At 39.5% G+C, this 1,104,331-nt stretch overlaps 2 protein-coding genes and 1 non-coding gene across 3 annotated transcripts; 2 read left to right on the top strand and 1 right to left on the bottom strand.

Annotated features, from left to right (window-relative positions):
• Positions 1-260,034: 260,034 nt before the first annotated feature.
• LOC150084478 (uncharacterized) lies at positions 260,035-1,064,947 on the bottom strand. Its single transcript, XM_090376257.1, has 18 exons — positions 1,064,869-1,064,947; positions 981,810-982,049; positions 941,664-942,113; positions 872,022-872,199; positions 775,130-775,254; positions 715,102-715,158; positions 683,173-683,352; positions 645,296-645,474; positions 617,075-617,192; positions 587,213-587,869; positions 517,632-517,798; positions 455,077-455,205; positions 420,934-421,100; positions 404,682-404,801; positions 383,282-383,438; positions 377,788-377,935; positions 326,509-326,717; positions 260,035-260,313 (listed from the first exon to the last, which is right to left on the bottom strand). The coding sequence occupies exons 2-18, from the start codon at positions 982,012-982,014 to the stop codon at positions 260,113-260,115; spliced, it is 3,447 nt and encodes a 1,148-aa protein (XP_090232383.1). The 5' UTR covers positions 982,015-982,049; positions 1,064,869-1,064,947; the 3' UTR covers positions 260,035-260,112.
• Positions 367,043-367,105, top strand: LOC150084480 (small nucleolar RNA SNORD42). Its single transcript, XR_016547141.1, has one exon. It is a non-coding gene; the product is annotated as a small nucleolar RNA SNORD42 (small nucleolar RNA).
• LOC150084479 (deoxynucleoside triphosphate triphosphohydrolase SAMHD1-like) lies at positions 715,666-730,300 on the top strand. The gene is made up of 3 exons (XM_090375271.1): positions 715,666-715,680; positions 715,905-716,810; positions 730,241-730,300. Exons 1-3 carry the CDS (start codon positions 715,666-715,668, stop codon positions 730,298-730,300), a joined length of 981 nt encoding a protein of 326 aa, XP_090231397.1.
• Positions 1,064,948-1,104,331: the final 39,384 nt, after the last annotated feature.

Genomic DNA, 1,104,331 nt, shown 5'->3' with positions numbered 1-1,104,331 from the left:
GTATCTGTAGAAGGGGCATTCATCAGAAACAGTACGTCTATGAGACAGCGAGTGGAGAGATTCTGTTAGAGAAGAATCATTAATTAACCTAAATGCCCTCTTCTGAATCGAATCAAGAAGCCTGAGAGAGGTTTTGGGGGCACCACGCCAGATGTGCGAACAATATTCCATGGCAGGGCGGATTTGCGATTTATACAGAATGAGCACCTGTTTGGAAGAAAAGTAACGCCGAGAACGAAAGAGAAAACCAAGTTTTTTTAGATGCAGAGGAAGCAATATTTGTAATGTGCTTGTGCGAGAGAGGTTTTGGGGGCACCACGCCAGATGTGCGAACAATATTCCATGGCAGGGCGGATTTGCGATTTATACAGAATGAGCACCTGTTTGGAAGAAAAGTAACGCCGAGAACGAAAGAGAAAACCAAGTTTTTTTAGATGCAGAGGAAGCAATATTTGTAATGTGCTTGTGCCAAGAGAGATTAGAAGTTAGGGTAATCCCCAAAAGAGATATATCATTTTGCCTAGAAATCGGAGTGTCACCAAAGATAAGCATAGGAGCAGAAGAATCCTTTTTGCAAGATATAAGACAAGACTGAGTTTTAGAAGAGTTGAAATCAACTAAGTTATCTTTGCCCCACTGGAGAATTACATGGAGATCAGCATTTAAGGAATTGGTAGCAGATTTTCGAGAAGTTGAAGCTGATTGAGCAGGGCAAAGTTTCTCAAACTGGAAAGTGTAAGGCAATGTGCTATCATAGGCAAAACTTTGGATAGGATTTCCAGTCAATGGAAGAAGGTCAATAGATTTCCAGTCAATGGAAAAGAGTGGGGGATCAATGGATTTCCAGACAATGGAAGAACTGAACCTTTGGAGACACCGGCATTAGTGGAGAAGTTAGAAGACAGAGAGCCATCTACCATCACCCTCAGAGAGCGATCAGAGAGAAAACTAGATAACCAATTACTAAAAACAGATGGCATACAATAAGATGGAAGCTTGTTTAGAAGACCTTTATGCCAAACACGACCGAAAGCCTTTGAGATGTCAAGAGCAACTACTCGTGTTTCACCGAACCTTTCCATTGAATTTGTCCATAAATGGGTAACATAAGCCAGAATATCACCAGTGGATCGCACTCACGGAATCCATACTGGCGATCGTTGATCAGACGGCAGGTTTCTAGGTAGTTTAAGAGTTGATTTCTCCATTACTTTAGAGAGAGTAGAAGTAATTGCAATGGGACGATAATTGGATGGGAGGGATTTGTTTCCCTTTTTAGGAACTGGCTGGATATGAGCAAATTTCCAAGCAGAAGGAAAAACATTTTTGGAATAAGGAAGTGAAAAAAATCGGCAAAGAATAGGAGTAAATTCAGGAGCACAGGTTTTCAGAACAAGTGGAGAAATACCATTGGGACCTTCAGTTTTCTTAGCACCAAGATTCGTCAAAATCCTTCTGACATCCTTTTGACGGAAGACCACAGCAGGCATTGAATGGAGCGTGTTGGGAATAGTGGGAGGTCTTTTACCAAGATCATTAATACATGAGTTAGAAGAAAAATGGGATGCTAGCAGGTTAGCTTTATCCTTGGCTGAAGGGACAACAGAACTATCTGGTGTGGACAGAGGTGGGTGCAAATATGGGCAAAAGTTGCTGATTCTTCATGCATTAAGAATCTGCAGATAAATTAACCACTAGGTGGCAGTGATCGCAGTGTGCTGAGGTGGGATTTACTCAAAGAAGTAACTACCATTAGGGGTAAAGGGAAGGGTTATTGCTTTCGTAAGGGCGACTACGATGGACTGAGACAGTATTTAAATTCTATACAGTGGGACCAACTGATGATGTTACCAACAGCAAATGCATAATGGGAAGCATTGAAAGAATTTATCTTGGAAGCTACTAGGCTTTACATACCAACTAAGAAATATTGTTCAAGGTTTAGGCCTAAATGGATGTCAGATGAACTAATGAGGCATATGGCAGAGAAGAAACATGCATGGAATACATACAAATTAACACATGACACAGAAGCCTATGATAGATACAAGTTGATCTGTAACCAAGTTACAAAGCAGGTTAGGCAGGCGAAGGCAGATTACGAGAAATCACTGGCAAGGGATGCAAAGAAAAACAGCAAAGAGTTCTATACTTATGTAAACTCTAGAAGGAAGGGGATGAATCAGATTGGTCCACTTGATATCGATGGGTCAACTGTTGATGATCCTACTCAGGTAGCTAACAAACTAAATGAATATTTTGCATCGACATTCACACATGAGGAGTTATTTAGCGAGGGGAATGCCAGAGGTGTATTCAACTTTAGCAGTAAGCTAGAGAATCTTGTAATAACTGAGAGTAAAGTGGAGGAGAAATTGTTGAAGATAAACACAAGAAAGGCACCCGGGGTGGATGGGATCTATCCAGTTATATTAAAGGAGGCAGCAGAGGAAGTAAGCAAACCCTTAGCCATAATTATGAGAGCTTCATTGGACTCAGGGGAGGTACCCACAGACTGGAGATGTGCAAATGTGACCCCAATTCACAAAGGAGGATCAAAGGCTGACACAAGTAATTATAGACCTGTGAGTTAACTTGTTTTCCAGGAAAATTAATGGAGGCATTAGTTAAAGAAGCACTGCAGGATCATTTAGACAAGACTTCAGTTATAGCTCGGACACAGCATGGTTTTGTTAAGGCGAAGTCTTGCCTGACCAATTTGATTGGATACTATGATGCAGTCACAAAGGAACTGGATGCAGGGAATAACTTTGATATTATATACTTGGATCTTAGAAAGGCTTTTGATACTGTTGCACATGGAAGACTGCTGCACGAATTGGAGCAGTGTGACATTGGAGGCAAATTGCTGCTGTGGATAAAGGGGTGGCTGAGGGGGAGAAGACAGAGAGTGATAATCAATGGACACTGCTCGTCTTGGACTAATGTTATTAGTGGAGTCCCTCAGGGCTCAGTGTTGGGGCCATTATTGTTTTCTGTATTTATAAATGATATTGATGATGGTATATCAAGCTTAATGTCCAAGTTTGCAGACGATACAAAGGTAGGCAGGGTTGTCAAGGACACTACTGACACTATGCTGCTGCAACAGGATCTGGAAAGGTTGAGCAGATGGGCTGAGAGGTGGCAAATGAAGTTTAACATTGACAAATGTAAATTACTACACATGGGAAACAGCAACCCCAGAGCAACGTATCAACTCTGTGGTACTACACTGACAGTGGTAGAGAATGAATGGGACTTGGGGGTGGTTGTGCAGGCAGATATGAAGTTCTCTGAGCAGTGCAGACGGGCTGCAAGAGTAGCTCATGGTGTATTGTCAATGATATATAGGAATTTTTCTAGCAGGGATAAGGAGGTGATTATTCCATTGTATAAGGCAATGGTCAGGCCACACCTAGAGTACTGTATACAGGTCTGGAGGCCTCATTTCAAGAAGGATGTAGAGCTGCTGGAACGAGTACAGAGAAGGGCAACAAGATTAGTGAATGGAACAAAGGGGTGCTCTTACGAAGAAATGCTTAAGTTTTGCAAATTACAGTGTCTGGAGACTAGGCACCAGCGAGGTGATCTGATAGAGGTGTATAAAGCCTTGAATGGTTTGAGCATGCTCAATGCTGATGGGATTCTTCCTCTCGCTCAGAATAATCACCTGAGAGGGCATAAATTCAAATTGAGGAAAGACAGATGTAGGATAGACGTGCAGAAATTTGCCTTTAGCCAGCCAGCGGGTGGTTGGTTGGTCGAACAGACTTCCATCCCTTGTCGTGGAAGTTGATAGCCTAAATAAGTTTAAGGCTCAGCTGGACAGGTATTTCGAACGAACAGAGCGGTGAAGTGGAAGTGGGTTTTTTTTTTTTTTTTTTTTTTTTGGCTGATGCTGCATAAGCTTGCTTTCTTGCATCAAATGCCTCTACTAATGCTAACGCTAATGCTAATGTCACTTAACTTAATATGTAAATTTTGCAATGATTTAATTAATCGTGATTTGTCCATTTTTTTTAAATTCAGAAATATTATAAAACATTTTAAATATTTCTACATGTTTTTTCAAATTTCGGAACCTTTCAGAGAAAATTGTTGTGTCCATAATTTGAAAGAAAAAAAATTATTTGAAATTTTGTTGCGGATCCTGAATAGCATTAGCATTAGTAGAGGCTCTTGGTTTTTTAAGGAGTCCTTATGTGCTGTAATGTAATAACTAGATCGTATATATAGCTTAGCTTAATTTTCAGCACTCACCTCATAGTAATCCGCTTAGCTGGTGGAGAGTTTTACCACATACATAGTGGTTATGGGATTCTAATAACTTACAGGGATTATGGGTTTAAAACTAAGTTACGGGCTATAAAAATATTTTTAAGAAAAGAAAGTGCACTTTCCATTCTATGGTTGCCCAATTAAATTAAATTAAATTAAATTACATGAAGAAAAAAATAGAAGCTAATAGTCACGCACGAGCGACTTTCGAGATTCCTAGTCTTCAGTTAGCTGTAGTGGGGGGGGGGGGGGGAAGAGAGCGCACTTGTGTTATATACGGGTTGAGTTCCCGAAATGCGTTTCAGTGCACGTGGAAACTTAATACGTGCTAAATTCCAAATGGGGGAGAAATTGGCGGGAATCTTTTTGTTTAACACGTTGAGTGATGTATGGCGCTTAAACCATTCGATGGGCTTCGTTTTAAAGGATTTTGTAGCTAGAATTTTATTTAACTACTGTGATGGCTGAATCGATGAGTGGGCTGTGATTTTGAGATTGGACGTGTTGTGTTAGTTCTGTACTTGCTGAATTAGTTTTGAAGCTATTAAAGTGGTAGTATGCACGCGTGTTGGAAATTTTTGATGTCCCGAATAACACAACACATGAAAGACTCAAATTTACCCTCGAAGTAGAAACCGATAATAAAATTAATTTTCTAAATCTCACTGTATACAAAATAAACACATCTTTAGACATCAAAATATACAGAAAAAATACACATACAGGTAAATTCTTACATTACCACTCACATCACCCTCTATACATCAAAAAAGCAGTTCTATACAACCAGATCCTGGTTGTATAGAACTGCTTTTTTGTTCTATACAACGCTGTAAAATATAGCCACACACGAACAGACCTATCTGTAGAATTCCAATACCTCACCAAAAATTCATCGACCGAAAATATCCACCACAACTAATAAAAGAAACCATCATCAAAGTTCATAATAACACTAATAACCCAAACAAAATTATTAACCACGTGAACAAGAATAAGATACATAAACCCCTTATCGCGCTCCCATATCATCAACAATACGCTAGAAGACTTCAACAGATTTTTAAAAATAGAGATATCAAATTAATATTCACATCTTATAACAAATTAAGTTCCAAATTCAATTCATACAAGACAACACACGAGTACGAAACACAAAATTACAACAACATTATATATTTGATCAGATGCAAATCAGATTGCCAAGCATGTTACATAGGCAGTACAACAGCAAAATTCGGGACATCAAAAATTTCCAATTTCCAACACGCTTCCATACTACCACTTTAATAGCTTCAAAACTAATTCAGCAAGTACAGAACTAACACAACACGTCCAATCTCAAAATCACAACCCACTCATCGATTCAGCCATCACAGTAGTTAAATTAAATTCTAGCTACAAAATCCTTGAAAACGAAGCCTTCGTCATCGAATGGTTTCAGCGCCATACATCACTCAACGTGTTAAACAAAAATATTCCCGCCAATTTCTCCCCATTTGGAATTTAGCTTAAGTTTCCACGTGCACTGAAATGCATTTCGGGAACCCAACCCGTATATAACACAAGCGCGCTCTTTCCCCCCCCCCACTATAGCTAACTGAAGACGAGGAATCTCGAAAGTCGCTCGTGCGCGACTATTAGCTTCTATTTTTTTCTTCATGTAATTTAATTTAATTTAATTTAATTAGGAAACCATAGAATGGAAAGTGCACTTTCCTTTCTTAAATAATTTTTATAGCCCAAAACTTAGTTTTAAACCCATAATCCCTGTAAGTTATTAGAATCCTATAACCACTATGTATGTGGTAAACCTCTCCACCAGCTAAGCGGATTACTATGAGGTGAGTGCTGAAAATTAAACTAAGCTATACGTACGATTTAGTCATTAGTAGAGGCATATGATGCAAGAAAGCAAGCTTATATAGCATCAAGCAAAAAAAAAACACCCTTACAGATGAAAGTTTTTTCCAACTATCAACCACCCGTTGGCTAAAGGCGAATTTCCTCACTTCTATTCTACAATTGTATTTCCTCAATTTGAATTTATGCCCATTAGAATTTAGGTGAGCAATCTGAGGAAGAGGAAGAATTCCATTAGCATTGTGCTTGCTCAATCCATTCAAGGCTTCAATCAGGTCACTTCGCAGGTTGTTGTTGTTGTTTTTGTATTTGGGTTTTTTGGCAGAAGGGCCTTTCGGGCCATATTGTGCCTGTTCATGATTTGTTTGTCACTATGATCACAGTCTATTATACAGATTTATGTGTTTCAAATAATTAAACAGTTCCTCGAAATTTGCTTCATTGCCAAGAATATGAAATAAGGTTAAGGGTTCCTGTAAGTTGGACAGGGAGTAAAAGCTTGATTTTCTGACTGTTGAAAGTTGGGGACATTCTATGAGGATGTGTTTTATTGTTAGCTGCGACTGACAAAAGAAACACTGAGGAGGATTTTCTCCCATAAGAAAATATAGGTGAGTTGGATGGAAATGGCTGATGGAGCCTTGCTAGAATGACTTCTTGTCGCCTGCTTCTCCTGGAACTAGATGTCCACAGTTGTGGCTCTTTTTTTATCTGCAGCAGTTTATTATTGGTTCGAGTTTTCCAAAGGAGAGACCATTGTTTCCTGCATGTTGTTTTAATGACAGATTTGTGATCGGTGTAGGGAACTTTTAGTTCTCTGGAAGATCCAGAGACCGGATGTTTTGCAGCAGCATCCGTATGTTCATTACCTGAGATGCCAACATGACCAGGGATCCAACAAAAGGTAACCTTCTGATTGACTGTTTGATAGTGAAATAACTTAGATCGGATCTCTTTAAGAATGGGGTGAGAGGGAGAAAAGTAGATTGAATGGCAGCGATTGCGCTTAAGGAGTCTGTATATATCAGAGATTCCTTGATATGGTACTTGTTTATATTATCTGGAGCCAGTTTTATTGCGAATACTTCTGCAGTATAGCTGCTGCATTCAATGGAAAGAGACACAGCTACTGAGAAGGTGGAAGAAACTGTTGCAGCACCTACAGCTGTATCTGTTTTGGAGCCATCAGTATAGATATGTACTTTTCCTGAGTTTTCCAAGGAATGGGATTTATGGAGCTGTTGAAAATTTGTACTAGCCACGGATGTCTTCCCCCATCTTAAAAAGAAATTGTCACAGATAGGCACGAATTCAGTCCAAGGAGGATCAGGAGTACCAAGGTCTTGGAAGACATTCTGAAAATTAATGTTCCAACTGATCATGAGCTCTTGGAGTCGAAGCCCTGTGGGGCGATTCTCATTAGGTTTATATTAATATAGCATGGTGTATTTAGGGTCGAACAATTGCTGCCAGCTAGGATGTGATGGAATACTCTTAATCTTTGGTGCATAGTTATATAATAAGGATTTTCTCCTTAGGTGCAGTGGAGGTTCATTTGCCTCAATATACAGGCTGTGGATCGGAGATGTTCTGAAGGCTCCCTCAGCTATATTAACGTAACAGCGTAACAGCGAACTGTTCCTAGCGGAGTCATAGACAGGTGATCCATAATCTAAGCGTGATCTTATTAAAGCTCTATAGAGATGAAGAAGAGAGCTTCTGTCAGCACCCCAGGACATAGCGGAAACGGCTCTTAGGATGGGACATAGCGGAAACGGCTCTTAGGATGGGACATAGCGGAAACGGCTCTTAGGATGGGACATAGCGGAAACGGCTCTTAGGATTTTTTAAGACACGTAGTTCGAAGGTAAGATATATGGAAAGCAAAATTAAGTTTATTATCTAAATGTAACCCCAACAGACGAGAATTGTTAGTGAGAGGTATCAGGCTGTTTTTTAAAAATATTTCTCTATCCGGGTGAAGTTTGCGTTTTTTACAAAAGTGAATTGCAGTGGATTTTTTTTCTGCTAAAGAAAAAAAATAATGAGGTCATCGGCAAACATGTACGATTCTACTGTATTTGGTACTTCCCGTGTCATATTCGTAATTCTTACTGCAAATAATGTTGGACTTGGACTGGAATCCTGCGGTACACCCTCCTCTTGTTCAAATGATTTGGATAAATTGTTCATATACCTTACCTGAAACGTTGTTGCATAGAAAGATTTGTATAAATTGAGGTAACTGACTTCTCAAGCCGAAAGAATTGAGATCTTTTAGTACACCATATCGCCTGGTGGTATCGAAGACTTTCTCAATATCGATATTAATCATGACTAGATGTTCTCTCTCTCTCTCCTTATGAAGGTATTGCGGATGTTTGCCTCTGCTTTTATCATCACATCTAGCGTGGACCGGTTCTTTCGAAATCCATACTGGCTGCTGTTTAGTAAGTTGTTTGTTTCCAGGAACCACGTTAGCCGCCTGTGAACCATTTTTTCCAGGACTTTTCCTAGACAACTACTCAGTGAAATTGGCCTGTAGTTATGCGGAAAGGTATGATCCTTTCCTGGCTTCGGGAAAGCTAGAACAATTGAGTGACGCCAGGAGAGTGGGTACGTATTTTCTAAGAAAATACGGTTGTAATATTTTAACAATGTCCTTTTTACTCTGTTGTCAAGTTGTTTTAACATTATATAATAGACCTCATCTGGCCCAGTAGCACTACTGGGTGTTTTACTGAGTTCCACTAGAAATTCTGTTAATGTGAATGGCTGGTTGTATGGATGTGAAACTGCCGTAGAAAAATTAATCTTATGCTTTTCTGCAGATTCTTTAATTCGTTGAAAGGTTGGGTTAAAGGTGGATATTGCTGATATGCTGGCAAATGATTCCGCTAAAGCATTTGCTATTTCTCCCGGTGATGACAACTCTTTCCCTTCCCAATTTAGTATTGTAGTTGGGGACTGAACATATTTGCCATTGAGCGTTTGAATTTTCCTCCAAATGATTCTACTATTTTTTTTTTTTTTTATGAAACCCCCAAACACCAAAGGTATCAAAACCTATTGTACTTAGTACCGTGCATGGGTTGAAGGAGAGGTATGTGGGGGGGGGGATGCCGGAAACTTTGCTCTAGAGACTAAACACGGGTTTCACCACTTCAAGCCTCCAATAAGCAAAGTGGTGGTATTTCACCGGTTGATGAAAGTCATCTACCACCTTGTGTCCTTATTTATACTTGAGGAAAAGCTAATGCAGGCTTCTTTCTTTACATTTCTTCTTATTTTACGGAACTTGGCTTTCAGTCTTTTGAAGTTAATTAGGTTACTAGTTGTGAGGAATTTACGAAATAAAGGATCTGTTTTTTTCGTGTTTCGCATGCGTACAATCTTTGTTCCACCAGTTGTTATGTGTTTCCGTTTCCCCGGTAAAGATTTTCGTATTGCAATGGTAGCAGCTAATAATATTCGACTAGTAATGTGTTCCGTGACATTTTCTATGGTCTGAGATTGTATTATTTTATCATCTAACTGAACATGAGAGGCATATTCACTCCAGTGTGCCCTACGGAATTTCCAAATGGAGCGACGTCGTGAAGGGGACTTTACTCTTGTTTGGAGTTTGCAGAGAATTGGCAGGTGATCACTGCTCATTGGATTTTCAAGAAACAGACCACTCCATAATAGTATATATGGAGGGAGAACAGATCGAGAGATCTATTTAACTCATAAATCCAGTCGAAAAATGAATCTAGGTTGGCTAGTCAGTATTTAAAATGGTGAGCTGATAAGCATCAAGAAAGAATTCTATTAGCTTACCTATCTTGTCAATTGTAGGAGATCCCCACAGCGAATGATGTGTATTGAAGTCCCCGAGTAAGCAGAACGGAGATAGTAGCTGGTCTATTAGATTTTCTAGGTCTTCAGAAGAGAATGAGAAATTAGGAGGGATATATATTGACGCTATTGTAAGAGTGATGCCAATTACAATACGCACTGCCACTGCTTCAAAAGGGGTCTGAAGAGCAATATGTTTCGATGGAACGTTGTTTTTAACAAGAATTGCCACTCTTCTACGGGCTGGCGAGTCTATTCTCCTATCTCGTCTGAAGATGGTGTAATTTTTAATGGTGGGACACACTCCTGCATTTAAGTAGGTTTCCTGTAGGGATATGCCTGCTAGATCATACCCGTCGATGAGTTCATAAAAATCGCCTTTCGTATTGCGAAAGCCTCTACAATTCCATTGGAGGAATCTTTCCATTAAGTGGTTTTGTTGTTTATTTTTGTTTCTGACTGCTTTTTAGTTGAAACTTGCTTGCATCGATCCAATTTCCCTTTCTCTTCCTTTGGAAAGTAGGGACGTGTGACGTCCATCTCATCAGTCGCATGAAGTTCTAATATACCATCGTCGGATTCACTGCGTTGGTCAACATCCATGCCCGTTGAAACTGGTGGGTTCGGTACTTTAGTTTCTGCCACTTTTGGTTTTGCTGTTTGAGGCACATCGGTTGGAATGGTAATTGGGGTGTTCCTGGCTTGTTCAGCTTTTTGTTGCGAAAGACACTGTTTGGGAGCAGAGAGCAAGGAACGTGCCCAATCAGCGATGGATATATTTGGAGGAACTGTAACATCTGTTTGAATACCTGCTGACTGAAATTGTTTAGCAGAAGTGGTATATGTACGCTTTGATTCTGTTTTGAATATTTGTCTTCTCGCCTCTGGGTATGTGATTTTATTGTCGACTTTATATTTTCGGATTATTTTCCCTTGTTTCCACAATTCGCATATTTTGGAAAAAGCCCGGTAATTGCCTTTACAGTTTGGGCAATCAGAAGTAGCAGTGCATTCAGATTGATTATGATCCTTTGATCCACAATTTGGATATATTGCCTCACCTCTACATGCAGTTTGGGAGTGTCCATATTTTTGGCACTTATAGCACCTGATTGGATTCGGGATGTAAGGACGGACACGGCAATGAAGATAGCCTGCTTTAACAGATGTTGGTAGGACAGGAGAGCTAAAAGTGAGGATTATACTCCTTGTGGGAACAAGAATACCATCTTTCCGAGTCAGGATCCTTCTTGCTTGGATTACTTTTTGTTCTCGAAGCTCTTGGACTATTTCCTCTTCTGGTATATTTAATAAGTCCCATTCTGCAATTACCCCCTTCGAGGAGTTTAGGGTGGCAAGGGAGTTGACTTTTATTGGTTGTCCACCAAAGGTATTCAGCTTTAATAACTTTGCAGAATGTTGAGATTTAATGGTCTCTTCAAGAATATCCCCGGACTGAAGTCGCCTTACCGTTTTCCGTGAACCTGCAGCAGACTCAATACATTTTTGTATAAGGAATGGTGATAACTTACTCAGAGGCTGCTCTGAGAGAGTGTAGAATGAGGAATGATGGTATCTTCTCTTGAGGGGTTGTTCTCAGCCTCTTGGGTTGAGAGAAGTAATTTTCATTGTCATTTATTTTGTCTCGTCATGAGCTCAATGGCTCTAGAGGTGGATACGTATTTTTATCCATCTTTGCTCCTTTCAGCTCTGGGAGAGTGGATTTCATCTTCCAGGTTACCGGCCCCGTCACGGGGAGGCAGGAGCAGTGCCGCTAGAGTGACCAAGCGGTATAAAAGTTAGTACGTTAATTTAAGGAAAAAAGAAGAAAGGTGTTTTTCCTTTCTTAAACTTTCTTACGATTTGTAAGACTAAGTTGCCTGATAATAGAAAAGTAAGAAAACTTTTATAACTGAAACAGAACTATATCTTTGAGGAAACGCTGTAGAAATCACTCAGGAAATTGCTTGATCACTATAACGCTTGGAACCCGGGGCCCACCTCGCAGGTGCCTAGTCTCCAGAAGCATTTACAGAACTTAAGCCTTTTTGGTAACAGCAAACCCTTTGTTGCACTCACCAATCTCGTTGTCCTACTCTGTACTCGTTCCAGCAGCTCTACATCTTTCCTAAAATGAGGCCTCCAGACCTGTATACAGTACTCAAGGTGTGGCCTAACCATTGCCTTATTCAAGGGAACAATCACTCCCTTATCACTGCTAGAAAAATTCCTCAATATCATTGATAAGACACCATGATATGGAAATCTTTGCCAAAGATTTCCATATTACCGCTACCCATAGGTAGTACTATACATTTTGCCTTCACTTCTACTTCGATTATGAAATCGAAATGACCCTTTTTTAATCTTTTCCTTACAGTTCTAACTTCTGGAAACGAAGCTTCAGTGCCAATGATAGCAGCCATATTATTAGACGATTCAAGAATTTTTTGGATTGCTTCCTCTGTTCTATTTTCTTTAAAATAATCTATGATACTTTGTAGACCTTCATATATCAGAATCCCTTTTTTTTTGGAGCATTTTATTTATTGGATTAATTTTATTTAAAATGTCATGCCAAATTATAATTTTCCATATCCATATTTTTATTTTTATCTTCAGTGATTATTGCAAAATCATAGCAAAATAATAGAAATGACTAGCTTCTCTACTCATTTCTAATAATATTATTTGTAATATTTTGTGAAATTATTTCAATAATTTAATTTTGTATTTTATCATCCGAATAAAGCACTATATTTTTCGATTCAGATTTCTGAAAACGGCCAATATGTTCCGCCTTAACTGAATCAAATTTAGCAATTGTTTTAGAAAGTTTTAAAAAGTTACCATGTCATTTTCATATAAATATTTTGAAGATCCCCTGAACGCTATACATTGACTTGCTAAAAATAGTATCATAGATATATTATTCGGGCTGAACTCCAGGACATGGATATCTCCGTTGTAGGAGTGGCCGAAGAACGGAGAAATTGTCCGGTCGAGTTCTGTGATTCGCCGATTATTGGGAATGCGTTTCTTATCGTTTGATTGGATGCAAATTCGCTTCTGGTTTTAGCGGAAAATGCGAAATTATCGTTCTGTTGTTTAGTTGTTGTCGTGCTTCTGTCCTCGGTTATTCTGTGTTATTGTTATTTCGTGTTATTCCGTTTGCGAAAGGATATATGTATTTAGTCTGTAAATTTCTTGTGGTCTTTGGTCTATTTGCCTGTTTTGCTGGACAAAAAAACCCCAGTTTCCCGGGGTTGAAAACATTGCTATCTACGACTGAGACCGACTAAGTCAGACACGGAGTGAAAAAAGCCCATTAAAGTTATTCGCGTCATCGACGGGATTCGAACCCGAGCTAATGACACCTACTGGCATGCGAGGACTGATGAGATTAGGGTGTTTTTTTTTTTTTTTTTTGTTTTCAAGTTGTTTATTGACGATTTGATGTTTTTCGCATTAATTGAATGTATGTGTTGTTAGTGTCAGGTTCTCTTTTCATTAGCGGGGGGTGAGAACATTATCCCCCAAAACAAGCAAAAAAATAAATAAATAAACATTTCTGTTGACGTGCATGAGCAATCTCATTATTCATGCACGTGAAATCGTCTGGTAATGCACGGAGGAGAAGAATGAGTGGTAGTGGTTATATGTGGTGCTAATTTTTGTCAGTTTAAAAAAATTGACGTTTTGTCGTTTCTTTTTCTTCATTTCAGATCCGACACATTGTGATATCACTTGACATCCCGCAGTAACATGCTGGCAAGGAGGAGAGGTGAATAGCAGTGAGTGGGAGTTGCTTTCACGTTCTATCACTGCTTTCTTTCCCTCTTTCTCGCCGAAGTACGAGGTTGTATGTAGGCACGTTCTGGAGTGTAAACCTGCGAAATATAAATATGAAACACAGACAGCACCGAACAAAGGTAATTTAGCGCCCTGGGCAGAAAGATTTTTTGGCGCGTGTACTAAGGATGTATATTTTTTTGCCTCATCGTTCTTCTGTTTTTGGAGCCCCGTGCAAGAGCCCTGCTAGTCCGTACGTTAATGAACACAGATTCAGATAATAAGAAAGTTAATGGAAGTCTACAATTTCATGTACTCTTATTTATTTCAAATGAATTATTTGCCTGCCTTGTTGAATTACTGGTAAACGGTGACCAATCAGATGACCAGCTCAATTTCTAGGTATGTGGGACAGGCGGTTGGATGTTGAATAGGCTTTACGAATACTACTAAGTTTTTCTTTTTTTTTTTTATGAAAACCCCAAACACGAGAGCAGTTAGAACCTATAGTACTTAGTACCCTGCTTGGGTTCGAGGTTGAGCAGACGAAAGAAGATAATTGTCGACATTAGACGTGAACCTCTGTAGACTGCAATTTTGCCGAAATACGTACATATGACTGCAATTTTGCCGAAATACGTACATATGACTGCAATTTTCACGAAAACGTGAAAACGGCAGTTGACACAAACCTCTGACCCGCACAAGGATTTTTATCCTTGTGCGGGACAGAGAGGGAAAGAGTAGCAGGAGAGTGGTTATTGCTACTCTGGATCCAGGAATTAGTCCCAGACCCAGAGCAGAACACGGAGAAAAAATTTTAAAAAAAGAAAAGAAAAGAAAACTTTATAATAAACGTCCTATCATAAAGAAAAATTTATGATAGGACATTTATCATTTTGCAGTGAACTCAAGTCATTAGTTGGTGGTCATTAGTTCTAGTCAGGTGTATGCGTCTGGTGAAAACTTCCTTAGCAAATGTTTGGAAGGCCCTCAGTCGTCGTAATAACTTGGTGATTATGGCTACGGTCAAGGTTTGTCAAAATAGTTTTCAGTTCTGCTCGCTGCTCTTCATATTGAGTGCAGTCGAAGATTGCATGAAACCAGTTCTCTTTTTTCTCCATATTCGCATAGATCCATATTTGGTAGTCCCAGCTGAAAGAGCTTCTCATTAAGGGAGCCGTTCCCCGTTACAAGGAAAGATGTTTCAGGGCTCAGTGAAAACCATTTTCCCACTGCTTTAGTCATTGTAAATGTTACGTTTGGGAGGAATCTTTAAGTCTAGTCTCGAGGTTCCCCATCTGGTTTCATTTCATTTCATTTGCATTTCCATTCTGGATATGCAAATCTTCCTCAAGGGAGATTTGCATATCCAGAGCCCTCATCACCCAGAGCCCGCATCAAAAACAGAGCCCTCTGTAGATAATGAAAAGATCTAGGGGACGTGTCCCTTCAATTATCTGGATGGCAGCCGTGGATACAGTGCAACAGATCCTGTGGGTGGCAACAATGTTTCTCTGAATGGTATGAAGTTTATTTCTCATTTTTATCAAGACCACTCGGTGAAACCATGCTCCTGCAGCGTGTGATACAATGAGTAGAAAGACCGCTTTATAGTATACCACGAGTGTTCTTTTAGAGAGGCCCCTGGTCACTTCTTAATACTCCAACAACGGCTACGCTAAACCTCTTAACCTTAGTGGCCATTTGCTGCAGGTGCGGCAGGAATGACAAAAAAAAACAAACAATTATGATATTAGGGTCCCCCATAAATGATTACATCTACCCTTATATTTATTTTGTCTGTAAAGTTTGTCGATTTGCCTGTTTGCTGAACGAAAAAACCCAAGTTTCTGGGAAAAAAGACGTTGCTATCTACGCATGAGACCGACTAACTCAGCCACGGAGTGAAAAAAGCCAACTGAAGTTCCTCGGGTCATTGACGGGATTCGAACTCGGTCTTTCACCGCCCGGTGTGGGGAGAACGATGACGATACCACTGTGCTACCGCGCAGACTGGCAGGAACGACAGCTTGTGGTCAATTACTACTCCCAAGACTTTGGTTTGTAGTACCAGGGGAAGTTGGACGCCGTTGATCTTGACCTGAGGAGGCCGCCTGATATCTAGTTTAGTTTTGAATATGATCATGTTTGATGTTGCAGGGTTGATTTGTAGTTTGTTGGTTCTGGCCCAGGTCATTGAGATGATTAATTACCCGTTGGGCATTTGTTTCTATTGCAGATCGAGACCTTCCCGAGACTATGATGGTTAAATCATCAGCAAAGGCTATGATTTTTGTGTTGTCAAAGGTATTATATAGCCAGTCGTGTAAGACCATATTCCACATCAGGGGCCCCAGAACGGAACCTTGGGGCATCCCCGGTAGATGGATCGCTGCACTTGGTGATGTCTTGACTTTACTATTATTGGTCTGTTGGAGAAATAGGATGTGAGCAGTTTGTACAAGTTGAGGGAACATTGAGCTGTCTGGAGGCGATCCAGGGCGCTCTCCAACCATAGATTATCAAAAGCCTCCCCTCGAAGTCGTTGAAGATCGCTAATTCGTATTTAGACTGAGATATGTCTAGTTGGAAGACAAGATCGGTAAGTACTTCCTCACAAGACCTTGCTGGGGTTAAATCATACTGTGAAGGAGAGATGAGCTCTTTGTCAGTGAAGAAATTGGCGATCCTTGAGGCCATTAGGCGTTCTAGTATTTTGCCCAGATTAGCTAAGAGCGCAATAGACCTGAACGACTTCGGGTCGATTGAGAATGGAGTTGATTCTTGCAAGGTTTTCTTGGCTGGTGTTTTTTTTTTTTTTTTTTTTTTTTCTTTGGTAGTTGTTGGCGCATCGGCTTCTGTGGCCATAGTGCACCTCCCAAGGCAAGCCCGAGGTGGGATTCGAACCCGCGACCTTTGGGTTGCTAGGCAGGCACCTTACCCACCTGGCTAGCCCGGTCGGCAAAAATAAATTTTCTGTTTATACTCCGGCACGACAACCAAGTCAGTAGAGTTTACAATAAATCGTCAATACAAATATTTATCGTATTTAGTAGTCACGGGCTTGAACCCCGGTCCACTCATGGAACGCGTGCTATGCACTCTCGCTCCTGACCACTGAGCTACGTCAGGCCTATAAAAGGATGATTGAGTAGCAAAGGACAGATGGTTTGGGTTTTTTTTAGGAGCATTAGCAACTAAGGCCATATTGCTCAGGGAATATGCGGTGGTCATTCCCTTGATCTTTCCGCATCCTCCGTATTTGGTGGTGATGGGCTCGAACCCCGGTCTAATCAAGAAGCGTGTGCTACGCACTGCTGCTCCTTCCCACCTGGCTACGGAGGCGCCGCAAAAATAAATTTTCTGTTTATACTCCGGGACGACCAAACAGTCAGAGGAGTTAACAAGATAGACAGGATACAAGAAACAGCACCGTATTCAGCAGCCACGGGCTGGCTGGTGGTACCCCATGAGATGATTCCATAGGTGAGGAATTAAAGAAAGGAATACTAGTCTGAGAAGGGAAAGAGACACCCAGGCAGAGGCCCTGGCGAGTATTCTCGCAGTGACGAGGTTTTCTTTCGTAAGTTTATCATCTGTTTTGCCCAACTTAGCTTATCATCTAGCCAGATTCCGAGAAACTTGATTTCATTCACCCTTTCAAGTCGTTTTTCTTTGTATATTACGTCTAAATCAATATTTAGTGGTTTGTTTTTCGTTCTAAACACCATGTATTTCTATTTTTCTGGATTCAGTATAAGCTGATTCTTTAGAAACCAAATATGCATCACAGAGAGCAAGGCAGAGATTTTGAGTTGAGGCTAATTAAGGTCTTTATCTGTGATCAGGATGGAAATATCATCGGCATACGTTACTAGGTGAGAAGACGGAAGAAGAGAGAGAAATTCATCAATGTAAAGAACAAATAGGATAAGTCCAAGAAGTGAGCCTTGAGGTACTCCCCTGGAGAAATAACAGATGTCGGCGTATGACTGATTTGTTCTTACGACAAACGGACGATGACTAAGGTAGTCTTCAAGGAAAAGGTTAATTTTCCCTCTCAAGCCAAGATTATTGAGTTTGTTAAGTAGAATATGGTTTATGCAATTGAAGCTTTAGATAAGTCAAGAAACAGAGCTATAGCATAGTGACCCTTTTCAAGACTATCAATGAGCCCTGAGCAGAAGTCAACAATTGCAAGATCGGTGGATCTTTTAGAGCGATAAGCATACTGTTGTTGATGGATGAGAGCTGATTTTCTTCAAGAAAACCGACGAGTCTGCTATGAAGAATTTTTTCAAATAATTTTGCAAAAACTTAGTAGTGCTGAGTAGAGCTATTGGGCGAAAGTTGTTTTTGGAGTTACAACGGTTTCCCTTTGGCACAGGGATGATTATTGCTTTTTTGAATTGAGAAGGGAATTTACCAGATTGAAAGCAGAGATTGAATAAATACTTCAGTGGCGTAAGAATTGAGCTAAGGACCTTTTTCAGCAGAGAAGGAGATATTTTATCAAAGCCAGGGACTCCCTTTTCTTTCAACTGATTCCCTGCCTTTAAAATCTCTTGATCGGAGAGGGGAGCGAGAAAAAAAAGAGTTTCTGATTGAGAACTTGGCAGATTCTCTCATTTCATTGTCTCTGAAATCAAGCTTGTCTTGAAGGAGGTTATTTACACTTGATATGGTTACAGAAGGCAGTAGCTTTTAGCTCATCATCTGAAATGAGTACCTCATTTTCAATTACATCTCCAACGTAGCTCCGTGATTTCAGTTTCCTTCCCGGCAATAGTTTGTTCAAAACTGTCCATTTTTTCTTGCTTGTTATAATACCTGTAAGTTGAGAACTAAAGATTTTCGTTTCTCTGACCGAATGCAGTCAGTGATTTTGTTTCAGTACGTTGTGTATTTAATTTTATCTGCCTCAATTCCTGTTGCTCTAGCAATTCCTGCAAAGTTGTCTCTTTTCTTTAACATATTACAAATCTTGTTTGAGATGAACGGGCATATTTTCGCTCTTGGCGTGGTGGCCTTTGTATTCATTCGTCTCCTGATATATGACACGTATTTTTCATAGGTATTTAGGATATGCTTAAAAAAGCAGTTCGTTGCAATTTCAGGATCACTTGTAGCAAGCACTCCATCCCACGTTGACTGCTGCAGGTCGTAACAAAGCTAACTGAGAGAGTCTGGAGTGACAGATTTGAAAGTGTGCATGATCTCTGCTTTATTTATTTTATTTCTAATTACCATTAAGATGGGACGATGATCCGAAATAGTTGTATCAAGTATTGCACACGTGAGAGAGCATTCCCCATTTGCGAAGTCAAGAAGGGAATTGTGGGACTCTCCCATTCTAGTTGGGATATCTCCATCAGAGCATTTGACATCTAGAAGGTCTTGCAACTGTAATGACATCTAGAAGGTCTTGCAACTGTAATGACATCTAGAAGGTCTTGCAACTGTAATGACATCTAGAAGGTCTTGCAACTGTAATGACATCTAGAAGGTCTTGCAACTGTAATGACATCTAGAAGGTCTTGCAACTGAGAGGAAGAGCTATGAAGAATGTTAATATTAACCAATCAGTAGAAGGCTTAGGGATTTGCTTGTGAAATGAGATAGAATATTGTCAAGAGTTACAAGGAAGCTGTTAACTGAAGCTGAAGGAGGTCGGTGTAGACACCCGATCACCAGAGAGGCAATGCGGATAAAAGTGAGTTCACAACCTTGATCAGGCAGATTTGAGATAGGAAAGGCAGAGCATCGGAGATGACTATGAACATAAATAGCAACTCCACCACCTTTTGAATCACCTCTGCAACTTTGAAAAAGAGAGTAGTCTGGAATTTGGATTGAAATCTCAGGAGAGAACCAGGTCTCAGTAAAAACCATCAGGTGTGGATGCAGATTCCAGATTGTCAGTTGAGCGAGGATTTCATCATTATGTTTGACAAGACTGCGTGCGTTCATATAGAATACAGTAATTGCATTTTTTGATGCTGCAGTAAGGCATAAGTTGTTTGGCTTAATTGTTGGCAAGTGACAGGGTAGAAAGACGTTTTCATAAGAGTTAATGTCATTCAAATTCTGATAGGATGAATAGAAAGATGAATCATTTGTAGACATTATTTCCTGTAGAGATTCCTGAATTTTTGAAAAAGCACGGATTGTCATTCATGCTCACTTGTTTCGATAGCTAAGCCACTGGCTGGTAACCTAGGACCAGGAAGAGGGGAGTCGTCCATAGAAAGGTCGATTGAAGGTTCCCGCAGGACAACAGTGGTCCTTCGGTAATTCCTCAAAGTCTGTCTGCTAACATTGAATGTACAAAGAGCTGTACGACTCGTGTTTAGCAATAATTTTTATTACCTTTGCTTCTATCTGCAGTTGAGTTCTTATGTGCTACTCTACTTCTGTATCGCAAAGTTGGGATTCGAGTTTCGAGACAAAAATACCCCTGGTCGAACTTTTGGTTCTGGGAATTGCTCGGATTGTAGAATTGGTGGCTATTCCCACAACAGGAGGAGGATGCCGACGTCTGCCTGTATGATTAGAGTCAGATAGATTCCGTTGTCTTCCGATGTGATTTGTCCGTCGCCTAGAGGAAATGACATCTTCTAGGAGTGGATTTGCAGTTCGATTGAAATACTTGGATGTTTTATAAGACTGACTAGCGACAGGAGCATATACTGGAGGGTATGCTTTATAATTGATGCGTAAGTGGCTTCTGCAGCAGTAGCAGGGATTGGTTGGAAAGTAGAATTTTCCATGGGTTTCGTCCAATTGTATGTAGGGCTTAAAGATCAGGAGTAGGAGTTTCTAATAAGATCTGTCAGACCCGAAATTTTCTGCAGTAAAATATAATTAAATCCACGCAATTTCGCGTTTTCCAATCTTATGTTTTTTAGTTTCATCAAGAAGAGAGACCATCATGGATTTGTGAGTGTCCAAGATTTGAAAAATGAATTTTGTGGTCGGTTCATTTGGATTTTCATCTTGTGAAACTTCTTGGTTAAGGAGTTGAGAGAAGGAGCGATTTGTCTGCTCTGATGCCACGTCATGAGGTATGGCCTCGGATAGCCCAGTCTGCAGAGTATTCATTGGTGATAATGGACAGTTGAAACACTGAGGTTCACCGTCTGGAGGGCTTGAGAGATCAACTGGGCTGGATCCTAAGTTATTTTCATGTTTCGTCTGCTTTTTCTTTTATTGCTTGTGATTTATGCAACAAGGGCCCTTCCACGAGTCGATCGCTGCCTGTGATATCTTTTTCCAGTTCGCTGTTGACATTGTAAGATACAAAATCTTACAGAATAAAAGTAATTAGAAGTTGGTTTTATTAATTAAGGAATAGGAATTCTTGTTGCTAGTTGAATAAGATAGTAATATCGTCTGATTTCAATAATAAGAATTATTCCGTATGAAATATAAAAAAAATAATGGGTGGTAAGAAATAAAGGCAAGAGCCATTAGCGATTAACTTCCCGTATACGCGGGGGATAAACAGAGAAAACTACACTAAAGCAGCAATGGTCCAAGCACAGACGAATTAAGATTTATGTGGGGTCGAACTTAGAAGTGAAAGTTACTTCAAACAGGATACCGTCAGGCTCAAACAGGAAGTGGTTTCTTGACCAGCATTTAAGTTTCCTTAAATAGATGCGTGGTCACTAGATGTGTTTCATGTTTTTAAAACGTTACAGAGTCAAAGGCGTTAGATGAGAGGGGAGAGTTTTTATTTGGGATAATCGGCAAACATCAAAGGGTACGCTGTATGGGAGCAGATACAGTAGAACAGTAAAAGGGGGAGTATTGAAACATATGTTTCTGGGCAGCCTGAGTCAGGGTCTTCTAAGGAATGAATGGAGAAGAAATCCGAAGATGAGTATAAGATTGGAGGGAGCTGCAGAGAACAGGCGTGACGAACTCGGGAGTTAGTGTGGGAGGAGTAGGAACAAAAAGAGAGTGAAGGAGTTGGAGAGGGACACACGGAGTTGAGTGTTTTCGTCAGTGCTAGTAAGAATGAGTTAGTCAGACACATAGTTGAGATTTATGTCGGTGTATGTGAAAATGAGTTAGTAGAGACAAAGTTGAGTTTTTGTCGGAGTTAGTACAGACAGAGTTGAGTTTTGGTAAGAGTTAGTTAAAATGAGTTATTGTTAGGAGTTAGCAGAAAGTAAGGGCGCCGAAATGGAGAAGCTAGAGGAACGAAGTAAAGTAAGATAAGGAGCCTGGGTGAGCCCGAAAGAAGAAGCCTGGGTGAGCCCGAAAGAAGAAGCCTGGGTGAGCCCGAAAGAAGCAGCCTTGTAGAGCTGAAGTAAGGAGCCTTGGTGAGCCCGAAAGAAGCAGCCTTGTAGACCTGAAGTAAGGAGCCTTGGTGAGCCCGAAAGAAGCATACTTGTAGAGCTGAAGTAAGGAGCCTTGGTGAGCCCGAAAGAAGCAGCCTTCTAGAGCGGGAGTAGAAGCCTTGGAAGAAGCAGTTACTCTGACCTGATGAAAATAATTCATTCTTAAGAAATAAAGGTACCCGAGACCCAAGGAGGAATCCAGTAACGTATGTCGAACTCCCCCAGTGATTGTGAGATGCGACCCAGACGGAAAAGATCCACTACTCGCTTAGAGAAGGATGAAGGATGTACCTACCGCGAAGTCTGCCAAGTTATCTAAGTAAGTGATTAGTTTATTTAAGTACCCGCCCATCACACAAAAGACTGTAGATACCCCGATAGCCGAATTGGTAGAACTTTTAACAGAACACTGTGAGATAAGTATAAGAATTACTCAGTTGTAAAGGTAGATTATTGTAGGATATGTGCTGAAGGACAATAACCAAAGCATATTAATAAGTATATAGAAGTATTTTGTTTATTCGAAGTAATTGATGCTTTGTTTTTAATTGTTTGATAGGCAACTATTAATTATATTTTGGATGGGATTAGAAGTGATCGATACCTGTTAATAATCCATTTAATAAGTAAATGAATAAGTATTAAATTTTGGAAAGGAATTAGAGGGATTAAGGAAAACGACGGTAGCCATCAAATGTTCAAGTAATTATTTGTAGAAATTGGTAGTGGCATGATTACCTGTATTGAAGGAGGTTGTAAATTATAATCTGTTAGAAAAGGTGGTAACAATTTATTCAGAAATTAAGAGTATAGAAGTTTAATCTAATTTCGGAGTAAGAAATTGATTTTGTAATGGAAAGAGAATGTTAACAGATTTTTGAAAGTTATTTGAACTCACGTGTAAAGAGGAAGAAACATTATCAGTTCTTGAAATTTTCTGAGTAGATACTAGTCAGGTGCGCAAGTGGGGAGTTTATTTTAAAGGGGAACTAACCAAAAAGGATAGATAAAATTATAATTAAAATATTGTCAAGTTAAATAGGAGACAGATAATATGTATAGAAAATAAATAAAGAAAGAAAACAAAAACCCCACATATCTATGCATTTAAACAACATTTAAGCAACAGTACTGGATTTCACACCACTGCAGATTAACTAGCAGAGGATCTTTTGAAGGCACAGTGTCTTCGTAAGAACAACGGCAGGTGACCTTGAGTGCTATTATCGAACAAAAAGAGTAAAGTGACTGACCTAGGTTATACTGCGAGGGAATAATCCCTTCGTTGATACTTCCTAGCTTCTGGGGTACCTACAGAAACGATCTGAGATGCTTTGTAGAAAGGAAGCTTACATTTCATTCGTTATAGCACGAAAACTATCTTTCTAAAACTTCTTCTTTCTTCATAGATGTGACGAACAAAACTCGCTGATTCAGACAGTATAAAACGTTGGAACAGATTCACCAGAAACAATTCATTCAGCTCACTTTTGCAGGAGCACAAACACAGCACAACCACAACTATTCACACAAGCGCACACCGATATGATTCACCGTAGTGATTCAATCATCTAAATAATAATATGACTCACTAGGGCTATTTAAGAATAGTTCACGGCACCATTGAAGTTTTAAAATAAGCAATAATATCAAGGTTCTCCCCAACAGGAAATTACAATGTTAACAACAGCCAAACCTATATGGCATCTCAGCGCTGTGTTCCATTGAAATGAACGACGCACAGCCCAAAATTAAAATTGCTCATATTTTCGAAATTCCTTGGAAGTTGGGCAAAAATAAACCATCAACAGAGTCATCAACACCTAGAGAACTTGATGCGCACAATTTTAATTCAAAAGAAGACTTTGAATCACTTTGAAGATATAAAATATCAGAGCACCAAATTCATATAACTGACCAGTACTTGGTCAGCACCACCTCTCAAAAAGTAAGGAAGTACAAAGTATGTTGAGGGTCAAACGGCACCAGGGATTTCTCCCATCTCCGCCAGTGTTCGCTGTATCGAGGGACAGTACTCTGTCAAGACCAGAGATTTAAAAGTGTGTGGATCATGTGTTGTGCCCATTGTATGTTGTGCCCATTGTTCTTCTGGCCTATTGGCCGTCGAGCCCCTGATGAGACCCGACGTTGTCCGTACTATGCCAACGAGGAGGCTGGCCAGGTGTACCTTGAAATTTATTATACTCTGGCAGATCCCGCCGCCTAATTTCCTGGGATTTCAGCGGCTGGGTCCTATAGAAAAAAAAAAAGAAAAAAAAGATAGATAATCGCGGTGGTATAATTGCAAAATCGCTATTAAGTTAGTATATGGGGTTTGTTCCCCGAAATTACCATGGGATTGTACGCTAAAATGACAAGTTCTAGAGGCCTAATGGGGCGGGCAATAATTTTGGTGCTAATTTAAATTTGGATGCGTGGGGCTTTCGCGGTGTATAGTGAAAGAGAAGGGTAGGGAGATTGAAGGCTGGGGGAAGAAAGAGAAGTAAGGGGCCGATAGGGTAGATGACCCCTGCAGTCAGTGGGGCATGCAGATGCCCCACCAGAGTGAAAGGGGGATGGCAGGAGGAGGAGAAGACAGCTAGCCATCTCCCCCCCCCCGCCAAGGAATAGGAGTGAAAGCAGGCTGGTCAAGGTTGCCAGCCCAGATCGCCATATGGCTAGGTGGCAGCAATGTGCTGCAATCATTTCTCTGAGCCCTTGCATGGTAGTATCTGGGAAGGTTTCCGTAGTTGTGTAGACATTCTGCTGGCCTGCACGGCATGGTTGTTTACTGCAGTGGTTGAGGCTGTGGGAGCGTCCTTCTCCTTGTGAAGAGGTCCTGGGCGAGCTGCGCGAATGCCTTGTATGTGTCAACTTCAGTTATGGCGAGGTCTTCTTGATTACGGAGGTTAAGCTGTGTTCTAGTAATGAACCTGCAATAGAGGTCCTCATATAGTGGGCAACTGTTTTTTTTAGGAGCATTAGCAACTAAGGCCATATTGCTCCGAGATATGCGGTGGTCATTCCCTGACCTTTCCACATCCTCCGTATTTGGTGGTGACGGGCTCGAACCCCGGTCTAATCAAGAAGCGTGTGCTACGCACGGCTGCTCCTTCCCACCTGGCTACGGAGGCGCCTGTGGGCAACTGTACATTAGGTGCTCCCTCGTTTCACGTTCACCACAGAGGCAGAACGGTGTATCACTCAGTCCAAATCCTTGTAATTTGTCTCTAATGGCCCCGTGTCCCGTCAGCAGGTAGGTGGTGTAGAGTCCTGGTGAGAGCCACGGTGGATAATTCGGGTATACCAGCCGTATGTTGGGTAGAAATTTTCTAGTTATTGTACCTTTGCTGGAGGTCTCCCAGCGGGCCTGCCAAGTTTGTTGGAGGTAAGCGGAGAGACGGCTCCTTTCTACTTTGGGATCATTTGACAGATCTATGGTGTAGTCGAGGCATGTTGCCGTTCTGCCTTAGGTCAGTTTATAGAGTAGCCCATGCTTAACAATCTCCAGGTCCAGAGGGAGAGATCCCGTTAGAGCCTGGAGTGCGTGGGTACTTACAGTGTTACATGCTCTCGAGATGGTTAGGAGTATGTGTCGCTGTGTAGTCTCCAATTTTTTCCGGTTCACTGCAGTGGTAGCCTTGCGATACCATATTCCAGAAGCATATGTAATCGCTGGCAGGAAAATAGCTTTATAGTAGAGGCTGAATGTTTTCCGCCTCAAACCCCATTCCTTGCGTGTGATTCGCGCAAAAAAGTGCGGAATATCCTCTAATTTTCTTCCGTAAGTGCACTATATGTGGTGTAAAGCTCAGGTTTTTGTCTAGTACGACTCCAAGGTGCTTTAATTCGGTGGTAAGCTTGATTGTGTTACCTTGTATCTTGATTTGAGGGGGTCGTCTGGTGTCTAGGGCTCCTTTTAATAATATAGATCTTGTCTTAGAGGATGAGATCTTCAAGTTATTGTTGTTAGCCTAGTCCTCTAGAGTTTCTATTGCTCTGTTGGCGGTGTTCTCCAGTTGCGCCCTAGATCCCCCAGGCAGCATCAGAACCACATCACATGGGCTAGGGGAACGACGTCGCCGAGTTCCAGGTTCAAAAAGCCATCTAGAACCAAGTTCCATAGGAGTGGGCCCAGGATTGAGCCCTGTGGGCATCCTCTGAATACTTCTCTTGTTACTGAACAATATGCTGCTCTGACTGTCACGAACCTATTCGACAGGTAGGATTCGATGACTTGATACAGATTTGATGGTAGGTTGGCTTTCCGGAGTCGGGCCAGGACGCTTGGCCACCATAAAGTGTCAAGCGCCCCAGCAAAGTCTATTGCTATGACCAGAAAGTATTTCTGATCTGAGGTAGTTGCAGCATTTGTAATATTTTCCAGGATATCCAAGGTTAAGCATCCCTTCCTAAATCCATATTGTCGGGGTGACTGCAAGCCGGCTGCAGTGTAGTGGATCCCTATTCTGTTTCTTAATAAGTGCTCAAAGAGCTTGCTCAGGACTGATAACAGTGCTATGGGTCTGTATGACCCCGGAAGGTCCAGTTGTTTGTTGGGACTTTTGGGAATGAGGCAGAAGTTTGCAGTTTTCCAGGCCTGGGGCAACAGGCCTTCTTTGAGGCAGTGGTTGTATAGATTAAGAAGCACCTCTGGAATGGTTTCGACGGCTTTCTTGACAATCTCTGGCTCGAAAGCATCTCTGGAATGGTTTCGACGGCTTTCTTGACAATCTCTGGCTCCAAAAGATCAGAACCAGAAGACTTCTTGTTTCTAATCCTCATGGCAGCTGTTTCCAGTTCAAGTTTGGTGAAAGGTTCTTCTGTTGCAGTCGTGTAGTAGGTTTCATTGTCTGCACAGAGGGTTATCTGCTCTGGGGTAGAGGGGGCAAGATGGTCTTGAAACATGGTATCCATGATGTTAATAATTGTTTCCTGCCAGGTCCGCGTGTAAGTACCCTGCCGTGTCCTCGTCGCTGGTATGTTCTCACCCCTGGGGAGTTTGTTTGTGGTTACTCTGTATACCACACCCCAGGGGTTATCATTCCCAGTGGTAGAAACAAGGTGTTCCCAACTGCGCATCTTACGCTGGCGTATGGTTGCTGTGTATAGGTTCCTTGCATCTCGGAAGTTCTGTCTCAGTGCCTCCATTTCCGCTGCCGGCTGGGAGCGCCTTGCCCGCTGGAAGAGTTTCCTTCTCCTGTGCACCTCCTGCCTAAGCCTCTGTGGCTCTGGAGACCACCAGGGTACAGCCCCCGGGGTTGTGTTTTTCTTTTTGATAGAGGTGTTGGCAGCTTCAGTGATGAGACCAGCGACCGTCATCTGGTGCTGATCCTGGCTGAGTCCAATGATGTTCAACGATTGGGCTGCTGTGGTCAGTGTGACTTGGAAGAGTGGCCAATCCGCCTTCTCTATGGCATATCTTGGCTGTGCCTGCCTCACTGCTTGGTGTCGACTAAGGGAGCGCTGGAGCTCAAACGTGATGGCCCTGTGGTCCGACGTGGTCCAGCTTTCTTGGACGGTCCACGATGTTAGGTGGCCTGCGAGACATCGATTGTGGCCTCCCCCATCGAACTAGAGAACATTGCCAGATTGTTTGGCCGGTTGAGGACTGTGTACGGACTATTTGCTAAGTAGTCTTCAAGTTGTTGCCCGTTCTGTACTCCACGTCTATCCGTGGTCTCGCTGAACCACGCTGGTGACCTGCAATTCACATCCGCTCCCACGACAATTTTACTGTTTGGGAAGTCTTGTCTGGAGGCTCCTCAGATATCTGGTTACTGGTAATATATCCTCACCTGGGTGACAGTACAGCGATACCGCATAAAATTCACCCAGGGGCGTGATAATATGGGCACATGCAGCCCAGGATGTGCAGTAGTTGGTTAGTTTTGTTGCTGTTATATTTGGATTTCGAATCAATATGCAGGCCCAGGGTGTTTCTCTCTTATCCTGCAATAAGGAAGCACATTTATTTTTAATAATGGTGAAAAGGAATGAGATGAAACGCAGTGGACAGATAGACCCGTTAATAACGTTCAAAAAGACCGCCAGTGCAGTGTTGCAGTACTCTCGCCTAACAGCAGATTACAGTTGCAAACTGGCGGCTACCGTGCGAGGGTGATCCAAAACAGGTGTTCGAGAAGTTATTCGCGTTTTGCCAGCAAGAGTCTTCACCAAATGACATTCACCGTGAACTGGTTGCTCTGTATGGCGAAAAGGTGATGACAGAGAAGCAGGTCTGTTTTTGGTGCAATGAATTTAAAGCGGGTCATGTTGACATTGAAGATCGACATCGGGCGGGCCTTCATCGAGAAAGACAGAAGACAACATTTCGCGCATTAACGGCAATTAAGTTTCTTGAAAACAGGATAGTGAAACTGCCTGGAATTGCACAAATAGTGAAGTGAGTAAGTCGACTGTTCAGGAAATTGTTCACGATGTCCTTGGCTTTCGAAAGGTGTGCTTCCGCTGGGTGCCTCGACAATTGTCAGAGGAGGATAAAGCAAAACTCATGGGGATGTGTCTGTGTCTGTTGCGATACAGCCACGAAGGAGAGGATTTTCTCGCTCGCATAGTCACAGCAGACGAAACATGGGTTCATCACTTTACCCCGGAGAGCAAACAAGACTCTATGACCTGGAAACATCCACAATCTCCTTTGCACAAAAAATTTAAAACTGTTTCCAGTGTCCAAAAAGTCATGGGCACAGTGTTCTGGAATCGCCAAAGCGTTCTGTTGGTGGATTTCTTGCCAAAGGGAGGAAACATCAATGCACAGTTTCACTGTGCAACGTTGGAAAAACTGAAAGCCAACTTTCGACGCCAACTACCAGGACTCCTGACAAGCAGCGTGATTTTGTTACATGACAACGCAACTACTCACCACTCGTGAGTGGTTGTCCCGTAATCGTTTGGAAGCTCTGTCACATCCCCCCTACAGAAACTACTTATGAAGATCTCCGATGCCGACTAATTACAGAATTACATTATGTACCAGAGAATCAAGAGGAACGCTTACTGGAGGAGGAGCACAGCTACAAAGCACTGGCAAACTTTGCACAAAATCTTTTTGACAGAAGGCATACTCTTCCGCCCCCACAGCCACAATAGCGATTCTCAGGCCCACAATATATGACTTTGCAAACAACCATATAAGGTGCACGGACAGTCACCATCAAGACAATCCACAAAGGGATTGCATCCCAGGAAGAAACAGCATAAACTGAAGTACTGGACCAAACACCCGCAACCACAGACCTGACTAATGGACCTGTCCTAGTGCTAAGTGACAACTACGGACAGGATCCTACACCCGGACTCGACAAACTCGGATCCAACAAATGGACCCAGTATCCAATAACTAATGACCATGACTCCAGACAGAGACATAAGTAACCACAGACTAGACTAAATACCCACAACAATGGACCTGAGTAAGGCACCTGTCCTGCTGCCAAGTGACAACCACAGACAGGAACCAACACATGGATTGGACAACTAGGACCCAACCAAGGACCTGACTCAAGCAGACATGCAGCCGCCAGGCCATACGGCGACCTGTGCCGGCTGCCTTGCCGGGCACACTTACCTCCCTCCCCTGGCAGAGGGGGAGGGACAGCCTTCTTGTTGCCTCCCCCTGCCATCCCACATCTTTCGCTCTGGTGGGACATGGGCATGCCCCACTGGCACATGCTGGGGTCGTCTACTCTATTTACCCCAGTCTTCCCTAGATGTCCCCCCCCTAGCCTTCAGGCTCCTCCCCTCTCTATCTCTATGCCAGCGCAAGACCCACACCAAAATTCTAGTTTCTTTAAATTATTTTGCCCTCTCCTCGGCCATTAAATTTTCAAACGCAACCCCTTCAAACCGGGAAACATGTATGTGATCAACATACAACGTGCAAATTTTTTTTTTTTTTTAGGTCCTTGCCATTGAAATTTCCGGAAAATAGGTGGCAGAACCTGCCAGAGTAAATGCAATTTACTAGGTAATTGGTCTACCTCCACGGGACGAAAGTGGGGCAACGTCGGGCCTCAGCAATGGCCTGGCGGCTAAATCGCCAGAAGAACAACGGTACATGACACCACACAATTCAAAATCCACGGCCAGAAGAACAACGGTACATGACACCACACAAATACAAAGTCCATACACTTTTAAATCTCTGGCCTTTACAGTGAACTGGTTCACCCACAATGTAAACCACGCGGAGATCGGGGAAAACCCTGGTGCCGTTTGACCCTAAACACACTTTACACTTTACCATATCCGGCTGGGAAAGTAGTCCCGTTCTTCTAGGGGCATTTCTATATCTGGCGTTTCCCACCCCCTCTCAGAGTGCTGTGGGGAAACCCCCAAAACTTCCACAGTCCACTTTGTGCCTCCAAATACACCCACGGACTTGTGGTTGGCATCAATCGCCATCATTTTAACCAAACTATCTGACCCCAACACTGTAAACCCGATTAACCGAACATTTCCGGTAATCCGGAATCCACAGATATAGAGAAGAAAATAGACAAGCACAAAGATCCCCTGATTGTGACACAAAATGATGACCCCGTCATTATTGATCAATTGGAGGATTTAGAGGACACCCGACCTGGGACCCCCCCTCAACCAAACGGAAAACCTGCAAGCAGGTAGTTCTCGAATCGGAACGGGAAACACGATTTCGGGCTGAAATAAAGGAACAGCCAGAAGCCACTGCATCGCAAAAAGAAAAAAAAATTATGAAAAACAACAAGAACTATCTCTGGAATATACCATACCAGAGGGCACCGTATATGAAAAAACTCTCATTCTGAAAACGGCCCTCGAAACCATTTTTAAGGAGAATCCCAGTAGGATATCGTCTGGCCTGAGATGGCAGATTGTCACCATCTTTCACAAAATGGAGACAATTCTGCATAACACACATGTAGAAAATGAGAGAGCCATCACACGGCTACACGCCTACATGGAATGCGGAGCAAGACAAATGCCACAGCGCACACCGACATATTCTGAAGTGCTGAGGACCAAACCTGCCACTACAAAGTTGTACTACTGTCACCACGACCAATCCGGCACCCAGGAAGACACTGCTCCCTACTCCACACTTCATGGTTCTCAAACCTACAACCACTGATACTCTTAAAACTAGTGAAGAGGTAAAAGAAAAGGTCATTGACCTCCTATCTCAAGAGTTTATAACGGCTAAAATCAGAGTCATTAGGAAGACACGAAACAAAGGGGTCATAATTGAGACCGAAAACAAAAGTGATGCAGATTTCATCATCAATAACTCCAAGATTCCGACGCTTGGACTCTCTGCTGAGGTGCCTAGAGAAAAAGGCTCCTCCATTGTCATATTTTATATCGACAAAGACCTGACTCCTACTGCCATATGTGAGGAGAGATATATACGCAACCTCCAGCAAGACTTACCCGATAGAGACCTTACTACCCTACCAATGCCCAAGCACCAAACCAAGAGTAGGAATGACGACTTGACAAACTGGGTGGTCGGATTGGCCCCGATGCATGGAAACTCATCACAAAACAAGAGAGAATATACATAAATTGGAGCTCACATCGCTTTAGGGAGCACATTGCCATGCCAAAATGCTATCGGTGTTTCCGATTCACCCACACCACCCACACGTGCGCCCAACAGGAACCAACCTGAAGACACTGTGCCGAGAGGGGCACAACTATGCTAACTGCCCGAACAAAGAAAAAGGACCAGCCTGCGCAAACTGCATGTGGCAGAAGCTTCCCCACACGCACTCTATTCGAGACAACAAATGCCCGGTATACGTAAAAGCAAGAAGTGCACAACAAATAAGAATAAATTATGGGAAATCTCCCTAAAAGGTACAATAACAACTGTATCAAATTTCTTCAACTGAATGCGCAGCGGGCTATTGCCGTAGCTGGTCAAATTAGACAAAACGCTGAAGAAAACCTGGACCTGCTACAGGTGTCCTACACCTGTGTGTGTGCGGTCCGGGGTTACCCACTCAGCTACAAAATTGTTCAAGTAGAGGGAGCCACCCCCTGGGCTCTGGTGGCTGTCAGGAATCCCGACATTACTGTGACAAGAATAACACACCTGTGCTCGGAATGGGCGGCCTGCGCTCACATTGTTACTCCATTGGGAGAGCTATATATCGTTCTCACTGTACTGCCGCCCAGGAGCAGACATCCAACCACTCATCCAATACCTAAATCAAGTACAAACAGAACTTGTGGGTTCAGGATCCTCGTATTTTCGGCCCTAAACTGTCGTTTGCCACTATGGCATAGTGAGACTCCTGAACGTCGAGGAACCAGGAATGGCCAATATGTGGAGGAATTCCTGGCTAACAGCAGCTTTGTTGTTCTAAATCGACCAAACAATCTTCCCATATTTAGCTACACTCTCTGGGAGGTCACTCTAGATGCAACAATGGCTACAAGATCCCTTGCTGGGCACCAAAATGATTGGACGGTTCAGGAAGACTGGACCTCCTCAGACCACAGGCCTATCACCTTCACGATGCACAGATCGTTTCACCGAGCTCCAAAAAACAGCTACAAACTCAACAGATATACCGTTGACAAGGCCAACTGGAACAACTTTAAAGAAGCCATAATTAGGAACACAGAGAACCTGTCTTCCAATAACCTCCACAAAGAAACCCCCGATCAACACCAGCGTGCTATCACTAACGCCATCCAACAAGCAGCGCACCAGTAGATCCGGAGAAGGGCCCCCCGACCAGGCGCTGTGCCGTGGTGGTCGTAGGAACTTGACCTACTTAGGAGATATATGAACAGGAAAAGACGTACCTTCCAAAGAGCCAGACGGTCTTGGCCTCGTCCTGAGGTTGAACCCTTCAGACAACAATACAGGGAGACCAGGAATAACTACAATACAATGATCAGGCAGCGGAAGAAACTGTCCTGGGAGCATCTGGTTTCCACAGTCGGCAATACAGACCCATGGAGCATCATATATAGAATAACCACAAACAAGTTACCAAGGGGAGAGGTCACGCCCTCCACCATCACCCCACAAGGCACCATGACCAACAACTGGCACGACACCGTCAACAACATTCTCAATGCCACCTTCAAACCCATCGAAGAGGACAACTCACCGGAACAGCAACAGCTGTGCCACGCCAACAAAACCTAACCATTCACTCCGAAAGATTTACAAACTGCAGTACAAAAAAATAAAAAACAAAAGAACCCCGGAACTCGACATTCTGGAACGAGAACTGGGAAAAAAGGTGGCCGAGTATGCCCCGAACTTGCTGTTAGACTTATATAACCATTGTCTTCGTCAGGGCTGGTTCCCCTCGAATTGGAAGGTAGCCAGCATAAAATTAATCATAAAAAACCCGTCAAAGCAGCCACATATACCGGAGTCTTACTGACCTATAGCCCTCCTGTCTGTACTCAGCAAAGTGCTGGAACAACTTCTTAGACAGAGGCTTGAAGTACATTACACCGCAGCAAATTTAACAACAGACAAACAATTCGGATTCAATACGGGGAAATCCACTCTGGATGCACTAGAATATATCATGAATGCCGCGTCAAACTGCCAACGAAAGTACCTTCTTCTCATCTCTGTGGACTTTGCAGGGGGCGTTCGACGCCCTCTGCTGGCAGAGCATCCTCGCAAGACTAAGAGCTGCCAACCTGCCAACAAACCTACATGGATGCATTCAGAGCTACCTGAACAATAGGCGGGTTCTACTGCAGGCTACCTACTGCAAGGTTGAACTCCAAGTACACAGGGGCTGCCCTCAGAGCTCTGTACTGGGTCCACTTCTATGGAACTATGTGCTGGATGAGTTCCTCTCCCTGGAACTGGGGGGGGGGGCGTGCAAGCGCTCGCATACGCAGATGACCTCTCCCTAATCCTCTCTGCTGATTCAAGAGCACAACTGGAAACGCTTGGCAACTGAGCACTTTCTACACGAAGAGAGTGGACTGAAACTCATCACCTTAATATCTCTGCCACCAAAACCCAATCTATCCTACTAAAGGGATATCTAACTCCTACCAGACCACCGCAGATAAAAATCTACAACAGAACGATCAAGTTGGCCACAAAACTCAAGTACCTAGGAGTTATTCTGGACCGAAATTATCGTTTATACCCCACTTAAAATACATCCAGAAGAAAATGAAAAACTACGCTGCCATGCTTGTCAGGATTGTTCGCCGCGACTGGGGGCTGAAAAGAAGAACCCTAGCAATACCTTACAAAGCAGCCGTCATCCCTGCGATTGCATATGCTTCTGGTGTCTGGCACCATAAGGCCTTTTCGGCGGTAAATCTTCGGCTACTCAACATCATTCACCGACCGATTTTATTAACCCTCACCAGAGCGTGCAGCACAGTATGTACTCATGCGTTGCAAGGACCCACTGGAACCCTGCCCTTGATCTTTAAGTGATTCGCCTAGGCATGTTACAGCAGCTTAGACGCGGAAATCCAACTACCTTCAAGGATCACACCACAGACCCAACTGCAAATCGGACAGTGGAGAAGAAAATATTCCAGATCTATTTGGGATCAATATAGCAGTAGCGCAGGACGACCTCCACAAAAGGGGAAGTCACGAGGAGGTTCCTCCCCGATCTACAACACATATACCCACAGTATCCGGCATGGCTTTGCCCTGGATTGTACAGCACGTATCGTCTAACAGGACATGGAGCGATCCGCCACAAATTACACCTTCTCGGACTCGAAAACAACCCAATGTATGCATGTGGCTCTGTGGAGACCTGGGGACACCAGATGTATGACTGCGAACTTTATGAAGATCTTCGTGTTGAATTAATCATCCAAGTGCGCCTTAATCCCAAAAACCGGGAACAATACTTACTGGAAGATGAAGCCTCATATATAGCATTCACCAAGTTTGCCCAGAACCTGTACGCCAGACGATTGACCATTCCTCTGCCTGCAAACTTCGAATAGACGTGTCAAACAAAGCTTCTCAGAGACCCCTAACCAGACGTCAGGTTTGACTGCTTGATCCTTCATGCAGGACAAAACTGGAACTCTTCTGAGAAGTGACAAAACTCCACTTCCCAGAATATTGACTACCGGACGGGACAACAGTCCCATGAATAACTCCCAACTATGACATTTTGTGCAACCTATTCAGCTAAACCAACATTGGGTCGCCTCTGCTGAGCCTCAATTTTTCTGGATGGTGCGGACCTGACCCTGTTGTCTGGTTTGCTCCGCCCATGCACACAGGCCACATTGGCAACCTGAGCCGGCTCCCTTGTGCGGCTCAGGTTATCTCACCTCTTCCTGGCAGGGTGGGGAGGAGACAGTTTGTTGTCCCCTCCCCACCCTGCCACCCTATTTCTTCCCTCTCGTGGGGCATGGATATGCCCCACTCTAAACTGAAGTTGTCTTCCCTTTCGGCTCTATATTTCTGTCTATCTCCTCTCAGTCTTCAGCCTTTTATCCCACATTATTTGACAGCAACGTGAACACGCCCTACACAATCTAAAATCACCAAGCGAAATTAATTTTGCCCAACATTTTGGACTTCTCCTAGCCCTTCCCGCGACGCGTACGCGATTTATTTTTTTTTATAGGTCCTAGCCACTGAAATCTCAGGAAATTAGGTAGCAGGACCTGCCAGAGTGAACTATATACTAGTGAGTACCTGGTCTTCCTCCACGGGGCGAAAGTGGGACAACGTCGGGCCTCAGTAGGGGTTTGGCGGCTAAATGACCAGATGAACAACGGTACAAGGCATCACACATATACAAAATCCATACACTTTTAAATCGCTGGCTTTTCCAGTCAAACGGTTCACCCACAATGTAAGCTACGCGGAGATGGGGGAAACCCCTGGTGCCGCTTGACCCTAAACACATTTTACACTTTTCAGCCCAGACTCACTAGCTAATTAGCAGCCAGTAAGCGTTGATAATTGTCACAAATGGGGACCTGGCAGTGTCTCAGATATTTAAATACATTACAGATTCACCTACCAGGATGCTATGCAACTTAAAATGAAGCAACTAAGGCTGACTGTATTATAGTGAAATATATACCAGCATTCATCTCTGAATTGGACATAAGACCAAGCTTAACACGAAGTTCTGGATATCAAGAGGAATGGAACGTTCCTCGTGACCATACCTAACATAGTAATGCACTTTAAAATCTGAAGTTTTTATTCATAAGTCTCATTTATATAATGTTGATCAATTTTTCTGTGAAAAGAACCAAGGAATAGTTAGGAAAATAACCCGACGCCTACATCGGGATTTCATAAAGTATACCAAGTAATAAAAATACATGATACATATATGAAGACTAGTATAAATCAGAGCTGTAATACTCAATATGTTCTACGTTGATAATAATATTAGTAAAATAATAAGAGGAGTATCCCTCAATATAGTACGTAGAACACTTCCGTATGATACCCTCCAGAAATTAAAACAGAAAAACCGAAAAAATCGACAACTTACCGGTACATTATATTTTATTCTAATGTACCGGTAAGTTGTCGATTTTTTCGGTTTTTCCGTTTTAATTTCTGGAGGGTATCATACGGAAGTGTTCTACGTACTATATTGAGGAATACTCCTCTTATTATTTTACTAATATGTGAAGACTGAAACTGATACAGACAGATAACTATACAAATAATGGTTGCATTGCAATTGCAATTAAATTTGAATTGTTACATAATAAGTAAAACGTTTCAATTCAAACATATTGTAACTATAATGGTCATAATTGTAATTAAACATAAACTTACATTTCATTAGATTGGTGTCCTTAGAAATTTGTTTACACAATACAAGACGAATATTGAAGCAGAAAGCATATATGCTGAAGTTTTGAGTACTTATCCGTTTAATTCAAAAAAACAAAAAAAAAAAAAAAAAACATTTTGCAGAAATAAAAAAAAATTTGGATTTGCCAGACCAGGTGCCAACGTCTCTGTAACAAGTGGTAGTACCACGAATGCCAGGTCGAATTAGTGACCAAACATGTTATGCCTTTCAAATAACACATTTATATTAAATTATGAAATTCAATTTTTTTTTGCTTCTTTTAATCAAGGATATATATGTGACACACTTATCACTAGATAAGTACATAGCTATATTAGTAGAATTCAATCTTTGTCTGTGCTCGGTTGGGTAATAGGGTGTAAGTAAGAAGTACCAACATGCAAACACACATAGATGGATTTTTTTGTTATTTAGTTTGTTTTCTGCAAAAGGTGAACACTATCTTCCAGAGAAATGAAAGGCCACAGAAGTTTTCCATGTTTTTAATATGGCAATGCCCATAAAAATTATTTGTATATACTAACTAACTAAGGTGCCTTATTTCATGGGAAAAGGCAGGTATAAATTTAATTCGAAATAATTATTGTTAATCAAAATTTTTCATTATTATACTTACTCTGTATAAAGATACTCCATATGTTCTTTTTCTTTTATAATCAGATTAATATCATAAGAGCTGTTTTCACAGTTCTTCAAAAATTTTAACAGGCAATTTCTCTGAAAGAAAACACTTTATAAGTGCAGCAGTAGGGCGTAGTCAGAAAAATGTACTATTACCAGTTAATTGAAAATCGACAGCCTGCCTTATACATGGTATCATTAAGTGACGAATATAGTGTAATGGAGTTGTGAGGAACGCTGCTATTAAAAGAGCGACAGTTTCAGACAATTTAAACTAATTTAGATATCAGACTGTTTCGATATTAATATTATGTGACAGTATTAATACGTGACAAGATACATGGGGAATTTCATAGTTACTATTAGTAAAATAACAGAGATTACATGTCATGGTACAAAAAGTGTCATTTCGTTACTACAGATGACACTATAATAATGTAATAAATTTAAACTACACAAATACATATATAGTTATAGTTATTACCCAGTTTATTAACAAAAACAAATTATAATAAAATATAATAAGATAAAAACCAGTAGCTTTTGGGACGCGTGTCCCTTTGTCAACTGACAAGTTAATACAAATTTTGAATACAATACAACGAGCAAAGTGGCACGTTAATCATGCGTCATTGTTGTTACACGGACGTGTGCTGCTTCTACGCCACTGATCATCCAGCAATAAAACGGTAGTTTCCAGGATGGGATGTAGACGCATGCCTTTCTGGCGATTTAATGCCTTAGGATTGCTTATTATGTTGAGTGACTCTAGCCATAGGCGGTGGCGAAAGTGTCGTGAGTGGTCCACTATCTCAAAGTCACGTTTGGGGTCAAGATCGTGGTTGGTGGCCCAAAAATGTTCTGCTACCGCGGACAGGTCAGTTTCGGCAAGCCGGATTGCTCTGTCGTGTTCCGTGAGGCGATCTTGGAGACATCTTGATGTCTCCCCTATGTAGCAACTGTTACAGTCTCTGCAGGTGATACGATACACCACATTGCTGCGTAAGACAGGTGTGACAGGGGTCTTCACGTTGGAGACAAGTGACCGTAGGTTCCTGCAGGGTAATTGCACACATTTGATGTTGTAGCTTCTAAGGACCTTCGAGATGCGTCCTGACACTCCTGGATAATACGGAATGTAGGCGGACGATATACCGACCTGCTTCGGAGGTCTTGGATTGGATGTGAGTTCTTCTGCCTGTAACAGGCATCTGCTTAGTACATGGGGTGGATAACCGCATTTGGTTAGGTCCGTCTTCACACGGGAGATCTCGTTACGTCTAATTGTGTCGTTGCTGGAATGGCTCCAAGCCCTGGAGAATAGGGTGCGGGCAGTGCTATTGAGATGGCTTGGTGCGTGGCCGGACCCGTAGTTGGTGAATTGACCGCACCACATGGGTTTGCGGTATACTGAAGTCTCTAAATGTGGGCCTGCGCGATGTACCAGGACGTCTAGAAACGGAAGCGAACCGTTCACCTCTGATTCTATGGTAAACTTGATGACATTAGACAGGGAGTTGAGATATTCCAGCAGTGCAGTTTCAGAACCCCGTGGTATTATGGTAAAGATATCGTCAACGTATCTACACCATGTTGTAATAGGTGTAGGTGGGTTCTGGTGTATCTGCTCCTCTAGGTCTTCCATGACGATGTTAGCTACTGCGGAACTGACAGGGGCACCCACAGCAGTGCCATGTACTTGTTTGTAGAGTGAGTCTTGAAAGGAGAAGATGCTGCTTGATAAGCATAGTTTGAGGGCGGTACAGATGTTATCAGTGGATAGTGATGTCCTGGATTGGAGGCTTAAGTCGTTCTCGAGGAGCCTTCTGGCGCAGCGCACGGCCTGTTGGACGGGAATTGAAGCGAATAAAGAGACCACGTCAAATGATGCCATGACAGAGTTGTCAGGGATTGAAAGGTCCTTAATGAGGTGGATGAACTCACTGCTATTTTTAACGGTGTGCGATGTATTACCTATAAGAGGTGAGAGGAGGCGCGCGATATGTTTGGACAGTTCATACGTTGGGGTACTGCAGCAAGACACTATAGGTCTGAGGGGAATATCCGGTTTGTGGATCTTTGGTAATCCGTAGAATTGCGGTAGTTGGCAGCCAGTAGCACGTAGAAGATGCTGAGTTGTGGTCGAGATCTTCTTATCTTTAAGCCATGCGTGGACAAGTTTATTGACATGTGTCTCTAGATGTTTCAAGACTTTAAAGGGTGGATCAGGTAGAGGTTCATATACGTTTCGGTCTAGTATTAGGGTCAAGGCTTTCTCTCGGTAGGTTGATCGGTCTAACACAACGGTCCGGCCCCCTTTATCCGCAGGAAGTACGACGATGGAGTTGTCTTTTCTTATAGATGATAGGGCGGCACGCTGACGATGGTTGAGGTTTGAGTAAGTTTTCCAAGTGCTGCGGAGGATTGCGGCAGTCTTGAAGCGGATCTCGTTGGCAGTTTCTTCGGGAAGGTTGGTAATACTGGCTTCTATACCCATAGCGAGCTGCGTGATAGGAGGTTTTGATGGTATAACGCCGAATTTCATACCGTTGGATAAAACATTTAGTTGCTCGCTGGACAGTTGTTTGCTGCTTAGATTCAAGACGAAGGAAGTCGTGTCATTTGAACGGGTGTTCGCCTTTAAGGAGTTGGCTTCTATGCTTAAGTTTATGAATTTGCGCTGTTGGTGTAAACGGTAGGTATCAGAGATCTGATTGGCCCGATGGCGGATGGTATGTATAAGGTTTGCAAATACGATAGGTGAGACCTTACCTTATAGTTGTTGTAACAGTCTGGACTGTTCCGTATTATCCAGGAGTGTCAGGACGCATCTCGAAGGTCCTTAGAAGCTACAACATCAAATGTGTGCAATTACCCTGCAGGAACCTACGGTCACTTGTCTCCAACGTGAAGACCCCTGTCACACCTGTCTTACGCAGCAATGTGGTGTATCGTATCACCTGCAGAGACTGTAACAGTTGCTACATAGGGGAGACATCAAGACGTCTCCAAGATCGCCTCAAGGAACACGACAGAGCAATCCGGCTTGCCGAAACTGACCTGTCCGCGGTAGCAGAACATTTTTGGGCCACCAACCACGATCTTGACCCCAAACGCGACTTTGAGATAGTGGACCACTCACGACACGTTCGCCACCGCCTATGGCTAGAGTCACGCAACATAATAAGCAATCCTAAGGCATTAAATCGCCAGAAAGGCATGCGTCTACATCCCATCCTGGAAACTACCGTTTTATTGCTGGATGATCAGTGGCGTAGAAGCAGCACACGTCCGTGCAACAACAATGACGCATGATTAACGTGCCACTTTGCTCGTTGTATTGTATTCAAAATTTGTATTAACTTGTCAGTTGACAAAGGGACACGCGTCCCGAAAGCTACTGGTTTTTATCTTATTATATTTTATTATAATTTGTTTTTGTTAATAAACTGGGTAATAACTATAACTATATATGTATTTGTGAACTATGGACCCCAGTACTCCAGGCCCGTTTGTTACCAAATTTAAACTAATTATAAAAGAAATGTGCAAATAATTTTGCTATAACAAAACATAAGAAGTTAGTAATTAAATAGGAACAAGTTCTAAATACCTCAGTTTCTGTAACATTCCAAAACACAACTGAACCTTCCCTACCAAAAAGACAAAGCAGACCAGCAGAAAGTCTACACAACCATGGAAACCTACCCAGATGATGAACTGACACCAGGGTGAAACAACCAAGGAATAAAACCTCACAACTGAGTCTACCTGAAGTGATAATCTCTATGACAACCCACAGATGTATCCACCTGAAGTGATAATCTCTATGACAACCCACAGATGTATCCACCTGATGTGACAATCTCATTCAACACATGAACATGACATGAATAAGGTAACTGAATCTGACCTGGAAGTGAACAACTAAAATAAAAGAAATCACACTGTGACAACCCGATTAGACAACCTCATCCAGCACAGGCATTTGACAGCCTGATCAAGACAACAAGACCGTCTGGTTGTCTTGATCAGGTGCAAGGACTTGATGCAAGGACTCAGAGAAATGACTGCAGCACATTGCTGCCACATAGGCACATGGCAATATGGGCTGGCAACCTTGACCAGCCTGCTTTCACTCCTATTCCTTTTTTTTTTTTTTTTTTATATATACTATGTAAACCTCAAACACGAGAGGTATTACAACCTATAGTACCTAGTACCGTGCTTGGGTTGGAGGTTGAGAAGACGAAAGAAGATATTTGTTGACATTGGACTTGAACTTCTGTAGACTGTAATTTTCAGGAAATACGTATGAAGGAAGATTGTTCCAGAAAACGCAGTTGAATGAATAAACGAGGAAGATGAAAAGTTGGTTCTGTGAGTTTGAAGTTGGAAAGTAAATGGATGTTGGCTGGTGGTGTGGCTGCACGTGTTCGGACTGTTTTGAAAGAGAGAGCGGGAATGACAGAAGCCAATTCAGAAGAACAGTGCCCATGGAAGTATCTGTAGAAGAGGCATGCAGCAGAAACAGTACGTCTATGAGACAGCGAGTGGAAAGACTCTGTTAGAGATGAATCATTAATTAACCTAACTGCCCTCTTCTGAATGGAATCAAGAAGCCTGAGAGAGGTTTTGAAGGCATGATAGGGCGGATTTGCGATTTATACAGAGTGAGCAGCTGTTTGGAAGAAAAGTAACGCCGAGAGCGAAAGAGAAAACCAAGTTTTTTAGATGCGGACGAAGCAATATTTGAAATGTGCGTGTGACAAGAGAGATTAGAAGTCAGGTTAATCCCCGAAAGAGATATATCATTTGCCTAGAATTCGGAGTGTCAACAAAGACAGAGAGCCATCCCCCCCCCCCTTGGCAGGGAGAAGATCGCTCGCTGTCTTCTCCTCCTCTTGCCATCCCCTCTTTCCCTCTGGTGGGGCATGGGCATGTCCCACTGACTGCAGGGGCCATTGCCCTATCGGCCCCTTACTTCTATTTCTTCCCCCAGCCTTCAGTCTCTCTACCCTTCTCATGACTATACACCGCGAAAGCCTCACACATCCAAATTTGAATAAACACCAAAATTATTGCCCGCCCCATTAGGCCTCTATAACTTGTCATTTCAGCGTACAACCCCATGGTCATTTCAGCGAAGAAATCCCACATACTATCTCTTAATAGCGATCTTGCAATAATACCACCGCGATTATCTTTTTTGTTTTCAGGACCCAGCCACTGAAATCCCAGGAAATTAGGCGGCGGGACATGGCAGAGTATAATAAATTTCAAGGTACACCTGGCCAGCCTCCTCGTTGGCACAGTATGGACAACCTCGGGTTCCATCAGGGGCTCGACGGCCAATAGGCCAGAAGAACAATGGGCACAACATACTACACAATGCATGATCCACACACGTTTAAATCTCTAGTCTTGACAGGGTACTGTCCCTCGATACAGCGAACACTCTTGGAGATGGGAGAATTTCCCGGTGCCGTTTGACCCTCAAAACACTTTGTACAGCCCAGACTGGAAGATCGCGATATGTCCGCCGTTACAGTCGGACTCGTGAAACATCGCTCCATAAATATTGCCAAATGAGATGTGTTTAGATTATAGTCTAAGTTTCAAAAAGTGCTCCCATAAGAATATATCAACTGCAAAAGTCCAGTGGTGAGTAACCTTTAGTTAATCAATGGGATTTACACCAGAAACTAGCGTTATTTTCTGTTCTCCTTTGTTTTTGAGACTGCATGGTCACCATGTGGCTCGCGGGGGGAAAATAGAGAAGCGCTCCGAGATAACGCGGCTCCCCTGCTAGGATCTGGCCCTTGACTGGGGAGGGTGCCCCCATCTGTGCAAACCAAATAGACTACTGCTCCAAGCTAACTGTGATCGAAATTGTGATTCTAATGCTGTGAAATATGAAGTTAGTGATTCTCCTCCATCATAAACTTTCAATAGTGTCATCCAAACTTCTTTCTGGTGCATTTTACAATACTTTTAATGTCATCATCATCATCTCTGCATCCCCCAGAAAGTGCATAAGGAACTAGCTCTACCACTCTAAGGGCATTTCAGCACCTGGCCGTCCCCCCCCCCAAAGTGATAGGGGGAATACACCCACGAACTTGTGACGGGCATTATTTGCTATTATTTTACAAACCCCAGCCAACCCTATCAATAGTTGCTCGCTCATTCGAACAGTCTCGCTAATCCAATCTGTAACTGAATGGAGAATTCCCTGGACTGTGACGACCATTTCAGTGGATGCAGCATCGCTTCCCCTACCTCCAGGTAAAATTTTATCATTTTATTTGATGTGGGAAGGCCATTTTACAAGCAAGTGAATATATCGTTGTATCTTCCCTAGCGATAGTGTCACTGAGGTAGTGAAACCTGTAAACTGTGAAACTGACTGGGAGCGGAGTTCTCCCAGGAAACTTTTAAACTGGTCACCTCCCATACAACGTCTTTATTTTAGATCCTAGCAGTTTATTTTACCTTTTACCATGTTTATCGCCAGTCTCCTTTGTTCGCCACCATATTGTGTCACTTAGCGAACCTACGTTTTTCGAGTGGGATTAAGAAGCTTCCTGCTAATTGGCTATAAATTCTAGCTGTCTTGAACAACTTCAAAAAAAAATAATAATAATAATAAATAATAAATAAAATAAAATAAAATAAAAAATAATATTAATAAATGAATAAATAATAATAAATAAAATAATAATAATAAACAACAATAAAATTAAATAAAATATGTCAAAAATTGAATCTCAAACGGGAAACAGTACTCCCGTAGTTGTGCTATTGCGCCCTTCATGCAGAAGAATGGCACACCTCGAGCAACGAGGAATTACTTGAAAACACCTGCACAGACTCAGCTCTGATTAAACGGCTCAACAACAAACCAGCTAAGTTAGGCACTGATGTTTCCTCGCAACGGGATCCAAATAATAGTAATATTATTGTTGATGAGGAGGTCGCGAGTGTGGACACTAATATGAACAACTCCACCCCTCCAGCTGAGCGAAAACGGCTAAAACTTAAAAATAAATAAAGAAATCCACTAAAACCTGTTCTCCTTCAGCTGTTCTCTGGGAGAACCTAGAAGAAGAACTGAACTCCATGCAGTCCTCACTCGATAAGGATTGCTCTCACTTGGAGAAAATTATGATCCCCAGGTCCATGATGGAATGCTGCCTTCGCTTTGAAGGAAGTAGAGTAATCAAGCCAGCTGCCCAAAAAGTTACAGGCTGCTGGGATACCCTCGAGAAAATGTTACATAACTTAATACTACAGAATGAACAACTAAGAGCAATCAATGAACAACTGAGGGAAACAAATTATGCTCTGACAAAGGCCCTCAGCAGTCCAGCTTGAACCAGCCATAGCACTCAGAACTCTTTCCTCCTAGATCTGAAAGCACAATCAAACCGTCAGAGTCGGCCAGCACTTCTCCCTACACCTATCTCAGAATCAACTTATGCTGCTATGGTACAGCGGCGAAAAATTAATGCCCATCCTCCCAATCACACTGCCTTACCACCAGCCAGTATTGGCTGCCACCTTATGGACAGTGCACCGAATATCACGGTTAATGATTATCACCAGACCAAGAACCGGGAACCAAGTGAAATGCCACAGCGCCCCCAGTCCTATTCAGATGCGCTGAGGATCCAACCAATGGCAGATAAGCTATTTGCCCCTCCCAATACCAGACAGAATAGAGAACAAAACCTAGTCATCCTTCGCGCGACCCAGGAAGGTTTCTTCACTTCAAGCGAGGCTGTCAAGGAGGTTGTTACTACCAACTTGAAACCTCAAATGAAAACCATAAAAATTAAATGCCTCAGAAAAATCCGTAATTCTGGGATCATCATTGAGACTGCTTCCAAAAAAGATGCAGAAAACATTATCCAAATCCCACAGATAAATGAACTTGGTCTTAGCGCTGAGATACACAAACCAAAAGGCCCACCTATTGTAATCTTCGATGTCGAAAAAGGAATTTCCAAAAATGACCTACTCGAGGAAATATATGACAGGAACCTTGCTGATCATATCACTAGACATGAAATTCAAAGTGAACTTAAAGTCAAGTACTCGACCAAATCCAGAACGGGTACTTGTTGCAATTGGGTAGTCGAACTCTCCCCGAAGATATGGAAAATATTATCCCAACAACAACGAATATTTATTGGCTGGAGCTCTTGCCGGTTCAAGGAGCACATACCTACCATCAAGTGCTTTAAATGCCTCCTATTCGGACACACATCCCATGTCTGTGCCCGACAAGACTTCACCTGTGGCCACTGTGCCTACAACAATTGTCCAAACAAAAATCGAGCCCCTAACTGCGCCAACTGCAAACAGCAAAAATGGATCCCAATCACTCCATCCGGGATGTCAAATGTCCAATCTATTTAAGGGTATTGAGAACCATCCAGAACAAAGCCAACTATGGCTGTACACCATAATCGCCATTCCACAACGTCCTCAAGTTTCTCCAACTGAATGCCCAAAGAGCCAGAAATGTGGTCGAACAAATTAGAATGAAAAAGAATGAAGAAGAAATTGATATCCTCTGTACTCAGGAGCCCTACACCCACAACGGACGGGTACAGGACTACCCTCGAGCATATAGGATCATTGAGACAACCACAGGTACTCCATGGGCAGTTTCATTATTAGGAATACTACAATTACAGTCACAAAGATCGACTCCTTATGCACCCCCTTTTGTGTTTGTGCACACATTATCTGCCAACAAGGCTCTCTGCACGTAGTCTCGTTGTACTGCCGACCACGAACTGATATCGCACCATATATTGAATATCTCCAGTCAGCCATAACTCTCTTACCTTCCAGCAAAGTCCTAGTAACGATGGATGCCAATTGTAGATCTCGCCTGTGTCATAGCCGGGTGGATGGCCACGTAGTTTCCCAGAATGGACAGCTATTAGAAAATTTCCTTTCATCTTCTCCATTTGAGGTTCTTAACCGACCACATCACCTTTCTACCTTCAGCAATACCCTGTGGGAAAGCAACATTGACGTTACCCTCGCCAAACGGTCCATAGCACAAAAGTTCTCATCATGGATGGTTCATGAGGCCTGGACCACCTCAGACACCACAGGGCCATCTCCTTCCATCTATCTAGACAACTTGATAGTACTCCTCCCATATACCACGATATCATCAGATACTCCACCAAACCAGCTGATTGGAATGCCTTCAAGGACAATATAAAATCAAAGCTGCAAATGGATATATCCCAACTAAACCATCTTGATCCACAGGAGCACCTCTCCCTCTTAACAAATACAATCCAACAAGCATGTGAGAGAACTATGAAAAACGTCAGAAGCATCTAAAAGCAGTCCCTTGGTGGTGCAAGGAACTAGAAAACCTGAGGCGCCAAGTCCACACTGCCCGAAAAGCCTTCCAGAGAGCAAGGCAGTCCTGGCCTCCTGCTGAGGTCCAGGCTCTACGGGAAGTATATAGAAGATATCGTAACGAATACACAAGCCTCATTCGGCAGAAAAAGAAAGTGTCTTGGCAGAACCCTGTGACAACTACTGGTAACGCAGGTCCTTTGGGGATCGTTTATTGCATTGTTCTGAACAAGCTGCCCAGGGGAGAGATGTTAAATGCAACCCTGACTCCCAATGGCAATCCAACACACACATGGGCTGAATCCATGAATAATATTCTGAATGCCCTGCTTCAGACTGATGAGAGTCCCGTCAATGATGAACAAAAGCAAATTAAACAAGACAACCAGGCCTGCTCCAACAATAAAATAGAACCTCCTTTCACCTCTGAGGAAATGAACAAAGCACTTGACAGAACAAAAATAAATAAATGCCCTAGTCATGATAATATTGAGGCTGAGGTCATCAAGAAAGCAGCAACACATCTCCCGAACCACCTATTAGCACAGTTCAACAAATGCCTTGCGAAAGGAATTTTCCCTGATTCTTAGAAACAGGTGGTGCTTCGACTCATCCTAAAAGGTCCAGATAAATGTCCTACTCTACCCAAATCTTACCGCCCCATTGCTCTTCTCCCAGTCTTGGAAAAGGTAATGGAGCAGCTCCTTCAATCCAGATTACCCATCTACTACCAGACAGCCAACTTAAACTCTCCAAAGCAGTATGGCTTTAAGCCAGGATGCCCCACTGAAGATGCTATGAACAATCTCCTCAGCACAGCAAACTCAACCACAGAAAAATATCTACTGGCTATCTCCATTGACTTTGCTGGTGCCTTCGATTCCATCTGGTGGCCCAGCATTGTCAGGAGATTACGCCAACTCAATATTCCACTCAACCTCTACTGCTGTCTCCAGAACTACGTCTTCAACCGTTCAGTAACTGTTCAAACAAATTTTCAGAAAACCTCCCGACCAGTTGTAAGAGGGTGTCCACAGGGTTCTTGGACACTACTTCTGGAATTTAATTTTAGATGAATTTCTTCGTATGGATCTAGGTCCTGTGGACTGCAGGGCCTATGCAGATGACCTCATTCTCCTTATCAAAGCTGATTCTAGAACTCAGCTTGAGCAAATTGCCTCCCCTGCCTTAACGATCCTCCAAAATTGGGCAAACAACCACAAGTTAGTCATCTCTGGGGAAAAAACGAAGACTATGCTCCTCAAAGGATCCTTGGACATAAGAAGACCGCCCCAAATTAAAATCTCTGAGCAGACATTGCAACTCAAAACAGAACTAAAATATGTAGGAGTAACCTTCGACTCGCGATTAACATTCTTACCTCATCTTAATTACCTCTCCAACAAAATACGTCGTTATACTGCCATGATCGTAAGAATTAGCAGAGCAGACTGGGGTTTATAGAGGAGGACTCTCATGCTACTTTACAAAACCATCTTCTTACCAGCTGTGTGCTATGGTGCAGCCATATGGTTGCCTTGTGCCATCATTGCACGTAATAAAGCAAAACTACATACAATTCAATGCAATATCCTACTCACCGTGACTAGAGCTTGCCGCAAAGTCAGTAATCCTGCCCTGCAGGCGTTAGTAGGTACTCTTCCTCTGGACTTGGAGGTTATTCGTCGCAGCCTTGCATACCGCATAAAGAGAGGAATTCCCACCACCATTCTGGATATAACACTCGATCTAGCTAATGATCCAAAAAACGAAATGAAACAGATTTACTCTAAGCTCTTCCAGTATTGGCAAAGATCTTGGGAGCAAACAGCCAAAGGTGAAACAACTAAAAGGTTTCTTCCACAAGTTATGATAACTGCACCAAAACCTCCTCCGTGGTACTCACCAGGCCTTCACGTCTCGTTCTTCTTCACTGGTCATGGATCGTTTCGTTGCCAAGCTGCATGCCCTGGGTTTCACCGATTCTCCTCTCTGCACATGCGGTGACAATGAAGACTGGATTCACCTCATGTATAATTGCCCTCTTTATGATTTACCTAGAAGTTTCCTAATTACCAGAACTGGAAATATACCCAGTGGGCAGGAACAATTCTACATAATTGACGAAACCAACTACAAAGCCTTCTCTACTTTTGCCCAGACTGTATTTGAAATGCGTCAAATTGACCTACAGCAAAGTGTTCAGCACACCCCCATCTTATAATGAACCCAAAACTCAATTCACAGGACATATCCTGAATGGAATCAAAGAAAACACCAACAGGATATTGATCTTTATCCTGACCTAACAGGAATCTCTCGACGTTCACAAAGGAAGCTATCTGACAAACCCACCAACCCAAAAACGGACTTTTCTACAATAGACACAAGAACTCCAAGTAATCCTTGAGCTTCATGAATCCATGTGCCTCCTCTCATCCCCTAAGAGAAGATTTTCACGACGATATTAATATAAAAGATACATATAGTTCTGTTGACTGATTGATTATTGCATTCTCAGCTAGCATAAGGAATACTGTAGCAGTTTCACAGCAGTTGTTGTTGTTTGTTGGATTTATTGGTGCAAGGGCTACTAAGGCCATAATGCACCTATTTCAGTCTTATTTGGTACATGATTGTTATATTAAATAAAAGGATTCAGATCAGGTGATATTTGTTTATCATTTTGAGGAAGGTAAAAACATCATTAATATCTTGTCGATCTCCGAGAATCTGTTGTAAGGTAAGTTTATTAGAAGAATATAGATGTGAAGAGAAAGCTGTTTTTCGTTTTCTCTCAGATATAATGGGCATTCAGTGATCAAGTGGTTTACTGTGAGTTGAGTTTGACAGTTGCTGCATAGTGGAGGGTCATCCTGAGTGAGTAAATAACTATGAGTTAGGTGAGTATGTCCTATTCGAATTCTAGCAAGTACTTCTTCCTCCTTTCATTGCCTCTTAGGCTTGATAGCCACTTCTTGTGATCGTTTTTAATCTGAAAAAGCTTATTGCTTTTTTCTCCCTGCCAAATGGACAGCCATTTTTTTCTAACATTGCTATGTATGATGCGTTTTAAATTTGTGTAAGGTATCTGCATGTCTGATTTTATGTGACTGGCGTTCTTGGCTACAAGATCTGCTTGTTCGTTTCCTCTGATTCCAGAGTGCCCAGGTATCCAACAGAAAATTAATTTTTGCCTGTTTGCAAGAAGATGCACTAACTTGGTTTGAATTTGTTGTAGAAACGGATGACTGGAAGGAAATTTACACTGAAGAGCAGATACAGCGCTTAAGGAATCGGTGTAGATAATAGTTTGAGGATATAATGACTGTTTTACATTTTCTAGAGCCATCAGGATAGCGTACAGTTCTGCGGTGTAAATACTGTACTCCAAAGGGAGCTGCTGGGATATTGTAATATTTGGTAGAACTGCAGCTGCTCCAACTTTACTATCTGTCTTGGAACCATCAGTATAAATTTGGGTAAAACTAGAGAACTGAAAAGAGTGAGTTGCATGGATCTGCTGAATACTGAAATTTGGAAGTGCATTCTTTCCCCATTGTTGGAAATGTTGGTCAACATTGGCCAAGGGTATTTGACATGGTGGCATAGCTGTGCTAATATCTAGAATTATGTCATTCATATTTAGTTCCCAGCACGTAGTTATGCTTTGTAATCTAATGCCACATGGTTTATTCTGCAAAGGTTTATTTTGGTACAAATTATGCCACTTAGGAGTGAATAAATACTGCTTTATAGGATGATGTGGGAAACTTCTGATTTTTGCTGCATAACTTAATAACAGAGCTTGCCGACGAAGAAATAGGGGTGGTTCGTGTGCTTCCGTATAGAGACCCTGACCTGGCGATGTACGAAAATCTCCCAGTGCAATTCGTAGAGCATTGTGATGTACTGGGTCGAGCCATTTTAATACACTTTCTCTAGCTGAGGCATATACAGGTGACCCATAGTCTAGGTTGGATCTTATGAGCGACCGGTATAAGTGCAGCAGCATGTACCGATCTGCACCCCATGACATAGCGGAAATTGCCCTGAGGAGATTCAGCTTCTTTAGACAGGTTGTATGAATATGCTTAATATGCTCTAAGAAACTAAGTTTTTTATCCAGAATTAGTCCAAGAAAGCTAATACTGTGTTGAAAAGAAATTGGATAAGAGTTTTTTGTTTTGAAAGTCTGTATCTATTATTTTTGGCCCACTGAACAAGCTTGTTAATAGTACCTTGAAGCTGCCTGTCAATGAAACGCATGTTTTGTGAGTGGCTTGAGATTGCCAGATCGTCGGCATACAGATAAGTTTCAACTGTGTCGGGAATACATTTGGTAATGGAATTAATCCTGAGAGAGAAGAGCGTGACACTAAGCACAGAACCCTGAGGGACCCCCTCTTCTTGCACAAATGTTTGCGAGAGAGCAGAGTGAAATCGTACCTGAAAGGTCCTATTGCTCAAAAAGTTCTGGATAAATTTTAGAAGATGACCACGAAGACCGGATTCATAGAGATCGTGAGGAATTCCATACCGCCAAGTTGTATCAAAAGCTTTTTCGATGTCAAGACATATCATCACTAGGTGTTCGTTGCTGAGAAATGCATTTCGGATGTTTCCTTCAGCTTTGACCATAAGGTCAAGTGTTGATCTAGTTCTTCGAAATCTATATTGATTTTGACTTAGAATGCATTCAGTCTCTAGGAACGATGTCAATCTGGCATTAATTATTTTTTCTAATGCTTCTCCTATTCAACTGGTTAACACTATTGGTCGGTAATTTGCTGTATCTGAATGGTCTGGTTGGTGGAACAGACTTCCATCCTTTGTGGTGGAAGTCCTAAATAAGTTTAAGGCTCAGCTGGACAGGTATTTTGAACGAACAGAGGGGTGAAGTGGGAGTGTTTTTTTTTTTTTTTTTCTTTTGGCTGATGCTGCATAAGCTTGCTTTCTTGCATCAAATGCCTCTACTAATGCTAATGCTAATGCTAATGGTCCTTTCCTGGTTTTGGGAAAGCTAACACAATAGAATGACACCAACTGGTAGGGCAGTAGTCTTCGCCAAAGATTCTATTATACAGTTTTAGCAGAGCAGAAAGGGATTCTTCACTCAAATGATATATCATGGCATAGTACACTCCATCAGGGCCAGCAGCACTATTTTTGGATCTTTCAAGTGCGCTACGTAACTCTGCCATGGTAAGGGGTACATTATATGGATGCTGTCGTGAAGTACTGAAATTGAGATTATATTTTTCTGCTTGTACTTTATGTGCCTGGAAACTTGGCTCAAATGCGGTTACAGCGGAGATTTTTTCGAAGGTTTCACCTAATGTATTAGAAATATCGAGAGGATTGCAGATTTCTTTGAATTTTTAGAAATATTATCGGAGTGGTTATAGGTGGATATTTTCCATTAATTCTTCGAACTTTAGTCCAAACGGTTCTGATATTTGTGGTTCTGTTTATAGAGGAGGCATATTTGGACCATGTCTCTTTTTTGCTTATTCGTTGTATGTGACAAGATTTAGCTCTAGCTTTCTTGAACTGTATGAGATTAACTGTGGTTGGGTATTTACGAAACAAGTTCCAGTATCTATTCTTCTCTTTTTTTTAGCATTGCTACAGGCTTCATTCCAGCATATTTTTGGGTGGGAGCGAGTTTTCATGGATGATCTGGGTATACTGGTTTCTGCAACTGCTATCATTTGCTGAGTTATGTAAGTTACGGCAGAGTCAATGGTGAGGGTCTCGATAGTCTGAATATCTAGATGTGCCAGCTCTTGATATTTCTTCCAGTTAGCTTTGTCGAATTTCCAAACAGTTTTCATCTCAGTGTGAGAGGAGAGTTAGCCGATAGTGTGCATATTACTGGAAGGTGGTCACTATTTCGCAGGTTATCAGTGACCGTCCAATCAATAAGAGGAAGGAGGTTTGGCGAGCATATAAGGCGAAAGATGCACGTACGTGTGAGTCCCATTGTTTAATAATGTTAAGTTGTGCCTTTCAAGAAATTTTTCAATTAACTGACCTCTCTTATCAAGGTGCGAGGAACCCTATAGGGGTGATGCCCATTCCAGTCACCCAAGATATAGAAAGATGGTGGCAGCTGGGTAACTAAATCATTCAAATCTGCTAGAGAGTATGAATAGTTTGGCGAAAGGTATATGGAAACAACTGTTACCGCTATCTTAACCATAACTCTAGCAGCGATTGCTTCTAAAGTTGTTTGCAATGGGACTGGTCTGAAAGGAGTTCTGGAGTTTACTAGCAATGCTACACCTCCATGTGCTGAATTAGAGTCGTTCCTATCCTTTCTAAGCATTATATGATGTTTTATGCTCATAGTTATTTTAGGAGTCAGGTTTGTTTCCTGTAGACAAAGAACAGCAGGCTTATATTCGGTAATTAAATCATAAACATCATCTAAGTTAGCTCGGAGTCCGCGACAGTTCCATTGAATGATTCTATGCATTATTGAGGATTATCGGGTGTGTCTGCTTCCTTACAGGATGTGGTCTGTTTGCGCCTGTCTAGTATTTTTTCCCTTTTTGGGAAATTTGGTCTAGTGACGTCCATGTCCTCCTCTTCTGCATGCAGTTCAAGAAGTGGATCATCTCGGTATGAATTTCTATCTATGTCCATGGTATCAGTACTGGTGTTTTGATTATTTCTTTCAGGGCTTGTTTGATTAACTGGCTGTTGTACAGAATTTTTATCTGGAGGTATTGTCAATGGTGTGTTTACCGAATGAGTTGATTGCTGTTGGGTAGGCTGTTCTTTTAGTGTAGAGAGGACTGACCTTGTCCAATCAGAAATTGAGATGCTTGGCGGAACTGAACAATCTGTTTGTACTGTTATGGATCGTTGCTTTTTTACAACTGAAGAATAAGATGGCAATTTATTTGAAATTAAACAATGTCTTTTTGCTTCTTGGTATGGCACCTTGTGTTCCACTTTGTACTTTTATATATTCTTTTCAGTCTGCCACTGGATGCACTCCTTTGAAAATGCTGAATAATTTCCCTTACAGTTTGGGCAGCTTTGTATTTCAGTGGGGCAGTCTGCGTGAACATGCTCTTTTGAATCACAGGAGGCACAGGTGGTTACATCCCTGCAAACTGCTTGTGAGTGTCCAAATTTTTGGCATTTGAAACACTGAAGTGGGTTTGGAATATAAGGTCGAATTTTGCACTTTAATATCCAGCTTTAACAGTTGTTGGTAAAATTGATGTTTTAAATGTAAGAATGACTGTTCGGGTAGGAGTAAGAACCCCATCTTTCTTAGTGACTATCCTTTTGGCATTTATTACATTTTGATCGCCTAATTCCTGAACGATTTCCTCCTCAGATACATTAACGAGATCCCACTCGGCTATTACCCCTTTAGAGGAGTTTAAGGTGGCATGCGGGGTAACCTTTGTGGGAATTCCACCAAAAGTCGATATTTTTTGTAGTTTTTCTGAATGCTTATTCTCGTTCATCTCCACTAGAAGGTCTCCGGATTTTAATCTTTGAACCATTTTTGGTGCGCCCGCCACATTTTCAAGACATTTCCATATTAAGAATGGAGAGAGCTTACTCAAAGGATTGTCAGTTAAAGAATGCAGTATCAAAAAAAGGGGAGGAGGGGTTTCTGTTCCTTCTTTTTTCTACCGTTTTGCATTACCTGCATTTAAGTCTTCTCTGTTTAAGAAATCTGGATCATGAGATCCGTAAGTGGCATGTCTCTTTATGTCCATCTTTGCTCCTTTTTGCCCCGGGAGAGTGTTTTTCTTCTCCCAGGTTACCAGCCCCGCCACGTGGAGGCAGGAGCGGTGCCACCAGTGACCAAGCGGTTTAGAGATTTAGTTTGGTTAGTACGGATTATATATATATACACAAGGAAAGCAAGGTGTATTTCCTTTCTGGATTCTACTTCAAAGCTTTTAAGTAAAGAATCACTTATGAAAAACAAGAAGAATAGAGACACTGGAAAATAAATATAACTAATCCGCTGAGAAAGAACGCTATGTATCGCACAAAATATCGCTTGGCACTCGTGGCCAGTTTCACAGCTGCCTAGTTATAAACTCTAACCGGACATATAAACATTGGAAGATTAATATGACTTTTCGCAGCGCCCCCTGGCGAGCGTAGTGAGAAACGCAAATTCTCGACATCCAAAACAAACTCATACTGTTGCCGCCAATTGGCTTTTCATCCCGCACTTTCATCCCGGATTTTTCATCCCAGATTTTGTAACTGCCCTGTCTCATCATGAGCACAGTACAAAGTTCATCTACCACCAGTATGGACGAACCAGAGGCACATCATAGAACTATACAACATAAGAACCCCCCAAAAGTCTGTCCCTCAACCACAAAAAAAGGAAAAGAAAAAGAAGTGCACCGATTAACACTCTCAGGAAGAAGTTGAAGAGTGCTCGTGCCCCTCTGACTCTGGTCCTGATGAGACCCAATGTAGTACTGCATGTACGAGAGCTTCCACAGCCACGGCACCAACGTGGTCCCCAAACTCTCAACTCTTACGCTTCCTCCTTCAGCCCTTGACCAGACGATTGTAATGGGTCTAAAACCTTCTGAACGATTGGCCATCTCGTCCTCGCTGCTGCCCACTGACTGGGAAACCTCTGCTGAACCTACCACGCTTCATCGAACCATCTGCAAGTTCCACCTCATACTTGTCTCCTACCTGAATAACGACACCAACCGGATTACCAAAACAGCTAGCACTTATGTACAGGAACTGTGGACTAAATTGGAATTGATAGCGACAGAATTAATAATAGACAGCGAGAAACTCCGAGCAGTAAATGATGAGTTGAAGACAAGAACATCTATTTTCGAGAAGGTGGTGGATATCCTTTCAAAGCTCTCGCCTTCTCCTGACCAGGCTTCCCCTCTTGGAATGAATGACCTGACTATGGCTACACCTGATTTCACTCCATTCTCTTATGCGGGAACAGTGAAAGCTGGGAAAGTGACCCATGCTGAGGCTGCAAAGCAGCAACTACAACCCCCATCAACTTCTGATAGGAAGATGCAGCATGTGCTACTACTTCGTGCTAGCGAAGACTAGAACCTCAAGACCAGTACTGAGGTGCAGGAGATGGTTGCTAACACACTAAAGTGTGATTATCGAAATATCAAAGTCAAATCGCTGAGACCCATCAGGAACAGGGGAGTCATCCTCGAAACTACCACTGAAGAGGACCTAAAAAGCATCTCCTCCAGCGGTTCCCTCTCATCTGTTGGTGTCCAGGCAGCACCACCAAAGAAAGCTAATCCGTCATTACTCATTTACGATACTCCTAAGGATTGGTCTAATGAAGAAATTTTTTTAACAAAATGGAGACAATTCTCGCGGATACCTATTCAGAGAGTGAAAGAGCCACTACACGGCTCCACGTATACGTGGAATGTGTGGCAAACCAAATCCCACACCAATTCCCAAATGCCCAAGCGCTGAAAATGCAAACTGTACCAAATGAAAGACACTACTGCGAACTCCGCACTTTGTCATCCTCCGACCAACCTCCACAGAAGGACACGTCATCAGTGAAGCGATAAAAAAACAGTCATAATGAAACTAGCAGAGGACCTCAAACCGAATAAAATTAAATCTGTCCGGAAAACATGCAACACAGGTGTAATAACTAAAACCCTAACTCAGGAAGATGCCCAAAAAATAATTGCCAACACAAGAATGCAAACCCTTGGTCTGGAAGCTGCACCCTCCCAAAAAAGAGGACCCAGCATAATTATATATAACACTGAAAATGACCTGACACCAACCACGCTAGGAGATGAGTTATATACAATAAACCTCCAGCAGGAACACCCGGATACAGACCCAACAACACTAATAATCCCAAGATACCAAACCAAATCCCGAACAGGCAGTACCACCAACTGGGTTGTAGAGGTGTCGCCAGCCGCCTGGAGGACCATCAATCAACACAATAGGGTTTTTATAAACTGGGGCAGCCATCGCTACAACGAGCACGTGACTGTCCCCAAGTGTTTCCGGTGTGGCCGTTTTGGACACACCACTCACAAGTGTGTCCAAACTCAGCCAACATGCGGACACTATGTTGAGATAGGCCATGAATTCAAGGCATGCCCCAAGAAATAAGATCCATCAAAATGCGCAAATTGTAAAGAGCAAAAAATGCAAGTTGATCACTATATACCAGGCACAACAAGTGCCCGGTATACATTAAAGCAAAGGGAACATACCAGCTACTGCTTGATTATGGAAGTACACACTAAACAGTTTAACAAAAATAAGGTAAAATTCGCCCAACTAAAAGCACAAAGATCTAAGGCAGTTGCTGCACAACTAGTGAAGGAAGCCAAAGAAGAAAACGTTGATATCATGCTTATACAGGAGCCATATACTCACAGCAAGGATGCCAGGGGATACCCCCTGAAGTACAAGATAGTTCAGATTGATGGCAAAATCCCACGGGCAGCCATCCTGATAAGAAATCCTGATTACACAGTAACAGAGCTTCCAAAACTACTGCCTCCCTTGGGCTGCAGGTGCCCACATCCGCTAGGTGGCAGTGAACAGTGAATTACTGAATTCAGTGCTCAGTTAAAATATTTAAATATCAAAGTAAACCTGAAAGGATTATACACTAATTACATATTGACAGAGAGCTCTTCGAGCGCCTATTACATGCTCGTCTCCAACATCACTACAATACTGCAGAACTAACAACCCCCAACCAGTTCGGCTTTCGACAGGGTCATTCTGCCATAGATGCCCACCAGCACCTCCTGGGGAAAGTGGAAAACTGCAACAGAAAATACTTCTTGGTGATCTCTGTGGATTTCGCTGGGGCGTTCAACACACTTTGGTGGCCGAGCGTCCTGGCCAGACTCAGAGCTGCAAACCTTCGCAGGAACCTCTATCAGACCTTACAGAGCTACCTATCCAACAGATTCATAGTAGTGAATGCGCCCTATCAAACCCTCTCTAGAAGCATCCACCGGGGCTGCCCGCAGGGTTCTGTCCTGGGACTATTCTTATGGAACGTCGTCTTGGACAGCTTCCTCGTCTCGGACCTCGGAGAAGTGGATGCTCAAGCATTTGCCGATGACCTCATTCTCTCCGTCTCGACGAACTCAAGGGAAAAACTGGAAGAATCTGCAAACCTGGCCTTGCAGCTACTGCAAAACTGGGCAAAACAGAATCACCTGAGAATATCACCAGAAAAAACCAACCCAGCCTTGCTCAAAGGGAACTTGGACCTACGACGGCCTCCTCAAATTAAGATAAACCAAACGACAATAAAATTCTCCAAACAACTCAAGTATCTAGGGTTCATCCTTGACCACAACCAATCTTTCAAAGACCACCTACAAAACATCCGAACCAAGGTTAGGAAATATGCTGCCCTCGTTGCTAGGGTGGCTCGAAGGGACTGGGGCCTTGGCCGACGTACGCTACATATCTTCTACAAAGCCATATTCATACCTATCATAACATATGCCTCTCGCGTATGGTATCACAAGGCTACTACCGCAGTCAACCGACGTATCATCAACTCAACCCAAAGATCGATTCTACTCTTTACTTTTCGTGCCTGCAGCACTCTGAGCACCCACTCTTTACAGGTCCTGACTGGAGTTCTCCCCCTTGACCTGGAGATTGTGGGCAAAGGTTTACTTTACCATCTGGCAAAGGGCACCTCAAGGACCTGTCTTGGACATACAACTGAGCCAGCAAATAACCGCACTGCTGAAAAGAAGAGGCTCTACGCTCACCTGCTGCAGGTGTGGCAAGAGAGATGGACAAACTCCCATACAGGGGAGATAACCAGAAAGTTTATACCTGACGTCGGCAGGATCTACCCTAAGTTCCCAACGTGGTTCTCATCTGGACTCCATGCAGCATACCTTCTCACCGGACATGGTGCCATCAATGCCAAACTTTTCCTTTTGGGAATTGAAGAGGACCCTACCTGTGTTTGTGGTGGTCTGGAGAGCTGGCAACATCTAATGTATGATTGCCAGCTTTATGATAACCTCCGCAACATCTTAATAACAAAGATCCTATATTGTCCTAGAGAACGGGAACACAACATACTGGATACAAAACAAGAGTACCTGGCTTTCTCCTGCTACGCCCAAGAGCTCTTCGCAAGAAGACTTGTGCTCGCTGCAATGGAGCACAACTGAATCCTATACATGACAACCAGGAATAACAACTGAACCTACTTAATAAAGGACAAGAACTGACTTGACTAAACTGGATGGGACCTGGTCCCATGAGTGATATCCCAAATGGGAACACCATTTGCTGCTCGCCATCTTGGCTCTCAAACCATGCTCCCTTGCATGGTGCTATCTTTTCTTCTCTCCCCCGGCAGGGAGAGGGGACGGTATCTTCCATCCCCTCACCTCCTTGCCACTCCCCTCTCTGCCTGGTGGGGCATGGGCCTGCCCCACTGATTATCTGGGGTCGCCTTCTCTATCGTCCCCATATTTCTGTCTTTTCCCCCCAGCCTTCTGTCTCCCCCCACTCTACCTAATAGGCAAGTGTATACCCCACATAACTTAAAATTTAATAATGACTAAATTTAATTGCGTTCACAGTAAACTCATTTGGCCTTTCTACACAATTTTCTTAACCCGCACTGAGCAAAAAATTTAATTTCATTTTACTATATATATATATTTTTTTTTTTTTTTAAGGTCCTAGCTACTGAAATCTCAGGAAATTAGGTGGCTGGACCTGCCAGAGTAAATATTACAATACTAGTGTACCTGGTCTGCCTTCACGAGGCATAGTGTGGACAACGTTGGGCCCCAGCAGGGGTCTAGCGGCTAAATGGCCAGAAGAACAACGATACACAACACTACACTCATACAATATCCATACACTTTTAAATCTCTAACCTTTAGAGTGAACTGTTACACCGACAATGAAAGCAACGCGGAGATGGGGGAAACCCCTGGTGCCGTTAGACACGAACACACTATACACTATTGACAGAGAGCTTATGATGACCGGAATCTGGATATAGAGTCCGCTAAAGCAATCCTGGACAGGTAATATGTTAATATTTAATTTGTAGGCATGTATGCTTCGGTTTTTTGTTATAATGACCAGTCAGTCTATAGTTGACTCGGCAGCGGAATGCAGCAATAGTCGCTTAAGACAATCCGGTGCTTATAAGGTCAAGGACAACGTCACGTGGCGACAACGTTAGGGATTAAACCCTCCCCACCCCAACTGAACTTTTCTTCTATTATTCTCACAGGTAGGAAGTTGCTTTGCTGTGAAATATTTTAGGAATCTGTGGCCTTTTGCGTGCCTTAAGGGGCAAACTTCATAGCTGGAAGACATCTGAAGAGGATATAACTAAACTGCATTTAGTCGTGTGATTTCTTTAACCCGCTTAAACCTACACATGGATGACAAACAACTTCCTAATACTGAGAAGTTTCTTCCATCAGAATCTACGGCTGAAAGTTCTGGGTAATTAAATCCACAAGTTGCCCTTGAGGGATCGGATGATTCTGAGTCTTCGCAAGATGAAACGTTTCGTCAGAAATCTCTTTCCACTGAACAGATGGAATGGGATGGCTCATTGCAGGACTCTGCAACGCAAAAAACATTGGCTAACGAATGACAAGTTGGATACAGGCTCCGAAGGTGAATTGAACTTACAAACAAAGCTAAATGAAATGGACGCACCTGTCATTCTAGGAACCATATCTAAACTGCATAATGATTTTTCTGTGTTTCTCTCCCAAGAGGGAAACAAGATTACTAAAACAGCTGGTAACATCCTAAGAGAAAAGTGGCACAATTTGGAAACCGTGACAATGTCACTTCTCATTGAAAACGAAAAACTAAAGGCACTTAATCAGGAGGTAAAAAACAGAACAGATCTACTTGATAGGATTATAAATACCTGCCCGGCCTTTGTGATGAATTCAGATGCGGCCAGACCAGAGAAATCAAAGGATCTGATGGAATCCGAGATTATCGATTCTCAGCTGATAAGGGAGCCAGACCTGTCATGTTCAGAACCTGATCATTCTGGGTTACTACCTGATTCTCCTTGTCCTAGATGATATGCAGACACTGTTCGAATTTCGGTACAAAAGACTGGACAACCGAAAGTTAAAACTGATAATGTCATTAATCTTCGAGCTTCAGACACCAGTAGGTGCAAAATAAGTGGCGAATTTAAAAATCTCATTACTAAGACCCTCAAGTCTGATCTTAAGACTTAAAATTAAGTCCCTATGCATGATACGAAATAAAGGAGTTATTATAGAAACTGCTACCAAGACAGACTTCGAAAATTTAACTGCTTCTGAATTACTTTGGCTGCTTCTCTTACTTTGGCTGGCGTCTCTCCCGGTCGCCCTCGCATGGGAAACCCGTCTTTGCTTCTTTACGACATTCCAAAGGATTTAACTAAGACGAAATAATCGAAAAGTTTCATGTAAAAACTTGGCTGATAATGGATTTTCCTTAGAGGAATGTAAACAGGAAATTGCTCTCAGATTTACTACCCGTGCAAGATCGTCATCACTTGCGAATTGGGTAATAAGCTTCCCGCCAAGAATGTACAAACGCCTTCTGTCACAAGAAAGGATTTTCTCATCTTGGAGTTCTCACAAATTCCGTCGGTTTACAATTGTAACAAAATGTTACCTCTGCTTAGGATATGGGCACACTACACAGTTTTGTTCCCACGAATCCCCTTCGTGCGGTCACTATGCCCGCAGTGGTCATGTTTTCTCTGAGTGCCCTCATAAGGAAGAGGCGGCTTGCTGCGCAAATTGCAAGCGACGTAAACGGGAGTACAGCCATTCTGTAAAGGACAGTGAATATCCTGAATATAAAAAAGCATTAGACACCGCAAGAATTATGAGTAATTTGACTCATCACTCTGTACATAATGTAAACAACACTACTTCTCTAAACGGTTCTACGCCAGTTTCATCTGTAAGGGAGACAGGCCCTCTGAAGATTATGCAGATAAACCGGCAGCGATCTCGGGCAGTAGCTGACGAGATTAGGCTTTCTGCCGAGACAAATTGTATTGACATTGTCGCTATACAAGAGCCTTATTTTGCACGCGTCCAGTCTGGACCACAGTCTAAAATCCTGGGTTACTCGTTGAAAATGAGAATATTACAACCTATTGACCCGAATCCCAAATCTTGTGTATTAATTCTTAATGACTCTCTAGACAATCCGGTTCTTCATCGATTTTGCAGTCGGTTCTCTACCTGCGTTCTTGTCACACACTCCGTAATGAATTTTTACTTAATTTTTCTCTACTGCCCTCCATCGGAGGACTTTAATCACTCTCTAGCTTATCTTGAGACTGTGATAAATACTTTGGGACTGAATAGCAATATATTGATCTCATCGGACGTCAACGCAAAATCAAACTTTTGGCACAGCTCTTCAACAGATGCACGTGGCCTTCTCTTGGAGGAGTTCATAATTAATCATTGTGTTTCAATTCACAAGCCTATCACCCTCATACTTTCTCAAGTTATGCAGGTGAATCTAATATAGATATAACGATGACAAACTCTCACTTCGATTTGCGGCTTACTGACTGGACTGTGTATACGGACTGGTGCACCAGTGACCATAGAGTCATCTATTATATGCTTTCCCCTGATTCTGCCGTTTCATCTTCGCACACTTTCTCACAGCCAGAATTAATAAGATTTTCCATCAGAAATATTGACTGGAATGCTTTTGACTCTTCCATCCTTCTGGACCTTGACTAACAGAAACTTGCTTCTTTTGAAATTTCATCTATTTCTCATCAAGTGAACTATATTCAAAATGCTATAATAAAAGCGTCATATAAGTCTTCCAGGTAAAAGAGGGTTAATCAGAAGACGTGTTCATGGTGGATGCAGGAGTTATCCCAGTTAAGAAGGAAAGTTCATCGAGCCCGTAGGTATTACCAATGGAATAGAGACTGGCTCCAAGCCGACGTTAATCGTTTTTACTAGCAATATTATTCATTGAGGAAAAGATATGTGAAGACCATTGCCTCTCGAAAGCGTGAAACGTGGATGAATTTTGTTCACACCTCTGGAAATGCTAACCCTTGGGGTCTTCTATACAAGATTGTAAGAAGAAAAACCTCTGGTTCTAACATATTTGGCTCAATTGTGGCGGACTCCGTAGAAACACTGAACTGGCATGATTCTACAAATGCAATCTTAGATACTCTTTTTCCGTTGGATGATCCTACTGTTCATTAGCTGTTCATTCTAAAATCCGATCAGACAATGAATTTTATGTGTCGTCAACAACCACCTAACCTTTTAAGTTGGATGAACTGCAGGCTGTATCGCATAAAGTTAATGTTCAGAAGTGCCCAGGACTAGATCTTGTAGAAAACATTTTTATTATCAGTCTTGAAATTAAAACGTTGTGTTCTTCTAAACATATTCAACAGATGCCTTCAGGAAGAAACTTTTCTGGAAATTTGGAAGGTCGCTCTAGTTAAGTTGATCAGAAAGCCGGATAAGCCTTCTGGAGCGGCTAGATCGTACAGGCCGATCGCTCTGCTGGATAATTTGGGTAAATTGATAGAGCGACTAATGGCCATTAGATTGAATACCCAACTGGTAGAACAGGATCTGCTTTAAAAGGAGTGGACATGGGTTCTGTCCCAGACGTTCCTGCAAGGATGCTCTTGTGGACTTTGTCTCTTCAGTTCAAAACTCGGTACATAAATATACCCTGGCCGTTTTCATCGACTTGGAGAGCGCCTTCCTCCCTTTGGTGGGAGAGCGTCTGCGATCGGTTAGGTGCTCCAACCACCTTTACCTTTTAATCCGTAATTACTTTGCCAATAGAACCATAATAGTCAAGGCTAAACATAGCCAAGTATCAATATCAGTATCTAGAGCGTGCCCACAGGGCTCTATATTGGGTCCTTTTACATGGAACATGGTGCTGCAGCAGTGGCTCTCCCGATCTTTCGATAACGTCAAAATAATAACGTATGCAGACGATCTCACCATCTTGGTAAATGGGCCAATCTTGAAACTACCGCAAATTTTGTTCTCCGGGATCTCTACGATTGGACTGTGGCCAATAAGCTTAAAATCAGCTTGTCAAACACAAAGATGATGATTCATGGATCAAAGTTGGATAACTCTCATCCTCCGTTGGTCAAGATCAACAACATTCGTCTCCCCATAGTTAAAGAGTACAAGGTTCTAGGAGTGGTAATTGATTCCAGTCTCAATTTTATTCCTCACTTGACAAACTTATCTTCTAAAATACGTAGATTTAGGGTGTCCCGTGTTGAATGGGAGCTCTCCAGAAAAACTTTAAGGATCTATTACAATGCAGTTTTCCGCCCTCTAATCACGTATGCTGCCAGTGTATGGTTTCACAGGGCACGGCTCAAACACTTCAAAGCAAAACTCGCCTCATTGCAGAGAACCATCTTGCGGTGTTTAGTTAAGGCATGCAGGACAGTCTTGACACAAGCTCTGCAAGTACTAGCCGGAACATTACCTTTAGACTTGCAAGTTACTTATAGAGGATTTTTATACAAACTGAAAAACCACAGTGAGACCGAATTTCTTGGAATAACCATCAACCTCCAAGATGATGGTAAAAGAGAAAGAAGGAACTGTGGAACGAGTTAGTTAACATCTGGCAGTCTCGATGGGATACAGCTCCCGTTGGTGCAACAACGAGAAAATTTATACCACAAGTTTTATTTCTCCTTGGTAAACGTGTTCGATTGTGGTTCTGCATGGATATATTCACGTCCTACCTGTCGACAGGACATGGATCGATGAATCAGAGTCTTTTTAGGTTCAATTTATCACAAACAGACCTCGGTTCATATGGATCACCAAGGAGTTGGGATCACATCTTGTTTCATTGCTCAATGTATGACGATCTCAGACCTCCTCTTCATGTACTTACTAATTTTCAACCAGGACAGGAGTCGTTTCTGCTTCAAAGCTCAGAGTCATATCAGATTCTTCAGGCTTTCGCTCAAGGCATATTTCTTCGAAGGCTTTCAGTGTCGACAGATCTCAACAGAATGCAGCACGATGGTGCTGCTGATGCTTAGCTGGTTAGATCTCCTTTAATGATATATAAACTCAATTCCTCAAGAAGTGAAATTATTCCTCGCCCTGCGGACAAAATTAAGTGCTTTATTTCTCTCTCTCTCTCTTTTTTTTTTTTTTGTAGCATCACTTTCTTTCCCTTATGTATCTACTTATTATTATAATTTATTTTTTTTAGGAGCACCATTATTTTTTTTTATTTATTTATTTATTAAATTATTATTTTTTTCTTTTGATTTAATTTATTAAAAAGAGAACCGCTTATTTTTTCTTTACTAATTTATTTGGCTTTTTTTTCATTTTTAGCAGCACTACTACCTTCTTCCATTTTACTGATTTTATTTATTTATTATTATTATTTTTATTTTTTTTTTTATTTATTTTTTATTTTTTATTATTTTTATTGATTTATTTTATTTTATTTTTTTTATAAATGTTTGATTTTTTATTTTATTTATTTTTTTATAAATGTTTTATTTTTTTATTTATTTTTTTATAAATGTTTGATTTTTTATTTTATTTATTTTTTTTTATAAATGTTTTATTTTTTTATTTATTTTTTTTATAAATGATTTATTTTATTTTCTTCTGCTTCATTTTTATTCATTTCGGTTCCATATCAGCACCATGGGTGATCGTTTTTTTTTTTTCTTTTCCTCTGGAATGGACCCCCAGAGGATCCTGGCCTACCTCCTGACAACATCAGGTGGGTCAGAGTCTCTCTTGAGACAGTATTTGCTTTACATTAGCATTAGCATTAGTAGAGGCATTTGATGCAAGAAAGCAAGCTTATGCAGCATCAGCCAAAAAAAAAAAAAAAAAAAAAAAAAAAAACAACCTCCTCTACACCCCTCTGTTCGTTCAAAATACCTGTCCAGCTGAGCCTTAAACTTATTTAGGCTATCAACCTCCACCACAAGGGATGGAAGTCTGTTCCACCAACCAACCACCCTCTGGCTAAAGGCAAATTTCCGCACGTCTATCCTACATCTGTCTTTCCTCAATTTGAATTTATGCCCTCTCAGGTGATTTTTCTGAGCTAGAGGAAGAATCCCATCAGCATTGAGCATGCTTAAACCATTCAAGGCTTTATACACCTCTATCAGATCACCTCGCTGGTGCCTAGTCTCCAGACACTGTAATTTGCAAAACTTAAGCCTTTCTTCGTAAGAGCACCCCTTTGTTCCATTCACTAATCTTGTTGCCCTTCTCTGTACTCGTTCCAGCAGCTCTACATCCTTCTTGAAATGAGGCCTCCAGACCTGTATACAGTACTCTAGGTGTGGCCTGACCATCGCCTTGTACAATGGAATAATCACCTCCTTATCCCTGCTGGAAAAATTCCTGTATATCATTGACAATACTCCATGAGCTACTCTTGCAGCCCGTCTGCACTGCTCAGAGAACTTCATATCTGCCTGCACAACCACCCCCAAGTCCCTTTCATTCTCTACCACTGTCAGTGTTGTACCACAGAGTTGATACGTTGCTCTGGGGTTGCTGTTTCCCATGTGTAGTACTTTACATTTGTCAATGTTAAACTTCATTTGCCACCTCTCAGCCCATCTGCTCAAACTTTCCAGATCCTGTTGCAGCAGCATAGTGTCAGTAGTGTCCTTGACAACCCTGCCAACCTTTGTATCGTCTGCAAACTTGGACATTAAGCCCGATATACCATCATCAATATCATTTATAAATACAGAAAACAATAATGGACCAAACACTGAGCCCTGAGGGACTCCACTAATAACATCAGTCAACGATGAGCAGTGTCCATTGATTACCACTCTCTGTCTTCTCCCCCTCAACCACCCCTTTATCCATAGCAGCAATTTGCCTCCAATGTCACACTGCTCCAATTTGTGTAGCAGTCTTCCATGTGCAACAGTATCAAAAGCCTTTCTAAGATCCAAGTATATAATATCAAAATTATTCCCTGCATCCAGTTCTTTTGTGACTGCATCATAGTATCCAATCAGATTGGTCAGGCAAGACTTCCCCTTAACAAAACCATGCTGTGTCTGAGCTATAACTGAAGTCTTGTCTAAATGATCCTGCAGTGCTTCTTTAACCAGTGCCTCCATTAATTTTCCTGGAACAGAAGTTAAGCTCACAGGTCTATAATTACTTGTGTCAGCCTTTAATCCTCCTTTGTGAATTGGGGTCACATTTGCACATTTCCAGTCTATGGGTACATCCCCTGAGTCCAAGGAAGCTCTCATAATTATGGCTAAGGGTTTGCTTACTTCCTTTGTTGCCTCCTTTAATATAACTGATAGATCCCATCCACCACTGGTGCCTTTCTTGTGTTTATCTTCAACAGTTTCTCCTCCACTTTACTCCCAGTTATTTCAAGATTCTGTAGCTTACTGCTAGAGTTGAATACACCTCTGGCATTCCCCTCGCTGAATAACTCCTCATGTGTGAATGTCGATGCAAAATATTCATTTAGTTTGTTAGCTACCTGAGCAGGATCATCAACACTTGACCCATCAATATCAAGTGGACCAATCTGATTCATCCCCATCCTTCTAGAGTTTACATAAGTAAAGAACTCTTTGCTGTTTTTCTTTGCATCCCTTGCCAAGGATTTCTCGTAATCTGCCTTCGCCTACCTAACCTCCTTTGTAACTTGGTTGCATATCAACTTGTATCTATCATAGGCTTCTGTGTCATGTGTTAATTTGTATGTATCCCATGCATTTTTGTTCTCTGCCATATGCCTCATTAGTTCATCTGACATCCATTTTGGCCTAAACCTTGAACAATATTTCTTAGTTGGTATGTAAAGCCTAGTAGCTTCCAAGATAAGTTCTTTGAATGCTTCCCATTTTGAATTTGCTGTTGGTAACATCATCAGTTGGTCCCACTGTATAGAATTTAAATACTGTCTCAGTCCATCGTAGTCGCCTTTACGGAAGCAATAACCCTTCCCTTTACCCCTAATGGTAGTTACCTCTTTGGGTAAATCCCACTTCAGCACACTGTGATCACTGCCACCTAGTGGTTCATTTATCTGCAGATTCTTAATGCATGAAGAATCACTGCTGATAATCAAATCAAGAGTATTACTCCCTCTAGTTGCCTCCCGAACATGCTGATGTAGAAAACAATCATCCAATAAATCCACAAAAGCCCTGCTAGTGTGTGAGTAACCAGCCCCCAAAATCCAGTCAATATCTGGGAAATTAAAATCTCCCATTATAAGACACTCTGATTTACTGGCCCACTCTATTTCCCTGTACAGTTCCTTATTATACTCATCAGAGTCATTAGGCCGATAGCACACTCCTACTCTCAATTTTGATCTCCCAATGTTTATGTCACACCAAACTGACTCCACACTGCACTGTCCAGCGATGTCGACTGGCTTCACTTCCTTGGTTTTTATGTGTTTCTTAACTAATAGCATAACACCTCCCCCTTCCTATCCTGTCTATCCTTTCTGTAGACGTTGTACTCCCCAAATTGCAGTTCCGCATCCCTTATATCTGTGTGACACCACGTCTCTGATATCCCAACAATATCTGCCTTCGATGTTTTGAGCAATACCTCAAATTCATCAAATTTATTTACTAAACTCCTAGCATTGGTGTACACGCAAGTATACCTGCTCCTGTTTCTATTCTTAGCTACCCTAACACAACCCATGTGTTTACTTGTACCGCAATGGCTCCCAGCAGTCTCTGAAATACCATGCATCTTGTTTTTCAGGCTTCTGCTCATTCTAATAGAAGCAGTGCAAGAATCTCTTTCACCTCTGCCAGTGGCTACTGTCAATCTATTGGTCTTTGTCTCCCCCCAAGCTAGCAGTTTTCCGACCCACCTAACACTGCCTCGATAGCATCAGCAAATATTCTTGCACCCTTTCTATTTAAGTGTATCCCATCCCTGTAGAAGCAATCTCTCCTGTTAACAAGTACAGTCCAGGCTGAAAAAAATTCTACCCCTTGAGCCTTTCCAGGGCCGAATTGATCGACAAGGCTCTCATCATATAGAGCCTTGTCGATCAATTCGGCCCTGGAAAGATTGTACATGGACTGGCCCACCTTCCCATGGTGTGGACGAGTACCCAGAATCATCTGTCCAGGTGACTGATGCTTCTGGGTAGCCAAGCGGCCAGAACAGAACATCAGAACCCACGCATATTACACACAAACCGACGTTACACACATATCTGGCCTATTTGTAGTGATACTGTTCTTCACAGAGATACGAGGCGGAGTTTAGCCAACGTTCTAGGAGCCGGCCTTTACATATACACATGTCCACACGTGTATATGTAAAGCCTACCTACCTGCCATAACCTACCTGCAGACCATCCGTACAGAATTTCCAAATGCAAGAATCATCATTGGCGCTGATGTTCACTGCCGCTCACCGGCATGGTATAGTGAAACCACGGAATGACACGGTGCGGCGAACGGACAGCAGCTTGAGGAGTATCTTGCAAATAGCTCCTACTCAATTAATTTTTCATTTATTTACACACTCAAATATTATGTACAATCTCAAGAAACATATACAATAATTTATATACAATTTTATGTACATTTTCATTCTCATATATAATTATCCTAGCATATATATTTTTGTTCGGAATACTGTTGAGGAAACACTGTAAAAAACACATGTGTGTGTTCTAGTATCAAGGGTGGCCCCTAGGCATAGCCCATCTCCACCTACTGGATCTGTATTAAATGTAGGACCTCTGCAAAGGAGCAGCCAATACCTGGGCAGCTGCTGCCTGGTGCCTTTTCACAAGCACGAGTAGCCGGGCCTGGATTTTTCCTTCTTTTCCCCTTTTTTCCTTTTTTTTTTTTTTTTTTTTGAACAGCTATCCCACTCCCACGCTGTTCAGGCCTTAAAGCCCGCCAAAAAAAAACAAAAAAAAAAAAAAAACAACCAAGGCTGGATCTCCAAAACACCATTGAAGTCACACAGCCAAGACAAACATTTTTAAAGAACTGCAGTTTTCAATAGCATTATATATCAGTTACCCTATTAAGTTTAGAATTAACAAGGAAATAAACTGCTAACATTGATTACCCTATTTACATTCCAGTGAGGTTTACCACTCTCTCTGATCAGTTCTAGCAACAAAATTTGAAAATTATTTACAGTCGTTTTACAGCAACATTAGTTGTTACTTACCAATAATTACATGCATTTCTGTTTTATACAATTGTAAAGACTATCCAGTAGTCTTACTGTTCAGGAAATATATAGTGTGATTTAATTTCTTTCCTAATAGAATCTGAGCTTGTAGAGTAGGGCTATAGAAGTTCCTCAAGGCGATTTCCATGTAGACAGTTCACTTAGTATTTCTGAGCTTTAGGCAGGTTTACCTCTCAAAGAAAGTCTCTGAGAACAGTTCTTCTTGCAAAAACAGCAGCTTCTACTATTCTAGTAGAAGAAGGAAAACCCATAATAATCTTATGGGCTGCCCTTCCCACTTGTGAGGAATAATATGGCTCCTGGATAAAAAACAATGTCTAAATAATGCTGCAAGTCATTTCATCAACAACTGCCCGACAGCGCTGATCATTTATTTGCAAAATTTTGAAACCACTATGTCCTTGCAAAGCTGCAGAGGTTAAATCAGAGAAGGAGTTATTATCCAAGATTGATGCGCATGTTTGCTAATTCCGCTGCTCTCATGTACTCAGGACACTTAATGTCCCTTACGGAGTGATTACAATTTCTGTTTCTTCTCTTACAATTAATACATTGTGGTGGGTTCTCCTTGTGAGGGCACTCAGTGAAAACATTACCCCCCTTAGCACAGTGACCACAAGAAACAGTCTTCTGTGAACATGACTGTGCACCATGTCCAAACCCTAGACATCTAAAACACTTGTTCACCACCGTTAATTTCCGAAACCTATGGGAACCGAATCCAGGGAAAATTCTTTCATTATGAAACATGCATTTATATATAATCGAGGGCTGAAACCAATGACCCAATTAGGTGCATTAGTTCCAGATCCAGAATTAAATCTGAATGTTACTTCATCTTTTACCTCATCCTGGGTAAATTCATAACCTGTAAAATTTTTATAGTATAAATCCTCCAGCATTTCGTCCTTCGTAAACTCTTTGGGCACCCCGTAAACATTCACTGTTGGATCTGACATTTTAGGCTTCTCGATCGATAGACCAACCTCTTTTAAAGCTGAAACATTCCCTATCCTAGTTGCATCTTCTGAGTTTGCGCTTTCTAATAAAACCCCTTTATTCCTCAGGAGAAGAATATTTTTAATCTTCATATTCTTATAATCCTTCTTAATTGCATCTGCCACCGCATTCCTGGCGTTTTGACTCGAAGCCAAAGCAGAATTCTCTGTAGGTCTAAGTGTAACAATGTTTTTAGGGTCCGAAATACCACGAGGACTAAGCGAGGACACAGGCACAACCTTATCTGCAGCTGCAACATCCATTGCGCGCCTCACAGTAGCCTCCCTAACAATAATATCACCATTAGAATTCTCACAGACCAAATTCTGCCTAACTGCATCAGCAAATAATCTGTGAGGAGCTGCCCGTTTCTCCATTAGCTGATCAAAATGATTTGCTCGAATTTCTAGTTCCGCTGATTTAGCTTTTAATCGCTCATTGTCAATCAATAAGCTGTTGTGACTGCCTCCAAATCTGCCCAGAAACTATGGATGTGATTTGAGGTCAACTTTATTACTTTGTTTGAATCAGCTGACATAAACTCTCCCAAAGCCTTTCGGATTTTGGCTCCCGTTGCATACACAGCAGAAGCCTCAAGGGACCCTCCAAGGTACAAGCCTCGGTAAATGACGAATCCTGATGAACCACATCATTTTCACTAGAACTATTTTGATTATCCGAATTAATAGTAGAAGTAATAAGATTGACATCCGTTTCTATCGATGGGATAGACTCTTCTACCCACACATGAGGATTTCTGTCCTTATCCTTGTCTTTATCTTTGTCCAACCGAGAAACAAGCATTCTGGGCGTTTTAGAGGTTTTCGGGGGTTTTTTACCTCTAGAGAGTTTTACATTGTCTGGAGATTTCTTTCTCCTCACCGAACCGACTAACTCTGATCCGGAAGACGAATTCTCTGCGTGAGAATGTCTAGTTAAAGTTTTTCCCAAGTCCGTATCCATGTTTAAGAGTGTATGTTTTAGTGAAGAAAAAAAAAGCCATAAATAAATAATCTTATAGCTGGATAGATTTCTCTTCTTCAAAATATCCCGAAAGATAATCACCTTACTTTAAAATATGTATATTTTTAATTATATTATATTTAATATTATATTCAATACTATGAATTACTGAGATGGCACTTGTTAGTGTTTTTCATCTCAATGGATATATTTAAACAAAGATTCTCCGGTAGCCATTTTCTGCCATGAAAAGTCTATGGGCTAATGCTAAGTCTATGGGAAATTTCACGACTGTATATATTCTAGTGTTAACTATATGTATTCCTATGTATAGTATTGAAATAATGAAAGAGAACACTTCATTCAATGATATCAGCACAACCCCACGATCTCGACACCCAAAATTGAACCCAAACAACTCACCAAAACTTCATCTTTAAGAAGCACATAATTTTATAGCAGGGGGTGGCTTAAAATATTTCAAATAATCTTGAGAACATGAGCACATAATTTTATAGCAGGGGGTGGCTTAAAATACTTTAAATAATCTTAAGAACAGGAGCACATTTCCATGATTAATCCAACCAAAAATCCCACTAGCAGATTCCAATGGTATTGCACCCACTGTTATTGCACTACCTCCAGTGGGTGCTGGATTTTGAGTATTGAGCTCCTACTCAATAGGTATTGGTATAGGTATAGGTATGTTGAGGGTCTGACGGCTCCGGGGATTTCTCCCATCTCCGCGTATGTTCTATGTATCGAGTGACAGTACCCCGTGTATGCCAGAGGTTTAAAAATAATGTATGGGTCATGTGGTATGTAGTTTGTTGTGCCCATTGTTCATCCGGCCTGTTGGCCGCCAGGCCCCCAGTGGCACCCGGCGTTACCACACCTAGCGATTGGGACGCCGGCCGGGTGTACCAAGAGACTAATTATACTCCGGCAGGTCCTGCCACTTACTTTCCTGGGATTTCGGCGACTAGGACCTAAAAGGCACAAAAGGTGATATAGTTGTACACGTTGGCACTAATGGTATTAAGAGTAGGAGACCGGCGGAATTACTTAGCAAGTACAGGTCACTGTTGAAAAAAAGCCGTGAATTAGGGTTGAATTTGAAAGTGTCTGCAATTCTGCCCAGACACGATAGGAGGGAGTATATGATGAGAGCCTTGTCGATCAATTCGGCCCTGGAGGGATTGTGCAAGGCTCAAGGGGTAGAATTTTTTTCAGCCTGGACTGTACTTGTTAACAGGAGAGATTGCTTTTACAGGGATGGGATACACTTAAATAGAAAGGGTGCAAGAATTTTTGCTGATGCTGTCGAGGCAGTGTTAGGTGGGTCGGAAAACTGCTAGTTGGGGGGATACAAGGACTAAAAGATTAACAGTAGCCACTGGCAGAGGTGGAAGTGATTCTTGCACTGCTTCTATTGAAATGAGCAGAAGCCTGAAAAACAAGATTCAGGAAATTTCAGAGACTGCTGGGAGTCATTGCGGTACAAGTAAACACATGGGTTGTGTTAGGGTAGCTAAGAATAGAAAGAGGTGCATGTATACCTGCGTGTACACCAATGCTAGGAGTTTGGTAAATAAATTTGATGAATTTGAGGTATTGCTCAAAACATCAAAGGCAGATGTTGTTGGGATATCAGAGACATGGTGTCACACAGATATAAGGGATGCGGAACTGCAATTTGGGGAGTACAACGTCTACAGAAAGGATAGACAGGATAGGAAGGGGGGAGGTGTTATGCTATTAGTTAAGAAACACATAACGCCCAAGGAAGTGGAGCCAGTCGACATCGATGGACAGGGCAGTGTCAAGTCAGTTTGGTGTGACATAAGCATAGGGAAATCAAAATTGAGAGTAGAAGTTTGCTATAGGCCTAATGACTCTGATGAGTATAATAAGATATTGTACAGGGAAATAGAGTGGGCCAGTAAATCAGAGAGTCTTATAATGGGGGATTTTAATTTCCCAGTTATTGTCTGGAATTTGTGGGTTGGTCACTCGCACACTAGCAAGGCTTTTGTGGATTTATTGGATGATTGTTTTCTACATCAGCATGTTCGTGAGGCAACAAGAGGGAGCAATACTCTTGATCTGATTATCAGAAGTGATTCTTCATGCATTAAGAATCTGCAGATAAATGAACCACTAGGTGGCAGTGATCACAGTGTGTTGAACTGGGATTTACTCAAGGAGGTAACTACCATCAGAGGTAAAGGGAAGGGTTTTTGTTTTCGTAAAGGCGACTATGATGGTCTGAGACAGTATTTAAATTCTATACAGTGGGACCAACTGATGATGTTACCAACAGCAAACTCAAAATGGGAAGCATTCAAGGAACTAATCTTGGAGGCTACCAGGCTTTACATACCAACTAAGCAATATTGTTCAAGGTTTAGGCCTAAATGGTTGTCAGATGAACTAATGAGACAGGTGGCAGAGAAGAAAAATGCATGAGGTACATACAAATTAATGGGTGACATGGAAGCCTATGATAGATATAAGTTGGTCTGTAACCAAGTCACAAAGGAGATTAGGCAGGCAAAGGCAGACTACGAAAAATCCTTGGCAAAGGATGCAAAGAAAAACAGAAAAGAGTTCTTTACTTATTTAAACTCAAGGAGGAAAGGGATGAATCAGATTGGTCCACTGGATATTGATGGTTCAACAGTTGAGGATCCTGCTCAGGTGGCTAACAATCTAAACGAGTATTTTGCCTCTACATTCATGCATGAGGAGGTATTCAGGAAGGAGAATGATGTAGGTAAAGTAAACATTGGCAGTGAGCTGGATGATTTTGTAATAACTGAGAAGAAAGTGGAGGAGAGATTGTTGAGGATAAACATAAAAAAGGCACCTGGGGTGGATGGGGTCTATCCAGTTATATTAAAGGAGGCAGCAAAGGAAGTAAGCAAATCCCTAGCCATAATTATGAGAGCTTCTTTGGACTCAGGGGAGGTACCCATAGACTGGAGATGTGGAAATGTAACCCCAATTCACAAAGGAGGATCAAAGGCTGACACAAGTAATTATAGACCTGTTAGTTTAACTTCTGTTCCAGGTAAATTAATGGAGGCACTGGTTAAAGAAGCACTGCAGGATCATCTAGACAAGAATTCAATTATAGCTCAGACGCAGCATGGTTTTGTTAAGGGCAGGACTTGCCTGACCAATTTGATTGGATACTATGATGTAGTCACAAAAGAACTGGATGCAGGGAATAACTTTGATATTATATATTTGGATCTTAGAAAGGCTTTTGATACTGTTGCACATGTAAGACTGCTGCACAAATTGGAGCAGTGTGGCATTGGAGGCAAATTGCTGCTATGGATAAGGGGATGGTTGAGTGGCAGAAGACAGAGAGTGGTAATCAATGGACACTGCTCAACGTGGACTAATGTTATTAGTGGAGTTCCTCAGGGTTCAGTGTTTGGTGCGTTGTTGTTTTCGGTGTTTATGAATGATATTGATGATGGGATATCAAGTTTAATGTCCAAGTTTGCAGATGATACAAAGGTTGGCAGGGTTGTTAAGGACACTACTGACGCTATGCTGCTGCAACAGGATCTGGAAAGGTTGAACAGATGGGCTGAGAGGTGGCAAATGAAGTTTAATATTGACAAATGTAAAGTACTACATATGGGAAACAGTAACCCCAGAGCAACATATCAACTCTGCGGTACTACACTGACAGTGGTGGAGAATGAAAAGGACCTGGGGGTAATTGTGCAGGCAGATATGGAGTTCTCTGAGCAGTGCAGACGAGCTGCAAGAGTAGCATATGGTGTCTTGTCAATGATATACAGGAATTTTTCTAGCAGGGATAAAGAGGTGATTATTCCCTTGTATAAGGCAATGGTTAGGCCACATCTTGAGTACTGTATACAGGTCTGGAGGCCTCATTTCAAGAAGGATGTAGAGCTGCTGGAACGGGTACAGAGAAGGGCAACAAGATTAGTGAATGGAACAAAGGGTTGCTCTTACGAAGAAAGGCTTAAGTTTTGCAAATTACAGAGTCTGGAGACTAGGCACCCGCGAGGTGATCTGATAGAGGTGTATACGGCTTTGAATGGTTTGAGCATGCTCAATGCCAATGGGATTCTTCATCTTGCTCAGAATAATCACCTCAGAGGGCATAAATTCAAATTGAGGAAGGACGGATGTCGGATAGATGTGCGGAAATTTGCCTTTGGCCAGCGGGTGGTTGGGTGGTGGAACCGACTTCCATCACTTGTTGTTGAAGCTGATAGCCTAAACAAATTTAAAGCTCAACTGGACAGGTATTTCGAACGAACGGAGGGGTGAAATGGGAGTGGTGTGTTTTTTTTTTTTTTTTTTTGGCTGATGCTGAATAAGCTTGCTTTCTTGCATCATATGCTCTACTAATGCTAAATAAAGGTTGGAGTTATCGCTGTTGATTTAAGTAAAATTGCATTTAGAAAGCGCTGCTTGGGGTTTTACGCTGAAAGAACTATTTCTAGAGAGTCTAAAAGGACGGGCAAAATTTGATGTGATTTAAATTTGGACATGTGGGGCAAACGCTGTACAAGAGAAAGTAATGGGAGGGAGAGTGTAGACGGGGGGATGAAATAGGAAGAAGCGGGGGTCGGATAGGAAGGTGTCCCCCATTTTCAGTGGGCATGCCCATGCCCCACGACATGGGGAGGCGAGGAGAGGAAAAAAAAATAATAAAAAATAATGATAAAATAAAAAATAATAATAAAAAATAATAATAAAATAAAAAATAATAATAAAAAAATAATAATAAAATAAAAAAATAAATAAATAAAATAAAAAATAATAATAAAAAAATAATAATAAAATAAAAAAATAAATAAATAAAATAAAAAATAATAATAAATAAATAAAAAAATAATAATAAATAAAAATATAAAAAAGAAAAATATGGGGAGGAGAGGAGCAAATACCCCCTCCCCGAAAAAAAAAAAACCGCACAAGGGAGTGCAGTTTTGGGTCGACAATAGGCCATCCAAATCATCCTAAAGTCTTGTCTTTCTGTGGTGTGCTGAGTTTTTTTTTTTTTTTTTTTTTTTTTACTTGTTTGACCTGCATTCTTTCTAGTCGGGTTGCCTTTGGTATATTTATAGCATTGTTTTTCTTCTAGAAAATAAGATCCTGGGCATATTGACTGAGTGCCTTGTAATCCTCTTCAATGTCTAACAGTCTGGGTTCTTGGTTGTCTGGGATATATTGGATTGCCGTTATTAGGCGTAGTCGTAGGTCAACATACAAATCGCACTCAAACATTAAGTGTCTCCAGGACTCCGGGTTGCCACAGGGACAGTCCGCGTTATTTATGATGCCAAGTTGGTGAAGTTTAGCTTTAAATGGGCCGTGCCCTGTAAGGAGGAAGGTGGTATTTCGACTAGGGTGAAACCACGCTGGCGCCTCAGGGTACAGCTTGGTGACAGTGGGGAGGAATCTTCTGGTCACTGCGCCTTTTTCTGTGTTGCTCCATCTCTTCTGCCACATCTGGAGAGGTGGTCGGTAATTCTTCTCTTCTCATAGTTGCGGTCATTAGTGATGTCAGTGGTGAGGTCATACATTGTAGCCGATGTGTTTCTGGCAAGATGGTAGAGCAGACCACAGCTATCAGCTTCGAGATCCAGGGGCAGAACTCCTACCAGGACTTCGAGGGTAGCCGTGCTAGTCGTTCTAGTTGCTCTCGACATAGTAAGGAGGATGGTCCTCTGAATGTTTTCGAGGATCCGTTTATTCACTTCTAGTGCCGCCCACGCGTACCAGAGAGGGGAGCCATATGTGATGGCAGGGATGAAGAGAGCTTTGTAGTACAGAGACAGGGTAGTACATCTGAGTCCCCAGTCCCTGCGAGTGACTCTAGCGACGAGGGCCGCGTATCTCCTTATCTTTTGTTTAATATATTCTAGGTGTGGCTTGAAATTTAATTTCTGTCCAGGATTATTCCTAGGTATTTAATCTGTTCGCACAGCGTAACTGTTTTGTTCTCAATCTTAATTTGTGGTGGTCTCCTTAAGTCTAGCGTTCCTTTTAGTAGCACCGATTTTGTCTTGTCGGGTGCTAGTTTGAGTAAGTGTAGCTTTGTCCAATCTAGCAGCTTTTGCAGGGCATCATTTGCTTGCATTTCTAAGGAGGATCTGCTGTCAGCCTCGATGGTCAAGAGCAAGTCATCTGCATAGGCCTGGGCCTCCACACCAGCCAGATCCATGGCGAGGAATTTGTCTAAGACAAAGTTCCACAGGAGCGGCCCCAGGACAGAACCCTGGGGGCAGCGCCTGCGGACTGGCGACTGAGGTATTTATATGGTGTAAGGTGTAAGGTGTAAGGTATATTGATGTCATGCGGCACCAGGGGTTTCCCCCATCTCCGCGTTGCTTTCATTGTGGGTGTACCAGCTTGCTGGGAATGCCAGAGATTTAAAAGTGTGTGGGTATTGTACATGTGTAATGTCGTGTACCGTTGTTCATCTGGTCATTTAGCCGCTGGGCCCCTGTTGGAGCCCAACGTTGCCCCACCTTCGCCCCGTGGAGGCAGACCAGGAACCCAGTAGACTTAGTTACTCTGGCAGGTCCTGCCGCTTAGTTTCCTGAGATTTCGGCAGCTAGGACCTTAAAAAAAAAAAAAAAAAAAAGCATAATATGTATGTACGTATATGCACATGTATATACTCATTTCACTTGTCTGCATACACCATATGTTGTATGCCTATACACACCGCTGGGTTGTTTGATATTACATAGATGGATAGGCCGAGACTGGGCGAAGATTATTTTGAGTGTTGCTAAATTTAGTGTGTGGGGCGTTCGCATTGTATATAGATAGAGTAGGAGGGGAGACAGAAGACTGGGGGTAAAGATAGAAATATGGGAGCGATAGAGAAGATGCCCCCAGTTGGTCAGTGAGGCATGCCCATGCCTCACCAGAGAGGAAAGAGGGGGGGGGGGTTCGGCGAGGTGACACAAGGAGTCTCCGCCCCGCCGTGGTAGGTTTGGAAAGGAATCGAGTCAGGTGCTCGATTCTGGTCCACAACGAGTCTTGATGGCAGTGAAGCTGCATGGTTCAGGTCCATGTGGGCTTTTGCAGATTCAGGGTTCAGTCAGTCGCAGAGTTGTAGGCCATGTCCTTTTATTCTCATTGGAGGTATTGAATTTGTTGTGGGAATGGCTTGTTCCATTTAGTTTCCAGTTGTGTTGTTATTTGCTTGTTGGGCTAGTGTGGCTCGGCGTCTGTTCAAAGGAAGTATTTCCTTTGACAATGGGTGGCTCTAGAGAGGAGGTTCTGTATTGCTTCGATAGTGGATTTTCCAGGAGTAAATCCGTATTGCTTTGTCATGTTAGGATTTACTTCATTATAATGCCTTGTGATTCTGGTATGTAGCAGCCTTTCGAATATTTTACTGAGGGTTGGTAGAAGGGCTATGGGTCTGTAGGAACTAGGTGTCTCTGGTGGCTTTGTTGGGTTTTTTAGGAGCAGTTTTAAATTTGCCTTTTTCCACTATAGTGGAAATGTAACTACTTCCAGGCAGCAATTGAATAGTTTTAGCAGTAATTCCGGTATATGTTCCGTTGCTTCTTTTGCCATCTCCGGTTCAATTAGGTCCAGTCCAGGGCATTTCTTATTTTTTGTGCGGCTTGCTGCATCCTGAATTTCTTCTAAGGTGAAGGGGGTTCTATTTGGTCATTATTATAGCAATTGTTTGCTTGGCAGATAGCCTGCTGCTCATCTGTTAGTGTTGTTGGCAGCTCCTGAAGGATGTTGTCCAGGATGTTCCCAATCGACTCCTCCCAGGTTATGGTTAAATTTCCTGGTGCTGTTTTGGTTGCTGTCACGACTTCCCCCTGGGGAGTTTGTGAGTGGTAATTTTGTATACCACCCCCCAGGGGTTGCTGTTTCTCGACCCTTGTACCAACCTCTCCCATGATTATCTTTTCTTTTTCTTTATCTGTTCAGTATAACAATTTCTAGCGATTCTATATTGGTTCCTGAGTTCAGTGACTTCTTGTTGCGGCCAATTCCTCCTAGCCCTCTGAAATTGTTTTCTTCTGTGTTGTACTAATTTCCTCATTCGTGTGAGCTCTGGAGTCCACCAGGGCGTGGCCCCTGCAATGGGGATTCTTCTCTTCATGGCTTTCTCTGCTGCTTCTGTTATTATTTTTGTTAAAATCTTTCTGGAGTCGTTCCGGGTTTTCGCTCCCGCATTCCTGCTCCCTCAGTGTGTGTAGGTATTGCTCGCCTGCTGTGCGTAGATTCTCTCGGAAGGTGTCCCAGTTTGCCTTGCTGAGGGCGAATCTATTTAGCATGTGCCTGTCGGCAGCTGTTCTTGTCAGGTTCCTTTCTAATGTGAAGGTTATTGTACGATGGTCCGAGGTCGTCCAGGCGTTATACTAAACCAGACAAACAATCTCCTGACATTCTCTAGTACGATGGGGGAGACCACGATAGACATTTCTCTGGACAGCAGATCTATCGCAGACCACATCACCTCTTGGACTGTCACTTAAAACTGGACTACATCCGACCACAGAACAATTACTTTCCAGATGAATCGATCAATAGTCAGAAACACAATATCTAGACAAATGGAGCACAGGTATGCTATTGAAAAGGCCGATTGGCTCCTATTCCAGTAAAACGTACAGATGACTGCAAATACACTCAAAATGGAAGAATCAAGCCCAGACCAACACCAAGCTGAACTGGTGAAGCTCATCACAGAGGCTGCAGCCAAATCCATGAAAATTAAGAAACCGTCCCCAGGAGCAGTACCCTGGTGGAGTCCCAAACTGCAACTATTAAGACAGACAGCAAACGCCTGCCGGAAAACTTTCCGACGCACCAGTCGTAGCTGGCCAGCTGCAGAAGTCGAAGCGCTACGACAGCAATATCGTACAGCAAGGAATCGATATACAGCCTAAATTCGACAAAGGAAAAAACGCACGTGGGAGCATCTAGTCTCCACGGCACGAAATGAAGACCCCTGGGCAGTGGTCTATCGGGTGATTCCTAACAAACTCCCAAGAGGAGAATCATCCCCGCAACCAGGAAACCGCAAGGAAAATATACAAAAACATGGCAAGAATCAATTAACAACATCATAGATGGCATGTTTCCAGAACATCTGGAACAACACAGAAAGAGGAACTCTTCACCAGGATTGAGCTGGAGATTGCGGCTACCAAGCTGAGGAACAAGAAGTCCTCAGGGGAAGATTTCTTAGAACCAGAGATTATTAAGAAGACAGTCGAGACCATTCCGGAGGAAACATTAAAACTATACAACAAATGCCTAAAACAAGGATACTTCCCCCGCGCTTGAAGGATGGCAAATCTTAGTGGCAATGAGAAATTGTGGGAGCGAAGTTAAAAAATATGTAATTAATGATATTGAAATTTCGCAAGATTATTTAATGAAAAGCTTTCGAGCCTACAGGCCAGTAAGGCTCCTGGAGTTGATGGAATATACCCTATAATCTTAAGGGAGGCGGAAAGCGAGTGCATTGATTTTTTTTTTTTTTGATTTGGTAGTTGTTGGCGCATCGGCTTCTGTGGCCATATTGCACCTCCCAAGGTTTTTTCAGTACTTTGATCCAAGCCCGAGGCGGGAATCGAACCCGCGACCTTTGGGTTGCCGGGCAGGTACTTTGCCCACCCGGCTAGCCCGGTCGGCTGAGTGCATTGAACCATTGAGGCTAATTATGCGAGCATCACTAGACTTTGGGGAGATTCCCCTTGGACTGGAAAAGTGCAAATGTATCTCCCATACATAAGGGGGCTCTAAAAGTGAAGTTGGAAATTATCGACCTGTCAGTCTGACTACAGTTGTAGGGAAAATCATGGAGGCAATGATCAAGGGTGGAATTCAGGATCATTTGGATCGAATTGAAATTCTCAAGGATACTCAGCATGGTTTTGTAAAGGGAAAATTATGTTTCACAAATCTGGTTCGCTATTTCGAAAGGGTTACTCACGAGCTGGATTTAGGGAATAATTTCGACATTGTTTATTTATATTTCAGCAAAGCTTTTGACTCAGTCCCACATGAGCGGTTGCTTTATAAGCTGGAACAGGTTGGAATCACTGGGAAAATCCTTAGATGGATAGAAGGATGGCTTCAGGACAGGAGGCAGAGGGTTGTGATAAATGGCTATTCCTCAGATAGGCTTGATGTAAGAAGTGGGGTTCCCCAAGGATCAGTATTAAGGACTACTGTTGTTTTTAATTTTCATAAACGACATTGATGAAGGGATAGAGGGCGTGATGTCTAAATTTGCAGATGATGTTAAAATTGGTAGAGTAGTTAATGATCATTGTCAAGCTGAGCTTCTTCAGAGCGACCTAGATAGACTTCAGGAATGGTTAGAAAAATGGCAGCTATGCTTTAATCCAACAAAGTGTAAGGTATTACACCTGGGAAACAGTAATCCCAAAATAACTTATTCACTTGGTGGAGTTCAACTGAACCCAGTACTGGAGGAAAGGGACTTGGGTGTTACGATACGGTCAGACATTAAATTCTCTGAGCATTGTAAACAGGTTGCAAGGAAGGCCCATGGTGTCCTATCGATGATCTATCGAACTTTTGCAAGTAGAGATAGGGACGTGATAATCCCATCATATAAGGCTTATGTTAGACCACACTTGGAATACTGTGTTCAAGTATGTAGACCGCACCTAAAGAAAGACATCGAGCTTCTTGAAAGGGTGCAAAGACGGGTAACTCGCCTGGTGAGATAGGTAAAAGGGCTTCCTTATGAAGAAAAACTTCGAATATGTGGGTTGCAGAGTTTGGAAACTAGACGCCTTAGAGGAGATTTTATTGAGGTGTTTAAGGCTCTGAGAGGCATCAGTAAAATGAATGAGGACGAAATTTTCAAGATTATAAATGATGCTAGAACTAGGGGACATAAATTTAAGTTATGGGGGAAATGTTTAGATTGGACTGCAGGAAGGTTTATTTTAGGCAGCGAGTTATAAATTACTGGAATAAGTTGCCTTCATGGGTGGTAGAGGCCGACAGTTTGGTAAAATTCAAAGGTCATCTGGATAGTACTTTCGGGTAAAGGAAGCGCATAGGATGATAGGTTTAATTTCCTTTTTTTTTATTAATTATTATTATTTATTATTTTTGTTTTATTTATTTTTTTTTTCGTTTTTATCATTGTTTTGTTCGGATTTTTTTTTTTTTTTTTGGCTGGTGCAGCATAAGCCATAGGCTTTCTTGCACCATGTGGCCATTAATACTACTACTACTACTACTAATAATAGAAAAAAATATATAATGAAATAAAAATAAATAAATAACAAAAATTAAAATAAAAATATATTAATTAATAAAAAAAATAATAATAATAATAAATAAAATAAAGAACAATAATCAAAATAAAAAATAATAATAATAAAAAAATAAAAAAATAAATAAATAAATAAAAAATAAAATAAACAATAATAAAAAATAATACATAAAAATAAAATATAAATAAATAAAATAAAATAAAATAAAATAAATAAAAATAAATAAATAAATAAAAATGAAAATAATAAAAATAAATAAATAAATAAAAATGAAAATAATAAAAATAAATAAATAAATAAAAATGAAAATAATAAAAATAAATAAAAAATAAGGTATAGTGCGGCAGTGCAGGGTGTACGGAAGAAGATGGGTGATGAAAGTAAGAGTAAGGGGATCTAGGTGAGGGTATCCCCTAAATTGACAGTGGAGCGTATGCCCAACCAGGAGAAAAGGGGGGGGGGAGGGGATAACTCCAGAAGGGTAGAAAAGCCACTCAGCGAGAGTGATGAGTGTGACTTATATTTTTGCGGTGGAGTGGTCAAGACCGTTGGAGCCTACCCAACCATGTGGAAAGTTAACAGGTAATCCTACCCTGGATGTCCAGGGTTGGCAACTCGATGCTGGTAAAACGGTCAAGTACAAATTTTTTATTTCAAGTTTGAGCAAGTCCCGTACAGGTTTGTATCCCTAGCTTGAGTTGGTTGTAGAGTCCTGCACCTAGAAAAGAGGTTCGTGCGCACTCCGTTAATAATTTTTAGTGTTGTTCATCAGAAATTAACAGGTGCTCCTGTCCTTGAGGTATGTGTTGGAGTCTGGTGTACAGTGTTCCTCGAAGATCGTCATAAATTGGGCAGTTATAAAGAAGATGGTCCCAATCTTCAATTTCTCCACATGTACAGTAGGGGTTATTGATGATTCCCAAGGTAGTCAACTTATGATTTATAGAGCCGTGTCCAGTTATAATATATGTACAGTAGAGGCCAGGAGAGAACCAAGGCAGCTACTTTGAATAAACTAGTTTGACAACTGGGAAGAATTTCTTAGTTATTAGGCCCTTGTCCGTCTCGTCCCATCTTGTCTGCTAGATTTGCGGTAAGGAAAAAAGTATAAAGTGTAAAGTGTCTAGCGGCACCGGAGATGAAATGAAAACTACAATGAAAACAACTCCGCGTTGCTTTCATTGTAGGTGTATCAGTTCGCTTAAAGGCCAGAGATTTAAAAGCGTATGGATTTTGTAAGTGTAGTGTTGTGTATCGTTGTTCTTCTGGCCATTTAGCCGCTAGACCCCTGCTGGAGCCCAACATTATCCACACTTAGCCTCGTGGAGGCAGACCAGGTACCCAGTAGTTGATATTTTATTCTGGCAGGCCCTGCCACCTAGTTTCCTGAGACTTCAGTGGCTAGGGCCTAAAAAAATATATATTACAAAAAAAAAAATTAAATAAAAAAATAATAAAATAAAATAATCGCTGAAAAATGTTTAAGCCGGAAGAGTTTTGCGTGCGCTGTTTGAATTCGGACATATTTTAATTTTTAACATTGTGTGGGACATGTGCTGGTATATAGACAGAGTAGGGCAGGGAAACTAAAGACTGAGGGAAAAGCTAGAAGTATGGGGATAATAGAGTAGGTGTTCCCAAAAGCAGTGGGGCAAGCCCATGCCCCACCAGGAGTAGAGAAGTGGGGAGTGGCAAGGGAGAACAGCAAACCGTCTACCCCTGCTTGGGGATTGGGTATTAAAGGTGAATAGGACTAGGGAGTCCTCTTCACACCGCCATATGGCGTACTGCAAGTAGTTCCTGCATTTATGTCCAGTCCGGGTTTTTTGTCACGTGGTTTGTTTGCATGTACCCATCTTCGTCGGTTAGTTCCTGTGGCTGTTTGACCAGGTTCCTTGTCACTTTGCTATTTTCTTGATCTTTGTAGGGTCCTGTTGGGTCCTTTGATCCGATTGTGGCCTCACTTTGGTCGGGGTTGTCTTCTTCCATGCTCATTTTGATTTCCTCTTGCTCTTTGCAGTCTTGTAGGGTGGTCGATTTTCTTCGAGTATGTAATTTACTTTCATTCATTGTGGATGGCAATTTCCGTTCTTCTTCGATCGAAGACTTCTCGTGCAAATTGACTGAAAACCGCGTAGTCGTCGTCTGTGTCCAAGAGATGGTGTTCTTTATTTTTTGCTATGTACTGTATTTTAGTTATTAGCACGCTTCTGTGTTCCTCATAGCACTCACAGTCATGCATTATATGATGCCATGTTTCAGGCTCACCACAGGTGCAGGTTAGCTCCTCCGTTATACCCAGCATGTTCAATTTTGCCTTGAATGGGCCATGGCCCGTTTGTAAGTAGGTTGCATTTAACCCCGGGTTAAACCACGAGGGTGCTTTTGGATACGTCTTGGCAACCAGTGGTATGAATCTCTTCGTCACTTCATCTTTGTTTGATGATGTCCATCTGTCCAGCCATGGCTGTAACAGGTGAGCCACGATTCTATGCTTTTCTGCTTTGCGGTTGTTGTTTGGTTCTAGGGTGAGTCCATAGATTGTAGTGGGTGTTCCCTTAGACAGGTGGAACATCAGCCCGCAGCGAGTCACCTCCAGGTCCTGTGGGAGGACTCCTGTCAAGACCTGGAGGGCGTGTGTGCTCATTGTTCTGCATGCACGAGAGATGATAAGCATAATGCTATGCTGGATTGTGTCCAGGTGTCTTTTATTTACTACTGTTCCTGCTTTTTTGTACCATATCGGGGATCCGTAGGTAATGGCTGGGATGAAAATTGCTTTGTAATACAGGGACAGGGTTTTTCTGTTTAATCCCCAGTCCCTGCGTGAGACTCTTGCTATTAATGCTGCGTAATTCCTTAGTTTTTCTTTCAGGTGGATGATGTGAGGGGAGAAGGATAAATTACTGTCGATTGTAATTCCTAAGTATCGTATTTGTTTTGCAAGTTTGATGGTTATGCCTGCTATCTTTATTTGCGGTGGTCTGTGAATGTCGAGCACTCCTTTCAGTAGAACAGAGTTCGTCTGTTCACCTGTATTGCCTGGTTTGTAACACCTGTATTGCCTGGTTTGCATGAGTCTCCGGGCCCGATCTGGAGTCCGCCTCCACCATCAGGACCAAATCGTCAGCAAAGGCCTGGCAGCTCACTTTGCACAAGTCCTGAACCAGGAAGTCGTCAAAGACAATGTTCCACATGAGCGGCCCCAGCACCGAGCCCTGGGGGAAACACCCTGCGGACCCATCGAGCCACTTTTCGAAAAGGTGTTACCACCTCAATTCTTCGGTCAGTTAGGTAAACCTTTATACACTTGTAGAGGTTTGTTGGGAGCGCTGCCTCCCGGAGCCGGCCGAGGACGCGGCCACCACAGGGTGTCGAACCCCTTGGCGAAGTCCACTGCGATGACTAGGAAGTACTTCCTGTCGCATTGGGTTGCTATGAATATAAGGTTTTGGACTGCTTCTGTGGTTGATAATCCCGGTTTGAATCCATATTGTTTTGGTGATTCTAGGTTTGCAGCTTTGTAGTGGCTCATAATTCTTTTATACAACAGCTTTTCGTATAGTTTACTGAGGGTAGTCAGTAAAGCTATCGGTCGGTAGGAATCCGGTTGTTCCGGTGGCTTGTTAGGGTTCTTCAGGATGAGTTTCAGATTTGCGGTTTTCCAGGAGGTCGGAAATTTTCCCGCTTCCAGGCAGCAGTTTAGGAGTTTGAGCAGGAAGCCAGGTATGTGTTCCACAGCCTTTTTGATCAGCTCCGGCTCCAGGAGGTCCGGTCCCGGGCATTTCCTATTTCGCATCTGTGCCGCAGCATTTTGTAGCTCCTCCATGGTGAAGAGCGGCTCCATTTGTTGCGATGTGTATGCCTCGTTCGCTTGGGGGATTTCTTCTTGCTTGTCACTGAGGTTGTCTGGGGGTTCTAGAATGATTGTATTTAGAATGTTATTAATTGAATCATTCAATGTTTTAGTGAGGGATCCTTGAGGCGTTTTTATTGCCGTCGTTATTTCCCCCCTGGGGAGCTTGTTTGTGGTTATTTTGTGTACAACCCCCCAGGGGTCCTCCGTAAGGACAAAAAAAGAACTATTATATTTAGGCCACCCGAATAATTAAATTCATCCTGCCATGCTGTGTCTTATGTCTGTTAATTGCGTGTGTTCTATGGTCGATTTGTCTGTTTGCTAGACGAAAAACCCCATTTTTGGGGAAAAAAACCTTGCTATCTACGCCTGAGACCGAAAAACTCAGCCACGGAGTGAAAAAAGCCCTTTAAAGTTCCTCTTGTCATCGACGGGATTCGAACCCGGGACTTTTCCACACGGTGTGGGGAGGACGGTGGCGCTACCACTGTGCTACCCATGCAGACCCTCGGTAAGGACACTCCACCACCGACCCCTGCAAAACAGCGTCAATGCTGCCACAACAACAGATCAGAAATACTTCCTCATCATTGCAATCGACTTCGCCGGGTCGTTTGACACCTTCTGGTGGCCAAGCGTCCTCGGCAGGCTCCGGGAGGCCAACCTTCTAATCAACCTATTTACGTGCATAAGTACATATCTATCCAACAGAGAGAGAGAGAGAGAGAGAGAGAGAGAGAGAGAGAGAGAGAGAGAGAGAGAGAGAGAGAGAATCTTTATTACCCTTCACGGCCATAAAGCCAGGGGCTTACAGTTTCGCAAACTTCCGGGAAAATTGAACAATTATTTACAAAAAGGTAATTTTACAAAGAAAACATTACAATACAAAGGAGAGAACTCCTTACGAGAGTTAAATCTGATTGAGCTGGCTTAACATCGAGATAAGAGCACCAGCTCAATCAGACAGGAACAGATGCAAGGTACACATCAGTCATTGCTGATTAGCCTGGGTTTGCCTGAGCATCTGCTGAGGGAGGAACCTGTCCGAGAGATGGAGTCGTGCTGAATGCGAGTAGAGCTCGGGATTGGCCCTAAGGGCAGCAGGGGGGATCCTCCAGCCACAGGTATCCCAGAATGAAGGTGTTGCCATTATGCCTGTTATCATCTTGACTGTTGCTTGGAGGCGTTGGTCGTCGACTAAGGTGGGAAGCCGTGGAATTCCGAGAGAGTTGGCAAGCTGCGTGGTACGAATCTGAGCTGGAAGGTTGTGCTTCCTGTTGACCCACTTTAGGAGCCAGAATTCTGTGGCAAAGAGTGGTTTCTTTATTGACGGTGCCGCTGACGCCCAAATTTCAGCAGCATAGAGTAAAGGTGGAAAGATAACTGTTCTTATGTACCTCACAGTTATCTTTTTATCTGTGATATGAAGGAGATGTTGTTTTGCTATCCACCGGAGTCTTGAAGCACGTGTGAGGAGCATGTCCATGTGGGCGTTGAATCGAAGTTTTGGGTCGAATACAACGCCCAGATCACGATGGCTGGACACAATTGGGAGGAGGGTGTTGCCGACCGAAGGCTGGAGAGAAGAAGGAGTTTGCTTCAATGAATACACCATGAATTCGGACTTAGCAGGATTGATCTTGAGCCCAAACTGGCAGAGGTAATATGTGACTGTGGTGAGAGTGTTGTTAATTTCCACTTTTACCAGATCTAGGTCTTGACCTGGGATGATGGGAGTGAGTATCTTGATATCGTCCGCATAGCTCAGTAGACATCGAGAATGTGCAACCAGTGGGAAGATAATGGATGAAAATAGAAGGCCCGAAATGACCCCTCCTTGTGGGACTCCTGCGGTGACGGATCTAGTAAGGGTGCGATCTCCTGTATGAAGCTTTATAACTCTGTTATTCAGAAGAGAGGAGAGAAAGCATAATATGTTCCCTGTGATCTGGAAGTGGCATTCCAGGAGAGTGAGAAGTTGGTTTACTTGGACGGCATCAAATGCAGCCTCAATGTCTAAGTAAGTCACAGCTAGTTCCTGCCTATTCTCCAATGCTGGCAAGATAGTATTCGTGGTGGCTAGCAGATTGGTGATCGTTGATCTGTTTGGAAGGGAGTAGTGAATTTGGGCTGGATTACTGGGCAAGATCTGCTTAGTGAGGATGGGGAGTAAGGCCTTCTCCAGGAGCTTCAGCAGGCTGGAGGAGTTGGAAATGGGTCGGAAGTGTTTAGGTTTCGATGGCGACTGAACTTTGGCTAAAGGTTTGATGAGATAGTTTTTCCACTGCTGTGGGAAATTTTTGTTCGAGAGTAACTGGTTGAAGATAATTAAAAGTGGCTGAATAATGTACGGACTTAGGCATTTGAGCATGAATTGGGGAACTCCATCATCACCGACGAGGCAGGTAGAGAATTGATGGCTACGATCAGCTGTTGTTTTGTAATCTGAATGTTGTTCAACACTTCTTGCTGGATGGGCTCTGTTAGTAGAGCTAGATCTGAGTTTGGCATAGGATTACGGTTAAATCTTGTGACGAAATCGAGCCACAATTCAGGATCAAGTTGTAAAGGAAAATGAGGGTTCACTTTCTTGTATGGGATTTTTCCTTTAGCCAGCTCACGGTTAACGTATAATTTGATTGCCTCAGATTTCAGGCGATTAAATTGAGCCCGTGCCCTTGAATAAACGATACGATCATTGACATATTGCGACTGTTTCCATGTGCGATGGAGCTGTTGCTTCAGCTGGAAACTCATTTTGAGTTCAGAATTCCACCAAAGTCTTGTATATGGACTGATTGTGATCTTTTTGGAGGCAGCATATTTGGCAACCATGTTGATCCAGTTTGTGAGAATGTTCACAGCTAGTTCTGGGTCACAAGTCTCTAAGGCCAGCCAGGGAATGAGAGAGGCGGCTCTGATGCACTTATCTACGTCAAGTAAGTTGGGGCTAGTGATGTCAACCTTTGTTGTTGTCCTTCTGGCTTCTAATTTGGGGGCTGGCAGATATGCGGTCACATGTATTGGGACATGATCAGAGTCAAATGACGTTTCTGTAATGTAATCAAGGGTACAAGGGAAAGAGGCTAGAACTAGATCTAAGAGGTTATTCCTCCTGGTTGGAGCTTCATTAATAAGTTGTAGGTCAGCACATCTCAAGTGTGCCAGAAGATCCTTTTTCAGATTAGATAGCTGAGGAGGTAAATTGAAATCACCACAAACTAAGTGAGAAGCTGTGGGATGCAGCTGATTGATTAACCAGTTGGAAATTTCAAGGATGACTTGCTGGGACGGCTTTGGGGGTATATACAGCACACAGACGTCAAACGTCACGAAGTTGTATCCTAACGTAACTAGGATTGCTTCATAGTTAGGAGAGTTACTGGATTTATTATCCAATAGCTTGAAAGCGGATTTCTTGTAGAATATTGTGACGCCTCCACCCTTGCGTGCAATCCGAGATGTGAATACGACCCCATAATCAGCTGGGGCAGCTGCCGCTAGGAATTCTTCATCATCATTTAGCCAGGTTTCGGTGATGGCGAGCAGGTCAAAATGTCCGGGGAGCAGAATTTGCTCCATAGTATCAAGCTTGTTCCTAAGACTACGCACATTCTGATAAAAGATGGTGCAAGCAGGTACTCTGGGTACTTTGATACGGATGGGTGGTCTCTGACATGGCACTACTCGATTCAGCGGGGTGTGTCTAGGATTGACGAGCACAGGGATCGGCATCTTGGTGTTCTGTGTCTGTGATTCTGGTTGCGGCAACAAGATCTGGGATTGCTATGAATCAGGGTACCATTGGTGGGAGTCCTCTCCATTACTTGTATATCGCTGCCCGAGATATGGCATAACTAGAGCTCCAGCAGGCCAGATTTCAGGATTGAAGAGTGCTTCAAAATCTGCATCAGCTACATCGATCTTAAAGGAGGCGTAGGTGGGATATTTCGTGGACAGCTTAGTGACTCTACCGTTCATTTTGAATGCAGCAAGAAGGTTTTCCACATCATCAGCTGTGGTAGCAGGGGAGAGCCTACTAATGAAGACATTACGCATCCGCTTGTCCATCATTCGAGTGTTCGCAATTTGCATCTTGATGAAGTGCAAATTGGTTCCAATAACTTTAAGATTGGGGATCAGTTCCTTAAGAGTTGGATTACGGGTCAGTGTTCTTTGTTCTTTTGTTCGTTGGCTTGCAATCATTGCATACGTTGTAGTGTCTCTATGGGTCTTTACATTAGATACAATCGTAGTCCCTGTATAATGTTTACCTCTCACGTTGTTTGAGGTGGAGCCACAATTGCGATGTACTTCCGCAGAAAAAGCATTATCCGGTCCGAGCGCGGGGACCCCATATGTGAGTTTTGTGATCGCGAAAAGGTGCAATTTGGCAGGTTTTGCTCCTGATGACTTCTCTGGATCTTCTGGGAGGCAATATTTCCAGAGTATCCGTTGGCATCTGCTGTGATTTCAGGGCACACAACTTATTATTATTATTATTATTATCTTTATTTTCTCCTAAGAGACACCCGCTTACAGCTATTAACCAGGGGGTGCACATTCATATATACAAATATAATTTATATACATAATTATCTATTTATAATTTATACAAATCAGTCTTTATAAATTATACAAATTATACAATGTCTAAATTATACATTTTCTAAATCATACATTGTCTGATTAATTATATTGTACACATCATTGCCTTATTTTACATGACAGGCAGATTGAAAGAGAGCACAAGCATAATTTACAATTTTACAAGGAATTATAGAATGTTCACATCTACAGCACTATTTACAGCGAGTTGACAGAAAGACAAGACGTCCAATATAAACATAACAGGAGCAAAAACAGTCCCGACCAGTTCATTTTCTTCATTTCCTGCATTCTCTTTTGTTTCCCTCTGTCGGCATCACTCAACATTTATAGGTGGAGTAATGCCTTTTGAAACACTTCGGTCCTGTATCTCTTCTCTGCGCAAAGCCTTTCTGGGTCTGCTTGAAGATCGTTGAACATTTTAATAGTGTTCAAAGGAAAAAATCGCCGAAGGCTTTCCAGCTATGTGAGCGCGCTACTGATTGGAAGGGATGTTGTTCTATTCGCCCACCTTTGCGTCATGTGGGGCCGAGTCAGCAGGTGGTCAGTTTTCGGCGAGTCAACTCTTGCGGTCAGTAGTTTTGCAAGCGTGAGGATGTTCTTGGTGACAATAATGTGAGACCAAGGCGTGACATCCAAGTTGGCATATAAAATGGTTCTTGAGATTGTAAATGGCTTCGTAGTGATCCTGTTTAACCATCTCAGCATCCAGTACTCTAAACCCAGGAAAGCCTTGATGGTAGTCTTCAGACTCACATCTTGTAAGAATGGGGGATGGAGAGGAGTCATGTGATAATAAAGATGGGGTGGTTTGGGTAGGAACTCTCGGTTTCGCATGAACGTGTCCGTCCGGAGGATGCTGCTCATGATGGTTAGTTTGAAGAGCAAGATCACAAACAGAGTGCTTCAGGTCATCAAAGTTTTTTCCCAACACCTCCAATGTTTTGTGCATGCATTCATTTTGTTCTCGTAGTCGCTTGTTTTCAAGCAGTAGGTCTGCGAGGATATTATTAATTGGGGATAGCTTCTTAGATAGAGTTGTCTCGATATTTGTGAGGAGCGAGACAAAGAGTGGACTGTGTTCGAGTGATGTTTGATTAACTATTGCAGAGATCTCTGTTGATAGGATGTTATCCTGTTGGGAACTACTTGATTTTTGCATGATGAGATTTTGTTCTGTCAGTAATGAGTCAGGGGTCAATTCCACATGTGAATCTGACGATCTCAGTTGTTCCGTGTCTACTTCAGGTGCGGGTTGGGTCCTGTGCTCAAGTGAATCCGAAATTTGGTTAACGTCATTGTTAGAAGTTTCACCAGTTGTTCCTAGTGACTGCATATAATTTTCTCCCTTACAGGGGGGACACTGCCATACTTTCCGTCGCTGCTTCCCTCTTTAGGTCCAACGCGAGACATTCGCTTCCGTATGTCTTGAGACAGGAAGTGCATTCTATAGCTACGTCCGGAACAATGCCACAAATTACGCAGCTTTCATTATTTGGGTGATCTTGCTTTAAAGGCATTTTCAGATTTTAGGCGCAGATAAAGGATTACGAGTGGGTTGAAAAAGAGTTTACAATTGTGTTTAGTAGTCAAAGTAAAAGTGGTCTGTTGAGAGCGTTGTCCAAGCAAAAGCTGACAATTTTCAAAACTTCGTTGCCAGGCAAATAGCAGACAAATAACCAAACGCTTGATTGCCAAGTTTCTTCCAGCTTGTTGCCGAAGGCAGTCTCATAAGTAGAGCGGGAGCGTAAATAGGTCGGAGTTGTAAACGTCCTGCAATACGGGGCGTCGACTGGCGAATAACTCCAAACACAATGCAACTGCTTGACCTTGTGATACAGTAGTGGGCAAGAGTTAGTGAGCAGTGAAGGCTAGTAACCAAGGAGTTAACATCCGGGCATTGAGACAAGCAAAGGCGGCAAATATGAATACAGTACAGGCAAGAAAAAAATCACGTAAAAAAACAATAATTACCTAAAGATTCATGGTATTCATCTTCACCAAGGATGCAGGATAACTTAGGAACTCACTATACGAACATATTACTCAGACTCGCTAAAAAAATACATTAAACACTGAAAACTTGAGGAGCTCAGATCTGTCAAAGTCACTGTTCCATACTGCACAGTAACAAGATCAATTTGCAGAGGATGCCCACAAGGCTCCGTTCTGGGCCCACTTCTTTGGAACGTGGTCCTGGATGGATTTCTAAATCTAATTCTCGGAAATGTCATATCCCAAGCCTACACAGACGACCTCATTCTGATGCTGGCCGAGGGCAGCAGAGCAAATTTGGAAAATACAACAAACCCGGTGCTTGCCACCCTATGGGCCGATAGAAACAACCTAGCAATATGTTCAGCAAAAACAAGCTCGATCCTATTCCGGGGACCCTGGACGTCAGGAGACTCCCCAAATCAAAGTAAATGGGACCACTATCAAGCTCACAACAGAAATGAAGCACCTTGGTGTCATTCTGGACAGAAATTTATCCCTCACCCCCCCCCATATAAACTACCTCCGGAATAAAAAAGCGACAACCGCAACAAACAGAAGAAAGCTTGAAACTGTACATCCTGCTCATGATCTCCCGAGCCTGCAACAAGGTCAGCACTCATGCACTCCAGGTTCTTATGAGAGCCCTTCCCCCGGAACTCGAGATACTTCGCTGTGGCCTCCACTACAACCTTTCCAAAGGCAAACCTGCTACCGGTCAAGATTTCGCACTAGACTTAACTAATTACCCCAAAATAGAGAAGAGGTGACTCACCTTACATCTTCAACAAATCTGGCAAACACGCTGGGAGAACTCATCAAAAGGGCAAATTATAAGGAAATTCGTGCCAATAATACAAGCCGTCTACCCGGAATATCCGCACGGGTTCTTCCCCAGGACTGCTGGTTACGTACCTGCTTACTGGTCACGGCGCCATCAGACAGAAACTATCAAACTTTGTACTCAGTGACACCCCCCCCCCCATGCTATTGTGAAATGATAGAAACATAGGAGCATCTTATGCATCACTGTCATTTATATGACGACCTGCGGTGCTACCTTATCACTGAAATCCAATATGTATTACAGTACCAAGAGGACCGTATACTGGACGAGGACGGTAGTTACAGGGGACTAACAAAATATGCACAAGACCTCTCTGACAGAAGACGAACCTTCTCTGTGCCACAATCCCAGCAAACACAACCAACGTAAACCCTAGCTAACTCCCTCAACGAAATCACCAAAGATCACCGGAATCTGTCAAACCAACCATGAATAAACTGGCCATGTAAACCACTACACAATTTCCATGGACGGTCACTCAGCCAACTGAACCAAACTACTTAGGACAGGACCACATCCCATGAAAAATAAACACCGATTGGGCTGGACCAGTCCCTGGATCGCTGTTCACGCGACCTCCCGCTCAACGTCCTCTACTCATGACAAAGGCATTTCGGACTCTGCAATGCTATGTGATTCCGATTCGTCTTTGTGCCCCCTACACCTCTTGCAAGTTTGTCGCACTGGCAGTGAATCACCCTGTATACAGGGTTATTCAAAGTGAAGTCCGGGGTTTCAGAATTTTTTTTTTTTGCGAAATCGCATGTATCATAATCATTTGTAGCCATCTCGAAAGAACGCATAATATCTCAAATTTCGTTCCCACGCTAGCGATGTTCGGTATGCTGCACGGCTAACCAGCAGATGGCGTTGGACGCATACCGCCGTGCAGTCGTTCGTTTGCCTGTGACGCTAGTTCATCTCTGTTGCGACATTGCTTCTGAATGTAATGAGAAAGCTTTTACTGTGTTCGAGTTTCATGTAAGTAAATCTGTTACCATTGTGCAACGCCACTTTGCTGACAGAGTGATTTTTTCTGATGAATCTACCTTCCATTTGTCGGGGGAAGTGAATAAGCAGAATGTGATTTTGGGCGATTTCAGTGCGATTTCACTAAAGGCTCTCGTATTGAACATTTATGAGGTATGAAAAAAAACTTCATTACTATACTTGCAATCAAGAAATATTTCTTCCTATGTCTGCTCATGTGTGCACAGGAATTGTTTGAAACCCCGGACTTCATTTTGAATAACCCTGTATATATTATATATATATATATATACGCGTTTGACGTTAATTCTTAATAAAATTCTTAATAAGATTGCTGTTAGCAAATCGCTGGTTGCGGTTGAACGGTAGAGAGATGTGTTAAAAGGCTTAATAGGTCGGGCAGAATTTTTTTTGTTATTAAATTTAGACGTGTGGGCTATACGTTAGATGAAAGATAATAGTGGGAGGGAGGGGAGGCTGAAGACTGGGGGGTAGAAGTAGAAGTAAGGGGTCGCCAGAGGAGATGACCCCTGCTAGGGAGTGTGGCATGTCCATGCTACACCAGAGGGAAGTTTGGATGGCATTCGCGGGTCGGCAGGGGAGCGAGAAAACAGAGCATGTCTCGTCTCCCTCCTGCCGGGGATAGGGAATTTAAGATGAATAGGGTTAGGGTACCCCATTCAGTTTGCCATATAGCATTTGGCAGCGGAGCTGCTGGTGGTCCTAGTCCGTTCGCAGGAGAGATCGGAACGAAGCGTGATCGTTCATGGCGTGGTTCCCGTCCATTCTGCAATCTTTACAGTCAAAAGGTCCGGGTTTGCTTGTCGGCTTTTGTGGGGTCTTTCTTGTTTCCTTTCCCATCCATGTGGTGTTTGCGTCAATGTTGTTTATAGAGTCATTTCTCATTGATTCGAATTTAGGTTCACTTCAGGGTTTAGTGCCTTGATTATCAGAAGCCATTGGGTTCCAGGCGTCTTCCGCAGGATGATTGCCTTCGAGGTTTGTTCAGTTCCTTATTGTGTCAGTGGTTGGTTGCGGTTTGCTGCGATAAGAGCTCTCCGTCTTGTGAACAGAGCCAGTGCATAGCTGGAGAAAGCCTGATATTCTTCCCTGGTATCCAAGATGTGGTGCTCGTGGCCATACGGCCACGAGCACCACATCTTAGATACCACAGTATTTTGGATTCCAATATTTTGGATACCAAAATATGTGGTATCCAAAATATTGGATACCACATATTTTGGTGATGAATGCACTGTGGTGGTTGTTATAGAGCTGGCAATCGTGCATAAGGTGCTGCCAGATCTCCAGCACCCCGCAGGTGCAGGTGGGATCTTCCTGTATTACGAGTAGGGATAGCTTTGCACTCAGAGTTCCATGTCCTGTCAGTAGGTATGTATCTTGTAGGCCCGAAGAAAACCAGGGTGATAAATTCGGAAAAACCCGGCCAATGTTGGGCAGAAACTTTCTGGTGATTTCGCCTTTTTGCGACGTGGCCCATCTAACTTGCCACACCTGCGGCAGGTGAGCATGCAGCTTTTTCTTTTCCATAGTCTTGCTATTGATGATGTCGGTGGTGAATCCCAAACATGTCTGTGGGATACCCTTCTCCAGGTGGTGCGTGAGGTGACGTCGAATGACCTCTAGGTCCAGTGGAAGGACACCAGCAAGGAATTGAAAGGCATGCATGCTCACTGTGCTGCGAGCTCGAGTAATGGTCAGAAGGATTGATCGGTGAATCGAGTCAATGATTCGTTTATTGACAACAGTTTTGGCTTTGTGATACCATGCGCCAGATGCATACGTGACTATTGGGGTGAAGATGGTATTATAGAAAACACATAGCACCCGTCTGTCTGGGCCCCAGTCTCTGCGAGTGACTCTGGCAACCAATGCAGTGTATCGTCTGACTTTTGTGCGCAAGTACTTCAGGTGGTCCTGAAATTATAAATTCGGATCTAAAATCATGCCTAGGTACTTTAACTGCTTTGAGAATTTAATTGTTTTCTGGTCAATCTTGATTTGTGGAGGCCTCCTGAGTTTGAGGCACCCATTGAGCAGACTGGAATTTGTGTTTGCAGGGGACATTCTAAGTTGATTTTGCTTTGCCCACTCCTGAAGGGTGGACAGAGCCCGGTTTGCTAATGTCTCCAGTTGTGCCCTTGAGTCTGCTGACACTGTTAGTAAGAGGTCATCAGCGAAGGCCTGTGATTTTACCTCGTCAAGGTCTATGGCTAGGAAGAAGTCCATTACTATGTTCCACAGTAGCGGTACAAGGACCGAACACTGTGGACAGCCGCAAAATGTATTCTTGGAGAGGGTCCCATAGGGACAATCCTGATGGATCCATTTGTGATGTAGCTCTTGATGAGGCTGTAGAGGTTACCTGCGATCCCAGCAATCCGAAGCCTTGCCAAAATGCTCAGGCACCAAAGTGAGCCGAACGCCCCAGCAAAGTCCACGGCAATCACGAGGAAATACTTCTTGGCGCATCTTCTTACTTGTTGTTATAGGTGTGTTAAGGCGTCCAAGGCTGAGCGAAACCGCCTGGAGCCAAATTGGTTGGGTGAGGCCAGGCTAGCCATGTCAAAATATTGCTGTATTCGTCCATAGATGAGGCGTTCGAGTAGTTTACTTGCAACTGTGAGAAGTGCGATCGGTCTGTACGACTCTGGGAGGTGTGGTGGTTTGGTCGGATTTTTCAGGATTAGTTTGACTTTTGCTTTCTTCCATGAAGTCGGGAAGGTGCCACAGTGAAGATAGAGGTTGAAGAGGTTGAGCAACAGGTTCGGGACACGGTCTAATATCTTTTTGATGATTTCGGGCTCCAAAAGGTCCGGTCCCAGGCATTTATTTCCCCTAATGAGGGTGGCAGCACTGTTGAGCTCTTCCACGGTGAAGTGAGGTTCTGCCGTTGCTGTTTGATAGCTTTCATTTTCTATGCAGAGTTGGATTTTCTCTGTCGTCTACGGTTGTATAGGCGGTGAAAGATCAGGATATTGGAAATGGTCTGCTCCCAGATTGTGGACATGCCTCCTTGGGTCAATATGATGGCGGCAATAGTTTCCCCTCGGGGGAGTTAATTCATGGTCAGTTTGTAGACGATTCCACAGGAGTTCTCGTTTCCCGTAGTGGAGACCAGGTACTCCCACGTTTGCTGTTTAAAGCTTCTGATTTGGGCTGTGTGTGTGTGTTATGATCTCTGTTATCTTGCTTTGGAGGTGATCTGGGTCTTCGAGGCGCTCAAGCTCCCTCTGTCTCTGTTGTATGCTGGTTTTTAAGGTACTTTGGAAGAGTTCCCAGTTTGCTTTGGAAATGGAGTATCTGTGAAAGGTTTGTCTAGCTGCAGGTACCCTAGTAGTGATCTGTTGAGTTGGAACGTAATGGCTTGATGATCGGACGTTGTCCAGGCCTCTTGGACGGACCAGTCGGTAGTATTATTATCGATGTTCCTGGAAACCAAGGAGACATCTATGGTGGCCGCCCACATTGTATTACTGAATGTGGGCAAATTGTTTGGTTGGTTTAACACTGTAAACGTTGAATTTGCAAGGAACTCTTCCAATATAGTTCCGTTTCTGGTGCCATGTATGTCTGGCGTGTGACTATGCCACATCGGTGACCGGCAGTTCACGTTGCACCAACTATAATTTTTGCGTTGGGAAGGGTGTCAGCAGCCAGTTGGAGGTATCTTGTGGCGAAGGTTATGTCTTCGCCTGGGCGACAGTACAGGGCAATAACATAAAATGCCTCCAGAGCTGTGGTGAGATGGGCACATGCAGCCCAGGCTGTGCAAAGCTGTGTGATTTTGGTCACAGTAATACCCGGATTTCTGACCGCGACTGCGACACAAGGGGTGTCGTCCTCCAATTGTACTCGAATCTTGTAGGTCAGAAGCCCCTGACTATCTTCATGTGTGAGTATGGCTCTTGTATTATCATGACGTCTACATTCTCCTCTTCAGCCTTGATACGGATTTGATCCGCTACTGCTCTGCCCCTCCTGCGTTGATCTGCAGAAATTTTACCTCTATAATATTGTATCCTCTAAGGCGCGTCCCCATAATCCAGCCCGGATTGGAACAAGCTCTTAACCTTCAGGTAGGTGGGGCACTTGTTATACCTCATTGAGTGGGTGCAGTCCAGCTTCAGACTCTTGCAGTTGGTGCAGACTGGATCAGTACTCTTGTTTGGGCAATCCCTATAAGTGTGGCCTTTTGCCGAGAAGTGCCGGCATGTGGGGTCAGTGTGCGTTGTATGCCCGTATTTACAGCACCTGAAGCATTTGGGTACAGCCACATGTTCACGGAAACAGTGGCTGCCCCAATTTACATATACTCTGTTCTGGGTGTTTAATACTCTCCATGCTCCAGGCACAAGTTCAATTATCCAGTTTCGTTGAGTGCCATCCTTGGACTTCGTTGAATATTTTGGTGTCAGCAGTTTGTCCCTTCTGTGTTCCGGGAGAGCGGACATCAGGTTTCTTTGATAGATTTCCTCTGTTAGTTGGTCCGGAGTCAGGTTTTTATCCAGGTCATATATAACTATTGAGGGCCTTTTCTTTTAGCGGTAGTCGCTGTGAACCTCAGCTCAGTGATTTTGGTATTAGTGATAATGTTTTGCGCTTCCTCCCTTGTTTCTGTCTCTATCAGTACTCCGACGTTTCTAATTTTCCTGACCGACTTTATTCTGGTTGTCTTGAATTACTCTTTTAGGCTGGTCATGATTTGCATCTTTAGTTGTTCACTTGTTTGATTTTCCTCAATGGTTGTTGGTCGCAGTACCATCAAGTGTGGTTGTTTTCACAAGGTCTTTTTCTTTGTAGCAGGTACACTGCTTTTTATTGTTGTTCACCTGCTGACGTCCTCAGCGCTTGTGCATAAGATGGGGCGCGCTGTTGCATTTCGTTTGCCCCACCGTCTAGGTATGCCTCCAGTTTCACAGCAGTTGTTTCATATTTTAGGTTTGCCGGGTATATACATGGTGACTCACTACCAGTGCGACAAACTTGCAGGAAGTGTATGGGGCACAAAGACGAATCCGAATCACATAGCATTGCAGTGTCCGAAATGCCTTCGTCATGCAGTAGAGGACGTTGAACGGGAGGTCGCGTGACAGCGATCCCGCTGGAAGTCAGCATTTGCGAGCCGTTTCTGTTGAAGAAACCAATTACCAAAATGTCCTCCGGAGTGGATAATCCGCAGGCTCCATTGATTGGACGCGTTGCATATGGTATGAACTCATTTGGTTTGTTGACAGCGTCCTCCATACAGTGGATTGGGAAATACCCAATCGTTGGCCTATCGCTCGAGTACTCGTACTCGGATTGCCTTCTGCAACACATAGGATATTCTCCTCATTGTCTAGCGCCTCGTCGTTCGCTCTCGATTCATGGTACCTCTCGTGAAACAACCAGTCTCACGTAACCTTCTGTGCACACGTGCGAAAATCGTATGATGAGGAGCACGCCTGTGCGGGAAACGTTCCTGGTACAAGCCCAGAGCGGCGCGCCCGTTACAGTCCGCACTCCATACGCAAGGTGCATGTCGGCCAGTTCAACGTTTGAATACTCGTCCATCCTACTGCCTCGGGAACCGGTTCGCAAATGCCTACTTCCAGCGGGATCGCTGTTTACGCGACTTCCCGTTCAACGTCCTCTATCGCATGACGAAGGCATTTCGGACCCTGCAATGCTATGTTATTCCGATTCGTCTTTGTGCCCCCTACACCTCCTGCAAATTTGTCGCACTGGTATTGAATCACCCTGTATACAAGGTGTTTCAGTTAAACGTTTCAGAACTTCTAAGAGGGGTAGGGTACATCCTGACAACTCGAAATCATATACCAATGGGCAGAATCGAAAATTCCGAGCTTTAGTGCAGGGAATCTTAATTTCGCACAAGAACGCCAAGGTAGTAGGATGGATGATTACACGAACGCAGAGTTAGCCGATATGCATTTGGCGTACGGGGCTGCAAATTGTAGTGGGCCAGCCGCACGGCGTTTGTACGCGGAACGATATCCGACGAGGCGTATTCCCAGTCATAATTTCTTTGCAAGACTGCACCAGAGGTTAGCTGAGAGAAGTTCATTTTAAAGAGCTGACAGGGACAGGGTAAGAACAGCACGGACTCCAGCCGTCGAACAGAATGTGCTGCAGCATGTACAGGGGAATCCAAGAACGAGTACACGAAGTCTAGCAAACGCAGTCGGGGTTTCCCATTGCAGCGTTTGGAGGATTCTCCGAGAACAAGACATGCATCCGTTTCACGTGCAGCGTGTCCAGACACAGCAACCGGAGGATTATGCACCTCGTATTGCTTTCGCACAGTGGTACCTTGGAAAATGTGCTACAAATCCCCTTTTTCCTGCTGAAGTGTTGTTTTCCGATGAGGCATCCTTCACAAGGGAAGGAATTTTCAACACGCATAACGACCATATCTGAGCGGTCGAGAACCCGCATGCAATACGACATCGTGCAGCACAGATTCGATTTTCGTTCAATGTATGGGCCGGTATTATGGGAGATCACCTCATCGGACCTTACCTGTTACCGTGTCGTCTAACCGGACCTATCTACTTGATCTTTCTGCAGCAGGTATTGCCACAACTTTTGAGAGATGAACAGATTTCTGCATCGACGCAACAAACAATGTGGTTCCAACACGATGGAGCCCCTGCCCATTATAGCGGAGACGTTCGTAACTACCTGGATGTCACATTTGGTCAACAGTGGATCGGACGTGGTGGTCCCGTGCGTTGGCCTGCTCGGTCACCCGACCTATCATGTCTTGATTTTTAATCGCTATTCATATGAAATCATATGAAATCACTAGTTTATGACACCCCTGTTGACAATGCTGAGGAGCTGGTTGCAAGAATCGCAGTAGCTGTCGAAGAAATTCGAATTTCGCCTGGAGTATTCCAGAATGTTCGGATGTCCATGCGTCGGAGATGTGAGGCGTGCATTGTAGCCCGTGGAAGAAACTTCGAACACTTACCTTAATCCATGTACCTTTTGCTCCTTTTCATGTATTATTAAAACGATTTCTCACTTACGGTCTCTTTTCTTTATGGTGTTTCTGTGTACAACACCGCTTCAGGAAAGCATTTCCGACCCCACATTGCTATATGATTGCGAGTTGTCAGGATGTACCCTACCCCTCTTAGAAGTTCTGAAACGTTTAACTGAAACACCCTGTATATATAATCTTTATTGTGTACAAAAGGATGTATACAATTTACCCTTCACGGCAGGAATGCCAGGGGGTTCACATTGGCTGGTGGACAAAGGCCTTGAGGACGGGGCCCACATCGAATTTCGGGTTCACCCCCCAGGGCGAACAACATAATAAGTTTCAGTTAAATTATTCATAATATTGATAAAAATATTATACAGTATTTCTGACATTATATACAATATTATACAGACATCCTTTTTAAATTTATTATACTGCGACATTACCTGGTTGAGTTTAGGTCATCAAGGATCTCTCTCCGGTGTGTGCGATCCTTGACAAATTTGTAGAGGTCGCCTTCGATTGCTTGGACTGTGATAAGCAACTGCTTGGGGAGAAATCGGTCGCTAAGGACTGGTCTATTAAGGTTGGCTATAAATGTTGGAGCTGACCTCAGTCCGGGCTGAGGGATTCTCCAGCTGCACAGTTCCCATATGTTTGGCTCCGAAATTATTCCAGTGGTCATTTTGACAGTTAGGGTGAGGCGTCTTTCCATTATAATATTTCTTGAGTCTTTCTTGAGATCCTCAAGGGCGGTACGCAGGATTTGAGTTTTTTCCAACACTGTACCCTCTGGCCAGGAGGGTCCAAGGGGGCAGAGGCCTCTGGTTGTTTTTTCTCCAAAATCAAATCAATTTATGGGATGGAATCCTCACGGGTGTCCTTTAGCTGAGCACTCTGGCTTCGCGTTTCTCTATAAGGTTTGGGCGTGTCCAGCTTCTTCCACTTCTTCTTCGAGGCTGGTACAGTCCTCTTCTCATCGATCGCTTCCTGCATGTCGGTGTTAAAGATACGAGTCAGGTCCGGTTGACTTTCAACACTTCCCTGGGTTTCTTGGTTCATATGAATGTAGTAGGAGAATGTCACAATTTTTCACAAGGGTGAGATATCTTGACACACTTTTAAAGTTCAAAGGCGATGTTCAGGTTATGTCCGATTGCTGATGCAATGAGTAGCAATGGCATATAACAATGACAAATAAAAGGGGTTGGAACGATTTATGGAATCCATTTTCTTTAGTCTAAATGTAACGCCTAAACTTTTGACTCAGCGAGCATTTCCAGGAAAGCTTTGAGGGTGGGGAGATTTTACCCACAACTTAGTGTCCTCGGGCAATGAATGGCGTTGTTGACAGAAGAACTAAAATGTTGACATTTTAGTTCTTCTGTGCATAATTATGACCAGAATAGTGAATCAAAAGTCATAGAACTGTTGTAACACGACCAGTGCCCTGTTTAGAAACACACAGGGATCATCCTCACCAGTCAAGAGTGCATTTCAACCTCAGTGACAGAGAAATATGTAGTTTGCTACCCTCTTCAGCGCTAGAACAATGCCGCCATGGTGAGCTGACACATAGTGACATAGTGACATTGTGTTTTTTTGACAAGCGGCACCGGTGCTTTCGCACAACTCCGCATTTGAATCTCTTGTGAAGTAAGACAGTACAGTACTGTCAAGGCCAGATAGCATATGTTAGTGTACAAATTTGTATGTTCATGTTTGCTTAATGTGGGTTATGTTGTTCATCTGGCCGCTTAGCCTAGGGTCCGTGGAACACCACAGACCGCTAGTTACCGTCACTGGCACTGGGAGCCGGACCAGGTATGTGGGAAGAGAACTCTGGCTGGCCGACCCTGGGGTTCGCCTGAGCTTCCCAGGGAGAGCCAAAAAATAAAATAAAATAAAATAAAATAAATAAAAAAAAATAATAATAATAATAAATAAAAAAATAAATATAAAAAAATAATAAATAAAATAAAATAAAAAAAATAAATAAAAAAAAATAAATAAATAAAATAAAATAATAAAAAAAATAAATAAAAAAAAAATTTAAAAAAATATTACTAGCGTTGAATCGAAAACGAGTTGAAATGTACTAAAACACCCAGTAAAAAGAAAAACAAATCTCATCGCTGTGATCCGCTGATGAATATTACTCCTTGGGTACACAGTTTGGATAACTGGCTTAATTTAAAACACATTCCGAACACATTTTTGCGGAGCGGCGTACAGCACGTCCGAACTGTAAGGCAGCCACAGTTTGAAGCCTCACCGAGCCTTATTGGCGATCAGTACCAGTTCCTTTGTCTGGTCCATTTTAGCCTCCCTGGTGGCGGGGAGGTTGACAAGTCTCCTGTCCCGTCCTCGCCACCCCCAGCCTTCAGGCTCCCTCCACTCTCTATCTTCACGCTAGCGTACGCCCCACACGTCAAAATCTAACTTTGTCCAAATTACTTTTCGCTCACATTTTGGCCTCTCAAAGTTCAAGCGCTCTCCCCACGCAATCGATTATTAAATAATCACTATGTATATATATAGATTTATTTATTTATTTATTATTATTATTATTTTTTTTTTAAGTCCTAGGCACTGAAATCTCAGGAAATAAGGTGGCAGGACCTGCCAGAGTAAATGCAAACTATTAGGTACCTGGTCTGCCTCCACGGGGCGAAGTGCGGGCAAAGTCAGGCCTCAGTAGAGGACTGGCGGCTGAATGGCCAGAAGAACAACAGTACATGACACCACACATTCCAAGATCCACACACTTTTAAATCTCTGGCCTTTACAGCGAACTGCATTATGAGTTTTTTTTTTTTTTTTTTTTTACAGCGAACTGTATTATCACACCACAATGTAAACTACACACAGATGGGGGAAACTCCTGGTACCGGGCAACGTGGGGTCCCATCAGGGATCCCGCGGCCAAATGCCAGGACACACAACAGAACCCAACACGTTCAACACACTACACTTTTTCTGGCATTTACAGTGTTCTGTATTTCTTCACAGTGTACATATGGCGCAGATGTGGGAATCCGTAGGTGGCGCCCGACCCTAACACTATGCACACTATATGCCGTCTGACCCTAAATACACTTTACACTTTACAACATAGAATTAGCGCCTTCAGACTTCCAATGGTTCGGCCCTCAGAAAAAAACACCTTTCAGGAAAGCCTTTCACCACGGATGAGGAAGGTCATCAGGCGGTGCGATGTTTCTTACTGCGCGTGGGTACGAACTTCTTCAGTACTGGTATTGATAAACTGTTCCATCGTTGGGATAAGTGCATCAATAAAACTGGAAACTTTGTGGAGAAGTAGTTCATGTTCACTTATTTCTTGGTATGTAATTTCAACTTCGTATTATTAAACATCATCGAGAGAAAACATGTGTTACCTTACTTTTCGGAAACGCCTCGTACAGTACTCTTGTAAAGAAATACAGTACACGATTAAAAAAAAAAAACAGAAAAAGTGCGTCTGTGTTGCATGTGTGGAATCAGGGCCGTGCAAAGGGACCGGGATGCAAGAGGGGTTAATGGGCCTCGTTTGTATTGAGAATATAAAGGGGTTTATATTTGAGACAAAAAGTATTAAATGGAACATATACTCATTAAGTATTTTTTTTTGTCCTCGCCTTTTTCTCATTTTATATATGAGATCAGCGTTTCTAGTGTTTTGGCATGAAATTTTTACGGCCGGATGCCCTTCCTGACGCCAATCCTCACCCTTTATCCGGGCTGGGGAAATGCGGTGGTCATTCCCTGACCTTCCACATCCGATGGTTACGGGCTCGAACCCCGGTCTAATCAAAAAGCACGTGTTACGCACTTCTGCTCCTGCCCACCTGGCTACGGAGGCACCTTTTAATAGATATTAATTATTACAATTGTTTTAATATTAATAAAACATAATTATTATAGTATTGTTATGTAATCACCTATAATAGATGTATTAAATATTATCATCAACTTGACCCACAGAGTGAATTTACACAAATATGTTTTATGTATTGTAATATTATTATACAGTATTTTGATAAATAGTCAAAACAATCACCTATGATATACATATTAAATGTTATCATCAACTTGCCACTAAAAGGGAATATACAAAATGTTTTATGTATTACAATATATTGTTTATTACAGTATTATTATATAGTCAAAACAAAACAGCCACCTATAACAGACATATTAAATGTTATTTTCAATTTGATACAAAGAGAGAATTCACATAAATATATTTTATGTATTTTTAGTTTTTTAGAATTCTTTTGCACCCGGTTATTAAATACATCTTCAAAAGAACATTCACTAGCTAGTTACCATTCAATTGATAATATTGCACAAGCATTGATGATCGTAAGTATGTTTTTATTAACTTTAATTTTACTGAAAGATCTCTCAGCTGAGGCTACTTTTACAAGGAGAGTCAAAAAATTCTCAAAGCAACAAATATATTAGTAAACATTTCTTCTAAATTATTTTCTATGATAAATAATAAAATGTCTTTTGGATTCCTAATATTATCTTTGTTTTGTATTATGTCCTTTAAATACAGTTGACCCTTGAACAACGCGGGGGTTAGGGGCTCCGAAACCCCGCGCAGTCGAAAATCCGCGTATAACTTTTGACTCACCAAAAACTTTACTACTAATAGCCTACTATTGACCGGAAGCCTTACCGATAACATAAACAGTCGATTAACACATACTTTGTATGTTATATGTATTATAGAGGGTGTCCACAAATGATTACCCTGATTATAATATGCTCTAATTTGGTAATGTTGAATCCTGTTTAAGTTTTCTTATAGCAAATAATCTTGTACAATTATAGAGTTTTAAGCCCAGTGAGATCTCTATAAGATCTCAGTGGGCTTTCAGTCTGTACAAGAGAAAGCTCAGTGTGTTGTTTGGTTAGATGAAACAAAATTTACTGTGACTGTGCAGATAATGTTTACAGCCAAGTACACTAGAAAGCGGCCTCCGTAGCCGAGTGGTCAGAACGGAAATGCAGTAACACACGCTCTTTGAGTAGACCGGCGTTCAAGTCCCTGACTGCTGAATACGGTCGATCTGCCAACCCGCACTGGACCAGCGTGGCAGATTATGGTCCATTTCCCTCAGCATGAATTGTTGAGGAGGCTTCCATCCTGCAGTGGGTTGATAATGGCTGCACTTTACCTTTTACAGTAGAAATCCTCCAGACGTAAAGCTTATTAAATCGTGGATGGAAAAGTTTTTAGCAACTGGGTCAGTTGAAAAGGGAAAAGCACTGGCAGATTACATGATTACATTATTGGACCTTTCTTCTTCCACGAAAACACAACAATGAGTGCAAACATGTTTTTAGACATGCTCATTAATTATGCTATACCCCACCTGGAACAGAGGCAGCCTACTATTGTCGTTCAGCTTGATGGAGCACTTGCTCATTGGACTCAAGTTGTTCATTTTAACTTTGGATAAGACATTGGGCATGGATGGACCGATTTTGTGGACCCCAAGGTCACCAGACATAACCCCACTGGATTCCTTTCTTTGGGGATATGTTAAAGACTTGGTGTATGCGACAGCTGTTCCAGATATTGAAACATTACGAGAGCAGATTACAAGTGCAGTCGAATGCATCGCCCCACAGTTAGAAAATGTATGGAGAGAGAGATTGAATATCGCCTTGATATTCTATGTGTCACAAGAGGTGCTCATGTTGAAGTTCTTTAAAGTCATTATGTATTGATAAAAACTTTTAACAAATTTAAAATTAAATTTTAAATTTGTTAGCGTACAATTTGGTTAAATTTTGTTAAACTCCCAGTAGTAATAAAATTTTTGTAACAAATTGTAATCAGGGTAATCATTTGTGGACACCCTGTATACTGTATTCCTACAATAACATATGCTAGAGAAAAGAAAATGTTATTAAGAAAATCATAAAGAAGAGAAAATACATTTACAGTACCGTACTGTATTTATCGATACCGTAAGTTTACGTCGTCCGTTTACAAGATGAATCATCTGCCTGTCAGTACCTACATCAATATTGTCTTATATGATACAAAACACTATAGATTATACGTATTACTAACACTAGAGATCAAAAATGAAAAGTTAATATGAAAAACAAATTCATATTTATTTACAGGTATAACGATTCATGCATTGATAACTAAGAAGCAGCAATATGATTGCTTTTTGGTAGCCTAGCGTATGACACAAAAACGTCTCATACATTCTTGCCGTACAGTTATTAGATTTTCACACGAAGACACTCACACACATACACAACAGATAAGTTTATTAACTGTACGGTATGATGATTATTTACTATTCATTAAGTGGAAGTGGATCGTTATAAAGTCTTCTTCCTCGTTGTCTTTACATTGTGGAAGGGGAGCGGTTGGTCTTGCTGTCTCAGGGGTGGCAGAAGCGGAAGAAGTGGATGGACAAGCAGGCACATTCGGTGTAACTTCACGGAAATACAACGTAATATCTGTCTGACTTTTTTGCTTTTTCATTTCTCTAAAAATGTTTCTATACGGTACTAATCTGTCTTCCACCGTTTGCTTTAGTTTCAGTGCCCGTATCATAGATGAGTCAATGTCATAAAAGAAGGCAAAAGCAGTCTTGAATAATCAGAACCCTTCTGCCAGATTGTCTAATGTAAATTTGTTTTCTGGCACTGCCTCTACTATGGCTTCTTCCTCAACGTCTGGCACTGGTTCGGAAGCACTCATCTCCATGAATTCGTCGTCTGTTAATTCCTCTGGTGTGGTGTCTATTAGCTCTTGAATTTCTCCAAGAAATTCAATCTTGAAACCCTTAATCCCCCCCCACCTTTTTTGCCATATCCACAAGCTCTTTCATAATTTCATTGATCGACTCTGTCGTAAATCCTGTGAAGTCATAAACAACATCTGGACACAGTTTTCTCCAGCAGGAATTTATTGTTTCGGGCTTGATGGCTTTCACGGCTTTTTCTATAAAAACGATGGCATCTTCAATGGTGTAATCTTTCCAGACTTTCATGACGTTCTCTCTATCGGGGTTCTCTTCCATAGCATTGACAATCCTTTCCATGGAGTACCGTATGTAATGAGCCTTGAAGGTCCTTATGATCCCCTGATCTAGAGGCTGAATTAGAGACGTTGTGTTCGGGGTCAAGTAGACTACTTCGACGCATTCAGTGTTGAACTCATGGGATTCTGGGTGGCCAGGGGCATTGTCCAATATCAAAAGAACTTTAAAAGGCAGTCCCTTACTGGCGTGGTACTTCCTGAGTTCTGGGACAAAACATCGATGGAACCAATCCAGAAAAAAAGTTCTCGTTATCCAGGCCTTCTTTTTGTTCAACCAAAAGACTGGAAGCTGGCGTTTATCTTTTCCCTTCAAGGCTCGTGGGTTAGCAGCTTTATAGATAATGGCAGTCCTGATCATAAACCCGACTGCATTTTCACAAAACAGTAGAGTTAGCCTATCCCTTCGTGCCTTAAACACTGGTGCTCGCTTCTCTTCCTTACTAATAAATGTCCTGTGTGGCATTTTTTTCCAGAATGGGGCACTTTAGTCTGCATTAAAAACCTATTCAGACAGATATCCTTTCTCCTCATTGATTTTCTTAATGGCGTCTGGGAACTCGTCTGCTGCCTCTTGGTCGGCAGAAGCTGCTTCTCCTGTTATCTTGACATTTTTTAAGCCAAACCTCTTTCTAAAATTATCAAACTATCCTTTGCTGGCATTAAATTCTCCAGCTTTAGATCCTTCACTTTCCTTTTGCTTTAAGTTGTCATATAATGACTTCGCATTTTCTCGAATCTATAGAGTCTATAGAGTCTATAGAACCTATAGAGTCTATAGGTATGCCTTTCTTATAGCAATCTTTTACACACATAAAAGCTGGATTTTTAATACGAGATAATAAGGTATTTCGCAAAGTGTGCAAGGTTTTCGCGCCTGCTGCCGCAGCTACAGCGCTGGCTTCACGAATTTCCTTTTTTACAATGGTTCTTACGCTGGATTCAATTATCTTGAAATGGCGGGCAACCGCAGCTGCAGACCTCAATCTACGGTACATATCAAGTAATTCAACTTTTTCTTGTAATGTTATGACTTTTCTGCGCTTCTTGGAAGCACTTCTAGCATCACTAGTAGCACTTCGTATGGGTCCCATGGTGTTATCCAAGGTTTCCGGTATTCCACTAAACACGATGAAAAATACGCGCGAACCGCGTATTTTTTCAGAGATCAATTTTTACTGTAAAACGCAATTTATTAGAGAGATGAACTGCTCACGCAGAGATGATTAACGTCACACGGAGTTTTAAGCGGGTACTCGCAACACTTGAGCTCACCGCAATAGCAACAGGCGGTGGCTACGAAATTATTACTGTAGTACAAAAAATTATGATATTAGGGTTGCCTGTAAAATTATTACATCAACCCATATATTTATTTGTCTGTAAATTGCGTGTGTTCTCTGGTCCATTTGCTTGTTTGCTGGACGAAAAAACCCCAGTTTCTGAGGGGAACCTTGCTGGGAACGCCTGAGACCGACTAACTCAGCCACGGAATGAAAAAAGCCCACTAAAGTTCTTCGCGTCATCGACGGGATTCGAACATGAGCCTTTTCCACCCAGTGTGGGGAGGACGGTGACGACGGTGTGCTACCGAGCAGATATTACAGTAGTACACCATCATCATATTTACACTCATTGGAGCCTTCCCTGAGCAAAGGCTCAACAACGCGATATTAGCTACTTTCGACCTATTTAGCCTTCCTAACGGCAAGAACTCGTCGTACCGCCAGGAAGTTTACCATCCCTAGTCCCGTGGAGGCAGGTCGCTACTATCCTTATTATACCCAACATTGAATCTCAATGTTTATAGAATTCTGATTGCTTTGATCTTACCCACAATCAAGAAAACTACTTCAATTTAGAAGTCTAAAGAGTGTATTTACATCAGTTCAGAAGTCAAACAATATTATATACATAATATACAAACAAAAATAGCAACTTCAAGCAGTCGCAAGCAAAACTAACATCCGCAAGCATGCGGGAAAACTGAACCCACTTGGTTCAAATAGTTGTAAATACTATTCGTATTGCCCTGAGCACTACGAATAGTATTTACAACTTTTAAGTATGACAAGAAAACTTTATATACAATTTCAGATTCAAAAAGCCGCTGCAACTCATGGGGAGAGGAAACCCCTAACTGCTAAGAAGCCTTTGCCTTGGGATGTCGTATAATCGACATTGAAAAACAACGTGTTGACTGTCTTCAATCTCCCCGCAGCTACACCGATCACTGTCGGCAAGGCCAAGTTGAAGCAGTCGTTGTTTAAGTCCGTGTCCTGTAACAACCATAGCTTGAAAGACTCCAAGCTTAGGCCACCTTTGGATCTGTTCCAACCTTGAAACATCGGGCAGCATTTCGAACGTCACTCTACTTTGGAGGGCGTCGTCCAGCGCTCTTGCCAGAGCTGAAGGACCTCTTGAGAAATTCTCTTGCCTTCCACTTTCAGGTCAAGTCTGCTATAGGTTCTACTCTCATCGGGGAAACAACAAACGCCCATCAGTTCCATGGGCAAATTATTTTTGGTTCGATGTCTAAGGAGTCGCTCAAGAATCACCAAATCGACTGGCACTGCACCAGCGATAATCTGGAGAACCTCTGTGGAGACAGTGCGGCAAGCTCTTGTCACGCAAAGCAGCGCAAAACGCTGTGCTGCAAACAAATGTCGTTTCACGAGGCATCTGTCAATAGCCTGACCCCAGGCTCCACAGGCATAGGTAACAATGGGAACAAAGAGACACTTGTACAGGACATCTAGGTTTCGTCCTTTGATTCCCCAGTCAGTACGGGTGATTCTTCTCAATTTCCCATAGAGCTTTTTAATTTTATCCCTCAGGTACTTCGCATGAGGGATAAAGCTCAGTTTTTGGTCAAGATTGACTCCTAGATATTTGACCACAGGAGCAAAACTCCAAGGGAGCCCACCAAGGCTTACTGTGGGATGTCTATTGGGACTAAACTGTCCTTTTAGCATCATGTACTGCGACTTTGTTGTAGATATCATTAGCTTGTGAACTGAAGCCCAAGTCTGTATCCTGTCTAAAACCCAACTGGACTTTTGTTCCAGTTCTATCCGGGCATTACCGCACACCAGTACGGCAACATCGTCTGCATAAGCTACAATCTCAACTCCATCCCAGTCTTGGTTTAATAACTCATCCAAGACGAAGTTCTACATGAAAGGACCAATAATGGACCCCTGCGGAACCCCTCTGGAGACTGTGTGACTAACTTTCTCAAAGCGGTTAAAAACCACCACACTTCGTTCATGAAAGTAGCTACGCAGGAGACGGTAGATATCACTCGGACAGTCCACAAGCTTTAATCGGCAGAAGATGCTTTCCCACCATAGGCGGTCAAAAGCTCCCTTGAAATCTAGGAAAATACCTAGGACATATTTGCTCTCAGAACCACGAACCAGTGTCAGGAGTTTCATCACCGCATCCTCAGCAGAACGACCTCTTCTGAAGCCAAACTGCCGCTCAGATGCCTGGTGATTATCACTATATACTTTGTTTAATCGATTCATGAGTAGTCGTTCAAAGGTTTTCCCAAGAACAGATAATAAGGCAATGGGCCTGTAAGAGGACGGGTCAGTTCTCTCACGGTCTTCTCCTTTCAGGAGAACGATGAGTCTAGCTTCTTTCCAGGCTATCGGAAAGGTGCCTTCTTCTAGGCATTGGTTGTAGAGTGACAACAATAATTCAGGACAATGCCTGTAGAATTCTTTTGAGACTTCAGCAGAAATGTTATCAGTGCCAGGAGCTCGACGGTTTCGCGCACTTTTGACCGCAAATTCTAATTCAGCAAGAGTGAACATTTCACCAGTATTCCCAGAGCAGCCGCCCCGGTTAGCTGAACGGATTGCTGCCTGCTCCACCCTTTCGTCTTCGACGTCATCAGCAGGGAAGAGCACATGGAGAACCGCAAGCATATTGTCACTCCAGGTCTGAGTCTCACTCTGGCCACCAGAAACCGAGCATTGAACTTGGTCAAGTCCGACCTTATCCATGACTAACCGAAACGGCAAACCCCAAGGGTTAGAATTGCCTCTATCTGACACAAAATCCTGCCAAGCCTTCCGCTTGCAGTAGCGAATCGCCTTGACATAGTTTCTCTTTGCCGTAGCAAATCGCTCTCGGTATTCGGCAAGGTTCTGGTAAGCTGACCTTCTGGCTCTCTGAAACTTTCTGCGAGTCTGGTTAACCAGGCATCTAAGTCTGTTTAACTCCCCGGACCACCAGGGAACAGACGTAGTTCTATTCCTTCCTCTCCTCATAGACGCTACACTAGCCTTCCGAAGAAGATTAGTGATTAAAGAAACTCTACGGGCTGCCAGGCCGCAACTCCAACGTTGTCTCCAGGCCAGATCAGCAGTTACATCGGTTAAGACTGTCTTAAACCTTCTCCAGTTAGCAGTACTCACCACAAACCTATCCACGTCACGGTTAACAACTCTGCGTTCAAACGGACGAATCCTACATCGTAGGACCCGGTGATCACTAGTCGACCAGTCAGTCAACACGGACCACTCCGTGACTTCATTAACTAGATTGCCAGTGCAAAGCATGATATCAATATTAGACTTGCCTTGTAGTGTAGAAAAGGTACAAGGTTGATTAGGGACATTTAGAATCTCGAGTCTGTTGCTCAGAATACAATCTTCAAAGAGTAGTCCTCTGTAGTCGGTATTAATACTACTCCAACTAACTGACTTAGCATTGGCATCTATTCCAATAAATAACCTTTTCCTGCTAATACAGCACATAACTCATCTATGTAACGCAGATAGGCATGTGGCTCTTCCCGAAACTGGGCGTAGATACTAACCAACTAGATACTGCCAAAGGAGCCAATAATTTCAGCACAAACATAGTGCGTGAAGCACAACTTCTGCAACTGGGTAACTACCAGCTCTTTGTTGCAGACGACTATCGCTGCCTGACAACCCTGACCAGTCTGAACAATCCTATAATCTAAAGGATAACCACGAACCTTATCATTCGCAGTGTATGGCTCGTGCAAGAGGATACAGTCACATTTCTCACTTCTAGAACGTTCGGCCAACTGTAGGGCCACTGAATACGATCTCTGACCATTAATCGGGATAATACTGAACCCATCAGTAATAGTTGTTATAGGCGTACTACCCATAAACAACCTTTTTCTTTAATTGTTCGAGGTAGCTCTTGAAGACCGGACAGTCTCTACTGCGAACAGAATGGTCAGAGTCACTACCACGTTTCTTACAGTTAATACAAGTCGGCTTACCCGCCGCCTTAGGGCAGTCCTTGAGAATATCACCTTCTCCAGCACAATGAGCACACACAGACTTTAACTTACAGTTCCTTGCTAAGTGCCCGAAGGCAAGACATTTGAAACATTTCACAGTGAAGTGAATGTCAAGGACCTTATACGACGACAAGTGCAGGAACACCCTTCTTTTATCGATTAAGATATTCCTCAGATCTGTGGGAACCTCTATAATCCAATTCTTGGTGTCCCTATTGGCAACCTTTGCCCTGGACCGAATGATAGTTCTCTGCTGGAAACGATCTCTGCTAATACCAAACGAACTGCTGTTTCTTTCATACAGCTCAGAAAGGAAATCTTCTTAATTAACTTCTGAATCTACATCGTAGATTATGAGACGATTACCTGGTTTCTTTGGAACCTCGGTCTTTAAGCCTTTCGCTTTTATCGCCTCAGTTCAGAACTTTTTGAGCGTCAGCTTTGCTGGCAATCTCCAGCACCACCCCGGTATCTTTGATAGTTCTCATGCATCGAACGTTTACAGACTTGAGAACAGGCTTCACCGACTGTAAAACTACTTGCTTTACAGCCTCACTGGTCTTGAGGGAGTCTGAATCTGACTTGATCAAAACGGCGTGCACTTCCACCTTCTTGGGGGCACCACTTGCCGGGGTGCACACGACATTCGCGTATGAAGTGGGTACGACGTTGGTTGAGGACTGACTCATCTTTAACATCGATTTCAGCGTTTGATTCTCGCGGTATACTTCTATCGCCTTGGTTTCTAACTGATCCCACATACCCAGCATGGCGTACATAGCCGCTCTGTTCACTTTGTTCGAATCGTTGACAGCCATCGAATCATTAGAGTCACTCTCCATGCACACTTCCACTAGGTCACTAGGCAAACGATCGAGCACAACTTGTGTCGAAATCTCTCCACAGCTTCCAGAACTACCGTCCATAGAATTTGAAGCAGGTTTGGCGACAATGTCCATTGTCTCACTGTCTAAGGCCTTGAGGCTCATCTTAGCTCTTGGCTGCACAGACATAATCAGTTCTTTGATATTGCAACAGTACTTTTACATATATAAAGTTATTTATGGTAAAATTTGTCCAAGAACACAATGTCTTTATTCCCAGAAAGTCCCGCACTACACAATCACTTTGGATCGACAACGTCCGTCGATCAAGGCCTACTTAGCCGACCAGGACTCGCCTGGCCGCCCACCCCGGACCGCATCGAAGTAAGGCCTACCAGTCAGCAGTAGTCAATGCACAGCAAAACAAGAAGTCTCTTGTAGAAAGCACTAAGATCACTATATTACAGTAGTACATCATCATCATCATCATAATTACACTCATTGAAGCGTTCCCCGAGCAAAAGCTCAACAACGCAATTTAACTGTTTACATCGACCTATTTAGCCTTCCATGCCGTAAGGACTCGCCTTACTGCCAGGAAGTTTACCATCCCTAGCCCCGTGGAGGCAGGTCGCTACTACCCTTATATGCACGTTTTAACAACACTCTAAGTGAGTAGAATTCTTGATTGCTTTGATCAAAACCACAATCAGAATCTATATAATTTAAAATCAAAAGTTTATATTTCAATTTTTGAGATCAAAAGTACCATGTACATAATATACAATTCAGCAACGACAAGCAGTTGCAATATAAAACTAACATCCGCAAGCATGCGGGAATAATTGAACCTAATAGTTCAAGTAGTGCCCTGAGCACTACGTATGATATTTACATTTTTAAGATACATTATGAAAACTTTATATATACTTTCATTCTGAAAGAGCTTCTGCATCTCATGAGGAGATGATACCCCTAACTGGCCAAGCAGCCTCTACCTTGGCACGTCATATAATTGACATTGAAAAATTACATGCTGGCTATCCTCAATCTGCCCGCAACGACAGCGATCACTGTCCGCAAGGCCCAGTTGATGAAGCCGCAACCGAAGTCCGTGTCCAGTGACAACCATAGCCTGAAAAACTCCAAGCTTAGGCCACCTGCGTATCTGTTCTAAGCGTGAGATGGCAGGCATCATCTCATACGTCACTCTGCCCTTAGAGGACGTCGTCCAACGCTCCTGCCAGAGGCGGCGGACGTCCAGGGAGATTCTTTTACTCTCAACCTTCAAGTCGGGTCTGCCGTATACTCTTCCCGCATCGGGGCAACATCGGACACCCATCAACTCCAAAGGTAAGTTGTTCTTGGTTCGATATCGTAGGAGTTTCTCCAGAATCAGTAAGTCAACTGGCTCTGCAATTGCAAGAATCTGTAGGGCTTCTGTGGAGACAGTGCGGCAAGCTCTGGTCACACTTAACAGTGCAAACCGCTGAGCAGCCATCAAGTGGCGCCTCACTAAGCATCTGTCTATAGCCTGTCCCCAGGCTCCACAGGCATAGGTAATTATAGGGATAAAGAGGCACTTGTAAAGCATGTCCAAGTTCCTTCCTTTGAAACCCCAGTCAGCTCAGGTGATTCTCCTAAGCTTCCCATACAGCTTCTTAATTTTATCCCTCATGAACTTCGCATGAGGAATAAAGCTCAGTCTCTGATCTAGATTGACTCCCAGATACTTTGTCACTGGCACAAAACCCAAGGAAAGCCCACCAAGGCCTACTGTGGGATGTCTATTAGGACTTAAAAGTCCTTTCAGCATCATGCACTGCGACTTCGTCGGCGATATCATTAACTTGTGAACCGAGGCCCAAGTCTGTATCCGATCTAACTCCCAACTGGCTTTTTACTCCAGTTCTAATCGGGCGTCATCGCACACAAGTACGGCAACATCGTCCGCGTAAGCTACAATCTCCACACCATTCCAGTCTTGAATCAATAACTCGTCCAAGACGAAGTTCCACATAAAAGGGCCTATAATGGAGCCCTGCGGAACTCCTCTGGAGACCGTGTGACAAACTTTGTCGAAGCGGTTATAGACCACCACTCTCCGATCTTGAAAGTAGCTAAGCATGAGACGATAGATATCACTCGGACAGTCCACAAGTCTCAATCGGCATAAGATGCTTTCCCACCAGAGGCTGTCAAAAGCTCCCTTAAAATCAAGGAAAATGCCCAGGACGTATTTGCTCTCAGAGCTACGAACCAGCGAGAGCAGTCTCACCACGGCATCCTCAGCAGAACGGCCCTGTCTGAAGCGAAACTGCCGATCGGACTCCTGGTGCTTCTCTCTATACGCTGCATTCAGTCGACTCATTATGAGTCTCTCAAAGGTTTTTTCCCAAGACAGATAGCAAGGCAACATATAAGAAGACGGATCCGTCCTCTCACGATCGTCTCCTTTCAGGAGTACGACAAGTCTGGCTTCTTTCCAACTCTGTGGAAAGGTGCACTCTTCGAGGCACTGGTTGTACAGCGACAATAATAAGTCAGGAAAGTGTCTGAAGAATTCCTTCAGAATCTCAGCAGAAAAGTTGTCAGTGCCAGGGGCCCTACGATTTCGCATACTTCTCACGGCCTGCTCGAGTTCAGCCATAGAAAACATCTCAGAGGATGCACCAGAACTACAGTAGTTCTGGTTAGCTAAACGTAGAGCTATCTGGTCTGCCGTCTCCCCATGAACATCGTCGACGGGAAAAAGTGTGCTGAGAACCGTAAGCATCGTGTCATTCCAGGTCTGAGTCTCACTTTTGGTAAGCAGAACTGGCGCTGTGGGATGAACCAAAAGCCAGGTTACGGCGCCCGCGGCGCCCGATGCTCAGCCCTCCCAGAACTGTGTGCTGGACCTGTTCAAGTCGAACCTTTTCCATCACTAACCGGTATGGCAAACCCCAAGTGTTCGAGTTGCCTCTCTCGGAGACAAAGTCCTGCCAAGCCTTGCGCTTGCAGTCTTGAATCTCCTTGACAAAGTTTCGTTTTGCCGTAGCATAACGCTCTCGGTAGCTGGCAAGGTTTAAGTAACCCGAACGTCTGGCTCTCTGAAACTTTCTGCGAGTCTGGTTGACAAGGCGTCTAAGTCTGCTCAACTCCCCGCACCACCAGGGAACAGACGTCGTCCTATTCCTACCTCTCCTCATAGATGCATTGCAAGCCCTTTGAAGCAATTTATTCACTAAAGAAACTCTTTGGGCCGCCAGGCTACGACTACACTGCTGTCTCCATGATTCATTGGCAGTTACGCTGTCTAAGACTGACTTAAACCTTCTCCAGTTATCAGTACTCGCCACAAACCTATCCACGTTACAATTTTCAGTTCTGCGTTCAAAAGGACGGATCTCGCATCGTAAGGCCCTGTGATCGCTAGTCGACCAATCGGTCTCCACGGACCACTTAGTGATTTCATTAACTAAGGTACCAGTGCAAAGAGTTATGTCGATGTTAGACTCACCTTGCTGTGTAGAGGAGGTGCAAGGTTGGTTAGGGACATTTAGGATTTCGAGCCTATTAGCCAAGATACAGTCTTCAAAAAGTACCCCTCTATAGTCCGAGGTTGTACTACCCCAACTCACCGACTTGGCATTGGCATCGATACCTATGAGTAATTTGTTACCCATTAACTCATTAAAAAGTTCATCGACATATCGGAGATAGGCCTGTGGTTCTTCCCGATACTGGGTAAATACTAACCAAGTACACTCTACCAAATGAACCAATAATCTCGGCACAAACATAGTGCGTGGAGCACAGCTTCTGCAACTGGGTAACCACCAATTCTCTGTTACAGACAATTATCGCAGCCTGACAACCCTGACCAGACTGAACAACCCTATAATCTAGGGGATAGCCTCGAACTTTATTGTTGGCTATGTACGGCTCTTGCAAGAGGATACAGTCACACTTTTCTCTCCTAGAGTGCTCTGCCAACTGTAGAGCGACCGGGTAGGATCTCTGACCGTTGATCTGTATGACTCGGAACACACCGTTGGAAGCCGTATTGGATGTACTACCCATACACGACTTTACTCTTGATTAGTTCTAAGTAGCTCTTGTAGATAGGGCAATCTCTACTTCTAACAGAGTGGTCAGAGGTCTTTCCTCGCCTAGCACAGTTAACACATTTTGGCTTCTCAGCCTTTTTAGGGCACTCTTTGTAAAGGTGGCCATCTCCCGCACAGTGACCACACACAGTCTTCGACTTACAGTTCTTTGCTATATGCCCGAAGGCAAGACATTTAAAACACTTTTCCGTGAAATATATGTCACGGACCTTATGGGACGACCAATGCATGAATACTCTTCCTTTCTCGACGAGGATGTTCCGCAGCTCGGCAGAGACCTCGATGATCCAGTTTTTGGTATCCTTATTAGCAACTTTCGCCACTGACCTGATCAAGGTATCCTTCTGGAACTGAGCTCTTGTTATACCGCTTGAACTGAAGTTACGCTCATATAATTCTGACAGAAAATCTTCCTTTCCGACTTCTGCATCTACATCGTAGATAATGAGACGTTTCCCAGGTTTCTTGGGGACCACCGTCCTTAGACCCTTGGCTCTTATCGTCTCGCAGTTAAGAATGCGTTGCGCGTCTTCCGTGCTGTCCACCTCCAGCACCACTCCATTATCCTTTATGGTTCGCATTCTTCGAACATTAATACTCTTTAACGCAGGCTTTACAGACTGTAATACCACTTGCTTTACAGCCTCACTGGTTTTAAGAGTCTCAGAGTCAGATTTTATGAGAACAGCATGTACTTCTGGTTTCTTAGGAGTTGAGCGCTTCTGGCTCTGTACGACAGTGGCACACGATGTAGGCGCAACGCTGACGGAGGGTTGACTCCTCTTCAGTGCTGCCTTTAAAGACTGGTTTTCGGCGTATATTTGGATAGCCGGAAGCTCCAGTTCGTCCCACATTCCTAGAATAGTACGCATGGCTGATCTATTGACTTTGTTCGAATCGTTGAACATAAAGTCATGAAGACTTTGACGCACCGCCTTCAAGTCCTTGAAGTTATCCATCGGGGTTTCATCATCATCGGAGGAATCCGGTCTGAGTCGTTTTACAGCAGTCCGCTGGTTCGATTCAACAGCCGCAGAATCGTTGGAGGAGTCATCCATGTATACGTCAAGGAGATCTCCAGGAAATTGTTCAAGCACTACTTGCGTCGTTACTGGATCTGCACCTCCAGCGCTGCCGTCCGCAGTGATAGAAGCACCAAGATCAACGATCGCAGTCGTCTCTGAGTCCGATGTCTTCGGGCCTAGCTTGGCTTTACATGGCACAGACATGGTCAATGATAATACAGACACTTTGCAACAGTACTTAATACAAGTATATATATTTATATGGTAATGTATGGTTTGGAACACAATGTTCGATTCCAAGAGTGTCCCGCACTACACTGAACACTTTTGACCGACAAAGTCCGCCGATCAAGGCCTACTTAGCCGACCAGGACTCGCCTGGCCGCCCACCCAGGACTGCGTGGAAGTATGGCCTACCAGTTAGCAGTAGTCACTGCACTGTAAAACAAGAAGTCTCTTGTGGAAAGCTCTACGATCACTATAATAACCGATAGATCAAAGCAATAAGAACACTGTGCACCCAGACCGCCAAAATGGTACCGGGGCATTACAGTAGTACAGTATGTACTACAGTTAATTTTATGCAGTTAAGATTTAATACTGCATCTTTAGTTTTGTTTACATTTCTCTCGACTGCGAATGGCGCCATATACAATCTGTAAGTGTTTGTGTGCGTACGTTTTGATAAATTTTAACTTTTTATAATAGACTAACAGTACCGGGATACAATTATTAGGCTGTTAATTCATCTCATACTATTTACTTAATGCGATTTTTTATACTTTTTTGCTTTTTTCTTGTCTCGAGTTTGTGCTTACATCGCCTCATGTGCAAACGTCAAAAATTAAGCTATTATGTTCAAAAATGCATATCTTTGTATATATATATATATAGGCTATGCGGTTCGTCTGCCAGTTTTTTTTCAAATTGTTGCAAATCTCCAAAATATTTTCCAATATATTTATTGAAAAAAATCCGCGTATAAGTGGACCCGCGCAGTTCAAACCCGTGTTGTTCAAGGGCCAACTGTATATAATTTCTGAACAAATATCGGGTGGTTATAAAAATAAGTTTCCTCATTCAGGAAACCCTAGTGTCAAAACGGTTAGAGATACAGAGTATTTTCGCGTCTAACGGTACCAGGGTTTTACCCCATCTCCGCGTATGTTCTTTGTATCGAGGATATTGCGCTGGTAATCGTTGCTGTTGTTATTTGGTTTTTAGGAGCATTAGCAACTAAGGCCATATTACTCCGGGGATATGCGGTGGTCATTCCCTGACCTTTCCGCATCCTCCTTATTTGGTGGTCACGGGCTCAGTCTAATCAAGAAGCGTGTGTTACACACTGCCGCTCCTGCCCACCTGACTACGGAGGCGCCCCTACGCTGTCAAGGCCCAAATTTTAAAAGTGTGTGGGTCATGTGTTGTGTAATATGTTGTGCCCCTTGTTCATCTGGCTTGTTAGTCGCCAGTCCCTTGATGGGACCTGACGTTTACGTACTCCGCCACGTGGAGACCAGCCAGGTGTTCCCTTAAAGTTTGCTCTGGCAGGTCCTGCCACCTACTTTCTTGAGATTTCAGTGGCTAGGACCTAAAAAAAAATTCTTCTTTTCTTTTGGACACATGGTATGTTATACGCTGTTTAGAGGGGCTATAACGGTTATGCGCTGGAAGTGATAAGATTTCCTAATAGGTCGGGCATGAATTTTGGTGTTTTAAATTTGGACGTGTGGGGTAGGCGCTATGTAAAGGGGAAAGAGATGGGAGGAGAGGCGAAGACAGCAGGCCGTCCCCCCTGCTACGGAAAGAGGAGTAAAAAGTAGGCTAGGCAGAGTGTCTAGTCATGGCGCCATATGGCTGTATGGCATCATAAGATGCAATCTTCACCTTTGTGTTAGTCCAGTGGAGGTCCGAGTCCGAGTTGCAATCTTCATCTTTGCGGTGGAGGTCCAATTTCAGTAGTCAGGTCAAGTTCGTCACGTTCATGAGTTGTACCTACTTCAGGTGGTCACTGAAATGACCACCTGAAGTAGATAGTCACTTCATCTACTTCAATATATCACTTCAGGTGGTCACTGAAATGACCACCTGAAGTGATATATTCCCAGTATATATGTCACTATATACTGGGAATATATCAGTATATAGTGATTATTAGTCAGATTTCACATTTACACATCGGAAAAGTCCCATAGGTTAACATGGGGCTAGTTTTGGGCTACTTTTAAAGAAACTCTAAAAAGTCGCTCTTAAAGTAACTTTTGAAAGAAACTCTTAAAGTGGCTATAACTCCCTTAATTTTGGAGTTGAGCATCTTACTTTGGAGGAAAATTATCTATTTGAAATTACTCATTTTGTAAATAATTTTGGGGCGCTCCCTGTCTGTTAGGGGCTGAAACCCGTAAACCAACCTTGATAAATTCTTCAACTCTTATGCAGATTTCATCCCGGGTGGGGTATACAGTGAAACTTCTCCTAACGGTCATCTCTCTACAACGGACATTTTCAAATTCCCCAACTCACCTCTATTGGTTTTAAAGTGTTTACAGCTTCTGTCTAGCAGACATTATCTGTAACGGACGCGGACAGGCAATCTGCACTGTTTCGTTTAGATTAGCACTTAATTTGATCTCCCCATAACGGACAGCGGGCGAGCTCACGGCCCTTTTTCTAGGAACGTTTCTTCCACGTATTGCCTCAATCGTGTGTTTATTTTCTATTTCCGATTCTTTGAATTTTATCAAGGTTTACGTCGCGGTTCTACACCCTTTTTCAAGAATTTTAAGGCACGTGTAAAACTTCTGATGAATTCGGTGTGTGCAGGGGGGGGGGAATATGGTCGGCCTTTCGTATTTTCAGTTTCAGTTTTCAGTTTTGTTCAGTGTCGTGTGCAGTGCACAATGTCTTCTCATAAACATTTAACTTTAAAAGATAAAGTCGAACTCATTAATGCGTATGATCGGCAAAAAAATAGTGTTCGCAATCTCGCTGCAAAATTCAAAATGGGGAAGACGCAGGTAAGCGACATCCTAAAGAAAAAAAATGAACTGCTCAAACAATTTTGGCAACACGGAAATGATCAGGTTCAAAAATCATTCCCGAAAACTGTTGGGCTTCAAATTGACAATGCTACGTACGAGTGGTTTTGTCGCGAACGTGCTAAAAAAAATTCCCATTAATGGGCCTATTATTAGGGAAAAGGCTTTAGAGGTTGCGAAATCTATGGGAGTAAATGAGTTCAAAGCTTCTGTGGGATGGCTAGACAAGTTCAAAACTCGGCATTAAATTTTTTGGAAAACCGTAAGTGGTGAAGGTGGATCTGTTGATACTGGGATTGTAACAGAGTGGACCATCAAATTGGAAGATTTATGTCGTGATTTTGAAGCTAAGGATATTTACAACTGTGACGATATCACAGGGTTGTTTTTTAAAGCTCGTCCTGAAAAAACAATGAGTCTAAAAAACGAAAAGTGCCAGTGAGGAAAAATTTCTAAGGAACGCTTGACAGTACTAGTGTGTACAAATATGGTGGGAGACTTTGAACAACCTCTTGTTATAGGAAAACCACAAAATACTCGTTGTTTCAAGGGCATAAAGTTGAATCTTTTGAATGTTGACTGGAAGTCTAATAAAAAGGCGTGGATGACACGAGATATCATGAGCGAATGGATAAGTCACTTTAACCAAAACATGATTCGTCAAAACAGAAAAATTATTCTTTTCATGGATAATGCTGCATCTCACCCGCACACTGAACTGTCCAACGTTCAAATCGTTTTTCTGCCACCAAACACATCTCCAGAGTGTCAGCCCTTGGATCAAGGGATAATAAAAAAATTTAAACTTCACTACAGAAAACGTGTTTTAAGATATCTCATTGCAAACATGAACGATGTAACATGTGCAAATAAACTTTGCACATGTTACATGACTTTGCAAATAAACTCAGGATCCTAGATGCGATTCAATGGATTTCCTCTTCAGTAAACGCAATTAGAAAACAAACTGTCGTGAACTGTTTTGTAAAGTCTGGCTTCAACGCAAAAATTGAAGTTGTGAACAGCAATGTGGAGCACCAAGAAGAACAAGAACTTCAACATCTATTGATAATGTACGATACTTCAGCTACAAAGTGACCCTGTCTACAAAGGTATAGACTCGAACTTCACTACAGAAGATGCTGCTATAGATATCAACGACATTATCATCGATATTTTTCAAGACGTTCCTCATGAGAATGAAGAAATGGAAGGAGGTCATTCTGTCGAAGAACTTATTAACGACGAACCACCGATGAAAATGGAAGAAGCGCTGATACAAACCAATCGTTTAAAAATGTTTTTCGCCGCTGAAGAAGATATTGAAGGACTTTCGATGGTTTCTTCACTCCAAACAAATGTTGAAAACAAAATTATCAGCGGGAAGAAGGTGCAGAAGAAAATAAGTGATTACTGTATGTATTTTTCTTAAGATAAAGTCATAATATGCATAGCACAATTGTATGTATATTATTTACAAAAATATTGTGCAAAATCTGTATATAATTTAATTTAATTTTACGTTAAATGTTTAACGATTTTTCTTTATCTATTGTGTATGTAATTGTATATTATTTACAAAAATATTGTTCAAAATCTGTATATATTTTAATTTAATTTTACATTAAACGTTTAACGATTTGTCTTTCTTTCTTTTTTTTTTTCTCCCTCAGACTTCTTGTTAGCGGACACTTCTCTCTAACGGACACATTTTCGTTCCCCATGGTTGTCCGTTAAAGGGAAGTTTCACTGTATATAGACATATATTGTTAAACTGTAGAAATTAATTGGTTGTTGTCTTCAAAATTACTTGCCTAATAACCATAATCTCAGAAAAAGACCGAGGTATTATTTGGTCCCAGTAATTTGAAGCATATTCATCTTCTTCTGAAGCATATTTTTCTTCTGTTGATTTTGCAACAAAACAGGTGTCTCCTAACAAAGAATCTTTTAAGACACCAGTAAAGCGCAAAGGTAAAAGAAAATCAAAGACCCCTAAAAGTGTTACAAAAGGGGAAAAAGACAAAACTGAACTTGATAAAACAAAATTGTATAAAAATAAAACTTTGAATGATGAAGAAGATAAGAACCGCCAGTCTCTCTTTTAAGAAGTTCGAGCTAGCACAGCTGAGAATAGTGAGGACTATGCAGTTCTTGATTCCTCAATTGGTACAGGGGATAAAACAGTTAATGTTTGTAGTAGGCAGGACCAAGAGATTTCTTTTATAGATGGTTTGAACCTCGGAGGATCATTACATGCCTCGGAGGTGTATGTGACATTGGCTAAGATAAGAAGGGCTTAAGGAGAATTAATGTATAAAGATTCAAGTAAAATAACAAAACCAGCGTTTAATAAAATGTATTGTCTCTGAGCTGACGTGGAGGCGGTAACCATAGCTTTGGTTGTGAATAATGAGCGCCTTAAGGTACGAACTAGGGATTTGGGGGAGAGTGCTTCTCAGATGAAAAAATGTCAGATTGCCAGATTGAACTTCATAAAAAGCCTTATGCAGAGGTAGTACAGCATGATCTCAAGTTGGTTGATCCTGTTGTCATCTAGAATAAATCAATATATAAACAGAGGCCTAACAGTGCAAGTCGAGATAGATCCTTATCAGTTCCTAGAGGTGTGCCTGAATCTCAGAATCTCATTATTTTTGGCCTACTGAGGACTCTTCCTTGAGTTCGAGTCAGGATATAAAGCAGAAGGTTACTCAAGTCATTAAGCGTAACCACAAGGAGTTCAAAATAAAAGGTATTCGTCTCCTTAGGAATAGGGGGATCCTTGTGGAGACCACAAATTCGGCGGATGCTTCTATTATGCTTTTGCTTTGAAAGAAATCAATCTTACAATGGAGAAACCTCGGTTATATGATCCAACAGTATTAATATACGGTGTCCCTCGTGAATATACTAATGAGAAATACTTGATGATCTTTTCGTTAAAAACTTAAAAGACTATGGTTTCTCGCTGGATGAAGTTAAGGGCGAGTTGACTTTCAGATTTAGTCTCGATCGGCTGGAAATGTGGTTAATTGGATAGTTGGATTTAGTCCTCGCATGATGCGGTATATTTTAGATAGCGATAGAATCTATCTAGGATTTACATCACACGGGTTCCGTAAGTTTAAAATTGTAAATAAGTGTTTCCGTTGTTTGGGGGTATGGCCACTCGGCACAGTTTTGTTCGCATAAGATAGTTTCTTGTGGACACTGCGCAGATGGTGGTCATGTCTACGGAGATTGTCCCCATAAAGAAGACTCTCCAAAATGTATCAACTGCAAGAGATGTGATAGAGATTACAATCATTCTGTAAGGGATGCCAAGTGTCCAGAATACTTAAAAGCAGTACAACTTACTGAAAGCAGAACCAAACATGAGTGATAATGGTTCAAATTCAGCAACACCGTTTGCCGATAAGAATCCACTTTTAGGTAATATTATTAGTATTAGTATTAGTATTAGTAACGGCCGTATGGTGCAAGAAAGCCTATGGCTTATGCTGCACCAGCCAAAAAAAAAAAAAATCCGAACAAAACAATGATATAAACAAAAATTAAATAAATAAATAAATAATAATAATTAACAAATAAATAAAAATAATAAAATGAAATAAAAAATAAATAAAAAGGAAATTAATCCTATCATCCTATGCGCTTCCCTTACCCGAAAGTACTATCCAGATGACCTTTGAATTTCCCCAAACTGTCGGCCTCTACCACCCATGAAGGCAACTTATTCCAATAATTTATAACTCGCTGGCTAAAATAAAACTTCCTGCAGTCCAATCTAAACATTTCCCCCCGTAACTTGAATTTATGTCCCCTAGTTCTAGCATCATTTATAATCTTGAAAATTTTGTCCTCATTCATTTTACTGATGCCTCTCAGAGCCTTAAACACCTCAATCAAATCTCCTCTAAGGTGTCTAGTTTCCAAACTCTGCAACCCACATATTCGAAGTCTTTCTTCATAAGGACGCCCTTTTGCCGATCTCACCAGGCGAGTTACCCTTCTTTGCACCCTTTCAAGAAGCTCGATGTCTTTCTTTAGGTGCGGTCTCCATACTTGAACACAGTATTCCAAGTGTGGTCTAACATAAGCCTTATATAATGGGATTATCACGTCCCTATCTCTACTTGCAAAAGTTCGATAGATCATCGATAGGACACCATGGGCCTTCCTTGCAACCTGTTTACAATGCTCAGAGAATTTCATGTCTGACCGTATCGTAACACCCAAGTCCCTTTCCTCCAGTACTGGGTTTAGTTGAACTCCACCAAGTGAATAAGTTATTTTGGGATTACTGTTTCCCAGGTGTAATACCTTACACTTTGTTGGATTAAAGCACAGCTGCCATTTTTCTGACCATTCTTGAAGTCTATCTAGGTCTCTCTGAAGAAGCTCAGCTTGACAGTGATCATTAACTACTCTACCAATTTTAACATCATCTGCAAATTTAGACATCACGCCCTCTATCCCTTCATCAATGTCGTTTATGAAAATTAAAAACAACAGTGGTCCTAATACTGATCCTTGGGGAACCCCACTTCTTACATCAACCCAATCTGAGGAATAGCCATTTATCACAACCCTCTGCCTCCTACCCTGAAGCCATCCTTCTATCCATCTAAGGATTTTCCCAGTGATTCCAACCTGTTCTAGCTTATAAAGCAACCGCTCATGTGGGACTGAGTCAAAAGCTTTGCTGAAATCTAAATAAACAATGTCGAAATTATTCCCTAAATCCAGCTCGTGAGTGACCCTTTCGAAATAGTGAACCAGATTTGTTAAACATGATTTTCCCTTTACAAAACCATGCTGAGTATCCTTGAGAATTTCAATTCGATCCAAATGATCCTGAATTCCACCCTTGATCATTGCCTCCATGATTTTCCCTACTACTGAAGTCAGACTGACAGGTCGATAATTTCCCACTTCACTTTTAGAGCCACCCTTATGTATGGGTGATACATTTGCACTTTTCCAATCCAAGGGAATCTCCCCAGAGTCTAGTGATGCTCGCATAACCAGCCTCAGTGGTTCAATGCACTCGCTTGCCGCCTCTCTCAAGATTGTAGGGTATATTCCATCAACTCCAGGAGCCTTACTGGTCTGTAGGCTTGAAAGTTTTTTCATTAAATAATCTTGCGAAATTTCAATATCATTAATTACATATTTTTTAACTTCGCTCCCACAATTTCCCATTGCCACAAAAGGCTTTTCATTTGTAAATATCGATGCAAAATAACTGTTGAGTTCATCTGCAACGGCAGCTGGTGTATTTATTACTGTCCCCTTTCCCTTACGTAAAGGTCCGATCTGGTTTGTCCTGCTCTTCTTGGCATTTATATATGTGAAGAATTCTTTATCCCCCCTCTTTGCTCTGTTTGCTAGTGATTTCTCATAAACTGCCTTTGCCTGTCGAACCTTTTCTGTGGCTCTATTACACATCACCTTGTAGCTGTTATAGGCTTCAGTACTTTTTATTGCTCTGTAACTTTTCCATGCCACCTTTTTCTGCTCAAGTAATGTGGCAACTTCACTATTCATCCAACTTGGAACCCTTCTCGTGGAGTATTTTTTTAATGGTATATACGCATTCAAGGCATCTGTGATTAATGTTTTAAAAGCGTACCACAGTTCAATTGTATTCATTCTCTGCGCGATATCTACCCAGTTAATAGAGGCCATGTAGTACCTTAAGGCATCATAATATTATATATATTATGATGCCTTAAGGTATCATAATATATATTATATATTGATGACCCCCTCATCATATTATATATATGAGGGGATAAAAGTTCTTCAGATAAATGATCAGCACTGCAGAGTGGCAATGAATGAGATTAGAATAACAACATTTTAAAATAATTTTGATATTATTTGCATACAGGAACCCTTTCATTCTTTGCAGGTTGGGCCCACAAAGATACGGGTTTTCCCACCTCAGCAAGAATTATTCATTCGCTTGACAAATCTCCAAAAAGTGTCATAGTTGTTATAAATATTGATCTGATTGTTACCAACATTACAGGTATGTGCACGGACACTGTGACCTGTTTAATGATTATGTTCATTAGTAGTCAGTTATGTTCAGAAGCACAATACGGCTTCAAGAAAGGACGGTCGACTGAAGACGCTATAAATCTTCTGACCAACTATGTGTCCAACTCACCTGCTAAATACGTAATTCCTGTGTTTGTGGACTTTCAGGGTACGTTTGACAATTTATGGTGGGAAAGTGCCCTCAGGAGCTTGAGATTGCAATGTGATGTGTGTACCTACAGTGTTCTGCGGTCGTACTTTAGCGACAGACATATTAAGGTGGTGGCAAAACATCTTACGTACTGGGCTCAGAATTCAAGAGGATGCCCCAGGGATCAATGTTTTTGACCTCTCCTCTTGGATGCTGTGCTGGATCAGTGGTTAACGAGGGAACACAATGATACCAGTAAGATAGCCTATGCAGATGACTTGGTGATCGTCGCTGATGGAAGCACAAGGAGAATAACTGAAGAGAAAATAGAGCCTATCGTGGATGACTTTATGTCATGGGCTACAGCCAACGAAAATGAAAATATCCCCCAGTAAAACCAGTTTTATGTCTTTTTAAGAACAATATTAGCCACAATAGACCGCCCAGAATCCGATTAAATAATACCCAAATCCCTTATGTATCCCAAACTAAGTATATTTGGTTGTCGTGCCGGTGTATAAACAGAAAATTTATTTTTATTTTTATTTTATTTTATTTATTTTTTAATATAAGATAAATATAATCTTATATTTTATTTTTATTTGGGTAATAATTTTAAAAATATAAATATAAAATATAAATTAAAAATAATTTTATAAAAATAAAATTATTTTTATTTATACCCAAATAAAATTATTTTTATTTGGGTATCACCTAAGGTGATACCCAAATAAAAATAAAATCCGTTTTTTCACAGCTTCAGTTATCAGAGTCTCCAGGAAAGAGTGAGATTATCAAAGAAAACCTTGAACATTTACTATAAAACCATATTTTTGCCTATTATATCATACGCGGCTAGTGTTTGGTATCAAAAAGTATCAAAGGTAAAAGTGAAACAGAAACTTATTTCCACACAAAGATCAGTTCTTCTGACGATCAATAATATTTCAAGCACTGTTTCAAACAACGCACTCCAAATACTTTGCGGTACGATTCCTGTAGACTTATATATTGCTTTTCGGGGTTTGATTTACTACCTAAAAAAAAGGACAGTCTAAGACAATGCTTGGAATTACGACTGACCCAGCAAGCGACTTTTAAAAGGGAGAAGAAAAGGCTTTGAAAAGAATTTACTATTGTCTGGAAAAAAAAGATGGGTTGAGCGCGAATTTAGGCTTGTAACAATAAAGTATATTGCACAAGTGGAATTCTCAACAACCCCTTGAGTTATTTCGTGGTTTAGGCCTTCTATGACAACTTCTTATCTGCTAACAGGGCATGGGACCCTCCGGGCTAAGTTATTTGAGCGTGGCCTGGAGCCTGATTTGTACTGCACATGTGGGAAATATGAAATGTGGATTCATGGGCTTCTGAACTGTCCATTGTACTCTCAACTTAGAGTGGATTTAATGAATGCGGTTCCAAACTTATTGGAGAATATTGTAAATATCTTAGTTGAAGACCATAATAACTTTACTGCTCTGCAAACCTTCTCAAGATCAGTTTTCATATTGAGGACTCAGCTAAGAACTTGAGCTTCTTCTGGGAATTGACTTCACAAATGACCAAAAGACAAAAGGTTCATATAAGATTATGTGCGGTAGTAGAGTCTCTCGTGGGACAGTGTCCCGTCCAGATTGAATGTCTTTCTCTTTGGTTCTCTGTCTTCGGTTAGTACATTTGTCAGTTTCACTTAGGTCTCATATTTGTTGCTATATAGGCAGGGTTTCTTGGATCCAGTGTTGGTTCGTATCATTGTAGGAAGTGCATCCGTCACTATTCCTAGGAAAGACAGCTAGTATCTTCCACATAATTATCATTAAAAAGACAAAAGGTTCATATAAGATTATGTGCGGTAGTAGAGTCTCTCGTGGGACAGTGTCCCGTCCAGATTGAATGTCTTTCTCTTTGGTTCTCTGTCTTCGGTTAGTACATTTGTCAGTTTCACTTAGGTCTCATATTTGTTGCTATATAGGCAGGGTTTCTTGGATCCAGTGTTGGTTCGTATCATTGTAGGAAGTGCATCCGTCACTATTCCTAGGAAAGAGAGCTAGTATCTTCCACATAATTATCATTCCGGGGTGTGTCCGAAAGAATGTTTTGATTTGTTATCTGGCTGGTCGTCTTTCACTCCTAGTGTATTACATTTAGCGTTCTCCTCCTTGAGAAGAGTTCTTGAGCGAAGTTGGGCAGGGCTCTGTATTCCTCCTCTGAATCCAGTAGGTGAAACTCTTGCCCTTTGGGGAGGTATCTTATACTTGTGATGAGGATGCACTTGAGATACCAAACTTTCCTCCTCTCTTCAGATCCTTTTTTATAACAATAGAAGAAGAAGGAATAACATATAATTTAAGAAATGAAGCGAACCTGAAGGTTCCGCTTTTTAGAAAAGCCATAGGTCAGAAAAATATAAAATACAGATGCGCAAAAACCTGGAATAATCTTCCTGAAAATATAAAAAATGCCATTTCACTAAACAGGTTCAAGAAGCTCCTAACTGAACACATCATCAGGGATGTCTGATCTAAAGTTCAGGAGTTGAGTGGAAGATACTCAACTCCTGAACTTTCCACAATGCATACCAATTGGAAATTATGTAAACAAGTTGAAGGAATAGCTGTCAAAAAGCTTGTAACACTCTTGCCAATTATTTCATAATTTTTTTCTTTCATCCTTCTAATTATTGTAAAAGTACTCACAATGTAATTGTAAGTACTGTTGTTAACCACGCGACATGTGTGGTTGGTTGACGAAGTCTCTGTAATGGAATGTAGAAACATGTCCGATTTATGATGTATCTGTTAAATAATACCTGTATAATTTCAGGTCTGGTTTTATTGTTATCTTTTTCAAAGTGAACACCCCCTAAAAAGCCTCTGGCCTATGTGTTCTCCCTCCCTTCTTGCTGTTATCTCCCAACAATTGTAACACAAAACAGGGATAAATAAATTATCAAATACCCGTATTGCGGACAGTCGTACATGAAGCGTTCCAAGGTTTCGATCTCTCCACATGTACAGCATGGGTTCTGCACAAGGGCGAAGTTCACCAGCTTTGCGTTGAAGGGGCCGTGTCCAGTTAGCAAGTACGTTGTTTGCAAACCCCGAAAGAACCAAGTAGGCGATTTTGGATAAATGTTTACAAGTTGCGGAAAGAACATGTGGGTGATGGCTCCTTTGGTTGTTTCTGCCCACCTGTCCTACCACACCTGCGGCAGGTGAGACTGAAGCCGGATCTTTTCTGCCTTGTGGTTGTTTGTTGAGTCTATTGTAAATTCCAAGAAAGTGGTGGTTATTCCCTTAGACAAGTACTAGAGGAGTCCTGTTCTTGCGATTTCGAGATCAAGTGGAAGTACTGCTGCTGTCACCTGCGATTTCGAGATCAAGTGGACGCACTGCTGCTGTCATCTGCAGCGCTGGGTTACTCACCGTTCTACAGGCGCGGGTGGCTGGTAGTGAGCAGGATGGTACGTTGAATTGCATCCAGGGTTCTCTTATTTACGATCAAGGCAGTTTTGTCGTACCAGATTGCTGAAGCATATGTAATTATTGGGAGGCAGGTTATCTTGTAGTATAAGGCTAAGGTACGCTTTTTGAGACCCCAATCTCGTCTTGTGACCCTAGCTACCATGGTAGAGTAGTTTCCGACCTTTTGTCTTAGGAATTTGAGATGTGGTTGGAAGGATAAGTTATTGTCCAGTATGACACCCAGGTGTTTTAGTTGACTAGCAAACTTGATAGTTGTCCCATCAATTTTAATCTGAGGTGGTCGTCTCAGTTGCAGGGTTCCTTTGAGCAGCGCCGACCATGTCTTTGTCGGTGAAATTGTTAAGAAATTCTTCTTGGCCCACTGTTGGAGTATCAGCAGGGCCTGATTAGCTAGGATTTCCAATTGGGCTCTGGAGTTTGCTTGCACTGTCAAAATCAGGTCATCTGCGAAGGTCTGCACACCCACTGCTCCTAGGTCCATTCTCAAGGGGACTCATCAAATACAAAGTTCCAGAGGAGTGGGCCCAATACAGACCCCCTGTGGCCATCCTCTGTGTACTGTTTTCGCGATCTTTTTGTGTAGAGTGTTTATCTCAATTTTTCTTTGTGAGAGATAGGTTTCTATGACTTTATAGAGGTTGATGGGTACTTTAGCTTCCCTGAGTCTGCCCTGGACGCTCGGCAACGAGAGTGAGTGAAAGTCCCGGCAAAGTCAATCGATATTACGAGGAAATACTTGTTGCCACATTCTTTGAACTTGCTAAGTAGGTTTCTGAGGGCTTCTGTTGTGGAGGATCCCGGTTTAAATCCAAACTGATTCCCACCTGGGAGGACGGCTGCTTCGTAGTGTTGGAGGATTTGTTTGTGCAGTAGCTTTTCAAACAATTTGCTAATTACTGAGAGAAGTGCCATAGGCCTGTAATATTTCAGGCACTCTGATTTCAAATTTTCTGTTTATACTCCGGCACGACAACCAAGTCAGTAGAGTTCACAATAAATCGTCAATACAAATATTTATCGTATTTAGTAGTCACGGGCTTGAACCTCGGTCCACTCAATGAACGCGTGCTATGCACTCTCGCTCCTGACCACTGGGCTTTCTTAGTAGGACTCTTGTTGATAAGTTTTATGTTGGCCGTTTTCCATTTTGTTGGGAATTTCCCTACCTCTAGGCATCTGTTGAACAGGGTCAATAGAAGTTTCGGTGAATATTCTATTACTTTTTTAAGTATTTCTGGTTCTGTCATGTCTAGACAGGGACATTTTCTGTTTCTTATCAGAGCGGCAGCAGCACTGAGCTCCTCCATGGTGACGAGGCTCCGTGGTTTGCGTGTTGTAGTTCCGGTTTTCTTCAGAGAGATGATTTTGTTCCTGTAGAGTAAGGACCGCCGGTTCCTTGAATATGGTACTCAAGATATTGTTCCCAAGTTGTTGTCATTTGACCTTGTGGGGTTCATGTGGTCGTCACTACCTCCCCCCCTAGGGAGTTTGTTGGTAATAACACTATAGACCCCCCTCGACGTGGGCACCTGTATGTGGTGAGGGGACCTCCCAGTGACGCTGCTGGACTTCCAGACTAGCATCACTGGGATCCAACGCCCACAGCCCAGGTTCCAGGCTTACATCAATGGAATCCGGCGTGTTTGCCGTGCGCTGCGACCCGTGGAAATTCGGAAAGGGGATCCTGGTGGTTGAGGGGCCCAGCTTGAATACACCACTTTCGCCCCCTGCTTCGACAAGACGGGTGGTCCTGGAAGGCCCGCCTAGGATCAATCGGCTAGTAGGCTCGCCTGCGAGGGTCAACCGTGTCAATGCCACGCCCCTACCCTCATGGTCCGAGGGACAGAATTCAGGCTGGCGGCGGTGCGGGTATAGTGTCTGGGTAGTCCTGGCGTCCCACTCCCGAGCGCATTTATTGCATGCCGGGTAGTGGGCGTCCCTTCGGGCTCCGTGGTCGGTGGGGAGCCCGGGCACTGAACCATATAAAAATCTCTATGAATCCTGATAAACTAAATTCTTCAGGGGCCCCAACCCGGTCCCTATCTGAAATCAATGAAAAGGAGACAGATAGCATTATTGCTATAAAAAGCCAGCGAACCGAATTACCATCAGGACCTGTCCCAAGGTTCTTAATTATGCATTACACCAATGAAACACCAATTGGTAAAATGTTGCCCTTTTTTATTCAAAAAGGGTTAGACGGGTTAGCAGGTTCACCCAAATCAGTTAAGAGGCTTCGTTCTGGAGACCTTTTAATTGAAACCAAAAATGACAGGCAATTCGAACATCTACTCAGAACAACATCAATCGGCGGAATCCCTATAACAGTGACACCACACAGAACACTCAATTCATCGAGAGGTGTCATTTCGGAGTGGGACCTTCTCGACGTAACTGAGGAGGAAATCTGCTCCGAATTAAAACCCCAGGGAGTTATTGCCGTCAAGAGAATTACTGCGCGAAGGGATGGAAAAATCGTTAAAACCAGGAGCGTTATCCTGACTTTTAACTCTCCTAAACCTCCCGACGAGATTAAAGCTGGATACATCAACTGTTCAGTGCGTCAATACGTTTCGAACCCTTTACGGTGTTTTAAATGCCAGAAGTATGGACATTCTCAAATGGCCTGCCGCGGAGTCCTTGCAAGCGCTCGATGCGGTGCAAAGGACCACGAAACAACAGCATGTTCAGCCGCAAAACCCACCTGTATTAACTGTGAAGGCGAACACCCAGCTTATTCACGAGCATGCCAGAGGTGGAAAGAAGAAAAAGAAATTCAACGGCTGAAGGCAAAGCTAAATATATCATACCAGGAGGCAAGGAAATCGGTCAAACCCCTGAATATTAACAAACCTACCTACGCCCAGAAGGTAGCAGGGAGATGTTCCGTCGGAACTCAGACGGACATGACCATTCCTCCAAAGGAGTCTTTCACTCCCATCGCGCGTTATCTCTTAAGTTCACAAAAACCTGCACAGAAGGACCAATCAGCTGCCACTCCTATATCGGTACCTCCTAATGCTGCACAAGCAACAAAGGTAACTATGAAAGATAAGAATAAAAAAGGGGAAGTCCCTCCTAGAACCCAAGAAAACATGGAGGTCGAGCCGAAGGAGGTACTCGAAGATTCAGTCTTGGAACTCTTTGCGGAGGAGGAAATGGACACGGGACAGCGTCCATTCTTCCCCAAAAAAGATAAATCCAAGACTGATAAAAGTAAGCCCTCAGCACCTCGGAAGCCGCCTGATGGACCCACCAAGCCAAAATAATGGCTAAATTCCTACAATGGAATTGTCGTGGATTCCGGCGAAATATTGATGACATCAGGGCCCTCCTGCAAAAGCACGAGCCAGTTTGCTTTTGCTTGCAGGAGACATATCTAAAGGCAAATGATGATCCCACCATGCACGACATCACATTTTTTCGAAAGGATAGAATTGCGGATGACACTGTACATGGGGGAGCGGCTATCCTTGTGGGTAACCAGACCCCAGTGCAGCCTTTGCTAATTACAACCAGCATAGAGGTTGTTGCAATTCGCCTTTCAGTGAGATTTTTAATAACTGTGTGCTCCATTTATTTGCCACCTGGGACTGACATCACCCAGGCAGACCTTGATGATCTTCTAACGCAGCTGCCTCCCCCTTTCTTACTTCTCGGGGATTTTAACGGACATAACCCCCTGTGGGGTAGTGCTAACATGAACGGAAGGGGACGAGTCATAGAGCGTATGCTCAATGACAATGACCTTTCCCTTCTAAATACTGGAACAAACACCTTCTTCCACATGCCTACCCGTATTTTTTCTGCCATTGATCTCTGTATCTGCTCCCCTTCTCTACTCCCTTCACTCACCTGGGAAGTGGAGGAGAATCCATACGGAAGTGATCACTTCCCTGTGATAACCTCGTTACACAGTGGGAGACCATGTCTTCCCTTCAGGTTACCACGGTGGAAGATTGATCAGGCTGACTGGACTGCCTTCCAACATCAGGCAATTTTTGATCTGAGCACGGTCAGTCAAGAGCCTATCAATGATGCAGTTAAGTACATCACAGAAAATATTGTCCAAGCAGCTGCGAATGCTGTTCCAAAAACATCTGCCCGGTTTCCACCATTTCCCAAACCTTGGTGGAATTCACAATGCACAGCAGCAAAAAAGGCTCAAAACAAAGCGTGGGGGATATTTCGCCGATATCCTACCACGAACAACCTTATAGCCTTCAAACGTGCACGAGCCAAAGCACGCTACATTCATCGTCAGAGTCAAAAGGAATCGTGGATCCGTTTTACATCATCTATTAACCAGTCTACCAACTCTAAGGTAGTCTGGGATAAAATCCGGAAAATGAAGGGAAAATATACATCCCACCCATCTTCAATCCTAGATTATAATGGATGCGCTATTGCAGATTCAACTGCAATAGCCAATTCTCTTGGGGAAACATTCTCTAACATCTCTGCAACATCTTCGTATTCCCCAGAGTTCCTGGTCCTGAAATATAAAATCGGAAAACGGACACTTAACTTTAAATCTAATTGCTTTTATCCCTACAACGGGGATTTCACTATTCAGGAACTGAAAAGAGCCCTCGCTCTTTCCAAAGCAAGTGCTGTTGGACCAGATGGCATCCATTATGAAATGATTAAACATCTCTCACCAAAATCTATGGATTGTCTGCTCCTTCTGTATAACAGAATCTTTATTGATGGGCAGTTTCCGGACTCCTGGCGAAAGGCAATCGTTCTTGCCTTTCCTAAGCCAGGAAAGGATCCAGAAGTCACCACCAATTATCGTCCTATTGCTCTGACCAGCTGTCTGTGCAAAATCCTGGAGAGAATGGTTAATTCCCGTTTAACATGGTACTTAGAATCAAATGACCTTCTCTCCAACATCCAGTGCGGCTTCCGAAGGAACCGGTCCACTTTGGACCATCTTATTAGATTGGAAGCATCCATCCGGGATTCTTTCCTAAAACGCGAACACTTGGTGTCGGTGTTCTTTGACATGCAGAAAGCGTATGACACAACTTGGAGATTTGGCATCGTAAAAGATCTGCATAGCCTTGGCCTTAGGGGGCAACTCCCCATTTTTATTAAAAACTTTTTAGCCAATCGATCTTTCCAAGTTCGTGTGGGATCCTCACTCTCTCGTCCCTTCAGCCAAGAGGAGGGAGTACCACAAGGATCAGTATTAAGTGTCACGCTTTTTGCCATCAAAATCAATTCCATCACAGAACAACTTCCTCCAACTGTAAACTGTGTCCTCTATGTTGATGACTTTAGCATATTTTGTCAGTCATGCAACATGAGGGTTATTGAAAGACAACTGCAGAGAGCCATTGATCGCCTTAATTCCTGGGCACTTGCTAATTGCTTCAGGTTCTCGCCGGAGAAGACCGTTTGCGTACACTTTTGTCGCAAGCGTAATCTTCATCCAGAACCTGAATTAATGCTCGGAAAAAATGCTATTCCAGTAGCGCCAAGCACAAAATTCTTGGGACTTGTGTTTGACAAAAAGTTGACATTTCTTGAACATATTCGTCAGCTTCGTACAAAGTGCACGAAGGGACTAAATATTCTTCGCTCTCTCTCCTCTACGCGTTGGGGAGCAGATAGGTGCACCCTACTACGTATTTATCGTGCACTTGTACGATCCAAATTGGACTACGGGGCCCAGGTATACTCCTCAGCTAGAGACAGTGTCCTTCGATGGCTGGATCCCGTCCACCATCAGGCTATCCGTATAGCTACTGGAGCATTTCGAACATCTCCTGTCCAGAGCTTATACGTCGAAGCAAACGAACCACCGTTATCCCTTCGACGTAAGCAGTTGTCTTTAAGCTATGCTTTAAAGTTGAAATCCCTGCCAGACCATCCTACGTGGACATCTGTCTTTGAGCCACGTTGGGAAAATTTGTACAATACCCGTCAGACTGCCAACCGACCTTTTGGTATTCGTGTCCAAGAGCTACTAAGAGAGTTTAACATCATGGTAGACAAGGTTGCACAAACACCAAAAGAGACTCTTCCACCCTGGCATGCTCATACTCCATTGTGCGACTTCTCCCTTAAGAAATGGGTAAAATCTGAGACCTCGTCATCTGTCTACCATCAGCTCTTTTCCGCACACCGAGCTGAGTATTCCGACTTCCTGCCCGTCTTCACAGACGGCTCGAAGTCTGAATCGTGCGTAGGATCTGCTGCTGTCTTTCGGGACACTATAATATCTCAACAGATTCTTCCTGAATCCAGCATATACACTGCAGAGCTGCATGCTATAGAGTTAGCCTTGGATCACATTCGAACTTCTCAATGCCAAAGGTCAATAATATATTCTGATTCTTTGAGTGTATTACAGGCTTTATTATCTTTGAGACGCAACTGTCATCCAGTTCTCTCTCGGGTTCAGCAGAAGATATATTCTCTTCATAAATATTAATTTGATATCCGCTTCTGCTGGATTCCTAGCCATATTGGGATAAAGGGAAATGATTTGGCTGACACTGCAGCCAAATCAGCAGCTCCCACTAACAATCGTTGCCTGTCAGTCCCCTGTACAGACTACAGGCAAATAATACACCAAAAGATATATTCCCAATGGCAAGAACTATGGCATAGAGAGAGAACAAATAAATTATACCAAATAAAGCCTCTAATACAAACATGGCAGTCCAGTCTGCGCAGGAATCGGAGCGAGGAAGTTGTTCTTGCCCGACTCCGCATAGGACACAGTCATCTGACACATTCGTTTCTGCTGAGGGCGGATGATCCTCCTATGTGCGAGCAATGCGACACCATTTTATCCGTTAAACATATTTTATGTGACTGTTCCAGTTTTAGTAATGCACGTTTTATCGCTTTTAACCATCTGACTGAGCCTTATACACTCAGTCAGATTTTAACCGACAATGACCACGTGTCTGCTATTTTTAGTTTCCTGAAATCAGTAAATCTTTTTAATCATATTTAAAAAAATCTTATTATTTGTACCTTGTTTACTGATATTCGTCTTTTACAATTTATACGTGGCTTTTATACCCTGACTTAGTGACCTAATTCGTTAGGTCACTGAAAGATTTTTACCATTTTCATGACAAGGTTTTGGCGCATTATAGCCTTAGTTGCTGATGCGCCAATAAAACTAAACCAACCAACTAACCCTGTAGACTGTTCCCCAAGGATCATCATTTCCAGTTGTTGTCACTAAGCATTCCCAAGTTCCTTCCTTACTTTTCCGTATGTCGCCCGTGTTTCGGTTTCTAGCTTCCCTATAATGAGGGCTTCCACTTCAGCGTCTGACCACGTCCTACGCGCTTGTTGAAACTCTTTTCTTCTTTTGGTTAGCACTTTGCGGAGAGCATTGATTTCTGGAGTTCACCAGGGGATGGCTCCAGGTTTCCGGTTCTTCCTTTTTGATAGCTTCGTTGGTTGTATCTGTGATTATTTTAGTTGTCTTATCTTGCAGTACGTCCGGGTCGGCTTGCGGGTCTAAACTTCCTGTATTGCGTTCCACCGCTTCATTTAGTAGATTTCTGAAGAGTTCCCAGTTGGCATTGCTGATGGCGTATCTGTATATCATCTGCTTGGCTGGTGGTGTTCTTGTTAGGACTCTTGTAATCTTGTAGATTATGACCCGGTGGTCTGAAGTGGTCCACGAATCTTCGATTCTCCAATCAGTGACGATCCCAGCGAGATTTCTTGATGCCACGGAGATGTCAATCGTGGCCTACCACAGGGTATTACAATAGGTTAGCAGATGATGTGGCTGGTTTAGCAGTAAGTGTAAAGTGTATTGATGTCTAACGGCACTGGGGGTTTCCCCATCTTCACCTTGCTTTCATTGTAGATGTACCAGTTCACTGGGAAGGCCAGAGATTTAAAAGTGTGTGGATTTTGTATATGTGTAGTGTTGTGTATCGTTGTTCATCTGGCCGTTTAGCCGCTGGACCTCTACTGAGGCCCAACGTTGCCCACACTTGGCCTCGTGGAGGCAGACCAGGCACACAGGATGAAATTTTACTCTGGCAGGCCCTGCCACCTAGTTTCCAGAGATTTCAGTGACTAGGGCCTATAAAAAAAATAAAATAAAATAACCTCGGTAGGGGTGAGCTCTGGAATTAGAAAAGCCAATTGAGGTTTATGCGGTTTAAATTGTACCAAGTTAAGTTTTTCAGTTTATGTGGGATTATACGCTGGCGTATTAGGCAGAGTAGAGAGGGAAAGACAGAAGTATGGCTACTAAAGGCTGGGGGGAAAAGAGAGAAGTATGAGGACGATAGAGAAGGCGACCCCAGGATTTTCAGTAAGGCAGGCCCGAGTCCCACCAGGAGAAGAATAATGGTTGGCAGGGATGGAGAGGAGACCAGACTGTCTCCTCCTCCCCAGCAGGGAAAAGGGAGTAAAGGTAACAGGAAAGGGAGCCCGGTACAGATCGCCATCAGGCATTGACAATTGAGAGCATGTGGGAGTCCAAGCGATCTGAACCGGATTTTCTTTGGTGATCTTTTTGAATGTAGGAGTCAAATCCCAGTCGCAAGGTCATACATGAGCAGTCTCGTCCTATGGTTGGCCATGTAACCTGTTCAGATCGCCTATTGTGCATGTTATGAGGATGCAGCCTTGGGTCCTGGTGATATCATTTTCTTAGTTCGTGCGTTGGTCATTTGGTTTAGTCATCCAACTAGTGGTCCAGTGCGAATAATTTGTATCCAGTTAATGTCAAGTCCTGTGTCAGTTTGTCTCTGGTTCAGACGTAGGTCTTCTTGGTTGTCAGTTTGTCTCTGGTTCTGCCGTAGGCCTTCCTGGTTATCAGTTCCCTCTTGAACAAGGCTAAATGATGGTCATGTTCGTTGCTGTTGGTTATTTGGTACAGTTTTCTTGTGTATTCCGGTTTTCTCTAGTCCTAGTTTTGAGATTCATCATCGGCATCCGGGTGCTGTGTATGGTGGTTTGCTATAAGTGCTCGCCTTCTAGTAAAGAGTTTCTGTGCAAAGATGGTAAGTGCTTTGTATTCATGTTCCGAGTCGAGACGATGCTGTTCCATGTTCTGCGGTAAGTAGGTGGTAGCAGTGGTGAGCATGCATCGCAGGTCCTCATAGTGGTCGCAGTCATACATGAGATGCTGCCATGTCTTCTCGCGGCCACAGAGGCAACGGGGACCCTCAGTGATTCAGAAGCTAGATAGTTTTGCATTAAATGGCCCATGCCCTGTGAGCAGAAAGGTGACGTGGAGCCCCGGTTGGAACCAACTCTGGGGTTTTGGAAAGACTCTGTTTACGCTAGGGAGGAACTTCTTGGTGATTTCCCCTTTAGTGGATTCTGTCCACTGATCCTGCCATTGCTGTCGGAAGTGGTCGAGCAGTCTGGTTTTTTCAAGCTTCCTGTTGTTGACGAGATCCAACGTGAAGTTCAGGATAGTACACGGTATTTCGTTTGCCATATTATATGTCAGGGCGCATCTAATGATTTCCAAGTCCAGCGAGAGGACTCCGGCCAGAACCTGGAGTGCGTGCGGGCTGACTGTGGAGACAGCTCATGTAATTGTTAGAATTATTGAGCGCTGGATACTGTCCAAGGTTCTTCTATTTACCACTGTCGTTACCTTTGTGTACCAAACTGGTGAAGCACATGTGATGATCGGGATGAAGGAAGATTTGTAGTACAGAGACAGGGTCCGCTTGTTTAGCCCCAGTCCCTCCTGGTCACTCTTGCCCAAAAATATTTCCGTATCTTTTTTTTAATGTACTTTACATGGACCTGGAAAGAGATTTTTGTCAATGATGATTCCGAGATATTTGATTTCTGTAGCAAGTTTTATTGTCGTTCCTTGGATTTTCACTTGCGGTGGTCTGCCAAGGTAGAGACTGCCCTTCAGGAGTACCGAGCAGGTCTTACTTGGCGAAATACGCAGGCAATGGTTGTAGCCCAGTTTTGCAAAATACCTATCGCGCGGTTGGCTTTTTCTTTGATTTGCACTCGTGTGTCAGCAGCAAGAGTTATTATCAAATCATCGGCGAAGGCCTGGGCACCGACTTCGCCAATATCAAGGGCCAGGAATTCATCTAAAATCATATTCCATAACAGGCGTCCTAGGACAGAGCCTTGCGGGCACCCCCTGTGGTTTAGCAGTGTAAGTGTAAGTGTGTTTAGGTTCAAGCGGCGCCAGGGGTTTCCCCCATCTCCGCGTAGTTTTCATTGTGGTGTGTTACAATACGCTGTAAATGCCGGAGATTAAAAAGTGTGTGGGTCTTGGATCGTTTAGTGTCGTGTACCGTTGTTAGTGGCTAAACGTACCTTCTGGTCGCGTAGCCACTAAACCCCAACTGGGGCCCAACGTTACCCGACTTACGCCCCGTGGAGGCAGACCAGGAACCCAGTAGCTTATATGTACTCTGGCAAGTCCTGCCACCTAATTTCCTGAGATTTCGGTGGCTAGGACCTTAAAAAAAACAAAAAAAAAAAAAAAAAACCGAGGCGCTTAAGTTTAGAAAAGCCAAGAGAGGTTAATATGGTTCAGTTTTCAGTTTAGAAATCGTTAATTTTGATTACTTGTGTGGGGTTTACGCTGGCGTATTAGTCAGAGGAGGGGGAAGAGACTGAAGACTGGGGGGAAAGACAGAAGTATGTGGTCAATAGGGAAGGCAACCCAAGGTGGTCAGTAAGGCATGCCCATGCCTCACCAGGCGAAGTATATGGGGTGGCAGGGGAGGGAGGAAACAGGAAGACCAGCTCCTCTTCCCCCCTGCCAGGGATAGGAAAAAAAGGTACCAGGCAAAAGAGCTGGTAGAGATCGCCATTTGGCTACATGGCAGTGAGGCTGCACCAGTCGTAGTGTGGTCATAAGATCATGTCCGATAGTAGAGACGCTCTGGGACAGTGTCTCGTCCAAGTTGAATGTCTTTTTTTTATTTTTGGTTCTCTATCTTCAGTTAGTATCTCTGTCAGTTTCACTTAGGTCTAATATTTGTTTGTACATAGGCAGGGTTTCTTGGTAGACAGCTAGTAGCTTCCACGTAATTTTCATTCCGGGGTGTGTCTGAAAGGATGTTTTGATTTGTTATCTGGTTGGTCGTCTTTCACTGCTGGTCTATTGCATTTATCGTTCCCCTTCTTGAGACGTTTAGCAGTGTAAGTGTATGTGTAAGTGTGTGTTGTTGTCTTACGGCACCAGGGGTTTCCACCATCTCCGCGTTGCTTTCATTGTGGTGAACCAGTTCACTGGGAAATGCCAGAGATTTAAAAGTGTGTGGGAATTGTTTATGTGTCGTGTTCTGTACCGTTGTTCATCTGGTCATTTAGCCATTGGACCCCTATTGAGGCCCAACATTGTCCCACTTATGCCCCGTGGAGCATAAGTGGGATGCGTAATGCCGCTTAATTTCCTGGGATTTCGGTGGCTAGGACCTTAAAAAAAATAAAAATAAATAAATAAATAAAAAAATAATACAATAAATAAAAACAAATAAATAAAATAAAATAATAATAAAATAAATAAAAATAATAATAAAAGAAATAAAAACAAATAAATAAAATAAAAAATAATAAAATAAATAAAAACAAATAAATAAAATAAAAAATAATAAAATAAATAAAAACAAATAAATAAAATAAAAAATAAAAAATATATAAAAATTAAATAAATATATAAAAATAAAATAAATAAATAAAGAAAGAAAAAATATGAATAAGTGCAAATCTAATCTGCGCTATCATAGGGGTAATATCGCTTTGGTTTGCTAGGCCGAGTTTTGGGCGTAACGTAATTTTATCATGTTGAGTTTTTGACGTGTGGGGCTTTTGCTACGATGAAGGTAGAGATGGGAGGAAGACTGGAGGTTGGGGAGAAAAGACAGAAATATGGGGCCAATAGAGTAGATGGCCCCAGGTTTCAGTGTGGCATGCCCATGCCCCACCAGAGTAGAAGTTTGGGGGTGTAGGAGAGGGAACAAAAAACGTCCCCTCCCCCCAAGGAAGTGGGAATAATATATGAAGAGGGCTAGGGTGTCCTCTTCAGATCCCCATCAGGCTGTTTGCAACTGTGCTGCGTTTAGTCTGTTCTCTACTGTCTGTGCTGCATTCTGTTCTGTTTTGTCACACATGGGGCGAGCCCAGTCCTTGCTTTTCTTTTCCGTGTGATCAGCACTCTTCTTGTCCAAGTACTGGTCCTCTGCGGGGTTTTAGTTTTCTGTCATATTTGGCGGCGATTTTTGTCAATCTCTGAGTACGTTGCTGTAGATAGCTATTAGTGTTTTTCTCCTGGTGAATAGATCTTGTGCATACTGGGAGAGTGCCCTATATTCATCCTCAGTGTCCATGAAGTGGTGCTCCAATCCTTTTGGGAAGTATCTCAACCTTGTTATTAGTAGCCCTCTGAGGTCTTCATAGTGTTGACAGTCATAGACTATGTGGCTCCAGCTTTCACTTTCCCCACATATGCAGTTGGGGTCCTCAACGAGTCCGAAGCCAAACAGCTTCTCTTTGTAGGGTCCGTGTCCGGTTGATAGTGTTGTCATATGGTACCCTGGGAAGTACCACGGTGGCTGCTTTGGGTATATTTTCTGGAGGTCTGGCAGAAATCTTTTTGTTACTTAGCCTTTTATAGTCTCTGTCCACCTTCTCTGCCGAAGATCTAGGAGGTGGGTCTGTAGCCTAATTTTTTCGTGTTTTAGGTCGCCCGCCGGGTCAGTTGTGTATATTCTTGGTGGGTAGCGGTCACTCCCCTGGCCAGCAAAAACAGTAGCTCTGCCCGAACTGCCTCCAGGTCCAGAGGGAGCGCTCCAGCAAGTACCTGCAATGCTGGGGTACTTACCGTGCTGCAAGCGCGCGTTGTTGATAGCAGTATGGTCCTTTGGGTCATTTCTAGTGTTGTTTTGTTGACTACCAGTGTCGTTTTTGGATACCACACCGCTGCTGCATAGGTGATTGATGGCAAGAAGGTTGTTTTATAGTAAAGCATCAGTGTTTTTTTCTTGAGTCCCCAATCTTTCCTTGTGATTCTGGTTACCAGTCCAGAGTATCCTCTGATTTTTCTTCTTATGTATTTCAGATGCGGCTGGAACGTCAGGTTTTCATCTAGGATAACTCCCAGATACTTCAGTTGGCTCACAAATTTGATTGTTACAGTGTTGATTTTAATTTGCAGGGGTCGTCTTAGTTGTAGAGTCCCCTTTCGGAGGATCGATGAGGCCTTGTCTGACAATATTTTCAGCTGGTTCTTTGATGCCCATTGCTGCAGCCACTGCAGTGCTTGATTTGCCCTGGAGTCCCCAATTGGGCCCTGGAGTCCGCCTCTACCGTCAATGCCAAGTCGTCCGCGAAGGCGTGTGCTGCCACAGAACCCAGGTCCGTCGTCAGGAATTCATCCAGGACCATTGTCCACAGGAGCGGCCGGAGCACCGACCCCTGTGGACATCCTCTGTGCACCTCTCTTGTTATTTTTTGATAGTGTACGTTGATTTCTACTCTTTTCTGCATTAAATAGCTTTCAATTACTTTGTAGAGGTTAAGAGGCACCTCAGCCTCCCTCAACCTTGCCAGGACGCTTGGCCACCAAAGTGAATCAAACGCCCCAGCAAAGTCAACAGAGATGAGCAGCAGATACTTTCGTGTACAATCCTGGAATATCCTTAGCAAGTTTCCCAGTGCGTCCACAGTTGATGATCCTGTTCTGAAGCCATACTGATTTCTGGCATGTAGGCCTGCCGCTTCATAGTGTTTTATAACTCTCACATGGCGTAATCTTTCAAACAATTTCCTTGCCACTGGGAGCAGTGCGATGGGTCTATATGAATCCGGAAATTCTGGATTTTTGGTAGGATTTTTCAGGATTAGTTTTAAATTTGCTGTTTTCCATGCAGTTAGGAAATGTCCTGTTTCCAAGCATCTATTGTTATAGTGTGAGGAGTAGGTGCGGCTTGTATTCCACTGTTTTCTTGAGTATTTTAGGCTCAATAAGATCGAGGCCCGGGCATTTTCTATTTCTGACCCTACTAGCTGCCACGCTGAGTTCATCCAGGGTGAAGGCGGGGGGGCTCAATCGCTTGGTTTCTGTAGTTATCGTTTCTGTCGCATGTCTGTTGCTCAGCTGGCATAGTTATCATATCTGGTTTTTGACATATTGTGTCGAGTATGTTATTCATCGACTGCTCCCAGGTTGTGGTGAGATCTCCCTGTCGAGTCCTAGTTGCAGCAGCTGTGCTCCACGCACTATGTTTGTGCCGAGATTATCGGTTCTTTTGGCAGAGTCTACTTGGTTAGTATTTACGCCCAGTATCGGGAAGAACCACACGCCTATCTACGATATGTTGATGAGCTAGGTACTCAGTTAATGGGTAAGATTATTACTCATAGGTATCGACGCCAATGCCAAGTCGGTGAGTTGGGGTAGTACGACCTCGGACTATAGAGGGGTACTTTTTGAAGACTGTATCTTGGCTAATAGGCTCGAAATCCTAAATGTCCCTAACCAACCTTGTACCTTTTCTACACAGCAAGGGGAGTCTGACATCGACATAACTCTTTGCACTGGTACCTTAGTGAATGAAGTCACTGTGTGGTCCGTGGAGACCGATTGGTCGACTAGTGATCACAGGGTCTTACGATGAGAGATCCGTCCTTTTGAACGCAGAACTGAAAATTGTAACGTGGATAGGTATGTGGCGAGTACCGCTAACTGGAGAAGGTTTAAGTCAGTCTTAGACAGCGTAACTGCTGAAGAATCCTGGAGACAGCAATGGAGTCGTAGCCTGGCGGCCCAAAGAGTTTCTTTAGTGAATAAGTTGCTTCAAAGGGCTTGCAAAGCATCCATGAGGAGGGGAAGGAATAGGACGACGTCTGTTCCCTGGTGGTGCGGGGAGTTGAGCAGACTTAGACGCCTTGTTAATCAGACTCGTAGGAAGTTTCAGAGAGCCAGACGTTCAGGTTACTTAAACCTTGCCAGCTACCGAGAGCGTTATGCTACGGTAAAACGGAATTTCGTCAAGGAGATTCGAGACTGCAAGCGAAAGGCTTGGCAGGATTTTGTCTCTGAGCGAGGCAACTCGAACCCTTAGGGTTTGCCTTACCGGTTAGTGATGGAGAAGGTTCGACTTGAACAGGTCCAGCACACAGTTCTGGGAGGACTGAGCGAGACTCAGACCTGGAATGACACGATGCTTACGGTTCTCAGCACGCTCTTTCCCGTCGACGATGTCGATGTGGAGACGGCAGATCAGATTGCTTTACGCTTGGCTAATCAGAACTACTGTAGTTCTGTTGCATCCACTGAGATGTTTTCTATGGCTGAACTCGAGCAGGCCGTGAAAAGCATGCGAAACCGTAGGGCCCCTGGCACTGACAACATTTCTGCTGAGATTCTCAAGAAATTTTTTAGACATTTTCCTGACTTATTACTGTCGCTTTACAACCAGTGCCTCGAAGAGTGCACCTTCCCGCAGAGTTGGAAAGAAGCCAGACTTGTCGTACTCCTGAAGGGAGACGATCGTGAGAAGACGGACCCGTCTTCTTACAGGCCGATTGCCTTGCTATCTGTCTTGGGAAAGACGTTTGAGAGACTCATAATGAGCCGATTGAACGCAGCATATAGAGCGAAGCACCAGGAGTCCGATCGGCAGTTTGGCTTCAGACAGGGCCGTTCTGCTGAGGATGCTATGGTGAGATTGCTCTCGCTGGTTCGTACCTCAGAGAGCAAGTACGTTCTGGGCATATTCCTTGATTTTAAGGGAGCTTTTGACCGCCTCTGGTGGGAAAGCATCTTATGCCGATTGAGACTTGTGGACTGTCCAAGTGATATCTATCGTCTCTTGCTTAGCTACCTTCAAGATCGGAGAGTGGTGGTGTCTAACCGCTTCGAGAAAGTATGTCACACGGTCTCCAGAGGAGTTCTGCAGGGCTCCATTATAGGCCCTTTTATGTGGAACTTCGTCTTGGACGAGTTATTGAACCAAGACTGGAATGGTGTGGAGATTGTAGCTTACGCGGATGATGTTGCCGTACTTGTGTGCGGTAACGCCCGATTAGAACTGGAGCAAAAAGCCAGTTGGGTGTTGGATCGGATACAGACTTGGGCCTCGGTTCACAAGTTAATGATATCGCCGAAGAAGTCGCAGTGCATGATGCTTAAAGGGCACTTCAGTCCTAATAGACATCCCTCAGTGGACCTTGGTGGGCTTTCCCTGGGTTTTGTGCCAGTGATTAAGTATCTGGGAGTCGTACTGGATCAGAGACTGAGCTTTATTCCTCATGCGAATTTCATGAGGGATAAGATCAAGAAACTGTATGGGAAGCTCAGGAGTATTACCCGAGCTGACTGGGGAGTCAAAGGTAGGAACCTGGATATGCTTTACAAGTGCCTCTTTGTCCCTATAATTACCTATGCCTGTGGAGCCTGGGGACAGGCTATAGACAGATGTTTAGTACGGCGCCACTTGATGGCTGCCCAGCGGTTTGCGCTGTTGAGTGTGACTAGAGCTTGCCGCACTGTCTCCACAGAAGCCCTGCAGATTCTTGCACAGGCAGATCCAGTTGACTTACTGATTCTGGAGAAGCTCCTACGATATGGAACTAAGAACAACTTGCCTTTGGAGCTGATGGGTGTCCGTTGTTGCCCCGATGTGGGAAGAGTGTACGGTAAACCCGACTTGAAGGACGAAAGCAGAAGGATTTCGCTAGAGGTTCGCTGCCTATGGCCGGAACGTTGGACTACGTCTACCAAAGGCAGAGTGACGTTTGAGATGATGCCTGACATCTCACGGTTAGAACAGATACGCAAGTGGCCTAAACTTGGAGTTTTCCAGGCTATGGTTGTTACTGGACACGGACTTCGGTTGTGGCTTCATCAGCTGGGTCTCGCGGACAGTGATCGCTGTCGTTGCGGCCAGATAGAGGATAGCCAGCCTGTAATATTTAAGTGTCAATTATATGACGTGCCAAGGCAGAGGCTACTTGGCCAGTTAGGTGTATCCACTCCTCATGGGATGCAGAAGCTCTTTGAAAATGAATGTATATATAAAATTTTCATACGGTACCTAACAAATGTAAATATCATACGTAGTGCTCAGGGCACTACTTGAACTGTTATGTTCATTTTATTCCCGCATGCTTGCGGAAGTTAGTTTTATATTGCAACTGCTTGTCGTTGCAGAATTGTATATTATGTACATGGTATTTTTGATTTCGAAATTGAAATGTAAACGTTTGGTTAAAATTGTATAAGATTTTCGATTGTGGGTTGATCAAAGCAATCAGAATTCTACTCACTTAGAGTGTTGTTAAAATGGTGCAAATAAGGGTAGTAGCGACCTGCCTCCACGGGGCTAGAAATGGTAAACTTCCCGGCAGTAAGTCGAGTCCTTGCGGCTTGGAAGGCCAAATAGGTCGATGTAAACAGTTAAATTGCGTTGTTGAGCCTTTGCTCAGGGAACGCTGCAATGAGTGTAAATATGATGATGATGTCGAGTGCTAGTATCTAGTCAAAAGACGTACGCTGAAGCTGTTTATTCTCAGAAGGAACAATCCAAGAATAAAACCATAATATTGAAGGCAAAAACAGATAAATATCAGACAAGTGACCAAGTTAAGACTGAGATAATAGGCCGAGTTGCCCCTGTTTTAACAGATGTCAGGATTGTGTCGGTTCGTCCGATACGAGACAAGCGAGTGATTATTGAGGCTGCATCAGAATCCGATGTCAACGAGATAAAAAATTGTCCAGAAGTTCAGGATATTGAATTGGACGTTGAGAAGACCCTTCGAAGACTGCCGAGATTCGTGATTTTTGATGTGGACTCAGAGATCAGTCAAGATATTCTAAAGCAGGAATTGTGGGGAAAGAACTTGGCTGATGATTGTCTCACCAAGGATCAAGTACTTTCAGAAATAAAGGTGTTGGCAAGGAATAAAGCAAGGAACTCTAAAGGATACAACTACGTGGTGGAGGTTTCCCCACGTATAAGAAGAAAGTTGATAAACTGTTCCAGAGTATTCTTGAAATGGAATTCGCACCGAGTCCGTGAACTGTGGACACCTACACAATGTTTTAAATGTATGGCGTATGGCCATGTGGCCCGGCACTGTTAAGCGGCGAGGTCTGCGGTCATTGTGCTGGGAGGGGCCATACTTTTAAATCTTGCACCAATCGGGAGGATGTCCCGCAGTGTGTCAACTGTCAAAGGAGGAAATTGCCCTCAGCACATGCTGCAAATGATCGGGCATGTCCTGACTATTTGCGTGCGATTGATATTTTGAAACGTCGAACAGAAATGTAAGACGTGGTGTGAGATGTTTTCCTGTTTGACGAATGTGTGGCTTCTCCTGGTGTTGACCAGGGGTCGTCAGTTATAGTTGACGCTGTTGGTGGGAGTTCATAGGGATCGGACTGAAGTGATTTTCCTGTGCAGTGGTGGAGTGTTATTATGTTATTATCTATTATGTTGAAAAAATGTAGATCAATTTTTGTGATTATTTGTTTGACAGATTGTCAAACGTGGTTTCCTGGATAGGGCAACCTACCTCCTCGTGGTGGAGACGGTAACTTGTGGTGGGGGCGAAGACGTCGTCTCCGCCACGAGGCTAAAGGTTGTGCTATCTAGTTTTATGTTGTTTAGTCAAATTAGACTATCATAATTGTGTTTAAATTGACCAATGAAGGTTATGTTAGAGAGAACAATCGTGATGTAAGTGGCAGATGAGCGGAAGCTCAGGTGGCCATTTAGGTGTAGTTTGATTAAATGAATGCCGAGTCCTAGTGGTAGCAATCACCTCCCCCCTAGGCAGTCTATTGGTTGTTACCTTGCAGACAATGCCACAGGGGTCATTGTTCCCTGCTGTGGAGACCACGGACTCCCAAGAGCCACTTTTACTTGTCTTTATGGCGTTTAGCAGTAAGTAAGTGTAAGTGTGTGTTTAGGGTCAAGCGGCACCAGGGATTTTCCCCATCTCCGCGTAGTTTACATTGTGATGTGTTACAGTACGCTGTAAATGCCAGAGATTTAAAAGTGAGTGTGTCTTGGATCGTTTAGTGTCATGTACCGTTGTTCTTCTGCTCGTTTAGCCGCTAAACCCCAATTGGGGCCCAACGTTGCCCCACTTACGCCCTGTGGAGGCAGACCAGGAACCCAGTAGCTTATTTGCACTCTGGCAGGTCCTGTCACCTAATTTCTTGAGATTTCGGTGGCTATGACTTTAAAAAAAAAAAAAAAAAAAAAAAAAATGGGGGCATTCAAGTTTATAAAAGCCAGGAGAGGATAATATGGTTCAGTTTTCAATTTAGAAATCGTTAATTTTGATTAGTTATGTGGGGTTTACGCTGGCGTATTAGTCAGAGTAGGGGGAAGTGACTGAAGACTGGGGGGAAAGACAGAAGTATGGGGTCGATAGGGAAGGCAACTCCAGATGGTCAGTAAGGCATGTCCATGCCTCACCAAGCGAAATATATGGGGTGGCAGGGGAGGGAGGAAACAGGAAGACCATCTCCTCCCCCCCACCAGGGATAGGAAAAAAAAGGTACCAGGCAAGGGAGCTGGTAGAGATCGCCATTTGGCTACATGGCAGTGAGGCTGCATCAGTCGTAGTGTAGTCATAAGTGCGGTAGTAGAGTCACTCGTGGGATAGTGTCCCATCCAAGTTAAATGTTTTTGTTTTTGGTTCTCTATCTTCATTCAGTATAATTGTCAGTTTCACTTAGGTCTCATATTTGTTGGTACATAGGCAGGGTTTCTTGGTAGACAGCTAGTAGCTTCCACATAATTTTCATTCTGGGGTGTGTCCTAAAGGATGTTTTCATTTGTTATCTGGCTGGTCGTCTTTCACTCCTGGTGTATTGCATATAGTGTTCTCCTTCTTGAGAAGAGGGAGACGGTACGTTGGCATTCGAGGTGAGCGGACGCGCTTAGACAGGGCTCCTCAGTTAAGTGGTTTACTTTTGGATAGTGCTTTTAAATATTTGATTTATTTAAATATTGTTGGATTATTTTGTTATAGGTTTTCCTGTAACTGTTTGATTTTAATAATATTATAGATATAATTTTTTAAAGTTACTTTCATTGATATTTATTTAATTTTATAATAGTTGTTACGAGATCTGCCTTAAACACGTCACAGGGTATCGTGAGTCACACGGAAATAGCAGATGGCGATTTACGGGTGAGTCATGATTTAATCCGTTGTGGAACCTGTGGAATGTTTTCCAAGGTCGACCTGGTGACTAATCCTACCTCACCTGGGGATTCTTTTCTTTGTGATCGATGTAAGGAGTGCACCGATCTTAAATCACAATTTGGTGCACTGATGGAACAATTTGAGTCCCTGAAAAAACGAGTGCTTGCCCTCGAAAATAATGCTTCTGGGAGCTCGTCAGGGACTCAAAACTCCAGCAATCTACCAAGTGATGCACACCCGATTCGAGCCTCAAAACAGAAAAACCAAGTGCAAACTACCCTGGTTAGAAAGGACATTGTTTTATTAGGAGACTCCATTGTCAGGGAAACGGGGAATATTTTTTGTAATAAAGATAGGTGGAGCAGAACCAGGGTATGTCTGCCGGGAGCAACTATTGATGATGTCACCAACAGACTGTCAGATTTTAAAGGGGGCAAAGAAAATATTATTATTCATGTGGGGACAAACGATATTAAACGTACACGATCTGACGATTTGTTGGAAAAATACAGGACCATGCTGAGGAAATGTCGCGAGCTAGGCCATAATGTCTATGTGTCTGCAATTCTGCCCAGACACGATAGGAGGGATTATATGTTAAGAGCCTTGTGGATTAACTCAAGACTTGAAGGAATCTGCAAGGCTTTAGGGGATAAATTTCTACCAGCATGGCCCACACTTGTAGGTAGAAGGAATTTGTTTTGTAGAGACGGGATACACTTAAACAAAGGTGGTGCAAAAGTTTTTGCCAGTATTATTGAGGATACCTTAAAGGCTCAGGGAAACTGCTAGTTAGGGGGGATGTGGGTAATACTGACACGCGTTTATCTGATAATATTGGTCAATGTAACTCTTGCACATACCTTAAGAGTTCTTATCTGTTACCCCAACTGGACGTATTATCTAGATGTTCTGGGGGCAAAGACGTTTCACGTGAGCAGGTAGCTAATATCAGGGAAGAGAGCCTAAAAAACTTCAAGGGTTGTTTTAGGGTTGTTAAATATACAAGAACAGTAAATCTTAATTGTTTATACAGTAACGTTAGAAGTGTCGTCAATAAAATGAGCGAATTCGAACTGCTGGTTAAAACAAGTAACGCGGACATAATAGGGCTTACGGAGACGTGGTGCCACCCGGAAATTGGGGATGATGAGTTTCAGTACGGCTTGTATAATGTATTTAGGAAGGATAGAGTAGATAGAAGGGGTGGTGGGGTAATGCTTCTTATCAGAAGCAGCCTGAGTGCGACGATAGCTTTCCCAGATTCAGACATTTCACATGCTAGTATAGAGTCTGTATGGTGTGAGATAGTTGGAAACAAAGGCACAATGCGAGTAGGCGTAATCTACAGACCAGGTGATTGTGAAGACTATGACAAAAGCCTCTACATGCAAATGGAATGGGCAAGTAAGCGTCAATGCCTTATTATGGGTGATTTCAATTTGCCTCTAATTGATTGGAGTAAATGGGAAGGAAACTCGACATGGGGAACAAAATTTTTAAATCAACTAGATGACTGTTATTTGTATCAACATGTCAGGGAAAGTACTAGAGAAAAGAATATCCTAGACCTCATCATCACACATGAATCAGATGACATAACAGGGCTGACAGTAGAGGAACCAGTAGCAGGAAGTGATCACGGAGTTCTACGGTGGATGATGACGAGAGAGGTAGCAGAAGTAAAAGGCAAAGGAATGGGTTTTAATTTCAGAAAAGGAAATTACGATGCCTTAAGGTACTACATGGCCTCTATTAACTGGGTAGATATCGCGCAGAGAACGAATACAATTGAACTGTGGTACGCTTTTAAGACATTAATCACAGATGCCTTGAATGCGTATATACCATTAAAAAAATACTCCACGAGAAGGGTTCCAAGTTGGATGAATAGTGAAGTTGCCACATTACTTGAGCAGAAAAAGGTGGCATGGAAAAGTTACAGAGCAATAAAAAGTACTGAAGCCTATAACAGCTACAAGGTGATGTGTAATAGAGCCACAGAAAAGGTTCGACAGGCAAAGGCAGTTTATGAGAAATCACTAGCAAACAGAGCAAAGAGGGGGGATAAAGAATTCTTCACATATATAAATGCCAAGAAGAGCAGGACAAACCAGATCGGACCTTTACGTAAGGGAAAGGGGATAGTAATAAATACACCAGCTGCCGTTGCAGATGAACTCAACAGTTAATTTGCATCGATATTTACAAATGAAAAGCCTTTTGTGGCAAAGGGAAATTGTGGGAGCGAAGTTAAAAAATATGTAATTAATGATATTGAAATTTCGCAAGATTATTTAATGAAAAAACTTTCAAGCCTACAGACCAGTAAGGCTCCTGGAGTTGATGGAATATACCCTATAATCTTGAGAGAGGCGGCAAGCGAGTGCATTGAACCACTGAGGCTGGTTATGCGAGCATCACTAGACTCTGGGGAGATTCCCTTGGATTGGAAAAGTGCAAATGTATCTCCCATACATAAGGGTGGCTCTAAAAGTGAAGTGGGAAATTATCGACCTGTCAGTCTGACTTCAGTAGTAGGGAAAATCATGGAGGCATTAATCAAGGGTGGAATTCAGGATCATTTGGATCGAATTGAAATTCTCAAGGATACTCAGCATGGTTTTGTAAAGGGAAAATCATGTTTAACAAATCTGGTTCGCTATTTCGAAAGGGTCACTCACGAGCTGGATTTAGGGAATAATTTCGACATTGTTTATTTAGATTTCAGCAAAGCTTTTGACTCAGTCCCACATGAGCGGTTGCTTTATAAGCTGGAACAGGTTGGAATCACTGGGAAAATCCTTAGATGGATAGAAGGATGGCTTCAGGGCAGGAGGCAGAGGGTTGTAATAAATGGCTATTCCTCAGATTGGGTTGATGTAAGAAGTGGGGTTCCCCAAGGATCAGTATTAGGACCACTGTTGTTTTTAATTTTCATAAACGACATTGATGAAGGGATAGAGGGCGTGATGTCTAAATTTGCAGATGATGTTAAAATTGGTAGAGTAGTTAATGATCACTGTCAAGCTGAGCTTCTTCAGAGAGACCTAGATAGACTTCAAGAATGGTCAGAAAAATGGCAGCTGTGCTTTAATCCAAAAAAGTGTAAGGTATTACACCTGGGAAACAGTAATCCCAAAATAACTTGGTGGAGTTCAACTAAACCCAGTACTGGAGGAAAGGGACTTGGGTGTTACGATACGGTCAGACATGAAATTCTCTGAGCATTGTAAACAGGTTGCAAGGAAGGCCCATGGTGTCCTATCGATGATCTATCGAACTTTTGCAAGTAGAGATAGGGACGTGATAATCCCATTATATAAGGCCTATGTTAGACCACACTTGGAATACTGTGTTCAAGTATGGAGACCGCACCTAAAGAAAGACATCGAGCTTCTTGAAAGGGTGCAAAGAAGGGTAACTCGCCTGGTGAGATCGGCAAAAGGGCGTCCTTATGAAGAAAGACTTCGAATATGTGGGTTGCAGAGTTTGGAAACTAGACACCTTAGAGGAGATTTGATTGAGGTGTTTAAGGCTCTGAGAGGCATCAGTAAAATGAATGAGGACAAAATTTTCAAGATTATAAATGATGCTAGAACTAGGGGACATAAATTCAAGTTACGCGGGGAAATGTTTAGATTGGACTGCAGGAAGTTTTATTTTAGCCAGCGAGTTATAAGTTGCTGGAATAAGTTGCCTTCATGGGTGGTAGAGGCCGACAGTTTGGAGAAATTCAAAGGCCATCTGGATAGTACTTTCGGGTAAGGGAAGCGCATAGGATGATAGGATTAATATCCTTTTTATTTAATTTTTAATTTCATTTTATTATTTTTCTTTATTTATTAATTATTATTATTTATTTATTTAATTTTTGTTTTTATCATTGTTTTGTTCGGATTTTTTTTTTTTTTTTTTTTTTGGCTGGTGCAGCATAAGCCATAGGCTTTCTTGCACCATACGGCCGTTACTAATACTAATACTATTACTAAGAGTTTTTGAGAAAAGTTGGGCAGGGCTCTGTATTCCTCCTCTGAATCCAGTAGGTGAAACTCTTGCCATCTGGGGAGTTATCTTATACTCGTGATTAGAATGCACCTGAGATCCTCGTATTGCGGACAGTCGTACATCAGGTGTTCCCAGGTTTCAATCTCTTCACATGTACAGCATGGATTCTCTACAAGGGCAAAGTCCATTAACTTGGCGTTAAAGGGCCCGTGTCCAGTTAGCAAATATGTTGTTTGCAACCTCGGAAAGAACCAAGTAGGCGATTTTTGATAGATTTTTTCAAGTTGCGGTAAGAACTTGTGGGTGATTGCTCCTTTGGTTGTTTTTGCCCACCTGTCCTGCCACACCTACAGCAGGTGAGACTGAAGCCAGATCTTTTCTGCCTTATGGTTATTTTTTAGGTCTATTGTAAATTCCAAGAAAGTGGTGGTTATTCCCTTAGATAAGTAGTAGAGGAGTCCTCTTCTTGCGGTTTCAAGATCAGGATCAAATACTGCTGCTATCACCTGAAGTGCTCGGTTACTCACCGTTCTGCAGGCGCGGGTGGTAGTGAGGAGGATGGTGCGTTGAATTGCATCCAGGCTTCTCTTATTTACGACCAAGGCAATTTTGTCATACCAGATTGCTGAAGCGTATGTAATTATTGGGAGGAAGGTTGTCTTGTAGTATAAGGCTAGGGTACGCTTTTTGAGACCCCAGTCTCGCCTTGTGACCCTAGCTCCCATGGCAGAATAGTTTCTGATCTTTCGTCGTAGGAATTTGAGATGTGGTTGGAAGGATACGTTATTTTCTAGTGTAAGATCTGAAAATCTTACAAAAATAAAATATTTTTTTTAAACTTTGGAAGTCAGTTTTCCTTTTGATTCTTGCCGTTAATAGCATAAAAGGGTAATAATATCTGCAGTTTCAGAAATAAGAATTACTCTGGAAGGAGGTATAAAAATTAAAAGGTGTAGGAACGAAAACAGAGCCATTAGCTTTACTTCCGTTAAAACAGGGAACTGACGGAGAATACTATGGCAAACCCAGCAGGGGGTTCGGCGCAACAAACAACTTAAGGTTTATGAGGGGTCACACACCGGAAACGTATTCTGAACAACACACACTAGTTTCTAAAAATAGACGCTATGGTATCCAGTGTCACGTTTTGTGGTTTTTTTTTGTGCAATAGAGACAAGCTGTTATGAGACAGGAAGAGTTGTTTTGGAGTATTCGGCCGACATCAAAGAACACAACGGATGTCAACAGGTTGTAAAGAAAGGCGTATAGAGAATCACGTGCTACGGGGGAGGCTGAACTAGGCCTTCCAACAAATGAAAAGAGAAAAATGAAAAAGAAAGAGTGATTGGAAGAAAACACTGTGGGGAGCGTGGAAAACTCCGGGAGAAAATTGGGGATGGATACGGACACAAGAGGAGGGAGAGTGAAAAAGGAAGAGAAGGAGAGGGGAGAACTTTTTGAGCGGTGCTAGTGAAAGGGTGAGTCGGGAAGAGTTGCTTGAAAGATGATGAAGAAATAGCCGACGAAAAAATCGAAGTGAGGTTATCAGTAATGAAAGTGAGTGAGAAATTAGGAGATGAACGTGAAGGAGGTAGTTAAAGGGAGTTCTGCAAACAGTGAGAATGAGAAAGGAAGATTCCCTTAGAAGACCCAGTCCACCGAGGAAGGCGATAACATCCTGAAATAGTCTTGAAAGGCAAAGTAACAACCCTGGAACAGAAGGTAGCCGTCCTTACAGGCAAAGTAGCAGATCCTGAAAGCGGAGTAGCAGTTGCGAACGCCATATGATGATGCCCTGGAAGCTGTATGATATTGCCCTGGATGGCGGAAGATAGTAGCTCTGGATAAGGATAGGATAGAAGGCCCTTATGAAGACACCTGACCATAGAAATTAAGTAAGTGAAAGTTAATTTGAGAATACTGTAAGTTAACTGCTAGAGAAAGGACTGTAGAGCGATATTTGGGGAATTCAATGATTGGAGAAAGTTATTTTGAAAATACTGTAAGTTAAATACTAGTGAAAGGACTATAATACGATTTTGGGGAATTTAATGATAAAGATAAGATTAGATGGGTGAACCAAATAGGAGTATATTCTTCTCTATGGCAATTATGGTTGGTTTAGGCAGTAATTTGGAATAAGGAGGATAGTAATGTAGATGAGAAAGTGAACGGAAGGAATTGTAGTAAAAATAGAAATATTAAATGTGTGGAGATAAAATTTATGTATATTGCCAACCCTTAAAGGTGTGTTTGAATGTGACATTGTATTTTGGTGATCAAGTTCTGTAACTGACAATGGTTAAAGAAATATATAAGAAAGAGGAATAGGGAATTAAAGAATAAATTGGTAGTTATGATGATACATAAAAGTAATATGATCAATGATATATTTAACTTTAATGATAAAAAAGAAAATGTTATTGACACCTATGAGGTATGATTTGATTGTGTTGTAATAGGAGCAGAAATAAGGTGAGCATATAAAGAGTGTAACTATTTAACCTGTGTATGCGTAATGAGAAAGGTGAAAAAAAAAAAAAGTCAAGTCTGTAAAGGAGCCTGTTAGATAGGAAGAGACTGGATATGTTGTAAGTACCTTGGTGTTGAAACAGTGAAATTCTATTCTTAATGAGATTTGTTATGATTTAACTGTAAATATGCATAATAAACTTGTTTTTTTGTATAACATTTGTGTAATTATTTGTTGTACTGGACACAAGCCCATCCGAAGGGAATAATATACATCTAGAAGTTTCCCCCCCAAAACCCGAAGTCTTCTGTGAAGTTGAATAGTCAGATGCGCAAGTGGGGAGATATTATAAAGGGGAGTTGTTTAAATAGGGGAATAAATTAAAATAATATAAATAATATATATATACAACATTTAAACACCCCCCCACACTAGTATGACACCCAGGTGTTTTAGTTGACTAGCAAACTTGATAGTTGTCCCATCAATTTTAATCTGAGGTGGTCGTCTCAGTTGCAGGGTTCCTTTGAGCAGCGCCGACCATGTCTTTGTCGGTGAAATTGTTAAGAAATTCTTCTTGGCCTACTGTTGGAGTATCTGCAGGGCTTGATTAGCTAGGATTTCCAATTGGGCTCTGGAGTTTGCTTGCACTGTCACAATCAGGTCATCTGTGAAGGCCTGCACCCCCACTGCGCCTAGGTCCATTCTCAAGAACTCATCAAATACCAAGTTCCAGAGGAGTGGACCCAATACAGACCCCTGTGGACATCCTCTGCGTACTCTTCTTGCGATCTTTTTGTATGTAGTGTTTATCTCAATTTTTCTTTGTGAGAGATAGGTTTCTATGGCTTTATAGAGGTTGATGGGTACTTTAGCTTTCCTGAGTCTGCCCAAGACGCTCGGTCACCAGAGTGAGTCGAACGCCCCGGCAAAATCAATCGCTATTACGAGGAAATATTTGTTGTCACATTCTTTGACCCTGTTAGTTAGGGTTCTGAGGGCTCCTGTTGTGGAGGATCCCGGTTTAAATCCAAACTGATTCCCAGCTAGGAGGCCAACTGCTTCGTAGTGTTGGAGGATTCGTTTGTGCAGTAGTCTTTCAAATAATTTGCTAACTACTGAAAGAAGTGCGATGAGCCTGTAGGATTTCGGGCACTCTGATTGCTTAGTCGGACTCTTGATGATAAGTTTGATGTTGGTCGTTTTCCATTTTGTTGGGAATTTCCCTACCTCTAGGCATCTGTTGAACAGGGTCAATAGAAGTTGTGGTGTATATTCTATTACTTTTTTAAGTATTTCCGGTTCTATGGATTGTACTCCGCCACCTTTTTTACAATTTCCGGTTCTAGAAAGTCTAGTCCCCGTGATTTTCTGTCTCTCAGTTTTGATGTTGCGATACTGAGTTCTTGGGCTGTGAATGGCGGTTCCTGCTGTTGCGTGGTGTAACTTTTGTTATCTTCACACAGTTGTATTTTTTGCGGAGTGGATGGAGCAGTTGGCTGTTTAAATATTACATCAAGTATATTACTTATCGATGCGTGCCAACTCGTGGTTATAGTTCCAAGAGGGGTCTTTGTGGATGGAATCACTTCACCTCTGGGGAGCTTGTTGGTAGTTACCTTGAAGACTACCCCTCAAGGATGCGAGTTGCCAAAATTAAAAACAAGGTCTTCCCACGATTTTCGTTTGCGCTTCCTAATTAATGCGGTGTAGCTATTCCGGACTTCCCTGTACTGTTGCCTGAGGGCCTCTACCTCAGCCTCTGGCCATGACCTCCAAGCGCGCTGGAAAGTTTTTCGTCTGTGATTTACTTCACGTCTTCGGGCTTCTAGTTCAGGGCCCCACCAAGGGACAACACCCGGTTTGGAGTTCTTGTTGCAGGCCAATGTGATCATGTCTGTGACAGCACGTTGGTGTTGGTCTGGATTTAGTTCTTGGAAATCACTTATTTGAAGCCTGTGAGAGGAGTCGGCCAACACCTGCTTGAAGAGGTTCCAATTTGCCTTGGCGAGGGCATATCTATGCATTATCTGCCTGATTATTGGTGAGCAAGCAATGGACTGTTTCAGCTGGAACGTAAGGGCTCGATGGTCGGATGTTGTCCATGAGTCATGAACCGTCCAGTTCGACAGATATCGTGCCAGTGATCTGGTTGCAAGGGTCACATCGATTGTGGCCTCCCAAAGAGTACTGGAAAAGGTTGCTGAGTTGTTTGGTTGATTTATTACGGTGAGAGTGGAATTTGCAAGGATTTCCTCCAGTCGTTGGCCATTCCCACGTCGGTATACAGTCTCACTGTCCAACAGCTGGGAGCGGCAATTAACATCAGCGCCGATTACGATTTTTGCGTTGGGAAGTTCTGCAAGGACTGTCTGCATATATCTGATTGCAGGTAGGATGTCTTCCCCTAGCCTACAATACAGCGAGAAGACATATAATTCTCCTAGAGGTGTGATAAGGTGCACACATGCAGCCCAGGCTGAGCAAAAAGTGTACGATTTTCGTGACCGTAATATTAGGATTACGGACCGCTACAGCGGCCCATGGGGCATCTCCATCCACTTGGGCGATCTTGTAAGTTAGGGGGTACCCCCTGACTTCCTTATTATGCGTGTAGGGCTCTTGTATTAGGATAACGTCGATGTTCTCTTCGTCAGCTTTTTTCCTTATTTGATCTACTACCGTTCGAGCACGCTGCGCGTTAATTTGTAAAAATTGAATCTCCTTGGTGTTATAGCATTTATGCGGCGTATCCATAATCGGTTCGGGCCTGGTGTATGCTCTTGTATTTTAGGCAGACAGGGCATGTCTGTGACAGCACGGGGCATTTATTATCCATGATTGAGTGATCATGTTGCATTTTCTGTGCCTTGCAGTTCGCACAGACGGGCTCAGCGGATTTATTAGGGCATGTGTTGTATTTGTGCCCTTTTTCGGCACAGTGCCCGCAGGTTGTCTCGGTCTGTGTGCATGTGTGTGCATGTGTGTGTGTGGTGTGGCCGAAGCGGCAGCACTTAAAACACTTGGGGACAGCCACATGCTCCTTAAAACGGTGGCTTCCCCATTGAATGTAAACTCTGTTTTGTTTACTTATTTTTTTGCCATACTGATGGGACAAGCTCGACCACCCAGTTGGTGGCATTTCCATTCCTAGATCTTGTTTTATATTTCGATGTTATTAGTTGATCCATTTCAGCGTCCGGAAAGTCCTCCTGTAGGTTTCTATAATATAACTCCTCTTTAAGTTCATCCTGGGTCAGGTCTTTGTTGACATCAAAAATTATTATTGCCGGGCCTTTTTTTCTTGGAGTTTCAGCCACTAGTCCCAGCGACTGAATTTTTGGGTTACTGAGGATTTTGGCTAACCCTTCCTGTGTCTCCGTTTCTATAACTACTCCGGTGTTTCTGGTCTTGCGGATTGATTTAATCTTTGTGGTTTTCAGATCATCGTTTAACTTGGTGATTACAGTTGTTTTAATTCTGCTACCTTACTGAATGTATGGTATCGGCTTCCTTACAGAACGTTGTCAACGGTGCCTGTTGTCTATTTAGTGATGATTTTAAACACAGTTAACTTGTTTTTCCGTAATTCTGATTTAGGTAGATAACCAGGTGAAACGTTTTTGTGATTTCTTTCATAGTGGCTATTCAAGTAACTTGCTTTGTAATGACTGAGTGGCACATTGCAGACAAGGCACAAAGGTTTGCGTCCTTAAATGCAAAATTTTCCACCCACTCTGGCTTAAAATTTCTGTTTTCATCTTCATACTTTCGCTTCTTACAATTTGATGATAACATCTTCCTTCACAAAATTTTCGTATACACTTCTAAAAAAATTAAAGTGAAAAGAAACAATAAGCTCCAACATGCGCAACGCAACCATATCATCATTCTTTTCTTTCTTGGTGATTCCCTTCTACTTCTCTCTCTCTCAGGGTAATTCAGATTTTTTTTCTTTTTGCCTGGTGCAGCATAAGCTTCCTTGCACATTATGGCTAATAATAATAAAATATACACTGCCCAGTATCACACCAACACCCTGCTAATTTCACTGCCAGCAAAACGCAGCCACACACGCCGCAATCATGAGATCGCATGCCACGCCCATTAAAACTAACATTATCCGCACTGGCTTCTTATTATTGTTATTTGGTTTTTTAGGTGCATTAGCAACTTAAGCCATATTGCTCCGGAGATATGCGGTGGTCATTCCCTGACCTTTCCGCATCCTCCGTATTTCGTGGTCACGGGCTCGAACCCGGTATAATAAAGAAGCGTGTGTTACGCACTGCTGCTCCTGCCCACCTGGCTACGGAGACGCCGCACTGGCATGTACGATTACTGATTCTCTAGCACAATTTCTCTGTAATCCTTGCTAATCCAAAATTTCTTTAATGCCTGACTAAAATCTAGCATTAAAATTAGGATTTAAATTCGTAAATATATGTAGAAAGAGAATCTTTTTGCGACTAAATTAATACAATGTACATACACTGTGCTGCCATTTTATTAGGTACACCAATCTAATAGCGTATTGAGTCTCTTTTAGCCTTCAAAAACGTATGAATTCATCTAGGCATCGATTGAACAAGATGATGGAAACGTTGTGCAGGAATGGAGTACCATCCAGACATGAGTGTGATGCAGTTCCTCGAGATTCGACGGAAGTGTAGGCCTGCAGCAAACAGCCCTTTTCAGCTCATCCCAAAGATATTCAATACGATTGCGATTCGTACACTGAGCGGCCCACTACAGCAAAGAAAAGTCATTGTCATGTTCCTGAAACCATTCCATAGTGATTCAGGCTTTGTGCACCGGCGCATTACCCTGCTGGATAATGCGCCATCTGACTGAGGATAAACTGTCAACATGAACGGATGCACTTGGTCAGCAACGATGTTTAGGTACGATGTGGCATTCAGACGTGAATCTATGGGTATCAACGGACCCAATGTATGGCAAGAAAACATTCCCCATACCATAACACTGCCCCCCATCACCTTGCACAGTAGTCGTCAGACATGACGGGTTCATGGATTCATGTCGTTTTAGCCAAATTCTGAGCCTTCCATCAACATGATACACCAGGAACTTGGACTCGTCAGATAGTCCAGTGTTGGTGTTGCTGTGCCCATGGGAGGCGTGCTCTTTGTTTGCATGCATTTTCATTCTTTACTGATAACAAAGGTACGCAATGTGGCCGTCGGCTGTTGTAGCCCATTCGCGACAAAGTGTGACTAGTGGTCCGTTACGATATTTTTTTCTGCGCGCCAAGGTTGTATTCTGACCTGATGTGCGACATTGTGGCCCTTCTCTTTGCTTGCACAATTCTAGCCATGCTCCCCTGACCTCTCATCAACAAGCGATTTTCTTCCACAGGAGTGCCGTTGAGAGGATGTTTTGTGTACATCTCGATACACCCTTGAAACTGTGGAACATGAAAAGTTCAGGAGAACTGCCGTTTCAGAGATGCTTTGTCCAGCACGTTTTGCACCTATTACCATGCCACGTTCGATGTCCGTTAGACCACTCCTTTTCCCCATTGTTGCTACGGTTTGTACACTTAACTGATACTAGAAAGGTTGTTCTTCTGCATTTACATCCACAACTGTGGTCATGTGACTTGCAGCGTTATGGGACAAACTATTTGTGTGCACAGCAGGGGGTATACCTAATAAAGTGGCAGCACAGTGTAGATGTAAGTAAAGTTGCAACCGTCCTGTCAACTGTCCTGAAGAAGAGGATATTGTACATATTGCACATAGTATCTTTCTGTGGAGCTTTTCAGAATTCGTGGAATTTGCTTTCACTGTGTTTTTTGTTAGAAGATCAATTATTTCTTCAACAACTGAAGACGTTCTGCCTACAAGGGGTTAGGCAAACTGTAAGTTAAGACGTTGTGCTGATCCTAGTTCCTAGGATGGGATTTTCCATGAGATAGGTCTCCATGGTTAGAGAAGTTAGTCCACTTCTCCACTTCTTCCTACTTTATTCTTGCTTTACTTCTTCTCACTTCTAACTATTGGAGAGTCCCTCTGTTGATTCTCCTCTATTCTATCCATTTACATCCCCCCAGATCCCAAACTTCTCCCTCTGTATTCCTCTTTTTCCACTTCATTCTTTTTTTCGGGCACTCTCAGGTGTTATGCCCTGGACTTGCCCAGCAGGAGATAATTGATTCTGGCCGCCTCCACGTGGCGGGGATGGGGGTGAGACGTAGTGACCAGGTGTTACTGCTTCTTACCTGCTAAGAGCCAGGTACCGGCCGATAACATAACAACAGAACACATCATAACACTTACACGTCCAACACACTACATACAATTGGCCGGTTTTGGCACAAGAAGTACATAGTGTGCATAGTGTGCATAGTATTAGGGTCAGGCGCCACCTGTGGTTTCCCACATCTGCGCCATATGTTCGCTGCGAAGGAATACAGTACGTACTGTAAATGCCAGAAAAGTGTTGTGTGTTGTATATGACATATTGCGTTAGGTTCTGTTGTGTGTTGTATATGACATATTGCGTTAGGTTCTGTTGTGTGTCCTGGAATTTGGCCGCAGGGCCCCTAGTGGACTCCACGTTGCCCGCACCCACACACGAAGTACACAAGAAGTACAATAGCGGCTTATGGGGGAAACCCTGGGATCCGCCACAACAACACATGAATATCCCTGAATATCCCTGTCCTGTCACAGTCAAAGGCCAGGGGCTCACATCAGAATAGATAATTAGTTATATGCACACTGTAAAATTAAAAATATAAACATGTTATTACACTCCCTCACATTACGCATTATTAGCTATAACACTTAGTTGTTGTTTAGCTACCCATCGGAGAGAGGCTGCTCTGAACGTGAGCTTGTTTACATGAGCGTGACACCGAAGGTTTGGGTCAAATACTATCCCCAAAATCCGCATGGGTAGAAGTGGCAGATATTACAAATCCATCGAGTGTTGGACAAGCTACATCATACAGATCTACATCATATTAAACTTCTCTGACCGTGTGGTCGTCCCGGAGTATAAACAGAAAATTTATTATTTATTATTATTTACAATAAAATATATATAATATACATAACTGGCACTACTCTGTCAAACGAATTTTGTCGTGCACAGGAGAGCTTGGCAGGTGGTGTGGAGGGCGCACGAACTTGTTCTTATTCGATTCTGGGATTGCAGCGAGCTGCTAACACTTCTTTCCTGTAGGTTTTATTGCTGCAAAACCTAGGCAAGTCAGCGTAAAGGTGCTGTACTTCCGGTAGCATTTGGTTTGAGAGGAAGCGGTTTGAGATATGAAGCCTCCGATTCCTCGAGCAGAGCATCGGGGTTGACGAAGTATCACTAGTTGTATTTCGATGATATCAGGCAGTGGCTGCATCCCCAGTGAAGTAGTTAAGGCTGTAGTTCTGTCCTGTGGTGGGAGACAAGCTTTTCGGTTAGCTCATTTAAGTAGCCAGAATTCTGCAGCGAGGATTGGTTTCTTCTTTGTAGTAGCGGCTGATGGCCACACTTCAGTAGCATAGAGGATTGGAGAATAGATTAATGAATTTCTTAATTATATGAGGCTCTTTAACATAAATTAGTTGTTGTTTAGCTACCCATCGGAGAGAGGCTGCTCTGGACGTGAGCTTGTTTACATGAGCGTGACACCGAAGGTTTGGGTCAAATACTATCCCCAAAATCCGCATGGGTAGAAGTGGCAGATATTACAAATCCATCGAGTGTTGGAGCTATTATTGTAGGGATTGGTCTGAGCGAGAACACCATTACTTTTGTTTTTTGTGGGTTGATTGAGAGTCCATACTGTTTGAGGTAAGAGGCAACGTTAATTAGACTATTATTGATACATGTTGTAGCCTCAAAGTGATTGTTGGAAGCAATAGGCGTTAGAATTTTTATATCGTCTGCATACGTGATGATTTTCTCATTGTTACGGACAACAGGCGCAATGATGGCTGTAAATAATAAGCCAGATAGGATTCCTCCTTGCGGAACACCAGCAGAGATCGCCTTCTTGTGAGATTGTCCATAGGCACCGACTTGTATTACCCTATCATAGAGGAGTGATGCTATGAAACAGAGGATATTGCCTTGGATTAGATAGTGGTGTTCCAGTAAGCGGAGCAGCGCCGGCACGTTGATGGCGTCAAAGGCAGCTTCAATATCCAGGTACGTGATTACGAGTTGCTCTTCCTGTTCAAAGGCGGGCAATATGTTGCACGTGGTTGCACGGAAGTTCGTCACTGTGGATCGGGTTCGGATGGCGTAGTGGATCTTTGGCGGCTATCTCCAATTATCTGATTCATTAAGGTGGGCAGCATATTTTTTTTCGGGATTTTCAGGAGCATTGAGGGGTTAGACATCGGCCGAAAGTGCTTAGGTAGTAGGGTTTTGGACTTTTGAATATGGTCTGACAAGGTGGCTATTCCAGGCTTCAGGAAAGATTCTTGTGGTTAGAATTCCGTTGAAGATGGTCCTGAGCGGTTGGAGGATGAACGGACTGAGGCATTTTATCATGAATTGTGGCACTTTGTCGGCAAGCGGTTGCTGTCACTGGAAGGGAGATTATCGCTGCTCTCAGCTGGTGATGGAATGCAAAATATCTTGTTGTAAGTCATTGTCGGGACATAATTTTTTTTATTTTATTTTTTATATATTTTTTTATTAATAACAGATATACAACAGGTAACCATTAACAGTGTATCTGAGATCAAAACAATAAACATAATAATGAAATCCAACAGGAAGATAAACATTGATATAGATTCAAACATTAAAATAATATGTACAAAAGAGGATTGTATTAAGTTAAGTTACTGGTAAAACAAGTAATAATTAATCAGTTAGAGAATAGAAAAATAATACACATAATACTAATAAACTACAATAATTAGATCAGAGCTAGTCACTTTGCAGTTTAAGAGAAGAGGCAAATTTGTGGATGGAGTTCATCAGTGATTGGAAGTTGTCAAAGATTAGAAGTTGTCAAAGTTGAGAGAGTCATTTGCTGATTCTGTTCAGTGAGAATCAAATGAGAGAGTCATTTGCTGATTCTGTTCAGTAGACTGAACTTCATAAAGTCCGTGGTGTCAGAGTCAAGGCGAAACGGTGTAAGGTTCCTGACTTGTCTACAAGGAGCATTGAAGTTGATTTTGCTAAGGATATCAGATGCTTCATAAATTCCAGTGATTAATTTGACTAGAAGGGTGATGTCAGCAGTAACTGTTCTGGTGCACAGAGGCCTCAGATGAAAGTAATCACACAGCGATTCATAGAGGATTACAGTACGTAAGGAAACGGACAAAATTTTTTTGGACTGCTTCAATTTTGTTAGTTAAAGTCTTTATGTAAGGATTCCAGATGGGTGAGCTGAATTCATGGATTGGCAGAACAATAGTTTTATAAAGGATAACCGCATATCTGTAGTTTTTGAACTTGTATGTGGTCCGTTTGATGAATCCTACTGTTTTGAATGCTTTGCTGGTGATTTTAAGGACATGAGCATCGAATTTATCACTGCTGGAGAAGAGAATCCCAAGTCGTTAACTTGGTCACACCTTTCGATGATCATAGATTTAATACTGTACTCCGTATTTATTAGTTGTGGAGATTTGCCGGATGAGAAAGGGATTACTTTGCACTTCGAGGGGTTAGCAGACAAGCCATTCAGAGATAGTAGTAGTAGTAGTAGTAGTGGCATGTGATGCAAGAAAGCAAGTGTATGAGCTTATGCAGCATCAGCCAAAAAAAAAAAAAAAAATCACACCATTCCCTCTAAATGCCTGTCCAGTTCCTCCTTAAATTTATTCAACCTATCAACTTCCACAACGACAGATGGAAGTTTGTTCCAGCAATTAACCACCCTCTGGCTAAAGGAAAATTTACGCACATCTATTCTACATCTGTCTTTTCTTAATTTGAATTTATGCCCCCTTAGGTTCGTAATCTGAACAAGTGGAAGGATCCCATTAGAATTCAGCGTGCTCAACCCATTCAAGGCCTTATACACTTCAATCAGATCACCGCGCAGGTGCCTAGTCTCCAGCCACTGCAATTTGCAGAACTTAATCCTCTCTTGGTAAGAGGATCCCCTCACCAATCTTGTTGCCCTTCTCTGTACACGTTCAAGTAAATCTACATCCTTCCTAAAACGAGGCCTCCAGACCTGTACGCAGTACTCAAGGCGTGGCCTGACCATTGCCTTATACAGAGGGACAATCACCTTCTTCTCCCTGCTAGCAAAACTCCTATATATCGTTGACAAAACCCCATGACCTGCCCTGGCAGCCTGTCTGCATTGCTCAGAAAATTTAATATCTGACTACACAATTACTCCCAAGTATTTTTCATTTTCTACCACCTTAAGTGTAGTACCACACAGTTGGTACGTTTCTCTGGGGTTATTTCTACCCATATGCCATAAAATAAATAAAAATAAATTTTCTGTTTATACTCCGGGACGACCAAACGATCAGAGGAGTTTACAAGATACACAGAATACAAGAAACAGCACCGTATTAAGCAGTCACAGGCTTGAACCCCCGGTCACTCAAGGCACGTGTACTTATGCACCCGCGCGCCTGACCACTAGGCTACGGCGGCCCTTACTTTGCATTTGTCAAGGTTCACTTCAGTTGCCACTTCTTAGCCCATCTGCCCAAATTATCTAGATCCTGTTGCAGTAGCACACTGCCATTACTGTCATTAACAACCCTGCCAACCTTTGTATCATCTGCAAACTTCGACATTAAGCCTGATATACCTTCATCAGTATCATTGATAAATATACAAAAACACAGTGGACCTAACACCGAACCCTGTGGGACACCACTAATAACATTAATCCACGAAGAGCAACACCCATTGATTACCACCCTCTGTCTTCTCCCACTTAACCATCCTTTTATCTTAACTAGCAACTTACCCTTAATACCATTCTGCTCCAATTTGTACAATGCGCAACAGTGTCAAAAGCTTTCCTGAAATCCAAATATATGATATCAAAATTATTTTTTGGATCCAGTTCCTTTGTAACCACATCATAATATCCTATCAAATTTGTCAGACAAGACTTTCCCTTAACAAACCCATGCTGTGTCTGCATTATTGCTGCAGTCTTGTCTAGATGATCCTGCAATGCATCTTTAACCAGTGACTCCATTATTATAACTGGAACAGAAGTTAAACTAATTGGTCTGTAATTACTCGTGTCACCCTTCGATCCCCCTCTGTGAATTGGGGATACATTTGCACATCTCCAGTCAGTGGGAACCTCCCCTGAGTCCAAGGTTGCTCTCATAATTATGGCTAATGGTTTGCTTAGTTGCTTTGCCGCCTCCTTTAATATAACTGGATAGATCCCATCCACCCCAGGTGCTTTTCTTATGTTTAACTTCGACAATTTCTCCTCCACTTTGCTTTCAGTTATTACAAAATCATTAAGTATCCTGCTACAATTTGATAACTTTCTGCAATTTTCAAACATTAATAATTCCTCATGTGTGAATGTAGAGGCAAAATACTCATTCAGTTTGTTTGCTATCTGAGCAGGATCATCAACAGTCGAACCATCGATGTCAAGTGGGCCAATCATTCATTCCCTTCCTTTTAGAGTTTATATAAGTAAAGAAATCCTTGCTGTTTTTCTTAGCATCTTTTGCCAAGGATTTCTCGTAATCTGCCTTCGCCTGCCTAACCTCCTTTGTGACCTGATTACAGACTAGCTTATATCTGCCATAGGTTTCTGAGTCGCTAGATAATTTATATGCATCCCATGCATTTTTCTTCTCTGTCACGAGTCTCATTAGTTCATTAGATAACCATTTAGGCCTAAACCTTGAACAATATTTCTTAATATGTATGAAACTTTTGTAGCATTCACGATTAATTCCTTGAATGCTTCCCACTTAGAATTTACTGTTGGTAACATCGTCAGTTTATCCCACTGTACAGAATTTAAAAACTGTCTGAGACCACTGTACTCACCTTTACGGAAGCAAAAACCCTTTCCTTTACCCCTGATGGCAATTAAATCTTTAAGTAAATCCCACATCAGTACACTGTGATCACTGCCACCTAGTGGTTCCTTTATCTGCAAATTCTTAATACACGAATGATCACTGCTGATAACCAGATCAAGAGTATTACTTTCTCTGGTTGCCTCTCGAACATGCTGCTGCAGAAAACAATCATCCAATAAATCCACAAAAGTCTGACTAGTGTGTGAGTGACCAACCCACAAGTTCCAGTCAATATCTGGGAAGTTAAAATCCCCCATTATAAAACATTCCGATTTACTAGCCCACTCTATTTCTCTGTACAATTGTTCATTGTACTCATTCGAGTCATTAGGCCTATAACACACTCCTACTCTTATTTTTGCTTTCGCAGTGCTTATGTCACACCAAACTGACTCAACAGTGCACTGTTCATTTATATCAACTGGATGCACTTATTTTGATTTTATATTTTTCCTAATTAACAACATAATACTTCCTCCCTTTCTATCCTTTCTGTACACATTGCACTCCCCAAATTCCAGTTCCTAATAGCCACTGAGAGAATTTATTGAGAGCACATTGAAACTGTTGAGAGTCGGTAATCTTCTTCACTGCTGAGTAGATCTTAAGATCATCTGCATTGAGAGCAACTTGAACATTGAATGTGTAGATGAAAGAAGGAAGATCATTTACGAAAACAATGAAGAGAAGAGGACCTAAGGGGGATCCTTGTGGTACTCCACTTAGTGGTATAAAACAGTCTGAGTTCACTTGATTGATGATAACGCTCAAGGAACGATGCGTAATATAGCTGCGTAGCCATGAGAGCAAAGGGTCACGGATACCATACAGCTTAAGTTTTTCCAGAAGTTGTTCGTGCGGGACTTTATTGAATGCCTTAGATACGGCTGTATAGACTGCATCAACTTGAAGGTGGTCATCAAGAGCTTCAGAGGTGTATTGCCAGAAAGGAAGTAAATTTATGACTACTGTTGCCACTGCAGAAACCATGTTGATTCTGATCAACAAAAGGCCTGAAGGATTCGAAGAGGTGATTGTGTACTGCTGTGTCGAAGAGTTTAGCCAGGCTGTTTTGCAAGGTTATGGGTCTGTAATCAGTTACATCATTTTTATCACCTTTTTTGAAAAGAGGAACTATATTGACCTTAAATTGCTTAGGATACTTCCCCAGCCTGAGAGACAAGTTGAAGATCCGCAGTATGAGGAGTTTTAAGGTAGTGACAGTCATTTTCCAAAATAAGCCTGGAATGTCATCTGCAACTCTAGTATAGTCATTTCTCATGCTTTTTAATGCCGAATTTAAATCTTCATCAGTGATAACGAGGTTAATGAGGATATCATCTTTAACAGGTGTGAAGTTAGGAAATGAGGCAGGTCTCAATCTATCATTTGCTTGAATTCTGGAAAAATGTTTCGTAAACAAAATATTTAGCAATACTGAATTCGTCCGATAAGAGAATTCCATCTGCATTATGGAGTTATAACTCTCTACTGGTTATATTCTTATGCTTCATGTAATTCCAGAATGGTTTGATATCTCTGTGAGTAAGCAGACTATCCTGTACTGACTCTGTATACATATTGTAAGAGTTTAATATGAGTGTTTTCACTTATTTGCGGAGTTGGCTGAATAATTCATAGTACTGACTGTCACCTGATTGCTTAGACTTGTTTCTATATAATTCTTTGGATTTAATTTTATGTATTAGTTCGCTGTTATACCAGTGCGGTAGGTAAAGCGTGCGGCCAGATGGGATTGAGGAACAATGTCAGATATAACTGTAATAAAAGAGAGTTTAGTTTACCTGCGAGCATAATGAATCTGATAATATGATCTAGCTATTGAGCTGGGTCCAGCTGACTAGGACAGCTTTGGGATCTGAAGTGGAATGAGATTTTCCCTTTTTGAATTTGGGCGCCCAGCTGTGCTGTTATTGCTCTTGACTTCTCCTTATTAAATTGCGCTCGTGCTCTTGAATAAGATATCCGGTCGGAAACCTGTTGAGTTCTTTTCCAGATCTGGAGTAGCTGCTGCTTTAATAGGAAGGCCATGTGTACATTTGGATTCCACCAGGCTTTGGAATGAGATGAGATCTTTATCTTCTTTTATGCGGAATATTGTGCAATGGTGTTTACCCAGTTTGTTAATAATGTTACAGCAAGCGAGATGTCACACGTTTCAAGGACATGTCATGGTATAAGAGTAGCAGCTTTCAGACATTTTTGGACGTTAAGGAGCTTGGGGCTGACGATGATGGCGGTTTGAACGTTTTTTCGGGCAGGTGGTCCCCCAGTAGGAATAATTAATTTTGCGTAGATAGGTTGGTGATCTGATTTGTAGTGCGTCTCAGGTGGTTCTTCAGTCATACATGCTAAGGAGGAAAATAGCAAGTCAAGGTGGTTTTCTCCTCTAATGGGGCAGTGATCGATTAGGTGTATATTTGCCGACTTCACGTAGTCAACAAGGATCTTCTGGGCTGTGAACTGTGGAGTGACGTTGAAATCACCGATCACGATATGATGAGCTGAGGGGATAAAGTGGGTTATTTTCAATAATGATATCAATTGTGGGTACCGGCGGGATATACATTACGCAGCTATCTACTGTGGATGCGTTTCTGAGCAGTGTGATGGCTTAGGCTTCGAAATTTTGTGAGTCACTGGACATGTGGACCTGTGTTTTTGTAAAGGGCGGCACCTAGAACGTCTGTTCAACTCCGCCTCATATCTCTGTGAAGAACAGTATCATTACAAATATTGTGTGACGTAGGTTTGTGAGTATTATGTGTGTGTTCCGTTGTGTCTGGCCGCTTGGCTTCCGATAAGCATCAGTCACCTGGATAGATGATTCTGGATAATCGTCCACACCACGGAAAGGTGGGCTAGTCGCAGTAAAACACGTACCGTCTCAAAAGAGACTCTGACTCACTTGATGTTGTCAAAAGATGGGCTAGGTTCCTCTGGGGGCTCAAACCAGAGGAAGAGAAAAAAAAAAATAAATAAATAAAATAAAAAAAAAAGGGAGATAGAGGAGAGGGGAGAAAATCCCGTGGTGTAATAAAATATATTAAAAATCCCGTAGTCTAATAAAAAAAGAAAAGAAAGAAAGAGAGAGAGAGAAGCTACACTAGTGGCGAGCGGGCGGAGAAAAAAAAAGAAAAAAAAAGTACACTAGTGTAGAGCGTGCAGGGAAAATGGGAAAAATTTTAAAAATAAATAAATAAATAAAATAAAAAATAAATAAAAAAAGAAATTAAAAAAATATATATAGATAATTAAAAATTTTTGATTAGTAAAATAAAATTTTTAAGCTACTTTAGCCTGTGTTATTCTGTAGGAGACTTTCATGCGTGTGAATACTTGCGTTGAGAAGTTCTGGAAGGCAGCCAGTTTCTCTGGTGTCTGTAGCAGAATGTCCAGTTGGTTTTCAGTGAGAGGGATGGTATTTGCTATGTCTTGCCATAGGTCCTCATAGAGACCGCACTCGAAGAGAAGGTGTAATTCTCCTTGGCCCCGCAAAAGCAAATGTCTACCTGTATTAGGCCTAGTTGGAAGAGCTTCTCGTTCAATGAGCCATATCCAGTGACTAGGAATGATATCTCAAGAGTTAGAGAGAGCCACATCTGCGCTGACTTAGAGGAGGGGAAAATCACATCCGGCAGGAATATCCTTGTAACTGCTCCCTTGGTGGAAGTGTCCCATCTTGTCTGCCAGATGTTTATCGTCTCATTATAACAGCGTGTTCTCTCTGCCTTAGGGTCAGTGTCCAGGTTTCGCTCAAGATCTTGGTCGGAATTTTCTTGTTGATTCTGAGAGTCAGGCCAACGAAGGTTACATGCAGGTCCACTGGAAGGGTCGCAGCTGAGAACTGAATAGTAACAGTGGATACTGTCCTGCATACCTTATAGGTAGCAAGAAGCATTGTCCGTTGTATAGAGAATAATTTGCCTATCATTTTTACCAATCTAGCTCGGTGGAACCAAGCACCTGCATATACGACACGATCGGAAGGAAGACGGCTTTTAGTACAGCTGAAGCGACCGCTTGGACAGGCCCCATTCGTTCCTGGTGATTCTGATGATTGAGCCTGAAAATGTTTTCACCTTGGAGCTGAGATTGATGAGGTGGGGGTGAAAGCTTAATTTATGATCAAGAACCACCCTAGCAGAGTGGTCTGGTGACAATGGGTCTGTATTCCAGTGATCTGTATTCCAAAGATTTTAACTTGCAGAGGCCGCCTGAGATCCAGCTTATTTTCAAAGAGCATCATTTTAGTCTTGCTTGGATTTATCCATATTTATTTAGTGTGGCCCAGGAAGAGAGGTCGTCAAGGACCCGATTAGCGTTGTCTTCTATGGCTTTGCGAGAGCGGCCGGACACCATGATCGTGAGATCGTCTGCAAAAGCAACAATCTTGGTATTGGAAAAGGAGCGGGAAACCAGTCTTTTGTAGGATCATGTTCCACACGAGAGGTCCGAGGACCGAGCCCTGAGGGCACCCCCGGGTGATTGGCCTGGAGATATGATGGTATTTTGACTTTAAAATTACTGTTTTATCTGAAAAGTAGCTTTGGAAAAGTTTATAGAGATGGCTGGAACAGGAGGGTGTCCGGAGGCGTGCTAGAGCACTGCTCCACCAAACTGTCAAACTCGCCCTCGAAGTTAATGAAGATGGCCAGTACACATTTGCTTCAGAGTCTTCTATGTGCAGAACTAGATCGAAGAGAGACTCCTCACAGGATCGTCCTGGAGTGAATCAATACCGGCAGGGGGCAGAGCAGATTCCGTGCTTGAAAGAGAAATGTGGTCCAGTATTTTGCCAAAGTTTGCAAGTAGCGCAATTGACCGCGAGAGCTCGGGTCAGTAGGGTTTTTATGCAGCTTCTTAATGAGTCTCAGTTGCGAGATCTTCCAATCCACACGAAAACATCTCTACTGAAGATATTTGTTGTACAGTAAGAGTATATACTCCGGCCGAAGTTTGTGGTGATGGAGGATGAAAGTATATTCGATTAGATCTAATCCTGGACATTTTTGAATGTTAATATTTTGGAGAACTGCTGATAATTCTTGCAAGGTGAAAGGTTTTGTGGTTTCATCTGATTCATAACTGTTGTTTGCTTCACGAATAGCAGTATATTCAGACAAGTCCTGAGCAGTGTCGTCTGGTGGAAATGGTTTATCAGGGATGTGATTGGCTGAGTCCTGCCAGTTGGAAGTCTCCCGGAAGTCTGCAATCACTGTGCTGAATATGTCTGGGGTGTAGGTTTTGTCCCGCTTGATCTTGTAGACTAGGCCCCACTGATTTGTCGTACCAGATTCTCTGACAAAGTCAGACCATGTTGCCTTTTTCCTCGCTGCAATAGCCTTTGTGTATTCATTTTTCTTAGCCATGTAGTCGTAGTATAGTCGTGCTACTTCTGGGGCTGGCCAGTCACGGTGTCGCGGATAAAATCGGCGAGCTCGGTGGACTGCAGGTCTAAGCAAGGTGAAACCCCGAGTCCACCAAGGGCATACAGTGGGATGGAAGGCTTTCTTCTTGACGGATTTATAAGAGGCCTTCAAGACTGCTTGCTGCAGGGTGGTAACTAATTCGTCAGCAGTGCAGACGCTGTGTTGAGTTGGATCCGTGAGAGGGAAATCTGAGACAATAGATCTTTCGAAAGCTTCCCAGTCAACATTTCTGATGGAAAATCTGACCAAGTCCAGAATCCTAGTTTCATTGGTGTTTATGGTTGTAGTTAATGTTATGAAGCACAGGATAACTCTGTGATCGCTAATTCTCCAGTTGGGAATGACTTCCCAATTGGAGACTAGAGGGCGAAGTTTTCTTATGGAAATGGTGAGATCAATGTTTGACTCTCCAATGGAGCTGTTGTAAGTTGCACACTGACTAGGCTGATTGTGGATCGTTAGGTTCCAGCTGATGATGAAATTCTCAACCAGCATTCCCCGAGTGTCGGTAGTCGAACTGAAACAGAATGGTGATTTTGCGTTGCCATCAGTGGCTATGAGGAGTGATTTGGGGCCGATGAAGTCCAGGGCATACAACTCCAAGAAGTTAAGGGAATCATTGATATCTGCTGATGGGGGGGGGGAGCAGTAGAGTGACATCAGGTAGAAAGTTGCGAAATGGTTGCAGTGTCCCTGAATGACCAAAACATACAGATCTCTGTTAAGCACCACATGCATGTTTTGGGGGATCTATCTGGGTGGGTTGAATAATGCTGGTGTGCATGGAATGCCCAGCGAATTTTTAAGAAAGAAGAGAATGGGTCCTAGTGACAAACGGCTCCTGCATCAAGATGATGTCGACTGAGTGGCTCTCTGCAGCAAGGTGGATTTCGTCTGCCACAGTACGTGACCTGTGCCCATTGATTTCCATAATCTTTAGATTCCGGGGTCCAGGTATAGAAGGAGAATTATCATGCTGCCGTCTAATTACAGAGACCCAATATATATTACTAAATCAGGAGGACCGTGTACTCGAAGAGGAATACAGCTACAAAGCTTTGATCAAATACATGCAAGACGTCTTCGGCAGAAGAAGGACCTTCCCTGTGCCACAACCAAGGCAACCGCGAACACCGTAACTCTCCGCTCCTCACCAGACCCAGAGAGAAGCTCGATCACACGGATACCCGCCTATTAAGAATCATCTATCTGGAAGAAATCCCACCCGAGGAATGGTTAAAAAATAGAAGAGACAAAACCTAAAGAGACTTTTTTTCCCGAACTTGAAATCCACGGACCGGACAACTGGCAAAGACACTGTCCATATGGACATTTAGATATGACAACTACCCAAGACGGAGCTGCTTTCTAGAAATTACTAAAACGCTGGCCTGAAACAGTGGCACCGAAGTGAAAATCTGCACCTGACAGACAATTAGCAAGCATTGAGCTCAGCTGGAAACCTAGCTAACCAAAATTACCCTCGATGAGACCCGATCCTGAGAATGACATATGCACTGAATGGACAGCCAGCCCTGGCGCTGGAACCTGCCTGGACATTTCTATCCATGATATAACAAATAGCAGAAATGCTACTGCAGAGCCATACTGGCGATCTGAGTCAGCTCCCTTTCCTGGCTCACTGTCTCTCCTCTCCCCGGCGGAAAGGGGAATGATGGTCCCCCTGTCTCCCCCCTGATCGCCACCCCTCTCCTTCACTGATATCTGATTGGAGTCGCCTTCACTATCGACCCCATACTTCTGTCTTTCTCCCCCCAGTCTTCAGTCTCCCCACCTTCTCTGTCTGCAAGCTAGCGTACGTCCACACGTCAAAAGCTAACTTTATCCAAATGACTCTCGCCCACTTTTTCGGCCTTTCATACTTCAAGCGCTCTCCCTTCGCAATCGAACGAATTAATTTTTTTTTTTTTTAGGTCCTCGCCACTGAAATCTCAGGAAATTAGGTGGCAGGACCTGCCAGAGTAAACTAACTACTGGGTACCTGGTCTGCCTCCACAGGGCGAAGTGTGGGCAACGTCGGGCCTCAGCAGAGGTCTGGCGGCTAAATGGCCAAAAGAACAACGGTACATGATATTACACATCCCAAGATCCACACACTTTTAAATCTCTGGCCTTTATAATGTACTGTATCACCTGATAATGTTAACTACACGAAGATGGGAGAAACTCCTGGGGCCCCTTGACCATAAACATACTTCACATGTATACTACTTTACACTATCAGTATAGTGGAGGAGGCTAGCAATGGAATTATCTCGAAGAGTAGAGCTGGTTGGACTAAACATTAGCGGTCCTTTGCCACTAGTTTTAATGCTCTTTGATATTCTGGGAAGGAGATGTCCCCGACAGAATGGTTATGTTCCCGTCTTCGCCTTCTGCAGTTTACGCAGCTAGGATCTCCATCTCGGTGGGGACACACAGCATGAACGTGTCCATTGCGAGCACAGTGTCCGCAAGAGGGGGAGTTAGGGAAAAATTCTGGGAAGTGTTCACAAAACCCAGAGAGAGGAAACATTTTGTCGCCACTGTGAATGGATGGAATCTGTCTGCATTGCAGCCAAGGAAGATTCTACATTTGACAGTATGTACATGTAGAGACATGGAGAGAGACTAACAACACGGTGCTCTGTTAAACTGGATATGGCCTAAATGGCGAATCTTACGGTGGTTTCAGCTTTCACTTCCTCCCAAGACAACCCAAAGTCAGCCAGATTCTTGTGAAAAGGGTCTTGAAGGAGTGCCTCATGAAGATGAAGTGTTCGTGAGTTGTTGGGTTAAATTTTGGGTGTCGGGATCGTGGGATTGTGCTGATTTCATTGAGTGAAGTGTTCTTTCATTATTTGAATACTATACATAGAAATACATATAGTTAACACTGGAATATATACCGTTGTGAAATTTCCCATAGACTTAGCATTAGCCCATAGACTTTTCATGGGAAAAAATGGCTACCTGTGAATTTTTGTTTAAATATATCCATGGAGAGGAAAAACACTAACTAGTGCCATCTCAGTAAAACATAGTACTGAATATAATATGATTCAAAATTTACATATTTTGAAGTAGGGTGATTATCTTTCGGGATATTTTGAAGTAGAGAAATCTATCCAGCTATAAGATTATTTATTTATGACTTTTGTTTTTCTTCACTAAAACATACACTCTTTAACATGGATACGGATTTAGGAAAAACTTTAACTAGACATTCTGACGCAGAGAATTCGTCTTCCGGATCAGAGTTAGTCGATTCGGTGAGGAGAAAGAAATCTCCAGACTATGTAAAACTGTCTAGAGGTAAAAAAACCCCGAAAACCCCTAAAACGCCCAGAGTGCTTGTTCTCGGTTGGACAAAGATAAAGACAAGGATAAGGACAGAAATCCTCATGTGTGGGTAGAAGAGTCTACCCCATCGATAGAAACGGATCTTAATTACTTCTACGATTAATACGGATAATCAAAATAGTTCTAGTCAAAATGCTGTGGTTCAGGATTCGTCATTTACCGAGGGTTTGGACCTTGGTCGGTCCCTTGAGGCTTCTGCTGTGTATGCAACGGTAACCGAAATCCGAAAGGCTTTGGGAGAGTTTATGTCAGCTGATTCAAGCAAAGTAACAAAGTTGGCCTCAAATGGCATCCATAGTTTGTGGGCAGATTTGGAGGCAGCCACAACAGCTTTATTGATTGACAATGAGCGATTAAAAGCTAAATCAGCGGAACTAGAAATTCTAACAAATCATTTTGATCAGCTAATGGAGAAACGGGCAGCTCCTCACAGATTATTTGCTGATGCAGTTAGGCAAAATTTGGTCTGTGAGAATTCTAATGGTGATACTATTGTCAGGGAGGCTACTGTAAGGCGCGCAATGGGTGTTGCAGCTGCAGATAAGGTTGTGCCTGTGTCCTCGGTTAATCTTCGTGGTATTTCGGACCCTAAAAACGTTGTTATACTTAGACCTACAGAGAATTCTGCTTTGGCTTCGAGCCAAGACGTCAGGAATGCAGTGGCAGATGCAATTAAGAACGATTTTAAGAATATGAAGATTAAAAATATTCGTCTCCTGAGGAATAAAGGGGTTTTATTAGAAAGCGCAAACTCAGAAGATGCAACTAGGATAGGGAATGTTTCAGCTTTAAAGGAGATTGGTCTATCGATCTAGAGGCCTAAAATGTCAGATCCAACAGTACTTGTATACCGGGTGCCCAAAGAGTTTACAAAGGACGAAATGCTGGAGTATTTATACTTAAAAATTTTAAAGATTATGAATTTACCCAGAATCAGGAAAAAGATGAAGTAACATTCAGATTTAATTTTGGTTCTGGAACTAATGCAACTAATTGGGTCATTGGTTTCAGCGCTCAATTATATAAATGCCTGTTTCATAATGAAAGAATTTTCCTTGGATTCGGTTCCCATAGGTTTCGGAAATTCACGCTGGTGAACAAGTGTTTTAGATGTCTGGGTTTTGGACATGGTGCACAGACATGTTCACCCAAGACTGTTTCTTGTGGTCACTGTATAAATGGGGGTCATGTTTTCGCTGAGTGCCGTCAGAAGGAGGACCCTCCACAATGTATTAATTCTAAGAGTAGAAACAGAGATTGTAATCACTCCATAAGGGACATTAAGTGTCCTGACTACATGAGAGCAGTGGAATTAGCAAACATGCGCATCTATCATGGATAACAACTCCTTCTCTGATTTTACCTCTGCAGCTTTGCAAGGACATAAAATTTTGCAAATAAATGGTCAGCGCTGTCGGGCAGTTGCTGATGAAATAAGGATGATTGCCTTGGACATTGTATAGACATTGTTTGTATCCAGGAGCCATTTTATTCCTCACAAGTGGGAGGGGCAGCCCTAAGATTATGGGTTTTCCTTCTTCTACAAGAATAGTTGAAGCTGCTGTTTTTCAAGAAGCACTGTTGTCAGAGCCTTTCTTGGAGAGGCAAACCTGCCTAAAGCTCAGGAATACTATGTGAACTCTCTACATGGAAATCGCATTGAGGAACTTCTGTTGCCCTATTCTACAAGCTCAGATTCTACTAGAGAAGAAATTAAATCCGACTATATATTTTCTGAACAGTTAGACAACTGGACAGTCTTCACAATTGTATAAAACAGAAATACATGTAACTTTTGGTAACAACTAATGTTGCTATAAAACGACTGTAAATAATTTTCAAATTCTGTTGCTAGAACTGATCAGAGAGTTCATTAAATAGTGTAATCAATGTTAACAGTTTATTTCCTTGTTAATGCTAAACTTAATAGGGTAACTGATATATAATGCCATAGAAAACTGTAGTTCTTTAAAAATGTTTGTCTTGGCTGTGTGACTTCAATGGGTTTTTGGAGCTCCAGCCTTAGTTTTTTTTTTTTTTTTTTTTTTTTTTTGCGTGCTCTAAGGCCTGGACAGCCTGGAAGCGGGATAGCTGGCACCCACTGGTATTGCACTACCTCCGGGGGGTGCGGGATTTTGTGCGCACTTTGGCATGTAAGAGGTTAAAAAAACAGGAAGAAAGGGGAACTCGGCTACTCGTGCTTGGGGACAGACACCTGGCAGCAGCTGCCCAGGTGTTGGCTGCTCCTTTGCAGAGGTCCTACATTCAATACAGATCCACTAGGTTGAGATTCGCTATGCCTAGGGGCCACCCTTTATACCAGAACACACACACGTGTTTTGTACAGTGTTTCCTCAACTGTATTCAGAAGAAAAATATATATGCTGGGATAATTATGAGAATGAAAATGTACATAAAATTGTATATAAATTATTGTTAAATTTAATAATTGAGAGCTATTAAATGCTCAATAATTCCTATATTCTATTATATTATAAATCAACAGGGATTCCCTTTATTTTAGGGAATCCCTGTCGGGCAGTTGCTGATTTATAGGAAGCTTCTTTTCCAACTCTCCTAGTCCAACTCACTAATAATTCTTGAGGATGGCGATATCTATTTTGTAAAGTAGGTGGGATATCTTCCCCACTGTCAGAACCGTAGTGTTCAGACTGTGCGGTCTCAACAATGAGCGCTCATGGCTGCTGTCTACAAACACCATACTTCTGGCAGCATGGAAATCATTACTTGGATTGGCATAAAATTAGATTTTGAGGTCTAAACTGTTTAATAAATATGGACTGATTATTTCTTTCGGTCCTATAGCTGGACTTTAGAGTTTGATTTAGGGTTCTAATAAAATTGGATATGGGGGGGGGAGGGATTATTCTCTACATTCCTTAAGTCGGACTAGAACTTTTCGGGCGTCGTGTTCACAGGAATGGAGCAACTCACAATTGAACTGTGAGTGAATTATATCTAAAATAAAGGTAATCCCTGTTGATTTATAATAAATTATTGTACATGTTTCTTGAGATTGTACATAATATTTGAGTGTGTAAATAAATGAAAAAAAAAGCCTCATTGGATAGGTCTTTAGAAGTTTCATAAATCAGTAGCGAAGGATTTGAATTCCTGGGTGGGGTAATGACAATAACTGCTGTGGCCAGGGAGTTGGAGGTGAAAATACTAGACAAATCCTCTTGTGTTGCTGTTTCCAGAAGGACACTCCGGTTTCTGATAGATCTCAGTGATCTGACTTTGATACTTCTGTAGTCAGTCTTGGGTTGTTGGTGACGAATTCTTTTATATCAGTGCTCGTTTTAAGCTGTGAAGTCTCGTTGGCCCTCAAGAGCAGCAAGTGATGTGGTTTCCTTACGGCAACTGGGTTCTGCAGTATTTTGCCTTCTTGAATAGCGATCGAACGACGCTTGGGTTGGAGGTGGCCTCGTTGAAGGGGCCGGAGAATCTGTGGTTCTCAGAGGAACTGGTTTCAGGACCAACAGCGACAGAGAGCTTGGAAAACGTGTCTACCACCTCCTCCAGCACAGATCTAGACCCTCTCGGTGGTTTCACATATACTGCTGATTTAATCTGTATATGTGAATCCTCTCATCACGATTCAAATTTTTGCATGTGTTCCAGCTTTCTATGAACGGCCACAGTTCTGCAAATCGCCACATGCTGTTTCGTTTGATTATGTGGTTGTAACCATTAGAAATAGTGTTGGTTCTTAAGTTTTGCTCACCAGTGTAATATATGAAGTTTCTATTCCCATAGAAAACCATGTTCTTGTTGACTTATTTATTAAATATGTTACTTGTGGTATAAAACTTCCTGTTATGACTCCCGTTGAGGAACTGTTCATCTGGTCTGCCATAGTTTAATCAGCTCGTTCCAACATTTTTTCTTCTCTATCTTTGGATTGGCCTCTAAATTGAGCTGTGTATTTTGATATATAGTTGGTATCTTCCTTTTAATTCTATAGCATAATCCTCGGAAAATAACGTACAAATCCAGTGGAAAATAACATATAAATCCAGTGTAAAATAATATATAAATGCAGATCACTGGGTAGTGGTGTACAGAGTGACAAAAAATAAGCTTCACATGGAAGAAGTAATTATTTCCACAAGAAAACCGCATGGTAACATGACCACAACATGGGAAGAATCGTTCCACAACATTTTGGACACCATCTACTCGGAGCCACCTATCCCTGCGATCAGCTGCAAATCTGTGAAGAAAATGAGGCCTACAGCCCACAGCGACAGGAACCACCCTTCACCCTGAACGAGCTCCGGCTGGCTGCAACCCAAATCAGAAACATAAAATGCACTGGCTCAGACCTTCTGGAGCCGGAAATAATTAAAAAAGTCGCAGAATATACACCCGGCCTATTTCTCACACTGTTCAATAACTGGCTCAAGTCAGGCACCTTCCCAGCGAAGTGGAAATCAGCTAACGTGAAATTCATTCTGAAGAACTTCTCAAAGCCCCCTGGCCTATCGGATTCATACAGGCCAATTGCCCTGTTGCCTGTCATCAGCAAAGTATTCGAGAAAATGCTCTGTAGAACAATCAGCGAACACTACGAAGCAGCAAACCTCAATATGACAACCCAATACGGATTCAAATCACACTCATCCACCATTGAAGCCCTGAGAAATCTAATAAACACGGCTAACAATTGCAGCAAAAAATATTTTCTTGTTACCTTGATCGACTTCGCCAGGGCGTTCGACACCATCTGGTGGCCGAGCGTCCTGGCACGACTGAGAAATGCCAATGTGCCAACAAAAATGTATCAAACAGTAAGTTCATATCTCACGCAAAGGGAAATAAATGTCGTCGCCCCATACGGAAGACTGAGCAGACCGGTTCACAGGGACTGCCACCATCGCGCCGTTCTGGGGCCACACCTATGGAACATGATCATTGATGATTTTCTGGCGGCCCACCTGGCGAGGTCGGTTCCCGGGCATTTGCCAATGATCTGATTTTTACAGTCGCTGCAGATTTTGACAGAAGCCACAACCGCAGCAGAGCTCAACTGGAGATACAGGCAAAGCAGGCACTGAGCACACTCCAGGACTGGGCGCAAACCCTCTTCCTGAAGATCTTCCTAACTAAAACCTCTTCTATTCTTCTAAAGGGAAAATTGGACCTGAGGAGACCACCACAGAATAAAGTGGAAAAATGTAACCATCAAATTGGTGGACCAGCTGAAACACTTTCGTGTTCTACTGGATCCAAAGCCTTCATTTACATACCACTTAAGCTACATAAGAGCAAAAATAAAGAGATACTCCGTCTTTGTGGCCAAAATCACAAGACAAGACCCGGGACTAAGAAAACGGACTGCTGCTCCTTCCCACCTCCGTCACCACCAAATACGAAGGATGCGGAAAGGTCAGGGAATGACAACCGCATATCCCGGAGTAATATGGCCATAGTTGCTAATGCTTCTATATTATAAAACTACCTTCACCCATATCACCCGTATGGTTTCATAAAACCAGAACCGCACTAAAATAGATGAAAACTGGATTCAACTCAGAGAACAATCCTATTAATGACCAACTAGGCCAATAGAAGTGGGTGGGAGTTCATCTCCAAGACAAACAAATAATCATGACTGTCACAATGACACGGTGACTAGATGGAACCAGCCACCAAAGAGAGAATACCAACCAATGATTCTGACCATGCGAAATTGAGACACCCACTGGATGGGGCTTGCCCCAAGAGAGAAGGAGACAACAAGGGAGTAACACTGGAAATGACAGTAACCCATCCTGAGGTAAAACTTGCCTCACACTGAAACGGATGCTGGACGGGGGCCTCCCCCCCATGAGAGACAGCCATACTTGCGACGAATCCTATGAGACTCAAACACCGGACTTAACAATTACCGACTGGACTTCAAACACTTGGCAACTAAACACTGGAGTGGACTCTGATCACGATTGTGACTGCGAGTACGCCGTCTGGCGATCTGAATTGGGTACCTGGCCTGGCCCACTTTTATCCCTACCCCTATGAGGGGAGAGGAGGAGACGGTATCCGTCTCCTCCCCTCCCATCCCTTCATTCTTCTCCTGGTGGGGCATGGGCATGCCCCACTGAGCAACCTTGGGGTCGCCTTCTTCAACCCCAGCCTTCAGTCTCCCTACCCCCAACTCTGTCTGTACACCAGTGCATGTCCCCACACAATGGAAATTAGTATCAAAATTCAAACTGCTCACGAACCATTAGTCTTGAAAAATTCTAGCGAACACCTCATGTTTTTTTTTTTTTTTCCATAGGCCCTAGTCACTGAAATCTCAGGAAATTAGGTCGCAGGGCCTGCCAGAGTAAAAAATTTCAAACTAATGTGTACCTGATCTGCCTCTACGAAGCTAAGTATGGGAACGTAGGGCCTCAGTAGAAGTCTAGCAGCTAAATGGCCAGAAGAACAACGATACATAACACTACACTTACAAAATCCATACACTTTTACATTTCTGGAATTTTACAGTGAACTGTTACACCCACAATGAAAGCTATGCTGAGATGTGGGAAACCCTTGGTGCCGTTTGACATCATTATGTTTTACACTTTACCTAAACATCATCAAGGGAAGACATCCTCTGAGGGTGTTTCGACACGTCTGCTATGGTTTGGCTCATTCTTAAAAGTCCTATCAAACCAGAAGACCAACCCGGCTGAAATAGACCTATTGCCCTGCTGCAGTGCTAAGCTGTTGTTGTTATTTGGTTTTTAGGAGCATTAGCAACTAAGGCCATCTTGCTCCGGGAATATGTGGTGGTCATTCCCTGACTTTTCCGCATCCTCCGTATTTGGTGGTGACGGGTTCGAACCCCGGTCTAATCAAGAAGCGTGTGCTACGCACTGCTGCTCCTTCCCACCTCCGTCACCACCAAATACGGAGGATGCGGAAAGGTCAGGGAATGACAACCGCATATCCCGGAGCAATATGGCCTTAGTTGCTAATGCTCCTAAAAACCAAATAACAAACAAACAAACAAACCTTCCCACCTGGCTACGGAGGCGCCGACAGCGGTAAGCAAGCTCTTCTAAAGGTTACTACACGACACCACAAAAAACAAAAAAAAAACAAATTATGATATTAGGGTATCCTGTAAATGACTACATCTACCCATATATTTATTTGTCTGTAAATTGCATGTGTTCTCTGGTCGATTTGCCTGTTTGCTGGACGAAAAAAATCCAATTTTTCGGGAAAAAACCTTGCTATCTACGCCTGAGACTGACTAACTGAGCCACGGAGTGAAAAAAGTCCAATAAAGCTCCTCATGTCATCGACGGGATTCGAACACGAGCCTTTTCCACCCAGTGGGGGGGGACGGTGACGATACCAATGTGCTTCTGTTTGTGCGGTAGCACAGTGGTATCATCACCGTCCTGCCCACACTGGGTGGAAAAGGCCTGAGGACGTTGACGATACCACCGCGCAAACAGAAGCACATTACCTTTTTTTTTTTTTTTTTTCATTTATTTTCACACTCAAATATTATGTGCAATCTCAAGAAACATATACAATAATTTATCTACAATTTTATGTGCATTTTCATTCTCATATATAATTATCCTAGCAGCATATATATTTTTGTTCAGAATGCAGTTGAGGAAACAGTACAAAACACATGTATGTGTGTCCTGGTATCAAGGGTGGCCCCTAGCCATAGCCCATCTCCACATAGTGGATCCGTATTGAATGTAGGACATCTGCAAAGGAGCAGCCAACACCTGGGCAGCTGCTGCCAGGTGCCTGCCCCCAGGCACGAGTAGCCGGGGCTGGGTTTTTTTATTCTCTTACATGCCAAAGTGCACAAAATTCCGCACCCACTGGAGGTACTGCAATACCAGTGGGTGCCAGCTATCCCACTCACAGGCTTCCCAGGCCTGGGAGCCCGCAAAAAAAAAAAAAAAAAAAAAGGAAAAGAAAAAACAAACAAGACTGGAGCCCCAAAAACCCATTGAAGTCACACAGCCAAGACAAACACTTTTAAAGAACCCTGCAGTTTTCTATAGCATTATATATCAGTTACCCATACACATTAGCATTAACAAGGAAATAAACTATTAACATTGATTATACATTCCAGTGAGGTTTACCAGTCTCTCTGATCAGTTCTAGCAACAGAATTTGTAGATTATTTACAGCAATATTAGTTGTTACTTAACAATAGTTACATGTATTTCTGTTTTATACAATTGTAAAGGTTGTTCAGTAGTCTAACTGTTCAGGAAATATAATATATAGTCTGATTTTAATTTCTTTCCAGGTAGAATCTCAGCTCGTAGAGTATAGGGCGATAGAAGTTCCTGAAGGCGATTTCCATGTAGAAAGTTCACATAGTATTCCTGAGCCAGAGAGGAAGTTCCCAGCATGCACTAAAGCACTCGCAGTAGCACTGAGCGTTCTTGCAGAAGGTTTTTCTATACGTTAGCAGCTATAAATTATCAGTCAGGAAGCAGAAATTGGAGTTTTTTGTGTTCAATAGGCTTGATGGCATTTCAGATTATTGCAGGATTCATGTTATGGGGAGAAGATCTTATTTTGTTTTATTTTTTATTTTTTTTAAAATAAGATTTCCTAGGAGAGAAGCGTGTTGGGGTGCACAGAAGTATGGGTATTCTTAACTGTACGGATAAGCAATAATTTACAATTCTTCAAGGTTAACTTCCTAATAATTTAGGCCCGTTTATACACAAAGCTTCTTGGTGAGCCGTCCAACATCACTTAGAGGAGAAGGGGGGGTCTACCTGTCATTTCCTGTTGCGTTGATTGCTATCTTCCGATATGTTCTTCCCAAAAGTAAGTTAATCTGGATCATTACGACTCCGTAGTAAAGTTTCTAGCCGCAAGTCTTTTCTTGAAAACTGCCGCGGAGCTGTTGAAATGTACTGAAGACATTAGAATTTTCAATGAGCAAATGTACATTATTTTCTGAGAGATTATTTATTTTACTCAGCAGTACCCGTCTTTCATTCAAATAATCATTACATTCAAATAGAACGTGCTGCCATGTCTCAGATGTACCGCAGTGACAGAAAGGGTCAGGCTCAAGGCCCCTTTCAAAAAGTTTAGCCCTGAGTGATCCGTGGCCAGTCATTAAATATGATGTAGTCATGCTAAGCACAAACCATTTTGAGACTGTGGGTAATGATGCGAATTCAATATTTGAAATGTATCTTCGTTTTTCTTCTTTTATTCTGTTCGTAGGGTCTGTTCAACGTTAAAAATATTTACAGAAATTCCTTTTTTGAGATTGTAGATCATACCCCTCTAGGAGACATAAAGATCCAGAGGCAGTGTTCCTGCTAGACCGTGTAGAGCATTATTCGACAACGTCCTAGGAGCTTGAATAAGAGTGAACAACGCTGTAACGAAAGAAGTTTAGTACTAATCTTAGTTTTTGAGACCCTCCAAAACCAAACACCTGCTGCGTATGCAGCAATCGGTAGGAAGATAGTGTTATAGTATAAAGACAATGTCTTTTTGCTAAAGTCCCATTCGTTTCTGGAAATCCTTGCAATTCCAGCCGTTAAGTTTTTAATTTTATGAGAAATTTTGGATACGTAAGTATGAAAGTTTAGTTTGTCATCGTTTGTAAGTCCCAAGTACTTAATGCTGGATACGTAGGGGATTTGCGAGCCATTTAGGATAACTCTGGGGGGGTCTTCCATAATTGAATTGCTTTCGAAAAACCATGAAATTAGTGTTTTTTAGGGGAAGTTTTGAGCTTATTTAGATTGGCCCAGTTGGATAAATCATCCAATATTGTTTGGATCTTTTGTTATAAGATTGTTCTCGACATTCCAGTATCGCCAACTGCCAAGTCGTCTGCATATACAATTTTTAGGCAATTTCCATTTTCCTTTGTCAGCCATTGGTCTAAGACTGCCTTCCAGAGGAGAGGCCCCAGGACTGAACCCTGCGGGCACCCTCTGGAAGCAGTCGTGCTTTAAGTCAGGTGTTTGCCACAAACTTTGATCTGTCTGTCTTGAAAGTAGGATCTCATAATTTGGTAGATATGATTATCACACATGGCTAAACGGCGACCCGAGGGAGCTCTCCCACCAGAGGGAGTCAGAGCGCCCTCGAAGTCCAGGAACACCACCAAGACATACTTGCTGTGAGAATCCTGGATGTATTTCAGAAGCACATTACCATTTTTTTTTCATTTATTTACACACTCAAATATTATGTACAATCTCAAGAAACATATACAATAATTTATATACAATTTTATGTACGTTTTCATTCTCATATATAATTATCCTAGTATATATATATTTTTTTTGTTCAGAATACAGTTGAGGAAACACAGTGCAAACACGTGTGTGTGTCCTGATATCAAGGGTGGCCCCTAGACATAGCCCATCTCCACCTAGTGGATCTGTATTCAATATAGTACTTCTGCAAAGGAGCAGCCAAAGGACTTCTGCAAAGGAGCAGCCAAAGGACTTCTGCAAAGGAGCAACCTGGGCAGATGCTGCCTGGTGCCTGTCCCCAGGCACGAGTAGCCGGGCCTGGGTTTTTTTATCCTCTTACGTGCCAAAGTGCACGAAATCCCGCACCCACTGGAGGTAGCGCAATACCAGTGGGTGCCAACTAAACCCGCTCCCAGGCTGGCCAGGCCTGGAAGCCCGCAAAAAAAAAAAAAAAAAAAAAAAAAAAAAACAAGGCTGGAGCTCCAAAAATCCATTGAAGTCACACAGCCAAGACAAACATTTTTAAAGACCCCTGCAGTTTTCAATTGCATTATATATTAGTAATCCTATTAACTTTAGCATTAACAAGGAAATAAACTGTTGACATTGATTGCTCTATTTACATTCCAGTGAGGTTTACCACTCTCTCTGATCAGTTCTAGCAACAGAATTTGTAAATTATTTACAGTCGTTTTTAAACATTTTTAAAGACCCCTGCAGTTTTCAATTGCATTATATATTCGTAATCCTATTAACTTTAGCATTAACAAGGAAATAAACTGTTGACATTGATTGCTCTATTTACATTCCAGTGAGGTTTACCACTCTCTCTGATCAGTTCTAGCAACAGAATTTGTAAATTATTTACAGTCCTTTTTACAGCAATATTAGTTGCAGCAATAGTTACATGTATTTCCGTTTTATACAATGGTAAAGACTGTCCGGTAGTCTAACTATTCAGGAAATATATAGTCTCATTTAATTTCTTCCCCGGTAGTATCTGAGCTTGTAGAGTATAGGGCGATAGAAGTTCCTCAAGGCGATTTCCATGTAGAAAGTTCACATAGTATTCCTGAGCTTTAGGCAGGAGAGGAAGTTTCCCGTATGCACTAAAGCACTCGTAGTAGCACTGAGCGTTCTTGCAGAAGGTTTTCTTATACGTGTAGCTATAAGTTATCAGTGAGAAAGCAGAAATTGGAGTTTTGTGTTCAATAGGCTTGATGGCATTTCAGATTATTGTAGGATTCATCTTATGGGGAGAAGATCTTATTTTATTTTATTTATTTATTATTTTTTTAAATAAGATTTCATAAGAGAGAAGTTTGGGGTGCACAGAAGTATGGATGTTCTTAACTGTATGGTTAAGCAATTATTTTCAATTCTTCAAGGTTAGCTTCCTAATAATTTAGGCCCGTTTATACACACAGCTTCTTGAGCCGTTCAGCATCACTTAGAGGAGATAGGGGTCTACCTGTCATTTCCTGTTGCGTTGATGGCTATCTTCTGATATGTTCTTCCCAAAACTAAGTTATTCTGGATCATTATGACTCCGCAGTAGAGTTTCTAGCCGCAAGTCTTTTCTTGAAAATTGCCGCAGATAACTGTTGAAGCAAGCAGGACTCACGTCACAGAACGAATTCGGCTTCAGAAAAGACCGATCCAACGAAGACGCACTAGAAAGAATTGCGGACGCCGCAAAACACTGTAACAGTAAATACTTTCTCCTTAACTCAGTGGATTTTGTTGGTGCCTTTGACTCTTTGTAGTCGCCCAGCATGCGGGAAACACTCCGACAGTCAAAAAACCCGAACAACCTGTATTGATGCTTACAATCTTACCTCCAAAATAGAAGAGTATCCGTCACCACTCCTTACTGCCATGTTACCAGACCGGTTCACAGGGGCTGCCCCCATGGTTCTATCCAGGTGCCGCTCCTCTGGAACATGGTCTTGGATGAATTCCTCAATCTGGATCTTCCCTTGTCGCCTGCCAGGCTTACCACAATGATTTGGTGCTGTTGATTGAGGCTGACAAGCAGGGCACAGCTGGAAATAAATGCAAATCGCACAATTAATATAACCCAGAAATGAACCAAACTGCACCATCCAACTATCTCAACAGCCAAGACAAGTTCAATCCTACTAAAAGGGACCCTTGATACTCGACGGCTTCCGCAAATCACAAATCAAAGTTAATGGAGCGACTATCAAATTGCAGACACAACTGAACAATTTGGGAACTGTACTAGATAAAAACCTATGCTAGAACCCACACCTGGAGCACCTTAGATCAAAAATTAGAAAACTATAGCACTTATAACCATAATAACCCCTCAGAGACTGGGGCCTAAAAAAGAGATCCCTCACCCTTTTATATAAGTCAGTCTTCAACCCAGCCGTGACATATGCTGCGTGAGTGTGGTACACCAAGACAAATACGGCAGTGAACAAAAGAAAGCTTGAATCTATTCAACGCTCCATATTACTTATGACTACCAGAGCTTGTTGCACTGTCAGCACCCACGCGCTCCAGGTCCTGGCTGGATCCCTTCACCTGGACCTGGAGGTTTTGCGCTGTGGGCTGCTCTACCAACACTCGAAAGGAAGAGCAGTAACCCACATAAATTTCACTGTTCACCCAGCAATCAGCAAAACCTTAAACCACAAAATGCTAACATAACACCTAAACGACACCTGGCAGAACCGACGGAATTTATCCACCAAAGGAATCATTACCAAGAAGTTCCTCCCAGATAATCAGCAGGGCGTATCCACCCTCCCCACCATGGCTGTCACCCGGACTATACATCACCTTTCTACTGAGTGGGCATGGCTTCTTTAGAAGAAAGCTACACGAATTTGGTCTCACCGAAAGCCCATTCTGTGCCTGTGGACAAAAAGACTCCTGGGAGCAACTCTTCCATGAGTGTTCCCTCTTCGAGGACTTGCGTGGACACGACTATTCACTATATACACGACTATCCACTCACTACTCAGGAAAGAAGAGCACGTCATTTTACAGAAGAAGGACAACTACAGGGCCTTCCCCACTTTGTCCAGCTGAAGTTTACAAGAAGAAGAACCCTTTTACCTCCCTAAAGAAAATGACACACCATAATAGGAGTAGGGTCCATCTTTAGAACCCAAATACTGGACATGACACACTATCAAGTTAATGTCTTGCGACGTATTGAAGGCCATTTGGCGCTGTCTACCCCGCACTAGCGAGGTACCTTTTAACCCCTTTACCCTGGCAGAAAGGAGAGGAACTTATTCCCCTTCCCCCGCTCCCATATTACTTCTGGTAGGGCACTGGCATGCTCTACTGCTTGCAGGGATCATCTAATCTATCGGCCCCTTATTTCCTTTTTCTCCCCCACAGCCTTCAGTCTCCTATCTTTTTTTCAATTCACATCGCGTCTGTCCCACAGGTCCAAATTTAATTAACACCAGTTCTTGTCCGACCTATTAGGCCTCAAAGCTTTATATTTCCAGAGCATAACCCCATCTAGAGAAATTTCTAAAATTATTGGCAGAATAGACCGGGTTCATCTTTTATTTCCAGGGTAGATTTGTCTTAATGGTACACCTGGTCGGCCTCCTCGTGCTGGGTTTGGTAACGTCAGGTTCCACCAGGGGCCCGGCGGCTAACAGATCGGATGAAGAGATGAACAATGGGCACAACACACTACAAATCGCATGATCCGTACACTTTTAAAATCTCTGGCATTGACAGGGTACTGTCACTCGATACAGAGAACATATGCGGAAATGGGAGAAATCCCAGGAGCCGTTAGACCCTCAACATACCTATGTTACATACCTAGTTAGTTAGCACATGATCAATAGATCATGTGCTAACTAACTAGGTATGTAACATAGGTATGTAACGTTAATTAGTTAGCACATGATCAATAGATCATGTGCTAACTAACTAACGATTATATTCAGGCCACCCGAATATTTAAATTTATCTGCCGTGCTGTGTCTTATGTCTGTTAATTGTGTGTGTTCTATGGTCGATTTGTTTGTTTGCTGGACGAAAAACACCAGTTTCTTGGGGGGAGGGGGACCTTGCTGTCTACGCCTGAGACCAACTAACTCAGCCAGGAATGAAAAAAGCCCATTAAAGTTCCTCGCGTCATCGACCGGATTTGAACCAGGGCCTTTTCCACCAGGTGTGGGGAAGACGGTGACGATACCACTGTGCTACCACGCAGACATATCTATACTTATACCTAAACATCATCAAAATTTACCCTTTCATGGCAACGGTCTTCCCCTCTGGCGGTGCCGTCTTTCAGCAGGATAATGCGCCATGCCACACCGCCCAGATTGTTCAAGACTGGTTCGCCGAACATGAGGAAGACTTCCAGGTATTGCTCTGGCCACCAAATTCCCCAGCCATCAGTCCCATCGATCATCTGTGGTTTGCGTTGGAACAGCAACTCCGATCTGCGGAGTCTCAACCACAGAGGAGTTAGAGGATCTGCGGCGTCTCAACCTGAGAGGAGTTAAAGAATCTGCTGGTTACGTGTTGGTACCAGATACCCTAATTTTAAGAAATTTTCCTATGTAAACCAGTACAGCAATATGCTGGCAGCATATGTTTAGAATAATCGTTTTGATTAGAGCGGACCAAACTTTGGAAGCCCTAAAAACCTACAAAATAATCTCTCTTTGCCCTATGTGCGTGTAGCAGGTATTGTTCACCAGCATATTACAGCCACAAACTGATAAAAAGATTGACAACTTCGATAATCCGCACATCCGATTATCCGGAACCTTTGCTGATATGGATAGCAAAAATCACAAACTGAAAGAAACTCAGCCAAAGGGGCAGGACGACGAGATAATCCCCCTAGAACAACAGGACACAGAAGACGCCTGTCCAGGGACCCCCCAAACACAAAGCAAGCGTAAAAACAAAAAGTTGTTAAGAGCGAAAATAGAGCGGGGAACACGCTCCCAAACTGAGAATAATGACACTCAGGAAAATGTCAATGCGAACAAAGAAACAAACAACGAAAAGCAGCAGGAAACTCCCCCCATGGATCCCTCCCTACCGGTGGACACTGTCAATGACAAGTCACTGGCACTCAAAACAGCATTGGAATCAATATTTAAAGAACCGAATAACAGGATAACCACCCTTGTGAGGTCGCAAATCGTCACAATCTTTAACAAAATGGAGACTATCCTTTTCAAGACATATGTTGAAAATGAAAAGGTCACCGCGAGGCTGCAGGCCTATAAAGACTGTGGGGCAAATAAAATGCAACAGCGTGCTCCCACATATGCTGAAACGCTGAGGAGTAACCAAAATCAGGGAAAACAAACTCAGCACGGGCCCCCAAAAAGGAAGCAACCTCTCTTGATGACACCCAACTTGGTTGTGCTTAGACCTGTGGCCACAGATGGCCCCCAGGAAAAGAGAACTAGTGAAGAAATAAAGACAACTGTGATGAAGGAACTAAAGGGTGACCTCAAAGCTACTAAGATAAAGTCCATCCGGAAAACGAGGAATGTAGGACTCGTTATTGAAACGGAGGGAAACGAAGACATACAGACGATAATGGATAACTCAAAAATTGCCACCTTGGGTTTGACTGCAGAATTGCCAAAAAACAGAGGACCTGCTATCATTCTCTTTGACATTGACAAAGACCTAACCCCGGAACAGTTAGCCACAGAGATCATAAACAGAAATCTGAGACCGACCCCCCCCCCCCCCAGCAACTACAGAACAGCGAACTCTGGTGCAGCCCAGGTACTCCACCAGATCTAGGGCAGGACCAAACAGAAACTGGGTTCTAGAGCTGGCCCCGACTGTCTGTCAGCAACTAAAGAATCAAGAGAGAATCTACATTGAATGGGGATCCCACCGATTCCGGGAGCATGTGGCAGTCCCGAAATGCTTCCAGTGTTGTAAATACGGCCACAGAACCCACACGTGTACACAAACAGAATCAATCTGCGGTCACTGCTCTGGCAGGTGACATGAATATAAAACATGTCCAAACAAGGTGCAAGATCCAATCTGTACAAACTGCAAGGCAGGGAAAATGGACTATTCGCATTCTATCAGAGACCCGAACTGTCCAGTTTATCTTAAAGTAAAAGGGTTATACCAGTCACGAATCGATTATGGAGAAACGCCCTAAAGAGTACAACAGATCCAAAATTGCAATAATACAGCATAACGCGCAGAGAGCTAGAGCAGTGGCCCAGCAACTTAGGGTCATAGCGGACGAGGAAGCAGCTGACGTCCTACTACTACAGGAACCATATACCCACTCAAAACGAGTGTGCGGATATCCGGCTGCATACAAATTAGTCCATGACGAGAGTGACACCCCTTGGGCTGCGGTTGTGGTCCGAATCCCAATTATACTGTGACTAAAGTAACACAGCTTTGTGCACCCTGGGCGGCGTGTGCCCGTATCTTAACGCCATTGGGACAAATCTATGCTGTTGCCCTTTACAGCAGGTCGGGCGAGGACATCACACCCATCACCAGGTACTTGCAGGCCTTGACCGACATGCTCCCTGATCAAAGGATCATAATTGGGGCAGATGTAAACTGCCGCTCACCAGCCTGGCACACGCTGACCCCAGACAGGAGAGGTACCAGAAATGGACAGATTTTAGAGGACTTTCTCTCGAACTCTCGGTTCACTGTCCTGAACAGACCACACAGGATGCCTACATTTTGTAATACCCTGTGGGAGGCGACTATTGATGTCACGTTGTCCACGGGAAATCTTGCAGGTTAAGTTGATGAGTGGATCGTCAGAGACTCGTGGACGACTTCCGACCACAGGGTGATTACCTGCCAAATCAGAAGATCATTAAACAGGCTACTGATACCTAAACAAACACTAAATCGCTTCGCCATCCGCTGGGCGAACTGGGAAAGGTTCAGAGAGGTCTTAATGCCTGCTGCGGCCCAACACATGGAAACAACAAACCAGAAAGGGGACCCAGACGAGAATCAAAAGAGAGTAACGGAAATAATACTTGCAGCGAGTGAAGCATCAATGAAGAGGAGAAATCACAAACCGGGAGCAGTCCAGTGGTGGACTCACGAGATCCAGCAACTCAGAAGGGAGACCATGAGAAGAAGAAAATTCTTTCAACGGGCAAGACGCACATGGCCTGCTGCTGAGGTCCAGATACTAAAGGAGCGCTATAGAGAAGAAAGAAACAGATATACGGATGCGATAAACAAGAGCAAACAAAGAGCCTGGGAAAACTTGGCAGGCATAACAGGAAATAATGAGCCATGGGGGGTAGTCTATAGGATAATCACAAACAAACTCCACAGGGGGGAAGTTATTTCTACCATATTGATACCACAGGGGAGCCAAACCACCACATGGCAACAGTCAATCACAAATATTCTGGGCACTATTTACCGGGAGACTGCCACGCCTACTTCACCTGAACAGCATAGAATATGCCAAGAAAATGACATATACACCACTGACTCCCGTGAACCACTGTTCACGCTAGATGACATCAAATCCGCGGCAAATCACGTAAGAGATAATAAGTGCCCAGGCCTCGATTATCTCGTACCGGAAATTATCAAAAAAGTAACGGATCTGACCCCCGAAGTCCTCCTAAATCTGTTTAATAACTGTTTGCATCAAGGCATCTTCCCAAGAAACTGGGAGACTGCGCGACTGAAGCTGATCCCAAAAACACCCACGAAGCCTTCACAACCGCCAACCACCTACAGACCGATAGCTTTGCTAACAGTCATCAGCAAACTATTTGAGAGAATGCTATATGCCCGAATTGACACAGATTACAAGAGTGCTGAACTGCACATGTCTACCCAGTTCGGCTTTAAGCCTGAGTCTTCGACAGTAGAGGCACTTAGACATCTGCTGTACGGTGTGACCAGTTCCAACAGTAAATACTACCTAATCATCTCCATAGATTTTGCCGGGGCTTTCGACACCATTTGGTGGCCAAGTGTCCTGGCAAGGCTAAGGCGGACCAACCTTCCCTGCAATTTGTATCCCACTATCAAGTCTTACCTTACCGACAGCAGTATTAGTGTCGTGGCACCCTATGGTAGGGTAAACCGCAGTGTCTGCAGGGGTTGCCCCCAGGGTTCTGTCCTGGGGCCGCTGTTGTGGTACATTGTCTTGGATGAGTTCCTGGCCATGGACCTTGGTGACGTCCAAACCCAAGCTTTTGCCGACGACTTAATCTTGAAAATTGCTGCCGACAGTAGAACCCAGTTGGAGGTAAAAGCAAACCATGCCATCAAGATACTATACGACTGGACCACCTTTCACTGCCTAAAAATCTCACCAACTAAGACATCCTCAGTCTTACTGAAAGGCACCCTTGATCTGCACAGGCCGCCTCAAATAAAGGTGAACAACACCACAGTGAAACTCCAAAGCCAGCTTAAGTACCTGGGGGTGATATTAGATTGTAATCTTTCCTTCAAGCAGCATCTCACACATCTAAGAACAAAGATAAGGAAGTACTCTGCACTGTTAGCACGTGTGGTCCGTCGTGACTGTGGACTTAAACGTCGTGTACTCTCCTTATATTATAAAACGACATTCCTGCCAGCTATAACATATGCCTCTGCGGTTTGGTATCACAAGGCATCAACCGCCGTAAATAGACGCATAATCGACACAATCCATAGAACTATCCTGTTAACCATTACCAGAGCCTGCAGCACCACTAGCACTGTTGCCCTACAGGTCTTGGCCAGAGCCCTTCCCCTTGACTTGGACATCTTACGTACTGGAATAGCCTATTATATAAACAAAGGAATGCCTTGCACCCACCTAGACTACACAGTGGATAACAGTGCAACCCACAAGGCTGAAAAGAACAGGCTGCAGAAATACTTAAAAGAAACCTGGCAATACCGCTGGACAAACACAACAAAAGGGAATATCACCAAAAAGTTCATCCCGGACGTAGACAGAGTTTACCCCATTCTTCCAACCTGGCTGCAACCCAGACTTTACACGACCTACCTCCTTACGGGTCACGGGGCTTTCAATGCAAAGCTTACAGCATTGGGAATAGTGGAGGACCCGCGTTGTACTTGCGGGGAACAAGAAAGCTGGGTGCACATTATGTTTGAGTGTGCCCAATACGAAGACCTTAGATGCAGACTAATAACTAGAGTTCACTATCTACCGAGGGATCTTGAGTCACATCTACTAGATACACAAGAGGAATATTTAGCCTTAACTGATTTTGCCCAGGGATTATTTACCAGGCGCCAAACACTAACCGCCATATACAGAAGACCTTAAAGGAATGATACAAAACAAACCTGCAAACAGCAGTGAGATGACACAGAGGAACCGACTATACAGACCTTAGACTGAGTACAAAATGAACTGGGAAAAGACAAGTGACAATATATTGTCTAACCACAAGAGTCATGATTACCGCCAATGAAAGCGAAAAAAAAAAAAAAAAAAAAAAAAAAACACCTTTAAATAGTTGTGACATCAGAACAAAGGGACACTGCCCCCAGACCTTGCAGCATAGACCCACTATATAATGACAAAAGGTAGTGTGAGGACTATCAAACATCACGGAAGGAATAAAACCACATAATGACAGCCAGTAGACTTGATTATGACCCCAAGATAATGACCAGAAAATAGGACCCAGACCACCTGCAGTCTGGAAGGATGACATCCCAAATTTAACCCCCTATTAGTGTCCAACCTAGATGAGACTCAAAGGCCAGTTTTTTAGGGCCTGCAAAGTGATGGAGACGACATACGGTGGCCGCAGGAACAGCCTATTGGAGACCCAAATCCGCACTCTCTTGAGCGGATCTTTCTTTCCAAACTCCTGGGGAGGAGAGGCTTGCCTCTCCTTGCCTCCCCAATTTTCTCACTCTGGTGGGGCACGGGCATGCCTCACTACCTGCAGGGGCTATCTACTCTGTCGGCCCCTTATTTCCAACTTCTTCCCCCCAGTCTTCATCCTTCCCCCAAACTTTTGTCTTGCACGGCGTTTAGCCCTACATTTCAAAATCAAAAGAGAACATCAAAATAATTCTTGCCCGAACCTATTTGGTTTTTAAAACTCACTTTCACGGCACAGCCCCACGTCGCGTACTATTAATACTAACTTGCTAAGTATCACTAATATCAACCTCGATTTATTCATTTATTACAATTATTATTATTTATTTTTTTTTATTTTATTTTAGTTTTTTTTGGTCCTAGCCTCTGAAATCCCAGGAAAGTAAGTGGCAAGACCAGCCAGAGTACAAATATTGGTAACACCCGGCCGGCCTCCCTGTGGCGGGTATTGGTAACGTCGGGTCTCACTAGGGGCCCGGCGGCTAACAAGCCGGATGAACAATGGGCACAACAAACTACACAGTACATATCCCACACACTTTTAAATCTGTGGCTTGTCCGATACAGAGAACATACGCCGAGATGGGAGAAATCCCAGGTGCCGTCAGACCCCGAACATACCTAATACCTACCTAATACCCCAAGGCACATTTAGAAATCTTGTAGCGTTCATGCCTCGCCGAGTACGAGCTGATTTGGCTGCACATGGAGGACCAACATCATATTTGGTAGGCGATCATAATGTTTTTGGTCATCGGTGTAAATACAACTTGCTGAAGGTAGAAAACAATCAAATGCAGCTGTATGATTTAGGCTGGTCTTGTAGTTTATTCAGATTTTAAGGACTAATTGAACTTTCTTGGCTGTCTTCCAAGCAGTGGGGAAGGTTCCTGTGTCAAGGCAATGATCGTATAGTTTGAGAACGCAGCTTGGGTTGATTTCAGTACTCTTTTAAGCACCTCCATTTCAATGAAATTCGGGCCGAGCATTTCCTGTGTTTCATCTTGAGTATAGCTTGTTGAAGCTTATCTAGGCAGAATGATTGCTGATTCTGCTGATTTTAATATTGGATAATTTGGAGACATATATTGCTGTTGCTGGGTGATATGTGCAGGTACTTGAGCAAAGAGAACATCCAGTATGTTTAGCACAGATTCTTCCTAAGAGGTTGTCACGATTCCTTTTGGAGTGACAGTTGAGTTTAGCGCTTTACCTCTAGAGAGTTTATTAGTGGTTATTCAATAGATTACCCATAGGGGTAATCATTTCCCATTGCGGAGACCAATCTTTCTCAAGTTTGTTTCTTGCATTGTGTACTGCATACCCGAATTATATTGATTCCTTACCCTACGGTAGTTGTTGCAAAGGTTTCCACCTCAGGAGAAGGCCAGGTGGAATGGGCAATTGGAAGGACTTTTGCGCTGTGTGGACAGTGGGGTGCAGGTGCTCCAATTCGGGGCCCCAATAGGGAATGGTAGTTGAGCAAGGATTCTTCTTGTTCATGGAAATGTCACCAGCATCACCTAGCGTCAGTGAGTTTATTTTGATGGTGATTACGATCCCAATCTGTGCAGTTGCAGTGTTGGTTTAGAGATGGCTGGAAGATGGTAGAAAGCAGGTCCCAATTGGTCTTTGCAATAAAATGTCCTTGCTGTTTTATCTGACACGGTGTTGTGATGACCCTGTGGTCAGAAGTAGACCGTGCGTCATGTACTTGCCAGTTGGAAATTTTCTCGGAGATGGAAGTGGTAGCTGGTGTTATGTCAACGTTGCCTTCCCACGTGGTACCGGAAAAGGTTGATAGCTGGTTTGGTTTTTTCAGCATGTGGAAAGGAGTAGCTTTCCAAACACTGGCCATATTTTGGGTAGCAGAATGTTCAAATTTCTTTGAGCTGAACCAGGCGGGCATCTACAATTGTCATCTTCTCCAAGGGCAATTTAAGCATTTGAAATGGAGTCCAGGATAAGATCCAGGTTTGAGATTAATGCAGCTCTGTCTCTGCCAGGCCCACAATAGATAGATATCAAGTGGAAGGGCCCTGTCGGGCCGATAATGTGGGCACAAACCACCCAGGAGGAGCAAAGTGTAAAGACCCTTGTGACTATGTTCGGGTTACATACTACAATGGCAGCCCAGAGGGTATCTATCTTCTTCAGTTCGTATAATTTTATAGGAGAGTGGGTACCCTTTCACCTGTTTGGAGTAGGAGAATGGTCCTTGCAATATGATGAAGTCGACGTTTTATTCATCCCCTTTGAGTCGGATTTGATCTACAATGGCTTTAGCATGCTATGCGTTGATCTGTAGAAGTTTCATTTCTCAGTTGTTGTAGAATTTGACTGAAATCGAGCTCAACAACTGAAATCAGTTTTCAGCTGTTGAGCTCGCTTTGCTTTTTAATAGGTCGGAAATCTAGTATCTCTGATAGAGTGGAATGAATAGCCTGGACGCCTTGCAGTTAACATAAACAGGGACGCTGGACTTGTTTGAGCAGTTTTTAAAGGCATGTCCATTCTGTGCACAGTGACCACAATTAGGCTCTGTGTTGGAGCCCATGTGAGTAGGGTGCCTATAGCGAGAGCACCAGAATCATTTTGGTATGGGAAAGTGTTCTTTAAAGCGGTGCCTTGTCCACCCTTTGAAGATTCTGTCTTGATTGTTTAGGGGCTGCCAGACACGAGGCATGAGCTCAGTGATCCGGTTAAAGAGGGCCTGTTTTTGGAGGTAAACGCTTTTGTATTTGGGTGTTACATCTTCCCTGGTGAATTGTGCCTCAGTATTATGCCAGTTCCTTTGTAGGATTTCATACGCTCTCATGTCTGGGGAGTAATCATTGTCGATGCCGAAATTAATATCGAGGGACCATTCTTCTTTATCACTCCTATGTTTCTGGTGTTCCTGAGTGATTTTATTCTAGTGATTTTGAGGTCAGTCGTCAGGTTTTGAAGGATGGTGGTCTTCACTGTGTCACTGGTGTCCATCGCGGAAGGGTCTGCTGGCTTTAATATTACCATGTGTTGTTCTTTTAGGAGGATCCGCTTTCTCTGATTGGTTGGATAAGTCCTGGTGTCAGACTTTTGTTCTACTAGGTTCCTTAGCACTTCAGTAAAGGTGCAGGAGCACTGTGGCATCTGATTTTATTTCACCTGCCATTCAGATATTCTCCCAACTTCGCCTGGGCAAAGTTGGGAGCATATTCTCTATACGGATATTGAGATGTTCGCTATGTGGATATTGAGCAGAAGGTATTACATTTTTCTCAAGATTTGAAAGATATCGACTCTGGTAAACGCTTTTGTATTTGGGTGTTACATCTTCCCTGGTGAATTGTGCCTCAGTATTATGCCAGTTCCTTTGTAGGATTTCATACGCTCTCATGTCTGGGGAGTAATCATTGTCGATGCCGAAATTAATATCGAGGGACCATTCTTCTTTATCACTCCTATGTTTCTGGTGTTCCTGAGTGATTTTATTCTAGTGATTTTGAGGTCAGTCGTCATTTATATTAAATATTGATTTCGAAATAACATACAAAGGAAAACAACTGGAAAGGGTGAATGATACCAAGTTTCTAGGAATCTGGCTAGATGACAAGCTGAGTTGGGATAAACAAATGATCACCTTACGAAAGAAGACTTCGTCACTAGCAGGAATACTCGCCCGAGCCTCTGCCTGGGTACCTCCTTCCCTTCTCAGACTAGTATTCCTTTCCTTAATACAGCCTCACTTCACATATGGAATCATCTCATGGGGTACGACCAGTCAACATAACCTTAGGAGAATCAATTCAATCGTCAATCGATGTGTTCGTTCAATTTTGGGCCTTCCCTGGAATGCATCGGTGACTTCGAGATATAAGGAAGCGAGACTCTTAAGCATCTACCAACTGATACAAAAAGCTGAGGCGGTTTTTGTCTACAATGCTTTGAAAACACCAAACTTTCCTCCTCTCTTTAGATCCTTTTTTATAACAATAGAAGAAGAAGGAATAAGATATAATTTAAGAAACGAAGCGAACCTGAAGGTTCCGCTTTTTAGAAAAGCCATAGGTCAAAAAAATATAAAATACAGAGGCGCAAAAACCTGGAATAATCTTCCTGAAAATATCAAAAATGCCATTTCACTAAACAGGTTCAAGAAGCTCCTAACTGAACACATCACCAGGAATGTCTGATATAAATCACCTTCCACTGAACTTTCCACAATGCATACCAGCTTGGAAACTATGTAAACAAGTTGAAAGAATAGCTATCAAAAAGCTTGTAACTCTATACGCAATTATTTCATAATTATTTCATAATTTTTTTTCTTTCATACTTGTTATTGTAAAAGTACTCACAATGTAATTATAAGTACTGTTGTTAACCACGCGACATGTGTGGTTGGTTTACGAAGTCTCTGTAATGGAATGTAGAAACATGTCCGATTCATGATGTATCTGTTTTTATTGTTATCTTTTTCAAAGGGAACACCCCCTAAAAAGCCTCTGGCTTATGTGTTCTCCCTCCCTTCTTGCTGTTAACTCCCAACAATTGTAACACAAAATAGGGATAAATAAATTATCAAATTATCAAATTATTCTATTGTTGGAATTTGTCATGAGCGTCTCAAACACTGAACGGAGACCACGACTTGATCCGTCACTGCGCCTTCAAGCATTTGTGAGGTATTTAATCTGGGAGTGTCCGTAGTCAGCGTGGTATCAGGCGTGTTGGAGTCACTTTGTGCTATGGCACTAGCGGGCTTATCATTGGGTGCCTGCATCAGTTCCTGCTGGGAAGAGGGCTCGCGTAGTGGAAATATCTCTATGCCAAGTCGAGTCGGAGGCTTCCTACTCTTCTTTTTGAAGGGTGCAGGCTCTTCGATCAGTCATGTCTTCATCTGAGCCATCCTGACTACGGTGGATGTCTCAGATGACGTAGGCTCAGTTGGGTGTCCCGCAGATCATCATCTAATTCGGATAAGATGAGCGGTGGAATTAAATTAAAAACCACAAAAAGAGCTTCCGAATATGACAATTTAATTTTTAGTTAAAACATCCGGGCAGTATACAATATGAAAAACCGGAAACACAAGTGGGTCAGTAACCGAAGAAAACTGCGCTGATATCTAAGATGAATGAAGGCAATAAATGAAAACAGTCTAAATTTAAGAACACCGTGAGAACAGTCTAAATTTAAACTTTTGCTTCAGGCAGGACTGACTGCAAACCGTGAGGAAAGTAGGAGTAAGTGGAGCATATGGCTTTGACCCTGGGAGGAGGTTTAACTGACCAGGTATGATCTTTGTCCTTCTGGAGGCAAACAGAATAACACAGCAAAGAGAATTAAAAAGGGTTATGATCAATCAACGTAAATTACCTTTTCGCTTTTTGATAAGCTGATTTACCATCATAGAGATAAGATCTTGACCTTCTTGATGACATGAAGTGTAACCACTGTTCTTTTATTATAAACACTAAAATTTCATTAGACCACGGAGCCAAGAATCACTTAACTTGCAATAAGCTGTACACAAGGAGACACAGGAGTAGGAGTGATAATGCATCACAAGGATGACCATTGAGTACTACAGAAGTAACGCATCAATAGGATATGCATCCAATTGCACAAGAAGGCACAGTGGCAGCGCCCGTGGATATAGGGAAATTCAAGCCATATTGCACTCAGTGTTTAATACAGGGGGGGGGGGGACTCACCACAGGTGAAATTAAACCCCCCTACGAAAAATAGAAATTTTTATTTTAATATTCATTCAAAGACCTGCAATGTTGAAATTTTCTTTTTACTGCTCTCTATAGGGGGAGAGAGAGAGAGAGAGAGAGACAGTCCGGAATACTCAAACAATAATTTACAAAATGAAACCAAAAAAAGGTAACAATACAAATGAAAACATATTACAATACAAAGGAGAGAACTCTCTACAAGACTTGGGTCTGATTGAGCTGTCTTAATATCGAGATAAGAGCAACAGCTCAGCAGACAGAAGCAGACGCAAGGTACAGATGAGTCATTACTAATTAACCCGGGAAAAAATTATGAATTGAATAGCAATTCATGATTTTTTTCCGTTATCTCCGGTCAACGGAAAATTTGTTTAGGACAGCATCAAGAGCCTTGAGCATCTGCTAAGGGATGATCTGGTGCTATAAGATGGAGTCGTGCTGAACGCGGTTGGCTCTTAGGTGAGCAGCAGGGGCAATCCTTCAGCCACAGGTATCCCAGAATGAAGGTGTCATAATTATGACTGTTATCATCTTGACTGTTGCTAGGAGGCATTGGTCATCCATCAAGGTGGTAAGCCATGGAATCCCAAAAGATTCGGCAAACTGCGTGGTGCGAAGCAGAGCTGAAAGGTTGTGCTTCCTTTCATCTGGCTTCTGGCTCATTTTAGGAGCCAGAATTCTGCTGCTTCAAAGAGTGGTTTCTTTATTGACGGTGTCACTGAGACCCAAATTTCAACAGCCTAGAGGAAAGGTGGAAAGGTAACTGTTCTTATGTACAGTGGCGGACAAAAAACTGAATCAACTTAAAAAAGTAACATTTGTAGTGAAACGTATAAGATATTGCGATGAAAGAATTAGAGGGTCGAGCATTTACGAATGTACCACTTTCCGGTTTAACTCTGGAACTAGGACACGTGTTACCAACTGGGTGATTGGGTTCAGCCCTCGTATTTTAAGATATTTAATGCAATCAGACAGAATATACCTTGGATTCACTTCTCAACGTTTTCGTAAATTTACCGTGGTAAATAAATGTTTCCGATGTCTCGCTTACGGTCACTCCGCGAACAATTGCACACACAAGACCGTGTCCTGTGGTGACTATGCTTACGGTGGTCACGTGTTTGCAGAGTGTGCGCACAAAGAAGATCCCCCACTGTGCATAAACTGTAAGCGTAGGAATAAAGATAGTAACCACTCAGTGCGGGACAGCAAATGCCCGGAATACCTTACAGCTGTGGAGTTGTCAAAAATAAAAACCATAAATGAACAATATCTCGTCTTGTCTTCCTTCAGGGATTAGGCGATCCGCCTGTTCTGATCTCAAAGAGGTCCACCCATCTTTTCTTCGGTACTCTTCTGTCTCTTTTTCCTTTTGCTCTGCATGTGTAAGCTAGTTTAGGGAATCTATTATCTTCCATTCTTTCTACATGTTCTTTCCATCTTTGTCTATATTCTATATTTTTTTCATTAATTGAGTAAATCATTAATTCTTTTCTACTATTACGTTTGGTATTTTATCTAATTTTGTACATCCTTTAACATATCTTAAAAATTTCATTTCTGCAGCTTGTATTCTATTAATGTCTCTTTGTTTCAGTATCCATGTTCCAGAACTGTAAAGAAGTGTTGGTATTAAGTGTAAAGCGTAAAGTGTGCTATTGTCATACGACACCAGGGGTTTCCCCCATCTCCGCGTTGCTTTCATTGTGGGTGAACCAGTTCGCTGGGAAATGCCAGAGATTTAAATGTGTGAGGGACTTGTTCACGTGTAGTGTCGTGTACCGTTGTTCATCTGGTCACTTAGCCGCTAGACCCCTGCTGAGGCCCAACGTTGCCCCACTTAAACCCCTTGGAGGCAGACCAGGAACCCAGTAGACTCAGTTTTACTCTGGCAGGTCCTGCCGTTAGTGACGATGCACACACATGTACAATTACATATACATATGAGTTGGCGTTGGAGTATGATCGCTAAGGTTGTTATGCCAAATTATGTGCTCAAAGGATTTTTGGTACGTTAATTTTTGTTGTGTGGGGCTTTCGTTGGCATAAAGATAGAGATGGGGGGAGACAGAAGACTTGGGGGACGAGAGACAGAAATATGGGACCAATAGACATTAGGTAGCCCCAGTTTTCAGTGAGGCATGCCCATGCCCGACCAGAGTAGAAAGATGTAAGATGTAGGGAACGAAAGCCGTCCCCTTCCCCCTCCCCAAGGATGTGGGAATAAAAGGTGAACGGGGCTAGGGTGCCCTGTTCGGGTCGCCGTCAGTCTGTTGGCAGTTATGCAACTTTTTGTCTCTTCTCTGTTTTCAATGTCACTCATGGGGTAGTCCCCGTCCTAATGTCTCTTCCAGTTGTCAGCGTTCCATTTGGTCGAGTCTGGTGTCCCGCGAATTTCGATTTTCTGTTTCATATGGTAGCGTTTCTTGTCTGTCTCTGTGTTGATTGCTGTAGATTGCAATTAGCATTTTCCTCATGGCGAATAGATCTTGCGCGAAGAGGGAGAGGGCCCTGTATTCTTCCTCTGAGTCCAGGAAGTGGGACTCGAATCCCTTCGGAAGGCATCTGATTCTTGTTATGAGAATCCCTCTGAGGTCCTCATATTGTGGACATTCATAAGCTATGTGGCTCCAGCTTTCGCTCTTCCTGCATGTACAGCTGGGATCATCGGTGAGATCCAGCCCGAAAAGCTTTTCATTGTAGGGGTCATGTCCTGTTAACAGAGTTGTCATGTGGTACCCTGGGAAGTACCACACCGGTTGTTTTGGATATATCTTGCGGATGTCCGGTAGGAATTTTTTTGTCACTTCTCCCTTGGTGGTCTCAGTCCACCTTCTCTGCTAAAGGTTTAGGAGGTGGGTCTGTAACCTGACTTTTTCATTCTTTAGGCTGTTCGCCGGATCAGTCGTGTAGCCCTGCAGGGTGGCAGCAACTGCCCTGTACAGCAGGAACAGCAACCCTACCTGGATAACATCCAGATCCATGGGGAGCACTCCGGCAAGCATCTGCAGTGCTGGGGTGCTTATTGTGCTGCAGGATTGCGTTGTTGTGAGTAATATGGTCCTTTGGATCGTTTCAAGTGTTCTGTTCACAATCAGTGCCGCTTTGGGAAACCACACCGCTGCTGCATAGGTGATTGCTGGTAGGAAAGTTGTTTTGTAGTATATTTACAGGGTTCTCTTTTTGAGACCCCAGTCCTTCTTCGTGATCCTGGCTACCACCCAGAGTAGCCCCTAATTTCTCTTCGGATCTATTTCAGATGCTGCTGGAAAGACAAGTTATTATCCAGGATTACGCCTAAGTACTTTAGCTCGATCGCAAATTTTATGGTGACATTTTCAATTTTTATTTGCGGAGGCCGCCGCAATTGTAGTTTCCCTTTGAGGAGGATTGATGAGGTCTTTTCTGGTGAAATTCTTAATTGGTTTTTGGAAGCCCATTATTGTCGACGCTGTGGTGCCCGGTTTGCCAAAGTCTCCAGTTGGGCCCTGCAGTCTGCCTCCACTGTGAAGGTCAGGTCATCTGCGAACGCATGCGCTCTCATGGGTCCCAGGTCCATTTCCAGGAACTCATCGACGACCACATTCCACAGGAGTGGCCCCAGAACCGACCCCTGTGGACATCCTCTGTGCACCTCTCTCGTAAGTTTCTGGTACTGCATGTTTATTTCCACTCTTCTTTGGGTTACATAACTTTCGATGACTTTTTCGATACAAGTTTATCGGCACTCGGGCCTTCCTCAGCCTCGCCAGGACGCTTGGCCACCAAAGTGAATCAAACGCCCGGGCAAAATCAACGGAGATGAACAGCAAGTACTTTTTTCTGCAGTCCTGCACTATATTGAGCAGATTCCCCAGTGCATCCACAGTTGAGGTCGTCAGTCTGAAGCCCTACTGGTTTGGGGATTGGAGACGTGCTGTTTCATAGTGATTTGTTATTCTTTTATGGAGCAATCTTTCAAGCAGCTTGCTGGACACTGGGAGCAGTGCGATCGGTCGATAGGCCTCGGGGTTTCTGGATTCTTTGTAGGATTTTTTAGTATTAATTTTAAGTTAGCTATTTTCCATGTAGTTGGGAATAGGCCAGTTTCTAAGCATCTATTGTATAATGTGAGGAGTAATTGTGGCTGAAGTTCCACTGTTTTCTTCAATATTTCGGGCTCGGCGAGATCAAGGCCTGGGCATTTCTTGTTTCTGATTCGATGTGCAGCCTCCCCGAGTTCATCCAGGGTAAAGGAGGGTTCTATCTCTTGATTGTTGTAGCTGTTGTTGTTTCAACATATGTATTGCTGTGCTGGTAAGATTGGCACTTCTAGTTTTAGGAATACTGCATCTAGCATGTTATTTATTGACTGCTCCCAAGTGGTGGTAAGATTTCCATGCTTGGTCCTGGTGGTAGCAGTCACCTCCCACCCTGGAACGCTTATTGGTAGTTACCTTATAGACTACTCCCCAGGGGTCAGTGTTTCCGGTTGTGGAGACTAGGAGCTCCCAAGCTTGTCTTTTGCTTTTCTTGATGGCTTCGGTATATTGGTTTCTGGCTTGGTTATATCTCTGTCTTAATGCTTCGACTTCATTTGCTGGCCATGTTCTTCAGGCTCTTTGAAAGTCTTTTCTTTTTTTCATCATTCTCCGCCGGAGCGTTGCAATCTCCCGAGTCCACCAAGGGACCGCTCCCATTTGGTGGTGTTTTTTCCTAATGGTTTAATTGCTTATGTCAATTATCAGTTCCGTGGTTGCCTTCTGTAGGTCATGTGGATCCAGAGACGACGGTTTGTTATGAATCGCTGTAGTTAAAAGCTCCTTGTATTTCGGCCAGTCTGCCTTGGCGACTGTGTATCTGTGGCGTATTTGCTTTACTATTTTTCCCTTGTCAGGGTTCTAGTTATTTTGCAGCTGATAACTCGGTGGTCCGAGGTAGTCCACGCTTCCTCCACCCTCCAGTCGGCCACGTGGTTTTCCAGGTTTCTAGTTGCCATTATGATATTTATAGTGGCCTCACAGAAGGTGTTGCAGTATGTTGGTAACTGGTGCAGCTGGTTCAATACAGTGAACTGCTAACCCAGTATGAAATCCTCTAACTGTTGCCCATTTGCAGTTCCCCATCGGTCAGCAGTGGCGCTATGTCATAGCGGGGAGCGACAGTTGACATCCGCTCCTATAATTATTTTTTTGTTTGGTAGGGTGTTCTGGAGGTGACGTAAGTAGCTAATTGTGGTCTCCATTTCCTGTCCCGGCCTGCTCTAGAGGGCCACAACATAAAGGGAGCCCAGTGTTGTGATAATCTGGGCACAAGCAGCCCAGGCCGTACAGAGTTGGGTTATTTTGGTTACGGTTATGTTTGCATTTCTGATTAGAACCGCTGCCCATGGGCTGTCCTCTTCAGTATGGATTATCTTATATCGGAGTGGGTACCTCGCTACCCGCCCTGCGTGGACGTATGGCTCTTGCAGAATAATTACGTCTATATTTTCCTCATCAGCCTTGACCCTGATTTGGTCTGCCACTGCTTTGGCTCGCTATGCATTTATTTGTATTATTTTGATCATTGTTTTATTATATTCTTTAGTTCTTGTCCCCATTTTGGTAGTTGCTCATGGCTTTGAGATAGGTCGGGCAATTGGGATCCCTGAATGAGTGGGCATGATCTAGCTTCATGGACTTGCTGTTTGCGCAAGCAGCTTATTAAAGTGTAAGGTACATATTGTTGTCATGCGGCACCAGGGGTTTCCCCCATCTCCGCATTGCTTTCTTTGTGGGTGTACCAGTTTCCTGGGAATGCCAGCGGTTTAAAAGTGTGGGTATCGTACCTGTGTAATGTCGTGTACCGTTTTCATCTGGTCATTTAGCTGCTGAACCGCTGCTGGAGCCCAGCGTTGCCCCACCTTCGTCCCGTGGAGGCAGACCAGGAAACACCATTAGACTAAGATTTACTCTTCAGGCCCTGCCGCTTAATTTCCTGAGATTTGGCGGCAAGGACCTAAAAAAAAAAAAAAAACTTACGTGCACATACACATATAGGCACATATACACAACAGTGATACATAATATATATGCATCCATGCAATCTAAATTACTTTGGATGTTTGCATACAGCACGTGTGCATGCATTCATATGGCAGGAGTAGGGCAGTGTGTAGGATAATTAGGCCGAGACTGGGCGAAGATTATTTTTGGGCTAGATTAAATTTAGTGTGTAGGGCACTCGCGTCGTGTATAGATAGAGTGGGGGGGGAAGGTTGAGGGAAAGGAATAAGTATGGGGGACACAGAAGAGATTCCCCCAGGTACTCAGTGAGGCATGCCCATGCCTCACCAGAAGAAAAGGTGGGGTAAAGTGTAAAGTGTGTTTAGGGTCGAACAGCACCAGGGGTTTCCCCCATCTCCGCGTAGTTTACATTGTGCTGTGATACAGTTCACTGTAAAGGCCAGAGATTTAAACGTATATGGATCTTGAAGTGTGTGATGTCGTGTACCTTTGTTCTTCTGGCCATTTAGCTGCCAGACTCCAGCTGAGGCCCGACGTTGCTCACACTTCGCCCCGTGGAGGCAGACCAGGTACCCAGTAGTTGTAGTTTACTCTGGCAGGTCCTGCCACCTAGTTTCCTGAGATTTCAGTGGCTAGGACCTAAAAAAAAAAAAAAAAAAGTTTGCGTGGGTTGATCGCTAGATTGAAAGACCGAAATGTGAGCGAACTTAATTTGGAACTATTCAATTTTGACCTGTGGGGTATACGCTGGCGCGCAGATAGAGAAGGAGAGGAGACTGAAGACTGGGGGGGAGAAAGACAGAAGAAATGTGGTCAATAGAGAAGACGACCCCATTAAAAGTCAGTGGGGCATGCCCATCCCCCACAAGGAGAAAATCATGGTTGGCGAGTAGGGGAGGTGGCAGGAGGGACAGCCTTATAGACTACTCCCCAGGGGTAGTAGTGCCTTCTCCCCTACCGCCGAGGGAGGGGGAAAGAAAGATGGGTCCAGCATTGAGTGCCGGCACCGATTGCCATTATGGCTGGCATATGCAGAAAGCTCTGCGGTCTCATTGGGCTGGTCGGAATTCAGCTGAGTAGAAAGTCAGTCGTGAGGCTGTGACCCGTCCGGAGGAGGTCCGTATCTGGTGTGCACTTTCGTGGGTCAGGTCCGGTTCGTGTGATCCTCTTATCATGGGTTTATTTTTATTATTATTTTTATTTATTTATTTTTTTGCTATCATAGGATTCACTTCATGGTTGTTGCTGTTGTGTTGGTGGATGCGGGAGAGTCTGCCTTCTTGTGAAGAGGTCTTGCGCATATTGAGTGAAGGCACTATAGGTATCCTTTTCAGCTAGTATCAGATATTCCTGGTCTCGTAACATTATTTGGGTGGTGGTTATAAATCGGCAGCGGAGATCCTCGTACAGTGGGAGGTCGTACATCAAGTGCCCCCATGTCTCGCGTAGAACGCAGTGGCATAAGGGGGGGGTGTCACTCAATCCGAATCCATGGTGTTTTCCCCCTTATGGCGCCATGGCCGGTCAACAGGTAGGTTGCGAGAAGTCCAGGAGAAAGCCAAGGTGGACAGTTTGGGTACACCAGTTGGATATCAGGAATAAATGTTTTAGTGATTTCACCTTTGGTTGATGTCTGCAAGCGGTTTTGCCAGCGCTGGTTGAGATGTGCGAGGAGACGTTTGCGTTCCACTTGGTGGTCAGTTTCAGAGTCCACAGTGAAGTTCAGGTGGTTAGCCTCCCGTCTCTTGGAGAGTTGATATGTTAGGCCGCGGAAGACTATTTCCAAGTCTAGGGGAAGAGTCCCTGTCAGGGCCTGGAGAGCGTGCGAGCTTACAGTATTGTAAGTAATATATACCGCTGTGTGGTTCCAGTTTTCTTCTGTTGACGGCCGTGATGGCCTTCTGGTACCACACGCCAGCGGCATACGCTATGGCAGGCAGGAATACGGTTTTATAGAATAGCTTGAGGGCTCTCCTCCGCAGCCCACAATCCTTGCGGGAGACCCTCATGAACAGAATAGAGTATCTTCTGATCTTTTTCTTGATGTAGGTCAGATGTGGGGTGAATGAGAGATTATTATCTAGGACAACCCCGAGGTGTTTTAGTTCCTTTGTGAGCTTGATTGTAGTGCCTTGGATGCAGATTTCGGGTGGTCGCCTGATGTCCAGGATACATTTTAACAGTATTAAGTTGGTCTTGGTTGAGGATATGCGGTGATTGTTTTCATCAGTCCACTTCTGTAAGGTGTCAATGGCACAAGTAGCAGAAGTTTCTAGCCTGGCTCTACTGTCCTCTCGCAGTACCAGGGTCAGGTCGTCCGCGTATGCCTGAGTTGCCACACGACCTAGGTCTAGGTTTAGGAAACCGCTGAGAACCATGTTCCAGAAGAGCGAACCCAAGACTGAGCCCTGTGGGCAGCCTCTGAAAATCTGTCTGGAAATAGAACGATATGGAGTTTCTACAACAACCATTCTGTTCCAAAATATGTTTTGACGCATTGACATAGGTTGGCTGGGATGTTGGCCTTCAGGAGTCTGCCGAGGACGCTTGGCCACCACAGGGTGTCAAATGGCCCAGCAAAATCTATTGCGATTACAAGTAGATATTTATAGTTTGTTGTTTCAGCAGCTCTGGTAATGTTTTCCAGGGCATCCAGAGTGGAGCAGCCGCTCCTAAAGCCGAATTGATTCTGTGATTGTAGGTCTGCAGCCATGTAGCAAGTTTCGATTCTATTTTTGAGGAGGTGTTCAAAGAGTTTACTTAGCACAGAGGGAAGGGCTATTGGTCGGTACGACTCCGGAAGGTCGTGTTGCTTGTGTGGACTTTTCAGGATTAAGCGCGATTTGGCTGCCCTCCAAGCTTGTGGAAAGCATCCCTCAATAAGGCAGTGATTAAAGAGGGTGAGTATTACCTCTGGAATTGTCTCGATGGCCTTCTTGACGATTTCAGGCTCCAGTAGGTCGATACCCAGCGATTTCTTGTTGCGCAGTTTTGCTGCAGCAGTGTGAAGTTCGGTGATGGTCAGCGGTTCTTCCTTATTGGTGGTAGTATAGGTATCATTGTCTTGACATAGTTGTTGCTGTTCTGGTGTAGTGGGAGTAATAGGTCCAGGAAACATGCTGTCCAAGATGTTGTTGATATTATCCTGCCAGGTCTTGGTATAAGTGCGTAGCGGCGTCTTTGTTGGGGGGATAACTTCTCCTCTGGGGAGTTTGTTTGTCGTTAATCTGGAGACAACCCCACAGGGGTGCTCGTTTCCGGTTGTAGAAACTAGTTGCTCCCATGAGCACTGTTTCCTGAGTCGGATTAGAGCCGTGTACTCATTTTTTGCGGCGCGATAGTGGTCGCGGAGTTGGTCTATTTCTGCTGCTGGCCAGGAAAATCGTTCTCTCTGGAATAGTCTTCTCCTTCTGTTCACCTCACATCTGAGCTGTTGTAGTTCCAGGGACCACCAGGGGACAGGCCCTAGAGTTGGGTTTTTCCTTTTAATTGAGCAGTTTGCAGCGGCAGTGATGAGATCCGCCACGGTGGTTTGGTGCTGATCCGGGCTCAGCCCCTCTATTTGGAGGGTTTGTGCTGCTTCTCTTAAGGTAGTCTGGAAGAGTGGCCAGTCTGCCTTCTGTACAGCATATCTATGTTGGATTTGTCGGGTTGGTTGTTGCCTGTCTATGCTGCGTTGAAGCGTGAAGGTTATGACCCTGTGATCCGATGTGGTCCAGCTTTCCCTGACCATCCATCCTGAGAAGTGACCAGCCAGAGACCTTGAGGTGAGTGAAACATCAATTGTGGCTTCCCACATTGTGCTAGAAAAGGTGGTGGGGTTATTTGGCTGATTGAGTATAGTGAAGGTACTGTTTGCTAGGAACTCTTCTAGGTGTTGTCCATTTGTGGCGCTGCGGTGCCCTGGGTTTTGGCTGAACCACGCCGGGGATCGGCAGTTCACATCTGCTCCCACGATGATCCTGGCATTCTGGAATTCTGTGAGTAAATTCTGCAGGTACCTGGTAGCTGGAGGATATCTCCCCCTGGGCGGCAGTACGATGAGACTGCATAGAATTCGCCGAGCGAGGTTATAATATGGGCACAGGCGGCCCAGGATGTACAGTAGCTGGAAATCTTGGTTACAGTGACAGCAGGGTTCCTAACCAGGATGCAAGCCCAGGGGTTGTCTCTGTTATCCTGGACTATTTTGTAGGATAGGGGATATCCTCTCACCCCCAGGCTGTGCACATATGGCTCTTGGATAAGTAGGATGTCGAGGTTCTGTTCATTCGCTTTCTTGGTGAGTTGTCCGGCCACAGCCTTAGATCGCTGTGCATTTATCTGCGCGAAATTTACCCTGTCTAGGTTAAAAGGTCTAATGCGTGGATCCATAATCAATTCTCATTTGGTATGCACCCTTAGCTTTGATGTAGATGGGATATTGATTGTCCCTGATTGAGTGGTCCGCTGGCATCTTCTGTGGTTTACAGTTTGCCCAGGTGGGCGGGTCATCTTTTTTAGGGCAGGTGCCAAACTCATGGCCTTTCTCTGCACAGTGGCCGCAAGTAGGCTCTGTCTGGGCAAAAAGGACATACGACGCACAGGTGTGCGTCGTATGTCCAAATCGACAGCAACGGAAACATTTGGGAACAGACACATGCTCTTTGAAGCGATGGCTGCCCCAACCCTAGTTGTTTGTGCCATCGTTTTCCATGCCTCTGGTGTGAGTTCCACCACCCAATTTGTGTGGCCTCCTGTCCTGGATTTTGTTTGGAATTTTGGGGTGATCAGTGTTGTTGGTTACACGTTTGGATACTCATGCTGAAGGTTCCTGGAATACAATTCCTCCTGCAGAGCTTCTGGTGTTAGATCCTTGTTGGTGTTAAAAATGACTATACTGGGGCCCTTTCTCTTGGGGGGGCCCTGCCTCCTGCCTCTAAACCAAGTGTCTGGATCCTCGGGTTGTTCAGGATTTCGTTTGCATCTTCCTTCGTCTGGATTTCAATGATGACACCGTATTCCTTATTTTTCGGACAGATTTGATTTTTGTTGTCTTTAGATCCTGTGAGAGGTTCTTCATAATGGTTTGTTTCACCTTTTCACTAGTCTGGTGTTGTTGTGCTGTTGAGGTCGGTTTTAATATTACCAGGTGTGGAGTCGGCAGGAGCGTTCTGCGTTTTGTAGTAGTTGCCACGCGTGGCAGTTGAGGAGAGGTATCTGGAGCCGTGGTCCTCAGCGCTTGTGCATATGTGGGTGCATGCTGTGGCATTTGTTTTACCCCACATTCAGCGTAGGCTTGCAGTTTAGCATTGGCCCTTTCGCTCTCGAGGTAGGCTTCGACAAGGAATGCATCGAGTTTGTTCCACAATGTTATTATTTGAGCCCTTAGTGCAGTGGTGACTCTGTTTGTCTGCTCTTTAAAGAGGGATTCTAGAGCAGTTTTCAGTAACAGGGATTTTTCATGTATTGTACCCTCGAGTAAGGTAGGATCCAGGGAGGTTTCCTGTGTCCTGCCATCACTAGTCTCCTTTGTGGCAATCGCTGTGAGGTTTTCCTGCGTTTCCCTTATCTCCGTCTGGGAACGGGTTTCTATTTCAAATTTGGTTGGGTAGCAGGGGGGCGAAGCGACTGATCGTCTCGTCCTCCTGCCAGGAAGGTGTATTAAAGGAGAGCCAAGCTAGTGGTTGGCTCAGGTGGCCATACCAGCTGCTAATCGTCCTTCATTCAGATTTTTTGTCTATCTTCATGGTTGCTTAGTAGGTCATCTTTGGTGTTATGCACATTTTGGCTTCTAGCCATTATGTGGCTAGTGTGCATTCAGGTCCCGTCTTCTTCTGTACAAGGCTTCAGCGAACTTTGAGAAGGCAATATATTTCTGCCTAACGTCCAGGAGGTGTTGTTCTCTGTCTCTGGGCAAAAAGGTGATCCGGGGTATGAGCTGGCAGCGGAGGTCATCATAAAGCTGGCATTCATGCATGAGGTGGTGCCAGTTCTCCAGCTCTCCACAGCAGCAAGTAGGGTCATCTGTAATGCCCAGCGTTGTAAGTTTAGCATTAAAGGCACCATGTCCTATTAGCAGGAAGGTCGCGTAGAGTCCCGGCGTGAACCATGCTGGAGCTATTGGATAGAGTTTTCCAACGTTGGGGAAAAATCATTTGGTGACTTCTCCCTTTGGGGAATTCTCCCATCTGGTTTGCCAGGTTTGCATGAGATGATTTGTAAGTCTCTTTTTCTCAGTCAAACGGTTTGTGGTAGGATCTGCGTCCAAGCCGGCGAAGGTGCAAGCTCTTCCCTTGGAGAGTTCATATAATACTCCATATTTAGCTACTTCGAGGTCTAAAGGTAAGGTTCCCACCAGCACCTGCAGCGCGTGGGTGCAAACTGTGCTGCAGGCCCGGGTTATAGCGAGCAGCATGCCTCTATGGATCGAGGATTCTGCGATTTACAGCCATGGTGACTTTGGTGTACCATGCTCCGGAAGCATAGGTAGCTATCGGCAGGAAGGCGGCTTTGTAAAACAGCTTGAGGGTCTTCTCTTTCAATCCCCAGTCCCTTTTTGCGACTCTGGTAACAAGGGCTGTATAGCCCCGTAACTTCTTCTTATGGATGTATTTCAAGTGTGCCTGGAAGGAGAGAGTGGGGTCCAGTATTACTCCCAGGTATCTAAGTTCCTTGGACAGTCATAGTGTGATACCATTAATCTGTTGGGGTCTCCTGTAATTTAGGGCGCCCTTGAGGAGAAATGAGTCCGTTTTGGTTGCAGAGATCCTGAGGAAGTGGATATTGGTCCACTCTTGTAGGCTTTTAAGGACATTATTTGCCTTACTTTCCAGCTGGATTCTGTTGTTTGCCTCTATCATCAGCATGAGGTCGTCTGCAAAGGCTTGTGAAGACGCCACTCCAATATCAGTATTTAGGAATTCATCCAAGACGATGTTCCATGACGTAGGTCCTAAAACGGAGCCTTGTGGACAGCCTCTGTTGATTTTTCTAGTGAGTATTTTATATGGAGCATTCACCATGATGAGTCTACTGGAGAGGTAGCTTTGGATTACTCGATAGAGGTTGCCTGGCATCCCACTCCCCCAGATCCAGGCCAGGACGCTCGGCCACCAAAGGGTGTCGAACGCCCCAGCAAAGTCGATAGAGATAGCCAGGAAGTATTTGTTTTCTGTGGCAGCTGAACGTGCAAGGACGTTCTTCAGGGCATCTACAGTCGACGTTCCCGGTCTAAAGCCATACTGGTTTCGGTACATTATGTTTGCCTGTAGGTAGTGAGCCTGTATTCTGGTTAACAGGAGTCGTTCCAAGAGTTTACTGTAGACTGTTAGTAGGGCTATTGGTCTGTAGGAAGTCGGTTGGTCTGGTGGTTTTGTCGGGTTTTTAATTATGAGTTTAATATTTGCTTTTTTCCAGTCCTTCGGATAGGTCCCAGTTTGGAGACATAGATTTAAGAGGTTCAGTAGCATATCGGGGGCTATCTCCACCACCTTCCTGATGATTTCTGGCTCCAAGAGTTCCGGACACGTACATTTCTTACTTTTAATAAGGTGCGCAGCCGCTTGTAATTCCTCTATTGTGAAATCCGGTTCTCTGTCTTCTGTTCGGTAGTCGTCATTCTCTGTGCACAGCTTAATTTGTTGGGGTGTTTGTGAGTCTACATTAGGGTGGAAGGTTGCGTCCAAAATATTGTTAACAGATGCCTCCCAAGAATTGGTAGCATCTCCCTGTGGTGTTATGGTGGTTGAAATTACTTCTTCCCTGGGGAGTTTATTAGTGGTTACTTTGTAGACCTCCCCCCAGGGGTCAGTGCTGCCAGTGGTTGCGACCAGATTTTCCCACGACAGTTGTTTACTTCTGCGTATAAGCGAGGTGTACTGGTTTCTGGTCTCCTTGTAGATTTCCTACAGTGCATCCACTTCAAGGGCAGGCCAGTAGCATCTGGCTCTCTGGAATGCTTTTCGTTTGTCCTGAACTTCTCTTCGGAGCCTCTGGAGCTCCGGATTCCACCATGGTACAGCACCTGAGGCAGGTGTTCTTCGTTTTATGGCAGCATTCGCTGCTTTAGTAATGATCGCTGTGAGTGTTTTCTGGAGTTGGTCAGGGTCTTGGTTTGTTTGAATTGCAGCTTGCTGTGTATCTTTTTCTGCTATTAGAGTGTCTCTGAATTGGTTCCAGTTTGCAGTGTTCAGCGTATATCTCTGCAGCATTTTTCTCTCGGGATATTGTCTCTAATGGTCTCTGTTGAGTTGGAAGGTCAGGACCCAGTGGTCGGACGTTGTCCAGGCATCCTGAACCGTCCAGTCTGTTATATTTCCACCAATGTTCCTAGTGGCTAGGGAGACATCGATGGTTGATTCCCATCGTAGGTTACAGTAAGTCGGTAGTTGATGATAGGGTTGGTTTAGCACTGTTATCGTTGATGTTACTAGGAATTCCTGCAGGCGCTGCCCATTACTTGTCCCCTGCCTGTCCGAGGTGTACCAAGCTGGTGACCTGCAGTTCACGTCCGCTCCTATTATTAGTTTTTGGTCAGGAAGGATATTTGTTACATGTTCTAGGTACCGTGTAGCCATCGTTATGCCCTCTCCAGGGCGGCAATAAAGGGCTACGACGTAGAAGGCTACCAGTGCTGAGATAAGATGTGCACGGACTGCCCAGGCCATGCAGAGATGAGTGATCCTGGTAATTGTGATATCTGGATTTCTGACCACAATAGCGGACCAGGGATTTCATTTTCAGGCTGTATGATCTTGTATTGTAGGGGGTATCCCCTTACTTGATTGGAGGCTGCGTATTGTTCTTGGAGTACGATGATGTCTATAAATGTCGTCGTCGGCTTTCATCCTGACCTGTTCGGCCACTACCTTGGTTCTATGAGCGTTTAGCTGGAAGAATTTGATTACTTTAGTGTTGAATTGTTTATGGTGTGGTGCCATAATCTGTTCTGGATTAGGTCAAGCTCTTGTATTTTTGGTATATGGGACACATGCTGTCTCTTAGGGTATGGAGGCATCCATTTTCTGACTTCTGCAGTTAGCGCAAACGGCGTCTGTGCTCTTATTTGGGCAGTCGATGAAGTTGTGGCCCTTGCCAGCGCAGTGGTCGCAGGTTCACACAGCCTGGGAGTATGTGTGCGATGTGTGTTCGAACTTGCAGCAGTTGTAGCATTTGATGATAGCCACATGTTCGCGGAATCGGTGGCTACGCCAATATATATAAACTCTAGTCTGATTTATAAGTATTTGCCAAGCTACCAGGCTCAGTTCTACAGACCAGTTGACTGTGCTCGAGGACTTGGTCTTGATGGGGTGCTTGGTGTACATGATCATTTAGATTTTGATCTGGAAAATGTTTGGACAGATTTCTATCAAACAAGTCTCTTGCGACCACCTCGGGGGTTTGATATCCTTATCTAGGTCGTATATAAGGATGGAGGGCCCCTTCCTTCTTTGGGAATCAGCTCTGAGCCCCAGGGTTGCGATCTTGGGGTTGGCTATTATTTCGTTTATTTCCTCTGTGGTTTCTGTTTCGATGACCAAGCCTGGATTCCTTGTCTTTCGTACCGATTTTATTTTCGTGGTCCTTATGTCATCGGAGAGTTTATCAATTATTGCCTGCTTAATGCCTTCACTAGAATGTTTGTCTACTTTATTAAAGGGTCTCAACACTACAAGGTTAGGTCGCCAAGTGGTAGATTTCTCCTTGGCTTGTACTGGTTGGGTGGCTGTGTGGTAACATGAGCCGGTGTCCTCAGCGCATCTGCATAGAAGGGAGTGCGCTGTGGCATATTTTTTGCTCCTCCTTCCTTATAAGCCTCCTGTTTAGCTGTGGCTATTTCAGATTCTAAGTATGTTTGGAATAAAACGGACTCCATTTTATTCCATAAAGTAACAATTTGGCCTCTGAGGCCTGCTGAGATTCTGTTACTCTGGTTCCTAAATAGGTCTTCTAGGGCTGTCTTGAGAGTGCGTGCTTGATCCAAGGGGGATCCCTCTGGCAGTGCAGGGTCCAAGGGAGGAATCCTTCGGCTTGGTTTCAACTTGTTTTCTTGGTTGTAGGGAGCCAGGATCATCATAAGCGTCCTTTGGTTGGATCTGGCTTCTAGTTGCTCTGTCCGAATTAGAGACTATTTGATCTTTATTTTTTTTATTTTAGCCAAAGGTGTCGGTTTAACTTCTTGAGTATGGAATTGGTGTTCAGGGTTAACTTGTTCACAGTTAGAGTCACAGTCTTTTTTGGGTGGTTCTCCCACCATGTTTGTATCCATTTCGGATTTTCTAAGTTATCCGGATTAGTGAGGTCTGGACGCGTTATTTTGTTTGAGGGCTCTAAGAGTTGTTGGACAATATAAACCACTAGTCCGTGGGTATATTTATTGGTGTGTGATCTGCAGGCGAAGATTTGGGCTCTCCCCCACTGGCAGTATGGGGGATACAGCCTAGTATATAAGTGGCCCTAGGAAAACGGGGGTTACTTTCTCTGGGGTTTTTTTTTTTTTGCACTACATGTATATTTGCTAAGATCCATTCTGTCCACGGTATGTCTATTGCAGAGGGGGAGAAGACACAAAATACATGTTTGACTAGCACTGTAACGGTAATTCAGCACAGATGATGGAACGCTCTTGCAGCTCGGGTTTGGCAAAAGATAGGGCACCTCCCCAGTTAAATGCAAGGTATTTACGTGGCCGCCGCTTTATATTGGCGCCTCTCTATATCCTTGCTGCCAGCCACATGGTGACCACTGCGGTCTCGCAGCTTATTACCATCACTTTGTAAAATTTAAATTGTGTTTCTTTCCTTGTTTTCTTGAGTTCTTTTTATTGTTCCACATATATTTTGAAATTTCGCCAATTTCTGGTTCATATCTTCTTCGACAACATATGTTATATCACATCCTGGATATTTAAAATGTTTTACTTGTTCTAATATTTTATTGTCTATAACTATTTTTGTTCTCACCGTATTTTTCCCCTTAAAAGCCATTGTTCTAGTTTTCATTGTTGATATTTTAGTTTTATATTCTTCTGTTATTTGATTTAATTTAAATACTGCTCTTCGCAAATGAATAATACAACCCAAAGTACAGCAACTATCTGTTTGAATATTTCTCCTGTGGAGATAAAGATTTTACAAATTAACGGGCAAAGATCTCGAGTTCCAGCAGATGAAATCCGGGCAGCTGCAATTGAATGTAGTTACGATCTAATATGTATACAGGAGCCCTTCTTTTCAACACAGGCCCACACGATCATGGGCTTTGCAACGTCCGTCAGGGTAATATCAACGAGTGAAGTCCCTCCAAAGACAGAAGTGGTAGTATTCAACAGTGAACTAGTCATTGCATCAATTACCGCACTGTGCTCTCCCAACATCACTTGTATTCAAGTTTCTTCTCGGGGTTTTTCTTTTTATCTTGCTTCTTTTTATGGCCCTCCGTCAGAAAATATAGAAAATGCTATACATGAGCTTGACAAAATCTGTTATAAATTCGCAGCAATTTTGTAAGCACGGCCGACCTGAATGCAAAATCCCTGTTCTGGCACAGTGGTCGTACAGATTCCAGAGGTGCTTTATTCGAGGACATTATTTTGGCATACAATTTATGGAAAACCTTTCACATTTTCTACGGCAAATGGGCAATCAAACATCGGCGTTACTTTGTCTTAATTTAAACTTGTAGAAAAAATACATGAGTGGGACGTAAAACCGGAATTAGTTCACAGCCATTACGTTTTTGTGTTAGGGCGGAGAATACCAATGAAGACTTGCCTGTGCATGACCTAAGGAGGTTCTGCATGAACAAAATGAGATCGAATAAATTTAAAGCCTATCTAGGAACGATCTTTGGTTCACAGGAATTAATGAAACTAAGCAACCTCATCGCTCTTGAGCATGTTAACTTTGTCCGGTACCATTTATTTGTACAATGTCGCACTCCACCAGGAAAAAGCAGATTAAAAAACTTTCAGAATGGTGGACACCAGAGTTGACCACTTTGTGAGTTCAAGTACAGAACGCGAGAATATTACTACCAACGAGGGAGACACCTGTCGGAACAAGATGTACAACAACTTAAAGATGATTAAGATTAAACAGAAGAAATTTTCACAAGAAGATAGCAGAGAGCAATACTAGATGTAGACAAGATTTAGTGAAATATGTTAGCAATACGGAGCATTGGAACCTGGTTTATAAATTAATGAGAAATAAATTACTTAGATGGGAGTGTTTACAATTACTGTTGTTGATAACAACCAGGAAACCACGGACTGGAAATCAACCATTGAATCGATTGTTGGAAATCCACTGTAGAATCGATTGTTGGAAATATTTTCCGTTGGATTCTTCGGATCTGGATTGACCTGAACAGGCTGCAATTCGTCTGAAGAATGAGAGATATACTGGATACATGGGCATTGAGCTTTTAAACATGATTTAGTTAGGGGCTGCAATTTCAAAATTAAATTCGAAACTGTCCAGGAGATGATTTAATAGAAAATCAAATTATAGTCAAATTTTTTGAATTCCTTCCAAATGTATTACTTAATCTGTACTTTCCCTAGAGCTTGGAAACAAGCATTATTGAAGATTCTGCATAAACCAGGTAAACCCAAAACAAATCCCAGGTCTTATAGACCGATTTACCTTTTGGCCAATAAGAAAAAACTATTTGAGCGGCTTTTGTCCCCTAGAATCACTAATATGCTCATGGAAAACCACCTCTGTTCGGATTGCCAGCATGGCTTTAAGAAGCAGTATTCGACGGAGGATGCAATTATCACAGTGCTAAATTATATTTCTGACTCACTAAGCAAGTATATATTGATGGTTTTCGTGGAATTTGAGGGCGCTTTCGACTCTCTTTGGTGGGAGAGTGTGTCCTCAGGTCCTTCAGGATGACCCACTGTAATAACTACATTTATCAAGTAATATTATCAAGATCATATTTCATGGACAGAGCAATAAAGGTTCAAGCCAAACATCTTTCATACAGTACTTCCGTGTCCAAAGGATACCCTCAGGGTTCTGTTCTGGGGCCTCTCCTCTGGACGCGGTTCTGGACCAGTGGCTGCAGAAGGAAAGTGAAAGTTACATGAAAGTGGCTTATGCCGATGACCTGGTGGTCGGGGTTTCACGTTGTCCAGAAGGGTCCTAGAGGAAAAAATTCAACTAGTGTTGGATGACTTACAAAACTGAGTAAAACTAAATAAGTTGAAAATATTTGTAAATAAAACCAACCTTATGGTTTTTTAAATCACATTTTGATTATTACCGACCGCCTAAAGTATTATTGGAAGGTACACAATTGCCCTATGTTTCCAAACACTAAGTATTTGGGTATCGTTCTGGCTGATAGGCTGGTTTCCAGGTCGACATAAATAAATTTAAGGTTTGTTTTGTTATTTGGAGCATTAGCAATAAGGCCATATTGCTCCGGGGGTAAGCGGTGGTCATTCCCTGATCTTTCCGCATCCTCCGTGTTTGGTGGCTCACGGGCTCGAATCCCGGTCTAATCAAGAAGCATGTGTTCTGCACTGCTGTTCCTGCCTACCTGGCTACGAAGGCTCCTAAATTTAAGGAAAAAAATTAAGATATTTTCTGCGGCAATTATTCAACTTTCCCGTAAAGAGTGGGGCTTAGGTAAAAAAAGTGTTATATTTATATTACAAGACAATTTTCCTTCCCATTATTGCTTATGCATGTGTAGTGTGGTTTCAGGCTGTGACTAAGGTTAAGATCAAATCAAAATTAATATCACTAAAGAGATCTATGTTATTGACCATCATAAATGCCCCCAGAACAATTTAAAATAACGCCCTACAAGTGTTGGCAGGAATTATACCTCTGGACCTATTACATACAATATTGAGGAAAGGCTTATAAATTAAAAAAGGGGATTTCAGTGAGTTGTCTGGATATTGTCTCTCATCCGGCTAACAACTTTAAATAGGAAAAAAAACAGGATTTTGCATTTATTTATGGAGAAATGGGACAAAAGTGTATTTGGGGAAGTTACTAAAAAATTCATTCCGCGGGTTGAATTTGCAACTAAAGGAACAATGTTTCATTGGTTTTACCCTACAATGTTTACTCATTCTTGTTATCAGGGCATAGTTTCCTTAGATCTAAGTTATATGAAAGAGCTGGAGCCAGATCCTTTGTGCACTTGCGGACAGGACGAAACATAGTTGCATGTGCTGTTATACTGCACACGAAACGATAATATTAGAGCTACCTTGCTGTATAACATACCCAATCTAGATGAAAACAATGTACACCTTTTGGTTGATGATTCCGAAAGTTGGGGTTCTCCAGAACTTCTCCATCTTGTTGTTTATCAGAAGGAGGGAACTTACAGCAGCTTAGTTAAGAAACGAGTAAGTTTTATGTATATAATCTATTTGATATGTTAGAAAATTGATGGACAATATTCATGTTTATATACCTCGGTTGTTGTAGCAAAATGGTGGTTATTGCTGCCTTAATCATAATTTTAGCACAACTCAGTATAGAAATTTGTAATTTGGTCAATTTAGGGCGTGAATTTGGTAATTGATTTTCCTTTACCTTAGGATCTATAGTCTGCGGCTCTTTGATGAATTTATATATATGAATAAATGTTCATTTTCTGAATCAACTAGTCTCCAGATGGTTGATTCTGAGGACCTGGAAGTCTGAAAATTAAATTTTTCAGAAGTTTACTTCTTTGTCTGGACTGTTGAAGTGAATCTGGATAGATATCTTTGCTACGGCAAGTACAGTGGAAATTACACCTCTTATAGCTTTTCATGATAAAAAATAGACATATATGTTTATGTAATTAGTATGAAATTTTAAGAATTGGGGCACTTTTGGGTCTGCAGTTAACAGTCAGTAACTCCACTTCCACAGATTCTGTGATCTCAAACTTTTGACCGGCTGTATATAAGGGATACATATAATTTTTTGAGTTTTTCTGCCTCCCTCTGGCAGTTAGTTCCACAGTTATGGATTTTCAAATATTAACATTTTTGAGAGTAATTGTCTTGGGAAAATTTGTTTTTCCAGAATAACTTGACCAGGTTATGATTGTTACTGACAAAAAAACTTTAATAGATTATGTACAATACAGTTCCTCTTTCTATTGTGGATGAATATTTCAAGTTCTATTTCAAGGCTTTGCATGGCAAGTGTGCTTTGGAATATCATGGATCAGGAAAATGGATATAACATTTAACTGCCACTGATGATGAAAATTTCAATCTTTAATTTTATATGCCATTTTGTGCTCCACAGGATCTTTGGACTTTGAAAATGCGGTTGGTGTAGGACAAATTGGATTTTGAGTGTGTTCTACACAAAGTGACATTGCCTATTGGAAAACTTCCATGGTCAAGTTCCAGTGGTTAACAACTCGAAGAAACCAGCGATCAGACAGAACGAGTACAGCTTGAGTGAACAATTATTTGACGATAATGAAGATTGTGAAGATTTCCCGAAAATGACTGTCGGACTATTTAGGCTGCAAAGGGAAGTGGTCTCATTGTGGCTGCTGCTCTCAGTGACAGGTTCTATTCGAAAGGCAAGCCGTTTTCAACGGTTAAACGGAAAAACTGTCAAGATAAGTTTAGTGCAAAGCACGTTTTCTTGTTGGTTCTTACGTACTTATTATTTTTTTGTCTCAAATATGCTGAGAATATTTTGGTTTTTAACTAAAATTAACTATAATTAACTTAATGGTCGTAACTTAACTACACTGTTTTCTCTGAAGTAATTAGCTTTTGTACAGTGATTTTGCCACTAGTTAGGTATTTATTTATTTTTTATCATTATTTTTTATTTTATTTTTTTTAGCATTATTAGCTGTTTATTTTATTTTATTTTTTTGTTATCATTATTATTTTTTAATTATATTATTTTATTTATTTTTGTTTGCTGGCTTCCAGGTATGGGCAATCTGGGAGTGGGATTGCTGGCATTCGCCGGTATTGCACAACATCCGACGGGTCCGGAAATTTAGTGCGCTGAGCACTGACAGTGAATAATGGACCCGGACATGGCTTCTTAGCTTGGGATGGGCATTAGGTGGCAGCTGCCCAGGTGTTGGTTGGTCGCTAATTTGAAGAGGCCTGACACTGTTTTAGGTCGTTTCACAGAGGTTTTGTACTGTCGTAGGTGTTTAACGTGGAGATGGGCATTTGCCTAGGTGCCACCCTGACTCAAGAGCATAAAAAAAAAATTACGAATGTACCAGATCCCATCACCTTTTATGTCGCTACGTGGATGATGTGTTTGTGGCTATCCCCAGAGATATTTGGCCGACCGGGTATTAGAGCACCTCAATTCTCTGTCGTCTTTCATGAAATTCAGCATCGAACTAGAATCGGACAATACCCAATCATACTTAGACACCCTTATCCGATGCGAGGGCATGCGCTTGAAGATAACTGTCTATCATAAACCAATATATGCTGGCCAATTTACCAAATTTCGGTCAGCAGACGCGCCCAGCCATCTTCTTGGCACTTCACAGACCTTGTTAACCCGTGCCTGGACCCACTCTAGTTCTGCAGATGTGAGGCGTACCGAGATTGCTAAATTCAAGGCGGATCTTGCGAGATTTGGCTGTCCCACTAGCACCCTTGACAGGTGTAACCTACACCTGTCAAAGTCTAGGTCTAGAGAGCATTTTAGGAGAATTGAGCTTGCCTTCTCTGGCAAGATGTTGAGGAAACTTTGGTTGGCCCATTCTTGTAGAGTGAAAATAGCTTGGTTTGCCGTGGTTTCCATATGGCCCCTGCTGTCAGATGAAAGCATCAGGACCAGGTCGTCTGCGTATGCCTGGGTTCTGATGCCCTGAAGGTCAAGGTTAAGAAAATCATCCAGGACTAGGTTCCAGAAATGGGGCCCTAGGATACCCCTGTAGACCGCCTTGGAAAGACGGCAGTATGGGGAACTAACAGTGATTTTTCTGTCCTTAAGATAGCATTTGATGCATTGATAAAGGTTACCAGGTATATGAGCTCTCCGGAGCCTTCCCATGACCCTGGGCCACCGTAGGGAGTCAAAGGCTCCAGCGAAGTCGATGGATATAACTAGGACGTACTAGCGGTCACAGTTTTTGCCTTTTTGGTGATATTTTCGAGTGCATCTACATTGGAGCGCCCTTTCTGGAATCCATATTGGTGCAGTGATGGGAGTCCACCTTCCTGATAGTGTGTTTCTATTTTGTGGTGAAGTCGCTCGAGTACTCAGTATTGACAGCAGGGCAATGGGCCGGTAGGACCCTGGGAGGGCATGAAGTTTGGTCAGATTTTTTTGGTGAGTCGGACATTGGCAGTTTTCCAATCATAGGGGAAGGTGCCCTCTGAGAGGCCATGATTGAAGAGATCAAGGATTTTGTGGTATGATTTCAACAGATTTTGGATGCTGCTGTGTTGAGGTCCTCCAGGGTAAATGAATCGTATATGGTTGAGGTTTGGTAAGTTTCATTCTCTTCACAGAGTTTTAGCTGTTCTGGAGTGTGGGGGTCAACCGGTAGAAGAAAACCCCTCCTGGTGTCCAGGATATTATTGATCGACTCCTTCTATGTTCTTGTATACGATCCTTGTGGCAGTTTAGTGGCCAAGACTACTTCTCCCCTGGGGAGTTTGTTAATGGTGACTTTGTACACCACTCCCCAAGGGTAAATGCTTCCTTCCATGGAGACGAGAGTTTCCCAGGAGCACCTTTTGTTGAGCTTAATTTTGGCTGCTTACTCATTCCTGACCTCGCAGTAGCGCTGTCTCAGGACATCAACTTCAGCCTGAGGCCAGGACCTTCCAGCACGCTGAAAACATTTGCGACTGGTATTAACTTGGTGCCTTAGTGATTGCAGTTCAGATGACGACCAGGGGACAGCTTTATAAGCAGGCTTTTTCTTTTCGATGGCTGCATTTGCAGCTTCAGTTATAATTTTTATTATTTGTTTCTGGTGTTGATCTGGGCTAAGGCCGTTGGAGTTGAAGTTTTCAGCTGATCTGGTCAGTACCTCTTTGAACAGATTAAAGTGAGCCTTTTGGATGGCATATCTATGGGGCGTGTCCTTGCGATTAGTTGAGTGACTACGTAGTGGTTAAGCTGGAAGGTTAGCACCCTGTGGTGTGAAATAGTCCAGTGGTCTTGAACTGTCCAAGTAGAGGTGTCCAGCGATGCAGCAGCTGGTAAGGCTGACATTAATGGTTGACTCTCACATGGTGCTGGAGAAGGTATGGAGATGGTTAGGTCTATTTAAAATCACAAGGGTGCTGCCGGAGACGTTGTCCTCGAGTCGCTGGCCGTTTGTGGTGTCTCCGCGATCTGGTGTGCCACTGTGCCAGGCTGGGGACCTGCATCTCGCAACAGCGCCGATTATGAGTCTGACATTGGGGAGATGAAGCCGGATGTTCTCCAGGTACCTGATGGCTGAGAGGATGTCCTCACCAGGCCTGCAGTACAGAGATTGCATAGAATTCCCCCAGCGGTGAGATTATGTGTGCACACACAGCTCACTTTGTGCAGAGGTCTGAAATCTTTGTCACTGTGTGGTCTGGGTTTCGGACAATGATGGCAGCCCATGGAGTGCATCCGTTCACTTGGACAATCTTATGTTGTAGGGGATATCCCCTGACTTCTCTGTTGTGGGTTTATGGTTCTTGTAAAAGGAGTAGATCAAGATTCTCTTCATTTGCTTTCTTGACTAGTTGTGCTGCAACAGCTTTGGCTTTTTGCAAAAACTTTACCATTGTGTTGAATCGTTTCCGGTTACACTCCATAGTCGTTTTTTTTTCGTTGTTGGCCGCTTTTGGGTTTGAGGTAGACACGGGCACTTGTTGTCCCGGATGCAGTGATCTGAGAGCAGCTTCAGAGCTTTGCAGTTTACACAGTTTGGAGGCTGGGCAGGAATTAAAACCGTGCCCTGTATTGGCACAATGGCCACAGGTTGGTTAGGTTTGTTTACAGGTGTGTTGTATGGCCAAAGCAACAACACCGGTGTCATTTGGTTTATGACCACATGTTCTTTTATAACGGTGGCTGCCCCAGTTTATGTAAATTCTGGATTGTTGGTTTATTATATTCCATGCGGTTGTAGACAGCTCAAAGACCTATTTAATGGCACTGCCGACTCTGGCTTTTGCTTTTTACTTCAGAGTTATGTGTCTGTCTGGTTCATTGTGAGTTCTCTCTGGAGATTTTTATGGTATATCTCATCCCGAAGCTCCTCAAAGGAGATGTCATTTCCAGTGCAATATACCAGGAACTAGGAGCAAACTAATAGGTTAACTACTAACAGGGTATCAGATTATTATATTATTATTTAGTGTAGCCTGTAATTGAACACATTAATCCGTATTTGTGCCTGTAAATTGCGTGTGTTCTATGGTCGATTTGCCTGTTTTGCTGAACGAAAAAAACCCGTTTCTGGGGGAAAAAAACCTTGCTATCGACGCCTCAGACCAACTCAGCCATGGAGTGAAAAAAGCCCATTAAAGTTCCTCGCGTCATCGACGGGATTCGAACTCTGGCCTTTTCCACCCGGTGTGAGGAGGAAGGTGACGATACCACCATGCTACTTGCGCACACTACCAGCAGGGTAAAGTGTAAAGTGTGTTTGTGTCAAACGGCACCAGGGGTTTCCCACATCTCCGCGTTGCTTGCATTGTGATGAGTGTGCCAGAGATCCAAAAGTGTATGGATATTGTACATGTGTAGTGTCGTGTACCATTGTTCATCTGGTCATTTAGCCGCTGTACCCCTACTGAGGACCAACGTTGCCCCACTTTCACCGTGGAGGCAGACCAGGAAACACCAGTAGACTGAGATTTACTCTGGCAGCTACTGCCACCTAATTTCCTAAGATTTCAGTGGCTAGGACCTTAAAAAAAAATAATAATATATATACATACCTTTTAGGCGCTCGCGTGGAAGGGAGGCGCTAGGAACGAGAGGCCGAAAGTAGTGGGCGAAGGTGATTTTAGATAGTTTAATTTAGATTGTGTGGGGCTTTCACTTGTATGCAATTAGAGTGGGGGGAGTAGATTGAAGACTGGGGGGAAAGGCAGAGATATGGAGCCGATAGAGGAACAGCTCCAGTTTACAGTGGGACATGCCCATGCCCCACCAGAGAGTAAGAATGGGGTTGGCGCGTGGGGGGTGGAGACGGCAGAACCGTCACACTCCCCCACTCGCCGGGGAGGGGTGGAAAAGGTGAGCCAGGAAAGGGTAGCTGGCTCAGGTCGCCAATACGGCGCTGGGTGCAGAGATTGCGATTTTTCCATGTGGCATTTGGTATAGACCAGTAGGATTGAGTCTCTTCTAGGATTTAACTCCTCTTCTCTGATTTCTGTGACGATGGGTCCCAGTTCCAATGAGCGACCTCCTTCGGAGGTCGCTCATTGGAACTAGGACCCATCCAGTTAAATCATATTTTAGTGTCCATAGGATAATGTATAGAGAGCTGCTCGCCGTTTTTGGTGCGTACTCCGTCTGTAGTTCAGGTTGTCGTTATGTTGTTGTTATTTGGTTTTTAGGAGCATTAGTAACTTAGGCCATATTGCTCCGTGAATATGCAGTGGTCATTCCTGACCTTTCCGCATCCTCCGTATTTGGTGGTGACGGGCTCGAACCCCGGTCTAATCAAGAAGCGTGCTGTAGTTCAGGACTGAGTATTCAAGAAGCAAGTTCAGGTCCATTTGATGCTGGAAATGTAGGACCAATAAGTTCAAGTCAATAAAGTGCAGTTAATGCAGCATTTGTTGAGTAGTCGCTGGTGGGAACCATGCCCCGTCCATGGATATTTGGAAGAGTAGGATTTATTATTATTAGCTACATGGTGCAAGAAAGCCTGAGGCTTATGCTGCACCAGCCAAAAAAAAAAAAAATTCCCTGGGTTACCCTGAGAAGGGAATCACCAAGAAGATTTATTCACCATTAGGATGGATTCCGTTTTTGGTTTGTGAATGGAGATTGGAGCTATCAAGCAGAATGCCAGTCCAGGTGGTATATTGTGCACAGAGGCTGTGCTTGCTCTTTTCTTTGGAGGTTGCCCTTGGGAGCCATGTCCCGTCCATGAGTCAATTTGCGGTGGAAAGTAATTGAGTATGGTTGAGGGGAGTTCAAGTTCTGCCATGATATTCAGCATTATCAATGGGGGTAGAACTGGGAGGTTCTCCCCTATACTCTTCCTGTGATACGTGTTCCGTTTGATTATATTTAATGGTCCTACCCCAGTAATGTGGTACTGATGGAATTATAAGTTTCCACCACCTGATCATGGAGCTTTCAGGTTTGGGGTGCATGGAGTACTAAATTTGTTCTTGTTGTTTGTGGTTTGCATGCAGTGAAAGTGGTTAGTCATCTAGCATAGGCTCTGAGCAAATTCAGTTAAGGCTCTGTAGGTTGTCTCATCCTCCAGCAGGTGGTGCTTCTGGTCTTTAAGGGGTAACTAGCATCCAAAATCCAGAGTAGGGATTTTGGATTATTTTGTCAATCTCCTCCTTTGTTTCAGTTTCAATGATAATGTCGATATCACATGTTTTCCTGATGGACTTAATTTTGGTATACCTGAAGTCTTCCGTTAGTGAGTTGATTACTGTCGTTTTGACTTCTTCACTACTCTTGTGACCGTCTGATGTAGAAGGCCTGAGTACCACTAGGTGTGGCTTTGGCAAGTGTTCTCCTCGGGAGAGATCTGATCTTGTTCGTGTCGGCAGTCACTTGTGCTTCCTGCCTGTGCGTCCTCAGCTTTTGGGTGTGAGGGCATGCCGTTGCATTTGATTTTCCCCACTCGCTAGGTAGGCTTCTAGTTTTGCCAGAGCCCTTTATTTCTCCCTGTTTGTTTCAATTAGTATCATCTCTAGTTTTGTCCACTAGGACACAATTTCCGCCCTGAGGCCAGTAATTACCCTGTTTGTTTGCTTTTTAAATAGGTTCTCGAGCACTGATTTTAGGATCAAAAATTACTGGATGACAGTACCATCAGGGAGCGTGGGGTACAGCAGGTCCTGTTGTTCCTCTTCCGTGTGATCGTTTTCAGATAGTTCTTGGTCCTGTGACACCTTTTCTGCCGACTTTGAGAGTGTCGCCCTTTCCGAGTTTGGAACCGCAAGTTTTTTGTTCTTTTTCTTTGTTTGGGGGGGGGGGGGAGAGGATACCATTAGGATTTCCTCTATATCTTCGTGGTGATCAAGTAATACCGAATCGTCATTTTGTTGTTGCGATGGTGTGGTGTTGTTTTCCAATTTTCCCTCCATATTGTCAAAATTAGATTCCCGACAATCCGATTTAGGATTATCGGGAATCCGCTGTAATTATTGTAGAGTGCAGTTTTAGGAAAGTTATTTGACACATGCTACAAGTTTAATAGAGGGGATCTCCCTCTTTGGATAGGCAAGTTTAATTTTTCCAATCTGCTATCTGAGTTGCGAATTAACGATGACCATAATTTGCTAATTTTTTCCGGGATATAGCGCGAGTTCCGGCCACGTGGTGCATGGCATCTTTGAAAAACGTATTTAAGTGCATAGAGTGACACATTATTGTTTTGTAGTGCTTAATGACAAGTAGGATAGGCAAGTATTAATTAATTTCACTGTTAGATTGATCATAGGAGCACAAATGACTAAGTATTTTCTGTTATGCTGAGGTCAAATCCAAAAAAGATACTTTGGCGATTGACATGGGTCTGCACATGTACCACAGTGGTAGCATCACCGCCCTTCCCACACTGGGTGGAAAATACTTTAGTTCGAATCCTGCCGATGACGGGAGGAATTTTAATGGGCTGTTTTTCACTCCGTGGCTGAGTAAGTTGGTGTCAGAAGTAGATAGCAAGGTTTGTCTCCCAGAAACTGATGTTTTTCGTCCAGCAAAACAGAAAAATCAACCATAGAACACACGCAATTTACAGACATAAGACACACAGCTCGGCAGATGAATTTAATTATTTGGGTGGTCTAATAATAATAGTTTTGTAGTTTAATCAGTTACATGAAGGCAAATGGGGAGCCTGATGAGAGTGGAAACAATTACTTGGAAATGAAATTGCCTAATGAAAGTTACAGAGGCAGCGGGGAAGAACGCAGCTCCTAGAAAGAATCAAGAACAATAAATGCCCGGGAATGGACCTCACTGAGGGAGAGGTAATAAAATGGGGTCTGAAATTGATACCAGAGCATTGGCTAAGCACATTTAATGCATGCCTTAGAGATGGAGTATTTACACCACCATGGGAGGAAAACTTTTGAAACTTCTGCTGAAATCGCCATTGAAACCGAAAAAAAGGACAGCCTCATATCGTCCAATTGCATTATTAAATAGACTCAGAAAAGTTTATGAAAGATTGCTAGCAGGTAGTATTACACAGTACGTTAAAGAAAACTGTAAGTGGTCTGGAAACCAATATGGGTTTACAACAGGGAAAGGGACTGATGATTCATTGGGAAAGTTGTCGGAATCTGTATACCAATGCAGATCAAAATATTGTATAGATTTAGCTGGGGTATTTGAGATTTCCTTGGGGCATTTGATAGCGTAGACTGGCATGGTGTTCTTATGGTATTAGGTCAAGCAAAATGCACACCACAGATGTACTCTGTTATAAGAGATTACTTCTGTGACAGAATAGTTACAGTAAAATCAGCATGTGGGAGTATTACCAGACAAGTTGTAAGGGGCTGCCCAAAAGGATCAGTCCTTCACTCATTAATGTGGAATTTAGTCGTAAACGATTGGTTAAAACTGGACTATAACATTGTTATGACCGCATATGCTGATGACTTAGTTTTGCTGGTGAATGGTGACTGGAGGCTCGAATGTAGCACATTAAAGTTTTTTCGTGACTCAAACTGAAACATGTAGAATGTTTCTGTCAGGGGTTTAATAAGGGTTTAATAACCAAAACGTTTCTTCCAAGTATCAAAACGTTTCGAAGGGTATGCCAAGTTAGTTTCAACCAAATCTGTATCCAACGTTCCTGCTTATGGGATATGGGTCCTTCTTTGGAAAATTAAATGATTTAGGTATTTCAGCACGTTCATCGTGTACTTGTGGAGAGAGAGAGAGAGAGAAGACTGGGTACATCTGTTTAGGTTCCCCGAATACCAGGAACTACGAGAGGAATTGATTGATGGAGCACCCAGTGGTCAAACACTGACTTCTGGATGTGAGGCCGTTCTACTGAAGACAAGGGCAGACTTTGGTGCTTTCCAAATTTTTGCTGTACAAGTTTTCAAGTGACGACGAGTTCTGCTGCAAATGGAGCAAGGACAATACTGATAAATGTAGCCGAGTCAATCCATGGCACATCAAATTTTCTTGAGCGAAACGAATGTAGCACATTAAAGTTTTTTCGTGACTCAAACTGAAACATGTAGAATGTTTCTGTCAGCTGCGGCAATCAAACAGGAAGAGGTGATTTGACCACAGGTGACACTCGTGTAAATCGCCTAGGTGACTATTTCTTCCTTAAAATGCGAACCATGAAACATCGTATTGAAAACAATTTCAACAATGCCGTGAAAGCTCCTATAACATTTTCTTGAATGATCCTTGCCTCCTGAGTTGATCCTCCAGCTAAATCATACTGAAATTGTATTTTCAAGGTGTCACCAGTTCCTACAACATGATGTCCTAAGGTGAGCTGTTTCATTTATCGATCATTAGATTACAGCAAGGCGGTTCCTTGTGCCGTGGATGACAGATGTGATGCGGTTCCTGATACTGCGGGCACGGGCTTTGGCAGCTGCTAGATAATCATTAATCATTCAAAAGTACTAGTACATATAGGTCAGACAAACATCCCTAGTTTGCCCACATTTCATCAGCGAGTGCTCTTTCAAGGCGGACTATTCGAGGACAGGTGCTTTCCTGAGTGGGGTTTCAAGTCTGAGTACTCGACGAGGATAGGTGATTCAGGTTATGCATTTCATCACTGATTGGTCTTTTAAGTCGGTGTACTGGAGGAGTCGATTGCAAACGTCAACCTCTAACTAAACATATTTCAACGCTTAAGAAGTTGATGCATTTGCAATAGATCTATGTTCCTCTTCTAACTACAATTTACTGATGAGAATAGTTGCATGGTGTGGAATTCAGCTTTCCGCATAATATTTCATTTATTAAAAACTTTTCTTTCTCAGATAGTATGCACTGACAGCAATTTCCACTAGCTACTTTCCGTAGCAGGGACTATAAATTCATTTTATATGAACTACAGCTCTTCAATGTCTTATAATTGTGAGGGAAAATGAATTGAAGAACTTCAATGGAACAGGAATTAGTGATGTAAGTCTGTAAATATCTGTACAGTTGTTGTTGTTGTTAAATTTGTTGGTGCATCAGCAACTTAGGCTATAATTTATGATGTGTCCCTGGTTCACAAGGGGGATTGGGGAGTGACATGGGTGATTGCGGGCCTGTTGGTTTGACTTCTGTCTGGGGAAGGATGACGGTGTCGCTGATTGGGGAAGCATTGTAGGATTATCTAGACAACACTTGCAGTTATGGTTCAGACACAGGATGAGTTTTAGTCTCGTCTGACCAATTTTGATTTTATTATTTAAAAAGTTGTTTTTTTATTAATAACAAGATAAATTTGATTGGATACTATGATGTGGTTGCAGAGGAGCTGAATGTAGGGGGTAGTTTTGGTGTTATCTCGGGTTTCGGGAGAGCTTTTGATGCTGTTGTGCATGGAGGAGTGCTGTGCAGATTGGAGCAGTGTGGCATTAGGGATGGTTGAGTGGGGCAGGGGGTGGTGGTGGTTGGTGGGCCTGCTTTTCATGGACTGATGTTGTTTGTGGGGTTCCACAGGGTTCAGTGTTGTTTTCTGTATTTGTCGGTTATATTGATGAAGGTGTAGTGTTCGGGTTTGTGGACAGTAAAAAGGTTGGCAGAGTTGTTAATGAAGCAATGACTATGCTACTGCAGCATGATCTAGAAAAGTTGGGCAACTGGGGTTTGGCACTGACGGGTGCAAGGTGCTGCAGGTGTATGGCAGTAGCCTCAGAGAGGCACACCGACTGTGTGGCTGCACTCAGGGTGGTGGAAAGCAAAGGATAAATGTGGGTAATTGTGCAGTCGGATGTGAAGTTTTCTGAGCAGTGCAGACGGCAGCTAGAGCGGCTCATTGGGTCTTGTCAGGGATTTTCAGTAATTGTGCTGGCGGGGATGGGCTGATTATCCCTTTATATGGGGCAGTGGTCGGGGTGCGCCTTGAGTGCTGCTTGCGAGCTGGAGGCATCATTTTGGAGGGGATGTGGAGCTTCTGGGGAGGGTGCAGGGGGCAGTGGGATTGGTGGGGGTGTGGAGCTTGCTCTTGCAGGGAAGGGCTTGAGTTCTGCAAGTTGCGGCATCTGGAGACTAGGTAGCTGCCTTGAATGGTTTGAGCAGGCTTGGTGCTGGTGGGGTTCTTCCTCTTGTCCAGATTGCGTACCGTAAGAAGTTGATAACTTTGAATTCAGGGAAGAACTGGGTGGATCTTTGGGGTAAATGGATGGGTGAAATGGGAAGGGTTTTTTTTTTTTTGCTGATGCTGTATATGCTTGCTTTCTTGCATCATATGCCTCTGTTAATGCTAATGCTAATAATGCACTGATTACTGTCTAATATCTTCTTCGTTTGTCTTATGCGTGATATGACTCATATATTGTGATATTTATTTATCATTTTTAGAAAGAGAAAAAGTCATCCATCTCCCCACGATCTCCTAGAACACATTGTAATGATAACTGGCTGGAGTTACGAAAATGAGAGAAGAAAGCAGCTTTCCGTTCTTTCAGATATAACGGGCATTCCGGGAAAATATATTTTACTGTTAATGAGCATAAGCAGTTACTGCATTGCATTAGAATTAGCATTAGCATTAGTAGAGGCATTTGATGCAAGAAAGCAAGCTTATGCAGCATCAGCCAAAAAAAAAATCCACTTCACCCTCTGTTCTTCAAAATACCTGTCCAGCTGAGCCTTAAACTTATTTAGGCTATCAACCTCCACCACAAGGGATGGAAGTCTGTTCCACCAACCAACCACCCGCTGGCTACAGGCAAATTTCCGCACGTTTATCCTACATCTGTCTTTCCTCAGTTTGAATTTATGCCCTCTCAGGTGATTTTTCTGAGCTAGAGGAAGAATCCCATCAGCATTGAGCATGCTTAAACCATTCAAGGCCTTTATACACCTCTATCAGATCACCTCGCTGGTGCCTAGTCTCCAGACACTGTAATTTGCAAAACTTAAGCCTTTCTTCGTAAGAGCACCCCTTTGTTCCATTCACTAATCTTGTTGCCCTTCTCTGTACTTGTTCCAGCAGCTCTACATCCTTCTTGAAATGAGGCCTCCAGACCTGTATACAGTACTCTAGGTGTGGCCTGACCATCGCCTTATACAATGGAATAATCACCTCCTTATCCCTGCTGGAAAAATTCCTGTATATCATTGACAATACTCCATGAGCTACTCTTGCAGCCCGTCTGCACTGCTCAGAGAACTTCATATCTGCCTGCACAACCACCCCCAAGTCCCTTTCATTGTCTACCACTGTCACAGAGTTGATACGTTGCTCTGGGGTTGCTGTTTCCCATGTGTAGTACTTTACATTTGTCAATGTTAAACTTCATTTGCCACCTCTCAGCCCATCTGCTCAACCTTTCCAGATCCTGTTGCAGCAGCATAGTGTCAGTAGTGTCCTTGACAACCCTGCCAACCTTTGTATCATCTGCAAACTTGGACATTAAGCTTGATATACCATCATCAATATCATTTATAAATACAGAAAACAATAATGGACCCAACACTGAGCCCTGAGGGACGCCACTAAAAACATTAGTCCACGATGAGCAGTGTCCATTGATTACCACTCTCTGTCTTCTCCCCCTCAACCACCCCTTTATCCATAGCAGCAATTTGCCTCCAATGTCACACTGCTCCAATTTGTGTAGCAGTCTTCCATGTGCAACAGTATCAAAAGCCTTTCTAAGATCCAAGTATATAATATCAAAGTTATTCCCTGCATCCAGTTCTTTTGTGGAAGATCATCGTTTGTTAGTAAGTAGCTATGAGTGAGGAATGTATGACGAATGCGTAATCTGGCTCGGATGGTTTCTTCCTTTGTTTGGTCTCAGAGTGGATTGCCATTGCTTGGGTTCTCTCTTGATTTCAAGAAGTTTATAATTTGTTTGATCTTGCCACATGCGTGCCCACTGTTATTTATACATCTGCTTGATAATTGATAATTATCAATATAAGGAGTCCTTAAATTAGATGGTATCACATTTGTAGCACATTAACAGCTAAATCTGCTTGCTCATCTCCTGGTATTTCAACGTGTCCAGGGATCCAACAAAATATTACTAGCTGTCCATGTCCGTGAAGTTCTAGTATCTATGCTCAAATTTTTTGTACCAGCAGATGACTAGGGAAGAATTTACACTAGAGCATTAACAGCACTTAACGAGTCCGTATATATGATGGATTTGGTATACGAGTCTTCTTTGATATTCTCTAGGGTTAGAACAATACCGTAGAATTCTGAGGTATAAGTACTGCATTCAGACGGAAGCTGTCTGGAGATGGTGACATTTGGTAATACTACACCGGTACCAACTTTACTACCAATTTTGGATCCATCTGTATATGTATGAATGGAAGTGCTAAACTCAGAGGAGTGGGTCATAGGAATTTGCCTAACGTTGCAATCTGGAAGGTTATTCTTTCCCCATTGCTGAAAGTGTCTATCAATATGTATCGAGGGCATTTGCCATGGCTGGGGTTTCCATGCTAGTATCCTGAAATATGTTATTAAAATTCAGGTCCCAGTTTGTGATAAGAGCTTGAAGCCTAATGCCAGATGGTTTATTGAGCCGTGGTTTACTTTCATAAAGTTTACTCCATTTGGGCATAAAGAGATATTGCCATATGGGATGATGTGAAAGACTGCTGATTTTGCCTGCGTAATTTAGTAACAGAACTTGTCGTCGAAGATGTAGCAGTAGCTCGTAGGCTTCGGTATATAGGCTTATGATTGGTGAAGTACGAAAAGTCCCCAGTGCAACTCGTTGGCACTATGAGTACGGGATCGAGCCATTTCAGTGCACTCCGTCTGGCCGAGTCATATGCAGGAGACCCATAGTCTAATCTGATCTAATCAGCGAGCGATATCGCTGTAGCAACACGTAGCGATCTGCGCTCCATGACATAGAAGAAATTACTCTGAGAAGATTTAGTTTTCTAAGACAACTTGTACGAATATGTTTATTATGTTCAAGGAAGTTTAATTTTTTAACAAATATTACACCAACGAATCTAATACTAGGCCGCAAAGTAATACAATGAGAATCTAACTGTAGGTCTGGATCGGGAGGTAAAGAACATTTGCGACAGAAGTGTACGGCAGTTGTTTTTGGTTTAGAAAGTCGATATCCGTTGTTTTTGGCCCAAGAGACTATTTTGTTAATGGTACCTTGTAGTTGTCTTTCAATTAGTCGCATATTTTGAGAGTGACATGAGATGGCAAGATCGTCAGTGTATAGGTATGCGTCAATTGATGCATATGGTTATGATGGTTAACATCATGGCATCATAACCAATAGGCTTGGTTATGATGCCATAACCAAGTGTATTACGTATACACTTGGTTATGGCATCAATCCTAATGGCAAAGAGTGTGGCGCTCAACACTGAACCTTGGGGAACTCCCTCTTCTTGTACATATGCTCGAGACAATGATGAATGGAATCGGATCTGAAACGATCTATTGCCTAGAAAGTTCTTAATGAATATCGGCAGATGACCCCGAAGTCCACATTTATGTAAGTCCTGAAGAATCCCACATCGCCAAGTTGTATCGAAGGCTTTCTCTATGTCAACGCATGTCATGACTAGGTGCTCATTTCTGAGGAAAGCGTTCCGGATTTCTGCTTTGATAATGAGTTCAAGTGTAGATCTTCTTCTCCAGAAGCCATGCTGGTTTGGACTTAGAATGTTTTCCGTTTCTAGAAACCATGTCAGTCTAGCGTTAACTATTTTTTCCAATGCTTTTCCCAGACAACTGGTTATAGAAATAGGGCGGTAATTTCTGGGATCTGTGTGGTCTTTTCCTGGTTTCGGGAAAGCTAGCACATAAGAATGGCACCAGCTAGCAGGGTAATACTCTAGAAAAATTCTAAATTCTGTTATACAGGCAGTTAACGAATCCTCACTTAAATGACAGTTTATGGTGTAAAAAATTCCATCGGGGCCTGGAGCACTGTTCTTCAATCGGGAGAGTCCACTGCACAATTCAATCATGGTCAGAGGTAGGTTATACGAATATGGGACGGCAGTATTAAATTTTAGTTTGTATTTTTCCAGATTATAGAAGTATCTGTGGATCTGTTTATGGTGGAAGCGTAACGTGCCCATGCTTCTTTTTTACTCTCGTCCTATGTGATGAGCTATAGCTCTGGCTGTCTTAAACTGTAGGAGGTTTGGTTGGATATTTTCGAAACAGATTCCAGTACTTATTCCTTTCTTTTTTAGCATTGTTGCATGCTTCATTCCACCATATTTTTGGATGAAGCCGGATTTTGGAATAGAAGCCTCCGATGCTTTCATTATTTTTCGTGTAGTATACCTGACTGCAGAATCAATCGTGAGGGATGTACTGACGGAAGTATCTATTCGAGCTATTTTCTAGTATTTAGTCCAGTTAGTCTTTTCAGATTTCCAGGTTGTCCTAATGTCTCTCTGGGGAGGAGAACTTGAGCTAAAAGTACAGATGATAGGAAAGTGATCGCTACCACAAGTATTATCGGTAACAGTCCAGTCTATGATAGGAAATATTGCTGGGGAGCATATTGAAAGATCAATAGCTGAACTTGAACCAGATGAAGAGTGTACGTATATGTGTTCAGGTGTTTAGAATAGTTAGATGTTTATCTAAAAATTTTTCTATTATCTGTCCTCTAGAGTCAAGATGTTGGGAACCCCATAGGGAGTGATGGTCATTCCAGTCACCCATAATACAAAACGAAACAGGTATTTGCTTTACTATATCATCTAAATCATCAAGGCTGTATGGCGATAGATACAACGAAAGTAATGTTACTGTTATACCAATGGTGACACGAACTGCAACCACCTCTACAGATGTTTTGAATGGGGATAGGTCTACAGGGAACTATAGAGTTCACTATGACTGCTACTCCTCCATGAGCTGAATTAGAGGAACTTCTATCTTTTCTATATATAGTATAATGCTTAATTGTCATAGATACTGTATTTGTGCGAATGGTTTCTTGAATGCATACTGTAACAGGCTTATATTTACTTAATAGATCGTAAAAGTCATCTACGTAAGCACGGAGTCCACGGCAATTCCACTGAATAACTGCACTCATTGTTTGGTTTTAACTGGCGTCTGCTAACATCCGTGAATCAGTATGCTTACGCCAATTTATTTTTCCCCTTTTCCTTCTTTGAGAAAACTGGTCTGCCTGTGTCGATGTCACCTTCTGGATGAATTTCAAGAATTGTATCGTCTTCGCCTGCTTTTTCATCGATGTACATGGTATCAGATCTGAGTTTGTATTTATCACTTCTTTGAGAGCTCTTGATTTGTTCTTTCTGTTGCTCTTTGGGATTCTTATCTGGAGGTACTGTTACCAGTGTATTTACTTCTTGAGTTACATATCTGGAGGTAGAGTGTTCCTTTGATGAAGAAAGTACTGATTTAAACCAACCAGATTGCAGATATTTGGGACTGAGCAGTCAGTTTGAGTTGTTACTGAGCGTAGTCGTTGAGTAATTGACGCATACGTAGATGATTTAACAGGAATTGTAAATTGTTTTTTTGCCTCTTGATATGAGACATGCTCTATTTTATATTTCTGAATATTCTTCTCTCGTTTCCATTGATCGCAGTCCTTAGAGAAGGCAGAATGATTTCCATGGCAATTAGGACAGTTTTGAGTTTCCTTGTTACAATCAGTATGTGTGTGTTCTTTAGAACCACAAGCAGCAAGTGACACCTCTGCATACAGTTTGCAAATGACCAAATTTTTGGCACTTGAAGCACCGTACCGGATTGGGAATGTATTGTCGAATATAACCCCAGGGGCTCATATCTGGTGAGTATGGGCTTGGCACACCCAGGGTCCTGGGCTGGATATCATCATTCTTCTGAATATCATCATATTCAGAAATTTTTTTTTTGGCTGGTGCAGCATAAGCCTCAGGCTGCCTTGCACCATATGGCTAATAATAATAATAATAATGATCTGAGGTATCCAGCCTTTATAGTTGTGGGGAGAATTGGTGTTTTAAAAGTTAGTATAACTGTCCGAGTAGGGACAAGCTCATCTCATGGACAAGTTCATCTTCAGATACATTTAGATCCCATTCTGATATTACCCCTTTAGAGGACTTCAAGGTGGCATGTGGGGTAACCTTTGTGGGAATTCCACAAAAGGTAGAAATTTTCAGGAGTCTCTCTGCATGTGTATGTTCATTCATCTCCACTAATAAATCTCCAGATCTTAATCGACGAACCATTTTTGGAGGGCCAGCCACATTTTCAAGACAACTTATTCAGTGGTTGGTCTGTGGAGGAATGCAATATTAAAAAGAGAGGAGCAGAATAATCTGTCTCTTCTTTTTTTTTGTCCCTTGGCATGGGATGGGTTTAAGTCATGATCTGGGTCATGCCTATCTAGATCTGGATCAGTAGATCTGCAGCTGGACTGTTTTGTGATCTGTACAATATTGTGATTAGTGGCAGGGATGCCAGGAAAGCTGGATGGGACCGTCTAGTACAATAAATAAAAGAAAAAAAAAATATCTAAAGACAGCTTTCGAAATGTGGTCTGCATGCCTATCAGCCCAACAAGAAGCTTTTTTTGACCCAACAAATGAGGAAGAGGCGACTTGCTTGGGCTAAAACGAATATTTCATGGACAAAAGAGCAATGGGACACATTCATCTTTTCTGCGAATCGAAATTCAACCTGCATGGCTCGAATGGGAAATAATACGTCAGAAGACGAAAAATTGGAATCATACCATCCTGACTGCATAACACGACTGTAAATTTCCCTGCTGGCAGGGGATGCATGACAAGCAAATGGGTGGGGTGAATTAAGTTTATTAACAAAATTGTGAATGCAGAAACCTACACTGCTATCTTGGAGGATTGCCTAAAACCCTTTATTAGGTATTATCACACAGACGTCCAAAACTGCATTTTTTAACAGAACTCAACACCTTGCTACACAGCAAAACTGGCAAGTTTTATGCTATTTAGATTTAATAATGAGTTTGGTACAGTCACAACTCAGAAATGCTGACATTATAGTGTTGGACTGGCCCAGCAACAATGCAGATCTGAAACCTATTGAAAATTACTGGTACATAATGTCTAAAATTGCTCAGCTGCAGGAGAGCATTGTAAGGGTGTGGTACCACGAAATTGAGCAACCGTTTATGTCCAGAAGTTGAGTAACTCTATGCAAGATCGTTGCAAGGCTGTAATTGCAGCTCGAGGATGAAGAACAAAATATTGAGGAATTATTTTTCTGATTTACAGTACATAATACTATTACATTAACTTATGATTTTAGTCTGTACACATAAATGCAATAAAATGTATGTTTGGTTTTTATGATTGCCATTTGCATGATTTCTCATATTTCCCATAAATGGATTATGGTTAAATCTTGTAACGAAATCGAGCTACAGTTCTGTCTTAAGTTGCAGAGAAAAGTTCAGGTTCACTTTATTTAGATCACGGTTATTTTATATTTTGATTGCCTGATATTTCATGAGTTTGAACTGAGCCCATACCATTGAATAGAAGATGCAGTCATTGACATTTTGCGTCTGTGTCCATGGAGCTGTTGCTTCAGATGAAAACTCATTTTGGGTTCTGAATTCCACCAAAGTCTGGTATGTGGACTAACTGTGGTTTTTTTAATGGCGGCATATTTAGTAAACATGTTGATACAGTTCGTGAGAATGTTCACAGTTGGTTCTGGGTCATAAGTCTCTAAAGCCTCCCAGGGGATGAGAGAGGTGGCTCTGATGCACTTGTCTACATCAAGTATGTTGAGGCTAGTGATGCCAACCTTTTTTTGTTATAATTCTGGCTTCTAACTTGGGGGTCGGTAGATATGCAGTCACATATATTGGCACACGATTGGAGTCAGATGATGTTTCTGCAATGTAATCGTGGGTGCAAGGGATAGAGACTAGAAAGAAATCTAAGAGATTATTCCCCCTGGTTAGTGCTTCTTTACCAAGTTGTATGTCACCACATCTCAAGTGTGCATGAAGATCCTTTTTCAGATTGGATAGCTGAGGAAGCAAATTAAAGTCACCATAAATTAAGTAGGAAGCTGTGGGATGCAGTTGATTGAATAACCAGTCAGACACTTTGAGGCGCCTCCGTAGCCAGGTGGGCAGGAGCAGCAGTGCATAGCACACGCTTCTTGATTATACCGGGGTTCGAGCCTGTGACAACCAAATATGGAGGATGTGGAAAGGTCAGGGAATAACCACCGCCATATCCCCAGAGCAATATGGCCTTAGTTGCTAATGCTCCTAAAAACCAAATAACAAAAAAAAAAAAAACATACTTTGAGAATGATCTGCTGGGAAGGCATTGGGAGTATGTACACCACAGTTGCCGAACTTCATGAAGTTCTGTCCTAAGATAACGAGGATTGCTTCATAATTAGCTGAGTTTCTAGATTTATTGTTCAATAACTTGAAAGGAAATTTCCTGTTTGTAAAATATTGCTATGTAACCACCCTTGCGTGCAATCCGAGGTATGAATACGGCCCCATAATTGACTGTGGCCGCTGCTGATAGGAATTTTTGATCATTATTGAGCCAACTTTTGGTGATGGCAAGCTGGTCAAAATATCCCTGGAGCAAAATTTGCTTCATGGTGTCAAGATTGTTCCTAAGACTAGACACATTCTGCTAAAAGATAGTGCAGACAGGTCCTCTAAGTACTTTGATGCAGTTGAGTAGTCTCTGACATGGCACTACTCAATTCTGCAGGGTGTCTAGGGTGGACAAGCAGAGGGATCACATATTGGTGTTCTGTCTGTGCATCTGGTTGTTGTAATGAGATCTGATTGCTATGAATCAGGGTGCCATTGGTGGAAGTGCTTTCCACTACTACTTGTATATTTGCTACCCTCTGTGCCAGAGATACCCTCTGGCATAACAAGAAATTTTGAATGCAGCAAGGTTTTTCACCTTATCAGCTGTGGTAGAAGGGGACAACCTACTAATGAAGACATTATGAGTCTGCTTGTCTATCATTCCAGGTTTCACAATTTGCATCCTGCTGAAGTGGATTGGTTCCAATAAGTTAAAATCAGGTCTCTTTCTTGAGAGTTAGATGTGAGGTCAGTGTTTGCATGTTGTAGTGTCACTATGTGTATTTACAGTCGATACGAACATGGTCCAGTAGAATGGTGACCTCTTGCATTGTTTGAGGTGGGGCTGCAATTGTGATATACACTGAGTGATCAATGAATTGACCACCTCTATTAAAACTGAATGCGACCCATTGACCACGTGAGGTACGAGAAAGCGGAGTTACTCGACCTACGTAGCACAGATAAGGTATCAGTGGTTTAGTAGGTAATAAATTCCGAACATCATGGGTAAAAGGAGGGATTTATCAGACTTTGATAAAGGACAGATTGTGGTTGGTCGATGAGCTGGTACCTCCATTTCCCAAACGGCTTAACTGGTGGAGTGTTCGAGAGTCTTCGTAGTTAAAGTGAACTAGGACTGGCATAAAAATGGTCAAACAATGATCTGAAGGCAAAATGCAAAGGTTGATGTTAGTGGTGAGTACCGGATCCGATGACTGATACAGGCGAACAAGCACAGCACTGTGGAAGAGTTGACTAACCAATACAACACGGGCCAACCAGCAACAATATTTGGCACGACCATGCTTTGCACACTCTCACGTATGGGCTATACCAGCAGATGGCCCCTATGGCATCCCCTCCTAATCAAGGTTCATTGGTGTAAAAGACTCGCCTGGTGCAAAAAGCATTCAAGTTGGATGATAGAAGACTGGAAGAAGGTGTGCTGATCGGATGAGTGATGTTATTTACTCCACACCATGGATGGTCGTGTATGGATTTGGCATCAACACGAGGCTCTTGATTCATCATGCATGGTATCAAAAGTGCATGCTGGTGGAGGCGGTGTATGGTGTGGGACATGTTTCACTGGCAGGAACTTGGATCCCTGGTGCATGTGGAACAACGTATCGGTGATCTTCGCTATTGTCAACTGCTTGCTGTCTGTGTACACCCTGCTATGTTACACTTTTTCCCAAATGGCGATGGTTTTTTCCAAGATGACAATGCGCCAAGCCATCGGGCACTTTTTGTGCAAAAATGGTTTGAGCAACACAGTTCTGGCTTCCAGAATATCAACTGGCTTCTGAGCTCTGCCGATATAAATCCCATAGAGCACTTGTGGGACCTGGACCCCTGGTGCATGTGGAACAACGTATCAGTGGTCTTCGTTATCGTCAACTGCTTGCTGTCCGTGTACACCCCGCTATGTTACACCTTTTCCCAAATGGCGATGGTGTCTTCCTCTTCCAAGATGACAATGTGCTGAGCCATTGGGCACTTGTTGTGCAGAAATGGTTTGAGCAGCACAGTTCTGACTTCCAGCATATCGATTGGCCTCCGAACTCCGCCAATATCAATCCCATAAAGCACTTGTGGGACATATCAGGCATTTGGATGCACCAATCACCTCCATACCTGTATTACTGACTGCATTACACACAGCCATGGCCATACCTCACGAACACTTCTGACATCTTGTTGAATCAATGACACGTTGCATAGCTGCTGTACTGAGGGCAAAAGGTGGACCTATCAAGTATTAGGTAAGCGGTCATAATTCAGTGATCACTCAGTGTACTTCAGCAGCCAAAGCATTATCCTGTTTCGAAAGCGAGGACCCAATTTCTCAGTTTTGTGGTCACAGGAAGGTGGCACTTTTAGCATTAGCATTAGCATTAGCAGAGGCATATGATGCAAGAAAGCAAGCTTATTCAGCATCAGCCAAAAAAAAAAAAAAAAACACACCACTCCCATTTCACCCCTCCGTTCGTTCGAAATACCTGTCCAGTTGAGCTTTAAATTTGTTTAGGCTATCAACTTCAACAACAAGTGATGGAAGTCGGTTCCACCAACCAACCACCCGCTGGCCAAAGGCAAATTTCCGCACATCTATCCGACATCCGTCCTTCCTCAATTTGAATTTATGCCCTCTGAGGTGATTATTCTGAGAAAGATGAAGAATCCCATTGGCATTGAGCATGCTCAAACCATTCAAAGCCTTATACACCTCTATCAGATCACCTCGCCGGTGCCTAGTCTCCAGACTCTGTAATTTGCAAAACTTAAGCCTTTCTTCGTAAGAGCAACCCTTTGTTCCATTTACTAATCTTGTTGCCCTTCTCTGTACCCGTTCCAGCAGCTCTACATCCTTCTTGAAATGAGGCCTCCAGACCTGTATACAGTACTCAAGATGTGGCCTTACCATTGCCTTATACAAGGGAATAATCACCTCCTTATCCCTGCTAGAAAAATTCCTGTATATCATTGACAAGACACCATGCGCTACTCTTGCAGCTCGTCTGCACTGCTCAGAGAACTTCATATCTGCCTGCACAATTACCCCCAGGTCCTTTTCATTCTCCGCCACTGTCAGTGTAGTACCGCAGAGTTGATACGTTGCTCTGGGGTTACTGTTTCCCATATGCAGCACTTTACATTTGTCGATGTTAAACCTCATTTGCCACCTCTCAGCCCATCTGTTCAACCTTTCCAGATCCTGTTGCAGCAGCATAGCGTCAGTATTGTCCTTAACGACCCTGCCAACCTTTGTATCATCTGCAAACTTGGACATTAAACTTGATATCCCATCATCAATATCATTCATAAACACCGAAAACAACAACGGACCCAACACTGAACCTTGAGGAACTCCACTAATAACATTAGTCCACGTTGAGCAGTGTCCATTGATTACCACTCTCTGTCTTCTGCCACTCAACCATCCCCTTATCCATAGCAGCAATTTGCCTCCAATGCCACACTGCTCCAATTTGTGCAGCAGTCTTCCATGTGCAACAGTATCAAAAGCCTTTCTAAGATCCAAATATATAATATCAAAGTTATTCCCTGCATCCAGTTCTTTTGTGACTACATCATAGTATCCAATCAAATTGGTCAGGCAAGACCTGCCCTTAACAAAACCATGCTGCGTCTGAGCTATAACTGAATTCTTGTCTAGATGATCCTGCAGTGCTTCTTTAACCAGTGCCTCCATTAATTTACCTGGAACAGAAGTTAAACTAACAGGTCTATAATTACTTGTGTCAGCCTTTGATCCTCCTTTGTGAATTGGGGTTACATTTGCACATCTCCAGTCTATGGGCACCTCCCCTGAGTCCAAAGAAGCTCTCATAATTATGGCTAGGGGTTTGCATACTTCCTTTGCTGCCTCCTTTAATATAACTGGATAGATCCCATCCACCCCAGGTGCCTTTTTTATGTTTATCCTCAACAATCTCTCCTCCACTTTCCTCTCAGTTATTACAAAATCATCCAGCTCACTGCCAATGTTTACTTTACCTACATCATTCTCCTTCCTGAATAACTCCTCATGCGTGAATGTAGATGCAAAATACTCGTTTAGATTGTTAGCCACCTGAGCAGGATCCTCAACTGTTGAACCATCAATATCCAGTGGACCAATCTGATTCATCCCTTTCCTTTTCGAGTTCAAGTATGTAAAAAACTCTTTTCTGTTTTTCTTTGCATCCTTTGCCAAGGATTTTTCATAGTCTGCCTTTGCCTGCCTAATCTCCTTTGTGACTTGGTTACAGACCAACTTATATCTATCATAGGCTTCCATGTCACCCATTAATTTGTAAGTATCCCATGCATTTTTCTTCTCTGCCACATGTCTCATTAGTTCATCTGACAACCATTTAGGCCTAAACCTCGAACAATATTTCTTAGTTGGTATGTAAAGCCTGGTAGCCTCCAAGATTAGTTCCTTGAATGCTTCCCATTTTGAGTTTGCTGTTGGTAACATCATCAGTTGGTCCCACTGTATAGAATTTAAATACTGTCTCAGACCATCGTAGTCGCCTTTACGAAAACAAAAACCCTTCCCTTTACCTCTGATGGTAGTTACCTCCTTGAGTAAATCCCACTTCAACACACTGTGATCACTGCCACCTAGTGGTTCATTTATCTGCAGGTTCTTAATGCATGAAGAATCACTACTGATAATCAGATCAAGAGTATTGCTCCCTCTTGTTGCCTCACGAACATGCTGATGTAGAAAACAATCATCCAATAAATCCACAAAAGCCTTGCTAGTGTGCGAGTGACCAACCCACAAATTCCAGTCAATATCTGGGAAATTAAAGTCCCCCATTATAAGACTCTCAGATTTACTGGCCCACTCTATTTCCCTGTACAATATCTTATTATACTCATCAGGGTCATTAGGCCTATAGCACACTCCTACTCTCAATTTTGATTTCCCTATGCTTATGTCGCACCAAACTGACTCGACACTGCCCTGTCCATCGATGTCGACTGGCTTCACTTCCTTGGACTTTATGTGTTTCTTAATTAATAGCATAACCCCTCCTCCCCTCCTGTCCTGTCTATCCTTTCTATACACATTGTATTCCCCAAATTCCAGTTCCGCATTACTTATATCTGTGTGACACCACGTCTCTGATATCCCAACAATATCTGCCTTTGATGTTTTGAGCAATACCTCAAATTCATCAAATTTATTTACCAAACTCCTAGCATTGGTGTACACGCAGGTATACATGCACCTGTTTCTATTCTTAGCTACCCTAACACAACCCATGTGTTTACTTGTACCGCAATGACTACCAGCAGTCTCCGAAATATCCTGCATCTTGTTTTTCAGACTTCTGCTCATTTCAATAGAAGCAGTGCAAGAATCACTTCCACCTCTGCCAGTGGCTACTGTTAATCTATTAGTCCTTGTATCCCCCCCAACTAGCAGTTTTCCGACCCACCTAACACTGCCTCGACAGCATCAGCAAAAATTCTTGCACCCTTTCTATTTAAGTGTATCCCATCCCTGTAGAAGCAATCTCTCCTGTTAACAAGTACAGTCCAGGCTGAAAAAAATTCTACCCCTTGAGCCTTGCACAATCCCTCCAGGGCCGAATTGATCGACAAGGCTCTCATCATATACTCCCTCCTATCGTGTCTGGGCAGAATTGCAGACACTTTCAAGTTCAACCCTAATTCACGGCTTTTTTTCAACAGTGACCTGTGCTTGCTAAGTAATTCCGCCGGTCTCCTACTCTTAATATCATTAGTGCCAACGTGTACAACTATATCACCTTTTGTGCCCTTAAAAGATGATATCCGCTCTACAACGTCATCAACCTTTGCCCCTGGCAGACATACCCTGGTCCTATTCCACCTATCCTTTTTACAAAGTATGTTCCCCGTTTCCCTGACAATAGAGTCACCAACAACTACTAGTTCCTGTGGGACCAGCGCATTCTGCCTAGGGGGCTGCTTCTGTGTTGCCTGATGACCAAGTGCAAGCTCTGGCTTTGATGTGGGCAGCTGAGAGCTTGATGGGCCCCTCAATTTATTTCCTTCGAGGGCATCCACCCTGTCCTTCAAGCTCTCATAAAGGCCCATAACAACGCTGAGTTGCCGCCTGATTTCCTTGCACTCCTTACATCGTGCACGCACAAAGACATCCCCCTTGGCAGTATCATGTCCCGTACCCGACTGCTCCGCAAACATCAAGCAAACAGTGCATTTTAATAGACTGTGATTCAGAGGGCAACTGCCCCCCTCAGTTCTCCCCTGAACCACAGCACTCCCATTAGCTTGAGCCTTTTGCTTTGCTGCTCTGGTCAGAGTCATGATTCCGATTTAATTCAATAAAATTCAAAACAAAAATTAAATCCTTAAGTTATATCCCAAAACAGTTATGTTATATATATATTTTTTTCGGTATCTAGTGTTTTCTACGAGTTCCCTTTATACAACTTCCGTATCACGTGTACCACTATAGTTATGTATTAATTATTTGTTACGATTAAGTCGTTATATATATATATATATATATATATAGAGTTAAAAGTACAATTTAATTGACAATAAAGTTTATCAAGATTAATAGATTTACTGATTAATTGACAATATTATATTATGCACTATACGACACTAAGCTTATGCTATCGTGTAAAAATGGCGGGAATTCACGAACGGTATTTCTACGGACTCGTAAGTATTGATTAGCTTCCAAATCTCGCTATCTCAACTTTGCAGGTTCTGCTCCTGATGACTTATTTGGATCATCTGGGAGGTGGTTTTTCTGAGTATTTGTTGCCATCTGCTGTAATTTCAGCACATACGGGTCTAGTGCTACACAACTTCAGCCTCATATTGTAAGAGTACAGTTGCTGGTAAGGCATTGGGGGTGTATAAGCCACACAGATGTCAAACTTCACAAAGTTGTGTCCTAACGTAATGAGGATTGCTTTGTGATTGGGCGAGTTGTTCGATTTTTTATCCAATAGCGTGAAAGCAGATTGATTTATTGTAAAATATTGCAACACCTCCACCCTTGTGTGGAATCCGAGATGCGAATAGGACCTCGACGGCAGCAGCTGCTGCTAGTAATTCTTGATTCTGTAACATTCACAGAGCATACCTTCTGCTAATTTTACTGGGCTATTTAACACTTTAACATAGGGGCTTTATCAGTTTACACAATGTTGTAATTATTTACAACATTGTGTAATTTATTAATAATAATATGTAATTATAAATTACAACATTGTGTTTTATAACATGAATTCAATAAATTTATTTGAAATAAACACACCACAAAAAAATCACACCAAGTGTGGCATTCGTTAAGTGGTACATAGAGAAAATAAATCACTAAAATTCAAAAGACAAGAAATTTTCAAAATAATTAAATGGTAGCACAAACTCCAACTAAAAGCCACTATTTCAAGTGTCGGCATTTTCGTTTTATGGTTTTCAGGTTCCCTTTATTTTTACACAAAACATCTCTTGATAGTGTTTCACACAAATGGTCTAGTTGCAAGTAATTCAGTAGTAATTTGAGTGGAGTTGGAACTGGCATAATGGCAGACCAGATGGCATCCTGATTTGGAAGGGGACCTGAAATGGCAGCCAGAAGTGATTCATGGGAAAAAATGTGTTGCCCTGTGCCATTTTATTTTTTGATTTTCTTTTTCCTCCGTAGATGGCATTAGTGGTATTTCAGAATATAATTTTCAATTTAATTTTTATTTTTACCTGGTCTCGGCTTGTTTGGCTGCTGGCGACATATCCTCTCGGCTGTTAGCAGTAAGCATACAAAATTATTTTCAAGTTTACTCACACTCTGTCCTTTTCTCTGAGCTGATGGGAAATTTGCAAATATACAATCGACAATCTATGCTTTCAACCCAAAAAACTCACGCAGCCATCACATTGAGATTATTCCTTACATGCCAAGATTTTTGTTTTTTTTCTGTTGGTTTATTGTTGAATGGAAATGAGTTTATTTACATGTTAACGACAGAAAGCAAATTCAAATTGTCACATGGAAAACACCAAAGGAATTCAACACTGATTTCACCCCTCTTGTCTTGCACTTTGTTAAAAAGCTGGTCATCACGTTGAAAGGAATAACACATCAAAATGTGCCCGGTCACAATCAGCTTTCACATAATTCAGTATGAGTCATTGGGTTTAGAAAGTCCTGTTATCATTTGACACTTCTGAAGCAACACCTCGCTGGTTGAAAGATGACAACTGGTCATCATGGCTAGAATCACATATGTTTATTTCCAAGACACAGCTGAAAACAATTTTGATTGGTCGGCTTGCCAAAGTATAAGGAAAATACATATTTTTTTATAGTTCTTTGAATATAATTTTATATTTTTCCCCATGAACTGTGGGGAGAATTTTATATTTGTTTAATTTTTTCTTATTGTCAATAGCAGGTTTTGGATATCTAAAAACTCACCAGGATCTCTGTATTTAAAGCTTGAGCGATCTGATGAAAAACCCAGCAATTTTACTTGTGTGAATTTCTCACAGTTGCACTTGTATTTTTTTTCTTTTTTTTTTTTTCAACCTTCACTCTCTCCAGTGCATGGTAAGTGTTTCCAATGTAAAATTTAATACTAGGAATTAGACTTGAACATCCAGTAACTGGTACTTTCAGTTTAAGCCAACAGTTTAAAAAAATAAGATGTTATTAGCATTAGTAGAGGCATATGATGCAAGAAAGCAAGCTTATTCAGCATCACCGAAAAAAAAAAACAAAAAAAACACACCACTCCCATTTCACCCTTCCGTTCGCTCGAAATACCTGTCCAGTTGAGCCTTAAATTTGTTTAGGCTATCAACTTTAACAACAAGTGATGGAAGTCGGTTCCACCAACCAACCACCCGCTGGCCAAAGGCAAATTTCCGCACATCTATCCGACATCCGTCTTTCCTCAATTTGAATTTATGCCCTCTGAGCTGATTATTCTGAGCAAGATGAAGAATCCCATTGGCATTGAGCATGCTCAAACCATTCAAAGCCTTACACACCTCTATCAGATCACCTCGCCGGTGCCTAGTCTCCAGACTCTGTAATTTGCAAAACTTAAGCCTTTCTTCGTAAGAGCAACCCTTTGTTCCATTCACTAATCTTGTTGCCCTTCTCTGTACCCGTTCCAGCAGCTCTACATCCTTCTTGAAATGAGGCCTCCAGACCTGTATACAGTACTCAAGATGTGGCCTAACCATTGCCTTATACAAGGGAATAATCACCTCCTTATCCCTGCTAGAAAAATTCCTGTATATCATTGACAAGACACCGTGAGCTACTCTTGCAGCTCGTCTGCACTGTTCAGAGAACTTCATATCTGCCTGCACAATTACCCCCAGGTCCATTTCATTCTCCACCACTGTCAGTGTAGTACCGCATAGTTGATACGTTGCTCTGGGGTTACTGCTTCCCATATGTAGTACTTTACATTTGTCAATGTTAAACTTCATTTGCCACCTCTCAGCCCATCTGTTCAACCTTTCCAGATCCTGTTGCAGCAGCATAGCGTCAGTGGTGTCCTTAACAACCCTCCCAACCTTTGTATCATCTGCAAACTTGGACATTAAACTTGATATACCATCATCAATATCATTCATAAACACCGAAAACAACAATGGACCCAACACTGAACCCTGAGGAACTCCACTAATAACATTAGTCCACGTCTTCTGCCACTCAACCATCCCCTTATCCATAGCAGCAATTTGCCTCCAATGCCACACTGCTCCAATTTGTGCAGCAGTCTTCCATGTGCAACAGTATCAAAAGCCTTTCTAAGATCCAAATATATAATATCAAAGTTATTCCCTGCATCTAGTTCTTTTGTGACTACATCATAGTATCCAATCAAATTGGTCAGGCAAGACCTGCCCTTAACAAAACCATGCTGCGTCTGAGCTATAACTGAATTCTTGTCTAGATGATCCTGCAGTGCTTCTTTAACCAGTGCCTCCATTAATTTACCTGGAACAGAAGTTTTTGTGGATTTATTGGATGATTGTTTTCTACATCAGCATGTTTGTGAGGCAACAAGAGTGAGCAATACTCTTGATCTGATTATCAGTAGTGATTCTTCATGCATTAAGAATCTGCAGATAAATGAACCACTAGGTGGCAGTGATCACAGTGTGTTGAAGTGGGATTTACTCAAGGAGGTAACTACCATCAGAGGTAAAGGGAAGGGTTTTTGTTTTCGTAAAGGCGACTATGATGGTCTGAGACAGGATTTAAATTCTATACAGTGGGACCAACTGATGATGTTACCAACAGCAAACTCAAAATGGGAAGCATTCAAGGAACTAATCTTGGAGGCTACCAGGCTTTACATACCAACTAAGAAATATTGTTCAAGGTTTAGGCCTAAATGGTTGTCAGATGAACTGATGAGACATGTGGCAGAGAAGAAAAATGCATGGGATACATACAAATTAATGGGTGACATGGAAGCCTATGATAGATATAAGTTGGTCTGTAACCAAGTCACAAAGGAGATTAGGCAGGCAAAAGCAGACTATGAAAAATCCTTGGCAAAGGATGCAAAGAAAAACAGAAAATAGTTCTTTACCTATTTAAACTCAAGAAGGAAAGGGATGAATCAGATTGGTCCACTGGATATTGATGGTTCAACAGTTGAGGATTCTGCTCAGGTGGCTAACAATCTAAACGAGTATTTTGCATCTACATTCACGCATGAGGAGTTATTCAGGAAGGAGAATGATGTAGGTAAAGTAAACATTGGCAGTGAGCTGGATGATTTTGTAATAACTGAGAGGAAAGTGGAGGAGAGATTGTTGCGGATAAACATAAAAAAGGCACCTGGGGTGGATGGGATCTATCCAGTTATATTAAAGGAGGCAGCAAAGGAAGTAAGCAAACCCCTAGCCATAATTATGAGAGCTTCTTTGGACTCAGGGGAGGTACCCATAGACTGGAGATGTGCAAATGTAACCCCAATTCACAAAGGAGGATCAAAGGCTGACACAAGTAATTATAGACCTGTTAGTTCAATAGCTAATAAAAGTAATATTATCAACACTCACTATTCCGAAATTATGATGTGTATTAAATATTTAAGAATTATTTTCGAAATGAAATTCTTCACTCTTACAGTATGTTAAGAATACTTGTTGTGGTGTTCCTCCAAACATGCATGAGATCTTTTTCCACTGCTTTTCTCAAGAAAAAATGGATGTAACTCCTCGCTGTTCTGGACTGTCACACTGTAGTCGGTGTGGGGTAACTGGTGGGAATACTATCCTTTGTGTATGTGTTTCCATTTTGACACTAATCATGTACTTTTACAGAAAGTAAACTTAAAAAACTTTCAAAAAATTTTTTGCACTTATTTTTCCTCCATCTTATCATGTTTAGCAAACTTTTGAAATTCTAAATTCACCTGAATCTGTTCTGTTGGTAGCATTTTGAGGTAGCTCTAGTTTTACTTTAATCAAGTATAGCGCAAACATAGAAATGTTTCTTAATCAAGAAACAATGACTGTGCCAATGCAGCAAACAAATAAATTAAAAAAAAAAATTAAATATATACTGGAATTATATAAGGGACATCGGTTGAATTTTGGTGTACTTTTAATATGGTCCTGGCATTTTATCATCAATGGTTATACCAAAAATAGAGAAAGTACAACTCTGAGAGAGAGGAGAAAAAAAAAAATAAATAAATAAAAAATAAATCAGATTTCCATATGCCAATGAACAAAATATATGCACCCATCTGGAAATAATCTGATAATTTCTTGGGTAACAAGAAATTATCAGATTATTCCTGATAACTTCTTGTTCATAATTTCTGCTACTAAATATATTTTTCAATTTTGTATCCAATATGAGGTCAAAATAAAGAATAGTATTAAAAAATTTTTAATGTACAATTTTTAATTATTTATTCATTCATTTATTATTATTCTTTTGATGGTGGGAAGGAGTAACATAATAAAGAGCAGTATTTGGAATCAGACTCATACAGATACTCATTATTATAAAACTTTGCACAGTGAAACTTAGAAAAAAAAAAAAATTAAAGAAAGTTAGCCATTTATCATATGCAATAATTTATAAAAACATGCACATTATAAATGTTAAATAAAATTCTAAATAAAATCATATAAATTTTTTTTAGTGCGTGTAAATAAAACTTTTTATGAAAAGCAAACAAATCACAAATTTACATTACACTGTACATTATTTACAAGTCTCTCAGCAAAGATTAGGACATATCGATAGCCAGAATGCTTTTGTGTGTTTGACCAGCCACTGTAATATCATTCAACAATGTTCTTTCTGGTGCAACGAGAGCAATATTTAATGTGCAGTCTACTGATTCTTGGATAATAAATGCTTTGGAAGCTGCTTGTTTATTCTGTGCTTTTGTATCCTGATGAAACATATCGGTGGAGATAAATTCTGCCTGAAATTAAAATGAAAAATAAATAATCAACAACAAAACTTCATTATACTTGCCACTTCATGAGCAGATTAATGTTCATTGGTCATGCTCTCAGTCACCTAATGTTCAGTGTGACAATTTCTCAACTTCTACAACCAAAGCTGGTTCAGTAGTCTGGTACAAAACAATGTTAAACTAATATTTAATATATAAAATTTCACTAATCTCAACAGCTAATCTGTTTTGTTGAACTATATGTTGGATTGCCATCTGTTTTTTTTTTTTTTTTTTGAAGAATTTTACAAAATGGACATTTTTACTAAACAAGAATTTAATGGTACAATTCCAAACTCTTTTCAGAATGATTCACAATCACTTAGTAAAAGAAGTAACATCATTCAGAAGTTAAACTCAAATGCAAATGAAAAATTAATATGTATTGTAGAAGGATAATCATATTTGTAATCTAAATAATATACTTGAATATCTTTGTGCTGAAATTTTATCAATGACTATAGCAATGTAAAGTGGCTTTCCTTTATTTCTCATAACAGCATTTTAAAGTGTACAACTGAGTATTACTCCCTGACATACACTCCACTATAAATCTATGTCAAAGTCAAACCAAAATCTATCAAATGCAATGCTGCTGAGTTGTTCTGAATGGAAAGAACTCAATAGTGCACTGTTTTCTTTGACGTGCTGGACAGTGGGGCAAGGTGCAAGAGGAGAAAAGACAGGTAAATATTAAAAATTATAACATAATAAGTGCTATTTTTATGTGGCTTACAAATTAGAATGAAGCAAAACAGAATATGGTAGTAAATGCATGGAAAAAGATACATCTTATTGCTTCAGAAGAAATCAAAGAATTAAAGTGTCAAAATGGGTTGCATAAAATAGTGAAAAGGACATTATTCTGGAGAATGAAAGAATGTGGTCAGAAGAAGGGACTGAATATCATATGGTAATGGAAGGAGAGACAACAACAGCATCTCAAAGATAAAAAAATCATCTTCCTTACCGTTCAACCTAAGGTTGGGTCAGGTGAGTCAAAGGCTTCCATCATTTTTTACCTTCCCAGACCTTGTGTTCTAACATTTTCTCCCAGTCAATTCCCTTTGTTTCCACATCTTCTCTAATTTGAACTCTCCATCTCTTCTTGGGTCTTCCTCTCGGCCTCTTCAAGTCCATTTTCATCTCAACCATTCTTCTTGGTAATTTGCCCTAGTTCATTCTCTTCATGTGTCCAAACCATTGCAAACGTGATGTAATCATCTTCTCCCTCAGACTTTTTATTCACAAATTTATTCTTATATTTCTCTTCAATCTTATATTCATTCTCAGAGAGAAAAATGAATTGGTGAAATGAAACATGAAGAAAAAGGAGAAACAAAGTAAAGAAAAATTTAAATTACACGAAGGCAGAATAAGCCATGATAATCTTTAAACGTTTGCTGCTTCTGAAGAGGAATTTGAAAATTACACTAAGAGAAACAAAGGACATTATGAAATCGCAGTATAACAAAATTCAACAGAAATCCAATTTCTTCAAAAAAGATAATAAAATTGGAGAGAGAATGTCATTGTTGTTGGATTTTCCAGTGCAATGGCTATTTAGGCCATATTGCACCTATCAGTTGTTGTTGTTATTTAGTTTTTTAGGAGCATTAGCAACTAAGGCCATATTGCTCCGGGGATATGCAGTGGTCATTCCCTGATCTTTCTGCATCCTCCGTATTTGGTGGTCATGGGCTCGAACGCCGGTCTAATCAAGAAGCATGTGCTACGCACTGCTGCTCCTGCCCACCTGGCTACGGATGTGCCTGCACTTATCAGTGTGGTTCATATTATTTGTGTTGGCTGCAATGGAAGTAGTCAGAAGAGGTCATATAATCCTATTCGTTTCAGGAAAAAATTCTATAAGATTTGATTCTTCACCTATGATATGGCAAGTTTGAGAGAGAGCTGAATTACAACAGCCTGGCATTATTATGCAAGACACATTACCAGGAGTATATGTTTTATTGAGTTCTATGTGGCAATCTGTACACTGTGGAGGGTCATTACTAATGATATTATTATTACTAGCCATATAGTGAAAGGAAGCCTGAGGCTTATGCTGCACCAGCTTAAAAAACATTTCCAAGTTACCGAGAGAGAGAGAGAGAGAGAGAGAGAGAGAGAGAGAGAGAGAAGTAGAAGGGAATCACCAAGAAGAGAAGTATGATGGTATCCAGCTCAGGACCCTGGGTGTGCCAAGCCCATACTCACCAGATCTCAGCCCCTGGGGTAAGAGTAGGAGACCGGCGGAATTACTTAACAAGTACAGGTCACTGTTGAAAAAAAGCCGTGAATTACAGTTGAATTTGAAAAGTGTCTCCAATTCTACCCAGACACGATAGAAGGGAGTATATGATGAGAGCCTTGTCGAACAATTAGGCCCTGGAAAGATTGTACAATACTCAAGGGGTAGAATTTTTTTCAGCCTGGTCTGTACTTGTTAACAGAAGGGATTGCTTCTACAGGGATGGGATACACTTAAATAGAAAGGGTGCAAGAATATTTGCTGATGCTATCGAGGCAGTGTCAGTTGGGTGGGAAAACTGCTAGCTTGTGGGGATACAAGGACTAATAGATTAACAGTAGCCACTGGCAGAGGTGAAAGTGATTCTTGCACTGCTTCTATTGGAAGAAGCAAGCAGCCTGGAAAACAAGATGCAGGGTATTTCAGAGACTGCCGACTGGGCTAGCTGGGTGGGTAAAGTACCTGCCTGGCAACCCAAAGGTCGCGGGTTCGAATCCCGCCTCGGGCTTGGATCAAAGTATTGCAAAAACCTTGGGAGGTGCATTATGGCCACAGAAGCCAATGCGCCAACAACTAGCAAAAAAAAAAAAAAAAAAATTCAGAGACTGCTGGGAGTCATTGCGGTACATGTAAACACATGGGTTGCGTTAGGGTAGCTAAGATTGGGGGTAGCTTTGGTAAATAAATTTGATGAATTTGAGGTATTGCTAATAACATCAAAGGCAGATATTGTTAGGATATCAGAGACGTGGCGTCACACAGATGTAAGGAATGCTGAACTGGAATTTGGGGAGTACAATGTGCACAGAAAGGACAGGAAGGGAGGGGGGTTATGCTATTAGTTAAGAAACACATGAAATCCAAGGAGGTGAAGCCAGTTGACATCGATGGACAGTGCAATGTCGAGTCAGTTTGGTGTGACATAAGCATTGGGAGATCAAAATTGAGAGCAGGAGTGTGCTATAGGCCTAATGACTCTGATGAGTATAATAAGAAACTGTACAGGGGAATAGAGTGGGCCAGTAACCCAGAGTCTTATAATGGGGGATTTTAATTTCCCAGATATTGACTGGAATTTGTGGATTAGTCACTCACACCCTAGCAAGGCTTTTGCAGATTTATTGGATGATTGTTTTCTACATCAGCATGTTCTGGAGGTAACTAGAGAGAGAGAGCACTACTCTGGATTTGATTATCAGTAGACATTCTTCATGGAATGGGACCACTAGGTGGCAGCGATCGCAGTGTGCTGAAGTGGGATTTACTCAGCAGTAACTACCATCTGGGGGTAAAGGGAAAGGTTACTGCTTTCGTAAAGGCGACTACGATGGACTGAGACAGTATTTAAATTGTATACAGTGGGACCAACTGATGATGTTACCAACAGCAAATGCAAAATGGGAAGCATTTAAAGAATTTATCTTGGATGTCAGGTGAACTAATGAGACATATGGCAGAGAAGAAAAATGCATGGGATACATATAAATTAATAGGTGACATGGAAGCCTATGATATATATATAAGCCAGTCTGTAACCAAGTCACAAAGGAGATTAGGCAGGCAAAGGCAGATTTTTTTTTTGAAGAGTTCTTTACCTATGTAAAGTCTAGAAGGAAATGGATGAATCAGATTGGTCCACTGGATATTGATGGTTCAACAGTTGAGGATCCTGCTCAGGTGGCTAACAAACTAAATGAATATTTTGCTTCTACATTCACACATGAGTTATTCAGGAAGAGGAATGCCAGAGGTGAAGTAAACTCTGGCAGTGAGCTAGATGATTTTGTAATAACTGAGAGGAAAGTGGAGGAGAAATTGTTGAGGATAAACATAAAAAAGGCACCCGGGGTGGATGGGATCTATCCAGTTACATTAAAGGAGGCAGCAAAGGAAGTAAGCAAACCCTTAGCCATAATTATGAGAGCTTCTTTGCACTCAGGGAGGTACCCATGGACTGGAAATGTGCAAATATGACCCCAATTCACAAAGGAGGATCAAAGACTGACACAAGTAATTATAGACTTGTGAGTTTAACTTCTGTTTCAGGAAAATCAATGTAGGCACTGATTAAAGAAGTACTGCAGGATCAGCTAGACAAGACTTCAGTTATAGCTTGGACACAGCATGGTTTTGTTAAGGGAAAGTACTGCCTGACCAATTTGATTGGATGGTATAATGCAGTCACAAAAGAACTGGATGCAGGGAATAACTTTGATATTATATATTTGGATCTTAGAAAGGCTTTTGATACTGTTTCACATGGAAGACTGCTGCACAAATTAGAGCAGTGTGGCATTGGAGGCAAATTGCTGCTACGGATAAAGGGATGGTTGAGGGGGAGAAGACAGAGAGTGGTAATCAATGGACACTGCTCATCGTGGATTAATGTTATTAGTGGAGTCCCTCAGGGTTCAGTGTTGGGTCCATTATTGTTTTCTGTATTTATAAATGATACTGATGATGGTATATCAAGCTTAATGTCCAAGTTTGCAGATGATACAAAGGTTGGCAGGGTTGTTAAGGACACTACTGACGCTATGCTGCTGGAACAGGATCTGGAAAGATTGAGCAGATGAGCTGGCAAATGAAGTTTAACATTGACAAATGTAAAGTACTACATATGGGAAACAGTAACCCCAGAGCAACGTATCAACTCTGTGATACTACACTGACAGTGGTAGAGAATGAAAAGGACCTGGGGATAATTGTGCCGGCAGATATGAAGTTTTCTGAGCAGTGCACACGGTCTGCAAGAGTAGCTCATGGTGTCTTGTGAATGATATACAGGAATTTTTCTAGCAGGGATAAGGAGGTGATTATTCCCTTGTATAAGGCAATGGTCAGGCCACACCGTGAGTACTGTTTGTATACAGGTCTGGAGGCCTCAATTTAAGAAGGATGTAGAGCTGCTGGAACGAGTATAGAGAAGGGCAACAAGATTAGTGAATGGAACAAAGGGTTGCTCTTACGAAGAAAGGCTTAAGTTTTGCAAATTACAGTGTCTGGGGACTAGGCACCGGAGGTGATCTGACAGAGGTGTATAAAAGCCTTGAATGGCTTGAGCATGCTCAATGCCGATGGGATTCTTCCTCTTTCTCAGAATAATCATCTGAGAGGGCATAAATTCAGATTGAGGAAAGACCTTTAGCCAGCAGGTAGTTGGTTGGTGGAACAGACTTCCATCCCTTGTTGTGGAAGTTGATAGCCTAAATAAATTTAAGGCTCAGCTGGACAGGTATTTCGAATGAACGGAGGTTGAAATGGGAGTGATTTTTTTTTCTTCTGGCTGATGCTGCATAAGCTTGCTTTCTTGCATCATATGCCTCTACTAATGCTAATGACCTGATAGTAGGAATAGATAGGTCAGATGAGTAGGGGCGATTTGGATTCTTGCTAGGATAACCTCTTTTTGTCTGATTGTATGAAAGCTGGAAGCTCATAACTGTGTTTAATTTTAAGTAGTTTATTATGTATTTTCTTTTGTCACCGAAGTGTCCATTGTTTTTTTTTTTTATATATTTCATATATGCACTTCATAATCAGTGAACAGTACTAGAAAATTCATTGAGGCAGTGCTGGTTGGATGTTTGGTAGCATCATCCATGATTTCATTTCTTGGTATTCCAGTATGGCCTGACAGTAGCATAAGAATATGTTGGCATTGGGGCAGGTGCCAGGGGCACCGGTATCAGAAGGATGCCACTGACAGGCCACATCAGTTCCGTGCCAAGCTATTTTGCTGGTGCCCCTAGATGATAGGATTAGAGCAAAGGACGGGGTGAAAATAATTTTTGCCAAATGCCATGTTTGCAGAGGGCAATTCAAGTCTGCATGCATCCTTAAATATTAGTACATACTGCACAGTAGCATAGATCTATTTGCTGTGCAGAACGTAACTTTGAAGGGACCAATCTGGCAACAACTTTATCAGTGTATGGTCGAATGCACAGCAGTTTGCGCATTGTGTATATTCTATGATACTGAATAAGATAGAAGTCAAAAATAATGTGTGTATAGCGTTTTTTTGCTTGCTATATAAACAGGTAATTGTGAATATTGTGATTTATAATTTAAATAAAACAACAGAAGCCCAAGTAATTTTAGATATGCCACCAAAGAAAAAAAAGCAGACATCAGTACTGCATAGAAAGACTGCATAAAGAGGAAATTAAAACGTACATTCTGCTAGTTTACAAAACTGGCTTCCAATGAGTCAATCAAACCTGAAAGTGCCAATGAAAAGAAACATAATTCGAATGAGGATGAAATAAATGATGATGCCACTGAAATGAAAGTCTAAGAAAAGTCCAAACAGTTGAAGTTATTTTAAAAGAATTAGAAAGTATGGAGAATAACAAACAACAGTTGGCAGAAGGAAAATGATGGCAGCAACCAATAGATAGCAAGAATTAATCGTTTGAGCTTGCTCAAAACATTAATTGATGATTAATATAGCCTGATCTCACACTGAATTCAACTCATTGCTGAGTGTCCTTCCAACAAGGGTCTCTCTGTACAGAAAGCAATGAATAAACATCACATTTGGTTTTCTTTCTTTAGAAATGAAATAAAACCTCTCATGGACCCATCACTGATGGAGCACCATTGGTGTAGACACCCAAGCATGATTTCCATGGAAGTCCTAATGTTTCTAAGTAGCCAGTCAAAGTAACAGAAATGTTGTTACCTCTGCTGCATTCTTTAAGTCTTTGCAGCATAAGAAATGAGTTAGCATTAGCATGAGCAAAGGCACATGATGCAAGAAAGCAAGCTTATATAGCATCAGCCAAAAAAAAAAAAAAAAAACACCCTTATTTCACCCATCCACTCTCTCCAAATGTTTACCTAGTTCTGCCTTGAATCTTTTTAAGCTATCAACTTCTACAATGACAGATGGAAGTTTGTTCCAGTAATCAACCACCTGCTGGCTAAAGACAAATTTCCGCACATCTATCCTACAACTGCCTTTTCTCAATTTGAATTTATGCCCTCTCAAGTGATTATTCTAAGCAAGAGGAAGAATCCCATCGGCATTGAGCATGCTCAATGCCGATGGGATTCTTCAAGGCTTTATACACCTCAATCAGATCACCTCATAAGAGGAACCCTTTGTTCCATTCACTAATCTTGTTGCCCTTCTCTGTACTCGTTCCAATAGCTCTACATATATCTCAAAATGAGGCCTCCACACCTGTATACTGGCTTCCAGACCTGTACTCAAGGTGTGGCATGTCCATTGCCTTATACAAGGGGTTAATCACCTCCTTATCCATGCTAGAAAAATTCCTGTATATTATTGACAAGACACCATGAGCTACCACTTTTCATTTTCTACCACTGTCAGTGTAGTATCACAGAGTTGATACATTACTCTGGGGTTACTGCTTCCCATGTGTAGTACTTTACATTTCTCAATGTTAAACTTCATTTGCCACCTCTCAGCCCATCTGCTCAACTTTTCTAGATCCTGTTGCAGCAGTGTACTGTCATTAGTGTCATTAACAACCATGCCAACCTTCGTATTGTCTGCAAACTTGGACATTAAGCCTGATATACCATCATCAATATCATTTATAAATACAGAAAACAACAATGGACCCAACACTGAACCCTGAGGGACTCCACTAATAACATTAGTCCAAGAAGAGAAGTGTCCATTGATTACCACTCTCCGTCTTCTCCCACTCAACCATCCCTTTTATCCACAGCAGCAATTTGCCTGCAATGCCATGCTGCTCCAATTTCTGCAGCAGTCTTCCATATGCAACAGTATCCAAGGCCTTTCTATGATCCAAATATATGATATCAAAATTATTCTTTACATCCAGTTCCTTTGTGACTACATCATAGTATCCAATCAAATTGGTCAAACAAGACTTCCCCTTAACAAAACCATGCTGTGTCCGAGCTATAACTGAAGTCACGTTTAGATGATCCTGCAATGCTTCTTTAACCAGTGCCTCCATTAATTTCCCTGGACAGAACATAAACTAACAGGTCTGTAATTACCTGTGTCTTCCTTTGAGCCTCCTTTGTGGATTGGGGTCGCATTTGCCCATCTTCAGTCCATCGATTCCTCTCCTGAGTCCAAGGAAGCTCTCATAATTATGGCTAAGGGTTTGCTTACTTCCTTTTCTGCCTCCTTTAATATAACTGGATAGATTCCATCCATACCACGTACCTTCTTATGTTTATTTTCAACAATTTCTCCTCCACTTTGCTCTGAGTTATTGCAAGATTATCAGTTTATTTCACCTCTGGTATTCCCCATCCTGAATAACTCCTCATGTGTGAATGTAGATGCAAAATACTCATTTAGTTTGTTAGCTACCTGAGTAGGATCATTAACAGTTGAACCATCAATTTCATCCCCTTCGTTCTAGAGTTTACATAAATAAAGACCTCCTTTTGCTGTTTTTCTTTGCATCGTTTGCCAAAGATTTCTCGTAATCTGCCTTTGCCTGCCTTATGTTCTTTGTGACTTGGTTACAAACCAGCTTATATCTATCATAGTCTTCTGTGTCACCTGTTATTTTATATGTATCCCTTGCATTTTTCTTCTCTGTCACATGTCTAATTAGTTCATCTGATATCCATTTAGGCCTAAATATTGAACAATATTTTTTAGTTGGTATGAAAAGCCTAGTAGCTTTCAAGATTAATTATTTGAATGCTTCCCATTTTGAATTTACTGTTGGTAACATCATCAGTTGGTCCCACCAAATAGAATTTAAACACTGTCTCAGACCACCATAGTCACCTTTACAAAAGCAAAAACCCTTCCCTTTACCCTTGATGGTAGTTGCCTCCAGTGGTGAGCTGTGAATATTTTAACAATGGGCTCGCAGTTTTTCCGACTTTCTACCGAGTATATTTGATCGGTCACGGAGTGACGTCATCCATGGCGTCCACTAGAGGCGCTTTTGCACTAGTACTGTGATCATAGTGCGTGATGCATTTTTCATGACCGGTATGATATCTCAAGCAGGGTCAAATTTAGGGGGGGAAGCGGCTTATTATCCCCTTAACCATGCGTATAAGTGAATGTATAAAATGTTCCTAGGTCTATCTAAAAAAAAAAAAAAACTTAAAAATCTGGTCGTCATGCTCCGCCTTAAGATGATAACAGGATACGACGGTGTCTAGAGTTCTAACCTTTTAGAGTTTTTGAATAATATGACGTCACAATCATGCTTCCTGAAGTTACTACTGCAGTAAGTATGATTTCAACATTACAAATATTTGTCAACAATTTATTTTTTTCGTCTCGCATTTTTGTTACATTCCATTGTTAGGTGCCCCTAACAGTTGCGTATGTCGCTTCGACTACAAGATCGGTACATCAATCGGTGCTATTTTACAGAGATATTTAGATACGTTGCACTCGCAAGTATACATCTCTTACTTTAGTTATCATAAATCCATTGTATCTTGTCTTCCAGAAATTATGAAAATCTGTGAGTGATCAATAAAATATTTTCAATAAAAAAGCTCTTTTATTTCGTAATCGATATATACAAATCAAAATGCCTAAAAGAAACGCGAAGGACATTTTGCATAAAACATCTACTGTGCATGCTCGGCACACGCGCAACCTTTTTTTAACAACTAAGGAAATATAATGGATATATTTTTTTCATGATAAAATTTAAATATTGCAAATAAAAAATAACATGAAATATATCCCAATATCACAAATAACATAAAAACTATCACAAAGCATTCCACAATATAAAAACAAATATTACATAAAAAACAAACTTTCTAGAAAAAGTACACAAAAAATCAAATATTACTTAAAAAAATATATATTCACAAATATTCAAGAAAAATTTATTCTAAAAATTGCCAATTTATTTCTTTTTTAATATTTGTTGTCGATCTTTTGCTTTGCTCAATAGCTGAGCGATGATTACAGAGGAATGATTTGACGTAACGATCCGGATCAAATTGAAGCAATGGTTTTCCATTTCAACATGTTTAATTGTCAACATTATTCATTCATTCATTCAATCAATAGTATTCATTACGCTGAAAGCTCGCTCAGCTTCAGCACTGCTAATGGCAATGGTTTCAAAGATATTTCTGGCTTTCTTAATTGAAAAGGTATTCCACTCGATTTTAAAGATAAACTGTCTTCGAAAAAATCTCTAAAATCATTAATTTTTATTTCATATTTTATCAGAAAACTTAAATTTCTTATTCAGTTTTCACTGTCTTGCCACCGAGACAAAAGTTCTTTCACATTCCACGATTTTGGGTAGCATATGTTTAAAATTTCTCTCAATGGTATCATTATTTTCTTTATTTAATTTAAAATCACCCTGTTCCATTAATAAGTTATCCTTTAAGGATAAAACAATGCCTTTAATAACTTGTCACAATGTAATTTTTTTACTTTCAATTTTGATTCCTTCAAATTCTTTCCACTTTAACATGCTCTCAATTTTAGCTTCATAATTTCCTTCAGAATTTTTCAAATTAGCAATAGCATTGATAGTTCGAAGAATTAATCTATCTGCTTTTCCCATAGTGATTCTGTAAAGCTTCTGAAAGGTAAGAGAGCTCTTGCTGGATGTTAACCATTAGTGCTAAATGGTTAAAAAAGTCCAAATTTAAAAGTCAATTTAATAATCCGGAATATTTAACTTCTGATTCAAAATGTTTGCACAAAGCGGGATAATTCCTCCAACACACAACTGCTGTCCGCAAGCTAAAAGCTGCCCATCATGACCTGAACCCATGACCAATCTTTACAGTTTCCACATCAAATTCTTTAGCAATCATCCTTAATTCACCCTAGTTTTTTGGAGATTGGTGATACAGTTTTTTAGCCAGTAACGTTTACTAGACAGTGAAAGCCTCGACGAAATTTCAAAATTTGCCAACATTTCATCTTCGTAAAGTTTATATAATATAAAGATATATCTTAGTTTCCTCAATCCCCCCCCCCCAACTACGTTGCTACTTTCACTAGTTCTTTGAATACTGTTCAAAATATCGGAATCACTTGGATATTCAGCTACTGTAACCATGTAAACATAGACAGGAGAAATTTACTGGAAGGCATGGATCACTTCTCCGAAAAACATATGCCCGTTTGTCGGAGTAAAGGGGAACCACAACACAGGTTGACCAGAGGCTATAATCCGTGTCAAGAATCTTCTTAATCCTTTGACTGGCTATGGAAAGTATATTGACTAGCGCAACTTCTCGGTATGTGACTGCATAGGTTTTACGGACACCACTAACATTGTGAAATGGTAATCCCTTTCACCCTTAATTCGCACTTTCTAATTACCTAAATTGCTTAAAGGTCAAAGGTGAGAACAATGCATACACAGTTGTCTCTCCTAATCCATTCGTTATATGAAAATTTTCTTTGTTCAATGGACACTAATTTTATGTAATTACCAAGGGAAAATCAAAAAAATTTGCTATAAAGAAGTTCGTTAAACAGAGGTCCAACTTAATTAAATCAAAAATGAAGCAATTTTAAAATACATAACCGATCGACTGCACCATTAAAATGCTGGGGATGGGGTTCTGCTCGCCCCACCGTAGTTTCGGTTCTGATACTCAATAATTGCATTCAGGATTTCATTTGTAAAATGAATCTCAACAATGGGCTCTCAAATTAAAAAAAAGAAAAAAAAAAAAGATCGTCTCAACAATGGGCTCGCAAATTAAAAAAAAAAAAAAATAACAATGGGCTCTCGTGAGCCCACTGGTTACCTCTTTCAGTAAATCCCACTTCAGCACACTGTGATTACTGCCACCTAGTGGTTCCTTTATTTGCAGATTCTTAATGCATGAAGAATCACTCCTGATAATCAGATCAAGAGCATTACTCCCTCTAATTGACTCCTGAACATGCTGCTGTAAAAAACAATCATCCAAAATATCTACAAAAGCCTTGCTAGTGTGTGAGTGACCAATCCACAAATTCCAGTCAATCTCTGGGAAATTAAAATCCCCCATTATAAGACACTATGATTTACTGGCCCACTCTATTTCTCTGCTCATTATACTCATCAGATTCATTAGGCCTATAACACACACCTCTCTCATTTTTCCTTTCCCAGTGCTTATGTCACACCAAACAGACTCAACATTACATTGTCCACCAACATCAAATGGATGCACGTCCTCAGATTTTATGTGTTTCTTAACTAACAGCATAACCCCTCCTCCCTTTCTGTCCTGTCTTTCTGTACACATTGTACTCTGCCAATTCCAATTCTGCAATGCTTATGTCTGTGTGACACCACGTCTCTGATATCCCAACAATATCTGCCTTTGATGTCTTGACTAGCACTTCAAGCTCATCAAATTTATTAACTATACTCCTAGCATTGGTGTATATGCAAGTATACATGCACCTGTTTCTACTCTTATAATTTCAGTTCCATGAATAAAAGAAACAAAGGCTAGTAACTGTGCTTTGCTGCTAATGTTAGTAGATTGTGATTTTTTTTAGCCTTGTAGATATTTGTTCTTCGATTTTAGAAGACATTTCCATTATTCTTCTTCAAATAGTGTCATTTGACGGGATATTTTAGGGATTTATTTTTCAGCTTCAGTATCAAACAATGTTCTGACAATTAAACATCAGCCATTAAATTGGAAAAAAATAATTGACTTGGCTATGGAGTGTGGTTTTTTTCCCAATGCAATGGTTTCTGATACCTGATAAGAATCAATCCGAATGTTTTCAGAAATTTGTACTGGTTTCTCAAAATAGTTTGCCTGTTTTTTTTTTTTTTTTTTTTTGTTGTGAAATTAATCTTTTGAAACAGCTCAAATCTTTATCCACAAGATTTGCATGGTTAGTGATTAAATGTCTCTTCAATTTGCTAGAAACCATGGCATCGTTGGAAAGTTTTCACAACAAACAGCACACAGAGGAGGACAGTTCCTCTCTTCACACGAAGAAAATCCAAAACTTAAAAACTGTCCATATACTTACGGATAACTCTGCACCTTTTCAGTTGCATGTTCCTGCTCAAATCAAGCTGGCTTTTATCACTTTAATCACTGGCTTTTATCATAAGGATTATATTGTGGGTCTCCCAATATAGTTCTTGTTGCAGCATTCTCCTTCATGTCTTCTGATGAAATTTTCCATTTTACTTTTAGGGTGGCTACTTAAGCATTAAAAAAGTAATGATTAAATTAAATGATAAAAATTAGACTGCTAAAACATTTTACATAATTATACAAAGGTACTCACAACAATTATTATATCTCTGTGAATCACCAAGCAAAACTGTCTAAGAATTTTTTATATCTCTTAAGCAAACTGACCAATGGGCATAACTGCTAGATAGTGCTTGTGCTCAGACAGCTGGCATCATATTGCAATGGGCATTACAATGTAATGCCCATTGCAATAATTATATAGAGGCAGCAGTGGGCTGTGTTGATTTAGTTTCGGTGTTCTCATCATGGGTGTCATTCTCTCCACGGAATTTCCACCGTAATTGCTATTTCCTTCTAGTGCTGGTCTCTTGAAGTTAGAAATGCTATGGCATTATGGAAAAGTAAGTTGAAAGCAAGGCGACAGCTTGAAGGATAAACAAATCATAACCCTACCACCAAAGGGGCATTCCAGTGGAAATTCCACAAACTCATATTGGGATCATGCACAGAAGATGAATTCCTTCTCCATATAATAAATTCTCCATTATACCTGGCTGGCACTAACTACCCACAAGCAGGTGATAGCACATAGGAGTTTAATTCTTGCATCATGTGCTTTTGCTAATGCTAATGCTGAATAATGTTGCACTGAGAATGGACCCCTGCAGTACACCTTCCTCTTGTTCAAATTGTTCATATATCGAATCTGAAATATTTTTGTCCCGTTGGAAGTTTTGTATAAATTGGGGTAACTGATCTCTAAGCCGAAAGAATGAAGAACACCATATTGCCAGGTGGTACCGAAGTTTGGTTTGGTTTTTAATGGCACATTGGCAGCTAAGGCCATAATGCGCCAAGTCAAGTTTAAAATGCTATTAAACATTTTGGTAGCCAAGGCTACCACGTCAAACAATTAATTATGTTAAAAAGGTATAAAAGTTAGATCTTTGTATAAAAATTAATAAATTGTAAAAAGTTAAAAACGTCAGACATATTGTGTCTGTCACCTATAATCTGACTGAGTGTAAATGGCTCAGTCAAATTATTAAAAGCGGTAAAATACAAGCGTCATGCTTCTATAAAAACAGGACATTCTATTAAAATATGACGGACGGTTAAAATAACATTGAACATCTCGCACATAGGTGGGTCATCGGCCCTCAGCAAGTAGGAATGGGTTAGATGACTATGACCTATGCGGAGCCGAGCAAGAACAACTTCCTCTCTTCGGACCCTGCGTAGACTGGACTGCCATTGCATAATTACAGGCTTGATGTGATGTAATTTATTTGTGGCCTGTCCATGCCAAGAATCTTGCCATTGGGAAAGTAGTTTAGAACGTATTATTTGCCTGTAGTCTGTATAGGGGACTGACAGGCAATAATTATCCAGGGAAATGGCTGATTTGGCAGCGGCATCAGCCGATTCATTTCCCCGGATCCCAATGTGGCTTGGGATCTAGCAAAAACGTATATCGAATTCTAATTTCTTGAGAGAAAAAAGAATCTGCCGGATCCTGGACAGGATCGAATGAGGGTTAAAACTCACCGATACCAGAGCCTGTAACACGCTCGATGAATCGCAATAAATCATATACCTCTGGTAGTCGCGATTTTTAATGTGATCTAGGGCTGTTTGTATTGCATGCAACTCTGCAGTATAAATGCTAGTTTCTTGTGGGATCTTATAGGATAATGTTTTGTGAGGGAACACAACAGCAGATCTGTATAGATTGGCAGAAAGTCAGAATACTGCTGTCTATGTGATGCAAAGAGTTGCTGGTAGACAGATGGCGGTGTAGTAGCCTTCTCCCAGGTCTTAAGGGAGAGGTAGCAAGTTGGAGAATAAGCATGCCAGGGTGGAAAGAATTGCCTTGGTGACTGGGCAACGTTGTCTACCGTCAAGTTCAGCTCATTCAGCAGCCCTTGAATGCAAATACCAAAAGGTTTGTTGGTAGTCCGAAGGGTGTTGTAGAGGTTTTCCCAGCGCGGCTCAAAAATGGATGGCCATGTGGGATGATCGGGCAGGGATTTTAATTTGAAGGCGTACTGTAAGGACAACTGCTTACGTCGAAGAGACAGAGATGGTTCATTTGCTTCAACGTAAAGGCTTTGGACAGGAGATGTGCGAAATGACAGAGATGGTTCATTTGCTTCAACGTAAAGGCTTTGGACAGGAGATGTGCGAAATGCTCCAGTGGCTGTCCGGATGGCTTGATGGTGGATTGGATCTAACCACCGAAGTGCACTATCTCTAGCAGAACCATAGACCTGAGACCCATAGTCGAGTTTGGAACGGACAAGTGCCCAGCAGAGACGAAGAACCCATGAGGTTGACGAAAGGGCACGAAGGATGTTAAGCCCTTTGACACATCTTGTCCTCAGCTGACGAATATGTTGTAAAAATGTCAGCTTTTTGTCGAAAATAAATCCAAGGAATTTGAATTCTGCTACAACTGGGATGTTATTTTGCCTAAACCTTAATTCTGGGTCAGGATGAAGATTACGTTTGCGACAGAAGTGTAGCAAACAGTCTTCTGTGATGAAAATCTGAACCCATTAGCCAAAGACCAAGCTGTAAGATGGTCAATGGTTTTCTGCAGTTGCCTTTCAATGACCCTCATATTGCATGAGTGACAAAATATAGCAAAGTCATCAACATAGAGGGCATTGTTTACAGTGGGTGGAAGTTGTTCTGCGATAGTTTATTTTGATTGCGAAAAGCGTGACACTTAGAACGGATCCTTGTGGGACTCCCTCTCCCTGAGAGAAAACTCGAGAGAGGGTGGATCCTAAACGGACTTGAAACTGCCGATTCGAAAGAAAGTTTTTAATAAAAGGAGGAAGGTTTCCTCTAAGACCAAAGTTATAGAGGTCTTTTAAAATCTCAAATCGCCAGGCTGTGTCGTACGCTTTTTCAATATCAAAGAAAACTGCTACCAAATGCTCGGATTTAATAAAAGCATCACGAATGGATGTTTCCAATCGGATTAAATGATCCAGAGTGGATCGATTTCTTCGAAAGCCACATTGTGTCCTGGAAAGCAAGCAGACCATTTGTTTCTAAACAGTCCGGGAACGAGGCTAGCCTGTGCGGACGAAGTTCTTTGACGCTCTTGGAACAGAGAAGTTTTTCCTGATTTATTTTCTGATTTATTAGCTTAAATTGGCATATTAACTTAGACAGAGATTTTTTAGCATTAGCATTAGCATTAGTAGAGGCATATGATGCAAGAAAGCAAGCTTATTCAGCATCAGCCAAAAAAAAAAAAAAAAAAAACACACCACTCCCATTTCACCCCTCCGTTCGTTCGAAATACCTGTCCAGTTGAGCTTTAAATTTGTTTAGGCTATCAGCTTCAACAACAAGTGATGGAAGTCGGTTCCACCAACCAACCACCCGCTGGCCAAAGGCAAATTTCCGCACATCTATCCGACATCCGTCCTTCCTCAATTTGAATTTATGCCCTCTGAGGTGATTATTCTGAGCAAGAGGAAGAATCCCAATTGGCATTGAGCATGCTCAAACCATTCAAAGCCTTATACACCTCTATCAGATCACCTCGCCGGTGCCTAGTCTCCAGACTCTGTAATTTGCAAAACTTAAGCCATTCTTCGTAAGAGCAACCCTTTGTTCCATTCACTAATCTTGTTGCCCTTCTCTGTACCCGTTCCAGCAGCTCTACATCCTTCTTGAAATGAGGCCTCCAGACCTGTATACAGTACTCAAGATGTGGCCTAACCATTGCCTTATACAAGGGAATAATCACCTCTTTATCCCTGCTAGAAAAATTCCTGTATATCATTGACAAGACACCATGAGCTACTCTTGCAGCTCGTCTGCACTGCTCAGAGAACTTCATATCTGCCTGCACAATTACCCCCAGGTCCTTTTCATTCTCCACCACTGTCAGTGTAGTACCGCAGAGTCGATACGTTGCTCTGGGGTTACTGTTTCCCATATGTAGTACTTTACATTTGTCAATGTTAAACTTCATTTGCCACCTCTCAGCCCATCTGTTCAACCTTTCCAGATCCTGTTGCAGCAGCATAGCGTCAGTAGTGTCCTCAACAACCCTGCCAACCTTTGTATCATCTGCAAACTTGGACATTAAACTTGATATCCCATCATCAATATCATTCATAAACACCGAAAACAACAACGGACCCAACACTGAACCCTGAGGAACTCCACTAATAACATTAGTCCACGTTGAGCAGTGTCCATTGATTACCACTCTCTGTCTTCTGCCACTCAACCATCCCCTTATCCATAGCAGCAATTTGCCTCCAATGCCACACTGATTTTGTAGGTATTACATAGTATTGGTAACTGTATCAAATCCACGTTTTACAAATTGCAGCTCCGTTGAAGGAGAGGTTTTTTTTTAACCAAATTTAGTCGATTTATTAACCAATTGTTATATAAAATTATCTTCTATAAGTAGATTATAGACCTAGTCAGGATCCTTAGTTTATTCTAAATTGAGATAGCGAGATTTCGAAGCTAATCAATACTTACGAGTCCGTAGAAGTACCGTTCGTGAATTCCCGCCATTTTTACACGATAGCATAAGCTTAGTGTAGTATAGTGCATAATAAAATATTGTCAATTAAATTGTACTTTTAACTCTCTCTCTCTCTATATATATATATATATAATGACTTAACCGTAACAAATAATTAATACATAACTATAGTGGTACACGTGATACGGAAGTTGTATAAAGGGAACTTGTAGAAAACACTCGACACCGAAAAAATAAATATAGCGTTATAACTGTTTGGGATATAACTTAAGGATTTAATTTTGTTCTGAAACTGAAATTTTATTGTATTAAATCGGAATCATGACTCAGACCAGAGCAGCAAAGCAAAAGGCTCAAGCTAATGGGAGTGCTGTGGCTCAGGGGGCAGTTGCCCACAAAACAATTTCCGGATTCCTGGCAAAGGGCTATCGTCCTTTCTTTCCCAAAACCAGGAAAAGACCCTAGCAATCCAAGTAACTATCGTCCTATTGCTCTGACAAGCTGTTTGTGCAAAGTCCTGGAAAGAATAGTTAATGCACGCCTCGCATGGTATTTAGCATTAGCATTTAGCATTAGTAGAGGCATATGATGCAAGAAAGCAAGCTTATTCAGCATCAGCCAAAAAAAAAAAAAAAAAACACACCACTCCTATTTCACCCCTCTGTTCGTTCGAAATACCTGTCCAGTTGAGCCTTAAATTTGTTTAGGCTATCAACTTCAACAACAAATGATGGAAGTCGGTTCCACCAACCAACCACCCGCTGGCCAAAGGCAAATTTCCGCACATCTATCCGACATCCGTCCTTCCTCAATTTGAATTTATGCCCTCTGAGGTGATTATTCTGAGCAAGAGGAAGAATCCCATTGGCATTGAGCATGCTCAAACCATTCAAAGCCTTATACACCTCTATCAGATCACCTTGCCGGTGCCTAGTCTCCAGACTGTAATTTGCAAAACTTAAGCCTTTCTTCGTAAGAGCAACCCTTTGTTCCATTCACTAATCTTGTTGCCCTTCTCTGTACCCATTCCAGCAGCTCTACATCCTTTTTGAAATGAGGCTTCCAGACCTGTATACGGTACTCAAGATGTGGCCTAACCATTCCCTTATACAAGGGAATAATCACCTCCTTATCCCTGCTAGAAAAATTCCTGTATATCATTGACAAGACACCATGAGCTACTCTTGCAGCTCGTCTGCACTGCTTAGAGAACTTCATATCTGCCTTCTGTGGGCTTCTGTGTCACGTGTTAATTTGTAAGTATCCCATGCATTTTTCTTCTCTGCCATATGCCTCATTAGTTCATCTGACATGCATTTTGGCCTAAACCTGTACTTGTTAAGTAATTCTGCCGGTCTCCTACTCTTAATATTATTAGTGCCAACATGTACAAATATATCACCTTTTGTGCCCTTATGGTTGCATATCAACTTGTATCTATCATAGGCTTCTGTGTCACGTGTTAATTTGTAAGTATCCCATGCATTTTTCTTCTCTGCCATATGCCTCATTAGTTCATCTGACATGCATTTTGGCCTAAACCTGTACTTGTTAAGTAATTCTGCCGGTCTCCTACTCTTAATATTATTAGTGCCAACATGTACAACTATATCACCTTTTGTGCCCTTAAAAGATGATATTCGCTCTACAACGTCATCAACCTTTGCCCCTGCCAGACATACCCTGGTCCTGTTTCACCTATCTTTTTTACAAAGCATGTTCCCCGTTTCCCTGACAATAGAGTCACCAACAACTACTAGTTCCTTCGGGACCAGTGCATTCTGCCTTGGGGGTTGCCTCTGTGTCACGCGATGCACAAGTGCAAGCTCTGGCGTTGATGTGGGCAGCTGAGAGCTTGATGGGCCCCTCAATTTAGTTTCTTGGACGGCATCCACCCTGTCCTTCAAGCTCTCATATAGGCCCTAACATAGGCTCTCATATAGGTAGCTAACAAACTAAATGAATATTTTGTTGTTGTTATTTGGTTTTTAGGAGCATTAGCAATTAAGGCCATATTGCTCCGGGATATGCGGTGGTCATTCCCTGACCTTTCCGCATCCTCCGTATTTGGTGGTGACGGGCTCGAACCCCGGTCTAATCAAGAAGCGTGTGCTACGCACTGCTGCTCCTTCCCACCTGGCTACGGAGGCGCCAAATGAATATTTTGCATCGACATTCACACATGAGGAGTTATTCAGCGAGGGGAATGCCAGAGGTGTATTCAACTCTAGCAGTAAGCTACAGAATCTTGAAAACTAGTTTGTTAGCTACCTGAGCAGGATCATCAACAGTTGACCCATCAATATCAAGTGGACCAATCTGATTCATCCCCTTCCTTCTAGAGTTTACATAAGTAAAGAACTCTTTGCTGTTTTTCTTTGCATCCCTTGCCAAGGATTTCTCGTAATCTGCCTTCGCCTGCCTAACCTCCTTTGTAACTTGGTTGCATATCAACTTGTATCTATCATAGGCTTCTGTGTCACGTGTTAATTTGTAAGTATCCCATGCATTTTTCTTCTCTGCCATATGCCTCATTAGTTCATCTGACATCCATTTTGGCCTAAACCTTGAACAATATTTCTTAGTTGGTATGTAAAGCCTAGTAGCTTCCAAGATAAGTTCTTTGAATGCTTCCCATTTTGAATTTGCTGTTGGTAACATCATCAGTTGGTCCCACTGTATAGAATTTAAATACTGTCTCAGTCCATCATAGTCGCCTTTACGGAAGCAATAACCCTTCCCTTTACCCCTAATGGTAGTTACCTCTTTGAGTAAATCCCACTTCAGCACACTGTGATCACTGCCACCTAGTGGTTCATTTATCTGCAGATTCTTAATGCATGAAGAATCACTGCTGATAATCAAATCAAGAGTATTACTCCCTCTAGTTGCCTCCCAAACATGCTGATGTAGAAAACAATCATCCAATAAATCCACAAAAACTGCTAGTGTGTGAGTAACCAGCCCCCAAATTCCAGTCAATATCTGGGAAATTAAAATCTCCCATTATAAGACTCTCTGATTTACTGGCCCACTCTATTTCCTTGTACAGTTCCTTAATATACTCATCAGAGTCATTAGGCCTATAGCACACTCCTACTCTCAATTTTGATCTCCCAATGTTTATGTCACACCAAACTGACTCAACACTGCACTGTCCAGCGATGTCGACTGGCTTCATTTCCTTGGTTTTTATGTGTTTCTTAATTAATAGCATAACCCCTCCCCCCTTCCTATCCTGTCTATCCTTTCTGTAGACGTTGTACTCCCCAAATTGCAGTTCTGCATCCCTTATATCTGTGTGACACCATGTCTCTGATATCCCAACAATATCTGCCTTCGATGTTTTGAGCAATACCTCAAATTCATCAAATTTATTTACTAAACTCCTAGCATTGGTGTACACGCAAGTATACCTGCACCTGTTTCTATTCTTAGCTACCCTAACACAACCCATGTGTTTACTTCTACCACAATGGCTTCCAGCAGTCTCTGAAATACCATGCATCTTGTTTTTCAGGCTTCTGCTCATTCTAATAGAAGCAGTGCAAGAATCTCTTTCACCTCTGCCAGTGGCTACTGTCAATCTATTGGTCTTTGTCTCCCCCCAAGCTAGCAGTTTTCCGACCCACCTAACACTGCCTCGGATAGCATCAGCAAATATTCTTGCACCCATTCTATTTAAGTGTATCCCATCCCTGTAGAAGCAATCTCTCCTGTTAACAAGTACAGTCCAGGCTGAAAAAAATTCTATCCCTTTAGCCTTGCACATTCTTTCCAGGGCCGAATTGATCGACAAGGCTCTCATCATATACTCCCTCCTATCGTGTCTGGGCAGAATTGCAGACACTTTCAAATTCAACCCTAATTCTCGGCTTTTCTTCAACAGTGACCTGTACTTGTTAAGTAATTCTGCCGGTCTCCTACTCTTAATAGAAAGATCAATGGCGGAGAATGTACGGGAAGGCATGTGGAAGAAGGTGTTTGTTCCCACATTTAAGAGGGAGAGGTCATTGTTAGTGAGCATACGCTCTATGACTCGCCCCATTCGATTGATGTTAGCACCACCCCACAGAGAATTATGTCCATTGAAATCCCCAAGAATTAAACAAGGGGAAGGAATTGCATGATAAGATCATCAAGGCCTTTCTGGGGGATGTCAATCCCAGGTGGCAAATAAACGGAGCAGACAGTTAATAAGAACCCCACTGAAAGGCGAATTGTTACAGCCTCAATGCTAGTTGTAAGCTGCAAAGGCTGAAATGTGATCTGGTTGCCGATGAGGATTGCGACTCCTCCGTGAGAAGGACCATCCACAATTCTATCCTTACGAATGATGGTAATGTTATGCATAGTGGGGTCGTCATTTGCCTTTAAATAAGTCTCCTGTATGCAAAAGCAAGCTGGTTTGTGCTTTTACAGGAGTGCCTTGATGTCATCAGTATTTTGCCGGAATCCACGACAGTTCCGCTGTAGGAATTTAGCCATTATTTTGGCTTGGTGGGTCCATCAGGCGGCTTCCGAGGTGCTGAGGGCTTACCTTTTTCAGTTCTGGCTTTCTCCTTCCTGGGGAAGTATGGACGCTGTCGAGTGTCCATTTCCTCCTCAGCAAAGAGCTCCAAAACTGAGTCTTCTTGTACCTCCTTCTGCTCGACATCCATGTTTTCTTGGGTACTAGGTGGTATTTCACCTTTCTTATTCTTTTCTTTTGCATTTGCTTTTGTTATTTGTGGAGCATTAGGAGGTACCGATATAGGAGTGGCAGCTGATTGGTCCTTCTGTGCAGGTTTTTGGGAGCTTAAAAGATAACGTGCGATGGGAGTAAATGATTCTTTTGGAGGGACGGACATGTCCGTCTGAGTCCCAATCGAACACCTCCCTGCTACATTCTGGGCGTAGGTAGATTTTTTGATGTTGAGAGGTTTCACTACTTTCCTTGCCTCCTGGTACGATATGTTTAGCTCTGCCTTCAGCCGTTGAATTTCTTTTTCTTCTTTCCACCTCTGACATGCTCTTGAGTAGGCTGGGTGTTCTCCCTCACAGTTAATGCAGGTGGGTTTCGTGGCTGAACATGCTGTTGTTTCGTGGTCCTTTGCACCACATCGAGCGCATGCAAGGACTCCACAGCAGGCCATTTGAGAATGTCCATATTTCTGGCATTTAAAACACCGTAAAGGGTTTGGAACATATGGACGCACTGGACAGTTGATGTAGCCAGCTTTAATCTCATCAGGAGGTTTGGGAGAGTTAAAAGTCAGGATAACACTCCTGGTTTTAACAATTTTTCCATCCCTTCGCGCAGTGATTCTCTTGACGGCAATAACTCCCTGTGTTTTTAATTCGGAGCAGATTTCCTCCTCGGTGACGTCGAGAAGGTCCCACTCCGAAATGACACCTCTCGATGAATTTAGCGTTCTGTGTGGTGTCACTGTTATGGGTATTCCTCCGATTGATGTTACTCAGAGTAGATGTTCAGACTGCCTGTCATTTTTTGTTTCAATCAAGAGGTCCCCAGAACGAAGCCTCTTAACTGACTTGGGTGTACCTGCTAACCCATCCAACCCTTTTTGTATAAAAAAGGATGACATTTTACCAATCGGTGTTTCGTTGGTGGAATGCATTATTAAGAACCTTGGGACAGGCCCTGATGGTAGTTCGTTTCGCTCCCTCTTTGTAGCAATAAAGCCTCTCCGTGCTATATGCCTCTCCGTCATTATTTTCAAATAGGGACCGGGTTGGGGCCCCTGAAGGAATATGTTTATCAGGATTCATGAAGTTTTGAAGTGGTTCAGTGCCCGGGCTCCCCACCCACCACGGAGCCCAAAGGGACGCCCACTACCCGGCATGCAATAAATGCGCTCGGGAGTGGAACGCCAGGGCTACCCAGACACTATACCCGCACCGCCGCCAGCCTGAATCCTGTCCCTCGGACCATGAGGGTAGGGGCGTGGCATTGACACGGTTGACACTCGCAGGCGAGCCTACTAGCCGATTGATCCTAGCCGGGCCTTCCAGGACCACCTGTCTTGTCGAAGCAGGGGCGAAAGTGGTGTATTGAAGCTGGGCCCCTCAACCACCAGGATCCCCCTTTCCGAATTTCCACGGGTCGCAGCGCACGGCAAACATGCCGGATTCCATTGATGTAAGCCTGGAACCTGGGCTGTGGGCGTTGGATCCCAGTGATGCTAGTCTGGAAGTCCAGCAGCGTCACTGGGAGGTCCCCTCACCACGTACAGGTGCCCACGTCGAGGGGGTGTTACTGAAGACTTTCTCGATATCAAGATTAATCATGACCAGATGTTGTTCCCTTAGGAAAGCATTAAGGATGTTTGTTTCTGATTTTATCATCACATCCAATGTGGACTAATTTTTTTGAAACCTGTACTGATTACTGTCTAGTTAGTTTTCAGGAACCACGTTGGCTGCCCATGAACCATTTTTTCCAGAACTTTGTCTAAACAGCTGGTCAGTGAAATCATGGCATGCTATCTAGGTGTGACCAAATTTCTGGCATTTGTGGCATCTTAGGGGGTTCGGAATAAAGAACCAAATGCCACAGTTTAAATAACCTGCTTTGACTTAAGCTGGTAGATTTGGTGTACAGAAGGTTAAAATTATCCTATGTGTTGGAACTAAGATGTGTTTTCATATTATGATTCTTTTTTGCCTGAGTTACATTTTGATCTTTTAGTTTCTGGAATTTTTGTTCCTGGAATAGGATCTATTAAACATTTAATGTGGGATGGCTTCAAATGGAATTCCACTTAAAGAAGTGAGTTGTAATAGTAGCGCAGGGTGTATTGAGTGAGAGGTCTCTGTTAGGACATCCCAGGAGTAGAGATGTTTCATCATTTTTGGTGAAGCTGCTGCATTTTCAAAGCATCTTTGTATGATGAAAGAGAAGTTATGATCGGTTTCATGATTGTAATGTTGAAAGCTCTTTTGCTCTAGACATGAGAAATCATTAATGTCCATTTTTACTCCTTTTTGCCCCGAGGGTGAATTTACCCTTTGATCACTAGCCCCACCATGTGGAGGAAGGACTGGTGCCAACCAGTTACCAAGCGATCAGAAGAGAAGAGCAGTGCTGCACTCAGTGGCGGATTTCCACACAGGCGCACGAGGCACGCGCCCGGGGCCTCAAATCTTAGGTCTCAAAAACTAAGTGAATCTGAAGTAGAATACATATTATCATTAATACTTAAATTAAACACTTTCAGTTTTTTCCTAGTGGAGGTAATTCCACAAGTGAAGAACCCTGTGACGATATTGCTCAAGAAACGATATTAAATTTGTTCGCAGAGGCAGTTCAAAACTATTTGCAACTAACTGGGAACAAATAAGCAAGTGCAGTAGTCTTTTAAAGCCTCTGAAATCACTACTGCGCTGGCTCACATGTAACGGAGCATTGTCTTTTTTAATAGCTTTTGGAACTAACGTTTCACTCACAAATCTGATACAAATTACTAGTTTGGTGTGGTTGGTGTTTTAGTGTAGGAGTATTTTTGTTTTGTTATCAAGTAAGTATCTGTAATACCTTATGTATTGTTTATGTATTTATCAAAACCAATTGTTTGATGAGGTGTGACGTTTATAGCAAGTGATAACTGTGAATTAATTTTTTTCTTGTGTTATTTGAAAACCATTTTATCAGCAGCATTTCAAAAATGAGTCAAATTTCCACTAGATCCTGTTCTTTGTTTAGAGATTGCATGATATTTTTATTTTTAATAATGTTTTTACTGTTGTCTACGACAGTGCTTCCCAAATTTTCGGCCGTCAAGTTGACGGCCACCTAATATATTTATATCTATAAGGAATAGAAATTTGATAATGTGCCATGCCAAATAATGTGTATGTAGAATGCTAACAATGGACTGGGAAATTTAAGGAAATTAATTTGTGTGGGTACACCAGATGACTACATTTATGTAGTTGATCTGCCAGTTCCCCAGTAGTAATAATTATAAAATCAATAAATTAGAGGGGGGGGCCTCAAAACTGAATTAAGCCTGGGGTCTCTCAAGTGCTAAATCTGCCACTTGGCTGCACTGTTAACAGAAGTAGCAGTGATGTTGCTAGTGCAGTTAGCAGTAAAAGCTCTACAAAATCACTTGATACTCAGGCTGAGAGGGAGGACTGTGTGTACCTGATTAAATTTATAGTTGTTAATGTTTAACATATTAATTGTTTGTTTGTTATTTGGTTTTTAGGAGCATTAGCAACTAAGGCCATATTGCTCCAGGGATATGCGGTGGTCATTCCCTGACCTTTCCGCATCCTCCATATTTGGTGGTCACGGGCTCGAACCCCGGTCTAATCAAGAAGGGTGTGCTATGCACTACTGCTCCTGCCCACCTGGCTACGGAGGTGCCAACATATTAATTACAAGTCTGTTTAAAAAATCATATCATTTGCTTTCCCTTTGATATGAATTCTTTGTATATAAAATTATATAAAAACATTTTCATAATTATTCTTTTGGCATATTTTTGCACAAACACCATGTATATATTGCTGGATTGTGAATATATCTGCTTGATTTTATGAACTATGGCTTGAAAATACTTATATGTAAAAAAAGGCTGAATTATATTCTACAATTTGGACTTTTCGCTATTCTTGGACTGTCCTGTCACTGCTATCATTCTGATTTACTAAAATTTTACTATACCTAAAAATTACCTTTTATGTCTTTTACCTCCAACATAGACGAATTAAAGAAAAACTTATAGGAAGCCTAGTGAAATATCAAATAAGAAAGAACCAGTCTAATGAATCCCCAGTCAATAGTACCATACACTGAAAGGTGTCTTTATCTAACTGCAATGTATTAAGTAGTTATGTCATCATCAGCCCCCAAAATCCAATTCAGAAGATTAGTAGTTTGCATCGAAGTACTGGCTACTCAGATGTTTATACAGGGTGTTTCTATTATAAGACACCAGCATTTATCTTGCTTATTTTTTTAAGGTTTATATTATTTATTGTTTGGACATTTTTTTTTTTGTATTTGAGCTGAAATTTGTGATCTGGACGTTAAAATCAAATTAAGTGGATGTTTAGAGTTTACAATTTCTAAATTTAAATTTTGCCAATCAACTGCTTCTTTCTGAATGGGAAAACTGTTCTCTGCCTTTGATTAAAACTGCATTTATTTGAATTAAAAAAACAAAACCACAACAATTGTGGAAGTGTACAGGTGAGGAAACCTGCCCTCATATTTACAGCAGTTCTACATGGTTAAATGCATACTGAAGAGTGAGAATCACATAGAGCCTTTGTGTTTATTTATTTATTATTTTAATGCAGTTGTTAGCAGTAGCAGAACAATATGATGCAAGAAAGCAAGCTTATATAACTTCAGCCAAAAAAAAAAAAACCAAACACCCTCCTATTCACCACCCTGCATTCATTCCAAATGTTTGTCTAGTTCTGCCTTGAACTTATTTAAGTTGTTGACCTCCACTACGACAGATGGAAGTCTGTTCCAACTATCATCTTGGTCCTTGAGGTTGTCACAGACATTCTCTCAGATATGCCAGACAAGCTGTACTTGCTACCTGGGGGTCTAAAACGCTGATGGAAATGATATTCTGGTGACACACAAGTCAAGTGGACCCAATTTTGGCAAAGTCCGGACGGTCTGTGACAGTCAAATCCTGTGCTTTCACCTTCACGATGGTGGGACTGTTAGTAATCCTGGGTATAACCTCCATGCACAAGCACATTGTGGGTGACCACCCAAGTGTGAACCAAGGTAAACAGGGGTCGAGGTGTGGTGCCAACACCACATGGAGGAATGCCGCCCCTCTGTGTTACCAGACAGTATTAGGTGGTAGATGACTCTCATCAACTGGTGCAATACCACCACTTTGCTTATTGGAGGCTTGAAGTGGTGGAACCCATGTTTAGTCTCTAGAGCTAAGTTCCGGTCAACCCTTCCCTATCTCTTCCATAATGCAGTATGATTGATGACTTTTGAGGTTATGATGCGTGGCGAGATCCAATCTTCCTTACATTTCAAGGGTAAAGCTCTAAAACGGTGTTTGCAGGCCGGGTGTTAATTAGTACACCAGACTGAACCTAATGGTATCTATCTAGGAGACTTCCGGATAAGATAGTGTATAATCTTGCTACCTCTACTCGCCTCTACTGGAGGGAGTTCGAGTAGTGTGTATGCAGGGGGCATTGTCGAGGCCACAATATGTCAAGGATCTGGGTATATTCTTACTATGTGTACGCCATATCCAAAAATTTCATTACTTCATACAGCATGCCCCACCCACTTTTTCTTACTATTGAATACACCATGAATTGTCAAACTAATAGAGTAAGCTTAATCGGCAAAAAAAATCTAAACCTCCTAAACACTTCCTAATTCATTTCACAAATACACGTGGTCTCAATTCTAATCTCGACGATGTCCCTTTCCACTTGCAGTCTGCCAAACCCCACATACTTTTTCTAACAGAATCTCAGTTATCCGTTGATTCAACTACTGCTCATCTCAGTTGCCCAAATTATTTGCTGTATGATTCCTTTCGCCTCAAAGGTGGCACTTGTTCATATGTCCATTCCAATATTCCCTGTCAGTGATTTGGTAATTTGGAATCTCCTCTTTTCGATCTTCTCTGACTTAAAATCTCTCTACCTCCTTGTGTCAAATTTATCTGTTGTCTCCACTGTTCTCCCAACTCCACTAATCACTTGGAGCTCTTTGACATCCTCTCTTAGCAGCTTGACTCTCTCCAGTCCAAATTTCCTAACGGTGAGGTAATTTTCCTTGGTGATTTTAATGTTTACAACTCCAGTTGGTTTCTGTTTTCTAGTCACACTGACTCAGCTGTTCGAGATTCTGAGGCTTTTGCAATTACTAATGACCTTGCACAGATTGTTCATTTAACTAAAAGAATACCGGACAATCCTAGCCATAAAGCCAACACACTCGATTTGTTTTTCTCACAAACAGCCTTTCTAAGTACATGGTAGAAGTGAAAGGTCCTTTAGGCACCTCAGATTACAACTTCGGTGAAATACAAGCAGTTGCCCTTGACATCTCAAAGACTATCGGTTGTGTTTGGCATAAAGTTCTTCTAAACAAGCTTCCATCTTATGGTTTGTCAACTGTTTTTTTTAATTAGTTATCCAGTTTTCTCTCTGATCACTCACTGAGGGTGATGGTAGATGGCTCTCTGTCTTCTAACTTCTCCACTAATGAAGAAGTTAGAAGACAGAGAAGTGTTTACCAAGGTTCAGTACTTTCCCCCACTTTTTTCCTCTTGTATATTAATGAGATTCTTCCATTGACTGGAAATCCTATCCATAGTTTTGCTGATGATAGCATATTGCATTCCACTTTCCATTTTGAGAAACCTTGTCCTGCTCAATCAGCTTCAATGTCTCGAATATCCGCTACCAATTCCTTAAATGCTGTTCTCCAGTGGGGAAAAGAAAACTTAGTTGATTTCAATCCTTCTAAAACTCAGTCTTGTTTTATATCTCGCAAAAAGGATTCTTCTGCTCCTATGCTTATATTTGTGACACTCCGATTTCTAGGCAAAATGATATATCTCTTTTGGTGATATATAATCTCTCTTGGTACAAGCACATTACAAATATTGCTTCCTCTGCATCTAAAAAACTTGGTTATCTCTTTCGCTCTCGGCGTTACTTTTCTTCCAAACAGCTGTTCACTCTTTACAAATCGCAAATCTGCCCTTCATGGAATACTGTTCCCACATCTGGGGTGGTGCACCCAAAACCTCTCTCACGCTTCTTGATTCCGTTCAGAAGAGGGCCATTAGGTTAATTAATGATTCTCTAACAAAGTCTCTCCACTCTCTGTCTCATAGACATATTGTTTCTGCTGCATGCCTCTTCTACAGATATTTCCATGGGCACTGTCCTTCTGAATTGGCTTCTATAATTCCCGCTCTCTCTTTCAAAACAGTCCGAACATGTGCCGCCACCAGTCAACATCCATTTACTGTCCAACTTCAAACTCACAGAACCAACTTTTCATCTTCCTCGTTTATTTATAATCAACTGCCATTTTCTGGAACAATCTTCATACGTATTTCCTGAAAATTACAGAAGTTCAAGTCCAATGTCAACAAATATCTTCTTTCGTCTTCTTAACCTCCAACCCAAGCATGGTTCTAAGTATTATAGGTTCTAATACCTCTTGTGTTTGGGGTTTACATACAAAAAAAAAACCACCTGCTGGCTAAAGGAGAATTTCCACACATTGCCTTTCCTCAATTTGAATTTATGTCTCGTCAGGTGAGTAATCTGAGCAAGAGGAAGAATCCCATTAACACTGAACTTGCTCAAAACATTCAAGACCATATACACCTCAATTAGATCATCTTTTAGGTGCCCAGTCTCCAGAAGCTGCAATTTGCGGGACTTAAGCCTTTCTTGGTAACATCGACACTTTGTTCCACTCACCAACTTGTTGCTCTTCTCTGTACTCATTCCATCAGCTCTGTATCTTTCCTAAAATGAAGCCTCCAGATCTGTATACAGTATTCAAGGTGTGTGGCCTGAACAGTGCCTTATACAAGGGGACAACGCCCCCTTATCCCTGCTAGCAAAATTCCTGCATAACACTGACACTATGAGCTACTCTCACAGCCTGTCTGCACTGCTCAGAAAACTTCAAATCTGACTGCACAATTACCCCCAGGTCCTTTTCATTCTCCACTACCTTGAGTGTAACACCACATAGTTGGTACATTTCTCTGGGATTACTGCTACCCATATGCGGTACTTTGCATTTGTCAATGTTAAACTTCAGTTGCCACTTCTCAGCCCATCTACCCAACTTTTCCAATTCCCTATAGTACTTAGTACCGTGCATTGGTTGAAGGAGAAGTATGGGGAGAGGGGGATGCCGGAAACTTTGCTCTAGGGACTAAACATGGGTTTCACCACTTCAAGCCTCCAATTTTGATACCTATATGCAGTACTTTACATTTGTCAATGTTAAACTTTAGCTTCCACCTCTCAGCCCATTTGCTTAACTTTTCCACATATCGCTGTAGCATACTATCATTAGTGTCATTAACAACTATGCCAACCTTTGTATTGTCTGCAAACTTAGACTTTAACCCTGATATGCCTTCATCAATATCATTGATAAATATCAAAAACAACAATGGGCCCAACACCGAACCATGGGGGACTCCACTATTAACATTAGTCCACGAAGATCAGTGTACAATGATAACCACTCTCTCTCTTCTCCCACTCAACCATCCTTTTATCCATTGTAGCAACTTGCACTTAATGTCATAGTGCTCCAATTTGTACAGTAGTCTTCCGTACCGCAGTATCAAAAGCTTTCCTAAAATCCAAGTATATGAATCAAAATTATTTCTTGCATCCAGTTCCTTTGTGACCACACCATAGTATCCAATCAAATTTGTCAGACAAGACTTCCCCTTAACAAACCCATGCTGTGTTTGAACTATAACTACAGTCTTGTCTAGATGATCCTGCATTGCTTCCTCAACCAGTTACTGCATTATTTTCCTGTAACAGAAGTAAGACTAACAATTCTGTAATTAGTCATGTCATCCTTTGTGATTTTGGGGACACATTTACACATCTCCAGTCCATGGGGACTCCCTGAGCCCTACGAAGCTTTCATAATTATTGCTAAGGGTTTGCTTACTTCCTTTGCTGCTTCCTTTAATAAAACTGGATAGATCCAATTCACTCCAGGTGCTTTTCTTATGTTCAAATTCAATAGTTTCTCCTGCACTTTAATCTCAGTTCCTACAAAATCATTTAGCTACCTGCCAGAGTTTGATAAGCTTTTGGCCTTCACTTCCCTATCGACCTCCTCATGTGTGAATGTAGATGGAAAATATTCCTTCAGTTTGTCAGCTACCACAGCAGGTTCATCAACAATTGAAACCTCGATGTCAAGTGAACCAATCTGATTCATCCCCTTCCTTCTACAGTTTACATAAATAAAGAAATCTTTCCTGTTTTCTTTGCATTATATGCCAAATATTTCTCATAATCTGCCTTTGCTTGCCTAACATCCTTTGTGACTCGATTACAGACTATCTTATATCTACCACAGGCATCTCTGTTTCTTAATAATTTATATGTGTCCCATGCATTTTTCTTCTCTGTCACAAGTCTCATTAAGTCATCTGACATCCGATAGGCCTAAATCTTCAACAGTATTTCTTAGTTGGTATGAAAAGCTTAGAAACTTCCAAGATTAATTCCTTGAATGCTTCCCATTTAGAATTTACTGTTGGTAACATCATCAGTTGATCCCACTGTATAAATTTTAAAAAAATCTGTAAGACCAGAGTAGTCACCTTTATGAAAACAAAAACCCTTCCCTTTACCTCTGATGGTAGTTACATCTTTTGGTCCTTGAGGTTGTCACAGACATTCTCTCAGATATGCCAGACAAGCTGTTCTTGCTACCTGGGAGTCTAAAACGCTGATGGAACTGATATTCGGGTGACACTCAAGTCAAAGTGGACCCAATTTTGGCGAAGTCCGGACGGTCTATGACAGCCAAATCCTCTGCTTGCACCTTCACGATGGTGGGACTGTTAGTAATCCTGGGTATAACCTTCATGCACAAGTACATGGTGGGTGACCACCCAGGTGTGAACCAATGTAAGCAGGGGTCGAGGTGTGGCGCCCACACCACATGGAGGAACGCCGCCCCTCTATGTTACCAGGCAGTACTAGGTGGTAGATGACTCTCATCAACCGGTGAAATGCCACCACATTGCTTATTGGAGGCTTGAAGTGGTGGAACCCATGTTTAGTCTCTAGAGCTAAGTTCGGGCCAACCCTTCCCTATCTCTTCCATCATGCAGTATGATTGATGATTTTTGAGGTTATGATGAATGCGTGGCGAGATCCAATATTCCTTACAATCCAATATTCAATATTCCTGTTCGCAGGCCGGCCGCTAGTTAGTACACCGGACTGAACCTATTGGTAAGTCTCTAGGAAGCTTCCGGATCAGCTAGTGTATAATCTTGCTACCTCTACTCTGCCAGATAGTGACTGGAGGGAGTCCGAGTAGTATGTATGCGGGGAGCATTGTCCAGACCACGTTATGTCAAGGATCTGGGTATATTCTTACCACATGTACGCCATATCCAAAAATTTCATTACTTCATACAGCATGTCCCACCCACTTTTTCTTACTATTGAATACAACATGAATTGTCAAAATAATAGAACAAGCTTATCTGCGAAAAGATCTAAACCTCCCAAGGACTTCCTAATTCATTTCACAAATATACGTGGTCTCAATTCTAATCTCAACGATGTCCATTTCCACTTGCAGTCTTCCAAACCCCATGTACTTTTTCTGACTGAGTCTCAGTTATCAGTTGATTCAACTACTGCTCATCTCAGATGTCCAAATTATTTGCTATATGACTCCTTTCGCCTCAAAGGTGGTACTTGTGCATATGTCCGTTCTGATATTCCCTGTCAGAGACTTGGCAATTTGGAATCTCCTCTTTTTGATCTTCTCTGGCTTAAAATCTCTCTACCTCATTGTGTAAAATTCATCTGTTGTCTCTACCGTTCTCCCAACTCCACTAATCACTTGGAGCTCTTTGACTTCCTCTCTTTGCAACTTGACTTTCTCCAGTCCAACTTTCCTAACAGTGAGGTAATTTTCCTTGGTGATTTTAATGTTCACAACTCCAGCTGGCGTCCGTTTTCTAGTCACACCGACCCAGCAGGTCGAGATGCTGAGGCTTTTGCAATTACTAATGACCTAGCACAGATTGTTCATTTACCTACAAGAATACCGGACAATCCTAATCATACAGCCAATACGCTTGATCTTTTTCTCACAAACAACCCTTCTAAGTACAAGGTTGAAGTGAGAGGTCCTTTAGGCACTTCAGATCACAACTTGGTGATTGCCTCTTCCCCAATGGAACCTTTATCTCATGGCTATTCCCAACCTCGTATTGTTTGGCATTACAAGAATGCAAAATGGGATGACCTGCGAGACTTCTTTTCTTCTTTTCCTTGGTCTGATTACTGTTTCAAAACTTCTGATGTCAACGTTTGCTCAGATCGTGTCAGTGAAATTATTCTTGCAGGAATGGAATCCTTTATCCCACACTCCACTTTAAAATCTCGTCCTTTATCTAAACTTTGTTTTCCAATAAATGTGCTAAGGCTGTCCAAGAGAAGAACGTTGCATATCGTAATTGGCTTGTTTCTAATTCTTCAGTTTCATTTTCTGCCTACACCAAAGCTCGCAACAATTGTAAAGCAGTTATTAATCAGTCCAAACTAGAGTTTGAACAGGCTAAGAGTAGAAAACTTGCTTCTTGCCCTAATGGTAGCCGAGCATTCTGGTCTCTTGCCAAAGCACCAGGTCTTCCGTCAAAAGGATATCAGAAGGCCGCAACTTTTGCCCATCTCTGCTCCCACCTCTGTCCAAACCAGATGGTTCTGTTGTCACTTCAGCCAAGGATAAAGCTGACCTGATAGCATCCCATTTTTCTTTGAGCTCATGTATTAATGATCTTGGTAAAACACCTCCCACCATTCCTAACACGCTCCATTCAATGCCTCCTGTGGTCTTCCGTCAAAAGGATATCAGAAGGATTTTGATGAATCTTGATGCTAAGAAAGCACCAGGTCCTGATGGTATTTCTCCGCTTGTTCTCAAAATCTGTGCTCCTGAACTTACTCCTATTCTTTGCCGCCTTTCTTCACTTTCGTATTCCAAAGGTGTTTTTCCTTCTGCTTGGAAATTTGCTCATATCCAGCCAGTTCCTAAAAACGGTGACAAATCCCTCCCATCCAATTATCGTCCCATTGCAATTACTTCTACTCTTTCTAAAGTAATGGAGAAATCAATTAACCGCCAACTCTTAAACTACCTAGAAACCTTCCGTCTGATCAACGATCGCCAGTATGGATTCTGTCAGTGTCGATCCACTGGTGATATTCTGGCTTATGTTACCCATTTATGGACTAATTCAATGGAAAGGTTCGGTGAAACACAAGTAGTTGCTCTTGACATCTCAAAGGCTTTTGATCGTGTTTGGCATAAAGGTCTTCTTAACAAGCTTCCATCTTATGGTTTGCCAACTGTTTTTAGTAATTGGTTATCCAGTTTTCTCTCTGATCGCTCACCAAGGGTGATGGTAGATGGCTCTCTGTCTTCTAACTTCTCCACTAATGCTGGGGTCCCCCAAGGTTCAGTTCTTTCCCCCACTCTTTTCCTCTTGTATATCAATGACCTTCTTCCATTGACTGGAAATCCTATCCATAGTTTTGCCGATGACAGCACATTGCATTCAACTTTCCATTTTGAGAAACCTTGTCCAGCTCAATCAGCTTCAAGTTCTCGAAAATTTGCTGCCAATTCCTTAAATGCCGATCTTCAGGTAATTCTCCAGTGGGGCAAAGACAACTTAGTTGATTTCAACCCTTCTAAAACTCAATCTTGTCTTATATCTCGCAAAAAGGATTCTTCTGCTCCTATGCTTATCTTTAGTGACACTCCGATTTCTAGGCAAAATGATATATCTCTTTTGGGGATTACCCTGACTTCTAATCTCTCTTGGCACAAGCACATTACAAATATTGCTTCCTCTGCATCTAAAAAACTTGGTTTTCTCTTTCGCTCTCGGCGTTACTTTTCTCCCAAACAGCTGCTCACTCTGTATAAATCGCAAATCCGCCCTGCCATGGAATATTGTTCCCACATCTGGGGTGGTGCCCCCAAAACCTCTCTCAGGCTTCTTGATTCCATTCAGAAGAGGGCAGTTAGGTTAATTAATGATTCATCTCTAACAGAGTCTCTCCACTCGCTTTCTCATAGACGCACTGTTTCTGCTGCATGCCTCTTCTACAGATACTTCCATGGGCACTGTTCTTCTGAATTGGCTTCTATAATTCCCGCTCTCTCTTTCAAAACAGTCCGAACACGTGCCGCCACCAGCCAACATCCATTTACTGTCCAACTTCAAACCCACAGAACCAACTTTTCATCTTCCTCATTTATTCATTCAACTGCCGTTTTCTGGAACAACCTTCCTTCATACGTATTTCCTGAAAATTACAATCTACAGAAATTCAAGTCCAATATCAACAAATATCTTCTTTCGTCTTCTCAACCTCCTACCCAAGCACGGTACTAAGTACTATAGGTTATAATACCTCTCGTGTTTGGGGTTCTCATAAAAAAAAAAAAAAAAAAGTAAATCCCACATCAGTACACTGTGATCACTACGACCTAGTGGTTCCCTTATCTGCAGATTCTTAATGCATGAAGAATCATTGCTGATAATCAGATCAAGAGTAATATTCCGGTGCCTCCGTAGCCAGGTGGGAAGGACCAGCAGTGCGTAGCACACGCTCCTTGATTAGACCGGGGTTCGAGCCCGTTAGCACCAAATACAGAGGATGTGGAAAGGTCAGGGAATGACCACCGCATATCCCGGAGCAATGTGGCCTTAGTTGCTAATGCTCCTAAAAACCAAATAACAAACAAACACGTATTATTCCTTCTGGTTGCCTCTTGAACATGCTGCTGTAGAAAACAATCATCAATAAATTTACATTCTTAACAAAATAGTTTACATTCTTTAAAGAAGCGTAGTGGTGATGTTTTTAGGACAAACAGAGGACAGGGAACAAATTTTCCATTAGGAAAAAGTTTCTTACACACACTTGAAATTTAGAACTTGTAAAATCTAAATGGTAACACAGCCCATTAAATTCAAAATTTTTAAATCCAATATAACAGAACAGACCAGAATCCAAAATTTAATCAAGACTGAATCCAGTCCCTTTTAAGTGAAACAACCTGTATAAGTATATATATACCATATAAGTAGATACTCATACATTGGTTAACGAAATAGTTGAACAGAGTGAACAAACCAAACAACAGGTCAAGGATGATGTACATAATCCAAGTGCTTTTTTTGGGATGGTATGCAATGGTACGGTCTACAGGCACCTTAATTAACAGTGACGTGACATTTGGATGCAGGGAACTTCAAAATTTGTAATATTCCATAAATTTTTTTCACATATTTACCTACTGTTCAAATAAGTTTATAATTATTTAACTAAATTTGCATTTTTCACTGTCTATTGTTAAGATATTTTCTATATAAAACTGAATAACCATTTTTACAATTCTAAATTACTCGGTCAGACCTCTGTTTAATGAAGTTGTTTTATAGTGAATTATTTTAAATTCCCATTCGAAGTTATATTTAAAATACTTTCCGTTGAGCGAAGAAAATTTTCATATAGCGAACGGATTAGGAGAGAATTAACTCGGTATGTACTGTTCACATTTCTGCCCTTCAGGCAATTTAGGCAATTCGTGCTGCTGCTGCGTGAATTAAGAGAGCTAAAGGGATTACCATTCTACAACTTAGTGGTACCTGGTAAAACCTATCCGACCACCTGTCCCACATTCGGAGAAGTTGTGCTGGTCAACAGAAAGCAGATCAAGGGGTATTCCCAATGGGCTCTGGTCCCTTCTACTGCAGTGGTGTCCAAACCTTTCCCGTACAGGGACCATATTAAAAAAAAATTCAAAGTTAGATTTCTTTAGTGTGTTATTTTTTCTATGTAAAAGTAAAATTGAAAATATTCAAAAATTTTATTAAGTACAATACACAATTAAATTTACTGAACAAAACATTTAACGAGAAAATTTAAAATGCTGTTTTAGTTCACTTTCCAGGCGGGCCGTAGGTTGGACACCGCTGTGAATCAACTGTAAGTGTCCCATTCGAGAATTAGGAGAGCGATTTTCTTTTACCCTGACAAATAATCATGTTGTTTGATGGAGGTGCGTTATCCACATTTTCCCGAAAATTTTCCCTATTTCTGTTTAACATGTTCACAGTACCTTCGTGGAATATCCGAATGACACTGATATTTTGGACAGTTTCAAAAAAAAAAAAAAAAAAAAAAGAAAAAATTCAAATTTAAGAACTAGTGAGAGTACCGACAAGAGAAGGAAAACGAATGAAGGAAACAATTCTCAAAACGAATTGTTGGTATTTGGTGAAAATGAAGTTAAGAAAATTGACATGTAGGTTACAGTTAAATCATAGGTTCCCAAACTTATTTGTCCTACAGCCCCCTTTTCAGAAAAAAAATTACCCCCCCCCCAGGAAATCTACCTTCTTTAAGCAAACAAACAGAAAGATATAGTAAAAAATTTGCGTTTTTTATGTATCTATATATCTACCTACGTCTTAAAACATAGTAAATAAAGATGTTGTAAATAAGACACCTTGAAGCTTGAAATTATAAAATTATTTATTAAAATCAACCATAGTAACATTCGCATTACACACAGAAAATTAAGATAACGAAGGATAATATGAAAATAAAAATTATGAATAACATTAAAAATGATCCTAATGAGAAGGATGAACCTGGTGCGCTGCTATAAATGTATTAATCCTCGGTTCTATGTTTGTCAGCAGTATTCTTAAATCACCGCAATTCGCTATTTGCAATCGGTTTCTTTTTTTTTTTTGTTAATAAATTTGTGACCGCACTAAACTCACGTTCTACTAAATATGATGAAGGAAATGCAATTAAAAACTTTTGTATTATAGCCTATAATCCAGGATAAACTGTAGGTATCTGCTTTTTCAGCCAGAATTGTTGGTAGCCGTCTTTGAATTTAAATTTCAATTCTTCATTTTTTGTTACATCTATCAGTTCTTCTTGTAATTTTGGAGATTCTTCTGTGTTTGTACTTGAAAAAGGATTCAGAACCCAATCGGGTATTTTTAACTAATTTTAACCATTCATTTTTACCCGATTGGGTAAAAATGAACCCAATCGGGTTCATTTTTAAAATATCTTCAAATCGTTGATTGAAGTCAGAATGGAGAGCATCCAAGTGCTGACAATAGGTAAGTATGTCTTCATCATATTTTTCTACTGTTGATAAATTTGAAAACTGGCTGAATTCCCCTCGACCTAAATTTTGTTTGTACAGAAGACGTTTTGCCACAAATGCAGAAATAACAGCTTTTGTTTTTATTAAATTCAGCTCATCGCCTTGAAGTTGTAGATTTGTTTAATTAAATTTGTTAAACAAGTCTTTCAAATAAGCTATGTCATTTTTGGAATCAATCAAGTTGGCTCGTAAAGCATCATCTTTGTTTTCTAGAAACTCTAGTACGGAGTTAAAGAGATTATAAAACCGATTCAAACAGGTACCTTTTGATAGCCAACGAACTTCTGTATGAAGCAGAAAGCAATTGAATTCTTCATCGTTTTCAATACAAAGTTGTCTTTTGTTTTTATTAAATTCAGCTCATCGCCTTGAAGTTGTAGATTTGTTTAATTAAATTTGTTAAACAAGTCTTTCAAATAAGCTATGTCATTTTTGGAATCAATCAAGTTGGCTCGTAAAGCATCATCTTTGTTTTCTAGAAACTCTAGTACGGAGTTAAAGAGATTATAAAACCGATTCAAACAGGTACCTTTTGATAGCCAACGAAGTTCTGTATGAAGCAGAAAGCAATTGAATTCTTCATCGTTTTCAATACAAAGTTGTCTAAACAATCTGTCATTCGATGAATTGATTCTGATTTTGTTGATTGCTTTAATGACATAATCTAATGACCTATGTAGGCGTTCACTCAGATTTTTGGCAACTAAATGTTGACACAGTGTACAGCGAATGCATTTGCTGTACACTGTTGACACAATGTACAGCAAATGCATTCGGCACCACCTTTTTTAAATATGCAAGAAACCCCCTATAGCGTCCTATCATCGCTGGAGCACCATCAGTAGCAACTGACAAGATATTACTCAGGGGTATTTATTTTTCTTTAAAAAACTCTTCCAATGCATGAAATATCGATTCTCCTTTAGTATCAGTTTTCAAATTTTTAGCAAATAATAATTCTTCGCAAATTTGTTCTTCTTTTATGAATCACACGTATGCTAAAAGTAAGGCTTCATTTCCTGGCAAAGTTGACTCATCAAGCTGTATAGAGAACTGGGATGTTTTAAATACTCACATGAGTCTTCAACATCTTGAGCCATTTCATCAATTCTTCTTTGCACTGTATTATTGCTCAAAGAAATTTTATTGATAATATCAGATGCTGGCATGTGCAGCATAGCGCGTATTACCTCACTTACAGCTGGTACAATTAGTTCTTCACCAATAGTATGCAGTTTTCCCATTTTAGCAATCAGTAACAAAATGTTGTAAGAAGCACACAACCCATCGTCATCTTGTTTGGATGCTGCTGAAAAGAGTTTTACCAATGTCGGTTGTTTCAAATGTTTTTCTTTAAGTGCTTGAAAATAAAATAAATCCTTATCTTTTTTATCAGCATGAACTTTTGTCAAATGTTCTCGTAGTCTTGAAGGTTTCATAGCTTCATTTGATAAAACTCTTTCGCAAATCAAACACATTGGTAATATATTGTTTGTAGGCGACTGAATAAAGCCATAGTTCAAATATTCAATACTATATTGTCTACATTTTTTCTTAGATTCGGCCATAATATTATCTGTAGAAAAAAATTATACAATTAATATTTCTCTAGTCGGAACCAAAATTCTTTGCAATAGTTGTGTTATACTTATTAGAATAGTGTCCATGACATCAGTGGTTTTTGCATAAGACGGCAAAAGAAAAACAAACTAAAATACTAATAAACCGGGTTTTGTTCTTTGCTCAGCATTAGATATATTTATTTGATCTTAAATTGTCAAATATCAAACTAAATTTATCAAGAAATAATTAATTAAAAAAAATTACATTAATATGCAATTAAGAATTGGTTAATAGTTTTTATTCAATTTTCCGTTATTTATATAATTGTTCTTTATTAACACACGCTTTATTTACCAATTTACCAATCTACACTTCCACAGTTACCACCCCCAACCATACAAAAAATCGGTCATGCTGAACCAATTTCAAAATGCCTATAAATATTCTTCCACCCAGATTTCTCTAACCACTGAAATAAATGAACTAATTAGAAGATTCTCAAATAGGGGTTACCCTCTAACCTATATAAACAAAGTGAAAACAATAGCCCATGATAAAATAAATAACAACAACCTTGCAACAAACATAGCAAAAAAATCCGACAAGACCAAAAAAATATATTTCATCACCATCCCATATATCGAGCACTGGTACAATAAACTTAACCAAATATGCAAGGGAACCGACATGAAAATCATAGCAAAACCCATGAACAAATTATACACATTCTTCAGAAATTGGCCTTCAAATACCACATTCCAATCACAGCATGACCTCGTATACAGTATACCATGTAAAAATTGTGACGCTGTCTACGTAGGATCCACCATGGGAGTGGCACAGCTTCGAGCAAAACAACACGAAGCTTCGGTGCGGGCGGGTCGTTCAAATGCATCGGAACTTTCGTTCCACGCAATAAATGAACGACATACACTCGGCTTTACTGAAACAAAAATTATACAACTACACAACTACTACAAACACAACTACAACACAACTACTACAAACTACTCATTGCAGAAACCTTAGAGATGAAACTACATGAAACTTCAATCAATATCCGTAGGCCATTCCTATTGTCCGACGATTGGTCACTTATACGCATGCGTGAAGAACCTAATACTACAACATAAGGAAAGAAAAACAATTTCGGATTAATTGTGACTAACTCTCTTCCTGTGAACATGATGTCCCGAAAAGTTCTAGTCCAACTTAAGGAATGTAGAGAATAACCCCCACCCCCGCCCCTTACCCAATTATTAGACCCCTAAATTTAACTCAAAATTCCAGCCACAGGACCAAAAAGAAAAATCGACCCATAATTATTAGCCCGTTTAGACCCCCAAAATCTAACTTTATGACAATGTTTTACAAAATTGATATCGCCTTCCCCATGAATTATTAGCGAGTTGGACAAGGAGAATTGGAAAAGAAGCTTCCTATATCAAAAAATAAAGGTAAGCCCTGTTGATTCATAATATAATAGAATATAGGAATTATCGAGCACGTAATAGCTCTCTAGTATCAAATCTATTAAATTACCAATTAACACAGATGATTCAATAGATAGAAATAAATATTAATGGTTAACAGTTTTTTTTATGATTTCACTCCTCTGATTTCATTAATAATGCAATAAAAATATTTTATTATTAGTAAACACTAGAAGTCATAGAAACGTACAGTAGATATGTCAGAAAATGTATAAAAATACTCACATGTAAATTGCTGTTTTATTGAAACAACAATAATACAATTTACTTTGTATGTGATCCGTAATCCGTAAATATCGAAGTTATCGAATATGAATTAAAATTTTTGAATTGAATACTATTACATTTGCACTATTGTTAACTGCTTGTCACACAATTCAAAAACAATCTAAACTAGATTTCATACTTGACGCCTATTTATAGTATCATATTCTCAACAAGTCATTACATGCACATGTTCTTGCTGATGTAAGCTGGACTCACCAACAATGCCCGACACGCTCACCTACCTGTACTTGCTTGTTAAGATCTGTCGGCGGACTTGACCGCAGATTAGTTATAACTTGCATTTTGTGTGTTTACCTGGAAAATAATGTTACACAACAGGTGAAACATGTAAATAGTTTTCCTAAATTTTCTTATCTTCTCTTCTTTCTTTATGCTTTCATCGCCCCCTTCTTTTTATTAAATACCCCCCAAATGCACCTGAGGCTACTATCACCCCCCCCGTGATTGTTCCACTGCTCCCTAGGGAGCAGTATTGCCCACTTTGGGAACCGGTGAGTTAAATGAAAGAGATAAAATTTGTGGATTTTGGGAATACTTAATTGAAAAGCTGGTTCTGGAAGAATTCAAGCATTTGATGGACACTCTGAGTACCAATTTCATTGAGTGCGTGTGAACCCTGAGAAATAATCATCTGTTTTTTCGCGGAAGTGCGTTATCCACATTTTTCCGAAAATTTTCCCTATTTTCATTGAGTGCATGTGAACGAGGATTTTCACAAATGAATCTGGTCAGCAGCCCAACCAGACCTTCGTTGATGACAAACACAGTTTCTTCACTATTGTTTCTTAAAATTGTAGGCACACCACTGACCCACTTCGACCCAGCAAAATATGTTGATTCATGGCTGCTTCGGAAAGATCTTTCAGCAAAGGACACACAAAGAGGAAGAAAGAAGTCAGTTTTTTTTTTTTTTTTTTTTTTTTGTAGTTATTGGCACATTGGCTTCTGTGGCCATAATGCACCTCCCAAGATTTTTGCAGTACTTTGATCCAAGCCCGAGGCGGGATTCGAACCCACGACCTTTGGGTTGCCAGGTAGGCAAAGAAGTCGGTATAGGGTGTCGGATGAGCCCTTAATAAAAATTTGGAATATTATTTTAATTTATTTTTTAGAGTTGCTTTACATTCCTAGTAACAATACTTTAGTTTAAATTGAATTTAGATAGAGATCTTGTAGGTTATTACTTAGTATCGGTACGGGTATCAAATCCATGGGCGGACAGGTTTTGCAGCTCGGCCAACAAAAAGTTTTTAATTAAACTTAGCCGCTTTATTGACTTCATTGTTAGATTAAATTATTTTCTACAGGTAGCTTGTAGACCTAGTCAAGCTCCGTGGTTTATTTTGAATTTAGATAGCTCAATTTGGAAAGTAAATAATACCTCGTGTCTGTAGATTAACCGTTCATAACTTGCCGCCATTGTTATAAAATACAACGTGTGCTGGCGTAAGGTATAACAGAAAACTAGATAGCATAAGGTTTAACGGAACACCAGATAACGAGTATAGCAGTATCGATTAATCAGCAAAATTTATTACCTTATTAAATTTCATTGTCAATTAAATTGTACTTATTAAATAAATATAGCGACCTAGTTATTACAAACATAACATAATAAATTAATACATAAAAGTTGACAGGGGATAAGAAAGTCACATAATGTAACTCGGAGATAATATTCGATACCAAAATACATATATATATATATATAGTGTTATAACTGCATTGGGACATAGGTTTAGGGTTATATTTTGTATTGGAATTTTATTGAACTTGAATAGAAATCATGATTCAGACTAGAGCAGAAAAGCAAAAGGCTCAAACTAGTGGAAGTGCTGTGGCTCAGGGGAGAACTGAGAGGGGCGGTTGTCCTCTGAATCACAGTCTATTGAAATACACTGCTTGTTTGATGTTTTTGGAGCAATCAGGAATGGGACATGATATTGCCAAGGGAATATCATGTCCTGAATGACTTTGTGTGTGCGTGATGTAAGGAGTGCAAGGAAATAAGGCGCCAACTCGGCATCATTATGGGCTTGTATGAGAGCTTGAAGGACAGGGTGGATGCCCTCGAAGGATTTAAATTGAGGGGTCCATCAAGCTCTCAGCTGCCCACATCAATGCCAGAGCTTGCACTTGAACATCACGCAACACAGCGGCAACCCCCAAGACAGAATGCACTGGTCCCAAAGGAACTAGTTGTTGTATATGACTCTATTGTGAGGGAAATGGAGAGTGTATTGTGCAAAAAGGATAGATGGAACAGGACCAGGGTATGCCTGCCAGGGGCAAAGGTTGATGACGTTGTAGGGCAGATATCCTTTAAGGGCACAAAGGGTGATATTGTTGTACATGTTGGCACTAATGATATTAAGAGTAGGAGACTGGCAGAATTACTTAACAAGTACAAGACAATGCTGAAAAAAAGCTGTGAGTTAGGGTTGAATTTGAAAGCGTCTGGAATTCTGCCCAGACATGATAGGAGGTAGTATATGATGAGAGCCTTACCAATCAATTCGGCACTGAAGAGATTGTGCAAGGCACAAGGGGTAGAATTTTTCTCAGCCTGGTCTGTGCTTGTTAACAGGAGAGACTACTTTGACAGGGATGGGATACACTTAAATAGAAAGGGTGCAAGAATACTTGCACCCTTTGCTGATGCTATCGAGGCAGAGTTAGGTGGGTAGGAAAACTGCTAGCTTGGGGGGATACACTGACTAATAGATTAACAGTAGCCGCTGGCAGAGGTAAAAGTGATTCTTGCACTACTTCTAATGAAATGCAACTGAGCAGCAGCCTGGAAATCAAGGCAATGGGAATTTCCAGGAATGCTGGGTGTCATTGTGGAACAAGTAAATACATGCGCTGTGTTAGGGTAACTAACAGTAGAAACAGGTGCATGTATACTTGCATGTACACCAATGCTAGGAGTATAGTTAATAAATTCGATGAGCTTGAAGTGCTAGTCAAGACATCAAAGGCAGATATTGTTGGGATATCAGAGATGTAGTGTCACACAGACATAAGCAGTGCAGAACTGGATTTGAGGAATACAATGTGTACAGAAAGGATAGGTAGGACAGGAAGGGAGGAAGGGTTATGCTGTTAGTTAAGAAACACAAAATCTAAGGAAGTGCATCCAATTGATGTGGGTGGACAATGCAATGTTGAGTCTGTTTGGTGTGACATAAGCACTGGGAAAGGAAAAATGAGAGTAGGTGTGTGTTTTAGGCCTAATGAAACTGATGAGTACAATGAGCAATTGTGCAGAGAAATAGAGTGGGCCAGTAAATTAGAGTGTCTTATAATGGGGAATTTTAATTTCCCGGATATTGAATGGAATTTGTGGGTTGGTCACTCACACACTAGCAAGACCTTTGTGGATTTATTGGATGATTGTTTTCTACAGGAGCATGTTTGAGAGGCAACTAGAGGGAGTAATATTCTTGATCTAATTATCAGTAGTAATTCTTCAAGCATCAAAAATCTGCTGAAGTGGGATTTACTCAAAGAGGTAACTACCATCAGGGGCTATGTATATAAAGTGCTTAGCATCATAATACACATAGTCTAAATACATATACATAGTCTAAATTTGTTCGCAGCTTGAGGCTCTAGCCCTAAATGCGCCTTAGTCTACCATCAGGGGTTAAAGGGAAGGATTTTTGTAAAGGTGACTACGGTAGTCTGAGACAGTATTTAAATTCTATACTGTGGAACCAACTGATGATATTATCAACAGCTAATTCAAAATGGGAAGTATTGAAAGAATTAATTTTGGAAGCTACTAGGCTTTTCATACCAACAAAGAAATATTGTCCAAGATTTAATGAATGAATGTCAGATGCCTAAATGATATGTCAGATTCCTAATTGGATGTCAGATGAACTAATTAGACATGTGACGATGAAGAAAAAAGCATGGGATTCATATAATTTGACATGTGACACAGAAGCCTATGACAGATATAAGCTGGTCTGTAACCAAATTACAAAGGAGGTTAGGTAGGCGAAGGCAGATTACGAGAAATCTTTAGGAAACGATGCAAAGAAAAACAGCAAAGAGTCCTTTACTTATGTAAACTCTAGAAGAAAGGGGATGAACATTGGTCCACTTGATATCGATGGTTCAACTGTTGATGATCCTGTTCAGCTGGCTAACAAACTAAATGAATATTTTGCATCGACATTCACACATGAGGTATTATTCAGGGAGGGGAATGCCAGAGGTGTATTCTACTCTGGCAGTAAGCTAGATAATCTTGTAATAACTGAAAGTAAAGTGGAGGGAAAATTGTTGAAGATAAACACAAGAAAGGCACCTGGAGTGGATGGAATCTATACAATTATATTAAAGGAGGCAGTAAAGGAAATAAGCAAACCCTTAGCCATAATTATGAGTGCTTCCCTGGACTCAGGGGAGGTATCGATGGACTGGAGATGCGCAAATGTGACCCCAATCTACAAAGGAGGATCAAAGGGAGACAAAGGTAATTACAGACCTGTTAGTTTAACTTCTTTTCCAGGAAAATTAATGGAAGCACTGGTTAAAGAAGCATTGAAGGATCATCTAGATAAGACTTCAGTTATAGCTCACACACAGCATGTGTTTGTTAAGGGGAAGTCTTCTCTGACTAATTTGATTGGATACTATGATGTAGCCACAAAGGAACTGCATGCAAAGAATAACTTTGATATCATATATTTGGAGCTTAGAAAAGCCTTTGATACTGTTGCACATGCACAAATTAGAGCAGTGTGGCATTGGAGGCAAATTGCTATTAAGAATAAATGGATGGTTGAGTGGAAGAAGACAGAGAGTGGTAATCAATGGATACTGCTCTTTGTGGACTAATGTTATTAATGGAGTTCCTCAGTGTTGGGTCCATTATTGTTTTCTGTATTTATAGGGTAGCTAAGAAAAAGAACAGGGGCATGTATACTTGCATTTAGATACCACTGCTAGGAGTTTAGTAAATAAATTTGATGAATTTGAGGTATTGCTCAAAACATCAAAGGCAGATATTGTGGGGATTTCAGAGATGTGGTGTCACACAGATATAAGGAATGCAGAACATTTGTCTACAGAAGGGATAGGCAGGATAGGAAGGGAGGAGGGGTTATGCTATTAGTTAAGAAATACTTAAAATACAAGGAAGTGAAGCCAGTCGACATTGCTGGACAGTGCAGTGGCGAGTCAGTTTGGTGTGACATAAGAATTGGAGATCAAAATTGAGAGTAGGAGTGTGCTGTAGGCCTAATGACTCTGAGGAGTATAATAAGAAATTGTAGAGGGAAATCTCCTTTTTTATTTTTATTTTGAAAGATTCCATTTCCAACTATTTTAAACGTTATTCAAATATATGTATAATTATATAACATGATAGTAGTGGGCGATATATATATATATTTTTATGTAAACCCCAAACATGAGAGGTATTAGAACCTATAGCACTTAGTACGGTGCTTGGGTTGAAGATTGAGAAGACAAAAGAAGACATTTGTTGACATTGGACTTTAACTTCTGCAGACTGTAATTTTCAGGAAATACGTATGAAGGAAGGTTTTTCCAAAAAATGGCAGCTGAATGAATAAACGAGGAAGATGAAAAGTTGGTTCTGTCAGTTTGAAGTTGGACAGTAAATGGATGTTGGCTGGTGGCGGCACGTGTTTGGACTGTTTTGAAAGGGAGAGTGGGAATTATAGAAGCCAATTCAGAAGAACAATGCCCATGGAAGTATCTGTAGAAGAGGCATGCAGCAGAAACAGTACGTCTATGAGACAGCGAGTAGAGAGACTCTGTAAGAGATGAATCATTAATTAACCTAACTGCCCTTTTCTGAATGGAATCTATAAGCCTGAGAGCCGTTTTGGAAGCACTGCCTCAGATGTGAGAACAATATTCCATGGCAGGGCAGATTTGCGATTTTTACAGAGTGAACAGCAGGAAGAAAGGTAACGTTGAGAGCGAAAGAGAAAACCAAGTTTTTTAGATGTAGAGGAAGCAATATTCGTAATGTGCTTGTGCCAAGAGAGATTAGAAATCAGGGTAATCTCCAAAAGAGATATATCATTTTGCCTAGATATCAGACTGTCGCCAAAGATAAGCATAGAAGCAGAAGAATCCTTTTTGCGGGATATAAGACAAGACTGAGTTTTAGAAGGGTTGAAATCAACTAAGTTGTCTTTGCTGCACTGGAGAATTACCTGAAGATCGGCATTTAAAGAATTGGTAGCCGATTTACGAGAAATTGAAGCTGATTGAGCAGGACAAGGTTTCTCAAAATGGAAAGTGGAATGCAATGCGCTATCATCGGCAAAACTATGGATAGGATTTCCAGTCAATGGAAGAAAGTCATTAATATACATAATAAAACAGGCCTACGTGTTCTGGATTCATAATGCGAAAATTTATTTTTATTTTGTTACACAGAGCATTAATTTATTTATTGTAGTTTTATTAATGCTCTGTGTAACAAAATAAAAATAAATTTTCGCATCATTAATATACAAGAGGAAAAGAGTGGGAGAAAGAACTGAACCTTAGGGGACACCGGCATTAGTGGAGAAGTTATAAGACAGAGAGCCATCTACCATCACCCTCAGTGAGCGATCAGAGAGAAAACTGGATAATCAATTACTAAAAACAGTTGGCAAACCATAAGATGGAAGCTTGTTTAGAAGACCTTTATGCCAAACACGATCGAAAGCCTTTGAGATGTCAAGATAAACTACTTGTGTTTCACAGAACTTTCCATTGAATTAGTCCATAAATGGGTAACATAAGCCAGAATATCACCAGTGGATCAACACTGACTGAATCCACACTGGTGATTATTGATCAGTCGGAAGGTTTCTAGGTGGTTTAAGAGTTGGCGGTTAATTGATTTCTCCATTACTTTAGAAAGAGTAGAAGTAATTGCAATGGGACGATAATTGGATGGGAGGGATTTGTCACCCTTTTTAGGAACTGGCTGGATATGAGCAAATTTCCAAGCAGAAGGAAAAACACCTTTGGAATAAGAAAGTGAAAAAAGGTGGCAAAGAATAGGAGTAAGTTCAGGAGTACAGGTTTTGAGGTCAAGTGGAGAAATACCATCGGGATCTGGAGCTTTCTTAGCATCAAGATTCATCAAAATCCTTCTGACATCCTTTTGATGGAAGACTACAGGAGGCTTTGAATGGAGAGTGTTGGGAGGTGTTTTACCAAGATCATTAATACATGAGTTGGAAGAAAAACGGGATGCTAGCAGGTCGTTGTTATTTTGGTTTTGAGGAGCATCAGCAACTAAGGCCATATTGCTCCGGGGAGATGGCGGTGGTCATTCCATGACCTTTTCCGCATCCTCCGTATTTGGTGGTCATGGGCTCGAACCCGGTGTAATCAAGAAGTGTGTGATACGCACTGCTGCTTCTGCCCACCTGGCTACGGAGGCGCCTGCTAGCAGGTCAGCTTTATCCTTGGGTGAAGTGACAACAGAACCATCTGGTTTGGACAGAGGTGGGAGCAGAGATGGGCAAAAGTTGCGGCCAATAGCTTTGGCAAGAGACCAGAATGCTCGGCCACCATTAGGGCAAGAAGCAAGTTTTCTACTCTTAGCCTGTTCAAACTCTAGTTTGGACTGGTTAATAACTGCTTTACAATTGTTGCGAGCTTTGGTGTAGGTAGAAAATGAAAGTGAAGAATTAGAAACAAGCCAATTACGATATGCAACATTCTTCTCTTGAACAGCCTTAGCACATTTATTGGAAAACCAAGGTTTAGATAAAGGACTAGATTTTAAAGTGGAGTGTGGGATAAAGGATTCCATTCCTGCAAGAATAATTTCACTGACACGATCTGAGCAAACGTTGACATCAGAAGTTTTGAAACAGTACTCCGACCAAATAAAAGAAGAAAAGGAATCTCACAGGTCATCCCATTTTGCATTCTTGTAATGCCAAACAACACGAGGTTGGGAATAACCATGAGATAAAGGCTCCATTGGAGAAGAGCCAATCACCAAGTTGTGATCTGAAGTGCCTAAAGGATCTCTCACTTCGACAGTGTACTTAGAAGAGTTGTTTGTGAGAAAAAGATCAAGCGTATTGGCTGTATGATTAGGATTTTCCGGTATTCTTGTAGGTAAATGAACAATCTGCACAAGGTCATTAGTAATTGCAAAAGCCTCAGCATCTCGACCAGCTGGGTTGGTGTGACCAGAAAAAGGAAGCCAGCTGGAGTTGTGAACATTAAAACTACCAAGGAAAATTACCTCACTGTTAGGAAATTTGGACTGGAGAAAGTCAAGTTGCAAAGAGAGGAAGTCAAAGAGCTCCAAGTGATTAGTGGAGTTGGGAGAACGGTAGAGACAACAGATGAATTTGCCACAATGAGGTAGAGATTTTAAGCCCGAGAAGATCAAAGAGAGGAGATTCCAAATTGCCAAGTCTCTGACAGGGAATATCAGAATGGACATATGCACAAGTATCACCTTTGAGGCGAAAGGAATCATACAGAGAATCATTTGGGCATCTGAGATGAGCAGTAGTTGAATCAACCGATAACTGAGATTCTGTCAGAAAAAGTACATGGGGTTTGGCAGACTGCAAGTGGAAATGGACATCGTTGAGATTAGAATTGAGAACACGTATATTTGTGAAATGAATTAGGAAGTGCTTGGGAGGTTTAGATCTTTTAGCAGATAAACTTGCTCTATTAGTTTGACAATTCATGGTGTATTCAATAGTAAGAAAAAGTGGGTGGGACACGCTGTATGAAGTAATGAAATTTTTGGATATGGCGTACAAACGGTAAGAATATACCCAGATCCTTGATATAACATGGCCTCGACAATGCTCCCATACACACTACTTGGACTCCCTCCAGTCAATATCTGGCAGAGTAGAGGTAGCAAGATTATACACTAGCTGATCTGGAAGCCTCCTAGAGAGTTATTAATCGGTTCGGTCCGGTGTACTAACTAGCCGCAGGCCTGTGAACACTGTTTTAGAGCTGTACCCTTGAATTTTTTTTTTTTTTTTTTTTGTTTTTTTTTGGCTGATGCTGAATAAGCTTGCTTTCTTGCATCATATGCCTCTGCTAATGCTAATGCTAATGCTAAATGTAAGAAATATTGGATCTCGCCCCGATGCTCATCATAACCTCAAAAGTCATCAATCATACTACATGATGGAAGAGATTAGTATTAGTAACGGCCGCATGGTGCAAGAAAGCCTATGGTTTATGCTGGACCAGCCAAAAAAAAAAAAAAAAATCCGAACAAAACAATGATAAAAACAAAAAAAATAAATAAATAAAAAAAAAACTAAATAATAATAATTAATAAAAAAAAAAAAGAAAAAAGGAAATTAAACCTATCATCCTGTGCACTTCCCTTACCCGAAAGTACTATCCAGATGACCTTTGAATTTCCCCAAACTGTCGGCCTCTACCACCCACGAAGGCAACTTATTCCAGTAATTTATAACTTGCTGGCTAAAATAAAACTTCCTGCAGTCCAATCTAAACATTTTCCCCCGTAACTTGAATTTATGTTCCCTAGTTCTAGCATTATTTATAATCTTGAAAATTTTGTCCTCATTCATTTTACTGATGCCTCTCAGAGCCTTAAACACCTCAATCAAATCTCCTCTAAGGTGTCTAGTTTCCAAACTCTGCAACCCATATATTCGAAGTCTTTCTTCATAAGGACACCCTTTTGCTGATCTCACCAGGTGAGTTACCCTTCTTTGCACCCTTTCAAGAAACTCGATGTCTTTCTTTAGGTGCGGTCTCCATACTTGAACACAGTTTTCCAAGTGTGGTCTAACATAAGCCTTATATAATGGGATTATCACGTCCCTATCTCTACTTGCAAAAGTTTGATAGATCATCGATAGGTCACCATGGGCCTTCCTTGCAACCTGTTTACAATGTTCAGAGAATTTCATGTCTGACCGTATCGTAACACCCAAGTCCCTTTCCTCCAGTACTGGGTTTAGTTGAACTCCACCAAGTGAATAAGTTTTTTTGGGATTACTGTTTCCCAGGTGTAATACCTTACACTTTGTTGGATTAAAGCACAGCTGCCATTTTTCTGACCATTCCTGAATTCTATCTAGGTCTCTCTGAAGAAGCTCAGCTTGACAGTGATCATTAACTACTCTACCAATTTTAATATCATCTGCAAATTTAGACATCACGCCCTCTATCCCTTCATCAATGTCGTTTATGAAAATTAAAAACAACAGTGGTCCTAATAGTGATCCTTGGGGAACCCCACTTCTTACATCAACCCAATCTGAGGAATAGCCATTTATCACAACCCTCTGCCTCCTGCCCTGAAGCCATCCTTCTATCCATCTAAGGATTTTCCCAGTGATTCCAACCTGTTCCAACTTATAAAGCAACTGCTCATGTGGGACTGAGTCAAAAGCTTTGCTGAAATCTAAATAAACAATATCGAAATTATTCCCTAAATCCAGCTCGTGAGTGACCCTCTCGAAATAGCGAACCAGATTTGTTAAACATGATTTTCCCTTTACAAAACCACGCTGAGTATCCTTGAGAATTTCAATTCGATCCAAATGATCCTGAATTCCACCCTTGATCATTGCCAGATAGGGAAGGGTTGACCGGAACTTAGCTCTAGAGACTAAACATGGGTTCTACCACTTCAAGCCTCCAATAAGCAAAGTGGTGGTATTGCACCAATTGATGAGAGTCATCTACAAACTAGTACTGCCTGGTATCATAGAGGGGTGGCATTCCTCCATGTGGTGTGGGTGCCACACCTCAACCCCTGCATATGTTGGTTCACACCTGGGTGGTCAACCAACATGTACTTGTGCATGGAGGTTATACCCAGGATTACTAACATTTCCACCATCGTGGAGGTGCAAGCAGAGGAATTGGCTGTCACAGACCGTCCGGACTTCGCCGAAATTGGATCCACTTGACTTGAGTGTCACCTGAATATCAGTTCATCAGCGTTTTAGACTCCCAGGTAGCAAGGACAGCTTGTCTGGCATATATGTGAGAGAATGTCTGTGACAACCTCAAGGCCTAGAATTGCTAACACTGCACCTGGGCTGCCATCCTTAGTTTATTATTTGTCTATATAATCTGGTTAAGATTACTTTTGTCAGTAGTGTGGCTTTGCACTGGAGTGCTCGTATCTGTTCTATTTTTAATTTTCGCTGCATCAGGACCACCGCTGTTCAAGTCTCCTGCATTGGCGGTTCGATCTGGGGATCGGGTGGCCGACTGATCTTTCGATCGACTCTCCTTTGCGGCGATTTGTCTAGGGTTCAAAATGCAGTGATTCCCTGACCATTATTGGCCTTGTGGTCCTCTGTCGAGATGGGGCGTAATGGTTAGTCTATTTTTGGTTTATTTTTGTTTTGTTTTATTGTAGTGGTTTACATGTCTGTTGGTGATATTTCACATAAATTTGGACCTGGTGCCCGTCAGAGGGGGCACCGTTAAATGTCTATTTAATTGGATTTTAAAATTCAATGAATTATTATTCTTACATTAAGATTTTCTAAATTATTTTAGAGAGCTTCTGCTGCAATATTTTTACTCTTATTAGCCCTCTCTTCCCTCCCTGTTTGGTTTGATTTAATTTAGGTTTAATTTTGATTAATTTCGCTCTTGTCTTGCCGTACTGCTGGCATTATTTTATTTTTATCTCATTCTAATTTATTTGTATGATTATATATATATATAGTAACGAATAATGGTACTAAGAAGCTTATTAATATGGGGTGGGGGGAAGTTCCTGTATGAAAAAGATAAGTAATATAGCTTATGGATCAGGGACCCTGCATTGGCAAAACGTACGCTACAGCCATAATATTGTATATATAATATTGTAAGTAGAACGCGTAAAGTAGATTTAATTGGTTTAAGTCTAATGAAAATACGGTATACACTGGGAGCGATATATGGAATGAAAAAGAGGAAGAAATGGACTGGAGATTAAAATAAAGATAAGAAGTGAAAAAGCGACCAAAATGAAATAACATTGCGGTGTCTTTCACAATTTCAGTGTCATCATCAGAGGTCATCCTCCGAAATTATGAAAAAGACAGCAATGTTCTTGCTTGTGTTTCCGACATAATCTGTATGCTATGGTGCATGTGTGTAGTTGCCACATGCTGCGAAGGCAAATTTTGATATGAATTTTGCATTAATAAGTTTATAAGATTTGTGCCAATAACAGTAGTGCATACAGATCATGGATGACCTTACAGAAGCAAGTGAAAAGAAGTGAAAAGAACTGAAAAAAACTGGATAAACTATAATAAGGAAAATCAGTATAGGCCGGAAGAAAGGGACTTACCATTACTTTGTAAGACTGACCAAAAGAACAATATGGCGGGGTGCCGGTATATTCATGTGGAGGAACGCTAGCAGCTCCTAGCGTTAGGTGTGGAAAACGTGGAAAAAAAAAAAAAAAAAATCATGGTGTTTGTATAGATAGGAATGATATGAAATAAGGTAAAATTAAATATGATTACAATATATACATGTTTAATACACTGTGTTATTGGTGGGTACAAGTTTTCTAAACTGTAAGACACCACAGAGGCTTAGTGTACTGTATATACACACTATATACATAATTGGTGTGTATGGGTTTAGTTATTAATTAAAGATTATGCTGTTTATTTTAATGTCCCATAGTTTTTTATGCTTTAAGATGTTAAGGGCTTTACTGAAGTGGTAACAAAGATATGCTTTAGGAAAATGGTTGTTAATTAGTTTATTGTATGGTATCTGGATGTTATCGATAGTTGTTTCCTTGTTGCTGCAAATGGTAGCTATTCTGATGCTTTGCGCTAGGATAATGTTGGCATGTACTCCTCTAGAAATATTGGAGTTCCACTGTGTGAGGTTGACTATATTAAAGTTGAATGAGTCACATTTATTGTATAGGTTGATGGTAGCTTTATTGTTTATTAATGTAATATCTAGATCTAGGAAATGGGCTGTAGTATCATTGTTGTTTGTTTTTTCTAGTATGAGTTCATTGGGGTATAAGTGTCTATAATCTGTAATGAAGTTAGGGCAGTTAATAACTATGAGGTCATCTATATATCTGTAGAAGTTAAGGTTCTGTGGAAATGAGTTTTCAGACCAGTATAGATATAGGTTAGCTATAATGCATGAAGCAGGACTTCCCATGGGTGTTCCGTTAGTTTGTTGATATACTGTTTTGCCGTCGTATACAAAGTTATTGGATATACACAGGTTGAGTAGGTTGTTCCAGTAATTGGTATTGCAGGTTATACTCTCTCTATATTTAACATAAATATCTTTGAGTACTGTTTTTAGTTTGGTTTGGTTAATGCTTGTAAATAAGCGGTGGAAGTCAAAGGTTTGTATATTGGTAACATTATTATTCTGTAAGAAATTTAATACTGGTAGGTTGTTGCCTATAATTCTACAATTGTATAATGTTTAATAGTGGTTGCAGTAGCTGTTCAAGTGTTTTGCCCGGTTTGTGTACATAACTATTTTTGCAGGATGTTATAAATCTGAATCCTATGGGTTTTTTGTGGAATTTTGGAATGAAATATATACAAATATGGTAAGTTGTAATTGTTAATGTTCAGTTTTAATTTTTTGTTGAAAGCTATGAGTTTCTTTGTAATAATATTGCAGGCACTGGATATTGGTTTGTATGTGTTGCTGGAGTTAAGTTCAGTTCTCAAGGTGTGTGCATAAAAAGTTTTGCAAATAAAGGCATAATTGTTTGATGCTTTATCCACAGGTGTAATGATAAAGTCTTTATGTATATCTAGTAGTTTTTGTTTTAGTTTAGCTAAGTTATAGTAGTTGGTTTTGTACTAGCTATATATATATATATTTGAACTTAGTGATGCATATTTATGTTTTAATAGGTTGAAGGTATAGCTAATCCACATGCAGTATGCCTCTATAGGTGTACTATGTTTATATGCTAGTCGAAAGCAGTAGTTTAATAGGTCCTGATATAGCTGTTTATTGAATGCAGTTAGATTTATTTTGGTACAGGGTCTGAATTTGAATCCTTATGCTAGTATATATCTGAGCGTTGGGTCTGCAACGATGTTTAAATTTCCTGTGATGTGCCCATGGTCAGGATCAATATACTGTTGCATGTTACTTTGTTTGAATATGCAGTCGTTAATGTCTGTATTATAGGATATTAAATTAGTTGCTATGGATTTGCAGTTGCAGGCTAATATTCCAAAGGGTTTCTTATATATATTCACATCTAACTTTTATGTTGCATTGGCTATTGTTAGGAAGCAGGTCTTTATGATGATTTATATATTTATTAATGTTATCCATTATTTTGTTATGGAAATTCAAGATTATGACAGATTCTTTTGTATCAGTTACATTGTGTAGGTTTTTTTGGTTGAATTTACAGATATTGTCTATTATATGAAAGAGATGTTTGGACTTGAAGTTGAATGTGTGTATGAACTTGTGCAGTGCTTTCAGTATACTGTGTTTAGTGCTGAAAAGTAAGTTATGTATATATTGCATATCTATGTTATCTTTGTCCCAGTCTTTAAGGGTTGTATCAAAATTGCCTAAAATTGGCTTATATTTACCGTTAGTATTCTTGGATTTTTTAGAATGTTCGGGTGGAATTTAATTATATTGAATTTGTCATATATACAACAGTCTGCTATGTTATTAGTAATAATTTTATGGTTGAATTTATTGTTCAGCCCATATGGGTATAAGGTTTTTAATTTTAACATAAATAGTTCTTCTTGTTTAGTTCTAATGTCGGCGTTATTGATGTGCTAGTATGGATATGTATATATTGGTGAAGCTGTGTGTTTGAAAGTGCATATATTCTATTTCTTGTTCTATATTATTACTATGTCTATATTTGTAGTTGTTGATGTCTGATCTGTGTAGATTTAGTCTCAGGTGTAGTTTATTACTTGTTTGTCCAGCCTATTTTATTAGGTATATGACATTACTGGATTTACAAAAGGTAGGTTTATTAGTGTCATTTGTTATGTGTTGCGGGTGCATGCAAGGACAGGTTAAACATAGTTTATTATTACATGTGTTGTATTTAAAGTTATAGATCCGATATTTATCCAAGTTAGAAGCATTAGATGCTGATGTGCTCTGTTCTGTGTGTGTAATATGTGTATGTATAGAATGATAGATGTGTTGCGGTGTACAGTACAGAGCACGTGTCCCCGGGGTCAAATTTATACTACTCTGCCCATGTAGCATGTATTCATTATTATTTTGTGGCTCCATATAAAAGATTACAAAAATATATAAAGTCTAAAATATATAAATTATAAAAAAAGAAATGAAGAGTGAATGAGGGGTGAAAGCGATGAAGTGTGTAGACCTGTAAGTTCAAAAGTAGGAATAGGAGTAGTGAAAATATTTATTGAGAAAAATGCATATAAGCAGTTCTAGGTGGCGTGAGCACAGCCTGGACAAAGCTTAGGATAATAGTAACGAATAATGGTACTAAGAAGCTAATTAATATAGGGGGGAGGAAGTGCCTGTACGAAAAAGATAATAATAATAATAGTAATATAGCGTGACAACTACACATGTGCACCATAGCATACAGATCATGTCGGAAACAGAAGCAAGAACATTGCTGTCTTTTTCATAATTTCGGTGGATGACCTCTGATGATGACACTGAAATTGTGAAAGACACCGCAATGTTATTTCATTTTGGTCGTTTTTTCACTTCTTATCTTTATTTTAATCTCCAGTCCATTTCTTCCTCTTTTTCATTCCATATATCGCTCCCAGTGTATACCGTATTTTCATTAGACTTAAACCAATTAAATCTACTTTATGCGTTCTACTTACAATATTATATTATATATATATATATATATATATATTTATATATATAACCCAACAGAAAAAAAATATATAAAATATAAGAAAAATGTATAAAAATAGAATGCAAGTAGAGTGAGAATGCAAATTATGAATGAAGTAAATGTGTTTCTCTCCCCCCCACTGCCAGTTAACATATCCTACCCCCCAGCAGGATGGGCAGTTTGACCATGCTACCAGAATTGACTCAACATGGAACTGAGGATCTGAACTGGATACCCTAACCTCTACTTTAAAACCCCATCCCCAGGGAGGGAGGGTAGGAGACGGGTTTCTGTCTTCTCCTCTCCCTGCTTCCCCCCAATACTACTTCACCTTATGGGACTTGTCTCCACTGACCTCTTTGGGGATATCTACTCTATCGCCCCCATCCTTCTACCTCTTTTTTTCCCTAGTCTTCAGTCTCCCCCCCCTCACTAAACCGACCGAGTACACCCCTAACAAGGCACCTCCATAGCCAGGTAGGCAGGAGCAGCAGTGCATAGCACATCATGCTTCTTGATTAGACCGGAGTTCGAGTCAGCCCCCCCCCCATTTTTTTATAGGCCTAGCCACTGAAACCCTTGGAAACTAGGTGGTAGAGCCTGCCAAAGTACTTAAATTATCTACTGGGTGCCTGACCTGCCTCCTGTGGCAAAGTGTGGGCAATGGTGGGTCCCAAATAGGGGCCCAATGGCTAAATGGTCAGAGAAACAACAGAACATAACACTATGCAACAAAACACTCCCCACACACTTTTTAAATCTCAGGCCTTTGATATCTGCCTTTATTTTTTTGTATTTTGCGAATGTGTCTTTGTACCCATTCTGACGTATGCTTCTGGAACTTCGTTTGAACCCATTATGAAGGTTATGCGTTAAAAAGCATCTATTTTCGGCTCAGAGGTTCGCACTTCTAGGAGTGGCAATGGCAAGGGCTTGCTGTACAGTGGCAACTGATACTTTACAGGTAATTTCATGTAAATTATCTGCCGACTTATTAAGATATGGGTTGAGATATTGTCTGAAAAGAGACATTTCCACTGAAATTTTGGGCATCCAGTCGTGCTCTGTGATGGGGGCTGCATTCAATTTCCATCAGATGGTTGCTGAGAGTTGGAGAAAGAATGAACTCATAAATATCTGGCAAGACAGATGGAACTGTTCTGAGAATGGCAGAGAGATGTTTGTACTTCTGCCCTCTGTCTTGACAGGAAATTTTAAATTGTGGCCCTGGCTTCAGTTTGGTTTGAATGTGTGCTTTCTCCTCACACGGCATGGCTTGAGGTGAACCAGTTTGGCTTGGTTCCCTCTGCTCTGTGTGAGTACAGGGTGGTGGAGACAGGTCTTCATGTTGCCCTCAACTCTTATAATTATTTGGATATTAGATCTGAGTTAGAAAAAGGTATTTTTGTATTAAATGATGGTTCTCTTCCAGAATTCTTTTTTAGATAAAAGTTTATTTAAATTGCTTGTAGAGTTTATAAATAAGGTTTTTAAAAGAAGAGCTGGAATTCTATCTACACACGGCATACCTCCACGAGGTCTGGGTGGAAACTGAATGCTTTGGACAGTGTTATGCACTGTTCACCTCCTCCAGGCTGAACTGCCGTAGCTCTTCTTTCACACTTCTTGGGTTTTATTCAAAATTTAGTAATTATTGTAAATATAATTCTTTCTACTGTGTGAAAGAAATGTAAATATTGTATATAGATATGTATATCATTACATATATATTTACCCCTTTTTATTGTATTGTTATATTTATATATATATATATATATATAATATTTGATTATAGTCTAAGTAGATAAGGTACGTGCTGTTTAATGGTATATTATGTTAGAATTTTTTATGTGGTGTCCGAAAATATAATACTGATACTATATAAATATAATGAAATATGTAAATAGTCTGGCTGCCCACTAAAAAATATATATATCCGTATATCAAAGCACCAAAATGCTATAATTGCCGATACCATCCCCCATTGGCCAAACCTAGTAAAGAAACATCATAAATAAAATAAGGTAATAATAATAACACAATATGTTAATTATGGGTAGTGGGATACATTGAAAGGGACGTGATCAAGGGCTAACCCTCTCAATATATCCCTCCCATAATCAACAGAGCTAACAGTTTCTGTTGTCATCTGCCTGTATAACATAGTCAAAAAGTAATATTAAAGTCTAATGGTTAAGCAGATAATTTAGTTGCTCACAGGCTAGATGACAATTAGCCCTAACCATTCATCTGCTTAACCATTAGACTTTAATATTACTTTTTGACTACGTTATACAGGCAGATGACAACAGAAACTGTTAGCTCTGTTGATTATGGGAGGGATATATTGAGAGGGTTAGCATTTGATAACGTCCCTTTCAATGTATTCAGAGACGTGGTGTCACACAGATATAAGGAATGCCGAACTGGAATACTTATATAAACTCTAAAAGGAAGGGGGTGAATCTGATTGGTCCACTTGACATCGATGGTTCGACTGTTGATGATCCTGCTCAGATAGCAAACAAACTGAATGAGTATTTTGCATCTACATTCACACGTGAGGAATTATTAAGGTTTGAAAATGACAGAAGGTTATCAAATTGTAGCAGGATACTTAATGATTTTGTAATAGCTGAAAGCAAAGTGGAGGAGAAATTGTTGAAGTTAAACATAACAAAAGCACCTGGGGTGGATGGGATCTATCCAGTTATATTAAAGGAGGCGGCAAAGCAACTAAGCAAACCCTTAGCCATAATTATGAGAGCGTCCTTGGACTCAGGGGAGGTTCCCACGGACTGTAGATGTGCAAATGTATCCCCAATTCACAAAGGGGGATCGAAGGGTGACACAATTAATTACAGACCAGTTAGTTTAACTTCTGTTCCTGGTAAAATAATGAAGTCACTGGTTAAAGATGCATTGCAGAATCATCTAGACAAGACTGCAGCAATAATTCAGACACAGCATGGGTTTGTTAAGGGAAAGTCTTGTCTGACAAATTTGATAGGATATTATGATGTGGTTACAAAGGAACTGGATGCAAAAAATAATTTTGATATCATATATTTGGATTTCAGGAAAGCTTTTGACACTGTTGCGCATGGAAGACTATTGTACAAATTGGAGCAGAATGGTATTAAGGGTAAGTTGCTACAATGGATAAAAGGATGGTTAAGTGGGAGAAGACAGAGGGCGGTAATCAATGGGTGCTGCTCTTCTTGGACTAATGTTATTAGTGGGGTCCCACAGGGTTCGGTGTTAGGTCCACTGTTGTTTTGTATATTTATCAATGATATTGATGAAGGTATATCAGGCTTAATGTCGAAGTTTGCAGATGATACAAAGGTTGGCAGGGTTGTTAATGACAGTAATGGCAGTGTGCTACTGCAACAGGATCTGGATAATTTGGGCAGATGGGCTAAGAAGTGGCAACTGAAGTTTAACCTTGACAAATGCAAAGTACTGCATATGGGTAGAAGTAACCCCAGAGAAACGTACCAACTGTGTGGTACTACACTTAAGGTGGTAGAAAACGAAAAAGACCTGGGAGTAATTGTGCAGTTAGATATGAAGTTTTATGAGCAATGCAGACAGGCTGCCAGGGCAGGACATGGGGTTTTGTCAATGATATATAGGAATTTTGCTAGCAGGGAAAAGGAGGTGATTATCCCTCTGTATAAGGCAATGGTCAGGCCACGCCTTGAGTACTGCGTACAGGTCTGGAGGCCTCATTTTAGGAAGGATGTAGATTTACTTCAGTGTGTACAGAGAAGAGCAACAAGATTGGTGAGGGGAATGAAGGGATCCTCTTATCAAGAGAGGCTTAAGTTCTGCAAATTGCAGTGGCTGGCGACTAGGCACCTGCGCGGTGATCTGATTGAGGTGTATAAGGCCTTGAATGGGTTCAGCCCGCTGAATTCTGATGGGATCCTTCCACTTGTTCAGATTACGAACCTAAGGGGGCATAAATTCAAATTAAGAAAGGACAGATGTAGAATAGATGTGCGGAAATTTGCCTTTAGCCAGCGGGTGGTTAATTGCTGGAACAAACTTCCATCTGTCATTGTGGAAGTTGATAGGTTGAATAAATTTAAGGAGGAACTGGACAGGCATTTCGAGGGAATGGTGTGATTTTTTTTTTTTTTTTTTTGGGCTGATGCTGCATAAGCTCATACACTTGCTTTCTTGCATCTCATGCCACTACTACTACCACTACTACTACTACTACTATTCCACTACCCATAATTAACATATTGTGTTAATATTATTTTACTTATGATGTTTCTTTAGTAGGTTTGGCCAATGGGGGCTGGTATCGGCAATTATAGCGTTTTGGTGCTTTGATATACGGGTATATATAGTTTTTAGTGGGCAGCCAGACTATTTACATATTTCATTATATTTATATAGTATCAGTATTATATTTTCGGACACCACATAAAAAATTCTAACATAATATACCATTAAACAGCACGTACCTTATCTACTTAGAGAATGATCAAATGTAATATTACGACGGATGTAATTTTCTATCTACAATAGATGGCATTAATCCGATCTGGACTATATTGCTTAAGATATTTATTAATTGCTCCTATTATATATATGTATATATATATATATATGCACATGCAGTTCTCGCTTTATAAGTTCTCGAGTTTACGAGTTTTTTCCCCCCAAGTATGAACAAAATTGACAATATGAAAATTAATTGAAAAAAAATGAATGTTAAACATTCATAAATAATGCATTTCAAACCACGTGCATAGCTATACAATACAGTGTACTCAGCTTTACAATATTAATCCGTTCCAGAGACACCATCGTATCGTTAAAATATCGTAATGTGAACCCAATAACATAGTTTTTTGGTAATTTGTTTCAAGATCTCGGAAGTTGAAATTTTCGCTGTATAACTAAGCTATTTATCTCTCTAAAATGTCATTTTTAAGGTCACGAGCGTGACCTTAAAATAAAAAGGTTCATAAAAAGGTCGTGAGCGTGGTTTGTAAATTGTATTAGTTACCAATTCAAACCATTAAAATGCACTACACTTTCATCGTTATCATATATTCCGTTATAAGAATCAATTTTAAATGCCTTCATGATATTTTTCCAAATCACATTTCTGTTTTTATTATTCATGACGACCATTAAATAATAAATTAATCATAAAAGCAATTATAAACAAGTAGTTTGTTTGTTTGTTATTTGGTTTTAAGGAGTATTAGAAACTAAGGCCATATTGCTCCGCGATATGCGGTGGTCATTCTCTGACCTTTTTGCATCCTCCGTATTTGATGGTGACAGGCTCGAACCCCAGCCTAATCAAAAAGTGTGTGCTACACACTGCTGCTCCTCCCAACTGGCTACAGAGGCACCTATATAAACAGGTAGTAAACATCACTTCTTGCATTTGCGAAAATACCGATAGCTAGAATTGTGTGGGTTTTTAAGTTATTATGGTGAAACGTGTTTGCCCTTTACTGAAATCTTCAATCGTATAAAAAACAAATAAATTTTCAGAATCTTCTCTTCATTCCTTTCTTTTAAGCTTCGTAAACTTTTTTTACTCCACATGAATCATGTTAGTTGCAATTTGTGTGTGCCGTTAAAAAATGCTTATGCATACAATCATGAAATTTATAATTAAAAGAGAAGATTATCTTGGAAACAAATGCCTCTTGAAACATTTCTGAAGAAGACAACTTCTTGTGCAACAAACTAACGAGTGCCGAGTCAATAATGAGTTATCAAAGAGTGTGCATTTATTCGATGATGGTGAAGAATAAACATCATTCTTTAACATTTGTAGCAGTAAGTCGTAAATAATTTATTATTATAATTTGCTTGATTTTACAGGCTATGTTTTCATTTCTTTGGATAAATCAATCATTCTTTAAATAAACTAATTAGCTAAATAATTTCATTGTTGAGAATGTAACACCTATTTTTAACCTTATGTCTATGTGAAATAAATTCCTGCTTTATGAGCGCATGCTAGGAACGAATTAACTCGTAAAGTTGAGAACTACCTGTATATTTAAATTTATAAATAAGCTTTGGGTAGTAATAAATTTTAGTGGATGAAATTAGCTCATATGGACTTCGGTCCTGGTGGTACCTTTTAGGGAAGAGCCTAACATGTCCACCCCTAAAACGAGCACAAACTAGCAGTTTTCCGACCCACCTAATACTGTCTCAATGGCATTAGCAAGCATTCTTACATCTCTTTTAATTCAGTTTATGTCACTGATGCAAAAAATAGTCTTGCCTTTTATCAATCACAGACAATACTGAAAAAAATTCTACTCCATGAGTAGAGTTTCTCCAAAGTTGAATTTATCGAAAAGGCTCTTATCGCACTCTCTCCTGTTACGTTTAGGCAAAATTCAGATATGTTGAAATATAATGCTGGCTTATGGCTTTTTCTCGATGTTGTCTCAGATCACTTATTCTTAATATCACTAATACAAAAGTGTACAATAACATCAGCTTGTCTGTTCTTAAAGGATAATAACTGTTCTACATCATGACTAACCTTTGTCCCTGATGTATTCTAGTCTTATTCCACCTATCCTTTTTTCACAATACGTTTCTCATTTCCTTGACAATAGCTACTTCCTGTGTGAATGGCACTTTCTGCCATTGGGGATTCCACTGTGCTGTGTCATACCTAAGTGTAGGCTCGTGTGTTAAGCTGGACAGATGAGTGCTTGTGGGTTCCTTGTTTTAATTCCTTCAAGAGCATCGACCCTGTTCTTCAAGTGCTGACCCAGCACACACTTATTTGACATTTGTTCATCACACTGTTCAATTTTTGCTGAGTCTTCTCTCACATTTAGCATTGAAAACAAACAATAGTATCTCCTTTCACTGTATTATGTCTCAGTCCAGAGGCTCCATAAACATTCAACAAGTAGCACACACACTATGAAACTCTGATTTGTTTGTTTGTTATTTGGTTTTTAGGAGCATTAGCAACTAAGGCCATATTGCTCCGGAGATATGCGGTGGTCATTCCCTGACCTTTCCGCATCCTCCGTGAAGCGCTCTCAGCAGTTCCCTTCTGGGTTGAAGCATTTCCACTAATTTGAGCCCTTTGCTTTGCTGCTGTAGTCTCAGACATGATTTTAGTTTACATTTAAATTAAAAATACCAGTATTCCACAGTGTGTGACAGTCAGTTTTCAGTTGCATTGCTAACTATTTGCAATTAGAGAAATATATAGTAAAAAATTCTTTATGGTTCCGTTATTGCATATTAAGTGTATCATGTGCTCATAATGTCTTGATTTTCTATTGATCTGGTTTCAGCTTCATTGTCATTTTCTCCATGACATTTTTGGATAACAAGATTGCTGTTATTAAAGACATTATGTGAACCAATATATGTTAGAATAAAAAATACCATTATAAATGCATCATTTTGTTCCAAAAAACTAAATGGTGTATAAGGTAAACTATATGCCTGCTCTTGGATATATTTTGACATGATGCTGAAAGGTTTAAACATAAAATAATGAAATGTTACTTGTACTGTACCATCAAAATTTATAATTTTCACACTAATTTGTTATAATTTATTGTTCTATGAATTATATTTAGTGTTGGAAACATGATGCAAGGCTTATACAGCACCAGCAAAAAAAAAAGCTGATTGCAAATTTTTGGACATCAATTCTGTAGCTATCCTTTTTTACCTACTTTGTGTAGTTCGCTACATATAAAAATGATGTGATTGCACTAACCTATGTCAGTAAACTCTTACAAAGCTTGAGGCCTTTGCCCTAGAATGCTTTTAGCCCACCTTATACACTACAATCAGGTCATCCCAGTGGTGCCTAGTTTACAGACTGCAATTTATATGTCCTTACTGATTTGAGGTTTCCGCATCTGGCGATTTTTTCACTGTCTTATACAATGGGATAATCATCTCTTTGTTTGTGCTGAAAAGGTTACTGTATAGTTACTGTCACTATATTGAAACTTTTATAGGAGGGACATTGTGATGCTAACAACAAATAAACAAACATTAAATTACATAATTTACCTCTAATGTATCCTGATTATCACCTTGGGATAATGCAATCTGAGTTACACCACTTTCAGGAACATTATCACTCCCATCTGTAAGATGACTGGAAGAATCAATACCACCGATAGCATTATGCACATTATCAATGTTAGACACAGAGTTCAGAGGCATAACAGAGTCATCTTCAAGAGTTACTGCAGTTATTCCAATTATTCCTTCATTTCCTACAGTTGGAAAGAAAACATTGGTTTGAATAATAGGTTTAAATTTAAAGCATTTAATAAAGGAGAAACTACACAGCATTAGAAATAACTGCAGTAAACTGAAAACTATCTGCTCCTTCAATATGTTATACATATACTGATGTACCATTAATATCTGGACATCGGCATACCTACAATTGTTAGATTTCCTGTATAGCTATAGCATTAGCATTAGTTGAGGCATATGATGCAAGAAAGCAAGCTTATATAGCATCAGCCAAAAAAAAAAAAAAAAAAAAAAAACCTTCTCATTTCACCCATCTGGCATTCCAAATGTTTCTCAAGTTCAGCTATCAACTTCCACAATAACAGTATCCCATCAGCACTGAGCCTACTCAAACTATTCAAGGCCTTATACATCTCAATCAGATCACCTACCAGGTGCTTAGTCTTCAGATGCTGTAACTTGCAGAACTTAAACCTCTCTTGGTAAGAGCACCCCTCTGTTCCTCTCACCAATCTTGTTGCCATTCTCTCTATTCGTTCTAGCAACTCTGCATTGTTTCTAAAATGAAGCTTCCAGACTTGTATGCAGTATTCAAGTTGTTGTCTGACCATTGCCGGATAATCACCTCCTTGTCTCTGCTAGCAAAATTCCTATATATCACTGACAAAACTACATGACCTGCTCTGGCAGCCCGTCTGCACTGTCAGACAACTTCATATCTGACTGCACAATTACCTCCAGGTATTTTTCATTCTCCACCTCCCTCAGTGTAGTACAACACAGTACATTTCTCTTGGGTTACTGTTACGCATATGCAGTACTTTGCATTTGTCAATGTTAAACTTCAGTTGCCACTTCTGAGCCCATCTGCCTAGCTTTTCTACATCCCATTGCAGTAGCATACTGTCATTAACAACCCTGCCAACCTTTGTATCATTGCAAACTTGGCCATTAAACCTGATATACCTTCATCTATATCATTGATAAATACACAAAACAACAATGGGCCCAGCACCAAACCCTGGGGGACTCCACCAAGAACATTTGTTCACATAGAGAAGTGTCCATTTATTACCACTCTCTGCTGTCTCCCACTCAACCATCCCTTTATCCATTGCAGAAACTTGCCCTTAATACCATACCACTCCATTCTGTACAGCAGTCTTCCATGTGCAATAGTATCAAAAGCTTTCTGAAATCCAAGTATATGATATCAAAATTATTTCTTGCATCCAGTTCCTTTGTGACCATATTGTAGCATCCAACCAAATTGGTCAGACAAGATTTTCCCTTAACAAATGCCTGTTTGGTCTAAACTATTACTGCAGTGTTGTCTAGGTGATACTACATCACTTCTTTAACCAGTGACTCCATTATTTTCCCTGGAACAAAAGTTAAACTAACAGGTTTATAGTTATTTGTGTCACCCTCTGAATGCGCTTTGTGAAATGGGGATACATTTGCACATCTCCAGTCCATGGGGACCTCTCCTGAATCTAAGGATGCTCTCATAATTATTGTTAAAGGTTTGCTTACTTCCCTCACTGCTCCCTTCAATATAACTGGATAAATTTCATCTGCTCCAGGTGCCTCTTTTATGTTTAACTTCCTAGAGGGCTCATTTTAGGAAGAATGTAGAGTTGCTAGAATGAGTACAAAGAAGGACAACAACATTGGTGTGGGGGAACAAAGGGGTGTTCTAACCAAGAAAGGCTTAAGCTTTGCAAATCGTAGTGCCTGGACAGTAGGTACTGCGAGGTGATCTGATTGAAGTGTATAAGGCTTTGAATGGATTGGGCAAGCTGAATGCTGATGGGATTCTTCTTCTTGCTCAGATTAAGAACCTGAGGGGGCATAGCTTCAAATTGAGGAAAGACAGTTGTAGAATGTAAGGGCAGAAGTTTGCCTTAAGCCAGCAGGTGGTTGACTGGTGGAACAGACTACCATCTTTTGTTGTCGAAGTTAATCGCCTAAATAAATTTAAGGCTGAGCTGGACAGGCATTTGGAATGAATGTAGGGGTGAAATGAGAGGGTTTTTTTTTTTTTTTTGGCTGATGCTGCATAAGCTTGCTTTCTTGTATTGTATGCCTCTACTAATGCTAATGCCTCCCACAGCTTGCTCTCTGTTATTACAAAATCATTTAGCTCCCTGATAGAGTTTAGTAAGCTTTTGTCCTTCCCTTTCTTACAGAATTCCACATGTGTGAAAGTAGATGCAAATTACTCATTCAGTTTGTCAGATATCTGAGCAGGATTATCAACAGTCCAACCACCAACATCAAATGGACCAATCTGATTTATCCCCTTCCTTCTAGAGTTTACATAGGTAAAGAAATCTTTGTTGTTTTTCTCTGCATCCTTTGCCAAGGATTTCTCGTAATCAGCCATTGCTTGCCTAACCTCCTTTGTGACTTGATTACAAAGTAGCTTATATCTGCCATAGGGTTCTGTGTTTGTTACCTGATAATTTATATGTATCCCACACATATTTTTTCTCTGTCAAGAACCTCATTAGTTTGTCTGACATCCATTTAGGTCTATAAGGTAAAAAGCCTAGGTATGAAAAGGTAAAATATAAGGTAAAAAGACTAGTAGCTTCCAAGATTAATTCCTTAAAGGCTTACCATTTAGAATTCCCTTCCCTGTTTTGATCATCATCAGTTGATCCTACTGTATAGAATTTAAAAATTGTTTGAGACCACTGTATTTATCTTTATGAAAACAAAAACCCTTCCCTTTATCTTTGATGGTAGTTACATCTTTAAATAAATCCCACATCAGTGTGATCATTGTCACCTAGTGGATATATGGGTTATTACCCATACATACAGGAAAACTAATAATATGTGCTTAAACCTAACATTTACAACACCCTCTAATCAAGGAACACTCTTCAGTTTTATTGTTCTCCAATATTTTCTACCATTCAGACTTCAAAGTGGTGATGAGTTCAGTTGTGTTTTTTTTTTTTTTTGGGAGGCTCTGTCCAACTTTTTGTTGGACAGGCCAGCCCAGATCCCTAACTTTAGTTGGGGGTGATTAGTCACAACACAAACACTACTTGGAGCATTTTCCTGCTGATAGGTCAGAGAATATAAATTATCATGACAGAACCCTATGGCAGATATAAGCTACAGAGTGGCTTATATCTGCCATAGTGTTCACTATCACCTGATAATTTATATGCATCCCACGAGCCTCATTATATCATCTAACATCCATTTAGGTTTATCTTGAACAGCATTTCTTAGTTGGAAAAGCTTAGTAGCTTCCAAGATTAATGAAGGCTTTCCATTTAAAATTCCCTGTTTTTAACATCATCAGCTGATCTTACTGTATAGAATTTAAAAACTGTCTGAGACCACTGTAGTCACCTTTATGAAAACAAAAACCCTTCTCTTTACTCTTGATGGTAGTTACATCTTTAAGTAAATCCCGCATCATTGTGATCATTGTCACCTAGTGGATATATGGGTTATTACCCATAAATATATACAGGAAAACTAATAATATGTGCTTAAACCTAACATTCATGACACCTGCTAATCATGGAACACTCTTCAGTTTTATTCTTTTCAAATATTTTCTACCATTAAGACTTGAAAGCGGTGATGAGTTCAGTTCTGTTTATTTTGGCCAGCTCTTCTCACATGTACCCAATGATCCAATTCACCTCAGATGTTCTTTACAAGATTAAAGTTAGGGATCTGGGCTGGCCTGTCCAACTTTCTGTTTGAAAGGCCAGCCCAAACATGCATCGGCCTTCCCGGCATACTGCCACATCAAAGGTAACACATTATTGTCCAGGATGTCTAGATAGACCACATCATTCGTAGTGTTGTCCAAAAAAACCAACGGTCCCAGGTCAAACAATGAAAGACAGCCCCCAGATCAACTCTGTCAAACTCCATTGTCAGAATCTTGCAGGTAGCCTTCCCTAGGCATCTACCACACCCAGGCATGACTATCAGACTGGTAGATTATGTACTGTGACTCAGCACTCCAAAATCACAGCATTCCATTAGTCTATAATCCAAGGACAATGGGTCTTACACCAAGCTAGAAAATGACTGGCATTAGTTGAGGTGATTAATAGCTTACTGATGGCTGCATAACCATGGTAACCTATATCATGCAGTATCTGGTGCACTGTACTGATACTGACGTGTCTCAATCATCTCACTGAGGGCCTGTGTGTGTGTTGTAACAATATTAACTATGTTTCTGAGCAGACAATTCTTTACGGGCCTCTTCAGCCGTATTCCATCAGTTTTCCAGATCATTTCATCATATTTTCAGCACCAGTCTGCTTCCATTTGCAGATCACATCATCAGTCATCAACAGAGGGATCTTGGTGCCGATGAAATGTCACATACAGAATGACTGCTTATGTGGCACTCTATTAACATTCTGTATTCGAAGTCTATTAACTTTATTGATCAAGGCTTTTGCTTCAAAAATCATACTCCTGTCTCCTTGAAAGGCTACAAGCATATTTATAGTTGTGTCTGACATCATGCTTGGGTAGGATGCGAACAACTATCAATGGTGGGATGTCTGGATATTAGCATTAGTAGAGGCATATGATGCAAGAAAGCAAGCTTATGCAGCATCAGCAAAAAAAAAAAAAAAAAAAAAACACTTCCATTTCACCCCTCCGTTCGTTCGAAATACCTGTCCAGCTGAGCCTTAAATTTGTTTAGGCTATCGACTTCCACAACAAGTGATGGAAGTCTGTTCCACCAACCAACTACTCAGTGGCTAAAGGCAAATTTCCACACATCTGTCTTTCCTCAATTTGAATTTATGCCCTCTCAGGTGATTATTCTGAGCAGGGGGAATAATCCCATCGGCAATGAGAAAGCTCAAACCACGGAAGGCCTTATGCACCTTTATCAGATCACCGCGCCGGTGCCTAGTCTCTTTAAAAGTTACAGCTATCAGTTACAGGCTCTGCAAAAACGATAAGTGTTTACCTGTTATTTACATGATTGTTATTTTATATTGTACTTAATACGTAGTCATATAGTTATAGTTACGCTGGTTATTTTTTATTTTTAATTTAGATAAAGAGTTTTTGTGGATTTTACTTACGATAGGTAAAACCGTTATTTCGTTCCATTTTTGTAGCCATTGTTTTTGGATATAGTGGTAGGGAATTCAAATTTTTTAATTGAGGTAGCTAGGTAGTTCTAACGCATAATTATATAGTAATACGCTTCACTGTTTCTATTTAATAGTTTCTATTCAAATACTACTGACATTTAATTTATTGATTTTTTTTAATTTAAACTACCATGCCCCAAACTAGAGCAGCAAAGCAACGGGCACAAAGTGGCAGGAGTGCTGTGACTCGGGGGAGAACTGAGGGGGGCAATTCTCCAACGCATCACAGCCTAAAGAAATGTGCAACTTGTGAAATGTTTGCCGAACTCTCTGGAACGGAACATGATATTGCCATGGGGGATGTCTTTGTGTGTGCGCGATGCAAGGAGTGTATCGAAATCAGGCAACAACTCAGCGTTCTTATGGGCCTATATGAGAGCTTGAAGGACAGGGTGGATGCCCTCGAAGGAAGTAAATTGAGGGGCCCATCAAGCTCTCAGCTGCCCACATCAACGCCAGAGCTTGCACTTGGTCATCGCGCAACACAGCGGCAACCCCTAAGGCAGAATGCGCTGGTCCCACAGGAACTAGTTGTTGTTGGTGACTCTATTGTCAGGGAAACGGGGAACATCCTTTGTAAAAAGGATAGGTGGAACAGGACCAGGGTATGTCTGCCAGGGGCAAAGGTTGATGACGTTGTAGAGCGGATATCATCTTTCAAGGGCACAAAAGGTGATATAGTTGTACACGTTGGCACTAATGATATTAAGAGTAGGAGACCGGCGGAATTACTCAACAAGTACAGGTCACTGTTGAAAAAAAGCCGTGAAATAGGGTTGAATTTGAAAGTGTCTGCAATTCTGCCCAGACACGATAGGAGGAAGTACATGATGAGAGCCTTGTCGATCAATTCGGCCCTGGAAGGATTGTGCAAGGCTCAAGGGGTAGAATTTTTTTCAGCCTGGACTGTACTTGTTAACAGGAGAGATTGCTTCTACAGGGATGGGATACACTTAAATAGAAAGGGTGCAAGAATATTTGCTGATGCTATCGAGCAGTGTTAGGTGGGTCGGAAAACTGCTAGTTTGGGGGGATACAAAGACTAATAGTTTAACAGTAACCGCAGGCAGAGGTGAAGGTGATTCTTGCACAACTTCTATTAGAATAAGAAGCGACCTGGAGCGAGGGGTGTTGGGGGTTTCAGGGACGGATGGCAGTCATCATGGAATAGTTGGGTATATGGGATGTGTTAGGGTAACAAGGAATAGGCATAGGAGCATGTATGCTTGCATGTATACCAATGCTAGAAGTATAGTAAATAAATTTGATGAATTTGAAGTGTTGGTCAAGACATCAAAGGCGGATATTGTTGGGATAGCAGAGACGTGGTGTCACAAAGATATAAGGAATGCAGAACTGGAATTTGGGGAGTACAATGTGTACAGAAAGGATAGACAGGACAGAAAGGGAGGGGGTGTTATGCTGTTAATTAAGAAAAACATAAAATCAAAGGAAGTGCACCCAGTTAATATAGATGAACAGTGCTCTGTTGAGTCAGTTTGGTGCGAGATAAGCACTGCGAAAGGAAAAATAAGGGTAGGAGTGTGTTATAGGCCTAATGACTTGAATGAGTACAATGAACAATTGTACAGAGAAATAGAGTGGGCTAGTAAATCTGAATGTCTTATAATGGGGGATTTTAACTTCCCAGATATTGACTGGAACTTGTGGGTTGGTCACTCACACACCAGTCAGACTTTTGTGGATTTATTGGATGATTGTTTTCTGCAGCAGCATGTTCGAGAGGCAACCAGAGAAAGTAACACTCTTGATCTGGTTATCAGCAGTGATCATTCGTGTATTAAGAATTTGCAGATAAAGGAACCACTAGGTGGCAGTGATCACAGTGTGCTGAAGTGGGATTTACTCAAAGAGGTAACTACCGTCAGGGGTAAAGGAAAGGGTTTTTGCTTCCGTAAAGGGGAGTACAGTGGTCTCAGACAGTTTTTAAATTCTGTACAGTGGGATCAACTGACGATGTTACCAACAGTAAATTCTAAGTGGGAAGCATTCAAGGAATTAATCGTGGAAGCTACTAGACTTTATATACCGATTAAGAAATATCGTTCAAGGTTTAGGCCTAAATGGTTATCAAATGAACTAATGAGACTCGTGACAGAGAAGAAAAATGCATGGGATGCATATAAATTATCAGGTGACGCAGAAGCCTGTGGCAGATATAAGCTAGTCTGTAATCAGGTCACAAAGGAGGTTCGGCAGGCGAAGGCGGATTACGAGAAATCTTTGGCAAAGGATGCTAAGAAAAACAGCAAGGATTTCTTTACTTATATAAACTCTAAAAGGAAGGGGATGAATATGATTGGTCCACTTGACATCGATGGTTCGACTGTTGATGATCCTGCTCAGATAGCAAACAAACTGAATGAGTATTTTGCATCTACATTCACACGTGAGGAATTATTACAGTTTGAAAATGGAAGAAGGTTATCAAATTGTAGCAGTGTGCTTAATGATTTTGTAATAACTGAGAGCAAAGTGGAGGAGAAATTGTTGAAGTTAAACATAAGAAAGGCACCTGGGGTGGATGGGATCTATCCAGTTATTTTAAAGGAGGCGGCAAAGCAACTAAGCAAACCCTTAGCCATAATTATGAGAGCATCCTTGGACTCAGGGGAGGTTCCCACGGACTGGAGATGTGAAAATGTGTCCCCAATTCACAAAGGTGGATCGAAGGGTGACACGAGTAATTACAGACCAGTTAGTTTAACTTCTGTTCCGGGTAAAATAATGGAGTCACTGGTTAAAGATGCATTGCAGGATCATCTAGACAAGACTGCAGCAATAATTCAAACACAGCATGGGTTTGTTAAGGGAAAGTCTTGTCTGACAAATTTGATTGGTTATTATGATGTGGTCACAAAGGAACTGGATGCGAAAAATAATTTTGATATCATATACTTGGATTTCAGGAAAGCTTTTGACACTGTTGCGCATGGAAGACTACTGTACAAATTGGAGCAGAATGGTATTCAGGGTAAGTTGCTACAATGGATAAAAGGATGGTTAAGTGGGAGAAGACAGAGGGTGGTAATCAATGGGTGCTGCTCTTCGTGGACTAATGTTATTAGTGGAGTCCCACAGGGTTCGGTGTTGGGTCCACTGTTGTTTTGTGTATTTATCAATGATATTGATGAAGGTATATCAGGCTTAATGTCGAAGTTTGCAGATGACACAAAGGTTGGCAGGGTTGTTAATGACAGTAATGGCAGTGTGCTACTGCAACAGGATCTAGATAATTTGGGCAGATGGGCTAAGAAGTGGCAACTGAAATTCAACCTTGACAAATGCAAAGTACTGCATATGGGTAGAAGTAACCCCAGAGAAACGTACCAACTGTGTGGTACTACACTTAAGGTGGTAGAAAATGAAAAAGACCTGGGAGTAATTGTGCAGTCAGATATGAAGTTTTCTGAGCAATGCAGACAGGCTGCTAGGGCAGGTCATGGGGTTTTGTCAATGATATATAGGAATTTTGCTAGCAGGGAAAAGGAGGTGATTGTCCCTCTGTATAAGGCAATGGTCAGGCCACGCCTTGAGTATTGCGTACAAGTCTGGAGGCCTCATTTTAGGAAGGATGTAGATTTGCTTGAGCGTGTACAGAGAAGAGCAACACGATTGGTGAGGGGAATGAAGGGATTCTCTTACCAAGAGAGGCTTAAGTTTTGCAAATTGCAGTGGCTGGAGACTAGGCACCTGCGCGGTGATCTGATTGAGGTCTATAAGGCCTTGAATGGGTTGAGCACGCTGAATTCTGATGGGATCCTTCCACTTGTTCAGATTACGAACCTACGGGGACATAAGTTCAAATTAAGAAAGGATAGATGTAGAATAGATGTGCGGAAATTTGCCTTTAGCCAGCGGGTGGTTAATTGCTGGAACAAACTTCCATCTGTCGTTGTGGAAGTTGATAGGTTAAATAAATTTAAGGAGGAACTGGACAGGCATTTGGAGGGAATGGTGTGATGATTTTTTTTTTTTTTTTTTTTTTTTGGCTGATGCTGCATAAGCTCCTACACTTGCTTTCTTGCATCATGTGCCACTACTATTACTACTACTACTACTACTAGTCTCCAGACACTGCAATTTTCAAAACTTAAGCCTTTCTTCGTAAGAACAACCCTTTGTTCCCTTCATTAACCTTGTTGCCCTTCTCTGAAATCATTCCAACAGCTCCACATCCTTCTTGCAATGAGGCCTCCAGACGTGTATACTTTTTACAAGATCCTTATACAAGGGAATAATCACCTCCCTATCCCTGCTAGAAATATTCTTGTATATCATTGACAAGACACCATGAGCTACTCTTGCAGCTCATCTTTCAGAGAACTTCATATCTGCCTGCACAATTACCCCCAGGTCCTTTTCATTCTCTACCACTGTCAGTGCAGTACCACACAGTTGATACGTTGCTCTGGGATTACTGCTTCCCATATATAGTACTTTACATTTGTCAGTGTTAAACTTCATTTGCCACCTCTCAGTCCATCTGCTCAACCTTTCCAGATCCTGTTGCAGCACATAGCGTCAGTAGTGTCCTTAATAACCCTTCCAACCTTTGTATTGTCTGCAAACTTGGACATGAAGCTTGATATACCATCATCAATATCATTTATAAATACAGAAAACAACAATGGACCCAACACCAAACCCTGAGGAACTCCACTAATAACATTAGTCTACGTGGAGCAGTGTCCACGATCACCACTCTCCGCCTCCCACCACTCAACCATCCCTCCATCCACAGCAGCAACTTGCCTACAATGCCACACTGCTCCAATTTGTTCAGCAGTCCTCCATGTGCAACAGTATCAAAAGCCTTTCTAAGACCCAAATATATAATATCAAAGTTATTCCCTTCATCCAGCTTCCCTGCGACTAGATCACAGTATCCAAGCAAATTGGTCAGGCAAGACCTTCCCTTAACAAAACCACACTGTGTCCCAGCTATAACTGAATTCTTGTCTAGATGATCCTGCAGTGCTTCTTTAACCAGTGCCTCCATTAATTTTCCTGGAACAGAAGACAAACTAACAGGCCCATAATTACCCGTGTCAGTCCCTGATCCTTCTCTGCGAATTGGGGCTACATTTCCACATCTCCAGTCCATGGGTACCTCCCCTGAGTCCAAATAAGCTCTCATAATTATGGCTATGGGTTTGCTTACTTCCTCTGCTGCCTCCTTTAATATAACTGGATAGATCCCATCCACCCCGGGTGCCTTTCTTGTGTTTATCTTCAACAATTTCTCCTCCACTTCACTCTCAGTTATTACAAGATTCTCTAGCTTACTGCTAGAGTTGAATACACCTCTGGCTTTCCCCTCACTAAATAACTTCTCATGTGTGAGTGTCGATGCAAAATATTCATTTAGTTTGTTAGCTACCTGAGCAAGATCATCAACAGTTGACCCATCGATGTCAAGTGGACCAATCTGATTCAACCCCTTTCCTTCTAGAGTTTACATAAGTAAAGAACGCTTTGCTGTTTTTCTTTGCATCCCTTGCCAAAGATTTCTCGTAATCTGCCTTCGCCTGCCTAACCTCCTTTGTAACCTGGTTACAGATCAACTTGTATCTATCATAGGCTTCTGTGTCATGTGTTAATTTGTATGTATCCCATGCATGTTTCTTCTCTGCCATATGCCTCATCAGTTCATCCTAGATGTCTAGAGATATTTTATATGTTGTTTTCTCGTGTTCCCGATCCCTTATTATCGTAACAATAGTGATGCCATCTTAGATCGGTAACGAGTGAATTGCTTCAAAGATGTTTAATATCGCATGCTAGCTGAAAATAATTGCCAACTAAGACTGATACTGAATGTATAAAGATGCTGGAATACTTGCATAACCCTCTTGTTCAGTATAATATGAAATATTTACAGAAATTGGAAAAGCCCTGGGGGTACATGGTCGTAACTGACATCTAGTGGTGTTCAAACCACAAAAACGAGAAATTTTCGTCAAATGTTTTAAGGGGAAAAATGTCATCGGATCTTGATTCAACAAATATCATTAAAAAAAGGATGGCTCCCTCTATTAAAGGAATTACTCAAAAAAGTTTTAAGACAAATACTGGAGGTTTTATCAGTGTCTAAACATGCGCCACAATTTAAAGCCTATCCAACCCTTAAAATCTAAATTTGAACTTTAAACACCAGTATGTGTAGCAGGTATTGGTCACCAGCGTATTACAGCCACAAACTGATAAAAGGATTGACAACCCCGATAATCCGCACATCTGATTATCCGGAACCTTTGCTGATATGGATAGCAGAATCACAAACTGAAAGAAACTCAACCAAAAGGGCAGGACGACGAGATAACCCCCTAGTACAACAGGAGGACACAGAAGATGCCTGTCCAGGGACCCCCCAAACGCAAAGCAAGGGTAAAAACAAAAAGCTGTTAAAAACAAAAATAGAGCGGGGAACACGCTCCCAAACTGAGAATAAGGACACTCAGCAAAATGTCAATGCAAACAAAGAAACAAACAACGAAAAGCAGCAGGAAACTTCCCCCATGGATCCCTCCCTACCGGTGGGCACTGTCTATGAAAAGTCACTGGCACTCAAAACAGCACTGGAATCAATATTTAAAGAACCGAATAACAGGATAACCACCTTTGTGAGGTCACAAATCGTCACAATCTTTAACAAGATGGAGACTATCCTTTTAAAGGCCTATGTTGAGAATGAAAAGGTCACCGCAAGGCTGCAGGCCTGTAAAGACTGTGGGGTAAATAAAATGCAACAGTGTGCTCCCACATATGCCGAAACGCTAAGGAGTAACCAAAATCAGGGAAAACAAACTCAGAACAGGCCCCAAAAAAGGAAGCAACCTCTCTTGATGACACCCAACTTGGCTGTGCTTAGACCTGTGGCCACAGATGTCCTCCAGGAAAAGAGAACTAGTGAAGAAATAAAGACAACTGTCATGAAGAAACTAAAGGATGACCTCAATGCTACTAAGATAAAGTCCATCCGGAAAACGAGGAATGTAGGACTCGTTATTGAAACGGAGGGAAACGAAGACATACAGACGATAATAGATAACCCAAAAATTGCCACCTTGGGATTGACTCCAGAATTGCCAAAAAAGAGAGGACCTGCTATCATAGTCTTTGACATAGACAAGGACCTAACCCCGGAACAGTTAGCCACAGATCATAAACAGAAATTTGAGACCGACCCCCCCCCAGCAACTACAGGAACAGCGAACCCTGGTGCAGCCCAGGTACTCCATCAGATCTAGGGCAGGACCAACAGAAACTGGGTTCTAGAGCTGGCCCCGACTGTCTGGCAGCAATTAAAGAATCAAGAGAGAATCTACGTCGAATGGGGATCCCACCGATTCCGGGAGCATGTAGCAATCCTGAAATGCTTCCAGTGTTGTAAGTATGGCCACACAACCCATACGTGTACACAAACAGAATCAACCTGCGGTCACTGCTCTGGCAGGGGACATGAATATAAAACATGTCCAAACAAGGAGGAAGATCCAATCTGTACAAACTGTAAGGCGGGGAAAATGGACTATTCACATTCTATCAGAGACCCAAACTGTCCAGTTTATCTAAAAGAAAAAGGGTTATACCAGTCACGAACCGACTATGGGGAGATGCCCTAAAGAGTACAACAGATCCAAAATTGCAATAATACAGCATAACGTGCAGAGAGCTAGAGCAGTGGCCTAGAAACTTAGGGTCATAGCGGACGAGGAAGCAGCTGACTTCCTACTACTACAGGAACCATATACCCACTCAAAATGAGTGTGCAGATATCCACAAGCATACAAAATAGTCGATGCCGAGAGTGACGCCTCTTGGGCTGCGGTTGTGGTTCGCAATCCCAATTATACTGTGACTAAAGTAACACAGCTTTGTGCACCCTGGGCGGCGTGTGCCCGTATCTTAACGCCATTGGGCCAAATCTATGCTGTGGCCCTTTACAGCAGGCCGGGTGAGGACTCACACCCATTGGGGTAGATGTAAATTGCTGTTCCCCAGCCTGGCACAGTCTGACCCCAGACAGGAGAGGTACCAGAAATGGACAGATTTTAGAGGACTTTCTCTCGAACTCCTAGTTCACTATCCTGAACAGACCACACCAGATGCCTACAATTTGTAATACCCTGTGGGAGGCGACTATTGACATCACAGTGTCCATGGGAAACCTTGCAGGGTACGTTGAGGATTGGATCGTCAGAGACTTGTGGACGACTTCCGACCACAGGGTGATTACCTGCCAAATCAGAAGATCATTAAACAGGCTACTGATACCTAAACAAACACTAAATCGCTTCGCCATCCGCCGGGGGCGAACTGGGAAAGATTCAGAGAGGTCTTAATGCCTGCTGTGGCCCAACACCTAGAAACAACAAACCAGAATGGAGACCCAGGCGAGAATCAAAAGAGGGTAACGGAAATAATACTTGTGGCGAGTGAAGTATTATTTCCGTTAATACTTCACTTCCGACTGCTCCCGGTTTGGAGGAAATCCTGAACCGGAAGCAGTCCCGTGGTGGACTCATGAGATCCAGCAACTCAGAAGGGAGACCATGAGAAGAGGAAAACTCTTTTTGAACGGGCAAGACACACATGGCCTGCTGCTGAGGTCCAGATACTGAAGGAGCGCTATAGAGAAGCAAGAAACAGATATACGGATGCGATAAACAAGAGCAAACAAAGAGCCTGGGAAAACTTGGCAGGCATAACAGGAAATAATGAGCCATGGGGGTTGTCTATAGGATAATCACAAACAAACTCCCCGGGGGGGGGGGAGTTATTTCTACCACACTGGCACCACAGGGGAGCCAAACCACCACATGGCAACAGTCAATCACAAATAATCTGGGCACTATTTTCCCGGAGACTGCCATGCCTACTTCACCTGAACAGCATAAAATATGCCAAGAAAATGACATGTACACCACTGACTCCCGTAAACCACAGTTCACGCTAGATGACATCAAATCTGCGGCAAATCACGTAAGAAATAATAAGTGCCCTGGCCTCGATTATCTCGAGCTGGAAATTATCAAAAACGTAATGGACCTGACCTCCGAACTCCTCCTAAATCTGTTCAATAACTGTTTGGATCAAGGCATCTTCCCAAGAAACTGGAAGACTGCAGGACTGATGCTGATCCCAAAAACACCCACAAAGCCTCCACAACAGCCAGCCACCTACAGACTGATAGCTTTGCTACCATTGATCAATAGCATTCTCTCAAATAGCAAACTATTTTAGAGAATGCTATATGCCCGAATTGACACAAATTACAAGAGTGCTGAACTGCACGTCTACCCAGTTCGGCTTTAAGACTGAGTCTGCGACAGTAGAGGCACTTAGACATCTGCTGCACGGTGTGGCCAGTTCCAACAGTAAATACTACCTAATCATCTCCATAGATTTTGCCGGGGCTTTCGACACCATTTGGTGGCCGAGTGTCCTGGCAAGACTAAGGCGGGCCAACCTTCCCTGCAACTTGTATCTCACTATCAAGTCTTAACTTACTGACAGGAGTATTAGTGTTGTGGCACCCTGGGGTAGGGTAAACCGCCATGTCTGCAGGGATTGCCCCCAGGGTTTCGTCCTGGGGCCACTTCTGTGGAACACTGTCTTGGATGAGTTCCTGGATATGAACCTTGGTGATGTCCAAACCCAAGCTTTTACTGACGACTTGATCTTAAAAATTGCTGCCAACAGCAGAGCACAGTTAGAAGTATTAGCATTAGCAGAGGCATTTGATGCAAGAAAGCAAGCTTATGCAGCATCAGCCAAAAAAAAATAAAAAATAACCACTTCCACTTCACCCCTCTGTTCGTTCGAAATACCTGTCCAGCTGAGTCTTAAACTTATTTAGGCTATCAACTTCCACAACAAGTGATGGAAGTCTGTTCCACCAACCAACCACCCGCTGGCTAAAGGCAAATTTCCATACGTCTATCCTACATCTGTCTTTCCTCAATTTGAATTTATGCCCTATCAGGTGATTATTCTGAGCTAGAGGAAGAATCGCATCAGCATTGAGCATGCTCACCCATTCAAGGCCTTATACACCTCTCTCAGATCACCTCGGAAACATTGTAATTTGCAAAATTTAAGCCTTTCTTCGTAAGAGCACCCCTTGTTCCATTCACTAACCTTGTTGCACTTTTCTGTAGTTGTTCTAGCAGCTCTACATCCTTCTTGAAATGAGGCTTCCAGGCCTGTATACAGTACTCTAGGTGTGGCCTGACCATTGCCTTAAACAAGAGACTAATCACCTCCTTATCCCTGCTAGAAAAATTCCTATATATCATTGACAATACACAATGAGCTACTCTTGCAGCCCGTCTGCACTGCTCAGAAAACTTCATATCTGCCTGCACAACCACCCCCAGGTCCCTTTCATTCTTCTACCACTGTCAGTGTAGTACCACAGAGTTGATATGTTGCTCTGGGGTTGCTGTTTCCCATATGTAGTACTTTACATTTGTCAATGTTAAACTTCATTTGCCACCTCTCAGCCCATCTGCTCAACCATTCCAGATCCTGTTGCAGCAGCATAGTGTCAGTAGTGTCCTTGTCAACCCTGCCAACCTTCGTATCGTCTGCAAACTTGGACATTAAGCTTGATATACCATCATCGATATCGTTTATAAATACAGAAAACAATAATGGACCCAATACTGAACCCTTAGGGACTCCACTAATAACATTAGTCCACGATGAGCAGTGTCCATTGATTACCACTCTCTGTCTTCTCCCCCTCAACCACCCCTTTATCCATAGCAGCAATTTGCCTCTAATGCCACACTGTTACAATTTGTGCAGCAGTCTTCCGTGTGCAACAGTATCAAAAGCCTTTCTAAGATCCAAGTATATAATATCAAAGTTATTTACTGCATCCAGTTCTTTTGTGACTGCATCATAGTATCCAATCAAATTGGTCAGGCAAGACTTCCTCTTAACAAAACCATGATGTGTCTGAGCTATAACTGAAGTCTTGTCTAAATGATCCTGCAGTGCTTCTTTAACCAGTGCCTCCATTAATTTTCCTGGAACAGAAGTTAAACTCACAGGTCTATAATTACTTGTGTCTGCCTTTGATCCTCCTTTGTGAATTGGGGTCACATTTGCACATCTCCAGTCTGTGGGTACCTCCCCTGAGTCCAAGGAAGCTCTCATAATTAGGGCTAAGGGTTTGCTTACTTCCTTTGCTGCCTCCTTTAATATAACTGGATAGATCCCATCCACTCAAGGTGCCTTTCTTGTGTTTATCTTCAACAATTTCTCCTCCACTGTACTCCCAGTTATTACAAGATTCTGTAGCTTACTGCTAGAGTTGAATACACCTCTGGCATTCCCCTCGCTGAATAACTCCTCATGTGTGAATGTCGTTGCAAAATATTCATTTAGTTTGTTAGCTACCTGAGCAGGATCATCAACAGTTGACCCATCGATATCAAGTGGACCAATCTGATTCATCCCCTTCCTTCTAGAGTTTACATAAGTAAAGAACTCTTTGCTGTTTTTCTTTGCATCCCTTGCCAAAGATTTCTCGTAATCTGCCTTCGCCTGACTAACCTCCTTTCTAAATTGGTCACAGATCAACTTGTATCTATCATAGGCTTCTGTGTCACATGTTAATTTGCATGTATCCCATGCATTTTTGTTCTCTGCCATATGTCTCATTAGTTCATCTGACACCCATTTAGGCTTAAACCTTGAACAACATTTCTTAGTTGTTATGTAAAGCCTAGTAGCTTCCAAGATAAGTTCTTTGAATGCTTCCCATTTTGAATTCACTGTTGTTAACATCACCAGTTGGTCCCACTGTATAGAATTTAAATACTGTCTCAGTCCATCGTAGTCGCCTTTACGAAAGCAATAACCCTTGCCTTTACCCCTAATGGTTGTTACCTCTTTGAGTAAATCCCACTTCAGCACACTGAGATCACTGCCAACTAGTGGTTCATTTACCTGCAGATTCTTAATGCATGAAGAATCACTACTGATAATCAAATCAAGAGTATTACTCCCTCTAGTTGCCTCCCAAACATGCTGATGTAGAAAACAATCATCCAATAAATCCACAAAAGCCTTGCTAGTGTGTGAGTGACCAGCCCCCAAATTCCAGTCAATATCTGGGAAATTAAAATCCCCCATTATAAGATTCTCTGATTTACTGGCCCACTCTATTTCCCCGTACAGTTTCTTATTATACTCATCAGAGTCATTATGCCTATAGCAGACTCCTACTCTCAATTTTGATCTCCCAGTGCTTATGTCACATCAAACTGACTCGACACGGCACTGTCCAGCAATGTCGACTGGCTTCACTTCCTTGGATTTCATGTATTTCTTAATTAATAGCATAACCCCTCCTCCCTTCCTATCCTTTCTGTAGACATTGTACTCCCCAAATTCCAGTTCTGCCTTCCTTATATCTGTGTGACACAAAGTCTCTGCAATCCCCACAATATCTGCCTTTGATGTTTTGAGCAATTCATCAAATTCATCAAATTTATTTACTAAACTCCTAGCATTGGTGTACACGCAAGTATACATGCACCTGTTCTTTTTCTTAGCTACCTTAACACAACCTATGTGTTTATTTGTACCCCAATGATTCCCAGCAGTCTCTGAAATATCCTGCATCTTACTTTCCAGGCTGCGGCTCATTCCAATAGAAGCAGTGCAAGAATCACTTTCACCTCTGCCAGTGGCTACTGTTAATCTATTAGTCCTTGTATCCCCCCAATCTAGCAGTTTTCCGACCCACCTAACACTGTCTCGATAGCAAAGTAAAAGCAAACCATGCGATCAAGATACTACAGGACTTGTCCATCTCACGCTGCCTAAAAATCTCACCAACTAAGACACCCTCTATCTTACTGAAAGGCTCCCTTGACCCATGCAGGCTGCCTGAAATAAAGGTGAACAACACCACAATTAAACTCCAAAGCCAGCTTAAGTACCTGAGGGTACATAAGGAAGTACTCTGCACTGTTAGCCCGTGTGGTCTATCGTGACTAGGGACTTAAACGTCGTGTACTCTCCTTATATTATAAAACGACATTCCTGCCAGCTATACCATATGCTTCTGTGGTTTGGTATCAGAAGGCATCAACCGCCGTAAATAGACGCATAATCGACTCAATCCATAGAACTATCCTGTTAACCATTACCAGAGACTGCAGCCCCACTAGCACTGTTGCCCTACAGGTCTTGGCCGGAGCCCTTCCCCTTGACCTGGACATCATACGCACTGGAATAGCCTATTACATAACCAAAGGAATGCCTTGCACCCAACTAGACTACACACATCATAGTATCCAATCAAATTGGTCAGGCAAGACTTCCCCTTAACAAACCATGCTGTGTCCGAGCTATAACTGAAGTCTTGTCTAAATGATCCTGCAGTGCTTTTCAAACCAGTGCCTCCATTAATTTTCCTGGAACAGAAGTTAAGCTCACAGGTCTATAATTACATGTGTCAGCCTTTGATCCTCCTTTGTGAATTGGGGTCACATTTGCACATTTCCAGTCTATGGTACCTCCCCTGAGTCCAAGGAAGCTCTCATAATTATGGCTAAGGGTTTGCTTACTTCCTTTGCTGTCTCCTTTAATATAACTGGATAGATCCCATCCACCCCGGGTGCCTTTCTTGTGTTTATCTTCAACAATTTCTCCTCCACTTTACTCCCAGTTATTTCAAGATTTTGTAGCTTATTGCTAGAGTTGAATACATCTCTGGCATTCCCCTTGCTGAATAACTCCTCATAGCGATTTCATATGACCCCAGAAATAAAAATCAAGACATGATAGGTCGGGTGACAACTTTTGAGAGATGAACAGATTTCTGCATCGACGCAACAGACATTGTGGTTCCAACACGATGGAGCCCCTGCCCATTATAGCGGAGATGTTCGTAACTACCTGGATGTCACATTTGGTCAACAGTGGATCGGACGTGGTGGTCCCGTGCGTTGGCCTGCTCGGTCACCCGACCTATCATGTCTTGATTTTTATTTCTGAGGTCATATGAAATCGCTAGTTTATGACACCCCTGTTGACAATGCTGAGGAGCTGGTTGCAAGAATCGCAGTAGCTGCCGAAGAAATTCGAAATTCGCCCGGAGTATTCCAGAATGTTCGGATGTCCATGCGTCGGAGTTGTGAGGCGTGCATTGTAGCCCGTGGAAGAAACTTCGAACACTTACTTTAATCCATGTACCTTTTGGTTCTTTTCATGTATTATTAAAACGATTTCTCACTTACGGTCTCTTTTCTTTATGGTGCTTCTGTGTACAACGCCGCTTCAGGAAAGCATTTCCGACCCCACATTGCTATATGATTTCGAGTTGTCAGGATGTACCCTACCCCTCTTAGAAGTTCTGAAACGTTTAACTGAAACACCATGTATAGCATTATAACTGTGTTGAGATATAAGTTTAGGGTTTTAATTTTGTACTGAAATTGAAATTTTATTGAAATTAAATCGAAATCATGACTCTGACCAGAGCAGCAAAGCAAAAGGCTCAAGCTAATGGGAGTGCTGTGGCTCAGGGGAGAACTGAGGGGGGCAGTTGCCCTCTGAATCACAGCCTATTAAAATGCACTACTTGCTTGATGTTTGTGGAGCAGTCAGGTACGGGACATGATACTGCTACGGGGAATGTCTTTGTGTGTGCGCGATGCAAGGAGTGTAAGGAAATCAGGCGACAACTCAGCATTGTTATAGGCCAATTGAGAGCTTGAAGGACAGGGTGGATGCCCTCGAAGGATTAAAAGTGAGGGGCCCATCAAGCTCTCAGCTGCCCACACCAATCCCAGAGCTTGCACTTGGTCATCGCGCAACACAGCGGCAGCCCCAAGGCAGAATGCGCTGGTCCCAAAGGAACTAGTAGTTGTTGGTGACTCTATTGTCAGGGAAATGGGAAACATACTTTGTAAAAAGGATAGGTGGAACAGGACCAGGGTATGTCTTCCAGGGGCAAAGGTTGATGACGTTGTAGAGCGGATATCATCTTTTAAGGGCACAAAAGGTGATATAGTTGTACACGTTGGCACTAATGATATTAAGAGTAGGAGACCGGCGGAATTACTTAACAAGTACAGGTCACTGTTGAAAAAAAGCCGTGAATTAGGGTTGAATTTGAAAGTGTCTGCAATTCTGCCCAGACACGATAGGAGGGAGTATATGATGAGAGCCCTGTCGATCAATTCGGCCCTGGAAGGATTGTGCAAGGCTCAAGGGGTAGAATTTTTTTCAGCCTGGTCTGTACTTGTTAACAGGAGAGACTGCTTCTACAGGGATGGGATACACTTAAATAGAAAGAGTGCAAGAATGTTTACTGATGCTATCAAGGCAGTGTTAGGTGGGTCGGAAAACTGCTAGATTGGGGGGGATACAAGGACTAATAGATTAACAGTAGCCACTGGCAGAGGTGAAAGTGATTCTTGCACTGCTTCTATTGGAATGAGCCGCAGCCTGGAAAACAAGATGCAGGATATTTCAGAGACTGCTGGGAATCATTGGGGTACAAATAAACACATAGGTTGTGTTAGGGTAGCTAAGAAAAAGAACAGGTGCATGTATACTTGCGTGTACACCAATGCTAGGAGTTTAGTAAATAAATTTGATGAATTTGAGGTATTGCTCAAAACATCAAAGGCAGATATTGTGGTGATTTCAGAGACATGGTGTCACACAGATATAAGGAATGCAGAACTGGAATCTGGGGAGTACAATGTCTACAGAAAGGATAGACAGGATAGGAAGGGAGGAGGGGTTATGCTATTAGTTAAGAAATACATAAAATCCAAGGAAGTGAAGCCAGTCCACATTGCTGGACAGTGCAGTGTCGAGTCAGTTTGGTGTGACATAAGCATTGGGAGATCAAAATTGAGAGTAGGAGTGTGCTATAGGCCTAATGGCTATGATGAGTAGAATAAGAAACTGTACGGAGAAATACAGTGGGCCAGTAAATCAGAGAGCCTTATAATGGGGGATTTTAATTTCCCAGATATTGACTGGAATTTGGGGGCTGGTCACTCACACACTAGCAAGGCTTTTGTGGATTTATTGGATGATTGTTTTCTACATCAGCATGTTCGGGAGGCAACTAGAGGGAGTAATACTCTTGATTTGATTATCAGTAGTGATTCTTCATGCATTAAGAATCTGCAGGTAAATGAACCACTAGGTGGCAGTGATCACAGTGTGCTGAAGTGGGGTTTACTCAAAGAGGTAACTACCATTAGAGGTAAAGGGAAGGGTTATTGCTTTCGTAAAGGCGACTACGATGGACTGAGACAGTATTTAAATTCTATACAGTGGGACCAACTGATGATGTTACCAACAGTGAATTCAAAATGGGAAGCATTCAAAGAACTTATCTTTGGAAGCTACTAGGCTTTACATACCAACTAAGAAATGTTGTTCAAGGTTTAGGCCTAAATGGATGTCAGATAAACTAATGAGACATATGGCAGAGAAGAAAAATGCATGGGATACATACAAATTAACACATGACACAGAAGCCTATGATAGATACAAGTTGATCTGTAACCAAGTTACAAAGGAGGTTAGGCAGGCGAAGGGAGATTACGAGAAATCTTTGGCAAGGGATGCAAAGAAAAACAGCAAAGAGTTCTTTACTTATGTAAACTCTAGAAGGAAGGGGACGAATCAGATTGGTCCACTTGATATCGATGGGTCAAATGTTGATGATCCTGCTCAGGTAGCTAACAAACTGAATGAATATTTTGCATCGACATTAACACATGAGAAGTTATTCAGCGAGGGGAATGCCAGAGGTGTATTCAACTCTGGCAGTAAGCTAGAGAATCTTGTAATAACTGAGAGTAAAGTGGAGGAGAAATTGTTTAAGATAAATACAAGAAAGGCACCTGGGGTGGATGGGATCTATCCAGTTATATTAAAGGAAGCAGCAAAGGAAGTAAGCAAACCCTTAGCCATAATTATGAGAGCTTCCTTGGACTCAGGGGAAGTACCCATGGACTGGAGATGTGCAAATGTGACCCCAATTCACAAAGGAGGATCAAAGGCTGACACAAGTAATTATAGACCTGTGAGCTTAACTTCTGTTCCAGGAAAATTAATGGAGGCACTGGTTAAAGAAGCACTGCAGGATCATCTAGACAAGACTTCAGTTATAGCTCAGACACAACATGGTTTTGTTAAGGGGAAGTCTTGCCTGACCAATTTGATTGGATACTATGATGCAGTCACAAAAGAACTGGATGCAGGGAATAACTTTGATATTATATCCTTGGATCTTAGAAAGGCTTTTGATACTGTTGCACAAATTAGAGCAGTGTGTCATTGGAGGCAAATTGCTGCTACGGATAAAGGGATGGTTGAGGGGGAGAAGACAGAGAGTGGTAATCAATGGACACTGCTCATCGTGGACTAATGTTATTAGTGGAGTCCCTCAGGGTTCAGTGTTGGGTCCATTATTGTTTTCTGTATTTATAAATGATATTGATGATGGTATATCGAGCTTAATGTCCAAGTTTGCAGATGATACGAAGGTTGGCAGGGTTGTCAAGGACACTACTGACACTATGCTACTGCAACAGGAACTGGAAAGGTTGAGCAGATGGGCTGAGAGGTGGCAAATGAAGTTTAACATTGACAAATGTAAAGTACTACATATGGGAAACAGCAACCCCAGAGCAACGTATCAACTCTGTGGTACTACACTGACAGTGGTAGAGAATGAAAGGGACCTGCGGGTGGTTGTGCAGGCAGATATGAAGTTTTCTGAGCAGTGCAGACGGGCTGCAAGAGTAGCTCATGGTGTATTGTCGATGATATATAGGAGTTTTTCTAGCAGGGATAAGGAGGTGATTATTCCCTTGTATAAGGCAATGGTCAGACCGCACCTAGAGTACTGTATACAGGTCTGGAGGCCTCATTTCAAGAAGGATGTAGAGCTGCTGGAACGAGTACAGAGAAGGACAACAAGATTAGTGAATGGAACAAAGGGGTGCTCTTACGAAGAAAGGCTTACGTTTTGGAAATTACAGTGTCTGGAGACTAGGCACCGGCGAGGTTGGTTGGTTTAATGGAAGTTTATTGGCACAAGGGCAACTAAGGCCAAATTGTGCCTGTCACAGTAATTCTGCAAATGATATATATATATATATATAAATTTTTTTTTTTTTTTTCCCAGTCATATGTCAGATAAGTTCATATAAATGAATTTGTTTTAAAAAAATAAATAAATAGGATAAATTTGCATCATCACTGAGAATATGGTTCATCTCTAATGAATTGTTTTGAGTTAAAACTGATTTAAAATTTGTTAGTCGAGCAGCATGACTGAAGGGATACTCGAGGAGAATGTGTTTCACTGTAAGTAGGGCAGAACAATGACGACAGTGAGGAGGTTCCTCCCCAGTCAATAAATGGAGGTGGGTGAGATGGGAATGACCAATGCGTGTCCTTGCAAGGACAACCTCTTCTCGTCTGTTTAATCGCAAACTAGATTTCCAGTATTGTGGCTTTTGCTTTATTTGGAAAAGTTGGTTATGGGTCTGTTGCTGCCATACTGATGTCCATTGGTCAATACATAACTGTTTTATGATGAGTTTACAGTCCATATAAGGAATCGAGGCAAGTGAAGACACTGGGTTGATTGGATATTTTGCTGCTTGATCTGCCTTTTCATTTCCCTGGATTCCAGCATGCCCGGGAATCCAGCAGAATCTTATGTCTGTGTTATGCTCTGTGAGATTAATTAACTCTGCTCTGATTTCTTTCAGGATAGGGTGAGAGTTCGGACCTTTATGTTGTAAAGAGGTTACTGCACTCAAGGAATCGGTATAGATTATTATCTCTTCATTAGACCTGTTTTTGATGTGTTCGATAGCCATTTTTATTGCATGGAGTTCAGCGGTGTAAATACTGCAACTTGGGAAAAGTTTTTGAGAGATTGCACAAGTGGGAAGAACTACTGCAGCGCCCACATCTGTATCAGATTTGGATCCATCAGTATATATTTGCAGACAGTGTTTGTTTGCTGATGCATGAGCTAAATGTAACTGCTGTATATTTTCGTTGTTCAGCGCCTGTTTTCCCCATTTTCGAAAAAAGTCATCACATAAAGTTTTAAAAGTGGACCATGGAGGCTCTATTTTCCATTTTTCCATTTCCATTTCCTTGTGCAGAGTTTACAGATTATAGGAAAATGATCACTATTTAATGGGTTCTCTGAGACTCTCCAATCGAAGTCTGGATATAATGTGGGTGAGCATATCGACAGGTCTATAGCAGAGGTTGAGCCTGTTGGAAAATGGACATAGGTGTGGGAGCCTGTGTTAAGCAGAGTGAGATTATTCTTTACAAGAAAAGCCTCTATCGTGCGTCCCCGATTGTCTGTCTGCAAAGATCCCCATAACTGGTGATGCACATTAAAATCGCCCAACAGGCAGAACGGAGAGGATAGTTGTAGGATAAGGTCATTTAGTTCAGTTATCGAGCAGTTCTGATTTGGTGAGATATATATTGATACAAGTGTAAGCATTTTACCAAGAGCAAGGCGTACTGCAACAACTTCTAAAGTGGTTTGTAGGGGTATACGTCTGGAAGGGATTTTACTATCAATCAGTATAGCTACACCACCATGTGGAGAGATCCTGTCATGCCTGAATATTGTATAGTTTTTAACTGAAAGTGTCACATGTGGAGAAAGATTCGTTTCTTGCAGACAGATGCCTACTGGATGATGCTGATTTATCAAATCGTGAATATCGTCTATGTTGCTACGGAGGACTCTACAATTCCACTGAATCAACTGATCCATTATTTAGTTTTTTTAAGTAGGAGTTTCTGACTGTTTTTAGATCCAATCTGTTTATGGCGTTCCAATTTTATTTTATCTTTTCTCGGGAAAGTGGGTCGTGCAGTATCCATGTCTTCTTCAGCATGTATTTCTAAAACTGTTTCATCGTTATGAATTTTGTCATCGATTTCCATATCTGCGGTTAGAATCTTTTGAGGTTTAATATTTCTCCTACTCTCAGTATCTGAGTGTGATGGAGTAATAGTTGGTGGTACGGTGACCGGGGTATTATTTGCATGGTCTTTTACATGTTCTTTAGGGGACTCCAGTGGACTCGCTAGGACAGCTCGTGCCCAGTCGGAAATGGATGTAGCTGGTGGTATGGACACTTCAGTTTGAGTTCCTACCGATTTGTGTTTTTGTGTTGCGGCTGCATATGTGAGTTTCGGTACTGAGAGTAAAACTTGTTTCCTTGCTTCTTGGTAAGTCACTTTGTTTTCTATTTTGTACTTTTGAATCTGCTTTCCAGTTTTCCAGGTTTCACAGATTTTCGAGTAAGCTGGATGGTTACCTTTACTACAGTTTGGACATACTGATGTTTGTGCTGGGCAGTCTGTTTGTGTGTGTTCCTTAGATCCACAGTTGGGGCACACTGAAACCCCTCTACACACTGTTTGAGCATGGCCAAATTTTTGGCACTTGAAGCACCTGAGAGGATTGGGGATATAAAGTCGAATATGGCAGTTCAGATATCCAGCCTTAACTGTAGCTGGAAGGATTGGTGTAGAAAAGGTCAGTATAACACTGCGAGTGGGAACTAATTCACCGTCTTTCTTGATTTTAATTCGCTTTGCCTGTACAACTTTTTGGTCTTGTAGCTCTCGGACTAATTCCTCTTCGGTAACATTTATTAAGTCCCATTCAGACAGCACTCCTTTAGATGAATTTAAGGTGGAATGTGGAGTTACTGTGACAGGAATATTCGCGAATTTTGAAATTCTTTGCAGGGCTTCAGAGTGCCTGCTATTCATTGTCTCTATAAGTAGATCTCCAGAGCGGAGTCTTTTCAACATTTTAGGTGGCCCAGCAGCATTCTCGAGACATTTCTGGATAAGAAATGGAGAAAGTGCACCTACTTGTTGACTTGTTTGAGAATGTATAATAAGAAACAGTGGTGTTTCCTTTTTGGATCCTTCTATTCTTTGTCTCTTGGGATGGGAACTGTCAAAGTCAGTTTGGTCTGTCCTTGAATAAGTTGAGGCATGAGGCTCAACAGATGGATTACGGACTTCGTGATACATGTTAGCTCCTTTTAGCCCTCGGCAGAGAACCTTTTCTGCCAAGGTTACCGGCCCCGCCACGGGGAGGCAGGAGCATTGCCGCTAGAGTGACCAAGCGGTGTAAGTTAGTTTGTTAGTTTTAAGGAAAAGAAAAGAAAGGTGGTTTTCCTTTCTTAAACTTACTTACAAATCGTAAGAATAAGTTAAATGGTAAATTACCTTAAACGTAAGAAAAACTTTCGAAAATTAACAAGATCTGTCGTACTGAGAAGACGCTCTGTAAATCGCTCGATCACAATAACGCTTGGCACCTGGGGCCACCGGCAAGGTGATCTGATAGAGGTGTAAAAAGACTTGAATGGTTTGAGCATGCTCAATGCTGAAGGGATTCTTCCTCTTGCTCAGAATAATCACCTGAGAGGGCATAAATTCAAATTGAGGAAAGACAGATGTAGGATAGACGTGAGGAAATTTGCCTTTAGCCAGCGGGTGGTTGGTTGCTGGAATAGACTTCCATCCCTTGTCGTGGAAGTTGATAGCCTAAATAAGTTTAAGGCTCAGCTGGACAGGTATTTCGAACGAACAGAGGGGTGAAGTGGAAGTGGTTATTTTTTATTTATTTATTTATTTATTTTTTGGCTGATGCTGCATAAGCTTGCTTTCTTGCATCAAATGCCTCTACTAATGCTAATGCTAATGCTAACATCAGCTTGTCTGTTCTTAAAGGGTAATAACTGTTCTACATCATCATTAGCTCTTAGCAGACGTGTTCCAGTCTTATTCCCCCTATTCCTTTTCCATAATATTTTTACCATTTTCCTGAAAATAGCTACTTCCTGTGTAATTAGCACTTTCTGCCATTGGAATTCCACTGTGCTGTCTCGTACCCAAGTGAGTTTCTAATGTTGAGCTGGGCAAATGAGTGCATTCAAGTCATTCCTTCAGAGGCATCAACCCATTTGTTGACATCCGCCCATCACACACTTAATGACATCTGCTCATTATAGTGCTGAATTGCGCTTAATATTCTCATACTTTTTTGCATTGAAAATAAACAATGGTATCTCCATTGATTGTATTGTCTCAGCATACATGGCTCCATAGACATTCAAAAAGTAGCACACACTTATAAAACTTTGATATATAGGTGAAGTAGTCTTAGCAGTTCCCTTCTGAGCTGAATCATTTTCACTAATTTGATCTCATTACTTTGCTGCTCTAGTCTGAGGCATGATTTCAGTTTAAATTAAAATTAAAAATACCAGCATTCCACAGTATGGGAATCATTTTCCATTTGCATTGCTAATTATTTGCAGTTGGCTCTATAAACATGCAGCAAGTAGCACAGTATAAAACTTCAGATGTGTAGGAAAACTGCTCTCAGCTCTTCTCAGCTGACACATTTCCGCCAATTTGAGTTCTTTGCTTTCCTGCTCTAGTCTTAGATATGATTTCATTTTAAAATTAAGTCTAAAATACCAGTATTCCACAGTATGCAATCATTTTAGATTTTCATTGCTAATTATTTGCAATTGGAGAAATATGGAGTCAAAAATTCTTTCTGGTTCTGTTATTGAATATCAAATGCATTACATACCTAATAATGGTGTAATTTTTTGTTGATCTGGTTTCAGCTTCATTATATAACATTTTTGTATAAAAAGACTGCTGTTAATAAAGACATTATTTGTTTACCAATACATGTTAGAATAAAAAAATAACATTACAAATGCATCATTTTGCTCCAAAAAAGATAAAGGTGTTGTTGTTGGCATGAAAGTTTCACGACACAAGGGCAACTGTGGTCAATTTTGCTCCAAAAAAGATAAAGGTGTTGTTGTTGGCATGAAAGTTTCACGACACAAGGGCAACTGTGGTCAATATGTGTCTGTCAGCGTCATTACGTTAATTTTAATGATTTAGGATGGATATATCAGAGTGTATTTATTATTCCTAGATGTTTAATATATATAAAGAGCTCACTTAGGTTTGCTTTGTCACCAAGTACATGAGAGAGGGTTAGAGGAGCTTGCAAGTTTGCTAATGATTGGAATGATGTGGTTCAAATGGCTGAATAGGATGGACAATCAATCAGGATGTGCCTTACTGTAACTTGTATCTGACAGACAGAGCAGAGCGGTGGATCTTCTCTTAAAAGTAAATGTTTCTGAGTGAGGAAGGTATGTCCAATGCGCAGTCTTGTTAATATAACTTCCTCCTGTCTATTTGTATGTGAGCTCGATCGCCACAAACATAGATCTTTTTTTATTCTGCGAAGTTTATTGCACGATTGGTCCCTCCAAAGTTGTTTCCAGATGGAAGTATATTTGGTACGAAATACATCCCTATAATCTGTAAATGGTACAAACTGAAAGTTATCTTGTATATTAAGATCTGGATTTTTTGCGGCTTGGTCTGCATGATTATTTCCTAGAATTCCAGCATGGCTGGGAATCCAACAGATAGACACTTGTTTTCTTGCTTTATGCAAAACTCAGAGTTGTTTTTTGATATGCTGAATTATGGAATTTGAGGAATGTTTGCTGTTCTGTAAAGCTGCTACTGCACTAAGGGAGTCAGTATAGATTAGAGCAGGTAGAAGTTGATGCTGGGTAATATCATCCAGTGCTAGTTTAATAGCATATAATTCTGCTGTGAAAATACTGAAAACACGAGGCAAGGAGACAGATATAATATATTCCGGTAAAATTACTGCGGCACCTACCGAGTTGTTCGATTTTGAACCATCCGTGTAAATCTGATGAGTGTTTCTATTTTCAAAACTGTGTAGTGCATGGAGCTTCTGTATAACGATTGGAGAGATCTCTTTTTGATTCCTGTTTGTAAGATGTGATATGGATGTGATATGTGATATGGCACAGTCGGAATCCAAGGAGGTTCTGAGTTTATATCTACTGCAGAAATGTGCTGGAAATGTATTTCCCAAACTTGAGCTAAGTGTCTGAGGCGCAGTCCTACTGGTTTATTTTCATTTGGCTTGCAATCATAATTACTCGTCCATGGTGAATTGTGAATAATGGACCAATTTGGATGTGATGGTTGACCGTATATTTTTGCTGCATACATGCACAGTAGATAATCTCATCGAAGATGCAGTGGGGGTTCTGAAGCATCTGCATACAGGATGTAGATTGGTGAAGTTCTAAATGCTCCTAGAGCTATGCGGAGAGCATTATGGTGAATGGTATCTAGGCGACGTAAGATGCTCCTTCTTGCTGAAGCATATACAGGAGATCCATAATCTAAACGAGATCTAATCAAAGTTTTATATAATAGTAATAATGTGGACCTGTCGGCTCCCCAGGCCATTGAAGATACTGTGCGCAAGATGTTAAGTTTTAAGAGGCAACTAGTTCGAAGTCTGAGTATATGTTCGTGAAAGTTTAGTTTTCTATCTATTGTTAAGCCCAAAAAGGAGAAATTTTGAACAACAGGTAGAGCAATTTTATTTAAGTATAAGGCCGGTTCAGGATGAAGACCACGCATTTTTCAAAAGTGTATAACAACTGATTTTTTCTCAGATATTCTATATCCATTATTTTGAGTCCATACTTCTATTTTGTTTATGGATAATTGCAGCTGTCGTTCAATTGTGTTCATGCTTTGTGATTGAAATGAAATGGAAAGATCATCTGCATACATATATATTTCCGATGGTGGGGGTATAACCTTTGTGATATTGTTCACCCGCAGTGCAAACAGGGTTGCACTTAATACTGAGCCCTGGGGAACCCCTTCCTGTTGTATATAGATTGTAGATAAACAGCCTTTATATCGTACCTGAAATGTTCTGTCGGCAAGAAATTTTCTATAAATTGTGGAAGTTGTCCTCTGTATCCTAATTGAAATAGATTTCGTAGAATTCTGAATCTCCATGTTGTGTCAAAGGCTTTTTCAAGATCTAGATTTACCATCACCATATGCTGCTTTCTTATAAATGAGTTTCTAATATGAAGTAAGCTATATGTATAATTTCATGTACACCAATGCTAGGAGTATAGTAAATAAATTTGATGAATCTGAGGTGCTGGTCAAGGCATCAAAGGCAGATATTGTTGGGATATCAGAGATGTAGTGTCACACCAATACAGTGCATTCCGGTTAACTGGGGCAGCTGCTTATTTGGGGCAAAATATGAAGAACAGAAACAAAACAAATATTTAGTCTGAATTTGTTCTGCTTATATGGGCCAACTTGCCGCTTAATTGGGGCAATGAAGGTCGTGATTGAACAATAAACTATATTTAGATGGTGTGCACAAACATCTAAATATAGTTTATTGAACAATAAACTAATTTAGATGGTTCGTGACAAAGAGATCATGCGGGCAGCAGCTGAGTCACTTATTGCAAAGTAGTGCTGTACAGTGGCTGTTTTACATTTGTTCTGTGTCATGGTAATTGAATTCTGAAGAAATTTTGTTTCCAGTTGTTTACGATCACACTAGGTACATATATATACATCTTGTGGGTTAGAATAGATTAAACACTGTACCAAACAGTGCACTGATTTTGGTTCCCCCCCCCCCTTTTTTCAGTACATTTAAGACCCCTGTCAAGATGCCACGTAAAGATTTGTCGCTTTCAGAAAAAAATCGCTATTCTTGACAAGATAAAAAGTCAACCTCCTAATATCAGTCATCATCAGCTGGGAGATATTAAAGGTGACAAAATCTACAATTTCACAACTGCTACAGCAACAAGAAAAACTTAGAGAGGAGTGGACGTTGCACGTGAATTTAAAGAAAACATCTCATAAGCAAAAGAGGGAAGGCAAAGATCCAGACATCGAAGATGCTTTGAATCAATGGTTTTCCACTGTATCTAAATGAGGAGTGTGTGTAAGCGGCCCAATGCTAAAAATGAAGTCAGAAGAGTTGGCCAAAAAGCTAGGTCACGTAAATTTCATAGCAGCGGATGGTTTGTTGTCTCGATGGAAGTGTAGACATGACATTAGTTACAAAAAACACATGGCGAGAAGGACAGTGCTGATGCTACGAGTGCTGAGCAATGGAAATCTGAAAAACTGCCAGTTACTTAATATATTTAGTGGGGATGACATTTACAATGCCGATATTATCGTGTTACGCCGGATGGTTCCCTCAGCTATCAACACATAACACTGCCCGGTTCAAAGAAAACAATGGATCGTGTAACAGTGTTGTGCTGCTCAAACCTGTCGGGAAATGATAAACTTAAACTTTTGGTTATTGGTAAAAAATGCTAAACCTCGTTGTTTCAAGGGGCTTACAATAGGCAGTTTGCCAGTTTTGTATTATGCCAATAAGATGGCGTGGATGACCACATATATTTTTACGCAATGGCTAACGAACTGGGAAGCAGTACTGCAATGGCAGTCCAGAAAAATTCTGTTGATATTGGACAACTGCACAGCACGCTCTAATGTAGCTGGTTTAAAAAACTATTGAACTGGAATTTTTACCCCCTAACACCACATCCCTGATACAGCCTATGGACATGGGAATTATAAAAAATTTGAGACCTATTATCGCGAATAGCTGGTTAATCATATCCATGAAGCAATTGAGGAAAATCTGCTGACATCATCTTCAAAATCAATAGAGGTTAGTGCAAAAGTTTCGATGTTAAAAGCTATACAATTTTTTGCTGATAGCTGGTGAGGAATAAGCAGCAAAACAATTCGGAATTGTTTTGCTAAATGTGGTTTCACAACTAATTGTGATTCAGATGCTATAACCTGTACAGAAAATGAAATGGCTTTGGAACTGCAACAGGTCCAAAACTGTGAAGAATTTTTAACGATTGACGATAACCTTCAATGCCACGATGAAAATGAAGATTATGAGGAAACGATTATTGAATAAATTGAGGAAAAACACTCAGGGACATCCAAAAGACCAAGAAAATGATGATGATGATATACCTAAGCGAGTGACTAACCAGAATGCCAGGAAATGTAGCGCTGAATTGAGATGTTATTTCATGCAGGAAGGCAATGAAGGCAGTCCTTTATCAGCATTAGATATCTGCGGCAACTTTGTTCAATTGCAGTCCATAAAGAGAACACGTCCAGGTATACTTCATAATTTTTTTCAAAGTAAGAACCCTTAAGTAATGTGTAACCAGTGCTCGACACGGACATTATTCTGTACTGTATCTTCATTTTACATATGTACATTTTGTTTGCTTTTAGCTTTAGTTATTTTTAAATAAATGTTTGTACCAATATAACTTAAATACAGTGTGCTTTCTTTAAATGCCACATTCCCTTTATTTTATTCATACCTTTTTTGCCTCCATTAGAATGTGCTTTTCAGCTCATTAAAATTTTGCTTAATTGGGGCAGCTGCTTAATCGGGACAAAGTGATTTGTCCCGATGTATCCCAATTAACCAGAATCGACTGTATATTGAATGCAGAATTCGAATTTGGGGAGTACAATATGTACTGAAAGGATAGAAAGGGAGGAGGGATTAGGTTGTTAGTTAAGAAACACATAAAATCTAAGGAAGTGGATCCAGTTGACATGGGTGGACAATGCAATTTTGAGTCAATTTGGTGTGAAATAACCACCGGGAAAGCAAAATTAAGAGAAGCGTGTTATGGGCCAAATGATTCAGATGAGTACAACGAACAACTGTACAGATAAACAGAGTGAGCGAGTACACCATAATGTCTTATAATGGGTATTTTAACTTCCCAGATATAGACTGGAACTAGTGGGTTGGTCACTCGCACAATAGCAACGCTTTTATGGATTTATTGGATGAATGTTTTCTACAGCAGCATGTTAGAGAGGCACAAGAGGGAATAACACACTTGATCTGATTATCAGTAGTGATTATTCATGCATTAAGAATTTCCAGATAACGGAACCACTAGGGGGCAGTGAGCACAGTGTACTGATGTGGGATTTACTTAAAGATGTAACTACCACCAGGGGTAAAGGGAAGGGTTTTTGCTTTCGTAAAGGCGACTACACTGGTCTCGGAGATTTTTTAGGTTCTATACAGTGGGACCAACTGATGCTGTTACCAACAGCAAATTCTAAATGGGAAACATTCAAGGAAGTAATTTTTGGAAGCTACTAGGCTTTTTGTTCCAATTAAGAAATACTGCTTTAAGTTTAGGCCCAAACGGATGTCAGATGAACTAATGAGGCTTGTGGCAGAGAAGAAAAAAAGCATGGGATTCACATAAATTGTCAGGCGACACAGAAGCCAATGGTAGATACAAGCTTGTCTGTAATCAAGTCACAAAGGAGGTTAGGCAGGCGAAGGCAGATTATGAAAAATCTTTGACAAAGGATGCAAAGAAAAAGAGTAGAGACTTCTGTTATTCAAGGATGAGAGGGCCAGATGTTTATCAAACTCTAACAAGGAGTTAAATGATATTGTAATAACTGAGAGAAAAGTGCAGGAGATATTGTTGAAGTTAACAAGAAAGGCGTCTGGGGTAGATCGGATCTATCCAGTTATATTAAAGGAGGTGGCAAAGGAAGTAAGCAAACCCTTAATCATAATTATGAGAGCATCCTTGGACTCGGGGGAAGTCCCCACGGAGTGGAGATGTGCAAATGTATCTCCAATTCAGAAAGGGGGATCAAAAGGTGACACGAGTAATTACAGACCTGTTAGTTTAACATCTGTTTCAGATAAAATAATGGAGTCACTAGTGAAAAAAGCATTGAAGGATCATCTAAACAAGACAGCAGTAATAATTCAACAGCATGGGTTTGTCAAGGGGAAGTCTTGTCTGACCAATTTGACTGGATACCATGATGTGGTCACATAGGAACTGAATGCAAAAAAATAATTTTATATTGTAAGAACTATTCTTACATATATATTAGGAATTTAAAATTTACCATATTTTTGGAAAATATCTAATGTTTAAAACAGATAAGCACTCAGCAGATTTGCTTGCGCTGTGTAGATTCAAAAGGGACCGGATTAGCGTAGCAGCAGGAGGGGCGCTGACCGAACTGTAATACAATGGGTAGGCCAGTTTTGATGCGGCTTTTGTTTACAGAATGTAGGGCTGTACCAAACTTACGGGAGGAGGGGACAAAAGAACACCCATACCCTAGAACGGTTTCGGACTCCATCAGAAAAGGAAGACTCAAGATCAGAGAGCACACCGTGTTCGAGCTGTAAACAAAGTACAAACAGGCAGACACGGAAGGCACTCAATAATTTCAAGGGCGGTAACTTGAAAGGAAGCGTGATGGAAGAGGTAAGTGGTAGCAGGCATCCCAGATAAAATTCTAGTGATGATGTAGCGCCCAGATGTTCTCGACACAAAGAAGGGAGCTCGACCTACCAGACGCAGGTCGAGACGACGTAGAAAAAAGAATTAAGAAATGAGCGAATGAAATTAAGGAGAGATGGAGGACTACCAAATGATTGGATGAAAAATACGGAAGAGAGTTTGAAACAAAAAGGTGATGCAGAGAGGAGACGAGAGCCCAAGAGTCGGAGTCCTGAAACCTGAAAGGAAAGGATCCGGAGGAGAATCCCGGGGAGAGGCGTGAGAGAGTGGCGGAAAGATATTTTGGGAGTGCGGGAAACGCGTACAGAAAGTCCGATTATGATAGTTTAGTGGGTAAAGGTAATAGCGAAAGGCAGTATGATCAACGTAAGGAAAGCCAGTTCGAACTTTTAACGGAAGAAAAAAACAAAACAGTAGCCCTGAGTGTGGGAAGATCGACGTGGAGGCAGAAAAGAGCCGTAAGCCTAGCGGATCAGCTGAAGCCCAAGCTGGAGAGGAAGCACCTGTGAAGGACCAGAAATCAACTACTCTTCCAGGTAGAGGGGAAAGAGATCAAGTAAGTCAGTTTAATGAATTTTATTAACGAGAATGGTATTGTAAAGAAATCCATGGGAGAAAATTGGACAGGACAGTTTGAGAAGTATTGTAACGTGATGACTACTATATTGTAAGGATAGGAATAAGATATAATAGAAATATAGAGAGAGAAAGAGAGTGAGTGAATGTTACTTATCTGTGATTAGAGGTATTGATAAGAAACTTAATTAATGTGTTAAAAGTAAAAGAGTTGTTATCATGAATTGTCTAATTGCTATTAATGGAGTGAATTGTATTCAGTAGAAATTTCCTCCATAGAGTATGTAAGAGAGAGTGAAAAATTATTGGAGTTATTCAGTATATGTTTGTAAGGTTATATATATATATGACCATATAAAAGTGTATAGGATAGAATATTTAAGATTTTGTATTGAGAACACAGTGGAAGTTTATGAATTGTTTAAGAAGAGTGATTAAGGGAGGACACCATTTCATGTATAATCATAATTACTTGTAAAATAATAAGAGGAGTTTACCTCAATATAGTATGTAGAACACTTCCGTATGATACCCTCCAGAAATTAAAATGGAAAAAACGAAAAAATCGACAACTATATTGAGGTAAACTCTTATTATTTTACAAATATTATTATCAACGTAGAACGTATTGAGTATCACAGCTCTGATTCATACTAACTAAATAATAATTACTGTGTTGAAAAAAGTTTTGATATCATGAATAATTTAGAATGTGTAAATAATTGTTGTACAAATGGTAAATAAATCCTTGTAATGTTAATATCCCTTGTTTCATCTTAATAGACTGACACCTCAGAGCTATAATTAGTAGTATGAACTATCCAAGCTAGGGAAGCTAGTATAAAGAGAAAAATAATAAAATAAAGTCCTCAGTACTTGGATCTTCTGATTAACAAACAAGATAAAATCAATGAAAATAATATATTATGCAGCAGGTAGCATGTGGGCCTTGGAAGGGAAGTGAGGACCCCCCCTGTTTAAAGGAATAAAGAAATAAAAACAACAGCCTTTGTGGTTCCAAGGTAAAGGGGGAAAGAAATAGCCAAGAGTATAGATTAGAATAAAAATATATAAATAAGGATAAATAGTTAAGGATAGATTATAGAAAAAAAAATATATGTAAAGGGACAAACAATATAAAAATATATAAAGTTAAAGATCCTTTATTCATAATCCCTCCCCCCCCACAATATCATATACTTAGATTTCAGGAAAACTTTTGATACTGTTGCACATGGAAGACTACTGCACAAATTGGAGCAGTATGGCATTAAGATGGCAAGTTGTTACAATGGATAAAAGGATGGTTGAGTGGGAGAAGATAGAGTGGTGGAGCAATATGGCTTTAGTTGCTAATGCTGCTCTAAACCAAATAACAACAACAACAATAGAGAGTGGTAATCGATGGGTACTGCTCAACATGGACTTATGTTATTAGCGGCATCCCTCAGAGTTCGGCGTTGGACCCATTGTTGTTTTGTATATTATCAATGATATTGATGAAGGTTTATCAAATTTAATGTCAAAGCATGCAGATGATACAAAGGATGGCAGGGTTGTTAATAACAGTAATCACAGCATGCTACTGCTGCAACAGGATTTGGAAAAGTTGGGTAGATGGGCTGAGAAATGACAACTGCAGTTTGACATTGACAAATGCAAAGTACTGCATATGAGTAGCAGTAACCCCAGAGAACTGTACCAACTATGTAGTATTACACTCAGGGCAGTGGAGAATGAAACAGACCTAGGGGTAATTGTGCAATCAGATATGAAGTTTTCTGAACAGTGCAGACAGGCTGCCAGAGTCTGCTAGGTTGTGGGGTCTTGTCAATGACATACAGGAATTTTGCAAGCATGGATAAGGAGGTAATTATCCCCTTGTACAAGGCAATGGTCAAGCCACACCTTGAGTACTGCATACAGATCTGGAAGTATTATTTTAGGAAGGATGTAGTGTTGCTAGAACGAGTACAGAGAAGGGCAACAAGACTGGTGAAGGGAACAATGGGGTGCTCTTGTGAAGACAGGCTTAAGTTCTGCAACTGGCAACTTCTGGAGACTAGTCACCTGTGAGACAATCCGAGTGAGGTATATAAGACCTTGAATGGATTCAGCAGGCTTAATGCTAATGGGATTCTTCCTCTTGGTAAGATTACAAACATGAGGGGGCATAAAATCAAACTGAGGAAAGACAGTTGTAGAATAGATGTGCAGAAGTTTGCCTTTAGCCAGTGGGTAGTTAATTGCTGGAACAAACTTCCATCTGTTGTTGTGGAAGTTGATAGCTTAAATAAATTCTAGACAAACATTTCAAATGAATGGATCAGTAAAATGGGAAGGGATTTTTTTTTGTTTGTTTGTTTGGTTGATGGTGTATGAGCTTGCTTTCTTGCATCATGTGCCTCTACTAATGCTAATAAGCTCTAAAAAGTAGAGGATGAATCACATTGGTACAACTGATATCGATGGTTCAACTGCTTATGATTCTGCTCAGGTTGCTAGCAAACTGAATGACTATTTTGCATCTACATTCACACATGATGAATTCTTTAGGAAAGTGGATTGAAGTAGCATTAGCATTAGTAGAGGCATTTGATGCAAGAAAGCAAGCTTATGCAGCATCAGCCAAAAAAAAAAAAAAAAAAAAAAAACCACTTCCACTTTACCCCTCTGTTCGTTCAAAATACCTGTCCAGCTGAGCCTTAAACTTATTTAGGCTATCAACCTCCACCACAAGGGATGGAAGTCTGTTCCACCAACCAACCACCCGCTGGCTAAAGGCAAATTTCCGCACGTCTATCCTACATCTGTCTTTCCTCAATTTGAATTTATGCCCTCTCAGGTGATTTTTCTGAGCTAGAGGAAGAATTCCATCAGCATTGAGCATGCTTAAACCATTCAAGGCTTTATACACCTCTATCAGATAAAGTAGTTTATTAAACTGCAATAGGAAGCTGAATGATTCTGTAATAACTAAGAAGAAAATGGAATAAAAACTGTTGAAGTCGAACTTAAAAAAAGTGTACCTGTGGTAGATGGGATCTATCAACTTATATTAAGGGTGGCAGATAACAAGGTAAGCAAACTATCAGCCATAAATATGAGAGCCTCTTTGGATTCAGAGGAAGTCCCCATGGACTGGAGATGTGTAAATGTATCCCCAATTCACAAAAGGGATCAAAGAGTGACAAGAGAAATTACAGACCAGTAGGGTTGTAGTAGGAACAGCAGCGACTCAGGTCAAATTACTCAGTGTATATTATCTATAAATTGTATTCTGAAGTTGATTTTCTGTTTATTGGACGAAAAATCTGAATTTCAGGAAGGAAAAAAATAATGCTACTCTTGCTGGACTTGATTCTGACTAACTTAGCAACATTGTGAAAAAGGCCCATAAAAAATTCCTCCTGTTATTGCACAATGGATAAAAGGATGGTTGAATGGGAGAAGACAAGAGAGTGGTAATCAATGGACACTGCTCTTTATGGACCAATTAGTATTAGTAATGGCCACATGGTGCAAGAAAGCCTATGGCTTATGCTGAAACAGCAAAAAAAAAAAAAAAAAAACCCGAATAAAACAATGAATAAAAAAAATAATATAAATAACAATAATAATAATTAATTAAAGAAAAGGAAATTAAACCTATCATCATATGCACTTCCCTGACCCGAAGGTACTATCCAGGTGACCTTTGAATTTCCCCAAACTGTCAGCCTCTACCACCCATATAGGCAACTTATTCCAGTAATTTATAACTCGCTGGCTAAAATAAAACTTCCTGCAGTCCAATCTAAACATTTCCCCCCGTAACTTGAATTTATGTGCCCTAGTTCTAACATCATCAAATTTCTTCTAAGGTGTCTAGTTTCCAAACTCTGCAACCTACATATTCAAAGTCGTTCTTCATAAGAATGCCCCCTTTGCCGATCTCACCAGGCGAGTTACCCGCCTTTGCACCCTTTCAAGAAGCTCGATGTCTTTCTCTAGGTGCAGTCTCCATACTTGAACACAGTATTCCAAGTGTGGTCTAACAAAAGCCTTATATAATGGGATTATCACATCCCTATCTCTACTTGCAAAAGTTCAATAGATCATTGAAAGGACACCATGGGCTTTCCTTGGAACCTGTTTACAATGCTCAAAGTATTTCATGTCTGACCGTATCATAACACCCAAGTCCCTTTCCTCCAGTACTGGGTTTAGTTGAAGTCCACCAAGTGAATAAGTTATTTTGGGATTACTGTTTCAGGTGTAATACCTTACACTTTGTTGGATTAAAGCATAGCTGCCATTTTTCAGACCATTCCTGAAGTCTATCTAGGTCTCTCTGAGGAAGCTCAGCTTGACAGTGATCATTAACTACTCTACCAATTTTAACATCATCAATCAGTCGTTTGGTCAATGTTATTAGTGGAGTTCCCCAGGAGTCCATGTTGGGCCCATTGTTGTTTTCTGTATTTATGAATGATATTGAAGAAGATATATCAGGCTTAATGTCCAAGCTGCAGATGATATGAAGGTTTGTAGAGTTGTTAATGACAGTAAGGATGATATGCTACTGCAACAGGATCTAAAAACGTTGAGCAGATGGCCTGAGTGGTAGCAACTGAAGTGAAGTTTAATATTGACAAATTCAAAATACTGCATATGGATAGCAGTAACCCCAGAGTAACATACCAACTGTGGGGTACTACACTCAATGTAGTGAAGAATGAAAAGACCTGGGGGTAATTGTGCAATCAAATATGAAGTTTTCTGAGCAGTGCAGATGGACTACAAGAGTATCTCATTTGGTCTTGTCAATGATAAATAGCAGTGGTTTTCTCAAACTGTGCATCGCGATGCCCTGGGGAGGTGCCATAATTTACTAGTGGTGTCCCGGACGATGTAATAGTTTATGAAAGATTTCCACAGTAAATATTAAAATGTATTTAGAATGATTTTTTTATATTAGATATCAACTACTATTTGATCTGTATTATTAATGTAAATAACCACACATTCAAAGTACAATCAATCATTTGGTCTAAGTGTATGTGGATTTAGAATCACATACGAATGTTAACATTTTACATATGGTGAGTTACTGGTAGTGTAGCTTATATTAGACTAGTGTTGTGCATATGTTAAAAGTAACTATATTAAAAAAAAAAAAAAAACAGTGTTACGTCGCGTACTTGTTTCTTGTTTTTCAATTTATTATTTTTTTTATTGTTGACCATGATGGAAAAAATTTTAATATGAATAAAAACTGTGATTTAAACAAAACAGAGTCAAAAGACAAAGGAAACAGAAATATAGAAAATATGATGACAGTTATTTAAACTTTGGATTCAAATGCACAATAGTGGACAATGAAGAACATCCTCAATGTGCTATCTGCTTCAATGTGTTGGCTGCAGAGAGCATGCTTCCCAACAAATTGAAATGACACTTAGAAAGTGTTCACATCAATTTGGTAGATAAACCTCGCAAAATTTTGCCCACAAATTGCAAGGAATGAATGCACAAAAAATACATTTTTGAAGCAAATTAGCATCCCCAAAAAACCTCCTATAGAATCATACAAGGTTGCATTTTGCTACTCTAAATGAGCTTATTTTACCAGCAGCAATTAATGTGGTTTCTATAATGATTGGAGAATCTGAAGCTAAACAACTCTTAAATGTGCATTGTCAGATGACACTATCAATCGCCAAATACAAGATATTGCTGAAGATATAAATTAATTAAAAAATTAAAAGGCAATGAATTTGGCATTCAGCTGGATGAAGCAACTGATAGCCACAATGAAGCCCATCTAATATGTTGTGTACGGTTTACAGACAGTGATAAATTTGTTAAAGACCTATTGTTCTGCAAAACTATTAATCACGGTATGAAAGCTGAAGATTTGTTCGTAGATACTTTCATGGCTGAAAACAAAATTGGCTGGACCAGATATGTTGGCATTTGTACAGCTGGTAGTCATTCCATGTCAGGTTATCAGACTGGACTACAAGTGCTTATATGTAAGAAAGCACCTAATGCAGTGTGGTCACACTTCATTATTCACAGAGAAGCACTTGAATCTCAATATCTGAGCCCCACTCTAAACAAAGTTCTACAAACAGTAATTGAAATAGTGAGATTTATCAAAACACGTCCACAGAAGACAGACTGTTTTAAATATATTGACATGGAGACTGAGTATACTTCTTTACTATACATTTGTAACTCTCGCTGGATTTCTCGTGGCAATGTCATATCACACATATATGAACTGAGAATGGAGTTCCATTCATATCTTCTCAAAGAATCCCACTGTAATGCTGAAGACTTTGTAAACAATGATTTTGTTTCTAAGTTGTTTATCTTTGTGATATTTTTGATAAAAATATTCAATTAATTCAAATTCACATAATTTATCTCTTCAAGGAAATGACACCAATATTCTACAACTGTCAGACAAAGTTTTAGCCTTTAAACTTTGGAAGAAAAAAAATAAAAGAAGGTAAAATGATTCCTTCCCACTTTTACATTCAATTTTTTACATCAAAATGAAGAATTAAAATCAGTAATTGTTGAGCATTTATCACAATCCATGCACATTTGAGAAATAGTTTACAGAAAATTTTGAAGAGTACATACAGATTAGAGGTCCCTTCAATACAAAGTCTCCATCAAATTTATCTACTGTTGAAGAAGAACAATTTGTTGGTCTCACATCAGACTTCACACTGAAAGCAAAGATTTCATTGTTATCTTTACATAATTGTTGGTGTTTAGCAAAACACGAATACCCAGAATGTAGGAATTAAACTTTGCGAATACTAGTGCCATTTGCAAGATCTTACCTTTGTGAAGTTGGGTTTTTGGCATTGGGGGTCATTAAATCGAAGTACAGATCACAATTAAATGTTGAAAAAGAAATATGTGTCGCCATTTCTTTTTCTAGGTTTGATGAATTATGCAATAAAAAGCAAGCTTATACATCACATTAATGTTTTCTAAGAATAAATTAATATCTTGATTATTATTTCATGTTAACAATTATTGTATTAACATATTAAAAATAAGAAATTGCACAATTATAGACGTTTTACTTCAATGGAAGCACAGGGAAAATTTTACAAGTCAAGGGAGGCATGGGCTCAGAAAGTTTGGGAACCACTGATATATAGGAATTTTGCTAGCAGGGATAATGAGGTGATTATCCCCTTGTATAACACAATGGTCAGGCCACACACTGAGTACTACATCAGAGAAGGGCAAAAAGATTGGAGAGGGAAACAAAGGGTTGCTGTTACCAAGATAGGCTTAAGTTCTGCAAATTGAAGCACTGGAGACTAGGCACCCATGGGGTGACCAGATGGAGGTATTAAAGCCTTGAGTGGTTTGAGCAGGCTCACTGCTGATGGGATTCTTCCTCTTGCTCAGATTCCACACCTGAGGGTCATAAATAAAAAATTGGGGAGATACAGTTGTAGAATAGATGTGTGGAAATTTGCCTTTAGCCAATAGGATGCTAATTGTCATTGTGCAAGTGACAGCTTAAATAAATTGAAGGCTAGACAAACTTTTGGAGTGAATGGATGGGTGAAATGGGAAGGTTTTTTTTTTTTTGGCTATATATGCTTGGTATCTTGCATCATATACATCTACTAATGCTAATGCTAAAAACCCAGGTCTTTTCCACCTAGTGTGGGGAGGACGGCCATCCTATCAGGTGTGCTACACACGATGGCACAGACCTGTTAGCTTCTGTTCCAGAGAAAATAATGAAGTAATTGGTTAAAGAAGTAATGCAGGATCATCTAGACAGAAGTGCAAAAAGTGCAAACACTTCCTAGTTCATTTCACAAATATACATGGTCTCACTGATGTCAATTTCCACTTACAGTCTGGCAAACCCCATGTACTTTTCTGACAGAATCTCAGTCATTGTGATATGCTGAATCAACAACTGCTCATCTCACTTACCGAAATTATTCGTTGTATGATTCCTTTCGCCTCAAATGTGGTACTTGTGCATATGTCCGTTCTGACATCCCATGTCAGAGATTTGGTAATTTGCAATCTCCTCTTTTTGATTTTCTCTGGCTTAAACTCTCTTCATTCTGTCAGATTCATCTGTTGTCTCTACCGTTCTCCCAAATCCACTAATCACTTGGAACTCATTGACTTCCTCTCATTGCAACTTGACTTTCTCCAGGCCAACTTTCCTAACAGTGAGGTAATTTTCCTTGGTGAATTTAATGTTCACAACTCCAGCTGGTTTCTGTTTTTTAGTCACACAGACACAAATGGTTGAGATGCTTTTGAGAAACTGGTTTAGGCTTTTGTTATTACTAATGACCTCTCACAGATTTTTTTTTTTTTTTTTTATGTAAACCCCAAACACGAGAGGTATTAGTTCCTATGGTACTTAGTACCGTGCTTGGGTTGGAGACTGAAAAGACGAAAGAAGATATTTGTTGATATTGGACTTGAACTTCTGTAGACTGTAATTTTCAGGAAATACGTATGAAGGAAGGTTGTTCCAGAAAACGGCAGTTGAATGAATAAACGAGGAAGATGAAAAGTTGGTTCTGTGAGTTTGAGGTTGGACAGTAAATGGATGTTGGCTGGTGGCAGCATGTGTTCGGACTGTTTTGAAAGAGAGAGCGGGAATTATAGAAGCCAATTCAGAAGAACAGTGCCCATGGAAGTATCTGTAGAAGAGGCATGTAGCAGAAACAGTACATCTATGACACAGCGAGTGGAGAGACTCTGTTAGAGATGAATCATTAATTAACTTAACTGCCCTCTTCTGAATGGAATCAAGAAGCCTGAGAGAGGTTTTGGGGGCACCACTCCAGATGTGGGAACAATACTCCATGGCAGGGCGAATTTGCAATTTATACAGAGTGAGCAGCTGTTTGGAAGAAAAGTAATGCCGAGAGCAAAAGAGAAAACCAAGTTTTTTAGATGCAGAGGAAGCAATATTTGTAATGTGTTTGTGCCAAGAGAGATTAGAAGTCAGGGTAATCGCCAAAAGAGATATATCATTTTGCCTAGAAATCGGAGTGTCACTAAAGATAAGCATAGGAGCAGAAGAATCCTTTTGGCGAGATATAAGACAAAACTGAGTTTTAGAAGGATTGAAATCGACTAAGTTGTCTTTGCCCCACTGGAGAATTACCCGAAGATCGGCATTTAAGGAATTGGTAGCAGATTTTCGAGAAGTTGAAGCTATCATCGGCAAAACTATGGATAGGATTTCCAGTCAATGGAAGAAGGTCATTAATATACAAGAGGAAAAGAGTCGGTGAAAGAACTGAACCTTGGGGGACACTGGCATTAATGGAGAAGTTAGAAGACAGAGAGCCATCTACCATCACCCTCAGTGAGCGATCAGAGAGAAAACTGGATAACCAATTACTAAAAACAGTTGGCAAACCATAAGATGGAAGCTTGTTTAGAAGACCTTTATGCCAAACACGATCGAAAGCCTTTGATATAAAGAGTAGAAGTAATTGCAATGGGACGATAACTGGATGGTAGGGATTTGTCACCCTTTTTAGGAACTGGCTGGATATGAGCAAATTTCCAAGCAGAAGGAAAAATACCTTTGGAATAAGAAAGTGAAAAAAGGCAGCAAAGAATAGGGGTAAGTTCAGGAGCACAGGTTTTGAGAACAAGTGGAGAAATACCATCGGGACCCGGAGCTTTCTTAGCATCAAGATTTGTCAAAATCCTTCTGACATCCTTTTGACGGAAGACCACAGGAGGCATTGAATGGAGCGTGTTGGGAATGGTGGGAGGTGTTTTACCAAGATGATTAATACATGAGTTGGAAGAAAAAGTTAATTACAGTAATGGAGGTATGCTATTGCAACAGGATCTAGAAAAATTAGGCAGATGGACTGAACAATGGCAATTGAAATTCATTCTGGCAAACCCCAGTAATAGATAACATCCACAACTACTGGTACAAGAAGCTCACTCACTCACACACACACACCTAACCGACCAGTTCGCCGAATGATAAGCCACACAGAGACAATCCCAGAGTTTCTTACTTACTCCAGGAATCACATAAGTGAAAGCTAAAGATCAAAATACAAGAAACCTGGCAAAAGACAGGCCAATCACCTGTCTCTCAATGATGTACCAGATCATAACCAGTTGAATAACCAAGAAGATATCAGACCACTTTGAGAGACAGAACATTTTGACCAAACAGCAGAATGATACAAGCAGATGAGCAAAGGCTGTAAGGAGCAATTAACCAATGATGATACAATCATAGAGCAAGCATACAAGAAGCACCCAACCTGTACATGGCCTAAATCGATTATCACAAGATCTTCAAACTCCATGCCTCGTAGCTGGCTAATATAGATGTTGAAGATCTACAAAGTCAATATGACAGTGACAAACTTCCTAGAAGCAACCATGGTGAAATGGAATACCACCATCAAGGTTAAGAATATCATAACCAAACTGATCCCAAGAGGAGAGGCAATTTTTAGGGAGATGTCCTTAGCTCACTGTGGTTCTGTTGAGCACTCAATCCATGATCCACCGTGCTCAACAACAGCAAGTATGGACATAAACTCAAAGAAGTAAAAACCTGTATACTCTCTCCCACCTGATGTACATGGATGACATCAAGCTCTATGTGGCAACTGAGAAGAAACTCCAGCAAGTAATCCGGACTACTGAAGAATTCAGTAATGGTATCAGAAGGGAATTTGGTCTAGACAAATGCAAGATCCATGGATTGCATCAGAGAAAATTGATCAGCCAAAACTACCAGCTAAAGACTGGAAAAAAAAGAGATTGAAGCCATGACAGGAAGAGACCTACAAATAGCTGGGGATGATGTAGGCTCAGAAGGTAGAGCAAAGTGAGAACAAGGACTGCCTAACCAAAAATTACCACCAGAGACTCAGAAGCCTGCTCAAAGTAAACCTGAATGGAGGGAATGCAGTTAAAGCCATAAACACCTATGCAGTCCCACCGCTAACATACTTCATCAGGATATAGCTGGGGCTAAACAAAAACTTCGAGGTTAGCATTAGTACAGGCATATGATGCAAGAAAGCAAGCTTAGGCAGCATCAGCCAAAAAAAAAAAAAAAAAAAAACAAAAAGAAAAAAAAAAGAAAAAAAAACACTCCAATTTCACCCCTCCATTCGTTCCAAATACCTGTCCAGCTCAACCTTAAATTTATTTAGGCTATCGACTTCCACAACAAAGGATGGATGTTGTTGTTATTTGGTTTTTAGGAGCATTATCAACTAAGGCCATATTGCTCTGGGGATATGCGGTGGTCATTCCCTTACCTATCCACATCCTCTGTATTTGGTGGTCATGGGCTCGAACACCGGTCAAATCAAGAAGCGTGTGCTACGCACTGCCGCTCCTGCCCACCTGGCTATGGAGATGCCGACAAGGAATGGAAGTCTGTTCCACCAACCAACTACCCGCTGGATAAAGGCAAACTTCCACACATCTATCCACATCTGTCTTTCCTCAATTTGAATTCATGCCCTCTCAGGTGATTATTCTGAGCAAGAGGAAGAATCTCATCAGCATTGAGCTTGCTGAAACCATTCAAGGCTTTATACACCTCAATCCAATCACCTTGCAGGTGTTTAGTCTCCAGACACTGCAATTTGCAAAACTGCAGCCTTTCTTCGTAAGAGCAATCCTTCATTCCATTCACTAATCATGTTGCTCTTCTCTGTACTCATTCCAAAAGCTCTACATCACCTCCTTATCCCTGCTACAAAAATTCCTGTATATCATTGACAAGACACCATGAGCTACTCTTGCAGCCCATCTGCAGTGCTCAGAAAACTTCATATCTGCCTGCACAATTATCCCCAGGTTCTTTTCGTTCTCTACCACTGTCAGTATAGTAGCGAAGAGTTGATACGTTACTCTGGGGTTACTATTTCCCATATGTAAGTACTTTACATTTGTCAATGTTAAACTTCATTTGCTAACTCTCAGTCCATCTGCTCAACTTTTCTAGATCCTCTTGCAGCAGCGTAATGTCAGTAGTGTCCTTAACAACCCTGCCAACCTTTGTATCGTCTGCAAACTTGGACATTAAGCATGATATACCATCATCAATATTATTTATAAATACAGAAAACAACAATGGACCCAACACTGAACCCTGAGGGACTCCATTAATAACATAAGTCCACATTGAAACAGTGTTCATTGATTACCACTCTCTGTCTTCTCCCCCTCAACCATTCCTTTATCCATAGCAGCAATTTGCCACCAATGCCACATTGCTCCAATTTGATCAGAAGTCTTCCATGTGCAACAGTATCAAAAGCCTTTCTAAGATATAATATCAAAGTTATTCCCTGCATCCAGTTCCTTTGTGACCACATCATAGTATCCAATGAAATTGGTCAAGCAAGACTTTCCCTTAACAAAACCATGCTGTGTCCCAGCTATTACTAAAGTCTTGTCTAGATGATGTTGCAGTGCTTCTTTAACCAGTGCCTCCATTAATTTTCCTGGAACAGAAGTTAAACTAACAGGTCTATAATTGCTTGTGTAGCCTTTTGATCCTCCTGTGTGAATTGGGGTCACATTTGCATATATTCAGTCCATGGGTACCTCCCCCTGAGTCCAAATAATTATGGCTAAGGGTTTGCTTACTTCCTTTGCTGCCTCTTATAATATAACTGGATAGATCCCATCCACCCCGGATGCCTTTTTTATGTTTATCTTCAACAATTTCTCCTCCACTGTCCTCTCAGTTATTAGAAAATCATCTAGCTCACTGCCAGAGTTTAACTCACCTCTGGCATTTCCCTCCCTGAATAACTCCTCATGGGTGAATGTAGATGCAAAATACTCATTTAGTTTGTTATTCACCTGAGCAGGATCATCAACAGTTGAACCATCAATATCCAGTTGACCAATCTGATTCATCCCTTTCCTTCTACAGTTTACATAGGTAAAGAACTCGTTTCTGTTTTTCTTTGCATCCTTTGCCAAGGATTTATTATAATCTGCCTTTGCCTGCCTAATCTCCTTTGTGACTTGGTTACAGACCAGCTTATATCTATCATAGGCTTCCGTTTCACACATTAATTTATATGTATCTCATGCGTTTTTTTTCTCTGCCATATGAACTAATGAGACATATGGCAGAGAAACAATATTTCTTAGTTGGTATGTAAAGCCTAGAAGCTTCCAAGATAAATTCTTTGAATGCTTCCCAATTTGAATTTCCTGTTGGTAACATCATCAGTTGGTCCCACCGTATAGAATTTAAATACTGTCTCAAACCACTGTAGTCGCCTTTGCGAAAGCATTCCCTTAATCCTTAATGGTAGTTACCTCTTTGAGTAAATCCCACTTTAGCACACCGTGACCACTGCCACCTAGTGGTTCCTTTATCTGCAGATTCTTAATGCATGAAGAATCACTACTGATAATCAGATCAAGAGTATTACTCCCATTATCTGATTTACTGTCTCACTCTATTTCCCTGTACAGTTTCTTATTATACTCATTAAAGTCATTAGGCCTATAGCACACTCCTACTCTCAGTTCTGATCTCCAATTCTTATGTCACACCAAACTGAATCGACACTGCACTGTCCAGCAATGTAAACTGGCTTCACTTCCTTGGATTTTGTGTGTTTCTTAACTAATTACATAACCCCTCCTCCCTTCCTATCCTTCCTGTACACATTGTACTCCCCAAATTTCAGTTCTGAATTCCTTATATCTGTGTGACAACGTCTCTGATACCCCAACAATATCTGCCTTTGATGTTTTGAGCAATACCTGAAATTCATCAAATTTATTTATCAAACTCCTAGCATTGGTGTACACGCAAGTATACATGCACCTGTTACTATTATTAGCTACCCTAACACAACCCATGTGTTTACTTTTACTGCAATGACTCCCAGCAGTCTCTGAAATACTCTACATCTTGTTTTCCAGGCTGCTGCTCATTCCAATAGAAGCAGTGCAACAATCACTTTCACCTCTGCCAGTGGCTACTGTTAATCTATTAGTCCTTGTATTCCCCCAAGCTATCAGTTTTACGACCCACCTAACACTGCCTCGATAGCATCAGCAAATATTCTTGCACCCTTTCTATTTAAGTGTATCCCATCCATGTAGAAGCAGTCTCTCCTGTTAACATGTATAGACCAGGCTGAAAAAAAATTTACCCCCTGGGCCTTGCAAAATTTTTCCAGGGCCGAATTGATCAACAAGGCTCTCATCATATACTCCCTCCGATCGTGTCTGGGCAGAATTGCGCACACTTTCAAATTCAACCCTAATTCATGGCTTTTTTTTCAACAGTGACCTGTATTTGTTAAGTAATTCCGCCGGTCTCCTACTCTTAATATCATTAGTGCCAACGTGTACAACAATATCACCTTTTGTGCCCTTAAAAGATGATATCCGCTCTACAATGACATCAACCTTTGTCCCTGGCAGACATACCCAGGTTATTATGAGAAATACAAGATGAGCAAGAGATGCCAACACTACCCAAAGTTAGCCGTGGAGACTGAAAATAGCTCAGAAAGAAGGAGGAAGGGGCCTGATAGGCCTCATTGAGCAACAGAAGACAACAATAGCTAACCTGAAGGATTACTTCGAGAAAAACATAGCAGCACTCTACCAGAACACAGACAAGCGGCATACGCCACTCATCCTTATCGAGGAGTCCGCACCTGCCCTGATGGAACAAAAGAAGGTAGCAAGATGGGTAAAGAAGACACTCCCATGGTAGACACTACAATGACCTTCATCAAGATGACATAGATAAAATGGCTTCCAGTGCATGGCTCCCAAGCAGGATGCTCTCCCCGAGACTGAAGGATTCATGCTTGCCATCCAAGACCAGGTAATGAACACCAGGAACTATAGAAAATACATCGAAAAGGAGCCTGGAATGTCAGATGACACATGCTGACACCCAGACAGAGTACACTCATAGACATTACCAGGTAGCTAGAATAATACATCAGAAGCTAGTGAGGAAATACGAGTTGATCAAAGAAAGTGTACCGTATTACAAGTACGAACCCGATGGCCATACTAGAGACCCCCAACCCACAATCTACACTGGGAATGTGCCATAATAACAGAAAAGACAATCCTGTACAATAGACCAGACATAATCCTTGTCGACAAGAAGGGAAAGGTTACCTATCTGATTGATACATGCACCTGTCAGTGTCCCACACTGGCATCCTCCCACACTGGCATCCTCCAGAAAACCCACAAGGAAAAGTTCAGAAAGTACTAGGACCTAAGACAGGAGATCAAAGAGATGTGGCATATGTAACTAGTAACAACCATCCTGATCATTGTGACAACCACCTGTGGTGCCAAAGACCCTACACAACAGCCTAGCAGCAATAGGTCTCCCAGAGAACACATACAAGGAATTCCAGAAAGTTGGAATCCTGAACACCTGTAGTACACATACAAAGTCAGAGAGTTCCTTGACCAAGAATGACACCATATATAACAACCAACCTTTGCACTTGATAGCAGTATCCGTCACGGAGTGGGGTTCCACTCCGTGACGGATATAATAATAATAATAATACTAAAAAAAAGTCAGATTATATTCCCAATGACTGGTTGAGATTATTGCTCATTCCATACCTGCAACTTTTGTTTTCAATTCTTTGAATTCCAATCTCATATGGTATGGTTTTTTTTATCCCAATCACAATGATTAGCTTTGAAATGTGTGTTTTTAATTTATAGTTACCTTACGAATAATACCATTAATAATAAGTTATCTCATTTCTCCAATGCAATGGGTGCTGTTTTTAATTTTCGTTATATCTAATACTATCTTGTGATTATTATATGTAACTGGATCTGATATGCTTTGTGGTCATACCGTTCAAAAAAAATTATATTTAGGCAATAGAAATTCATTATTGTAGTCCTTTGTATTATGAAATACTCACCATGTTGTGATTCTGTATTTCTAGTATGCTCATCACTCTTCCTTAATAAGTTGATATCTGTCTTGCCAGGGATGTGGATTACTGCCTCCCTATCTGTAACAGCTTGCTCAACTGTAAACTCTTCACACCGATTACTTTCTTGATGTTCCTAAACAAATAAAATCAATTAAGAAACACTCAACATGTGAAAATCACTGCACGTTTACTATTTTTATATTATCTATGAAAGTGTTTATTATTCAAGTCATGGCATACAAAAATTTTCAAGTCACTAATTCAAATGTATGAGTAAATTTTTGACTTTCAAAAAGTGGGAGATCAGGTAAGCAGGAAAAAAGCAACAGAATTTTGGGGTAAAACAGGCTGTTTTACCCCAAAAAGGCAAAAAAAGTTTATGATTTGGGGCACACCACTTAGGTGGCTCTGGGCTAACCACTGCTCCTCATGGCAAAAACCTTTTGGTAACCACAGAAATAGATACCTTGAGGGAAGTGATCTTGGATGTGCTCGGATCTGGTTTATGCCATCTCTGAGCACATCCAAGATCATTACATTACATGCACTTCATCCTTACCAATTGAAGCGCATGTAATGTGCTTCTAGATTACTGAAGCACCAGCTGGGCCAGTCAAGAATATTTGAACCAGTTCACGATTGGAAGATAACAGACTCCAAATACATGTATGAGTAGAATCTTTTGTTTGTCATTGACCATTCTTATTAATGTGGAGAAGTCCTCGTTGGTCATCAAGTTTTCACCTTTCTTTACAATTGATTTGAGTTGGTTGAGCGTGACGAGCTTCAGATCCTCATTCATCTTGCTGTTTGGGTGATTGTAAAAGTTTCCAAAGGGTTTTTCTTCTCGCAGTCGCTCTACTAGGCTATGTAGATCGTTACCGCAAGCTTCGTCAGGGTCACCTCATTGTCTTGACACATCATCTTACATATTTCAATCATTTTGTGAATGTCCAAGTCCGATTCATACAATTTACGATCTAGTATGAGCTCTTCACTGTCGTTGCAGATGTTGACATATTTCATCTCTGAGAGTATCTCTGTTTCCTTATTGAAAAATGGAATGTGCAGCATTACCATCTAGGGCTTGTACTCGTCGAGATCCTGAGCCAAGTCAGTTTTGACAGCATATTATTCGTGGATATTGTTGTTTCTTGCAGATCTTGTAGCACTGCATGTGAAATTTGCTACAAAGCATGACAGAATAATATGATCCAACATGATAGTATGATTTTAACAATACAAATACTTGCGCTGTTGCAATCATACTATTACTATTCAAAAATGGCTACAATCAAATGGGTAACTACGCTATTGGCCTAACCTCTTACAAACAGTGAATTGGCAGAGTAAGTGGCAGGCATATGTATCCTATTTATCACTAACATAGATTCGGTAGAGTAAGTAGCAGGTGTGAGCATACATTGCATCATTCATGATTTCGGTTCTAGCTGTTTGAAATTTAGTAGCTGTCGTCAGAGATGTTTTACAAGTAAAATACCTTTCGTGCATACACGAAAGGTACACGTGATTTTTTTTTAGATTAGTGTTTTTAATAATTTTTTTTCAGAATATTTATTATTGTAATAAAAGTTTTAAATAAACATGAATTCAAGTAATTACAGTACAGTCAGTCCTCATATAGCACGATAGTTGTGTTCCTAGAAACCCTCGTGCAATGCAAAAAAAACCATGCAATATAAATAACAGGCCCTATGGGAAAAATAGGGTTAGGTGCCAACCACCCAAGACTGAACGCACATTTGTAATCAAATCATTACCAAACAATAAATAATCATAATAAAATACGTAGGTATTTTATTACGACTATTATGTAATAAAATATTCCTAGTGCTTTTGCTTCTATCGTAAGCAAACTTGTTCTTTTGTTTGATTTTCTAAACAAACAGATGACAGTCGTTCCATCTCTTCCAATTCTTGTGTCTTGATCTAATGGATTTTATTAAACTTTGAGTTGTTCCTGCCATGAAAGTTTTTGTTTTCTCTGCATTCTTTCTAATTCTCGGCTTTGTGTCATTTAGTCCTGTAGCATATGCAATATCACATGTTCTTTCATTTCGCTCAAAGTGTTTCACAATTTCATATTTTTTCTCTAACGGAGGCGGACTGGTCATAAGCCTTACAGGGGAAACCCCAGTGGGCCAGATGACAGAAGTGTGATTTTGGTCATAAATTATTTTGGAAGTGTGATTTTGGTCATTACCAAACAATAAATAATCTTGTACGAGGCCTCTACAAATTTTCCCGGGTAAGAATTTTTGACCCAGTCTACCTCTGTCTATCGATACTGCTTTCCTTTTTTCTCTCTGAACCTGTAGTTTCTTCACCAGGACATTTCCTTTACACACCTTTTAAGTATTTTACTCATTTTTAGTGAATAAAGCACAATTACAAAATGAGGAGGCATGCTTGATACACATAAACAAAGCTGCACACATTGTAGGAAATGAATAAACAACACCATAAAGGCAGAGGCACACTATTAACACCTCACTAGCTCACATTTTACTAAAGCACATTTCTGGGGATTACTACCATAAAACAATTCCCAGTTGCGTTTCTGCTAGTGGAATCTGTCATAAACTGGTAGCAAACTCGATCTAATTGCATTTGCGATAACACTGATATCTACAATTGTGTGGGCTTTTACATTATTATGGTGATTATACCGGGGTTCGAGCCCGTGATCCACCAAATACGGAGGATGTGGAAAGGTCAGGGAATGACCACCGCATTATCCCCGGAGCAACATGGCCTTAGTTGCTAATGCTCCTAAAAACCAAATAACAATAACGTTATTATGGTGAAATGTGTATCCGCTTCACTGATATAAAAAATATTAAACCCCAGGGGCTCACATCTGGTGAGTATGGGCTTGGCACACCCAGGGTCCTGAGCTGGATATCATCATTCTTCTCTTTTTTGGTGATTCCCTTCTATTTCTGACTCTCTCTTCCCTTTCACTCACAGGGTAACTTGGGAAATTTTTTTTTTTTGGCTGGTGTACTATAAGCCTCAGGCTTCCTTGCACCATATGGCTAATAATAATAATAATAAATACATTTTCAGAATCTTCTCTTCATTCCTATCGTGTTGCGTTCAGTTGGGGTGATTCCGCGTTCGACTGCCATTTCGAGCCAGTGACCAGCAAATATGGAGGATGCGGAAAGGTCAGGGAATGACCACTGCATATCCCCGTAGCAATATGGCCTTAGTTGCTAATACTCCTAAAAACCAAATAACAAACAGACGACTGCCATTTCTTGTAAACACAAAGGCAAATCGTGCATAAGCAAATTCGGTTTGTGTTATATACGATATTGTTCCCCTATTTATAAATCGTGTATGATCGATTGAATTCGTGTAGTGTAAACACATGTTATACAAGGACTGACTGTACTTGTTTTTTTATACTTTATTGCACCTGTCATCAATATTTATGAAGAAAAATGTTTGTTTTTGGAATGCTGGTATTAATACCGGTATTCCGGTTTCATAAATTAAAAATATTGGTATAAGATTTTGACTGGTATTGTAAGCCCTACTTCCAGGGGTGCTGTTCGTCTGAATTGGCATCTCTGAATTCTTCCAAAACAGTCTGAACACTTTCCTCAACCATCAGCATTCATTCATTGCCCAACTCCATACTCACAGAACTAACTTTTCCTCATATATCCTCCATCACTTATTATCTCTGGAACAACCTTTGTTCAGATATATTTCCTGAAACTGAAGTATAATGTCAACAAGTATCTTCTGCCTTCTTAGTCCCCAACCGACGCACAGTGCTAAGTAATATACGCTTTTATACCTTTCATGGTTGGGGTTTTATATAACCCCCACCCTAAATGATAGCATTCCCCATTAAAATTGTTGTAATGAATTTATACACAGTCTTGTGTGTTAGGATATATCTTTTCCTGCATAAAAAATTCCCTCCCTTTTAGACATTTATACATTCATTTTAAACATTTATCAACGATTTCCCTTTCCTGGAATGCAGATGTCTTTAACGTTGCCTTTGTGTTTGATTAGTCCATGTCTTCTCCCCCCCCCCAATCTTGCAGTTTTGGTTTGGAATTCCATGCCAGGTTTTGTCAGTGTTGAAGAACATACCTTCCGTTTATTGGTCATTTTCAAATGACAATTCAGGTGCCTTTTATCCTGTTTATATGGGTCTAAATGGAAACATTATTAAAAAAACCCGGAAACAAGCCACTAAACAACTGCCCAGACTCAAGCCTCTCCTCTGTACCTGACTCCTCAAGTCCAGTTTAGAAGGGTCTCTAGTTTTTTATCTTCTTTTTCGAATGATGTTTCTCCATGGACAGTTCTTAAATTACCTCCTACTGTGGCATCTACAGCAAGGACATATAAACTTCTGAAATGACACCAGTAAATTTCATTTAAAGTGTGGAATGTAATCCCCATCAAACACCAGGTTTGGGGGATTGCATTCTGCAATTGAAGTACATACTGTATTGCTTCCTCAGATGGAGGAAGGGGTCACTCTTGGGATCATTTCAATTTTTTGTTTCATGTGCACATTTAGACAATCTAACTATTCCAGATATCTTTTGCAGAGCCATGCCGAGGGTGAGGTGAACGATGCTCTTGCCTCAGGTTAAAAGCTAATGGGGCACCAAAAGAAATTAAATAATTGCCAATGTTGCCATCATTAATAGTAGGGCGTAATTTTTAATTCCTGCCTCAGGTACTAAAATGGCTTGGCACAGCCCTGATCTTTTGTCTTTTTTTTCCTTTATCCTAGGGCAATATAATACACTTAGTGGTTCCATTAAGTGGAAATCCGTAATGCATGCCGAATCACTGCTGATTACTATATTAAGAGTATTCTTTTCCTTGTTGCAGCTTTAAGATGCTAATGCCGAAAACACTCATCCAGTAAATATCAAAAAGGTGTTCTAGTATGGTACAAATGACCAACCCCCAAGTTCTTGTTGAAAGTTGGAAAGTTATAATTCCAATTATAAGACATTCTAATATATTGGCCCATTGTATTTGTCTGTAATGTTACTCTTTATAGTCATTTTAGTGATTTGAACTAAAACATACTCCTACTGTCATTTGTCTTACTAGTTTTTGTCGCAACAAACCAATTCAACATTACAATGGCCACCCACGAGACCACACGATTACACCCCTAACTCCCATCCTGTTCTGTATGTTCTTTCTGTGCATGACTGCACTTTTGTTCTTTTTGCATATACAGAAATTAATTATCATGGAACCATACAGTAACATCATAGTATCATTTTGGTTGATATCAGAAAATTTGCACGCTTCAGGATTTGATAAGTTACATGGGGCAAATTTTTTTCATATATTTAAATTAGTGCATGTGATTTTTTTTGTTTTTTTCCAGTAATACAGGTGGTAAACTGTGTCTAGTGAAAGTTATCTTTTATCAAAGTATTTGGCAACTCTGATTGCTTACTTTTAGCAGTTCATCTGTTTTAAAAGCCTGCCCACATTGACCACATATAATACCTTTATGATCTGCATGTCTCCGTTCTATATGCTTTCTAATGTCTGTAAAAGTGTAGCCAAAAAAGTCACATATTCCACATCTATAATCCCTCTGGCCTTTATGCCTGCAGAAGAAAATAAATGCTTTAAACTTTTCTCGACAATACGTATATACTTCAAAATTAATCCATTTAAAAATAAAAAAAGAAAGTCTCTTCCTTAAGTTAAATTTCTGTTATCAATAATTACAAAGTACTTAACTGTAAAATTACATTAAATTAATATTAGAATTAAAATGACAGAGTAATTCAAGGAAAAGCATTATTATAAGAAAATTATGCATTATCTGCTATTAAAAGCAAAATAAATAAATAAATAAAATTTATGCCTAGTTTTATATTTTACCTACTTTAAGATAGTTAAATTTCAAAAATTGGTTACAATTTGACTAGAAGCAAATTTTCGTACATCCAGTCAAAATGGGATACACTTAAACAGAAAGGGTGCAAGAATGTTTCCTGATGCTATCGAGGCAGTGTTAGGTGGGTCGGAAAACTGCTAGATTGGGGGGATACAAGGACTAATAGATTAACAGTAGCCACTGGCAGAGGTGAAAGTGATTCTTGCACTGCTTCTACTGGAATGAGCAGCAGCCTGGAAAATAAGATGCAGGATATTTCAGAGACTGCTTGGGAGTCATTGGGGTACAAGTAAACACATGGGTTGTGTTAGGGTAGCTAAGAAAAAGAACAGGTGCATGTATACTTGGGTGTACACTAATGCTAGGAGTTTGGTAAATAAATTTGATGAATTTGAGGTATTGTTCAAAGCATCAAAGGCGGATATTGTTGGGATATCAGAGATGTGGTGTCACACAGATATAAGTAATGCAGAATTGGAATTTGGGGAGTACAACGTCTACAGAAAGGATAGACAGGATAGGAAGGGAGGAGGGGTTATGCTATTAGTTAAGAAACACATAAAATCCAAGGAAGCGAAGCCAGTCGACATCGCTGGACAGTGCAGTGTCAAGTCAGTTTGGTGTGACATAAGCATTAGGAGATCAAAATTGGGAGTAGGGGTGTGCTATAGGCCTAATTACTCTGATGAGTATAAAAAGAAACTGTACAGGGAAATAGAGTGGGCCAGTAAATCAGAGAGTCTTATAATGAGGGATTTTAATTTCCCAGATATTAGCATTAGTAGAGGCATTTGATGCAAGAAAGCAAGCTTATGCAGCATCAGCCAAAAAAAAAATAATAAAATAATAAAATAAAAATAAATAAATAAATAAAAAATAACCACTTCCACTTCACCCCTCTGTTCGTTCAAAATACCTGTCCAGCTGAGCCTTAAACTTATTCAGGCTATCAACCTCCACGACAAGGGATGGAAGTCTGTTCCACCAACCAACCACACGCTGGCTAAAGGCAAATTTCCTCACGTCTATCCTACATCTGTCTTTCCTCAATTTGAATTTATGCCCTCTCAGGTGATTTTTCTGAGCTAGAGGAAAAATCCCATCAGCATTGAGCATGCTTAAACCATTCAAGGCTTTATACACCTCTATCAGATCACCTCGCTGGTGCCTAGTCTCCAGACACTGTAATTTGCAAAACTTAAGCCTCTCTTCATAAGAGCACCCGTTTGTTCCATTCACCAATCTTTTTGCCCTTCTCTGTACTCGTTCCAGCATCTCCAAATCCTTCTTGTAATGAGGCCTCCAGACCTGTATACAGTACTCTAGGTGTGGCCTGACCATTTCCTTATACAAAGGAATAATCACTTCCTTATCCCTGCTAGAAAAATTCCTATATATCATCGACAATACACCATGAGCTACTCTTGCAGCCCGTCTGCACAGCTCAGAAAACTTCATATCTGCCTCCACAACAACCACCCCCAGGTCCCTTTCACTCTCTAACACTGTCAATGTAGTATAACAGATTTGATACGTTGCTCTGGGGTTGCTGTTTCCCATATGTAGAATTTTACATTTGTCAATGTTAAACTTCATTTGCCACCTCTCAGCCCATCTGCTCAAACTTTCCAGATCCTGTTGCAGTAGCATAGTGTCAGTAGTGTCCTTGACACAACCCTGCCAACCTTCGTGTCATCTGCAAACTTGGACATTAAGCTTGATATACCATCATCAATATCATTTATAAATACAGCAAACAACAATAGACCCAATACTGAACCCTTAGGGACTCCACTAATAACATTAGTCCACGATGAGCAGTGTCCATTGATTACCACTCTCTGTCTTCTCCCCCTCAACCACCCCTTTATCCATAGCAGCAATTTGCCTCCAATGCCACACTGCTCCAATTTGTGCAGCAATCTTCCATGTGCAACAGTATCAAAAGCCTTTCTAAGATCCAAGTATACAGGGTGTTTCAGTTAAACGTTTCAGAACTTCTAAGAGGGGTAGGGTACATCCTAACAACTCGAAATCATATAGCAATGTGGGATCGGAAATGCTTTCCTGAAGCGGTGTTGTACACAGAAGCACCATAAAAAGAAAAGAGACCGTAAGTGAGAAATCGTTTAAATAACACATGAAAAGAAGCAAAAGGTACATGGATTAAAGTAAGTGTTTGAAGTTTCTTCAACCTCGTATTGCTTTCGCACAGTGGTACCTTGGAAAATGTGCTACAAATCCCCTTTTTCCTGCTGAAGTGTTGTTTTCCGATGAGGCATCCTTCACAAGGGAAGGAATTTTCAACACGCATAACGACCATATCTGGGCGGTCGAGAACCTGCATGCAATACGACGTCGTGCAGCACAGATTCGATTTTCAGTCAATGTATGGGCCGGTATTATGGGAGATCACCTCATCGGACGTTACCTGTTACCGTGTCGTCTAACCGGACCTATCTACTTGATCTTTCTGCAGCAAGTATTGCCACAACTTTTGAGAGATGAACAGATTTCTGCATCGATGCAACAGACAATGTGGTTCCAACACGATGGAGCCCCTGCCCATTATAGCGGAGATGTTCGTAACTACCTGGATGTCACATTTGGTCAACAGTGGATCGGATGTGGTGGTCCCGTGCGTTGGCCTACTCTGTCAGCCGACCTATCATGTCTTGATTTTTATTTCTGGGGTCATATGAAATCGCTAGTTTATGACACCCCTGTTGACAATGCTGAGGAGCTGGTTGCAAGAATCGCAGTAGCTGCCGAAGAAATTCGAAATTCGCCCGGAGTATTCCAGAATGTTCGGATGTCCATGCGTCGGAGATGTGAGGCGTGCATTGTAGCCCGTGGAAGAAACTTCGAACACTTACTTTAATCCATGTACCTTTTGGTTCTTTTCATGTATTATTAAAACGATTTCTCACGGTCTCTTTTCTTTTTATGGTGCTTCTGTGTACAACACCGCTTCAGGAAAGCATTTCCGACCCCACATTGCTATATGATTTCGAGTTGTCAGGATGTACCCTACCCCTCTTAGAAGTTCTGAAACGTTTAACTGAAACACCCTGTATAATATCAAAGTTATTCCCTGCATCCAGCATCCAGTTCTTTTGTGACTGCATCATAGTATCCAATCAAATTGGTCAGGCAAGACTTCCCCTTAACAAAACCATGCTGTGTCTGAGCTATAACTGAAGTCTTGTCTAAATGATTCTGCAGTGCTTCTTTAACTAATGCCTCCATTAATTTTCCGGTAACAGAAGTTAAACTAACAGGTCTATAATTACTTGTGTCGCCCTTTGATCCTCCTTTGTGAATTGGGGTCACATTTGCACATCTCCAGTCCATGGGTACTTCCCCTGAGTCCAAGGAAGCTCTCATAATTATGGCTAAGGATTTGCTTACTTCCTTTGCTGCCTCCTTTAATTTAAATGGATAGATCCCATCCACCCCAGGTACCTTTCTTGTATTTACCTTCAACAATTTCTCCTCCACTTTATTCTCAGTTATTACAAGATTCTTTAGCTAACTGCCAGAGTTGAATACACCTCTGGCATTCCCCTCGCTGAATAAGTCCTCATGTGTGAATGTCGATGCAAAATATACATTTAGTTTGTTAGCTACCTGAGCAGGATCATCAACAGTTGACCCATCGATATCAAGTGGACCAATCTGATTCATCCCCTTCCTTCTAGAGTTTACATAAGTAAAGAACTCTTTGCTGTTTTTCTTTGCATCCCTTGCCAAATATTTCTCGTAATCTGCCTTAGCCTGTCTAACCTCCTTTATAACTTGGTTACAGATCAACTTGTATCTATCATAGGCTTTTGTGTCACGTGTTAATTTGTATGTATCCCATGCATTTTTCTTCTCTGCCATATGTCTCATTAGTGCATCTGACATCCACTTAGGCCTAAACCCTGAACAATATTTCTTAGTTGGTATGTAAAGCCTAGTAGCTTCCAAGATAAGTTCATTGAATGCTTCCCATTTTGAATTTGCTGTTGGTAACATCATCAGTTGGTCCCACTGTATAGAATTTAAATACTGTCTCAGTCCATCGTAGTCGCCTTTACGAAAGCAATAACCCTTCCCTTTACCCCTAATGGTAGTTACCTCTTTGAGTAAACCCCACTTCAGCACACTGTGATCAGTGCCACCTAGTGGTTCATTTACCTGCAGATTCTTAATGCATGAAGAATCACTACTGATAATCAAATTAAGAGTATTACTCCCTCTAGTTGCCTCCCGAACATGCTGATGTAGAAAACAATCATCCAATAAATCCACAAAAGCCTTGCTAGTGTGTGAGTGACCAACCCCCAAATTCCAGTCAATATCTGGGAAATTAAAATCCCCCATTATAAGACTCTCTGATTTACTGGCCCACTCTATTTCCCTGTACAATTTCTTATTATACTCATCAGAGTCATTAGGTATATAGCACACTTCTACTCTCCATTTTGATCTCCCAATGCTTATGCCACACCAAACTGACTCGACACTGCTCTGTCCAGCAATGTCGACTGGCTTCACTTCCTTGGATTTTATGTATTTCTTAACTAATAGCATAACCCCTCCTCCCTTCCTATCCTGTCTATCCCTTCTGTAGACATTGTACTCCCCAAATTCCAGTTCTGCATTCCTTATATCTGTGTGACACCAAGTCTCTGAAATCCCCACAATATCCGCCTTTGATGTTTTGAGCAATACCTCAAATTCATCAAATTTATTTACTAAACTCCTAGCATTGGTGTACATGCAAGTATACATGCACCTGTTCTTTTTCTTAGCTACCCTAACACAACCCATGTGTTTATTTGTACCCCAGTGATTCCCAGCAGTGTTTGAAATATCCTGCATCTTATTTTCCAGGCTGCGGCTCATTCCAATAGAAGCAGTGCAAGAATCACTTTCACCTCTGCCAGTGGCTACTGTTAATATATTAGTCCTTGTATTCGCCCAATCTAGCAGTTTTCCGACCCACCTAACACTGCCTCGATAGCATCAGTAAACATTCTTGCACCCTTTCTATTTAAGTGTATCCCATCCCTGTAGATATTCTCACCAGTGGCCTTTAGGCAATTTAGGTAATTATAAACTGCAAATTAAGGGTGAAAGGGATTACCATTTCACAATGTTAGTGGTGTCTGCAAAATATATGCAGTCATTTACCGAGAAGTCGTGCTGTGCTTTCCATAGCCAGTCAGAGGATTAGGAAGATTCTCGACACGAATTATAGCCTCGTAAACGCTATAATCGCCTTGTAAAGGTGGCTACGATGGTCTGAGACAGTATTTAAATTCTATACAGTGGGACCAACTGATGACCAACAGCAAACTCAAAATGGGAAGCATTCAAAGAACTTATCTTGGAAGCTACTAGGCTTTACATACCAACTAAGATATATTGTTCAAGGTTCAGGCCTAAATGGATGTCAGATGAACTAATGAGACATATGGCAGAGAACAAAAATGCATGGGATACATATAAATTAACATGTGACACAGAAGCCTATGATAGATATAAGTTTATCTGTAACCAAGTTACAAAGGAGGTTAGGCAGATTACGAGAAATCTTTGGCAAGGGATCCAAAGAAAAACAGCAAGGAGTTCTTTACTTATGTAAACTCTAGAAGGAAGGGGATGAATCAGATTGGTCCACTTGATATCGATGGTTCAACTGTTCATGATCCTGCTCAGTTAGCTAACAAACTAAATCAATATTTTGCATCTACATTCACACATGAGGAGTTATTCAGGAAGGGGAATGCCATAGATGAAGTAAACACTGGCAGTGAGCTAGATGATCTTGTAATAATTGAGAGTAAAGTGGAGGAGAAATTGTTGAAGATAAATACAAGAAAGGCACCTGGGGTGGATGGGATCTATCCAGTTATATTAAAGGAGGCAGCAAAGGAAGTAAGCAGTCTGTTAGCCATAATTATGAGAGCTTCCTTGGACTTCGGGGAGGTACCCACAGACTGGATTTGTTCAAATGTAACCCCAATTCTCAAAGGAGGATCAAAGGCTGACACAAATGTGTCAAATTCATCTGTTGTCTCTACCATTCTCCAAACTCCACCAATCACATGGAGCTCTTTGACTTCCTCTCTTTGCAACTTGACTTTCTCCAGTCCAACTTTCCTAACAGTGAGGTAATTTTCCTTGGTGATTTTAATGTTCACAACTGCAGCTGGCTTCTGTTTTCTAGTCACACCGAATCAGCAGGTTGAGACGCTGAGGCTTTTGCAATTACTAATGACCTAGCACAGATTGTTCATTTTCCTACAAGAATACCGGACAATTCTAATCATACAGCCAATACGCTTGATCTTTTTCTCACAAACAACCCTTCTAAGTACTCGGTCGAAGTGAGAGGTTCTTTAGGCTCTTCAGATCACAACTTGGTGATTGTGTCTTTTCCAATGAAACCTTTATCTTATAGCTATTCCCAACCTCGTGTTGTTTGGCATTACAAGAATGCAAAATGGGATGACCTGTGACATTTCTTTTCTTCTTTTCCTTGGTCGGATTACTGTTTCAAAAGTTCTGATGTCAACGTTTGTTCAGATCGTGTCAGTGAAATTATTCTTGCAGGAATGGAATCCTTTATCCCACACTCCACTTTAAAATCTCGTCCCTTATCTAAACCTTCGTTTTCCAATAAATGTGCTAAGGCTGTTCAAGAGAAGAATGTTGCATATCCCAATTGGCTTTTTTCTAATTCTTCAGTTTCATATTCTGCCTACACCAAAGCTCGCAACAATTGCAAAGCAGTTATTAATCAGTCCAAACTAGAGTTTGAACAGGCTAAGAGTAGAAAACTTGCTTCTTGCCCTAATGGTAGCCAAGCATTCTGGTCTCTTGCCAAAGCTATTGGCACAACTTTTGCCCATCTATGCTCCCACCTCTGTCCAAACCAGATGGTTCTGTTGTCACTTCAGCCAAGGATAAAGCTGACCTGCTAGCATCCCATTTTTCTTCCAGCTCAGGTATTAATGATCTTGGTAAAACACCTCCCACCATTCCCGACATGCTCCATTCAATGCCTCGTGTGGTCTTCCGTCAAAAGGATATCAGAAGGATTTTGATTAATCTTGATGCTAAGAAAGCTCCAGGTCCTGATGGTATTTCTCCACTTGTTCTCAAAACCTGTGCTCCTTAACTTACTCCTATTCTTTGCCGCCTTTTTTCACTTTCTTATTCCAAAGGTGTTTTTCCTTTTGCTTGGAAATTTGCTCATATCCAGCCAGTTACTAAAAACGGTGAGAAATCCCTCCCATCCAATTACTTCTACTCTTTCTAAAGTAATGGAGAAATCAATTAACCGCCAACTCTTAAACTACCTAGAAACCTTCCGTCTGGTCAACGATTGCCAGTATGGATTCCGTCAGTGTCGATCCACTGGTGATATTCAGGATTATGTTACCCATTTATGGACTAATTCAGTAGAAAGGTTCGGTGAAACACAAGTAGTTGCTCTTGACATCTCAAAGGCTTTTGATCGTGTTTGGCATAAAGGTCTTCTAAACAAGCTTCCATCTTATGGTTTGCCAACTGTTTTTAGTAATTGGTTATCCAGTTTTCTCTCTGATCGCTCACTGAGGGTGATGGTAGATGGCTCTCTGTCTTCTAACTTATCCACTAATGCCGGTGTCCCCCAAGGTTCAATTCTTTCCCCCACTCTATTCCTTTTGTATATCAATGACCTTCTTCCATTGACTGGAAATCCTATCCATAGTTATGCCGATGAAGCACATTGCATTCAACTTTATATTTTGAGAAACCTTGTCCTGCTCAATCAGCTTCAACTTCTCGAAAATCTGCTACCAATTCCTTAAATTCCAATCTTCAGGTAATTTTCCAGTTGTTTGTTGTTGTTGTTGTTGTTTGTTGTTTTGGTTTTTAGGAGCATTAGCAACTAAGACCATATTGCTCCGGGATATGCGGTGGTCATTCCCTGACCTTTCCGCATCCTCCATATTTGGTGGCGACGGGCTCGAACCCCAGTCTAATCAAGAAAGCGTGTGCTATGCACTGCTGCTCCTTCCCACCTGGCTACGGAGGCGCCTAATTCTCCAGTGGGGCAAAGACAACTTAGTTGATTTCAACCCTTCTATAACTCAGTCTTGTCTTATATCTCGCAAAAAGGATTCTTCTGCACCTATGCTTATCTTTATTGACACTCCGATTTCTAGGCAAAATGATATATCTCTTTTGGGGATTACCCTGACTTCTAATCTCTCTTGGCACAAGCACATTACAAATATTGCTTCCTCTGCATCTAAAAAACTTGGTTTTCTCTTTCGCTCTCGGCGTTACTTTTCTTCCAAACAACTGCTCACTCTGTATAAATCCAAATCCGCCCTGCTATGGAGTATTGTTCCCACATCTGGGGTGGTGCCCCGAAAACCTCTCGCAGGCTTCTTGATTCCATTCAGAAGAGGGCAGTTAGGTTAATTAATGATTCATCTCTAACAGAGTCTCTCCACTCGCTTTCTCATAGACGTACTGTTTCTGTTGCATGCCTCTTCTACAGATACTTCCATGGGCAGTGTTCTTCTGAACTGGCTTCTATAATTCCCGCTCTCTCTTTCAAAACAGTCCGAACACGTGCCGCCAACATCCATTTACTGTCCACTTCAAACCCACAGAACCAACTTTTCATCTTCCTCATTTATTCATTCAACTGCCGTTTTCTGGAACAACCTTCCTTCATACGTATTTCCTGAAAATTACAATCTACAGAAGTTCAAGCCCAATGTCAACAAATATCTTCTTTCGTCTTCTCAACCTCCAACCCAAGCACGGTACTAAGTACTATAGGTTCTAACACCTCTCGTGTTTGAGGTTCACATAAAAAAAAAAAAAAAAAAAAAAAAAAAAAAAAACAATTAATTATAGACCTGTTAGTTTAACTTCTGTTCCAGGAAAATTATTGGAAGCACTGGTTAAAGAAGCACTGCAGGATGATCTTGACAAGAATTCAGTTATAGCTCAGACACAGCATGGTTTTGTTAAGGGAAGGTCTTGACTGACTAATTTGACTGGATAGTATGATGTAGTCACAAAAGAATTGGATGCAGGGAATAACTTTGATATTACATATTTGGATCTTAGAAAGGCTTTTGATGGTGTTGCACATGGAAGACTGCTTCACAAATTGGAGCAGTGTGGCATTGGTGGCAAATTGTTGCTATGGATAAAGGGATGGTTGAGTGGCAGAAGACAGAGAGTGGTAATTAATGGACACTGCTCATCGTGGACTAATGTTATTAGTGGAGTCCCTCAGGGTTGAGTGTTGGGTCCATTGTTGTTTTCTGTATTTATAAATAATATTGATGATGATATATCAAGCTTAATGTCCATGTTTGCAGACGATACAAAGGTTGGCAGGGTTGTTAAGGACGCTACTGATGCTATGCTGCTGCAACAGGATCTGGAAAGGTTGAGGAGATGGGCTGAGAGGTGGCAAATGAAGTTTAACATTGACAAATGTGAAGTACTACACATGGGAAACAGCAACCCCAGAGCAACGTATCAACTCTGTGGTACTACACTGACAGTGGTAGAGAATGAAAGGGACTTGGGGGTGGTTGTGCAGGCAGATATGAAGTTCTCTGAGCAGTGCAGACGGGCTGCAAGAGTAGCTCATGGAGTATTGTCAATGATATACAGGAATTTTTCCAGCAGGGATAAGGAGGTGATTATTCCATTGTATAAGGCAATGGTCAGGCCACACCTAGAGTACTGTATACAGGTCTGGAGGCCTCATTTCAAGAAGGATGTAGAGCTGCTGGAACGAGTACAGAGAAGGGCAACAAGATTAGTGAATGGAACAAAGGGGTGCTCTTACGAAGAAAGGCTTAAGTTTTGCAAATTAGTGTCTGGAGACTAGGCACCAGCGAGGTGATCTGATAGAGGTGTACAAAGCGTTGAATGGTTTGAGCATGCTCAATGCTGATGGGATACTGCCTCTTGCTCAGAATAATTACCTGAGAGGGCATAAATTGAAATTGAGGAAAGACAGATGTAGAATAGATGTGTGGAAATTTGCCTTTAGCCAGCGGGTGGTTGGTTGGTGGAACAGACTTCCATCCCTTGTTGTGGAAATTGATAACCTAAATAAATTTAAGGCTCAGCTGGACAGGTATTTCGAACGAACGGAGGAAAAAAAAATTTTTTTTTTTTTTTTTTTGGCTGATGCTGTATAAGCTTGCTTTCTTGCATCATATGCCTCTACTAATGCTAATGCTAAAAATTTGAATCTACACATGCCCCCTTGTTCGCATTAGTCGAGAAAGAGAAAATTGTTCAAGGTTGACCAGAATTTTTAATTTTACGAAAATACTGTATACACATACTGGTATTGCCAAACTTATCAAGGCAAAGGTAAAGAAAGAGTACAAAAACTTTGGAAACTTTGTTGCTATGTGTTCAGTAATTGAAGAACATGTGCATTTAGTTTGCAGCCTTCCGATACTCACAACCGCTAATACAAACAAATATGCAAATTACAAAACACAGGACACACGCCTATTAGGCAAAGAAAGAGACAAAAAAAAAACAAAAAAAAAAAAAAAAAACAAATGGCAATTTTCCAGCAACGTTCTTAGTAAAGAAAGACAGTGTATGCTTGGTCAGCAGCATTCCAATAATCAACACAGTAAAATGGAAAAGAAGAACGCTCAATCATCAACAAACATAAAAAAAAAAAAACAATGAAGAGCAATTGATCACTTTCTTGTACTAGCAATTTACTTGCAATTAGTAAATTCTGCAAATTGCATTGTCTGAAGACTAGGTACCTGCAAGGTGATCTGATTAAGGTGTTTAAGGCTTTAAATGGATTGAGCAAGCTTAATGCTGATGGGATTGGCATTAGCATTAGGAGAGGCACACGGCGCAAGAAAGCAAGCTTATGCAGCATCAGCCAAAAAACAAAATCTGTCCAAATGTCTGTCCAGCTCAGCCTTAAATTTATTTAGGCTATCAACTTCCACAACAAGAGATTGAAGTCTGTTCCACCAATCAACTACCTGCTGGCTAAAGTCAAATTTCCACACATCTGTTCTACAGCTGTCTTTCCTCAATTTCAATCTATGCCCCCTCAGGTTCTTAATCTGAGCAAGAGGAAGGATCCCATCAGGCACTCAGCATGCTCAACCCATTCAAGGACTTATACACCTCAATCAGATCACCTCACAGGTGCCTAGTCTCCAGCAGAACTTAAGCCTTTCTTGGTAAGAGCACCCCTTTGTTCCCCCCACCAATCTTGATGTCCTTCTTTTTACTCGTTCTAGCAACTCTACATCCTTCCTAATATGAGGTCACCCGACCTGTATGCAGTACTCAAGGTGTGGCCTGACCATTGCCTTGTACAATGGGATGAGTGTAGTACCACACAGTTGGTACATTTCTCTTAGGTTATTGCTAGCCATATGCAGTACTTTGCATTTGTCAATGTTAAACTTCAGTTTCTACTTCTCAGCTAATTTGCCCAACTTATCTAGCCCTGAACCTTGGGGAATTCCACTAATAATATTAGTCCACGAAGAACAGTGTCCATAGATTATCACTCTCTGTTGTCTCCCACTCAACCATCCTTTTATCCATTATAACTACGTACCCTCAATGCCACACTGCTCCAATTTGTACAGCAGTCTTCCATGTGCAACAGTATCACTTTCCTGAAATCCAAGTATATGATATCAAAATTATTTTTTGCTATGTGACCTTTGTGACCACATTATTGTATCCAATAAAATTGGTCAGACAAGACATCCCTTTAACAAAACCATGATGTGTCTTAACTATTACTGCAGCCTTGTCGAGATGATCCTCCAATGCTTCTTTAACCAGTGGCTCCATTATTTTCCTGAAACACAAGTTAAACTAACAGGTCTATAGTTACTTTTGTCACCGTTTGAAACCCCTTTGTGAACTGGTGATACATCTGCAAACCACCAGCCCATGGGGACCTCCCCTGAGTCCAAGGAAGCTCTCATAATTAGGACTAAGGGTTTGATTACTTCCTTTGCTGCCTCCTGTAATATAACTAGATAGATCCTGTCCACCCCAGGTGCCTTCCTTCAACAATTTCTCCTCAACTTTGTGCTCAGTTATTACAAAATCACTTACCTCCCTGTTAGAGTTTGCTAAACTTCTGGAATTCCCCTCCTCGAATAACTCCTCATAAGTGAATGTAGATGTAAAGTGCTCATTCAATTAACAGGTACCTGAGCATGATCATCAATAGTCAACAAATCTATGTTAAGTGGTTCAATTTGATTCATCCCTTTCCTTCTAGAGTTCATATAAGAAAAGAACTCTTTTCTGTTTTTTTTTGTATCCTTGCCAACAATTTCTCATAATCTGCCTTCAACTTCCTAACCTCCTTTGTGACTTGAACCCTGAACAGTATTTCTTAGTTGGTATGAAAAGCCTAATAGCCTCCAAGATTAAGTCCCCGAAGGCTTCCCATTTAGAATTCACCATCAGTTGATCCCACTCTATAGAATTTAAAAACTGTCTGAGACCCCTGCAATTATCTTTACGAAAGCAAAAGCCCTTCCCTTTACCTTTGATGGTAGTTACATCTTGAAGTAAATCCCACATCAGTACACTGTGATCACTGGCACCCAGCGGTTCTTTTGTCTGCAAATTCTTAATGCACCAACCCACACATTCCAGTCAATATCTGGAAAGTTAAAATCCCCATTATAAGACATTCTGATTTACTGGTCCACTCTATTTCTTTGCACAACTGCTCATTATACTCATCAGATTCATTAATCTTATAACACACGCCTACTGTAATTTTCCCTTTCGCAGTGCTTAGGTCACACCAAACTGACTCAACATAGCATTGTCCACCAATGTCAATTTGATGCACTTCCTTAGATTTTATGTATTTCTTAACTAACTGCATAACTCCTCCTCCCTTCATGTCCTGTCTATCCTTTATGTACATTGTACTCCCCAAATTCCAATTCTTCACTGCTTATATCTGTGTTATACAGCATCAACAAATAAAAGAGAAAAAAAAAACATCCAAACAGTGTTTGTCTAGTTCTTCCTTGAATTTATTCAAGCTATCCAGTTGCACAACATCACACGGAAGTTTATTCCAGCCATCAACCCCCCATTGACTAAAGGTAAACTGCTGCACATGTATTCAGTAACCATCCTTTCTGTATAGGCCTGCTTTCTTGCATCGTTTGCCAAGGCTAATGATATTTTAGGGCACAAAAAGTGATACAGTTGTGCACGTTGTAACTAATGACATTAAGAGTAAGAGATCTGCAGATTTACTCAACAAGTACAGGTCAATGTTGTAAACAAGTCACAAGTTAGTTGAAGCCTTGTCAATCAATTCATCCCTGAAGAGATTGTGCAAGACTCATGGAGTACAATTTTTTTCAGCGTGGTCTGTGCTTGTTGACAGGAGAGGCTACTTCTACAGGAATGGGGTACACTTAAATAGAAAGGGTGCAAGAATATTTGCTGATGCTATCGAGGCAGTGTTAGGTGGGTCAGAAAACTGCTAGCTTGGGGGAGGAATACACAGGAATACTAAACGATTAACAGTGCCTGCAGACAGGCAAAAGTGATTCTTGCACTGCTCCTATACGAATGAGCAGCAGCCTGGAAAGCAATGTGCTGGAGATTTCCAGGACCGCTGGGAGTCATAGTGGAACAAGTAAATACATGGACTGTGTTAGGATAAGTAAGAGTAGAAACAGGCACATGTATACTTGCATGTACACCAATGCTAGGAGTATAGTTAATAAATTTGATGAGTTTGAAGTGCTGGTCAAGACATCAGAGGCAGACATTGTTGGGATATCAGAGACGTGGGCTTTCCTGTATCATTTTCCCCGACTAATGCTAATTCTTAGTACAAGCATTTTAAATTCAGAAATCACAAACCTACTCATTCTTAGAAAATCCAAATCCATTCTGTTAACTGCAAAATATTTTGAAAGTTCTTTAACCTATCTAAATGTAACGTTTTACATAGTTTTACAATGTTATATTTCCTCTCCCCTTCCCATAGCATTTATGGTCAGATAATGAGGTTTGGTAAACATTCTAAAACCCACTAACAATTTAGTGTAGAAATTGTGTTTGTATTCTTATGAGTTTAATGATAATAATAATAATAATAAAAAAAAAAAAAAAAACCTTGTTAATAATTTCACGTGGTATAACAGTTTCACTTATTATATAGAGTGTACGATTTGCAATATTTCATTTTGAAAATGATTTAAACATTATGTTTGAAATGATTTTTTCATTTAGGAATGGATGCTATTGCCAGTATAACCAGATGCTGAATAGGAATGTTTGCTTGGCCATTTGAAGGCACACTAAGTGAAGAAAATCTCTGACAGCAAATATGGTTTGTTTTTCATTAATTTATACATTAATGTATATTATACAATATAAACCCCAGAGCAACGTATCAACTCTGTGGTACTACACTGACAGTGGTAGAGAATGAAAGGGACTTGGGGGTGGTTGTGCAGGCAGATATGAAGTTCTCTGAGCAGTGCAGACGGGCTGCAAGAGTAGCTCATGGAGTATTGTCAATTATATACAGGAATTTTTCCAGCAGGGATAAGGAGGTGATTATTCCCTTGTATAAGGCAATGGTCAGGCCACACCTAGAGTACTGTATACAGGTCTGGAGGCCTCATTTCAAGAAGGATGTCGAGCTGCTGGAACGAGTACAGAGAAGGGCAACAAGATTAGTGAATGGAACAAAGGGATGCTCTTACGAAGAAAGGCTTAAGTTTTGCAAATTACAGTGTCTGGAGACTAGGCACCAGCGAGGTAATCTGATAGAGGTGTATAAAGCCTTGAATGGTTTGAGCATGCCCAATGCTGATGGGATTCTTCCTCTAGCTCAGAATAATCACCTGAGAGGGCATAAATTCAAATTGAGGAAAGACAGATGTAGGATAGACGTGCGGTAATTTGCCTTTAGCCAGCGGGTGGTTGGTTGGTGGAACAGACTTCCATCCCTTGTAGTGGAGGTTGATAGCCTAAATAAGTTTAAGGCTCAGCTGGACAGGTATTTTGAATGAACAGAGGGGTGAAGTGGAAGTGGGTTTTTTTTTTTTTTTTTGGCTGATGCTGCATAAGCTTGCTTTCTTGCATCAAATGCCTCTACTAATGCTAATGCTAACATGCGTAGAATTCATAATATATATGCAAAAATTCATAATAGTTAGGATACTTGTGTGTCCACACACTTCACGCAAGAATCATGGAGTGAATGGAACAATTAGTGAAAATCTGTGACTTGTATACTGTTAAAAAGCTAGTAAAAATTCACAAACAATGAGGGCCTTGTTGCTTGATGTGCTATCATGCAAGTGAAACTAACTGCTGTCTTCTCCATACTGAGGACACAGATGATGGATTCTCTGCAACAAATGTTTCAAAACACCCAAATAGTAGGCAGAAACGTTGGCAATTAGGCACAAACTCTTTGTGCACAATTGACTTGCTATCAGAGAACGTTATGAGCATGATTTTGATTTTTGTCCTTTCTTGACAACCTTTTTTGGCTTTGGGAGAGTTTACCAACTTCCACTACACACTTTGCAGCAGGGTCATAATAAAAATACCATGTCACTCCACCCATAACAATCAAATTCAGGAAGTTAGGTTTACCACAAAGCATCAAATATACCAGCAAAATCTATGGATATGGCTAGCATATATTTCTGTTCAGTATTATTTGCAAAAAAGTAGTCATGGTCGATTCAATCAAAAGCCTTTTCTAGGTCGATTGCTACTAACGCTAAATTGTAACTCTTTCGTTTCCGATATTCTAATACAGTCAGTCCTCGTATAACACATGTTTACACTACACAAATTCGATCATACACAATTTATAAATAGGGGAACGATATCGTATATAACATGAACCAAATTCACTTACGCATGATTCGCCTTTGTGTTTACAAGAAATGGCAGTCGGACCGGAATCACCCCAACTGAACGCAACGCGATAGGAATGAAGAGAAGATTCTGAAAATGTATTTATGTTTTTTTATATCAGTGAAGGGGAAACACATTTCACCATAATAATGTAAAATTCCAGCTATCGGTATTATCGCAAATGCAATTAGATCGAGTTTACTACCAGTTTATGACAGATTCCACTAGCAGGAACACAACTGGAAATTGTTTTATTGTTTTATGGTAGCAACCCCCAGGAATGTGCTTTAGTAAAATGTGAGCTAGTGAGGCTGTCTCTGCCTTTACGGTGTTGTTTATTCAGCTGCTACATGCACACAGCTTTGTTTATGTGTATCAAGCATGCCTCCTCATTTTGTAATTGTGCTTTATTCCCTAAAAATGAGTAAAATACTTAAAAGGTGTAAAAAGGAAGCATCCTGGTGAAGACACTACAGATTCAGGGAGAAAAAGAAAAGCAATATTGATAAACAGAGGCGGAATGGGTCAAAAATTCTTACCCGGGGAAAATTTGTAGTGGCCTCATACTAGTTTATGGCCAAAATCACACCGGCCTCCAACCCACCATGGTTTCCCTGGTAAGGCTTATGACCAGTCCGCCTCTGTCGATAGAGAAAAAATATGAAATTGTGAAATGCTTTAAGCGAAATGAAAGACCGTGTGATATTGCACGTGCTACAGGCTTAAATGAGGCAACGCCAAGAATTACAAAGAATGCAGAGAAAATAAAAACAACTTTTATAGCGGGAACAACTCAAAGTGTAATTAAAATCCATTAGATTTAAGACACAAAGAATTGGAAGAGATGGAACAGCTGTTATCTGTTTGGATAGAAAATCAAATAAAAAACAAGTTTGCTTACGACAGAAGCAAAAGCATTAGCAATATTTTATTACGTAATAGTCGTAATAAAATACACAAGTATTTTATTACGATAATTATTGTGTTTGGTAATGTTTTGATTAAAAATGTGTGTTCAATCTTGGGTGGCCTGTTTACATTGCACAATTTTGCATTGCACGATGGTTTCTAGGAACACAACTATCGTGCTATACGAGGACTGACTGTATATCTTTTAATAGCCAAAGGTTATATTCTATCTGCATCCCCGGCATACAGTAGCATTGTGTGCTTCTAACTACCTGGGTCACGTCGCATTTTAACTTAGCTGCAAAATCTTTACTGCAAATATTTTGTAGTCACAATTAGCCAACATTATAGGTCTCCAGTTACCAATTTTCGTTAAATCCCGTCCATGCTTCAGAATAAAAGTAGTACAAACATTTAAAAAAACCTTTGGGTACATCTCCTTCCTGAACAAAATTGTTAAAGATGGCCAGAAGAATAGGTGCCAAAAAGACCCAAATTTTCTTATAAAATTCAACCCCGAAACCATCCGGTCCAGGCACGCATCGTAATTTACATGATTTAGCTCCACAGTTAGATCCCCCAAAATTATTTCCCTGTCCAGTAATGCTTTTTGCTCAGGTGTGAATTGTCCAATCGTCCAAATGGAGTCGTCTCTTTCTTTTTTCTGCAAAGCAAGCTCTTTTTCATAGTAATTTACAAAACAATTCATGATAGTAAGCGTTGTTGAATGTGTGTTGTCATCGTCTTTAATTTCCTGAACCATTTTGGCTAAATTATTTAGCCTTAGTCTTCTTTGGTATAACGCAGCTGAAGGACTATCAGCCTCCCTAAATTTCAGATGTATTTTTTGCGCCTTTTCTTTCTCTTCTTCCAATATTATACCGTCAATAACCGCTTGTACTCCTGCTGTTGCCCTTTTATCCCCGCACCGTTGGTAAATTCTTTTTTCTTGTAAGAGATCTTTCACTCTATTTCTGCGTTGTTCATTTCTTTCCTTAATTTTTGAGTAATAAAATGATTTAGCACTTTCTTTAATTTCTGCCCACATTTCCCACTCATTTCCATCTTGCTCTACTATCTTTTTAATAACCGTTGTAAAGTTACAGTCCTCTCTCTCTCCAGAACTGCTGGGTTGAGCTTCCAATAGCCTTTTCCCAGACTAACTGGAACTAACTTTCCCAGACTTAAAGGAGGCAGCAAAGGAAGTAAGCAAACCCTTAGCCATAATTATGAGAGCATACTTGGACTTGTAGGAAGTCCCCACAGACTAGATATGTGCAAATATATCACAATTCACAAAGGGGATTCAAAAGGCGACACAAGTAACTATAGACCTGTTAGATCATTGCAGGATCATCTAGACAAGACTACAGTAATAGTTAAAACACAGCATGGGTTTGTTAAAGGGAGGTCTTTCTGACAAATTTGATTGGATACTATGATGTGGTCACAAAGGAACTGAACTTAAAAAATAATTTTGATATCATATACTTGGATTTCAGGAAAGATTTTGATACTGTTGCACATGGAAGACTGCTGTACAAATTGGAGCAGTATGGCATTAAGGGCAAGTTGCTACAATGGAAAAAGGATGGTTGAGTGGGAGAAGACAGAGAGTGGTAATCAATGGATACTGCTCTACGTGGACTAATGTTATTAGTGGTGTCCCTCAGAGCTTGCTGTTTGGCCCATTGTTGTTTTGTATATTTATTAATGATATTGATGAAGGTATATTAGGCTTAATATCCAAGTTTGCAGATGATACAAAGGTTGGCAGGGTAGTTAATGACAGTAATGCTAGTACGCTACTGCAACAGGATCTGGAAAAGTTGAGCAGATGGGCTGAGAAATGGCAACTGAAGTTTAACATTGACAAATGTAAAATACTGCCTATGGTAGCAGTAACCCCAGAGAAATGTACCAATTGGGTGGTGTTACACTCAGTGTTGTGGAGAATGAAAGAGACCTGGGGGTAATTGTGCAGTCAGATATGAAGTTTTCTGAGCAGTGCAGACGCTGCCGGATTAGGTCAATGATATATAAGAATTTTGCAAGCAGGGATAAGGAGGTGATAATCCCGTTGTATAAGGTAATGGTCAGGCCACACCTTGACTACTACATACAGGTCTGGAAGCCTCATCTTATGAAGGATGTAGATTTGCTAGATCGAGTACAGAGAAGGGTAACAAGACTGGTGAAGGGAACAAAGGGGTGCTCTTATGAAGAAAGGCTTAAGTTCTGCAAATTGTAGCTTCTGGAAATTAGGCACCTGCGAGGTGATCTGATTGAGGTTTAAGGCTTTGAAAGAAGGATTGAGAAGGCTCAATGCTGATGGGATTCTTCCCCTTGCTCAGATTACAAACTTGATGGGGCATAGATTCAAACTGAGGAAAGACAGTTGTAGAACAGATATGCAGAAATTTGCCTTTAGCCTGTGGGTAGTTGATGTTACAAACTTCCATCTGTTGTTGTGGAAGTTGATAGTTTAAATAAATTCAAGGCAAAACTAGACAAACATTTCAAATGAATGGGTCAGTAAAATGGGAAGGGTTTTTTTTTTTGGCTGATGCTGTATAAGCTTGCTTTCTTGCATCATGTGCCTCTACTAATGCTAATGATAACGTTTGTAAATAAAACTCCCTTCCACATTACTGTCATGTCATCTGAAACTTGTCGACCTCCCACAAATTTCACATTACGTATCATTATTATCTTATCCTTCAACTGACTCGTTGCATAAGTGCGACCTAGTTCCTATATTATTGGCTATTTTGGTGGCCGCTCGTTTCTCCAGATTTTTTTCCCTCCAGACGTCTACCAAGTCCCATTTAGTACAAACCTCGATTAATTCACAAATTCTCCCTGATGGGGTCAGGAATGCAGTTCCAGTCCCCTGCCATTACAACCCACTGCACATCCCTCATATAGTTGCCCAGTCCCCGAAACAGAGTTTTCCTTTCTAAAGTAGAATTTGGACTATAGACACAGATCAGTCTAATTGTGCATCCCCCATAACTCCAATCCACTGCCACAACCCGACCTTCAGTATCCCTACCCGCCAATCATATAGTCCCTAAAATTGGAGGAAGCACTACTATTCCCACCACTGAGGATCGATTTGTCCCAAAGCCCCAAAATCCTAACAATCGGTATGTGTTTTGAAACTACTGGATGTTTGCTAAACTTGTGAAGTGGGTTTCTTGTAGAAAACAAATATTCACCCCCATGTTCATCATAATTTTCTATATCATCCTTTGTTTGTTAACCGCTCTCAGACCCTGTACATTTAACGACATAAATGTTATTCCGGATATTATTATTGTTTCGAAACTACTGGGCTTTATCATCAGCAGGTACCCGGTAATGCAACATGCCATCACAGTTGCGAAGTTATATCCACAATACGAGAGATGCCAAAGGGTGTTGGTAAAAATGTAATTTGAAAATGAAATGCTCAAGGCATAATTGCCTTGATTAAATACCAAAACCCATAATTCTTATGGATTTTGGTATTTAACTATATAATATTGGTGTAAATACACCATAGTTAACCGATAAATTCGAACTACATAAGTAGTATAAAAGGCATCATTTTAATTGTATCTCATATTGTGGTACCTGCCCACCCACGGATGATGAAGCACAGTAGCTTCAAAACGATCGTCTGGGTGGTGGTAACCTCTGAAAATAAATAACAGTAGTCTTCTCTACTAGAAAAGCATTATTTATTTGAAGTAGTGCAATAACGTTATCTCGTTGTGAAGGCAACTACAATATGTGATAAAATTAAAATGATGCCTTCTATACTACTTATGTAGTTCAAATTTATGGGTTAACTATGGTATTTACACCAATATTATATAGTTAAATACCAAAACCCATAAGAATTATGCCTTGTGCAGAGGTGATAGAGGAAGTGTGTGTGTGTGTGTGTGTGTTTTGCGTTTTTTGCCATGCTAATATTCTACAGTATAAAATAACTACACAATAATTTGTCTTTAGCATTAGGCATTTATTAAAGTTAGTTATGGCACTAAATTAGTTTCAGTTATTTAATGGAATAATGTTACATTACCTTTTTAGATGGAGGTCTTTGTTTTTTAGATGTCTAAAATTTTTACCACATATTTCACATGTATGTTTAGGATCCTGATGAATAAGCATGTGCTTAGTAATATCAGATTTCTCACAGCCTCTAAATAATAAAAAAAAAAACAAACAGCCATATAACAATAATAAAATTCTGTAATAATAAAAAGGGGGAGGAATAATAATCCTGTTAAACAATATATCAATAGGGTTGCATAATCCAATGCAATGACAAACCAGAAAGTTTAAAATTTCCTAATTTTACAGTGCTATTTGCAAACAATCAGGATCAGTGGCACACTGAAAACATTTGTCTGGCATGTGTGTGTGTGTGTGGGGGGGGAACTTGAATGTCCACACTGATAATTTCACAATGTGCAAACATTTATATAATATATAAATATGTTCTTGAGTGAGTATTTTAGCAGCATGCATATATTACACTTAATAATGCTATTATTATATTAAGAGTGATTATTATATCAATGATATTAAGAGTAGGAGACCGGCAGAATTACTTAACAAGTACAGGTCACTGTTGAAAAAGAGCCGTGAATTAGGGTTGAATTTGAAAGTGTCTGCAATTCTGCCCACACACGATAGGAGGGAGTATATGATGAGAGCTTGTTGATCAATTCGGCCCTGGAAAGATTGTGCAAGGCTCAAGGGGTAGAATTTTTTTCAGCCTGCGTTGTGCTTGTTAACAGGAGAGACTGCTTCTGCAGAGATGGGATACACTTTAGAAAGGGTGTAAGAATATTTGCTGATGCCATCGAGGCAGTGTTAGGTGGGTCGGAAAACTACTAGGTTGGGGGAATACAAGGACTAACAGATTAACAGTAGCCACTGGCAGGGGTGAAAGTGATTCTTGCACTGTTTCTATTGGAATGAGCAGAAGATTGGAAAACAAGATGCAGGAAGTTTCAGAGACTGCTGGGAGTCATTGCGGTACAAGTAAACACATGGGTTAAGTTAGGGTAGCTAAGAATAGGAACAGGTGCATGTATACTTGCGTGTACACCAATGCTAGAAGTTTGGTAAATAATTTAAATGAATTTGAGGTATTGCTCAAAGCATCAAAGGCAGATATTGTTGGGATATAAGAGACAAGGTGTCACACAGATATAAGGATTGCAGAACTGGAATTTGGGGAGTGCAACGTCTACAGAAATGATACACAGGATAGGAAGGGAGGAGGGGTTATGCTATTAGTTAAGAAACACATAAAATCCAAGGAAGTGAAGCCAGTCAACATCGCTGGACAGTGCAGTGTCGAGTCAGTTTGGTGTGACATAAGCATTGGGAGATCAAAATTGAGAGTAGCAGTGTGCTATAGGCCTAAGGACTCTGATGAAGTATAATAAGAAAATGTACAGGGAAATAGAGTGGGCCAGTAAATCAGAGAGTCTTATAATGGGGGATTTTAATTTCCCAGATAATGAGTGGAATTTGTGGGTTGGTTACTATCACACTAGCAAGGCTTTTGTGGATTTATTGAATGATTGTTTTCTACATCAGCATGTTCGGGAGGCAACTAGAGGGAGTAATATACTTGATTTGATTATCAGTAGTGATTCTTCATGCATTAAGAATCTGCAGATAAAGGAACCACTAGCTGGCAGTGATCACAGTGTGCTGAAGTGGGAGTTACTGAAAGAGGTAACTACCATTAGGGGTAAGGGGAAGGGGTATTGCTTTCGTAAAGGCGACTACGATGGACTGAGACAGTATTTAAATTCTATACCGTGGGATCAACTGATGATGTTACCAACCGCAAATTCAAAATGGGAAGCATTCAAAGAACTTACCTTGGAAGCTACTAGGCTTTACATACCAACTAAGAAATATTGTTCAAGGTTTAGGCCTAAATGTATGTCAGATGAACTAATGAGGCATATGGCAGAGAAGAAAAATGCATGGGATACATACAAATTAACACATGACACAGAAGCCTATGATAGATACAAGTTGATCTGTAACCAAGTTACAAAGGAGGTTAGGCAGGCGAAGGCAGATTACGAGAAATCCTTGGCAAGGGATGCAAAGAAAAACAGCAAAGAGTTCTTTACTTATGTAAACTTTAGAAGGAAGGGGATGAATCAGATTGGTCCACTTGATATCGATGGTTCAACTGTTGTTGATCCTGTTCAGGTAGCTAACAAACGAAATGAATATTTTGAATCAAAATTCACACATGAGGAGTTATTCAGTGAGGGGAATGCCAGAGGTGTATTCAACTCTGGCAGTAAGCTAGATAATCTTGTAATAACTGAGAGTAAAGTGGAGGAGAAATTGTTGAAGATAAACACAAGAAAGGCACCTGGGTTCATGGGATCTATCCAGTTATATTAAAGGAGGCAGCAAAGGAAGTAAGCAAATCCGTAGTCAAAATTATGAGAGCGTCCTTGAACTCAGGGGAGGTACCCATAGACTGAAGATGTGCAAATGTGACCCCAATTCACAAAGGAGGATCAAAGGCTGACACAAGTAATTATAGACCTGTGAGTTTAACTTCTGTTCTAGGAAAATTAATGGAGGCACTGGTTAAAGAAGCATTTCAGGATTATCTAGACAAGACTTGGATTATAGCTCGGACATAGCATTAGCATTAGTAGAGGCATATGATGCAAGAAAGCAAGCTTATTCAGCATCAGCCAAAAAAAAAAAAAAAAAAAAAAAAAAACACACACACCACTCCCATTTCACCCCTCCGTTCGTTCGAAATACCTGTCGAGTTGAGCTTTAAATTTGTTTAGGCTATCAACTTCAACAACAAGTGATGGAAGTCGGTTCCACCAACCAACCATCCGCTGGCCAAAGGCAAATTTCCGCACATCTATCCGACATCTGTCCTTCCTCAATTTGAATTTATGCCCTCTGAGGTGATTATTCTGAGCAAGATGAAGAATCCCATTGGCATTGAGCATGCTCAAACCATTCAAAGCCTTATACACCTCTATCAGATCATCTCGCCGGTGCCTGGTCTCCAGACTCTGTAATTTGCAAAACTTAAGCCTTTCTTCGTAAGAGCAACCCTTTTTTCCATTCACTAATCTTGTTGCCCTTCTCTGTACCCGTTCCAGCAGCTCGACATCCTTCTTGAAATGAGGCCTCCAGACCTGTATACAGTACTCAAGATGTGGCCTAACCATTGCCTTATACAAGGGAATAATCACCTCCTTATCCCTGCTAGAAAAATTACTGTATATCATTGACAAGACACCATGAGCTACTCTTGCAGCTCGTCTGCACTGCTCAGAGAACTTCATATCTGCCTGCACAATTACCCCCAGGTCCTTTTCATTCTCCACCACTGTCAGTGTAGTACAGCAGAGTTGATACGTTGCTCTGGGGTTACTGTTTCCCATATGTAGTACTTTACATTTGTCAATGTTAAACTTCATTTGCCACCTCTCAGCCCATCTGTTCAACCTTTCCAGATCCTGTTGCAGCAGCATAGTGTCAGTAGTGTCCTTAACAATCCTGCCAACCTTTGTATCATCTGCAAACTTGGACATTAAACTTGATATCCCATCATCAATATCATTCATAAACACCGAAAACAACAACAGACCCAACACGGGTTTGTTAAGGGAAAATCTTGCCTGACCAATTTGATTGGATACTATGTTGCAGTCACGAAAGAGCTGGATGCAGGTAATAAATTTGATATTATATACTTGAATCTTAGAAAGGCTTTTGATACTGTTGCACATGGAAGACTGCTGCACAAATCGGAGCAGGTGGCATTGTAGGCATATTGCTACTATGGATAAAGGAGTGGTTGAGGGGGAGAAGACAGAGAGTGGTAATCAATGGAGACTGCTCATCGTGGACTAATGTTATTAGTGGAGTCCCTCGGGGTTCAGTGTTGGGTCCATTATTGTTTTCTGTATTTATAAATAATATTGATGATGGTATATCAAGCTTAATGTTCAAGTTTGCAGATGATACAAAGGTTGGCAGGATTGTTAAGGACACTACTGACACTATGCTGCTGCAACAGGATCTGGAAAGGTAATTGAACAGGCAGATATGAAGTTCTCTGAGCAGTGCAGACGGGCTGCAAGAGTAGCTCATGGTGTCTTGTCAATGATATATAGGAATTTTTCTAGCAGGGATAAGGAGGTGATTATTCCCTTGTATAAGGCAATGGTCAGGCCACACCTTGAGTACTGTATACACGTCTGGAGGCCTCATTTCAAGAAGGATGTAGAGCTGCTTCAAACGAATACAGAGAAGGGCAACAAGATTAGTGAATGGAACAAAGGGTTGCTCCTACGAAGAAAGGCTTAAGCTTTACAAATAGCTTTACAAATTACAGTGTCTGGAGACTAGGCACCAGTGAGGTGATTTGATAGAGGTGTATAAAGCTTTGAATGGTTTGAGCATGCTCAATGCTGATGGGATTCTTCCTCTTGGTCAGAATAATCACCTGAGAGGGCATAAATTCAAATTGAGGAAAGACAGATGTAGGATAGATGTGCGTAAATTTGCCTTTAGCCAGCGAGTAGTTGGTTGGTGGAACATACTTCCATCCCTTGTTGTGGAAATTGATAGCCTAAATTAATTTAAGGCTGAGCTGGATAGGTATTTCGAACGAATGCTGGGGTCAAGTGGAAGTTTTTTTTTTTTTTTTTGCCTGATGCTGCATAAGCTTGCTTTCTTGCATCATATGCCTCTGCTAATGCTAATGCAACTAAACAGGCAATATATATATATATACACTGAGTGGAGAGAAACCATGGAAAAACTACCTAGTAAGAGGTAGACCCACCTTTCACCCGGATAAGGGCAGTCACACACAGCGAGGCATTGAGTCCACTAGTTCACAAAAGCGATTCACAGGTATTTCCATCCATGCTTGCTGCACTGCTGTCCATAATTCCATTGCAATTCTGGGTGGAGATTCAAAGCTCGAATGGACCTTTCCACATCATTCCAAAGATGCTCCACAGGGTTCATGTTCAGTGAATGGGATGGCCATTCCATGGTGTTAAAATCTGCGGAATTCCCTTCGAACCATGTTCTAGTTACCACAGCTCTTGCAGAGGTGCATTGTCCTGCTGGAAGATTCCATTGCCCTGTGGATACACAACAACCATGAATGGATGCAGATGGTCTGCAAAGATGGAGACATTTAACCTGGATTATTCAGAGATGCATCGAGACATACCAGAAATCCCAATGTGTGCCAGCTGAATATGCCCCAGACCATTACCAACCATCCACCTCCCTGAACTGAATAGTTCCTTATTGACATGACGGGCGTATAGCTTTGTGTGGTTTCTGCCAGATACACATTCTCACAAAGTCACAAAGGAGATTTGGCAGGCAAAGGCAGGTTACGAAAAATCTTTCACAAAGGATGCAAAGACTTCTTTATTTATGTAAACTCAGAAGGAAGGGGATGAATAAGATTGGTCCACTTGATATTGGTGGTTTTGACTGTTGATGATCCTGCACAGATAGCCGACAAAAACTGAATGAGTACTTTGCATTTACATTAACACATGAGGAATTGTGTAAGTAAGGGGAGGACAGAAGTTAACTAAACTCTAACAGGGAGCTAAATGATTTTGTAATAACGGAGAGCAAAGTGGAGGAGAAATTGTTGAAGTTAAACCTAAAAAAGGCACCTGGGGTGGACGGGATCTATCCAGTTATATGTTATATTAAAGGAGGCAGCAAAGAAGTAAGCAAACCCTTAGCCAAAATTATGAGCGCTTCCTTGGACTCAGGGGAGGACCCCATGGACTGGAGGTGTGCAAATGTATCAACAATTCACAAAGGGGGTTCAAAAGGTGACACAAGTAACTATGGACCTGTAAGTTTAATTTGTTCCAAGGAAAATAATGGAATCACTGGTTAAAGAAGTATTGCAGAATCATCTAGACAAGATTGCAGTAACAGTTAAGACACAGCATGGATTTGTTAAAGGGAGGTCTTGTTTGACCAATTTGACTGGATACTATGATGTGGTCACAAAGGAACTGAAAGCCAAAAATAATTTTGATATCATAAACTTGGATTTCAGGAAAGATTTTGATACTGTTGCACATGGAAGACTGATGTACAAATTGGATAGGTATGGCAATAAGGGTAAGTTGCTACAATGGATAAAGGGATGGTTGAGTGGGTGATGACAGAGAGTGGTAATCAATGGACACTGCTCTTCAAGGACAAATGTTATTAGTGGAGTTCCTCAGGGTTCGGTGTTGGGCCAATTGTTGTTTTGTATATTTATCAAATTATATAATTATGAAGGTATATCGGATTTAATGTCCAAGTTTTCAAATGATACAAAGGTTGGCAGGTTTGTTAACAACAGTAATCATGGTATGCTACTCCAAATGGAACTAGATAAGTTGGGCAAATGGGTTGAGAAGTGACAGATGCAAAGTACTTGCATCTGTCACAAAATAAACTTGTCGATTGCATTTTAACTTTAAATCAGTCTAAGCATTTCAGTCCATTTTGACAATATTATTTTAAGTCAACTATTTTAAGCAGATTGAATTTCAAAATCATGGTAGCCCGCATGCTCACATCATTTTGTGGCTTAATAATTCTCCTAAAGAACTTATGGGAAACAGTATGAATGCAACAATAGATATAATAAATCAGCTTGTGTCCATTTCTACTGCAAAAGCCTCTCACAATATCAAACTCCAAACTCATAAATATACTTTTACTTGTTTATGAGTCTGGAGTTTTGAAGCTCCATTTATGCCATCACAATCTAAAATGATTTTAATTCCCATGCCAAAAACAGACACTCGACGAGTCAAATCTAATGTTGAATACAAGAAATCATGAAAGTATCTAGAGGACAATAAATATACTAGCATTGATCACTTCTTTAAAGAAAATCGCATTCATTCGGAATCATATCATACCGATTTACTTTGAGCTGGTATAACTCGGCCAAAGGCCTTTCTGAAACGAGAACCTCATCAAAAAATGGCATATGCCTTTCAATTTTTTTGTGTTTAGCGTTTTTAAGTCTAACACGGACATTCTATTCAACATGTTAGAATATTCTTGTGCTGCTTATGTTGTCGAATATGTAAATAAGATCAATTGAGGGATTTCAATTTACAATATAAAATTATTGGAATTATGAATGAGTAACCTGAGTTTGGCATCATCGAAATTATAAGAAAATTAAGCATTGACATGCTCAACTCTTTCAAAATTACTAGTCAAGACGATGCTTTGTATTTTGCTTCGTCAACTATCTGAGAATTCAAGTTTTGTAACTTATATACCTACCATGTGGCCTTTCGAGGGACAGTGTAATAGAAAATCGAATGAAGAAATGAAATGAGGAAACATGGGTGACAATTCTACCGACATTTGAAAAGACAATTGGTTTGATAAGTATGGGAAAAGAATGATGAGGGACAAGTTCAAACTGGCCGGAATTGGTAATGACATCTTTGACCTTCCACCAGTAAATAGTGGGCTCACGCCCTCTACTTAATCAATGTTAGTGACAGCATTGACGTTATTTTCATCATTTCCATTTCGCATTTTAGTCAAAAGATGTTTTCATATAATATATATTTCGTGCATACAAGTTCCATGCGGGCTATTTTTTTTTTTTTTTTTTTTTTGGCTGATACTATATAAGCTTGCTTTCTTGCATTATTATATGCCTCTGCTAATGCTAATATCATTGAACAAGTAATGAATTTAAATATTTAGAAAACAGGAATGTAGAATTTAAAAAGGATTTGGAATGCAAATTATAAACTTACAACAGAATGAATGGAATAATAAAAAAAAATTTTGACAAATAAATGATAATACAAACAAAATTACAAATACATAACATAACATCAAAGGCAGCACTTAAATATGGCAGTGAAGTATTTACAACTGGGAAGAGGGAAAAACAACATCTAGAAGCAGACCACATGAAATTTCTCCAACCATTATTGGGATTAACTAGATTAGATCACCGAAGGAATACAGATATAAGAGAAAGACTAAACACCGCCAGCATAACAGAAGAAATACAAAACTAAAAGTTGAAATGGAAAGAACATGTAGAGAGAATGAGTAGGGACAGGCTACCAATATTAGAAATGAATTACAAACCTACTAGAAAAAGAAACAGGCATGGTATAGGCTAAGTTCAAGAAGAAGATAATTATTTTTCCCATATTTTTAACATATTTCTATCATCGTATTTAAGGTGGGTGAAATATGATGGAAAATTGCAATATAAATATAATATTTTTATTTTTTATACATTTATATTTCATTTTTTAATTATTTTTCCTCCCATATTGTAAGCATACTTATATCACCTCATTTTAAGGTGGGTAAAATAGGCTAGAAAACTTGCAATATAAAAATAAAACTTTTCGTCTGTTTTATTATTAGTTCAGAAATAAACTGAAAACTACTTTTAAACAGTCAAATATCTGAAGGAAAAAAACTGTAAAATGGCACAAGCTGCCCATTGAGAAAAACTACTAAACAAACTAAACACATTTCATGACTAGAGATTTTCATGGTTGGATATGTGGGGGGTGGAATAAAAAAATGATGGAGGGAACTATTTTATTATTTATTTAATTCCTATTTATTTATTTCTTGTTTCTTATTTTTTTTTTCGTTTTGTTCCCTATTATGTGTTTGTCCAATTTATTTTTATTTCCCCCACTTACGCATCTGACTTTACTTCCTAGGAGAATTCCAGATTCGTGGGAACTTCTCAATTGTGTATAATTCCCTTCGGAAAGGCTGAGTGTTCAGGAATAACAAACTCACACATTACTAAACAACAAAGTTTATTTACATATATATATATATATATATACAACTAAATATACAATTGAATAAAAAAACATGTAATATGCATACAAGGTTAAGTCAAGGATACCTTGCATATATTATTCTTATATTAACAATCAATATGCTATTTTCATCATTATACTCTGTGTTCTCACCATTCTGTTACAATACACTGAAGACCAATCTTAACTTTCCTAAAGTCTCTATTTGTTATTAGTCTTCCAGTTGGACCAACAATTCTTCATCAATACAAACACTATATTCAATTATCTATCCTTAGAACATTCAAAGATTCTCACTATATTCAATTATCTATCCTTAAAACATTCACATATAATCCTTACTACCCTACTAACATATTATAATCATTTGAACAACAATTTAATCTATTACTTATCTTTCATTTCTCTTGCATTTTACAATAACCTTTTTGAATTAATTAAACTCTGTTAGTATATATATAATTTACTTAAGAGGTAATTTATCTATCAATTTACTTCTAGTGCTATCTCTGTTTTTCATTAATTAATCACTATACTGCTTCACTAACAGTCCTTGTTAACTTACAGTACTTACTATTATCTTTTTTCTTTCCTTTGCTTTCCGGGATGGTTTCAAACTTCCATTTTTGGCTCACTGAGGATCTCCTTCATCTGCTTTCACCTGAATTTGCTACAGATAATTTTTTTTAGGAACTCTTGGCTGCGTGGGACTGGCGTTCTTTCTCCACCTTATTCGGGCTACCATCCATTCGCTGCTTCCTTCCTTCTCATCGAGCTACTAATTTCACATTTTCGCTCCTTTCTTTCGAGCTACTGATTCTGCGGATTTCGCTCCCTTTCTCTCCACCTTATTAAAACCTATCACAAGGAAAACTCATAGGGCATCTCGCACTAACTCCTTCTCCACTCCACTTTATTAAACTTATCACAAGGAAAACTCATAGGGCATCTCACTCTAACTCCTTCTTCTCTCCACTTTATTAAAACTTATCACAAGGAAAAACTCATAGGGCATCTCACACTAACTCCTTCTCCACTCCACTTTATTAAAATTTATCACAAGGAAAAACTCATAGGGTGCTACCCTCATTTTTCCACTCCACCTATTAAGAACTTTTTCAAGAAGAAACTTCCCAGGGCGCTACCCTTCTCTTTTCCCACCTCGACCAAACACTCAACTGTTAACTGACACATATTTTCTACCACAACAGAACCCTCAACTGTCCATGTTACTAACTCATTTTACTTATCTCGACGAAAAACTCAACTGTCTGTCCTAACTCATTTTCCCAAAACGCCGACATGAATCTCGACTTTGTCTCCCGCTAACTCATTTCCATACACACCCACATAAACTCAACTTGGGGATCTGTCTCTACTCACATTTTATAACACGACAAAAACTCAACTCTCTGTCCTAACTCGTTTTCCCAAATGCCGACGAGAATCTAAACTTTGTCTCCCCTTAACTCATTTCCATAAAACACCCACATAAACTCAACTCATGGTTCTGTCCTCTCATTTTCCCAAGCACCAACAAAAATCTCAACTTCGTCTCCCTCCTAACTCATTTCCATAAACACCCCCATAACTCAACTTGGGGATCCGACTCTGTCTCCCCCTGTTCACTCACTTTTTGTTCATCTCAATTTCTGTACTGCCTACATATGTCAAATCCACCCTAGTTTTCAGTTTAACCAATCTTACTCATTTTATCAATTTCCACTCTCTTCTTATTCACTAATTTTAATCTTTCTCACGGTGTCTATTTAGTGCTCTATCCAACTTCTTATTTTAAGAAATTTGTAAAAATTTCTCAGGCTGTCTGTACCTTTGAAGTCAGCCGCTTATAGTTATACTGTAACAGACTAATTTCCCACGATCTATAAAACTTGCCATCACTTCCAGCCAGACAGACTTAAATCTAATTCCCGGCATTTGTTCCATTTTTACCACCTTGTCTCCTCATCAGGTGTCACCGATTAAAGAAATGTCCCGACAACACATGGTCCACCGTGCCATTGTTTTCCAGAGTTAACACTTTCTACTAATAGCCGTTGCTACTGGTTTCTATTGTTCTGGTTTGCCTGTGTGAGCTGGGAGTCGGGTTTACCCAGGTTGCTAATAGCTTTTCACTTACCGCTCCCCTTGTATAGACGTTGTCTAATTTAATCCTTGCCAGTGATCTTAGTAATATTCTTGACTTGTAATGTTCCGCTCCCCCATATTGCTTTATTATAAGTTTTACTTTAAACTAATATCACTTTTCTATAAAATAATATATTTGTAAGATTTTACATCTTACAGATCACGATTTTCAGAAGTCATATTTAAGTATCAATCTATTTTAAACTGCACAGGGCAATTCACAGTACAGTCAGTCCTCGTATAACATGTGTTTACACTACACGAATTCGATCATACATGATTTATAAATAGGGGAACTATATCTTATATAACACGAACCGAATTCGCTTATGCACGATTCGCCTTTGTGTTTACAAGAAATGGCAGTCGAACGCAGAATCACCCCAACCGAATGCAACACGACAGGAATGAAGAGAAGATCCTGAAAATGTATTTATGTGTTTTACATCAGTGAAGGGGAAACACATTTCACCATAATAACGTAAAAACCAACACAATTCCAGCTATCGGTATAATCGCAAATGCAATTAGATCGAGTTCACTTATCATCAACATCAGCCATTTTCAATCCACTGCAGGATGAAGGCCTCTCCAGCAATTGGTAGCAAACATCGAGTTTACTACCAGTTTATAACAGATTCCACTAGCAGAAACGCAACTGGAAATTGTTTTTATTGTTTTATGGTAATAACCCCTAGAAATGTGCTTTAGTAAAATTTGAAGTGTTAATAGTGTATCTCTGCCTTTACGGTGTTGTTTATTCAGTTGCTACACGCACGCAGCTTTGTTTGTGTGTATCAAGCGTACCTCCTCGTTTTGTAATTATGCTTTATTCCCTAAAAATGAGTAAAATACTTAAAAGGTGCGAAAAGGAAGCGTCCTGGTGAAGACACTGCAGATTCAGAGAGAAAAAGAAAAGCAATATCGATAAACAGTGGCGAACTGGGTCAAAAATTCTTACCCAGGAAAATTTTGGATTGGCTTCATACTAGCGTTTATGGCCCAAAATCACACCGGCCTCCAGCCCAGCGGGGTTTCCCCGGTAAGGCTTATGGCCAGTCCGCCTCTGTCGATAGAGAAAAAATATGAAATTGTGAAACGCTTTGAGTGAAATGAAAGACCATGTGATATTGCACGTGCTACAGACCTAAATGAGGCAACCCCGAGAATTACAAAGAATGCAGAGAAAATAAAAACAACTTTTATAGCAGGAACAACTCAAAGTGTAATTTAAATTCGTTAGATTAAGACACAAAGGATTGGAAGAGATGGAACGATTGTCATCTGTTTGGATAGAAAATCAAACAAAAAACAAGTTTGCTTACGATAGAAGCAAAAGCATTAGCAATATTTTATTATGTAATAGTCGTAATAAAATACACAAGTATTTTATTACGATTATGTATTGTGTTTTGTAATCTTTTGGTTACAAATGTGTGTTCAATCTTGGGTGGCCGGCACCTAACCCTATTGTTCCCTCAGGGCCTGTTGTTTATATTGCCCGATTTTGCATTGCACGAGGGTTTCTAGGAACACAACTATCGTGTTATACGAGGACTAACTGTATCTTAGCATTCTGGTATGTTATTTTCTTGGAGCCCAGTTTTGTTAATCCCTGTGGCTGTGGTTTCAATTTTCTTTGGCATAATTTACACTGGTAATGAATTGTTTATAGCCCATTTTAACTTATATATAATCACGAGTTTCTTCATTTTCATTTCATAGTTCTGATTAATTCCATTACTTTATGCAATATAATTATTCTACAAAAAAGCTACAATACTACAATGTAGGAACAAAATTATTTTATATTTTAAAATACTCTGCAAAACTATCAGCAAAATCCACACAGTAAATCAAGGGTCAATCTTCTGACCTGTCGTTCTTTCTCCAAAGCGTTTCAAAATAAGAAAATTCTCCAAAATATCTCCCTTGTAGCAGTATCTGACATATACAATAAGTTGAGCAAGGTTTTAAATATCTGTGAATTCATCTAACTGTATTGCAAACATTGGACTTTCAATTAATTTAATAAACTGAATTTTATGTTGGCCACGATAACTGTAATATGCCGAGATAGTGTGTCTCTGGATAGAGGAATGGTATTTAAATCATTGCCATACTTTTCTCCATGCATAATTGAAATTTATTTTTATTGCAGCAGGGAGAACAAGAGATTTAGCAATAGTATTTGATTTAAATTTTTTTCCTTGTAAATATGAAACTTCCAACGATGCTCTTAAAGCTTTACACGGAACTGCCGTATGTTTTTCTTCATGAAAGATTTCAGACCTTGTATGGCGTTGGCATGTCTTTTGAAAATGATTCAGTATTTTTCATTTAATAGGTTTCATGCATTCATTAGCCAGTTTTTTGTAACATATTAAGCACAAAGGATTTTGCTCATCATCAACAACACTGTCAGTAAAGAGCCATACTTCATAAATTCTTCTTGATGTTTTCTATTCTTTTTTATTTGGAATATGATAGCTCTCTTTACTTGATTTGGAATTTAATTTTTTTATTTGGAATATGATGGCTCTCTTCATTTTATTTGGAATATGATGGGGAGACAAAGACGAATAGATTAACAGTAGCCACTGGCAGAGGTGAAAGAGATTCTTGTACTGCTTCTATTGGAATGAGCAGAAGCCTGAAAAACAAGATGCAGGATATTTCAGAGACTGCCGGGAGTCATTGCGGTACAAGTAAACACATGGGTTGTGTTAGGGTAGCTAAGAATAGAAATAGGTGCATGTATACTTGCGTGTACACCAATGCTAGGAGTTTAGCAAATTTTATTTAAAATTTTCTAATTTTATTTAAAAATTGCCACGACCCCTTTAATTTATCCAGTGACCCCTTGGGGGTCGCGTCGCATAGTTTGCGAACACTGGTCTAGATGATCTTGCAATGCATATTAAACAAGTGACTCCATCATTTTCTCCAGAACAAAAGTTAAACTAAAGGTCTGTAATTACTAGTTTCATCCTTTGATTCCCCTTTGCAAATTGGGGATACATTTGGACATCTCCAGTCTGTGGGGAACTCCCATGAATCCTAGGATGCTCTTATAATTATGGCTAAGGGTTTGCTTACTTCCTTTGTTGACTCCTTTAATATAAACGGATAGATTCCATTCATCCCTGGTGCCTTTCTTATATTTAACTTGAACAATTTATCTTCCATTTTGCTATCAGTTATTGGAAAATCGTTTAGCTCCCTGTTAAATGCTGAAAAACTTGTGTTTTCCACTTCCCTACAGAATGCCTCATGCGAATATAGATGTTAAATATTCATTCAAATCGACAGCAAGATCATCAACAGTTGAACCATTGACTTCAACTGGTCAAATCTGATTAATCCCCTTCCTTCTAGAGTAAAGGAAGTTATACAAGTAAAGTCTTTTTTGTTTTTCGTTGCATCATTTGCCAAAGATTTCTCGTAATCTGCTTTCACTTGCATGACCTTCATTGTGACTTGATTACAGACTAGCTTATATCTACAACAGGGTTCTGTGTCGCCTGATAATTTATATGCATCACATGCATTTTTTTCTTCTCTGCCAATAGTCTCATCAGTTCATCTGACTTCCTAGGCTTTTCATACCAACTAAGAAATACTGTTCTAAACCTTAAACAGTATTTCTTAGTTGGTATGAAAAGCCTAGTAGGTTTCAATATTAATTGATTGAATGCTTCCCATTTAGAATTTATGTTTGATAATATCATCAGTAAAAACTGTCTGAGATCACTGTAGTCACATTTATGAAAGCAAAAACCCTTCCCTTTGCCCCTGATGGTAGTTACATCTTTGTGCACATCCCACATCAGTACATTGCGATCACCGCCACCTCTGGGTTCCTTTATCTCTAGATTCTTAATTCACGAATAATTACTGCTGATAACGAGATCAAGAGTATTGCTCCCTCTGATTGCCTCTTGAACATGCTGCTATAGAAAACAATCATCCATTAAATCCACAAAAGTCTTGCTTGTATACAAGTTCCAGTCAATATCTGGGAAGTTAAAATCACCCATTATAAGATATTTTGATTTACTGACACACTATAGTTTTCTGTACAGTTGTTCACTGAAGTCGTCTGAGTCATTAGGCTTTTAAAAACACACCAATCTGAATGAATCTTGCACTGTCCACCCATGTCAATTGGATAAACTTCCTTAGATTTTATGTGTTTCTCAACTAACAGCATAGTGCCACTTCTCTTCCTATCCTGTCTGTCCTTTCTGTAGATGCACCTGTTCTTACTCTTATTTATCCTAACAGGACCCACATATTTACTTGGTTCATGATCACTCCCAGCAGTTCTTGAAATCACCAGCACTTGCTTCTCATTCCAATATAAGTAGAGCAAGAATCACTCTCACCACTGTCTGCAGCTCCAGGGCCAGCGGGGATGGGAGAAATCCCAGGTGCCATCTGCCATGAACATACCTTGTCTGCCACTACTGTTAATCTATTAGTCTGCAACACTCCTAATCTTGCAGTTTTCTGACCCACCTAACCCTGCCTCGATAGCAAAATATTCTTGCATCCTTTCTATTTAAGTGTATCCCATCCCTGTTGAAGCAGTCAATCTTATTAACAAGCACAGAATACGCTCTGAAAAATTCTACCCCCATGAGCCTTGCAATCTCTCCAGGGCCGAGATCATTGGCAAGGCTCTCATCATGTATTTCCTATTGTATCTGGGCAGAAATGCAGACACTTTCAAATTTAACCCTAACTCATGACTTTTTCAACATTGACCTGTACTTGTTTAGAAAGTCCGCAGATCTTCTACTCTTAATGTCATTGGTGACATGTAAAACAATATCACCTTTTTTGCCCTTAAAAGATATCTGCTCTACAACGTCATCAACTTTTGCCCCTGGCAGACATACCCTGGTCCTATTCCACCTATCCTTTCTGTACAATATATTTCCTGTTTCCCTGACAATAGATTTGATGACAATAACTAGCTCCTGTGGGACGTGGCTTGAAGATTTTCACTGTGTTGCCTGACACACAGAGAGTAAGCGTTGTGATTGAGTTGGGTAGCTCAGAGCTTCATGGCCCCCAAATTGCAATTATTATAACAAAAGAATAGTTTCCAAGAAATCAGTTTATTAAGTTCTGTATTAATTGAAATATTCATTCATAAGGGGGGGGGAAAGAAGTATTAATAATGAAAATGTCCAGTGCAAAATGTGGAATTACTGCATTCCTAAAAGGGATATAAATATGCCATAACTAGGTTTTAAATGATAAGATTATTACCTGTATTCACATAAGGTGCACTTAAAAGGCTTATTAGGATTATGAGTCCGAAGATGTCTTTTCAAATGTGCTTTTCGGTTGAACTGTTTCGTACAAATGCTGCACTGAAAAAGGACTTCTGCTGGCAGATGAACCATTTTCACATGCATTTTTAAAATATACAGATCCTGAAACAGAAAATCATTAATTTATCAAGTACAGTACATGGACAATATAAAAGACTGAAATATTAACTAAACTCACATCGATTTTAAGTCACTACTTTACTAACATGCAATGTTAATTTGTATGGAGTGATGCTACCACAATTTCCTACCTTCACCCCCATCCTCTCAATTAACAGAATCCTAAAAACTGAGAAAGAAATATTGGAATTACAGGGCTGATTTTTTTATCATTTATATTTATTCAAAAGATTAATTAGAGTGCTTAACGAGTTGATATACAGTGAAACTTCCCTTTAACGGACAGCCATGGGGAACGAGAATGTGTCCGCTAACAAGAAGTCTGAGGGAGAAAAAAAAAGAAAGAAAGAAAGAAAAATCGTTAAACGTTTAATGTAAAATTAAATTAAAATATATACAGATTTTGAACAATATTTTTGTAAATAATATACATACAATTGTGCTATGCGACTTTATCTTAAGAAAAATACATACAGTAATCACTTATTTTCTTCTGCACCTTCTTCCGGCTGATAATTTTATTTTCAATATTTATTTGGAGTGAAGAAACCATCAAAAGTCCTTCAGTATCTTCTTCAGTGGCGAACATCTTCAGTAGTGAGGTTCGAGTCTATATCTTTGTAGACAGGGTCGCTTGTAGCGGAAGTATCGTACATTATCAATAGATGTTGAAGTTCTTGTTCTTCTTGGTGCTCCACATTGCTGTTCACAACTTCAATTTTTCCATTTCAGAAGCCAAACTTTACAAAACAGTTCATGACAGTTTGTTTTCTAATTGCGTTTACTGAAGAGGAAATCCATTGAATCACATCTAGGATGCTGAGTTTCTTTGCAAGGTCACTCACACATGTTACATCGTTCATGTTTGCAATGAGATGTCTTAAAACACGTTTTCTGTAGTGAAGTTTAAAATTTTTTATTAACCCTTGATCCAAGAGCTCACACTCTGCAGATGTGTTTGGTGGCAGAAAAACGATTTGAATGATACAATTCAATGTGCGGGTGAGTTGTAGCATGAAAAGATTCTTCTTTTCATTACCCATGAAAAGAATAATTTTTCTGTTTTGACGAATCATGTTTTGATTAAAGTGACTTACCTATTCGCTCATGATATCTCGTGTCATCCACGCTTTTTTATTAGACTTCCAGTCAACATTCAAAAGATTCAACTTTATGCCCTTGAAACAATGAGGATTTTGTGGTTTTCCTATAACAAGAGGTTGTTCAAAGTCTCCCAGCATATTTGTACACAATAGTACAGTCAAGCGTTCCTTAGAAATTTTTCCGCCCTGGCACTTTTCGTTTTTTAGACTTATTGTTTTTTCAGGAAGAGCTTTAAAAAATATCCCTGTTTCGTCACAGTTGTAAATATCCTTAGCTTCAAAATCACGACATAAATCTTCCAATTTGATGGTCCACTCTGTTACAACCCCAGTATCAACAGATCCAACTTCACCACTTACGGTTTTCCAAGAAATTTTATGCAGAGTTTTGAACTTGTCTAGCCATCACACAGAAGCTTTTAACTCATTTACTCCCATAGATTTCGCAACCTCCATAGCTTTTTCCCTAATAATAGGCCCATTAATGGGAATTTTTTTAGCACGTGCGCGACAAAAGCACTCATACGTAACATTGTCAATTTGAAGTCCAACAGTTTTCGGGAATGATTTTTGAACCTGATCATTTACGTGTTGCCAAAATTGTTTGAGCAGTTCATTTTTTTCCCTTTAGGATGTCGCTTACCTGTGTCTTCCCGATTTTGAATTTTGCAGCGAGATTGCGAACGCTATTTTTTTGCCGATCATAAGCATCAATGAGTTCGACTTTATCTTTTAAAGTTAAATGTTTACGAGAAGACATTGTGCACTTCACACGACACTGAACAAAACTGAAAACTGAAACTCAAAAGACAAATGGCCGACAAAATCTCCCCCCCCCCCGCACACATTGAATTCATCAGAAGTTTTACACGTGCCTTAAAATTCTCGAAAAAGGATTTAGAATTGCGACGTAAACCTTGATAAAATTCAGAGAATTGGAAATAGAAAATAAACACACGATTGAGGCAATATGCGGATGAAACGTTCCTAGAAAAAGGGCCGTGAGCTCGCCCGGTGTCCGTTATGGGGAGATCAAATTAAGTGCTAATCTAAACGAAACAGTGCAGACTGCCTGTCGGTGTCTGTTACAGAGAATGTCGGCTAGACAGAAGCTGAAAACACGTTAAAACCAATAGAGGAGAGTTGGGGAATTTGAAAACGTCCGTTGTAGAGAGATATCCGCTAAAGAGAGGTGTCCGTTAGGAGAAGTTTCACTGTATTTGTACCAAACTGAATTTTTCTTAATGTCATATATATAACACACAACTACTCTCATTTTCCCTTTCCCGGTGCTTATGTCACACCACACTGACTCTTCCTATCCTGTCTATCCTTTCTGCACACATTGTACTCCCCAAATTAAAATTCTCCATTCCTTATATCTGTGTGACACCAGGTGGAAAATTGACAAGTACTCTTTATCCATTTGAAGCAGAAAAAAAATTCTCTACTACACACACTGTAATGTTTCTTCTCTACTAAATTAGTGTTGTTAGATTTTATGAATGCTCATGTGAAGACACCAGTTTTCAAAGTTTGTAACACAGCTATCGATAGAAATATTTTCTTGAAATTTTGTTAGAAGATCAAATACATATCCAGAAAATAAGCTGTACAGAGAGATCTTCTTAATTACAATAAAGCAAATTTAAAAAAAAAAAAATTTTTTTTCCAATGATCACTGCAGTTTTATCAATTTTATACCAGTATTTTCCATTTCCAGTGTGGCTTCCAATAGATGAAGTTCCTCGATTTTATGTTAGCATATGCATTATGCATTGAAGAAAGGAAGTACGATCTTTTTGATTTTCAAAAACAATCTGCTGTAATGCTTTCAGTCATGTATTTTATATCAAGAAACAGTTGCGCGCATTCCCCCCGTATCATGCTGGCAACGACGATATAGTTTGCGGCTTACTGTGTGCTTTCATAATACTTAAAAAATAAATAAAACCAAACTTATGTTTGAAACACAAGGTTAAAAATTCATTTTGGAAAAAGACAGAGACCACACATAATTCTTTTTGTTAACGCCGCCATTAGTTGTACTGTTGCAGTGGATATTCTTCAATAGTTTATCGATTACTGCTTTGATCTTATTTAATAATAATAAAGTTCTTTATCAACTTGAATTATATACATCTGTGGTTCCGTACACAGATAACCAAAAGAATCTACCAATAAATTTGTTTCTGCAAGTGAACAAACTTGAATTTCCTTAACTAATGAAACAGTACTAAAATAAAAATGATATTTACGATAAATATCAGGTTCAGAAATGAACTTTCTGATTCTTCTCATCATTACATAGTTCATCCCCGTTTGGAAACATTTATTTTCCAATTTCAATACAACACTTTGCCTTTATTTCACTGTTGGAGATGTCTTTTAATGATGTGTTGTACAAGGGAGGCCCCCTCTCAACCTCACAAATAAACTCCTCTGTGTCAAACATTGCCTTCCCCAAAGTATAATGAACAAACAAATTAAGGCCAACCATCCCATGCATGGGGAGAATGTCTCCTCAGGATACAGAAACAGCAAGGCGTTCGCGTATGCAATGCCCCCAATGCGGCATTTGAAGCACCCACCTAGTTTGCATGCCTTTACCCCTTTCTTCCTGTAAAACTGGGCATCGGCAACGCCTCGACTGGCTTCTTATGATGTAGCCACCGGCAGAAGTGAAAGTGATTCTTGCACTGCTTCTATTGGAATGAGACAGTGTTAGGTTGGTCGGAAAACTGCTAGCTTGGGGGATACAAGGACTAATAGATTAACAGTAGCCACTGGCAGTTGTATAATTTTGTCAAATATATAATTCTAGCTATGACCAGTGTTGTCGTTTTAGCCCCTTTTGCACTAGACTTGCCCTTTTTCTTGTTTATCTGGAAATAAAAACCACAAGGACTTGGAATGATTTATTATTATGCTAACAAGAGACACATCTGAATTTGAATATCTTGATTCTGGAGTATGTCAAAGATGTTCTGAAACTGACAGTACATTGGGAGGAATGCCTTCTGTAATTATCATTTATCTTGTGTTCAGAGATGGGAATAAACAATGAACAGGCAGAGTAAAGAATCTACTTCAGTTGCTTTAAAGCATAAATTTTTGTTAAATTTATGGTTTTGAGGTTCATTTGCCCATTTTCCCAACAACATTCTACCCTTGTCTATTGCTTTGTTTCTAAGCCAACATGCTCCGGACTTTGTTGCTGGCCATGATTATTACATCTTATAACCTTTTTCTTTGTATCTGTTCTGTTTTTGTTTGTGGTGGGAAAATTTGCCACAAAGTTACTTAAAGGAGTAACTTGGGAAACTAAACAAAAAAATTCAGCCAATCACAGAGATGTTCATTTTGCTTTATTGGCAGTTCTGCAGCTGATATATACTATTCTGTGATTCTGCATTGTCACGTGTAGTGATTCTACCTTTTCAAGTTTCGCAGATCACGGAAAATATTTGCACATTACCATCATTCTTTTCTAACTTCTTTTCTTCTCTAAAAGGTTATTTGTTGTAACCATTGACATTAAGAGTAAGAGATCTGCAGATTTACTCAAAAAGTACAGGTCATCGTTGAAAAAAAAAGTCAGGAGTTAGGGTTGTATGCGAAAGTGTCTGCAATTGTGCTCAGAGGAGTGCGTATATACGATAAGAGTAGGAGACGGGCAGAATTGCTTAATGAGTACAGGTCACTGTTGAAAAAAGAGCCGTTAATTAGGGTTGAATTTGAAAGTGTCTGCAATTCTGCATAGACATGATAGGAGGGAGTATATGATGAGAGCCTTGTCGATCAGTTCGGCCCTGGAAAGATTTCACAAGGCTCAAGGGGTAGAATATTTTTCAGCCTGGTCTGTATTGTTAACAGGAGAGACTGTTTCTACAAGGATGGGATACACTTAAATAGAAAGGGTGCAAGAATATTTGCTGATGCTATCGAGGCAGTGATAGGTGGGTCGGAAAACTGATAGCTTGGGGGAATACAAGGACTAATAGATTAACAGTAGCCACTGGCAGAGGTGAAAGTGATTGTTGCACTGCTTCTATTGGAATGAGCAACAGCCTGGAAAACATGATGCAGGATGTTTTAGAGACTGCTGGAAGTCATTGTGGTACAAATAAACACATGGGTTGTGTCAGGATAGCTAAGAATAGGAACAGGTGCATGTACACCAATGCTAGGAGTTTGGTAAATAAATTTGATGAATTTGAGGTATTGCTCAAAACATCAAAGGCAGATATTGTTGGGATATCAGAGACGTGATGTCGCACAGATATAAGGAATGTAGAACTGGAATTTGGGGAGTAAAATGTGTACAGAAAGGATAGACAGGATAGGAAAGGAGGAGGGGTTATGCTATTAGTTAAGAAACACCTAAAACCCAAGGAAGCGAAGCCAGTCAACATCGCTGGACAGTGCAGTGTCGAGACAGTTTGGTGTGACATACGCACTGCGAGATCAAAATTGAGGGTAGGAGTGTGCTATAGGCCTAATGACTCTGACGAGTATAATAAGAAACTGTACAGAGAAATAGAGTGGGCCAGTAAATCAGGGTCTTATAATGGGAGATTTTCATTTCCCAGCTATTGACTGGAATTTGTGGGTTGGTCACACACACACACACACTAGAAAGGCTCTTGTGGATTTATTGGATGATTCTTTTCTACATCAGCATGTTCCGGAGGCAACTAGAGGGAGTAATGCTCTTGATCTGATTATCAGTAGTGATTCTTCATGCATTAAGAATCTGCAGATAAAGGAACCACTAGGTGGCAGTGATCACAGTGTGCTGAAGTGGGATTTACTCAAAGAAGTAACTACCATCAGGGGTAATGGGAAGGGTTTTTGCCTTCACAAAGGTAACAATGATGGTCTGAGACAGTATTTAAATTCTATACAGTGGGACCAACTGATGATGTTAACAACAGTGAATTCAAAATGGGAAGCATTCAAAGAACTTATCTTGGAAGCTACTAGGCTTTACATACCAACTAAGAAATATTGTTCAAGGTTTAGGCCTAAATGGATGTCAGATGAACTAATGAGATGTTTGGCAGAGAAGAAAAATGCATGGGACACACATAAATTAATGGGTGACATGGAAGCCTATGATAGATATAAGCTGGTTTGTAACCATGGAGATTAGGCAGGCAAAGGCAGATTATGAGAATTCCTTGGCAAAGGATGCAAAGAAAAACAGAAAGGAGTTCTTTACCAATGTAAACTCTAGAAGGAAAGAAATGAATCAGATTGGTCCACTGGATATTGATGGTTCAATAGTTGAGGATCCTGCTCAGGTGGCTAACAAACTAAACGAGTATTTTGCATCTACATTCACAAATGAGGAGTTATTCAGGAAGGGGAATGCCAGAGGTGAAGTAAACTCTGGCAGTGAGCTAGATGATTTTGTAATAACTGAGAGGAAATTGGCAGAGAAATTGTTGAAGATAAACATACAAAAGGCATCTGGGATGGATGGGATCTATCCAGTTATATTAAAAGAGGCAGCAAAGGAAGTAAGCAAACCCTTAGCCATAATTATGAGAGCTTCTTTGGACTCAAGGGAGGTACCCATAGACTGGAGATGTGCAAATGTGACCCAATTGACAAAGGAGGATCAAAGGCTGACACGAGTAATTATAGACCTGTGAGTTTAACTTCTGTTCCATGAAAATTAATGGAGGCACTGGTTAAAGAAGCACTGCAGGATCATCTAGACAAGACTTCAGTTATAGCTCAGACACAACAAGGTTTTGTTAAGGGAAAGTCTTGCCTGACTAATCTGACTGGATATTATGATGCAGTCACAAAAGAACTGGATGCACGGAATAACTTTGATATTAAATATTTGGATCTTTGAAAGGCTTTTGATACTGTTGCACATGGAAGACTGCTGCACAAATTGGAGCAGTGTGGCATTGGAGGAAAATTGCTGCTATGGTTAAAGGGATGGTTGAGGGGGAGAAGACAGGGAGTGGTAATCAATGAATTCTGCCTCTCAGGGTTCAGTGTTGGATCCATTACTGTTTTCTGTATTTATAAATGATACCGATGATGGTATATCAAGCTGAATGTCGAAGTCTGCAGACGATACAAAGGTTGGCAGGGTTGTTAAGGACACTACTGATGCTATGCTGCTGCAAGAGGATCTGGAAAGGTTGAGCAGATGGGCTGAGAGGTGGCAAATGAAGTTTAACATTGACAAATGTAAAGTACTACATATGGGAAACAGTAACCCCAGAGCAACGTATGAACTCTGTGGTACTACACTGACAGTGGTAGAGAATGAAAAAGGACTTGGCGGTAATTGTGCAGACAGATATGAAGTTCTCCGACAGTGCAGACTGGCTGCAAGAGTAGCTCATGGCGTCTTGTCAATGATATATCCAACAAAGCAAGAACGAAAATTTCTGGTGATCTGAGAACTAGGTCTACCAAACAAGTCTCAATGTCAACTAATCAAGTAGGTGGTATAAAGGCCAAAATAAAACTGCTGAAATCTGGCAGAATGAACAAGTAATTTTAATCTATTGACGAAGGAATATGTCAGACTAAAATGAAAAGTAAAAGCAGGATTATTTAGATCCACAGTGCACAGGAGATGAACATCCAGCAAAATATAGGTTAAAAGACCAAGGAAATAAACCTGGTAGATCCAACGAAGTCAGAACAAAAATCTCTCTGATGTCAAAGAACAAGGTCTACTTATCAAGATTCATTGCTGCCATATTGGTTTGCATCTGTTGAACGTAGAAAAAGCATTCATTTTCAGGGGTACTTCTATGGCTGACTGAAACTATTTAAAAAAGTAACAGTACATCCATCTAAGGAAATAAACCTTTTTAAATGCAAAGAAGCAAGAAATGCCAGAGTATGATATCAACCAAAAGCAAAATTTATAACCCAAACGTGTATAGTATTTAAGTTCTAATGGCACCAGGGGTTTCCCCCATCTCCACACAGTTTACCTTCATAATATGACTATGTACATAGACAGTACGTAGCGAAATGCAAGCATATGGTGTCGAAATGAAAATAAGAAACAATTTAATATTAAATGTAATATTTATTAGAAATTTCAAACAAATCTTTCAAACCAGCACCTTTGCTAATTAAAAAAACTTATCCCGCCAGTGCTATCACCTGTTTTGCTAAAGTGTTGATAAAGGAGTTTGGCCTTTTCACGAATGATGAGTGAACTTAACGGAATTTTATTTTGAGTTCGGTCTTCTATCCACAGATCTAAAGCTTTTTCCATTTTTTCTAATTTAACATCACTGTCGTGATGTTAAATTAGAAAAAGAGTTACAGAGCAAATTTTCAAAGCAATTAGCGCATTTTCACGGACACTACGGCAGATTTTTTCTTCCGATTTCTTGATTGATCGTACCGTTGACTCATTGATTTTATAATGTTTTGCCACTGAGGAGACACTTTCACCATAAGAAATTTTATCTAATAACTCAATTTTATTCGCTAATGTCATCACCTTCTTTGATATTTTTACATATTTTTGTAGGGCTTAGAAAGAACTTGTCCACAATAAAGTCACTTTCTTCCATTAACACACTCAAAAAAGTCTGTTTTACACTGCAAAACGGTAGATTTATCAATTTTGTAAGCATATCAATTTATAAATTGATAAATTTATTCAATTTTAAAGGCATATAAATTAAAAACAAACAACGAAACCTTCCATGGCAAGCACATAACACATACCGAACAAGGATTAGCGAGAAACATCCACGCTCGCGAATTTGTCACCCCTCTCCCCCCACCCACTGAGCACTGTTTTGACCGGGAAAGATAATTTTAGCCACGCCCATGTTTTTTCTGGCGGAAAATATTCACGGCACTTTAAAATTCACATTTTTTTAGGTTTCATTTTATATTAAATCGGCGATCGTGAAACCGCGAATAGCGGGGGTTTACTGTATCAGGTAGTTAGAAACATGTACACCAAGGAAATTCGTAAGTGTAAGAAGGAATCATGGCACACCCTGGTCTCTACTATTGGCAACGAAGACCCATGGGGCATCGTGTTCCGCATTGTCACCAATAGGCTGCCTAGAGGTGAGGTTCTTAGTACAACTCTCAAACCAGATGGCTCTTCAACCTTTACCTGGTCTGACTCAATAAACAATATTCTTGATTCCATTTACCCTACTGAATTTTTAGCGATGTCACTGGAGCAACAGCAGTTCATCGACAGTAATCAAGCTTATCAGCCAGAGGCTATGGAACAACCCTTCACTAGGCTAAAATGAAAGATGGCAAAACACGAGGTGCTGACTTACTCGAAGTCAACGTAGTCAAGAAATTCGCTGAAGGCTACTCCACCACACTCTTGAGCCTCCTCAACAGGTGCCTTGCTGAAGGAACTTTCCCTGTACCCTGAAAGACTGCTACTCTCAAGCTGATCCTGAAAAATCCAGATAAACCACCCCAACTTCCTGCTTCCTACCGACCAATTGCTTTGCTCTCCGTTTTGGCCAAGCTTTTAGAATGACTTCTGCTGTATTGCCTTTCCACCTGCTATACAGATAAGCAACTCACCTCACCATGTCAGTTTGGATTCAAGACAGGCTCCAGCACTGAAGACGCTATACACAACTTGATTACCCAGGCCACACATACAACTTCAAAGTATACTCTAGCCATCGTGGTGGACTTTGCTGGTGCCTTCGATCGACTGTGGTGGCCCAGTGTCCTTGGGAGGCTTCGGCAGGCAAACACGTCCAAAAACCTATATAATAGTCTAAAATCATATCTCAGCAATAGAAAATTACAAGTTGTAAAAATATACCAGATTATGACAAGATGCGTTCACCGGGGTTGCCCCCAGGGCTCTATCCTTGGGCCATTCCTCTGGTGCATTGTTCTGGACGAGTTCCTGGGGTTTGACCTGGGTGGAGCTAGACCCTTAGCCTTCACTGATGATCTTGTTCTGGTGGTTCAAGGTGACACAAGAGCGGCACTGGAAGCAAAAGCAAATACAGCTCTGGAAAAGCTCCAAAACTGGGCAGAACTCCACAACCTCTCAATTTCTGGTGAGAAAACAAAATCGATTCTCCTCAAGGGAAAGATACAAATACGCAGGCCTCCAACAATGAAGTTAAATAACATCTCTACACAGAAATCAAATACCTGGGAATCTACATTAACACCGGCCTTACTTTTCAACCACTACTCCCATTTCACTCCTCCGTTCGTTCGAAATACCTGTCCAGCTGAGCCTTAAATTTGTTTACGCTATCAACTTCAACAACAAGTGATGGAAGTCTATTCCACAAACCAACTGCCCGCTGGCTAAAGGCAAATTTCCACACATCTTTCCCTCTCAGGTGATTATTCTGAGCAAGAGGAAGAATCCCATCGGCATTGAGCATACTCAAGCCATTCAAAGCCTTATACACCTCTATCAGATCACCTCGCCGATGCCTACTCTCCAGACTCTGTAATTTGCAAAACTTAAGCCTTTCTTCGTAAGAGCAACCCTTTGTTCCATTCACCAATCTTGTTGCCCTTCTCTGTACTCGTTCCAGACCTGTATACAGTACTCAAGGTGTGGCCTGACCAATGCCTTATACAAGGAAATAATCACATACCTATCCCTGCTAGAAAAATTCCTGTATATCATTGACAAGAAACCATGAGCTACTCTTGCAGCTCGTCTGCACTGCTCAGAGAACTTCATGTCTGCACTGCTCAGAGAACTTCATGTCTGCCTGCACAATTACCCCCAGGTCCTTTTCATTCTCTACCACTGTCAGCGTAGTACCACAGAGTTGATACGTTGATCTGGGGTTACTGTCTCCCATATGTAGTACTTTACATTTGTCAATGTTAAACTTCATTTGCCACCTCTCAGCCCATCTGCTCAACCTTTCCAGATCCTGTTGCAGCAGCATAGCATCAGTAGTGTCCTTAATAACCCTGCCAACCTTTGTATTGTCTGCAAACTTGGACATTAAGCTTGATATACCATCATCAATATCATTTATAAATACAGAAAACAACAATGGACCCAACACTGAACCGTGAGGAACTCCACATTAGTCCACGTTGAGCAGTGTCCCTTGATTACCACTCTCTGTCTTCTGCCACTCAACCATCCCTTTATCCATAGCAGCAATTTGCCTCCAATGCCACACTGCTCCAATTTGTGCAGCAGTCTTCCATGCGCAACAGTATCAAAAGCCTTTCTAAGATCCAAATATATAATATCAAAGTTATTCCCTGCATCCAGTTCTTTTGTGACTACATAATAGTATCCAATCAAATTGGTCAGACAAGACTTGTCCTTAACAAAACCATGCTGTGTCTGAGCTATAACTGAATTCTTGTCCAGATGATCCTGCAGTGCTTCTTTAACCAGTGCCTCCATTAATTTTCCTGGAACCGAAGTTAAACTAACAGGTCTATAATTACTAGTGTCAGCCTTTGATCCTCCTTTGTGAATTGGGGTTACATTTGCACAACTCCAGTCTATGGGTACCTCCCCTGAGTCCAAAGAAGCTCTCATAATTATGGCTAGGGGTTTGCTTACTTCCTTTGCTGCCTCCTTTAATATAACTGGATAGATCCCATCCACCCCGGGTGCCTTTTTTATGTTTATCCTCAACAATTTCTCCTCCACTTTCCTCTCAGTTATTAGAAAATCATCTAGCTCACTGCCAATGTTTACTTCACCTAACGACATTCCCCTTCCTGAATAACTCCTCATGTGTGAATGTAGATGCAAAATACTTGTTTGGATTGTTAGCCACCTGAGCAGGATCCTCAACTGTTGAACCATCAACATCCAGTGGACCAATCTGATTCATACCTTTCCTTCTTGAGTTTAAATAGGTAAAGAACTCGTTTCTGTTTTTTTTTGCATCCTTTGCCACGGATTTCTCATCATCTGCCTTTGCCTGCCTAATTTCCCTTGTGACTTGGTTACAGACCAAATTATATCTATCATAGGCTTCCATATCTGAAGTACTTATCCACAAAAATCCGAAAGTATACGGCTATGATAAGAAGAGTCAGCAGAGCGGACTGGGGTTTGAAACATAAAGCTTTGTCTCTCATCTATAAAGCGGTGTTTCTCCCAATTGTGTGTTATGGAGCCTCAGTTTGGTGTACAAAGGCCATCCTGGAAACAAACAAGGGTAAACCTGACTCAATACAAAGATTCATGCTGTTCTCTATCTGCAGGGCGTGTCACACTGTCAGCACCCCTGCCCTACAGATTATTACTGGATGCTTGCCACTCTATCTTGAGGTGATTAAAAGGGGACTTTACCATCGATTAAAGAAGGGAAGTCCAACACAGTTGTTAAATCTTCAACTGCAGCTTACCAATGACCTGAAACAAGAAAGAAAACGTATCTTCGACCACCTTCAAGGACTTTGGCAGCATTCTTGGGAAACCACGCCCAAAGGAGAAATTACCAGAAGATTCCTCCCATCCATTGACATGACTTTCCCAAAGTCTCCTTGCTGGTTTTCACCTGGTCTGCAGGTTACATTCCTGATCACAGGACATTAGCATTTAGCATTAGCATTAATATAGGCATTTGATGCAAGAAAGCAAGCTTTTGCAGCATCAGCCAAAAAAAAAAAAATAAAAAAAAAAAACACTTCCACTTCACCTTCTGTTCGTTCAAAATATCTGTCCAGCTGAGCCTTAAACTTATTTAGGCTATCAACTTCCACGACAAGGGATGGAAGTCTGTTCCACCAACCAACCACCCACTGGCTAAAGGCAAATTTCCGCACGTCTATCCTACATCTGTCTTTCCTCAATTTGAATTTATGCCCTCTCAGGTGATTATTCTGAGCGAGAGGAAGAATCCCATCAGCATTGAGCATGCTTAAACCATTCAAGGCTTTATACACCTCTATCAGATCACCTCGCTGGTGCCTATCTCCAGACACTGTAATTTGCAAAACTTAAGCGTTTCTTCATAAGAGCACATCTTTGTTCCATTCACTAATCTTATTGCCCTTCTCTGTACTCGTTCCAGCAGCTCTACATGCTTCTTGAAATGCGGCCTCCAGACCTGTATACAGTACTCTAGGTGTGACCTGACCATTGCCTTATACAAGGGAATAATCACCTCCGTATCCCTGCTAGAAAAATTCCTATATATCATTGACAATACACCATGAGCTACTCTTGCAGCCCGTCTGCACTGCTCAGAGAACTTCATATTTGCCTGCACAACCATCCCCAGGTCCCTTTCATTCTCTACCACTGTCAGTGTAGTACCACAGAGTTGATACGTTGCTCAGGGTTTGCTGTTTCCCATGTGTAGTATTTTACATTTGTCAATGTTAAACTTCATTTGCCACCTCTTAGCCCATCTGCTCAACCTTTCCAGATCCTATTGCAGCAGCATGGTGTCGGTAGTGTCCTTGACAACCCTGCCTACCTTTGTATCGTCTGCAAACTTGGACATTAAGCTTGATATACCCTCATCAATATCATTTATGAATACAGAAAACAATAATGGACCCAACACTGAGTCCTGAGGGACACCACTAATAACATTAGTCCACGACGAGCAGTGTCCATTGATTACCACTCTCTGTCTTCTCTCCCTCAGCCACCCCTTTATCCACAGCAGCAATTTGCCTCCAATGCCACACTACTGCTCCAATTTGTGCAGCAGTCTTCCATGTGCAACAGTATCAAAAGCCTTTCTAAGATCCAAGTATAGAATATCAAAGTTATTCCCTGCATCCAGTTCCTTTGTGACTGCATCATAGTATCCAATCAAATTGGTGAGGCAAGACTCCCCCTTAACAAAACCATGCTGTGTCCGAGCTATAGCTGAAGTCTTGTCTAAATATCCTGCAGTGCTTCTTTAACTAGTGCCTCCATTAATTTTCCTGGAAAAGAAGTTAAACTCACAGGTCTATAATTACTTGTGTCAGCCTTTGATCCTCCATTGTGAATTGGGGTGACATTTGCACATCTCCAGTCTGTGGGTACATCCCCTGAGTCCAAGGAAGCTCTCATAATTATGGCTAAGGGTTTGCTTACTTCCTTTGCTGCCTCCTTTAATATAACTGGATAGATCCCATCCACCCCGGGTGCCTTTCTTGTGTTTATCTTCAACAGTTTCTCCTCTACTTTACTCCAGAGTTGAATACACCTCTGACTTTCCCCTCGCTAAATAACTCCTCATGTGTGAATGTCGATGCAAAATATTCATTTAGTTTGTTGGTTACCTGAGCAGGATCATCAACAGTTAACCCATCGATATCAAGTGGACCAATCTGACTCATCCCCTTCCTTCTAGAGTTTACATAAGTAAAGAACTCTTTGGTGTTTTTCTTTACATCCCTTGCCAAGGATTTCTCGTAATCTGCCTTCGCCTGCCTAACTTCTTTTGTAACATGGTTATAGATCAACTTGTATCTATCATAGGCTTCTGTGTCATGTTTTTTTTTTTTGGTAGTTGTTGGCCCATCGGCTTCTGTGGCCATAATGCACCTCCCAAGGTTTTTGCAGTACTTTGATCCAAGCCCAAGGCGGGATTCGAACCCGCGACCTTTGGGTTGCCAGGCAGGCACTTTACCCACCCGGCTAGCCCGGTCGTCTCTGTGTCATGTGTTAATTTGTATGTATCCCATGCATGTTTCTTCTCTGCCATATGCCTCATTAGTTCATCTGACATCCATTTTGGCCTAAACCTTGAACAATATTTCTTAGTTGGTATGTAAAGCCTAGTAGCTTCCAAGATAAGTTCTTTGAATGCTTCCCATTTTGAATTTGCTGTTGGTAACGTCATCAGTTGGTCCCACTGTAAAGAATTCAAATACTGTCTCAGTCCATCGTAGTCGCCTTTATGAAAGGAATAACCCTTCCCTTTACCACTAATGGTAGTTACCTCTTTGAGTAAATCCCACTTCAGCACACTGTGATCACTGCCACCTAGTGGTTCATTTATCTGCAGATTCTTAATGCATGAAGAATCACTGCTGATAATCAAATCAAGAGTATTACTCCCTCTAGTTGCCTCCCGAACATGCTGATGTAGAAAACAGTCATCCAATAAATCCACAAAAGCCCTGCTAGTCTGTGAGTGACCAGCTCCCAAATTCCAGTCAATATCTGGGAAATTAAAATCTCCCATTATTTACTGGCCCACTCTATTTCCCTGTACAGTTTCTTATTATACTCATCAGAGTCATTAGGCCTATAACACACTCCTACTCTCAATTTTGATCTCCCAATGCTTATGCCACACCAAACTGACTCGACACTGCACTGTCCAGCGATGTCGACTGGCTTCACTTCCTTGGTTTTTATGTGTTTCTTAACTAATAGCATAACCCCTCCCCCCTTCCTATCCTGTCTATCCTTTTTGTAGACGTTGTACTCCCCAAATTCCAGTTCTGCATTCCTTATATCTGTGTGACACCACATCTCTGATATCCCAACAATATCTGCCTTTGATGTTTTGAGCAATACCTCAAATTCATCAAATTTATTTACTAAACTCCTATCATTGGTGTACACGCAAGTATACATGCACCTGCTCTTCCTCTTAGCCACCCTAACACATCCCATGTGTTTACTTGTACCCCCATGATTCCCAGCAGTCTCTGAAACATCCTGCATCTTATTTTCCAGGCTTCTGCTCATTCTAATAGAAGCAGTGCAAGAATCTCTTTCACCTCTGCCAGTGGCTACAGTCAATCTATTGGTCTTTGTCTCCCCCCAAGCTAGCAGTTTTCCGACCCACCTAACACTGCCTTGATAGCATCAGCAAATATTCTTGCACCCTTTCTATTTAAGTGTATCCCATCCCTGTAGAAGCAATCTCTCCTGTTAACAGGTACAGTCCAGGCTGAAAAAAATTCTACCCCTTGAGCCTTGCACAATCTTTCCAGGGCCGAATTGATCGACAAGAATCTCATCATATACCCCCTCCTATCGTGTCTGGGCAGAATTGCAGACACTTTCAAATTCAACCCTAATTCTCGGCTTTTATTCAACAGTGACCTGTACTTGTTAAGTAATTCTGCCGGTCTCCTACTCTTGATATCATTAGTGCCAACGTGTACAACTATATCACCTTTTGTGCCCTTAAAAGATGATATTCGCTCTACAACGTCATCAACCTTTGCCCCTGGCAGACATACCCTGGTCCTGTTCGACCTATCCTTTTTACAAAGCATGTTCCCCGTTTCCCTGACAATAGAGTCACCAAGAACTACTAGTTCCTACGGGACCAGCGCATTCTGCCTTGGGGGTTGCCTCTGTGTCACGTGATGCCCAAGTGCAAGCTCTGGCGTTGATGTGGGCAGCTGAGAGCTTGATGGGCCCCTCAATTTAGTTTCTTCGAGGGCATCCACCCTGTCCTTCAAGCTCTCATATAGGCCCACAAGAACGCTGAGTTGTTGCCTGATATCGATACACTCCTTGTATCCCGCACACACAAAGACATCCCCCATGGCAGTATCATGTCCCGTACCCGATTGCTCTGCAAACATGAAGCAAACAGTGCATTTTATAAGGCTGTGAGTCAGAGGACAACTGCCCCCCTCAGTTCTACTCTGAGCCACAGCACTTCCATTAGCTTGATCCTTTTGCTTTGCTGCTCTGGTCTGAGTCATGATTCTATTAATTTATTAATTTATTATAATTAATTATGTTATGTTATTAATTATGTTAAATATAATTAATTATATTACGTTTGTAATCTAAGTCGTTATATGTATTTATTTAAAAGTACAATTTAACTGCTAACGAAGTTGAACTAACGCTATCTAGTACGGTATATAACTATCGTATCACAAAGGCGGGAAAGTTACGAACGGTAATCTACGGACACTTAAGTATTAATTAACGATCCTTACCTATAAGCTGCTTACAGAAATAATTCGATGCAAAAAAATATTCAATCAAGCGGCTAAATATGGCTATAGAACTTCTCGTTCACCGGAGTTGCAAACACGTGGATACCCTTACCGATACGTTTATGCAATTACAAGGCCGAGTAAAGAATAAATACACCAAATTAATCAGAAAATCACAAAATAATGTTATACTACTAAATTTAAATCAAAAGTTTTAGAAAAACAATAATTTCAAATCAATAAATAAGAAAAATCCACTTAGCGGCTTTGAAGACGACCGTCAAAGGGCTGTAGACTGAACATTGTCGGACATCCCTTTATATATTCTTTTGCTTCTTTACTACTGCCCTGCATGTTTTGGAGCATTTGACATACAATACATTTCAAAAATTTCTGTATTTTTTCTCATCTACTTAGTTTGCTTATGAAACTTATAATTTTACCACTATATATATATATATATATATATATATTATGTGAGGTAAAAGTTAGGTAAAAGTAATAAAAATAAATAAATATGGCTATGTAGCTATCATTAGAGGCAGCAAATGCACATCCTCCACATGATGCCTAATTATATCTGATAATTAAAATAAATATGATATTTAAATAAAATCATCAGCCAGTAGTACGGCAATAATGCAGAGCGAAATGAAACGCAAAATAATATAAAATAAACAAACAGGGAAGGGAAAGTAGAGATAATAAGACAAAAAGGTAGTCAATAATCCCCTGTATAATTTAGTCAATTAAGTCATTAAACCCAATTAATAAAAAACGATATAAATTTAAATAATGCCAATTATAAATAATTTAGCGGTACCGCCCTTGAAGGTACCAGTTCCAAAAGACGTGAAATATTACCAAAAAAGGGTTAAAGAAACTACCAAAAAACTAAAATATCAAAATAATAGACTGACCATCATGCCCCATATCGACAGAGGACCACGAGGCCAATAATGGTCATGGAATCGCTGCATTTCAATCGTCATACAAATCATCGCAAAGGCAGAAATATCGAAGAACCAAACCACCCCTCCATTCTCCGATAGATCAACCAATGCAGAGGATTTGCATGGCGGTGGTCCTTATGCAGCGAAAAATAATCTATAGAACAGACAGCACTCTAGATCAGAGCCACACCACTGACATAATGCAAGCTTAACCAGCTTATATAATAGAAAGGAAAAGGATAGATGGCGGCACAGGTGCTGCTTATTTAGCATATCAACCCACTACTACCACTAATTTATATTATGTGAGGTAAAAGTTAGGTAAAAGTAATAAAAATAAATAAATATGGCTATGTAGCTATCATTAGAGGCAGCAAATGCACATCCTCCACATGATGCCTAATTATATCTGATAATTAAAATAAATATGATATTTAAATAAAATCATCAGCCAGTAGTACGGCAATAATGCAGAGCGAAATGAAACGCAAAATAATATAAAATAAACAAACAGGGAAGGGAAAGTAGAGATAATAAGACAAAAAGGTAGTCAATAATCCCCTGTATAATTTAGTCAATTAAGTCATTAAACCCAATTAATAAAAAACGATATAAATTTAAATAATGCCAATTATAAATAATTTAGCGGTACCGCCCTTGAAGGTACCAGTTCCAAAAGACGTGAAATATCACCAAAAAAGGGTTAAAGAAACTACCAAAAAACTAAAATATCAAAATAATAGACTGACCATCATGCCCCATATCGACAGAGGATCACGAATTTAGCGGTACCTTCAAGGGCGGTACCGCTAAATTATTTATAATTGGCATTATTTAAATTTATATCGTTTTTTATTAATTGGGTTTAATGACTTAATTGACTAAATTATACAGGGGATTATTGACTACCTTTTTGTCTTATTATCTCTACTTTCCCTTCCCTGTTTGTTTATTTTATATTATTTTGCGTTTCATTTCGCTCTGCATTATTGCCGTACTACTGGCTGATGATTTTATTTAAATATCATATTTATTTTAATTATCAGATATATATATATATATATATATTTAAATAATAGCTTAAAAGTTAGAATGCAATAACATAAAATAAAATAAGAAAATAAATGAATATTAATATTAAGATATCATTAGAGGCAGCAAAATGCACGTTATCCACATGATGCCCAAATATAACCGATAATTCATATAAAAATCAAACATAGGCCAGCAGTAGAGCGAAAGTTAACATAATAATAAATCAACAGGGAAGGGGAAATAAAGGTAAAAATACAGCATCCGTAGCCAAAAGTTCCCAAATAATTTAGAGCTTTAAATCCAATTAAAATAATGCCAATTATATAATAATTTAGCAGTACCCCCCAAAAGGTACCAGTTCCAAAAAAGGTGACACCAAAAAGGGATAAAAAAGAACTACTAAAATAAAACAAAATAACAAAATATATAGACAAATGTTTATATTCAGTGTATAAGGAAGGGATGTTGACCTGTCAATTGTAATTACCATTGGAAAAATTGAGAAGGCCAGTAAGGTGGAGATAACCTGAAATAAATTGATTAATATAAAAATAGAAATAATAATGAAGATAACAATGTTACCTAAAATCATCATCAGCCATTTTCAATCCACTGCAGGATGAAGGCCTCTCCAGCAACTTTCCAGTTCCATCTGTTTTGAGCACTGGCCATCCATTTACTACTCAAAAACTCATGAATTTCATCTATCCATCTCCGCCTTTGTCTTCCAGGTTTTCTTCTAGCTCCTCTTGGGTACCATTCTGTTATTTTCTTAGTCCATCTGTCATCATGTCTTCTAGCTATGTGTCCTGCCCAAGACCATTTTAGTTCTTTAGTTTTGATAAGAATGTCTTTTACTTGAGTTTGCTGCCTAATCCATGTGTTTCTCTTCTTATCTAACAGTCTGATTCCCAATATAATTCGTTCCATTCTTCGCTGTGTAGTTCTTAGCTTCTCTTCCATTCTTTTGGTGAGTGCCCAAGTTTCACTTCCATAAGTCATGGTGGGGAGTATACATTGATTCATTATTTTACGTTTCAGACAAACTGGGATATTGCTCTTCAGTATGTGACTATATTTCCTGAATGCTATCCATCCAAAATTTATTCTTCTCTTGACTTCCAGCCATTTATCATTATTACAGCTAATAACTTGTCCCAGATAAGTATATGACTCCACCTTTTCAATTACTGCTCCTTCAATCATTATTTCCCTTTCCGTGGCATACTTGTTCATCATTACTTTTGTTTTAGCCATATTCATCTTTAGTCCAAAATCCTTACTAACTGTGCATAACTGATTAAGATTTTCCTCTAATTCTTTGGGATCGTGGCTTATGACCACAATGTCATCTGCAAATCGTAAATGGTTTAGGTACTCTCCGTTCACATTGACTCCTTTCTGCGACCAGTCTAATCTTCTGAAAGCTTCCTCAAGGGCAGCAGTAAACAGCTTCGGAGATATTGTGTCTCCTTGTCGAACTCCTTTCTCGATTTTAAATATCCTACTGTCTTTGTCTAGTCTAATAAAGGAGGTAGCACTCTCATATATTTTCTTAAAAATCATATTATGAATCAACAGGGCTTACCTTTATTTTTTGATATAGGAAGCTTCTTTTCCAACTCTCCTTGTCCAACTCGCTAATAATTCATGGGGAAGGCGATGTCAATTTTGCAAAACATTGTCATAAAGTTAGATTTTGGAGGTCTAAACGGGCTAATAATTAAGGATCGATTTTACTTTTTGGTCCTGTGGCTGGAATTTTGAGTTAAATTTAGGGGTCTAATAATTGGGTAAGGGGCGGGGGGGGGGGTTATTCTCTACATTCCTTAAGTTGGACTAGAACTTTTCGGGGCATCATGTTCACAGGAAGAGAGTTACTCACAATTAATCCGAAACTTTTTTTCTTTCCTTATGTTGTAGTATTTGTTCTTCACGCATGCGTGTAAGTGACCAATCATCGGACAATAGGAATGGCCTACGGATATTGATTGAAGTTTCATGTAGTTTCATCTCTAAGGTTTCTGCAATGAGTAGTTTGTAGTAGTCGTGTTGAATATTTATAATTTTTGTTTCCGTAAAGCCGAAAGTATGTCTTTCATTTATTGCGTGGAACGAAAGTTCCGATGCATTTGAACGACCCGCCCGCACCGAAGCTTCGTGTTGTTTTGCTCGAAGCTGTGCCACTCCCATGGTGGATCCTACGTAGACAGCGTCACAATTTTTGCATGGTATACTGTATACGAGGTCATGCTGTGATTGGAATGTGGTGTTTGAAGGCCGATTTCTGAAGAATGTGTATAGTTTGTTCATGGGTTTTGCTATGATTTTCATGTCAGTTCCCTTGCATATTTGGTTAAGTTTATTGTACCAGTGCTCGATATATGGGATGGTGATGAAATATATTTTTTTGGTCTTGTCGGATTTTTTTGCTATGTTTGTTGCGAGGTTGTTGTTATTTATTTTATCACGGGCTATTGTTTTGACTTTGTTTATATAAGTTAGAGGGTAACCCCTATTTGAGAATCTTCTAGTTAGTTCATTTATTTCAGTGGTTAGAGAAATCTGGGTGGAAGAATATTTATAGGCATTTTGAAATTGGTTCAGCATGACCGATTTTTTGTATGGTTGGGGGTGGTAACTGTGGAAATGTAGAAGCATCCCTTTATTAGTGGGTTTTCTGTATATGCTGAAATTTAGTTTTTGGTCTAATCTGTGTATGGTAAAATTAAGGAAATTTATGGAGTGGGATTCTGCTTCAGTTTCTAATTCAAATTTTAGTCTCTGATGGATGTTATTAAAAACCTGTAGAATATTGTTTATGGTCGAATGGTCTGTGATGATTAGGATGTCGTCCAGATATCTTCCGTAATATGTGATCTGTGGTATAAATGGATCAAGATGGATCTTTTCTAATTTGTCTAAGTATAGTTCGGCAATGAGTCTGCTAATGTTTAAGCCCATTGGGAGGCCAAAAGTCTGTCTGTATATTTTTTCTTGGAATAGAATGTAATTTGCATTTACTAATAGTTTTGTTAGTTCGAATATTCTGTCTTTGGGGAGTCTGGTGTTATTAATTTTTGTTTTGTCAGGAAAGAAAAAAAGTTTCGGATTAATTGTGAGTAACTCTCTTCCTGTGAACATGATGCCCCGAAAAGTTCTAGTCCAACTTAAGGAATGTAGAGAATAACCCCAACCCCTACCCCCACCCCCGCCCCTTACCCAATTATTAGACCCCTAAATTTAACTCAAAATTGCAGCCACAGGACCAAAAAGTAAAATCGATCCTTAATTATTAGCCCATTTAGACCTCCAAAATCTAACTTTATGACAATGTTTTGCAAAATTGACATCGCCTTCCCCATGAATTATTAGCGAGTTGGACAAGGAGAGTTGGAAAAGAAGCTTCCTATATCAAAAAATAAAGGTAAGCCCTGTTGATTCATAATATAATAGAATATAGGAATTATCGAGCACGTAATAGCTCTCTTGTATCAAATCTATTAAAAATCATAATATATGGAGTATCTATGCCTTGTCTTTCCAGTGCCCGAAACATTGCCTTATGCTGTATGGAGTCAAATGCCTTTTCATAATCCACAAATGCCAGGCATAATGGTGTTTTATATTCATTTGCTTTCTCCATTAGCTGTGATATTACATGAAGGTGATCCATAGTTGAGAATCCTGTCCTAAAGCCAGCTTGCTCTTTTGGTTGATTCTCATCAAGTATTCTTTCTAATCTGTTAGTAATGACCCTTGTGAACAACTTGTAGATATGGGATAACAAGCTAATTGGTCTATAATTTCCAATTTCTGATTTATCTCCTTTCTTATGCAGCAAAACTATGATTGCATTATTCCACTGCTTAGGCATCACACATTTTTCTAATGCACTTTGTGAAGAGCCTTGCCAGTTTTTGTGTTGTCTCTTCCTCCCAATTTTAACAACTCTACAGTAACTTCATCTTCCCTCGGGGCTTTCCGATTCTTCATTTTCTTCAATGCATGTTCTACCTCATCAGGAAGAATATCGGGTATGTCGTATGTGTTGCTACTTTGCAATCCATCTTCCCCACTGCCCTGGTATCATTCCCTCGTTCCTTGTGTAATTCTCTATAGTAGTCTTCTGCTATTTGAATTATGCCTTCTCTGCTGTTTATAAGCACACCATTGCTATTCTTCAGTTTCAGTATCATTTGTCTTTCTGTATTACTGCTCATGGCTGCTGATTTAAATCCTTTGTTTTCCCTTAATGCTTGTTCTACTTTTCTTGTGTTAAATCTTCTTATGTCCTCTCTGAGTCTCTTTCTAATGGCTTTGCATAACTCAGTATACTCAATTTTCTCCCTGTCAGTGTTTTTCTTACTCTTCATTTGTCGTCTTTGGTTCATCATGACAAGTGTTTCTTGACTAATTTTTTCTTCTTTGGATTTCTGTTTCCCTGTAGGTTTCTTGGGCTTTATCACTTTCAGAATGTTGTAATATTCCTCATCGATACCTTGGTCCTGAGCAGTCTGCAGAAGCTCAAACTTGTTCTTAAGTTCCAGTACATACTGCTTTTTCTCCTCCTCTGTTATTTCAAAGACCTTTGTATTATTTACTCGAGTCAGTTTTTTCCTTTCCTTTCCTACATCTATATCAAGTGTACATCTTACCATTCTGTGATCACTTCCAACATTTACCTTATTCAGGACGGTAACATCATTCGCAATATATCTTCTGTTAGTGAGGATGAAGTCGATTTCATTAGTTGTTAATCCGTTTGGACTCTTCCATGTCCACTTTCTGTTCACCCTTTTCTTGAAAAAAGTGTTCATTACTGACATTCCTTGAGATTCTGCAAATTCCACAAGTCTTTCACCTCTTTTATTTCTTTCACCAATTCCAAAATTTCCTATAGTTCCTCTTTCTGCGCTGTTTTGCCTTTTTCCAACCTTAGCATTGAAGTCCCCCATAATAATAGTGTAGTGGGTTTTCTGCTCATCTAGAAGACTCTCAATTTCAGTGTACATTTCTTCAACCTCTTCATCATCATGGCTCGATGTTGGTGCATAAATCATTATAATCTTTAGCTTGTACCTCTTAGAAATCTTGAGTATTAGTCTTGACACCCTTGGTGATGTACTTTTGAATTCCAAAGTGTTGTTTTTAAAATCTTTATGGACCAGAAACCCAACTCCACCTTCACTCCTTTCACTGTTTCCATTGGTGTACAGCAGATTTCCACTTGATAAACTTATAAGTGATTCATTTCTTCTTCTAGTTTCAGCCAAACCGATGATATTCCAATTCACATTTTCTAATTCCTTTTCCAGCTCTAATATCCTGTCTTCACTGATGAGTGATCGTACGTTATAACAGGCCAAGTTCAATTTCCGTGCATGGCAGCCTGGTCGTACCCAGAGATTCTTAGCACCCTCTGCTTACACTCTGATCCTCTCGCTGCCGTAAGAGGGAGAGTGAAAGCTGCTGGGGACTGAGGGCCATTTGTATTGTTGTGCTCTCATTGCTGGAGGGTTTGGTCTTTTCCTCTTCACGCTGACCAGGCGTCTTGAAAGAGAACCACTCTACACGTTCGTTGCCACCTAAGTGACGTAACAGGACTTACCATCGAGAAGGTGTGCATGAGTGGATTTTAGGGAGGCAGGCCAACCGGACTTCTCCTAAATCTTCTGTAATAGAGAGATATTGGATCCATCAGTGTTTTAGGCTGAGTGTCTGATAACACACAGGATACCTGTTCCCCTCTAAGCCCCTTACCTAAAATAGTGGGTCCTAAAGCTTTAACAACTACTTCATAGGGTCAGCACCCGAAACCATAGGAGCCACAACAATAAGCAAGGGTCTCTGTTTCTGTTATGATGTACACATGTGAAATGTATAAATCATAGCCAACCTGACAGAGACCAAAAAGAAAAGATTAAAATTTAAAGTCAAAAGTTTTACAAAAATTACTTGAACTTACTGTGTGTTTGGAATGGAATCTGTGAAATAGTTGCCTGTGGTGTTTACAAAGTAACATTGGAGAACCAAGGATAAAGGCGATAGATCGCTGTCCAGAGTGTTTATATCAGTTGAAGCAACCACGTGTTAGCAGAAGGGAGTGGAGTCGTCAAAGTGAAATGTCCGGTATTACGGGGAAGTAGATAAATAAACAAATGGGGCACAGTGCCAGCATAGGGAGATTATTAATGACTGACAAAGTAGTGTAGAAAGAAAAAAAACTTTGTATCAGATGAAAAAAGAATGATAGCAGAGTAATAGCATCTCAATATTGCTTTCGGCCAGCCTAATTGTGCACGAGAAATAAAATTTAGTTATTAAGGAAAGCAAAAAGTAATTTTAAGAAGAGTAATATAGTTGCGCTCGGGTTGTCTTGGGTTGCTGAACCCGTACCCAGCATTTGTCCAGACATCTGTCCAAGGACAGATGTCTGGACAAATGCCTCATATGTTTAAGTTAGTATTGTTAATGTCATTGGTATTGTAAAAAAAGAAAAAAAAGAAAAAAAAAAAAAAAAAAAGAAAAAAAGAAAAAGAAAAAAAGAAAAGAAAAAGGGACATAACAGAACACAATACCCCCATGTATTGCCAATCCATGGGCACAAGCTTTCTACACCGTGAGACACGACAGAGGATAATTGTGTTCTGTTATGTCGCATTTTTTTTTTTTTTACAATATGAGGCACATTGTCCAGACACATATGAGGCATTTGTCCAGACATCTGTCCAGGGACCAACTACGGTACAGGTTCAGCAACCCCGGACAACCCGAGCGCAGCTATATTACTCTTCTTCAAATTACTTTTTGCTGTCCTTAAAATTACACTTTATTTCTCGTGTGCAATTAGGCTGGCCGAAAGCAATATCGAGATGCTATTACTCTGCTATCGTTTTTTTTTTCATTTGACAAAGTTTTGTGTCTGTCTATACTGCTTTGTCAGTCGTTAATAATCTCCCTATGCTGTGCCTCGTTTGTTTATTTATCTACTTCCCCGTAACATGGGACATTTCACCTTGACGACTCCACTCCCTTCCACTAACACGTTGTTGCTTCAACTGATATAAACACTCTGGACAGTGATCTGTTACTTTGTAAACACCACAGGCAACTATTTCGCAGATTCCATTCCAAACACGCAGTAAGTTGAAGTAATTTTTGTAATTCTTTTGACTTTAAAAAATTTTCTTTCTTTTTTTTTTTTTTTTTTTTTATTTTAATCTTTTATTTTTGGTTTCTGTCAGGTCAGCTATGATTTATACATTTCGCATGTATACATCATAACAGAAACAGAGACCCTTGCTTATTGTTGTGGCTCCTATGGTTTCGGCTGGCGACCATATGAAGTAGTTGTTAAAGCTTTAGGACCCACTATTTTAGGTAACATTGTTATCTTCATTATTATTTCTATTTTTATATTAATCAATTTATTTCAGGTTATCTCCACCTTACTGGCCTTCTCAATTTTTCCATGGTAATTACAATTGACAGGTCAACATCCCTCCCTTATACACTGAATATAAACATTTGTCTATATTTCATTATGGTTGCCAGGTCTCTCTACTGTAATTAGTAGTACCCGGATCCGTAGCACAGTTTAATATTTTTGATTTAACACTCTGTTTGCTTTCTTTGTCATTCTGTAAATTAATTATTATTTTTATCAATATGATATAAATATATATATATATATAAACTGATAAAATACAAGTCAGGACAAATTAATGCCATCAGAAATGATTGAACATTACATTAGTCTGAGGAAATATAAGATATTATTTATTTATTTCAAATGAAAAAAGCTAAAGATCATCATCATCAGCCATTTTCAATCCAGTACAGGATGAAGACCTCTCCAGCAACTTTCAAGTTCCTTCTCTTTTGTGCAATGGCCATCCATTTACTATCCACAAACTCATGAATTTCATCTGTCCATAGCTTAAGATAAAATAACCATAACCTACAAAGGACCCTGCCTTACCAAATTCAATAATTCAATATTTACAAAATACCAAATCAAAAGCACCATAATGTCATTAATGAATAAGGCTTACATCAAAAGGCACATCAACAGGGCCTAGCGCCTCTCAATATATGCCATCAATAACAACACACACTATCTGTTTCTGCTAGTTATATGCCAGCTTCACCATATTATTATATACTAAACATAGTATAAATTAGCTAATAGAGCAAAAATATGAAACATGCTACATTAAAATAAAAATAACAGCAGACTGGCAAAAGATATAACTGCTAGCCCTATAGCTAGCCAAAATTTAAACATTAGCATTAGTAGAGGCATTTGATGCAAGAAAGCAAGCTTATGCAGCATCAGCCAAAAAAAAAAAAAAAATAAATAAACCCACTTCCACTTCACCCCTCTGTTCGTTCAAAATACCTGTCCAGCTGAGCCTTAAACTTATTTAGGCTATCAACCTCCACCACAAGGGATGGCAGTCTGTTCCACCAACCAACCACCCGCTGGCTAAAGGCAAATTTCTGCACGTCTATCCTACATCTGTCTTTCCTCAATTTGAATTTATGCCCTCTCAGGTGATTTTTCTGAGCTAGAGGAAGAATCCCATCAGCATTGAGCATGCTTAAACCATTCAAGGCTTTATACACCTCTATCAGATCACCTCGCTGGTGCCTCGTCTCCAGACACTGTAATTTGCAAAACTTAAGCCTTTCTTCGTAAGAGCACCCCTTTGTTCCATTCACTAATCTTGTTGCCCTTCTCTGTACTCGTTCCAGCAGCTCTACATCCTTCTTGAAATGAGGCCTCCAGACCTGTATACAGTACTCTAGGTGTGGCCTGACCATTGCCTTATACAATGGAATAATCACCTCCTTATCCCTGCTGGAAAAATTCCTGTATATCATTGACAATACTCCATGAGCTACTCTTGCAGCCCGTCTGCACTGCTCAGAGAACTTCATATCTGCCTGCACAATCACCCCCAAGTCCCTTTCATTCTCTACCACTGTCAGTGTAGTACCACAGAGTTGATACGTTGCTCTGGGATTGCTGTTTCCCATGTGTAGTACTTTACATTTGTCAATGTTAAACTTCATTTGCCACCTCTCAGCCCATCTGCTCAACCTTTCCAGATCCTGTTGCAGCAGCATAGTGTCAGTAGTGTCCTTGACAACCCTGCCAACCTTTGTATCATCTGCAAACTTGGACATTAAGCTTGATATACCATCATCAATATCATTTATAAATACAGAAAACAATAATGGAACCAACACTGAGCCCTGAGGGACTCCACTAATAACATTAGTCCACGATGAGCAGTGTCCATTGATTACCACTCTCTGTCTTCTCCCCCTCAACCACCCCTTTATCCATAGCAGCAATTTGCCTCCAATGTCACACTGCTCCAATTTGTGTAGCAGTCTTCCATGTGCAACAGTATCAAAAGCCTTTCTAAGATCCAAGTATATAATATCAAAGTTATTCCCTGCATCCAGTTCTTTTGTGACTGCATCATAGTATCCAATCAAGTTGGTCAGGCAAGACTTCCCCTTAACAAAACCATGCTGTGTCTGAGCTATAACTGAAGTCTTGTCTAAATGATCCTGCAGTGCTTCTTTAACCAGTGCCTCCATTAATTTTCCTGGAACAGAAGTTAAGCTCACAGGTCTATAATTACTTGTGTCAGCCTTTGATCCTCCTTTGTGAATTGGGGTCACATTTGCACATTTCCAGTCTATGGGTACCTCCCCTGAGTCCAAGGAAGCTCTCATAATTATGGCTAAGGGTTTGCTTACTTCCTTTGCTGCCTCCTTTAATATAACTGGATAGATCCCATCTACCCCAGGTGCCTTTCTTGTGTTTATCTTCAACAGTTTCTCCTCCACTTTACTCCCAGTTATTTCAAGATTCTGTAGCTGACTGCTAGAGTTGAATACACCTCTGGCATTCCCCTTGCTGAATAACTCCTCATATGTGAATGTCGATGCAAAATATTCATTTAGTTTGTTAGCTACCTGAGCAGGATCATCAACAGTTGACCCATCAATATCAAGTGGACCAATCTGATTCATCCCCTTCCTTCTAGAGTTTACATAAGTAAAGAACTCTTTGCTGTTTTTCTTTGCATCCCTTGCCAAGGATTTCTCGTAATCTGCCTTCGCCTGCCTAACCTCCTTTGTAACTTGGTTGCATATCAACTTGTATCTATCATAGGCTTCTGTGTCATGTGTTAATTTGTAAGTATCCCATGCATTTTTCTTCTCTGCCATATGCCTCATTAGTTCATCTGACATCCATTTTGGCCTAAACCTTGAACAATATTTCTTAGTTGGTATGTAAAGCCTAGTAGCTTCCAAGATAAGTTCTTTGAATGCTTCCCATTTTGAATTTGCTGTTGGTAACATCATCAGTTGGTCCCACTGTATAGAATTTAAATACTGTCTCAGTCCATCGTAGTCGCCTTTACGGAAGCAGTAACCCTTCCCTTTACCCCTAATGGTAGTTACCTCTTTCAGTAACTCCCACTTCAGCACACTGTGATCACTGCCACCTAGTGGTTCATTTATCTGCAGATTCTTAATGCATGAAGAATCACTGTTGATAATCAAATCAAGAGTATTACTCCCTCTAGTTGCCTCCCGAACATGCTGATGTAGAAAACAATCATCCAATAAATCCACAAAAGCCCTGCTAGTGTGTGAGTAACCAGCCCCCAAATTCCAGTCAATATCTGGGAAATTAAAATCTCCCATTATAAGACTCTCTGATTTACTGGCCCACTCTATTTCCCTGTACAGTTCCTTATTATACTCATCAGAGTCATTAGGCCTATAGCACACTCCTACTCTCAATTTTGATCTCCCAATGCTTATGTCGCACCAAACTGACTCAACACTGCACTGTCCAGCGATGTCGACTGACTTCACTTCCTTGGTTTTTATGTGTTTCTTAACTAATAGCATAACCCCTCCCCCCTTCCTATCCTGTCTATCCTTTCTGTAGACGTTGTACTCCCCAAATTGCAGTTCTGCATCCCTTATATCTGTGTGACACCACGTCTCTGATATCCCAACAATATCTGCCTTTGATGTTTTGAGCAATACCTCAAATTCATCAAATTTATTTACTAAACTCCTAGCATTGGTGTACACGCAAGTATACCTGCACCTGTTTCTATTCTTAGCTACCCTAACACAACCCATGTGTTTACTTGTACCGCAATGGCTCCCAGCAGTCTCTGAAATACCATGCATCTTGTTTTTCAGGCTTCTGCTCATTCTAATAGAAGCAGTGCAAGAATCTCTTTCACCTCTGCCAGTGGCTACAGTCAATCTATTGGTCTTTGTCTCCCCCCAAGCTAGCAGTTTTCCGACCCACCTAACACTGCCTCGATAGCATCAGCAAATATTCTTGCACCCTTTCTATTTAAGTGTATCCCATCCCTGTAGAAGCAATCTCTCCTGTTAACAAGTACAGTCCAGGCTGAAAAAAATTCTACCCCTTGAGCCTTGCACAATCTTTCCAGGGCCGAATTGATCGACAAGGCTCTCATCATATACTCCCTCCTATCGTGAATATTTACGTAAATTGTGTAAATATTAGAATATTTACACAAGTGTTTTTGTTACTTTAACAAAATGCAGAGGTAAAAAGCAAAGCAACAGGTATAGAAATAGCACCTCAATCTCCCTTGAATTTCTCTAATAGATTTTGAGCTATAAGATATAAGAGTTAGATAGCATATAGATAAAAGGAAAGGCAAAGGCAGGCAGCAAACTACTTCAGAAAATTACCAAGGGTGTAAATCCTCGTCCCTTAGCAGAGTTCCTGGTAATTCGTTGTGTAAAGTAGCTTATACTAATATAACTAAGATTTAAAGCCTTAAATATAGAATTAAGTTTAAAATAAACAGCCATAATAATAATAGAAAATGCCTGTATCAAGTACAGCAAGACAATCTTAAAGAACAAAGCAAAATTTACCGATACATCAGAGCTTACAAAAAAAAAAAAAATTATATTTGTCCTCATACTAGTGTTAGGAAGTTGAGGAGATACTAATGAGATGTCTTATTTTTAGCATATGTATATATGTACATATTAGGCACTTCCCATTGACTGTTGATCTGTGTCTTACGCTATGAAAAAGTTGTACCCATAGTTGTTCTATGGGAAGGAATAAAATTTTTTTGTCTTTTTTTTTTCACAATTGATTTTGTTCAGAGGTCATTTATGTCCACAATGGATTAATTGGTGGATATGTTATCTGCAATCATATCTGACAATCATATTTGAACTTTCTTTTGCTTCATGCAGCAGCTTGGGTCTATCCATGTTTTTTGTAAGCTCTGATGTATTGGTAAATTTTGCCTTGTTCTTTAAGATTGTCTTACTGTACTTGATACAAGCATTTTCTATTATTATGGCTGTTATTATTATACATTTTAACCTTAATTATATATTTAAGGCTTTAAATCTTAGTTATATTAGTACAAGCTTCTTTACACAACGAATTACTAGGAACCCTGCTAAGGAATGGGGATTTACACCGCCAGTAATTTTCTGAAGTTGTTTGCTTTCTTTGCCTTTATCTATATGCTATCTCACTCTTATGCCTCAAAATCTATTAGAGCAATTCTAGAGAGATTGAGGCACTATTTCTATATTTGTTGCCTATTCCTTTAGCCTAGTTCTTTGGTCTATGCCCTTGGTTTGCTTTTTACCTGTGGATTTTGATAAAGTAACAAAAACACTTGTGTAAATATTCTAATAATGTTTAAGTTTTTGGCTATCTGTAGGGATTGCAGTTATATTTTTTGCCGGTCTGCCATTGTTATTTTTATTTTAATATAGCATGTTTCATATTTTTGCTCTATTAGCTAATTTATCTAATTTATATTATTTTAATTTAAATTTAAACTTAAAGCTATTATGTATACTATATTTAGTATATAATATGGTGAGGCTGGCAGAAAAAGATAGCGTATGTTGTTGTTATTGATGGCATATATTGAGAGGCATTAACCCCTGTTGACGTGCCTTTCGATGTAAGCCTTATTCAGTAATGACATTATGGTGCTTTTGATTTGGTATTTTGTAAATATTGAATTTTCGAATTTGGTAAGACTTCTCTATATATAGAGACTGTTAGGGTCCTTTGTAGATTATGGTTATTTAGCTCTATCTTAAGCTATATCGTTTGAAATAAATAAATAATATCTTATATATTATTTATTTATTATAATAAATAATACATATTATCATATATTATTAAATAATATATAAATATAAATAATATCATATATATATATATATATATATATATATATATATATATATATATATATATGCATATGTGCACCCACACCCACCCACCCACCCTTGTGCCTGTTCTGAATAATTTTTCTCAATTACTGCAAAAACAAAAAACACACAGGGAACTAAATCTAGTGAGTATGGTGGATGGGGGAAACCAGTGATGGAATATTTTGTAAGAGATTCTTAAATTGATGTAAGTACCAATTCTGTGAAGCTCACTTTTCTGATCATTTTCTCTGAATGACATTATACGATTGCCATAGAACTATTTTATGGTATTCCTGATGTTTGACCATGCAGGCCAAATTATAATGAAAAGGGCCAAAAATATGCTAAACATGATCTTCACACTTGATCGATATTGTCCTCATTTTCTGGATCTATTCATTATGAATTTGGCCTGCATGGTCAGACAATTTCATCAAGGGGATTAGGCCTTTGTTTCTGGGTCACTGCTGAACACTGAGGATTTGTCTGGTAATGACAGAAGTAACGATAAAAATAAATAATAATAACTAAAACAAAGTGTGAGTCAAAGATCATCCTGACATGTGTGAACTTATTGCTCTTGAGAATGTGAAACACAAACATGGCTAAAACACAGCATTCCAAAAGTCTTTTGACAGAATTAACATGTTCCATTAGAAATCCAATTCCATTTTCAACTTTGTTGGAAGTTAAAAGTCAGTTGTTCCTGATCCAATGACAAACAAAAATGTCTATCATCTTCGATAGACAAGCTTTAACCTTTACGATCAGTGAAAAAGTCTTTATAAATATCTGAAAGGTCTTCAAACAACACAATGTATCTCGTACACTTTGTAAAAGCTGGTTTAACTTTTCCATTGTGCTTTTACCTATTTTGAAACAAAATCTGATCCAAATTCACTGCTCACTAAAATCACTGAGTGCTACAAAAAAGAGCTATTCAACACATGCTGATTCAGAATGACTACTGAAAAATGGGTGACATGCATTACTGTCTGGGGTAAGAAAGTAATGCATGGCCAAATAGGGCAACTGAATAAGTTGTTTTGAGTCACAACTTGTTACATTGCTGAAATTTCAAGATACAGAGTCAGTCCCTGAACTTTTCAATCACACCTCATGTATACACTATTAATTACATGCTATGGTTTACAAAACATATACAAATTACCCCACCATATGTAAATTACTTGAAAATAACCTGCTTGTAGGGTCTTTCTGACATGTAAGTGACATTTTTTTCTTGATTGAAAAAGTTAAACCTAATTGTGCATCTGGTGTCACAATTAAGGGTTAATAAAATGCAATAAGTTTATTTTCTACACATTTTTTAATTAAACAGGAAATATTTTTCTCTCTAAATAGCTACTGTTATATCAGATGGAGTTTTAAAGGTTAGTTTATTTAACTTTATTGACAAAATGTACTGTACAAGTCGGTAATGTTTCACAAAGCTGGTTGGAACCTATCATCTTGGCTGTAACAACCACCTGCTTGCTGAATGACTAATGTCGCCTTCATTCACTCCTTAGTCATTCAAAAAAGTAACCAAAACATTACCTAACTGTATTGTACATTTAGCGAATAAGGCTAAATAAACCATTTTAAAAACTCACCTGTATAATAATGGCTCTTTATAGAGTAAAATTTCATGGAAAGTCACTATGTAATACCACTTTCTAATTATAGTAAACATGAAACAGTTACCTTGTATGTCTTTCCACAAGCTTCACAGGTACAAAGGGATTCAGAGTGCCTATACATATGCCTCTTGATATTATAAGCATGTTCTGCAGTGTGATTGCATATCTGGCAAATACATCTTGGGTGATAATCCTAAGATTACAAAATAAAAATCCTTAAAAATGTATTTTTAAATGACAACAATAAAATTTAAACCAAGAAGGGCAAAGAATTTTGAGCTCGTGGAAACATATAAGTTTTAAAAAAAAAATGACATTATTTTTAATGTAACAGTAATAATAGTCATATTAAATCATGTTCAAAACATTGTTTATTAGTCCTAGTCACATTCATCAGCTGATTTTTAAATTTATCTACTGATTTTGTAAGCTATGATTTAATATTTGTAGAGCTTTTGTATTGGTGATTTGGCACAAATATCGTTTTTTTTTTTTTTTTTTTTTTATGAGAACCCCAAACACGAGAGGTATTAGAACCTATAGTACTTAGTACCGTGCTGGGGTTGGAGGTTGAGAAGACGAAAGAAGATATTTGTTGATATTGGACTTGAACTTCTGTAGATTGTAATTTTCAGGAAATACGTATGAAGGAAGGTTGTTCCAGAAAACGGCAGTTGAATGAATAAATGAGGAAGATGAAAAGTTGGTTCTGTGGGTTTGTAATTGGACAGTAAATGGATGTTGGCTGGTGGCAGCATGTGTTCGGACTGTTTTGAAAGAGACAGCGGGAATTATAGAAGCCAATTTTGAAGAACAGTGCCCATGGAAGTATCTGTAGAAGAGGCATGCAGCAGAAACAGTGCGTCTATGAGAAAGCGAGTGGAGAGACTCTGTTAGAGATGAATCATTAATTAACTAACTGCCCTCTTCTGAATGGAATCAAGAAGCCTGAGAGAGGTTTTGGGGGCACCACCCCAGATGTGGGAACAATATTCCATAGCAGGGCGGATTTGCGATTTATACAGAGTGAACAGCTGTTTCGAAGAAAAGTAACGCCGAGAGCGAAAGAGAAAACCAAGTTTTTTAGATGCAGAGGAAGCAATATTTGTAATGTGCTTGTGCCAAGAGAGATTAGAAGTCAGGGTAATCACCAAAAGAGATATATTTTGCCTAGAAATCGGAGTGTCACTAAAGATAAGCATAGGAGCAGAAGAATCCTTTTTGTGAGATATAAGACAAGATTGAGTTTTAGAAGGGTTGAAATCAACTAAGTTGTCTTTGCCCCACTGGAGAATTACCTGAAGATCGGCATTTAAGGAATTGGCAGCAGATTTTCGAGAACTTCAAGCTGATTGAGCTGGACAAGGTTTCTCAAAATGGAAAGTTGAATGCAATGTGCTATCATTGGCAAAACTATGGATAGGATTTCCAGTCAATGGAAGAAGGTCATTGATATACAAGAGGAAAAGAGTGGGGGAAAGAACTGAACCTTGGGGGACACCGGCATTAGTGGAGAAGTTAGAAGACAGAGAGCCATCTACTGTCACCCTCAGTGAGCGATCAGAGAGAAAACTAGATAACCAATTACTAAAAACAGTTGGCAAACCATACGATGGAAGCTTGTTTAGAAGACCTTTATGCCAAACACGATCAAAAGCCTTTGAGATGTCAAGAGCAACTACTTGTGTTTCACCAAACCTTTCCATTGAATTAATCCATAAATGGGTAACATAAGCCAGAATATCACCAGTGGATCGACACTGATGGAATCCAAACTGGCGATCGTTGATCAGACAGAAGGTTTCTAGGTAGTTTAAGAGTTGGCGGTTAATTGATTTCTCCATTACTTTAGAAAGAGTAGAAGTAATAGCAATGGGATGATAATTGGATGGGAGGGATTTGTCACCCTTTTTAGGAACTGGCTGGATATGAGCAAATTTCCAAGCAGAAGGAAAAACACCTTTGGAATAAGAAAGTGAAAAAAGGCGGCAAAGAATAGGAGTAAGTTCAGGAGCACAGGTTTTGAGAACAAGTGGAGAAATACCATCAGGACTTAGCTTTCTTAGCATCAAGATTCATCAAAATCCTTCTGATATCCTTTTGACGGAAGACCACAGGAGGCATTGAATGGAGCGTGCTAGGAATGGTGGGAGGTGTTTTACGAAGATCATTAATACATGAGCTGGAAGAAAAATGGGATGCTAGCAGGTCAGCTTTATCCTTGGCTGAAGTGACAACAGAACCATCTGGTTTGGACAAAGGTGGGAACAGAGATGTACAAAAGTTGCGACCAACAGCTTTGGCAAGAGACCAGAATGCTCGGCTACCATTAGGGCAAGAAACAAGTTTTCTACTCTTAGCCTGTTCAAACTCTAGTTTGGACTGATTAATAACTGCTTTACAATTGTTGCGAGCTTTGGTGTAGGCAGAAAATGAAACTGAAGAATTAGAAACAAGCCAATTATGATATGCAACATTCTTCTCTTGGACAGCCTTAGCACATCTATTGGAAAACCAAGGTTTAGACAAAAGACGAGATTTTAAAGTGGAGTGTGGGATAAAGGATTCCATTCCTGCAAGAATAATTTCACTGACACGATCTGAGCAAACGTTGACATCAGAAGTTTTGAAACAGTAATCAGACCAAGGAAAAGAAGAAAAGAAGTCTCGCAGGTCATCCCATTTTGCATTCTTGTAATGTCAAACAATACGAGGTTGGGAATAGCCATGAGATAAAGGTTCTATTGGAGAAGAGACAATCACCAAGTTGTGATCTGAAGTGCCTAAAGGACCTCTCACTTCAACCTTGTACTTAGAAGGGTTGTTTGTGAGAAAAAGATCAAGCGTATTGGCTGTATGATTAGGATTGTCCGGTATTCTTGTAGGTAAATGAACAATCTGTGCTAGGTCATTAGTAATTGCAAAAGCCTCAGCATCTCGACCTGCTGGGTCGGTGTGACTAGAAAACGGAAGCCAGCTGAAGTTGTGAACGTTAAAATCACCAAGGAAAATTACCTCACTGTTAGGAAAGTTGGACTGGAGAAAGTCAAGTTGCAAAGAGAGGAAGTCAAAGAGCTCCAAGTGATTAGTGGAGTTGGGAGAACGGTAGAGACAACAGATGAATTTTACACAATGAGGTAGAGAGATTTTAAGCCAGAGAAGATCAAAGAGAGGAGATTCCAAATTGCCAAGTCTCTGACAGGGAATATCAGAATGGACATATGCACAAGTACCACCTTTGAGGCGAAAGGAATCATACAGCAAATAATTTGGACATCTGAGATGAGCAGTAGTTGAATCAACTGATAACTGAGATTCAGTCAGAAAAAGTACATGGGGTTTGTTAGACTGCAAGTGGAAATGGACATGGTTGAGATTGGAATTGAGACCACGTATATTTGTGAAATGAATTAGGAAGTCCTTGGGAGGATTAGATCTTTTCGCAGATAAGCTTGCTCTATTATTTTAACAATTCATGGTGTATTCAATAGTAAGAAAAAGTGGGTGGGACATGCTGTATGAAGTAATGAAATTTTTGGATATGGCGTACATGTGGTAAGAATATACCCAGATCCTTGACATAACGTGGCCTCGACAATGTTCCCCGCATACACACTACTTGGACTCCCTCCAGTCACTATCTGGCAAAGTAGAGGTAGCAAGATTATACACTAGCTGATCCGGAAGCCTCCTATAGAGTTACCAATAGGTTTGGTCCGGTGTACTATCTAGCGGCCGGCCTGCGAACACCGTTTTAGAGCTGTACCCTCGAAATGTAAGGAATATTGGATCTCGCCACGACATTCATCATAACCTCAAAAATCATCAATCACACTGCATGATGGAAGAGATAGGGAAGGGTTGGCCGGAACTTAGCTCTAGAGACTAAACATGGGTTCCACCACTTCAAGCCTCCAATAAGCAAAGTGGTGGTATTTCACCGGTTGATGAGAGTCATCTACCACCTAGTACTGCCTGGTAACATAGAGGGGCGGCGTTCCTCCATGTGGTGTGGGCGCCACACCTCGACCCATGCTTACGTTGGTTCACACCTGGGTGGTCACCCACCATGTACTTGTGCATGAAGGTTATACCCAGGATTACTAACAGTCCCACCATCGTGAAGGTGCAAGCAGAGGATTTGGCTGTCATAGACCGTCCGGACTTCGCCGAAATTGGGTCCACTTGACTTGAGTGTCACCCGAATATCAGTTCCATCAGCGTTTTAGACTCCCAGGTAGCAAGAACAGCTTGTCTGGCATCTGAGAGAATGTCTGTGACAACCTCAAGGACCATGACAACCTCAAGGACCAAATAACTAGCAGTGTAGTGGATGATAGTGGAATTGTAGGGTTTCGATTGTGGCAAATAACAGCTTGTAGATTTTAATCACATCATAATATTATTATATATAATCACTAATAATTTAATTGCTACTAAGGCAATAACTAATTTAAACTATAAAATTGTAATGGTATAGAGTACTATATACAATGTAAACTTGATAGCATTTATAGAGTGGTTTTCAATCAGTGTGTCACGGCTACCTACTGTGCCACAATAACATTCCAGATGTGCCATGTAATTTCGGTTTAAATTATTTAAACTTTTTATTTAAAATTTGAGTATATATATTTCATTATAAAACGGTACATTCTTACAATTATATTATTATAATAACTATCATATAGCATTTTTTAAAAAAATTATATACAGTTAGTACATGACTTACATAATGGCACATTTACGGAATTTTTTTGGTAAAATTGTAAAGATGGTTTCTGTATAATTTTTAAGACTGAATTTGAATGAAACAATAAATATACACTGCTTTTTAAAGACAGTGCATCACCGCCTTAAAATTGCAATTGTTGTCTGAATAACGTAAGTATATGGCAATATTTCTTACAGATTGCATCAGATAAGATTAAAATGTGCAGGTGGTGACATGATATTGCATCAGTTGTTACTTTCATCTATATAAGCACGTTCTGCAAGAGTTGCAGTCGTTCCTTGCTTGTGTCAAGATGGTGAGTTACGTGCAGTTGATGCTAAGAAGAAAGAGTGCTATTGTTGCTTTACGTGAGGAAGGATGTTCTTCCTGTTACATTAGCATTAGCATTAGTAGAGGCATTTGATGCAAGAAAGCAAGCTTATCCAGCATCAGCCAAAAAAAAATAAAATAATAAAATAAAAATTAAAAAAAAAATAAAATAAATAAATAAAAAATAACCACTTCCACTTCACCCCTCTGTTCATTCGAAATACCTGTCCAGCTGAGCCTTAAACTTATTTAGGCTATCAACTTCCACGACAAGGGATGGAAGTCTGTTCCACCAACCAACCACCCGCTGGCTAAAGGCAAATTTCCTCACATCTATTCTACATCTGTCTTTCCTCAATTTGAATTTATGCCCTCTCAGGTGATTATTCTGGGCATGAGGAAGAATCCCATCAGCATTGAGCATGCTCAAACCATTCAAGGCTTTATACACCTCTATCAGATCACCTCGCCAGTGCTAGTCTCCAGACACTGTAATTTGCAAAACTTAAGCCTTTCTTCATAAGAGCACCCCTTTGTTCCATTCACTAATCTTGTTGCCCTTCTCTGTACTCGTTACAGCAGCCCTACATCCTTCTTGAAATGAGGCCTCCAGACCTTTATACAGTACTCTAGGTGTGGCCCGACCATTGCCTTATACAAGGGAATAATCACCTCCTTATCCCTACTAGAAATATTCCTATATATCATTGACAATACACCATGAGCTACTCTTGCAGCCCGTCTGCACTGCTCAGAGAACTTCATATCTACCTGCACAACCACCCCCAGGTCCCTTTCATTCTCTACCACTGTCAGTGTAGTACCACAGAGTTGATACGTTGCTCTGGGGTTGCTGTTTCCCATATGTAGTACTTTACATTTGTCAATGTTAAACTTCATTTGCCACCTCTCAGCACATCTGCTCAACTTTTCCAGAACCTGTTGCAGCAGCATAGTGTCAGTAGTGTCCTTGACAACCCTGCCAACCTTCGTATCGTCTGCAAACTTGGACATTAAGCTTGATATACCATCATCAATATCATTTATAAATACAGAAAATAATAATGGACCCAATACTGAACCCTGAGGGACTCCACTAATAATATAAGTCCACGATGAGCAGTGTCCATTGATTACCACTCTCTGTCTTCTCTCTCTCAACCATGCCTTTATCCATAGCAGCAATTTGCCTCCAATGTCACACTGCTCCAATTTGTGCAGCAGTCTTCCATGTGCAACAGTATCAAAAGCCTTTCTAAGATCCAAGTATATAATATCAAAGTTATTCCCTGCATCCAGTTCTTTTGTGACTGCATCATAGTATCCAATCAAATTGGTGAGGCAAGACTTCCCCTTAACAAAACCATGCTGTGTCCGAAGTCTTGTCTAGATGATCCTGCAGTGCTTCTTTAACCAGTGCCTCCATTAATTTTCCGGGAATAGAAGTTAAACTCACAGGTCTATAGTTACTTGTGTCAGCCTTTGATCCTCCTTTGTGAATTGGGGTCACATTTGCACATCTCCAGTCCATGGGTACTTCCCCTGAGTCCAAGGAAGCTCTCATAATTATGGCTAAGGGTTTGCTTACTTCCTTTGCTGCCGCCTTTAATATAACTGGATTGATCCCATCCACCCTAGGTGCTTTTCTTGTGTTTATCTCCAACAATTTCTACTCCACTTTACTCTCAGTTATTACAAGATTCTCTAGCTTACTGCCAGAGTTGAACACACCTCTGGCATTCCCCTCGCTGAATAACTCCTCATGTGTGAATGTCGATGCAAAATATTCATTTAGTTTGTTAGCAACCTGAGCAGGATCATGAACAGTTGACCCATCGATATCAAGTGGACCAATCTGATTCATCCCCTTCCTTCTAGAGTTTACATAAGTAAAGAACTCTTTGCTGTTTTTCTTTGCATCCCTTGCCAAAGATTTCTCGTAATCTGCTTTCGCCTGCCTAACCTCCTTTGTAACTTGGTTACAGATCAACTTGTATCTATCATAGGCTTCTGTGTCACGTGTTAATTTGTATGTATCCCATGCATTTTTCTTCTCTGCTATATGTCTCATTAGTTCATCTGACATCCATTTAGGCCTAAACCTTGAACAATATTTCTTAGTTGGTATGTAAAGCCTAGTAGCTTCCAAGATAAGTTTTTTGAATGCTTCCCATTTTGAATTTGCTGTTGGTAACATCATCAGTTGGTCCCACTGTATAGAATTTAAATGTGTTATCTATCATAGGCTTCTGTGTCACGTATTAATTTGTATGTATCCCATGCATTTTTCTTCTCTGCTATATGTCTCATTAGTTCATCTGACATCCATTTAGGCCTAAACCTTGAACAATATTTCTTAGTTGGTATGTAAAGCCTAGTAGCTTCCAAGATAAGTTCTTTGAATGCTTCCCATTTTGAAATTGCTGTTGGTAACATCATCAGTTGGTCCCACTGTATAGAATTTAAATGCTGTGTCAGTCCATCGTAGTCGCCTTTACGAAAGCAATAACCCTTCCCTTACCCCTAATGGCAGTTACCTCTTTGAGTAAATCCCACTTCAGCACACTGTGATCACTGCCACCTAGTGGTTCATTTATCTGCAGATTCTTAATGCATGAAGAATCACTATTGATAATCAAATCAAGAGTATTACTCCCTCTAGTTGCCTCCCAAACATGCTGATGTAGAAAACAATCATCCAATAAATCCACAAAAGCCTTGCTAGTGTGTGAGGCTTTTGTGGATACTGCTTATAGTGTCTTATAATCAGTCGACAGTGGGTAGATTTCTTTCCAAACTCAAGAATACTGGTTCTGCTGATAGGAAAAAAGGAACTAGACACAAATGAGTCTCTATGCCAAAACAGGATCTAACTGATGCCTCTTCACACTGAGCAAAATGACACCTCTTCAAAAATGGAAATTCAACCTGCATGGCTCTGATGGGAGACAAACAATTCACCACAGACGTGGTGAAGAATACCATCCGGACTGTATGGTGTCTACACTGAAATTCCCTACCAGCCAAATGATATGGGGGCACATTTCGTATCCCGGAGTAGGTCACCTGCAGTTAATAACAGGTTCCGTCTATGTCAATGGATACCTGGCTATACTGGAAGGCAAATTGCTGTCAACCATTGGAAACATTTCAACCTGCAAAGTAACTGCCTCTTTCAGGATGACTCTACTCCTTGTCATCGGGCAAAAAGTGTAAGTAGGCACTTCTGTAGTTACTTTAGCTTCATTTCTGCATTAGAGGTTTGACAAATGTGTTTACATTTGTTACAGGTGAAAAAATGGTTGGAAGAATAGTCCATCACAACTTTTGCTGGCCAGGACCTGAATCCTATAGAGTACTTGGCATTGTGTGGAATCTGCAGTTCCAGAAAGAAAACAAAGACCCTTCATGAACTTCAGGAAGACAAAATTTGTGTTTGTAACCATGAACTATCAGTTGATTATCTTCAGAAATCGATCTTGTCAATGCCTGAATGGTGTGCTGCTGCCATGAGGGCCAGAGGCGATTCAACTAAATATTAGTTTGCAGCTGGTGAACTTTTTATTTTGTTTTCCATTTAAAATGATAAACTGAAGCCAATTAAGGGCTTCTGATAACATTTCAGCCATAATTGTCGTGCTTACCGAAACTGTTGTTTAAAGGTTGCAAATGCTCAATTTGGAATATTTTGAGAGCACCTGTCAAATAATACTTAGCTTCGCCTTAACTATTAATAAATACCTTTTGTTTATATTTTGATTTGTGATGCTAGTCATTAATGTAATATACCATCGGAAAAAAGGATTAGAAATGTGAAATTCCTAGGTGATACACTTTCTTTGAACACCAGTGTAAGTTTTTATTTTTATTCCCATGGAAACTATGTTGGATAATAACCTGCAGTGTAACTAGACTCTAGGTAAATAACTAGAGTTAACATTTCATTTTCTGATTTAAAAATTCTGAAGAAATATTCAACAACATCTGTTTGAGACAGGTGAACTAAGTCGAAGCACTTCAGTGAAAACTCACAACATTTAGGCCACATGGACAGTGTTCCATCGGCTATTTCTTAGGAGAATTACTCTGTAGCCCTTCATCTATACATCCTTTCCTTCCTTCCTTTCTGGATTGTGCAGTCAGTTCGGTTTTGTTTGAGAGCGAAGCGGTAGCTTTTATTTGTGTTTTGTACGTAATATTTCTTACACTTCAAGTTATTGTGGTGATGTAGAAATTCACATTTTCAACGACTTTGCATTAATTTATCATCATCTAGTATGTGTTCTTCATATACACTTTGTATGGTGTGACAGCATCTTTTGTAACTTAACTCTGTGAAGTTTTTGAAAGAAAATTTAATTTTGACCATTATCATGGTGCCACTAAGGGAATAAGTGAAGCGGTACTACTTCACTACTGTCCCCAGATAAAGTTTTTAATTGTTATGATATATAACTAATTTTCTTCATTCTTCACAGGATATTATGTGGTTTTTGTAATTTTAGCATATCAGGAATATAGTAGCAATATGTTGTTAGTTAGTCATTCACGAGTTACGTAAAACTCGACTTACTTAGTATTCATATTGGTATTGATGTTTAAAGGCAAAACGCAGCTGAAGCCAAAATGTGCCCGTTCCTATATTATTATCCTAAAGTAATATAATTTTTTTTTCCATTTTGGCATTAGAGGAATTCATATTTATGTATCTGTTTCAGAAAGGTATACAGTTCAGCTAGGTTGGTACTATTTCAAATCATGTGGGTAAGCAATGATAGTTCTTGCAGCTGTCATTGAGAGTAGAAAGTGTTTTTTTTTTGAAATGGGAATAGTAAGGACAATCTAAAAGTATATGCTTGACTGTAAGTGGTAATGTATAATGAGTTCATCAGGGTGGGTCATCTCGCATGAGTAGAATGGGTTAGGTGCGTATGTCCTATCCTTAGTCTTGCTACTACAATTTCTTCCTGTCTATTTTGTCTGAAGCTACAAATCCATAACGTTGGTTCTTCTTTGATTTAGAGCAATTTGTTATTCCTTTGTGACTTCGATATTTCTAACCACTGAAAGACAAGACTTTCTTTATATACTTCAAATAATCTATATATATGGTACTTGGCAAGTTGCTGGTGTTGTACTGTTTGGTTTATTGGCTACCTGATCTGCTCTCTCATTACCTATGATACCACAATGCTCTGGAATCCAGCAGAATTTCACTGAATGATTCCTACTTTGTAGTTAGTTTAAACAAGAAATAATTTGTTTTTTGATGGGATGTGTTATGGAAAATTGAAGGGGGCTTAGAGGGGACTGGGAATTGTGTGGGTAATCAGACACACAGTCTAAAACACTGATGGATCCAATATCTTTCTATTTCAGAAAACTTAGGAGAAGTCTGGTTGGCCTGCCTCCATAAAATCCACTCATGCATACCTTCTCGATAGTAAGCCCTGTTATGTCACTTAGGTGGCAACAGACATGTAGAGTGGTTCTCTTCAAGATGCGGTCTTCAAGAAGAGGAAAAGACCAAACCCTCTAGCACATGACAGCACAACAAAACAAACGCCCTCAGTCCCCAGTGGCTTTTCACTCCCCCTCTTATGGAAGTGAGAGGATCAGAGTGAAAGCAGAGGGTGCTAAGAATCACTGGGTATGACCAGGCTGCCATGCACAGAAATTGAACTTGGCCTGTTACAATGTAAGATCGCTCATCGGTGAAGATAGGATATTAGGACTAGAAAAGGAATTAGAAAATATGAATTGGAATATCATCAGTTTGACTGAAATAACAAGAAGAAATGAATCACTATAACTGAATCCGACATATGAAGAGCAAGATAAACATTGACAAGGATAAAACTGGGTAACTGAGTTATGAAAAGCCATTAGAAAGAGAATCAGAGAGGACAAAAGAAGATTTAACACAAGAAAAGAAGAACAAACATTAAGAGAAAACAAAGGACTTAAATCAGCAGCTATTAGCAGTAATACTGAAAAACAAATGATACTGAAACTGAAGAATAGAGAGGGGGTACTTATATATAGCAGAAGACTACAACAGAAAATTATACAAGGAGCGAGGAAATGATGGATTGAAAATTAGTAACACATACGACATACCCGATACCCTTCCTGATGAGGTAGAACATGCATTGAAGAAAATGAAGATTCAGAAAGCCCTGGGAGAAGGTTAAAGTTACTGTAGAGTTGTTAAAATTTGGAGGAAGAGACATGACACTTCACAAAATGTATTAGAAAAGGTGTGATGCCTAAGGAGTGGAATGATGGTATCACAGTTTTGCTGCATAAGAAAGGTTATCAGAAATTGGAAATTATAGACCAATTAGCTTGTTATCCCACATCTACAAGTTGTTCAAAAGGGTCATTACTGATGGTGCTTAAGGTTATCGCAGACATTCCCTCAGATATGCCATACAAGCTGTACTTGCTACCTGGGAGTCTAAAATGCTGATGGAACTGATATTCGGGTGACACTCAAGTCAAGTAGACCCAATTTTGGCGAAGTCTGAACGGTCTGTGACAGCCAAATCCTCTGCTTGCACCTCCATGATGGTGGGACTGTAAGTAATCCTGGGTATAACCTCCATGCACAAGTACATGGTGGGTGACCACCCAGGTCTGAACCAACGTACGCAGGGGTCGAGGTGTGGTGCCCAGACCACATAGAGCAATGTTGCCCCTCTATGTTACCGGGCAGTACTAGGAGGCAGATGAATTTCATCAACTGGTGCAATACCACTACTTGCTTATTGGAGGCTTGAAGTGGTGGAACCCATATTTAGTCTCTAGAGTAAAGTTCCGGTCAACCCTTCTCTATCTCTTCCATCATGCAGCATGATTGATGACTTTTGAGGTTATGATGAACATCGTGGCGAGATCCAATAGTCCTTACATTTCCAGGGTACAGCTCTACAACAGTGTTCACAGGCCGGCTGCTAGTTAGTAGACTGGACCGAACCTACTGGTAATTCTCTAGGAGGCTTCCACATCAGCTAGTATATAAAATTGCTACCTCTACTCTGCCAGATAGTGAATGGAAGGAGTACAAGTAGTGTGTATGTGGGAAGCATTCTCGAGGCCACATTATGTTAAGGATCTGGGTATATTCTTACCACGTGTATGCCATATCCAAAAATATCATTACTTCATACAGCATGTCCCATTCACTTTTTCTTACTATTGAATACACCATGAAATGTCAAACTAATAGAGCAAGCTTATCTGCACAAAGATCTAAACCTCCCAAGCACATCCTAATTCATTTCACAAATATATGTGGTCTCAATTCTGTTCTCAACAATGTCCATTTCCACTTGCAGTCTGCCAAACCCCATGTACTTTTTCTGACAGAATCTCAGTTATCGGTTGATTCAACTAGTGCTCATCTCAGAGGCCCAAATTAATCACTGTATGATTCCTTTAGCCTCAAAGGTGGTACTTGTGCATATGTCCATTCTAATATTCCCTGACAGAGACTTGGCAATTTGGAATCTCCTCTCTTTGATCTTCTCTGGCTTAAAATCTCTCTACTTCATTGTGTCAAATTCATCTGTTGTCTCTACCATTGTCCCAACTCCACTAATCACTTGGAGCTCTTTGACTTCCTCTCTTTGCAACTTGACTTTCTCCAGTCCAACTTTCCAAACAGTGAGGTAATTTTCCTTGGTGATTTTAATGTTCACAACTCCAGGTGGTTTCCTTTTTCTAGTCACACCGACCCAGCTGGTCAAGATGCTGAGGCTTTTGCAATTACTAATGACCTAGCACAGATTGTTCAATTACCTACAAGGCTATTCCCAACCTCGTGTTGTTTGGCATTACAAGAATGCAAAATGGGATGACCTGCGAGATTTATTGTCTTATTTTCCTTGGCCGGATTACTGTTTCAAAACTTCTGATGTCAACGTTTGCTCAGATTGTGTCAGTGAAATTATTCTTGCAGGAATGGATTCCTTTATCCCACACTCCACTTTAAAATCTCGTCTTTATTTAAACCTTGGTTTTTCAATAAATGTGCTACAGCTATCAAGAGAAGAATGTTGCATATCGTAATTGGCTTGTTTCTAATTCTTCAGTTTCATTTTCTGTCTACACCAAAGCTTGCAACAATTTTAAAGCAATTGTTAATCAGTCCAAACTACAGTTTGAACAGGCTAAGAGTAGAAAACTTGCTTCTTGCCCTAATGACAGCCGAGCATTCTGGTCTCTTGCCAAAGCTATTGGCACAACTTTTGCCCATCTCTGCTCCCACCTCTGTCCAAACCAAATGGTTCTGTTGTCACTTCAGCTAAGGATAAAGCTGACCTGCTGCTAGCATCCCATTTTTCTTCCAACTCATGTATTAATGATCTTGGTAAAACACCTACCACGATTCCCAACATTCTCCATTCAAAGCCTGCTGTGGTCTTCCGTCAAAAGGATGTCAGAAGGATTTTGACGAATCTTGATGGTAAGAAAGCTCCAGGTCCCGATGGTATTTCTCCACTTGTTCCCAAAACCTGTGCTCCTGAACTTACTCCGATTCTTTGCCGCCCTTTTTCACTTTCTTATTCCAAAGGCGTTTTTCCTTCTGCTTTGAAATTTGCTCATATCCAGCCAGTTCCTAAAAAGAGTGACAAATCCCTCCCCCTCCAATTATCGTCCCATTGCACTCGCTTCTACTCTTTCTAAAGTAATGGAGTAATCAATTAACCGCCACCTCTTAAACTACCTAGAAACCTTCCATCTGATCAACAACCACCATTATGGATTCCGTCAGTGTCGATCCACTGGTAATATTCTGGCTTATGTTACCCATTTATGGACTAATTCAATGGAAAGGTTCGGTGAAACACAAGAAGTTGCTCTTGACATCTCAAAGGCTTTTGATCGTGTTTGGCATAAAGGTCTTCTAAACAAGCTTTCATTTTATGGTTTGCCAACTGTTTTTAGTAATTGGTTATCCAGTTTTGTCTCTGATCGCTCACTGAGGGTGATGGTAGATGGATCTCTGTCTTCTAACTTCTCCACTAATGCCGGTGTCCCCCAAGGTTCAGTTTTTTTCTCCCAGTCTTTTTCTCTTGTATATTAATGACTTTCTTCCACTGATGGAAATCCTATCCATAGTTTTGCCAATGATAGCACACTGCATTCTACTTTCCATTTTGAGAAACCTTGCCCTGGTCAATCAAGCTTCAACTTCTCGAAAATCTGCTACCAATTCCTTAAATGCCGATCTTCAGGTAATTCTCCAGTGGGGCAAAGACAACTTAGTTGATTTCAACCCTTCTAAAACTCAGTCTTGTCTTATATCTGGCAAAAAGGATTCTTCTGCTCCTATGCTTATCTTTAGTGACACTCCGATTTCTAGGCAAAATGATACATCTCTTTTAGGGATTATCCTGACTTCTAATCTCTCTTGGCAGAAGCACATTACAAATATTGCTTCCTCTGCATCTAAAAAACTTCCTCTCTCAGGCTTCTTGATTCCATTCAGAAGAGGGGGGGGGGCAGTTAGGTTTATTAATAATTCATGTTTAAGATAATCTCTCCACTCACTGTCTCACAGATGTACTGTTTCTGCTGCATGCCTCTTCTAGAGATATTTCCATGGGTACTGTTCTTCTGAATTGGCTTCTAGAATTCCTGCTCTCTCTCTTTCAAAACAGTCCGAACACGTGCCGCCACCAGCCCAACATCCATTTACTCTCCAACTTCAAACTAACAGAACCAACTTTTCATCTTCTACGTTTATTCATTCAACTGCCGTTTTCTGGAACAACCTTCCTTTATAAGTATTTCCTGAAAATTGCAGTCAGCAGAAGTTCAAATCCAATGTCAACAAATGTCTTCTTTCGTCTTCTCAACCTCCAACCCAAGCACGGTACTAAGTACTATAGGTTCTAACAACTCTCGTGTTTGGGGTTCACATAAAAAAAAAAAAAAAAAAAAAAAAGGCAGGCAACCAAGCATATCATTTACTCCTCTGTGAACTTTTAAGTATTGTTTGATGTCAGGATCCATCTTCTCAAACCTTGTCATTGCCGACACAATTTCACAAAATGAGTTTGCCATCTCTCCGGTGTTGAAGTGTCTTGGCTCCTCATTTGGTTCAGGATAATACATCAGAAGCTTTTAAGGAAATAACAGTTGATCAAAGAAAGTGTACCATTCTACAAGTTTGAACCCAAGGCAGTACTAGAGATCCCAACCCACAAGCTGTACTGGGACCACGCCATAATAACGGATCAGACCATCCTACACATCAGACAAGACATAACCCTTGTGGAGAACCTACCTGATTAATACAGATCCAAGGACAGCTCTCAGAGGAAAATAAACAACCAAATCTTCAATGAGGACCAAAGTGTCTTCTTCTTCAGGAAACTGGGTGAAGATGAGAAAGCAGGAAAAGGGCCACCCAAGAAGAAGACGATCGAGGAGTTCTGGGGAAATATCTGGAGCAGTGAAGTAAGACATAACAGCAGAGCACCCTGGATAGAAGTAGAATGGAAGAAAACCAAGGACATACAAGAGATGAGAGAGTGGGAGATTCGAGAAGAAGAAGTAAAACAGTCGATCAAGAACACCCACTACTGGCGAACCCCAGCAATTGATCACATCCACAACTACTGGTACAAGAAGCTCAGCCGCATACACAAGCACCTAGCAGAGCAGTTCACTCAAATGAAAAGGCTCTCGGAGACAATCCCGAAGTTTCTCACTAAAGGAGTCACATATCTGAAGCCTAAATCCGAAGATACAAGAAACCCGGCAAAAGACAGGCTATAAGATACAAGATACAAAATACAAGATCTTAACCAGCTGCATAACCAGGTAGATATCAGACCACTTAGGGAGTCAGAACATAATGGCCGAAGAGCAGAAAGGATGCAAGGAGCAATTAACCATTGATGCCGCAGTTACGGAGCAAGCCTACAAGAAGTACTACAACCTAAAGACAGCCTACATCGATTACCACAAGGCCTTCGACTCCGTACCTCATAGCTGGCTCTATTACCAATAGAGACCTTGAAGATCTACAAAGTAATTCCGATGGTGACAAACTTCCTAGGAGCAACAATGGCGACATGGAGTACCACCATTAAGGTATCACCTGCCCTCATTTTCTGAGCTCCTTCTGTGAGATTGTCTCGCCACTCACTCATCCGCATTGAACTCACCAATTCGTAACTGCTCAAATGGAGGATAAATCGAGGAAATCGGATGTAAACACAACCCTGCCAGTGACCGACAACCCTAAAATAGCAGAGCAACACGATGAATCTCAAACTGAACCCCCCATTAAGAAGAACAAAAAACCAATCGGTACCAAATTTGATCGGGAAACCAGGTCAAAATCTCAAAACAGAGGGACCATGGAACCCCCAATCTCCCAAACCGAGTACACAGACATGAGACAACCTGACCTCTTCCCTTGACCCCAACATGCCTGAGGGGACAGTTAACCAACAATCGCTACAACTCAAAGTACACTGGAGAACTTGCTCAAAGAGCCAACTAACAGAGTTACAACACTTCTTAGGGCAGAAATCATCACTCTATGAAATAAACTGGAATCGCTGCTTATCCAGACTCACCTGAAAAGGGAAAAGGCAACTGCAAAATTGGAAGCCTACACTGACTGTGGAGTAAAACAAATGCGACAGCACGACTCCACATATGCCCAAGCACTGAGGAAGCCACCACCGGACTTTATTCCCGAATCTCAGGAACTGGGCTACAAGGCAAACAATTCAGGTGCCAATCTACAGACTACACTGAAGAAAACGTTATCACCCAGACCTAACCTAGTGACACTTAAACTCCTTACCAATGAAGGTATGTCCAGTGAGGAGGTCAAGAAGACTGTCATGGACTCCTTGAGAGATGACTTAAAGAACACTAAAATCAAGTCAATTCGCAAAACTCGAAATACAGGAGTAATTATAGAAACACCCACAAAAGGGGATGCTGAACTGATTATTAAGAACCCTATAATACCATCTTTGGGACTCCTGGCCGAGCCCCCTAGACAAAAGGGCCCTTGTATACTGGTACTAGACATGGACAAGGATCTCCCTCCAGAGGAATTGCAAAACGAAATTTTCCACAGAAACTTAGCATTAGCATTAGTAGAGGCATATGATGCAAGAAAGCAAGCTTATGCAGCATCAGCCAAAAAAAAAAAAAAAAAAAGACCCTTCCACTTCACCCCTCTGTTCGTTCGAATTACCTGTCTAGCTGAGCCTTAAATTTATTTAGGCTATCAACTTCCACAACAAGGGATGGAAGTCTGTTCCACCAATCAACTACCCACTGGCTAAAGGCAAATTTCCGCACATCTGTCTTTCCTCAATTTGAATTTATGCCCTCTCAGTATCCCATCAGTATTGAGCATGCTCAAACCATTCAAGGCTTTGTACACCTCTATCAGATCACCTCGCCGGTGCCTAGTCTCCAGACACTGTAATTTGCAAAACTTAAGCCTTTCTTCGTAGGAGCAACCCTTCGTTCCGTTCACTAACCTTGTTGCCCTTCTCTGTACTCGTTCCAACAGCTCTACATCCTTCTTGAAATGAGGCCTCCAGACCTGTATACAGTACTCAAGGTGCGACCTGACCATTGCCTTATACAAGGGAATAATCACCTCCCTATCCCTGCTAGAAAATTTCCTGTATATCAATGATAAGACACTATGAGCTACTCTTTCAGGCTGTCTGCACTGCTCAGAGAACTTCATATCTGCCTGCACCATTACCCCCAGGTCCTTTTCATTCTCTACCACTGTCAGTGTAGTACCACAGAGTTGATACGTTGCTCTGGGGTTGCTGTTTATATAGTACTTTTTATAGTAGTAGTTTATATAGTGCTGTTTTATATGTAGTACTTAAAACAGGAACTCCCAGATGAAGAACCGACTTCTCACATAATCCCTAAATTCCAAACAAAAACCAGAGCTGGGCACACCATTAACTGGGTCTTTGAGCTATCACCCAAGGCCTGGAAGATCCTCTCCCAGCAAACAAGAATTTACATCAACTGGGGCAGCCACCACTTTAGGGAGCATGTAGCCGTCCCCAAATGTTTCAGGTGCTGCCGTTTCGAGCACACCATGCACACGTGCAGGCAAAATCTGCCCACCTGTGGCCACTGTGCTGAAATGGGGCATGAGTACGCTACATGGCTCAAAAAGTCTCAACCTCCCACATATGCCAATTGCAAGGCCCTAAAGGTGCCAGCCAACCATTCACTCAGTGACAGCAATTGCCCAGTTTATCTCAAAGCCAGAAGTGCTCAACAGTCAAGAATAGATTATGGGGAGTAATAGACCAAACGTAAATATCCACACTGTGAAAATAGCACAACATAATGCTCAGAGGTCCAAGGCTGTTGCTGCACAACTGGTCAAAAAGGCAGATGAAGAGAACTTAGATGTGCTGCTTCTTCAGGAGCCATACACTCATAATAAGGAGGTAAAAGGCTACCCCTTGAGATTTAAAGTGGTCCAGGTTGATGGTGACACACCCTGGGCCGCGATAGTTGTTCGCAATCCCAAACTGACTGTCACCAAAATCACTGATCTGTGTACTAGCTGGGCTGTGTGCGCCCATGTAATTTCACCACTGGGGCAATTCTACTTAGTCTCGATATACTGTCGACCGGAGGAAGATATTCTTCCTGCTACCCGATATCTACAGACCATCCAGCTACAAATGCCAAATGCAAAACTCATTATAGGGGCTGATGTTAACTGCAGGTCCCCAGCCTGGCACAGCCGAACTCAAAATCACAGAGGAAACAGAAATGGACAATGTCTTGAGGACTACTTGTCTAACAGCAACCTGGTCATTCTAAACAAACCTAACTGCCTGCCAACTTTCTCCAGTACCCTGTGGGAAGCTACCATAGATGTCACCTTAGCCTCAAGCTGCATTGCTCATCACCTTGCTTCCTGGACAGTCCGTGAGGACTGGACCACCTCTGACCACAGGGTACTAACCTTCCAACTGCACCGTTCACTAGTAATTCAACCAACCAACCGAACTCAACAAAGAAGATATGCCCTGAATAAGGCTGACTGGAACCTTTTTAAGGAGGAATTGACCAGTGCAGCTAGCCACTTCAATCCTAGAGGCCTGAGCCCAGACCAGCATCAATGCGCAGTAAACAGATCGTCACTAATGATGCAAACAAGGCTATCAAAAAGAAGAGATTCACACCTGGTGCTGTCCCCTGGTGGTCACCAGAACTCCAGGCTCTTAGACGCGAAGTCATTTACCGACGAAAACGCTATCAACGTGCAAGAAGAACATGGCCTCCAGAAGAAACAGAGGCTTTACTGCAGCAATATCGAGCGACCAGGAACCAGTATACCACAACAATAAAACAGCGCAAAAGGCACTCATGGGAAGCCCTGGTAAGCACTGAAGGGAACGCCGATCCCTGGGGGGTTGTGTACAAAGTGACCACTAACAAGCTCCACAGAGGCGAGGTCGTATCAACCACAAAATTACCGAACGGACTCTACACCAGATCGTGGCAAGACACTATCAATAATATTCTAGACGCTACATTCCAGCAGCCTGCTGACCCACACACAACGGAACAGCTACAGCTCTGCACGGAAAATGAAACATATAGCACAACTGCAATTGAAGAACCCTTCACTCCAACCGAGCTCAACTTAGCTGCATCTAGAATCAGAAACAAGAAGGCTTTGGGCAGAGACATGCTCGATCCAGAAAGCCATTGAACTTATTCCCACTACCATACTCAACCTGTTAAAACAATGTCTCCACCAAGGATTCTTCCCCACACAGTGGAGGACTGCAACCGTTAGACTTATATTGAAGAATGCAACCAAACCACATGATCTGCCACAATCCTACCGGCCCATTGCACTGGTGCCAGTCTTCAGCAAACTTCTCGAACTGATAATCTCCCATAGAATAGAAGCCCACTACAATGATGCCGGTCTCTCCTCACCTAACCAGTACGGTTTCCGGAAAGGATGCTCCACGATTGATGCACTGGAAACAATCATTGAAGCTGCTACCAACTGCAACTCCAAATACTTTCTACTAATCTCCTTCGACTTTGCTGGTGCTTTCTGGTGCCTCTGGTGGCCCAGCGTCCTGGGCAGGCTCCGGAGGCCGCATGTCCCAGAAAACTTATATAGATGCATCAAGACCTATCTCCAGGACCGGCGAGTTGTTGTGTACGCTCCCCACTGCAGTGTCTCCAGACCAGTCTTCAGGGGATGCCCTCAGGGATCTGTTCTGGGGCCTCTCCTCTGGAATCTTGTGCTTGATGATTTCCTGAACAACAAACTCAACAATGTACAGACCCAGGCAGATGACCTGGTCATGCTCTTTTCTGCCAATAACAGAGCCCAACTAGAAGCAACTGCCAACCAGGCCATTTCCACCCTTCAAGCTTGGGCAGAGCATAACAACCTAAAGATCTCCCCAGAGAAAACCAATTCGATCCTACTAAAAGGTACCCTTGATTTGAGAAGACCACCCCAAATCAAGGTCAATGGTGTTACAGTAAAACTAAAAACAGAGCTTAAATATCTAGGTTTGATCTTAGACAAAAACCTTTCCTTCACTCCTCATCTAGATCAACTCAGGAAGTATGCTGCCCAAGTCTCAAGAGTTGCCCGGAAGGACTGGGACTTAAAGAAGAGAAAGTTTTCATCCTGGTTATCACCTAGGCCTCTGGAGTCTGGTACAAGAAGGCCAGTACAGTAGTAAACAGATCGCGTCTAGGAACTATCCAGTGCTCTCTTCTTCTTCTGTCTTTGCGTGCCTGTCGCACTGTCAGCACCCATGCGCTCCAGGTCCTCACTGGATCTCTTCCAGTGGATCTGGAGATTGTTCGTCATGGGTTGCTCTATGAGATAGCCAAAGGAAGAGCAGTTACCTGCGCAGGTTTCACCACTGACCCAGCAAATAATAGAAACGCTGAAAAGAAGAGACTTAATGAACATCTAACAGACACCTGGCAAGAAAGATGGCAGACCTCAACTAAAGGCGCTGTCACCAAAAGATTTCTCCCGGATGTCAGGGCCTCCTACCCCCTCACACCTGTCTGGTTTTCACCGGGACTCTATGCTACCTACCTCCTCACTGGACATGGCTCCTTCCAGAAAAACTACATGACTTCAGAATTTCAGACTCACCCCACTGTCACTGTGGAGAGGATCAGACGTGGGAGCACCTTGCCCACAGCTGTGAAATCTATGAGGACTTCAGGAGGATCCTAATAACGAAACTACGCTTCAACTACCAAAATCAAGAACACCTCACCCTACAGAATGAAGAAACTTACAGAGCCCTGACTCAATCTGCAATGGACCTATTTACCAGGCAGAAAGCGCTACCACCACCTTAGCATCCGAATCAATAGGTCATAACAACCATGACTGCCAACCGTTGATGCGCATCATTGAGCCATGGATGCTAACGCCTTGGACCAACTTACACAAGACTTGACCAACAAACCATCCGGAGTACAGAACCCAACTTGATCCCTCACATCTCAAGTAGTCAACTGGTCTCCCCACTTGGTTGGGACAATACTAGCAGTGCAATCAAAGACAGGGTCCACATATACTTTGACAAATTCCTCATCATTGATTCCTGGACCAACTTCTCCCGACCAGACGTGGCGCATCTCATCAAGAAGAGACCTACAATCGATCCCTGGACTTGACCACCATACCTTGGACTCCTGGTTTTGACCACCCCACTATTCGTTATCATGGACTACTGGACCAGACTTTGGTCTGGACGTGACACAGACTCGCCAAATGGAGTTCCAATGACGACACCTGGACTAGACCTTCCTGAACATGACCCATCCACCATAGCAGCACTCACACTGCTGGATTTCCACCAAGTGTCGGCGCCAACTGACTGGCCGTGCTAGCTGTACCTACCCTGAACTTGCGGGGTATCTCTCTTTCTCTCTCTCTCTCTCTCTCTCTCTTTTTTTTTTTTTGTGGCTTTTTTCTTCTGTTTCCTTCCATCTGTCCTTTTACCCCCCCCCCCCTATTTTTCTCTTACACAATGATTTTTTTTTTGTCCACCCCACTCCTCTCTGGTGAGGCACTGGGCATGCCACACTGTCATCAGGGGCCATCTTCCCTGTCGGCCCCCTTCTTCTGTTTCCTATCCTCCAGTCTTATGCCTACCTCCCTTACTTTTCTCTTGCACAACGTTTTTTTTTTTTTTTTCTTTTATATGTGTGTGTGTATATATATATATATATATATATATATATATATATATATATATATATATATATATATATATATATACATGTGTGTGTATATATATATATATATATATAAGTATATATATATAATATATAATTTTATCATCCGACCTTTGCCAGTAAGAGGGCGCTGGCACCATATACTATACCTATATATTTTAACACGTACGCCACAACGTGGTTTTTTCCCGCGTCTCGTCATTGTGGTAAGTTTGCCTTACACGTTATACTACGCCGTAAGTAATCAGGAACTGGCCATTCCTTTCTTCTTCATTCAAGATTATATTTTATTCTTACTTTCCAAATTGGCTGTTTAATTCTATTACAATACCAGGTTCTCTTACTAGAAGGGACGGGAAGTTACGCTCCCGGTATGTTCCGACGTAAAAAATTGCCTTACTACTATTCCTTCACTTTATCTATATGCTATCTTTTTCTACATTTCATACCTCAAGAACTATTAGAGCAATTCGAGGGGGATTGAGGTACTATTACTTTTCTATCACCTAATCTCCGTTCTCCTTATTTAGCAATAGCTGACTATCTTTTGTCATCCAATAAACATGTTATATAGTATTATTGGTTCTTTACTATTACCATTATTTGCTTTTTACTTTAATTTCGTTGTCTGGGCTATCGGTCGGGCTAAAGTCATCTAGCTTGTTAACCACCTTAATTCGTTTACCTCCCTAACTATTTATCTAAGGATATCTGTAAGGTTGTCACCTTACAGATATCCTTATGATATCTATTGACCATTCGTCAGGAATAACAGGCAGATGATGACAGAAACTGATAGCTCGCCAATTGTAGGAGGACACATTGTAAGGGTTAGCCCTCGATAAAGTCCTTTGCAATGTGTCCAACCTATCTTTACTACAATTGGCTTGACATAGTGATTTAGTAATTATCCTTATATATATATGTTTCATTTTTGCATATAACCATTGTTTCCCTACCAGGTTATTACCATGGACCAGAGACAGCTATGACAGCTATCACAGCACTTAGTTACCACCTGCTCATTCACATTATGTTCATAGATATTAAGACTGATGTAATGTTTTATCTAGACATTGATGGCATTAATCAGCTCTTCTCTCCCTTGTCAGGTTCTTTGTTTAGGTTTCACTGATTGTATCACCATTATAATTAATTATCTTACGTTTATAACTGTTAACTATTTGCCATATCCACTCTATATATATATACACCCTACAGGTCTAAATCTAAATACATCAAAATTATTGCCCGACCTATTTGGCCCTAGAACAAATTATCAGCGAACAACCCTACGCTCTGCTAAAATTACAACCGTTGCTCAAGAAACAGCGATTGTCTCATTCTCAAATCTGGTCCTAGCCATTGAAATCCCAGGAAAGTAGGTGGCACGACCCGCCAGAGTACTCTAGCATCAGTGGTGCACCCGGTCAGCCACCCCATGGCACGGTGTGGTAATGTCAGGTTCCACTAGGGGCTCGGTGGCTAATAGACAGGAGGAACAAAGGGCACAACACAATATACAGCACATGACCCCCCACATACTTCAAATCTCTGGCCCGATACAATGTATACCTGCGGAGATGGTAGAAATCCCAAGAGCCGTTAGACACTAACATACCTTACACCACCATTAAGGTCAGGAACATCACAACCATGCCAATCACCATTAGAAGAAGAATCTTTCAACCCTTCAATCTTTCAATGCTCTGAGCCCACTGTGGTTCTGTCTAGCACTCAACCTGCTATCCACCATGCTTAACGGCAGTAAGTATGGATATAATCTCAAAGAAGGAAAAAGAAAAAAGAATCTCTACACCCTCACCCACCTGATGTACATGGATGCATCAAGCTCCATGTGGCAACCGAGAAGTAGCTCCAGCAACTACTCCGGATCACCGAAGAATTCAGCAAGGGCATTAGGATGGAATTTGGTCTATACCAGTGGTGGCCAACCTTTTACATACCATGCACCAATTTTTTCACATATGAGTTCAGATGCGCCATACAACTCAAGCACCTTTTCTACCTTCTTTCGTTCATGGTTGGGGTTGGAAAATAGGGATAGGGGTAGGATCTGCTTCGCTTAGGGGAGGAAAAAGAATAACTCAAACACTCAACTAAATTAAATAATGTACACCAGTTCAAAAGAGACATGTTTATTGGAGCACCAATCTACAATAGTGAGAGATGATCTCTTGGACGAGAGGGCGACTGCTGTCGTGGAACCTGCCGATGGTGCTACAGCTGCCGGAGAGTCTCGTTTGGTGAAGATAGTTCTGTACCACAGTTGTTGGATGTGATGAGAGAGAGAGCTCTGAGCGAGATGGAGCACCGGGAGTGAGATCAGGTTGGAACTTGGAGTCGTCTGTTCTCTCTGCTCACTAGAAGGAGTCCAGGCATATTCTTAATAACCTTTTTAATAAAAGTATGTTTATGAACATAATTAACATTTTTAAATGATTTAATTATTGTATGTAAAGCAATTTCTATTTCAGCACATAAACATTACTTACCATTAATGAGACCTTTGAGCCTGTTTGGATTTTGCCAGTCTTTCAATGTTTAGTGTTAAATTTGTTACTGAGAGCAGCAGAGAATTCTTCAAATTTGAATCAGTCATTCACGACCTTGTTTTGCTTTTGATCAATTTCATGGATGAAAATGCTTGTTCACATCTGTACGTCATTCCGAAACACCATATATAATTTTTTGCACATGTTCTTAGTTCTGGGAAATGTTCACTGGGTAATGAACGTCAGAAATTAATCATGTCAGAAGCCTTTTGATCTGAAAAAACTCATCAAATTTAATTTTTAATAATCAATTTGTTTTTAAATCAATAAGTTCCATTTGTGTATTGCTAGGCATCTAAATTATGTTTTGTTCACTAAGTAAAAATGGGTTTATAAATGCGAGCATGTAGTTTTCTTCTTTAGCCAAATCATGAAAACGACTTTCAGATGACACTTGCAATAACTCGATTTTTTCAAGATATTTTGTCCAATTGCTATCATCCACAGCACATTCATTCAACTCTTTCAAGTGTGGAAATTGACTTAAATCCTGATTTTCTAACTGAGAGATGAACAGCTTTAATTTCATTTTAAATGAATTGATGCTATTTACTAAACTAGGAAATAATTAGCATTAGCATTAGTAGAGGCATTTGATGCAAGAAAGCAAGCTTATGCAGCATCAGCCAAAAAAAAAAAAAAAAACCCACTTCCACTTCACCTCTCTGTTCGTTCCAAATACCTGTCCAGCTGAGCCTTAAACTTATTTAGGCTATCAACCTCCACCACAAGGGATGGAAGTCTGTTCCACCAACCAACCACCCGCTGGCTAAAGGCAAATTTCCGCACGTCTATCCTACATCTGTCTTTCCTCAATTTGAATTTATGCCCTCTCAGGTGATTTTTCTGAGCTAGAGGAAGAATCCCATCAGCATTGAGCATGCTTAAACCATTCAAGGCTTTATACACCTCTATCAGATCACCTCATTGGTGCCTAGTCTCCAGACACTGTAATTTGCAAAACTTAAGCCTTTCTTCGTAAGAGCACCCCTTTGTTCCATTCACTAATCTTGTTGCCCTTCTCTGTACTCGTTCCAGCAGCTCTACATCCTTCTTGAAATGAGGCCTCCAGACCTGTATACAGTACTCTAGGTGTGGCCTGACCATAGCCTTATACAATGGAATAATCACCTCCTTATCCCTGCTGGAAAAATTCCTGTATATCATTGACAATACTCCATGAGCTACTCTTGCAGCCCGTCTGCACTGCTCAGAGAACTTCATATCTGCCTGCACAACCACCCCCAAGTCCCTTTCATTGTCTACCACTGTCACAGAGTTGATACGTTGCTCTGGGGTTGCTGTTTCCCATGTGTAGTACTTTACATTTGTCAATGTTAAACTTCATTTGCCACCTCTCAGCCCATCTGCTCAACCTTTCCAGATCCTGTTGCAGCAGCATAGTGTCAGTAGTGTCCTTGACAACCCTGCCAACCTTTGTGTCATCTGCAAACTCGGACATTAAGCTTGATATACCATCATCAATATCATTTATAAATACAGAAAACAATAATGGACCCAACACTGAGCCCTGAGGGACTCCACTAATAACATTAGTCCACGATGAGCAGTGTCCATTGATTACCACTCTCTGTCTTCTCCCCCTCAACCACCCCTTTATCCATAGCAGCAATTTGCCTCCAATGTCACACTGCTCCAATTTGTGTAGCAGTCTTCCATGTGCAACAGTATCAAAAGCCTTTCTAAGATCCAAGTATATAATATCACAGTTATTCCCTGCATCCAGTTCTTTTGTGACTGCATCATCCAATTTTGTGACTGCATAATATCCAATCAAGTTGGTCAGGCAAGACTTCCCCTTAACAAAACCATGCTGTATCTGAGCTATAACTGAAGTCTTGTCTAAATGATCCTGCAGTGCTTCTTTAACCAGTGCCCCCATTAATTTTCCTGGAACAGAAGTTAAGCTCACAGGTCTATAATTACTTGTGTCAGCCTTTAATCCTCCTTTGTGAATTGGGGTCACATTTGCACATTTCCAGTCTATGGGTACCTCCCCTGAGTCCAAGGAAGCTCTCATAATTATGGCTAAGGGTTTGCTTACTTCCTTTGCTGCCTCCTTTAATATAACTGGAAAGATCCCATCCACCACGGGTGCCTTTCTTGTGTTTATCTTCAACAGTTTCTCCTAGACTTTACTCCCAGTTATTTCAAGATTCTGTAGCTTACTGCTAGAGTTGAATACACCTCTGGCATTCCCCTTGCTGAATAACTCCTCATGTGTGAATGTCGATGCAAAATATTCATTTAGTTTGTTAGCTACCTGAGCAGGATCATCAACAGTTGACCCATCAATATTAAGTGGACCAATCTGATTCATCCCCTTCCTTCTAGAGTTAACATATGTAAAGAACTCTTTGCTGTTTTTCTTTGCATCCCTTGCCAAGGATTTCTCGTAATCTGCCTTTGCCTGCCTAACCTCCTTTGTAACTTGGTTGCATATCAACTTGTATCTATCATAGGCTTCTGTGTCATGTGTTAATTTGTAAGTATCCCATGCATTTTTCTTCTCTGCCATATGCCTCATTAGTTCATCTGACATCCATTTTGGCCTAAATCTTCAACAATATTTCTTAGTTGGTATGTAAAGCCTAGTAGCTTCCAAGATAAGTTCTTTGAATGCTTCCCATTTTGAATTTGCTGTTGGTAACGTCATTAGTTGGTCCCACTGTATAGAATTTAAATACTGTCTCAGTCCATCGTAGTCGCCTTTACGGAAGCAATAACCCTTCCCTTTACCCCTAATGGTAGTTACCTCTTTCAGTAAATCCCACTTCAGCACACTGTGATCACTGCCACCTAGTGGTTCATTTATTTGCAGATTCTTAATGCATGAAGAATCACTGCTGATAATCAAATCAAGAGTATTACTCCCTCTAGTTGCCTCCTCAACATGCTGATGTAGAAAACAATCATCCAATAAATCCACAAAAGCCCTGCTAGTGTGTGAGTAACCAGCCCCCAAATTCCAGTCAATATCTGGGAAATTAAAATCTCCCATTATAAGACTCTCTGATTTACTGGCCCACTCTATTTCCCTGTACAGTTCCTTATTATACTCATCAGAGTCATTAGGCCTATAGCACACTCCTACTCTCAATTTTGATCTCGCAATGCTTATGTCACACCAAACTGACTCAACACTGCACTGTCCGGCGATGTCGACTGGCTTCACTTCCTTGGTTTTTATGTGTTTCTTAACTAATAGCATAACCCCTCCCCCCTTCCTATCCTGTCTATCCTTTCTGTAGACGTTGTACTCCCCAAATTGCAGTTCTGCATCCCTTATATCTGTGTGACACCACGTCTCTGATATCCCAACAATATCTGCCTTTGATGTTTTGAGCAATACCTCAAATTCATCAAATTTATTTACTAAACTCCTAGCATTGGTGTACACGCAAGTATACCTGCACCTGTTTCTATTCTTAGCTACCCTAACACAACCCATGTGTTTACTTGTACCGCAATGGCTCCCAGCAGTCTGAAATACCATGCATCTTGTTTTCCAGGCTTCTGCTCATTCTAATAGAAGCAGTGCAAGAATGTCTTTCACCTCTGCCAGTGGCTACTGTCAATCTATTGGTCTTTTTCTCCCCCCAAGCTAGCAGTTTTCCGACCCACCTAACACTGCCTCGATAGCATCAGCAAATATTCTTGCACCCTTTCTATTTAAGTGTATCCCATCCCTGTAGAAGCAATCTCGAATTCCAAATCTAATATTTAATTTTCCTGGAACAGAAGTTACGCTCACAGGTCTATAATTACTTGTGTCAGCCTTTGATTCTCCTTTGTGAATTGGGGTCACATTTGTGGTAGGCACATCACTAGCATTAGTGATGTGCCCACCACATTCCAAATCTAACAACTCACAATATTCTCTGAATTCTTGTCTGTTTAATGCTCTTGCTCTAATTTTATTCACAAATTTCACAACCGGTAACATAACATGCTGCATATTTAAAGTTTTTCCACTCAGTGCCACTTGGCGTATAATGCAGTGATATTTTAAAATAATTAAATGCACATGGCATAATACTTTAAGAGTTTAGTATCTATATAATATCGGTGTTTTGATACACCATAGACACTCTTAAAAAAAACTACAAAGTAGTTGTTGTGGGCATCATTTGCTCTTTCTCATATTGTGCTCTGCCTTCACGACGAGTTGCCATGATACTGCACTACCTCAAATAAGTAACACTTTACTAATAGAGAAGGCTATTGTTACTTATTCTCAGTGAGTACCACCACCCAGACATGTTTCAAGGTTGATATTTTAGTACAGGACGATTTAAAAAATTTTCAAGCAAAGTTGTAGTGCCATTGGCTTTACCTATCATTGACGGTGCTCCGTCAGTACACATACTGATGAGTTTACTATAATCTAATTTTAGATTTTCTAGGCATGATTTTACTTTTCAAATATGTCTGATCCTCTTGTTTTACTATGCAATGACTCCAGACTGGCAAGTTCTTCAAAGACATTAAAATTATCATCAATTCCTCTTATAAAAATGCTTAACTGGGTTACACCACATATGTCCATTGATTCATCCAAAGCTAGAGAAAATAAAATACAAGAATGGACAAGATTTTCCAGTTGCTGAGATACATCCTGAGAGAGTTCCTCGATATGTCTCGTAACTGTCTGCCTTGATATAGCAATTTCGTCTGCTTTCCTTTCAACACCTTTATTACCAAGATGGCGTTCAAATATTTGGAGACAAGGCTTAATTTCTTCTCCATCAGAAAAAGGTTTCTTTTTTTTCGCCAATACTAAAGCAATTTCATAGGCTGCTTCTATCATTGCCAAGTCGTCACAACTTACTTTAGCAAATATATTTTGTCTTTTTCTTAGTCACATATCCTTTTCGAAGCTCAGACCCAAGAACGAGCTTCATTTTTCCTTCTATGTTAGTCTGATGCTGTGATTTATTGTATCTATTAAGATCATGTCTTTTATTATGTGAAAGGGTACTTTCACAAACAATGCAAAACAGTTTTCCTGATGAACTTGCTATAAATAACAACTCATTTTCCCACTGTTCATTAAGTTCATGTTTAATATCACTTTCTGCTTTTCTTTTGCACTGTGGTGGATAGAAGGAAAAAAAAAAAAAACAGAAAAGTACAAAACTCTAGAAGTTTAAATGTTGAAAAAGAACAAACAGATCACAAGTATGTAGTCGTATCAAACAGAATATCAATTGTAAACTGTCGGAAAATGTTGTCTAACTGATGAGAAGGCGCGACCGAGGGGGAGAAGCTCCCTCTACTATTTCTTGAGTTGGCAAATTGCGATTTGGAAATGTGATTGATGGAAATCTCTCGTAGATGAAAATACCTGAAATTTATCATTTCATTGTTTCCTTTTAACTTGAAAGACTTTCGACAAAGGATCTATTTGTATATTCTCAGTCCCCTGAAAAAGTCACGTATTGCATTTATTTTCCCACTTGTGCATAGAGTCGGGCGCCGGGGGCAACGGCCGTACAAAAGAATGGACGACTAGGTGCTCGATATATTTTCATAGCCATAGATCACTTACGGTCAAAATTCAGAAATGCATTATTTTGGAGACTATTTAATTTATTTCTTTTGCTAAATTGGGGGAATTGACATGTTTAGCATTAGTAGAGGCATATGATGCAAGAAAGCAAGCTTATTCAGCATCAGCCAAAAAAAAAAAAACCAACCACTTTTCGCCCCTCCGTTCGTTCGAAATACCTGTCCAGCTGAGCCTTAAATTCGTTTAGGCTATCAACTTCAACAACAAGCGATGGGAGTCTATTCCACAAACCAACTGCCCGCTGGCTAAAGGTAAATTTTCGCACATCTATCTGACATCCGTCCTTCCTCAATTTGAATTTATGCCCTGTCAGGTGATTATTCTGAGCAAGAGGAAGAATCCCATCGGCATTGAGCATGCTCAAGCCATTCAAAGCCTTATACACCTCCATCAGATCACCTCGCCGATGCCTAATCTCCAGGCTCTGTAATTTGCAAAACTTAAGCCTTTCTTCGTAAGAGCAACCCTTTGTTCCATTCACTAATCTTGTTGCCCTTCTCTGTACTCATTCCAGCAGCTCTACATCCTTCTTGAAATGAGGCCTCCAGACCTGTATACAGTACTCAAGGTGTGGCCTGACCAATGCCTTATACAAGGGAATAATCACATCCCTGTCCCTGCTAGAAAAATTCCTGTATATCATTGACAAGACACCATGAGCTACTCTTGCAGCTCGTCTGCACTGCTCAGAGAACTTCATATCTGCCTGCACAATTACCCCCAGGTCCTTTTCATTCTCTACCACTGTCAGTGTAGTACCACAGAGTTGATACGTTGATCTGGGGTTACTGTTTCCCATATGTAGTACTTTACATTTGTCAATGTTAAACTTCATTTGCCACCTCTCAGCCCATCTGCTCAACCTTTCCAGATCCTGTTGCAGCAGCGTAGTGTCAGTAGTGTCCTTGACAAACCTGCCAACCTTTGTATCATCTGCAAACTTGGACATTAAGCTTGATATACCATCATCAATATCATTTATAAATACAGAAAACAACAATGGACCCAACACTGAACACTGAGGAACTCCACTAATAACATTAGTCCACGTTGAGCAGTGTCCATTGATTACCACTCTCTGTCTTCTGCCACTCAACCAACCCTTTATCCATAGCAGCAATTTGCCTCCAATGCCACACTTCTCCAATTTGTGCAGCAGTCTTCCATGTGCAACAGTATCAAAAGCCTTTCTAAAATCCAAATATATAATATCAAAGTTATTCCCTGCATCCAGTTCTTTTGTGACTACATCATAGTATCCAATCAAATTGGTCAGACAAGACCTGCCCGTAACAAAACCATGCTGTGTCTGAGCTATAACTGAATTCTTGTCCAGATGATCCTGCAGTGCTTCTTTAACCAGTGTCTCCATTAATTTTCCTGGAACCGAAGTTAAACTAACAGGTCTATAACTACTTGTGTCAGCCTTTGATCCTCCTTTGTGAATTCGGGTTACATTTGCACATCTCCAGTCCATGGGTACCTCCCCTGAGTCCAAAGAAGCTCTCATAATTATGGCTAGGGGTTTGCTTACTTCCTTTGCTGCCTCCTTTAATATAACTGGATAGATTCCATCCACCCCGGGTGCCTTTTTTATGTTTATCCTCAACAATTTCTCCTCCACTTTCCTCTCAGTTATTAGAAAATCATCTAGGTCACTGCCAATGTTTACTTCACCTACGATATTCCCCTTCCTGAATAACTCCTCATGTGTGAATGTAGAGGCAAAATACTCGTTTAGATTGTTAGCCACCTGAGCTGGATCCTCAACTGTTGAACCATCAACATCCAGTGGACCAATCTGATTCATCCCTTTCCTTCTTGAGTTTAAATAGGTAAAGAACTCTTTTCTGTTTTTCTTTGCATCCTTTGCCAAGGATTTCTCATAATCTGCCTTTGCCTGCCTAATCTCCTTTGTGACTTGGTTACAGACCAACTTATATCTATCATAGGCGTCCATGTCACCCATTAATTTGTATGTATCCCATGCATTTTTCTTCTCTGCCATATGTCTCATTAGTTCATCTGACAACCATTTAGGCTTGAACCTTGAACAATATTTCTTGGTTGGTATGTAAAGCCTGGTAGCTTCCAAGATTAGTTCCTTGAATGCTTCCCATTTTGAATTTGCTGTTGGTAACATCATCAGTTGGTCCCACTGTATAGAATTTAAATACTGTCTCAGACCATCATAGTCGCCTTTACGAAAGCAAAAACCCTTCCCTTTACCTCTGATGGTAGTTACCTCCTTGAGTAAATCCCACTTCAGCACACTGTGATCACTGCCACCCAGTGGTTCCTTTATCTGCAGATTCCTAATGCATGAAGAATCACTACTGATAATCAGATCAAGAGTATTACTCCCTCTAGTTGCCTCCCGAACATGCTGGTGTAGAAAACAATCATCCAATAAATCCACAAAAGCCTTACTAGTGTGCGAGTGACCAACTCACAAATTCCAGTCGATATCTGGGAAATTAAAATCCCCCATTATAAGACTCTCTGATTTACTGGCCCATTCTATTTCCCTGTACAGTATCTTATTATACTCATCAGAGTCATTAGGCCTATAGCACACTCCTACTCTCAATTTTGATTTACCTATGCTTGGTCACACCAAACTGACTCGACACTGCCCTGTCCATCGATGTCGACTGGCTTCACTTCCTTGGATTTTATGTGTTTTTTAACTAATAGCATAACCCCTCCTCCCCTCCTGTCCTGTCTATCCTTTCTATACACATTGTACTCCCCAAATTCCAGTTCTGCATTCCTTATATCTGTGTGACGCCACGTCTCTGATATCCCAACAATATCTGCCTTTGATGTTTTGAGCAATACATCAAATTCATCAAATTTATTTACTAAACTCCTAGCATTGGTGTACACGCAAGTATACATGCACCTGTTTCTATTCTTAGCAACCCTAACACAACCCATGTGTTTACTTGTACCGCAATGACTTCCAGCAGTCTCTGAAATATCCTGCATCTTGTTTTTCAGGCTTCTGCTCATTCCAATAGAAGCAGTGCAAGAATCACTTTCACCTCTGCCAGTGGCTACTGTTAATCCATTAGTCTTTGTCTCCCCCCAAGCTAGCAGTTTTCCGACCCACCTAACACTGCCTCGATAGCATCAGCAAATATTCTTGCACCCTTTCTATTTAAGTGTATCCCATCCCTGTAGAAGCAATCTCTCCTGTTAACAAGTACATTCCAGGCTGAAAAAAATTCTACCCCTTGAGCCTTGCACAATCTTTCCAGGGCCGAATTGATCGACAAGGCTCTCATCATATACTCCCTCCTATCGTGTCTGGGCAGAATTGCAGACACTTTCAAATTCAACCCCACTTCACGGCCTTTTTTCAACAGTGACCTGTACTTGTTAAGTAATTCCGCTGGTCTCCTACTCTTAATATCATTAGTGCCAACGTGTACAACTATATCACCTTTTGTGCCCTTAAAAGATGATATCTGCTCTACAACGTCATCAACCTTTGCCCCTGGCAGACATACCCTGGTCCTGTTCCACCTATCCTTTTTACAAAGCATGTTCCCCGTTTCCCTGACAATAGAGTCACCAACAACTACTAGTTCCTGTGGGACCAGCGCATTCTGCCTTGGGGGCTGCCTCTGTGTTGCAAGATGACCAAGTGCAAGCTCTGGCATTGATGTGGGCAGCTGAGAGCTTGATGGGCCCCTTAATTTATTTCCTTCGAGGGCATCCACCCTGTCCTTCAAGGTCTCATATAGGCTCATAACAACGCCGAGTTGTCGCCTAATTTCCTTGCACTCCTTGCATCGTGCACACACAAAGACATCCCCCATGGCAGTATCATGTCCCGTACCCGATTGCTCTGCAAACATCAAGCAAACAGTGCATCTTAAAAGGCTGTGATTCAGAGGGCAACTGCCCCCCTCAGTTCTCCCCTGAGTCACAGCACTCCCATTATCTTGAGCCTTTTGCTTTGCTGCTCTGGTCAGAGTCATGATTTCGATTTAAATGTCAATAAAATTACAATTCAAGAACAAAATTAAAACCTTAAACTTGTATCTTAACACAGTTATAACGCTATATTTATTTTTCAGTATCGAGTGTTATCTACGAGTTCCCTTTATATAACTTCCGTATCAAGTATGTATTAATTATTTGTTACGTTTGTACTCTAAGTCGTTATATATATATATATATATATATATATATATATATATATATATATAGTTAAAAGTACAATTTAATTGATAATGAAGTTTAACAAAATTAATAGATCTACTGATTAATTAACAATATTATATTATGCACTATACTATACAAAGCTAATGCTATCGAATTCCGGATATGCTGTATCGCGTTTCAGTAACGAGTGTTATCTACGAAATTCCTTTATATAACTTCCGTATCCAGTTATGTATTAATTATTTATTTTTACTAATTATTTATGTTCCGTAACCTAAGTGGTTATATGTATAGTTAAAAGTACAATTTAATTGCCAACGAAGCTCGTGTGCGTGTAAGTGGAAAGAAAGTGGTGAGTGTCTTAAGCCATATGCGGAAGGACCTGAAATGAAAGAAAATAGAACCAAAAGAATCGGCAATACAGGCTTTGGGTACCTGAGAAATTTTATGATGAGATGCACCACTTGTAATCATCCAAAGTGGCACGTTTGGCGCATGTGCCATAGGTTGGCCACCCCTGGTCTAGACAAATGCAAGACCTGCACACTGCACCAGTGAAAATTAGTTGGCCAAAACAACCAGCTGCTGACTGGTAAAGTGATCGAAGCTATGACAGAAGGAGAGAGCTACAAATACCTAGGGATGATGCAGGCTCAGCTGTTAGAGCACAAGGAAATCAAGAAGTGCCTGACCGAAAAATATCAGCAGAGACACAGAAGCCTGTTGAAAGCAAAATTGAATGGAGGAAACACAGTTAAAGCCATAAACACCTATGTAGCTCCAGTACTAACATACACCTTCGGGGTCATAGATTGAACTAACACTGAGCTAGAAGATATCATGCGAAAGATAAGGACAATGATGACCAAGAGCTGCCAACACCACCCAAAGTCAGCAGTGGAGAGAGACTAACAATAGCTCAGAAAGAGGGAGGAAGGGGCCTGATAGAGCAACAGAAAGCAGCGATAGTTAACCTGAAGGATTACTTCGAGAACAACACAGCACCACTCCACCATGCATAAAGAAGATAGATAAGTGGTATATCCCCACTCAACCTAAGCAAGGAACCCCCACCCACCCAGGCGGCACAAGAAACAAAGTTAGAAAGATGGGCAAAGAAGCCACTCAATGGCAGACATTACAATGAACTCCATCAAGATCATATCGATAACATTGCTTCCAATGCATGGCACACAAGCGGGATGCTCTTCCCCGAGACTGAAGGATTCATGCTGGCCATTCAAGATCAGTTAATCAACACCAGAAACTACAGAAAATACATCACAAAGGAGCCCGGAATGTCAGATGACACATGTCGATGATGCCATCTGGCTTCAGAAACGATCCAACACATCACCGCGGGTTGCAAGGTGATCACCCAGACTGAATACTATTACTCATAGACACAACCAGGTAGCCAGGATAATACATCAGAAGCTAGCAAGGAAATAACAGTTGACCAAAGAAAGTGTACCATACTAGAAGTATGAACCCACAAGCTGTGTTGGGATCGGGCCATAATAACAGATAAGACCATCCTGCTCAACAGACCAGACATAACCCTTGTGGACAAGATGGAAAAGGCTACCTACCTGATTGACATAGTGGTGCCCAACACTAGTAATGTCCAGAAAATCCATGAGGAAAAAATTAGGAAGTACATGAACCTAAGAAATGAAGTCAAGGGGATGTGGCATATGCAAGAAGTATCGACCATCCCGATCATCATGTGAACCACCACCGGTATGGCGCTAAAGACTCTACATAGCAGTCTAGCAGCAATAGGTCACCTAGAGAACACCTACAAGGAACTCCAGAAAGTTGCAATCCTGAACACCTGTAGGATAGTCAGAGATTTCCTCCACCAACAGTAACACCAGGCATTACAACCACCCTGTGTACTTGGTAGCAGTAGCCGTCACAGAGTGGAATCCCACAATCAGGGAGAAATAATATAATAATAATAATAATAAGGCTACCATAAGAGAAGGGCAAGACCATCTAGCTAGACCAACTGGAAGTGCTTCCTAGGCAAGTGTGCTAGTGATGACTCAGGAAGGAAGAAAATGCCAATGCATAAAGTGGAACATTGAAATGAATACGTACATCATGCGAGCATACTATGAAATAACCAGGCTAGAGACCGATATGACAATGTACAGGCTGCAACTATATACCAAGTGGTTGGAAAGATACCAGGATATTCAGGTCATCGAACAGCAATTAGCGGACCAAAGAAGAACCACTGTCATGAAGAGCCTAATAGCACCTGCCATCTTGGAAAAAATCGAGCAGGATGTGAGTGATCAAGTACAAAGCACAAAGAATGTGGTCAACATGAAACCAGAGGAGGAGCAGTATACCAATGAACCAGAGGAGGAAGAGCAAGAAGAAATACAACCCAGAGTAGCTGAAGTCGAAAGAGACGAAGATATGATATCCAGAATAGAAGACGAGTGGAAGAAGGCCCTAACAGAATTCAAAGGAATGGACCCCACAAGAACCCACGTGATAACTAAGCAGAGGCCAAATAAAATCCTGTGGAAGTTTCAAATCAGAAAATAATGCCACATTACCTTTACAACAATAGTGCAATGCTGGAGGCTATCCACATAACCATATACTGTGCTGCCATAGCAGCTACTAGGATTAATGGAAAAGAAACGAGACCAGCAGCAGAAGAACTGAAAACAGAAGGAACCGCCAGCTTAGGAAAGAAGACTTTAGCAGAAGATAGAAGAATTAAGAGTCAAGATAGTTCAGTTGATCCTATACCAACAGGGTAATAGAAGTAAGAAATTGATTGGAAAGGTGAAGTGCATCCTCAAGAGGGACAGCGCCCACAGCAAACATGAGACCAGAAATCAGAGAATATGAGAATACTTGGACACACTGAAGCAGAACCTCCTCGCACTCAGCCGATATAAAGAGAGCTCCCAGAGGAAAATAAACAAGCAAATCTTCAATGAGGACCAAAGAGACTTCTACAGGAAACTGGGTGAAGATGAGAAAGCAGGAAACGGACCACCCAAGAAGAAGACGATCGAGGAGTTCTGGGAAAATAACTGGAGCAGTGAAGTAAGACATAACAGCAGAGCAACTTGGATAGAAGTAGAACGGAAGAAAACCAAGGACATACAAGAGATGAGAGAGTGGGAGATTCAAGAAGAAGAAGTAGTAAAACAGTCCATAGGAACAACCACAACTAACAAACCCCAGGAATTGATAACATCCACAACTATTGGTACAAGCACCTAGCAGAGTAGTTCACTCGAATGAAAAGGCACCTGGAGACAATCCCGAAGCCTAAAGATGAAGATACAAGAAACCTGGTGAAATACAGGCCAACCACCTGACTCCAAATGATGTACTCCAAATGATGTACAAGATCCTGACCAGCTGAATAACCAAGAAGATATCAAACTATTTAGTTACTCAGAATATAATGGCCGAAGAGCAGAAAGGATGCAAGTGGAGGGGCAAAGGATGCAAGGATAAATTAACCATAGATGCTGCAGTTATGGAGCAAGCCTACAAGAAGAACCGCAACCTATACACGGCCTACATCGATTACCGCAAGGCGTTCAACTCCATACCTCATAACTGACTAATAGAGACCCTAAAGTTCTACAAGGTCAATCCGATAGTGACAAACTTCCTAGGAACAACAATGGCAAAATGGAGTACCACCATTAAGGTCGAGAACATTACAACCAGGCCACCCCCATTAGAAGAGGAATCTTTCAGGGAGATTCCTCTGAGCCCACTGTGGTTCTGTCTACCACTTAACCCGGTATTCACCATGCTTAATGGTAGCAAGTATGGATATAACGTCAAAGAAGGAATAAAGAACCAATACACATTCACCCATCTGATGTACATGGATGACATCAAGCTCTAAGCTGACTGGTAAAGAGATCGAAGTAGAAGGAGAGACCTACAACTAGCTAGGGATGATGCAGGCTCAGCAGTTAGAGCACAAGGAAATCAAGAAGAGCCTGACCGAAAAATATCATTAGAGACTCAGAAGCCCGCTGAAAGCAAAACTGAACTGAGGGAACACAGTTAAAGACATAAACACTTATGCAGCTCTAGTACTAACATACACCTTCGGAGTCATAGATTGGACTAACACTGAGTTAGAAGGTATTATGCGAAAGACAAGGACAATGATGACCAAGAGCCGCCAACACCACCCAAAGTCAGCACAGGAGAGACTAACAATAGCTCGGAAAGAGGGAGGAAGGGGCCTGATAGATCTAATAGAGAAACAAAAAACAGCGATAGTTAACTTGAAGGATTACTTCGAGAACAACACAGCACCATTCCACCATGACACAAGGAAGATAGATAAGTGGTATACCCCACTCAACCTAAGCGAGGAACCCCACCCACCAAGACGGCACAAGAACCGAAGTTAGAAAGATGGGCTAAGAAGACACTCCATGGCAGACACTACAATGACCTCCATCAAGATCACATTGATAACATTGCTTCCAATGAATGGCTTATTAGCGGGTCGCTCTTCACTGAGACTGACGTATTCATGCTGGCCATCCAAGACGAGGTAATCAACACCAGAAACTATAGAATATATATCGCAAAGGAGCCCGGAATATCAGATGACACATGTTGATGATGCTACCTGGCCTCAGAAACGATCCAGCACATCACCGTGAGGTGCAAGGTGATCACTAAGACTGAGTACACTCATAGACACGACACAATAGCCAGGATAATACATCAGAAGCTAGTGAGGAAATACCATTTGACCAAAGAAAGTATATCATACTACAAGTATGAACCCCAGGCAGTACTAGACACACAAATCCACAAGCTGTACGGGGACCGTGCCATAATAACGAATACAACCATCCCGCACAATAGACCAGACATAACCGTTCTGGACAAGATGGAAAAGGCTACATACCTGATTGAAATAGTGGTGCCCAGAAAACTCACGAGGAAAAAATTAGGAAGTACACGAACCTTAGACATGAGGGCAAGGAGGTGCGGCGTATGCAAGAAGTAACAACTGTCCTGATGATCGTGTGGACCACCAGCATCTTGCGAAAGACCCTACATAGCAGTCTAGAAGCAATAGGTCTCCCAGAGAACACCTACAAGGAACTCAAGAAAGTCGCAATCTTGAACACCTGTAGGATAGTGAGAGAGTTCTTTGATCAACAGTACCACCACCCATTACAAACATCCTGTGTTCTTGGTAGCAGTACCCATAATGGAGTGGAATCCCCCAATCGGGGAGAAATAATGAGAGATTAACAATAATAATAGGTATGGATATAACCTCAAAGAAGGAAGAAAGAATCTGTACACCTTCACCCACCTGATGCATATGGATGACATCAAGCTCTACGTGGCAACCGAGAAGCAACTTCAGCAACTACTCCGGTTCATCGAAGAAGTCAGCGACATCAGTATGAAATTTGATCTAGACAAATGCAAGATCCACACACTGCACCAGGGAAAATTATTCAGCCGAAACTACCAGGTGGTGACTGGTAAACAGATCGAAGCTAGGACAGAAGGAGAGACCTAAAAATACCTAGGGATGATTCAGGCTCAGCAGTTAGAGCAGAAGAAAATCGGTGCCTCTGCAGTACGTAGCACATGCTTCTTGATTAGACTGGGGTTCGAGCCCATGACTACCAAATACGGAGGATGTGGAAAGGTCAGGGAATGACCATCGCATATCCCTGGAGCAATATGGCCTTAGTTACTAATGCTCCTAAAAACCAGATACCAAACAAGGAAATCAAAAAGTGCCTGATCGAAAAATATCATCAGAGACTCAGAAGCCTGCTGAAAGCAAAATTGAACGGAGGGAACACAGTTAAAGTCATAAACACCTATGCAGCTCCAGTAGGACCATACTGTTTTGGGGTTATTGAATGGACTAACACCAATCTAGAGGATTTCATGTGAAAGATAAGGACAATGGTGACCAAGAGCCGCCAACACCACCCGAAGTCAGCAGAGCAAGGGGCCTGACAGAGCAACAGTGATAGATAACCTAAAGGATTACTTCGAGAACAACACAGCACCACTCCGCCGGGCCATAAGGAAGATAGATAAGTTGCATAGCCCACTCAACCTAAGCGAGGATTACCCTCCCACCCAGACAGCACAAGAAATGAAGTTAGAAAGATGGGCAAAGAAGATACTCCACGGCAGAAACTACAATGACCTCCATCAAGGTCACATCAATAAAATTGCTTCCAATGCATGGCTCATAAGTGGGATGCTCTTCCCCAAGACCGAAGGATTCATGCTGGCCATCCAAGACTAGGTAATCAACACTAGCAACATAAGAAAATACATTGCAAAGGAAACTGGAATGCCAGATTACACATGTTGACGATGCCACCTGGCCGCAGAAACGATTCAACACATCACAGGGGGATGCAAGGTGATCACCCAGACTGGGTACGCTTGTAGACACGACTAAGTAGCCAGGATAATACATCAGAAGCTAGCGAGGAAATACCAGTTGATCAAACAAAGTGTACCATTCTACAAGTATGAACCCCAGGCAGTACTAGAGACCCCAACCCACAAGCTGTACTGGGACCACCCCATAATAACGGATAAGACCATCCCACAAGGGTTATGTCTTGTCTAAGACATAACCCTTGTGGACAACCTACCTGATTGACATAGTGCTGCCAAACACTAGGAATGTCCAGAAGCCCATGAGGGAAAAATTAGGAACTACACAAACCTGAGACATGAGGTCAAGAAGATATGGCATATGCAAGAAGTAATGACTATTCCAATCATCGTGTCGATCACCAGTATAGTGCCAAAGACCCTACATAGCAGAAACAGGTCTCTCAGAGAACACCTACAAGGAACTACAGAAAGTCGCAATCCTGAACACCTGTAGGATAGTCAAACAGTTCCTCGACCCACAGTAATAACAACAGACATTACAACCACCCTGTGTACTTGGTTGCAGTACCTGTCATTGAGTGGAATCCCCAATCAGGAAAAAATAATATAATAATATACATACAATAATAATAATCTTTTCTGTAACCTCTTCATATGATTCATCTCTTCAAACCCTTTGAAGCCTTTCTGCGGGCTTCAAAGGTTTGAAGACATGCATGCGGCATGAAAACATGTCGCGGACATATTTTTTTCTACGTGCAATTTAAACAACTTTTAGTAATTTCCGCCCAGGCCTTATTAATGTTTAAGATAGCATGTCAAATATTGTATGATTTCCAAAATCTTTTAACGTAAAATTTTTTCACTGTTTCCTGCTGACAATGCCTGAGCAAATGTTGTGTGTAAATAGTATGCTTTTAAAATAACACCCTGATCTATAGGTTGGATGAGTGAAGTCGTGTTTGGGGGTAGAAATATTACTCTCAGTTTCAAACTGAAATCATCTAGATGCATAGTATGTTGTTGTTGTTATTTGGTTTTTAGGAGCTTTAGCAACTAAGACCGTATTGCTCCGGGGATATGCGGTGGTCATTCCCTGACCTTTCTGCATCCTCCGTATTTGGTGGTCACGGGCTCGAACTCCGGTCTAATCAAGAAGCATGTGCTACGCACTGCTGCTCCTGCCCACCTGGCTACGGAGGTGCCACATAGGATGTTCAGGAGCATTATCTAATATAAGCAAAATCTTGAAAGAACGTCGCTGTCTTTACAATATCTTTCAAACTCAGGAATGAAGCAGCATTTAAACCAATCCACAAAGAGAGATATTGTTATCGATGCTCTCTGGTTCGACGGAAAATGCACGGGTAGAGTGGCTTTATTCATGCCCTTAAATGCACAAGGAGTTCCAGAAATGTGCACAAGCAGTGGTATTAATTTGTAATCTCCCACTGCATTAGTCCCAAGCAAGAGCATGGCACTATCTTTTGAAGAATGACACCTAGCATTGTCATTTCCTCTTTGGCAATGCATTTTCGATCTGGCATTTTTTTCCCAACACAGAGCAGTCTCGTCAATGTTAAAAATCTGCTGTATTGAATGGCCACCTTCATCCATAATTTTTTCCAACACATCGCAAAATTTCTCTGCAGTTGCAGAATCAGCACTGGCGACTTCACCACATACTTTAATGTTTTGGAAACCAGAGCGATGCTTGAACCTATTAAACCACCCATTGCTTGCTACGAACTTGGCTTGAGGTTCGCTGTACTTATCCTTAATATCTTTATAAATACTTCTTGCTTTTGCTTGAATGGCCATTGGACTCAGGGGCATTTGCCCCTGAAACTGATTTTCTTTCCATATTATTAATAGTTTTTCCATCTTTGATATAGCACCTGAATGCTGTTTTCTGATGACTGTTGATCTTAAATATGTTCATCCTTTAACGTGTTCTTTTATACACAAACTGTCCCTTAAAATAGTATTCACACTGTTGAAGCAGCGAGACCTAATTCCCTTGCAACAGATAACAAACTTTGTCCTGCTCTGTACTTCTTAATAATTTTCATATTCATTTCTAAATCAATTTTGTTTCATTTCCTGGCACTGCCAGCACTTGCACTTTCCGTTGGTCCCTTTCCCTTCATCATTGTAATAAATAAATAGGAATGAAGAGAAGTTTCTGATATTTTTTTTTTATATGATTGAAGATTTCAGTGAAAGGGAACACATTTCACCATAATACCGTAGTGTGAAAACCCACAGAATTCCAGTTATCGGGATTATCGCAAATGCAATAAGATCGAGTTAACTATCAGTTTATAATAGATTGTGCTAACAGAAAGGCCCAATAAACCAGAGAGTGCAAATTGTTTTTATTGTTTTATGGTAGTGACCTCCAGAAATGTGTTTTAGAAAAATATAACAAAGGCATTCAAAATTGATTCTTATAATGGAACATATGGTAACAATGAAAGTATAGTGCAATTTCCATTATAAATATGCCCTTTTAGAGAGATAAACAGGTTTGTAATAAAGCGAAATTTTCAACTTCCAAGGACTTGGAACAAATTACAAAAAAAAAACAAAAAAAAACACCAATATGTTATTGAGTTCACATTACGATATTTTCACGATACCTCCATTTATCCCTACAGAAGTCGAATTTCCGTAAGTCGAATATTACGTAAGTCGAGAAGTTCTGTTAAATACAGAAAACAGCTATGGGCTCAGGGCATTGCACTAATAATATTAGCAAAGAAACAGCAGTGTCCACTGTCTATCCCTTTACCCACAGAGATGGATAAAGGAATTATTCACATGCCAACTCAGCCATCCCTTTATCCAAAGCAGTAGATTGTTCTTAACGTCCCACTGCTCCAATTTGTACAGCAGTGTTTTATAAGGGTATTAAAAGCCTTTCTGAAATGTAATATGTGATATCATAATTATATATTGCATCCAGTTCTTTTATTACTGCATCATAATACCCAATCAAATTGTTGGTCAGACAACATCACCCCATGCTGTGACTGCAGTATAATTGCACTCCTATCTAGATGGTACTCAATTACTTCTTTATCCAGCAACTCCATTATTTTTCCTCCAACAGAATTTAAGCTAATGGGTCTGTAAATATTGTCACCATTTATGAACTGGGGACACACTCACACATCTCCAGTCTACAGGAACCACCACTGAATCCAGAATCCTTTCAAAATTATGGCTAATGGTTTGCACACTTCCTTTGCTGTTTCACTTCAATTTAATGTATGGATCTCATCCACCTCAGGTGTGTGTCTTTTTTTTTTGTTTTGTTTTGTATATCTTCAACAATTTCCTCTCTCACTTAGAATTTGATTAACTTATGGCATCCTTTTCTCTAAAAAATTCTTTCTATGTGAATATAGATGAAAATAACTATTCAGTATATCTGAAACATGAGCAGGATCGTCAATAGTTAAACTGTTGATATCTAGAGAATCAATCATTCTTTTCCTCCTACCATTTACATGAGTAAAGAAGTCTTTGCTGCTTTTCTTTGCATCCTTTGCCAAGGACTTCTCATAATGTGCCTCACAGCATGCTTAACCTCTTCTGAGAATTGATTGAAAACTAGCTTACATGTATTGCAGGCTTCTGTGTCACTTGACAATTTATATGCATTCCATGCTACTTCACATTAAAAAATTTTCTCTTAGTAACATCACAGTTGGTCCCACTGTACAGAATTTTAAGAGTTTCCTTAACCCATTGAAGTCATCTTTATGAAAGCATTAGCCCTTCCCTTTGTACTCGATGGTAGTGACATCTTTAAGAAAAGCCCACATCAATATACTTTGATCACTGACACCCAATGGTTCTTTTACCTGCAGGTTCTTAATGCATGAAGATTTGCTGCTGATAATCAGATGAACAGTAATGATTTATCTTGTTGCCTCTCTAACATGCTGTTGTAGAAAACAGCCATCCAATAAATCAAACGTTTTGCTACTGTGCGAGTGACCAACCCACAAGTTAAATCAATCTGGAAAGTGAAAATCCCCCATGTGTATGACATTCGGATTTTTAGCATTAGTAGAGGCATTTGATGCAAGAAAGCTAGCTTATGCAGCATCAGCCAAAAAAAAAAAAAAAAACCCACTTCCACTTCACCCCCCTGTTCGTTCAAAATACCTGTCCAGCTGAGCCTTAAACTTATTTAGGCTATCAACCTCCACCACAAGGGATGGAAGTCTGTTCCACCAACCAACCACCCGCTGGCTAAAGGCAAATTTCCGCACGTCTATCCTACATCTGTCTTTCCTCAATTTGAATTTATGCCCTCTCAGGTGATTTTTCTGAGCTAGAGGAAGAATCCCATCAGCATTGAGCATGCTTAAACCATTCAAGGCTTTATACACCTCTATCAGATCACCTCGCTGGTGCCTAGTCTCTAGACACTGTAATTTGCAAAACTTAAGCCTTTCTTCGTAAGAGCACCCCTTTGTTCCATTCACTAATCTTGTTGCCTTTCTCTGTACTCGTTCCAGCAGCTCTACATTCTTCTTCAAATGAGGCCTCCAGACCTGTATACAGGGTTTCCTGGTCATCTTCATGTGTCTGTATAACTGTTTGATATATTCATCACAGAATTAAGCTTATAATACACTCCCACTCTTATTTTTGTTTTTCAGTGCTTATGTCACACTAACGGGACTACCCATCTTTTTTTTTTGTTTTTTTTTGTTTTTTTGTTTCTGTGGCCATAATGCACCTCCCAAAGTTTTCATATTTTACTCTGATCCAAGTGCGACGTGGTATTCGACCCGGTGACTTTTGGGTTGTCAGCCAGGCACTTTACCCACCTGGCTAGCCCGGTCGGAACTATCCATGTCAACTGGATGGACTGAGAGTTTATGTGCCTTAACTAAGAGCATAACCACCTCTCCAGTCAGTCTTTTTGTGCACATTGTACTCAGAGTCGTTTGTTTGTTTGTTATTTGGTTTTTAGGAGCATTAGCAACTAAGGCCATATTGCTCCGGGATATGCGGTGGTCATTCCCTGACCTTTCCGCATCCTCCGTATTTGGTGGTGACGGGCTCGAACCCCGGTCTAATCAAGAAGCGTGTTCTACGCACTGCCGCTCCTTCCCACCTGGCTACGGAGGCGCCACTCAGAGTCGTGGGAAACCACCAGTGCTGCCCAAAACCATATTGTACTCCTCATAATAAATTGTCCTCCTCTGGCTTAAAATCTCTCTTCCTCATTGTGTCAAATTCATCTGTTATCTCTACCATTCTCCCAACTCCACTAATCGCTTGGAGCTCTTTGACTTCCTCTCTTTACAACTTGACTTTCTCCAGTCCAACTTTAATAATGGTGAGGAAATTTTCCTTTGTGATTTTAATGTTCACAACTCCAGCTGGTCGAGATGCTGAGGCTTTTGCAATTACTAATGACCTTGTACAGATTGTTCATTTACCAACAAGAATACCGGACAATCATATACATAAAGCCAGCATGCTTGATCTTTTTCTCACAAACAACCCTTCTAAGTACAAGGTTGAAGTGAAGGGTCCTTTAGGCACCTCAGATCACAACTTGGTGGTTGTCTCTTCTCCAATGGAGCCTTTACTCATGGCAGTTCCCAACCTCGTATTTTTTGGCATTACAAGAATGCAAAATGGGATGACCTGCGAGATTTCTTTTCTTCTTTTCCTTGGGTTGGACTTCTGTTTCAAAACTTCTGATATAAACGTTTGCTCAGATTGTGTCAGTGAAATTATCCTTGTAGGAATGGAATCCTTTATCCCGCACTTCACTTTAAAATCTCGTCCTTTATCTAAACCTTGGTTTTCCAATAAATGTGCTAAGGCTGTTCAGGAGAAGAAAGTTTCATATCGTAACTGGCTTGTTGCCAATTCAGTTTCATTTTCTGCCTACACCAAAGCTTACAACAATTGTAAAGCAGTTATTAATCAATCCAAACTGGATTTTGAACAAACTGAGTAGAAACTTGCTTCTTGCCTTAATGGTAGCCAAGCATTCTGGTCTCTTGCCAAAGCTACTGGCCACAACTTTTGCCCATCTCTGCTTCCATCTCTGTCAAAACCAGACGGTTCTGTTGTCACTTCAGCCAGGCATAAAGCTGACCTGCTAGCATCCCATTTTTCTTCCACCTCGAGTATTAATGATCTCGGTAAAACACCTCTCGCCATTCCGAACATGCTCCACTCAATGCCTCAATATGAAACGTTATGAAACTTTCTTCTCCTGAACAGCCTTAGCACATTTATTGGAAAACCAAGGTTTAGATAAAGGTCGAGATTTTAAAGTAAAGTGTGGGATAAAGTATTCCATTTCTACAAGGATAATTTCACTGACACGATCTGAGCAAACGTTGATATCAGAAGTTTGGAAACAGAAGTCCAACCAAGGAAAAGAAAAGAAATCTCATAGGTCATCCCATTTTGCATTCTTGTAATGCCACAGGAGGCATTCCCAACATGCTCCACTCGATGCCTCCTGTGGTCTTCCGTCAAAAGGATGTCAGAAGGATTTTGAAGAATCTTGATGCTAAGAAAGCTCGACGTCCTGATGGTATTTCTCCACTTGTTCTCAAAACCTGTGCTCCTGAACTTACTCTTATTTTTTGCCGCCTTTTTTCACTTTCTTATTTGAAAGGTGTTTTTCCTTCTGCTTGGAAATTTGCTCATATCTAGCCAGTTCCTAAAAAGGGTGACAAATCTCTCACATCCAATTATTGTCCCATTGCAATTACTTCTACTCTTTCTAAAGTAATGGAGAAATCAATTAACCACCAACTTTAAAAACCACCTAGAAACCTTCAGACTGATCAACGATTGCCAGTATGGATTCCGTCAGTGTCAAGTCACTGGTGATATCCTGCCATATGTTACCCATTTATGGAAAAAATTCAATGGAAAAGTTTGGTGAAACACAAGCAGTTGCTCTAGACATCTCAAAGGCTTTCAATCGTGTTTGGAATAGAGGTCTTCTAAACAAGCTTCATTCTTGTCAATATTTTCAATATCATCAATTCAATGAAATTAATATTTTCCATCTACATTCAAAGGTTCGCCAACTGGTTATCCAGTTTTCTCTCTGATCACTCACGGTGGGTGATGGTAGATGGCTCTTTTTCTTCTAAGTTCTACACTAATGCTAGTGTTCCCCAACGCTCAGTGGTTTCTGCCACTCTTTTCCTCTTGTATATTAATGACCTTCTTCCATTGACTGGAAATCCTATCCATAGTTTTGATGATGATAGCACATTACATTCCTATTTCCATTTTGAGAAACCTTACCCTGTTCAATCAGCTTCAACTTCTCGAATATCCACTAACAATTCTTTAAATGCCAATCTCCAGGTAATTCTCCAGTGGGGCAAAGACAACTTGGTTGATTTCAATTGTTCTAAAACTCAGTCTTGTCTCGTATCTCACAAAAAGGATACTTATGCTCCTATGCTTATTTTTGGTGATACTCCGATTTCTAGGCAAGTTGATATATATCTTTTGGGGATTACCCTGACTTCAAATATCTCTTGGCACAAGCACATTACAAATATTGCTTCTTCTGGATCTAAAAAACTTGGTTTTCTCTTTTGCTCTCACTGTTACTTTTCTTCCAAAGAGCTGTTAGTATTAGTATTAGTAGAGGCATATGATGCAAGAAAGCAAGCTTATGCAGTATCAGCCAAAAAAAAAAAAAAAAAAAAAAACACTCCCATTTCACCCCTCCGTTCGTTCGAAATACCTGTCCAGCTGAGCCTTAAATTTATTTTGGCTATCCACTTCCACAACTAGGGATGGAAGTCTGTTCCACCAACCAACTACCCGCTCACTAAAGGCAAATTTCTGCACATCTATCCTACATCTGTCTTTCCTCAATTTGAATTTATGCCCTCTCAGGTTATTATTCTGAGCAAGAGGAAGAATCCCATCGGCATTGAGTATTCTCAAACCATTCAAGTCTTTATACACCTCTATAAGATCACCTCGCCGGTGCCTATTCGCCAGACACTGTAATTTGCAAAACTTAAACCTTTCTTCGTAAGAGCAACCCTTTCTTCCATTCACTAATCTTGTTGCCCTTCTCTGTACTCATTCCAGCAGCTCTACATCCTTCTTGAAATAAGGCCTCCAGACCTGTAAACAGTACTCAAGGTGTGGCCTGACCATTACCATATACAAGGGAATAATCACTTCCTTATCCCTTATTATGCTAGAAAAATTCCTGTATATCATTGACAAGACACCATGAGCTACTCTTGCAGCCCGTCTGCACTGCTCAGAGAACTTCATATCTGCCAGCACAATTACCACCAGGTCCTTTTCATTCTCTACCACTATAAGTGTAGTACCACACAGTTGATACGTTGCGCTGGGGTTACTGTTTCCCATATGTAGTACTTTATATTTGTCAATGTTAAACTTTATATTCCACCTCTCAGCCCATCTGCTCAACCTTTCCAGATCCTGTTCAGCAGCAGCATAGTGTCAGAAGTGTCCTTAACAACCCTGCCAACATTTCTATCATCTGCAAACTTGGACATTAAGCTTGATACACCACCATCAATGTCATTTATAAATACAGAAAACAACAATGGATCCAACACTGAACCCTGAGGAACCCCACTAATAACATTAGTCCACAATGAGCATTGTCCATTGATTACCACTCTGTCTTCTCCCCTCAACCATCCCTTTATTGATAGCAGCAATTTGCCTCCAATGCCACACTGCTCCAATTTGTACAACAGCCTTCCTTGTGTAACAGTATCAAAAGCCTTTCTAAGATCAAAATATATAATATCAAAGTTATTCCCTGCATCAAGTTCTTTTGTGACTGCATCATAGTATCCAATCAAATTGGTCAGGCAAGACTTTTCCTTAACAAAACCATGCTGTGTCCGAGCTATAACTGAAGTCTTGTCTAGATGATCCTGCAGTGCTTCTTTAACCAGTGCCTCCATTAATTTTCCTGGAACAGAAGTTAAACTCACAGGTCTATAATTACTTGTGTCAGCCTTTGATCCTCCTTTGTGTATTGGGGTCACATTTGCACATCCCCAGTCTATGGGTAACTCCCCAGAGTCCAAAGAAGCTCTCATAATTATGGTTAAGGGTTCATTTACTTCCTTTGCTGCCTCCTCTAATATAACTGGATAGATCCCATCCACCCCAGGTGCCTTTTTTATGTTTATCCTCAACAATTTCTTCTCCACATTACTCTGTTATTACAGAATCATCTAGCTCACTACCAGAGTTTAATTCACCTCTGGCATTCCCCTCCCTGAATAACTCCTCATGTGTGAATGTAGATGCAAAATACTCATTTAGTTTGTTAGCCACCTGAGCAGGATCGTCAACTGTTGAACCATCAATATCCAGTGGCCAATCTGATTCAGCCCTTTCCTTCTAGAATTTAGCATTAGCATTAGTAGAGGCATTTGATGCAAGAAAGCAAGCTTATGCAGCATCAGCCAAAAAAAAAAAAAAAAAAAAAAACCACTTCCACTTCACCCCTCTGTTCGTTCAAAATACCTGTCCAGCTGAGCCTTAAACTTATTTAGGCTATCAACCTCCACCACAAGGGATGGAAGTCTGTTCCACCAACCAACCACCCGCTGGCTAAAGGCAAATTTCCGCACGTCTATCCTACATCTGTCTTTCCTCAATTTGAATTTATGCCATCTCAGGTGATTTTTCTGAGCTAGAGGAAGAATCCCATCAGCATTGAGCATGCTTAAACCATTCAAGGTTTTATACACCTCTATCAGATCACCTCGCTGGTGCCTAGTCTCCAGACACTGTAATTTGCAAAACTTAAGCCTTTCTTCGTAAGAGCACCCCTTTGTTCCATTCACTAGTCTTGTTGCCCTTCTCTGTACTCGTTCCAGCAGCTCTACATCCTTCTTGAAATGAGGCCTCCAGACCTGTATACAGTACTCTAGGTGTGGCCTGACCATTGCCTTATACAATGGAATAATCACCTTCTTATCCCTGCTGGAAAAATTCCTGTATTCATTGACAATACTCCATGAGTTACTCTTGCAGCCCGTCTGCACTGCTCAGAGAACTTCATATCTGCCTGCACAACCACCCCCAAGTCCCTTTCATTCTCTACCACTGTCAGTGTAGTACCACAGAGTTGATACGTTGCTCTGGGGTTGCTGTTTCCCATGTGTAGTACTTTACATTTGTCAATGTTAAACTTCATTTGCCACCTCTCAGCCCATCTGCTCAACCTTTCCGGATCCTGTCGCAGCAGCATAGTGTCAGTAGTGTTCTTGACAACTCTGCCAACCTTTGTATCGTCTGCAAACTTGGACATTAAGCTTGATATACCATCATCAATATCATTTATAAATACAGAAAACAATAATGGACCCAACACTGAGCCCTGAGGGACTCCACTAATAACATTAGTCCACGATGAGCAGTGTCCATTGATTACCACTCTCTGTCTTCTCCCCCTCAACCACCCCTTTATCCATAGCAGCAATTTGCCTCCAATGTCACACTGCTCCAATTTGTGTAGCAGTCTTCCCTGTGCAACAGTATCAAAAGCCTTTCTAAGATCCAAGTATATAATATCAAAGTTATTCCCTGCATCCAGTTCTTTTGTGACTGCATCATAGTATCCAATCAAGTTCGTCAGGCAAGACTTCCCCTTAACAAAACCATGCTGTGTCTGAGCTATAACTGAAGTCTTGTCTAAATGATCCTGCAGTGCTTCTTTAACCAGTGCCTCCATTAATTTTCCTGGAACAGAAGTTAAAGTCACAGGTCTATAATTACTTGTGTCAGCCTTTGATCCTCCTTTGTGAATTGGGGTCACATTTGCACATTTCCAGTCTATGGGTACCTCCCCTGAGTTCAAGGAAGCTCTCATAATTATGGCTAAGGGTTTGCTTACTTCCTTTGCTGCCTCCTTTAATATAACTGGATAGATCCCATCCACCCCGGGTAACTTTCTTGTGTTTATCTTCAACAGTTTCTCCTCCACTTTACTCCCAGTTATTTCAAGATTCTGTAGCTTACTGCTAGAGTTGAATACACCTCTGGCATTCCCCTCGCTGAATAACTCCTCATGTGTGAATGTCGATGCAAAATATTCATTTAGTTTGTTAACTAAATGAGCAGGATCATCAACAGTTGACCCATCAATATCAATTGGAACAATCTGATTCATCCCCTTCCTTCTAGAGTTTACATAAGTAAAGAACTCTTTGCTGTTTTTCTTTGCATCCCTTGCCAAGGATTTCTCGTAATCTGCCTTCGCCTGCCTAACCTCCTTTGTAACTTGGTTGCATATCAACTTGTATCTATCATAGGCTTCTGTGTCATGTGTTAATTTGTAAGTATCCCATGCATTTTTCTTCTCTGCCATATGCCTCATTAGTTCTTCTGACATCCATTTTGGCCTAAACCTTGAACAATATTTTTTAGTTGGTATGTAAAGCCTAGTAGCTTCCAAGATAAGTTCTTTGAATGCTTCCCATTTTGAATTTGCTGTTGGTAACATCATCAGTTGGTCCCACTGCATAGAATTTAAATACTGTCTCAGGCCATCGTAGTCGCCTTTACGGAAGCAATAACCCTTCCCTTTACCCCTAATGGTAGTTACCTCTTTGAGTAAATCCCACTTCAGCCCACTGTGATCACTGCCACCTAGTGGTTCATTTATCTGCAGACTCTTAAATGCATGAAGAATCACTGCTGATAATCAAATCAAGAGTATTACTCCATCTAGTTGCCTCCCGAACATGCTATTGTAGAAAACAATCATCCGATAAATCCACAAAAGCCCTGCTAGTGTGTGAGTAACCAGCCCCCAAATTCCAGTCAATATCTGGGAAATTAAAATCTCCCATTATAAGACTCTCTGATTTACTGGCCCACTCTATTTCCCTGTACAGTTCCTTATTATACTCATCAGAGTCATTAGGCCTATAGCATACTCCTACTCACAATTTTGATCTCCCAATGCTTATGTCACACCAAACTGACTCAACACTGCACTGTCCTGCAATGTCGACTGGCTTCACTTCCTTGGTTTTTATGTGTTTCTTAACTAATAGCATAACCCCTCCCCCCTTCCTACCCTGTCTATCCTGTCTGTAGACGTTGTACTCCCCAAATTGCAGTTCTGCATCCCTTATATCTGTGTGACACCACGTCTCTGATATCCCAACAATATCTGCCTTTGATGTTTTGAGCAATACCTCAAATTCATCAAATTTATTTACTAAACTCCTAGCATTGGTGTACACGCAAGTATACCTGCACCTGTTTCTATTCTTAGCTACCCTAACACAACCCAAGTGTTTACTTGTACCGCAATGGCTCATAGCAGTCCCTGAAATATCCTGCATCTTGTTTTCCAGGCTGCTGCTCATTCCAATAGAAGCAGTGGAAGAATCACTTTCACTAATAGATTAACAGTAGCCAGTGGCTACTGTTAATCTATTAGCCCATGTATTCTCCCAAGCTAGCAGTTTTCCGACCCACCTAACACTGCCTCAACAGTATCAGCAAATATTCTTGCACCCTTTCTATTAAAGTGTATCCCATCCCTGTAGAAGCAGTCTCTCCTGTTAACAAGTACAGACCAGGCTGAAAAAAATTCTACCCCTTCAGCCTTGCACAATCTTTCCAAGGCCGAATTGATCGACAAGGCTCTCATCATATACACCCTCCTATTGTGTCTGAGCAGAATTGCAGGCACTTCCAATTCAACCCTAATTCACGGCTTTTTTTTTTCACCAGTGATCTGTACTTGTTAAGTAATTCCGCCAGTCTCCTACTCTTAATATCATTAGTGCCAACGTGTACAACTATATCACCTTTTGTGCCCTTAAAAGATGATATCCGCTCTATAACGTCATCAACCTTTGGCCCTGGCAGACATACCCTGGTCCTGTTCCATCTATCCTTTTTACAAAGCATGTTCCCCATTTCCCTGACAATAGAGTCACCAACAACTACTAGTTCTTGTGGGACCAGCGCATTCTGCCTTGGGAGTTGCCGCAGGGTTGCGTGATGACCAAGTGCAAGCTCTGGCATTGATGTGGGCAGCTGAGAGCTTGATGGGCCCCTCAATTTAGATCCTTCCAGGGCATCCACCCTATCCTTCAAGTTCTTATATAGGCCTATAACAATGCTGAATTGTCGCCTGATTTCCTTACATTGCGCGCACACACAAAGACATCCCCCATGGCAATATCATGTCCCGTACTTGACTGCTCCACAAACATCAAGCAAGCAGTGCATTTTAAAAGGCTGTGATTCAGACAGCAACTGCCCCCCTCAGTTCTCCCCTGAGCCACAGCACTACCATTAGCTTGAGCCTTTTTTTTTGCTGTTCTAGTCTGAGTCATGATTTCGATTTAATTTCAATAAAATTTCAATTTCAGTACAAAATTATAACCCTAAACTTGTATCCCAACACAGTTATAACGCTATATATATTTTTCAGTATCGAGTATTATCTACAAGTTCTGTTTATATAACTTCCGTATCAAGTTATGTATTAATTAATTCACTCTGTACAAATCAGAAATCCACCCTACCACGGAATATTGTTCCCACATCCGGGCCAGTGTCCCCAAAACCTCTCTTAGGCTTCTAGATTCCATTCAGAAGAGGGCAGTTAGATTAATTAATGACTCATCTCTAACAGTGTCTCCACTCTCTGTCTCACAGACATACTGTTTCTGCTGCATGCCTTTTCTACAGATATTTCCATGGGCACTGTTTTTCTGAATTGGCTTCTATAATTGCCACTCTCTCTTTCAAAACAGTCAGAACACATGCTGCCACCAGAAAACATCCATTTACTGTCCAACTTCAAACTCACAGAACCAACTTTTCATCTTCCTTGTTTATTCATTCAACTGCCGTTTTTTGGAAAAATCTTCCTGAAAATTACAGTCTGCAGAAGTTCAAGTGTAATGTCAACAAATATCTTCTCAGCCTCCAACCCAAGCATGATACTAAGTATTATTGGTTCTAATATTGTTGGGATATTGTAGGGATATCAGACACGTGGTGTCACACAGATATAAGTAATGCAGAACTGGAATTTGGGGAGTACAACGTCTACAGAAAGGATAGACAGGATAGGAAGGGAGGAGAGGTTATGCTATTAGTTAAGAAACATATAAAATCCAAGGAAGTGAAGCCAGTTGACATCGCTGGACAGTGCAGTGTCGAGTCAGTTTGGCGTGACATAAGCATTGGGAGATCAAAATTGAGAGTAGGAGTGTGCTATAGGCCTAACGACTCTGAGGAGTATAATCAGGAACTCTACAGAGAAATAGAGTGGGCCAGTAACTCAGAGAGTCTTATAATGGGGGATTTTAATTTCCCAGATATTGATTGGAATTTGTGGGTTGGTCACACACACACTAGCAAGACTTTTGTGGATTTATTGGATGACTGTTTTCTAAATTAGCATGTTCAGGAGGCAAGTAGAGGGAGCAATACTGTTGATTTGATTATCAGTAGTGATTCTTCATGCATTAAGAATCTGCAGATACAGGAACCACCAGGTGGCAGTGATCACAGTGTGCTGAAGTGGGATTTACTCAAGGAGGTAACTACCATCACGGTAAATTTAAATTTTAAGACAGTATTTAAATTCTATACAGTGGGACCAACTGATGATGTTACCAACAGCAAACTCAAAATGGGAAGCATTCAAAGAACTTATCTTGGAAGCTACTCGACGTTACATACCAACTAAGAAATATTGTTCAAGGTTCAGGCCTAAATGGATGTCAGATGAACTAATGAGACAATATGGCAGAGAAGAAAAATGCATGGGATACATATAAATTAACATGTGACACAGAAGCCTATGATACATATAAGTTGATCTGTAACCAAGTTACAAAGGAGGTTAGGCAGATTACGAGAAATCTTTGGCAAGGGATGCAAAGAAAAACAGCAAGGAGTTCTCTACTTATGTAAACTCTAGAAGGAAGGGGATGAATCAGATTGGTTCACTTGATATCGATGGTTCAACTGTTCATGATCCTGCTCAGGTAGCTAACAAACTAAATCAATATTTTCCATCTACAATCACACATGAGGAGTTATTCAGCGAGGGGAATGCCATAGATGAAGTAAACAATGGCAGTGAGCTGGATGATCTTGTAATAATTGAGAGTAAAGTGGAGCAGAAATTGTTGAAGATAAATACAAGAAAGGCACCTGGGGTGAATGGGATCTATCCAGTTATATTAAAAGCAGGCAGCAAAGGAAGTATGCAATCCGTTAGCCATAATTATGAGAGCTTACTTGGACTCAGGGGAGGTACCCACTGACTGGAGATGTACAAATGTGACCCGAATTCACAAAGGAGGATCAAAGGCTGACACAAGTAATTATAAACCTGTGAGTGTAACTTCTGTTCCTGGAAAATTAATGGAAGCACTGGTTAAAGAAGCAATGCAGGATCATCTTGACAAGAATTCAGTTATAGCTCGGACACACCATGGTTTTGCTAAGGGAAAGCCTTGCCTGACCAATTTGGTTGGATACTATGATGCAGACACAAAAGAACTGGATGCAGGGAATAACTTTGATATTATATATTTGGATCTTAGAAAGGCTTTTGTTACTGTTGCACATGGAAGACTGCTGAACAAATTGGAGCAGTGTGGCATTAGTGGCAAATTGTTGCTATGGATAAAGGGATGGTTGAGTGGCAGAAGACAGAGAGTGGTAATTAATGGACACTGGTCATCGTGGACTAATGTTATTAGTGGAGTCCCTCAGGGGTCAGCATTGGGTCCATTGTTGTTTTATGTATTTATAAATAATATTGATGATGGTATATCAAGCTTAATGTCCAAGTTTGCAGACAATACAAAGGTTGGTAGGGTTGTTAAGGACGCTACTGACACTATGCTGCTGCAACAGGATCTGGAAAGGTTGAGCAGATGGGCTGAGAGGTGGCAAATGAAGTTTAACCTTGACAAATGTAAAGTACTACATATGGGAAACAGCAACCCCAGAGCAACGTATCAACTCTGTGATACTACACTGAAAGTGGTAGAGAATGAAAAGGACCTGGGGGTTATTGTGCAGGCAGATATGAAGTTCTTTGGGCAGTGCAGACGGGCTGCAAGAGTAGCTCATGGTGTCTTATCAATGATATACAGGAATTTTTCTAGCAGGGATAGGGAGGTGAGTATTCCCTTGTATAAGGCAATGGTTAGGCTGCACCTTGAGTACTGTATACAGGTCTGGAGGCCTCATTTCAAGAAGGATGTAGAGCTGCTGGAACGAGTACAGAGAAGGGCAACAAGGTTAGTGAACGGAACGAAGGGTTGCTCTTACGAAGAAAGGCTTAAGTTTTGCAAATTACAGTGTCTGGAGACTAGGCACCAGCGAGGTAATCTGATAGAGGTGTACAAAGCCTTGAATGGTTTGAGCATGCTCAATGCTGATAGGATATTGCCTCTTGCTCAGAATAATCATCTGAGAGGGCATAAATTCAAATTGAGGAAGGACGGATGTAAATTAGATGTGCAGAAATTTGTCTTTAGCTAGCGGGTAGTTGGTTGGTGGAACAGACTTCCATCCCTTGTTGTGGAAGTTGATAGCCTAAATAAATTTAAGGCTCAGGTGGACAAGCATTTCGAACAAACGAAGGGGTGAAGTGTAAGGGTTTTTTTTTTTTTTTCTTTGGCTGATGCTGCATAAACTTGCTTTCTTGAATCATATGCCTCTACTAATGCTAATGGTAATACCTCTCGTGTTTGGAGTTTTCATAAAAAAAAAAAAAAAAAAAACGCAATTTAGGAGTTGAAAACACAGAATTTTCTTTGCATATAACTCTAATTATATTAAATTTTAATAAATTTAAATTCAGAGGGTACATTAAACTGGGATTGCTGCTACCCATATACAGAACCTCACATTTGTCATTGTTAAACTTCAACTGCCATTTCTAAGCCCATCTGACTAATTGTTCTAGACCTTGTTGCAGTAGCATACAGTAATTATTGTCATTTGCCACTCTTCTAGCCTTTGTATCATCTGAAAACTTATACATTAAGGCTAGTATACTTTCATCAATAAGATTAATAAATGCAGAAAACAACAATGGGCCCCAGCACTGAACCCTGGAGTATTCCACTAATATTAGTCCACAAAGAGCAGCATCCACTGATAACCACTCTCTGTGGTTATCAATTTCAACATTGCCATTGCAGAATAGTTTAAGGCTAAAGCCTCAGGTTATGTACAATGTAAACTAGCATTCAAGTTAGTGCATTTTTGTCATTCCTGTACCTAGTCAACTACTTAAGAAGTCATAAATTAGTATAATTAAGTATATCTCATATTGTGAATACCTTCACAATGAGTTACCATGATATTGCACTACCTTGAATAAGTAACTCTTCACCATAGGTGAAGATTATTGTTATTTATTCTCAGCAGATACTATCACCCATACAGCACTGTTTCGGAGCTTATTGGCTCCTCATCAGTGGGTGGGCAGGTAGCCTGGTGTTGCAATGATGACAACCCAGTTGCGAAGTATAACTCCACAATATGAGAGATTATGGAAAAGTTTAGGGCTAAAGCCTCATGTTATGTAGGAAGTTAACTAGCGTGCAAATTAGTGTAAATGCATAATTTCTGTACGTAGCCATCTACTTAAGTAGTGATAAATTGGCATCATTATGTATATCTCATATTGTGAATACCTATGTACAGAACTGATGCAACTGCACTAGTTGGCTACATACAGAAATGATGTAATTACAATAACTTGTATGCTAGTTAACTTCCTATATAACCTGAAGCTTTAGCCTAAACTATTTTGAAATCTAAATTACCCCACACCATCAGGCATCTCTCATATTGTGGAGTTATACTTCACAACTGGGTTAATATCATTGCAACACCAGGGTACCTTCCCATACACTGATGAGGATCCAATAAGCTCCAAAACAGTGACGTATGGGTGATGGTATCCGCTGAGAATAAATAACAATAGTCTTCTCCTATGGTGAAGCATTACTTATAGAAGGTAGTGCAATATCATGTTAACTCATTGTGAAGGTATTCACAACATGAGATGTACTTAATGGTGCCAATTTATAACTACTTAAGTAGTTGGCTACGTAGAGAAAAGGATGCAATTGCACTAACTCAGTGGTTTTCAACCAGGATGCCGTAATAACATTCCAGAGGTGCCCCGTAATTTGGGTTTAAGTTACTTAAACTTATTATTTTTTAAAATTTATATGTTTATTTCATTATAAAAAAGTGTACAGTATCTTTTTAATTTTGTGGTGATCTATAATTGATGTTTACTTAGTACCTCTATATAGAGAATAAAATTATTATATACTGTATATATATATATCCAATATGTTAAATTAAATGAAATAAAACATAAGCCAGTAGTATGGCAAAAACTGTAGAGCGAAAATTAACATAAAAATAACCCAAATAAACAATCAAACGAAAAGAAAGAATAGATATAAATAGTAGCCCATAAACCCTTGTATAATTTCGAACTTTAAATCCAATTAAAACTATACAAAATTTAGACTAATACCAATTATTTATTAATTTAGCGGTACCCCCCAGAGGTACCAGTTCCAAAGACGTGAAATATCACCAAAAGAGGGTTAAAGGAACTACCAAACAATAACAAAATAAATTAAAATAAAATAGACTGACCATCATGCCCCATCTCGACAGAGGACCACGAGGCCAATGATGGTCATGGAATCGCTGTATTTCAATCGCTATACAAATCGTCGCCATGGTGAAAAGATCGAAGTACCAATGCAGAGGATTTGCAAGGCGGTGGTCCTTATGCAGCAAAAAATAAAATATAGAACAGACAGCACTCTAGAGCAGAGCCACACCACTGACATACTGTAAGCTGAATCAGCTTATATAGAAGAAAAAAGGAAAATAGATGGCAGCACAGGCGTTGCTAAATTAGCATATCGACCCATTACTGTTGAATTATATTAAATGTTGACAGAAGTTGAATTATAATAAAATAAATAATTAATAATTAAGCATTCATTGGAGGCAGCATCTTGCAATTCCTCCATATGAATGCTTAATTATTAATTATTTATTTTATTATAATTCAACTTCTGTCAACATTTAATATAATTCAACAGTAATGGGTCGATATGCTAATTTAGCAAAGCCAGTGCTGCCATCTATTTTCCTTTTTTCTTCTATATAAGCTGATTCAGCTTACAGTATGTCAGTGGTGTGGCTCTGCTCTAGAGTGCTGTCTGTTCTATATTTTATTTTTCGCTGCATAAGGACCACCGCCGTGCAAATCCTCTGCATTGGTACTTCGATCTTTCCACCATGGCGACCATTTGTATAGCGATTGAAATGCAGCAATTCCATGACCATCATTGGCCTCGTGGTCCTCTGTCGAGATGGGGCATGATGGTCAGTCTATTTTATTTTAATTTATTTTGTTATTGTTTGGTAGTTCCTTTAACCCTCTTTTGGTGATATCTCACGTCTTTTGGAACTGGTACCTCTGGGGGGTACCGCTAAATTAATAAATAATTGGCATTCGTCTAAATTTTGTATAGTTTTAATTGGATTTAAAGTTCGAAATTATACAAGGGTTTATGGGCTACTATTTATATCTATTCTTTCTTTTCGTTTGATTGTTTATTTGGGTTATTTTTATGTTAATTTTCGCTCTACAGTTTTTGCCATACTACTGGCTTATGTTTTATTTAATTTAATTTAACATATTGGATGTATTTCAGCTTCATATGGAGGAATTGCATGTTGCTGCCTCTAATGAATGCTTAATTATTTATTTATTTATTTATTTATAATTTAACTTTATTTAATATAATTCAATGATAGTATATATATATATATATATATTTGTATTATGAAATGTAATTTTTATAATTATATTATTGTAATAACTATCATAAAACACATATATATTTTTAAATATTATAGAGTAGACTGTCGATTTTCCAGGATAGATGGTAAAAAACAAATCTCAGATAATCGATTTCTCGGTTAATCCAAAAATACAAAAGTCCGCGATATACGTAAGGGATACGTTCCAGGACTTCTTACTTCGTTGACTTTTACGCTAACTTGGGAATGACTAAAACATATTGCTACTATATTATTATTGAAAAATCTGAATTCCGCACAATACTTGTTAATGTTTGGCCATTTTAATACATCCTTATTATAACGATTCCCTAGAGATTTAACAGATGCATCGTTTTCAAACTTTTGAATAATTTCAAGTTTTTGTTTAACTGAAAAAGCAAATCTTTTGAGTTTACGCATCATTTTCGCGATTTCTAAACAAAAAAATAAATAAATAAAAAATACTATGAAAAACATTCCGACATTTTTGATTTAAATAACAAAACAAAAGTTGTCCTTTTGCGCTGCAATGGAATACAACAATTGACACGACGCACTAATTCAAACTAAACATTTGGTCTCTCTCTTTTTTTTTTGAGCAGCGGGTGTGAAGACAGTGGGGATTGCAAGATAATAAGTACACTAATCTCCCAATGACGACTTATAATTCCGCTTGTCGTTTATTTACGACTTGCAAAATATCTGTTTATACCTATTCTAGTTATTACTTGAATTTTTTGATTTCTGGTTGATTTCTTTTTTTTTTTTTTTTAAATTTGGAGTCTTGAAGTGTCCTGGTTAATTTGCTTCCCAGTTAATTGAGAGTCTCCTGTATATATATACACACACAGAGAGAGAATCGGATCTAACAGACAGAAAATTGAGTATTGAGTAGATTGAGTAGGGGTGGCGCAAAAATAAAATAAATTACTTAGGGGTGCCGTTATTAAAAAAAAGGTTGAAAACCACTGCACTAACTTGTAGGCTTTGGACACTGCCTTAATGCCACACTGCTCAAATTTGTACAGCAGTCATTTATGTGCAACAATATCAAATGCTTTCCTGATACTGTGCAATAAATAATATTTTCACAAAACTCATACATGGACTTAGTGTTTTTGCTGCACAATCATTTCATATAATGTCCTTTCTAAATTATATGTGTACTATTCATATTATATTATTTGTTGTAATGCTCTGATATTTTGAATTCACATATTTAATTACAAATTTCCCTGCAGTTTATTATTTACTCAAGCCTTAAAGTTTCTTAAAACTGTAAGACCTGAGTTTTATTGGCCTACACCATACTAATTGGCTAACCTTTCAGGTAAATGAGGGTTGAAATGGACACTCTTCATTGGGTTAGGATGGAAAGATGAAAGTACTCCAGCAGAATCATACTTCTGAAATAAGAAGTGGTGTCTCTAATACAAGATTCACAGTACTTGTAATATCAGTAATATCACTAAGAGTATTCTTCTACTTGAATAGGAAATGATACAAAATGAATGACCACTGCCTGTGATGGTTCCTTTTGTACCATTAAATGATATCATTTAATTATATATTATTTATTTAGCAGGAATTTTAATTTAACTTACTTTATAGTGCTGAATCAGTTCATTATTGTCAAAGCAAAGAAAGTTACAACATTTGCAATGGTGTGCTTCATCTGAATGTACAGTGAGATGATCTTTATATTGCTCCAAATAATATGCCTGAAATGAACATCTAGGGCAGTGCAGTTTTTCTAACTGTGTTTCATAGCCTAAGAAATAACATAAATTGTATATTAGATATTTAAAAAATATTTTTATATGCTTTATAAGTAAAATCTTTGTATTAGATGAAGGCATAAATGAATGAAATACAGAAAATGTCTCTATTTTATTTTAATTGAAACATGTTTTACATAATGTGCTCTGACATTTCTCCTGTCACAGAATTTGGTCCTGATCAAATTTTGTAATATGATATGCTCATCCATGTGAAAATGCTTACCTTTCAGACTAAAAATGTAATAGTCACACAGAGAAAGATTCTGCCATAGCAAAGATATTTGAGTATTTAACAATAAAGAGGATTTTGGTCTTCAAACATAAATGCATGCAAAAAATTATTGGATCATACAGAGAAAGAAATGGGCATGGAAAGGCAATTGAGTATTAACCTCTGTGTTTAAATAATGGAATCTAAACAATAAATTGCATTTAAAATGTGATGAAACACATAAAACACCAATTCAATGTGAGCTAATTTAGACTAACTGCAGAAAAATGGGTGATTCACATGTTAACCTAGATGAGTCAATCCTGTTTCAAATCAAATCTACACAAGCATGGATATACAAACAAAACAGCTTTTGGTGATAAAGAAAAATGCACACAACACTTAATCAGTGCTGGATATGTTACTAGTTTTGGGTGGAAGCAGAATCCTACATTTTCTCCACAAGGTTTTCTATCTTCTTCTATTTTTTTTTTTTGTTTATAAATGGCAAGAATATACATATGTGCAATTGTGTGGATTCATCATCAGCCATTTTCAATCCACTGCAGGATGAAGGAGTCACCAGCAACTTTCCAGTTCCTTCTGTTTTGTGCATTTACTACCCATGAACTCGTGAATTTCATCTGTCCATCTCCGTCGTTGTCTTCCAGGTTTTCATCTAGCTCCTCTTGGATACGATTCTGTTATTTTCTTAGTCCATCTGTCATCATGTCTTCGAGCTATGTGTCCTGCAAAAGACCATTTTAGTTCTTTAGATTTGATAAGAATGTCCTTTACTTGAGTCTGCTGCCTAATTAATGTGTTTCTATTCTTATCCAACAGTCTGATTCCTAATATAATTAGTTCCATTCTTTGCTGTGTAGTTTTCAGCTTCTCTTCCATTCTTTTGGTGAGTGGCAAAGTTTCACTTCCATAAGTCATGGTGGGGAGTATACTAAGGGTACTAGGAAAGTTTTGCAATATGGCGCAACAATGAATCACAGGAAGCTGCTTGTTGCTGCATGTTCATACGTGCATAGTAGCCACCGCGCCAAGTCGATGGGCTCAGTTATTCATTAGTAGTGAGAGTGTAAACTGCTTGCGATGGCATCGTGGTCACGAAATGAGATAAGGACAGTTTTGCGGTATAATTTCGTGCGTGGTTTAACCATAGACCAGTGCTTAGAAGAAATGACTCTTGCACTAGATGATGATTGTCCACATCGTACAAAGATATTCAGGTGGTATAGAGAATTCCAAAGGGGAAATTTCACTCTGGAGGATTCTGAGAGGCCGGGAAGGCCACGAATGTCAGTTACGGAGGAAAACGTTACTGCTGTGAGGAAAATGCTTGACGAAAACAGGCGAGTGACCTACCAACAGATAGAGGATACTTTGGGCCTAAATGCACCAGCAATTCGTTCGATTCTGCAAGATCATTTGCACGTGAAGAAACTTTGTTCTCTCTGGGTGCCGCATCAACTGACTGAAGAGCAGATGACACGACGTGTGACTTGGTGCCGGGAGATGTTAAAAAAGTTTGATAAGGGACAATCTCGGTATGTGAACAACATTGTGACAGGTGACGAGACTTGGCTGTACTATTACGATCTACCGACCAAGGCTCAAAACAAAGTTTGGGTCTTTGATGATGACGACACACCCGTAATTGTCAGAAAATCCCGATCTGTAAAGAAGAAAATGATAGCTGTATTTTTCAAATCGAGTGGAATTGTGGAACGTGTCGTTTTGGACACGCAGAAGACAGTCACAGCTAAGTGGTATACTGAACAATGCCTGCCTAAAGTCATTGGATCTATGAAGAACCTGCGGCCAAAGTCAAGAATGGACACCTGGTATCTCCATCACGAAAATGCTCCAGCTCACCGCGCCAAAGCCTGCACTGAATATTTGACCACGACAGGACTGAAACTTCTCGAGCACCCTCCCTACAGTTCAGACCTTGCTCCCTGTGACTTTGCACTGTTCCCGCATGTGAAAATGAAGCTAAAAGGGGGGCGGTTTTCCAGTGATGAGGACCTTCTACGGGCTTGGGACAACGAGTGTGCTTTACTCCCTAGTCAAACTTGGCAGAACTGGTTTAAAGATTGGTTTCGGAGGATGGAGAGGTGTATTGAATGTAGAGGAAATTACTTTGAAAAAATTAAATAAACAAAGCTGTATTGCAAAACTTTCCTAGTACCCTTTGTACATTGGTTGACTATTTCACGTTTCAGACAAATTGGGATATTGCTCCTCAGTATGCTATCAACTTCTACGACAGATGGAAGTTTGTTCCAGCAATCAACCACCCACTGGCTAAAGGCAAACTTCCGCACATCTATCCTACAACTACACTTTCCTCAATTTGAATTTATGCCCTCTCAGGCAATTATTCTGAGCAAGAGGAAGAATCCCATCAGCATTGAGCATTCCCAAACCATTCAAGGCTTTATACACCTTTAGTATGTGACTATATTTCCTGAATTTATTCTTCTCTTTACTTCCAGCCATTTATGATTATTACAGCTAATGACTTGTCCCAGATAAGTATGTGAATCCACCTTTTCAATTACTGCTCCTTCAATCATTATATCCCTTAGTGTGGCATGCTTGTTCATCATTACTTTTGTTTTAGTCATATTCATCTTTAATGGTTTAAGATCAAAATGTCACCTGCAAATTGTAAATGGTTTAGGTACTTGCCATTCACATTGACTCCTTTCTGTGACCAGTCTAAATTTCTGAAAGCTTCCTCAAGAATCCCCCAAGCTAGCAGTATTCCGACCAAACTAACATTGCCTTGATAGCATTAGCAAATATTCTTGCATCCCTTCTATTTAAGTGTATCCCATCCCTGTAGATGCAATCTTTCCTGTTAACAAGCTGAGACCACACCAAGAAAAAATTCTACCTCATGAGCATTCTACCTTTCGAAACTCTCCGCCATTGTGTAGTACCGATACAGAATAGCATTAAGTACATCTCAAAGTTAATAGTATAAGGCATAATGTAAAACTAGATAGCATAATATGTAGCACTGTAGTAGGAATCTGTTAGCTTCGTATAGTATTGACAATTAATCGATTAAATTTATAAATCCATTTAATTTTTATTGTTAACTAAATTGTATTTAAATAGAAATCATGCCCCGACTAGAGCAGCAAAGCAACTTGTGCAAAGTAGCACAAGTGCTATGGTTCGCAGGAGAACCATAGGGGACAATTCTCCAATGCATCACAGTCTAAAAAAATGTGCAAAATGCAACATGTTTGCCGATCTTTCTTGAACAGGACATGATCTAGCCAAAGAGGCTAGATCATGTCCTGTGTGTGCTAGGTGCATAGAATGTGAAGAATTTAGGTGCCAACTCAACATTCTGAGAAGCGTCTATGAGAGCGTGAAGAGTCGGGTGGATGCTCTTGAAGGAATTAAAATGGGGCCCATCAAGTTCTCAGCTGCCGAACTCAATGCCAGAGAGCACTAGGCAACACAGCGGCAACCTTCACAGCAGAATGTGCTGGTCCCACAGGAGATAGTTATTGTTGGTGGCTCAATTGTTAGCAAAAAGGGATATATATATTGTGCAAAAAGGATAGGTGGAATAAGACCGGGTTATGTCCACCAGGGGCAAAAGTTGATGACATTGTAGAGCAGGGGCAAAAGTTGATGACATTCGATACTAAGAAATAACCTAGAAAATCTCTATATAAGTTCAAAATAAACTAAGTAATGTAACTAGGAATATAACCTACTTCTAAAAAATAAATTAATATGCCAATTTAGTAAATAAAATGGTAACTTCTCTATTTGCTGGAGCCATAAAAACTTCACCTGCACCGGGCTAATCTAGTTCCCACCCAAACTCGTGACCATTCTGCTATTTGTCTTCATCTCATGTTGACTTCATAAGATCAGTGGTTCCTTGTGTAATGTTTGGTCCTATTCATATCATATCAATTTATATTTCTGATTAATTGTATGATGTGCTTTATGTGATTACTGTAATTAATTGTCAGGACTTGTTATATGTTCATTTCACTTTATGACCTTTATTTAACATGACTTTGAATCTGTATATCATATGTATATAATATAATATGCATGTATGGTATATAGCGGATTTGTCAGTTTCTGGCTAGAGGCCGCTTGATAATAAAAATATAAGGTAAATGTCTCAACTATAGACTTGATTCCATAACAAAAGTACAAAGATGTTCAGTATTATATTTATAACTGGTTATTTTGGGGTTGTTTTTGATAGGGAATCTATATCTAATAACAGATTTAACATATTCTTAGATATTGATAGAGTATTCTTTGTATCTACAATTTTCCTGCCAAAACCGAAAAATCACAATACTTCGGCATTAATTGGTCAAATAGAACGTATAAAATATTGTTGGATTTGGATTTAGAACATTGCAGAAAGAAGGTGTTAAAATTAAATAATATGGAAAAAATAACCAATGATCTAAACATTACTACAGACAAGGAGGGTCTCTCTGAGTAAGAATTCTTAGGAGAAAAAACTCCAAATTATACAACAAAGGCTGAACTTGCAAACTGTCCCCCCCTTGGCACCAAGAAAGATAAGAAAGGGATGGCACAAGCAGAAAACAAAGATATAAGGGAAATCAATGAAAGTAAACCACAAAGAAGTGAGGAACATGAGATAAAATTTAAAAAACTAATGAATATAACCGATTCTATAAAGTAGGCTTACTGGATCTAGAATTCAAAAACTACGACAAAATAGGAAAAAAACTAGGGCATTTTTAGTTTTAAAAACGAAGACATTTTAAAAATTACATTTATTACTAAAAAATTGTAATACATATTTATTATTACTGCCAATCATTTTCAGTAAGTTTGGATTACAAAGTAAGTAATTATTCTATTTCTCTGCACAACTATTCATTGTATTCATCAGCATCATTATGCCTATAACATACTCCTCTCATTTTCCCTTTCCCAGTGTTTGTCACACCAAACAGACTCAACATTGCACTGTCTACCTGTGGATGCACTTCCTTAGATTTTATGTTTCTTAAATAACAGCATAACCCCTCCTCCCTTCCTACCCTGTCTGTCCTTTCTGTACACATTGTTTTCCCCAAATTCCAATTCTGCACTGCTTACACCTGTGTGACACCATATCTCTGATATCCCAACAATGTCTGCCTCTGATGTCTTGATCCGCACTACAAATTCTTCAATTTTATTTACTATACTTCTAGCATTAGCGTACATGCAAGTATACATGCACTTGGTCTTACTCTTAGTTATCCTAACACAGCTCATGTATTTACTTGTTCAATGATGACTCCGAGCAGCCCTTGAAGTACCCTGCAACTTGCTGTCTAGGCTGCTGCTCATTACAATAGAAGCACTGCAAGAATCACTTTCGCCTCTGCCTGAGGCCACCGTTAATCTTTTAGTTTGTGAATCCCTCATGTAGTAGTTTTCCAACACACCTAACACTGCCTCAATAGCAACAGCAAACATTCTTGCACTGTTTCTATTTAAGTGTATCCCATCCCTGTAGAAGCAGTCTCTCCTGTTATCAAGCACAGACCAGGATGAAAAATATTCTATTCCGTGAGCTTTGCACAATCACTCCAGGGCTGACTTGATTGACATGGCTCTCATTATATACTCCCTTCTATCGTGTCTGGGCAGAATTGCAGACGCTTTCAAATTTAACCCTAATTCGTTCCAGCACTGACCTGTATATGTTAAGTAAATCTGCGGATCTCTTACTCTTAATTTCATTAGTGCCAACGTGTACAACAACATTGCCTTTTGTGCCCTTAAAAGATGCTATCTGCCCTGCAACGCCATCTACTTTCATTTACATTTGCCCCTGGCAGACATACTCTGGTCCTGTTCCACCTATCCTTTTTGCATAATATATTCCCTGTCTCCCTGCCAATAGAGTCACCAACAATAACTAGTTCCTGTGGGACCAGCGCATTTTGCCCTGGAGATTGGCGCTTTGTTGCCTGATGTACGGGAATGAGCTCTGGTGTTGAGTTGGGCAACTGAAAGCTTTATGGGACCCTCATATTAATTTCTTCAAGGGCATTTACCCCACACCTCAAACTCTCATAGATGCCCATCAGAACGTTGAGTTGGCACCTAATTTCTTCACAGTCTCTGCATCTAGCACACACAAAGATATCCTCCTTGGCTTAATCATGTCCTGTTCTAGACAGGTCTGCAAACATTTCATATTTCATGCATTGTTATAGACTGTGATGCATTGGAGAATCACTCCCTTCGGTTCACCCGCGAGCCACAGTACTTTGCCTATTTTGTGAATGCTGCTTTGTTGCTTTAGTCTGGGTCATGATTCTGTTAAGTATAATTTAATTAAAAATGAACTTTAATAAGATTAATAAATTTTACTGATTAATTGATAATACTATACTAATCTAACAGATTTCCAATATAGTGCTACATTTTTCAATATCTAATTTTACGTTAACCTTATGCTAATCTGTATTGTATAACAATGAAGGCAAATTATGAACGTAAAATCTATGGACACTAAGTACTAACTTTCAAAATTGCTATATAAATTCAAAAATAAACAACGGAGCTTGGCTAGAACTATAAAGCTCTTTATAGAAAATAATTTAGTATAACAATTAAGTCAATAAAATGGCTAAATATAAATGAAAACTTAGCTTTTGCCGGAGCTCCAAAAATCTTGATCAATGTGGTAATAGCCTTGTACCTCTAATTTTATGTTATTGTGGAACTTGTGTGTGGAACTATAGTGTGGCCTTGCACAACTTAACCTAGTAAATCAAATACTGAAATACAAAACTCAAAATGACCATTGAAGGAAAAGAGAATTACAATCAAATAAATACCATGTCATATGAAGAAGTGGCAAAAACCAGTGCAAGAAAAGAAAATGCCAATCAATCAAAAGCAATTGATAACTAAGCAGACAAGTAATGCTAAAAAAAACTAATACAGTCAGTCCTCTTATAACACGTCTTCACACTACATGAATTCAATCATATACAATTTATAAATAGGGGAACGATGCCATAAATAAAACAAACCAAATTTGCCTTTGTGTTTACAAGAAATTGCAGTCGAACGCAGGAATATCCCCAATCGAACACAGCACAATAGGAATAAAGAGAAGAATCTGAAAATTTATGTTTTTTATATGATTGAAGATATCAGTGTTTGGGAAACACATTTCACCATAACATAAAAACCCACAGAATTCCAGCTATCAGTATTATCGTAAATGCAATTAGATCGAGTTTACTAACCATTTATAACAGATTCCACCAGCAGGAATGCCCAATAAAGTAAATGGAAATGTGAGTATAAGAGGAAGAGACAGTGAATGACTGTTAAGGTAAATGGAAATGAGTGAAGGAGAGAATGTCATAGGCAGAATAACCACACATTTAAAACACCTTACATTACTTTATATATACTAACAAAAATATATATATACAGTGGAACTTCTCTATTACGAACTTCTATTTAACGAATTTCTCTATATTACGAATTTTTTCGCAAAACATTGCACCATGAAACGAAATTACATGTAAAATTCACCCCATATAATGAAGTGTTAGTCTCTCTTTAACGAATTTTTAAAAAAATTAGTAAAAGCATTTTTGAAGATTTTCAAGCATTTACTGCTAAACAGCCGCTCAAATATACTGCCTCCTTCCCTCCGAAATTTCGCATTAGCATCTGGAATTAAATAATCATCCTTTTAGTGAACACTTGTGGCCATTGACCCCAGTAGGAGGGTCTTTGTTTCATTTTTGTTACAGTTATTAAACCAAATGGGTTTTCTTAAAAGTGGTCGTAAACTTTACGATAAATAGGGTAGATTTGTAAATTGATGTTGGCTCAGGGGAAAGCGAACTTCACTGCGGTAAACCTTTAGTGTGCTGTGGCGGAAATACACAGAATGCTACCATAGTCGGTTTTTAGTAACGCCTACTGAGCGACATTCGCTTCTCACCTCAACCGTACCACGTGACCTTCATGTCAATCATTATATGATATGTCCATTCTCGTCTAACTGGACTCCCAGTAGATGGTTTTCATGAATTTTTCTTTTTTCATTCATCATCAATCACATAGGCTATATGCTCTTGTTTTTTTTTTTTTTTCTGAAAAGTAACATACAGCATACGTTAATCATAAATTTTCTTTCGTGTGACAGCAGAATGAAAGAAATGACAGCAGAATAAAAGAAATTCACAAAGTCGTATATTTCTTCAAAATGAGTGATACTGTTGAATTGGCAAGAAAACGTCATTGAGTAGGCGGTACAGAACTAACAATTCACTATATGGCCAGCGCAGCGAAGTTTGCGGGGTATGTATCGGCAAGAGCTGCAGTCCAGTAATTTTTACAATTGTGAAAACAATGTCGAAGAGAAAGTGTTTAAGTATTAATGATAAAGCAAAGATTGTTATGATATTGACCAGGGTTTTAAGAAAAAAGATGTTGCGGAGAAATATGGCATATCTGCAAGCAGTTTATCTACGATTTTAAATAAATCGAGAATCAATTTTAAATGCAATTGAAGGAGGAGCAGACAAGAAGCGAATTAAGTTGTGTATATACGAAGATGTTGATAAAGCTGTTCTAAAATGGGTGCAAATGATATGTGAAAAGAATATTCCAATATTGGGCCTAAGCAACAAGCTCTGAAATTTGCACAGTCCCTTGGACATACAGAATTTAATGCGAGCACTGGGTGGCTAGATAAATTTAAGAAACGCCACAGAATTGTTGAAAATGTTATTTGTGGAGAAAGTGTTAATGCAAGCGAAGAAGATTGCAACAGTTGGAGGAACAATATCTTAAAGAAGATTTTGGAAGAATATGAGTGTAAGGATGTTTCTAATGCTGATGAAATGGGTTTATTCTTTAAATGTTTATCGAATAGAACACTTGCTTTTAAGGATGATAAATGTTTTGGTGGAAAACAAAGCAAAGAAGGAATCACTGTGCTAGTTGGAGCAAATATGACAGGAAGTGTAAAATTAAGACTTTTAGTCATCGGAATATCAAAAAGCCCAAGATGTTTTAGAGGCACAAAATCTTTGGAAGTTGACTACACCTTTTAATAAAAAAGCATGGATGACAAGTGATATTTTTGAAGAATGGATATTAAAACTAGACAAGCGTATAACAAAAGAAAAAAGGAAAATCGTGTTGACAACTGTCCGGCACATCCTGCCAATATTTCTGCCAAACTTAAAAGTGTGAAGTTCTTTTTACCACCAAATGTAACATCAAAACTCCAGCCAAATCTTCATAATAATGAAGATTGTCAATGCGTTATCAGAAAATAGAAACTTGGAGGTTACAATTAACCTTAGAGAGATTGCATCTCTGAACTGGCAAAAGTTTGGACAAACGATGTCACTGAATACACTATTCAAAATTGTTTTTCGAAAGTGGGATTTGCATTGAATGCAGAAGTCGAACAACGACTGGACGAAAAAGATGAACTGCCCCTTTCACAACTGAAAAACTTTTGGACATTATTAGAATCGTCCGGAAACATCGAAAATGAAATAACGCTGGATAGTCATGTTTATGTAAAATCACAGCAGAACATCCAAATGAAGATGAAATACTGCTGAACAGTGTTAGACGCGATCATGATCACGAAGAAATTAACGATGACGCTGAAGGCGCATCAGAACAACCCATAGAAAAGGCAACTTACGAAGAAATGATTAACGCTTTTAAAACAGTTCGTATGGGTCTACAGTTTTGTTAAAACTGTTTCTGATAATGTTTTTAATGCTCTGAACAAATGTGAGATTTTCTTTGAGAATCAGAACATTTTTTAATTGAACTGTGCAAATGAAAATTACAGATTTTTTTAATTTGTGATATTTACCGGCGAAAATTGTGTAAACGTAATTTAAATAAGAATGAAATAAAATACATTAAAAATAAATGTAGTTTCGTTTTCATTTTCTAATTAGATAACAATTTCTAATAAAAAAGATATTCTCTGTATAACGAAATTTCTCTATAACGAATTTTTTCGCCAGATTTATCGAATTCGTTATTGGGAAGTTCGACTGTATATCCTAATAATAACATAAACACACCCACTGAATTCTCCCCTCACCGGAAAAAAAAAAAAGTTGATGGGCTTGCACCTCAACTGAAGAATAACAGTAAGTTGAGATGCCCAGAGAGTGCAGTGAAGAAAGAAAGAGTTCCTTAAACAAAATGAAAGCCAGAAGAATGAATGAGAGTGCAAATGTGTGAGAAAGAACACAAACCATAAAATATTATAGTTAGATACACACTAACCCTAGTTTTAAACTTTAAACTTTTAAACTTATCTAACCCTAATTATTGTGTACTAGTATATTATTTTACATTACACCATTGACTCCCCCCCACCCCAAGTGTGTGAGAAAGAGGATGAATAAGTGAAAAAAAAATAATAAAAGGTAAAAAATTATCGTAAAACGTAAGAAAAAAAGCACATAATAGAACGTAAGTAGTGTGAAAGTGAATTATGAGTGAAGCAAATGTGTTCCCCCTACCCGGATAAAATGATGGGTGGATCGCCAGTGACCCCCTGCCCATCCCAGAAGATGCCATGGCTATTTTGCCGGCATGATGTGGGATGCCAACACTGGCCAGCATGGCTTATCACAGTGTGGGATAGAGTACCAATGCAAGCACTCATACATTGGGATTATGTTCTTTGTTCTTTCATTTCTACCACCTGGGTTGATTGATCTTTCACTGCCCAATCCCTTTCGTCTGGTGGGTGACCCCACCACCACCACCAGTCAACTCCCACCCCTGGGGCAGGATGGGCATCCAGTCCTGGGGGGCTCCCTTCTGTCCCCCCTTTCAAAGAGGTGGAGCCTTCACTACTTCCCCCACTTACTGTCCCATTAATTAAAACTTCCAACTTTTTTTTTTACTGTGCTCTCCCTGACTGTAGCCCTGGCTACCATAGGATTTGCCTGCCAGTACTTTACACTCCTCACTGCCCGGCCAGCTTCCTCGTGATGCCAGACAGTAAACTAGAGGTTTAGTGTGAAAACACGGGCCTTTAGGCTAAGAGGCTGGATTAACAACACAACCCCACACTAACACTCACTAACCTAGATAAATGTGGCTTCTACAGAGTTTTGTATTCATCACATTACTTGATACAGAGTCGGGGGAACCCCCAGAGCTGCATTACAAATAATGCAGCACTAAGCAAGTGCCGTATTCCCATAAGGTAACATATGTATTTGTAAGTTGTGGTCTATTCCATAGGATATTTCCTAATCAATAATAAATGGTAGCAAAAATGAGTACAAATGTCAGTTAAAAATATTTAATATTCAAATTTTTGTACATATAAAATATTCTACATGACATACATATATAATTATGTGGTAAATAACTAATTAAAACCATGAATTTAATCTGATGGCACTGTGCTCTTGAGTGTTTGCATCTTCGGACTGAAAAATGTGCCAATTTTGGGTTGTGCTTTATCTTCCTCTCATTGTACATCATGTAAGGATTAATTTCTTTCTTTAAATTTCTTATTAGCCTGGCACTTTGTTCCATGTCAGGGTCGTTCTCCTGGAAATAATCTCACATTTTTTCAAAATGTATGAAAGCTTCACTAAGTCTTTTTGCAGTCAGCAATTTCATCAGTTCTTCATCTGTAGTTTCTTGATCATCTTCTCCCTCAAAAAAAAAAAAAAAAAAAAACTCCTGTTCTTTTATCATTTCCATTAGTTCTTCAATAGAGAGGGCATCCCTGTCATTGTCAATCATCTCTTGAATGTTGTCATTGTCAATTTCGTCTAATCCTGCTTCTTCTCCCGAGTTCAGCAATTTCAGTTTTAAAATTTTCAACGGAATTATCAGGTTCCTGGGAATGCTTTATGCAATTCTTCCAAACTATACTCCACACTCCATTCATGGTTTTCTGAGTCGCTTCATCTCAGGCAATTGAAAATGTTGTAGATGTCAGTTTTAATGTTATAGGATTTCCAAAACACCTTTAGGCTTGGTACATTTTCAGTGTTCATAGCTTTAATAGCTTGGGAAAAGGCATTCCTTATGTAGTACGCTTTAAATGTGGCAATTACACCTTGGTACATTTTTTTTTTTTTTTTTATTACTCCAAACAACCAAAGCCTTACAGAGGAGGAATATAACAGTAGCAATACAGTAATAATTCTATTTACAGTCAGGATACAATGTCAGATCTCAATATACAATGTCAAATATACAAGGTCAATATACAGCATATACAATGAATATCTTATGTTAGAAGCGATTTGCATTTGAGCAAAGCTGGGATGACAGAGAATTTGTATTTCTAAACACTTCTGTAGTTATCTTTTCTTGTTTGCTCACAATGAATAGTTACATTGATTGATTTGTATTATTTCTTATTATATTTGTTAGTTATTATCTTTGTTTATTGAAAAATTTATAGATAATATATACCTATTTTTTATTATTTTATTATTATTATTAAGTTAATCATTTATTCTCATTTTCTAGTTACTTGATTGTAAAACCTTTGCAACTCTTTTTTGATATTGCTGTCTTCAGCTAAAATATCAATGTTGGATTCGTTTAGCAATTTTGCAGTTATATTGAAATAGTGGAAAAGTTGATCAGTTCTGAATGGTTCTAGTGCCAACATATTGTGTCTTCTCAAGGCTCTTGCAGGACAGCTGAAATTGACGAGGTAGAGCAGCTCGGGGGCATCCAGCTTTCCAGCCACGAGATGCATTAGGAATTTGCAGTCTGCCTCAACCCTTCGTTGGTAGACTGGTACCATCCCGAAGTGAATGCACCATTCATAATAGGATTTTGTGTTAATTTCCAACCTAGATTTGTACCCTAGGAATCTGACTATGGATTTCTGAATATGTTCCAGTTGCTTTTTAAGAATTTTGGTGTGAGGATTCCATATCTGTCAGGCATATTCTAGAATTAGGTTAACTATCATTATGCAAGCTGTTTTTATGAGCTGTATATTGGTAAAGTCAAAGCAGATTCTTTTAAGCAGTCCAAGGGATTTGGAGGCCTTTGCTGTAGTCTTATTTACATGTGTGTTGAAGTTTCCCTTGTCAGAAAACCATACCCTCAAATCTGAAACCTCTTGTATTCTCAATAGCTCATGGTTATTAGTCTTATAGGGATAAATAATCTTGTGTTTTTTGTGATAGTCTGCAACAGAGATGGTGCAGCATTTGTTTAAGTTTAGTGTTATGCCATTGTTTGTAATCCATCGGGTGATAGTGTCTAATCCATTTTCCAGTGATTCACAGTCTTGTGTTGTTTTGATGGTTTTGTACATTTTCAAGTCATCTGCATATGAGAGCACTTTGATGTCTACATGTTGCATACAATCTTGTATGTCGTTAATATATATAGCAAAAATTAGTGGCCTGAGAGGAGAACCCTGTGGGACTCTCCTTTGTATAGGGAAAGTGGAGGAGTAACTTCCTTCCAACAGAACTCTGCTTTTCCTGTTGTCAAAGAAGTTAGACATAAGTGATAAAGCATTACTTGATAAATCTTGATAAATCATTACTTGATGCTTTAATTTGAGGCAAAGCAACTTGTATGGTACAGAATCAAAGGCTTTTTGTAGGTCCAGATATATAATGTCTATCTGATTGTTATTATCAAGGCTGTTTGATGTCATGTTCTATGGAGAGTGGGTTGGTCACTGTTGATCTGCCCATAAGGAAGCCATGATGATGTAGCTGAATTTGTTTTTCATAAAGCAGCAGAGCTGAGAGTATAAGAGGTTCTCAATGCTCTTGCTTAGGGGGTTAGCTTTGTGTATGGGTCGAAAGGAGGCAGGTCTGTCTTTTGCACCCTTTTTAAAAAGTTGGGTAATGATTCCTTTTTGAAAATGGCTTTTATCAGATGTAGAAGTTGTTGCAGGACAACAAAGCAGTGTTTCCAGAGGGCCATGGGAAGACTGTCAGTGTTTGTGTCATAGCTTAATTTGAATTTGTTAAGGGTATTCAATAAAATCTCTGGATTGACTTCAAATTGTGTCAGAGTATCACTGAAATATGAGGAGGGAGAGAAGTTATCCAGCTTACTGTTGTGATCAGCTTTTTCAGTATATAGTTCACTGTAGAATTTTGCAGAAATTGAAGAAATTAGAAGAATTTCTGTAGAAATTCTGTCTCCATGTGTTTTTGAATTTGATGAACATTTGTTTTTTTTTCTTAAGTAATTGAATGATTTCTTTTGTGAACCACACAGGAAATTTGTTTGTGTTTGCCTTTGCATGTCTCTTGGATATATAATTTTTGATAATTGGGTCTAAGCTGTCATACAGCATATCCAAAATTGTATTTGGATCTTGAATACTAAATAATGGTTGCCAGTTCGCATTTGAGATTTCATTTCTTATTTTGTCCCAGGAGAGCCCCCCTCTCCTAAGATTAAAGGAGCATTGCCTGTCTTCATTGATGATACATTTGGTCTTGAGATCAAAGTCAAGCAGTAAGGCTAGATGATCCGAGTGGAAATAACTGGTAGTATAGTTAATATTTATGTCAAAATTTGTAAATACTAGGTCATGGAGTTTCTCTTTTCTGGTAGGGAGTTTGCATTTTTGTTCCAGGTTCAGTCTGAGGAACATATCCATCAGAAACTGTAATAAGTAGCTATTTTTATTGTTATGGTCTTCCTTACCCAATCCATGCTTAAAATGAGTGTTGAAGTCACCTAGCACTATTGTTTCCTCCTGGAGGACATCACTCCACCTTAAAAGGGGTGAAGCAGAGGGGTGAAGTGGAAGTGGTTATTTTTTATTTATTTATTATTTTTTTATTTTATTTTATTTTTTTTTTTGGCTGATGCTGCATAAGCTTGCTTTCTTGCATCAAATGCCTCTACTAATGCTAATGCTAATGCTAAAAAAAAAATGTTTTTTTTTAAGGTGGTCTTTTTGACTGGGGTGGTAGCTCGTTATGTTGCCAACTTTGGCTTTGATGTAAATGCCCTCAATATCTTCTATGGTCCATTGATTGGATCAGAGATGTAGTGTTTGGAGGCATGTTAAAAAACTTTTATGTGATTGTTCAAGTCTTCTAAGCTCTCTTTGCTTGGGTGTTCAGGTGTTCAAGGTTATTTTTTGCACAATATCTTTCCACTGCAGGACAGAAGAACTCAGCATGCCAATCAATGAAAAGCAGCCTGGTTACCCAAGCTTTTTTATTAGCCTTCCAGATTACAGGTAGGTTTGATTGGGCTAAACCTTTAAGAACCCTTGGATTTTCCAAATGGTAAACTAAAAGGGGTTTTAATTTAAAATCCCCCACAGCATTACCACCCAACAACAAAGTCAATCAATCCTTCACCGCTTTATAGCCGGGCATGTTTCTTTCAATATGAAACTTCTTTTAGGCATTTGTTTCTAAAAAAGACCTGTTTTTTTTTTTTTTTTTTTTTTTTGATTTGGTAGTTGTTGGCGCATCGGCTTCTGTGGCCATATTGCACCTCCAAAAGGTTTTTGCAGTACAGTGATCCAAGCCCGAGGCGGGAATCGAACCCGCGACCTTTGGGTTGCCGGGCAGGTACTTTACCCACTCGGCTAGCCCGGTCGGCAAAAGACCTGTTTCATCTATGTTAAAAACATGTTGAGCAGTATAACACCCCTCTTCGATAATTTTATCAAGTTTTTTTTTTAAAGTTTAGGCTCCTTCTTGATCTACACTTACAGCTTCTCCTTGTATTGCTATGTTGGGTAGGTTATAGCACTTTAAATCTATCAAATTGGTCCTTGCTAGGATTAAATGGTTCCACATTTTTTTCAGAGTGAGCTTTCTTCAAATCTTCATATAGGCTCTTCACTTTTTCTTTAATAATAATTGAACTTAACGGAATTCTGTGTTGAATATTATCTTCAATAAAATTATTTAGAAGTTTCTCCATTTCAGTCATAATAGCCGGCCGAGCCCTAGTCAATTTAGTTGCCTGCAGGGGAACAACTGTTTTTCCGGCTGCTAAAATTGATTATTTTTTATAATTGTTGTTACAGTTGAACCTGCCAGTCCTAAATTATTGCACACATCCACTTGTCGTTGACCGGAATTATGATACAATGTTCGAGGACAGCAAACTGTCCACATGTCTAACACTATGTGTACTGAATGATGACTAGAATAGCTCTGACAAGTGAGCTAAAGACAGTGACAACAAGTGTTTTATTTATCAGAAAAGTTTGATTTTCTGACAAATAAAATTTGATTTTCTGATTTTGATTTGACAGTAATCAAACGGATGTGCCGTAATCCTTTAATGCATGAAAAGTGCTGTAATCAATTACGGTGTGAGTTGTGGAGAATGTGTTCTGCTTAAAATGGATGGAAAGTACTTGCCAATATTCCATCTGGAAATAATGTCAAGTGGTGTGAAGACAGTAACAATAGGTGTTTTATTCTGAGAAGTCACATACAGTAAAATCAAACAAGGAAGTTACCTTTTATGTTACTCAAAGTAATTTGTTACAGTGGGGGAATGTAAGCTACTTCTAACAGACGTATTTGCCAATATTCTCAAAGGGGATAATCTCAGGGCAATGCAGCTCAGAAGACAGATTGGAGGGCATATGGCCATTTGGACAGTAAAACAAACAAATTTTCTGTACTTCAGAATGACCACACGGTCAGAGGAGTTCAGAAGATAAGAGAATACAAGAAACAGCACCGCATTTAGCACTCATGAGGTTGATTGTGTTAAATAACCTTTTCGCAAGTTACAGTTCCCACAGTAAAACCACAGAAGAGATAGGGAGTAAATCTATTTTTCAATATGGTATATCTTTCTATTACAGGTAAGAACAGGAAATGCAGACTTCGTAATAGCATATGACACTGGATGGTGAATTTTTTCAGCTTGTGTACTAAAAAAGGATTTCTCCCTTGAAACTTTGTGATAACATCAAATCCACATCAAGAAAATAGAGCATATTGAAAGTTTCAATTTTGTACATAGAGTAGAAATTATAAAAATAATTAGTTAATTTCACGGTGGCTATTTTCTCCTTTTGCCAAAAAAAAAAGGGCTTAAAAACGGACAGGACTGAAGCAGGGTTTGCCAAAAATTCAATCTGCACGCTAGTAAAATAGCGTTACAGTGAGATATGGGTTGTAATATAAGAACAGCGTTATAGCGAATTAGCGGAAAGCAAACCGCATTATAACTAGTGTATGCAGTACACTACTTGCACACAGCTATATCACTGTTGCCAAACTCCAATATCATAGTATCAGCTGATTTCAACTGCAGGTCACTCTTATGGCATATCCATACAGAAGACAGAGCTGGAACACACAATGGACGAATCCTAACAGACTTGATAACAACAACCTCTTTCCAGGTAATCAACCAGCCCCACAATTTTCCAACCTACAACAGCACACTCTGGGAGAGTGACATTGATATCACCGTGGCCACAAACCCAATAGCCCACAAGTTAATCAACTGTCCAGCCTGCCTGGACAACTTCAGATCACAGAGCAATAACTATTAGCCTTCACAGACAACTGCAAACAACTCAGCAACCACCCATGGATATCACCAGATACAACATAAAAAAAAAAAAAAAAAAGATAACTGGCAGAGTTTTACAGAATCTATAGTAGCAGAGTTGCAGAAACAGCAAAATGACCAATCTGGATCACAAACCAAGAGCAGCCTAGAGGACCAATTCCTGGTACTGACAGCAACACTTTTGAAAGCAACTGACCTGACTATACCAAAGAATAAACTGAGTAAGCAGGTTGTCCCCTGGTAGTGCCTTGAAATAGCAATGCTCTTGAAAGGGGACCACCAAGCAAGGAAGCACTTCCAGTGAGCCAGAAAAAACTGGTTCCAAAATGAGGTATATGCCCAGAGAGAAACCTATAGAAATCTCAGGAACTCATACACAGACTTCATAAGGCAAAAAAGAAGGAATCCTGATGGCACTTGGTGGGGATCTCTGGAAACGGAGAACCTTAGGGACCCATGTTCAGAAAAACCAAGCTGCCATGGGGGATGTGGTGGAAACAAATGTAAAAACAGATGGAATGTAGTAGTAGTAGTAGTGGCATGTGATATACGAAAGCATGTGTATGAGCTTATGCAGCATCAGGCAAAAAAAAAAAAAAAATCACACCATTTCCTCCAAATGCCTGTCCAATAGCTCCTTAAATTTATTCAACCTATCAACTTCCACAAAGACAGATGGAAGTTTGTTCCAGAAATTAACCACCCGCTGGCTAAAGGCAAATTTCCGCACATCTTTCCGATATCCGTCCTTCCTCAATTTGAATTTATGCCCTCTCAGGTAATTATTCTGAGCAAGGGGAAGAATCCCATCGGCATTGAGCGTGCTAAAGCCATTCAAAGCCTTATACACCTCTATCAGATCACCTCGCCGATGCCTAGTCTCCAGACTCTGTAATTTGCAAAACTTAAGCCTTTCTTCGTAAGAGCAACCCTTTGTTCCATTCACTAATCTTGTTGCCCTTCTCTGTACTCGTTCCAGCAGCTCTACATCCTTCTTGAAATGAGGCCTCCAGACCTGTATACAGTACTCAAGATGTGGGCTGACCAATGCCTTATACAAGGGAATAATCACATCCCTATCCCTGTGCTAGAAAAATTCCTGTATATCATTGACAAGACACCATGAGCTACTCTTGCAGCTCGTCTGCACTGCTCAGAGAACTTCATATCTGCCTGCACAATTACCCCCAGGTCCTTTTCATTCTCTACCACTGTCAGCGTAGTACCACAGAATTGATACGTTGATCTGGGGTTACTGTTTCCCATATGTAGTACTTTACATTTGTCAATGTTAAACTTCATTTGCCACCTCTCAGCCCTTCTGCTCAACTTTTCCAGATCCTGTTGCAGCAGCATAGCATCAGTAGTGTCCTTAACAACCGTGCTAACCTTTGTATCGTCTGCAAACTTGGACAATAAGCTTGATATACCATCATCTATATCATTTAAAAATACAGAAACCAACAATGGACCCAACACTGAACCCTGAGGTACTCCACTAATAACATTAGTCCACGTTGAGCAGTGTCCATTGATTACCACTCTCTGTCTTCTGCCATGCAACCATCCCTTTATCCATAGCAGCAATTTGCCTCCAGTGCCACACTGCTCCAATTTGTGCAGCAGTCTTCCATGCACAACAGTATCAAAAGCCTTTCTAAGATCCAAATATATAATATCTATATTTACAAATGAAAAGCCTTTTGTGGCAAAGGGAAATTGTGGGAGCGAAGTTAAAAAATATGTAATTAATGATATTGAAATTTCGCAAGATTATTTAATGAAAAAACTTTCGAGCCTACAGACCAGTAAGGCTCCTGGAGTTGATGGAATATACCCTATAATCTTAAGAGAGGCGGCAAGCGAGTGCATTGAACCATTGAGGCTAATTATGCGAGCATCATTAGACTCTGGGGAGATTCCCTTGGATTGGAAAAGTGCAAATGTATCTCCCATACATAAGGGTGGCTCTAAAAGTGAAGTTGGAAATTATCGACCTGTCAGTCTGACTTCAGTAGTAGGGAAAATCATGGAGGCAATGATCAAGGGTGGAATTCAGGATCATTTGGATCGAATTGAAATTCTCAAGGATACTCAGCATGGTTTCGTAAAGGGAAAATCATGTTTAACAAATCTGGTTCGCTATTTCGAAAGGGTCACTCACGAGCTGGATTTAGGGAATAATTTCGACATTGTTTATTTAGATTTCAGCAAAGCTTTTGACTCAGTCCCACATGAGCGGTTGCTTTATAAGCTGGAACAGGTTGGAATCACTGGGAAAATCCTTAGATGGATAGAAGGATGGCTTCAGGGCAGGAGGCAGAGGGTTGTGATAAATGGCTATTCCTCAGATTGGGTTGATGTAAGAAGTGGGGTTCCCCAAGGATCAGTATTAGGACCACTGTTGTTTTTAATTTTCATAAACGACATTGATGAAGGGATAGAGGGCGTGATGTCTAAATTTGCAGATGATGTTAAAATTGGTAGAGTAGTTAATGATCACTGTCAAGCTGAGCTTCTTCAGAGAGACCTAGATAGACTTCAGGAATGGTCAGAAAAATGGCAGCTGTGCTTTAATCCAACAAAGTGTAAGGTATTACACCTGGGAAACAGTAATCCCAAAATAACTTATTCACTTGGTGGAGTTCAACTAAAGCCAGTACTGGAGGAAAGGGACTTGGGTGTTACGATACGGTCAGACATGAAATTCTCTGAGCATTGTAAACAGGTTGCAAGGAAGGCCCATGGTGTCCTATCAATGATCTATCGAACTTTTGCAAGTAGAGATAGGGACGTGATAATCCCATTATATAAGGCTTATGTTAGACCACACTTAGAATACTGTGTTCAAGTATGGAGACCGCACCTGAAGAAAGACATCGAGCTTCTTGAAAGGGTGCAAAGAAGGGTAACTCGCCTGGTGAGATCGGCAAAAGGGCGTCCTTATGAAGAAAGACTTCGAATATGTGGGTTGCAGAGTTTGGAAACTAGACACCTTAGAGGAGATTTGATTGAGGTGTTTAAGGCTCTGAGAGGCATCAGTAAAATGAATGAGGACAAAATTTTCAAGATTACAAATGATGCTAGAACTAGGGGACATAAATTCAAGTTACGGGGGGAAATGTTTAGATTGGATTGCAGGAAGTTCTATTTTAGCCAGCGAGTTATAAATTACTGGAATAAGTTGCCTTCATGGGTGGTAGAGGCCGACAGTTTGGGGAAATTCAAAGGTCATCTGGATAGTACATTCGGGTAAGGGAAGCGCATAGGATGATAGGTTTAATTTCCTTTTTATTTATTTTTTATTTTATTAATTATTATTATTTAGTTATTTATTTATTTATTTTTTTTTTTGTTTTTATCATTGTTTTGTTCGGATTTATATATTTTTTTATTATTTATTTATTTTTTTATTTATTTATTTTTTTTTTTTTGGCTGGTGCAGCATAAGCCATAGGCTTTCTTGCACCATGCGGCCGTTACTAATACTAATACTAATACTAATATCAAAGTTATTCCCTGCATCCAGTTCTTTTGTGACTACATCATAGTATCCAATCAAATTGGTCAGACAAGACCTGTCATTAACAAAACCATGCTGTGTATGAGCTATAACTGAATTCTTGTCCAGATGATCCTGCAGTGCTTCTTTAACCAGTGCCTCCATTAATTTTCCGGGAACAGAAGTTAAACTCACAGGTCTATAATTACTTGTGTCAGCCTTTGATCCCCCTTTGTGAATTGGGGTCACATTTGCACATCTCCAGTCAATGGGTACCTCCCCTGAGTCCAAGGAAGCTCTCATAATTATGGCTAAGGGTTTGCTTACCTCCTTTGCTGCCTCCTTTAATATAACTGGATAGATCCCATCCACCCCAGGTGCCTTTCTTGTGTTTATCTTCAACAATTTCTCCTCCACTTTGCTCTCAGTTATTACAAGATTCTCTAGCTTACTGCTAGATTTGAATACACCTCTGGCATTCCCCTCGCTGAATAACTCCTCATGTGTGAATGTCGATGCAAAATATTCATTTAGTTTGTTAGCTACCCGAGCAGGGTCATCAACAGTTGACCCATCGATCTCAAGTGGACCAATCTGATTCATCCCCTTCCTTCTAGAGTTTACATAAGTAAAGAACTCTTTGCTGTTTTTCTTCGCATCCCTTGCCAAGGATCTCTCGTAATCTGCCTTCGCCTGCCTAACCTCCTTTGTAACTTGGTTACAGATCAACTTGTATCTATCATAGGCGTCCGTGTCACGTGTTAATTTGTATGTATCCCATGCATTTTTCTTCTCTGCCATATGCCTCATTAGTTCATCTGACAACCATTTAGGCCTAAACCTTGAACAATATTTCTTAGTTGGTATGTAAAGCCTAGTAGCTTCCACGATAAGTTCTTTGAATGCTTCCCATTTTGAATTTGCTGTTGGCAATATCATCAGATGATCCCACTGTATAGAATTTAAATATTGTCTCAGTCCATTGTAGTCGCCTTTACGAAAGCAATACCCCTTCCCTTTACCCCTAATGGTAGTTACCTCTTTGAGTAACTCCCACTTCAGCACACTGTGATCACTGCCACCAAGTGGTTCATTTATCTGCAGATTCTTAATGCATGAAGAATCACTACTGATAATCAAATCAAGAGTATTACTCCCTCTAGTTGCCTCCCGAACATGCTGATGTAGAAAACAATCATCCAATAAATCCACAAAAGCCTTGCTACTGTGTGAGTGACCAGCCCCCAAATTCCAGTCAATATCTGGGAAATTAAAATCCCCCATTATAAGACTCTCTGATTTACTGGCCCACTCTATTTCTCCGAACAGTTTCTTATTATACTCATCAGAGTCATTAGGCCTATAGCACACTCCTACTCTCAATTTTGATCTCCCAATGCTTATGTCACACCAAACTGACTCGACACTGCACTGTCCAGCGATGTCGACTGGCTTCACTTCCTTGGATTTTATGTGTTTTTTAACTAATAGCATAACCCCTCCTCCCTTCCTATCCTGTCTATCCTTTCTGTAGACATTGTACTCCCCAAATTCCAGTTCTGCATTTCTTATATCTGTGTGACACCACGTCTCTGAAATCCCCACAATATCTGCCTTTGATGTTTTGAGCAATACCTCAAATTCATCAAATTTATTTACTAAACTCCTAGCATTGGTGTACACACAAGTATACATGCACCTGTTCTTTTTCTTAGCTACCCTAACACAACCCATGTGTTTACTTGTACCCCAATGATTCCCAGCAGTCTCTGAAATATCCTGCATCTTATTTTCCAGGCTGCGGCTCATTCCAATAGAAGCAGTGCAAGAATCACTTTCACCTCTGCCAGTGGCTACTGTTAATCTATTAGTCCTTGTATCCCCCCAATCTAGCAGTTTTCCGACCCACCTAACATTGCCTCGATAGCATCAGCAAACATTCTTGCACCCTTTCTATTTAAGTGTATCCCATCCCTGTAGAAGCAGTCTCTCCTGTTAACAAGTACAGACCAGGCTGAAAAAAATTCTACCCCTTGAGCCCTGCACAATCTTTCCAGGGCCGAATTGATTGACAGGGCTCTCATCATATACTCCCTCCTATCGTGTCTGGGCAGAATTGCAGACACTTTCAATTTCAACCCTAATTCACGGCTTTTTTTCATCAGTGACCTGTACTTGTCAAGTAATTCCGCCGGTCTCCTACTCTTAATGTCATTAGTGCCAACGTGTACAACTATATCACCTTTTGTGCCCTTAAAAGATGATATCCGCTCTACAACGTCATCAACTTTTGCCCCTGGCAGACATACCCTGGTCCTATTCCACCTATCCTTTTTACAAAGCATGTTTCCCGTTTCCCTGACAATAGAGTCACCAACAACTACTAGTTCCTTTGGGACCAGCGCATTCTGCCTTGGGGGTTGCCGCTGTGTTCCGCGATGACCAAGTGCAAGCTCTGGCATTGGTGTGGGCAGCTGAGAGCTTGATGGGCCCCTCACTTGTAATCCTTCGAGGGCATCCACCCTATCCTTCAAGCTCTCATATAGGCCCATAACAACGCTGAGTTGTCGCCTTATCTCCTTACACTCCTTGCATCGCACACACACAAAGACATCCCCCATGGCAGTATCATGTCCCATACTTGACTGCTCCGCAAACATCAAGCAAATAGTGCATCTTACAAGGCTGTGATTCAGAGGACAACTGCCCCCCTCAGTTCTCCCCTGGGCCACAGCATTCCCATTAGCTTGAGCCCTTTGCTTTGCTGCTCTGGTTCGAGTCATGATTTAGAGTTACTTTCAATAAAATTTCGATTTCTGTACAAAATTAAATCCTAAACTTGTATCCAAACACAGTTATAACGCTATATTTACGTTTCAGTAACGAGTGTTATCTACGAAATATTTACGTTTCAGTAACGAGTGTTATCTGCGAAATCCCTTTATATAACTTTCGTATCAAGTTATGTATTAATTATTTGTTTTTACTAATTATTTATGTTACGTAACCTAAGTGGTTATATGTATAATTAATTATGTTAAATAAAATTAATTATATTACGTTTGTAATCTAAGTCGTTATATGTATTTATTGAAACGTACAATTTAACTGCTAACGAAGTTCAACTAACGCTATCTAGTACGGTATATCGTATCACAAAGGCGGGAAAATTACGAACGGTTAGCGGAGTTGAAACACGTGGAAACCTTTACCGATACTTTTATGCAATTACAAGGCCGAGTAAAGAATAAATACACCAAATTAATCAGAAAATCACAAAATAATGTTATACTACTAAATTTAAATCAAAAGTTTTAGAAAAACAATAATTTCAAATCAATAAATAAATGAACTTTAACCAGTGCCTCATTTAATTTACCTGGAACAGAAGTTAAGCTCACAGGTCTATAGTTACTTGTGTCAGCCTTTGATCCTCCTTTGTGAATTGGGGTCACATTTGCACATTTCCAGTCTATGGGTACCTTACCTGAGTCCAAGGAAGCTCTCATAATTATGGCTAAGGGTTTGCTTACTTCCTTTGCTGCCTCCTTTAATATAACTGGATAGATCCCATCCACCCCGGGTGCCTTTCTTGTGTTTATCTTCAACAGTTTCTCCTCCACTTTACTCCCAGTTATTTCAAGATTCTGTAGCTTACTGCTAGAGTTGAATACACCTTTGGCATTCCCCTTGCTGAATAACTCCTCATGTGTGAATGTCGATGCAAAATATTCATTTAGTTTGTTAGCTACCTGAGCAGGATCATCAACAGTTCACCCATCAATATCAAGTGGACCAATCTGATTCATCCCCTTCCTTCTAGAGTTAACATAAGTAAAGAACTCTTTGCTGTTTTTCTTTGCATCCCTTGCCAAGGATGTCTCGTAATCTGCCTTCGCCTGCCTAACCTCCTTTGTAACTTGGTTGCATATCAACTTGTATCTATCATAGGCTTCTGTGTCATGTGTTAATTTGTAAGTATCCCATGCATTTTTCTTCTCTGCCATATGCCTCATTAGTTCATCTGACATCCATTTTGGCCTAAACCTTGAACAATATTTCTTAGTTGGTAAGTAAAGCCTAGTAGCTTCCAAGATACGTTCTTTGAATGCTTCCCATTTTGAATTTGCTGTTGGTAACATCATCAGTTGGTCCCACTCTATAGAATTTAAATACTGTCTCAGTCCATCGTAGTCGCCTTTACGGAAGCAATAACCCTTCCCTTTACCCCTAATGGTAGTTACCTCTTTCAGTAAATCCCACTTCAGCACACTGTGATCACTGCCACCTAGTGGTTCATTTATCTGCAGATTCTTAATGCATGAAGAATCACTGCTGATAATCAAATCAAGAGTATTACTCCCTCTAGTTGCCTCCTGAACATGCTGATGTAGAAAACAATCATCCAATAAATCCACAAAAGCCCTGCTAGTGTGTGAGTAACCAGCCCCCAAATTCCAGTCAATATCTGGGAAATTAAAATCTCCCATTATAAGACTCTCTGATTTACTGGCCCACTCTATTTCCCTGTACAGTTCCTTATTATACTCATCAGAGTCATTAGGCCTATAGCACACTCCTACTCTCAATTTTGATCTCCCAATGCTTATGTCACACCAAACTGACTCAACACTGCACTGTCCAGCGATGTCGACTGGCTTCACTTCCTTGGTTTTTATGTGTTTCTTAACTAATAGCATAACCCCTCCCCCCTTCCTATCCTGTCTATCCTTTCTGTAGACGTTGTACTCCAAAAATTGCAGTTCTGCATCCCTTATATCTGTGTGACACCACGTCTCTGATATCCCAACAATATCTGCCTTTGATGTTTTGAGCAATACCTCAAATTCATCAAATTTATTTACTAAACTCCTAGCATTGGTGTACACGCAAGTATACCTGCACCTGTTTCTATTCTTAGCTACCCTAACGCAACCCATGTGTTTATTTGTACCGCAATGGCGCCCAGCAGTCTCTGAAATACCATGCATCTTGTTTTTCAGGCTTCTGCTCATTCTAATAGAAGCTTGTGTCAATAGAAGCTCTATGATTACTTGTGTCAGCCTGTGATCCTCCTTTGTGAATTCGAGTTACATTTGCACATCTCTAGTCTATGGGTACCTCCCCTTAGTCCAAAGAAGCTCTCATAAATATGGCCAGGGGTTTGCTTACTTCCATTGCTGCCTCCTTTAATATAACTGGATAGATCCCATCCACCCAGGGTGCCTTTTTTATGTTTATCCTCTACAATTTCTCCTCCACTTTCCTCTCAGTTATTAGAAAATCATCTAGCTCACTGCCAATGTTTACGTCACCTACGACATTCCCCTTCCTGAATAATTCCTCATGTGTGAATGTTTATGCAAAATATTCATTTTGTTTGTTAGCTACCTGAGCAGGATCATCAACAGCTGAACCATCAACATCCAGTGGACCAATCTGATTCATCCCTTTCCTTCTTGAGTTTAAATAGGTAAAGAACTCTTTTCTGTTTTTCTTTGCATCCTTTGCCAAGGATTTCTCATAATCTGCCTTTGCCTGCCTAATCTCCTTTGTGACTTGGTTACAGACCAACTTATATCTATCATAGGCTTCCATGTCACCCATTAATTTGTATGTTTCCCATGCATTTTTCTTCTCTGCCACATGTCTCATTAGTTCATCTGACAACCATTTAGGCCTAAACCTTGAACAATATTTCTTAGTTGGTATGTAAAGCCTGGTAGCTTCCAAGATTAGTTCCTTGAATGCTTCCCATTTTGAATTTGCTGTTGGTAACATCATCAGTTGGTCCCACTGTATAGAATTTAAATACTGTCTCAGTCCATCATAGTCGCCTTTACGAAAGCAAAAACCCTTCCCTTTACCTCTGATGGTAGTTACCTCCTTGAGTAAATCCCACTTCAGCACACTGTGATCACTGCCACCTAGTGGTTCCTTTATCTGCAGATTCTTAATGCATGAAGAATCACTACTGATAATCAGATCAAGAGTATTACTCCCTCTAGTTGCCTCCCGAACATGCTGGTGTAGAAAACAATCATCCAATAAATCCACAAAAGCCTTGCTAGTGTGTGAGTGACCAACCCACAAATTCCAGTCAATATCTGGGAAATTAAAATCCCCCATTATAAGACTCTCTGATTTACTGGCCCATTCTATTTCCCTGTACAGTATCTTATTATACTCATCAGAGTCCTTAAGCCTATAGGACACTCCTACTCTCAATTTTGATTTACCCATGCTTATGTCACACCAAACTGACTCGACACTGCCCTGTCCATCGATGTCGACTGGCTTCACTTCCTTGGATTTTATGTGTTTTTTAACTAATAGCATAACCCCTCCTCCCTTCCCATCCTGTCTATCCTTTCTGTAGACGTTGTACTCCCCAAATTCCAGTTCTGCATTCCTTATATCTGTGTGACACCATGTCTCTGATATCCCAACAATATCTGCCTTTGATGTTTTGAGCAAAACCTCAAATTCATCAAATTTATTTACTAAACTGCTAGCATTTATGTCCCCTTAGGTTAATAATCTGAACAAGTGGAAGGATCCCATCAGAATTCAGCGAGCTCAACTCTTTCAAGGCCTGATACACCTCAATCAGATCACTGTGCAAGTGCCTAGTCTCCAGCCACTGCAATTTGTAGAACTTAAGCCTCTCTTTGTAAGAGGATCCCTTCATTCCCCTCACCAATCTTGTTGGCCTTCTCTGTACACGCTCAAGTAAATCTACATCCTTCCTAAAATGAGGCCTCCAGACCTGTACGCAGTACTCAAGGTGTGGCCTGACCATTGCTTTATACAGAGGGATTTGGCTGATTTTTTTTTTTTTTTTTTTTAGGAGCATTAGCAACTAAGGCCATATTGTTCCGGGATATGCAGTGGTCATTCCCTGACCTTTCCGCATCTTCCATATTTGGGGGTGATGGGCTCGAACCCCGGTCTAATAAAGAAGCATGTGATACGCACTACTGCTCCTTCCCACCTGGCTACAGAGGCACCCATACAGAGGGATAATCACTTCCTTTTCCCTGCTAGCAAAATTCCTCTATATCATTGACAAAACCCCATTACCTGACCTGGCAGCCTGTCTGCATTGCTCAGAAAACTTCATATCTGCCTGCACAATTACTCCCAGGTCTTTTTCGTTTTCTACCACCTTAAGTGTAGTAACACACAGTTGGTACTTTCTCTGGGATTACTTCTACCCATATGCAGTACTTTGCATTAGTCAAGGTTAAACTTCAGTTGCCAATTCTTAGCCCATCTGCCCAAATTATCTAGATCCTGTTGCAGTAGCACACTGCCATTGCTGTCATTAACAACCCTGCCAACCTTTGTATCATCTGCAAACTTTGACATTAAGCCTGATATACCTTCATCAATATCATTGATAAATATACAAAACAACAGTGGACTCAACGCAGAACCCTGTGGGACTCCACTAATAACATTAGTCCACTAAGAGCAGCACCCATTGATTACCACCCTCTGTCTTCTCACACTTAACCATCCTTTTATCCATTGTAGCAACTTACCCTTAATACCATTCTGCTCCAATTTGTACGATAGTCTTTCATGCGCAACAGTGTCAAAAGCTTTCCTGAAATCCAAATATATGATATCAAAATTATTTTTTGCATCCAGTTCCTTTGTAACCACATCATAATATCCTATTAAATTTGTCAGACAAGACTTTCCCTTAACAAACCCATGCTGTGTCTGCATTATTGCTGCAGTCTTGTCTAGATGATCCTGCAATGCATCTTTAACCAGTGACTCCATTATTATAACTGGAACAGAAGTTAAACTAATTGGTCTGTAATTACTCGTGTCACCCTTCGATCCCCCTCTGTGAATTGGGGATACATTTGCACATCTCCAGTCCGTGGGAACCTCCCCTGAGTCCAAGGATGCTCTCATAATTATGGCTAAGGGTTTGCTTAGTTGCTTTGCTGCCTCCTTTAATATAACTGGATAGATCCCATCCACCCCAGGTGCTTTTCTTATGTTTAACTTCAGCAATTTCTCCTCCACTTTGCTCTCAGTTATTACAAAATCATTAAGTATCCCGCTACAATTTGATAACCTTCTGCCATTTTTAAACCTTAATAATTCCTCATGTGTGAATGTAGATGCAAAATACTCATTCAGTTTGTTTGCTATCTGAGCAGGATCATCAACAGTCGAACCATCGATGTCAAGTGGACCAATCAGATTCATCCCCTTCCTTTTAGGGTTTATATAAGTAAAGAAATCCTTGCTGTTTTTCTTAGCATCTTTTTCCAAGGATTTCTCGTAATCTGCCTTCGCCTGCCTAACCTCCTTTGTGACCTGATTACAGACTAGCTTATATTTGCCATAGGCTTCTGAGTCGCTTGATATTTATATGCATCCCATGCATTTTTCTTCTCTGTTACGAGTCTCATTAGTTCATTTGATAACCATTTAGGCCTAAACCTTGAACAATATTTCTTAATAAGTATGAAACTTTTAGTAGCATCCACGATTAATTCCTTAAATGCTTCCCACTTAGAATTTACTGTTGGTAACATCGTCAGTTGATCCAACTGTACAGAATTTAAAAACTTTCTGAGACCACTGTACTCACCTTTACGGAAGCAAAGACCCTTTCCTTTACCCTTGATGGTAATTATATCTTTAAGTAAATCCCACATCAGTACACCGTGATCACTGCCACCGAGTGGTTCCTTTTTATGCAAATTCTTAATACACGAATGATCACTGCTGATAACCAGATCAAGAGTATTACTCTCTCTGGTTGCCTCTAGAACATTTTTTTTTAGACTGTGATGTATTAGACAATATGCTCCAGATTAAAAATGGAGAATATTTCCCTACTCAGATTGAAATAATCACCAGCAACCATAACTATACTATATAGCCAATACAGAAACCGTTGTACAGTAGATGAATTACAAGAAGCACTACTCAGAACAAAAAATAATAAGAGCCCTGGGCAAGATCTTCTAGAACCAGCTAAAATTATAAAAAACATCGCAGAGATTGTACCAGACAAAATCACTCAATTATTATTATTAGCTATATGGTGCAAGGAAGCCTGAGGCTTATGCTACAACTGGCAAAAAAAAAAAAAAAAAAAAATTCTGAATTACCCTGAGAGAGAAAAAATAGAAGGAAATCACCAAGAAAGAGAAGAATGATGATATCCACCTCATGACCCTGGGTGTACCAAGCCCATACTCACTAGATGTGAGCCCCTATATACAAAGGGTACTAGGAAAGTTTTGCAATACAGCTTTGTTTATTTAATTTTTTCAAAGTAATTTCCTCTACATTCAATACACCTCTCCATCCTCCGAAACCAATCTTTAAACCAGTTCTGCCAAGTTTCACTAGGGAGTAAAGCACACTCGTTGTCCCAAGCCCGTAGAAGGTCCTCATCACTGGAAAACCGCCTCCCTTTTAGCTTCATTTTCACCTGCGGGAACAGTGCAAAGTCGCAGGGAGCAAGGTCTGGACTGTAGGGGGAGTGCTCGAGAAGTTTCAGTCCTGTCGTAGTCAAATATTCGGTGCAGGCTTTGGCTCGGTTAGCTGGAGCATTATCGTGATGCAGGTACCAGGTGTCCATTCTTGACTTTGGCCGCAGGTTCTTCATAGATCCAATGACTTTAGGCAGGCATTGTTCAGTGTACCACTTAGCTGTGACTGTCTTCTGCGTGTCCAAAACAACACGTTACACAATTCCACTCGATTTGAAAAATACAGCTATCATTTTCTTCTTTACAGATCGGGATTTTCTGACAATTACGGCTGTGTCGTCATCATCAAAGACCCAAACTTTGTTTTGAGCCTTGGTCGGCAGATCGTAATAGTACAGCCAAGTCTCGTCACCTGTCACGATGTTCACATACCGAGATTGTCCCTTATCAAACTTTTTTAACATCTCCCGGCACCAAGTCACACGTCGTGTCATCTGCTCTTCAGCCAGTTGATGCGGCACCCAGAGAGAACAAAGTTTCTTCATGTTCAAATGATCTTGCAGAATCGAACGAATTGCTGGTGCATTTAGGCCCAAAGTATCCTCTATCTGTTGGTAGGTCACTCGCCTGTTTTCGTCAAGCATTTTCCTCACAGCAGTAATGTTTTCCTCCGTAACTGACGTTCGTGGCCTTCCCGGCCTCTCAGAATCCTCCAGAGTGAAATTTCCCCTTTGGAATTCTCTATACCACCTGAATATCGTTGTACGATGTGGACAATCATCATCTAGTGCAAGAGTCATTTCTTCTAAGCACTGGTCTATGGTTAAACCACGCACGAAATTATACCGCAAAACTGTCCTTATCTCATTTCGTGACCACAATGCCATCGTAAGCACTTTACACTCTCACTACTAATGAATATCTGAGCCCATCGACTTGGCGCGGCGGCTACTATGCACGTATGAACATGTCTCAACATGCAGCAACAAGCAGCTTCCTGTGATTCATTGTTGTGTCATATTGCAAAACTTTCCTAGTACCCTTTGTATATATAACAGCTGCAGTGCCGGCCAAAAGCATGTTAAAACGGTCCTGTCGAACACGGCCCCACTGAAATGGTCTAAATAATAATACAACCACATCTTTTACACATGTCTATCAATGAGCCTAAAGTGGTGTTAATGTCTAGTTACTAACATTATTGTCACTCCAAGAGTTCTTGCACAAGTTGATTTGAAAATTGCTAGAAGTAGGGTGTATATATCATTCTCAATGTGTATGTTTCATTTGATATTGAAAATAAGACGTTATTTAAAAATATAATTGTTATGTTATTCCATTGTCCCATTCCAAGCTAAAAATAGTTAAAAATTATTTAAGATTGTCCATTTCACAGGAAAGACTAATTCACTATTTCCAACGAAAATGATGTAGCAAAAAAAAAAACAAAAAAAACCGACTAGCGTTAGTTAATCCATTTTTTTTTTTACTTAACAAGTACAGGTCAAAAGCCTGCACTTGACCTGTACTTGTTAAGTAAATCTGCAAATCTCTTACTCTTAAAGTCACTAGTGGCAAAGTGTACAATAATATCTTTGTGCCCTTAAAAGATGATATGTGCTCTACAACGTCACCTCAAACTTTCCTAGATGTCAGAATGCTTAGTTGGCAACAAATTTCCTCACAGTCTCTGAACCTAGCACACACACACACAAAGACTTGCTCCATTGCTAGGTCATGTACTGTTCTAGACAGGCCCCAAAATATTTCACATTTTTTTAGACTGTGATACATTGGAGAATCACCCCATTCGGTTCTCCCCCGAGCCAACAGCACTCTGGCTAATCTGAGAGCATTACTTTCCCGCTCTAGTTTGGGTTATGATTCTGTTTAAGTACAATTTAATTGACAATGAAATTTTATAAGATTAATAAATTTTATTGCTTAATATTATTAAGCAGTAAAATTTATTAGTATAGTATAGTTTAATATTGATAATATTATACTATACAATACTAAGCTAACAGATGTCTAATACAGTGCTATGCATTTCGCTTCTAGTTTTACGTTAAACCTTACGCTAACTAGTTCAGTATATATGTTGCATTGTATAATAATGGCGGCAAGTTACGAAAGGTAAATCTACAAACACTTAAGTATTAACTGTAAAAACCCCTATCTGAATTCAAAATAAACCAAAGAGCATTACTAGGAATATAAGCTATTTAATTATAGAAAATAATTAAATATAACAATTGAGTCAATAAGACAGTTAAATATAATTTTAAAACCTTAGCGTTTCCCGGAGCTGCAAAAACCCTTACAGATGATGACTTTGCAGCTAAAAGATGGTTATAATGATTTTGCAGCCAAAAGGACTAGAAATATGTTGAAATTATCTAAACAAGGTTTGTGAGCAATAAATTGTTTTAATAATATGTAAATGTATGTGATTATTGGTTCCTATTATTAGCATTAGTATTTAGCAAGGGCACATGATGCAAGAAAGCAAGCTTATATAGCATTAGCCAAACCCCTCCCCCTTCTCATTTCACCCACCCACTCACTCCAAATGTTTGTCTAGTTCTGCCTTGAATCTGTTTAAGCTATCAACTTCTACGTCAGATGGAAGATTGTTCAAGCAATCAACCACCCGCTGGCTAAAGGCAAACGTCCGCACATCTATCCTACAACTGTCTTTCCTCAATTTGAATTTATGCCCTCTCAGGCGATAATTCTAAGCAACAGGAAGAATCCCATCAGCACTGAGCATGCTCAAACCATTCAACACCTCGATCAGATCACCTTGCAGGTGATCTGATCGAGTCTCCAGGCACTGTAATTTGCAAAACTTAAGCCTTTCTTCATAAGAGCAACCCTTTGTTCCATTCACTAATCTTGTTGCCCTTCTCTGTACTTGTTCCAACAGGACTACATCCTTCTTAAAATGAGGCCTCCAGACCTGTATCCAGTACTCAAGGTGTGGCCTGATCATTGCCTTTTATATAAGAGGATAATCATCTCCTTATCCCTGCTAGAAAAATTCCTGTATATCATTGACAAGACACCACGAGCTACTCTTGCAAACTGTCTGCACTGCTCAGAAACTTCATATATACCTGCCCAGTTACCCACAGGTCCTTTTCACTCTCTACCACTGTCAGTGTAGTACCACACAGTTGATATGTTACTCTGGGGTTACTGCTTTCAATATGCAGTACTTTAGATTTGTCAACTTTAAATTTCAGTTGCCCGCTCTCAGCCCATCTGCTCAACTTTTCTAGATCCTGTTGCAGCAGCATACTGTCATTAATAACCCTGCCAACCTTCGTATCGTCTGCAAACTTGGACACATTAAGCCTGATATACTTATCAGGCTTAATGTGTCCATCAATATCATTAATGAATACAGAAAACAACAATGGACCCAACATTGAACCCTGGGAAACTCCACTAATAATATTAGTCCATGAAGAGCAGTGTCCATTGATTACTACTCTCTGTCTTCTCCCTCTCAACCATCCCTTTATCCATAGCAGAAATTTGCCTCCAGTACCACACTGCTCCAATTTGTGCAGAAGCCTTCTATGTATAACAGTATAAATCCTTTCTAAGATCCAAATATATGATATCGAAATTAATCTTTGCATCCAGTTCCTTTGTGACTACATCATAGTATCCAATCAAACTGGTTATACAAGACTTCCTCTTAACAAACCCATGCTTCTTTAATGAGTTCCTCCATTAATTTCCCTAGAACATTTTTTTTTTTTTTTTGTAGTTGTTGGCGCATCAGCTTCTGTGGCCATAATGCACCTCCCAAGGTTTTTGCAGTACTTTGATCCAAGTCCGAGGCGGGATTCGAACCGACGACCTTTGGGTTGCTAGGCGGGGACTTTACCCACCTGGCTAAAACAGAAATTAAACTAACAGGTCAGTAATTACCTGTGTCTCCCCTTGATACTCCTTTGTGGATTGGGGTCACATTTGAACAGTTCCAGTACATTGCTACCTCCCCTGAGTCCAAGAAAGCTCTCATAAGGCTTTGCTTACTTCCTTTTCTGCCTCCTTTAATATAATTGGATAGATTCCTTCCACCCCAGGTGTCTTTCTTATGTTTATCATCAACAATTTCTCCTCCACTTCACTCTCAGTATTACAAGATTATCTAGCTTACTGCCAATGTAGATACAAAATATTCATTTAGTTTGTTAGCTACCTGAGCTACCTGATCATCAACAGTTGAACCATCAATATCAAGTGGACCAATCTGATTCATCCCCTTCTTTCTAGAGTTTACATAAGTAAAGAACTCTTTGCTGTTTTTCTTTGAATCCTTTGCCAAAGATTTCTCGTAATCTACCTTTGCCTGCCTTACGTCCTTTGTGACTTGGTTATATACCTGCTGATATCTGGTTGGTCGGTTCTTGGGTTTTATTGGCACATTAGCAACTAAGGCTATAATGCGCCACACTGATATCTATAATACTCTTCTGTGTCACCTGTTAATTTATATGTATCCCATGCATTTTTCTTCTCTGCCACATGTCCAATTAGTTCATCTGACATCCATTTAGGCCTAAATCTTGAACAATATTTCTTAGTTGGTATGAAAAGCCTAGTAGCTTCCAAGAATATTTGTTTGAATGCTTCTCATTTTGAATTTGCTGTTGGTAACATCATCAGTTGGTCCCACCGTATAGAATTTAAATACTGTCTCAAACCACAGTAGTCACCTTTATGAAAGCAAAAACCCTTCCCTTTAACCCTTGATGGTAGTTACCTCTTTGCGTAAATCCCACTTCAGCACTGTGATCACTGCCACCTAGTAGTTCCTTTATCTGAAGATTCTTAATGCATGATGAATCACTACTAATAATCAGATCAAGATCAAGAGTATTACTCCCTCTAGTTGCCTCTCAAACATGCTGCTGTAGGAAACAATCATCCAATAAATCCACAAAAGCCTTGTTAGTGTGTGTGTGATCAACCCACAAATTCGAGTCAAAATCCGGGGAATTAAAATTCCCCATTATAAGACACTCTGAGTTACCGGCCCGCTCTACTTCTCTGCACAATTGCTCATTTTACTCACCAGATTCATTAGGCCTATAACACACACCTAGTCTCAATTTTCCTTTCCCAGTGCTTAAGTCACACCAAACAGACTCCACCAACATCAATTAGAAGCACTTCCTTAGATTTTATGTGTTTCTTAACTAATATCATAACCCCTCCTCCCTTCCTGTCCTGTCTATCCATTCTGTACACATTGTACTCCCCAAATTCCAATTCTGTACTGCTTATGTCTGTGTGACACCATGTCTCTAATATATCCCAACAATATCGGCCTCTGATGTCTTGACTAGCACTTCCAGCTCATCAATTTTATTAACTATTCTCCTAGCATTGGTGTACATGGAAGTATACTTGGACCTGTTTCTACTCTTAGTTACCCTAACACTGCCCATGCGTTTTCTTGTTCCACTATAATTTCCAGCAGTCCTGGAAATCTGCATTGCCTTGCTTTCCAGGCTGTTGCTCAATTGCATTTCAATAGAAGCAGTGGAAGAATCACTTTCATCTCTGCCAGTAGCTACTGTTACTCTATTAGTCTGTTTATCTCCCCAAATTAGCAGTTTTCCGACCCTAGCATTGGTGTACATGGAAGTATACTTGCACCTGTTTCTACTCTTAGTTACCCTAACACAGCCCATGCATTTACTTGTTCCATTATAATTTCCAGCAGTCCTGGAAATCTGCACTGCCTTGCTTTCCAGGCTGTTGCTCAATTGCATTTCAATAGAAGCAGTGGAAGAATCACTTTCATCTCTGCAGTAGCTACTGTTACTCTACTGTTACCAAACTCCTAGCATTGGTGTACACGCAAGTATACATGCACCTGTTTCTATTCTTAGCTACCCTAACACAACCCATGTGTTTACTTGTACCGCAATGACTCCCAGCAGTCTCTGAAATATCCTGCATCTTGTTTTTCAGGCTTCTGCTCATTTCAATAGAAGCAGTGCAAGAGTCACTTCCACCTCTGCCAGTGGCTACTGTTAATCTATTAGTCCTTGTATCCCCCCCAACTAGCAGTTTTTCAACCCACCTAACTCTGCCTCAATAGCATCAGCAAATATTCTTGCACCCTTTCTATTTAAGTGTATCCCATCCCCGTATAAGCAGTCTCTCCTGTTAACAAGCACAGGCCAGGCTGCGAAAAATTCTACCCCTTGAGCCTTGCACAATCTCTCCTGGGCCGAATCGATAGACAAGGCTCTCATCATATACTCCCTCCTATCGTGTCTGGGCAGAATTGCAGACACTTTCAAATTCAACCCTAACCCATGGCTTTTTTTCAACATTGACCTGTAATTGTTAAGTAATTCTGGCAGTCTCCTACTCCTAATATCATTAGTGCCAACGTGTACAACAATATCACCCTTTGTGCCCTTAAAAGATGATATCTGCTCTACAATGTCATCAACTTTTGCCCCTGGCAGATATACCTTTGTCCTATTCCACCTATTGTTTTTGCACAATATGTTCCCTGTTTCCCCGACAATAGAATCACCGACAACAACTAGTTCCTTTGGGATCAGCACATTCTGCCTTGGGGCTTGCCGCTGTGTTTCATGATGTTCAAGTGCAAGCTTTGGCAAATTTTGGTGCCAGCCCTGAACAGCTGTTTAGTAAATTTAAAATTCCATAAAACATGGAAACTGGCATTACTCAGATTAATATTGAAGAATCACGAAAAATTATTTATTCATGTTCCTATTTTTATGAAATGACTGCAAATTGTTGAACAATAGAACAATATTGTTGATTAATGTATTAAATAATTCATATTTAAATTTATTGTTCAGTATAATATAAAATTATTTAATTATTTCTTAGTTATTGTAAAATTTGAAAATTAAAAAAAATTAAAAAAATCACTATTACAAAAACACCTGCATACGTTTTGCACAAGACCCCAAGATCTGCAAGTAATTCTTGAATATGATCCCAGAAATTTGGTGCCAGCCCTGAACAGCTGTTTACTAAATTTAAAATTCCCTAAAACATGGAAACTGTCATTACTCAGATTACTCTTGAAGAATCCTGAAAAATTATCCTTCCTGTATTATTAGGAAAAAATACCTTGAAAGATTACTTTACAATAAATTAACCATGTATTACAATGAAGCAGGTAATCAATCAGACAGATTTGACTTTGAGCAGGGTAACTCTATGGAGGATGCCATGCACCTTCAAACAACAGTCCATAAATAGCATTTTGTGGAAGGTGCCACCAGTGGCTTCCCACATCTGCATCATAGTACATTGTGAAGTACAGAATCTCTGTAAAAGCCAGAAAAGTGTAATGTCTGGTTTGTGTACCTGGCCATAGGGCCCCCTGGCGGGACCCTGCATTGACTGCCACCACCACCACCACTGGGAGGTTAGCCAGGCTATCCACTATACTCTAGTTGGTCTTCCCCAGGGTCACCTTGGCTTCCTGACAGAGGCAAAAAAAAAAAAAAAAAAGCATAAAGTTAGAGTGGGGGGGTAAAGTGTCAAGAAGGGGATGGGAAAGTTAGAGTGCTGAGTATGTAGTGCAAGGCATCCTCAGAAGAACAACAGTGCTAGCACCATCAGACAAAGAAGTAGGGAGAGGATATGGGGTACAGTAACTAAGTAAAGGCATTAGTTATGGCAATGAAGCACTTAGCTTCATTGCCATGTGCAATGTGTTCATGGTGGCAGTATTGTCCATGTCTGGAGAACTAGGATGGAGAACAGTTATTCTTCAGTTGATGAAAGGCCTTGATCCATGGACTGTCTCTTTTAAAGTCAGTAAAATCTGTGGAGTTGTTGAATTATGACCAAGTGGGGGTGGGTGCCCATAGCAGATAAGATGGTCAATAGTAGGTTTCAGTGGTTGTGAAGGTTTCTAAACAGTTTAGAGCCTGTTTAAGAGTTCCTGAGCAAAGGTAGTGAAATGTTTATAGTTTTCCTTTTCCTGAAGGAGAATATGTTCCTATTGCTGAGTGAAAAGTATGGAATGCAAGTCTTTATATTTGTGACATATAAACATTAAACATTATGTGCTGCCATGTTTCAACAATGTTGCAGTGGCTGAGCGGATCATTGGAGATGACCAATGATGTCAGCTTTTCTTACATGGATCCAGGTTCAGTAAATAAAAAGGTTGTGTGCAGGCCCAGGGAGAACCAGCTTGGAGTTTTGGAGAATGTAAACATGATCCCAGGAATGAAATTCTTCGTGATTATTATTATAATTACCAGCCACACAATTTCTAATGTAGCGAGCAAGGACTACATTTCCGAGTTGCCCTGAAAGAGAGAGAGAGAGAGTCAGTCAGTCAGTCAGAAATAGAACAGAATCACCAAGAAAGAGAAGAATGATGATATCCAGTATAGGACCATGTGTGTGCCACGCCCATACCCACCAGATGGGAGCCCCCGGGGGTTATTCCTTTTCTTAAGACATCTCATCTGTTCTGCCAAACGTGCTGCAGATGAGAAAGAAGTCGCCTTTTCTCTGCTTTTCGGTTGTTGGCTGGGTTACATATTAAGCCAATGAAGGTGGTGGAAATACCTTTAGAGAGGTGATAAGATACGTGTTCTTATAATGTCCAGGTTCAGTGGAATACCCCCTGCAAGGACAAAAAAGAACAGGGGTGTTCACCGCGCAGCAGGCCCTGGTGATGGTTAAGAGGATACTAGCATTAGTTGAGGCATACGAAGAAAGACAGCAAGCTTAAGCAGCATCAGCCAAAAAAAGCTTCAGATTTCACCCATCCATTCACTCCAAATGTCTGTCCAGCTTAGCCTTAAATTCGATTTAAGCTTTCAACTTCCATAAAAAGAGATGGAAGTCTGTTCCAGCAATCGTCAACCAGCTGGATAAAGCAAAATTTCTGCACATCAATTCTACAACTGTCTTTCCTCAATTCGAATCCATGCCCCCTCAGGTTTGCAATCTGAGCAAGAGCAAGACTTCAATCATTATTGAGCTTACTCAACCTGTTTTTGGCCTTACACACCTCAATCATATCATCTTGCAGCTGCCTAGTCTCCAGGCACTGCAAAATGCAGAACTTAAAGCCCTTCTTGGTAAGAGCACCCCTTTGTTCTCCTCATCATTCTTGTTGCCCTTATTTCTACTCTTTCTAGCAACTCTACATTCGTTCTAAAATGAGGGCTCCAAACCTGTACATAGTACTAATGGTGTGGCCTGACCATTGCCTTATACAACTGGATAATCACCTCCTTGTCCCTGCTAGCAAAATTCCTATACATCATTGACAAGACTCCATTAACTGCTCTGGCAGCCCATCTGCACTGCTCAGAGAACTTCATAAATTACTGCAAAATTACCCCAGGTATTTTTCATTCTCCACTTCCATGAGTGTAGTAACACACAGTTGGTCTGTTTCTCTTGGATTACAGCTACCCATATGCAGTAATTTGCATTTGGCAATGTTAAACTTTAATTGCCACTTCTCAGCACATCTGCCTAATTTTTCTAGATCCTGTTGCAGCAGCATATGTGATTATTTTCATTAACAACCTTGCCAACCTTTGTGTCATCTGCAAATTTGGACATTAAGCCTGATTATACCCTCATGGATATCACTGATAAATACACAAAACAACAATGGGCACAGCACTGAACCCTGAGGGCTCCACTAATAACATTAGTCCAGAAACAGCAGTGTTCACTGATTACCACTTTCTGTCATCTCCCACCCAACCATTCCTTTATCCATTGTAGCAACTTGCCCTTAATGTCATACTGCTTCAATTTGTAGGCCAGTCTTCCACGTGCAACAGTATCAAAAGTCAGCTCCAAATTAAAAAAAAAAAAAAAAAAAATCAATAAGTGGATTGGTATAAACAGATAAACAGATTGGTATAAACAGAGTTTTGCAATTCATAAATAAGCCACAAGAAGCAGCGTTATAAGTTATCATTGGGAGATTATTATCTTGCAACCACCCGCAGCTAAAAAAAAAAGAGAGAGAGAGAGAGAGAGAGAGAGAGAGAGAGAGAGAGAGAGAGACACCAAAAGTTTAGTTTCTTTTAGTGTCACGTCGCATGGCAAAAGGACAATTTTTGTTTTGTTATTTATGCCAGGGATGTCGGAAATTTTTATTTATTTATTTTTGTTTAGAAATTGCGAAAATGATGGGCAAATGCAAGAGTTGTGCTTTCAATTAAACAAAAACTAGAAATTAATCAAAAGTTCAAAAACTGTGCATCCGTTAAATCTCTAAATTCTTGTGTTCTTGTCTAATGTTTGTGACTAAACCATATGCGACATTGTAAAAAAATAAAGGGAAGCTATTAGATTTAAAATCAACATCGTAAAAAATATATGCACTTCCAATACGCAGTACTCGCGCATTGGACACAAGAGTTGGTTGGTTTGGATATTTTACTGGCGCATCAGCTTCTTTGGCTATAATGTGCCAAACTTATGATTTATTTACTTATGTCTTTTGTTATGATTTTTATATCAAATTATAGTAGTTGATGCGTTTCAGAAACTGGAAGACTTCGGATATACAGTCGATTCCGGTTATTTGGGACACATCAGGACTGGTGCATTTTGGCCCGATTAAGCGGCTGTCCCAATTATCCGAAGTTTCACGTAAATAGTTAAAAATACAATGAATCCCGCTTTACAATTGATTCACTGTTCAATCAAATCACTTTACGATGGTCTCACCATGGTAAAGTACCATTCACTATATGATGTGTAGTAAGTGCCACTTATTGTGATCACGTTTGTGGATTGAATTTTAATTCTATACTATGTATAAGTATAGTGTAAAAGCATCAATAATACATAGCCAAATCTGAATTAAAAGGTTAGCAAAACGGCATCGTTTTAAGTTATATCTCATATTGCGAATACCTTCACAACGAGTTGCCATGATATTGCACTACTTCGAATAAGTAACGCTTCACCTGAGGAGAAGACTAATGTTAATTATTCTCAGATGGATACGACCACCACCCATGAGAATAAGTAACATTAGTCTTCTCCTCAGGTGAAACATTACTTATTCGAAGTAGTGCAATATCATGGAAACGTGTTGTGAAGGTATTCACAATATGAGATATAACTTAAAACGATGCTGTTTTGCTAAAATTCTGTTAATTTAGATTCGGTTATGTATTATTGATGCTTTTGCACTATACTTATACATAGTCTAGACTTTTCCATAACTTGAAGCTTCAGCCCTAAACGCTCTATAGTTTTAATTCTATTTAATTCTACAGCGATTCTAATTAGCGAAAATAGAAGGATTATCCACAGGCTATAAAAGTAAAGATATATTAAGCCAAATTTACCTTTTATTATCTAACCAATTAAATAATTAAATGATACGTGAAAATAGGAAGAATATACATGATAACTGGAATAATTAATATGTACTGTAATATGTACATACTAACTAGCTGACATTTCTGTTCACTGACATTTGAGGGTGGGGTTAAAATTTAAAACAGTAAAATGATAAGCAAACAACAACAAAGAACACGGCACGCACAAATTGCAAGTAACAGGATACAAGTTAAAATGGAGTAACAAGTTACGAAGCTTTAAAAATAGGAATGAAGAGAAGATTCCAAAAATTAATTTTTTTATATGATTGAAGATTCCATGGAAGTGTAAACACATTTCACCGTAATAACCCACAGAATTCCAGCTGTTGGTATTATCGCAAATTCAATAAGATTGAGTTTACTATCCATTTAGGATAGATTGCACTAACAGAAAAGCCCAATAAACAGGTGATTGTTAATTGTTTTTATTGTTTTATGGCTGTGACCTCCAGAAATCCGACCAATCCACGTGGTGGATTGGTCGGATTTCTGGGCAATGCCAGAGCCAATTGAAAAGTAATCTAGAATGCTGTGATCTCCTGCCCCGATTAAACGGCATGTTGTCCCAATGAAGCGAAGTAAACCCTGACTATTTTCTCAAATGGGTTCTGTTTTTTTAAGATTTTCCCCAAATAAACGGCTGCCCCGATTAACCGGTAGCCCAAATAACCGGAATCCACAGTATTAGATTTATCTGACAATACTGTCCATAATGAAAATGTGTGCGTTCCTTTTGAGGATTTAAAGGTAATCTGACGTTCTCGTGTAAAGTTAGGGCAATCAAGTAGAATATGTTGGACTGTTTGCACTGTGTAACAGTCAGAGCACTGAGGCAGAGATTCGGCGCAGAGCAGATAGGAGTGGGAAACATTGGTGTTTCCTATTCTTAATCTGCTCAGTATAACTTCTTCTTGTCAGTTGGTTCTTGTAGTGGTTTTCCATCGTTGTAACAATGGTTTTATCTGTAATAATTTGTTACCAGCCTGTTCCTGCCATTTTTGTTGCCACTGTTTTTCACCACTATTTTGAATTGTAATTTTATAGTCTAGGTATGGCATTTTTATGGTATTCTTGATTGGGCTTTCTGCTTGTTTTGCTTCTTTATCTGCCTGTTCATTGCCATCTATTCCTACATGTCCGGGAATCCAGCAGAAATGTAAGTTTTGCTAGCTTTGATAGTGTGTTTTGTATTTTATATATGGTCGGATGGGTATTTATGGTGTTATCCTTTAAGGCTTGCAGAGCATTGAACGAATCTGTAAATATAATACTATATTTACTGTTGGCGATGTTGATTAGCCATATTATATGGTTCATGACTAGTTGTATAGCCTCCAGTTCTGCCGTATAAATGCTGCACTCAGTTGGAAGTAGTTTGTAAATGATGGTATCCAGCTGCTATTCCTATTTTGGTTTCTGTTTTGGAACCATCTGTATATATCAGGGTAGAATTACAATGTTGGTCTCTGTAGGCTGCATGTAATTGTTGGAAATTTTGTGTAGGTAGGGAATCCTTGTTCCATTTATGCATATGGAGATCGCGTATCATTTGAATGGTATCCCAAGGTGGATATGGAATTTTAAGAGAAATTGCTATCTGATTGAGATTTAAATTACGTTGCTGGATTAGGTCTCTTAAATATATGCCTGCTGGTTTGTTAGCATTTGGATGTGCTCTATATAGGTTTTCCAAACCTGGTTCGTTTAGGATTGTCCATGTCGGGTGGTCAGGTATTGATTTTATCTTTGCAGCGTAGCATAACAAGTTTTGTCTCCGGAGTTGTAGTGGTGGTTCATGAGCCTCTGCATATAGACTCTGGACCAGTGATGCGTGATATGCTCCTAATGCTGTTCGTTGTTATTTGTTATTTGGTTTTTAGGAGCATTAGCAACTAAGGCCATATTGCTCCGGGGATATGCAGTGGCATTCCCTGACCTTTCCGCATCCTCCGTATTTGGTGGTGACGGGCTCGAACCCTGGTCTAATCAAGTAGCGTGTGCTACGCACTGCTGCTCCTTCCCACCTGGCTACGGAGGCGGCCCTAATGCTGTTCGTAAAGTGCTGCAGTGCACTGGATCAAGCCACCTGAGGGCACTCGGTTTACCTGAGTTATACACGGGGGTTCCACAGTCTAGTCGAGATCTTATGAGGGCTCTGTATAATCGCAACAGAGTAACTCTATCTGCACCCCAAGTCGTTGCGGACAAGACTCTCAAAATGTTTAGTTTCTTGAGGCAGTTTCTTCTTTGTTGTTTTATATGTTCCAAAAAATTTAGTTTTTTATCAAGGATAAGTCCAAGAAATTTTATGGTTGGCTTGATTGGGATTAACTGTCCATGATCATCATTATCATCAGCCATTTTCAATCCACTGCAGGATGAAGGCCTCTCCAGCAACTTTCCAGTTCCTTCTGTTTTGTGCAATGGCCATCCATTTACTAACCACAAACTCACGAATTTCAATCATCATTCTCCTTCAATCATCATCTGTCCATCTCTGTTGTTGTCTTTCTCTTAGCTCCTCTTGGGTACCATTCTGTTATTTTCTTAGTCCATCTGTCATCATGTCTTAAGCTACATGTCCTGCCCAAGACCATTTTAGTTCTTTAGTTTTGATAAGAATGTCCTTTACTTGAGTTTGCTGCCCAAACCATGTGTTTCTCTTCTTATCTAACAGTCTGATTCCCAATATAATTCGTTCCATTCTTTGCGTGTAGTTCTAAGCTTCTCTTCCATTCTTTTGGTGAGAGCCCAAGTTTCACTTCCATAAGTCATGGTAGGGAGTATACATCGGTTCATTATTTTACGTTTTAGACAAATTGGGATATTGCTCCACAGTATGTGACTATATTTCCTGAATGCTATCCATCCAAAATTTATTCTCCTTTTGACTTCCATCCATTTATCATTATTACAGCTAATGACTTGTCCCAGATAAGTATATGACTCCACCTTTTCAATTACTGCTCCTTCAATCATTATATCCCTTTCTGTGGCATACTTGTTCATTATTACCATAGCCATATTCATCTTTAGTCCAAAATCCTTATTAACTTGGCATAACTGATTAAGATTTTCCTCTAATTCTTTGGGATCGTGGCTTATAACCACAAAGTTATCTGCAAATCGTAAATGGTTTAGGTACTCTCCATTCACATTGACTTCTTTCTGCGACCAGTCTAATCTTCTGAAAGCTTCCTCAAGGGCAGCAGTAAACAATTTCGGAGATATTGTGTCTCCTTGTCGAACTCCTTTCTCAATTTTAAATTTATTACTCTTTGTCTAGTCTAATAAAGGAGGTAGCATTCTGATATATTTTCTTCAAAATCATAATATGTGGGATATCTATGCCTTGTCTTTCCAGTGCCTGAAACATTGCCTTATGCTGTATGGAGTCAAATGCCTTTTCATAATCCACAAATGGTGTTTTATATTCATTTGCCTTCTCCATTAGCTGTGACATTACATGAGGGTGATCCATAGTTGAGAATCCTGTCCTAAAGCCAGCTTGCTCTTTCGTTTGATTCTCATCAAGTATTTCTATTCTGTTAGTTATGACCCTTGTGAACAACTTGTAGATGTGGGATAACAAGCTAATTGGTCTATAATTTCCAATTTCTGATTTATCTCCTTTCTTCTGCAGCAAAACTATGATCGCATTATTCCACTTCTTAGACGCCACACCTTTTCTAATGTATTTTGTGAAGAGTCTTGCCAGTTTTTGTGTCACGTGTCTTCCTCCCAATTTTAACAACTCTACAGTAACTTCATCTTCCCCCTGAGCTTTCTGATTCTTCATTTTCTTCAAAGCATGTTCTACCTCATCAGGAAGGATATCAGGTATGTTGTATGTGTTAATAATTTGCGATCCATCTTCCCCACTGCTGACATCATTCCTTCGCTCCTTGTATAACTCTTTATAGTAGTCTTCTGCTATTTGAATTATGCCTTCTCTGCTATTCATAAGTACACCATCACTAGTCTTCAGTTTCAGTATCATTTGTCTTTCTGTATTTATTACTGCTCATGACTGTTGATTTAAATCCTTTGTTTTCCCTTTCTTGTGTTAAATTTTCTCATGTCCTCTCTGTGTCTCTTTCTAATGGCTTTGCATAACTCCGTATACTCAATTTTCTCCCTGTCAGTGTTTCCATTTGTCGTCTTCGGTTCATCATGACAAGTGTTTCTTGACTGATTTTTTCTTCTTTGGATTTCTTTTTACCTACAGGTTTCTTGGACTTTATCACTTTCAGAAAATTGTCATATTCCTTGTCGATATCTTGGTCCTCAACAGTCTGCAGAAGCTCAAACTTGTTCTTAAGTTCCAGTAAATACTGCTTTTTCTCCTCTTCTGTTATCTCAAAGACCTTTGTATTATTTACTCGAGTCAGTTTTTTCTTTTCTTTTCTTACATCTATATCGAGTGTGCATCTTACCATTCTGTGATTCACGATATATCTTCCCATTCTGTGATTCACGATATATCTTGCCATTCTGTGATTCACGATATATCTTACCATTCTGGAATTCACGATATACAGTCAGTCCTCGTATAACACGTGTTTACACTACACAAATTCGATCATACACGATTTATAAATAGGGGAACGATATCTTATATAACACGAACCGCATTCGCTCATGCAGAATTACCCCAACTGAACGCAATACGATAGGAATGAAGAGAAGATCCTGAAAACGTATTTATGTGTTTTCTATCAGTGAAGGGGAAACACATTTCACAATAATAATGTAACAAACCAACACAATTCCAGCTATTGGTATAATCGCAAATGCAATCAGATCGAGTTTACTACCAGTTTATAACAGATTCCACTCGCAGAAACGGAACTGGAAATTGTTTTTATTGTTTTATGGTAGTAAATCCCAGAAATGTGCTTTAGTAAAATGTGAGGTGTTAATAGTGTATCTCTGCTTTTACGGTGTTGTTTGTTCAGTTGCTACACGAGCGCAGCTTTGTTTATGTGTATCAAGCGTGCCTCCTCGTTTTGTAAATGGGCTTTATTCCGTAAAAATGAGTAAAATATTTAAAATGAGTGAAAAGGAAACGTCCTGGTGAAGACACTGCAGATTCAGAGAGAAAAAGAAAAGCAATATCGATAAACAGAGGCGGACTGAGTCAAAAATTCTTACCCGGGAAAATTTATAGTGGCCTCATACTATGGTTTATGGCCAAAATCACACTGGCCCACCGGGGTTTCCCCGGTAAGACTTATGGCCGTCCGCCTCTGTCGATTGAGAAAAAATATGAAATTGTGAAACGCTTTGAGCGAAATGAAAGACCATGTGATATTGCACATGCTACAGGCCTAAATGAGGCAATGCCGAGAATTACAAAGAATGCAGAGAAAAAAACTTTCATAGCAGGAACAACTCAAAGTGTAATTAAAATCCATTAGATTTAGACACAAAGAATTGGAAGAGATGGAACGGCTGTCATCTGTTTGGATAGAAAATCAAACAAAAAACAAGTTTGCTTACTATAGAAGCAAAAGCATTAGCAATATTTTATTACGTAATAGTCGTAATAAAATACTTACATATTTTATTACAATAATTTATTGTGTTTCGCAATGTTTTGGTTACAAATGTGTGTTCAATCTTGGGTGGTAGACATCTAACCCTATTTTTCCCATAGGGCCTGTTGTTTATATTGCACGATTTTGCATTGCACGAGGGTTTCTGGAAACACAACTATCGTGTTATACGAGGACTGACTGTATCTGCTGTTAGTGAGGATGAAGTCGATTTCATTAGTTGTTAATCTATTTGGGCTCTTCGATGTCCACTTTCTGTTCACCCTTTTCTTCAAAAAAAAAAAAAAAAAGCATTCATTACTGACATTCCTCGAGATTCTGCAAATTCCACAAGTCTTTCACCCTTTCATTTCTTTCACCAATTCCAAAATTTCCTATAGTTCCCCTTTCTGCATTGTTTTGTCTCTTTCCAACCTTAGCATTGAAATCCCCCATAATGATAGTGTAGTGAGTTTTCTGTTCATCTAGAAAGCTCAATTTCGGTGTACATTTCTTCAACCTCTTCATCATTATGGCTTGATGTTGGTGCATAAATCATTATAACCTTTAGCTTATATCTCTTAGAAATCCTGAGTAGTAGTCTTGACACCCTTGGTGATGTACTTTTGAATTCCAAAATGTTGTTTTTTATATCTTTATCGACCAGAAAGCCAATTCCACCTTCGCTCCTTTCACTGTTTCCATTGGTGTACAGCAGATTTCCACTTGATAAACTTATAGGTGATTCATTTCTTCTTCTTGTTTCAGCCAAACTGATGATATTCCAATTTACTTTTTCTAATTCCTTTTCCAGCTCTAGTATCCTGTCTTCACTGATGAGTGATCTTACGTTGTAACAGGCCAAGTTCAGTTTCCGTACATGGCAGCCTGATTGTACCCAGAGATTCTTAGCACCCTCTGCTTCCACTCTGATCCTCTCGCTGCTGTAAGAGAGGAAGTGAAAGCTGCTGGGGATTGAGGGCTATTTGTTTCGTTGTGCTGTCAGGTGCTGGAGGGTTTGGTGTTTTCCTCTTCACACTGACCAGGTCTTGAAGAGAACCACTCTACATGTTCATCATCACCTAAGTGACGTAACAGGGCTTAACATCGAGAAGGTGTGCATGAGTGGATTTTAGGGTGGGAGGCGAACCAGACTTATCCTAAATCTTCTGAAATAGAAAGATATTGGATCTATCAGTGTTTTAGACTGACTGTCTGATAACACACAAAATGCCTGTTCCTCTCTAAGCCCCCTTTTAACTGTCCATTAAGTTTTAATTCCGGATCTAAATGAAGGTTTCTTTTCCTACAGAAGTGCATGCTTGTTATTATTTGGTTTTTTTTTTTTTAGGAGCATTAGCAACTAAGGCCATATTGCTCCGGATTATGCAGTGGTCATTCCCTTGACATTTCCGCATCCTCCATATTTGGTGCTGACGGGCGGAGAAGAAGTACATGCCTATTGTTTTTTGTGTGGAGATTGTGAAACCATTTTCCTGAGCCCAGTGCTGACCTTGTTTATTTCACTCTGTAACTGGCATTCTATTGTTGTCATGTTTTGGGATTGAAAGAGATAATGAAATCATCTACATAAAGAGCTGTATTAATTGTGGATGATATCAGTTGGGTTATAAAGTTTATTTTTATTGCAAACAAGGTGGCACTGAGGACTGATCCCTGTGGTACTCTTTCTTCTTGTAGGAAAACCTTTGAGTGTGTGTGTGTGTGTAGTTTGTATTCGTACTTGGAAAATGCGGTGCTGTAAAAAGTTCTGGATGAAAACAGCATTTGGCATTAGCATTAGTAGAGGCATTTGATGCAAGAAAGCAAGCTTATGCAGCATCAGCCAAAAAAAAAAAAAAAAAAAAAACCCACTACCACTTCACCCCTCTGTTCGTTCAAAATACCTGTCCAGCTGAGCCTTAAACTTATTTAGGCTATCAACCTCCACCACAAGGGATGGAAGTCTGTTCCACCAACCAACCACCCGCTGGCTAAAGGCAAATTTCTGCACGTCTATCCTACATCTGCCTTTCCTCAATTTGAATTTATGCCCTCTCAGGTGATTTTTCTGAGCTAGAGGAAGAATCCCATCAGCATTGAGCAAGCTTAAACCATTCAAGGCTTTATACACCTCTATCAGATCACCTCGCTGGTGCCTAGTCTCCAGACACTGTAATTTGCAAAACTTAAGCCTTTCTTCGTAAGAGCACCCCTTTGTTCCATTCACTAATCTTGTTGCCCTTCTCTGTACTCGTTCCAGCAGCTCTACATCCTTCTTGAAATGAGGCCTCCAGACCTGTATACAGTACTCTAGGTGTGGCCTGACCATTGCCTTATACAATGGAATAATCACCTCCTTATCCCTGCTGGAAAAATTCCTGTATATCATTGACAATACTCCATGAGCTACTCTTGCAGCCCATCTGCATTGCTCAGAGAACTTCATATCTGCCTGCACAACCACCCCCAAGTCCCTTTCATTCTCTACCACTGTCAGTGTAGTACCACAGAGTTGATAGATTGCTCTGGGGTTGCTGTTTCCCATGTGTAGTACTTTACATTTGTCAATGTTAAACTTCATTTGCCACCTCTCAGCCCATCTGCTCAACGTTTCCAGATCCTGTTGCAGCAGCATAGTGTCAGTAGTGTCCTTGACAACCCTGCCAACCTTTGTATCGTCTGCAAACTTGGACATTAAGCCCGATATACCATCATCAATATCATTTATAAATACAGAAAACAATAATGGACCCAACACTGAGCCCTGAGGGACTCCACTAATAACATCAGTCCACGATGAGCAGTGTCCATTGATTACCACTCTCTGTCTTCTCCCCCTCAACCACCACTTTATCCATAGCAACAATTTGCCTCCAATGCCACACTGCTCCAATTTGTGTAGCAGTCTTCCATGTGCAACAGTATCAAAAGCCTTTCTAAAATCCAAGTATATAATATCAAAGTTATTCCCTGCATCCAGTTCTTTTGTGACTGCATCATAGTATCCAATCAAGTTGGTCAGGCAAGACTTCCCCTTAACAAAACCATACTGTGTCTGAGCTATAACTGAAGTCTTGTCTAAATGATCCTGCAGTGCTTCTTTAACCAGTGCCTCCATTAATTTTCCTGGAACAGAAGTTAAGCTCACAGGTCTATAATTACTTGTGTCAGCCTTTGATCCTCCTTTGTGAATTGGGGTCACATTGGCACATTTCCAGTCTATGGGTACCTCCCCTGAGTCCAAGGAAGCTCTCATAATTATGGCTAAGGGTTTGCTTACTTCCTTTGCTGCCTCCTTTAATATAACTGGATAGATCCCATCCACCCCGGGTGCCTTTCTTGTGTTTATCTTCAACAGTTTCTCCTCCACTTTACTCCCAGTTATTTCAGATTCTGTAGCTTACTGCTAGAATTGAATACACCTCTGGCATTCCCCTTGCTGAATAACTCCTCATGTGTGAATGTTGATGCAAAATATTCATTTAGTTTGTTAGCTACCTGAGCAGGATCATCAACAGTTGACCCATCAATATCAAGTGGACCAATCTGATTCACCCCCTTCCTTCTAGAGTTTACATAAGTAAAGAACTCTTTGCTGTTTTTCTTTGCATCCCTTGCCAAGGATTTCTCGTAATCTGCCTTCGCCTGCCTAACCTCCTTTGTAACTTGGTTGCATATCAACTTGTATCTATCATAGGCTTCTGTGTCGTGTTAATTTGTAAGTATCCCATGCATTTTTCTTCTCTGCCATATGCCTCATTAGTTCATCTGACATCCATTTTGGCCTAAACCTTGAACAATATTTCTTAGTTGGTATGTAAAGCCTAGTAGCTTCCAAGATAAGTTCTTTGAATGCTTCCCATTTTGAATTTGCTGTTGGTAACATCATCAGTTGGTCCCACTGTATAGAATTTAAATACTGTCTCAGTCCATCGTAGTCGCCTTTACGGAAGCAATAACCCTTCCCTTTACCCCTAATGGTAGTTACCTCTTTGAGTAAATCCCACTTCAGCACACTGTGATCACTGCCACCTAGTGGTTCATTTATCTGCAGATTCTTAATGCATGAAGAATCACTGCTGATAATCAAATCAAGAGTATTATTCCCTCTAGTTGCCTCCCGAACATGCTGATGTAGAAAACAATCATCCAATAAATCCACAAAAGCCCTGCTAGTGCGTGAGTAACCAGCCCCCAAATTCCAGTCAATATCTGGGAATTTAAAATCTCCCATTATAAGACTCTCTGATTTACTGGCCCACTCTATTTCCCTGTACAGTTCCTTATTATACTCATCAGAGTCATTAGGCCTATAGCACACTCCTACTCTCAATTTTGATCTCCCAATGCTTATGTCACACCAAACTGACTCAACACTGCACTGTCCAGCGATGTCGACTGGCTTCACTTCCTTGGTTTTTATGTGTTTCTTAACTAATAGCATAACCCCTCCCCCCTTCCTATCCTGTCTATCCTTTCTGTAGACGTTGTACTCCCCAAATTGCAGTTCTGCATCCCTTATATCTGTGTGACACCACGTCTCTGATATCCCAACAATATTTGCCTTTGATGTTTTGAGCAATACCTCAAATTCATCAAATTTATTTACTAAACTCCTAGCATTGGTGTACACACAAGTATACCGGCACCTGTTTCTATTCTTAGCTACCCTAACACAACCCATGTGTTTACTTGTACCGCAATGGCTCCCAGCAGTCTCTGAAATACCATGCATCTTGTTTTTCAGGCTTCTGCTCATTCTAATAGAAGCAGTGCAAGAATCTCTTGCACCTCTGCCAGTGGCTACTGTCAATCTATTGGTCTTTGTCTCCCCCCAAGCTAGCAGTTTTCCGACCCACCTAACACTGCCTCGATAGCGTCAGCAAATATTCTTGCACCCTTTCTATTTAAGTGTATCCCATCCCTGTAGAAGCAATCTCTCCTGTTAACAAGTACAGTCCAGGCTGAAAAAAATTCTACCCCTTGAGCCTTGCACAATCTTTCCAGGGCCGAATTGATCGACAAGGCTCTCATCATATACTCCCTCCTATCGTGTCTGGGCAGAATTGCAGACACTTTCAAATTCAACCCTAATTCTCGGCTTTTGTTCAGCAGTGACCTGTACTTGTTAAGTAATTCTGCCGGTCTCCTACTCTTAATATTATTAGTGCCAACGTGTACAACTATATCACCTTTTGTGCCCTTAAAAGATGATTTCGCTCTACAACGTCATCAACCTTTGCCCCTGGCAGACATACCCTGGTCCTGTTCCACCTATCTTTTTTACAAAGCATGTTCCCCGTTTCCCTGACAATAGAGTCACCAACAACTACTAGTTCCTACGGGACCAGCGCATTCTGCCTTGGGGGTTGCCTCTGTGTCACGCAATGCCCAAGTGCAAGCTCTGGCGTTGATGTGGGCAGCTGAGAGCTTGATGGGCCCCTCAATTTAGTTTCTTCGAGGGCATCCACCCTGTCCTTCAAGCTCTCATATAGGCCCACAAGGACACCGAGTTGTTGCCTGATATCGATACACTCCTTGCATCGCGCACACCCAAAGACATCCCCCATGGCAGTATCATGTCCCGTACCCGATTGCTCTGCATACATCAAGCAAACAGTGCATTTTATAAGGCTGTGAGTCAGAGGACAACTGCCCCCCCTCAGTTCTGCTCTGAGCCACAGCACTTCCATTAGCTTGAGCCTTTTGCTTTGCTGCTCTGGTCTGAGTCATGATTCTATTAATTTATTAATTAATTATAATTAATTATGTTATGTTATTAATTATGTTAAATATAATTAATTATATTACGTTTGTAATCTAAGTCGTTATATGTATTTATTTAAAAGTACAATTTAACTGCTAACGAAGTTCAACTAACGCTATCGTATCACAATGGCGGGAAATTTACGAACGGTAGCGGAGTTGAAACAATTACCGATACTTTTATGCAATTACAAGGCCGAGTAAAGAATAAATACACCAAATTAATCAGAAAATCACAAAATAATGTTATACTACTAAATTTATATCAAAAGTTTTAGAAAAACAATAATTTCAAATCAATAAATAAGAAAAATCCACTTAGCGGCTTTGAACACGACCGTCTCTAGTAGCCTCGTCAGCAGACTCCCGTCATATACCATCATCAATATCATTTATAAATACAGAAAACAACAACGGAACCCTGAGGAACTCCACTAAGTTTCCACTGTCCGTGGTTTGTCTTTTTTAGGGAAATATGGCTTTCCAGTGTCCATATCTTCCTCGGCAAATATTTCTAGAACAGGTTCTTCTTCTTGTATTTTTCCTGCTGTGTCCATTTGTTCAGCAGCATGGGGCATTATTATGGAGGTATCTTCTTTGGATTTTTCCTGCAGCGGTGAAATTACTATTGGTGGAACTGAGATAGGGGTGTTTGCCACCTGTTCTCGTTTTTGCTGTTTTGGGGACTCATGCCCCCAAAACAGCAAAAACGTGCTCAATCCAACAACGATTCATTTGGTGCAATTGTGACTTTGGTTTTTGATCCTGTTGTTTGTTGGTTCTGGGTTATTTGTACTACTTGTGTGTAAGTAGGTTTCCTTGTGTTGACTAATTGTATCATCTTTCTAGCTTCTTGATATGTAACTTTGTGTTCTGCTTTGTATTTTTGGATTTTCCTTTCCTGTTTCCATATTTCGCATTCCCGAGAGTAGGCAGTGTGGCTTCCACTACAGTTTGGGCATTTAATGTGCTCGGTTGTGCATTCTTCATTGGTGTGTTCTCGGAAACCACATTTAGCACATATTGCTATTCCTCTGCATGTTGTTTGTGAATACAGTCAGTCCTCGTATAGCACGATAGTTGTGTTCCTAGAAACCCTCGTGCAATGCAAAATCGTGCAATATAAACAACAGGGCCTATGGGAAAAATAGGGTTAGGTGCTGACCACCCAAGATTGAACACACATTTGTGACCAAAACATTACCAAACACAATAAATTATTGCAATAAAATATGTAAGTATTTTATTACGACTATTACGTAATAAAACATTGCTAATGCTTTTGCTTCTATCGTAAGCAAACTTGTTTTTTGTTTGATTTTCTATCCAAACAGATGACAGCCATTCCATCTCTTCCAATTCTTTGTGTCTTAATCTAATGGATTTTAATTACACTTGTTCCTGCTATGAAAGTTTTTTTCTCTGCATTCTTTGTAATTCTCAGCATTGCCTCATTTAGGCCTGTAGCACATGCAATATCACATGGTCTTTCATTTCGCTCAAAGCATTTCACAATTTCATATTTTTTCTCTATCAACCGAGGCGGACTGGCCAAAAGCCTTACCGGGGAAACCCCGGTGGGCCGGAGGCCGGTGTGATTTTGGCCATAAACCATAGTATGAGGCCACTATAAATTTCCCCGGGTAAGAATTTTTGACCCAGTTCGCCTCTGTTTATCAATATTGCTTTTCTTTTTCTCTCTGAATCTGCAGTGTCTTCACCAGGACGCTTCCTTTTCACACCTTTTAATCAAGTATTTTACTCATTTTTAGGGAACAAAGCACAATTATAAAATGAGGAGGCACGCTTGATACACATAAACAAAGCTGCACGTGTGTAGCAACTGAATAAACAACACCGTAAAGGCAGAGATACACTATTAACACTTCACATTTTACTAAAGCACATTTCTAGGGGTTACTACCATAAAACAAAAACAATTTCCAGTTGCGTTTCTCTGCTAGTGGAATCTGTTATAAACTGGTAGTAAAAGTGATCTAATTGCATTTGCGATAATACCGATAGCTGGAATTGTGTGGGTTTTTACGTTATTATGGTGAAATGTGTTTCCCCTTCACTGATATAAAAAAACATAAATACATTTTCAGAATCTTCTCTTCATTCCTATCGTGTTGCGTTCGGTTGGGGTTATTCTGCGTTCGACTGCCATACTTGTAAACACAAAGGCGAATCGTTCATAAGCGAATTCGGTTCGTGTTATATAAGATATCGTTCCCCTATTTATAAATCGTGTATGATAGAATTCGTGTAATATAAACACGTGTTATACGAGGACTGACTATATCCATATTTTTGACATTTAAAGCATTGAATAGGATTTGGTATGTAGGGTCAGATTTGACAAAGCAAGCATCCTGCTTTCACATGCTGTGGTGGACTTGGAGTGTTGAAAGTTAAAATGATATTTTTGGTCGGGATGATTATTCCTTCTTTTTTGACCGTTATTCTTCTAACATGAATGACTCCTTGGGTTTTCATTTCTTGTAATATTTCTTCTTCTGTTATATTGAGGAGATCCTATTCAGAGATTACTCCTTTCGAGGTGTTTAAAGTATTATGGGGTGCAATTGATACCGGGATTCCGCCCAAAGTGGACGTTTTCATTAGTTGTTCTGACTGTGGTATATCGGCTGTCTAAATTAGTAGGTTGCCTGATTTTAATCTTTTTACTGCTTTTGGAGTTCCAGCTATGCTTTCCAGACATTTTTGTATCAGGAAAGGGGATAATTTTCCTATGGACTGTTCACCCGTAGAATGGATGATGAGATATTTTGGAGCAGGTATCTCATATATATCGGTTTTTTGTCTTTTGGCCATGTTTGTACTAATTTCTTCACATTCTTGAGTCGATTGGGCCATGTTAGAGGATTTTGTGACTTTGTTGTCAGAATCCATGGTGTTTGCACCTTTTTGCCCTGGGAGTGAGAGCCTTTCCTTCCAGGTTCCAGCCCCGCCACATGGAGGCAGGAGTGGTGCCACGTAGTAACCAACCGGGGAAAAAAAAAAAAAAAACAGTTAGTATGTGATTAATATAAAGAAAGGCGACTTTCATTTCTGTATTAGTAAGTTTTAATGTGCTAAATGTTATTAATACATGCAGTAGGTGTTTAAGGAAATTGCAAAAACTCACACAAAAAATAAGCTCTTTATAATAATTGGCATGCTAGATAATTTGCTGAAAGGTCGCTCGAATCACTACGCTTGGCACTCAGGGCCGGACACGTGAGTCGTGTGTGTTGTAAGTTTTTTTTTTTGTTTTTTTATCTATCGCCCTATTTTTTACGTAGGTTGCTGAACATTTTTCGATACAGTAAGTCCCTGACTTATGTAGCTTCGGACTTATGTTATGTTAGTTATATATTTTTTTATACGACTGAAGATTTCAGAGAAAGGGACACACATTTCACCATAATAATGTAAAAACCCACAGAATTCCAGCTATCAGTAGTATCGCAAATGCAATAAGATTGAGTTTACTACTCATTTATAATAGATTGCACTAACAGAAAATCCCATTAATACCCGGAAAGTGCAGATTTTTTGATTTTTTTATGGCAATGACCTCCGGAAATGTGCTTTAGTAAAATGTGAGCTCGCATGGGCTGATAATAGTGAGTTTTCACCTTAACCTTGTGAAGTTCTTTTCAGAAAATTTAATTTTGACTGTTATCATGATGCCAACTAAGACTAATTGACAGTGCTACTAGTAAGTCTACCAAGAAAAGTAAAGCGATCGAATTGGTTCAGAAAATTAAAATAATAAGGATGTATGAAAATGGGTAAACATTAACAGATATTGCGGGGAATTCAGATTTGCCAGGGGCAACAGTGAACACAATAAAGGAGAAAGACAGAATACGAGAAGTGGTGAAGCGATCGATACCAATGAAGTCAACTATAATAACCAAGGCTACGAAATACAAATCAGTTTTTATAGTACACTAACATGCAGTTTTTTGCCCTTTTATGTTTTATTTTCTTATGTGCCACTCTGGCTACTTAACTGCTTTCCTCAGATAAAGTTTTTAATTGAATTAACTAAAAATAAATAACTATTTTTCTCCATTCTTCTGAGGACATTATGTGGTTTTTGTAATTTTGGCATATTAGGGATATAGCAGCAATATTTTATTAGTCATTTAAGAGTTACGTAAAATTCGACTTACGTAAGAAGTCCCGAAATGTATTTCTTACGTATGTCAGGGACTTACTCTATTTTTGGATTAATCAGGAAATCAACTATCCGGGAATTTCTTTTTACCATCCATCCCGGAAGATCGAGAATCTATGTATATGATATCAAAATTATGTTTTGCAGCCAGGTCCTTTGTGAGCACATCATAGTATCCAATTCCATAGTAAACACTTCTTAATTCATTTCACAAACATACATAGTCTCAATTCTAATCTCAATGATTTCCATTTACACTTGCAATCTGCCAAACCCCATGTACTTTTTCCTAACAGAATCTCAGTTATTGGTTGATTCAACTACTTCTCATCTCAGATGCCCAAATTATTTGCTGTATGATTCCTTTCGCCTCAAAGGTGGTACTTGTGCATACGTCCATTCTGATATTCCGTCAGTGACTTGGTAATTTGAAATCTCCACTCTTTGATCTTCTCTGGCTTAAAATCTCTCTACCTCATTGCGTCAAATTCATCTGTAGTCTCTACTGTTCTCCCAACTCCACTAATCACTTGGAGCTCTTTCACTTCCTCTCTTTGCAACTTGACTCTCTCCAGTCCAATTTTCCTAACAGTGACATCATTTTCCTTGGTGATTTTAATATTCACAACTCGAGCTGGTTTCCGTTTTCTGGTCACACCGACCAAGCTGGTTGAGATGCTGAGGCTTTTGCAATTACTAATGACCATGCACAGATTGTTCATTTACCTACAAGAATACCAGACAACCCTAATCATACAGCCAACACGCTTGATCTTTTTCTCACAAACAACCCTTCTAAGTACACGGTCTAAGTGAGAGGTCCTTTAGACACTTCGGATCACAACTTGGTGATTGTCTCTTCTCCAATGGAACCTTTATCTCATGGCTATTCCCAATGTCGTGTTGTTTGGCATTACAAGAATGCAAAATGGGATGACCTGCGAGACTTCTTTTCTACTTTTCCTTGGTCAGATTACTGTTTCAAAACTTCTGATGTCAACATTTGCTCAGACCGTGTCAGTGAAATTATTCTTGCAGGAATGGAATCCTTTACCCCACACTCCTCTTTAAAATCTCGTCCTTTATCTAAACCTTGGTTTTCCACTAAATGTGCTAAGGCTGTTCAAGAGAAGACTGTTGCATATCGTAATTGGCTTGTTTCTAATTCTTCAGCTTCATTTTCTGCCTACACCAAAGCTCACAACAACTGTAAAGCATTTATTAATCAGTCCAAACTAGAGTTTGAACAGGTTAAGAGTAGAAAACTTGCTTCTTGCCCTAATAATAGCCGATCATTGTGGTCTCTTGCCAAAGCTATTGGCCGCAACTTTTGCACTTCTCTGCTCCCACCTCTGTCCAAACCAGATGGTTCTGTTGTCACTTCAGCTAAGAATAAAGCTGACCCGCTAGCATCCCATTTTTCTTCCAACTCATGTATTAATGATCTTGGTAAAACACCTCCCTCCATTCCCAACATGTTCCATTCAATGCCTCCTGTGGTCTTCCGTCAAAAGGATGTCAGAAGGATTTTGACGAATCTTGATGCTAAGAAAGCTCCAGTTTCGGATGGTTCTCACAATCTGTGCTCATGAACTTACTCCTATTCTTTTCAGCCTTTTTTTCACTTTCTTATTCCAAAGGTGTTTTTACTTCTGCTTGGAAATTTGCTCATATCCAGCCAGTTTCTAGAAAGGGTGACAAATCCCTCCCATCCAATTATCGTCCCATTGAAATTACTTCTACTCTTTCTAAAGTAATGGAGAAATCCATTAACCGCCAACTCTTAAAAACTACCTAGAAACCTTCCATCTGATCAACGATCGCCAGTATGGATTCCCGTCAGTGTCGATCCACTGGTGATATTCTGGCTTATCCATTTATGTACTAATTCAATGGAAAGGTTCGGTGAAACACAAGCAGTTGCTGTTGATATCTCAAAGGCTTTCGATCACGATTAGCATAAAGGTCTTCTAAACAAACTTTCATCTTATGGTTTGCCATCTGTTTTTTATAATTGGTTATCCAGTTTTCTCTCTGATCGCTCACTGAGGGTGATGGTAGATGGCTCTCTGTCTTCTAACTTCTCCACTAATGCCGGTGTCCCCCAAGGTTCAGTTCTTTCCCCCACTCTTTTCCTCTTGTATATCAATGACCTTCTTCCGTTGACTGGAAATCCTATCCATAGTTTTGCCGATGATAGCACATTGCATTCAACTTTCCATTTTGAGAAACCTTGTCCTGCTCAATCAGCTTCAACTTCTCGAAAATCTGCTACCAATTCCTTAAATGCCGATCTTCAGGTAATTCTCCAGTGGGGAAAAGACAACTTAGTTGATTTCAATCCTTCTAAAACTCAGTCTAATAATGAACCTAGTTTATTATAAGATGAGAATGTAAGGGTGATATCGGTACCTTTGAATAAACGGTGGAATTGATTGGCAAATTACTATGGTAAGGGAGGATGATTTGTGAAATCATTATTCAACTCATATAAAGATACACAAAATTACCACATTGGTGACATTAATATTATTGTCTACTTAATAAAATGTCAGCATAACTGTAATGCTTGCTATATTGGTAGCACCACCACAAAATACGCATGTGGTGGTGCTACCAAAGTAGCACCACCATGTGCGTACTACCACTACAATAACTTTAGGATGGGACACTTCAATACCGAATTAGCAACACGTGTTCAATCCCACAACCACACTCCCTTAGTAGATTCAGCCATTCCTATTATCAAATTAAAATCCAGTTTTAAAATCTTCCAATATGAAGCCCTAGTTATAGAATTGGAATTTAAGTATTAAATTCCAAACTACCCTATAACTTAGCACCGGTCTGGAATCTCATGCACCTTAGATTCCCATGCGTATCCAGGAGCATCACGGGAACTTAGTCTTCTTAAATACATGCGTTCACTCTCATTCTACCATTGCCAACTGAAGACGTGTAAAACGAAAGCCACTTGTTATGGCTATTAGTCTTCTGTTTTCAACCATATAACTTCATTTGTTCCAATTTCAACATTGACAACCAAGGACGAAGACATGCACTTCTACTTCCTTGCGCATATTTTAATTCTGTTTTTATATCCTAACTTATTCACGCTAACTTAAATTTAAAATTATCATCCATTTTATTCTAACATCTATGCAGATTATAAAAAGGTAAGTACCGTAATAAATTAAATTAAGCTATGCTATTATATTGTGTCAGTTATAAATGGTACTTTAAGAGATCCACAATTTTCGAATTGTCACAATACAAAATACTTTTATCTATTTTAAACGCACCTTCATCTGCTCCGCCTTTTAACCTACCTTCCTTGATGCCCCTGTACATGTCAAATTCCGAAATACAACTATCAAAAATTTTAATTATACATTCTTCCAATAAAATTCATATTTCTTTTTTAAAAAAATGCCCTTTTCATAATATTATCGCGAAATTTGCCCGCATATTCCCTAGAAATACATGTAAAAAATATCCATATATTATCCATCAAACCTGTATTACAATTGTACAAAAAGAATTACAGAAGAGATACAATAAAAAATATAACCTACTATCCCAAATACTCAGATTAAGATTCAGCCTAAAAAGAAATATGACACCGCAATCTTGGGTGGACTTTACGACATATAATGAAATACGTATAGCAGCTGCCATTAAAGACATCAAACTCAGACACAACAGAAAATGGGGGACCCTTACACAGAAACCTCACACCTCCCACAAAATCTTCTACTATAAACATTTCTTCATACCCTTTTTCTTCCACTGAACTCGCTAGCCTCGATTACGGTTTTAACTTTGCTATTAAAGATAATAAATATCCCTACAAAGAATGTATAATAGAACTACAAACCAAATTAGATAACCATCCAGATAAATGGCGAATAATACACCAAAGTAATTAAATTCTTAATTCCAGATTCGAACCCCAACCAAACATAAACAAACAACAGTTAATTAACTTACAAAAAATACGTAACAATCCAAATATTATAGCCCAGAAAGCCGACAAAGGTGATTCCATAGTAATTATAAACAAAAGCACATATATAGAAAAAATGGAATCTATACTCTCCGATTCAGATACACACAAACTGGATAACACATATACTATTTCCAAACATAAAAATAAGCTTGACATTATTTTAAGGAAATTAAGGTCCAACAATGAAATTAATTTAAACACCCTTCAACATATTGGCATCTGAAACAATATTCTACCGCATATGTTTGGTATTACCAAACTCCATAAACCCAACCACCCACTAAGACCCATAATATCCTTCAGAAAATCAGCTTTCACTAATTTATCTTCCTTCATGGTCAAAATTATCTCCCCCTAACCAGATTTTTGAAATTCAAAGTAAACAATACCTCCCAAACCTTTGAAAAATAAATTCTATCACAATAACCAGTGATGCCATCCAAGCATCTTTTGACGTAGTCTCATTGTACACTAATGTACATTTGCTGTCAACATTATAAACCTTACGTAATTTCTTAACAGACAATAAAACATTATCCAATCGCACTAAAACATTAATCACAGATGCCTTGAATGCGTATACAGTAATACCCCGAAGTTATGCGATAGGTGGGTCCGACGAAAATCGCGTAAGTCGAATTCGCGTAAGTCGGGGTACAACTTTGCATATAAATACATATAAATTTTGCTTAATAGGGACCAAGGACTAACAAAAAGACTAGTTTAGAAGAAAAATATTAATAAAATTGCAGTTCTTTATACATATTAATACAAAATATGTATTAAAAAAACAAATGACTTACGTAAAAAAGTTATTTCGATGTCGATGGCTTCATAAAATCTAACAAATTCGTCTCACGACACAGCGCATTCTTTTTTTCACGCAGAATTTCTTCGTTGCAAGCTAATAATTTTTTTATTCCTTGCTTTGTAGCTATAATGCGTTCTTCGTTGGAGTCTATGTTTTCTAAAATTTTTAAGCCCTTTACAATTGAGCCCTTTTCAATTTTTAACCTGTCAAGTTTGCAATTGTCATGTGCTTTTCGCCGTTGCTTCATTTAGGCCTGTAGCACGTGCAATATCACATGGTCTTTCATTTCGCTCAAAGCGTTTCACAATTTCATATTTTTTCTCTATCGACAGAGGTGGACTGGCCATAAGCCCTACCGGGGAAACCCCGGTGGGCCAGTGTGATTTTGGCCATAAACCATAGTATGAGGCCACTATAAATTTTCCCGGGTAAGAATTTTTGACCCAGTCCGCCTCTGTTTATCGATAATTGCTTTTCTTTTTCTCTCTGAATCTGCAGTGTCTTCACCAGGACGCTTCCTTTTCACACCTTTTAATTAAGTATTTTACTCATTTTTAGGGAATAAAGCACAATTACAAAACGAGGAGGCACGCTTGATACGCATAAACAAAGCTGCGCGCGTGTAGCAACTGAATAAACAACACCATAAAGGCAGAGATACACTATTAACACCTCACATTTCTAGGGGTTACTACCATAAAACAATAAAAATCCAGTTGCGTTTCTGCTAGTGAACTCGATCTAATTGCAGTTGCGATTATACCGATAGCTGGAATTGTGTTGGTTTTTACGTTATTACTGTGAAATGTGTCATAAAAGCAGCAAAGTTGAATTTTGTTCATCTTTCGCTCTCATTCTCCGCCGTCGCACCGCATATCGATAACATATGAAAAACGACCTTGAAGATAGTGGGCGGCCAAACGAAAAAAATCAAGAACCGCGTAACTCCGAGTTCGCGTAAGTCGGGGTATTACTGTATACCATTAAAAAAATACTCCACGAGAAGGGTTCCAAGTTGGATGAATAGTGAAGTTGCCACATTACTTGAGCAGAAAAAGGTGGCATGGAAAAGTTACAGAGCAATAAAAAGTACTGAAGCCTATAACAGCTACAAGGTGATGTGTAATAGAGCCACAGAAAAGGTTCGACAGGCAAAGGCAGTTTATGAGAAATCACTAGCAAACAGAGCAAAGAGGGGGGATAAAGAATTCTTCACATATATAAATGCCAAGAAGAGCAGGACAAACCAGATCGGACCTTTATGTAAGGGAAAGGGGATAGTAATAAATACACCAGCTGCCGTTGCAGATGAACTCAACAGTTATTTTGCATCGATATTTACAAATGAAAAGCCTTTTGTGGCAAAGGGAAATTGTGGGAGCAAAGTTAAAAAATATGTAATTAATGATATTGAAATTTCGCAAGATTATTTAATGAAAAAACTTTCGAGCCTACAGACCAGTAAGGCTCCTGGAGTTGATGGAATATACCCTATAATCTTAAGAGAGGCGGCAAGCGAGTGCATTGAACCATTGAGGCTAATTATGCGAGCATCATTAGACTCTGAGGAGATTCCCTTGGATTGGAAAAGTGCAAATGTATCTCCCATACATAAGGGTGGCTCTAAAAGTGAAGTTGGAAATTATCGACCTGTCAGTCTGACTTCAGTAGTAGGGAAAATCATGGAGGCAATGATCAAGGGTGGAATTCAGGATCATTTGGATCGAATTGAAATTCTCAAGGATACTCAGCATGGTTTCGTAAAGAGAAAATCATGTTTAACAAATCTGGTTCGCTATTTCGAAAGGGTCACTCACGAGCTGGATTTAGGGAATAATTTCGACATTGTTTATTTAGATTTCAGCAAAGCTTTTGACTCAGTCCCACATGAGCGGTTGCTTTATAAGCTGGAACAGGTTGGAATCACTGGGAAAATCCTTAGATGGATAGAAGGATGGCTTCAGGGCAGGAGGCAGAGGGTTGTGATAAATGGCTATTCCTCAGATTGGGTTGATGTAAGAAGTGGGGTTCCCAAGGATCAGTATTAGGACCACTGTTGTTTTTAATTTTCATAAACGAAATTGATGAAGGGATAGAGGGCGTGATGTCTAAATTTGCAGATGATGTTAAAATTGGTAGAGTAGTTAATGATCACTGTCAAGCTGAGCTTCTTCAGAGAGACCTAGATAGACTTCAGGAATGGTCAGAAAAATGGCAGCTGTGCTTTAATCCAACAAAGTGTAAGGTATTACACCTGGGAAACAGTAATCCCAAAATAACTTATTTACTTGGTGGAGTTCAACTAAAGCCAGTACTGGAGGAAAGGGACTTGGGTGTTACGATACGGTCAGACATGAAATTCTCTGAGCATTGTAAACAGGTTGCAAGGAAGGCCCATGGTGTCCTATCAATGATCTATCGAACTTTTGCAAGTAGAGATAGGGACGTGATAATCCCATTATATAAGGCTTATGTTAGACCACACTTGGAATACTGTGTTCAAGTATGGAGACCGCACCTGAAGAAAGACATCGAGCTTCTTGAAAGGGTGCAAAGAAGGGTAACTCGCCTGGTGAGATCGGCAAAAGGGCGTCCTTATGAAGAAAGACTTCGAATATGTGGGTTGCAGAGTTTGGAAACTAGACACCTTAGAGGAGATTTGATTGAGGTGTTTAAGGCTCTGAGAGGCATCAGTAAAATGAATGAGGACAAAATTTTCAAGATTACAAATGATGCTAGAACTAGGGGACATAAATTCAAGTTACGGGGGGAAATGTTTAGATTGGATTGCAGGAAGTTCTGTTTTAGCCAGCGAGTTATAAATTACTGGAATAAGTTGCCTTCATGGGTGGTAGAGGCCGACAGTTTGGGGAAATTCAAAGGTCATCTGGATAGTACTTTCGGGTAAGGGAAGCACATAGGATGATAGGTTTAATTTCCTTTTTATTTATTTTTTATTTTATTAATTATTATTATTTATTTATTTATTTATTTATTGTTTTTTTGTTTTTATCATTGTTTTGTTTGGATTTTTTTTTTTTTTTTATTATTATTATTTTTTTTATTATTTATTTATTTTTTTGGCTGGTGCAGCATAAGCCATAGGCTTTCTTGCACCATGCGGCCGTTACTAATACTAATACTTCCCTCTCTATTAATGGCATACTAGAGCTCACAACCTTTCTATTAGATGCCAGATACTTCCGATTAATCAGATTTACCAGCAAACCTATGGCCTACTTATGGGATTAGGGATCTCAGCACCCCCATCTGAAATTTACCTAGCCTCCGTAGAAAATCATATTACAACCATACCCCCTAGATATTAAATTATTTATACGATACGCTGACGATATCCTCTTAATAGGGCACAAATCCACAATAAATGATCTTTTCATTAAATTTAATTCCATGCATAATAGATTAAAATATACGCTGGAATTAAAAGAAAATGGACAAATTAATTTTCTAAACCTCACTATATACAGAAGCGATACAAAACTAGGAACAAAATTTTCAGAAAAAATACTCACATGGGCAACTTTGAATCGCATCATCCCCTTAACACAAAAAAAGCAGTCCTTTATAATCAAATTTACAATGCTATAAAATACAGTTCCACATATTACGACCTTAATAATGAACCTCAAAATCTTACAAGTAAATTCATATCTAGGAAATATCCTATTCAATTAATCAAACAAACTATTATATCACAGTCCAAAATAATATTAACAACCCACCCAAACACATTTCCAATAACGAATCACGTATTATCGTCCCTTACCATAGTAATTTTGCCAATCAATTCCGCCATTTATTCAAAGGTACCGATATCACCCTTACATTCTCATCTTAAAATAAACTAGGTTCATTATTCAACTCAAATAAAGATACACAAAATTACCACATTAGTGACAAGAATAATATTGTCTACTTAATAAAATGCCAGCATAACTGTAATGCTTGCTACATTGATAAAAAAAAAAAAAGTGCAGCCATCATCAACCCACTGCAGGATGGAAGCCTCCTCAACAATTCATTGTGAGGGAAACGGACCATAATCTGCCACGCTGGTCCAGTGCGGGTTGGCAGATCGACCGTATTCAGCAGTCATGGGCTTGAACCCTGGCCTACTCAAAGAGCGTGTACTACTGCACTCCCACTCCTGACCAATCGGCTATGGAGGCCTGCTACATTGGTAGCACCACCACAAAATACGGTTCTATCAAAACGTCAAACACAAGTGCGTACTACCACAACCAAACCCCCTTAGTAGATTCAGCCATTCCTATTATCAAATTAAAATCCAGTTTTAAAATCTTCCAATATGAAGCCCTAGTTATAGAATGGTTTCGTCACCATTCCATTGTCCAAGTATTAAATTCCAAACTACCCTATAACTTAGCACCGGTCTGGAATCTCATGCATCTGACATTCCCACGTGTATCCAAGAGCATCAGGGGAACTTAGTCTTCTTAAATACACGCGTTCACTCTCATTCTACCATTGCCAACAGAAGACGTGTAAAACGAAAGCCACTTGTTATGGCTATTGGCCTTCTGTTTTCAACCATATAACTTCATTTGTTCCAATTTCAACATTGACAACCAAGGACGAAGACGTGCACTTCTACTTCCTTACGCATATTTTAATTCTGTTTTTATTTCCTAAATTAAATTTTAAATTATCATCCATTTTATTCTAACATCTATGCAGATTATAAAAAGGTGAGTACCATAATAAATAAAATTAAGCTATGCTATTATATTGTGTTAACCAGTACATCAAATTTATTTAATTTTAATATGCATTCCTGCTTACTCTTAGTTAGCCTATCACAGCCATCATATTTACTTGTTCCATGATGATCACAGCAGGGCTTGAAATTCCCATCTTGAAATCCAGGCTATTGCATGTTCCAACAGAAGCAATGCAAGAATTACTGGCTAAGGTAAAGAAAGCCTGCACGAGAAGCATGCAAAAAGTTCGATGAAATTTACCAGTAAAAGTACTTTGCCGTAACGGCATTTGTATTGTTGCTCACTCTGTAAACAGACAGTGGGTGTTATCGGTCTGGAGTAGAAGTTGCATCCCACGGAAGCTTGAAACACTTCCGAAATGGGGGGGGGGGGGGTAATCTGACCTTTTTTCTTAGGAATCACTCATTGAATTAACTAATTGAACCACGAACAGAGTCATATTTGCTGGTAAATCTTAATCAGATTTACCAGCAAACCTATGGCCTACTTATGGGATTAGGCCACATTTACCTAGCCTCCGTAGAAAATCATATATTACAACCATACCCCCTAGATATTAAATTAAAAGGTCTTCTAAACAAACTTTCATCTTATGGTTTGCCATCTGTTTTTTATAATTGGTTATCCAGTTTTCTCTCTGATCGCTCACTGAGGGTGATGGTAGATGGCTCTCTGTCTTCTAACTTCTCCACTAATGCCGGTGTCCCCCAAGGTTCAGTTCTTTCCCCCACTCTTTTCCTCTTGTATATCAATGACCTTCTTCCGTTGACTGGAAATCCTATCCATAGTTTTGCCGATGATAGCACATTGCATTCAACTTTCCATTTTGAGAAACCTTGTCCTGCTCAATCAGCTTCAACTTCTCGAAAATCTGCTACCAATTCCTTAAATGCCGATCTTCAGGTAATTCTCCAGTGGGGCAAAGACAACTTAGTTGATTTCAACCCTTCTAAAACTCAGTCTTGTCTTATATCTCGCAAAAAGGATTCTTCTGCTCCTATGCTTATGTTTAGTGACACTCCGATTTCTAGACAAAATGGTATATCTCTTTTGGGGATTACCCTGACTTCTAATCTCTCTTGGCACAAGCACATTGCAAATATTGCTTTCTCTGCATCTAAAAAACTTGGTTTTCTCTTTCGCTCTCGGCGTTACTTTTCTTCCAAACAGCTGCTCACTCTGTATAAATCCCAAATCCACCCTGCCATGGAATATTGTTCCCACATATGGGGCAGTGCTCCCAAAACTTCTCTCAGGCTTCTTGATTCCATTCAGAAGAGGGCAATTAGGTTAATTAATGATTCATCTCTAACAGAGTCTCTCCACTCGCTTTCCCATAGACGTACTGTTTCTGCTGCATGCCTCTTCTACAGATACTTCCATGGGCACTGTTCTTCTGAATTGGCTTCTATAATTCCCGCTCTCTCTTTCAAAACAGTCCGAACACGTGCCGCCACCAGCCAACAATCATTTACTGTCCAACTTCAAACCCACAGAACCAACTTTTCATCTTCCTTATTTATTCATTCAACTGCCGTTTTCTGGAACAACCTTCCTTCATACGCATTTCCTGAAAATTACAATCTACAGAAGTTCAAGTCTAATGTCAACAAATATCTTCTTTCGTCTTCTCAACCTCCAACCAAGCACGGTACTAAGTACTATAGGTTCTAATACCTCTTGTGTGTGGGGTTCACATAAAAAAAAAAAAAAAATACATCATATAAAGTATTATGTATTTAACTTAATTAAACAGTTATCATTTGAAAAATTATTTACATTTAGAAACACACTGATGCTAATATTCTTTTGAATAATCTGATCATTAAATATATACGAAAAAGTATATATATAATTTTGAAATAGAAAAAGGGTAAAGAACATCAAACTGCAAAATTTAGTTGTAATCACTTTTCAAGACTCCAGTGGAAATCTGAAAATCCTCAATAAACATTTCTTTATATTCTCTTAACAGGATAGTTATATATAGTCAAGCAGCATGTTTAGCAAGCACTTTTGCTTTTTTTAAATAAGGGGAAAAGAAACCATATAGTGCAAATATATTTACTCCGTAATACATGTTCAGTGTACACATAATATTCAATTTGTTATTAATATTCTATTGTTTTAAACTTACCTGGTTTCATAGAAGATTCTTGTGTAGAAAGTATTAAAGGAAGTAATTTTTCAGGAAGAGGTACTACATAGGCTGAACTGGATACAAAAGATTTATCTGAATCTACTGTGATAGAAGTAGATGAGCTCTGTTTTTTTGATTTATTGAAAATACAATTATTATTTTTTTCATTGAAATGTGAAATTGATGGCACTGAATACGATAATGGATGCTTTCTTGGTCGTCCAGGTCTCCTTTTAGTTATAGTAGAAGGTGACAACTGCATCTTAAAATCATGATTTTCTGAGTTATTTTGTTTTTTACTATCTTCTTTTATTTTAAATGCTATATCAGACATAACTTCGACTGCTTTATTTATGTCAAAACATCTATTTTTCTTAGGAAGTCGGGAATTTTGATCTTGTAGTGTAATGGTAGAGAAATCTAAAGTTCTTTGATATTTACTATCAACTTTTAATTTTGGATGAAAAAGGTCCTCATCATTTTTATTCTCCAAAATTTTATCTACCTTATTCAGAAGATAAATAATAGTTTCTTTAATATCATATTCTCTTCTACTCTCCAACTGCTCAGAATCTTTGATTTGATTTGGAAACCTGGAACTGTCATTAGCCGTCAGTGATGACAAAAACTCACATGATTCTTGCTGCCCAACTGCTGAAAAACAAAGGGAAGAAATTACTATTTCGAGTTATTAAATACATATGTACAAACTTGTACATGAACAGATTTAATTATTATAACAACCATATCTTTTCACCCTGATTAAACAGAACAAAATAATTTTCACAAATCAGCATTTCTCAACTATGGCAAGTGAGATACTGGTGGTACACAAAGCAATTGTAAAAAAAAAAAAATATATATATATATATATATATATATATATATATATATATATATATACACACACTGTATGTAGTATTAGTTTTTGGCAAGTCAATATTTAAATTTCAAAGTATAAAGCTGGATCAAAAAGTTTTGATAATACATTTATCTTGGCAAGCTGGATATTTCCTTTGCTGATGCTGTCCAGATGTGAGCACCATAGTGCTAATGTAAAGATCTGACAAAAACTTGGCAAAATTGCAACCCAGATTTTGCAGATGCTTCAAGAGGTATATACAGAAATGTAGTAGCAGCAATAATAGTGGCAAAATGTCTTCCATGTGCAACAGTATCAAAAGCTTTCCTGAAATCCAAGTATATGATATCAAAATTATTTTTGGCATTCAGTTAGTTTGTGACCACATCATAGTATCCAATCAAATTGGTCAGACAAGACCTTCCTTTAACAAACCCATGCTGTCTTAATTATTACTGCAGTCTTGTCTAGATGATCCTGCAATGCTTCTTTATTAACCAGTGATTCTATTATTTTTCCCCAGAACACAAGTTAAACTAACAGGTCTATAGTTACTTGTGTCACCTTTTGAACCCCCTCTGTGAATTGGTGATACATTTCCACACCTCCAGTCCATGGGGACCTCCCATGACTCCAAGGAAGCTCTCATAATTATGGCTAAGGGTTTGTTTACTTCATTTGCTGCCCCTTTCATATAACTGGATAGATCCCATCTACCCCAGGTGCCTTTTTTTATGTTTAACTTCAACAATTTCTCCTCCACTTTTGCTCTCAGTTATTACAAAATCACTTTGCTTCCTGTTAGAGTTTATAAACAACTGGCATTCTGCTTATTGAATAACTCCTGATGTGTGAATGTAGATGCAAAATACTCATTCAGTTTATCAGCTACCTGAGCATGATCATCAACAGTCAACCCATCTATGTTAAGTGGTCCAATCTGATTCATCCCTTTGCTTCTAGAGTTTCCATAAGTAAAGAACTTTTTGCTGTTTTTCTTTGCATCCTTTGCCAAAGATTTCTCATAATATACCTTTGCCTGCCTAACCTACTTTGTTATTTGATTTGAGGCTAGTTTATATATGCCAAAGTCTTCTGTGTCTCCTGATACTTTATATGCATCCCATACATTTTTCTTCTCTGCTACGAGCCTCATTAATTCATCTGACATCCAATTAGGCCTAAACCTTGAACAATATTTCTTAGTTGGAATGAAAAGCCTAGTAGCATCCAAAAGTAAGTCCCTGAAGGCTTCCCATTTAGAACTCAATGTTGGTAACCTCATCAGTTGATCCCACTGTACAGAATTTAAAAACTGTAAGAGACCCCTGTAACTACCATCAAGCCTTTAGCCTTGATGGTAGTTACATCTTTAAGTAATTCCCATATCAGTACATTGTGATCACTGTCACCCGGTGGTTACTTTATCTGAAAATTCTTAATGTACGAATAATCACTGCTGATAATCAGATCAAGGGTATTACTTCCTCTGGTTGCCTCTCGAACATGCTGCTGTAGAAACAGTCATCAAATAAATCCACAAAAGTTTTGCTAGTGTGCGAGTGATCAATCCACAAGTTCCAGTCAATATCTGTAAAGTTAAAATCTTCCATTATAAGACATTCTGATTTACTGGCCCACTCTATTTTTCTGCACAATTGCTCATTATACTCATTAGATTCATTAGGCCTATAACACACACACACACACACACACATCTACTCTCATTTTTCCTTTCCCAGTGCTTATGTCACACCATAAACAGAATCAACATTGCATTGTCCACCAACATTAATTGGATGCACTTGGTTAGATTTTATGTGTTTCTTAACTAACAGCATAGCCCCTGCTCTCTTCCTGTCCTGTCTATCCTTCCTGTACACATTGTATCCCCCAAATTTCAATTCCGCACTGCTTATATCTGTGATCGACAATATATATTTCTAAAGTAACCTATCGGGCAGTCATATTCAAATTTGCATATACATTCTCAATCTCACATGATGCACTGCCAAATTGGCAGTGCAGCATGTGAGATCTGTGTTCCAAATTTTTCTAAATTATCCTCCTGAATAGATGAAATAAATACCAGATATGACAAACGTTTTCTAGCCTGCATTCCAAAAATAAGCTGAAATGACAATTTTCAGCATGAAAAGAGTCTGATGAAATCTGTACACAACTACACTTATAATTTTCAACAATGCATGGGGCTGATAGACCACAAATAAAAGTACCTTTTTTTTATAGAAGAAGATATTTATGAGTGGCTGTGCCTGTATATTTCATTTGTGTGCTACAATATTTCTATACAATCAAGACAAATCAAAGCATATAAAAAAAAAAAAAAAAAACAAGTTAGTTTCCATTGCAGCCTTTAATAAATATTTGTTTAGTAGTAAAAGCCAACTTTAAAGCTTATTTTATCTTATCTTCCTTCATGGATTAGGCGATCCGCCTGTTCTGATCTCAAAGATGTCGGCCCATCTTTTCTTTGGTCTTCCTCTGTGTCTTTTTCCTTTTGCTCTATACGTATAACCTAATTTAGGGTATCTATTATCTTCCATTCTTTCTTTCTACATGTTCTTTCCATCTTTGTCTAGCATTAGGATTTAGCATTAGTAGAGGCATTTGATGCAAGAAAGCAAGCTTAGGCAGCATCAGCCAAAAAAAAAAAAAAAAACCCACTTCCACTTCACCTCTCTGTTCGTTCAAAATACCTGTCCAGCTGAGCCTTAAACTTATTTAGGCTATCAACCTCCACCACAAGGGATGGGAGTCTATTCCACCAACCAACCACCCGCTGGCTAAAGGCAAATTTCCGCACGTATATCCTACATATGTCTTTCCTCAATTTGAATTTATGCCCTCTCAGGTGATTTTTCTGAGCTAGAGGAAGAATCCCATCAGCATTGAGCATGCTTAAACCATTCAAGGCTTTATACACCTCTATCAGATCACCTCACTGGTGCCTAGTCTCCAGACACTGTAATTTGCAAAACTTAAGCCTTTCTTCGTAAGAGCACCCCTTTGTTCCATTCACTAATCTTGTTGCCCTTCTCTGTACTCGTTCCAGCAGCTCTACATCCTTCTTGAAATGAGGCCTCCAGACCTGTATACAGTACTCTAGGTGTGGCCTGACCATTGCCTTATACAATGGAATAATCACCTCCTTATCCCTGCTGGAAAAATTCCTGTATATCATTGACAATACTCCATGAGCTACCCTTGCAGCCCGTCTGCACTGCTCAGAGAACTTCATATCTGCCTGAACAACCACCCCCCAAGTCCCTTTCATTCTCTACCACTCAGTGTAGTACCACAGAGTTGATACGTTGCTCTGGGGTTACTATTTCCCATGTGTAGTACTTTACATTTGTCAATGTTAAACTTAATTTGCCACCTCTCAGCCCGTCTGCTCAACCTTTCCAGATCCTGTTGCAGCAGCATAGTGTCAGTAGTGTCCTTGACAACCCTGCCAACCTTTCTTTCATCTGCAAACTTGGACATTAAGCTTGATATACCATCATCAATATCATTTATAAATACAGAAAACAATAATGGACCCAACACTGAGCCCTGAGGGACTCCACTAATAACATTAGTCCACGATGAGCAGTGTCCATTGATTACCACTCTCTGTCTTCTCCCCCTCAACCACCCCTTTATCCATAGCAGCAATTTGCCTCCAATGTCACACTGCTCCAATTTGTGTAGCAGTCTTCCATGTGTGGAACAGTATCAAAAGCCTTTCTAAGATCCAAGTATATAATATCAAAGTTATTCCCTGCATCCAGTTCTTTTGTGACTGCATCATAGTATCCAATCAAGTTGGTCAGGCAAGACTTCCCCTTAACAAAACCATGCTGTGTCTGAGCTATAACTGAAGTCTTGTCTAAATGATCCTGCAGTGCTTCTTTAACCAGTGCCTCCATTAATTTTCTGGGAACAGAAGTTAAGCTCACAAGTCTATAATTACTTGTGTCAGCCTTTGATCCTCCTTTGTGAATTGGGGTCACATTTGCACATTTCCAGTCTATGGATACCTCCCCTGAGTCCAAGGAAGCTCTCATAATTATGGCTAAGGGTTTGCTTACTTCCTTTGCTGCCTCCTTTAATATAATTGGATAGATCCCATCCACCCCGGGTGCCTTTCTTGTGTTTATCTTCAACAGTTTCTCCTCCACTTTACTCCCAGTTATTTCAAGATTCTGTAGCTTACTGCTAGAGTTGAATACACCTCTGGCATTCCCCTTGCTGAATAACTCCTCATGTGTGAATGTCGATGCAAAATATTCATTTAGTTTGTTAGCTACCTGAGCAGGATCATCAACAGTTGACCCATCAATATCAAGTGGACCAATCTGATTCATCCCCTTCCTTCTAGAGTTTACATAAGTAAAGAACTCTTTGCTGTTTTTCTTTGCATGCCTTGCCAAAGATTTCTCGTAATCTGCCTTCGCCTGCCTAACCTCCTTTGTAACTTGGTTGCATATCAACTTGTATCTATCATAGGCTTCTGTGTCATGTGTTAATTTGTAAGTATCCCATGCATTTTTCTTCTCTGCCATATGCCTCATTAGTTCATCTGACATCCATTTTGGCCTAAACCTTGAACAATATTTCTTAGTTGGTATGTAAAGCCTAGTAGCTTCCAAGATAAGTTCTTTGAATGCTTCCCATTTTGAATTTGCTGTTGGTAACATCATCAGTTGGTCCCACTGTATAGAATTTAAATACTGTCTCAGTCCATCGTAGTCGCCTTTACGGAAGCAATAACCCTTCCCTTTACCCCTAATGGTAGTTACCTCTTTGAGTAAATCCCACTTCAGCACACTGTGATCACTGCCACCTAGTGGTTCATTTATCTGCAGATTCTTAATGCATGAAGAATCACAGCTGATAATGAAATCAAGAGTATTCCTCCCTCTAGTTGCCTCCCGAACATGCTGATGTAGAAAACAATCATCCAATAAATCCACAAAAGCCCTGCTAGTGTGTGAGTAACCAGCCCCCAAATTCCAGTCAATATCTGGGAAATTAAAATCTCCCATTATAAGACTCTCTGATTTACTGGCCCACTCTATTTCCCTGTACAGTTACTTATTATACTCATCAGAGTCATTAGGCCTATAGCACACTCCTACTCACAATTTCGATCTCCCAATGCTTATGTCACACCAAACTGACTCAACACTGCACTGTCCAGCGATGTCGACTGGCTTCACTTCCTTGGTTTTTATGTGTTTCTTAACTAATAGCATAACCCCTCCCCCCTTCCTAACCTGTCTATCCTTTCTGTAGACGTTGTACTCCCCAAATTGCAGTTCTGCACCCCTTATATCTGTGTGACCCCATGTCTGTGATATCCCAACAATATCTGCCTTTGATGTTTTGAGTAATACCTCAAATTCATCAAATTTATTTACTAAACTCCTAGCATTGGTGTACACACAAGTGTACCTGCACCTGTTTCTATTCTTAGCTACCCTAACACAACCCATGTGTTTACTTGTACCGCAAAGGCTTCCAGCAGTCTCTGAAATACCATGCATCTTGTTTTTCAGGCTTCTGCTCATTCTAATAGAAGCAGCGCAAGAATCTCTTTCACCTCTGCCAGTGGCTACTGTCAATCTATTGGTCTTTGTCTCCCCCCAAACTAGCAGTTTTCCGACCCACCTAACACTGCCTCGATAGCATCAGCAAATATTCTTGCACCCTTTCTATTTAAGTGTATCCCATCCCTGTAGAAGCAATCTCTCCTGTTAACAAGTACAGTCCAGGCTGAAAAAAATTCTACCCATTGAGCCTTACACAATCTTTCCAGGGCCGAATTGATCGACAAGGCTCTCATCATATACTCCCTCCTATCGTGTCTGGGCAGAATTGCAGACACTTTCAAATTCAACCCTAATTCTCGGCTTTTGTTCAACAGTGACCTGTACTTGTTAAGTAATTCTGCCAGTCTCCTACTCTTAATATTATTAGTGCCAACGTGTACAACTATATCACCTTTTGTGCCCTTAAAAGATGATATTCGCTCTACAACGTCATCAACCTTTGCCCCTGGCAGACATACCCTGGTCCTGTTCCACCTATCTTTTTTACAAAGCATGTTTCCCATTTCCCTGACAATAGAGTCACCAACAACTACTAGTTCCTTCGGGACCAGCGCATTCTGCCTTGGGGGTTGTCTCGGTGTCACGCGATGCCCAAGTGCAAGCTCTGGCGTTGATGTGGGCAGCTGAGAGCTTGATGGGCCCCTCAATTTAGTTTCTTCGAGGGCATCCACCCTATCTTTCAAGCTCTCATATAGGCCCACAAGAACGCCGAGTTGTTGCCTGATATTGATACACTCCTTGCATCGCGCACACACAAAGACATCCCCCTTGGCAGTCTATATTCTATAATTTTTCCATTAATTGATTAAATCTTTAATTCCTTTCTAATATTTACGTTTGGTATTTTATCTAATTTTGTATATCCTTTAACATATCTTAAAAATTTCATTTCTACAGCTTGTATTCTATTAATGTCTCTTTGTTTCGGTATCCATGTTTCAGAACCATAAAGAAGTGTTGGTATTGCCATTACTTTGTAAAATTTCAATTGTGTTCCTTTCCTTGTTTTCTTAGCCAGAGTTCTTTTTATTGTTACACATATTAGCATTAGCATTAGTAGAGGCATATGATGCAAGAAAGCAAGCTTATTCAGCATCAGCCAAAAAAAAAAAAAAAAAAACCACCACTCACATTTCACTCCTCCGGTCATTCGAAATACCTGTCCAGTTGAGCCTTAAATTTGTTTAGGCTATCAACTTCAACAACAAGTGACGGAAGTCGGTTCCACCAACCAACCACCCGCTGGCCAAAGGCAAATTTCCGCACATCTATCTGACATCCGTCCTTCCTCAATTTGAATTTATGCCCTCTGAGGTGATTATTTTGAGCAAGTTGAAGAATCCCATTGGCATCGAGCATGCTCAAACCATTCAAAGCCTTATACACCTCTATCAGATCACCTCGCCGGTGCCTAGTCTCCAGACTCTGTAATTTGCAAAACTTAAGCCTTTCTTCGTAAGAGCAACCCTTTGTTCCATTCACTAATCTTGTTGCCCTTCTCTGTACCCGTTCCAGCAGCTCTACATCCTTCTTGAAATGAGGCCTCCAGACCTGTATACAGTACTCAAGATGTAACCTAACCATTGCCTTATACAAGGGAATAATCACCTCCTTATCCCTGCTAGAAAAATTCCTGTATATCATTGACAAGACACCATGTCTGCACTGCTCAGAGAACTTCATATCTGCCTGCACATTTACCCCCAGGTCCTTTTCATTCTCCACCACTGTCAGTGTAGTACCGCAGAGTTGATATGTTGCTCTGGAGTTACTGTTTCCCATATGTAGTACTTTACATTTGTCAATGTTAAACTTCATTTGCCACCTCTCAGCCCATCTGTTCAACCTTTCCAGATCCTGTTGCAGCAGCACAGCGTCAGTAGTGTCCTTAACAACCCTGCCAACTTTGTATCATCTGCAAACTTGGACATTAAACTTGATATCCCATCATCAATATCATTCATAAACACCGAAAACAACAACGGACCCAACACTGAACCCTGAGGAACTCCACTAATAACATTAGTCCACGTTGAGCAGTGTCCATTGATTACCACTCACTCTCTTCTGCCACTCAACCATCCCCTTATCCATAGCAGCAATTTGCCTCCAATGCCACACTGCTCCAATTTGTGCAGCAGTCTTCCATGTGCAACAGAATCAAAAGCCTTTCTAAGATCCAAATATATAATATCAAAGTTATTCCCTGCATCCAGTTCTTTTGTGACTACATCATAGTATCCAATCATATTGGTCAGGCAAGACCTGCCCTTAACAAAACCATGCTGCGTCTGAGCTATAACTGAATTCTTGTCTAGATGATCCTGCAGTGCTTCTTTAACCAGTGCCTCCATTAATTTACCTGGAACAGAAGTTAAACTAACAGGTCTATAATTACTTGTGTCAGCCTTTGATCCTCCTTTGTGAATTGGGGTTACATTTGCACATCTCCAGTCTATGGGTACCTCCCCTGAGTCCAAAGAAGCTCTCATAATTATGGCTAGGGGTTTACTTACTTCCTTTGCTGCCTCCTTTAATATAACTGGATAGATCCCATCCACCCCAGGTGCCTTTTTTATGTTTATCCTCAACAATCTCTCCTCCACTTTCCTCTCAGTTATTACAAAATCATCCAGCTTACTGCCAATGTTTACTTTACCTACATCATTCTCCGTCCTGAATAACTCCTCATGCGTGAATGTAGATGCAATATACTCGTTTAGATTGTTAGCCACCTGAGCAGGATCCTCAACTGTTGAACCATCAATATCCAGTGGACCAATCTAATTCATCCCTTTCCTTCTTGAGTTTAAATAGGTAAAGAACTCTTTTCTGTTTTTCTTTGCATCCTTTGCCAAGGATTTTTCGTAGTCTGCCTTTGCCTGCCTAATCTCCTTTGTGATTTGGTCACAGACCAACTTATATCTATCATAGGCTTCCATGTCACCCATTAATTTGTATGTATCCCATGCATTTTTCTTCTCTGCCACATGTCTCATTAGTTCATCTGACAACCATTTAGGCCTAAACCTTGAACAATATTTCTTAGTTGGTATGTAAAGCCTGGTAGCCTCCAAGATTAGTTCCTTGAATGCTTCCCATTTTGAGTTTGCTGTTGGTAACATCATCAGTTGGTCCCACTGTATAGAATTTAAATACTGTCTCAGACCACCATAGTCGCCTTTACGAAAAGAAAAACCCTTCCCTTTACCTCTGATGGTAGTTACCTCCTTGAGTAAATCCCATTTCAACACACTGTGATCACTGCCACCTAGTGGTTCATTTATCTGCAGATTCTTAATGCATGAAGAATCACTACTGATAATCAGATCAAGAGTATTGCTTCCTCTTGTTGCCTCACGAACATGCTTATGTAGAAAACAATCATCCAATAAATCCACAAAAGCCTTGCTAGTGTGCGAGTGACCAATCCACAAATTCCAGTCAATATCTGGGAAATTAAAATCTCCCATTATAAGACTCTGATTTACTGGTCCACTCTATTTCCCTGTACAGTTCCTTATTATACTCATCAGAGTCATTAGGCGTATAGCACACTCCTACTCTCAATTTTGATTTCCCTATGCTTATGTCACACCAAACTGACTCGACACTGCCCTGTCCAATGATGTCGACTGGCTTCACTTCTTTGGACTTTATGTGTTTCTTAACTAATAGTATAACCCCTCCTCCTCTCCTGTCCTGTCTATCCTTTCTATACACATTGTATTCCCCAAATTCCAGTTCCGCATTCCTTATATCTGTGTGACACCACGTCTCTGATATCCCAACAATATCTGCCTTTGATGTTTTGAGCAATACCTCAAATTCATCAAATTTATTTACCAAACTCCTAGCATTGGTGTACACGCAGGTATACATGCACCTGTTTCTATTCTTAGCTACCCTAACAGAACCCATGTGTTTACTTGTACCGCAATGACTCCCAGCAGTCTCTGAAATATCCTGCATCTTGTTTTTCAGGTTTCTGCTCATTTGAATAGAAGCAGTGCAAGAATCACTTCCACCTCTGCCAGTGGCTACTGTTAATCTATTAGTCCTTGTATCCCCCCCAACTAGCAGTTTTCCGACCCACCTAACACTGCCTCGACAGCAACAGCGAAAATTCTTGCACCCTTTCTATTTAAGTGTATCCCATCCCTGTAGAAGCAATCTCTCCTGTTAACAAGTACAGTCCAGGCTGAAAAAAATTCTACCCCTTGAGCCTTGCACAATCCCTCCAGGGCCGAATTGATCGACAAGGCTCTCATCATATACTCCCTCCTATCGTGTCTGGGCAGAATTGCAGACACTTTCAAATTCAAACACAAATATATTGTGAAATTTTGTCAATTTCTGGTTCATATCTTCTTTGACATTGTATGTTATATCTCATCCTAGATATTTAAAATGTTTTACTTGTTCTAATATTTTATTGTCTATAACTATTTTTGTTCTCACCATATTTTTCCCTTTAAAAGCCATTGTTCTAGTTTTCATCGTTGATATTTTAACTACATATTCTTCTGTTATTAGGTTTAATTTAAATACTGCTCTTTGTAAATTTTCTTCACTATCTTGAATAATTACTTGATCATCTGCAAATAACAGTGTATTAATCCTATTCTTTGTATTTAAATATATACCTGTATTACTTTCTTCTTTCCATTTACATATCATATCCTCGATATATATGTTAAACAGCGTTGGTGACAAGCTACATCCCTGTCTAATTCCTTGATTTATTATACTTTCTTCTGTTAATTTATTACCTATATCTATTACTATTTTTGTTCCTTGATATAAACTCTGTGTTATTTTTATAAGATGCTTTGGGTATCCTTTATTACTCAATATGTCCCATAGTTTTCGTCTGTTTACTCGATCAAATGCCTTTTCATAATCTATAAATGCTAAATGCATTTCTAAATTAAACTCTTTCCGTTTTTCTATTATTTGTTTTAATATAAATATATTATCTGTACATGATCTTCCTTTTCTGAATCCTGCCTGTTCTTCTATTAATATTTCTTCAGAGATAATTTTAATTCTATTATTTATTATTTTGCTATACATTTTATATACTGTTTTAGTATGCTAATCCCTCTATAATTCTTTGTATCATTTCTACTTTTAAATATTGAAATAATTTTTGCTATCTTCCATTCTTCTGGTATTTTATATTATTCCCAACATTTATTAAATTCATTTAGTAGCCTGTCTTTTAAAAATATTCCTCCATACTTGATCAGTTCTGCATTTATACCATCCATCCCTACTGCTTTCCTATTTTTTGTAGCTTTCAAAGCCTTTTCCAATTCTTCCTTTGTTATCAGATCTATGTCACTAACTGGGTCTAACTGTATCTTTTCTGTAATTAAATATTTCAGTATAATATAAAATTATTTAAAAAATCACTATTACAAAAACACCCCATGTAAGTTTTGCACGGGACCCCAGGGCCCCGCAAGTAATTCTTGAACAGGGCTCCACAAATTTAGGGGCCAGCTCTGGTGTTAATCATCAGCACAGCGTTAAGAAAATAATTGAAAATACTGGCATCGTGGCACGAACGTGCAGAGATGCCAGTTTGGCATTGTTACCATACTTGAGGATGATTTGAAGAGCACCATAATTTCTATGTGAATAAATAAAGGACCAGTAATAGGCACAGATGACAATTTTTTTTATTGTATGATGTGAGCAATACACAAAGGAACCAGTTTTTTCCTGCTTCCTTCATGTATCGTGGCCATGAGGTCCAACCGTAGAGTATGGCACCATCATAATAACCAAGCCTGAGGTGGGATTAGAACCCGCAGCTTTTGGGTTGCCAGGCAGGGACTTTACCCACCCGGCTAGCCCGATCAGCTACAGATGATAATATATGATGGAGACTCATTGTGTAAGATGATTCTGACCCCACTTTCCCAAAGAGAAATATGTGCAGAGATGAAAGTTGAGGGCAAGTGCCAGTTTGAAAGAACCTATCTGCGCAAGGCTCCAAACATTTCACCAAGACAGAGCCAAAGAGTCATACTGGGAATTTTCTACAATGTTGAAGGAACTGTTTGTAAGGAATTAATAACAGAAGGATTCAAAGGTAACAACAGACTGTTTTTAGGGATCCAAAGTTTAAAGAAAATACTATACAACTGCACCATCTGTGGGATTCTTCTCATCTTAAATGGTGGCAGCTATGGATTGACAAGAATTCATTGCTCTTGCATGATAATGCACTAGCCACTGAGTCCGCACAATGTTATGCAAATACCAAAATGATGGCTCTGCCACACGATCCATACTCAGTGGATCTTGCACCACTAATTTTTTGTCTTCAGGTTCATGATATCTCAAACATAACAGGGTGGTGTTTCATTAGCATGGAGAAGATTAAAGGTTCAATGACAATCGCTTTGAAGAACTACATAGCTGATGGCAGAAGTGTTTAGTTGATAAGGATATTTCTATGAGGGCAGTGTTGTGGAATTTCAAATTGCATAATCAGTTGTCAAAAATAAATTCATTATCAATGAGACAATGATGGTTCATAAATCAGAAACTTTTACAAAAATATAATAGCAATCACCATATAGTGGCTTCCTTTCTGTGTGGCAATCACCATATAGTGCAAGGAAGCCTGTGGCTTCCTTGCATTATATGGTGATTGCCACACAGAAAAAAAAAAATAAAGAAAAAAAGTAGATAAGAAACCACACATTATATGCATCCCTCTTCACACAAGTAAGTATCCAGATGACCTTTGAATTTATTCAAACTGTCAGCCTCAATTCTTGTGAGGGCAACTTGTACCAGCTATCAATGACTCGCTTTCTACAGGAAAATGTCCTAGAATCTAATCTAAACTGCAAGCTCTGCAATTTGAATTTATGACCCCTAGTTATGGAATTGTTTAGAACAGTGAGAATTCCAACTTCAATTCATTTTACTAATCCCTTTCAGAGCCTGAAAAACCATGTCACTTCTGAGGTGCCTGACTGCCTGGGCTCTGCAGCCCACATAATTGGAGTCTTTCCTCATACAGCTGTCCTTCTGCCAATCTCACCATTCAAGTTGACCACGTTTGGACCCTTTCAAGAAGCTTGAAGAATTTTTTCAGATCAAGTCTCCATAATTAAACAAAGTATTCCAAATGTGGTCTTGCAATTGCCTTATACAGTAGGATTATGGCCTCCTATCTCTACAGCATAGCATTCAATAAATCATTCAAATGACACAATGGGCTTTCCTGGCTGCCTGTTTACACTGTTCAGAAACCTTCATATCTACCCATATTGTAACCCCCAGATCCCATTCCTCTTCCACTGTTTTTAATTCAACCCCACCAAGTGTATAATTTAATTGTAAGTTGTATACCGCATTATAAACCACATTTAGCAGCATTCAGACACAGCTGCCACTTCTCTGACAATCGTTGAAGTCTGTTCAAGTCATCTTGAAAGATTTCAAAGCTTGGCACTGATCATTGACAAATCTGCCAGTGCCTCCGTAGCCAGGTGGGCAGGAGCAACAGTGCGTAGCACACACCTCTTGGTGAGACCAGGGTTCGAGCCCATGCCCACCAAATACGGAGGATGCGGAAAGGTCAGGGAATGACCACCGCATATCCCCGGAGCAATATGGCCTTAGTTGCTAATGTTCTTAAAAACCAAATAACAAACAAACAAACAAACAAATCTGCCAATCTTTAAGTCACCTGCGAATTTTGACATCACGCCTTCTATCCCTATGTCCATACCATTTATGAATATAAGAAACAACAATGGTCTGTGAACTGGTACTTGAGGGTTCCCACTCCTGACACTGCACAAATATGAAGAATATCCATCTCTGCCTTCTGCCATGCAGCAATTCATCACCAGTAATCCCAACTTGTTCAAGCTAATACAGTAACAAATGCTTTGATAAAATCCAAATAAACTATGTTGAAATGAGTAACACATATATAACTGTGCCAAAATAGGCTACTAAGTTAGTTAAGCATGATTTACCCTTAAAAAAGCCATGTTGTGTGTCCTTCAGAATGCCATATCTATCTAAACGTCCCTAAATTGAACTCTTAATCACTTCCTCCAAGATTTTTCCTACCACTGAAGTCACACTAATCAGCCTGTACTTAGAATTGTATGTGTTGGTGATACAGGGGCATTTCTCCAATCCAAAGGAATCTCCCTTGAATCGAAAGATGCTCTCATAATTAACCTCAATGGTTCAATACACTCCCTAGCACTCTCCCTCAAAACTACAGGGTATATGCCATCAACTCCGGAAGACTTTATGCTTTATACTTGCCTTTATGCTCTATTGTTTATCAGAAAAACTTTATGCTTTAAAGTTTTTCTAATAAATAATCATCCGTAATTACATCACTAATTTCATATGGCTCAGCCTCACTTGCACAGCCTCTTCTCAGCATAAAGGTTCTTTTTGTCCATAAAGACACATACAAAGTACCTGTTCAATTCATCTGCAACATGAGCTGCGTTGTCTAAGACTTTCCCACACCCAGTGCACAAGGATACAATCTTATTAGCTTTCTTCCTTGCATTCATATGCATGAAAAATTCCTTGTCCATTCTATGCTCTCTTAGCCAATGCTTTCTCATATGCAGCCTTGGCCTCCGTGACCTTAACTGTGGTACTATTACAGATCAACTTGTACCCGTTGTTTGTTTGTTATTTGGTTTTTAGGAGCATTAGCAACTAAGGCCATATTGCTCCGGGGATATGCGGTGGTCATTCCCTGACCTTTCCGCACCCTCCGTATTTGGTGGTCATGGGCTCGAACCCTGGTCTAATCAAGAAGCGTGTGCTACGCATTGCTGCTCCTGCCCACCTGGCTACGGAGGCGCCATACCTGTTGTAGGCTTCAGTAATTTTTACCTTTCTGTAACTGTCCCATACTATCTTTTTCTGTTAAATTTGACCAGCCAGTTCTGCAGTCATCCATTCTGCATCCTCCTCAAATATTTTCGTAAAGGTATGAATGAGTTCATGGCATCTGTGAATTTAGCTTTAAAAGAGTTCCATAATAGCAATCTTCCCAGTTAACAGATGCCATATAGTACCTTAAACTGTCAAAGTTCCCTCCTATGAAGTTAAAACTCATGCCCTTACCTTTAACTGCTGCAAGATCTTTCTTCATCTTCCAGTTGATGATCACATGATCATCCATAATTATGATATCACTAAAACTAGATCACGTTTGACCAGAGCAGTCTATGCTTGACTATTGTTTTCTGAGTCCCGAATTGGAGGTGAATCATTTGGCGCGTTAGGAGATATTTGAGTCCCTGATAAGCTCAAAGTTACATTTTATTATTATTATTATTATTATTATTATTATCAATTTATTTCTCTGTTGAAGAGACACCCCTGGGACGGACAGCCATTGGCTAGAAGGGTAAGGGTCACATTCTAAGGTGTGAAGTGGACCCATGAGCAAAAGGCTACAAAGTCCATGGGACGTTCATGCTGAAAGATTGTATACAGAATTTTGGAATAAATGAATAATTATGATTTTATAATAGAATATTTAAATTTTTGGCATCTTTGAACATCATAGAATATTTAAAATTTTGACATCTTAGATTGGCATCTAGAATGCCGATTGTTGTTGTTGTTATTTGGTTTTTAGGAGCATTAGCAACTAAGGCCATATTGCTCCAGGGATATGCGGTGGTCATTCCCTGACCTTTCCGCATCCTCTGTATTTGGCAGTCACGGGCTCGAACCCCGGTCTAATCAAGAAGCATGTGCTACGCATTGCTCCTCCTGTCCACCTGGCTACGGAGGCACCTATAGAATGCCGAGAATTATAGTTAAAAGGGATCAAAATTAAATGCAGTTTTTGAGCCGAGTGGCTGTGCACTACAGTTGCATGAGACAATAGGAGTCAGCAAAAACTTGCAATCTGTAGGCTTTTCTGGTTCAATTCTTAGTTGATTCAAGAGTTCTATTGTGTTTGCTTGAAAAAAAGCGACTTAGGCTGTCCAGGTTTTTAAAGTTGCTTTGAAGAGGATGTCTTGTTTCGGCAATCCTGGTGGCTTCTTGATGAGAGTGAAACAAGCCGTCAATACTGGGAGAGTCTAATCTTCTGTTAGGAGTTGGGCTAATGTGAAAATGTTTCTTGTGTTGTGTGTTTCCAGGGAGGAATGCTGAGATTGGAAAGAAGGATGCCTCTAGAGGTAGTAAATGGGTGATTCAAGATGCTGTTCAGCCATCTCAAGAGCCAGTATTCAATACTTAGGAAAGTTTTCAGGTTGCTTGGTGGGGCAGAGGACCAAATCTGTGAAGCACAAAGTGGGATGGGAAGTATACATTTCAAGATATACTTTTTAACAAGATCTGGGTTTCTAATGCCAATTAACTCCTGTTTAGTTGCCCAGAGTGCTGCATATGTTTTAGCACTTTGATGTAATCAAAGTGCTCGGAGAATGTTAATCCCCCATCCCATTTTAGGCCAAGGTCTATGTGCAATTTAACCTTTGGAACTTTATATTTGCTTACCAGCATAGAGATATTTTTCCTGATCTTTTTCTTTGTAATTGTAATCTGGGCAGATTTGTTTGGGTTTAAACATAGTCCAATACAGTCGGGATAATACTCCAGTTCATTTATTGTGTTATTGGCTTGTTGATTTCTTGCTTAACTTGTAGTAGAGCTTTAGATTTGACGAAGAATTTCAGGTCATCAGCATATGTAATAAAGTTGTCTTTATGGGATGCAAAAAATGGTTCCAAAGCTGCAGGAAATAACAGTGAGGAGAGAACGCTTCCCTGTGGCACTCCCTGCGAAAAGAAGTGATGGGCAATAAAAACGTCATTACAGATTATGAGGCGTCTTTCCTTCAGAATGTTACATAAAATCTTCAGGAGATTGCCTTGTATTTTGAAGTAGAAAGATAAAATTTGTTCCAGAGCCGTTAGCACGATATTGTCAAAAGCTGCAGATATGTCTAAGAAGATAATATCGAGCTGTTCCTTATTGTTGAGAGCTTTCTGTATCCAGAAAAGGGTCTCAAGGAGATTTGTGATGGTTGATCTTCCAGATAAGACAGAGTGTAGGTGCAGAGGATGAGGCCCGAAGCATTGTTGGGTGAGAGCTGAGAGAAAGGTCTTCTCAAAAATTTTCAAGATGGTGCAACTTATGGCTACAGGTCTATAGTCTTTGGTATTTTTTGATTCCTTTATTTTGGGAATGGGCCTGACTATGTAGCTGTTCCATATACAGGGGAGAGTACCATTTTGAATGATTTCATTGAAAGTGTGATGCAACACCTCAATAATGTAAAGGCTGCTGATGTTTGCCATGAAAAGAGGAAAATTATCAGGTCAAACAGTTGCTTTATTAGGAAGTTTATTTATGGCTTTCACAAGGTTTTCTTAGGTAATTGTGATGATTGTTAGAGGTGTCTTTCTTAGTAAGTTTGAAAAAGATTCTTCTTTTTTTGTTATTGGGTGAAGGAGGTCAGTTATTCTCTTCCTGTTTTCTTCGGTTGCTAATTGGCAGTCATGAGACCCTTTTTCTGTTATCACCAATGATCCTTTTACCTTGTTTAAGCTTTGATAATACAGCTGCGTAATGTGCTTGTCTTTTCAGCTTTATAAAGTGAGCACTCTCTTTTTTGTACAGAATGTAGTTATTAGGACTTCCTGTCTTCAGCCACTTCCTGTAAAGTCTTTGCTTTTTTATGAAAAGCATATTTTATCTGTGGATTAAACCAGTTTTTGGATTTCCCGGTTATCCTTATGACCCTCGAAGCTCCTTCATAGGCGATTTTTTTTTTTTTAACTTTAGGGCCAGTAGTTGGAGAGCTTCTGGCTGCTGGCTTCATGCTTAGTTCTTGCCATTTGTATTCTCGAAGTTCTTTGAGAATGATGTTTGGCTTGATATATTTTAAAGAAAAGGTTGTTCTGTACGTGTCGTTAAAATTTCCTCCATCCCTCTGATTGGTTCCAGCAACACTGAGTGTGGTCTCTACAGCTATGGGACTGTGGTCTGACTTAAAGCAAAACAAGCTGACTGCTAATCTAATGCTAAGTGTATTGTAATAGACAATATCTAACCATTGATTCTCTCTGTTGCTGGAGTCACCAGCTATTTCAGATTTAGTTGTGCAAGAATAGAGTCAAGATTCCTTTTTGCGTTGGTATGTTTTGGAATTGGTACATTAACGTCTCCTAACAGGATCGTATCTACAGCTAGATTAAAGTTAACGGTAAGCCATGCAGGGAGTTCATTTCTTGAATCGCTGGTGTGCTCAGGAGGCAGGTATATAAGACAAATTTGTAATTTTATTTTCCCATTCAAAAAGGTAGCACAGATGGCTTCAAAATTATCTGATTTGGAGAGGTGTTCCTTTGTAGACTGATATTCATCTTTATACAGGATCATGGTTCCTCTACTCCGTTTTTCAGTTCTTCCGGTGCCAACACATTTGTATCCAAGTGGATTAGTGAGAATGTTTAGTTGTCTGTTACTGCGTAACCACATTTCAACAATTCTTCCGGTGACAACACATTTATATCCAAGTGGATTAGTAAGAATGTTTAGTTGTCTGTTACTGCGTAACCACATTTCAACAAGGCAGATGAAGTCAAAGTTAACCATCACCATGCAGGATTGTAGCGTGGGAAGCTTGTTGGAAATGCTTTGAACGTTCTGGAAAAAACACCACATGCTGCCAATCCAGTCTCAGAGAAGGGGTAGGATTTAGTTGCTACTGTGACGTTTCAGAAGTGCTATTTGATCTTGATTTTATCATCCATCTATCCCTGTATGGTTTGACCAGCAACCCTGCAGGCCAGTCCTGAAAATTCAGTAGCAACGAGGACTGTTCCATTGGGCATGTGACAACAAATGAGGCATAAGCAGGATGCCTTGTTTTTGATTGTTTAACTTCTAATGTTAATCCAAACTCAGCTTTACAAGTCTTTGATGTTACCGGGCTGCATTGCAGGGCCTAATCTGGAGATAAAGATCTTCTCTCGTGTAGTAACGGCTGAAATACAGTAAACCCCAGCTATTTGCAGTATCTGTATTCGCGGTCGTTGATTTAATATAAAATGAAACCTAAAAAATGTGAATTTTAAAGCGCCTTGAACATTTTCCGCCATAAAAAAACATGGGCGGGGTTAAAATTATCTTCCCCAGTCAAAACAGCGCTCAGTGGGTGGGGGGAGAGGGGTGACAAAATCGTGAGCGTGGATGTTTCTCGCTAATCCTTGTTCAGTATGTGTTATGTGCTTGCCATGGGAGGTTTCGTCATTTGTTTTTAATTTATATGCTTATAAATTGAATAAATTTATCAATTTATAAATTGATATGCTTACAAAAGTGATAAATCTACCGTTTTGCAGTGTAAAACAGACTTTTTCAAGTGGCGCCTCCGTAGCCAGGTGGGAAGGAGCAGCAGTGCGTAGCACACGCTTCTTGATTAGACCGGGGTTTGAGCCCGTCACCACCAAATACGGAGGATGCGAGGATGCGGAAAGGTCAGGGAATGACCACCACATACCCCGGAGCAATATGGCCCTAGTTGCTAATGCTCCTAAAAAAAAAAAAAAAAAAAACTTTTTCGAGTGTGTTAACGGAAGAAAGTGACGTTATTTGGACAAGTTCTTTCTAACCCCTACAAAAATATGGCTACGAATAACAAGGGAAATGTAAAAAGATCGAAGGAGGTGATGACATTAGCGAATAAAATTGAGTTGATAGATAAAATTTCTAATGGTGAAAATGTCTCCTCAGTGGCAAAACATTATAAAATCAATGAGTCAACGGTAGGATCAATCAAGAAATCGGAAGAAAAAATCCATCGTACTGTCCGTGAAAACGCACTAATTGCTTCAAAAATTTGCTCTGTAACTCGTGAAGTTAAATTAGAAAAAAATGGAAAAAGCTTTAAATCTGTGGACAGAAGACCGAACTAAAAATAAAATTCCGTTAAGTTCACTCATCATTCGTGAAAATGCAAAACTCCTTTATCAACACTTTAACGAAACTTGATAGCACTGGCGGGATAAGTTTTTTAGCTAGCAAAGGCGCTGGGTTTGAAATTTCTAATAAATATTACATTTAATATTAAATTGTTTCTTATTTTCATTTCAATGCCATATGCTTGCATTTCACTATGTGCTGTCTATGTACATAGTCATATTATGAAGGTACATATAATACATACATAGACAAAATTTTAGACTAGTTTTTCTTATATATTTCATACTTTGGAACGTAACCCCTTTATTACTATGGGAGCCATAACTCAGTATTCGCGTTTTCGGTATTCGCGGCATTTCTCAGGAACGAATCCCCCACGAATAGAGGGGGTTTACTGTATTATATTTGGCCAGCCTTTCAAATCTCGGTTTGATGTGTTACAAATGTCAGTGCTGCGACCCTTGTGATTAGAAAAGCAAGGTGCTGCACACTGCCAGACATTATTACCAGTAGTGTTTTTTACCAGTAGGATGGAAACTATCCAGTTATATTAAAGGAGGCAGCAAAGGAAGTAAGCAAACCCTTAGCCACAATTATGAGAGCTTCCGTGGACTCAGGGAAGGTATCCATGGACTGGAGATGTGCAAATCTGACCCCATTCAACAAAGGAGGATCAAAGGCTGACACAAGTAATTATAGACCTGTGAGTTTAACTTCTGTTCCAGGAAAATTAATGGAGGGACTGGTTAAGTAAGCATTACAGGATCATCTAGACAAGACTTCAGTTATAGCTCGGACACAGCATGGGCTTGTCTGACCAATCTGATTGGATACTATGATGTAGTCACAAAGGAACTGGATGTAGGGAATAACTTTGATATCATATATTTGTATCTTAGAAAAGCTTTTGATAACTTTTGCACATGGAAGACTGCTGCATAAATTGGAGCAATGTGGTATTGGAGACAAATTGCTGCTATCAGCATTAGCATTAGCATTAGTAGAGGCATTTGATGCAAGAAAGCAAGCTTATGCAGCATCAGCCAAAAAAAAAAAAAAAAAAAAAAGTAACATAAATAAATAAAAATAACCACTTCCACTTCACCCCTCTGTTCGTTCGAAATACCTGTCCAGCTGAGCCTTAAACTTATTTAAGCTATCAACTTCCACGACAAGGGATGGAAGTCTGTTCCACCCACCAACCACCCGCTGGCTAAAGGCAAATTTCCGCACATCTATCCTACATCTGTCTTTCCTCAATTTGAATTTATGCCCTCTCAGGTGATTTTTCTGAGCGAGAGGAAGAATCCCATCAGCATTGAGCATGCTCAAACCATTCAAGGCTTTGTACACCTCTATCAGATCACCCCGCTGGTGCCTAGTTTCCAGACACTGTAATTTGCAAAACTTAAGCCTTTCTTCGTAAGAGAACCCCTTTGTCCCATTCACCAATCTAGTTGCCCTTCTCTGTACTCGTTCCAGCAGCTCTACATCCTTCCTGAAATGAGGCCTCCAGGCCTGTATACAGTACTCTAGGTGTGGCCTGACCATTGCCTTATACAAGGGAATAATCACCTCCTTATCCCTGCTAGAAAAATTCCTATATATCATTGACAATACACCATGAGCTACTCTTGCAGCTCGTCTGCACTGCTCAGAGAACTTCATATCTGCCTGCACAACCACCCCCAGGTCCCTTTCATTCTCTACCACTGTCAGTGTAGTACCACAGAGTTGATACGTTGCTCTGGGGTTGCTGTTTCCCATATGTAGTACTTTACATTTGTCAATGTTAAACTTCATTTGCCACCTCGAAGCCCATCTGCTCAACCTTTCCAAATCCTGTTGCAGCAGCATAGTGTCAGTAGTGTCCTTGACAACCCTGCCAACCTTCGTATCGTCTGCAAACTTGGACATTAAGCCTGATATACCATCATCAATATCATTTATAAATACAGAAAACAATAAAGGCCCCAATACTGAACCCTGAGGGACTCCACTAATAACATTAGTCCACGATGAGCAGTGTCCATTGATTACCACTCTCTGTCTTCTCCCCCTCAACCACCCCTTTATCCATAGCAGCAACTTGCCTCCAATGCCACACTGCTCCAATTTGTGCAGCAGTCTTCCATGTGCAACAGTATCAAAAGCCTTTCTAAGATCCAAGTATATAATATCAAAGTTATTCCCTGCATCCAGTTCTTTTGTGACTGCATCATAGTATCCAATCAAATTGGTCAGGCAAGACTTCCCCTTAACAAAACCATGCTGTGTCCTAGCTATAACTGAAGTCTTGTCTAGATGATCCTGCATGGTTCTTTCACCAGTGCCTCCATTAATTTTCCGGGAACAGAAGTTAAACTCACAGGTCTATAATTACTTGTGTCAGCCTTTGATCCCCCTTTGTGAATTGGGGTCACATTTGCACATCTCCAGTCAATGGGTACCTCCCCTGAGTCCAAGGAAGCTCTCATAATTATGGCTAAGGGTTTGCTTACCTCCTTTGCTGCCTCCTTTAATATAACTGGATAGATCCCATCCACCCCAGGTGCCTTTCTTGTGTTTATCTTCAACAATTTCTCCTCCACTTTGCTCTCAGTTATTTTTTTCCCACTCAACCATCCCTATGGATAAAGGGATGGTTGAGTGGGAAAAGACAGAGAGTGGTAATCAATGGACACTGCTCTTCGTGGAATAATGTTATTATTGGAGTCCCCCATGGTTCTGTGTTGGGTCCATTGTTGTTTTCTCTATTCATTAATGATATTGGTGATTGTACATCAGGCTTAATGTCCAGGTTTGCAAACGATAAGAAGGTTAGCATTGTTGTTAATGACGCTACACTGATGCTTGTTTGTTATTTGGTTTTTAGGAGCATTGGCAACTAAGGCCATATTACTCTGGAGATATGTGGTGATTATTCCCTGACCTTTCCGCATCCTCCGTATTTGGTGGACACGGGCTCGAACCCTGGTCTACGCTGATGCAATAGGATCTTGAAAAGTTAAGCAGAGGGGCGGAGAGGTGGCAACTGAAGTTTAACATACACAAATGTAAAGTACTGCGTATGGGAAGCAGTAACCCCAGAGCAACGTATCAACTATGTGGTACTACACTGACAGTGTTAGAGAGTGAAAAGGACATGGAGGTAATTGTACAGGCATATATAAAGTTTTCTGAGCAGTGCAGACAGTCTGCAAGAGTAGCTCATGGAGTTTTGTCAACAATATTAGCATTAACATTAGTAGAGGCATACGATGCAAGAAAGCAGTGACTACAGAAAGTGACTACAGTGGTCTCAGACAGTTTTAAATTCTATAGAGTGAGACCATCTGATGATGGTCTCACTCTATTGAATGAGACCATCATCATTTGATGATTTACCAAAAAAAAATTCTAAATGGGTAGCACTGAAGGAATTAATGTTGGAAGCTACTAGTCTTTTCATACCAATTAAAAAATATTGTTTAAGGTTTAGGCCTAAATGGATGTCAGATGAACTAATGAGACTCTTAATACAGATGAAAAATGCATCGGATGCACTTAAATTATTATGCGATACAGAAACCTATGGTAGATATAAACTAGTCTGTAATCTAGTCACAAAGGAAGTTAAGCAAGTGAAGGCAGATTATGAGAAATCTTTGGCAAAGGATGCAAAGAAAAACAGCAAAGACTACTTATGTAAACTTTAGAAGAAAGGAGATGAATCAGATTGGTCCACTTGATATTGATGGTTTGATTGTCGATGACCCTTCTCTGGTAGCTAACAAATTGAATGATCATTTAGCATGTATGATCTTTATTTATTGTAAGGTTCCTTGGTACACACAGGTACCCTACCTTTACAAACCCATCACAGCACTAAGCGAGGGGTTAAAAGTTTCTGTTTATACTCCGGCATGACAACCAAGTCAGTAGAGTTTACAATAAATCGTTAATATAAATATTTATCGTATTTAGTAGTCACGGGCTTGAACCGTGGTCCACTCAAGGAACGCGTGCTATGCACTCTCGCTCCCAACAACTGGGCTATGTCAGGCCTGGTCAAAAGTTTCTGTTTATACTCTTGCATGACAACCAAGTCAGTAGAGTTTACAATAAATCGTCAATACAAATATTTATCATATTTAATAGTCATGGGCTTGAACCCCGGTCCATTCAAGGAACGCATGTTATGCACTTTTGCTCCTGACCACTGGGCTACGTCAGGCCTCGTACATTTACAGAATGCTCCTCGTTAAGAGCCTCTACTTCCCTAAAGAATGTACATTGTTTAAGGGAAGTAGAGGCTCTTAACGGGGAGCTGGATGATTTTGTAATACCTGAGAATAAAGTGGAAGAGAAATTGTTAAAGTTAAACATAAGAAAGGCACCTGGGGTGGATGGGATGGATTCTATCCAGTTATATTAAACGATGCAGCAGATTAAGCAAACATTTAGCCATTTATAAGAGCATCCTTGGTTTCAGGGAAGATCCACATGGACTGGTGATGTGAAGATCTATATCCCCAATTCACAAAGGGGGGTTCAAAGGGTGACACAAATAAATACAGACTTGTTAGTTTAACTTCTGTTCCGGGAAAATAATGGAGTCACTGGTTAAAAAAGCATTGCAGGATCATCTAGATAGGGCTGCAGTAATAATTCAGACGCAGCATGGGTTTGTTAAGGGGAAGTTCTGTCTGACCAATTGGACTGGCTACTCAGATGCAGTCACAAAGGAACTGCATGCAAAAATAATTTTGATATCATACACTTAGATTTCAAGAAAGATTTTGATCCTGTTGCACATGGAAAACTGCTATATAAATAGGCACGGTATAGCATTAAGGGCAAGTTGCTGCCTATGGATAAAGGGATGGCTGAGTGGGGGAAAACAGAAAATGTTAATCAATGGATACGGCTCTTCATCAACTAATGTTATTAGTGGAGTTCCCCAGGCTTTAGCATTAGCATTAGTAGAGGCATATGATGCAAGAAAGCAAGCTTATTCAGCATCAGCCAAAAAAAAAAAAAAAAAAAAAAAAACCTCTCCCATTTCACCCCTCCGTTCGTTCGAAATACCTGTCCAGTTGAGCTTTAAATTTGTTTAGGCTATCAACTTCAACAACAAGTGATGGAAGTCGGTTCCGCCAACCAACCACCCGCTGGCCAAAGGCAAATTTCCGCACATCTATCCGACATCCGTCCTTCCTCAATTTGAATTTATGCCCTCTGAGGTGATTATTCTGAGAAAGATGAAGAATCCCATTGGCATTGAGCATGCTCAAACCATTCAAAGCCTTATACACCTCTATCAGATCACCTCGCCGGTGCCTAGTCTCCAGACTCTGTAATTTGCAAAACTTAAGCCTTTCTTCGTAAGAGCAACCCTTTGTTCCATTTACTAATCTTGTTGCCCTTCTCTGTACCCGTTCCAGCAGCTCTACATCCTTCTTGAAATGAGGCCTCCAGACCTGTATACAGTACTCAAGATGTGGCCTAACCATTGCCTTATACAAGGGAATAATCACCTCCTTATCCCTGCTAGAAAAATTCCTGTATATCATTGACAAGACACCATGAGCTACTCTTGCAGCTCGTCTGCATTGCTCAGAGAACTTCATATCTGCCTGCACAATTACCCCCAGGTCCTTTTCATTCTCCACCACTGCCAGTGTAGTACAGCAGAGTTGATACATTGCTCTGGGGTTACTGTTACCCATATGTAGTACTTTACATTTGTCAATGTTAAACTTCATTTGCCACCTCTCGGCCCATCTGTTCAACCTTTCCAGATCCTGTTGCAGCAGCATAGCGTCAGTAGTGTCCTTAACGACCCTGCCAACCTTTGTATCATCTGCAAACTTAGACATTAAACTTGATATCCCATCATCAATATCATTCATAAACACCGAAAACAACAATGGACCCAACACTGAACCTTGAGGAACTCCACTAATAACATTAGTCCACGTTGAGCAGTGTCCATTGATTACCACTCTCTGTCTTCTGCCACTCAACCATCCCCTTATCCATAGCAGCAATTTGCCTCCAATGCCACACTGCTCCAATTTGTGCAGCAGTCTTCCATGTGCAACAGTATCAAAAGCCTTTCTAAGATCCAAATATATAATATCAAAGTTATTCCCTGCATCCAGTTCTTTTGTGACTACATCATAGTATCCAATCAAATTGGTCAGGCAAGACCTGCCCTTAACAAAACCATGCTGCGTCTGAGCTATAACTGAATTCTTGTCTAGATGATCCTGCAGTGCTTCTTTAACCAGTGCCTCCATTAATTTACCTGGAACAGAAGTTAAACTAACAGGTCTATAATTACTTGTGTCAGCCTTTGATCCTCCTTTGTGAATTGGGGTTACATTTGCACATCTCCAGTCTATGGGTACCTCCCCTGAGTCCAAAGAAGCTCTCATAATTATGGCTAGGGGTTTGCATACTTCCTTTGTTGCCTCCTTTAATATAACTGGATAGATCCCATCCACCCCAGGTGCCTTTTTTATGTTTATCCTCAACAATCTCTCCTCCACTTTCCTTTCAGTTATTACAAAACCATCCAGCTCACTGCCAATGTTTACTTTACCTACATCATTCTCCTTCCTGAATAACTCCTCATGCGTGAATGTAGATGCAAAATACTCGTTTAGATTGTTAGCCATCTGAGCAGGATCCTCAACTGTTGAACCATCAATATCCAGTGGACCAATCTGATTCATCCCTTTCCTTCTTGAGTTCAAGTATGTAAAGAACTCCTTTCTGTTTTTCTTTGCATCCTTTGCCAAGGATTTTTCGTAGTCTGCCTTTGCCTGCCTAATCTCCTTTGTGACTTGGTTGCATATCAACTTGTATCTATCATAGGCTTCCGTGTCACCCATTAATTTGTATGTATCCCATGCATTTTTCTTCTCTGCCACATGTCTCATTAGTCCATCTGACAACCATTTAGGCCTAAACCTTGAACAATATTTCTTAGTTGGTATGTAAAGCCTGGTAGCCACCAAGATTAGTTCCTTGAATGCTTCCCATTTTGAGTTTGCTGTTGGTAACATCATCAGTTGGTCACTCTGTATAGAATTTAAATACTGTCTCAGACCATCATAGTCGCCTTTACGAAAACAAAAACCCTTCCCTTTACCTCTGATGGTAGTTACCTCCTTGAGTAAATCCCACTTCAACACACTGTGATCACTGCCACCTAGTGGTTCATTTATCTGCAGGTTCTTAATGCATGAAGAATCACTACTGATAATCAGATCAAGAGTATTGCTCCCTCTTGTTGCCTCACGAACATGCTGATGTAGAAAACAATCATCCAATAAATCCACAAAAGCCTTGCTAGTGTGCGAGTGACCAACCCACAAATTCCAGTCAATATCTGGGAAATTAAAATCCCCCATTATAAGACTCTCTGATTTACTGGCCCACTCTATTTCCCTGTACAATATATTATTATACTCATCAGAGTCATTAGGCCTATAGCACACTCCTACTCTCAATTTTGATTTCCCTATGCTTATGTCACACCAAACTGACTCGACACTGCCCTGTCCATCGATGTCAACTGGCTTCACTTCCTTTGACTTTATGTGTTTCTTAATTAATAGCATAACCCCTCCTCCCCTCCTGTCCTGTCTATCCTTTCTATATACATTGTATTCCCCAAATTCCAGTTCCGCATTACTTATATCTGTGTGACACCACGTCTCTGATATCCCAACAATATCTGCCTTTGATGTTTTGAGCAATACCTCAAATTCATCAAATTTATTTACCAAACTCCTAGCATTGGTGTACACGCAGGTATACATGCAACTGTTTCTATTCTTAGCTACCCTAACACAACCCATGTGTTTACTTGTAACGCAATGACTACCAGGAGTCTCTGAAATATCCTGCATCTTGTTTTTCAGACTTCTGCTCATTTGAATAGAAGCAGTGCAAGAATCACTTCCACCTCTGCCAGTGGCTACTGTTAATCTATTAGTCCTTGTATCCCCCCCAACTAGCAGTTTTCCGACCCACCTAACACTGCCTTTGCTGTTGGGCTCGTTGTTTTCTATAGGTATCAATGATACTGATGAAGGTATATATATCAGGCTTATTGTCCAAGTTTGCAGACAATATGAAGGTTGGCAGGATGGTTAATGACAGTTCACTACTGCAACAAGAACTAGAAATTTGGGTAGATGAGCTGAGAAGTGGCAATTGAAGTTAAAAATTGGCAAATGCAAAGTAAGGCATACGTGTAGCAGCAACCTGAGTAATGTACCAACTGAGCGGTACTACTCAGGGTAGTAAAGAATGAAAAAGACCTGGTGGTAATTGTGCAGTCAGATACAAACTTTTCTGGGCAGGCTGTGAGTACACTTCATGCGGTTTTGTCATTGTTATATAGGATTTTTCTAGTGGGGATATGTAGATGATTATCCGATTGTAAAAGGCAATGGTTAGGCCAGATCATGAGTACTGCATACTGGTCTGGAGGCCTCATTTTAGGATGTAGAGCTGCTGCAATGATTACAGAGAAGGGCAATAAAGGGTTGCTCTTACCAAGAAAGGCTTAAGTTCTACAAATTGCAGTGTCTAGAGATTAAGACATTAACCCATTCAAGCGCCTTATACACATCAATCAAGTCATCACCTGTGTGGTGACTTGATTGATGTGTATAAGGCCTTGAATGGGTTGAACAAGCCCAATGCTGATGGGATTCTTCCTCTCACCTAAGGGGGCATAAATTTAAATTTAGGAAGGACAGTTGTAGACATTGTGTGGAAATTTGCATTAGCCAGCAGATTGTTGATTGTTGGAACAAACTTCCATCGGTCATTGTGGAAGTTGATAGCTGAAATAAACCCATTCACTCCAAAAGTCCAGACTTTTGGAGTGAATGGGTGAAATGGGAATGGCTTCTTTTCTTTTCTTTTTTTGGCTGATTCTAATCTTGCTTTCTTTCATTATATGGCTCTACTAATGCTAATAACAGCACATCAGTTCTAGTGCCATTTGACATTTTTAAGTATCAAAAGCAGCGAAGATGTTAAATGCTTAGTTATGAAAATGCAGAAATTCTTTTTATTAACTTTTCCTGTTTTTAGCTGAACAGAACAAGAAAGCTTTCAGCTGAAGTCAGATAATTTATTATCAGGGCCAGCAAATGTGTTAAGTGCTTAGTTGCAAAAAATTATCTGACATCAGTAGAATTCAGACAATAAATTATCTGGTTCTACTGAAGTCTAGTGTTATCTGAACAGATAATACTAGAAAATAAAAAAATGTCAAATAAATACTGAAAACATCACTAATGTCAAGAAAAACAGTGTCATAAACAGATTTTCAATTTCTGCATCAATCAAGATATCTGAGTATACCACAGTGAATACAATTTAATATTACAATAAAAAAAGCACCTTTGACTTCATTATCACTTCCTTTTTCTAAATGATAAGGTTCATTTGAATTCTGACTTTGCTGGTAAAGGGCAGCTGCCACGACCGAAGTGCCACCTGACAGAGATGTGATGGATCCCTATAAAATATATGAAATTAAACAGATTTGAATGTCTTTTTATTATTTTTTTTATTGCCATATAGCATTATCTACATAAAATATTTGCAGAAATATACACAAATCACATTAAGATGCAGGCAGTTCACGACTTTATGAGTTAATTCATTCCTAGTGCAAGCTCGTCAAGTGAAAAATCGTAAAGCGGGAATTTTTTTTCCCCCATAGACGTAATGTTAAAAGCAGGGGTTGCATTCTCAGCAATGAAATTTGACTATAGTAATGTTAAAAAAGGTCAACAAAACAACAGCTTAAGCTTAAAGAATGATTTATTCATCCAAAGAAATGAAACATAGTGAAACATGATTTTAAGTGTTTCTTCTGCAAACTCTCGAGCCACTTGTGGTCCCAGAACCTATGCGCTCGATCATCACTGACCGGGTGCATAAGTTCTGGGACTGCAAGTGGCTCGAGAGTTTGCGGATTAATTCGAGAGAGAACATCAATTGAGACAAAGGTTTGCGGATTCATCCCCTCTTTGAGGCTACGATCCTCAGAAGGGATGAACGATTTCATATGATGCGTGCCTGAGCCGCTTCCGGTCCCAGTACACAGGAGAATAGAACACGTGATTCAGACCGTGAACCTGCTGGTACTTAGGATGCACCGCAGTACAAGAAAGCTACCAGTGAAGAAGAAGGCAGGAACCTTCGAAAGCTACTGTCGGTTTTATCGCTCTTAACCCGGTATTTTAATGTATTTTATTCGATGTATATGTGTATATTTTATTCTTTTTAGTTGTAAAGTTATTTTAATTGTAAATATATAGTAGTAAACACATAGTTTTTTAAAATTCCAGTTTCCGTGTCTTATTTTAATACGTGGTTGGTGAGAAACACTTAAAATCATAATATGCTTCTATTTCATTTTGTACGATCTGCTGGTTCATGAAATCCTTCGAAATTATCAATAAAATGATGACAGAGTTTATTCCAAACACCATTTTCTTCTTTGCAATTTTTTCTCAGGCTCGTTTTATTATTTGATTGCATCTAAAATATGGAATTTTTTCCAAAATTCTTTAAGGGTTGGACCTCCCTCCTTATCTCTGCCTGAACAAATAAACACACACACACACAGTAGTAATGTGTTGTATAGCTATGTGCCTGATTTTAAATGCCATATTTATGAATGTTTAGCATTTATATATTGCAATTAACATTCATATTTTAGATTCTGTTGATACTTGATATTTGAAAAAAGAACTCGTAAACCCGGGAACTACCTGTATTCTGGGGGTGCCTCCGTAGCCAGGTGGGCAGGAGCAGCAGTGCATAGCACGCGCTTCTTAATTAGACCGGGGTTTGAGCCCATCACCACCAAATACGGAAGATGCGGAAAGGTCAGGGAATGACCACCGCATATCCCGGAGCAATATGGCCTTAGTTGCTAATGCTCCTAAAAACCAAATAACAAACAAACAACAATCATGGCTCAAAAATCTGTTTCCCCTAGCATATTGCCAGTCCACAATTTCCAATCTATAGGAGGTTTCAGCCAAATGTCACTGAAACATTATCCAATTACACTTGGATTGCCCGTTCACATTACCCATATTGATTTCCATCATACTTCTCAAAATCATTTGGTCTGTAACATCCCATCCCTTTTGGGAGTTTATAGTTAAATTGCCCTATTAGTATGATTATTCAGGATGTAGTGAGTAGGTAAGGGGGAGGGAACATACATGGACTGAAGAAATTTTTATATAGTGTATGCACAGAAATAATATACTCACTGACACACAACGTGCCCTGGAAGTGCATTTAATAGATAAGGAACATGAATGAATTGATGAAATTTTTAAATATGGCTTACACGTAATAATAAAATAGCGAGTTCCTTGACATAATGTGTCCTCAACAGTGCCTCCCACATACACACCTCTTAGGCTCCTTCCAGATATTGGCTGGCAGAGAGATTATGTGGACACCTCCTAAAGAGTTGTTGATAGTATCACAGTTCAATGAGTTCTAATGGCAGACCTGAAAAAACTCTTAACTTTCAACATGTACAGAATACTGGATCTTACCATAAAGCCCACCATAATCTCAAAAGATACAATTAATGCTGAATGACAGAAGAGACTGGTATATTGCTAGAGCTTAGCTCTAGAGACTAAACCTGGGTTCAAGCCTCCAATAAGCAAAGTGGTAGCATGCAATAAGTGATGATAGTAATCTAACACCAGTTCCTGTATTTCCAGCAACCGAGTTATTAGAAGAGGAACACACAGATGACCAAATGAACAGTCTGCATGAGCTCTGATTCAGAATATGAATACCCAGACCCAAACAATTCTCACTCATCTTATAACTCAACAGTGAATTACATGATTGTGCCTGATTTTGTGCATAGACAGTTCCTGTCTTTCCAGCAACCTAGTTATTAGAAGAGGGAAACAGATATAACCAAATGAACAGTCTGTACGAGCTCTGAATCAGAATATGAATACCTAGACCCAAATAATCCATATCTTTTAACTCAAAGTGAATTACAAAGTGAATGTTGAAATAACGGCACCCCAAATAACAGCACATTGAGATCGGAAGTACACATACAGTGCAGATGTCTTGCAGTGCCAAAAAAAAAGAAAACAGCAAGTCACGTGATTGCTTTATTTGTTTACATTCGCCATTTTCAAAGTGAATTTTGTACTGATAACACAGATTATATTGCTGTTTTACATTTATTTTAAATCAAAAACCCTTCACTTTAAGTTAATAAAGCTCACACAGAGAAGAAACAAAAAACAACATCAAAACTTAGTGACAAAACTTTATATAATCCAAACTTACATTAGGGCCACCCGGAATGTTAACTACCCATGTGTATTGTGTCTGTAAATTGCATATGTTCTCTGGTCAATTTGCCTGTTTTGCAGGATGAAAAATCCCAGTTTCTGGGAGTGGGGACCTTGCTATCTACACCTGAGACCACTAACATAGTCATGGAGTGAAAAAAGCCTATTAAAGTTCCACGAGTCATCAACAGGATTTGAACCCGGGCCTTTTCCACATGGGTGGGGAGGATGGTGATGATACCACTGTGCTAACCACACAGACTGAACTTGATATAATAAATAAAATAGAATGGACATAAGCAGAAGTGTATTAAAGGCAGAATATAACATTGGTCCATCAACATGTTTATGATTTTTATGTGCAATTAATGAAATTGCATTCTTAATCTCTCTATTTCTTATTTGGCCTCATTATTTCTGCGTTAAACACATTATAAATAAAACTTGCTAGATAAGGGAAAATTCAAAATAACGGTACATTGAAGGTACTGAATCCCTGCTGTTATTTTGAAAGTCTACTGTAAATGACTGTTTGTGATTTAACCTTATTGAGCCATAAGCAGTACTTCAGGATATAGGTTGAAGGAACGAAATATACTGCAAAAATATTAAAAAAATAAATCTGTATTTCTTAAACAAGAAAAGCCTGCATAAATATTTAACTGTGAAAATTTACTTTGCTACTATTACGATGCTGATGGACTCTTTAATACCTTTGGTGAGTATGGGCAGGCACACCCAGAGTTCTGAGCTGGATGTCATCATTCTTCTCTTTCTTGGTGATTCCTCTCTCTCTCTCTCTCAGGGTAACTTGGGAACTTTTTTATTTGGCTGGTGCAGCATAACCCGCAGTCTTCCTTGCACCATATGGCTAATAATAATAAAAATAATAATAAACAGACGAGCCACCTGGATCGAACTAGAACGCAAGAAAACCAAGGATGTACAAGAAATGAGAGGGTGGGAGGTTCAGGAAGAAAAAGTAATACAGACGATCAAGAACTCTCACAACTGGCAAACTCCAAGAATAAATAACGTCCACAACTACTGGTAGAAGAAGCTCACTTGCACACATAAGCACCTGGCAGAGCAGTTCACCTGAATGATAACACACATAGACATAATCTCCAAGTTTCTCACTCAAGGAATCATGTATCTGAAGCCTAAGGACGAAGATACAAGAAAATTGGTGAAATATAGGCCAATCACCTGCCTCCCAACAATGTACAAGAACCTGACCAGCTGCATAACCAGGAAGACATCAGACCACTTGGAGAGTCAGAAAATAATGGCCGAACAGCAGAAAGGATGCAAGTGGCTGAGCAAAGGATGAAAGGAGCAATTAACCATAGATGCCGCAGTTATGGATGATGCCTACAAGAAGCGCTGCAAAATGTACACAGATTACATCGATTACTGCAGGGCCTTTGACTCCATGCCTCATAGCTGTCAGAGGCTAATAGAGGAACTGAACATCAAAAAAGTCAATTCGATAGTGACAAACATCCTAGGAGAAATGATGGCGAACTGGAGTACCACCATTAAGGTTGAAAACATCACAACCAGGCCAATCTCCATCAGGAGAGGAATCTTTCAGGGACATGCCCTGAGCCCATTGGTTCTGTCTAGCACTCAACCTGCTATCCACCATGCTCAACAGTAGCAAGTACGGATATGACCTCAAAGAAGGAAGGAAGAACCTGTACACCCTCAACCACCTGATGTACATGGATAACATCAAGCTCTATGCGGGAACAGAGAAGCACCTCCAGCAACTACTCAAAGAATTCAGCAATGATTTTAGGATGGAATATAGTCTAGACAAATGCAAGGCCCACGGATTGCACCAGGGAGAATTAGTCAACCGAAACTACGAGCTGCAGACTGATAAAGAGATCGAAGCCATGGCAGAGGGAGAGGCCTAAAAATACTTGGAAGCCTGCTGAAAGCAAAGCTGAACAGAGGGAACACAGTTAAAGCCATAAACACCTATGCAGTCTCAGTGCTAACATACTCCTTCGGGATCATAGATTGGACTAGTAGTAGTAGTAGTAGTAGTGGCATGTGATGCAAGAAAGCAAGTGTGTGAGCTTATGCAGCATCAGCCAAAAAAAAAAAAAAAAATCACACCATTCCCTCCAAATGCCTGTCCAGTTCCTCCTTAAATTTATTCAACCTATCAACTTCCACAACGAGAGATGGAAGTTTGTTCCAGCAATTAACCACCCGCTGGCTAAAGGCAAATTTCAGCACATCTATTCTACATCTGTCTTTTCTTAATTTGAATTTATGCCCCCTTAGGTTCGTAATCTGAACAAGTGGAAGGATCCCAATAGAATTCAGCGTGCTCAACCCATTCATGGCCTTATAGACTTCAATTAGATCACCGTGCAGGTGCCTAGTCTCCAGCCACTGCAATTTGTAGAACTTAAGCCTCTCTTGGTAAGAGGATCCCTTCATTCCCCTCACCAATCTTGATGCCCTTCTCTGTACACGCTCAAGTAAATCTACATCCTTCCTAAAATGAGGCCACCAGACCTGTACGCAGTACTCAAGGCATGGCCTGACCATTGCCTTATACAGAGGGACAATCACCTCCTTCTCCCTGCTAGCAAAATTCCTATATATCATTGACAAAACCCCATGACCTGCCCTGGCAGCCTGTCTGCATTGCTCAGAAAACTTCATATCTGACTGCACAATTACTCCCAGGTCTTTTTCATTTTCTACCACCTTAAATGTACCACACAGTTGTTACGTTTCTCTGGGGTTACTTTTACCCATATGCAGTACTTTGCATTTGTCAAGGTTAAACTTCAGTTGCCACTTCTTAGCCCATCTCCCCAAATTATCTAGATCCTGTTGCAGTAGCACACTGCAACAGGACTAACATCCACCTGGAGGATAACATGAGAAAGACTAGGACAATGATGACCAAGAGCCACCAACATCACCCGAAATCTGCCATGGAGAGACTGACAATTGCCTGGGAAGAAGGAGGTTATTGTTATTTAGTTTTTAGGAGCATTAGCAACTAAGGCCATATTGCTCCGGGGATATGTGGTGGTCACGGGCTCGAGCCCCAGTCTAATGAAGAAGCATGTGCTACACACTGATGCTCCTGGCCACCTAGCTATGGAACTGCGGAAGGAGGAGGAGGAAGGGGCCTGATAGACCTCATGAGCAAGAGAAGACAGCAATAGTTAACCCGAAGGATTACTTCCAGAAACACACAGCAGCACTCCCCTAGACTATAAGGAAGGTAGATAAGCAATATACCTTACTCAACCTAAGTGAGGAGCTCCCAACCATGAGGTACAAACAAAGCTAGAAAGATGGGCAGAGAAGACACTCCAGGGCAGACATTAAAATGATCTCCATCAAGATCACATAGATAAAATTGCTTCTAATGCATGGCTCACAAGCAGGACGCTCTTCCCCGAGACTGAAGGATTCCTGCTCGGCATCCAAGGTAATCAACACCAGGAACTATAGAAAATACATCGCCAAAGAGCCCGGAGTGTTCGATGACACATGTCGATGAAGCCACCTGGCCTCAGAAACAATCCAACACATCACAGCAGGATGCAAGGTGATCACCCAGACTGAGTACATTCACAAACATGATCAGGTAGCCAGGATAATACATCAGAAGCTAGAAAGGAAATACCAGTTGCCGAAGAAAGTGTACCATACTACAAGTACAAACCCCCAGGCAGTACTAGAGACCCCAACTCACAAGCTGTACTGGGACTGAACCATAATAACAGATAGGATAATCCCGCACAACAGATCGGACATAACCCTTGTGGACAAGAAGGAAAAGGCTACCCATCTGACTGACATAGTAGTACCTAACACTGGCAACCTGCAGAAAACCCATGGGGCAAAAATCAGGAAGTTAACTATATAATATTGATGTAAATACACCATAGTTAACCCATAAATTTGAACTACATAAGTAGTATAGAAGGCATCGTTTTAATTGTATCTCATAAAAAATGAATAGCAAGTGCTTAAAAAATGGTACTCACCTTGTATAAATCTGCAATAAATTTATTGGTAGATGGTGATTAAATTTGAGTTGGAAGGTGCATTAAAAAAGAAGAACTAAGGCAGAGAATGAGGTGAAAATATTTTAAACAGATTTTAAGATGAGCGCAAGGAAGTAGAAGTGCAGATCTCCAATCCTTGGTTGTCGTAAAGAGGATAAAGGGCATAAGTGAAAAAAAGAACAGTGATGCCAATAGTCGTTACGAGGGACTTTCATTGAATAGAACATCAGTTGGCAAATGGGAGAGAAGTGAGCGCGTGTTGTATTTAAAGTTTATCTATACTCTCGTGATGCTCTTTTTGACATGTGGGAACGTTAGGAGTGAGAGGTTCCAAGCCGGTGAGAGGTTGAAGGGAAGTTTAGCATTAATAATATTGAGATCGAAATGGTGTCGGTGCCATTCAATGTTGAGGGCTTCATATTGAAGAATTCTGTAGCTTGATCTAAGTTTAATAATGGTGATGGCAGAGACGACAAGGGGGGGGGGGTGGTAGTGTGTTTTAGTGTGGATTGTTAACTCAGTGCAGGATTGACCTGTCCTGAAACTGTTGAAGTGGTGGTATGCACGGGTGTTGGAAGTTGTGGAGGAACCGAATTTAGTGGTAGTGCTGCCGATGTAACAGGTGTTGCAGTTTGGTTGGCATTTTATGTGATATATTATATTATTGAGATCGTTGGGGGAATATTTGTGTGTATCTTTATAAGAATTAAACAGAGAACCTAGTTTATTGTAAGTAGAGAAAGTGAGGGAAATATCAGTATCTTTGAATATACATCGGAATTGTGCTGTGAGTTCACTATGATAAGGGAGAACTATGCGAGTGTTTGTCTTGATACTGTGTCTAGTGGTGTTCATTAATACTGTTTTTAACGGTGGATATTGTATGTTGGATGAGTTGATGGGGTAGCTCCTGGCTATGAATTTATCAGTAAGGTATTGAAGTTCATTATGTAGATCGTTTTGTGAGGAGCTGAATTTGATAGCTTTGCAGATTTGGTTGTGTAGGACAGTTTTTTTTTTTTGGCACTAATGGGATGATGTGAAGTGAAATGTAGATATTTACCGGTGTTCATGTCTTTCCTAAAAATCTTTGTATTTAAATTTGTGCCTGTTGTATAAATAGTGAGATTAAGAAAATTGATCTGGTTGTTCATTTCGATTTCAAGGGTAAGGTTTAGCCTGTCATGTATTGAATTAAATTTTAAAAAGAGATTGTCTATGGTTGATCTGTTGCGTATTATTAGGATATCGTTGGTGTGGGGTGTGTATAATTTAATTTCAGGAGGGAAAGGTTGTAAAATTTGATTTTCAATAGTAGCAAGATAAATTTTAGAAAGGAGGGCAGAAATGCCTAAACTCATTGGTAAACCGAATGTTTGTTGATAAATTTTATTATTAAATCTAAAATATTTAGCTTCTAATAAAAGAGTGGTGAGTTCAAGGCTGTGATCAACTGAAAGAGAGGTACGTTTCGTTAAAGTGTCATTTGCTGTTAGAAATATGCGTAATGCTTTTAGGGTGAATGGAATATGAACATTAGTGTATAGGGAAATGACGTCATATCTCGACGTCAAACTTGACCAACATCCCAATAAGTGGCGACTTATACACCAGTCTAACAGGATAATAAATTATAAACTCACATCTCTCCCTAACATAAAAAAACAACTCTCAGATTTACAAATACTAAGCAAAACCCCAAATGTCATCATCCAAAAAGCTGACAAAGGAGACACGATTGTTATCCTGGACAAGAGCACCTTCTGAAATTTATCTTGGTACTACTGAAAATCAAATTTTACAACCTTTCCCTCCTGAAATTAAATTATACACACGCCACGCCAACGATATCCTAATAATACGCAACAGATCAACCATAGACAATCTCTTTTTAAAATTTAATTCAATACATAACAGGCTAAACCTTACCCTTGAAATCGAAATGAACAACCAGATCAATTTTCTTAATCTCACTATTTATACAACAGGCACAAATTTAAATACAAAGATTTTTAGGAACAACACGCACACGGGTAAATATCTACATTTCACTTCACATCATCCCATTAGTAGCAAAAAAAAAAAAAAAAAAAAAAAAAAAGCTGTCCTACACAACCAAATCTGCAACGCTATCAAATTCAGCTCCTCACAAAACGATCTACATAATGAACTTCAATACCTTATTGATAAATTCATAGCCAGGAGCTATCCCCCTCAACTCATCCAACATACAAAATCCACCGTTAAAAACAGTATTAATAACCCCACTAGACACAGTATCAAGACAAACACTCGCATAGTTCAACCTTATCATAGTGAACTCGCAGCACAATTCCGACGTATATTCAAAGATACTGATATTTTCCTCAGTTTCTCTACTTACAATAAACTAGGTTCTCTATTTAATTATTATAAAGATACACACAAATATTCCGCCAACGATCTCAAATAATATACAGTAATATATCGCATAAAATGCCAACCAAACTGCAACACCTGTTACATCGGCAGCACTACCACCAAATTCGGTTCCTCCACAACTTCCAACACCCACGCATACTACCACTTCAACAGTTTCAGGACAGGTCAATCCTGCACTGAGTTAACAATCCACGCTAAAACCCACAACCACATCCCCCTTGTCGACTCTGCCATCACCATTATTAAACTTAGATCGAGCTACAGAATTCTTCAATATGAAGCCCTCACCATTGAATGGCACTGACACCATTCCGATCTCAATATTATTAACATTAAACTTCCCTTCAACCTCTCACCGGCTTAGAACCTCTTACTCCTAACGTTCCCACATGTCAAAAAGAGCATCACGAGAGTATAGATAAACTTTAAATACAACACGCGCTCACTTCTCTCCCATTTGCCAACTGATGATGTTCTATTCAACGAAAGTCCCTTGTAACGACTATTGGCATCACCATTCTTTTTTTCACTTATGTCCTTTATCCTCTTTATGACAAACAAGGATTGGAGATCTGTACTTCTACTTCCTTGCGCTCATCTTAAAATCTGTTTAAAATATTTTTACCTCATTCTCCGCCCTAGTCCTTTTTTAATGCACCTTCCAACCTAAATTTAATCACCATCTACCAATAAATTTATTGCAGATTTATACTGTTATTTGGTTTTTTTAGGAGCATTAGCAACTAAGGCCATATTGCTTCGGGGATATGCGGTGGTCATTCCCTGACCTTTCCGCATCCTCCATATTTGGTGGGTACGGGCTCGAACCCCAGTCTAATCAAGAAGTGTGTGTTATGCACTGCTGCTCCTGCCCACCTGGCTGCGGAGGCGCCGCAGATTTATACAAGGTGAGTACCACTTTTTAAGCACTTGCTATTCATTTTTTAGTCAGATTTATTACGGTATTATAAGATTACTATAATTTCATTATTGTATCTCATATTGTGGTTGCCTTCACAATGAGATAGCGGTACTGCACTAGTTCAAATAAATAACACTTGTCTAGTAGAGAAGACTACTGTTATTTATTTTCAGAGGATACCACCACCCAGACAATCGTTTCAAAGCTACTGGGCTTCATCATCAATGGGCGGGCAGGCAGGTACCCTTGTAATGCAACATGCCATCACAGGTGGAAAGTTATATCCACAATATGAGAGATGCCAAAGGGTGTTGGTAAAAATGTAATTTGAAAATGAAATGCACAAGGCATGATTCTTATGGGGTTTGGTATTTAACTATATAATATTGGTGTAAATACATCATAGTTAACCCATAAATTTGAAATACATAAGTAGTATAGAAGGCATCATTTTAATCGTACCTCATATTGTGGTTGCAACTGTGATGGCATGTTGCATTACCAGGTACCTGCCCGCCCACTGATGATGAAGCCCAACAGGCACAAAGCTTTGAAGTGATCATCTGGGTGGTGGTATCCTCTGAAAATAAAATAACAGTAGTCTTTTCTAGTAGAGAAGCATTATTTATTTGAAGTAGTGCAATACCGCTATCTTGTTGTGAAGGCAACCACAATATGAGATACAAATAAAACGATGCCTTCTATACTACTTATGTAGTTCAAATTTATGGGTTAAGTATGATGTATTTACACCAATATTATATAGTTAAACACCAAAACCCACAAGAATTATGCCTTGTGCATTTCATTTCCAAATCAGAAAGTATACGAACAAAGAGATGTGAGATCAAAGAGATGTGGCATATGCAACAAGTAACGACCATCCCGATGATCGTGTCAACCACAGGTATGGTGCCAAAGATCCTACATAACAGCCTAGCAGCAATAGGTCTTCCAGCAAACACCAACAAAGAACTCCAGAAAGTCGAAATCCTGAACACCTGTAGGATAGTCAGATAGTTCCTCAACCAACAGTAACACCAGACATAACAACAACCATCCTGTAGCAATACCCATCACGAGAGGAACCCACAATCAGGCAAAAATAATATAACAGCAATAATAATAATAATATAAACAAGAAGAATAGAGATTTTTTAATTATTATTATTTTTTTTAAATTACATCTAAAAGCTGTGCTACAGTACAATGGGCATCCCCAATGGGCAATACTGTAGATATGAAAGGATACTATGAGAATGTGGAATTTCTTTTAAGAAACTACAGTATGATAAATACATATAACGTATCTGTTGGAGATGTGAGAGTTAAAAGGATCTTTTATGTCTATAATCTGATTATACAAAACATTATTGCTTTTTGCTGAGTGGACAGCTGAGTCAAACCATTATGAAATTAAGATTTAGTCCCCTAAATTCTTTCGCAATACATGAATCTTTTATTGAGAAAGAAAAATGTTTATGTATAAGCCACTAATTGATGAAAGAAAAAATAGTTTTGCCATAGCTCCACATAAGTTATTTCTTCATTATAATGAAGAAATTAAAAAAAGCTATGGGCAGAATTGGAGATAGATTTCAATATTAAAAACAAAATGTTCTACCATTAGTGATACCTAACTTGAAGGTGTATTTGTTGTTTGCAGATTAGCATCAAAATTTTTATTGTCATGGGATTTTTTGGCACAAGGGCTACTTAGACCATACTGCACCAACTGAAGTAACTAAGGCTACATGTGGTGGCTGCTAGGGAAGCAATCAAATGAGCAGTGCAGACGAGCTGCAAGAGTAGCTCATGGTGTCTTGTCAATGATATACAGGAATTTTTCTAGCAGGGATAAGGAGGTGATTATTCCCTTGTATAAGGCAATGGTTAGGTCACATCTTGAGTACTGTATACAGGTCTGGAAGCCTCATTTCAAGAAGGATGTAGAGCTGCTGGAACGGGTACAGAGAAGGGCAACAAGATTAGTGAATGGAACAAAGGGTTGCTCTTACGAAGAAAGGCTTAAGTTTTGCAAATTACAGAGTCTGGAGACTAGGCACCGGCGAGGTGATCTGATAGAGGTGTATAAGGCTTTGAATGGTTTGAGCATGCTCAATGCCAATGGGATTCTTCATCTTGCTCAAAATAATCACATCAGAGGGCATAAATTCAAATTGAGGAAGGACGGATGTCGGATAGATGTGCGGAAATTTGCTTTTGGCCAGCAGGTGGGTGGTTGGTTGGTGGAACCGACTTCCGTCACTTGTTGTTGAAGTTGATAGCCTAAACAAATTTAAGGCTCAACTGGACAGGTATTTCGAACGAATGGAGGGGTGAAATGGGAGTGGTGTGCTTTTTTTTTTTTTTTTTGGCTGATGCTGAATAAGCTTGCTTTCTTGCATCATATGCCTCTACTAATGCTAATAATAAATGCAGTGATAGAGTAAGATTTGTTTCAGACAAAAAAAAAAAAAACAGTTTTTCATCATTAATTATGATAGTAATAGCCACATAGTGCAAGGAAGCTGCACCAGTCGGGGGGGGGGGGGGGGGAGTAGATAAGAAAAATACAAATTAGTTTCCCTCCTCATATAGATCAATTATCCAGTTGACCCTTGAATTTATTCAACAGTCAACCTCAACTATCTGTGAAAGCAACTTGTTCCAGCAATCAACGACTCGCCTGGCAAAAAGAAAACTGCAAGATTCTAGTCTAATTATTACAGTTATTTGAATTTATGCCCCTGAGTTCTGCAATTTTCTAAAACAGTGAAAATTCCACCTTCATTCATTTTACTAACTCCTCTCTGAGCCTAATAAACCTCAATTAGGTCACCTCTGAGGTGCCTCATTGCCAAGCTCTGCAGCCTGCATTATGGTGTCTTTGTTCATATAGGGCAGTCGTTGGACCCTTTCAAGAAGCACAATGTCCTTTTTCAGGTGAGGTTTCCATACCTGTAAAAAGTATTCCAAATGTGGTCTTATAGGTCCCTTATACAGTGGGACTATAACCTCCATATCTCTACAGGATAAGGATCAATAAATCATTGTAGGCCACCATGTGCTTTCCTGGCTACCTGTTTATACTGCTCCGAAAACTTCACATCTGTCCACATACACTCTCATATCCTTTTCTTCTTCTATTGTTTGTAATTCAACCCCAGCAAGTGTATAATTTATTTTCATATTGCTATTCCCCAAGTGTAAGACTTTGCACTTTGCTGCATTAAAACATAGCTGCCACTTTGTGGCCATTCATGCAGCCCATTCAAGTTATAGTGAAGGAGCACTGCCAGGCATTGATCCTTAACTGTTCTACCGAAAATGTCGAAATTGTTTCGTACATACTGCTTATGAGTAACTGTGGCAAAATAGCTTACTAAGGTAGTTAAACATGAGTTTCCTTTAAGAAAACCATGTTGTGTATTATTCAGAATGCCACATCCATCTAAATATCCCTGGACTGTACTCTTCATCACTGTTTCCAAGAATCGGCCTACCTACCATTGAATTCAGACTTCACTGTCTGTGGGTAAAACTGCCATTATGTATTGGTGATACATTGGCTCTTCTCCAATCCAGAGGAATTATTCCAAAGGTGCCCCCGTAATTAACTTCAGTGGTTCGATACATTCCTGGCAGCCTCTGTCAAAATTACTGAGTACATGTCATCTACTCCAGGAAGGGGGAATCTGCTGACGAGACTAAGAGAACTACATGTTTTTTTTGGGAGCCACTCAGTAGAACATAATTTATTGATTTAAAATTATTATTTTCTCTAACTTTAATTTAAATTAAGTAGTGTAGCATTTGTTAGTGATTTCCTCATTAATTTGGTGTATTGTTCCAGATGGGAGACATTTGTCACCCTGTTTAAAAACTGGCTGAATATGACCAAATTTCATGTTCGGAATAAGAAAGTGAAAAGAGGCAACACACAACAGTAATAAGTTCAGGCGTACAGGTTTTGAGAACAGGTAGAGAAATACCATCAGGGCCTGCAGCTTTCTTAGCATCAAGATTCATCAAAATTCTTGTGACATCTTTTAGACAGAGGACCACAGGAGACATTGAATGGAGTATACTCGGCTTGGTGGGAGGTGGTTTACCAAGATCATCAATACATAAGTTGGAAGAAAAATAATATGCTAGCAGGACAGGTTTATCTATGGCTGAAGTGGCAATAGAAACATCAGATTTGGAATGAAGAGGGAATAAAGATGGGAAAAAGTTGGGGTTTAATAGCTTTCGCAAGAGACCAGAATGATTGGCTACCATTAGGACAAGAAGCAAGTTTTCTGCTATTAGATTGTTTGTAAAGCAGCTATCTGATTAATAACTGCTTTACAATCGTTGCCTTTGGTGTAGACATAAAATGAACCTAGAGATTTGGAAACAAGCCAATTATGATATGTAACATTTTTTCTCTTGAACAGCCTTACCACATTTATTGGAAAACCATGGTTTAGATATAGGGCAAGATTTTAAGGTGGAGTGTGGAATAAAGGATTCCATCACTACAAGAATAATTTCACTGACACGATCTGAGGAAATTATCTGTTTTCAATCTGTTTCAGAAATCATAATCTGTTTTCAATCTTCTGATAAGTTGACATCAGAAGATTGGAAACAGTAATCTGAGGAAGGAAATTAAATCGTGCAGATCATCCCATTTTGCATTCTTCTAATGCCAAAGAACATGAGGTTGAGAATAGCCATGAGGGAAAGTCTCCATTGGAGAAGAGACCATCAACCAAGTTGTGATCTGAGTTGGCGACAGGACCATTCACCTTTTGACCGTGTACTTAGATGGGTTGTTTGTGAGAAAAAGATCAAATGTGTTAGCTGTGTGTTAGAATAATCTGGTATTCTGATAGGTAAATGAACAATCTGTGCAAGGTCATTAGTAATTGCAAAAGCCTCAGTATCTTAACCAGCCGGGTCCATGTAAAATGGAAGCCAGCTGGAGTTGAGAACATTACAATGACCAAAGGAAATTACTTCACTGCTAAGAAAGTTGAGTTTCAAAGAGAGGAAGTCAAAGAATTCCAAGTGACTAGTGGAGTTGGAAGAACGATTATTACTATTATAATCAACCATATGGTGCAAGGAAGACAGGCTTTTGACAGCCGAAAAAAAAAAAAAAAAAAAAAAAATCCGAGTTAACCCGAGAGAGAGAGAGACTCAGTAGAAGAAGGAAATCAAAAAGAAAGAGAAGAATGATGACATCCAGCTCAGGATCTGGGTGTGCCAAGCTCGTACTCACCAGATGAGAGTCCCTGGGGTTAAGGTGCCTCCGTAGCCAGGTGGGCAAGAGCAGCAGTGCATAGTACACGCTTCTTGATTAGACCGGGATTCGAGCCCGTGACCACCAAGTACGGTGGATGTGGAAAGGTCAGGGAATGACCACCGCATATCCCTGGAGCAATATGGCCTTAGTTGCTAATGCTCCTAAAAACCAAATAACAACAACAACCTGGGGTTAAATTTGACACAATGTGATATACAGATTTTAAGCCAGAGAAGATCAAAAAGAGATTCCAAATTGGAGAGAAAGGAATCACACAGAGAATAATTTGGACAACTGAGATGAGCAGTGGTTGAATCAACCGATAACTGGGATTCTCTCTGAAAGGGGTTTGGCAGAATGTAAGTGTAAATGGGCATCATGAGACCACGTACATTCGTGAAATGAATGAGGAAGTGTTTGGGAGATTTTGATCCCCAGCTCCTTAACATAACAATGCCTCAACAATGTCCTCCCCGCATGAACACAACTAAGACCCCCTCCAGTCACTATCTGGCAGAGTAGAGGCAGTGAGATTACACACTAGCAAAGACAGAAGCCTTCGACAGAGTTACAAACAGGTTCGGTCTGGTGGACTATCTAGTGGCCAGCCCACAAACTCCATTTTAGAGCTGTATCTTCAAAGTGTAAGGGATTGGAACTTGCTATGATGTCATCATTAACTCAAAAGACATCAATCATATTGCATGATGGAAGAAATCACAGAGGGTTTGTTGGAGCTCTGCTCATGAAACTAAGCCCCTTCCCCCACCCTGTGTGGCCCTACCCACCTTTCACTTAGTGGATCACCCCACACCCACTTTCAACTTCCACCCTCTGGACCAGGATGGGTGTCCTGTACTAGGGGTCCCCTTACTATCTCCCCTTTCAAATCAGGCAGGTGAATCAACTACTGCCCCTCTCTGTTCTCTACCCCTATTATCTCCTACCCTCTTTCCATCTGCCCATTCCCTCCTTTCCAATAAAAAAAAAAAAAAAAAAAAAAAAAAAAAATCGGTTCTCCTTGGATGCCTAGGCTACCCCAGGATTCGCCATGCCAGAGCTCTCTAGTCTCCTAATGTGATCTGGCCCGCTTCCCCTGGGTAGTGATAGTGGCTATCCACAGACCCCCAGGCTAAGTGGCCAGAAGACCAACACAATCCACACTAATACTTCACAAAACACACACTAATGCACACGTTATGCACAGTATTGTATTCTACATAGAATAAAAACACAGTGCCGCCAGACAAAAATCTCTATGGTGTCTTATAACCAGATTTACTAACAGTCCCACCATCATGAAGGTGCAAGCAGAATTTTTGGCTGTCATAGATTGACCGGACTTTACTGAATTAAGATCCACTTGACTTGAGTGTTGCCCAAATATCAGTTCCATCAGTGTTTAGACTCCCAGGTAGCAAGCACAGCTTGGAATATCTGAGAGAATATCTGCAACACCCTTAAATATGAAGTTTTCAGAGCAGTGTAGACAGACTGCCAGAGCAATTCATGGGGTCTTGTCAATGATATACAGGAACTTTACTAGCAGGAATAAGGAGGTGATTATCCCTTTGTATAAAGCAATGGTCGGGCCACATCTTGAGTAATGCATACAAAGTCTCATTTTACAAAGGATGTAGAGCTGATGGAATGAGTATAGAGAAGGGAAAGATTTGTGGGGGAAACAAAGGGGTGCTCTTACCAAGAAAGGCTTAAGTTTGCAAACAGCAGCATCTGGAGACTAGGCACCTGTGTGGTGATCTGATTGAGGTGTATAAGGTTTTGATTGGTTTTCACAAGCTCAATACTGACGGGATTCTGCTTCTTGTTCAGATTATGCAATTGAGGGGGCGATAAATTGAAACTGAGGAAAGACAATTGCAGAATAGATGTGTGCAAATTTGCTGTTAGCCAGTGAGTGGTTTATTGCTGGAACAAATTTCCATTTGTCATTGTGGAAGTTGAGGCAAATGTTGTATAAGCTTGTTTTCTTGCATCATATTCCACTACCAATGCTAATGCCTTACTTGGCTTCATTCTGAAAAGTTTTTCTAATAAAGAGTCATCTGTAATTTCAAAATCTCTAAATTGCTATAAGTCAGCCTCACTTGCACAGCCTCCTCGAAGTATGACAGGCCTTTCTTAAGTAAAGACAGATGCAAAGCCTGTTAAATTCATCTGCAACATCAGCTTGGTTGTCTAAGACTTTCCCACTCCTAGCACACAAGGGTCCAATTTGATTCACTTTTTTATTACTTGTATTCGCATACATGAAAAATTTCTTGTCCCTACTCTTTGCTCTCTTAGCCAGTGCTTTCTCATATGCAGCTTTGGCCTCTCTAAAATTGCGTGTGATACTATTATGAATCACCTTGTACCTGTTGTAGTCTTCAGTACTTTTCTTCTCTCTGTAACATGTTATCTTTTTCTTGTTCTATTTGACAGGCCAGCTCTACATTCATCCATTTCAGCATCCTCCTCATGCAATATTTTCATAATGTTATGCATGTTAACAGGAGAGATTGCTTCTACAGGGATGGGATACACTTAAATAGAAAGGGTGCAAGAATATTTGCTGATGCTATCGAGCCAGTGTTAGGTGGGTCGGAAAACTGATAGCTTGGGGGGAGACAAAGACGAATAGATTAACAGTAGCCACTGGCAGAGGTGAAAGAGATTCTTGCACTGCTTCTATTGGAATGAGCAGAAGCCTGAAAAACAAGATGCAGGATATTTCAGAGACTGCTGGGAGTCATTGCGGTACAAGTAAACACATGGGTTGTGTTAGGGTAGATAAGAATAGAAATAGGTGCATGTATACTTGCGTGTACACCAATGCTAGGAGTTTAGTAAATAAATTTGATGAATCTGAGGTATTGCTCAAAACATCAAAGGCAGATATTGTTGGGATATCAGAGACGTGGTGTCACACAGATATAAGGAATGCAGAACTGGAATTTGGGGAGTACAACGTCTACAGAGAGGAAAGACTCGATAGGAAGGGAGGACGGGTTATGCTATTAGTTAAGAAATACATAAAATCCAAGGAAGTGAAGCCAGTGGACATCGCTGGACAGTGCAGTGTCGAGTCAGTTTGGTGTGACATAAGCATTCAGAGATCAAAATTGAGAGTAGGAGTGTGCTATAGGCCTAATGACTCTGATGAGTATAATAAGAAAATGTACAGGGAAATAGAGCGGGCCAGTAAATCTGAGAGTCTTATAATGGGAGATTTTAATTTCCCAGATATTGACTGGAATTTGGGGGCTGGTCACTCACACACTAGCAAGGCTTTTGTGGATTTATTGGATGATTGTTTTCTAAATCAGCATGTTCAGGAGGCAACTAGAGGGAAGAATACTCTTGATTTGATTATCAGCAGTGATTCTTCATGCATTAAGAATCTGAAGATAAATGAATCACTAGGTGGCAGTGATCACAGTGTGCTGAAGTGGGATTTACTCAAAGAGGTAATTACCATTAGGGGTAAAGGGAAGGGTTATTGCTTTCGTAAAGGCGACTACGATGGACTGAGACAGTATTTAAATTCTATACAGTGGGACCAACTGATGATGTTACCAACAGCAAATGCAAAATGGGAAGCATTCAAAGAACTTATCTTGGAAGCTACTAGGCTTTACATACCAACTAAGAAATATTGTTCAAGGTTTAGGCCTAAATGGATGTCAGATGAACTGATGAGGCATATGGCAGAGAAGAAACATGCATGGGATACATACAAATTAACACATGACACAGAAGCCTGTGATAGATATAAGTTGATCTGTAACCAAGTTACAAAGGAAGTTAGGCAGGCAAAGGCAGATTACGAGAAATCTTTGGCAAGGGATGCAAAGAAAAACAGCAAAGAGTTCTTTACTTATGTAAACTCTAGAAGGAAGGGGATGAATCAGATTGGTCCACTTGATATCGATGGGTGAACTGTTGATGATCCTGCTCAGGTAGCTAACAAACTAAAGGAATATTTTGCATCGACATTCACACATGAGGAGTTATTTAGCGAGGGGAAAGCCAGAGGTGTATTCAACTCTAGCAGTAAGCTAGAGAATCTTGTAATAACTAAGAGTAAAGTGGAGGAGAAATTGTTGAAGATAAACACAAGAAAGGCACCCAGGGTGGATGGAATCTATCCAGTTATATTAAAGGAGGCAGCAAAGGAAGTAAGCAAACCCTTAGCCATAATTATGAGAGCTTCCTTGCGCTCAAGGGAGGTACCCACAGACTGGAGATGTGCAAATGTCACCCCAATTCACAAAGGAGGATCAAAGGCTGACACAAGTAATTATAGACCTGTTAGTTTAACTTCTGTTCCGGGAAAATTAATGGAGGCACTAGTTAAATAAGCACTGCAGGATCATTTAGACAAGACTTCAGCTACAGCTCGGACACAGCATGGTTTTGTTATATAAAAAAAAACCCACTTCACCCCTCTGTTCGTTCAAAATACCTGTCCAGCTGAGCCTTAAACACAGTACCAACCACCCGCTGGCTAAAGGCAAATTTCCGCACGTCCATCCTACATCTGTCTTTCCTCAATTTGAATTTATGCCCTCTCAGGTGATTATTCTGAGCTAGAGGAAGAATCCTATCAGCATTGAGCATGCTCAAACCATTCAAGGCTTTATACACCTCTATCAGATCACCTCGCTGGTGCCTAGTCTCCAGACACTGTAATTTGCAAAACTTAAGCCTTTCTTCGTAAGAGCACCCCTTTGTTCCATTCACTAATCTTGTTGCCCTTCTCTATACTCGTTCCAGCAGCTCTACATCCTTCTTGAAATGAGGCCTCCAGACCTGTATACAGTACTCTAGGTGTGGCCTGACCATTGCCTTATACAAGGGAATAATCACCTCCTTATCCCTGCTGGAAAAATTCCTGTATATCATTGACAATACTCCATGAGCTACTCTTGCAGTCCGTCTGCACTGCTCAGAGAACTTCATATCTGCCTGCACAACCACCCCCAAGTCCCTTTCATTCTCTACCACTGTCAGTGTAGTACCATAGAGTTGATACGTTGCTCTGGGGTTGCTGTTTCCCATGTGTAGTACTTTACATTTGTCAATGTTAAACTTCATTTGCCACCTCTCAGCCCATCTGCTCTACCTTTCCAGATCCTGTTGCAGCAGCATAGTGTCAGTAGTGTCCTTGACAACCCTGCCAACCTTTGTATCGTCTGCAAACTTGGACATTAAGCTTGATATACCATCATCAATATCATTTATAAATACAGAAAACAACAATGGACCCAACACTGAGCCCTGAGGGACTCCACTAATAACATTAGTCCACGATGAGCAGTGTCCATTGATTACCACTCTCTGTCTTCTCCCCCTCAACCACCCCTTTATCCATAGCAGCAATTTGCCTCCAATGTCACTCTGCTCCAATTTGTGTAGCAGTCTTCCATGTGCAACAGTATCAAAAGCCTTTCTAAGATCCAAGTATATAATATCAAAGCTATTCCCTGCATCCAGTTCTTTTTTGACTGCATCATAGTATCCAATCAAATTGGTCAGGCAGTCATCCAATCAAAGTGCATACTTTCAAACAGAAAGGTATGCACTTTACTAATCTTATCTGGAACCTGAAGCATTGGTGCATCACTTTACACGAATCGTTGATATTATTGAAAGGATTCCCTCACAAGCTCCAATGTGGAGCTTGTCAGGGAATTACATTTATGTCTAGGCAAGCAGTCATTTCTGCAGTGACCCAAATATTTCTCGTATTTCAGTTCTCGTTCCTGGTCCCAAAGGAACTAGTCGTTGTAGGTGACTCTATTGGCAGGGAAACAGGGAACCTATTGTGCAAAAAGAATTGGTGGAACAGGACCAGGGTATGTCTCCAAGGTGCAACAGTTGATGACGCTGTAGAACAGATATAATCTTTTAAGCAAAAAAGGGGATATTGTTGTACACGTTGGCACTAATGATATTAAGAGTAGGAGACCGGCAGAATTACTTAACAAGTACAGGTCACTGTTGAAAAAAAAGCTGCGAATTAGGGTTGAATTTGAAAGTGTCTGCAATTCTGCGCAGACACGATTGCAAGGAGTATATGATGAGAGCCTTATTGATCAATTTGGTCCTGGAGAGACTGTGAAATACTCAAGGGGGCAGATTTTTCTCAGCCAGCTCTCTGCTTGTTAATAAGAGAGACTGCTTCTAAAGGGATGGAATACACTTAAATAGAAAGGTTAAAGAATATTTACTGATGCTATCGAGGCAGTGTTGGGTGAGTCGGAAAAATAATAGCTTGAAGGGATACACAGATTAATAGAATAACAGTAGCCAATGGCAGAGGTGAAAGTGATTCTTGCACTGATCTATTGGAATGAGCAGCAGTCTGAAAAACAAGATGCAGCAGATTTCAGAGACTACCTGGAGTCATTGCAGTATAAGTAAACACATGGGCTGTGCTAGCGTAGCTAAGAATAGAAACAAATGCATGTATACTAGTGTGTACACCAATGATAGGAGTTTGGTAAATAAATTTGCTGAAGTTGAGGTGTTGATCAAAACATCAAAGGCAGATAATGTTGGGATATCAGAGATGTGTCGTCACACAAATATAAGCAATGCAGAAATGGAATTTGGGGAGTACTATGTGTACAGGAAGGATAGACAGGGTAGGAAGGGAGGAGGCGTTATGCAATTAGTTAAGAAACATAAAATCCAAGGAAGTACAGGCAGTCGACATGGCTGGATAGTGTAGTGGCAGTGCAAGGCTGGACAGCATGTCGAAGCAGTTTGGTGTGATATAAACACTGGGAAATCAAAATTGAGAGTAGGAGTGTGTTATAGGCCTAATGACTATGATGAGTATAATAAAGAATTGTACAGGGAAATAGAGAGGGCCAGTAAATCAGAGAGCATTATAAAGGGGGATTTTAATTCCCCAGATATTAACTGGAATTTGTGGCTTGGTCACACACACTAGCAAGGCTTTTGTGGATTTATTGGATGATTGTTTTCAACAGCAGCATGTTCGGGAGGCAACTAGAGGGAGTAACATTCTTGATCTGATTATCAATAGTGATTCTTCATGCATTAAGGATCTGCAGATAAAGGAAACCATTAGGTCGCAGTGATCACAATGTTCTGAAGTGGGATTTAATCAAAGAGGTAACTACCATCAGGGGTTTCTGCTTTCGTAAAGGCAACTATGGAGGTCTGAGACAGTATTTAAATTCAATATGGTGGGACCAACTGATGATGTTACCAACAGCAAATTCAAAATGAGAAGCATTCAAAGAATTAATGTTGGAACTACTAGGCTTTGAATACCAACTAAGAAATTATTGTTCAAGGTTTAGGCCTAAATGGATGTCAGATGAACTAACGAGACATGAGGCAGAGAATAAAAATTCATGTGATACATATAAATTGACAGATGACACAGAAGACTGATAAATCTTTGGCAAAGGATGCAAAAGAACAGTAAAGAGATCTTTCTTTATGTAAATTCTTGAAGGAAGGGGATAAATCAGATTGGTCCATTGGATGTAGATAAGCATTCGCATCTACATTCACACATTAGGAGTTATCCATGGAGGGGAATGCCAAAGGTGAATTAAACTCTGGCAGTGAGCTAGATGATTTTGTAATAACTGAGAGGAAAGTGGAGGAGAAATTGTTGAAGATAAACATAAGAATGGCACTTGGGGTGGACGGGATCTATCCTTTTATATTAAAGGAGGTAGCAAAGGAAGTAAGCAAACGCTTAGCCATAATTATGAGAGCTTCTTTGAACTCAGGGGAGGTACCCATTGACTGGAGATGTGCAAATGTGACCCAAATTCACAAAGGAGGATCAAAGGGCGACACAAGTAATTACAGACCTGTTAGTTTAAATTCTGTTCCAGGGAAATTAATGGAGGCACTGGTTAAAGAAGCACTGCATAGTATCCAATCAAATTGGTCAGACTTGTCTGACCAATTTGATTGGATACTATGCAGTGCTTGGATACTATGATGTGGTCACAAAGGAACTGGATGCAAAGAATAATTTTTATATCATATATTTGGATCTTAGAAAGGCTTTTGATACTGTTGCACATGGAAGACTGCTGCACAAATTGGAGCAGTATAGCATTAGAATTAGTTAAGGCATATGATGTAAGAAAGCAAGCATCATCACCCAAAAAAAAAAAAAGAAAAAAACTTCCCATTTCACCCATCCAGCAACTCCAAATATTTGTTTACTTCAGCTTTAAATATATTTAAGCTATCAACTTCCACAACAACAAATGGAAGTCTATTCCAGCAATCAGCTACCCGCTGGCTAAGTGCAAACTTCCACACATCTATTCTACGACTGCCTGTCCCCAATTTGAAACTATGTCCCCTCAGGTTCTTAAGATGAGCAAACAGAAGAATTCCATCAGCTTTGAGCCTCCTCAAATCATTCAAGGACTTATACACCTCGATCAGATTACCTCACAGGTTCCTAGTCTAGATGCTTCAACTTGTAGAATTTAAGCCTGTCTTCATAAGCGCACCTCTTTGTTCCTCTCACTAATCTTCTTGCCCTTCTCTGTACTCGTTCTAGCAACTTTACATCTTTCCTAAAATGAGGCCTCCAGAACTGCATACAGTACTCAAAGCGTGGCCTGACCATTTCTTATACAAAGTGATAATAAATTAATTGTCTCTACTATCAAAATTGTTATATATCATTGACAAAATTCCATGACCTGCACTGGCAGCCCGTCTGCACTCCTCTGAGAATTTCAAATCTTACTGCACAATGTCTTTTTAATCCTCCACCTACCTGAGTGCAGTACCACAAAGTTGGTGCATTTTTCTTCGGTTACTGCTTCATATATGGAGTACTTTGCATTTTTCAATGTTAAAACTTCACTTCTCAACCCATTTGTCTAACTTTTCAAGAACCTGTTGTAGTAGCATACTTGTCTTTACTGTCATTAACAATTCTACCAACATTCGTATCATCTGTAAACTTAGACAATAAGCCTGATATACCTCCAACGATATCATTGATAAATATAAAAAACAACATTGGGCCAAGCATCAAACCCTGGAACACTCTGCTAATAACATTAGCCCACGTAGAGCAGTGTCCATTTATTACCACTCTCTGCCATCTCCCACTCAACCATCCCTTTATCCATTGCAGTAACTTGCTCTTAAGGCCATACCGTTCCAATTTGTCAGCACTCTTTCATGTGCAACAGTATCAAAAGCTTTCCTGAAATCCAAATATATGCTATCAAATTTATTTTTTACATCCAGTTTCTTTGTGACCACATCTTGCTACCAATCAAATTGGTTAGACAAGACTTCCCCTTAAATAACCCATGCTCTGTCTCAGCTATTACTGCTGTCATGTCTACGTGATCTTGTATCATCTCTTTAACCTGTGACTCCATTATTTTCACGGGAACAGAAGTTAAACTAACAGATCTATAATTATTTTTGTAACCCTCTGAATCCTCTTTGTGAATTGGGGATACATTTTCACATCTGCTGTCCATGGGGGACCTCTCCTAACTCTAAGAATGCTCTCATAATTTTGGCTAAGGGTTTGCTTACTTCCCTTTCTGCCTCCTTCATTATAATAGGTGCCTTTTTTATGTTTAACTTCATCAATTTCTCCCTCAATTTGTTCTCAGTTATTAAAAAAGCTTCCTATTAGAGTTTGATAAACTTCTGGCATTCCCCTCCTTAAATATCTCCTCATGTGTGAATGTAGATGCAAAATACTCATTCAGTTTATCAGCTACTTGAGCAGGATCGTCAACAGTCGAACCATCTATGTTAATTGGACCATTCTGATTTATCCCATTCCATCTAGAGTTTACATAAGTAAAGAACACTTTGCTGTTTTTCTGTGCTTCCTTTGCCAAAGATTTCCTGTAATCTGCCTTCGCCTGCCTAACCTCCTTTGTGACTTGATTTCAGACTAGCTTATATCTGCCATATGCTTCTGTGTCACCTGATATTTTATATACATTACATACATTTTTGTTCTCTACCACGAGCCTCATTAATTCATCTGACATCCATTTAGGCCTAAACCTTGAATGGCATTTCTTAGGCAAAACAAAAAGCCTAGTAGCTTCCAAAATTAAGTTCAACTTAATTTTGGAAGCTACAACAATTAAGTTCATTTAGAATTCAATGTTGTTAACATCATCAGTTGATCCCACTGTACAGAATTTAAAAACTGTCTGTCACCCTTATAAAAGCAAAACACTTCCCTTTAGCCTTAATGGTAGTTACATCTGTAAGTAATACCCACATCAGCACGCTGTTATCACTGTCACCCAATAGTTCCTTTATCTGCAAATTCTTAATGCATGAATAACCACTGCTGATAATCAGATCAAGAGTATTACTCCCTCTGGTTGCCTCTCAAACATGTTGCTGTAGAAAACAGTCATCCAATAAATCCACAAAAGTCCTGCTAGTGTGTGAGTGACCAACCGACAAGTTCCAGTCAATATCTGGAAAGTTAAAATCCCCCATTATAAAACATTCGGATTTACTAGCCCACTATATTTCTCTGCTCATTAAACTCATCAGATTCATTGGTCTATAACACACACCTACTCTAATTGTTCCTTTCCCAGTACTTATGTCACACCAAAGAGACTCAACATTGCATTGTCCACCAACATCAATTGGATGCACTTCCTTAGATTTTATGTGTTTCTTAATAATGCTGAATAAGCTTGCTTTCTTGCATCATATGCCTCTACTAATGCTAATGCACAGCCTAACCCCTCCTCTCTTCCTGTCTTCTCTATCCTTTCTGTGCACATTGTACTCCCCAAATTATAATTCTGCACCGTTTATGTCTGTGTGACACCACGTATCTGATATCCCAACAATATCTGCCTTTGATGACTTGACTAACACTTCAAGCTCATCAAATTTATTAATTATACTCCTAGCATTGGCAAAGATGGAAGTATTCATGCACCTGTTTCTATGCTTAGTCACCCTAAAACAGCCCATATATTTACTTGTTCCACTATGACTCCCAGTTGTCCTCGAAATCTCCATTGCTTTGCTTTCCAGGCTGCTGCTCATTCTAGTGGAAGCAGTCCAAGAATCACTTTTGTCTCTTCCTGTGGCCACTGTTAACCTTTTTATCTCTGCCCCCCTCCCATGCTAGCAGTTTTCCAATGCACCTAAAACTGCCTTGATAGCATCAGCGAATATTCTTGCACCCTTTCTATTTAAGTGTACCCCATTCCTGGAGAAACAGTCTCTTCTGTCAACAAGCACAGTCCAGGCTCAAAAAAAAAAAAATCCCACCCCTTGACCCTTGCATAACCTCTCCACGGCTGAATTGATGTACACGTAGTTCTAACGTGTACAATAATATCACCTTTTGTGCCTTTAAAAGATGATATCTGCTCTACAACACCATCAACATTTGCCTCTTGCAGACATAACCTGGTCATGTTCCACTTATACTTCTTGTATAGTATATTCCTCGTCTCCCCGATAATAGAATCACCAACAATAACTAGTTTCTGTGGGACCAGCACAATCTGCCTTGGAGATTGCCTCTCTGTTGCCTGATGCACAGGAGTGAGCTCTGTCATTGAGCTGGCCAGCAGAGATCTTGATGGGCCTCTCATATTAATATTTTCGTGGGCATTTACCCACCACCTCAAGCCCATCAGAATGCTGAGTTGGCGCCTAATTTCTTGATACTCTAGACACCTAGCAGCAACAAAGGCATCCTCCTTGGCTAAATCATGTCCTGTTTTAGAAAGGTTCGTCAAACATTTCACATTTCACTGTGAGACTGTGATGTGTTGGAGAATCACCCCCTTCATTTCTCCCCCGAGTCATAGTACTCTCATTAGTCTGTGGTCTTTGCTTTGCAGCTCTAGTCTGGATCATGATTTCAGTTTAAATACAATTTAATTAACAATGAAATTTAATAAGATTAATAATATTTTTTATTAATTGATAATACTATAACAGGCTAACAGATTCCTAATACAGTGCTTCATATTATGCTATAAGTTCGAGATATATATACATTACGCTATTTGTTATCGATTACAATATGGCGGCTAGTGAAACAATACAGGCGCCAACAGTGGGAGTCGTAACTTCCAAATATCTCTGTAAAACACAATGTAGTATGTTAATTAATGAAGAATACTGTAAAAATTAAAAATACTTATCCGTTTACAGCAGCCAAAAAGTTTATATGGTTAAAAACCAATGACTGGATATTGATGCTACCAAATCAGAATTTAACATCATAAAAAGAAATCAGATTATAATGAACAGGTAAAAATAATGCCTGTTAATACAATCCTTAGTTTTATGACATATTATGATTATTATGGTATAATACCTTTGCATTTTTTAAGTGGCATGTTAACAAAAAAAAAAAAAAGTTTTAAAATCAATGATCTAAGTAAAGTTTTATATATTTATGCCTGTTTCCAAACTTTAAAAAACAAGTGCAAAGTGAAACTTTTTATGTGAATACATAAAATCATTAGATTACAATATAAAATTCAAGTTAAATAAAATAAATTCAGTAACCTCAAGAGAAGTACTGAAAGTATTTGCAATTCCTTGAGCTACATCCTGCATATTCAATCCAGTTGGTATACTGGATAGAGGAATTTGCATCATCACTGTTTGTCCGTCGGCACTCTGGATGAGAAAAGACTGCATTACTTCTTTGGATAAACTGCGAGGACGTCCTCTCCTCCTTTTTACTGAAATAAAGTGAAATAAAAATTTAAACATTTATACAATATTCTATATCCATACAAGGAAATCAAGAATAAAATTTTAAAATTGAATAAATGCATAAATATTTGAATAAATTAGAATAAAAACCCTTGGACATGCAAACATTTCAAGTTGTAGCTGCCATACAGGGAGGGGATACACTTAAATAGAAAGGGTGCAAGAATATTTGCTGATGCTATCGAGGCAGTGTTAAGTAGGTCGGAACACTGCTAGCTTGAGGGGATACAAGGACTAATATATTAACAGCAGCCACTGGCAGAGGTGAAAGTGATTCTTGCACTGCTTCTACTGGAATGAGCAGCAGCCTGGAAAACAAGATGCAAGATATTTCAGAGACAGCTGGAAGTCATTGCGGTACAAGTAAACACATGGGTTGTGTTAGTGTAGCTAAGAATAGGAACAGTTGCATGTATACTTGCGTGTACACCAATGCTAGGAGTTTGGTAAATAAGTTTCATGAATTTGGGGTTTTGCTCAAAACATCAAAGGCAGATAATGTTGGGGTATCAGAGACGTGGTGTCACACAAATATAAGGAATGCAGAACTGGAATTTGGAGAGTACAATGTGTACAGAAAGGATAGACAGGATAGGAAGGGAGGACGGGTTATGCTATTAGTTAAGAAACACATAAAACCCAAGGAAGTGAAGCCAGCCGACATCGCTGGAAAGTCGAGTCAGTTTGGTGTGACATAAGCATTGGGAGATCAAAATTGAGAGTAGGAGTGTGTGATAGGCCTAATGACTGTGATGAGCATAATAAGAAACTGTACAGGGAAATAGAGTGGGCCAGTAAATCAGAGTCTTATAATGCGGGATTTTAATTTCCTAGATATTGGCTGGAATTTGTTGGCTGGTCACTCACACACTAGCAAGGCTTTTGTGGATTTATTGGATGATTGTTTTCTACATCAGTATGTTCAGGAGGCACCTAGAGGGAGTAATACTCTTGATTTAATTATCAGTAGTGATTCTTCATGCATTAAGAATCTGCAGATAAAGGAACCACTCGGTGGCAGTGATCACAGTGTGCTGAAGTGGGATTTACTCAAAGAGGTAACTACCATCAGGGGTAAAGGGAAGGGTTTTTGCTTTCATAAAGGCAACTACGATAGTCGGAGGCAGTATTTAAATTCTATACAGTGGGACCAACTGATGATGTTACCAACAGCAAATTCAAAATGGGAAGCATTCAAGGAACTTATCTTGGAAGCTACTAGGCTTTACATACCAACTAAGAAATATTGTTCAAGTTTTAGGCTTAAATGGATGTCAGATGAACTAATGAGACATATGGCAGGGAAGAAAAATGCATGGGATACATATAAATTAATGGGTAACATGGAAGCCTATGATAGATATTACCTGGTCCGTAACCAAGTCACAAAGGAGATTAGGCAGGCAAAGGCAGATTACGAAAAATCTTTGGCAAAGGATGGAAAAAAAAAATAGCAAACAGTTCTTTACTTATGTAAACTCTATAAGGAAAGGGATGAATCAGATTGGTCCACTTGATAGTGATGGTTCAACTGTTGATGATCCTGCTCAGGTAGCTAACAAACTAAATGAATATTTTGCATCGAAATTCACACATGAGGAGCTATTCAGCGAGGGAAATGCCAGAAGTGTATTCAACTCTGGCAGTAAGCTAGATGATTTTGTAATAACTGAGAGTAAAGTGGAGGAGAAATTGTTGAAAATAAACATAAAAAAGGCACCTGGGGTGGATGGGATCTATCCAGTTATATTAAAGGAGGCAGCAAAGGAAGTAAGCAAACCCTTAGCAATAATCATTAGAGCATCCTTGGACTCGGAGGAGGTACCCATTGACTGGAGATGTGCAAATGTGAACCCAATTCACAAAGGAGGATCAAAGGCTGACACACGTAATTATAGACCTGTGAGTTTAACTTCTGTTCCAGTAAAATTAATGGAGGCGCTGGTTAAAGAAGCACTGCAGAATCATCTAGACACGACTTCTGTTATAGTTCGGACACAGCATGGTTTTGTTAAGGGAAAGTCTTGCCTGATTTGATCAGATACTATGATGCAGTCACAAAAGAACTGGATGCAGGGAATAACTTTGATATTATATATTTAGATCTTAGAAAGGTAATCAATGGACACTGCTCATCGTGGACTGATGTTATTAGTGGAGTCCCTCAGGGCTCAGTGTTGGGTCCATTGTTGTTTTCTGTATTTATAAATGATATTGATGATGGTATATCCAAGTTTGCAGATGATACAAAGGTTGGCAGGGTTGTCAAGGACACTACTGACACTATGCTGCTGCAACAGGATCTGGAAAGGTTGAGCAGATGGGCTGAGAGGTGGCAAATGAAGTTTAACATTGACAAATGTAAAGTACTACACATGGGAAACAGCAATCCCAGAGCAACGTATCAACTCTGTGGTACTACACTGACAGTGGTAGAGAATGAAAGGGACTTGGGGGTATGAAGTTCTCTGAGCAGTGCAGATGGGCTGCAAGAGTAGCTCATGGAGTATTGTAAATGATATACAGGAATTTTTCCAGCAGGGATAAGGAGGTGATTATTCCATTGTATAAGGCAATGGTCAGGCCACACCTAGAGTACTGTATACAGGTCTGGAGGCCTCATTTCAAGAAGGATGTAGAGCTGCTGGAACGAGTACAGAGAAAGGCAACAAGATTAGTGAATGGAACAAAGGGGTGCTCTTACGAAGAAAGGCTTAAGTTTTGCAAATTACAGTGTCTGGAGACTGTAATTTGCAAACCTGATAGAGGTGTATAAAGCCTTGAATGGTTTAAGCATGCTCAATGCTGATGGGATTCTTCCTCTAGCTCAGAAAAATCACCTGAGAGGGCATAAATTCAAATTGAGGAAAGACAGATGTAGGATAGACGTGCAGAAATTTGCCTTTAGCCAGCAGGTAATTTGTTGGTGGAACAGACTTCCATCCCTTGTTGTGGAAGTTGATAGCCTAAATAAATTTAAGGCTCAGCTGGACAAGTATTTCGAACAAACGGAGGGGTGAAATGGAAGTGGTTTTTGTTTTTTTTTTTTTTGGCTGATGCTGCATAAGCTTGGTTTCTTGCCTCATATGCCTGTAATGCTAATATCATTCTGTAAATATATAAAAATATGATTAATTACTTAATCACATAATACACTCCTGTGCAAATTGGAGCAGTGTGGTATTAGTGGCAAGTTACTGGTATGGATAAAGGGATGGTTAGGTGGGACAATACTTGGACTATTGTTAATTACAGAAGCTCCCCAGGGTTCAGTGCCAGGCCAATTCTTCTTTTCAATACGTATCAATAATATTGATGAAGGCATATCATATCAGGATTAATGTCTAAGTTTGAAGATGATAAGAAGGTCGGCAATGTAGTTAATAACAATAATCAGGGTATATTACTTGAACAAGATCTAGAAAAGTTAGGCAGATTGGCTGTGAAGTGGCAACTGAAGTTTGAATAGAAGTGAACTGAACTGAAGCGGCAACTGACAAATGCAAAGTACTGCATATGGGTAGCAGTAATATCAAAACAATAATAGAGGGAAATGAAAAAGACTTGGAAAATTGTACAGTCAGATATGAAGTTGTCTAAGCAGTACATATGGGCTGGTAGGGCAGCTCAATGGCTTTTGTCAATTGTATACAGGAATTTTGAAAGCACAGACAAGGAGGTGATTATCCTGTCGTAGAAGGTGATGGTTAGGCCATACTTTGAAGATTGCAGCATACAGGTGTGGAAACCTCATTTCAGAAAAGATGTTGGTCCGTTGGAGCAGGTAGGTAGTTGAAAGCAACAAGATTGCTGAGGGGAACAAATGGACACATACCGAGAAAGACTTAATTTCTGCAAATTGCAGAATATGAAGACTAGGCACCTGCAAGTAGATCTGATTGAGGTGTTTAATGCTTTCAATGGATTGAGTATGCTATATGCTGATGGTATTATTCCTTTTGGTCAGGAAACACACATGAAGTGAAATAAATTTAAACTGAGAAAGGATGGTTGCAGGACAAATGCATTAAATTTGCCTTCTGCCAACAAATAGTTGACAGCTGGAACAAACTTCCATCCAGTGTTGTGGAAGTGAATAGATTCAATAAATTCAAAGAGGAACTAACAAATTATTAAAGGAGATGAACAGGTGTGATGGAAAGTTTATTTTAATGATGCTGTATAAGTCTGCTTTCTTGCATCATTTGCCATTACCAATACTTACTGATCTATAAATATTAGTGATGTTTTAATTTTAGACCTACCAATATGTCACAATCATATGTGGAAATACTGAGACAGTTATTTTCATTGCTCTGCCAAATTAATAACTAGGGCAGAATTATAATAATATATTTTAAATAAGTTTAAAATGTGTTGTTATTTTGCTGCTCCTCAGTCCCAGCAAAATCATTATTTGCCAAATGAATTCATTCTTAGATGCATTTTGAATATCATTGTTTTAACATAGGTATGTAAAGTCACAGAAAGTACCATGGACAGAATTCGCTAACGTTTCACCTTATGTAATTAAAATAAAAACATCATTAAATAGAGTTGCCTTCTTTCCTTTTGTATGTTTTATTTATGCATAATGGAGATCTCTTCTAAATGGCAATTAACCCTCCATTATTCATGCCCCTAAAGGTCTTAAAGTCATTCAAAGTTGCTTATGCAGCATCTGTGAGATGCCACAATGTTTTTATTTTATATTTATGCACACACAGTGTTTATGCACATGCAGCTTTGTTTTAGTAATTCCTACTTAATATCTTGTGGGGCTGGCCTTTGCCTTTGGGATCCATGTCAAGACGTCTTGACATGGATCCCAAAGGTTTTTTTCAGGATGTCCCTGAGATAGTGCTAGATATGATATTGTACAATATGTTCAGTAATGCTTCAACTTTAACAGGTGGATATAACACTGACCGTCCATTTTCAGTGGGTACCAAACATGTTCAATTGAGTTGCCATAAAGTAAGATAGGTGGCGTAGGAGGATAAAGAATTCATTGTCATATTCTTGAAACCAGTTAGCAACCTGCTAGGACTTGTGCCATAGTGTTGCCATGTACATGTGTTCCCATTGACCCATTCATTCAACAGCACACCACAAAAACTGTCCCCAAATCACACCACTAATTCCAGGCTGCCAAACACTAAGGTTCAGTTCTATCTCCCATTCTTTTCCACTTGTATATTAATGACTTTCTTCCATTGAATGGAAATCCTATCCATAGTTTTGCCAATTACAGCACATTGCATTCCACTTTGCAGTTTGAAAAACCTTGCTCTGCACACACACACAACTACAACTTCTTGAATATCCACTACCAAATCCTTAAATGCTAATCTCCAGGTAATTTTCCACTTGGGCAAAGATAACTTAACTAATTTCAATCCTTCTAAAACTTAGTCCTGCCTTATATCTCGCAAAAAGGATTCTTCTGCTCCTATGCTTAACTTTAATGAAATTCAGATTTCTAGACAAGATCAGATATCTCTATTAGGGATTACCCCGACTTCTAATCTCTGTAATTTGCAATAACACATTACAAATATTGCTTCCTCTGTACAAATCTACCCTACCATGGAATATTGTTCCCACATCTGGGATATCATCATCATCAGCCATTTTTAATCCACTGCAGGATGAAGGCCTCTGCAGCAACTTTCCAGTTCCTTCTGTTTTGTGCAATGGCCATTCATTTACTACCCACAGACTCGTGAATTTCATCTGTCCATCTCCATTGTTGTCTTCCAGGTTTTCTTCTAGCTCCTCTTGGGTACCATTCTGTTATTTTCTTAGTCCATCTGTCATCATGTCTTAAGCTACATGTCCTGCCCAAGACCATTTTAGTTCTTTAGTTTTGATAAGAATGTCCTTTACTTGAGTTTGCTGCCTAATCCATGTGTTTCTCTTCTTATCTAACAGTCTGATTCCCAATATAATTCGTTCCATTCTTTGCTGTGTAGTTCTCAGCTTCTCTTCCATTCTTTTGGTGAGTGCACAAGTTTCACTTCCATAAGTCATGGTGGGGAGTATACATTGGTTTATTATTTTATGTTTCAGACAAATTGGGATATTGCTCCTCAGTATGTGACAATATTTCCTGAATGCTATCCATCCAAAATTTATTCTTCTCTTGATTTGCAGCCATTTACCATTATTACAGCTAATGACTTGTCCCAGATATGTATATGACTCCACCTTTTCAATTACTGCTCCTTCAATCATTATATCCCTTTCTATGGCATACTTGTTCATCATTACGTTTGTTTTAGCCATATTTGTTGTTGCATTTGGGTTTTTTTTTTTGGCACAAGGGCCTCTTGGGCATATGTGACTGTTCATGATTTGCTTATCACTATGATTACAGTCTATTATACAGATTTATGTGTTTCAAATAATTAAATAGTTCCTCGAAATTTGCTTCATTGCCAAGAATATGAAATAAGGTTAAGGATTCCTGTAAATTGGAGAGGGAGCTAAAGCTTGATTTCCTAACTTTTGAATGTTGGGGACATTATATGAGGATTTGTTTTATTTTTAGATGCAACTGACAAAAAATTATCTAGAGCAAGTTTTATTGCAAATAATTCTGCAGTATAGATACTGCATTCAATAGAAAGAGACACAGCTACTGAGAAGGTGGAAGAAACTGTTGCAGCACCTATTGCTGTATCTGTTTTGGAGCCATCAGTATAGATATGTACATTTTCTGAGTTTTTCCAAAGAATGCGATTTATGAAGCTGTTTAAAATTTGTATTAGTCAAGGAGGTCTTCCTCCATCTTAAAAAGAAATTGTCACAGAGAGGTATGAATTCAGTCCAGGGAGGTTCGGGAAACCAAGGTCTTGGAAAACATTCTGAAAATTAAGGTTCCAACCGATCACGAGCTCTTGGAGTCGAAGCCCTACGGAGCGATTCTCATTAGGTTTGTCGTGATATAGCATGGTGTACTGAGTGTTAAACAAGTGTTTCCAGCTAGAATGTATTGGAATACTCTTCATCTTTAGTGCATAGTTACACAATAAGGATTTTCTCCTTAGATGCAGTGGAGGTTCATTTGCCTCAATATACAGGCTGTGGACTGGAGATGTTCTGAAGGCACCCACAGCTATCCTAAGGGCACTATGCTGTATGGTGTATGGTGTTCAGATGTAATAGCAAACTTTTTCTAGAGGAGTCACAGACAGGTGATCCATAATCTAAGCGTGATCTTACTAAAGCTCTATAAGACGAAGGAGAGAGCTTCTGTCAGCACCCCAAGACATAGTGGAGACGGCTCTTAGGATGTTCAGTTTTTTAAGAAGTGTAGTTTGAAAGTAAGATATATGGGAAGCAAAGTTAAGTTTAGTATCAAAAAATAATCCCAACAGACGAAAATTGTTGGTGATAGGTATCAGGCTAATTTTTAAAAATATTTCTGGATCTGGATGTAGTTTTTGCTTTTTACAAAAATGAACTGCAGTGGATTTTTTTTCTGTTAATGAATAGCCATTCCGTAGTGTCCATGATTCTATTTTAGCTATGGAAATTTGAAGTTGTCTTTCAATGGTGTTCATAGTTTGGGATTGATAAGAGATAATGAGGTCGTCGGGAAACATGTACTATTCTACTGTATTTGGTACTTCCCATGTCATATTTGTAATTCTTACTGCAAATAATATTGGACTGAGAATGGAATCCTGCAGTACACCCTCCTCTCGTTCAAATGATTTGGATAAATTATTCATATATCTTATCTGAAACGTTCTGTTGCATAGAAAGTTTTGTATAAATTGTGGTAACTGACCCCTCAAGCGGGAAAAATGGAGATCTTTAAGTACACTATATCGCCAGGTGATATTGAAGGCTTTCTCAATATCGAGATTGATAATGACTAGATATTCTCTCCTTATGAAGGCATTACGGATGTTTGCTTCTGCTTTTATAATCACATCTAGAGTGGGCCATTTCTTTCTAAATCCATACTGGCTGCTGTTTAGTAAGTTGTTTGCTTCCAGGAACCACATTAGCTGCCTGTGAACCATTTTTTCCAGGACTTTTCCTAAACAACTAGTCAGTGAAATCGGCCTGTAGTTATGTGGAAGGGTACGATCCTTTCCAGGCTTCGGGAATGCTAGAACAATTTAGTGACACCAGGAGAGTGGGTAAGTATTTTCTAAGAAAATTCGATTGTAATATTTTAACAATTTTCTTTTTGCTCTGTTGTCAAGTTGTTTTAACATTATATAATAGATCCCATCTGGCTCAGCTGCACTACTGGGTGTTTTATTGAGTGCCCCAAAGAAATTCTGTTAATGTGAATGGCTGGTTGTATGGGTGTGAAACTGCTGTAGAAAAATTAATCTTATGCTGTTCTGCAGATTCTTTAATTCGTTGAAAGGTTGGGTTATAGGTGGATATTGCTGATATGCTGGCAAATGATTCCACTAAGGCATTTGCTATTTCTCCCGGTGATGACAACTTTTCCCCTTTCCAATTTAGTACTGTAGTTAGGGGCTGAACATATTTGCCATTGAGAGTTTGAATTTTCCTCCAAATGATTCTGCTATCTGTGTCCTTATTTATACTTGAAGAAAAGCTAATCCAGGCATCTTTCTTTGCTTTTCTTCTTATTGGCAGAACTTGGCTGTCAGTCTTTTGAAGTTGAGTGACACCAGGTTACTCAACTTCAAAATTAGGTTACTAGCTGTGGGGAATTTGTGAAATAAATTCCAAGTTCTACTTTTTTCCTGCTTGGCATGCATACAATATTGGTTCCACCAGTAGTTACTGTGTTTCCATTTCCCCGGTAAAGATTTTGGTATTGCAATGCTAGAAACTAGTAATATTTGACTAGTAATGTGTTCCATGAAATTTTCTATGGTCTGAGATTGTAATATTTTATCATCTAACTGAACATGAGAGGCATATTCAATCCAGTGTTTCCAAATTTCCAGTGTCTACAGAATTTCCAAATGGATGTAAGTAGTGAAGGGGAGTTTGCAGAGAATTGGAAGGTGATCGCTGTTCAGTGAGTTTTCAAGAACAGACCACTCCATAATAGTATATACGGAGGGAGAACAGATCAAGAGATCTATTGCGCTCATGGATCCAGTCGAAGAATGAATATAGGTTGGCTCGCCAATGTTTAAAAGGGTGAGTTGATAAGCATCAAGAAAGGATTCTATTAGCTTACCTCTCCTGTCAATTGTTGGATATCCCCACAGCAAATGATGTGCATTGAAGTCTCCGAGCAAGCAGAACGGAGTTAATAGCTGATCTATTAGATTTTCTAGGTCATCTGAAGAGAATGAGAAATTAGGAGGGAGATATATATATATACTGAGACTACTGTAAGAGTGATGCCAATCACAATACACACTGCCACTGCTTCAAAAGGAGTCTGAAGAGCAATATGTTTCAATGGAACGTTGTTTCTAACAAGAATTGCCACTCCTCCACGGGCTGGCAAGTCGATACTCCTATCTCGTCTGAAGATGGTGTCATTTCTAATGGTGGGACACACTCATGCATTTAAGTATTTCCTGTAGGGATATGCCTGTTAGATCATACCGGTCGATGAAATCATATAAATCACCTTTTGTATTTCGAAAACCTCTACAATTCCATTGTAGGAATCTTTCCATTAAGTGGCTCTGTTGTTTATTTTTGTTTCTGACTGCTTAATAGTTCAAACTTGCTTGCATCGATTCAATTTCACTTTCTCTTTCTTTGGAAAGTAGGGACATGTGACGTCCATCTCATCGGTAACACGAAGTTCTAATATACCGTCATCTGATTCATTGCATTGATCAACATCCATTCCCAATTTAAACTGGTGGGTTCAGTACCTTAGTTTCTGCCACTTTTGGTTTTGCAGTTTGAGACACGTCGGCTGGAATGGTAATTGGGGTGTTACTAGCTTGTTCAGCCTTTTGTTGTGAAGGACATTGTTTGGAAGCAGAGAGCAAAGAACGTGCCCAATCAGCAATGGATATATTTGGAGGAACTGTAACATATGTTTGGATACCTACTGACTGAAATTGTTTAGCAGCAGTGGTATATGTACGCTTTGGTTCTGTTTTGAGTATTTGTCTTCTCGCCTCTGAGTATGTCACATACTCAGACTTTATTCTCGACTTTATATGTTTGGATGTTTTTCCCTTGTTTCCAGAATTCACATATTTTGGAAAAAGTCGGGTGATTATCTTTACAGTTTGGGCATGGGAAGTAGTAGTGCATTTGGATTGAATATGATCCTTTGATCCACAATTAGGACATATTGCCTCACCTCTACATGCAGTTTGGGAGTGTCCACATTTTTGGCACTTATAGAGCCTCATTGGATTTGTGATGTAAGGACGGACAATAATTTGTTAAAATAGGCAATGAAGATAGCCTGTTTTAACAAATGTTCGTAGGATAGGAGAGCTAAAAGTGAGGATTATACTGTAAGAACCCAATTCTTACACTTATCCTAGGGAAATAAATATTATAACATAACAAGAAAATATATGTATATATTAAATAATATTATGCACATAGGATGATTTTCAGCTTAGATTGCGATCGCTCTGTACCGTACAGTTAAGTAGGGGAGGATTAGCGTAACAATGGGGGGGGGTAGCTGGACAGTGCACAAAAGTACAATGGGAGCACCGTAAGGCCAGTTCAAGTCACTATAAACAGAAAGTGGGCAGCTCTTTGGAAGAAAAGAACAAGGGAACCGACTCCCCCTTGTGGAGAGGAAGAATTTTAAAGACTAAGAGGGTGGAGGGAACCCTGGATGCGGCATACACCTGTGGTAATGGCTAGCCGCTGGGATAAAACAAACCGACTCCTTGAGCACTTACTGATTTCAAGGAGCGGTAGAGAAAAAACAAAGTGGACTAATAGCGGTAAGTGAAAAAGGAATGATCACAAAGAAATATCTAGAAATTTCTAGACTTCCGGAAGTTATCGAAGCTTCTAGAAATTTCGAGAACTCGATGTTTCCCCAGGAAAGGGAAGGGCCAAGAAAACGGAGGAAGTGGGAGAGAGCAAATGAGAATATAGAGATGATGAAGAACGAACTGCGATTGGATCAGAATAGAAGGGGTGGCTGAAACAAAAGGAGATGCAACAGAAGAGAGTGAGAGACAGTGCCAGTTTTTGACAGTTTGGGAGTTTTTGGAAGTTGAAGAGTTCCTGTGGGTGTGCCTGAGTGATGTGCGGTCGGAAAGAAATCCCGAGAAGTGCCGGGAGAATCGCTGGAATGTGGTAGTGGAAATTGAAGCAGTTTGTCGCAAAGACAATTCGTTAGGCAAGTTCTGGGAGAGGTCAACCGCAACAGAGAAATAGGAAGGAGACACCCAATGAAAGATGGAAATACATATGCTGGAGCTGAGTGATAAGGATCGAAAAGTCTCGGTATAGAAAGATAAGGAAGAGTTGTACAGTCTGGCTTCTCGATAGAGCAGCCTGATAATTTTATTATGCATCCCAGTATCGTCGAGCTGATCAGACGCCCAAAGCGGGCCAGAGCAACCCATTTATGGAGAAAGAGTGAATTCCTGTAGATGAGCAGCAGTTCCTTTGCCGATGACTAATTCCAGTAGGAGTCTGATGATGCCCTATATTGATGATGATGGCCGCCCCTGAGCTGAGAAAAAAGGTTGTGTAAAGCGTGATCCCCTAAGCTGTTATGTAAGTACCAGATAATAGTTTTAAGCTTGAATTGAGGGAAAGGACTTTAGGAAATGTCTTTATTTAGTTGATAGTAGATTTGGTATTGTTTAGCATAAAAGGAAGGAAAAGGTTCATAAGATATAGATATATGTACTTCATCACAAAGATAAGTTTATTAAGCAAGGAAGATTTAGATGTATGTACTCGAGACTAGTGTGTTTTAAGTTGAGATTATGTTCTATGCACATGTAATTATTTTGGAAGGGATAATTATAGAAAGATTATAGCAGGGATTTATAAATCTGGGAAAATACACATATAGGTGTTATGCTCACTGCTGTAATCCCAGTTGGTAAGTTTAAATTGTTAGAAGACAAGAGAATGTTATAGGATGTAAACTAAACCAGAAGAAGAAAAGGCAGAAAGACATGAAGATATATGAGTTGTGATTATCATTACATCTTAGCACACATATAATGCTATTAATTAACATAATCCCCAAATGATGATGTACGATATATTCTTTTAATGTATATACTCTGAATAAACACTATTGTATATGTTTATCAAGTGTAGTATGAGTCATTCTGAATACTCAGCCAGTCCAGAGGAGACATACATGAACTTCTATTCCCCCAGAATCTGTGATCTTCTGTGCAGTAAGTATACAAGTCAGGTGTTAATGTGGGAGGGGGTAAATTAGGGGGAAAATAAACGGGGAAATACAAAGTTAAGAGAGGTGGGTCTGAAAGTTTAAAGAGATTTATTAATTACAGAAATTATAATTAATAAAATAAAGAGATCTAATAATAATTATACATAATAAAGAACCACTATCCCCCCAACATTCACCCCCCCCCCCACAATACTCACTGTAGGAACAAGAATACCATCTTGCGGAGTCAGGATTCTCCTTGCTTGGATCATCATATTTCACCATGCATAAGACGCACCTTAATTTTATGGCCCGAAATTAGAAAAAAAGAATGTATTACATAAAGTTATTGAACTCAAGTTTTATTCATCATAAAATTAATACAACTCCTCATCACTGTCAAAACTCCCATCCATTAGCTTGCCCTCATCTGTGTCTGATGACGAATCACTGTCTTCATATATTGCCTTGTCCTCAGTTCCATCTATGGCATTTGAAATACCACACTTCTTAAATTACTTGACAACAATCTCAATCTTGATATTATCCCAGGATCTTTTCACTCATGTACAATCTTCTCCTATAGTTGGTTTCTTTGCTCTTCCTGCTGGTGTCAAATTCTCCAGAAGACTTCATCCATTGGTTCCATTCATCTCTCATTGCAGCTTTGAAAGGTTTGTTAATGCTGACATCAAGTGGTTGAAGCTGGGATGTCAAGCCTCCAGGTATGACGGCAAGTTTTGTTTTTTTGCTCTGCAGCAATCTTCTTTGTGTTTTTTGTTGTGTGTGTCCTGAACTGATCAAGCACCAATAGGGCAGGTTTGTGTAAGAGCCCACCTGGTCTCCTGCTCCAAACTTTCTCAAACCAGATCTTCATCCCATCCTGATCCATCTAATCCTTGTCATGAACATGGACAATCACTCCTCGAGGAATGTCTTCTTTTGGCATTGTTTTGTGTTTGAAAATCAGCATAGGAGGCAGCTTGGTTCTGTCGGCACAACAAGCTAGGACAACTGTATAATGGCTCTTTTCATGTCCACTTGTCTTCACGGTTATATTTTTCATCCCACTCTTATCAACAGTTCTGTTACTTGGGACATCAAATTGAAGGGGAACTTCGTCCATATTTGCAATCTGTCCCAACTGAAACTGATGTCTTCCAACACTGAATGATAGATAAAATTCAAGGACCTTCTGCTCATAGCTTTCAGGCATCTTTTGGGCAAGTCTGGTGCGTGTATGCATGCTTAGTCCATTCCATTTCATGAATCTGAAGCAACAATTGTGTCCTCCTTTGAAATCAGTAATTCTTCTTGCCTCATGCTGAACCAACTTTGTGGACACAGGAATTCCAATTGCCCTTTGCTCTTCAATCCATATCTTCAATTCCCTCTCTAAATCAGGCCATTTTGCTGACTTGCCTCTCAAGGCCTTCTTCTGGCGTGGCGTTTTCTGTAGGGCTTCCCGTAGCCAGTCTCGGACTGTTTTCTAAGTTGGAGGAGGACCAAACTTACGTTCAGATTTCCATTGACATTTGCAAACTGGATCGCTTTTAACTTGAATTCAGTACTGTACAAAAATCTTTTCTCAGCCATTTCTGGGCAGAACGTGGCAAAAAGTAACCTAATATCCCGGTAACAAGTGCGAAAAAATGAGCGCAAAGATAACAAGCGTGAAAAAGCGGGAAATGCAAGTAAAAAATTTACAACCACTGTGTAAGACACCCAGTTTTTAGACCCCAAATTTTTCGATAAAGGGTGTGTCTTATACCTGGTGAAATACAGTAATTTTTGTTCTCGAAGCTCTTGGATTATTTCCTCCTCTGATATATTTTATAAGTTCCATTCTGCAATTACTCCCTTCGAGGAGTTTAGTGTGGCATGGTGGGGGGGGGGGGGGATTTTATTGGTTGTCCACCAAAGGTAGCTTTAATAACTGCAGATTGTTGAGATTTAATGGTCTCTACCAAAATATCCCAGCACTGAAGTCCCCTTACCATTTTCGGTGAACCTGCAGCAGACTCAATACATTTCTGTATAAGGAATGGTGACAACTTTCTCAGCGGATTGTCTGCGAGAGAGTGTAGAATGAGGAATGATGGTATCTCCTCTTGAGGGGTTGTTCTCAATCTCTTGAGTTGAGGGAAGTCATTTTCATTATCATTTACGTCTCGCCTTGAGCTCAATGGCTCTAAAGGTGGATACATATTATTATCCATCTTTGTCCTTTCAGCCTGAGAAAGTGGATTTCTTCTCCCAGGTTACCAGCCCAGCCACGAGGAGGCAGGAGCAGTACCGTTAGAGTGACCAACCAGTATAAAAGTTAGGAAAAAAGAAGAAAGGTGTTTTTCCTTTCTGAAACTTGCTTACGATTTGTAAGACTAAGTTGCCTCTTAATTAATGAAAAGTGAGAAAACTTTTAAAACTGAAACAGAACTATTTGAGAAAACACTCTAGATTTTCCTCTAATTCTTTGGGATCATGGCTTATGACCACAACATCATCTGCAAATTGTAAATGCTTTAGGTACTCTCCATTCACATTGACTCCTTTCTCTGACCAGTCTAATCTTCGGAAAGCTTCCTCAAGGGCAGCAGTAAACAACTTCAGAGATATTGTGTCTCCTTGTTGAACTCTTTTCTCAATTTTAAATTTATTACTGCCTTTGTTTAGTCTAATAAAGGAGGTAGCATTCTCATATATATTCTTCAAAATCATAATATATGGGGTATCTATGCCTTTTCTTTCCAGTGCCCGAAACATTGTCGCATCCTGTATGGAGTCAGCCTTTTCATAATCCACAAATGCCAGGCACAATGGCTTTTTATATTGATTTGCTTTCTCCATTAGCTGTGATATTACTTGAAGGTGATCAATAGTTGAGAATCCTGTCCTAAAGCCAGCTTGCTCTTTCGGTTGATTCTCATCAAGTATTCTTTCTAATCTGTTAGTAATGACCCTTGAGAACAACTTGTAGATGTGGGATAACAAGCTAATTGGTCTATGATTTACAATTTCTGATTTATCTCCTTTCTTATGCAGCAAAACTAGGATTGCATTATTCCACTCCTTAGGCATCACACCTTGTCTAATGCATTTTGTGAAGAGTCTTGCCAGTTTTTGTGTCATGTCTCTTCCTCCCAATTTCAACAACTCTACAGTAACTTCATCTTCCCTTGGGGCTTTCTGTTTCTTCATTTTCTTCAACGCATGTTCTACCTCATCGGGAAAGATATCGACTATGTCTTATGTGTTACATCTTCCCCACTGCTGGCATCATTCCCTCGCTCCTTCTATAATTCTCTAAAGTAGTCTTCTGCTATTTGAATTATGCCTTCTGTGCTATTTATAAGTATGCAATCGCTATTCTTCAATTTCAGTATCATTTGTCTTTCTGAATTACTGCTTATGGCTGCTGGTTTATATCCTTTGTTTTCCCTTAATGTGTGTTCTACCTTTCTTGTGATAAATCTTCTTGTGTCCTCTCTGAGTCTCTTTCTAATGGCTTTGCATAACTCAGCATACTCAATTTTTTCCTTGTCAGTGTTTATCTTGCTCTTCATTTGTCATCTTCGGTTCATCATGACAAGTGTTTCTTGACTAATTTTTTTCTTCTTTGGATTTATTTTTACCTATAGGTTTCTTGGGCTTTATCACTTTCATAAAGTTGTAATATTCCTCATCGATATCTTGGTCCTGAGCAGTCGGCAGAAGCTCAAACTTGTTCTTAAGTTCCAGTACATACTGTTTTTTCTCATCTTCTGTTATCTCAAAGACCGTATTATTTACTCGACTCAGTTTTTTTTCCTTTCTTTTCTTACATGTATATCAAGTGTGCATCTTACCATTCTGTGATTCACGATATATCTTCCCATTCTGTGATTCACGATATATCTTCTGTTAGTGAGGATGAATTCGATTTCATCAGAATTCACTCTTTTCACTCTTTTCTTGAAAAAAGTGTTCATTACTGATATTCCTCAAGATTCTGCAAATTCCACAAGTATTTCACCTCTTTCATTTCTTTCACCAATTACAAAATTTCCTATAGTTCCCCTTTTTGTGCTGTTTTGTCTCTTTCAGACCTTAGTATTGAATTCCCCCTATATTGATAGTGTAGTGGGTTTTCTGCTCATCTACAAGACTCTCAATTTTGGTGTATATTTCTTCAACCTCTTCATCATGATGGCTTGATGTTGGTGCATAAATCATTATAAACTTTAACTTGTACCTCTTTAAAATCCTGAGAAGTAGTTTTGACACCCTTGGTGATACATGTTTGAATTCCAAAATGTTGTTTTTAATATTTTTATGGACCGGAAAGCCAACTCCACCTTCGCTCCTTTCACTGTTTACATTGTTGTACAGCAGATTTCCACTTGATAAACATATAAGTGATTCATTCCTTCTTCTTGTTTCAGCCAAACCGATGATATTCCAATTCATATTTTCTAATTCCTCTTCCAGCTCTAATATCCTGTCTTCACCGATGAGCGATCTTACGTTGTAACAGGCCAAGTTCAGTTTCTGTGCATAGCAGCCTGGTCGTACCCAGAGATTCTTAGCACCCTCTGCTTCCACTCTGATCCTCTTGCTGCCATAAGAGGGGAAGTGTAAGCTGCTGGGGACTGAGTGTCATTTGTTTCGTCTTGCAGTCATGTCCTGGAGGGTTCAGTATTTTCCTCTTCACACTGACCAGGCGTCTTGAAGAGAACCACTCTACACGTTCGTTGCCACCTAAGTGATGTAATAGGGCTTACCATCGGGAAGGTGTGCATGAGTGGATTTTAGGGAGGCAGACCAACCGGACCTCTCCTAAATCTTCTGAAATAGAAAGATATTGGATCCATCAGTGTTTCAGACTGAGTGTCTGATAACACAGAATTCCTGTTCCCCTCTAATTTTCCACTGGGGCAAAGATAACTTAACTAATTCCAATCCTTCTAAAACTCAGTCCTGTTTTATATCTAGCAAAAAGGATTCTTCTGCTCCTATGCTTAACTTCAATGGCAATCAGATTTCTAGACAAGATCAGATATCTCTATTTGGGTTTACCCTGACTTCTAATCTCTCTTGGTATAAGCACATTACAAATATTGCTTCTTCTGTAGAAATCTGCCGTACCATCGAATATTGTTCCCACATCTTAGGGTGACCATACGTCCGGATTTCAGAGGATATGTCCTCGGACGCCCTCGTGGGTTTTTAAAATTTGGCCTCGTTTGTCCTAGTTTTTCTATTTACAACTCGAGATTTACATTCACTTTAAATTTTGACACCCTCTGTATTCATTTAAGCATCACTTATAAGAATGTGAGTGATACCCAAACAAATTATGGTACATACAGTACGGGTACTTTTCTGTTATATCCACCGTGACTGCTGCGCTATCGTTGGGTTTTCATTAAATATCACAGACCAGATGTGCTGTCATATCTACGTCAATGGAGAGCGTTATAGCTTATGTGGCCGCCAATAGATAGCACAGAGATTAAGGTGGCTATAATAGAAAAGTGCCACAGTACGCACTATCGCAGCAAAAACATCGATAATATCAAAGTATCGTTTTATGTTTTTGTCCCTGTAAAGTAGTTGCTACTGTTTTTCAAAAGTTGTTATTGTTATTTGTTTTTTAGGAGCATTAGCAACTAAGGCCATATTGCCCCGGGGATATGCGGTGGTCATTCCCTGACCTTTCCACATCCTCCGTATTTGGTGGGCACGGGTTCGAACCCCGAGTCTAATCAAGAAGCGTGTGCTACGCACTGCTGCTCCTGCCCACCTGGCTACGGAGGTGGCATTTTTCAAAAGAAAGCAATGTATGGTATGCAGTATTGCTGCAAAATTGATCTTGTAATGAATGATTTAAAGAACATACCATATATATGCATTTCAACAGATGCTAGCAATCATGGTTCACTGAAAAATATTCCCAATTTTAGTTCAGTACTTTGACTACCAAAACGGTGGAACTAAATGTAAATTATTAGATATAATTAATCAACCCAATGAGCAATCACACACAACTGCAAATATGATATGTGATGTTTTAACCAAAAAGAACATTATAACTAAATGTATCTCTTTTTCTGGTGATAACTGTAATACTAACTTCGGTGGTGTCAAAAGAGCTGGAAGAAATAATGTGTATCTTAAACTAAAAGAAAAACTTATAATGATAAATTAATTGGAATTGGTTGTCCAGCACACGTTTTAAATAATACTGTGCATTATAGTTTTGATGGGCTACCAGTCAATATAGAAATGCTGGTTAGGGTAATCTACAATCATTTCTCTATTTATACTGTGAGAGTTGAATCACTAAAGGACTTTTGCAATTTTCTAGAGAGAGTATAAGCAACCTTTATACTATACCAAAATGCGATGGTTTTCTCTCTTTCCAGCCATAAATCGCATTTTAGAACTTTATGAAGGGTTTAAACCCTATTTTCTGTCGCTGGAAGATTCACCAGCAATATTGCAAACATTTTTTGAAGATGATATGAATGAGGCATACCTTTCATTCGCTCATTCATTCATTCATGTCAGTCTTTCAAGAAAATATAAAACGTATTGAAAGAGACTGTATTTCAATAATTTAAGTGCGGAAAATCCTTAAGACTGTTTTTAATTTGCTCAAGGAGAGGAAAACCAATAAATTTCTTCCGTTAAAAGTGTGCTCAATACTAAAAATTGCAATAGAAAAGGGTAAGGAAAATGAAGTCACACAGTTTAGAGTTCAAATCGAGAATTTGTATGGCCTTACTTTAAAATATATTGAATCATGGTTAAAACCATTAAATCAGTTTCGAATCTTAGAATGGATCGATTTGGCAGAAATTCCTTCTTGGGACAATGTTCATTCCAGCTTAGGATATCTTTGTGAGAAGGGAGACACAGTCGATGATGTAAAACTGTTTGATCAATGGCATAATTTAAAGTTATTCTTGGAAACACAACAAGAAAATGAGAAATGGAATACATTAACTGCAAATGAGAAATGGGTGATGTTTTTTAAACAATGTAAAACTTCTGAATTAACTTCAGCGTTAATTAAAATTGTACAATTCATCTTTTGTGTATTTGGCCACAATGCAAATATTGAACTTGTATTTTCATTGATAAATAGTCAGTGGACAAAGGAAAGAAACCAATTAAAAATTGAAGCTGTTAAAGGAATATTATTTACTATATATAATATGCAAATGACATGTGAAGAATTTTACAACCACATAATTAATGAACCAAGAGTTTTAGCAGAAATTTTATCTTCAAGTAAATTGTAATTTCAATGAATTATTAAATATATTTTTAAAAGAATACCTATTTAATTTTTATGTCAACAAAATGTATTTTATTTTGCCACTATTTTCTGTTTTTTATCTTTTGCAATAAAAAAAAAATTATAGTCCTATTTTTGTATTCTTCCTAAAATTAATTTCTTCCTCTGGTATCCTAGTTTTCATAAAAAATATATAGTCACCCTATCCATTCTTCAAGGCTGTTCAGTTAATTTCATGGTATAAAATTCATGGAAAAAATAAGAAATTGATGAACTACTGCATAAGGAATGTGTTTTTTTGTCAAACTTTAGAATTAAGTTCTGAATTATTAAAAATTATAGCACTGTATTTATTCCTTCTATATTCGGTCTTCATTGATGAACATTCAATGACCAAAAGGGAAGAAACCTGTTACAGTTTGAATTAAATAAAGGCTTATTGTTTACTGCACATAATATGAAAAAGAAATGCCAAGAATTTTAAGATCAAATAACTAAACAGCCAAAAATCTTAGAAAATATTAGAATGTCCGTTTTATTTTATCAGAAGAAATTTCTATTTTATCAATAAATCATATAACGTTCATAATTTTTTGTTAATAAAAAAGTTTAAAATGTCCTAGTTTCTCTAAAAAAAATATGGTCACCCTACCACATCTGGAACAGTGCCCATTAACCTCTCGCAGTCTTCTAGACTCCAGTCAAATGAGAGCAATTAGGTTAATTGCTCTTATAAAGTCTCTCTCCACTCTTTGTCTCATAGGTGTTTTGTTTCTTCTGCATGCCTTCCCTAGATATGTGCACTGGCACCATTCTTCTGAACTATCTTCTGCAATTCCTACTCTCTTTTCCAAACCAGTCCAAATGCATGCCACAACTAGTCAACATCCCTTTACAACCCAACTTCGAATTCACAGAACTAACTTTTCTTGTTACTCATTTATTCCTTCAACTTCTGGTTTCTAGAAAAAACCTCCCTTCACACTTATTTCCTGAAAATTACAAGCTGCAGAAATTCAAGTCTAATGTGTCAATAAGTATCTTTTTCCATCTTCTCTACCCTTCAACCCATCATTTCATGTGTCACTGGGTGGTCACTAGAGATCACTAGTTTCATCATACTGAGGGGTGCTGTGATTGGTTTCGTGCATGCAGCACATGGATAGTTCAAAATGGTGGATGTTACACATATAGTATTAAGCAAAGAGTGGTGTTTGAATTTCTTAAAAGGAAGAAGTGATGCCTATCAAAATCCATATGTGCCTCAAAAAATTTTATCTTGATAATACTGCAGATGTGAGTGAAGTTAGATGTTGGGTAGACACTTTTAAAAAGTGACACTGATGACAAGCCCCAAAGCAGCTGGCCAGTAACGTCAGTGACAACAGACAAGAGCCAGATCAACATGCTGATCAAAGAGGACCGCCGCATCACAATATGCAAATTGTGTGATACAGTAAGGAAATTTGCTGTGATAAGCATCACAAAGGACCAAGGCTACAACAAGATTTGCACCTGGTAGGTCCCAAAAATGCTGACACATGAGCAGAAAGAAGCCCGGAAAGTCAACTGTACAGAACTTCTCCAGCACTACGAGAGTGAAGGAGAGGTTTTTGTTTCACACATAGTCACAAATGACAAAACCTGAGTCCACAATTATGATGCTGAAACGAAGAGACAGTTGGAGTGGCACCATCGAAATTCACCGAGTAAGTAGAAGTTCAAAAGCCAGCCTTCTGTCAGTAAAGTCATGGCGACAGTGCTTTGGGACAAAGATGGGGTCTTGCTTGTGAACTTCTTGGAGTGTGGCACTGCAGTCAACTCATATCGATATATGGAAATGATGAAAGACCGCATCCATAGAGTTCGACCAGGCAAAAAGCTTAATGAGATTCTTTTGCTCCATGACAACATACAACCCCCACACCAGTCTGTGCATGAAGGAAGCCATTGCCAAAGTGGGGTGCACTGTTCTTCCTCACCCCCCCCCCCCTCTCATAGCCCAGATCTTGGGCCTTCAGACTATCAGATCTTTGGCCAGCTGAAGGATGCACTCTGTGGAACCCATATTGCAGACAACGACTAGCTCAAGCACAGTGTTGATGAAGCCCTCCGGAGCAAGAGCAAGGGATTTTACAGGATTGAAATACAGTGCCTGACTCTGAGATGGCGCAAATGCATAGAAAATGATGGTGACTTTGTGTGGAAAAATAACAGCGTGTTTATTAATGATTGAGGATTAATTCATGTAAAAGGCATAGTTGTAGGAATTAAATTTCAATATGTCAGTAGTCCAATGTTGGTGCTGATTAACCATTGTAGGTGGAGTTTCTTGTGTCTTGCAGTGAGAATGGATATCTGTGACCATAATCAACTGCTATATCCTATACAAGCTACGTTCAGCTCATATTCCATGTAGATATTGGTCTTGATGTTCCTACACTGTAGTGTGTGTGTGTGTGGGGTACAATTTTATATCAGCCATTCCTGACTTTGAGTCTTCACTCTTTAGCTAAACTCAATTAGAAATATTGCAAACTGATACTTTTTTTGGAAATTTTTACTACCCTTTTGATTAATTAACGTATTAATTTATGTTTTACAAATAGTTTATACAGTCCTAGTAATGTTTGAAAGCTTATTTTTAAATTTAGCTAGTGATTTTGTAAGTTACAACTCACTACTTGTACCAGGATTGTATGGATGTTTTTGTGCAAATAGCATAGCATTAACAAGTAGTGCAGAGGAATAGTAGGGTTTTAACTATGATAAATAAGTAGCTCGACGGTTCACATCACTTCTTATCATTTTTTTTTGTGATTGTTATGCTATAGTGTAATGTACATCTCAAACTTGATAGAATAAAGTAAAACTAGATACTGATAATATGTATCACTGTAATAAATTTAAAAATTTATTAGCTTACTATAGTATTGTCCACTAATCATTTAAATTTATTAATCTTATTAATTTTCATTGTTAATCAATTAAAATGTATTTAAATTGTATGGAATATTTTGCATTGACATTCACACATGAGGAGTTATTCAGGGAGAGGAATGCTAGAGGTGTATTCAATTCTGGCAGTAAGCTAGATAATCTTGTAATAACTGAGAGTAAAGCGGAGGAGAAATTGTTGAAGATAAACACAAGAAAGGCACCTGGGGTGGATGGAATCTATCCAGTTATATTAAAGTAGGCAGCAAAGGAAGTAAGCAAACCCTTAACCATTATTATGAGAGCTTCCCTGAACTCGGGGGAGGTACCCATGGATTGGAGATGTGCAAATGTGACCCCAATCCACAAAGGAGGATCAAAGGGAGACGCATGTAACTACAGGCATGTTATTTTAACTTCTGTTCCAGGGAAATTAATGGAGGCACTGGCTAAAGAAGCATTGCGGGATCATCTTGTCTTGACTAATCTTAGACAGATTAGTCTTGTCTGACTAATCCGACTACTATGATGTAGTCACAAAGGAACTGGATGCAAAGAATAACTTTGATATCATATATTTGGAGCTTAGAAAAGCCTTTGATACTGTTGCATATGGAAGACTGCTGCACAAATTAGAGCAGTGTGGCATTGGAGGCAAATTGCTGTTATGGATAAAGGGAAGGTTGAGTGGGAGAAGACAGAGTGGTAATCAATGGACACTGCTCATCTTGGATTAATGTTATTAGTGGAGTCCCTCAGAGTTCAGTGTTGGGTCCATTGTTGTTTCTTGTATTTATAAATGATACAGATGATGGTATATCAGGCTTAATGTCCAAGCTTGCATATGATACGAAGGCTGGCAGGGTTGTTAATGATACTAATGACAGTACACTGCTGCAGGATCTAGAAAAGTCGAGCAGATGGGCTGAGAGGTGGCAAATGAAGTATAACATTGACAAATGTAAAGTACTACATATGGGAAGCAGTATTCCCAGAGTAACGTATCAACTCTGAGGTACCACACTGACAGTGGTAGAGAATGAAAAGGACCTGGGGGTAATTGTGCAGGCAGATCCTTGAGGTTGTCAACGTCCTTGAGGTTGTCACAGACATTCTCTCAGATATGCCAGACAAGCCGTACTTGCTACCTGGGAGTCTAAAACGCTGATGGAACTGATATTTGGGGTGACACTCAAGTCAAGTGGACCCAATTTCGGCAAAGTCCGGACGGTCTGTGACAGCCAAATCCTCTGTTTGCACCTTCACGATGGTGGGACTGTTAGTAATCCTGGGTATAACATCCATGCACAAGTACATGGTGGGTGACCACCCAGGTGTGAACCAACATAAGCAGGGGTCGAGGTGTGGTGCCCACATGGAGGAACGCCGCCCCTCTATGTTACAAGGCAGTACTAGGTGGTAGATGACTCTCTTCAACCGGTAAAATACCACCGCTTTGCTTATTGGAGGCTTGAAGTGGTGGAACCCATGTTTAGTCTCTAGAGCTAAGTTCCGGTCAACCCTTCCCTATCTCTTCCATCATGCAGTATGATTGATGACTTTTGAGGTTATGATGAACGTTGTGGTGAGATCCAATATTCCTTACATTCGGGGGTAAAGCTCTAAAACGGTGTTTGCGGGCCGGCCGCTAGTTAGTACACAAGACCGAACCTATTGGTAACTCTCTAGGAGGCCTCCGGATCAGCTAGTGTATAATCTTGCTGCCTCTACCCTGCCAGATAGTGACTGGAGGGAGTCCGAGTAGTGTGTATGAGGGGAGCATTATCGAGGCCACGTTATGTCAAGGATCTGGGTATATTCTTACCATGTGTACGCCATATCCAAAAATTTCATTACTTCATAGAGCATGTCCCACCCACTTTTTCTTACTACTGAATACACCATAAATGGTCAAACTAACAGAGCAAGCTTATCTGCGAAAAGATCTAAACCTCCCAAGCACTTCCTAATTCGTTTCACAAATATGTGTCTCAATTCTAATCTCAACAATGTCCATTTCCACTTGCAGTCTGTCAAACCCCATGTACTTTTTCTGACAGAATCTCAGTTATCGGTTGATTCAACAATTGCTCATCTCAGATGCCCAAATTATTCGCTGTATGATTCCTTTCACCTCAAAGGTGGTACTTGTGCAAATGTCCGTTCTGATATTCCCTGTCAGAGACTTGGCAATTTGGAATCTCCTCTCTTTGATCTTCTCTGGCTTAAAATCTCTCTACCCCAATGTGTCAAATTCATCTGTTGTCTCTACCGTTCACCCAACTTCATTAATCACTTCGAGCTCTTTGACTTCCTCTCTTTGCAACTTGACTTTCTCCAGTCCAACTTTCCTAACAGTGAGGTAATTTTCCTTGGTGATTTTAATGTTCACAACTCCAGCTGTCTTCCATTTTCTAGTCACACCGACCCAGCAGGTCGAGATGCTGAGGCGTTTGCAATTACTAATGACCTAGCACAGATTGTTCATTTTCCTACAGGAACAGAGGACAATCCTAATCATACAGCCAATACGCTTGATCTTTTTCTCACAAACAACCCTTCTAAGTACACAGACGAAGTGAGAGGTCCTTTAGGCACTTCAGATCACAACTTGGTGATTGCCTCTTCTCCAATGGAACCTTTATCTCATGGCTATTCCCAACCTCGTGTTGTTTGGCATTACAAGAATGCAAAATGGGATGACCTGCAAGACTTCTTTTCTTCTTTTCCTTGGTCGGATTACTGTTTCAAAACTACTGATTTCAACGTTTGCTCAGATCGTGTCAGTGAAAGTATTCTTGCAGGAATGGAATCCTTTATCCCACACTCCACTTTAAAATCTTGTCTTTTATCTAAAACTTGGTTTTCCAATAAAAGTGCTAAGGCTGTTCAAGAGAAGAATGTTGCATATCGTAATTGGCTTGTTTCTAATTATTCAGTTTCATTTTCTGCCTACACCAAAGCTACCAACAATTGTAAAGCAGTTATTAATCAGTCCAAACTAGAGTTTGAACAGGCTAAGAGTAGAAAACTTGCTTCTTGCCCTAATGGTAGCCAAGCATTCTGGTCTCTTGACAAAGCTACTGGCCGCAACTTTTGCCCATATCTGCTCCCACCTCTGTCCAAACCAGATGGTTCTGTTGTCACTTCAGCAAAGGATAAAGCTGAGCTGCTAGCATCCCATTTTTCTTCCAGCTCATGTATTAATGATCTTGGCAAAACACCTCCCACCATTCCCAACACACTCCATTCAATGCCTCCTGTGGTCTCCCATCAAAAGGATATCAGAAGGATTTTGACGTATCTTGATGCTAAGAAAGCTCCAGGTCTCGATGGTATTTCTCCACTTGTTCTCAAAACCTGTGCTCCTGAACTTACTCCTATTCTTTGCTGCCTTTTTTCACTTTCTTATTCCAAAGGTGTTTTTCTTTCTGCTTGGAAATTTGCTCGTATCCAGCCAGTTCCTAAAAAGGGTGACAAATCTCTCCCATCCAATTATCATCCCATTGCAATTACTTCTACTCTTTCTAAAGTAATGGAGAAATCAATTAACCACCAACTGTTAAACTACCTAGAAACCTTCCGTCTGATCAACGTTCGCCAGTATGGATTCCGTCAGTGTCGATCCACTGGTGATATTCTGGCTTATGTGACTCATTTATGGACTAATTCAATGGAAAGGTTCGGTAAAACACAAGTAGTTGCCTTTAAAAAACATCTCAAAGGCTTTCGATGGTGTTTGGCATAAAGGTCTTCTAAACAAGCTTCCATCTTATGGTTTGCCAACTGTTTTTAGTAATTGGTTATCCAGTTTTCTCTCATATCACTCATGTTTGGTGTTTACATAAAAAAAAAAAAACTAACATCATAACCCCTCCTCCCTTCCTACCCTGTCTATCCTTTCTGTACACATTATACTAAAAAATTCCAATTGTTCACTGCTTATATCTATGTGACACCATGTCTCTGACATCCAAGCAATATCTCCCTTTCATGCCTTGATCAGCACTTCAAATGCATCAAATTTATTTACTATACCCTACCATTGGTGTACATGTGACAACTGGACCCCCCACTTGGCAGAATTTCATTAAATTTTATGCGCTGGCTCTTTAGAAGCATATTCCAAACAATTCAAATTTCATCAGAATTGGACAATAGAAGTTTAACCTTTCTTTGGTCGACTCCGTAGCCGAGTGGGCAGGAGCGGGAGTGCAGTAGCACACGCTCTTTGAGTAGACCGGGGTTCAAGCCCCTGACTGCTGAATATGGTCGATCTGCCAACCCGCACTGGACCAGCGTGGCAGATTATGGTCCATTTCCCTCAACATGAATTGTTGAGGAGGCTTCCACCCTGCAGTGGGTTGATAATGGCTGCTCTTTACTTTTTTTTTTTTTTTTGTCGTATTTTAGTTGGAATATGTTAGAGTATATATATTAGCATACCTGACAGTCATATATTTTTCATGAAATAATGTACTGCTTGCTATTTCTAGCTGAGCTACAGAATTTAAGACCAAACCAAGCTGAATCGAAAAGCAATTGAGCAGTTGACTCGTAGACAGTCTGACCTGAGTGGTCAGTCAAGTTAATATCTGTTCAATTTCACCTAAGTAACAATGGATATGACACATGAAAAACAGTATTGTAAAAATGTCTTCGTTTTTACTTTTCGTTTGCCTTTCAGGGCTGTTACTTCGCCAAGTCATCTTATACTTTTGTCACTGCTATACTTGTAGTGTGATATTCACTCCATGTATAAGACTGTTTCTTTTTTTAGTGTACACACATTGGCGGCGTGCTAGGGCAAAACAGCAGTTGAAACACTATTCCATCTTTATGAGCCTGGCTGATTCATAGCAAGAGATCCTTACTCGACTGGATCGGACGAACATTGTGGATATAATATTTATAAAACGGTGAGAAAGTATATGACTTTCGTCGGAGAAAAGAGAGTGATGAAAATTAAGAAGCATACTTCAGGGTGAAATCTGAACCTTATAACTACAGGGTGATTGTTGTCTGGAAATTCCTAGTGTAGGAAAGAACTGACTTTAGATCTAGTGACTACCGCTGGGAAGTCAGGAAATTCCACCCTATGTGAAGTTCCTTTTTTCTCCTCATAAATTCCATTTTTCACTGTGTCAGGTCTCCAAAATAACAGTCCCTGGGATTTTCATTTCCCCACAAAATTAGCCTTTTGACCAATAGAAGCATGGGAAACTCTAAAAGGGGGGACATAGGAGACAAAAAAAAGGACACACAGAGAGGGAGCCCAAACAAAACAAAGAGATGAAGAGAGTCTTGTCCTGTGAAAAGCACTTCTCTTTTCCTGAGGCTATTAGCATTAGCATTAGCAATAGTAGAGGCATTTGATGCAAGAAAGCAAGCTTATGCAGCATCAGCCAAAAAAAAAAAAAAATATCTCGTCAAAAAGTCTGGAGAATCTTTTGCTGCTGGCTCCTGTTCCTAGACGTCTATTCCTGAATATTGTAAACTTTATTCTGGTGAGTCTCACCCTATATTTATGACACGATAGTTAATAGAATGAAAGTGTCGGATGTTAATACCTAACTCTTTATTTAATAGAGTCTACTGAGAAACAACCCTCCTCATAGGAACATTCACTAAGGTAGTGTCTATCTTACAACACCTAGAAATTAGAGTTCAAGATTCGCAAGATCCATTTATATTAATGGAATACCGTAAGTTATGACCGTTAAACCGGTATAGTACACTTACACATACACCCAGATACTCGAACTGGAGGATGATTGTTGGCTTCAGAGAGTACAGGCAGCAGTGCCAACTGAAGATCACATGAAGAACACAGACAAGTTTGTACACATGTATCATTACCATTATAGTATATTGTTTTATCCTTTTTGATAAGAGATAGTGCTCTTATATAATCATATAAAATTATATAACCATATTATTTACACCTGTTTTGTATGCTAGAGTTAATAAACCACGTTTTGTTTAATCATGCTTGCCTCTTAGCCATTTTCTTGTTACACCTTATCCACAGCACGAGTTGTATTGTAAAAGAACCATAGTTTTGCGGCATTCTGAAGTCTAACTTATGGGAGGATTTCAGAGGGAATAACACAACACTAATTTGATGTTGCGAATCTATTCTTCATGTTTCAGAATAGAGCTTGAGAATACGAGATTGTTGTCCTAGTATATAAACCACTAGCCAATCATATAAGACAAAGGCGTTTTCTGGATCAATATATTATCTGGATCAACAATCAATATTAATGAATAAACTTGCCTGGAAACATTATTGTACACATTGCATTTTGAATAATATTAAGAGTCTAATGTTTTAGTCTCCATTTGAAGAATGATGTCCCTGCAGAACACTGGTGCCGTGACCAGGATGGACTGTTTTGCGGGATGAAAAACCATTCTACACGAATGCTCATGAAAAATTCGAATTTTTGTGGACTGAAGAGTAAAGTTAAAGTAGAACAAACAAGAGTACAGAAGGTGAAACTCAGGGACTACTATAGCGTTGCTGGTTTTGTGCATTCAGAGAATAGGTAAATAGGCATTTCTTTTTCACATCAATACGAACAATATAGACGTCTTCAGGAACACTCATTTTGAGCACCAGTTAGCAACTAGTAACAATTCTACCTTTATACATCTGAAAAAAAAAAAAAAAAAAAAACGAGTTGCCATATGTTGTAACACTTTTGTTTTAGAATAAGTGATAACTAAAATTATAGTTCCTTTTTGCTCTACATTAAGGTAAGTCACGCCATTTTGGGGGACCCTGATCTCGCAGATATTAATAAATTTAAAATGGAAGACCAGAGCTCACAAACAACAGAAGGACAATTATCAGCCTCATTATTTCAAACACAGCAATCACAACCCCCTCCTGAATCTGGCAAGCCTCATTTGGCTAATACTGTGGGTTACCTTGGGCTTGTGCCAATCTTTTTTGGCAAACATGATGAAGGCCCTTCCGTCCATTTGTTTTTTGAGATTCTAGAGAGTGTTTGTAAACTCCAAGCACGGTACTAAGTACTATAAGTTCTAATTCCTCTCGTGTTTGGGATTCACATAAAACAAAAAAAAAAAAAAAAAAACTGGCATTATGGCAAGATCGCGAATTGTTCATGGTGACGAACGCGAAAATCAGGAATTTTGCAGCATGATTTTTGGCCAGCTCCATTGAATTACACGACTAAAAGAATTACAGTGTGTTTAAAAGTGCTTTTTTGTCTCAGTTTGAGGAAAGGAAACCGATTGTTACCTGTCTCCACCAATTTGCAATGGCTATACAGGGACTGTCAGAATCTGCGGCCTGTTATAGTGCCCGAGTGAAAAATTAGCTAGATTTGCATTTAAAATGCAAGGTAATCCTCCTGAAGCTTTAGCCATACTGGATCAAGCAATGTTGGCACAATTTCTCAGGGGTATTTCAAATAAAATTAGAAGAATGGTACTCTCCCAGAATCCTTTAACTTTTTCACAGGCAGTCGCAATTTCACGAAGAGAAGAAACCAACAAGGAGCTAACTCAATCACGAAATATGTCAATTCGTGTTATTAACAGACAGGCTAAGAGCGATGAAGTTTGGGATCAACAGGAAAGTAATTTCAAACATATTCTTAAGCCTATATAATTCTTAAGCAAGATCAAACACAAGACTTGCAACAATCATTAGATGCATTAACAGTAAACAATGTGACTCTTAATAATTTAGAGATGCAAGTCGCGGCTTTGAATCAGAAGTATCGATTTCAAAACGATAATACCGAGTGTCACTTTCCCTTCCCCGCAATTGCAAGGCGCTAAGCTTAACGTATTCACAGCTGGACAGGACGGTCCCAGATGATGGTACGACCTTCTTTTTTTAGGGCGGAGGTCACTGACTGCTCCCAAAGACGGTTCGTTGTGGCATGCTAGGCTAGGAAGCATGCATTCGAAAACTCAGTGAACAATACGAAACAAGGGGAGAGGCGTTTCGTTTATGGCGGTCGACCATGCAACTATCAGCTGTCGCTGATACCTCCTACTCGCCAGTGTAAGAACCCGGAACACACAAATATACAGCTTTAGCAAAAATTAGGATGTCTTATGCTAACAAACAGGGTTATAATTTTAATGGAAACCAGGATAGAATAACAGATAGAAAGTATTATAATGATCAAAATAGGAGTAATATGAACTCTTAAGCAATGGTAAGAAGGGGACCTAGGAACAAGTTTAATCAGAGGCAACCTCAGCCTAAAATCATTTTAGGTAGGTCAATACATCAGGCAGGCAGTGGAAGTTACAGGCAGGATAGAGATAGATATTTTTGACAAAGACAAAATAAAGGGGACTTGCAATGCTATAGAACCTCACCTCATCAAAATTTCAACAGAGTTGGTAAACCTTATGCCTATCGTAAAAACGTACAACATGGGGTATATATTTTAGAGAATGATTACTAGTTACCATTGATCACAGGATCCATTCAAAACATTGAGGCCAAATTTCTCGTAGACACTGGGGCAAGTGTCACTTTAATGAGTACAGATTTATTTAACAAAATTAAGCGCGATAGATTACTAAATCCAAGGTCAACGGACCTGACTTTAACCGGTGTTTCAGGGGATATAGTTCCCATACATATTGAAGTTACGGCAAATCTTAAGGTAGACAGTGCAACCTTTCGAGAGAATGTTGTTAGTAGCTTCTGGAAATTTTAAGGGGCGATACGATATAATTTTGGGATTAAATGTGTTTAGACGATTTTCATTTATGATAGACTTAGGTAAAGGAATAGTACATTCGGTTCCATTGAGGATTGTGTCTAGTTTCCAAACTCTGCAACCTACATATTCAAAGTCTTTCCTCATAAGGATGCCCTTTTGCCAATCTCACCAGGCGAGTTACCCGTCTTTGCACCCTTTCAAGAAGCTTGATGTCTTTCTTTAGGTGTGGTCTCCATACTTGAACACAGTATTCCAAGAGTGGTCTAACAAAAGCCTTATATAATAGGATTATCACGTCCCTATCTCTACTTGCAAAAGTTCGATAGATCATCGATAGGGCACCATGAGCCTTCCTTGCAACCTGTTTACAATAATCAGAGAATTTCACGTCTGACCGTATCGTAACACCCAAGTCCCTTTCCTCCAGTGCTGCGTTTAGTTGAACTCCACCAAGTGAATAAGTTATTTTGGGATTACTGTTTTACAGGTGCGATTTTTCTGACCATTCCTGAAGTCTATCTAGGTCTCTGTAAAGAAGCTCAGCTTGACAGTGATCATTAACTACTCTACCAATTTTAACATCATCTTCAAATTTAGACATCACGCCATCTATCACTTCATCAATGTCGTTTATGAAAATTAAAAACAACAGTGGTCCTAATTCTGATCCTTGGGGAACCTCACTTATTACTTCAACCCAATCTGAGGAATAGCCATTTATCACACCCCTCTGCCTCCTGCCCTGAAACCATCCTGATGTCTAAATAAGAATTTTCCCAGTAATTCCAAACTGTTCCAGCTTATAAAGCAACAGCTCATGTGAGACTGAGTCAAAAGCCTTGTTGAAATCTAAATAAACGATGTCGAAATTATTCCCCAAATCCAGCCCATGAGTGACCCTTTCAAAATAGCGAACTAGATTTGTTAAACATGATTTTCCCTTTATAAAACCATGCTGAGTATCCTTGAGAATTTCAATTCTATCCAAATGATCCTGAATTCCACCCTTGATCATTGCCTCCATGATTTTCTCTACCACTGAAGTCAGACTGGCAGGTTGATAATTTCCCACTTCACTCTTAGAACCACCCTTATGTATGGGAGATACATTGGCACTTTTCCAATCCAACAGAATCTCCCCAGAGTCTAGTGATGCACTCACTTGCTGCCTCCCTTAAGATTATAGGGATATTCCATCAACTTCAGGAGCCTTACTGGCCTGTAGGCTCGAAAGTTTTTTCAATAAATAATCTTGGGAATTTTCTATGTCGTTAATTACATATTTTTCACTCGCACAATTTTCCATTGCCAAAAAAGGTTTTTCTTCTGTAAATATTGATGCAAAATAACTGTTTAGTTATTTGCAATGGAAGCTGGTGTGTTTAATACTATCCCCTTTCCCTTACATAAAGGTCCGATCTGGTTTGTCCTGCTCTTCTTAGCATTTATTTATGTGAAGAATTCCTTATCCCCACCCCCACTTTGTGCTGTTTGCTAAAGATTTCTCATAAACTACCTTTGCCTGTCAAACCTTTTCTGTGGCTCTATTACAGATCATCTTGTAGCTGTTATAGGCTTCAGTACTTTTTATTGCTCTGTAACTTTTCCATGCCACATTTTTCTGCTCGAGTAATGTGGTAACTTCACTATTCATCCAACTTGGAACTCTCCTCTTGGAGTATTTTTTTTAATGGTAAATATGCATTCAAGGCATCTGTGATTAATATTTTAAAAGCATACCACAGTTCAATTGTACTCGTTCTCTGTGCGATATCTACCCAGTTAGTAGAGGCCATGTAGCACCTTAAGGCATCGCAATTTCCTTTTCTGAAATTATAACCCATTCCTTTGCCTTTTACTACTGTTACCTCTCTCTTCATCATCCACCGTAGAACTCTGTGATCACTTCCTGCTACTGGTTCCTCTACCGTCAGCCCTGTTATGTCATCTGATTCATGGGTGATGATGAGGTCTAGGATATTCTTTTCTCTAGTACTTTCCCTGACATGTTGATACAAATAATACAAATTTGCACCACCTTTGTTTAAGTGTATCCCGTCTCTACAAAACAAATTCTTTCTACCTACAAGTGTGGGCCAAGCTGATAGAAATTTCCCCCAAAAGCCTTGCAGTCCTTCAAGTCTTGAGTTAATCCACAAGGCTTTTAACATATAATCCCTCCTATCGTGTCTGGGCAGAATTGCAGACACACAGACATTGCAGCCTAGCTCGCGGCATTTCCTCAACACGGTCCTGTATTTTTTCAACAAATCGTCAGATCGTGTACGTTTAATGGCATTAGTCCCCACATGAATAATAATATTCTCTTTACCCCATTTAAAATCTGACAATCTGTTGGTGACATCATTATTAGTTGCTCCCAGCAGACATACCCTGGTTCTACTCCACCTATCCTTATTACAAAAAATATTATATTATATATAAAAAATTTCGTGGAAATGCTATCGGAGGTAAACCTAATCAATTCAGAGGATGATAGTGCAAATAAAAATTCTGAAGTTCCAAATTTTACACTAAAAGCATATAAGAAGGTATACTTATCCGAGCAATTAGATAGTTGAAGAATTGGCGGTTAATTGATTTCTCCATTACTTTAGATAGAGTAGAAGTAATTGCAATGGGACAATAATCGGATGGGCGGGATTTGTCACTGTTTTTAGAAGAAGACTGGATATGAGCAAATTTCCAATCAAGGAAAAACAACTTTAAAATAAGAAAGTGAAAAAAGGCAGCAAAGAACAGGAGTAAGTTCAGGAGAACCGGTTTTTAAGAAAAAAATGGAGAAATACCATCAGGATCTGGAGCTTTCTTAGCATCAAGATTTGCCAAAATCCTTCTGACATCCTTTTGACAAAAGACCACAGGAGGCATTAAATGGAGCAAGCCAGGAATGGTGGGAGGTTTTTTCCAAGATCATCAATACATTAGTTGGAAGAAAAATGGTGCAAGCATGCTTTATCATTGGCTGAAGTGACAATAGGATCATCTGCTTTTGACAGAGGAGGGAGCAGAGATCGGCAAAAGTTGAGGCCAACAGCTACGGCAAGAGACCAGAAAGCTCGCTACGATTATAGTATGAAGCAAGTTTTATACTCTTCGCCTGTTCAAAATCTAGTTAGGACTGATTAATAACAGATTTACAAATGTTGCGAGCACTGGTGTATGCAGAAAATGAAACTGAACAGTTGGAAACATGCACATTTATTGGGTTTTTTTTTTTTTTTTTTTTTTTTGATTTGGTAGTTGTTGGCGCATCGGCTTCTGTGGCCATATTGCACCTCCCAAGGTTTTTGCAGTACTTTGATCCAGCCTGAGGCGGGAATCGAACCCGCGACCTTGGGGTTGCCAGGCAGGTACTTTACTCACTCGGCTAGCCCGGTCGGCTCATTTGTTGGGAAACCAAGGTTTAGATAAAGCATAATGTTTTAAAGTGGAGTGTGGAATAAAGAATTCCATTCCTACAAGAATAATTTCACTGACACAATCTGAGCAAACATGGATATCAGAAGTTTTGAAACAGTAATCCAACCAAGGAAAAGAAAAAAAAAAAAAGGAGATTTTGCAGGTCATCCCATTTTGCATTATTGTAATGCCAACCAACACAAGGTTGGGAATAGCTATGAGATAAAGGCCCCATTGAAGAAGAGACAATCACCAAGTTATGATCTGAGGTGCCTAAATCACCACTCTTCGACTGTTTACTTAGAAGGGTTGTTTCTGATAAAAAGATCGAGCATTTTAGCTGATGGTTAGGATTGTCTGGTATTCTGGTAGGTAAATGAACAATCTGTGTGAAGTCATTAGTAATTGCAAAAGTCTCAGTACATTAAAATCACCAAGGAATTTTACCTCACTGTTAGGAAAGTTTGACTAGAGAAGGTCAAGTTGCAAAGAGAGGAAGTCAAAGAGTTCCAAGTGATTACTGGAGTTGGGAGAGCAGTAGAGAAAACAGATGAATTTGACAGAATGACATAGAGAGATTTTAATCCAGAGAAGATTCCAAATTACCAAGTCTCTGACAGGGAATATAGGAATGGACAAATGCACAAGTAGTACCACCTTTGAGGCAAAAGGAATCATACAGCAAATAATTTGGGCAACTGAGATGAGCAGTGGTTGAATCAAATGATAACTGCAATTCTGTCAGAAAAAGTACATAGGTTTTGGCAGACTGTAAATAGAAACAGACACCACTGAGATCATGTATATTTGTTATTTGTTACATGAACTAGTAAATGTCTGAGTGGTTTAGATCTCTTTGCAGATAAGTTTGCTCTATTAGTTTGACAATTCATGGTGTATTGTATTAAATAGTATGAAAAAGTGGGGATGTTGTATGTAGTAATGAAATTTTTGGAGCATACACAAGGTAAGAATATATACCCAGATCTTTGACATAAGGTGGCCTTGACAATACCCCCAACATGCACACTACTCGAACTCCCTCCACTCACTATCTGGCAGAGTAGAGGCAGCAAGGTTATACGCTAACTGATCTGGAAGCCTCCTAGAGAGTTACCAAGGTTCGGTCCAGTATACTGACTAGCCTCTGGCCTGCGAATACCGTTTTAGAGCTGTACCCTCTAAATGTAAGGAGGTTTGGATCTCACCATGGTGATCATCATAACCTCAAAAGACATCAATCAAATTGCATATTGGAAGAGATAGGGAAGTGTTGACCAGTTGAACAAGAAGTTTCAGAGAAAGATGCTCGTCGAGGATTAGATCTTGTATGTTGATTTTTTAAATCACAGCCTTACTGCAAAAGTGAAAAAATTGATAATGCACATCTTCGTTTTAAAACATGCTCTACCATAGAAACAGTGTTTTGAAAGATTATTTTAAAGTATGAAACAAATCTCTTGTTAGGTCTTGATAGTTATGTAGTCTACATAGTGAAATTTACTATTTAATTGTAACCTTGCTTCCCTCTACAATCAATGCAAAATTTACGATAATAATTTTATTTTTTTAATACTGTAGTACAAATTATAAATAAGATTATACTATATTGTTTAGAAAATAAGATTATACTATATTGTCTAGAAAATAAGATTATACTATATTGTTTAGAAAATAACATTATACTATATTGTTTAGAAAATAAGATTATACTATATTGTTTAGAAAATAAGATTATACTATATTGTATAGATGAAACTATTGTGTATCTACAACAATATTAAATAGTATATTGTATAGGAAGAATTACCCGAATGTTCAGCATTTTACAGTGTACTTGTTTTGTTGCTCATTTCACGTCATTATTTTTATTTATAATTTTACTTTTATTGTAAAGTATTTCAGATAACCAAATGTAGACAGGGTAAATTTTTGTGGAATTGTAGACAAAGACTGCAAAATATTGATGTATTATGATTCAGTGTTGCTGTTAATCTAAGTAACGTTGTTTCTTCTTCTTCAAGAGGAGTGTTTCCATTTACAATGGGTTTCCTCAGCCTACAAGTTATTTCTTGTTAGGAATTTTTCCCGCCATAAAGTGCAGTTCAAGGTGTCTTGGTCGATTAAGCCTCGGGCTGTCATGCACTCCCGTACTCCATCCATCCATGTCCTCCTAGCTCTTCCTCTTCTCCTTCTTCCAGATCCATTCCAGGATAGCCTTTGGATATCTGTTTTCTTGCATCCGTTTTACATGTCCATACCATGTTAGACGCTTTTCTTTGATGGTGTCAGTAATAGTCTTTTTCACTTCCATTTTTTCCCTTATGTCTTCATTCTGTTTTCTGTCTCTTCTAGAAGTTCCTGCTGAGCATCTCCAAAAATCCATTTCTGTGGAGAGCAATTTGTTTTTCGCTCGCCTATTCAATGTCCAGGTTTCTGCTCCATACAATAGAAGACTTTGTACAATCATTTGAAATATAAGTTTCTTTGTTTTGTTTTATTTAGGATATTTTTGCTCCACAGAACAGAGTTTAACATGCCGATAGCCTTTCTGCCGTCTGTAATTCTCTTATTAATCTCTGCTTGGGATGATCCATCACTTTGTAAGATTGATCTCAAATATTTGAATTTATCGACTTATTTGATTTTAAAACCTGCAATATTTAGAACGTGTCCTGGCCCTAAAGACAACATTTCAGTCTTGCTAAAATTGATTTTTAGACCCCATTGTTTATATTTCTCAAACAATTGACGACATGCATACTTTGCATCTCCTAAGTCTTGTGCTATCACCACCTGATCATCTGTAAAAAAGTAAATTGTGAATATAGGTGTTCTTATTAATCGGCAATCCCATTTTATTACATTTTTTTGACCAGGATCTTAGGAAGATGTTGATATAAATTTTGAAAAGTGTTGGCGACGTTGTTAGGAACTTAAATTAAACCTAACCAAAGAGCTATTCTCCAAAATTACTTTCTCTTACCAGGATGAAGAAAAGGTAAGGAAGTCAGCACTGAGTGTTCTAACGGATATTTCTCCATTTGACCTCTTGCTTTCAGTGTCTTTTTAATTAGACCACGACTACCAGATTGATCTTCCTCATAATAAACATCATCTTCTTCTTCGCTTCCCAAAAATGTCTTTAAGTTTCCTGTTTCATAGTCTGAAATGGAAAAACACATTTAGAGGGGTATATAATTAATAATTAATAAAACAATTTAAGAAAATTAATCTATTAAGTACAATTGACCATTTTCAAACAAATTTTTTTCAATTTTTATTCTAGTTGAAGGAGTTCACAAGTGAAAAGCTTCTTAATACTTAACAGTTAATTTATTATTATTTTTTTTATTATTCCATTTTCTAGTAACAAACAGTTTGTAATTAACAGTGTTTTCATGGATAAAAATCTAAACGGATGTATGACAGTGCATAATTACCTAAATTATTAGTTGTTTTTAATGACTTTTATTTTTTTTTATTCAGCATTACATTTATTAGAGGCATATGATGCAAGAAAGTAAGCTTACAGAACATCAGCCAAAAAAAAAAAAAAAAACCCTTTCCATTTCATCCATACAGTCACTCCAAATTGTTTCTCTAGTTCAGCCTTAAATTTATTTAAGCTATCACCTTTCACAACAATAGATGGAAGTCTGTTCCAGCAATCAACTACACGCTGGCTAAAGGCAACCATCTGCACATCTATTCTAAAACTGCCTTTCCTCAATTTGAATATATATCCACTCAGGTTCTTAATCTGAGCAAGAGGAAGGATTACATTAGCATTAAGCCTGCGCATACCATTCAAGGCATTGTACACCTCAATCAGATAACCTCACAGGTACCAACACTCCAGATTCTGCAACTTTCAGAATTTAAGCCTCTACTGGTAAGAGAAGCCCTTTGTTCCTATCACCAATCTTGTTGCCCTTCTCTGTACATATTCTAGCTACTTTATATCCTTCCTAAAACGAGACCTCCACACCGGTGCGCAGTACTCAAGGTGTGGCCTGACCACTGCCTTACACAAAGGTATAATCACCTCCTTGTCTCTGCTATCAAAATTACTGTTTGTTGTTGTTTATTTGTTGTTTGGTTTTTAGGAGCATTAGGAACTAAGGCCATATTGCTACGGGAATATGCGGTCGTCATTCCCTGACCTTTCCGCATCCTCCGTATTTGGTTGTGACGGGCTCGAACACCAATCTAATCAAGAAGCATGTGCTACGCACTGCTGCTCCTTCCAACCTGGCTATGGAGGCGCCAACAAAAATTACTATATATCATTGAGAAAACTCCATAATCTGCTCTAGAAGTACGTTTGCACTGCTCAGAGAACTTCATATCTGACTGCACAATTACCCCAAGTCTTTTTCATTTTCCGCCTCCCTCAGTGAAGTACCACACAGTTAGCAGTAGAATTAGCATTAGTAGAAGCATATGATGCAGGAAAGCAAATTTATGCAGCATCAGCCAAAAAAAAAAAAAAAAAAAAACCCTCCCATTTCACCCATCCATTCATTCCAAATGCCTGCCCAGCTCAGCCTAAAATTTATTTAGGACATCAACTTCCACAAAAGAACATGGAAGTCTGCTCTACCAAAAAAGATTAGTATTTTCTGTACATCTGTTCTACAATTGTCTTCCTCAATTTGAATCTATGCCCCCCTCAGATTCTTAATCTCAGCAAGAGGAAAAATCCCATCAGCATTCAGCTCCTTCAACGCATTCAAGGACTTATACACCTCAATCAGATCACCTCGCAGGTGCCTATTCTTCACACACTGCAATTTGCAGAACTTAAGTATTTCTTGGTAAGAGCACCCCTTTGTTTCTCTCACCAAACTTGTTGCACTTCTTTCTACTCGTTCTAGCAACTATAGATCCTTCCTAAAATGAGGCCTCCAAATCTGTACACAGTACTCTAGGAGGTGATTATCACATTGCTTTGCACAATGTGATTATCACATTAGCATTAGCATTAGTAGAGGCATTTGATGCAAGAAAGCAAGCTTATGCAGCATCAGACAAAAAAAAAAAAAAAAAAAAAACCACTTCCACTTCACCCCTCTGTTCGTTCAAAATATCTGTCCAGCTGAGCCTTAAACTTATTTAGGCTATCAACTTCCACGACAAGATATGGAAGTCTGTTCCACCAACCAACCACTCGCTGGCTAAAGGCAAATTTCCGCACGTCTATCCTACATCTGTCTTTCCTCAATTTGAATTTATGCCCTCTCAGGTGATTATTCTGAGCGAGAGGAAGAATCCCATCAGCATTGAGCATGCTCAAACCATTTAATGCTTTATACACCTCTATCAGATCACCTCGCTGGTGCCTAGTCTCCAGACACTGTAATTTGCAAAACTTAAGCCTTTCTTCGTAAGAGCACCCCTTTGTTCCATTCACTAATCTTGTTGCCCTTCTCTGTACTCGTTCCAGCAGCTCTACATCCTTCTTGAAATGAGGCCTCCAGACCTGTATAGAGTACTCTAGGTGTGGCCTGACCATTGCCTTATACAAGGGAATAATCACCTCCTTATCCCTGCTAGAAAAATTCCTATATATCATTGACAATACACCATGAGCTACTATTGCAGCCCGTCTGCACTGCTCAGAGAACTTCATATCTGCCTGCACAACCACCCCCAGGTCCCTTTCATTCTCTACCACTGTCAGTGTAGTACCGCAGAGTTGATACGTTGCTCTGGGGCTGCTGTTTCCCATGTGTAGTACTTTACATTTGTCAATGTTAAACTTCATTTGCCACCTCTCAGCCCATCTACTCAACCTTTCCAGATCCTGTTGCAGCAGCATAGCGTCAGTAGTGTCCTTGACAACCCTGCCTACCTTTGTATCGTCTGCAAACTTCGACACTAAGCTTGATATACCATCATCAATATCATTTATGAATACAGAAAACAATAATGGACCCAACACTGAGCCCTGAGGGACTCCACTAATAACATTAGTCCACGACGAGCAGTGTCCATTGATTACCACTCTCTGTCTTCCCCCCTCAGCCACCCCTTTATCCACAGCAGCAATTTGCCTCCAATGTCACACTGCTCCAATTTGTGCAGCAGTCTTCCATGTGCAACAGTATCAAAAGCCTTTCTAAGATCCGAGTATATGATATCAAAGTTATTCCCTGAATCCAGTTCCTTTGTGACTGCATCATAGTATCCAATCAAATTGGTCAAGCAAGACTTCCCCTTAACAAAACCAAGCTGTGCCTGAGCTATAACTGAAGTCTTGTCTAAATGATCCTGCAGTGCTTCTTTAACTAGTGCCTCCATTAATTTTCCTGGAACAGAAGTAGAAGGTGATAATCACATTGCTTTGCACAATGTGATTATCACCTTCCTGTCCCTGCTAGCAAAATTCCTATATATCATTGACAACACTCACTGACCTGCCCTGGCAGCCCATCTGCACTGCTCAGAAAACTTCATAATTGACTGGCAATTACCCCCAGGTCTTTTTCAATTTCCACTTCCCTTAGTGTACTACCACACAGTTGGTATGTTTCTCTTGTGTTATTGCCACCCATATGCAGTACTTTGCATTTGTCAATGTTAAACTTCTGTTCGCACTTCTCAGCCCACTTTCCCGACTTGTCTAGATCCAGCTCGAATAGCATACTGTGGTTAACAACCCTACCAACCTTCGATTCATCTGCAAACTTCGACATTAAACTTGATATACCTTCATCAATATCATTGATAAATATACAAAACAACAATGGGCCCAACACTGAACCCTGGGGAACTTCACTAATAATATTTGTCCACTAAGAGAGTGGTAATCCATTGATTACCACTCTCTGTCATCTGACAGTCAGTCACCCTTTTATCCATTGTCACAACTTACCCTTAAGGCCAAACCTCTCCAATTTGTACAGCATTCCTCCATGTGCAACAGTATCAAAAGCTTTCCTAAAATCCAAGTATATGAGATCAAAATTATTTTTGACATTCAGTTCCTTTGTGACCACCACATCACAGTATCCAATCAAATTGGTCAGACTAGACCTCGCTTTAACAAATGAATGCTGTATCTTAACTATTAGTGCACTCTTGTCAAGATGATCCTGCAGTGCTCCTTGAACCAGTGACTCCATTGGTATTCTCGGAACACAAGTTAAACTAACAAGTCTATAGACACTTGTGTCACCTTTTGAACCACATTTGTGAATTGGTGATACATTTGAACACCTGCATTCCATGGGGACCTACCCAGAGTCCAAGGAAGCTCTCATAATTATAACTAAGGGTTTGTTTACTTCCTTTGCTGCTTCCTTTAATATAAATGGAAGAGATCCCGTCCACCCCATGTGCCCTCCTCATGTTTAACTCCAACAATTTCTCCTCACTTTGCTCTCAGTTATTACAAAATCATTTGTTCCCTGTTTAGAGTTTGATAAACTTCTGGTATTCCCATCATTGAATAACTCCTCATATGTGAATGTAGATGCAAAATAATCATTCTGTTTATCAGCTACCTGAGCATGATTCATAATGATTATACCATCTATGTTAATTGGACCAATCTGATTCATCCGTTTATTTCTGGAGTTTACATAAGTAAAGAACTCTTTGCTGTTTTTCTTTGCATCCTTTGTCAAAGATTTCTCATAATCTGTCTTTTTTTCGCCTGTCTAACCTCCATTGTGACTCGATTACAGACTAGCTTACTCGATTACAGACATCTGTCATAGGTTCCTGTATCACCTGATAATTTATATGCATCCCATATATTTTTATTCTCTGTCACAAGCCTCATCAATTCATCTGACATCCATATTGGCCTAAACCTCGAACAGTATTTCTTAGTTGGAATGAAAAGCCTAGTAGCCTCCAAGATTAAGTCCCTGAAGGCTTCCCATTTAGAATTCAATGTTGATAACATCATCAGTTGATCCCACTGTTCAGAATTTAAAAACTGTCTCAGACAGCTGTAGTCACCTTTATGAAAGCAAAAGCACTTCCCTTTAACCTTCATGGAAGTGACATCTTTAACTAATTCCCATATCAGTACATTGTGTTCACTGTCCTCCAGTATAGATATGCAATAACTATAATATGATATGAAAATATCTGTTATTTCTATTGGTGACTACAGATATAGCTAATACAATTGTAATTTATTACATACATTCATAAGTGAAGGAAATTAATGAGTTGATTTTTTTTTCCCATCCAAGCTCACGGATACCCTGAAATCCTTCCACGGACCCCTTGGGGGTCCGTAGACCCCTGGTTAAGAAACCCTGGGCTAAAGGTAAATTGTAGTTGTAGAATAGAATTTTACAACTATCTTTCCCCAATTTGAATCTTTGTTCCCTCAGGCAATTATTCTGGGCAAGAAAAAGAATCCCATCAGCACTGAGCTTGCTCAAACCATTCAAGACCTTATACACCTCAATCAGATCACCTCTCAGGTGCCTGGTCTTCAGACACTACAATTTGCAAGAGGTGAAGGCAGATCTGGCAAAGTGTGGCTACCCTACAAGTTCACTAGACATGTGGTCACCTACAGGCCCGTGACTATGTTGATAACCATGGATGGTTGGCAACATGGTTTCATATACTAAAATACTCAACCATGACAGTGGTTGAGTATTTTATTTGGGTACCCGAAAAAGAAAAAGTAGCTTCATCTAAAGGATTTTTCAATCCCGCAGGTCCACAATTAGTGATGACTCTGTCTCAACTGCTTTAATCCCCTACTACTTGAACCTGATGCAACAACTTTCTAGGGACTTAGAGGCTCAGGGGATAAAATGTTTATAAATTCCGGGCAGAAGACTGCAATCCCTTGTTTCTAGGATTAAGACACCGATTTCCCCCCCTCCTGCAAAGTGGCTTAGTGTAACATATTTCCTGCCATGAAATACATGACTGCACTGGCTGTACGTGACTGTACCTGCTAAGTTGGAGAAACTGCAGAAGAATAAATAATCAGGTGTCTGAGCACAAGAAAGCAATCCGTTCGGCGTAAGTGGACACTCAGCAATTGCCGAGCACTTCTGGTCTACCCAGCCCAACATCGATCCATGCTGTGACATCAAGATTATTGACTGATTCCATCACTACCATCACCATGTCTGGTTGGCATCACTCGACATCTTGTGTTGTAGCAATTCCTTCGGAACAGAAGAAGTCACAATCATCCCATCACTGAGGCAACCATCCTCCTAGCTGACAAAAGTTCTCACTGACAGCATACCCAAGCATTGCAGTGCAGCTACAACCACAAGCCTCCACTTCCAACAGCTAATTGTTGCCTGTACCTGTAGCACGTGGTGTCACCTCACATGACCACCACAGCATGCACATGACATCCTGTACTTTTGCAAATATGATCGCACTGAACAAGGACGCCCTCCGTCCGAAAGCTATATGGTTAATCTTTTTATTTTTGTTCCTATTTGAATTTGTTTCAATCTATTAAACAGAGTTTTAACTTCAACCTGTTATATGTAATCCATTTCTTCCCAGTGCCATAACATTGTTTACATTAAATATGAATCCTGGGAAAGTAGACCTATTTGGCCTATTTTTTCTTAAATTGGAGAAAGTAGGCGTTTCTTCATAAGAACAATGTTTTGCACCATTCATTAACTCATTGCCCATCTCTGTACTCGTTCTAGCAGCTGTACTTCCTTCCTGAAATGAGGCCTCCACAGTTCTATACAGTGCTTAAGGTGTGGCCTGACCACTGCATTACACAAGGGGATAATCAAATCCCTATCCCTGCAAGAAAACTTGCTGCATATCATTGACAAGACACCATGAGCTACTCTTGCAAATTGCCTGCACGGCTTAGAACACATCATATCAGACTGCACAGTTACCACCAGTTCTTTTTTATTCTCCACTACCCAGAGTGTAGTACCACACAGACAATGTGTTACTCTGCAGATGCTGCTACCCATATGAAGTACTTTACATTTGTTAAGTAACTTCAATTACCACCTCTCAATCCACTGCTCAATTTTTGTAGATCTATCTTGCAGTAGTATACCGTTATTAGCATCATTAACAACCCTGCCAACCTTAGTATCATCAGCAAACTTGGATATAAAGCTTGATATACCTTCATCAATATCATTATTAAATACAGAAAACAATAATGGGCTCAAAACCAAACTCTGGGGGACTCCACTAAAAACATTAGTCCATGAAGAGCAGTGTCCATTGATAACCACTCTCTGTCTTCTCCCACTCAACCATCCTATTATCCATTGCAGCAACTTGCCCTTAATGTCATACAGCTCCAATTTGTACAGTTGTCTTCCATGTGCAACAATATCAATAGCTTTCCTAAAATCTAAGTATATAATATCAAAATTGCCTTTTTGCATAAATTTGATACTATGATGCATGTGGCCGCAACATAGTATCCAATCAAACTCAAGAAACAAGCACATGCTATGTCTGAACAATAAATGCAGAATTTTCTAGAGGGTTCTACAGTGCTTTTTTTAAACAGTGCCTCCATTAATTTCACAAGAACAAAAGTTAAACTAACTGGAACAAACTTCCATCTGTCGTAGAAGTTGATGGCTTAAACAGAGTCAAGGCAGAACTATAAAAACATTTGGAACAAGGGGATGGGTGAAATGAGAAGGGTGCGTGTCTGTGTGTTTTTTTTTTTTGGATGATGCTTTGCTATATAAGCTTGCTTTCTTGGATCATGTGCCCTTGATAATGCTAATGCTAACAGATCTGTAATTACATGCTAATGCTAACAGATCTGTAATTACATGCTACTGCTAACAGATCTGTAATTACATGCTACTGCTAACAGATCCATAATGGGGCCTCCCCTGAGTCCAAGTATGCAAGTATGCTCTCATAATTATGTCTAAAGGTTTGTTCACCTCCTTTAATATAACTGGATAGATCCCATCCACCCCAGGTACTTTCCTTATGTTTAATTTCAACAATTTCTCTTCCAGTTTGCTCTCACTTATTACAAAACCATTCAGATCCCTACCAGAATTTGATAAACTTCTGGCATTCCCTTCGCTGAATCCCTCCTCATGTGTGATTTCAGATGCAAAATACTCATTCAGTTTGTCAGCTACCCGAGCAGGATCATCAACAGTCTAGCCATCAATATTAAGAGGACCAAACTGATTCTTCCCTTCTTACTAAGGTTTTCATAAGTAACTAACTCTTTGCGGCTTTTCTTTGCATCTTGGTATGTTTTTTTTCTTTTTTGCATCTGGGTATGTCCGCCAGGGGCAAAAGTTGATGACGTTTTAGAGCAGTTTTCATCTTTTAAGGGCACAAAAGTTGTGATGTTGTTGTACATGTTGGAACCAATTACATTAAGAGTAAGAGATCTGCAGATTTACTCAACAAGTACAGGTCAATGTTGAAAAAAAATTGTGAGTTAGGGTTGAAAGTGAAATTGTCTGCAATTCTGCACAGAAGGGAGTATATGATGAGAGTCTTGTCGATCAATTTGGCCCGAGAGACATTGTGCAAGGCTCAAGGGGTAGAATCTTTTCAGCATGGCCTGTGCTTGTTGACAGGAGAGACTGCTTCTACAGGGATGGGGTACACTTAAATAGAAAGGGTGCAAGAATATTTGTTGATGCTACTGATGCGGTGTTAGGTGGGTCGGAAAACTGCTAGCATGGGGGAAACACAGACTACAAAGTTAACAGTGGCCGCAGGTAGAGGCAAAAGTGATTCTTTCACTGCTTCTATTAGAATGAGCAGAAGCCTGGAAAGCAAGGTAATGGAGATTTCCAGGATTGTCGGCAGTCATACTGGAACAAATAAATACATGAGCTGTGTAATGGTAACTAAGATTAGGAACAGGTGCATGTATACTTGCATTTATACCAATGCTAGGAGTATAGTTAATAAATGTGAATAGCTTGAAGTGCTAGTCAAGACATGAAAGGCAGATACTGTTGGGATATCAGAAATGTGGTGTCACACAGATATAAGCAGTGCAGAATTGGAATTTGGGGAAGACAATCTGTACAGGAAGGATAGACAGGACAGGAAGGGAGCAGGGGTTCTGCTGTTAGTTAAGAAACACAAAATCTAAACAAGTGCATCCAATTGATGGTGGACAATGCAGTGTTGAGTCTGTTTGGTGTGAAATAAACACTGAGAAAGGAAAAATAAGAGTAGGTGTGTGTTATAAGCCTAATGAATCTGATGACTATAATGAGCAATTGAGCAGGGAAATAGAATGGGCCAGTAAATCAAAATGTCTTATAATGGGGGATTTTAACTTTCCAGATATTGACTGGAACTTGTGGGTTGGTCACTCACACACCTGCACGACTTTTGTGGATTTATTGAATGACTGTTTTCTACAGCAACATGTTCGAGAGGCAACTAGAGGGAGTAATAGGTAAGTTGCTTCGATAGGCAACTAGAGGGAGTAAAGGGTAAGTTGCTACAATGGATAAAAGGAGGGTTGAGTGGGAGAAGACAGATGGTGGTTATCAATGGATGCTGCTCTTTGTGGACTAATGTTATTAGTGGAGCCCCACAGGGTTCAGTCTTGGGTCCACTGTTGTTTAGTATATTTACCAATGATAGTCAGGAATGTATATCAGGCTTAGTGTCAAAGCAGATGACACAAAGGTTGGCAGGGTTGTTAGTGACAGTAATGGCAGTGTGTTACTGCAACAGGATCTAGAAAATTTGGGCAGATGGGCTGAGATGTGGCAACTAAAGTTTAACATTGACAAATGCAAAGTACTGCATATGGGTAGAAGTAATCCCAGAGAAGCATACTAACTGTGTGGTACTACACTTAAGGTGAAAGAAAATGAAAAAGACCTGGGAGTAATTGTGTAGTCAGATATGTTGTTTTCTGAGCAATGCAGACAGGCTGCCAGGGCAGGTCATGGGGAGTTGTCAATGATACACAGTAATTTTTCTAAAAGGGAAAAGGAATTGATTGTCCCTCTGTATAAGGCAATTGTCAGGCAATGCCTTGAGTACTACGTGTAGGTCTGGAGGCCTCATTTTAGGAAGGATGTAGATTTGCTTGAGCGTGTACAGAGAAGGGCAACTAGATTGGTGAGGGGAATGATGGGTTACTCTAACCAAGAGAGGCTTAAGTTCTGCAAATTGCAGTGGCTGGAGACTAGGCACCTGCGAGGTGATCTGATTGAGGTGTAAGGCCTTGAATGGGTTGAGCACGTTGAATTCTGACGGGATTCTTCCACTTATTCAGATTACGAACCTAAGGGGGCATAAATTGAAATTGAGGAAGGACAGGTGTAGAACAGATGTGCGGAAATTTGCCTTTAGCCAGCGGGTGGTTAATTGCTGGAACAAACTTCCATTTGTCATTGTGGAAGTTGATAGGTTACAAAATTTTAGGAGGAACCGGACGAACATTTAGAGGGGATTGTTTTGTAATTTTTTTTTTGGCTGATGCAGCATAAGCTCATTCATTTGCTTTCTTGCATCACATGCCACCACCACCACTACTACTATGCTAACAGGGAGCTAAGAGATTTTGTAATAACTGAGAGCAAAGTGGAGAAGAAATTGTTGAAGTGAAACATAAGGAAAGCACCTGGAGCGGATGGGATCTATCCAGTTATATTAAAGGAGGCAGGAAAGGAAGTAAGCAACACTGAGCCACAATTATGAGCACTTCCTAGGACTCAGGGGAGGTCCCCATGGCCTGAAAGTGTGCAAATTTATCAACAATTCACAAAGGAGGTTGAAAAGGTGACATAAGAAACTACAGACCCGTTAGTTTAACTTGTGTTCCACAGAAAATAATGGAATCACTGGTTAAAGAAGCATTGCAGGATCATCTAAACAAGAATGCAGTAATAGTTAAGACACAGCATGGGTTTGTTAAAGGGAGGTATTGTCTGACCAATTTGATTGGATACTATGATGTGGTCACAAAGGAACTAAATGCCAAAAATAATTTTGACATCATACACTTGGATTTCAGGAAAGCTTTTTATACTGTTGCAAATGGAAGACTGCTGTACAAATTGGAGAGGTATGGCATTAAGAGTAACTTGCTACAGTGGTAATCAATGTACACTACTCTACATGGACAAATGTTGTTAGCGGATTTCCCCAGGGTTCAGTGTTGGACCAATTGTTGTATTGTATATTTATCAGTGATATTGATGAAGGTATATCAGTTTTAATGTCCAAGTTTGCAGATGATACAAAGGTTGGCAGGGTTGTTAATGACAGTAAAGACAGTATGCTACTTCAACAGGATCTAGATAAGTTGGGAAAGTAGGCTGAGAAGTGCAAACTGAAGTTTAACATTCACAAATGCAAAGTACTGTATATGGGTAGCAATAACCGAAGAGAAACACATCAACTTATTGCAAGACAACTGTTTGGAAAACTATTCGAGAGTAGCCTTGTGCAGATGAATTTTCACCTTTTTATTAACATAAATTACCATATTAACTTATTTTCTACAGTAGTTTTATATTCCTAGTTACGACACTTAGTTTAAATTTTAATTTCGATAGAGATTTGTTGGTTATTACTTAGTATCGGAGGGGTATTCAATCCAGTGTTTTACAAGTTTTGCAGCTTCGGCGAATGGAAAGGTTTTAGCTGTATTTAGCCGCTTTATTGACTTAATTGTTATATTAAATTATTTTCTATAAGTAGCTTATAGACCTAGTCAAGATCCTTGATTTATTCTGAATTTAGATAGCAATATTTTGGAACTTAATTAATACTTAGTGTCCATAGATTCACCATTCATAACTTGCCGCCATTGTTATACGATATGTTATATCCCGCACTAGATAGCGTTAGCTTAGTATAGAATAATATATGATATTATCAATTAATCAGTAAAATTTATTAATCTTGTTAAAGTTCATTGTCAATTAAATTGTACCTTTTTAACTAAATACATATAACGACTTAGATTTTACAAATGTAACATCATTAATTAATACATAACATGATATAGAAGTTATATAATGAAACTCACAAATAATACTCTATACTGAAAAAAATATATACAGATATATAGTGTTATAACTGCATTGGGATTTAAGTTTAGGTTTAGAATTTTGTACTGAAATTAAAATTTTATTGAAATTGAATCGAAATCATGACTCAGACCAGAGCAGCAAAAAAAAACAGCTCAAGCTAATGGGAGTGCTGTAGCTCAGGGAAGAACTCAGGAGGGCAGTTGCCTGATTCGGCAGGCAACTGCCCGCCTGAGTTCTTAAAATGCACTGCTTGTTTGATATTTTGGAGCAATTAGATATGGGACATGATATTGATAAGGGGAATGTCTCTGTGTGTGCAGGATGTAAGGAGTGTGAAAAAATAAGGCGACACCTCAGTGTTGTTATGGTCCCATATGAGAGCTTGAAAAAGATGGTGGATGCCCTCAGAGGATCGAAATTGAGGGGCCCATCAAGCTCTCATCTGCCCACACCAATGCCAGAGCTTTCACTTGATCATCATGCAACACAGTGGACACCCCCAAGGCAGAATACACTGGTCCCACAAGAATTAGTAGTTGTGGGGGACTCTATTGTCAGGGAAATGTGGAACATGGTATGTAAAAAGGATAGGTGGAACAGGACCAGGATATGTCTGCCAGGGACAAAGATTGATTACATTGTAGAGCAGAAAGGTTGATATTGTTGTACACATTGGCTCTAATGATATTAAGAGTAGGAGACCAGCGGAATTATTTAACAAGTACAGCCCACCAATTCACAAAGTACAGCTCACCAATTCTTTTTTGAAAAAAGCTGTGAATTAGGGTTGAATTTGAAAGTGTCTGCAATTCTGCCCAGACACGATAGGAGGGGGTATATGATGAGAGTCTTGTTGATTAATTTGCCCCTGGAAAGATTTTGCAAGGCTAAAGGAGTAGAATTTTTTTCAGCCTGCTCTATACTTGTTAGAAAGGAGAGACTGGTTCTTAAGGGATGGGATACAATTAAATAGAAAGGATGCAAGAATATTTGCTGATGCTATCAAGGCAGTGCTAGGTGGGTCGGAAAACTGCTACCTTGGGGGGGGATACAAGGACTAATAGATTAACAGTAGCCGCTGGCAGAGGTGAAAGTGATTCTTCCAGTGCTTCTATTGGAATGAACAGCAGCCTGGAAAACAAGATACAGGATATTTTCAGAGACTGCTGGGAGTCATTGCAGTAAAAGTAAACACATGGGTTTCGTTAGGGTAGCTAAGAATAGGAACAGGTGCATGTATACTTGCATATACAGCAATGAAAGGAGTTTGGTAAATAAATTTGATGAAATTGAGGTGTTGGTCAAAAGATCAAAGGCAGTATTGTTGGGATATCAGAGATTGTGGTGTCACACAGATATAAAGAATGTAGAACTGGAATTCGGGGAGAAAAATGTGTTCAGGGAGGACAGACAGGATAAGAAGGGAGGACGGGTTATGCTATTAGTTAAGAAACACATAAAATCCAAGGAGGTACAGCCAGTCAATATTCACTGGACAGTGCAGTGTCGAGTCTGTTTGGTGTGACATATGCAGTGGGAAATCAAACTTGAGAGTAGGAGTGTGTTATAGGCCTAATGACTCTGAGGAGTATAATAAGAAACTGTACAGGGAAATAGAGTGGGCCAATAAATCACAGTCTTTTATAGGGGATTTTAATTTCCTGGATATTAACTGGAATTTGTGGGTAGGACATTCACACACTAGCAAGGCTTTTGTGAATTTATTGAATGACTGTGTTCTACATCAGCATGTTCGGGAGGCAATTATAGGTAGTAATACTCTTGATCCGATTATCAGCAATGATTCTTCATGCATTAAGAATTTGCAGATAAAGGAACTACTAGGTGGCAGTGATAATAGTGTGCTGAAGTGGGATATACTCAAAAAGGTAACTACCATCAAGGGTAAAGGGAAGGGTTTTTGCTTTCATAAAAGTGACTGGTGATCTGAGACAGCATTTAAATTCTACATGATGGGACCAACTGATGATGTTACCAACAGCAAATTCAAAATGGGAGGCATTCAAAGAATTAATCTTGGAAGCTACTAGGCTTTTCATACCAACTAAGAAATATTGTTCAAGGTTTAGGCCTAAATGGATGTCGGATACATATAAATTAATGGGTGACATGGAAGCGTATGATGGATATAAGCTGGTCTGTACCCAAGTCAGAAAGGAGATTAGGCAGGCAAAAGCAAATTATGAGAAATAGTTGGCAAAGAATGCAAAGGAAAACAGCAAAGAGTTCTTTACCTATGTAAACACTAGAAGGAAAGGGATGAATCAGATTGGTCCACTGGATATTGATGGTTCAACTATTGATGATCCCGTTCAGGTGGCTAACAAACTAAATGAGTAGTTTGCATCTACATTCACACATGAGGAGATATTCAGGTAGGGGAATGTCAGAGGTGAATTAAACTATTGCAGTAAACTAGATAATCTTGTAATAACTGAGAGAAAAGTAGAGGAGAAATTGTTGGAGATAAACATAAGAAAGGCACATGGAGTGGATGGAATCTATCCAGTTATATTAAAAGAGGCAGCAAAGGAAGTAAGCAAATCCTTAGCCATAGTTATGAGAGCTTCTTTGGACTCAGGGGAGGGCCCATGGACTGGAAATGTGCAAATGCGACCCCAATCAACAAAGGAGGATCAAAGGGCAACACAAGTAATTATAGACCTGTTAGTTTAACCTCTGCTCCAGGGAAATTAATGGATGTACTCGTTAAAGAAGCACTGCAGGATCATCTAGACAAGACTTCAGTTATAGCTTGGACAAAGTATTAGAAAGTCTTGTCTGACCAATTTGATTGGATACTATGATGAGGTCACAAAGGAACTGGATGCAGGGAATAACTTTGATATCATGTATTTGGATCTTAATTGGCTTTTGATACTGTTGCACATGGAAGACTGCTGCACAAATTGGAGCAGTGTGGCATTGGAGACAAATTGCTGCTATGAATAAAGGGATGGCTGAGTGGGAGAAGACAGAGAGTGATAATCAGTGGACACTGCTCTTCGGGGACTAATGTTATTAGTGGAGTCCCTCAGGGTTCAGTGTTGGGTCCATTGTTGTTTTCTGTATTTATAAATAATATTGCTGATGGTATATCAGACTTAATGTCCAAGTTTGCAGATGATATGGAGGTTGGCAAGGTTGTTAAGGACACTAATGACAGTATGCTGATGCAACATGATCTAGAAAAGTTGAGCAGATGGGCTGAGAGGTTCGAATGAAGTTTAACATTGACAAATCTTTGGTTTGGTTTGGTTTCTATTGGCGCATTAGCAACTAAATCTATAATGTGCCAAAACCAGGTAATATATAAAAATTTAACCTCTCAGTGACCTAATTAGTTAGGCCACCATGTCCAGATATATAATAACAAATATTTAAAAAAAAAAATAAATCAATAAAGAAATAACAATAACATATAAATTTTAAATACAAGTAAAAACCTGTTTTTTGATTTAAAAAAGCTAAAAATAGCAGACACATGGTCATTGTCGGATAAAATCTGACTGAGTGTATATGGCTCTTGACAAATGTAAAGTACTACATATGGGAAGTAGTAAGCCCAGAGTAATGTATCAACTCTGTGGTACTACACTTACAGTGGTAGAGAAGGAAAAGGACCTAGGGTCCTTTTCCTTCTCTACTTTTTTTCATTCTATTCTTTTCATTTTTATTCTCTGCCTCATTACTTCTTGTGTAGGCAGATATAAAGTTTTCTGAGCAGTGCAGACAGTCTGCAAGAGTAGCTCATGGCATCTTGTCAATGATATACAGGGATTTTTATAGCAGGGATAAGGAGGTGATTATCCCCATGTATAAGGCAATGGTCAGGCCACACCTTTAGTACTGTATAAAAGTTTGGAGGCCTCATTTTAAGAAGACCAATCACCAGTGAGGGGATCTGATTGAGGTGTATAAATTCTTAAATGGTTTGTGCATGCTCAATGCTTATGGAATTCTTCCTCTTGCTCAAAATAATCACCTGAGAGGGTATAAATTCAAATTGAGGAAAGACAGTTGTAGGATAGATATGCGGAAGTTTGCCTTTAGTCAGCAGGTAGTTGATTGGTGGAACAGGCTTCCATCTTTTGTTGTAGTAGCTAATAGCCTAAATAAATTTAAGGCTGAGGTACACAGGCATTTGGAACAAATGGAGGGATGAAATGGGAGCATTCTTTTTTTTTTTTTTTTTTTTTTTTTGAGTGTGCATAAGCTTGCTTTATTGCATCATATGCCTCTACTAATGCTAATTTGACTTGGCGCATTATGGCCTTAGCTGCCAATGCGCCATTAAAAACCAAACCTAAACTAATGCCAATGCTATCTTTTACCAGGAATTTCTTGTAATCGGCTTCACCTGTCATCAAACCTGCTTTGTGACTTGATTACAGACTAGCTTATATCTGCCCTGAGCTTTTCTGTCGCCTGATAATTTATATGTATCCCAAGCATCTTTCTTCTCTTGCACAAGCCTCATTAGTTCAGCTGATATCAGCATTTAGACCTAAATCTTGAACAATATTTCTTAGTTGTTATGAAAAGCCTAGTAGCTTCCACGATTAATTCTTTGGATGCTTCCCCCTTTTGAATTTCCTGTTGATAACCTCATCAGTTGGTCCCAATGTATAGAATTTAAGAACTGTCTGAGACCACTGTAGCAACCTTTATGAAAGCAATAACCTTTCCCTTTACCCCTGATGGTAGTTACCTCTTTGAGTAAATTCCAAATTAGCACAATGTGATCACTGCCACCTAGTGGTTCCTTTATCTGCAGATTCTTAATGCATGAATCATCAATGCTGATAATCAGATCAAGAGTATTTCTCCCTCTGGTTGCCTCTGGAACATTCTGCTGTAGAAAATAATCATCCAATAAATCCACTAAATTCCTGCTAGTGCACAGGTGACCAACCCATATGTTCCAGTCAATATCTCGGAACTTAAAATTGCCTATTATAAGACAATATGATTTTTTGATCCACTCTATTTCTCTGTACAGTTGTTCATTGTACTCATCAGAGTCATGAGGCCTATAACACTCAATTACTCTCAGTTTTGCTTTCCTAGTGCTTATGTCACACCAAACAGATTCATTACTCCTCCCTTATTATCCTGTTTCTCCTTTCTGTACACAATGTACTAACCATATTCCAATTCTGTGTTCCTTATATCTGTGTGACACAAGGTCTCTGATATCCCAAAAATATCTTCCTTTGATATCTTGACCTCAAATTCATAAAATTTATTTACTAAACTCCTAGCATTGGTTTACATGCAAGTATGCATGCATCTGTTCTTACTCTTAGTTACCCTAACACAGCCCATGTATTTAGTTATTTCACAATGGAACCTAGCTGTCCTTGAAATACATAGCACATTGTTGTCCAGGCTGCTACTCATTCCAATAGAATAAATGCAAGAATGACTTTCACCTCTGCCAGTGGTACTGTTAATATATTAGTCTGTTTATACTCCCAAGAAAAGTAGTTTTCTGATCCACCTAACACTACCTCAATAGCATCAGCAAATAATCTTGCACACTTTCTATTTAAGTGTATCCCATTCCTGTAGAAGTAATGTATGAGCAGAATTGCAGACACTCTCAAATTCAAACTCGTGACTTTTTTTTTCCAACATTGACTTGCACTTGTTAAGTAAGTCCGCAGATTTCGTACAATTGTCATTTGTGCCATTGTACCAAAATGGGATATTGCCTACAACAATATCCCATTTTGTGCCCTTAAACAATGATATCTGTTGTACATTGTCATCATCTTCTGTCCCAGGTAGACATATCTTGGACCTATTCCACCTATTCTTTTTTGCACAATATATTTCCCAGTGCTTTCACCTCTGGTAATGGCACTGTCAATCTATTAGTGTATACACCCAAGCTAGAAGTTTGCTGACCGACTTAACACTGCCTCAATAGCATCAGCATATGTTCTTGAACATTTTCTATTTAATCCTATCCAATTTCTATCCAATTCCTTTTAAAAGCAGTCTCTCCTATTAGCAATTGTTCGTTGTACTCATTAGACCTATAACACCCTCCTAATCTCATTTTCATTTTCCCAGTGCTCAGGTCACCCGAAACTGACTCAACATTGCACTGTCCATCTATGTCAACTGCATGCACTTCCTCAGAAACAACATAATCCCTGAGTAACAGCAACTTCTTAACTAACAGCATAACATCTGCATTTCTGCCCAGAAACGATAGGAGGGAGTATGTGATGAGAACCTTGTCAATCAATTTGGCACTGGAGAGATTGGGCAAGGATCATCGGACATTGCTGGGATATCAGAGACATTGTGTCACACAGATATATAAGCAGTGCAGAAATGGAAATTGGGAAGGACAATGTGTACAGAAAAGATAGACAAGATAGGAAGGGAGGAGGAGTTATGCTGTTAGTTAAGAAGCACATAAAATCTAAGGAAGTGCATCCAGTTGAAATAGATGGACAGTGCAATTTTGAGTCACTTTGGCGTGATTTGTTTTGTTTTTGTTATTTGGTTTTTAGGAGCATTAGCAACTAAAGCCATATTGCTCCGGGGATATGCTGTGGTCATTCCCTGACCGTTCCGCATCCTCCGTATTTGGTTGTGACGGGCTTGAACTCCGGTCTAATCAAGAAGCGTGTGCTACACACTGCTGCTCCTTCCCACCTGGCTACGGAGGCACCTACTTTGGTGTGACAAGCACTGAGAAAGCAAAAATGAGAATAGGAGTGTATTATATGCCTAATGACTCTAATGGGTATAGCAAACGATTCTTCAGAGAAATAGAGTGGGCCAGTAAATCAGAATGTCTAGTAATGGGGGATTTCAACTTCCCAGATATTGACTAGAACTTGTGGATTGGTCACTCGCACACTAGCAAGACTTTTGTGGATTTATTGGATGATTGTGTTCTGCAGCAGCATGTCCAAGAGGAAACCAGAGAAACTAATACTCTTGATCTGCTTATCAGCAGTGGTTATTTGTTCATTAAGAATTTGCAAGTAAAGGAACCACTGGGTGGCAGTGATCACAGTGTACTGATGCAACATTTACATAAGGATATTACTATCAACAGGGGTAAATGGAAGGTTTTTGCTTTTGCAAAGGTGATTACAGTGGTCTCAGACAGTTTTTAAATTCTATACAGTGGGACCAACTGATGTTACCATCAGCAAATTCTAAATGGTAAGCATTCAGGGAATTAATCATGGAAGCTACTAGGCTTTTCCTACGAATAACAAATATTGTTCCACGTTTAGGCCTAAATGAATGTCAGATGAACTAATGAGACTCGTGGTAGAGAAGAAAAATGCATGGGATGCATATAAGGATGCATATTAATTATCAGGTGACACAGAAGCCTATCACAGATATAAGCTAGTCTGTAATCAAGCCACAAAGGAGGTTAAGCAAGCAAAGGCAGATTATGAGAAATTTTTGGCAAAGAATGCTAAGAAAACAGCAAGGACTTCTTTACTTGTTATTCTCTAGGAGGAACGAGATGAATCAGATTGGTCCATTTGATATTGATGGTTCAACTGTTGATGATCCTGCCCAGATAGCTGACAAACTGAATGAGTAATATGCACCTACAGTCACACATGAGAAATTCTATAGGGAAATGGAGGACAGAAGCTTATTAAACTCTAACCGGGGGCTAAGTGATTTTTTAATAACTGAGAGCAAAGTGTAGGAGAAATTGTTGAAGTTAAACATAAGAAAGTTATCTTAGAGTGGATGGGATCTATCCAGTTATATTAAAGGTGGACACACAGGAAGTAAGCAAAGCCTTAGCCATACTTATGAGAGCATCCTTGGACTCAGGGGAAGTCCCCACGTAATGGAGATATTTAAATTTATCCCCAATTCACAAAGGGGGATCGAAGGGTGCCTCAAGTTATTACAGACCTGTTAGTTTAACTTCTGTACTGGGGAAAATAATGGAGTCACTGATTAAAGAAGCATTGCAGGATCATCTAGCCAAGATTGCAGTAATATTTCAGAGACATCATGGGTTTTTTAAGGAAAAGTGTCGTCTGACAAATTTAATTGGATACTATGATGTGGTTACAAAGGAACTGGATGCAACAAATAATTTTTATATCATATACTTAGATTTCTGAAAAGCTTTTGATACTGTTGCACATGGAAGACTGTACAAATTGGAGCAGTATGGTGTTAAGGGCAAGTTGCTACAATGTATCAGTCGATGCTGCTCTTCGTGGACTAATGTTATTAGTGGAGTCCCCTAGGTTTCGGTGTTGGGCCCACTGCTGTTTTGTATATTTATCATGATATTGATGAAGATATATCAGGCTTCATTTCCAAGTTTGCAGATGATACTAACGTTGGCAGGGTTGTTAATGACAGTAATGGCAGTGTGCTACTGCAAAAGGATCTAGAAATGTTTGGCAGATGGGCTGAGTAGTGGCAACTCAGGTTTAACATTGATAAATGCAAAGTACTGCATATGGGTAGCAATAAACTAAGAGAAATGTACCAACTGTGTGGTACTACACTTAGGGTGCTAGAAAATGAAAAAGATCTGGAAGTAATTTTGCAGTCAGATATGAAGTTTTCTGAGCAGTGCAGAGAGACCTGCCAGAGCAGGTCATGGGGTGGTGTTATTGATATACAGAAATTTTGCTAGTAGGGAAAAAGAGGTGATTATCCCTTTGTATAAGGCAATGGTCAGGCCATGCCTTGAGTACTGTGCACAGGTCTCAAAGCCTCATTTTAGGAAGGATGTAGAGGTGCTTGAGGGAGTACACAGAAGGGCTACAAGGTTGGTGAGGGGACAAAGGGGTCCTCTTATGAAGAAATGCATAAATTCTGCAAATTGAAGCATTTGGAGTCTAGGCACCTGAGAGGTGATCTGATTGTAGTGTATAAGGCCTTGAATGGGTTAAGCAGGCTGAATTCTGATGGAATTCATCCCCTTGCTCAGATTACGAACCTGAATGGGCATAAATTGAAATTGTGGTAAGACAGTTGTAGAATTGATGTGCGGAAATTTGCCTTTAGCCAGAGGGTAGTTGATCGCTGGAACAAACTTCCATATGTCTTTATGGAAGTTGATAGCTAAAATAAATTCAAGAAGTAACTGGACAAATGTTTAGAGGGAATGGATGAGTGAAATGTGTCTTTTTTTTCTTTTTTGGCTGATGTTACTCAAACTTGTTTTCTTGTATCCCATGCCTATACAGCTACTACTAATTATTAATAATAACTAGCTCCTGTGGGACCAACGCATTCTGCCCCGAAGATTGCCGCTGTGCTGCCTGATGCACAAGAGTGAGCTTTGGCGTTTAGTTGGGAAGCTGAGAATTTGATGGGTACTCCCATTTTAATTCCTTCAAAGACATTTATCCTGCAGGTCAAACTCTCATAGACACCCATCAGAATGCTGACTGGCACCTAATTTCTTTACACTCTCTGCATCTAGCACACACAATGACATTCTCCTTGGCTAGCTCATTTCCTGTCCCAGTAAGGTCCACAAACATTTCACATTTTGCACATATTTTTAGACTGAGATGCATTGGTGAATTGCTCCCTTCGGTTCTGCCCTCAGCCACAGCACTTCTGCCATTTTGTGCTCGTTGGTGTGCTGCACTAGTCTGGTGCATGATTTCTGTTTTAATATAATTAAATTGATAAACAACAATGCTATACTAAGCTAACAGATTCCTAATACAGTGGTAAGTATTAAGCTATTTACTTTTACATTATACCTTATGCTATCAAGTTCATGATATATGTTATGCTATTCCACATAGATCTAATATACTATAACAATGGTGGCAAGTTTCTAACGGTACAATATTCTACGGATACTAAATAGTAACCTACAGAATCTCAATCTAAATTCAATATAAACGAAGGAGCATGACTTGGATTATAAAGCTACTTCATAAAAATAAATTAATATGACAATTAAGTCAATAAAATGGGAAAAAATTATCAAACACTTAGTATTTGCTGGAGCTGCAAAATCTTTTCCAACAAATGAATAACCTCATACCCAATTCTATCCAAGATAATCCCATTTCTGTAGATGGTGATTTATTATTGCCTCCTGAAGATTCTCTGCCTCTCTGATCAAGCAATGTTGGCATGGATTCCACATTATAGATGTGTAATTGAGGTGGCAGGCAGAACCAAAGCGTTGTACAGGGTGATAATGTAGAAATGGTTTTGGACAATTAAATGTTGGTGCCTTTTAATGAGGCCTAATGCTCTAAATATTGCTTCATTTGTGTTGATGATGCAATGTCTAAAGGAATTATTCCCAAGTCACAGAGAGAATCAGCATTACTTGAGAAATTTGCTAAACAGTATTTAGGGAGAATAAGAGAAGATTTATGCCTATCTCTGAAGAAAAGAACATAACAGATCTTCCACAATTAGTTGAATTTTCTCTCACATCATGATGCCAGTTTGACTAAATACACGATGTGGATAATCTTACTTGGGGATAGCACAGATTTTTTCGGTCATGACTATCTGGCGACATTTTATTTATTTTTTTTCCAGTGACAGAGCTTGGAAGTTGTGCACTTTAGAAGTGTATCCACTAGTTAACATGAAATAAACTAATATCATTTTTAATCAAATAACATCACCAGAAGAAGAGTCTGTTATTTTTAAAAACTGAAAGGCAGGTTTCAGGCAAATTCCCAATGCGGACACTGGCTCTAATCAACCTGTTTTCTAAACGTAAGCACCCTATTAGAGAATTATGACAGTGACTTGCCTTTATCCTGGAAATGTATCTTTTGTTTGGCAGCAATGAGTAATCCACACTTTAACTAAATTTCAACTGTCTCTGTTTACGCGGTAGATACAAGTGGTCCCTAAGTCAGATTTGTTTTAGGTGCTGTGCAAGTAACGTTACAATGTCTAAGAGGAAATCCTTGAGTGTAGTGAAAAAGTGGTTAAAAAAGTGGTTAATAGTGTAGATCAAGGTATTTAAAAAAAAAAAAAAAAAAAAAGGAAATTGCTTTAAAATTTGGTATCCCTGCCAGTAGTGTCAGCCATTCTGTTTGAGGAAACGGGATCCAGTCAGATGTGTGTGAAATTATGAAGATGTAGATGAAGCCAATTTTAAGTGGGTGAAGCTGATTCGAGACCAAAATATGCTAGTATCAGGGCCATTAATAATAAAACTCACATTTTCTTGGGTATAAAACATTCCAAGCCTGTTCTGGTTGGTTGAACGAATTTAAAAAAGTGCCATGGCTTACTCGAAAAACTTATTTCTGATGAAAGTGGAGTTGCAATGAAAGAAGACTGTACCCATTGGAAAACAAAAGTTTTTAAAAAAAAATTATGGACTACGAGCCCAAAGACATATTCAACCAATGCTCGTGAAACAGGTTTGCTTTTAAATGTTTGTCGAATGAGACACTAACTTATAAAGGTGTTAAATGCTTAGGTGGTAAAACAGTGAGGAGAAAATTATAGTCTTCATTGGTGCAAATATAGCTAGTAATGAAAAACCGAAGCTTTTGGCAATAAGCAAAAGTAAACAACTCTGATATTTCAAAGGATTAAAGATGTTAGAGTTGGACTACAACTACTAGAAAAAAATCTTGGATGACCAGATGTCAAATTTCGATAGAAAGATGATGAAAGAAAACAGAAAAAATTACAGTGGTTGTCAATAATTGCCCTGGCAATCTTCACTTGGTAATTTCAAAACTTACAAGTGTGAAGCTTGTTTTCTTCCTAGGAATATCTCATATAAACAATGCAGCCAATGGACCATGACATTATCAAGAATTTAAAAATGCATTACCAAAGGCACATACTGAAAAAAATTATACCAAGAATAGAAACCAACCAATTTATAGATTCTGTTATAGATTTGTGGATGTGCATATCAGAGTTCCCAAAATTGTGGAGCCAAGATGTGATGGTAACAACAATTAGAACTGTTCTGCAAAAGCAGGTTTTGCTAAAATGCCAATTAACAGCAATAAGATAGAGAGAGAGAGAGAGAGAGAGAGAGAGAGAGAGAGAGAGAGAGAGAGAGAGAGAGAGAGAGAGAGAGAGAGAGAGATGAAGATGAACTACTCCAAGATACTGAGCAATCTTGGAAAGATTGCTCAGTATCTTGCAGAACCTACAAACATCAAACCTCCAAGCGAGTGGTTTGATCAGTGGAGAAATCGTTCATGATGAATTTTTCGTAATTGATAATTAGCATTAGCATTAGTAGAGGCATTTGATGCAAGAAAGCAAGCTTATGCACGATCAGCCAAAAAAAAAAAAAAACCCACTTCCACTTCACCCATCTGTTTGTTCAAAACACCTGTCCAGCTGAGCCTTAAACTTATTTAGGCTATCAACCTCCACCACAAGGGATGGAAGTCTGTTCCATCAACCAACCACCCGCTGGCTAAAGGCAAATTTCCGCACGTCTATCCTACATCTGTCTTTCCTCAATTTGAATTTATGCCCTCTCAGGTGATTTTTCTGAGCAAGAGGAAGAATCCCAACAGCATTGAGCATGCTTAAACCATTCAAGGCTTTATATACCTCTATCAGATCACCTCGCTGGTGCCTAGTCTCCAGACACTGTAATTTGCAAAACTTAAGCCTTTCTTCGTAAGAGCACCCCTTTGTTCCATTCACTAACCTTGTTGCCCTTCTCTGTACTTGTTCCAGCAGCTCTACATCCTTCTTGAAATGAGGCCTCCAGACCTGTATACAGTACTCTAGGTGTGGCCTGACCATTGCCTTATACAATGGAATAATCACCTCCTTATCCCTGCTGTAAAAATTCCTGTATATTATTGACAATACACCATGAGCTACTCTTGCAGCCCGTCTGCACTGCTCAGAGAACTTCATATCTGCCTGCACAACCACCCCCAAGTCCCTTTCATTCTCTACCACTGTCAGTGTAGTACCACAGAGTTGATACGTTGCTCTGGGGTTGCTGTTTCCCATGTGTAGTACTTTGCATTTGTCAATGTTAAACTTCATTTGCCACCTCTCAGCCCATCTGCTCAACCTTTCCAGATCCAGTTGCAGCAGCATAGTGTCAGTAGTGTCCTTGACAACCCTGCCAACTTTTGTATTGTCTGCAAACTTGGACATTAAGCTTGATATACCATCATCAATATCATTTATAAATACAGAAAACAATAATGGACCCAACACTGAGCGCTGAGGGACTCCACTAATAACATTAGTCCATGATGAGCAGTGTCCATTGATTACCACTCTCTGTCTTCTCCCCCTCAACCACCCCTTTATCCATAGCAGCAATTTGCCTCCAATGTCACACTGCTCCAATTTGTGTAGCAGTCTTCCATGTGCAACAGCATCAAAAGCCTTTCTAAGATCGAAGTATATAATATCAAAGTTATTCCCTGCATCCAGTTCTTTTGTGACTGCATCATAGTTTCCAATCAAGTTGGTCAGGCAAGACTTCCCCTTAACAAAACCATGCTGTGTCTGAGCTATAACTGAAGTCTTGTCTAAATGATCCTGCAGTGCTTCTTTAACCAGTGCCTCCATTAATTTTCCTGGAACAGAAGTTAAGCTCACAGGTCTATAATTACTTGTGTCAGCCTTTGATCCTCCTTTGTGAATTGGGGTCACATTTGCACATTTCTAGTCTATGGGTACCTCCCCTGAGTCCAAGGAAGCTCTCATAATTATGGCTAAGGGTTTGCTTACTTCCTTTGCTGCCTCCTTTAATATAACTGGATAGATCCCATCCACCCCGGATGCCTTTCTTGTGTTTATCTTCAACAGTTTCTCCTCCACTTTACTCCCAGTTATTTTAAGATTCTGTAGCTTACTGCTAGAGTTGAATACACCTCTGGCATTCCCCTTGCTGAATAACTCCTCATGTGTGAATGTCGATGCAAAATATTCATTTAGTTTGTTAGCTACCTGAGCAGGATCATCAACAGTTGACCCATCAATATCAAGTGGACCAATCTGATTCATCCCCTTCCTTCTAGAGTTTACATAAGTAAAGAACTCTTTGCTGTTTTTCTTTGCATCCCTTGCCAAGGATTTCTCGTAATCTGCCTTCGCCTGCCTAACCTCCTTTGTAACTTGGTTGCATATCAACTTGTATCTATCATAGGCTTCTGTGTCATGTGTTAATTTGTAAGTATCCCATGCATTTTTCTTCTCTGCCATATGCCTCATTAGTTCATCTGACATCCATTTTGGCCTAAACCTTGAACAATATTTCTTAGTTGGTATGTAAAGCCTAGTAGCTTCCAAGATAAGTTCTTTGAATGCTTCCCATTTTGAATTTGCTGTTGGTAACATCATCAGTTGGTCCCACTGTATAGAATTTAAATACTGTCTCAGTCCATCGTAGTCGCCTTTACGGAAGCAATAACCCTTCCCTTTACCCCTAATGGTAGTTACCTCTTTGAGTAAATCCCACTTCAGCACACTGTGATCACTGCCACCTAGTGGTTCATTTATCTGCAGATTCTTAATGCATGAAGAATCACTGCTGATAATCAAATCAAGAGTATTACTCCCTCTAGTTGCCTCCCAAACATGCTGATGTAGAAAACAATCATCCAATAAATCCACAAAAGCCCTGCTAGTGTGTGAGTAACCAGCCCCCAAATTCAAGTCAATATCTGGGAAATTAAAATCTCCCATTATAAGACTCTCTGATTTACTGGTCCACTCTATTTCCCTGTACAGTTCCTTATTATACTCATCAGAGTCATTAGGCCTATAGCACACTCCTACTCTCAATTTTGAATTAGAATTAGGGTTGAATTTGAAAGTGTCTGCAATTCTGCCCAGACACGATAGGAGGGAGTATATGATGAGAGCCTTTTCGATCAATTCGGCCCTGGAAAGATTGTGCAAGGCTCAAGGGGTAGAATTTTTTTCAGCCTGGACTGTACTTGTTAACAGGAGAGATTGCTTCTACAGGGATGGGATACACTTAAATAGAAAGGGTGCAAGAATATTTGCTGATGCTATCGAGGCAGTGTTAGGTGGGTCGGAAAACTGCTAGCTTGGGGGGAGACAAAGACCAATAGATTGACAGTAGCCACTGGCAGAGGTGAAAGAGATTCTTGCACTGCTTCTATTAGAATGAGCAGAAGCCTGAAAAACAAGATGCATGGTATTTCAGAGACTGCTGGGAGCCATTGCGGCACAAGTAAACACATGGGTTGTATTAGGGTAGCTAAGAATAGAAACAGGTGCAGGAATACTTGCGTGTACACCAATGATAGGAGTTTAGTAAATAAATTTGATAAATTTGAGGTATTGCTCAAAACATCGAAGGCAGATATTGTTGGGATATTAGAGACGTGGTGTCACACAGATATAAGGGATGCGGAACTGCAATTTGGGGAGTACAACGTCTACAGAAAGGATAGACAGGATAGGAAGGGGGGAGGTGTTATGCTATTAGTTAAGAAATACATAAAAACCAAGGAAGTGAAGCCAGTCGACATCGCTGGACAGTGCAGTGTGGAGTCAGTTTGGTGTGACATAAACATTGGGAGATCAAAATTGAGAGTAGGAGTGTGCTATAGGCCTAATGTCTCTGATGAGTATAATAAGGAACTGTACAGGGAAATAGAGTGGGCCAGTAAATCAGAGTGTCTTATAATGGGAGATTTTAATTTCCCAGATATTGACTGGATTTTGGGGGCTGGTTACTCACACACTAGCAGGGCTTTTGTGAATTTATTGGATGATTGTTTTCTACATCAGCATGTTCGGGAGGCAACTAGAGGGAGTAATACTCTTGATTTGATTATCAGCAGTGATTCTTCATGCATTAAGAATCTGCAGATAAATGAACCACTAGGTGGCAGTGATCACAGTGTGCTGAAGTGGGATTTACTCAAAGAGGTAACTACCATTAGGGGTAAAGGGAAGGGTTATTGCTTCCGTAAAGGCGACTACGATGGACTGAGACAGTATTTAAATTCTATACAGTGGGACCAACTGATGATGTTACCAACAGCAAATTCAAAATGGGAAGCATTCAAAGAACTTATCTTGGAAGCTACTAGGCTTTACATACCAACTAAGAAATATTGTTCAAGGTTTAGGCCAAAATGGATGTCAGATGAACTAATGAGGCATATGGCAGAGAAGAAAAATGCATGGGATACATACAAATTAACACATGACACAGAAGCCTATGATAGATACAAGTTGATATGCAACCAAGTTACAAAGGAGGTTAGGCAGGCGAAGGCAGATTACGAGAAATCCTTGGCAAGGGATGCAAAGAAAAACAGCAAAGAGTTCTTTACTTATGTAAACTCTAGAAGGAAGGGGATAAATCAGATTGGTCCACTTGATATTGATGGGTCAAGTGTTGATGATCCTGCTCAGGTAGCTAACAAACTAAATGAATATTTTGCATCGACATTCACACATGAGGAGTTATTCAGCGAGGGGAATGCCAGAGGTGTATTCAACTCTAGCAGTAAGCTACAGAATCTTGAAATAACTGGGAGTAAAGTGGAGGAGAAACTGTTGAAGATAAACACAAGAAAGGCACCCGGGGTGGATGGGATCTATCCAGTTATATTAAAGGAGGCAGCAAAGGAAGTAAGCAAACCCTTAGCCATAATTATGAGAGCTTCCTTGGACTCAGGGGAGGTACCCATAGACTGGAAATGTGCAAATGTGACCCCAATTCACAAAGGAGGATCAAAGGCTGACACAAGTAATTATAGACCTGTGAGCTTAACATCTGTTCCAGGAAAATTAATGGAGGCACTGGTTAAAGAAGCACTGCAGGATCATTTAGACAAGACTTCAGTTATATCTCAGACACAGCATGGTTTTGTTAAGGGGAAGTCTTGCCTGACCAACTTGATTGGATACTATGATGCAGTCACAAAAGAACTGGATGCAGGGAATAACTTTGATATTATATACTTGGATCTTAGAAAGGCTTTTGATACTGTTGCACATGGAAGACTGCTACACAAATTGGAGCAGTGTGACATTGGAGGCAAATTGCTGCTATGGATAAAGGGGTGGTTGAGGGGGAGAAGACAGAGAGTGGTAATCAATGGACACTGCTCATCGTGGACTGATGTTATTAGTGGAGTCCCTCAGGGCTCAGTGTTGGGTCCATTATTGTTTTCTGTATTTATAAATGATATTGATGATGGTATATCGGGCTTAATGTCCAAGTTTGCAGACGATACAAAGGTTGGCAGGGTTGTCAAGGACACTACTGACACTATGCTGCTGCAACAGGATCTGGAAAGGTTGAGCAGATGGGCTGAGAGGTGGCAAATGAAGTTTAACATTGACAAATGTAAAGTACTACACATGGGAAACAGCAACCCCAGAGCAATGTATCAACTCTGTGGTACAACACTGACAGTGGTAGAGAATGAAAGGGACTTGGGGGTGGTTGTGCAGGCAGATATGAAGTTCTCTGAGCAGTGCAGACGGGCTGCAAGAGTAGCTCATGGAGTATTGTCAATGATATACAGGAATTTTTCCAGCAGGGATAAGGAGGTGATTATTCCATTGTATAAGGCGATGGTCAGGCCACACCTAGAGTACTGTATACAGGTCTGGAGGCCTCATTTCAAGAAGGATGTAGAGCTGCTGGAACGAGTACAGAGAAGGGCAACAAGATTAGTGAATGGAACAAAGGGGTGCTCTTACGAAGAAAGGCTTAAGTTTTGCAAATTACAGTGTCTGGAGACTAGGCACCAGCGAGGTGATCTGATAGAGGTGTATAAAGCCTTGAATGGTTTAAGCATGCTCAATGCTGATGGGATTCTTCCTCTAGCTCAGAAAAATCACCTGAGAGGGCATAAATTCAAATTGAGGAAAGACAGATGTAGGATAGACGTGCGGAAATTTGCCTTTAGCCAGCGCGTGGTTGGTTGGTGGAACAGACTTCCATCCCTTGTGGTGGAGGTTGATAGCCTAAATAAGTTTAAGGCTCAGCTGGACAGGTATTTTGAACGAACAGAGGGGTGAAATGGAAGTGGTTTTTTTTTTTTTTTTTTTTTTTGGCTGATGCTGCATAAGCTTGCTTTCTTGCATCAAATGCCTCTACTAATGCTAATGCTTATGTCACACCAAACTGACTCAACACTGCACTGTCCAGCGATGTCGACTGGCTTCACTTCCTTGGTTTTTATGTGTTTCTTAACTAATAGCATAACCCCTCCCCCCTTCCTATCCTGTCTATCCTTTCTGTAGACGTTGTACTCCCCAAATTGCAGTTCTGCATCCCTTATATCTGTGTGACACCACATTTCTGATATCACAACAATATCTGCCTTTGATGTTTTGAGCAATACCTAAAATTCATCAAATTTATTTACTAAACTCCTAGCATTAATGTACATGCAAGTATACCTGCACCTGTTTCTATTCTTAGCTACCCTAACACAACCCATGTGTTTACTTGTACTGCAATGGCTCCCAGCAGTCTCTGAAATACCATGCTTCTTGTTTTTCAGGCTTCTGCTCATTCTAATAGAAGCAGTGCAAGAATCTCTTTCACCTCTGCCAGTGGCTACTGTAAATCTATTGGTCTTTGTCTCCCCCCCCAAGCTAGCAGTTTTCCGACCCACCTAACACTGCCTCGATAGCATCAGCAAATATTCTTGCACCCTTTCTATTTAAGTGTATCCCATCCCTGTAGAAGCAATCTCTCCTGTTAACAAGCACAGACCAGGCTGAAAAAAATTCTGCCCCTTGAGTCTTGCACAATCTTTCCAGGGCCGAATTGATCGACAAGGCTCTCATCATATACTCCCTCCTATCGTGTCTGGGCAGAATTGCAGACACTTTCAAATTCAACCCTAATTCTCGGCTTCTGTTCAACAGTTACCTGTACTTGTTAAGTAATTCTGCCGGTCTCCTACTCTTAATATTATTAGTGCCAACGTGTACAACTATATCACCTTTTGTGCCCTTAAAAGATGATATTCGCTCTATAATGATGTCATAGTAGCTGAATATCCGAGTGACTCCAACATTTTGGAGAGTATTCAAAGAACTAGTGACAATAACAATGAGTTGGATGAAAATGAGGGCAATGCTTCCAAATATGAAATGTTAGCAGCATTTGAAACTTTGCATCGAGGCCTTCAGTGTGAAGAAAATGTGGCAGAAAATATATTCTTCAAATATATTCTAAAATATATATATTATATTTTGCAAACATTTTTATCAATAATATACATTGTTATCCAGTGTACAACAAAAAATAACCATATATTTTAAGAAATAATTCTTAAAATTGTACTAATATATCGTGAGCATCATGTAAGTAGTCATTTCTTAATATGTAATGAATTAATAAATTAATTGCTTTAAAATGTTAGAAAATTTATTCATTCCCACTTATTTCTGATTTATTTCCCATCTTTTACTATATTTCTTAATTCTGAATTACAGTATTTTTCATTGTTGAAAAGGTCATATTTCTTTATAACCAAATTTCTGTTTAACGAATTTTTTCAAGTGAATGATTAATTTCATTATATAGTGGTCCAACAGTAGTTTGATATAATAACACTACACTCTGTTGTGCTTTTCTGTTGACATCATCAGATTCTATCACTTATGGGACAAAAGTGGTAGAACCACTAAAACAGTCACAACAGGAAAAACATAACAAAGTATAGAATTATTTTCTCAAACTATTTCAACACCTGCATTGAAATAGTACCTTTCTCTTTATTGCTTTTCAAACTTCGAATGGAACTCCGTTCCTGATGTGATGAAATTTCAGCAGGTGGAAACAAACATGCTTTTCTAACCAGTGTTCTTCAGTCATCACACAGGAATTCAAAGGAACAACCTGCAGAAGTTATAACTATGTTGTATTTTAAAATATATATATATTAAATAGACATTTATCTAGAATTAGAACTTACCCTTCAAAGTTTGTGCCTGCTTCCGTTTTCTCAAACTGCGGCGGATAATGGTTCCATCTAACAGAAACAGCAATTATGAAAACAGTAAAAGAGAATAATAGAGAAGTTTATGCACAATAGTAGTATTAACAGTGACAAAAGATGCAAGGATGCAAAGTTACAGAGCATCAGCCAAAAAAAAAAAAAAAATTACCATTGCATTTGTCCATCCCCCTAATATTTTGTTTACTCATTCCAGAATTGTATTCAAATTACAGATTTCCACAACAGGTGTAAGTTTGTTCCAAAACTCAATTGCTCTCTTCTAGATGAAAGCACATTTTAAAAGTACCTAATCCAGCAATCATCCCTTTCCATTTGATATTAATGGTATTAATAATAGGCAATCTGAGGATTTTCAACAAGTATAGGGCAACTTTGAGAAAAAGACTAACCTAGAATTATGCCCAGAAACACTAGGGGCAGTGCAAGGTGAGAGCCCCATCAATCAATTTGGCCTTGAAGAGATTATACAAGGCTGATGGGATAGAATTTTTCTCACTATGGTCTGTGCTTGTTAATGAGATGGTGTTTTTACAGGTATGGGATAATGCTTAAACAAAAGGGATGCAAGAATATTTGCTGCTGATGCTATTGAGGCAAAGTAAAGTAGGTATCTACCCAAAAATAGCATTTTAGGAGAGGGGTATACAGAGATTAACAGTTTTTGAAATGCAGCAGTCTGTAAACGCGTTGGGATTAAAAGGCCTGTTGGACTTCTCGTGTGATTACCTTTCCTTTATCCCTGATGGTAGTTATAAAAGGAACTGAGAATCACCGATAAGGAGATGTTGTGTGTTGAGATAGCAGGTTTATGTCATGATTTAGGGCATGGGCCATTTTTGCACGTATGGGAAACGTTCTGTAGCCAAAACTGTAGCCAAAAAGGCAAAAGTATATGGAAGCATGAAGATGTTTCCCTTTCAATGTTTGACTATCTTGTTGAAGAAAATTCCTTGCTCCCTGTTTTTCTTCACTGCGGTATTGATGAGGATGAATTTATCTTTATCAAGAAGTTAATAAGTGGATCAAAGGAGACTGAGAAAAATGACAGAGAGTTTCTTTTTCAAGTTGTTAACAATGAGGAATCAGGACTGGATGTGGATAAGTGGGATTACTTTATGAGAGACTGCCATTATTTAGGTTTTAACTGTAGCTTTAATTATGAACGTTTAATGCTCTGTGCAAGAGTCATTGATGTCAGAGGAAAGAAAAAAATATGCTTTCGGGATAAAGTAGCCTCTAATATTTACAGTATGTTCCAAACTAGATGCATGTTACATCGTACTGCCTACCAGCATCGAGTAATTGTTTTGATTCATAAAATGATATGTGATGTTCTAAAAAAAGCTGATGGAATCTTAGGACCACATGGGTCTCCTTTATATTTATCAGAATGGAGTAGTAAAGCAGCTCAGTATGCATATAATAAGGAAAGAGGAGAAGAATTTATACATAATATGAAAAAGTATTGTATATTAACAGATCCTGTTGTCATAAGCAGCCTAAAATATACTACACAGGAAGAACTAAAAGATGTAGTAAGATTAATTTCGGGGTTAGATCAGCAAAAAGCTATGCTGTATAAAAATGTGGCTACAAAAGTTTTCTTAGATGATGATACAGTCAACCAGGAAATTAATAATGAAACGAAAGTTTTTAAAAAGATAGTTAGCTATCTTAATGATTTTAATCAATATTATTATTATTATTATTATTAACCATATGGTGCAAGGAAGCCTAAGGCTTATGCTGCACCAGGCAAAAAAAAAAAAAAAAAAAAATTCTGAATTACCCAGAGGGGGGGGGGGAGAGAGAGAGAGAGAGAGAGAGAGAGAAAAGTAGAAGGGAATCACCAAGAAAGAGAAGAATGATGATATCCAGCTCAGGACCCTGAGTGTGCCAAGCCCATACTCACCAAATGCGAGCCCCCGGGGTTGGCCCTGGTCTTCATTCCATAAGAAAGAGCCATACAGACAAGGAAGTTGTAGAGAATGATGTTATAGTTCAGGTGATCCCTGTTCACTGGGGAAAGAAAACGAGAAATCCAGTAGAATCAGTTTTTTTTTACTCAAACATTGATCCAGAGGATATATGCGGTATGCAAAAAGAAGACATGCTGAATATGATACCAAAGGCTTTTCAAGAATTTCATGTGCATGTAATCTGCAGACGTAATGATATTTATGCTTGCTCAGTTGTACTTGAATGTTTTAAAGCATTTTGTAAGAACCTGAATAACAGTGCTCCAATGGGTACACTAGACAATGGTTATTGAATTGAATATATTTTTGTTATTAATATTTATGACATGAAGGTACCCAACTTTGGGTTTTAATTTATTCTTTTTGAAACTTAATTGGTTTCAAATTAACTGTTGATCAATTTATATTATATATTTTTAATATTGTTTTAAAGATATTATTTATTGTATCAGATGCTGTTTTTTATTTGCATATTTTTGCAGTGAGCAGGAGTGGATATGTAGGTCAAAGAGGACATGCATCATGATAGGTTCTCCTTTAATATAATACTATTTGTGTAATATAAAATTAAGAAAAGAAAATAGCTGTATTTTAAATGCAGCATTTCTAGGAACTGAATTAGTGCAATATTAATGATGGCTTTGAGTTAACTCGATCATTACTGTGAAATAACAAAAAATGCAAAGTTGCCTTTCTTTACCTTATCACAAGTTTATGAATCCTTCTGTTATCATATGCTAATGCCAGACTGCAATTTCTTTTAACTATTACTTTGAGTTTTATTTCTAATATAGTGTATCTACAACATGCACTATTATTGTTCACTGAGAATTATTTAAGGAAACTGTAGTGTGTCACTTATTTAATGAATGTTGGTTGTAATATACCATTTTTCTTTTGATTATGATTACTGTGGCATGTAATTTACAATGTGTGATATAAAGTTTAACTTGAGTTGGAAAAAAAAAAAAAAAAAAAAAATTTTTAGGCCTGACATAGCCCAGTAGTCAGGAGTGAGAGTGCATAGCACGCGTTCCTTGAGTGGACCGGGGTTCAAGCCCGTGACTACTAAATACGATAAATATTTGTATTGACGATTTATTGTAAACTCTACTGACTTGGTTGTCGTGGCGGAGTATAAACAGAAAATTTATATCTTTAAGTAAATTCCAAATCAATACATTGTGATCACTGCCACCTAGTGGTTCTTTTATCTGCAGTTTCTTAATGCATGAATAATCACAGCTGATAATCAGATTGGGAGTGTTACTCCCTCTTTTATTTTTAACGTGCTGCTAGAGAAAACAATTATCCAATAAATCCACAATAAATTTTATTTATTGAAATGCAGGAAGCAATAAGCTATGATTTCCTTAGCTCACCATGTTATTGAGCATGAACTACATGTTGCACTTCACTCGTTTTGATTACAATAATAAGAAAACTTTGATTGATTATGAGGCTGTGACATACAACATGCAGTGAAAACATTTCTTTGTATATGATATTATTTTACCAATTAGTAATTAATTAGTAAGAAGAGAATTATTACTTTTCAATTTTATTAATAACAGTAAAAGAAAAAAAAAAAACTGCAATAAATTTAAAAAATTAAATGGGCCTGAAATATAATGTATTCAGTGGTGCTGCGTGCCCACTTAGGTTGGGTGTGCTTTTATTGGGAGGGGTGGAGTTTTATGCAACCCACACTACAAAATTCACGTGTTAATTTGAATGTACAATTGCATTTTTAGAGATGTGAAAGTTTTAAGAGTGCATAGGGCAGCAGTGCTCTTCTTAGTTGGTCCAATGCAATTAACTGTAGAATAATTTTGAATACTTAATAAATTTACTAACTAATAAATTTAATAAATAATAAATTTACTAATTAATATAATTTTAACTATACAGTCCATAATTACGGACAACATAAAGGTTCCCCGTGAAATAAATAATAGCTATGCGTCACATGCATCATTTATGTGAGAAGCACAGAGAGTTTACGCTTTATGGTGAGATTAGAATATCATTGGCAAATACTAGAGTGAGACACAAAATATCTGTATTTTGTTATGACTCTTAAATACACCCATATAAAATGCACAGAAATCTGAAAAAGTAATCACTTGGGAAAATATTTTTCCGGATTGAATCAAAGAAAGGCTTAAAAAAACTCATTTTACTTATTTATACACCAATTCCAATCTCATGTTTTGCTTTAGGAATTGTGTTAGCACATCATAAAATAAAGGTCTTTTCTTCAGTTCCACCAGCAATGTCTTATCAATGGCCGCATAACCTTTCCTGCATTTGTGTTCCTCTACAACATGTATATATTCTCTTCATAGCCGAAAAAGAAGGCTTGACTGTACCAGTAGAACTCGGAATTGTCATGATACGTTTTGCTAATTTATAAATTTCCTTGAATGCAACCTGAAGCTGAATTTCTTGCATGAATTTTAATAGGTGATACACTGATTTTCTCGCAAATTCATCAAAAGAAAAGAGTACTTTTAGTTAATTTTTCAAGCGAGTGTAGTCAAAAACTAATCCATAGAAATCCTTTCATTTTTCTAGAATACCATCAGGAAAAGTTTTCAATACTGATCATTCGCTACAAAGGAGTTGAAAAAATTCGAGTTTCGAAAGTGAAGAGTATCATTCTTCCATCTCCAGGCACATGCAGTCGACTATTCCCTGGTATAATCGAAGGCATGCACTTTTCTCCTCTCTTCAGATCCTTTTCGTCATCTAGGCTTCGGCTCTTCAACCATATGCTTTTCCTTTGCAGAAATCCAAATATTATCAAATACATGTTCCTTGTCATTCCTAAGCTGTTTCGTAGTATCATGCACTTTTTCATAACAGTACAATATGTCATAGGATTAAGTTTGCAGTATATTATTCAAAACATCAGTATAACCAAACAGAACAGAAAAAATTTCTACCAACAAAATTTTTGAAAATCTTGCAAGAAATAAAAAAAAAAAAAAAAAAAAAAACCACGAGCTTTGATTACAGCAGGACCAGGACATGTCTGGCAGGGGCAAAGGATGATGACGTTGTAGAGCAGATATCATCTTTTAAGGGCACAAAAGGTGATATAGTTGTACACATTGGCACTAATGATATCAAGAGTAGGAGACCGGCAGAATTGCTTAACAAGTACAGGTCACTGTTGAAAAAAAGCCGTGAAATAGGGTTGAATTTGAAAGTGTCTGCAATTCTGCACAGACACGATAGGAAGGAGTATATGATGAGAGCCTTGTCGATCAATTCGGCCCTGGAAAGATTGTGCAAGGCTCAAGGGATAGAATTTTTTTCAGCCTGGACTGTACTTGTTAACAGGAGAGATTGCTTCTACAGGGATGGGATACACTTAAATAGAAAGGGTGCAAGAATATTTGCTGATGCAATCGAGGCAGTGTTAGGTGGGTCGGAAAACTGCCAGCTTGGGGGGAGACAAAGACGAATAGATCAACAGTAGCCACTGGCAGAGGTGAAAGAGATTCTTGCACTGCTTCTATTGGAATGAGCAGAAGCCTGAAAAACAAAATACAGGATATTTCAGAGACTGCCGGGAGTCATTGCGGTACAAGTAAACACATGGGTTGTGTTAGGGTAGCTAAGAATAGAAATAGGTGCATGTATACTTGCGTGTACACCAATGCTAGGAGTTTAGTAAATAAATTTGATGAATTTTAGGTATTGCTCAAAACATCAAAGGCAGATATTGTTGGGATATCAGAGACATGGTGTCACACAGATATAAGGAAGAAATAACTGGAATTTGGGGAGTACAACGTCTACAGAAAGGATAGACTGGATAGGAAGGGAGGAGGGGTTATGCTATTAGTTAAGAACATAATGAAACAGGCCTACGCGCTCTGGATTCATTAAGAAATTTATTATAGTTGCACACAGAGCGTATAAATAAAAGAAGAAATATATTAGCTTTCGGCTATATGGTAGCCTTCCTCAGAATTAAAAAGACATGAATGGCAGTTGGAATAGAGATGTGCACTGCCAGGTGCGTGAGACGCGAGATTTAATTGTTTGTTGACGTTTGTGGCTGTGACGCATGATGACGTGGCCAGCGTTTGTCCAATGATAGAACTACTGACTCTGTGATCGGGTTGACTTGGCAACCACTGTTCCTGTTCAAGGATTTATCCGAAGATTTTATATTTAACGATTCCAACCAGGTACGCTTTAGGTAATAGTGGGATCTGTCTACCACCACGACATCGCGGTGTGGGTCGATGTCGTGGTGGGTTGTCCAGACATGCTCGGCGATAGCTGAGTGTTCCACATCCGCTAAACGGATCGCTCTTTTGTGCTCCGAGAGACGTTTCTCGAGTCGACGACCAGTCTCTCCAAAGTAGCAGCTAGTGCAGTCACGGCAAGACATACATAAAATACATAAAATCCAAGGAAGTGAAGCCAGTGGACATCGCTGGACAGTGCAGTGTCGAGTCAGTTTAGTGTGACATAAGCATTGGGAGATCAAAATTGAGAGTAGGAGTGTGCTATAGGCCTAATGACTCTGATGAGTATAATAAACTGTACAGGGAAATAGAGTGGGCCAGTAAATCAGAGAGTCTTATAATGGGAGATTTTAATTTCCCAGATATTCACTGGAATTTGGAGGCTGGTCACTCACACACTAGGCAAGGCTTTTGTGAATTTATTGGATGATTGTTTTCTACATCAGCATGTTCGGGAGGCAACTAGAGGGAGTAATACTCTTGATTTGATTATCAGCAGTGATTCTTCATGCATTAAGAATCTGCAGATAAATGAACCACTAGGTGGCAGTGATCACAGTGTGCTGACGTGGGATTTACTCAAAGAGGTAACTACCATTAGGGGAAAAGGGAAGGGTTATTGCTTTCGTAAAGGCGACTATGATGGACTGAGACAGTATTTAAATTCTATACAGTGGGACCAACTGATGATGTTACCAACAGCAAATGCAAAATGGGAAGCATTCAAAGAACTTATCTTGGAAGCTACTAGGCTTTACATACCAACTAAGAAATATTGTTCAAGGTTTAGGCCTAAATGGATGTCAGATGAACTGATGAGGCATATGGCAGAGAAGAAACATGCATGGGATACATACAAATTAACACATGACACAGAAGCCTATGATAGATACAAGTTGATCTGAAACCAAGTTACTAAGGAGGTTAGGCAGGCGAGGGCAGATTACAAGAAATTTTTGGCAAGGGATGCAAAGAAAAACAGCAAAGAGTTCTTTACTTATGTAAACTCTTGAAGGAAGGGGATGAATCAGATTGGTCCACTTGATATCGATGGGTCAACTGTTGATGATCCTGCTCAGGTAGCTAACAAATTAAATGAATATTTTGCATCACCATTCACACATGAGGAGTTATTTAGCGAGGGGAAAGCCAGAAGTGTATTCAACTGTAGCAGTAAGCTAGAGAATCTTGTAATAACTGAGAGTAAAGTGGAGGAGAAATTGTTAAAGATAACCACAAGGAAGGCACCCGGGGTGGATGGGATCTATCCAGTTATATTAAAGGAGGCAGCAAACGAAGTAAGCAAACCGTTAGCCATAATTATGAGAGCTTCCTTGGACTCAGGGGAGGTACCCACAGATTGGAGATGTGCAAATGTCACCCCAATTCACAAAGGAGGATCAAAGGCTGATACAAGTAATTATAGACCTGTGAGTTTAACTTCTGTTCCAGGAAAATTAATGGAGCCACTAGTTAAAGAAGCACTGCAGGATCATTTAGACAAGACTTCAGCTATAGCTCGGACACAGCATGGTTTTGTTAAGGGGAAGTTGTTGTTGTTGTTATGGAGGCTTAATGGCACATAAGCATCTATGGCTATAATGTGCCTATTCACTTATTACATTAAGAGATGAGGAATTTCCATAAAATCAAAAGAAAATTTTAAATCAGAAATTATTAAAAAGTCCAGTTTGCTTGAGGAAGTCAAAAAATTCAGAAATATTTGCCTTATCACCAATGAGATTTTCAAGAGTTATTGGTTTACGATTATTTATCAGTGAGATCAAGGATGAAGCTCTGTGTTGTTTATAGTAGGGGCAGCCAATGAGAATATGTCTAACAGTCAAGATGTTAGAGCAATGTGTACACTGCGGTGGATCACCTCCTGTGAGTAAATAAAGATGTGTCAGATGAGTATGACCTATTCTTGCCCTTGAAAGGACTACTTCTTCTCGTCTCGATGTACGGACACTGGAACGCCAAATTTTCGGATCTTGTTTAAACTGAAAGAGTTTATTATTAGTCTGAGAGTGCCAGAGTGCTGTCCATTGTGATAGGCAAGCAGCATGAACGGTTAGTACACAATCTGATGCTGGAACAGGGATATTGGTTAAATCAAAGGTAGTTGGATTTTTTGCAGCTTTATAAGCCAGTTCATTGCCTAAAATACCGGAATGGGAGGGTATCCAACAAAAAACAACCAGTTGTTGACGTTTTTTGATTTGTAGTAACAAGCTTCTGATTTCATCTAGAACAGGGTGAACTTTATCTTCGCAATTACTTAGCGACATGATTGAGCTGAGGGAATCAGTATAAATAACAGATTTTAAAGTACAGTCAGAATAGAGATTTTCTAAAGCAAGTTTTATTGCATACAATTCAGCAGAAAATATACTAAAATCTGATGGAAGGGATACTGATACAACTGTATTTGGAAACACTGCAGCTGCTCCAACATTTGAATTAGATTTAGAGCCATCTGTATAAATTTGGTAGAAATCAATATATCTTTGAATGTGAACATCATGAATTTGTTTGAAGTTTGTTGCTTGCAAAGTATTCTTTCTCCATTGGCAGAGGTAAGTGTCACATGTTGGAAGAGGAGGAGGAGCCCATGGTGGTTGAGCAAAGGTTGGTATCTGCTGTATTTTCCGGATGGAAATATTCCAAACCTGCACCAGTTCAAGAAGGCAAAGACCATCTGGTTTAACTATGCTGGGTTTGTTTCTGTATAGGTTTTCTAATGGTGGGTTTAAAAGGTATGACTGAACGGGATGAGAGGCACAACTTTGTATCTTGACAGCATATTTCAATAACAGTGTTTTCCTGCGTAAAGTTAGTGGGGGCTCGTGAGCTTCTATGTAGAGACTATGTGCTGGCGACGTTCTGAACGCACCAATTGCAATTCTCAAAGCACTGTGTTGAATAGGATCAAGCCAGCGTAATGCACTCTTTCTGGCAGAATCATAGATTGGAGCACCATAATCGAGACGGGATCTGATTAATGCCTTGTACAACCGAAGCAGGGAGGTACAATCTGCACCCCACGTTCGGGCAGATAAGGCTCTGAGTATGTTTATCTTTTTCAGACAGGAAGTCCGTACATTTTTAATATGATCTAGGAAATTTAATTTGTGGTCAAGGATTAATCCTAAAAATCTGATGTTAGTAGCGATTGGGATGGAGACATTGGAAATTTGAAGTTCAGGATCCGGATGAAGTTTTCGTTGTCTGCAAAAATGGATTGCAGTTGTTTTCTGCTGAGAGAGTCGGTAGCCATTGAGGCTGGCCCATTGTTGTATTTTATTTAGTGAAATTTGAAGCTGTCTTTCGATAGATCTCATGTTTTGGGAATGGCAGGAGATGGAAAGGTCATCTGCATATAGATAAGTCTCAATTGTGTTTGGAAGCTGGTTGGTGATGGAATCAATTCTAATAGCAAAAAGAGTGGCACTCAATACTGATCCCTGTGGAACACCTTCTTCCTGAATGAAAGTTGAAGAGAGGGCATGTTGGTATCGAACTTGAAATGATCTAGTATGTAGAAAGTTCTTAATAAATACAGGAAGGTTGCCACGTAGTCCGAGAAAGTACAGATCACTAAGTATACCATGCCTCCAGGTGGTATCAAATGCCTTCTCTATGTCTATTGAAACCATTACTAGATGTTCATGTTTGACAAAAGCATTACGGATGGCAAATTCAGCCTTGACCATAAGGTCTAAGCATGACCTGTTTTGACGAAAGCCATATTGACTACGGCTCATTAGCTCTTCCGACTCGATGATCCAGATGAGTCTTCTGTGGATAATTTTCTCAAGAATTTTACTGAGGCAGCTTGAGAGAGATATGGGTCTATAGCTATATGGGTTGGATGGATCTTTTCCAGGTTTTAGGAATGCCAAAACTGTAGAGTGATGCCAAGAAACTGGAAAAACATTTTCTAAAAATATACGATTGTAAAAGACTAGGAGAAGGCGCAAAGCTTTGTCATTAAGATGTTGTAGCATGACATAATAAATCCCATCTGGTCCAGCAGCACCATTGCGGGCTGTTCTAATGACATGTAATAGTTCAGAATATTGCAGAGGTTTATTATATGGGAGAAGGTTTGAAGTTTCAAAATTAATACCATGCTTTTCTTTAGTGTTTTTAATTCTTTGGAATGAGCTAGTATATGCTGATGTTGCTGAGATTTCTGCAAAAATATTGCCCAAAGCATTGGCTATATCTACAGGATTAGATATATCTTGCCCATTCCAGGAGAGGATTGGAGAAGGTATGGTAGGAAACTTACCAGACAGCTGTCTAATTCTTTTCCATATTATTTTGGGATCAGTATTTCTGTGAAAACTGGATGTAAAACGGGTCCAGGATTCTTTCTTTGCTTCTCTTTTGTATAAAGCGTGCTTTTGCCCTTAATTTCTTATAATTAATGAGATTGACTGTGCTTGGGCACTGCCGAAACAAATTCCAGGCTTTATTTTTTGCTCTCTTTGCTATGGTGCATTTGTCATTCCACCAGTAATTATAATGCTTTCGGCCCGGCGGATTTGATAGTGGTATCGTGTCTTTAGCCACATTTAGAAGATGCGATGTGATGTATTCTGTCACATCATCAATATGCTGGTGGCGGATTTTTTCCTCGTCAAGGTCAATTGATGACTGAAATTTTGCCCAGTCTGCTCGGACAAATTTCCACTTTCTGCAGGGTTGAAATGAAGGAGTCTTTGCTTTCAGAAAGTTGCATACTATTGGGAAATGGTCACTGCCCATGGGATCGTTTATTACATACCACTCTATGGTTGGGACTAGTACTGGTGAACAAATTGAGAGATCTATTGCTGAGGTGTGTCCTGCTGGGAGCTGTACGTGTGTCGGTGCACCTGTATTGAGTACAGTCAGATTTAGTGCCTCCAAAAAACTTTCAATTAGTCTACCTCGTCTATCCAATTTAGTAGAGCCCCATAATGGGTGGTGCCCGTTAATGTCCCCTAATATACAGAAAGGTGGAGGTATCTGTATAAAGAGGTCTTCAAGATCTTTTAAAGAGCAAGTACAGTTTGGTGGTAGATAGATTGAAACTAGTGTTATTGTACCATGGAGAGTTATACGAACAGCAACAGCTTCTATTTCAGTTTGGAGTGGGATATGTTTTGATGGGATCTTTGAATTTACTAGTATTGCCACACCACCATGGGCAGCGTTAGCAGTATTTCGATCTCTTCGATAAATCCAATAGTTCTTTATCGAAGGAGAAATTTGTGAGGTCAGGTAAGTTTCCTGTAAACAAAAGGCAGCCGGAGAATATTGGTTAATTAAGTATTGAATATCATCTGTGTTGGAACGAAAGCCTCTGCAATTCCATTGTAAGATGTTGTGGTTCATTTTGGTTTGGTTGAGGATAAATCATCTGACTGTTTTTTGTTTGAAGAGGATTTTTTTCGGTCTTTTTTCGGGAAAGTAGGGCGTCCAGTATCCATCGTGTCATTTGCGTGAAGTTCTAGTATGGGTTCTTCATGATCTGGGTTTACATCTACTTCCATACTACTGGCTGATGATTCAGGTTTATTCTTATCTTTAGCAGTTTTAAGTTTTTCTTTGTTATGCGGAACTGTCCGAGTCTCAATTGGGAATTTTTCTGTGTCATTTGAGACTGTCTCAGTATCATTTGGGATACTAATTGGGGTGTTGGTGGCATTGCTGGTTTTCGTTTTAGAATTTTCTTTTCCTGTGGTTGATATGGTTGCTTTAACCCAATTAGCTAGCGAGACGTTGGGCGGTATCGACACATCTGTTTGAATTGCAGTTGTATGAAAACTTCGGGTTCGAGAGGCATAAGATGGACTTGGCATGGTCAGCATTATTTGTCTGCGTGCCTCAGGATATGTGACTTTGTGTTCTACTTTATATTTTTGGATATTCCTACCTGTTTTCCACATTTCACATGTTTTAGAAAATGCGGGGTGATTGCCTTTGCAGTTGGGGCAGATGGGAATTGCGGCTGGACAATCTGCCTGCGTATGATCCTTTGCTCCACAAATAGGACAGATGGCGTCACCTCTGCATGCCTGCTGTGAATGGCCATATTTCTGGCATTTAAAACAGCGAAGAGGATTTGGGATGTATGGACGAATTCGGCAGTTTAAATATCCAGCTTTTACTGAGCATGGCAAATCAGGAGTACTAAAAGTTAAAATGATGGAACGAGTTGGAATAAGATTTCCATCTTTTTTTGTCATTATTCTTTTAGCGCTGATTACCTTTTGGTTGCTAAGTTCTTGTACTAATTCATCCTCAGACACAGTAATTAAGTCCCATTCTGTGATGACACCCTTTGATGAATTTAAGGTATTGTGGGGAGTAACAGATACTGGCAACCCACCAAATGTCGTTGTCTTTAATAGCCACTCCGAATGTTTTGTGGTGGCTGTTTCAATCAGGAGATCTCCGGATTGGAGTCGCTTTACCATTTTTGGTGATCCTGCAATAGATTCTAGATGTCTTTGAATCACAAACGGAGATAACTTACCCACAGGCTGGGTAGACAGAGAGTGCATCACCAAAAAATTAGGAATATCTGAACAGTGTGTTTCTGTTTGAAGCCTTTTGGGTTGGCTATTTTCCTTGTCTTCATTACCATATTCTGGTCTTGAGCTTGAAGGCTGTAAGGGTGGAAAATTTGTAGAATCCATGATGGCTCCTTTTGGCCCTGGGGGATTATCTTTTCCACCCAGGTTACCAGCCCCGCCACGGGGAGGCAGGAGCAGTGCCACGAGGTGACCAAGTGGCTGGGTTAGTAATTAGTATTTATAGAAGAAAAACAGAAAGGTGGATTCCCTTTCTGGGCCTTTCCCTACTTCTTGTAGAGTGAAAGTGCTACTCGGATATACAAAGAAATCAAGAAAACGGTTTTTGAAACAAAAATAGAATCTGTTTGCTCAAATACTCTTTGCATAAATCGCTTTTAGAAATGCACTACAAATCGCTTGGCCACGGAACGCTTGGCACCCGGGGCCTTAAGGGGGAGTCATGCCTGACCAATTTGATTGGATACTATGATGCAGTCACAAAGGAACTGGATGCAGGGAATAACTTTGATATTATATACTTGGATCTTAGAAAGGCTTTTGATACTGTTGCACATGGAAGACTGCTGCACAAATTGGAGCAGTGTGGCATTGGAGGCAAATTGCTGCTGTGGATAAAGGGGTGGCTGAGGGGGAGAAGACAGAGAGTGGTAATCAATGGACACTGCTCGTCGTGGACTAATGTAATTAGTGGAGTCCCTCAGGGCTCAGTGTTGGGTCCATTATTGTTTTCTGTATTCATAAATGATATTGATGAGGGTATATCAAGCTTAATGTCCAAGTTTGCAGGCGATACAAAGGTAGGCAGGGTTGTCAAGGACACTACTGACACTATGCTGCTGCAACAGGATCTGGACAGGTTGAGCAGATGGGCTGAGAGGTGGCAAATGAAGTTTAACATTGACAAATGTAAAGTACTATACATGGGAAACAGCAACCCCAGAGCAATGTATCAACTCTGTGGTACTACACTGACAGTGGTAGAGAATGAAAGGGACCTGGGGGTGGTTGTGCAGGCAGATATGAAGTTCTCCGAGCAGTGCAGACGGGCTGCAAGAGTAGTTCATGGTGTATTGTCAATGATATATAGGAATTTTTCTAGCAGGGATAAGGAGGTGATTATTCCCTTGTATAATGGTCAGGCCACACCTAGAGTACTGTATACAGGTCTGGAGGCCTCATTTCAAGAAGGATGTAGAGCTGCTGGAACGAGTACAGAGAAGGGCAACAAGATTAGTGAATGGAACAAAGGGGTGCTCCTACGAAGAAAGGCTTAAGTTTTGCAAATTACAGTGTCTGGAGACTAGGCACCAGCGAGGTGATTTGATAGAGGTGTATAAAGCATTGAATGGTTTGAGCATGCTCAATGCTGATGGGATTCTTCCTCTCGCTCAGAATAATCACCTGAGAGGGCATAAATTCAAATTGAGGAAAGTCAGATGTAGGATAGACGTGCAGAAATTTGCCTTTAGCCAGCGGGTGGTTGGTTGGTGGAACAGACTTCCATCCCTTGTCGTGGAAGTTGATAGCCTAAATAAGTTTAAGGCTCAGCTGGACAGGTATTTTGAATGAACAGAGGGGTGAAGTGGAAGTGGTTTTTTTTGGCTGATGCTGCATATGCTTGCTTTTTTGCATCAAATACCTCTACTAATGCTAATGTACAAGGCTATATGTACATTATATTATATGGTTAGGTCACATCCTGAGTACTATATACACATACTCAGGATGTGACACATACACATAGTTGTAGCATAGATGTGCGGAAGTTTGCCTTTAGCCAGCGGGTAGTTGGTTGGTGGAACAGACTTACATCTTTTGCTGTGGAAGTTGACAGCCTAAATAAATTTAAGGCTGAGCTGGACAAGTATTTGGAACGAACAGAGAATTGAAATGGGAGAGTTTTTTTTTTTTTTTTGGCTGGTGCTGCATAAGCTTGCTTTCTTGCATCATATGCCTCTATTAATGCTAATGCAGAGGTCTCTGGGGGGATGGAATTGAGAGTGGTGTATTATTGCTTTGATCTATTGAATTTGGTTTATGTGGATGCTGGACCAAGAGTACTGATCAAGCCCAATCTGATATTGATATTTTTGGAGAGATGGATACTTCCGTCTCACATGCCACTGATTCGTGTCTGTGAATGGTAGAAGCATAAGTGCATTTTGGTATACTTAAGTTGACCAGTTTTTCGCTTCATGGTAAGAGACTATTTTCAATTATATATTTTTGTATATTTTTTTTCTATCTTCCATAGTTCACAATCTTTGAAGTAAGCTGGATGCTTGCCACTACAATTAGGACACTGTGGTGTTAGAGCCCTGCATTCTGCTTGCGTGTGATTTCTGCAGCCGCAGTTTGGACATACAGCATCTCCATGGCATTCCATCTGAGAATGGCTGAACTTTTGACATTTATAACATCCAAGCAGATTTGGGATATATGGCCTAACACGGCAGTTCAAGTAACCTGCTTTGACAGAACCTGGTAGATTTGGAGTACTGAAGGTTAAGCATATGTTTCACGTAGGACTTAAGTTGCCATCTTCTCTGATCATGATTCATTTTGCATGAGACACATTTTGTTCTTTTAGCTCCTGGACTATTTCTTCTTCAGAAACGTTTAAAGGATCCCATTTGGAGATCACTCCCTTGGAAGAATTCAGTGTGTTGTATGGGGTGACCTGAATCAGTATTCCACTTAGAGAAGTTAATTGTAATAGTAACTCGGAATGTCTTGAGTGAGATGTCTCTATCAGTACATCTCCTGATTGTAGACAGTTGACCATTTTTGATGAACCTGCAGCATTTTCTAGGCATCTCTGGATGATAAAAGGGGAGAGCTTGTTCAATTACGATAACAAAGATAGTACTATAAGGAAAGCTGGAGATTCCTACTTTCTTGTGTCCTTTTTAAGTCTCTTTGAAAGAGAGAAGTCATGGTCGGTGTCATTGTCATGTTGAGAGCTCTTAGGCTCTAAACGTGGAAATACATCAGTTTCCATTTCTGCACCTTTTAGCCCTGAGTGATGGATTTTCCCCCAGGTTACCGGCCCTGCCATATGGAGGCAGGAGCTGTGCCACCAGTGACCAAGCAGATATTGAAGTTAGAGTGGTTAGTATTTGATATGAAGACTAAGAAAAAAAAGGTGGTTTCCCTTCCTGTGGTTTTACTTCTGACTTTGCAAGCAAAGAACCACTTGATATGAACAAAACAAGAAAATCACAGGAGAAAAGAAATAAAATTATATTGTTTTCAGAGAGCACTCCATAATCGCACAGAGAAAAATGCTTGGCACCATCACTTGGGGCCTAGAAAGGGTGCAAGCATTTTTTCTGATGCTATCAAGGCAGTGTTAGGTGAGTTGGAAAACTGTAAGCTTGGGGGGAGGGAGAATACACGGACTAATTGATTACCAGTAGCTGCTGGCAGAGGTGAAAGTGATTCTTGCACTGCTTCTACTGGAATGAGCAGAAGGCTGGAATACAAGGTGAAGGGGATTTCAGAGACTGCTGAGAGTTTTCGCAGAACAAGTAAATACACGGCGTGTGTTAGGATAATTAAGAATAAGAACAGGTGTATGTATACTTGCATGTACACCAATGCTAAGAGTTTGGTAAATAAATTTGATGAAATTGTGGTGTTCGTCAGAACATCAAGGGCAGATATTGTTGGAATATCAGAGACGTGGTGTCATACAGATATAAGGAATAAGTAGGATAGGAAGGGAGGAGGGGTTATGCTATTAGTTAAGAAACACATAATACCTAAGGAAGTGCAGCATGTTGACATTGGTGGCCAGTCCAGCATCAAGTCAGTTTGGCATGATATACGTACTGGGCAAAAAAAAATGAGAGTGGGAGTGTTACAGGCCAAATGACTAGAATGAGTATAATGAACAACTGAACAGAAAAATAGAGTGGGCCAGTAAATCAGATTGTCCTATAGTAGGGGATTTTAATTTCCCAGATACTGACTGGAACTTGTGGGGGTTGGTCACTCACACACAAGCAAGGCTTCTGTGGATTTCTGGATGAATTTCTGTATAGCAGAAAGTTTGGGATGCAACTAGAGGGAGTAACACTCTTGATCTGATTATCAGTAGTAATTCTTCTTGCATTAAGAATCTGCAGATAAAGGAACCACTACATAGCAGTGATTACAGTGTGCTGTGTGAGTTACTTAAAGAGGTAACTACTATCAGGGGTAAGGAAAGGGTTTTTGCTTTCGTAAAGGTGGCCACAGTGATCTGAGACAGTTTTTAAAATCTACACAGTGGAACCAACTGATGATGTTACCAACAGCAAATGCTAAATGGCAAGCATTCAAAGAATTAATCTTGGAAGCTACTAGACTTTTCATACCAAATAAGAAATATTAGCATTAGCATTAGTAGAAGCATTTGATGCAAGAAAGCAAGCTTATGCAGTATCAGCCAAAAAAAAAAAAAAAAACCCACTTCCACTTCACCCCTCTGTTCGTTCAAAATACCTGTCCAGCTGAGCCTTAAACTTATTTAGGCTATCAACCTCCACCACAAGGGATGGAAGTCTGTTCCACCAACCAACCACCCGCTGGCTAAAGGCAACTTTCCGCACTTCTATCCTACATCTGTCTTTCCTCAATTTGAATTTATGCCCTCTCAGGTGATTTTTCTGAGCTAGAGGAAGAATTCCATCAGCATTGAGCATGCTTAAACCATTCAAGGCTTTATACACCTCTATCAGATCACCTCGCTAGTGCCTAGTCTCCAGACACTGTAATTTGCAAAACTTAAGCCTTTCTTCGTAGGAGCACCCCTTTGTTCCATTCACTAATCGTGTTGCCCTTCTCTGTACTCGTTCCAGCAGCTCTACATCCTTCTTGAAATGAGGCCTCCAGACCTGTATACAGTACTCTAGGTGTGGCCTGACCATCGCCTTATACAATGGAATAATCACCTCCTTATCCCTGCTGGAAAAATTCCTGTATATCATTGACAATACTCCATGAGCTACTCTTGCAGCCCGTCTGCACTGCTCAGAGAACTTCATATCTGCCTGCACAACCACCCCCAAGTCCCTTTCATTCTCTACCACTGTCAGTGTAGTACCACAGAGTTGATACGTTGCTCTGGGGTTGCTGTTTCCCATGTGTAGTACTTTACATTTGTCAATGTTAAACTTCATTTGCCACCTCTCAGCCCATCTGCTCAACCTTTCTAGATCCTGTTGCAGCAGCATAGTGTCAGTAGTGTCCTTGACAACCCTGCCAACCTTTGTATCGCCTGCAAACTTGGACATTAAGCCCGATATACCATCATCAATATCATTTATAAATACAGAAAACAATAATGGACCCAACACTGAGCCCTGAGGGACTCCACTAATAACATCAGTCCACGATGAGCAGTGTCCGTTGATTACCACTCTCTGTCTTCTCCCCTTCAACCACCCCTTTATCCATAGCAGCAATTTGCCTCCAATGTCACACTGCTCCAATTTGTGTAGCAGTCTTCCATGTGCAACAGTATCAAAAGCCTTTCTAAGATCCAAGTATATAATATCAAAGTTATTCCCTGCATCCAGTTCTTTTGTGACTGCATCATAGTATCCAATCAAGTTGGTCAGGCAAGACTTCCCCTTAACAAAACCAAGCTGTGTCTGAGCTATAACTGAAGTCTTGTCTAAATGATCCTGCAGTGCTTCTTTAACCAGTGCCTCCATTAATTTTCCTGGAACAGAAGTTAAGCTCACAGGTCTATAATTACTTGTGTCAGCCTTTGATCCTCCTTTGTGAATTGGGGTCACATTTGCACATTTCCAGTCTATGGGTACCTCCCCTGAGTCCAAGGAAGCTCTCATAATTATGGCTAAGGGTTTGCTTACTTCCTTTGCTGCCTCCTTTAATATAACTGGATAGATCCCATCCACCCCGGGTGCCTTTCTTGTGTTTATCTTCAACAGTTTCTCTTCCACTTTACTCCCAGTTATTTCAAGATTCTGTAGCTTACTGCTAGAGTTGAATACACCTCTGGCATTCCCCTCGCTGAATAACTCCTCATGTGTGAATGTCGATGCAAAATATTCATTTAGTTTGTTAGCTACCTGAGCAGGATCATCAACAGTTGACCCATCAATATCAAGTGGACCAATCTGATTCATCCCCTTCCTTCTAGAGTTTACATAAGTAAAGAACTCTTTGCTGTTTTTCTTTGCATCCCTTGCCAAGGATTTCTCGTAATCTGCCTTCGCCTGCCTAACCTCCTTTGTAACTTGGTTGCATATCAACTTGTATCTATCATAGGCTTCTGTGTCATGTGTTAATTTGAATGTATCCCATGCATTTTTCTTCTGCCATATGCCTCATTAGTTCATCTGACATCCATTTTGGCCTAAACCTTGAACAATATTTGTTAGTTGGTATGTAAAGCCTAGTAGCTTCCAAGATAAGTTCTTTGAATGCTTCCCATTTTGAATTTGCTGTTGGTAACATCATGAGTTGGTCCCACTGTATAGAATTTAAATACTGTCTCAGTCCATCGTAGTCGCCTTTACGGAAGCAATAGCCCTTCCCTTTACCCCTAATGGTAGTTACCTCTTTGAGTAAATCCCACTTCAGCACACTGTGATCACTGCCACCTAGTGGTTCATTTATCTGCAGATTCTTAATGCATGAAGAATCACTGCTGATAATCAAATCAAGAGTATTACTCCCTCTAGTTGCCTCCCGAACATGCTGATGTAGAAAACAATCATCCAATAAATCCACAAGAGCCCTGCTAGTGTGTGAGTAACCAGCCCCCAAATTCTAGTCAATATCTGGGAAATTAAAATCTCCCATTATAAGACACTCTGATTTACTGGCCCACTCTATTTCCCTGTACAGTTCCTTATTATACTCATCAGAGTCATTAGGCCTATAGCACACTCCTACTCTCAATTTTGATCTCCCAATGTTTATGTCACACCAAACTGACTCCACACTGCACTGTCCAGCGATGTCGACTGGCTTCACTTCCTTGGTTTTTATGTGTTTCTTAACTAATAGCATAACCCCTCCCCCCTTCCTATCCTGTCTATTCTTTCTGTAGACGTTGTACTCCCCAAATTGCAGTTCTGCATCCCTTATATCTGTGTGACACCACGCCTCTGATATCCCAACAATATCTGCCTTCGATGTTTTGAGCAATACCTCAAATTCATCAAATTTATTTACTAAACTCCTAGCATTGGTGTACACGCAAGTATACCTGCACCTGTTTCTATTCTTAGCTACCCTAACACAACCCATGTGTTTACTTGTACTGCAATGGCTCCCAGCAGTCTCTGAAATACCATGCATCTCGTTTTTCAGGCTTCTGCTCATTCTAATAGAAGCAGTGCAAGAATCTCTTTCACCTCTGCCAATGGCTACTGTCAATCTATTGGTCTTTGTCTCCCCCCAAGCTAGCAGTTTTCCGACCCACCTAACACTGCCTCGATAGCATCAGCAAATATTCTTGCACCCTTTCTATTTAAGTGTATCCCATCCCTGTAGAAGCAATCTCTCCTGTTAACAAGTACAGTCCAGGCTGAAAAAAAATTCTACCCCTTGAGCCTTGCACAATCTTTCCAGGGCCGAATTGATCGACAAGGCTCTCATCATATACTCCCTCCTATCGTGTCTGGGCAGAATTGCAGACACTTTCAAATTCAACCCTAATTCTCGGCTTTTGTTCAACAGTGACCTGTACTTGTTAAGTAATTCTGCCGGTCTCCTACTCTTAATATTATTAGTGCCAAAAATATATTGTTCAAGGTTTAGGCATAAATTGATGTCAGATGAACTAATGAGATGCAGCAGAGAAGAAAATGCATTGAATATATATATAAATTAACAGGTGACACAGAAGCCTATGGTAGGTATAAGATAGTCTGTAATTAAGTCTCAAAGGAAGTTAGGCAAGCAAAGGCAGATTATGAAAAATCTTTGGCAATTGGTGCAAAGAAAAACAGCAAAGAGTTCTTTACTTATGTAACCTCTAGAAGGAAAGGGATGAATCCAATCAGTTCACTTGATATCGATGGGTCAACTGTTGATGATCCTGCTTTAGTAGCTAACAAACTGAATGAGTATTTTGCATCTACATTTACACATGAGGAGTTATTCGAGGAATGCTGGAGGTGTATTAAATGTTCGCAGTGAGCTAAATAATTTTGTAATAACTTCAATATAACTTCAGTTATATTGAAGGAGGTTGCAAAGGAAGTGAGCAATAGCCATAATTATTAGAGTTTCCTTGGACTCGGGAGAAGTACCCATGGACTGGAGATGTGCAATTGTGATCCCAATTCATAAAGGAGGATCAAAGGGTGACACAAGTAATTACAGACCTGTCAGTTTAACTTCTGTTCCGGAGAAATTAATGGAGAGATTAGTTAAAGAAGCACTGTGGGATCATCTAGTCAAGACTTCAGTTATAGTTCAGACACAGCATGGATTTGTTAAGGGGATGTCTTGTCTGAATAATTTGATTGGATACTATGATGTGGTCACAAAGGAGCTGGATGCAAAGAATAATTTTGATATGATATACTTGGATCATAGGAAGACTTTTGATTCTCTTGCACATGGAAGACGGCTGCACAAATTGGAGCAGTGTGGCATCAGAGGCAAATCGCTGCTATGGATAAAGGGATGGTTGAGTGGGAGAAGACAGAGAGTGGTAATCAATGGAGTTCCCCAGGATTCAGTGTTGGGTCCACTGTTATTTTCTGTATTGATTAATGATGTTGATGATGGAATATCAAGCTTAATGTCTAAGTTTGCAGATGACATGAAGGTTGGCAGGGTTGCTAATGACACTAATGACAGTACACTACTGCAACAGGATACAGAAAAGTTGCACAGATGGGCTGAGTGGTGGCAGCTGAAGTTTAACATTGACAAAAGTACTGCATATGGGTAGCAGTAACCCCAGAGTAACATAACAACTGTGTGGTACTACAATGAGGGCGGTAGAGAATGAAAAAGAGCTGCGGTAATTGACCAGTTAGATATGAAGGTTTCTGAGTAGATCAGACAGCGTCCAAGAGTATCTCATTGGTGTCTTGTCAATGTTATACAGGAATGAATTTTTCTAGCAGGGAAAAGGAGGTGATTATACCCTTGTATAAGGTAATGGTCAGGCCACACTTAAAGTACTGTATAGAGCTGCTGGAATGAGTAGAGAGAAGGGCAACAAGATTAGTGAATGGAACAAAGTATTGCTCTTATGTAGAAAGGCTTTGTCGACTTTGTCTCTGGAGACTAGGCACCTGCAGGGTGATCTGATTTAAGTGTATAAGGCCTTGAATTGTTTGAGCATGCTCAATGCTGATGGGATTCTTCCTTTCTCCAGATTAATCGCCTGAGGAGACATAAATTCAAACTGAGGAAAGACAGTTGTAGAATAGATGTGCAGAAATTTGCCTTTAGCCAGCGGGTGGTTGATTGCCGAAACAAACTTCCATCTCTCATTTTAGAAGTTGACAGCTTATATAAATTCAAGGCAGAACTAAACAAACAATTGGAGCAAATGGATGTGTAAGCTGGGAAGAGTTTTTTTTTTTTTTTTTGACTGATGCTATATAAGCTTGCTCTCTTGCATCATATGCCTTTACTGATGCTAATGCTAATTAACATATGCAGTAATCACTCATGCTAATGTGGAAACGTTCAAAGTTAAGGAAGGGATTGAAAATAAATTGTGTTGGTATTTTTCCCACTGATTCTGGGATTAAAGCTACACTATGTGGTTGCATATTTCTGATGCTATAACTGAAGGTTAGTTTTTTTTTTTTTTTTTTTTTTAATAATACAAAACTAGTTAATACATTCTTCTTCAAGAGGAGTGTTTTCATTTACAATTGGTTTCCTCAGCCTATAAGTTATTTCTTGTTAAGAATTTTTCCCCGCCATAAAGTGCGGTTCTGGGTGTCTTGGTCGGTTAAACCTCGGGCTGTCATGCACTCCCGTACTCCCTCCATCCATGTCCTCCTAGGTCTTCTTCTTTTCCTTCTTCCAGGAGGTATCCATTCCAGGATAGCCTTTGGATATCTGTTTTCTTGCATCCGTTTTACATGTCCATGTTAGATGCTTTTCTTTGATGGTGTCAATAACAGTCTTTTTCACTTCCATTTTTTCCCTTATGTCTTCATTCCGTTTTCTGTCTCTTCTAGAAGTTCCTGCTGAGGGTCTCCAAAAATCCATTTCTGTGGAGAGCAATTTGTTTTCCGCTCGCCTATTCAATGTCCAGGTTTCCGCTCCATACAATAGAAGACTTTGTACAATCGTTTGAAATATAAGTTTCTTTGTTTTGTTTTAATTAGGATATTTTTGCTCCACAGAACAGAGTTTAACATGCCGATAGCCTTTCTGCCGTCTGCAATTCTCTTATTGATCTCTGCTTGGGATGATTCATCACTTTATAAGATTGATCCCAAATATTTGAATTTATCGATCCAACTCTGATCCAAGCCCGAGGCGGGATTCGAACCCACACCCTTTGGGTTGCCAGGCAGGCACTTCACCCACCCGGCTAGCCCGGTCAGCGAATTTATCGACTTGTTTACTTTGCATCTTCTAAGTCTTGTGCTATCACCACCTGATCGTCTGCAAAAAGTAAACTGTGAATATAGGTGTTCTTATTAATCGGCAATGCCATTTTATTGCATTTTTTTGACCAGGATCTTATGCAGATGTTGATATAAATTTTGAAAAGTGTTGGTGACATGCAACAACCTTGTAATAAGCCTTTTGAAGTGTGGATTTCAGGTGACAAAACTGATCCCACTTTAATTCTGCATCTATTATTCCTGTAAATTGCTTTAGTAATGTTAATCAGTTGTCCATTAATATTTGGCTCTTTCAGTGCTTCCCATAAGAGTTTTCTTGAAACACTGCCATATGCTTTTCAAGGTCAATGAAAACCATAAAGATTTTTTCCCTTTTGATTGGCATTTTTCAAGGATCTGTCGTACTGTTGAGATATGGTCTACACATGACCTCCTGGCTGAAAAACCACTCTATTCTTCTGATATCTCAATTCGGACTTCTAAATGGTTCATAATCCATTTTCCAAGGATCTTTAACAGCGGGTTCAGGACACATATTCCTCTGTAAGTTAATACATAGCTTTTGAATTCTTATAGTCAAAACTAGTTAATACACAGTTTTTGAATTCCTATAGTCAAAACTAGTTAATACATAGTTTTTGAATTCCTATAGTCATGTAAGTTAGTTTTTTTTTTGTATTTAAATAAGTATTTTGAAAGTGATAACTTAATATTCAGATAGCTTTGCTATCGATATTTTGGCATGAACTTCATATCATTGGGTAGGATAACTTTAATTTCATTAGTGGGTAAAAGTTTTGTCAGTTCTATAATACTAAGCTATTTAAAATTCCAAAGTATATTATATGCATAAATCTGTAAACTATTTGTAAAGCTACAGCTTAATATATTCAGATAGCCTTTGTTATCGATATTTTGGCAGAATTCTGTAACTCTCATTTGTAGTTTCGATTTAGCCTCTTTAGCAATTTAAGTTTGGTCAAAAGTTAAATCTCTGTGAAATTTTTAAAATTTTTTTTTTCAGATTTGTAAATTTTGTAATATGCTGCATATTTCAATGTTGTAATCTTTGTAAAGTTCATATTTTATTTAAATTGCAGTTGCTACAAGATCCACTTAAAATAAAAGTCCAGGGACATCGGGACTGAAACAGAAATGTCTGTGGGCTTTTCTGGTTTGAATCGTGGCTTTGTCATTTGTATAGCCTCTGGCAAGTATTCTAAGGCTGGGCTAGTAGACAGAACTATATCATCTGGTGATTCATTTCTTTCTAACCAATGAAAGGAGTGTACCAATCTCAAATTACAACTTTTCGCATTACAAGAAGGATTTGAGTCACTGAAGAAACGTGTGCTTTTTTTATGTAAACCTTAAACACAATAGGTAATAGAACCTATAGTATTCAGTACCGTGCTTGGGTTGGAGGTTGAGAAGACGAAAGAAGACATTTGTTGACATTGGACTTGAATTTCTGAAGACTGTAATTATGAGGAAATACGTATGAAAGAAGGTTGTTAAAGAAAACGGCAGTTAAATTAAAATTAAATTAAATTAAATTTTCTGTTTATACTCCGGGACGACAACCAAGTAAGTAGAGTTTACAATAAATCGTCAATACAAATATTTATCGCATTTAGCAGTCACGGGCTTGAACCCCGGTCCACTCAAGGAATGCATGCTATGCACTCTAGCTCCTGACCACTGGACTACGCCAGGCCCCAGTTGAATGAATAAATGAGGAAGATGAAAAGTTGGTTCTGTGAGGTTGAAGTAGGACAGTAAATGGATGTTGGCAAGTGGCAGCAGGTGTTTGGACTGGTTTGGAAGAGAGCGGGAATTATAGAAGCCAATTCAGAAGAACAGTGCCCATGGAAATATCTGCAGAAAAAAAAGATCAAGGTGTTGGCTATGGTTAGGATTGTCTGGTATTCTTGCAGGTAATTGTACAATCTTTGCAAGGTCATTAGTAATTGCAATAGCCTGAGCATCTTGACTAGCTGGGTCAGTGTGACTAGAAAACGGAAGCCAGCTGGAGCTGTGAACATGCTCGGCTACCATTAGGGCAAGAAGCAAGTTTTCTATTCTTAGCCTGTTCAAACTCTAGTTTGGACTGATTAATAACTGCTTTACAATTGTTGTGAGCTTTGGTGCAGGCAGAAAATGAAACTGAGAATTAGAAACAAGCCAATTACGATATGCAACGTTCTTCTCTTGAACAACCTTAGCACATTTATTGGAAAACCAAGGTTTAGATAAAGGATGAGATTTTAAAGTGGAGTGCGGGATAAAGGATTCCATTCCCGCAAGAATAATTTCACTGACACGATCTGAGCAAACATTGACATCAGAAGTTTTAAAACAGTAATCCGACGAAGAAAAAGTAGAAAACAATTGTCGCAGGTGATCACATTTTGAATTCTTTTAATGCCATACAATACGAGGTTGGAAATAGCCATGAGATAAAGGCTCCACTGGAGAAGAGACAATCACCAAGTTGTGATCTGAGGTGCCTAAAGGACCTCTCACTTTGACCATGTACTTAGAAGGGTTGTTTGTGAGAAAAACATCAAGCGTGTTGGCTGTATGGTTAGGACTGTCTGGTATACTTGTAGGTAAATGAACAATCTGTGCCAGGTTATTAATAATTGCAAAAGCCTCAGCATCTCGACCAGCTGGGTCGGTGTGACTAGAAAACAGAAGTCAGCTGGAGTTGTGAACATTAAAATCACCAAGGAAAAAATTACCTCACCGTTAGGAAAGTTGAACTGCAGAAAGTGAAGTTGCAAAGAGAGGAAGTCAAAGTGATTAGTGGAGTTGGGAGAATGGTAGAGTCAACAGATGAATTTGGCACAACGAGGTAGAGAGATTTTAAGCCAGAGAAGATCGAAAAGAGAAGATTTCAAATTACCAAGTGTCTGACAGGGAATATCGGAATGGACATATGCACAAGTACCATCTTTGAGGCGGAAGGAATCAATCAGCAAATAATTTGGGCAATTGAGATGAGCAGTAGTTGAATCAACCGACAATTGAGATTCTGCAAGTGGAAATGGCCATCGTTCAGATTACAATTGAGACCACGTATATTAGTGAAATGAACTAGGAAATGTTTGGGAGGTTTAGATCTTTTCACAGATAAGCTTACTCTCTTAGTTTGACAATTCATGGTGTATTCAATAGTAAGAAAAGGTGGTGGGTAATGCTGTAAGAAGTAATGAGATTTTTATATATGGCTTACACATGGTAAGAATATACCCAAATCCTTGACATAACGTGGCCTCGACAATGCTCCCCACATACACACCAATGGGAATCCAGTCAATATCTGGCAGAGTAGGGGTAGCAAGATTATACACTAGCTGATCAGGAATCCTCCTAAAGAGTTACCAATAGGTTCGGTCTGGTGTACTAACTAGTGGCCGGCCTGCGAACACCGTTTTAAAGCTGTACCCTAGAAATGTAAGGAAGATAGGATCTCGCAATGATGTTCATCATAACCTCAAAAGTCATCAGTCATACTGCATGGTGGAAGATGGTTATACTGCTTGACCTCATCATATATCATCATACTGCTTGCCATTAGCATTAGCAAAGGCACATGATGCAAGAAAGCAAGCTTATATAGCATCAGGCAAAAAAAAACCTTTTTTTCACCCATCCACTCACTCCAAATGTTTGTCAAGTTCTGCCTTGAATTCATTTAACCTATCAACTTCTACAATAACAGACGGAAGTTTGTTCCAGCAATCAACCACCCGCTGACTAAAGGAAAACTTCTGTACGTCTATCCTACAACCATCTTTACTCAATTTTAATTTATGACCTCTCAGGCGATTATTCTTAGCAAGACGAAGTATTCCATCAGCATTGAGCATGCTCAAACCATTGAAGACTTTATACACCTCAATAAGATCATCTCACAGATGCCTAGTCTCCAGACACTGTAATTTGCAAAACTTAAGCCTTTCTTCATAAGAGCAACGCTTTGTTCCATGCACTAATCTTGTTGCCATTCTCTGTACTCGTTCCAACAGCTCTACATCCTTCTTAAAATGAGACCTCCAGACCGGTATACAGTACTCAAGGTGTTGCCTGACCATTGCCTTATACAAGGGGATAATCACTTCTTTTTCCCTGCTAGAAAAATTCATGTATATCATTGACAAGACACCATGAGCTACTCTTGCAGACCATCTGCACTGCCCACAAAACTTCATATCTGTATGCACAATTACTCCCAGGTCCTTTTTATTCTCTTCTACTATCAGTGTGGTACCACAGAGTTGATACGTTACTCTGGGATTACTGCTTCCCATATGTAGTACTTTACATTTGTCAATTTTAAACTTCATTTGCCACCTCTCAGCTCATCTCCTCTACTTTTCTAGATCCTGTTGCAGCAGTGTACTGTCATTAACAACCCTGCCAACCTTCATATCGTCTGCAAACTTGGACATTAAGCCTAATATACCATCATCAATATCATTTATAAATACTGAAAACAAGAATGGACTCAACACTGAAACCTGAGGGGCTCCACTAATAACATTAGTCCATGAAGAGCAGTGTCCATTGATTACCACTCTGTCTTCTCCCACTCAACCATCACCTTATCCATAGCAGTAATTTGGCTGCAATGCCACACTGCTCCAATTTGTGCAGCAGTCTTCCATGTGCAACAGTATCAAAGGCTTTTCTAAGATCAAAATATATGATATCAAAATTATTTTTTCCATCCAGTTTCTTTGTGACTACATCATAGTATCCAATCAAATTAATCAGAAAAGACTTCCCCTTAACAAACCCATGCTGTGTCCAAGCTATAACTGAAGTCTTGTCTAGAGGATCCTGCAATGGTTCTTTAACCAGTGCCTCCATTAATTTCCTGGAAGAGAAATTAAAATAGCAGGTCTGTAATTGGCGCGTCCGTACCCAGGTGAGCAGGAGAAGCAGTGCGTAGCACATGCTTCTTCATTAGACCGGGGTTCGAACCCATGACCGCCAAATACGGAGGATGCGGAAAGATCAGGGAATGACCACCGCATATCCCCGGAGCAATATGGCCTTAGTTGCTAATGCACCTATAAAAAAAAAAAAAAAAAAAAAAAAAAATGTTCTGTAATTACCTGTGCCTCCCATTGATCCTCCTTTGTGGATTGGGGTCACATTTGCATATCTCCAGTCCATGGGTACTTCCCATGAGTCCAGGGAAACTCTGATAATTATGGCTAAGGGTTTGCTTACTTCCTTTGCTACCTCCTTTAATATAACTGGATAGATTCCATCCACCCCATATGCCTTCCTTGTGTTTATCTTCAACAATTTCTCCTCCACTTTACTCTCAGTTATTGCAAGATTATCTAGTTTAGTGCCAGAGTTGAATGCACCTCTGGCATTCCCCTCCCTGAATAACTCCTCCTGTGTGAATATCGATGCAAAATATTCATTTAGTTTGTTAGCTACCTGAGTAGAATCATCAACAGTTGACCCATCGATATCAAGTTGACCAATCTGATTCATCCCCTTCCTTCTAGAGTTTCCATAAGTAAAGAACTCTTTGCTGTTTTTCTTTGCATCCTTTGCCAAAGATTTCTCGTAATCTGCCTTCGCCTGCCTAACCTCCTTTGTAACTTGGTTACAGACCAGCTTACATCTATCATAGGCTTCTGTGTCACATGTTAATTTATATATCCCATGCATTTTTGTTCTCTCACATGTCTAATTAGTTTATCTGACATCCATTTATGACTAAATCTTGAAAAATATTTCTTTGTTGGTATGAAAAGCCTAGTAGGTTCCATGATTAATTCTTTGAATGCTTCCCATTTTCAATTTGCTATTGTAACATCAGCAGTTGTTTCCACCGTATAGAATTTAAATACTGTCTCAGAGCACCGTAGTCACCTTTACGAAAGCAAAAACTCTTCCCTTTACCCCTGATGGTAGTTACCTCTTTGAGTAAATTCCACTTCAGCACACTGTTATCACTGCCACCTAGTGGTTCCTTTATCCACAGATTCTTCATGCATGAAGAATCACTACTGATAATCAGATCAAGAGTATTACTCCCTCTAGTTGCCTCCCGAACATGCTGCTGTAGAAAACAATCATCCAATAAATCCACAAAAGCCTTGCTAGTGTGTGAATGACCAACCCACAAATTCCAGTCAATATTGAGGAAACTCAACTATACAACTAGATTTTAGTTGTATAGTTGAGTAGTAACATCTTTCCCCTGAGGCTTAGGGGAAGTTCATGAGCTTCAATGAAAAGACTTTCAATTGTGAAGTTATGTATATAGCTATATACATACATAGGCATGTATATAGCTATATACATGCCTATAGCTATCCTCAGGGCAGAATAGGGGCAAGCCGTGCTAGCACGCTCTCTGGGGCACCATAATCAAGGTAATCACCACAATCAAATACACTGGGGCACCATAATCAAGGCAAGATCTGATTAAGGCTCTATAGAAGTGAAGTTGTTTGTTATTTGGTTTTTAGAGCATTAGCAACTAAGGCCATATTGCTCCGGGAGATGCGGTGGTCATTTCCTGACCTTTTCGCATCTTCCGTATTTGGTGGTGACGGGCTCGAACCCCGGTCTAATCAAGAAGCGTGTGCTACGCACCGCTGCTCCTTCCCACCTGGCTACTGAGGCGCCCTAGAAGTGAAGTAACGTGTACCTATCTGCACCCCATGATGTTGAAGAAATAATTCTGAGTATGTTCATTTTTTTCTGGCATCATGTCTCTAAATATTTTACGAATTCGATGAAGTTCAATTTTCAATCGAATATCAGACCAAGGATAAAAATGCTGTTCACAACTGAGATAGGGTGATTTTTTAAGTGTAGTTCTGGATGTGGATGCATTTTGTATTTGTTACAAAAGTGAACTACTTTAGATTTTGAACATGAAAGTCAATACTCATTCTGTGCCATCCATATCTGAATGTTATTAATTGAAATTTGGAGCTACTGCTAAATGAAGGTCATGTTTTGTGAACTGCATGAAACGGTGAGATCATTGGCATAAAGATATGAACTCACAGTGCTGGGAATATTTTTAGTCATGTGATTTATTCTTATTGCGAATAAGGTGGCACTGAGCGCAGAGCCCTGTGGGACACCCTTCTTCTTCTACATGTTTGGGAGAGGACTTGTTGGTATTGAACTTGAAAGGACCTCTGTTGAAGGAAGTTCTTTTTTCCAGAGTTTTACTTAAGCAACTGGTGAGAGAAATGGGTCTATAGTTTTGGGAACAGACTGATGCCAGGAACTAGGGAAAGAATGTTCAAGAAAGGTGCGATTGAAAAAGGTGAGCAGTGAAAAGAACAATTTTTTATCTAAGTGTTGGAGCATTATGTAATATATTCCATCCGGGCCTGCAACAGTGTTTTTTTGAGGTCAATATAGCTTCTTGAAGTTCGGGAATTGTAAGCAGTTGATTGTAGGGTGAAGAACATCTAGATCTGAAGTTCAGTTGGGATTTTCCGGCTAATACTTTAATCTTTTGGAATGATGGATCATGCTGTTGAGGCAGACAACTGTGAAAATACAGTCGCTAAGGTATTCACCATCTCTGTGGGAGTAGAAAGCACCTGCCCATTCCAGTTGAAAGTGGGGAGGATAATGGGGGAAATTTGCCATTTAGCTGTTTTAGTTTTCTCCATATTATTCTTGTGTCAGTATTTTTATTAATCGAGCTTGCAAATCGAATCCAAAAGTCTCTTTTAGCATTCTTCCTAATGTGATGGGCCTTGGCTCTAAGTCTTTTGTAGTTTATAAGATTGACCAAAGTAGGATGTTTGCAAAACAAATTCCACGTTCGTTTTTTTTATTTATTTATTTTTTTTTTGCACAGTAACACTCTTCATTCCACCAATAATTTATGGTTCTAGGGTTGACTGTGATTGTGGAATCGCAGTAGATGCAGCAGCCAGTATTTGCCTTGTAATGTGATCAGTAACTGTGTCAATTGGAGAGGTTTCGATGATATGTTCATCAAAGGACACATTGGAAGTGAACTTTGCCCAATCTGCTTTGTAAAATTTCCATTTTATGAGGTTTTCTGAAATTATGGAATGTGCTGTTTGAATTTTACATATTACTGGGAAGTGATAACTGCTGAGGGGATTGTCAAGGGCCGTCCACTCAATTCTAGGAAAGAGGGAAAGAGAGCAGATGGAGAGATCTATTGCAGAGGTTGTTTGTTTGTTTTTTTGGTTTTTAGGAGCATTAGCAACTAAGGCCATATTGCTCTGGGGTTATGCGGTGGTCATTCCCTGACCTTTCCGCATCCTCCGTATTTGGTGGTCACGGGCTCGAACCCCAGTCTAATCAAGAAGTGTGTGCTACGCACTGCTGCTCCTGCCCACCTGGCTACGGAGGCACCTGCAGAGGTTGTACCTGTAGAGAGAGATGGATGTAAGTTGGTGAGGAAGTATTTAGTATAGTTAGGTTTTTGTCTGTCAGCGAACAGTTCAATGAGCAGTCCTCATCCATCTGCACTGGGAGAACCCCACAATGGATGGTGTCCATTGAAGTCGCTCGTCGTTCAATAAACAGATAGGGGTTGTCAACTGCAGAATAAGATCTTTAAGTTCATGAATGGTATAGGGTTGACTGGTTGGTAGATAGAGACAAGTGTCACGGTAATACCAATCATTATACGAGCCGCAACAGCTTAAATGGAGGTTAGTAAGGGAATTTGCCTGCAAGGTATTCTTGAATCTAGGAGTACGGCTACCCTTCCATGAGCAGGATTTTTAACAGTTCTGTCTTTCCTAAAAAGAGTATAATTTTTAACTGAAAGAGTTACATTTGGTGTTAAATTTGTTTCTTGTAAACAGATGCCTGAAAGATGATAACGATTGATTAGCTCATAGATATCATCAATATTACTGCGAATTCCTTTACAATTCCATTGTATGGTGTGATGCATTATTTGATTTTACTGCATGAGGATGTTTCTGACTTTTTTATTCCTAGGCTGTTTATGGTGATCGAGCTTCACTTTCTTCTCTCTTCTTGGAAAGTTTGGGCGTCCAGTATCCATGTCATCTTCTGTGTGAAGATCTAAGATAGGTTCATTTGGGTCTTCATTATTATCGGTATCCATTTTTACTAAAGTGGTACTGTTTATCTTCCTATTGGGAGCCGAGTCTGTTTTTAATTTTGTTATATCTGATGATCTATGAGGTGTGGCTGGTGGAACTGTGATCCGAGTGTTGTTGGCTCTGTCTACTACCTTTTGCTCCTTAGGAGTTGGTTTCATCGACAATGACAATATAGATCGGGCCCAAACTGCAATCAATATGGTTGATTGCAGATTGGGGGAACTGATACTTCAGTTTGTGTTGCCATTGATTAATATTTTTTCATGGCTGCTGCATATGTGTTTTTAGGTGCATTAAGCATAATTTGTTTTTTAGCCCCTTGGTATGAAACTTTCGTTTTACCCTATACTTCTGGATTTTTTCCCTGTTTTCCAGAGATCACATGATTTCAAATAGGCTGGATGTGTCCCTTTGCAATTAGGACAATGTGATGTTTTAGCATCACAGTCTGTTTGTGAATGTTCTTTGGAACCACAATTTGGACAGATTGGATCTCCTCTACAAGCCACTGCCAGTGACCAAATTTTTGGCACTTGTAGCATCTCATAGGATTCGGAATATAAGGGTGTACTTGACAGTTGAGATAGCCAGCTTTGACACTAGATGGTAAGATAGGCGATCCAAATGTCAGAATGATGTTGCGGGTGGGAATAAGATCTCCATCTTTCCTAATCATGATGCATTTGGTTTGAATCACTTTTTGATGTTTCAGTTCCTGGAACAGTTCCACTTCTGTTACGTTGATCAGATCCCACTCTGAAATTATTCCCTTGGAGGTGTTTAATGTTGCATGTGTTCCACTTCTGTTACGTTTATCAGATCCCACTCTGAAATTACTCCCTTGGAGGTGTTTAATGTTGCATGTGGGGTGACCTGTATGGGTAGTCCTCTAAATGTTGTTAGATTCAGCAGAGTCCCTGAATGTTTACGACTCGCTGTTTCAACCAATAGGTCTCCAGATCTCAGTCTTCTCACCATTCTGGGAGAGCTCGTCACATTTCCTAAGCATTTCTGTATGAGAAATTGTGATAAAGTGCTCATAGATTTATCTGACATAGTGTAAAATAAGGAATGATGGGCATTCCTGTTGCTCTGGGTTTTTATGCATTCTTTTTGATTTTGTTGCATCATAGGTAGATTCGTGATCAGCATTGCTGATAGTACTACAGGAGCGCCTAGGCTGCTTGAGGCCAGGATAATTGTCATAATCCATGGTTAGCTCCTTTTTGCACTGGGGGTTTAACTTTTCCTCCCAGTTTTCCAGCCCTGCCACAGGGAGGCAAGAGCATTGCCGTAAGGAGGTCAAGCAGATGGAAAAGTTAGTTGATTACTAGATAAAGAAATATACGTAATAAAGAAAACAGGCGAGTTTCCCCTCTTTGTTCTTACTTGAGGCTTTTCAAGTGTAGAACTGGTTTATAATTGAGCTGCTGATAGTAAATGATATAACTTAAAACAAACTTATCACTGGGAAAATCACTGTTTATTTTGCAATAGGAACACTTGACCTCAAATTTGCTTGGCACCCAGGGCCAGGGGTGAAGGAGTTATGCTTCTTATCAAAAGCAGTCTGAACACGAAAAGAGCTTTTTGCTGAGTCTGAAGTTACATCTGCCAGCATAGAATCCATGTGGTGTGAGTTAGTTGGAAGCAAATGAACAATGAGAATGTAAGTAATCTACAGACCAGAAGATTGTGAAAATATGATAAGTCTTTATACAAAGATGGAACAAGCAAGCAAGTGTGAATGTCTTATTATGGGTGACTTTAACCTGCACAAGACACAATTGGTAAAAACTTTTTAAAATAAACTAGATGATTATTATTTTTACCACACATTTGAGAAAGTACTAGGGGCGAGAATATTCTTGGCTTCATCATTACTAACAAACCAGATGACATCACAGGGCTTAAAGTATTGGAACCATTGTCAGGAAGTGATCATGCAATCATCAGGTTGAAGATGAAGAAAGATGTTGCAGTAGTTAAAGGTAAAAGCACGCATTTTAACTGCAGAAGAGGGGACTTTGACAGTTTAAGGTGCTATAAGGCATCATTAGCATTAGCATTAGCATAAGTAGAGGCATTTGATGCAAGAAAGCAAGCTTATGCAGCATCAGCCAAAAACAAAAAAAACCCACTTCCACTTCACCCCTCTGTTCGTTCCAAATACCTGTCCAGCTGAGCCTTAACCTTATTTAGGCTATCAACCTACACCACAAGGGATGGAAGTCTGTTCCACCAACCAACCACCCGCTGGCTAAAGACAAATTTCCTCACGTCTATCCTACATCTGTCTTTCCTCAATTTGAATTTATGCCCTCTCAGGTGATTTTTCTGAGCTAGAGGAAGAATCCCATCAGCATTGAGCATGCTTAAACCATTCAAGGCTTTATACACCTCTACCAGATCACCTCGCTGGTGCCTAGTCTCCAGACACTGTAATTTGCAAAACTTAAGCCTTTCTTCATAAGAGCATCCCTTTGTTCCATTCACTAATCTTGTTGCCCTTCTCTGTACTCGTTCCAGCAGCTCTACATCCTTCTTGAAATGAGGCCTCCAGACCTGTATACAGTACTCTAGGTGTGGCCTGACCATTGCCTTATACAATGGAATAATCACCTCCTTATCCCTGCTGGAAAAATTCCTGTATATCATTGACAATACTCCATGAGCTACTCTTGCAGCCCATCTGCACTGCTCAGAGAACTTCATATCTGCCTGCACAACCACCCCCAAGTCCCTTTCATTCTCTACCACTGTCAGTGTAGTACCACAGAGTTGATACGTTGCTCTGGGGTTGCTGTTTCCCATGTGTAGTACTTTACATTTGTCAATGTTAAACTTCATTTGCCACCTCTCAGCCCATCTGCTCAACCTTTCCAGATCCTGTTGCAGCAGCATAGTGTCAGTAGTGTCCTTGACAACCCTGCCAACCTTTGTATCGTCTGCAAACTTGGACATTAAGCGCGATATACCATCATCAATATCATTTATAAATACAGAAAACAATAATGGACCCAACACTGAGCCCTGAGGGACTCCACTAATAACATCAGTCCACGATGAGCAGTGTCCATTGATTACCACTCTCTGTCTTCTCCCCCTCAACCACCCCTTTATCCATAGCAGCAATTTGCCTCCAATGTCACACTGCTCCAATTTGTGTAGCAGTCTTCCATGTGCAACAGTATCAAAAGCCTTTCTAAGATCCAAGTATATAATATCAAAGTTATTCCCTGCATCCAGTTCTTTTGTGACTGCATCATAGTATCCAATCAAGTTGGTCAGGCAAGACTTCCCCTTAACAAAACCATGCAGTGTCTGAGCTATAACTGAAGTCTTGTTTAAATGATCCTGCAGTGCTTCTTTAACCAGTGCCTCCATTAATTTTCCTGGAACAGAAGTTAAGCTCACAGGTCTATAATTAATTGTGTCAGCCTTTGATCCTCCTTTGTGAATTGGGGTCACATTTGCACATTTCCAGTCTATGGGTACCTCCCCTGAGTCCAAGGAAGCTCTCATAATTATGGCTAAGGGTTTGCTTACTTCCTTTGTTGCCTCCTTTAATATAACTGGATAGATCCCATCCCCCCCCCCGGGTGCCTTTCTTGTGTTTATCTTCAACAGTTTCTCCTCCACTTTACTCCCAGTTATTTCAAGATTCTGTAGCTTACTGCTAGAGTTGAATACACCTCTGGCATTCCCCTTGCTTAATAACTCCTCATGTGTGAATGTCAATGCAAAATATTCATTTAGTTTGTTAGCTATCTGAGCAGGATCATCAACAGTTGACCCATCAATATCAAGTGGACCAATCTGATTCATCCCCTTCCTTCTAGAGTTAACATAAGTAAAGAACTCTTTGCTGTTTTTCTTTGCATCCCTTGCCAAGGATTTCTCGTAATCTGCCTTTGCCTGCCTAACCTCCTTTGTAACTTGGTTGCATATCAACTTGTATCTATCATAGGCTTCTGTGTCATGTGTTAATTTGTAAGTATCCCATGCATTTTTCTTCTCTGCCATATGCCTCATTAGTTCATCTGACATCCATTTTGGCCTAAACCTTGAACAATATTTCTTAGTTGGTATGTAAAGCCTAGTAGCTTCCAAGATAAGTTCTTTGAATGCTTCCCATTTTGAATTTGCTGTTGGTAACATCATCAGTCGGTCCCACTGTATAGAATTTAAATACTGTCTCAGTCCATCGTAGTCGCCTTTACGGAAGCAATAGCCCTTCCCTTTACCCCTAATGGTAGTTACCTCTTTGAGTAAATCCCACTTCAGCACACTGTGATCACTGCCACCTAGTGGTTCGTTTATCTGCAGATTCTTAATGCATGAAGAATCACTGCTGATAATCAAATCAAGAGTATTACTCCCTCTAGTTGCCTCCCGAACATGCTGATGTAGAAAACAATCATCCAATAAATCCACAAGAGCCCTGCTAGTGTGTGAGTAACCAGCCCCCAAATTCCAGTCAATATCTGGGAAATTAAAATCTCCCATTATAAGACTCTCTGTACTGGCCCACTCTATTTCCCTGTACAGTTCCTTATTATACTCATCAGAGTCATTAGGCCTATAGCACACTCCTACTCTCAATTTTGATCTCCCAATGCTTATGTCACACCAAACTGACTCAACACTGCACTGTCCGGCGATGTCGACTGGCTTCACTTCCTTGGTTTTTATGTGTTTCTTAACTAATAGCATAACCCCTCCCCCCTTCCTATCCTGTCTATCCTTTCTGTAGACGTTGTACTCCCCAAATTGCAGTTCTGCATCCCTTATATCTGTGTGACACCACATCTCTGATATCCCAACAATATCTGCCTTTGATGTTTTGAGCAATACCTCAAATTCATCAAATTTATTTACTAAACTCCTAGCATTGGTGTACACGCAAGTATACCTGCACCTGTTTCTATTCTTAGCTACCCTAACACAACCCATGTGTTTACTTGTACCGCAATGGCTCCCAGCAGTCTCTGAAATACCATGCATCTTGTTTTTCAGGCTTCTGCTCATTCTAATAGAAGCAGTGCAAGAATCTCTTTCACCTCTGCCAGTGGCTACTGTCAATCTATTGGTCTTTGTCTCCCCCTAAGCTAGCATCTCGACAATCTGTCCTGTACTGGACAGATTATTGAGAGATGAAGAATACATTTGAATTATCGAATACTTTTAAAGCAAAAATTACAGAAGCCATGAATGCATAGATACCTTTAAGCAGGAGGAGGATGCCGAAATGAATGACTGTGGAGCTGGCTGGCTGGTCAAATTGAGCAGAAAAAGATAGCATGGAACAGTTACAGAGTGATGAAAAGTACTGAAGCCAACAACAGGTACAAGTTGATCTGTAATAGTTCCACATATAAGGCCAAGAGGCCAAGGCTGCATATGAAAAATCAGCCAGCTCCACAGTCATTCATTTCGGCATCCTCCTCCTGCTTAAAGGTATCTATGCATTCATGGCTTCTGTAATTTTTGCTTTAAAAGTATTCATACTTTTTCATATACACCCTCCTGAATGGGGACAAGGAATTTTCATGTATGTGAAAACAACAAAGACGAAAGCAAATCAGATAGAAACCTTGTGCACTGAGTGTGGGAAAGTCTTAGATAACCCAGCTGACATTGCAGATTAATTGAATAGGTACTTTGCAACGGTCTTTACTGATGAAAAACACTTCACTCTGAGAAGATGCAGTGCAAGTGAGGCAGAGTCATATGAAATTAGCAATGTCGCAATTATAGATGACTGTTTATTAGAAAATGTTTTGAGCATAGAGGCAAGTGAGGCTAATGGAACTGTTGCTTTTTTTTTTTTTTTTTTTTAGGAGCATTAGCAGCTAAGGCCATATTGCTCCGGAGATATGCAGTGGTCATTCCGGAACTTTGCACATCCTCCCTATTTGGTGGTCATGGGCTCAAACACCGGTCTAATCAAGAAGCATGTGCTATGCACTGCTGTTCCTGCCCACCTGGCTACAGAGGCGCCGAGGCTGATGGAGTTGATGATGGCATATAATCTGTAGTTTTGAGGGAGAGCGTGTGATATTTCTTTTGATGATAGAACTCGGGACTAGGGATATTCCTTTGGATGGTAGAAGTGTATGTATCATCAATATATAAAATTGGTTCTAAAAGTGAAGTTGGTAAGTATAGACTGGTCAGTCTGACTTCAGTGGTAGGAAGAATCTTTAAAAGACAATGAGTGCAATCCAGAGATTTTTAGATAGATATGGCATTCTGAAGGACATATGCTATTTTGACACAGTGACTCGTGAGCTGAATTTAGGGAATAATTTTGACATAGTTTATTTGGATTTTAGCAAGCATTTGACTTGGTCCATCATGAGAGGTTGCTGAATAAGCTTGAACAGGTTGGGATTACTGGTAACATTCTAAGATGCTGAGTGGCTGCAGGGCAGAAAGCAGAGATTTGTGTTAATGGATATTCTTCAGATTGGTGTTATGTTACGAAGGGATAGAATGTGTAATGCCAAAATTTGCAAATAACATAAAGATTGGCAGGGTTGTTAATGATTAGCCAAGCAACGCTCCTTCAGATGACTTGAACAGACTTCACAGATGGTCAGAGAAGTGGCAGCTATGTTTTAATGCAGCTAAATGCAAGGTCTTACACTTGGGGAATAGCAACTCACAAATAAATTATACAATTGTTGGGGTTGAATTAAAAATAGTGGATTAGGAAAGGGAACTGGGAGTTGCAATATAGGCAATATAAAGTTTTCTGAACTCTGCAAACAAGCAGCAAAAAACAAATTGTATCCTATCAATGATTTATTGAACATTATCTTATAGAGATAGGAAGGTACATAATCCCACTAAATAAGGCAATTGTAAGACCACATTTGGAATACTGTGTTCAAGTTTTTAGACCTCATCTGAAAAAAGATATTGAGCTTCTTAAAAGGATCCAAAGACGGGGAACTCAAATGGTGAGATATACAAAAGGACGATCATATGAGGAGAGACTCCAATTATGTGGGCTACAGAGCTTGACAATCAGGCACCTCAGAGGAGAACTGATTGATGTTTACAAATATCAGAGGGATTAGTAAAATGAATAAAGGTGGAATTCTCACTGTTATAAAGGATTCTAGAACCAGGGGTGATAAATTCAAATTACAGGGATTGAGGTTTTGATTAGATTGTAGAAAGTTTTCTATTTGCCAGCAAGTTGTTGATTGCTGGAACAATTTACCCTTTCAGGTAGTTGAGGCTGACAGTTTGAATAAAGTCAACTGGATAGTTACCTATGTGAGGAGGAAACCATACAATTTGTTTTCTTATCCACTTGGTTTTTTTTTTTTGCCAATTTAGAAAAAGCATGTGGCTTCCTTGCACTATATGGCGAATACTATTACTATTAGGACCTTACGAATGTGAGATAGTAAATCCTCATGCAATTTTGCTTAAGGCAATCCCTGATGACCGTTGTATCAAGATTAATTGTTGTTATTGCATCGAACAATGTCAAAGTTTCTTCGTGTAAATGGTACTCTAGTTCAACCCAAACATTTCATTTTTAAACAGTTGTTAAAATAAAAATGGTGTACTGTTTTTTTTTTTTTTTATATCAGTGTACTGTTTTGGAAGTGCACATAGCAAAGACATGCAGTAGAAACATACCAGTTGGCAGAAACTGGGTCACATGTGATAAGGAATTCTGCAATCATTTCCAATCAGGTGTGTATGGCACCACCTGAGAAACCACTGCACCGTAGAAGATATGAGAGACATTTATTAGCATTAGCATTAGTAGAGGCATATGATGCAAGAAAGCAAGCTTATTCAGCATCAGCCAAAAAAAAAAAAAAAAAAAACTCTCTCCCATTTCACCCCTCCGTTCGTTCGAAATACCTGTCCAGTTGAGCTTTAAATTTGTTTAGGCTATCAACTTCAACAACAAGTGATGGAAGTCGGTTCCACCAACCAACCACCCGCTGGCCAAAGGCAAATTTGCGCACATCTATCCGACATCCGTCCTTCCTCAATTTGAATTTATGCCCTCTGAGGTGATTATTCTGAGAAAGATGAAGAATCCCATTGGCATTGAGCATGCTCAAACCATTCAAAGCCTTATACACCTCTATCAGATCACCTCGCCGGTGCCTAGTCTCCAGACTCTGTAATTTGCAAAACTTAAGCCTTTCTTCGTAAGAGCAACCCTTTGTTCCATTTACTAATCTTGTTGCCCTTCTCTGTACCCGTTCCAGCAGCTCTACATCCTTCTTGAAATGAGGCCTCCAGACCTGTATACAGTACTCAAGATGTGGCCTAACCATTGCCTTATACAAGGGAATAATCACCTCCTTATCCCTGCTAGAAAAATTCCTGTATATCATCGACAAGACACCATGAGCTACTCTTGCAGCTCGTCTGCACTGCTCAGAGAACTTCATATCTGCCTGCACAATTACCCCCAGGTCCTTTTCATTCTCCACCACTGTCAGTGTAGTACCGCAGAGTTGATACATTGCTCTGGGGTTACTGTTACCCATATGTAGTACTTTACATTTGTCAATGTTAAACTTCATTTGCCACCTCTCAGCCCATCTGTTCAACCTTTCCAGATCCTGTTGCAGCAGCATAGCGTCAGTAGTGTCCTTAACGACCCTGCCATTATTACCAGACGAACTGGCTCAGTTTGAAGAACAGGGGCTGAAAGTAATCTCCATCAATTCTGTTTTCACTATGACACAAAAAGGGACTTTTATTGTAAGAAATTTTTGGAGTAGAAAAAACAGCTGTGGTAAAGAAAGAACCATTACAAGCAAATCTGCCTCAATAATTCTTGTCGACACCAAGGTCTCTCAAATTTCTTTTCGTATCACAGAAGGGTAAGGTGATGCAAGGTGTGATTGCATCATGGGCAGAGATGAACACAGCAGGTTAACCTGTGTCATATGTTGGGACTTATTTAGAACAGATTCTGCCTCCCTCCTTTTGTGACATATACAATTTCATTAACAATCAGAATGGTGTTGGCAGTGATCATTTGGTAAGCTAAGCTCATTCTCAAACAGTGTGGCAAGTAACAAAAGGCCTTTATATAATGCTAAGAAGCAGTTGGAGAATTTTCAGAGGAATGTGACATATAACGGCTTTAGCTGGGTTAATGAATGGAGACACAGTAAGACAACATAAAGAGTGAGTGACTATTTAGAGGATCATGCTCAGTCAGAGTTGAGGATTGAATTGAGAGTAGTCAGTACAAATAATGTCAGCTTTATCAGCAGTCTTGGTACTGGCTGGTACCACTTGCAGAAACCTCCAAATTTTACAGGCAGAAGTCAAAGAATATAAATCTTATCTGACCTGGCCTTGTAAATTGTATACAAAAGTACGAGTGACAATGATGAACCTGGACTATATATCTTTGGCCTGTTTCTAGCACTCAACAGACACTTTTTTCAGTTGCAGCTAACTTTTCAGGAAGTGAAATGCAAATGGCAGAAAGGTGGCTTTATTACACTTTTCCTGGAGTTCTGCAAATGATCAGTCAGATAGCATGCCTCCAAAATATATATATTGCTCTTGAGGACTCCGTTGCAATGCTAACTACAAATTCAAAGCCCTGACCAGGAAGTCTTTGAGTTGGCTAGGGATAACAGACTGTTCCTGGAGATAGCAGTGCTATGTGTTTCATCATCGACAGTCAGCCTTATCTATATTACTGAGCATGGTTAGTTACAGATTTCACTAAGGTATAAAAAGTAAAGATGAAAGAAGGTGTAACATGCCAATGTGTAGTTGAAATTCAGACTTATGCAAATGAATCAATATCAATGAAAAATTTTGCCATCTACAAAAATAACATATAAATACAAGTGGATGTATTCGATCAGCCCAGTGACACTCTTGACAGTCACCTAATTGTAAGAGTAGGATGGCCCACTGAGACATATTTAGTGTGAGTAGCATCACCATCAATACCAAGATATGGAGAGAGAGATGTACAAGGCAATTTTAGTACAGCAGAACATCAGTTATCCGGAATTATTTGAAAGGCTGATCTTTCTTCTTTTTTTTATTGGTGGTAGTACAGTAAGCTCCAGTTATAGTGATCACGTTTGCAAATTGAATTTTGATTTTAATAAGTGAATGATCGAGTTTACTACCCGTTTATAATAAATTGTACAAACAAAAAGCCCAATAAACTGAAAACTGTTTTATGGTGGTGAACTTCAGAAATGTGCTTTAGAAAAATATCACAGAGACTATTAGGTTTTCTTGGAAACCATGAGTGAATTTCAGATTAGTTTAGCTCCAGATTCGGTAAGAATAATATCGGCCCAAAACTTCGCGATTTATTATTTTTCTCAATTTTTTTATTGAAAAATGTGAATGAAAAGAAAACGTGTAGTTTTAACATTGAAACAAAAAAACAGAAATCATTAATAAAATTAGAAATGGTGAAAATTTAGGAAATCTCTCCAAAGGGTTTAATGTGGGGACTTCAACAATTTATGACGTCAAGAAAAATTCCGAAGCTATAACAGAATTTGTGTAGATTATGGATAGTGAAAGGGGATCTAGCAGGAAAAAGATTATGTCGAAACCTGAAAATGTCACATTAGAGAGTGCACCTCATTTTTTTTTTGTTTTCTTCAGAGCAAAGTTTAGGTGAACCAATGTCTCACTCAATGTTGTGTGAAAAAGCATTGGATTTTAATCAAAAATTAATAGGTGATGGAGATTTTAAGTTAAGCACAGGTTGGCTGAAAAATTTTAAACTGAGACACGGTATATTTGAACTAAATATTCAAAGCAAGAAACTTTCTGCAGACAAATCGGAAGCAGTGTCCTTTGAAAAGTAAGTTTGCTTCAGTTATAGCAAATTATGAGAAAGAAAACATTTATAATGTTGATGAGACGGACTTATTATGGAAAGCATTACTGAGAAAAACCCCAGCTACTAAAAGAGAAATGACGGCACCAAGTTTTAAGATGAGAAAAGAGCGAGTTAAAATTGCTATGTGTGCAAATGCCACTGGGATGCACAAATTGTCCATGCTCGTTATCGGTAAGTCGAAAAAAACCGAGAGCATTTAAAAATCTTTCTAATTTTCCTGTTTTGTATAAAAATCATAAAAATGCCTGGATGGATGCTTCTGTTTTCTGAGATTAGTTTATATTTTCTTTATTTAATTAATCTTATTTAATATTACTGGAAATTTTATCCGGAAACTTTTCCAGTTCGATTATCAGGAAAATTTGGCTATCCGGAAGAGGTCTGATATCAATTGTTCCGGATAACTGACAGTGTACTGTATTTCTAAAGAGCTCATTTTTGAAGAAAAGATGATAGAATGTCATTTTTAGCATTCGCATTGGTAGAGGCATATGATACAAGAAAGTAAGCTTATACAGCATCAGCCAAAAAAAAAAAAAAAAAAAAACATTCACATTTCACCCATCCATTTACACCAAATTGTTTGTCTGTTTCTGCCTTGAATCTGTTTAAGCTATCAACTTCTACGATAGATGGAAGTTTGTTGCAGCAATCAACCACCTGCTCGCTAAAGGCAAACTTCCGCACATCTATCCTACAACTGTCTTTACTCAATTTGAATTATGTCCCGAGGCGATTAGTCTGGGCAAGGGGAAGAATTCTATCAGCATTGAGCTTGCTCAAACCATTCAAGGTCTTATACATCTCAATCAAATCACCTCGCAGGTGCCTAGTCTCCAGAAACTGTAATTTGCAAAACTTAAGCCATTCTTCATAAGAGCAACCCTTTGTTCCTTTCACTAAGCTTGTTACCCTTCTCTATACACATTCTGCCAGCTCTACATCCTTCTTAAAATGAGGCTTCCAGATCTGTAAGCAGTACTCAAGGTGCAGCCTGACCATTGCCTTATACAAGGGGATAATCACCTCCTTCTCCCTGTTACAAAAATTCCTGTATATCATTGACAACACACCATAAGCACTTTTGCCGACCCTCTGCACTGCTCAGAAAATTTCATATCTGACTGCACAATTACCCCAGGTCCTTTTCATTCTCCACGACCCTGAGTACCATGCAGTTGATACATTACTCTGGGGTTACTGCTACCCATATGCAGTACTTTACATTTGTTAATGTTAAACTTCAGTTGCCACATCTTAGCCCATCTGCTCAACTTTTCTAGATCCTGTTGCAGTAGCATACTGTCATTAGTGTCATTAACAACCCTGCTAACCTAAGTATCATCTGCAAACTTAAACAATAAGCCTGATATACCTTCATCAATACCATTAACAAATACAGAAAACAACAATAGACCCAACACCGAACTCTGGGGAACTCCACTAATAACATTAGTCCATGAAGAGCAGTGACCATCGATTACCACACTCTGTCTTCTCCCATTCAACTATCCATTTATCCCTAACAGAAACCTGCCCTTAAGGCCAACACTGCTCCAATTTCTACAGCAGTCTTCCATGTGCAACAATATCAAAAGCCTTCCTAAGATCCAAGTATATGATATCAGAATTATTCTTTGCATCCAGTTCCTTTGTGACCACATCATAGTATCCAATCAAATTTGTCAGACGAGACTCCATTTAACAACCCATGCTGTGTCCGAACTATAACTGAAGTCTTGTCTAGATGATCCTGCAGTGCTTCTTTAACCAGTGTCTTCATTAATTTCCCCGGAACAGAAGTTAAACTATCAGATCTGTAATTACAGCAGACTCTCGATTTTCCGGGATAGAGGGTAAACAAAAAAATCCAGATAATCAATTTCCCGGTCAGTCCAAAAATGCACTAAGTTCCTGACATACATTCCAGGACTTCTTCCCTAAGTCAAGTTTATGTAACTCAGGTATGACTTATAAAATGTTGGTACTATATCCGCAATATGCCAAAATACACAATATCCTCAGAAGAATGAAGAAAAATAGTTATATACATTTGAATTAGTTAGTTTTATATATTTTTTTATATATTAGCTCTATATATATAGAAAAAAAAGTTATATACAGTAAACCCCAGCTATTCGCGGTCGCTGATTTAATATAAAATGAAACCTAAAAAAATGTGAATTTTAAAGCACTGTGAACATTTTCCGCCATAAAAAAAAAAAAAAAAAAAAAAACATGGGCGTGGCTAAAATTATCTTTCCCGGTCAAAACAGCGCTCAGTGGGTGGGGGGGAGAGGGATCACAAAATCGCGAACGTGGATGTTTCTCGCTAATCCTTGTTTAGTTTGTGTTATGCGCTTGTCATAGAAGGTTTCGTCATTTGCTTTTAATTTATATGCTTATAAATTGAATAAATTTATCGATTTATAAATTGATATGATTACAAAAGTGATAAATCTACTGTTTTGCATCGTAAACCAGACTTTTTCGAATGTGTTAACGGAAGAAAGTGACTTTATTGTGTACAATTTCTTTCTAACCCGTACAAAAATATGGCTACAAATAACAAGGGAAATGTGAAAATATCAAAGAAGGTGATGACATTAGCAAATAAAATTGAGTTATTAGACAAAATTTCTAATGGTGAAAGTGTCTCCTCAGTGGCAAAACATTATAAAATCAATGAGTCAACGGTACAATCAATCAAGAAAGCAAAAGAAAAAATCCGCCGTAGTGTCCGTGAAAACGCGCTAATTGCTTCGAAAATTTGCTCTGTAACTCTTTTTCTAATTTAACATCACGACAGTGATGTTAAATTAGAAAAAATGGAAAAGGCTTTAAATCTGTGGATAGAAGACCGAACTCAAAATAAAATTCCGTTAAGTTCACTCATCATTCGTGAAAAGGCAAAACTCCTTTATCAACACTTTAGCAAAACAGGTGATAGCACTGGCAGTATAAGTTTTTTTTGAAATTTCTAATAAATATTACATTTAATATTAAATTGTTTCTTATTTTCATTTCAACACTATATGCTTGCATTTCGCTACGTACTGTCTATGTACATAGTCATATTATGAAGGTAAGTATAATACATACATAGACAAAATTTAAGACTAGTTTTTCTTATATATTTCATACTTTGGAATGGAACCCCTTTATTACTATGGGAGCCATTACTCAGTATTCGCGTTTTCAGTATTCGCGGCATTTCTTAGGAATGTAACCCCCATGAATAGCTGGGGTTTACTGTATTTTTAATTAGTTCAGTTAAAAACTATATCTGGGGACAGCTGGAGTGGTACATAAGAAAAGAAAACACAAAAGGAAGAAAAAAACGCATGTTATTGTACAGTAAAAATTGATATGTATTTCGTAGCCTTGATTATCATAGTTCCCTTCAACGCTTCTCTTATTGTCTTTGTCCTTTATTATTGTGTTTGCTGTTGACACTGACAAATCTGAATTCTGTGCAATAATCTGTTAATGTTTGACCATTTTTAAACATCCTTTTTGCTTTCCTCTTTTTGAGAGATTTTCTAGTACCACTGTCATTTATTCTCTTAGTAGCCACCATGATAAATGTCAAAATGAAATCTGTAAAGAACTTCACAGGATTAAGGTGAAAACACATTATTATCACCCCATGCCATGTGAGCTCACATTTTACTAAAAGACATTTCTGGAGGTCACTACCATAAAACAATAAAAAGAATTTGTACTTTCCAGGTTATTGGGCTTTCTGTTAGTACAATTCATTATAAATGGGTAGTAAAATCGATCATATTGCATTTGCAATAATACCGATAGCTGGAATTCTGTGGGATTTTATGTTATTAGGGTGAAATGTGTGTTCCCTTCACTAAAATCTTCAGTCATATAAAAAAAAAAAAAAATCTAAATAAATTTTCAGAATCTCCTCTTCATTGCTATTTTTAAACTTGTCACCCCATATCTCAATTTAAGTTTTGCAAATTACAATGTCTGGAGACTAGGCACCTGCGAGGTGATCTGATTGAGGTGTGTAAAGCCTTTGAATGGTTTGAGCATGCTCAATGCTGATGGGATTCTTCCTGTTGCTCAGAATAATTGCCTGAGAGGGCATAAATTCAAACTGAGGAAAGACGGTTGTAGGATAGATGTGCAGAAGTTTGCGTTTAGCCAGCGGGTGGTTGATTGCTGGAAGAAACTTCCATCTGTCGTTGTAGAAGTTGGTAGCTTAAATAGATTCAAGGCAGAACTTGACAAACATTTGGAGCAAGTGGATGGGTGAAATAAGGGTTTTTTTTTTTTTTTTTTTTTGGCTGATGCTTTATAAGCTTGCTCTCTGGCATCATGTGCCTTTGCTAATGCCAATGCTAATTCTTTGAATGCTTCCCATTTAGAATTTGCTGTTGATAACATCATCAGTTGGTCCAACTGTATAGAATTTAAAAATTGTCTGATACCATTTTAGTCACATTTATGAAAGCAAAAACCCTTCCCTTGATCCCTGATGTTGTTACATCTCTGAGTAAATCCCACATCAGCACTCTGTGATCATTGCCATCTGGTGCTTCCTGTATCTGCAGATTCTTAATGCATGAAGAATCACTACTGATAATCAGATCAAGAGTATGACTCCCTCTGGTTGTCTCACAAACATGCTGCTGTAGAAAACAATCGTCCAATAAATCCAAGAAAGCATTGCTAGTAAGCAGGTCACTAACCCACAAGTTCCAGTCAATATCTGGGAAGTTAAAATCCCCCATTATAATACAATCTGATTTACTTGCCCACTCCATTTCTCTTTGCAGTTGTTCATTGTATTCATCAGTCATTATGCCTATAACACACTCCTAGTCTCAATTTTGCTTTCCCAGTGCTTATGTCACTCCAAACTGACTCATCGTTACACTCTCCCCCCCCCCATGTCAACATATTTAATTCCTATCAGATATACTACAGCAGAAATGATGAAGGAAGTATAAATAGCAATGAAATTAGTGTAACTATCTAAGTGTTATTAATTCTTATTAATTCATAGTCAACATATATTTATACATTATAACAGTAAAAATAAAGAGAAAGGACTGTATTAATGGTCTCCTTGGAGATCATTAATCCCACACAGCAGTTAAAGAACACCACTGGAATTTCAGAAAGATGAGAGAAATAATGGAAAAACCTTATAAATTAACTTTCACCAAGAGAAATAGGAGGAAAAGAACTGATTGCTTTATACCTTTTATGAAGAGAAGTCAATCCTGTGTATGCAATTGGTGCAGTACAGAATATTCCACCGTTTATAATTTGGCGGTCTGCCTACCCAAATAAAGCATAATCACCAGCAAGGAAGAAATCAAACTGTAAAAGTGACAGTTGCTAATAAAAAGAAACTGGAAATTGAAAATGGGAAAACACCTATTTGTCCATTTGCTCAATCAAGATATGTGTGTATTGTTTAATTTCCATTAAGGAAGATTGCTCCTAAGCAAATATCATCTCTGTTTTGACAACTCCATTGCCATCATTGTTGAGCATAGTGCTTTAGTCCTTATCACCTGAAAATTCATCTGGTGCTTCATCAGATACTTTCTTCACCAACTGACGACATGGAAATAACTCGGAGCTACTGTCCAAGTGAATCCACGCTGGGGGAAGAAGATCAAGAGTGAAATAGGACTGTAAGCAACCTGTGAGGCTTCAAAACCTATAGTGAAATTCATGTGAGCATGTAACATTGAAGTTATTGTTTGTTAGTGTAAATTGGTCTATGGAAATCAGTTACTCTCAAACAATTTGAATATTGCTATTTAAATTTGTTATAAGTTTACTATGCATTAGCCTTACTTATTATATAAAAATATAATAAGTAAATATTACAAATAAGTAAGTGTTCTGAAAGAATATATACTAATATATGTTTCATGTACTGTGCACTAAATCTACTTGAGGATAATAAGAAGGAATGTGTGTGTGCCCAGAAAAACAGATTTGTGAATAAAGGCCAATTGTGATCAAATTCCAAATGTTATACAGAATAATATAGTTCACTATAACAATATCAACGCTTTGTGCATTTATTCTTTTTAGTATTATTACTATACACACCAACTGTCATCTCTCATATTGTGGAGTTAAACTACACAAGTGGGTTGGCATGACTGCAACACCAGGGTACATACCTGCCCACTGAAGATTAGCATTAGCATTAGCATTAGTAGAGGCATTTGATGCAAGAAAGCAAGCTTATGCAGCATCAGCCAAAAAAAAAAAAAAAAACCCACTTCACTTCACCCCTCTGTTCGTTCAAAATACCTGTCCAGCTGAGCCTTAAACTTATTTAGGCTATCAACCTCCACCACAAGAGATGGCAGTCTGTTCCACCAACCAACCACCCGCTGGCTAAAGGCAAATTTCCGCACGTCTATCCTACATCTGTCTTTCCTCAATTTGAATTTATGCCCTCTCAGGTGATTTTTCTGAGCTAGAGGAAGAATCCCATCAGCATTGAGCATGCTTAAACCATTCAAGGCTTTATACACCTCTATCAGATCACCTCGCTGGTGACTAGTCTCCAGACACTGTAATTTGCAAAACTTAAGCCTTTCTTCGTAAGAGCACCCCTTTGTTCCATTCACTAATCTTGTTGCCCTTCTCTGTACTCGTTCCAGCAGCTCTACATCCTTCTTGAAATGAGGCCTCCAGACCTGTATACAGTACTCTAGGTGTGGCCTGACCATTGCCTTATACAATGGAATAATTACCTCCTTATCCCTGCTGGAAAAATTCCTGTATATCATTGACAATACTCCATGAGCTACTCTTGCAGCCCGTCTGCACTGCTCAGAGAACTTCATATCTGCCTGCACAATCACCCCCAAGTCCCTTTCATTCTCCACCACTGTCAGTGCAGCACCACAGAGTTGATACGTTGCTCTGGGGTTGCTGTTTCCCATGTGTAGTACTTTACATTTGTCAATGTTAAACTTCATTTGCCACCTCTCAGCCCATCTGCTCAACCTTTCCAGATCCTGTTGCAGCAGCATAGTGTCAGTAGTGTCCTTGACAACCCTGCCAACCTTTGTATCATCTGCAAACTTGGACATTAAGCTTGATATACCATCATCAATATCATTTATAAATACAGAAAACAATAATGGACCCAACACTGAGCCCTGAGGGACTCCACTAATAACATTAGTCCACGATGAGCAGTGTCCATTGATTACCACTCTCTGTCTTCTCCCCCTCAACCACCCCTTTATCCATAGCAGCAATTTGCCTCCAATGTCACACTGCTCCAATTTGTGTAGCAGTCTTCCATGTGCAACAGTATCAAAAGCCTTTCTAAGATCCAAGTATATAATATCAAAGTTATTCCCTGCATCCAGTTCTTTTGTGACTGCATCATAGTATCCAATCAAGTTGGTCAGGCAAGACTTCCCCTTAACAAAACCATGCTGTGTCTGAGCTATAACTGAAGTCTTGTCTAAATGATCCTGCAGTGCTTCTTTAACCAGTGCCTCCATTAATTTTCCTGGAACAGAAGTTAAGCTCACAGGTCTATAATTACTTGTGTCAGCCTTTGATCCTCCTTTGTGAATTGGGGTCACATTTGCACATTTCCAGTCTATGGGTACCTCCCCTGAGTCCAAGGAAGCTCTCATAATTATGGCTAAGGGTTTGCTTACTTCCTTTGCTGCCTCCTTTAATATAACTGGATAGATCCCATCCACCCCGGGTGCCTTTCTTGTGTTTATCTTCAACAGTTTCTCCTCCACTTTACTCCCAGTTATTTCAAGATTCTGTAGCTTACTGCTAGAGTTGAATACACCTCTGGCATTCCCCTTGCTGAATAACTCATGTGTGAATGTCGATGCAAAATATTCATTTAGTTTGTTAGCTACCTGAGCAGGATCATCAACACTTGACACATCAATATCAAGTGGACCAATCTGATTCATCCCCTTCCTTCTAGAGTTTACATAAGTAAAGAACTCTTTGCTGTTTTTCTTTGCATCCCTTGCCAAGGATTTCTCGTAATCTGCCTTCGCCTGCCTAACCTCCTTTGTAACTTGGTTGCATATCAACTTGTATCTATCATAGGCTTCTGTGTCATGTGTTAATTTGTAAGTATCCCATGCATTTTTCTTCTCTGCCATATGCCTCATTAGTTCATCTGACATCCATTTTGGCCTAAACCTTGAACAATATTTCTTAGTCGGTATGTAAAGCCTAGTAGCTTCCAAGATAAGTTCTTTGAATGCTTCCCATTTTGAGTTTGCTGTTGGTAACATCATCAGTTGGTCCCACTGTATAGAATTTAAATACTGTCTCAGTCCATCGTAGTCGCCTTTACGGAAGCAATAACCCTTCCCCTTACCCCTAATGGTAGTTACCTCTTTCAGTAACTCCCACTTCAGCACACTGTGATCACTGCCACCTAGTGGTTCATTTATCTGCAGATTCTTAATGCATGAAGAATCACTGCTGATAATCAAATCAAGAGTATTACTCCCTCTAGTTGCCTCCCGAACATGCTGATGTAGAAAACAATCATCCAATAAATCCACAAAAGCCCTGCTAGTGTGTGAGTAACCAGCCCCCACATTCCAGTCAATATCTGGGAAATTAAAATCTCCCATTATAAGACTCTCTGATTTACTGGCCCACTCTATTTCCTTGTACAGTTCCTTATTATACTCATCAGAGTCATTAGGCCTATAGCACACTCCTACTCTCAATTTTGATCTCCCAATGCTTATGTCACACCAAACTGACTCAACACTGCACTGTCCAGCGATGTCGACTGGCTTCACTTCCTTGGTTTTTATGTGTTTCTTAACTAATAGCATAACCCCTCCCCCCTTCCTATCCTGTCTATCCTTTCTGTAGACGTTGTACTCCCCAAATTGCAGTTCTGCATCCCTTATATCTGTGTGACACCACGTCTCTGATATCCCAACAATATCTGCCTTTGATGTTTTGAGCAATACCTCAAATTCATCAAATTTATTTACTAAACTCCTAGCATTGGTGTACACGCAAGTATACCTGCACCTGTTTCTATTCTTAGCTACCCTAACACAACCCATGTGTTTATTTGTACCGCAATGACTCCCAGCAGTCTCTGAAATATCCTGAATCTTGTTTTTCAGGCTTCTGCTCATTCCAATAGAAGCAGTGCAAGAATCTCTTTCACCTCTGCCAGTGGCTACTGTTAATCTATTGGTCTTTGTAACCCCCCAAGCTAGCAGTTTTCCGACCCACCTAACACTGCCTCGATAGCATCAGTAAATATTCTTGCACCCTTTCTATTTAAGTGTATCCCATCCTTGTAGAAGCAATCTCTCCTGTTAACAAGTACAGTCCAGGCTGAAAAAAATTCTACCCCTTGAGCCTTGCACAATCTTTCCAGGGCCGAATTGATCGACAAGGCTCTCATCATATACTCCCTCCTATCAAGATAGGCCAACAAGCCTTGAAATGGTGCTTTTTTTTTTTTTTTTTGGTAGTTGTTGGTGCATCAGCTTCTGTGGCCATAATGCACCTCCCAAGGTTTTTGCAGTACTTTGATCCAAGCCCGAGGCAGGATTCGAACCCGCGACCTTTGGGTTGCCAGGCAGGCACTTTACCCAACCTTGAAATGGTGCCATTTGGGTGGTGGTATCACCCGAGAATAAGTAACAATAGTCTTCTCCACTGGTGAAGTGTTACTTATTCAAGGTAGTACAATACATGGTAACTCATTGTGAAGTAGACACAATATGAGATAAAATTAAATTGATATGATTTATACTGACACTACACTTGTACTACACTGACAGTGGTAAAGAGTGAAAAGGACCTGGAGGTAATTGTGCAGGCAGATATGAAGTTCTCTGAGCAGTGCAGACGGGCTGCAAGAGTAGCTCATGGTGTCTTGTCAATGATATACAGGAATTTTTCTAGAAGGGATAAGGAGGTGATTATCCTGTTGTATAAGGCAATGGTCAGGCCACACCTTGAGTACTGTATACAGGTCTGGAGGCATCATTTTAAGAAGGATGTAGAGCTGTTGAAACGAATATAGAGTAGGGCAACAAGATTAGTGAATGGAACAAAGGGTTGCTCTTACGAAGAAAGGCTTAAGTTTTGCAAATTACAGTGTCTAGAGACTAGGCACCTGTGAGGTGATCTGATTGAGGTGTATAAAGCCTTGAATGGTTTGAGCATGCTCAATGCTGATGGGATTCTTCCTCTTGCTCAGAATAATCACCTGAGAGGGCATAAATTCAAACTGAGGAAAGACAGCTGTAGGATAGATGTGCGGAAGTTTGCCTTTAGCCAGCAGGTGGTTGATTGCTGGAACAAACTTCCATCTCTCGTAAAAGTTGATAGCTTAAACAGATTCAAGGCAGAAACAGACAAACATTTGGAGTGAGTGGATGGGTGAAATGAGAAGGGTGTGTGTGTGTGTGTGTGTGTTTTTAATAGCCTTATATAGGCTGATGCTATATAAGTTTGCTTTCTTGCACCATGTGCCCTGGCTAATGCTTATAACACTACTTCTGCAGTTTTTTTACTACTATGGAAAAATATGGTGATATATCACTACTATTCTTATAGTGAATTACCAATCCGTAGTCTATTACACCATGCGCATTTATTCTTTTTAGCATTACTACTATGCACACTACTCATGTTGTTGAGTTAAACTTCACAACTGGGTTGGCATGAATGCAACATCGGGGTACCTACCCAGCTCCCAACAAGCATTGAAACGACGCCATCTCGATAGTCATACATTCAGTCCTCGTATAGCACGATAGTTGTGTTCCTAGAAACCCTCGTGCAATGCAAAATCGTGTAATATAAACAACTGGCCCTATAGGAAAGATAGGGTTAGGTGCCGACCACCCAAGATTGAACACCCATTTGTAACCAAAACGTTACCAAACACAATAAATTATAGTCGTAAAATATTACTTATGTATTTTATTACGACTATTACATAATAAAATATTGCTAATGCTTTTGCTTCTATCGTAAGCAAACTTGTTTTTTGTTTTATTTTCTATCCAAACAGATGACAGCCGTTCGATCTCTTCCAATTCTTTGTGGCTCAATCTAATGGATTTTAATTACACTTTGAGTTGTTTCTGCTATGAAAGTTGTTATTTTCTCTGCATTCTTTGCAATTCTCGGCATTGCCTCATTTAGGCCTGTAGCATGTGCAATATCACATGGTCTTTCATTTCGCTCAGAGAGTTTCACAATTTCATATTTTTTCTCTATCGACAGAGGCGGACTGGCCATAAGCCTTACTGGGGCAACCCTGGTGGGCCGGAGGCCGGTGTGATTTTGGCCATAAACGCTAGTATGAAGCCACTACAAATTTTCCCGGGTAAGAATTTTTGATCCAGTCCACCTCTGTTTATCGATATTGCTTTTCTTTTTGTCTCTGAATCTTTAGTGTCTTCACCAGGACACTTCCTTTTCACACCTTTTAAGTATTTTAGTCATTTTTAGAGAATAAAGCACAATTACAAAATGAGGAGGCACGCTTGATACACATAAACAAAGCTGCGCGCATATAGCAACTGAATAAACAACACTGTAAAGACAGAGACACTATGAACACCTCACTAGCTCACATTTTATTAAAGCACATTTCTGGGGGTTACTATCATAAAACAATTTCCAGTTGTGTTCCTGCTAGTGGAATCTGTTATAAACTTGGTAATTGTTGTTGTTGTTATTTGGTTTTTAGGAGCATTAGCAACTAAGGCCATACTGCTCCGGGGATATGCAGTGGTCATTCCTTGACCTTTCTGCATCCTCCATATTTGGTGGTCACGGGTTCGAACCCCGATCTAATCAAGAAGTGTGTGCTATGCACTGCTGCTCCTGCCCACGGAGGCGCCAACTTGGTAGTAAACTCAATCTAACTGCATTTGCAATAATACTGATAGCTGGAATTGTGTGGGTTTTTACGTTATTATGGTGAAATGTGTTTCCCCTTCACTGATATTAAAAACATAAGTACATTTTCAGAATCTTCTCTTCATTCCTATCATGTTGCGTTCAGTTGGGATGATTCCGCATTTGACTGCCATTTCTTGTAAACACAAAGGTGAATCGTGCATAAGTGAATTCGGTTTGTGTTATATACGATATCGTTCCCCTATTTATAAATTGTGTATGATCGAATTCATGCAGTGTAAACACGTGTTTTACGAGGATTGACTGTATCTCCTAAGAATAAGTAACAATAGTCTTCTCCATTGGTGAAGCGTTACTTATTCAAGGTAGTACATGGTAAGTAGTTGTGAAGATAGTCACAATATGAGATACAATTAAATCAATGCCGTTTATACTACATCTGTAGCTTTTTACTACAGAGGTAGTGAGTTTTTTGCTACTTAAATTATTAAATTGACGCGCGATATGTGAAAATGTGAATGGAATCAAAGAATTTCTCTCACACATTGGACTAAAATGAACACTGCAACCAATGGAAAGAAAAAAAAAAAAAAAAAAGAGAGAGAAGAGACCACGTATATTTATATTATGAAGATGTCTGTTCATATTTTATTATTTAGTATTAGTATTTTGGATTTTTATTAAGGTTAATTTTAAATTTTGAAAGTACAATATGTAAAGGAAGAAATCATTTTCCAGAAACAGGTAACATCCTTACTAAAATGATGCCACGGGTTCATCGGGAGTGTTACAGAGTAGAGTTTCTTCCTCCTCCCCTCCTTTTTAATTTTTATCTCCTACTGTGAAAAAATTAATCTTTATTTTTTTTAATTACTCTCCTCTCCTCTTTTCCCTATAATGTATGCAGCCCACTTACTAATAACCTGTAGCAATCAATATTCACCAGTATTCTTCCAATTAACTAATGAAAACGAGACATTTTACGTTTTTTTTTTTTTTTTTTTTTTTTTTTTAATATTATATGCTGACGAAAGAAAATATAACAAAAAAAACTCCACTTGTAACGAGGAGTATATCCACATTAAGTCTGTTACTAGGAACCTACATCTTACCCATGAAGTAGCGACTTCTGCTGTTAGGGCAGACAGTTCAGAGCAATTAGCTTGTTCATATAAACAGCAAGAGTTCTCTCGAGATATGGCCACACTAACACAGGCCCAAAGAGAGAGAGAAAAACCATAATTATCACATCAGTGAATAAGGAACATCTTTAGCACGTAAGAAGCATTCACACATAATCTGGTTTCACCCTTCCATCCCAAAACAGGTAATGAAGAGGATTTGTTTAAAATTCTTAACTAGACATCAGATATGCCAGAAGTGTGTTAGGTGATGGGATCATTCTTTTTCCATTACATGTGATGTACTATGGACATAGATGCCGATGCGCCTAAAAATTCCCAAACAAACAAACGAACAAACCATTACGTGTTTTTCAAGTGCTAGGGACATGAATCCTTGCTTCAATGTCCAATCAGATGCTAAGATTGAATAAATTTGGGGGGGGGGGAGGACTTTGAGATTAAAAAGGGGCAGTCAGAAGACCAGGGTGTGCAGGAAGGTAATCGTCAAAGAAGAGTCACAACGGTAAAAGAGATCCAAGACAGCAGACTTGCCAGTCACCCACAGATCGAGCTCCCAAATATCCTGATGAAAACTGTGAGACCTCTTTAAACTAGTAAATGAGGGCCTACTTAAAAGAAGTATAATGAGCGAAAGTCTGAGCTAATAGAAGTCCATTAGTATTTACTTATGATAAATGATAATGGCCAAATGATTTTTTCCTAGTATTTTGTGTTCTTATATTCTTACAATGAAATGAATCTATAAAATTTATGCACTGAGTTAAAGTAACGAACAATAGAATTACATTTATTGCAGTAATCAGAATATTATTCAAACTTAGGCAGGTTACTGCTTAATGAATATAGGTTTAAACCATTAGTAGACCTAGGCTGAGATAGACAACAGTTGATAATTTTCGAGGAGGAAATTTCTTTCTTCATAAACTTTTACTCATGTTGTAACTTATGAAAGTGTTGTGCATGACTGGTTTTAAATAAATGCCTGTTTGTTTTCTAAATGATTGCCTCCCTGCTAATTTCTCATCCACACTAGATAACACCAGAATAATGACAAGATATACGTAAAATATTATTGCAGCATTGGAAATGAAGCAACCAGTGTTTTGGAACCTTCAATGAAAACACAGTGCCAAAACCAACTGCAGTATTCATGGGAAGTTTTGCCCTTGAATATTGAGGGTACAGATAATGTGTCCTGTCAACTATTCGATTCTCATTTTGGGAGAGAACAGCAGCCAATATGGAGAGCAGCAGTAGTTGTTATTTTGTTATTTGGTTTTTAGGAACATTAGCAACTAAGGCCATATTATGGCCAAGGATATGTGGTGGTAATTCACTGACCTTTCTGCATCCTCCGTATTTGGTGGGCATAGGCTCGAACCCTGGTCTAATCAAGAAGTGTGTGCTATGCACTGCTGCTCTTACCCACCTGGCTATGGAGGCGCCAGCAGCAGAAATACCCCATGACAATGGAGCCTTGTAACACCTGAAAGCCGTCATGCTAACACTGGTGCCGTAACCTTACAATCCCTCCCTACCAAACACTTATTATAATCAAATCAAGGATATCATTTTATTTTGTATCTTAAGGTGTTGGTAGAAAAAAAGAGAACTTAAACTTACTAACTGGAAATTTAAGACAGCCCACAATAAGACATTCTGATTTCCTGGCCCACTGTAATTGTTTGTGCAACTGTTTATTATAACTAAAAGTAATATTAATGCATCTCTGCCATTTGGCCTATAACATGTCTCTTCATTTACATTTATTTCTCATTTATGTCATACTAATATTGAAATGACAGCACTTGTCTGTTGAATGTATTGTTTTCTATGTGTTACTTAAGAAGATGAAGCCCCCACCCCAACAAAACTGTTTTAGAAGCATCATATATGAAAACTTTTGATGTGAAAACATCTTTCGCAGCACCGACTAAATTTTTCGGACTGCAGAAAACCAGTCACCAATGAAAATGCAGAAATGATGTCACTTCCTAAATATCACTAACGTCGATTCGGTCAAAATATTTAGCATGAATATTACATCGTTTGTACTAAATATTTCGGATTGAAGTAAAACCAATTGGTAACGAAACCGCGAGATGGAAATGACACAAATGACACCAACTCAGTCACTACCGTTGATTCAGTAGAGTAAATAGTGGCCGTGAGTGGTTCATAACTTTGGTTCTAGCTGCTAAATTTTAAAAATTTAAATGATTTCAATTTTCATCATAGATGTTTTCACATAAAATAAAACTCCTTTCATGCATATAGGGTACACGTGGTGTTTTTGTACATGCCGCACTCTCTGTACTGAATTCTGTATTCTGCATATCACAGTGATACTATGTTTTCAAGTGACGCCAGCATTTGATAACTTAACCAATAGGCACTTAATATTCCTCAAATTAATTTAACACACTGCTGGTATCAACATATTAGCACAAGTATATGCTGCTTACTTTCATTCTTAGTAATGCTAAAATAACATTTCATGTCCCTTGAGGATTCCTCAATAGACCCTGTGATTCATCACCCCATATGTTTTCAAGATGATGATGAACGATGATGACAGGCAGATGAAATTCACAAGTTCATGGGTAGTAAATGGATGGCCATTGCACAAAACAGAAGAAACTGGAAAGCTGCAGGAGAGGCCTTCATCGCTGCAGTGGGTTGAAAACAGCTGATGATGGTGATATTTTCCTGGCTACAAATGTCCAGGTAGAAGCAATACAAGAATCAATTCCATCTCTGCTTATAGCTACCATTAACCTTTTATTCCATGTATCCCCAAACTAGCAGTTGAGGAAATGCCCAGAATTACAGTTTAATGGCATGTCCTTTATGTTATATATAAATCTGTATTTTATATTATTTCTAAACATTTAGAATTTTTATACATTCCACATGGCAACAATATAAGTATGTCATCAGTTTGTGTTTATTTGTTGTTAATGGCTTAAATGACCAGATGCCATCTTCTTCCAATATAATCAAGCTCATTTTATGTTATCTTGTACTTTTACTGCCAGAAGGTCCCCATTCACCTAACATAATGTGGAAGAATTTCTCCACCCATCTCCACATCATGTGTGTTCAAAGCTATTAATTTAACTCCATGAGTTAAGTCAAGTAACTTGAGTAATGGAAGGAAGAATAGGCAGGAAATGCTAGACAGGAGAAAGGGATGTCCTTTAGTGATCTTATTAATTAATGAAATAGCCTTCAAGTAATTTTTGTTGCATGCATTCCCAATGGCATCACTCACAAAACTCCTTCACAGTAGGAAAAACTGTTGACTTCTATTCAGCACAAAAAAGAACTAGTTCTGACAGTGACAAATTTTATTATAATTCTTGAAACATCAAAGCATCAAAAAATATTGCAGTCTATTATTAACACATCACTTGCTGTTTGGCTGTCCTGAAACAAACTTTTTTTTTTTCTTTTTAAATTAGTAATTAGTTTATAAGAGTAATTTCATAGTATTGATACCTTCAGTGAGAACTTCTTTCATGCCTTTTTCTAAATTTTCTTCTTCCATTAATTGATTCCTTTCATGTACTGTAAGTGCCTGAAACTGCATCTCGTGCTGTTTTGATAGTAAATGCTCAACTTTCCTGGGGGGGAGACAATTATTGGATTAATTAAAAAAAACAGCATAATACACATATCCAGAATAAAAAAAAAAAAAAATATTTACCTAATGAAAACCAGCAGCAGATGATGTTTCCATAAAAAAAAAAATAAATAAAAAGTAAATTTATAAGGTCATTTTACAATTATAATAATTTTTAGCCATACATTTTTCATGCTCACCTTATTAAATAATGATATATTGACATGTAAATCAATGAACTTGTACACATTTTAGCATGGAGCACACATTTCTCGGAGTCTGGAAATCATAAACAAAAAATTTTTAGTTGTGGATTCCTACATATAATGGATCCTGTCTCTTATGGACTGTAAGGTAGCCTGCTAGAGTAGTGATGACATTCAGACTGCAGAGAATGCACTGATGTAAGTTTGTGGATTTCTCATGTATCTGCACTGCTGCCTGTTAGATTGCGTTTTTTTTTTTCATGCATATATGTTCTTTGGTGGATGTGTGTTTGCGTGGTGTTCATAAATTACACTAACAACTTAAATGAGTAGTTCTATGTACCGCAACAATAAAAAAAGTTCAGAGAAACACAAAAATAATCAACATATATAAGAATTATCAGGCACAGTAAAATGTTTATTATAGGCTTATTCTTTTGTTTGTTATTTTGTCATATTTTAATGCTATAAAAATCCTATAACCATTTTGTGAATCAAAGAGCCATGGCTTCTCAGAAGTGTTCAGAATTGAACATAAGTTTATATGAACTTTTTTGGTGTTATAGTTTATATGAACTTTTTTGGTGTTATGGTACTTACAACTATCCTTATAATTCTGTCAGAATAGCTGAAGACCCTGCAGCAAGAAGGGTGCAGTTCCATTTTTGGTCAATTTTGATTTAATGTATGTAATATATGTAAAATAAATACCTACAATGATTGGTGCAAGAAGAGTGCAGATCAGCCATTAATAACTCTAAATGTATCTGTATGTAGGTAGCCAATAATAATTCTAAATGTATCTGCATCTGCAGTTGTTTAGTGTAAGAAAGAGGCAGCTTCAGAGCTGCACTCTTCTTGCTCCAAAGAGGGAATTTTTATTTAAACAGGTTGGTACCCCTCATGATTGAGCAGATCAGAATATGGAACATAACCACATGCAACTACTGTTACACCTGTTTGATAATGTTTGCACCTGTTTGCTTCCTTCATCTTTTGTTTTTGTGTAAAAAGTACTTTATAATTATCTGTATTTATTGTAAATATGAGTGAATTCACTGACAGTAGTAATTCAAAACCTTTTAGTAGCAGTTCATCTGATGATTTCATTCCTATAAGTAGTGACAAGTCCAGACAGTGCTGACAGTTCTTGTGTCGGACCGCATCGTGCCAAAGCATAGAAGTAGAAAATAATATGATGGAGGCGAGAAAAAGGAAATTAGAAAGACAAGAAAAAACAGGAAGACTTCAAATATTAATAAATGGAAAAGAAATATTAAAAAGAAAGTGATTGCAGAAGGAATAAGCTATTTAATCTGGAAAAATAACGAAGTTGGACCAAGAACTAGTCAACCCGATTATGCATACAAGTACCAACATTTTCAAAACGTTTCTGAAGAAAAAAAAGAACATCATTTTATCAAAGTGTAATGAGATAGGTGACAAATGTCTTCATGATGGTTATTTAAGCAGACTAATTAAAACTGACATTATTAAAAGAGTTCAATCTACAACTGGCGAGAGAAATAAATGCAACATTTCTTGCACTTATTTATTTTATTTGGCCTGGTACAGAAAACAGTGAAGGTATGTAGAGGCTTTTTCATGATATATCGAAGAAAAGAATAGACAACATTTTCAAAGCCCTTAACTCTGCTTCTAACATAACCTCGTGACAAAACATGCATGAAAAGCACCACGGTAGGCCTATCCATGCCAGCTGCCATGACTAGGCGCCTCCGTAGCCAGGTGGGCAGGAGCAGCAGTGCGTAGCACATGCTTCTTGATTAGACCGGAGTTTGAGAACATGACCACTAAATACAGAGGATGCGGAAAGGTCAGGAAATGACCACCGCATATTCCCCGAGCAATATGGCCTTAGTTGCTAATGCTCCTAAAAACCAAATAACAACAACATCTGCTATGACTGAAGTTTTCCACACCGTGAATGACACTACAATAGAAATAAAAGCAGCAGGTTTTATTTGTCACCTGATCGTAAAAACAATATTTAAACTGTACTTGGAAAAGCATGACCTGAAAATATACAAAATACTAGAAGAAAGTGCTGGTAAGAAGTGTTCTCCTAGCTTTAAACCTAAAGTTACACATGACTTTTACTACAGATACTTTAAGCAGAACTTTAACCATTGTTTCTGATACATACAAACAGTGTGACATACTTTGTAATAAAATGAAAGATCCTAACATTGATCAGCAAGAAAAAAAAAAAAAAAAAAAACTGCATAATTTAAAAGTGAAGTTTTTTTGCAAAGAGCAAAAGGAAAAGTTGATGATAGCAAAAGAGAATGAAAATGTGGTGGTCCTGACGTTTGATTAACAGCAAGGTATTCCTCTACCTAAAGTAGTAGTAGTAGCATGTGATGCAAGAAAGCAAGTGTAAGAGCTTATGCAGCATCAGCCAAAAAAAAAAAAAAAAAAAATCACACCATTCCCTCCAAATGCCTGTACAGTTCGTCCTTAAATTTATTCAAACTATCGACTTCCACAACGACAGATCGAAGTTTGTTCCAGCAATTAACCACCCGCTAGCTAAAGGCAAATTTCCGCACATTTATTCTACATCTGTCCTTTCTTAATTTAAATTTATGCCCCCTTAGATTCATAATCTGAACAAGTGGAAGGATCCCATCAGAATTCAGCGTGCTCAACCCATTCAAGGCCTTATACACCTCAATCAGATCACCGTGCAGGTGCCTAGTCTCCAGCCACTGCAATTTGCAGAACTTAAGCCTCTCTTGGTAAGAGGATCCCTTCATTCCCATCAAAAATCTTGTTGCCCTTTCTCTGTACACACTCAAGTAAATCTACATCCTTCCTAAAATGAGGCCTCCAGACCTGTACGCAGTACTCAAGGCGTGGGCCTGACCATTGCATTATACAGAGGGATAATCACCTCCTTTTCCCTGCTAGCAAAATTCCTATATATCATTGACAAAGCCCCATAACCTGCCCTTGCAGCCTGACTGCATTGCTCAGAAAAGTTCATATCTGACTGCATAATTACTCCCAGGTCTTTTTCATTTTCAGTTGGTACGTTTCTCTGGAGTTATTCTACCCATATGCAGTACTTTGCATTTGTCAAGGTTAAACTTCAGTTGCCACTTCTTAGATAATCCCACTTAACCATCCTTTTATCCATTGTAGCAGCTTACCCTCAATACCATTCTGCTCCAATTTGTACAATAGTCTTCCATGCGCAACAGTGTCAAAAGCTTTCCTGAAATCCAAATATATGATATCAAAACTATTTTTTGCATCCAGTTCCTTTGTAACCAGATCATAATACCCTATCAAATTTGTCAGACAAGACTTTCCCTTAATAAACCCATGCTGTATCTGAATTATTGCTGCAGTCTTGTCTAGATGATCCTGCAATGCATCTTTAACCAGTGACTCCATTATTTTACCCGGAACAGAAGTTAAACTAACTGGTCTGTAATTACTCGTGTCACCCTTCGATCCCCCTTTGTGAATTGGGGATACATTTGCACATCTCCAGTCTGTGGGAACATCCCCTGAGTCCAAAACTGCTCTCATAATTAAGGGTTTGCTTAGTTGCTTTTCCGCCTCCTTTAATATAACTGGATAGATCCCATCCACCCCAGGTGCTTTTCTTATGTTTATCTTCAACAATTTCTCCTCCACTTTGCTCTCAGTTATTACAAAATCATTAAGTATCGTGCTACAATTTGATAACCTTCTGCCATTTTCAAACCGTAATAATTCCTCAACTGTGAATGTAGATGCAAAATACTCATTCAGTTTGTTTGCAATCTGAGTAGGATCATCAACAGTCGAACCATCAATGTCAAGTGGACCAATCAGATTCATTCCCTTCCTTTTAGAGTTTATATAAGTAAAGAAATCCTTGGTGTTTTTCTTAGCATCTTTTGCCAAGGATTTCTCGTAATCTGCCTTCGCCTGCCTAACTTGCTTTGTGACCTGATTACAGACTAGCTTATATCTGCCATAGGCTTCTGAGTTGCTTGATAATTTATATGCATCCCATGCATTTTTCTTCCCTGTTACGAGTCTCATTAGATAACCATTTAGGCCTAAACCTCGAACATTATTTCTTAATAGGTATGAAACTTTTAGTAGCATCCATGATTAATTCCTTGAATGCTTCCCACTTAGAATTTACTGTTGGTAACATCCTTTACCTCTGATGGTAATTAAATCTTTAAGTAAATCCAACATTAGTACACTGTGATTACTGCCACCTGGTGGTTCCTTTATCTGCAAATTCTTGATACACGAATGATCACTGCTGATAACCAGATCAAGAGTATTACTCTCTCTGGTTGCCTCTGGAACATGCTGCTGCAGAAAACAATCATCCAATAAATCCACAAAAGTCTGACTAGTGTGTGAGTGACCAACCCACAAGTTCCAGTCAATATCTGGAAAGTTAAAATCCCCGATTATAAGACATTCTAATTTACTGGCCCACTATTTCTCTGTACAATTGTTCATTGTACTCATTCAAGTCATTAGGCCTATAACACACTCCTACTCTTATTTTTGCTTTTGCAGTGCTTATGTCACACCAAACTGACTCAACAGTGCCCTGTTCATCTATATCAGCTGGGTGCACTTCTCTTGATTTTGTTTTTCTTAATTAACAGCATAACACCTCCCTTTCTATCCTGTCTATCCTTTCTGTCACATTGTACTCCCCAAATTCCAGTTCTGCATTCCTTATATCTGTGTGACACCACGTCTCTGCTATCCCAACAATATCCGCCTTTGATGTCTTGACGAACAATTCAAATTCATCAAATTTATTTACTATATTTCTAGCATTGGTATACATGCAAGCATACATGCTCCTATTCCTAGTTACCCTAACACATCCCATATACCCACCTATTTCAGGATGACTGCCATCCGTCCCTGAAACTCCCAACACCCCTCGCTCCAGGTCGCTACTTATTCTAACAGAAGTTGTGCAAGAATCACCTTCACCTCTGCCTATGGCTACTGTTAAATTATTAGTCCTTGTATCCCCCCCAAGCTATCAGTTTCCCACCCACCTAACACTGCCTCGATAGCATCAGCAAATATTCTTGCACCCTTTCTATTTAAGTGTATCCCATCCCTGTAGAAGCAGTCAAGTGCCAGCACATGATGCTATAGGTGCCACATATAGACCTATAACTTTTGCATGCATTGTAGAAAAACCGGGCATGCACATTTTTATACATATGATGAAACAACTGCCAGATAATCACCAAGTGAAGTTATCTTTTTTTTTTTGTACCACTATATCATTATTATTATTAGCCATATGGTGAAAGGATGGCTAACGCTACTGCGGCACCAGCCAAAAAAAAAAAATTCACAAGTTACCCTGAGAGAGAGAGTCAAAAGTAGAAGTGAATCATCAAGAAAGAGAAGAATGATTATATATCCAGCTCAGGACCATGGGTGTGCCTAGCCCATACTCACCAGATGTGAGCCCCTCACCTCACAAAGCTCTATTATGAGAATACTAACAAAATGCTGGGAATACCATTGTGTACCATTGTTACATTCTGCCATTTGAAACATTGTTAAAAGGCTTGAGCATGTTGTGATGAACGAAAGCAATCACATCACTATAGCACCACTTCGGCCCATACTGGCAGACCTCCGAACTAATCTTTTCGGTCAAGTCTCTCCTCTGCATGTATGTACAACCCTTATTGTATTTCCTTTAACATCTCACTCTTCAGATAGCTCTGTACAGAGATAATCTAATTACAGCCACCATGTATATTAAAATTCTTTCAGATACCTTCCTATAAAAATTCTATTTAGATTAGAAGTAAAGTAGGTGATTATAACGAAACAGGCCTACGCGCTCTGGATTCATTAAGAAATTTATTATAGTTACACACAGAGCGTACAAATAAAGAAGAAATATATGAGCTTTCGGCTATATGGTAGCCTTCATCAGAATTAAAAATACATGAATGGCAGTTGGAATGGAGATGTGCACTGCCAGGTGCGTGAGACGCGAGGTTTAATTGTTTGTTGACGTTTGTGGCTGTGATGCATGATGACGTGGCCAGCGTTTGTCCAATGATAGAACTACTGACTCTGTGATCGGGTTGACTTGGCAACCACTGTTCCTGTTCAAGGATTTATCCGAAGATTTTATATTTAACGATTCCAACCAGGTACGCTTTAGGTAATGGTGGGATCTGTCTACCACCACGACATCGCGGTGTGGGTCGATGTCGTGGTGGGTTGTCCAGACATGTTCGGCGATAGCTGAGTGTTCTATATCCGCTAAACGGATCGCTCTTTTGTGCTCCGAGAGACGTTTCTCGAGTCGACGTCCAGTCTCTCCAAAGTAGCAGCTAGTGCAGTCACGGCAAGAGATGCGGTAGACCAAACCGCTCTGCAGAAGGGTGGGGACAGGTGTTTTCACGTTGGAAATGAAAGAACGCAGTTTCTTGCCTGGGAGTTGGATGCACTTTATCCCGTGCGTTCTTAGGATTCTACCGATCTGTTGTGACAGGTTGGGGTAGTATGGGATAAATGCCCTCGTGGATGGCTCGTCACTGTTGGTGTTGTAGCTGGTCGTCACGATGTCACGTGTCTGTAGATCACACCTGTCGAGGACGTCAATGGGGTAGCCACACCTCGTAAGGTCTACTTTGACCCTGGTGATCTCTTTGCGTCTTTCATCAGCGGAGCTGGAGTGTGTCCAGGCGCGAGTAAGCAAGGTTCGGGCAGTGGAGAGGAGGTGGCCTCGCGCGTGTGCTGACCGGAAGTTGGTAAACTGGCCAGCACACATGGGCTTACGATAAACTGTAGTCCTCAGGTATGTGCCTTCACGTCGGACAAGTGTATCTAGGTATGGTAAAGAGTTGTTCGACTCCAGCTCAATCGTGAATTTTATGAAAGGCGATAGTGAGTTGAGGTATGACAGAAGTCGCTGACCTGAGTCTCTAGGGATGACCACGAACACATCGTCAACATAGCGACACCAAAAGGCGATGTGATCTGGTGCGTGTGTAAACGCACGTCCCTCTAACTCCTCCATCACGATGTTTGCTGTGACTGAGCTGACAGGGGAACCCATGGCCGTGCCATGTATCTGCCAACTCTTTAGCATACCTAGATACACTTGTCCGACGTGAAGGCACATACCTGAGGACTACAGTTTATCATAAGCCCATGTGTGCTGGCCAGTTTACCAACTTCCGGTCAGCACACGCGCGAGGCCACCTCCTCTCCACTGCCCGAACCTTGCTTACTCGCGCCTGGACACACTCCAGCTCCGCTGATGAAAGACGCAAAGAGATCACCAGGGTCAAAGTAGACCTTACGAGGTGTGGCTACCCCATTGACGTCCTCGACAGGTGTGATCTACAGACACGTGACATCGTGACGACCAGCTACAACACCAACAGTGACGAGCCATCCATGAGGGCATTTATCCCATACTACCCCAACCTGTCACAACAGATCGGTAGAATCCTAAGAACGCACGGGATAAAGTGCATCCAACTCCCAGGCAAGAAACTGCGTTCTTTCATTTCCAACGTGAAAACACCTGTCCCCACTCTTCTGCAGAGCAGTTTGGTCTACTGCATCTCTTGCCGTGACTGCACTAGCTGCTACTTTGGAGAGACTGGACGTCGCCTCGAGAAACGTCTCTCGGAGCACAAAAGAGCGATCCGTTTAGCGGATATAGAACACTCAGCTATCGCCGAACATGTCTGGACAACCCACCACGACATCGACCCACACCGCGATGTCGTGGTGGTAGACAGATCCCACCATTACCTAAAGCGTACCTGGTTGGAATCGTTAAATATAAAATCTTCGGATAAATCCTTGAACAGGAACAGTGGTTGCCAAGTCAACCCGATCACAGAGTCAGTAGTTCTATCATTGGACAAACGCTGGCCACGTCATCATGCGTCACAGCCACAAACGTCAACAAACAATTAAACCTCGCGTCTCACGCACCTGGCAGTGCACATCTCCATTCCAACTGCCATTCATGTATTTTTAATTCTGATGAAGGCTACCATATAGCCGAAAGCTCATATATTTCTTCTTTATTTGTACGCTCTGTGTGTAACTATAATAAATTTCTTAATGAATCCAGAGCGCGTAGGCCTGTTTCGTTATGTTCGTACTATTCTTGGCCAACCAGCATACGACATGGTCGTGAGACTACAGAAAGATTTTATCTTTATAGCCCGTAGCAGACAACACCTGAGGTTTGCGCATAGGTGCAAAGCTAACGAGATTATACCGAAAGGGTTTCGCTACAAACAACCGTTTTCTAATGAGCGCATGAGACGTGCCTGTCGGAACTTCGGCCTCAAAACTCTGCGGATATGGATCGGCTGCCTCCATCATGACATACAACGTGCTTCAGCGAGCAAGGCAACCCTACTAGCCGACCTTAAGACTCTGATTCCCGATCCCGTTTACACCGATGTGGTCAACACTTTATGTCACCAGGCCGTCAGAGAATCAGATCTTTATTGTGCCCGACAGAAACGTAAGTTTTGTAATTTGATTAATGAATCCCGTCAATTTCGCAGCCAACGTAATACCCCTCTCACTAATTCCACGGACTTCGTATTGAACCTAAGCAGCAAACAGTTATCTGCAGACCAAATAAACTTATTGACTCTTGGCATGACATTTGCCGTTCTTCCTAAGCACCCGCCGATCACCGACATCGCCTTAGATGTGGAAGCCAGCTTATCACGCCTCCCAGAAGATGTAGCCAACACAATCCGCTTGAAGACTGCAGCAGTTCTACACCGTGCTCGCCCCGTCTCTTCAAACCTCAACCGTACACAGTTTTCTGCCCTCAAGGCATTGAAACAGGATTCGTCCATCGTCATTCTACCGGCAGACAAAGGCCGCCGTACGGTTGTAATGGATCACACTGATTACATGGCGAAAGCGCTACTACTTTTACGAGATACTACCGTATACAAACCCCTGACCATCAACCCCAACAGAGTTTTAGAACGATGGGAATCAGAGGTGAATATCCTCATCAACAGTTGGCTGAAACAAGGGAAGATCACACAGTCAACCCGTAATCACCTCCGTGCCTCCAGATGTCAGATCCCACGGTTTTACGGCCTACCGAAAGTGCACAAAGAAGACACACCACTGAGACCAATTGTATCCTGCTGTGGATCACCGACTTACGAGCTGTCTAAATTTGTCTCGAGACTTCTTTCTCCTCTAGTTGGCAAGACCACCCACACCGTCTCCAACAGTGTTGAATTCATAAAAAGGATTCGCACTGTATCCATCTCGCAGGATCAAGTTATGGCATCGTTCGACGTCATATCGCTCTTTACCTCCATCCCTGTGGAACTTGCCATTTCTTGTGCAAAACAACTCTTGGACAATGATAGAACCCTCAACGAAAGAACTGGTCTCACACCCGATGACATTTCCCCCGCCCTCAGACTGTGCTTAACAGGGGGTGCGATCATATTTAATGACTCAGTCTACCAGCAGATACATGGCACGGCCATGGGTTCCCCTGTCAGCTCAATCACAGCAAACATCGTGATGGAGGAGTTAGAGGGACGTGCGTTTACACACGCACCAGATCACATCGCCTTTTGGTGTCGCTATGTTGACGATGTGTTCGTGGTCATCCCTAGAGACTCAGGTCAGCGACTTCTATCATACCTCAACTCACTATCGCCCTTCATAAAATTCACGATTGAGCTGGAGTCGAACAACTCTTTACCATACCTAGATACACTTGTCCGACGTGAAGGCACATACCTGAGGACTACAGTTTATCGTAAGCCCATGTGTGCTGGCCAGTTTACCAACTTCCGGTCAGCACACGCGCGAGGCCACCTCCTCTCCACTGCCCGAACCTTGCTTACTCGCGCCTGGACACACTCCAGCTCCGCTGATGAAAGACGCAAAGAGATCACCAGGGTCAAAGTAGACCTTACGAGGTGTGGCTACCCCATTGACGTCCTCGACAGGTGTGATCTACAGACACGTGACATCGTGACGACCAGCTACAACACCAACAGTGACGAGCCATCCACGAGGGCATTTATCCCATACTACCCCAACCTGTCACAACAGATCGGTAGAATCCTAAGAACGCACGGGATAAAGTGCATCCAACTCCCAGGCAAGAAACTGCGTTCTTTCATTTCCAACGTGAAAACACCTGTCCCCACCCTTCTGCAGAGCGGTTTGGTCTACCGCATCTCTTGCCGTGACTGCACTAGCTGCTACTTTGGAGAGACTGGACGTCGACTCGAGAAACGTCTCTCGGAGCACAAAAGAGCGATCCGTTTAGCGGATATAGAACACTCAGCTATCGCCGAACATGTCTGGACAACCCACCACGACATCGACCCACACCGCGATGTCGTGGTGGTAGACAGATCCCACCATTACCTAAAGCGTACCTGGTTGGAATCGTTAAATATAAAATCTTCGGATAAATCCTTGAACAGGAACAGTGGTTGCCAAGTCAACCCGATCACAGAGTCAGTAGTTCTATCATTGGACAAACGCTGGCCACGTCATCATGCGTCACAGCCACAAACGTCAACAAACAATTAAACCTCGCGTCTCACGCACCTGGCAGTGCACATCTCCATTCCAACTGCCATTCATGTATTTTTAATTCTGATGAAGGCTACCATATAGCCGAAAGCTCATATATTTCTTCTTTATTTGTACGCTCTGTGTGTAACTATAATAAATTTCTTAAAGTAGGTGATTTATAAAATAAATTCTACAGTTTGAGGTCTTATATCCCTACTTTTATTTGTCGACAAAAGTTGAAATTTCAGAATATTTCTGGTTATTTTTTGTTAGGCTAGGGCTCAATACTACTGACATTAAATTTATATAATTTCATAGTTTGAGTTGTGTCACCAGGGAGGGGGATAACAACAATTATTAGGGCAAATAAACAAAATGACACAATAATATGATAATAAATGCTTCTTTACATTCTATTTTTTCTCTCTTACTGTAATGAGGAAACTTTATTCCTTCCAGTGACAGTGACAGGCTTGGGCTAATGCTCACTTGAGAAGTTCAAAGACCATCCAATAGGGGTGACCTAAAGTTTCTAATGTTGTTTCTAATCAAATAGCATTACCAAGAAGATGAACCTATTATGCATTAAAAATTCAAAACTCACTGTGACTGGTTTCATGTGACTGCTTCTCTGTTTTTTTTTTCCCCATTTTACTGTCTTTGGGAACCTTTTTCTCTTCAGTAACAAATACAGGATATCTGTGATGTATTGGCCAAACTTCAGGATTATGTTCAAGAAGTGATTTGTGGCAAAAAATGTTCTATAAACCATAAGCCGATTTGACACTGCATTGCAGTTAGGCACACTACTGTAATGTAGCAACAAACACAAAATCATTTTCAATTCACATTTATTATAATTTCTTTAAATACTTCAATTAACATTTGGCATATTAGCATTGGTAGAGGAATATGATGCAAGAAAGCAAGCTTATGCAGCATCAGCCAGAAAAAAAAAAAATAAAAAAACTTCCACTTCACTCCTATGTTCATTCGAAATACCTGTCCAGCTGAGCCTTAAATTTATTTAGGCTATCAACTTCCACAACAAGGGATGGAAGTCTGTTCCACCAACCAACTACCCACTGGCTAAAGACAAATTTCCGGACATCGATCCTACATCTGCCTTTCCTCAATTTCAATTTATGCTCTCTCAGGTGGTTATTGTGAGCAAGAGGCAGAATCCCATCATCATTCAAGGCTTTATAAACCTCTATCAGATCACCTCACAGGTGCCTAGTCTCCAGACACTGTAATTTGCAAAACTTAAGCCTTTCTTCATAAGAGCACCCCTTTGTTCCATTCACTAATCTTGTTGCCCTTCTCTGTACTCGTTCCAGAAGCTCTACATCCTTCTTGAAATGAGGCCTCCAGACCTGTATACAGTACTCTAGGTGTGGCCTGACCATTGCCTTATACAAGGGAATAATCACCTCCCAATCCCTGCTAGAAAAATTCCTGTATATCATTGAGAAGACACCATGAACTACTCTTCCAGCCCGTCTGCACTGCTCAGAGAACTTCATATCTGCCTGCACAATTACCCCCAGTTCCTTTTCATTCTCTACCACTGTCAGTGTAGTACCACAGAGTTGATACGTTGCTCTGGGGTGGCTGTTTCCCATATGTAGTACTTTACATTTGTCAATGTTAAACTTCATTTGCCACCTCTCAGCCCATCTGCTCAACCTTTCCAGATACTGTTTCAGCAGCATAGCTTCAGTAGTGTCCTTAACAACCCTGCCAACTTTTGTATCGTCTACAAACTTGGACATTAAGCTTGATATACCATCATCAATATTATTTACGAATACAGAAAACAATAATGGACCCAACTGAACCCTGAGGGAATCCACTAATGACATTAGTCCACAATGAGCAGTATCCATTGATTACAACTCTCTGTCTTCTCCCCCTCAACTACCGCTTTATCCACAGCAGCAATTTGCATCCAATGCCACACTGCTCCAATTTGTGCAGCAGTCTTCCATGTGCAACAGTATCGTTATTTTTATTTGGATTTTAGGAGCATTAGCAACTAAGGCCATACTGCTTTGAGATATGCGGTGGTCATTCCCTAACCTTTCCGCACCCTCCGTATTTGGTGGTGACAGGCTCAAACCCCAGTCTAATCAAGAAGCATGTGCTATGCACTGCTGTTCCTTCCCACCTGGCTACGGAGGTGCCTGCAACAGTATCAAAAGCCTTTCTAAGATCCAAGTATATAATATCAAAGTTATTCCCTGCATCCAGTTCTTTTGTAACTGCATCATAGCATCCAATCAAAATGGTCAGGCAAGACTTCCCCTTAACAAAACCATGCTGTGTTCGAGCTACAGCTGAAGTCTTGTCTAGATGATTCTGCCGTGCTTCTTTAACCAGTGCCTCCATTAATTTTCCAGGAACAGAAGTTAAACTCACAGGTCTATAATTACTTGTGTCAGCCTTTGATCCTCCTTTGTGAAATGGGGTCACATTTGCACATCTCCAGTCCATGGGTACCTCCCCTGAGTCCAAGGAAGCTCTCATAATTATGGCTAAAGGTTTGCTTACTTCCTTTGCTGCCTCGCTTAATATATCTGGATAGATCACATCCACCCCAGGTGCCTTTCTTGTGTTTATCTTCAACAATTTCTCCTCCACTTTACTCTCATTTATTACAAGATTATCTAGCTTACTGCCAGAGTTGAATACACCTCTGGCATTCCCCTCGCTGAATAACTCCTCATGTGTGAATGTCGATGCAAAATATTCATTTAGTTTGTTAGCTACCTGAGCAGGATCATCAACAGTTGAACCATCGATATCAAGTGGACCAATCTGATTCATCCCCTTGCTTCTAGAGTTTACATAAGAAAAGAACTCTTTTCTTTGCATCCTTTGCCAAAGATTTCTCGTAATTTGCCTTTGCCTGCCTAACCTCCTTTGTAACTTGGTTACAGATCAACTTATATCTATCATAGGCTTCTGGGTCACATTTTAATTTATATGCATCCCAAGCATTTTTCTTCTCTGTCATATGTCTCATCAGTTCATCTGACATCCATTTAGGCCTAAACCTTGAATAATATTTCTTAGTTGGTATGTAAAGCCTAGTAGCTTCCAAGATAAGTTCTTTGAATGCTTCCCATTTTGAATTTGCTGTTGGTAACATCATCAGTTGGTCCCACTATATAGAATTTAATTGCTGTCTCAGACCATCGTAGTCACCTTTACGAAAGCAATAACCCTTCCCTTTACCCCTGATTATAGTTACCTCTTTGAGTAAATCCCACTTCAGCACACAGTGATCACTGCCACCTAGTGATTCCTCTATCTACAGATTCTTATTGCATGAAGAATCACTACTGATAATCAAATCAAGAGTATTACTTCCTCTAGTTGCCTTCCGAACATGCTGATGTAGAAAACAATCATCCAATAAATCCACAAAAGCCTTGCTAGTGTGTGAGTGACCAACCCACAAATTCTAGTCAATATCTGGAAAATTAAAATTCCCCATTACAAGACTCTCTGATTTACCGGCCCACTCTATTTCCCTGTACAATTTCTTATTATTCATTTATTCTTTATTTATTATTCTTTCTTATTATACTCATCAGAGTCATTAGGCCTATAGCACACTCCTACTCTCAATTTTGATCTCCCAGTGCTTATGTCACACCAAACTGACTGGACACTGCACTGTCCAGCGATGTCGACTAGCTTCACTTCCTTGGATTTTATGTGTTTCTTAACTAATAGCATAACCCCTCCTCCCTTCCTATCCTATCTATCGACGTTGTACTCTCTAAATTCCAGTTCTGCATCCCTTATATCTGTGTGACACCATGTCTCTGATATCCCAACAATATCTGCCTTTGATGCTTTGAGCAATACCTCAAATTCATCAAATTTATTTACCAAACTCCTAGCATTGGTGTACACGCAAGTGTACATGCACCTGTTATTTTTCTTAGCTACCCTAACACAACCCATGTGTTTACTTGCACCGCAATGACTCACAGCAGTCTCTGAAATATCCTGCATCTTGTTTTCCAGGCTTCTGCTCATTTCAATAGAAGCAGTGCAAGAATCACTTTTACCTCTCCCAGTGGCTACTGTTAATCTAATGGTCCTTGTATCCCCCCAAGCCAGCAGTTTTCTGACCCACCTAACACTGCCTCAATAGCATCAGCAAATATTCTTGCACTCTTTCTATTTAAGTGTATCCCATCCCTGTAGAAGCAGTCCCTTCTATTAACAAGTACAGACCAGGCTGAAAAAAATTTTACCCCTTGAGCCTTGCACAATCTTTCCAGGGCCGAATTGATCGACAAGGCTCTCATCATATACTCCCTCCTATCGTGTCTGTGCAGAATTGCAGACACTTTCAAATTCAACCCTAATTCACGGCTTTTTTTCAACAGTGACCTGTACTTGTTAAGTAATTCTGCTGGTCTCCTACTCTTAATATCATTAGTGCCAACGTGTACAACTATATCACCTTCTGTGCCCTTAAAAGATGATATCTGCTCTACAACGTCATCAACCTTTGCTCCTAGCAGACGTACCCTGGTCAGGGTATGTCTGCCAGGAGCAAAGGTTGATTACGTTGTAGAGCAGATATCATCTTTGATGCCTTGAGCAATACCTGAAATTCAACAAATTTATTTACCAAACTCCTAGCATTGGTGTACACGCAAGTACATGCACCTGTTCTTTTTCTTAGCTCCCCTAACACAACCCATGTGTTTACTTGTACCGCAATGACTCACAGTAGTCTCTGAAATATCATGCATCTTGTTTTCCCTGCTTCTGGTTGATGGGGCAAAAAGCATTATTATCAGCTTACAAGTTTACATACAGCTAAATCCAATTTTTTTAATAACCACCTTGAGATCACATGCATGTTATGCCACTGAATGTCCCCACTGCATATGTACCAATTTATTTCCAATGCCAACAGCTTCATTCGTGACCTAGCATCTACAGCAACCATTCATATGGTCAAACTTAATAAAACCCTAGATTTTGTGCGACCTCAAAAGAAGAACTCTAATGGGTTTCAGTCTGGTAACCAAGCATGAAGCACCAGCAATGAAATTGACACCCTCTGTTTCTTCTGCTCATCTGTGAGGCACAAATATTGCAGAGACCTTCCATGTCCCTAAATCTTCATGGAGAATTTGACCAATTGTTTCCTTATTCATATCCAACTCACTCATTAGCCATCATTCTGACAGTCAAATGATGATATCTTGCCACAATTTATCGAACCTTTGCAACTCTGTCCTCATTTTGAGAGGTTGAAGGTTGCCCACTTATTGGGTCACTGCGAACATCCTCGTGTCTGTTTTTGAACTGCTCATAAGATTCAAAACACACTGGTACATCTTAACATTTTATCACCATAAACAGTTTTTAACATTTCATGTGTTTCTGTTGCAGTTATTCCCAGTTAAAAGCAAAATTTGATATTCATTACTCCATTGCGAAATCATGACAATGTTAATGCTACTAATGAAACTGGTTGTTACTGGCAACCTGTCAGCCTACTGAACAATCTCTATACCACCTTCTTATACTTTTACCAAATCTGGTAAAAGTATAAGAAGAAGAAAGCACATTGTTATCACACAGGAACCATTGGGATAGGAGAGCTATATGTCGTGGGCAGTGTCCTGCTAGAAAATAACATTCAAGATAGAACACAGATAGCGTAGAAATACTGATCTCAGAATAGTTTCAATGTGTCTTGCATTCAACTTGCTAGAGGTGAATGGTTATTGTAACTGATTGCTCCCCCATACCATAATTTCGGGATTTGACATGTCCCCGACGCAGGTTGGATTAACTTTTTCTCCGATATGTCCCCAAACATGCATAGCCATCACTGGTTTCCAAACAGAAATGTAATTCGTCGCTAAAGATGGTGTGATGACACCATACTTGTCCAAAGAAGCTCTCTCCTTCTTCTCTGTTGAGAGTACTAGGAGAGAATAGCATCAGGAGAGACAATGGCCGATGAGAGTGCAGATCTACTTCTCGAAGTTATCTGCTAATCGTGCAGTGCCTCTGTAGCCAGAAGCAGCAGTACGTAGCACATGCTTCTTGATTTTGATTAAACCGGGGTTCGAGCCCATGACCACCAAATACGGAGGATGCGGAAAGGTCAGGAAATGACCACTGCATATCCCCAAAGCAATATGGCCTTAGTTGCTAATGCTCCTAAAAACCAAACAACAACAAACAAACAAACACCTAATCGTACACACACACACACACACACACACACACACACACACACACACACACACACATCATATTGGAAACATGGCAGATTGTGAGAGATCTGTTTCCCTGGCGCTATTGGCAGATCCTTCAATCACCCCTCCCCATTCTGATTTCTCTTGTTGCCACTCAAGACCTACTGATGTGTCTGAGGCCCTTCTGGTATCCATTGTTGCCAACAGTGTCCAACTGCTCAGACATAATAATCCATCCATATAAACAGCAATGGGTGTAAAAGTTCCACAAAGCTGTTTTCATAATATCACTACATGCGTGTAAAGGGAATTTGACCTTCTAATGACCACGTCCCAGCCTATACCAAGAGTTAAATATGTCATCCATATAAATGCTTACTGAAATATCTCCATTTAATCACTAGTCTTTTCCAAAACAGTGTACATTCATAAACTTTTTTAAAAAAAATGCTCCAGTCGCCACAGAAACAGAATGAATCAAAAAAAATTCAAATGCAATTTGCAGTGCTATATTCTGCATTTATTCAATTATGTTCACATGATTTAATAAATATAGATTTAATAAATTAATTAATTAATAATTTAATGTGATTTAGTATAAATTGATACAATATGACTTTTGGTTTAATATGATTAAGTCGTTTAGTAAATAAATAAATGCATTATTTATTTTTAATAACTTTTGGATGTTGATCTCTAATCTTTTTAATGATTTGAAACTTCAAAAAATCCATTGCAATTTATATCATTAAATAAATGCTACAAATCACTGCAGGGTGATTTGTAGCATTTTTTTTTTTTTTTATGGTCTTTAAATATAACTATAAATAATAATGTAAAACTTATACACTACCCAACAAAACTGATAGAATAGAACACATAGAAAACACAGTGTAACTCATGCAGCTTGCGATGAAGCAGGCCAAAACTACCCTACACTTCATTATGGGAGGTTAGCTCTTAAATTTGCCTGTTTTTTTTTTTTTTTTTAAATTCACATAGTGTTTTTAAAGTAAATCAGGAAATTATTGTATTGTGAATAATAACGTAAATATCATTATTACGTTCCATCAAGCTGTCTTTTGATTTTTGAAAATTTAGTTTTTTTTTGCTAATTGTAGAATAACAACCAATGATAAATATCTAATAATAAAAAATATCATTGGGTATATTTATATTATTTATATAAGTTTATTTATAAAATTATTAAGTGATTAAAAATTATTTGTATTTGTTGAATATATTCAACACCTATTTATTATTGGTAGGTAATGTTTTTAAATTTAAAACTAAACTATATAATGGTCGCAGAAAGGAGTCAATGTGTACGGAGAGAACCTAAACCATTTATGATTTGCAGATGACATTGTGGTCATAAGCCACGATCCCAAAGAATTAGAGGAAAATCTTAATCAGTTATGCACAGTTAGTAAGGATTTTGGACTAAAGATGAATATGGCTAAAACAAAAGTAATGATGAACAAGTATGCCACGGAAAGGGAAATAATGATTGAAGGAGCAGTAATTGAAAAGGTGGAGTCATATACTTATCTGGGACAAGTTATTAGCTGTAATAATGATAAATGGCTGGAAGTCAAGAGAAGAATAAATTTTGGATGGATAGCATTCAGGAAATATAGTCACATACTGAAGAGCAATATCCCAGTTTGTCTGAAACGTAAAATAATGAATCAATGTATACTCCCCACCATGACTTATGGAAGTGAAACTTGGGCACTCACCAAAAGAATGGAAGAGAAGCTAAGAACTACATAGCGAAGAATGGAACGAATTATACTGGGAATCAGACTGTTAGATAAGAAGAGAAACACATGGATTAGGCAGCAAACTCAAGTAAAGGACATTCTTATCAAAACTAAAGAACAAAAATGGTCTTGGTCAGGACACATAGCTCGAAGACATGATGACAGATGGACTAAGAAAATAACAGAATGGTACCCAAGAGGAGCTAGAAGAAAATCTGGAAGACAAAGGCGGAGATGGATAGATAAAATTCATGAGTTTTTGAGTAGTAAATGGATGGCCAGTGCTCAAAACAGAAGGAACTGGAAAGTTGCTGGAGAGGCCTTCATCCTGCAGTGGATTGAAAATTGCTGATGATCATGATGATGATGATATAATGAGGCCAACATAATCATATAATTCCGCAGTTGTCTCATTCATGCAAAGGCATAAAAAACAGTCGTTGCAGATTGAAAACAATCTGCAACCCAGCAAAACTGTAATACATGTATAACTCTGATATTATAAAACTGGATTTTTATGGACGCATGGGAATGTCAGAAAACATAAATCTCCATGCTGGGTGTGCTGGCTGACTGCAACCAGCTACACTAATAAAAAATTTAAAAAATACACTAGTCAACAAAATTTTTAGCATTTAGCATTAGCATTAGTAGAGGCATTTGATGCAAGAAAGCAAGCTTATGCAGCATCAGCCAAAAAAAACATAAAGTAAAATAAATAAATAAAAAATAACCACTTCCACTTCACCCCTCTGTTCGTTCGAAATACCTGTCCAGCTGAGCCTTAAACTTATTTAGGCTATCAACTTCCACGACATGGGATGGAAGTCTGTTCCACCTACCAACCACCCGCTGGCTAAAGGCAAATTTCCGCACATCTATCCTACATCTGTCTTTCCTCCATTTGAATTTATGCCCTCTCAGGTGATTATTCTGAGCAAGAGGAAGAATCCCATCAGCACTGAGCATGCTCAAACCATTCAAGGCTTTGTACACCTCTATTAGATCACCTCGCTGGTGCCTAGTCTCCAGACACTGTAATTCGCAAAACTTAAGCCTTTCTTCGTAAGAGCACCCCTTTGTTCCATTCACTAATCTTGTTGCCCTTCTCTGTACTCGTTCCAGCAGCTCTACATCCTTCTTGAAATGAGGCCTCCACACCTGTATACAGTACTCTAGGTGTGGCCTGACCATTGCCTTATACAAGGGAATAATCACCTCCTTATCCCTGCTAGAAAAATTCATATATATCATTGACAATACACCATGAGCTATTCTTGCCGCCTGTCTGCACTGCTCAGAGAACTTCATAACTGACTGCAGAACCACCACCAGGTCCCTTTCATTCTCTACCACTGTCAGTGTAGTACCAGAGACTTGATACGTTGCTCTGGGGTTGCTGTTTCCCATATGTAGTACTTTACATTTGTCAATGTTAAACTTTATTTGCCACCTCTCAGCCCACCTGCTCAACCTTTCCAGATCCTGTTGCAGCAGCATAGTGTCAGTAGTGTCCTTGACAACCCTCGTATCGTCTGCAAACTTGGACATTAAGCTTGATATACCATCATCAATATCATTTATAAATACAGAAAACAATAAAGGACCCAATACTGAAACCTGAGGGACTCCACTGAGGGACTAAATAACATTAGTCCACGATGAGCAGTGTCCATTGATTACCACTCTCTGTCTTCTCCCCCTCAACCACCCCTTTATCCATAGCAGCAATTTGCCTCCAATGTCACACTGCACCAATTTGTGCAGCAGTCTTCCATGTGCAACAGTATCAAAAGCCTTTCTTTTGTGACTGCATCATAGTATCCAATCAAATTGGTCAGGCAAGACTTCCCCTTAACAAAACCATGCTGTGCCCGAGCTATAACTGAAGTCTTGTCGAGATGATCCTGCAGTGCCTCCATTAATTTTCCGGGAACAGAAGTTAAACTCACAGGTCTATAATTACTTGTGTCAGCCTTTGATCCTCCTTTGTGAATTGGGGTCACATTTGCACATCTCCCGTCCCTGGGTACCTCCCCTGAGTCCAAGGAAGCTCTCATAATTATGGCTAAGGGTTTGCTTACTTCCTTTGCTGACTCCTTTAATATAACTGGATAGATCCACCCCGGGTGCCTTTCTTGTGTTTATCTTTAACAATTTCTCCTCCACTTTACTCTCAGTTATTACAAAATTCTATAGCTTACTGCTACAGTTGAATACACCTCTGGCTTTCCCCTCGCTAAATAACTCCTCATGTGTGCATGCCGATGCAAAATATTCATTTAATTTGTTAGCTACCTGAGCAGGATCATCAACAGTTGACCCATCGATATCAAGTGGACCAATCTGATTCATCCCCTTCCTTCTAGAGTTTACATAAGTAAAGAACTCTTTGCTGTTTTTCTTTGCATCCCTTGCCAAGGATTTCTCGTAATCTGCCTTGGCCTGCCTAACCTCCTTTGTAACTTGGTTACAGATCAACTTGTATCTATCATAGGCTTCTGTGTCATGTGTTAATTTGTATGTATCCCATGCATTTTTCTTCTCTGCCATATGCCTCATTAGTTCATCTGACATACATTTAGGCCTAAACCTTGAACAATATTTCTTAGTTGGTATGTAAAGCCTAGTAGCTTCCAAGGTAAGTTCTTTGAATGCTTCCCATTTTGAATTTGCGGTTGGTAACATCATCAGTTGATCCCACGGTATAGAATTTAAATACTGTCTCAGTCCATCGTAGTCGCCTTTACGAAAGCAATACCCCTTCCCTTTACCTCTAATGGTAGTTACCTCTTTGAGTAAATCCCACTTCAGCACACTGTGATCACTGCCACCTAGTGGTTCATTTATCTGCAGATTCTTAATGCATGAAGAATCACTACTGATAATCAAATCAAGAGTATTACTCCCTCTAGTTGCCTCCCGAACATGCTGATGTAGAAAATAATCATCCAATAAATCCACAAAAGCCTTGCTATTGTGTGAGTGACCAGCCCCCAAATTCCAGTCAATATCTGGGAAATTAAAATCCCCCATTATAAGATTCTCTGATTTACTGGCCCACTTTATTTCTCTGTACAGTTTCTCATTATACTCATCAGAGTCATTAGGCCTATAGCACACTCCTACTCTCAATTTTGATCTCCCAATGCTTAGTCACACCAAACTGACTTGACACTGCACTGTCCAGCGATGTCGACTGGCTTCACTTCCTTGGATTTTATGTGTTTCTTAACTAATAGCATAACCCCTCCTCCCTTCCTATCCTGTCTATCCTTTCTGTAGACATTTTACTCCCCAAATTCCAGTTCTGCATTCCATATATCTGTGTGACACCACGTCTCTGAAATCCCAACAATATCTGCCATTGATGTTTTGAGCAATACCTCAAATTCATCAAATTTATTTACTAAACACCTAGCATTGGTGTACACACAAGTATACATGCACCTGCTCTTCCTCTTAGCCACTCTAACACAACCCATGTGTTTACTTGTACCCCCATGATTCCCAGCAGTCTCTGAAATATCCTTCATCTTATTTTCCAGGCTGCTGCTCATTCCAATAGAAGCAGTGCAAGAATCACTTTTTCTTCTGCCAGTGGCTACTGTTAATCTATTAGTCCTTGTATCCCCCCATTCTAGCAGTTTTCTGACCCACCTAACGCTGCCTTGATAGCATCAGCAAACATTCTTGCACCCTTTCTATTTAAGTGTATCCCATCCCTGTAGAAGCAGTCTCTCCTGTTAACAAGTACAGACCAATCTGAAAAAAATTCTAGTGACCTGTACTTGTGGCTATCCCACTGAGCAAACCACAATCTTTCCAGGGCCGAATTGATTGACAGGGCTCTCATCACATACTCCCTCCTATCGTGTCTGGGCAGAATTGCAGACACTTTCAAATTCAACCCTAATTCACGGCTTTTTTTTCATCAGTGACCTGTACTTGTTAAGTAATTCCACCGGTCTCCTACTCTTAATATCATTAGTGCCAACGTGTACAACTATATCACCTTTTGTGCCCTTAAAAGATGATATCCGCTCTACAACGTCATCATCCTTTGCCCCTGGCAGACATACCCTGGTCCTGTTCCACCTATCCTTTTTACAAAGCATGTTTCCCATTTCCCAGCGGCAACCCCCAAGGCAGTGTTGCACGATGACCAAGTGCAAGCTCTGGCATTTAACAGAACATGTAGAAAACAAGATGTAACTTGTGCAGCTTGCGATGAAGTGGAATGTATGGTGGTGTACCATAGAATAACAATGAAATCAGGAGGCAGTGAGAAACTTCGTCAGACAGGTATAAGGGACATTTACAGATGTATGAGAATTATTAAAAAGGCCACATTACAGATGTCAATGCAAGATGCTCAAAAATATAGTCACATGATTCATATGATTGCTTCCACAAGCCTGACAGCAAAGAACCATGCTCTATAAGATTCTATAGCACGTCTATAAGATTCTATAGCAACAAATCCTATCTTCCACCAACACCAAATTTAGCTCACCAAGTGACAAGGAGTGGCTGTAAGTGTGCAATGCGATGCCCAACAGCATCCCACACATGTTCAATCAGATTTAAGTCTGGTGATTGTGCTGGCCATGGCAGTCAATGGATACCTTCAGTTTCCAGATATTCCTCGGCTAATTGAGCTCTGCGTGTAGTAGTAGTGCTATCTTGCATGAAAAGAAAATCGAGGCCAACTGCACCCCTAAAATGTTGCACATAGGGTTCAAGGATCTGTTCTTGTTACCTCTGTACAGTTAAGGTACCCCTATCAAAAACAAGAGGAGTGTGTGTTGACCATTATTCGGCCACACACAAGAACACCGCCTCTACCATGTGCCCCTTTCTCTGATGTTTGAGGGATGGTACCACATTCCTCGTTGTCTCCATATGAAATGTCTAGTATCTGTTCGTAGGCTAAAATGGGACTCATCAGAGAACAGAACTGTACCCGATTTGTCAGGGCTACAAATCACATGTTCATGGCACCAGTTTCAACAAGCTCCACAGTGTTGGAGTTAATGGGATTAACCCCAACACTGCAGTTAAAACACAGACTTCCTTGCACAGAGTCCACTTGAATTGAGCCCTCTTAGTACAGTCCGTTTGAAATATTTTCACCTGTGGCCACAGCAACCCCAAGAAGCAGTTGATGGCAGGACATTGTACGGTTCGGTCTCGCCATTAGAGCCAGATAGCGATCTGTTCTGGTTGACACAGCCCTTGGGCAGCCTTGTCCAGCTCACCTTGTAATGGTTTCTATCTTCTGAAACTGCTTATACAGTGCCAAAATGGACCTGCATAGAACATTAAGCATACATGCCACTTCTGCCTGCAACTGCCCACTATCTCAGAGAGTCATCTAAACGACAATGACTTGCCATTCTGAGTAATGCAGATGTGGCTACCCCACTGAGCAAACCAATAAACAGAATGAAGTGATGTGGTCAAAAACCATTTTTCTATAGGCATGAATAGTTTGCATGTGTGGCACCGTAAGGTGGTTGACAGATTTCTATTGGATACTCGAAAATTGCAAGCCAAATATTCGCCTTCACAATAAAATATTCAATAAAAACATTTTGTTCTGGTAATTTTGTTCAGCAGTGTAATTCAAATTTGATCGGACAGCTATTATTATTATTATCTTTTTTTTTTCTTTTCTACGAAAGAAAAGAAAAAAAAAAGTGAACAATTTTTGGGTACAATATCTCAAATATCCATGGGCCTTTGTCTTCAGTACAAGGTCCATGGATCTTTGAGATGAATGATTGGCAGGTATAGATCTGCCCCACTGTTTCGGAGTGATTCGCATTAGTAGCGGCATATGATGCAAGAAAGCAAGATTTAAAAAAAAAAAAAAAAACAACACTCCCATTTCATCCCTACATTCGTTCGAAATACCTGAGCAGCTCAGCCTTAAATTTATTTAGACTATCGACTCCCACAACATAGGATGGAAGTCTGTTCCACTAACCAACTACTCGCTGGCTAAAGGCAAACTTCCGCACATCTATCCTACAACTGTCTTTCCTCAATTCGAATTTATGCCCTCTCGGGTGATTATTCTGAGCAAGAGGAAGAATTCCATCAGCATTGAGTATGCTTAAACCATTCAAGACTTTATACACCTCAATCAGATCACCTCGCAGGTGCCTAGTCTCCAGACACTGTAATTTGAAAAATTTAATATATAAAATATACAAAATATTCTTCCAAAAATATAAAGGTGTTGTGTCTGTTTTCTGACAATTCACCAGGCAGTAGCTTTCTGCCTTGCTTCAGTTGTTTTGAAATTATAGAGAAGTACATGATGAAAAAGGATTATGGTTTTTTCTCCTGAACAGTATGTGCAAAACATATAGCTTTCCACCAAAAGGTTTTGTACCTCTACTTGTTACACAAAAAAGTCTTATTTTTAACTTTACTGAACATTATGAGGGGCACTTCAAAAAAGTGATTGTTAATCACTCAAGGAAACAATTCAAGATTTCAAATTACAGAAAAGTTAGTTGGCAAGTATATCTATCTTAGATCCTTGAGGTTGTCACAGACATTCTCTCAGATATGCCAGACAAGCTGTACTTGCTACCTGGGAGTCTAAAACGCTGATGGAACTGATATTCGGGTGACACTCAAGTCAAGTGGACCCAATTTCGGCAAAGTCCGGATGGTCTGTGACAGCCAAATCCTCTGCTTGCACCTTCGCGATGGTTGGACTGTTAGTAATCCTGGGTATAACCTATATGCACAAGTACATGGTGGGTGACCACCCAGGTGTGAACCAACGTAAGCAGGGGTCGAGGTGTAGCACCCACACCACATGGAGGAACGCCGCCCCTCTATGTTACCAGGCAGTACTAGGTGGTAGATGAATCTCATCAACCGGTGAAATACCGCCACTTTGCTTATTGGAGGCTTGAAGTGGTGGAATCCATGTTTAGTCTCCAGAGCTAAGTTCCAGTCAACCCTTCCCTATCTCTTCCATCATGCAGTATGATTGATGACTTTTGAGGTTATGATGAACGTCGTAGCGAGATCCAATATTCCTTAAATTTCGAGGGTACAGCTCTAAAACGGTGTTCGCAGGCCAGCCGCTAGTTAGTACACCGTAGCGAACCTATTCGTAACTTTCTAGGAGGCTTCCAGATCAGCTAGTGTATAATCTTGCTATCTCTACTCTGCCAGATAGTGACTGGAGGGAGGCCGAGTAGTGTGTATGCGTGGAGCATTGTCGAGGCCACGTTATGTCAAGGATCTGGGTATATTCTTACCACGCGTACGCCATATCCAAAAATTCCATTATTTCATACAGCATGTCCCACCCACTTTTTCTTACTATTGAGTACACCATGAATTGTCAAACTAATAGAGCAAGCTTATCTGCGAAAAGATCTAAACCTCCCAAGCACTTCCTAATTCATTTCACAAATATACGTGGTCTCAATTCTAATCTCAACGACGTCCATTTCCACTTGCAGTCTGCCAAATCCCATGTACTTTTTCTGACAGAATCTCAGTTATCGGTTGATTCAACTACTGCTCATCTCAGATGCCCAAATGATTCGCGGTATGATTCCTTTCGCCTCAAAGGTGGTACTTATGCATATGTCCGTTCTGATATTCCTTGTCAGAGACTTGGCAATTTGGAATCTCCTCTCTTTGATCTTCTCTGGCTTAAAATATCTCTACCTCATAGTGTTAAATTCATCTGTTGTCTCTACCGTTCTCCCAACTCCACTAATCACTTGGAGCTCTTTGACTTCCTCTCTTTGCAACTTAACTTTCTCCAGTTCAACTTTCCTAACAGTGAGGTAATTTTCCTTGGTGATTTTAATGTTCACAACTCTAGCTGGCTTCCGTTTTCTAGTCACACCGACCCAGCAGGGCGAGATGCTGAGGCTTTTGCAATTACTAATGACCTAGCACAGATTGTTCATTTACCTACAAGAATACCGGACAATCCTAATCATACAGCCAATATGCTTGATCTTTTTCTCACAAACAACCCTTCTAAGTACACGGTCGAAGTGAGAAGTCCTTTAGGCACTTCAGATCACAACTTGGTGATTGTCTCTTCTCCAATGGAACCTTTATCTCATGGCTATTCCCAACCTCTTGTTGTTTGGCATTACAAGAATGCAAAATGGGACAACCTGTGAGACTTCTTTTCTTCTTTTCCTTGGTCGGATTACTGTTTCAAAACTTCTGATGTCAACTTTTGCTCAGATCGTGTCAGTGAAATTATTCTTTCAGGAATGGAATCCTTTATCCCACACTCCACTTTAAAATCTCGTCCTTTATCTAAACCTTGGTTTTCCAATATATGTGCTAAGGCTGTTCAAGAGAAGAATGCTGCATATCGTAATTGGCTTGTTTCTAATTCTTTAGTTTCATTTTCTGCCCACACCAAAGCTCGTAACAATTGTAAAGCAGTTATTAATCAGCCCAAACTAAAGTTTCAACAGGCTACGAGTATAAAACTTGCTTCTTGCCCTAATGGTAGCTGAGCATTCTGGTTTCTTGCCATAGCTATTGGCTGCAACTTTTGCCAATCTCTGCTCCCACCTCTGTCCAAACCAGATGGTTCTGTTGTCACTTCAGCCAAGGATAAAGCTGAGCTGCTAGCATCCCATTTTTCTTCCAGCTCATGTATTAATGATCTTGGTAAAACATCTCCCACCATTCCCAACACGCTCCATTCAATGGCTGCTGTGGTCTTCCGTCAAAAGGATATCAGAAGGATTTTGATGAATCTTGATGCTAAGAAAGGTCGAGGTCCTGATGGTATTTCTCCACTTGTTCTCAAAACCAGTGCTCCTGAACTTACTCCTATTCTTTGCCGCCTTTTTTCACTTTCTTATTCCAAAGGTGTTTTTCCTTCTGCTTGGAAATTTGCTCATATCCAGCCAGTTCCTAAAAAGGGTGAAAAATCCCTCCCATCCAATTATCGTCCCATTGCAATTACTTCTACTCTTTCTAAAGTAATGGAGAAATCAATTAACCACCAACTCTTAAACTACCTAGAAACCTTCCGTCTGATCAACGATCACCATTATGGATTCCGTCAGTGTCGATCCCCTGGTGATATTCTGGCTTATGTTACCCATTTATGGACTAATTCAATGGAAATGTTCGGTGAAACACAAGTAGTTGCTCTTGAGATCTCAAATGCTTTTGATCGTTTTTGGCATAAAGGTCTTCTAAACAAGCTTCCATCTTATTGTTTGCCAACTGTTTTTAGTAATTGGTTGTCCAGTTTTCTCTCAGATTGCTCACTGAGGGTGATGGTAGATGGCTCTCTGTCTTCTAACTTCTCCACTAATGCCAGTGTCCCCCAAGACACCGGCATTAGTGGAGAAGCATCTCTCATTAGTATGAGAGATGCTTGATGGTGTGCGTGGTTTAATCGAAAAGGTTCAGTTCTTTCCTCCACTCTTTTCCTCTTGTATATTAATGACCTTCTTCCACTGACTGGAAATCCTATCCATAGTTTTGCCGATGATAGCACATTGCATTCCACTTTCCATTTTGAGACACCTTGTCCTGCTCAATCAGCTTCAACTTCTCGAAAATCTACTACCATTCCTTAAATGCCGATCTTCAGGTAATTCTCCAGTGGGGCAAAGACAACTTAGTTGATTTCAACCCTTCTAAAACTCTGTCTTGTCTTATATCTCGCAAAAAGGATTCTTCTGCTCCTATGCTTATCTTTAGTGACACTCCAATTTCTAGGCAAAATGATATATCTCTTCTGGGGATTACCCTGACTTTTAATCTCTCTTGGCACAAGCACAGTACAAATATTACTTCCGCTGCATCTAAAAAACTTGGTTTTCTCTTTCGCTCTCAGCGTTACTTTTCTTCCAAACAGCTGCTCACTCTGTATAAATCGCAAATCCGCCCTGCCATGGAATTTTGTTCCCACATCTGGGGTGGTGCCCCCAAAACCTCTCCCAGGCGTCTTGATTCATCTCTAACAGAGTCTCTCCACTCGCTTTCTCATAGACGTACTGTTTCTGCTGCATGCCTCTTCTACAGATACTTCCATGGGCACTGTTCTTCTGAATTGGCTTCTATAATTCCCGCTCTCTCTTTCAAAACAGTGCAAACCCGTGCCGCCACCAGCCAACATCCATTTACTGTCCAACTTCAAACCCACAGAACCAACTTTTCATCTTCCTCATTTATTCATTCAACTGCCGTTTTCTGGAACAACCTTCCTTCATACGTATTTCCTGAAAATTGCAATCTACAGAAGTTCAAGTCCAATGTCAACAAATATCTTCTTTCGTCTTCTCAACCTCCAACCCAAGCACAGTACTAAGTACTATAGGTTCTAATACCCTCGTGTTTCGGGTTCACATAAAAAAAAATAAAATAATCTCTCTTCCAGTGACTCTTTCACCATTCAGAGGGGTTGAACTGTCAGGAAAGCATTCCAGTTCAGCCCCCTTTTGCAGTCTATAACTCTGCTTCCAGTTAAGCAAGCCAAACACTGGGACTTAATGTACTTTGCTCAATGATAAGTACCTCCAAATGAATTCAGATATAATAGAGACCTCAAGAGTGATCAATTTGATGGTAATATGTCTGCAACACATGATGATGACTAAGATGGTGAATTAATAGAAGATAAATGATACAAGTGATTCAAGAGAATTTGGTTCAACTAAAAATTAATATTTAAGTTTTTGTTTTCAATTTCTATGAGTCTGTTAGTATTCTACGGCTTATTATTCAAACAGTTCTGAATAATATGCAATAGACCCTATTGCTTATTATTCAGATAAAAAAAAAATGTGTTTGATTTTTAAAAAAATTGTAAAATTTCTTTAAAAATTTTATTTATTGGTGAAAAATGGGTGCAGCTCCAAACTTTGAAGTCCCCAGCCCCAAAAGTGAGGTTATGAATATTCTAAAATGTTAGTAACTGAAAATTATGCACCACTACCTGGTATATTATGGACAATTTTTTTTAAACCTTCAGGGAGTATAACATTTTCTAAACAGGTTTTTTGTTTTTTAAATTGCCAAAAGTGAACAATTTTGGAGCTGCACCCTTCTTGCCTTCTTGTTGCAGGATCTTCAACCTAGAAACACTGGCATACACAGAATTTAAATTAAAAGGTGCTGGGGTCTATCTTGTTATTTTTAGTTCTTGAAATTTTTGAATTTGATGTTGAAATTAAACTAAGTATTACCATTTATATTTTACAATTTCTGAATTTAAATTCTGCCTAATCAACTGTTTTTTTTTCTAAATGGGAAAGTTGTTCCTCATTCTCCATTTTGTCTAAAAACATCATTGATGTTTTTAGACAAAATGCAGAATGGTACTTCTAAAATGATGGGCCTAGTGATTTTATAAAAAAAATTTCGTGTACTCTGTATGCACGAAAGATGTTTTTTTTATGTGAAAACATCTTAGATGAAAACCAAAACCGTTTAAAATTTTAAAATCGAACAACTAGAACCGAAGTGATGAATGATATAATGTTTTATGCCCACAGCCGCTACTTACTCTACTGAATCATCATTAGTGACTGAGTTAACGTCATTAGCATCTCGCATTTTCGTTGCCAATCGGTTTTATTTCAGTCCGAAAAATTTAGTAGATGCTACCAAAGATGTTTTCACGTAAAAAAAAAAAAAAATAAATAAATAACACAATGGTTGTATGCGATGTTCACACTTCGGTACACAATTAGCTGTACAACAATTCTGCTATGGAAGGACAGTTTGTGATGCATCTTCTCAGTCTAAATCCACAGTAATTATTTTTTTGCCTCCATATAAAATCGGTTTACGTTTATTTCAGAAGTATACTGATGATGTTTTTCGAATAAATTGGATCAAGGAAAACTTTTCCAATGAAAAAAACTGTTGATTAGGCAAAATTAAATTGAGGAATTGTAAAACCTTAATACAATTTTAATGTCAAATTCAAAACTCTCATATACCGCACTGCTATGAGGATTGTTAAAATGGCAAGTACGGCTCAAGACAGAAAATTATATTAAAGCTTCCTTGTGCACTTGTCAGTTGCCCAATTGACAAAAACCTGTGAGGTTTTTTTACCGAAACTGACAGAACTGAAACTACAAAATATCTATTTATTGCTTCATCTGTTTGTTAATCTATAATGATACTGAGAAGTACTGGAAGCTAGTAAGCACATGGAAGCTTGTTTCACTGAGACTTTTTGCACCACATAGCAACGTGTGTGTGTGTGTGTGTGTGTGTGTGTGTGTGTGTGTGTGTGTGTGTGTGTGTGTGTGTGTGTGTGTGTGTGTGTGTGAGAGAGAGAGAAATCTTAATTATAACAAGTGGATTCTATGACTCACATTAACTCATGACTATAACTAAATCAGAATTATCCTTCCGACTCAACCTAGTTTAGTAATCTACTTCAAATAAAATAATTTATTTATAAAGATTTTAAATCTTTTTATTTGAAGATTTAAAAGCTGTTGGTACAAGAAATTTACCAAGACATCATATTCTTCAACACAACTAGTAGTAATAACTTCAGTACATGGATGAGAGGTATATTAGACTGAAGAGTTATGCTGGATTTCAGATACTGGCATAATGTTTCAAAGAAACAAACAGACTGTTTTAATCAAGGCAGAGAAGAGGAATATTAACAGACTTTCTGTATGTGAGAGAAAAAAAGTTATAAGAAAGCTACCCTAAACAGACAAGCAAATTTGACTGTTTAAGTTAGTTTTCAGCAGAAGCTTACAATTCAGAAGTCCACTTTCTTTGGAACTTCATTAATTTGTCTTCTTTCAAAACTTATTTTTGATCATGAACTGGAATTTGGATATAAATCAGTGCCACTCACTTGTGTTAATATTAGTATTAAAAGAAAAATATTTCTTGCCTGAATGTCTAAGAGTTTGAAAGAGGTTGTTTATGCATGGGTATTGCACTTCCATTATTTCTACTACCCAGGTAGTATGAATGCATTGTTTATTCATATCTCATATTGTGAACACCTTCACAACTTATTGCCTAGGTATTGCACTACTTCGAATAAGTAACACTTCTCTGGTAGAGAAGACTACTGTTACTTATTCTCAGATGGACAACACCACCCAGACGGCACCGTTTTGAAGCTAGTTGGCTTTGTCATCGCCGGGTGGGGAGGTACCATTTTGCAATAGTGACAACTCAGTTATGAAGTATAACTCAACAATATGAGAGATGCTTGATGGTGTGTGTGGTTTAATCGAAAAATATTTCTTGACTGAATGTCTAAGAGTTTGAATGTCTCTTTCAGAATTTGCTTCTAAAAAGAGACAAATTGTTTCCAAAAGTTATCCGCATTTGGAGCTTACACAGAATCAGTAAATGATCACTATTTAGCAGGTTATCAAGAACTGACCACACTGTATTAGCAAATACGGAGGGAAAGGTCACCCATGTTCAAAAGGCTAAGCTGACAAGCACCAAACAGGGATTCTATTAGCATAAACAAGCAGTATCACTGAGAAAAACGGATTAAATAAAACAGGTTGGAGTAAACAATTCTCTATAATTAAATGGAACAGTTAAAATAGGAAAAACATAAAAGTAATAAATCACAATAGCTTTCAGACAGGGGATGTCTTTCCTCAGTTGTGACCGTTATTGCAAAGGTACAGAATGTCGTGTGCATGCTATGGTGGTCATGCGAGGTGAAAACAACAATTAGCTGTTGGAAGTAGAGGCTTGCGGTTGTAGCTGCAATGCTTGGATATGCTGTGAACGCCAAAGTTTGTCAGCAAGGAGGATGGCTGTCTCGATGATGGGATGGATGCAACCTCCTCTGTTCCGGTTAAAGGAATTACCACAACATGAGATGTGGAGCGATTCCAACCAGACATAGCAATGGTAGTGGTGGGATCAGTCAATAATTATTGAGTTTTCTGTCGGTTTCCCCAACATAGCAGCCAGTGCAGTCACAGCAGGAAATACGGTATACCAGAGAGGTATACCGTATTTCAGAGTCAGAGACGGCGCTGACTCTCTTTAAAAATTAGAGGCTCGGAAAAAGGGATAAGTGTTTGCCTTTTTAATTACCTAATTATTATTTTATATTGTACTTTATACGTAGTCTTATAGTTATAGTTATGTTGGTTATTTTTATTTTTAATTTAGATAAAGAGTTTTTGCAGATTACTATTTAATATACGTAAAACGGTTATTTCGGTCGAATCTTGCAGCTATTGTTTTTGTATAGAGTTGTAGGGAATTCAAATTTTTAATAGTGGTAACTAGGTAGCTCTAACGTATAATTATATAGCGTAATATACATCACTGCATTTGGGATTCTATTAGATAGCGTAATATTGACAATTAATTAATTAAATTTATTGATCTTTTTAATTTAAAATATCATGCCTCAGACTAGAGCAGCAAAGCAATGTGCACAAAGTGGCAGGAGTGCTGTGACTCGGGGGAGAACTGAGGGGGACGATTCTCCAAAGCATCACAGCCTAAAAAAATGTGCAACTTGTGAAATGTTTGCCGAACTCTCTGGATTTGTTTGTTATTTGATTTTTAAGAGCATTAGCAACTAAGGCCATATTGTTCTGGGGGGATATGCGGTGGTCATTCCCTGACCTTTCCGCATCCTCTGTAAACGCTCTGGAACAGAACATGATCTAGCCCAGGAGGATGTCTTTGTGTGTGTGTGTGTGTGCCAGGTGCAGAGAGTGTCTAGAAATTAGGCATCAACTCAGTGTTCTACTGGGCATCTATGAGAGTTTAAGGTGTAGGGTAGATGCCCTTGAAGAAATTAATGAGGGGTCCATCTGGCTCTCAGCTGCCCAACTCAATGATAGAGCTCACCCCTGGGCATCAGGAAAACACAGCGGCAATCTCCAAGGCAGAATGCGCTGGTCCCAAAGGAACTAGTTATTGTTGGTGACTCTATTGTCAGGGAGACGGGGAATATATTGTGCAAAAAGGATAGATGACCAGGGTATATCTGCAAGGGGCAAAAGTTGATGATGTTGTAAAGCATATATCATCTTTTAAGGGCACAATTGGTGATATTATAAAAGTGATTGGCACCAATGACATTAAGAGTAGGAGATCTGCAGATTTACTTAACAACAGGTCAATGTTGCAAAAAAGTCGTGAGTTAGGGTTAAATTTAAGTGTTTGCAATTCTGCCCAGACACGATAGGAGGGAGCACATGATGAGAGCCTTGTCAATCAATTCGGCCCTGGAGAGAATATGCAAGGCTCAAGGGGTAGAATTTTTTTCAGTGTGGTCTGTGCTTGTTAACAGGAGAGACTTCTTCTACAGGGATGGGATACACTTAAATAGAAAGGGTGCAAGAATATTTGCTGATGCTATCGAGGCAGTGTTAGGTGGGTCGGAAAACTGCTAGGTGGGGGGGATTCACAGACTAAAAGGTTAAAGTATCCGCAGGCAGAGGTGAAGGTGATTCTTGCACAACTTCCATCAGAATAAGTAGTGACCTAGAGCGAGGGGTGCTGGGGTTTTCAGGGACTGATGGCAGTCATCGTGAAAGAGGTGGGTATATGGGATGTGTCAGGGTAACTAGGAATAGGTGCATGTATGCTTGCATGTATACCAATGCTAGAAGTATAGTAAATAAATTTGATTAATTTGAAGTGTTAGTCAAGACATCAAAGGTGAATACTGTTGGGATATCAGAGACGTGGTGTCACACCAATATTAGGAATGCAGAATTGGAATTTGGAGAGTACAATGTATACAGAAAGGATAGACAGGATAGGAAGGGAGAAGGTGCCATGCTGTTAATTAAGAAAAACATAAAATCAAAAGAAGTGAATCCAGTTGATATAGATGAACAGTGCACTGCTGAGTCAGTTTGGTGTGACAAAAGCACTGCGAAAGCAAAAATAAGAGTAGGAGTGTGTTATAGGCCTAATGACTCGAATGAGTACAATGAACAATTGTACAGAGAAATAGAGTGGGCTAGTAAATCAGAATGTCTTATAATGGGAGATTTTAACTTCCAGATATTGACTGGAACTTGTGTGTTGGTCACTCGCAGACTAGTAAGACTTTTGTGGATTTATTGGATGACTGTTTTCTGCAGCAGCATGTCCAGAGAGAGTAATACAGTCAGTCCTCGTATAGCACGATAGTTGCGTTCCTAGAAACCCTCGTTCAATGCAAAATCGTACAATATAAACAACAAGCCCTATGGGAAAAATGGGGTTAGGTGCCAACCACCCAAGATTCAACACACATTTGTAACCAAAACATTACCAAACACAATAAATAATCGTAATAAAATACTTACACATTTTATTACGACTATTACGTAATAAAATATTGCTAATGCTTTTACTTCTATCGTAAGCAAACTTGTTTTTTGTTTAATTTTCTATCCAAACAGATGACAGGCGTTCCATCTCTTCCAATTCTTTGTGTCTTAATCTAATGGATTTTAATTACACTTTGAGTTGTTCCTGCTTTGAAAGTTGTTTTCATTTTCTCTGCATTCTTTCTAATTCTCGGCGTTGCCTCATTTAGGTCTGTAGCACGTGCAGTATCACATGGTCTTTCATTTTGCTCAAAGCGTTTCACAATTTCATATTTTTTCTCTATCGACAGAGGCGGACTGGCCATAAGCCTTAACGGGGAAACCACGGTGGGCCGGAGGCCGGTGTGATTTTGGCCATAAACCAGAGTATGAGGGCACTATAAATTTTCCCGGGTAAGAATTTTTGACCCAGTCCGCCTCTGTTTATCGATATTGCTTTTCTTTTTCTCTCTGCATCTGCAGTATCTTCACCAGAATGCTTCCTTTTCACACCTTTTAAGTATTTTACTCATTTTTAGGGAATAAAGCACAATTACAAAACGAGGAGGCATGCTTGATACACATAAACAAAGCTGCGTGCATGTAGCAACTGAATAAACAACAGTGTAAAGGCAGAGATACACTATTAACACCTCACATTTTGCTAAAGCACATTTCTAGGGGTTACTACCAAAACACAATAAAAACAATTTCCAGTTGCGTTTCTGCTAGTGGAATCCGTTATAAACTGGTAGTAAACTCGATCTAATTGCATTTGCGATTATACCGATAGCTGGAATTGTGTTGGTTTTTACGTTATTATGGTGAAATGTGTTTCCCCTTCACTGATATAAAAACATAAATACATTTTCAGAATCTTCTCTTCATTGCTATCGTGTTGCGTTCGGTTGGGGTGATTCTGCGTTCGACTGACATTTCTTGTAAACACAAAGGTGAATCGTGCTTAAGCGATTTCGGTTCGTGTTATATAAGATATAATTCCCCTATTTATAAATCGTGTATGATTGAATTCGTGTAATGTAAACACGGGTTATACGAGGACTGACTGTACTCTTGATCTGGTTATCAGCAGTGATCATTCATGTATTAAGAATTTGCAGATAAAGGAACCACTAGGTGGTAGTGATGTGGGATTTACTTAAAGATATAATTACCATCAGGGGTAAAGGGAACGGTTTTTCCTTCCGTAAAAGTGAGTACAGTGGTCTCAAACAGTTTTTAAATTCTCTACAGTGGGATCAACTGACGATGTTACCAACAGTAAATTCTAAGTGGGAAGCATTCAAGGAATTAATGATGGAAGCTACTAAAAGTTTCATACCTATTAAGAAATATTGTTCAAGGTTTAGGCATAAATGGTTATCAAATGAACTAATGAGACTCGTGACAGAAGAAAAATGCATGGGATGCATATAAATTATCAAGCGACTTAGAAGCCTATGGCAGATATAAGCTAGTCTGTAATCAGGTCACAAAGGAGGTTAGGCAGGCGTAGGCAGATTACAAGAAATCTTTGAAATCTTTGGCAAAGAATTCTAAGAAAAACAGCAAGGATTTCTTTACTTATATAAACTTTATTTGGATTTCAATAAAGCTTTTGACACTTGCGCATGGAAGACTATTGTACAAATTGGAGCAGAATGGTATTAAGGGTATGTTGCTACAATGGATAAAAGGATGGTTGAGTGGGAGAAGACAGAGGGTGGTAATCGATGGGTGGTGCTCTTCGTGGACTAATGTTATTAGTGGAGCCCCACAGGGTTCAGTCTTGGGTCCACTGTTGTTTTGTATATTTATCAATGATATTGATGAAGGTATATCAGGCTTAGTGTCAAAGTTTGCAGATGATACAAAGGTTGGCAGGGTTGTTAATGACAGTAATGGCAGTGTGCTACTGCAACAGGATCTAGAAAATTTGGGCAGATGGGCTAAGAAGTGGCAACTGAAGTTTAACCTTGACAAATGCAAAGTACTGCATATGAGTAGAAGTAACCCCATAGAAACGTAGCAACTGTGTGGTACTACACTTAAGGTGGTAGAAATGAAAAAGACCTGGGAGTAACTGTGCAGTCAGATATGAAGTTTTCTTAGCAATGCAGACAGGCTGCCAGGGCAGGTCATGGGGTTTTGTCAATGATATATAGGAATTTTGGCCGACCGGGCTAGCCGGGTGGGTAAAGTGCCTGCCGGGAAACCCAAAGGTAGCGGGTTCAAATCCCGCCTCGGGCTTGGATCAGAGAACTGCAAAAACTTTGGGAGGTGCATTATTAGCATTAGCATTAGTAGAGGCATATGATGCAAGAAAGCAAGCTTATTCAGCATCAGCCAAAAAAAAAAAAAAAAAACCCACTCCCATTTCACCCCTCCGTTCGTTCGAAATACCTGTCCAGTTGAGCTTTAAATTTGTTTAGGCTATCAACTTCAACAACAAGTGATGGAAGTCGGTTCCACCAACCAACCACCCGCTGTCCAAAGGCAAATTTCCGCACATCTATCCGACATCCGTCCTTCCTCAATTTGAATTTATGCCCTCTGAGGTGATTATTCTGAGCAAGATGAAGAATCCCATTGGCATTGAGCATGCTCAAACCATTCAAAGCCCTATACACCTCTATCAGATCACCTCGCCGGTGCCTAGTCTCCAGACTCTGTAATTTGCAAAACTTAAGCCTTTCTTCGTAAGAACAACCCTTTGTTCCATTCACTAATCTTGTTGCCCTTCTCTGTACCCGTTCCAGCAGCTCTACATCCTTCTTGAAATGAGGCCTCCAGATCTGTATACAGTACTCAAGATGTGGCCTAACCATTGCCTTATACAAGGGAATAATCACCTCCTTATCCCTGCTAGAAAAATTCCTGTATATCATTGACAAGACACCATGAGCTACAGAATGGCTATATTATGGCCACAGAAGCCGATGCGCCAACAACTAACAAAGAAAAAAAAAAAAATAAATAAAAAAAATAGGAATTTTGCTAGCAGGGAGGTGATTGTCCCTCTGTATAAGGCAATGCTACGCCACACCACGCCTTAAATAGTTAAGTTCTGAAAATTGCAGTGCCTGGAGACTAGGCACCTATGTGGTGCCTAGTCTCCGGTGATCTGATTGAGGCGTATAAGGCATTGAATGAGTTGAGCATGCTGAATTCTGATGGGATCCTTCCACTTGTTCAGATTACGAACCTAAGGGGGCATAAATTAAGAAAAAACAGATGTAGAATAGATGTGCGGAAATTTGCCTTTAGCCAGCAGGTGGTTAATTGCTGGAACAAACTTCTATCTGTCGATGTGGGAAATTATTCCCTTGTATAAGGCAATGGTCAGGCCACACCTAGAGTACTGTATACAGGTCTGGAGGCCTCATTTCAAGAAGGATGTAGAGCTGCTGGAACGAGTACAGAGAAGGGCAACAAGATTAGTGAATGGAACAAAGGGGTGCTCTTACGAAGAAAGGCTTAAGTTTTGCGAATTACAGTGTCTGGAGACTAGGCACCAGCGAGGTGATATGATAGAGGTGTACAAAGCCTTGAATGGTTTGAGCATGCTCAATGCTGATGGGATTCTTCCTCTTGCTCAGAATAATCACCTGTGAGGGCATAAATTCAAATTCATCTGTCTTTCCTCAAAAAAGACAGATGTAGGATAGATGTGCGGAAATTTGGCTTTAGCCAGCGGGTGGTTGGTTGGTGGAACAGACTTCCATCCCTTGTCGTGGAAGTTGATAGCCTAAATAAGTTTAAGGCTCAGCTGGACAGGTATTTCGAACGAACAGAGGGGTGAAGTGGAAGTGGTTATTTTTTATTTATTTTTTTTTACTTTATTTTTTTTTTTTTTGGCTGATGCTGCATAAGCTTGCTTTCTTGCATCAAATGCCTCTACTAATGCTAATGCTAATCGATAAGTTGAATAAATTTAAGGAGGAATTGGACAGGCATTTGGAGGGAATGGTGTGATTTTTTTTTTTTTTTTTTTTTTTCTGGCTGATGCTGCAATAGCTCATACACTTGCCTTCTTGAATTACATTTTAGCTGATGCTGCAATAGCTCATACACTTGCCTTCTTGAACCACATCCCACTACTACTACTACCAAGCCGCTCTACAGGAGGGGGAGGGGAAATCAATGTCTTAACCCTAGAATAGAGGGACCACAATCTTCTGCACAGAAGTTGGAAGCACTTTATCGCCTGAGCCTGTAACACCCTTGAAAGTTGTTTCGACAGGTTAGGGTAGTAGGGGATAAAGGCAGTCAAGATGGGGTCATCACTGCGTGTGGACCTGGGGTTGGCAAAGTGGTCACAGGACTGTAGGTCACCTATCTAGGGCACCGGTAGGGTAGCCGCAGAGTGCCAGATCTGTCTTTACCTTAACAATCTCAGTGTGCCTCTCATCCACAGAACTGGAGTGGGTCCAGGTGCAGGTTGTAGGGCTTGCATTGTGCCATGTTAATTGGCTGTGTGCATGTGCTGACCGGTAGTTGGTGAATTGGCTTGCAATAGACTGATATCCTTAAATGCGTGCCTCTTGCCAAACAAGGGTATCTAAGAAGTTAAGGACAGTGCCCGATTCCAGTCCAATGGTGAATTGAGTAAAGGGTGACAAACAGTTGAGGTGATGAAAAAGTCAGTCACCCAACTCCCGAGGAATGTTCACAAACACAGCGTCCACGTAGCAACACAAAAAGACTATGGGATCTGGCAAACCCACAAACATGCAACTTTCCATTTCCTCCATTGCAACATTTGCCGTGACTGAACTAACAGGTGCACCTATGGCTGTACTGTGAATTTGTGGGTAAATGGATTCATCGTACATAACAGCACCACCAATCAGGCACAATCTAAGGGCGGTGCAAATGTCGTCAGCAGTTATAGAAGATCTGTTGCTTAGGGTTTAATCATTGTCTAGAAGCTCTTTGGCACGTGCGGTTGCCAGCTGGCTGGGATTGCAGTGAAGAGATACACCACGTCAAATGAGGCCATGACTTGACCATCTGAGACGGATAGACTGCTAATCCAGTTGGAATTGGTGTGGACGGTCCCACCTACCAGGGGCAAGAGCAGACTGGAAATGAACTTGGATAACACGTACGTCAGGGAACCACAACAGGAGACAATAGGTCGTAGTACACCTTCTTTGTGGCCCTTTGGCAGGCTGTAAAACTGTGGAAAGTGGCATCCAGAGGCATGTATGCGCCAGTGCACGGATTCAAAGATCTTCCCCCACTTAAACCAACTTTAGACAAGACTGTTTACTTTGGTCTCCCATCACTCTAGAATCCTCATGGGAGAGACAAGCACAGGTTCACAGATATAGGTGTCTTGTAGAAGTGATAGAACTCTTGAATGACAGTCAGCACGATTCTAAATAACAGTTCGACGCCCCTTGTCTGCTGGCAAATTGACAATTGAATCACCCCATTCCTATGTGTTGAGAGCAGAGAATTTACGATGGCTAAGATTAGAGATGACAGGATGGCATGATTCAAGATTGCCACAGTTTTCAGGTGAATCATATTTGCAGCTTCCTCAGGTATATGTGCTAATGATGCTTCAATACGAATGGCAAGTTCAGTGATGGAGGGTGTGCGGGGGTGAATGACAAACTTCATCCCTAGGGTGGGTAGATCCAGTTGCTCAGCAGACAAGCGTTTGTCACTTAAATTCAGCACAAACTGAGAGCAGTTTGCTGCAGGGGTTTTGTTGGTGAACAAAGTTTAAGGCATCCCAATCTAATTTGTTAAACTCAATTTGCTGCTGAGTGTGATTTGTTAAACTTACTTTGCTGCTTGAGAACAAAGTCAGGATCACATTGAAATAAACAGAGGCAGGAACTAGACTACTGAGTTCGAGCAGGAGGACAGCTTTGCTGGTGGCAGCTACCTGTAGGTCAAGGTGGAGGCAGCTAATCCAGATGTTTAGAGTCTTGAAACTAAAGTTCTGGCAGGCACGCTACATACATTTGCCGTGTCTGGCTGAAATCGCTCCATATCTCGTTTTGTGGTGATTCCTTTAACCAGAACAGAGGAGGTCCAATCCATCACATCACTGATGCAGCCATCCCCCTAGCTCAGTGTTCCACAACCGGTGTGCTGAAACAAGACGACAGGTGTGTAGCGAACTTTGCTAATACCTATTGTGTATGAGTATATGATGAGAGCCCTGTCAATCAATTCGGCCCTGGAAAGATTGTGCAGGGCTCAAGGGGTAGAATTTTTTTCAGCCTGGTCTGTACTTGTTAACAGGAGAGACTGCTTCTACAGGGATGGGATACACTTAAATAGAAAGGGTGCAAGAATGTTTGCTGATGCTATCGAGGCAATGTTAGGTGGGTCGGAAAACTGCTAGATTGGGGGGATACAAGGACTAATAGATTAACAGTAGCCACTGGCAGAGGTGAAAGTGATTCTTGCACTGCTTCTATTGGAATGAGCCGCAGCCTGGAAAATAAGATGCAGGATATTTCAGAGACTGCTGGGAATCATTGGGGTACAAGTAAACACATGGGTTGTGTTAGGGTGGCTAAGAAAAAGAACAGGTGCATGTATACTTGTGTGTACACCAATGCTAGGAGTTTAGTAAATAAATTTGATGAATTTGAGGTATTGCTCAAAACATCAAAGGCAGATATTGTGGGGATTTCAGAGACGTGGTGTCACACAGATATAAGAAATGCAGAACTGGAATTTGGGGAGTACAATGTCTACAGAAAGGATAGACAGGATAGGAAGGGAGGAGGGGTTATGCTATTAGTTAAAAAACACATAAAATCCAAGGAAGTGAAGCCAGTCGACATCGCTGGACAGTGCAGTGTCGAGTCAGTTTGGTGTGACATAAGCATTGGGAGATCAAAATTGAGAGTAGGAGTGTGCTATAGGCCTAATGACTCTGATGAGTATAATAAGAAACTGTTCGGAGAAATAGAGTGGGCCAGTAAATCAGAGAGTCTTATAATGGGGGATTTTAATTTCCCAGATATTGACTGGAATTTGGGGGCTGGTCACTCACACAGTAGCAAGGCTTTTGTGGATTTATTGGATGATTGTTTTCTACATCAGCATGTTCGGGAGGCAACTAGAGGGAGTAATACTCTTGATTTGATTATCAGTAGTGATTCTTCATGCATTAAGAATCTGCAGATAAATGAACCACTTGGCGGCAGTGATCACAGTGTGCTGAAGTGGGAGTTACTCAAAGAGGTAACTACCATTAGGGGTAAAGGGAAGGGGTATTGCTTTCGTAAAGGCGACTACAATGGACTGAGACAGTATTTAAATTCTATACAGTGGGATCAACTGATGATATTGCCAACAGCAAATTCAAAATGGGAAGCATTCAAAGAACTTATCGTGGAAGCTACTAGGCTTTACATACCAACTAAGAAATATTGTTCAAGGTTTAGGCCTAAATGGTTGTCAGATGAACTAATGAGGCATATGGCAGAGAAGAAAAATGCATGGGATACATACAAATTAACACGTGACACGGACGCCTATGATAGATACAAGTTGATCTGTAACCAAGTTACAAATGAGGTTAGGCAGGCGAAGGCAGATTACGAGAGATCCTTGGCAAGGGATGCGAAGAAAAACAGCAAAGAGTTCTTTACTTATGTAAACTCTAGAAGGAAGGGGATGAATCAGATTGGTCCACTTGAGATCGATGGGTCAACTGTTGATGACCCTGCTCGGGTAGCTAACAAACTAAATGAATATTTTGCATCGACATTCACACATGAGGAGTTATTCAGCGAGGGGAATGCCAGAGGTGTATTCAACTCTAGCAGTAAGCTAGAGAATCTTGTAATAACTGAGAGCAAAGTGGAGGAGAAATTGTTGAAGATAAACACAAGAAAGGCACCTGGGGTGGATGGGATCTATCCAGTTATATTAAAGGAGGCAGCAAAGGAGGTAAGCAAACCCTTAGCCATAATTATGAGAGCTTCCTTGGACTCAGGGGAGGTACCCATTGACTGGAGATGTGCAAATGTGACCCCAATTCACAAAGGGGGATCAAAGGCTGACACAAGTAATTATAGACCTGTGAGTTTAACTTCTGTTCCCGGAAAATTAATGGAGGCACTGGTGAAAGAAGCACTGCAGGATCATCTAGACAAGACTTCAGTTATAGCTAGGACACAGCATGGTTTTGTTAAGGGGAAGTCTTGCCTGACCAATTTGATTGGATACTATGATGCAGTCACAAAAGAACTGGATGCAGGGAATAACTTTGATATTATATACTTGGATCTTAGAAAGGCTTTTGATACTGTTGCACATGGAAGACTGCTGCACAAATTGGAGCAGTGTGGCATTGGAGGCAAGTTGCTGCTATGGATAAAGGGGTGGTTGAGGGGGAGAAGACAGAGAGTGGTAATCAATGGACACTGCTCATCGTGGACTAATGTTATTAGTGGAGTCCCTCAGGGTTCAGTATTGGGGCCTTTATTGTTTTCTGTATTTATAAATGATATTGATGATGGTATATCAGGCTTAATGTCCAAGTTTGCAGACGATACGAAGGTTGGCAGGGTTGCCAAGGACACTACTGACACTATGCTGCTGCAACAGGATTTGGAAAGGTTGAGCAGATGGGCTTCGAGGTGGCAAATGAAGTTTAACATTGACAAATGTAAAGTACTACATATGGGAAACAGCAACCCCAGAGCAACGTATCAACTCTGTGGTACTACACTGACAGTGGTAGAGAATGAAAGGGACCTGGGGGTGGTGGTGCAGGCAGATATGAAGTTCTCTGAGCAGTGCAGACGAGCTGCAAGAGTAGCTCATGGTGTATTGTCAATGATATATAGGAATTTTTCTAGCAGGGATAAGGAGGTGATTATTCCCTTGTATAAGGCAATGGTCAGGCCACACCTAGAGTACTGTATACAGGCCTGGAGGCCTCATTTCAGGAAGGATGTAGAGCTGCTGGAACGAGTACAGAGAAGGGCAACTAGATTGGTGAATGGGACAAAGGGGTTCTCTTACGAAGAAAGGCTTAAGTTTTGCAAATTACAGTGTCTGGAAACTAGGCACCAGCGGGGTGATCTGATAGAGGTGTACAAAGCTTTGAATGGTTTGAGCATGCTCAATGCTGATGGGATTCTTCCTCTAGCTCAGAAAAATCACCTGAGAGGGCATAAATTCAAATTGAGGAAAGACAGATGTAGGATAGATGTGCGGAAATTTGCCTTTAGCCAGCGGGTGGTTGGTGGGTGGAACAGACTTCCATCCCTTGTCGTGGAAGTTGATAGCCTAAATAAGTTTAAGGCTCAGCTGGACAGGTATTTCGAACGAACAGAGGGGTGAAGTGGAAGTGGTTATTTTTATTTATTTATGTTACTTTTTTTTTTTTTTTTTTTTGGCTGATGCTGCATAAGCTTGCTTTCTTGCATCAAATGCCTCTACTAATGCTAATGCTAATGCTATAAATAATACTATACGTATTATGATTATAAATCGACAACTGAGAACTTTTACCTGTTGTAAAAAATTAACTGTACATTATTTACTCCCAATTAGAGTTTTTATATGTGTATGTTTCCAACTACGATGCAAAAGCCTTATCACTTCTACAAGACACCTCCGTCTATGAACCTGTACTCGTCCCTCCCGTGAGGATCCTAGAGCGATGGGAGGCTAAAGAAAAGTCTTGTCTACAGTTGGTTTAAGTCTTGTCTACAAGTCCCTGACCGCGTTGCCAACTAAGTTCACACGCAGTGATGACCCCGTCTCGACCGCCTTTATCCCCTACTCCCAAAACTGTTGCAACAACTTTCTAGGGTCTTATAGGCTCACGGGATAAAGTGCTTGCAACTTCCAGGGAGAATATTGCAGTCCCTTGTTTCGAGGGTTAAGGCACCGACCCCCCCCCCCATGCAGAGCAGCTTGGTGTACTGTATTTGCTGCTGTAACTGCACTAGCTGCTATATTGGGGAAACTGGCAGAAGACTCGATAATTGGGTCTCTGAGCATGAGAAAGCTATCCATTCTGCAGACGTGGAGCACTCTGCGATTGCTGAGAACTTCTGGTCTGCCCAGCCTGACATTGACCCATGCCATAACATCGAGATTATTGACCAATCCCGTCACTACCGTCACTGTGTCTGATTGGAATCACTCCACATCTCGTGTTGTGGTAATTCCTTTAACCGGAAAAGAGGAGGTCGCATCCATCCCATCACTGAGGCATCCATCCTCCTAGCTGACAAACCTTGGTATTCACAGCATACCCAAGCGTTTTTTTTTTTCAGTGATACTGCTTGTTTATATGAATCCTGAGACCATAGGCCTTTTTCCACTTATAGGGATTCTATTAGTTTTCCCTCTCTTGTCAGTTGCTGTAGATCTCCACAGTGGATGACGAGCACTGAGATCCCAGAACTGTCAGTTGATTTCTTAGATTTTCTAGGTCATTTGAGTAGAATGAGAAATTAGGAGGGAGATATATAGAAGCTATTGTAAGAGTAATACCAATTACAATTCAAACTGCCATTACTGCAAAAGGAGTATGAAGAGAAATATGTTTGGATGAAACGCTGTTTCTTCCTCACCAGCTCATGGACCGCACCTGTCCATGAGCTGGTGAGTCAATACTCCTATCTCATCTAAAACAGTATAATTATTAATGGTAGGACACACTTGTGATTTAAATAAATTTCCTGTAAGGATATGCTTGCTGGTTCATATCAGTTGATGAGATCGTGTAAATCGTCTTTTACATTTAGAAAGCCTCTACATTTCCATTTCAGTAATCTTTCATTATGAAGTTTTATGGGTTGTTTTTGATTCTGATTGCTTTTAAGTTGTAGACTGATTGTTTCGATCTATTTTTGTTTTGTCTTTCATAGGAAAATAGGGGTGTGTTATGTCCATCTTATCAGTCTCATTGAGTTCTAAAATTCCATCATCTGAATCATTCTGTTCATCAATATCCATTCCAGTGGGCAGTGATGACTGCTCTTTGATGGTTTCTGTTCCTATTTTGGTTTTGTTGCTGGAAGAACATTGGCTGGAATGGTGATGGGAGTATTACTGGCCTGTTCAGTTGTTTGTTGAGGAACTTTGTTTGGGGAGAGAGCATGGAATGTGCCCTATTAGCTATAGATATATTTGGAGAAATGGATAAATCTGTCTGAATCCCTACTGATTAAAAATATTGAACAGCTGTGGCATATGTATGCTTTGATTCTGTTTTTAGTATTTGTCTTCTCACCTCCGAATGTGTGGCTTTGTTCTTCGCTTCATATTTCTGGATTTTTTTTTTCTTTTGCTTCCATAGTTCAGATATTTTGGAGCGGTTACCTTTACAATTTAGGCAATCAGTAGTGCTAATGATTGTAATTGCATAAAAGTATCGGTAAAGGTTCCACGTGTTTCAACTCCGATACCGTTCGTAAATTTCCCGCCATTGTGATACGATAGTTGTTTGCCGTACTAGATAGCGTTAGTTGAACTTCGTTAGCAGTTAAATTGTACGTTTAAATAAATACATATAACGACTTAGATTACAAACGTAATATAATTAATTATATTTAACATAATTAATAACATAACATAATTAATTAATAAATTAATAGAATCATGACTCAGACCAGAGCAGCAAAGCAAAAGGCTCAAGCTAATGGAAGCGCTGTGGCTCAGAGCAGAACTGAGGGGGGCAGTTGTCCTCTGACTCACAGCCTTATAAAATGCACTGTTTGCTTGATGTTTGCAGAGCAATCGGGTACGGGACATGATACTGCCAAGGGGGGGATGTCTTTGTGTGTGTGCGCGATGCAAGGAGTGTATCGATATCAGGCAACAACTCGGCGTTCTTGTGGGCCTATATGAGAGCTTGAAGGACAGGGTGGATGCCCTCGAAGGAACTAAATTGAGGGGCCCATCAAGCTCTCAGCTGCCCACATCAACGCCAGAGCTTGCACTTGGGCATCGCGTGACACAGAGACAATCCCCAAGGCAGAATTCGCTGGTCCCGAAGGAACTAGTAGTTGTTGGTGACTCTATTGTCAGGGAAACGGGGAACATGCTTTGTAAAAAAGATAGGTGGAACAGGACCAGGGTATGTCTGCCAGGGGCAAAGGTTGATGACGTTGTAGAGCGAATATCATCTTTTAAGGGCACAAAAGGTGATATAGTTGTACACGTTGGCACTAATAATATTAAGAGTAGGAGACCGGCAGAATTACTTAACAAGTACAGGTCACTGTTGAACAAAAGCCGAGAATTAGGGTTGAATTTGAAAGTGTCTGCAATTCTGCCCAGACACGATAGGAGGGAGTATATGATGAGAGCCTTGTCGATCAATTCGGCCCTGGAAAGATTGTGCAAGGCTCAAGGGGTAGAATTTTTTTCAGCCTGGACTGTACTTGTTAACAGGAGAGATTGCTTCTACAGGGATGGGATACACTTAAATAGAAAGGGTGCAAGAATATTTGCTGATGCTATCGAGGCAGTGTTAGGTGGCTCGGAAAACTGCTAGCTTGGGGAGATACAAAGACGAATAGATTAACAGTAGCCACTGGCAGAGGTGAAAGAGATTCTTGCACTGCTTCTATTGGAATGAGCAGAAGCCTGAAAAACAAGATTCAGGATATTTCAGAGACAGCTGGGAGTCATTGCGGTACAAATAAACACATGGGTTGTGTTAGGGTAGCTAAGAATAGAAACAGGTGCAGGTATACTTGCGTGCACACCAATGCTAGGAGTTTAGTAAATAAATTTGATGAATTTGAGGTATTGCTCAAAACATCAAAGGCAGATATGGTTGGGATATCAGACACGTGGTGTCACACAGATATAAGGGATGCAGAACTGCAAATTGGGGAGTACAACGTCTACAGAAAGGATAGACAGGATAGGAAGGGGGGAGGGTTTATGCTATTAGTTAAGAAACACATAAAAACCAAGGAAGTGAAGCCAGTCGACATCGCTGGACAGTGCAGTGTTGAGTCAGTTTGGTGTGACATAAGCATTGGGAGATCAAAATTGAGAGTAGGAGTGTGCTATAGGCCTAATGACTCTGATGAGTATAATAAGGAACTGTACAGGGAAATAGAGTGGGCCAGTAAATCAGAGAGTCTTATAATGGGAGATTTTAATTTCCCAGATATTGACTGGAATTTGGGGGCTGGTTACTCACACACTAGCAGGGCTTTTGTGGATTTATTGGATGATTGTTTTCTACATCAGCATGTTCGGGAGGCAACTAGAGGGAGTAATACTCTTGATTTGATTATCAGCAGTGATTCTTCATGCATTAAGAATCTGCAGATAAATGAACCACTAGGTGGCAGTGATCACAGTGTGCTGAAGTGGGAGTTACTGAAAGAGGTAACTACCATTAGGGGTAAAGGGAAGGGTTATTGCTTCCGTAAAGGCGACTACGATGGACTGAGACAGTATTTAAATTCTATACAGTGGGACCAACTGATGATGTTACCAACAGCAAACTCAAAATGGGAAGCATTCAAAGAACTTATCTTGGAAGCTACTAGGCTTTACATACCGACTAAGAAATATTGTTCAAGGTTTAGGCCAAAATGGATGTCAGATGAACTAATGAGGCATATGGCAGAGAAGAAAAATGCATGGGATACTTACAAATTAACACATGACACAGAAGCCTATGATAGATACAAGTTGATATGCAACCAAGTTACAAAGGAGGTTAGGCAGGCGAAGGCAGATTACGAGAAATCCTTGGCAAGGGATGCAAAGAAAAACAGCAAAGAGTTCTTTACTTATGTAAACTCTAGAAGGAAGGGGATGAATCAGATTGGTCCACTTGATATTGATGGGTCAACTGTTGATGATCCTGCTCAAGTAGCTAACAAACTAAATGAATATTTTGCATCGACATTCACACATGAGGAGTTATTCAGCAAGGGGAATGCCAGAGGTGTATTCAACTCTAGCAGTCAGCTACAGAACCTTGAAATAACTGGGAGTAAAGTGGAGGAGAAACTGTTGAAGATAAACACAAGAAAGGCACCCGGGGTGGATGGGATCTATCCAGTTATATTAAAGGAGGCAGCAAAGGAAGTAAGCAAACCTCTAGCCATAATTATGAGAGCTTCCTTGGACTCAGGGGAGGTACCCATAGACTGGAAATGTGCAAATGTGACCCCAATTCACAAAGGAGGATCAAAGGCTGACACAAGTAATTATAGACCTGTGAGCTTAACTTCTGTTCCAGGAAAATTAATGGACGCACTGGTTAAAGAAGCACTGCAGGATCATTTAGACAAGACTTCAGTTATAGCTCAGACACAGCATGGTTTTGTTAAGGGGAAGTCTTGCCTGACCAACTTGATTGGATACTATGATGCAGTCACAAAAGAACTGGATGCAGGGAATAACTTTGATATTATATACTTGGATCTTAGAAAGGCTTTTGATACTGTTGCACATGGAAGACTGCTACACAAATTGGAGCAGTGTGACATTGGAGGCAAATTGCTGCTATGGATAAAGGGGTGGTTGAGGGGGAGAAGACAGAGAGTGGTAATCAATGGACACTGCTCATCGTGGACTAATGTTATTAGTGGAGTCCCTCAGGGCTCAGTGTTGGGTCCATTATTGTTTTCTGTATTTATAAATGATATTGATGATGGTATATCAAGCTTAATGTCCAAGTTTGCAGATGATACAAAGGTTGGCAGGGTTGTCAAGGACACTACTTACACTATGCTGCTGCAACAGGATCTGGAAAGGTTGAGCAGATGGGCTGATAGGTGGCAAATGAAGTTTAACATTGACAAATGTAAAGTACTACACATGGGAAACAGCAACCCCAGAGCAATGTATCAACTCTGTGGTGCTGCACTGACAGTGGTGGAGAATGGAAGGGACTTGGGGGTTATTGTGCAGGCAGATATGAAGTTCTCTGAGCAGTGCAGACCGGCTGCAAGAGTAGCTCATGGAGTATTGTCAATGATATACAGGAATTTTTCCAGCAGGGATAAGGAGGTGATTATTCCATTGTATAAGGCAATGGTCAGGCCACACCTAGAGTACTGTATACAGTTGTGGAGGCCTCATTTCAAGAAGGATGTAGAGCTGCTGGAACGAGTACAGAGAAGGGCAACAAGATTAGTGAATGGAACAAAGGGGTGCTCTTACGAAGAAAGGCTTAAGTTTTGCAAATTACAGTGTCTGGAGACTAGGCACCAGCGAGGTGATCTGATAGAGGTGTATAAAGCCTTGAATGGTTTAAGCATGCTCAATGCTGATAGGATTCTTCCTCTAGCTCAGAAAAGTCACCTGAGAGGGCATAAATTCAAATTGAGGAAAGACAGATGTAGGATAGACGTGCGGAAATTTGCCTTTAGCCAGCGGGTGGTTGGTTGGTGGAACAGACTGCCATCCCTTGTGGTGGAGGTTGATAGCCTAATAAGTTTAAGGCTCAGCTGGACAGGTATATTGAACGAACAGAGGGGTGAAGTGGAAGTGGGTTTTTTTTTTTTTTTTTGGCTGATGCTACATAAGCTTGCTTTCTTGCATCAAATGCCTCTACTAATGCTAATGATGCAGTTAGATTGGTTGTGCTCCTTTGATCCACAATTAGAACATATATTATTGCCTCACCTTGATATGTAGTTTGGAAGTGTCCATATTTTTGGCTCTTGTAGCACCTGATGGAGTTTGGAATGTAAGGTCACAGCAGTGGAGATAGCCAGGTTTGAGAGTTAGGAGAGTTAAAAGCGAGAATTACGCTCATTGTAGAGAATTTGTTGAATGACTTTTTGAATGACTCTTTGTTCACACAGCATTTGGACATTTTTTTTTCCTATGATACAGTTAATAAATTCGATTCTGTGATTACTCCCTTTGAAGAGTTTAGGGTGGCATGGTGAGTTACTTTTATTGGCTGTCTGCCAAAAGTAGTAAGCTTTAATAGCTTAGCAGAAAGTTGAGATTTCGTGATCTCTACCAGTAGATTCCCCAGATTGTAGTCATCTCACTGATTTCAGTGAACCTGCAGCAAACACAAGAAATGAAGATAATTTACTCTGAGGCTTGTCAGATAGAGAATGCAGAATGAGGAATGCTAGTATCTCATCTTGAGGGATTGTTTACAACCTCTTGCATTGAGAAAAGTCATTTCTGTGTCATTTGTCTCTAGTCTTGAGCTTGATGGCTCCAAAGGTGAAAACATATTGTTATCCATCTCTGCTCTTTTCAACCATGGGAGAGTGGATTTCTTCTCCCAGGTTTCCAGTCATGGGGAGCAGCACCAGTGCCACTAGAGTGGCCAAGCAGTAAAAAAGTTAGTTTGTTAGTTTAAAGGAAAAAAATAAATGTGGTTTTTCTTTCTGAAACTTACAATTCGTAAGACTAAGTTTACTATTAATCATAGTAACAAAAGAAAACTTTTACATACTGAGCAAAACTGTATCTTTGAGAAAACACTCTAGAAATCACTCAATCATTATAACACTTGGCACCTGGGGCCAATTATTTCTTTAATCCAAGTGTTTTATAACCTATTCACAGTAATTAACCAAAGCAAACATATCCCTTTATGAAACCATGCTGAGACACATTCAGGGTATCATTCTTGTCAAGATGGTCCTGCATTGCATCTTTAACCACATATTCCATAAACTTGCCAACAGAAGAAGACAAACTCACTAGTCTATAATTTGCCATCATCACTTTGGCTCCTCTCATATGGAGTGGTGAGATATTGGCACTTCTCCAGTCCAAAAGAATCATCCCTGAATCTAAAGATAATCCCATTAACATTAGAATAATTGAATGCACTCAATTGCTGCCTTTTTAGTAGTAGTATTAGTTAGTAATAGAGACATGTGATGTAAAAAAGCAAGCGTATGTAGCAACAGACAAAAAAAAAAAAAAAAAAAACAATTTCACACAACCATTCCCTCTAAAAGTTTGTCCATTTCCTCCCTGAATTCATTTAAGCTATCAACTTCCACAATGGCAGGTGGAAGTTTGTTACAACAATTAACCACCTGCTGGCTAAAGGCAAATTTCCACACATCTATTCTACAACTGTCCTTCCTCAATTTGAATTTATGCCCCCTCATGTTTGTAATCTGAGCAAGTGGAAGAATCCCTTGCAGGTGCCTAGTCTCCAGCCCCCTGCAGAACTTAAGCCTTTCTTGGTAAGAGGACCCCTTCATTCCCCCTCACCAATCTTGTTGCCCTTCTCTGTACATGCTCAAGCAACTCTGCATCCTTCCTAAAATGAGGCCTTCAGACCTGTATGCAGTACTCAAGGCATGACCTGACTATTGCCTTATACAAAGGGATAATCACCTCCTTTTCCCTGTAAGCAAAATAACTATATCCTATTAGCATAATAGGGTATAGTTCTCCTGAGCCTTTGCACTCTCTCACCCTCAGCAGCTATTCATATAAGCACTCCTTGATATCATGTCACTTACTTTGAAATGGTTCAAACTCAGCTTCATTATTCTCCCTTGTCACTAATGTGGTTTAAAAAGTAAATATAGTTACAAAACACATGTTGAACTTAACAGCCATTTCAGCTGGATTATCGATTTTACCATTTCTTTGATATTGAAAGGGCCTATTCAATTTAATTTTTACATCTTTGCCTTCATATGTTCCCCATTCTTATATCTCTTTGCCACTGATTTTTTATACTCAGCTTTTGCAAGTCCCACTCTGGTAGTGGTATTATTAAATATAAATTGGAGATGATGAGTTCCATTATGGTATATATAATGTATTTAGGGAAGATAAAAGAGGTGTTGAAGTTATGCTTATCAAAATCAGCCTGAGTCTGAAAAAGAGAGCGTTTGCCAGCATTGAATCTGTGAGTAAAAGTTATTTATTATTATTATGTATTAGAACCTATAGTACTTGGTACTGTGCATGGGTTGAAGGTTCAGAAGATACTTCTTGACACTAGACTTGAATTTCTGTAGATTGCAATTTTCAGGAAATACATATGTAGGAATAAACAAGGAAGAAGAAAAGTTGGTTCTGTGAGTTGAAGTTGGACAGTAAAAGGATGCTGTCTGGGTGTGGTACATGTTCGGAGTGGTTTGGAAGAGAGTGAAGGAATTGTACAAAAGGGGACTAGGAAAGTTTTGCAATATGACGCAACAATGAATCACAGGAAGCTGCTTGTTGCTGCATGTTGAGACATGTTCATACGTGCATAGTAGCCGCCGCGTCAAGTCGATGGGCTCAGTTATTCATTAGTAGTGAGAATGTAAAGTGCTTGCGATGGCATCGTGGTCACGAAATGAGATAAGGACAGTTTTGCGGTATAATTTCGTGCGTGGTTTAACCATAGACCAGTGCTTAGAAGAAATGACTCTTGCACTAGATGATGATTGTCCACATCGTACAACGATATTCAGGTGGTATAGAGAATTCCAAAGGGGAAATTTCACTCTGGAGGATTCTGAGAGGCCGGGAAGGCCACGAACGTCAGTTACGGAGGAAAACGTTACTGCTGTGAGGAAAATGCTTGACGAAAACAGGCGAGTGACCTACCAACAGATAGAGGATACTTTGGGCCTAAATGCACCAGCAATTCGTTCGATTCTGCAAGATCATTTGCACGTGAAGAAACTTTGTTCTCTCTGGGTGCCGCATCAACTGACTGAAGAGCAGATGACACGACGTGTGACTTGGTGCTGGGAGATGTTAAAAAAAGTTTGATAAGGGACAATCTCGGTATGTGAACAACATCGTGACAGGTGACGAGACTTGGCTGTACTATTACGATCTGCCGACCAAGGCTCAAAACAAAGTTTGGGTCTTTGATGATGACGACACACCCGTAATTGTCAGAAAATCCCGATCTGTAAAGAAGAAAATGATAGCTGTATTTTTCAAATCGAGTGGAATTGTGGAACGTGTCGTTTTGGACACGCAGAAGACAGTCACAGCTAAGTGGTATACTGAACAATGCCTGCCTAAAGTCATTGGATCTATGAAGAACCTGCGGCCAAAGTCAAGAATGGACACCTGGTACCTCCATCACGATAATGCTCCAGCTCACCGCGCCAAAGCCTGCACCGAATATTTGACCACGACAGGACTGAAACCTCTCGAGCACCCTCCTTACAGTCCAGACCTTGCTCCCTGCGACTTTGCACTGTTCCCGCATGTGAAAATGAAGCTAAAAGGGAGGCGGTTTTCCAGTGATGAGGACCTTCTACGGGCTTGGGACAACGAGTGTGCTTTACTCCCTAGTGAAACTTGGCAGAACTGGTTTAAAGATTGGTTTCGGAGGATGGAGAGGTGTATTGAATGTAGAGGAAATTACTTTGAAAAAATTAAATAAACAAAGCTGTATTGCAAAACTTTCCTAGTACCCTTTGTAGAAGCCAATTTAAAAGAACAGTGCCCATAGAAGTATCTATAGAAAAGGCACACAGAAGAAACAGAACATCTAAGAGACAGAGAATGAAGACACTTTGTTAGAGATGGGTCATTAATTAGCTAAACTACCCTCTTTTGAATGGAATTTAGAGGCCTGAGAGATGTTTTGGGACACCACCCCAGATTTGGGAACAATATTCCATGGCAAGTGGATTTCCGATTAGTACAGGGTGAGCAGCTGTCTGGAAGAAAAATAATGCCGAAAACGAAAAAGAAACCCAGTTTTTTTAGAAGCAGAGGAAGCAAAATTTGTGATATGCTTACGACAAGAGAGATTAGAAGTCAGAGTAATCCCTAACAGAGATATGTGATCCCACCTAGAGATCAGAGTGTCACTGGAGATAAGCATAGATGCAGAAGAAACTTTTTGCAAGATATAAGACAGGACTTAGTTTTAGATTTTGTTTGTTATTTGGTTTTTAAGAGCATTAGTAACTAAGGCCATATTGCTCCGGGAATATGCGGTGGTCATTCCCTGACCTTTCTGCATCCTCCGTATTTGGTGGTCACGGGCTCGAACCCCGGTCTAATCAAGAAGTGTGTGCTATGCACTGCTGCTCCTGCCCACCTGGCTACGGAGGTGCCACTTAGTTTTAGAAGGATTGAACTTTGACTCACTGGAGAATTACCTGGAGATAAGCATTTAGGGAACTGGTAGTGGATATTGCAGAAGTTGAAGCTGTTTGTGCCTGGAAAGGTTTCCCAAACTGGAAGGTGGAATGCAACGTGCTATCATCAGCAAAACTATGGACAGGATTTCCACTCAATGGAAGAAGGTCATTAATATATAAGAGGAAAAGAGTAGGAGAAAGAACTGAATCTTGGGAACACCTGCATTACTAGAAAAGTTAGAAGACAGACAGCTGTCTACTGAACACCTGCAGTGAGCAGACAGATAGAAAACTGGATACCTAATTACAAAAAACAGTTGGAAAACCATCAAATGGAAGTTTATTCAGGAGACCTTTATGCCAAACGCAATCAAAAGCCTTTGAAATGTCAAAAGCAACTGCTTCAGTTTTGCCAAACTTTTGCATTGAATTTGTCCACAGATGGATAATATAAGCCAGTGTATTGACACTGAGGGAATCCATAGCTGGCTATCACTGATCAGATGAGTTTTCTAGTTAGCTGGTAGCAAAGGTATAATGAGAGTGGAAATATTCTACAGACCAGAGGATTGTGAAGCGAGTCTCTATATGTAGATGGAATGGACAAGCAAGTGTGAATATTTTATTATGAGTCCCTTCAATCTGCCCCAAATTAACTGGAATAAGTGGAAGGGAAATAAGTCATGGGGAATTTTTTTTTTTTTTTTTAAATAAACTAGATTATTATTTGTACCAGCTTGTTACAGAAAATTCTTGGAGTAAGAATATTCTTCACTGCATTATTAGTCACAAATCATGACATCACAGGGCTTAAATACAGGAACCACTGGTAGGTAGTGATTACATAGTCGTTAGATGGAAGAAGAAATATGTTGCAGTATTTAAAGTTTTATTACAGAAATGGGAACTATGGCAGTTTAGGGCACTACATGGCATCTAATAATTGGGTAAATTGCAGAGGGAAAGTAAATACATTATAATCATGGAACACCTTCTAAGCAACAATCAGGGGAGCCATGAATGCATATACAGGGTGATTAAAAGGTCCTTGTGCAACTTTAAACTTTAATAACTGTGGATGTACCTATGACAGAAGCACACTGTAAATAACATATAAAACCTAAAATCTTAAAGTTTAAAACAATATAATTTGAGTTTTTAACCTTCAACATAACTGCCATTATTTTTCAAACTGATTTTCCAACCTGTTGAAAACATTCCACAGTTGCTGCTCAATAATTTTTTCAAATTGTATTTACGATCCTAACCTTGGAATATGTCCGTCCTACTGAGTCACCCGTCACCACTCACTTGATTCATCTCTTTAACTGTTTCCAATGCATTTGAGTCCTGTCTGACACAATAACGAATCACATATAGCTGTTCAAACTGTAGGTCCAACATGATATTTGCTTCAAAACGATCATCAGTGACATGCGCCTAAAAAACTCTCTTCAAGCAACACTAGCTCGAAAAGTACTGGCATGTGCACTCAGAGTTTGCTGTAGTGTGGAGAGCACCTGTAGCAGCAGTTATGGAAAGCTCGTGCAGTAAACATAAAATCTTGCACCAGTCCATGAATTAACTGATCATCCCTTGTACAATAATTTGAGCAAGGTTTGAAATATCTGTGAATTCATCTAACGGTGGTGCAAAAATTTTACTTTCTCTCAATTGATTTAATAAATTGAATTTTATGTTGTGTGCTGCAAGGCTGTGTCTCTGGATAGAGGAATGGTTTTTAAATCTTTGCTGTACTTTTCTCCATGCATAATTGAAATCATTTTTTATTGATTTCTTGTAAATTAAAGCTTTACAAGAAACTGCCACATATTTCTTCATGAAAGATTTCAGACCTTTTATAGCATCGGCATGTTTTTTGAAAGGATTCTGTTTTTTTCATTATCTCTGAATGTTTTGTATTTAAGTCGTTTCATGCCTTCATTAGCCCGTTTTTTGTAATATATTACGCACACAGGACGTTGCTAACCATCTGTATGGCTTCACACTGTAAGTGAAGCCATATTTCATAAATTCCTCTTTATATTTTCTATTATTTTTCATTCAGTTTGATTAGGAATATAATGGCTCTCTACCAGAAATTGGTGGTAGAACTACGTTTGAAATAACGTTAGTGACCAAATTGTCACATATTTCTTACCTTATTACCTTCTGAAGTATCTGTGGCAACATTATTGTCATTACTCCCCGGTCGTGTTGTTCTAATTACCCAATTGTCCATGGTAAAATATGTATTTCTTTCTTCTTAAAACCAATGCTAATATAAAAAGTAGCAGAAGAATGAAAAACACATCCAAGCTGATAAGAAAGCATTGAATTGCAAAGCAGAAAAAAGCATGAATGCAACAGACTTGCTATATAACATATATTTACTGCCACCACATATTTGCACCTCTGACCCTTAGGTAATATAGGCAATTTGAGAATTTGTGCTGTAGGAAGCACAAATTAAGAGCTAAAGGGATTACCGCTCAGCCATTGAGAAGAATTTCTCAGTACTACTCAGCAATTGAGTATTAGCATTAACATTAGCAGAGGCATATGATGCAAGAAAGCAAGCTTATTCAGCATCAGCCAAAAAAAAAAAAAAAAAGAAAACAACCACTACTCCCATTTCACCCCTCCATTCGTTCGAAATACCTGTCCAGCTGAGCCTTAAATTTATTTAGGCTATCAACTTCAACAACAAACGATGGGAGTCTATTCCACAAACCAACTGCCCGCTGGCTAAAGGCAAATTTCCGCACATCTATCCGACATCCGTCCTTCCTCAATTTGAATTTATGCCCTCTCAGGTGATTATTCTGAGCAAGAGGAAGAATCCCATCGGCATTGTGCATGCTCAAGCCATTCAAAGCCTTATACACCTCTATCAGATCACCTCGCCGATGCCTAGTCTCCAGGCTCTGTAATTTGCAAAATTTAAGCCTTTCTTCATAAGAGCAACCCTTTGCTCCATTCACCAATCTTGTTGCCCTTCTCTGTACTCGTTCCAGCAGCTCTACATCCTTCCTGAAATGAGGCCTCCAGACCTGTATACAGTACTCAAGGTGTGGCCTGACCAATGCCTTCTACAAGGGAATAATCACATCCCTGTCCCGGCTTGAAAAATTCCTGTATATCATTGACAAGACACCATGAGCTACTCTTGCAGCTCGTCTGCACTGCTCAGAGAACTTCATATCTGCCTCCACAATTACCCCCAGGTCCTTTTCATTCTCTACCACTGTCAGCGTAGTACCACAGAGTTGATACGTTGATCTGGGGTTACTGTTTCCCATATGTAGTACTTTACATTTGTCAATGTTAAACTTCATTTGCCACCTCTCAGCCCATCTGCTCAACCTTTCCAGATCCTGTTGCAGCAGCATAGTATCAGTAGTGTCCTTAACAACCCTGCCAACTTGGTATCATCTGCAAACTTGGACATTAAGCCTGATACATTTATAAATACAGAAAACAACAATGGACCCAACACTGAACCCTGAGGAACTCCACTAATAACATTAGTCCACGTTGAGCAGTGTCCATTGATTACCACTCTCTGTCTTCTGCCACTCAACCATCCCTTTATCCATAGCAGCAATTTGCCTCCAATGCCACACTTCTCCAATTTGTGCAGCAGTCTTTCATGCGCAACAGCATTGATGTGGGCAGCTGAGAGCTTGATGGGCCCCTCAATTTATTTTCTTCGACGGCATCTACCCTGTCCTTCAAGGTCTCATATTGGCCCATAACAACGCCGAGTTGTCGCCTAATTTCCTTGCACTCCTTGCATCGTGCACACACAAAGACATCCCCCATGGCAGTATCATGTCCCGTACCCGATTGCTCCGCAAACATCAAGCAAACAGTGCATCTTAAAAGGCTGTGATTCAGAGGGCAACTGCCCCCCTCAGTTCTCCCCTGAGTCACAGCACTCCCATTAGCTTGAGCCTTTTGCTTTGCTGCTCTGGTCAGAGTCATGATTTCGATTTAAATGTCAATAAAATTACAATTTCGGAACAAAATTAAAACCTTAAACTTGTATCTTAACACAGTTATAAAGCTATATTTATTTTTCAGTATCGAGTGTTATCTACGAGTTCCCTTTATATAACTTCCGTATCAAGTATGTACTAATTATTTGTTACGTTTGTACTCTAAGTCGTTATATATATATAGTTAAAAGTACAATTTAATTGACAATGAAGTTTAACAAGATTAATAGATCTACTGATTAATTAACAATATTATATTATGCACTATACTATAATTCCGGATATGCTGTATCGTGTTTCAGTAACGAGTGTTATCTATGAAATCCCTTTATATAACTTCCGTATCAAGTTATGTATTAATTATTTATTTTTACTAATTATTTATGTTCCGTAACCTAAGTGGTTATATGTATAGTTAAAAGTGCAATTTAATTGCCAATGAAGTTCGACAAGATTAATAGATTTTACTGATTAATTTTCACGCAACAATGGCGGCTGTTTATGAACGGTAAACACGTGGATTTGATACCCTTTCCGATACTAAGTAATACCTACAAATCTCTATCTAAGTTACTTTAACTTTAAATACCGTAAATAGGAATATAAAGCTACTCTAGAAATAAGTAATATGTCAATTTAAACTAATAAAGCAGAAAATAAATCAGAAAAAACTTCTCTGTTCCAGGAGCGGCAGAAAGGCACGTCCGCACAGGAAACTCTCGTCCTCAAAATGTGGAAACTCTCGTCCTCAAATGTGGAAACTCTCGTCCTCAAAACGAGTAGTACTGAGAAGTATTAATGTGTACTGAGAAGTCAAACTAGTCAGCTGCTTTCTGTGTCCATACACAGTGAGCAAATAAAGGAATATTATTCATGTGGACAATAAGTGATAACATCACCTGCGTCACACGTGTAACCACCCTAACAAACTAATTGAGTTGCAATAGAGTTTATTCATATCTCAAACTTCATTTGAGTGGTAAGGTCTCTACAACAAAAATAATTTTACTTAAAAATTGCCATGACTCCTCTGGAGATCGCTCCCCACAGTTTGCACAGCACTCTTCTGTATCTCCAAGCACAATCGAAATTTGAATTCAATTTTTTTTCCATCTCTCCAATTATGCTGCTCAGAGAAAGTCTCCATGTTTCAAGTTTGGTAATACAACTAGGTAACCAGCTGAAATGGGTCTGGATGAACAATAAATGTTTTTCTAGCCACAGAATCAGAAACCATTGCTTTAGCACTGCCAATAGCCACTGAATGTGTACTATCCAAGGAATCAACAAATTCTTTTAAAGAATCGAAATCTTTAGCATAAAATTATACTTCTTGTGACCATGTATTCCATCTTGTGAGAACAGGATCAGGTGGGAGAGGAAAAGTAGCTGGCATATTCAAATAAGTTGCTATTCTCAAAGGTACTTTTGATAAAATCTTTTTTTTTTATACTCAGACTGAAATATTTTTTTCTAAAATGGTTCAGTCTGAGTCTCCATACTCTTTTTCTTCTAGCTGGCTTTGGTTACCTTTGCACTTCTTGCTATGTTTAACCTGTCTGATTCTCCTTCTGTAACTGGCAGCACATTCTTTTCACCTGTCCATATTACTTGGATCTTCTTCAGCCTCTGTCTGCTGTGTGCCAACCATTTTCTCCTGTAAATGCGTCATCCCTCTTGGACTCCAAAGAAAAATTTAATCTTATGCACAAATTTGCAAATAAAACCTTCACTGGATGCAATTCCAAGAACTACTCCTATTCGAGCTCTATTTCCAGTCCAGGCCATCACCTCCATCGTTGACATTTCAGGATACCACTGCCATCGTCACAACAATCATTTTTAGGTCAAAGTAGCAAAGTGACCAGAAACAAATAGCATTAGTAGAGGCACATGATGCCAGTAGCAAAGTGACCAGAAACAAATAGCATTAGTAGAGGCACATGATGCAGGAAAGCAACCACATTCAACTTGGACAAGTCCTAATCTTACATGTACATAAAATAATGCTGCCTGTACAGTACTAAACAATCACTGTTTCCCTATCTGCTATCTACTGTTGGCCTCGGGGTGGTCCTCAGGCAGGATGATCAGATTACAGAGATTATCCTGTGTGGAATCTTTATCTCTTCCCTCTATTCATTTTTAATTCTTGTCTTTTCCTTTTGTCCATCTATCAAGTGTTTACTTTTTATTCTTGCTCCTTCTTTTACTGTTATTCTTTCCTCTATTCTGTTTCTCATTACTGGCACCAGTCTTGCAATGATAAAGGATTTTTATTTTATTTATTTATTTATTTTTATCTTAATTTTTTTACCCATTTCTTTTTTGTAGTTTTCTATTGATTCCTTATTTTTATTTTATTTCTTTAAATTGTTTTCATTTATTTATTTTTATTTTTAAATTTTTAATTCATTTTATTTTTAATTTATTAACTCCTTTTATTTTTATCATTTTTATTACTTTATTTTATTTGCTCATATTTTGAATGGGTTGGACATTCAGTATATGACACTGGAGGTTTGCTATGGGCGATTCGAGCTCAGTTGTGGCCTGCCTCCTCATGGTGTAGATGGGTATCAGGATGCTCCTCCCTCCTACTTGCTTCTTCCTAGTAGCAAAGTGACCAGAAACAAATAGCATTAGTAGAGGCACATGATGCAAGAAAGCAAGCTTATATACAGCATCAGCCAAAAAAAAAAAAAAAAAAAAAAACCCTTCCCATTTCACTGATCCATTCATTCCAAATGTTTGTCTAGTTCTGCTTTGAATTTTTTTAAGCTATCAACTTCCACAACAACAGATGGAAGTTTGTTTGAGCAATCAACTACCAGCTGGCTAAAGGCAAACTTCCACACATCTATTCTGCAACTGTCTTTCCTCAGTTTGAATCTATGATCCCTCAGGTTTGTAATCTGAGCAAGAGGAAAATCCCCTCAGTATTAAGCCTGTTCAATCCATTCAAGGCCTTATACACTTCAATCAGATTGCCTCGCAGGTGCCTAGTCTTCCAAAGTTGCAATTTGCAGAATTTAAGCCTTTCTTCATAAGAGCACCCCTTTGTTCCCTTCACCAGTCTTATTACCTGTCTCTCAATGTACTTGTTCTAGCAACTCTACATCCTTCTTAAAATGAGGCTTCCAGAAACAGGGTGTGGCCTGACCACTGCCTTATAAAAGGGGATAATCAGCTCCTTATCCCTGCTTGCAAAATTCCACTATATGATTGACAAGACCCCATTACCTATTCTGGCAGCCTGTCTGCACTGTCAGAAATCTTCATATCTGAATGCACAATTACCCCAAGGTTTCTTTCATTTTCGCCAACCCTGAGTGTAACACCACATAGTTGGTACATTTCTCTGGGGTTACTGCTACCCATATGCAGTACTTTACATTTGTCAATGTTAAACTCCATTTGCCACTTACTTCAAACCTACTCATCTACCAAACTTTTCCACATCTTCTTTCAGCAACATACTGTCATTACTGTCATGAACACTCTGCAACCTTTGTATCATCTGCAAACTTTGACATTAAGCTTGACATACCTTCATCAATATTATTGATAAATATACAAAACAACAATGGGCCCAACACCGAACCCTGAGGGATACCACTAATAACATTAGTCCATGTAGAGCAGTTCCCATTGACCACTCTGTCTTCTCCCACTCAAACATTCTTTTATCCACTGCAGCAACTTACCCTTAAAGCCATACTGCTCAAAATTGTACAGTAGTCTTCCATGTGCAACAGTATCAAAAGCTTTCATGCAATATAAGTATATGATATCAAAATTATTTTTTGCATCCAGTTCCTTTGTGACCACATCATACTATTCAATCAAATTGGTCAGACCAGGCTTCCCCTTGACACACCCATGCTGTGTCTGAACTATTGCTGTAGTCTTGTTTAAGTGATCCTGAAATGCATTAGCATTAGTAGAGGCATATGATGCAAGAAAGCAAGCAGCATCAGCCAAAAAACAAAAAAAAAAAAACACTCCCATTTCATCCCTCAGTTTGTTCGAAATACCTGTCCAGCTGAGCCTTAAATTTATTTAGGCTATCAACTTTAGCAACAAGGGATGGAAGTCTGTTACACCAACCAAGTACCCGCTGGCTAAATGCAAATTTCCGCACATCTATCCTACATCTGACTTTCCTCAATTTGAATTTATCCCCTCTCAGGTGATTATTCTGAGCAACAGGAAGAATACCATCAGCATTCAAGGTTTTATACACCTCTATCAGATCACCTCGCCGGTGCCTAGTCTCGAGACACTGTAATTTGCAAAACTTAAGCCTTTCTTCGTAAGAGCACCCCTTTGTTCCATTCACTAATCTTGTTGTCCTTCTCTGTACTCATTCCAGCAGCTCTACATCCTTCTTGAAATGAGGCCTCTAGACCTGTATACAGTACTCCAGGTGTGGCCTGACCATTCCCTTATATAAGGGAATAACACCACCTTATGCCTGCCAGAAAAATTCCTGTATATCAATGACAAGACACCATGAGCTACTCTTGCAGCCCGTCTGCACTGTTCAGAAAACTTCATATCTGCCTGCAAAATTACCCCCAGGTCCTTTTCATTCTATACCATTGTCACTGTAGTACCGCAGAGTTGATATGTTAATCTGAGGTTACTGTATCCCATATGTAGTACTTTACATTTGTCAATGTTAAACTTCATTTACCACATCTCAGCCCATCTGCTCAACCTTTCCAGATCCTGTTGCAGCAGCATACTGTCAGTAGTGTCCTTAATAACCCTGCCAACCTTTGTATTGTCTGCAAACTTGGGCATTAAGCTTGGTATACTATCATCAATATCATTTATAAATACAGAAAACAACAATGGACCCAAAACTGAACCCTGAGGGACTCCACTAATAACATTAGTCCACGATGACCAGTATTCATTGATTACCACTCTCTGTCTTCTCCCCCTCAACCATCCCCTTATCCATAGCAGCAATTTGCCTCCAATGCCACACTGCTCCAATTTGTGCAGCAGTCTTCCATGTGCAACAGTAACAAAAGCCTTTCTAAGTTCCAAATATATAATATCAAATTTATTCCCTGCATCCAGTTCTTTTGTGACTGCATCATATATCCAATCAAATTGGTCAGGCAAGACTTTCCCTTAACAAAACCATGCTGTGTCCGAGCTATAAATGAAGACTTGTCTAGATGATCCTTCAGTGCTTCTTTAACCAGTGCCTCCATTAATTTTCCTTGAACAGAAGTTAAACTCACAGGTCTATAATTACTTGTCAGCCTTTGATCCTCCTTTGTGAATTGGGGTCACATTTGCACATCTGCAGTCTATGGGTACCTCTGCTTCCTTTGATGCCTCCTTTAATATAACTGGATAAATCCCATCCACCTCGGGTGCCTTTGTTATGTTTATCCTGAACAATTTCTCCTCCACTTTCTTGTCAGTTATTACAAAATCATCTAGCTCACTGCCAGAGTTTAACTCACCTCTGGCATTCCCCTCCCTGAATAACTCCTCATGGGTGAATGTAGATGCAAAATACTCGTTTAGTTTGTTAGCCACCTGAGCAGGATCATCACCAGTTGAACCATCAATATCCAGTGGACCAATCTGATTCATCTCTTTCCTTCTAGAGCAGGCCTGGGCAAACCTTTTGGCTGAAGGACCACATTAGGAATTCAAAAAGAAGGTGGGCCACATGTAAAATACTATTTTTAGATATATATTATTTGTTATCCAATAATATACAGCAGGCCCCCGTTATAACGCTGTTCGCTTTACGTGGATTCACTATAACGCTGTTCTTATATTATAACCCACATCTGACTATAATGCTGTCTCGGATCACTATAACGCTCTTTTACAGATTGCATTTTTGGCATATTTAACGAAATCGTTTCATTTGATGGAGTCGATAGCCTGAAAATGAATAGCAAAACAGCATTAAAACGTTTCCCACGCTGATTTGAGAAATGTTCCCATGCTCAGTGATATTTTCTCGCACGCTAATTTAATTGCAGTACCGTGACTTGTTACGTAGTTCCGAGATCAACATTTTAAAAAATTATCCATATACTGCTTGTAATATTTGCGTTATAGGCATTTATCCAAAGTCTAGTCATCATTCTGTACAGTATTAGACATTGTGCGTAACAGACAGTTTACTGGAACATTGTATCGTAATTGATGCGCAGTTACATTTTTGAAGAGTTAATAATGGTGGATAAGAATGAAAAAGCAACAACGTTTGGACACAGTATCAAGACTACAAATGTAAGAAAAAGACCGAATTTGAAAATTAAATTAGTCGTTTTGAAGCAAATCGATTCCGGTCAAAGATAAGCGGATGTGTGCCATAATTTAGGACTTGCAAGTTTAACTGTAGGAACAATTATAAAAAAAAAATAAAGAATTAATTTTAGCAGCGGGAAAGATAGCTGTTCCACTGCAAGCAACTAGGCTAGGCGGGCTATTAGGATTGAAATGGAAAGGCTTTAACTAATTTTATTGAAGATAATATCCAATACAGAATTCAGTTAAGTTAAATAACATTAAAAAAAAAAAAGAGAGAGATTAGTCTATATGATGATCTGAAGAAAACTTGCCTAAAAAAAAAAAAATGTGGAGCCATTTAAAACTAGTAAAGGCTGGTTGAATAGATTTAAAATCCAGGAAAAGCCGCAAGTGCAGAAGGAGCCGGAACTTTCAAAAACAGAACTTGTTAAAATTATTGAAGAGGGGTATTGTGTGTTATACTTCTCAACAAGTTTACAACATAGATGAAGCAGGACTTCTGCGGAAACGAATGCCTAAAAGAAGTTTCATATTGAAAGAAGAAAGAAACATGCCAGGTTTCAAAGCGGCGAAGGATCGGTTAACTTTATTGTTGGGTGATAACTCTGCGGGGGATTTAAAATTAATACCCCTTTTAGTTTATTTGGAAAAAAGTCAAAGTTCTACCCAAAATCGAAACATTTTTCTTGTTTAAATTCAATTAAATTAAATCAATTCATATCAATTAAATTCATGACTTTAATTGGAATTTTAAGTTTAATTTTGATACTTAAGTAGTTACCACATAATTATATACGTATGTAACACAGAATATTTTATATGTACAAATATTTGAATATTAAGTATTTTGACTGACATTTGTGCATCTTTTCACTACTGTTTATTATTGATTAGGAAATATCCTATGGCACCGACCGCAACTCACAAATACATATGTTACCTTACGGAATGTGGCGCTCGCTTAGCACGGATTCACTTAGCGCTCTGTTTTTCCGGAACGAATTATCAGCATTAAGTGGGGGTCACCTGTACTGGATAACAAATATATTACACCAATGAACCAAGAATTTAATGATATAAATGGAATGTTTACATCTTTTAACATTTTTTTTAATTTCGGGTGTTAATTTTGTAGTTGAGATTCTTAAAACTGCTTGTAAATGTTCATCGGCGATGCTTGATCGTAAAGAATTTTTATTTAGATTCATGATGGAATATGTTTGTTCACATATGTAGGTTGATCCAAAAATGACCAACATTTTTCGGGCAAAATCTTTTTAAGTTAGTTGAATTTGCCCGAATTAAGAGTATTGTAAAATTTACAGATTCCCTCACGACGGTTCAATTCTCTTAAATCGGTATCACACTGCAGATCTATAATCTGAATCTATAATCGGTGCGCCATCAATTTCTATTGAACATGGGTCGTGCACTATTGCCAAACTTGTCTTAATTTTTCGGAAGTTGCCAAATCTTCATGAAAAGTCGTCATTCAAAGCGTTGATAATTTCACAATATTTTTCAAATTTATTTTCTGGGATCGTCAGCAACTTTCTGGTTGGAAAGTGGTCTACCTTGTTAATCAATAAATGTTGAAGTAACAACTGGAGTTTTAATTGAAATCCATTCAAACTTTTTACCATATCATGGGCGTATAAATATTTCCGTTGTAACACGGTGTTGAAAGCATTTAAGTGTGTCACGATGTCCAGGGTAAACGCAAAATCACAAATCCAGTTATTATCAGTTAATTCGGGAAAGTCCATAATATTTTTCAGTTTTAAAAATAGAATAATGTCGTCTTTAAGATCCCATACTCGTCGAAGAACTTTTCCTAAGCTAAGCCATCGAATTTGGCTATGATAAGGAATATCTGTGTACTCCGATTCAATATCTTGAAGAAAATTAACGAACTGTCTGTGTTTCAGGCCCCCTCAATTGTATTTTAAATTTACTAGTTTAATAATACAAGATGTGACATGTTCAAATTTTAACATATTTTTACATAATACACATGTATAATACAATGAACTGTAATTAAATTATAATCAGGATAATTTTCACAAATTTTATCCTGAATTTTCTTTAACGCTCCAACATTTTTACCTGTCAAACTTGGTGCTCCGTCAGTTGTTATGCTTACCATTTTGTTCCATTGTAAATCATATCTTGTTAAGCATTTTTCAACTTTTTCAAATATATCAACCCGTTGTTTGGTCTTTAAGAGATTCCATTGAAAGTAGCTCTTCAATAATTTCAAAATTAGAGGTACATCCACGTACGAAAATTAACTGTGCAGTATTCTTTTGGTCATTACTTTCATTAAGAGCTATCGAGTACCATGTTATGAATTCTAATACTCATAATAATTGCTCATTCATATTTGTATCGGTACATTCAATTCTTCTTACTACGGTTCACCAAGATAAACTTATATTTTCAAATTTTTGTTTAAGGTCAGGACATCTAATTCCACAAGCTTCAGTCATACATTCTTTAATATAGTCTCCATCAGAAAAAGGCTTATTGCTTTTTGCAATTATATGAGAAATAACGAAACACTTGCCTCTACAGTAGCTTCTTGTTCCTTAGTTAGCCGTGTAAACACATTTTGTTGTCTAGATAAATTTTGAATCAAACCATCAGCAGTTTTCTTTCTTGCTTCCGGAGTTAAATTGGCACCATATTTGGAATTTTTAGTAGTGAAATATCTTTTAATATTGTACTCTTTCAACACTGAGACACTCTCCCGGCAGATGAGACAAATAGTCTTGTTATTTGTGTTAGCAAAAAAATATTTTCTGTTCCACTCTTCATTGAAGGCACAATGCTCTTGTTGAATTTTTTTGTTTTTTATTAATTTTTAAAAGGTCGTAAATATTATTTTTATCGCTACTGTCAGCAAGATGATAACCAAAAATAAAGCAAAAAAACTAACTGTGGTATGACCGCCAGAGAAAACAGATTGGAACTGCGGCCGGACAGCAGTCCTAGACCTGGGTATGTCTGCCAGGGGCAAAGGTTGATGACGTTGTAGAGCGGATATCATCTTTTAAGGGCACAAAAGGTGATATAGGTGTACATGTTGGCACTAATGATATTAAGAGTAGGAGACCAGCAGAATTACTTAACAAGTACAGGTCACTGTTGAAAAAAAGCCATGAATTACGGTTGAATTTGAAAATGTCTGCAATTCTGCCCAGACACAATAGTAGGGAACATATGATGAGAGCCTTGTCGATCAATTCGGCCCTGGAAAGAGGTAAAATTTTTTACAGCCTGGACTGTACTTGTTAACAGGAGAGACTGCTTCTACAGGAATGGGATACACTTAAATAGAAGGGGTGCAAGAATATTTACTGACGCTATAAAGGCATTGTTAAGTGAGTCGGAAAACTGCTAACTTGGGGGGATACAAGGACTAATAGATTAACAGTAGCCACTGGCAGAGGTGAAAGTGAATCTTGCTCTGCTTCTATCTATTGGAATGAGCAGAAGCCTGGAAAACAAGATGCAGGATATTTCAGAGATTGCTGGGAGTCACTGCGGTACAAGTAAACACATGGATTGTGTTAGGGTAGCTAAGAATAGGAACAGCTGCATGTATACTTGTGTGTACACCAATGCTAGGAGTTTGGTAAATAAATTTGATGAATTTGAGGTGCTGCTCCAAACATCAAAAGCGGATATTGTTGCGATATCAAAGACATGGTGTCACACAGATATAAGGAATGCAGAACTGGTATTGGGGGAGGTTACAACATCTACAGAAAGTATATACAGGATAGGAAGGGAGGAGGAGTTATGTTATTAGTTAAGAAACACATAAAATCTAAGGAAGTGAAGCCAGTCGACATCACTTGACAGTGCAGTGTCGAGTCAGTTTGGTATGACATAAGCATTGGGAGATCAAAATTGAGAGTAGGAGCGTGCTATAGGCCTAATGACTCTGATGAGTATAATAAGAAACTGCACAGGGAAACAGAGTGGGCCAGTAAATCAGAGAGACTTATAATGGGGGATTTTAATTTCTCAGATATTGACTGGAATTTGTGGGTTGGCCACTCACACACTAGCAAGGCTTTTGTGGATTTATTGGATGATTGCTTTTTACAACAGCATGTTCAGGAGGCAACTAGAGGGGGTAATACACTTGATTTGATTATCAGTAGTGATTCTTCATGCATTAAGAAACTGGAGATAAAGGAACCACTAGGTGGCAGTGATCAGTGTGCTGAAGTGTGATTTACTCAAAGAGGAAACTACCATCAGGGGTAAAGGGAAGGTTTATTGCTTTCGTAAAGGCGATTACGATGGTCTGAGACAGTATTTAAATTCTATACAGTGAGACCAACTGATGATGTTACCAAAAGGAAATTCAAAATGGGAAGCATTCAAAGAAGTTATCTTGGAAGGTACTAGGCTTTACATACCAACTAAGAAATATTGTTCAAGGTTTAGGCCTAAAGGGATGTTAGATGAACTAATCACACATATGGCAGAGAAGACAAATGCATGGAATACATATAAATTAATGTGTGACACAGAAGCCTATGATAGATATAAGCTGATCTATAACCAAGTATGATGAGTATAATAAGAAACTGTACAGGGAAATAGAGCGAGCCAGTAAATCAGAGAGTCTTATAATGGGGGACTTTAATTTCCCAGATACTGACTGCAATTTGTGGTTTGGTCACTCACACACTAGCAAGGCTTTTGCGGATTTATTGGATGATTGTTTTCTAAATCAGCAGGTTCGGGAGGCAACTAGAGGAAGCAATACTCTTGATTTGATTATCAGTAGTAATTCTTCATGCATTAAGAATCTGCAGATACAGGAACCACTAGGTGGCAATGATCACAGTGTGCTGAAGTGGGATTACTCAAAGAGGTAACTACCATCAGCGGTAAAGGGAAGGGTTATTGCTTTCGTAAAGGCGTCTACGATGGTCTGAGACAGTATTTAAATTCTATACAGTTGGATCAACCGATGATGTTGCCAACAGCAAATTCAAAATGGGAAGCATTTTGAATTTGCTTATCTTGAATTTGCTTATCAAAGAACTTATCTTGGAAGCTACTAGGCTTTACATACCAACTAAGAAATATTGTTCAAGGTTCAAGCCTAAATGGATGTCAGATGAACTAATGAGACATATGGCAGAGAAGAAAAATGCATGGGATACATATAAATTACATATACATATAAATTGACACAGAAGCCTATGATAGATATAAGTTGATTTGTAACCAAGTTACAAAGGAGGTTAGGCAGGCGAAGGCAGATTACGAGAATTATTTGGCAAGGGATGCAAAGAAAAACAGCAAGGAGTTCTTTACTTATGTAAAATCTAGAAGGAAGGGGATGAATCAGATTGGTCCACTTGATATGAATGGTTCAACTGTTCATGATCCTGCTCAGGTAGCTAACAAACTAAATCAATATTTTGCATCTACATTCACACATGAGGAGTTATTCAGGAAGGGGAATGCCATAGATGAAGCAAACACTGGCAGTGAGCTAGATGATCTTGTAGTAATTGAGAGTAAAGTGGAGGAGAAATTGTTGAAGATAAATACAAGAAAGGCACATGGGGTGAATGGGATCTATCCAGTTATATTAAAGGAGGCAGCAAAGGAAGTAAGCAATCCATTAGCCATAATTATGAGAGCTTCCTTGGACTCAGGGGAGGTACCCACAGACTGGAGATGTGCAAATGTAACCCCAATTCACAAAGGCTGACACAAGCAATTATAGACCTGTGAGTTTATCTTCTGTTTCAAGAAAATTAATGGAAGCACTGGTTAATGAAGCACTGCAGGATCATCTTGACAAGAATTCAGTTATAGCTCAGACACAGCATGGTTTTGTTAAGGGAAGGTCTTGCCTGACCAATTTGATTGGATACTATGATGTAGTCACAAAAGAATTGGATGCAGGGAATAAGTTTGATAATATATATTTGGATCTTAGAAAGGCTTTTGATACTGTTGCACATGGAAGACTGCTGCACAAATTTGAGCAGTGTGGCATTGGTGGCAAATTATAAAGGATAAAGGGATGGTTGAGTGGCAGAAGACAGAGTGGTAATTAATGGACACTGCTCATCGTGGACTAATGTTATTAGTGGAGTCCTTCAGGGTTCAGTGTTGGGTCCATTGTTGTTTTCTGTATTTATAAATAATATTGATGATGGTATATAAAACTTAATGTCCAAGTTTGCAGACGACACAAAGGTTGGCAGGGTTGTTAAGGACGCTACTGATGCTATGCTGCTGCAACAGGATCTGGAAAGGTTGAGCAGATTGGGCTGAGAGGTGGCAAATGAAGTTTAACATTGACAAATGTAAAATACTACATATGGGAAACAGCAACCCCAGAGCAACGTATCAACTCTGTGGTACTACACTGAAAGTGGTAGAGAATGAAAAGGACCTGAGGGTAATTGTGCAGGCAGATATGAAGTTCTCTGGGCAGTGCAGACGGTCTGCAAGAGTAGTTCATGGTGTCCTATCAATGATATACAGGAATTTTTCTAGCAGGGATAGGGAGGTGATTATTCCCTTGTATAAAGCAATGGTCAGGCCACACCTTGAGTACTGTATACAGGTATGGAGCCGCCTCCGTAGCCAGGTGGGAACGAGCAGCAGTGCGTAGCACACTCTTCTTGATTAGACCGGGGTTTGAGCCCATCACCGCCAAATACGGAGGATGCGGAAAGGTCAGGGAATGACCACCGCATATTCCCGGAGCAATATGACCTTAGTTGCTAATGCTCCTAAAAACCAAATAACAAACAAACAAACAAACAGGTATGAAGGCCTCATTTTAAGAAGGATGTAGGGATGCTTGAACGAGTACAGAGAAGGGCAACAAGATTAGTGAATGGAACAAAGGGGTGCTCTTACGAAGAAAGGCTTAAGTTTTGCAAATTACAGTGTCTGGAGACTAGGCACTGGCGAGGTGATCTGATAGAGGTGTACAAAGCCTTGAATGGGTTGAGCCTGCTCAATGCTGATGGGATACTGCCTCTTGCTCAGAATAATCACCTGAGAGGGCATAAATTCAAATTGAGGAAAGACAGATGTAGGATAGATGTGCAGAAAGTTGCCTTTAGCCAGCGGGTAGTTGGGTCGTGGAACAGACTTCCATCCCTTGTTGCGGAAGTTGATAGCCTAAATAAATTTAAGGCTCAGCTCGACAGGTATTTCGAACGAATGGAGGGGTGAAGTGGAAGGGTTTTTTTTTTTTTTTGGCTGATGCTGCATAAGCTTGCTTTCTTGCATCATATGCATCTACTAATGCTAATGCTAAAATTAATTTAAGGCTGAGCTGGACAGGCATTTAGAACGAATGGAGGGGTGAAATGGCAAAACCATTACAATGTCATGGAAGACAAATCAAATTGGAATTTATACCTATACTGGAATAGATGGTATCTTGAAATCTTAGTGCCCCATTTACCTTTTCCAAATATTATACATATGATATAAGAGAGCCACTGTATGGCAATACAGTAAACCTACAATTTTTGGCCATTTTTCAATTTACCAAATGGATGGTTTATAAAGGGCGATTTCCATCACTCAGCCTATAATAAGTCTTGTCCTGAGTATTTAAGGACACTGGGGACAATTAAAAGTAGGTGAGATGACCATTTTCCTTAAATGGTTTAAAGCATATCTGATAATCGTACATCATTAATTGAGAGTGTGTTATTTAAACGAAACTTTGCCTGAAAATGTAACTTTCAATTTGCCTTTGGATGCAACTTTCAAATATTTTGGAGTATGATAATGTTAACTATCCTAATTTTGATTTTACAGACTTTAACATAGTTGCTTATACTAGAATAGATGATAAAAAGCTGCTTCAGGAAATGTAAATATTTTCTTAAATAATTAATTGCAACCTGCCTCTACTTTAGCCTCCCTATCCTGAATATGTGAATTAATACTTGAATGGGTTTATTTAGAGTAACATAAGATTGAGGAAGTTATATTACTGATTACCCAATGCTGATAACTTTTATAAATTGGATAAAAAGTAATTCTCCTGCTCCATTGTTCCTTTGTCCTATCTATTCTTCATTCAACCCTTTTCTCTATTTTGTTACGTGGTGGGGGGGGGGGACAATGCTAAGTAAATTTGCATCTTATAGTGCTGCTAAACAGGGTGTTTTAAAAATGAAGGTCAATAATTTACACGTGAAAAGTACAAACTAAAATAAGCAAAAAAGGCCCAGTAAACATCAGGCTGCAACTGAACTATTTTCGAGATAATGCACATTTTCTGTTAAGATCAGTGGGAACACTAGTTTAGCAAAAATCTGTGAATCATTTGCTAAGGCCTTAGTTGCTAATGCTTCTAAAAACCAAATAACAACAACAACCTTTGCTAAGGGTGGTTTTATTAAACATAAGATAATACATTTTTAATTTTTGGTTTCAACACCTCAGGATTTTACAGATGTTACAAAAGATGTTCAAAATGCTGTCCTTGCATCCGTACACAGATTTGTAGTCTTCTCTGCATTGAGTTGCAAATCCTCTCAAGCATTTCTAATTTGCCAGAAGGCTCCTTCAACCCGACACCGCAATTCCTGAACTGTGTTAATGTCAGAAGGGTACAGCAAGCTTTTTTACATGACCCCAGATACAAAAATCCATAGGATTTAGGCCTGGTGATCTGGGAGGCCACATTACAGGCCCACCTCTACCTATCCACTGTTGACCATATCTTCTAGTTAAATACAGAGTCACAACTCGAGCAAAATGTGCCAGTGCACCATCATGCATAAACCACATGTTCTGGCGTTGCTGAAGTGGAACATTATCATAATCAAGGAGGCCTAGAAGAACATTCTCCAGGAACTGAACATACAGCTCTCCTGTTAGCCTGTTTTGCAGAAAGTGTGGTCCAATTAGACGGTCTCTTAGTAGTCATGCCCAGACATTCAATGAGAAACACTGCTGATGTCGTGACTCTTGAATTGCATTAGGATTTTTGTCGGACCAAACGTAACGTATGAAAATTAAAAATAACATCACGAGTAAACCCAGCTTCATCAGTGAACAAAATGTTTAAAAATTGGAAATTCAGGACACACTGTTGTTGCATCCACTGGCAGAAGTTCACTCTGGGAGGGTAGTCTGTATTGCTGAGACCTTGTACACGCTGAATATGGTAGGGGTACAGTAATTGGCGATGTAAAATTTGCCACACACTGCTATGACTCAGTATACACTCTTGCAGAGCAACCCGCCTTGTTGAAATTCCTGGATTTTATTCTATTCTTTCTAACACCCTTTCCTCAACATCAGGTGTTATGCTTCTGGGCCTACCTACTCACACTCCATGTGCAAAGTGCCCATGTTCTCTAAGGCATTGATGTACTCTGATGAATGTGTGCCTGTTGGGCTGTCTTCAGCAGCGAAATGCTTCTTGGTGCAAACATGCAGCCTCGAGTGCACTGCCATTGGCTTTGCCATACATGAAGTGCATGTCCGCATACTCTTCATAACCTCTTTCCATGTTGACTATCCTTTGACAAGTACTAGTATGCCTGCTACGTCTCAGAGCACTGAGAGAGGGGAAAATGGATGTTTGTTTGTTTGGTTTTATTGGCGCATTAGCTACTAAGGCTATAATGCGCCAGGGGAAAAAGGGAGAGAATGAGCATAACCTAACTTAAACAAGTCAACGGTGGATTCCAACTCTGTACAGTTCACCTTGTCAGTGGTGGATCCAAACTGTGCAATATCTCGAAAATGATTCACTTAAGGACCCATGTTTACTAGGCTTTTTTTGCATATTGTAGTATATAGAGTTTACCTTTAAATTATAGATTATCACTTTTGAAACACACTGTACAGATAACGGCCTACCTCAGGGACAGAAACTAGGAAATGGCAGTTTCAGCAGTTATCTTGGCTAGAGATATTGAAGATGAACAACACAACTTGACACTACCCCCCACTGCACAGACATTGACCCTAATAAGCATTACTAAGAATGCTATCTGCACATATTACATGACAGATCTGCCTACTTTATAAATAAATAAAAAATGTCCTTTTTATACACATTGTACTCACTGTATTCAAATTCTGCATCCTGTATATAAGAGTGCCACTACGTTTCTGATATTCCTATAATGTCCAGATCTGATGATCTAATCGTAATCAATACTTCACCTATCTATAAATTTATTTAATATGCTTCTAACATTAACATATAATCAAGTATATGTTTGCCTATTTCTACTCTTGATAATGCTTGATAACTCTAACACAGCCCACACAACTGATTGTCGCACAAGGATCCCTAACAGGACTTATAATCGCCTCCCACCTTGCTCTCTAGGCTACTGCACATGTGAATGAAGCTATTGTTATTGTTATTTGGTTTTTAGGAGCATTAACAACTAAGGCCTTTTTGCTCCGGGATATACGGTGGTCATTCCATGACCTTTCCGCATTCTCCATATTTGGTGGTGACGGGCTCGAACTCCGGTCTAATCAAGAAGCGTGTGCTACGCACTGCTGCTCCTTCCCACCTGGCTACGGAGGCGCCTTGTGAATGAAGCACTGCACGAAGCAATTTTGGCTCTAATTATACTAACATTAAACTATTAATCAAGTGTATCCCCCAAATTAAGTTTTTCGAACCAACTAATGCCATCCCAAATCAGCAATATTCTTGCAGTCTTCTGTTTAAATTTATCCCACCCTATAAAAACATTTAGTCCTGTTAACAAATGCAGGTCATGAGAAAAATTCTACCTCATTGAGTCTTGCACAATCTCCACATTCATTAACATGGTTCTCAACATGCACTTCCTCCTATCAAATCTGAACAAAATTTCAGACACTTTCAAATTTAGTCCCAATATGTAGCTGCTTTTTTTCTTTTTTTTTTTCAAATATATCTGTAAAGCTATTTAAAAAAATGCTTTTCTTAACAGGTATTTTCTACATAACTGTGAAGTAAATTCTCAGGTTGCTTATGTCTAATATCATTAGTGCCAACATATACAACATCACTTCTCGTGTCCTTAAAAGTTGATATTCCACGTATTCTTTTTGCATAATATATTATATGTTTTCTTGACTCTAGAGTTACTGACAATAGCCACTTCCTGGGACTAGTGATTTCTGTCACTGGAGATATCCCTCTACACTTCTTGATATGCAAGTTTAGAATATAGTACTATGTTGGGAAACTGAATGCTTGATGGTAAAAACTGTAGCCATTATCAACCCACTGCAGGATAAAAGCCTACTCAACAGTATTGAGGGAAATGGACCATAATTTGCCACGATGGTCATGTGCAGGTTGACCATATATAGCAGTCAGGGGCTTGAACCTCGGTCTACTCAAAGAGCATGTGCTCCTACTACACATCACTCCTGACTGTACTCAATTCTCAGTTCTTCAATGGCATCTCTTTTCTCATGAACACAATTCACCCTTCAAAACACTGAATTTTTGCTTAATCTCCTCATGCTCTTTACATCAAGAACAGACAAAGGCATCTTTTTTTATGTACAGCTACAATAAGCTCTGATCACCTTTAAAATAACACTCAATATTAATTATACACCCATGAAAAATATCAAAAAGTGTTTAAATTGTTCTTATATTGGTACAGTGAACATAACACTGGCAAACTCCTTTACAACTCTGAACACTGCTTTTGTGTTTACTGCTTACTTTCTGTAGCCTGGTGGGAAGGAGTGACAGTGCGTAGCACACGTTTCTTGATTAGACCGGGGTTCGAGCCCGTCACCACCAAATACGGAGGATGCGGAAAGGTCAGGGAATGACCACCGCATATCCCGGAGCAATATGGCCTTAGTTGCTAATGCTCCTAAAAACCAAATAACAAACTGCTTACTAAATAAAGGAAAAAACCTGACCTACAGGCACACGACCATGTAGCGACCAACAGAAACATCCAAGGTGGTGACTCAACCACGAGCGCCTTTATCCCATACTACCCTAACCCATCACAACAGGTCTGTAGAATCTTAAAATCACATGGGATAAAGTGCATGCAACTCCCGGGCAGGAAATTACGATCCCTCGTCTCCAAAGTGAAAACACCTGTCCCCACCCTACTACAAAGCGGATTGGTCTACCACATCTCTTGCCGTGACTGCACTATCTGCTGTTTCAGGGAAACTGGGAGATGGCTCGAAAAATGCCTTTCCGAACATAAAAGAGCGATCCGCTTAGCGGATGTGGAGCACTCAGCTATTGCCGAGCACGCCTGGGCAACCCACCATGACATTGACCCACACCGTGATGTCGTGATTGTGGATAAGTCCCTCCATTATCTGCGCCGCGCCTGGTTGGAATCGTTAAACATCAAATGCTCCAATACCTCAGTGAACAGGAACAGTGGTTGTCAAGTCCACCCTATCACCGAAGCGACGATCCTGTCCATTGACAAGCGCTGGCCACGTCCACATACATCACAACCACAGGCTTCAACCTCAAACAATTAGCCACATGCTTCACGTACCAGATTGGCAGTACACGCCTCCATTCTAACTGTCATTTCATATCAACTGAAGAAGGTTAACTAGATAACCGAAAGCTTTATGTATCTAATCTAATATATATGTATTTTTCCTATCATTAAACCTGTTACAATCTATATTTTTGTATCCGTTTCGCTCCGAGCAACTATAATTTCAATTTTAATTAGTAACAGATTGCAGAAGTTGTGGCACAAAGTAACTATGATTCTAAAGGCTGCTTGGGACACTCAGGGAACAATCAATTACACGGGCTGTTTGGGTCAATATGAACAAAAACAGGTGCAGACATACTCGCTTATACACCAATCCTAGAAATATAAAGTAAATAAATATGAGGATTGTAAATTAATAGTTAAGTCATGAAATGTGGATATTGCAAGTATACAGGGAACATATGGTGTTACTCAGGTGTACAGGATGCAGAATTTGATTATGGGGAGAACAAAATGTACTGGGAGAGCAGACAGGACAGAATAGGAGAAGGAGTTATGCTCTCAGTTAAGATGTATATGGAATCTAAGCCAGAGCACTAAGTTGAAAGAGGTGGCCAGTGAAGTCGGAAGGAGTTGAGTCAGTTCAGTGTGACATAAGCACTGGAAAAACAAAAATGAGAAGTGGAATATTCTAGGCAAAATGACTGGGATCAGAATAACAAAAAGCAAACAGAGCTACACAGACAAATCATGTGGGCTGGTAAATCAAAATGTCTTATTATTGGGGATTTGAAATGTTCATATATTTACTGAAACTTCAGTATTGATCACTCACATAGTAGCAAGTTTTTTCTGGATTTATTGGATATGTTTTCGACACAAGCATGTCAGAGAGGCAATAAGAGAAAGCAATACTCCTGATCAGATTATCAACAGTGACTCTTCATGCATTTAGAATCTGCAGATAAAATCACCACTAAGTGGCAGTGATCACACTGTGGGATTTGCTTAAAGATATAACTACTGTCAAGAGTGAAGGGAAAAATTTTGCACCTGAAGAGATGACTACAACAGTCTCAGCCAGCTTTCAAATTCTTTTCAGTGGAACCAATTTATAATGATACTACCTAGAAATTCTAAACGGGAAGCATTCAAGGAAGTAATAAGAGAAGAAAACTTTCTGTACCAACTAAAACATACCATTCCATTCAAGGTTTACAGGTCAATGGATGTCAGCTAACTGATGGGATTAGTGGCAGAGAATAGAAAAGGTTGTAATGATTATAAATTATAAAGAAACATAGAAACCTAAGGTAAATATAAACTAGTCTGCAAACAAGTCACTGGTGGGGGGAGGAGTTGGCAGATTAAAAGATGTCTTTGACTAGGAATACAAGAAAAGTAGCAAAGAATTCTTTCCTTATGTTAACACTAAAAGCAAATCTGATGAACCACATTGACCTACCAGGTAAGCAAAGCATATGCTTTGCATACCTAGTAGGTCAATGTGGTTCATCAGATACTAGGTAAGCAAAGCATATGCTTTGCATACCTAGTAGGTCAATGTGGTTCATCAGACTCTGTTCGGGTTGCTAAAAAGCAAAAAAATATTTTGCATCTAATTTCACATCTAATTTAACTGGGAGCTAAATGATTTTATGATAACTGAATGGAAAGTGGAACAGAATGCTTGAGCCTAAAAGTAAAGAAGGCTGGTGCTGATGGAATCTATCTAATTACATTAAAATAAGCAGCAAAAGAGATAAATAAATCTATAGCTATAATTATTAGAGTATGTATCCTTGGATTCATGAAATGCCCCTACAGACTGTAGATATTCTCACTGATAAAGGGGGATCAAAGGCCAAGGTGAGTAATTATAGACCTCTAGGACCAACCCTCATTCCAAGGAAAATAATAGTGCCAGCAGTCAAAAGAGTGGTTTATTAATGGGCACTACTTGGACTGATGTTATTAATGGAGTCCTTCAACATTCAGGGATGTGCCTTTCATTGTTCTCAATATTTATTAATGATATTTAAGACAGCATAGCAAGCTAACATTTAAGTTGCCAGGGTGGATAGGAATAAGCATAGTCTACTCGAAGAAGACCTAGAAAAATTAAACATATGGGCTAAGAAGTGCATTGATGAACTGAGGTTCAAAGTTAATAAATTCAATGGACTGCACATGGGTATCAGTAATACAGAATACCATTTTAATTGGGTTTAGTTCAAGGTAGTAGGGAAAGAAAAAAAAAACTGGAACAGGGGCAATCCAAGATAGGAGATAAAAGGGCTATGGCCTGCCACTTATGATTAAAACTGTGGATTTTCTTACTGCTACATGATGATTAAACCTTAATGATTCTGAAAACATTGGGCTTTAGTCCCCCACTTTTGAAACTCCTGGAACTAACAGGAAAAAATTGTACAGTCTGACAGGAAGTCCTCCAAGAAGCACAAACTGGATGCTAAGACAGCTCATGGTGCTCCATCAAACATATACAGGAATTTTGGAAGCAATGCCAAGGATATGATTATTCCTTTTATAAGGCAGGGGTAGCTAACTTAATTTGTGATGTGATCACTTTTTTCTTCAAAATGTGCCGCGATCTACCATCTCAAGAATTTCATTGCACATGTTTAATCAACACATATTGAAAAATGTTTCTAAATTTTAAAATTAAATACAATTCAGAATTCTTATTTTAAATTCATACGTATTTAAATTTTTAATTTATGTGAAGTTTGTGTCAATGTCATCTGCCAAGCTTTCAAAATTGGGAATATACTGCACTGTGATAAGCCAACCGTAAAAAATCTTGCTAATGCAAGTCCACAAGTGGTGCAATTGGTTAGCGTGCGGTACTTATAAGACAGTACTTCTAAGCGATGCCAAGGTTGTGAGTTCGAGCCTCACCTGGGGAAGTGAGAACTTTTAATTCTCAATATGTGTAGAATATTTTGAGGGCATAAATTCAAATTGAGGTAAGACAGATGTAGGATAGATGTGCGGAAATTTGCCTTTAGCCAGCGGGTAGTTGGTTGGTGGAACAGACTTCCATCCCTTGTTGTGGAAGTTGATAGCCTAAATAAATTTAAGGCTCAGCTGGACAGGTATTTCGAATAAACAGAGGGGTGAAGTGGAAGTGTTTTTTTTTTTTTTTCTTTTCTTTTGGGTTGATGCTGCATAAGCTCGTTTTCTTGCATCATATGCCTCTACTAATGCTAATAAGAGTAGAGCAATTCTTTGTCTCTGTTTGTTTCAAATACAAAAAGACCGATTCACATAGATAAGTGGAACCAAAACAGGAATTAAAAGTTCACTGCATTTTTTTTTTACATTTGGATACTTTTCTCGGCAAACATATTTCCAAAAGTCTTTTTCTGATGATCTACCTTTTAGGAAGATATCGTTCGCAACGTAATTATATTTTCAAGTAATATTTTCTCCATGTGAAAAATCTCAGACATATTTTCTGCAATTTGTTTCGTATCTAAGACGATATTAAATGGATAAGAAATATAATGAACAGTCTTCAATTGTTTTAAAATCACTGAATCTGCTTTCAAAATCATCCACAACTTTCTCAATTTCGGAAACATATTTCTCACTATTAAATTCAAGAACAGGATTTTTTTGCAAACAATCTTGCATATTTGCAAAATAAATGAATTTTTTTCCCTTTTAGATCCTTAGTCGTTGTCAAAAATTGATTTTTATATGCAGAAATACTACTAACCATGTCCACATTTTTATTTTTTCCTTGTAATTCCAAATTCAGATCACTTAATTTACTGGTAAAATCTGCCAAAAAAGCCAGATCACACAACCACTCGGTATCTTGTAGCTGCTGATAATCATCTCCCCAAAAAAGTTTAATCAACAATTTTTTTAATTTCATTCAGCAAATTTCGGAATCTCTGTAGAGACTTACTCTGACTCAGCCACCTCACATCTGCATGTAATATCAAATCTGATTTATTTTCATCGAGTTGCATTTTGAAAAGTCTCCTTTGAAGAGATTGTCCTGTGATGGAATTCAGGATTTTGAAAGCTATGTCCATAACACTTTTAGTATTTAATCTTTTTCTGGCTAACACTTGTTGGTGGATGATACAGTGGTAACTCAAAAAATCTGAGAACTCATCATCCTTTAGCACAATGCAATGAATCCATTAAGATGCCCCATCATTGCTTTAGCTCCATCTGTTGTTATTGATAAATATCTAAATTGATAAATATGTTATTGATCTGTTGTTAAATAGTGGAAATTTAATTTTTTCAATAAAATTTTTGAATGTGCTATATATATCAAGGACTCTAGTTCTTTTAACGAACCCAAACCCAGTAGTTCTTCTCTAGTGACAGAATCACTGAAAACCATGTGAATAAAAATGAGCAATTGAGCTGTATCACTGACGTCTGTAGATTCATCTGTTGAAAAGAAAAGGACAAGCAATTAAAAATATGAGCACACAATTGTTCGCTCACATTTTTACTGATTTTTTTGATGCATAGCATCAGAGTATTTCAAGATAACTGCAGATCTTTATGTGCACTGTTAATTTCATTTTTGTTCTTAAAATTTTCAAAAAGAGAATCTGTTATTTCTAAAAATGCATCTGGGATGAACTGACCATCAGAAAATGGTTTGCATTTTTTTTTGGAAAAGATGACTCATTTTAAATGATGCTATAGTTGCTGATTTAGATTGTAAATTAGGTGTCATGAAGAAATTTTGTTTTGCAAATAATCTGGATTTAAGTTAATTTAATTTATTTTTTCTAAGGTGAAGTGCTTTGAAGTGCCTTTCTAAATTTCCTTTTTTTTGGGTATAGCCATGGAAGCATTGCAAATCAAATAGCAACATTTTTCTTTTTATCATTACAAAAAAGTATTCTAGTTCCCACTCTTGATGAAAATGATATGTTTTGCTCTTTTTCTTAGTATTCATTTTAAATTAAATCAAATTAATGTATTAGTACTGTTCAGTTATTAATATTAAGTAAGCTAAATAAGAATTCGACACTTACACTATGCTCTGCACAATGAAACGTGAACTGCACTAGACAAGCCTAGGGCTATGCGGCAACAAGAGTAGTAATAGTAATAGAGGCATGTGATGCAATAAAGCAAGCGTATGAGCTTATGTAGCAAAAAACTACATAAGCATTCCCTCTAAATGTTTGTCCAGTTGCTCCATGAATTTATTTAAGCTATTAACTTCAACAATGACAGATGGAAGTTTGTTCCAGCAATTAACCACCCGGTGGCTAAAGGCAAATTTCTGCCCATCTATTCGACAACTGTCTTTCCTCAATTTCAGATTATACCCTCTTACATTCATAATCTGAGAAAGTGGAAGAATTCCATCAGAATTCAGCATGCTTAACCCATTCAAGGCCTTAATGCACCCCAATTGGATCAACTCGCAGGTGCCCAGTCTCCAGCCGCTGCAATTTGCAGAACTTAAGCCTCTCCTGGTAAGAGGATTTCTTAATTCCCCTCACCAATCTTGTTGCCCTTCTCTGTACACACTCAAGCAACTCTACAACCTTCCTAAAATGAGGCCTCCCGACTTGTACGCATTACTCAAGGTGTGGCCTGATCAGTGCCTTATACAAAAGGATAATAGCCTAATTTTCCCTGCTAGCAAAATTCCTGTATATCAGTGACAAAACCCCATGACCTGCTCATGCAGTCTGTCTGCATTGCTCAGAAAACTTCATATCTGACTGCACAATTACTCCCAGGTCTTTTTCAATTTCTATTACCCAAAGCATACTACCACACAGTTGGCACGTTCCTCTGGGGTTACTTCTACGCATATGCAGTACTTTGCATTTGTCAATGTTAAATTTCATTTGCCTCTTCTCAGCCCATCTGCCCAAATTTTCTACATCCTGTTGCAGTAGAACACCACTGCCATTACTGTCCTTAACAACCCTGCCAAGCTTTGTACCATCTGCAAACTTTGACACTAAGCCTGATATACATTCATCAATATCATTTATAAATATACAAAATAACAATGGGCCCAACACCAAACCCTGTGGAACTCCACTAATAACATTTATCCACAAAGAGCAGCATCCATTAATTACCACCCTCTGTCTTCTCCCACTGAACCGGCCTTTTATCTATTGTAGCAACTTACCCTTAATATCATTCTGTTCCGATTTGTACAGTAGTCTTCCATGTGCAACAGGGCCAAAAGCATTCCTGAAATCCAAGTGTACGATATTAAAATTATTTTTTGGATCCAGTTCCTTTGTAACCACATCATAGTATCCAATCAAATTTGTCAGACAAGACTTTCTCTTAACAAACCCATGCTGTGTCTGAATTATTGCTGCAGTATTGTCTAGATAATAATGCAATGCATCTTTAACCAGTGACTCCATAATTTTACCTGGAACAGAAGTTAAACTAACTGTTCTGTAATTACTCGAGTCCCCTTTGATCCCCCTTTGTGAATTGGGGATACATTTGCATATCTCCAGTCCATGGGGCCCTCCCCTGAGTCCAAGGATGCTCTCATAATTATGGCTTAGGGTTACCTTAGTTCCTTTTTAAGGATTAAGCACCCTGCTACAATTTGATAACCTTCTGGCATTTTGTTTCCTTAATAATTCCTCGTGTGTGAATGCAGATGCAAAATACTCATTCAGTTTGTTTGCTGTCTGAGCAGGATCATCAACATTTGAATCATCGATATAAAGTGGACCAATCTGATTCATCCCCTTCCTTTTAGAGTTTATATAAATACAGAAATCCTTGCTGTTTTTTTAGCATCCTTTGCCAAACCTTTCTCGTAATCTCGCTTGCCTAATCTCCTCAGGGACTTGATTACAGACTAGCTTATATGTGCCATAGCCTTCCGTGTTGCCTATAATTTATTATGCATCCCATGTATTTTTCTTCTGTACCATGAGTCTCATTAGTTCATCTGACAACCGTTTAGGCCTAAACCTTGAACAATATTTCTTAATTGTGGGGAGGTACCCATAGACTGGAAATGTGCAAATGTGACCCCAATTCACAAAGGAGGATCAAAGGCTGACACAAGTAATTATAGACCTGTGAGCTTAACTTCTGTTCCAGGAAAATTAATGGAGGCACTGGTTAAAGAGGCACTGCAGGATCATTTAGACAAGACTTCAGTTATAGCTCAGACACAGCATGGTTTTGTTAAGGGGAAGTCTTGCCTGACCAACTTGATTGGATACTATGATGCAGTCACAAAAGAACTGGATGCAGGGAATAACTTTGATATTATATACTTGGATTTTAGAAAGGCTTTTGATACTGTTGCACATGGAAGACTGCTACACAAATTGGAGCAGTGTGACATTGGAGGCAAATTGCTGCTATGGATAAAGGGGTGGTTGATCGGGAGAAGACAGAGAGTGGTAATCAATGGACACTGCTCATCGTGGACTGATGTTATTAGTGGAGTCCCTAAGGGCTCAGTGTTGGGTCCATTATTGTTTTCTGTATTTATAAATGATATTGATGATGGTATATCGGGCTTAATGTCCAAGTTTGCAGACGATACAAAGGTTGGCAGGGTTGTCAAGGACACTACTGACACTATGCTGCTGCAACAGGATCTGGAAAGGTTGAGCAGATGGGCTGAGAGGTGGCAAATGAAGTTTAACATTGACAAATGTAAAGTACTACACATGGGAAACAGCAACCCCAGAGCAATGTATCAACTCTGTGGTACAACACTGACAGTGGTAGAGAATGAAAGGGACTTGGGGGTGGTTGTGCAGGCAGATATGAAGTTCTCTGAGCAGTGCAGACGGGCTGCAAGAGTAGCTCATGGAGTATTGTCAATGATATACAGGAATTTTTCCAGCAGGGATAAGGAGGTGATTATTCCATTGTATAAGGCGATGGTCAGGCCACACCTAGAGTACTGTATACAGGTCTGGAGGCCTCATTTCAAGAAGGATGTAGAGCTGCTGGAACGAGTACAGAGAAGGGCAACAAGATTAGTGAATGGAACAAAGGGGTGCTCTTACGAAGAAAGGCTTAAGTTTTGCAAATTACAGTGTCTGGAGACTAGGCACCAGCGAGGTGATCTGATAGAGGTGTATAAAGCCTTGAATGGTTTAAGCATGCTCAATGCTGATGGGATTCTTCCTCTAGCTCAGAAAAATCACCTGAGAGGGCATAAATTCAAATTGAGGAAAGACAGATGTAGGATAGACGTGCAGAAATTTGCCTTTAGCCAGCGGGTGGTTGGTTGGTGGAACAGACTTCCATCCCTTGTGGTGGAGGTTGATAGCCTAAATAAGTTTAAGGCTCAGCTGGACAGGTATTTTGAACGAACAGAGGGGTGAAGTGGAAGTGGTTTTTTTTTTTTTTTTTTGGCTGATGCTGCATAAGCTTGCTTTCTTGCATCAAATGCCTCTACTAATGCTAATGCTAATCGGTATGAGACACCTAGTAGCAAATTCCATGATTAATTCCTTGAATGCCTTCCACTTAGAATTTGCTGTTGGTAACATCATCAGTTGGTCCCAATGTACAGAATTTAAAAACTGTCAGAGACCACCTTAGTCACCTTTATGGAAGCAAAAACCCTTTCCTTTGCCCCTGATGGTAATTATATCTTTAAGCAAATCCCACATCAGTACACTGCAATCACTGCCACCTAGTGGTTCCATTATCTGCAAATTCTTAATACACGAATGATCACTGCCGATAACCAGATCAAGGGTATTACCCTCTCTGGTTGCCTCTCAAACATGCTAGTGCAGAAAACGATCATCCAATAAATCCACAAAAGTCTTGCTAGTGTGCGAGTGACCATCCCACAAGTTCCAGTCAATATCTGTGAAGTTAAAAAATCCCCCATTATAAGTCATTCTGGTTTACTAGCCCACTATTTCCCTGTACAATTGTTCGTCATGCTCATTCGAGTCATTAGGCCTATAACACACTCCTACTCCTATTTTTGCTTTCCCAGTGCTTATGTCACACCAAACTGACTAAACGTTGCACTGTCCATCTATGTCACCTGGATGCACTTCCTTTGATTTTATGTTTTTCTTAATTAATAGCATAACCCCTCCTCCTTTCCTATCCATCCTTTCTGTACACATTGTACTCCCCAAATTCCAATTCTGTATTCCTAATATCTGTGTGACACCAGATCTGTGATATCCCAACAATATCCGCCTTGGATATCTTGACAGCACTTCAAATTCATCAAATTGATTTACTATACTTCTATCATTGGTATACATGCACCTATTCTTATTCTTAGTTACCCTAACACATCCCATATATTTATTTGTTTCATGGCGACTGCCATCAGTCCCTAAAACCCCCAGTACTCCTTGGTCTAGGCTGCTGCTTATTCTAAGTCATGTGGTTCGATGGATTTTAATAAGCATATGCAGAACACATACACTCTAATAGGGCACATGATAATAATAACAACATTTAGATTTTGACTAATCATTTTTTTATGTATATTTAAAATTCGTTGTGATCAACCGAAATTAAAGCCACGGCTGACTTGTTGGCCACCCCTGGTCTAAGGCAATGGTTAGGCTGTATCTTGAGTACTGTATAACAGGTATGAAGCCATTTTAGAAAGTATGTCGATCTCTTGGAACAAGTGCAGAGAAGATCAACAAGATTAGTCAAGCAATACAAAAGGATACCCTATATTTCAATTTGCTGAAGTCTTTCTGAAATTTACAAATGCTTCAATTGGCTTCAGCCAATTGTAGCATTTGTAAATTTGAAGCATTAATATTTTACAGATGCACTTATCAAATTTCAATAAAATTAGGGGCACAAATCAAAACTGAAATATAGACTGAAGTTATATTAAAATTCATATTGATATCACTTTATATTGTTTTTGATAGCTACTATATATATATTTTTTTCCTTTTTTTAATTTGTGCATGCCACATGCAGAGTCACTGGATTAAATAGTGTTTACATTATCTTTATATGGTTTTGTGATAAATTATTGTTGATAACTGAGTTTGTGAAATGATTTTGTGATAAATACAAGGAAATTTTTAGAGAAACTTGAAGCTTAACATAAATATCCCACCAGCTTGTGGTGGGTGAGATCTATCCAATTTTATTAAGGGAGGCACCAAAGGAGCTAAGCAAACACTTAGCCATAATTATGAGAATATCAATGGATTTGGGGGAGGTCCATCTGGACTGAACATATGTGAATGTATTCCCAATCCATAAAGGAAGATCAAAAGGTGACAAGAGTAATTACAGACCTGTCAGCTCAACTTCTGATCCAGGGAAAATAAAGGAGTCACTGCTAAAGAAATAATGCAGGCCCATCTAGGGAGGAATGTAATAATAGCACAGTGACAGTATGTTAAGGGATGATTTTGTCTGCTCAACTGGATTGAATACCGCAATATAGTAACAAAGGATGCAAAAAATAATTTTGATATCATAAACTTGGATTTGAGGAAAGCTTTTGATGCTTTTAGTCATAAAAAACTGCTGTATAAACTGGAGTGGTGTGGCATTAAGGACAAATTATGGATAAATGGATGGCTGAGGGGGAGAAGAGGAAGAGTGGTTATAAATCACCACTGCTCCACATGAACTAATGTTATTAGTGAGTCGCTCATGGTTCAGTGCTTACCCCATTTTTGTTTTCTGTATTTATTAATGATGTTGATGAAGGTATATCAGACTTAACGTCCAAGTTTGTAGATAACACAAAGTTTATGAGGCTGATGCCTCAAACTTTGTATTATCTACAAACTATTTATCTACAAATAATTATTACTGCACCACTAATTTTAACCAAAATGATTAAAAGAAAAACTATTTTATTAAATATAAAAGGTCCACTTAGCAGGTTTTTAAACTCAATCCTGCACAGAATTTAAAGTTATCAAGTCATAGCAAAAAAGAGGGTTTAGTATTTATGGTTAAATGATTCAAGGAATTTACTTTTGCCTCATCTAGCAATAAAAAAAAAAACAGAAAGAAATGAAAATTATACTTTCTTTATAAACCTTATATTATGTCACTGGCTCTGTCATCAAATCTGCCGATCGCTTTTTCAGTCACTTCTAATAGAGATAGAAGGCTGAAATTTTGTTCATATTATTAATTTGCATAGCAATGCATTCCATCAAAATTTGAGCTAAATATATCAAGCAGTACACCGTGCAGTCATTGCATATATTGGCTACCTGGATTTTACCTGACCCAGATTTCGGACCTTTTCCCCACTTCTTATATGATTCATCATCATCAGCCATTTTCAATCCACTACAGGATGAAGGCCTCTCCAGCAACTTTCCAGTTCCTTCTGTTTTGAGCACTGGCCATCCATTTACTACTCAAAAACTCATGAATTTCATCTATCCATCTCCGCCTTTGTCTTCCAGGTTTTCTTCTAGCTCCTCTTGGGTACCATTCTGTTATTTTCTTAGTCCATCTGTCATCATGTCTTCGAGCTATGTGTCCTGCCCAAGACCATTTTAGTTCTTTAGTTTTGATAAGAATGTCCTTTACTTGGGTTTGCTGCCTAATCCATGTGTTTCTCTTCTTATCTAACAGTCTGATTCCCAATATAATTCGTTCCATTCTTCGCTGTGTAGTTCTTAGCTTCTCTTCCATTCTTTTCATGAGTGCCCAAGTTTCACTTCCATAAGTCATGGTGGGGAGTATACATTGATTCATTATTTTACGTTTCAGACAAACTGGGATATTGCTCTTCAGTATGTGACTATATTTCCTGAATGCTATCCATCCAAAATTTATTCTTCTCTTGACTTCCAGCCATTTATCATTATTACAGCTAATAACTTGTCCCAGATAAGTATATGACTCCACCTTTTCAATTACTGCTCCTTCAATCATTATTTCCCTTTCCATGGCATGCTTGTTCATCATTACTTTTGTTTTAGCCATATTCATCTTTAGTCCAAAATCCTTACTAACTGTGCATAACTGATTGAGATTTTCCTCTAATTCTTTGGGATCGTGGCTTATGACCACAATGTCATCTGCAAATCGTAAATGGTTTAGGTACTCTCCGTTCACATTGACTCCTTTCTGCGACCAGTCTAATCTTCTGAAAGCTTCCTCAAGGGCAGCAGTAAACAGCTTCGGAGATATTGTGTCTCCTTGTCGAACTCCTTTCTCGATTTTAAATTTGCTACTGCCTTTGTCTAGTCTAATAAAGGATGTAGCACTCTCATATATTTTCTTCAAAATCATAATATATGGAGTATCTATGCCTTGTCTTTCCAGTGCCCGAAACATTGCCTTATGCTGTATGGAGTCAAATGCCTTTTCATAATCCACAAATGCCAGGCATAATGGTGTTTTATATTCATTCGCTTTCTCCATTAGCTGTGATATTACGTGAAGGTGATCCATAGTTGAGAATCCCGTCCTAAAGCTAGCTTGCTCTTTCGGTTGATTCTCATCAAGTATTCTTTCTAATCTGTTAGTAATGACCTTTGTGAACAACTTGTAGATGTGAGATAACAAGCTAATTGGTCTATAATTTCCAATTTCTGATTTATCTCCTTTCTTATGCAGCAAAACTATGATTGTATTATTCCACAGCTTAGGTGTCACACCTTTTCTAATGCACTTTGTGAAGAGCCTTGCCAGTTTTTGTGTTATGTCTCTTCCTCCCAATTTTAACAACTCTACAGTAACTTCATCTTCCCCCGGGGCTTTCTGATTCTTCATTTTCTTCAATGCATGTTCTACCTGATCAGGAAGAATATCGAGTATGTCGTATGTGTTGCTACTTTGCAATCATCTTCCCCACTGCTGGTATCATTCCCTCGCTCCTTGTATAATTCTCTATAGTAGTCTTCTGCTATTTGAATTATGCCTTCTCTGCTATTTATAAGTACACCATCGCTATTCTTCAGTTTCAGTATCATTTGTCTTTCTGTATTACTGCTCATGGCTGCTGATTTAAATCCTTTGTTTTCCCTTAATGCTTGTTCTACTTTTCTTGTGTTAAATCTTGTTATGTCCTCTCTGAGTCTCTTTCTAATGGTTTTGCATAACTCAGTATACTCAATTTTCTCCCTGTCAGTGTTTTTCTTGCTCTTCATTTGTCGTCTTTGGTTCATCATGACAAGTGTTTCTTGACTAATTTTTTCTTCTTTGGATTTCTGTTTCCCTATAGGTTTCTTGGGCTTTATTACTTTCAGAAAGTTGTAATATTCCTCGTCGATATCTTGGTCCTGAGCAGTCTGCAGAAGCTCAAACTTGTTCTTAAGTTCCAGTACATACTGCTTTTTCTCCTCCTCTGTTATTTCAAAGACCTTTGTATTATTTACTCGAGTCAGTTTTTTCCTTTCCTTTCCTACATCTATATCAAGTGTACATCTTACCATTCTGTGATCACTTCCAACATTTACCTTATTCAGGACAGTAACATCATTCACAATATATCTTCTGTTAGTGAGGATGAAGTAAATTTCATTAGTTGTTAATCCATTTGGACTCTTCCATGTCCACTTTCTGTTCGCCCTTTTCTTGAAAAAAGTGTTCATTACTGACAGTCCTTGAGATTCTGCAAATTCCACAAGTCTTTCACCTCTTCCAAAATTTCCTATAGTTCCTCTTTCTGCGCTGTTTTGCCTTTTTCCAACCTTAGCATTGAAGTCCCCCATAATAATAGTGTAGTGGGTTTTCTGCTCATCTAGAAGACTCTCAATTTCAGTGTACATTTCTTCAACCTCTTCATCATCATGGCTTGATGTTGGTGCATAAATCATTATAATCTTTAGCTTATACCTCTTAGAAATCTTGAATATTAGCATTAGCATTAGCATTAGTAGAGGCATTTGATGCAAGAAAGCAAGCTTATGCAGCATCAGCCAAAAAAAAAAAAAAAAAAAGTAACATAAATAAATAAAAATAACCACTTCCACTTCACCCCTCTGTTCGTTCGAAATACCTGTCCAGCTGAGCCTTAAACTTATTTAGGCTATCAACTTCCACGACAAGGGATGGAAGTCTGTTCCACCCACCAACCACCCGCTGGCTAAAGGCAAATTTCCGCACATCTATCCTACATCTGTCTTTCCTCAATTTGAATTTATGCCCTCTCAGGTGATTTTTCTGAGCTAGAGGAAGAATCCCATCAGCATTGAGCATGCTCAAACCATTCAAGGCTTTGTACACCTCTATCAGATCACCCCGCTGGTGCCTAGTTTCCAGACACTGTAATTTGCAAAACTTAAGCCTTTCTTCGTAAGAGAACCCCTTTGTCCCATTCACCAATCTAGTTGCCCTTCTCTGTACTCGTTCCAGCAGCTCTACATCCTTCCTGAAATGAGGCCTCCAGGCCTGTATACAGTACTCTAGGTGTGGCCTGACCATTGCCTTATACAAGGGAATAATCACCTCCTTATCCCTGCTAGAAAAATTCCTATATATCATTGACAATACACCATGAGCTACTCTTGCAGCTCGTCTGCACTGCTCAGAGAACTTCATATCTGCCTGCACCACCACCCCCAGGTCCCTTTCATTCTCTACCACTGTCAGTGTAGTACCACAGAGTTGATACGTTGCTCTGGGGTTGCTGTTTCCCATATGTAGTACTTTACATTTGTCAATGTTAAACTTCATTTGCCACCTCGAAGCCCATCTGCTCAACCTTTCCAAATCCTGTTGCAGCAGCATAGTGTCAGTAGTGTCCTTGACAACCCTGCCAACCTTCGTATCGTCTGCAAACTTGGACATTAAGCCTGATATACCATCATCAATATCATTTATAAATACAGAAAACAATAAAGGCCCCAATACTGAACCCTGAGGGACTCCACTAATAACATTAGTCCACGATGAGCAGTGTCCATTGATTACCACTCTCTGTCTTCTCCCCCTCAACCACCCCTTTATCCATAGCAGCAACTTGCCTCCAATGCCACACTGCTCCAATTTGTGCAGCAGTCTTCCATGTGCAACAGTATCAAAAGCCTTTCTAAGATCCAAGTATATAATATCAAAGTTATTCCCTGCATCCAGTTCTTTTGTGACTGCATCATAGTATCCAATCAAATTGGTCAGGCAAGACTTCCCCTTAACAAAACCATGCTGTGTCCTAGCTATAACTGAAGTCTTGTCTAGATGATCCTGCAGTGCTTCTTTCACCAGTGCCTCCATTAATTTTCCGGGAACAGAAGTTAAACTCACAGGTCTATAATTACTTGTGTCAGCCTTTGATCCCCCTTTGTGAATTGGGGTCACATTTGCACATCTCCAGTCAATGGGTACCTCCCCTGAGTCCAAGGAAGCTCTCATAATTATGGCTAAGGGTTTGCTTACCTCCTTTGCTGCCTCCTTTAATATAACTGGATAGATCCCATCCACCCCAGGTGCCTTTCTTGTGTTTATCTTCAACAATTTCTCCTCCACTTTGCTCTCAGTTATTACAAGATTCTCTAGCTTACTGCTAGAGTTGAATACACCTCTGGCATTCCCCTCGCTGAATAACTCCTCATGTGTGAATGTCGATGCAAAATATTCATTTAGTTTGTTAGCTACCCGAGCAGGGTCATCAACAGTTGACCCATCGATCTCAAGTGGACCAATCTGATTCATCCCCTTCCTTCTAGAGTTTACATAAGTAAAGAACTCTTTGCTGTTTTTCTTCGCATCCCTTGCCAAGGATCTCTCGTAATCTGCCTTCGCCTGCCTAACCTCCTTTGTAACTTGGTTACAGATCAACTTGTATCTATCATAGGCATCCGTGTCACGTGTTAATTTGTATGTATCCCATGCATTTTTCTTCTCTGCCATATGCCTCATTAGTTCATCTGACAACCATTTAGGCCTAAACCTTGAACAATATTTCTTAGTTGGTATGTAAAGCCTAGTAGCTTCCACAATAAGTTCTTTGAATGCTTCCCATTTTGAATTTGCTGTTGGCAATATCATCAGTTGATCCCACTGTATAGAATTTAAATACTGTCTCAGTCCATTGTAGTCGCCTTTACGAAAGCAATACCCCTTCCCTTTACCCCTAATGGTAGTTACCTCTTTGAGTAACTCCCACTTCAGCACACTGTGATCACTGCCACCAAGTGGTTCATTTATCTGCAGATTCTTAATGCATGAAGAATCACTACTGATAATCAAATCAAGAGTATTACTCCCTCTAGTTGCCTCCCGAACATGCTGATGTAGAAAACAATCATCCAATAAATCCACAAAAGCCTTGCTACTGTGTGAGTGACCAGCCCCCAAATTCCAGTCAATATCTGGGAAATTAAAATCCCCCATTATAAGACTCTCTGATTTACTGGCCCACTCTATTTCTCCGAACAGTTTCTTATTATACTCATCAGAGTCATTAGGCCTATAGCACACTCCTACTCTCAATTTTGATCTCCCAATGCTTATGTCACACCAAACTGACTCGACACTGCACTGTCCAGCGATGTCGACTGGCTTCACTTCCTTGGATTTTATGTGTTTTTTAACTAATAGCATAACCCCTCCTCCCTTCCTATCCTGTCTATCCTTTCTGTAGACATTGTACTCCGCAAATTCCAGTTCTGCATTTCTTATATCTGTGTGACACCACGTCTCTGAAATCCCCACAATATCTGCCTTTGATGTTTTGAGCAATACCTCAAATTCATCAAATTTATTTACTAAACTCCTAGCATTGGTGTACACACAAGTATACATGCACCTGTTCTTTTTCTTAGCTACCCTAACACAACCCATGTGTTTACTTGTACCCCAATGATTCCCAGCAGTCTCTGAAATATCCTGCATCTTATTTTCCAGGCTGCGGCTCATTCCAATAGAAGCAGTGCAAGAATCACTTTCACCTCTGCCAGTGGCTACTGTTAATCTATTAGTCCTTGTATCCCCCCAATCTAGCAGTTTTCCGACCCACCTAACATTGCCTCGATAGCATCAGCAAACATTCTTGCACCCTTTCTATTTAAGTGTATCCCATCCCTGTAGAAGCAGTCTCTCCTGTTAACAAGTACAGACCAGGCTGAAAAAAATTCTACCCCTTGAGCCCTGCACAATCTTTCCAGGGCCGAATTGATTGACAGGGCTCTCATCATATACTCCCTCCTATCGGAATCCCTCCTATATTAGTCTTGACACCCTTGGTGATGCACTTTTGAATTCCAAAATGTTGTGTTTTATATCTTTATGGACCAGAAAGCCAACTCCACCTTCACTCCTTTCACTATTTCCATTGGTGTACAGCAGATTTCCACTTGATAAACTTATAAGTGATTCATTTCTTCTTCTTGTTTCAGCCAAATCGATGATATTCCAATTCACATTTTCTAATTCCTTTTCCAGCTCTAATATCCTGTCTTCACCGATGAGTGATCGTACGTTATAACAGGCCAAGTTCAATTTCCGTGCATGGCAGCCTGGTCGTACCCAGAGATTCTTAGCACCCTCTGCTTCCACTCTGATCCTCTCGCTGCCGTAAGAGAGAGAGTGAAAGCTGCTGGGGACTGAGGGCCATTTGTATTGTTGTGCTCTCATTGCTGGAGGGTTTGGTCTTTTCCTCTTCACGCTGACCAGGCGTCTTGAAGAGAACCACTCTACACATTCGTTGCCACCTAAGTGACGTAACAGGGCTTACCATCGAGAAGGTGTGCATGCGTGGATTTTAGGGAGGCAGGCCAACCGGACTTCTCCTAAATCTTCTGTAATAGAGAGATGTTGGATCCATCAGTGTTTTAGGCTGAGTGTCTGATAACACACGGGATACCTGTTCCCCTCTAAACCCCTTATATGATTAGAAGGATGTAATTTTGTAAACAATCTCTTTTGACATAATCATACTCTATTCATAAAAATGTATGAAAATTTCTATTCATAAAAAATAATAAAAATAAAAAATAAGAAAATTAAAATAATATAAAAAAACAAGTTTTTCAAAAATATTATATGATATATGAAAGTTATACCTTAATTCCAATAAAATAAGGTGTGACTTTTACCCCTGCAACATAAAATGCTTCCTTTTAAAAATTAGTAAAGGCCACACCATATATTTTTTTCAGAATTTATTGAGATTAAGGTATATTTTTGAAAAACTTGTTTTTTTATAATGCTCTATCCAGGCCAGTAAATGCCCATCCAGCTTCAACCTTCATCCTCCCTAAGCTGTGGATTTCAATGACTTGGAAAAGAAACTTAGCAATTTATTCCAGTAATAACCATTTAATGGCTAAAGATAAGCTTCTTGACATCCAGTCTTTGGTTTTTTTCACCTCCACCAGCATAAAGATGCCTTGTTCTATATTGATTTGCTCCTTTCTCCATTTTGGAATCTTATATACTCTTATCTTATATCTTATATATAATCTCAATCATATCTTCCAAAGGATATTTAGTTTCCTCTCAAACCACATCTTCAGTATAAGGATAACCATTTATATTCCTTGCTGTCTAGTCAGCTTTCTTCTGGATGCATTCAAGAAAGTCAATTTTTTGTTTATTTTTGTTTTTTTTAGATGAGTTTCCAAACCTGAATATGATATTCCAAAACCATCTCATGATTGACTTATAAAGAGAACTATAACCTCCTTTTCCACACAAAAGGGGTGGCGGGAAAGAAGTGAGCCAGTGATGCTTGAAAGAGAGAGGAAATGAGAGTACAATTTTCAAAGAAATCTACATAAAAACCACGAATTCCTTGGATGGAATATTCTCACCGATGATTGCAATTTGTTAAGACAAGACAGTGTAAGTAACCTAGAAAATTGGACAGTTAATATACAATTAAGGAACTTCAGATATAAAATAGTAGCAAAATAGCTCAAATTATCCAAACAAATACCTTGGCCTGCCCCGTTTCCTTTTTGGCTTTTCAAGTTCTTTTACTGGGTATGCAACCACTTGACCTGAAGAAGGATCCTGCTGAAGAATACACCTCTTTCCATTTACTACTATTAATGAATTTTGAGAAAGCTGAATGGGTCTCGAAACATCAATAATTACTAGGTTTGTTTCTTCATCTAAACAAATGCAAATTAAAATAAGGTGAAAAAATACAAATACTTTCAAAAGAAATATTAAAATATTTATTTTTACTGTTTGCTGAACTAACAGTGATTACTGTAATTTTTAGTGGAGAAAAAAAAAAACACTTGTTGAAAGTTATTTGGAGTTTCAGTCGTGTTGAGCAAGATGAAGAGTATGAAATCAGTAAAATCATGTGGGGTCTCAATGACACTATTGTGCTTAGTTGTGTGTTAAATTTAAACTGAAATCATTCCACAGACTAAAGCAGCAAAGAGCTCAAAACAACAGGATTGCTTTGGATCTGGGAGAGAACTAGTGAGTGCAGTTCTCCTACAAACGTTGGCTTTATACATTGTGCTACTTACTGCATGTTTGGGGAGCCATTGTAGCAGGACAAGATATGGCCACAGCAGATGACTTTATGTGTTTCTAATACAAAGAGTGTGAAGAGATTATGCTTAAACTCAACGTTCTGATGGATGGATGTGAGAGTATGAAGAACAGAGTTGATGCCTTCAAAGAAATTAAAATGGGAGATCCATCAAGTACACAGCTGCCCTGCTCAATACATTTTTACATCAGATAACACAGTTACATCCATCAGGAGTGTAATCAGGGAGGGGTAGAGGGGCATATACCCTCCCTTAAACAAAAATTAGAAATTAAAGAAAAAGAGTGCAGGAGGCGTTTTGCTTCTTCTCTATTCTCTCAAGGGGTTCCAGTCTACATAGAGCTAATTGAAAGAGAAAATCTCCAGAAAAGCCAACGAATTTTATCAGTGGCATAACTATGACAATGCAGCTGCACTGGCCACAGCTTCAAAGGGACCCATGAAATTTGGAAGACAGATTCATTTCTCAAGGCAATTAACGAATTGTATTAATAAATGAGCTTTTTTTTTTTTAATTAAATGTAACACATTCTTATCAACCAGGAGACCCAAGTATTGTTTAGACTGATTCCACGAATATAGAAATATTAGTAAATAGATAATATTGAAATATTCAGCAAAACCACTGTCAAACACCACCACTTTGCTTATTGGAGGCTTGAAGTGGTGAAACCCATGTTTAGTCTCTAGAGCAAAGTTTTCGACATCCCCCTCCCCCCATACTTCTCCTTCAACCCATGCATGGTACTAAGTACTATAGGTTTTGATAACTTTTGTGTTTCGGGTTTTCATAAAAAAAAAAAAAATATATATATAAATGCACATCACGGTCGGATTTTATTCTAGTGTTGGTGAATTTATTTTTACATTTTTTTGAGGGATGCGTACTATGATTGTTGTTGTTGGAAGGCAACATATTTTATTTCACAATACACAAATTTGTCACATAATTGTGTAGCCATGGCCAGTGTTGTCATTTTAGTGCCTTTTGCACTAGATGTGTTTTTTTTCTTTTTTTTTTTTTTTTATCTGAAGAGAAAAACTAAAAGGACTAAGAATGAGTTATTACTATGCTAATCAGAGACACAACTAAATTGTGGATCCTTTGATCGTCATGTATGACATGCTACTGAAACTGATCAGTGCATTTGAAGGAACCCTTCCTGTAATGATGAACTCAACAGTTATTTTGCATCGATATTTACAAATGAAAAGCCTTTTGTGACAATGGGAAATTGTGGGAGCGAAGTTAAAAAATATGTAATTAATGATATTGAAATTTCGCAAGATTATTTAATGAAAAAACTTTCGAGCCTACAGACCAGTAAGGCTCCTGGAGTTGATGGAATATACCCTATAATCTTAAGAGAGGCGGCAAGCGAGTGCATTGAACCACTGAGGCTAATTATGCGAGCATCAGTAGACTCTGGGGAGATTCCCTTGGATTGGAAAAGTGCAAATGTATCTCCCATACATAAGGGTGGCTCTAAAAGTGAAATTGGAAATTATCGACCTGTCAGTCTGACTTCAGTAGTAGGGAAAATCATGGAGGCAATGATCAAGGGTGGAATTCAGGATCATTTGGATCGAATTGAAATTCTCAAGGATACTCAGCATGGTTTTGTAAAGGGAAAATTATGTTTAACAAATCTGGTTCGCTATTTCGAAAGGGTCACTCACGAGCTGGATTTAGGGAATAATTTTGACATTGTTTATTTACATTTCAGCAAAGCTTTTGACTCAGTCCCACATGAGCGGTTGCTTTATAAGCTGGAACAGGTTGGAATCACTGGGAAAATCCTTAGATGGATAGAAGGATGGCTTCAGGGCAGGAGGCAGAGGGTTGTGATAAATGGCTATTCCTCAGATTGGGTTGATGTAAGAAGTGGGGTTCCCCAAGGATCAGTATTAGGACCACTGTTGTTTTTAATTTTCATAAACGACATTGATGAAGGGATAGAGGGCGTGATGTCTAAATTTGCAGATGACGTTAAAATTGGTAGAGTAGTTAATGATCACTGTCAAGCTGAGCTTCTTCAGAGAGACCTAGATAGACTTCAAGAATGGTCAGAAAAATGGCAGCTGTGCTTTAATCCAACAAAGTGTAAGGTATTACACCTGGGAAACAGTAATCCCAAAAAAACTTATTCACTTGGTGGAGTTCAACTAAACCCAGTACTGGAGGAAAGCGACTTGGGTGTTACGATACGGTCAGACATGAAATTCTCTGAGCATTGTAAACAGGTTGCAAGGAAGGCCCATGGTGTCCTATCGATGATCTATCGAACCTTTGGAAGTAGAGATAGGGACGTGATAATCCCATTATATAAGGCTTATGTTAGACCACACTTGGAATACTGTGTTCATGTATGGAGACCGCACATAAAGAAAGACATCGAGCTTCTTGAAACGGTGCAAAGAAGGGTAACTCGCCTGGTGAGATCGGCAAAAGGGCGTCCGTATGAATAAAGACTTCGAATATGTGGGTTGCAGAGTTTGGAAACTAGACACCTTAGAGGAGATTTGATTGAGGTGTTTAAGGCTCTGAGAGGCATCAGTAAAATGAATGAGGACAACATTTTCAAGATTATAAATGATGCTGGAACTAGGGGACATAAATTCAAGTTACAGGGGGAAATGTTTAGATTGGACTGCAGGAAGTTTTATTTTAGCCAGCGAGTTATAAATTACTGGAATAAGTTGCCTTCATGGGTGGTAGAGGCCGACAGTTTGGGGAAATGAAATTCAAAGGTCATCTGGATAGTACTTTCGGGTAAGGGAAGCGCATAGGATGATAGGTTTCATTTCCTTTTTATTTATATTTTATTTTATTTATATATATTTTTTTTTTATTTATTAATTTTTTTTTTTTTTTTGGCTGGTGCAGCATAAGCCATAGGCTTTCTTGCACCATGCGGCCGTTACTAATACTAATTAATGTTTATACCATGGTGTTCAGAGAGTGGAATAAACAATAACCAGGCAGAGTAAAGCATCTGCTTCAGTCATTCAAAGCATGCAGATTCATTAAATTTATGGTTTTGAGGCTCACTTGCCATTTTCTCAACAACATTCTACCCTTGTCTATTGCTTCTTTTCTATATAGCCAATGGGCCTTTGTCACTGGCCATGAATAATACATTTATAACACTTTTATTTGTATCTGTTCTACTTTCATTTTTGTGGTGGGGAAAATTTATTGCAAAGTTACTTGAGGGAGAAACTGGGGAAACAAGAGTGGCAAAAGAAACAAAAAAAGTCCAGCCAATCACAAAGATTTTCATTTGCTTTATTGGCAGAGTTTGTTTGTTTGTTTGTTTGTTATTTGGTTTTTAGGAGCATTAGCAACTAAGGCCATATTGCTCCGGGGATATGCGGTGGTCATTCCCTGACCTTTCCACATCCTCCGTATTTGGTGGTGACGGACTCAAACCCCGGTCTAATCAAGACCGGGGTTAGCACTACTGCTCCTTCCCACTTGGCTAGGGAGACGCCTTATTGGCAGAGAAAGTTCTGCAGCTGTTATCAAGCATCATGTACTATTCTCTGATTCTACAGTTTCAAGTGTAATGATTCTACATTTTCAAGTGTAGTGATTCTACATTTTCAAGTTTTTCAGAGAACGAAAAAAAATTTACCCATTATCCTCACAGCCATTACTCTGGTGTCAGTATTTTTTTTTTTTTATTGAAAATTTGTTGATAGATCATTTACGCATTAGAAAAAGATATAACAATGAATTTCAAAAAGTTATTTTTCCTTTTGCACTCAGTGAACAATGAATGCGCACTTCTGAACAGAGAAGTATACACTGATTTGCTTTAAGTGCACAATGCAATGCCAACTTTGTAGTGATTCTGTATTAACTCTGTATTCAGGATTTTATCATTCCGTGTAAGTGATTTTATTATTCTATGTAAGGGAATTTATTATTCCAGTTTTCATAAATTTAGCATTAGCATTAGTAGAGGCATTTGATGCAAGAAAGCAAGCTTATGCAGCATCAGCCAAAAAAAAAAAAAAAAAAACACTTCCACTTCACCCCTCTGTTCGTTCAAAATACCTGTCCAGCTGAGCCTTAAACTTATTTAGGCTATCAACCTCCACCACAAGGGATGGAAGTCTGTTCCACCAACCAACCACCCGCTGGCTAAAGGCAAATTTCCGCACGTCTATCCTACATCTGTCTTTCCTCAATTTGAATTTATGCCCTCTCAGGTGATTTTTCTGAGCTAGAGGAAGAATCCCATCAGCATTGAGCATGCTTAAACCATTCAAGGCTTTATACACCTCTATCAGATCACCTCACTGGTGCCTAGTCTCCAGACACTGTAATTTGCAAAACTTAAGCCTTTCTTCGTAAGAGCACCCCTTTGTTCCATTCACTAATCGTTGCCCTTCTCTGCACTCGTTCCAGCAGCTCTACATCCTTCTTGAAATGAGGCCTCCAGACCTGTATACAGTACTCTAGGTGTGGCCTGACCAATGCCTTATACAATGGAATAATCACCTCCTTATCCCTGCTGGAAAAATTCCTGTATATCATTAACAATACTCCATGAGCTACTCTTGCAGCCCATCTGCACTGCTCAGAGAACTTCATATCTGCCTGCACAACCACCCCCAAGTCCCTTTCATTCTCTACCACTGTCAGTGTAGTACCACAGAGTTGATACGTTGCTCTGGGGTTGCTGTTTCCCATGTGTAGTACTTTACATTTGTCAATGTTAAACTTCATTTGCCACCTCTTAGCCCATCTGCTCAACCTTTCCAGATCCTGTTGGAGCAGCATAGTGTCAGTAGTGTCCTTGACAACCCTGCCAACCTTTGTATCATCTGCAAACTTGGACATTAAGCTTGATATACCATCATCAATATCATTTATAAATACAGAAAACAATAATGGACCCAACACTGAGCCCTGAGGGACTCCACTAATAACATTAGTCCACGATGAGCAGTGTCCATTGATTACCACTCTCTGTCTTCTTATAATTTACATGATGGACCATTCACAAATTTTGAATGGTGATTGTCAAACTTATATTAGTATCACAAACTATAGTTTTTTGTGATACTAATAATGTTACTTATTGCTGTAGATTTATTTTAATTTATTTATTTTATATTATTATTTTTTTATTTGCATTTTCTCTGCACACTAGCACAGTGGTATCGTCACTATTAGGGCTCACAAGACCGGTCAAAAAATTTATTCCAGTATTTTGGTATTTTTAATCTATGAAACTGGGATACTGGTATTAATACCAGTATTCCAAAAAAAAAAATTTTTCTCGATAAATTTTGATGACAATTAGGTGCAATAAAGTAAGAAAAAAACAAGTAATTACTTGAATTCATGTTTTAAACCAAACTTTTATTACAATAATAAATATTCTAAAAAAAATTTATTAAAACGTACAGTTATTCTAAAAGCAAAAAAAACATACATATTGAAACTGCAAATTTGGTTATGTCTAAGCATCCCCATTACTTGTCCGAATAAAGTGAGCTCTTAAGAAACCTAAGCAATCAATAGTGTTATCATTTAAACTGGATCTAATTTTGGTACATATTTAATTAGGGGCTGAAAATGTCCTTTCAGATTCTTTTCTGGTTGGTGCTATCGTACTGAGACAGTCATGGACGAGTTGCAGTTTACCCTCCCTCATCTTCAAAAAATCTTATTTTCTTTTTGACTTTTTATAGCACTATATTCATATTAACGAAAGAAAGGGATTGAAGTTTAAGCTTAATGAGGAAACCAAATCGAAGATGTGAGGGTTATTTATTAATTTTTATTTCCCTGTACCTTGTAACATTGTTATGATTTTCATACAGCAGCTCCCCTCAAGCACTAAGGCCCACAAGCTACCTGACTGTGTTAAAAAATCAGAATTTGCTGAAGCTGAGGGATTTTCCCATAGTTTTTCATGAGCAATGACACAAATATTATAAAATTTCCATAAAATTTCTCTCAATTAACAATATTAACTCTCTCTACAGCTGCAAACACTAAACTAATTCAATTATAATCACTTCTTCATATTTCTCTTAATCAGCAATATCATTTCTCTTCACAACAGCAATCCATAAGCTGACTTAATACCAACAATTCCATATCTCTCTCTTAATTTAGCAATATAAATTTTCTTTACAACTTCAACCAATAAATCAACTCAATATTAATCATTTCTGTAAATTTCTCGTAATTTCTTTAACTTCATCCTTACTTTAAAATAATTAGAGTTTTATCTAAGCACCTTTTTCAATACAACACAGTTCAGAGGACTTACCTTCCTTCTCTTTCATGGTGGGATTCCTTGTGCGGATTCCTTCCACGGAGTGCGGTGAAGTCTTTCTTATTAGTTGAATTCTGCTATATAGCTCTTCCAGTACTGTCTTATTTTGGGATTTCGGGAACAGTTCTCTGTTAATACTGAAGGAAATTACCACAGCAGTAGTAGAAGCCAGGGCACTATCTGACTGGCTTGTTACTCAGCTTCCGGATTAACTTCTAGTACAAGAACATGTCTGGCAGAACTCTTCACTTTATATATATCGGGACACTCCCACAACTGGACCCGAACTGAACCATCACTGCAAGTCTGCAACCACTCCGAACAACAACCACAACCCACTCTTTTGGTGCAAGAACCTTATTTATTTCTTTTTCATTTACGTATCTCCGCCTATCTAATTCAAATCTGACCCTATCACGGTGTTATTCTTTAAACTCACTCTTCTTCCTTTGGTGGGAAAAACAGAATGTATTTCCCACACAACGAAACTCTTTCATATTTTATCTCTAGATCACCTGCTGACAATACATTCAAACTGATCCATACTGACACCCTTTCCCAAATTGCACTAAGTGTCGCATCTTCAAGTAGCGGTGTAATAGAGGAAATAAATTGTTCAGAAGCTTTTAATTTTAACCCTTCCACACCTGCAATACCATTGCTTGGCATATTCCTTAAGTGCCCTACCAAGCCAACACCCACTAATGGAAATATTTCCATAATGATGTTTTGTTTTCGTTATTCCTTAAGTGCTTTACTTGCACACAGTAAATATTTCTTACTAAGAGAAATATATTTGTAAGATTTTATGTCTTAGTTTCGCAATGTTTTCAGGTTTCTGTTGCATTTGTATTGTTATAATAATCCCTCTGTTACGCATTCTGTAATATTAATGATTTATTGTTGTCGATTTTATAACCTTTATGAGAATAAATCATAAACAATTATTTTTTAAATTAGTACCGAAAAACCGGTAATTTTGTATCAATAACAGTGTTTCAAATCCTGAACAAAAAATGACCAGGTATCAGGGATCCCAGAATCTCGGCATTGTAAGCCCTAGTCACCGTCCTCCTCACACCAGGTGGAAAAGGCCTGGGTTCGAATCCCGTTGATGACGTGAGGAACTTTTATGGGCTTTTTCACTCTGTGGATGAATTAGTCGGGTCTCAGGCATAGATAACAAGGTTTTCCGCCCTGGAAAAACTGGGGTTTTCCATCCAGAAAAGCAGGCAAATCGACCAGAAAACACAGGGAATTTACAGACACAACACATGGGTAGTTGAATTAACATTCCAGGTGACTAATATAATAAGGTTTTTTTTTTTTTTTTTTTTTTTTAATTCTTTGCATTTTATTACTCTTTGACAAAATCGTTTACAATTTTATTACTCTGCCAATATATATATATTTTTTTTTTCAATTGAAAATTTGTTTCTGGATCACTTACAAATCAGAGAAAGATAGTATAATATGAATTTCCACCAATCACTCAGAACTTCCTTTCTTTGAAATTCGACTTTCTGCAGTCTAACTTCCCTAATATAGAGGGTTGCTTTATGCTGGTTCACTTTTCAAATTACTGGAGTATCCTGCCCAAAATATAGATGCAGTAACTTAAATCATTTCCCCATGCAAACCACTGTTCTGAATAAGTTTAACAGAGTGTTGACAAAAACTTGCCCTTTTTCATTTGTGATGATTCAATTACTTTGAGTAACTATTTTTTTCCGCTTGTGATTTTCATATTAAACTATAGTGTGTAATTTTGCCCCTTGAGCAAAAATAAATAAATAAAATAAAAAAAATATGAGCAAAAAATATATTCAACACTTTGGTGATCAATTGCTCAAAGATGCTAAATATAAGAACTGGCTCTGCAAATTAGATGGTGATTATTTAAGATGTTTCTGTAAATATTGTAAATGCATACTGACAGTCAAATTATGTGATACTGAAAGGAATTATAATACAAATGAAGCACAAGAAAGCCAAAGAGCCCTTTAGTTTTCAGCATTAGAGAGTTCTGCCATTAAAGAAAATTGGCAATACAGAAGGTGCAAAGGCAGAAAGCAGCATAGCATTTTTCATAGCTGTGCAGGGACAAATCCAAGTTTTGTAGGGGCCCCTCTTTAAAGAAAAGCATCTAAAATTTCTTTGTATTCTTTTTCTTAAAGTTGGTGGCCACTCCAACACGAAGGAAAGTGTGAATGAGACAGCTATCTTAACCGATTGTGGTTAAAATATCTTACTTTTGCAAATTTTACAAAAACATATGACTGTGTGAACATATTGATAGCACCCCTCCCAGAGCCTTGAAAGGGTTCGTGCAAGAGAGGGGGACCCCTGAAGCTTAAGCTTCATTTGCTTCACAGTAAATCTGCCTCTTTGTGTATTCTATTATTCTTTCCTTTTATAGCTTTCTTACATATTTCATAACCTTGTTTGTGCCATGCAAACAAATTGCCAAATGTTCCTAAGTCTATCTAAAAAAAAAACACTCAAAAGACACTCAGGTATCATTGTAAGGGGCCATGGTGACCCCCTACAATGATACCTGGATAGCCTCTGACACCCATAATGGCAGAAAGTGTTGGTCCGGCAGGAAGTAACAAGGAAAACAGGAAATACAGCGGACCCCACTTTACGATATTAATCCATTCCAGAGACATCCTCATATCGGGAAAATATTGTAATGTGAACCAAATGACACAGTTTTTTGGTAATTCATTCCAAGACCTCGGAAGTTGAAATTTTCACTATATAACTAAGCTGTTTATCTCTCTAAAAGGTGATTTTTATAATGGAAATTGTACATGTGGATTAAAAAATCGATTAAAATTGATTCTCAGGAAAAATTAAAATTGATTGTCAGGGAAACGGGGAACATGCTTTGTAAAAAGGATAGGTGGAACAGGATCAGGGTATGTCTGCCAGGGGCAAAGGTTGATGACATTGTAGAGCCGATATCATCTTTTAAGGGCACAAAAGGTGATATAGTTGTACAAGTTGGCATTAATGATATTAAGAGTAGGAGACCGGCAGAATTACTTATCAAGTACAGGTCACTGTTGAAAAAAACCCTTGATTTACGGTTGAATTTGAAAGTGTCTGCAATTCTGCCCAGACACGATAGGAGGGAGTATATGATGAGAGCCTTGTCGATCAATTCGGCCCTGGAAAGACTCAAGGGGTAGAATTTTTTTCAGCCTGGTCTGTGCTTGTTAACAGGAGAGGCAGCTTCTACAGGGATGGGATACACTTAAATAGAAAAGGTGCAAGTATATTTGCTGAAGCTATTGAGGCAGTGTTAGGTGGATCAGAAAACTGCTAGCTTGGGGGGATACAAGGAATAATAGATTAACAGTAGCCACTGGCGGAGGTGAAAGTGATTCTTGCACTGCTTCTATTGGAATGAGCAGCAGCCTGGAAAACAAGATACAGGATATTTCAGAGACTGCTGGGAGTTATTGTGGTACAAGTAAACACATGGGTTGTGTTAGGGTAGCTAAGAATAGGAACAGGTGCATGTATACTTGCGTGTACACCAATGCTAGGAGTTTGGTAAATACATTCGATGAATTTGACGTATTTCTCAAAACATCAATGGCAGATATTGTTGGGATATCAGAGACATGGTGTCACAAAGATATAAGGAATGCAGAAATGGAATTTGGGGAGTACAATGTGTACAGAAAGGATAGACAGGATAGGAAGGGAGGAGGGGTTATGCTATTAGTTAAGAAACACAAAATCCAAGGAAGTGAAGCCATTCGACATCGCTGGACAGTGCAGTGTTGAGTCAGTTTGGTGTGGCATAAGCATTGGGAGATCAAAATTCAGAGTAGGAGTGTGCTATAGGCCTAATGACTCTGATGAGTATAATAAGAAACTGTACAGAGAAATAAAGTGGGCCAATAAATCAGATAGTCTTGTAATGGGGGATTTTAATTTCCCAGATATTGACTGGAAATTGGGGGCTGGTCACTCACACACTAGCAAGGCTTTTGTGGATTTATTGGATGATTGTTTTCTACATCAGAATGTTCGGGAGGCAACTAGAGGGAGTAATACTCTTGATCTGATTATCAGTAGTGATTCTTCATGCATTAAGAATCTGCAGATAAAGGAACCATTAGGTGGCAGTGATCACATTGTGCTGAAGTGGGATTTACTCAAAGAGGTAACTACCATAAGGGGTAAAGGGAAGAGTTTTTGCTTTCATAAAGGCAACTGCGATGGTCTAAGACAGTATTTAAATTCTATACAGTGGGACCAACTGATGATGTTACCAACGGCAAATTCAAAATGTGAAGCATTCAAAGAACTTATCTTGGAAGCTACTAGGCTTTACATGCCAACTAAGAAATATTGTTCAAGGTTTAGGCCTAAATGGATGTCAGATGAACTAATGAGGCATATGGCAGAGAAGAAAAATGCATGGGATACATACAAATTAACACGTGACACAGAAGCCTATGATAGATACAAGTTGATCTGTAACCAAATTAGAAAGGAGGTTAGACAGGCGAAGGCTGATTACGAGAAATCGTTGGCAAAGGATGCAAAGAGTTCTTTATGTAAACTCTAGAAGGAAGGGGATGAATCAGATTGGTCCACTTGATATCGATGGTTCAACTGTCATCCTGCTCAGGTAGCTAACAAACTAAATGAATATTTTGCATCGACATTTACACATGGGGAGTTTTTCAGCGAGGGGAATGCCAGAGGTGTATTCAACTCTGGCAGTAAGCTAGATAATCTTGTAATAACTGAGAGTAAAGTGAAGGAGAAATTGTTGAAGATAAACACAAGAAAGGCACCTGGAGTGGATGGAATCTATCCAGTTATATTAATGGAGACAGCAAAGAAAGTAAGCAAACCCTTAGCCATAATTATGAGTGTTTCCTTGGATTCAGGAGACGTACCCATAGACTGGATATGTGCAAATATGACCCCAATTCACAAGTAATTATAGACCTGTGAGTTTAACTTCTCTTCCTGGAAAATGGAGGCACTGGTTAAAGAAGCACTGCAGGATCATCTAGACAAGACTTCAGTTATAGCTCGGACACAGCATAGTTTTTTAAAGGAAAAGTCTTGCCTGACCACTTTGATTGGATACTACGATGGAGTCTCAAAAGAACTGGGAATAACTTTGATATTATATATTTGGATCTTAGAAAGGCTTTTGATACTGTTGCACATAGAAGACTGCTGCACAAATTGGAGCAGTGTGGCATTGGAGGCAAATTGCTGCTATGGATAAAGGGATGGTTGAGTGGGAGAAGACAGAGTGGTAATCAATGGACACTGCTCATTGTGGACTAATGTTATTAGTGCAGTCCCTCAGGGTTCAGTGTTGGGTCCATTATTGTTTTCTGTATTTATAAATGATAGTGATGATGGTATATCAAGCTTAATGTCCACATTTGCAGACGTTACAAATTGGCAGGGTTGTTAAGGACACTATTGACGCTATGCTGCTGCAAGAGAATCTGGAAAGGTTGAGCAGACGGACTGAGAGGTGGTGAATGAAGTTTAACATTGACAAATGTAAAGTACTACATATGGGAAACAGCAATCTCAGCGCAACGTATCAACTCTGTGGTACTACACTGACAGTGGTAGAGAATGAAAAGGACCTGGGGGTAATTGTGCAGGCAGATATGAAGTTCTCTGAGCAGTGAAGATGGGCTGCAAGAGTAGCTCATGGTGTCTTGTCAATGATATACAGGAATTTTTCTAGCAGGGATAAGGAGCTGATTATTCCCTTGTATAAGGCAATGGTCAGGCCACACCTTGAGTACCGTATACAGGTCTGGAGGCCTCATTTCAAGAAGGATGTAGAGCTGCTTCGAACGAGTACAGAGAAGGGCAACAAGATTAGTGAATGGAACAAAGGGTTGCTCTTACGAAGAAAGGCTTAAGTTTTGCAAATTACAGTGTCTGGAGACTAGGCACCGGCGAGGTGATCTGATAGAGGTGTATAAAGCCTTGAATGGTTTGAGCATGCTCAATGTCGATGGGATTCTTCCTCTTGCTCGGAATCACCTGAGAGGGCATAAATTCAGATTGAGGAAAGAAAGATGTACAGAAATTTGCCTTTAGCCAGCGGGTAGTTGGTTGATGGAACAGACTTCCATCCCTTGTTGCGGAAGCCTAAATAAATTTAAGGCTCAGCTGGACAGGTATTTCGAACGAACGGTGGGGTGAAATGGAAGTGGTTTTTTTTTTTTTTTTTTTTTTTTTTGGCTGATGCTGCATAAGCTTGCTTTCTTGCATCATATGCCTCCTCTACTAATGCTAAAGCTAAAACTAATATATTGATTAAAGCAAAACACAAAAAATCACTTCTACTAAAGGAGGCAAAACCATAAAACATTTACAATGTTTCATGGTATTACTGTTCTGCAGTGTAAAACACACTTTTTCGAGTGTGTTAACGGAAGAAAGTGACTTTATTGTGGACAAGTTCTTTCTAACCCATACAAAAATATGGCTACGAATAACAAGGGAAATGTGAAAAGATCAAGAAAGTGATGACATTAGCGAATAAAATTGAGTTATTAGACAAAATATCTAATGGTGAAGTGTCTCCTCTGGGGCAAAACATTATAAAATCAATGAGTCAACGGTATGATCAATCAAAAATTCGGAAGAAAAAACCGCCGTAGTGTCTGTGAAAATGCGCTAATTGCTTCAAAAATTTGCTCCGAAACTCATGATGTTAAATTAGAAAAAATGGAAAAAGCTTTAAATCTGTGGATAGAAGACGGAACTCAAAATAAAATTCCCTTATGTTCACTCATCATTCGTGAAAAGGCAAAACTCCTTTATCAACACTTTAGCGAAACAGGTGATAGCACTGGCAGGATAAGTTTTTTAGTTAGCAAAGGCACTGGTTTGAAAGATTTGTTTGAAATTTCTAATAAATATTACATTTATGACAATTCGAAAATTGTAGATCTCTTAAAGTACCATTTATAACTGACACAATATAATAGGGTAGCTTAATTTAATTTATCATGGTACTCACCTTTTTATAACCTGCATAGATGTCTACGAATAACAAGGGAAATGTGAAAAGATCAAAGAAAGTGATGACATTAGCAAATAAAATTGAGTTATTAGACAAAATATCTAATGGTGAAGTAGAATAAAATGGATGATAATTTTAAATTTAAGTTAGCGTGAATAAGTTAGGATATAAAAACAGAATTATGGGAGCCATAATTCTGTTTTTCTCAGTATTCGCGGCATTTCTCAGGATCGTAACCTCCGCTATTCGCGGGGGTTTACTGTCTATATCTCGAACTGATAGCGTAATGTATATATATCTCGAACTGGTAGCATAACGTATATATATCTTGAAATGATAGCATAAGGTATAAAGTAAAACTACATAGCGTAATACGAAGAATTCAATTAGGAATCTGTTAGCTTATTATAGTATTATCAATTAATCAAAAATATTAATCTTATTAAATTTCATTGTTAATTAAATTGTATTTAAATGGAAATCATGACCCAGACTAGAGCTGTGAAGCAAAGATCACAGACTAGCGAGAGTGCTGTGACTCAGGGAAGAAACGAAGGTGGTGATTCTCCAATGCATCATAGTCTCAAAAAAATGTGTGAAATGTGAAATTTTTTCTGAACTTTCTAAAACGGGACATGATCTAGCCAAGAAGGATGTCTTCTCTGTGCTAGATGCCTAGAGTGTCAAGAAATTAGGAGGGAACTCAGCGTTCTGATGGGTGCGTATGAGAGCTTGAGGTATAGGGTAAATGCACTCGAAGAAATTAATATGAAGGGCCCATCAAGCTCTCAGCTGGCCAGCTCAACAGCAGAGCTCACACCTTTGCCCCAGGCACCACAGAAGCAATCTCCAAGGCAGAATGTGCTGGTCCCAAACAAACTAGTTATTGTTGGTGACTGTATTATCAGGGAGACAGCGAATATGCTATGCAAGAAAGATAGGTAGAACAAAACCAGGGTATGTCTACCAGGAGCAAAAGTTGATGCCATTATAGGGCAGATATCATCTTTTAAGGGCACAAAAGGTAATATATTATTGTACACGTTGGAACTAAGTCGTGAGTTAAGGTTGAATGCAAAAGTGTCCGCAATTCTGTCCAAACACGATAGGAGAGAATATATGATGAGAGCCACGTCGATCAATTCAGCTCTGGAGAAACGTGCAAGGTTCAAGGAGTAGAATTTTTTTCAGCCTGGTCTGTGATAGGAACGACTGCCTCTACAGGTATGGGGTACACTTAAATGGAAAGGGTGCAAGAATATTTGCTGATGCTAATGAGGCAGTGTTAGGTGGGTCGGAATACTGCTAGTTTCAGGGGATACAGAGACTAAAAGGTTAACAGTGGCCACAGACAGAGGCAAAAGTGATTCTTGCATTGCTTCTATTAGAATGAGCAGCAGCCTGGAAAGCAAGGCAATGGAGATTTCCAGAACTGCTGGCAGTCATAGTAGGAAAAATAAATACATGGGCTGTGTTAGGGTAATTAAGCGTAGAAACAGGAGAAACAGATGCATGTATACTTGCATGTACACCAATGCTAGGAGTATAGTTAATAAATTTGATAAGCTTGAAGTGCTAGTCAAGACATCAAAGGAAGATATTGTTGGGATACCAGAGACGTGGTGTCACACAGACATAAGCAGTGCAGAATTGGAATTTGAGTACTACAATGTGTACAGCAATGGTAGAAAGGGTTATGCTGTTAGTTAAGAAACACAAAATCTAAAGAAGTGCATTAAATTGATGTAGGTAGACAATGCAATGTTGAGTCTGTTTGGTGTGACATAAGCACTGGTAAAGGAAGAATGAGAATAGGCATGTGTTACAGGCCTAATGAATCTGATGAGTATAATGAGCAATTGTGCAGAGAAATAGAATGGGCCAGTAAATCAAAATGTCTTATAATGGAGGATTTTAACTTTCCAGATATTGACTGGAACTTGTGCTTCGGCCACTCGCACACTAGCAAGACTTTTGTGGATTTATTAGATGACTGTTTTCTACAGCAACATATTCGAGAGGCAACCAGAGCCAACCTTCATCTGATTATCAGCAGTGATTATTCATGCATTAAGAATTTGCAGATAAAGGAACCACTGGATGACAGTGATCACAACATACTAATGTGGGAATTACTTAAAGATGTAACTACCACCAAGGCTATAAAGGGAAGGGCTTTTGCCTTCGTAAAGGTGACTACAGGGGTCTCAGACAGTTTTTAAATTCTGTACATTGAGATCAATTGACAATGCTAAATGGGAAACCTTCAGAGACTCAATTTAGGAGGCTACTAGGCTTTTCATTCCAACTAACAAATACTGTTCAAGGTTTAGGCCTAAATGGATGTCAGAAGAACTAATGAGGCTCGTGGCAGAGAAGAAAAATGTATGGGATACATATAAATTATCAGGCGACACAGAAGCTTATGGCAGATAAAAACTAGTCTGTAATCAAGTCAGAAAGGAGGTTAGGCAGGTGAAGGCAGATTACGAGAAATCTTTGGCAAAGGATGCAAGGAGTTCTTTACTTATGTAGCTTCTAGAAGGAAAGGGATGAATCAGATTGGACCACTTAACATAGGTGGGTGGACTCTGATGATCATGCTCAGGTAGCTGATAAACTGAATGAGTATTTTGCATTATCATTCACACGAGGAGTTATTCAATGAGGGGAGTGCCAGAAGTTTATCAAACTGTAACAGGTAGCTAAGTGATTTTGTTGTAATAACTGAGGGAAAAGTGGAGGAGAAATTGTTGAAGTTAAACATAAAAAAGGCACCTGGGGTGGATGGAAACGATCCAATTACATTAAAGGAGGCAGCAAGAGAAGTAAGCAAACCATTAGCCATAATTATGAGAGCTCCTTGGACTCAGGGGAAGTCCCCATGGACTGGAGGTGTGCAAATGAATTACCAATTCACAAAGTGGATTCAAAAGGTGACACAGGTAACTATAGATCTGTTGTTTAACTTGTGTTCCAGGGAAAATAATGGAATCAGTAGTTAAAGAAGCATTGCAGGATCATCTAGGCAAGTAACAGTTAAGACACAGCATGGTTTTGTTAAAGGGAGGTCTTGGCTAGCCAATTTGATTGGATACTATGATGTGGTCACAAAGGAACTGAATGCCAAAAATAATTTTGATATAATATACTTGGATTTCAGGAAGACTTTTGATACTGTTGCACATGGAAGACTGCTGTACAAATTGGAGAAGTATGGCATTAAGGGTAAGTTGCTACAATGGATAAAGAGATGGTTTAGTGGGAAACTACAGATAATGGTAATCAATGGACACTGCTCTTCGGGGACTAATGTTATTAGCGGAGTTCCCCCAGGTTCGGGGTTTCACCCATTGTTGTTTTGTATATTTATCAATGATAGTGACGAAGGCATATCAGGTTTAATGTTGAAGTTTGCAGATGATACAAAGGTTGGCAGAGTTGTTAACAACAGTAAAGACAGTATGCAACTCCAACTGGATCTAGATAAGTTGGGCAAATGGGCTGAAAAGTGGAAAGTGAAGTTTAACATTGACAAATGCAAAGTACAGCATATGGGTAGCAATAACGGAAGAGAAACATACAACTGTGTGGTACTACACTCAGGGAATTGTGCAGTCAAATATAAAGTTTGCTGAGCAGTGTAGAGAGGGGCTGCCAGGGCAGGTCATGGAATCTTGTCAATGATACATAGGAATTTTGCTAGCAGGGACAGAAAGGTGATTATCCTGTTATACAAGGCAATGGACAGTCCACACCTAGAGTACTGTGTACAGGTCTGGAGGCCTCATTTTAGGAAGGATGTAGAGTTGCTAGATCTAGTACAAAGAAAGGCAACAAGATTGGTGAGGGGAACAAAGGGGTGCTCTTAACAAGAAAGGCTTAAGTTCTGCAAATTGCAACAACTGGAGAGTAGGCACCTGTGAGGTAAACTGATTGAGGGGTATAAAGCCTTGAATGGGTTGAGCAAGCTGAATGCTGATGGAATTCTTCCTCTTGCTCAGATTACGAACCCGAGGGGGCACAGATTCAAATTGAGGAAAGACAGTTGTAGAACAGATGTGCGGAAATCCGCACATCTGTTCTACAACTGTCTTTAGCAAGCAGGTAATTGATGGATGGAACAGACTCCCATCTTTTGTTGTGGAAGTTGATAGCCTAAATAAATTTATGGCTGAGCGCTTGCAGGCATTTGGAACGAATGGAGAGGTGAAATAGGTGTTTTTTTTTTTTGGCTGATGCTGCATAAGCTTGCTTTCTTGCATTGTACGACTCTACTAATGATAATTCTAATTGTATTTGCAGATTGAATTTAAATTCAATTATACATGATTGCAATAAGAGCCTTGTCGATCAATTTGGCCCTGGAAAGATTGTGTAAGGCTCAAGGGGCAGAATTTTTTTCAGCCTGGACTGTACTTGTTAACAGGAGAGATTGCTTCTACAGGGATGGGATACACTTAAATAGAAAGGGTGCAAGAATATTTGCTGATGCTATCGAGGCAGTGTTCGGTGGGTCGGAAAACTGCTAGCTTGGGGGGAGACAAAGACCAATAGATTGACAGTAGCCACTGGCAGAAGTGAAAGAGATTCTTGCACTGCTTCTATTAGAATGAGCAGAAGCCTGAAAAACAAGATGCATGGTATTTCAGAGACTGCTGGGAGCCATTGCGGTACAAGTAAACACATGGGTTGTGTTAGGGTAGCTAAGAATAGAAACAGGTACAGGTATACTTGCGTGTACACCAATGCTAGGAGTTTAGTAAATAAATTTGATGAATTTGAGGTATTGCTCAAAACATCAAAGGCAGATATTGTTGGGATATCAGAGACGTGGTGTCACACAGATATAAGGGATGCAGAACTGCAATTTGGGGAGTACAACATCTACAGAAAGGATAGACAGGATAGGAAGGGGGGAAGGGTTATGCTATTAGTTAAGAAACACGTAAAAACCAAGGAAGTGAAGCCAGTCGACATCGCTGGATAGTGCAGTGTTGAGTCAGTTTGGTGTGACATAAGCATTGGGAGATCAAAATTGAGAGTAGGAGTGTGCTATAGGCCTAATGACTCTGATGAGTATAATAAGGAACTGTACAGGGAAATAGAGTGGGCCAGTAAATCAGAGAGTCTTATAATGGGAGATTTTAATTTCCCAGATATTGACTGGAATTTGGGGGCTGGTTACTCACACACTAGCAAGGCTTTTGTGGATTTATTGGATGATTGTTTTCTACATCAGCATGTTCGGGAGGCAACTAGAGGGAGTAATACTCTTGATTTGATTATCAGCAGTGATTCTTCATGCATTAAGAATCTGCAGATAAATGAACCACTAGGTGGCAGTGGTCACAGTGTGCTGAAGTGGGATTTACTCAAAGAGGTAACTACCATTAGGGGTAAAGGGAAGGGTTATTGCTTCCGTAAAGGTGACTACGATGGACTGAGACAGTATTTAAATTCTATACAGTGGGACCAACTGATGATGTTACCAACAGCAAATTCAAAATGGGAAGCATTCAAAGAACTTATCTTGGAAGCTACTAGGCTTTACATACCAACTAAGAAATATTGTTCAAGGTTTAGGCCAAAATGGATGTCAGATGAACTAATGAGGCATATGGCAGAGAAGAAAAATGCATGGGATACTTACAAATTAACACATGACACAGAAGCCTATGATAGATACAAGTTGATATGCAACCAAGTTACAAAGGAGGTTAGGCAAGCGAAGGCAGATTACGAGAAATCCTTGGCAAGGGATGCAAAGAAAAACTGCAAAGAGTTCTTTACTTATGTAAACTCTAGAAGGAAGGGGGTGAATCAGATTGGTCCACTTGATATTGATGGGTCAACTGTTGATGATCCTGCTCAGGTAGCTGACAAACTAAATGAATATTTTGCATCGACATTCACACATGAGGAGTTATTCAGCAAGGGGAATGCCAGAGGTGTATTCAACTCTAGCAGTAAGCTACAGAATCTTGAAATAACTGGGAGTAAAGTGGAGGAGAAACTGTTGAAGATAAACACAAAAAAGGCACCTGGGGTGGATGGGATCTATCCAGTTATATTAAAGGAGGCAGCAAAGGAAGTAAGCAAACCCTTAGCCATAATTATGAGAGCTTCCTTGGACTCAGGGGAGGTACCCATAGACTGGAAATGTGCAAATGTGACCCCAATTCACAAAGGAGGATCAAAGGCTGACACAAGTAATTATAGACCTGTGAGCTTAACTTCTGTTCCAGGAAAATTAATGGAGGCACTGGTTAAAGAAGCACTGCAGGATCATTTAGACAAGACTTCAGTTATAGCTCAGACACAGCATGGTTTTGTTAAGGGGAAGTCTTGCCTGACCAACTTGATTGGATACTATGATGCAGTCACAAAAGAACTGGATGCAGGGAATAACTTTGATATTATATACTTGGATCTTAGAAAGGCTTTTGATACTGTTGCACATGGAAGACTGCTACACAAATTGGAGCAGTGTGACATTGGAGGCAAATTGTTGCTATGGATAAAGGGGTGGTTGAGGGGGAGAAGACAGAGAGTGGTAATCAATGGACAAAGCTCATCGTGGACAAATGTTATTAGTGGAGTCCCTCAGGGCTCAGTGTTGGGTCCATTATTGTTTTCTGTATTTATAAATGATATTGATGATGGTATATCAAGCTTAATGTCCAAGTTTGCAGATGATACAAAGGTTGGCAGGGTTGTCAAGAACACTACTGACACTATGCTGCTGCAACAGGATCTGGAAAGGTTGAGCAGATGGGCTGAGAGGTGGCAAATGAAGTTTAACATTGACAAATGTGAAGTACTACACATGGGAAACAGCAACCCCAGAGCAACGTATCAACTCTGTGGTACCACACTGACAGTGGTAGAGAATGAAACAGACTTGGGGGTGGTTGTGCAGGCAGATATGAAGTTCTCTGAGCAGTGCAGACGGGCCGCAAGAGTAGCTCATGGAGTATTGTCAATGATATACAGGAATTTTTCCAGCAGGGATAAGGAGGTGATTATTCCATTGTATAAGGCAATGGTCAGGCCACACCTAGAGTACTGTATACAGGTGTGGAGGCCTCATTTCAAGAAGGATGTAGAGCTGCTGGAACAAGTACAGAGAAGGGCAACAAGATTAGTGAATGGAACAAAGGGGTGCTCTTACGAAGAAAGGCTTAAGTTTTGCAAATTACAGTGTCTGGAGACTAGGCACCAGCGAGGTGATCTGATAGAGGTGTATAAAGCCTTGAATGGTTTAAGCATGCTCAATGCTGATGGGATTCTTCCTCTAGCTCAGAAAAATCACCTGAGAGGGCATAAATTCAAATTGAGGAAAGACGTGCGGAAATTTGCCTTTAGCCATCGGGTGGTTGGTTGGTGGAACAGACTTCCATCCCTTGTGGTGGAAGTTGATAGCCTAAATAAGTTTAAGGCTCAGCTGGACAGGTATTTTGAATGAAAAGAGGGGTGAAGTGGAAGTGTTTTTTTTTTTTTTTTTTTTTTTTTTTTTGGCTGATGCTGCATAAGCTTGCTTTCTTGCATCAAATGCCTCTACTAATGCTAATGTTAATGCTAAAATAAGCAAAAATAGGAGGAATATTATCCAAAAGCTATAAAAGTAAAGCTTAAAATTTTACACTTTATTACATTACAAATGATGAGAGCAAAACTAAATGACATGTGAAAATTAAAAGAAAATTTTCCACAGGTTACCAAAATAAAAATATGCTATAATTAGTTGATATTCCTGTTCACTAACATTTTTTTGGGGTTGTGCCTGGTTGCAAAATTTAAAACAATAAAAAGTTAAGCAATCAATAACAAAGAACACAGCATGCACAAACTGCAACAACTGAGATAAGACAAGGAGTAACAAGTATATGAAGCTTATAAAATAGGGAGAAGATTCTGAAAATTTATTTATGATTTTTTATATGACTGAAGATTTCAAGGAAGAAAATTTCACATTTCACCATAATAATGTAAAATCCCACAGATGCCAGCTATCAGTATTATTGCAAATGCAATAAATAAGATCGAGTTTACTACCCGTTTATGATAGATTGCACTAACAGAAAAGGGCAATCAGCCGGAAACTGTTTTTATTATTTTATGGTAGTGTGACCTCCAGAAATGTGCTTTAGAAAAATATCACAGAGTGGTTCTAAACTGACTCTTAAAACTAAACATATGATAATGATGAAAGGGCAGTGAATTTTAATGATTTGAATTGTTTTTTTTTAAATGAAAGCGGTGATTCCACTAACAAGTGATCATATTAACTGACGCCTAGATATTTCACTTTACAATGGGATGGGCTTACGATTGTCTCCTACCAGACAACGTCGTGATTCGGCCAATGCATTGTTTTGAAAACATGTTTTCATTTTGTATCCTTTAGTTGAAGTGATTTTTTGTGCTGTGCTTTAATCAATATGCAATTTCCATTATAAAAAATCACATTTTAGAGAGATAAATAGCTTAGTCATATAGCGAACATTTCAACTTCCATGATATTTCCACATTACGGTGATGACCATGGAACAGATTGAAAAATCGTAACTAAATTTAATATACTGTAGTAACTTGGTAGGATTCGCAGACTAAAGGATTAAGAGTAGCCACACGTGGAGGTGAAAGTGATTCTTGCACTACTTCTATTGTAATGAACAGCAGCCTGGAGAGCACGTTGCTGAGGCTTTTGAGAGCTGCTGTGAATCATCATTGAAAACGTAAAAACATGGGCAGTGTTAGGGGAACTAAGAGTAAGAACAGTTGCATGTATACTCACATGTACATAAAAGCTAGAAGTATAGTAAATAAATTTGTTGGGCTTGAAGTGCTAGTCAAGACGTCAAAGGCAGATATCGTTGGGACATCAGAGGCATGGTGTCACATAGAGATAAGCAGTGCACAATTGGAATTGGGGGGGTACAATGTGTACAGAAAGGATAGACAAATTTGGAAGGGAGGAGGGGTTATGCTGTTAGTTAAGAAATACATAAAATCAAAGGAAGTGCAGCCAGTTTACATGGGTGGACAGTGCAATGTTGAGTCTGTTTGGTGTGAGATAAATATTGGGAAAGGGAATATGGGAGTAGGAGTGTGTTATAGGCCTAATGACTCTGATGACTACAATGAGCAGCTGTGCAAAGAAATAGAGTGGGCCAGTAAATTGGAATGTCTTGATATGGGGGATTTTAATTTGCAAATATTGACTAGAACTTGTGGATTGATCACTCACACACCAGCAAGATCTTTTGTGGATTTATTGGAGAATTGTTTTCTACAGCAACACATTTGAGGGGAAACCAGAGGGAGTAATACTCTTGATCTGATTACCAGCAGTGATTATTCATGCTGTTGTTGTTGTTATTTGGTTTTTAGGAGCATTAGCAACTAAGGCCATATTGCTCCGGGATATGCGGTGGTCATTTCCTGACCTTTCCGCATCCTCCGTATTTGGTGGTGACGGGCTCGAACCCCGGTCTAATCAAGAAGCATGTGCTACGCACTGCTGCTCCTTCCCACCTGGCTACGGAGGCGCCGATTATTCATGCATTAAGAATTTGCAGATAAAGAACTACTAGGTGACAGTGATCACATTGTACTGATTTGGAATTTACTTAAAGAAGTTATTACCATCAAGAGTAAGGGTTTTTGTTTTCGTAAAGGTGACTACAGTGGTATCAGACAATTTTTATATTCTATACAGTGGGATCAACTGATGATTTTACCAATGGTGAATTCTAAATGGGAAGCCTTCAGAGACTTAATCTTGGAGGATACAAGGCTTTCATATCAACTAAGAAATTTTGTTAAGGTTCAGGCCTATATGGATGTCAGATGAATTAATGAGGCTCGTGACAGAGAAGAAAAATGTATGGAATGCATATAAATTATCAGGTGACCTAAGGCACATAGAAGTTAGTCTGTAATCAAGTCACAAAGGAGGCTAGGCAGGCAAAGGCACATTACAAGCGCTCTTGGCCAAAGGATGCAAAGAAAACCAGCAAAGAGTTCTTTACTTATGTAAATTCTACAAGGAAGAAGATGAATCAGGTTGGCCCACCTAACATAGATGGTTCGAGTATTGATGATCCTGTTCAAGTAGCTGATAAACTGAATGGATATTTTTCATCTACATTCACACAAGGAGTTATTCAACGGGGGGAATGCCAGAAGTTTATCAAACTCTAACATGGAGCTAAGTGATTTTGTAAAAAAATGAGAGCAGAGTGGAGGAGAAATTGTTGAAGTTAAACATAAAAAAGGCACCTGGTGCTGATGGAATCTAACCAGTTATATTGAAGGAGGCAGCAAAGAAAGTAAGCAAACCCTTAGCCATAATTATGAGAGGATTCTTAGATTCAGGTGAGGTCCTCAGGGACTGGAGAGTGCAAATGTATCCCCAATTCACAAAAGGGGGTTCAAATGGTGACACAAATAAATATAGACCTGTTCGTTTAGCTTCTGTTCCGGATAAAATAATGGAGTCACTGGTTAAAGAAGTGATACTGGATCACCTAGACAAGACTGCAGTAACAGTTCAGACACAGCATGGGTTGGTGAAGGGATATTGTCTGACCAATTTGACTGGATACTATGATTAGTGGACACAAAGGAACTGGATGCAAAAAATTAATTTTGATATCATATATCGTATTTCCCCATGTATAAGATGCGCCCCTTTTTCAAAAAATTTGGGGTCTAAACACTGAGTGTGTCTTATACAGTGGTTGAAGATATTTTTACTTGCATTTCCCGCTTTTTCGTGCTTGTTGTCTTTGCACTGATTGTCTTTGCGCTCATTGTTTTGCACTTGTTACCAGTATATTAGGTTACATTTTGCCACGTTCTGCCCAGAAATGGTTCAGAAAAGATTTTCGTACAGTGCTGAATTCAAGTTAAAAGTGATCCAGTTTCCAAAAGTGAATGGAAATCGTGCTGCTGAAAGTAAGGTCCTCCTCCAACTGAGAAAACAATCCAAGACTGGCTACGGGAAGAAGAAACCCTACTGAAAATGCCATGGCAGAAGAAGGCCATGAGAGGCAAGTCAGAAAAACGACCTGATTTAGAGAGGGAATTGAAGATATGGATTGAAGAGCAAAGGGCAATTGGAATTCCTGTGTCCACAAAGTGGTTCAGCATGAGGCAAGAAGAATTGCTGATGAAAAAGAAGTTACTGATTTCAAAGGAGGACATAATTGGTGCTTCAGGTTCATGAAACGGAATGGACTAAGCATGCGTACATGCACCAGACTTGTCCAAAAGATACCTGAAAGCTATGAGCAGAAGGTCCTTGAATTTCATTGTTTTGTCATTCAATGTCGGAGGAGACATCGGTTTGAGTTGGGACAGATTGCAAATATGGACGAAGTCCCCCTTCAATTTGATGTCACAAGTAACAGAACTGGTGATAAGAAGGGGGTGAAAACTGTAACCGTGAATACAAGTGGACATGAAAAGAGCCATTATACAGTTGTTCTAGCTTGTTGTGCCAACGGAACCAAGCTGCCTCTTATGCTGATTTTCAAACGCAAAACAATACCAAAAGAAGACATTCCTCGAGGAGTGATTGTCCATGTTCATGACAAGGGTTGGATGGATCAGGATGGGATGAAGATCTGGTTTCAGAAAGTTTGGAGAAGGAGACCAGGTGGGCTCTTACGCAAACCTGCCCTATTGGTGCTTGATCAGTTCAGTTGTTGTTGTTGTTGTTATTTGGTTTTTAGGAGCATTAGCAACTAAGGCCATATTGCTCCGGGAATATGCGGTGGTCATTCCTGACCTTTCCGCATCCTCCATATATGGTGGTGACGGGCTCGAACCCCGGTCTAATCAAGAAGCATGTGCTATGCACTGCTGCTCCTTCCCACCTGGCTACGGAGGCGCCTTGATCAGTTCAGGGAACACATAACAAAAAACACAAAGAAGATTGCTGCAGAGCAAAAAAACAAAACTTGCCGTCATACCTGGAGGCTTGACATCCCAGCTCCAACCACTTGATGTCAGCATTAACAAACCCTTCAAAGCTGTCATGAGAGACGAATGGAACCAATGGATGAAGTCTTCTGGAGACAATTTGACACCAGCAGGAAGAAACCAACTATAGGAGAAGTTTGTACCTGGGTGAAAAGGTCATGGGATAATATCAAGATTGAGGTCGTTGTCAAGTAATTTAAGAAGTGTAGCATTTCAAATGCCATAGATGGAACTGAGGACGAGGTAATATATGAAGACAGTGATTCGTCATCAGACACAGATGAGGAAAAGCTAATGGATAGGAGTTTTGACAGTGATGAGGTGTTGTATGAATTTTATGATGAATAAAACTTGAGTTCAATAACTTTATGTAATACATTTTTTTTCAAATTTCGGGCCCCAAAATTAACACGTGTCTTATACATGGGGAAATACGGTACTTGAATTTCAGGAAAGCTTTTGATACAGTTGCACACAGAAGACAAATTGAATTGGTATGGCATTAAGTGCAAGTTTCTGCAATGGATAAAGGGATTTTTCAGTGGGAGAAGGCAGATAGTGGTACTAAATGGACCTGCTCTATGTGGACTAATGTTATTAGTGGAGTCCGCCAGGGTTCGGTGCAGGGCCCATCGTTGTTTTGTGTATTTATCAATGATATGGATGAAGGTATATCAGGTCTAAGTATGCAGAGAATACAAAGATTGGCAGGGTTGTTAATGACTGTAAAGACAGTAAAGTGCTACTGATACAGGATCTAGAAAAGCTAGGCAGATGGGCTGAGAAGTTGCAACTCAAGTTTAACGTTGACAAATGCAAAGTACTGCGTTTGTCAATGTTAAATTTCATTGGATAGTGAAATTATTCTTCTAGCAAGGGAACCCTTTATTCCACACTCCACCTTAAAATCTTGTCCTTTTTTTAACTTGGATTTTCCAATAAATGTGCTAAGGCTGTTCGAGAAAAGAAAGTTGCATATTGTAATTGGCTTGTTTCCAATTCTTCAATTTCATTTTCTCCCTAGACTAGAGCTTGCAACAATTGTAAAGGAGTTATTAATCACTCCAAACTAGATTTTGAACAGGCTATGATTATAAAACTTGCTTCTTGTCCTAATGGTAGCCGAGCATTGTGGTCTCTTGCCAAAGCTATTGGCCGCAACCTTTTGCCCGTCTCTGTTCTCAGGCGCCTCCGCAGCCAGGTGGGCAGGAGTGGCAGTGCGTAGCACACGCTTCTTGATTAGACTGGGGTTCGAGCCCATGACCATCAAATACGGAGGATGCGGAAAGCTCAGGGAATGACCACTGCATATCCTCGGAGCAATATGGCCTTAGTTGCTAATGCTCCTAAAAACCAAATAACAACAACAATATCTCTGTTCCCACCTCAGTCAAAACAAAAAAGTTCTATTGTCACTTCAGCCAAGGATAAAGCTCACATTCTAGATCCCATTTTTTTTCAAACTCATGTATTAATTATCTTGGTAAAACACCTTCCACCATTCCCAGCACGCTCCATTCAATATGTCCTGTGGTCTTCCATCAAAAGGATGTCTGAAGGATTTTGATCAATCTTGATGCTAAGAAAGCTCTAGGTCCCGATGGCATTTCTCCGCTTTTTCTCAAAACCTGTACTCCTGAAATTAGTCCTGTTCTTTGCCGCCTTTTTTAACTTTCTTATTCTAAAGGTGTTTTTTCTTCTGCTTTGAAATTTCTCATATCTAGCCAGTTCCAAAAAAAAAGGTGACAAATATCACCCATCTAATTATCATCCCATTGCAATTACCTCTACTCTTTCTAAAGTAATGGGGAAATCAATTAACCACGAACTCAAACTATCTAGAAACCTTCTATCTGATCAACAATCGGCAGTATGGATTCCGTCAATGTCAATCCACTGGTGATATTCTAGCTTGACCTTCATGGACAAATTCAATGGAAAAGTTTGGTTAAACAAAGGCAGTTTTTCTTGACATCTCAGAGGCTTTCGATCATGTTTGGTATAAAGGCTTTCTAAAAAAGCTTCCATCTTATAGTTTGCCAACTGTCTTTTGTAACTGGTTATCCCGTTTTCTCTCTGACAGTTCACAGAGGGTGATGGCAGATGGCTCAGTATCTTCTAACTTCTCGACTAATGCCGGTGCCCCTCAAGGTTCAGTTCTTTCCCACTCTTTTCCTCGTGTATATTAATGCCCTTCTTCCAGTGACCAGAAATCTTATCCATCGTTTTGCTGATGATAGCACATTGCATTCCACTTTTCAGTTTCGGAAACCTCGCTCTGCTCAATCAGCTTGAACTTCTCGAATATCTGCTACCAATTCCTTAAATGCCAATCTCCAGGTAATTCCCCAGTGGGGCAAAGAGAACTTAGTTGATTTCAATCCTTCTAAAACTCAGTCTTGTCTTATATCTCACAAAAAGGATTCTTCTGCTCCTATGCTTACCTTTGATGACACTCCGATTTCTAGGCAAGTTGATATATCTCTTTTGGGGATTACCCTGACTTCTAACCTCTCTTGGCACAAGCACATTACAAATATTGCTTCTTCTGCATCCTCTTTCGCAGTCGGCATTAATTTTCTTCCAAACAGCTGTTCACTCTGTACAAATCGCAAATCTGACCTACCATGGAATATTGTTCCCACATCTGGGGCGGTGCACCCAAAACCTCTCTCAGGCTTCTAGATTCCATTCAAAAGAGGGCAGTTAGGTTAATTAGTGACTCCTCTCTAATATTCTCTCCACTCTCTGTCTCATAGATGTACTGTTTCTGCTGCATGCCTTTTCTACAGATACTTCCATGGGCACTGTTCTTCTGAATTGGCTTCTATTATTTCCGCTCTCTTTCAAAACAATCCAAACACATGCCACCACCTGCCAACATCCATTTACTGTCGAACTTCAAACTCACAGAACCAACTTTTCATCTTCCTCGTTTATTCATTCAACTGCTGTTTTCTGAAACAACCTTCCTTCGTACGTATTTCCTGAAAATTACAGTCCACAGAAGTTCAAATCTAATGTCAACAAATATCTTCTTTCATCTTCTCAACCTCCAACCAAAGACAGTACCAAGTACTATAGGTTCTAATACCACTCGTGTTTGGGGTTTTCATAAAAAAAAAAAAAAAAAAGTTTAAATCTTGCTGGCTGCAAAAACAGATTCCTGAAACGTTTTGTCTGATCAACGATTGCCAACATGGATTCCACCATTATTGATTCACAGGTAACAAACTGGCTTATTTTACCTATCTACAGACAAATTCAATGGAAAATTTTTGTGAAGCTGAAACAGTTCCTCTTGACATTTTGAGGCTGTTCGTTGTTTGGCATAAAGTCTTCTAAATAAGTTCCATCGTACGGATTGCAAACCTGATTTTTGTAATTCAGTATACAATTTTCTCTCTGACTATGAACTGTGGATGATGGTGAATGGTTCTCTGTCCTCTAATGCTGATGTTCCCAAAGGTTCGGTTCTTTCTCTCACTGCTTTCCTCTTTTATATTAATGACCATCTTCGATTGACTGGAAATCCAGTTCATAGTTTTGCTGATTATAGCACATTGCATTCTACCTTCCAGTTTGAGAAACTTTTCCCTGCAAAAAAATCAGTTTCAACTTCTTGAATATCCACTACAATTCCTTAAATGCTGATATTGAGGCAATTCTCTAATGGAACAAAGTTAACTTAGTTAATTTCAATCCTCCTAACACTCAGTCATAAATATCTCCAAAAAAAAAAAGTCTACTGCTCCTATGGCTGTCATTCAAACCACTCTATGCAGCCAAGTTTTAGTTACTGAAACGGACCACATGACAAGCTCAGTTACCTCCACAGCAGTGAACCACAACGATGGCCACGGCATTTGGAAGAGCGATGCCTCACTTTTGCTGTAAAAATGCTTACAGGAAAGATCTTTAATTCCCCCATCTGGGATGTGATCTGATGCAGAATTCCCCCCTCTTGCACTGAGAGCAATGCATTAGTTGTCCTTGACCCATAGGAGACTGCATATATCTGAGAGATTTCTACCCACGCAAATGTTAACAAAAATACAGTCACTGGATGTGGACCTGAACCAGTTCGCAATGACAATGGGTACAGGAGAAGGATCCTAATGCAAGCACGTGATCTGCTCCCTGCCCAGTAGTGTACTGCAGAAAACTCTGTCAGTACCACTCTACCTGTGAACCATGTATCCACTTATCTATATGTATGGAGAATTGGCTCATGGTATCTGTTCATGGATTTTTATTTCATTGATATATTATTGCTAATCTGTTATTAGCATTATATATTGTGTTACTCAATACCACTATTTTATTATATTTCTCTTCATGTAAAACCACTGCAGCATGCCAGGATGGATATATTGTATGGTATCTTTACATACAATAAAGATTAATTAATCTCAGATTTCTAGACAAGATCGCATAACTCTATTTTTTTTTTTTTTATTCGTATGATGTGATCAATACACGAAGGAACCAATCTTTTCCTGCTTCCTTCATGTATCATGGCTGTGAGATTCAACTGGATAGTACAGCACCATCGTGATATACAAGCCCGAGGCGGGAATCAACCCGCTGCAACCTTTAGGTTGCCAGGTAGGCACTTCACCCACCTGGCTAGCCCGGTCGGCTATAACTCTATTAGGCACTACCCTCACTTCTAATCTCTCTTGTCACAAGCATGTTTTCTCTTGGCACAAGCATCTCAGATATTACCGGGTGATTACCGTGTTGGCCAAGATTTTTGCAGCTCCAGCGAACGATACGTTTTTACATACAGTAGAACCCGTATAAGAAATTCCTGCATGAGAAGTTTTCCCCTGTGCTAGGTTTGGTTTCTTAAGTCCCAGTTTCAATTCTGTATGTTGTAATGTATTATTTTCCCGGGTAAAAAGTTTTCCACCATAAAAAGTTTGTGATAAAGAATACACAGTGCATTATTATATTGATGTATCCCCAAGTAATACGTTTTATTAAATATAGAAATTATTTATTTTTAATATTAAAAAATATTAATTTTTTTTAATATTTTTTAATATAAAAATATAAACATTTGGTAATCGAAAAAGTTAGTGCCAAGCATCATTTTAGTTCACAGTAAACCACCAAAATAGGTGAAATGGCATCATTTTCGATAATATCTCATATTGTGGATGTCTTCACGACGAGTTGCCCTGATATTGTACTAAATTCAATAAACAACGCTTCGCCAATGGAGAAGACTAATGTTACTTATTCTTGGCGGCACTGGGGTGGTCGTATCTGCCAAGAATCCACTGGCGAAGTAGTAGTAGAGGAGGCATGTGATGCAAAAAGGCAAGCATATGTAGCATCAGCCAAAAAAAAAAAAAAAAACCATCATCAATACCATCATCAATATCATTTATAAATACAGAAAACAATAATGGACCCAACACTGAGCCCTGAGGGACTCCACTAATAACATTAGTCCACGATGAGCAGTGTCCATTGATTACCACTCTCTGTCTTCTCCCCCTCAACCACCCCTTTATCCATAGCAGCAATTTGCCTCCAATGTCACACTGCTTCAATTTGTGTAGCAGTCTTCCATGTGCAACAGTATCAAAAGCCTTTCTAAGATCCAAGTATATAATATCAAAGTTATTCCCTGCATCCAGTTCTTTTGTGACTGCATCATAGTATCCAATCAAGTTGGTCAGGCAAGACTTCCCCTTAACAAAACCATGCTGTGTCTGAGCTATAACTGAAGTCTTGTCTAAATGATCCTGCAGTGCTTCTTTAACCAGTGCCTCCATTAATTTTCCTGGAACAGAAGTTAAGCTCACAGGTCTATAATTACTCGTGTCAGCCTTTGATCCTCCTTTGTGAATTGGGGTCACATTTGCACATTTCCAGTCTATGGGTACATCCCCTGAGTCCAAGGAAGCTCTCATAATTATGGCTAAGGGTTTGCTTACTTCCTTTGCTGCCTCCTTTAATATAACTGGATAGATCCCATCCACCCCGGGTGCCTTTCTTGTGTTTATCTTCAACAGTTTCTCCTCCACTTTACTCCCAGTTATTTCAGATTCTGTAGCTTACTACTAGAATTGAATACACCTCTGGCATTCCCCTTGCTGAATAACTCCTCATGTGTGAATGTTCATGCAAAATATTCATTTAGTTTGTTAGCTACCTGAGCAGGATCATCAACAGTTGACCCATCAATATCAAGTGGACCAATCTGATTCACCCCCTTCCTTCTAGAGTTTACATAAGTAAAGAACTCTTTGCTGTTTTTCTTTGCATCCCTTGCCAAGGATTTCTCGTAATCTGCCTTTGCCTGCCTAACCTCCTTTGTAACTTGGTTGCATATCAACTTGTATCTATCATACGCTTCTGTGTCATGTGTTAATTTGTAAGTATCCCATGCATTTTTCTTCTCTGCCATATGCCTCATTAGTTCATCTGACATCCATTTTGGCCTAAACCTTGAACAATATTTCTTAGTTGGTATGTAAAGCCTAGTAGCTTCCAAGATAAGTTCTTTGAATGCTTCCCATTTTGAATTTGCTGTTGGTAACATCATCAGCTGGTCCCACTGTATAGAATTTAAATACTGTCTCAGTCCATCGTAGTCGCCTTTACGGAAGCAATAACCCTTCCCTTTACCCCTAATGGTAGTTACCTCTTTGAGTAAATCCCACTTCAGCACACTGTGATCACTGCCACCTAGTGGTTCATTTATCTGCAAATTCTTAATGCATGAAGAATCACTGCTGATAATCAAATCAAGAGTATTACTCCCTCTAGTTGCCTCCCGAACATGCTGATGTAGAAAACAATCATCCAATAAATCCACAAAAGCCCTGCTAGTGTGTGAGTAACCAGTCCCCAAATTCCAGTCAATATCTGGGAAATTAAAATCTCCCATTATAAGACTCTCTGATTTACTGGCCCACTCTATTTCCCTGTACAGTTCCTTATTATACTCATCAGAGTCATTAGGCCTATAGCACACTCCTACTCTCAATTTTGATCTCCCAATGCTTATGTCACACCAAACTGACGCAACACTGCACTGTCCAGCGATGTCGACTGGCTTCACTTCCTTGGTTTTTATGTGTTTCTTAACTAATAGCATAACCCCTCCCCCCTTCCTATCCTGTCTATCCTTTCTGTAGACGTTGTACTCCCCAAATTGCAGTTCTGCATCCCTTATATCTGTGTGACACCACGTCTCTGATATCCCAACAATATCTGCCTTTGATGTTTTGAGCAATACCTCAAATTCATCAAATTTATTTACTAAACTCCTAGCATTGGTGTACACGCAAGTATACCTGCACCTGTTTCTATTCTTAGCTACCCTAACACAACCCATGTGTTTACTTGTACCGCAATGGCTCCCAGCAGTCTCTGAAATACCATGCATCTTGTTTTTCAGGCTTCTGCTCATTCTAATAGACACCAATTCAACGTTCTGATAGCATCTATGAGAGTTTGAGGGGCAGGGTATATGCTTACATCTCAAGCTCTCAATGCCAGGGCTCACTCCTGTGTATCAGGCAGCACAGCAGCAATCTCCAAGGCACAATGCACTAGTCCCACAGGAACTAGTTATTGTTGGTGACTCTTATTATCAGAAAAAAGGCGGGGAATATATTATGTAAAAAGGATCGGTAGAACGGAACCAGGTTAAAGAGTATGTCTGCCAAGGATGAAAGTTGATGACGCTGTAGGGCAGATATAACCTTTTAAGGGCAAAAAAGGTGATATTGTTGTACATGTTGGGGCTAATGACATTAAGAATAAGATATCTGTAGATTTTATAATTAGTAGAGGCATACGATGCAAGAAAGCAAGCTTATGGAGCATCAGTCAAAAAAAAAAAAAAAAAAAACACGCTACCATTTCACCCCTTCATTCGTTCCAAAAATTTAACCCCAGGGGCTCAAGTCTGGTGAGTATGGGCTTGACACACCCAGGGTCTTGAGCTGGATATCATCATTCTTCTCTCTCTCTCTCTCTCTCTCTCTCTCTCTCTCTCTCAGGGTAATTCAGATTTTTTTTTTTTTTTTGGCTGGTGCAGCATAAGCCTCAGGCTTCCTTGCACCATATGGCTAATAATAATAATAATAAATGCCTGTCCAGCTCAGCCTTAAATTTATTTAGACTATTAGCTTCCCCAACAAAAGAGGGAAAGGTGTTCCACCAATCAACTACCCGCTGGCTAAAGGCAAATTTCAGCACATCTATTGTACAATTATCTTTCCTCAATTTGAAACTGTGTCCCTCAAGTTCTTAGTCTGAGCAAGAGGAAGAATCCCATCAGCATTCAGTTTGCTCAACCCATTCAAGGGCTTATACACCTCAATCAGATTACCTCGCAGGTGCCTACTTTCCAGACACTGCAATTTGCAGAACTTAAGCCTTACCTAGTAAAAACACCCCTTTGTTCTGCTCACCAATCTTGATGCCCTAATTTGTACTCGTTCTAGCAAATCTACATCCTTCTTAAAATGATGGCTCCAGATCTGTACAGAGTACTCTAGGTGTGGCCTGACCACTGCCTTGTATAACAGGATAATCACCTCCCTGTCCCTGCTAACAAAATTCCTATATATCATTCACAAGACTCCAAGCCCTGGCAGATTGTCTGCACTGCTCAGCAAACTTCATATTTGACTACACAATTACCCCCAGGTCTTTTTCACTTTCCACTTCCCTGAGTGTAGTACCCACAGAGTTGGTATGTTTCTCTTCAGTTATCGCAACCCATATGCAGTACTTTGCATTTTTCAATGTTAAACTTCATTTGCCACTTCTCAGCCCATTTTCCCCAATTATCTAGATCCAGTTGGAGTACCATACTGTCTTTACTGTCATTAACAACCCTGCCAACCTTTGTATCATCTGCAAATTTGGACATTAAACCTGATATAAAAGGGAAACCGCAACCATTATCAACCCACTGCAGGATGGAAGCCTCCTCAAAAATTCATGCTGGTTCCCTCAGCATGAAACCTGATATACCTTCATAAATATCAGCGATATATAAACAAAACAACAATGGGCCCAAAACTGAACCCTGGTGAACTCTACTGACAACATTCGTCCATGAAGAGCAGTGTCCATTGATTACCATTCTCTGTCGTCTCCCACTCAACCATTCCTTTATCCATTGCAGCAACTTACCCTTAATGTAATAGCTCTCCAATTTCTACAGTAGTCTTCCATGTGCAACAGTATCAAAAGCTTTCCTGAAATCCAAGTATATGACATCAAAATTATTTTTGGCATTCAGTTCCTTTGTTACCAAATCATTGTATCCAATCAAATTGGTCAGACAAGACTTCCCTTTAATAAACCCATGTTGTGTCTTAACTATTACTGCAGTCTTGTCTAGATGATCCTGAAATACCTCTTTAAACAGTGATTCCATTATTTTCCCTGGAACACAAGTTAAACTAACACGTCTGTAGTTACTTGTGTCATCTTTTGAATCCCCTTTGTGAATTGGTGATATTTTGCACACCTCTAGTACATGGGGACCACCCCTCAGTCCAAGGAAGCTCTCATAATTATGGCTAAGGGCTTCCTTACTTCCTTTGCTGCCTCCTTTAATATAACTGGATAGATTCCACCCACCCTAGGTGCCTTTCTTATGTTTATCTTCAACAATTTCTCCTCCACTTTGCTCTCAGTTATTACAAAATCACTTAGCTCCCTGTTAGCATTTGATAAACTTCTGGCACTCTCCTCATTGCATGACTCCTCATGTGTGAATGTAGATGAAAAAGACTCATTCAGTTTGTTATCTACCTGAGCATGACCATCAATATTCAATCCATCTATGTTAAGTGGTCCAATCTGATTCATCCCTTTCGTTCTAGAGTTTACATAAGTAAAGAACTTTTTGCTGATTTTCTTTGCATCCTTTGCTAAAGATTTCTCGTAATCTTCCTTTGCCTGCCTAACCTCCTTTGCGACTTAATTACAAACTAGTTTAAGCATGCCACAGGCTTCTGTGTCACCTGATACTTTATATGCGTCCCATACATTCTTCTTCTTGATATCGATGGTTCAACTGTCAATGACCCTGCTCAGGCAGCTAACAAACCAAATGAATATTTTGCATCAACAGTCACACATGAGAAGTTATTCAGCGAGAGGAATGCCAGAGGTGTATTCAACTCTGGCAGTAAGCTAGATAATCTTGTAATTACTGAGAGTGAAGTGGAGGAGAAATTGTTGAAGATAAACACATGAAAGGCACCTGGGGTGGATGTGATCTATCCAGTTATATTAAAAGAGGCAGCAAAGGAAGTAAGCAAACCCTTAGCCATAATTATGAGAGCTTCTTTGGACTCAGGGGAGGTACCCATAGACTGGAGAGGTCCAAATGTTACCCCAATTCACAAAGGAGGATCAAAGGTGACAAAAGTAATTATAGACCTGTGAGTTTAAATTCTGTTCCAGGAAAATTAATGGAGGCACTGGTTAAAGAAGCACTGCCAGATCACCTAGAAAAGACTTCAGTTATAGCTCGGACGCAGTATGGTTTTGTTAAAGGAAAGTCTTGCCTGACCAATTTGATTGGATACTATGATGTAGTCACAAAAGAACTGGATGCGGGAAATAACTTTGATATTATATACTTGGATCTTAGAAAGGCTTTTGATACTGCTGCACATGGAAGGCTTCTGCACAAATTGGAGCAGTGTGGCACTGGAGGCAAATTGCTGCTATGGATAAAGGGGTGGTTGATGGGGAGCAGACAGAGAGTGGTAATCAATGGACACTGCTCGTCGTGGACTAATGTTATTAGTGGATTCCGTCAGGGTTCAGTGTTGGGTAGATTATTGTTTTCTGTATTTATAAATATTGATACTGTTGCACATGGAAGACTGCTGCACAAATTGGAGCAGTGTGACATTGGAGGCAAATTGCTGCTGTGGATAAAGGGGTGGCTGAGGGGGAGAAGACAGAGAGTGGTAATCAATGGACACTGCTCGTCGTGGACTAATGTTATTAGTGGAGTCCCTCAGGGCTCAGTGTTGGGTCCATTATTGTTTTCTGTATTCATAAATGATATTGATGATGGTATATCAAGCTTAATGTTGAAGTCTGCAGACGACACAAAGGTAGGCAGGGTTGTCAAGGACACTACTGACACTATGCTACTGCAACAGGATCTGGAAAGGTTGAGCAGATGGGCTGAGAGGTGGCAAATGAAGTTTAACATTGACAAATGTAAAGTACTACACATGGGAAACAGCAACCCCAGAGCAACGTATCAACTCTGTGGTACTACACTGACAGTGGTAGAGAATGAAAGGGACCTGGGGGTGGTTGTGCAGGCAGATATGAAGTTCTCTGAGCAGTCCAGACGGGCTGCAAGAGTAGCTCATGGTGTATTGTCAATGATATATAGTAATTTTTCTAGCAGGGATAAGGAGATTATTCCCTTGTATAAGGCAATGGTCAGGCCCCACCTAGAGTACTGCATACAGGTCTGGAGGTCTCATTTCAAGAAGGATGTAGAGCTGCTGGAACGAGTACAGAGAAGGGCAACAAGATTAGTGAATGGAACAAAGGGGTGCTCTTACGAATAATGGCTTAAGTTTTGCAAATTACAGTGTGTGGAGACTAGGCACCAGCGAGGTGATCTGATAGAGGTGTATAAAGCCTTGAATGGTTTGAGCATGCTCAATGCTGATGGGATACTGCCTCTTGCTCAGAATAATCACCTGAGAGGGCATAAATTTAAATTGAGGAAAGACAGATGTAGGATGGATATGTGGAAATTTGCCTTTAGCTAGTGGGTAGTTGGTTGGTGGAACAGACTTCCATCCCTTGTTGTGGAAGTTGATAGCCCAAATAAATTTAAAGCTCAGCTGGACAGGTGTTTTGAACGAACGGAGGGGTGAAATGGAAGTGTTTTTTTTTTTTTTTTTTTTTGCTGATGCTGCATAAGCTTGCTTTCTTGCATCATATACCTGTACTTATGCTAATGCTAATAACGTAAGTCCACAAATTGCAGTGTCCATTGAATTCCACTGCTTGTCTTCTCCCACTCAAGCATCCCTTTACCCCTAGCAGAAACATGCCCTTAATTTTATACTGATAAAATTTGTAGTGCAGTCTTCATGTGCAACAGTATCAAAAGTTTCCTGAAATCCAAGTATATGTCATCAAAATTATTTTATGCATGCAAGTCCTTTGTGATCACATAATAATATTGAATAAAATTGGTAAGACAAAATGTCCCTTTAACCCATGCTTTGTCCAAATTATTACTGCAGTCTTGTCTAGATCATCCTGTAATGCTTCTTTAAGCAGTGACTCCATTATTTTCTCCATAAAGAAAGTTAAACCAACAGGTCTGTAATTACTCATGTCACCCTTTGATCCCCCTTTGTGAATTGAGGATACATTTGCACATCTCCAGTCTGTGTGGACCTCCCCTGATTCCAAGGATGCCTTCATAATTATGGCTAAGGGTATCTTTACTTCCTTTGCTGCCTCCTTTAATATAACTGAATAGATCCAACCACCCAAAGAGCCTTTCTTATTAACTTCAACAATTTCTCCTCCACTTTGCACTCAGTTATTATGAAATCAATAAGCTCCCTGTTAGAGTTTAGTAAGCTTCTGTCCTCCACTTCCAAACAGTTCCTCATGTGTGAATTTAGATGCAAAATACACATTCAGTTTGTCAGCCAGTTCATCAACAGTCGAGCAGGTTCATTAACAGTCGAACCATCGATATTAACTGGACAAATCTGATTCATTCTCTTCCTTCTAGAATTTACATAAGTAAACTCTTTGATGTTTTACACTGCACTATTTGCCAAACATTTCTTGTAATCAGCCTTTGCCTGCGTAACCTCCTTTGTGACTTGATTAGCTTATATCTACCATCTGTGTTGCCTGATAATGTATATGAATGCCTTGCATTTTTTTCACTCAAACTCGAGCCTGATTAGTTTATCTGACACCCATTTAGAATATGCTGTTGGCAATACTATCAGTTGGTCCCACTGTATAGAACTTAAAAAATCTCTGAGAACACTGTAGTCACCTTTACGAAAGCAAAAACCCTTCCCTTTAGCCCTGATGATAGTTACATCTTTAAGTGAATCCGACATCAGTACACTGTGATCACTGCCACCTAGTGGCTCCTTTATCTGTAAATTCCTAATGCATGAATAATCACTGCTCATAATCAGATCAAGAGTGTTACTCTGGTTGCCTCTCTAATGTGCTACTGTAGAAAACAATCATCCAATAAATCCACAACAGCCTTGCTAGTGTGTGAGTCACCAAACCCACAGGTTCCAGTCAATATCTGGGAATTTAAAATCTCGAATTAAAAGACGCTCTGATTTACTGGCCCACTCTATTTCTCAGTATAATTGTTCATTGTCCTCATCAGAGTCATTACACCTATAACAAACACCTACCCTCATTTTTCCTTTCCCAATGCTTATGTCGCACCACACTGACTCAACATTAATCTGTCCATCTATGTCAACTGCACACACTACACCTTAGATTTGGTGTGTTTCTTAACTAACAGCATAACCCCATCTCCATTCCTATCCTAGCTATCCTTTCTGTACACACTGTACTCCCCAAATTCCAATTCTGCATTCCTTATATCTGTGTGACAGCCTGTCTATGATATCCCAACAATATCCGCTTTTGATATCTCCATCAATTTATATACATCAAATTTATTTACTATATATAGAGGTGTGGTGTCACTCAGACATATGTAATGCTGAATTTGAATCTGGGGAGTACAATGTATTCAGGAAGGACAGAAAATACAGAAGATGTGGAACAGTTATGCTCTTACTTAAGAAGAATATCAAATCTAAGGCAGTGCATCCAGCTTTATTTTGGAATGTATGCAATGTTGAGTCAGTTTGGTGTGATATAAGCATTGGGAAAACAAAATTGAGAGTAGGATTGTATTATAGGACTAATAACTATACTAAACAGTTATACAAAAAAATAGAGTGGGCTAGAAAATCAGATTTTCTCATAATCGGGGATTTTAACTTTCCAGATGTGGACTGCCATTTGTTGGTTCATCATTCACATGTTGGTTCACAATAGCAACTTTTGTGGATTTCTTGTATGACTGTTTCTACAGCAACATGCTAGAGAGCCAACAAAAGGAAGTAATACTCTTGATCTGGTTATCAGCAGTAATTCTTCATGGGTTAGTTGAGGCATATGATGCAAGAAAGCAAGCTTATACAGCATCAGCAAAAAAAAAAAAAAAAACTTCCCATTTCAGCCATCCATTCGTTCCAACTGTTTGTTCGGAGAAAATGGATGGCTTAAATTTATTTAAGCTATCAACAAATGGAAGTCTGTTCCAGCAGTGAACTACCTGCTGGCTAACACAAAGTTTAAATGTGAAATTTAATTGGACATGATTACAGTCAAGGGTAAAATGAAAGTCTGTGTGACATCAGACTTTCACTTTCATTTTGTACATTAATAAAAGTATATTACTTGATTAATTTTACAGCTGAAAGCTTGAAGTACTGTTGATTATCTATTAAGATTCTTAGCAAAGTTTATTATCTTAGTACTCACCTCTAGATCCGTATTGGTTAAGGTTAAATTTACATAAAGGAAAGTAAAGAGAGTAAAAGTAAAAGTTCCCAATTATATTAATAGATTAATTAATTTAAATACATGTGTCTAGGAAGAGGGAGCACACTACTTTTTCCTGGTTTTCATTTATAAAATTATGAAGAAGATTCGTGTGTCTGAAAAACCAAGAGCTGGATGAGAAGCTTTCGATGTCGTCGTCATTAGTTGGTGAATGACATGAGTTGTAAGTGTTGATTTATAGTATCGTGGTACCCATGATGCATCACGCTACAAACACGTGGAAATTTAATTCTTGCGAGTGTGTGTATATATTGGTGATAGATACGTGGGTAATTTAGTGTTTAAAATTTTGTATGAGCTATTTTGGTGGAATCATTCTATAGCTAGGGCTTCGTACTGCAATATCTTATAATTCGATTTAAGTTTAATTAGTGTAATTGCATTATCTATTAATGGATCTATTAAAAGATCCATTATCTATTAAAAGAATCGGAAAGCCCCAGGGGAAGATGAAGTTATTGTAGAGTTGTTAAAATTGGGAGGAAGAGACATAACACAAAAACTGGCAAGGCTCTTCACAAAGTGCGTTAGAAAAGGTGTGACGCCTAAGCAGTGGAATAATGCAATCATAGTTTTGCTGCATAAGAAAGGAGATAAATCAGAAATTGGAAATTATAGACCAATTAGCTTGTTATCCCACATCTACAAGTTGTTCACAAGGGTCATTACTAACAGATTAGAAAGAATACTTTATGAGAATCAACCGAAAGAGCAAGCTGGCTTTAGGACAGGATTCTCAACTATGGATCACCTTCACGTAATATCACAGCTAATGGAGAAAGCAAATGAATATAAAACACCATTATGCCTGGCATTTGTGGATTATGAAAAGGCATTTGACTCCATACAGCATAAGGCAATGTTTCGGGCACTGGAAAGACAAGGCATAGATACCCCATATATTATGATTTTGAAGAAAATATATGAGAGTGCTACATCCTTTATTAGACTAGACAAAGACAGTAGCAAATTTAAAATCGAGAAAGGAGTTCGACAAGGACACACAATATCTCCGAAGCTGTTTACTGCTGCCCTTGAGGAAGCTTTCAGAAGATTAGACTGGTCGCAGAAAGGAGTCAATGTGAAAGGAGAGTACCTAAACCATTTATGATTTGCAGATGACATTGTGGTCATAAGCCACGATCCCAAAGAATTAGAGGAAAATCTTAATCAGTTATGCACAGTTAGTAAGGATTTTGGACTAAAGTTAAATATGGCTAAAACAAAAGTAATGATGAACAAGTATGCCACAGAAAGGGAAATAATGATTGAAGGAGCAGTAATTGAAAAGGTGGAGTCATATACTTATCTGGGACAAGTTATTAGCTGTAATAATGATAAATGGCTGGAAGTCAAGAGAAGAATAAATTTTGGATGGATAGCATTCAGGAAATATAGTCACATACTGAAGAGCAATATCCCAGTTTGTCTGAAACGTAAAATAATGAATCAATGTATACTCCCCACCATGACTTATGGAAGTGAAACTTGGGCACTCACCAAAAGAATGGAAGAGAAGCTGAGAACTACACAGCGAAGAATAGAACGAATTATATTGGGAATCAGACTGTTAGATAAGAAGAGAAACACATGGATTAGGCAGCAAACTCAAGTAAAGGACATTCTTATCAAAACTAAAGAACAAAAATGGTCTTGGGCAGGACACATAGCTCGAAGACATGATGACAGATGGACTAAGAAAATAACAGAATGGTACCCAAGAGGAGCTAGAAGAAAACCTGGAAGACAAAGGTGGAGATGGATAGATGAAATTCATGAGTTTTTGGGTAGTAAATGGATGGCCAGCGCTCAAAACAGAAGGAACTGGAAAGTTGCTGGAGAGGCCTTCATCCTGCAGTGGATTGAAAATGGCTGATGATGATGATGATCTATTGAAAGATCCATTATCTATTAAAAGAGTGTACGTGCTGACTGAGTTCAGTTCCTGGTTTATTCGGATTTGAAACTATTATAATGATAGTATGCTCTCATGTTGGATGTTCTAGAAGGTCCATATTTTGTTGTGGTGCTACCTATGTAGCATGCATTACATCTGGATTGGCATTTTATAAGGTATATTGTTTATGTTTTGAATATTGTATTTATATGTTTCCCTGTATTTGCTGAAAAAAGTACTTAGTTTATTATATGATGAAAAAATCAGCGTGATGTTTGTTCCTCTGAAAATATTCTGGAGCTGAGGTGCAAGTTGGCTATGATACGGAAGTGTGACTATTGTGTTTTGTGTGTGATCAGTACTAATGTTATCAATGGGAGGATTACTATTTTTTTCTTTTACAGCTAATATGGTTTCTTGAATTAACTGTTTGAGGTATTTTCTAGTGATAAAGTTTTTTGTTAGGTATAGTAGTTCTCTAGTCAAATCTTCTTGTGAATGATTGTATTTGATCGCATTGTAGATTTGGTTGTATAATACTGATTTTTTTGTGTTATAGGGATGGTGGGAATGAAAATGTAGAAATTTCAAATAATTCAATGTTACGGTTGTTTAAATAATTTAAATAAAAAATAAAAGTATATTACTTTTATTAATAAATAAAATAATAAATAAATAAAATAAATAAATTAAAATAATAAAAAATAAAAGTATATTACTTTTATTTTTTGTTATTTTGTTCTATTAGTCATTAAACGGTTTTAATCCAACTATTTATATTTATTTCTTGGTTTCCTATTGACACAGTATTACGGTTGTATCATGAATCCTGTGCTTGTAGGCCTTTTCCCTGATATTTAAACTGTTTTTGGCTGTTACGCATACAACATAGTTATAAAACTATGGATGAAGTTAATTTTTATAGCAAGAGACAACCAACATCTCACTCAGGTTTGCCAATCGGTGTAAAACTCAATACATCACACCGAAAGGTTTTCTCTATAGAGTTCTGTTTCCTAGTGAACGTATGCAGCATGCCTGCTGGATCTTCACTTTCAGGATTCTGATCTGCAAGAAGTGATCTGCCTCTATGATCTGCAAGAAGCTTTCACCACCAGAGCAGTCCTCATGCTTGAACTTAGGAGTCTGGTCCCCACCTCCATTTAATCCAGTGTTATCATGACTTTATGTTCACAAGCAATGTGGGAATCTGAGCACTACTTGCACTCGTCAACAGTATAAGTTTGACAGATTGGTTCATAAGACGTATAACTCTCACCATCAGCAAGGAGAGCACACTATGGACTGCTCACAGTTTGTACTGAATCTAAGTGACAAATACTTGTTTGTTGAGCAACTAGATTTACTCATCTTAGGAATGAAGTTTGCCGCTCTCCCCCTGCAGACCCCGCATCACTGAGATTGCCTTGGGTGTCGAAAGTTAAGGTTGAGGAAACTGTGAATGCAATTTGCTTAAAACCCATGGCGATACTTCAACGTGCCAGTCCCATCATCTCTAATCTCAGTTGGCATCAAATCTCTGCCCTCAACTCATTGAAAAGTGATCACTCCATTGTCATCCTGCCGGCAGACAAAGGCCATTGAACGTTGTTTTAAACCATTACGACTACAACATGAAGGCCCTGTCACTTCTGCAAAACATGTGTCCATCTACGAAACCATTCTTGCCTTCCCTGTCAAGGTTTTAGAATGATGGGAGTCTGAAGTGAACAAGCTTGTCTACAGCTGGTTTCGTACGGGGATGATCATCGAGTCCATACGTTGGCGCCTACATGCCACCAAGTGTCAAATTCTGCAGTTCTATGGAATACCAAAGGTACACAATGAGGGTGTACCCTTACGACCAATAGTCTCCTGTTGTGGTTTGCCGACATACAAGCCAAGTTTGTACCCAGCCTGCTCTCACCCTTGGTAGGCAAGACTGCCCATACCATTTCAAACAGTGGGGAATTCTTGGACCGAGTAAGCAGACTATCCATTTCAGATGACCAAGTGATGGCCTCATTTGATGTAATGTCTCCCTTTACTTCAATCCCAGTACAACTAGCCATCACATGTACAAAGGAGCTTCTAGACAATGACCAGACCCTAAGCAGCAGATCTTCTCTGACATCCGACAACATTCACACGGCCCTTAGATTGCGCCTGACTGGTAGTGCCATTATGTTTGGCGAGTCCATGTACCGGCAGATACACAGCACAGCCAGGGATTCACTGGTTAGTTCAGTTACGGCAAACATTGCAATGGAGGAGTTGGAAGGTCATGCATTTGTGGATTTGCCAGATCCAGTAGCCTTTTGGTGGCAGTACATGGATGATGCGTTTGTGGTCATTCCTCAGGAGTCAGGAGACTGGCTGCTACACCACCTCAACTCTCTGTCGCCATTCATTCAATTCACCATCGAACTGGAGTCGGGCAATGTCCTTCTTTTCTTAGACACCCTTGTCCGATGCGAGGGTTCGCATTTAAAGACTTCAGTCTTTCGCAAACCGATGACTGTTCAGTTTAACGACTATTGGTCTGCACATGCAGGCAACCATCTTCTTGCATGGCGCAAGCCCTACTAACCCGTGCCTGGACACACTCGAGTTCTGAAGATGATAGGCACACTGGGGTTACTAAGGTTAAGGCAGATCTGACAAAGTGTGGATACCCTACCAGTACCCTGGATAGGTGCGACCTGCAGGGCCATGACTATGCTGCCAACCGCAGGGCCCGATGCAGTGATAACCCCACCACGACTGCATTTATCCCATATTACCTGAACCTGATGCAACAAATCTCTAGGATCCTACAGATTCATGAGAGCAAGTTGCGATCCTGCATCTCGAGAGTTAAAAGACCAGTCCCTCCCCCGCCATACAACAGAGTGGATTGGTGTACTGTATTACCTGCCATGATTGCATTGGCTGCTACATTGAGGAAACCGGCAGAAGATTCAGTAATAGAGTCTCTGAGTACGAGAAAGCCATCCATTTGGTGGACATGGATCACTCAGGAATTGCTGAGCACTTCTGGTCAACCCAGGACAACATCGATCCACATCGCAACACTGAGATCCTCGACCGATCTCGCAACTACCATTGCTGTGTTTTATTGAAATCGCTCCACATCTCGTGTTGTAGTGGTTTCTTCAACAGGAATGGAGGTTGTCACATCAACCCCATAACTGAAGCAATCAACCTCTCAGTTGACAAACATTCGTGCCTGGAGCATTTCCGAGTATTACTATTACAACTGCAAGCCTCCACTTCAACCAGTTAATTGTTGCAAGCACCTGTATCACAGCATTCTCATCATACATGACCAAAATGGCACACACATGAAGTTCTGTATTTTGCAATAACAATTAACTATCACAACTGAGGAAGGACGATATCCGTCTGAAAGCTTTTGTGTGTATATTACTTTTATTTTTTGTTATTTTGTTCTATTAGTCATTAAACAATTTTAATCCAACCATTTATATTTATTTCCTGGTTTCCCAGTGACGCAGTATTATTGTTTGGATAGTATGAATCCGAGCTTTACTACTCAATATGTTCTACGTTGATAATAATATTAGTAACATAATAAGAGGAGTTTACCTCAATGTAGTGCGTAGAACACTTCCGTATGATACCCTCCAGAAATTAAAACGGAAAAAAAACAAAAAAAAACCGACAACTTACCAGTACATTAGAGTAAATTATAAATAATTAAATAATCAATTTAACACAATTCAAATCAATATAAAACAATTAAAAATCAAATTAACGCAATTAAAAGAATCTAACGAAAATATTCAAAACGATTTTCCTTCCTTGAAGCTGACAACGCTTTTCGACTGTATGTCGTGATCACAGAAATGAAAATTACCGAATCGGATTAAACCTGATACTTAAATAGAGATTATTTGTCTTCACGAATGCGCGTAAAGGTCCACGCATTGGAGATCAAATATGGCCGCTGAACATTAACAGAATTCTTGTGTAATTTAATTTCAACGGTTTCTGCAATTAATAGTCGCGTATAATTACGTTGAACGTTAAGTACTTTGGCCTCGTTAAATAAAAAAGTATGTTTTTCGTTAATGGCATGAAAGGCTAATTTTGACGCTGCTGAACGAGAAGCACGGACTGAGGCTTCATGTTGATTTACACGAATATTAAGAGAAAATCAGGTCGAACCTTGATAAGACGAGTCGCAATCACCGCAAGAAATGTTGTATACCAGATCATTAATTTGTGTTGCGAACGCTGAAAGAACCGAGCGATTGTTCAGTATAGTGTGTAACTTCCGTATTGGCCTAGCTACAATTTTAAATTCGGTATCTTTAAAGAATCTGTTAAGCTGTTTGTGCCACTGTTCAACGTATGGGACAGAAATAAAGTATTTTTTGATATTACTATTGTTGATAGGTGTAGTATTCTGTATCCTATCCTTAGCTTGTACCCTAATTCGGTTTATTGTGGTAATGGAATAACCCCTGTTTAAGAATCTGCTAGTTAATATTTGTATTTCTGAGTACAAAGCAGAATCCGTCGTTGAATATTTATAGGCATTAAGAAATTGATTAAAGATAATCAATCTTTTGTAGGTGAACGAGTGATAGCTATTATAATGTAGAAGCATAACTGTGTTTGTAGGTTTTCGATAGATGCTAAATTGTATTTTACTCGAGTCCCGGGTAAGCGTGAAATTTAGAAAGTTTAATGACTTTGTATCCGTATCCTCCCTTTCCAATGTAAATTTGAGTCTGGAATGAATATTATTAAACGAATGTAAAATGTCTTGGATAGTATTACTATCAGTAATGATTAGAACATCGTCTAAATACCTCCCATAGTATGTGATACGGGTTCGAAAAGGTGTCAAATGTATCTGCTCAATCGTTGAGAGATAGATCTCTGACATTAGCATTAGTAGAGGCATTTGATGCAAGAAAGCAAGCTTATGCAGCATCAGCCAAAAAAAAAAAAAAAAACACCCACTTCCACTTCACCCCTCTGTTCGTTCAAAATACCTGTCCAGCTGAGCCTTAAACTTATTTAGGCTATCAACCTCCACCACAAGGGATGGGAGTCTGTTCCACCAACCAACCACCCGCTGGCTAAAGGCAAATTTCCGCACATCTATCCTACATCTGTCTTTCCTCAATTTGAATTTATGCCCTCTCAGGTGATTTTTCTGAGCTAGAGGAAGAATCCCATCAGCATTGAGCATGCTTAAACCATTCAAGGCTTTATACACCTCTATCAGATCACCTCGCTGGTACCTAGTCTCGAGACACTGTAATTTGCAAACTTTAAGCCTTTCTTCGTAAGAGCACCCCTTTGTTCCATTCACTAATCTTGTTGCCCTTCTCTGTACTCGTTCCAGCAGCTCTACATCCTTCTCGAAATGAGGCCTCCAGACCTGTATACAGTACTCTAGGTGTGGCCTGACCATTGCCTTATACAAGGGAATAATCACCTCCTTATCCCTGCTGGAAAAATTCCTGTATATCATTGACAATACTCCATGAGCTACTCTTGCAGCCCGTCTGCACTGCTCAGAGAACTTCATATCTGCCTGCACAACCACCCCCAGGTCCCTTTCATTCTCTACCACTGTCAGTGTAGTACCACAGAGTTGATATGTTGCTCTGGGGTTGCTGTTTCCCATGTGTAGTACTTTACATTTGTCAATGTTAAACTTCATTTGCCACCTCTCAGCCCATCTGCTCAACCTTTCCAGATCCTGTTGCAGCAGCATAGTGTCAGTAGTGTCCTTGACAACCCTGCCAACCTTTGTATCATCTGCAAACTTGGACATTAAGCTTGATATACCATCATCAATATCATTTATAAATACAGAGAACAATAAAGGACCCAATACTGAACCCTGACGGACTCCACTAATAACATTAGTCCACGATGAGCAGTGTCCATTGATTACCACTCTCTGTCTTCTCCCCCTCAACCACCCCTTTATCCATAGCAGCAATTTGCCTCCAATGCCACACTGCTCCAATTTGTGCAGCAGTCTTCCATGTGCAACAGTATCAAAAGCCTTTCTAAGATCCAAGTATATAATATCAAAGTTATTCCCTGCATCCAGTTCTTTTGTGACTGCATCATAGTATCCAATTAAATTGGTCAGGCAAGACTTCCCCTTAACAAAACCATGCTGTGTCCGAGCTATAACTGAAGTCTTGTCTAGATGATCCTGCAGTGCTTCTTTAACCAGTGCCTCCATTAATTTTCTGGGAACAGAAGTTAAACTCACAGGCCCATAATTACTTGTGTCAGCCTTTGATCCTCCCTTGTGAATTGGGGTCACATTTGCATATCTCCAGTCCATGGGTACCTCCCCTGAGTCCAAGGAAGCTCTCATAATTATGGCTAAGGGATTGCTTACTTCCTTTGCTGCCTCCTTTAATATAACTGGATAGATCCCATCCACCCCAGGTGCCTTTCTTGTGTTTATCTTCAACAATTTCTCCTCCACTTTACTCTCAGTTATTACAAGATTCTCTAGCTTACTGCTAGAGTTGAATACACCTCTGGCATTCCCCTCACTGAATAACTCCTCATGTGTGAATGTCGATGCAAAATATTCATTTAGTTTGTTAGCTACCTGAGCAGGGTCATCAAGTGGACCAATCTGATTCATTCCCTTCCTTCTAGAGTTTACATAAGTAAAGAACTCTTTGCTGTTTTTCTTTGCATCCCTTGCCAAGGATCTCTCGTAATCTGCCTTTGCCTGCCTAACCTCCTTTGTAACTTGGTTACAAATCAACTTGTATCTATCATAGGCTTCTGTGTCACGTGTTAATTTGTATGTATCCCATGCATTTTTCTTCTCTGCCATATGCCTCATTAGTTCATCTGACATCCATTTAGGCCTAAACCTTGAACAAAATTTCTTAGTTGGTATGTAAAGCCTAGTAGCTTGCAAGATAAGTTCTTTGAATGCTTCCCATTTTGAATTTGCTGTTGGTAACATCATCAGTTGATCCCACTGTATAGAATTTAAATACTGTCTCAGTCCATCGTAGTCGCCTTTACGAAAGCAATACCCCCTTCCCTTTACCCCTAATGGTAGTTACCTCTTTGAGTAACTCAAACTTCAGAACACTGTGATCACTGCCACCTAGTGGTTCATTTATCTGCAGATTCTTAATGCATGAAGAATCACTACTGATAATCAAATCAAGAGTATTACTCCCTCTAGTTGCCTCCCGAACATGCTGATGTAGAAAACAATCATCCAATAAATCCACAAAAGCCTTGCTAGTGTGTGAGTGACCAGCCCCCAAATTCCAGTCAATATCTGGGAAATTAAAATCCCCCATTATAAGACTCTCTGATTTACTGGCCCACTGTATTTCTCTGTACAGTTCCTTATTGTACTCATCAGAGTCATTAGGCCTATAGCACACTCCTACTCTCAATTTTGATCTCCCAATGCTTATGTCACACCAAACTGACTCGACACTGCACTGTCCAGCGATGTCGACTGGCTTCACTTCCTTGGATTTTATGTGTTTCTTAACTAATAGCATAACCCCTCCTCCCTTCCTATCCTGTCTAACCTTTCTGTAGACATTGTACTCCCCAAATTCCAGTTCTGCATTCCTTATATCTGTGTGACACCACGTCTCTGAAATCCCAACAATATCTGCCTTTGATGTTTTGAGCAATACCTCAAATTCATCAAATTTATTTACTAAACTCCTAGCATTGGTGTACACACAAGTATACATGCACCTGCTCTTCCTCTTAGCCACTCTAACACAACCCATGTGTTTACTTGTACCCCCATAATTCCCAGCAGTCTCTGTAATATCCTGCATCTTATTTTCCAGGCTGCTGCTCATTCCAATAGAAGCAGTGCAAGAATCACTTTCACCTCTGATCTCCTTTAGGCGGGGTTTCAGTTGAGTCACAACAGCTTCTCTGACTGCCTCACTAGTCTTGTAGTCACTGTCTGGTTTTGCTTTTAATATCACTATATTGGTTTCCTTAGTCCTGGGCATTTCCTTAGGTTTGTTACATTGTTTAGGTTGTATATTTTCTGTTTTACTTGCCCTTGCTACCTGGGCATAACTTAACGTGTTCATTTCTTTGTAGTTATTCCTTTCCTCAGTTACATTGTCTATCCTAGATCTCAGCACTCTATTTTCTGTGTTAAGTTCTATCACTCTTTGCTCTAAGACTGTCAAACAGTTTATAATCTGCAGATGTTATTCTGCTAGTCTGATTATGGAGGAAGTCCTCTTAAGTACAATTTCAACTCTTTTATTTGCTTAATTGGAACCGCCAATTCATTTATTGCTTGAAACCTTTTTTCCTCTTCTGTCTTATTATCAGTCTTTTCATTGTTTTCCTTCGCTTTACCCTATTTGTTCTTAGCTTGGTTCCTCACTTTTTTGGCCCTTTTTATACTCAAGAGGCTTGGAGGACATTCATCTAAGTCAGTGGTTTTCAACCTTATTTTAATAACGGCACCCCTAAATAATTTATTTTATTTTGCATCACCCTACTCAATTTCTGCCTGTTAGATCTGATTCTCTCTCTGTGTATATATATATATATATAAAATACTGTATTAAAATATATATATATGTTATATGATACAATAATATAATTATAAAAATTACATTTCATAATACAAATTATATATATATACAATATATAATTTTATTCTTTATATAGAGGTACTAAGTAAACATCAATTATAGATCACCAAAAAATTAGAAAGATACTGTACACCTTTTAATAATGAAATAAACATATAAATTAAAAAAATAATAAGTTTAAGTAACTTAAACCCAAATTACATGGCACCCCTGGAATGTTGTTGCAGCACCCCGGTTGAAAACCACTGATCTAAGTCTTCATTATTAGTTTCATCACCATTTTTTGGGAGTCCTTTTGCTTAATATTCTTATTTCTAAGTCAGGGTTTGTCTCTATGTCTAAATCATTATTTCCAGATTTTTGCCTTTTATCCTCAGTATTTTGTTCTTGCCAGTCGTTTTGCCCATTTTCATTTGTTCCTTAATATTAGGGGGAAATAATTCAATGTGTCTAATTCCAACGTACAGCTATTTAAACTGAAATATTGTGATTTCCCAGTTTTGGCAGGAAAACTGCTATAAGCAAAGAAAACTAACTCAAGTTCTGAAAATACCTTATAACCATCATTATAATCCGATCCCCCATTCAAAATATGCCTAATGTAGCTAGTTTTACTTGTAATATACTCAAAACTCTTGTGTTCTTGAGGTGCAATCAAGTCAACAATAGTAACAGTGAGATTGCTACTGCTAGTGCTGTAGTGATCGTGCTGCACAAAAATACTCTCAAAGGCACAAAAATTAGTGAAAACAATAGTAAGCAAAACTCTTACTTGGAATATATCACTTGCATGTACCTTAAAATCAAAAAAATCCATGGCAAAATCCTAGTATTGATCCAATACCAAACCCTGTCTGCCATTAACAATCTTGTGACGAGGATTATAAGGTTACTTATAGAGTATGATTTAATATGACAATTATGTTAATAAAATGGCAAAATTCTTCAAAAACTTATCATTTCTTGGAGCTAAAATTTCTTTGACTAGAACGTGGATACTCTCATCCCCTGAGTCAAAAATCCGTCATTATTATATAATCTAATTTACTGGCCTACTTTATTTCTCTCTTCAATGTACTCATCAGAGTCATTAGGTGTACAACTTACTCCTATTCTCATATTTGTTATTATACATGGTGCTCATCAAACTACAAGACATGTAGGCACATTATAGCTGTAGCAGCTTATGTGATATTAAACATCCATAACAACAACAACAACAACAAAAGACATGACTCATATTATGCACCACCACCATTAACTGGTGGTAATTCACCAGGTGATGGAAATAACTATCCCTGGTTTTGTCTAGTGTCATGGATTACCTGACATCTGGAATGAATAGCAAGTATGCTAGGCATTTATAGTATTAGTATTGACAATACTAATACCCTAGTGCTGCAAAGAAGCAAAGCTCATACAGCACTAACCAAAAATAAATAAATAAAATGTTACCGACACTTGTCTTTAAACTTATTCAAAATGATCACTTCCAAAAAACCAAGTGGAAGCTTCTTCCAGCAATCAAATGCTCCCTGGTTTAAAAAAAATTCCCATACAACTATTGTTCAGCCATTATTATTTAAACTAAATTTATATCACCTTGTGTGTAGTGTCATCTGAGAAAGATTCCATAGCATTGGTGGAAGTACAGGGTTGTTAAAATTAAAGTATCTCGTGTAAAGGGCTCTGGAGCGAGTTCTAAGACTCGTACTGAAGAGAAATTTGGACAACAGGTACAATAAAGAATGCGCTCGCCATTTATAAAAAAAAAAAAAAAAAAATTAGTAACAAAATCTGTCGCTATATGGTGCTGTGGCAATACAAATCACTTGAACAGCACTACAATTGTTCATTGTGTCCTCCATTTTGGTCAACAACAGTTTCCATTTGAAGAACAGCATTTTCTACAGCAGAACGTAACATGCCAACTGGAATAGCCAGCACATGACGTCTAATGCTGTCCTTCAGATCTGCCAGAGTTTGACATCCTTCCCAATACCCCTGATTCTTCAAAAAATCCAATAACCAGAAGTGGCATGGGGGTAGGTCCGGTAATCGGGGTGGCCAAGATGTCTGGAAAAATGGCTGATGACCCATTCATCTGTAAAGTGTTGCTTTAGCAATCTTTGGACACAGTGGTAGATGTGGGGTGGTGCACCATCTTGCATGAATATGGTATCTTGAAGGCTCCCGCATTGTGTTGCAGCTCTGGTATTGCGAAATTTTCCAACATTTCATAATATTGCTGTCCAGTGATGGAACTGGGATACAGTCGGTGTTACCTGTTAAAAAAAAATGACCCAATCACGAATGTGGCCATAAATCCACACCACACTGTCACTTCTGGAGCATGCAACGGGACCGCTTGGATAACTGTCGCCCAAATGGGACAGCTCTGCGTATTCACTTGTCCATTTAAGCAGAAGTGGGCTTCTTCACTCCAAAAGATGTTCCATGACCAAGAAAACCACTGTCATGCATCAAAAACTGAAGTGCATATGTGAAACGAATATGTGCTTTATCATGCCTTAGCTGCTGTAGCATGTGCATCTTGTAAGGATAGTACCGAAAACACCTGACGCATTATTAGTCTTACAGTGGAATATGGCATGTCCACTTTGCAAGGAACAGCTGGCACACTTGCACTACCACATGGAGATTGACTTGATAAATCCACGACAGCCATAGCCACATCTTCAACACGAGAGGAATCCAGTCATTTTCGACCTCTACCTGGTTAAACACCAAGAGGTCCTGTCTCTTCAAATTTTACAATCATTTCACGGACAGCACAAACAGTCATACATCCACGCCTTATGCACTTTTGACACTGGAATTCTTCTCTTATAGCCTCAGCTGCATTGTTGCTGTTCTGACAGCTTCACTAATAGTGACTTTTCCTGAAACGTTGTTGGCATTGCTGCTGCAGTGCAGGCAAACATCTACTGTATGATTTTGAAGAGACTGGTTTGCTTTTATACAGTATAGTAGAGCTGAATATTGGCACTGTGGCAATAACTTATGATTATGCAAATAACGTAAGTTATTTACATAATCATAATTTTTTCCCCCAATAAATGTCGAGCGCATTCTTTATGGTACCTGTTTCCAAATTTCTCTTCAGTACGAGCCATAGAACTCTATCCGGAGCCCCCTACATAGGGATACTTTAATTTTAACAACCCTGTATATGTGCACCTGTTCTTACTCTTAGTTAGCTTAAAACAGCCCATGTATTTCCCTGTTCTAAGATGACCCACAGCAGGCTTTGAAATCCCTGGTACCTTGCTTTCCAAGCTGTTGCTCATTCCAACAGAAGTTTGTTTGTTATTTGGTTTTTAGGAGCATCAGCAACTAAGGCCATATTGCTCCGGGGGATATGGCAGTGGTCATTCCCTGACCTTTCCGCATCCTCCGTATTTGGTTGTCATGGGCTCGAACCCCGGTCTAATCAAGAAGCGTGTGCTACGCACTGCTGCTCCTGCCCACCTGGCTATGGAGGTGCCTCCAACAGAAGTAGTGCAAGAATCGCTTTCACCTCTGCCTGCAGCTATTGTAAATCTATTAGTCTGTATAACCCCCCCATGCTAGCAGTTTTCAGATCCACTCAACGCTGCCAGAATGGAATCAGCAAATATTCTTGCACTCTTTCTATTTAAGTGTATCCCATCCCTGTAGAAGCAGTCTCTCCTGTTAACAAGAACAGACCACGCTGAGAAAAATTCTACCCCATAAGCTTTGCACAATCCCTCCAGAGCCAAATTGATTGACGAGGCTCTCATATATACTCCCTCCCATCATATCAGGGCAGAATTTCAGACCCTTTCAAATTTAACCCTAACTTGCAACTTTTTTCATCATTACCCTGTACTTGTTAAGTAAGTCTTCAGATCTCCTACTCTCAAATCGTTAAGTAAGTCTTCAGATCTCCTATTCTTAATGTTTAAAACAAGTTTAAACATTAAGTCACAATAAGATCACCTTTTGTGTCCTTAAAACATGATATCTGCTCTACAATGTCAATCAACTTTTGACCCCCCCCTCGTGCAAACATACCTGGGCCCTATTCTATCTATCCTTTTTCCACAATATATTCCCTGTTTCCCTAACAACAGAATCATCACCAGTTGCTACCTCTCTGTGGGACCAACAAATTCTCTGCCTTGGGTGTTGCCACTGTGTTGCCTGATGCGCAAGCTCTGGCACTGAGGCGGGCAACTGAATGCTTGATGGGCCTCCAATTTAATTCCTTCGAGGACATCCACCCTATTCTTCATGTTCTCATAAATGCCCATGTGAACATTGAATTGATGACTAATATCCTCAGACTCTCTATATTGGACACACACAAAGACATTTTATCCCCCTTGACAGTATCACATCCTTTTCCAGATTAATCTGCAAATATTAAATAAGTAGTACATTTCAAAAGGCCATGATTCAGAGGAAAACTGCCAGCACCCCCCACCCATTACTTCTCCAATCCACAGCACCCAGCGACATTGAGCCCTTTACTTTGCTGATTTGGTTAGATGCATGATTTCCATTCAAATTCAATTTAATTGAGAATACGATACTAAAGTAATATATATTATGCTATCAAGTTTACTTTATTAAATTTCTCTCCAGAGCCGAATTGATTGACAAGGTTCTTATCATACACTCCCTAATATTACGATATCTGTAAATATGATATGTAGAACACTTCCATATGATACTCTCCAGAAATTAAAACAAATAAAACATTGATGCAAAATGATTACAGTAAAAAAATAAATTGAAAATAAATTTTTTTCAATTAAAAAATTAATTGAAAACAATTAAAAAAATCAATTGAACACAATTTTACCTGACCAAAAAAGTGAAGGAATATTGTATGTTCGGCCCAAATTCCCCTAACTGAGACAATGTACTAATTTTTTTGATGCATGGTTAACGTTTTATCGTACTGAGTGACCAAATTGATAAAACGTGCCAGGTCTACTTCAAGATAAGTGCAGGTATCTGATATAATTGAATCTAACTTTTTTATATATACAGTTTTATCGAGTATTACAACTGTATCCCCTTTATCTGCTCTTTGAATAATAATGTCTTTATTTTCCCGAAGTTTATTTAAAGCTGAACTTTCATGTCTATTCAACTTAAGAAGTCACGTTTCTTTTATGTTATTCACCACTTGGTTAACTTGTTGAATAAATAAATCTTTTTTGTGGAGCATGATGAAGTCCAAATTCAAAAAAATCTATTACGCATTTTTTTTTTTTTTTTAGGTAGCTTGCGAGGTGGTAAATTATAATTTAATTCTTTAGATAAAAGTGAAATCTGGTCCTGCGATAGCATATACAAGGAAAGATTTGTAACACGTTGATACGTTACAAATTCGTGCCAGTTCTCGAACACCCCCTCGCCCACATTGGGCGAGGGGGTGTTCGAGAACTAGGTGAAGCATTCTGATTGTGTGTTTGCACATTATATGCATGTGTGTGTGGGGGGGGGGAGAGAGTTATGCATGTGTCGTATGTGCTTGGTCAAAAGTTCGCTACAATGTGTTTGAACTTGTATGAACCTGTCCTGATACCCCTGATAATGTATTCAATTTGTTAATGTGTCTGGTTTTTATTTCTATGGTCTGTGAATCATGTCGCAAATCTATGGAGGTCTTCAATACAGACGAATCATTTGGGTGTAGATAATTTTTTAATTTGTCAAGAAGTTTCCTAACCTGGGAAAGTTATTTTTGTTTATTACAATATCAAGATTTTAAGGCAAGTTTAACTATATTACACGATGTACCAAGTGCTAGTTGCTTTATGCCGGAAATTTTATGATTTAAATTTACCCTGGCAAACTTCAGAACAATGCTGTTTTGAAGGCAATATTTTAGGAAAGAAATACTGCAACTCTGAGCCGAGCATCTCAATGTTAATCTAATGTAATTTTGTACCAAGCTGTTCAAAAAATACCCAATAATTGTGTGTATCGATAGGTTATTGCCTGAAGAGGAAGGAAGGAAGTGAATGATATAGTCAACAAGAGTTTAAAATATGAATTTGATAGTATAAAACAGAGCTATGATGCTCAATACATTCTAAAATTTTAAAAGAATAAGAGAGGTTTACCTCAGTATGATCAGGAGAGTATCATTTAGAAGTATAAATAGAATACTTCTAAATGATACTCTCCAAAAATTAAAAAAAATAAAACATTAATGCAAAATGATTACAGTAAAAAAATAAATTGAAAACAATGAAAAAATCAATTGAACACAAATAAAAAATAAATAAAAATTAATTAAAACAAGTTTAATGTAAACTATAAAAGAAACGATTTTCCTTTACAAATATCGAAATCAACGTAGAACGTATCGAGCATCATAGCTCTGGTTTATACTATCATATCATGATAACAAATTTACAATCGAATTTTCAACGAATAATGAATTATATGTAATACGTTATTGAGTTTATTCCATATGTATTTCGTTATCGAGTTTAAGCTATTTGAATTTACTTTATTAAATATATATTACGATATCGAGTTTATGCTATAACATTATGAATTCAGCTGATCAGAATGTTAAGTTATAATTTAATTATAATAAGCTAACCTGTGTGATTCATACTTTCCAGAGAACTAATTACCACAATTAAAATACTAGAATTCACCTACCTAAACACTATAGTGAAAGTTATGAGATACAATATTCACTCCAAATCACCGATACAAAGGTTCTATGTATATCAAGTTATGACTTACAAAATCTCTAGCTAAATTTAAGAATATACTAATGAACATGAATGCAAAAGAACTATAAAGCTATTTATTGAATGTGATTTAATATGGCAATTACATCAATCAAACAGCAAAATTTTTCAAAAAAACTTATCTGTTCCCAGGAGTTCAAAATACGTCGACTTCACAGTTCATTTCGTCGACTTCACTTGAACCAACATGTACATAAAAGAAAAACTTCTGGTAAAACATGCAACAAATGTTGACTGTGAATATAACCACTAAAAAAAATCTTGCACCCTCAAGACCCACTCATTTAAATAAAAGTAAGCTTGCAGCATCAGGATTGGGTTGTGATTAAACCCAAAGGTTCTTCTTAATTCGACCTTTGAGCCCGCTTAACTATAGTTCATAATCTATTCAGTGAATTATGTGTACCAGAGAATTGTCACAAGGCAAAATGATCAACAAAACAAGATTTATTAAACATATAAGTTATACAAATGAGTACAATAGAATTGGTCAAAGCTTTGCATTAATTTGCATTAACTGGTTGCTTGTAAATTAACTGAATAGCAAGTGTAATCTTGCTGCTAATAGTATTACAATTTAGGAGTGTTCTTCATGTGGCTCTTCAACTATTTCTCTCACGAGAATTCACAATGGCTTCTCGTGAGAGAAAGTCATTTGCCATGTCACGTTAACTGTTGAATTCTAATTATGACAAGTAGATATACAATTGTCAGAATGGTTTTTATGAGAAGAGAGGTCAGTGGGTGTGGATTAATTTAAAAGCAGGGGGAAAGTATGATTAACTTCGAATGGTTGGGTTTGTGTTGTTTTAGAAAAGGCTAATCAACTTACCGACAAAAGGTCTTTCGTCCTCGGTACTTCTTGATTCTACCCTTTGATCCATAAGTAAGACTTTGGGTTGTCTTCCTCGATTTTCTTTATCTGCTGATCTTCACCTCTCTCTTCACTACTTTCGGCTTTAGAAAAACTCTACAAATACTGGAAAACCTCTTGGATATCTTCAACTGCTCTCTAAGTTTCTCGGATCTCACTCTGACTCTTCCAACATCGAATCCTCTGAAATCTACCTCAAGACTGGCAAAAGGCTCCCGTTTTCTATCCCCTTTTCATATAAATACCTCTACGTCCCCCCATCTGAATTTCCCATGACCTGTTCTGATCTCACTGGTCAATAATGTGGGGAAAAGAATTACACTTGGGGACTGTCAACTTTTGGGATTTGACACTACTAAAAATGATATGTTATATGGATAAAGGAAATCTCATATTTGTGTAGGGCAATTTCTTTTGTTTTGCAATCGCGGTCATTGAACATAAATCAATACATTTTTACGAACGGAATTTTGAAATGACAGCCAATGTGTTTATCAGATTCGATTGCGTAAGAAATTGTCTCATGTTCCGATTTCTCACCTCTCTCTGTCAAAAGTCGCATTCTCCCTTCGTCATTCTTGAGGCAAATACGTGTTCGCTGCCTGCTATCGGGAGGGGGAGTGACGTCACTAATTGACTAGGCACTATACGTGGTATATTGTTTCACCGGTCGCATCCCCTGGGGTGGCGACTGAATGCACATGCCAAATCGAAAGTAAAGCAGAGTTCATTCCGACAGGAAAACGCTACTTAGTTGTACAGGCCATGGAAAAAGTATAAGGCACTATAAGGAACAAATGCTTCTTAAAAGCAGGCGAAAGGGATAAAAAATGATAGCATTTTTTAACACTTTACAAAACCAAATAACAACGACAACTTGCATTACAAATTTGCTTAATGTGGTATTTCACGTAGCATTTAGAGGAAGTAAGGGGAAGTCAAACCGAACAAGGTCCAGTGAATAGGGAGTATAGGGAACGCATGCACATGCTCTTGCTCTGTTGAAACCATCCATACAGGGAAATGCTTAGAGCTCTTTCATATGGCAAAATATAATTTCTTATTCAGTGAATGAATCTCAGCATTTTTTCATGAAATTGACAGATATCTATAGGTGTGCATTGTAGCGGGGGAGAGAGTGATTTTGTAAGATCTGGTGAACTAAAAATTGTTTATAATAATGATTGTGCTATTTCCTTTATAGACATGGGGAATTATATGATTTGAATAGCCAGAAGTGTTCATTGTTATTGCTGTACTGCAGGATGTAATATACATTTGTGAAACTACAATGATCATTGACCACGATTTTCACTATCATTCAGGTGATCTGTTTTTCCATTGTAGTAGTCAGCCATATGTTATCATCCATCAACAAAAGTATAAGTTCAGAGCTCTATATTATGCAGTATATTCAAGTTGAGTTTTAAAAGTATAATTTTTGCAGTTAATTAATTTCTGATGACCCATTTATTTAGCCTATTTTATTTATACATATTATGTATGGTAAACAATGAACTTTGTGTTTAGTCAATATTTCAAAACCTTTTTGCAGAATTTATGAATCTGAGCGAGCACTATAGTTGAGAATGGCTGATATAAAGTGTCAGTTGTTATCCTTCAGAAAAATGTCCCAATCAGGTATAAGTTTGGTATGCAATTCCAAATAGGAAGTTATTTTCTGAAGTGTTGAGTCATTCACAAAGAATAACAAATCTAGATTATGAAATTGCTCAACACACCATGCATTTCCAGAATGATTAACCATCTCCAGGATTGCATTTTGGTTCTCACCTCTGCAGATTTATACTCTATTGCCTAGCCACTAAGGTAGAAGCATCCTTCGTCTGTGAACCATATGTGCTAATGGCTTTGATTTTTTTCACAAATATTGAGTAAATGAATCAGAAAATGTAGATTGCCTTTTGTGTCATTGTCATTCAAGGATTGTTGCATTTTGTGAAAAAATAGTTTTACCTCTTGTTGTACAGTTTTTAAAGTGGATGTTTGTTTTACATCCAGCTATTGCAAGAATTTTCACATTTCCTTGGGCTACAAATAATTGCATTCTGTACATGTCCAATATTTTCCATCATTCTTGTAGACTTTTTCAGTGTAGATCTGAGATAGTCTTATTGTCTATCACATATCTGCACTGTTTAAACTCCTCTACTGACTGGAAAAATTGTTGATTTTTCTAGACATATTCTGCAACCTGATCTCACTTTCATCTTATGTTACACTGTAACAAAGCTGCTAGCTTGATTTAAAAAAAAAAAAAATGCTAATAGGTGTTAGAAACTGTTGTTCCCTTTCTTTATGAACCTGTACTTAAAATTTAATAATTTCACATTTTCGAAGAGAAAAATAAAGTTCCTAATACATGTAAAAAAGAACTGTCCAAAAAAAAAACCCTGTAAATTGTTCAACATAACCTTTAACTGAAAAAAAAACACGAACTGAAAGGTCTCCTGTGTTACTCTTGGTTGATCCTGGTCATTAGTTTATAATTTTCTTGTGAATAGCAATTTATTTGTTATTTAGCCTTGTTATCTACCATAGGAAAACTTGTGGCAGAGGTCTTTGAATTGCTAGCAGACAGTGGTGGCTGATTACAGGCCTTTAGTTCTTGTTAGCTTTCAGCATGAAGATTTTTTGGTGAGGCTGACAGAAGTTCTTAGGCTCAGTCCATTATAGAGTGCTCTCTCTCTGTGTTTGAGACACCTGCTCTTCAAAACAACTACAACTTCTTAAATATCCAATGCAAAAAACATAAACCTACAACATTCATGATTGGCTATGCCGAGATTCTACAATACAGGCAACTTGCTTTCTGTGTGTGTATTACAAGTCAGTGATCTGAGTTGCATATGTTTTGAATGAAAATTGAATTGATAAATACATAGTACATTAGATTGCTCAAAAAATGCTTCTCTTATATATTTTAATAGTTTGTGAAGTATCTCTCTATTATGCAATATATTCAAGTATAATATATATTTAAAAGTATAATTTTACAGTTAGTTAATACCTAAAATCTGGAGCCCCATTAACATAAAAAGAAGACTAATATTTATTCAGCCTATTTTATTTATAAGTTGAAAACTGCATAACATCAGCATAGGTTCAGATAGACTTTTATCAGTAATTACCTTCTTATGTATACTTCTATTGCCAAAAATTGTGTGTTGGTTCATTATTAATAGGACAGGTGTAATTCTTCTTCTTCTTATTAGCCTATTTTACCCAGTTTTACCCATATTTGTACCCAGTTTTCTGTATAACTTTTGTCTTCCCCCTCCTTTCTCTGTAATTAAATTTCAGATAATGACCAGTTCAGCCCTTTGGCATGGACCAACTGGTACTGTTAAAGTAGGCAGTTGGACCTCTTAACAAACTTCCATATAGCGAATTTTTGTATTTAGGAAATTTTTTTGATTTCTCCTTAGTCTAGATTGAAATAATTTCCATATAACAAAATGATTTCGCAAGTCCTGTGTAAGAATTGTTCATACTTCTGGCCTTTAGGTTATATGAGATGATGCTTTAGAGAGCTGACGTAGAAAGCATGAATTAAGAGTAAAAGGATTGTGAATTAATCCCGTAAGCTCTTAAAAGCTATTAATTCTTAAGAGCACAAATTAAGGGCTAAAACTTTCCATAATTTAACGATGCCTGTAAATGTACAACCACCTCTACTGTACCGAGAAGTCACACTGGTCAACTGCTGTCTGTGAGTCCGTAGCCATTGGCAAGATTAAGGCATGTTCCCAATGCGGACGTTGGCTCTGGTTAACCTGTTTTCTACTGTAAGCACCCTATTAGTGAATTAGGAAAGAATGCTTTTCCTTTATCCTGGAAATTCATCTGTTGTTTGCAGAAATGAGTCATCCACATTTCACTGAATTTCATCTGTCTCTGTTTACATGGTATGTACAAGTGGTCCTTATATCAGTTTTGTTTTAGCTGCTGCACAATTAAACTTACCTTGCATGTAGATAGAGGAAATCATTGAGTGTAGTGGAAAAAGTGGAAGTGCTTAATAGTGTAGATTGGAGTGAAAAAAAATAATATAATCACTTTAAAATTATACCGAGAATAGAAACCAACCAACCAACCTATAGATTCTATTATAGATGTGAAGTGTGTGTTGGCGAAAGTGGGGAGTCAAGATATGATGGAAACAACGATTAAGAATTGTTTCGCAAAGAAGCAAATTTTTTGCTAAAATATCAATTAACAGTGGTGAATTACTACAAGACATTCAGCAATCTTGGGAAGAACTCCCAAGATTGCTGAAAGGTTTGATCAGCAAAGAAATTGTTCTCGACGAATTTTTAGGAGTTGATAATGATGTCATAATACCTGAATATTCCAATGACTCCATGTTGGAGAGTATTCAAAGAACTAGTGACAATATTGATAATGAGTTGGATGAAAATGAGAGCAACGAAGGCAACGGGGGCAATATTAAACCTTCCAAACATGAAATGTTGGTAGCATTTGAAACTTTGCGTCGAAACCTTCAATATGAAGAAAATGTGTCAGAAAATATATTTGAGTGTTTAAACAAATGCATGCATTTTTATGAATGATGTTCGGTAAAATTCAGTGTACAAAAAAAAAATAATAATAATAATCAAATATTTTACGAAATAATTCTTAAAAATGTACCAATATATTGTGCTCACATAAGTATTCATTTCTTAATATGTATGTATTAATAAATTGTTTTAAAATGTTAGAAAATTTATTCATTCCCACTTATTTCTGATTTATTTTCCACCTTTTACTATATTTCTGAATGTTGAATTACAGTACACGCCATTTTTTCATTGTTGAAAAGGTCATATTTCTTTATAATGAAATTTCAGTTTAATGAATTTTTTAAAGCGAACAATCGATTTCGTTATATAGAGGTCTGACTGTATTTCCTAACTGCGCTCCATATATATTTTTTTAATAATATCTAGTACAGTTTTATAATTTTTAAGCTCAGAATGCCATTTGTTCTTCTACTGATCATTTTGAATTATAGCTTTTTTAATAATTAAATTTGCCAATGATTTTTCATACCTCTAACTTCTGAATTACTTTTATCTGTAATATTTGTCATTGCTTTTTCAGTGATTGATGTGTAATCTGAAATCTTTTAGATTCTATGCAGAGTGCAACATTTTGAATGTTGAACTCTGGTGTAATGAAATGCCTTCTTGCCAATATTAACAGAAATAAAAATTCTGTTTCCTGACTATGGCATCACATCATTATTTCCTTGTTGGAATTTCATCTGTTGTGCACTTGTGTAGGCAGAAGAAATCTATTTTGTAGACATGCAATACATTTTAATAAAGGCAGTGCAAGAGTGTTTGCCATTATCATTGAGGATACTTTAAGGGTTCAATGAAACTACCAGTTGGAAGGTTATAGAGCTTATACAAGCACATGTTTATCAATGCTATGGGTCAAAGTAACACTTGCATACATCTCCAATGTTCTTATTTATTGCCACAATGGCTGATATTTTATTAGTAATAGTATTCACCATATGATATAGATTTCTATTGATTTGTGTATGAAAGTACAAAACGAATCCTCTCAAGCATACATCCATTACAGAGTCTAGGTTTGTATCACTAAAAATTTATTTGCCCTGAAATTTTTTCATTATCTTGCTATAGTTTATCCAAATTGTTCATACCATTTCTGTTTCTTTTTGGTGACCCTGTCGAGAATTTTCCTACAGGCTTATGTGGGGTAAGATCCTAGTTCAAGTGAGCTATTAGATGTCGTCGCCACTTGAATACACTTCTGTGAATTCATTGAACGCTGCAGAATTTCCTTTGTTTGTATATGTAGAGGTGACTCTTCCAGTGGATATGCCTCTGTGAGAGTTTGAAGAGGCATTTGCACATCTTGGTAAATCTGACAAGTAAAATATGGTGGACCATCTCCGACATTTCACATGTACATTCAGGGGTTTGTGCCAGCATGAAGTTTCACATTGAGTCTTTTGTGTCCAGTTACTAGAAAAGTATTGTATAAGTTGGGTATGAACCATTTGTTGAGCTGTTTGGGGGTGCTCCTACACTGTTGGCACATGATTATGGGTGGTTCTTCCAAGTGGGTTGGCAGCCCTGGAGATCAGTTCACACCTAATTCTTTTATTCTCTCTTCTTGGATGGTGTTCAGTTCCAATGCTATGCTGTTGCTGCTGCATGGGAAGTTCCATCTCTTATAGTATATACTGAGGGACAGAAATCATGGAATACCTACCTATTAAGGGGTAGGTGCACCTTTCGCACGGTAAAGGCAATCACACAGCAAGGCATTGAGTCTCCACTAATTCACAATATTGTTTCACAGGTGTTTCTGTGGCATTCCTGGTGGACGAGGCCACTAGAGACGGTCGTGTTCAAAGCCGCTAAGTGGATTTTTCTTATTTATTGATTTGAAATTATTGTTTTTCTAAAACTTTTGATTTAAATTTAGTAGTATAACATTATTTTGTGATTTTCTGATTAATTTGGTGTATTTATTCTTTACTCGGCCTTGTAATTGCATAAAAGTATCGGTAAGGGTTTCCACATGTTTCAACTCCGCTACCGTTCGTAAATTTCCCGCCATTGTGATACGATAGTTATATACCGTACTAGATAGCGTTAGTTGAACTTCGTTAGCAGTTAAATTGTACGTTTAAATAAATACATATAACGACTTAGATTACAAATGTAATATAATTAATTATATTTAACATAATTAATAACATAACATAATTAATTATAATTAATTAATAAACTAATAGAATCATGACTCAGACCAGAGCAGCAAAGCAAAGGGCTCAAGATAATGGAAGTGCTGTGGCTCAGAGCAGAACTGAGAAGGGCAGTTCTCCTCTGACTCACAGCCTTATAAAATGCACTGTTTGCTTGATGTTTGCAGAGCAATCGGGTACGGGACATGATACTGCCATGGGGGATGTCTTTGTGTGTGCGCGATGCAAGGAGTTTATCGATATCAGGCAACAACTCGGCGTTCTTGTGGGCCTATATGAGAGCTTGAAGGACAGGGTGGATGCCCTCGAAGAAACTAAATTGAGGGGCCCATCAAGCTCTCAGCTGCCCACATCAACGCCAGAGCTTGCACTTGGACATCGCGTGACACAGAGGCAACCCCCAAGGCAGAATGCGCTGGTCCCGAAGGAACTAGTAGTTGTTGGTGACTCTATTGTCAGGGAAACGGGGAACATGCTTTGTAAAAAAGATAGGTGGAACAGGACCAGGGTATGTCTGCCAGGGGCAAAGGTTGATGACGTTGTAGATCGAATATCATCTTTTAAGGGCACAAAAGGTGATATAGTTGTACACGTTGGCACTAATAATATTAAGAGTGGGAGACCGGCAGAATTACTTAACAAGTACAGGTCACTGCTGAACAAAAGCCGAGAATTAGGGTTGAATTTGAAATTGTCTGCAATTCTGCCCAGACACGATAGGAGGGAGTATATGATGAGAGCCTTGTCGATCAATTCGGCCCTGGAAAGATTGTGCAAGGCTCAAGGGGTACAATTTTTTTTCAGCCTGGACTGTACTTGTTAACAGGAGAGATTGCTTCTACAGGGATGGGATACACTTAAATAGAAAGGGTGCAAGAATATTTGCTGATGCTATCGAGGCAGTGTTAGGTGGGTCGGAAAACTGCTAGCTTGGGGGGAGACAAATACCAACAGATTGACAGTAGCCACTGGCAGAGGTGAAAGAGATTCTTGCACTGCTTCTATTAGAATGAGCAGAAGCCTGAAAAACAAGATGCATGGTATTTCAGAGACTGCTGGGAGCCATTGCGGTACAAGTAAACACATGGGTTGTGTTAGGGTAGCTAAGAATAGAAACAGGTGCAGGTATACTTGAGTGTACACCAATGCTAGGAGTTTAGTAAATAAATTTGATGAATTTGAGGTATTGCTCAAAACATCAAAGGCAGATATTGTTGGGATATCAGAGACGTGGTGTCACACAGATATAAGGGATGCAGAACTGCAATTTGGGGAGTAAAACGTCTACAGAAAGGATAGACAGGATAGGAAGGGGGGAGGGGTTATGCTATTAGTTAAGAAACACATAAAAACCAAGGAAGTGAAGCCAGTCGACATTGCTGGACAGTGCAGTGTTGAGTCAGTTTGGTGTGACATAAGCATTGGGAGATCAAAATTGAGAGTAGGAGTGTGCTATAGGCCTAATGACTCTGATGAGTATAATAAGGAACTGTACAGGGAAATAGAGTGGGCCAGTAAATCAGAGAGTCTTATAATGGGAGATTTTAATTTCCCAGATATTGACTGGAATTTGGGGGCTGGTTACTCACGCCCTAACAGGGCTTTTGTGGATTTATTGGATGATTGTTTTCTACATCAGCATGTTCGGGAGGCAACTAGAGGGAGTAATACTCTTGATTTGATTATTAGCAGTGATGCTTCATGCATTAAGAATCTGCAGATAAATGAACCACTAGGTGGCAGTGATCACAGTGTGCTGAAGTGGGATTTACTCAAAGAGGTAACTACCATTAGGGGTAAAGGGAAGGGTTATTGCTTCCGTAAAGGAGACTACGATGGACTGAGACAGTATTTAAATTCTATACATTGGGACCAACTGATGATGTTACCAACAGCAAATTCAAAATGGGAAGCATTCAAAGAACTTATCTTGGAAGCTACTAGGCTTTACATACCAACTAAGAAATATTGTTCAAGGTTTAGGCCAAAATGGATGTCAGATGAACTAATGAGGCATATGGCAGAGAAGAAAAATGCATGGGATACTTACAAATTAACACATGACACAGAAGCCTATGATAGATACAAGTTGATATGCAACCAAGTTACAAAGGAGGTTAGGCAGGCGAAGGCAGATTACGAGAAATCCTTGGCAAGGGATGCAAAGAAAAACAGCAAAGAGTTCTTTACTTATGTAAACTCTAGAAGGAAGGGGATGAATCAGATTGGTCCACTTGATATTGATGGGTCAACTGTTGATGATCCTGCTCAGGTAGCTAACAAACTAAATGAATATTTTGCATCGACATTCACACATGAGGAGTTATTCAGCAAGGAGAATGCCAGAGGTGTATTCAACTCTAGCAGTAAGCTACAGAATCTTGAAATAACTGGGAGTAAAGTGGAGGAGAAACTGTTGAAGATAAACACAAGAAAGGCACCCGGGGTGGATGGGATCTATCCAGTTATATTAAAGGAGGCAGCAAAGGAAGTAAGCAAACCCTTAGCCATAATTATGAGAGCTTCCTTGGACTCAGGGGAGGTACCCATAGACTGGAAATGTGCAAATGTGACCCCAATTCACAAAGGAGGATCAAAGGCTGACACAAGTAATTATAGACCTGTGAGCTTAACTTCTGTTCCAGGAAAATTAATGGAGGCACTGGTTAAAGAAGCACTGTAGGATCATTTAGACAAGACTTCAGTTATAGCTCAGACACAGCATGGTTTTGTTAAGCGGAAGTCTTGCCTGACCAACTTGATTGGATACTATGATGCAGTCACAAAAGAACTGGATGCAGGGAATAACTTTGATATTATATACTTGGATCTTAGAAAGGCTTTTGATACTGTTGCACATGGAAGACTGCTACACAAATTGGAGCAGTGTGACATTGGAGGCAAAGTGCTGCTGTGGATAAAGGGGTGGTTGAGGGGGAGAAGATAGAGAGTGGTAATCAATGGACACTGCTCATTGTGGACTAATGTTATTAGTGGAGTCCCTCAGGGCTCAGTGTTGGGTCCATTATTGTTTTCTGTATTTATAAATGATATTGATGATGGTATATCAAGCTTAATGTCCAAGTTTGTAGACGATACAAAGGTTGGCAGGGTTGTCAAGGACACTACTGACACTATGCTGCTGCAACAGGATCTGAAAAGGTTGAGCAGATGGGCTGAGAGGTGGCAAATGAAGTTTAACATTGACAAATGTAAAGTACTACACATGGGAAACAGCAACCCCAGAGCAACGTATCAACTCTGTGGTACTACACTGACAGTGGTAGAGAATGAAAGGGACTTGGGGGTGGTTGTGCAGGCAGATATGAAGTTCTCTGAGCAGTGCAGACGGGCTGCAAGAGTAGCTCATGGAGTATTGTCAATGATATACAGGAATTTTTCCAGCAGGGATAAGGAGGTGATTATTCCATTGTATAAGGCAATGGTCAGGCCACACCTAGAGTACTGTATACAGGTCTGGAGGCCTCATTTCAAGAAGGATGTAGAACTGCTGGAACGAGTACAGAGAAGGGCAACAAGGTTAGTGAACGGAACGAAGGGTTGCACTTACGAAGAAAGGCTTAAGTTTTGCAAATTACAGTGTCTGGAGACTAGGCACCAGCGAGGTGATCTGATAGAGGTGTATAAAGCCTTGAATGGTTTAAGCATGCTCAATGCTGATGGGATTCTTCCTCTAGCTCAGAAAAATCACCTGAGAGGGCATAAATTCAAATTTAGGAAAGACAGATGTAGGATAGACGTGCGGAAATTTGCCTTTAGCCAGCGGGTGGTTGGTTGGTGGAACAGACTTCCATCCCTTGTGGTGGAGGTTGATAGCCTAAATAAGTTTAAGGCTCAGCTGGACAGGTATTTTGAACGAACTGAGGGGTGAAGTGGAAGTGGGTTTTTTTTTTTTTTTTTTTTGGCTGATGCTGCATAAGCTTGCTTTCTTGCATCAAATGCCTCTACTAATGCTAATGCTAACATTCTACTGTAAACCATTTTTTTTTTTTTAAAGCCCAGAGTAGTTTTTATAAACAGTCTATGATAAAAAAACAGTTCATTCAGAATCGTTATTTTAATTTTCAAAACATATTAATGAAACTTCTTACCATCATTTTTAACTGGCTGGCTGGGTATTTGAAATTCGAGGGACTCTTTTTGTATATAATTGTTATGCCGAGGAAAATTATCTAGCTCTTCATTTTCTTGATATACAATACACATCTGAGCTGTATTATGATGTAACTGTCCAGATGAATCTTCCACTTCCTCTCTGTCGGATAATGGCTCTTGATGATTATACTCAACTTCATTTAGTAAAGAAGTAAGGTCTATTTCCTCAAGATTCTGATCAGCTGAATTCAAATCACCAGTAGCTACAGAAGCAGTGTGTTCCTCTGTCGGTAACAAATTACTAGAAGCATCATCATTGCAACTATCCAAATTCTCAGTTGTTGTTGAAGCTCCGCTTAATTTTATAGTGTCACTATTTTGGGATACAGACTTTACAGTCTCAATAGTAACAAGGGTGGTGTCACAGGAAACTGGAGGAACAGCATCTATTTAAGATAAATTTAAATGTTTTAGATATCTTTGTTTAGTCTCATCATTATACAAGGGAGGTTTGAAAAGTTTGTGAACTGAATATGAAAAGGTAGTAGTACAGGCAACCCTCGTATAACACGGCACTTCTACAACATGGTTTCGCTCTAACATGATTGATAAATTGCAGCAATCCTCGCACAACACGGTACTTATATAACACAGTTTTTTAATTGCTGGAAATCTTGCATAACATGGTATTTTTGAGCTTTTGTGCTGGGAAAACCCTGCTATTATGTTAGATGTAATTTTCAATGTTTCCATTCCTTTTTGTGAATCCTCACTATTGACACGCTAATCATTATCGCCTTCATGGTATTTTTCTAAAGCACATTTTGGAGGTTACAATCATAAAACAATAAAAACAATTTGCACTTTCCAGTTTATTGGGCTTTTCTGTCAGTGCATCTACATGTAATTATAAATGGGTAGTAAACTCGATCTTCTTGATTTTCTACTGTACAATAGCTGGAATTCTGTGGGTTTTTTACATTATTATGGTGAAATGTGTTTCCCCTTCCATGAAGTATTCAATCATATAAAAACATAAATAAATGCTCAGAAACTCATTACTCCATATCTCACTTGCACGTATTGTGTTTGTTGCCACTTGTGCATGTCGTGTTCTTTAATTAAACGAACGTACATTATCTAATATATAAGTATCACAGTTTGTAAGGTAAGACATTTGTTCAGTTATTACTATTTAAGTTACTACTATTATAAAAATAAAGTTAAAATATTAACTTTATAAAAATTACGTTTCTAATAGTTATAAAAAAAAAATTGTGTATTTTATTAGCTTTTGGAACGTAACCCCCCACTTTTCGTATTGGTTCTTAGGCCTGTATAACACGGTTTCACATTACACAAGATTTTGTAGGAACCAAACTACCGTGTTATACGAGGGTCACTTGTACACTGTTAAAATTTTCTGTACTTATTACCTATTCAGTTTCCTAAAGTTACAATAGTCTTTTTTTTAAAATTACAGGTCCCGAAGTCAACAAAGTTGTGTGATGAGAAAGATAGGCAAAATCAGTCACCATGCAGTTATCCAATATTTGTGTTCCACCAGGGACACAAGCGATTACCATGGCCAAACTGCACATGTATGGCTTCGAAATCTTGGACCCTCCCACATATTAACAAAATCTAGCACCATTGGACTTTCATCTATTTCTAAATTTGAAAAAAAAAATACCTTGCTGGATTATTTATTTTGTTATTTGTTTTTTTTTTTTTTTTAGGAGCATTAGCAACTAAGGCCATATTGCTCCAGGAATATGCGGTGGTCATTCCCTGACCTTTCCGCATCCTCTGTATTTGGTGGTGACGGGCTCAAACCCCGTTCTAATCAAGAAGCATGTGCTACGCACTGCTGCTCCTTCCCACCTGGCTACGGAGGCACCCCTACCTTGCTGGAATCCATTTTCCCTCCAAAAGCAATGCCGTTGCTGCAGTGGTTGCATTCCAGAAGGCCCAAGGAAAAAAAACTTTCTTTACAGCTGGGATCAACACATTGCAGCATCAGTGGCAAAAGTGTATTGACTCCAAAGGGAAACTATGTTGAAAATAACATGTTACCAGACTCCTTAAATAAACCTATCATACACAGGCCATAAACATTTCAAATGTCCCTCATAGATATACATACAAAATAGAAGCATAGTGGAAATTGGTTAACAAAAAATGAAAGATAATTGCACAAACTGTGTTGTGCAGTTATCTTTCATTTCATGTTAACCTATTTCCACTGTGCTTCTATCTTGTATTTTAACTAGATTTCTAGCTATCATTTTTTTAAGATAAAAGTTTCATTTTAAAAATAGACAATCTTCAACTTATAAACTCAATGGGTTTCTGAGTTTCATTCATAGGTTGAAAGATCTGCAAGTCAAATTTTATTCTTGCACATACTAAATACACTACATATACAGTGTAACACACTTTATCACACACTGTAAATAAACTGTCTTTTAGCTTAATATCAGTGACATTTTGCTTGCTAGGACCAATGCTACTTGAAAGTAAGTGATATTAAATTAGAAAAGGAAAGTGAGGGTAATGGTTAGAGGTTATTACTGTCTGAGAGAGTTGTTTCTGTGCCTCTGTAAAAGGACTAGTTCTGTAGATACTTTCTTGAAGACCATATCAAGGGATGTCTGAATAGGTGTCTTCTTTTTCTCCTCTTATGTAACCTGTAGCAAGCAAGAACATCACAAATATCTTAAAAAAACATTGTGAAATGGTCAGTACATTAGGATCTTGTCTTTCAAACAGAGCAAAAAACCTTCAGCCGTATTCTTGCAAATGAACACTTCGGTCTGTTCATTCACTTCTTCCACCTGACTGATGTTCTGACAAAAATTTCATTTATTCTTGGTTGGAAAGAATCTTTCTGTGAATACCAATAAATTCCTGAATGTCAGCTTCATTCATTTCCACATACAATTGTCCACCAATCTCCACTGAGCTGTTAGTCACCGTCTTCACACTTTCTTTAAATTCATATTTTGACGATAAATAAGCTCATAACACCAACCATTAATTAAAATAGCTCTTTACTGTGACTGGAATTTACAAAATTAAAATAACATACTTACAATAAATTTAATGTATAAAATAAAACTGCTAAGATACACTGTATAAAGATTAAAACTGTAATAAAAAAAATCGTTGCAATGAAATTACCTAAAATAAATCCAGTTTATTTTAGGAAATTTTATTACAACGATTTTATTACGGTTTTAATCTTTATACAGTGTATCTTAGCAGTTTTATTTTATACATTAAATTTATTGTAAGTATGTTATTTTAATTTTGTAAATTCCAGTCACAGTAAAGAGCTATTTTAATTAATGGTTGATGTATGAGCTTATTTATCGTCAAGATATGAATTTACCCAACCTCAGAGGCCTTTTCCAGGATATTCTTTAATTCCTTGGAATCAGTTATAAACTGTGGCCACAATTTCTTCCACGCTCCATGTTTGTTTCTTTAATTTTATTCTAGACAATAACAATGTTCTTTACAGCTTTTAAAATGCCATAGTCTTTCCAAAACTTTTTTAATGTCACCAACTAACTATCCCCCTTTGGTTGCCCTAACAGGTGTCTAAATGTTGCCCTGAAACAGTAGAAAGAGTAGCTTTGCACAATCCCTTTGGATTCTGTGATCAACAAAGATTTGCAGTCACCACATCACCACCTGGTAGGAGTGTTAGTCTGTTTTTAAGTATCTTAAAACCAGACATACACTTCTCCTATTTGGCAATGTATGTTCTCTGAGGCATCCTTTTCCAACATTTTTCATTGAAATTCTGGTGTGATATCATAGACTTCCTTGTGAACTATTTCTGACAAAATCTCAGAAAAGTCCTTTTGTTGCAATAACATTAGTTAACTTCAATCCTATAACTCAGTCCTGTGTATTTCTCACAAAAATGAGTCTACTGCTCCTAGGCTCAACTTCAGTGAGACTCAGATTTCTAGACATAAATGGCCTTTCTCTATTGGAGATCATTACTATGGAATATTACCAAGATTTCTAATCTCTCTTGGCACAAGCACATCACAAATACTGCTTCTTCTGCATTGAAAAAGCTGAACTTCTATTTTTCACTCTTATTATTATTCAAAATGCCTCCTTAATACATACAAATCTAATATCCACCTGCCATGGAATACTGTTCCCACATTTGGGGTAATGTCCTGAACCTTTGTCAAGCTCACAGACTCTATTCAAAAAGGGCAGTCAGGTCAATTAATGACCATCTATTACCAAAGTTTCTTCACTCCCTAACATTTAGTTCCTGCTGCATCCTTTTCTAGATACTTCCATGAACAATGCTCTTCTGAAGTGGCATCTGTAATTCCACCACTCTCTTCCAAACCAGTCTGAACATGTATCTCCCCTAGTCACAATCACACTGTACACAACCAAATTCACAGTAGAAAGTTTTTTTCTTTCTCATTTATCCCATCTGCTACTGTAGTCTGAAGCAACCTACCTCCACAAGCATTTTATGGAAACTGCTATCTACAGAAATGCAAATGCAACATACCAAGGATTGTAGGTTCTAATACCTTTCATGTTTTAGATTTTCATTTTAAAAAATATTTTTCTTGAGATCATTCTGCAATTCTATCCTTAAATTTCAACTCTATTACAGACAAATCGAAATTATGAATAAACACTTTGACATATATATATATATATATTACATATATATACCTATGTAAGTTTATTGAGTAAACATGAACTAAAAAGGAATTCAAATATATTATATAATTTAGATAAATAGAAATGATATCATTACAGGCATATCATTTCAGAAATATCATATCATTTCAGGCATATGCATTACAGGCATATCAGGCAACCAAAATGTCTACCACCAGTCTGCATAAATGAATGGCATTATTACTTAACAGGCTGATATCATGATGCACGAGTGAGCTATAGTTTTTTTCTGTTGTACCATAACCCACTAATTCTGCAACGTTCATGGTTCATGAGTGTACATTTTATCTTTCAGGAATGATCAAGCAAAAAAAAAAGCAGAGGATTGAAGTCTGGAGACCTTGGGAATAATTCAAGATCATTTCCATTGTTTGGAAATTCACTATCAAAGTTAGGCAGGGAAAGAGAGTAAAAAAATGGAGATGCATCATCCTGTGGACATATGTATACAGAAACATGTTTGTAAATTCCTAGTAAGCGATGCAGCAAAATGTATTATCAAGTTAGTTACTGTTGCTACACCAACATGTCTATCGCTGTGACTTTCATTGTTATGCCAGCTTGCTCATCAGTACAGAGTTTTGTTTTTATTGTTCACTACATTTTAGCAATCTGTGCAGGTACATAAAAGTGGATACTTTTTAAGAGGATACTGAACTTTTAACATTTGTTTCTATAATGCAGGGCTACTGTTAAAATTTTTCCAATCAATTTGTGACATGTTAATCTTGATCAAAGCTGTTAATCTACGTATCCTTTTATGCTACAGTATTCTGAAATTTCCTAACAATGAACCTCTGCAAAGAGAAATTTTAAAAGTGGTTTATACTCTTTTCAAAGATGGGTACATTGGTGAAAAATAGAGATATCACTTTAATACTGCCAAAAAATGCTATGGTGGTAACACTTGTAGAGGGAAAATCAACTCCAATAACAAGAATGAAGAAGACCTGACATTCACACACAAAACTTCCAGTTGAAAATAAATAAGTCACATATTGTTTTGAAATCATTTAACAACTCTAGATACAGAAACAAATGTTAAAAGGTACATATCCTCTTATGCCATTGGTAAAAAAACTGATATCAATTTGTCACTGACAATGTGGATTGCGAAAATATGCCATAAAGACAGCCGTAGCACATATGGAAGAGGAAATATGGCGGTAACACACACACTCGCAGAAGAGGAAATACAGCTGTAGCAGCTGCCATCTGGGTCAAGTGGCCAATCACCCAACATGAACAACATAACCCAACATTACACTATGATACATTTACACCACTTCACTGATTGGCCTTTATCGGTACAGTATCATCACAATATCCATAACGAAGTTATCATAGTTTGGTTGGGCTGCTAACACAATAAATAAAAATAATAAAAAAATTTAGCAGCGGTGCAGAGGGAGAATGAATTCCAGCAGCAGACAAAATTCAGTTCCATTTGAAAATCTGCATTTCTGCTGAATGTAATGATGCCTTTAGTATTCACTAAAAACATCACTACTTATTTTTAAAAAATGTTGTTTTATTTGGTGCTACAATTACACCTTTAAAATCATCAGCTTCGCTGTTCATCTGAGAATGCCACTTCACTTATTGCTGGGATTTCAGTGGGAAACATCTTTCAGACTTGACGACAAATTTTCAATTGGATTTCATAAATTACCTGGCCACGGGAGCACATTTATCATGTGGCCTTTCAACAATTTCACGTTGGTTTAGTATGCATGACAAGGTACACCATACTGCTGAAAGATGTACTCATCTTGAATATTAGGGTTTACATCATTGGTTAACAACAGTCTGGACTTGGCACATCATGGCCTTAGTTGCCCTTACGCCATAAAAACCAAAACCTAAACAATAGCAATTTCTGTTTGAGAATATCACATTGGTATATTTTTGAATATACTGTACTTCAATAACACAACATGCATATGCCTGGACACACACACACAGTGACACACTGAATGCTTCACTGTCACAGTTGTGCATTTTAGTAGCAAGGCTTCACCAAATAATCAATACACATATTAGTTATCATTGCAGCCAAATATGTGTCTCTTTACTCCAATCAACTTTTGCCTAATCACCTGCTTAGCCAAATTTACAAATTGATGCTACTTTTTTCCCACTGAGAAAAGACCACTTTCTAAGTTTTCTCAGAACTATTTTTGCATCATTTTCATCTAAATGTTTTGTCAGAAATGTTCACTCCAGGTTTTTCTAATTTATTTTTTAAAGTTTTAACAGTTCTTCTGCAAACTTGCAGGGCCAATTAACAAATTTCACTTTCATTTTGATGTGTTATTTTAGGTCCTCAACCCATTTTCGGAGCAGGTTTTGTACAGATGGTAATTTTCTTCAGGTTAGCCACTTTCCTAACACCAGATTTAGTAGCTCCACCTTAATTTTTTTTTGCTATTTCTTCATAAGTATAAGTATAACTTCATAGGTATAGGCAATAACTACAACTGCTTTGCTATGCTTAGAAGATGACGAATCTAGCACACAAAATAGCTGAAATATTTTAAGAATGACTTTACACTCCGGTGGTGTCAATGAATCACATACAACTAACCAAAAAATAATTCATCACCTAAATACAAACAATGTTTGACTGCACACTGGGAGTGGCATGACATAAACAAGCAATGGTCAAGATATTTGCAGCCATCCAAATGGAAAAATGAAATGGTAACCAAATATTGCAAACTAACATATACTTAACAATCATTTTATTTCATTAAATCATTAAAATTTTATTTTACTTTATTTTATTCTTTATTCCTTTAAAATTTTATTTCATTTCATTAGATATTTATACCCACCTTATATATCTGTACAGCCAAATATATAAAGTAGGTATAAATATATCTACTTTATACATTTGGCTCACCAAATAATATCTGCCATAAATAAAACTGAAAAATCAGAAGAATGTTTAAATTTCGAATAAATACAGGGAATTAAGTCCACTACTGTGCGTATATACATATACACATAGGATATATATTATATACAGGGTGTCTCAAAAATACACGGCATAACTTCAGGAATGAGTTCCTCATATGCAGATAATAAAAATATTTTATATCAACACAGTTCCGGAAATGCTTGATTTCCGAGTTTTGGAAGTTGATAGCCTAAATAAATTTAAGGTGAGCTGGACAGGTATTTGCAATGAACAGAGGAGTGAAATGGGTGCGGTTTTTTTTTTTTTTTCTTTTGGCTGATGCTGCATAAGCTTGCTTTCTTGCATCATATGCCTCTACTAATGCTAATGCTTGCAAGGACTCCTTTTTATTTTGCCTTTATTAAGATTTTGTAGCTTTTTTTCAGAGAGCGGTATTACTCCCACCAGGCATTTACCTTAGCTGGTGGCCAACTGGCTTGATATCTCTGAAAGTCTTTTCTGGCCTGGTTGACCCTTTGCTGGAGATTTTCCAGCTCAGGGCACTGCCATGGGATGTCATTTGTTCTTGGTTGCTCCTCTTTCATAGATGCTTCTGGGCGCATCCATAGCCAGGTGGGCAGGAGCAGCAGTGCATAGCACAAGCTTCTTGATTAGACCGGGGTTCGAGCCCATGACCACCAAATACGGAGGATGCGGAAAGGTCAGGGAATGACCACCGCATATCCCGGAGCAATATGGCCTTAGTTGTAATGCTCCTGAAAAAACCAAACAACAGATGCTTCTTTGGCTCTTCTGATAGTTTCAATTAGTTGACTGGCCTGTATATCAATATTATGATGATTATTATCCTGTGTGAGGGTTCCCTGAAGTATGGAGTTTAGGGTTCCTTGTATTTTCCCCAGTTTGCCTTTTTTTTTGTTAAATCTGATAGTATCATGGGCTGGAGGTGGGATCAGATCCAGTTGGCTGACCAGCTGAAAGGTGATGGTGCAGTGGTTGGGCATAGTCCAGTTCTCCTGTACTTTCCAATTTGTAAATTTAGGAGCTACTTAGGTATTTAGGTAACATCTATCACACTTTCATGCAATGTGTTAATGAATGTTGAAAGACTGTGTGGTTGATTGATGACCATAAAAGGTGACGTAGCTATGTAGTCCTCCATCTTCTGCCCATTGTGAAAGCCCATTCTATCTATTGTATGGCTATGCCATAATGGTGACCTGCAATTTGCATCCATTGATACTATTATTTTAGTGCTAGGTAAGAGGCTAAGGGTGTTTTGCAGATACGGTATACTGGAAACATGTGCTTTTGCAGGTCTGTAGCAAAACAATATTCCACATATCACCTCACAGGGGAGGTGATATGTGCACAGGATGCAAAGGGTGTGCAGAAGTTAATTATTTGGTTACTTGTTATTTCAGTATTTCGTACTATGATAGCTGTCCACATTGCATCTGTGGACGATTGTATTATCCTGTATTTCCTAGGGCAGCATTTCTCAAACTTTTTTTAGTCATGGAACACTTTTCATCTCACAACATATTCACGGAACACTTAAGAAACACAAGTTTAGCGGGAGCCAAAGAACTGTTTGCTAATATTTTATTGCATCAGGAGCATCTTTATTTCCAACACATTTACATGTAAAGCCAAAATTCAGATAACTGTCATAATACTTTCGTTTTGGTCTTTTATTAGTTGGTTCCTGTTTTTTCACTTCAGATTTTTGAGGAACAAAAGGCTCGTTGTATTAGGGTTTAATGGTGGATGGACTACTTTGGTCATAATGTGCCTAGGGAACAAAAGGCTGAGATTGTTCATCCTTGCTTTGAAGTGTGACAATATTATGTTCATCGAACACAGTTGCACTACTGAAAGTACTTTACTTCTCGTTTTAAAGTCCCTTTTTTTTCCTTTTTTTTTTTTTAACTACAAATCCTATTATCACTGTCATTTAATTTTAATGGTTTCTTCAACTGAAATTTCTTAAATACACAATGCATCACTAGTGATCATTACTGATAACCAAATCAAGAATATTGCTTTACCTCTTTGCAAGTCTGACATGTTAGTACAGAAAGCAAATATCTTGCAAATCTAGTGGTACTAACCATTCAACCAGAATGAGGATGCCAACAAAGAATTTAGCTTCAGCACAACTTGAGCTGATATTTAAATCACACGCAGACACACACACACACACTAAATAAAATAAATTCCATCAAACTCTAAGGACTGTTTTAACAAATGAAAATCATGGATAAGTAATAATACTTTTGATCATTTTTAATAAAAGAGCAATAAATTTATTTTAAATTATTAGATTTTATTTCATTTTACAGGTGGATTTTATTTCCCTTTACAATTTATTTTAAATCATTAGATTTTACTTCCCTTTACCATTAGGTGCAAAGTATTTGAGTGCAAATAATATTTTGAGTTTTCAATATAAATATGCATATATTAATTTATATATACACTGTTAGTGATATACATACGGTTGAATTATTTTTGTTTTAATAATCACTTGTATATTTTAGTTTTGGTTATTTATTATTAATTTTTAATTATTATATTTATAATTATCAATACTTTTACTGCTATATTAATCATTTATCCATTAACAATTATAAATTTACTTCATTAATTCTTAATATAATATAATTCTTAAATTAACTTAGTTGCTTTTAATTGTTTTTCACCTGCTTTTATGTATATTTCATTTTTTTTTATTATTATTATCACATTTATTATTATTCAATACATAATATACATTAATTCTGTATACAGCTTTGGCTCTTTTGAAGGAATTATTAAAATAAAAAAAAAAAGCTGATTATTAGAATATGTTAATTGTGTAAGGAGCAATCATGTACTCCTTAACAGTAAGAAATCAATAGGAACTTTTCCACATGCAAACTGGCAAAAAGCAATCTGGAGGCAGAACTATTTTATGCTATAGTAAATTTATATTAGTATTAGAAGCACAAATGATTCAAGAAAGAAAGCTTCATCATCATCATCAGCCATTTTCAATCCACTGCTGGATGAAGGCCTCTCCAGCAATTTTCCAGTTCCTTCTGTTTTGAGCACTGGCCATCCATTTACTACCCAAAAACTCGTGAATTTCATCTATCCATCTCCGTCTTTGTCTTCCAGGTTTTCTTCTAGCTCCTCTTGGATACCGTTCTGTTATTTTCTTAGTCCATCTGGCATCATGTCTTCAAGTTATGTGTCCTGCCCAAGACCATTTTAGTTCTTTAGTTTTGATAAGAATGTCCTTTACTTGAGTTTGCTGCCTAATCCATGTGTTTCTCTTCTTATCTAACAGTCTGATTCCCAATATAATTCGTTCCCTTCGCTGTGTAGTTCTCAGCTTCTCTTCCATTCTTTTGGTGAGTGCCCAAGTTTCACTTCCATAAGTCATGGTGGGGAGTATACACTGGTTCATTATTTTACGTTTCAGACAAACCGGGATATTGCTCTTCAGTATGTGACTATATTTCCTGAATGCTATCCATCCAAAATTTATTCTTCTCTTGACTTCCAGCCATTTATCATTATTACAGCTAATAACTTGTCCCAGATAAGTATATGACTCCACCTTTTCAATTACTGCTCCTTCAATCATTATTTCCCTTACTGTGGCATACTTGTTCATCATTACTTTTGTTTTAGCGATCTTCTTCATCATCATTCATCTTTAGTCCAAAATCCTTACTAACTGTGCATAACTGATTAAGATTTTCCTCTAATTCTTTGGGATCGTGGCTTATGACCACAATGTCATCTGCAAATCGTAAATGGTTTAGGTACTCTCCGTTCACATTGACTCCTTTCAGCGACCAGTTTAATCTTCTGAAAGCTTCCTCAAGGGCAGCAGTAAACAGCTTCGGAGATATTGTGTCTCCTTGTCAAACTCCTTTCTCGATTTTAAATTTCCTACTGTCTTTGTCTAGTCTAATAAAGGAGGTAGCACTCTCATATATTTTCTTCAAAATCATAATATATGGGTTATCTATGCCTTGTCTTTCCAGTGCCCGAAACATTGCCTTATGCTGTATGGAGTCAAATGCCTTTTCATAATCCACAAATGCCAGGCATAATGGTGTTTTATATTCATTTGCTTTCTCCATTAGCTGTGATATTACATGAAGGTGATCCACAGTTGAGAATACTGTCCTAAAGCCAGCTTGCTCTTTTGGTTGATTCTCATCAAGTATTCTTTCTAATCTGTTAGTAATGACCCTTGTGAACAACTTGTAGATGTGGGATAACAAGCTAATTGGTCTATAATTTCCAATTTCTGATTTATCTCCTTTCTTATGCGGCAAAACTATGATTGCATTATTCCACTGCTTAGGCATCACACCTTTTCTAATGCACTTTGTGAAGAGCCTTGCCAGTTTTTGCGTTATGTCTCTTCCTCCCAATTTTAACAACTCTACAGTAACTTCATCTTCCCCCGGGGCTTTCTGATTCTTCATTTTCTTCAATGAATTCTACCTCATCAGGAAGAATATCGGGTATGTCGTATGGGTTGCTACTTTGCGATCCATCTTCCCCACAGCTGGCATCATTCCCTCGCTCCTTGTATAATTCTCTATAGTAGTCTTCTGCTATTTGAATTATGAATTCTCTGCTGTTTATAAGTATGCCATCGCTATTCTTCAGTTTCAGTATCATTTGTCTTTCTGTATTACTGCTCATGGCTGCTGATTTAAATCCTTTGTTTTCCCTCAACGTTTGTTCTACTTTTCTTGTGTTAAATCTTCTTATGTCCTCTCTGAGTCTCTTTCTAATGGCTTTGCATAACTCAGTATATTCAATTTTCTCCCTGTCAGTGTTTTTCTTGCTCTTCATTTGTCGTCTTTGGTTCATCATGACAAGTGTTTCTTGACTAATTTTTTCTTCTTTGGATTTCTTTTTCCCTATAGGTTTCTTGGGCCTTATCACTTTCAAAAAGTTGTAATATTCCTCGTCGATGTCTTGGTCCTGAGCAGTCTGCAGAAGCTCAAACTTGTTCTTAAGTTCCAGTATATACTGCTTTTTCTCCTCCTCTGTTATCTCAAAGACCTTTGTATTATTTACTCGAGTCAGTTTTTTTTCTTTCCTTTCCTACATCTATATCAAGTGTACACCTTACCATTCTGTGATCACTTCCAACATTTACCTTATTCAGGACGGTAACATCATTCACAATATATCTTCTGTTAGTGAGGATGAAGTCGATTTCATTAGTTGTTAATCCATTTGGACACTTCCATGTCCACTTTCTGTTCACTCTTTTCTTGTAAAAAGTGTTCATTACTGACAGTCCTTGAGATTCTGCAAATTCCACAAGTCTTTCACCTCTTTTATTTCTTTTACCAATTCCAAAATTTCCTATTGTTCCTCTTTCTGCATTGTTTTGCCCTTTTCCAACCTTAGCATTGAAGTCCCCCATAATAATAGTGTAGTGGGTTTTCTGTTCATCTAGAAGACTCTCAATTTCGGTGTACATTTCTTCAACCTCTTCATCATCATGGCTCGATGTTGGCATAAATCATTATAATCTTTAGCTTGTACCTCTTAGAAATCTTAGTATTAGTCTTGACACCCTTGGTGTCAAGACTAATAGTCTAAATGTCAATAGACTAAATGTCAAGACTAATATAAGTCTCCCAGCATATTTGTACACAATAGTACAGTCAAGCGTTCCTTAGAAATTTTTCTGCCCTGGCACTTTTCGTTTTTTAGACTGATTGTTTTTTTAGGAAGAGCTGTAAAAAACAACCCTGTTTCGTCACAGTTGTAAATATCCTTAGCTTCAAAATCATGACATAAATCTTCCAATTTAACGGTCCACTCTGTGTATCAACAGATCCACCTTCACCACTTACGGTTTTCCAAGAAATTGTATGCCGAGTTTTGAACTTGTCTAGCCATCCCACAGAAGCTTTGAACTCATTTACTCCCATAGATTTTGCAACATCCAAAGCCTTTTCCCTAATAATCGACCCATTAATGGGAATTCTTTTAGCACGTGCACGACAAATTTGAAGTCCAACAGTTTTCGGGAATGATTTTTGAACCTGATCATTTACGTGTTGCCAAAATTATTTGAGCAGTTCATTTTTTTTCTTTAGGATGTCACTTACCTGCGTCTTCCCGATTTTGAATTTTGCAGTGAGATTGCGAACATACGCATTAATGAGTTCAACTTTATCTTTTAAAGTTAAATGTTTACGAGAAGACATTGTGCACTTCACACGACACTGAACAAAACAGAAAACTGAAATTCAAAAGACAAAAGGCTGACCAAATTGCCCCCCCCCCCCCCGGGCGCGCACACTGAATTCATCAGAAGTTTTACACGTGCCTTAAAATTCTTGAAAAAGGGTTTAGAACCGCGACGTAAACCTTGATAAAATTCAGAGAATCGGAAATAGAAAATAAACACACGATTGAGGCAATACATGGAAGAAAAGTTCCTAGAAAAAGGGCCGTGAGCTCGCCTGCTGTCCGTTATGGGGAGATCAAATTAAGTGCTAATCTAAACGAAACAGTGCAGATTGCCTGTCCACATCCGTTACAGAGAATGTCCGCTAGACAGAAGCTGAAAACACGTTAAAACCAATAGAGGTGAGTTGGGGAATTTGAAAATGTACGTTGTAGAGAGATGTCCGTTAAAGAGAGGTGTCCGTTAGGAGAAGTTTCACTGTATACTCCTAGCATTGGTGTACATGCAAGTATACATGCACCTGTTCCTACTCTTAATTACCCTAACACAGTCCATGTATTTACCTGTTCCAATAACCATCTTAAAGCCATCTTAAAGTTACAAAAGCTTTACTTGACTTCCTTGTTGACCAATTTAGTATTAAAGTCAAAGTCAAGCTTGATGATCAGAGTTAAAGTAATTTGTAGCATAATTCATATTTATCTCAAAATTTGTAAAAACTAAGTCTAGAAGTTTGTCCTTTCTGGGTGGCAATTTGCATTTCTGCTTTAAGTTCAATCTGAATTACAAATCTTTCAAGTATTGTAATAAGTATCTATTTTTACAATGAGATTCTTCATTTTTCATTACATAGTCATATTGAATGTTAAAATCACCCATGACTTTGCATCTCTCTTGGAGGAAATTAGCATGGATTCCAGAACCTGCTCAAGTTTTTTCCACATAATCTTTTTTAACTGGAGGAGGGAAGTAAATTACAACCAGCTGGACTGTTATATTATCAATTTTAAATTTGATATACAGACAGGCCTCGCATAACGTGAGTTCGATTAACACGTTTTTCAGTTACTGCTATTTGAAAAAAAATATACCACTTTTCACTTTAGACGATGCAAATTTCCAGTTAACGTGATTTTTTTTTTTTTTTTTTTATATGATAGTTGAAAAAGATTTGAATCGCACATTAAGCTCGGACGGGCAATAAACAAACGTTTGCCTGCTGCCCACCTCAGTGTGTTCCATCAACCATCAGAAGAAGATGTGTTACTTGTTTGTCTCCCACTAATAACATCAATGCAGACTTGTATTTAAAAATTCAATTTTTTTTGAATTTTTAAATTAAAAAAAACTTATTTAAAAATTCAAATTTTTAAATGAGCCAGATGAAAATGTTACCGCGAAGGGGATAACGGCAAAAGAACTAGATGAAATCTTTCTTATCGCAGAGAACCTCAAATCTTGTGTTTGAGGTTCTCTGCGATATTTATTTCGCCAGGGCCCAGAGAAGATTGTTGTCGGCTATCGGAAATTGATTGATGAAAAGAGAGAGTCAACACTGTTCAAATATTTCTGCAACAATCATTTCTTCATTGTGTATTTTATGTCAGAGGTTACCAAACTTTCTCGGTTCATGGCGCCCTTAGTGTCTCAGTAATTTTTTCACGGTGCACCCAGACCAAAAGAAATACCTAACAGTTCCATTTAGTTATGCCCAAACAACTTAATAAGAAATGTTGAAACTGTGAACTACCTCGAGCTAGTAGTTCGCGCGATGTCCGACAGATGTCGAGTATCGCTGTGTTTCCCTCGAAAATTTTAAATTCTGCAGCCCACAGTTTGGGAACCGCTGTTTTATGCAATACACATTTAATTCCATAATTATTTTCATTATCTTTTACATTGTATACAGTTAAAAAGGTATTTTTAAAATTCTTTATGGACATTCCAGAAGGTCAAGGCCCAATTATAATTTCCTATTGATTATTATATTCGATTAATGCGTTTCCGTTTGTGCTCGCGGGACGAATTAATCGCGTTAATTGAGGCCAGCCTGTATATACCTTCTATATCAGCCAAATGGATAGTTTTTGAGATGATTAATTCTTGGTGAAGTATCACCATTACTCCTCCCCCTTTTTTATTTGCTCTATCTTTTCTAACTAATTGAAAATTTAAAGGACAAACTTCAGAATGTAAAATGCCTGAAGTAAGAAAGATTTCTGTAAGGACCCAAATATCAAAATCAGAATGACTAATTTCTATTTTAAATGTATTGAGATTTTCAATGATACTTCTACAGTTTTGAAAATAGATGTTAATAACATTTCCTGTCTCTATCTTTGTAAATGTCATATTTATTTTTTTACATTTAATTGCTGTATATTCTTGATGGGTCTTTCTACTGCAAGCCCAGTTTTATTGTAGTAAGTTTTGTGAGAAAAATATATATTATCCTTTTTGGGTCTCTAAAAATTTAAAAACCTGAACAGTAACCCCATCAGGAAAGCTATGTTTGAATTTCATCAGATATATGTCCCTCTGATCAAAGCTAATTTTAAAAGAGGAATATATTTCTGGATAAAGTGATTTAATTTTTTCAGCTCTAATATTGATATTCAATTTATTTTTAAAGTAGTATACAAGGTCATCTTCCTCCATAGCGGGTGCTAACCTAGAAACATGCCAAAAGACCTTTTTGGGAATAACTAATAGATTTCCTCTATCACCATAGAGGGAACATCCTTTGTAAAAATGATAGGTGGAACAGAACCAGGGTATGTCTGCCAGGGGCAAAGGTTGATGACGTTGTAGAGCGGATATCATCTTTCAAGGGCACAAAAGGTGATATAGTTGTACACGTTGGCACTAATGATATTAAGAGTAGGAGACCGGCGGAATTGCTCAACAAGTACAGGTCACTGTTGAAAAAAAGCCGTGAAATAGGGTTGAAATTGAAAGTGTCTGCAATTCTGCCCAGACACGATAGGAGGGAGTACATGATGAGAGCCTTTTCGATCAATTCGGCCCTGGAAAGATTGTGCAAGGCTCAAGGGGTAGAATTTTTTTCAGCCTGGACTGTACTTGTTAACAGGAGAGATTGCTTCTACAGGGATGGGATACACTTAAATAGAAAGGGTGCAAGAATATTTGCTGATGCTATCGAGGCAGTGTTAGGTGGGTCAGAAAACTGCTAGTTTGGGGGGGATACAAAGACTAATAGTTTAACAGTAACCGCAGGCAGAGGTGAAGGTGATTCTTGCACAACTATATTAGAATAAGAAGCGACCTGGAGCGAGGGGTGTTGGGGGTTTCAGGGACGGATGGCAGTCATCATGGAACAGTTGGGTATATGGGATGTGTTAGGGTAACAAGGAATAGGCACAGGAGCATGTATGCTTGCATGTATACCAATGCTAGAAGTATAGTAAATAAATTTGATGAATTTGAAGCGTTGGTCAAGACATCAAAGGTGGATATTGTTGGGATAGCAGAGACGTGGTGTCACAAAGATATAAGGAATGCAGAACTGGAATTTGGGGAGTACAATATGTACAGAAAGGATAGACAGGACAGAAAGGGAGGGGGTGTTACGCTGTTAATTAAGAAAAATATAAAATCAAAGGCAGTGCACCCAGTTAATATAGATGAACAGTGCTCTGTTGAGTCAGTTTGGTGTGAGATAAGCACTGTGAAAGGAAAAATAAGAGTAGGAGTGTGTTATAGGCCTAATGACTTGAATGAGTACAATGAACAATTGTACAGAGAAATAGAGTGGGCCAATAAATCAGAATGTCTTATAATGGGGGATTTTAACTTCCCAGATATTGACTGGAACTTGTGGGTTGGTCACTCACACACTAGTCAGACTTTTGTGGATTTATTGGATGATTGTTTTCTGCAGCAGCATGTTCGAGAGGCAACCAGAGAAAGTAACACTCTTGATCTGGTTATCAGCAGTGATCATTCGTGTATTAAGAATTTGCAGATAAAGGAACCACTAGGTGGCAGTGATCACAGTGTGCTGAAGTGGGATTTACTCAAAGAGGTAACTACCGTCAGGGATAAAGGAAAGGGTTTTTGCTTCCGTAAAGGGGAGTACAGTGGTCTCAGACAGTTTTTAAATTCTGTACAGTGGGATCAACTGACGATGTTACAAACAGTAAACTCTAAGTGGGAAGCATTCAAGGAATTAATCGTGGAAGCTACTAGACTTTATATACCGATTAAGAAATATTGTTCAAGGTTTAGGCCTAAATGGTTATCAAATGAACTAATGAGACTCGTGACAGAGAAGAAAAATGCATGGGATGCATATAAATTATCAAGTGACGCAGAAGCCTGTGGCAGATATAAGCTAGTCTGTAATCAGGTCACAAAGGAATTTCTGCAACCCACAACACACATTATTTGCAAAATTCACAAGTGATGCAGTTTTTTTGTCTGCCATTCTAAATCTGGCCTGCGAAGGCGGATTACGAGAAATCTTTGGCAAAAGATGCTAAGAAAAACAGCAAGGATTTCTTTACTTATATAAACTCTAAAAGGAAGGGGATGGATATGATTGGTCCACTTGATATCGATGGTTCGACTGTTGATGATCCTGCTCAGATAGCAAACAAACTGAATGAGTATTTTGCATCTACATTCACACGTGAGGAATTATTACAGTTTGAAAATGGAAGAAGGTTATCAAATTGTAGCAGTGTGCTTAATGATTTTGTAATAACTGAGAGCAAAGTGGAGGAGAAATTGTTGAAGTTAAACATAAGAAAGGCACCTGGGGTGGATGGGATCTATCCAGTTATTTTAAAGGAGGCGGCAAAGCAACTAAGCAAACCCTTAGCCATAATTATGAGAGCATCCTTGGACTCAGGGGAGGTTCCCACGGACTGGAGATGTGCAAATGTATCCCCAATTCACAAAGGTGGATCGAAGGGTGACACGAGTAATTACAGACCAGTTAGTTTAACTTCTGTTCCGGGTAAAATAATGGAGTCACTGGTTAAAGATGCATTGCAGGATCATCTAGACAAGACTGCAGCAATAATTCAGACACAGCATGGGTTTGTTAAGGGAAAGTCTTGTCTGACAAATTTGATTGGTTATTATGATGTGGTCACAAAGGAACTGGATGCAAAAAATAATTTTGATATCATATACTTGGATTTCAGGAAAGCTTTTGACACTGTTGTGCATGGAAGACTACTGTACAAATTGGAGCAGAATGGTATTAAGGGTAAGTTGCTACAATGGATAAAAGAATGGTTAAGTGGGAGAAGACAGAGGGTGGTAATCAATGGGTGCTGCTCTTCGTGGACTAATGTTATTAGTGGAGTCCCACAGGGTTCGGTGTTGGATCCACTGTTGTTTTGTGTATTTATCAATGATATTGATGAAGGTATATCAGGCTTAATGTCGAAGTTTGCAGATGACACAAAGGTTGGCAGGGTTGTTAATGGCAGTAATGGTAGTGTGCTACTGCAACAGGATCTAGATAATTTGGGCAGATGGGCTAAGAAGTGGCAACTGAAGTTTAACCTTGACAAATGCAAAGTACTGCATATGGGTAGAAATAACCCCAGAGAAACGTTCCAACTGTGTGGTACTACACTTAAGGTTGTAGAGAATGAAAAAGACCTGGGAGTAATTGTGCAGTCAGATATGAAGTTTTCTGAGCAATGCAGACAGGCTGCTAGGGCAGGTCATGGGGTTTTGTCAATGATATATAGGAATTTTGCTAGCAGGGAAAAGGAGGTGATTGTCCCTCTGTATAAGGCAATGGTCAGGCCACGCCTTGAGTACTGCGTACAGGTCTGGAGGCCTCATTTTAGGAAGGATGTAGATTTGCTTGAGCGTGTACAGAAAAGAGCAACACGATTGGTGAGGGGAATGAAGGGATCCTCTTACCAAGAGAGGCTTAAGTTCTGCAAATTGCAGTGGCTGGAGACTAGGCACCTGCGCGGTGATCTGATTGAGGTCTATAAGGCCTTGAATGGGTTGAGCACGCTGAATTCTGATGGGATCCTTCCACTTGTTCAGATTACGAACCTACGGGGACATAAGTTCAAATTAAGAAAGGACAGATGTAGAATAGATGTGTGGAAATTTGCCTTTAGCCAGCGGGTGGTTAATTGCTGGAACAAACTTCCATCTGTCGTTGTGGAAGTTGATAGGTTAAATAAATTTAAGGAGGAACTGGACAGGCATTTGGAGGGAATGGTGTGATTTTTTTTTTTTTTTTTTTTTGGCTGATGCTGCATAAGCTCCTACACTTGCTTTCTTGCATCATGTGCCACTACTACTACTACTACCACGTCCAATCAAATTTACCTTACTATCATTGGACATATTGAGAAATTCATGATTAGGTTTATCACTAACATGGTTAAGTTTCAATTTGTCATCAATATTAACTTTCTTATAATCCATAACACTCCTTGCAATGAGCTTAACATTGTTGTAATTAGATATATCTAAGCATTCATAAACAGTGGAAAAAACGGCAGGGTTAATCTTCACTTTATCATCACTACTCCTATCTTTAGTCTTTTGTTTATTATTAAAAGCATTCAATATTGGGACTGATAATTGATCAGAATGGTTGACCAATAAAGTACCATTGCATTCACACATCTAACCTTGAGAGAATTATTTCAAATGATTATCTTGATGAACAGTTAGATCAGAATTCATAGAGGAGTACAAAGACGTAGATGTAACCTACGGTTAGATCCACAGAAGTCTGAGTTTCCTTATCTGAAAACAATACTAAGTTCTCTACATGAGTTTCAGTGGCATTAATTACCTTTTCAGTATTATGATTATATTCTGTGTTAGATCCCTTATGTGTATATATATTATTATTCACTAGGAAGCTAACTTTCAATTTACGATCAGTGTTATCCAACATTGATTGATTTGTGTGATCAGAAGAAGCTTTAAGCTTTCTAGCTTTGCATTCAATATCATTTCCTTTATAATGAGGATTGGTGTGTGCATCATATAGTGGACCAACCTTAAGAGACAAATTCTTCAAACTATTATTAACATTCTTAAATTCATCTTTAATATAACAGCTTAATTCAGCCATACTTGCTTTTAAATCGTGTACCCTCAAATGAAGATCTGATTGGGAAGTGTGGACACTATCTATTTTGGACAATATAGAACCAATACAATTGTTAGTCAATTCCAAGTCATTTTGATACGGAGAGAGCAAGGCTCTAAAAGAATCTTTATCAGTAAATTTCTTCATTAGATTTATTAGGATTATTAAATGTTGGGTTAAGAACTCATTCCCATTTTCCAAATGAAGAAGCCTGTTTTCCATAACCACCTTCAATTTTGAAAGTTCAGTGACAAAATATCTGCATTGTGCATTAAGAATATGTTTAAATTTCATCAGTAAATTAGCAATTTCAGGTTTATTATCAACAGATTCCTCAAAACCAACCATTCTTCATCAGAATAAAATGAATGGGATGGCGGTATATATTTTCTTGGTATTTCTGTTATAAATTGTTGAGGAAGTAAATCTATATCCTCGGGTATACATATTGGTGAATTCAAAATATTGGAACCGTCACAGGTTTTACACAGCTGATTGGATTTAGGGACACAGAAGCCACAATAGAACTTACTGCAGATGAAACACGAGTTTAAATTAATTTTTGACTCTTGAAAATAAGAACATTTACTTATCTTGTGAGGACTCGATAGGCTATGCATAGAAATCGTTCCTTTCGATGAAACTTTATCGCCACTGTCGTGACCTGCTCTAACTACACAATTTTCATTCTGGCATTTTTCAGAGGTCAAAGTAGAACCTTACTATCAAAATTTACCTTACTATCATTGGACTATCATTGAAGAATCATGCCAACTTTTAACTATCACAGAATCACCAACTATATCCATTAAAACTTCAGGTAATATAATGCTAGACTGTTCTTCAGAAGCTGCCGTGTCAGCTATGATTTAACACAACCAAACTGTAGAATTAGCTAACATTTATACCAATGATATAAATTCATCATTCAAAACATAAATATTACCATACTAATTATTTCTCATCAAGAATTGCAACTATATGCTTATTTTTGAATATTAAAAAGAATTTGCTAGCTAAAAATATCATTAAAAATGAGCACTGATTCAATTAGAACCATAAATCAAGTATAACAGCACCACTTTGGCTGCCTGTTAAGTGTTTGATAAACTTCTGGCATCCCCTTCTGTAAAATATGAGGGGGAGAAGACAGAGAGTGGTAATCAATGGACACTGCTCATCATGGACTAATGTTATTAGTGGAGTCCCTCAGGGCTCAGTGTTGGGTCCATTATTGTTTTCTGTATTTATAAATGATATTGATGATGGTATATCAAGCTTAATGTCGAAGTTTGCAGACGATACAAAGGTAGGCAAGGTTGTCACGGACATTACTGACACTATGCTGCTGCAACAGGATCTGGAAAGGTTGAGCAGATGGGCTGAGAGGTGGCAAATGAAGTTTAACATTGACAAATGTAAAGTACTACACATGGGAAACAGCAACCCCAGAGCAACGTATCAACTCTGTGGTACTACAGTGACAGTGGTAGAGAATGAAAGGGACCTGGGGGTGGTTGTGCAGGCAGATATGAGGTTCTCTGAGCAGTGCAGACAGGCTGCAAGAGTAGCTCATGGTGTATTGTCAATGATATATAGGAATTTTTCTAGCAGGGATAAGTAGGTGATTATTCCATTGTATAAGGCGATGGTCAGGCCACACCTAGAGTACTGTATACAGGTCTGGAGGCCTCATTTCAAGAAGGATGTAGAGCTGCTGGAACGAGTACAGAGAAGGGCAACAAGATTAGTGAATGGAACAAAGGGGTGCTCTTACGAAGAAAGGCTTAAATTTTGCAAATTACAGTGTCTGGAGACTAGTCACCAGCAAGGTGATCTGATAGAGGTGTATAAAGCCTTGAATGGTTTGAGCATGCTCAATGCTGATGGAATTCTTCCTCTCGCTCAGAATAATCAGCTGAGAGGGCATAAATTCAAATTGAGGAAAGACAGATGTAGGATAGATGTGCGGAAATTTGCCTTTAGCCAGCGGGTGGTTGGTTGGTTGGTGGAACAGACTTCCATCCCTTGTGGTGGAAGTTGATAGCATAAATAAGTTTAAGGCTCAGCTGGACAGGTATTTTGAATGAACAGAGGGGTGAAGTGGAAGTGGTTTTTTTTTTTTTTTTTTTGGCTGATGCTGCACAAGCTTGCTTTCTTGCATCAAACGCCTCTACTAATGCTAATGCTATTCCTCATTTGTGAATATAGATACAAGATATATTCACTTTTTCAGTAACTTGAACAGGACCATCAGCAGTTAAACAATTGACATCAAGTGGATTGCTCTGATTCAACCCCTTCCTTCTACTGTTAATATAAATAAAGACATTTTTGTTGCTCTTCTTTACATTTGTTGCCAGAAACTTCTCATAATCTGTCCTAGCTTGCCTAACCTCCTTTGTGACTTGATTATAGACTTGTTTATATCTAACATAGGCTTCTGCATCACCGAATAATTTATATTCATTCCATGTGCTTTTCTTCTCTGCTTCTTGTCTTATTAATTCATCTAACATCCATTTAGTCCTAAACCTTGAAAAGTATTTCTTAGTTGGTATAAAAAGTCTAGTTGCATATAAAATTGCTTTGTTGAATGCTTCCCATTTAAATTTGCTGTTGTAACACCATCAGTTGGTCCTACTGCATAGAATTTAAAAACTGTCTGAGACCAATATAGTCACCCTTACAAAGGCAAAAGCCCTTTCCTTTTCCCTTGACAGTAGTTTTCTCTTTAACTAAATTGGACATCAGTATGATCACTACCACCCAGTGGGTCTGATACCTGCAGATCCTTAATACATGAAGAATCATTGCTGATAATCATATCAAGACTACTGTTTCCTCTTCTTGCCTCTCTTAAATGCTGCTGTAGAAAACAGTCACCCAATAAATCCACAAAATCTTGGTAGTGTGTGAGTGAACAATACACATGTTCCATTCAATATCTGGAGTGTTAAAATTACCATTATAAGACATTCTGATTTATTGGCCCACTCTATTTCTCTGTAGTTGTTTGTTGCAGAGGTCTTGTCTGACCAATTTGATTGGTTACTATGATGTGGTCACAAAGGAACTGAATGCCAAAAATAATGTTGATATCATATACTTGGATTTCAGGAAAGTTTTTGATATTGTTGCACATGGAAGACTGCGGTACAAATTGGAGAGGTATGGCATCAAGGGTAAGCTGCTACAATGGATAAAGGGATAGTTGAGTGGGAGACAACAGAGAGTGGTAATCAATGGACACTGCTCTTGAACTCCACAAATGTTTTTAGTGGAGTTCCCCAGGGTTCGGTGCTGGGCCCATTGTTGTTTTGTATATTTATCAATGATATTGATGAAGGTATATCAGGTTTAATGTCCAAGTTTGCAGATGATACAAAGGTTGGCAGGGTTGTTAACGACAGTATGCTACTCCAACTGGATCTAGATAAGTTGGAAAAATGGGCTAAGAAGTGGCAACTGGAGTTTAACATTGACAAATGCAAAATACTGAATATGGGTAGCAATAACCCAAGAGAAACTTACCAACTGTGTGGTACTACACTCAGGGAAGTGGAAAGTGAAAAAGACCTGGGGGTAATTGTGCAGCCAAATATGAAGTTCACTGAGCAGTCAGATGGGCTGCCAGGGCAGGTCATGGAGTCTCGTCAATGATATATAGGAATTTTGCTAGCAGGGACAGGGAGGTGATAATCGCATTATACAAGGCAATGGTCAGGTCACACCTAGAGTATTATGTACAGGTCTGGAGGCCTCATTTTAGGAAAGATGTAGAGTTGCTAGAACGAGTACAAAGAAGGGCAACAAGATTGGTGAGGGGGAACAAAGGGGTGGGTGCTCTTACCAAGAAAGGCTTGGTAAGATCACCCACGTCTTGCTCAGACTAAGAACCTGGGGGGGGGGGGGCACAGTTTCAAATTGAGGAAAGATAGTTGTAGAATAGATGTTCAGAAATTTGCCTTTAGCCATTGGGTAGTTGATTGGGGGAACAGGCCTCCACCTTTTGTTGTGGAAGCTAATAGCCTAAATAAATTTAAGGCTGAGCTGAACAGGCATTTAGAACGATTGGAGGGATGAAATGGGAGGATTTTTTTTTTGGCTGATGATGCATAAGCTTGCTTCTTGCATCGTATGCCTCTACTAATGCTAATGTTGCACTCCTCAGTCATCAGGCCTATATAATACACGTCTACTCACTCTTATTTTCCTTTTTCCAGTGCTTATGTCATACCAAACTGGATCAACATTGCAATGGCCACCTATGGTGACTGGATCGACTGCCTTAGATATTTAACATGCTTCTTAATTAAGAACATAAACCCTTCCCCCACAACTGTTCTGTCTCCCATTTCTGTACACATTGCACTCTCCATGTTCAAATTCTGCATCCCCTATGCCTGAGTGACATTGTCTCAATATCTTTATAATGTCTGCATTTGATGAATTAATCGGTACAGTAAACCCTCGATTTAATGTACCCCGATATAATGGATTTCAGATTTCACGGACCGGACAAATAATAATACGGTAATGTACATATTAATCTCGACCATATTATTTTTTTTAGGTTATACAAAACTTCAGTGTTATTATTAATTGAAAATTAATAATAATTAACTATTTCCGTTATTGTTTTGATAATTATCTACTTTAATTTTTATAATCAAATTCAGGAAATTTTTTTTATTCTTTCTGAAAACGTGTTCAAATAGATGTTCTCCCAGAAAATAGATAAGAGCAGGCGGTGACTTGTGAGTTAAACATGACTCAGACGCTCAGGTCTACCAACTCGATATTAAAGCTTTTTTTTTCACATTAAAAACAATAAAAAATGCCCTCCCCCCAGGTTACATTTGATTTAATGGACTTTCAGCATTAACGGACACCCCTTATTCCCTATTAGTCAGTTAAATCGAGGGTTTACTGTATTTCAAATTTATTTATTTACTATGCTTCTAGCATTAGTGTAGATGCAAATATATTATATGAACCTACTGTTAGTCTTAGTTACCCTTAACACAGCCAATGTATTTACTTCTTTCATGATGACCCACAGCTTGAAATCCCCAACAACTTGGTTTTCAGGCTGCTAACACACACATCCATACCCTCCAAGAAATTTTTCTAGTTCTAGTAATTTTTCCACTTCCACAACACCAGATGGAAGCCTGTTCCAACAATCAATCACCAGCTGGCTGAACTAGGGGATATAAATTCAAGTTACAGGCAGGGGGATGTTTAGATTGAACTGAAGGGAGTTTTATTTTAGACAGAGAGTTATAAATTACTGGAATAAGTTGCCTACATGGGTGGTAGAAGCTGACGGTTTGGGGAAATTCGAAGGTCATCTGTATAGTACCTTCGGGTGAGTGAAATGCATAGGATCATAGGTTTAATTTCCTTTTCTTTTATTAATTATTATTATTTTTTTTTATCATTGTTTTATTCATTTTTTTTTTTTTTGACTGGTGCAGCTGCATGGTGCAAGAAAGCCATAGGCTTTCTTGCACCATGCAGCCATTACTAATACTAATACAATTAGTGCAGTAACACAAAGCTGATAAGTTACTCTAGGATTATAGCTACCCATAGGCAGTATCTCGCATTTGTCAATGTTAAAATTCAACTGCCATTTCTTGGCCCATCGACCTAATTTTTCTAGTTCTTGTTACAGTAGCATACCATCATTACTGTCCTTAATCACCCTGCCAACATTTATATCATCTACAAACTTAGATATTAACCCTAATATCCTTCATCAATATCATTAATAAAGATTGAAACAATAATGGACTTACCACGGAACCTTGGGGGACTCCACTAATAACATTAGTACATGAAGAGCAGTGCCCATTGATAACCACTCTGTCTTCTTATACAGTCAGTCCTCATATAGCACGATGCTTGTGTTCCTAGAAACCCTCGTGCAATATAAACAAGACCTTATGGGAAAAATAGGGTTAGGTGCCGACCACCCAATATTGAACACACATTTGTAACCAAAACATTACCAAACACAATAAATAATCGTAATAAAATACTTACGTATTTTATTAAGACTATTACGTAATAAAATATTGCTAATGCTTCTGCTTCTATCGTAAGCCAACTGGTTTTTTGTTTGATTTTCTATCCAAACTGATGACAGCCATTCCATCTCTTCCAATTCTTTGTGTCTTAATCTAATGGATTTTAATTACACTTTGAGTTGTTCCTGCTATGAAAGTTGTTTTTATTTTCTCTGCATTCTTTGTAATTCTCGGCGTTGCCTCAATTAGGCCTGTAGCATGTGTAGTATCACATGGTCTTTCATTTCGCTCAAATCGTTTCACAATTTCATATTTTTTCTGTATCGACAGTGACAGACTGGCCATAAGCCTTACCAGGCAAACCCCGGTGGGCCGGTGTGATTTTGGCCATAAATGCTAGTATGAGGCCACTACAAATTTTCCCAGGTAAGAATTTTTGACCCAGTCTGCCTCTGTTTATTGATATTGCTTTTCTTTTTCTCTCTGAATCTGTAGTGTCTTCACCAGGACGCTTCCTTTTCACACCTTTTAAGTATTTTACTCATTTTTAGGTAATAAAGCACAATTACAAAATGAGGAGGCACGTTGATACACAAACAAAGCTGCACGCGTGTAGCAACTGAATAAACACCACCGTAAACGCAGACACACACTATGAACACCTCACTGGCTCACATTTCTGGGGGTTACTACCATAAAACAATACAATTTCCAGTTGCGTTCCTGCTAGTGGAATCTGTTATAAACTGGCAGTAAAGTCGACCTAATTGCATTTGGATAATACCGATAGCTGGAATTGTGTGAGTTTTTATGTTGTTATGGTTAAATGTGTTTCCCCTTCACTGATATAAAAAACATAAATACATTTTCAGAATCTTCTCTTCATTCCTATTGTGTTGCACTCAGTTGGGATGATTCCGCGTTCGTCTGCCATTTCTTGTAAACACAAAGACGAATCGTGCATAAGCGAATTCGGTTCGTGTTATATACGATATCGTTCCCCTATTTATAAATCGTGTATGATTGAATTCGTGTACTGTAAACACGTGTTATACGAGGATTGACTGTACTTAACCACCCCTTTATCCACAGCAGTAACTTGCCCTTAATGCCACACTGCTCCAGTTTGCAGAGCATATTTTATGTGCAATGTGATTGGTGGGCTGAACAAAAGGTTGCGCTTACCAAAAAAAGGCTTGTGTGCTCTGCAAATTGTAGTATCGGCAGACTAGGCACCAGTGAGGTGATCTGATTGAGGTGTATAAGGCCTTGAAGGGAATAAGATTCACTGCTAATGGGATTCTTCCTCTTGCTCAGATTAGGCACCTGAGGAGGCAAAAATTCAAATTGAGGAAATACAGATGTAGAATAAATATACAGAAATTGTCTTAATCCAGTGAGTGGTTGATTGCTGAAAAAACTTCCATTTGTCACTTTGGAAGTTGATAGCTTAAATAAATTAAAGGAAGAACTGGATAAACTTTTCAGAGCAAATGGATGGGTGAAATGCGAATTTTTTTTTTTTTTTTTTTGGTTCATGCTGTCTAAGCTTTTTTTCTTGCATCATATGCCTCTTCTAATGCTAAATTTCAAGAGGCATATGAAGGTTTCCAGCATAGTTAATGACAGTCATGAAGTGAAGAAGCCATCCTTCTCCAACGAGATTTAGAAAAATTAGGCACATAGGTGAAAAATGGCAATTTCAGTTTAAGATTCAGAAATGCATCGTACTTCTTATGGGTAGCAGTAATCCAAGAGTAATAATAGTAATAGGAGCTGTATAGTTTAAGGAAGCCATTGTTTTTTTTTTTTTTTTTTTTTTCCCTACACTGGGTAAAAAATCAAACAAAAAAAAAAAAAAAAAAGAAATGAGTAGATAAGAAAATACAGCAAAGGTAAAGAAAGCCCACTTGAAAAGCATGGAAAGGTTCGATGGGTTTACCAGCAGAAGTGTTTTGCCATGGCAGCATTTGTGTTGTTGCTGGTTCGGTGGACGGATGGTGGGTGTTGTCGGTCAAAAGTGGAAGTTGGATCCCATGGGAGATTGAAACCCTCCCAAAGTGGAGGGGGTAACCTGATCTTTTTTTTTTAGAATGTGGTGAACTAGTGGATAAATTGTTCATTAAGAAAAAAGGCAAAAGTAAAAGAAGCCCACACAAGAAGCACGGCAAAGTTCGAAAAACTTACCGGTTAAACTACATTACAAACATTTTTTTTATGATGCCAGAACATCAGATATGACTCTGTTCATGATTCAATTAATTCATTCAATTAGTGATTCAAAAGAAAAAGGTCAGGTTACCCCCATCCACTACGGGAGGGTTTCAAGCTCCCGTAGAATTCGGCTTCTGCTCTGGACCAACGGCACCCACCGTCTGTTTGCCGATTGAGCAACAGTACAAATGCCATTGCAGCGGGGTGCTTTTGCTTGAAAATTTCGTCGAACTTTTGCATGGTTCCCATGTGGGCTTTCTTTACCTTAGCCAAAAAAACTAATTTCACTGGATCCCGCTTTGTGATATTAATTCATTCCAGAGACATCATTGAATTGTGAAGATATCAAGTGAACCTGGCAATACGAGGGTGAAGGGAGATTATGAGAAATCTTTGGCAAAGGATGCAAAGAAAAACAGCAAAGAGTTCTTTACTTATGTAAACTCTAGAAGGAAGGGGATGAATCATATTGATCCACTTAACATAGATGATTTGAATATTGGCGATCCTGCTCAAGTACCTCATAAATCGAATGAATATTTTGCATCTACATTCACGCATGAGGTGTTCTTCAAGGAGGGGAATGCCAGAAGTTTATCAAACTCTAACAGGAAGCTAAGTGATTTTGTAATAACAGAACAAAGTGGAGGAGTACTTGTTGATGTTAAACTTAAAAAAAAGCACCTGAGGCAGATGGAATCTATCCAGTTATAATGAAGGAGGCAGCAAGGGAAGTAAGCAAACCCTTAGCCATAATTATGAGAGCTTCTTTGGACTCAAGGGAGATCCCCATGGACTGGAGATGTGCAAATGCATCCCCAATTCACAAAGGGGATACAAATGGTGACAAATAATTATAGACTTGTTAGTTTAACTTCTGTTCCGGGAAAAATAGTGAAATCACTGGTTAAAGGAGTGAGACAGGATCACCTACAAAAAGATTGCAGTAATAGTTCAGACACAGCATGGGTTTGTTAAGGGGAAGCCTTGTTTAACCAATTTGATTGGATACTATGATGTGATCACAAAGGAACTAGATGCAAAAATTAATTTTGATATCATATACTTGGATTTCAGGAAAGCTTTTGATACTGTTGCACAGGGAAGACTGCTGTACAAATTGGAGTGGTATGGCATTAAGGGCAAGTTGCTGCAATGGATAAAGGGATGGTAGAGTTGGAGACGGCAGAGAGTGGTTAACAATGGACACTGCTCTTCGTGGACTAATGTTATTAGTGGAGTTCCCCAGGGTTCGGTGCTGGCCCTATTGTTGTTTGTGTATTTATTAATGATATCGATGAAGGTATATCAGACTTAATGTTCAAGTTTACAGATGATAAAAGGTTGGCAGGGTTGTTAATGACAGTAAAGACAGTATTCTACTGCAACAGGATCTAGAAAAGTTAGGCAGACTGGCTGAGAAGTGGCAACTAAAGTTTAATATTGACAAATGCAAAGTACTGCATATGTGTAGCAGTAACCCAAGAGATATGTACCAACTGTGTGGTACTACACTCAGAAAGATTGGAGAATGAAAAAGACCTCGGGAATGAAAAATACCTGCTTTACAACTAAGCTATTTATCTCTGTAAAAGGTGATTTATCAGTTCACACAGTGTTATATGTACACAAATTCAGTTTAGTTAAATTTATGTCAAATAAAAATATCAAATTTTGAACAGGCTAATAGTAGAAAACTTGCTTCTTCCCCTAATGGTAGCCGAGCATTCTGGTCTCTTGCCAAAGCTATTGACCGCAACTTTTGCCCATCTCTGCTCCAACCTCTGTCCAAACCAGATGGTTTTGTTGTCACTTCAACCAAGTATAAAGCTGACCGGCTAGCATCCCATTTTTCTTCCAACTTGTGTATTGAACTAATGAGGCATATGGCAGAGAAGAAAAATGCATGGGATACATACAAATTAACACGTGACACGGACGCCTATGATAGATACAAGTTGATCTGTAACCAAGTTACAAAGGAGGTTAGGCAGGCGAAGGCAGATTACGAGAGATCCTTGGCAAGGGATGCGAAGAAAAACAGCAAAGAGTTCTTTACTTATGTAAACTCTAGAAGGAAGGGAATGAATCAGATTGGTCCACTTGAGATCGATGGGTCAACTGTTGATGACCCTGCTCGGGTAGCTAACAAACTAAATGAATATTTTGCATCGACATTCACACATGAGGAGTTATTCAGCGAGGGGAATGCCAGAGGTGTATTCAACTCTAGCAGTAAGCTAGAGAATCTTGTAATAACTGAGAGCAAAGTGGAGGAGAAATTGTTGAAGATAAACACAAGAAAGGCACCTGGGGTGGATGGGATCTATCCAGTTATATTAAAGGAGGCAGCAAAGGAGGTAAGCAAACCCTTAGCCATAATTATGAGAGCTTCCTTGGACTCAGGGGAGGTACCCATTGACTGGAGATGTGCAAATGTGACCCCAATTCACAAAGGGGGATCAAAGGCTGACACAAGTAATTATAGACCTGTGAGTTTAACTTCTGTTCCCGGAAAATTAATGGAGGCACTGGTGAAAGAAGCACTGCAGGATCATCTAGACAAGACTTCAGTTATAGCTAGGACACAGCATGGTTTTGTTAAGGGGAAGTCTTGCCTGACCAATTTGATTGGATACTATGATGCAGTCACAAAAGAACTGGATGCAGGGAATAACTTTGATATTATATACTTGGATCTTAGAAAGGCTTTTGATACTGTTGCACGTGGAAGATTGCTGCACAAATTGGAGCAGTGTGGCATTGGAGGCAAGTTGCTGCTATGGATAAAGGGGTGGTTGAGGGGGAGAAGACAGAGAGTGGTAATCAATGGACACTGCTCATCGTGGACTAATGTTATTAGTGGAGTCCCTCAGGGTTCAGTATTGGGGCCTTTATTGTTTTCTGTATTTATAAATGATATTGATGATGGTATATCAGGCTTAATGTCCAAGTTTGCAGACGATACGAAGGTTGGCAGGGTTGTCAAGGACACTACTGACACTATGCTGCTGCAACAGGATTTGGAAAGGTTGAGCAGATGGGCTTCGAGGTGGCAAATGAAGTTTAACATTGACAAATGTAAAGTACTACATATGGGAAACAGCAACCCCAGAGCAACGTATCAACTCTGTGGTACTACACTGACAGTGGTAGAGAATGAAAGGGACCTGGGGGTGGTGGTGCAGGCAGATATGAAGTTCTCTGAGCAGTGCAGACGAGCTGCAAGAGTAGCTCATGGTGTATTGTCAATGATATATAGGAATTTTTCTAGCAGGGATAAGGAGGTGATTATTCCCTTGTATAAGGCAATGGTCAGGCCACACCTAGAGTACTGTATACAGGCCTGGAGGCCTCATTTCAGGAAGGATGTAGAGCTGCTGGAACGAGTACAGAGAAGGGCAACTAGATTGGTGAATGGGACAAAGGGGTTCTCTTACGAAGAAAGGCTTAAGTTTTGCAAATTACAGTGTCTGGAAACTAGGCACCAGCGGGGTGATCTGACAGAGGTGTACAAAGCCTTGAATGGTTTGAGCATGCTCAATGCTGATGGGATTCTTCCTCTAGCTCAGAAAAATCACCTGAGAGGGCATAAATTCAAATTGAGGAAAGACAGATGTAGGATAGATGTGCGGAAATTTGCCTTTAGCCAGCGGGTGGTTGGTGGGTGGAACAGACTTCCATCCCTTGTCGTGGAAGTTGATAGCCTAAATAAGTTTAAGGCTCAGCTGGACAGGTATTTCGAACGAACAGAGGGGTGAAGTGGAAGTGGTTATTTTTATTTATCTATGTTACTTTTTTTTTTTTTTTTTTTTTTTGGCTGATGCTGCATAAGCTTGCTTTCTTGCATCAAATGCCTCTACTAATGCTAATGCTAATGATCTTGGTAAAACACCTCCCACCATTCCCAACATGCTCCATTCAATGCTTCCTGTGGTCTTCCGTCAAAAGGATGTCAGAAGGATTTTGACAAATCTTGATGCTAAGAGAGCTCTACGTCCTGATCTTATTTCTCCACTGGTTCTCAAAACCTGTGCCCCTGAACTTACTCCTGTTCTTTGCCAACTTTTTTCACTTTCTTATTTCAATGGTGTTTTTCCTTCTTTTTGAAATTTGCTCATATCCACCCAGTTCCTAAAAAGGGTGACAAATCCCTCCCATCCAATTATCATCCCATTGCAATTACTTCTACTCTTTCTAAAGTAATGGAGAAATCAATTAACCGCCAACTCTTAAACTACCTAGAAATCTTCCATCTGATCAACGATCGCTAGTATGGATTCCGTCAGTGTCGATTCACTGGTGATATTCTGGCTTATGGTCAAATTCAATGGAAAAGTTCAGTGAAACACAAGCAGTTACTCTTGACATCTCAAAGGCATTCGATCATGTTTTAGCGTAAAGGTCTTCTAAACGAGCTTCCATCTTATAGTTTGCCAACTGTTTTTTGTGATTGGTTATCCAGTTTTCTCTTTGATCGCTCATTAAGGGTGATGGTAGATGACTCTCTGTCTTCTAATTTCTCCACTAATGCTGGTGTCCCCAATGGTTCAGTTCTTTCCCTCACTCTTTTCCTGTTATATATCAATTACCTTCTTCCATTGACTGTAAATCCTATCCATAGTTTTGCCGATGATAGCACATTGCATTCCACTTTCCATTTTGAGAAACCTTGCACTGCTCAACCAGCTTCAATTTCTTGAATGTCTGCTACCAATTCCTTAAATGGCGATCTCCAGGTAATTTTCCAGTCAAGCAAAGACAACTTAGTTGGATTTCAATCCTTCTAAAACTCAGTCTTGTCGTATATCTCGCAAAGAGGATGCTTCTGCTCCTATGGTTATCTTTGGTGACACTCCGATTTCTAGACAAGTTGATATATCTCTTTTGGGGATTACCCTGACTTCTAACCTGTCTTGGCACAAACACATTACAAATATTGCTTCCTCTGCATCTAAAAAACTTGGTTTTCTCTTTTGCTCTCAGCGTTACTTTTCTTCCAAACAGCTGTTCACTCTTACAAATTGCAAATCCACTCTACCATGGAATATTGTTCCCACATGTGGGATGGTGCCCCCAAAACCTCTCTCAGGCTTCTAGATTCCATTCAGAAGAGGGCAGTTAGGTTAATTAATGACTCCTCTCTACCAGAGTCTCTCCACCCTCTGTCTCATAGACATGCTGTTTCTGCTGCATGCCTTTTCTACAGATACTTCCACGGGCACTGTTCTTCTGAATTGAATTCTATAATTCCTGCTCTCTCTTTCAAATCAGTCCAAACATGTGCTGCCACAAGCCAACATCCATTTACTGTCCAACTTCAAACTCACAGAACCAACTTTTCATCTTCCTCATTTATTTATTCAACTGCCGTTTTCTGGAACAGCCTTCCTTCATACGTATTTCCTGAAAATTACAATCTACAGAAGAGCTTCTGTAATTGTAAATTCTTACAATTTAAGTCTTCATTAGACTTAAATTGTAAGAATTTAAGTCTAATGTCAACAAATATCTTGTTTCATCTTCAAACCTCCTACCCAAGCACGGTACTAAATACTAAAGGTTTAATACCTCTCATGTTTGGGGTTTTCATTTAAAAAAAAAAAAAAAATCAAAAGCTTTCATGAAATCCAAGTATATGTAATGTCAAAGTTCTTTTTAGCATCCAGTTCCTTTGTTACTGCATAATAGTAACCTATCAGACTGGTTAGACAAGATGCCTCAACCCTGAACAAATCCATGCTGTGACTACAGTATAATTGCATTCCTGTCCAGATGGTCCTGCACTACTTCTTTAACCAGCGACTCCATTATTTTCCTTTGAAGTACCACAAAGTCATTTAGCTCCCTGTTAGTTTGATAAACCTCTGGCATCCCATCCCCTCATGTGCGAATGTATATGTAAAATACCTATTCATGTCAGTCACTTGAGCAGGGTCATCAACACTTAATCCATTGTCATCAAGAAGCCAAATGTGATTCAATCTCTTTCTTCTACTGATATTTTAAGCATAGAAGTCTTTGCTGCTTTTCTTTGCATTCTTTGCCAGACTTCTTATAATCTGCATTTGCTTGCCTAACCTCCTTTATGACTTGATTACATAAGAGAATTAAGAGAACATTAAGAGAATTACAGAATAATTTAAATATTCCACAAGTTTCTGTATCACCTGATAATTTATATGCATCCCATACACTTTTCTTCTCTGCCACTTGTCTCAATAGTTTATCTGCCATCCATTTAGGTCTAAGCCTTGAACAGTATTTCTTTGTTGGTATGAAAAGCCTAGTAGGTATAAAATTTAGGATGAAAAGCCTATGATTTCTTCCTTGAATGCTTCCCATTCAGAATTTGGTGTTGGTAATATCATCGGCTGGTCCCATTGAATAGAATTTAAAAACTCTCTGGGACCATTGTAGTCACCCTTATGAAAGCAAAAGCCCTTTCCTTTCCCCCTTGACAGGTTATGTCTTTAATTAAATTGCACATTAGTACACTGTGATTGCTACCATCCAGTGGGTCTTTTACCTGCAGATTCTTAATGCATGAAGAAACCAGATCAAGAGTACTGCTTCCTCTTGTATGCTGCTGTAGAAAACAATCATCCAAAAATCTACAAAAGTTTTACTCGTGTCTGTGACCAATCCACAAATTCCAGTCAACATCTGGAAAGTTAAAATCCCCTGTATAACACAAAAGCAAATTTTATAAATCTAATAAAACTATTATTCAGACAAACATAAATCCCTTAAAATGTGTTATAAAACTTCTCAAACCCTAGACCCTAAAAGACAGTAGGCATGAGAAGCTGTGGAATATCTAGAGAAAATTAAAATCCCCCGTTATAATTAGTCTGCGTATCCCTCCATCTAGCAGTTTTCCAACTGACCTAACACTGCCTTGATAGCGTCAGCAAAAATCCTTGCACCCCCTTTTATTTAAGTGTATCTCATCCCTGTAAAATTAGTCTACTTTTAACAAGCACAGACACTTCATATGAAATTTGCTCCATGAGCCATGCGGGATCCGGAAGAGAGGCTCCTCGCATTTCGCTTCCCACAATCCGCCTCCCACATTTTGTCCCCAGCACATTTTGCCCCCGACACATTCCGCCTCCTATAGATATTGAGTAGGCTACAAAAATGTAAATGATACACCTAATTTTTTAATAATTCTAATTTATTTTTTTTTTAATAGAATAAATGCTCATTATTATTGTTTAAAACTCGAAGTTGAATGCAATGCCTCTAAGGTAATCAATCACATTACAATTTTGAAAATCTTGAACTATTCTTTTGATTCTAGCAGAAATTTCAGCGTACTTCTTGTTTCTTTGATCGCCTGAATTACCGGAAATTAGTTGTGTAATTTGAAAATTGTGTAGCCCTTGTTGTTTGGCGCCTCTGTAGCCAGGTGGGTAGGAGCAGCAGTGCGCAGCACATGCTTCTTGATTAGACCGGGGTTCGAGCCCGTGAGCCACCAAATACGGAGGATGCGGAAAAGTCAGGGAATGACCACCGCATATCCCCGAAGCAATATGGCCTTAGTTGCTAATGCTCTTAAAAACCAAATAACAATAACAATAACCCTTGTTGTTTCTTTAAAGAATCAATGAATTTGTAAATATTTGGGAATAAAGTAGCACAAGTTTCCTGAAATCCCCTGTGCCACCCCTCCACACCGTTGTTGGTATGTTGCTGATCATTCAGTATTCGTGTGTAAACATTTCGATGGCAAAAATGGGTAATTGCCGGCCTCTCCGCTGTCTTCTTCCAATATATGTATCTTCAAAGTAGTTTGCAATCACCATAGCTTCAATGGGGAAGTCATCAGCTTCAACTAAATCTTCAAATGCTTGAATAACATTAGCAGAGGAATAAATGCCAATGCCTGAATCATTCGGATCCAACAAGCAAATTCATGGTTTTGTTCGTATTGGGCTTTTAAACCTTCATTCTGTACCTTTCGCCAAACGCTTTGGGAAAGATTAAAAAAACAACTGGTATTTACAATACCAGGAAATTCTTGTTGGAAAGCTTGCATGGCACTTTGTTTGAAATCTGTAATAAGTCTCTGGGTTGGAGACCCGGTTGTAGATTTTTAACTTCTTGAAGCAACTTGACGTATGTGGCACGAGTTCTGTTTGGCAGAAGCACGTAGACCACTGGAATAACTGCATTGAATTGAACCACATGAATTGTATAAAGCTGCTGGATATGCATGGGTACTGCAGTAAAAGTTCCATCAGAAAATCACTCCTGGCTACGCGCCAATAACTGAAGATTGTTACTAGTTGTAAAAATAAGCATGCGACCCGGGAGCAGTTCGTCCTAAGAATCATACATCAAAAACTGTTGTACATTGCCATCAATGATAATTTATTGATAATTTTGTGGAATTACTAGGTCCTGGAGATTGCTCGGTAAAGCAGGAGTACCATTGTTGCATCGAACATGATGAATGGTTTTGTTTAAGTGAATCCTTTTTAGGAAGTAATGCCGTGACATTGGCATGAGCCTCTGCAATTAATGATGCAACAATTTGCTGTGGCCGTTCGTTTGTGGTTGTTGCATGTTGCCGTATTTGACCAATCAATTGCAATGCTTCCGACCTTGCAGCTTGAGCTGCATTGTTATGTTTAGTTACAACTTTCACAACTGGGCCTTCCAAATTCTCTGTCCAAACACACCCTTTGCATGTGGAACATTTTTCACCAACCCAGATTCCATGTTTTTCATCTAGCGTTCTCTTTGAAAACACGTAAATGTGGTTGTCATCATCTACCAATTTTCTTTTGCCTCTTATTGAATATAATATGCAGATATTGCTCGGCCTGCGACGCTCAGTTTGTTCACGCAATGCACCGTCGATAATTAGGCAGCAAAAACAGCAAATGGGCGCTGTACACTGCGCCAGGAAATGTGAGGAGAGCCAGATGCAGGAACTTTTATTGTTTGAATTTAGACAAATCAGAACAAGATTCACTTGTTACTGAAAAGACTCCTATAAGATTAGTCACTGTTCCCTCCCCCCATGTCCGTCATTAACCACATGACTATCGCCCTCGTGGTCGAGTATGTATTCTTTCCATTGTGAAAGGATTAACAGTTCCAGTTAATCCTTTCACAATGGAAAGAGAACCCTGAAGACATACAAAAGGGAAGAAATTAGTTTAAAGGCTACGTGACAATTTGTACAAGAATGTAATTTTGAAAATTTGTTCAGGAAAGTTATCAGAAGTTCAGTTCGAGTAATCGAGAGAGTTTAACATTGAATCTCCACTAAAGGGACTGGGACTTCAATAAAATTCGAGTTATCGAGAATTGACTGTATTTACATTTTTGTGACCTACTCGTTATCTACTGGGGGCGAAAATGTGCCGGGGGCAAAATGTGAGGGGCCACCTTTCCGTAAAGCGAGCCATGCACAGCATCTCTGGGGTGAATTGATTGACAAGGATCTCAAATATGCTCCCTCTCCTATTGCGTCTGGGCAGAATTGCAGACACTTTCAAATTTAATCCTAAATAGCGACTTCTCCCCAATACTGTCCTGTATTTGTTAATAAAATCTTCATATCTACTCTTAAAAGCATCACCTACTTTTGTCACAGGTAGACATACCTGGTACTATTCCACCTGTCCCTTTTGCAAAATATATCTCCTGAAAATAGTTGCTGAAGATAACCACCTGTGGGACCAGTGTATTCTGCCTTGGGAATATTGAAAAATATTTTAGAAAGCCCAACAAAAAAGAGATTTTCTTGTATCCTCTACTGTGCTGGTGGTATTAAAACATTTGGTGGATTCAAAACTTGTAAAAATATAAAAGAATAAAATGAACATACACTAAGATAGGAATCCACCAACATTTTGAGAAATTCATCTTCTCCTATGCCACAATAAATGTAGAATAACAAAAAGCAAATTTGATGAATCAAATAAAAATAATATCCAGCCAAACAAATTCCTTAAAATATGTAAGAAACACCTTCCCAACCCTAAACTCCCAAATCAGGGTAAACTATAATTCTATGATATGACAACCAAAATCACAAAATTACTTCTTTAGCCAAGTGAAGAATGGAATAGCTATAAAAAGTAAATTATTTTTGCAATAAACTATTAAATATCCCAAATAGCACCCTCTTGACAGAAATGTAATCGTAAATGTTGAAACAAAGTAATTTATCAGAAAGAAGTATTATGGAAAAAAAGATAAAATAAATACAAAATAAATCTGTAATAAAAAACACACAGGTTCTGTACATTCCACAGAACTTTGAAATAGAGTACTCTGAATAGCTTAACAAGAGTACTTTGAAATGAAATAATCCTCAGGTTAAAAAGTAAAAAAATAACAAGTTTAATTAATTTAATTTTTTTAAGTTTAGCTTTAGTACTAATCATTTTTCTAAAATGCTAACAAGTCTACTAAAGGAGATGAATAATGAGTGACATGAAATGAGGTATCTTGATAAGTTGATGGGATTATCTGTTAATGTCATTTCATTTTATTCATTTTACAAATTTTTGCACCCTTTAAATGCACTAGCTGCATAGGAGAAAAGGAGCTCAAGACACAAATGTGTATTTTCATCAATGCATTCAAAACTATTCTTTCAAAATCAAGGCAATGTCATTTTACCTCCATCCATTACCCTTCACCATCGTATTTTATTCACGATATTTTCAGATGGACATATGTCAGCATATCCATCAAAAAATGGGAACACAATATTACTTATAAATATTATCACCTTTTGTTTCATTTTATAAATTACATTAAAATAATAAGTAAATAAATAATACTTCATTTATTTACTTATTATTACATTATCACATTACATTAAAAGTATAGGTAAATAAATAATACAAAATATAACTACTATCTAAAAACCTTCTAAAATGGTTCCACTGACAGGAACAGCTGAAGTGTACAACGATGAGTGATCAACATCAGAAGTATCTATATGTGGTAGCATACCACAAATAGGTATAATCCCACCTTCCATTACAGCAGTTTCTTCAATACTCCTATTTAAGATAGCAATGTGTGTATCCACAGGGGAATTTGAAATATCAATATATTTCTGCTGATCCATGTGGCAGACCTGCTACTCAGAATTTTCTTCCATTCCTGATATAACAAAAACAACATATTTCAGCTTAATAAATGTAAGATTATTTTTCCATTATTATTATCAATTTTGATTATAAAGAAAACCATTTTACTTGTGAAATAACTATGAAATATCCTCAGACAGCATCCTCACTCACCCTCTGCAAATTAAAACAACTCATCAGGAAGAGCTATTATGGAAAAAAGATAAGTAAATAAATAAAATTAATCTGATAAATCCGTAATTAAAGACACGAGTCCTGGACATACCACAGACAGCATAGCCAGGAATAAATCGAAATTAAATAATCCTCAGATTACAGAACACCAATATAAACCAATTTCTAAGCAGTGCAGACAGTCTGCAAGAGTAGCTCATGGTGTCTTGTCAATGATATACAGGAATTTTTCTAGCAGGGATAAGGAGGTGATTATCTCTTTGTATAAGGCAATAGTCAGGCCACACCTTGAGTACTGTATACAGGTCTGGAGACCTCATTTTAAGAAGGATGTATAGCTGTTGGAACGAGTACAGAGAAGGGCAACAAGATTAATGATTGGAACAAAGGGTTGCTCTTACGAAGAAAGGCTTAAGTTTTGCAAATTACAATGTCAGGTGATTAGGCACCTGATTGAGTTGTATAAAGCCTTATATGGTTTGAGCATGCTCAATGCTCATGGGAGCCTTCCTCTTGCTCAGAATAATCACCTGAGAGGGCATAAATTTAAATTGAGGAAAGACAGTTGTAGGATAGATGTGCAGAAGTTTGCCTTTAGCCAGTGGGTAGTTGATTGGTGGAACAGACTTCCATCCTTTGTTGTGGAAGTTGATAGCTTAAATAAATTTAAGGCTGAGCTGGACAGGTATTTGGAACGAATGGAGGGGTGAAATGGAAGCAGTTTTTTTTTTTTTTTGGATGATTTGCATTAGCTTGCATCGTGTGCCTCTACTAATACTAATGCTAATAAATATAGAAGACAATGGGCCCAACAATAACATTAGTCCTTGAAGAGCAGTGTCCGTTGATTACCACTCTCTGTTTACTCACATTCAGCCATCTGTTTATTGATGGTAGCAATGTACCATTAATGCCATAAACAGTACTCTTACATGTTACACATATAAGACTACTGTAACAGTATCAAAAGCATTCTTAAAATCCTAGTATATGATAAGAAAATTAATTTTTGCATCCAATATCTTTTTGACCACATCATGGTATCCAAACAAATTGGTCAGACAGGACTTCCCCCTAACAAACCCATGCTGTGTTTGACTATAAATGCAGTCTTTCTTAGATGATCCCACAATGCTTCTTTAAGCTGTTGTTGTTGTTATTTGGTTTTTAGGAGCATTAGCAACTAAGGCCATATTGCTCTGGGATACGCAGTGGTCATTCCCTGACCTTTCCGCATCCTCCGTATTTGGTGGTGACGGGCTCGAACCCCGGTCTAATCAAGAAGCGTATGCTATGCACTGCTGCTCCTTCCCACCTGGCTACGGAGGCGCCCTTCTTTAAGCAGAGACACCATTATTTCCTTTGGAAGAGAAGTTATACCAACAGATCTGTAATTATTCTTGTCACTCTTTGATTCCCATTTGTGAATTGAGGATACATTTGGTCATCTCCATTCCTTGGGGACCTTTCTTGAGTCCAAGGATGCTCCCATAATTATGGCTAAGGGTTTGATTACTACCTTTGATGCCTCTTGTAATATAACTGCCTAGATCCCATCCACCCGAGATGCCCTTATGTTTAACTTCAACAATTCTCCTCCACTTTCCTGTCAGTAATTACAAAATTATTTAGCTCTCTATTAGAGTTTGACATGTTTCTGCCCTCTGTTTCCCTGCAGAATTCCTCATGTGGGAAGGTAAATGCAAAATACTCTTTCAGTTTGTTAGCCTCATGTGCAGAATTATCTGTGTCACGTGATAATTTATTTGAATTCCGTGCATTTTTCTTCTCTGCCACGAGTCTCATTAGTTCAGCTGACCTCAATTGAGCCCTAAACCTTAAATAATATTTCTTAGTTGGTATGAAAATCCTAGTATCTTCCATCAGTTGGTCCTGGGTGCTGTCACAGATGTAATGGGTGCTGGCAGGATATTTTGAAAGGTGGTGGAAAAAAAAAAAAAAAAAACTGCAGTAGAAAGTTGATTATTTGAACGCCGATTATCTGAACTGTCCATCATCCGAACCACCACCTTCGTCCCTAAAAAAAAAATTAAAGTATCTACTTTTAGTGCACTGGTTATGCTAAAATATTACTCCTGCCGCTTGATGCATTCGTTTCTGATTATTTATTTGAAGATATATGCAGTATAGCATAGAAATAGTCTTAATTTGTTATTACAGGAGTTAAAAATCAGATGTTAGCTGCCATACACTGTGTGGACACAGGATAGTCTCCCATGTGTGACCTTGCTGTGTCATTGTCTGTTGTACTGTTGTTTCCTTTGTGAGCGTGGGAGTATGGTGGGGGGGAGGTTAGCTTTCACTCAGTCTGTTGTGAGCCATGGCAGTGTGAGGTTATGTCAGGCGTTTTGTTTTTAATCACCCAAAGTTCGAATTTTTCTTCGTGGCTATTTCAAAGTATAATATTGTGTCACTTTGCTTTTTAATTTTAATACTGCTGCCCCTTTGTGTTAATAATGGTCTGTAGGCATAAGAAATCACAATGTGTTGTCAGTAGAAAACAAGATAACAATTATTAATAGACTGGTAAAGAGCAAAACTGGTGTATCTCTTGCTAAGATATTTAACTTTGGCAAAGCAACCATACATAAAGAGCAGAAAAAAATGAAAATTTGAAGTTTACTTCAAAGTTTGACAATGAATATGGCTCTAATGAAAGGAAAACTTATATGTGTTTATTTCTGATGAGAAATTAGAAGACGCTGTTTATTTATGGTTTCTACACAAGAGATGTCAAAGCAAACATATTTCTGGACCTCTGTAATGCGAAAAAGTGTTACAATTGAATCAAAATTTTAAAAACCCATCTGAAATTAAAGCCAATACTGAATGGCTGAAAATTTTCAAATCTCACCAAGGTATACAGGAGCTTGAAATTCGAAGAGAAGCTTTATCGGGTGATGTCCCAGAAGCAGAAGTCTTTAAAAAAAAAAAAAAGTCTTTTCTGAAAATGGCAGAGGAAGAAGGTTTTCCAAGGATGACGTTTGCAATGCAGATGAAACCGGTCTTAATTGGAAGTCACTCCCTCGTAAATCATTTGCATTACAATACAAAATGGCTGCTCTTCATTTCAAAGCTAACAAACAGTGTATTACAGTTATGGTGAGTGCAAATGCAAGTGGACAGCATGTTTTACCCTTGTTGGTTAATTGGAAAATGCAAGAATCCAAGATGCTTTAAAGGTGTAATTTGCCTACTCATCATCATCATCATCATCATCCATTTTCAATCCACTGCAGGATGAAGCCCTCTTCAGCAACTTTCCAGTTCCTTCTGTTTTGAGCACTGGCCATCCATTTACTACTCAAAAACTCATGAATTTCATCTATCCATCTCCGCCTTTGTCTTCCAGGTTTTCTTCTAGCTCCTCTTGGATACTATTCTGTTATTTTCTTAGTCCATCCGTCATCATATCTTCGAGCTATGTGTCCTGCCCAAGACCATTTTAGTTCTTTAGTTTTGATAAGAATGTCCTTTACTTGAGTTTGCTGCCTAATCCATGTGTTTCTCTTCTTATCTAATAGTCTGATTCCCAATATAATTCGTTCCATTCTTCGCTGTGTACCTCTCAGCTTCTCTTCCATTCTTTTGGTGAGTATCCAAGTTTCACTTCCATAAGTCATGGTGGGGAGTATACATTGATTCATTATTTTACGTTTCAGACAAACTGGGATATTGTTCTTCAGTATGTGACTATATTTCCTGAATGCTATCCATCCTAAATTTATTCTTCTCTTGACTTCCAGCCATTTATCATTATTACAGCTAATAACTTGTCCCAGATAAGTATATGACTCCACCTTTTCAATTACTGCACCTTCAATCATTATTTCCCTTTCCGTGGCATACTTGTTCATCATTACTTTTGTTTTAGCCATATTCATCTTTAGTCCAAAATCCTTACTAACTGTGCATAACTGATTAAGATTTTCCTCTAATTCTTTGGGATCGTGGCTTATAACCACAATGTCATCTGCAAATCGTAAATGGTTTAGGTACTCTCCGTTGATATTGACTCCTTTCTGCGACCAGTCTAATCTTCTGAAAGCTTCCTCAAGGGCAGCAGTAAACAGCTTCGGAGATATTGTGTCTCCTTGTCAAACTCCTTTCTCGATTTTAAATTTCCTACTGTCTTTGTCTAGTCTAATAAAGGAGGTAGCACTCTCATATATTTTCTTCAAAATCATAATATATGGGTTATCTATGCCTTGTCTTTCCAGTGCCCGAAACATTGCCTTATGCTGTATGGAGTCAAATGCCTTTTCATAATCCACAAATGCCAGGCATAATTGTGTTTTATATTCATTTGCTTTCTCCATTAGCTGTGATATTATGTGAAGGTGATCCATAGTTGAGAATCCTGTCCTAAAGCCAGCTTGCTCTTTCGGTTGATTCTCATCAAGTATTCTTTCTAATCTGTTAGTAATGACTCTTGTGAACAACTTGTAGATGTGAGATAACAAGCTAATTGGTCTATAATTTCCAATTTCTGATTTATCTCGTTTCTTATGCAGCAAAACTATGATTGTATTATTCCACAGCTTAGGTGTCACACCTTTTCTAATGCACTTTGTGAAGAGGCTTGCCAGTTTTTGTGTTATGTCTCTTCCTCCCAATTTTAACAACTCTACAGTAACTTCATCTTCCCCCGGGGCTTTCTGATTCTTCATTTTCTTCAATGCATGTTCTACCTGATCAGGAAGAATATCGAGTATGTCGTATGTGTTGCTACTTTGCAATCCATCTTCCCCACTGCTGGTATCATTCCCTCGCTCCTTGTATAATTCTCTATAGTAGTCTTCTGCTATTTGAATTATGCCTTCTCTGCTGTTTATAAGTACACCATCGCTATTCTTCAGTTTCAGTATCATTTGTCTTTCTGTATTACTGCTCATGGCTGCCGATTTAAATCCTTTGTTTTCCCTTAATGCTTGTTCTACTTTTCTTGTGTTAAATCTTCTTATGTCCTCTCTGCGTCTCTTTCTAATGGCTTTGCATAACTCAGTATACTCAATTTTCTCCCTGTCAGTGTTTTTCTTGCTCTTCATTTGTCGTCTTCGGTTCATCATGACAAGTGTTTCTTGACTATTTTTTTTTTTCTTTGGATTTCTTTTTCCCTATAGGTTTCTTGGGCTTTATCACTTTCAGAAAGTTGTAATATTCCTTGTAGATATCTTGGTCCTGAGCAGTCTGCAGAAGCTCAAACTTGTTCTTAAGTTCCAGTACATACTGCTTTTTCTCCTCCTCTGTTATCTCAAAGACCTTTGTATTATTTACTCGAGTCAGTTTTTTCCTTTCCTACATCTATATCAAGTGTACATCTTACCATTCTGTGATCACTTCCAACATTTACCTTATTCAGGACGGTAACATCATTCACAATATATCTTCTGTTAGTGAGGATGAAGTCGATTTCATTAGTTATCATTCCATTTGCCTACTAATACGACATAAAGCCGAGAAAAATCCTTGGATGAATTTCAACTTTTTTTTGGAGTGGGTTAGCCAAGATTTTATTCCAAGTGTGAAGAGACATCGAGAAAATGAGGGTAATGCTGATAAAGTTTTGTTTATTTGCGCCATCCTACCCTCCTCTTGAAAAACTGAATTCAATTGATGAGAACTTCATTGTCAGGTTTTTATTGGCAAATGTTACAGCCCTGCTGCAGCCAATGGATCAAGGTGTTAGAGAAAAACTAAAAAAAGATGTACAAAAAACAAGTCCTGCTTTACTTGCTACTACCAGAGGGAGATGAAGAGAGTGTGGTTGAGTTTTCAAAGAAGCTCGATTAAGGACTATTGCTGCATGTTAGCAGATGCCTGGAAAATGTTATCAGAGAGAAATCTGAAAAAGGCAGGGCATAAATTTTGGGTTCTGCCAAAGAGATGGTCATACATGTGCAAGACTTGAATAAAGATGTGGGTGAGATTGTAAATTTATTTCAAGGGATTCCAGGGTTTTCCAAGTGTGGGCAAGATGATGCAGAGGCACGGTTAAACAATGATGCTGACAATCCTGGCTATCCATATTTTAAGTGAAGAGGAAATTGTTGCATTAGCCCAGGATGAAGAATGTGATGAATTTAACTAGGGTAATTCTGATGATGAAGAAGAAGAGGGAGCGGACCTGCTCACACGGAGGTCTTCACTGTATAGAAAATGCAGTGGCGTGGTGTGAACTACTGGCTGAATGCAGTTCTACGGAGATATTGCTATTAAAGAGGGTGAGAGACTTTGCCAAAAAAAATTACACTCTTGCATGGTTCAAAGAAATATTCAAGGTTACATATTTTAAAAATTAAACTTTCCCAAGATTCATTATACTCTTATCTGTGTGCAGTTACTTGTGTTTATTTCTGTTCATGTAAAAAAAAAGAGAAAAGTTTGATTTATAGTTCAAACCATTTATAACAATTAGGTTGTTGTTATTTGGTTTTTAGGAGCATTAGCAACTAAGGCCATATTGCTCCGGTGATATGCGGTGGTCATTCCCTGAGCTTTCCGCATCCTCCATATTTGGTGGTGACGGGCTTGAACCCCGGTCTAATCAAGAAGCGTGTGCTACTCACTGCTGCTCCTGCCCACCTGGCTACGGAGGCGCAGATAACAATTAGGTAAGTTCGAAATAAATCTAATATATAATATACATTGTTTTTTCAAAAGGTTTTGGATACATTTACAAATCATTTCCTAAATCAATTATTTTTTATAACACTTCATATTACAAAATACAGGTGACCCCCGCTTAACGCTGATAATGCGTTCCGGAAAAACAGAGCGCTAAGTGAATCCGCGCTAAGCGAGCGCCGCATTCCCATAAGGTAACATATGTATTTGTGAGTTGCGGTCGGCGCCATAGGATAATTCCTAATCAATAATAAACGGTAGTGAAAAGATGCACAAATGTCAGTCAAAATATTTGTACATATAAAATATTCTGCATTACATACGTATATAATTATATGGTAACTATTTACGTATCAAAATTAAAGTTAAAATTCCAATTAAAATCATGAATTTAATTGATCTAAATTGATTTAATTTAATTATGAAAAATGTGTCGATTTTGGGTTAAACTTTGGCCCTCTTCCAAATAAACTAAAACGGGTATTAATTTTAAATCCCCCGCAGTTTAATTACCACCCAACAATAAAGTCAACTGATCCTTCGCCGCTTTGAAACCTGGCATGTTTTTTTCTTCTTTAAATATGAAACTTCTTTTAGGCATTCGTTTCCACAAAAGTCCTGCTTCATCTATGTTAAAAACTTGTTGAGAAGTATAACACATAATATCCCTCTTCAATAATTTTAACAAGTTCTTTTTTGAAAGTTTCGGCTCCTTGATCTGCACTTGTGGCTTCTCCCTGGATTTTAAATCTATTCAACCAGCCCTTACTAGTTTTAAATGGTTCCAATTTTTTTTTTTTTTTTTTTGGGTGAGTTTTCTTCAGATCATCATATAGGCTAATCTCTCTCTCTTTTTTATTATTTATAATATTTAACTTAACTGAATTCTGCATTGGATATTATCTTCAATAAAATTACTTAGTCTTTCCATTTCAATCCTAATAACCGGCCTAATCCTAGTTGCTTGCAGTGGAACAGCTATCTTTCCCGCTGCTAAAATTAATTCATTATTTTTTTATAATTGTTCTTACAGTTAAACTTGCAAGTCCTTAAATTATGGCACACATCCGCTTTTCTTTGACCGGATCGATTCGCTTCAAAACGTCTAATTTAATTTTCAAATTCAGTCTTTTCTTACATTTATAGTGTTCGTACTGCGCCCGGACGTTGTTGCTTTTTCATTCTTATCCGCCATTATTAACTCTTCGAAAATGTAACTGCGTTGGTTGCATTAATTACGATACAAAAATGTTCAAGTAAACTGTCCGTTACGCACGATGTCTAATACTGTACTGAGTGATGACTAGACTTCGGATAAATGCATATAACGCAAATATTACAAGCAATATACTTGATTGATCATTTTTTAAAATGTTGATCTCGGAACTACGTAACAAGTCACTGTACTACAATTAAATTAGCGCGCGAGAGAATTTCACTGAGCATGGGAATATTTCTGAAGTCTGTGTGGGAAACGTTTTAACCGTATTTTTATATTCATTTTCATGCTATCGACTCCATCAAATGAAACGATTTCGTTAAATATGCCAAAAATGCAATCTGTAAAAGAGCGTTATAGTGATCTGTGACAGTGTTATAGTCAGATACGGGTTATAATATAAGAACAGCGTTATAGTGAATCAGCGTAAAGCGAACCGCGTTATAACGGGGGCCTGCTGTACAGCAGCAATAACTTTGTGTACAATAATTTAATTGAAGGCCTAATTACACTTTATTTTGTTTCAACTGGGTATTCTCATGTATGTTTGATTATCCAAATTGTTTTATTTACCGAACCAATCTTGGTCCCAATTAGTTCGGATAATCAACGTTCTACTGTAATACATTAGGGTCACCTGGTAAGCTATGATTAGTAGAGTTGATGCAATATTAGTAGAGTTGATGTTAATGATGCAAAAAAGCAAGATTATACAGCATCATCCAAAACAAAAAAAAAAAAAAAAAACCCCTTTCCATTTCACCCATCCATTCGCTCTGAATATTTGTTTAGTTCTATCTTGAATTTATTTAAGCTGTCAACTTCTACAACGACAGATGGAAGTTTGTTTGAGCAATCAACTACCCCCTGGCTAAAGGCAAATTTCTGCACATCTATTCTACAACATTGCTTCCTCAGTATGGCCACAAGGAAGAATCCCATCAGCATTGAGAGCATGCTCAAACCATTCAATGCCTTATATGCTTCAATCAGATTGCCTCACAGGTGACTAGTCTCTAGATATGGAAATATGTAAAACTTAAGCCTTTCTTCATAAGAGCAACCCATTCTTCGTTAATCTTGTTGCTCTTTCTCTGAACTTTTTCCAGCGGCTCTACATCCTTCCTAAAATGTGGCCTCCACACCTATATACAGTTATTCAACATGTGGCCAGCCATTCCATTATACAAGGGATAATCGCATCCTTTTCCCTGCTAGAAAAATTCCCATATATCGTTGATAAGACACCATGAGCTATCCTTGCAGACCGTCTGCACTGCTCCAAAAATGTCATATCTGACTACACAGTTACCCTCAGATCCTTTTCACTCTCTACCACCCTCAGTGTAGTAACACACAGCTGATACATTACTGTGGGGGTTACCACTACACATATGCAGTACTTTACATTTGTCAATGTTAAACTTCAGTTGCCACCTCTCAGCCCATCTGCTCAACTTTCTAGATCCTGTTCGAGTAGTAGGAATACTGTCATTAACAACCCTGTCAACCTTTTTATCTGCAAATTGAAAGATTAAGCCTCATATTCCACCATCAATATCATTAATAAATACAGAAAACAACAATGGACCCAACACTGAACCTTGAGGGACTCCACTAATAACATTATTCCACAAAGATCAGTGACAATTGATTACCACTCTCTGTCTTCTCCCACTCAACCATCCCTTTATTCATACCAGCAATTTGCCTCCAATGCCACATTGCTCCAATTTGTACAGCAGCCTTCCATGTGCTAGGGAATCAAAACCTTCCTAAGATCCAAGTATATGATACCAAAATTATTCTTTGCATCCAGTTCCTCTGTGACCTCATCATGGTAACCAGTGAAATTGGTGAGACAAGACTTCCCCTTAACAAACCCATGCTGTGTCTGAGCTAAAACTGAAGTCATGTCTAGATGATCCTGCATCTTTAACAAGTGCCACCATTAATTTCCCTGGAACAGAAGTTAAACTGACAGGTTTATAATTACTTCTGTCACCCTTTGATCCCCCTTTATGAATTTGGGTCACATTTGCACATCTCCAGTCCATGGATACTTCCTCCGAGTCCAAGGAAGCTCTCATAATTATTGATAAGTTTGCTTACTTCCTTTGCTGCCTCCTTTAATATAACTGGATAGATTCCATCCACCCGAGGTGCCTTTCTTATGTTTATCTTCAACAATTTCTCCTCCAGTTTATTCTTAGTTATTACAAGATTATCTAGCTTACTGCCAGAGTTTAATACACCTCTAGCATTCCCCTACCTGAATGACTGCTCATGTGTGAATTTCGATGCAAAATATTCATTTAGTTTGTTAGTTACCTGAGTAGGATCAACGGCTGAACCATCAATATCAAGTGGACCAATCTGATTCATCCCCTTCCTTCTAGAGTTTACATAGGTAAAGAACTCTTTGCTGTTTTTCTTTGCATCCTTTGCCAAAGTTTCTCACAATCTGCCTTTGCCTGCTTAATCTCCTTTGTAACTTGGTTACAGACCAGCTTATATCTATCATAGGCTTCCATGTCACCCATTAATTTATATGTATCTCATGCATTTTTCTTCTCTGCCATATGTCTCATTAGTTCATCTCAGATCCATTTTGGCCTAAACCTTGAACAATATTTCATCGTATGTAAAGCCTAGCAGCTTCCAAGATAAATTCTTTGAATGCCTTCCATTTTGAATTTGCTGTTGGTAACATCATGAGTTGGTTCCACAGTATAGAATTTAAGTGCTGTCTCGGACCACTGTAGTCACCGTTACGAAAGCAAAAACCCTTCCCTTTACCACTGATAGTAGTTACCTATTTGAGTAAATCCCGCTTCAGCACACTGTGATCACTGCCACCTAGTGGTTCCTTTATCTGCAGATTCTTGATGCATGAAGAATCATACTGATAATCAGATCAAGAGTATTACTCCCTCTAGTTGTCTCCCGAACATGCTGATGTAGAAAACAATCATCCAATAAATCCACAAAAGCCTTGCTAGCATGTGAGTGACCAACCCACAAATTCCAGTTAATATCCAGGAAATTAAAACCCCCATTATAAGACACTCTGATTTACTGGTCCACTCTATTTCCCTGTACAGTTTCTTATTATACTCATCAGAGTCTTTAGGCCTTTAACACACTCCTACTCTCAATTTTGATCTCCCAATGTTTATGTCACACCAAACTGACTCGACACTGCACTTTCCAGCGATGTCGACTGGCTTCACTTACTTGGATTTTATGTGTTTCTTAACTAATAGCAGAACCCCTCCTCCCTACCTATCCTGTCTATCCTTCCTGTACACAATGTACTCCCCAAATTCCAGTTCTGCATTCCTTATAGCTGTATGACACCACATCTCTGATATCCCAACAATATCTACCTTTAATGTTTTGAGCAATACCTCAAGTTCATCAAATTTATTTACCAAACTCCTAGCATTGGTGTATACATAAGTACACGTTATTGTTGTTATTTGGTTTTTTTTAGGAGCATTAGCGACTAAGGCCATATTGCTCGGGGATATATGGTGGTCATTCCTTGACCTTTCCGCATCCTTTGTATTTGGTGGTCACGGGCTCGAACCCTGGTCTAATAAAGAAGTGTATGCTACGCACTGCCGCTCCTGCTCACCTGGCTACGGAGGCACCTCAAGTATACATGCACCTGTTCCTATTCTTAGCTACCCTAACACAACCCATGTGTTTACTTGTACCACAATGACTACCAGCAGTCTCTGCATCTTGTTTTTCAGGCTGCTGCTCATTCCAATAGAAGCAGTGCAAGAATCACTTTCACCTCTGCCAGTGGCTACTGTTAAACTATTAGTCCTTGTATCCCCCCAAGTTAGCAGTTTTCCAACCTACCTAACATTGCCTCGATAGCATCAGCAAATATTCCTGCACCCTTTCTATTTAAATGTATCCCATCCCTGTAGAAGCAGTCTCTCCTGTTAACAAGTACAGACCAGGCTGAAAAAATTCTACCCCTTGAGCCTTGCACAATCTTTCCAGGGCTGAATTGGTTGACAATGCTCTCATCATATACTCCTTCCTATCGTGTCTGGGCAGAATTGCAGACACTTTCAAATTTAACCATAATTCACCGTTTGTTTTCAACAGCGATCTGTACTTGTTAAGTAATTCCGCCAGTCACCTACTCTTATTTTCATTAGTGCCAAAGTGTACAACAATATCACCTTTTGCACCCTTAAAAGATATCTGCTCTACGACGTCATCAACCTTTGCTCCTGGCAAACATACCCTGGTCCTGTTCCACCTATCCTTTTTTACATACTATGTTCCCCGTTTCCCATGACAATAGAGTCCCAACAACTACTAGTTCCTGTGGGACCAGCGCATTCTGCCTTGGGGGTTGCCGCTATGTTGCGTGATGATCAAGTGCAAGCGCTGGTGTTGATGTGGGCAGCTGAGAGCTTGATGGGCCCTCACTTTAGAATCTTCGAGGCATCCACCTTGTCCTTCAAGTTCTTATATAGGCCCATAACAACGCTGAGTCGCCTGATTTCGTCACACTCCCTACATCGCATGCACACACAAAGACAATCCCCTTGGCAACCCCCCCTCTCTCTCTCTCTCTCTCTCTCTCTCTCTCTTCGGGAATTTTTTTTTGTGGCTGGTGCAGCATAAGCCTCAGGCTTCCTTGCACCAATATAGCTAATAATAATAATAAGTTTAACAAGATTAATAAATATTACTGATTACATGATAATATTATATACTAAGCTAATGCTATCTAGTATGGGATATAACGTATCGTATAACAGTGGCGGCAAGTTCAGTGATAGTGACAAAGATATATCAGGCTTAGTGTCCAAGCTTGCAGATGACACAAAATTTGGAATGGATGCTAATGATAGTACACACTGCAACAAGATTTAGAAAAGTTGGGCAGATGGGCTAAGAGGTGGCAAATGAAAAGTACTGCATATGGGTAGCACCAACCCCAGAGTAACATACCAACTATGCGGTACTACACTCAGGGTAGTTGAGAATGAAAAAGACCCTGGAGGTAAATTGTCCAGTCAGATATGAAGTTTTGTGAGTAGTGCAGACAGGCAGCGAGGACAACTCATGGGGTCTTGTCAATAATATAGAGGAATTTTGTTAGCAGGGATTAGGAGGTGATTATCCCTTTGTATAAGGAGATGGTCAAGCCACACATTAAAAAGTGCATACAGGTCTGGAGGCCTCATTTTAATAAGGATGTAGAGTTGCAAGAATGACTACAGAGAAGGGCAACGAGATTGGTGAGAGGAACAAAGGGGCACTCATATAATGAAAGGCTTCACTTCTGCAAATTGCAGCATCTGGATACTAGTCACCTGTGAGATGATCTGACTGAGGTGTATATGGCTTTTGAATGGTTGGAGCAAGCTCAAGTCTGATGGGATTCTTCCTCTTGCTCAAATCATACCCCTGAGGGGACAAATTCAAATTGAGGAAAAGCATTTTTAGAAAAGATGTACTGAAATATGGCTTTAGCCAGCAGGTGGTTGATTGCTGGAACATACTTCCATCTGCTGTTGTGGAATTTTATAGCTTAAATAAATTTAAGGAAAAACTGGACAAACTTTGGAGCGAATGGATAAGTGAAATTGGAAGTCAATTTTTTTTTGTGTTTTTTTTTTTTTTTTTGGCTGGTGCTGTATAAGCTTTTTCTTGCATCATATGCCTCAACCTTGATTTCTTGTGTCATTTACTACTATTACTATACTGCGATTGCCTTTCATCCAAATCTCCAGGTTTTTTTTCTGCCTATAGAAAGCTCTCATAAATTGTAAAGCAGTTATTAATCAGTCCAAACAAGATTTTGAACAGGCTAAGAGTAGAAAACGTGTTCCTTGTTCAAATGCTATTCGGACATTCTGGTCTCTTTCCAAAACTTCTAGCTGCCACTGTTTCCCATCTCTATTCCCATTTCTGTCAAAATGGGATGGTTCTATTGACTCCTGCCTGAGGTAACCTGCATAAAAATAATGCTGACCTGCTAGCATCCTTCTTTTCTTCTAACTTATGTAATGACCTTGGAAATAAACCTTATACCATTCCCAGTACACTCCACTCATTGCCTTCTGTGGTCTTAGGTCAAAAGGATCTCAGAAGAATTTTGAAGACACTTGATAAGAAGAAAGCACTAAGTCCTAACGGTATTTTTACACTTATTCGGAAAACCTGTGCTCTTGAGATTACTGCTGTTCTGTGTTGGTTTTTTATTCACTCTCTTACTGCAATGATTGTGTTTTCTCTTCTGATTGCAGATTTGCTCATGTCCAGTCAGTTCCATAAAAGGATGAAAAATTCCTCCCATTAAATTATCATCCCATTGTACTTATTACTGCTCTTTCCAAAATAATGGAAAAATATATTAACTGCCAACTTCTAAACTATCTAAAAACATTCTGCCTGATCAATTATCGTCAGCATGGAATATGTCTGTATCAATCCACTTGTGATTAGCATTAGTTCAGGCATATGATGTAAGAACACTAGCTTACTCAGCATCAGCCAAAAAAAAAAAAACCTTCCCATTTCACCCATCTGGTCACTCCAAATGTTTGTCTAATTCAGCCATAAATTTATTTAAGCTATCAACTTCTACAACAACAAATGGAAGACTTCCAGCAAACAAGATTAGTGAATGGAACAAAGGTTTGCTCTTACAAAGAAAGACTTAAGTTTTGCAAATTACAGTGTCTGGAGACAAGGCATGGGTAAGGTGATCTGATAGAGGTGTATAAAGACTTGAATGATTTGAGCATGCTCAATGCCGATGGGATTCTTCCTCTTGCTCAGAATAATCACCTGAGAGGGCATAAATTTAGATTGAGGAAAGACAGATGTAGGATAGATGTGCGGAAATTTGCCTTTAGCCAGTGGGTAGTTGGTTGCTGGAACAGATTTTCATCCCTTGTTATGGAAGTTGATAGCCTAAATAAATTAAAGGCTCAGCTGGACAGGTATTTCGAACAAACGGAGGGGTGAAATTGAAGTGTTTTTTTTTTTTTTTGCTGATGTTGCATAAGCTTGCTTTCTTGAATCATATGCCTCTACTAAAATTAATGCTAACAACTACCCGCTGGCTAAAGACAAACTTACACACATCTTTTCTACAATTGTCTTTCCTCAATTTACTTATTGCTTTCTTTGAAAGCGCACCCCTTTGTTCACCTCAACAATCTTCTTGCCCTTCTCTATACTCGTTCTAGCAACTCTACATCCATTCTAAAATGAGGCCTCCAGTCCTATACACAATACTCAAGGTGTGGCCTGACCATTTCCTTATTAGCATTAGCATTAGTAGAGGCATATGATGCAAGAAGGCAAGCTCATACAGCATCAGCCAAACATAAAAAAAAAAAAAAAAAAAAACACACTTCCATTTCACCCCTCCGTTTGTTCGAAATACCTCTCCAGCTGAGCCTTAAATTTATTTAGGCTATCAAACTTCCACAACAAGGGATGGAAGTGTGTTCCACCAACCAACTACCTGCTGGGTAAAGGCAAATTTCCGCACATCTATCCTACATTTGTCTTTCCTCAATTAGAATTTATACCGTCTCAGGTGATTATTCTGAGCAAGAAGAAAAATCCCATCGGCATTGAGCATGCTCAAACCATTCAAGACTTTATTCACCTCTATCAGATCACATCGCCGGTGCCTAGTCTCCAGACACTGTAATTTGCAAAATTTAAGCCTTTCTTCGTAAGAGCGACCCTTTGTTCCACTCACTGATCTTGTTGCCCTTCTCTGTACTCGTTCCAGCAGCTCTACATCCTTGTTGAAATGAGGCCTCCAGACCTGTATACAGTACTCAAGGTGTGGCCTGACTATTGACTTATACAAGGGAATAATCACCTCCTTATCCCTGCTACAAAAATTCCTGTATATCATTGACAAGAAACCATGAGCTTCTCTTGCAGCCCATCTGCCTGCACAATTACCCCCAGGTCCTTTTCATTCTCTACGACTGTCAGTGTAGTACCACAGAGTTGATGCGTTGCTCTGGGGTTACTGTTTCCCATATGTAGTACTTAGCATTAGCATTAGTAGAGGCATTTGATGCAAGAAAGCTAGCTTATGCAGCATCAGCCAAAAAGAAAAAAAAAACCCACTTCCACTTCACCCCTCTGTTCGTTCAAAATACCTGTCCAGCTGAGCCTTAAACTTATTTAGGCTATCAACCTCCACTACAAGGGATGGAAGTCTGTTCCACCAACCAACCACCCGCTGGCTAAAGGCAAATTTCCGCACGTCTATCCTACATCTGTCTTTCTTCAATTTGAATTTATGCCCTCTCAGGTGATTATTCTGAGCTAGAGGAAGAATCCCATCAGCATTGAGCATGCTCAAACCATTCAAGGCTTTATACACCTCTATCAGATCACCTCGCTGGTGCCTAGTCTCCAGACACTGTAATTTGCAAAACTTAAGATTTCTTCGTAAGAGCACCCCTTTGTTCCATTCACTAATCTTGTTGCCCTTCTCTGTACTCGTTCCAGCAGCTCTACATCCTTGAAATGAGGCCTCCAGACCCGTATACAGTACTCTAGGTGTGGCCTGACCATTGCCTTATACAAGGGAATAATCACCTCCTTATCCCTACTGGAAAAATTCCTGTATATCATTGACAATACTCCATGAGCTACTCTTGCAGCCCAACTGCACTGCTCAGAGAACTTCATATCTGCCTGCACAACAACCCCCAAGTCCCTATCATTCTCTACCACTGTCAGTGTAGTACCACAGAGTTGATACATTGCTCTGGGGTTGCTGTTTCCCATGTGTAGTACTTTACATTTGTCAATGTTAAACTTCATTTGCCACCTCCCAGCCCATCTGCTCAACCTTTCCAGATCCTGTTGCAGCAGCATTGTGTCAGTAGTGTCCTTGACAACCCTGCCAACCTTTGTATCGTCGGCAAACTTGGACATTAAGCTTGATATACCATCATCAATATCATTTATAAATACAGAAAACAATAATGGACCCAACACTGAGCCCTGAGGGACTCAACTAATAACATTAGTCCACGATGAGCAGTGTCCATTGATTCCCACTCTCTGTCTTCTCCCCCTCAACCACCCCTTTATCCATAGCAGCAATTTGCCTCCAATGTCACACTGCTCCAATTTGTGTAGCAGTCTTTCATGTGCAACAGTATCAAAAGCCTTTCTAAGATCCAAGTATATAATATCAAAGTTATTCCCTGCATCCAGTTCTTTTGTGACTGCATCGGAGTATCCAATCAAGTTGGTCAGGCAAGACTTCCCCTTAACAAAACCATGCTGTGTCTGAGCTATAACTGAAGTGTTGTCTAAATGATCCTGCAGTGCTTCTTTAACCAGTGCCTCCATTAATTTTCCTGGAACAGAAGTTAAGCTCACAGGTCTCCTTTGGGAATTGGGGTCACATTTGCACATTTCCAGTCTATGGGTACCTCCCCTGAGTCCAAGGAAGCTCTCATAATTATGGCTAAGGGTTTGCTTACTTCCTTTGCTGCCTCCTTTAATATAACTGGATAGATCCCATCCACCCCGGGTGCCTTTCTTGTGTTTATCTTCAACAGTTTCTCCTCCACTTTACTCCCAATTATTTCAAGATTCTGTAGCTTACTGCTAGAGTTGAATACACCTCTGGCATTCCCCTTGCTGAATAACTCCTCATGTGTGAATGTCGATGCAAAATATTCATTTAGTTTGTTAGCTACCTGAGCAGGATCATCAACAGTTGACCCATCAATATCAAGTGGACAAATCTGATTCATCCCCTTCCTTCTAGAGTTTACATAAGTAAAGAACTCTTTGCTGTTTTTCTTTGCATCCCTTGCCAAGGATTTCTCGTAATCTGCCTTCGCCTGCCTAACCTCCTTTGTAACTTAGTTGCATATCAACTTGTATCTATCATAGGCTTCTGTGTCATGTGTTAATTTGTAAGTATCCCATGCATTTTTCTTCTCTGCCATATGCCTCATTAGTACATCTGACATCCATTTTGGCCTAAACCTTGAACAATATTTCTTAGTTGGTATGTAAAGCCTAGTAGCTTCCAAGATAAGGTCTTTGAATGCTTCCCATTTTGAATCTGCTGTTGGTAACATCATCAGTTGGTCCCACTGTATAGAATTTAAATACTGTCTCAGTCCATCGTAGTCGCCTTTACGGAAGCAATAACCCTTCCCTTTACCCCTAATGGTAGTTACCTCTTTGAGTAAATCCCACTTCAGCACACTGTGATCACTGCCACCTAGTGGTTCATTTATCTGCAGATTCTTAATGCATGAAGAATCACTGCTGATAATCAAATCAAGAGTATTACTCCCTCTAGTTGTCTCCCGAACATGCTGATGTAGAAAACAATCATCCAATAAATCCACAAAAGCCCTGCTAGTGTGTGAGTAATCAGCCCCCAAATTCCAGTCAATATCTGAGAAATCAAAATCTCCCATTATAAGACTCTCTGATTTACTGGCCCACTCTATTTCCCTGTACAGTTCCTTATTATACTCATCAGAGTCATTAGGCCTATAGTACACGCCTACTCTCAATTTTGATCTCCCAATGCTTATGTCACACCAAACTGACTCAACACTGCACTGTCCAGCGATGTCGACTGGCTTCACTTCCTTGGTTTTTATGTGTTTCTTAACTAATAGCATAACCCCTCCCCCCTTCCTATCCTGTCTATCCTTTCTGTAGACGTTGAACTCTCCAAATTGCAGTTCTGCATCCCTTATATCTGTGTGACACCACGTCTCGGATATCCCAACAATATCTGCCTTTGATGTTTTGAGCAATACCTCAAATTCATAAAATTTATTTACTAAACTCCTAGCATTGGTGTACACGCAAGTATACCTGCACCTGTTTCTATTCTTAGCTACCCTAACACAACCCATGTGTTTACTTGTACCGCAATGGCTCCCAGCAGTCTCTGAAATACCATGCATCTTGTTTTTCAGGCTTCTGCTCATTCTAATAGAAGCAGTGCAAGAATCTCTTTCACCTCTGCCAGTGGCTACTGTCAATCTATTGGTCTTTGTCTCCCCCCAAGCTAGCAGTTTTCCGACCCACCTAACACTGCCTCGATAGCATCAGCAAATATTCTTGCACCCTTTCTATTTAAGTGTATCCCATCCCTGTAGAAGCAATCTCTCCTGTTAACAAGTACAGTCCAGGCTGAAAAAAATTCTACCCCTTGAGCCTTGCACAATCTTTCCAGGGCCGAATTGATCGACAAGGCTGTCATCATATACCCGCTCCTATCGTGTCTGGGCAGAATTGCAGACACTTTCAAATTCAACCCTAATTCTCGGTTTTTGTTCAACAGTAGCATTGGGAGATCAAAATTGAGAGTAGGAGTGTGCTATAGGCCTAATGACTCTGATGAGTATAATAAGAAACTGTACGGGGAAATAGAGTGGGCCAGTAAATCAGAGAGTCTTATAATGGGGGATTTTAATTTCCCAGATATTGACTGGAATTTGGGGGCTGGTCACTCACACACTAGCAAGGCTTTTGTGGATTTATTGGATAATTGTTTTCTACATAAGCATGTTCGGGAGGCAACTAGAGGGAGTAATACTCTTGATTTGATTATCAGTAGTGATTCTTCATGCATTAACAATCTGCAGGTAAATGAACCACTAGGTGGCAGTGATCACAGTGTGCTGTGATCACTGCCACCTAGTCTCAGTCCATCGTAGTCGTAAAGGCGACTACGATGGACTGAGACAGTATTTAAATTCTATACATTGGGACCAACGGATGATGTTACCAACAGCGAATTCAAAATGGGAAGCATTCAAAGAACTTATCTTGGAAGCTACTACGCTTTACATACTAACTAAGAAATATTGTTCAAGGTTTAGGCCTAAGTGGATGTCAGATGAACTAATGAGACATATGGCAGAGAAGAAATATGCATGGGATACATACAAATTAACACGTGCCACAGAAGCCTATGATAGATACAAGTTGATCTGTAACCAAGTTACAAAGGAGGTTAGGCAGGCGAAGGCAGATTACGAGAAATCTTTGGCAAGGGATGCAAAGAAAAACAGTAAAGAGTTCTTTACTTATGTAAACTCTAGAAGGAAGGGGATGAATCAGATTGGTCCACTTGATATCGATGGGTCAACTGTTGATGATCCTGCTCAGGTAGCTAACAAACTAAATGAATATTTTGCATCGACATTCACACATGAGGAGTTATTCAGCGAGGGGAATGCCAGAGGTGTATTCAACTCTGGCAGTAAGCTAGAGAATCTTGTAATAACTGAGAGTAAAGTGGAGGAGAAATTGTTGAAGATAAATACAAGGCACCTGGGGTGGATGGGATCTATCCAGTTATATTGAAGGAGGCAGCAAAGGAAGTAAGCAAACCCTTAGCCATAATTATGAGAGCTTCCTTGGACTCAGGGGAAGTACCCATGGACTGGAGATGTGCAAATGTAACCCCAATTCACAAAGGAGGATCAAAGGGCGACACAAGTAATTATAGACCTGTTAGTTTAACTTCTGTTCCTGGAAAATTAATGGAGGCACTGGTTAAAGAAGCACTACAGGATCATCTAGACAAGACTTCAGTTATAGCTTAGACACAGCATGGTTTTGTTAAGGGGAAGTCTTGCCTGACCAATTTGATTGGATACTATGATGCAGTCACAAAAGAAGTGGATGCAGGGAATAACTTTGATATTATATACTTGGATCTTAGAACGGCTTTTGATACTGTTGCACATGGAAGACTGCTGCACAAATTTGCTTCCAATGCCACACTGGAGCAGTGTGGCATTGGAGGCAAATTGCTGCTATGGATAAAGGGGTGGTTGAGGGAGAGAAGACAGAGAGTGGGAATCAATGGACACTGCTCATCGTGGACTAATGTTATTAGTGGAGTCCCTCAGGGTTCAGTATTGGGTCCATTATTGTTTTCTGTATTTATAAATGATATTGATGATGGTATATCAAGCTTAATGTCCAAGTTTGCAGACGATACCAAGATTGGCAGGGTTGTCAAGGACACTACTGATACTATGCTACTGCAACAGGATCTGGAAAGGTTGAGCAGATGGGCTGAGAGGTGGCAAATGAAGTTTAACATTGACAAATGTAAAGTACTACACATGGGAAACAGCAACCCCAGAGCAACGTATCAACTCTGTGGTACTACACTGACAGTGGTAGAGAATGAAAGGGACTTGGGGGTGGTTGTGCAGGCAGATATGAAGTTCTCTGAGCAGTGCAGTTGGGCTGCAAGAGTAGCTCATGGAGTATTGTCAATGATATACAGGAATTTTTCTAGAAGGGATAAGGAGGTGATTATTCCCTTGTATAAGGCAATGGTCAGGCCACACCTAGAGTACTGTATACAGGTCTGGAGGCCTCATTTCAAGAAGGATGTAGAGATGCTGGAACGAGTACAGAGAAGGGCAACAAGATTAGTGAATGGAACAAAGGGGTGCTCTTACGAAGAAAGGCTTAAGTTTTGCAAATTACAGTGGACTAGGCACCAGCGAGGTGATCTAATAGAGGTGTATAAAGCTTTGAATTGTTTGAGCATGCTCAATGCTAATGGGATTCTTCCTCTTGCTCAGAATAATCACCCGAGAGGGCATAAATTCAAATTGAGAAAAGACAGATGTAGGATAGACGTGAGGAAATTTGCCTTTAGCCAGCGGGTGATTGGTTGGTGGAATAGACTTCCATCCCTTGTCATGGAAGTTGATAGCCTAAATAAGTTTAAGGCTCAGCTGGACAGGTATTTCAAACAAACAGAGGGGTGAAGTGGTTATTTTTTATTTATTTATTTATTTATTATTATTATTATTATTATTATTATTTTTATTTTTTTTTTGTTTTTGGCTGATGCTGCATAAGCTTGCTTTCTTGCATCAAATGCCTTTACTAATGCTAATGCTAATATACAGCAATACCTCACTTAGCACGAGTTTTACTATAACACGGTTTTCAATTAAGTTTAAGTTTAAAATTTACTGTACATATTAAAACTCATTCAATAGCCTAGACACATACTCTACATATATGCTGCGTTGTCATAGCCTAGGTACGCATACATATATGCTGTGGTACTACCTCTATTGTCTCACATGCACATGTGCCAAAAGCTCCCCTCAGGAAGTCAGTGGCAACAGTGTTCAGTTATTCTTAATTCTGTCCTGCCATGATAGCTTTTCAAACTTTTTGTTTCACAATTTATTTTTATCCTTTTAAATAAGATCAAAAATATATCTGCACCTTGGCTAGAAATCACTGCCACCAACATGCGTTCTGTTTGGCAGCATGTTTCACCCCATTTGGCGAATGATTTCACTGGTTTTAAATCGGAAATCTCAAAGACACAATGAAGATCGGAAAAGACTTGGGATTCGAAACTTTGGATACTATCAATGTATGTGACTGCACTGAATCACATGCAAATGACTTGGATGAAACAACTCTCCTTGAAATTGACGAGCAAACTGCATATGACGAAGAGGAAAACAACACTGAAGTAGCACCAAAAGAATTTTTAACGGAAGAACTGGAGAAATTTTTTCAGCGAGGGGGGGGGGGGTTAGACAAGGCCTGCGAGGTGATTATGAATGGAGATCTGAATGTTCAACATAGCATCAAGATAAGGCAAATTTTACATGATGGGATTCGATGCTACCAAGACTTGTAGGCCGGGAAAAAGAAGAGATTACTCAGACTTCATTACTGAAATATCAAAATAAACAATAAAGCTTTTTCTCACCTTTCATGATATCACTGTTTCATTAATAAAATTTTTACAATATTTTTTTTATTTCAAATCCTTTTAATTGGCTATCAGGTGCAAATTGTTTATAAATTTATTTTAATTTGTTTATAGACTGTTTCTCTGATATGCATTCAATTAAAACCCATTATATTATACCTCAATCAGCACAGTTTCGCATAACACAGAACAGTTTTGGTACCAATTATCAGTGCAATGTGGGGTATTGCTGTACATGAATGGCACTTCTCTGTCAAACGAATTTTGTCGGGGCACAAGAGAGCTTGGCAGATGGTGTGGAGGGCGCACGAACTTGCTCTTATTGGATTCTGAGATTGGAGTGAGCTGCTAACACTTCTTTCTTGTAGGTTTTATTGCTGCAAAACCTATGGAAGTCAGTGTCAAGGTGCTATCCTTCCAATAACATTTGGTTTGGAAGGAAGCAGTCTGAGATACGAAGCCTCCAATGCTTCAAGAAGAGCATTGGGGTTGACTGAAGTTATGGCTTGGGTATTCGCCATTAACACGAATCCCAAATGGACGGTGTTGATATCTGACCCGTGATCATTTTAACCGTAGCTATCAGTCATTGTATTTCGATGATATCAGGCAATTGCTGCATCCCCAGTGAAGTAGCTAAGGCTGTAGGTTTGTCCTGTGGAGACAAGCTTTCCAATTAGCCCATTTAAGGAGCCAGAATTCTGCAATCAGGATTAGTTTCTTCTTTGTTGTAGTAGCTGCTGATGCCCACACTTCAGCAGCATAGAGAAGTGGAGAAGAGATTACTGTTCTGATGAATTTCTTAATTATATGACGCTCCTTAACATAAATTAGTTGTTGTTTAGTTGCCCATCAGAGAGAGGCTGCTCTGGACGTGAGCTTGTCTACATGAGCGAAAAGCAAAGTTTTGGGTCGAATACTATTCCCAAATCCGCATTGGTAGGAGGGACAGATATTACAATTGCATCGAGTGTTGGGGCTATTAATGTAGGGGTTAGTCTAATAGAGAACAAGATTAGTTTTGTTTTTTGTGGGTTAATTGAGAGTCCATACTGTTTGTGGTAAGAGGTGGCATTTATGAGACTATTATTGATACATGCTGTATCATCAAGGTGATTGTTGGAATAGGCGTTAGAATTTTTATATTATCTGCATAGGTGATGATTTTCTCATTGTTGAGAAAATTGTGTAGACAAGAGGCGCAATGATGACTGTAAATAATAAGCCAGATAGGACTCCTCCTTGTGCAATACCAGCAGAGATCGCCTTCTTGTGCGATTGTCCATAGGCATCGACTTGTAGTACACTATCAGAGAGGAGTTTTGCTATGAACCAGAGGACTGCATAACAGAAACTTGGTTTGACCGTAATGAAGAGGACTTTCCATTTGCAGTGTTGGCTGGTTATAATGTGATTCTTTGCTCCCAACAGAACAAAAGGTGGAGTGGGACTCTTCTATAAAACACCACACATGCTCGTAACTAAGAATTATAAAAGTCATTCCACTAAGTTTGAAGGCCTAATTGTGTCATGCCAATTTAAATCAGTCTACATTGACATTGCAGTTATCTATGCTTCCCCCCCCCCGGGACCTGATGCTAAAAACATTGATGAGATAACTAATTGGCTCATTCGTGGGCTTCATCCTTCGGCAAACCATGTAATCTCTGGAGATTTCAATTTATCCCCTCAACTTGTTTTTTTTTTTTTTTTTATGAAAACCCCAAACACGAAAGGTATCAAAACCTATAGTACTTAGTACCGTGCTTGGGTTGAAGGAGAAGTATGGGGGGAGGGGGGGGTGCTGGAAACTTTGCTCTAGAGACTAAACATGGGTTTCACCACTTCAAGCCAACAATAAGCAAAGTGGTGGTATTTCACCGGTTGATGAAAGTCATCTACCACCTCAAAAAATGGACTGCTTATAGGAATGTTGCTGGAACAAACATCCCGAAACCATGAAAAAGCAGCTTTGTCAATGTCACTAAAGTTCACTGTGCACCTTCTTTCAATGAGGTCCCACACAACTCTCGCTAATTATTGATTGGACGTATTGAATGGTGCTAGCCCTCATCAACATACCATTCAATGTATCCTATTATCAATAATTTACCTCATCATTATTAATATTAATTATCTGTATAAGCCAGCCTCAATTGACATGATTGATCCCGTGAGCGCATCGTGCAAAACGGAAATGCATTAATCGGATATAATAATCAGTAGGAAAAATTATAATTGGTCCGTGACTTTCAGGAATGTCTATAAAGAATTTTAAATAAACTTTTTAACTGTATACCATGTAAAAGATAATAAAAATAATTATAGAATTAAATGTTTATTGCATAAAATACATAATGAAGAAACTAAAAATTTCCTACGGGAAATATTTGAACACAGTCGTTTGAACAGTTTTGGCTTTCTTTTTTTCATAATACAATTTCCGATAGCCGACAACAAGCTTCTCTAGACCCTGGTGAAATAACATGCTTCTTTCAATGTTAGGATCAACATCTATTACCTTTTGTTTAAGGTTCTCTGCGATACGAAAGATTTCACCTAGTTCTTTTATCGTTATCTCCTTTGCGGTAACATTTTCATCTGGCTCACACTCTTTTTCTTCAGCTTCTTCATATGCATGCTGTTCCTCTATTAGAAGGAGATTGTTGTCACTTAGCTGTTCTGAATGCAAATTTAGTGATTCTCGAAAGTTAGCAACATCCAAACCTTTGAAACCAAGGTCATTACCAATATTAGTTATGTCTTCAATAACTTTTTGAATTGCATCTTTGATGCCAGTAAAATCATTTGCACAATGGGGTAAAAGATGCTTCCAAACTGTTCTCATATTGCTGGCTGTCACTTCTTCCCATGCTGCATGAATGTTTTCAATGGTCACTCATATGTTATATTTTTCTAAAATTCTGGTACAAAAATTGCATTGTCTCCTGTTGTAGCTTCAAGTGCCTGGGCAAATGTTCTACGGAGATATAGTAAGCCTTGAAAGTTGCAATCGTCCTTTGCTCCATGGGTTGCAATAACGAAGTCGTATTCACCGGTAAAAAAATAACTTTCACATTTAAGTCACCAAGTGCAGAAGGATGTTCAGGTGCATTATCTAAAAGCAATAGAACTTTAAAAGTAGGATTATTTTTCTTGCAATAGGCTTCAACTGTTGGACAGAAATGTAAACCACTCTTCAAATAGGGCTTTGGTCATCCATGCTTTTTTATTTGAACACAAAATGACTGGAAAAGTTTGATGGCTGTATTCTTTTAAAGCCCTAGGATTTTGTGTACGGTACACAAGCATAGGCTTCAATTTAAAATCACCTCCAGTGTTACCTCCTAATAAAAGCATTAGTCGATCTTTTGAGACTTTATACCCAGGTTGTGATGTTTCATTTGCAGCCAAATAAGTTTTAGTTGGCATCTGTTTCTAAAATAGCCCGTTTCGTCTACAGTAAATATTTGCCAGTCATCGTATTCACCATCCTGAATGATTTTTTGCAATTCTGCAGGAAATTTGGCTGCAGAATATTCATCAGCACTAGCAGCTTCCCGTTACTTTAACATTATACAGTTTTGCTCGATTTTTGAAACGTTCAAACTACCCTGAACTAGCAACAAATGTTGCAGTCTTCCCTTGATATTTTGTTTCTTTGAGCTTAATAAAAATGTTAATAGCTTTGCTCTGAATATTTTTCTTAGATAATGGAATTCTTTTTTGATTGCAATCTTCTATCCAAATTGATAAAAGCCTTTCCATTTCAATCATTATTGGAGTTCTTTTTCTGGGATTTTGTAAAACAAAAGAAGTTGATGAAACTTTACCCTTCTCTTTATATTCGTCCTTACAGCTCAAGATAGTTCATACAGCAGATTCACGGTATCCTAGATCTCTTATGATTTTTGCATGGTTTGCACCACTTTCATGTTTTTTAATAACTTCAAGTTTTTCAGCTAAAGTAATAACTTTTCATTTTTTTTATTATAATCACATTGTTTTTCACTCTTTCTTTTATCCATAATTAACAGGGGTAGAAAATTAGAATTTTTAAATGTGTCTGCACATGACTTCACTGGCTATCAGATGCTTAGTGCACAATTGAATCTTTTTCAACTATCACATAAAAAAGATCGTGTTAACTGGAAATTTGCATCACGTAAAGTAAGAACCGGTATAATTTTTTTCAAATCGCGGTAACACGTTAATCAAACTCACATTATGCAAGGACTGGCTGTATATTTATAGGGTATAATGCATTAAACCAACTCAGGCTATCTTAGTCATTATTGGTTCCTCATGTCTCACTTGGAATACTTTTATTCTGAATACTTCTATTCTAAATCTTTATGCTATATTCTTATCTTACATCTAATCTATTGGCCTAAAGTCTCAATTTGAATGCTTTTATTGTATTTAATAAACTCTTCAATTCTTTTGGACTTAGGGCTCTCTTGGAAAGCTTTATTGTAGAGTATTGTACTTTATACAATCTTATATATAGTTGTAATTATATACAGTCGAACTTTGTTATAACGAGCATTAAGGGACTGACAAAATTTCCTCGTTATCACCATTACTCATAACATTGATGATTTAAATCTACCTCCTATTTTTTTTTTAATTCCCAATAACTTGATAAAAAGATAGATTCAAAGAACAAAGGAAATATTAGAGAGAAAAAAAAAAATTAGTATATTATACTATAGTATAATATACTAATATTATTTTTAATATTATACAATAGTATAATTTAACAGTATATCAATATACCTGCTTATTATCTGTATTAATATGCTTATATTCTGTTTTTAAATCGATCTAGCCAACCGTTGTTACATACAAAATAGTCGCATCCAAATTGTTTAGCAAATTTTTTCATTTGAGCTTTCAAGATTGGACCATCTATTGAAAATCCAGCACTTCTTTATGTAGTGAACCATTGGAGCAATGCTTCGATAATTGTAACCTCGCACTTTCGAAATTTTTTTTTCTGTTATGTTCTTTTCCAGCGCTGATATGTAAACATGTTTATTCTTCCACAACGTTGATACTGTCAAAGAGGACAAACAAAACTTTTTACACACTTCAGCATTTTTTGCCCCAAGTTCTAACTCACAAATAATTTCGACCTTTTTGCAAATCGAAAGATACTTTTTGTTAGTAGACATGTTTCCGAAGGAAGGGTTTGTTTCTAACTGATTTTACTTTAAAATGACAGTAAAGTGATCAGCATACAAAGTTCTTAGAAGCCCAGTTTCCAATATTCTTAGAAGTCCTGAAATAAATTTATGGTTCAGTGAATACAAACCAATCTGTAAATAGGGTAATGCGACAAGCAGAATGCCAATGTACTATTATATAGCTCCTGTCCTCGAAAGGACAAGATCATAAACAGGCCACTAATCCAATGTGAGTGGCCATAAAAGCTAGGTCGCCCTTTTCATTTTTGTCTATTCCAAGAATTGAATTTTTTTGACTACCCAAGCAATTAAGAATGTTTGCATAGTTACCAAAATTTGTACAGTATATCTGTATAGTATGCACGTTATAACAGTGAGTCATTGTATGGGAATACGTGTAAATTAAAATCATTATCGCTTTTTGCTCATTACAGCCATGATCTTGTTACTTCCATGCACATTATAACCAAGTTTGACTGTATATAAATTTGTTTACATCAGCAGTTATTCACAATACTGTAGTTTCCTTACTTATGGACCACCTTGTACTTATATATATATTCACTAATCCTTTGAAATAATTATATCATCGCATCATAATCTCACATTTACACTGTGACAGGCCAACTATAGCAAACAGTTGGCACAGCAGAGTGACCACCATAATACACAGAAACATTTGGGCTTTTATGGGTAATTTTTATATGTAAAAATAACTAAATAAGTAAGGAGTTTCTGTGATATACTTTCTAGTTCTAGAAAGCTTATCCCAGTAAACGAGGTGGACAGCTCAATGACACAGAGAAATGACGTATGCAAAGTCTCCACTTGTCATTCATTTGGAGAAGTCTAGATTCTTTTATATATTCACTGTATTCTTTTATGTTCAAATCCCATCTGTGAGTGGAGGGATTTCTAAAGATCTCTTCAATTGGAATTATAGTTAGGCTAATCTCAGGCAGAAGCAGAAGTGTTAACTTGTGGCTTATTCAGAGTTTTTCAGACTGTACAAGATGCATATTAGTCCATATGAGCACACACACACACATGCAGAGACAATACATCTCAACATAATACACAACTGAGCAATATGTGTAAGTTGTTGATGCTCCTAAAATCCAATAACAATAACAAAATCCTCACTTAACTTTAAAAATTTCTGCATAATCATCATTTGTAAGTAATTTTGCTTTAGTTATCTGAAATTCCTATTATGGAGATATACAGCTTCCATTAGGGCTCACATTAGCATTAGTAGAGGCATATGATGCAAGAAAGCAAGCTTATACAGCATCAGCCAAAAAAAAAAAAATCTCATTTCACCCAACAATTCACGCCAAAAGGTTGTCCAGTTCTTTCAATTTATTGAAGCTATCAAATTCCACAATGACAGATGGAAGCCCGTTCCAGCAAACAACCACCTGCCAGCCAAAGGCGAACCTCCGAACATTTCCACAACTGTCCCTCTCCAATCTGAACCAATGCAGCATCAGGCGAGTAATCCGAGCAAGAGGAAGAATCCCATCAACATCGAGGCCCCTATTCAAGGCCCCACATATCTCAATCAGATGAACTCGCAGGTGCCTAGACTCCAGAAGCTGCAAATTGTGTACAGAAAGGGAGGAGGGGTTATGCTGTTAGTTAAGAAACACAAAATCTAAGGAAGTGCATCCAATTGATGTTGGTGGACAATGCAATGTTGAGTCTGTTTGGTGTAACATAAGCACTGGGAAAGGAAAAATGAGAGTATGTGTGTGTTATAGGCCAAATGAATCTGATGAGTATAATGAGCAATTGGCACCCCCCCCCCATACTTCTCCTTAAACCCATGCACAGTACTAAGTACTATAGGTTTTGATACCTTTCGTGTTTGGGGTTTTCATAAAAAAAAAAAAAAAAATTGTGCAGAGAAATAGAATGGGCCAGTAAATCAGAGTGTCTTGTAATGGGAGATTTAAAGTTCCCAGAGATTGACTGGAATTTGTGGGTTGGTCACTCACACACTAGCAAGGCTTTTGTGGATTTATTGGATGATTGTTTTCTACAGCAGCATGTTCGGGAGGCAATTAGAGGGAGTAATACTCTTGATCTGATTATCAGTAGTGATTCTTCATGCATCGAGAATCTGCAGATAAAGGAACCACTAGGCGGCAGTGATCAGTGTGCTGAAGCGGGATTTACTCAAAGAGGTAACTCCCATCAAGGGTAAAGGAAAGGGTTTTTGCTTTCGTAAAGGCAACTACGATGGTCTGAGACAGTATTTAAATTCTATACAGTGGGACCAACTGATGATGTTACCAACAGCAAATTCAAAATGGGAAGCATTCAAAGAACTTATCTTGGAAGCTACTAGTCTTTTCATACCAACAAAGAAATATTGTTCAAGATTTAGGCCTATATAGATGTCTGATGAACTAATTAGACATGTGACAGAGAAGAAAAATGCACGGGATACATATAAATTAACATGTGACACAGAAGACTAAGATAGATATAAGCTAGTCTGTAACCAAGTTACAAAGGAGGTTAGGCAGGCGTAGGCAGATTACGAGAAATCTTTGGAAAAGGATGCAAAGAAAAACAACAAAGAGTTCTTTACTTATGTAAACTCTAGAAGGAAGGGAATGATTCAGATTGGTCCACTTGATATCGATGGTTCAACTGTTGATGATCTTGCTCAGGTAGCTAACAAACTAAATGAATATTTTGCATCTACATTCACAAAGGACGAGTTATTCAGGGAGGGGAATGCCAGAGGTGTATTAAACTCTGGCAGTAAGCTAGATAATCTTGTAATAACTGACAGTAAAGTGGAGAAGAAATTGTTGAAGATAAACATAAGAAAGGCACCTGGGATGGATGGAATCTATCCAGTTATATTAAAGGAGGCAGCAAAGGAAGTAAGCAAACCCTTAGCTCTAATTATGAGAGCTTTCCTGGAATCAGGGGAGGTACCCATGGATGTGCAAATGTGATCCCAATCCAAAAAGAAGGATCAAAGGGAGACACAGGTAATTACAGACCTGTTAGTTTAACTTCTGTTCCAGGAAAATTAGTGGAGGCACTGGTTAAAGAAGCACTGCAGGATCATCTAGACAAGACTTCAGTTATAGCTTGGACACAGCATGGGTTTGTTAAGGGGAAGTCTTATCTGTCTATTCTTCAAACAGGCCTCTGAGGTTGGGTATATTCATACTGTGGATTTTAGTGTTTTGCACCAACCTTGCGTAGAAATAAAAACACAAAGGAAACTGGACTTTTAATAACTGTGTTTATAATAAATTATAATAACCTGTATTTACAATAAATTTAACTTTACGATAAACTATACATATAAAATATTAAAATCTGCTACATTATGAACAATAAAATGCATTAAAATATACTAAGTTAAAAGCGATAAAAAACCATAGCTTTCAAAGGCTCCAGCCTTCTTCTTCAGCGGTATTTTCTTGTTCTGCAGTACATCTTTAAATATCAGCAGGTTCATGGTACTCATCACGTGTTTCATTCTCACGTGTTCCGTTCTCTTGCATTGTGGAACCGGAAGTGGCTCGAGCGGGAGTCATACGGAACCGTTCATCCCTTCTGAGGATAGTGGCCTCAAAGAGTGGATGAATCCGCGTACCTCTATCTCTATTAATGTTGATTGTAGAACAGATCCGCAAACTCTCGAGCCACTTACGGTCCCGGAACTTATGCGCCCGATTGGTGATGATAGCATCGTCCGGGGAGATCTGGTGCTGCTTCTCCCAAAAATGCTCGGCCACGGCGGACTTGCCATACTCCGCATTTCTTATTGCCTTAGTGTGTTCCCCCAGACGATCTTTGAGACGGCATTTTGTTTCCCCTACATAACATTCCCCACAATCCGGGCATCTAATGCTATATACGACCCCACTTGTGTTCTCTTTTTGAATGGGGTCCTTAACCTGAGACACGATTGTGTGCAGCCTCCGCCCCGGAAGTTGCACACAATGTGTCTGGTACTTTCTTAGTATTCTAGCTATATGATCAGTCAGACCCGGATAATAGGGAATGTATGCAGTGGATATTGGTGTAAAAGACTCGCCTCTCCTCTGGTTTCCTTTAACATATTTTTCTATAATCCTCTGGGGGTAGCCACATTTTGCAAGATCCGTCGTGACACATTCATACTCTAACTTCCTATCATCGGAGGTACTGCAATGTGATTTTGCTCTATCAACTAATGTTCTTATCACACAGTTCCTATGATGGTTGGTCTGAGCTGAGCTGTAGTGCGAATACTGCCCTTTACACATGGATTTCCTATATACCTTAGTCTTTAGCTGTCGGTCTTCCCTACAGACCAACACATCTAGGAACGGCAAAACTCCTCCTTCTTCTGCCTCCGATGTAAATTGTATGAATGGGGAGAAGCCATTTAAGATGTTCAACACCTGATCTTCACTCCCCTTCCGAATAATTGAAAACGTATCATCTACGTACCTTTTCCAGGGGCGCATAGGGAGAACACTAGCATTAAATATTCTGGCCTCGAGCTCCTCCATAGCTAAATTAGCTATAATTGCGCTAATGGGGGAGCCCATGGCTGTACCATTAACCTGCTTATACATAGTATTGTCAAACACCATAGTGGTGCTTGAGAGGCATAACTCTATTCCTTCCCCAATATCCTCTAGCTTTAGCTGTGTTCTAGTATTTAGGGTGGTGTCCCTCCGTAATGCCATGTGTGCACACCACACCCCATGGTCAATCGGAATACATGTAAATAGCGATTTTACGTCGAAAGATATCATGATTTCATTCTCTTCTATGCGTTGGCTTCTAATAAAATGCACAAAGTCTTTACTATCTTTAATACTATATTCGGAAAGTCCCACTAGTGGAGATAATAATTTGGCTAAGGAACCAGAAAGTGCATAGGTTGGACTGCCTATAAATGAGACTATGGGTCTAAGTGGCACATCTGTTTTATGAATTTTGGGCAAGCCATAAAATCTTGGCATTTGGCTACCTGTAGCATGCAGCATCCAATATTGTTCCTTAGAAATTTTGTTAGACTTAAGCCAACCCTGTACCATTCTATTCACTTGTCGTTCCAAACTAAGAAGTGGACTTTTCTGAATAACTTTATAAGTCATCTGATCTTCCAATAAATCTAACGCTTTATTTCTATATGCTTCCTTATCAAGAACCACAGTTGCTCTGCCTTTGTCCGCGAGTAGGACTACAATGCTATCATCTTGTTTAAGGCTTCTTAGCGCTAATTTTTGCTTCACATTAAGATTGGAGGGGGCATTTTTAGCTTGACTGAGGATAGCTGCTACTTTTACTCGAATTTCATTAGCTGTAACTTCGGGAAATTTGTTTATAGCCCTTTCCACGCCCATTGCTATTTCTGCAACGGGTAATCTGGGCGGGGCACCATGGCAAATTTCGGTCCTAAATTTAGAACCTCCAACTGCTCTTTAGTTAGTTGTTTATTACTCATATTCACCACAAAATCCTTGGTAGTGCTATCACTATTGCCCCTAAGCTTGGTTTGTTCTCTAAGCCTGTCAAACTTCCCCATTTGTCTCCGTCTATAACTGTCCGAAATTTGTTTTGCTTTAGTTGCCACCACACTAACCACTCCTGCTAAGTGCATCGGAGTCAACTTGTCACTTATCTTATCAAAGCACTGCCTTTTGCCTCTCCTAGTGTGGTATAAATTGTTATGCAATTTTTCGATCCATATATTAAGGATCTTCTTTTGATACCACTTGGTAATATTAAATAATCGTTCATCTTCAAAGGGTAGCTTTGTTTGAAAGCCTCGTGGTATGAGATTATGCGTCTTACATCGATGGGCAAACCTCAAATGTTGTTCATGTTTAGCCTCCCTAACACTATGTCTCTGAAATTCTCTGACGTACTGCACAATTGGACGGCCATAACATCGAAATAATTCTTCAAACAGGCCTCTGAGGTTGGGTATATTCATACTGTGGATTTTAGTGTTTTGCACCAATCTTGCGTAGAAATAAAAACACAAAGGAAACTGGACTTTTAATAACTGTGTTTATAATAAATTATAATAACCTGTATTTACAATAAATTTAACTTTACGATAAACTATACATATAAAATATTAAAATCTGCTACATTATGAACAATAAAATGCATTAAAATATACTAAGTTAAAAGCGATAAAAAACCATAGCTTTCAAAGTCTCCAGCCTTCTTCTTCAGTGGTATTTTCTTGTTCTGCAGTACATCTTTAAATATCAGCAGGTTCATGGTACTCATCACGTGTTTCATTCTCACGTGTTCCGTTCTCTTGCGTTGTGGAACCGGAAGTGGCTCGAGCGGGAGTCATACGGAACCGTTCATCCCTTCTGAGGATAGTGGCCTCAAAGAGGGGATGAATCCGCGTACCTCTATCTCTATTAATGTTGATTGTAGAACAGATCCGCAAACCCTCGAGCCACTTACGGTCCCAGAACTTATGCGCCCGATCGGTGATGATAGCATCTTCCGGGGAGATCTGGTGCTGCTTCTCCCAAAAATGCTCGGCCACGGCGGACTTGCCATACTCTGCATTTCTTATTGCCTTAGTGTGTTCCCCCAGCCTTTGAAAGCTATGGTTTTTTTATCGCTTTTAACTTAGTATATTTTAATGCATTTCATTGTTCATAATGTAGCAGATTTTAATATTTTATATGTATAGTTTATCGTAAAGTTAAATTTATTGTAAATACAGGTTATTATAATTTATTATAAACACAGTTATTAAAAGTCCAGTTTCCTTTGTGTTTTTATTTCTACGCAAGGTTGGTGCAAAACACTAAAATCCACAGTATCTTATCTGTCTAATTTGATTGGATACTATGATGTAGTCACAAAGGAACTGGATGCAAAGAATAACTTTGATATCATATATTTGGATCTTAGAAAGGCCTCTTCAGTCCATCTAATTCATAATCTGATGAGGGGTGAAAACCATCTTGATCTTGTACTATCATCAAGCAACTGTGAACTTGATTCAACAGAAGTAACAGCCTTTCGATTGACCATATGCCAATTTTCATTAACATGTCCTTAATGACTCCAAATTACAATGTCTCGTCTCGGGTCCACACTAAGGTAATAACAAGCCTGAAATTAATCAACATTAATAAATGTCTTCAAGCAGCAACTGCAATCCATTGGAATGCACTTGAGCAGTGTGATAGTCAACTTGCCTTGGATCTGTTAACTAGCTGGCACGTCACAATTTCTAACTTTGCAGCCTCAAAGAAAATAAAGTCCTTGAACAAATGAGAGGATGGTGTACCCATGAGCTGAACAACAGCTGTACGCTTAAACAGCAACTCTACAAACAATGGAAAAGGACAGGACAAATTCCAGACTGAACTGCATACGCCCAAGCACAAGCAAGCTTCAACCATCTCAAGTCTCAAGCCATAAAACATCACACTGAAGCTACACTTTCTAAGGGCGCCCTATCATACCTACAGAAACACTGTTAACACTCCTCACAACCGATCCTGAAGTCTGGATGGACTTTATTGCAAGATTTCAGCAAGATCATCATGAGTCCAATGATATTCCCTTGTTTGATGATGATGTTCCCAGAGATGCACTTGCAACTGGTACTTGCAATTGCTTTCAATTGCCTGCAACTGGTATTTCACAGGTTGACAAAGTTGCACAATTTATCATTAAATGTTTGAGCCCATATCTAATTGATCCTCTCTTAATGATTTTTAACACCATATTAAACGGAGAATTTTTTCCTCCAACTTAGAATATGTATTCTGTTAGGCCACTCTCAAAAGTATGCCAGCCAACTGAAGCCAAGCACTTTAGATCCATCTCACGCTCCTCATCTTTACTGATGTTTCTTGAGAAAATGTTGCTGAAAACACTTACCATGCACATCCTTCCTCACAGGCCTCAACAAATTCATTATGCTCTGCAGGATAGATCAATGGTTAGTAATCTACTTAAAAAGATAGGTGGAACAGGACCAGGGTATGTCTGCCAGGGGCAAAGGTTGATGACGTTGTAGAGCGAATATCATCTTTTAAGGGCACAAAAGGTGATATAGTTGTACACGTTGGCACTAATAATATTAAGAGTAGGAGACCGCAGAATTACTTAACAAGTACAGGTCACTGTTGAACAAAAGCCGAGAATTAGGGTTGAATTTGAAAGTGTCTGCAATTCTGCCCAGACACGATAGGAGGGAGTATATGATGAGAGCCTTGTCGATCAATTCGGCCCTGGAAAGATTGTGCAAGGCTCAAGGGGTAGCATTTTTTTCAGCCTGGACTGTACTTGTTAACAGGAGAGATTGCTTCTACAGGGATGGGATACACTTAAATAGAAAGGGTGCAAGAATATTTGCTGATGCTATCGAGGCAGTGTTAGGTGGGTCGGAAAACTGCTAGCTTGGGGGGAGACAAAGACCAATAGATTGACAGTAGCCACTGGCAGAGGTGAAAGAGATTCTTGCACTGCTTCTATTAGAATGAGCAGAAGCCTGAAAAACAAGATGCATGGTATTTCAGAGACTGCTGGGAGCCATTGCGGTACAAGTAAACACATGGGTTGTGTTAGGGTAGCTAAGAATAGAAACAGGTGCAGGTATACTTGCATGTACACCAATGCTAGGAGTTTAGTAAATAAATTTGATGAATTTGAGGCATTGCTCAAAACATCAAAGGCAGATATTGTTGGGATATCAGAGACGTGGTGTCACACAGATATAAGGGATGCAGAACTGCAATTTGGGGAGTACAACGTCTACAGAAAGGATAGACAGGATAGGAAGGGGGGAGGGGTTATGCTATTAGTTAAGAAACACATAAAAACCATGGAAGTGAAGCCAGTCGACATCGCCGAACAGTGCAGTGTGGAGTCAGTTTGGTGTGACATAAACATTGGGAGATCAAAATTGAGAGTAGGAGTGTGCTATAGGCCTAATGACTCTGATGAGTATAATAAGGAACTGTACAGGGAAATAGAGTGGGCCAGTAAATCAGAGTGTCTTATAATGGGAGATTTTAATTTTCCAGATATTGACTGGAATTTGGGAGCTGGTTACTCACACACTAGCAGGGCTTTTGTGGATTTATTGGATGATTTTTTTCTACATCAGCATGTTCGGGAGGCAACTAGAGGGAGTAATACTCTTGATTTGATTATCAGCAGTGATTCTTCATGCATTAAGAATCTGCAGATAAATGAACCACTAGGTGGCAGTGATCACAGTGTGCTGAAGTGGGATTTACTCAAAGAGGTAACTACCATTAGGGGTAAAGGGAAGGGTTATTGCTTCCGTAAAGGCGACTACGATGGACTGAGACAGTATTTAAATTCTATACAGTGGGACCAACTGATGATGTTACCAACAGCAGATTCAAAATGGGAAGCATTCAAAGACCTTATCTTGGAAGCTACTAGGCTTTACATACCAACTAAGAAATATTGTTCAAGGTTTAGGCCAAAATGGATGTCAGATGTACTAATGAGGCATATGGCAGAGAAGAAAAATGCATGGGATACTTACAAATTAACACATGACACAGAAGCCTATGATAGATACAAGTTGATATGCAACCAAGTTACAAAGGAGGTTAGGCAGGCGAAGGCAGATTACGAGAAATCCTTGGCAAGGGATGCAAAGAAAAACAGCAAAGAGTTCTTTACTTATGTAAACTCTAGAAGGAAGGGGATGAATCAGATTGGTCCACTTGATATTGATGGGTCAAGTGTTGATGATCCTGCTCAGGTAGCTAACAAACTAAATGAATATTTTGCATCGACATTCACACATGAGGAGTTATTCAGCGAGGGGAATGCCAGAGGTGTATTCAACTCTAGCAGTAAGCTACAGAATCTTGAAATAACTGGGACTAAAGTGGAGGAGAAACTGTTGAAGATAAACACAAGAAAGGCACCCGGGGTGGATGGGATCTATCCAGTTATATTAAAGGAGGCAGCAAAGGAAGTAAGCAACCCTTAGCCATAATTATGAGAGCTTCCTTGGACTCAGGGGAGGTACCCATAGACTGGAAATGTGCAAATGTGACCCCAATTCACAAAGGAGGATCAAAGGCTGACACAAGTAATTATAGACCTGTGAGCTTAACTTCTGTTCCAGGAAAGTTAATGGAGGCACTGTTTAAAGAAGCACTGCAGGATCATTTAGACAAGACTTCAGTTATAGCTCAGACACAGCATGGTTTTGTTAAGGGGAAGTCTTGCCTGACCAACTTGATTGGATACTATGATGCAGTCACAAAAGAACTGGATGCAGGGAATAACTTTGATATTATATACTTGGATCTTAGAAAGGCTTTTGATACTGTTGCACATGGAAGACTGCTACACAAATTGGAGCAGTGTGACATTGGAGGCAAATTGCTGCTATGGATAAAGGGGTGGTTGAGGGGGAGAAGACAGAGAGTGGTAATCAATGGACACTGCTCATCGTGGACTGATGTTATTAGTAGAGTCCCTCAGGGCTCAGTGTTGGGTCCATTGTTGTTTTCTGTATTTATAAATGATATTGATGATGGTATATCGGGCTTAATGTCCAAGTTTGCAGACGATACAAAGGTTGGCAGGGTTGTCAAGGACACTACTGACACTATGCTGCTGCAACAGGATCTGGAAAGGTTGAGCAGATGGGCTGAGAGGTGGCAAATGAAGTTTAACATTGACAAATGTAAAGTACTACACATGGGAAACAGCAACCCCAGAGCAACGTATCAACTCTGTGGTACTACACTGACAGTGGTAGAGAATGAAAGGGACTTGGGGGTGGTTGTGCAGGAAGATATGAAGTTCTCTGAGCAGTGCAGACGGGCTGCAAGAGTAGCTCATGGAGTATTGTCAATGATATACAGGAATTTTTCCAGCAGGGATAAGTAGGTGATTATTCCATTGTATAAGGCGATGGTCAGGCCACACCTAGAGTACTGTATACAGGTCTGGAGGCCTCATTTCAAGAAGGATGTAGAGCTGCTGGAACGAGTACAGAGAAGGGCAACAAGATTAGTGAATGGAACAAAGGGGTGCTCTTACGAAGAAAGGCTTAAGTTTTGCAAATTACAGTGTCTGGAGACTAGGCACCAGCGAGGTGATCTGATAGAGGTGTATAAAGCCTTGAATGGTTTAAGCATGCTCAATGCTGATGGGATTCTTCCTCTAGCTCAGAAAAATCACCTGAGAGGGCATAAATTCAAATTGAGGAAAGACAGATGTAGGATAGACGTGCGGAAATTTGCCTTTAGCCAGCGGGTGGTTGGTTGGTTGGTGGAACAGACTTCCATCCCTTGTGGTGGAGGTTGATAGCCTAAATAAGTTTAAGGCTCAGCTAGACAGGTATTTTGAACGAACAGAGGGGTGAAGTGGAAGTGGGTTTTTTTTTTTTTTTTTTTGGCTGATGCTGCATAAGCTTGCTTTCTTGCATCAAATGCCTCTACTAATGCTAATGCTAATGACTACCAATGCAATACTTAAATCGTTTGAGGAGAAAGAAGAAATTGCAATCACATATCTAGATCTACAAGCTGCTTTCGATAGTCTTAACATCCCAGCCTTGCTTAAGCTCTTTCAAAATTATTATCACATCACAGGCAAAGTACTGAAGTTTCTGACATCCCGTCTTCAAAATAGAACTGTTCATAGGAAAGCAGACATCAGTAGGCAAATACAAGCAGGCATGCCACAAGGAGGAGTCCTGCCTGGCATTCTTTTTACAGCTACAATTAACCCGTTAATACAAAACAGAACAGATATACAGTAAACCCCGCTATTCGCGGTATCTGTATTCGCGGTTTCGCGTATTCGCGATCGCCGATTTAATATAAAATGAAACCTAAAAAAATGTGAATTTTAAAGCGCCGTGAATATTTTCCGCCATAAAAAACATAGGCGTGGCTAAAATTATCTTTCCCGGTCAAAACAGCGCTCAGTGGGTGGGGGGAGAGATAGGTGAAAAAATCGCGAGCGTGGATGTTTCTCGCTAATCTTTGTTCAGTATGTGTTAGTCATGGAAGGTTTCGTTGTTTGCTTTTAATTTATATGTTTATAAATTGAATAAATTTATCAATTTATAAATTGATATGCTTACAAAAATGATAAACCTACCGTTTTGCAGTGTAAAACAGACTTTTTCGAGTGTGTTAACGGAAGAAAGTGCCTTTATTGTGGACAAGTTCTTTCTAACCCCTACAAAAATATGGCTACGAATAACAAGAGAAATGTGAAAATATCAAAGAAGGTAATGACATTGGCGAATAAAATTGAGTTATTAGATAAAATTTCTAATGGTGAAAGTGTCTCCTCAGTGGCAAAACATTATAAAATCAATGAGTCAACGGTACGATCAATCAAGAAATCAGAAGAAAAAATCTGCCGTAGTGTCCGTGAAAACGTGCTAATTGTTTCAAAAATTTGCTCTGTAACTCGTGATGTTAAATTAGAAAAAATGGAAAAAGCTTTAAATCTGTGGATAGAAGACCGAACTCAAAATAAAATTCCGTTAAGTTCACTCATCATTCGCGAAAAGGCAAAACTCCTTTATCAACACTTTAGCGAAACTGGTGATAGCACTGGCGGGATGTTTTTTTTTGCTAGCAAGCAAAGGCACTGGTTTGAAAGATTTGTTTGAAATTTCTAATAAATATTACATTTAATATTAAATGGTTTCTTATTTTCATTTCAATGCCATATGCTTGCATTTCACTATGTACTGTCTATGTACATAGTCATATTATGAAGGTACATATAATACATACATAGACAAAATTTTAGACTAGTTTTTCTTATATATTTCATACTTTGGAACGGAACCCCTTTATTACTATGGGAGCCATAACTCAGTATTCGCGTTTTCGGTATTCGCGACATTTCTCAGGATCGTAACCACCGCGAATAGCAGGGGTTTACTGTATTATCATATGTCGATGACCTGAAGATCTTAACAAAAATAAAATCAGCTGACAAAGAAATAGACACTACAGCAACCATCAACAAAACCTTATCAGAAATACAGTAGTACCTCATGAGATTTAACTTGCAAATCAACCCTGAAAAATCTGCCATTGTGGTCTTCTCACTGAAACCCACACTAACAATAATTCAGCCGGCGATTGAATATTTGATCCCCCACATCAAAAAACAAAGAGATCTGGGAGTGATATTTGACCAAAAACTAAAATTTCATCTTCATAAAGAAGAGCTCCGGGCCAAATTCAATAGGAAATGGCAGATTGCCAAGGAGCACTTGCTACATATTCAGAACAGAAATCTGATAAAAATGTATATGAGGATGATGATTTTTCATGGCATACTGTATTGAGTAGAATTGTGGGGCTCGGCTGCAAACACAACAATTAAAATATTAAACGCCGCAGAATACTGTCTCCTGAAGTGGGCGACCTGGAAGTGTCAGCTCCCACTACAGCAGCACACAACACCTATGGCCAAGTAGCTGAATTTAACTAGACTTTCATGACCTTAATCCATGAAAAATGAATTACCTGCACCATCAAAATGATCGCTTGGAGAATCTCAGCGCCCAATATTTGAGATGCCATGAGTTGGCAGGTCCTGCAACCAGCTCTCCGCACCACTCCCAAGCTTATTGCTGTCTCTTCAAGGTTACATCTTAAAGATCGTTTCCTCGTTTATCAGAAGCTCCATTTAGTTCAACTCCTGGATGGTGAAGTGTGTAAAATCGTAGAAGGCAAGAAGCAGGCATCTTAGATCCACACATTGTTTCCACAGCCATCAACTGATCTGAGATCGTTCTGGCTCGACAACAGTCTCACGGAAAACCTGACCGAAGAAAACTATCTTATGTTATTCTAATTTACCCTGTACTGCATTACATTTCCGGCGAGATGGTATCTCTACCACTGCTTGTTAACACCTGGGTTAGTGCCATGAAGGGTTTGTAAAGTTAGCGTACCTGCGTGTACCTATGAACCTTACAATAAAGATCATATTATTATTATGTTAGGGTAATTAAGAATAAGAACAGAGGCAAGTACACCAATGCTAGGAGCATAGTAATTGATGAATTTGAATTGCTGGTCAAGACATCAAAGGCAGATATTGTGATATCAGAGACAAGGTGTAACACAAATATAAGGAATGAATAACTGGAATTTGGGAGTATAATGTGCACAGAAAGGATAGACAGGATAGGAAGGGAAGAGGGGTTATGCTGTTAATTAAGAAAGATATAAAATCTAAGACAGTGCATCCAGTTGACATTGGTGGACAGTGCAACATTGAGTCAGTTTGGTGTGACCTAAGCACTAGGAAAGAAAAAAAATGAGAGTAGGAGTGTGTTATAGGCCTAATGACTCTGATGAGTACAATGAAAAACTGTACAGAGAAACAGAGTGGGCGAGTAAATCAGAATGACTTATAATGCTGGATTTTAAGTTCCCAGATATTGATTGGAACTTGTGGTTGGTCACATGCTGGATTTTAACTTCCCAGGTATTGACTGGAACTTGCGGTCGGTCACTTGCACTATAGCAAGACTTTTGTGGATTTATTGGACGGTTGTCTACAGCAGCATGTTCAAGAGGCAACCAGAGGGAGTAATACTCTGGATCTAATCATCAGCAGTGAAAATTCATACATTAAGAATCTGCACATAAAGAAATCACTAGATGGCAGTGATCACAGTGTACTGATGTGGGATTTAATTTATGATGATACTACCATCAAGGGAAAAGGTTTCTGCTCTCCTAAGGGTGACTACAAAGGCTTCAGACAATTTTTAAATTCTATGCAGTGGATCCAACTGATGATGATAGCAACAGCAAATTCTAAATGGGAAGCAATAATGGAAGTAACCTTAAAAGCTACTAGGCTTTATGTACCAAATAAGAAATACTGTTCAACATTTAGGCCTAAACGGATTTTAGATGAACTAATGAGACCTGTAGGAAAATAAAAAAAAAAAAAAAAATCATGGGATACATATAAAAATCAGGCAACACAGAAGCCTACGGTAGATATAAGCTAGTCTGTAATCAAGTCACAAAGGATGTTAGGCAAACGAAGGCAGTTTATGATAAATCTTTAGCAAGTATGCAAACAGGAACAGCAAAGACTTCTTTAATTATGCAAACTCTAGAAGGAAGGGGATAAATCAGATTGGTCCACTTGATATTGATGTTTCGATTGTTTATGATCCTAATCAGAGAGCTGACAAACTGAATGAGTATTTTGCACTAACATTCACACATGAGGAGGTAGGGAATGGATTGCCAGAAGTTTAAACTAACACAGAGCTAAAGGATTTTGTAATAACTGAGAAGAAAGTGGAGGAGAAATTGTTGAAGTTAAATATAAGAAATGCAGCTGGGATGGATGGGATCAATCCAGTTATATTAAAGGAGGCAGCAGGGGGTCTTGCTAGCATGGAAATAACCAAGCCACAAGGAAATAACCAAGCCACAAGTTCCAATCAATATCTGGAAAGTTAAAATCCCCCACTACAAGTTCTGATTTACTGGTTCACTCTGTTTCTCTGCACAACTGTTCGTTGTACTCAACAGTCAGTAGGCCTATAACACACTCCTACTCATTTTCCCTTTCCCAGTATAACACCAAACTGACTCAACATTGCACTGTCAACCCATGTCAACTGGATGCACTTCCTTAAATTTTGTGTTTCTTAACTAACAGTATAACCCCTTTTCCCTTCCTACCCTGTCCTCTGTGTACTCCCCAAATTTAAATTCTGCACTGCTTATATCTGTGTGGCACCATGTCTCTGATATCCCAACAATATCTGTCTTTGATGTCTTGATCAGCACTTCAAATTCATCAATTTTATTTACCATACTTCTAGCATTAGTGTACATGCACCTGTCTTTACTCTTAGTTACCCTAACACAGCCCATGTATTTACTTGGTCCATGACGACTTAAGCAGCTCTTGAAATCCCCAAGTAACTTGCTCTCTAGGCTGCTTGCTCATTACAACAGAAGCAGTGTAAGAATCACTTTCGTCTCTGCATGCGGCTACTGTTATTCTTTAATCTGTGAATTCCCCACAAACCAGTAGTTTTCCAACCCATCTAACACTGCCTCGATAGCATCACCATGGAAAAGAGTTATGCTGTGAAATGTAATTATAAACAAACAAAAACAAATTCTCGAATCTTCGCAAAGATTTACAATCATACAAATGACCAATGACCAGATTTTTGAAATACCAATCAGGATGCATTTTCATTTACTATGTCTCAATATACAACAGTATAAATAGCTTATTATTACCATTTGCATTGGTAAAGGCGAATGATGTAAGAAGCATGCTTATAAAGCAACATACAAAAAAAAAAAAAACACTTCCCATTTCACCAATTACTCCCTCGGATAGATTGTCTACTTCTTCCTTAAATTTATTTAAACTATCACCTTCCACAATGGATGGAAGTTTCTTCTAGCAATCAACCACCGAGTCGAGTGCCTAATGGGAAACTTCGACATCTATTCTGCACCTGTATTTCCTCAATTTCATTTTGCATTCCCTCATGTGCATAGTCTAAGCAAGAGAGAGAATGCCATCAGCAGTGAGCTTGGTCAATCCAATCTAAGCCTTAAACAACATAATCAGATCACCTTGCAGGTGAAATCTACAGAACTGAAGCCTTTCTTAGTAAGCACCCCCCCCCCCTTTGTTCCACTTACCAATCTTGATCCAACAGCTCTACATCCTTCCTGAAATGAGGTCTTCAGACTTTTATGTAGTACTCAAGGTGTAGCCTAACCACTGCCTTATGCAAAGGAGTAAACAGCTACTTATCCCTACTAGAAAAATTGCTGTGTATCATTGACAACACCCTATGAGCTCCTCTAATAGCCTGTCTACACTGCTGTGAAAACTTCATATCTGGCTGCGCAAATACCCCCTTATCCATTTTTCATTCTCCACCACCATAATGAAATGCTGCACAGTCAGTACATTAGCATTAGCATTAGCATTAGCATTAGTAGAGGCATTTGATGCAAGAAAGCAAGCTTATGCAGCATCAGCCAAAAAAAAAAAAAAAAAAAGTAACATAAATAAATAAAAATAACCACTACCACTTCACCCCTCTGTTCGTTCGAAATACCTGTCCAGCTGAGCCTTAAACTTATTTAGGCTATCAACTTCCACGACAAGGGATGGAAGTCTGTTCCACCCACCAACCACCCGCAGGCTAAAGGCAAATTTCCGCACATCTATCCTACATCTGTCTTTCCTCAATTTGAATTTATGCCCTCTCAGGTGATTTTTCTGAGCTAGAGGAAGAATCCCATCAGCATTGAGCATGCTCAAACCATTCAAGGCTTTGTACACCTCTATCAGATCACCCCGCTGGTGCCTAGTTTCCAGACACTGTAATTTGCAAAACTTAAGCCTTTCTTCGTAAGAGAACCCCTTTGTCCCATTCACCAATCTAGTTGCCCTTCTCTGTACTCGTTCCAGCAGCTCTACATCCTTCCTGAAATGAGGCCTCCAGGCCTGTATACAGTACTCTAGGTGTGGCCTGACCATTGCCTTATACAAGGGAATAATCACCTCCTTATCCCTGCTAGAAAAATTCCAATATATCATTGACAATACACCATGAGCTACTCTTGCAGCTCGTCTGCACTGCTCAGAGAACTTCATATATGCCTGCACCACCACCCCCAGGTCCCTTTCATTCTCTACCACTGTCAGTGTAGTACCACAGAGTTGATACGTTGCTCTGGGGTTGCTGTTTCCCATATGTAGTACTTTACATTTGTCAATGTTAAACTTCATTTGCCACCTCGAAGCCCATCTGCTCAACCTTTCAACCTTTCCAAATCCTGTTGCAGCAGCATAGTGTCAGTAGTGTCCTTGACAACCCTGCCAACCTTCGTATCGTCTGCAAACTTGGACATTAAGCCTGATATACCATCATCAATATCATTTATAAATACAGAAAACAATAAAGGCCCCAATACTGAACCCTGAGGGACTCCACTAATAACATTAGTCCACGATGAGCAGTGTCCATTGATTACCACTCTCTGTCTTCTCCCCCTCAACCACCCCTTTATCCATAGCAGCAACTTGCCTCCAATGCCACACTGCTCCAATTTGTGCAGCAGTCTTCCACGTGCAACAGTATCAAAAGCCTTTCTAAGATCCAAGTATATAATATCAAAGTTATTCCCTGCATCCAGTTCTTTTGTGACTGCATCATAGTATCCAATCAAATTGGTCAGGCAAGACTTCCCCTTAACAAAACCATGCTGTGTCCTAGCTATAACTGAAGTCTTGTCTAGATGATCCTGCAGTGCTTCTTTCACCAGTGCCTCCATTAATTTTCCGGGAACAGAAGTTAAACTCACAGGTCTATAATTACTTGTGTCAGCCTTTGATCCCCCTTTGTGAATTGGGGTCACATTTGCACATCTCCAGTCAATGGGTACCTCCCCTGAGTCCAAGGAAGCTCTCATAATTATGGCTAAGGGTTTGCTTACCTCCTTTGCTGCCTCCTTTAATATAACTGGATAGATCCCATCCACCCCAGGTGCCTTTCTTGTGTTTATCTTCAACAATTTCTCCTCCACTTTGCTCTCAGTTATTACAAGATTCTCTAGCTTACTGCTAGAGTTGAATATACCTCTGGCATTCCCCTCGCTGAATAACTCCTCATGTGTGAATGTCGATGCAAAATATTCATTTAGTTTGTTAGCTACCCGAGCAGGGTCATCAACAGTTGACCCATCGATCTCAAGTGGACCAATCTGATTCATCCCCTTCCTTCTAGAGTTTACATAAGTAAAGAACTCTTTGCTGTTTTTCTTCGCATCCCTTGCCAAGGATCTCTCGTAATCTGCCTTCGCCTGCCTAACCTCCTTTGTAACTTGGTTACAGATCAACTTGTATCTATCATAGGCGTCCGTGTCATGTGTTAATTTGTATGTATCCCATGCATTTTTCTTCTCTGCCATATGCCTCATTAGTTCATCTGACAACCATTTAGGCCTAAACCTTGAACAATATTTCTTAGTTGGTATGTAAAGCCTAGTAGCTTCCAAGATAAGTTCTTTGAATGCTTCCCATTTTGAATTTGCTGTTGGTAACATCATCAGTTGGTCCCACTGTATAGAATTTAAATACTGTCTCAGTCCATTGTAGTCGCCTTTACGAAAGCAATACCCCTTCCCTTTACCCCTAATGGTAGTTACCTCTTTGAGTAACTCCCACTTCAGCACACTGTGATCACTGCCACCAAGTGGTTCATTTATCTGCAGATTCTTAATGCATGAAGAATCACTACTGATAATCAAATCAAGAGTATTACTCACTCTAGTTGCCTCCCGAACATGCTGATGTAGAAAACAATCATCCAATAAATTCACAAAAGCCTTGCTACTGTGTGAGTGACCAGCCCCCAAATTCCAGTCAACATCTGGGAAATTAAAATCCCCCATTATAAGACTCTCTGATTTACTGGCCCACTCTATTTCTCCGAACAGTTTCTTATTATACTCATCAGAGTCATTAGGCCTATAACTGGGATTACTGCTACCTATATGCAGTTCTTTGCATTTGCCAATGTTAAACTTCATTTGCCAAATCTCAGCACATCTACCCAACTTTTCTAGATCCTGGTGCAGTAGCACACTGTCATTAATACTGTCATCAATATCACGGATAAATAGAGAAAACAATAATGGGCCAGACACCAAATCCTGGGAGACTCCACTGATAATGAGTCCACGAAGAGCAGAACTGATTCATTACCGCTCTGTCTTCTCGCGCTCAATCATCCATTTATCGATAGCATTAACGTAACATAAATGCCATACTGCTCCGATTTCTACAGCAATCTTCCATGTACAGCCAGTCGACACGGCTGGACGGTGCAGTGTCAAGTCAGTTTGGTGTGACATAAGAACTAGGAAAGCAAAATTGAGAGTAGGAGAGTGTTACTGGCCTAATAACTCTGATGAGTATAATAAGCAACTGTACAGAGAAATAGAGTGGGCCAGTAAATCAGACAAACTTATAATGGGGGATTTTAATTTCCCAGATATTGACTGGAATTTATGGGTTGGTCATTCCCACACTAGCAAGGCTTTTGTGGATTTATTGGAGGATTGTTTTCTACAGCACCATGTTCGGGAGGCAACTAGAGGGAGTAATACTCTTGATCTGATTAAGATTATCAGTAGTGATTATTCATGCATTAAGAATCTGCAGATAAAGGAATCACTAGGTGGCAGTGATCAAAGTGTGCTAAAGTAGGATTTACTCAAAGATGTAACTACCATCGGGGCTAAAGGGAAGGGCTTCTGCTTTTGTAAACGTGACTACAGGGGTCTCGGACAGTTTTTAAATTCTGTACAGTGGGATCAACTGATGATTTTACCAACTTTGAATACTAAATGGGAGGCCCTCAGGGACTTAATTTTGGAGGCTACTAGGCTTTCCATTCCAAATAAGAAATATTGTTCAAGGTTTAGGCCTAAACGGATGTCAGATGAAATAATGAGGCTTGTGGCAAAGAAGAAAAATGTATGGGATGCATATAAAGTATCACGTGACACAGAAGCCCATGGCAGATATAAACTAGTCTGTAATCAAGTTGCAAAGGAGGTTAAGCAGGTGAAGGCAGATTATGAGAAATTCTTGACAAAGGATGCAAAGAAAAAAAGCAAAGAGTTCTTTACTTATGTAAACTCAAAAAGGAACAGGATGAAACAAATTGGTCCACTTGATATCGATGGTTCAACTGCTGATGATCCTACTCAGGTAGCCAACAAACTAAATGAATATTTTGCATCTACGTTCACACGTGAGCAGTTATTCAATGAGGGGAGTGCCACAAATTTATCAAACTCTACCAGGGAGCTAAGTGATTTTGTAATAACTGAGAGCAAAGTGGAGGTGAAATTGTTGAAGTTAAACTTAAAAAAGTCACCTGGGGTGGACAGGATCTATCCAGGTATATTAAAGGAGGTAGCAAAGGAAGTAAGCAAATCATTAGCCATAATTATGAGAGCTCCCTTGGATTCAGTGGACGTCCCCATGGACTGGAGGTGAGCAAATGTATCACAAAGGGGGATCAAAAGGTGACACAGGTAACTATAGACCTGTTAGTTTGACTTGTGTTCCGGGGAAAATAATGGAATCACTGGTAAATGAAGCATTGTAGGATCACGTAGACAAGACTTCAGTAATAGTTATGACACAACATGGGTTTCTTAAAGGCAATGGTGAGCTATAATGGGCTTGCGAGAGCCCATTGTTATTTTTTTGAAAACTTTGTGAGCCCATTGTCGAGACGATCATTTATTTTACAAATGAAATTCTGAATGCAATTATTCAGAACTGAGCATTCAGAGCTGAAACTACGGGGTGGGACGAGCGGGGCCCCATTTCCAGCATTTTAATGGTGCAATCGATCAGTTATGTATTTTAAAATTGCTTCATTTTTGATTTAATTACAGTTGGAACTCTGTTTAACAAACTTCTTTGTATTGAATTTTTTTGATTTCCCTTGGTAATTAAATGTAAACAGTTACAGTTGAACAAAGAAAATTTTCATGCAACAAACGGATTACGAGAAACAACTGTGTGTATGCATTCTTCTCACCTCTGGCCTTTAGGCAATTTAGGTAATTAAAACTGCGAATTAAGGGTGAAAGGGATTACCATTTCACAATGTTAGTGGTGTCTGCAAAACCTATGCAGTCATATACCGAGAAGTCGTTCTATGCTTTCATTAGCCAGTCAGAGGATTAGGAAGATTCTCGATACGGATTATAGCCTCTGGTCAACCTGTGTTGTGGTTCCCCTTTACTCTGAAAAACAGGCATATGTTATTAGCATTTAGCATTAGTAGAGGCATATGATGCAAGAAAGCAAGCTTATGCAGCATAAGCCAAAAAAAAACCCTTCCACTTCACCCCTCCATTCGTTCGAAATACCGGTCCAGCTGAGCCTTAAATTTATTTAGGCTATCAACTTCCACAACAAGAGATGGAAGTCTGTTCCACCAACCAACTACCCGCTGGCTAAAGGCAAATTTCTGCAAATCTATCCTACATCTGTCTTTCCTCAATTTGAATTTATGCCCTCTCAGGTGATTATTCTGAGCAAGAGGCAGTATTCCATCAGCATTGAGCATGCTCAAACCATTCAAGGCTTTGTACACCTCTTTATCAGATCACCTCGCCGGTGCCTAGTCTCCAGACACCGTAATTTGCAAAACTTAAGCCTTTCTTCATAAAAGCAACCCTTCGTTCCATTTACTAACCTTGTTGCCCTTCTCTGTACACATTCCAGCAGCTCTATATCCTTCTTGAAATGAGGCCTCCAGACCTGTATACAGTACTCAAGGTGCGGCCTGACCATTGCCTTATACAAGGGAATAATCACCTCCCTATCCCTGCTAGAAAAATTCCTGTATATCATTGATAAGACACCATGAGCTACTCTTGCAGCCCATCTGCACTGCTCAGAGAACTTCATATCTGTCAATGTTAAACTAATGTTAAACTTCATTTTCCACCTCTCAGCCCATCTGCTCAACCTTTGCAGATCCTGTTGCAGCAGCATAGCGTCAGTAGCGTCCTTAACAACCTTGCCAACCTTTGTATCGTCTGCAAACTTGGACATTAAGCTTGATATACCATCATCAATATTATTTATAAATACAGAAAACAACAATGGACCCAACACTGAACTCTGAGGGACTCCACTAATAACATTTTTCCTTAGCTTTATCCATAGCAACAATTTGCCACCAATGCCACACTGCTCCAATTTGTGCAGCAGTCTTCCATGTGCAAAAGTATCAAAAGCCTTTCTAAGATCCAAATATATAATATCAAAGTTATTCCCTGCATCCAATTCTTTTGTGACTACATCATAGTATCCAATCAAATTGGTCAGGCAAGACCTTCCCTTAACAAAACCATGCTGTGTCTGAGCTATAACTGAATTGTTGTCAAGATGATCCTGCAGTGCTTCTTTAACCAGTGCTTCGATTAATTTTCCTGGAACAGAAGTTAAACTCACAGGTCTATAATTACTTCTGTCAGCCTTTGATTCTCCTTTGTGAATTGGGATTACATTTGCACATCACCAGTCTGTGGGTACCTCCCCTGAGTCCAAAAAAGCTCTCATAATTATGGCTATGGAATTGCTTACTTCCTTTGCTGCTTCCTTTAATATAACTGGATAGTTCCCATCCACCCCAGGTGCCTTTCTTGTATTTATCTTCAATTTCTCCTCCACTTTACTCTCAATTATTACAAGATCATCTAGCTCACTGCCAGTGTTTACTTCATCTATGGCATTCCCCTTCCTGAAGAACTCCTCATGTGTGAATGTAGATGCAAAATATTGATTTAGTTTGTTAGATACCTCAGCAGGATCATGAACAGTTGAACCATCGATATCAAGTGGACCAATTTGTTTCATCCTGTTCCTTTTTGAGTTTACATAAGTAAAGAACTCTTTGCTTTTTTTCTTTGCATCCTTTGTCAAGAATTTCTCATAATCTGCCTTCACCTGCTTAACCTCCTTTGCAACTTGATTACAGACTAGTTTATATCTGCCATGGGCTTCTGTGTCACGTGATACTTTATATGCATCCCATACATTTTTCTTCTCTGCCACAAGCCTCATTATTTCATCTGACATCCGTTTAGGCCTAAACCTTGAACAATATTTCTTATTTGGAATGGAAAGCCTAGTAGCCTCCAAAATTAAGTCCCTGAGGGCCTCCCATTTAGTATTCAAAGTTGGTAAAATCATCAGTTGGTCCCACTGTATAGAATTTAAATACTGTCTCAGACCAACGTAGTCGCCTTTACGAAAGCAATAACCCTTCCCTTTACCCCTGATGGTAGTTACCTCCTTGAGTAAATCCCACTTCAGTACACTGTGATCACTGCCACTTAGTGGTTCCTGTATCTGCAAGTTCTAAATGCATGAAGAATCACTACTGATAATCAAATCAAGAGTATTGCTCCCTCTAGTTGCCTCCCGAACATGCTGATTTAGAAAACAATCATCCAATAAATCCACAAAAGCCTTGCTAGTGTCTGAGTGACCAACCCACAAATTCCAGTCAATATCGGGAAATTATAATCTCCCATTATAAGACACTCTGATTTACTGGCCCACTATTTCTCTGTACAGTTTCTTATTATACTCATCAGAGTCATTAGGCCTAAAGCACACTCCTACTCTCAATTTTGTTCTCCCAGTGCTTAGGTCACACCAACTGACTCGACTCTGCACTGTCCAACGATGTCGACTGGCTGCACTTCCTTGGATTTTATGTTTCTTAACTAATAGCATAACCCCTCCTCCCTTCCTATCCGGTCTATCCTTTCTGTAGACATACTCCCCAAATTCCAGTTCTGCATTAGTTATATCTGTGTGATGCCACGTCTCTGATATCCCAACAATATTCGCTTTTGATGCTTTGAGCAATACCTCAAATTCATCAAATTTATTTATCAAACTCCTAGCATTGGTGTACACGCAAGTATACATGCACCTGTTCTTTTTCTTAGCTACCCTAACACAACCCATGTGTTTACTTCTACCCCAATACTCCCAGCAGTCTCTGAAATATCCTGCATCTTGTTTTCCAGGCTGCTGCTCATTCCAATAGAAGCAGTGCAAGAATCACTTTCACCTCTGCCAGTGACTACTGTTAATGTATTAGTCCTTATATCCCCCCAATCTAGGAGTTTTCCGGCCCACCTAACACTGCCTTGATAGGATCAGCAAACATTCTTGCACCCTTTCTAATTAAGTGTAACCCATCCCTGTAGATGTTCTCACCTCTGGCCTTTAGGCAATTTAGGTAATTATAAACTGCAAATTAAGGGTGAAATCGATTACCATTTCACAATGTTAGTGGTGTCTGCAAAATCTATGCAGTCATATACCGAGAAGTCGTACTCTGCTTTCCATAGCCAGTCAGAGGATTAGGAAGATTCTCGACACGAATTATAGCCTCTGGTCAACCTGTGTTGTGGTTCCCCATTTACTCCGAAAAACAGGCATATGTTTTTTGAAGAAGTGAGTGATCCTTGCCTTCCAGTAAATGTCTCCTACCTATGTTTACATGGTCACAGTAGCTGAATATTAAGAGTAGGAGCCCAGCAGAATTACTTAACAAGTACAGGTCACTGTTGAAAAAAAAAAGCCGTAAATTAGGGTTGAATTTGAAAGTGTCTGCAATTCTGCCCAGACAGGATAGGAGGGAGGATATGAGGAGAGACTTGTCGATCAATTCGGTCCTGGAGGGATTGTGCAAGGGTTAGAATTTTTCTCAGCCTGGTCTGTGCTTATTAACAGAGGAGAATGCTTCTACAGGGATGGGATACACTTAAATAGAAAGGGTGCAATAATATTTGCTGATGCTATTGAGGGAGGCAGTGGTAAATAGGTTGGAAAATTGCTAGCTTGAAGGGATACAGGGACTAATAGATTAACAGTAGGCGGTGGCAGATGTGAAAGTGATTCTTGCACTGCTTCTATTGGAATGAACTAGAATTAGTTCATCGAACTAGAATGCAGAACTAGAATTTCGGGAGAGAGTACAATGTGTACAGGAAGGGTAGACACAATAGGAAGGGAGGAGGGGTTATACTATTAGTTAAGAAACACAAAAAATCCAAGGAAGTGCAGCCAGTCGATATCGTGAGACAGTGCAGAGTCGAGTCAGTTGGTGTGACATAGGGCTTGCATAAAACCGAGAAATTTCAAAACCGAGTTTAACTGAAGTTTACTCTTAAAACCGGTTTTAAAACCGATTTTCTCAGACTTAGGGAAAATAATTAATAGCTTATAACGCAGGTATTTATTTTATCTTGGGTAGATTGTACAAATTGTAATCAAATCTTTTAAACAAAATCTATCACCTCTTATAATAAAAAAAATAAAAAAATTAAAATGCTCCAAAAAAGTAAAACCGGCTTGAGATTATAAAAAATTACAAATTGTATTCAAATCCTTTGAATAAAAACTATCTTCTTGTATAGTAAACAAAAAAATAATATGCCCTATAATAATAAATAAATAAAAATAATGTGAAAAAAAAACAGCTTGGGGAAATTACTTTACTATTTATTGCTCAGCTTTTTTCTGAAAATGATCCTTTAAAAAATACAGTATATTAAGCATTTTTCCTGATAGACTTGACCTTATTTTTGTGTTAAAGAGACCAGTGATCGAAAACACTCTCTCAGATTGGCAACTTGTTGGTTTAATGGTCAGCAGTGCTCTATAAACTTTCTCCATTTTTCACTTCTACTGCTAGTTGCCTCCAAAAGTTTAAATTCTTTGCTGATTTCCAATTCACTCGGATATTTTGAAGGCTCTTCAGTTAATCTCTTTATTACACTATCATACTCTCGCATGAGTGTATCTCCAACATCGGCACTAGACGAGCCTTCGTTTTCTTATAAAAGAACATTTCGTTTATTTTCAGTTTCTTCATTCAACGCTAAGACTCCGGAATGTTTTGCAAATAATCTCTGATAAATCTCTTCAGCGTGCTTTTTCAAAACTTGCTTACTTGGAAAATCAAAAGTTGTTGAACCTGAATCTTCTTTCCTAAACTTTTTGGGGTTGTGGAGATAGCTCAGCAAAGCCACAGTTTGGAAATTTCCTCTTGCTTTGAAACGCTGCAAAAGGATTTGGTAAAACTTTAAAGCAAATGGGTTTTCTGCTGTATCAAGCTTAGCAAGCAAAAATTCTACTGAAGACTGAATCTTCTGAGGTTATAGCCTTCAGAATCATTTCAACTGGTCGCAAAGTTTCACATAGCAATTCAAGTGTTTTCCAGTCATCGTCAGACACAGCTTCAGTTGACAGTACTGCACATAGAGCATTTGGAATGCAGTTTTTCAATTTCAAAAATCTCTCAATCATATAGAATATGCTATCCCATCTAGTCTTGCAATCTAATATAAGTTTATATTCTTTCCCATTAAATTCTGCTTTAACAAAATTTTGTAACATGTCATTTTTGGTAGGCGATTTTCGAAAAAGCTTGCAATTTTTTCTGACTTTGTTAATAGTTTGTGCAATATTGGCCATTGGATTGAAGAAATAAATGAGCTCATCGGTAAAGTCGGTTTGATAAAGCATGCCTTGCTGTCTTTCTTCAACTTCTTCATCATCACTACTTTCTTCATTATTTTCATTTTCTTCATTGTCTTTGGGAGACTCAGACTGTGGCACCATAACTGATTGCTTTTTCATAAAGTACATCTATAACTGAAAGTTGCATGCAATGGGCTATACACTGTGGACGATTAGGCGTAATTTGCTTGCCAAACTTAATCATCATTGCTGCTCCATCGGTGGTGCAGGAAACAATATCCTCATCTAAGTTCAAACTAAATTTCTTTAAGTGTCCCTTCACAATTTGCTCAGTTCTTCTGCTATCAAGTGAACCATTAATCTCAATAAGACCTAACGACCAATGATTGCCTTTTGAATGCACATTTATATTCATATACCTTTTATTTTGTATAGAAGTATATTCATCTAGAGTCAATGAATACAGTGCACCCAAAACCAATGAATTTTTGAAATGCTGAATGAGTTCTTCTTTCTTAGTTTTATAATAATTCAGAACCATATTTTTAATTCCATTCACTGAGGCTGGTGGTAATTTATCGTATTTATTTCTCTGAAGTGAAGACTTGATTGTATAAACTCACTCTTGGCAATTGAATTAAAAGAAAATCCATCTAAAGCAGCTAATTTTGAAATCTCTTCTTCCATAGATTTTTCAACGATAAAGTTTTCTAATGTTCTTATCATTTTTACGGGAGGTTCACTGTTATCTTGTTTAATGTCAATCTGATGCATTTTCTTTAAATGCAACATCAAAGATGATGTAGATCCTCCAGACGACTTCATTATCTTCTGACATTTCGAACATTGTGCTTCATCTTTGCTTTTTCGAGCAAAATAATTCCATACATTTCATTTCATCTTGGACATATTAAGACTAATAAATATTAATTAGTAGGAATTTATATCACCGACAATTTTAAATAAACATATTGAAGATAAAAGGAACAATACTATGCGTCACTCTCGCAAGCACTGAATGAAGAGTCTAAACGAGGCAAGTTTCAAAATTTTCACGAAAGAAATTTTTTATTTATTTACTCGCATTTTATTTATTTTTTTCCCCCAATTAAATCTATTGTATTTTCAAAATTACATAAAAGCTAAATTTGGTGAAGCTGCTTTTTGGAGAACATTTGATCGCAAATTTAATAGGAATAAAGAAGCAAAAAAATTTCTACGATTGAAACTTGATGCAATATTCAGCGAGTCTGTTCTAGTGGGTAACCATCAATAAGGCGGGTTCCACAACTTGCCTGGAGAACAAGTTAGATGGAACGGAGAAATATTGGGCATTTTCTTTTACGCTATCGATCCGACTCACTCAGTCATAAATGAGTACACCTGCATCATGCCATGATACAGGAGGGAAGATAAAAGGTACCCCTCCTAGATTTGGGCCAATTGCCCATGAGATTCATACCTTAAAATAAAATAAAAAAACATGTTTAAAACATAAAGCAGTTGAACGATCCAGACAAACGAACAAACAAAAGAAACTGTGTGTAACAAAAAACTATATTCGAGGGCTAACTAAAAAAATATTTGAATCCGGTTTTAGAAGCTCGGTTTCAGTTTTAAAACTCAATATGAAAACCGATTTAACCAGTTTTATAAAATTGGTTTGCAAGCCCTAGTGTGACATAAGCACTGGGAGAACAAAACTGAGAGCAGGAGTGTGTTATAGGCCTAATGACTCTGATGAGTGGGCCAGTAAATCAGAGAGTCTTATAACAGGGGATTTTAATTTCCTCAATATTGACTGGAATTTGTGGGTTGGTCATTCATACACTAGCAAGGCTTTTGTGGATTTATTGGATGATTGTTTTCTACATCAGCATGTTTGGGAGGCAACTAGTGGGAGTAATACTCTTGATCTGATTATCAGTAGTGATTCATCATGCATTAAGAATCTGCAGATAAACGAACCAATAGGTGGCATGATCACAGTGTGCTCAAATGGGATTTACTCAAAGAGGTAATTACCATCAGGGGTAAAGGGAATGGTTTTTGCTTTTGTAAAGGCGACTACGGAGGTCTGAGGCAGTGTTTAAATTCTACACGGTGGGACTAACTGATGATGTTACCAACAGCAAATTCAAAATGGGAAGCATTCAAAGAATTAATCTTGGAAGCTACTAGGCTTTAAATACACTAAGAAATATTGTTCAATGTATAGATGGATGGATGTATAAATATAGACTCCTAAATGGATGTCAGATGAACTAATGACACATGTGGCAGAGAAGAAAACTGCAAGGGATACATATAAATTAATGGGTGACATGGAAGCCTACAATAGATATATGCTGGTTTGTCACAAGTCACAAAGAAGATTATGCAAGCAAAGGCAGATTATGAGAAATCTTTGGCAAAGGATGCAAAGAAAAACAGCAAAGAGTTCTTTACCTTTGTAAACTCTAGAAGGAAAGGGACGAATCACATTGGTCCACTGAATATTGATGGTTCAACTGTTGATGATCCTACTCAGGTAGCTAACAAACTAAATGAGTATTTTGCATTTACATTCACACATAAGAAGTTATTCAGGCAGGAGAATGCCAAAGGTGAATAAAATAAAATACTGCTCTGGCAGGGAGCTAGATAATTTTTTTAATTTTTTTGTTGTTTTTTTTGGTTTTTAGGAGCATTAGCAACTAAGGCCATATTGCTCCGGGGATATGCGGTGGTCATTCCCTGACCTTTCCGCATCCTCCATATTTGGTGGGCACAGGCTCGAACCCCGGTCTAATCAAGAAGCGTGTGCTACGCACTACTGCTCCTGCCCACCTGGCTACGGAGACACCCTGATTTTTTAATAACTGAGAGCAAAATGGAGGAGAAATTGTTGAAGATAAACATAAAAAAGGCACCTGAGTGGATGGGATCTATCCAGTTATATTAAAGGAAGCAACAAAGGAAGTAAGCAAACCTTTCACCATAATTATGAGAGCTTCGTTCGACTTCGTTCGAGGGGAGGTACCCACGGACTGGAGATGTGGAAATGTGACAAAAATTCACAAAGGAGGATCAAAGGGCGACACAAGTAATTATAGACCTGTTAGTTTAACTTCTGTTCCAGTGAAATTAATGGAGGCACTGGTTACAGAAGCACTGCAGGATCATCTACACAAGACTTCAGTTATAGCTCGGACACAGCATAGTTTGATTAAGGGGAAGTCTTGTCTGACCAATTTCATTGGATACTATAATGATGTGGTCACAAAGGAACTGGATACAGGGAACAACTTTTACATCATATATTTGGAACTTAGAAAGGCTTTTGATACTGTTGCACAGGGAAGACTGCTGCACAAATTGTGTCACATTCGAGGCAAATTGCTGCTATGGATAAAGGGATGGTTCAGTGGGAGAAGACAGTGAGTGGTAATCAATGGACACTGCTCTTCGCGGACTAATGTTATTAGTGGAGTCCGTCAGGGTTCAGTGTTGGATCCATTGGTGTTTTCTGTATTTATAAATGATATTGATGATGGTATATCAGGCTTAATGTCCAAGTTTGCAGACAATACAAAGGTTGGCAGTGTCATTAAGGACACTAATGACAGTACGCTGCTGAAACAGGATCTAGAAAATTTTAGCAGATGGGTTGAGAGGTTGCAAATGAAGTTTAACATTGAGAAATGTAAATTACTACATGTGGATAGGAATTAACCACAGAGTAAAGTATGAACTCTGTGGTACTACACTGATAGTGGTAGCGAATGAAAAGGACCTGATGAGTTCAGACAGATGTGAAGTATTTTCAGCAGTGCAGAAGGTCTGCAAGAGTAGCTCATGGTATCTTGTCAATTATATACAAGAATTTTTCTAGCAGGGATAATGAGGTGATTATCCCCTTGGCAATGGTCAGGCCACACCTTGAGTACTGTATACAGGTCTTCATTCCTCATTTTAAGGATGTAGAGCTGTTGGAACAAGTACAGAGAAGGGAAACAAGATTAGTGAATGGAACAAATGGTTGGTCTTACGAAGAAAGGCTTAGGTTTTGCAAAATACAGTGTCTGGAGACTAGGCACCTGCGAGGTGATCTGGTTGAGGTGTATAAAGCCTTGAATGGTTTCAGCACGCTTGATGCTGACGGGATTCTTCCTCTTGCTCAGAATAATCACCTGAGAGGGCATAAATTAAAATTGAGGAAAGACAGTTGAAGGATAGTTGTGCGGAAGTTTGCCTTTAGTCAGCGAGTCGTTGATTGGTGGAAGTTGCTGTGGAAGTTGATAGCCTAAATAAATTTAAGGCTAAGCTGGACAGGTATTTGGAACCAACGGAGGGGTGAAATGGGAGCAGTTTTTTTTTTTTTTTTTATGTGAACCCCAAACATGAGAGGTATTAGAACCTATAGTACTTAGTACCGTGCTTGGGTGGAAGGTTTGAAGATGGAAGAAGATATTTGTTGACACTGGACTTGAACTTCTGTAGAATGTAATTTTCAGGATATACATATGAAGGAAGGTTGTTCCAGAAAACAGCAGTTGAATGAATAAATGAGGAAGATGAAAAATTGGTTCTGTGGGTTGAAGTTGGACAGTAAATGGATATTGGCTGGTGGCGGCACGTGTTCAGACTGTTTCGAAAGAGAGAGCAGGAATTATAGAAGCCAATTCAGAAGAACAGTGCCCATGGAAGTATCTGTAGAAGAGGCATGCAGCAGAAACATTACGTCTATGAGAAAGCGAGTGGAGAGACTCTGTTAGAGATGAATCATTAATTAACCTAACTGCCCTCTTCTGAATGGAATCAAGAAGCTTGAGAGAGGTTTTGGGGGGCACCACCCCAGATGTGGGAACAATATTCCGTGGCAGGGCGGATTTGCGATTTATACAGAGTGAGCAATGTTTGTAATGTGCTTGTGCCAAGAGAGATTAGAAGTCAGGGTAATCCCCAAAGGAGATATATCATTCTGTCTAGAAATCGGAGTGTCACTAAAGATAAGCATAGGAGCAGAAGAATCCTTTTTGCGAGATATAAGACAAGACTGACTTTTAGAAGGGTTGAAATCAACTAAGTTGTCTTTGCCCCACTGGAGAATTACCTGAAGATTGGCATTTAAGGAATTGGTAGCAGATTTTCGAGAAGTTGAAGCTGATTGAGCAGGACAAGGTTTCTCAAAATGGAAAGTGGAATGCAATGTGCTATCATCGGCAAAACTATGGATAGGATTTCCAGTCAATGGAAGAAGTTCATTAATATACAAAAGGAAAAAAGTGGGGCAAAGAACTGAACTTTGGGGGACACCGGCATTAGTAGAGATGTTAGCAGACAGAGAGCCATCTATCATCACCCTCAGTGAGCGATCAGAGAGAAAACTGGATAACCAATTACTAAAAACAGTTGGCAAACCATAAGATGGAAGCTTGTTTAGAAGACCTTTATGCCAAACACGATCAAAAGCCTTTGAGATGTCAAGAGCAACTACCTGTGTTTCACCGAACCTTTCCATTGAATTAGTCCATAAATGGGTAACATAAGCCAGAATATCACCAGTGGATCGACACTGACGGAATCCATACTGGCGATCATTGATCAGACGCAAGGTTTCTAGGTAGTTTAAGAGTGGGCGGTTAATTGATTTCTCCATTACTTTAGAAAGAGTAGAAGTAATTGCAGTGGGACGATAATTGGATGGGAGGGATTTGTTACCCTTTTTAGGAACTGACTGGATATGGGCAAATTTCCAAGCAGTAGGAAAAACACCTTGGGAATAAGAAAGTGAAAAAAGGCGGCAAAGAACAGGAGTAAGTTCAGTAGCACAGGTTTTGAGAACAAGTGGAAAAATACCATCAGGACCTGGAGCTCTTTGACGGAAGACCAAAGGAGGCATTGAATAGAGCGTGTTGGGAATGGTGGGAGGTGTTTTACCAAGATCATTAATACATGAGCTGGAAGAAAAATGGGATGCTAGCAGGTCAGCTTTATCCTTGGCTGAAGTGACAACAGAACCATCTGGTTTGGACAGAGGTGGGAGCAGAGACGGGCAAAAGTTGCGGCCAATAGCTTTGACAAGAGACCAGAATACTCGGCTACCATTACGGCAAGAAGCAAGTTTTCTACTCTTAGCCTGTTCAAAATCTAGTTTGGACTGATTAATAACTGCTTTACAATTGTTGTGAGCTTTGGTGTAGGCAGAAAATGAAACTGAAGAATTAGAAACAAGCCAATTACGATATGCAACGTTCTTCTCTTGAACAGCCTTAGCACATTTATTGGAAAACCAAGGTTTAGATAAAGGACGAGATTTTAAAGTGGAGTGTGGGATAAAGGATTCCATTCCTGCAAGAATAATTTCACTGACACGATCTGAACAAAAGTTGACATCAGAAGTTTTGAAACAGTAATCCGACCAAGGAAAAGAAGAAAAGAAGTCTCGCAGGTCATCCCATTTTGCATTCTTGTAATGCCAAACAACACGAGGTTGGGAACAGCCATGAGATAAAGGTTCCATTGGAGAAGAGACAATCACCAAGTTGTGATCTGAAGTGCCTAAAGGACCTCTAACTTCAACCATGTACTTAGAAGGGTTGTTTGTGAGAAAAAGATCAAGCGTATTGGCTGTATGATTAGGTTTGTCCAGAATTCTTGTAGGTAAATGAACAATCTGTGCTAGGTCATTAGTAATTGCAAAAGCCTCACCATCTCGACCTGCTGGGTCGGTGTGACTAGAAAACGGAAGCCAGCTGGAGTTGTGAACATTAAAATCACCAAGGAAAATTACCTCACTGTTAGGAAAGTTGGACTGGAGAAAGTCAAGTTGCAAAGAGAGGAACTCAAAGAGCTCCAAGTGATTAGTGGAGTTGGGAGAATGGTAGAGACAACAGATGAATTTGACACAATGAGGTAGAGAGATTTTAAGCCAGAGAAGATCAAACAGAGGAGATTCCAAATTTCCAAGTCTCTGACAGGGAATATCAGAACGGACATATGCACAAGTATCACCTTTGAGGCGAAGGGATCATACAGCAAATAATTTGGGCATCTGAGATGAGTAGTAGTTGAATCAATCGATAACTGAGATTCTGTCAGAAAAAGTACATGGGGTTTGGCAGACTGCAAGTGGAAATGGACATCGTTGAGATTAGAATTGAGACCACGTATATTTGTGAAATGAATTAGCAAGTGCTTGGGAGGTTTAGAATTTTTCGCAGATAAGCTTGCTCTATTATTTTGGCAATTCATGGTGTATTCAATAGTAAGAAAAAGTGGGTGGGACATGCTGTATGAAGTAACGAAATTTTTGGATAGGGCGTACACGTGGTAAGAATATACCCAGATCCTTGACATAACGTGGCCTCGACAATGCTCCCCGCATACACACTACTTGGACTCCCTCCAGTCACTATCTGGCAGAGTAGAAGTAGCAAGTTTATACACCAGCTGATCCGGAAGCCTCCTAGAGAGTTACCAAAAGGTTCGGTTTGGTGTACTAACTAGCGGCCGTCCTGCGAACACAGTTTTAGAGCTGTACCCTCGAAATGTAAGGAATATTGGATCTCGCCACGACGTTCATCCTAATCTCAATAGTCATCAATCATACTGCATAATGGAAGAGATAGGGAAGGGTTGACCGGAACTTAGCCCTAGAGACTAAACATGGGTTCCACCACTTCAAGTCTCCAAAAAGCAAAGTGGTGGTATTTCACCGGTTGATGAGAGTCATCTACCACCTAGTACTGCCTGGTAACATAGAGGGGCAGCGTTCCTCCATGTGGTGTGGGCGCCACACCTCGACCCCTGCTTACGTTGGTTCACACCTGGGTGGTCACCCACCATGTACATGTGCATGGAGGTTATACCCAGGATTACTAACAGTCCCACCATCATGAAGGTGCAAGCAGAGGATTTGGCTCTCACAGACCGTCCGGACTGCGCCGAAATTGGGTCCACTTGACTTGAGTGTCACCCGAATATCAGTTCCATCAGCGTTTTAGACTCCCAGGTAGCAAGTACAGCTTGTCTGGCATATCTGAGAGAATGTCTGTGACAACCTCAAGGACCGACTTGAGGTTGTCACAGACTGGCTAATGCTGCATAAGCTTGCTTTCTTGCATTGTATGCCTCTACTAATGTTGATGCTAATATCCGCGTGATTTCGACATTTTGCACTGTATTCAAAGAACTAGTGAGAGTAGCAACGTGGAGGGGGGGGGATTGGAGCAACTAAGATATTACATAAACTTAATGAAGGTGAAATGTTGGCATATTTTGAAACTTTGTCGAGCCTTTCGCTGCGTAGAAAATGTTCTAAAATATAATGGCATATGGGCAATAATTTAAAAAAAAAAAAAAAAAAACTGTATCACCAATCTCCAAAAAACTAGTGCAAATTAAGGATGATTGCTAAAGAACTTGATATGGAAACTATAAAGATTGGTCGTGTGTTCGGACCACAATGAGCAGCTTGTAGCTTGTGGACGGCAATTGTGGGTTGGAGGAATTATCCCGCTTTGTGGAAATATTTTGAATCAGAAGTTAAATATTCTGGGTTATTAAATCGACTTTTAAATTTGGAATTTCTTAACCATTTAACACTAATAATCAACATATTGCAGGAGCTCTGTTATCTTTCAGAAGCTTTACAGAAAGTCAATGGTAAAAGCATATAAATTAATTATTTGAATTATCAATGCTACTGGTAATTTGAAAAATTCTGAAGGAAATTATGAAGCTAAAATTGAGAGCATGTTGAAGTGGAAAGAATTTGAAGGAATCAAAATCGAAAGTAAAAAAAAATTACCTTGTGACAAGTTATTAAATGCATTATTTTATCCTTAAAGTATAAGTTATTAATGGAACAGGGTGATTTTAAGTTAAATTAAGAAAATAACAATACGATTGAAAGAAATTTTAAACATATGCCACCCGAAATCGTGGAATGTGAAAGAACTTTCATCTTGGTTTGAAGACGGTGAAAACCGAATAAGAAATTTAAGTTTTCTGATAAAATATGAAATAAAAATTAATGATTTTAGAGATTTTGTCGAAGACAGTTTATCTTTAAAATCATGTAAAATTCCCTTTTCAATTATGAAAGCCAGAAAATATCTTTGAAACCATTGCAATTAGCAGTGCTGAAGCTGAGTGAGCTTTCAGTGTAATAAATAATACTGTGACAATTAAACACATTGCAGATTAAAATTACCAGACATCTAAATGGAAAACCATTGCTTCAATTTGATCCGGATCGTTACGTGAAATCATTGCTCTGTAATCATCGCTCAGCTATTGAGCAAAGCAGAAGATCGACAACAAATATTAATAAAGAAATAAATTCTATATAGCAACTTTTAGAATAAATCTTTCTTGAATATTTGTGAAATAATTTTATTTTGTGTAATCTGTGATTTTTTGTGTACTTTTTCTTGAAAGTTTGATTTTTATGTAATATTTGTTTTTATATTGTGGAATGTTTTGTGATAGATTTTATGTTATTTGTGATGTGGGAAATATTTCATGTTATTTTTTATTTGCAATATTAAAAGTTTATCATGAAAAAAATGCATCTATTATATTTCCCTAGTTGTTAAAAAAAAGATGAATAAAAAAGTTGTGGGAGTGACAAGCATGTGCAGTAGACAGTTTATACGAAAAATCCTTCATGTTTCTTTTAGGTATTTTGATTTGTATATATCAATTAAGAAATAAAAGAGCATTTTTATTGTAAATATTTTATTGATCATTCACAGATTTTCATAATTTCTGGAAGATAAGATACAATGGATTTATGATAACTAAAGTAAGAGATGTATATTTGCAAGTTCAACGTAGCTAAATATCTCTGTAAAATAGCACCGATTGATGTACCGATCTTGTAGTTGAAGTGACATACGCAGCTGTTAGGGACACCTAACAATGGAATGTAACGAAAATGCGAGACGAAAAAAGAAACTGTTGACAAATATTTGTAATGTTGCAATCATACTTCAGGAATCATAATTGTGACATCATACTATTCAAAAATTCTAAAAAGTTAGAACTCCAGACACTGTCGTATTCAGTTATCATCATAAAGTGTGACATGACAACCAGGTTTTTAAGTTTTTTTTTTTTTTTTTTAGATAGACCTAGTAACGTTTTACACATTCACTTATACGTATGGCTAAGGGGGTAATAAGTCGCATCTGACCACTCCCTAAATCCGCGCGTGACTCGAGATATCATACGGGTCATGAAAAATGTGTCATGTGCTCCTATCACACTACTACTAGTGCTGGCGTGGGAAGCGACTCTATTGGAAGCCATGGATGATGTCACTTCAACAACCAATCAAATCTACTTGGAAGAAAGTCGGAAAAACTGCAAGCCCATTGTTAAAATATTCACAGCTCACCACTGGTTAAAGGTCCATCTCATCTGACCACTTTGATTGGATACTATGATCTGGTCACAAAGGAACTGAATGCCAAAAATAATTTTGATATCATATACTTGGATTTCAGGAAAATGTTGATACTGTTGCGCATGGAAGACTGCTGTACAAACTGGAGAGGTATGGCATTAAGGGTAAGTTGCTACAATGCATAAAGGTTGAGTGGGAGACGACAGACAGTGGTAATAAATGGACACTGCTCTTCGTGGACAAATGTTATTAGTGGAGTTCCCCAGGGTTTGGTGTTGGGCCCATTGTTGTTTTGTATATTTATCAATGATATTGATGAAGGTATATCAGGTTTCATGTCCAAGTCTGCAGATAATAATAAGGTTGGCAGGGGTTGTTAACGACAGTAAAGACAGTATGCTACTCCTCCTATTGGCCTAGATAAGTTGGGCAAATAGGCTGAAAAGTGGCAAATGCATATGAGCGGCAATAACTGAAGAGAAATGTATAAACTGTGTGGTACTACACTCAAGAATGTGGAAAGTGAAAAAGACATGGAGTTAATTGTACAGTCAAATATGAAGTTCGCTGAACAGTGCAGAGAAGCTGCCAAGGCAGGTCATAGAGTCTTCTCTATGATATATAGAAATTTTTCTACCAAGAACAGGGAGGATATTATCCCGTTATACAAGGCAATGGTCAGGTCACACTTAGAGTACTATGTACAGGTCTGGAGGCCTCATTTTAGGAAGGATGTATTTGGCTGATGATTAGCATTAGCCTAGGATTAGCATTAGCAAAGGCACATGATGCAAGTAAGCAAGCTTATATAGCATCACCCAAAAAAAAAAAAAAAACGCCTCAATCAGATCACCTCGCAGATGCCTAGTCTCCAGACACTAATTTGCAAAACTCAAGCCTTTCTTCGAAAGAGCAGCCCTTTGATCCATTCACTAATCTTATTGCTCGTGCTTGTTCTCGTTCCAACAGCTGTACATTCTTCTTAAAATGAGGCCTCCAGACCTGTATACAGTACTCAAGGTGTGGCCTGACCATTGCCTTATACAAGGGAATAATCACCTCCTTATCCCTGCTAGAAAAACTCCTGTATATCATTGACACCATGAGTTACTCTTGCAGCCCGTCTGCACTGCTCAGAAAACTACACATCTGCCTGCACAATTACACCCAGGTCCTTTTCATTCTCTACCACTGTCAGTGTAGTACTACAGAGTTGATACATTGCTCTGAGGGTACTGTTTCCCATATGTAGTACTTCACATTTGTCACCTCTCAGCCCATGTGCTCAAACTTTCCAGATCCTGTTGCATCAGCATAGCATCACTAGTGTCTTAGCAACCCTGCCAACCTTAGTATTGTCTGCAAACTTGGACATTAATTAAGCTTGATATACCATCATCAATTTTCATTTATAAATACAGAAAACAACAATGGACCCAGCACTGAACCCTGAGGGATTCCACTAATAACATTAGTCCACAATGAGCAGTGTCCACTGATTACCACTCTCGGTCTTCTCCCCGTCAAACATCTCTTTATCAATAGCAGCAATTTGCCTCCTATGCCACACTGCTCCAATTTGTGCAGCAGTCTTCCATGTGCAACAGTATCAAAATCCTTTCTAAGATCCAAATATATAATATTAAATTGATTCCCTGCATCCATTTCTTTTGTGACTGCATCATAGTATCCAATGAAATTGGTCAGGCAAGACCTTCCCTTAACAAAACCATGCTGTGTCTGAGCTATAACTGAAGTCTATCGGAAAACTTAGCTTGGGGGGATAAGAGGACTAACAGTTTAACAGTAGCCGTAGGCAGATATGAAGGTAATTCTTGCACAACTTCTATTAGAATAAGTAGCGACCTGGAGCGTGGGGTGTTGGGGGTTTCAGGGATGGATGGCAGTCATCCTGAAATAGGTGGGTATATGGGATGTGTTAAGGTACCTAGGAATAGGAGTAGAAGCATATATGCTTGCATGTATAATAATGCTAGAAGTATAGTAAATAAATCTGATGAATTTGAAGTGTTGGTCAAGACATCAAAGGCAGATATATTGTTGGGATATCAGAGACGTGGTGTCACACAGATATAAGGAATGCTGAACTGGAATTCGGGGAGTACAATGTGTACAGAAAGGATACACAGGATAGAAAGGGAGGTGTTATGCTGTTAATTAAGAAAAATATAAAATCGAAAGAAATGCATCCAGTTGATATAGATGAACAGTGCACTGTTGAGTCAGTTTGGTGTGACATAAGCACTGCGAAAGCAAAAATAAGAGTAGGAGTGTGTTATGGGCCAAATGGCTCGAATGAATACAATGAACAATTGTACAGAGAAATAGAGTGGGCCAGTAAATCGGAATGTCTTATAATGGGGGATTTTAACTTCCCAGATATTGACTGGAACTTGTGGGTTGGTCACTCACACACTAGTCAGATTTTGTGGATTTATTGGATGATTGTTTTCTGCAGCAACATGTCCGAGAGGCAACCAGAGAAAGTAATACTCTTGATCTGGTTATCAGCAGTGATCATACATGTATTAAGAATTTGCAGATAAAGGAACCACTAGGTGGCAGTGATCACAGTGTACTGATGTGGGATTTACTTAAAGATTTAATTACCATCAGAGGTAAAGGAAAGGGTTTTTGCTTCCGTAAAGGAGAGTGTAGTGGTCTCAGAAAGTTTTTAAATTCTCTACAGTGGGATCAACTGATGATGTTACCAACAGTAAATTCTAAGTGGGAAGCATTCAAGGAATTAATCGTGGATGCTACTAAAAGTTTCATACCTATTAAGAAATATTGTTCAAGGTTTAGGCCTAAATGTTTATCTAATGAACTAATGAGACTCGTAACAGAGAAGAAAAATGCATGGGATGCATATAAATTATCAAGCGACTCAGAAGACTATGGCAGATATAGGCTAGTCTGTAATCAGGTCACAAAGGAGGTTAGGCAGGCGAAGGCAAATTACGAGAAATCCTTGGCAAAAGATGGTAAGAAAAACAGCAAGGATGTCTTTTCTTATATAAACTCTAAAAAGAAGGGGACGAATCTGATTGTTCCACTTGACATCTATGTTTCGACTGTTGATGATCCTGCTCAGATAGCAAACAAACTGAATGAGTATTTTGCATCTACATTTACACATGAGGAATTATTAAGGTTTGAAAATGACAGAAGGTTATCAAATTGTAGCAGGATATTTAATGATTTTGTAATAACTGAAAGCAAAGTGGAGGAGAAATTGTTGAAGTTAAACATCAGAAAGGCACCTGGGGTGGATGGGATCTATCCAGTTATATTAGAGGAGGTGGCAAAGCAACTAAGCAAACCCTTAGCCATAATTATGAGAGCATCCTTGGACTCGGGGGAGGTTCCCACGGACTGGAGATGTGCAAATGTATCCCCAATTCCAAAGGGGGATCGAAGGGTGACACGAGTAATTACAGCCCAGTTAGTTTAACTTCTTTTCCGGTTAAAATAATGGAGTCACTGGTTAAAGATGCATTGCAGGATCATCTAGACAAGACTGCAGCAATAATTCAGACACAGCATGGGTTTGTTAAGGGAAAGTCTTGTCTGACAAATTTGATAGGATATTATGATGTGGTTACAAAGGAACTGGATGCAAAAAATAATTTTGATATCATATTTTTGGATTTCAGGAAAGCTTTTGACACTGTTGCACATGGAAGACTATTGTACAAATTGGAGCAGAATGGTATTAAGGGTAAGTTGCTACAATTGATAAAAGGATGGTTAAATGGGAGAAGACAGAGGGTGGTAATCAATGGGTGCTGCTCTTCGTGGACTAATGTTATTAGTGGAGTCCCACAGGGTTCGGTGTTAGGTCCACTGTTGTTTTGTATATTTATCAATGATATTGATGAAGGTATATCAGGCTTAATGTCGAAGTTTGCAGATGATACAAAGATTGGCAGGGTTGTTAATGACAGTAATGGCAGTGTGCTACTGCAACAGGATCTAGATAATTTGGGCAGATGGGCTAAGAAGTGGCAACTGAAGTTTAACCTTGACAAATGCGAAGTACTGCATATGGGTGGAAGTAACCCCACAGAAACGTACCAACTGTGTGGTACTACACTTAAGGTGGTAGAAAATGAAAAAGACCTGGGAGTAATTGTGCAGTCAGGATATATAGGAATTTTGCTAACAGGGAGAAGGAGGTGATTGTCCCTCTGTAAAAGGCAATGGTCAGGCCACGCCTTGAGTACTGTGTACAGGTCTGGAGGCCTCATTTTAGGAAGGATGTAGTTTTACTTGAGCGTGTACAGCGAAGGGCAACAAGATTGGTGAGGGGAATGAAGGGATCCTCTTACCAAGAGAGGCTTAAGTTCTGCAAACTGCAGTGGCTGGTGACTAGGCACCTGCGCGGTGATCTCATTGAGGTGTACAAGGCCTTGAATGGGTTGAGCACACTGAATTCTGATGGGATCTTTCCACTTGTTCAGATTACGAACCTAAGGGGGCATAAATTCAAATTAAGAAAAGACAGATGTAGAAAAGATGCATGGAAATTTGCCTTTAGCCAGTGGGTGGTTAATTGCTGGAACAAACTTCCATCTGTCGTTGTGGAAGTTGGCAGGTTAAATAAATTTAAGGAGGAACTGGACAGGCATTTGGAGGGAATAGTGTGAGGTTTTTTTTTTTTTTTTTTTGGCTGATGCTGCATAAGCTCATACACTTGCTTTCTTGCATCACATACCACTACTACTACTACTACATGATCCTGCAGTGCTTCTTTAACCAGTGTTAATCATTAATTTTCCTGGAACAGAAGTTAAACTCACAGATCTATAATTACTTGTGTCAGCTTTTCATCATCCTTTGTGAATTGTGGTCACATTTGCACATCTCCAGTCTATGGGTACCTCCCCTGAGTCCAAAAAAGTTCTCATAATTATGGCTATGGAATTGCTTACTTCCTTTGCTGCTTCCTTTTATAACTGGGTAGATCCCATCCACCAAGGGTGCCTTTGCCTGCCTAATCTCCTTTGTGACTTGGTTACAGACCAGCTTATATCTATCAAAGGCTTCCATGTCACCCATTAATTTATATGTATCCCATGCATTTTATTCCTCTCTGTCATATGTCTCATTAGTTCATCGCACATCCATTTAGGCCTAAACCTTGAAAAATATTTCTTAGTTGGTATGTAAAGCCTAGTAGTTTCCAAGATAAGTTCTTTGAATGCTTCCCATTTTGAATTTGCTGTTGGTAACAACATCAGTTGGTCCCACTGTATAGAATTTAAATACTGTCCCAGACCATCGTAGTCGCCTTTACGAAAGCAAAAACTCTTCCCTTTACCCCTGATTGTAGTTACCTCTTTGAGTAAATCCCACTACAGCACACTGTGATCACTGCCACCTTGTGGTTCCTTTATCTGCAGGTTCTTAATGCATGAAGAATCACTACTGATAATCAGATCAAGAGTATTACTCCCTCTAGTTGCCTCCCGAACATGCTGATGTAGAAAAAAATCATCCAATAAATCCTCAAAAGCCTTGCTAGTATGTCAGTGACCAACCCACAAATCCCAGTCAATATTTGGGAAATTAAGATCCCCATTATAAGACTCTGATTTACTGGCCCACTCTATTTCCCTGTACAGTTTCTTATTATACTCATCAGAGTCATTAGACCTATAGCACACTCCTCCTCTCAATTATGATATCCCAAAGCTTGTCACACCAACTGACTCGACTCTGCACTGTCCAGCAATGTCGACTGACTGCACTTCCTTGGATTTTTTGTGTTTCTTTACTAATAGCATAACCCCTCCTCCCTTCCTATCCTTTCTGTACATATTGTACTCCCCAAATTCCAATTCTGTATTCCTTATATCTGTGTGACACCATGTCTCTGATATCCCAACAATATATGCCTTTGATGTTTTGAGCAATACATCAAATTCATCAAATTTATTTACCAAACTCCTAGCATTGGTGTACACGCAAGTATACATGCACCTGGTCCTATTCTTAGTTACCCTAACACAACCCATGTGTTTACTTGTACCACAATGACTCCCAGCAGTCTCTGAAATACCCTGCATCTTGTTTTCCAGGCTGCTGCTCATTCCAATAGAAGCAGTGCAAAAATCACTTTCACCTCTGCCACTGGATGAGGTGAAAGTGATTCTTGTCCCTGTGATTCATAATGCTACAGCAATGAACAAATGATCTTGTCATCTGACTCAACAGCAATTTGCTCCATATACAAAAATCTAGCTTTATTTGCTCATGAACTACATTCATTGCATCAGCAATGTTAACATTTGCAATATTATGTACAATCAGTCCTCGTATAGCACGATAGTTGTATTCCTAGAAACCCTTGTGCAATGCAAAATCGTGCAATATAAACAACAGGCCCCATGTGAAAAATGGGTTTATTTGCTAACCACCCAAGATTCAACACACATTTGTAACCAAAACATTACCAAACATAATAAATAATCGTAAAAAAATACTTATGTATTTACTTCGGACTATTACGTAATAAAATATTGCTAATGCTTTTGCTTCTATCATAAGCCAACTGGTTTTTTGTTTTATTTTCTTCCCAAACTGATGACAGCCGTTCCATCTCTTCCAATTCTTTGTGTCTTAATCTGATGGATTTTAATTACACTTTGAGTTGTTCCTGCTATGAAAGTTTTTTATTTTCTCTGCATTCTTTGTAATTCTCGACATTGCCTCAATTAGGCCTGTAGCATGTGTAGTATCACATGGTCTTTCATTTCACTCAAATCGTTTCACAATTTCATATTTTTTCTGTATTGACAGTGACGGATTGGCCACCAGGGAAGGCTTATGGCATTACCATGTTATTTTGGCTATAAACGCTAGTGTGAGAACAGTACAAATTTTCCCGAGTAAGAATTTTTGACCCAGTCCCCCTCTATTTATCGATATTGCTTTTTCTTTTTCTCTCTGAATCTATAATGTCTTCGCCAGGACGCTTCCTTTTCACACCTTTTAAGTATTTTACTCATTTCTAGGGAATAAAGCATAATTTCAAAATAAGGATGCACGCTTGATACACATAAACAAAGCTGCGCATGTGTAGCAACTGAATAAGCAACACCGTAAAGGCAGAGACACACCATTAACACCTCGCTAGCTCACATTTTACTAAAGTACGTTTTTGGGGGTTACTACCATAAAACAATAAAAACAATTTCCAGTTGCATTCTTGCTAGTGGAATCTGTTATAGCATTAGCATTAGTAGAGACATATGATGCAAGAAAGCAAACTTATGCAGCAGCAGCCAATAAAAAAAAATAACAAAAACTTCCATTTCACCCCTCCGTTCGTTCGAAATACCGGTCCAGCTGAGCCTTAAATTTATTTAGGCTATCAACTTCCACAACAAGGGATGAAAGTCTGTTCCACAAACCAACTACCCACTGGCTAAAGGCAAATTTCCACACATCTATCCTACATCTGTTTTTCCTCAATCTGAATTTATGCCCTCTCAGGTGATTATTCTGAGCAAGAGGAAGAATCCCATCGGCATTCAGCATGCTCAAACCATTCAAATCATATGGAAAGAAGAAAATAAAAATGGATCCTGAAGAAAGAAGCTTACAGCGGCGATTTTTAAAGGAACATGTGGGTAAAGGTTTCAAGCCTGTGTTTATTGGTTCTCGTCCTAAGAGATCATCAACATTAAAAGAAACCAGTGATTTTGACCTTAATGGTGTTTTTCAGTTATCTCATTTATTGGATTTGACAACAATAGAAGCCAGAGTAAGTAAAAAGTGAAATGTATTTCCTAACTATTACTTTGTCATGCATGATGTTTTTTTTTTTTTTCCCCTACTGAATTTTTCAGAAGAGTTTTAATTAAATTAAATTAAATTAATCCACCTTCCATTTCCCATTCGTCACATTTAAGGTACAACACATTCCATAAGCTTTGTTTTGGCACAATCCCGGTCAGAATAATTTCTAAATAATTTCATAAAGTAATAATAATAAAAAAAAAAGACATTTTATATTGACAGTGCAATTTTATAGTATGTTCCCCCTCCCCCATTAATAACATTGACTAATTTATAAGGTATTACTGACCAATCTGAAAGATTGGTAATACCAAGGTGCTTGTAAAATAACATTTGTCAGCAAATAATATTACCTTAAATCTAATTTATTCCTACCTATAGCTAAATGATATGGATAAATGCATTATATCATGATTTATAAATGACAAGTCTACCATGACGAAATCCTTCACACTGTATGGCTTTCTTCATTCTTCCCATATAGATTTCATTAGCGGTATAAAAGAAATATAAGAAAATGATATATAAGGTTCTGTCCAAGAAATATATTCATATACTGGATCTTCAAATGATGGTTGTGTTACTAATGATATTAATAGTAGGAGACTGGCAGAATTACATAACAAGTACAGGTCGCTGTTGAAAAAAAGCCGTGAATTAGGGTTGAAGTTGAAAGTGTCAGCAATTCTTCCCAGGCACGATTGGAGGGAGTATATGATGAGAGCCTTGTCAATCGATTCGGCCCTGGAAAGATTGTACAAGGCTTCAGGGGTAAAATTTTTTCAGCCTGGTCTGTACTTGTTAACAGGAGAGACTGCTTCTACAGGGTTGGGATACACTCAAATAGAAAGGGTACAAGAATATTTGCTGATGCTATTGAGGCAGTGTTAGGTGGGTCGGAAAACTGCTAGCTTCGGGGATATAAGGACTAATAGATTAACAGTAGCCACTGGTAGAGGTGAAAGTGATTCTTGCACTGCTTCTATTGGAATGAGCAGCAGCCTGGAAAACAAGAGGCAGGATATTTCAGACTGCTGGGAGTCATTACGGTAGAAGTAAACACATGGGTTGTGTTAGGGTAGCTAAGAATAGGAACGGGTGCATGTATACTTGCATGTACACCAATGCTAGGAGTGTGGTAAATAAATTTGATGAATTTGAGGTATTGCTCAAAACATCAAAGGCAGATATTGTTGGAATATCAGAGATGTGGTGTCACACAGATATAAGGAATGCAGAACTGAAATTTGGGGAGTACAATGTGTACAGAAAGGATAGATCGGATAGTAGAAGGGAGGAGGGGTTATGCTATTAGTTAACACATAAAATCCATGGAAGTGAAGCCAGTTAACATTGCTGGACAGTGCAGTGTTGAGTCAGTTTGGTACAACATAAGCATTGGGAGATCAAAATTTAAAGTAGGAGTGTGCTATAGGACTAATAGCACTAAGGGGCTTAGAGGGGAACAGGTATTCTGTGTGTTATCAAACACTCAGCCTAAAACACTGATGGATCCAATATCTCTCTATTACAGAAGATTTAGGAGAAGTCCGGTTGGCCTGCCTCCCTAAAATCCACTGATTCACACCTTCTCGATGGCAAGCCCTGTTACGTCACTTAGGTGGCAAGGAACGTGTAGAGTGGTTCTCTTCAAGACGCCTGGTCAGCATGAAGAGGAAAAGACCAAACCCTCCAGCATATGACAGCACAACAAAGCAAATGGCCCTCAGTCCCCAGCAGCTTTCACTCTCCCTCTTACGGCAGCGAGAGGATCAGAGTTTAAGCAGAGGGTGCTAAGAATCTCTAGGTACAAACAGGCTGCCATGCACGGAAACTGAACTTGGCCTGTTATAACGTACGATCACACATCGGTGAAGACAGGATATTAGAGCTGGAAAAGGAATTAGAAAATGTGAATTGGAATATCATCGGTTTGGCTGAAACAAGAAGAAGAAATGAATCACTTATAAGTTTATCAAGTGGAAATCTGCTGAACACCAATTGAAACAGTGAAAGGAGTGAAGGTGGAGTTGGGTTTCTGGTCCATAAAGATTTTAAAAACAACATTTTGGATTCAAAGGTACATCACCAAGGGTGTCAAGACTAATACTCAAGATTTCTAAGAGGTACAAGCTAAAGATTATAATGATTTATGCACCAACATCGAGCCATCATGATGAAGAGGTTGAAGAAATGTACACCGAAATTGAGTCTTCTAGATGAGCAGAAAACCCACTACACTATTATTATGGGGGACTTCAATGCTAAAGTTGGAAAAAGGCAAAACAGCCCAGAAAGAGGAACTATAGGAAATTTTGGAATTGGTGAAAGAAATAAAAGAGGTGAAAGACTTGTGGAATTTGCAGAATCTCAAGGATTGTCAGTAATGAACACTTTTTTCAAGAAAAGGGTGAACAGAAAGTGGACATGGAAGAGTCCAAATGGATTAACAACTAATGAAATCGACATCATCCTCACTAACAGAAGATATATTGTGAATGATGTTACCGTCCTGAATAAGGTAAATGTTGGAAGTGATCACAGAATGGTAAGATGTACACTTGATATAGATGTAGGAAAGGAAAGGAAAAAACTGACTCGAGTAAATAATACAAAGGTCTTTGATATAACAGAGGAGGAGAAAAAGCAGTATGTACAGGAACTTAAGAACAAGTCTGAACTTCTGCAGACTGCTCAGGACCAAGATATCGACAAGGAATATTACAACTTTCTGAAAGTGATAAAGCCCAAGAAACCTATAGGGAAAAGGAAATCTAAAGAAGAAAAAATTAGTCAAGAAGAAAAATTAGTCAAGTCGAGCAAGAAAAACACTGACAGGGAGAAAATTGAGTATACTGAGTTATGCAAAGCCATTAGAAAGAGACTCAGAGAGGACATAAGAAGATTTAACACAAGAAAAGTAGAACAAGCATTAAGGGAAAACAAAGGATTTAAATCGGCAGCCATGAGCAGTAATACAGAAAGACAAATGATACTGAAACTGAAGAATAGCGATGGGGTACTTATAAACAGCAGAGAAGGCATAATTCAAATAGCAGAAGACTACTATAGAGAATTATGCAAGGAGCGAGGGAATGATGCCAGCGGTGGGGAAGATGGATTGCAAAGTAGCAACACATACGACATACCCGATATTCTTCCTGATGAGGTAGAACATGCATTGAAGAAAATGAAGAATCAGAAAGCCCCGGGGGAAGATGAAGTTACTGTAGAGTTGTTAAAATTGGGAGGAAGAGACATAACGCAAAAACTGGCAAGGCTCTTCACAAAGTGCATTAGAAAAGGTGTGACGCCTAAGCAGTGGAATAATGCAATCATAGTTTTGCTGCTTAAGAAAGGAGATAAATCAGAAATTGGAAATTATAGACCAATTAGCTTGTTATCCCACATCTACAAGTTGTTCACAAGGGTCATTACTAACAGATTAGAAAGAATATTTGATGAGAATCAACCGAAAGAGTAAGCTGGCTTTAGGACAGGATTCTCAACTAGGGATCAACTTCACGTAATATCACAGCTAATGGAGAAAGCAAATGAATATAAAACACCATTATGCCTGGAATCTGTGGATTATGAAAAGGCATTTGACTCCATACAGCATAAGGCAATGTTTCAGGCACTGGAAAGACAAGGCATAGATACCCAATATATTATGATTTTGAAGAAAATATATGAGAGTGCTACCTCCTTTATTAGACAAGACAAAGACAGTACGAAATTTAAAATCGAGAAAGGAGTTCAACAAGGAGACACAATATCTCCGAAGCTGTTTACTGCTGCCCTTGAGGAAGCTCTCAGAAGATTAGACTGGTCGCAAAAAGGAGTCAATGTGAATGGAGAGTACCTAACCCATTTACGATTTGCAGATGACATTGTGGTCATAAGCCACGATCCCAAAGAATTAGAGGAAAATCTTAATCAGTTATGCACAGTTAGTAAGGATTTTGGACTAAAGATGAATATGGCTAAAACAAAAGTAATGATGAACAAGTATGCCACCGAAAGGGAAATAATGATTGAAGGAGCAGTAATTGAAAAGGTGGAGTCGTATACTTATCTGGGACAAGTTATTAGCTGTAATAATGATAAATGGCTGGAAGTCAAGAAAAGAATAAATTTTGGATGGATAGCATTCAGGAAATATAGTCACATACTGAAGAGCAATATCCCAGTTTGTCTGAAACGTAAAATAATGAACCAATGTATACTCCCCACCATGACTTATGGAAGTGAAACTTGGGCACTCACCAAAAGAATGGAAGAGAAGCTGAGAACTACACAGCAAAGAATGGAACAAATTATATTGGGAATCAGACTGTTAGATAAGAAGAGAAACACATGGATTAAACAGCAAACGCAAGTAAAGGACATTCTTATCAAAACTAAATAACTAAAATGGTCTTGGGCAGGACACATAGCTCGAAGACATGATGACAGATGGACTAAGAAAATAACAGAATGGTACCCAAGAGGAGCTAGAAGAAAACCAGGAAGACAAAGGCGGAGATGGATAGATGAAATTCATGTGTTTTTGGGTAGTAAATGGATGGCCAGTGCTCAAAACAGAAGGAACTGGAAAGGTGCTGGAGAGGCCTTCATCCTGCAGTGGATTGAAAATGGCTGATGATGATGATAGGACTAATGACTCTGAAGAGTATAATAAGAAATTGTACAGGGAAATAGAGTGGGCCAGTAAATCAGAGAGTCTTATAATGGGAGATTTTAATTTCCCAGATATTGACTGGAATTTGTGTGTTGGTCACTCACACACTAGCAAGGCTTTAGTGGATTTATTGGATGATTGTTTTCTACATCAGCATGTTCGGGAGGCAACTAGATGGAGTAATACTCTTGATCTGATTATCAGTAGTGATTCTTCATGCATTAAGAATCTGCAGATAAAGGAACCACTAGGTGGCAGTGATCACAGTGTGCTGAAGTCAGATTTACTCAAAGAGGTAACTACCATCAGGGGTAAAGGGAAGGATTTTTGCTTTCGTAAAGGCGACTACGATGGTCTGAGACAGTATTTAATTCTATACAGTGGGACTAACTGATGATGTTATCAACAGCAAATTCAAAATGGGAAGCATTCAAAGAACTTATCTTGGAAGTTACTAGGCTTTACATACCAACTAAGAAATATTGTTCAAGGTTTAGGCCTAAATGGATGTCAGATGAACTAATGAGACATATAGCAGAGGAGAAAAATGCATGGGATACATATAAATTAATGGCTGACATGGAAGCCTATGATAGATATAAGCTGGTCTGTAACCAAGTCACAAAGGAGGTTAGGCAGGCAAAGGTAGATTATGAGAAATCCTTGGCAAAGGATGCAAAGAAAAACAGAAGGGAGTTCTTCAAATATGTAAACTCTAGAAGGAAAGGAATGAATCAGATTGGTCCACTGGATATTGATGGTTTAACAGTTGAGGATCCTGCACAGGTTGCTAACAAACTAAACGAGTTTTGCATCTACATTCACACATGAGGAGTTATTCAGGAAGAGGAATGCCAGAGGTGAAGTAAACTCTGGCAACGAGCTAGATGATTTTGTAATAACTGGGAGGAAAGTGGAGGAGAAATTGTTGAGGATAAACATAAAAAAGGCACCCGGGGTGGATGGCATCTATCCAGTTATATTAAAGGAGACAGCAAAGGAAGTAAGCGAACCCTTAGCCATAATTCTGAGAGCTTCTTTGGACTCAGGAGAGGTACCCATAGACTGGAGATGTGCAAATCTGACCCCAATTCACAAAGGACGATCAAAGGCTGACACAAGTAATTATAGACCTGTTAGTTTAACTTCTGTTCCAGAAAAATTAATGGAGGCACTGGTTAAAGAAGCATTTCAGGATCATCTAGACAAGACTTCAGTTTTAGTTCAGACACAGCATGGTTTTGTTAAGGGAAAGTCTTGGCTAACCAATTTGATTGGATACTATGATGTGATCACAAAGGAACTGGATGCAGGGAATGACTTTGATATCATATATTTGGATCTTAGAAAGGCTTTTGATACTGTTGCACATGGAAGACTGCCGCACAAATTGGAGCAGTGTGGCATTAGAGGCAATTTGCTGCTATGGATAAAGGGATGGTTGATGGGTAGAAGACAGAGAGTGGTAATCAATGGACACTGCTCATGGTAGACTAATGTTATTAGTGGAATCCTTCAGGGTTCAGTGTTGGGTCCATTATTGTTTTCCGTGTTTATAAATGATATTGATGATGGTATATCAAGCTTAATGTCCAAGTTTGCAGACAATACAAAGGTTGGCAGGGTTGTTAAGGACGCTACTGACGCTATGGTGCTGCAACAGGATCTGGAAAGGTTGAGCAGATGGGCTGAGAGGTGGCAAGTGAAGTTTAACATTGACAAGTGTAAAGTACTACATATGGGAAGAAGTAATCCCAGAGCAACGTATCAACCCTGTGGTACTACACTGACAGTGGTAGAGAATGAAAAGGAACTGGGAGTAATTGTGCAGGCAGATATGAAGTTCTCTGAGCATTGCAGACAGGCTGCAAGAGTAGCTCATGGTGTCTTGTCGATGATATACAGGAATTTTTCTAGCAGGGATAAGGAGGTGATTATTCCCTTGTATAAGGCAATGGTCAGGCTACACATTGAGTACTGTATACAGGTCTGGAGGCCTCATTTCAAGAAGGATGTAGAGCTACTGGAACGAGTACAGAGAAGGGCAACAAGATTAGTGAATGGAACAAAGGGTTGCTCTTATGAAGAAAGGCTTGAGTTTTGCAAATTAGTGTCTGGAGACTAGGCACCGGCGAGGTGATCTGATAGAGGTGTATAAAGTCTTGAATGGTTTGAGCATGCTCAATGCTGATGGGATTTTTCCTCTTGCTCAGAATAATCACCTGAGAGGGCATAAATTCAAATTGTGGAAAGACAGATGTAGGATAGATGTGCGGAAATCTGCCTTTAGCCAGCGGGTAGTTGATTGGCGGAACAGACTTCCATTCCTTGTTGTGGAAGTTGATAGCCTAAATAAATTTAAGGCTCAGCTGGATAGGTATTTTGAAAGAATGGAGGGGTGAAATGGGAGTGGTTTTTTCTTTTTTTTTTTTTTTTTTTTGGCTGATGCTGCATAAGCTTGCTTTCTTGCATCATATTCTTCCTCTACTAATGCTAATGCTAACTGGTAGTAAACTCGATCTAATTGCATTTGCGATAATACCAATAGCTGAAATTGTCTGGATTTTTACTTTATTATGATGAAATACATTTCCCCTTCACTGATATAAAAAAGATAAATACATTTTCAGAATCTTCTCTTCATTCCTATCGTGTTGCATTCAGTTGGGGTGATCCTGCTTTTGACTGCCATTTCTTGTGAACACAAAAACGAATCGTGCATAAACAAATTCGGTTCGTGTTATATACGATATCGTTCCCCTATTTATAAATCATGTATGATCGAATTCGTGTAGTGTAAACACGTGTTATACGAGGGCTGACTGTATTAGCCATTTCATATATCATTAATTTATTTCTCTTCCTACGACATTACTTTATTCCATACGTTTGTTCTCATATAATGTAAGCCCTTATAACTATTTCTTTTGTTGTCCCGGGGCAAGCTTGTAATTATCAGAGCTAATAAACAGATAATTGTGCAGCTTGATATCAAATTTTCTGAGCATTGCAGACAGACTGCCAGAGCAGGTCATTTGGTCTTGCCAATGACATACAGTAATTTTGCTATCAGGGTTAAAGGGGTGATTATCCCTTTGTATAAGGTGACGGTCAAGCCACGTCTTACAGTGCATTACACTTGTAGTGCATACAGATAAGGAGGCCTCATTTTAAAAAGGATGCAGAGCTGCTGGAATGAGTACAGAGAAGGGCAACAAGTTTGGTCAGGAGGGAAGGAAGGGGTACTCTTACCAACAAAGGCTTAAGCTCTGCAAATTGCAGCATATGGAGACTAGGCACCTGTGAAGTTGTTGTTGTTGCGATGGAGTTTTACGACACATAGGCTGCCGGACCATATTGTGCCTTTCGAATGATTAGTACAAAGGCACCTTCGAGGTGATGTCGTTGAGGTGTATAAGGCTTTGAATGGTTTGAACAAGATCAGTGCTGATGGGATTCTTCCTCTTGCTCAGACTACACACTTGATGAGGCATAAATTCAAACTGAGGAAAGACAATTGCAGAACAGATGTGCAGAAATTTCCCTTTAGCCAACAAGTGGTTGCTTGCTGGAACAATCTTCCACTTTAATCTGTCATGGAAGTTGATAGCTTAAACCAATCTATGGAAGAACTGGACAAACTTTTGGAATGAATGGATAGGCAAAAAGAGAAAAATGGGAATTGTTTGTTGTTGTTTTTTTTTTTTTTTTGGCTTATGCTGTATGAGCTTGCTTTCTTGCATCACATGCCAACCTTGCAAGTGGCTGGCTGTTCACACATCTATGTCTGCACCCTGAAAAAATGGTAAAGTTCATGGTTCATTCTGATCCTCCAGGATCCATCAACATCTTGTACAGCCCAAATATGAGTTGGTACTAGCTATAAATTTAATATTCTTTTTAAAAAATCCACGTGTGGCAGTACTTTAAATATTACCAGACATAGAACCAAATTTGGGGCACACTTCATGGCAACAAGCCGGGGTAAACTTGTCTTTCAAAATTTTTAAAAAGATTTTTTGATTCTATCATTCCAAGCACTGCAAGTAACAAAATGTGTGTAACAATAACACTAAATGAAATTCAAGTGTAAGTTTTCAAATATATTTTCTAAAGTTCAACTTTGCACCTATATAGTTTTATTAAAATATTATAAAAATATATTTTGAGGTTAATATATGTATACTATGCCCTAAATTTGTGTCACGTAATAGTTCATACAATAAAATGGTTATGTTTCTAAGAAAAGAGGGGGATCTATGAAACTCCTACCTAGGGTTTCACGGATCCCACAGCTTAATGGTTTTAATGATTTGGGGGGAATTTCTTGATCTAGCGGCATTTTCTCCTGACCATGCCAACTGCGATTTCAGCTTGCTTGGTTCACAGAAACAACAGCTTTGTGACAAACTTCTTTCAAAATCATGTACATCACTGTTTATGGCAGCAATCGAAAGGCTTACGTACAGCAGGAATACAGAAATTAATAAAACGTTTGCAACGGTATAAATGTTCCTCATATTACGTTTAAAAAAAAAATACTATTTTCGAGTATCATGCGTACCTTAACTTACTATCCCCCTAGTATATAAAAAGGATCTATTGCCATTTTTGTATCGCATGCAAAGAGAGTATGAAAGTGGTATTGCTTTCGTGCACGTGTTCAAAATAAATAAGCGCTATAATTATACTTTTATTTGTTACTATTATTATATATATTTCTTTTAAATTCTGACAATTTTCAAATCGTCTCACACAAGCACTTTATACTAGGCCTAAATTTTTTCTACCTCAGTCCGTATCCGGATAAGGTCATTTATTAAGTTCATTTCTAATAATCAATCCGCAAAGGTTAACTTCCCCACATAATCTTTTAATAAACACCTTACGGGGAGAAATTTTCAATTTACTATTAAACACATGCCAAGTTTCGTGGATCTTTTATAAAAGAAAATGGCGAATCAAAGTAAGCAGCCCCGCGCGAAAAGCAATAACACACAAATAATTGAAATTAGTTTAGTTAAAAAACATAGAGAAAAAAAGACGCACAAACAAAAAATAATAATAACCAACATACAATTGAATAAAATTTTAGTGAAGGCCAAATTAAATATTATCACCTGATGTAAAGAATTTTAATTACATACATTCCGCCATTTTACGTTTCCTCGGGATAAATATTACCTCCTATTAGGCAGCATCAGAATACATATATCCCCAAATGATTCAGGGGACTTTGGATACTATTATGTGGGGATAACAGAATAATATCATTGGGGATATATATATATATATATAACAATTTCATCAGGTATTGTGTTGTGGAACTTGACTTAAAATAAATAAATTTAAGAAAATTAGGCAAATTGTTAGATAAGATGGACAAAATGATATTAAGACTAGGAAATCTGAGTACTTACTATGTACAAGGTAATGTTCAGAAAAGGTCAGAAAAGGCCCTGACACAAACACAATGGGTGGGTGTGCAACTTCGGAGCCTTGTCAATCAATTCGGCATTGGATGACTGTGCAAAACTCATGGGGTAAATTTTTTCGCAGCCTGGTCTGTGCTTGTTAATAGGATAGACTGATTTTTTCCCAGAATACGCTTAAATGGAAGCAGAGCAAGAATACTGATGATCCTAACGATGAAGAGGTCGGAAAATTACTGACATAGGAAGCATACACAGACAAATAGATTAACTATGAGCCAAAAGGCACAGGTTGTTCTTGCACTGCTTCTATTGGACCGAGCAGCAAACTGGGAAGGAATTATCGAGAATTTTGAGTTTCAGGAAACAAATCAAAATTCAAATTATTATATTAGGGTCACCCGGTAATTTCTTTCACATACCCATATTTGTGTGTCTAAATTGCCTGTATTCTCTGGTCGATTTGCCTATTTTGCTGGATGAAAATTTTTCTCTCCTTTTCAAGGTTTTTTCCCCACAGAAAAAAATGCTATCTTCTGGTGTCAGGGGTGCCCTGGCAACCTTGAAAAATGGGAAGAATTTTTGTGTTTTAATTTTTTTTTAATATTAATTTTTTAACTGATGCTGTACAAGTTTGCTTTCTTGCCTCATATGCCTCTACTAATGCTAATTTAGACCTGAGACCGAAGTTTCAGGAAACGGTGTTTATTTATTATATATTAGGGTTATCTGTAATTGATTATATGAAACCGATTTATGCTATAAATTTCGTGTGTTCTAAGTTCGATTTATCTGTTTTGCAGGACGAAAAAAAAACCTAGTTTCTTGGGGGGGGGGGGGACAAAGGTTGCTAAGTACGCCTGAGATCGACTAACTCAGCCACGGAGTAAGAAAAGCCCATTAAAGTTTCCCGTGTTATCCACGGCATTCGAACCCAGGCCTTTTCCATCTGGTGTGGGGAGCACGGTGATGATACCACTGTGCTACTGCACAGACTTCAGGGAACAAATTCAAATTCAAGTTATTAGAGCCACCCGCAATTTTTTACATATACCCGTGCATGTATTATATCTGTAAATTGCGTGTGTTCTCCGTCGATTTTCCTATTTTGCTGAACGAAAAAACCCAGTTTCTTGGGGGAAGAATACCTTGCTATGCTTCAGACCAGCTAACTCAGCCAGGGAGTGAGAAAAGCCCATTAAAGTTCCTCGCGTTATCCACGGCATTCGAATCAGAGCCTTTTCCACACGATGTTGGGAGGACGGTGAAGATAACACTGTACTAACGCGCAGACAGTTTCAGAGAATAGATAATTTTTTTCAAACGGTTTTATTGACATTATTATTATTATTGCTGTTGCTCTTAAATTATTTGCTCCCTGATTGGGGAATTCCAGTCTTTGACGGGTACTGCTAGCAAGTACACAGGGTGGTTGTAATGTCTGATTACTGTTGGTCGAGGAAATCTCTGACTATCCTACAGTGTTCAGGATTGCGACTTTCTGGGTTTTCCTGTAGGTGTTTTGTTATTATTATTATTATTATTATTATTCCCACTAGAGGACTAAGTGTAAGCATGTCTACTGTATCAACGCTCTTAGAGTAAATCGGAAATATTTGCAATTTGTAAGTTGCTTAATCCTTTCTTTGGCTGAATTTAGTACTTGGTGCACCCTCTCAACAGGATACGGCAGTGATTGACGGGTGCTGACTCCGCCCGGTGTCACGTGTTCTTCTGTACATACGGAAACATCTGGCACGCCTACCAGATGGTGTGTGTCAGTATTTCCGTATGTTCATGTTATGAACTTCGCTTTAACTTCGTTTTTAGAAAAGTCACTTGAGCCGATTGTCCCTGTAAAAGAGTGGGTCTGGGGAAAAAAATTATACAAAAATGGGCAAACGTGGCTATATGATTTTTAATTAATAGAAAATTAATTATACAAGTTTCTATTATACAATAGAAAGTTTCAAAAGTCACTTGAGCCGATTGTCCCTGTCGAAATGGGGGTCTGGGGTCAGAGCCCCCACAAAAAAATTTGAAAATATTTATACAAATATGGACAGAAAAAAACTATACAAAAATGGACAAACCTATATACTGTGGTTTCTTGTGTAGTCAGGGAATTAATTTCTTGTATAGTCTACAAAAGAAACCATTTCCATTCGATTGCATTAATTTAATTAATGCAATCGAATGGAAAAATCGCATGATTTTTAATTAATAGAAAATTAATGCTATTTAATTTATTTTATCCAGTTTTTTTTTTTTTTTTTGAATTATTGGTGTTTTTTTATTAGGTTTTGTTCTCCGAAAGTGAAGTTTCTACCCTCCCCAGTCCTTAATTATCTGATTGGCTAATTAGGACCGCCTAACCAAATTCCTGGTTTCATGTTATTTCTGGCTACATGACTTTGAATTAATAGAAAATTAATGCGATTTAATGTATTTTATTCGTTTTTTTTTTTTTTAACTTATAAAATTAGACTTATTCTCAATTTTTTTATTAGGTTTTTTTCTCCGAAAGTGAAGTTTCTACCCTCCCCAGTCCTTAATTATCTGATTGGCTTATTAGGACTAACTAACCAAATTCTTGGTTTCATGTTATTTCTAGCTATATGATTTTTAATTAATAGAAAATTAATGCGATTTAATGTAGTTTATCCGTTTTTTTTTCTGAATTAACTTACAAAATTATACTTATTCTCAATTTATATTTTATTAGGTTGTGTTCTCCGAAAATGATGTTTCTACCCTCCCCCAGTCCTCAATTATCTGATTGGCTAATTAGAACTGCGTAATCGCCCTTAATTCCAGTTTTATCTAATTCTGTTCATTACTTCTTTGGTTCTGTGCTGTTTGGTTCTGCGTTGTTTCTGCTGGGGATCGCCTTCTGTGCTGCTGTGAGTTGTCTTCATATAATTGTATATTGGTTTCTTTTTGCCGTTCGACCCAATGGAGAAAGTGACCGCGAAAATGTTGTATGGTTTAGAAAAGGAAGGCTGTGATTGATTATGTGATTGATTATCAAGACTTCCATACTGCCTGGTACCACCATTGTATCAGGCTTTGGAATTCGTATAATTGTCTAGGGGAAGAAGGGTTTAAATACCTAACTGTGACCCACTCAATTCATTTTAGCGACCCGGAAACTGGCGCTAACACCAATAGTATTGAGGAATGCCATTAAATGGCAACTGTCATCTTGTACTGTCGATGATCAGTTTGACTCCTACCAGAATATAAGTGGAGACAGAGTCACTCAACTTCCAGCAGCATGATGAACTCTTTCCTAGTAGCCATTTCGGAAATGTATAAACCGACTTGCGAAGACAATGGTCTCCCTCTGATCAGGTTAGTTTGTGATTTTCTTTGCCAAATTTTAAAAAAATAAGCAATTTTGTAGACATTTTGTGCAGTAAAAAAGAGCCATTTCTTTGTTAATACATGTGGAATTGCCCAGTTTTGTTCGATTCCAAAAGCAGGGCTTACGGCGCGGCCGCCCCCATCGAAAATTTGAAAAAAAAAATCAATTTTGTGCAGTAACAAAGGGCCATTTCTATGTTAATGCACGGGAATTGCCCAGTTAGGCTCGATTCCAAAAGCGGGGGTTACGGCGCTGCAGCCCCCACCGAAAATTTGAAAAAAAGAAAAGCAATTTTGTGGACATCTTGTGCAGTAACAAAGAGCCATTTCTTTTTTAATGCACGTGGAATCGTCCAGTTTTGTTCGACCCGAAAGGGGTTCTGGGACATTGTTGTCGATTTTCGATAAAAATTGTTGATTTGCCGTTCGATTTCTATCGTTAAGTTTCATTAAAAATTACAATTTTGCCTTTTTTGAATTCTTTTCAGCCAATCTCACTGTAAATGCTTGTAAAACATAGCCTAGACAAACGTGCATTTCTGTTAGTTTTATTTTTAATAATTGTTCATTTGCCTTTCCTTTCGGGAAATTTCCTTTTAAGTTACCTTTCTCCGTTTGTTTTTCCATCTTTCCAGCTATATATATCCCACTTATTCAAAAGTCACGTGACATTTTGTGATCCTCAAAAAACGTTTATTTTTTAACTTGATTGTTTAAATTTATTGGATTTCTCCTATTTTCAGCCGCCATACTTGTGGCTGTGCCACGTGCCATCCGCCGGCCGTGGAGAAGAGGGGGAACGCAGTGAGTGGGCGGAGTTACCATCCACATTCCTTTGACAAGATACAAAAAAAGCATAAGTAAACTACAGGAGTTCAACGCTGAAATCAGCAAAAGAATTGTGGATCTGGAAGCTTCATTCAAACAAAATGAGGAAAATTCCAACCTACTTAACTTAAGGATTGACTCGATAGAACAACAATTACTAGCAAATAATGTAGAAATAGTAGGATTAACTGGACTAGCGGGCCAAGATCTAGAGCTTGTTATACAGCAACTAGGACTTGCATTGAAGCTACAGCACAAAAAAGAAGTAGAACACTATTGCATACCTAACAACAAGAAAATAAACGACAAGCCTACACTAATAGTAAAATTTTCAAACCATATGGTAAAGGAAAAATGGATGAGAAAGGCAAAGGAGATCCGACTTACAGCCAATGATGTATTTCAGCAATATTCCAATCTACATAAATGACCAATAAAAAACTCACCTCAAGCAATTGTTTTGGGAAACAAAACAATTAGTAAAAACTCACAGTTACAAATTTCGATGGTTAAAACATGGAAGAATTTATGTAAAGAAGAATGAATCTTAAAGAGCCATAAGAATTTTGAGTTCAAAGGATCTACGGTACATAAAATAAACCCTTATATTGTGAAAAATTGAAATTTCCTGAAATCTAAATCTAAGTTAAAGTTAAGACTTCAGTTATACTTTTTGAGGAATCACAGATTTTCAATTAACCTTTACATATTTTTTTTTTTATTATCCCAATATTCAAGATCTTATAATTGATAAAAATCAGTTCTTTCTGATAGCTCTAAATAGTAGGTCATTTAGAAAAAATTGGTTTAACTTCTTGAAATATATAAATGCAATGAAAGAATATATTTCATATATAGTTTTAACAGAAGTTAACATAAAAAAGGGAAAAAAAATTCTAATTATAACATACATGGTTATTACAAGGTCTATATGTTGAGAGAGTTGAAAACGGGTGGAGGAATTATAATATACTATAGAACATGCTTTAAAGCAATACAGGTTTACGACTTGACTCAGTCTTGTGAAAACTGCTGTGTCAAATTATTAGCAAAAGATCCAAAAAACACTTCATGATTTGTGCCTTTTAACGGCCACCATCAGATTCCATAAACGTAACGGATAGACTCCTAATGAATCTATCCAAGAATAAGTAGAAAACACTTCGTTTTTTTCAAAATCCTAAAAAGTAAAAAAGATATTCCACATGGCATCATGTTCCCATATTAAAGCAAGGGGTGAATTTTTCTTGAAAAAATCCATTGAATTTCGGGTCTTTCTTTACAAAATGTCGCAAGTTTACTTCATTCACCCAGCTATAGTGTGACACACTTCGTTTTTATCGAAAACCCTCAAATTAAAAAAGTTATTCCACATCATATCAGATTCCCATAGTAATGAATAGGGGTGATTTTTCTGGAAAAAACTTATTTAATTACAATTCTTTCTTCATAAAAACAAGCAGGCTTACTTATCCCACGCAGAAATACTAGGAAACACTTCGATTATATCGGAATCCTTGAAACTAAAAAAGATATTGCACATGGTATCATATTCCCATAGTAAAGAAATGGCCTGAATTTTTCTGGAAAAACCTTATTTCATTTCGGTTGTTTCTTTACAAAAACTAGCAGGTCTACTTATCTCACGCAGATATACTTGGAACATTTCGTTTTTATCGAAATCCTTGATATGAAATAAGGTATTCGAGATGGTATCTGATTCCCATAGTAAAGCATAGGGAGGATTCCCATAGTAAAGCATAGGGGTGAATGTTTCTAGAAAAAACCCGCTTGATTTCCTTTTTTCTTTACAAAATCTGACAAATTTACTTTAAACCCTAAGATATATTCGGAAACAATTCACTTTTCTCGAAACCCTTGAAATTAAAAAAGATATTCCACATGGTGTCATATTCCCATTGTAAAGCAAACGGAGAATTTTTCTTGAAAAAACGCATTTCATTTCAGTTCTTTCTTTACAAAAACTAGCAGGTCTACTTATCTCAGACAGATATACCTGGAACACATCGTTTTTATCGAAATCTTTGAAATTAAATAAGTTAATCAACGTGGGATGAGATTCCCATAGTAAGGCATAGGCAGGATTCACATAGTCAAGAATAGGAGTGATTTATTCTGCAAAAACCTCACTGAATTTCCATTTTTTCTTTAAGAAATCTGGCAAAATTACTTAGCTCATGAATGTATCCAGGGAAACACTTCGATTTTATCAAAATATTTGAAACTAAAAAAGATATTCCACATGGTGTCAGATTCCAATAGTAATGCATAGGGGAGATTTTTCTGGAAAAAACTTAATTAATTTTGGTTCTTTCTTTAAAAAACTAGCAGGTTTACTAAATATACGTAGATATCCTAGAGAACATTTCGTTTTTATCGAAGTTTTTTGAGCTTATCGAAATCCTTGAAAATAAAAAAAGTTATTCCCTATGGAATGGCATTCATATAGTAAAGCATAGGGAGGATTCCATAAAAGCAATGGGAAATACTTATTTAATTTCGGTCCTTTCTTTAGAAAAACTAGCAGGTTTACTTAATTTACGCAGATATACTTGGAATCACATCGTTTTTTATCGAAATCCGAGAAAATTAAAAAGTTATTCAACATTGATTGACATTCATATAGTAAGCATAGGGAGGATTCCCACATGCGCAATGGGAAATCAGTGTCTCACTTAAACTCAATTTCCCCTAAAATCTTGATGATAATATGTCAATATACCTATAAATAAGCTCTATTAAACGTTTAATCAATTTTAGGATCGAAATCCTTGACTATTATTTAAGATGGGATTAGTGTCAAAACTGGCAAAATCAAAGATTTTCGTTCTAAAATGCAAAAAATTCTACACTATTTCTGATGTCGTTTTGTGTCCCATAGTGAAGCATTGAAAAAAATTCTTTCTTCAACAACTCACTTAATTTTCATTATTTCTCTACAAAAATTAGCCAGTTAACGTATCTAACCAAGATTAATAGAAAACATTTCGCGTTTTTTATCGAAATGCTTGAAACTAAAAAAGATATTCCACATGGTACCATATTCCCATAGTACACAATAGGGGTGAATTTTTCTGGAAAAAACTCATTTAATTTCGGGTCTTTCTTGAAAAAAAGGAGAAGATTGACTTCATGCACGCAGATACAGTGGGAAACACTTCGTTTTTATAGAAATCCTTCATATGAAATAAGTGAATCGACATGGAATTCGTTTCCCATTGTAAAGCATAGGGGTGAATTGTTCTGGAAAAGACTAACTTAATTTCCGTTTTTTCTTTACAAAATCTGGCAAGTTCAATTTATTCACGTAGATATACTGGGAAACACTTCGTTTTTATCGAAATACTTGAAACTAAAACAGATATTCCACATGGTACCATATTCCCATAGTAAACCATAGTGGTGAATTTTTCTGGAAAAAACTCAATTAATTTCGCGTCTTTCTTGAACAAAAGGGGAGGATTTACTTCATTCACGCAGATTCAGTGGGAAACACTTCGTTTTTATAAAAATCCTTCACATGAATTAAGTGAATCGAAATGGTATTTGTTTCCCATAGTAAAGCATAGGGAGGATTCCAATAGTAGAGCATAGGGGTGAATTGTTCTGGAAAAAACTAACTTAATTTCCGTTCTTTCTTTACAAAATCTGCCAAATTAACTTTATTCTCGTAGATATACTGGGAAGCACTTCGTTTTTATCGAAATACTTGAAACTAAAAAAGATATTCCACATGGTACCGTATTCCCATAGTAAAGTATCCGGCTCATTTTTTCTGGAAAAACTTATTTAATTTCGGGTATTTATTAAAAAAAACTAGCAGGTTTAATTAACTTACGTAGATATAAGTACAATCACATCGGTTTTTATCGAAATCCGTGAAAATAAAAGAGTTATTCCGCATTGAATGACATTCATATGGTAAGCATAGGGAGGATTCCCATAGGAGCAATGTACAATCAGTTTCTCACTTAAACTTAATTTCTGCTAATATCTTGATGATAATAGGTTAATATACCTATAACTAAGCTATATTAACTGTTTAATTAATTTTAGGATCGAAATCCGTGGCTATTATTTAAGATGAGATTTGCGTCAAAACTGGGAACATCAAAGATTTTCGTTCTAAGCTGCAGAAAATTCTACACATTTTCTGATGTCGTATTGTGTCCCATAGGGAAGCATTGAAAAAAATTCTTTCTTTAACAAATCACTTAATTTTCATTATTTCTCTACAAAAATTAGCCAGTTAACGTATGTAACCAAGAATTAATAGAAAACACTTCGATTTTATCGAAATACTTGAAACTAAAAAAGGTATTCCACATGGTACCGTATTCCCATAGTAAACCATAGGGGTGAATTTTTCTGGAAAAAACTCATTTAATTTCGGGTCTTTCTTGAAAAAAAGGGTTGGGTTTACTTCATTCTCGCAGATACAGTGGGAAACACTTCGTTTTTATAGAAATCCTTCACATGAAACAAGTGAATCGACATGGTATTTGTTTCCCATAGTAAAGCATAGGGGTGAATTGTAATTGAAAAAACTAACTTAATTTCCGTTTTTTCTTTACAAAATGTGGCAAGTTAATTTAATTCTTGTAGATATACTGGAAAACACTTCGCTTTTATCGAAATACTTGAAACTAAAAAAGATACTCCACATGGTACCATATTCCCATAGTAAACCATAGGGGTGAATTTTTCGGGAAAAAATCATTTAATTTCGGGTTTTCTTGAAAAAAAGGGGCGGAATTACTTCGTTCACGCAGATACAGTGGGAAACACTTCGTTTTTATTGAAATCCTTCATATGAAATAAGTGAATCGACATGGGATTTTTTTCCCATAGTAAAGCATAGGGAGGATTCCCATAGTAAAGCATAGGGGTGAATTGTTCTGGAAAAAACTAACTTAATTTCCGTTCTTTCTTTACAAAATCTGGCAAAATAACTTTATTCTCGTAGATATACTGGAAAACACTTCGTTTTTATCGAAATACTTGAAACTAAAAAAGATATTCCACATGGTACCGTATTCCCATAGTAAAGCAATGGGCTGATTTTTTCTGGAAAAACTAATTTAATTTAGTGTCTTTATTTAAAACAACTAGCAGGTTTAATTAATTTACGTAGAAATACGTGGAATCACATCGGTTTTTATCGAAATCCGTGAAAATAAAAAAGTTATTCCGCATTGAATGACATTCCTATGGTAAGCATAGGGAGGATTCCCATAGGAACAATGTAAAATCAGTTTGTCACTTAAACTTAATTTCTGCTAAAATCTTGATGATAATAGGTTAATATACCTAAAAATAAGCTATATTAGCTGTTTAATCAATTTTAGGATCGAAATCCGTGGCTATTATTTAAGATGAGATTTGTGTCAAAACTGGCAAAATCAAAGATTTTCGTTCTAAACTGCAGAAAATTCTACACTTTTTCTGAAGTCGATTTGTGTCCCATAGGGAAGCATTGAAAAAAATTCTTTGTTCAACATCTCACTTAATTTTCATTATTTCTCTACAAAAATTAGCCAGTTAACGTATCTAACCAAGAATTAATAGAAAACACTTCGATTTTATCGAAATACTTGAAACTAAAAAAGACACTGTTCAGAATTGAAAGTACCTTAAGCAACAAAGAGCAACTGGATATTGTGTTTCTCGACATTAAGGCGGCCTTTGACAATCTGTCCACCCATGCATTATGTACCATACTGTGCAACTATTTCAAAATCTCTGGCAACATCTTAGTTCTCCTTAGGAAACTCCTTCAGTCCAGGATCCTATGGATCAGAAATCAAAACCATAATCACCACATTCTCTGCTCCAGAGGGCTTCCCCAAGGGGGAGTTCTCTCTGCCGCCCTCTTCGCGGCATCTTTAGAACCCTTCCTATCAAACCGTACTAATTTTACCACCTACGCAGATGATATTAAGTTTTTCGTCATCACAAAATGCCCCCAGACTCTCCAGTCTATCACTGTGAGCTCCAACCGACAGCTACATGAACTGGAAAACTACCTTCATGCGATGGGCTCTCCATTAATAAAGAGAAAACTGCACAACTCTCTATCACCAAGAAGAAAAATACTAACGATGTGGACATCATTATTGCGAATTCTCCAGTTAAAAAAGTCACCCAACATAAAGATTTGGGTATCATCTGGGACAAAGACCTCACCTTCTTGCCTCACTTTAATGCCACTCGAACGAAAACATATTCGGCTTTATGGGCAGTAAAACAAGAGATCTCCAACTTCCATAACCCGGACCTTATCATCAAATACATTCTTCGTTGTATTTTCCCAATTCCATTATATGCCTCGACTATATGGTCCTCAGCACCCTCATCATACCAAGCCAGGTTCCTCTCCCTGGAATTCTGGATCTTGAAATGGCTAAATAGGGTTGCCGGGCTAACACCTACAATCTCAAAATCTGTTCTGGTCACCAATCTTAATACGCTTCCTTGGAGGTATCAGATCATCTCTAGGAACCTTCTTACCCTCTCTCAGCTTCTATCCGGAAAACTGAGGTCACCCGATATTTGGGATATCATCGCCAGACCGTCCGACAGGAGAAGATGCCAGTCCAACACCTCCCCATACAGATCGAAGCTGCGTAGCATGTCCTCCTTGGACAACATGTTTCCACACAACTCCTTCCAAATATTTAACAGATTAGCCATAGACGCTGAGAAACTTTGCAAGGACAGAACCTACAGATCTTCCATTCTTGCAGACATGTATGCCTTAGTCATGCTCTAGGTGGACTCTCTGTGATACCGCAATATCCACGCTTCGATGTATCCGGATGCACTTTTATTTGTTGTAACTTTATGTTTTTGTACTTGTTGTAACTTTATGTTTTTGTATCTACACCAGTGGCTGTTTAAAGCCGTATATTGTATCTGGCTCTGTATGCAATGCAATGCATATGTTTGTATTTTATGATTTTTCTCTGTATATAATTCATGTCCTCTAGCTGCATAGCTGTAAAAGGACATTTCTTCGGAAATAAATTGATATTAATAATAACAATAATAATAATATTCCACATGGCCGTATTCCCATAGTAAACCATAGGGGTGAATTTTTCTGGAAAAAACTCATTTAATTTCGGGTCTTTCTTGAAAAAAAGGGTTGGGTTTACTTCAATCTCGCAGATACAGTGGGAAACACTTCGTTTTTATAGAAATCCTTCACATGAAATAAGTGAATCGACATGGTATTTGTTTCCCATAGTAAAGCATAGGGAGGATTCCCATAGTAAAGCATAGGGGTGAATTGCAATGGAAAAAACTAACTTAATTTCCGTTTTTTCTTTACAAAATGTGGCAAGTTAACTTAATTCTTGTAGATATACTGGGAAACACTTCGTTTTTATCGAAATACTTGAAACTAAAAAAGATACTCCACATGGTACCATATTCCCATAGTAAACCATAGGGGTGAATTTTTCTGGAAAAACTCATTTAATTTCGGGTCTTTCGTGAAAAAAAGGGGCGGAATTACTTCGTTCAAGCAGATAAAGTGGGAAACACTTCGTTTTTATTGAAATCCTTCACATGAAATAAGTGAATCGACATGGTATTTTTTCCCATAGTAAAGCATAGGGAGGATTCCCATAGTAAAGCATAGGGGTGAATTGTTCTGGAAAAAACTAACTTAATTTCCGTTCTTTCTTTAAAAAATCTGGCAAATTAACTTTATTCTCGTAGATATACTGGGAAACACTTTGTTTTTATCGAAATACTTGAAACTAAAAAAGATATTCCACATGGTACCGTATTCCCATAGTAAAGCAATGGGCTGATTTTTTCTGGAAAAACTAATTTAATTTAGTGTCTTTATTTAAAAAAAAACTAGCAGGTTTAATTAATTTACGTAGAAATACGTGGAATCACATCGGCTTTTATCGAAATCCGTGAAAATAAAAAAGTTATTCCGCATTGAATGACATTCCTATGGTAAGCATAGGGAGGATTCCCATAGGAACAATGTAAAATCAGTTTGTCACTTAAACTTAATTTCTGCTAAAATCTTGATGATAATAGGTTAATATACCTAAAAATAAGCTATATTAGCTGTTTAATCAATTTTAGGATCGAAATCCGTGGCTATTATTTAAGATGAGATTTGTGTCAAAACTGGCAAAATCAAAGATTTTCGTTCTAAACTGCAGAAAATTCTACACTTTTTCTGAAGTCGTTTTGTGTCCCATAGGGAAGCATTGAAAAACATTCTTTGTTCAACAACTCACTTAATTTTCATTATTTCTCTACAAAAATTAGCCAGTTAATGTATCTAACCAAGAATTCATAGAAAACACTTCGATTTTATCGAAATACTTGAAACTAAAAAACATATTCCACATGGTACCGTATTCCCATAGTAAACCATAGGGGTGAATTTTTCTGGAAAAAACTCATTTAATTTCGGGTCTTTCTTGAAAAAAAGGGTTGGGTTTACTTCAATCTCGCAGATACAGTGGGAAACACTTCGTTTTTATAGAAATCCTTCACATGAAATAAGTGAATCGACATGGTATTTGTTTCCCATAGTAAAGCATAGGGAGGATTCCCATAGTAAAGCATAGGGGTGAATTGCAATGGAAAAAACTAACTTAATTTCCGTTTTTTCTTTACAAAATGTGGCAAGTTAACTTAATTCTTGTAGATATACTGGGAAACACTTCGTTTTTATCGAAATACTTGAAACTAAAAAAGATACTCCACATGGTACCATATTCCCATAGTAAACCATAGGGGTGAATTTTTCTGGAAAAACTCATTTAATTTCGGGTCTTTCTTGAAAAAAAGGGGCGGAATTACTTCGTTCACGCAGATAAAGTGGGAAACACTTCGTTTTTATTGAAATCCTTCACATGAAATAAGTGAATCGACATGGTATTTTTTCCCATAGTAAAGCATAGGGAGGATTCCGATAGTAAAGCATAGGGGTGAATTGTTCTGGAAAAAACTAACTTAATTTCCGTTCTTTCTTTACAAAATCTGGCAAATTAACTTTATTCTCGTAGATATACTGGGAAACACTTTGTTTTTATCGAAATACTTGAAACTAAAAAAGATATTCCACATGGTACCGTATTCCCATAGGAAAGCAAGGGGCTGATTTTTCCTGGAAAAACTAATTTAATTTAGTGTCTTTATTTAAAAAAACTAGCAGGTTTAATTAATTTACGTAGAAATACGTGGAATCACATGGGATTTTATCGAAATCCGTGAAAATAAAAAAGTTATTCCGCATTGAATGACATTCCTATGGTAAGCATAGGGAGGATTCCCATAGGAACAATGTAAAATCAGTTTCTCACTTAAACTTAATTTCTGCTAAAATCTTGATGATAATAGGTTAATATACCTAAAAATAAGCTATATTAGCTGTTTAATCAATTTTAGGATCGAAATCCGTGGGTATTATTTAAGATGAGATTTGTGTCAAAACTGGCAAAATCAAAGATTTTCGTTCTAAACTGCAGAAAATTCTACACTTTTTCTGAAGTGGTTTTGTGTCCCATAGGGAAGCATTGAAAAAAATTCTTTGTTCAACAACTCACTTAATTTTCATTATTTCTCTACAAAAATTAGCCAGTTAATGTATCTAACCAAGAATTCATAGAAAACACTTCGATTTTATCGAAATACTTGAAACTAAAAAACATATTCCACATGGTACCGTATTCCCATAATAAACCATAGGGGTGAATTTTTCTGGAAAAAACTCATTTAATTTCGGGTCTTTCTTGAAAAAAAGGGTCGGGTTTACTTCAATCTCGCAGATACAGTGGGAAACACTTCGTTTTTATAGAAATCCTTCACATGAAATAAGTGAATCGACATGGTATTTGTTTCCCGTAGTAAAGCATAGGGAGGATTCCCATAGTAAAGCATAGGGGTGAATTGCAATGGAAAAAACTAACTTAATTTCCGTTTTTTCTTTACAAAATGTGGCAAATTAACTTAATTCTTGCAGATATACTGGGAAACACTTCGTTTTTATCGAAATACTTGAAACTAAAAAAGATATTCCACATGGTACCATATTCCCATAGTAAACCATAGGGGTGAATTTTTCTGGAAAAACTCATTTAATTTCGGGTCTTTCTTGAAAAAAAGGGGCGGAATTACTTCGTTCACGCAGATACAGTGGGAAACACTTCGTTTTTATTGAAATCCTTCACATGAAATAAGTGAATCGACATGGTATTTTTTCCCATAGTAAAGCATAGGGAGGATTCCCATAGTAAAGCATAGGGGTGAATTGTTCTGGAAAAAACTAACTTAATTTCCGTTCTTTCTTTACAAAATCTGGCAAATTAACTTTATTCTCGTAGATATACTGGGAAACACTTCGTTTTTATCGAAATACTTGAAACTAAAAAAGATATTCCACATGGTACCGCATTCCCATAGTAAAGCAATGGGCTGATTTTTTCTGGAAAATCTAATTTAATTTAGTGTCTTTATTTAAAAAAAACTAGCAGGTTTAATTAATTTACGTAGAAATACGTGGAATCACATCGGTTTTTATCGAAATCCGTGAAAATAAAAAAGTTATTCCGCATTGAATGACATTCCTATGGTAAGCATAGGGAGGATTCCCATAGGAACAATGTAAAATCAGTTTGTCACTTAAACTTAATTTCTGCTAAAATCTTGATGATAATAGGTTAATATACCTAAAAATAAGCTATATTAGCTGTTTAATCAATTTTAGGATCGAAATCCGTGGCTATTATTTAAGATGAGATTTGTGTCAAAACTGGCAAAATCAAAGATTTTCGTTCTAAACTGCAGAAAATTCTACACTTTTTCTGAAGTCGTTTTGTGTCCCATAGGGAAGCATTGAAAAAAATTCTTTGTTCAACAACTCACTTAATTTTCATTATTTCTCTACAAAAATTAGCCAGTTAATGTATCTAACCAAGAATTCATAGAAAACACTTCGATTTTATCGAAATACTTGAAACTAAAAAACATATTCCACATGGTACCGTATTCCCATAGTAAACCATAGGGGTGAATTTTTCTGGAAAAAACTCATTTAATTTCGGGTCTTTCTTGAAAAAAAGGGTTGGGTTTACTTCAATCTCGCAGATACAGTGGGAAACACTTCGTTTTTATAGAAATCCTTCACATGAAATAAGTGAATCGACATGGTATTTGTTTCCCATAGTAAAGCATAGGGAGGATTCCCATAGTAAAGCATAGGGGTGAATTGCAATGGAAAAAACTAACTTAATTTCCGTTTTTTCTTTACAAAATGTGGCAAGTTAACTTAATTCTTGTAGATATACTGGGAAACACTTCGTTTTTATCGAAATACTTGAAACTAAAAAAGATACTCCACATGGTACCATATTCCCATAGTAAACCATAGGGGTGAATTTTTCTGGAAAAACTCATTTAATTTCGGGTCTTTCTTGAAAAAAAGGGGCGGAATTACTTCGTTCACGCAGATAAAGTGGGAAACACTTCGTTTTTATTGAAATCCTTCACATGAAATAAGTTAATCGACATGGTATTTTTTCCCATAGTAAAGCATAGGGAGGATTCCGATAGTAAAGCATAGGGGTGAATTGTTCTGGAAAAAACTAACTTAATTTCCGTTCTTTCTTTACAAAATCTGGCAAATTAACTTTATTCTCGTAGATATACTGGGAAACACTTTGTTTTTATCGAAATACTTGAAACTAAAAAAGATATTCCACATGGTACCGTATTCCCATAGTAAAGCAATGGGCTGATTTTTTCTGGAAAAACTAATTTAATTTAGTGTCTTTATTTAAAAAAACTAGCAGGTTTAATTAATTTACGTAGAAATACGTGGAATCACATCGGCTTTTATCGAAATCCGTGAAAATAAAAAAGTTATTCCGCATTGAATGACATTCCTATGGTAAGCATAGGGAGGATTCCCATAGGAACAATGTAAAATCAGTTTGTCACTTAAACTTAATTTCTGCTAAAATCTTGATGATAATAGGTTAATATACCTAAAAATAAGCTATATTAGCTGTTTAATCAATTTTAGGATCGAAATCCGTGGCTATTATTTAAGATGAGATTTGTGTCAAAACTGGCAAAATCAAAGATTTTCGTTCTAAACTGCAGAAAATTCTACACTTTTTCTGAAGTCGTTTTGTGTCCCATAGGGAAGCATTGAAAAACATTCTTTGTTCAACAACTCACTTAATTTTCATTATTTCTCTACAAAAATTAGCCAGTTAATGTATCTGACCAAGAATTCATAGAAAACACTTCGATTTTATCGAAATACTTGAAACTAAAAAACATATTCCACATGGTACCGTATTCCCATAGTAAACCATAGGGGTGAATTTTTCTGGAAAAAACTCATTTAATTTCGGGTCTTTCTTGAAAAAAAGGGTTGGGTTTACTTCAATCTCGCAGATACAGTGGGAAACACTTCGTTTTTATAGAAATCCTTCACATGAAATAAGTGAATCGACATGGTATTTGTTTCCCATAGTAAAGCATAGGGAGGATTCCCATAGTAAAGCATAGGGGTGAATTGCAATGGAAAAAACTAACTTAATTTCCGTTTTTTCTTTACAAAATGTGGCAAGTTAACTTAATTCTTGTAGATATACTGGGAAACACTTCGTTTTTATCGAAATACTTGAAACTAAAAAAGATACTCCACATGGTACCATATTCCCATAGTAAACCATAGGGGTGAATTTTTCTGGAAAAACTCATTTAATTTCGGGTCTTTCTTGAAAAAAAGGGGCGGAATTACTTCGTTCACGCAGATAAAGTGGGAAACACTTCGTTTTTATTGAAATCCTTCACATGAAATAAGTTAATCGACATGGTATTTTTTCCCATAGTAAAGCATAGGGAGGATTCCGATAGTAAAGCATAGGGGTGAATTGTTCTGGAAAAAACTAACTTAATTTCCGTTCTTTCTTTACAAAATCTGGCAAATTAACTTTATTCTCGTAGATATACTGGGAAACACTTTGTTTTTATCGAAATACTTGAAACTAAAAAAGATATTCCACATGGTACCGTATTCCCATAGTAAAGCAATGGGCTGATTTTTTCTGGAAAAACTAATTTAATTTAGTGTCTTTATTTAAAAAAACTAGCAGGTTTAATTAATTTACGTAGAAATACGTGGAATCACATCGGCTTTTATCGAAATCCGTGAAAATAAAAAAGTTATTCCGCATTGAATGACATTCCTATGGTAAGCATAGGGAGGATTCCCATAGGAACAATGTAAAATCAGTTTGTCACTTAAACTTAATTTCTGCTAAAATCTTGATGATAATAGGTTAATATACCTAAAAATAAGCTATATTAGCTGTTTAATCAATTTTAGGATCGAAATCCGTGGCTATTATTTAAGATGAGATTTGTGTCAAAACTGGCAAAATCAAAGATTTTCGTTCTAAACTGCAGAAAATTCTACACTTTTTCTGAAGTCGTTTTGTGTCCCATAGGGAAGCATTGAAAAACATTCTTTGTTCAACAACTCACTTAATTTTCATTATTTCTCTACAAAAATTAGCCAGTTAATGTATCTGACCAAGAATTCATAGAAAACACTTCGATTTTATCGAAATACTTGAAACTAAAAAACATATTCCACATGGTACCGTATTCCCATAGTAAACCATAGGGGTGAATTTTTCTGGAAAAAACTCATTTAATTTCGGGTCTTTCTTGAAAAAAAAGGGTTGGGTTTACTTCAATCTCGCAGATACAGTGGGAAACACTTCGTTTTTATAGAAATCCTTCACATGAAATAAGTGAATCGACATGGTATTTGTTTCCCATAGTAAAGCATAGGGAGGATTCCCATAGTAAAGCATAGGGGTGAATTGCAATGGAAAAAACTAACTTAATTTCCGTTTTTTTCTTTACAAAATGTGGCAAGTTAACTTAATTCTTGTAGATATACTGGGAAACACTTCGTTTTTATCGAAATACTTGAAACTAAAAAAGATTCTCCACATGGTACCATATTCCCATAGTAAAAAACCATAGGGGTGAATTTTTCTGGAAAAAAACTCATTTAATTTCGGGTCTTTCTTGAAAAAAAGGGTTGGGTTTACTTCAATCTCGCAGATACAGTGGGAAACACTTCGGTTTTATAGAAATCCTTCACATGAAATAAGTGAATCGACATGGTATTTGTTTCCCATAGTAAAGCATTGGAAGGATTCCCATAGTAAAGCATTGGGAGGATTCCCATAGTAAAGCATAGGGGTGAATTGTAATGGAAAAAACTAACTTAATTTCCGTTTTTTCTTTACAAATGTGGCAAGTTAACTTAATTCTTGCAGATATACTGGGAAACACTTCGTTTTTAGAGAAATACTTGAAACTAAAAAAGATACTCCACATGGTACCATATTCCCATAGTAAACCATAGGGGTGAATTTTTCTGGAAAAACTCATTTAATTTCGGATCTTTCTTGAAAAAAAGTGGCGGAATTACTTCGTTCACGCAGATACAGTGGGAAACACTTCGTTTTTATTGAAATCCTTCACATGAAATAAGTGAATCGACATGGTATTTTTTCCCATAGTAAAGCATAGGGAGGATTCCCTTAGTAAAGCATAGGGAGGATTCCCTTAGTAAAGCATAGGGGTGAATTGTTCTGGAAAAAACTAACTTAATTTCCGTACTTTCTTTACAAAATCTGGCAAATTAACTTTATTCTCGTATATATACTGGGGAACACTTCGATTTTATAGAAATCCTTCATATGAAATAAGTGAATCGACATGGTATTTGTTTCCCATAGCAAAGCATAGGGAGGATTCCCATAGTAAAGCATAGGGGTGAAATGTAATGGAAAAAACTAACTTAATTTCCCTTTTTTCTTTACAAAATGTGGAAAGTTAACTTAGTTCTTGTAGATATACTGGAAAACACTTCGTTTTTATCGAAAAACTTGAAACTAAAAAAGATACTCCACATGGTACCATATTCCCATAGTAAACCATAGGGGTGAATTTTTCTGGAAAAACTCATTTAATTTCGGGTCTTTCTTGAAAAAAAGGGGCGGAATTACTTCGTTCACGCAGATACAGTATGAAACACTTCGTTTTTATTGAAATTCTTCACATGAAATAAGTGAATCGACATGGTATTTGTTTCCCATAGTAAAGCATAGGGAGGATTCCCATAGTAAAGCATAGGGGTGAATTGCAATGGAAAAAACTAACTTAATTTCCGTTTTTTCTTTACAAAATGTGGCAAGTTAACTTAATTCTTGTAGATATACTGGGAAACACTTCGTTTTTATCGAAATACTTGAAACTAAAAAAGATACTCCACATGGTACCATATTCCCATAGTAAAAAACCATAGGGGTGAATTTGTCTGGAAAAACTCATTTAATTTCGGGTCTTTCTTGAAAAAAAGGGGCGGAATTACTTCGTTCACGCAGATACAGTGAGAAACACTTCGTTTTTATTGAAATCCTTCACATGAAATAAGTGAATCGACATGGTATTTTTTCCCATAGTAAAGCATAAGAGGATTCCCATAGTAAAGCATAGGGGTGAATTGTTCTGGAAAAAACTAACTTAATTTCCGTTCTTTCTTTACAAAATCTGGCAAGTTAACTTTATTCTCGGAGATATACTGGGAAACACTTCGGTTTTATCGAAATACTTGAAACTAAAAAAGATATTCCACATGGTACCGTATTCCCATAGTAAAGCAATGGGCTGATTTTCTCTGGAAAAACTAATTTAATTTAGTGTCTTTATTTAAAAAAACTAGCAGGTTTAATTAATTTACGTAGAAATTCGTGGAATCACATCGGTTTTTATCGAAATCCGTGAAAATAAAAAAGTTATTCCGCATTGAATGACATTCCTATGGTAAGCATAGGGAGGATTCCCATAGGACAATGTAAAATCAGTTTCTCACTTAAACTTAATTTCTGCTAAAATCTTGATGAGAATAGGTTAATATACCTAAAAATAAGCTATATTAGCTGTTTAATCAATTTTAGGATCGAAATCCGTGGCTATTATTTAAGATGAGATTTGTGTCAAAACTGGCAAAATCAAAGATTTTCGTTCTAAACTGCAGAAAATTCTACACTTTTTCTGAAGTCGTTTTGTGTCCCATAGGGAAGCATTGAAAAAAATTCTTTGTTCAACAACTCACTTAATTTTCATTATTTCTCTACAAAAAGTAGCCAGTTAATGTATCTAACCAAGAATTCATAGAAAACACTTCGATTTTATCGAAATACGTGAAACTAAAAAACATATTCCACATGGTACCGTATTCCCATAGTAAACCATAGGGGTGAATTTTTCTGGAAAAAACTGATTTAATTTCGGGTCTTTCTTGAAAAAAAGGGTTGGGTTTACTTCAATCTCGCAGATACAGTGGGAAACACTTCGGTTTTATAGAAATCCTTCACATGAAATAAGTGAATCGACATGGTAATTGTTTCCCATAGTAAAGCATTGGGAGGATTCCCATAGTAAAGCATAGGGGTGAATTGTAATGGAAAAAACTAACTTAATTTCCGTTTTTTCTTTACAAATGTGGCAAGTTAACTTAATTCTTGCAGATATACTGGGAAACACTTCGTTTTTAGAGAAATACTTGAAACTAAAAAAGATACTCCACATGGTACCATATTCCCATAGTAAACCATAGGGGTGAATTTTTCTGGAAAAACTCATTTAATTTCGGATCTTTCTTGAAAAAAAGTGGCGGAATTACTTCGTTCACGCAGAAACAGTGGGAAACACTTCGTTTTTATTGAAATCCTTCACATGAAATAAGTGAATCGACATGGTATTTTTTCCCCTAGTAAAGCATAGGGAGGATTCCCTTAGTAAAGCATAGGGGTGAATTGTTCTGGAAAAAACTAACTTAATTTCCGTACTTTCTTTACAAAATCTGGCAAATTAACTTTATTCTCGTAGATATACTGGGAAACACTTCGTTCTTATCGAAATATTTGAAACTAAAAAAGATATTCCACATGGTACCGTATTCCCATAGTAAAGCAATGGGCTGATTTTTTCTGGAAAAACTAATTTAATTTAGTGTCTTTATTTAAAAAAACTAGCAGGTTTAATTAATTTACGTAGAAATACGTGGAATGACATCGGCTTTTATCGAAATCCGTGAAAATAAAAAAGTTATTCCGCATTGAATGACATTCCTATGGTAAGCATAGGGAGGATTCCCATAGGAACAATGTAAAATCAGTTTCTCACTTAAACTTAATTTCTGCTAAAATCTTGATGATAATAGGTTAAAATACCTAAAAGTAAGCTATATTAGCTGTTTAATCAATTTTAGGATCGAAATCCGTGGCTATTATTTAAGATGAGATTTGTGTCAAAACTGGCAAAATCAAAGATTTTCGTTCTAAACTGCAGAAAATTCTACACTTTTTCTGAAGTCGTTTTGTGTCCCCTAGGGAAGCATTGAAAAACATTCTTTGTTCAACAACTCACTTAATTTTCATTATTTCTCTACAAAAATTAGCCAGTTAATGTATCTAACCAAGAATTCATAGAAAACACTTCGATTTTATCGAAATACTTGAAACTAAAAAACATATTCCACATGGTACCGTATTCCCATAGTAAACCATAGGGGTGAATTTTTCTGGAAAAAACTCATTTAATTTCGGGTCTTTCTTGAAAAAAAGGGTTGGGTTTACTTCAATCTCGCAGATACAGTGGGAAACACTTCGTTTTTATAGAAATCCTTCACATGAATTAAGTGAATCGACATGGTATTTGTTTCCCATACTAAAGCATAGGGAGGATTCCCATAGTAAAGCATAGGGCTGAATTGCAATGGAAAAAACTAACTTAATTTCCGTTTTTTCTTTACAAAATGTGGCAAGTTAACTTAATTCTTGTAGATATACTGGGAAACACTTCGTTTTTATCGAAATACTTGAAACTAAAAAAGATACTCCACATGGTACCATATTCCCATAGTAAACCATAGGGGTGAATTTTTCTGGAAAAACTCATTTAATTTCGGGTCTTTCTTGAAAAAAAGGGGCGGTATTACTTCGTTCACGCAGATACAGTGGGAAACACTTCGTTTTTATTGAAATCCTTCACATGAAATAAGTGAATCGACATGGGATTTTTTCCCATAGTAAAGCATAGGGAGGATTCCCATAGTAAAGCATAGGGGTGAATTGTTCTGGAAAAAACTAACTTAATTTCCGTTCTTTCTTTACAAAATCTGGCAAATTAACTTTATTCTCGTAGATATACTGGGAAACACTTCGTTTTTATCGAAATACTTGAAACTAAAAAAGATATTCCACATGGTACCGTATTCCCATAGCAAAGCAATGGGCTGATTTTTTCTGGAAAAACTAATTTAATTTAGTGTCTTTATTTAAAAAAACTAGCAGTTTTAATTAATGTACGTAGAAATACGTGGAATCACATCGGGTTTTATCGAAATCCGTGAAAATAAAAAAGTTATTCCGCATTGAATGACATTCCTATGGTAAGCATAGGGAGGATTCCCATAAGAACAATGTAAAATCAGTTTCTCACTTAAACTTAATTTCTGCTAAAATCTTGATGATAATAGGTTAATATACCTAAAAATAAGCTATATTAGCTGTTTAATCAATTTTAGGATCGAAATCCGTGGCTATTATTTAAGATGAGTTTTGTGTCAAAACTGGCAAAATCAAAGATTTTCGTTCTAAACTGCAGAAAATTCTACACTTTTTCTGAAGTCGTTTTGTGTCCCATAGGGAAGCATTGAAAAACATTCTTTGTTCAACAACTCACTTAATTTTCATTATTTCTCTACAAAAATTAGCCAGTTAATGTATCTAACCAAGAATTCATAGAAAACACTTCGATTTTATCGAAATACTTGAAACTAAAAAACATATTCCACATGGTACCGTATTCCCATAGTAAACCATAGGGGTGAATTTTTCTGGAAAAAACTCATTTAATTTCGGGTCTTTCTTGAAAAAAAGGGTTGGGTTTACTTCAATCTCGCAGATACAGTGGGAAACACTTCGGTTTTATAGAAATCCTTCACATGAAATAAGTGAATCGACATGGTATTTGTTTCCCATAGTAAAGCATTGGGAGGATTCCCATAGTAAAGCATTGGGAGGATTCCCATAGTAAAGCATAGGGGTGAATTGTAATGGAAAAAACTAACTTAATTTCCGTTTTTTCTTTACAAATGTGGCAAGTTAACTTAATTCTTGCAGATATACTGGGAAACACTTCGTTTTTAGAGAAATACTTGAAACTAAAAAAGATACTCCACATGGTACCATATTCCCATAGTAAACCATAGGGGTGAATTTTTCTGGAAAAAACTCATTTAATTTCGGATCTTTCTTGAAAAAAAGTGGCGGAATTACTTCGTTCACGCAGATACAGTGGGAAACACTTCGTTTTTATTGAAATCCTTCACATGAAATAAGTGAATCGACATGGTATTTTTTCCCATAGTAAAGCATAGGGAGGATTCCCTTAGTAAAGCATAGGGAGGATTCCCTTAGTAAAGCATAGGGGTGAATTGTTCTGGAAAAAACTAACTTAATTTCCGTACTTTCTTTACAAAATCTGGCAAATTAACTTTATTCTCGTATATATACTGGGGAACAATTCGTTTTTATAGAAATCCTTCATATGAAATAAGTGAATCGACATGGTATTTGTTTCCCATAGTAAAGCATAGGGAGGATTCCCATAGTAAAGCATAGGGGTGAAATGTAATGGAAAAAACTAACTTAATTTCCCTTTTTTCTTTACAAAATGTGGCAAGTTAACTTAATTCTTGTAGATATACTGGGAAACACTTCGTTTTTATCGAAATACTTGAAACTAAAAAAGATACTCCACATGGTACCATATTCCCATAGTAAAAAACCATAGGGGTGAATTTTTCTGGAAAAACTCATTTAATTTCGGGTCTTTCTTGAAAAAAAGGGGCGGAATTACTTCGTTCACGCAGATACAGTGAGAAACACTTCGTTTTTATTGAAATCCTTCACATGAAATAAGTGAATCGACATGGTATTTTTTCCCATAGTAAAGCATAAGAGGATTCCCATAGTAAAGCATAGGGGTGAATTGTTCTGGAAAAAACTAACTTAATTTCCGTTCTTTCTTTACAAAATCTGGCAAGTTAACTTTATTCTCGGAGATATACTGGGAAACACTTCGGTTTTATCGAAATACTTGAAACTAAAAAAGATATTCCACATGGTACCGTATTCCCATAGTAAAGCAATGGGCTGATTTTCTCTGGAAAAACTAATTTAATTTAGTGTCTTTATTTAAAAAAACTAGCAGGTTTAATTAATTTACGTAGAAATTCGTGGAATCACATCGGTTTTTATCGAAATCCGTGAAAATAAAAAAGTTATTCCGCATTGAATGACATTCCTATGGTAAGCATAGGGAGGATTCCCATAGGACAATGTAAAATCAGTTTCTCACTTAAACTTAATTTCTGCTAAAATCTTGATGATAATAGCTTAATATACCTAAAAATAAGCTATATTAGCTGTTTAATCAATTTTAGGATCGAAATCCGTGGCTATTATTTAAGATGAGATTTGTGTCAAAACTGGCAAAATCAAAGATTTTCGTTCTAAACTGCAGAAAATTCTACACTTTTTCTGAAGTCGTTTTGTGTCCCTTAGGGAAGCATTGAAAAAAATTCTTTGTTCAACAACTCACTTAATTTTCATTATTTCTCTACAAAAAGTAGCCAGTTAATGTATCTAACCAAGAATTCATAGAAAACACTTCGATTTTATCGAAATACGTGAAACTAAAAAACATATTCCACATGGTACCGTATTCCCATAGTAAACCATAGGGGTGAATTTTTCTGGAAAAAACTCATTTAATTTCGGGTCTTTCTTGAAAAAAAGGGTTGGGTTTACTTCAATCTCGCAGATACAGTGGGAAACACTTCGGTTTTATAGAAATCCTTCACATGAAATAAGTGAATCGACATGGTAATTGTTTCCCATAGTAAAGCATTGGGAGGATTCCCATAGTAAAGCATAGGGGTGAATTGTAATGGAAAAAACTAACTTAATTTCCGTTTTTTCTTTACAAATGTGGCAAGTTAACTTAATTCTTGCAGATATACTGGGAAACACTTCGTTTTTAGAGAAATACTTGAAACTAAAAAAGATACTCCACATGGTACCATATTCCCATAGTAAACCATAGGGGTGAATTTTTCTGGAAAAACTCATTTAATTTCGGATCTTTCTTGAAAAAAAGTGGCGGAATTACTTCGTTCACGCAGAAACAGTGGGAAACACTTCGTTTTTATTGAAATCCTTCACATGAAATAAGTGAATCGACATGGTATTTTTTCCCCTAGTAAAGCATAGGGAGGATTCCCTTAGTAAAGCATAGGGGTGAATTGTTCTGGAAAAAACTAACTTAATTTCCGTACTTTCTTTACAAAATCTGGCAAATTAACTTTATTCTCGTAGATATACTGGGAAACACTTCGTTCTTATCGAAATATTTGAAACTAAAAAAGATATTCCACATGGTACCGTATTCCCATAGTAAAGCAATGGGCTGATTTTTTCTGGAAAAACTAATTTAATTTAGTGTCTTTATTTAAAAAAAACTAGCAGGTTTAATTAATTTACGTAGAAATACGTGGAATCACATCGGCTTTTATCGAAATCCGTGAAAATAAAAAAGTTATTCCGCATTGAATGACATTCCTATGGTAAGCATAGGGAGGATTCCCATAGGAACAATGTAAAATCAGTTTCTCACTTAAACTTAATTTCTGCTAAAATCTTGATGATAATAGGTTAAAATACCTAAAAGTAAGCTATATTAGCTGTTTAATCAATTTTAGGATCGAAATCCGTGGCTATTATTTAAGATGAGATTTGTGTCAAAACTGGCAAAATCAAAGATTTTCGTTCTAAACTGCAGAAAATTCTACACTTTTTCTGAAGTCGTTTTGTGTCCCCTAGGGAAGCATTGAAAAACATTCTTTGTTCAACAACTCACTTAATTTTCATTATTTCTCTACAAAAATTAGCCAGTTAATGTATCTAACCAAGAATTCATAGAAAACACTTCGATTTTATCGAAATACTTGAAACTAAAAAACATATTCCACATGGTACCGTATTCCCATAGTAAACCATAGGGGTGAATTTTTCTGGAAAAAACTCATTTAATTTCGGGTCTTTCTTGAAAAAAAGGGTTGGGTTTACTTCAATCTCGCAGATACAGTGGGAAACACTTCGTTTTTATAGAAATCCTTCACATGAATTAAGTGAATCGACATGGTATTTGTTTCCCATACTAAAGCATAGGGAGGATTCCCATAGTAAAGCATAGGGCTGAATTGCAATGGAAAAAACTAACTTAATTTCCGTTTTTTCTTTACAAAATGTGGCAAGTTAACTTAATTCTTGTAGATATACTGGGAAACACTTCGTTTTTATCGAAATACTTGAAACTAAAAAAGATACTCCACATGGTACCATATTCCCATAGTAAACCATAGGGGTGAATTTTTCTGGAAAAACTCATTTAATTTCGGGTCTTTCTTGAAAAAAAGGGGCGGAATTACTTCGTTCACGCAGATACAGTGGGAAACACTTCGTTTTTATTGAAATCCTTCACATGAAATAAGTGAATCGACATGGGATTTTTTCCCATAGTAAAGCATAGGGAGGATTCCCATAGTAAAGCATAGGGGTGAATTGTTCTGGAAAAAACTAACTTAATTTCCGTTCTTTCTTTACAAAATCTGGCAAATTAACTTTATTCTCGTAGATATACTGGGAAACACTTCGTTTTTATCGAAATACTTGAAACTAAAAAAGATATTCCACATGGTACCGTATTCACATAGCAAAGCAATGGGCTGATTTTTTCTGGAAAAACTAATTTAATTTAGTGTCTTTATTTAAAAAAACTAGCAGTTTTAATTAATGTACGTAGAAATACGTGAAATCACATCGGGTTTTATCGAAATCCGTGAAAATAAAAAAGTTATTCCGCATTGAATGACATTCCTATGGTAAGCATAGGGAGGATTCCCATAAGAACAATGTAAAATCAGTTTCTCACTTAAACTTAATTTCTGCTAAAATCTTGATGATAATAGGTTAATATACCTAAAAATAAGCTATATTAGCTGTTTAATCAATTTTAGGATCGAAATCCGTGGCTATTATTTAAGATGAGATTTGTGTCAAAACTGGCAAAATCAAAGATTTTCGTTCTAAACTGCAGAAAATTCTACACTTTTTCTGAAGTCGTTTTGTGTCCCATAGGGAAGCATTGAAAAACATTCTTTGTTCAACAACTCACTTAATTTTCATTATTTCTCTACAAAAATTAGCCAGTTAATGTATCTAACCAAGAATTCATAGAAAACACTTCGATTTTATCGAAATACTTGAAACTAAAAAACATATTCCACATGGTACCGTATTCCCATAGTAAACCATAGGGGTGAATTTTTCTGGAAAAAACTCATTTAATTTCGGGTCTTTCTTGAAAAAAAGGGTTGGGTTTACTTCAATCTCGCAGATACAGTGGGAAACACTTCGTTTTTATAGAAATCCTTCACATGAAATAAGTGAATCGTCATGGTATTTGTTTCCCATACTAAAGCATAGGGAGGATTCCCATAGTAAAGCATAGGGCTGAATTGCAATGGAAAAAACTAACTTAATTTCCGTTTTTTCTTTACAAAATGTGGCAAGTTAACTTAAGTCTTGTAGATATACTGGGAAACACTTCGTTTTTATCGAAATACTTGAAACTAAAAAAGATACTCCACATGGTACCATATTCCCATAGTAAACCATAGGGGTGAATTTTTCTGGAAAAACTCATTTAATTTCGGGTCTTTCTTGAAAAAAAGGGGCGGAATTACTTCGTTCACGCAGATACAGTGGGAAACACTTCGTTTTTATTGAAATCCTTCACATGAAATAAGTGAATCGACATGGTATTTTTTCCCATAGTAAAGCATAGGGAGGATTCCCATAGTAAAGCATAGGGGTGAATTGTTCTGGAAAAAACAAACTTAATTTCCGTTCTTTCTTTACAAAATCTGGCAAATTAACTTTATTCTCGTAGATATACTGGGAAACACTTCGTTTTTATCGAAATACTTGAAACTAAAAAAGATATTCCACATGGTACCGCATTCCCATAGTAAAGCAATGGGCTGATTTTTTCTGGAAAATCTAATTTAATTTAGTGTCTTTATTTAAAAAAAACTAGCAGGTTTAATTAATTTACGTAGAAATACGTGGAATCACATCGGTTTTTATCGAAATCCGTGAAAATAAAAAAGTTATTCCGCATTGAATGACATTCCTATGGTAAGCATAGGGAGGATTCCCATAGGAACAATGTAAAATCAGTTTGTCACTTAAACTTAATTTCTGCTAAAATCTTGATGATAATAGGTTAATATACCTAAAAATAAGCTATATTAGCTGTTTAATCAATTTTAGGATCGAAATCCGTGGCTATTATTTAAGATGAGATTTGTGTCAAAACTGGCAAAATCAAAGATTTTCGTTCTAAACTGCAGAAAATTCTACACTTTTTCTGAAGTCGTTTTGTGTCCCATAGGGAAGCATTGAAAAAAATTCTTTGTTCAACAACTCACTTAATTTTCATTATTTCTCTACAAAAATTAGCCAGTTAATGTATCTAACCAAGAATTCATAGAAAACACTTCGATTTTATCGAAATACTTGAAACTAAAAAACATATTCCACATGGTACCGTATTCCCATAGTAAACCATAGGGGTGAATTTTTCTGGAAAAAACTCATTTAATTTCGGGTCTTTCTTGAAAAAAAGGGTTGGGTTTACTTCAATCTCGCAGATACAGTGGGAAACACTTCGTTTTTATAGAAATCCTTCACATGAAATAAGTGAATCGACATGGTATTTGTTTCCCATAGTAAAGCATAGGGAGGATTCCCATAGTAAAGCATAGGGGTGAATTGCAATGGAAAAAACTAACTTAATTTCCGTTTTTTCTTTACAAAATGTGGCAAGTTAACTTAATTCTTGTAGATATACTGGGAAACACTTCGTTTTTATCGAAATACTTGAAACTAAAAAAGATACTCCACATGGTACCATATTCCCATAGTAAACCATAGGGGTGAATTTTTCTGGAAAAACTCATTTAATTTCGGGTCTTTCGTGAAAAAAAGGGGCGGAATTACTTCGTTCAAGCAGATAAAGTGGGAAACACTTCGTTTTTATTGAAATCCTTCACATGAAATAAGTGAATCGACATGGTATTTTTTCCCATAGTAAAGCATAGGGAGGATTCCCATAGTAAAGCATAGGGGTGAATTGTTCTGGAAAAAACTAACTTAATTTCCGTTCTTTCTTTAAAAAATCTGGCAAATTAACTTTATTCTCGTAGATATACTGGGAAACACTTTGTTTTTATCGAAATACTTGAAACTAAAAAAGATATTCCACATGGTACCGTATTCCCATAGTAAAGCAATGGGCTGATTTTTTCTGGAAAAACTAATTTAATTTAGTGTCTTTATTTAAAAAAAAACTAGCAGGTTTAATTAATTTACGTAGAAATACGTGGAATCACATCGGCTTTTATCGAAATCCGTGAAAATAAAAAAGTTATTCCGCATTGAATGACATTCCTATGGTAAGCATAGGGAGGATTCCCATAGGAACAATGTAAAATCAGTTTCTCACTTAAACTTAATTTCTGCTAAAATCTTGATGATAATAGGTTAATATACCTAAAAATAAGCTATATTAGCTGTTTAATCAATTTTAGGATCGAAATCCGTGGGTATTATTTAAGATGAGATTTGTGTCAAAACTGGCAAAATCAAAGATTTTCGTTCTAAACTGCAGAAAATTCTACACTTTTTCTGAAGTGGTTTTGTGTCCCATAGGGAAGCATTGAAAAAAATTCTTTGTTCAACAACTCACTTAATTTTCATTATTTCTCTACAAAAATTAGCCAGTTAATGTATCTAACCAAGAATTCATAGAAAACACTTCGATTTTATCGAAATACTTGAAACTAAAAAACATATTCCACATGGTACCGTATTCCCATAGTAAACCATAGGGGTGAATTTTTCTGGAAAAAACTCATTTAATTTCGGGTCTTTCTTGAAAAAAAGGGTTGGGTTTACTTCAATCTCGCAGATACAGTGGGAAACACTTCGTTTTTATAGAAATCCTTCACATGAAATAAGTGAATCGACATGGTATTTGTTTCCCATAGTAAAGCATAGGGAGGATTCCCATAGTAAAGCATAGGGGTGAATTGCAATGGAAAAAACTAACTTAATTTCCGTTTTTTCTTTACAAAATGTGGCAAGTTAACTTAATTCTTGTAGATATACTGGGAAACACTTCGTTTTTATCGAAATACTTGAAACTAAAAAAGATACTCCACATGGTACCATATTCCCATAGTAAACCATAGGGGTGAATTTTTCTGGAAAAACTCATTTAATTTCGGGTCTTTCTTGAAAAAAAGGGGCGGAATTACTTCGTTCACGCAGATAAAGTGGGAAACACTTCGTTTTTATTGAAATCCTTCACATGAAATAAGTTAATCGACATGGTATTTTTTCCCATAGTAAAGCATAGGGAGGATTCCGATAGTAAAGCATAGGGGTGAATTGTTCTGGAAAAAACTAACTTAATTTCCGTTCTTTCTTTACAAAATCTGGCAAATTAACTTTATTCTCGTAGATATACTGGGAAACACTTTGTTTTTATCGAAATACTTGAAACTAAAAAAGATATTCCACATGGTACCGTATTCCCATAGTAAAGCAATGGGCTGATTTTTTCTGGAAAAACTAATTTAATTTAGTGTCTTTATTTAAAAAAACTAGCAGGTTTAATTAATTTACGTAGAAATACGTGGAATCACATCGGCTTTTATCGAAATCCGTGAAAATAAAAAAGTTATTCCGCATTGAATGACATTCCTATGGTAAGCATAGGGAGGATTCCCATAGGAACAATGTAAAATCAGTTTGTCACTTAAACTTAATTTCTGCTAAAATCTTGATGATAATAGGTTAATATACCTAAAAATAAGCTATATTAGCTGTTTAATCAATTTTAGGATCGAAATCCGTGGCTATTATTTAAGATGAGATTTGTGTCAAAACTGGCAAAATCAAAGATTTTCGTTCTAAACTGCAGAAAATTCTACACTTTTTCTGAAGTCGTTTTGTGTCCCATAGGGAAGCATTGAAAAACATTCTTTGTTCAACAACTCACTTAATTTTCATTATTTCTCTACAAAAATTAGCCAGTTAATGTATCTGACCAAGAATTCATAGAAAACACTTCGATTTTATCGAAATACTTGAAACTAAAAAACATATTCCACATGGTACCGTATTCCCATAGTAAACCATAGGGGTGAATTTTTCTGGAAAAAACTCATTTAATTTCGGGTCTTTCTTGAAAAAAAAGGGTTGGGTTTACTTCAATCTCGCAGATACAGTGGGAAACACTTCGTTTTTATAGAAATCCTTCACATGAAATAAGTGAATCGACATGGTATTTGTTTCCCATAGTAAAGCATAGGGAGGATTCCCATAGTAAAGCATAGGGGTGAATTGCAATGGAAAAAACTAACTTAATTTCCGTTTTTTTCTTTACAAAATGTGGCAAGTTAACTTAATTCTTGTAGATATACTGGGAAACACTTCGTTTTTATCGAAATACTTGAAACTAAAAAAGATTCTCCACATGGTACCATATTCCCATAGTAAAAAACCATAGGGGTGAATTTTTCTGGAAAAAAACTCATTTAATTTCGGGTCTTTCTTGAAAAAAAGGGTTGGGTTTACTTCAATCTCGCAGATACAGTGGGAAACACTTCGGTTTTATAGAAATCCTTCACATGAAATAAGTGAATCGACATGGTATTTGTTTCCCATAGTAAAGCATTGGAAGGATTCCCATAGTAAAGCATTGGGAGGATTCCCATAGTAAAGCATAGGGGTGAATTGTAATGGAAAAAACTAACTTAATTTCCGTTTTTTCTTTACAAATGTGGCAAGTTAACTTAATTCTTGCAGATATACTGGGAAACACTTCGTTTTTAGAGAAATACTTGAAACTAAAAAAGATACTCCACATGGTACCATATTCCCATAGTAAACCATAGGGGTGAATTTTTCTGGAAAAACTCATTTAATTTCGGATCTTTCTTGAAAAAAAGTGGCGGAATTACTTCGTTCACGCAGATACAGTGGGAAACACTTCGTTTTTATTGAAATCCTTCACATGAAATAAGTGAATCGACATGGTATTTTTTCCCATAGTAAAGCATAGGGAGGATTCCCTTAGTAAAGCATAGGGAGGATTCCCTTAGTAAAGCATAGGGGTGAATTGTTCTGGAAAAAACTAACTTAATTTCCGTACTTTCTTTACAAAATCTGGCAAATTAACTTTATTCTCGTATATATACTGGGGAACACTTCGTTTTTATAGAAATCCTTCATATGAAATAAGTGAATCGACATGGTATTTGTTTCCCATAGTAAAGCATAGGGAGGATTCCCATAGTAAAGCATAGGGGTGAAATGTAATGGAAAAAACTAACTTAATTTCCCTTTTTTCTTTACAAAATGTGGAAAGTTAACTTAGTTCTTGTAGATATACTGGAAAACACTTCGTTTTTATCGAAAAACTTGAAACTAAAAAAGATACTCCACATGGTACCATATTCCCATAGTAAACCATAGGGGTGAATTTTTCTGGAAAAACTCATTTAATTTCGGGTCTTTCTTGAAAAAAAGGGGCGGAATTACTTCGTTCACGCAGATACAGTATGAAACACTTCGTTTTTATTGAAATTCTTCACATGAAATAAGTGAATCGACATGGTATTTGTTTCCCATAGTAAAGCATAGGGAGGATTCCCATAGTAAAGCATAGGGGTGAATTGCAATGGAAAAAACTAACTTAATTTCCGTTTTTTCTTTACAAAATGTGGCAAGTTAACTTAATTCTTGTAGATATACTGGGAAACACTTCGTTTTTATCGAAATACTTGAAACTAAAAAAGATACTCCACATGGTACCATATTCCCATAGTAAAAAACCATAGGGGTGAATTTGTCTGGAAAAACTCATTTAATTTCGGGTCTTTCTTGAAAAAAAGGGGCGGAATTACTTCGTTCACGCAGATACAGTGAGAAACACTTCGTTTTTATTGAAATCCTTCACATGAAATAAGTGAATCGACATGGTATTTTTTCCCATAGTAAAGCATAAGAGGATTCCCATAGTAAAGCATAGGGGTGAATTGTTCTGGAAAAAACTAACTTAATTTCCGTTCTTTCTTTACAAAATCTGGCAAGTTAACTTTATTCTCGGAGATATACTGGGAAACACTTCGGTTTTATCGAAATACTTGAAACTAAAAAAGATATTCCACATGGTACCGTATTCCCATAGTAAAGCAATGGGCTGATTTTCTCTGGAAAAACTAATTTAATTTAGTGTCTTTATTTAAAAAAACTAGCAGGTTTAATTAATTTACGTAGAAATTCGTGGAATCACATCGGTTTTTATCGAAATCCGTGAAAATAAAAAAGTTATTCCGCATTGAATGACATTCCTATGGTAAGCATAGGGAGGATTCCCATAGGACAATGTAAAATCAGTTTCTCACTTAAACTTAATTTCTGCTAAAATCTTGATGAGAATAGGTTAATATACCTAAAAATAAGCTATATTAGCTGTTTAATCAATTTTAGGATCGAAATCCGTGGCTATTATTTAAGATGAGATTTGTGTCAAAACTGGCAAAATCAAAGATTTTCGTTCTAAACTGCAGAAAATTCTACACTTTTTCTGAAGTCGTTTTGTGTCCCATAGGGAAGCATTGAAAAAAATTCTTTGTTCAACAACTCACTTAATTTTCATTATTTCTCTACAAAAAGTAGCCAGTTAATGTATCTAACCAAGAATTCATAGAAAACACTTCGATTTTATCGAAATACTTGAAACTAAAAAACATATTCCACATGGTACCGTATTCCCATAGTAAACCATAGGGGTGAATTTTTCTGGAAAAAACTCATTTAATTTCGGGTCTTTCTTGAAAAAAAGGGTTGGGTTTACTTCAATCTCGCAGATACAGTGGGAAACACTTCGTTTTTATAGAAATCCTTCACATGAATTAAGTGAATCGACATGGTATTTGTTTCCCATACTAAAGCATAGGGCTGAATTGCAATGGAAAAAACTAACTTAATTTCCGTTTTTTCTTTACAAAATGTGGCAAGTTAACTTAATTCTTGTAGATATACTGGGAAACACTTCGTTTTTATCGAAATACTTGAAACTAAAAAAGATACTCCACATGGTACCATATTCCCATAGTAAACCATAGGGGTGAATTTTTCTGGAAAAACTCATTTAATTTCGGGTCTTTCTTGAAAAAAAGGGGCGGTATTACTTCGTTCACGCAGATACAGTGGGAAACACTTCGTTTTTATTGAAATCCTTCACATGAAATAAGTGAATCGACATGGGATTTTTTCCCATAGTAAAGCATAGGGAGGATTCCCATAGTAAAGCATAGGGGTGAATTGTTCTGGAAAAAACTAACTTAATTTCCGTTCTTTCTTTACAAAATCTGGCAAATTAACTTTATTCTCGTAGATATACTGGGAAACACTTCGTTTTTATCGAAATACTTGAAACTAAAAAAGATATTCCACATGGTACCGTATTCCCATAGCAAAGCAATGGGCTGATTTTTTCTGGAAAAACTAATTTAATTTAGTGTCTTTATTTAAAAAAACTAGCAGTTTTAATTAATGTACGTAGAAATACGTGGAATCACATCGGGTTTTATCGAAATCCGTGAAAATAAAAAAGTTATTCCGCATTGAATGACATTCCTATGGTAAGCATAGGGAGGATTCCCATAAGAACAATGTAAAATCAGTTTCTCACTTAAACTTAATTTCTGCTAAAATCTTGATGATAATAGGTTAATATACCTAAAAATAAGCTATATTAGCTGTTTAATCAATTTTAGGATCGAAATCCGTGGCTATTATTTAAGATGAGTTTTGTGTCAAAACTGGCAAAATCAAAGATTTTCGTTCTAAACTGCAGAAAATTCTACACTTTTTCTGAAGTCGTTTTGTGTCCCATAGGGAAGCATTGAAAAACATTCTTTGTTCAACAACTCACTTAATTTTCATTATTTCTCTACAAAAATTAGCCAGTTAATGTATCTAACCAAGAATTCATAGAAAACACTTCGATTTTATCGAAATACTTGAAACTAAAAAACATATTCCACATGGTACCGTATTCCCATAGTAAACCATAGGGGTGAATTTTTCTGGAAAAAACTCATTTAATTTCGGGTCTTTCTTGAAAAAAAGGGTTGGGTTTACTTCAATCTCGCAGATACAGTGGGAAACACTTCGTTTTTATAGAAATCCTTCACATGAAATAAGTGAATCGACATGGTATTTGTTTCCCATAGTAAAGCATAGGGAGGATTCCCATAGTAAAGCATAGGGCTGAATTGCAATGGAAAAAACTAACTTAATTTCCGTTTTTTCTTTACAAAATGTGGCAAGTTAACTTAATTCTTGTAGATATACTGGGAAACACTTCGTTTTTATCGAAATACTTGAAACTAAAAAAGATACTCCACATGGTACCATATTCCCATAGTAAACCATAGGGGTGAATTTTTCTGGAAAAACTCATTTAATTTCGGGTCTTTCTTGAAAAAAAGGGGCGGAATTACTTCGTTCACGCAGATACAGTGGGAAACACTTCGTTTTTATTGAAATCCTTCACATGAAATAAGTGAATCGACATGGTATTTTTTCCCATAGTAAAGCATAGGGAGGATTCCCATAGTAAAGCATAGGGGTGAATTGTTCTGGAAAAAACTAACTTAATTTCCGTTCTTTCTTTACAAAATCTGGCAAATTAACTTTATTCTCGTAGATATACTGGGAAACACTTCGTTTTTATCGAAATACTTGAAACTAAAAAAGATATTCCACATGGTACCGTATTCCCATAGTAAAGCAATGGGCTGATTTTTTCTGGAAAAACTAATTTAATTTAGTGTCTTTATTTAAAAAAACTAGCAGGTTTAATTAATTTACGTAGAAATACGTGGAATCACATCGGTTTTTATCGAAATCCGTGAAAATAAAAAAGTTATTCCGCATTGAATGACATTCCTATGTAAGCATAGGGAGGATTCCCATAGGAACAATGTAAAATCAGTTTGTCACTTAAACTTAATTTCTGCTAAAATCTTGATGATAATAGGTTAATATACCTAAAAATAAGCTATATTAGCTGTTTAATCAATTTTAGGATCGAAATCCGTGGCTATTATTTAAGATGAGATTTGTGTCAAAACTGGCAAAATCAAAGATTTTCGTTCTAAACTGCAGAAAATTCTCCACTTTTTCTGAAGTCGTTTTGTGTCCCATAGGGAAGCATTGAAAAACATTCTTTGTTCAACAACTCACTTAATTTTCATTATTTCTCTACAAAAATTAGCCAGTTAATGTATCTAACCAAGAATTCATAGAAAACACTTCGATTTTATCGAAATACTTGAAACTAAAAAACATATTCCACATGGTACCGTATTCCCATAGTAAACATAGGGGTGAATTTTTCTGGAAAAAACTCATTTAATTTCGGGTGTTTCTTGAAAAAAAGGGTTGGGTTTACTTCAATCTCGCAGATACAGTGGGAAACACTTCGTTTTTATAGAAATCCTTCACATGAAATAAGTGAATCGACATGGTATTTGTTTCCCATAGTAAAGCATAGGGAGGATTCCCATAGTAAACCATAGGGGTGAATTGCAATGGAAAAAACTAACTTAATTTCCGTTTTTTCTTTATAAAATGTGGCAAGTTAACTTAATTCTTGTAGTATACTGGGAAACACTTCGTTTTTATCGAAATACTTGAAACTAAAAAAGATACTCCACATGGTACCATATTCCCATAGTAAACCATAGGGGTGAATTTTTCTGGAGAAACTCATTTAATTTCGGGTCTTTCTTGAAAAAAAGGGGCGGAATTACTTCGTTCACGCAGATAAAGTGGGAAACACTTCGTTTTTATTGAAATCCTTCACATGAAATAAGTGAATCGACATGGTATTTTTTCCCTAGTAAAGCATAGGGAGGATTCCCATAGTAAAGCATAGGGGTGAATTGTTCTGGAAAAAAACTAACTTAATTTCCGTTCTTTCTTTACAAAATCTGGCAAATTAACTTTATTCTCGTAGATATACTTGGAAACACTTCGTTTTTATCGAAATACTTGAAACTAAAAAAGATATTCCACATGGTACCGTATTCCCATAGTAAAGCAATGGGCTGATTTTTTCTGGAAAAACTAATTTAATTTAGTGTCTTTATTTAAAAAAACTAGCAGGTTTAATTAATTTACGTAGAAATACGTGGAATCACATCGGCTTTTATCGAAATCCGTGAAAATAAAAAAGTTATTCCGCATTGAATGACATTCCTATGGTAAGCATAGGGAGGATTCCCATAGGAACAATGTAAAATCAGTTTCTCACTTAAACTTAATTTCTGCTAAAATCTTGATGATAATAGGTTAATATACCTAAAAATAAGCTATATTAGCTGTTTAATCAATTTTAGGATCGAAATCCGTGGCTATTATTTAAGATGAGATTTGTGTCAAAACTGGCAAAATCAAAGATTTTCGTTCTAAACTGCAGAAAATTCTACACTTTTTCTGAAGTCGTTTTGTGTCCCATAGGGAAGCATTGAAAAGCATTCTTTGTTCAACAACTCACTTAATTTTCATTATTTCTCTACAAAAATTAGCCATTTAATGTATCTAACCAAGAATTCATAGAAAACACTTCGATTTTATCGAAATACTTGAAACTAAAAAACATATTCCACATGGTACCGTATTCCCATAGTAAACCATAGGGGTGAATTTTTCTGGAAAAAACTCATTTAATTTCGGGTCTTTCTTGAAAAAAAGGGTTGGGTTTACTTCAATCTCGCAGATACAGTGGGAAACACTTCGTTTTTATTGAAATCCTTCACATGAAATAAGTGAATCGACATGGTATTTTTTCCCATAGTAAAGCATAGGGGTGAATTGTTCTGGAAAAAACTAACTTAATTTCCGTTCTTTCTTTACAAAATCTGGCAAATTAACTTTATTCTCGTAGATATACTGGGAAATACTTCGTTTTTATCGAAATACTTGAAACTAAAAAAGATATTCCACATGGTACCGTATTCCCATAGTAAAGCAATGGGCTGATTTTTTCTGGAAAAACTAATTTAATTTAGTGTCTTTATTTAAAAAAACTAGCAGGTTTAATTAATTTACGTAGAAATACGTGGAATCACATCGGTTTTTATCGAAATCCGTGAAAATAAAAAAGTTATTCCGCATTGAATGACATTCCTATGGTAAGCATAGGGAGGATTCCCATAGGAACAATGTAAAATCAGTTTGTCACTTAAACTTAA

This window comes from Mastigoproctus giganteus, chromosome 6 (assembly GCF_048544385.1).
Source record: "Mastigoproctus giganteus isolate SK-2022 chromosome 6, ASM4854438v1, whole genome shotgun sequence".
Lineage (NCBI taxonomy): Eukaryota > Metazoa > Arthropoda > Arachnida > Uropygi > Thelyphonidae > Mastigoproctus > Mastigoproctus giganteus.
The sequence above is the reverse complement of the archived record's forward strand: the minus strand, read 5'-3'. Positions and strand labels throughout refer to the sequence as shown.

Excerpts from the sequence above, each read along its gene's own strand:
- LOC150084479 (XM_090375271.1), top strand. Across the intron at positions 716,811-730,240 it reads CGAAAGTTTTTAAAAAGATA|TTCACAATCTTTGAAGTAAG; the intron begins GTTAGCTATCTT and ends TATCTTCCATAG.
- LOC150084478 (XM_090376257.1), bottom strand. The coding sequence starts at position 982,014 with ATGGATCAGCAGAAATATATTGATATTTCAAATTCCCCTGTGGATACA. Across the intron at positions 775,255-872,021 it reads AGGAAACGGGGCAGGCCAAG|GAAAGTTGAGCATTTACTAT; the intron begins GTATTTGTTTGG and ends TCTCCCCCCCAG. Across the intron at positions 383,439-404,681 it reads AAAGACCTCCATCTAAAAAG|GCATAAAGGCCAGAGGGATT; the intron begins GTAATGTAACAT and ends TTTCTTCTGCAG.